We start from the raw sequence: 1,098,680 nt of genomic DNA, 5'->3' as shown, positions 1-1,098,680 counted from the left end.
CAGGGCTGGGCACCCTGCCACGTGAAATGTTAGGGAAGCGAGATCCTCCTTTGTGAGGGTTCGTAACAGCAAGAAAACAATGGTGACCAGCTCACATATGCCCTGTGGGTCAGGTCCTGTGGTCAGCGGACAGGGCCCAACCCCATCCGTGTTGCTGTCCATCCTACAGGCTCTGGAGACTGACCTTTTTCAGGGTGGCTGCTGGAGTTGTGGGGACTGACCTCCCACAGTAGGTGGGAAGGTGAAGCTGTACTGGGATGACGAGCTGAGCGCTCTAGGCAGGCAGGCCCAGCCTCCGCTGTAACTTGGATATTAAGGGACGATGCGTGGCTTTACCACTCTAGACCTATGGATGAGGACACAGAGTTTCCACTTACTTCTGGCCTCATTTTGGTCCAGCAACCACACCCTGGAAGGAGCTAGGACAGATGTCATTATCCTCATTTTATCAGTGAGATCACCAGGGCTCCAAACAGCTTTCTGATGTGTTCAAGGAGCCTCAGGAACAGGCCCAGAACAGAGCGAGCCTCATGGCTCTTCTTGCTGCCCTTGGCGCTGTCCCATCTCTCTGGCGTGAGAGTGGGATCCGCTGACGCCTGAAGTCCCGGGAGCTGGGAGGTGGAGCTGGCCCTACATGTGCAAACCAAATTGTCCTACTTTGTAGGAGATATGGTGGGATTACCTGGTCCTATGCCATCAAATATAGGTTTTGGTGGGGTTTTAGGAACAAGTGATGGTAGATGCGTGTGTTTGATAAGCATCTTGATCAGAAATCCCTCCATCAACTTTCTGCCTTCTGGAAATAAGCTAAACACTTTGGTCTGTTGATGAAACCCCTCCATTTCTCTTCAAAATTGTGGTTTATGCTACAATTCTTTACTATCTGTTTAATTCAGATTTCAAGACAGAGGGGAGGTGTGTGATTGGTCTGTCATTTCTAATTAACAATCCCTTGGTTATCATTCTCATGGCCGTAATCATCATTAATAACTGCTCCCCTGTCTTGAATAGCTTCTGCCTCCCTGGCTTTTCGTCTTCCCTTCTACCTCACCCCCCTTAGGTTTCTCTGCCTTGACTACTTACTTAAGTTGTTCCAAGTTCCCGAGGACAGAGTCGGATCTCTGGAATCTCCTTTTACCTCACCCTTTTCAAATTTGGGTCAACTGCTTCCTGGGAACACTGCTCTACCATCACCCCGGGACCTTGTTCTGTGATTCTCCTGAATGGACCCCATTTCATAGGTCCTGTGTCTTCTTTCTTAAGTCACTTCCTCTATTTGCTGGTAACACTTCTCCAGTAACTTCCTAGAAAGGGTATGTGGAAAGTAAATTCGAAGTCCTTGCATATCTGAAAATGTATTTACTCTGTCCTAACACCATTTGATTATTTAGCTAAGTATAAAATTCTAAGATGAAAATAATTGTCCTTCAGAAATCTGAAGGCATTCCTCTTATCCTCTAGTTCCCAGAGTCATTGTGAGAAAATCTGAAGCCGTTCTGATTCCTGATCTTTTCTTTGGGACACTCCCAGCCCCTCTTGGAAACATGTAGGATTTATTCTTTTTCTACAGTGCTCCAAAATTTCACTATTATTTGCTTTGGTCTGGGCTTATTGATTTATTCATTTGAGAGAGGGCATATGCACGAGACGGGGCCGGGCAGAGGGAGAAGGAGAAGGAGAGAATCTCAAGCAGACTCCCTCATAAGCTAGCACCTGACTCTGGGCTCAACCCTGAGATCATGACCCGAACGGAAACCAAGAGTCGGAGGCTTAACCGACTGAGCCACCCAGGCGCCCTAAGTCTGGGTTCGGTTTTATGTAATATTTTAGGCATAAGCCCTTCACAACTGGAAACTCATGTATTTCAGTTCTGGGAAATTTTGTTGGAAATTGGTTATTAAAGAGCACAGTGAACAACATATAGTCAGAATGATGTAAGCATTTGATTTTTGACTTTGAAGACAAAGGACAGAAGATGTAATTAAAATTGCAGAAGAGACTAACCTTTTATCAGTCTCAGTGAAGATACCTTGTATCTCTCAGTAAAGATACCAGGATAGACCGCAGAGCGGGGAGTTGGGAGACAGGAAGCGAGTGAAAGGAGAGTGGGGACTCTGATAACCTCATCGTATAAGGTAGAGGGTGGCGGTGAAAAGATGCTGTCTACGCGTGACTGACCAGAAACGTGATTGACCAGAAACGACAGAGGTAACTACTGGAGACACTGGAAGAGTCACACGGCTGTCATGGGAACTGGTGGTGTAGTGAGGCTGTAGAACTGAGGGAGCCAGCTGGGTTTGGGGGGGAGTGACCTGTGCCGGAGAAGTGCAGGTGGTGGGGGTACGGTGGGGGCGTAGGGAGCAGTGTTGAAGCAGGCACTCCTCCTCTTCTTCTTCTTCTTCTCCTTCTTCTTCTTCTTCTTCTTCTTCTTCTTCTTCTTCTTCTTCTTCTTCTTCTTCTTCTTCTTCTTTCTTTTTTTTTTTTACCATATCATTGTTTTTAATGTCCAACGTTTATAATATGAGGACCAGGGCTTTCTCCTCAAGTTTATAAATTTTCAATTGGCTTGTGAGGCCAATAGGGATACTTCTTCTTGTCTAATTTGGTTTCTGGGAAGACTTCATTCAGGTCCTCAATGGTCATCTGATCAAATGGAATTATGTTCTTCATCTCCTCCAGCTCTTTTTCATATTCTTCAATCCTGGCCTTTGAGAGAGACAAAAACTCAGCACAGCTTTTCACATCTTCTTTTTCCTCAGCATCCACCTACACAGTGTATTTATCCTCTGGCACAGGAAACTTCAGGGCATTAAACTTCTTCTCAAAGTCATCTACCAAGCCAGCCTTTGCCACATTGGCCTTGTAGTAAGCCCAGTCAATAGCAGGTGGTTTCTCAGGAAGAGTAGCCAACCTGGAGGTAAGCATCTCACTCCAGGATTTCAGGGAGTTGGCAATGGCCTTCTGGTTTCGGGGTATGATTTCCCCAAAGCTACCCAGTCAATGGTTTTTAGAGCAAGTTTTCGCCCAGCCATCTTGAGATCCTTCACCAACCCCGGCGGCCCACAGTCCACAGCAGCCAGGCCACTCTTCTTGATGCTTTTTCTGCCTATCTTTCACAAACTCCATCTAATATCTTTCTTTAAAGAAAAAAAAAAGTTTTGAGGTAAAATTCATACAACAAAATAAACAATTTTATTTTATTTTTTTTCAAAATAAACAATTTTAAAGTGAACAGTTCAGAAGTTTCAGGGACAGGTTTTGAAAGTCTCAAGTGCTGTGTCCCAGAGCAGTTGAGGCAGACAAGGGACAACTAGCAACCGTACTGGGTGTGTGTGTGTTGGGGGGGGATTGGAAGAGCTGGGGTGAGGGGGTCTCAGGTTCTGGAGCTCCTGCCTCCCCAGCTCCTGGGACCACCTGGGCTCTGCTTCTGGTCCTCAGCGTCCTGCTGGAAGGTCTCTCCACCTTGCCTCTGCTGCCAGTGGCCCTGATCTTCTCATCCACTCAGGAAAATATTTAGTTTCAACTCTTGAGATGCAAATACATTTTTCAAGGCCTTTTTCTCTTAAGAAAAGATCCAAATTAAAAAAAAAAAAAAAGGAAATGATCCAAATGCAGTGAATATTATCTTTTAGGGATGGTTTTCTATAGGACGGGAAAGGCTATAGGAACACTAACACTAAGCTGCTTATCACACTGAGCAAAATGTTTTACTTCCTATATTCATCATTTTCTTTCCCCTGGTTTCTTTCCATTCATTTCTTCATGTCTCCCTTTTTATCCATACTGTCCTAGCATAATGGGATGCCACCTGGCTGAGACTTTCTCCAACATTTTCTAAACCTTAACAGCTGGGCACCTGGGTGGCTCAGTTGGTTAAGTTTGCCTTCAGCTCAGGTCATGATCCCAGGGTTCTGGGATGGAGCTCCACCTTGGGCTCCCTGCTAGGGTGGGAGCCTGTGTCCCCCTCTGCCCCACCCTCTGCTCCTGCTTTCTCTCTCTGAAATAAATAAATAAAACATTTAAAAATTAATAAATAAACTCTGCTTAGTGTGGGGATAGGCTGCTTGCTATTTCCAAGCTGCCAGCATTTTTCTGATTCATCTTTGGGAGAAGATTGCTTTCTGTTCTGGGAAGGAAAAAAAAAACTTCGATGTGTTAGATTGTGAGGGCTAGCATCTTAATTTAAGGGCTCATGCTTAAAATCTGTAAGCCTTAGATTTGGATGTACCCAGCCTCAAAACTCCTGGCTGTCCGCAGAAGTCCCACACACTGTGCGCCCCCTGAAAGGAGCAAAGTTGCCTTAAAGAAGAGTTTCATAACAGTCTTTGAAAGTTATCAGAGACCAATAAAATCTGTTTTGTGTTCAACCCTTGGTCCTTAGGCCACAATCCTTAGAGCAGGCCATCTTTTCCCTGGGCGTAGGAGCTAGGCTTCTGTATATGCTCTATGTCCTAGCAGATGGATATTTTTTTAAGACTTTATTTATTTATTCACGAGAGACACACAGAGAGAGGCAGAGACACAGGCAGAGGGAGAAGCAGGCTCCATGCAGGGACCCCGACGTGGGACTCTATCCCGGGTCTCCAGGATCACACCCTGGGCTAAAGGCAGGCGCTAAACCGCTGAGCTACCCAGGCATCCCTAGCAAGTGGATATTTAAATGGCTCTTTGGGATAGAAAACTGAATCCTTCAGACTTGAGAGGCCCATCTTTTTGGTCCCTCTGCACACTGGCGGCTGTGATATAATGAATAGGCTGAAATTTTCTAAAATTGAGGAGATGCTTGGGCAGCCCAGGTGGCTCAGCAGTTTAGCACCACCTTCAGCCCAGGGCCTGATCCTGGAGACCTGGAATCGAGTCCCACATCAGGCTCCCTGCATGGAGCCTGCTTCTCCCTTGGCCTGTGTCTCTGCCTCTCTCTCTCTCTCTCTGTTTCTCGTGAATAAATAAATAAAATCTTTTAAAAAATAAAATTAAGGAGATGCCTATGATTATTTCCTTGGACTTTTTATTTTTTTTTAAAGAGTTCATTTATTTATTCATGAGAGACACAGAGAGAGACAGAGACACAGGAAGAGGGAGAAGCAGGCTCCCTGCAGGGAGCCCGGCGTGGGACTCAATCCCAGAACTCCAGGATTATGCCCTGGGCCAAAGGCAGACACTCAACCACTGAGCCGCCCAGGCGTCCCTTCCTTGGACTTTTTAAATGGCTGAGCAAATGCAACTCAGAGGCAGCAGTGAAACAGTTGCCTCTCAGGGCTACAGGGCTACTCAGTTTTCGGACTGCTTTCTTACAGCCTAAGTGGGTAGATCCAGACTCTCTTCTGGAATTCAGAATTTCAAGGCCGTGTGGAACTGCTGTGCATGATGATAAGATTGACCTTGATGAGGGTAGAGTTGGTGTTGGAGCCTGAATTTAGAGAAAATGAGTGTTGGACTCTGAGAAGACACAGGGCCTAATGGAGAGGCCAGTTAGAGTACCCTTTAAAAAGGAATAATTGACCTGTGGACTTTGGGGCTGGTTACTTTCCTCTTTTCCTCATCAGACATCCTCATTTTCCAACTCATGGTCACAGAATGGCTGCTAGACTTCCAGGCATCTTGTCCACATTCCAAAGCTTAAGGAGGGTTAAGAGTCAAAGGGCAAGAGTTGTATACCATCAGTATCCCTCCTGGCTTTTGTTTTTTTCAGTAAAACAATAGTTTTCCTTGGTGCCTGACCCCAAAGTAGGTCAGATGGCTACCTCTGCTTGTCAGGGAAGAATTTTTTTTTTTCTTTTTACAGAATTCACTGAAATTACAATAAAATCAAGGTTCTGTTGGTTAAAAAGGCAGACTAACATAAGTTTCTACCTGCAACCCTGAACAATTACCTAACCTCTCAGTTTCCAAGTTTTCCCATCTGTAACATAACACTGTAAAAATCTTCATTAAATACTTTGGTAAAAAAAATAATAATAAATAAATAAATAAATAAATAAATAAATAAATAAATACATACATACATGAGTATGAACCCAGAGTGTTCACTGGGTGGGCAGTTAGGAGGCCCTACCATTACTAGCTAACTATTCTGCGTGGTAATTCTCTTCTGCAGTAACAGTCTGTTGAACATTACAACCGGATACTAGCTATGCTTCAGGGATTGAGGGAAGGGCTGCTGCCCTCCCTTGGCAGAGGTGCTTGACAGCAGCCTGGGAAAGCACTGTAAGGTGATCTGGAGAGAGTGGCAAGGGGCTACACTCCCTAAAGCCACAAGGCACAGCCACAAGAGTCGGAGCAGAGCGGTAGCTGGGGTATAGCGGCCTTTCCTAGCTTCCCTTGCAGCTAGTGTGGCCACATGGCTAAGCTTTTGCCAATAGAGAGTGAATGGAAGTACGGTGTGTGGAAGGGAAGACCCGTGGCTATGGCCCTCTGCTCCTTCCCCCATCCAGTGGCAGTGTGGAGCTCTTTGTGAAGATGGCAGAGTTGCCAGGGAGCCTGTGTTCCCGAATGGCTGCATAATCGGAGCCACCCGTGGATCACCCACCCTGGACTATCATATGAGAAAGAAGGAAATCTCTATTTTTGAGCCACTGCATTTGGGACTTATTTGTTCCAGCCTTTTACCTCAACTAATACAATTATGAGCATCATTTGAAATATCTGGGGAGGGACACCTGGGTGGCTCAGTGGTTGAGCGTTTGCCTTCGGTCCAGGGCGTGATCCTGGGGTTCCAGGATCAAGTCCCACATCGGGCTCCCTGCATGGAGCCTGCTTCTCCCTCTGCCTGTGTCTCTGCCTCTCTCTCTCTGTGTCTCATGAATAAATAAATAAAAATCTTAAAACATTTTATAAAAAGAAATACCTGGGGAATTATAATAACATAGGCTACCTACAGAGAGGGAAACTGAGAGGTTGAGGGATAATGATAGGAGGGAGTCTCATTTTGTTTTTTACTCCATATCTAGAATTGTTGAAATTTGAGCCATCTACCTGTAATACTTTCTCAAAAACTTAAACTAGGGCAGCCTGGGTGGCTCAGCGGTTTAGCACCACCTTCAGCCCAGGGTGTGATCCTGGAGACCTGGGATCGAGTCCCACATCAGGCTCCTTGCACGGAGCCTGCTTCTCCCTCTGCCTGTGTCTCTACCTCTCTGTGTCTCTCATGAATAAATAAGTGAAATCTTAAAAAAAAAAAAACAACAAACTTAAAAAATGTCAACTCTACATCAACTAAAAAAAACCCTTAAAATAGAAATGATTTAATTAACTAGAAATGTTGATCTTGGCACCGTGGTAGTTTGTCAGTGATTGGTACTCATTCAGCACTTGATTCCCTTACCTACAAATCCTCTGCCCAGGGAGAGGAAAAAGGTGATGGATAAAGCTGACAGCAAGGAGCAGCCAGGTGAATCCTGAATGGAAGACAGAGATGCAGTGCCCTGCCTGTCTCTGCCCAAGACCACTCATCTGCATGCCAGCAGTTGGACTCCTCCTCCCCCAATTAGACTGTGCATCAGCGTGAAGGAGAAGATTCCTGCATGCAGATTGATGTCGCATCCATTTCCTGAGCCTCCTATGTGCCAAGATGGTATCTTTTAATAGGAGGCACTTCATGAGACTTGTCTTGAATTCTTGGTTGGATAAGCATGGTGACATTTTATACCAATTGAAGGAGAATTTAGGTTTCTTTTCTTTTCTTTTTTTTTTTTAAGAATATTTATTTGAGAGAGAGAGAGATCACAAGCAGCGGGAAGGGCAAAGGGAGAAGTTGACTCCCCACCGAGCAGGGAGTCCCATGTGGATCTCGATCCCAAGTCCCTGAGAACATGACCTAAGCCAAAGGCAGATGCTTAACCGACTCAGCTGCCCAGGCATCTGAGACTTCAGTTTTCAAATCTCCATAACTTGAGTTCATTTTTCCTGCCTCCTATATTTTATGTTGCTATGAGAGAATAATTGATTATTTTCCTGTTGGTGATTTCCAACAAAACTGCCATTTCAGAGACAAAAGGAAAGGGACAGTATAATAATATTGAGTTATTTTCTCCTTAGGGACAAAACAGAAGTTTCTTTTCTTAAAAAAGATTTTATTTATTTATTCATGAGACACACAGAGAGAGAGAGAGAGAGAGAGAGAGGCAGAGACACAGGCAGAGGGAGAAGCAGGCTCCATGCAGGGATCCCAATGTGGGACTCGATCCCGGATCTCCAGGACCAGGCCCTGGGCTGAAGGCAGGTGCTCAACCGCTGAGCCACCCAGGCTGCCCAGGAGTTTCTTATTTCTTTTTTTTTTTTTTTTTTTTTTTTATTTATTTATGATAGTCACACAGAGAGAAAGAGAGGCAGAGACACAGGCAGAGGGAGAAGCAGGCTCCATTCACCAGGAGCCCGATGTGGGATTCGATCCCCGGTCTCCAGGATCGCGCCCTGGGCCAAAGGCAGGCGCCAAACTGCTGCGCCACCCAGGGATCCCGAGTTTCTTATTTCTTATTTGTAGAGCTAGAGAGGGCATTATGTGATTGATAGTTCAGTTTTCTCAAAATCTGATGAATATTTGAAATTATTATTTTATCTTTGCTTGATGTTTTCTTTTGCCATACAATGGCTCCTTTTATAAGCTCTGGCCCCTGGGACAACACTGATGGCATTTTTCCCCTCCCAGGTGCCCTTGAACTCCATGTATTTTTCCTAGGAGAGTTTGTCAGTCAAAATATTTGGTAAATTAGTAACAGAAAAAGAAATAAAATAGCTTCGGAAACCACTTTTTTTAATAGTTTGAAAGTTAGAACATCAAAAAACTAATACATTGTTGGTACCAGTTTAATTATCTCAGTTTTTTTTTTAAGGTTTTATTTATTTATTCATGAGAGACACACAGAGAGAGGCAGAGACACAGGCAGAGGGAGAAGCAGGCTCCCTGCAGGGAGCCCGACGTGGGATTCGATCTCAGGACCTGGGGTCACACCTGGGCCAAAGGCAGACACCCAACCGCTGAGCCACCTGAGCATCCCAGTTACTTTGGGTCTCAGTTGCCCACCAGACCAAGCTTTATGCTGGTCCCTAAGGGCCCCCCACATGGCTGGCACAGACCCCCGTCCCTTACTGCCTCGCACTCCCTTCAGGGCTCACCCAGAGCCAAACCACGCGGAGCGCGGCGCATCCTGGGGGCACATGGCCCATCCTCACCCTCAGATGCTACCTTCCATGAAGTCACCCGCGCCTCTCAACCAGACCCCGTGCCCACAGCTTGTGAGCTTGGCTCCGTGGCCCAGGGGCCTTGGGGCACAGAGCTGGCCTTCCCCACCTTTGCGGCTCTGCAGCCTGGGCCCAGCGTGGCTTAACAGGTGCTGGTGAACATGAACTTGCACCGAGGGGCCAAAGAAGTGAACCAAGACCAGGTTCTTCTCTGTCAGACCTGTGCCTTTTGACACGCCCGGCCCCCCTCCAGCCCATGCGCCAAGCCTAGCTGCTGCTTTTTTTCTTTTTTCTTTTTTTGCAAGGCTCATGGAAGAAGAATGCTTTCCCATTTTTTAATGGTTGGAAACAATCAAAAGGAAAAGAATAGGGGGTCCCTGGGTGGCTCAGTGCTTTAGCGCCTGCCTTTGGCCCAGGGTCTGACCCTGGGGACCTGGGATCAAGTCCCACGTCAGGCTCCCGGCATGGAGCCTGCTTCTCCCTCTGCCTGTGTCTCAGCCTCTCTCTCTCTGTGTCTATCATAAATAAATAAATCTTTAAAAAAAAAAAAAAGGAAAATAATATGTCGTGATATTTGAAAATAGTATGAAATTTAACCTTCAGTATTCATCAATCAAGTTTTATGGGAACCCAGCCACACCCTTCGTTTACATCTTGGTGCCCACCTTGTAAGGGTGACCCTGGGCCCCCAAACCTGCAACAGTCACTGCCGGCCCCTGCGCTATAGGCTGAGGTCTTTCAAGTGGAAATACTTTGTTTTTGCTCTCTTCCAAGCCCACAGTTGTGCTAGGAGCACAAATGGCTATTATTTCCCCATTTTTATTTATTTAATTTATTTTTTTAAAAAGATTTTATTTATTTATTCATGAGAGACACAGAGAGAGGCAGAGACACAGGCAGAGGGAGAAGTAGGCTCCCTACAGGGAGCCCGATATGGGACTCAATCCCAGATCCCCAGGATCACATCCTGGGCCGAAGGCAGGCGCCAAACCACTGACCCACCCCAGGATCCCCTATTTCCCTGTTTTTAAAATACTATCTACTGGAGCACCTGTTGGCTTAGTGAGTTAAGCGTCTGACTCTTGGTTTGGGCTCAGGTCATGATCTCAGGGTCGTGGGATTGAGCTTTGTGGCAAGGCCTGTGTTGCGCTCCATGCTCAGCGTGGAGTCTGTTTGTCCCTCTCCCTTCCCCGGCCATGCGTGTGTATACACTTTGCCTCTCGACTAAATACATAAAAATCTTTAAAAAAATACTATTTTCTATTTTGGAATTACTATGTATGATGAGCCAAAAGTATTCACTTCCTGCCACCCTGAAGAACATTCAGTAGAGGTATATTCAGTACATCAAATAAGTACTTGTGCTGTGCAGGTGCGGGGCGGCTCTTGGGAGATAAGGTGATGAGCAAGATAAACACAGTCCCTACCCTCGTGTCGCTAATTCTAATGTGGGGAAAATGAAACAATCCATAAAACAAAGTATGATCATTGTTTTGATAGGGAAGTTAGAAGGTACTCAGAGGACAGAGGCAAGAATACCTTAGCTTGTCTAGGTAGCATCCGGGAAGGCTTCTCAGAGGAGGTGACATTTCCAGTGAGACCTGAAGGACAAGTAGATGTCATTTTAGTGAAAAGTCTTTTACATAGAGAGAGACAAGCTTCTATCTTATTTAAGCTGTTATTTGAGTCTCTGTTATATGTGTCCAAACCTGTATCATAATGAATACATTCCTTTTTTTTTTTTTTTAAAGATTTTATTTTTCTGTAATCTCTACACCCAACATGGGGCTCAGACTCACAACCCTGAGATCAAGGGTTGCACACTGTACCAACCAAGCCAGCCAGATGGCCACACTCTTTGTAGCAGAGTAGACGCTTCCTTAACCAGTTGGCAGGACCCACTTCTCCTGTGGGACTGGGAGTCAGAACCACTATGTGGCCCAGTGCACGGAGGAGCTTTGCGTTCCAGGATTGAGGACTCTGGGTTGTTGGCTGCTTATTTTTCTTTAGGGAAGTTTTCTTTGGTCGGCCCCCAAATATCTTAAACATCACAAAAACTGAAGGCCTCTTTCGTGCTGATGTCACTGCAGTTTTTCAGACAAGTTCATATCTGAAATTACTGGGTTGTTTTTGTTTTTTTTTTTAAGATTTTATTCATTTATTCATGAGAGAGAGACACACAGACACAGGCAGAGGGAGAAGCAGGCTCCATGCGGGGAGCCCAATGCGGCTCTCGATCCCAGAACTCGAGGATCAGGCCCTGAGCCGAAGGCAGGTGCCAAACCGCTGAGCCACCTAGGGATCCCTGAAATTACTCTTTATTCTAGAAGACTGCCTCCATTCTTGAACTCCTTAACATGTTCTCTTTTCCTCTCGCTTCCATGTTGGCCATGGAAGGGTCCAACCTGATGGCAGCAATCTGGTGGGAGCCTCTTGCCACTTTTGTCTGCAGGATGGAAAAATTGTTTCTGAGGGTTAACAGATTTGCTTTGGAGTGAGGCTGAGGGGACTTCGCTCTCCTGTCTCTTCTGACATCTGTCACATATATTCCAGGTAATTCAGACATCCTAGCTGATCTAAAAAACCAGGACAATGGAGCATCTTAGGGAAATGAACATCATCTCTGTGAAGAACGTTAGACCAGGACTACATACCAGATATTTTTTACTTTAAAAGTCAATGACAGCTGTGCTGTGAATGAAGATGGGCTTTTTTTCTCCCAGTGATTCATTATTCATTCCAAATACTCACTTTGTCATCCAGAGGAGCCATGTAAACATAAAAAGCCAGCCCAATAAGTTAGTCAGTATCCGGAGGAATATGTTTTCATTAACTGGACCTATCACTGATTCACATAAATCAATGAAGAGATGAAGTAATGCTGGGATAATCGATCAGCTGTAAACCTCTCTAGAACATAATTAACCTCTTACAAATGCCTCCAGGATGTGTTAAATTTGTAATCACAAGTGACAAAACTGTGTAGTAAACATTTGTCATTTGGGGTTGTCCAGCATCCAGACACTCTATGTTCTCTAGTGCAAGGTGGACAGAGGTCAGGATCAGTCTTCCTACTCTGGCAACTGGAGAGCAGCAGATAATCCAGCTTTGGACTCCATGGACCCATGTATAGGCATCTGACCGGGGCTCAGCCAATCAGAGGCCCTTTCCTGAGATTTTATTTATTTATTTTAAAGATTTTATTTATTTACTCATGAAAGACACAGGGAGAGAGAGAGAGACATAGGCAGAGGGAGAAGCAGGCTCCATGCAGGGAGCCTGATGAGGGACTCGATCCTGGGTCTCCAGGATCAGGCCCTGGGCCGAAGGCAGGCGCCAAATCACCGAGCCACCGGGGCTGCCCCTTTCCTGAGATTTTAGCCCTTCAGGGAGTGGTAACGAGGCCAGAGACAAAGATCATTCAGAGTGGCTGGATAGAATTAAGACTTCAGGAGATGGCGACAAGGGTCCAGGGCTGATGATGCCAGAGCCAGCATCCTACACTAATTGAACCTCTGGTAGGATCTTGACTGTGTCATGCACCCCTGAGTTCCTGTTTTCGTTCTAAGTGAGGGTTATTAGTTATTTGGGGGGAGGGGTGTTTCAGGGACACTCATTCTCTAGTGTCCCTGAAATTCTTTGAAATGCTTAGTATCTTTCCAATAAATGTCTTTTTTGTATGTTAGCCAATGTTAGTTTTATTATTAGTAAAAACACTGGCTGTTTCATACTCTATGTGAGAGTGAAACACTCTATGTGAGACATGCTATTATTCTGTACCTGGTCCAGTTCTAGACCAGGAAAAATTAATTCTAAAACTACAGTTACGGGAAAAAAATAAAATAAAAAAATAAAATAAAACTACAGTTACGGGCAGCCCCGGTGGCACAGCGGTTTAGCGCCACCTGCAGCCCAGGGTGTGATCCTGGAGACCCGGGATCGAGTCCCACATGAGAGCCTGCTTCTCCCTCTGCCTGTGTCTCTGCCTCTCTCTGTGTGTGTCTCTCATGAATAAATAAATAAATAAATCTTTTAAAAAAATAGATAAAATAAAACTACAGTTACTTTAAGGGTCCAACTGACAGGAAAGCATCAATTTTACAAAGAATGTTGAGTTGTAACATGTTTGTTCAGTGCACTTAATTGCTGCTCATTCTTTGAAAGGACAAAGGACCAATCAGAGACAGGCCATAGTCTCCAAGAGCCTGACAGAAAGGCAGTGGTATTTTAGAATTCAGAGAGACCTTTGAAACCATCTCATCCAAACCCCTCATTTTACAAATAAGAAAATTGAAATTCGGGCTGGCTAAATGATTTACCCCAAATTGCATAGCCAATTATGGAAGAGCAGGGATTGTAATCAGATGCTCACTCCCGGAGAATTGTTTTATTTGGCGGGAAAGACAGGCAGGGTGAAGAAGAGAGTGACAAATACAGGTATCTACTTTGCAGAACTGGGATTAAGAAGTGCCTGTTTGAAAAAAAAAAAAAAAGAAGAAGAAGTGCCTGTTTGGTTCCAAGGCTGGGGTAGCCACAGAATCCGACCATAGGGGCAGAGTGTTGCCACATGGAAAGGCTGGCTGGAGGTTGAGATGCTGCTGGAATGCAGGGTTGGCTAAGAAGAGATAGTCTCAAAGCTAGAGCCGAACTTGAATTTCTCTCATCCCTGAGATGTGTGGACAAGGAGCCTAAGTATGTAAGCACCACCACCCCTTTTTTTTAACTCTATAGGAACTTGTCACTTTTCTAAAACTCTCATGAATCCAGCTGTAACTCTTGCAACTTTGATTCTCCCTTTTTTTGGTCTGGATATTGACATGCGTAGTAGAATCTCATTGCAAATGGATTTCTCACCAGTCTGTGACAGTATCTAGTTGTTAGGTAGAATTATCCCTTCAATTTGAGGTATTTGCTTTACTTTGTTGGGCAGATATTAGTTATACGGACACACCTCTCCCCCCAAACAACTAATAAATCATTTAGAAGGATGGAAATTTTTTTTAAAGATTTTATTTTCATTATTCATGAGACACACACACACACACACACACACACACACACACCCAGAGAGAGAGAGAGAGAGAGAGAGAGAGAGAGGCAGAGACACAGGCAGAGGGAGAAGCAGGCTCCATGCAGGGAGTCTCATGTGGGACTTGATCCCGGGACTCCAGAATCACGCCCTGGGCCGAAGGCAGGCGCCAAACCGCTGAGCCACCCAGGGATCCCAGAAGGATGGAATTTGGCTCCTGTAGGCTTGAAAATCACCATTTAAAATAAACATGCTTTCTCAAGCATCACTACCATACAGCATGCTTTCATGTTACATTATTGACAGACTAGATGTTTCCAAAGTACTGATGTACTTCAGGATAAGTCATCTCTCCTGTATGCTGTTGCCACTTAGAATTGCTTTTTGTTTACTATTTTATACAAGTCCAATATGGATCTCTTTTTTTTTTTAAAGTCAGGTTCCTGGATGAGCAAAGGATCTGCAATGGAAAACAAAGAACTATCTGTAAACCAAGCTGGTGACTCTCTTGGGAATGGGAGTGTTCCAGAACAGAGAAGACTAGAGAAACCAGGCAATGGGACAAGCCTTAGTGGGAAAAGTCTAGCACATGTTATGTCAGGAAGGAGAGTTGAGATAAGAGCTGTTCTTGCAAGGTTGAGTTAATAGCTCCTACTTAAGTGTGTAGAAGGAAGAAAGACAACTAAGGAGTGATTGATCACCTGATTAATATACAATATTTAAAACATTTTTTTAGGGATCCCTGGGTGGCACAGCAGTTTGGCGCCTGCCTTTGGCCCAGGGCGCGATCCTGGAGACCCGGGATCGAATCCCACATCGGGCTCCCTGCATGGAGCCTGCTCCTCCCTCTGCCTGTGTCTCTGCCTCTCTCTCTCTCTCTCTCTCTCTCTCTGTGACTATCATAAAATTAAAAAACAAAACAAAACATTTTTTTAATTTTAAAATATTTGGAGAGCATTTTTACAATCTGAAATAGTATGATGAAAATAACTAATTGTTATATTCTGCATTGAAGTAATGTTTAGGTGATGCTAACTAATCGTGGTACAATAGGATTATTTGATGGTTTATGGACTTAAGGGTGTTCTATTTCTTTTTTTTAAAGATAGATTTATTTATTTATTTATTCATGATAGACAGAGAGAGAGAGAGGCAGAGACACAGGCAGAGGGAGAAGCAGGCTCCACGCGGAGCCCGACGCCGGACTCGATCCCGGGACTCCAGGATCGCGCCCTGGGCCAAAGGCAGGCACCAAACCACTGAGCCACCCAGGGATCCCAGGGTGTTCTGTTCTATTTCTTAAAGAATGAGGAGGTTAAGAACTAGAAAATTAATTGAGAATATCACTTTCAGTTTTGCTTCCAACTGAAAGGAAATAATTTTACTTATTTATTTTTTAAATAAATATTGAGTTGAGAGAGAGAGAGCATGAGCTGGAGGAGCAGAGGGAGAGGGAGAGAGAATCTCAGGCAGACTCCATGTTGAGCACAGAGCCTGATGCGGGGCTCATTCTCAGGTCTCAAAATCCTGAGATCATGACCTGACCCAAACCAAGAGTCAGTTGCGCAACCAACTGCACTACCTAGGCGCCCCTTAAAGGAAATCATTTTCAAGCATGAAATGTTAAAATGAGTTATGAGGCTTTCATACAAATGTCATAGAATCCATATCTTTGGGGGTCCCTGGGTGGCTTAGTGGTTTGGCACCTGCCTTGGGCCCAGGGTGCGATCCTGGAGTCCCGGGATTGAGTTCCACGTCAGGCTCCCGGCACGGAGCCTGCTTCTCCCTCCTCCTGTGTCTCTGCCTCTCTCTCTCTATGTCTATCATAAATAAATAAATCTTAAAAAAAATCCATATCTTCAAATTCTTTGGAGAAATATCTATGCGTCAAGGCTCCTTGGAAAAGAAAACTACCTTTCTTTTTGGTTAGAACTCCTTTCTAGTGGCTGAATTTTAAGTGTTCCTTGATCCCAATTAAGATTAATTGTGTTTGTGGGGTGCCTGGGTGGTACAGTCAGTTAAGCATCTGACTCTTGGTTTCAGCTCAGACGTGATCTCAGGATTATGAGATCGAGCCCTACATTGGGCTCCAAGCTCAGCATAGAGTCTGCTTAAGATTCTCTCTCCCTTTCCCTGCCTCTTTCACTTGTAAGATCTCTCTCTAAAATAAATAAATCTGGGCTGCCCCGGTGGCCCAGCATTCTGGCGCCACCTTCAGCTTGGGACGTGGTCCTGGAGACCAGGGATCAAGTCCCACATCAGGCTCCCTGCATGGAGCCTGCTTCTCCCTCTGCCTGTGTCTCTGCCTCTCACTCTTTCTGTGTCTGTCATGAATAAATAGATGAAATCTTTAATAAAATAAAAATCTAAAAAATAAATAAATCTTTTTTTTTAAAACCCCTCCCCCCCTGCTCTCTTTCTCTCTTTCCAAATAAATAAATCTTAAGAAAAAAAAAAAGAGGGATCCCTGGGTGGCGCAGCGGTTTGGCGCCTGCCTTTGGCCCAGGGCGCGATCCTGGAGACCCGGGATCGGATCCCACATCAGGCTCCCAGTGCATGGAGCCTGCTTCTCCCTCTGCCTGTGTCTCTGCCTCTCTCTCCTCTCTCTCTCTGTGTGACTCTCATAAATAAATTTAAAAAAAAAAAAGATTGATTATGTTTGTGACTAGGTAAGAGATCTCACCTAGGATATTACCAAAGCCATATTCTGTACAGTTTTCAAGATCTTATGCAAGGTAAAACAATGATTGAATTCTAATTTGAAAAGAACAAGAAGACATTTCCAGCATTTTAATAGATTCTGGTTTGCCATCTTGACCAGCATTCGATAATGAGTTAATCAGCGTGGATGGAGTTGCCACTGGGCGGGTCGCTTCTTGGAAACTGACTGGACACATTCCTTCCTCTGATTCCTAGCTTGCACTTTGTCCTCTTTCTGCCTCATTTTCTCCACTCCAAATTTTCTCAATCTTTTGGCTCTTTGGAAACCCAGATCACTTCCTCCATGGAGCCTTCACTGACCATCTCAACCACTATGGCATATCCCTTTTGTGAGGTCCTAAAATACTTGCAGGTAGCAGTCATTTGACCCTTGGTTTGTATGTGGACTACTCTTTATCTGCCTTCTTAGCAAAATGCTAATCTCTTTAATGTCCAGGGTCATATCTCCCATCTCTCAGTTGCCAACAGTGCCACCTCAGTACAGGTAATGAGCAGAGGATGCCTGAGGGACAGCCCCACTCAGCAGGGTGGCTCATTTTCAACTCTGTAGGAAGAGAAAACCAGCTTGCAGAGGAGAGGGCTGCCTTTTGTTTTCCAAATCCAAACTCAGCTTGAGGCTTATGTTGGGATTTCCAAAATACTCCCATAGTTTTATAATAAATACCTTGCTAGCTTAAGCTAGCATGAGAAGGGACCTAATAAAATGACGTAAAGTTCTAGAATGTGTTTGTAAAAGGCAATGTCTTCCTTCTCCGGTGATCGCTGATTTGAACAGGAAGCCTTGGGAGCCACTGGAATTGAATAAATGACTCAGAAAGCTTTTACTGAGAGTCTTGAATATAGGAGAAGATTCTAGGCATGTGAGTGTAGCAGATGCTTTCGGTGCTCATGTCACATCCTCTTGGGCCACCTCTAATTTTAGGCCCCAAAGACCTAATAGTGATGTTGAGAATGCACTCTAAAGAATTTTCATCCATTCCTGCTTTATTTTCTCATTTCCTCTTCCTAGGATCCAATCCCAAACTATCTATTTCCAAACCTTGTCTAGACTCTGCATTAGGGAGATCTTGAGCAAAGATAGGGATATATGTAGGATATGATATTTGCCCATTGACATCTTATAAATTTAGATGGAGTATTTGGACACATATTCTTGGAAACAATAACATGAAAATAAAAGGCAGATCAATTGAATGACCACAACTAGAACAACTAGTCCATTAGGATTGATACAGATTTTTATTATATTTTAGTAATAATTCTTCCAGCTGTGGTAGCTCTAACTAGTTCTTTAGTTCTTTAGTTCTTCCAGAATTATTATTTCTTTTGATATTTTATTAATCTCATATCTTACTAAAGTGTTCTGTTCTTAGCTAAGTATAAAGAGGTGGGAATCGGTACATTTTGTACCATATCCTTAGTGATCTGTAATTATATCCTGTCATTCAAATGCTATTCTATTCAACTTTACAGAGCTTAAACATCCTTAACATTTTACTTCTTCTAATACTAAATGGAACACTTAGGTGTTCACAAAATTATCTTGGAACATGTCATGAGAATAAACAAAATGAATTGAAGTTATCATTTTGTACTTGAGGCCAATTATTTTAAAGGAAAAAGAAAAGGAGCTTAATTTTTCACCACAAAATGAATTAACAGTATTTTAAAAATTGGAGGGTGAATAAATACATCATCAATAGAAACATACCATTAAAAACTTGTTATTGGGGGAATCCCTGGGTGGCTCAGCAGTTTAGCGCCTACCTTCGCCCGGGGCCTGATCCTGGAGACCCGGGATCGAGTCCCACGTCGCGCTCCCTGCATGGAGCCTGCTTCTCCCTCTGCCTCTGTCTCTGCCTCTCTCTCTCTGTCTCTCATGAATAAATGAATAAAATATTTTTAAAAAATAAATAAAACTTGTCGTTTTGGAAATTTTTATAATTGGTTCTATTATAGCTTTTCTACACAATTGAAGCACTCAAAAATTTTTGTATTAAATCCTTTATTGAGCCAATTTTGGAACTTGAAGAAGTCATCATGAGAAATTTGTTCATCACATATAGTATTCCAGGGTTATAGGCCTTCACTATCCACTAGACAGAGTTCTAAGGGAAGGCTGTTTTCCTGTTCCCTTTTTTGTGTCATCTATATCTTCTAGTCTCTTTTAGATCAGGGAATCCTGGTTGTCATGTTTACAAAGGAAGTTGCTATAAAATTTCTTAAAATACCAAGCTTTTAAAATGTTTTAATGATTTTTTTAAGCTTTGTTTTAAGAGACATATGTACCATGAAAGCAAGGCATTGCTTGGATTTGCTTTTCATGGGATTCCTGGGTGGCTCAGTGGTTGAGCGCCTGCCTTTGGCTCAGGCCATGATCCCGGAGACCCAGGATCGAGTCCCACATCAAGCTCCCTGCATGGAGCCTGCTTCTCCCTCTGCCTGTGTGTGTGTGTCTCTCTCTCTCTCTCTCTCTCGCTCTCGCTCTTGCTCTCGCTCATAAATAAATAAATAAAATCTTTTTTAAAAATGTAAAAAAAGGATTTGCTTTTCAGAGTCTGGGTAAGAGCTTTCTTCACTCTCACATTTTTATTTTTATTTTCTTCCAAGTCTTATGATAATAAGAATTTACCTTCAGAGATGATGGTGGACCTTAGTGTGGGTCTTACATTTATTTTTGCTTTGTTTCTTTTTTTTTTTTATTTTTTTATTTATTTATTTTTTTTTTATTAAATCTTTTTTTTTTTAATTTTTATTTATTTATGATAGTCACAGAGAGAGAGAGAGGCAGAGACATAGGCAGAGGGAGAAGCAGGCTCCATGCACCGGGAGCCTGATGTGGGATTCGATCCCGGGTCTCCAGGATCGCGCCCTGGGCCAAAGGCAGGCGCCAAACCGCTGCGCCACCCAGGGATCCCTCTTTTTTTTTTTTTTTAAAGGACTTTTTCTTTTCTTTTCTTTTTTAAGATTTTATTTATTTATCATAGAGACACAGAGAGAGAGAGAGGCAGAGGGTCTCCAGGATCATGCCCTGGGCCGAAGGCGGCGCTAAACCACTGTGCCACCAGGGCTGCCCTTTTTGCTTTGTTTCAATGTATTTTTACTATGAATACTCCTGTCCTTCAATCCTCGAAAGTTTTTCTTTTATTATTTCTTTGATCCTTTGTTTCCATTTTCTCTATTCTGTTTTTTTGCATCTTGTACTTTTAGCATCTCAATCCCCTTGGATTACTGATGTATATAATTTCTCTCCTCTTAGGCATCTTTTTGTCTTTCATACTTTGGGGAGGATTTTCTCAGATTTATCTTTCAACTTCATAAGATATTTTTTCATTACTAATTAAAAATTTTTATTTATTAATTTTTAACAATGGAATTTACTGAAAATATCAAAAGAAAGCACTTCATATACACAGTTGCCAGCAGAACCAGGCAGCTCAGTAGTATAATAAAAGGTGGCTAATCAGGCAGTCTATTGATTGGAGTATGCTGCTAAGGATGGCTTAAGCATACCCGTGATACATTGATCATTGATTTTTTTAAAAAGATTTTATTTATTCACAAGAGACACACAGAGAGAGGCAGAGGTGCAGACAGAGGGAGAAGCAGACTCCCTGCAGGGAGCCCGAAGTGGGACTGGATTCTGGGACCCTGGGATCACACCCTGAGCCAAAGGCAGACGCCCGACTGACGAGACACCCAGGCATCCCGATGTTTTTTTCTTTTCTTTTTTTTTTTTTTTTATGAGAACTAACATCATATACTTTAATTTCCAAGAACTCTTTTTTGGCACCTGAATGTTTTTTTCCTACAGCCTCATGCCTTTGTTTCATTATCTTGTTTATTACATTATCTAAGACTATTAGTAAGATCATTTTGAAATTCTCTACTTTTCATTTTCTCTGAGTTCCTATTTTCCATATCACATTCTCCCAGTTTTAAGTCTAGTGGAAGAGAGTCTTTAAAAATGTAAGCAGAATTCCCAGGGTTTGATTCCATGGCTTCTGATTGGCTCAGCTTGGGTTATGTGTTCATTTTTGAACCAGTGACTGTGTAGGGAGAAGCAGTATTCACAGTTGGTTGGGTGTGGATCAAAGTTCTTCCTCTAGTGCTACACAGAGTCAGCTCTACCAGAACTGAAAGTGTGAGAAGAATCAGTCTTCAAAGAAAACGAGGATGCTATGACTAGGAAAAGATCCAAGAGATATTAGATGGCTGAAAAATAATAAATATGCTCACTAAAGTGCCTGGCACAGCAGTTCCTCTGCAACAACCTGGCCCAGAACTCAAAAAGCCAGTGTCTGAACTCCTGCAGTGACCAGTTACTCACAATGTCAAGGAACCCAGTTAATATCCAGAGAACACTACTTTTTAACAAATCTTACATTGTGCCAAAGTCTAGTTTGCTCCAACTATCTTCTATGATCTCTGTCCTTGGGAGGGCCTTTCAGTATGTGAAGGCAGCACTCGTTTCCAGGTCCTTCTTTTCAGACTCAGCATCTCCTGTTGCTATAGCTGTTCCTAACCTGACAGCATTTTGAGCCTTTTATCTATCTTCAATCCTTTTTTACTCTAGGTTTATGCATTTTTTAAAGATTATTTATTTATTTATTCATGAGAGACACAGAGAGAGGCAGAGACACAGGCAGAAGGAGAAGCAGGCTCCAGGCAGGGAGCCCCACATGGGACTCGATCCTGGGACCCCAGGATCCCACCCTGAGCCGAAGGCAGACGCCAATCGCAGAGCCACCCAGGGGTCCCAGGTTTATGCCTTGGTGTAGCACAAGCAGCCAAGATTATAGAGTACCATCGTGGAGTACAGTTGATTCAAATTGGTTTCTAATGTAGTCTAAGGATATGTAAATAACTGACTCAATATGTAATGAACCACTACTACAATAATTCCTAAACCTTGTTGTGCAACAGAACCACTAACAAAACCTAAAAATCCAAATTTGTGCAGCGGTCCCAGAGCAGCGGAGCTCGCTGGCTCTCACCAGCCCACGGGGCTGTCCCCAGCCAGGGCCTCACCAACATAGTCATTCATTGTGGCGCTCCAGGCCACAAATGTTGGTATCTTGTTGGGTTTTTTATAATAATATTTGGGCCTTTATTTGTTTTTAAGATTTTATTTATTTATTTGAGAGAGAGTGAGAGAGTGAGAGAGGCAGAGCATGGGTGGGGAGAGGCAGAGGGAGAGGGAGAGGGAGACCCCCTGGAGAGCAGGGAGCCAGATGAGGCTGGACCTCCAGGACGCTAGGATCATAACCTCAGCCCCCCGCAGATGCTTAACCTACTGACCTGCCCCTTCGTCTTAAGCTCAAGAAGAAGTTAGAAGATGAGTCCCCTGGATGCTTGGACATCTGAGGCAAGAGGACTCCTCAGGCCACCAGCCTCTCTGAAGTGATGGTAGCAGGGATGTTGGTTCACTCCAAGAACACAGGTGATGGCTACATGGACATGGAGAGCAAGCTTCTGAAGCTGGTGGCTGAAATCAAGGCCACCTTGGCTCAGGCCTAATGTGCCCTGAAGGCAGAGTCCTGTGACCTTGGCCCAGCCCTTTGTGGCAGATGCTTCAGGACAGGAAGGACTGAAATGTCTTATAGATACCTCAGTTTTCCCTGATATCCCCGTGGCCACTGGGTGGAGGCAGACACTGATGCCCCTGGTACCCGTGTGCATGCACACACCTGTGTGTGTGCGTGTGTGTGTGTGTGTGTGTGTCCCCGTCCCCTGGAGTATATCTCTGCACCCTGCCTGCATTACTCTTTCCTCTCCCCCACTTTTCCCCATGTCCCTGTATCCTCCAGCCCTGTGCTACTTGGGCATCTGGGGTGGTGGGGTTTGGGGCTTCCTTCTCATGGGATGGCTGGGAGGGGCATCTGGGTGAGGGAGTTGCAGATCTTGGCAATGTTGGCAACCATTCACTATTCAATAAACATTGGAAGGATTCAACAAGGGAGGAAGGGAGGCAAGGAGGAAAGGAAGTTAAAATTCCTGATACCCAGGTCACACACCAGACCATAATTGGGCTCTCTGGGATGAGGGCGTGAGAACTCAGGCACCAGCACTTTAAGCTCCCCAGGTGATTCTAATGTGCAGCTAGGGGCAGCCCCAGTGGCGCAGTGGTTTGGCGCCGCCTGCAGCCAGAGGTGTGATCCTGGAGACCGGGGATCGAGTCCCATGTCTGGCTCCCTGCGTGGAGCCTGCTTCTGCCTGTGTCTCTGCCCCTCTGTGTGTGTGTGTGTGTCTCTATGAATAAATAAATAAATAAAATCTTAAAAAAAATAATGTGCAGCTAGCGTGGAAAACCCCACTGCTCTACTATGTAACAGACTTCCTTAAAAATATAATCTCAGTGCTTACAGTTTTCCTTAATGTATTTTTTTTTCAGAAAAAAAATGAATTTGAAGCATATTTGCATCATTTGTATCTGGCTAACCCTATTTATTTTCTGTATAGACTATTTGTCAAGTCACATCAGGGAAACAAGAGGCAAGATAGCCATTCAGTCATGTGTATTGATTGAGGTTTCTGAAAAATGTGATTATATTAATACTAGTTAAAACCTTACTTTTATGTAATTTTCTCAGTTTGCTTAATAGCTCCTGGAGGATAGTGTCTGAGTTTATTTAATTGACCTCACACAGCATCAAGAGTAACATTATGTTCTGGTTTTTGAAATTATTTTGAAGAGCTTTTGAAATTATTTACAACCCCAAAAATGTAGTCTTTTAGGACTATGAATTAGAAGCCATCTGTGAAGCTGTTGAGTTTTATAAAAAAGCCTTCTTTTAGACTGACATTTATCTTGTGGCAGTAGAAAATAATTCTGAAACATTTGCAGAACAAAGGTTAAGGCCAAACCTACTCAGTGTGATGTTTATAAATCTAAGTCTGCACAAAAAAGGGGGGTAGATTTATTATTTATGTTTTAACTATAGTGTCTGTTTTGTGTTTTAAAATCTCATATTAAATAAAGCAGATTAACTTAGGAAAAAGGGAAAGGGGGGAGGTTGAGAATGTTGAGAATAAGGGAGAGAGAAAATCTAGTGAATCTTTACTGTCTCCTGACATTTCATGAATTTAGAATATTTTTGCTAATTTTTATTTTGAATATTTTCAAACATGTAGAAAAGCTGAAAAGAATATTGCAGTGAAATCTGTATATCCTTATGGATCTCCAATGCCTGAAAACTGGGAGAGCTGATATTATGTATGGTCCTTGTTCAAAAGCCAGCATGCATGAGATCCAGGAAGAACCAGTATTTCAGTTCAAGTCTAAAAGCAGCAACAACCTGATATCCTACTTTGAAGGCAGTCAGGCAGGAACAATTTTCTCGTAACCTGGGGCAATATCAACCTTACATTCTATTAGGCCTTCAACTGATTGGATGAGACCCACCCACTTGAGGGGGTAAACCGTCTACCTGTTCAAATGTGGGTTTGTTGTTTTTTAAGATTTTACTTATTTATTGATGAGAGACATGGAGAGAGAGAGAGAGGCAGAGACACAGGCAAAGGGAGAAGCAGGCTCCATGCAGGGAGCCCGATGCGGGACTCGATCCTGGATCTCCAGGATCACACCTTGGGCCGAAGGCAGGGGCTAAACTGCTGAGCCACCCAGGGATTCCCTAAATGTTAATGTCATCCAAAAACACCCTCACAGAAATATCCAGAATAATGTTTGATCAAATATATGTGAGCACCTCGTGGCCCAGTTGACACACACACAGTTATTAATTGTATTAGTTCTCTATTGCTGCACAAAAGCATTGTCATAAACTTGCAGCCTAAAGCAATACAAATTTGTTATTTCACAATTTCTGTGAGCCAGGATCTTGGGCATGGCTTAGCTGGGTCCTGTTCCTAGGGTTTCACAGGGCTGCACAGGGTGTTCACTATGGCTTTGGTCTCACCTGAGATTTGACTGGGAAAGGATCTAAGTTCACTCAGGTTGTTGGCGGACTTCAGTTCTTTGAGGGCTTTGATTTCTTGCTGGCTGTCAGCTGGAAGCCAACCTTAGCTCCCAGAGGTCACTACAGTTCCTTTGAGATCCCTGACATGACCAGCTACTTCCTCAAAGATAGCAAGGGATTGGGGGACTCCATTCAGATAGAAGCCACAGTCTCATGTAATTTAATTACATAATCATGTGCATAAAAATTTACATCCTGGCCCCCTCACCATATTTTATTGTCTAGAAGCAAGTCATAGGTCCTGCTCTCACTCAAGGATAAATCACATAGAGCATGAACACCATGAGGCAAGGATCATGGAAGCCCTTTTAAGCCTGTGCACAATTCTGTTTAGATTTAAGAATTGTTAACATTTTGCCATATCTGCCTTCTCTGTGTCTCTCTTTTTTTTAAGGTTTTATTTATTCATGAGAGATACTCAGAGAGAGGCAGAGACACAGGCAGAGGGAGAAGCAGGCTCCATGCAGCGAGCCCGACGTGGGACTCGATCCTGGGACCCTGGGGTCATGCCCTGAGCCAAAGGCAGATGCTCAACCGCTGAGCCACTCAGGCATCCCTCTTCTCTCTGTCTCTGCACACACACACACACACACGCACACACACGCACACGTACACATTTTTTAACTATTTAAAAATCCTTGTCATGGTTAACATTACCCTCAATACTCATTTATTTCCTAAGAATAGTGCATTTCTACATAACTATGATATTATTTTCAAGAAAATTAACAACTACTTTCAAGGAAATTAACAATTCCATTCAGTCATTTAATATTCAGATCAGGTTCAAATTTGCCCAAACATACAGTTTATAAATCTTTGAAAACCAAGATTCAGGGACACCTGGGTGGCTCAGCAGTTGAGCATCTGTCTTCAGCCTAGGGTGTGATCCTGGAGTCCCGGGATCAAGACCCACATGGGCTCCCTGCATGGAGCCTGCTTCTCTCTCTGCCTATGTCTCTGCCTCTTTCTCTCTGTGTCTCCCATGTATAAATAAATAAATAAAAATCTTAAAAAAAAAAAAAAAGAAATGGAAATCTTAAAAAAAAACAAGAAAACTAAGATTTAGTCAGGTTTCACGCGTTACATTTGGTTATGTCGTTTTAGTTTCTAACTCAGTTATACCACGAAGTTAAAAAATTTGGGGGGCACCTAGGTGGCTCAGTTGGTTAAGTGTCTGCCTTCAGCTCAGGTCATGATCCCAGGGTCCTGAGATTGAGCCCTGTGTAGGCCTCTTGCTCAATAGGAGGTCTGCTTTTTTATTTCTCTCTCCTTCTGCCCTTCCCCACAACACATTCTCTCTCTCTCTTTCTCTGTCTCAAATAGATTAATAAAATCTTAAAACTTTTTTGGATTATATTGTACCTACAGAAAAGTACGAAAATTGGAAATTGGAAATTGTAGCCAGCATTATAAGGAAGAAAAAGAAATAATAGGTCTAAAGATTTATTTTTTTTTAATTTTTAAAATTTATTTATTCATGAGAGACACACACAGAGAGCTGCAGAGACACAGGCAGAGGGAGAAGCAGGCTCCATTCAGGGAGCCTGATGTGGGACTCAATCCCGGGTCTCCAGGATCAGGCCCTGGGCTGAAGGCGGTGCTAAACCACTGAGCCACCTGGGCTGCCCTAGATCTAAAGATTGTAATGGAAGAAAGAAAGCTGTCTTTATAAATGACATGATTATATATCTATCAAGAAAACCCCAAACAATCTATAAACCATTACAATAAAAAAATTCAGCAAGATCTCTTGATGTAAGTTCATTGTGCAGAAATCATTTCTATTAACAACAGAAAATGAAAGTAAAATGTAAGAAATATCAATTGTAATACCATGCATGAAAAAGCAGCAAATTCCCAGAAATAAACCAGACAAAAGATGTGTAAGAACTCTCCTCTACACTGAAAATTAAAAATGCTGATGAGAAATAAATAAATGGAAAGATGTTATCTCTCAAAAATTAATCTTCAGATTCATAATAATTCCAATCAACATCCCAGCAGGTATTTTTGTGGAAATTGGCAAGGTGATTCTAAAATTTATGTGGAACTGCAAACCGTAGGCAAGGCAATATTGAATAATAACAAATTTAAAGGATTTATACTGTAAGATTTCAAGACTTACAATAAAGCTAGAATAATCAAGATGGTATGGTATTAGCTTAAGGAAAGACAAGTAGATCAATGGAATAGAAGGGTCTAGAAATATATGTAAGCATATATTGTCCCTTGATAATGATAAATCACCACTGCAGTTTCAGTAAGGGAAAGTATAACTTTTCCTAGACGGCCTTGGAGGAATGGGATATTTATGTAGAAGAAAAAAAGGAAACTTGATCCCATATCATGTCATATACAAAAATTAATTTCAGGTGGATCATAGACCTGGAGGTGTGGAGTGCAAACATAAAATCTCTAAAAGACAACAGAGGAAAGAGTCTTCCTGAATGTAGAGATGCTAACAGTTCTGAAACAGTAAACTGTTAGTCATAAAAGAAAAAAAAAAAACCCTGATAATTGAACTTCATTAAAATAAAGAATGTCTATTCATGAGAAGACACAATTAAGAAAGTAAAAGAAAGCCACAGATTGAGAAGATAGCTTCACTGCTTACAGCTGACTTATATCCAGAATATATGGAACTACAAATCACCAAAAATAAACAAAAAATACATACAACTAAAGCTTAAAAAATGAGCAAAAGCATTAATAATCATTTTATAAAAATATGATTCCCAAATGACTGATAAACATATGGAAAGGAAGTCAACATCATCATCATTGGTTATAAGAGAAATACAAATTAAAACCATAATGAAATACCATCACACACTCATCAAAATAGCTAAAATTAAAAAGATGACAAATCCAAGAATTGATGAGATTCTGGAAATAGTGTATGCTGCATATATTGCTGGTGAGAATAAAGTTGGTACAACCATTTTGGAAAACTCTTTGGTGCTCTCTAATGAAGCTCAGTGTATGCCGGCCCAATGACTCAGCAAGTCTACTGTAGAGTGTGTGTGCCCACCAAAGTTATGCACGGGAATCATTCATAATGCCACGCTAGAAACAACCCAAATCTCCGCTGACAGGAGAATAGAAAAGATAATGTGCTGTGTCCATACAATGTCCTACTCTACAGTTAAAAAACCGCTATTGATACATGCAGCAATAAAGATGAATGTCACAGCCATTATGCTGAGCAAAAAGAGGTCAGACACCAAGCAAATCAGACACAGAAGTCAGAAGAATTCACAGGAAAGATTAATCAAATGAAATGGGAGTTAGAACCGTGTGTGTGTGTGTGGTGTAGACTGGGAAGGGTTATCATGGAACTTTCTGAGGTGTTGCATATGTCTTATATCTTGATGTGGGTGGTGGTTACAGGCTGCATGTACGTCTAAATGGGTCTAAAAACCCATCCCATGGGGATCCCTGGGTGGCTCAGCGGTTTGGCACCTGCCTTTGGCCCAGGGCGTGATCCTGGAGTCCCGGGATCGAGTCCCATGTCGGGCTCCCTGCATGGAGCCTGCTTCTCCCTCTGCCTGTGTCTCTGCCTCTCTCTCTCTCTCTCTATGTCTATCATGAATGAATAAATAAAATCTTAAAAAAAAAAAAACCCATCCCATGGCATACAGTAAGATTATTGCACTTTACCCATGTCACCTCCTTTGTGAGGTGGGCCGCCCTCCTGATTCCTTCCTTCTTGCACCTTCTCTCCAAGACCAGGGCCTTCCTCCCTGCTTGGAGCCCTCGGGGGTGTTCTCAGTCTCCATCACTTACCTTTCTCACTTCTGTCTTCAGCCTCTGATCCATTGGTGTCTCACCTTAGAGCTAGCCCGTAAGTACGTGTTTTCCTCCCTCTGAAGTCCTTCTTTAGGACAGAGGTTTCCCAGTGCAGTTTCTTGCGTCCACAGTGGGGACAGCAGAGCAGTAGGATTGGGGACCGGGTCAGAGCTTCATGGAGCCCATGACTGAGTCTTTCAGAGAACACCCATCCACCCTAGTGCACTCCCCCGGACCCCCCAAACTTTGAGTCTGCAGAGTATCCTTATCCTGTGCCAAATCAAATTCTTCGTGAAATCAGAGTACCACTAAACTTTGGCAGGAAATAATGATTTATTCTGTCTCTGTCTTTAACTCCTAAGTGGCAGGACAGGAGTGAGCAGCTCGTCTTAGGGAGAGTGGGCTTTCTTCGAATTACAGTGGGTCTCCCTTCACTGTCCTCACTCTGCAGACATATGTCCACCTGTGGTCCCTAACCATTCACTCTCACACTGCACCTCCTCTGGACCCGTCATGTCCGATGCTTCCACGTTTCAATGTCTCCATGTCTAGACCTCCATCGGCCTCCAGTGTTGAGCAACAGGCCTTTAGACTGTAGAGCCACCGACCAGCCCTGCACAGTCCAGAGGTGCTTCAAACCCCACCTGCCCAAATTAGCATTTCCCTGCTTGCTTCCTTTCTGAACCCCCTCTCTGGGCTTTGGCACCCCTCTCTCTCTAGTGTCTCAGGCTTGAAACATGGGAGTGATCTTCTCATCCTTTCTCTTCGTACTTCCAAGAGTATTGATTGATCAACTGACAAAGCAATCACCAAGCCCTGTCAATTCTACATTCTAGAATTCTCTGTAGATGCTCCCCTACTCTCCTACCCACCATTGCCTCATCAGTTCAGGTCTTTGAAATCCCTTCTTGAGACTTTTATCTGTGTCTCTACTGCCTCCAGACCTACTCTGTCCTCTTTCATGCTCGCTGTAAAAAGTTAACATGAGGTGATTCAGATTAATTACAGAGATTAATCCACTACTTTAAATTCTTTCATGACTTCTCATAGGGCATGAGGTCAAATTAAACTACTTAGCAAGGCATCCAAGATTTTTTATGATAATTTGGCCTCTTGCCATACTTCGTAAACTTTGTGTTCTAGCACTTAGAGCGTGTTTCTATTTTTTTGGAACTCTCCATAGTCTCTAAGACTTCTTTACTTTGCCTATCATTTTCTTTGGTTGTTGGACTATCCATAGTCATTCTTCACCCAAGACCCTCTCCACTGGTTGAATATTTGACAAACTCCTTTTCATCTTTTAAATCTCAGCTCAAAGTGTTACCTCCTCTGAGAAGCCTCCTTTGACTTTCTCAGCCAAGCTGAGGTTTCCTTTCCCACATCCCCTACTCTACCTGCTAATTTGTGCTTTTGTACCATCACTGTTGGCTTTGCAAAGGAACCATGAGCTCCTGGAGATCAGAAACCATGTATAATTTATCTTTGGACTCCAAGTGCCAATGTGACTTATGGAGATGCTTAAGAAATTTTGGGGGTGCCTGGGTTGCTTAGTGGTTGAGGCAGCCAGCTTCTCCCTCTGCCTGTATCTCTGCTCTCTCTGTGTCTCTCATGAATAAATAAACAAAATCTTAAAAAAGTAGAATTTTTAATGAATGAAAAAATGAAGGAAGGAATCTTAAAACTGGATCTGCAGTGGGGTTGCAGTGGGAGGGTGTGGGCTGTGTTTTCACAGATACACTCTTGTTTGATCCTGGACCGTAAACTCCATGTGGGCAGATGTGCATCAGTTTTGTTCACGCCTATATTCCCGTTGCTGAGTGCAGTCCCTGGAAAGTGCTCAACAGAAGTGCTTTATATAGAAGCTCAATGATTTCTGAGTGCACGAGTGGGCTGGGACAGGCGCTAGCTACCATCATAAGGCAGTGGAAGAACCGAGGTCCTGGGGAGGGTGAGTAACTTGTGCAAGTGTTGGACAAGCCAAGCTTCAGAGTGCCTGGTCTCCTGTACCCCATTTAGAAAGGAGGGGAAGTAGGCTGCTCCATGCACTTGGATGACCAGGGGAGGGCCTTTGTCCCCAAGCAGCCAATCCTGATTGGGCTATTATAAGGCCTGACTGTAAGAGATGAGGGGGGACAATCATATTACCCCTTCAGAATTTGAATTAAGAAACAGAAGAGGGATGCCTTGCAGCCTCAGTGGGAGGAGCATACAACTCTTGATCTTGGGGTTGTGAGTTTGAGCCCCATGTTAGGTATAGAGATTACTTAAAAAGAAAATATTAAAAGAAAAGGAACAGAGAAGATGACGAGTTAGGAGTGGGATCCCAAACAGAAGCCTTTGGAGATGGCAGGCTGGAGTTACAAGGGGTGCGCAACGCAAATCAGACACAGCAGGAAAGAAATCACAACTGACAACCAGCAGAGCGCCCCTGTTCCCAATGTCCTTCACAGTCCCATTTTTTAAAAAGGATTCTATTTATTTATTCATGAGAGACACACACAAAGAGAGAGAGAGAGAAAGAGAGAGAGAGAGAGGGAGAAGCAGGCAGCCTGCAAGGAGCCCAATGTGGGACTTGATCCCAGGATCCCGGGATCACGACCTGAGCCAAAGGTAGACACTCAACCACTGAGCCACCCAGGCGGCCCTCACATTCCCATTCGATGTGTGTTTGTCTTTACAGTCAACACTCTCTGTCCCACCCGAGGTAGTCCCGATGAGGGTTTGTTCCTTGCAGCTAAGGTTTTTTTTTTTTTTTTTTTAAGATTTTATTTATTTATTCATGAGAATACACAGAGAGGAGAGAGAGAGAGGCAGAGGGAGAAGCAGGCTCCATGCAGGGAGCCCAACGTGGGACTCCATCCCAGGTCTCCAGGATCAGGGCCTGGGCTGAAGGCGGCGCTAAACCGTTGAGCCACCCGGGCTGCCCTGCCCGCTGCTAAGGTTTTTGTTTGTTTTTTTTTTTTTTTTTTAGATTTTATTTATTTATTCATGAGAGACACGGAGAGAGAGGCAGAGACACAGGCAGAGGGAGAAGCAGGCTCCCCCATGAGGAGCCTGATGTGGATTCAGGCCCTGAGCTCAACCGCTGAGCCACCGAGGCCTCCCCACAGCTAAGGTTTTTAATGAATGTTCCTTAGGTGGACCCAGGATCGAAACCCAGGCCTCTCCTCTCTTGAGTTCACTGCTCTTTCTGCAATTCCAGGGCTTGGGGACGTTGTCTTTGTGCACATTCTAGCAGAGGGTCATGTCAAAATGGTGCATATTAAATGTATTTTAATGAAAATGAGAAAAGCAGTAATTGTGAATATGAGTGGGAGGAAACAGCCAGTGAGGCAAACCAAATCCCCTCTCAATTTAAGCTAGACTAGTAGGAGAGGCCCAAGAAACCCAATTTAGGCCTTTGATGGGTACTTATTTGTACAGGGCGCCGCCTTCTCCACTCTTTTTTATTGCAAATCCCCAGGATTTCCGCCGCCCCCTCCACCACCTCCACCTGCCACCAGGCTTGGTGGCCCCTCGAGCACGTGGGCTTCTGCCCTTCAAGTCTCAAAGCTGTGTGCAAAGAATGCCAAGATCTTGGTTTCTAGCCGCGTGCGGCCTTTCGACACACAAGCTGATGAATGTGCTCTAGATGCAAATCGCTCTTTCCCACGAGCTGTTTCTGCAGGTTCCCAGGGAGGCAATTACCAAGTAGCACTTAGCAGAATGACTCAAGGACAGATCTGAGGGCTGACTCGTGATGACGCCTGGATGTTTTTCTGCCCTCTTCCTCGGCTTTAGAAATTGTATTGAAAAGTTAACACACAAAATATTGAAGCTCCCCTCATTGCACCCCACACTCCTGCTTGTGAGGGCAGCGGGCTCTCCAATGCTCCTGGCAGCCACTGCTTTTCCAGCTCTGAATGGGCAGGATCATGACTTTAGGCAATGAGAATGGTGGGCCCAGAGGGGCTGGCTCACCCCCTCATTTCTCTGTAGAGATGCCTCTACTTGACTGTTACCTACCTGGTAGGGCAGGAGGTGGGGAGGGGGGGATCACCTTTTGAAACCAACGGAAAAGAGTTTATCGTATAATCAACATTTCCCAGAAATCACTCACAATCCACAGGCTATGCAAAGAAACAGATTTTGACAAATTTCATTTAATGTCCATTATTGTCAAAAGTTTGCAGAGCTGAAGGCCAGAACTGTGAATATTTTCAGATTAGATTTGCCAAAGAGATGCCTCTTGAAGCTGCAGATATCTGAAGGCACTGATAAAAAACAAGAGGGAGATATCCTATTGGAGCTGGATCTTCAGGAGCATATGGGAGGCAATCTTAAAAGTTAGACTTCAACTTTCATTTTTAATCTAAGCTTGAAAAATCACTGAACTATGGAGAAGGAGACAATTAAGATCCAATTATAAATAAAAATCTTCCACTGGAGTTGACATTCTGCTTAGACTGAACTACACGCTTTATGAAAAAAGCATTCTGATAGACCCACAAACGTGACATTTAGTGCTTAAGAGCCGGTTGGCTTTTTGCAAAAACTTTCTGATGTGAAAATGAAATAATTCTGAGGAGACATATAGTACATTGACGTTTTCTGATTATTTTCATTACTGTGATGGTTCGTTTTCTATTTTAAGTCGGCCAGGCTCGATATACTACTTGGTGATTTAATCACAAGAACTAGGTGTTGCTCTGAAGGTATTTTGTAGATACAGTTAACACCTACAATCGGTTGACCTTAAGTAAAGGATATTACCCTTGACAACTGGCCTAATCTAATCAAGAGCAAGAATAGAAAAGAAATTTTCTTTCCAGAAAAGAAATTTTCCAGCCAATATTAACTCCTGGCTGAATTTCCAGCCTGCTGGTCTGCCCTACAGATTTCAGACTTGCCAGCCCTGACAATTGTATGAGTCAGTTCCTTAAAATTAATCTCTTAATATATATTTCTTACTGGTTCTCTTTCTATGGAAAATTCTGACCGATATAATGACACATATGCACTTGAGTAACAGCTAAAAGGTTTTTTTTTTTTTTTTTTAAGATTTTATTTATTTATTCATGAGAGACACAGAGAGAGACAGAGACCCAGGCAGAGGGAGAAGCAGGCTCCCCACGGGGAGTCCAATGCGGGACTGATCTGATCCCAGGACCCCGGGATCACGCCCTGAGCTGAAGGCAGAGGCTCAACCGCTGAGCCACCCAGGCGTCCCTAGCTAAAGGTTTTTAAGCTGGAAATTCAGAACCACTCATTCTGGACGAGTCTGCTTTCTGTGCCCCCTGAGTCTGTAGTAAGTGAATTGACAACATTCTTGATTTCAACCCAAATGCCACAAAGTGCTATTGAGGTGAGAAGTGAGAAAGACGGTTAGGTTGTCAGGCTGCCTGGAGAGGTACACAGAACTATTGAGTGGTGTGAGGGTCAGCAAGTAGCAGTCACCAACTAAAGGACTGCAGGGTTCAGATCCCCTTCCCACTCACACTTGGGAACAAAGCCCTTTCAGGAGTACGTTTTGAGGAGAGGATGTGGAGAAGTCTATGCTACTTATGGCCTACTGGGGAAGGCCATAGAATAGGAAGCTATTCCTATTCTATTCCTATTCCTATTCTAGATGGCAAAGCCAAACAAGAATGTACCTCACAATAGAAGAACATTTTTTTTTAGCAAATATAATGACATAAGCAATTAGAATATGGGTAATATAAAAACTAAAATTCAAGCCCAGTGTGTAATGTTAAAAAAAAGGCTCTAAATAATAAAATTATTTCTATGTGCAAAGAATGGTATTATTTATTCCATTCTTTATGAGACATTTAGTTTCTGCCCATGAATGAGTCACTTTCCTAAAATATGGAGTTCTTTTCTAAGAAGACCTGAACTCTGCTTATATTTTTCACAACCATTAAAGAACAAATAGCATTAATGCCTTTTAGTCTTCTGGGTTCAAACACTTCAAGGACCCCTACCAGAAGCAAGATGCATTTCAAAACTGTTCATCAAATCTCTTGGCCTCAGAACAAGGATTCAAAAATAGAAAAATAAAAAAAAATGTATGCATCCCTAGGTTTATTGCAGCATTATTTATAATAGTCAAGATATGGAAGCAGCTGAAGTGTCCATGAATGGATAGATGGATGGATAAAGAAGAGAGGTGTAGGGCAGCCTGGGTGGCTCAGCGGTTTAGCGCCTGCCATCAGCCCAGGGTGTGATCCTGGAGACCGGGGATCGAGTACCGCATCGGGCTCCCTGCATGGAGCCTGCTTCTCTCTCTGCCTCTCTCTCTCTCTCTCTCTCTCTGTCTCTCATGAATAAATAAATAAAATCTTTTTTTTTAAATTTTTATTTATTTATGATAGTCACAGAGAGAGAGAGAGAGGCAGAGACACAGGCAGAGGGAGAAGCAGGCTCCATGCACCGGGAGCCTGATGTGGGATTCGATCCCGGGTCTCCAGGATCGCGCCCTGGGCCAAAGGCAGGCGCCAAACCTCTGCGCCACCCAGGGATCCCCAGTAAATAAAATCTTAAAAAAAAAAAGAAGAGAGGTGTACACACACACACATACACACACACACACACACTGGAACATTAGCCATAAAAAATAATGAGATCTTATCATTTGAGATGACATGGATGGACCTAGAGGGTATTATGCTAAGTGAAATAACTCAGAGGACAGATACTATGAATTCGCTTATATGTGGAATCTAAAAAAACAAAGCAAGTGAATAAACAAAAAGCAGAAACAGACCTATAAATACAGAAAACAAATTGATAGTTACCAGAGGGGGAGATGGTAAGGGGAAGGGCAAAATGGGTAAAAGGGAGGAGGGGGGATCTGGCCTCTGGTTATGGAATGAATAAGCCATGGGAATAAAAGGTACAGCACGGGGAATACAGTCAGTGAGGTTATAACAGTGTGGTATGGGGACAGATGGCAGCTACACTTGTGGTGAGCACAGCACAATGTACAGACTTGTTGAATCACTATGTTGTACACATAGTGCACAGGGTGTTAACTATATTTCAATAAAAAATACACTACATATTTTTATATATTTATTGAAAATAAAGAAATATAGTATATTTTTATGATTATATATTATATATTTTAAATTTATGATTGTATTCTCATATCCATCCTCCCTGCTTCCTTGCCACAAGAACTTTGATTTTGTTTGGGTGGGGGAAACAAAATGATCGACAATAGATCAAGAGTAGTTTTAAGGCAGTGATCCTAAATTCTGATATGCATTCGAATTAGACTCAAATGGTAGGAGGATTTGGGGCTAGTTTTGCTTTCCTGATGAAAGGGAAACATATGCCTGACATTGCTCACTTCCTCCCTTCCTTCTGCTGTGAACATGGGCTTGCTTTCTGAAGCAGTAGTAGCCATCTTGCAATCTGGAGGGAAGAAACCTAGAGAAACACAACCAGTAAATCCAAATTTGTTTATGCCACTGTTAATTGAATTCTCTGGTACTTGCAGCTGAAATCATTCCTAACTGATAAAAGCGAGGAGAAGAGAATAACGAGCAGCTGTAAAGCAAGCTGCAGTTAAAGGCCCTAACACAGATAAAGCTGAGTGATTCAGGGGAGGGTAAGAAGAAAGGCTTCATGAAAGCAGGAATTTGGGCAGGACTCTGGGGACTTCATATGGCTTAGACTGGAAGATACAGGGATGAGCAATTATGGGCAGAGAGAACTACATAAGGAAGGGCATGTGTGTGGCAAAGCTTGGCTCTATTTAGGGATTTGTGAGTTGCTGAAGATGGCTTGTGTGTAACATGTAGGGAGTAGAAATTTTAGATGATAAGTCTGGAAAGGTTGATCAATGCCATCTGTAGAGGAGTTGGGTCTTAGTTGGGTCGACATGAAGGAGGTGAGAGTGGCATAATCAGAGGTGCAGTTCCGGGAGATTGTTTTGGTGGTCATGTTTATGATAGTTTATTTGGGAGGGAGGTCAGAGATTGAAAAACCACCAATTTAGGTTACCCCAACAGTCAAAGTAAGAGAAATAAAGACCTAAACTGGATGTGGTTATGAGAGACAACGGGGCGCCTGGGTGTATTAAACATACGACTGTTGGTTTCGGCTCAGGTTCAGGGTCATGAGATGGAGCCCTGAGACAAGCTCTGAGCTTGGAGTCTGCTTGGGATTCTCTCTCTCTCTCCCTCTGCCCCTCCCACTTGTGCTCTCTCTCTCTGTCAAATAAATAAATCTTTAAAAAAGAGCGAGAGAGAGAGAGCGAGAGAAAGAACAGAGTGAGAAGTGCCTCAAAGGTGAAGTAGGTGCTTGGCACTTGATGGAGCTGGGGCCTGGTGACACCTACCCTTCTTGGTAAGGCTTTGTCCTGGGTTTTGGAGTCTGGAGATGAAGTTTCTTTTTTTTTTTTTTTTTTAAAGAGTGAAGTATTGACAACCTTCCTTTTTTTTTTTTAATTTTATTTATTTATGATAGTCACAGAGAGAGACAGAGAGAGAGAGGCAGAGACACAGGCAGAGGGAGAAGCAGGCTCCATCCAGGGAGCCCGATGTGGGACTCGATCCCGGGTCTCTAGGATCGCGCCCTGGGCCAAAGGCAGGCGCTAAACCGCTGTGCCACCCAGGGATCCCCTGATACTACTTTCATATGTATTTTTATTACATACTTGTGAAAATCTTTACTTCACTTGCTTCAGCAAAACAGAGGTGTAATCTTTACGATTTTACTTTCTCCAATCTCATACATGTTGGCTTACAATTCATTTTTCTATTTTGCTTTGCGTAGATGCCCTAGTGATAGGAACTAAACGTTCCTTAGAGGGCAGAAGCCTCTAACTCAGTGATTTACATCCTTGGGTAGGTTTCAGAATCCTCGAGTGCTTGTTTGCACTGCAGATTCTTCTTTTATGGATTTATTTTTTTTTTAGAGAGGGAGAGAGAATGGAGGGGGAGGGGCAGGCAGAGAGGGAGGGAGAGAATCTGAAGCAGGCCTCGTGCCAGCAGAGCTGGAGCTCAGGACCCTGCGACCATGACCTGAGCTGAAATCAGGAGTCGGAGGCTCGTGTCGAGCCACCCAGGTACCCCTGCACTACAGTTTCTGGAACCCATCCCTCATATAGGTGTAATGGGGATGACATTTTTGAAAAATGATGTCTGTTGGGACATGGGTTACGTTACATAATTTCAACCTTACAGAAACATAAAATGGTTAACTTGAATATTTAGAACACATGTGCAGGATATTTACACTTTGACCTCAAATTATCATCACTTTACAGTGCTGCTTCATAAATCAGCCTGGAATAAGTGACACTAGATTTTCTGTCTTGGAAGATGAACAAACCAGGGACGAGAGAAAGCCTGATATTTCCCTTGTGGTCAGTCTTTGTAAAGTTGTGTAACTCTTGACTAAGGATATGTTTTCTCCTCCACATTTCTAAGCTGACTCTGGAGATAAATTGCCCTAAGGGTCTGAAATTTTATGTGAGGTGTTCAAGGAGTAACAGGACATCAGCACTTATAAATCAGTGCAACTTATTAAGGAAGACTTGTTTTATTAAGGAAATACATGAAAAATGTTAAATAAAATCAAATGATTCCAAAAGTCTAACAGCAAAAACAGTCCCCTGCTTTCTCCCCAAGCATTTTCATTCTCTTAGCTTTTCCTTCTGGTGGTTACCTTTTTGTTGGTCCCTGCCTCTGTTAACTATTTTGGTATTTTTTCAAATGAATGCATATATCAATATGTGTGTATTCTTTGCATGTATTTATCAGCCTTTTGAGTTTCTTCGTCTCTAAATGGCTTGCTTCTTTCTCATCAATATCTGAGTTCTAAAGATTCTGGATACTAATAGTTTGCTGATTATGCTCCTGGCAGAGAGTGCCCTTGTTTTCTTATGGTTTGTAAATCTTATGCAGGATGGATTCCTGTCCTTTTCTGTGATCTTTTTTTCTCCCTCTATGGAAGACTTTAGTTCCTTTTTACTCTTGATATCCTATATCCTAATTTTACTGAACTACAGCGCTCAATTACTATCTTAAGTAATTGTTCATGAAAACACAGCGCTTCAAAAAAATCTAATCACAATAGGTACAACATGTCCAACTCTTACACTCACGATGGTTTACAGCACACATTTTCCTACACATACTACATATACTTATTAAACACTTACGGTATTGTACGCACTGTACTTTTTTTATTTGGCAGTCTGGCATTTTTCTGTCAGTACCTTATTCTTTTTAACTGCTACAGATAGTATTTTATAGACACATCCATTGGTTATTTCTTTATTGACTGTCATTTGGGCTGTTTCCAAGTTTTAAAAAAATAGCGTAACAAACACTCTTGGGTCCATCTCTTTATTATTTTTAAAAAAAGATTTTATTTATTTATTTATGAGAGACACACAGAGAGAGGCAGAGACATAGGCAGAGGGAGAAGCAGGCTCCATGTAGGGACTCGATCCCAGGACTCCAGGATCACGCCCTGGGCCAAAGGCAGATGTTCAACCACTGAGCCACCAAGGTGCCCTGGGTCCAAACCCAGAATATTGTGAATTTTAATTGATATTGCTAACTTAAACTCTAAAAAGGTTATATTAATTTACAAGGCAAAAAAAAGCTATTTCTTCAGATACCTAACAATCCACATCTTTGCTAACATGATGGGTAAAATGTGTTTTAATTTTCATTTTTTAATTCAGCGAAGTTTAATTTAGTTTCCATCTTCATAATTTTGGTTTCTAGCATTATCCATTTCCAATTCATTACCTTCTTAATTTCTAATTTTAGCCATGTGCTGTTATTACTCTTTTTTATAAGGAACAGCCTATTCTTCTTACATCATAACATCCCATGGAATCTCACTGAAGATCTAAAACAGTTTTTAGAGGTCTCAGACATTTCTTTTTAATCTTTAAAATTAAGGTAGTGTCCTACCTGCCTTTTTACTATCCCTATGGAATTATTAGAGTTCTCAACTTACTGATTTCCTGAGTGAACAACTTTTTCAGGAGTGTGATATAGATAGAGAAATCAAAGTTCCTATTTTGATCTAATTTTCTTTTAATATTTGAGCCCTCGCTTTTCTGTTTTTAACCCATTTCTGAGTTTTGGACAAATCTGTCTAGTCCTATCTTTGTAAGTCCTGGTTTCAACTCATGCTATCAGGGATTGTCTCTCTTTGGCTCTTGGTAGATACGCTACCCTAGGCAGGTACTGGTCCTTGATGGGCAACACAGTTATAGCAAGAAATGTTTCACAAATGATGTCTGATATGGTCTAGTTAAGATTAATAAAATCACACTGCTTAGAAAGAATTATCCATGGACTTAGAGTCGACAAAAGTTTTTTTTCCTAATATTAAAATATAGATAGAATTGTTTGGTGGGGGGGGGAACTAACTTGAAATAAATCAAAAAATATCTTCACATTAATCGTTCTTCTCATATACTTCAAATTTGTACTTAATGCCTTTCTCCTCCTGGACATCAGAAAGCACACCTGGGTATCTGTAAAAGAAAATATGCATAATAATATGCCAATTAAAAAGAGAGCTTCTCTGACTCTCAGTCAAAAGGCACCAATAAATAACAGAAGCAATAACACAGGTAAATAAAATTCTTCCCTTCCTTTTTTCCTTCACAATGGTAAACCACTGTGAAACTGGGTATTATGCAAATTCACTACATATGGGAACAGAAAGAAAAACTTTCAAGCTATATAGAAAGTCAGAAAATGGAAAGTGCCAATTTCTCCTTTCCTTCGGACTCCTAATCTTTCTGTCCAAAACTAACCTCCATCAGCAGTTTCTCTTTTCTCTTTCCATTACCAGTCAGCTAACATGAAATTGCTTAATAACATTTTGTAAATCTTAACATTTGGTATAAAATTTCTTGTGTGAGCAAAGGAAAAACGAAATACAACCTTTAGCTGCTTAGAGCAGAACTGAAGTTGTATGTCCTATGTGGTGTGAGATTCTCAGTTGCTCGTTGAATCAATGGACACTACTCTGCTCTCATTTCCCAGGGACTCACAATTCTTTTATTGACATCGCTTTTTTTTTTTAAAGATTTTATTTATTTATGGAGACAGAGGGAGAGACAGGGACACAGGCAGAGGGAGAAGTAGGCTCACCTCAAGGAGCCCTATGTAGGACTTGATCTTGGACTCCGGGATCACGCCCTGAGCTGAAGTCAGATGCTCAACTACTGAGCCACCCAGGTGTCCCTACTGACATCATTGTTTATCTGGTATTTTCTAACTCTCACTTAGCTCTGTGTTTCTTCCGTCTTCCAATTCAAAACCAGGCCCTCAAAAAAAACAAAAACAAAAACAAAAACAAAAAAAAACAAAAACAAAAACAAAAACAAAAAACCAGGCCCTCCTTTGGGTATACATCAAAAAGTGGAGTCATTGCTAGATCATATGTTAATACTCTTTTTAATTTTTTTGAGGAACCTCTATATTGTTTTCCATAGAGGTTTCACCATTTTACATTCCCATCAACATGTATAAGAGTTTCAATTTCTCTATATCCTCACCATTACTTGTTATCTCTTGGATTTCTTTTTTTGGTAACAAATCAGGATTGCAAACAGATATATGTCCTCCTATGTTCACTGCAGCCTAATTCACAATAGCTAAGCAACCTAAATGCCCATCAACAGATGAAAAATGGATAAAAAATGTGGTCTATACATACAATAGAATATTATACAGTCTCAAAAAAGAAGGAAATACTGCCATATGCAGCAACATGGATGAACGTGGAGGACATTATACTCAGTGAAATAAGCCAGTCACAGAAGAACAAATAGCACAGTATTTAAAATGGTCAAAGTCCTAATAACAGAGTAGAGGGTGGTTTACAGGAGTTGTGGGAAAGGGGAAATGGAGTTGTTCAAAGGAAGAAAGTGTGTGCAAGATTAAGTTCTAGAGATGTGCTGTGCAACACTGTGCCTACAGTTAACAACACTCTGTTGTATAATTAAAATTTTGTTGAGAGTAGGCTTCATGTTGTATTCTCAACACAATAAATTTTTTTCCCACTGTAAAACACCACCACCAGCAAAAAAAAGAAAACCCAGGAGGACGCCTGTGTGGCTCAGTGGCTGAGCCTCTGCCTTGGGCTCAGGGCTTGATACCTGGTCCGTCCACTAACTACTCTCATCTCCAACCCAAATCTTTTTTTTTTTAAAGATTTTATTTATTCATTCATGACAGAGAGAGAGAGGCAGAGACACAGGCAGAGGGAGAAGCAGGCTCTGCGCAGGGAGCCTGACATGGGACTCGATCCTGGGTCTCCAGGATCAGGCCCTGGGCTGAAGGCGGTGTTAAACCGCTGAGCCACTGGGGCTGCCCCTCCAACCCAAATCTTGTACTTCCCTAGTATTGTGTCAGCCACACCCCCAATATGCTCCAGGTGAGGGGGGAGGAACATCTGCTTTAATCAGACTTGTATTTGACTCTGGTTCTGCTGTGTGATACTTAAGTTATCAACTGAGGGACGCCCGGGTGGCTCAGCAGTTAAGCGTCTGCCTTCAGTTCAGCCCAGGGTGCGATCCTGGAGATCCAGGTTCGAGTCCCACTTCGGGCTTCCTGCATGGAGCCTGCTTCTCCCTCTGACTCTGCCTATGTGTCTGCCTCTCTTTCTGTGTGTGTCTCATGAATACATACATAAAATCTTTAAAAAAAAAAAAAGTTATCAACAGAAAGTCTTCATCCTTATGAATAATTTAGCACTAAGTTCATTATATTAAGTGTTCTACAAATGTTACTCTTTAATATTATTAATTTGTTTCATCCCTTTATTTTCTAAACTCATTCTTGGGCAGCCTGGGTGGCTCAGTGGTTTAGCACCACCTTCAGACCAGGGCCTGGTCCTGGGGACCCGGGATCAAGTCCCATGTCGGGCTCCCTGCATGGAGCCTGCTTCTCCCTCTGCCTGTGTCTCTGCCTCCCTTTCTCCCTGTGTCTCTCATGAATGAATAAATTAAAAACAAAACAAAACAAAAAAAACCAACCTCATTGTAGCAGGGATGATACAGGAAAAAATTAAACCTCCTTTGATAGCCAATACAATGCTGAGTAGTAACAGGTACTAACTTTTTGTTGACTAATTAGAGGTTATACCATTTGATTAAAAACATAATTAGAGGCATAAAGTAACAGTAGCATAATAATGTATAAGGAAATGAAAGAGCTGTTTGTTTCTTGAAAAATTTACATTTCAGAGGAAGAAGCTATGTTTGTATTTACTAACCATTTTCTGAGCTGTTTCTGTTCCACTGTTTTAATAGCAACATAGCAGTTTTCCTTTTTTAAAGAAATGATTTTATGAGGCCAACTTTTAACCGTAATTTTAGTTTCTTTGGAATAAGTCACCAAAAGCAACATTTACATTTTTTTGGTGTGTGTGTAAAAATCTCAGGATTATCAAGGTTCTCAGTTAATAAGATAAAGGCAAAGTGTCACAATTATTTCTAAAACCATGAATAATAGTAACTTAGAAATAGTACACTATGGGTTGGATATGGTCACTAGCCATGATATATATTAATATTAATCTGCTCTGTGAAATTAATTTCTGGTTAACATTAATTTAAACTGTCCACAATACGTATTCAGTCTCTTGCTTTTTTTTTTTTTTTTTTTTAAGATTTTATTTATTTTTTCATGAGAGACACACAGAGAGAGGCAGAGACAGGTAGAGGGAGAAGCAGGCTCCCTGCAGGGAGCCCGATGGGGGACTTGATCCCGGAACTCCAGGATCAGGCCCTGAGCCAAAGCCAGAAGCACAACCACTGAGCCATCCAGGCGTCCCTATTCAGTCTGTTTTAATAATGATAACTACCCTACCATCATCATTCCCAAGTGCCTAGGTGCAACATATAAACTCTAAGTTAAGCCTAACAGGATTTGTTAAGAACCACTGAGAAAGAGCTTCCCTTCTAGAATCTTCCAGCAGTAGACAATCCAATGAATGTGAAGAGACATTAAGACCCGAACTGAGAGGGGATCCCTGGGTGGCTCGGCGGTTCAGCGCCTGCCTTTGGCCGAGGGCGTGATTCTGGAGTCCTGGGATCGAGTCCCGCGTTGGGCTCCTGGCATGGAGCCTGCTTCTCCCTCTGCCTGCTTGTGTCTCTGCCTCTCTCTCTCTGTCTATCATGAATAAATAAATAAATAAAATCTAAAAAAAAAAAAAACATTAAAAAAGAAGACCTGAACTGAGAGAACACCATGAAAATAATACAGACGTGATTTAATGTCAAGTCTAAGAAAGAAGTAAATAGTTTTTCAAACAGTTACCTAAGAGGAATAACTCATAACTAAAATAAAAATGAAGGCTCTATAGCAAGCACAAGCTCAGGAGAGAGACATAGAGGGAACATGTATAAAGATCCTGTTGGAATAGGAAGTAATGGGAAAAGAAGAGGAAATGTCATCCAGAAACCTTCAAGTTGTCCACTGATAAGGGACATCTGTCCCAGCTCTGGAGCTAACTAATGTCTCAAAGGCCTCTTCTGGACTTTATCCTCTTTGACTACACGGTTACATGGAAGGTTGTAACTAGAAGGAAAAGCCTGTTTGGGGCTTCATTTAAGCAGAAAACTGCTGCAGGAAATATTTGGGCCTGCTGGTTTGGTTGGAGCCTAGTGTGAAATAGTCTAAGGCAGAAAGAGTTCTTCCAGGTAAGATGAATGAAAGCAGAGTCTTAGAGGACACGCTGGCATGGTGCTGGCAAAAAAAAAAAAAAAAAAAAAAAAAAAAAAAGAATTGCACAGTCAATGGCCCAGGGGGAAAAAGGCAGACATAAAGTCAAACCTTACTTTGTTAAGACTAATTTCTGCTTTGGGGTTTCTACCCCTTGTGGTTTCACCTACATTCTGATTTTATTCTCTTCATGCTTTACAACAGTCTCATCTTTAATTTTTTTTTTTTTAATTTATTTATGATAGTCACAGAGAGAGAGAGAGAGAGAGAGAGAGAGAGGCAGAGACACAGACAGAGGGAGAAGCAGGCTCCATGCACTGGGAGCCCGATGTGGGATTCGATCCCGGGTCTCCAGGATCGCGCCCCGGGCCAAAGGCAGGCGCCAAACCGCTGCGCCACCCAGGGATCCCCAGTCTCATCTTTATTTCCTTTTACTAGTGCTTTTATTCCCAGGAAGTATGGTGTTAATAAAAGATAACTGTGTTTGAACTGAAACTTATAGGGATAATGGGGGTCTAATAGGGATAATGGGGGGTCTAAATGAAGTGTAACTATGGGGAAAGGAGGGGAGGTAAAGAATGATCAGGGTTCATTTCTGGACAGTTGGAAGCAATTCTAAGTTCCTCAGTATACAGAGACTTGCAGAGAAAGCAGCTCAAGAATTGAGCAACATTACAAATTTCCAGGGTTTCCCTTTTCTCTACTTGATGAAAAACTGACCAACTCTAGATTTCCCCTTAAGAGGGGATTCCTTCCACACCACGTTAAAGAGGCTGTTATTTTGTTGGTACAGGCTTAGAAGTAAGATAACCATCAAATGATACAATGAAAAAAGACTTTTCATTTTCTTTCATAGCCTTGTTTAGGAAGTCTATTTTGGAGCAATTTCCTTGGATTTTGGCTTTGGATAGCAATTTCCTATCTGAATCTACCCACAATTAACATTTTCTAGGGGCACCTGGGATGGCAGAGTTGGTTAAGTATCCAACTCTTGGTCTTGGCTCAGGTCATGTCCTTGGGATTCACCAACCCTTCACAAACTCTTCCAAAAAAACAGAAGAGGAAAGAGACCATTTCCCAACACCCTGTAAAGCCAGCATTCACCGGACACCAAAACCAGGTGAAGACATTACAGGAAAAGCAAACTACAGACCAAAATCCACTATGAATATAAATGTAAAAACCCTCAACAAAATATTAGCAAACTGAATCCAGGAACATAAAGAAAGGACTGAACATTATTACCAAGTGGATTTATCCCAGAAATATAAGAATAGTTTAACATGAAAATCAATCAATGTTAATACACTGTATCAATAGCCTTTTAAAGACAAAGACCACGTGATTATCTCCATAGACTCAGAAAAAGCATCGGACAAAATCCAATACTTCCTTGTGATAAAAATTCTCAGTGAGGTAGAAATAGAAGAGATCTTCCTCAGTGTAATAAACGGCATGTATGAAAAACCCACAGCTAATATACTGAATGGTGAAGACTGAATGCTTCCCCTTAGGAACAGAAGCAAGACAAGTATGTATGTCTTACCCTTGTCACTTCCATTCATAATTGCACTGGAGGTTCTAACCAGAGCAATTAGGTAGGAAAATGAAATTTTAAAAATGCAGATTGGGAAGAAGTAAAACTACCTCTGTTTGTAAATGATATATCCTGCATATAGAAAATCCTAAGGAATTTACTAACATTAGAATAAATGAGTTCAGCACAGTTGCACGATAACAGGATCAATAAACAAAAATCAATTGTATATCTATGTATTACCAATGAACAGTTTGGAGATAAAATGATGAACACAGCTCCATTTATAATAGCATCAACAAGAATAAAATGCGTAAGAATAAACTTAATAATGAAGTGTAATACTTGTATAGTGAAAGCTACAAAAAAAAAAGCACTGGTGAAGAAATTAAGGAAGACCTAAATAAGTAGAAAGATACCACATGCTCGCAGTTTAGAAAAATAAATACTGCTTATATAGCAAAATTCTTCAAATGGATCCTTGTAGTAATGGCTGCACAACTCTGTGAATATACTAAAACGACTGAATTATATACTTTTAATGGGTATGATGTATGAATCATTACTCAGTAAAGATTTTCAGTTCTAAGAGCCGGAGAGCCAGAAATATTTTAAGTTATCAAAGATCCTAGAGGGTCAGTTTTGGAAAGAGGTCTGATGGAGAGCAACAGGATTTGGAAAGATAAATTCACACAGTAATCTTTCTCTTACGAGCAAAGAGAAAGACAGAAATGTGACAGCAGCTATCAATATTCATATAATGTGAGAATCAGCAACCTAAGCAATACAAGAGAAAAATATGTAAGATGTGACAAAGAAACACAACTGATCTTATAAATACATATAAAATCACTAAGTGTGATTTTTCTATGTGGTCACCTTTGGGGACTAAGCAAAACCCTGTACTTCAGCTTTTAAGAGAACTTTTAGAGTTTTTAAAAATTTCAGTTTTCTTTAGAACTAGTTAAAAGCCAAGGAAAACACACACTTCATTAGATTTAAGACTATTACTCTATAAGGACACTTGGGTGGCTCAGGTCATGATCCCCAGGTCTTGGGATGGAATCCCACATTGATCTCCCCATAGGGAGAGCCTGCTTCTCCCGCTGACTGTGTCTCTGCCCCTCTGTCTGTGACTCTCATGAAGAAATAAATAAAATCTTAAAAAAAAAAACGACAAAAAAACCCCAGACTACTCTATAGACTCTTACTTTAAAGCTTGGCCATCCACTTATTCAGACTTGGTTCTGAATGTCCTTTTAGGAGGTACTTTCCAAAACAAACTCACACTCAAAGAACAATGACTGGATTCAATTGAGAATATCTGAAAGAATGTGTTAAAACCTAATCTGAAAGTGTGGATACGGTTAATCTTTTACTCTTCATAGCTAACAGCTGAAAAGTCCTTTTTAATTTTTTTAATTGAAATATAAAAAAGTGCCTTTAAACTAAAATGCTAGGAGTCTTCAAAATCAGGCAGTTTCATGTTAAAAATCACAACCCCATATAAAACAAATATAACCTCTTCTTTCGATCTCTACCACTATCCAAATCTCTTATTCTTTCTCTTCAATTCTCACAGCCAACTGCTCTCCCAGCTTCACTCTTGCCATCCTTCTTCCATCCCAAGTCTGTTCTCCACAAACAGCTGGAACAATATTACTCTCTATTCAAAACCTCTAAACCTGCCCCTGATCTGACTCCTTCTGGCTTCCCCCTTGCTTACAAGGCTCACAGTGGCTTTCAGCCTCAGGGAGAATACCACGCTGGTTCCCGCCCTCTGGTGTCTACACTATTTCTGGTTTCTAGAATGGTCTTCTCTGCTGTTTGCATGGCTGGCTTCTTGCTATTTAGATCTCAGCGTAGATACTACTCTTCAGAGAGGACTTCTCAGACAATACAGTATTTACCACATCACAGTATTTCAGTTCTCCATATAGCAACTCTCTTGATGTTTATCTATCATTTGCTACCCTCCTGCTCTACTACAAAAAAATCTAATCTTAGAGAGCAGTACCTCTGCCTTGGTAAGCACTGTTTCCCTAGTGCCTAAGACAAATGTCTGATGCTAAGCACAGATCTTGTAGAATGAGCTAATGACTACTCTTAGTTGTCAGTAAGATGATTAAAACTTAAACATTCCCGGGCAGCCCCGGTGGCTCAGCAGTTTAGCGTCCCCCCGTCCCTTCAGCTTGGGGTGTAATCCTGGAGACCCAGGATCGAGTCCCACGTCAAGCTCCCTGCATGGAGCCTGCTTCTCCTCTGCCCGTCTCTCTCTCTCTCTGTCATGAATAAGTAAATATTAAAAAAACCCCAAAACTTAAACATTCCCAAGTTTGTTAAATCAAGATTTACTAAAATTCCTAAACTATTTGTCTATACAACACATAACTAATCCAAATTTAATCTGAAGAGATATACTTTTCTTTTTTTTTTAAAGATTTTATTTATTTCTTCATGAGAGACACACAGAGAGAGAGGCAGAGACAAAAGAGACAAAGGCAGAGGGAGAAGCAGGCTCCATGCAGGGAGCCTGATGCGGGACTTGATCCTGGGACTCCAGGATCCCGCCCCGAGCCAAAGGCAGATGCTCAACCACTGAGCCGCCCAGGCATCCCTCCTTCTATAATTCTTAAGTAGGAAATCCAAAATGCTTCAGACATATTAGTAGCATTTTACTTACTCTGGCAGAAGTTTATATTTCTCCAAATCAATTTCTGGGAAAAACGTGTCACTTTCAAATTCATGCATAATCCTTGTCACAAATAGTCTAAGATGGCCTGGTTTGTTCATGGCTTCCTTTGAAAAAACACAAAAGGTATCAATTTCCTAATTTATCTGTCAAAATAGAAACTTTTAAGATTTCTGTTTAATTATACAGTTTATACTAGGTATTAAAGACATGCTACATATCTTTACGTCCAAAGCATGCTACTTATTTATCTATTTATTAAAAAGATTTTATTTTTTTAAGATTTTATTTATTTGAGAGAGAGAGAGCATGTGCGCGTAAGCATGAGCCATGAGGAGGGACAGAGGGAGAGGGAGAAGCAGACTCTGCTGAGCAGGGAGCCAGATGTGGGGCTCAATCCCAGGACCTTGAGCTCATGACCTGAGCTGAAGGCAGACGCTTAACCAACTGAGCTACCCAGGTGCCCACAAAGAAGGCTGTTTAAATATCCTATTCTTTACTTTGGGGTCCCACAATGTCTTAGTTATTTCGAGAATGGGACTAATCATTAGCAATAATTATGAGAGGGAATTTAAACATATTCTGGCCTCTAGTTTACTTACATGAACTCTTTTCATTTAAGCATTCAGTATTCCTTTTTTCTTTGGTAGTTGTTTAAGAATTAAGAGCTGTAAATTATCTAGTTGTTCTTGAAGAAAAATTTGCATATGTATATATGGATAAGATGGTATAATTTCTTGAGATTTTCATCATTGAAAACCCCAAGGGCACACTTAGTACATTTGCATAGAATTTAATAATGCTTCCACTTCTTAGGAGATAGTTACAATGACAGTAGGTAATTTACTTTCTTAGCCTCTTGTTGCTAATGATTTTTATTTGGCCTTATGTTGTTAATGTCTTTTTAAATTACTGCCTAGGTACTGCTGATAGTTTCTATAGAAAAACTGCCCTTCCTTTTGCAAAGATGGGCCGGAGGAGAAGAAGGAAGCCCCTGCCCCTCCCAAAGCCGAAGCCGAAGCCAAAGCAAAGGCTTTGAAAGCCGAAGCCAAAGCAAAGGCTTTGAAAGCTAAGAAAGCGGTGCTGAAAGGCATGCACAGTCACACAAAAAAGGAAGATCCGCATGTCACCTACATTCTGATGACCCAAGACCCTGCGTCTCTGAAGGCAGCCCAAATATCCTCTAAAGAGCACCCCCAGGAGCAACAAGCTTGATCACTATGCTATCATTGAGTTTCCCCCACACTACCGAGTCAGCCATGAAGAAAATAGAAGACAACAACACACTTGTGTTCATTGTGGATGTCAAGGCCAATAAGCATCAGATCAAACAGGCTGTGAAGAAGCTCTATGCCATTGATGTGGCCAAGGTCAACACCTTGATCAGGCCTGATGGAGAGAAGAAAGCATATGTTCGACTGGCTCCTGACTGTGATGCTTTGGGTGTTGCCAACAAAATTGGGATCATCTAAACTGAGTCCAGCTGGCTATCAATCTAAATCTAAATTTTTTTCACCATAAAAAAGAAAAGAAAAGAAAAGAAAAGAAAAACTGCCCTTGGGACACCGGGGTGGCTCAACTGGGTGGCTCAGCAGTTGAGCATCTGCTTGTGGCTCTGGTCATGATCCTGGAGGCCTGAGATCAAGCTCTGCATCGGGCTTCCTGCATGGAGCCTGCTTCTCCCACTGCCTATGTCTCTGCCTCTCCCTCTCTCTCTCTCTCTCTGTGTCTCTCATGAATAAATAAATAAAATCTCTCTTTTTTTTTTCTTAAAGGATTTTATTTATTTATTCATGAGGGACACAAGAGAGGAAGGCAGAGACATAGGCAGAGAGAGAAGGAGGCTCCCTGCGGGGAGCCCGATGTGGAACTCAATCCCAGGACCCCAGGACCATGCCCCAAGCTAAAGGCAGACGCTCAACCACTGAGCCACCCAGGTGTCCCTAAATAAATAAAATCTTAAAAAAAAAAAAAAAAAAAAAAAGGGAAGAAAAAACTGCCCTCAAATGAGTATCTTAAAATTCTATTAAAAAGTCATGAGCTGCATCTCTAAGAAAGCAATAACCCTTGATTTTCAAATAGCTTATAGAAAAAAAAGTATATACATATATATATACACATATACATAATTTTAAGTGTGTATTATCCTTGAAATTCCAAATAAGGGCATAGAACAAATTTTGTTTTTTATTTTTGTTTTTTTACTACCACGTATATTAAATCATTTATTCTCTTGCCCCAACCAAAAAAATGTTCTGCCAATTTTTACTGTATCAAAAATTAGAGAAACTTGGGGAACCCTGGGTGGCTCAGCGGTTTAGCCCCTGCCTTCGGCCCAGGGGGTGATCCTGGAGTCCCGGGATCGAGTCCCGTGTCGGGCTCCCTGCATGGAGCCTGCTTCTCCCTCTGCCTGTGTCTCTGCCTCTCTCTCACACATCTCTGTGTTTCTCATGAATAAATAAATAAAATCTTAAAAAAAAAAAAAGAAACTGAGTGAGACTAGCCATAGAAGCTTTGAAAAAAGCTTTGAAAATCTGTATCTAAGTAAATGCTATACAGCAAACCTTTTCTGTAATGGGTCAGATGGTAAATATGTTAGGCTTTGTGGACCATATGGTTTTTTTCTTACTTTGTGGGTAACAGCAGCCATAGATAATATTAAACTGGTGGGCATGGCTGTGTTCCAATGAAACTTTGTTTACAAAAACAGGCTGGTCCCAGGGAAGATAAGCCTAAATGTTCCTCATGCTATTGTGATGTGAGGCAGGTGGGTAATGCAAAATTATCAGTTGTAATTTCTACTTCCTTACAACTTACATATATATTAAGTTACATATAAAAATTTAAGTTAAAAAAATTTAAGTTAAATATGTATAGCTAACAACAGGAATAATGTGTTTTATTATTTTTTGATAATGTGTTTTAATATATAAAATTTAAAAATTTAATTTTAGGAACGCCTGGGTGGCTCAGTGGTTGAGCATCTGCTTTCAGCCCGGGGCATGATCCTGGAGTCCCGGAACCAGAGTCCCACATCGAGCTCCCTGCATGGAGCCTGCTTCTCCCTCTGCCTGTGTCTCTGCTTCTCTCTCTCTCATTAATTAATAAATAAAATCTTAAAAAAAATAAAAAAAAATATTTAAAAAAATATATTTTCAAGTGAACATGGTATTACATCATTCAAAATGTTGGGGCACCTGGGTGGCTCAGTGGTTGAGTGTCTGCCTTTGGCTCAGGGAGTGAGCCTGGGCCTGCCTCTCCCTCTGCCTGTGTCTCTGCCTCTTTGTGTCTCTCATGAATAAATGAAATAAAATCTTAAAAAAAAAAATAAGGGCAAGAAAGATTCTTGCCAAGCGAATTAATGTACATATTCAGCATATTAAGCACTCAAGAGCTGAGATACCTTTGTAAGGGTGTGAAAGAAAATGATCAGGAAACGAAAGAAGCCAAAGAGAAAGGTATCTGGGTTCAACTGAAGCACCAGTCTGTTACACCCAGGGAAGCACACTTTGTGAGAACCTATGGAAAGGAGCCTAAACTGCTGGAAACCATTCCCTATGAATGCATGGCATGATAAGCGTAAAAAAAAAAAGAGTAAGGACTGTTTTTTCTTTTATCTGCTTTTCCTTATATTATGAAATAATACTTTTCTCATGCCCTCATATAAAAATTGTTAGGGAAAGTTTTCTGCTTTTTAAAAAAATTCATAGATATCTAGTCAGTATACAGAAACCGAGAACCCCAACCCTTTCTCAGTAAGGACATATATAAATCCTTGATAAAAGGGGAATAATTTGGCATATTAGGGCATATCCAGGGAGTAGAAAACAATGCAAATATGATTCTAAAGGGAAGGATTAAAAAAAAATAAAGGGAAGGATTTAGAATGTTTTTACTTTATTTTTTTTTAAAATGTTTTTAAATTAGAAACATCAACTATTTTGAATTGAAAATAAACTGAATAGGCTTAAAAACTTTTATGTTTTTATTTACTTTTCATGAGTATCTAAAATGAGTAATGCAAATTGACATGTCTAGCTAACAATAGGGAGGCATAACGTGCTTCCTTTGCTCATGACTTAATTTTTTTCAAGTTCAGATGGCAGGGAAGCTGAAGGAGTGAGGTAGAACATTTCTTTATAATTTTACTTACCTTATAAACAGAACTGCCTCCCACTATCCAAACCATGTCCACTTTATTTGCTAATTCTGGTTGCTCAGTAAGTTTTAAAGCATCATCCAGACTTTTGGCAAGAAAATGAGCTCCTTGTGGAGGTTCCCTAAGGTAAAAAAAAAAAAAAAAAAGAATTACAAATAATTTCTATAAAACTTGTTCTTATTAGTCAATTAATCTGAATAGGAATAAGTAATTCTAAAACCAAAGTCATAAATATGAATTCTTTCTACAAAAAAACTAAAAATCATATGGCCTATGATCAATAATTGAAACCATGTGTGTATGTATTGCCCACAATGAGTGAAAAACAGGAACACTTCTGGTATCTTGTAATATTTATGGTGGAAAAAAATCAGAAGAGTAGTTGTCTCTGGAGAGATAGGGTAAAAGATTCACTGGGAAGAGGCATCAGAGAACTTTTGAAGGGTTAGGGTAATGTTCTCTTTGACATGGGGTTATATAGGTGCAAACGTTTGTTAAAACAGCAAAAGTACATTTAAGACTTGTACATTTCAGGGACACCTGGGTGGCTCAGTGGTTAAGCATCTGCCTTTGGCTCAGGGTGTAATCCTGGGGCCCCGGGGGTCGAGTCCAGCATCAGGCTTCCTGCAGGGAGCCTGGTTCTCCCTCTGCCTGTGTCTCCGCCTCTCTTTGTGTGTCTCTCATGAGGAAATGAATAAAATCTTTAAAAAAAAAAGGAAAGACTCGTACACTTCACTGTATATGATACCTACCTCAAAGGAGTAAAACTAATGAAATACTGAACTCTCGTTAATCATATGTATGCTAAGTATTTAAGGGGAAACATACTAATGTCTACAAGTTACTCTGAAATACAGGATAAAACAAGACCAACTGATGTATGGATGGATGGTAAAACATGCATAGTAAAACACGTTAATGATAGAATCTATGTGGTGAGTATACGTATATTTACTGTGAGGTTCTTGCTGTACTCTCTTAAGAGAATATGCTTGAATGACTGTAGTATGGAATGATTCCCCCCCCCCCTTTTTTTTTTTTTTTTTAAATTTTTATTTATTTATGATAGTCACACAGAGAGAGAGAGAGAGAGGCAGAGACACAGGCAGAGGGAGAAGCAGGCTCCATGCACCGGGAGCCCGATGTGGGATTCGATCCCGGGTCTCCAGGATCGCGCCCTGGGCCAAAGGCAGGCGCCAAACCGCTGCGCCACCCAGGGACCCCCCCCCCTTTTTTTTTAAAAGAGAGGGAGTGTGCTCCTAAGTGCCACGGTAGGGGGATGGGCAGAGGGAGAGAAAATCTTAAGCAGGCTCGAAGCTCAGTTCAGAGCCTTAATGCGGGGCTCAATCTCATAACCCTCAGATCATGACCTGAGCCGGAATCAGGAGTCAGATGCTCAACTGACTGGGCCACCCAGGTGCCCCTGGAATGATTTTCAAACTGTTAATACAAGATGAATGGGGAATGAGTAAAAGACTTTTCATGTTTCAAACAATGTAGAAATTGATAAAGTATTAATAAATGAGCATGTTAGTTTTTGTAATTAAAAATCCAAAGAAGGGGTGGCTGGGTGGCTCAATTGGTTAAGCATCTGAATGTCTGTCTGACTCCTGAGTTTGGCGCAGGTCATGATCTCAGAGCTGTGGGATGGAGTCCTGCATTGGGCTCCACACTGGGCATGGAACCTGTTTGAGATTCTTTCTCTGCCTGCATCCCCCCTTCAAAAAAACCAAAGAAGAGTTAATTAATTTCAGGGTTAAATATTCAGCTTACGCTCTTCCTACCTCTACAACTGTCTTTTTTGGGGGGGTTGGGAATGAAGCCCTTTATAAATGAAGAAACACACAGAACTTGGCTTTTACTGTAATTAGAGAAATTATAATTCAATGTCAAGTTCTTAGACTGATGCTTTAAAAAAATTATATAACTGCCTTTGAACTTGTAGCTATAACAATGATTAATCTAGAACTAATAGAGACTATTCATTCTCTTGGCTGCCTCCTCCCTTACCTCCCTGAGAGATATTTTACCTATTTCATGCTTTGTCATCTCTAAAGAAGTTAAGAGTACAAAGAATATATTTTGACTAAAAGCTGGAAAATATATGGAGGCCAAGGTGAGATTAAATGAACCAAGGGATTCTCTAAGATGTCAGGGCAGCTGCAGTGCCTAAGTTGGAGGAGACTGTGTAGGGGCAGAATTAAGAAACAGATTTGAACTCAGGGAGAAGATAGTCTAGTTAATAAAGTCTAGATATGACTGAAATAGACTCAAAGTGGTTTTAGTAATTGAGGATGCTGAAGTCAAGAATGAGAGGAGTCAGGGTACTACGGAAAACAGTGACTTAAGAATTGACATATGAGAACTGGAAGAGACATCCTAGAAGGTGGCGGGTTTATAGCAAAATCATTTAGAAGGTGGTATAAATGTTTGGTGTGGACTTCAAATAAATGGGGTAAACATTTTGTGTAGACTGTGGAACAATGGCTTGAAATGGTGCAAGGACTTCAGGTAAGGACTACTTCGTTGCCCTTTTGTAGTGTGTCTGAAAAAGGAAAATAAAGGATTTGTTTCAGATTTTAAAGATTTTTTAAAAAAAAATTTATTCATGAGAGACACAGAAAGAGAGAGAGAGAGAGAGAGATAGGTAGAGACACAGGCAGAGGGAGAAGCAGGCTATGCAAGAAGCCTGATGTGGGACTCGATCCCGGGACCCTAGGATCACGACCTGAGCTGAAAGCAGATGCTCAACCGCTGAGCCATCCAGGCATCCCTGGTTCAGATTTTAGTCATTATAAGGACATGGAGAAAATGCTTCTGCAAAATGTTGCTACTTAGCAGTTTAGAAATAAGTTTCACAGGAAATCTTTGATCCAAGCCAAATAGAAAAAAATAAGCAAAAAGTTGAGCTAATGTTTGAGTTCATTAGCTCATTGTCCTGTGTGAAAGCACCTATCCTAGAAACTAACATAGTAAACAGAATAGCAAGCATTTAATACCGTGACTTATTTCATTGCTAAATTTCCTTCCTATACTTATCTCAAGTTAACAGAGATTACATTTCCTGACAAGAGAAAAGTTATATGGTTGTATACAGTCGGGAAACAGGTGGACATGCTTGATACCTTGTTTCAAACTTAAGTCTTTTTTTTTTTTTTTTAAGATTTTATTTATTTATTCATGAGACACAGACACAGGCAGAAAGGAGAAGCAGGCATCCTGCAGGGAGCCCAACGCGGGACTCGATCCCAGGACTCCAGGATCACATGCTCTGAGCCGAAGGCAGACGCTCAACCGCTGGATGAGCCACCCAGGCATCCCTAAACTCAAGAGTCTTGAATTCTCTCAGAGAGTTGGCAGGATTAAGAAAAGATAACGCACAGAGCAGGCACTCCAGTGATATTTCCAACCTTCTCCTCTTTTTCTTTTAAAGATTCTTTTTATTTTAGAGAGAGAATGAGCAGGTGTAGGTGGGGAGGAGCAGACTCCCCACTGTGCAGGGAGCCTAACGGGCTTGATCCCAGGACTCTGGGCACACGATCTAAGCCAAAGGCAGATGCTTGAGCCACCCCTGTGCCCCTCCATCTTTCTCCTTAAAAGCCTTATTCAAAAGAGGGTGCTTTTTACTTGATGGATAGTTGTAGTATAAAGAAAATATCTAGTATTTATTCACTTGCTCTCCCCAATAGTGGGATCAGACAGGGCTTTACATACATCGTACCACTTAACGTCACCAGCAGTCCTGTGTCTGTACTTTTTATTCCTGTTTATAGATATGGAGGCTGAGGGGTAAATAGCCGGTGGTGACAGAGCTAGGAAATGGTGGACCTGGGATCTGAACTCCAGCAGGGTGATGTTGGAGTCTGAGTTGCAACTTCCTACATAGACAATAGATTCTCAACTGGTCCTCATGGGCTATAAAGGTGTCATATTCTAGTCCCCTCAGACCTCAGGATGGTGTGGTCTAATGTAAATGAGCTGTAAGACCGGTGTCCTCTGGCCTTGAGCAGTCTCATTTGATTACCTCATGGTACCACATAAATATTATCCTTTTCCACTATGCCTGATGTGAAAAATGATGATGGGACAGATGAAATTCTGGGTCAATTTCCCTAGAGACTATTGGGAAAGCTTACTAAAAAAAAAAATAAAATAAACCCTAGACTAGAATTACATCTTAACCAAAATTCAAAATAAATGTTCAATTTAAGACCTTTCCAAACTCAGTCTTTAAAATGGGACTTCCAACTATTTAAAATTGGTTCAAGTATGCTCCATAGTCATAACTGATTCTATGCAGCCTCTAAAAGTATTTACAGATATTAATCTTTCGGGGTGCCTGGGTGGCTCAGTCAGTTAAGCAATCTGCCTTCAGCTCAGGTTATGATCCAGAGGTCCTGGGATGGAGCTCTGTGCTGAGCTCCCTGCTCAGCAGGGAGCCTGCTTCTCCATGTTCTTGTGTCCCTCACCCATGCCCTGTGCTCGTTCGCTCAAATAAATAAAATCTTAAAAAAGTAATCTTTTAATATATAAAATGGGGGAAAAAGGCAGGTTACAAAACAGGATGATCCTATTTTTGTAAATCACCTATTGACCATTCATTTTGTGAAAATTTCTGAAGCCCTGCTTTGCTAGGGGATATGCTAAATGGTGGGAACAGAGATAAAAAGAAAAGCACTCCCTGTACCAATGGTAGGTAGAAAATTTCTTAGCAGTGGCAATAATGTAAAAAGGACATGCAATGGGGATATGTGGAGGATGCTAGATGGGCAGAGGTGATGCATCTTCTGGGTGTGGTGATGAATACTCCTTGGAGAAAGATCCCTTAGCAGAGAGTATCAAAGGAGATAAGAACATGTGCAAAACATAGAAGTGACAGATGATCATAGATATTACCGAGGTTTGTACTTAAGTCACTGAAGTTATTTAACACAAAGCTCCAAGAAAGTTGAAGGCAGAAGTAATCTGTGGTGTGGGACGCCTAGGCGGCTCAGTGGTTGAGAGCCTGCCTTTAGCTCAGGGCCTGATCCTGGATTCTGGGGATCGGGTCCCGCATCGGGCTCCTTGCATGGAGCCTGCTTCTCCTCTTTCTGTGTCTCTGCCTCTCTTTCTGTGTCTGTCATGAATATATAAATAAATAAAATCTAAAAAAAAAAAAAAAAAAAGTAATCCATGGTGAGATTTTTATTTTTTTTAAAGATTTTATTTATTTATTCTTGAGAGACACAGAGAGCAGGGAGCCCGACGTGGGACTCAATCCCGGGTCTCCAGGATCACAACCTGGGCCAAAGGCAGGCACCAAACTGCTGGGCCACCCAGGTGTCCCTGTGTGAGATTTAAAATTGTAAATGGTAGGACAGCAGAGCAAGGTCTTGACAACAGGAGAAACTGGGAGTCTAGAATAAAATGGTGGGGCAAGGGGAAGGTTCTGATTATGAGAGGAGGGGATTTTTGTCTCAAGATTGAGGGATCGAATCCCACATCGGGCTCCCGGTGCATGGAGCCTGCTTCTCCCTCTGCCTGTGTCTCTCTCTCTCTCTCTGTGACTATCATGAATAAATAAATAAAATCTTTAAAAAAAAAAAAAAAAAAAAGATTGAGGGAAGGAAGAGCAAAGTGGTATGTTAGAGTAACAAAGAAATCACAAGCCTGTTCATTGTGCTGCTATTAATGTATTTTCTGTAAGATATAAAGTAACTTTGCTGAAATAGCAAAGGTTGGGAGTAGCAGCTGATATTGAGAGTGTACTGTGTGCCAGAAATTTAATACATAAAATTTCAATTAATCTTCAAAATCGCCCTAAGAAGTTCTATTAATCCCACTTAGTAGATAAGGAAATTGAGGTTCAGCAAGGCTTAAAGTTAATAAAACCCAAGGCCACAACCTTAATAGGCACCAGAGCAGGTATTAGAAGCCAGGTCAGTAAGTTTTTGCTATACTAAGTGTGTGAGTGGTGGGGAGAGAAGAGAGAAAGCTTCAGTTATTGTGGAGAATAGTGAGACCATAAAAAATCATACTATGAAATATCAGATAACTTTTATGGGCTGGAGACAATTTAAAACATATTTTTAAAAGTATTTATTTGTTTATTTATGTGAGAGAGAGAGAGAGAGAGGGAGGGAGGGGCAGGCAGAGACCCAGGCAGAGGGAGAAGCAGGCTTCATGCAGGGAGCCTGATGTGGGACTCAATCCTGGGTCTCCAGGATCACACCCTGGGCTGAAGGTGGCGCTAAACCACTGAGCCACCCGGCTGCTCAACAATTTATAACATCTTATATCATGGAGACAATTCTGGATTTTTTTTTTTTTAAAAGATTTTATTTATTTATTCATGAGAGACACAGAAAGAGAGAGGCAGAGACACAGGCAGAGGGAGAAGCAGGCTCCATGCAGGGAGCCGGACGTGGGACTCGATTTTGGGACTCCAGGATCACACCCTGGGCTGAAGGCGGTGCTAAACCGCTGAGCCACCGGGGCTGCCCCAATTCTGGATTTCTTAAAGATGCTATCAAAGCTAGAGCATTATGGCAAAATTTATTTAATTTTTTGTTCCAAAGCCTTAAAAATATTTTATTGATATAAATCATATACCATATAATTTCCCCTTTTAATATGCAGAATTTGGAAACATTTTTAGTATAGTCAGAGTTGTAAAACCATCACCACTACCTACTTTTAGAACAGAAAGAAAAGAAACTCCGTATCCATTAGCAGTCATTCCTCACTCTCATCCCCTCCCAGGAAATAATCTACTTTATCTAAGAATTTGTTCATTCCAGAAATTTCACATATATGGAATTATGTGGCCTTTTACTTCTGGCTTTTTTCACTTGGCATACTGTTTTTCAAACTTTATCCATGTTGTAGCATACATCAGTTCTTCATTTTATTGTGGAATTGATGTAGGAACAAGTTAGGGGCAAGGCCCGAGAGTCAGGCTCCTACGCATCCCAAGAAAACAGATAAGACAGTAAAAACCGACAAAATAAACCTTGCTCTTTAGCTCCAAGATGTTAGGGAGTATTTCCCTTTAGTGGCTACTTAGGAATCACAGAAATCGCACATGTAGAAATATGGAGGGGATACTAACCAGAGAGAAGGAAACCCCTGGTTTGGGCTCTTATTTATAAAAAAATATCTTATTATGATAGTTACAAGTCCACCATGTTTCTTCTAAAAATCCACTCTGATATTGATAAGAAATTTACCAAGTTCCCTGGTCAGCTTCCTATAAAAGACCATAAAAGCCCTCAGTGGCAACCCTGCCTGGACTCCTCTCACTTTTGACAGCTTTCTCTGTATCTCTGCTTAATAAACTTCTATCGCTTTGCTCACTCTCTGTTGTCCACGAGATTCATTCTTCGACTCCATGAGACAAGAACCAAGCTCTCGCGTATCAGAATAATATTCCACTGCGTGGATATATGCTACCTTGTTTATCCATTCATCAGTTAATGGACATTTGGGATGCTTCTATTTTTTGGCTATTATGTATGATGCTTTTTGTTTTCGTGTGGTCATGTTTTCATTTTTCCTTCATTTCATAAACCAAGGAGTGGAATTACTGGATATAACTCTATGTTTAACATTTTGAGAAAATGCCAATCTGTTTTCCAAATGTGGCTGCATATTTCTTTTAAAGCCACAACTTGATTGCCTAGTTTTGGAAAAACATTTTTTTTCCCTAGAGTTTAAGGAAATAGTTACCCAAAATAATTAGTATTTAGCAGCAAATTTTGGAATTACCTTGAGGATTCAGTTTCTTCTTACATTGGAAGGTGGTGGTGAAAAATTGAGTATTTCCAAAAGTTTACACAAGCAATAATGATTACATGAGTAAATCTAGCACGGTCTGGCACACAGTAGGTGCTCAGGTTATGGGTGATCCTCAGGAGGGAACCAGAACCTGGGACAAAAAAAACCTCTAAGATGTTTTTGTAACTGGTATCCTTATTTCCCTAGAATACTTGATAATAAAGACTTTTGAAATTTTCTCTCCACTTTAAAAAAACAAGTGAGGGGCAGCCCTGGTGGTGCAGCGGTTTAGTGCCGCCTAAAGCCCAGGGCGTGATCCTGGAGACCCTGGATAGAGTCCCGCGTCGGGCTTTCTGCATGGAGCCTCCTTCTCTCTCTGCCTGTGTCTCTGCCTCTCATTCTCTCTGTCTCTATGAATAAATAAATAAAATCTTTAAAAAAAAAACAAAAAACAAAACAAAACAAAACAAAAAAAACCAAGTGAGGGACACCTGGGTGGCTCAGTGGTTGAGCATCTGCCTTTGGCTCAGGTTGTGATCCTGGAATCTGGGACTGAGTCCCAAATCAGGCTCCTTGCAGAAGCCTGCTCCTCCCTCAGCCCGTGTCTTTGCCTCTCTCTCTGTCTCTCATGAATGAATAAATAAAATCTTTAAAAAAAAAAAGTGAAATACAGCAAATGTTATATACAAATAAATAAGAAAAAAACCAAACCCAATTATATACACAAGGGAGTCATAAAGAAGAAATTAGACTCATCATTTGAGGAGATTTGCTGGCTCAAATGAGTATGTTCCCCACTGAGATTTCGTTTGTTTTAGATCAAGTTGGCCATAAATAAACTTGAGTAGTATTCAAGAATATGTTACTAAAGAGTCTCTGGGAACGGCAATACAGCCTGTGAATTTGGATTCTACCAAGAAAAGAGAAAATCAGAATATCCTAGCAACCAAAAGAAAGAGAACAGTATGAAGATGGAGGCAGATGGCAAGATGCACATCAACATATTTCTCATCACCCAAAAGCAACTGATGCAAATATTCTGGTATACTTTCATGTTTTTACCTATGCCATTCTGGAGGATTTAGGAGAAAATCTGTATACGCCTGAACCTCCTTAGCCTACAGTGTGTAATGTTTTTTCCTTCCCACGATGTGGTGGTCTTTGATGTGTTCACCTGGTTGGGCTATAGTCCTTATCTATTCAGACACTAATCTAGGCGTTGCTGTGAAGGTATTTTGTAGATGTGATTAAAGATGATAATAAGATGACTTCAATCTGGGTAGGCACAATTTAGTCAGTTCTAAGGCCTTAAGAACAGATCTGAGGCTTCCCTCAAGATGAAATTCCACCTGTAAACAGCATTTTCAGCTGCTAATGGAAAGTTCCAGCATGCCCTCCCTTCCTGATGGCCTGGCCCACAGAGTTTTGGACTTGCTTAGCCAGCACAGACAAATGTGTAAGCTAATTCTTGCAATAAAGTCCCCAGGGCATTTTCAAGCACCAGTAACTATCTACTCCAATGTTAGACTAGAGGATAGGAAAATTCCTAGCAGAGGCCAAGTGGAGACACTCTTCTCTCCAGGATCCCTAGGTTGGTTTCAATACTTTCAAATTTTTTACCTGTAGACACTGGGTAAAGAAGACAAGTATAAATTATTATTTGGGGGACGCCTGGGTAGCTCAGCGATTAAAGCGTCTGCCTTCGGCTCAGGGCATGATCCTGGAGTCCCAGGATCGAATCCCACATCGGGCTCCCTGCAGGGAGCCTGCTTCTCCCCTTGTGTCTCTGCCTCTCTCTGTCTCTCTCATGAATAAATAAAATCTTTTAAAAAAATAAGTATTATTTGGGTGTTGTGGTAAACTAGGACACAAGATCACGACTGATTTTTAGCCCATCCTAAAATTTTTATCTTATTATATTGAGGACAGGATTCAGAAAGGGAATAAACACTCAATCGTAGCAAATCCCAAAACATACCTGAAACTAGAAAAAAGTTACTAACTATATGGTATAAATGTTACTTGAACCCACTGAATAACAGTTTAAGAAAACTGGCAAATCAGTTACCACAGTGAGATTTAATGTAACTTTCACAGTGGTGGAATCAATCCCTTAAGCAGAGTAAATTATTTTTTTTATTTTTAAATTTTTATTAAAGATTTTATTTATTTATTCATGAGAGAGGGGCACAGGCAGAGGGAGAAGCAGGCTCCATGCAGGGAGCCCGATGTGGGACTCGATCCGGGGACTCCAGGATTATGCCCTGGACTGAAGGCAGGTGCCAAACCACTGAGACACCCAGGGATCCCCGAGTACATTTTTATGTGGGATAAATAACTGCTTATTCATTTTCACTAAATCATCTTTATGATATTAGGCAGCTTGATTAATAATGCTCTACTTATACTATTTTGTCATACACTGACCTCCACTGTAAGAAATGGGACATGATTTTCCTGTGGTGAATTGGTTACAGTACTTACTTGAGGTCTCTGCTGAGAACTATATTAATTCTGTCCTTTAAAGGTCGATTCTTCTCAGGAATAGAGAACCATGTCTTCCTACCCATAATCACCAAATTCTGTTTACCTAGAAAATCATATAAAAAGACTATTTTGGGAGTATACATGTATATTTTCATATGCACGCGCGCGCGCACACACACACACACACACACACGATGGTCATAGTGACATCTAGTGGATCTGCATTAAAAATTAAAATTTAAAAAAGGTTTACCAAAATTTATATTTATCACCCATTTCCTGAATATAGTAACTATTTTTCCCTATGGTGTTATCCAGTTCATATCCAGTATTAAATCTTAACCTACTGCAATCATGTAAAAACAGTGAAGAGCCAAGATTCTGGGGCAAAGTGCTCAAGTTCAATGAATTTGGTTACCTACTAAACAAGTCATGTTAATCTTCTATGTCTTACTTTCCTTTTTCATAAAACAGAGATAATAGTAGTTCCTACATCTACGGTTATTGTGGGTATTGAAAACTTAGAACATCTAATAATACCTGTTAAACTGTTTGATATGATAGTATTATTCCTATTTGTATACTTTGTAGGTTTATATTAATAGTCGTACTTTTTTTTTTTTTTTTAATAGTCGTACTTTTAAAGAAACTATACACATAGATTTTATTTTTGGCTTAGTTACTTAGGAAAAAAATCTTGGAAGTGAGATATCTGGGTCAAAGGAATATATACATTTCTCTAAATCTTGCTATGTTCTGACAGGCTATCAAAAGAAGTGCATGTGTCTGTTTTAAAGAATCACCATTAGCTTGATTTTATTTATTTATTTTTTTAATTTTTTAAAAAAAAATTTTTATTTATTTATGATAGGCACAGTGAGAGAGACAGGCAGAGACACAGGCAGAGGAAGAAGCAGGCTCCATGCACCGGGAGCCTGACGTGGGATTCAATCCCGGGTCTCCAGGATCGCGCCCTGGGCCAAAGGCAGGCGCTAAACCGCTGTGCCACCCAGGGATCCCAGCTTGATTTTATTTAAATAAAAAAACTATATGTGGGATGCCTGGGTGGCTCAGTGGTTTATGGCTGCCTTCCACCCAGGGCATGACCCTGGGGTCCCACACTCGGCTCCCTGCATGGAGCCTGCTTCTTCCTCTGCCTGTGTGTCTGCCTCTCTCTCTCTGTGTCTCTCATGAATAAAATCTTAAAAAAAAAAAAACTATTTGTATTTGCAAAATACAAATGCTTAGTAAAACTAAGCATTTTTCTATATTTTGCTTTGTAACTTATAACCAAATATTACCTCCAAATGTTAAGAAAATTTTTTTCCTCTAAGAATTAAAACTTCAGTAATTCATGGTGCTCCCAATTCAGTAGGCATTACATTTTCAAAGACAGAGCTTTGGGTGTCAATAAGGAGATATCAATTATCAAAAACAACAGAGCTATTAGGTGAAGAATTCCTAGAGAAACAAACGGTATAGACGTGGCCTAACAACTAAGGTGGAAATGATAAAAATGAAGAGCATAGGTAGACATGGGGGAAAAAAAAGAAAGAAAAAGAAAAAAAAAAGCCAACACACCCTTGTTACCCTTTTATCCATTCATCTAAGAAATCGTTTACTGAAAACTGGCAAAAACAAAACAAAACAAAACAAAACAAAAAAACCCACACAGAAAGGCCAGGCATTTGATGCTTTTCCCATTACTAGACCATATTTTGGATTCTAGAGAGTGGTTCATGTCAATTCTGTAAGTTTTGAACCCTTCCTCTCTTGTCTCTACCAGGGACCCAAGTGCCAGGCCCAAGGACCTGTATCTGTCCTGCTAAAGTTATGCTCCATCAACTCCTATCTGACTCATTATTTCCCTTTTACTCTGCTTTTCCTTCCGCGACCAAATACCTGTCTCTGAGGTTTTAACCAGGTATCCCACCACTACAGTCATTGCCTTGGTTGTCCTCTTCTCTCCAGGGGCTCCATCCATCCATTTCCCTGTACTTTAAGTTACCCTGGATATCCCGCAAAATCCTCAGACCTCTTAATTATCATCAGAAGAATTGCAGGGCAGCCCGGGTGGCTCAGCGGTTTAGCGCCCGCCTTCAGCCCAGGGCCTGATCCCGGGACCCAGGATCGAGTCCCACATCGGGCTCCCTGCATGGCGCCTGCTTTTCCCTCTGCCTGTGTCTCTGCCTCTCTCTCTCTCTCTGTGTCTCATGAATAGAAAAAAAAAAAAAAAAAAGAACTGCAAACTATTGTCCGCTCCTCGACTGTCCCTGTGCCCACGGATTATGGAGCGGTCACTGCGCCGAGGACGGCCCCTTCCTGCGCCCCGCCGTCCTCAGCGTCACACGGAGGGTCCCGGGGGCGCTGCGGCGCTCGTGGGGTGGTGGGTCTTGCTCCTGCGGGCCCGGGTCCAAGGCCGCGCTCGGCTCGCCCACGCCTGCCCGGCTGCTGACCCCGCCCGGGCCCTCCGCTGCACACCTGCCCACGTAATATCTCAAAACTACTTTTTTTTTTTTTTTTTTTTTTAAACTTTAGAGTGTGACAAATCTTGGGAACTGCAACTCCGTGGGAAGACCAGAGGCCCCGGGTTAACACGGGCGGCCTTTCAGGTCAGTCGAATGTGCCCTGGCACATGGTCCCCGGGCCTCAACCACCTGGAAGTCCCACGTTACCTTCCACGGAGGAGTTCGTGGTCATTCTTTGGAAATACTTGAATTCATTCCTGCAAGTCAAACAGCGTTACTCAGACCTTCGTCCCGCGGGCGACAGACGGACAGACCGACCGACAGAGCCGTGGGAGGGAGCGCGGGCCCGCGGGAGGAGGCCTCGCGGGGCAGCAGGGGCGCGGCGCCCTCCCCCCCGCCCGGCCGCCCCGGCCGTCCCGGCCCCGCGGCTACCTGAGCGGGGGCCAGGGCAGGTCCCCGTTCCTGCCGATGCCCATGTTCTGGGACACGGCGACGATGCAGTTCAGCGTGCGCACCATGGCGGCTGCGGACACCAAGCAGCCGCTGCCCGCGCCGCGCCCCCGCCCGCCCCGCTCGGCGCGAAGCCGCGACGCCCCGCCCCCCGCGTCCGGTCCGCGCAGACGAGGCCCCGCCCCGCGCCCCCGCGCCCCCGCGCACGGCAGGGTCGCAGCGTGCTCGCGCCCGCGGACGGCGGGGAGCTCCGGCCGCGGGCTCGCGCTCCCGGCTCGGCTCCGGCCTGCCCCGGGCGGGCGCTCTGTGTTCCGCCATGTCGGGCCGGAAGCGTGGCCGTGCCGCCGCCGCCGCCGCCGCCAGCCCAGCCCCTGCGAGGCAAGCGGTTCTGAGCAGATTCTTCCGGCCTACGGGAGGCCTGAAACCCGGCTCGTCCGCCACGGCTGCAGCCGACGGGGCCGCCCCCGCCTCTGCCTCTGCAGCGCCCCCAGCGTCCGCTCTCCCGCCTCAGGTGCCGCCGCACGTGGAGGGTCCGGGGATGGGGCGGGGCCAGCAGGGGATGGGGGCGGGACCAGCAGGGGAGATGGGGCGGGGCCAGCGCTTGTGGGCGGGGCTAGGTAGCGGGACGCGAGGGGAAAGCGCGCGAGAATCAGGGAAACGGGCGGGCCTGAGGGGGTCGGGGCGGGGCTCCGGGGGGAGGAGGCAGGAGGCGGGAGGCGCCGGGCCGGCCCGCGGGGGGCGGTGCAGCCGCTGTAGTTTCCCTTGCCGCCGTGTGCGTGGGGCCGGGGCCGCGCGGCTTCTTCAGCACCTCGGGTTTCCTGACTTCGTTCTAACGAGAGTAGGGGCTTGTGGGCAAACGATGCATCTTTTAACCTCTAGTCTGCCTCTCGGCACCTTTAAGAAAAATGTGGATTGGAGGTTGAAAGGGAGCTTCGCCTACCTCCTTTATATATGCTTTGCACGTACAATTGTGTCCAAGCCTCCAGTTTTCAGCATGCCGCAGCGGTGCTCCGTATTTCTAGCGACCGGGTAAAGGCAGTCGCGGTTCCTCAGTGACGTGGCTTCTTGCACGGAGACCGCGAGGTCCGCTGCGCGGTTCGGGTGGGCTGAGTTCAAGGTGCTGCACAGGTGCGTGGCCCGTCCTTGGATGCTCTGTTGCCTGCCTCCCTTCCGACGACTGAAGTAGTTCTGCTTCGACCCCTGCCCCCAGGGAGGGGGGAAGAGTGAGCGCTCACTGCGGGTCCCTGGTACAGTGTTTTAGGAACGGAGGACGTGGAAAGGATTGCAGACTGCTCGTGGCCACCGGATGACAGTTTAGCTACTTCAATGGCTTTTTTTTTTTTTTTTTTAAGATTTCATTATTCATGAGAGACACACAGAGGCAGGGGGAGAAGCAGGCTCCACGCAAGGATCCGGATGCGGGACTCTATCCCAGGACCCTGGGGTCACGACCTGGGCCCAAGGCAGGCACCAAACCGCTGAGCCATCCGGGCTGCCCTGTTTGTTTAAAGATTTTGTTTAATCATGAGAGATGCAGAGAGAGGCAGAGACACAGGCAGAGGGAGAAGCAGGCTCCATGCACCGGGAGCCCGACGTGGGATTTCATCCCGGGTCTCCAGGATCGCACCCTGGGCCAAAGGCAGGCGCCAAACCGCTGCGCCACCCAGGGATCCCCTTGAACCCAGGGATCCCCTCGATCCCGGGTTCTGGAGGTCACGACCTGGGCCTAAGCCAGATGCTAAACCGCTGAGCTACCCAGGGACCCCCAAAGTCTTCAAAGTCTTGTTCCCTTCATTTGTATTTCTTCCATACAGTGATTTCTCTTCTATTTTTGATTTTTGATGATAGTCTACATTTTCATGAATACACAAGATTTTATTTTACATCTGCTATTTAGAGGGTATCTTGTGAAGGTCTTAATTTTTGACAGGTTTCGTGCAGGTGTATAGTTTCTAACCTGTGGTATCTTCCGTGATGAACATAAGCCACGGGTCAAGGTGAAACAGTTAAATTACAACTAATATTTCAAAAGTGGTAGTTATGTATCCAATTTCACCTTTCCTAAATGGATGTATGTTTGTTTTGATGCATATTTTTTTAAATGATTTTTTTGAGCAACTACTATATTCTTTTTTTTTTTTAATTTTTTATTCATTTATGATAGTCATAGAGAGAGAGAGAGAGACAGAGACACAGGCAGAGGGAGAAGCAGGCTCCATGCACCGGAGCCTGATGTGGGATTCGATCCCGGGTCTCCAGGATCGCGCCCTGGGCCAAAGGCAGGCGCCAAACCGCTGCGCCACCCAGGGATCCCTGATGCATATTTTTTAAAGGTATTTTATTTAGCATAGGTAAGCAGGGTGACTCACGTTTTATAATTGGAGATAGATGAAGGCTGATAAAGTAAAGAAAGGTATCAGCCTTTGTTCTGTTAGCAGGGTTTGAAGTGCTGAAGCTCATGGCCTCCAGTCTCTACGTTGTCTTTCTTGATGGTAAGGAGAGTTCTGAAACTACATGATTCCATGAAGAGGAGATGGCAAGGACCTTGTTATTCAGAAGTAAGGTTTAAGTTGTTGCACGTACATGAAGTTTTGAGATAAGAGATAACACATCATTTTCTAATTTAGGTTGCAGAAGTTGGCAGCAGTAAAAAGAGACCACTGGAGAGTGATGGGACTGTTCAAAAGAAAGCGAAGAAAGTCCAAGGAAAGGAAGGAAGAAGTGATTTAGTAATATCTGGGAACTCTGGTGAGTCCTAGGATGATGATTCTTCATTCTGAGTAGTCATGGCACTGATAATGTATTCTCCAGAGAGCAGAGGAGGTCATTGGAGAGATGGGCCATTTTTTCCTTTATGGAGAAAAGTCTCCATTGTGCTTACGTAGAGTGGCCCCTTCATAAATAGTGGTGTGAGTAGGAGGTTGGGGGAATGGAAGGAGAGCTGGAGTTGTGCAGTTTGGCTCTAGTTCTCCCCATTTTCTCTTTTATTCCTCTTAGCTAATTTTTGTCCTGATTATAAAAGTAATCTTATAAACATTTCAAGCAATACATAAATGTAGAAGGTAGACAATGAGAGACTCCACAATCCTTCCCTTTTAGGGAGGACTACTGGTCATTTTAGGGGGGTTACTGAATATTTTTCCAGGTTTCTCTATACACATCTATATGTACACACAAAGACTCACAAATTACATAATAATAATATAGTTGACCCTTGAATACAATGAGAGTGAGGGACACTGACAACCTGCACAGTTGAAATTCCATGTAGAACTTTTTGCCTCACCCAAAACCCAACTACTAATAGCCTATTGTTGACAAGAAACCATACTGGTAACATAAACAGCTGATTAACATATATTCTTATGTTACATATATTATATACTGTATTTTTTACAACAAAGTAAGCTATAGGATAGAAAATGTTAACAAAATCATAAGAGAAAATACATTTACTGTGGTGTACTCTATTAATTGAAAAAAATCCCCATGTAAATGGATCCTTGTAGTTTATTTATTTTTTAAAGGTTTTATTTATTTATTCATGAGAGACACAGGCAGAGGGAGAAGCAGGCTCCCTGCAGGAAGCCCAATGTGGGACTCGATTCTGGGACCCTGGGATCATGCCCTGAGCCGAAGGCAGACGCTCAACCACTGAGCCACCCAGGTGTCCCAGGATCCTTGTAGTTTAAACCATATTGTTTAAGGGTCAGCTGTATTGTATAAATTGTATTATACCATATATTCTAATGCAACTGTATCCCTTGACTGTTTTCCTATTTTTTTCATGTCTAGTAAGTAATTCTTTGGATCATAGATATGTTGAATTCTGTGTTATGTGTTGGGTTTTATGTTGCTTAAAAGAATATTGAATATGCATATTTTTTTATATTTAAACCTCTTTTCACATGAGAATTGTACCTTGTCTCCTGCTAATCTTGTATCTGGAATAATGTATGTTTGAATCTCTTTCAAATTACTCTCCCCTTTTCAAAATGTATACTTGAGTCAATCTTCAAAAAATACATAATTAAATATAAATATGAAAAGTTTTAAACTCTTAGGAATAGACAAAACATAATTCTTGCCTTCAGAGTATTTTTTTTTCTTTAATAGGAAAGGTAAGACGTGATAAATGCTGACCCTTTTTCATTATATTTAATAGTGGCTACCTAACAGGATTACCCTAAAGGAAAAAAAATAATGTATTCCGGCATATAGTAGATAGTAGACAGTAAATGATAGTTTTGTTTCTTTTATGGATTGCTTTTTTATGAATAAATGTCAGTTGGCAGACTGTCATAAATGCTATGGAGAAATGTGATGCTATAGGAACATAGACAAAAGATGATTGTAGCCTAGGGGAGTTAGCAGAGAGTTTCATGATAAAGTAGTTTTGAGAGGGATCTTAAAGAATGAGTATGATTTTGATGTGGAAATTGGGGTTAAGGGCATTGCAGGGAGAGAGTTGCATGAGTAAAGCTGTGGAGGCTGGACAGCAGGTGTGTTGGAGCAGGGCGGTGATTGGCCTTCCTTGGCGAGCCCCTGGTATCAGCGTCTCGAGGTTTTTCCCCTTGAGCTGATCAGTTTCTCTGGTCTGGAGTCTTCCCTGCTCTTGGTTGGAGTGGGGAGCTCTGGCTGCCTGTGTTCGGAGAGCTCATGAGGAAGAGGCTGGGTTTTTCAGCCTACAGTAAAACCCTTTTCCCATTATTCCTCTGGCTTAGGCACAGTACTCTGTCTCAGGTGTGCCTGTTTTACCTTTTCCAAAGAAACCTCCAGTTCTCTGCTGAGGTGGAGAAAGCACAGCTGCCCTTGAGCTTGCCATGAGTTAGGGGTCTAGGGATCAACTTGTTTTGAGCCAATCTTCTTTATTTTAGAACCTCCCTTTAGTACATATTGTATTGCTGCCCAGATTCCTGGGCCTTAGGCATTTTGTGTTATAAATGGTATTGGTTTTTTGTTTTCTTCACTAGTGATTTAGGATTTAGCTTTCAGGTGTGCTAAACTGGTTATTCTTCCATTTTTTCCTAGTTTCAGATATTTTATTTGCACCTGTCTCCTCTCTTGTTCTGTCCTTATGTACTTCTCTCTAAAAGAAAAATCCTCCTGTAGTTTGTAATGGGGTTTTAGGACCCAGTGAAATTACTTGTATATTTGAGTATGCTCTATTTACCCTCAACCCAAATGTCTCTTTATTTCCTTACCACATTGTAGTTAGATTCATTGCTTTAGTGAGAAGTTCCCTTTTTAAAAATCCTACACTAGTTATGAATTGACTTTTGAGAACAAAATACTATTGTTTTATTTTCTTCTGATTTGCTAAGAGCCAAAGAAATGTCTGAGGACCAAGACTGTTTTAAAGTCTCTGGAAAAATTGAAACAGTTCTGCTGCACTTCTGCCCTTGCTCAAAATAGAGTCCAGACAGTGCCTCTTCAGGAGAGATTTGCAGTTTTGCCAAAATGTACTGATTTTGACGATATCACTCATCTACGTGCAAAGAATGTAATTTCTTCTGAAGATTCCAAATCTCATATTAATCAAAAGGTATGTGTTATGTAGGTATATATCCAGTTACTCAAATCACAGGTGCTGAGGTGCCATGAGGTTCACACAAGGCAGTGGTTCCCAAGCTTGGCTAATCATCCGAATTAGCTGTGGGAACTTTCGCATTTTAGTTTATTTTTTAAGTCTGTAGAGATTCTGATTTACTATTTATTAAGGAAGGAAGAATTGGTTTATATTAGAACAAAACAAAAGCCTCCCAGGTGATTCTGATGTACAGCCTGGATTAGGAGCTATTGACTTGGGGAGGATTCTTGATAATTAATACAAGCGCTGTGTTTTTATTTTATTCTATTCTTTTTTTTTTTTTTTTAAAGATTTTATTTATTCATGATAGTCACACAGAGAGAGAGAGGCAAAGACACAGGCAGAGGGAGAAGCAGGCTCCATGCAGGGAGCCCAACGTGGGATTCGATCCCGGGTCTCCAGGATCGCGCCCCTGGCCAAAGGCAGGCGCCAAACCACTGTGCCACCCAGGGATCCTAGCGCTGTGTTTTATAATCATGATTAGCCTAGAAGTTCGCAGGCAATGCATTGGGGTTTCGAGGTTTTTTTTTTTGTTGTTGTTTTTGTTTTTGTTTTTAAAGATTTTATTTATTTATTCATGAGAGAATAATGAATACACACAGAGAGAGAGGCAGAGACACAGGCAGAGGGAGAAGCAGGCTCCATGCAGGGAACCCGCCGTGGGACTCGATCCCAGGTCTCCAGGATCGCGCCCTGGGCGGAAGGCGGCGCTAAACCGCTGAGCCACCGGGTTGCCCGGGGTTTTGAGGTTTTTAGTTGAAAATTTGGTGATATAAAGTAAATTCAAAGGTAAACCAAATGTATATGGCTCTTTCCTTCTGCTATTAGATATTAATGTTTTTTAACATTGCAAAATTGGGGAGTTTAACATCACTAACATCTACATTTTAGAACAATGATTCTTAGCCTAGCTTTAAATTAGAATCACTTGGAAATCAAAAAGTTTTTTATTTTTATTTTTTTAAAAAGTTTGTTTTTTAAAGCTCATTTTATTAATTGGAGAGTTTACCCTAAGGCTTCATGGGAGCTTATTTACTATTACTTTATACATAAAATGACACCTTGGTATTTCTGATTCACAGCACTTTAGAAGTCACCAGTTAGAAGGGACACCTAGAAGTGTAGTACATGGACGTCTTTACAAGAGATAGCTGACTGTTTGATGGCATGGAAGGACACAGATGAATGGTAAAAAGCTACTAAGTGAAATTAAATGGCCAGGGTCCAGGACCATTAATGTGGGAGTCAACAACTCCATAAGTCTTGATAGATTTTGAAATTCCGATTATCCTTCATTGTCAAGATAAAGTTAAATTGAGTTCAGAATTCCATCTCAGAAAAAAGAGTGTAATATATCTTGGAAATATTTCTACCCAAATGGTGAAGAGAAAAAGTTGCTTAATACTCAAGTGTTCAGATAGACTTGTTAGTATGCTATATGGATAAAATTTTTTTCTGCATGCCTCCTCTCATTCCATATGTGAATAAAATATGAAGTAAGAACTTTTTTTCCTAGGAAATACATTTTTCTTAAGGTATTGATTAACTATTACAATATGTAGTATTCTTGGATTTTACATAAAAGACATGGAGACCAAATAGAGAATCCATCAAAGTTCAAAGTAAATGCATTCTTTTATCTGATACATTGACCTACTTTCCTGTTGCCACACCTCACCATCTCATTTCTGATCTTTGGAGATTTGTTGGGCTACACTATTCGGATAATTTATAACTGTACTTACTATTTCATTTAAGCCAAAAAATTTTTTTTTAAGGTTTAGCAACTGTAAAGTACATGTTGCTGGGCTTTCTCTTGGACCAGGGTTCCCTCCCTTGGCCATAGGGCATTTCTTTTTTTCTTTTCTCTTCCCCTGCTAATCACTAGCCTTTTTTCTTTTTCTTTTCTTTTTCTTCTTTTTTTTTTTAAGATTTATTTATTTATTTGTGAGGGAAGAGGGAGAGTAAAAGAAAACCCATTGCAGGGCTCCATCCCAGGACCCTGAAATCATGACCTGAGCTAAAATCAGGAGTCATACGCTTAACTGACTGAACCATCCAGGCGACCCTGATCACTAGTCTTTTATTTTTTATTTCATTTTATTTTTTAAAGATTTTATTTATTTATTTATAGACACAGAGAGAGGCAGAGACACAGGCAGAGGGAGAAGCAGACTCCATGCAGGGAGCCCGACGTGGGACTCAATCCGGGGTCTCCAGGATCACACCCCAGGCTGCAGGCGGCGCCAAACCGCTGCGCCACCAGCGCTGCCCGATCACTAGTCTTTTAAAGATTATTATTATTATTTTTGTTAGTAATGTCTACACCCAACATGGGGCTCAAACTCATAACCGCAAGACCAAGAGTTGCATGGTTTTCTGACTGAGCCAGCCCACACCCCTGATCACTAGTCTTTTAGGCCTGAGTTTTAATTCTAAGCACAGCTGATAAATTTTTAGGTGATGGCAGTCACAGTGACAGTTACAAGTTGAATTTATTCTACAAATTTGTCTCATTTTACCTTTTGTATAAGTAAGTCTCAAAAGCAAGGAACTTGCCCTAAGCTCTAAACTGGAAATGATTATGGTTTTCACATATGAAGGTAAGGATAGCAGGCGTATTAATGTTGAAATGTGACCTTGTGCTTTATACTTTCCAAAAGCTCTCTGTCATATCTCTTTACCAAAAAAATCATGCTGCTTTCTTGTAATCAAGATTTATGGAATGTACTATCTTTTAGACTGTGCTTGGAAATTTGAAACATTAAATGCAGCTGTAGCTAACTGATGTCATGCTTATTAAAAATGGTTTTACCTACTGTTAAGAGAGAGACATTTGTGCCTACTCACCTTTTGTGCCTTACACATCTAGGAGTAAAGAAGAAAAAGAAAAATGTTAATTACAATGGATTTAATGAAATAAAATTTAAAAAGAGGTGTATAAAACTTTAAAATGTTTAGGCTTTTAAAATTTGTTTAAATAGCGGTACCTGGATGGCTCAGTCATTTGGGCATTTGCCTTCGGCTCAGGTCGTGATCCCGGGGTCCTGGGACTGAGCCCCACTTTGGGCTCCCTGCTCAGTGGGGAGTCTGCTTCTCCCTCTCCCTCTGCTGCTCCCCCTGCTTGTGCTCTCTGTCAGATAAATAGATAAAATCTTTAAAAAATTTTGCTTAAATATTTACACAGTAGTATAATTTAGCTTTTTTGTTTGTTTTTAGTCATTTACTCTGAAAAAAATTTCAAACCTGCAAAAAAACTTCAATGAGCTATACTGTGTATTCCTGTAAACTTTCACTTAGATTCATCATTTGTTAGGTTTGTGGCGAATTTGCATTCTCTCTCTGAAAACTATTATTATGGTTAATACTTTCTAAACTATAAAACTCTTTTGATTGCCAGGATAAGACGCTTTCTGATCTCAGTCCTTTTGGATCATCATGCACGGGTAATGACGATTTACAGAAAACGCCAGATCCTAAACCATCTAACAAACGGACCAAAAGCATCTACACACCTTTAGAATTACAATACATAGAATTGAAGCAGCAGCAGAAAGATGCAATTTTGTGTGTGGAATGTGGATATAAATATAGATTTTTTGGGGAAGATGCAGAGGTAAGTTATTTTTTCAAACACTGCCTTATATTTTTCTTGTCTACCCTTAAATGTTTTCTGATATTTTTGTTTCATTTTTTGACTTTATGAGAAAGTTAATGTGATTGGTCACTTTTTAAAATGCTGTCATTTAAAGTAAAAACTAAAAATCAACACAGGTGAACTTGGTGGGTGGGAAGGGAGTGAGGAACCCCTTATGGAATGTCCTGCCCTTTCTCCATGATGCTTATCCAGTGCCTTTCATCCATTGCAAGGTGATTGGATGAATCAGATAGAGAATGAGTCAGAATCATGTATTTATATTTCCTGATGAAGACTCAAGCAAGAAAAAACTTTGAGATGGCCCGTTTACTCTTAATTTATCAATTTTGATAGCCTGGAAGGTAGTTACATCTCATTGGAAGAACACATTGACTGCCAGCTGCCCATACAAAGTGTTTGAAGTCTCACAGTCTCTTTGTACGTCAGTTGTCTTGCTGTTAGTCTAAGTTGATTTTGTATTTAGTTTTGAGGTATTTGATGTGGGCCGAAGTTAAGGTTAAAAGTGAATTTGAACAAAAAAAAAAAAAAGTGAATTTGAACATTTAGTGGGCAAGTTTAGGGACAGCATTGCTGATGATGTTTTGTTGGAGTCATGTGTGATTGTGATGTTGCACAATTTTAGGTCCATATCCTCAGACATCATCAAAGAGTGATGAGGTAGTACATCTAGCATCGACCTCATGGATAGGAAGTAAAGACTTAGCCAACTTTTTTCTTCCAGCTTGTAAAATACTGTTGTGGTACGAAAACGGTGTTCTTTAGTTCAGCTGGCATCATGTTGTGTTTGATGTTAAGAGGCTAGACTTTGAAACAGCATGTTGGCATTGTGTAGGTAAAGGAGTGAAAGAAAATGCCATTCTCTCACCTTCTCTCCAGGTTGAGTGGTAGGTTTAGCCTTACTATAGTAAAGGCTGGTGTTTTCTGACCCTGTCGTGAGGAACTAATACAGTTCAGAGATGGGTGGGGCAGGAGCGTGAGAATGTTAAAATGAGAGTTCCATGGCTCCAGGGGGCAATAGCTTAGCCATCGAGCTTTCCAGAAGGAGGTGGGTAGTCAGGAGGTGCTGCCTGGTTCACATTCTTGTCATTTATGCACCGTGCATTAGCTAAGCCGACCAGGGGTTCTCTTCTCACTGCCTCAAAGATGCCCTCTGTCCAAATGCCTTCAGAATTTATGTATGGTAGTATCTCCTGATTTTCAGTTAGGTGTACATGCTTTGTAGCAAACTCTTAAAGTCTCACACTCATAAATGGTCCTTGTGCAGGGAAAGCTCAGCACTTTCAGGTTTTGATAGATCTAGGGGCAGAGAAGACCTGTCATATTTTTCCACATCTTTTATAATACTGATGATGGCCCTGAGGTTAGGCCATGGGAACTGCCAAAAATATATTAAACCATAGGCTTCTGTATGGGGAAGTCTTTTAAATTTCTTATTGATATACCACACAGAGAAGTGCACAAATCCTAAGTGTATATCTTGATGGATTTTGAGCAAAGTGAGCAAACACCACACAGGGACTCTTGAAAGAGAAATTTGATAACTCTCTTTTTAAATTTTTTAGATTGCAGCCCGGGAGCTCAATATTTATTGCCATTTAGATCACAACTTTATGACAGCAAGCATACCTACTCACAGACTTTTTGTTCATGTACGCCGCCTCGTGGCAAAGGGATATAAGGTCAGTTTTGGCTTTGACTTGCATGAATGGGGGATTGGATTACTTGTTTGATAACGTGGAAGGTCGGAATTGGAATTGGGCATCAGGGAAATGAAAGTATGTCACAGTGATTAGTGTTATATCTTTATGAGTTTTTAGCGTACTAGAATTTTAAGGTAAATTTAAAAAAACCTCTGTGATAGTGTTTTGTAGTGATTTATCCACACTTGCCAGCTCCTTGTGGTGCTTTTACTAAGTCCTACATCTGGACGTTGTGAACAAATTTATTTTACATGTTTCAGAATTAACCTTTTAAAGTCTTCAAATGTATTTCTTTAAACAATTTCCATCACGTATGATATTCAGTATTTATTTTTGTTGAAGGTGGGAGTCGTGAAGCAAACTGAAACTGCAGCATTAAAGGCTGTGGGGGACAACAAAAGTTCACTGTTCTCCCGGAAATTGACTGCTCTTTATACAAAATCTACACTTATTGGAGAAGATATCCTTTTTGGATAGGAATTTTTTCTCTTAAATGTTATGAAGGCTTTGCTTTAAATGACATTTTTATTTAACTGTTCTTTGAATGGGTGCCTTTCTGATGAGATAAAGTGGTCTGGTTACCTTGATATTTGGTTAGTGACTACTGAAGAGGGAAGGATTGTAGTGGCTGGAAACAAGCATTTTCAAATGCAACGGTAAAAGGGGAGTTATCATACTTTAAGAGCAAAGAAAGAGAGCCTGGTGAAAGATGATAGCAGGTCCACAATTGATTTGAGTTGCATCTTCCCTAGATTGGGCAATGGTTAGGTACTTAGGGCCTATATGCTCCTCTGGATCTTTATGAGGTAAGACCTAAAAAAAAAAAGCTAATTAACTTCAGAATGTGAAAAGAAGACTACAAAGTTAGCACAGTTAATTGCTTATAAAAGATAATAGTGGGCATCCTCATTAATTGTTAGCTTAATAAAAATTTTATTTATTAACTTTTTTTTTTTTTTTTTTAGAAAGTTGAGGGGAGGGGCAGAGAGAATCTTAAATAGACTTCACACTGAGCACGGAGCCGTATGTGGAGCTGGATCTCATGACCCTGAGGTCATGACCTGAGCTGAAACCAAGAGTTGGATGCTTAACTGACTGCACCTCTCAGGCGTCCTAAAAATTTTATTAGTTTTGAAAATAGATTGTAGGTGAAGCTTTCTTGCTTTGATAGAATCCTTGGTGTATACAGTGATTGCCCCCTAATTTTCTGGTCATTCATGAATTAAAATGAATTACTTTTTTAAAAAAATTTTTAAAGATTTTATTTATTTATGAGTGACAGAGAGAGAGAGAGGGGCAGAGACACAGGCAGAGAGAGAAGCAGGGTCCATGCAGGGAGCCTGACATGGGACTCAATCCTGGATCTCCAGGATCACACCCTGGGCTGCAGGCGGCGCCAAACCGCTGTGCCACTGGGGCTGCCCTAAAATGAATTACTTGAAACAAAATTATTCTAATAGCAAATTCATAAAATTCTAATTTTTAAAAACCAGGGGTTTCTGGGTGGCTTAGTTAAGCGTCTGACTCTTGATTTAGATTTAGGGCATGATCTCAGGGTTGTGAGAGCTAGTTCTGCATCAGGCTCCACACTGGCTGTGGAGCCTGCTTAAGATTCTCTCTCCATCTGCTCCATCTGCCTCTGCCCCTCCTCACCTCTAAGAAAAAAAATAATAATACAAAAACCCAACTAAATAACTGTATGTGAAGTGGGACAAAGATTCATTTTAAAAATGTTTTCTATGTGATGGAGTCGGCTCTCAGTTAAAAAAAAAAAAAGTAAGGATAAGGTCTTAAGAGATACAGTGTGAAAGCAATTTCTTTTATGGTTTATTACAAACCTACTTATTTAGAGGCCTGCTTAGCTTCTACCCAAATTATGAGGACCATTTTGTTCCAGGAATATCATGAATAGAAACAGCTATTACTCAGAGTAGACCTCAAACCATTAACAGTTCTGTGCTATTCTGAGCTGATCAGGCCATAAGAAACTGGCAATATTATTGCTTCTTTTGCCTGAACTTGAGTTTCTTACTGAAGTCTGCTTCTAAAATGGTACACCTCCCTGCTTCTTTTTGCTGTGGCCCTTACCTGCTGATACCTAAGTTGAGTGTTTTCAGATTGACTTCTGAAAGTGTCCCAAATCAGCATTTATCCCTGAGAATTTAATTAATGGACTCACTATACACACACTCACAGTTTGTTTTCTTTTTTTATGTCTTTAAAAAATTTTCTTGCTCTTTCTGAGAGCTTTAGGCACTTTAAGGGAGGAAAGTAATTTTACTGTTTTAGTGTATTCATGCTTTGACTTGTGGAATTAAACATTTTGGGATTGTTAAGGATTCATGTCTTAGCATTATCTAAGTAAAGAAGATGATTAATATTGAGGCTTTCACAGAGGGTACTCTCCTAAGCCTTTCAGGTAGTGAGAAGATAATAATTGTCCTTATAAACCTCATATCTTAGGGAGGATAAGTCCTGTAACTATGATCAGTGTCAGAAGAATGAATGCTGTATGGAAGATTTTGCAGAGAGCAAAGACATCTGGGAAAATAAACCATTATTTTATAGCAGAAAGCAGTTAATATTAATGGGAATGTAGCATATTATTTTCTTTAATGATTATTACATGTGAATCCTTTAGTCAAGCTGGATGATGCTATAAATGTTGATGAGGTAATGACTGATACTTCTACCAGCTTTCTTCTGTGTATCTGTGAAAATGAGGAAAATGTTAAGGACAAAAAAAAGGGGAACATTTTCATTGGAATCGTGGTAAGTACTTTGTAGGTAAAGACAAATGATAGATATTCATGGTACCTCTGTGAGTTGAGTACTCATGTGTGATTTACAATGAGACTATCTGATGTAGTGTGCCCTCAAATAATTGTACTAGAAAAACATTTTCCTTACAATTTTATATGTTAAATCACTAGTTAAAATTTTCTCTTATGGCTGCTTGGCACTCTGTGCTATGGAGACATCCAGGTACTACTTTCTGTCAATATGTTCTTAGAGTTTAGGGTTTAAGATGGACACAGTGACAGGTGTGGGTATGGGATAAGAAACAGCTAAATAAAACACTAAGCCAACACATGCACAGATAGTGAAGGGTTTAACAAATTTCCTCCAGGGATTTGAAATTAAACACATGATTATGGGATTGTTGTATATAGATTTGGAGGAAAGGGAATAGTTAGGGGGAAATGATACTTGGTGAATACAAAACTCCATATTTAATATTAGGAATACTTACAGCTATTTTTCTGGAGAAATACAATGTGTGAATTATAGTTTTATTGATTTTGCCCTCTAGCAATCTGTGAATAAATTCACCTATTTACAGACCTTTCTGGACTTGCTCAAAACCTTAAACTTTTTAGTACCCTTCAGAATTATTAGACTCCTTAGTTCTGTTGTAGGTGAAGCAAAACTAGGACTCCTTGCCTAAGTAATAAGTAATTCTTTTTGTGTTTTCCAACTTTTGCAGTCAACTGTAATATCAGCAAAAATTCTTACAACCCAGATGTCTCCAGAGTACTTCTTAATACCTTATTCTGGTTGGATAACTCTGTGCTAACTTGATATTTGCTTAGCCAATAAACCTTCGTCTTGGGGAGTTAGCATTACTGTTGAGTGGCTCTAAATGATTTCTTTTTTATCCTTGAGAAGTACTTTTTATCTAGCCACAGGCAGTTGAGTCTATTTACAAATAGTAAGATTATTTGTGTTTAAGCTTTAACATATATAATGTGCTATTTTATATTTACCCAAAACTCAGTCTAAAGAGTAGAGTTAAGGAGTACCTGGCTGGCTCAGTGTTTGAGCATCTGTCTTCGGCTCAGGTTGTGATCCCCAGGTCCTGAGATTTGAGTCCTACCGCAGGCTTCCCACAGGGAGCCTGCTTCTCCCTCTCTGCCTGTGTCTCTGCCTCTCTCTGTGTGTCTCTCATGAGTAAATAAAATCTCAAAAAAAAAAAAAAAAAAAAAGAGTTGATAGTATACAACTCCTGCTTTGTGCTTAGTGCTTGCTGCCGGTGTTAATCATTGTGTTTGAATTGGTATGTGAGAAAATGAGAAATGATAGTTTGCTTCTCAGGAATTTTCTTGGGTCCTATCCTTGACTTCAGTGACCAGTTTTAGACTGATGACATATAAAGCTCTGAGTCCAGGCTGCACCCCTGTCTTGAGCTCTAGCCTCCTGCATGCAACTTTTTGTTGGGCATGGCACTCAGAATTTGTCCTCACTCCTCAAACTCGGTATGGCTGCAATGGATCTCTTCTTTTTTTACCCTCAATGCTATTTTTTTTTTTTTTAAGATTTTACTTATTCATTCATGAGAGAGAGAGAGACAGAGGCAGAGACACAGGCAGAGGGAGAAGACAGGTTCCATGCTGGGAGCCCGATGTGGGACTCCAGGATCATGCCCTGGGCCAAAGGCAGGTGCTAAACCGCTGAGCCACCCTGGGATCCCCCTTCAATGCTATTCTTGCTGGGTTTTTCCCTGTTGTGATGTCACATGTTCCTCTGTCACTACCTAGGAGTTACCTTTTGGATAACTGGCAGTCTGAAATCAAAGGTTTTAGTGTTGCTAGTACTACAGCGATTAGGCCCTCTACCATTACTTCAGGCAGTGCACTGTTTTATACAGACTAACTTCAGGTTTCTTAGTGTCACATATCACATACTGATAGATGTTGCGGGCCTTGTAATATAGACCATTTCTCTGATTTAAAAAAGGCAAAGGGGAATTTATACTTGACTTCTGTAGCTAACTTCTGTAAATGTTTGGTTTGTAGACTGGGAAATTATTTATGTATACTACTATATTTATAATCCAACTATCTGGGCATTAGAGAAGGCCTCTCAGATAGAATTAGGGAAATTCCTTGAGCCAAAAATGAGGGACTTCAAAAAAAATCATAAAATATTCATAAGAAAAAATTCGTAAGACAGAGTGCATAATTAGTAATTAGAGTAATGTGAAACAACCCCCCAGGTCAGGAACTATAATACTGCCTAGAGAAGGACTCCCTTTAGCAGAGGTAATTGTAATCCAGACTTTTATGATAATAATGTCCTTGCTTTTAGTTCTAGTTTTACCACCTTCAAATATATACAAATGTAAATACATTGTATCTTTTTGGATCTTTTGTTTACAAACTACGATTTGTATACTATTTGTATAGGAGATTTATTTGCATGTGTTACTGTAGTAGTTTTTTCATTGTCATTGCTATATTTCCTTTTATGATTTACATTTTATTCATTCTTGATAGATATGTTTCTTTTTAGTTTTGGTTTTATAGAGAATGCTTTTTATAAACCTTTTTGTGCATATCTTGTGGTATACACACTTCTGGGGTATATACCTAGGGGAGGATATGCTAAGTTATGAGTATGGGTGTTCACAACTTTCCCCAAAAATACTAAATATGTTTTCCCAAGAGGCTGTGTCAGTTGACTTTCTGTCGGCAGTGTTTGAGTGTAGGGGTGAGTGTAGCTAATTACCGTCAGTAACTAACGCCATGCATTTCTTAAGCATCAGCAGTAGACAAGAGTGGAGTGAGCCACATGAATCTCGCCTCCACCCTGAGCCTTGCATAGATTACTTAACTTTTTACCTCTTCCAAGCCACAATTTTTTTCGAAAAAAAAATCGATTTGGAAGCAGAGCTTGTCTTTGCGATGGCTTGGGTTGATAGAGGGTAGCTTTAGTTTTCATGGTTATTTCCCTGGATATAACTTGGGATTCATTCAAAATTTGTTGTTTTTGTTATTTATTATTTTTTTTTGCAAAAATTAGACTTTTATTGATTAATTTTATGTAATGAAATAGAAACTTCTGTGATGGCCGTGTTACTAGCAACATGTTACTTTTAGTGCTGGCAACTGCTATTTGTATAGTACTGTATAATTTATAAAGCATTCACGTTTGTTCTATAATTTGACCCTTGCAGTTACCTGGACATGAAAGTAGGCTGATTTATTCCCACTTACAGAGGAGGAAACTGAGGGTTTGGGGATTTGTCAGAGTCATTCTGTCAGGTTTGTTGAATCTAAGACTTAACTCAGAGTATCTCTAAAGTTCCTCTAGCATAGCTTAGATATTGGTGAGTCTGACTTATTACATAAGAATTTTGGAAACTACACAGGTATTTAAACACTTTAGAAATGGACTACATACTAAAAAGTATATCCTCTTTATTGTTTCCATGTTTATAATGTGTTAAGGTTATAATTGGGAAAAATATTTTTTCTGTGTCATCGTGTATTTGTTTTTAGGGAGTGCAGCCTGTCACAGGTGAGGTTGTGTTTGATAGTTTCCAAGACTCTGCTTCCCGTTCGGAGCTAGAAACTCGGATATTGTGCCTGCAGCCAGTGGAGATGCTGCTTCCCTCACGCTTGTCAGAACAGACAGAGACACTTGTCCACAGAGCCACAGCTGCTAGGTAAGTTGGCACATCACGGGAAAATAACACTGATTTTGAAACTCATGTTTATTTCCCAGATTGGTACTTCCTAAACTTACTGACTGTTAAAAAGTTTTTACTTAGAAAAATATTTTAACAGTAGTCATGGAAATTAAAAAAAAAATTTTACCCATATCACCCAGATGTAGGACTTTTTTTTTTTTTTAAAGATTTTATTTATTTATTCATGAGATACACAGAGAAAGAGAGAGAGGTAGAGACACAGGCAGAGGGAGAAGTAGGCTCCCCACAAGGAACCCGATGTGGGACTCAGTCCCGGATCCCAAGATCATGCCCTGAGCCGAAGGCAGATGCTCAACCACCGAGCCACCCAGGCGTCCCAATGTAGGACTTGTAAAGGGGTTTAATATTAGTTGGTAATTAATCTTCAGTTTCTGTAGATGATTTAGAGTTCATTTCTTATAAAGGTTAAATCATTTTGAAAATACTTTATGCTGCAAGTTTTAATTTGTGGCTGTGTCTAGAAATTTTAAATATTAGATCTAAGGTCACACTTCTTATTATGAGGCGGTATGCTAAGCACCGTGGCATACGGAGGAAGAGGATGTGGCTGTGGTCTATGTCTGGGAGAGTTTATAATCCAGGAGGAGAGGCAGATGTGTACATACCTAATTGGATTCCCAAAGTGACAAATATGAAGGTACCTTTTTGGGACCATTCCATACTGCCACTTAGAGGAGTGGCAAGGGAGAAAAGATGCTGGAAAGGTGGGCTGGGGCTCCATTGGAGAGGATTCTATATTGAGAAATTTGGACTTTAGACCAGGGAGGAGAGCCCATAAAGATTGTTATTTAGTAGGTTGACAAATCAACTAGGAAATCAAACTACTTGATTAAGTGGACTTTCATGTATTTTTTTTATTCTTTAAGAGTAATCTGTTTTCATTTGAATTGAACTTCTAGGGCAGCCCAGGTGGCTCAGCAGTTTAGTGCCGCCTTCAGTCCAGGTCGTGATCCTGGAGACCCGGGATCGAGTCCCATGTCGGGCTTCCTGCATAGAGCCTGCTTCTCCCTCTGCCTGTGTCTCTGCCTCTCTCTCTCTCTCTCTGTGTCTCTCTGTGTCTCTCATGAATAAATAAATAAAATCTTAAAAAAAAAAAAAGAATTTCTAAGTAGCTTTCATAATAATATTTTTTTTGGTTATAATACTAATCCATGATCATTTAGGAAAAACTAGGAGTTACCCTGAAAAATGGAAGAGTTAAAAATAAGTAAAATCCTATAACATAGAAATAATTACTCTTAAATTTGGTGTGATTTTTCTATGCATGTATATCACTTTTTTTGGTTTATAAGCTTGGATTCATGTTGCAAAATCATTTTGTGTCCTGTTCTTTTACCTAAAATTCCCCATACTTTTTAATGGAAAATTTTATTTTTTAAATTTTATTTTATTTTATGGAAAATTTCAAACATACACAAAATTATACAGAGTAGTGTAGTGAACCCCCATGAATCCATCAACCAGCTTCAGCATTGCTCAGCTCAGCCAATTTTATTTCATCCGTATCCCTACCATCCCTCTTCTTGAATTATTTATTTGAAACAAATTCTAGAGGCCATCATTTCATCTACTAATATTTCAGTGATTTCAATGGGTAGTCAGTGAAAACAAAGTGATTACATATCATTCAGTCGTGTAAATGGATAATTTATCAATTTCCCTTTTGTTATGTTGCATTCATCTTTTTCAGTTTTACGGATATTACTGTGATAAATACCCATTGGTAGAAATACTTGTTTGCATTTCTAATTATTTCCTTAAGCCAAATTTCTAAAAATGGAATTGCTGAGTCACAGGGTATAAATACTTACAAAGCTTTTGGTAGCTTGCTAGAATTGGTAATTTCAGTTTATACTTTTATCACTACAATATTGGAGCATTGGTTGAACCTTGCTAACATGGGATCATTTAAACAGTCCCTGCCATTGGATAGATGAAAAATTTTACAACAAGTCCCCATATTTTATTTTTAAAAAATATTTTATTTATTTATTCGAGAGAGAACACACAGGTGGGGGGAGGGGCAGAGGGAGATGGAGAAGCACACTTCCTGCTGGAGCCTGATGTGGTGCTCAGTCCCAGGACCCTGAGATCATGACCTGAGCTGAAGGCAGATGCTTAACCAGCTGAGCCACTCAGATCCCCTTATGGTCCCCTTATGTCACTTTCCTGACAGTGATTTAAAACTTGAATAATTAAAGTGAGACAGTTGACTAATAAGAGGTGCTGCTTTTGAACATCTAAAAAAATTAATAAAATCTGTAAAAAATTTTATGGTCGTCTTCTAAAACTATTACCAATATTTTATGTCTTTGGTTTTCTTTTTTTTTTTCTTCATTTTTTAAAAGATTTTTATTTATTTATTCATGAGAGACACAGAGAGAGAGGCAGAGACACAGGCAGAGGGAGAAGCAAGCTCTATGCAGGGAGCCCGATGTGGGACTTGATCCCAGATCCTGGAATTACGCCCTGAGCCGCAGGCGGATGCTCAACTGCTGAGCCACCCAGGCATCGATCCTGGATCGACAGGATCACACCCTGAGCTAAAGGCAGTGCTGAACCACTGAGCCACCGGGGCTGCCCTCATTTTTCTTTATAACTGTGTATATATTCAATTGACTTAGGTATAACAGATTAAAGTCAGTCAGTTGAATCAACACTTCCGTTTTTCTTTGGGTCTGAAATGAGTCTCTTGTAAGCAGCACATTGTTGGTTGGACCCTGGGGTTTTTGTTTTGTTTTTTTTTTATCCATTCTGATACCCTGTGTCTTGATTGGAGCACTTAGTCCATTTACATTCAGAGTAATTATTGATAGATGCGAATTTAGTGCCATTGTATTACCCGTAAAGTCACTGTTTCTATAGATTGTTCCTTTCTAGTCTTTGTTGATTTTAGTCCCTTTCCTGCTCAAAGGGTCTCCTTTAATATTTCTTGCAGGGTTGGTTTAGTGTTCACGAACTCCTTTAGTTTTTCTTGTCTTAGAAACTCTTTATCTCTTGTGAGTGACAGCCTCGCTGGATAAAGTATTCTTGGCTGCATACTTTTCCCATTCAGCACATTAACTATGTCATGCCAGTTTCTGCTGGCCTGCCGAGTTTCTCTGGACTGGTCTGCTGCTAACCTTATGCGTCTACCCTTGTAGGTGAAGGGCCTTTTGTCCTTAGCTGGTTTCAGAACTCTCTATCTTTGTATTTTGCAAGTTTCACTGTGATATGGCTTGAGTTGACCTATTTTTGTTGATTTTGAGGGGAGTTCTCTGTGCCTCTTGAGTGCCTGTTTCCTAGATTAGGAAAGTTCTCAGCTGTAATTTGTTCAAATAAACCTTCTGCCCCCTTTACCTGCTTTTCTTCTGGGATATGTATATTATTGTGCTTTGGGGAATTGCTGAGTTCCCTAAGTCTTTATTTACAATAATAGTTTTCTTTCCCTCTTCTTTTAGGCTTCGTTATTTTCCATTATTTTATATTCTGTATTACCCCTCCTATTTTCTGCTTCTTCCATCCTCGTTGTGATTATATCCAGTTGGTTTTGCATCTCAGTTATAGCGTTTTTTATTTCAGCCTGACCAGTTTTTAGGCCTTTTGGAATACTAGCCCAGCTAGTATTCTTCTGATTGTTGTTCTAATTCTTTTTCAGATATATTGCTTGTATCTGTTTTGAGGAAATCCCTGGCTGTGATTTCTTTTTTATCTTTCTTTTGGGGAGAATTCCTCCATCTTGTCATTATGTATAGGTTTCTGTCTTTTGGATATCATGAAAGCTTATGTTTCGTGCTCCTGAGAGTAATGTATATTAAGAAGGGATCATATTATGTCCAGGGCCCGGTGCTTTAGGAACTGTCTGGTATATGTTGTGTGTACTCTGCTGTTGTGTTTTGATTGCTCTTTCCCACAGGTCAGTCCTGTAGAGAGTTCCTCCTTGCTTGCAGTGGGGAGTGTTTGGACCTTTAACAGGCGTGCTTTGATTTGTTTGTTAAGATAAACCTTATTTAAAAAAAAAAAACTTGATCCAAGGAAAGGAAAAAGGGAAAGGAACAAAAAAAAGCAAACAAATCTAAACCTAATTCCAAAGGAAAAATTAAAAAAAAATAAAAAAAAATAGACGCCTAGTCCTGTTTCCACCAGAACTGGAGCTGACTCTTTGGAGCATTCTGTGGACTTGGTACATGCAGGAGGCCTGTATTGGTCTTCTGAGGGAGAGACCTACTGCACTGGCTCACAGTCAGACCTGCTCTGGTAAGAAGCCCCTGCCTGATACAGAGGGGCTCGTTTGGTGTAGGGGACTCCAGCTTCCACTGGAGGGGCTGTGTTTCTCTTTCAAGTTTGACAGTGGTGGTTGGGGGGTGGGGGAGCATGGAGGATGGCATGACCTTGCCCTCTTGTCCCCGAGGAAGGGAACTCACAACCGCTTCTGTTCAGGAGGTCCTCACAGAAAAGTGAATGATCTCTCTTTTCCTCATGTCTCTGCCTTCAACCTGTCTATGCCCGGCCCCACAGTTCTGTGTTTTATTTCTAGCCAATGGCTGGGATTCAAAACTCCAAATCTTGGAGTTGGCAGGGTGCAGACCCCCTCCTACTCTGGAGGAGAGCCTTGCAGAGCTGTGCCTGCCTCTATTCTGTCCCAGAAAAACAGTTGCATGCCTATGTAGCTGCCTGGAATCTATGATGAAGCACATTGAAAAACCAGGTTATGTGTCCTGTGCCCTGCTTTGAATGGCTACTTAGTGGTCGCCGATGGCCTTTTGTCCTTGGAGAGGCAAAATACCCTTTTCCAAATGTACTCCAAGAAGGGGAGTGTTCTCTCCCCACGTGACCCAGGGGATCCCCAGACCATGGTGTTTTGTGTAAACCCTATGTACTGCTTTCTCTCCCTCTCTCCCCGACTTTGCTCCATGAAAAGCTCTCCGTCCCCATAGCATCACCTTGGTTTTTCTTTCCCCCAGTTCATGTCTCTGAACTTCGCATCTGTCATGTTTTCTCCTTCCAATTGTACAGATTGTTTTCTTAATCCTCAGATCAATTTCCTAGTTGTTTCAAGTGACTTGATCTTGATATAACTGTGTTCAAGGGAGGAGGCAAGTTCAGAGTTCCGTACTAGTGGACCGTCTTAACTCAAGCAGCATTTTTCTGATTTCCACTTTTTTTCCCCAAATAATAAAGGCAAAAATTGAATAAAATAGGGAAATAATCCATAAGACATTGTCATAAATGATTTTTTTTTTTTTTTTTTTTGCTGGCAAACAGCATTGCCTGTGATATTCCTAAATGTTTATTCATCAAATGAGATTCAAAAGCCATTTGGCATACTAAAGATAGTTTGGGTGTCATATGTGGGTTTTTCCGAATTTGATGGCTGCCTTTGTCTTGTTTTAATTTATATTTCTTTGCTTAGCATTGAGAATATGTAATTTTTTCTTATTTTTAATGAGCACATGTATTTTTTATTTTATTCTCATACTGGACTAGGCAAAATAAAAAATTAATCTACATTTTTGTGAATGTCCAAAGCTAACTTTTATCTATGGACAGAACAGAGTACTAGAGATTCGAAAATCAAGCAGTCAAATATAGTGGGTCTTGTGGCATGAGGTTTGGGTTGGAAGATTGGCTCTTCCCCTTAATGACTTTTGGTGCTCTACTGTGTTGTTCTTCAGTTTCCTTTTCTTTAAAATAGGGATAATAAGACTTCTTACCTCATAAAATTGTTGTGAGGGTTAAATAAAATAATATAGGTAAAATGTTTGTAGTGGCTGGCATAGAAAGCTCTCTATAGGGGGAAAGTGCTCTATTATCAATTATTTTATTGTTCCTATTGGCCGTTATATTTTTAAATATTGCCTCTGCCCTGTTCTCTTCTGGAATTCCTTTTTATTCTGCTCCCTGTGCATGTCCCTTTATGGTGTTATCTCCTACCTACAGCTGTCTGAAACACACGTCTCCCCTGTTGTTTTTGTTTTTGGCCCTTGGGGATTTCTTCTTTGTTGTTGTTGTTCCATTCCGTTGAAGAAGGTTTTGTCTTGTTTTGTTTTTAAAGATTTTATTTATTTAACAGAGTGCATACAAGCCAGGGGAGGGGTGGCAGGCAGAAGGAGAGGCAGAAGCAGGCTCATGGTCCTGAGATCATGATCTGAACCGACATAGATGTTTAACCCACTGAGCCACCCAGGTGCCCCGAAACATTTTTGATTATATTTTAATTCACAATTTCTATGTGTTTTTAGTAGACTGGATCAAACAAGTTGTCCATGCTTATAGTAGTGTTCCATTATTTTTGTACTTAGATCTCTCCCCATTCTTTTTTTTTTTTTTTTTTTAAATTTTATCTAATTTTTAGCATTTAACTATTCACTTTTTCTTTATTGTACTTTTACTGTGTGAGGTGTGGTCCTACCTTAATTTCCTCTGTGAATGCTAATGAGTCCATTTAACATTCGTAAAACTTAGCCTTTATCAACTTGATATACAAATCATAGCCATATTTATTTAAAAAAAGAAAAAGAACTATCAACAGTGAGCATAGGGGGTGCTTTTAATTAGAGATGAACAACATGGCTTGTCAAAATTTTGTTACATATTTACTACCAGTAAACCATATAGCCTTGAAATTTCAAGGAGAAAACTTGTTTTATTTTTGATGTACGCTTATCTGTTTTAAACAGTAATAGGTAGAGTCTCATGTCTCAGGCTTAGCATCCCCTGTTTTTCTTCTGCTGTAAATCTGAAGGTAAAAACAATTTTTGGCAATTACTGGTTGATATTTTATTAATATTTAGGAAATTATAAAGCTTTGTGAGAAAAGCTAGAAGAATGCCTTGGAATTATGGAATATGAATTTTAAAGTATTAAGGTTTTTGTATTCTTTGGCCACAAGAGGTCTCCAAAGGATTTTTAATTCTGTGGATTATCATTTAAAGACTATTGGAAACTTCATATTTATTATTATATTGCCACAAATATTGCCATATTTGTTTCTTATGGTAATTATGGATAACTACATATTAGTCAAAGATGGTACTAAGATAAAATTGTTCCTACATAATGATAAACAGTTTTTCTTAGGTTATTTTTATTTATGTAAAATATGTTTATAAAATTTCAGTTTGGAACTTCAGAAATCATATTTACTATATTTTGTTACCATTTGTGGTAAGAATATATAGAAACAATGGGAAAAGGATGATTTTTAACTGATTAGCTGCAGTTAATAGCACTTTAGCTTAGGGATGTTATATGTTTATAAGACTGGCTGAGAAGAAAACTATAGAAGACAAATATTAGTCTATATTTACTAGTTCTCAAAGAAACTGATATTTGAGGCAAATCAGATGAACAGAGCAGATGATGCTCAATTTGTGATTAGAGAAGTGAGGGCTTCCTGGGCCTAGCACAGCTAAGGAAGGCTTTGTGAAAGAGGTGGGCTGGGCTGGCGACATTTGGCAGATAGGAGGCTTTGAATTGGTAGTGGAGGAGGTAAGGGTGTGTTTGTGTGTGTAAATAGTATGAGTTCTGAGGCACTTAGGCTGGAAATATTAAAAGAGATGTGAAGACAGAGGGGAGACTTTTTTTTTTTTTTTTTTTTTTTTTGAGGGGAGACTTTTTAAATTAGAGGTGAAATTAATGTTGAGAACTGAAGAAGAAAGGATCGAGGGCCATAAAATCCAGCAAAGGGGTCTGGAATCCTAGTGGAAGTCAGTATGGTTTCTGGGCAAAAGAAAGGGATGACAGAAGAGAAGAGGCGAGTCTACTACCTCAAGACAGGAGAAATGAACTTTTAAAAAATAAACAATTCCCCTAAGAGGAAAAAGAATAAGACCAGGGAGTTTATTTTTTTATTTTTACTTTTTAAGATTTATTTATTTATTTATTCATGAGAGGCACAGAGAGAGAGGCAGAGTCACAGGCAGAGGGAGAAGCAGGCTCCATGCAGGGAGCCCGATGTGGGACTTGATCCCAGATCCTGGAATTAGGCCCTGAGCCGCAGGCGGATGCTCAACCGCTGAGCCACCCAGGCGTCCCAAGACCAGGGAGTTTAACGAATGTCATCATTGCAAGTAGGAGGAGGAAAAATAGAAATAGGAAGGGGATGAAGAGCTAGGTAGAGAGCCAGGGCAAGGTAGGGATATGTAGTTATAATTTATTTGTTGCAAATGATATGGTCAGTGGTTAATTTTATATAGTATTGACTCTTAAAATTTTCTCAAGCAGCATTATATTCAGAAAGGTAGTTGGGGAGGTGCCTGGGTGCCTCCATCAGTTAAGCATCTGCTTTCAGCTCAAGTCACGATCTCAGGGTCCTGGGATCCAGCCCTACATTGGGCTCCCTTCTCAACACCTTTTGTGCTCGCGCTCTCTGCTCTCTCAAATAAAAATCTTTGAAAAAGAGAAAGATAGTTGGTTATAAATTAATCCTAACCATTTGATACCATTTTATCATTTATTCTTCTTATAGAAGAATGTCTTTCAGTACTACAGTTATTGAAGCAATTTGGCTTATGAAATAAATGCCTGAACATATTAGCATTTATTCAAAGATGTTTATGTTGCATATTTGAAAACATTCAAATCTTGATGTTGGGGAATAAGAATGACTCTTGTTGTGAATACTGCCAGTGTTAGAAAGAGAAATACATTATTATGTCTTTGTGTCCACAGAGGGCCTTAAATCTTCTAAGATTTAGCTGTAACCATGATCTGATGTGATTGTTTATAATGGAGATTTATAACATTGAATATTATTTATGCACATTTGCAATGTTTTAATTTTGTGTTTCTCTTTTATTAAATTAATTTGTTTTAGAGATTGATTACCACTTGGTGTTTCTTGTGCTTTGATTTTCAAATTTTTAATGGAAAATGTTTTATAGTTTCAAATGAAATTATTGCTCTGAGACTATGCGTAACTATCAGAGAAATTGTTATGTAAACTAGGTATCTGTGTTATGGCTTAAGTCCAATTTTTTTCTGATGTCATTAGTTGAATTTAGCATTAGCTAAAAAAGTATCAAATCTTTTTGAAGGACAAGAGGAAAAAAAGTAGACAGGTATTGATTAACTTGGTGAAGAGGAAGTGCTTCACACATAAGAAATGTTAATTGGCCAGTACTTGATGGTCTGAATTCAGTGATTGCAATCTTCCAGTTTGTTCTCTCAGAGTTTAATAAGCTCAATTTCTTGGGCTTTTATGACATCATTTCAATCTAATTCTTATTTGGGGGTACTGGGATGCAGGTAGATGTGGCCTGTATCAAACACTGGCTGACATGCAGATATGAACCACAAAGTCTCTATATTTAGTGAGAAGGTGAGGCTGGGTAGGGTGAGGGCATTTAAGGGAGTGTGAATACAGGATGGGGTAAGGGTATTGAGTTGACTAGAGTGTTCGGTGTGTACAGGCAGAGTGTCCTGGGACAGAATCTAGCACTATGAATTGCTCAGTGAATGTTTGCTCTGTGGCTGTGTGTTTTATGGAGAATGCTAGGCACTAGCAGAATTTGTGCTTTATTTTGGTATTTCTCCACTTTGGCCTACTGACTCCTTTTGTTTATTATTTTGTGTTAGAATTTTCTTTTATATTACAGAGGTGTAGTACATGTGTATTATAAAGTAAAAATAATACCTATTTTACTTGATTTTTTAAGCTGTTTTTTTTTTTTTTTTTTTAGTAATTTTTACACCCAGTGTGGGGTTTGAATTCATGACCCCAAGATCAAGAGTTGCACACTCTACCAACTGAGTCAGCCAGGCATCCCCAAAATACCTGTTTTATTTTTATTTATTTTTATTTTTTTTTAAAAGATTTTATTTATTTATTCATAGACACAGAGAGAGAGAGAGAGAGGTAGAGACACAGGGAGAGGGGGAAGCAGGCTCCATGCAGGGAGCCCGATGTGGGACTTGATCCCGAGTCTCCAGGATCACACCCAAGGCTGCAGGCGGCGCCAAACCGTTGTGCCACCAGGGCTGCCCAAGTTTTATTATTTTTTTAAAGATTTTTTCTTTTTAATTTTTATGTATTTATTTATTTTTAGGGAGGTTGGGTGGGAGGAGGGGAAGAAAGGGAGAAAGAATCCCAAGCAGGCTCCACTCCCAGCACAGAGCCCAATGTGGGGCTGTCTTACAACCCTGAGATCACTGCCTGAGTTTAAATCAAGAGTTGGTTGCTTAACCAACTGAGCCACCCTGGTGCCCCCCAAAATACTTGTTTTAAAGGAAAAAAATTCTTGCTAATCTCCCAACCCAATTTGATTTAAAGTCTTTTTATTATAATGTGACTTTAATATTTATAAAGTTACAATTTCATGCTTAGCAATAAAGTCAAAATAAAATTTGGGGTTAGAATCAAACAAATGTATTAAGTTAATAAACTATAAGTGAACAATACTTTGATACAAAACATGATGTTCTTGTCTGAAAATAAACTGTTCCTTCCAATTTGAGTAGGATGTGTCTTCTACTGAGGACCAGGTTCTTTGCGGTTCAATATCTCTATACTTCTATGTGCTGTGTAGAGACTCAGCTGTTTCCCACTGTTTTTCTCTTTGAACCACAGTATAACTTAAGCGATTTGCCCACCACTTCCATTTTAAGACTGCCTCTTTTTTTTTCCCCTCATTAAACCTTTAACAACTGAAGTGCTGCTTATTGCTAATGTGATATTAAACGTAACCAGAAATGCAGGAACTGAAGTGTGTGGCAGCATTTATTTTAAAAGTTGGTAATCCACTTGGCTTAGGACAGCGTTTTCAAGCCAAAGGTTATGAAATCAGTTTGGTAGGTTGCAACTAATAGTGAAAAAAATAAAATAGAATTTATCAGAATGCTTCACAGGTAGTAAAGGTTAAATGTTTCATGAAATGCTTTTTTTTTTTCCAGTTTTATCTATGTATGTATAATCTCTCTATGTATGCCTTCTGATCCTCTTTCCAATTCCTATCAACTTTATAATTCTCCAGGAAGGGAATTAAACTCTTAATATGATATATTAATTAAATGTTATCTTAGATTATCTCATATGTACATTTATATTGCCTAAAACTGATCAGATATTGCCCATAAGTATATTTTTATTTTTATTTATTTTTACTTTTAAATTTTTTAAAAAAGATTTTGTTAGAAAGAGATCACAAGCAGAGGGGAAAGGGAAGAGGGAGAAGCAGGCTCCCTGCTCAGCAAGGAGCCCAATAAGGGGCTCAGTCCCAGGACCCTGGGATCATGACTTGAGCCAAAGGTAGAAGATTAACTGACTGAGCCACCCAGGTGCCCCCAGAAGTATTTTTTTAAAAAGGCACAAATGAAAGGTAGTTAATATTTAAAGACTATGGATTGAAAATTCTAAAGCTGACTTGACTCATAGATCATGAATATTGCCTACATAGAAAATGTGACAAATTATTAGAAGTAATAAGGATTCATCAAGATTGCTAATATAAAAAGAAAAGATTGTTTTTTTTTAACAAATATTTTATTTATTTATTCATATGAGAGAGAGAGAGAGAGAGAGACAGAGAGAGGGAGAAACAGGCTCCATGCACCGGGAGCCAGACGTGGGATTCGATCCCGGGTCTCCAGGATCGCGCCCTGGGCCAAAGGCAGGCGCTAAACCGCTGCGCCACCCAGGGATCCCAGGTTCTCAATTTATTGATACATCCTCTGAGTTATACATTATTATTCATTCATTCTTTTTTTTTTAAGATTTTATTTATTTATTCATGAGAAACAGAGAGAGAGAGGCAGAGACACAGGCAGAGGGAGAAGCAGGCTCCATGCAGGGAGCCCGAAGTGGGACTCGATCCAGGGTCTCCAGGATCAGGCCCTGGGCTGAAGGCGGCGCTAAACCGCTGAGCTACGGGGTCTGCCCTTATTCATTCATTCTTAAAAACATTTATTGGGTGCATGCTGTGTGCCAAGTTGATTATTAGTGATGATACAAAAATGAGTAAGATCCCTTACCTTCCTGATTTTTATAGTCTAGAGGGGTGGTAGTCATGGAAATAAACAATTATAATGGAAATGCCGTTTGTTAAGGTCCAGTAGAGTGACTGGAAGCATGAGGACGTCAAGCTTTGCCAGAAGCAGTTAGGCGAGGTTTCCCAGAACAGGCCAGGACTGAGACTTGAAAATGACAGCCAGGCAGATGGAGGTGTAGGAGAGTATGGTTTTCATAGGGAACGGAAACTAGTTTGGTCTGCCAGGGTGGCCATGGCAGCCTGAGACAGGACAGATGTGGGGTTTGGAGAGAATGGTTGTGTAAAGCAAAAAAGAACCAAGAGAGAAAACAATATGATAGAGGAGTTAGATAAATTCCAGTGAAGAAAACTGAGAATGAATGGCTGGTGGCAGTAACTATCATAATGATCTTTTGTGTCCCTAGTACCTATCACAGTGGCTTGCATATAGTAGGTTCTTAATAAATGATCAGTGAATGATTAAATAGGTGACTTTTTGGAATAGGAGAAAAATGGGTATTTCCTATATGTTCTTCTTAGGAAAAATTATTTAGATTTTATAAATATGGAGGAATTGTTTTAGTAGCTGGGAATTCATACATATACATGATGATAAATGTATTTTTAAATGGCATGGATGTAGCCAACTCACTTCTTTTGGAAAGACTATATTAATTTGCTATCATTTTTCCTATTGTTTTTAGTCTTTATTATTTTTTATTTTTTATTTATTTTTTTAAAGATTTTATTTATTCATGAGAGACACAGAGGGAGGTAGAGACATAGGCAGAGGAAGAAACAGATTCAATGGGGAGCCCGATGAGGGACTTGATCCCGAGATCCCAGGATCACCACCTGAGGCAAAGGCATATGCCCAACCACTGAGCCACCCACGTGTCCCTTGTTTTTAGTCTTTAAAATTAAAAAAAAAAAAAAAAGTTACTTTAAATTAGTTTATTTAAGCTTCTTAATATTTCCATGGGCATTCCTTTAGAGTAAATACTGATGGCATCTACATGGCTAAGTTATCCTGAACAAGGAATTATGTGATACTTTAAAGATTAATATTGATGGTAATAAGGTTCCAACCTCATTTCTGGAACTTGAGATCTTTCTGTGTCACAGGAAATTGTTTTTTTTTCCTTTCTTTTGATTCTTTTTCATCTTCCTCATTCCTTAGTTCTAGAGTAGGAGATAAATAGAAAGTTGACTCCTTTGTCATTGTATTTCATTGTTTATTATATAATAATTCTACTTATCTATTTAGAAAATTCAGAATTAAAAAATAGCAAGTGGTAGTAGATTAGCAGAAAAAAGATCTCATACACAGGAAGAAAGTGTCTTTAGGAAAGCATTTAAAGAAGAAATCTTCTTAATAAAAATCTGTTTTATATAGATTTTTAAAAATTTATTTATTTGAGAGAGCAGAGAAGACTGAGAGTGAGAGAACACGAGTTGGGGGAAAGGCAGGCAGAGGGAAAGGGAGAAACAGGCCCTGGGCTGAGCAGGGAGCCGAGCAGGGCTCAGTCCCAGGTCCCTGGGATCACGACCTGAGCCAAAGACAGATGCTAAACTGCTGAGCCACCCACATGCCCCTATATTGATTTTTAAAAAAATTAATTCCTGGTAGAAATGCCACTGGATTTTCAGTAGTGTTTTTTTTTTTTTTTTTTTTAAACCAAATACAAAAGATTTTTTTTTTTTAAAGATTTTATTTATCCATGAGAGACACAGAGAGAGAGGCAGAGACACAGGAAGAGGGAGAAGCAGGCTTCCTGCAAGAAGCCGGATGTGGGGGAAAAAAAAAGAAGCCTGATGTGGGACTTGATCTCAGACCGTGGGATCACGCCCTGAGCTCAAGGCAGATGCTCAACCGCTGAGCCACCTAGGCGTCCCTACAAAAGAAATTTTATTTATTCATTCGTTCATTCATTCATTCATTCATTCGAAGATTCCATCTATTCATTCATGAGAGACACAGAAAGAGAGGCAGAGACACAGAGACACAGGCAGAGGGAGAAGCAGGTTCCCTGCAGGGAGCCCAACTTGGGACTCTATCCTGGGTCCCCAGGATTACACCCTGGGCCAAAGGCAACGCCAAACCACTAAGCCAACCGGGCTGCCCCAAAAGAAATTTTAGTAAGATTTTTTTCTTGTGATCTTAGCAAGAAATAATTGTTTTTGTATTTAAGATTTATATTATTTTGTTTATTTTGTTTTTATTGAGGTATAATTGACATAAAACATTATTAGTTTCAGATGTACAACACAATATTTATTTATACTGTGAAATCATCACCACAATAAGGCTAGTTAACATCCATCACCATGCATAATTACACAACTTTACAATTTTATGATGAAGACTTTTTAAGATCTCTCTTAACTTCTTTTTTTTTTTTTCTTCTCTTTAATATTTTATTTATTTGACAGAGAGCACAAGCAGGGGGAATGGCAGGCAGGAGAGGGAGAAACAGGCTCCTTGTGCAGCTGGAGTGTTTGTGGGGCCCTATCCCAGGACTCTGGGATCATGACCTGAGCTGAAGGCAGACACTTAACTGACTGAGCCACCCAGGCGCCCCTTTTAATAACTTTTAATATACAATACAGTATCAGTAACTATAGTCACCATGTTGTACATTACACCCCCAACTGATAGTTTTTAATATATTGTAGCCAGCACTTTTAATGAGTGTGCTTAACATGTAGGAAATGGGTGTGTTCTTATATATGAAAATCCAGATTTTAAAACATGGTAAATTAATAGGTTAATGTTTCCATACAAAAGTTTTTGCTATAGGGTTTATCTAAATTCTAAGCCTTTGTCCATTTTCATTGAGTATAACTCCAAGGAATATCTTTACTTGAAAAGTATAAGTGGAGTGTACATGTAATAGGCTTACTGATAGTAGTTGAATAGGAAGAAACAGCATTTGAAGAGTCTGGAGGAATGACCTGATTAATACAGAGAAACCCCCAACCTGGGACCAGATTGCTTGAACAGAAAGTTCAAAAGCATTGTGGAAGATAAGCATAATTGTTTTACTACTTCCATATGATTTTTGTAAGTACACCTGTTCATTTGTGGTTGATGATTTAATTGCATAAAGTCCCCTAATTAAAGCATTTTATTCTGAAGTTACGAGATCACTGAGGTAATAAGTGGCAAAACCTACGATCCCTAGTCCTATTTGATGATTCTGCTATCATTAAGAAATAACCTAATGACAATCTAAAATACCAATGTCTCCATAATTGAACTCTTAATATAGGTAGCTATCTGTTTATAGGATCTCTTCAATTATTTCTTTCTTCCCTTTCCCTCTTCATAGTTCAGAAAGATGCCTTTTACCTTCTTCCTTTATAGCAAAGTTTCCTTTCAGTATCTGTTTTAGATAAAAAAAAAAAACATTAGGCTAGCATGGTTCAGAGCCTCTCTGGGCTTACTTAATGTCTAAGCCTTTGTGGACTTAGACTTATCCATTAGTCTTCTCAATGACTCCTTCCTGTCAAATCTCCCCACTGAAGAGAGATTTCTTACTAATTTCCATTATTTTTCTTGATTACTCTGAGGTTATTCTCTTATCTCTTCTTTTCAGGCCAGGAGTTTCTTTTCTCTGCCATCCTCTTTTTTTGTGGGTTCTATTTAATGACTAGCCCAAGTTTTAATCTCTAGAGCAATAAAAGTCTGTGAAGCCCTGCCATGTTTTTCCTTCTACTAGCTTTTCCCCCTCTCTCTTCCTCCCTCCTTCTCTTACTGTCTCCTCCTCCTGTCTTCTCTTTGGTATTTGATTTAACATGTAATTTGGCTTAATATGAATAATACTGAGGTTGATGATATTTTTCCAGGTTTGCTTGGGAGCTCCTGCACATCCAACAATTTAGAAAACTGACAAGTTCTTGGGATTCTTTATCTTAGTGTTATCTTGAACTATTTCTTTTTGTACATTCAACTCTTCTTAGCCAGGCTGAGCTGGGCTTTGCATCTCATGGGAGTGGACATGAACCCTGAACAGATCACGTAGTTACACTAGGTTGCCCCCAACCCTAATAGAAAGGCTGGTTGAGAGGGGAATACGTAAGTGGATCTGCATTATTTCCCTGATGGCCATGTTGGACCATGATCATCCACAGAGTTAGTCCTTACCTGGGGGGGAAGGGGGGGCTGTTGAAATCACGGGAGTGTCTTTAGGGTGCTTTGTGTCTAGCTGGGACTGCTAGACATAGGCCTGCACCTGACCCATCATGGCAGTGTTTATTGAACTATGGTCACAAGTCATTAGTGAATCATGAAAACATTTTTATGGTTTGCAATTACCACTTTATTTAATTTTTAAAAGGATTTTATTTATTTATTTGACACAGAGAGAGAGAGAGCGCATGTCCATGCACAAGCAGGGAGAGGGAGAAGCAGGCTAGGCGGGGAGCTTGATGCAGGGCTCTATCCCAGGACCCTGGGATCATGACCTGAGCCGAAGGGAGACGCTTAACCAACTGAACCACCCTGCAATTACTACTTTAAAGAATGAATTAGGGTAATATAGAGTTGAAGATAGATGAGTGCATTGTATGTAATAAACTGTTGTTTAATGAAATTTTTTTTCTGTTTGCGATACATCCTAATCCTGCCTTTTTAACCTAAGGAAAAGTTGCTTCAAAGAGTGACATATTGACTTCTGGTCATGCCTAGTAACAATAAAATACATAAATAACACATTAACTGAGTGTTTCCCTTTTCATTCAGCTTCACAAACATTTGCCCGGTAAGGGTTACCAATCTGTTTGGGGAGCCAGCACATACACAGATGACTCTTGTACAGGGCAGATCAATATAGCATGTGATAGGAATGCAAACTGAATACTATGAGTATATGAGAGGAGGAGAATGGAGCAGCACTACTTAGTAGAAATATAATGTGGTCCACAAATGTGAGTCACATGTTATTTGTTTATTTTTTATAGAAGTATAGCTGACACACAATGTTACGTTAGTTTTAGGTGTTCAACATAGTGACTCCACAAGTCTGTACATGCTGTGCTCGCCACAAGTGTAGCTACCATCTGTCACATGCGATACTGTTATTGCAATACCATTGAATACACATAGGTAATTTTAAATTTTCTGATAGCCACATTAAAAAAAGAGACAAGTGAATTTAATTCTGATACTACATTTATGTAATTCAAATCCAAAACATCATTTCAACATGTAATTTTTTTGCATTCTTTTTTTTTTTTTTATACACTAATTCTTTACATTCCTTTTTACACACTAAGTTTTCAAAATCTATTATTTTACACTTAGCACATCTCAATTCTGGTTACTCACATTTCAAGGACTCAGTAGCCAGCGATATATGATGAGTAGCTACTGTATCAGACAATGCAGTTTTATAGAATGTAGGGAAACATTATGTAAGAGAAGGCCTAGAATGATAGGCTGTGCAGGGAACAGCATTCCACAATGAGAGAAAAGTTTAAACAAAGATGAAATAAGAATTTGTAAAAAAAAAAAAAAAAAAAAAAAAAAATTAAGCTCTTACTACATATTGGATCTATTCTGTGATCACTACTCTTATTAATTCATGTGACCTTCACAGCAGCCCTTTGAAGTAGTTACTATCATTATGTAGTGACTATATATCGTATAAACTATAAATTTTATGAACGAGGAAATAAGTAGTCAAGTAGCATGTATATATATATATATATATATATGTATGTATGTATCTGTCTGTTTATCTGAGGAAGACAATAATGGCCCTCCAAAGATATCCACATCCAGATTCCAGGAACTTGCAAATATGTCAGGTTATATGGGAAGAGAGAATTAAGGTTGGTACTCAGATGAGTTTAAGATGGGGAGATGCCCTGAATTACCCAAATGGGCCCAGTTAATCACAGGAGTCCTTTATATGTAGAAGAGGAAGGTAGAGAGGAGTATTTGACCCATCACATTGACTTTGAGACAGAAAAAAATGCTATGAGTCAAGGAATATATTGCCGGCCTCTAGAAAATGGAAAAGACAAGGAACCCGATTCTTACCTAGAACTTCCAGAAAGATAGCCCTGCCCAGTGAGACCAGTGTGGGAACTCTGACCTGTGAGATAATAAATGTCTCTTGTTTTAAGCTACTAAGTTTGTTACAGTAGCAAGGAAGAATAATACACTTTCAATATGGTAGGTTCTGGATAATGATACAAAATGTTTTTCTTAACCTTTTGTTCATTGGTAGCCATTTACAGGAATTAACTCAGGCCACTGTCTTTCTTAGATGTTGAGTTTCTTGATATTGTTTAGGTAGACAGTTTTTCTCGCAAATAGAAATATATGTACTAGTTGTGGTTCTGACTGAAATATTGGGAGTATGTAAGTACTTGATAAAGTGATAACTGCCCTTTTTAAGTCTGAGCAGTTTCAAGTTGCTAAGTCAGGGTATCATTTATGTATGAATTACCTTCTAGGTAAGTATACTTTACAGTTTTTTATGTAACTCTTAACTATCAGCCCCCAGATGTCACAAAGTTTATCTGTGGGTGATTAAAGTGAGTAAGACAAGAGATTGCCCACCCATACATAATAAAATCCTATTTCTCTACCTTCTGGAGAACAGTGAGAACAGCTTGGCCTGCAGGTTGATTGTCATATCCTGCCTCCTTCCCACCTACTTATTGCTGCAGAGAGGCGGGCCTTAGCCTCTCCTTAACGTTCTTGTGAGAAAAGGGCTTCCTTAGGTTAGTTCCATGGCAAACATGCTCTTAGAAGGAGAGAAGCTTCTATCTTGATTCTTGCTTGTATATGTTCTTTATCTTTCCTCTGTACTAACAGTGCAAAGATTTTGCTTCAGGGATATGTGTTTTATTCACCCTGTCATTTTCCTATATACTTAAAATACTACCTTTCTCAAAGTACTGACGTTTTGCAGTGCTCTGCAAACACATAGATATAGAGTGATTTTTTAAAAGAACGATTCCAGAGTTAAATGCTGGCTAAATGTAGACAACAATAGTAGAATTCATGGTGATGTGAAGTGTTTGTGAGTGTCTTTATTCTAACTTCAGAAGTGGAAAATTTATGCTTTTTCTGTTTGCCTGTACTCTGGGTGGTTGGTGAGTACAGCCTCATCTTCTGGAATTCTCTCTCTCTTTCTCTCTCTCTCTCTCTTTTTTTAAAGGTTTTATTTATTCATGAGAGGCACAGAGAGAGAGAGAGAGAGGCAGAGACATAGGCAGAGAGAGAAGTAGGCTCCCTACAGGGAACCTGATGCTGGACTTGATCCTGGGACGGGGATCACGTCCTGAGCTGAAGGCAGACGCTCAGCTGCTGAGCCACCCTAAGTGTCCCTTCCGGAATTCTCTTAATGGCTCATTCTCCATATGATTTTTCTGCCTTTATCCTCAGAGACTCTAGGCCATGCTGATTGCTCCTGAGTGATTACAGGTGCTTTTTGCCTGCTAAGCAATCCTTAAATGTAAAAACCAGGAATTAGGTGCAAGACAGATAAGGAGATGGTGATTGTGTTTTGCAGAGAGATTTTCACTTGCAGACTTTTAGGTATTTTCAAATTCTAATTTGATTTGATGCATTTAAGTAACAAGTCATGCAAAAAGGTTAAATTGATCCATTTTACAAGAGTTTGATGTGCAAACTCATTGCTTGTGTAAGGTAACCTATACCTGAGGCCAGAAGAGTGGCACACTTTGTCCCACTTGGTTTCTTGTCCCCATCTCTGGATCTTAGCTACACCAGACTATTGGCATGTTCAGACACATCCTGTACAGTAAGAGACGGCACAGAACAGTGGTCTGGGTATTGAGTCTGGAATCAAACACCCTGCATTTGAATCCTAGCTTCCTCATCTTTTAGCTGTGGATCTTAACTTTTTTTTTTTTTTTTTTTTTTGGATCTTAACATTTTTGTGGCTCAGTTTCCATATTCAAAAACAGGTGTATAATAATAATTATTTCATAAAGTAGCAAGGATGAAGTTAGTTAATACATGTAATGGGCTTAAACAGTCCTTAGAACATAGTATTCAGTAAATATTAGCTCTTATTTTTCATTCATCATTTGCTTTTCTACCATTCTTAAGCTATTCTTAGGTTGTGTAGTGTTCCCCCCCCCCCACATCTATTTAAAATATTCTGTATCCTAACAGTCTTAATTGCTTTTACAAAGCTGCCTTATAATTTTTAGTTGTGAGTCTAACCTTGGCTATAGTTGGAATTGCCTATGGATATTGAATACTGATGCCTGCAGTTTCGGTCTTTGCTAGAGTTGTCTTGTAGTAGCTTTGAGAATGGATTGTTGAATTTCCAGAAATTTTCTATTGGATTGTTAAAGTATTGGTAGCTTAAAATCAGCCATAGTGGGAATATTTACACTCTTGAAATTGGCAGATACCACCACAGCATTTCTCTCAATCTGTTTGGTATTCCAGTGATTTGTTTATAAGCTTCTCTAATTAGATGTTGAGCTTTTTACTAGAGTATATTAGTTTGCTAGGGCTGCTGTTACAAAGTATCATGGACGGGGTAGCTTCAAAAACAGAAATTTATTGTTTCACAGTTCTGGAGGCCAGAAATCCTAAATGAAGGTGTTAACAGGGTTAGTTCCCTCTAAGGGTTGTGAGGGAATGATTCTTCCAGGCTTTTGTCCTTGGCTTATAAATAGTTACCTTCTTCCTCTGTCTCTTTATATTGTCTTTCCTCCTACGTGTGTCTCTGTGTCCAAATTTCACTTTTTTATGAGGACACTAGTCATACTGAACTAGGGCCTAACTTAAGGATCTTGCTTGAACTTGATTATCTCCATAATCAAGGAACTTACCTCCAAATAAGGTCTTACCTTACATAAGGAACTTACCTCCAAATAAGGTCTCATTCTGAGGTGCTGGTGGTTAGGACTTCCACTTAAGGATTTTAGGGGGACGCAATTCAACCCATAACATAGGGCAGGGAACTTCTTTCTTCTTTTTCTATGCTCCTCTAGTGTTTACACAGTGAAGATTTGTTTTTGTTTTTTTTTTTTTAACAATTTTTTAAATTCTTTCTTTCTTTCTTTCTTCTTTCTTTCTTTCTTTCTTTCTTTCTTTCTTTTTCTTTCTTTCTCTTTCTCTTTCTTTTCTCTTCTCTTCTCTTCTCTTCTCTTCTCTTCTCTTCTCTTCTCTTCTCTTCTCTTTTCTTTTCTTTTCTTTTCTTTTCTTTTCTTTTCTTTCTTCTTTCCGATAGAGAGTGAGAGAGGCAGAGACACAGGAGGAGGGAGAAGCAGGCTCCATGCCGGGAGCCTGACGTGGGACTCAATCCCGGGACTCCAGGATCGCGCGCCCAGTGCCAAAGGCAAACATCAAACCATTGAGCCACCCAGGGATCCCCCTACAGTGAAGATTTGTTGAATGAAAAAGGAAACACCAGTTAGCTGGTGTGTTGCGTATTATTTTTTATTCATTGTACCATGAGTTCCAGATAGTCGTCAATTTGTTGATTTTTTTTTTTTTTTTTTGAAGTAGCTCTTTCTGGGCATAATATCAGAGTTAGTATTTATAGAGAAAAACTTTAGGAAGATTAGTTATTTTAGGTTATCTGAGGCAGGCTTGAGCTTATTAGTGAACTCAAAAAGCATATGATCTGAGTGAAATAGTCTTGATTTTGTGTCTGTTGCTGAGAAAATGCTTTTAATCATACATGAAAAAAATGAGATGAATTTCCACTGATCTGAGACTGTTTTAATGCTAAAAATCATCTTCAGGATTATGTAAGACTATGGAGCTCTGAGGAAAGTAGCATTTTGTTTTTGTTTTTGTTTTTTTTTTTTTTTGCTTTTTCTCAAAGGCAAATATAATGTCACATAATGCTTTTGTGGTATTTATGATTGAAAAAACATATTTGGAAACAGGAAGTATAAATTATTTTTTAAAAACCTATATGTTAGGATGATTATATATAATATTGTGGATAATATTTAAACTATGATTGTCTCAAAGTGTGTATACTTGGATGTGCTTTTTGAAGTTAAATTTTTTTTTTTTTTTAGATTTTTAAAATTTATTTATGAGAAACACAGGAGGGGGGGGGGGCAGAGACACAGGCAGAGGGAGAAGCAGGCTCCATGCAGGGAGTCCGATGTGGGACTCGACCTGGGTCTCCAGGATCATGCCCTGGGCTGAAGGCGGCACTAAACCACTGAGCCACCTGGGCTACTCCTGAAGTTAAATTTTTTTTTTTTTTCAAGAGGAGATACTTCTCCACACCATTGCTTTTTTCTGAATAAGTACTGGAATTAGAATCTTATCCCAAAAATGTATTTGAAATACCCATTTGAGGGGCGCCTGGGTAGCTCAGTAGGTTAAGCTTCTAAATCTTGATTTTAGCTCAGGTCATGATCTCTGGGTTGTGAGATTGCCCTGCCTTGGACTCCTGCTCAACACAGGGTCTGAGATTCTCTTCCCCTGCTTCTCCCCCTGCTCATGAGCTCTCTCATGAGCTCTCTCATATAATTATATAATTATAATATCCCCCTGCTCATGAGCTCTCTCTCACTCTTTCTCTCTTAAATAAATAAATAAGTCTTTAAAAAAAACCCACGCATTTGCACAAGAATTTGTTAGTATAATTGTTTTTTTAATAGAAAAATTTTAATTAGAAGTTATAAAAGCTATATTTTTAGTTTTAATCAAGTGTAATTTACATGCAATAAAATTTACACATTTTAAGTGAGTCTTTCATGTCCAGCTTCTTTTAGCATAATGCCTGTGAAATTCATCCATGTTGCTGTGTATCAGTAGTTTTTTTTTTTTTAATTTTACAATAATACTGCATTGTAAGAATATACCAAAATGTGTCCGTTCATTCACTGGCTGAACATTTAGGGTTTTGCCTATTTCCAGTCAAGCTGATAAGAACATTTGTATACTAGTTTTTTCATGGAAATGTGTTTTTATTTATGGGTAGATACCTAGGGGATTGAAATTGCTCAACTGTATGGGTAGGAACGTACTTGAATGTATAAGAGACAGCCAAACTATTTTTTCACAGTAGTTGCCCAGTTATATACTCCCACAAGCAGGCTGTGAGAGTTGTAGTTGCTGTACATCTTTGCCAATCCTTGGCCTTGCAAGTCTTTTAAATTTTAGCCCTTATAGCGAGTGTGAAGAGGTGATTCATTTTGGATAAACTTTTTTTTTTTTTTTTTTTTGATGACCAGTGTTTTCATGTCCTTATTGGCTATTCATGTATCTTTTTTTTGCCCATTTAAAAAAATTGGGTTGCTTTTCTGATTGTGCTATAAGAATTAGAATTCTTTCTGCATTCTGAATAAAAATCATTTGTTAGGTATATGTATTGTGATTATTTTCTCCCAGTCTGTGGCTTGCCTTTTTTTAAAAATTAATTAATTAATTTATTTATTTTAAAGGTATTATTTATTTATTTATGATAGTCACAGAGAGAGAGAGAGGCAGAGACACAGGCAGAGGGAGAAGCAGGCTCCATGCACCAGGAGCCCGACGTGGGATTCGATCCCGGGTCTCCAGGATCATGCCCTGGGCCAAAGGCAGGCGCCAAACCGCTGCGCCACCCAGGGATCCCCGCTGCGCCACCCAGGGATCCCTGTGGCTTGCCTTTTAAGTTTCTTTCTTTTTTTTTTTTTAATTAAGTCTTTATTTTTATTTTTTTATCTTTTAAGATTTTATTTATTTACTTGTGAGAGACAGAGAGAGAGAGAGGCAGAGACACAGGCAGAGGGAGAAGCAGGCTCCATGCGGGGAGCCCGACGTGGGACTCCATCCTAGGTTCCCAGGATCACACCCCGGGCCGAAGGTGGCGCTAAACCGCTAAGCCACAGGGGCTGCCCGCCTTTTAATTTTCTTGATGATCTTAGGAAAACAGGTTTTATTTTTGATGGAAGTCAAATTTGTCAATTTCCTTTTTTTTTTTTTTTTTTTTTTATGATTAGTGCTTTTGGTGATGTAAGAAATCTTTTGCCTGTTTCAAGGTCATGAAGATTTTTGTCTTATGTTTTCTGCCAGAAGTTTTATAGTTTTAACTTTTGACTCTATTAAGTATTTTGATTTAATTTTTGGGCATAGTATGAGTATAGGGATTGGAGATTCTTTTTCTCCCACATAATTACCAGTTTTCACATCAGTAGTTGAAAAGACTGTTCTATCCACATCGAATTATGTTGCTGCCAAAGGCTTTATTTTGAATTTAAATTTGGAAAGTGACCTAGAATTTTATGTTTTTATGGTAGTTTAGACACTGACTTTCTAGGATGTCATTTTTAAAAGTGTGGTGTTTTTTGGTCTCAATAGTTATTTACATAGAGTTAGAAACATAGAGTGGTTGGGATAGGAGCTTTAGAATCCCGCTGTGCCAGCTTCTCCCTAATAGACCCAATTAGAGGTGAATATAAAATAGATGGCTGTGTGTATGTACGTGGGTTTGTGAGAGAGAAATTAAGCTAAGGCACCTGTGGAACATCCAGGAAAGCACATCAATACATATTGCACAATTGGTACAGTCTTAAGTAATCAGTTTTAGAGTTTAGTAACTTCTGTTGTTAATTTTTCTTTTGTTTAAAAAATAACCTGAGTATAGGCAAGACTTTCTACACCTTTTTGTTTTCTTGTCTTTGAAGACTGACATTTAGGTGACCATTGAGTAACTTATTTTGTTTCTTGTGAAATGAAAATGCTTTGTTTCTATTTAAAAACCTTTCAAGCATCAGAAATAGGTGAGATGGTATGGGGGTGTGTGTGCAGTGATTTCTGAAGTCACATGTGAGCTTTTCCTTTCTTCATCTCTGTTCCCTCAGAGTGCAAAAGTGCTACTGGAGACCCATCTTAGTAGCTACTGAGAATATTCCTTATTGCTGACATGTTTTTTACTCTGTGCCTGTCCTGCCAAATTACATCTGTCCTAAAGCTCTCCTCCTTTTATCCCTTTTCATTTGAGTACACGACTACCCCTTTCTCTCATTCTTTAGTAGCAGTAATAGTAGTAATAATAGTGACAGTAGCTAACTATATTTTAGATGCTATTGTAAGGGCTTTATATTTACTAACTGATTTATTTTTTTTAATTTATTTTTTATTGGTGTTCAACTTACCAACATACAGAATAACCCCCAGTGCCCGTCACCCATTCACTCCCACCCCCCGCCCTCCTCCCCTTCTACCACCCCTAGTTTGTTTCCCAGAGTTAGCAGTCTTTACGCTCTGTCTCCCTTTCTGATATTTCCCACACATTTCTTCTCCCTTCCCTTATATTCCCTTTCACTATTATTTATATTCCCCACATGAATGAGAACATATAATGTTTGTCCTTCTCCGACTGACTTACTTCACTCAGCATAATACCCTCCAGTTCCATCCACGTTGAAGCAAATGGTGGGTATTTGTCATTTCTAATAGCTGAGTAATATTCCATTGTATACATAAACAACATCTTCTTTATCCATTCATCTTTCGATGGACACCGAGGCTCCTTCCACTGTTTGGCTATCGTGGCCATTGCTGCTAGAAACATCGGGGTGCAGGTGTCCCGGCGTTTCATTGCATCTGTATCTTTCGGGTAAATCCCCAACAGTGCAATTGCTGGGTTGTAGGGCAGGTATATTTTTAACTGTTTGAGGAACCTCCACACAGTTTTCCAGAGTGGCTGCACCAGTTCACATTCCCACCAACAGTGTAAGAGGGTTCCCTTTTCTCCGCATCCTCTCCAACATTTGTGGTTTCCTGCCTTGTTAATTTTCCCCATTCTCACTGGTGTGAGGTGGTATCTCATTGTGGTTTTGATTTGTATTTCCCTGATGGCAAGTGATGCAGAGCATTTTCTCATATGCATGTTGGCCATGTCTATGTCTTCCTCTGTGAGATTTCTGTTCATGTCTTCTGCCCATTTCATGATTGGATTGTTTGTTTCTTTGGTGTTGAGTTTAATAAGTTCTTTATAGATCTTGGAAAGTAGCCCTTTATCTGATAGGTCATTTGCAAATATCTTCTCCCATTCTGTAGGTTGTCTTTGAGTTTTGTGGACTATTTGTTTTGCTGTGCAGAAGCTTTTTATCTTGGTGAAGTCCCAATAGTTTATTTTTGCTTTTGTTTCTTTTGCCTTCGTGGATGTATCTTGCAAGAAGTTACTGTGGCCGAGTTCAAAAAGGGTGTTGCCTGTGTTCTTCTCTAGGATTTTGATGGAATCTTGTCTCACATTTAGATCTTTCATCCATTTTGAGTTTATCTTTGTGTATGGTGAAAGAGAGTGGTCTAGTTTCATTCTTCTGCATGTGAATGTCCAATTTTCCCAGCACCATTTATTGAAGAGACTGTCTTTCTTCCAATGGATAGTCTTTCCTCCTTTATCGCATATTAGTTGACCATAAAGTTGAGGGTCCACTTCTGGGTTCTCTATTCTGTTCCATTGATCTATGTGTCTGTTTTTGTGCCAGTACCACACTGTCTTGATGACCACAGCTTTGTAGTACAACCTGAAATCTGGCATTGTGATGCCCCCAGCTATGGTTTTCTTTTTTAAAATTCCCCTGGCTATTCGGGGTCTTTTCTGCTTCCACACAAATCTTAAAATAATTTGTTCTAACTCTCTGAAGAAAGTCCATGGTATTTTGATAGGGATTGCATTAAACGTGTACATTGCCCTGGGTAACATTGACATTTTCACAATATTAATTCTGCCAATCCATGAGCATGGAATATTTTTCCATCTCTTTGTGTCTTCCTCAGTTTCTTTCAGAAGTGTTCTATAGTTTTGAGGGTATAGATCCTTTAGATCTTTGGTTAGGTTTGTTCCTAGGTATCTTATGCTTTTGGGTGCAATTGTAAATGATACTGACTCCTTAATTTCTCTTTCTTCAGTCTCATTGTTAGTGTATAGAAATGCCACTGATTTCTGGGCATTGATTTTGTATCCTGCCACGCTACCGAATTGCTGTATGAGTTCTAGCAATCTTGGGGTGGAGACTTTTGGGTTTTCTATGTAGAGTATCATGTCATCAGCGAAGAGGGAGAGTTTGACTTCTTCTTTGCCAATTTGAATGCCTTTAATGTCTTTTTGTTGTCTGATTGCTGAGGCTAGGACTTCCAGTACTATGTTGAATAGCAGTGGTGCGAGTGGACATCCCTGTCTTGTGCCTGATCTTAGGGGAAAGGCTCCCAGTGCTTCCCCATTGAGAATGATATTTGCTGTGGGCTTTTCATAGATGGCTTTTAAGATGTCGAGGAATGTTCCCTCTATCCCTACACTCTGAAGAGTTTTGATCAGGAATGGATGCTGTATTTTGTCAAATGCTTTCTCTGCATCTAATGAGAGGATCATATGGTTCTTGGTTTTTCTCTTGCTGATGTGATGAATCACATTGATTGTTTTACGGGTGTTGAACCAGCCTTGTGACCCGGGGATAAATCCTACTTGGTCATGGTGAATAATTTTCTTAATGTACTGTTGGATCCTATTGGCCAGTATCTTGTTGAGAATTTTTGCATCCATGTTCATCAGGGATATTGGTCTGTAATTCTCCTTTTTGGTGGGGTCTTTGTCTGGTTTTGGAATTAAGGTGATGCTGGCCTCATAGAACGAATTTGGAAGTACTCCATCTCTTTCTATCTTTCCAAACAGCTTTAGGAGAATAAGTATGGTTTCTTCTTTAAACGTTTGATAGAATTCCCCTGGGAAGCCATCTGGCCCTGGACTCTTGTGTCTTGGGAGGTTTTTGATGACTGCTTCAATTTCCTCCCTGGTTATTGGCCTGTTCAGGTTTTTTATTTCTTCCTGTTCCAGTTTTGGTAGTTTGTGGCTTTCCAGGAATGCGTCCATTTCTTCTAGATTGCCTAATTTATTGGTGTATAGCTGTTCATAATATGTTTTTAAAATCGTTTGTATTTCCTTGGTGTTGGTAGTGATCTCTCCTTTCTCATGATTTTATTAATTTGAGTCTTCTCTCTCTTCTTTTTAATAAGGCTAGCTGATGGTTTATCTATCTTATTAATTCTTTCAAAGAACCAACTCCTGGTTCTGTTGATCTGTTCCACAGTTCTTCTGGTCTCGATTTCGTTGAGTTCTGCTCGAATCTTTATTAACTCTCTTCTTCTCCTGGGTGTAGGATCTATTTGCTGTTTTTTCTCTAGCTCCTTTATGTGTAAGGTTAGCTTTTGTATTTGAGTTCTTTCCAGTTTTTGAATGGATGCTTGTATTGCGATGTATTTCCCCCTTAGGACTGCTTTTGCTGCATCCCAAAGATTTTGAACGGTTGTATCTTCATTCTCATTAGTTTCCATGAATCTTTTTAATTCTTCCTTAATTTCTTGGTTGACCCTTTCATCTTTTAGCAGGATGGTCCTTAACCTCCACGTGTTTGAGGACCTTCCAAACTTCTTGTTGTGATTTAGTTCTAATTTCAAGGCATTATGGTCTGAGAATATGCAGGGGACAATCCCAATCTTTTGGTATCGGTTCAGACCCGATTTGTGACCCAGTATGTGGTCTATTCTGGAGAAAGTTCCATGTGCACTTGAGAAGAATGTGTATTCAGTTGAGTTTGGATGTAAAGTTCTGTAGATATCTGTGAAATCCATCTGGTCCAGTGCATCATTTAAAGCTCTTGTTTCTTTGGAGATGTTGTGCTTAGAAGACCTATCGAGTATAGAAAGAGCTAGATTGAAGTCACCAAGTATAAGTGTATTATTATCTAAGTATTTCTTTACTTTGGTTAATAATTGATTTATATATTTGGCAGCTCCCACATTCGGGGCATATATATTGAGGATTGTTAAGTCCTCTTGTTGGATAGATCCTTTAAGTATGATATAGTGTCCCTCTTCATCTCTCACTACAGTCTTCGGGGTAAATTTTAGTTTATCTGATATAAGGATGGCTACCCCTGCTTTCTTTTGAGGACCATTCGAATGGTAAATGGTTCTCCAACTTTTTATTTTCAGGCTGTTGGTGTCCTTCTGTCTAAAATGAGTCTCTTGTAGACAGCAAATAGATGGGTCCTGCTTTTTTATCCAGTCTGAAACCCTGCGCCTATTGATGGGGTCATTAAGCCCGTTCATGTTCAGAGTTACTATTGAGAGATATGAGTTTAGTGTTATCATGATATCTATTCAGTCCTTGTTTTTGTGGATTGTTCCACTGAACTTCTTCTTAAAGGGGAATTTTAAGAGTCCCCCTTAAAATTTCTTGCAGAGCTGGTTTGGAGGTCACATATTCTTTCAGTTGCTGCCTGTCTTGGAAGCTCTTTATCTCTCCTTCCATTTTGAATGAGAGCCTTGCTGGATAAAGTATTCTTGGTTGCATGTTCTTCTCATTTAGGACCCTGAATATATCCTGCCAGCCCTTTCTGGCTTGCCAGGTCGCTGTGGAGAGGTCTGCTGTTACCCTAATACTCCTCCCCATAAAAGTCAGGGATTTCTTGTCTCTTGCTGCTTTAAGGATCTTCTCTTTATCTTTGGAATTTGCAAGCTTCACTATTAAATGTCGAGGTGTTGAACGGTTTTTATTGATTTTAGGGGGGGATCTCTCTATTTCCTGGATCTGAATGCCTGTTTCCCTTCCCAGATTAGGAAAGTTTTCAGCTAGAATTTGTTCAAATACATATTCTGGCCCTCTGTCCCTTTCGGCGCCCTCGGGAACCCCAATTAAACGTAGGTTTTTCTTCCTCAGGCTGTCGTTTATTTCTCTTAATCTATCTTCATGGTCTTTTAATTGTTTGTCTCTTTTTTCCTCAGTTTCCCTCTTTGCTATCAACTTGTCTTCTATGTCACTCACTCGTTCTTCCACCTCGTTAACCCTCGTCGTTAGGACTTCTAGTTTGGATTGCATCTCATTCCATTGATTTTTAATTTCTGCCTGATTAGCTCTAAATTCTGCAGTCAGGAAGTCTCTTGAGTCCTTTATGCTTTTTTCTAGAGCCACCAGTAGCTGTATAATAGTGCTTCTGAATTGGCTTTCTGACATTGAATTGTAATCCAGATTTTGTAACTCTGTGGGAGAGAGGACTGTTTCTGATTCTTTCTTTTGAGGTGAGGTTTTCCTTCTAGTCATTTTGCTCAGTGCAGAGTGGCCAAAAGCAAGTTGTATTGGGAAAAGGAGAAAAAGAGAGGAGAGAAAGAAGGAAAGAAAAGAGAAAGAGGAAAAAAAAAAGGAAGAAAAAAAAGAAGAAAAAGAGAAAGAAAAAGAAAGAATGGGGAAAAAGGGGTGGGGGAAGGAAACAAATCAAAAAGCAAAACAAAACAAAACAAAACAACAACAACAAAAAAAAAAAGAAAGAAAGAAAGAAAAAAAGAACCAAGGGGGAGTATCTTTTGATTCTGTGTACTTTAAGTCCCTTGGTCCCCTGGAACTTGTCCGTCTAGCTGGTCTTCTGGGGGAGGGGCCTGTTGTGCTGATTTTCAGGTGTTAGCACTTGGGGGAGCTGTTCTGCCCCCTGCGTGGTGCAGGGCTCAGTGGGGTTGTTTACCCCTTGAGGCCCCTGGAGGAACAACCGCAGTGGCGGGGCCAGCTCTGGAGCCCTGGATTCAGCCCCCGCAGTAACTACGGAGCTCTCGGTCTGCAGGGCCTGGAGGCTCCGGGGCGGGGCCGCCGATCTGCTCAGCTCGGGGCAGGAGCGTCCTTGCTGTCCTGGGCCCTCCTGGCCTCTGCCTGTCCCGGGGGAAGCCGGATCCTGGGCTGTGTCCCGGCGCCCTGTGCTCCGGGCCTGCGCTGGTGGATTCGCGTTCCCGGGCCGCGCAGCCCCCTCCGCGGAGCCGCCGCCCGAGCCCCCCGAGCTGCTCCGGGTCCCGCCGTGCGCGCTGCAGCCCTTAGGGAGCTCGGCGCACTCTCCCGGGGCGCAGGTGTCTGTTAGTGTCCCCGGGAGCCCGAGGGCATCCCCGCCCTCCTGGGTCCTGCTCCAACTCCCTGCGAGCCCCTTTCCGCCCGGGAAGGTCGGTGCAGCTCCTGCGTCTCCGGGTCGGGGCTCTCCTGTCCTGGGGACACTCGCCCCGGCTTTAGCCCGGCTCCTTGCGGGGCCCCTCCCCCTTGGAGGCCTTTTATTTCTTTATTTCTTTTTTCCCGTCTTCCTACCTTGATAGAAGCGGGAACTCTTCTCACTGTAGCATTCCACGTATTCTCTCTTTAATTCTCAGGCCGAATTCATAGATTTTCAGGATAATTTGAAGGTTTTCTAGGTAATTTGTTGGAGATAGGTGATTTAAGGACCCTACTCTTCCACCATCTTGCCCCTCCTCTACTAACTGATTTAAACTTCACAAACATCCTTTGAGGGAGCTGCTGTTATTTTAATACAGATTTTATAGATGAGGAAGCTGAAGCAGAGAGATGTTAAGTCTAGGGTTCCACAACTGGTAAGTGGCAGACCTGGGATTTGGTCCAGACTTCCCGGCTCTGAGGCACATGCTTCTAACCACTGTGTTATAGAGCCTGTCAGGAAAAACATGAAGGAAGCAACCATTCCCATCCTTCATCTCTGTTTCTGGACTTAAAAAGGAATAATGTTTTACAGCATAGTCGACATATTATTTGGTTGATATTTCATGAAATTTTCATTCTTTTATAATGCATATTACAGTTTGTATTTCTATCTCTGGCACTAAAGTTTCTAACAAAAAGCATGTGTGTTTAAAACAAAATAGCTTTATTTCTAAAGCTATTACTTTACAAACCACAATCCCATGTGTCTGGTAGAAACCACAGGCCTTCCTAGCATGCAGTTCTTCTTCTGGGAAAGCATCTTAGAAGAGGTGAGTCTTGGCCCACTTGTAAATAAGAATGTGTGCAGATGGCTCGGATATGGTCTGTGGAGATGGGTGGTAAAAAGACCCATGATTGTGATGAGCTGAAAGTTTAAGAAAGGATGGAGGTTTTAAAATGTTTTCCAGAGAATTCATCCTTAGAGAAAATTTCCAGGGTCAGAGTAGAAGAGCTAGGAGGTCATGACTCTGGCCAGAAATGAATGGCTTTTCAAGGCCGTTTGGCTTTTTCTGTCTCCATTCCTCCCCCCTTCATGTTTTCCCTTTCCTTTTGGTTTTCCAAGTTCTCTAATCCTCTTAGTTTTTCCTCACCTCATTGTGGGAAGAAGTCCTTTTCTGTCAGGTTTGCCAAGACAGCTTGGAGACTTTTTGATGCAGCTTTATCATAAAGGAAAAAAAAGTAACAATCACGATAAAAGGAGAAAAAGTAAAACTGAAAGTCTAGAAAAAGCTAGGAACATTTTAGAAAGACGTGAATTTCCCTACTACAGACCTCTTACATTAAGGTAAAATCTCTTAACGCTTTTCTTCTCTTGAGGGGCACAGCCACTTTGGTTAGTTCCTGGGCCTTGGGCCTCTGTTGTGAGGCCTCAAGGAGCTTGCACAGTGAGTGAGAACTTCTCAGTCCTCCCTCTCACTCCCCAACAGGCCTGTCCTCTTTGGCTGGGGCTAGTGTGTGTCTTTACCTCCATTCTCTCTAATCCTGCAGGGGCCCTAGATCTACTTTTAGTTTTTGATTCCCAGGGGCAATTTGGCTCAGATTTCATCACCTCTGTTTGGTGGGGAGGACTGGGAGGAGGATCCTCCTGGTCTGCAGAATCTGATTTGTACTCAGCCTGCCTGTTGGTTGATCTAAAGCAGGCTTCCAGCTAAAATCAAACTTTGGGTCTTCCTTGCCTTGGTTCAGTGCTGGCTATGTGGACTGGGATAGAGGTCACCAACTCTCTTAAGAGGCTGTCTGTGTCATTGTGTCCACTTCCTTCTCTGGGCAACAAAAAATTTCCTTTTTTCATTTTGAAAATCTCTTATTCTGTAGTGAGTTCTTACAGAACTTTACAAAATCAAATGTGAACATAATCAGCTCATGTAAATGAAAAGCTGGAAGGTAGGCTTAGAATCAGGCATGGCTGGATCTAGGAGCTCTTTTCCTTTGTCTCTTCCTGTGTTCACCTTCCTCTCATGTTCCACAAGGTGGCAGGATGGCTCCAGCCATTTGGTCACTGGACTCCTAGACTCCCAGGTTCAAGTCTAGGGAAGTGGATGAACCTTTCCTGGGAGCTCCTGCATAAATTCTGTGGTCCATTCTTTTCTTTCTCTTGCTCTTTCTTTATAAACAGTTTTGTTTTTTGAAGAGGTAATATGTTCTAGTGGTTCAAAAATGTAAAAAGTATTTTAAGCATGTGGAGTGAAAAGACTTTCGTATCATCCTTTTTATTAGTAGGAAACACCTCTTTTTGTCTTATTTAATGATTTCTGTCCTCCATTCTGTCTTGCCTGATAGTAAAATCTTGTTCACTGCTTTCTTTTTATTTGTATTTGACTAGTATATTCATCTAGACAATTTTTTTTCCAGCTATCATTTTATTTTTGACCTTTCTGAATTACTTTCTTGTTAGTTTTACTCCTTTTTTGTAGCACAGAGGGGTTTTTTTTCCCCTTGGTAATCCAATCTGAGATCAGCTCTCTTTTAATAAGGAAGTTTACCCCATTTACATTTGTTTTTGGGCAGATATATCTGTTATTAACTTGTCCAGATCATTTTATTCTCTGTTTTTATATCTTTTGAAGCATCTATGTTACCTTTTTCTTTGCTGTTTTTGTGTCTAGTTTTTCTGATAGTTGTCAGGTAGTGGTTGGTTTCATTATTTTAGTTTCACATAATGCTCCTAGTCTCCATATAGTTCTGTACTATAAGTGACGATAAAATTAATGAATTTCATACTAATTCTAATAGACATTGTAACTCTATTACATGGCCTGTTTTATTCATTCTGGATGTGTATTGGATTCTATTCTCTGAGGAGAGAATTAATCACTCAGCCAGGAAGCTTGGAACTCAATCAGTATTTTTATCATCAGTAAGAATGCTGTCAGAAGAGGATTTGTGAGTTTTCCTATAGCAGATTGTCAGCCTTTAACAAGGCTCTTTTTGTCTATAAAAATTATAGTTTCTAAAGTTAGCACAGATCATAAAATTGGTAGGCTGACATTTGTTTGGTCGCAATTGAACAACGTTAAATCAACATCTCTGTAGGTGGTCTGTTGTGCAACACCAGAGAGTCATCAGTTTTATGTTTAGGTTGACATTAAAAGATATTATTTGGTCTGAAGTTCCTTAATTTTAGTGTGGGTTCCACACTTGTTGAGAGTTTTATCGCCATTTAATTTTTCCAAAACAATATATTTGGCAACAGAGAGGCATGTTACATATGAAAAGGATTTTTAAAAAGTAGAAATCTTAATTTAAAACAGTCCAGCTTGGTATACCCCATGTAATAACTGAGGCTCCTCTTTTGACTATATTCCTTCCATCCAGCACAGAAGGGGCATCACCACCCTGGATCTAGGACATAGCATAGCCTCTGTTCAGCCTCTCCCATTAAGGAGGCTTCAGCCCCAGCTACAAACAGCCTCTGTAGAAGGTGGGAAGGGGAGAGTGTTTTTAGAATTTTTTAGTCTCAGGTCAGTTACATGACCATAGTTGACTTCCTTTATTTGGAGTGGAAAGGTACTTATACTGTCCACCTGTAACAGAGCAGCTGAAACATACACTGTTGTTGGAGATTTCCTTTTCCTCTTTGTACTCTGATCCTGCGGTGACTGCCAGTTTCATTCCTGTAGACCTACCATTTTCAGTCTGCAGTCGGCCTGTGAATCACTCTGAAAATCCTTTGGCAAATGAAAATGCCCCTTCTCCCTTAACTTCCTGTGAATTCAGATTTAATGCACTCAGGACATGGGATCTGTGCTCTTAATGTGTGGTGCAGGTGATTCTGATGCAGGTATTCCACAGGTTAGTTCAAGGAAATCAAGATTGACAATTCTGTGCTTAATGTGGAAGTTTTACTAAAATCTAGTTTGACAAAATTCTGGTTGGGTATCACTCATTATGTACACAGTGTTTGAAGTAGACATTTGTTTCAAAGAGAGTGATTTAATTTACCATAACTTTCTCCAATTAAGAAGTCTGGCAAAACACAGATTTTATAACTCCAACCAGTTTGTGGAAAAAATGTTTGCATGAAGATGTTCAATATACAGATTGCAGAACGATGAGTTTAACACTCTTGTAATGCTTCCGTGAAAGCCTCAAGGATAACTGACAAGTCCATTCTTATCAAATTTAATAGGTTTCTAAATCCTATCTGCTTATCAAACAAAACGTTAATTAGAACAGTAATTGAGTAACCAGCTGCCTTTTGCATTCATTCCAGGAATTTGTACAAAATCAGTGTGGAGCTCATGTAAGGTCATTCACTGCTTTTTGAATTGCTAAATAATAACTTCTCTACAGGTTTCTAAAAATCCAAGTATTAAGGGAGTCTAACAGGAAGATAAAAATTGATAAGAGATTTGTAATAGTCTGATACTCTCTCTCTGGTGGATTAAGGTGAAAAAAATCCTTCTTCAGCACCACAGATGGGAGAAAATCCTCCCTCTTAGATTTCTTCCCGGATCAGCTTATGCTTGCCTAGTCTTGTAGTAGAACAGAAAAAGCCTTTGGAGCTAGGTATGCTGGCACAGATTTTCTGGGGGAAAAATAAAACAACAAACCACTAAGAAATCAAGCTTCTAACTAAGCAACACAGAACATCATGACAAGTATGATATATCTGAGGAATGCAAGGATTTTTCAGCATCAGAAAATATGAGTAATATATAAAAAAATTAAGTGAGATATAAGCCATGTGATTATTTTAACACATGTAGAAAGAACATTAAGATTCAGTAATCCTTTATGACTAAAGATTTTTCTCCCCCTAAACTGAGAATCTTCCTAAACCTTGGCCAATGAGTCATTTATTCCAAAACCTATAGCAAGCTTCCTACTTAAGAGTGAAACTTTAGAAGCTTCCTATTATTATCAGTCAGAAGACAATGGATGCCTCTTTGCATTGTTTTTTTTTAAAGATTTTATTTATTTATTCATGAGAGATTCAGAGAGAGAGAGAGAGGCAGAGACACAGGCCGAGGGAGAAGTAGGCTCCATGCAGGGAGCCTGACGTGGGACTTGATTCCGGGTCTCCAGGATCACACCCCGGGCTGAAGGCGGCACCAAACCGCTGAGCCACACCGGGGCTGCCCTCTTTGCATTATTTTTAATCAACACAGCCTGAAGGTCTTAGCCAGTAGTGTAATGAGATAGGAAAAAGAAAAGAATAGAAATTGTAAAGGAGAGATAAAAATATCTTTTATTTTCGAGGTGATATTAATATATACATAGACAATACAACAAAGGAAATTAGAGTATTTAGTATAGTTGCTGCATATAAAAATCAGTAGGTTCTGTATACTGTGATAACCCTCTAGTAAATATGTTTTCTTTTATAGTAATGTTAATGTATTATAATATATTAGATATAATATATTTAAGAGTCAGCAAACCAAAGAATATAAAACATGGAGAAAATTAAAGAATGTTATTGTTACATAGAAAAGACATAGAAGAGTTGTGCTGTCTTTAATAGTAGGATATCTTGATTTGTTAAGATATTTTACTCTACATTAATTCATTGCGTATCCAGTCAAAATCCTAATAAGGATTTTACTCACTTGACAAGATGAACCTAAAATTTATAAAGAAAATCAAAGGCCCACCAGTAGTCAAGACAGTCTTGAAAAGCAAGGGGTCTGGCCACACTGATACCAAGCCATGGCCGTTTAGATACTATAGTCCTGATACAGATATATACAAAAAGATCAGTGGAACAGGATAGAGAAGCCAGTAATAGGGTCACACATATACAGAAACATGATATGCATTGGAGGCAGCATTATGAAGTGGTAGGAAAAGATGGAATGTTCTGTAAGTGTTGTTTTGAACTTTAATTGATAATCATATGGAAAAATCAAACTATATTTCTAACTTCATACCATCCTCCAATATAAATTCAGGTGAATTTAATTTGAAAAGCAAATCTTAAAAAATTCACTGGAAAATATAAGAACTAATGGAATACTTAGTACTTGAAAATTAACAGAGGTTCATCTGTCTTCATGTATAAATCTTATAATACTGAGTGCAAAAGCAAGTTTTAGGAGGATAGGTGTAATAAAGTACCACGTACATAAAATCTAAAACATAAAACAATATCTTGCATAAAGATGCCAAGGTATACTGCAAAGTATGAAAACAAATGTAGTAATATATACCAAATAAGAGATAGTATTTACCTTTTCACATGGTAAAGAGATGAATATGACTGTGGAGGGATGTGTGCAGTGTTTTATTATTTATTTAATGTAAAGTTCTATTTTTTAGATGAAAATGTTCTAAAGCAACATGGAATAATAAATGTTAATAACATCAAGTGAGAATCCAATAATAAATGGTTGAATAAATTACAGCTTTTACATACTATGAAATATTTTCCTGCCATTAAAAACAAATAGTGTAGTAGGTCACTTTATGTGAAGGGATTTCCAAGAGTTACTGCTTATGAAGAAAATAAGATACAGAAAAGTTTCTGTGAAGTCATCCCACTTTTATAAAATAAGGATGTGTATAATATATGCTTGTGTATGAACATATGAACATGAAAAAAAAAAAACAGGGAAGGATTCATTCTGGGCTGTTAACATGGGTTGGGAGTGAGGTGATGGGGAAGGAGAGGGGGAGGAGAAATGGGGAGCCAAACAAAACCAAATGAGACAGAAAGTGTATTACCCAGCATGGGTGATATGGTTTTGCTTATGTACTTACATAATCTCATACACACACACAAGCACAGTTTTAAAGAGACTACAGAACCGCCTTTAAAAAAAAAAAGATTTTATTTATTAATCAGAGAGAGAGAGAGCACGAGAGGAGGGCATCAGAGGGAGAAGCAGACTCCTGGCTCAGTGGGGAGCCTGATGCAGGGTTTGATCCTGGGACTCTGGGTGGAAGGCAGTCTGAGCCTCCCAGGTGCCCCTGTAGAACCTCTTTAAATAGAGAGTGAGAGTTTACCTAGGAGGAATTTGCTACATTGGAATGGAGACTGTGGTAGAAGTGGACTTTGCAAAAAGCTAGCCAGACAATGATGCCATTTCAGAGAAAGATGTTTCTTACTGGTAGAGTATTTAAACAGATGATGCAATTAAATTAAAATGATGCTTTTCCATTTTCCTCCCTTTTGTATTAATCTAAGTAATTGACTTAAATTTCAATGAGTTCTTGATCATCACAGTGCACTACTTGATGTAAAGTACCAGTGGTAAAAGGAGGAATTATATTGTATGAAATGTCAAACAGGGAAACTTTAGATCTTTCTCTCTTTTTTCCTGCTTGGGGAAGAATGAAGAATGAATTTTTTTTTTTGGTCAGGCCAGGGTCTAAATATAGATAGTTCAAGATTATGAATATTATCTTTGAAATTTTCATTTTTTTTCTTTCAGTGTGCGGGATGACAGAATTCGAGTAGAAAGGATGGATAACGTTTATTTTGAATACAGCCATGCTTTCCAGGCAGTTACAGAGTTTTATGCAAAAGATGCAGTTGACATCCAAGGTAAATATTTTATATGTGTTAGCCTTAATGTCCTCAAATTTAACCCAGTTTTGAGATTTGGATAAAGGGGGGGATCCCTGGGTGGCTCAGCGGTTTAGCGCCTGCCTTTGGCCCAGGGCATGATCCTGGAGTCCTGGGATAGAGTCCCACGTCGGGCTCCCGGCATGGAGCCTGCTTCTCCCTCTGCCTCTCTCTCTCTGTGTGTGTCTATCATGAATAAATAAATAAAATCTTAAAGAAATTTGGATAAAGGTGCAACTTTGACTTTCAATTTAATGAAAACTAGGCAGTTACCAGTAAATAACTGGCAGCAGTAGAGGCACTAGTTGTGTTTTTTTTTTTTAATATTTTTTAAATTTATTCATTCAGAGAGAGAGGCAGAGACACAAGCAGAGGGAGAAGCAGGCTCCATACAGGGAGCCCGACGTGGGACTCGATCCCAGGTCTCCAGGATCACACCCCTGGCTGCATGCAGGTGGCGCTAAACCACTGTGCCACTGGGGCTGCCCAGTAGAGGCACTAGTAGAGCAGAGAGGCACTCTACTGCGTTCACTTCTACTGTGTTCTGCTGCGTTCAAAGTGTTCACTTTCCTTGCACTCATCAAAAAGACCCCTACAGCTTCTTCCTTTGTAGTTAAAACCATTTAGTAACTTGATGTTTTTAACATATTCATTGGAGTATAAGGAATTACTGGCCAACCTTCACGTTTGCTTCTCTTAAAAAAATGCCCATTATTTTCCTTACTATTTTATAGAGTATTTGGGTAAATCTGATAAAGGCTAGCATTTCATTAGATTGATTGCCACAATTTTATTTTATTTTATTTTATTTTATTTTATTTTATTTTATTTTATTTTTATTATTTTTTTTGATTGCCACAATTTTAATACCAGAACATTAATGCTAGGGTATTAATATGTTAAGTAACTATTGTTTGTCTAATGTACAGGTCCTCAGCCAGGTGTGCTTGACTTGGTCTATACCCCCATCCTTCCTGCTAGTCCAGCTTGCTCTGTTAAGGGTCATTGTGATATCTTATCACATGCTTCAGGGCTTTCACCATTAGACTGTAGATAGATCTGTCTCCCCTTGGCTAACCCACAGGCACCAATGTCTTGTTAGCATTTCTCTCCCCAACATTTTGTGTCTCATGGTGCCAACTTGAATCGAGTGTCTGAGAGGGTAACCCATTCTCAGACAGTCTGAGATATCACCAAGGGATTGTTTTCTTATGCTCCAGTAAAGACAAGACTAAGTCCCAGGACTCCCCTAAGTGACTTTTGACATCACATTCACTTAGAAGTCTATAGGATAGGAAACCTTAGCTCACCAGTAGGGGGCACTTGTTCCTGTTAGTGGGAATAGTCCTCCACAGGGTTTGTAGTTGTCCGTAATGCCTTTGAGAGCCTAAGTCCTTGTGCAAACTGCTTCTCTCCACCCACACTCCCTGCCAAGTACAGGTCAGCTGCAAAAACAGGAGATACTCATCAGAATCTACCCAGGCATAGAAGTCTCATGCCATGCCAACTTCAGAGTCAGTGTACTCCCAGGCGGCCAACAATTCTAGAATCAGGTGTTTATAATTCTTTTTAGCCCAGATGCGATTTATTGGTTTCAGGTCATTCTTACCATATGCAATGTTACCTCCATAACACATTGACACTTTATCAGGTTTCCTGGGGAATAGAGCTAGAAAGTTAAAAGATGAAATTCTCAGAACAGGGAAGAGTTTTACTAGCTCTTTACTTACACCTTGGTTTTATAGAAAGCCACAATTGAAATTAATATATTTGGTATTACTGATGTAGAGGATATTTTGTAATTTTTTTTATTTCTGAAAGTAATAAATGACTATTGCAAAAAAAAAAAAAAAAGACGGTCCAAACATAGTTGTGCATAAAGAAAAAAAGTGAAAGTCCCTCTTCCCAAATCTTTAAGAATTTTTATAGGTACAAATCCATATGTTTGGGCATACATACATAAATCTGTATATTTCATATAACTTGGATTTATTCATTCAGCCAGTTTTTTATTGACTGCCTGTTATATGAGGTATCACACATACAATAAGGAATAAAAAAAAAAATTCCTGCCCTTCCGGAGTTCACATATACATGGAGATACATACAATAAAATAAGTTAGTGTGTTTGAAGGTGATAAGTGTTATGAAGAAAGTAAGGTAGGGAAGAGAGTGAACTTTGGAATAGGGTGGTAAAGTAAGGCCTCACTGAGAAAATGGCACTGGAGCAAAGACTTGAACAAAGATGGAAGGAGCTGAGGGGTAAAGCCATACAGGTGAAGGAACAGTGTTTTAGGCACAGACAGCAGTGAGTACAACATATCTAAGTGCATGGTATGTTTGAGGAATAAAAGGAACCTGGGTGCTAGAACAAGGTAAAAGAAGATAAAGATGTGAACTTAGAGATAGATAAAGGGAAGGTGGAAGGCAGATTGTAGGGCCTGAAAGACCTGTAAGGACTTGAGCTTCTCTCAGTGATTTGGGGGGTGTGTGAGGACTTTTATTAGCAAAGTAGTCTAATGGTCTGATGTACATTTTTAAAAGGATTCTTTTGGCTGCTCTGTTGAGAATACCCTGTAGGGCACAAGAATAAAGCCTTTGAGAGACCAGATGCTGCTGAGAGATAAGAGTGATTGTACAGCTTTTTTTTTTGCCCTCACTCAGCAGCATATTATGAATAGTTTTCTGTGTCTATACAGATAGCTGTAAGTCATTCTTGTTAGTAGATGCATAATAATCTGGACTTAACAAAATTTATCTATTACCCTACTGATACTTAGGTTATCTGTAGATTTTACTAATACAAAAGATTTTTAGCTCACTTCCTTGTATATACATCTTTGGCATGCATTTTAGAGTATTTCTGGGTCAAAGGGGATGAGCGTTTTATATTTTGAAAAACTTGCTCTACAAAAAAATTTATTTCACCATTAGAAAATGCCCATTTTTGGCAGCTTGGGTGGCTCAGCAGTTTAGCACTGCCTTCGGCCTGAGTCGGGCTCCCTGCATGGAGCCTGCTTCTCCCTCTGCCTGGGTCTCTGCCTCTCTGTCTCTCATGAATAAATAAATAAAATCTTAAAAAAAAAAAAAATGCCCATTTTCCCATGATCTAGGTACTTGAAATCTTCCACATTCTCCTAAAAGGCAATTTTAGGAGGTATTGTCTATATTATTATTTCAATAAGCATAAACTAAATTTCACATAACTTACAGTTTTTAATAATGGTGAACAGTAACTTTAATGGAAGTATATATTCTGTTTTTTAGCTTCACAAAGTTTTTCTGGCATCATTAACTTGGAGAAACCTGTGATTTGCTCTTTGGCTGCTGTAATAAGATACCTCAAAGAATTTAACTTGGAAAAGGTGCTTTCCAAACCCAAGTAAGTGATTTCTCAAAAATAAAAAAAAAGGGGGGTAGAGTTATATTAAAAATATTTTCTTTGAAAAAAATTTTTTTTTGGTTTAAAGTTCACATGCATTCATTTAGAAATAAGAGCATCTGAGAAATTTGACACTACTGCCTTTTATCTTTGATTATTGGCTGACAAAAAGTGATCTTCTATTTTCTACTGTGTGTCAATATTAAATCATATGACTGAATATAATATGTCCAGCCTGAGCCTTTTATATAGTCTATAAAAGGATTTTTTAAGTCGAATTTGGTAAATACTGTACTCAGACAAGTTCACATGCTATAAATAGAATATGCTTTTTTTTAAAAGATTTATTTACTTTAGAAAGAGAAAGCGCAGGAGTGGGGGAGAAGGAGAGGGAGAGGGGGAGAGAATAGCGAATCTTCAAGCTGACTCCCTGCTGAGTACAACATAGGGCTTGATCCCAGAACCCTGAGATCATTACTTGAGCTGAAATCAAGAGTCAGATACTTAACCAACTGAGCCACCCAGGTTCCCCAGTAGAATATTCTATTTGGGGACAAGGGTGAACTGTGTGGGTACTATTGGTGAAAAATGTTAAAATATTTATAGAATCTTTAAGATTCTGTCAATTCGTATTCATATAGCTATTTAATATACTAAATACTAAAGCACAGTTAATTGACAAGTATTATTAAGTGGAGTTAAGAAATGGTATTAAAAAAAGAAATGGTATTAAAAAGCATTCATAAAACTTCACTGCCTTTCTTATTTTTGGTTTCAGTTTTTATTTCATAGACCATAAAGTTGGAGATTAAGAGGGATAGCTACTAACATAGCTGTTTTAAAAGAGTGATTAACTTTGTGGAGTTCAGAGATTTAAAACTCACAGTTGACATTCTAGGAAGATGTTAGTTTAAAAGCTATCGGAATGAAAAAAGTAGTGGGAGAATTTTCTTGCCTTTCTGTGTTTCACCTTCACCAGCTCCTTGGCTTTGGTTCTGTGAAGAATTACCCTTTATCATTTTGATCCCTGATTAGTAAGCTTCTTTCTCTGCTGCAGAGGTGGGCAGACAGACAGGAGCTATCTCACTAAAATGGTCAAATATGAATTAGGGTAAAAGAGGTGGTACTGGTTTGAAATTGTTGGGGAGGGTACAAGAAAAGCAGGTCCCTTGGGAATCTTTTTGTAATGTCTTTTTTGGTGTGTGTACTATTTAGGATAGAAAAGAATACCATTTCTCTGAAAACAATTTTGTCCTGTTTAAAGTCAATCTAAATGTCCATCAACAGGAGAGTGGATTTATTGTGTTATGTTCATGCAGTGAAATGTCATACATCAATGAAAATAAATGGACTGGAGTTACATCAATTTTTAAAAAATCACGTTAACATTATATTGAGCCAAAAATCAAATTACGGAAGGGGACACAGTACACACCATTATATGAAGTTAGAAGCATGTAAAAAAGTGATTACTTAAGTAGTGCTTAGGAATATTGCTTTAGAATACATGCATACATAGGGCAGATATAAAGACATAAATGGAAATGATGAGCAATAAATTCAGAAGAGTGATTTCTTCCAGTGGAGAAAGAGAAGAATGAAGGTTGGTGAGGGAAATGGCACAGGGGAATTCTAACTGATGTTTTATTTTTTAACCTAGGTACTGTATTTATCTATATATGTTTTAGTATGACTAAAATGTTTTATGAAAAAGAGTATCAGCTTGGTATTATATTTAATTGGGTTGCACTTTAAGTTCTAGTAATGGGAGACTTAGCAGACATTGATCCATATGGTTGACTCTGTTCAGTTCCAATAAAAAAAGGATGGCAAACTGCCTACCATTTGACTTCCTTAGATACGGAGCCCCTCTGAATGAGGTAGAATTGTTGATTAATAGCTTGTCCATTAAGACTTGTTTCTTTTCCTGTATCACCAAGGAATAAAGTATTGATTTAATTTAATTTTATTTTAAGTATTAATTTTAGAATAAAATGACTTTTTAAAAGAATCAGGCTCTGATACTTTTAGAAGTAGATGAATTTGGGTATGAAAACATTGTACCCTCCTTACATTTAAACTAAAAATAATATTGAATAGTAAAACATGTTTATTTGTACTGAAATTAAATTGGTATGTTTTTAAGTTACCTAATTCGATAAATTAGCCTGATTCTCAAATTTATAAAGTTTTTAAGAATTAGCATTTTTATTGGTGTTGGAAATGAGTGTTTTGTCATTTCAGAGGACTTTTATTAAGATTAATGTGGTCAGAACTTCACATAGGTTTTGACTTTTTTTTTTTTTTTAAGATTTATTTATTCATGAGAGACACACAGAGACAGAGACACTGGCAGATGGAGAACCAGGCTTCCTCCTGGGAGCCTGATGTGGGTCTTGATCCCGGAACCCCAGGATCATGCCCAGGTTTTGGAAATTTAGAAAAGAATGACACAAAATCCACCCAAGGTAAACTGTAAGAGCTTAAAGAGCTTTTTTTTTAGAAGACTTCTTACAATAGGATGATAATGTACAGTGTTTACTTTCACTAGTGAAAGGGAATTTTATAACTATTTTAATGATTTCTAATGGGTAGAGACCAGAGATGCAACTGAATAGCCTAAAATGCACAGAGTATCCCAATAATTATTTAGCCTCAAATTCAATAGTCCAAAATCAGACACCACAAGAGAAGAAACTACAGGCTAATATGAATATGGACATAAAAATCTTCAAAAAAATACAAACAAATAGAATCTGATAATATGGGATTTATTCTAGGACTGTAGGTTTGGTCTAACATGTTGAAAGTCATTTAAAGTAATATACTGTATCAGTGTAATAAGAGATTAAAAATTACAGGACCATCCTGACAGTTAAAGCTCCCTTTCATGATAAAAATATCCAGCAAAAAGCTAGAAAGGAAGGTCCTTACCCTGATAACAGTGATCAGTGAAAACCTAAGATCCTAGCATCATACTTAATGGGATAAAGAGTTAATGCTTCTCATCTTAAGAACAGGAATAAGAAGAAGCAGTGTTTTCTCACTTTTGTTGAATATTGTCCTAGAAAGTCTAGCCAGGGCAGTTAGGCGAGAAAATGAAGTAAAAGGCATCCAAATTGGAAAGAAGTACAACTGTTAATTGCAGTTAACATGAAGGTACATACAGAAAATCCTAAAGAATCCACAAAAAAGATTAAAGCATATAAAATGAGTTCATGAGGTTGTAGGATATGAGATCTGTATACCAAAATGAAAATCAACTTTTTATCTATAACCTTGCAATGAAGAATTGAAAAATGAAAATAAAATAATCTCATTTATAGTAGTATCAAAAAGAATAAAATAATGCATTTAACAAAAGAGATACAAAAGATGTATTCTGAAAACTCTAAAACACTGTTGAAAGAAATTAGAAGACCTGAATAAGTAGAAAGGCATCCTAGGTTTGTGGATCAGGAGATTTAATCTTACTAAGAGGGCAGTATTCCCCAAATTGATCTATAGATATGGTGTAATTGTATCAAAAATCCAGTCAGTTTTTTTTTTGCGGAAACTGACAGACTGATCCTAAAATTTTAAGAAAATTCAATGGCCAAAGAATTGCTATAACAGTTTTGAAAAAACATAACAAAATTATAGATTCATATTCCTGTTTGAAAACTTGATGCAAGGCAACAGTAGTCAAGACAATGTGGCACTGATATGAAGACAGACTTACAGATCAATGAAATAGAATCGAGAGCAGAAATAAACTGTGCACGTATTGTCAATTGATTTCCAGCAAAGGTGTTAAAGCATTCAGTGGTGGAATATTTTTTCCCCAATAAAAGGCCCTGTGTGAACCTTGGTTATTGTTTGACTTAGTGTTTTCTTTGGTTCTTTCTCTAGCTCCTGGATAACTGGTTATCTATGCAAAAGAGTGAGTTTTGTATTACCTTACCTCATGTCCTAATAGAAAATAACTCAAAGTGAACTAAAGACCTGTGTTTAAGAGCTGAAACTGTTAAGCTCTTAGGAGAAAACATAGTGTAAAAATCTTCATGAACTTGGATTAGGCAGTAGTTTCTTAGCTGTGACACCAAAACCACAAGTCGCAGAAGAAAAAACAAAATATTGGACTTCACGGTGAAAAATTTGCTCTTTAAAGCCTACTGTCAAGAGAATGAAAAGACAACCCACTGAATAGGAGAAAAACTTAGCAAATCCTGTATGTGGTAAGAGACCTATATCCAGAATACATGAAGAACTCTTATGAGTCAACAGTAAAAAGACACATAGCCTAGTTTAAAATGGACAAAGAATCTGAATAGGCATTTCTCCAGAGAACAGGTACAGATGAACAATAAGCATGTGAAAAAATGCTCAGCATCATTAGGCATCAGATAAATTCCACTCAGAACCACAATGAGATACTACTTCATATCCACTAGAATATCTACACAAATAATTTAAAAACCCAGACAGGTGTTGGTATGAATGTGGATAAATTAGAACCCTTACACATTGCCAGTGGGAATGTAAAATGGTTGTAACCAACTTGGAAAACAGTGTGGTAGTTCAAGTTTCACAGTGTTTTCCTTGGACTTAATCAGATAATCTGACAATTCCACTCCTAGATGTGTGCTCAACACAAATGAAAACATATGTCTACACAAAAATTTGTATGACCGTTTATAACATTATCATTCATATAGCCAAAAAGTGGAAACAACCCAAATGTCCATCCATTGGTGAATACATAGATATAAAATATGAGATATGCATAAAATGGACTCTAATTGAACCACAGAAAGGAATGAAATGCTGGTTCATGCTACAACATGGATGAACCTTGTATATATTATTTTAAGTTAAAAAAGCCATCACAGGGATCCCTGGGTGGCGCAGTGGTTTAGCGCCTGCCTTTGGCCCAGGGCGCGATCCTAGAGACCGGGATCGAATCCCATGTCAGGCTCCCGGTGCATGGAGCCTGCTTCTCCCTCTATGTCTCTGCCTCTCTCTCTCTGTGTGTGACTATCATAAATAAATTAAAAAAAAAAAAAAAAAGCCATCACAGAAGACCACACACACATGATTCTATTTACATGACATAGGCAAATCCATAGAGATAGAAAGCCAATCAGTGGTTTCTAAGAGCAGTTTGGGTTGGGGGGAAATGGAGAGTGACTGAATGGGTATAGAGTTTTTTGGGCAGGTAATGCAAATATCTGAAATTACATAATGATGATGATTTTTACAACCTTGTTAATATACTAAAAACCATTGAATCGTGTACTCCAGATAAATGATGTGGTATATAAATTATATTTTGGTGTAATAGATATACATCTATACATGTGTATATTTAAACATTATTAGTACCAAATTGGGAAATCCTTGTCTGTCTATTTTACTTACACTTCTAAAGCAATACCCTTATAAGGGTACCCAGTGCCCCATGTATTTTGAGGCATTTCCACTCTAGTTGGTTGGAGGCAACTATTCTAAGCCCTGTGTGTTTGATCTGCTTATTGTTTGATCTAGTGTTTTCTTGTGGCTTTTTCCCTGACTTTATGGAGGTTCCCTCATACCTTTAAGGATTGGTACCTGATAGAAGCCTTGAGGGGATCCTTCTGCACATCTTTGGAGCTCTCTCTTGTATGCAGCTCTGTCATGTCTGGCTTTCTGTCTCACAAATTGTAGTTTCCTTGGTCTCTCCAAAGAGTCAGTCATAATGTTTATCTCATTTATTTTTCTTTTCAAGAGAGCACAGTTCTGTGCTATCTGATGTCTAATATCTGGTAACAGTTTTTAAAAAATATAAATTTGTTCAGTTTCCTAATTGTCCTTTAACAATTAGAAAAGGACAATTCGGGATGCCTGGGTGGCATCTGCATTTGGTTCAGGGCTTGATCCCGGAGTTCCAGGATTGAGTCCCACATCAGGCTTCCTGAAGGGAGCCTGCTTCTCCCTCTGCCTGTGTCTCTGCCTCTCTCTCTCTGTCTCTCTGATGAATAAATAAGTAAAATCTTAAAAAAAAAAATTTAAATTTAAATTTAAAATTTAAATTTTTTAAAAAAATTTAAAAATTTAAAAAATCTTAAAAAAATCAAATTTAAAATTGATGCATTTGATGTTTAATGAATGAAAACAAAAGTCAGGAACCGTAATTGGACATTACACATAAACAATAGAAGAAAGAGATGTATGAGGTTCCAACAGCTATCGTGAACAATGCCTGTGTTTTAAAACTTCCAGAAAATTAATTTCACTTAAAGAACAGGAAAAGAACCAAATTCAGATTTTATAGAAAGTTATTATGAGAAGAAACAATAGGATCAGATAATGTCCTTACAGAAAATGAATGGATGCCAGAAAGATGTCCACAAATGGAATAAAAACTATACTACTTCAAAATGAGCTAAAAGACATTAAGAAAATGATACTGGGTGAGCAAGAACAAATGAGAATGAGGAATAGGAAAGCTTTGAAATGAGATGGTAGGATTGAAGAATGAACTGTGTATTCAAGAAGATAAATTTAGAGATGAAGAGTAAAGATCAAGAAGGAATAATTGAATAAACATAGCACATATACTTTAAGATAACTAGAATTTGAATAGTGCAAAAAAACAAAAAACAAAAACAAAATGGTTAACATAGCAGACCTGATGAGACAAGTAGAAAGATCTACTTGCGGGCAGCCCGGGTGGCTCAGCGGTTTGGCGCCGCTTTCAGCCCAGGGCCTGGTCCTGGAGACAGGGATCGAGTCCCGCGTCGGGCTCCCTGCATGCCTGCTTCTCCCTCTGCCTGTGTCTCTGCCTCTCTCTCTCTATCTCTCATGAATAAATAAATAATCTTTAAAAAAAAAAATAAAGATCTCCTTGCAAGCTTGACCTTTGGCATTTGGGAAAATTCACAACATTCTCTGATAAGAATGGCTCACTGTCTCTAAACTTTGCAAAGAACATGATTTATTGCTAACTACTTGCTTGTTTCTGGGAGATGGAATTTTGATAAACATAAGGGAGAAGATGCCTGTGTGACCAGCTTCCAGTATAAACTCTAGGTGCTAAGTCTCTAATGAGCTGCTCTGGTGGACATTTCACATGTGTCATCACAACTCGCTGCTGGGGAAATTAAGCATACCCTGTAGTAACTCCACCAGGAGAGGACTCTTGGAAGCTTGCCTTTAGTTTCTCTAGACTTTGCCGTGTGTCTCTTTTCCTTTTTCTGATTTCCTTTGTATTCTTTCAGTGTAATAAATCATAGCTCTGAGTACAGAGTCCTGTGTATCCTCCTAGAGAGTCACTTGGGGACTCAATTATATACCTTTCTTATTATTTTCCTCTCATATAATGCTTAGCAGCTTTTAGGAATGTAAAGATGGTCATTTTGTTTAATTACAAATCAATTAGAAGTGAATCTACAATAAAACTGAAGTCTTCTCAGATAATAGTTTATAACCCATAAGTTAAGCTGACCATGTAAAGGTTAGACAGATGGTGAATATCTGAATTCTGAAAACTGTACATAGAGAACTATTTTCCACTATTGATTTCATATGTAATGTGTAGTTTGAGTTTTGTTTTGTTTTTTTTGTCTCACCCTTCAAATTATATTTACCTGAGATCTTTGTAGGGGGTTGGTCTTTTAGGTAAGATCACCTTTAACTGCCTATGTCTAAATCAGAAAAATTGGTTTTCATTTTTTTAGAAAACTAGGGTAGGAACGATACAGCATCTTAAATTTCTCTGGCAAGTTTTCAGCAAGGATATTTCCCTCCCATTGTAAAACCTGGGGGAGGGAGGGGAAGTGTCTTTTGTATTTTTTGTTGTCTGAAATATATTTTTTAAAGATTTTATTTATTTATTCATGAGAGGTATACACAGAGAGAGGCAGAGACACGGCAGAGGGAGAAGCAGGCTCCCTGCAAGGAGCCCGATGTGGGACTTGATCCTGGATCACACCTTGAGCGGAAGGCAGATGCTCAACCGCTGAGCCACCCAGGCATCCCTTTCACATTTCAATCCCTATTTGTAGGATTTTTATCCAGGTTCACACAGCATGAATTCTAGCCAGGCATTGTTTATGAGGTTCATTTCAAAGCATTCAAAATTTGCTTTTTTCCCAAAAGGATAAATAATTTAGAGTTGCTTGAGTATTTCGTATCAGTGATCATATACTGTTGAATTCCTAAGGATGCTGGCAGTTACAACCCTGAGTTCAAAAAAACATATAATTCCTAATGGAAACAGGCACTGACAGAAGGAAATTTCTTTTGTATTTGGGAAGAAGAGTCCCGGTTCCAGAATACATTATTAACCAAGCATAGGGGAAACCCAAAAGCATATTTAGTTCTTATGTTGCTTGATAATTATTGTTCCATAGGAATCATTCCAGTTTAATTTTGCCCATTGGTTAATCTCTTTTTAAAATCAATGCAGATGTCAGTTTTAAATAAACTCTTTGCTTCTCACTATATCTACTTTGAGATCTAGGGGACTTGTTCAATAAAGGAAAAAAAGTAAAAGCAAACTATATGCACAGCTTATGAATACTGTTAATAAAGGAACCTGTACTTTTTCTCTGAAGGTCTAGTTTTGTGAGCTAACTTAAGACAATTTGATTCTTCAGTTTTTTGGGTTCTTTTTGGTATTGTAGATATCCAGTAATTGTATTGCGTAGAAATACAGGTGCGGGCTCTAAGACTCCTCCAGTGCTCTCTATACTAGGGTGTGTGTTAGTCCAAACCATATTTTGTCACAATATACGTTTTAGCAAGCAGGCACTAAAAGCAGTCCTGTTAATTCTTCTGTATGCTCCATGAAATTCCAATTCTTTTTAATGTTCTGACTGTGCCTTGCTTCAGAGGTTCATTTGAGGCACGGTAGGAGCAGGATTTCACTTTTAGTTGGAGTTAGGTGACAAAACTCTCAACTAAGTGGTGGAGCAAGGATGCTTTGAGAATCCTAAACCTAAGACTCCACTCTTCAGCATATGGACTGTTGGGTTTATTAGTTCTTGTGAGGGTGAAGCACACTGAACAGTACTTCTGGATAGTCCACAGATCTTAATGCCACTTATTTATGTTACAGCTTTGCTGTTCTTGGGAGATGAAGACAACTAGCTGAGATGTTTTTAGAAAAGCCTGTTGGATTATGGGTTCTTGATGAGTCTTTCTCTCAAACCAAATGAGCAGGGATCCCTGGGTGGCGCAGCGGTTTGGCGCCTGCCTTTGGCCCAGGGCGCGATCCTGGAGACCCGGGATCGAATCCCACGTCGGGCTCCCGGTGCATGGAGCCTGCTTCTCCCTCTGCCTGTGTCTCTGCCTCTCTCTCTCTCTCTCTCTCTGTGACTATCATAAATAAATAAAAAAAAAAAAAAAAAAAAAAACAAATGAGCATCCCTGTAGAGTCTGTGTTTGATTAACATTCTCATGTGTTAATCCCAGCTAGAGTAGTAGGTTCAACCTAACTGTTAGGAACAGGAGAAGGAAATGACTTTTATCTAACACGGGAACTGGCTAGATATCAACTCAAGTCCAGGCTGTCAACTCTTCCAGCTTGGATCTTTGACCATAAAGGTGTGGGAACACCTGTCATCTATAGCAAATCACTGCTAAATGATTTGAATACTTCTTTTTCTTTTCTTTTCTTTCCTTTTCTTTTCTGTTCTTTTTTTTTTTTTTTTTTAATTCATGAAAGACACACACAGAGAGAGAGGCAGAGACAGACAGAGGGAGAAGCAGGCTCCATGCAGGGATCCCTATGTAGGACTTGATCCTGGGACTCCAGGACCATGCCCTGGTCCGAAGGCAGGTGCCAAACCACTGAGCTACCCAGGGATTCCTAAATGTTTCTTCCTGAAAATAACATTTTACATTTTATTGTCCCTGGGTGTTTTACAGACATTTCTGTGTTTGAGGACTCAAAGGAAACCAACCAGCCAATCCATACTGGCTTCTCCATAGGAAGATGGCAGACATTTGTTGAGCATCTGTGTTCTGCTAGGCTTAGCAGGTGCTGCAAGATGTATGACATAAGTAACTCCTGACATTAAGGAGCTTAGATCCATTAATGAAGATTCCAGAAGAACATGAAATTGCTGTAATACAAAGTATATTAAGTTAACTGCTATAAGAAGGAGTAAAAGAGCTACACACACCTGCTGTCAGTCAGTGTTGGAGTTGCTTCCTTCTAAAAATCATTAACAAGTTATCACAGAAACTAAGTCAAACTTGTCAGAGAAATCCTGCTGCTAACAGACAGTTCTCTCTAGGCAATATTCCTAATATGCTATAAGGTATTTCTTTTTCAGGGCTCTGGAGCTTTAGTTGGGGGAATCATCTAGAAGTGAAGGCATCTCTCAGCACTGGCTCTGATTTTAGGCTTTCGACTCCTGGATAAAGGCTTGTTTCCATAACTGGTTTGGGAACCTGAATTTTATTTAAATCTTATCACAGCCATGTGATAAGTGTAGTAAGTTTATAATGCAAACATTTATGCTTTTCCTCCAATTTTAGTGACTTGCCATTATTTTTCTTGCCTTTAAAAATAAGCTGTAAATCTGTGAGTGCTGTTGATATAAACATAAAGGAAATTGAATTACTATATTAGTCATTGATTACTTCTTAACATGAAAGATTGCTAAGGATAAAATTGGAATTTTGCATACACTTAGTAATCCTCACAAGTCAGTACTCAAGTCTGTTTGAAATTTATTGAACTTCAATCTCATTTGGGATAGTTGTAGGGACATAAGAAGACTGAAATCTTTGAGCTTAAGGAAATAGTTTTTGCTAGTTTTTCAGTTTTATACTCCACTGAAATGTTAGTTCCATTAGTGTGTGTTGTTAATTATAGAGTAAATACCATTTGTTGTACATATCAGAATGTTGATTAAAAGCTGTTAAAGTAAGGTTTATCAAGATGATCTCATGCTAAAGAATAAGGAGGACGTTTTAAAATATCTTGACATATCTTTCTAGCTAATTGCATAGCTTTTCCTGAAGATATCACCACATGCTCTGCTGATGATAAGACTATGTTTGGTTCTCTTCTTGGAAATGTCAAAGATGTTGGTACCATTTACTTCCTTGTGCTTGTTTATGGTGCAAGACAACTATCCTTTTGCATCAGTCTGTTTAATGGCACCAGCATCAATGGAAGACAGCATCCCAGTGAATACTTATTTTGCTCCTTTTGATTTGATTTTCTTTCAGATAACTCATTTTTGTCATAATGGTATTGGAATATTTAGTTTTAGTTTTTAAAATTTCTTTATGCACTTATATCATGGCTAACATTTCATTCTTTTACAGGAATTTTAAGCAATTTTCTGGTGAAATGGAATTTATGACAATTAATGGAACAACATTAAGGAATCTTGAAATCCTACAGAATCAGGTCAGGTAAACATAAAGGCTAATCAAGTCAAATGGTTTTGAAAAAAAAAATTGGAATAAGGTGGCATTCTGTTCTTAAGAGTGCAGGTGAGAATAAGAATATGGTCTTTAACTGATCACTCTGCCTGTCATCTGTTTATTAATTGATAACTGCGGGACCCATTTTTTTTGAGACTCAAAGATATGAAATACTTCCTGGGTGTTATTTTGGTAACTCTGGAGCTGTCCTTCTTAATTATTGAAGTGACATGCCCATGCTGATAATTTCTGTATCAAATATTTCTTTGGAAAGGCATTATCTTTGAAAATTAATATAAAGTAGATTTTTTGTCTGCTTGATAATATTTTTTCTATATACCTTTAACTTTTCACTGAAATGTCTTCAGTCTTATTGTCCAGCATATAAAACAAATTACTGTTATGTTGAGTTAGATTGTAAGATTAATAAATTTCATTTCACAAACTTCCATCATTATTTATTTGCTTTTTATTGATGAATTAGGAAGTTAATGGAGACATTAAATTGATGGCTTTCATTTATTATCACTTAGAAATAAGATACTATTTAATGTTCATAACATAAAGTCATAGAAATAAAAAGCAGTTCCAGATCATTTGATAAGTAGTTGAAAAGCTGAATCATCTGAATTAAATGATTTAAAGCTCTTCGGAAATATTTATTACTTCTGTGAATTAAAGTAAATGCTGAATTTATTCTCCTGACACCTAGATATGTATATTACTAACGAGTTTCTCTTATTTAATTTCTCTTTCTTCCAAGCTATCCTGGTGTACTAGAGTCAGCCTTACTTTCATTCTGTAATGAATGAAATTCATTACTTACTTTCATTTTTATCTTGTCATTACATTATCTGGAAGTTGAGAATTTTTCCCACAAATCTTTCTTCTCATAAACTCTCTATGCGTTCCCCAATTGGAAGTAAGTAGTAGGAAGAAAAAGACATTTCTTTTTTTTTTTAATATTCATTTATTTATTCTCAAGAGACACAGAGAGAGGGGCAGAGACATAGGCAGAAGGAGAAGCAGGTTCCCTGCAGGGAGCCCAGTGTGGGACTCAATCCAGGGACTCTCCAGGATCACGCCCTAAGCTGAAGGCAGACGCTCAACCGCTGAGCCACCCAGGCATCCCAAGAAAAGGACATTTCTTGGATGAAGAAGAGCTCATAGACTCTGAAGACACAGCTCTGGCATTCCTAGCTTTCTTTATTCTGCTACATCTCTCCCGTTCAAATCCTACTGCTTTGTAGTCAGTTCTGAAAATAAATTCCAAAGGCAAAAATCATTTATAATTAAAATACCCTTCAAAGTTCTTTCATTATTACCAGGACTTGGGCCATTATTAAAATAGAAGCTAAAAATTCACATCTTAGGCTTGTGTTTTTGTACTCTAGGTTGGCCTCTGTTACCATGGAACAATGGAAGGGGGTAATGGGGGCTGGGTATCAGGGAAAGCAAAGGAATAATAGAACTGTTTCTCTCCTACCCTCCCTCTCTTGTCTGAGCCTGGTTCTTCAGTGATGCAGGAAGTAACTGGAAAGTTATTCTTGTCCACTATCCTCTTTCTGGGACTCTTCACTGTGCTCAGGCCAGTGGGGCTCCTGTTTTGGAAGGAAGGGAGCCTTCTGTAACCTGTAGCTTCCATGTGTGCTCTGCTCTAAACCTCTAAGGCCTGGCAGCTGTTGTCATGCCTTTTATAGTTAATTTCTGCCAAGTGGCATCATGTGTTAATTATGAGTCATTTCCTCCATATTTGGACATAAGGACCCCAAGGGAGGGGACCATGTCTTAATATGCTGTTGCCAGTCATACAATGGAGTACATAGGAGGTATTCTATAAGTACCTGCTTGATGACTTGAGGGAAAAGGAAAAAGTTAAAAATACTTAGGTAAAAACAAGTTTATGTTCCAAATAAGATTTCAGCCTATTGACTTTTTTGTAATACAATGAAATCTTGGTTAAAATTAACTAACATCTCTAGTTAATTATAAATTTTCTTTTAGTTGTTCAACTTTGAAGTAGCAAAGCATAGATTGATAATTTTTTACTAAGGATTTAATAAAGCTGACTAAAATAAAATATTTCCAGGGTGAATTGCTAGAGTGCAGTTCCGTTTCAGTTCCATCTCCATCTGGTACCTTCTACCCGTTGAGTGTTTTCATGGGAGCATCAGTGCTTAGAACTCTGAGGATCTGGAGGATACTGAATTGCCAAAGGAAATTAAATGATCCTTGCTGTACTTCCCAAGGCAGAAGATGCTTAGGATGAACATATATTGTAAAAGATTTCTGAATATTCTTAGTTAACCAAATCCACACATAGACAACCCCTTTTCAGTGCAGATATCAATACATGTGTGTTCACATGTACATGCATTTGTCAGACATTAAATGAATAGCTACTATGAGCCATACTTTATGATAAGCATGTGTAACATTTAAAATTGGGGTACATTGAATAGTTAAGGCACATGAGCAACTAGCAATTTTGGTACAAATACAATGTCTAGTTAATAAAACTTTTCTTCTGTTTTTTTCTTAGACTGACATGAAAACCAAAGGAAGTTTACTTTGGGTTTTAGACCATACTAAAACTTCATTTGGGAGACGGAAGTTAAAGAAGTGGGTGGTCCAGCCACTCCTTAAACTAAGGTAAAGGGGATTCTTTTTTATGTGTTTAATCTGAAATTCTATAAAGTTGTGAAATGTATGTTAGTCTCCTTAAAACTAAGGTTACTATAGTTAATAGGAACAGAATTTTAGGGCACCGGGGTGGCTGAATGAAAGAAACAGTGATTCTTGGTCTCAGGGTTGTGAGTTTGAGTTCCATGTTGGGTGTAGAGATTTCTAAAAACAAATAAATAAACTTAAAAAAAGAACAGTTTTAAATTGGAGAAGATTTTATTTTGTATCTGTCAATACACTAATATTTTGGGGATAGTTTCCTTGCCCCCAAGAATGAGTCTGCTTGCAGATTGGAAGACATGGGTTGTGTCCAGGGCAGGTGAGTTATCCAGTTAGTTTGGGTCATCAGTAGCGTAAGAGAGTGGGGAGTAGGGAGCTCAAAAGTTGGGGCACTGCCTTTCATAGAGAGCTTTAAATGCTAGCCTGAGTTGGTAGCCAAGGGAAGTTAATTCAGTAATTCTGAGCATGGGAGTGATAGGATCAGAACTGGGCTTGTGTGTGGGAGGGAACAAAGTGATAGTGGGGTGGGCAAATTAGCAAGTTCCTTGGAGAGGTTCTGAAGGACCTGAGCTAAAGCAAGTAGGGATCTGAAAGAGGTCAGAAGGGAGATGTTTGGGAAAGTAGATGAGTATACTTGGAGCGCCTTCAGGGAAGGCAGCTGAATCTAGTGCCTAAAACACAGCTGTTTCCAAGTTTGTCTGCCCCTTGCAGTCCCTTGGGAAGCTTGGCAGATACTGATGCCCTTGTCTAAACCCCTAGAGAGTGTAATCTGTCTCCACTGTGGCCTGGAAATTGGAGTTTTTGATGCTCTCCAGATGATTCTGATATGCATATGAATTTGGAGACTCTGACCTAGAATGGTGCTTGTCAGTATGAGCCCCTTTAATGTGAAGGCTATATTATAGCATTCTTAGTATATACTGCTTTTTCTTACTCAAAATCATCCTTTGAGGTAGGTCTTTGAGAAGAGTAAGCAGATTCAGAGCTTCAATAACTTGCTCAATGTTTCACAGCTGGTAGAGCCCAGATTTAAAAACAGCATTGACTCCAGAGTAGAGCAGGCACTTAGATTATTTTCTGAATGACTTCCTAAATAGAGTGGTGAGCATGGTGTGGTGGTACAACTGCTATGTGTCAGCTCTGTCAACTGAGTGAGTCGGCCCACCGAATGCTTGAGTCTCGTGTCCTGTCCCATGTGCCTGCCTCCCCATGCCATGTTCTTCTCTTTGAAATGATAAACTGCCTCCTCACAGGGTTGCCGTAAGGAATAAGATGAGACAGAAACCCTAACTACCACTTTTTTTTTTTTTTTTTAAATTTTTTTTTTATTTATTTATGATAGTCACAGAGAGAGAGAGAGGCAGAGACACAGGCAGAGGGAGAAGCAGGCTCCATGCACCGGGAGCCCGACGTGGGATTCGATCCCGGGTCTCCAGGATCATGCCCTGGGCCAAAGGCAGGCGCCAAACCGCTGCGCCACCCAGGGATCCCCTAACTACCACTTTTAAGCTCTTTTTACAGGACAAGCACCATACTGGGCACCTTCTGTACATTGTAGCTTTTAAACTACAGAATAGTCTTGCTCTTGGCTGCATTTTACACTGAGCTTAGTACATAGTCATCTTTAGTAAAGGATAGCACATGTTGTTAGTAATAAGCTTTAAGGATGTTAGGATGGTGATCATTACCAAATCACTTTAAGATTTTAGTGGTTCACTCCAGTTTTTCTTCTTGACCATAAAGACCTTTGGGTGGGGAAACTGGGTAAAGAAGACATTCTGGAAGTGGAAGTATGGTTGACCCTTGAACAACCCAAGTTTGAACTGTGTGTAGATCCACTCACAGGTGGATTTTTGCTGATACAGTACTGTAAATATATTTCCTTATGATTTTCTTAACCTCTTCTTTCCTGTAACTTACTTTGTTATAAGAATACAGTATACAATACATATATAAAAATACATAGTGTTTGGCTATCTTATCAGTTAGGCTTCTGATCAACAGTAGGCTGTTAGTAGTTAAGTTTTGGAGGAGTTAAAAGTTATACTCCGATATTTGACTGTAGGGGGGGATGGCTTTCCTAATCTGCACTTTGTTCAAGAGTTCACTGCGCCTACTTGATGCAGTACTGAAATGAGGTAAGAATGCCTTGTGGAGCAAAAGCAGACAAGATGTCTTTCTGCAAAAAGTGTAGAAAGCCATCTACCTAAGTATCCATAGCACTTCTTGTACTCTTATTTGCTTGGTTGAAATATTCAGCAGAAACAGTCGGTAGAGACTTTTTCATGTAAATTAAAATTTTTATTTCTGTTGTTAAATTTTTTTTCTATTACCAGGATTAATTGGAGATAAACTCAGTAGACCATATTGTATGCTCTGTAGGAGCTGAATCATGTATCTTTTGGTATCATACTTTCCCAGAAAGGGCAAAAGAAAATATACCTGTGTTGAACACTGATGCTTTTCAAGTATCAGCTTGAAAACTCTAGACCATCCTAACACAGAGCTGATAACAAACACATAAAACTTTTTCCTTTGCCCCTTTAATTTTAGATCATAATTTTAAAACTTTTATCTTTCTAATTTACTAAAATTTATTTCAAAAAGAATTTGTTAAATATAATGGCACTTGCAACCTATTCCAAATACCTAAAGAAAGTTGTCAGCTGATTAGTCAGTGGTTCAGCTGTATGTTTATAATTGTTGATGCTAACTTGGGGCTCATGCAAATCACAGATCACATCAGTGTGGTTATCCAGGCTATATTCTGTCTTAAATGTTGGCAGCCAAAAGTTCATTTAGAGTCTGGTTTTCTTCTGTAGTGAGATCGTAGAACAGAAAAAAATGGTGACAAGGTATTTATTTAGCAAGGTAAGGTCAATCTCCCAAAGTTCTCCAAGAGCCCATTATTTGTTAGTTACCCACGAATTTTCTTAAATCCTTAAAGTTTTTGTTTTTGTTTTTGTTTTTGTTTTTCAGCCCATTTTAGTTCCTGGGGCAGTCACACAGTTCATAAATCCAGAACCAACTTTTTTAAGTTTCAGAAGATTTTTAACTCCTGATACTTTTTTTTTTTTTGTATAAAATGGTCTCTTTGGTGTAGAATTTTACTAGTGACTTTTAGAAAAGATAAATGGCTTTTATCCTATATATACTGACTGAGTCAAAGAATTTACTTAGATTATTGAGACTGGATTTTACTTTGTTGAAACCAAATTAGCTTCCCCCCCTTTTGTTGTTTATTTATTTTTTTTTTTGAGAGGCTGAAAGCCATTTTATTTTTCTATAATTTTAAAAATTCAAGTATAATTAACATACGATGTTATAGTAGTTTCAGGTGTACAATGTAGTGAATCAGCAATTCTATGCCTTACTCAGTGCTCATCATGATTAGTATAGTCTTACTCCTCATCACGTATTTTACGCATCTCCCCACCCACTTCCCTCTGGCAATTATAAGTTCTCTGTATTTAAGAGTTTGTTTTTTATAAATTGGTTATGCTTTCTTATGTGTTGTGATCTCTACTTTTTATCAGTTCTCCAGTTTTAGGCAAGGTGATTCTTCAGTGTAGTTTTCTGGCTTCTTCTTATAAATGAATGTCACATTGGCCAGTCATTAGTCCTAAGACCTTTTAAAATTATATTATTTTGAATTCATTCTTTTGAAGTTCCATCTTTGAATTTCTTCTGTTGCTTTGAATTGATAAGATCTTGTCAATTTTATATATAAACACCATATGTTCTTTGTTGGTTTGGTCAAAAAGCCCTAAAACACAAATTCTGCTTGTTAATTTTGAAAGAGGGGGAAAAAGAAAACTTTGGGAAGTATGGGATGAGTCTCTAAAATGTTGTTTTAGGGACGTCTTGGGTGGCTCAGTGGTTGAGCATCTATCTGCCTTCGGCTCAGGACTGATCCCAGGGTTCTGGGATCGAGTCCCACATCGGGCTCCCTGCATGGAGCCTGCTTCTCCCTCAGCCTATGTCTCTGCCTCTCTCTGTGTGTCTCTCATGAATAAATAAATAAAATCTTTTAAAAAATAAAATAAACTGTTGTTTTAGGCAAAATTGTAATTTCCAAGGCAGATTTGTTCATCCAGAAGAAGGATTCAACATTTGGTAGCATAGTCTGTGTCTTAAAATATTAAACAAAAATAAGTTGTGGATTTCCTTTGTATCTCTTCTGTCTGCATCTTAAATGTTGATGTTACCCAGAGCGCTCTCCTGGGACCTCTTCTTTCACTTTCAGCACTACTTAGGATCTTATCTGGGGTCATGGTTGTTATAGCTCATATGCTGATGACTTTGTCACATTATCTCCAACAGCTCCATATTGGAGCTAGGATTGTCCATACTAGGACATCTCTGCCTCAGAAAATACTCAGTTTGAATGCTGAATGGAACAGATCGGAAACAAAGCATTTCCTTTAGTGAGAGAGCGATTTCTTGGAAATAAAGGTGTATGTGTGTGTGTGTGTGTGTGTGTGTGTGTGTGTGTGTGTGTGTCTTCATGCACACATACATGTGTGTACACATACCACATACCCAGAGCAGGATATTATTACTCACAAAGCAGAATCTGGGAAATCAATTCCTTCCCTTCTAGTGATTATTTTGTTCAACAGTGAAAACACTGGATTTCTGGCAAGAGGTACTATTATATCACCTTGCCTTTTTGTAAAATCATTTTTTATGAAAGACAGCCAGATGAAAGCCTTTTCATGAAAGGCTTTTTGTGTTTTGAGGAAACTGAGTATCTCCATGCCTCTGGTGTTGCCCTTCTCTATTTCTGCTCTGCACTATGAATTGATTACTTTTTAAAAAATGCATATATGATTATGTTGTTCCCTACAGTTTGCAGTTCTCACAGCACACTGAGGTGTCATTTATTTCTGGACCTTTGTACAATCTGTTTCCTTTGTCTAAAGTGGAAATTTGTACTCGTCTTTGTTTCCATTCTAGTTTGCTGCTTGTTTCTTCACAAGTTTTTTTTTTTTTTCTGTTTATCTCTAGGTATCCTTTAAATGTTGGTATTTCAGAGACCTGAACTTTAGGAGCTGAGGTTTCTTTCTTCCCTAAACCTCCCCTCACTGCCTCTTCTCTTCTTACTGTCTTCTACCCTTACCACTAAGAACATATCTATTCCTATGACTCTAAATATCAAAATGTCAGTGATTCCCAAATCTGTATCTCTGGTCTTTGCTCTCCTATTCCCCAGGCTTAGATATTTCAGCTTAGATTCATAAGCACATAGATATATCACAGATAGCTCAAACTTCATGTATTTAGCCCTCTTCCCCATCCTGGTTTCCCCATTCTAGGAACTGCACTTCTACCAAAGAAGTTGCTTAGACCAGGAAGTTATCCTGGATGTTTCCTATTTGACAGCCATGCCCAATCTAATACTAAGTCCTGTTGCCTTTAGCTCTAAAATCTATCCAGAGTCTGTGCATGTCTTGTCATTTCCACTGCCATCACCTTGGTCTAAACTACGTTAGTTCTTACTTGGACATCTGCAGTATCCTAACTGATCTCTTTTTCAGGATAAAGACTCCCCTGCCTTAAACTCTCCATTGGCTTTCCACTGTGCTTCAAATGAAGTTAAAATTTTTAAACATGGCTCTTCTGGTTGATTCTCTCTTGCATCCATGCATTCATCATCTTCTGGTCAGTCTGGCCTTTCTTTGGTTCCTGCACATCCCAAAGCTTTTTCTCATCCTGTGGTCTTCGCATTTGCTGAGCTCTCTACCTAGAATGTTTTTTTTTTTCTCTTCAGTCTTCACATGGCTGACTCCTTCTCTTTTAAGTCTTAACTTTAAAGTGTTACTTCTGAGAGATTTTTCTCTGCCTAATCTAAATTATGTTCCTTGTGCCATTCTTTAATAGCATATAGAGCTTAATATGATTGATATTTGTTTTTTCTGTTTATTTAATATCAGTCTCTCACTAAATTGTGTGTTTTATTTATAACAAGCATTCGATAAATATTTATTGAATGAATTATTAAAATAGTCATTCAACCCTTAACTCAGATATCTCCTTTGAGAAGTCCTCCTTTTTAAACTCCTTTCTTCTTCTGTAGTAAGTTAACTCCCCTCAATTTTGTTCAGCACCTTACCCTTCCATCACCAACCCCCACAGAATGTGTTGGGGGCTCATAGTGCTTTGAATATAATAGATACTCAGGAAATTATGAACATATGAATCCATTTGAAAATCTTAGGGTTCTAAGTAGGTTTTGAAAATAAAGGCACACCTCTGTAAGAGAAATTTATTTTTCTAAGAAAAACTCCTTGATTTTAAAAGCACTGTAGAAGCAGTTTTCCTACATGTGATTCCTTGTTTTAGTGGAACAATTGCTTGGTCAGGTATGAAAACATTAACACTTAACAGTGGGAGAAGTGGTTTGGCAACATCTTGCATTTTTGTCAACTCTTAGTGGAATTAGAGTAAATAGAAATTACTTGGCATAAGTCATGCAACTTAGTAAGGAAACCAGGTTGCATCCTCCCACCTTAGGCATAGCTGGTTTTAAGTATCATGTAAAAGGTCTGACTCATAACTCTGAACACACCTGAATTGGAATTTGCTTAGAAATATTTGGGTATACTGTGATTTTCCTCTGACTCTTTAATGCCATTTCTGTGTAATTTGAATTCCACAATGGGTGATTTAGATAGTGCATTAGTTTGCTAGGAATAAAAAAGTATCACAAACTGGATAGCTCATTTGCTGCACAGTTCTTTCTGAGTTCTCACAGGGAGAAGCTGTTCCATGCCTCACTCCTAGCTTGTGGTGGTTTGTTGGCAATCTTTGATATCACTTGGCTTGTAGATGCATCTCTCTTTTGTCTGCCTTCGCATTCACATGGTGTCTTCCTGTGTGCATATCTGTTCACATTACTACTACTACTACTACTACTACTACTACTGCTTCTTCTTCCTCTTCTTCTTCTTCTTCTTCTTCTTCTTTTCTTCTTCGTTCTTCTTTCTTCTTCTTCTTCTTCCTTCTTCCTTCTTTCTTCTTCTTCACCGAGAAAAAGCAGGAGCAGGGAGGAGAGGGAGAAGCAGACTCCCTGCTGCAGGGAGCTGGAGGATGCAGGGTGGATTCTGGCTGGATTCGGGAACTCCAGGATCATGACCTGAGCCAAGGCAGACATTCAGCTGACTGAGCCACCCAGGTGCCCCTACATGACATTCTTTCAGTAAGGATGGAATTATATTGGATTAGGGGCCTACCCTGTTCCAGTATAACCTTATCTTAACTAATTACATCTACAATTATCCTGTTTCCAGAGGAGTAGGAACTCCTGTATTTTTTTGTTGACACAATTTATCCCGTAACAGGTAAGCTCAACAGTTTCGTCTTTCCTCCTTTTTGGCACAAGTAGATTGGATATATTCATCTCTTGGGTGGAAACAAGTGTTTTGATTATCATTGAAATGTATTACACATTCAACATCTGAAGTGACATTGTAAAGAATGATTGAATTTTGTAAGTTGCAGACATTCTGCACTTTTGTGCCTGAAGTAAAGTACTCTGAAAAACCATCCATCTGTCTTACTTTTGAAAAGCATCCTGGTCTGTATCTGTCCGGGTGAAGGTATTTGTACAAAACGTTAGATTGATTTTAGGGAACAGAAAGTGACATTTATATGTTAAAAAAAAAAAAAAAAAAAGAGTAAGGAAAGTATTTGTGTAGAAAGAAGCAGAGGTCCAAATCTAAGGGTCGAGGAAAGAAAACTAGCCATGGTAAGGAGAGGGCTGAGGGCTGAGAGGTAAGATGTGTTACTCTGTAAATGGGTCCTATGTGGGAGTGAGAAGAAAATGGCAGGGCAGAAAACTGATGTCTGACTGTACTTTTTTTGAGCCTGTGATATGTCTGTATGTCTGTTAATTCTTCCAGCTATCCTTGGGGTTAGTTATTTACTTCATTTTATAGATGGAGAAAACTGAAACTCAGGTTAATTATCCAAGATATCCAACTAGTACAAAGGGCCCATCTAGAAGCACAGTTTGGGAGGACTTGACCTTTATTTCTTCTTCCCTCACTCATTTGTGTCACTTTGTACAAGTTATGAATTTTGAACATCTCCATTTCTTCACCTGTAAAGTGGGAACTGTAATACCTGACTCACAGGGTTGTTGTAAGGACCAAATGAGACAGCGTATATAAAGAATTGCTCTGGTTCCTAGTATCAATTATGTGGTTAAGGAAAATAGATATAGTCTTTATAATTGGTTATAATTTATAACCAAAAAAATGTGAGCAACTAGTTATTAATAGGGGAATAGTTATCTAGTCTCACATTAGAATATGATGCAGCAGTTAAAATGAAGACAGTTGTATGATGACCCAGCTGGAGGCTTCCAGGGATGACAGGGTGGAGGCTGTGTGCTGTCTGTTGTCCCAGCATCTGTCTGGTCAGGTCTGCTGAATCTGGTACTTCCCTGTGTTTTATCTTTTGCCTGGACCTGCGGTCAGGATTGTGAGGAGAATTTGCAAGGAACACTGGTGAGTAGGTAGTGTCTCTGTCAGTCCTCTCTTAAAATGATGCAGCCATTAACACTTCAACTCTGTCATCTTATGTGGTCAGGCTTGGATCCCAACGTTTCTCATTTATTTAATGCTCTAAACCTAAGTCTCAGGAACTTAGAAAGCTCAGCCTCTGTTCTGATTGACTAAATACATGTTAATGTGTTTGTTAATACTGACACTGGTTGGAGAAACTAACTGCTTAACAACAAGAAAACACCACACAATGTGACTGCTCTAACAGTGGAAGTTGATCTTGTCTTTATTTTCTTTGCATAAACAATCCATGGTCTTTCCAGATTGAGGGTGGGCTGGAACTCATCAGATAGGCATTTAGGAACTCCACAGGCTGGGCACTGACATCCAGCCAGAGGAAGGGGGCAGAGCAGGGAGGACATATTTTTGGTTCACCAGGTCTTGTAGTGGCAGGTGCCACTTCTGCTCACATGTCATTGGCTAAAACTCGTTCTGATGGTGTCACTTAACTGCAAGGGAGGTTAACAAATATTTGTCAAGGATGAAGAAGATGTATTTAATGAACACCTAGCAGTCTGTTGCCAGAGATGGGCTGTTTCTCCTTTAACTTTGTAGTTGTTGTTTCAACTGTGTTTTCTTCTTCTTTTTTTTTTTTTAATGATTCACTCATTCAAATTTCTGAATAGGCAATACCTTCACATAGCTGCAGAGCTTAAAAATGGAAAAAGAGTGGTCCCCGGTTGGCTCAGTTGGTTAGGTGTCTGCCTTTGACTCAGGTTGTGATCCTGGGGTCTGGTGTTCTGGGATGGAATCCACATTGGGCTCACTGCTCAGTGGGGAGTCTGCCTCCTTTCCTCACCTTTACTCTTACTGTGTTCTCACTCTTTCAAATAAATAAAATATTAAAAAAAAAAAAAGGTAAAAAAATATATAGTGAAAGTTTGCCTCTCATCCCTGCCCCACATCTGCCCAGTTCCTACTGGATAATCATGGTAATTTTCTTGTGTATCTTTTTAGAGACTTTCTGTTTTAAAAAGCAAATAAATATGAATATATATTCATCCCTTCCTTTTTACATGGATGAGGCATGGTATACATAGTCTCTTTGCTTCTTTCCCATAATAGTATAAGATAGTAACTTTAAATTTTTTATTATTCAGTCTCAATGGCAAGACATTCCTCCTCTCAAGTTTCTAATCTGATTTGGTCAAGATATAGTCTAGTGAGGAGGAGATGCACACAGGGAAAGCTTTTGTACCTAAGATAAAATACTTATCTCCTATATGCTGTATAGCTCAGTACCACAGTTAAGAGTGAGTGAAGAATACTTTTTAGATTCAAATTAGGTTTTTAGAAAACTGTTAAAAAGAATTAAACATGCTAAGATTATTCTTCATATTTAAATCACATAAATAATTGAAATTAGCAAAACTGAAAATTGTTGGTGTTAGGAAGTAGGTCCCTACTATTGACTACATTTCTATGTAATTTCTAAAGCACTAAGTACATTTGAGTGATAGTTAAGTCTCTTGAATAATTACATGGCTTTTATTTTGGTAAACTCATATGTTTGGAGTATTAACATTTTATTTCTAATTCATAACTCTGGCCTAAATGATAAAGTAATAAAATGTTATGTATTTCTTTCACTTACCATTTAATTTATATTAACAAACCCAAATGCCATTTTAAACTCTTGGGCACTTGTTGCCCTGAGCTATGTTGGGAGGCCCTTTTCTTTGTGGTTTCCCATGGTCCATGAACCTGCCAGTGAGACGCAACACTGCTCATAAATGGGAAGGAAGAGTAGGAGGTCATACATAGCTGAGAGCTGAGATTGGTTGGTATTGACCCCTGCCTCTCTGCCTTTGCTGTGTGAACGTATGAGCAGAAACTGCTGTGCCAAGAAAAAAGTGACCTCAAATGGCTCTTATTCAAACATCTGCCCTGACTTAGTTCATACAGGAACCTGGTTTGCTTTGTTCTGTGGTAATCAGGCCTCCAGGGAAGTCTAAACTGGTTCACATGACCAGCAGTAAATGGCACCTTTCATATGTGCTGAGGAGGAGATATACAGGAGAGCGTGAGGAGGAAGAGTTGGGGAGATCTCTTTCCCTTCTTGGCTTCCTCAGCTTTATTTTTCCTTTCTTTTTGCCTTTACTGGTGGGGATTTTCACAATATATCCCCTCAAAAGGACTTCATTTCCTGTGGCTGTAATGTCAAAAATACTTCCCTATATGAAAAACTAGATATGTTGTATAAATCATAAGACATCCTTTTAGGACATAGCTGAGCTTCCTCAATAATAATAATAATAATAATAAGGAGGAGGAGGAAGACTGAAGGAACGGATTGAAGAAGGAGCTGGAAATGGGAGTTGACTTTGCTGCTGCAGTTGCCTTCCTAAGCCTTTGCAGATGTTGGTAATCAAAAGAATTGGGTTTTAAAAAGCCTTGTGGGAAACTTCAATGAAGGCCTTGTGTCGAAGTTAGGGAGCATATAGTAATGTGAGACCCTCAAAGGATCATAATTTCACTAAAGAGTAGGGACAAGGCCATATGTTTGTCTTCGCCTAGTCTTTAGAGGGAAAATTTGCCAAGAATTCTTAACCACAGGCTCATCCTCACTCAGGTTCCCTATTCTAATTTGTACTATCTGTTTGTGTGGTCTGGCAATTTCCAACTTGTGAAATTTGTTTTAAATGGCCCCATGCCTCAGGGTTCCTAGCAGAAGCAAATAAAAAAACCTCCCTGAAGGGATGCACTCTCAGTCCAGGCCTCCTGGGTATCCCAAAGAGAAAGCTCTACCATAAGCTTAAAAACCTCAATTACAAAAAGGCAGGGAGACAAGTAACCATGAGTGTGAGCAGAAATTCTAAAGAGCAGAATTAGAATCCCAAGATCTTCAGATAATGGGATTATGAAGCTAAGTATCAACAGTTAAGCTAAAGTTAAAAGAAATACAAAAAAGAATGAAAGATATGAGCACAGAGCAAAAATGCCATCAAAAGAGATTAGGTTGTTTTTTAAAAAGAACCACATACAACTTTTAGAAACAGTAGGTGGGTTACACAGGAATAGATACCTGGAGTGTAGCACAGAGAAACAATATAAAAAATATAAGAGCGAAAGGCAAAAAGAGAATTAAGTGCTCTAACATAATCCTCATCAGATTGTCCTTTGACAATCCTTTATTAAGGATGAGAATTTCTCATATTTCATGAAAGATATGAATCCTTATGTTTAGGAATCACAGTCGATTCAAAGTGTGTTTGAGAACAAACAAGAAATCCACATTTCACTAAATCACACTGAAACTATGTGACAGGCACTACAATCAGATGTAAAAATATTACAGAGAGCAGAGAGCAAAGAAAGATCACCTGTGATACTCTAAAAATTACATAACTGATTTGATTTTCAATTTCACCAGCTGTTCTGTGCTTCATTTGCTTTCTTTCAGTGATTTCTTTTGATTTATTGAGGTTTGTTTGTTTCATTTAACCATCCCCTTTCCTGCCCAAACCTTTGTTATTTGTATGTCGGTTCCTGTTGCCTCTTGTTTCTCTTGATTCTTAGTCATCTAGTTGCTTTTTATGCTTGATTATCTTTGTGTACGGATTATGTTCTTTGGAAATTTAACTCCTGTTAATGGGAGGGCTAGGGTGAAGGTATGCTTCTGCGAGGTTCTTGGTAGCGTGACCATTCTGGGACCATCTTAATTCAGGTTCAGCATTTGATATGTTTTAGTCCATCCAAATGATGCTAACCTACTCCAAGTTCATCTTTACTGTGAGGCTAGCTCATTTTTCAGTAGATCTCTTCAATGTAAAAGTGGCTTTGACTGCTGGATTACTTCTCTGGGTTCTTGTTTTCCTTTAGATTTTGGTTTAGTTACTCCTTACCATTTTGTTCTTTGATGCTTTTATGAACACATTTTTGTTTCATTTGGCTTTTTCGATTGTCCTCATTAGAATGATAGTCTGAAAGTACAGGTTCTCATTAACACCAAAAGCAAAAATCATATTGTGCTTTTTTCAAAGACTCAAGTTTACATCCTAAACTGGTAATGGAGGGTGGCTGTCTGAAAATTGTTCTGTTTAATATTCTGAAAAGGGTGAATTGTTGTCTATTCGTAAAATGATGCATCACTAGAACAGGGGTAATAAAAATCCTCGAAAGCTTGTTTAGTAATTTATAATTTGCAATAAGGTACATACTCGAAATAGCTCTTTAGAATGTAATTTCTAAATAAAACCTTTCATTATCTGGAAGGTCTTGAGCATAATATTTGTGGATAACTCGTATCACATCTCCTTACTCAAACTATTCCTTCTTCTCCACCTTCCTTGCCTGGTCTTTTTTTTTTTTTTTTTCTTTTTAATTTTATTTAAATTCAATTTGTCAACATACAGTATAACACTCAGTGCTCTTCCTTGCCTTATCTAATCTGTCACAACTCCTGTTAATTTGACCTTCTTATATCTCTTAAAACTGTGTGCCTCTTCATCCCTCTATTCTTTGCCCAAATTCAGATCATCAACCCCACTGCTCTGGGAGCTATAGATCCTACATGCAAATTAGAATGCCTTCTCACCAGTCTTCCTGCCCCTGTCCTTGTCCTTTCAGACATTAGCCATTGGCTCCATTATTCTCAGGAGAAAGTCTGAGCTGCTGTGTGGCCTGTGTCCCTCACGTGACCATTCATTGCCTGGCTGCCTAGCTTGTGCTGTCATGCTTTCACAATGTAGCCTTCATCTTCCTGTACATCTTCCTTTGCTGCTTCTACAATCAATACTTCTGTAAGCCCTCGGTACTTGTTCATTCAATGAACCAGTGAATGGTGTGTGTGATGCTAGGGAGAACCAAGTAATCATAAACCCTGTCATATTTCTGTTAGAAAGCTGTGTTAGGTAGGTAGTTGAGCCGTATTGCATGGCTAGCATGGTAATGTCTGAATTTAATTTCCTCATTTTATATCATCTGTCTTTAGAGCAACCCTTTCAGTGAAAAGTCAGAACAAACACACAACAAAAAACCACCTCTCCTCCGAAATTTGTATTTTAGCTTTCTCCCCCCAAGTAACTTTATGTTAGAATTATAGAGGCATCTCCACAAACAGCAACCAAGAGGTCCAGACTTCATCACATGTCCTTACGGTGTCAACAGCGGTAGGTTACGTACTGTTTCTGAGTGATAGCTACACACAACAGATGGCATCATCACCCAATTCATTTTCAAATGTGAAGGACTCTAGTGACACCCACTCTTAGTCCTTGAGTCTTTGGTGGTAAAGAAGAATCTTTGTCATCCTTAGGACCTCAAGTCCATTGTTTTTTGTCATATGGAATGAAATGACTCAGGTGCCTTCTTTTCATTTTTTAGAATGTGTAACGCTGTAAGATCGACTATAGAATACTGTAGGGCATCTTGACATAAATATTTTCATCATCATCTAGTTGACAGTGCTACTTTTTTTTTTCTTTTTGACAGTGCTACTTCTTGTTTTTTTGACTGTCATGATCACTGAATCTCTCTCATTGATTGCACCAAAATATTTTTTCTCTATTTTGGTGATCTGACATATTGTTTTATTAGAGTTACTTGGCAGTTTTGTTATTGCTGCTAAGTACAGTTCCAAGATATGTAGACTTTTTTAAAAAACCTGATTAGTAGTCATTTTTGGTCTGCATATAGGAGATAAAAGTAGAACTAGCTCCTCCAGTGGTGAGAAATTTATAGTAAACAGTGCCACACACCCTTTCATTCTCTCCCTGCCTGTTCTAAACGTCTGTAATGGGTTATGGCATTCTTTTTCAGTGCAGCCTACTAACCAGTCTCAACACAGTGCTTCAAGTCACCACCACGAGTCAGATTTGGCACTTGAGAACCCCGGACTATTCTTTCTTGTTCATTTTGCACCAAATATTTTTCTTTGCATGTCTGTGCCTTATGGCTCTGTACACAATTATATTTTGGGTGCTGTTTCCCCCCTTCCATGCTGTTCTTTGTGGTATCTACCAGACAAATTGTATAAGCAAATAAAGATTGCTGTAATAATGATGATAACAACTAATATGTATTGATTAGTTACTATGTACCAGGCACTGTAGTGAATGTTTAGCATGCATTATTTCATTGCAGTCTTGTAACAACTCTGAGTTAGAGACCATTATTATTCCCATTTTATATATGGAGAAACTAGGACAAGACTAATTGGTAAATGATAGAGCCTGGATTTTAACTGAGGTCACCTGCCCAGATTTTTAACTTCTGAGTTATTACCTCCCTAACCAATGAAGGCTGGTTTAAAACCAAAATGATTCATAGTAAATATGCTTTTGCCTGTGCTATCATTAGGCTAAAATAAAAAGCCAGTACCTTTGTATTTTTCCAGATTGCGAACCGACATACCACCACCTTTTTTATCTCTAAGAAATTTATAGTTTTATGTCTATTTTTAAAAGATCTTCTGGAAGATTTCATAAATATGACTTAGGTTTTTATTAACCTCTTTTGCTTTTTATCTTTCCATAAATCCCAACAACCTTTGTAATTTTTGAGAGCACAGCTATCTTTGTAGGCTGTCTTATACGTTCACAGATGGTATTATTTTATCTGTCCTCATACCATCTGTAGCATCAACCTAGTCTGTTCCAATTGGTGTTATCTTTCATTTATGCAGGAGTGAGTTATTAAAATAAAACTTTATATTTGTATAGCATTTTGGGTAAACGTTAGGGTAAAACATTGATTTATTTTATCACAACAATCCTATGCAAAGAAAATTTAAATTTTTTTGCCTCATTTTGATTTACTTTATATGTAGTCTTTGGAATTGAGCTGAATTGAATTCAAGAACTACCTATTGAACACATATTGTGATAACAGAACTGTGGAAATGAAGAAATGATCCCTCTTCTCACTGAGCTTACAGTCCAGCTGAAAAGACAGAGAAATAAATACAGTTATGATTTTCACTATGGAAAGGCAATAGAGGGTTGTATGGAAAAGGATTTCAAAGGATTAAATCTGGTCTGATGAGTCCAGAAGGCCCTTCCAGAAGAAGGGTGAGTAGGAGTTGGCCAAAGTGGAGCTGGTAGGTAGTAGGAAAGAGAAAGAGAGTCTTCAATGCAGAGTGTGCAGCAAATGAGGAGGCCCAGATGTCAGGGAACTTGGAGTTACCAAAATATTGAAACAAGTTCAGTCTAACTGAGACTTAAAGTGAGAGGAAGAGAGTGATAGTGGCCTGAGGTGAGACTTGAGAGGTAAGCAGGGACCAGTGGGTTAATAAAGGGATCTAAGATTATTGGCAAGACATTGATGAGCTGAAAGCCAGAGATAAGACTCAAGCAGATTTGGAAGACTGCTCAGGCTACAGTGTGGAAAATGGATTGGAAAAAGGGAGAAATGGATGGGAGAAAGTTAGGAGGCTCTTTTTGCAGTCTGTATGAAAAATGATTTTTACTTAGACTAGTGTAACGGCAGTAGAGATGGAAAGAAATGGATTGATTTGAGAGGCCACGCAACTGAGAATAGAGGAACCAGTGTGTATTTCTATAAAACTCTGGTGTATTCTACTATGTCATACTGAACCAAATTCCTGTTCTGCACAGTAGAGTATGAGCCAGAGAAAAATGGAACAAAAATGAAACCAGCTTAGTATGCATGTTGTTAGCAGGCATGACCTCACAAAGTAGTTTGAAGGATAATAAAGAGTAAAGCACTCAGTTAATTGGAAAGTACTTAGTTTAACAGTCATCTACTCAGGGTTCTGATGTAAAGCTTGCCCTTCACTTCTGTGTGTGTGATAACAACAGAACTTTGTTAGACAAATGTATATTCAGTAGCTCATATTTCCCTTTGCCCCTAAATGTCAGTTCATTCTTTCACTGATTGAAAAAAAATTTTTTTTTTTTCTGAGGGCCCACTATCTACTAGGTATGTTTACTTATCTCAGTCTTTAATACCACATTATAGCCATCATACCTAGTGTGGGCTTTGGCATTTATAGGTACTAGATGGGGCCGCATCGCATTCAGGGCACATTTATTAGTCAATCAGGTTTCCATTGACAGCCTCACTATTTCCTCCCAAGTGGCCTGCCCATCACTTAGGGTGCAGCCACTGATGAAATCCTGCCACTTTGGTCTTCCCTGACTCCTGATGTCTTATCTTCTATACTTTCTGTTACTGCTCCGCTTTGCTCAGTCTACATGCCTCATCCCACTTCAAAGAGTCAGTCAGTTTAGCCACCACCACCACCACTAAGTCTTTTTTTTTTAAAGATTTTATTTATTTATTCATGAGAGAGAGAGAGAGAGAGAGAGAGAGGCAGAGACACAGACAGAGGTAGAAGCAGGCTCCATGCAGAGAGCCTGATGTGGGATTTGATCCCGTACTCCAGGATCATGCCCTGGGCCGAAGGCAGGCACTTAACCGCTGAGCCACCCAGGGATCCCCACCACCAAGTCTTTGATCAGAATATTTGGCTGACTGAATGAATTGGTTTTTGACTGAGATGATCAGCCATTTCAGTCAGACTAGAAAACTCAGTTGCCCATTGTAGACCTATTATATTAGCCAAGGTAAAACAAGCAGTTGTAACAAATAAATCCTCAATCTTGGTGGTTTAAATACAATAAAAGTTTACTTCTTGCTAATGTAAAGTCCAGCCGGTAACAAATGTGGGAACGATGGGTTTTCTGCTCCACTAAAAGATCCAGGCTGAGAGAGTCTTCAGGTGGCTCATTAGGTTGTTCTGGGCCCAACATTCAGATGGGGAAAGAGCAGATGTGAACAATCACAAAGGAGGTTTTTATGGGCCAGAGCTAGAAGTGGCTTAATCATTTCTGCATACATGTTATTGTCTACAACTTGGGTACATGGCAATACGTAATTGCAGAGGGAAACTGGGAAATGTCGTCTATGTGTTTGCCCAGAAGGAATGGAAAACCTAATGAGCCAATTTCTGCTCCACCTAGCTAATGATTTTCCTTGTACCTGCTCTTTGATTCAAATGATAGGGGTAGGGAAGAGCCAGAGGTATGGAGGAGTCTGTGTTTTTCTAAGTAGCTCTTGTCACAGTACTGGGCTTGAGAGTGGGAAATGTCTATATTCTGAATTCCTAACATATCTTATGATTGTTATTACTCTTTCTCACAGGGAAATAAATGCTCGACTAGATGCTGTCTCTGAAGTACTCCATTCAGAATCCAGTGTGTTTGGTCAGATAGAAAATCATCTACGTAAATTGCCCGATATAGAGAGAGGACTCTGTAGCATTTATCACAAAAAAGTAAGTGTGAGAGAAATTAAATCTATTAAAACTGATAATATGGAAATCCCTGGGTGGCTCAGCTGTTTAGCGCCTGCCTTGGCCCAGGGCATGATCCTGGAATCCTGGGATCGAGTCCCACATCAGGCTTCCTGCGTGGAGCCTGCTTCTCCCTCTGCCTGTGTCTCTGCCTCTCTCTTTCTCTCTCTCTCTGTCTCTCGTGAATAAATAAAACCTTTTAAAAGAAAACTCATAATGTTCTTTAACATAAGGACACCAGATATTAAAGGAAAACACAGAGCTTTATCATTATTATTCTTTTGTGAAATCTCAATGGTATCATGAGAGAATTCTTAGAACATTTAATTGCACAAATTAAAATTATTCCAATTTTTGCATTGTAAAAAGTAAAGTTCACCCATTTCTGTTAACTACAGCAACATATACAGGCCCTCCTATTAAGATACAAGATACTCTTAAGTTTCATCCTCAAAATGTGAATCATCATCAAAATAGAAAATTTCTTAGACTAGCCATTTTAAAAAAAACAAAAACATTTATTTACTTATTTGAGAGAGAGCACATGTGAGCACAGTGGTGGGAGAGAGGAGCACTGAGATTGGGGAGAGAGAATCCCAAGCAAACTCTGTGCTGAGCACAGAGCTTGACGTGAGGCTTGATCCTACAATCCTGAGATTATGACCTGACCTGAAACTAGGAGTCGGATGCTTAACCAACTGACCTCTCAGATACCCATAGACTAGCCATTTTTAAAAAAAGATGTCTTATTTCTTTTGACCTCAGAATAACTTTTTTTTTTAAAGATTTTATTTATTCATGAGAGACAGAGAGAGAGAGAGAGAGAGAGAGAGAGAGCAAGAGACATAGGCAGAGGGAGAAGCAGGCTCCACGCAGGGAGCCCGATGTGGGACTCTATCCTGGGTCTCCAGGATCACACCCTGGGCTGAAGGCGGCACTAAACCGCTGAGCCACCCAGGTTGTCCTCCAGAATAACTTCTTACGTGATTTATCCAGAGGGAAACTCTGCTAATATATCTGTGGTGGTATCAATATGCAAATGAGTTGGGTATTGAAGCTAAGTAAAAAACATTATTTTGATTTTTATCATTTAAGCTTTACAGTTTGTCATAACAATAACAAAAGAGGGTTTTCCCATGAGGATAGCAGGAGATTTTTCAGCAGAAACTTTGCAAATCAGAAAGTAGTGGTACAATATACTCAAAGTGCTGAATGGGAAAAATCTGCAGCCAAGAATACTCTATCCAGCAAGGCTGTCATCCAGGATAGAAGAAGAGATAGTTTTCCAGACAAATAAAAACTAAAAGGTATTGATGACCACTAAACCAGCCCTTCAAGAAATATTAAAGGAGACCTTGAGTGGAAAGAAGGGACCAAAGGTGAAATAAAAGGAAATCTGCCCCCTCCCCCCTAAAAAACTATTTGTGTAAAAAATCAGTCAAGGAAGTCACAAGAGAGGATTTAAAATATAGTAACATATACCTAAAACTTGGAGGGGGAAGGAAAAAAGAATGGATTCAAACTTAAACAGTCATCAACTTAATATAGACTGCTACATGCAGAAGAGGTTTTATAGAAACCACATGGTAACCATATACAAAACCACTAACTTGTAAAGAATAAAGAGAAAGAAATCCATATATATCCACTATAGAAAATCAGCAAAATATGAAAGAGAGGAAGACGAGAAAGGATTAGAGAATGTCTTTAAAAACCACCACAAAAGAAGTAATAAAATGGTAATAAATACATATCTATCAATAATTACTTTGAATGTAAATGGACTGAACAATCAAAAGACATGGGACGCCTGGGTGGTTCAGCAGTTGAATGTCTGCTTTTGGCTCAGGGCATGATCCCCGGACTAGGGATGGAATGCTGCATCAGGCTTCCTGCGGGGAGCCTGCTTCTCCCTCTGCCTGTGTCTCTGCCTCTCTCTTTGTGTCTCTCATGAATAAACACATAAAATCTTTTTAAAAAGAAAAGAAAAGATGAGTCTTGTTTTTTTATTGTCACCTGATTTTTTTTTAAAGATTTTATGTATTTATTCATGAGAAGACAGAGAGAGAGGCAGAAACACAGGCAGAGGGAGAAGTAGGCTCCCTGTAGGGAGCCTGATGTGGTACTCGAACACAGGGACCCAAGATCATGGCCGGAGCAAAAGGCAGACGTTCGACCGCTGAGCCACCCAGGCGTCCCACAAGACCCATCTATATGCTGCTCATAAGAGACTCATTTTAGAGCTAAAGACACATGCAGATTGAAAGTAAGGGAATGGAGATACATCTACTATGTAATTGTATGTCAGAAGAAAGCCAGGGTAGCAATACTTAATACTGGACAAACTAGACTTTAAAACAAGAAGTGTAACAAGAGACAAAGAAGGGCACTAGGTAATAATAAAGGGGACAATCCAAGAAGAAGGTAAACAATTGTAAATATGTATGCTCCTAACATAGAAGCACCCAAATACATAAGCAGTTAATAACAAACATAAAGGGACTAATTGATAATCGATAATAGTAGAGGACTGTAACACTTCATTTACATCAATACACACATCATCTAAACAGAAAATTAACAAAGAAACAATGGCTTTGAATGACACACTAGACCAGATGGACTTAACAGATCTACTCAGAACATTCCATCCTAAACCAACAGAATCTACAATTGTTTTCAAACGCACATAGAACATTCTCCAGAATAGATCACATACTAGCCCACAAAACATACCTCAGCAAATTTGAGAAGATCCAAGTCATACCATGCATCTTTTCTGACCACAATGCTATGAAACTGGAAGTTAGCCATAAGAAAAAATCTGGAAATACCACAAATACATGGAGGTTAAGCAACATGCTACTAAATGTTAAATGGGTCAACCAAGAAATCAAAGGAAACGTAAACGTAAGAAACTACATGGAAACAAATGCAAATGAAAATGTGATGGTTCAAAACTTTTGGGATGCAGCAAAGGTGGCCATAAGAGGGAAGTTTATTTTTTAATTTTTTTTATTTTTTAAAGATTTTATTTATTCATGAGAGACACATAGAGAGAGGCAGAGACACAGGCAGAGGGAGAAGCAGGCTCCATGCAGAAAGCCCAATGTGGGACTCGATCCCGGGACCCGTGCGCCAAAGGGTGTACACACACACACACACACACACACACACAATGGAATATTATTCCACCATAAAAAGGACAAAAGCATGGCATTTGTAATGATGTGGATGGAGCCTAGAGAATATTATGCTAAGTGAAAAAAGTCAGAAAAAGACAAATACCATATGGTTTCACTTGTGGATTTTAAGAAGCAAAACAAATGAGCATGGGGGAAGAAAGGGAGAGTGAGCAAACCATGGAAGAGACTCTTAATTATAGAGAACAAACTGATGGTTATCACAGGGGAGGTAGGTGGAGGATTGGGTGAAATTGGTAATGGAGATTAAGGAGTACACTTGTTGCGATGAGTACCTGGTGTTGCATATAGCTATTGAGTCACTGAATTGTATACCTGAAGCTGGTAATACACTGTATGTTGACTAGCTGGGATTTAAATGAGAGCTTTAAAAAAAAGTAGATGAGATATATATTGGAATATTACAGAATGAAATATTACTGAGCCATGAAAAGAAAGCAATCTCAACATTTCTGTCAACATGAATCGATATAGAGGGTATAATGCTAGGTGGAATAAGTCAGAGAAAGGTGAATAAGTCAGATTTCATTTACATGTGGAGTCCAAAAAACAAAAATGAACAAATGGAAAAGGAAAGTGTGTTGTATATATACAATATTTTTCAGCCATAAAAAAAGTATGAGATCTTGCCATTTGCAACATGATAGACCTAGAGCTATGTGAAATAAGACTGAGAAAAAGAAAACAAATGAATAAACAAAAAAGCAGAATCAGACATGTGAATACAGAGAACAAACTGATGGTTGCCAGAAGGAAGGAGGTGGGGGAATGGACAAAATGGATGAAAGAGAGTGGAGGTGCATGTTTCCTGTTATGGATAAGTCAATTACAGGAATAAAAGATACCACAGAGGGAATATAGTCACTGATATATATAATAATGACATTGTGACAGATGGTAGCTACACTTATGGTGAGCAAGCATAATGTATAATGTCAAATTACTATGTTGTACATCTGAAACCAATGTAACATTGTGTGTCAACTCAAATGAAAATAAAAATTAAAAAATTAAGCTTAACACAGATGAAAAAAATTGAAGACAGCACAAAGAAATGGAAAGACATTCCATCTTCCAATATTTGGAAGAACAAATATTATTAAAATTCTATACTACCCAGAGCAATCTACAGACTTAATTCAATCGTTATCAAAATACCAACAGCTTTTTTTCCCACAGAACTAGGACAAACAATCCTAAAATCTGTGTGGAACCTCAGAAAACCCCAAATAGCTAAAGCAATCTTAAAAAAGAAAAGCAAAGCTGGAGGCATCACAGTTCTGGGCTTCAAGTTTTATTATAAAGCTCCAGTAATCAAAACAGTGTGGTACTGGCATGAAAATAAACACATAGATTGATGGAACAAAATAGAAAATCCAGAAACAAATCCACAATTATATGGTCACTTAACCTTCAACAAAGCAGGAAAGAATTTCCAATGGGAAAAAGACACTTGAAGATCACCTGGATGACATAGTCAGATAAGCATCCAAGTCTTGGTTTCAGCTCAAATCATGATCTCATAGGTGGTGAAATTGAGCCCTGCATTGTCTGATTCTGCACTCAGTCAGGAGTCTGCTTAAAGATTCTCTCCCTTTACCCCTCCCCCCACTTGCTCTCACTCTCTCAAAAAATAAATAAATCTTTAGAAAAAGAATTTCTTCAACCGTGGTATTGGGGAAACTGGACAGCAACATGCAGAATAATGAAACTGGGTGGCTCAGTCGGTTAAATGTGTGGCTCTTGATTTTAACTCAGGTCATGGTGTCAGGATTGTGAGGTTGAGCCCTGTAATTGGGTTCTGCACTCAGTGAGCAGTCTGTTTAAGATTCTCTCCTCCCTTTGCCATTTCCCCTACTTGCACTCAGTCTTTCTGTCTAATAATAAATATATAAATCTTAAAGAATGAAACTGGACCAGTTTCTTACAGCATACACAAAAATAAATCCAAAATGGGTAAAAGACTTAATGTGAGTCCTAAAGCCATAAAAATCCTAGAAGAGAACACAAGCAGTAACTTTTTTGACATTAGCCATAGTAACTTCTTTCTAGATATGTCTGAGGCAAGGGAAATAAAAGCAAGAATAAATGATTAGGACTAATCAAAATAAAAAGCTCCTGCACAGTAAAGGAAACGGTCAACAAAACTAAAAGGCAGCCTATGAAATGGGAGAAGATATTTGCAAACATATCCAATAAAGGGTTAGTATTCAAAATATGTAAAGAACTTATACAGGTCAATACCCCCAAAATAAATAATTCAATTTAAAAATGGGCAGAAGGCATGAACAGACATTTCTCCAAAGAAGACAATCCAGATGGCCAACAGACACATGAAAAGTTCCTCATCGTCACATATCAGGGAAATGCAAATCAAAACTACAGCACCTCACAACTGTCAGAATGAATAAAATCAACAATATAAGAAACAACAGTTTTTGGCAAGGATGTGAAGAAAAAGGAACCCTCTGTGCTGTTGGTGGGAATGCAAAGTGATGCAACCACTGTGGAAAACAGTATGGGCAGGGGGATTCCTCAAAAAGTTAAAAATAAAACTACCCTGTGTTTCAGCAATTGCATATCCTCAAAGAATAACACTAATTATAATATAATTATATTATATTATTATATAATATATATATATATATAATTAATTATTATATAATAACAAGAACACTAATTCAAAGAGATATATACACCCTTATGTTTATTTTTATTTTTTTTTAATTTTTATTTATTTATGATAGTCACAGAGAGAGAGAGAGAGAGAGGCAGAGACATAGGCAGAGGGAGAAGCAGGCTCCATGCACCAGGAGCCCGACGTGGGATTCGATCCCGGGTCTCCAGGATCGTGCCCTGGGCCAAAGGCAGGCGCCAAACCGCTGCGCCACCCAGGGATCCCCACCCTTATGTTTATAGCAGCATTATTTACAATAGCCAAATTATGGAAGCAGCCCAGGTATCTGTCAACTGACGGATGGATAAAGGAGAGGTGGCGTGTGTGTGTACATACATATATGTGTGTGTGTATATATACACATGTGTGTGTATACATGTATGTATATATAATGGAATATTATTCAGCCATAAAAATGAATGAAATCTTGTCCTTTGCTATGACATAGATGAAGCTAGAGATTGTGCTAAGCAAAATAAGTGACGAGTGCAGTCCTGAATCCCCATCACCTATTTCACCCTTCCCCCCTCCAACCTCCCCTCTGGTAACTCAGTTTGTTCTATATAGAAGAGTTTGTTTCCTGATCTCTCTTATTTCTTTCCCTTCGCTTGTTTGCTTTGTTTCTTAAATTCTACAGAAGTGAAATCATATGGTATTTGTCTATCTCACTTATGAAATTGAGGAGATACTGTGTTTCTCACCTTCTTACTAAAGGGAGATTATATATACTGCTCTCTCTATATAATGCTACCACAGCTTGCATTACCTTGGATAAAATGATGATGCTGAGATGAGAGTTAGTAGTTTGTTAGTAAGGGACAGAATTAATACTTAAACCAGGTTCCTTGACTAGGTTTTTAATGGGTACATTCGGACATTACCATTTTTGATGTAGTAGTTTTGCTACCATCTCATTTTTTCCCTGGTTATCCTGACATAAGCCATCTTTATTTTCTGCCCAAATGTAAATCCTTGCCAAAGTAATAATTTTATTGTAGAGCAATTTTTATGTGCCCACATTTTAGTTGTGACCAATTTTTCATTAGTCTTTACTTTTTTTAGTCCTTTCCCCCACAAAGTTTTGCTGGAACGATAAGTACTGCTTCTGAGAATACTTGCAGTGCCCAAGAGGACTTATGTAACCGCTCCATATGCTTCAGCTAAATTTGAAAACAAAGAATAAGCCAGAATGGGGAAATACTAATCCCTAGGGAAAAATGCTTGAGTTGGTTATGGGCTCAGTGGAGTCTTTTGTACCATCACTTGATGCACTTGTGTTTTGCTGGCAGTAGCAGAGGTTGTCCTGATACAGTACTCCCCCATTACCTGCAGTTCCAGTTACCATCAGCAGCAGTCCAGAAGCAGATGATCACCTTCTGACATATTGTCAGAAGTTCAGTAATAGCCTCACTTTATATCACAATGCCTTTGACATTCACCTCACTTCATCTCATCACTTGGCATTTTATCTCATGTCATCATAAGTGTGAGTACAGTACAATATATATGGACAGATCACATTCTTATAACTTCTCTTTCAGTATATTGTTACACTTGTTCTACTTTATTGTTAGTTATTGTTGTGCATCTCTTACTGTGCCTAATTTATCAATTAAACTTTATCATAGGTATGTATGTATGTATAGAAAAGACAGTACATAGAGGTTAGGTACTATCTGTAGTTTCAGATATGCACTGGGAGTCTTAGAACATATCCACTGTAGATAAGGGGGGACTAGTGCAGTTGGAAGTTTTATGGTTGACGTTTTCAAGGGTAAGAGGCCATGTCAAACCATTTGTTATATCATTGGTTGAGTACCTGACAATCAATGCATATTACCTTTCATCAAGCAATAGATCTCCAAGCATCTTGTCTTCACTGCTTGAAAGGATTTACTGACAGTCGTTAAAGATTTTTTTTTTTCCTCAAAAAGAATAGGGACAAAGCTGAGAAAATTGTTAATTGCTAATTAAAAGAACTGAATCAAAGTATACATGACATCAAGACAGAAGCATCTTTTCATGGTGCTGTGATTTCTGTTGTGCTTTACTTCCTGTCTTTAAACTTTGATGTTTTCAATTCATGATTCGTGTATTTACGAAAGTTTAAAAATTCTGGTAAAACTCAGAATCTAATTCTTTTTTTAAATTGAGATATAAGTGATATATAACATTGTATTTCAGGTGTACCGCATAATCAATGGTTTGATTAATGTATATATTGAGAAATAATAACCACAGTAGTTAATTTAGACCCATAATAGGTCTAATTAACATTCATCACCACACATAGTTAAAAAGCCTTCTTTTTCTTATGATGAGAACTTTTAAGATCTACTTTCTAAGCAATATTCAAACATACAATACAGTATTACTAACTAAACTTACCATGCTATACATTACATCTCCAGGACTTATTTATTTTATAATTGGAAGTTTGTACCTTTTGATTATCTTTACCCATTCCATCCACTTGTCCTCCATGGCCCACCTCTGACACAAATCTATTCAATCTATGGGTTTGCCTTTTTTAAAATTTCACATATAATTAAAATTATATGGTATAGACTCAAATTCATTTTAAAAGTAACCAAGCATGACTTTGGTTTAGAGTTTCAAACTGTACTTCAGTGAAGGAACTTATGACTCACTTAGAAGTTGTTCGTTATTGCTGTTTTAATGTTTACACAAGTGTGCCTGAAGATTGATTTGAAAAGTGAGAATTAGAAATGACTTGGTAACAGACTAACTTTAGGAAGTCTAAGTGCTTTAAACCAAATTTTTATAGATTAGATAGTTGGCTCTTGGAACACACCATCAAACACATGTCTGTTCTTTATCATTAGATTACTCTAAATAAGCTTCTGCTGTATGCACCAAATGGTGGGTGATATCCTGGGTACAGACTGTGCCAATTATGTAAAATTCATAAAATGGTTAGGAGCACTGTTTGGATGTTGTGGAAGTGGTAAGCCTAGGCCATATGGCTGTGTGGAAGGTGCCATGGAATAGTCACAAATAGGTTGATAATAATAGAGGATACCGAGAAGGCCGACCCTGAAACAAAATAAACATTTCTTTATTAGTAGAAGTATTTTACTAAAAATATATGTATAAAATTAGTATTTTATAGTAAAACTTCAAATCCTAATCTTAGAAAAGTGTTAGTCTTAGAAACTCATATTAACTTTGCCCAAGAACTATTTTGTAAGAAAATGATACATAACTGCTAAGATTGGTGAATACATTTAAAGGATTATAGCACTAAGTAAATGTTAGAGGAGAGTGTTTCCAGAATTTTGTAGGCGAGAATAATTTCTTGGCCAGACTGGTATAAGCCTAAACCACATTTTCAATATGGAAGTTAGGCTGGAGTTCTTCCAGTCCCGTGATGACCCGTTTCCACACTTATGGATGTGTTCTAAAGCTCTTCCACAGAGAAATTTGCTGCTGGAAATGGGGTTGAACATAAGTGATTCCAGGAGCTACTACTTCACCCTTACCTTCAGCTTTCTGGCCGCTCTGTTGAGTTGTTTTGTTTAAGAAACTTGAAAACAATATGCTTTAGATACTTAAAGCCTGATTGCAGAGTGCTTCATTTTTACTTTGCTTCTGTTGCTGACTTAGAGGATGAAAAATCAACCCCTTTTCTCTCTCAAATTGCAATAATTATAAGAGATTATTATTCAAAAATTGTATTGAAATGTTTATTTTTAGTTCTTCACTTTTGTTAGAATGTATATCTACTTAATAATTAACTATTGACTGTTGGTCAAAAATTTCTAGGCTCCACATTACAAAAATCCAGCTTCCGATATTTATGTACCTTTCCCATCATATGGTGGCCTTTCTGGGAAAGAGATAATTTATAACTTTAGATTCAACTTTTGTTCAGTTGGACCTAACTCATTTTTCTCCATAATTTACTTCATTCCTTTTAGTTAATAATTCTTTCTAAATATGTATTTATCATTAATTCATTTTATGTGTACTACTTATTATGCGTACGTATCATTAATTCAACCTTAAATCATCATCTCATCTCAAGATACTTCTTTTCATCAGATATTCTATTTCATTTTACCTGGTTCAACCTAGACCAGGTTTGTACTAGCTGTACAGCTACATTCTTTGATTTATTTCCCTTTAATTGAATCTTTCTGTATTCCAAGTCTTCCTTTTGGTTTATTGCTTCATTCAGATGGCGTGCCTTCTCTAGAAGCATCCTGAGAAAGGGTATTGGAAATACGATTGACCTAACCTCCCTTGGACAATGCAGGAGTTAAGGGCATTGACTCCTTACAGTTGAAAATCTATATATAAAAAAATAATAAAAAATAAAAAAAGAAAATCTATATATAACTTTTGACTCCCCCAAAACTTAACTACTAATAGCCTGCTATTGACCTGAAACTTTAATGATAGTTGATTAACACATTTTGTATATTTTATCATATACTGTATTGTTACAATTAAGTCAGCTAGAGAAAAGATGTGAAGAAAATCATAATATTTAGAAAATTTCTTTTGAGAAAGAGGAAATACGTTTGCTGTACTGTAGTATTCATCCAAAAAATTCTGTGTAGAAGTGGACCTGCACAATACAAACCTGTGTTGGGTCAACATAAGTGTTTTGAAACATTAATGCCTGGAAATGTCTTTTTTCTACTCACATTTGATTAGTGGTTTGACTGGGATATAAAATTATAGGCTATAGGGGATCCCTGGGTGGCTCAGCAGTTTAGCGCCTGCCTTTGGCCTAGGGCGCGATCCTGCAGTCCCGGGATCGAGTCCCACGTCGGGCTCCTGGCATGGAGCCTGCTTCTCCCTCCTCCTGTGTCTCTCCCTCTCTCTCTGTCTCTCTCTCTCCCTCTCTGTCTATCATAAATAAATAAATCTTTAAAAAAATAAAATTATAGGCTATAAATTATTTTCCTTTAGAATTTTGTATTACTTCATTGTCTTCTAGCTTCTATTATTATTGAACGGTCCGATTCCTGATTCTTGGTGTGACTTTTTTTCTCCCTTCTAAAAATGGAAACATTTTCTTTCCATCCCCAGTGTTCTATAATTTCATGATGATTTGCCATGTTTTGGTTCTGTTTTCATCCATTTTATTCAGCCTTTCAACCAAGTTTGGGGAAATTTTCCTGAGTTATTTTTCGGTTCTTTCTTTTTTGCAACTCTTATTTGTTGTTTGTTGTTGTTGTTGTTTTTTTAATTTTATTTATTTATTCATGAGAGACAGAGAGAGGAAGAGACACAGGCAGAGGGAGAAGCAGGCTCCATGCAGAGAGCCCAACGTGGGACTCGATCCCGGGTCTCCAGGATCACACCCTGGACTGAAGGTGGCGCTACACCGCTGGGCCACTGGGGCTGCCTGCAACTCTTATTTGAATTGATTGAATCCTGTTCTCTGAATGTTCCTCTTAAGAAAGAAAAACTATCTTATTCTTGTTTCATGATTCTATTATTCTCTGTTTAAATGAGGATATTGGATTTTTAGAATTAATTACTATTTTTAAATTTAAATTCAGTTAATTAACATATAGTGTATTACAGTTTCAGAGGTAGAGTTCAGTCTTATAAAATACCCAGTGTTCATTACATCCTGTGCCCTCCTTAATGTCCATCACCCAGTTACCGCATACCCTCTCTCCCCTTCGCTTGAGCTATCTTCAGTTTGTTTCCTATGATTAAGAGTCTCTTATGGTTTGTCTCCCTTTCTGATTTCATCTTACTTTATTTTTCCCTCCCTTACCCTATGATCCTCTTTTGTTTCTTAAAGTCCACATATGAGTGAGATCATAGGATAATTATCTTTCTCTGATTGACTTATTTCCTTTAGCATAATACCCTCTAGTTCCATCCATTGGTTGCAAGTGGCAAGGTTTCATTTTTTTTGATGAGTGAGTAGAATTCTTGTGTGTGTGTGTGTGTGTGCGCGCGTGTATCTTCTTTATCCATTCATCAGTATATGGACAGACCTCTGGGCGCTTTCCATAGTTTGGCTATCGAGGACATTGCTGCCATAAACATTGGGGTGCAGGTGCCCCTTCGGATCACTACATTTGTATCTTTGGGGTAAATACCTAGTAGTGTCATTGCTGGGTCATAGGATAGCTCTCTTTTCAACTTTTTGAGGAGCCTCCATCCTGTTTTCCAGAGTGGCTGCACGAGCTTGGGTTTCCATCAACAGTGATAATGATTTTTTTTAAGACATTTTTTTCTATTTATATAGACTATATTCCCTCTAGCATTTGTTGATTGATTGTTTTGGTTTTTTTTCATTTCACATTAGAATTTTTTATCTGATACTCTAATTTTTAAAGAGTGAAGAGCTAAAGTGCTGATAGGAAGGTCTCTGTAGTTGAATATGGCTTGCAAAATATGAGGTGAACTATACAGTATACTAGCTGATCCATTTTTGGGGTGAACTCCTGCTTTAGTATCTTCAGAATTTTCCCTTTGGCCTATGAGATTACCTAGGGACTCTTTTAGCCTTAATGGCTAACAGTGTTCTGGGAGCTAGACGGAGACAACTGGGAATCTCCATTTTGTTTTATTTTATCCCTTGCTTTTGGTGGTATTCTGAACCTTTACTGTGCCTGAAGATGGTTCAGGTACCCTATGTTTTCCCTTCAGAGAATAAAATTAATCTTTTGTAAGGTAGGAGAATAGTGATTGCTCAGTTGCAAGGAGAGGAGTAGAATTTTGAAGAATGTTTGCTGCTTAATTTATTTTCAACCAATCATTTTCTACTCCCACCTACCTCCAGCTTCCAATTCCCAAGATAATTTGTGCCACCGGTTTCTGAGTCTTTTAGGATTCTTGGTGTAATTCAAGTTGGGTCCTAGTTTTCCTCACAGTCAGCTGAAGATTCTAATATTTTGAATCTTCTAAGTCAGTTACCACTTGTCCATTTACTTTATAGTTTCTTAGATGTTGTTACTGTTGTCTTCTAGTTATTCTGGAGGTTTTATGCCTTTTTAAATGATCTTAGGCTGTAGTTTCAGGATAGTGTGAAATAGATATACATGCTCAACTTATTCTGTTTATCAAAAGTTCCAAAAGTAAAAATTATTCATGTTCATGTTAAAAATTGCAACAGTGTATATAAAGGTATAAAGTAAAAAGTAAAAAGTTTTTCTCTACTCTCCCCTTCATACACACCACCCAGAGGTAACTAGAGTAAGTTAACATAGGTACCTTTCCAGATATTTTTATTTATATTTTAATTTATGTAGAATAATACATATAATATGAAGAATAAAAAATGAAATTTGTATAAATACATGTGATACATATTATAAACATACTATGTATATCTAATGTGTTGAATTTATGAGGTTCCGTGTTGATCTGTACATCAGTATGTACAAATGTCTTAATTTTTTTTAACTGTTTAATAGTATTACATTGTATGAGGTTTTGCTAAGATATCGATAGTTAGGTACTTGTTTCCTATTCATCTTTTTAATATTATTACCAACGGTGCTACTATAAATATTCAGATGCACCTACCTTTTCACTACTTGTTGAAGCGTAGTTTTTATTTAATTTTAAGGATGGAATTATTTAATCAAAGGGTGTGTGCATTTCACTCTTCAAAGAGGTTATGCTTCTGTAACTGTCTTTTTTATTTATTTATTTTATTTTTTATTTTTTTTTAAGGTTTTTGTGATTTCTTTCTTTTTTTTTTAATTTTTATTTATTTATGATAGTCAGAGAGAGAGAGAGAGAGAGAGAGAGAGAGACATAGGCAGAGGGAGAAGCAGGCTCCACCCACCGAGAGCCCGATGTGGGATTCGATCCCGGGTCTCCAGGATCGCACCCTGGGCCAAAGGCAGGCGCTAAACTGCTGCGCCACCCAGGGATCCCTGTAACTGTCTTTTTTTAATACCCTGTGTGACTTAGGCATTATCAGGCCAAATCTTTGGCATTCTGAAAGTAACAAATGCTATCTTGTCATTTTAATTTCCTTTTTCTAATTATGTGTGAGGCTAATCGTGCTTATTGGACGTTTTTTTTTTTTTTTTTGGGGGGGGCGTTGTTTTTTATGAGCTGCGTATTCAATTCACTTAGCCATTATTCTTTGGATTATTCATCTTTTCCAGGTTGATGTGTAAAAGCTCATTATACTGGGAAGAATTTTGCCATATATTTTTTACATGTTTTGCAGATATTTCCCCAAAATTGTCTTCTATATTTTTGACATTGTTTATTGCATTTTTGCTATATGGTCAATATATTTTAAAGTGAAAAATTATTGAACAAGTGTTGGTTTTACTCTCCTTGGCCCAAATTATTTTCTTTAGAGTTTTAAAATGTTGTAAAGTGTCTGAACTATTGATTTAACATTTAGAAGGTATCAACAATACTTTATTTCAATTAACTAGTTTATAGAGTAAATTAAAATTTTCTTTTGTTCTGATTCTGACTTTAAAAAGACCATTAGTAAAAATAAATAAAAGCCAGTATTTAAAAGACCACTAATTAAACTTTGTGTTCATATTCTTATGTTACTTAGCTACAAAATATTTATTTTTTCAGTGTTCTACTCAAGAGTTCTTCTTGATTGTCAAAACACTGTATCACCTGAAGTCAGAATTTCAAGCACTAATACCTGCTGTTAATTCCCACGTTCAGTCAGACTTGCTCCGGACATTTATTTTAGAAATTCCTGAACTCCTCAGTCCAGTGGAGCATTACTTGAGGATACTTAATGAACAAGCTGCCAAGTAAGTATTAAGCTCTTAGATTACTGTCACTGCTGGAAAGGAAGAACAATGTATTTGCCATTTGATGTGTAGATTCTTGAGCTTCCCTAGTAGTAATGGTAGAAGTTGCATGTGATACTAGAAATGTGATGGGATGCTAAAGGCTATCTGTTATAGTTGAAAGTAACCCTCCGCCATCTAAAACTTAGGCAGTTCATTATCTAGGACAGATACAGTACTTCTCCAGGTACCAGATGATGAAAAGATACAGCCCACACAGAGCAAGTGGTAACAGTTTATTAATTCAAAAGTGGGAGTCAGATGGCATCTTCCTCTTATTTCCTAGATATTCTGGGGTAGTCTGCTTTATATTTAGAAACTACAGAAGCAAGTTATCTTTTACAAGATCATTTTATAGTTCACCACACAAAGAACTCTGTATGAAAGGAAAAAAAAGTGTTTACATTCGTGTTTATTTTCTGCATAGGTGAACAACAAATATTTAATTTTATCTCTCATTTTTACCACAGGAATCATTAAGTTGCAAAATGAAAATCATGTTAGGATAATTTTGTCTATCTTCAAAGAAATTAAGAAACCAGCCCATAAATACTTAAGTGATAGAGCTGGAATTAGAGCCTTGTCTTCCTGATTCCCAACCCTTTGGTGTATTTTATCATGCTATGAAAAATAATCGATAACTTTATAGGTAGTATGCTTTAATATATGTATTTGCATTTTTTTCACTTTTTTAGAATTGGGGATAAAACTGAATTATTCAAAGACCTTACTGACTTCCCTTTAATAAAAAAGAGGAAAGATGAAATTCAAGAAGTTACTGACAAAATCCAAATGCATTTACAAGAAATACGAAAAATACTAAAAAATCCTTCTCTACAGTATGTGACAGTGTCAGGACAGGAGGTAATGTTAAGCATACTTTTATTTTGCATTAGTTTATCTTAAGTAGAAAAACTATCTTAAAATGTAAACAAAAATCCAAGGATAGGATGAAAGTTTGTTTTCAGATTTTCTCTTTTCCTTCGGAATATGTAATACTCTGTTTTGACAAGAATTGTTTTAATAACATTTTGTGTGTTTACGTTCTTGGTAAAATCACGCAACTTAATGTTACATGTGTTTTAATATTATTGAAACTGTATTATAGAAAATGTGATTATTGTAAATAATAACTTAAAGGATTTATTTACCTTAAATCCAAGAGAGTGAAGTTAGTCTTTGATCTCTGGCCTGCATATAATGAAATGATACAAAGTGAACCACCTGTGTTGATTGAATCACACAATGATTAAAAGGCAGAATTTCCTTCTGAAGTTAGTAGTATAGCTGCTAAAGAACAAAAAGAAAAAGAAACTATAGTGAAAACCTACAATTAGTGAGTCTTCCATAAGATTATGTTAAGTGCTATTCAGAATATGTTTTTTCGGTATGCATACTTCAGTTTAAAGTTTGATATTAATATCAGTGAAAATTAGGAAGAAGTATGCTTTTTAAATATGGTTGCATCCTTCAATCTTATTCTGAATCTTGAGGCATGCTATTTCGGTATCTTATGTTTAATAGAATATAGCAATTCTAACTGAGGAAATTGAAGAGTTTCTACTTTGTTAAAATAGAGGATTAGGAAATTTGTGAATAATTTCTATAGGATGAACATTTTATTTGGGATTTTAAAAAATAGTTTTCTAGTGGAGAAGCACTTAATTTCAAATAAAATTTTTAAACATTTGTATTGCTTTTTATATATTTAGTCAAAAGATTGCTGATTTGTATGATTATTTGAAATAAACCCTACAGCAAATTAAAATCTTTATTAAAATACTTATTAATCTTGTGCCATTTAATAGATCATTGATTAAGTCAGTCTGTCTTTTGGACTCAGGCAGATATTTCGGTGTATTCCACATAGAAGTCTATACAACAGAAAAACGATCTGATAGTATTTATACTTAATTCCCCCCCGCCCAGCCAAATATTTAACTGCATCACTTGGTTTCACTGTGCAGTCAGTACTTTGCAAAGCAAACAGGTGACCTTAGCACTACTATCCCACGCTATTTGTTGAAAATGAGACTGTTAAAACAGCTTAATAACATTAATAAAGGATATGTAGTTACAAAAGTGGTTACCTGGTATTAGGGAGAGGTTTTATGTATGAGTGCTGCTTCCCCCACATGCATGCTATGGGACCAAGGCAGTCACCTGTATCGTGAGACTGCCATAAAGACCGATTGAGTTAAAATGTGTGAAATTGCTTTTTAATCATAAAGCACTATATAAATGTTATTTATATACTACTATTACTGCTAATATGGTCACCACTTGTCAAGCACTTGTTCAGAATGGTGCTAAGCACTGTACATATATTATTTAACCCTTGTAACAACACAGAGGGATTATTCCTATTTTGTAGCAAAGAAAACTGAGCGTTGGAGTAGTTAGGTGAATCATCCAAGTCAGAAGCCCAGTCTTCCTTGCCTAACTCCAGTCTTTATACCAATTCCTTATTTCACTCTACTCACAAATATTAACATACAGATTCTCAGCATCTTCGGTTTTACTTTACGAAACCCAGACTAAAATTTAAAGCTCATATTCTGCAAACTAAAATAAAGCTTAAATCTTGGGAAGACAGTCCTGGATCTAGCTGGCAGTTTTACAGTACAAATGGGGAAAACTGATCAGGAATTCATAAGGGATAGTAGATTAGATGTGTTTTTTTCTTCTTTTTTTTAATCAATGTGGCTGTGAAGTTTAAGAAAAATCACAGTATGGAGATAAAGTAATTGAATTACAAATAATTAGCGAGATATAAATTATCTCATTCTTTACTTAACCTTTATTAGGTTAAGGTGATGATTTTGAGGGGACTCCTGGGTGGCCCAGCAGTTGAGTGTCTGCCTTCAGCTCAGGGCATGATCCTGGGGTCCCTGGATCGAGTCCCACATCAGGCTCCCTGCATGGAGCCTGCTTCTCCTTCTGCCTGTGTCTCTGCCTCTCTCTGTGTCTCTCATGAATAGATAAATAAAATCTTAAAAAAAAAAAAAAAAGGTGATGAGTTTGAGGCAAGAAATTCCTTGGTTGTTAACTGTGGGATGAATTCTTATTGGTTCTTAAAAGCCTATAGGGTTTGAGTAGTATATCATTTTTTAGTATATGTGCTGCCGAAGCGAGCACTTGAGTAGTATATCAATACAGAATCACTTTTATAACATTTTTTGAGAATTAGTGATTCTATTCAAACACCAAATGAGTTCTAGATAGTCAGCATTGTTTTTGTTGTTGTTTTAAAGATTTTATTTAGTTAGGCAGAGGAAGAAGCAGGCTCCACGCAGGGAGCCCGATGTGACAGACGCCCAACCGCTGAGCCACCCAGGCATCCCGATAGTCAACATTGTTATAGACAAATTCTCTTTAAAAAATTTTTATTAACGGTATCAGCAAATTATTTAAAGATACTTACAGGACCAAGAACAGACTCCGTCAAATATAATTACCTTTGAAAAGTGAGAGAGGAAGTCAGGAAAAGCATTATTTTATATGTGTTTCTTACTTTCTACCCTTCTGTTCTGAAATTTTATAAGTTTGTAATAATTTTTTTCAAAACCTGTTTTAGGGACAACCCGGGTGGCTCAGTGATTTAGCGCCACCTTTAGCCCAGGGCATGATCCTGGAGTCCCAGGATCGGGTGCCGCATCGGGCTCCCTGCATGGAGCCTGCTTCTCCCTCTGCCTGTGTCTCTGCCTCTCTCTCTTTGTCATGTATTTTTATTATTATTGGTCAAAATAGATGTCAGGCCAGGATAACTTTTGACAACATTCCGTTTTCACACATCTGTTCTCAGTTTTTATGTACCTACTAGAATACTGAAAGCCTTACTGTGTGCATTATTATCTTTGAAAGTATTTATAAGAAGGCATTGAAAGCAGAAATTTAGCTCACTGCTTTTGTGATAGTTTTTTTCATGTTTTATGTATATGTTTTATGATATAAATAATCATTTAGCTGTGAATCAAATATGGAATGCATATAGGGTGATATTTAGATTTGGGGCAGCATTGGTAAGTAGTATTATTCTAAAGGAAAAGGGAAGAAAGACTGGGGGGAAATCTTTAGAAAAAAAATTTTATTGACAGCATGCAGCATATCCAAATTCTGCTTAGTGTGTTTAAAATGTGAAAAGCATTCTTCACTAAATCTTACTCCTAAAAAAAAATCTTAACTCCTGAAGAAAAAAATTTTTAATATTCTGTGAGAGAAGGAAGAAAAGAAACAGAGTAGGAATGGGTTAAGTGTGGTATTGGGGAAAACAGAGAGCAGTTTCTAGACTGGATTAAGCAAACTTAGCAATGATGCCAGCCCAGTGATATGACAGGTACTAGTTTGAGTAACAATATCTGACCCTTAACCAAGACAGAATTGGATCCCAGGAGTATGTTAGAAATTGCTAGATTAAATCAAGGCATACTTCTTGCAGCAACACCTGAGAAACAAAGTCAGGAACATCAGAGCAGGGAAAGGTGCTATGAGAATTTTCTGAGATTTCTAAAATATATGTTAATTTCCGATTTTAGTTTCCTTTTCTGTAGCAATAAAATTCTTAAAAGGCCTGTCCATTCTTAGAATGTTTGTAAAGAGAAGCAGAGAGAAAATTTCCTATTCCTTAGGCAGTGCAGAAGAGGAAAAACCTGCTAGCAGATGACAATTCTGAAGAGAAACCCCTGTTGAGAATAAGAGGACATACGGGACTGGCACCAACTTGAGGAAGTAACCCCAGGGGTGTAATAAGCGGGAGGTCCCTGTGGGCTTTCCCTACTCTCACTCTATTTTCCATCAAGTATTGGTTCTGCATATTGCTTGTTTGAGGAGCTGTGGTCCTTAGAGTAGACCCTTGATACTTACAGGTTGAACTGTGAGGGTCCAAACCATTCCCAGTGTGCTATAAAGGGCCATGACTAGCAGTGATTTGTGATGTTTATAAGGTACATATTTGAATCCAGTGGCCCATACTGCAATGTTATGGCAAATTACTTAAGTAAGCCAGCCTACCTGGCTGCCCAGTGATCTCATTGAGGCAGTGTTAGCTTCTTTTCAAAATTTCTGCCTTCTCTTACATAGTAACTCCTGTGGAGCTCTGTGTTGGTTTTTATGGATCTAGATGTGTCCTTTCCAAGTGTTATTGAACCACTGTGGCCCTGCATTTTGCTGTTTGCCATAGGCATAGCTCTTCCCAGAATTATTTTATAAAAAGACTGATAAGGCTTTGTAGGACATTATAAATAATATATTTAAAATGTATATTATAATTATAAATTATAAAATAATCTAATTTATAATTTATAAATAATATAAAATAATATATTTTATAATTATAAATTATAAAATAAAAGATTTTATTTATTTGAGAAAGAGAAGATAGTATGAGAGGGGGAGGGAGCACAAGTTGTGGGGAGAAACAGAGGGAGAGGGGAGAAGCAGACTCTGCTGAGTAGGGACCTACTCAGGGGTTCAGTGTAGGGTTCAATCCCAGGACTTGGGGATCATGACCTAAGCCAACGGCATATGCTCAACTGACTGAGCCACCCAGGCACCCCTACAAATAATATTTAATCAGAATTTTTTAGCATTGTCTTAATGTAATGTGTTTTGTATCTTTGTCATCAATGATAATTATATTGTGGGTTTTTTCCTTGGTTATTTTTGTAGCCAAAGGGAACTTTTTTAGACTGTTGACTCTTAACTGTTTAACTAGGTGTGGCAGATTTGAAATTGTATTAATTCTTCTCTATACAAGAAGATATCATTAGTCCCCAAATTTTTTCTAAGGATGAAAATTCTTAAAATTAACCAGTAATTTCTATACTACTGGTTAATGTAAAAACTACATAGAAAAATAAACTCAAAAGATAGGCTAATATTATTAATATTATGCATATTATAAATACCTGAAATATTGTAAAACTGGTATATGTGGAAAAGTTCCTGTAGCCATCTCAAAATTAGTGGTAGCCACAGAGCTTCTGGGTTTCCTCCTGTATAATATTAGTGTTTGTGTGTTTATTTATTTGAATAAAACATTGAATTTCATTATATAGTAATACAGGAGAGTGAGCAAGAAAGAAGAGATGACATAACTAAAGCTAAAAATGAAAGACATGATAGAAGAAATTGATTTCACTTCTTGACTAATTTCAGAAAAGCTTGTTTGCAGAATACAGTTGGCTCTCTAAAGATACAGTTCATACAAGTGAAAACTTAAAACATTCATGGGGAAGAATCTCTTTTCTTCCCTTAATAGTTGAAGAAATCAGTGCTTTTTCTTGAGAATACTCTTAGAGCACTTGGGCTCTGTGGATGAAAACTGTGAAAATAAATCCTCCTCTGTTTGGAATAGGGGACGAACCACATCTGAAACCTGGTATAGCACATCATAATGATATTTTAGAATTGTGTGTACTTAGAATTTCAGTCTTATTACTGAGTAATGGAAATCTTAAGTGGGTACTAATAAATGAAAGAGGCCTTTCAAGAAAGAAAAATCACCACTCGTAGTATGCACATGACAGTGTTATAAACATTAAAGTTCCAAGTTATATGCTTATTACAAACTTTTGCTCAATACAAATTGTACTTTATCCCAAGCATTGCAACCCTAATTAATAATATTTGGTTATATGAATATATATGAACTTTCCTATTAATAATACTGGATTTATTTGGAATGTTTAGAATAGTATTTACTAAACTTATAGCCCAATTTTGAGGAAGCTTTAATAATGGTTAATTATTTAAATATCTTTTATTTGTATTTCTTTTAGTTTATGATTGAAATAAAGAATTCTGCTGTATCTTGTATACCAACTGATTGGGTTAAGGTTGGAAGGTAGGTTTAAAAATACATTTTTTCTTATTAATGTGAATTATAATGACATGTGTATGCCTGTACGCTAGTGGGACGATGATAACTCCATCCTTGATGTAAAAGGTAATTATTCCCCTTGATACAGAATTTTTAACTGAAGAAATAACTATTTTAAATTTTTTAATCATTGATTTAAAAATATTTTTCTGAAGAGTATCTCATTTGTATAGATTTTTCTTGTTTTGTAAATTACAATTTTATTCTTATGCCTTAGAGTACACTTTAAACAAATGAAAAAAAATGTTGGAGAATCTTCAATTACAAGATTAATTTGATAGTTTGAATTTCCTAACGAGTGCTAAACCTGAAATTTCTTTTAGGAAATTGACATTTCATTTTATACCTCACCGAGCTCTGCATTTCTTTATTCTTGATGCTTTCCATGGCGCATAATTATAATAGTTTTTATGATGTCTTTTTTGTAAGTTAAATCATGAATTGATGAAAACAAATTAATCAAAAACAGGATTAGAGAAACACATTGAGACTACCTTTTCTACCTGGTTAGGCATTCATCCCCAAAAGGAGACTCATTTAAAGAAGTGGTATTAGGGAAGTATATACTCCTGTGAGTAGTATTCTTTGTGAAGTATTTATTGCCACTGTTATTAATATGTTAACACTGAACTTGGAACAAAGATGTTACATTTGCCTAAGTGAGCAAAAGAAGGACTAGTACAGTAGCTACTGTTTATAGGAACTATGTTAAGGATAGAAGAAAATTTTGGCATGTGTGAATGATTATTATTTTAATTAAAAGAAGAAAGCTAGTATCTATTGCCATTATCAAAGGATTCTGAAGGCACAATCATGGATTTCTTTAGCTCTGTTGCCATCTTTTCTTTTTTCCTGTGTTACTAGAAGCTATAAGTGAGACTTGAGTATTGTCAAATTTAGGGCATGTTTTCTCTCTTCACAGACTTTCTTTCCTTTATCTACTTTTATCCTATCCTACAGCTCATGAATCAAAGTAGGTTTTATGAAGAGAAATTATTTAAAATTGTGCATCTAATCACCTAAGAAACTGAAATATTTCACTAAATGAATTTTGTCAGAAAAGAAAGCTCTGATAAATACGTTTACATAGAAATCTAAATGACATTTCAGAAGCAACGTGGAAGGCATAAATCAGTGCCAGCATCTTTTGAACAGTCAGTGATATAAGATGATTTGGGAGAGGTTCATTCTTATTTTTTATACATTGTTTGGCTATTGGAACCTTGACAGTAATAGGTTAGAATATCAGTCAGATTTTGAATATGAAAGTCTCATCCCTAGTCCAATAACTTGCCAAATTAAACATAATTGTGACAGGTGACAAGTTGGGGAACCAAGAAAGAACAGTTGGTTACACTCGTCATTACCTGCCTATATCACTCAACCCTGACCTGCTCTTCTCAAAGGTCCAATCATAATAATAACATCAACAGCGTTAGCAATCACCACCTCCACAGAACAATTCCTAACATTGGGCGCTAGTGACACAGAACATAGGTACGGTGCTAAGCACTATCTTATCCTCTAAACAGTACCTGTGAGGTAGATACTATCATTATTCCCATTTTATAGATGGGAAAAGGGATGTTTAGAGAAGGTCAGTTATATTTGCCTAAGGTCACATAGGTACCAAGTAAGTGGTTAGAATTAGAGCTTTGGTCTGGATTTTTTGACTGGGAGCCCACGGCATCCATCCCCTGTTGCGCTCTATGGCTTCTTGATGAAGAAACAGAGATTATACACAAGCCCACAAGAGGAGCATGTTGTATTTTTTTCATCTGGGGCCACTGTGAATCTGCAGTTAGTCATAAAGCATTCCTCTTCTTTGCCTCCTGAATTAATATATTGCTATTCTTTGTAATTCTGTACATTTTTCTTTTTTTTCACTGAAAAGCACTAATTATACAGAAAAGAATAAAACATAAAGAATAATAATAGGACTTTCATCAATGTATCCAGCTTTGTCAGGACTTATTTGCTTCTGATCTTTTTAATAAGCATTTTCATTTAGTGTAATTTAAAGAAAAAAGCTTTCTACTTATGAAATGGAAATTCTAAACTTTGACTTTGCCATATGGATATAATTTGAAATGCATTTTCAAGCTCCTGAACAAAGTCCTATGAACTCCAAGTACTTTATTTACAACAGAGATCTTTGGAATCAATAGAGTTCAGCACCATAATTAAAAAATGTTCTCTGTTTACAGCTATTTACTTTCAAGGTTCATCAGAGAATAATAAATAACTACTATAATTTTCTGAAATGATGGCATTAGTGATTTCTTAGTAACCTTGGTTTCCTATTTATGTTTCTTCCCTTCTTCTAGCACAAAAGCTGTGAGCCGTTTTCACTCTCCTTTTATTGTAGAAAATTACAGACATCTGAATCAGCTCCGGGAGCAGCTAGTCCTTGACTGCAGTGCTGAATGGCTTGATTTTCTAGAGTGAGTTTACAATGAAAAATATAATCTGACTTTTTGCTATGAGAAATAGACCGGAAAATCTTTCTGTCAAAAAGAAAAGTAGAGATTACTGCTTGTGACCTGCCATAAAATAGTTGAGTACATGTGTTCTCTGATTTTATTTTTAATCCATTGAAATGTAAACTCATCTTAGTCTTTACTGAGAGACCTAATATACTTTATTGTTACTGTAGTAAAATTTAGTTGCGAAGGATGTTTGGTAGAGTCACTTTTTGAAATGCCACCTTGAACTTCCTTTACTTTTCTTATAAAAAGGCTTAATATTTTCAGAGTTGGAAAAGTATGGGTTTGTTGTTTTGCTTTTATTATCTCCATTTTTTTCCTTTTTTTTTTTTTTTTTTACATCCTGAATATTTTCTCCTTTTTTATTTTAAAGAATTTTAAATGTGGGAAATTTGAAATAAATATTGATATACTCTTCACTTAGATTTATCGTGTTAATAAAAAAAAAAAAAGATTTATCGTGTTAACGTTTTGCCACATTTGTGTTTTGTATCTCTCATATACATTTTTTCCTGAACCATTGGAAAGTATGATTTAGACATTATAACACTTCACCCCTAAATACTTAATACTTAACATACATCTAATACTAAAGACATTCAATTATATAATCTTAACACCATTATCACATCTAAGAAAAATTATTAATTTAAGGAATGTTGAGTTTAATTCTGCCCATTTTTATTTATTTTTCCTTTTTATTTATTTTGCATTTTTTTAAAATTTAAATTCAGTTTGCCAATATACAGTGTAACACCCAATGCTCATCCCATCAAGTACCCTCCTCATTGCCCATCTCCCAGTTACCCCATCCTCCCAGCCCACCTCCCCTTCCACAACCCTTTGTTTGCTTTCCAGAGTTAGGAGTCTCTCGTGGTTTATGTCCCCCATTTTTAAATGAGAGCCCTAATCAAGTTTAACATGTTACATTTTATTATTACATTTCTTTTCTAGTTGAATCTAGAATAATTCCCCCCCCTTTTTTTATGAGATTTTTTTTTTTTAAAGAATCCTTGCCATTGCCTTAAAGAATGTTTCATATCCGGACTTATCAATAGGCATGTGTTCATTTTGATAGGTTTAAGTCAGTAGTGTGCTCATAAATAAGAGGTTAACAGCCAGCTCTCCAGAAGAATAGTAGTGTAAAATAATCGAATAGTTTTTTTTCTCAGTTGATTATTTTTATTTTTTAACTTATTCCAGGGATTATTAAAAATCATCTAAGGGAAAAAAAAATAAAAAATAAAATAAAAAAATAAAATAAAAAAAAATCATCTAAGGGAACATACAGTTCCATTAGAAAATACTTCATTTGGGCAGCTCAAGTGCCTCAGTGGTTTAGCGCTGCCTTCAGCCAGGGCCTGATCCTGGAGACCCAGGATCAAGTCCCACGTTGGGCTCCCTTTATGGAGCCTGCTTCTCTCTCTGCCTGTCTCTGCCTCTCTCTCTCTCTCTCTGTCTCTCATAAATAAATAAATAAAATCTTTAAAAAAAGTTTAAAAAATAAAAAGAAAATACTTCATTCTACAATCTCTTTGTGTTGCTTTTCCATCAATTTCATCAGGTTTTATTCCTTATTTCTGTTTGGGTACAAAGTCCCATAATAAACAATATGAAAAATAATTCCAAGGACAAGAGTAAGAGCTATTGTCATACTGATGAACATAAAATAGTCTGAATTAAAAATAGAGACTGGGGAAACCCAGAATGCAATCAATATCCCCACTGTGGCCAGTACGCTTATAATATAGTAACAAAATATTAGTAACTTTAAACAGAAATCTTAAAGATAAATACTCAGTGAGGTTCTCCAGGGAGCTAAGTAACAATCTAGCAAATGAAAAGGAAAATATTACATGAAAGTTCTTCTAAGGTAGTTGTTGGTACCATCTTTTTGCTCAGAGGAGTCTTAAATTATAGCATTAGAAACAAACTCCAGTTTACTTACCCAGAATCTTTTGAGGTTATCTTAACTCAGAGTCTTGGATGATGCCGTTCTGTATAAATTCACATACATGCACAGCATACAAATCTCTTTTATCTATTTAAAAAAGATTATTTGAGAGAGAAAGAGAGAGAGCATGTGCATACAAGTAAGTAGGGAAAGGGCAGAGGGAGAGAATCCCCAAACAGACTCCCTGCAAAGCCCTTTGCTGAGCTCAGTCTCATGATCCATGAGATCATGATCTGAGCTAAAATCAAGAATTGGACGCTCAACCTATTAAGCCACCCAGGTACCCCTCAATCTTTTTATCTCAAAAGATTAAATGTATATATGCCATTGTTCTATTATCAATATGCTTATTGGTCATTTGTATTTCACTTTTGGAGAAAAATCTTTATATATATATATATATATATATATATATATATATCCTCAAATATTAACTGATTATTTTTGGATGGTGAGATTACTGGAAATTTTAATTTACTCTGCAATATGTGATATCAAAAGTATCTTTAATGTACTTACATTACTTTCAAAATGGGAAAAATAACAGTAATGTTTTTTATCTAAAGAAAGAATATTGGCTGGAGTTTTGCTAGAGCTTTTGCAACTAGAGCCCCCACTTGAAAACATTGATTGTTATGTACAATATTTATTAAGATGGTATGACTGTGATATCATTTTTAAAAATTATTAACCTCAATGAACCTGACATCAGAGGATTGAATACCAGGTGTACATATATATTTGTCTCTTACTGAGACACTAACTGTTATCCATTAGTCATATAACTTTTGATTAAAATATTGTAAGAAATCAAGTCTATAAGAAACTCTAAATGGAACTTTCTTTGAAAAGATGTGTCTCTTTTTCTGTATTCTAGAAGATGGGCAATCTAGAAGATTCTAGAAGATATTGAATAATCTCAATTGGAGATTTTTTAAAAAATTGAATTATGTCTTTCATGTAGTTAAATACTTTAGAAATAATTTTGCAAACAAAAAATGAAACATTTTCCCTTTTTGTTGATTTCAGATATCATTGGGCGACATCTGATGGTAGACTGTCATAACAGCTTTAGAACCCAAGTATCTTAATTTTTCCTATGGATGTGGCAATATCTTTTGACCAGAAATTAAATCCTAGTACTTTGGCTTCATCAAAGTTGGTTGGTGGCTTAGTGATAAAGTTGAATGTTGGGACATAAACCCAGTCTTATCAAATTGTTATTTGAATTGCCCATTTTTTAGCTTGTCATTTTTCTAGGTATGGATAATCTCTTGAAATTTGGGAAAGTGTAGCAAGTGGACAAAGATCAAGAAGTCAAACGACTTCCTAGGTTATGATGGTGGTGATAAAGGTTTATGATAGTGTTTCATTTTATTAATGCATCTTATTTATATAGGTGACATGAGAAAGAACATTATTGTCTATGTCAAAATGATTACCTTCTCTCTGTTTTTTCTTCTTTATTTTTTTTAACTGAAATGGTATCCACTGAGAGCTATGTCACTCATTTCAATCACAGACACAAAAGTAGCATTAGAGACAGTTACCCTCAACCTAAGGCTACTATGTAACAGCAAATTAAATTAGTCTCTTGGTGGCCTGGACAAGGGCTGAGGAGCAGGGAGTGAGAGTAAGGAAAAAATGACAGTTATTTAGTGCCAAAGGTTCTTTGATGTTCGTATTCCAGAGAGGCAGAAGCAGAGACATAAAATATGGCCACTCTCTGGAAAACAGAATGCCAGGATAAAGAAAAACCAGATGGGTCAGTAATTAGAACAGGGACAGAATATGACACAATCCAAGGGATAAACCAGTGATCCGATCTAAATTTTTTTTTTTTAAGATTTTATTTATTTGTAAGAGACACAGAGAGATAGGCAGAGGGAGAAGCAGGCTCCCTGTGGGGAGCCTGATACAGGACTTAATCCCAGGATCCCGGGATCACAACCTGAGCCAAAGGTAGACACACTCAACCGCTGAGCCACCCAGGTGTCCCGGTCAGATCTAAAATTGAAGTCAGACCAGGAATGACAAGGCATGATCATTGGGCAGTCACTCAGAAGTTTTAGGTCCAGGTAACATGTGGCATCTTTAAAATGGAGTCATTTAAAGGGGACAACTAACTGAGTGTTGTCTGTCTGATGTCAGGGGCCAGTCTCCTTTGTGTTTGGAATTTTGCAGAAACTTTTTTTTTTTTTTTAAGATTTTATTTGGAACGCCAAATAAAATTTATTTGTACCAGCTTGTGCACAAGCTGGGGGCGAGAGGGAGAGGGAAAAGCAGACTCCCCACTGAGCAGGGAGCCCAACATGGGGCATGATCCCTGGGATCATGACCTGAGCTGAAGGCAGATGCTTAACTGACTGAGCCACTCAGGTGCTCCATTGCACAGACTCTAAGCACTGTTAGTGGGATTACTTGTTTGTTTTGATGAATCTTAATTTAGTGAAAAATAGGTAAATTATATTTATTATGTTCTATCTATTGAGACAAAAAGGGATAAAATACATCCTAAATATATTTTTCAGTTCATAAAGTTAACACAAAAATAAAACTGGGTACTTAAATTGTTTCTATCTGGAAAGTTGTATACATGGAATAACTTACTGTATAATATTACTAGGAAAATCATATTACAGATTCTAGAAAAACCCAGTATCATGATAATATAGGAATAACTAATCACATAGTAACTTAATCTGGATATCCTTTTCAAACTAGGAAACATTCTAAAACTTTTGGATTTAAGAAGCAGATTAAATCTCAAAATTTCTGAAACACATAGTACAACAGAGAAATAATTTTTAAAAGAAGAATTTGGCAAAATGCTCTCTTTTGGGGGGATCTTTGAAAGGATGTAAGGGATACCTGTGATATGAAATAATTTGGGGTGTCTGGGTAACACAGTTGGTTAGGCATCCAACTCTTAGTTTGGGCTCAGGTTGTGATCCTCAGGGTCATGAAGATCAAGCCCTGTGTTGGGCTCCATGCTCAGCGGGGAGGCTGCTTGAGATTCTCCTTCCCTCCTATGCCCTTCCTACTTGTCCTCTCTCTCCAATAAATAAGTTTGGTTTTTTTTTTTTTTTTTAAAGGAAATAATGGGGCAGCCCAGGTGGCTCAGCAGTTTAGTGATGCCTTCAGCCCAGGGTGTGATCCTCGATCCGGGATCGAGTCCCACATCAGGCTCCTTGCATGGAGCCTGCTTCTCCCTCTGCCTGTGTCTCTGCCTCTCTCTCTCTCTCTCACTCTCTCATAAATAAATAAATCTTTTAAAAAAATGAAATAATGGAATAATTTAAGTTAAAAAAAAAAAAAAGGAAAGCACTTGCCTACATGCCTGTATCTTTTCTGAATAAGTCTTTCAATAAAAGTCTTTTAAGCTTTTAGATGACAAGCTGTTTAATTAGCCAAAGATTTATGGGACTGATCATTATCTTTTTAAAAATAAATCTAAAATTTAATTTATATATGCATTATTAATAAGATTACTGAAGATCAGTGGGAAAAACTGCTTTTGCTTGACTTTAACAAAATTTATTACAGTGTCTACTGCATACCAAAGTTATGGGCTAAATGTTAGGGCTAATAATAATAATAGGAAAATCAGACAAACGTGAACCCTACCATGAGAAACTTCCAGTTCAGTGTGAGAAAGATATTGAAACTCTTAATCCTACTTTGGATGATGCTATGAAGGAGAAGCACAAAGGGAACCTCACCCATCTGGATAGTTCATGTTATTTAAGCTAAATAAAAATGATCACTACATTTGTGTTAATTATGTCTAAGTTGACATGGTCAAATGAAATGTACAATACAGTATTAATAGTAGACGTCTTTATATTGAAGCTATTTTAACTATATGTAATTCTATCCCCATGAAACAAAAGGAGCTTCAGTAATCAAGTTATATTAAACTGAAAAGTCATCCAGAGTAATTTCCATATTTCTTAACTATAGGTATCCCTGGTTGTTTTGTTTATGCTCATCTTAACTAATAAAGTAGTCGCAAATCGTACTGCTTTTACAGGTCTAAGAAATCAATATGTTCACCTTTTTGTTGTTGCTTCTGAAGGAATTTCAGTGCACATTACCACTCCTTGTGTAAAGCAGTACATCACCTAGCAACTGTTGACTGCATTTTCTCCCTGGCCAAGGTCGCTAAGCAAGGAGATTACTGCAGGTAATGTATATTTTAACTCCCCCCACTTTTTCAGTGCTTTATATCAGTTGACATTATTCCATTAATTTTAGTGTTTTTATTATAAAATATTAAAATATGCAAATATGTTAGACTCTTGGTAAAACTGAAAGTCACATAGTTTATTTAAAATTAACAAATTCCTTTCTTGGTCTGTCATTGAATACAATGAAAGCAGATGTTCACAATAACTCTAGGGATAAATGTTAAATATTTCAATTTTTAGGTTTATGTGGGTGACATTTTTTTAACAGCATAATCCTTTGATTTGTTAGCTTTGACTTGAACACTTTGTAATATGTTTCACTTTATAAGTCTCATTTAAATGCAAACTAAATCAGATATGGGTGAGACTCCATGTATGATTGATTTCAAAGCATTGTCTCTTTTGCTATCAAACTATTCTTCCTTAAGTTTAAAACCTTAAGCCTGAGGGGCGCCTGGGTGGCTCAGTCAGTTGAGCATCTGCTTTAAGCTCAGATCATGATCTCAGGCCCCCAGAGCTCTAGGCCAGTTGCGCTTTTGGTGGTCTTGTGCCTGGGAACAAAGTGGTGGTCTTGTGCCTGGGAACCACCTCTGTGATGATTCACGGTGGAAGTTCGTGTCTGCTGGTGCTCTGTGCCTGGGCTCCCTCCTGTGCCTCTCCCGGGCTGGAATTCTGGCTCTGTGAGTCTGGAAAGCATCGCCTGTTGGAGTCTGGCTCTCTGTGGGCTCTTTTTTAAAACCACTAGCCCATTCCTGAGGGCTCTGCCCTTATGAACTAAATCAGCTTTCAAAGGCCTCACCTCCTAATACCATCAAATTAGGTATGAATTTGGGGGAGGGCACAAACATTTACTCTGTAGCACAAACCCAATTTTTTCATATACTTGAAGGAAATATTTAACTCACTGTCTTATTGTGAGAACTAAAAAGAAAACATAGAGGTGATATTGCCTGCCATCAGTGCTTTGGCATACAGAGTTCATTATGTTTGAATAGATATGTCCTGCTAGTCATACTTCTTTCATATCTTGGTTGCTCTCCTAGTTTGTGCCAAGTATTTTTTTTTAACATTTAAAATGTTCTTTATACCTAGCATAATACCCATATGGATGTTAAAAAATAGTTTATTGTAAAGCACTTATTTATTTGTGGGAGGACAGTTGCAAAAATTGGCTACCCCAGTTTTAGATAAAAATGTACTTAGTTTGCTGTTCTGTTTCATTTTGTTTTGTTATCCATTTATGTATGGAGTGATCTACCACGTTGTGCACAACACTTGTTTAAAATAGGCTCTTTGTGTTTTCATTTTTACTCAATTTTTTTTCACATCGGAGGGCTTCGAAAATTTCATCCAATTTATCATTCATAAAAATGAGATCTGTAAATGTACTCTAGTTGAATCTAGTTCTGGGAGAATAAGTCTGTCTTTCGTTGACATGATTTCCTTCCCTTGTACTGTGCACAAGGTCTGTGAAGCTAACATTCCTAATGGATTCTAATTGTGAATTAAGCAGAGGATTGGTTACAATCTGTATATTTGGTGTGTGTTTTCACACAAACCTCTTTCCACTGAAAAATACTTACACCTGGTTCATCTCTTCTTACACTACTTCAGTTGGCTTTTTGCCATTTGTCACTGCTGCTGCTGCAGCTAGTAAGAACAGAAGAACCATGTCTATGGGTATGTAGTTTATATTACATCAAATTTAAGTTTTCATTTCTGTATATATGTATATATCTATTTGTAAGCCAAAGCACACATATATATATTACATATAGTATGTAATTTAGAGTAATACATCATTTTTAGTGCGTTGTAATAACCAGAATCCCATCCTCTGTCACTAATTAGCTGTGTACTCTTATTTAAATCTCAGGTATTCATATATAAAATTGTAAGAAGTAGAGTTATGAATTAGTAAATGGAGTAAATCTTGAAGTTGTAGGAATTCTTTATTGAGGTGGAGTCTTGGCAAAATCTCTGTGGAGTGAAAATACATCCCTTATTATGTCTCTATAAGACTATGCTTAATTTGTAGACTCATCAGAGGTTTAACAAACATTTTGAGTATCCACTCTGTGCAAGTTTAGTCCTAGATTTTTCCTTATTTGGGCATTTTCCAGTACATTTATTAAGAGACCCCTTGATTTGCATAAGTAAAATTTGAACTCCTTTTTAGGTGTACCCTTTAGAGTGTAGACTTTGGAGCAGGCAAGGTTTGAATACTAGCTTGGTTATTTGCCAGCTGACCTTAAGCAAGTTACTTTAATCTCTCTGATCCTCAATATCTGCATTAACAGAATACCTACCTCTCAGAGATATTGTATGAATTAAATGAGATAAAGATATATTAAACTATATTAAGCAGAACCAGACAGATATTAAGTACTTAGTAAGTATGAGGTAAAAAGACATTCATTCAAAAATCAGAAAAAAATAAGTATTTTAAAAGTTGTCTTTAATAAAAATATCTAAACTTAAAGGATGTTAGTATTTTTCATACACATAATAATTGATTCTTTAAAAATCGTTTTTAGTTTTCTGTCAATTCTCAAGTCTGTCTCTTTGAACATGATTAGCATCATTATCTTAAAGTCTGTGTCTGATAATTCAAATATCAGGAGTCCTTGTGACTCTGTTTCTGTTGCCTGTTGTTTTTGTTCATTTTCATTCTTAGGGTGTTTTTTTTTTTAAGATTTTATTTAATTGAGAGAGAGCAAGCATGAGAAGGTGGGGGGCAGAGGGAGAGGGAGAAGCAGGCTCCCCACCAAGCAGAGAACCTGAAATGGAGCTCGATCCTAGCATCCTGAGATCCTGACCTGAGTCAAAGGCAGACACTTAACCGACTAAGCCACCCAGGCACCCCATTGATCTTTTTTGAATTCCTCATTGTTTTGATTACATTATGGGTATTGTATTTCACAGAATCATTATAGAAAAATTTGATATTGTTTTTCTCCTGAAAGAGTCACATTTGCTTCTACCAGGCATCTCAAGACACTAATAATAATCTGGCATCACTTAATCCATATCAGATCTTGAGATGCCTCACAGGTTCAAAGGCTCCCTTTATTACTTCAGATGCGTTTCAATGCCTGGTGTACAGCCCATCAGTGTCTCGGTCCAGAGCCAAGCTGTCGTAGTCTCTCTCTCAGTTCCCTCAGGAACCAAAAAAACACCCCCTGGGTCTCTGGCCTAATTCCTTGCTTTCTTGTTCATTGTCAGGGACTGTCAGTGGCTCTTTTCTATGTTTTATCTACTATTTGTTCTCAGGATTGTTCCAAATGACATATTCTTTCAGGGATATAAGTTCAGGAAATATTTCACATGCTAAAATACTTTCCAAATTGGGTCCTGTATATTAAGGAAAATCCACCCGAATATTTTCTTTAAAGATTTTATTTATTTATTTATGAGAGATGGAGAGTGAGAGGCAGAGACATAGAGAGGGAGAAGCAGCTCCATGAAGGGAAACTGATGAGGGACTCGATCCTGGGACTTCGGGGTCACACCCTGAGCCAAAGGCAGATGCTCAACCGCTGAACCACGCAGGCATCCCCCACCTGAATATTTCAAAAGAATTTATTTATTTATTTATTTATTTATTTATTTATTTATTTATTTATTCATTCATTCATTCATTCATTCATTCATTCATTCGAGACACAGGGAGATAGGCAGAGACACAGGCAGAGGGAGAAGCAGGCTCTATTCAGGCTGCCCCACCTGAATATTTTAAATGAAAAATCATGCTATAAAGTTCAAGGAATGTAATCAACTTCTTTCTCTCTCTCTCTCTCTCTCTCTCTTTTTTTTTTTTTAGCAGAAGTAAAGTTTAGGGGCAGCCCAGGTGGCTTAGCAGTTTAGCACTGCCTTCAGCCCAGGGCGTGATCCTGGAGACCTGGAATCGAGTCCCACATTGAGCTCCCTGCATGGAGCCTGCTTCTCACTCTGCCTGTGTCTCTGCCTCTCTCTCTGTGTCTCTCATGAATAAATAAATAAAATCTTTAAAAAAAAATTTAGTGTAAATAGCAATGAAATAGGAAAGTTTTAACTAAAATGCATTTTAAGCTAGTATTTAAGTATCTGTCATTTATGCCTTTTTCCACCCTTAGATTGCTAGCTTGTTTAAAGATTTTAGTGCATTTGAACTCTTGCAGTGAGTTCAAGTTGATTATTTGGTTTCGTAATTGTAAGCTTTTCTTCCTAAATGCTCTAAGGACATTTTATTAACTATAACCTAATCTTGAGGCAAAAGTTCTTATTCTGAGTCTTTGTATCCATTTTTTATTCTGAATGTTATATTGTTTTACTAATTATGTTCTGTTTCCCTGAGGCACTTAAAGGAGAAAGATGCAGTTTCAGAAATATAATTGTTCAAGTTTAATGTTTCATTCTTTGCAGGCAGCATCCAGATTTCCTCAGTTCTTCTTAAATGCCATATCATCAATATGATTTTCATATCCTTCCTGCTGTAACTATCCTAATCTCATGCATCACCTCATCTCTCCAAATTATGATTTGCTTCTCATTCCACTAGGAAGTGTTTTGTCATTATATAATTTGGATAGCAACAGAGTAAGTCATTGTAGATTTTAGAGAGAACAAATCACTCAAAATTTTATTCTAAAGTGAAAACCTTCCTGGGAAATCATATCAGTGTCATGAATAATGATCTATTGATTTCACTTGACAGAGTACCTAGGATTTTATTTTAAAACTGATATTACTTGCAGATGCTTTCATTTTTTATAATAAATTTATAACGTACTTAGATAAAATTCCTATCTTTAGAATTACACTTTGAAAACTAAAAAATGTCCTTTTCTTGTCATCTTAAAAGTCTCCTTCCAAAGGATAATTTTAAATTATTTACTCAGAAGGTACTTTAGTTATTTTCTTTGAGAAATGTGAATGTACATACTTGGGGTTTTCTTAGCCAGATATACTTAAGGAAAAGGATTTAGGTATTTACGAAAGGTAGCATTTCTTAGTGTTATGAGCAAGGTCCGTAATGTGCTTATTAGTACATTGAGTCAAAAAACTTAGTAATCAATGAGTGCAAGTTAATGCAATTCAAGAACACTGTTCACCCAACACATTGTCAGAATTAGAAAATTTGATAATGCCTACTTTAAGTGAAGGTTTGAAAAAACAAGTCAACTTTCATATCCTACTGGTAGGAAAATAGATTGATACAATATTTGTATATGTTGAAAAATATGACACATACCCTGTCATTTGGAAATGAATTTCTTCTAGCTTAGAGAAACATTTGTCCATATTCACATGAACATATATATATATAATTGTTCACTGCAGTATTGTTTATAACTAGTGAAACTAGTGTTTATTTTCTAGTGAAAACCTAGACACAGTCCAAATGTTGGACAGTGGAGAACAGCTAACTTATCTCTGCAGCAGCTTCAAAAGAATACTGTAGATATGTCAAGAAATGATCCTAAATCGGGGATCCTTGGGTGGCTCAGTGGTTTAGCACCTGCCATTGGCTTGGGGCATGATCCTGGAGTTCCAGGATCGAGTCCCGCATCAGGCTTATAAAGAGCTTGCTTCTCCCTCTGCTTGTGTCTCAACCTCTCTCTGTGTCTCTCATGAATAAGTAAATAAAATCTTTAAAAAAAAAAAAAAGACTAGAAAATGATGATGCAGATAGATACCACTACCTCACCATCTTTCAGTGTTCTAATTGTATTGCCCAAAGTGCTTCTTCGTCCATCAGGAACTTATAAAAGACTGGAAACAGCAGTTTGTAAGCTTCAGTTACTATAACAGTTATTGTAACTGTTATAGTTATAACTAATTTCTATTAATGTAATAATTAACTTTCACATATTATAACTGTTGCTTCTTACTTTCACTGAACACAGTTGATAATTCTGATTTTCTTTACATATTTCACCCATAATAGCAAAGAGAAAAAAAGTGACAGAAAACATTTCCCAATTATTAGATTAATCAAAAGATGAAAGTGAAGAGAAAGATAGCTGTGCTCTAGATACTACTGATGATGATGAAATTTCTTGTATAAACAAAATCTCAGATTGTGAGTGTTCGGGTGACAGTATCCTAGCTAAATTTTCCTAAACTCAAGCATCAGTGTGTGACTAATATATTTCTAAGGACAAATTGAAACGTGTTATTCTCCAGTTAGTTATTCCATAGGCAGCACACATCATGCAGTATTTGGTGACAAGAACCTGAACTATCCTGTTTTGCTGAAAGAACATGTAGTGGTTTCTTTTGTCTTTATGATGTTTGTGCACTAAAGTTTACTTGATACTGTTTGTAGGTGGACAGGTGCTGAAGGCAAGAGATTGAAAAAAACTTTCACTTTATGTGAAATAAACATCGATTTGATCGATTATTCTAATTTGGTATTTATAAATATAAAACTGATAAAGTTTTGCAGTTGTGAAGCAAAGAAGATGGGTGTCCTCTCCTCAACAAAATGATAAACTTTAAAAGATTTCAAAAAAGGGACGCCTGGGTGGCTCAGCGGTTGAGTGCCTGTCTTCGGCTCAGGTCATGATCCCAGGATCCAGGATGGAGTCCCACATCAGGCTCCCTGCAAAGAGCCTGTTTCTCCCTCTGCCTGTGTCTCTGCCTCTCTCTCTCTCAGTCTGTGTCTTTCATGAATAAATAAATAAATCTTTAAAAAAAAAAAAAAAGATTTCCAAAAAATTCAAGTATTTCATTTTTGTCCATGCAAGTTAGAGAAGAACCAGAAATCATGATAAGCTAGAACATTTTAGAAATGTATTGAAATTTAGAATTAGTATTTATGAATGACTATGGTCCAAGTGCATGCATGACAGCTGATGAGCAATTTATTACGTTGAGAGTGTGTTGCCCATTCCAAGTATATATATGCTTTTAACGCCAGGAAAATGTGGAATGAAAATTTGAGATTTGTTCTGTTTAAGTTCTTAATAAAAATTGTCCTGAGATTTTGTTTTGTTTTTACCACCTCTTTATTGCCACTTCTGGAAATTATTTGTAAAATGACTTGAAAGACTTAAACAAAATAAAAGGATCCATTGGTAAATGGTGGACGCTGTATTTTTTTCTTTTTAATGTATATTGAGTGTTAAGGGAAAAAAAGTAGTTGTGGAATAATACACTACCGTATGATCCTGATTTTTTTTTTTTTTTAAGGAAATCACAAACCAGTGCGAGGAGTGTGTAAAAACCTAAATGCAGAAAGAAAGTTGGGAAGGGTAGGCACCATGCTGCTCTCAGTGGTAATCTCTGAGGAGGAGAATGAGAGGGCAGTGCTCATAGGGACTTTGATAAATAGATAAAGCTATAGATAAAAACAGAAATGTAAAAGCTTAAAAAGGAAGACTAGCAAGGCAAAAAAATAATTTCTATATCAAAAAAAAGTAAAAGATACAGAAGACCATAGAAAGATGTTTCAGTTAAACAGAATATGAAAAATTAGGTCTCCAAGTTCAACACAAATATAATTTCTATTAATGTAATAATTTTAAATATGGAAATAATTTTCACTGATTTCCTTTATTATGCTTATTACTGAAAATGATTTAAATGAAAATAATCTGAACTGTAACTTTTAGTAATGAAAATATTGATCTTAGAGAATAGTAGAAAAAAAGATTGTGAAGTAGATTTCAGCAGTGGAGCTATTGTAAGATTCTGCTAACGTCTGTGTTTCAAGCACTATTATCATAATTGTCCTCCCAATTCTTATTTTATAGTTAAAAGTTAATTTTCATACTCAAAGTAATTTCATACACTGGGTGTGTTCTTAAGGTCTATTTTTTATGCTAGAACTTAGAGATTTCTTTCAAAGGCAGTTTTCATGCCTAGTAAATTGAAACATGGTTCTTTTTTGCAGACCATCTCTACAAGAAGAAAGAAAAATTGTGATTAAAAATGGCCGGCACCCTGTGATTGATGTGTTGCTGGGAGAACAGGATCAGTATGTTCCTAACAGTACGAATTTATCAGTAAGTACCACGTGATACCAGTAAATAAGTAAAAGATGGTAACACTGATCTAAGCTTTTAAATACAAAATAAGTATTTTTATAATTTACTCAGGTTTTAACTTTGGCATTGAAGTAGTAATCTTGAGCTGTAATTTTATATTCACCACCAAATATGGAATTGGTGTCATTACCAATGAAAGATTATCCATAAATGGAAAGATTTAGCAACTAAAGATTTAGTCTTAATTACTTATCCTAGGTAACCCCTACAAATATTTTTCGTTTATAAATGCCCAAACATGCGATAGGGTGGAATCATACTGTTGTTTTGCAGATTTCTGTTAGTATTCAACATTATGTACTTTGTCCTATGTTTCAGTATTCTAAAATGTTATGTGAAAGAATTGGAGATGATTCAGCTGATTTCAGTGATGGGAACTTTTGTCCTATGGGCTAGAGTTCTCTGATAGAATATCAGTGATTCTAAAGATTTATTCATTTAACACATACTTACTATATTCCTATTTATCTTCAGGTAGTGAAGCAAGTGTTAGGACAGAGAGTGGTAAGCAAGACAGAAATATTCCTGCCCTAAGGGTGCTTGTGATCAAGCAAGAAGGTAGCCAAGCTACTGTAAAATATGATGTAGGAAACTATGTTGTCCTGGGAGCATGTAGCAGGTCACCCTAACTTAGTGTAGTAGGAGCATCGAGGAAGGTTTCCTGAGGATGAGATATTAATCGAAGAAGGAGTTAATGTAGGCCAAAGAAGTGGAGAATATACCAGGTCAAGGAACCAGCATGGCAGAGGCTGGGAGGGAGACAGAACAGGACAAACTCAGGGAAGTGAAAGATATTGAGTGAAGTGGAGCATAAAGTATGAAGAAAGAAGGGTTCAGAAATAAGAGGTGGGACGCCTGGGTGGCTCAACGGTTGAACATCTGCCTTCGGCCCAGGGCATAATCCTGGGGTCCCAGAATAGAGTCCCGAATCAAGCTCCCTGCATGAAGCCTGCTTCTCCCTCTGCCTGTGTCTCTGCCTCTCTCTCTTTCCCTCTCTCTGTCTCTCATGAATAAATAAATAGAATCTTTAAAAAAAAAAAGAAGGAAGGAAGATGCCTGTTTGCTTACATGCCGTGTTAAGGAATTTTGATTTTTTTTTTCCCTAAAGCATCAAGGATACCACTGAGAGAGTGATTGAAGCTGGGGAAAAAATCAAACTTGGGGGATAGAGGGTGTGTGCATGTGTGCCTGCGCTCTGTGTGTGTTACATAGAGTTATGTCATTAAAGATAAAGCCATACTCTAATTAAAGTGGGGTAAGAGTAGGTTGTATTCAGTAACATAATTGCAAAAGGGAAGAGTCAAGTGTGAATGGAACTCAGCTCCAGTTTGTGCAGAGGTGATTGGGTGTTTTAAAGGAAGAATGAAGGACTAGGAAGGAGGAATGGGGTGGGAGGTGGAGGGGTGTCTTGCAGTTTCAAGGAAGTAGAAATTATAAAAAGCAGGAAAGGGAGCTGGTTAACATGAAACCCATCTGGGTTTAGTAAATGGCAACTGGAATTTATGTATTCCAAAGGAAGCAGAAAGAGAGGGAGAGTTATCTTCATTTCAAAGAGATGACTCAACTCTTTTAAGTGGTAGAAGAGTTATACCTCAAAGGGGCAGAGAAAGGGTTTATAACTGTAAGCTTTCTGAAGTAATTGCTCTGAGCAGAGGCTTAGGGGCCTCAGCCTTTCACCAGGATTTGGCTGGAACCAGCAGTAAATTTTCCTGTCTGTCTTGTACGTTTTCAGGTGGGAATTTTAAGGGAGATTGGGATCATCCTAAGAACATGGTCATGAGCTGTTAGAAACTATGCTAGTGTTGGTTCTGGTATCTTAGTAGAGGCAATAAAATCATTTTTGCTGAAAGTGTGGGTTTTAATAGGTCAAAGTTGAAGCCTAGTGGAGAAGAGTGCTCAAGAGGAGCCTGACTAGAGTTTGGTCAAGGTGAGAGTCTTTGTCAGCATCAAGTGAAATAATCTGGTGATGAAATACAAGAATTAATACTTAAGGAGGAATTAAGTGAGATTTGTTGTCATAATAGAGAATGAAATGCCCAACTTTAAGATTTCAGAGGCAGTGCTCTTCTGAGAGATAGCAAGTCCTATTGTGGCCACGGAGGTTGGGTAGTAGAAGTGGATAAGGTCTTTGGAGATGAGGAGATCAAGCAGTGGAGTGTGGGGAAAAAGTCATCCACGTAAGTATTGAAATTATCTAAGAGAACAGCAATATTTGTAGGGGAAGCCAGAGTTGTTCTAAGTGTCAGAGATTCCAAGGGATGGAGACTGGTGACCTGGAGTTTTGTCACTGCAGTGAGGACAAACAGAGGTGGTGGTCAGGTTCTAAGGAAACACAGGAGAACACATAAGAAAGAACCTCTGAACTCTGAGATATGTGTGGTAGGATGTGGCAAAAAGCTCAGCCTCCAAATGAAGTGAGCAATAGCCAGGTTTCAGTTTAAGCCTATTTGAAGGAAATGTTAAGTAAGGACGTTAGAAACATAGAAGGATTTGGGAATTTTTCAGAGGCCAGTGGGAGAACAGGGATGTAGTAGAGCAGTTAGAAATTAGGTCAGAAAAAGGAAGCCCAGAACAGCAATGGAGTTGGGAATATAACAGAGTGCTGCCTCTTGGGCTGTGAGCAAGGTGACAAGTGCACGTGGTGAATTTGGCTTACAGCAGGTGTGGTGAGTAAAAAGAAATGCTTTCAGTTACATCTAGTTTGATAAACTACATTTTGGTATAGCACCCTAGATTTGTTGGTAATATATAATCTGATCCCCAAAGTCTTTAAACTTGTTCGTTCTCATTAGGGAATTTATAATTTACTTAATTTATCGAGCCAAGTTAACATTTCCTAATGTTTTAGTGACTTTTAAAAGAAGACTATGTGAACATAAGAATTTCTTTCTCAGTTCCCATAATACTAGTGGCATATAGCTTTTCTTGAGAAAGTAATACAGTTGTAACATTTTAATACTCTGGTTTGTATTTTACTTATAAATCACTTAAACATTATTTCCTGTTGTTGTTTCCAGCCCCTAGCATGCCAACCAACTTGATCTCAAGTTGGGCTTTTTTTTCCCATTCTTTTTCATTCTTTTTTTTCCTCTTTTGCTTTCTTTAAAAAATGTATTAAGCTATTTAATAAAGCAAGATTTGAGAAACTAAAATAGCTTTTTGCCTAATTATAAGATCATTTTGAGGAAACATCAAACTTTATATTTAAATTTTTACTAAATAAATGGAGTGATTTTTTTTTCCACTAGGCACTTCAGAATATTCCAGAATATTCATTTCTTTTACATATGCTTTTTCTAACTTGAGTAGGAGTTGATATAGAACTGTTGCTATGGTGAAGTGCATTCTATTTTGCAGGGTATAAATTTATATATAGGAATAGTGTTGAAAAAGAACTTACTATGTAAAACTCAATTTAAAATATTTTATAGGTGTTAATTATAAAATATAGCCTGAAAATAATTTCCTGAAAGTCAAATGACATTGTTGCTTTTGATAATCATGTAATTTTAAGAAATGGTCTTTTGTACATGTGATTATAAGTAAAGTGTGCTTTTCTGGATTCTGTGTTATGCGAACTTATTATAGTTCTTCTGAACAAGCCAACTTTCTGCCTACTTTTCCTTTCCAGTTTTAAGAATACTCTTCACATTTCATAATCTGGCATTTATTTATGCATTTTTTAGTATATTTTATAATATTTTGCTCTTAATGATTTTGATATACTTTATGTCAGTATTGTGCTTGAGGTCAGATTACAAAGAAGAAAGAATACTTCCTTAATCTGGTGGAAGACACAGTCAATTAAATTAACACAAAGAGAACATCTACAAAGGCCATGAAGGAACTAACAGGTTACCTGGTAGAAGAATTGGCACCAAATTTGAACATACACTTCAGAGTAGAGGATATCCATATGGTCCCTAACAGACTAATGTTTTTCTGACCTGCTATGTTTTGGCTTTTCTAGAATGCAAGAATATAGCAAAGAATTATTATTTTTTAAAGATTTTATTTATTTATTCATGAAAGACACAGGGAGAGAAAGAGGCAGAGACACAGGCAGAGGGAGAAGCAGGCTCCATGCAGGAAGCCCAATGTGGGACTGGATCCCGGGACCCCAGGATCACGCCCTGAGCTGAAGGCAGATGCTCAACCGCTGAGCCACCCAGGCGTCCCATAGCAAAGGATTACATAGAAAAGACCTATGAACTTCGAGGTGTTTGGGGGACATTGGATGGAGATCCTAAACTGAAGGTGGATATGAAGACCAGGAGAGAGACCAGGAACTAGAGTTATGGATTTTAGAATGATCATGCTGTATGTACAAGAGTTTTGATTCTGGATCTGTCAGGGAAATTACATGAAAATGTAAAGAAAGCTGAAAAAAGCCCTCTCAGGCACTAACACTGAAAGCATAGTTTCACTACAAGCAGATTTATGGGTTTTTTTACTTTTCTTTTTTTAAAAAGATTTTATTCATTTATTCATGAGAGACAGAGAGAGGCAGAGACATAGGCAGAGGGAGAAGCAGGCTTCCTGCTCCCTGCGGGGAGCCCAATGTGGGACTGAATGGCAGGACCCCAGGACCACGACCCAGGCCAAAGGCAGATGCTCAACCATCGAACCACCCAGGTGCCCTTATAAGCAGGTTTAAATGAGAGCTTTTTAAGAATCTTTTAAACATATTTCCCCTACCTTATTTTCAGAATTTAGAGTTTAATCTGAAGAGCACATTTATTACAATGGTAACTAGATGCTACAACATATTCCTTTCTGTCCTTGAGACCTAGCTTTGCTGCATCTTCTAGGAAACCTCAATTTGGCCTCTCCAAGCAGAATTGAAAGAAATACTCTTTGAAATCCTTTTTGTTTCCTTCTCTGATTTACTACATAATCTGAATGTTTGCAGACTTAGCAGTGCAGGATCTCCCACCTCCCATCTTGCCTCTTTCCAGTTCATTTTTTCATTCTGCAGCCACAGGGCTTTTCCTAACCTGTCCTGTCACTCTCCCATTTAAAATCATGCTTAAAATTCCAGCCAGATAGTTACCAAGTTGCTGTGCCTCTGGGACTTGGCAGATGGTATTCCCTCTGCCTAGAATGTCATCTTTCCCCACACCATCCACTCCTGCCTCACACACACCCACAACCCACCCCACCCTCCAGCTCCTGCTGTTCTTGAAGTCTTGTCTTGGATGTCACTTTCTGCATTGAGCCTTTTCTAACCAGTGGACTGGGCTGGGCTGGGTACCCCATCACTTACCCATAACACTCCTATTTCTCCCCATTTTAGTACTTACCAATAAATTATAAGTGCCTTTGTTTGTGGTGCTGCCCAGTGCACTGTGAGCTTCATGAGAACAGAATAGGCTTCTCTGATTTGTTGTAATCCTACTGTCAGAAACAATTCTCTGGCGCTTAGCAGACACCTGATCATATTGGTTAAGTAAACAAGGATTAGCCACAGGCTTTGAACAGTCTTCATATCTCACTTTAAATATTTGCCTTTCCCCTCCCACAAAATGTTTTTCAGGGTGTTTTATTAAAATATCACAATTTACTGAATAATTATACCGTAGAACTAGAAGAGAAATTAGGAATCAGTTGGTGTAACACTTCTTTTTACTTAGGAGGAAATGAAGGCCCAGAAAGGGACAGTTGACATGCCAGAGATTACGAGAGGTCTTGAACTGTCTCCCAAAACACAGCAGTATTCTAGGGCAAGCCAGTGCTTTTCAATCTTTTTCACTTTGCAGCACACCTTGAAAATGCTAAGAATTTGATGGTACATGGGAATGAAAGGAGAAGGAAAAAGTTGCTTGGAGCCAAAGGAGATTTGCCCAGGGCTCTGGCTGCCCCAGCCCCACCTGCCACCCTGAGGATTAGGAGGTCAGCTTCTTAGCATCCTTGTAACCTGTGAGGCAGACCAAGACAGTGTGTGCCAAGATATCCTGCTTGGGAAATGCCACTGTAATCCACTGGAGTCTCAGGACTGTTTACTTATTAAACTAAATGATATTCTGATGGATGGATTTTTGATAGAGACTAAAGTTGGAGTTTTAGTTTGTGTTTTTTGTTTTTAACATAAATAAATCTCCCTTATTGGGAGAGAGAATGGGAAAATTGTGGTTGTTAGTTTCTCAATTTGTGGAAGGGAAGAAAATGAGTTGAAAATGCAAAGCAGGAAGATTGCCAGGAAGTACTTGAAACCTGTGGATCTCTGTAGCCCAAGAGAAATCCACAGCCCACCTGTTGTGGAGTGGGACCCGGATAAATGCTGGAATCCCAAACACAGTCCCTTCTCCTCAGATCAAGAAGAGGATTTAAGCAGCATTCTCAGATTATTAGAGGGGACCAAGGATCACCAACTTCTTATTCCCTTCCTTCTCCCAGAACAAATACTTCTAGCTGCCCCTGAAATGCTTGCTTTGGCTATATAATAGTAAGACTGATTGTACTAATATTCATAAGCTCTTGACCCTCTCTACCTAATTACCAAGCAGACTAACAGTAATGTATACCATAAAAATATGTCTGAGTATTAAGATTAATTTAATTCTGTGCCTGGATTATTCTCCTACATTTTGCCATAAATGTATTTTTTACATCACATGATCATGGGATCATATTGTTAAAAAATAGAGGAAACGTCAATGGCATTTGAGTATTGTTTTCTCTTATTTCTCTTTTCTGGTGACCATTTCTTCCTGCTTCTGTAACAGTGAGGTAAAGAAGGATATTTTCTATGATAACTGATTATTTTTTAAAGTGTTCTGACCTGGGCACCTCTGGTGGCTCAGTGGTCTGGCGCTGCCTTCAGCCCGGGGTGTGATCCTGGAAACCCAGGATCGAGTCCCATGTCGGGCTCCCTGCATGGAGAGCTGGCTTCTCCCTCTGCCTGTGTCTGCCTCTGTCTCTCTCTCTGTCTCTCGTGAATAAATAAATAAAATCTTTTTGAAAAAAGTTAAAAAAACAAAAAGTGTTCTGACCAGTACTACCGTCTCTGCCCAGAATGTTCATTCTTCTGTTTTCCTGTCTGTAATCCATCTCCATTGGTCGAACTCCTACCCATCCCTCATGACCCAAAAGACACTAATGCCTCCTCAGAGCCCTCATCATCATTCTGGCCAGAAATAATCTCTTTTATCCTAGCACTTTCTTTGTTCTGTTTTTAAAACTTATCACTTACCTCTTCTTGGTATACAGAGGTAGTGGGAGAGTTGATTGGAGGAGTAAATTCAAATCCTAGTCTGCTATTATTTTACTATCATCTTTGATAGACCACTGTACTCTTCTTCAGTTTCTTCATCCGTAAAATGAAGAAATTAGGTTGAGTAACAACTAGCTCTCTGTGGAATGTAAATTGGACAGCATCCAGGCATCAGAAGGATTTGGACCCTTTCCTTAGCATGTCAGCATACAGCCTGTACCTCCTCTCCAGCCTCATTATCCCCCTTTCTGTTTGTAGTTCACCTTGGGTTAAAAGTACAAGGATTTGGCTAAGAGCTTCTCTGGAGGAGGCTTTCACTAGGGTGTCTTTTACTGTAACCTGTTATTGATTGACATTTTCAGGGAATAAAGCACTTTGAAACTGCCAAACTTTTTCAGCAGTCTGCGACTATTATAAAAATAGTTCTACCGTGAGTCTTTTTTGAAGATAGATGTCAATATCTGTACCTGTCAAGGAAGTTTTTTGTAGAAAATTAGCTGATGCCCAAGTCTTAGAAATTAACAAATGACAATTGCAGTGTTTTGCTCTATTTTATTTTATTTTTTTGCTATGTATCTGCGGACTTCAACATATTCTAACTGACCATCATTGTAGTGTAGCTGGTGATGGAACCACAGATGCCGACCCTGTGCTAGAACAGCGCTTCTCCTACTTAGCAGTGACTGTGACTCCCTGTCGTTGAGCAGGGATCCCCTCTGAGACATCTGTCAGGGGATGGTCTTTGCTTAACTGAATTCCCGTTCTGCTACTTAATAGCTCCGTGTTATTGGGCAAGGTCCTTAAATTCCCCAAGCCTCTGTTTCCTCACCTGTAACGTGGGAATACAGTGGTTTTTGTATGACCCCATGAAATTGTTACGGGAACAAAATGAGGTGGTGCATATAGTCATTAGCAGTTATCTGTGGCACTTGTTAGCTGTGATTTTCCTTTGATCCCTTATAATTTGCCTTTTATGTTTTCATCTCCACTTCATTTTTCTTTCCACCGAAGACAGCACTTAATGTGGAAGTTGGTTAGTTATCTCAAAACTTACTGGTTTAGACATTAGTGCTGATTAGGAAGGCAACCACTTTATTACCTACAGATGATTGAGTTGAAAGCGTTTCACTCCTTAGAGCTTCCGAGTTAGTTCTTATCTGAAATCTTCAAATCCTGGATAGGCCTGGAAAGGAAAGTTCACTTCCACAGAAGTGACTACAAGTCCAACTGGCATCACTGTGTACCATTATTCCCAAATACCTTGTGTAAATGAATTCCACAGCTTCCCCTCTTTGATTCAACCCAGAGCCGCATATCTGTCATATGCCTGAATTTGGATATATTTTTCAGAGAGTCCTAGAATTTGAGGGTGAGAAATCATTTAATTAAACTCCCTCATTTTAGAATTAAAGAAACAGACCTACAGGGATGCCTGGGTGGCTCAGCGGTTTGGCATCTGCCTTCAGCCCAGGGCGTGATCCTGGAGACCCGGGATTGAGTCCCGCATCAGGCTCCCTGCGTGGAGCCTGCTTCTCCCGCTGCCTGTGTCTCTGCCTCTCTCTCTCTCTGTCTCTCTCATGAATAAATAAATAAAATCTTAAAAAAAAAAAAGAAAGAAACAGACTATAGAGTTGTATTGACCTGTCAATACCCTGTCAAATTTTTGATTCTCATTGGATAAAGAAACTGAATTAAGCAATGAGTATAATAAATACTCTTATCTTTGAAGGCATTGGAAGAAATAACTTATCTATGAGAAAGAAGATGTATATATTTTTTTTTTCTCATAGTTTTCTTAAATTACTGTTTAAAAAAATTTTTTGTTTGTGCACTTCCATCACCTACTCCCGTTGCTCATTAGGTTTGGTAATTCCACTTCAGGTAGCTCCACCAATGGTGCCTTCACAGTTCAGGGCCTCCTCATGGCACATGTAACCCTTCTGTAGGTTATTCCGTCCTGTGTTCCATTCTTTTACTTTCTATTATGTGGAGTTTTTTTCTAGTATTCTGTTTTTATGTAAATATGCTGGAAATCCAAATAACAAAATATCATTTGGAAGTTATGTAAATTTTTCCTAAATTAATGGATATATAAAGAGTTATTTGATGGTTCATGATGATCATTCATGGAATAATCAAATTTTAAGATAATTCACTTCAATACTTTTAAACTACCTAATATTTCAAACAAATGAAAAAAATATAGAAAACAGTATAGCACTCATTTACCCTTCACTCAGATATCAAAGAGAATGACCTTTTGTGATATGAACTTTAGATTTATTTAAAGGAAATAAAGTGTTAACAGATCTAGCTAAGTTTATACATAATTAATTGCTATCCCTTTTCTTTCCCCTTCATTTCCTTATCTCATTGTAACCATTATCCTAATATTACTTGTTATCCTTGTACATGTTTTTATTCTTCTATGTATTTGTATTTTAACAATATATAATTTTGTGTATATTAAAAATGTACATAAATAGGCACATTGAACCTATTATGCTATTTTTGTAAATGATTGTTTTCATAATTGTACAAAGTAGATCTATTCATCTTCCTAATGATAGATAATTTGTTGGGTTTTTTTCTTTTTGTCTATTATGAGTACAAACAGTATTAGAGTGGACAGTATTATAAATATATCTTCTTCAGCACTTGTATATTTTCCTAAGGTAGACTCCTAGAAAAGGAATTGCTGAGTTATGTAGACTGATACACAGTGGTTTTTTTTTAACTTTACTAGGCATTTCCAAATTGCTTTCCATATACTTTGTAACATGCTGCATAAGTAGACTCATAAGCCTTTTGATGATACGTTGAATATGAAAGTATCTTTTAAAAATTATTCCTTCAAAAATTTTTACTGTTTCCTTCATTTGAATGTTAGAGATAGCTTGTGGGTCCCTTGAAAAATCCTGCGATTTCCTTTTCCTTTTCCTGATTAAGAGTATGTTTTTGGCTTTTAGTGTTTCTTTTTCTGTAAATATCCTATTCGTGTCTTTTGCCCATTTTTCCATTGTTTTGGTGTTTTTACTATGTAAGAGTGGTACTTCTTTATTTTAGACTTTTTCGTTTTATGTTTGGTGGCTTAGTAGAATTTTTTAAAAAAATTAATCAAATATATTAGTCTTTCCCTTTATGATTTATATATATATATATATATATATTAATTTATTCATGAAAGACACACAGAGAGAAAGGCAGAGATGTAAGCAAGGGGAGAAGCAGGCTCCAGGCAAGGGGCAGGTGCTCAACTGCTGAGCCACTCAGGCATCCCTATGATTTATAATTTTTATTCTGCTTTTCCTATCTTGTTCAATAAATCATTCTCTACCTTGCTGACATTAAGCTGTTCTCCCTTGTTTTCATCTAAAAGTTTAAAGTTTGCTTTTCACAGTTAATTCCCTTAACTAGATTTGATTTGGGGGCCTCTGTGTGAGATTCAGGCCTAACTCTGATTTTTTTTTTATATGTGTACCCAATTGTCCCACCATCATTTATTGGATATGGCAAAAAAAAATTTTTTTTTGGCTTATTTGTAATCCTGTCTCTGACCCTCTACCAAGCCATTTGTGTATTCCTTTGTCATGTTCTTTTAAAGTTTTCTCAATCATTTTTCTTGGGGTTATCTTTCTTTTGATTTGTAGAAGTTTTTTATGTATACTGGATTTGAGTCCTTGGGAAACATATAATACATATAATCTATTCTGTAGCTTTTCATTTCCTTCATGGCATCTTTTGGTGAATAGCATTTAGTTTTAATTTACTTGAATTTTTAAATCCTCCTTTATAGTTAATAATGACTTGTGATCTGTTAAATCTTTCTGTATCCCAAGGTTATATATGATTGCCTAATAATCTTGGGTTTTCTGTCTGTCAAAGCTATAATCTCCTGGAATTGATTTTTGTTTTTGATGTAAGTTAGGGATCAAAATTTCTTATTTTTCTGTATGAACATCCTTCTAACCAAACACCATTATTGAAAAGACCATCCTTTTTCTACTGTTCTTTTTTTTTTTCTACTGTTCTATAGTGTCACTTTGTCGTAAATCAGGTAACTGTATATACGTCAGTGTGTTTCTGTTTTATTCCACTGTAGCTCCTTGTTCCAGAACACAGTTTATTGTAGCATTACAATATTGAGCCTTTCTAACCTATGAACATAGTATATTCTTTCATTTAATTAGTTGTTCCTTAATTTCTTTCAAAAAGGTTTTGTAGTTTGCAGTGTAGAGGTCTTGCTCTTTTGTTACATTTATTCCTAGTATTTGATTTCTTTTTCTACTATGGTAAATTGTATCATTAAATTTTCTATTTTCAATTACTTATTGCTAAAATCTAGAAATAAAGTTGACTTTTGATTACTGACCTTGTATCCAAAGATATTGTTTAATTCATTTATTGCTTATAATAAGTTTTATAGATTTCTTTAAATTTTCTGGGAATATAATCATGACTGTAGGAATAATGACAGATGTCCTATTTTCTTTCCAATAATTGAACCTCTTGTTTCCTTTCCCCACCTTTTTTCCTTAATGAGCAGATACTGAATTTTATCAAATGCTTTCTGTGTCTTTGAAGATCATCTTCTGAATTGTCTTCTTTATTCTCTTAATGTGTTGAATTACATTGATTGGGCTTTGAATATTAAACCAACCTTGTACTCCTCAAAAATTCTAAATGTTCATTTAGCTTTGGTTTGGTTTATTAATATTCTGAGAAGTTTGACATATATACTTATGGATGAACTTGGCCTATAATTTTTCTTTCTTGTAATGTTCTTGCGGGTTTTTGTTATCAAGATTTTGGATTTTTAAAATATTTTGGTAAGAATTGCCCTTGTTCTGTTCTGTAGAGGAATTTTTGTAAGGAAAGTGCTATTTCTTATATGTTTGCAAGAATCAGTGGGAAATTATCTGGGTTTGGAGTTTTCCTAATGGGAGGGTTTTTAATTACAGATGTAATTTCTTTAACAGATGCAGGGTTATTCAGATTATCTATTTCTTGTGTCATTTTGCCAGTTTCAAAAAAGAAATATGTTCATTTTATTTAAATTTTTGAAATACTTGGTTATGTCACATATTTACAATATGTGTAAATGTGTAAAGCCTGTTGTTTACAATAGGCTTATTATTTTTAAATCTCTGTGGGAGATTAATTTTATTTTAATCATTATTTTCATCTTTCTACTCATGCAAAGTTGCTTTCCTTGCTTTCACTGTGTTAAGCTGTTTCCGTTCCAAGAAACATAGATTCACTTGAGTTCTTTCAAATAATGGAGACTTATGCTCATTGTAAACCTACCTGTAACCATAAGAAAAAGGAATCACAGGGAGAACAAGGTCTCTAGTACAACTTGGCTTTAGTGAGACTAGTTAATTAACCAGACATTTAGTGAATTAACCAGACATTATAGGTTCTTTAAAGAATTTATAAGACAGCTTTAGCAATGGAACAGGTTTACTTTTTATCCCCTCAATAGTAAAGCTTTATAATATTTTAACTTTGAAACCCTCATTATTTATGTGAAGTTTCTTTAACTCCTCTGGGCTTTCCCCTGCTTTTTCTTACTTTTCATTGCTAACTTCCCCCTTTACTCCCTTTTCTATGTAATTTTCTTCATACCTTTTTTTTCTCATAACTTCTTACTCGTGGTTCCTGTGTTTTGTGGCCTTGATCTGTGTTTCTTTTCAGCCTCTCCTCTAGATTGAATCACTGCATGGTATTCAGTTCAAAGTCCCAAGAGATTATTTGATTAGTTTCAGAAGACCTATTATGTGAGGCCACCTCTAGGGCTCTTAGTGGCCACTCTTGACCAGGCAGGTATTGCCCAGTCTGGTGGGTTCACACCGCACAGCACACGAATGCCTCAGGCTAATTCATCTACAGAGAGCTACAGATGGATAATTTCCCTTAGGGTGAGTCTGTATGTGGCAAACACTGTAATTGGTTAATAGAGGCAAGTTCTAGAAATTAAATTAGTACAAGTGTTTGAGCTTTTCTGCCTCCTTTACACTCTGGTGAAATGAGAGTGAATAGAATTTGGTATTATAAACGTCTTTAGTAGTCATCCATTATAACTGAAAAAAATTCTGGTGCTGTCAACCCAAATTAGGGCCTTAAGCAATTAGCTATATAGTATATGTCGTTTTAAGATGGATAAATGGAAATTGATAGATTTTTAAATGTGAACAGTATAAAAAACACACACACAGGCAAATTAGTGAATATTTAATAATATTTAATGAGAGAGCCATAGTGGTTCTCTCATTTAGGTTACTTCTTATTGTTTCCTTTTTTATATGCAGAAACAATCCTATGGGTTGCTAAGAATTCACTGTTTTGCAGCACAGTTCGGTTGAAAACAAAGAGGTCCTCTTTCCCTTTGTGATTCTTAATTGGTAACATATTTAAATACCAGAAAGCCATCTTTTGCCTAATTATGGAAGAAATTATAGGTATTATGTAAAAGCCCTTTGGGTACAATAAGTGAAATTGCTTTTTAATTTTCCAGGGGGACTCAGAGAGAGTAATGATAATTACTGGACCAAACATGGGTGGAAAGAGCTCCTACATAAAACAAGTTGCATTGATTACTATCATGGCTCAGATTGGCTCCTATGTTCCTGCGGAGGAAGCAACAATTGGAATTGTGGATGGCATTTTCACAAGGTAAAAACATTAGTTCTATTTGAATATATTTCTGAAAATAAAGCAAGCCCACATTGTCACATGAACTTTCTGTGTACATATTTAGATGAATAGATTTGCTCTTAAAATATTTAGAGCTTAGAAGCTTAAATCATTTCATCATGCATGTTAATATCAGAGGAGACCAAGGAGACCATTTTGTCCAGTAATTTTCAAGGTATTTTTAGTTCCTGAGTTCTTACTTTAACGAAAATCTTATATAAAAGATGAATATTTAAACAGATAAAAGCAGATCTGCTCTGCCTGAGTCAGAGTGGAAGGCTTGCAGACTTGTCTGGATAGGCTCTGCAGAACACAGTCTAGAAACCAGTCCAGCATCCTTGCTATATAGATGGGGGACTAAGAACAGACTGAAAAGGGCACTGGCCCAAGATAATTTAATTCATATTCTTTTTTTTTTTTTTTTTTTTTTAACTCTAAGAACATTACCTACAACTGACTAGGTCTTACCCCTAATTTCTAAACCTAAATTGCATGTTTTATTAGGAATACAGGTGAAATATCCTGGTCTCACTAGTAGGAAAATCATAGTCTAATCTATTTATTCAGATTTATCTGTTCTTAAAGTATTATTTATACTTCTTGCATGTACATTTTTGGAAAAATTAAATTTAGTCCATATGTGTGTAGTCAAGCTTTGTGTACAAATGTTTGATTTATCGTCCAGCTGCATATTTATATGATACTTGACTTTGGAATTATATCAGAATATATCACATGCTGGTATTGATACATCTGAGTAGACATTAAAATACTTTACCTACTTTTGTGCTTGGTTTTTAGTCTGAGAAGTGAACAGAGCAAAGAGATCTAAATTCTGTTTGATGCCATATCACCAAATAGATGTTATTCTGGTCTCTATATTTGTAGATCAACTCAGTATAAGAAATTTAAAGAATCTTTCTTTACTTTCTAAATTGCCCTTAATCTTCTATTTTGTTTAAAAAAAAAAAAAGTGTTTTTGTGTGTGTGTGTGTGTGTAAATGCCCGGTATTTTATTTTGGTTACATTATTTTGGTTACATTACTAGGGAGAGCGACAGAAATTTGACCAAAGAGAGAAAAGATTAAAAGGAGAAGAGAAAAAAAGACTCCTTGGGCAGAGTAAGGTGGTTTATCTGAAAGAGAATCTTGTTAGCAGAATAACAGTTATGGATGTTTTTAGATATAAGTAATAGAAAAAAAAATAAGACTTTACTTTTCTCATACAATGAGAAGACTTGGAGTGGGCTGCTGCTTCTGCTGCTTCAGTGGTTCGTTGTTGGCATTTCCCATGTAGTTGCAAGATAGTTGCTGTGACTCCAGACATCACATCACATGAGGAGAAAGGACAGAATGCCACAGTTCCCTCCCTACTTTTTTTTTCCCCCTTCAGGATCAATACCTTTTCAGAAGCCTCCCAGAAAACTTCCACTTAAATTTCATTAACCAGACCTGTGCCTCATGGCCATAGTTGCCAAGAGAACAGAAAATAAGAATTTGCTTTTCTCCAGTTTTTCTCATGGAGTTAGGCAAGTGTTTGGGAATGTATTTGGAGGTAATCAGAAAATAGTTTTGGCCTACAAAAAATGAATTCAGTGATAATAATAAAAACAGCTCAACTTTATTATAATAATATTTAAAAAATAAAGTACATTCAGTGAGAGCAAGTAGAAGCCTTCTGAAAAAGGACAAACCACACTAATGTCAAGAAATTTGGATATTTATTCAATTTCATTTATTCATTCATCCAACATATACTAACTTAGCATGTAATGTATGACAGGCACTGGGACTACAATGCAACCATGGTTTCTGTGCTGGTAAAACTTAGCCGGTGGAGATCAACATTAACCAAAACGATTGTATAAAAAATGTGAAAATGCAGCTGTGGCAAGTCTACAACGGCTATATGCAAGATGCCAGGACAGCCTGTGGGACTGGGGTATGATCTGGACAGGAGAGGGTTTCCTTTAGCAAGTGACTCTTAAGACCTATCTGAAGGGCTAGCTAACTAATCAAAGGAAAAAAGAGCATTTCAGACAAAGGGAGCATGTGTACAGAGGCCTTTTAACATTTAAAAAAAAATAATAACAGATAAGGAACTAAATTCCCCCTGGTTCTTAGGGAGCGTTATTCTGGATGAAGCTGAAGAATAGCTTCAAGTTACGTAGAGTATAGAGTGGTAGGAGTTTATCCTAAGCCATGGGAAACCATCGAAGGATTTTAAGCAGTGCTTGGCATGATCAATGCAGGGCATGTTTGGAGAAAGGACATGATAGTAACCTTATCAGTAGACTCCTGTAGTGGTCTTAGTGAGAGGTGTCAATAGTTTGGATGAGGTTTGTAGTGATAGAGTGGAAAGGAGAGGCATTTGAAGAGTGTTCAGGAAATAAATCAACAGGGACTGGTGATAGAAGGGGTATGCATCTGAGATAAAAGGAGTTGTCAGAGATGACAGTGGTTTGTACATCTCTTTGGTCAGTGTTGACATTTAGTGGAAGAGGGTGATTTTTTTTTCATAGATCCTGACTTTATTTATTTATATTTTATAATTTTTTTAAATTTTTATTTATATATGATAGTCACAGAGAGAGAGAGGCAGAGGGAGAAGCAGGCTCCATGCACTGGGAGCCCGATGTCGGATTCGATCCCGGGTCTCCAGGATCGCGCCCTGGGCCAAAGGCAGGCGCCAAACCGCTGCACCACCCAGAGATCCCAGATCCTGACTTTATTTGTATACATAGTAAGTAGAAACACTCTGAGACATTTGAGAGGAGCCATCATATAGGCAGTTGTGTATAGAGTCCAGAGGGAGAGATGAAAGATAATGATATAAACTTGCTCTGAGACATCTTTGTATAAGTGAAAGTCCTGGGTGTGGGTGAGATCATCTTAGCAGAGAGTATAGTGGAGAAAATAATGTTCTAAGACCGAGCCTTAGGACTACCAACATGTCCCAGATGAGTAAGATGATAAACTGGAAAAACTGACAAGACAAAAACACTATAAGATGTTACAGTGTCAGGGGAATACTCCTTCAAGAAGAAATGAAGTGGCCAGCCGCACAGAGCGGTCAGGTAAAAGGAAGCCTCTGAAGTCAACTTTGATCTTAACAAAGTGGTGGTCATTAGAGACCTTAGCAGGAGCTGTTTTGTTTTTTGTTTGTTTTAAAGATTTATTTATTTACTTATTTTAGAGAGCAAACATGAATGGGAGGAGCAGAGGGAGAGGGAGAGAAAAATCTCAAGCAGACTCTGCACTGAGCTTGGAGCCCCATGCGGGGATTAGTGTCATGACCCTGAGATCACGACCTGAGCTGAAACCTGTTGTCAGATGCCCAACCAACTGGGCCACTCAGACACCCCAGCAAGAGTCTATTTTGGTGGAGTGGTGAGACCATACTCCAGTTAAAGATGATAAAGAAGGGAGTGAAAGGTCAAGAAATACAATGTTTGTACAAGTGTCACCAGGGCAGCTTGGCTGGGAGGAGGAGATGAAAGATCCAATGAGGGACTTGTTCTGTTTTTGAATGTAGGCTTGAACATGTTTCAGTGGGATATCCGGGGGAATATGTTATATCCGTAAATTTATGATTTAAAAAAATGCATTGATTTAAAAAAATGCATTGATTACCTTGGAGCATACTAGAATAGATTAATGATACTCATAACAAAAAAATCATTAATCACTTTGGAGAATGAAAATTGAAAAATAAAGAGAGAATTAAGCAGCTATTGTATCTTTCCACACAGATGATGAGAGGAAGTTTCTCCTTATAGAAGTGTCCCAGCTCATAAACAAAGAAGGAACGATAGAATTGGAGTGTCGCCCTTTTTTTTTTTTCAAGGGTGGAGTTTTCCCAGAGAAGTGGCTGAAAAAGCAGAGGGAGTTTAAGAGTTGGCAAGTGTGTGTTAGGAATAATGGACCATGGAACTTCAGCAAAGAGGAGGGCCCAGGGGAAAGCGCAGTGGTAGGTGGGCTGGAGTCCTGGGAGGTTTGAACAACAGTTGTGGTGGAGGTTCTGTGTGAGCCGGAATGGACAGCTTTTGAGGTAAAATAGTTCATGTCTCTGTTGAAGTCCAAGATGTGTCCCTGGTGCTGGATGGCTGAGTTAGAGGAGGAGAATGGTGAAGAGGAGATCTAGAATTGATCTAGATGGTGTTGGCTGCTTTAGCTACATGGACATTTAGTGCTATCAGAGACATTGGCAGAGCTCTCAGGGCAGAGGAGAAAATATATACCAAATGTTAACCACTTAGATGAATGAGGAGGAGTGATTTGCGGTTGAGTAGCTGACAAAGGGAGGATGTTATGGTCAAATGGTATAACCTCAAAGGAGATGTTTTTCTTATGAGGAGGTAAAGCCTAGAAGTAAGAGTGGTGAGCAGGAGAACCCTTGCAGTATCACAGGAGGCAAGGAAATGAATAGCCAGTTTTGGAGAGGGCTGCAGCGGAAGGGCTAGAGAGGAAAGGGAAGGGTGCCCATGTGGAGAAGAGAGCAAGGACACGGAAGTTGGCTGATTATTTGGCTGCTATTCCAAAGTGCCTGGTGTCTGGGCTTAGGAGGTAAGTGAGACACAGAGTTGGATAAAACCTGGCAAGTGTAGAGCAGTATGGACTTGATGTTGGCTCGAAGAACCACAGAAGGGGACATGCAGCATTCTGACTGATGAAAACTTGAAAAGCAGAAGGATGGGGCCTGGGACGAGTCTTACCAAGCTTGAGCAGTGGTGGATCCACAAGCTGTGGGTGCCACACACACGGGGCTGGCTGATAGTAGCCCTGAAACTTGAGATGAGTGCTGGATCACCTGGACTCAGAAGCTCATCAGGCAAGAAGAAAAAATAGATAAAATATGTTTGAATCTGATTGCAATGTCCCCAACAGATATTGCTGAGCACACTCTTTGGCCAGTGATGCATTTTTTACTGCTTCAAGTCTAATCCTGGCACCCATTACGTACTACATATTATTGCAGAAACTGCTTCCCTTCTCTTCTCAGTCTTCCTTTTTTCTTCTCTTCAGTCAGTTTTTAAGAGAAAAGGCCCTTGTGAAGTGCCTCTGAGAGCACAGCTATGATCAGATTGTTCTGTTGCTAAACCTCTAAACAGTGAATACAGGTCTCTGAGCATGTCCTTTGGGAACCACCAGATGACCCCCAACCTTTTCAGTCTTGTTTTTGGTTTCTTTCCCTCACCTACCTATGTGTCAACCTAGCACTTCTTTCTGAATTCCAAGAAAAGCTATTGTGTGCTTTCCCATGTCTTTTTTCAGTTTATACTATTTCATGTGCCAGAAATACTTCTGCTGATTTTTCTCTTGTTAGAATTCCACCTCCTTCATGAAGTCTCCCTTGATTCCCATAGCCAGAATTAATATTTCTCATCTCTTTACTTCCATCATACGTGTATTTTGCTCCCCCCCTCCCTTTTTTTTTTATAAAAGCTCTTACCAGTTTAGTTCTATAATTATTCTTGTATAGGTCTACCTCTACTGTTGTGTGGTCCATTCCCAGAAGATGCGTTTCATGTTTTGTACATTTCCCTTCTCCCTCCCCAAACCTGGAACTCCATCTACTTTGTACATACGTAACAGACACTGAAGAAAAGGGCTATTGAATGAATTGACTGTTCAGTCAAGATCAGGCAAATGGAAGATAATTCCATGGGCAGTGGGGAGTCCTTAAAGACACAGGAGTAGGAAAGTGTTGTGATCAGAGTTACAGTTGAGGTTCCAGGAAGAGATTAAAATCCTGCCACACTGTGAAAGACAAACTATACAAAGGGATGATGTAATATAGGAATTCTTGAAGAGAGGCTGAGCATTTTAATTAGGCTGATAGAAATGGAAGTGGACAAGGGACAGAAGAGGGATGTTGCAGGGTTAATTTTTTTTTTTTTTTTTTTATTTATGATAGGCACACAGTGAGAGAGAGAGAGAGAGAGAGAGAGAGGTAGAGACACAGGCAGAGGGGGAAGCAGGCTCCATGCACCGGGAGCCCGACGTGGGATTTGATCCCAGGTTTCCAGGATCGCGCCCTGGGCCAAAGGCAGGCGCTAAACCGCTGTGCCACCCAGGGATCCCTGCAGGGTTAGAATTGACAAAGCCCTGGTGACTACCATGGATGAAGGGAGATAGGTGAAGAGGAGTGAATGGTGGGTTTTATCACTGAAAAATTCAGGAGGAGGATCTGATTTCAGAAGTCATCTCAATTGGTAACGTACACCATAGCAAGGAGGCTGCATCGTAAGAGGGCCATTACGGTTCTCTGTCATAAGCATAAATTCTAGGCTGTTGAGACACTTTAGCACTGGCTCAGTAATGAGGTGAAAACTCTAGTATACTAAACACGTATTTTTCTTAAAACTTTGCTGTGTACCAGAGTTTGATATTAGGTGTTAGGGATATGAAGCCAAATGAGACCACTTTACCTGCCCTCAAGAAACTTAGGTGTGGTAAGGGAGATGGAGGCACAAGGCATTACAGTGTAGTAAGTGATGGAGAAGTGATTTGATTGTATGTGTGATCATTTGCTTGCTCATTCATTCATATTTATCCTGCCATTGTCCAGAAAGGAGTCTTTAAGTCGGTTTGCAGAAGATTACAAATATTGTAAGTAAAAATGAGGGTGAGGGATTAAAATGAAGCCAGGAATGAAACTTAAAATTTTTTTTTTTTTGAAACTTAAAATATTTATCACATAATGACCAACACTGTTGTGGCGAAGCCTCAGATTTGTCTCAGAGTTTTCCACAAAGGTAAACTTGTTCATTTAAAATAGTTTTGCAGTACCTAGAAAAACAAATAAATTGCTTAAGAAAACAGCTTTTAAAAACTTTCTTACTGTGTTAGACAACAATTTTTAATGATAAGATTAGCTAGTAGCTAACTTGGATAGTGCTTATATGGGACATGAGCTTCTTCCTCCGTGTTATGATAACATGCCTATATCTCATGAACCAGCCTTGAGGAACTGATTACTAATCACTATGTAATATAAAAGCTGTCCTTTGAACCTTGCAAATGCTAAATTAATTGTTTCAGTATAGTAGTTTTCATTCTGAATTAACTCCTTCAAACACATCATTTTTTTCAGCTACTTAGGGATACATTTTACAGTGACCTGGTCCTGGTGGGCCCATCAAGAGGTAGTATTACGTGAAAGAATGTTGTTGTTATAATACATGACAAAGAGCTGGTTACAAACCCTGGCATTCACTGTGATTCCACTTTTGTATGAGAAATTATATATGTAAATATATGCAGAGAAAATCATCTAAACAGAAGGCTTATATTCCAAAATATCATAAGGGATATGGGATCATGGTGAGTGTTCTTTTCTTCTGCTTATTAATATTTTTAAAAATCTGAAATAAACATGTAACAAAGATACAACCCCAAATTAAGGGCGATATCACTCAAAATGAGATTTTTACAGGAGTCTAGTGAAATGCTTGTATGGTCACTGGGAATACTTTTTTCCAGGGCGAATTTCTGTTCTATACTCAGTAGAATGGAATTAGGGGTTCTGAGTCTAAACCTTTTCAGGTGCTTCGGTGTATCAGAGCTTACTTTTCCCAAAAGTTTTTAACCCAGCCTATATATAACCTTAGTTCTTCCTCCTTTAGGCATGAATAGTTTTCTTGTCTGGATCAGTGTACAAGATTGATGTCTTTAATTTTCATAGCACACACATCGTCATTTGCACACATAACATCTGAAGCAGTGAGTTTTAACCCTTAATATATATTGGACTTCTTTTGAGAGAGAGAGAGAGAGTGTGTGTGTGTGTGTGCGCGCACGTGCAAAGAAGGGTTACGAGGAACAGAGGAAGAGGGGAAGAGAGAATCTTAAGCAGGCTCCATACCCAGCACAGAGCTCAAGACGAGGCTTAATATCATGGACCCTGAGATCATGACCTGAGTCAAAATCAGGAGTCTAACATTTAACCCACTGAGCCACCCAGGCACCCCCATTGGATGTTTTTTTTTAATGGAGCTTTTAAAAAATGGTGATACCTGGGCCCTCCCCTCAGAGGTTCTAAGTTGGACTAGAGTCTGGAAGTTGAGTTTTGTAAGCGTCCAGATGGTTTTGAAGTAAAGCTGAGATTGAGAAGCATTTCCCCAAGCCCCTGCTGGAGAGCTCAGTTGTTTAATTATAAATGTTAATTTAGGGATCCCTGGGTGGCGCAGCGGTTTGGCGCCTGCCTTTGGCCCAGGGCGCGATCCTGGAAACCTGGGATCAAATCCCACGTCGGGCTCCCGGTGCATGGAGCCTGCTTCTCCCTCTGCCTGTGTCTCTGCCTCTCTCTCTCTCTCTCTCTCTCTCTCCCTGTGTGACTATCATAAATAAATAAAAATTAAAAAAAAAATAAATGTTAATTTAAAAATTATAGATGCATTCATTATGAAAACTGTCAAATAACAGTTTGACAGTATAATAGGGTATAAAGTGAAAGTTTTGCCTTCTCCCCAGGTCAACAACCATTACTGATTCTTTGTGTAACTTTCCACAAATGTAATAATATTATACATAAATCTTCTCTTATATAAATGGTATTACACTAAGCATTACTGCTATGAAGCTTGCTTTTATTTCCTAATACGTGGGGGACATATTTCTCTATCAGTTCATGCTGATTAACCTCACATGTTTTAATGACTGCAAGGTATTTTGCTCCTTGGTCTCTTTAACCTCAGAGAGCTATATCTGGGATGCACTGCTTTAGTATATAAGGACCCTGTTCCTTGTCTTTTCTTCTGTCCTTGCCCTCTCTTCCTGTTATAATTGAAAAGGAGTCTGCATGGACCATATTCATTTATATCCTAGATCCTTACTAGAATATGGTTTGGTATTATACCTTCCTATTTTTCATTTATTTATTGGAAAATAATTCAGATATATAACAATCCCACAGGCAACTACCACCCTACTAAAGAAATAAAGCATTGCCAATATTTCTGAACCTATAATTCTCTCTGATTCTTTTCCTTTCCACACCATGTAGAAGAACTGCCCTTCTTGACTATAGTTTTTATTCCAGGCATTTCTTTATATTTTTACTACACAGGTATGTTTTTGAGACAGTATACAAAGTTATCAGGTATGCTTTTACACTTTATATGTGTCACATCACACTGTATTCTTCTGCAAGTGACTTTTCCCCCCTCAATGTTATATTTATGAATTCATCATTCACAATAATGTATACATATATACAATATGTATAGATACATATAATTCTAGTTTCTTCATTTTTCTATAATTATAGATATTCCATTGCATATACACCTAACACTGTTTATCCATTTTCCTTGATTGATATTTAACATGTTTCAAATTTGTTTCAGATGCAGACAGTACTGGTACTTGTCTTACACACATTCTTCTGGTGCACGTGAATGAGTTTTTTGAATCCAGATTGTTGTCTAGGAGTGGGACTGTGAAGTGTTAGGAATGTGCATCTTTCTTGTTCTTCAAGGAGGCTGCCAGCAGTATATAAAAGTTTGTCCCTGTGCTTTAAAATTAAATTAGAGGGCAGCCCTAAACTGCTCAGCAGTTTAGTGCCGCCTTCAGCCCCAGGGTGTCATCCTGGAGATGTGGGATCGAGTCCCACATCAGGCTTCCTGCATGGAGGCTGCTTCCCTCTGTCTATGTCTCTGCCTTTCTCTCTGTGTCTCTCATAATTAAATAAAATCTTTAAAAAAATTAAATTAGGGACACCTGGGTGACTCAGTCATATAAGCATCTGACTCTTGATTTTGGCTCAGGTCATGATCTCACGGTGGTGAGGTTGAGCCTGCATCTGGCTCTGTGCTGGGTGTGGAGCCTGCTTAAGATTCTCTCTTTCCCTTTCCCACTGCCCCTCCCCCACCGGCACAGGGGTGCAGGCATGGGTTTGCATGCTCTCTCTCTGTCTCAAAAGAAAATAAAATTAGACATACCCATTTGATGGTGTTCCTGTATAGTCTCCAAAATTGCTCATAAGTAAATTTTCATTTTTATTATTTACTGTCTTTTACATTAAGTGCCTTCTGATAAGTCATTTTTTGTTAATGCTAGGGAATTGTTTTCCCTCTATGTACATGCTGTGCCTGTTTACAAAAGGATTTGAAGCGGTTTATTGGCCTTCTCTGACAAACTGCCAGACTTCCTCTCATCAGCCAATAGTTGCTTCCTCTTTAATTCCTTTTTGTCTTGACTGCCAGAAAAGCAAGAGCTAAATTCAAGGCTCAGGTGCAGAAACAAATTTGGTTTAGTTTTCCCCTCTTCTTACATAGGGGTATTTCTCTAATATGGTTCTTCTAACAGTTGCATCAGAATCATAGAGATGATTATTTAAAATGTTTAAAATTTTTCTAAGCCTTGTATCAGAGACCTATTAAGTTGGAATCCCTAAGGTGAGACTGCAAAATTAGCATTTCCAAAGCTCATGTAAAGTATGCTGTCTTAATGTGAGAACCTACTATATGGCTTATAATCTTAGTTTCGTATTCATTGTAATTTTTCCATCATAGATATATTTTTAAAGGTTTTATTTATTTGGTAGAGGGAAAGCAAAAGGACACAGCAAGGGGAGCAGCATAGGGAGAAGGGAGAAGCAGGCTCCCCGCTGAGCAGGGAGCTTGACGTGGGACTTGATCCCAGGACCACAGGATCATGACCTGAGCCTAAGGAAGTTGTTTAACGGACTGAGACACCAGGTGTCCTTATGGATATGTTGTTGTTCTAAATCATTTCAAATTCTTTTTGTACCCAATGAAGAAATATTGAAAATCTAGCAGAGTGAGATGTATGCATAAAATTTGGCTCTAAACTTTATCTTTAAATTGGTTATTTTTGTATTATTGATTGGACATTCATGACAACTGGATTTAAATTCACGTATTTCATAAGTATGGAATTGAGTGCCTACTATGTGCCATGTGCTGTGCTATAAGAAGAATAAATGTGAAAAGCTATGAACACAGTCTTTAGGAATATTTTTTCTGAATATTATAAGCTTGTATAAGCCTATTCCTGTATAAGAGCATTATTTTTAAAAGAATTTTGGCAAACATTTACATGTGGCTTTAGTTAGTATATTTATATTGGTATATTGTGATGTATGTATTTATCAGTGAGATATTTCTAGACACATATTTCCAAGGATCATTAACATCTTTGAGTGTATCACTGGAATAAGCTGTGTTGCTTATTATTCTGATAAATGCAAACTTAAATTTCATTCAACTTTTTAGACTCACTAATTAAGTTTTAGGAAAGCAATGAATTATTAAGTCTGGTTTGAAAAAAGCTAAACAGTTGACTTCTCTCAGCATAATTTGTTTCTATTTATATCAGTTAAATGTTGGTAGAAAGGAGTATTTACATTAAGTGGCCCTGGGTTAATAATTTTCATCCCATGCTACCCAAGTAAACTCTGTATGGCCCCTCACTTCAGGAATGCTGTGTACTCGAAATGGCAAGTGTGTTTATTTTGAGAGAGAATTGGAGAGTAATAGGCATTCAGGTGCTTAACCTACTTTAAATATTTGCTTTTGACTCTGTGGATGGTAACTGATTTGTTTGCCCAATCTAGTTTAATTCAGCAAATATTGATTGAGCACCTACTGTGGAGTATTTGTGCTCTATTAAATACATATATATTTATATGCGTACATATATATCCAAATATATATTGACATATTAAATATATGTATTTGTATATGTATGTGTATATTCTCTTTAGACAGAGAACATCTTGAATACATGCATATTTTCTAGTTGGTAGTAAATATCAATAGTAAAAACCACATGATAAGTGATATTTTATGAAATGAGTAGGCTGTTACGAATTCTATTGGCATCAGAAGTGTTGCTTATGAATATCTCTGTTGTTTATTTAATTCCCGCAGCTGTGTTTGGCAAACAGATGCCTCATTTCATTGTTTTTGATAGGAATTGGTTGTCTGAATTTAATACTTCAGGCACCTAAGGATTTGGTTTGGTTTGAAATGCAGATCCTTTAGAGATAGTGTTCTAATCGGTATGATGAAAGGGACTCTTGGACTCCAAATTTAAGAACATCTGCAAGTGACTCTGAAACATATCCACATTTAGGAGCCATTATTCAATTTCAACTCCTGACATTTCACAAAGGGAACAACAGACTCAGATTGTGATTTGCCTGCCTGAGCTCATAATGTGCGTTTAATTATAAGGATGCATCTTCTGGGTGTGTCTGGTTCCCCTCTATTAATCTTATTAATTAATCTGATTAATCTTATCTTTCTTTTATTGGCCTTAATTATTTGTGGCTTTCACAGATATAAAGTTGGGAAAGAACAGGTACTCTATTAAATTATTTTCCTTTGAAATTCTTGGGACTTTCTCACAGAATGGACTATTGGATGTGTTAGAGAAAAATTTACCCAGTCAGCACATCCTGGGTTCCCTTTGATAGGAAAATTCCCATGTCCTTCATAAGTGGCCTGCATGTGTCTGTGGATGTTTCCAGTGAACATGGTTTCATGAGAGCCAGCACACATTTGGCATTTCCCTCCACTACTGTCTTGATTCTCAATAATGTTTCCATTGAAATTGAAAGATTGCTAACAGTGTTTTTTGCTTAGTTATATTTGCAATTCAGTGTTACAAGTTTTAAATATTTAATTTTAAATACTGTAGTGTGATCTGATTGCAACTGTTAGTAGAAACAATTATATGAAAGAAACTTTTCTTGTCTTTTGTAATAATTTTATTGCTGCAAATAAAATGTTCTTGATGTTGCTAGAAGAAAGCTGCTTATTTAACCTGATACTTACCTTCTTTTTGCCTTGTCTTAAGGTAGTGATACAATATAGTATCCTTAAATATATCATTTGCGATTTTTAAAAATAACATATTTTCTAATTATACTGTAATGTTTGTTCACTGTGCAAAATTTAAAAATAGAAAAGCTCAAAAAAGAAAAATTTAAATCGTCTGTAATTCTACCTCCTGGAAATCATTTTGTTTAGGTATTTGGCTTTCCAGGCTCTTTCAAGAATGCATAAAATGTAGTGATAAATCTGGTGATTTCACTCCATTTCTGGGTTAATGTGTATGTTTAGTTAAATGCAGCACAGATTTTTTTTTTATGCTTCTTAAGTACTATCCAGTATCTACACATCTTATAATAATTGGTATCCTTTTGTGGCTTTTTCTTCTCTTGGACTAATTTTTTATTTTTTCTTATGCCATCTTTCTCAAAAGTTACTTTGTTACTTAGGAGATTATTTTCCTTTTGTAAATTTACATAATCAAAAAATAGGAAGCTTAGACATGTCTACTATACAGAATTCTGTTAACTTTTTAATGAAGTGAATAGGAACATCTTCAGTTTCAAAAAGGAGGCAAAATAAGTTAACATAAGAGTACTCCTATATAGAGCATTTAGAAGACAAATAAGGTATTCCACTTTCATGAGGAAGCTAGAATAGGCAAATCCTTAGGAGCATTAAGTAGAATAGAGGTTACCACGGGCTGGCAGGAAGGAGAGAATGGGGAGTTTGTTTTTTGATGAGTACAGAATTTCTTTTGGGGGATGATGAAAAGATCTGGTAATGGATCGTGGTGATGGCTGCACAACATTTGAACATGCTTATTAATGCCACTGAATTGTATACTGAAAAATGTTAAAATGGTAAGTTTTATTTATATATATTTTTACTACAATTTTCGAAGTATTCACATATGTCCAAAAATCCTAATGCAATACAATAATTATTGCCTCTATTCACTCATTTTGATATTTAAGGTCCAGTATTGATCATTCAATATGAAAAATCATTTTTCTTTGTTAATTGCAGTACTTCTCCCTCATGCTAACATTTTCCTTGTGTGAGACCCAGAAATTGTGATTTGAGGGAGCAGAGGCCCACTGCATTAGCTACAACTGAAAAACATCTAGAATGTTATCTCAAAATACCAAGATCTCATAAAAACAAACTCTTGTTCAAATTTTCATGTAAATGTTCTTTATTTTAGAAACTGATTTTAAAAAGTATTAATTTCTTTTCTCCATTAATGCTTTATTAAGCTTTGTTGACCTATATAAGGGTTATAGACGAGGAGGGAGTAGAGGATTAGAAAGATTAGTCAACCGCCACTCCTAAAAATATCAAAGTGATTTTTTTTTCTTAATCACATAACTGTAACCTGTCTACTCAGAGCAAACTAACTCTAAGATGAAATCTAAAGAATGCATTTTCCATTTTTTCACTACTTTGGAATATAAATACAAACAGAATGATAATTCCATGTGTTCTATAATTCCTTAAATCTCTACGTATTTTAACATTTGAAAAACATCAGAATCATTGTCCAGTATTATGTCTTATAAAATGCTTGAATTAATAAAATGGTACAAAATTTATATTAATTTATACTGTCTTGCTTCATAAACTTATTTTCATTGCTTTACTGGGATATTTACAATATAGCAGGATAATAAGAGAGTAAAATGGTATCTAAAGATCCTGGAACAAAGAGAAAATAAGGGTAGAAACTTAAGATAGTAAAGAGAGAAAACTAAGAGAGTTGCTCTTTGTTATTATAAGGTGTTACTTAGTTATTAGTAACTAAGGTGAAAAGGAAAATGTGTTTAGTTATAAAATTCTGTGTCTACCAGAATTCTATAAAGTCATTATACTGCCAAAATTTAATGAAAATATAGACTATATTTCTTAAGGGAGGTTAGCAGAAAATATTTCTATCAGTAAACATTTCCCACAGTTAGAAGCACATGCTTCGTTGTAGCCTCAGTGACTGGTTAACAAGGTTTTTTCAGTGTCTGCTAGGCAGCATTGTTACTTTATCATGTGCTGTGGAAGACTAGTATTGTAATAGAAAATGTGTTGCCTGCTAAGGCAGTGGCTTTCAGACTGTTGTACAGGGACTTTAGAGTCCCCCAGAGCCCCATCTAGATGAAGAAAGGGGGGCCTAATAGTGCTGTCTTGACCAAATCAGCATTCCTTTTATCTAATCTGTAGTGAATTTCTCTGAAATCTCATTTGAGCAAGGGATTTAACAGCTAAAAAGATAGTCGAAAATCACTGGCCTAATAATAGAGTTAGGACCATTGCATAATAAAAGTACATCTAAGATCCCCTAAAATCATGGTCTTGAAGGACAGAAGCCCACTAATACCTTGAGGCACGTTGGAATATTCTCATATTCCTTCAGCTGTAATTCAGCTGTAAGCTGGGAACACGAAGGTCTCTATTTTTTTCTTCTCTGCCACGAATTCACCACGTTTTCCCTCATCTGTAAAATGAGAGTATAAAACAATTACTACCAACTTAGCCAGCAACAAGCCTTTTTTTTTTTTTTTTTTTTTTTTTTTTACTTTATTGGCTTGTTAATGGGAAATTCTTTGCTGTCCTACAGGCTCTTCCCTTCTATCAAAGTGGAAGGAACCATAGGCAAAAGAAGTGACCCAGTTCTCTGTAGGGAATGTGAACATGGGTGGGGGGGGGGAACTAGGGGAAGGGAAGGTAAATCTATCTAGAGCGGTCATCTTTTAGTGTCTGCAGCTCATCTAGGCAGACAATCGTGTAGGACAGGTTCAGTGATTGTAACAAAGGTTTTGGATAAAAGGTGACTGAGGGATTCCTAGGTGGCTCAGTCTGTTAAGCATCCAACTCATGATTTTGGCTCAGGTCATGATCTCAGGGTCATGGGACTGAGCCCATGTTGGACTCCATGCTCACCATGCAGTCTGTTTGAGATTCTTTCTCTTCCTCTCCTTCTGTCTCTCCCCCTGCTCATTCTCTCTCTCTCTGAATGAATGAGTGAATGAATAAATAAAATAAATATCTAAACAAAAGTGACTGAGAGGCTACTTGGGCTTTGATGCTTAGGTGGTCATCAGTGACGAAATTCAAGAAGGTCAGGATGAAGAATGGGTGATTTCTTAGTCTTGTCAGGAAAGACTTGAAGATATTAGCAAGAATAGTTTGGATAAGCAGAAAGTAAATAGCATTTTTAAAACTTACACTTCTGCATGAATTTGACTTTACCATTCTAAAAATTTAGCATAAGAAATGCATTTTTACGATGTTATCTTGAAAAGTAAAAATTAGAATTACTCTTTTAAATGCAATGTTTTAAAACTGAATGGAGGGATCCCTGGGTGGCTTAGCAGTTTAGTGCCTGCCTTTGGCTTAGGATGTGATCCTGGAGACCCGGATCAAGTCTCACATCGGACTCCCTGCATGGAACCTGTTTCTCCCTCTGCCTGTGTCTCTGCCTCTCTCTCTCTGTGTCTCTCATGAATAAATAAATAAACTCTTAAAAAAAAAAAAAACTGAGTGGAAAATACAGGTGAATACTGTTAAGATTGTATGCCAGTTTTTAATTACCAAGGACCATATTATTACAATAAATTTTCCATCAAAATATTAAACATTAATTTTTATATCCATTAAAACCCTGTTTCTCTCATATTCCTTAGATTTATGCATTATACTTCAGAATAAACTCAGCAACAGTATACAAGGATAACCCTAATTTATATGGAAGCACAGAGGAAAACAGTAGTTTAAATCCTTTCACTCCTTGTAACTTTTCCTACAAATAGTCCTTTGTTAACTTTAAATTTGGACGTTCACATTGATGTTTACTCTTGACTCATTTGGGTTGGGTAAGTTGTTTTACAACCCTGGAACATGATTCGATAAGTTCATGTTCAGGATGGATTGAACATCTTAGTGTAGTTTAAGGAAAACAAGTCTTTCAGTTTGTAGAAAAAAGAAGAGGAACCATAGGCAAAACAATCGTGTAGGAAGACTGTTCCAGGCTGATGAAATAATAAGGGAAAACATAGAGGGATAAAGGTGTGTGGTATCAATTCTCTAAATATACTAAAAACCACTGATGTATAAATACACTTTAAAAGGATGAATTTTGTAATTTGTGAATTACATCCTGATAAAAGCTCTTCTGTTTTCAGGGCTACGTGGCATATGTCAGGGATAGCAAACGTAATCGAGGTGGCAACAACATGGCATCTTGAGGCAGAAGGAGAAGAGAGTAGAGAGTGGTTTAGGGACAGAGATTCAGAAGGCCTTGTAAACCATGCTAGGAATTTAGAGGGTTTTTTTCCAGGCATTAGGAAACCATTGTAAGCTTGGTGGTTGTCTTTTTTTTTTTAATTTATTTATAAATACTAACTAACTTATTTCTCATAGCCATTGTAAGAAGTAGAAAAGCAAATACTTTTATTGTCACCGTTTACTGATAGGGAAAATGGAAGCACTGTGTGCTGGTAGTGGCGTACCTGGGATTCGTACACGTAACTATCGCATCCTGCTGCCTTGTGGATAGGATTTAGTCTGTATGCATAAGCAGCAGGTGTCAGTGATTAGACTCAATAATTAGTGGTAGGATTAGAAAACAGTGTGCATCCTATGGAAACTATTTGACTATTTGTTTTATATGGATTTTTATTCAATTTTCAAACATGCTACTAAGGAGTGCCCCCTCAGCTGCTGAGCAAGTGTTTGTAGCTTGTACGTTGGCAGAATGGGCCAAAAGCTTAGTGTTGTGACCTGTTTTGAAAATAAAGTATCTTGAAATAAAAAAAAAAGAAAACAGTGTGCATAGCTTTTAAATTGATTGATACAATATCAGCTACTAACTGACATTGCCTAAAAAGTGGTTGTCCAGTTTAAGACACCTTATTTTCCTTTATTATAGATCTCAAAAAATCCTTTTATAGTGGTAAGAACAGTTAGCATGAAGTCTACCTTCTTAACAGGTGTTCAAGTTAGAGTGCATTTTTCTTGACTACAGGAACAATGTTGTATGGCAGATCTCTAGAACTTTCTCAAGTTGCATAACCGAAACTGTACGCCCGTTGATTACAACTCCCATTCTCTCCCCACCCCTACTCCAGCCCCTGGCAACCACCATTCTACTCTCCGTTTCTATGAGTTTGTTTATTTTAGAAACTTCACATAAGTGGAGTCCGGCAGTATTTGTCCTTCTGTGACTGACTTATAATACTTATTTCAGTGTGAGTCAGTTGATTTAAAATAGGAGTCTGGTGGTAAGGTGAAAAATAGAATAGCTGTTAGAGAAAGTGAAGATAGGTGATCGGAATAGCTCAGATCAAATAATATAAATTAGTGAAACGTCAGTAGGATTGAAAGAAGAGTACTGAGGACTGGATGTTGTAGATTACGGGAGCAAGAAGAATCCAAAGAGAACACCAAATTCTCATTTTTCATATTTCTAGAGCAAAGGTATTGAATTAGTTTTCTGAGTTGTGTAACAAATTGTCACAAACGCAGCAGCTAAAAGAAACAGCACAGTATTTCAAAGTTTCCGTGGCTTATGAGTTCAGGTCTGGTTTAGGTGGTTCTCTGCAAGCTGCGTCAAGGTGTTGGCCAGAGCTAAGTCCTCAGAGCTGAACTGCAGATGGATCCACTTTCAAGCTCGTTCGGATGTTAACAGAATCCATCACCTTGAGATGCTAGAACCCAGCTCCCTGGTTTCTTGCTGGCTGTAGGCTACGGATGGCTCTCAGCTCCTAGGGACCACTCACAGATCCATTGCACATGGTCCTCTCCCAGTATGGCATGCTTCTTCAAAGGCTAAGTTAGGGAGAAGGTCTTAGGGTCATTCTGCAAGCAAGACATAGTCTCATATAATGTCATATAGTCTAGGGAGCAAAATCTCATCACTTTCACTGTGTTATGCTGGTTAAAAGCAAGTCATAGGTCCCACCCACACTCAGGGGAGATGTAATTGTACAAGGAGGTGAAAACCAGAATGCTGGGATCCCTGGGTGGCGCAGCAGTTTAGCACCTGCCTTTGGCCCAGGGCGCGATCCTGGAGACCCGGGATCGAATCCCATGTCGGGCTCCCAGTGCATGGAGCCTGCTTCTCCCTCTGCCTGTGTCTCTGCCTCTCTCTCTCTCACTGTGTGCCTATTATAAATAAATAATAATTAAAAAAAAAAAAAAAAAGAAAGAAAACCAGAATGCAGAGATCACTGGGGTCACCTTATTGCATGTCTACCACAGATACTTCCAGCCTCTTACAGCACGTATAGCGAGGTGGTCAGAGTGTACGTTCTGGCATCATACGGACCTGGAATTGAATCCTGACTCCATGACTAACTAGCCTTTTGGTACTAAACCGGTTTCCTCCACCTGTAAATGGGATAAAGGTCTGTCTCATGTGTGTCAGGAATCAGTGAGATAATTCAAACGAAACACTCAGGTGGGTCCCCAGAACACAGTAAAATGTTCACTGTTTCTCACATGCATTATCACATTTGAGCTTCAGTCACTATCAGGAATAATTAAATTGAAAAGTTAAGTTTTAATTACAGGATTTGCCCAAGTTAAATAAGTTGATGTTGATATTCAGGATTTGAAACTTAATCTAATGGACTTTCTGCTTTACCATTATGAGCATAACTGAATACATTCGTGAAAATTGTGGGACTTGAGAAGAGGATGGGCCCACAGAGGTTTACTATTCCAATCTCCCATTCCACAGATAGGAAGCTAGGACCACACAGGAAAGTTACCTAACTTGGTTAAGATGACATGGTACTTACTCAGTGGCCAAGCCAGTACTAGAGTGTTGGCCTGTTCCCTCAAGGTACTACTTTTTCTACCATATTTATCTATATTACATAATTTGTAAATTGCCTGACTTTTTAAAGGTTTTCACTCCAGGGATCCCTGGGTGGCTCAGCGGTTTAGCACCTGCCTCTGGCCCAGGGCGTGATCCTGGGGTCCCAGGATTGAGTCCCACATTGGGCTCCCTGCATGGAGCCTGCTTCTCCCTCTGCCTATGACTCTCATGAATAAATAGATAAAATCTAAAAAAAAAAAAAAAAAAAAAGTTTTCACTCCATCTTACAGGCTAGAAGCTCCTTTTTCAATGTGACAGCTAATTTTTTAATGCCAAGACGTGGATATATAGAAAGTTCATGTTCAAGGCCTAAGGCCTAAAATAAGAATTCACCTATCTCTAGTGACTAAAACTCAACCTTTCTGAACATCTCTATGTATAAAATGTGATTTGCTTCTTTAAATGTAAATTTAAATTACCTACTTATATGTATATATAATTATTGACTATTTTATTTTGAACTGATTCCTAAAGGCACCTCAATAGTAGTAATGAAATGAACACTTAAAAAGCACAGAATCTTGTTAGCAGTCATGTTAGACCAATATTTCCTACATGTCTTAATCCACTGCAGTTGGGAAAGAAGACCTGATTTAATATTATTTTATTATTCTCCATCCGTGTACCAGATGTTATGCCAGGTGCTTGGAGGAAGAGAAAGGGTCAGCAAATGACCAGTAATTCCCCCACCCTGAGATAATAACTCTAAACATGTTGATAACTTATATTTTTTTCTGCACAGTTTTTAATAAAAATGACATAACATTTTTTAAATTATAGAAGCAACACCTGTCACAGTAGAAAGGAACTCAGACAGTACAAGGGGCACACAACTGAAAACTAAAAGGCTCTCCCCAACACCCTCAGCACCTCTGGCGCGAACCCTAGCCCTGTGCACTGGAGGCAGTTGTTCCGAGGGGGCCCAGTTTTCTTCTGCTGGTAGTTAGACATTACAATATCTGTAGAATATTCTTCACTCTAATTTTAGATTTACTTACTTTAGACTGTATCTGTTGAACTACAAATATGAAGAAATCGTTTATCATTCCATGAGCCTTCCCATTTTTAAAACTATTTTTACTTTTAACCTGTCCAAAAGGTCTCAACACCTGTCCTGCTGTAATTATTTCATTCTTTTTCTTAAAAAAAAAAAAAAGTTTTATTTATTTGAGAGAGAAAAAAAACAAGCAGGAGGAGGGGCAGGGGGTGGGGGGGAAGCAGGCCCCCTGCTGAGCATAGAGCCTGATGTGGGTGGGGCTCCATCCCAGGACCCTGAGATCACGACTTGAGCTGAAGGCAGACACTTAAGCGAGTCAGCCACCCAGATGCCCTGATCTCATTGTTTTTCAAAGGCTAGTTTACAAATGGAAGGACCCAATAGTCAACATTTATGTTATTAGGATATATGTATGTGTTCCATCCACGTTCACTTGAGAGTTCAAAAAGTATATAATCCTTATGGTGTTAGATTGTCAGAGGAGCCTCTCCTAAGCATCCCAGTCTAAAATTCTCATTTCTTTCTAGCTTTTTTCACTTGTTATTCCCTATATCTCATATTTTTCTTTCGAATGCTGTTTTCCCTGTTTGATCTCTTTCTTTGAGCAGTTTGTGAGGATTCAGGGTGGCAAATTTTCTGAGTTCTTAAAAATGTATGATAAGCTCTATTTTGTCTTCATATCTGTTTTAAAAGTTTAATGAGGGGATCCCTGGGTGGCTCAGCAGTTTAGCGCCTGCCTTCGGCCCAGGGCATGATCCCAGGGTCCTGGGATCAAGTCCCACGTCGGGCTTCCTGCATGGGGCCTGCTTCTCCCTCTGCCTGTGTCTCTGCCTCCCTCTCTCTCTGTGTCTCTCATGAATGAATAAATAAAAATCTTAAAAAAAAAAAAAGTTTAAATTAATATAAACTCCCAGATTTTAGATGTAAAGGAATTGCTCCCTTCTAGTTTGGCATTCATTATAAGAAGTTTGATAGCATCTTAGTTTCATCCTTTTGTTATTTTTTTTTTCTCTCTCTGATGTTTTCAGGATTTTTTTTTTTAATTTCTGTCATTTCTTAAATTTTACCAGTTTGTTTTTATATGTCTTATTAATCTTGGCCTTTTGTGGCAATTTTCCATTTGAAGATGCATCTGTTTTGTCTTGTTTTTAAAGGTTTGTTTTATTTATTTATTTATTTATTTATTTATTTATTTATTTATTTATTTATTTATGAGAGACACACACGCACAGAGGCAGAGACACAGGCAGAGGGAGAAGCCTGTGGGGAGCCCAATGCGGGACTCGATCCCAGGACCCCGGGATCATGACCTGAGCCAAAGGCAGACGCTTGACCTCTGAGCCCCCAGGTGCCCCTAAAGATGCATCTCTTACTTCAGTTTAGCCATAATTTCTTCTATGATATTACTACTTTTGTTGTGTCTGCCTTCTGTCCTTCCTAACTAACTGGACAGAACCACCCTCAGAAACTGGCCTCTGTTAAAATGATTTGTGTGTATTTTTCATTTCTGTATCTGTTTACTGTGCTCAGAGCTATCCTTTGAATTTATCTTTCAGATTAAAATCTTGGTCCTCCACAGTATCTAATTTTAATCCTGCCTATACCAGGAGTTTTTTCAGCATTCATATTTTTAATTTACAAGATTTTTTGTCCTCCAGCTGTTCCTTTTTTTGGTAGGCTGTTTTATTTTAAGGCTGCAGTGTTCTTAATCTTTTGAGGGTACAACTAGAGGTTTTATTTGTTTTAATTCTCTTTAGGGAGTTACATTTTTATTCATTTCCTCCATGGCACTTGTTTTGTTGGCTGTTCTCTGTTCTCTTTCCTCCTGTCAGTTTTCCTCAATTCTCCTCAGGTTTTTCTTTAATCTTGGATGCCATCCATCTATCTAAATGGAACGCTACTTCAGGTGTTCTCAGCACTGGCCTGTGCTTCCTCAGCACCTGGGACGGCCTCTTTCCCTAGCACATTCCTCCACTGCATCCAGATGCTTTTTGGTTACCCAGCGTTTGCACATATGATTTGTTGTGACCATTTTCCAGTGTCATTGGTTCCAACTTTGCCAGTTCTCCTGATTGCATAGTTTTCCATCTAGTGTTACTTTTTTCCCCCCTAGGCAATTGATTTTTCCAGTTTTTCACTAGATAACATTTAGAAATATATTTGTACATGCGTTTTTCATACCTCTGTGATAATTTCCATAGTGTTAATTTCTAGAGTGAAATTTGTGGATGGTGAATGATCTCTGACAGACACCACAAAATTGTGCTTTGGGAGACTGTAACAACTCTTGATCTCATCAAAGAATACCCTTTTCCCTATACTCTTGACAGTGGTAGATGTTATTGCTCTTTTTCATCTCTTTGCTAATTAAGGTATATAAAACAGCATTTTATTCTGTTTGAACTTGCATAATATGTGAATATTTTCATGAGTTTTTGTGTGTGAATTGACTCTTTCTGTCCTTTGCCTGTGTGTGTTGGAATGTTCACCATTTTGTTTTGCTTTATGAGAGTCTTTGTTTTAGAAAGGTTAACCCTTTTTTATACATGTTGCAAATATTTATGTTAGTTTGTGATTTGCCCTTAACTTTTTCCTGTGTTTTTTGCTTTACACATATTTTGGTGCTGAGTTTATAAAGCCACTTATCTACCTATCCAGAGATTAAATTTCATTTATACCTCTTGGTATGTTTATTATTATTATTTTTTTACACTAAACTTTGCTTTTAAATCCATATACCTTTATTTTGGAATACGGTTTGAGTAGGGGCACATCTGTTTTATTTTGTTTTCTGAAATAACCAGTTAGCTGACATGTTTTTTGTAGATTGATCATTCATCCTTTCCTCCCTTCCTGATTAGAAATCTCTCCCTTGTCATATACTAGATGGTTTATACGTATGTGTGTGTATCTTCCTAAAAGTATCTTCCCAAGAGCATCCTACAGTTCATCAGTTCATGAAATTCTAGCCAGGCCACTCTGTTACCCTACTGTTTCTAAAAAACTCTTTAAGTATAATACTTAAACTATTGTATTAAAATCCTTTTTAGTGCTTTCTTATTATCATAATTCTCTTTTTTAAGGTTTTATTTATTTATTCATGAGAGACACTGAGGGAGGCAGACACAGGAAGCCCGATTTGGGACTCTATCTTGGAACTCCTCCGGGATCATGCTCTGAGCCAAAAGCAGACACTCAACCACTGAGCCACCCAGGCGTCCATTATTATTGTAATTCTTGAGAATCAAAGACCCTCCCCCCAACATTTGCCTTATTAGAGCATTTTGTTACCAGCTAAAGATTCATTCTTTTTGTCAGCTTGCAGCTTGTCAGGAGTAAAAGCAACCTTGTTAAATAGGGATCAAACATTACGATTGTAAAGAATTCAGAGTGGTTTCAGAGATGGGAAAGTTTAACCTTCTTTGTGGTGAGGAGAAATTTTTTTTTTTTTTGGAAATATTAATAAACATTGAAAGTTGCTATAAATAACAGTATTATAGAATGCTGTGAATGAATAGAATGCATTCTGGTGGGCAGCCTGGGTGGCTCAGTGGTTTAGCTCCGCCTTCAGCCCAGGGCCTGATCCTGGAGACCTGGGATCGAGTCCCATGTCAGGTTCCCTGCATGGAGCTGGCTTCTCCCTTGACCTGTGTCTCTGCCTCTCTCTCTCTCTGTGTCTCTATGAATAAATAAATAAAACCTTTAAAAAAGAGAAAAGAATGCATTCTGGGTTATAAGTTAGCAGCATTTCAGAAATTAGGTCTTATAGTTATCGATTTTAAAATGGATAAAATTAAATCACTTTCTGTAAAACCTAACTCCATCTAAGGGAGACTTATCATATATGGAGTTAGTTTCTAAATAATATTGATTCTCCTAAGGGTCTATGGATCTGTGGAGAAAACGTTGTACTCCATCTTCCCTGCCCAGTACAAGCAAGGCTCCAGCCCAGAAATGGTTAAGGCTGGATTTCACCATGATTTTCTCCAGAAAGAAAAGGTACATTATGCTGCTGTAGGTCATGTGAATTATTATAGCAGAACTACATTGATGAACATATTTGCTGAGAAAGTAGTTAACCAGAACTCACAAAGCTGGTTAGTGGGTCGAAAACCTGATTTCTAGGTTTTGCTATTAAGTGCATGACCTTGAGTGAGTATTGCTTTTATGCTTCTCTGCCCCTCCCCTGTTACCCCCTTCCCTGCTTTTTTTCTTCAGAATCTTTTTTTTTTTTTTAAGATTTTATTTATTTATTCATGAGAGACACACACACACACAGAGGCAGAAACACAGGCAGAGGGAGAAGCAGGCTCCATGCAGGGAGCCCGATGTGGGACCCGATCCCGGGACTCCAGGATCACGCCCTGGGCTGAAGGCAGGCGCTAAACGGCTGAGCCACCGGGCTGCCCAGATCTTTTTGAACTAAATAGGCATTTTCCTAAATGTGTTCTGCAGACCATTATTGCCACAGGGTTCACTGGGAGTTTTAGGGGTTCACAGTTAAATGAGTTAGAGAAATACTATCTAGTAGATCTTTCTCTAAAAAATGCACAATGTCGAGTAGAATATTAAAGGATCCTGGAAGTCTTACAGGGAAGAAAGAAATCCTTACATCTTTTGCACACATGCCATGACACCCTTAAGAACTGTGTTCCATGAAGTTCACTTTAGGAACCTGTATTAAGGTGTCTGAGATTACTAAACATCTATGATTCTAGTAAAAAGTTTTAGCTTACATAAATAAATTATTTCAACATGGTACTATAATTTGTAATACACTGTGAGATCTTCTTAAGGAAATACTAGAGGGTGCCTGGGTGGCTTGGGGTTGAGCCAACCTGCCTTTGGCTCAGGTCGTAATCCTGGGGTCCTGGAATTGAGTCCCACATCAGGCTCCTCGTGGGAAGCCTGTTCCTCCCTCTGCCTGTGTGTGTGTCTGCCTCTCTCTCTGTGTCTCTCATGAATAAATAAATAAATAATTTTTTTTTTCTTTTAAAAAAAGAAGGAGGGCAGCCTGGGTGGCTCAGTGGTTTAGTGCCGCCTTCGGCCCAAGGCGTGATCCTGGAGACCCGGGATCAAGTCCCACGTCGGGCTCCCTGCATGGATCCCGCTTCTCCTTCTGCTTGTGTCTCTACTTCTCTCTCTCTCTCTCTCTCTCTCTTTCTCTCTCTTTCTCTCTCTCTCATGAATAAATAAATGAAGTTTTAAAAAAAATTGTGCAATCTAACCAGGCTACCTTTAAAAAAATAAAAAATAAATTTAAAAAAAGAAATACTAGAAAAAAACCCTTTAGTTCTATAATTTTCTAGTACTCATGAATTTTTAAACACAGAGAAGCATTATCTTTCCCTGTGAATACTAAAACTTTGGCTTGGAATGATTGCTCAGAAAATAGGGTCAGAGGTTTCCCTACTTTTGGGGAGCTCTGTCTAATACCTCAGAATCTATCCATAGTCTTTCTACAAGATGCACTTAGATGTTAGGTACTCTTTTATATCCAACACGTATTTTCTTTTTTTTTTCTTTTCTTAAGATTTTATTTATTCATGAGAGACACACACAGAGAGAGGCAGAAACACAGGCAGAGGGAGAAGCAGGCTCCATGCAGGGAGCCCGACCTGGGACTCGATCCCGGGTCTCCACGATCACACTCTGGACTGACGGCGGCACTAAACCGCTGAGCCACCCGCACTACCCATATTTTCTTTTGTTTAATATGATTTCAGCTATTATTGGCTCAAAGTATATAGACCCATAGGGATGCTTTATGGTTCATAAAGTAATACGTGGCTTCCTAATAAAATGCAGAGGAAAAATCAAGTTGTCTTCATCTTATTTGTAGGATGGGTGCTGCAGATAACATATATAAAGGACAGAGTACCTTTATGGAAGAACTAATGGACACGGCAGAAATAATAAGACAAGCAACATCCCAGTCCTTAGTTATCCTGGATGAATTGGGAAGAGGGACAAGCACCCATGATGGAATTGCCATTGCTTATGCTACACTCGAGCATTTTATTAGAGATGTGAGTATCTTACACACTTTTTTGTATGTGAATGGGGCATAGTATACAGATTGTTTTTCTGGCCTCAGCTTCTCAATATTCAAAATTATCTTTAATTATTATAAATGACCCTATACCTTCAATCGACTGTTAAAACTCTATACATTAAACTTAGATGGATTGGCCCTACATCATTTCTCTAATTTTTTTGATGTGTCGTCTTTGCATTTGCTGAAGCAAAATAAACGTGGTCAGTATGATAAAGCCTCTCTGACAGTATTTCCACCCAGATCTGTTTCTTTTTTTCTTTTTCTTTTTAATAAATTAATTTTTTATTGGTGTTCAGTTTACCAACATACAGAATAACACCCCCAGATCTGTTTCTTAATATCCTTGGCAAACTAATTGCAGGGACCCCTTCCCCACCTACAACCCAGTCCTTAAGGAAAGAACAAAAAAGGAGACAGAGCCATTTGTACCTGTGAAATTCTTTTTTCAGTAGTATCCTATAGGATCTCCATAGAAGGCCTTTGATCTCATGTTTTTGTGTCTTTCTGTTTCACTCCTTCAGTGCATATCTATTTTTTCCAGAGTGCAGTTCTGAGCACCTCAGTGTGAAGTTTTGTTTGTGTTAAAGTCTCAGTTTCTGTCATCTCCATCAAACACTCCCCTTTATTAACACACTCCCCCTTTGTTCATTCTGGTCTCTTCCTTTCTGTCTCCTTGGCACTTGCCCTGAACCTTATCTGTTCTTCAGTTTTTCTTTCTCTTTTTGTTCTCCATTTTTAAAACATTTTTCTTTTTGTCTTTCCTCCATTTTCATTTCTTCCTCTCTTCCTTACATAACCAATAAAAACATATTTTTTACTCCTATTTCTTCGCATAACACAGAATGCAGAAATGAACTCTTTAAACTTCTATGGGTTTCAGTTTTTTGTTTGAATTTTTAATTAGATTATATAGTTAATGATGGCATGTTTTCCACTTTAAATAACTTTTCATTTTTCTTTAGAAAACTCTTTATTTGCAAAAAGAGCTCAGGAACATCTCTCTAATTATTGTAGAAACTACATACCACAGGTTCAATAAAGTCCTGTTACTGCCTCCAAAGCACATTTTAAACATTGAATTAAGAGCCTTTAGGAACAAATTGTGACAGACTGAATTTGCCACCTCTGAGTTTGATTTCATTCTTCCTACTCTATAGCTGCAGATCAGTTACTATGACTGCATAACAAATTACCTCAAGACTTAGTGGCTTAAAACAATAATAATCATCTTTTATATCTCTCATGGTGCCTGGAGGTAAGGAGTTCAAGAGCAGCTTAGCTGGGTGGTTTTGGCTCACGCTCTCTCCTAAGGTTGCATTCAAGTTGTCAACCAGGGCTGGTGTCATCTGAAGGCCTGACTGGGGCCAGGGGATGCTCTTCCAGTGTGGCTCACCTTTGGCTGGCAAATTAGTGCTGGCAGTTGGCCAGGGCTCTCACTTCCTTTTTCCTTTGGACCTCTCCATAGAGCTGTTTGAATAGCCTTACAGAGTGGCTTCTGGCTTCCTCCAGAAGAAGCATTCCAAGAGGCCAAAGTATTTTATGCATTGATGACAAAAATGCATTTCATGACCTAGCTTCAGAATCCACAGTCATTACCATCATACTCGTTTGAGCACAAGGGCGAGCCTTGATTCACTGTGAGAAGAGGCTGCTCAAGAGCATGAACATTGGGAGGTAAAGAACTTTGGGGCCATGATAGAGGCTGACTACCAGAAACAGTTTTTTAAAGATTTTAGCAATATTTTAAAGATTCATTTAAGAACCCTCAGGAACAAATTATGACAATTAAATTTGTCACTTATGTTATCATTGCTTCTATAGCGGGGTTTTTTTTTTTTTGAGTTTTAAATGTTAATGAAGAAAGTGTTATTTTTAGGTAAAATTTATATTAGAGGTAAGTCACTGAAGAGGATTCTTCAGGAGCAAGAATATCCCTTTTATAGATGAAAATCTGTATTTTCATGGTGTCTTTTGATTGCTGGGATGGGGAAGTGATAGCAGTGAGGAGGAATGAGGAGGCTGTGTATTGTGGCTGCAAGCTGAAAGTGGCCTTGAGGAGAGCAGTGTTGTAACCCAAACCCTTTGGTCTTCTGGTGAGAAATGCCTGTCAGTTCAGGGAAGGGGCATCATGGAGACACCTGGTCCAAAGATACTTCAGAGCAGATTTTAAGAGCAGCTCTTCAAAGAAATCTTGCCTTAATAGGTTTATTGTAATTGTTATAAGAGAGAAGGCACATGTTCTGACTTTTAATGAGGTGAATGGCAGATGAATCAAAACTGAAGTTCTTTGATTTAATTACCCTCTTCTGATTTTTATTATTTTTAAAAAAGATTTATTTATTTATTATAGAGAGAACATGTGAGCAGGGGGAGGGGGAAAAAGACTCATCAAGCATACTCCCCACTGAGCATGGAGCCCAGTGTGGGGCTCAATCCCAAGACCCTGAGTTTGACTTGAGCTGAAATTAAGAATTGGCTACTTAACTGAGCCACCCAGGCACCCCTTCTACTAATTTTTAGACCAAGATTTGGTGTTAACTTCTTTTAAGATTTAAGAAATTAGGGATTCGGGCATCCCTGGGTGGCTCAGCGGTTTAGTGCCTGCCTTTGGCCCAGGGCGTGATCCTGGAATCTCGGGATCAAGTCCCTTGTCGGGCTCCCTGCATGGAACCTGCTTCTCCCTCCTCCTGTGTCTCTGCCCCCTGCCCCTCTCTCTCTGTCTATCATAAATAAATAAATAATAAATAAATAAATAAATAAATAAATAAATAAATAAGGGATTCTAGAATACTTAATGTGTGCTTTAAAATAATACTTATTAAAGAATCCATAAATCCATATTAATACTAACAAAACATATAAATTTTAAAATGGTGGGGGTAGGGTGGAGAAAAAGAAAGCTGATTTTTACAGAATGCCAGCTAGTAAATACAGAGAGAATTTTTTTTAATCAACATTTACTAGTTACCACAGTAATAACAGATTCAGGCAATGATGATCAACGATGGTAAAATTTTGAGATGGGAGATTGTTGGATAAAAGGGTATTCACATAATATCAAAGTATTACCCCACAAATTATTAACTGTGAAGGAGAAAGATGTCAATATAGTGAAGAAATCTTCTGGGTGCTTGTGTAAACCAAATAAACAAATTTAGCCTCCCTAATAATGGGTCAGATTTATATCATGTACCTCCTGATATGAAAAGAGTACATAAAAATGTAGTGGTTCTGGCAGTAAGGTTTAATCTTATTAGGGGAAAACAGCCAAATCCAAATTGAGGCACATTATACAGAACAACTCCTGTATATTTCAAAACCATTAAAGACAAAAAAGAAAGGCTGGGAACTCTTTTATTTATTTATTTTTAAATATATTTTAAAGATTTTATTTATTTATTCGTGAGAGACACAGAGAGAGGCAGAGACACAGGCAGACGGAGAAGCAGGCTCCATGCAGGGAGCCCTATGTAGGACTCAATCCTGGGTCTCCAGGATCACACCCAGGGCTGAAGGCAGTGTTAAACCACTGAGCCACCCGAGCTGCCTTGGGAACTCTTCTTTAGATTGAGGAAGACTAAAGAGACATGACCAAGTGCATGGCATACATGATCCTTGATTTTTTTTAAATATTGGAAAACATATATAAAAAAATATTACTGTGATGCCTGGGTGGCTTAGCAGTGAGCATCTGCCTTCGGCTCAGGGAGTGGTCCTGGAGTCCCATGATCAAGTCCCACATCAGGCTCCCTGCATGGAGCCTGCTTCTCCCTCTGCCTATGTTTCTGCCTCTCTCTCTCTCTCTGTGTCTCTCATGAATAAATAAACAAAATCTTTATTTTTATTTTTTTTAACAAAATCTTTAGATAAAAAAATATTACTGTGACAGGCAAGGAAATTTGTGGATTAATGTTCGGTAATAATATATCAATGTTAAATTTCTTGAGTATAATAACTTTATTCTAGTTAGTAGAAGAATATTTTTGTTATTAGAAGATAGAAGTTTGGGTATTTAGGGATGAACTATCATATCTCCAATTCTCAAATGGTTCAGAAACTGTGTGTGTGTGTGTATGTGTGTTTTGGCAAAATAGTTGATTGTCTAGATAAAGAATATATGAATGTTCATTGTACTTTTCTTGCAGTGTTTATGAAACTTTGAACTTAAAAGAAAAAGTTTTAAGTAAAACTTAAAAATAAAATAACATTTATTATGTCTTACTGTTTTAGGTGAAATCTTTAACCCTCTTTGTCACCCATTATCCACCAGTTTGTGAATTAGAAAAAAGTTACTTACAAGAGGTGGGTAATTATCACATGGGATTCTTGGTCAATGAGGATGAAAACAAAGAGGATCCAGGTATGAAATACCGCTTACAATAAATAAAACTAAATGTTGTTGGTTTTCTTTTTGTTGTTGTTGTGTTGTTGTTGGTTTTCATGTTTGATAACTCAAAATTCATGGGTACATGAACTTAGTGCTTGTTAGAAATAAAAGCTGTGGATGTTGATTATAAATGACATTTGTCTGAATTCATTTTCTCTAAGCTTAGGGTCAAGTAGAATTCACATTTATTTTTGCCATCTCTGAGGGCTTCTCTGGTCTTTCTTTACTCATTTTTCTACCAGAAAAAGATGGGATCAGGGGGATGTGTAGGTTTTACTCTTAGATTCGTCTCGGGAAAAATGCCCTGACAATCAAGTATATTAGTCATCTTTAAAAATGTCTGATATATTTCCCCAAATATCATCCCCATTATTCTGTAGTGGATGTATGTTTTATCTTAACTTGACAGGGAAACTGGATCTCAGGTCAAGTGGCTTGCCTGAATGGGGCACCAGGGTGAGGGCTGAACTGAGTCTGGAATTGTAGGATTTGCTCACAGATTCTTTTCTACTCTGCTAGAACTGGTATATGGGACCTACAGTATTTTTGCTAGCCTTTCCACTGTTTACCAATGTCACAGGAATGAGACATTTCATGGGAAAGAACACTATTAGCCAATAGAAATAAATTTAAGTGCTATAAGTAATTTAGTCAGTTTTAGTATAATTTTATTTTCCTGTTCAGTAGTAATTTTTTTAAGCTCCCAGCCTGTGAGCCAGTGATCGTTTACACAGTTGGTGTGCTATAATGGAAAATCCATTACCCAAGACACTCCAGAGTCCAAATGTTATTTTGGAAAAGTACTAAAGATGGACCTGAAAAAGAAATCAGGCAGCTGGCCCAAATAAAACAAAGCACTGGACCTGAGATAAATGTAATGTTAGGCAATCCTTGCCTCTCACCACCATGCGGTTTTGAAAAACACATCATAAATTCTCTCATGGAAGCAGTTTCATGTCTATTAATCTGCATCCAAAGTGACAGGAGGAGCTTATAAGCTAAGACCCAGTGGGATAAACAAGAGTTCACCAGCAGGGAAGGGTCAGTGATAAGCGTTTATGTGAACTGACTACTAAGCTGTAAGTGTTCTGACATTTTATCTTATGGATTAAAATTTTTATTCATAGACATAATTTTAAACATTAAGTGATGCTAAAAGGCTCATGCTAACAGGCAGTAGACCCCTGCTTCTGTGCCTTCACTCCATGCCTCCTCCCCATCCAGTCCCAAGGCAGCTGCTTTCAGCTCTTTCATTGCTTTCTTCCATACTCTAAATAATAGGCTTATCTGCCTACCTCTTGGTTCATCATCATGACACATTATTACTTGGCTTCTCATTGTGCTGGATGGGAGTGTTCAACCTTTCCTGCTCTGACCTCCCAGTGTACTCATTCCAGTTTCCTTCCGTCTCATTCCTCTTCATAGTTTTCACTGTGACTGCCAGTAAGTATCGCTTAATCATAAGCCAGGTATGAGGACAAGTGCATTTTCTTTCTTTCGCAACTTTTTTGTTTTTTGTATTTGTGAAGGTAACAATCGCTTTGTTTTCACTTCATTCTTTTATTTGAGTCTGTATCTGACTCTCCCTGTACTCTCAAATAGCTTTGTAAAACACCTCTCTAGACATTTTTCCATGTGATTGAACTACTGATTCCACTTTTTCTCACTGGAATCATTCCTCCTGGCGCCCTTTGTCCTACTCATTTGAACTGGTTCCTCCCTAGGCCTGCTGCACAGCTACTGTCCTGAGACCTACCTTTACCATCATCCTAGGAATTCTCTTACCTCACATTCTGTCCATTTGTTTGCAGGGAATAGGACATGTGAATTCACAGGGGCTCCAACATAAGAATATAAATAATCTCATGGGATGCCTGAGTGGCTCAGTGGGTGAGCGTCTGCCTTCGGCTCAGAGCATGATCCCGGGATCCAGGATCAGGTCCCACATCAGGCTCCTTGCAGGGAGCCTGCTCCTCCCTCTGCCTATGTCTCTGCCTCTCTCTCTGTATGTCTTTCATGAATAAATAAGTAAAATCTTTAAAAATAAATAAATAAAATAATCTCACATTACAGGGACCTCAGAGGAAGGGTGGCCTTCGGCTCCTCTCCTTTGCAGCTCTCCAGGCTCGATCTTCCTGCCCTGCTGGCTTTATCATGAGGCTTACGACAAGGTGGCTGCAGCTCTTTCATGCATGAAACCCAGAATTGACAATGTCCAAAGGGAAAAAAGGGATCAACATTTTCTGTGACTCTTTCTTAGGGGTCAGGGAACTTTTCTCAGATGCTCACTAGCATCTGATCATTGTCTCATCTCCTTTTCAGAATTGAATCACATGCTCACTTTTTTTTTTTTTTTTTTTTTAAGATTTTGTTTATTTACTCATGAGATACAGAGAGAGGCAGAGACATAGAGGGAGAACCAGGCTTCCACAGGGAGCCCGATGTGGGACTTGATCCCCGGACCTGGGATCATGCCCTGAGCTAAAGGCAGATGCTCAATCACTGAGCCACCCAGGCGTCCCACATGCTCACTCTTAAACCAGTTCCTAGAAGTGACAGTGACAGGGATGACTTTGATCAGCCTAGATTAATCAAGATCAACTTTTGGAGCTTGGTATGAGGACATTATCCCCGGAGTTAAATGGTCAGTGAATTAATTCCATATACAGTCAGGGTTTTCTTAAGGGTTGGAAAAGATTTTGAATAGGCTACTAATAATATTAACTAAAGGAAGTAAAAGTTTTGAGATTTTGCAGGAATGAAAACATCTCCAATATACCTTCATACTTGATTTATAATTTAGCTGGGGCTAGAATTTTTAGTTGGAAATAATTTTCACTCAGAATTTTGAAGCACGGGTGCATTATCTGCTTACTTCCGTGTTATTCCAGCTACATCTGTGTTTCTTCCATTACCTCTAAATCCTCTGCTGTCTGAATTAGAGGCCACTGCATAGGTCATCAGGCAAGCACCCCAAAGACCTTTTGGATGGCTTTTAAGATACTATGCTGTTTCCCATGGAGGTAGGTAAAGCAGTAGACCAGCAGTAAGAAACATGTACTTTATTCTATCCCAGTCTATAAAATCTTGGACAAGTTACCTAACCTCAGCCACCTCTAAAATGTTAGGAATCAGTCCCAAAAATGACTTCAGAGACTGTTTGATCAGCACATATTTCTTTAATAACTGCCTACAGAAGTTTGGCTTTCAGACAACTTTTGCTTAGTTCCCCTGTAACAAGCAGAAACATGAATTAATACTTTCTCTGACTCTGAGTGTCAGAAAAGTTTTTCAGTAATATCCATCTAGGAAATGGTTGGTTATAGCTTATAAGTCCTCACCAAGAACTTTTAGTTACCATCTTCTCTGCTATCTGGCTCTGTCTCCACATTTCCATTACACACACACTCACACTCTCTCCCCTTCTCCCTTCTAAGAGGGATGAGGGACAGTCCTGATGCAGAATATAACTCTTAAAAACTCCCTAACATGAGGGGATAGTGCCTAGGTGTCTGTCAGTTGAGCATCTGACTCTTGGTTTCGGCTCAAGTTGTGATCTCATGGGTGGTGGGCTCAAGCTCCGTGTCAGGCTCCACACTCAACACGGTGTCTGCTTGAGATTCTCTCTCTCGCTCACTTTCAGCCCCTCCCACACCCCACTCATGCACGTGCTCTCGTGCGCACACACTCTCTCTCTCAAACAGATAAATAAATCTTGAAAAATAAAAATTAAAAACCTCCCTAATGTGATTACGGAAGAGTGGTCACATTATTTTACCTTGATGGTGTGAGAACTACCATAATTAGTACTACATGGAGACCAGGATATGATGACAAATTCAGCAACTGTTTGTACTATGTTAAGTTATGCAGAGCGATATAATATTTTATATAATTTAGCTATAAAATATATTTATATAGATATAGGTATATTTTATAGTTATATATAAAAAGTGTCCTATAGCTATGTATACATACTATATGTTATATATATAAAGCAAAAAAAGCCATCAGCGAAGCAATTTTTAACTAAGGTGGTTTTGTGGCATTAGTGGGCTTTCAGAAAAGGATAGAAGGATGGATGGATGGATGACAAATGGACAGACAGATGAATGAATTGTTTTTAGAAAGACAGCATGGAGGCTAAATTATAGAGGAGAGGAGAGTCTGGAGGTAGGTACATCAGTTAGAACTAAGCCCGTTGAAGTGATAAAGACTGTTTCTTTGTCTGAAGGTTGAGAAGAGATTGCTTTTCTGATTGCCTGCTGCTCTTCACTTCATTTTTGGTCATGTGAGCATCAGAGAGTAACAAAAATTACCGAGGTTAGCAGGCACTGGTTTCTCCACACTTCTTTCCCAGTCTTTCCACCCACCTCTTCACCTGTTCTTTGTGTTCCTGGAGTTTTATTTGGAGGCAAAAGGTATTCTTAGTGCTTTGTAATGTGAGTTTTAGTCTGTATTCCTGAGAGTGCCAGCATTCTTTCTACCTCCCACTTCCAACACCCCGCCTTAGAAAAGGGTTATTTGTTGCTGAATTCTTAGAGGAGGTTAAAGAAAATTCCATTATCCTTTTTCTCAGTTACGCTTTTTGGTTTTTAGCTGATAAAAGAATAAAGCATACACATTTATCAAATGACATACGAGGAAAAGCTCTTGATAAACTTATAATAAGTTTATTAGAGTCTCAGAAATCATGAGAAATCTGGTTCATTTTGGGTATTTTTGCAACATGGTATAATTAGATTGAATTTCATTATAAAAGCTGCATAATCCTGAGGTGCTTTAGATTTATCAAAGATTAAACTGTATGCAGCTTTGTCTTTCTATTATTGTGCTTCATTATACCCCAATTCTTTAGAAGTTTTTAGTTCATGTGTATGCATTTGTATGATGACAGCCTGGGTTTGTATGATAGCCTAGGTTCCCCAGGAAGCAGATTCTGAGATTTTTATGCCAGCTGTTGACTAAGAGTGCTCTCGTGATCAATACCTGAGGGCAGGACTGGGTAGAATGAGGCTGTGTTGTGGTCATAAGCTTCAGCCAACCCTACAGAGAGCTCTGAGGTGGTATTGGTCTTTTTGAGTTACCTCAACTTCGGGTGAGGGAACCTCCCTTTTATATGCTTTATTAGCTATTGTTGCATAACACATTACCCCAAAATATAGCTTAAAATAACAAATACTTATCATCTTGTCATTTCTCTGGGTCAGGAATCAAGGGGCAGCTTAGATGGACAGTTCCACCTCAGTTTCTCCTAAAGCTACAATCAAGATTGGCTAGGTCAGTCATCATTTTAAGGTCTGACTGGGGAAATTTACTCTCCAGACCTCTTACGTGGCTGCTGGCAAGCCTTAGAATACCTACTTCTAAGTTCACTCATGTGGCTGTTGGCCAGAGACCTGTTTCTTTCCATGTGGGCTTCTTCCTAAGGCAGCCCACGGTATGGTAACTGGCTTCCCTCAGAGCAAGTAAGCAAGAAAATGAAAGTGCCTGGGACAGAGGTCACAGTGTTTTGTAATCTCAACTCAGAAGTGACAACACATCATTTTTGCCATATTTTATTTTTTAGAAATACGTTGCTAGGTCCTGCCCACACTCAAGAGCAGAGAATGACACAGACATTAACACCAGGAAACAGGGGTCTTTGGTGGCCATTCTAGAAGCTGCCGACCAGGGGGCATCTGGGTGGCTCAGTCAGTTAAGTGTCTGCCTTTGGCTCAGGTCGTGATCCTGGGGTTCTGGGATGGAGCCCCCCATCAGGCTCCCTGCTCAGCAGGGAGTCTGCTTCTCCCTCTGCCTCTGCCACTCCCCTCCTTTCTGCTGCTTGTGTTCACTCTCTCTTTCTCTGTCTCAAATAAATAAATAAAAACCTAAAAAAAAAAAGGGAAAAAGCTGCCTACAAACTCCCGTAGCAACCAGTCACAATGCAGGCAGCTCAAGACAGGACATGACCTCAGCAGACCTCTTCTTAAGCTGAGGTGACTCCCAAAGAGGAGATTCAGCTGAAGACTGGGCTGACAACCTTCCTGACAGCTGAGGCAGTAAACCCTTTAGTCCTAGTGGGAGCTGAGTGGAACTGAACAGCATCCGCTTGAATATATATAACTTAGTTAACCCAGTATATTTAATAAACCAGAATTTCTCACTCTTCTTATTTAAACTGTGCAACATATTATATTTCCTTATGTGTTTTTTGGTGGTGTTTTGTTTTTAGCATTCTTAGAAACATCTCTTATGTGTGTTACTTTACAGAGTGTATTATTACATACAACACTGTTCAGTAACATTCACTGAAATAACACTTTTTTAGTCTGTTTTTAAAGGAAAAATTGTATTGTGATTCAGAATCATTCCTTTTCTGATAATAGCTGTTCAATTGAAATTTCCTTTTTTTAAGATTTTATTTATTTATTCATTAGAGACACATAAGCAGAGGGAGAAGCAGGCTCCATGCAGGGAGCCCGATGTGGGACTCTATCCTGGGTCTCCAGGATCATGCCCTGGGCCAAAGGCGGCGCTAAACTACTGAGCCACCGGAGCTGCCCTCAATTGAAATTTTTTAGCAAGCAGCAGAAAACAAAATAAATCTTTACCTTACACCAAATCAATGTTAAAAATCCTTTTAGGTGGAAGGGAAGAGGTACATGGCTGGCTCAGTAGAGTATGCAACTCTTAATCTCAGTGTTGGAAGTTTGAGCACCAAGTTGGGTGTAGAGAAAACTTAAAAGCAAAAATCTTAAAAAAACAAAACAAAACAAAAAAAACTTTTAGGCGAGCTACAAGATCCTAAATCCAAGAAAATTTTCAAAACATTATCTCCCCTTTTCCTAGATATGCACAGTTGATAAATAGAGCCAAAATGTGATTAGGAACAATGTGGTTTTTGTTTTTTGTTTTTTTTTTTTCAGATTGTAAATTTTAATTGAGTGAAGTTGTAAGAACTTATCTGTCTTATTTAATCTTCTACTTTGAACTTTCAGACCTAATCTCCTTTTTCTCCTTTTAATTTATTTATTTTATTTTGTAGGTGAAGAACCAGTCCCTGATTTTGTCACTTTTCTTTATCAAATAACCAGAGGAATTGCAGCAAGGAGTTATGGACTAAATGTGGCTAAACTAGCAGATGTTCCTGGAGAAATTTTAAAGAAAGCAGCTAGCAAGTCAAAAGAGTTAGAAGGATTAGTAAATATGAAAAGGTCAGAATGATCGTGTTGCATTTTTTAATTTATAAAAAACCTACCAATTTGTCCAAGGAAGAGGAGTGTCCCGTAAATGAACATCAGGTTTACCTTTAAGCATCTCTTCAAATATTCTGAAACATTTAATTAAAATAAAATGAAAACAGATCTTTGAAAAGCTCATGTGAATTCAGTCCGCCTTCTCTAGTCAGATCTTTATCTGTTAAGTTGCTAAATTGGTTTTTCAGTCCTTTTCGAAAGAACTAAGTTAACTCCTTACTGTGTACCAGCATGTTAGTTGCTTAAAACGTTCAGTTACACAACAAATTACTAAAAGAAACCATGACATTTAAAACCTTTAGAATACTTCCTTTACTCACATATGGCATTCAGAAATTAAGAATTCTTCAGGACATAAAAGAAAATAATAATATTATATAACCACGTACTCATAGTCCATATCCTCGTGTCACTTCTATTGGGGATTGTTTGTGGCAAGTTTTTCATTCTGAACCATCTTCGGGGCACCCGGGGAGCTTCGTCGGATGCTTCAGACTCTTGATCTCAGCTCAGGTCTTAATCTCAGGGTTGTGAGTTCAAGCCCCCTGTCAGACTCCACACTCACTGCAAAGTCTGGAGCCTACTTAAAAAGAAGAAGAAGAACAGCTTTATTGGGGCACCTGTGTTGCACAGTCGGTTAAGTGATTCTTGGTTTTGGCTCAGATCATGGTCTCAGGGTTTTGAGATCAAGTCCCCTGTCAGACTCCGCACTCAGTGCAGAGTCTGCTTAAAGACTCTCTCTCCCTCAGCCTCTGCCCCTCTCTCCTCCCTCCGAGATGAATAAATAAATCTTGAAACTACCTTTTGTCACCCTAGAATGCTATGTGAATGGAATTTACCTTTTACTCTTGACACTCAGCCAGTATGTGGTCAGTGTATTGACTAATCTTAATATAAATCTGAAGTATACTTTGGAAGAAAGATAGTCCTAGGAAAATATCATATTAAAAAATGATGAGTTACAACCTCCTCCCCCCCCAAACATAAGATTATATTATAAAATGACATAATCTCCTCATCCATCTCCTGCCAATTCCTGCACTCCCTACAAAGTCTGATATGCCTGGAGCAAGACATTACTGCCCTGATTGATAGCCATGTGACCACAAGGGAACAGATTGTTGGTCAAAGAGAAAATCTTGGTCACCATCCTATAAGAAAAATTTTTAGTCCTGGAAATCATTACCAAATTTTAATATTGAAATAGTAATACCTAATATTAGTTAGACAATTACCAACTTGTATCCTGAACTACAGTTGTATGACCAACCTCTCCATTTTTCCTCTTGTGGTTCTCCACCTTGACACTCTATACTTTTCAGTGGTAAATGGTCATTGACCAAGTCCAAAGTGCTAGATTACTATAAATGACATGTAGTTTCCTCTGTTGACATTCTTTTTTGGATCATTTCCACAATACCAAATTAGAAAAGTAATTATTTATTATGAGAGTTTAAAGATAAGCCCTTAGTTCTCACAAAGTCCAAAGACAAACCCTCTTTTGTTATCTTATTATTATTTTTCTTTTTCCTTGGAGAAACTAGAATAAAACTTCACTACAAAGGTGTGTGTGTGTGTGTGTGTGTGTGTGTGTATACAAAACAGCAATAAAATATCATTTATACTTCTTGCTGCTGTATAGCCTATATAATTCACAGATTATGATATTTTAACTCTTCTAACTACTGTGTGACATTTTGAAATCTATAATCTTGACAAGATAGAGAATTGTCAGAAGAGATTGCATTGGGGTAGAATCTGATCATTTATTAGGACACTATATTCATTATTTTTGCCTTTTTACTGGAAGTAGTGCTTATCACATTAATTCCATTGACGAGATCAAAGGAACCAAAGGGAGTTTGTAAATTTATGTGAATTTGTGATAAGTCTATGCAGTCATTGTTCTAGTTACTACTATTACTATATACAATAGGTAATGTGTTAGTTACTATTTTTACGGCTTTACATATATTATCTCAATCTTTATGATAACCTTGTGAGACATAGGTACTGTCGTTACCCCATATTGTAGTTTGGGGAAATGAGGCAAAGCAAGGGTAGGAAATCAACCAAGACGTCAGGGTCCTATAACTAGTTAGTGGTGGAGCAATAACTGGAACTCAGATACTCTGGCTCCAGACCCTAAACATTTAACTGCTTGGTCTTCTACAGAAAAAAATAAGTCTGTGTTATGTTGGCATTCTGCTCTTTCATTAGCTAGCTTTACTTTATTAATCAGTTTCACTTTTCGTCCTGTGAGCACACACAGCCTGAGTTAGAAGGGAAACAAGCTAGGTTCTCTCCTCCTTGGAGGTAGTAGTGGCAATCAGCAACCTCAGTCCTTGATTATAACAGTGTCACCAGAAGGCTGATTCTGGCACAACTTTCTAACCACAGAGTCCTGCTTGGTATTCTAAGGTGATAGATGTTAAAAAAAAAAAAAAAAAAAAAGACATTTATTTGAGAGAGAGAGAGTGTGTTCATGCAGGTGTGCAAGCAGGAAGGGCAGAAGGGGAGAGAATCTCAAGCAGAACTCTGTGCCTAGCATGGAGCCCAACGTGGGACATGATCTCACAACCCTGAGATCACGACCTGAGCCAAAATCAAAAGTCAGATGCTTAATCAACTGCACCATCCAGGTGCCTGTCATAGACCTTTTGTAGCTTTCAGCCAAATGTATTGTCCCCCAACAATTTCATTTATAAAATAAATCGTTTTTTTTTTTCTCTCCAGGAAAAGGCTAAAGTGTTTTACAAAGTTATGGATGATAAGTGATGGAAAAGACCTGCAAAAATGGACAGACGAGTTTGAAATGGAAGAAATTTCAGACTTCTCTTCTTGATTAAAATGAAGACTACATTTTTTAACAAAACATGGAGAATTAAAAATACCACCTGTACAAAACAACTCTCCGTAACAGCCTATCTTTGTGTGATGTGAGCATAAAATCAGAACTATGGTATATTCCTATTGGAAACAAGCCCTTTGTGTAGAAAGACTATTCAGGTTCTTGTCATCCTGACTTTATAAGAGTATCAACAGTTTTGAATATTAAGACCTCTGTTCTCTAAGTAGAAGACTTCATGAATAGTAAGCTTACATAAAATCTGGCCTCCTAAATGAAGCCCAACATGAACTTTTAGAGAGTGATAGAAAAATCTGATTCATATTTACTTGTTCCAGTTCAGATTAATTTGCACCTGGGTGAGAGGTCTAGCAGAAATATACCTTTTCATTTGAACTAAAGTAATTTTATAATGCCACCAGTTTATTCACTATAAGCATAAGAAATTTTGATAAGAAATAGAAAAGATTATCAGGCTTTTAAAAGTAGAGCATGGAAGGAATAAGAGCATATGAAATTTGAAAAAAATACTGTCACAGTTTTAAGCAGTTTAAAAATTATTGGATGAAATTATTTGTGATTCAGGTAATAAACATTAATGAATACTTGCTATAAATAATGATCTTTTTCCTTGTTGAATTTTGGGTTTTTCAACTATCTGGCAGTTGCCTTTTTTTAGGCTTAATTATGGAACGGAGGTTGCTGTTCCTACCAAATTTACAAAACTGAACTCATTTATTTTGGACCTTTCTGTTAATCAGTATAGAAAATGTATGATCTCCCTGGTATCAAAGTACACAGTTTTGTTGATAGTTAACAACACTCCCTCCTGCATTTTTAGGTTGACTTATGTTCATCTGTGTCCCTGAGGCTTTTACAGCACTTACAGCCTGGCTTCTCATATGTATGTGTTTTCTGTTTGTAAAATTGTTAATTTACACAAAGGCTCTCCCCCACCCGTTTGGTATTCCTGCTTGTTAAATGTCCTCCACACATATGATGGACATATTTCCAACTCCTGTAGTTTATTTCCTCTAGTGATCCTAACCCCTGGACACAGAGGTCAGTACCATCTCCCAAGTTGAAGGGTGGTTGGTTGCTGTGCTTTCGAATCACTCACATTGTAGCCCTTTGATTCCTAGCCTTTTTGAAGTTAAGGGTATGATACCACTTGATTGATTCCATGATCCTTCTGAAGTACTAACACAGTGAAATTCTCAAGAGTGTCTGAAAATAGAGTAATTATTGGAATTTACTATCTAAATTTTAAAAAGACCAATACTTTTTAAATAGTGTTTTAATACTCTATATGATTATAAATGTTTTATATTCTTTTTAAGAAGATTTTGAAGTTAGTGCTCTAACCTTACTGGCAGGCCAGTAAGAAAAGGAGATGAGGGGCACTTGGGTGGCTCAGTGGTTGAGCATCTGCCTTCAGCTCAGGGCCTCATCCTGGGGTCCTGGGATTGAGTCCCGCATCAGGCTCATCGTAGGGAGCCTGCCTCTCCCTCTGCCTGTGTCTCTGCCTCTCTCTCTCTGTGTCTCTCAGAATGAATGAGTGAAATTAAAAAAAAAAAAAAAAAGGAAAGGAGATGAATCCAGAAATGTCATGCCCATGCCTGAGAGAGCTGTAGAGACCAGCAATCAGTGGTAATGTCCAAGAAGACATTTCAGGCCACCTCAGGCTTGGGCAGGCCAGCATCAACATTTAAGCTAGTCTGGGCTCCAGGAGAAGTGTGTCCAGGCAGTGACAACACACAGTGTCTGGCAAGTCACAATGTGGACTATTACAAGGTAGATTCTGTAACATGAGCCAGAATATCAGCCAGCCAGCCAGTTTGCAAGAGGTTAGGCCTGGTTAGGATAAGGCCAGCACTCCTGCATTTCCAAGTGCGGCCTCTTCCTTGCCAGGTTACTGAGGTATTGAAGGGGAAGTAGTGGCAGAGGCCCAGTTATGAAGATTGTACAAATGCCATGAAGATTGGCAGGAAAAATGCAATTGATTGGGTACAGACTGCAGATAACCAAACTGAGGGGTGCAATTCTAATGTCTTCTAGGTATTAATTTCATTTCCTTTTGATACATATCCAGGAGTAGAATCGCTGGATCACATGGTTGTTCTGTTTTTAATTTTTCGAGGAATCTCCATACTGTTTTGCATAATAGCTGTACTAATTTATATTCCTACCAATAGTGCACAAGAGTTCCCTTTCTCTACATCCTCAGCAATGCTTGTTTATTGCTTGTCTTTTTGATAATAACCATTCTAGCAGGTGTGAAGTGGTATCTTATTGTGGTTTTGGTTTGCAATTTCCCTGATAATTACTGGCAGTTTCAGAACATTATTATTATTCTAAAAAAGAAACCTGTTCTTATTAGCAGTCTTTCTTCATTCATCCCCAAAATTCCGAGTCCTGTGCAGCCATTAATCTGCCTTCTGTGTCTCTAGGTTTTCCTGTTTTGGACATTTCACATGCATGGAATCATACAATGTATGCTCTTTTGTATCTGGCTTCTTTAATTTAGCGTTTTGTTTTCAGGATTCATTCATGTGGTAGCACATATGGTACTTCATTCTTTTTTATTATTGCAAACTACTCCACTTTACATACTTTGTTTTATTTATCAATTCATCAGCTAACGGACATTTGGGTTTCCATTTTTTGGCTTTTATGAGTAATTCTGCTATGAGTGTTTTATGTGGCAAGACATAGGGTTGTTTGTTTTTTTTAAAGCTTCCCCAAATCTAATGTGCAGTCAGGTTTGTGAGCTACTAGTCTCAATAATGACAAATGGCTAAACTATATTTTTCACTGGAATGACAATTATTTGCTCCAACCTCTTCTTTGCTTTCTCTTTCACTTAGGAGAAAGTATAGCATGCTATAGACACCCCCCCCCATCCTTATTTGTTGAAAGAGAAAAGAAAAACCAAACCGTTTCAGGTTCGAAACTCAAGGAAAAGACTCTTCTTTTCATAATCAAGGTACCATTTCACTAGGGAGTCAATATCTATACAAAAGTATACTACATCTTAAAGTAAGAAAAATATTTATTCTGACAATTTATTCAGGTTTGAGCCTGAATGGAGTGGAGTAGTAATGGGGTGGATGAAACAGTGCCCACTGAATGAATTCCAGAGTAAAGGCTAGATTGAAATCCAGTGTGGTACACAAATTAATGTTGACCTTTACTTAGTTCCAAGATCAATATTAATTACTGCTGGGCTATGTAATTACAAAAGTGCTATTTGATGCTCTCTACCAAGGATATGGGTAGAGGGAGGAAGAAACTTGGATCAATACTATCTGTGGTTTCTAACTTTATAGTTAGAATGAATTCCTCTTTGGAGCATTGTGTAGTTAGTATATACAATTATTGTTAGATTTATTATACCCTGAGAAATATTGCTATTAAAGGGATATCCTTTCTGGTTTGGTTGGGACAGTCTTAGTCTATACCTGTTTTCATGGCATAGGTATTAAAAGTCTCTTTCACTCAACAATGTCCTGTTTTATGTTTTAGATAATACATTATATGGTTACCCCAGTTATATTGGCAAACTTTGCTGACTTGATAGATTTTAAAAATCATCTTAGGGGTGCCTGATGGCTCATTCAGATAAGCGTCTGCCTTCGGCTCAGTTCGTGATCCCGGGGTGCTGGGATTGAGCCCCACATCAGGCTTCCTGCTCAGTGGGGAACCTACTTCTCCCTCTCCCTCTGCCTGCCATTTTCCCTGCTTGTTCTCTCTCTCTCTCTCTCTCAAATAAATAAATAAATAAATAAATAAAATCTTTAAAAAAATAATCATCCTAAAAAGTCCATTTTTTCTTACCTGTTGTACAAACTGATTTTTATCCCAAAGGCCTGCCAATTGTTTTTTCTGTTAGTAATAAATGCTTTATATTGTGGCATTTAGAAAATATGACTCTGCTAATTGACATGTTAGAGCTTTGTTCCCTAATCTATTTAAGAAAGAGAAAGAGGGCAAGCAGGAGGAGGGGCAGGGGGGGGGATGGAGCAGACTCCTTGCACGAAGTTTAACACAGGGCTTGATCTCCTGACCCTAAGATCATGACATGATCCTAAGTCAAGAGTCGAACACTTAACTGACTGAGCCACCCAGAAACCCCCTTAATCTACTTTTGAAACTACATTCCTGAAAATTATTTGTCATCTGTTTTGTTTCTATGAAATCATGGTAAAGAATGTGCACCTACATGACTTCATAAGATAAAGCAAGGCTGTCTTCTTGCAGAAATAGTTACTGAGCTTGGAAGGAAGAATCAGTCTTTCTCAGGTCATTTTGTCCTTTGCTGAAATCCTCCCTTCATTGCCTATATCCCTCCATCCCCCCGCTTTTTTTTTTTTTTTTTAACATTTAGAAAAATTTATTTCTTTGGGGAAAAAAAAAAGAGTTTATTTCTAAATTAGAAATACTACATGCCATTTTACCTCTTGTTTTTTATTAAACCATACTTCCCTGAATCTCCCTCATTGGATTGAGTGTGTCCTTCTGTTTATCAGAATCAGCTAAGGAGTTTTCAAATGCATATTTCTAGGCAGCACTGTCACTGTACTGAATCTGAATGTAAGGTTGGGACATGGAAATGTCATTTACTGTTAAGTTCTTTACTCCTCTCTTCATTTTCTCTCCTCTTCTCCTCTCTTACCTCTCCCCCCATGTTAGTAATCTTGTCTCCAAAGCCATTTACTAAAAATCAGATTCCTTAGATTCTAACTGCTTTACAAGATTCTGTCCGATTTGGTAGGTCTGGCTTGGGGCCCAGAGAACTTTATTATTTTTAAAATAGACTTTATTTTTTAGAACAGTTTTAGACTCACAACAGAACTGAGCAGAAAGTACAGAGATCCTCTATACTCTCTGCCCATCCTCTCCCTCCCCCCCAAGCACTGCCTCTTCCATTGTCAACATCCAGTGCCAAAGTGGTATATTTGTTATAATTGATGACCCTACATTGGCACTTCATTTTCACTTAAAGCACATAGTATATACATTAGAGCTCATTCTTGGTGTTGTATACTCTGGGTTTGGACAAATACATGATGATATCTATCTACTATTGTAGTATCCTACAGAACAATTTCACTGCCCTGAAAATCCTCTGTACTACTCCTACTCAACCCTTCCTCTCTTCTAACCACAGCAACCACTGATCTTTTCACTCTCTCTTTAGTTTTACCTTTTCCAGAATGTTAAGCAGTTGAGATCATACAGCATTTGCTGATCGGCTTCTCTCACTTAGTAATATGTATTTAAGTTTCTTCCATGTTTTTCACAGCTTGATAGCTCATTTCTTTTTAGCACCAAGTAATATTCCATTATCTGGGTGTGCTACAGTTTATCCATTTACCTGCTGGAGGATATCATAATTGTTTCCCAATTTTGGCAGTTGTGAATAAAGCTACTATAAATATCTACATGCAGTTTTTTATGCGGACATAGTTTTCAGTTCATTTGGGTAAATACCCAAGTGCAATTGCTGGATCATATGGTAAGAGTATATTTAGTTTAGACTGCCAAGCTGTCTTCCAAAGTGGTTGTGCCATTTTGTATTTCTTCCAGCATTGAATGAGCGTTCTTCTTACTCCACATCCTCGCCAGCATTTGATGTTGTTAATGGATTTTGGCCATTCTAATAGGCATTTAGTAGTATCTCATTGTTTAGCTCACAATTTTCCCACTGACAGGATGCTGCACATCTTTTCATATGCTGATTTGCCACATGTATATCTTTGGTGGTGTGTCTTTTCAGGCCCTCTGCTCACTTTTTAATTGGGTTGTTCATTTCTTGTTGCATTTTAAGAGTTCTTTGCATATTTTGGACAACAGCCCTTTTATCAGATGTGTCTTTTGCAAATATTCTCTCCCAGTCTGTGGCTTGTCTTCTCATTCTCTTGATTATGTCTTTTGCAGAGCAGAACTTTTTAATTTTAATGAATTCTAGCTAATCAGTTATTTCTCTCATAAATGGTGCCTTTGGTGTTGCATCTAAAAAGTCATTGGCATACCAAGATCATTTAGATTTTCTCTTATCTTCTGGGAGATTTATTACTTTGCATTTAACATTTAGGTTTATGATCCATCTGAGTGAAGTTTTGTGAAGGGTGTAGGGTCTATATCTAGATTCATTTTTTTAAGTAGATTTTATTTTTACTTTTTATTTTTTTTAAGTTTTATTTATTTATGATAGTCACAGAGAGAGAAAGAGAGGCAGAGACATAGGCAGAGGGAGAAGCAGGCTCCATGCACCGGGAGCCCGACGTGGGATTCGATCCCGGGTCTCCAGGATCGCGCCCTGGGCCAAAGGCGGCGCCAAACCGCTGCGCCACCCAGGGATCCCAAGTAGATTTTATTTTTAGAGCAGCTTTTGTTTCACAGCAAAATTAAGCAGAAAGTACAGAGAGAAAAATTAAAAAAAAAAAAAACCTGAGTTTCAAGAAACATGGACATAATGCCTCAAATTCTTTTTTTTTTTTTTAACATTTTTATTTATTTATGATAGTCACAGAGAGAGAGAGAGAGGCAGAGACACAGGCAGAGGGAGAAGCAGGCTCCATGGAGCCTGACGCGGAACTCGATCCCGGGACTCCAGGAGCGCGCCCTGGGCCAAAGGCAGGCGCGAAACCGCTTAGCCACCCAGGAATCCCCTCAAATTCTTCATCAGAAGAAGCCACTTTTGCAAATAACATTGGGCCTTTAACTCCCCCAAACCCTTTGGGTTTCTTTTTAACAAAATATCAGGCAAAAGCAAACATTTAAGGTTGCATTCTTGTGTTACAAGGTTTAAAGGAGTGCCTATAAAGAGCATACATGATACCTTGAACTGTTCATAGGCTTTCTGCTATAATGGTATTTTAATAATAGTCTGTCATTCAAATACTGATACTATTAAATGATATTCTAAATAATCAAACTGATGTATAGCATAATCAGGAAAGGAGAAAATGAAAGTATTCCCAAGCACCATCTCTGTTTCATGACCTTGAACACTACAGTTTTCCAGCCATCAGTGGCTTTGCCATCAGTACATGGCTAGATTCTAAAATGTTCTTTCACTGTCGGTACAAAAACATGATGATGGCCTAAGTCAGAAATTTACCCAAGAATTGACTCACAGTTTGTAAGTAATAGGTAAACAGATCCCTATGTAAACTAATGCTATTGGCACTTTTGTAACCTATACTTGGAATATTACTGCTCCCAGGACAATCACTCCTATGTCAAGTAGAAACCTTGGAATAAGGTTTGAATTAAGAAGTTTTTGAGTTAGTGTTCTCTTACAGTGACAAAACGTAATTCCTTATTTATAGGGAGGAGCAAGTTGAAAATACTGACTTTTCTATGGAGGTAAGTATCAAGCTACAGCAAGGCATTTGATTTAAATATAAAAATAACATTTATTAGTAGCAGATGAGTATAAGTGGCCAACTTCAAGGCACCTAAATGTATTCAGGTAATTAAGTTACTATCCCCAGAACAGAAGAAGTAAAATGTTACATAAATGCCCAACCACAGGTAGGATCTTTTGAAATTAAAATGATCCCTTCAGAATAGCAATTTATCATAAATTTAATGATCTGTGCATAAAGGAATAATTGCAAACTTAGTTAATAGTGGCAGACTCTTAAGTTGTGAGAATGGAGAGACACCTAAGGAAACATTGAAAGTAAGGAAAGCAAAGAGCAGCTTAACTTTAGCTAATAGAAGATAAATTGGAATAATTTTCAGAACACCGCATATACAGTTCTGTTTCTTTCATTTGTCACTGCATCAGCAGTGGGCTCCCGTTTCTCCTACCATTTTAGCGAATCAGCTCTTCTCTTTGTTTCTGTTGCTTCTGACTTACTCTCTGCTTTTTTCTCTGTTCTCTAGCCTCCAATTTCCCAGCACTTAAAATTATTGCGTTTTTTCCAGGGTTCTCCATCTCTGTCCTTACCACCAGTCTCTTACTTTGTTCTTCAGCTGCCCTGGGAAGGCAGAACTGGTTGGTTCAGTGGATCCTGGCTGTTCCTGCCGGGTAGTTTTGGTTTGGGTCGCATGATGGGCAGCTGACTAGCCTGAAAAGTAGCAACCTTAAATCAAGCAACCACTCTATTCCGTCAGTTCCATCCAGAATGGCAGCTTCACTTTACTCAGAAGAAGCTACAAGCTTGGCAGCAACTTTGAGCACCAGTAGAGGTGATTTCACGAAAGTGCTGGAGGTCTTCACAATATATAAATACACTGGCCTCCTAGAAATAAAGAACTTTACTGGTTCATCCTAGCTGGAGCAGTATGCCCACATACCCACCTAAATTAGTGAAATACCTGAATCATAGAACGCTTTGCACAATCTATAGATTCAGTAACATCTTAAATTTGAAAGATTAGCTAAAACAAAGATTAAAATGTTTGGTTGAGAAAAATATGAGAAATACCTTTGATGAAATCTTAGGGTTTCTGTGAATTGTTAGCCTTTAAGTGGTGAGTCCAGAGTTAGTGTTAAAATGTATATAAAGTGATATGGAAAAACTTTTTTACAGTTTTTGAGGGAATGGAATGAAACTAGATCCTACTGGGAATAAATGTATTAATGATAAGGACAGATCCTTAACTCTTAAAGTATTTAGGATTAAGTTTGTGGGTTTTTTAAAGTTTTTTTTTTAAGATTTTGTTTATTCATGAGAGAGACTGAGAAAGAAGCAGAGACATAGGCAGAGGGAGAAGCAGGCTCCTCGCAGGGAGCCGGATGTGGGACTCCATCCTGGGATCAGGCCCTGAGCCAAAGGCAGATGCTCAACCACTGAGCCACCCAGGTGCTCCTAGGATTAAGTCTTTTGAGTAATTACATCCTGATGCCACACAAATAGGAGAGTCTTTTCTTCTTAGTAACAATTCTCTCAAATCCCACAACTGGGAAAATGTTATAATGATCCAATACTTTTTTGTTTTTTTAGCTGAGTTCTAAATTCCCTTGTTTAAATGTAGATGTATGAGTTGATTTAGAAGACTTGGTATATACAATTTATTCATTGGCTATATTACACACATTGAGCAGGTTGTTATCCTTGAACTTTTGACTAAATATTTAGATGAAAGAATATATTCCTGTCACAGGGATGGAAGCACTTGCTAGTGTTCATATTCCCCCACAGTAGAGGAGAAGTGAGAAGACCTAATCAACTCTGGATTATCATACTTAAGAAAGATTGCTGTGCATGTAGCTGTGTGAATTGATGGTTAAAATGTCCACTGAATGCATCTATCCCTTCCTTCTCTGTTTCCCCATGCTGTTTCTCCTTTTCCTGTTCTAGTAAATAATTCATAACTTCCTGAGTGACTTCCTTTACTCCTACCTGTACTCATCACCCTTACATGCCACCTGCCATTCCTCTACCTTTTCTTATTGTCTCAGATCTGTGATGTCTACTTTCCTAAAATACCTTTCCCCCCTGGCTTCTCAGTGACTAAACTTGCTGAGCAACTTAAAGCTTTTGGGTAAAAAGGGGTCCTTGGAATTCAGTCACTGAATCTTAGTGGCCTTGGTGTGTGTGTGTATATCTGTGTGTGTTTGTATCACTGTCATTTTTACCAAGTGGAAGATCCACATGGGAACCACAAGGGCCATCATTTTTCATGATACCTAGTATTCATTATGGTAGGAAGAAAGAAAAATTTTTCATTGAGCTCAAAATTTCTACCTGAAATGATGATTTGCAGAAATAGCACTAAGCAGCCTTTACTTTGGCTCCAAAGACAATTCTCTAATTATGACTTGCCTGATGATTAATGCAAATATGAATGTGATGTGTGTACAACTAAGGTTCCATGGCTCAGTACACGGAGCACTGCAGAGTTAACAGACCACTTCTGGTGCTGATCCTGCCACAACTAAGGTTCCATGGCTCAGTACACGGAGCACTGCAGAGTTAACAGACCACTTCTGGTGCTGATCCTGCCACTTAGGCTTTTTAAAAAGCCCTATAAAATATAAAAATCTCAACAACTTGCAAGGAAAACGAACCTCAAAATACCTCAAATGGGGCAGCATGGGTGGCTCAGGGGTTTAGTGCAGCCTTAGGCTCAGGGTGTGATCCTGGAGTGCTGGGGTGGAGTCCCACGTCAGGCTCCCTGCATGGAGCCTGCTTCTTCCTTTGCCTGTGTCTCTGCCTCTCTCTGTTTCTGTGTCTCTCATGAATAAATAAATAAAATATTTTTTTTAAATGCCTCAATTGTTAGACTTATCAGACCGTGACTTTAAAGCAGCTATTCTAGCCAAGCACTCTTGAAATGGATATAAAGGTAAAAATTCTCTGTAGAGAAATAGAAGCTATGAGAAAGAACCATGGGGGCATTGGGGAATGGGTATAGAGTTTTCAGTTTTGCAAGATAAAACGTTTTGTGTATTGGTTGCACAACAATGTGAATGTTGTGCACTACTGAACTGTACACTTAAAAATGGTTAAGATGGGGGATCCCTGGGTGGCGCAGCGGTTTGGCGCCTGCTTTTGGCCCAGGGCGCGATCCTGGAGACCCGGGATCGAATCCCACGTCAGGCTCCCGGTGCATGGAGCCTGCTTCTCCCTCTGCCTGTGTCTCTGCCTCTCTCTCTCTCTCTGTGACTATCATAAATAAATAAAAATTTTAAAAAAATGGTTAAGATGGTAAACTAGTTTGTATTTTACACAACTTTTTAAAAGAACAAATTGTTATGTACTTAGCTGGAGATATATTAAGTAAAAATAAAGCATGTTTCACAGTGGGGGGAGGACCAAATGGATATGTACAAACTGAAAACTACACTTATCTTGGTGAGAACTGAGTATTACATAGAATTGTTGAATCTATGTAACTAATACAACACTGTTAACTACACTGGAATTTAAAATATATATAAAACCTTCATGTGTTTGGAGTCTCAGAAATACAGGAGGAAGAGATTGGTACCAGCTAAATACTGAAAGAAAGGATGACCTGGCAAAAAAAAATATAGTTAAAAGATTTAAGAAGTTCCATAAATCCCAAACACGGTAAACCAAAATAATAAACTGCTCACATGTATCATAGACTACTTAAAATTAAAGAAAAATTTGACAAAGTCAGAGAAAGGTGGCACAGTATGTAAAGAGACAAAATGATCAGAATATTGTGGATTCTTCATAAGAAATCATGGAGGATAGAAAGCAGTGAAACAGCTTTTTTTAATTAAAAAAAATTTTTTTTAAAGATTTTATTTATCCATTCATGAGAGACACAGAGAGGCAGAGACACAGGCAGAGGGAGAAGCAGGCTCCATGCAGGGAACCTGACGTGGGACTCAATCCCAGGCCTCCAGGATCACGCCCTGGGCCCAAGGCAGGTGCTAAACGGCTGAGCCACCCAGGCTTCCCACAACTATTTTTTTTAGAACAATATTTTTTAAATGTTGAAGGAAAAGAAATGTCAACCCAGATTTCTATATTTTGTAAAAATATTATTCAATAATGAAGGCAAAATAAAGGCTTCTTCAGATGGATGAAGGGAAATTAAGAGAGGTTGTTGGCAATACACCTGTTGTAAAAGAAATGTTAAAGAAAGTTCTCCAAAAAATAAATAAAAAATAAATGAAGTTCTTCAACAAAATAATACCAGAGAGAAACTTGAAACTTCAGGAATAAAGAACAACAGAAATAGCAAACATATGGGTAAATATAATACTGTTCTACTCTTGAGTTCTTTACGTATAATGGTTGCAAGAAACACAATATGATTTTAAATGGTAGAATTTTTAGTGTACATAGATGTAATACATATAACTCCAACATAAAGTGTGCAATATAGAGGGGCCTATGTGCTTGAAAGTTTCCTACATTTTATTTGAAATGATAAAATATTAATAAGTGGATTATAAAACTTAAGTATATTTAATCCTTAGAGCAATCATTAGAAATATTATGCAACATACAGAGTTCAAAAAACCAAGAAATAAGTTAAAATAGAAAACTAAAAGATACTCAAATAATTCAAAAGAAACCAAAAAAGGAAAAACTGAGAAATGAGAAAAAGGGAGAAACTGAAAAGAAAGAAAATTATAGGTCCAACCATGTCAACAATTGCATTAAACGGAAATGTTCTGGAAACCAATTAAAAGGCGGTTTGTCATTTTGGTTAAAGATAAAGACCTAATTATATGCTATCTATAAGAAGTTCACTTTAACATAAGTAGCTAAAAAGTAGGATGGAAAAAAATACACCATTCACAGGCTAACCAAAAGAATTCTGGAGTGGCCATGTTAATCAGACTTAACTAAGAAAATTAACAAGTATAAAGAAGTAAATATGTAATTTAATAACAAAGTTATCAATTCATTAAGAAGACCTGAGAATCCTGAATCATGCAGCCTAACAACAGAATTTCAAAATACATAAAAACTGAAAACAGAAAATAGATAAATCTAGATAAATCCAAAATTACAGATGGAAACTTCAACATTCCTTTCAGTAATCAATAGAACAAGTTTACGGAAAATCAGTAAGAATATAGAAGGCCTGAATGATAACATGAACCAATTTGATCTAATTGACTTTTATATAACATTCCACCCAAAACAGTAGAATATACATTCTGTTCAGGCATACATGTAATATGGGCCCTGATAGACATATCCTTGGTCATAAAACCTTAACAAATTTAAAAGGAAGAATACAAAATATGTTCTCATTAAAATGGAATCATACTAGAAATAAATAACGAAGCTATCTGGAATTCCGCCAAATACATGGATATTTAATAACACACTTATAAATAATCTATGGACCAAAGAAAAAGTCCCAAGGGAAATTAAAAAATATTTTGAAGTGACTAAAGTGCTGAAGCAATACCTTTAGGAAATTTATAGCATTAAAGGATTATATTAGAAAACAGTCAATAAGCATCCACTTTAAGAAACTAGGAAAAAAGTGAACAATACTCAAAGCAAGCAAAAGGAAGGAAACAACAGAAAAAACTAATGAAACCAAAAGCTAGTTCTATGAAAAGATCGACAAAACTGATGAACTTCTAGCCAGACTGATCAAAGAGACACAAAATATCAATATTAGATATAATAACAGTATAGGCCACAGAAACACTAAAAGGGTAGATAATATGGAAATACTAGAACAAGTCTGTGCACATGAAGTTCAACAATTTTGATTAAATGGACCACTTTCTTGAAAGGCATAAATGACTGAAGCTCACGTAAGAATCAGATCATCTGAATAACATACAGGAATTAAGCCTGTAGTTAAAAACCTTCCAACAAAATTCCAGGTCCAGATCTAAGGAAGACATAATACCAGCTCTACACAAGATCCAGCAGAAAATGGAAAAGGAAGGGTTACTCCCCAACTCATTTTGACAGCCAGCATTACCCTAGTGCCAAAACCAGAGAAAGACATTTCAAAGACTAGACTAATATCTTAAACATAGACAAAAATCCTGAACAAATTATTAGCAAATTGAATAAGAGTAAAGTGATCAAAACCAAGTGGAGTTTCTCGCAGGGATGCATGGCTGGTACCACTTTTGAAAATCAATGTAATCTACCATCTTAACAGACTAAAGTATAATCGTAATCAGGTGGGAAATGCACTTAACAAGATTCAACATCCATCCTTCACCAAAACAAAAACCCTCAACAAACTGGAAATATAATAATTTCCATAAGTTGATAACATCAACTATAAAAAGCTGATAGCATCATTTTTAATGGTGAAGGACCAAATGCTTCTTCCTAATTGGGGGAAGAAAACAAGAATGTCTTCCCTCAGCATCTCTATTTAACCTCATAAGCCCTGGCCAGCATAGCGAGGCAAGAAACAGAAATGAGACATACAGTGTGCAAAGGAGAAAACAAAACTTTCTCTATTTGCAAACAATACGATTGTCTATGTAGAAAATACAAAGAAATCTACAAAAAAGCTGCTAGAACTAATTAGTGTGGTTACCATGGAGGATACACAGTTAACATAAAGATCAACCATGCTGCTATATATTAACAGCAATTGAAAGTCAGAAAACAAATTACTGTTTTTGTAGTCTTCCAAGATGAAGTACTTGGGTTTAAATTTAACAATTTCTGAAGAATTTTTATGTTCAATACCGGAAACACTGATTAAGGCAATAAAACCTAAATGAATGAAGATATTCATGGATTAGAAGACTCCGTATAATTAAGATGTCAATTTTTCCGAATTGATTCAGTTTTAGTGAATTCTAACCCGAATCCCAGCAAGATTATTTTTAAATTTATATGAAAAGGCAAAACAACTTCAAAAAAGAAAAATTATGTTGAAAGCTTGTCTTGGGCAGCCCGGGTGGCTCAGCAGTTTAGCGCCGGCTGCAGCCCAGGGCGTGATCCTGGAAACCCGGGATCAGGTCCCACGTCGGGCTCCCTGCATGGAGCCTGCTTCTCCCTCTGCCTGTGTCTCTCATGAATGAATAAATAAAATATTTTAAACACAAAATAAAATCATTATTTTTAAAAAGCTTGTGTTACTGGATTTTAAGACTGTAAAGATACAGTAACCAAGACAGTGTTGACATTAACAAAAAGCATAACCACATAGATAATGGAATAAAATAGAGTGTGAAATTAAATCCACACAAATATGGTTAATTGACTTTTGATGAAGGAGAATGGCATTTCTTTGGAGAAAAGGGAGTCCTTTCAACAAATGATGTGGAACAATTGGGCATCCATATGCAAAAGAATGAGCCTGACCTCTTTCTCGCTCCTTGTATAAAAATAAACAGTGCGTCTGGGTCTGGGTGTCTCAGTTGGTTGAGCACCTGACTCTTGATTTTGGCTTAAGTCATGATCTCAGGGTCATGAGATCGAGCCTCACGTTGGACTCCATGCTGGGTGTAGAGCCCGCTTAGGATTCTCTATCTCTCTGTCTCCCTCTGCCTCTCCCTGTCCCCGTTCACTTGCTCTCTAATAAACAAACTCAAAATGAACAGTAAATATAAAAGGTACAACTATAAGGAAAATACAGGAGAAAATCTTCATAACTTTCAATTAGGCAAAGTGTTTTTAAATATGGAACCAAAAACAATCCATTTTAAAAATAAGTGAACCTTAAATTAAAAAAAAATACTTTTGACCCACAAAATACACTATGAGAGGATGAAAGCTCAGCTGTAGACCAGAAAAGTATTTTCATTTCACATACTTGACAAAGGACTCAGCCACCATACATAACTCTCAAAACTCAGCAATAAGGAAAAAACTCACTGCAAGAATGGACAACAGATTTGAATAGACTTGTCTACCAAAATGATATATGAATGGCGAGTGAGCACAGAAAATGTGCAACATTGTTAGTTACTAGAGAAATGCAAATTAAAGCCACAATGAGACACCACTACACACCTATTAGAATGTCTTGAAACACAAAAATAACTGATAATACCAATTGCTGGTGAGAATGCGGAGCAACTGGAATTCTTACACATTCCTGGTAGAAATGCAAAATGGTAGGGTTGTTTTGGGGCCCCTGAATGGCTCAGCTGGTTAAGCATCCAACTCTTGGGGTGCCTGGGTGGCTCAGCGGTTTAGTGTCTGCCTTTGGCCCAGGGCGAGATCCTGGAGACCCGGGATCGAGTCCCAAGTCGGGCTCCTGGCATGGAGCCTGCTTCTCGCTCCTCCTGTGTCTCTGCCTCTCTCTCTCTCTCTCTCTCTCTCTCTCAATGTCTATCATAAATAAATCTTAAAAAAAAAAAAAGTATCCAACTCTTGATTTCAGCTCAGGTCATGATCTGAGAGTCATGAAATTGAGCCCCATGTAGGACTCCATGCTGGGCAGGGAGCCTGCTTGAGATTCTCTCTCTCTCTCTCTGCACCTCCCACCTGCCCTCATGTGCATGTGTGTGTGCACTTGCATGTGCTCTCTAGCTCCTAAAATAATAATAATAATAATAATAATAATAATAATAATAATATAATAATAAATAAATAAATAATGGTACAGTTGCTTTGGAAAACAGTTTGGCAGTTTCTATTAAAGTTATTATACAGTTGGCATAAAATTTAGCCCTCCCACTCTCAGGTGTTTACCTTAGAGAAACAAAAGCTTACATTCACACAGTAACTCATACATTAATGTTATAATAGCTTTATTCATAATGACCCATTACTGGAAACAAGTATCTTTCCACTGGTGATGGGGTAAACTACGGTTGCTCCAAAAAATGGAGTACTTTTCAGCAATGAAAAGGAACAAACTATTGATACATACAACTGGATAAATATCTCATGTGTTGTGCTGAGTGAAAGAAGCCAGTTCCGGAAGTTTACATATTGTATGATTCCACTTACATGATGTCCTGGAAAAGGCAAACTGTAGGGAAAACAAATTAATAATTGCCTATGGTTGGGGTTGGAGTGGAGCAGGATGTACAAGGGAACTTTTAGGGGTTCTGTATCCTGATTGTAGTTTGTGATTGTACAAAGCTGTGCTTTTATTGAAGCACCTAGAACCATACATCAAAGAAAGTAAATCTGACTGTATGTAAGTTTTAAAAAACTTCTAAAGACAATGCAAATAATTTTTAAGACACATTGTCAAGTATGTCAATGTGTAAGTTAATAGACTTCAAGGAAATTCCAACACACAATGCAACATGGATGAACTTTGGGGACATTAAGTTAAGTGAAATAAGCCAGTTAGGAAGGAAAAATGCTCTGAATCCACTTACATGAGGTACCTAGAGTAGTCAAATTCATAGAGACAAAAAAATAAAATGGTGGTTTTCAGGATAGAATAATGGTGAGTTATGTCATATATATATGCCCTATTCAAATTCATTTTGAGTTCTTTAGAGGACAACAAAAAAACCTATTAACTTTCAAAAAAAAGTCATGTATGATTTCTGTATAATATGTTACCATAGAACGTTGAGGAGTCTTTTTGCTTTTTTTAGATTTTTATTTATTTTAGAGAGAGAAAGAGTGGGAGGAGGGCAGAGGGAGGGGGAGAGAAAATCCCAAGCAGACTCCCTGCTGAGTGTGGATCCCAATGTGGGGCTTGATACCATGACCCTGAGATCATGACCTGAGCCAAAAGCAAGAGTCAGAGGCTTAAGCAACTGAGCCACCCAGGCCTCTTGCCATAGAGTAATGTTACAAAATAAGTTAAAATAAGTTCTAAGTGCAAAGCTTGCCTTAAATGCTTCTGCAAAGCCCCAGACAACAATGAAAACAATGTTTCCTTCCATAATCTCAGAGAAATCACAGGTAGTTACATAATTGCCCTGATTCCTATCCCGAGGATACAGAGTGGAATGTGAAGGAAACCATGCTCTGGGAGAGTCGCTTTGCAAGGACTCTTGTCAGGCAGGCTGTGTCCAGGGAAGACTAGGCTTTAGATGTCAGGTTTGCTTCTAGTATAAATGAGCTTCTCATTTATAAAAATGTATATAAATAAAATAAAATGAAAAATAAAATAAAATGTATACTTTTTTTCAAATGAAGATCTGCACTATGAAAGATAAGGCTATTGTGGCTGCGTTAGAACTATCCCTGGAGCCAGCCTAATTCTAGATTAAAATGAGAACACGAGGTGTTGCAAGACGGCTAAAATCCTTTCTACACTCAGAAGGGGTTAGAGCTGAAGGGAAAAGGGGACGGAGCTCATGAAATGCAATCTTTCATGACTGTTTTAAATTGTTTTTAATATGGTTGCATTGTTTATTGAAAATTTTAAGAAGAAAAAATAAATACCGTTGCACATTTAGTTGGTTCTTTGAGTGGCTTATCACCACAGGATAACTAGTAAGATCTGGCCACTATGCTTTAATGGCAACAGGAAGACTCAGTCAAGTTTTACAAAAGCTTAATGCTGAGTCACAAATGTGTGTGACCATATTGAAGTGAATAATGGCTGAATGACACAGTCATCTTTTTGATAGATTGCGTTTTCATTCAAAATATCTATTGCGCCTCCCTGAGCTCACCTTCCCACAGGAGGGTAGTACTCTCGGCTAGTGGACCCGGGCACGGCCAAATTGCTTTAGTCATCAGCTGTGAGTGTTAAGTGATGGGTGTCATTTTGGAGCAAGGAACATCAAAAACCAGCACCTAGTTCATGGTGGTCTTATTCCTCTGCTGCAAGAGCAGCAACGTCCCATATGGGAGCTGCTCCGTGAGGTTGGGCCTGTGAGTAGAGCAGAGTTGCAGTGGACGTGTAAATTGGGCAGGAAATAAACCTCTGTTAACTGGGGGTTGTTTGTTGCTGCAGCATTACTTAGCCTATGCAGACTCTTTTCCATGTTTCTACTCCTGACACAACAGCATCATAAACATTTATGTAGTCAACATCACATCTTGCTTGGGCTTCTTATTTACCAATTAACCTTTCCCCAAAGGCCAAATTTGCACAATTTCGTCTCCATTCCTTGATAACAGAATCACAAATTCATTCTAGCTCAACTAATTCTCTGAGCCAATTATTAACAACTTGGTTCCTCCTTGAGAGTAATTAGCCCAGGGGTGAACATGTCACCAAGTTCTGAACAGTGAGATTTAGGGAGACTCAGCCAGTGAATTCAGGAGAATTGTCTCCTTTCTGATAAGAGCAACTTGCAAAGAAAAAGTTGTTTACTCTCCTCCAAGTTTAGCTTTGAAAGCTGTAATAGAAGAGTATATAATGCCTGGAACTGTGACCATGAGGATTAACACCAATGTGCTGGGAGCAGAGGAGGCAGGGATGGCAAGAGCCGGAGTCCTTGATGATATAACTGAACGAGCAGATCAACCTTGGTCTTCTTAGTGAACTATCAGTGTCCTTCTAGTTTAAGCCATAGTCTGATTTCTCTTTTGCTTGCTGCCAGAAGCATCCTAACTGACGCAGTACATGTGGACAAAGCATTGTTCACTTGGTCAGTTTCACAAGAGGTTCATCTTTACGACTGCCCCAGATCGGCTTAGATTTACGAGTTTTTTTTTTAAGATTTTATTTATTTATTCATGAGAGACAGAGAGAGAGACACAGGCAGAGACACAGGCGGAGGGAGAAGCAGGCTCCATGCAGGGAGCCCAACGTGGGACTTAATCCTGGGTCTCCTGGGCCAGGCAGATGCTCAACTACTGAGCCACTCAGGCATCCCAGATTTACGAGTTCTTAAAAAAAAAAAAAAAAAATACAATGGAGTTCAAAGGAATTTGGATATTTTACAGAATTTGGTCACCATAGTACAGCTCTATCTTTGTTGAAATCCTCTTTGGTGCATGCACTGAATGAAACGCTCCACTCCCTTGAGGCACCTGGGTGGCTCAGTGGTGAGCATCTGCCTCCGGCTCAAGGTGTGATCCTGGGGTTCTGGGATCGAGTCCCACATTGGGCTCCCTGCATGGAGCCTGCTTCTCCCTTTGCCTGTGTCTCTTCCTCTCTATCTGTGTCTCTTATGAATAAATAAATAAAATCTGAAAGAAAGAAAGAGAAAGAAAGAAAGAAAGAAAGAGAAAGAAAGAAAGAAAGAAAGAAAGAAAGAAAGAAAGAAAGAAAGAAGAAGAAAGAAAGAAAGAAAGAAAGAAAGAAAGAAAGAAAGAAAGAAGAAAGAAAGAAAGAAAAAGAAAGAAAAGAAAAGGAGAAAGAAGAAAGAAAGAAAGAAAGAAAGAAGAAAGAAAGAAAGAAAGAAAGAAAGAAAGAAAGAAAGAAAGAAAGAAAGAAAGAAAAGAAAGAAAGAAAAGAAAAGGAGAAAGAAAAACTCTCCACTTCCTATGGCCATTTGGTTGGTGTAGGGTCATATATGTCTAGGTAGACCTAGAAGCTCCCTGGGTCTCATTTTTCCCCCAATGGGGAAATAAGTCTTTCAACCACTGGTCCCAGTAGCCCTCACGAGCAGCAGCCACCACTACAGAGTAGATCATGGCTTTCGGCAAGTAGGCCTGCGTCTGAATGTTCAACATAAGTTTGATCTTTTCATAGTTCCTTGGAACAACATCTACTTTGGCATTCTATTATCATCCATTATTTCCAGATGTTCCTTGTTTTTATTCCACTCTTCTATTTCACAAACCAGGTTTTGTTATTTTTAATCTTTGTCTTTTGTCTGTGTTTGTGGATCCGAGAAACAGTCTCAGAAATAGGATTATTCTTTGATTTTTCTAGGTATCTTTTTTCTTTGTTGTTATAGCTGAGTGTGGCTTCTAGACATCATGTAGGAGACTTACTTTAGGGTTTTTGGAAATAAAACAACTATCTTAATTGTCTAGCACTACTTTCCTTTTATTTCTATTTTACATGTATGTCCCATTTGCCAAAAATGTTGTTTTAATAGTTGGTGGCCCATTTTTTTAAGATTCATTTATTTTTAGGGGAAGAGCAAACTCACAAGTGGGAGGGGCAGAGGAAGGAGAAGAGAGAGCATCTCAAGCTGACTCTCCACTGAGCACAGAGCCTGACCCAGAGATTGGTCTCATGACCCTGAGATTGCGACCTGAGCAGAAACCAAGAGTGAAACACTTAACTACCTGCACCCCTAGGCCCTTGTTATTGTCTACGCTACCATATACTTCTTTTCATCTTGCAAATAAGAGAGAAGTATACAAAGTGTGTCTAGTATAGTTATTTATATAAATCGTGACTATTTTGGAAAATACCACTAAGCAGTTAAGTTGCTGTTAACTTAATAGAGTCCCCCAAGCCCTGAATGGTACAAATTCATATTTATCAAAATAACTTACTTTAAATTTATATTATCTAATTTTTATTTGCCTAGTATAAAGTAGAGAGCATGTATTTGCTGTTTATCTCTACCTTCTATGTCCTCCATTTTATACTTACACTGCCCTTTAGGTCAAGTTTTGTTGCTCCTTGGCACCTGTGAGTTTGTAGCATTCCTTCTTAGATTTATGCCTTGAATCAGAAAAGCTTTTTTAAGAAATCTGTTTCTGCACATTGCCCCATAAAATTTTCTTTGGATGGATTAGTAATATGCCAAGCTCATAAGGAGTTTAACGGCTATTTCGACTTGTTGATTTACTGTAGTTTCTTTGTTGTTGTTTTTGGAGAATTTCTGTTCTTCCAGCAGCTCCCAGAAACCTTGAAACATCTGTGCTGAGGAGAAGGATGATCACATGGAAGTGGAAAAGCACATGGAACTGCTTTGTTGCTGCATATCGTGTGGCAATAAAAGTTATAGGTCCTGATGTTTCAGGTAATCAATGATGTACCTTTAGCTTGTAGTCTAAAAGTCGATCTCAGCTGCTCATTTGAAATGCATTTCCCTATGGAAACAAGGTTAAGTGGGTACTTACATTTTTTTAAAGATTTTATTTATTTATTCATGAGAGACACAGAGAGAGAGAGACAGAGACACAGGCAGAGGGAGAAGCAGGCTCCATGCAGGGAGCCCGACGTGGGACTCGATCCCAGGACCCCAGGATCCCGCCCTGGGCCAAAGGCAGATGTTCAACCACTGAGCCACCCAGACATCCCAGAGAACTTACATTTTTAGGTGAGTTCATAAAAGCCTATTTCACCCAGAATATAACTAAAATTCTATACTTTGTAGTGAATAAGAGCAGAATATTGTTATAATACTGGTAAGTCTTAAGTAGCCAAAAAAGAAATACAATTGAATAGTAAAGTACTTTTAAAAAATATATGTATATATTGGGTGCTGATATATTGGGTCTTTGGAAAGACCAATTTAACTAGAAGAGTAAATAAAGGAATACTCTTATGAAAATTCCAACATGGACAATGGAAGGACCAATGGTATTAGTTTTCTTCCTTTCTTCCTTCTTTCCTTCCTTTCCCTCCCTCCCATCTTCTCTCCCTGTCTCTGCCTTTCTTTCTTTCTTTTTTTTTTTTAAAGATTTTTATTTATTTATTAATGAGAGACACAGACAGAGGAGAAGCAGGCTCCATGCAGGGAGCCTGATGGGGGACTTGATCCCAGGACCCCAGGATCACGCCCTGAGCTGAGGGCAGATGCTCAAGCACTGAGCCACCCAGGCACCCCTCCTTTTTTCTTTCTTTCTTTTCCTTCTCTCTCTGTCTCAGTCTTTTTCTCTCCCTCTCTTTCTTTCTTTGTTCCCTCCCTCCTTCCCTCCCTCCCTTCTTGTCGCATAATACAGCCAGTTTTGCTTATCCACATTGTCCCAGGGAACCGCAGGCTCACTTTAGCATGCTGGCATCTTAGGCTGTGCGGGTTCTGGGTCATTCCAGTTCTGTTCGTCCTGCTTCTACCCTCAGCGGCTCTCCTGCTCTCCCCTCCTGCCCAAGGATTCAGGGAACCACAGCCCTTGGCCGCGCAGGCCACGTAGGCCACGTGGAAGAATGGGGGCAGAGCAGCAGTGGAGCTTCATGAGTGGGGAGACCAGGACCAGTGACACCCTCACACTCCCACTAATTTTCTTTATTACATGTTTCTCTTTAAAATAAACAGCTTGAGGGGCCCCTGGGTGGCTCAGCTGGTTGAGCTTCCGACTTGGTTTTGGCTCAGGTCGTGACCTCGGGATCATGAGATTGAGCCCGGCATGGGCTCAATCCACAGGGAGTCTGCTTGCCATTCTTTCTCCCTCCCTCTCTGCCCTTCCCTCCCCTCCCCTCTCTGTCAAATAAATAAGTCTTAAAAACCATTAAAAAAAAATCCCAACTTTGAATTCTGCTACCTGGTTACAGTTTTACTGTGGCCCCTCAGAAACGTCAACGAGAAGGGCTGGTTTTTCCTTTGGCTACTTTGTTGCTGTGTTTTTACTTCAGTTTCTTGATCTTTGAGAAAAAAGAAGGGTTTGAGTCAAAGTATTGGCAAATTCACACAGATCCACCACAATCTTCAGTCTAAACTACTATCTGTGCCTAAACTGACAGTTTCTCCCTTTGTCCCCCAAAAACTCATTGTTCAAAGCAATGTGACCTGTTGCTCAGATACCCCAAAAGAAAGGGCAAGGAGGACAACTCTAAATGTCAGTGTTAGGTGGGAAAATGCTGTTCTTCTACACCCTGTAAAGTCATCCTGTTCTCTATATAAACAGATTTTATTATTATTTTTTATTTTTTTTAAAGTTTTTTTAATTTATGATAGATATACAGAGAGAGAGAGAGGCAGAGACACAGGCAGAGGGAGAAGCAGGCTCCATGCCAGGAGCCGGACGAGGGACTTGATCCCGCGACTCCAGCATTGCGCCCTGGGCCAAAGGCAGGCGCTAAACCGCTGAGCCACCCAGGGATCCCCAGATTTTATCTTTTATAGAGACAACTGACTGCTATTGAATATTGTCTAAGGGGGAGAAAAAAAGGAAAGAACGTGTGTTTTCTACTTATGCTATCGGCTGACTGCACCTATAATCCAACCAACATATTACTTAATGTGAAAAAACGCACATTGGAGCGCCTGGCTGGCTCAGATGGCTAAGTGTTTGCCTTTGGCTTGGGTCATGCTCTCCCAGTTTTGGGATGGAGCCTCACATCAGGGTCCCAGCTCAGTGGGGTGTCTGTTTCTCCCTCTCCCTCTCTCTCCTCTCTGCTCATGCTCTCCCTCTCCTTCTTTCTGTCTCAAATGAAAAAAATAAAATCATCAAAAAAAAATTTTAAGCATATTTTACCTGTCATACTATACTCAGGAATTGCTACATAACACGAATTTAGAGCCCATCTTTATAATTTAACAGGATATGATCATCTAAACAGTGAAAACAAAATGCACCAGAATTATCTTTAAAAATTGAGGAGCACCTAGGTGGTTCAGTCAGTTAAGCAAGCATCCAACTCAATTCAGTTCAGGTCATGATATCAGGGTTTGGGGATTGAGTCCCTTGTCAGGCTCTGTGCTGAGATTCTCTCCCTCTGCTCTTCCCCTGGCCCCCAATTGAATAAATAAATCTTAAAAAGAAAAATTGAAAGAGCCTTTGGGGTTTGAGTTATTTTGCTTGGATTGAGAACTTTAAGAGGTGACCAAAACTGCCTTTGAGACATAAAAGGGAACTGTTAAAAGATAAACTGAGACTTATTAAAATTTTAAGAGTTTATTTGAGCAAGTATCTATTTTAATTGGCAGTGCCACACTGGAAGTAATTAGGAGTGCTCCACCAATAGTAGCCAGGGGAGAGACTTTTATAGGGAAGATGGGGAAGCAAAGCAAGGGAATTACTTGATTTGCCATAACTTAAGCATTTGTTTTATTTGGAAAGGTCAAATTGGCTGTTTGTGACTGGTTGTCCTTAGATTTCAGTTTCTTGGGGTTTTGAGGCGTTTACAGGCTTAGGCTCTGGTTTGCTTATGGAGGCTGCCAAATGTTTAGAGCTAGCTCCATCGAATGGCCTCCTTGTTTAATCAGCTACTGTGGGGGGGCTGTGATGAACTTAGCATATTTACCAATTGCAGACCATTGCTGCTTTTAAACTTCTCTAAACCTCTATGTGTATCAGAGAAAGGAATATCTCACTAAGCCAAGAGCAGATATTTCTGATCGAATGGTTCCTATCAAAGTGATTCAGTTTGTGTTAGTTTAAGGAGCCATTGCGAATCACTTCATTCACACAAACTGTCAGGTGTGGTCTGAGGGGCCCACCATGAATGATAGAGACACCAGACATTCCAGGACTTAAGAGGTTTCCCAGAAGCTAGAGACAAAGGCCAGTCCAATTCTTTATTATACAACATTATGTAGATGCTGATAAGGGTTTAATGTTCAGAGTATATAAAGAATACTTACAGCTAAACAATAAAAAGACAATTAAAAAGTGGGCAAAAGGGGATCCCTGGGTGGCTCAGCGGTTTAGCGCCTGCCTTTGGCCCAGGGCGCAATCCGGGATTCCCGCATTGGGCTCCCTCCATGGAGCCTGCTTCTCCCTCTGCCTGTGTCTCTGCCTCTCTCTGTGTCTCGAATGAATGAATGAATGAATGAATGAATAAATAAATAAATAAATAAATAAATAAATAAATAAAATAACCTTTTAAAAAAAGTGGGCAAATGATTTGAATTGACATTTTTCTGAAGAAGTTACACAAATGGCCAATAAACATGTGAAAAGATACTCAAAACCATTACTTAATTACTCCTCTTCCCAGAATCTATACTGAACTGAAATTTCTTTTTTTCTTTTTTGACTGAGGTACAAGAATGCAAAGGTAACGCGGCCTATCTCCCAATCTGTCTGTTCTCTGTTTTTTCCAAACCTCCATTGGGAGTCTTGTACTTTGGAAAGAATTAGGTAGACCTCACACTTCAGGCTTCATTTAGTTCCTTGTGTCCATTATCCGATGTTTAGAAACTGAGGAATGGAGAGGACAGTTGATTGGCTCCTCAGACCTTCTGGAGGCCTGGCACCGTAAGATTAAGCATGCTGCGCCTTCTGCTGCATGTTCTCCATGACTGACTTCTTGTTCTTCAAAATTTAAGTTGAATGCCACCTCTGCTAGATGACTTCCGAGAACTTCTCCCCTATTCCCAGCCCCAGTTTTGATTCTGGTACTTTGTGTATATCTCTGCCATAGGTGGCATTTATTAATGTTGACATGTGGACAGTCTAGTGTGGTAATAGACACTGGAGTCAGAATGTCTGGATTTTAAATTCTGACTTTATTTCTTATCAGCCATGTGACATGAAGAAAGCTTCTTAAATTTTGTATGCCTCAGGTAACTCATTTAAGATAATAATAAGGGGCACCTGAGTGGCTCGGTTGGCTAGGCATCTGACTCTTGATTTTGGCTGGGCTCATGGTCTCGGGATTGTGGCATTGAGCCCTGCATTGGGCTCCATGCTCAGATTCTTTCTCTCTCCTCTTACCTTCTCTCCCACCGCCACTCCCCACCCCTTGCTCCTGCATGCACTCTGTTTCTCTCTCTCTCTAACAAACAAATTTTTAAAATCTTAAAAAATAAAATAATAGGGGAGCCCGGGTGGCTTAGTGGTTTAGCACCACCTTCAGCCCAGGGTGTGATCCTGGAGACCCAGGATCAAGTCCCGCGTCAGGCTCCCTGCATGGAGCCTGCTTCTCCCTCTGCCTGTGTCTCTGCCTCTCTCTCTCTCTGTGTCTCTCATTGGTAAAAATAAAATAATAAAATAAAATAAAATAAAATAAAATAAAATAAAATAAAATAAAATAAAATAAAATAAAAATACCTCTTACATAAGGGCTGTTGAAAGAATAAAACAATTTATATATGGCAATTAGTATTACATGTTTGGCACATAGTAATTGATCAATACATTTTAACTATCATCATTTTTGTTTAAGTTTCTAGTTTATCCAGAAGGTAGCAAACGTCTTAAGGACGGAGAATCCTTGTCATTCTCCAGGACTAGTAAGTGTGCCTGACACATGGTAGATACTCAACAAATGTTTTTTTTTTTTTTAAGATTGTATTATTCATAAGAGACACACATACACAGAGAGGCAGAGACACAGGGAGAGGGAGAAGCAGGCTCCATGCAAAGAGCCCGATGTGGGACTCGATCCCAGGACCCCAGGATCATGCCCTGGGCCGAAAGCAGATGCTCAACTGCTGAGCCACCCGGGCATCCCCGTGGTTTTGAATATAGATAGAACAAGGTTCTGTCTCAGCGGCAAAACTAAAACACCACACTTCAGTCTCTCTCTAAATGCCTAGGGTTCATTTGTTCCTCTCTGGTCCATGCAGGAATTACCTCTTGGGACTATCCATGGTGCTGACCTTTGCCCATGTGGCTTAAGTAGCCAGAGCTTGACCCAACAATTTGGGCCTTATCATATCATCTGTTGACTTAATATCTCTGCTGTACCCCCGGCCTGACTGAGCATGCTCAGTCGCCTCAGTGTGCCGAAGATGAAGGCTTTTAGTAGCTCTCCCTACCTGACTTCCTAAATAGGCTCGTGGACTCTTTCCTAAATCCTACCCCGTTCAGCTTGCTCCTCATGACACCAACACAGAAGTAGCTAGTCTTCTCCACTCTCACTCTCTTTCCCTGAATGCCCTTCCTGCTTTCATCCCCCCACTACTTTGCTGCTGTTGTTTTTCTCTACCTTTACCTTCTTCCTCAAGTATGATGAGAACTTTTGTGTCCACTTCATTATTGGTGACCCTCCTCCCCCAAATCCCTTTGGAATTGGTAGCATATTTTCTCTAAGTGCAGTGAGAGGAAGTAGGGGAGGACTTCAGTGGGAGACAGGCAGGCTTTTCAAAGGTAGGGAGCTGTATGTTTGGTGTCTAACATTGACCTGTGTAAAGTCAATGGAAAATAGATTTTCCGTAAGCCAGAGCTGAGGATGATGGTGGTTATGAAGTGTGTGTGATGACAGAGCTTGGAAGGGGGACAAAGCCTCGGTGGGAAATGCCCCAAGGATGAACTTTGGTTAAATCCCTGGCGTGTGTGGGGCCAGATTTGGTGAGAGAGACAGTTTTGTTTTGTTTCCAGATAAACTCTGCTAGAAGGAGGGCATCCAAAGAAAAAAGGGAAAGTTCTGAGGGTTTTTTTCCCTCCATGAACCTACTTAAAAGAAACTGTGCTATATCTACACACAGATAAAAATCATTACTGTCTTTGTGTAGGAAGATGGTGCAGTTCCTAATGTTGTTACAGCAAAGTACAACCAACAAATTAAGCCTAGTCAAGAAATTAAAGTGAATCAGATTCAGATGCCACAGTCACAGACTTAGAGTTCCTCTGATGGTCAGTGCTGGGGGTTTGTGAAGCCTAGACTGCTGAGCCAGCTCCTAACTCTTCACATGACCACAAGGATTTACTAGAATGTTTCCAAAAGAAAATTAAAATGCATGCAGCAACATTTGCTATTATTTTCGTTTCTGTGAATAACTGGCATAGTAATTTTTAAAAAGATTTATTGATTTAAGGAAGAGAGCATGTGAGTTAGGGGAGGGCCAGAGGGAGAGACTCTTCAAGCAGACTCCCTGCTGAGTGTGGAGCCCAAGGTGGGGCTTGATCCCATGACTCATGAGATCACGACCTGAGCCAAAACCAAGAGTCAGATGTTTAACCGACACCACCTACATGCCCCAGAATTCAAAGTTTTTAAAGAACACTTTGTTATTAATCTAGTTATCCCTAGACTATTAATCAGTTATTCCCAAATAGTGACTATTTTTGTTTGCTTTTACAATAAGCATCTTCTTTTTTGGTGATTTCTTTACTGTGGTAAAATGTACTGAACATCTCCTTTCCTAATTAGGAAAATCAAGCTGTTTCCATTTTAGTATAATTGGAAACTGTATCAGTGGAAGAATCTTAACTATGATTTGCATTAAGATAAGTTCATGTGAGGCATAATGGAGTAAACATACACATACTACTGGTGCTAGGTTTAGTTGCTGTACTTTGTTTTTTAAGATGTAGTTATTTGAGAGAGAGAGAGAGAGAGAGCGCGCGCGCACACACACACACACACACGCACAAATGAGGGGAGGGGCATATGGAGAGGGAGCCAAGCAGACTCCCCACTGAGTAGGGAGCCTGATGTTGGGCTCCATCCCAGGCCCCAGGTCAACATCATGACCTGGGCTGAAATCAAGAGCCAGACACTCAACCAACTGAGACATCCAGGCAGCTCTAGTTGCTGTGCTTTTTAAAACATGGGTCTGGGGCAGCCCTGGAAGTTCAGCGGTTTAGCACCGTCTTCAGCCCAGGGTGTGATCCTGGGGACTGGGGATCGAGTCCCACGGTGGGCTCCCTGCATGGAGCCTGCTTCTCCCTCTGCCTACATCTCTGTCTCTCTCTGTGTCTCTCATGAATAAATAAATAAAACCTTAAAAATACAAAACAATAACAACAAAAAAACATGGGTACGAAACAGTGCTTCAACTCCCTGCTGAAGGACTTTATGTACTCTCTCACTCCCCACCACCATTAGTTTCAACGGGAATTAGCTTCGTAGTCCATAAAATGGAACAGCCCTTACTTTGTTGTGAGGTTTACAACACTCAGTAGGATGCATGATAAATAAAAAATGGCCCTATTGCATGTTGACTGGAAAGAACAAATGTTTTGCTCGTTTACTTATATGGCCCAATAAAAATTTCATCCAACATTTGGATTCTGGACCCTGTATCTTCCTATTTTTAATGTTTCCTAATGGTCACCGCCTTCAGGTTTTCTAGACAATATCTTTTCTTCTCAAGAGGTTCTTGACAACTGTATTGTAAAGAAAATAAGTGGGATCCCTGGGTGGCACAGTGGTTTAGCGCCTGCCTTTGGCCCAGGGCGTGATCCTGGAGACCCGGGATCGAATCCCACATCGGGCTCCTGGTGCATGGAGCCTGCTTCTCCCTCTGCCTATGTCTCTGCCTCTCTCTCTGTGTGACTATCATAAATAAAATAAAAATTAAAAAAAAAAAGAAAAGAAAAGAAGTGAAGATGTGACTTTGATGATTTACAATGACATATCTAGGTTGTGTGTTGATCCAGTTTGCATAGAGAGTAGCCTGCAAGCTCCCACATGGCATGGCATGGAGCTGCCTGGTGCAGCTGCCTGGTGCCTGGGTTTTTCCACTTCTGACTTAGACTGGAATGTCTAAGCATTACCAGACCCAAACTGTTTTAGGCCTGGCGGGGGGATGGTGGTGGGGGCCCCTCTGCTAGAAGGTGAAAAAGATGAGGAGACTAATGACTTTCTTGGAAAGAGGTGATGAATACAAACAGATTAAAAGATTAACCTACACACATTAATCTTCTGTAAGGTGCTGGCGCTGGCTGCTTTGGGAAGTACAAAAAGAAGAAGAGAAAGTCCTGCCCTTCAAGGAACTTAGTCAAGATGGATATCGAGGATCCATTCATCCACATGAATTAAATTGAGGCCAGAGGTAAGTATCAACACGAAAGATCCCAGTAGGCTGCCAGTGAATACAGTTGATTGTTGGGGGTGCTACTCGGGTGACCCAGAGGAAAAAGAGAGAACAGTGGGCTGGGGGGCTCAGCAAAGGCTTTTAGGAGAGAATGGAATTGGACAGACAGAAGAGTCCAAACAGCCAAAGAACAATAGCATAAGAGCGGTGGTGCCAAGGAATGTTTGGGTAAAGATGTCAGAAGCTTTGTGAGAGGACGCAGTGGGGTGGGAGGCCACAGAGAGGCTAGGAGCATGTGGCTTTGTTTGTGTAAGTCAGGGGACCTCAGTTTCCTCATCTTCCCGAGAGGATGAACATATGCTCCTTATAGTCATTATAGTCTGACCTTTTAGGATCATGAGTGCTGACCAGAGGAAAAGAAGTTGCTTGCTTAATGGGAGTCTATTGGTTCACGTAGACAAGAAGGATGAGAGTGGAATCAGGAAGGCTTTGCTAGTACTTAGCATACCTTCGGTCAAAATAGGACAGGCAATGTTTTCAGAATAATAGGTCTTTAAATTTTAATGAGTTGTATTACAGACTCACTCCATTCTCCTTACTTTTCTCATTTCACAGGGAATCAGTGAAACTTTTTATAAACCAGTGTTTTAAGAATTATGGTCTAAATGAATTCCTAAATGTCATTCCTGCCAGATGACATATGGGCACATTTTGATATTTTTGAAGTAAAAGCTTGCTAGAATATGAGGAAGTGCTATTGTTTTATTTCATTGCCCGGCCTGGGCCCCAGCAATTGCTCTAATGGGAATATTCCAGGAGTCTAGGCCTCACTGGGCAATGGCTCTTTGGATGAGCTTGGAATGGAGCCACTGGTAGAACTGGATATGGCCCAGCAGAGGTTTAGCTGCTTCCTTGGGGCCAGGCCAAAGTGAGCCAAAGATGGTGCCTTTGATAAAGGACTTTGAAAAGTAATTTATTCTTTTTTTTTTTTTTTTTACCATTGTGACAGTCTAGAATGGAAAATGCTCAAGAAATAATGTTACTATGTCATGTAGCTAAATTAGTAAGAAAATTTTTTTTTGGTAAAGATTTTATTTATGTATTCATGAGAGACCCAGAGAGAGAGAGAGAGAGAGAGAGAGAGGTAGAGACACAGGCAGAGGGAGAAGCCGGCTCCATTCAGGGAGCCCGACGGGGGACTCTGGGATCACGCCCTGAGTGGAAGGCAGACACTCAACTGCTGAGCCACTCAGGCGTCCCAGTAATAAAATTCTAAGGGGGTCCCAATGACTGGAAATCCAGAATTTCCCAGTGGTTCAACGCCTGTGTTCAACTATGCCAATCCTAATCAGCAAAACTTTCTTTCCAAAGTCACTGAAGTCCACCCTGTGTGTCCCTGCCTGAGTAGTTTTTTTTTTAGATCTTCTTTTTTAAGATTTTATTTATTTATTTGAGAGAGAGAGAGAACGAGAGAGAAAGCATGAGTGGGGGGAGGGGCAGAGAGGTAGACTCCCCAGTGAGCAGGGAGCCAGACATGGGACTGGATCCCAGGACCCCGGGATCTTGACCTGAGCCTAAGGCAGATGCTTAACTGCCTGAGCCACCCAGGCACCCAGTTTTTTTCTATATCTTGATTTCAAGGCAATTTCAGTTTTTTAAAAAGCATATTCCTTGCCATTAAGACATGTAATATACTTTAAAGTTCCTGTGATCTTTCAAGTTTATTCCTGCAGTAATCTGACAAGCTAGAGTAACAACACAGGAAATTAAACCAAGAGATCATAAGCTGAAATTCAGTTTTTTAATTTAAAAAATGTCATCACCAAAGTCAGGGTGCAGTTATCATCAGATTTGGGGCAATTTCTCAGTTTTCTTCAGATGCTATTAAAAAATAAAGTTTGGGGGATCCCTGGGTGGCGCAGCGGTTTAGCGCCTGCCTTTGGCCCAGGGCATGATCCTGGAGACCTGGGATCGAATCCCACGTTGGGCTCCCGGTGCATGGAGCCTGCTTCTCCCTCTGCCTATGTCTCTGCCTCTCTCTCTCTCTCTCTGTGTGTGTGACTATCATAAATAAATAAAAATTAAAAAAAAAAGTTTGAAGTGTCCCCAGAATATTTGGTCTTCCATTAAGGAATCTATAATCCACTTTGCTTGTCCTCTTTCACAATTATGGTGCTTGCCATTTGTATTTGAGATGAAAATAACACCAACATACATGTGCTCTGTGAGTGGGAACCTGGTCCACTTAACAACAGGAGGTAATTTTGTCATAAATAATGGTCACAGCAGTAGATCTTAGCAAATACACCACCATACGAGTCATATAAATAAACTCATTGAGGGATGCCTGGGTGGCGCAGCAGTTAAGTGCCTGCCTTCAGCTTGGGGCGTGATCCTGGGGTCCTGGGATCGAGTCCCACGTTGGACTCCCTGCAGGGAGCCTGCTTCTCCCACTGCCTGTGTCTCTGCCTCTGTCTCTCTCTGTGTGTCTCTCATGAATAAATAAATAAAATCTAAAAAAAAAAAAAAATGAACTCATTGACAGTTCACTTCACATGCTCATGGAAACAAAGGCAAATAAAAGAAATTAAAATGCATTTGCAATGTAGTGTAAAAGCTCTCAGCCTTATCTTCTGAAGTTATTTCTTTTACCAGCTCAGAGGATATGGAATTCTGAGATTTTCTTTCAAATGTCTCGGGGTCACATCGCCTTCTTTTTAAATAAATTTGTTTTTGACTTTTAAAAACCACCTTTTGAGGTACGCTTGACATACCAAGGGCTATACATAATTAATATAATTTGATGAGTTTGGAGATAAGTATACATCTATGAAACCATTACCACAATCTGTGCCATAAAGATTTCTATCACTTCCAAAAGTTTCCTCTTACTCTCTTAATTATTATTATTATTTCATTATTATTTGGTGATAAAAACACAACATACCAAAAATTTAAGTACACGATATAGTATTATTAACCATAGAAACTATGATGTACAGTCGATCTCTGGAACTTACTAATTTTGTATAACTGGAACTTGTACCTATTGACTTGTCCCTGTTTCTCCCACCCCCTCCGCCCCTGACAACCACTATTTTACTCTCTGCTTCTGTGAGTTTGACTATTTTAGTTTCCTTGTATAAGTAGCATTATTTAGCATTTGTTCAACTGTGTCTAGCTTATTTCACTTAGCATAATGTCCTTCACATTCAACCATGTTGTTGCAAATGGCAGGATTTCCTTCTTTTTTAAGGCTGAATAATATTCTATTTTGGGCATATGCAACATTTTCTTTATCCATTCATCTGTTAATGGGCAGTTAGGTTGCTTAGCTATTGTGAATTAGGCTGCAGTGAAAATGAGAATGCAGATATTTCTTTGAAATCCTGATTTCAAAAAAAAAAAGAAAGAAAGAAAGAAAGAAAGAAAAGAAGAAAAAGAAAAAGAAAAAGAAGAAGAAAGAAATCCTGATTTTCTTTCTGTAATTACCCTGACATGTGATTGCTGGATCATATGGTAGTTCTATTTTAATTTTTTGAGGAACCTCCATACTGTTTTACATAGTGACCCAGGTCACAGTGAAATATTCAAAACATGTCCCCTAAAATAAGAAACAAGGCAAAGCTGACCCCTCTCCATCTTCTACTCCATATTTTACTGAAGTCTTAGCTGATACAAACTGTGAAGTTTGGATACAAAGAAAAAGGTCTCTATTCACAGGGAACAAGATTGTCTTCATATAAATCCTATGGAATCAACAGTGCAACTATGAAAACTAAAAGTGGACTTAGTAATCTTTCAAGATACAGTTTTCACACACATAATTCTGTTTAATGTCTATATATAGCAGGAAAAAACTGAACATGTAATTTAAGAAAAATATATTTTAGCTTCTTTAAAACTCATAAGATAGATATGAATAAATTTAAGGAAAAATGTGAAATAATTCTACACTGAAAACTACATAATGCTGCTAAAATTAATTTTTTTTGTGTGTGTTACGGGTACAACTATATTTATATACCAAAGGGGAATCATAGAGTACATGCAATTTTGTAGCACCCTTTTTCTGAAAATGAATACATTAAGGACACATTTTGACATTCTTAGTTATTATTTTCCGACCTTAAAAAAACCCTGGGGCCACCTGGGTGGCTCAGTCAGTTAAGCATCCAACTCTTGATTTTGGCTCAGGTTGTGGTCTCAAGGTCAGAGGATCAAGGCTCCTGGCCGACTCCATGCTCAGTGGTGAGTCTACTTGGGATTCTCTCTCTCCTTCTCCCTCTGCCCCTACTGCCCTACTCTCCCTCAAATAAATTAATAGATCTTTAAAAAATAATTAAATCTTAAAAAAACATCTTTAAAAAATAAGAAAAAGAAAAAACTCTGGAACTCAGAAAATTTCAAGCATATATAACAAGGTCATAAACCTTCATTCACCCATCACACTTTTGGCTCATCTGCCACTCTCTTGCCTGCCACAGAGGTATTTTTCTTTTAATGAAGTATAGATGATATACAATAATCTTTTAGTTCTGGGTGTATAACATAGTGATTCAACAATTGTATACATTATGAAATGTTCACCATGATAAATATAGTTACCATCTGTCACCATACAAAGTTATTATAATGTTATTGACTATATTTCCTATGCTGTCCTTTTCATTCCATTACTTATTTGTTTTAAGTGAAACACATTGCCTTCTTAATAGAAGCATCACAGAGTTTTTCTACTGGGTCAAGATCTAGAGATTGCTGCTACTTAGAGACGACAGTTTTATAAAATGAATGTGCATTTCAGGCCTAAGTTCACATTTGATCCCAGAAAAGAAAAGCAGAACTGTAATTTGAGCAAAATATAACTATTGAATCCTACAAGAAAAAAATGAAACATACTCCTATGCCAACTGCCAGGCAATGTTCCTGGCTCCCAAGTACAGCCTGGGGCAATGCCAGATGGTCCTTCCCAGGAAATTGAGCTTGTCCTCCACATAGGAAATCTGAATGACTCTATCCCACAGGAAATGCTTTATCGTCCATTATAATGATCATTATGAGAAATATAAAAAAAAAAAAATTGAGGGTGGCCATGGCTGAAGATTAATCAAAGAAGGAAAGCTGTTAAATAATTGAGACTTTCTGCTGATTGCTTGGCATTCTGGCTAAGACCAGGGGTTGTGGCCTTAAAATAATGGGGTAGAGGGCAGCCTGGGTGGCTCAGCGGTTTACTGCTGTCTTCGGTCCAGGGCCTGGTCCCAGAGACCCAGAATCGATTCCCACATGGGACTCCCTGCCTGGAGCCTGCTTCTCCCTCTGCCTGTGTCTCTGCCTCTCTCTCTCTCTGTGTCTCTCATGAGTAAATAAAATCTTTAAAAAAGAATAATGGGGTAGGATTATTATTGGGAGGGGGTAATAGAGCAATAATAACTAACAAAAGAATATATATTATGTTCCTAGCACCGTGCTAAAAATGTATGCACATTAATACTGTAAACAATTTCATGAGGTCAGTGTTATTATTATTTTGATCACCTATTGTCCCTAATTACAGATGTGGAAATCAGTGGACACGTTTCCACTGGATTCTGGGGTGCCAACTCACAGAGTTGCCTAAAGTCTTACATTTGATAAATGGCAGGGCCACAGTTTGAACCCTGATCTATTTGCCTTCTGAGTCTGAGATCGACATTCTGCGTAACAGTATCGTGACCACCCCCAGCATTTGTATAAAATAATATTGCCTCAGACGTGCTATCTTTTGAGTGTTAGGAGGCTCTATTGTGCTTTGCCTTGCTCAGATAACATTGGTTGGAGAGCTTCTCTGTCTTGCTTTTTGCTCCCCAGATCTTTACTGAGGTGTCTCATCTAGGCTGCTTGTCTTCTTCAGTTCCAATTACATATGCTTTGGTCTCTGCTAGCAACAGGATTATGTCCATAGATCATTTTTTAAAATGGCTTCAGTGGTGACATTTCTCTGCTGCTGAAAGGGCCTTTTAATTTTCATGCTGCTTCTGGGTGAGCCACAGCTAAGCTTAGCGGGGAAAAAAAACGAAACCAAACTCTACAGATTTTAATACTATTTAGACAATTAAATTCCTACATAAATTCTGAGAGATGATAGGCAGGGTCAGATCTATAATAATGCTCAATTTAGGGCCTGGAATCCTCAGGAGAGGTGTGAACATGGATTCATTCAAGCCACCTCTGCTCTCCCTTAGAATTTTCCCTAGGAAAGCTCCTCCTCTGCAATGTCCAAAGTGCTCTAGAATTAAAAACAAGAATGAAAAGATACTATTAATTATAGCCAACATGCATGGTGCACTTAGCGTGCCAAGCTAAATGTAAGTTATCATTACCCTTTTAAGAAAGTCCAGTGATGCTGAGCAGTTGATAATTCCTTTGAGTCGTAGCCAGCAAGTGACAGAGTTGTGGGATTTAAACTCTGAACCCTGAACATGAGTTGAGTTTGGTTTTTGGTTGTTTTGTTTCTTTTTTGCCAGAATCCATGTGTCTAAAAGTTATCAAACACTGTCTGCCTGGGCCAGGCCCTTAGCAACACCTTGTGGGAAATATGGATCCATCAGGTATGATTATTCTTCAAAAAAGTCACAATCTAACTACTAAATAAAATATAAATACAGGAAAGTTTATTGACCACAAAAAAAGTTAAGTCATATTTCAAAAAGTGTTGCTTGGGATACAAAATTGGTTGTCAAATACATTTTACTTTTTTTTTTTTTTTTTTTAGGATTTTATTTCTTTATTTGACAGAGAGCACAAGCAGAGGGAGGGGCAGGTAGAGGGAGAGGGAGCTGGGAGCCCAACATGGGACTTGATCCCAGGACCCCAGGGTCATGATCCGAGCAGAGGCAGACACGTAACCGACTGAGTCACCCGGGTGCCTGTCAAGTACATTTTACTAATCCTAATTGCTACATTTCAGAGGAAGATGAGGGGGTCTCAGGTTCAAGGCAGGAGCCTCAGGGTCGAGGTGGGGTTTAGCCACTTCTGCAAAAAAGACTGGGTTTCCCAGAATTGGCAAGTGGTGGGGCTTTCTAGGTGAGTGGAGGGGCCAGACTCCAGGGGTTTGGACAGGTGAGTACCAGAATTTAATACCATACTCCACCTCCTTTTCCCTTCCTTCCCTCCAATAGTTCGCTCTTTAGATCTGGGGCTTTTGTGCTGCTGCATTTGTCTTAAGAAGGAATATGAGCTAATAAACCCATTCATGCCAAGATGTGTACCCTTGGCAGGAGTATATGCATTTTTCATATGGGCACAGAGACACAGTAATGACAAAGTAGTAGTTACTGATACTGATAGAAAGTCACTGATAGTGGAATTTCTCCTGTTTTGTGTCCTCCAGAGGCCTATCCTGCCCGCATGTACTTCCACTCTGCCTCCCACAGCACCAGATGTCCACATGCCCATCCTTGGCCCCCAGCAGGACTGGATGAAAGAGTGTGGCTGGAGCCCCAGAGTCCATCTCTGGCTGTGGAAAACCAACTCAGAGCACTGTGCTTTGCCAGTGGAGATGAGTAATGTCTTTTTCAAATGTAAAGTATACATAAGTTGTTATTCCTTATATATTTTATCAAAACTTTTACCGAAGCTTGAACAAAAAATAATAATCCACACTTTAAATGATCTTCCCATACTACTTAAGAACTAAGAGTAGCAGCTACAGAATCTCATTTTATTTGCCTCAGCAAACATATGCTACTCTATATGTGTTTTTGACTGACACATTTACTGCCTCAGAATATGACAATTTTACCATTTCAAATAAACTATGGAAATTTGCGTAAGGATTTGATAACAAGCTCCAGCATGGTAAGCCTTAGGTCATGTGGTAACTTGTCACGTCTACCCTCGTGTGGACTTGAACCTTGAATAGGCTTAGAAGTAGCCCTTGAACAAAGAAGTCCTGCACTGGCACCAGGGTTAGGGGTATCAAACGTCCCGTTTGTCCGGGCCTCTTAGGTTTCCCAGGAGGGAGGCCTTTCAATGCTAAACCCTCAGGAGAGTCCTGAGCAAACTGGGACAGCTTCACCCTGTGAGACCAGGTTACAGGGCAGGGGCAAGGCTCCGAGGCTCACAGCTTAGCTGCTGTGGTCCAAAGGGAAGGCAGCTCTCTGGCCTCGGAGGTCGACACCCGGAAGGAAAGCGCTTCTCTCCTGGGTTGTCCAGGATTGGGAGGTTAGCCTTTTGGGCCACAGAGCTGTGGGTGTGGGTAAAATGGCCCAACAGAAGGGACAGAAAGGCCAAGTAGGAAGAGAGAGGGTGAGGGGTATGAGCAGAGCAGTGGTTAGAGGCAGCCTGCGGAGGACTTTGGCAGGATTGGAGAGAACATGAAGGGGAAGGAGATGAGCTGAACTATTGTGTGGGCCCAGAGGAGGTGAATGGGTGCGCACAGCTCTGAGCTGCCTCTGGCCATTAGAATCACTTAGGCACTTTTGAAAAATATAGATATCTGGCCTATATCCAAGCTAATCGGAATTAGAATTTCTGGAGGTGGGCATAGTCATTGGCCTTTTTTCCTAAAGCTCCCAGATGATCCTAATATGCAGATAAGATTGAAAACGGTTGGCCTTGGGCTCCATGCTGGGTGTAGAGTTTACTTAAAAAAATAAAAATAAAAAAAGAAGGGATCCCTGGGTGGTGCAGCGGTTTAGCGCCTGCCTTTGGCCCAGGGCGCGATCCTGGAGACCCAGGATCGAATCCCACATCGGGCTCCCGGTGCATGGAGCCTGCTTCTCCTTCTGCCTATGTCTCTGCTTCTCTCTCTCTGTGTGTGACTATCATAAATAAATAAAAATTAAAAAAAAAAAATAAATAAAAATAAAAATAAAAAAAGAAATAAAACCGATTTTGATATACTGATTTCTTTTTGTTTTTGTTTTGGTAGTCTCTACATCCAGCATGGGGCTTGAATTCATGATCCTGAGACCAAGAGTCTCATGCTCTTCAGATGGAGTCAGCCAGGGGCCCCTGATATGCTAACCTTAAATCCTACCACCTTGCTGTATTCACTCATAAGGTTTTGTAACCTTTTCATACATTAGGATTTTCTATATAGTCATGTTATCTGTTAAAAAAGATAGTTTGATTTTTCCTTTCATATCAGTATGTCTTTAATTTCCATTTCTTGCCTTTTGCCAAGGCTAGGAACTCTAGAAAATACTGTTAGGTAGAAGTCCTGAAAGTGCTCCTGATCTTAGGAGGAAAGATTTCAGTCTTTTCACCATTAAAAAGTAGATTTTTATTTTATTTTTTTAAGAAGTAGATTTTTTTTTAAGAAGTAGATTTTTAATAGATGCCCCTAATTAGGCTGAAGAAGTTCCCAGCTATTCCTGTTTTGCTGAAAGTTGTTTTAAACCATGATTGAATGCTGAATTTTGACGGATGTTTTTTCTGATATTCATATGGTTTTTCTTTTTTAATTGTTCAATATGGTGAAGAAATAGCTGATTTTTTTCAATGTTAAATAAACACTGAAACATTGACACCTCCTTGCATTCCTGGTGTAAACTCTACTTCATCATGATATGTTATCGGCTGTTGATCCCATTCGGTGTATTTTTTTATCTAAAGCACTGTGTTTTTCATTTCTAAAGTTTGATTTAGGACTTTTTGTCTTCCATTTTTCTTCATCATTCTGATGCATTCTTCTACCTTCTTGAGTATATGAGGGGTATGTTTATAATAGCTATTTTAATGTCCCGGTCGACTAATTTTGTCATTTGTATCATTTCTGACTCTACTCTTACTTTTTGCATATTTTCCTTCCTATGAGCCACATTTGCCTGCTTCTTTGCCATTTTGGTTAGATGCCAGATATTGTAAATTTTACCTTTTGGGCTCTGTTGTTCTTGCTTTTTGTGTGTGTTGTAATATATTCCTTTTAAGTATTGTTTTACTTTATTCTGGAACCTCCCGTTAAGTAAATTGAAAATGTTTGATCCATGTGAGACTTACTTTTAAGCTTTTTTAGGTAGGCTCAGAACAGCTTCTAGTGTAGGTAACATGGCCCACCCATCTGAGTACTCCACTTCATCCCTCCCGTGTTCTGAGACTTTCCCATTCTGACTTCTGAGAAGTGGTGTAAGCTCTGGGGATTTTTCCTCCTGCTTCTTTCTGGGGGCTATTTTTCTGGCCTTAGTCATATTCTCACATGCATGAGCTAGTCAGGACTCCACTAAATATGGAGGGAACCCTCTGCAGATTCAGAGCTTTTTCTTTAAGCAACTATCCCCTGCCCAGCAGTCTGTCCAGTGTAATTTAGCCTTGCTTCTCTGAACTCTGAGTCTTGTCTCTTCAAGTCAGTGAGGCCATCATGCTTCTTTAGGTTCTCACTCACAGTGCTGCATGCAGTCTGGCCCTTCTCTTTAGGCTGCAAGCCAAGGCAAAAATAGGGCTTATCTTATTTGTTTCCTTCACTCAAGAATCACCGTTCTTTTCTGCCTAATGCCCCATGTCTAGAAACCACTCTTGTATTTTGGCCTATTGTTTAAGGCAAGAAGTAGAAGTTCTGTCTTTATTCTTCAGAAGTTATTTGACAGTTGCTCACAGATGAGGAAGGGTTAATGTTACTGGGATTTCTACAAAGTAACCTTTTTTTATTTTTTAAAGATTTTATTTATTTATTCATGAGAGACACACAGAGAGAGGTAGAGGCACAGGCAGAGGCAGAAGCAGGCTCCCCAGGAGGAGGCCAATGTGGAACTTGATCCCTGATCCTGGGATCACGCCCTGAGCCAAAGGCAGACGCTCAACCACTGAGCCACCCAAGCATCCCAAAGTTAACTTTTTTAAAAATAGGAACTTTAACTCTCACTGTGAAGAGACTGTGAAAGAGCTGTACCAAATTTGGCAGGCACTCGCTGTGGCTTGGAGTATTGATGTCCTACCTACCTGAGATGTGCTATTTGACACCATAGATTATATAGACAGCTTATATTGACTATAAGTCCCATTAGAGTCTTAAAGCAAGCTCTTGGGGGTAGGACATGTGTTTTCTGCTAATGAGAGCAAATCTTTCTTCCACAAAGTCATACTGAGAGCAGATTGATGCTGTGACAAAAAATGACAACTAAGAGGAAAAGCTTGGATTGAAGGGAAAAAAATACTTTTTTTTGAAGCAGAGAACTCCTGAGTTAGTGTCCGTGTCAACATGTGCATTCTCTACTTTCTCCCCTACAGTTCTCTGTTGTTTTGAGGGAAATTAAAGAGAGGACCTATTCCATACTTAGAATGGATTGGCAAAGGTTAGTGGTGCTTCTCCCTGTCAATCTCCATTCCCATTGGCCAGAATTGCAAGAGGGTGATTCTAGCTTCAAGGGGATAATAGACAACGGCCCCTGGGTGGCAACCCAGTGAGGAGGCTGGGGGAGGAGACCATGTGCAGATCTCTTTGTGAACCCTCAGAGTGGCCTCTTAGCAATAATAAGGAAACATTTTGGGATGGCAAAGTTTCTACAGTCAACCAGATGGGGGCATGGAAGGATGATAGGTAGTCTAAATATTAATAGACATGTTCCTTATTTATCATCTCTGACTGTTGATGCCTAGATACACACACACACACACACACACACACACACACACACTGCTAGGTAAACTGACTCAGGTACCATTTTTATCATTTTTTAAAATTTTTATTTATTTATGATAGTCACAGAGAGAGAGAGAGAGGCAGAGACATAGGCAGAGGGAGAAGCAGGCTCCATGCACTGGGAGCCCGACGTGGGATTCGATCCTGGGTCTCCAGGATCGTGCCCTGGGCCAAAGGCAGGCGCTAAACCGCTGTGCCACCCAGGGATCCCCTCAGGTACCGTTTTGAATGCACAGGGATATATACCTTTAGGTTGACTGAAATCAAAATGCCTTCCTCAATATATCACATGTACACTCACACACACACACACACAGACACTCAGATATACAAGCCAAAGGTTTTGTTTTGTTTTCTTTTCTTTTCTTTTCTTTTCTTTTCTTTTCTTTCTTTTTTCTAAAGATTTATTTATTTGAGAGAGAGAGAGAGAGTACACACATGCACGAGTGCATGCATGAGCATGAGAGAAGGGGTATGGGGGGGAGGGGAAGTGCAGAAGGAAAGATTCTCAAGCAGACTTCCTGCTGAATGCAGATCCCATTGCAGGCACGATCTCATGACCCTGAGATCAAGACCTGAGCCAAAATCAAGAGTTGGACGCTTAACCGACTGAACCACTCAGGAGCCCCCAAATCAAATGTGTATCTATATAACGGTCATTGAACAATCAGAAAATAAATCAAAACATATCATTTACTATTTGTTGTGGACTGAATGCTTGTGTCCCCTCAGGATTCACGTGTTGAAATCTAACCCCCAAGGTAATGGTATTTGGAGGTGGGGCCTTTAGGAGATAATGAGGTTGTGGGTGTGGAGCCATTGTGAATGGGATTTGTGTCCTAATAAGGTGATAAAGGGACCAGAGCTCATGCTCTCTCTCTCTCTCTTTTTCTCTCTCTCTCTGCCATGTGAGGATACAAAAAGTCAGTCATCTGTAATTGGGAAGAGGGCTTTCGTCCAACCATGCTGGCACCACGATGTAGGACTTCTAACCTCCACAACTGTGAGAAATAAACTTTTGTTGTTCGTAAACCACCCAGTTTATGGTATTTTGCTATCACAGCCTGAGTTAAGACATTATTGCATCAAAAAATATGAAATGCTGGGATGCCTGGGTGGCTCAGTGGTTGAGTGCCTGCCTTCGGCTCAGGACATGATCCCAGAGTCCCAGGATGGAGTCCCACATTGGGCTCCCCACAGGGAGCCTGCTTCTCCCTCTGCCTATGTCTCTGCCTCTCTCTCTCTCTCTGTGTCTCTCATGAATAAATAAATAAAATATTAAAAAGAAAATTATTTAAAAATATGAAATGCTTTGAGATAAATTAGATAACAGTTGTACAAGACCCATACACTGCAAACCACAAAATACTGCTGAGAGAAATTAAAGACCTAAACAAATGGAGAGATATACCATGTTCATGGATCAGAGGATTCAAAATTGTTAAGATAATAGTTCATCTCAAATTGACCTATTCAACCCAATCCCCACGTAATTCCAGTAAGACTTCTTTTTGTATAAATATATAAGCTGAATTTAAGATTTACATAGAATTGCAAAAGATTTAGAATAACGAAAACCATTTTGAAAATAAAGAACCAAGGTGAAAATCATAAATGACTTGATTTTAAATTTTTAGAAGCTTGGGATGCCTGTGTGGCTCAGCATTTGAGCATCTACCTTCAGCTCAGGGCATGATCCCAGAATCCGAGATCAAGTCCCACATCAGGCTCCTTGCATGGAGCCTGCTTCTCCCTCTTTCTGTGTCTCTTGCTCTCTCTGTGTGTGTCTCTCATGAATAAATAAATAAAATCTTTAAAAAATGTTTTTTAGAGAGTTAAAATAATCAAGATAGTGTGATATTGGTATAAAGACATACATCAATGTAAATTTGTATGTATATAAGGATATACATCAAAGGAACAGAGTCCAGAAATAGACTCACATATGTATAGCCAAGTGATTTTTAACAAGGATGCCAAGGCAATTTGACAGGGAAGGAATAATCTTTTTAACAAATGGTGCTAGAACAGTTGGATAGCCATATGCAAAAATATGAACCACAACTCAATACCCTACACCACTAGATTATAGGGCTAAATGTTAAGAGCTAAGACCAGAAAAATTCTAAAAATAAACACAAGAGGAAAACCTTAATGTTCTTGGTTAATCCAAAAAATGACCCAAATGTTCATCAACTTGAAAATGTCTAAACAGGAGTACCTGGGTGGCTCAGTTAGTTTGAATATCTGCCTTCAGCTCAAGTCATGATCCCAGGTCCTGAGATTGATCCCCACATGTAGCCCCACAACAGCAGGGAGCCTACTTCTCCCTCTCCTGCTCTCCCTGCTTGTGGTCATTCTCTCTCTGTCAAATGAATAAATAAAATCTTTTAAAAAATGTCTAAACAAATGTGGTATATACTCATATAGTACTACTATTAGAATACTATTTAGCAATAAAGGAACAAAACTATTGATATACTCATCAAAATAGATGAATCTCAAAATCATTATGCTGAGTGAAAGATGCCAGACAGAAAGAGTACATACTGTATGAGTCCATTTATGTAAGCTTTTAGGAAATGCAAACTGACTCAGTTGCAAAGTGGACCAGTGGTTGCATGGGGGTGGAGGGCAAGGAGAGATAGGAGGGGAAAGATTTAAAATAGGAATGAGATAGAAATGTTTGCTGTATTGATTGTGGCCATAGTTTCATGGGAATACAAATATGTCAAAATTTATCAAATAGTATTCCTTAAATATGTACAGTTCATTTTTTAAAAAGATTTTTAATTTATTTATTCATGAGAGACAGAGACAGAGAGAGAGGGAGGCAGAGACACAAGCAGAGGGAGAAGCAGGCTCCGTGCAGGGAGCCCGATGTGGGACTCGATCCCAGGACTCCAGGATCACGGCCATGAGCTGAAGGCAGATGCTCAACCGCTGAGCCACCCAAGTGTCCTAATATATGCAGCAAATTGTAAGTCAATTATATCACAATAAGCCTGTTTTTAAAAAGTACAAAGAGCAGTCTGTAGTATAGTGCAGTTTAAATCCTGGAGAAGTGTACCAGTCAGGGCAATTAACACTAGATGTTGTAACAAGAAACCCAGTATCTCAGTGGCTTAATACCACACAAGTTTGCTTTGCTTATGTTACAAAGTCACTTGGGTTGTACAGCTCCTGGCAGCTTGCAGGATAAGAAAAAGAGCAGAGGTGATCATGACCAGACATACAAGGAGATTCCCATCACGTGTGCCCACATCCCTTAGGCCAAAACCAGTGACATAGCAGGCAAGAGAGTCTTCTCCAGGCTGGTGATGAAGTTTTGGAATATAGGTGACGTTTGGTGGGGGGAGGTCCGGAGCCCACCCCGAGAAAGAACTCTTGAGACGTCTTTGGTGCAAAAGGGTGGTTTTATTAAAGCTGGAGGATAGGAGCCTGGGCAGGGAGAGGGCTGCCGGGCCTGGGAGGGGAGGCTGATTGTACCCCTGGGAGAGGGAGGGTTGGGGAGCACGTCCTCCCTAAGGAGCTTTGGAAGCTGGGTTTCCAGGACCTCGAGGGGCAGCTGTTGTGGGAAAAGGCCACTTACCACCGTCTAATGAGACCTGAGTCATGAGACCCTACAGATCTGTACCGGTGGGCCACGTGCTTGGGGATGATTGCCCACACGTGTCCTGGGGGCAGAGATAAAGGAATTTCTAAAGGAATTTTTATATGTTAAAGTAGACGGACAGGCTCCTGGGGGTCAGGCTAAGCTTGCCTCTGCCCTTAGCAAAGTCTGAACATCGAGGCGGTTGAGTATCTGGAGGAAGGTCCCTCTGCCTGTTTCAAGGACTCGTCAGTGTGCTCTGATCTCAGTGCTCCGGTCCCCCGTCCCTAGGAGGAAGGAGTAGTGCTTTCATCTATATATCTTGCCAGTTTCTGCCACAAGAAAAAGAAATGTCAGAGTAGTTGTGCACACAATAATGGGCAATACAAAAGAATACTGAGCTTCTGAGCCAAAATACTTGCTTTCAGACCTCTTCAGTTTTCTCCCAGAATGAAGGGGTATTTATATTTCTGAACTAAAGCACCTACCTCAGGAGTTCTCATGAAGGACCAGTGTCTGTACCTAGAGAGAATCCCAGTCTCCAACTCCTGGGAGACAGAAAATTGGTATAGTTTGTAAATCACTCTCACAGCCACCCCCACTCCTGCTCTACTTCTACCCCCGGAGCACGCAGCTCCCGCCCTAAGCCATTTGCATCTGCAAGGACAGCACATCTAGCAGGACGTTACAGAACCACCCAGAAATTTGCCCAGAGTCTTTCGTGCAGCATTGTGGGATAAAGGGATCCCTTGCCTAAGCAGCCAGTTAGCCTCTCTGTGTGACCATTTGGACAGGCAGTGGCAGCCACAAGATGTGGATACAAGGGCTTGCACCACCAGTCATGTGAACCTGACCAGGTCCCTCCCTCTTTCCTCCAAAAACTGTCTTCGCTTAGCTTCTGGAACAGCACACCCTCCGGGTCCTGCCTCCCTCCCTCCATGCTGTTCACTTTTTATCTGCTGTCCTCCTCTCCCTAACCTCTGAATGGTACTTTGCCCCCAGGGCCCTCTCCTGCAGTGTCCTCTCTTGTATGACCCAGGGATTTTGAAAAGCTTTAGGATAGGTTCTACATTTGTAGGATCAGCTCTCCACACCTACCCCCCCCCCCCTTAATAGTTTTGGACACTGAGATAAAATTTCTCCTCCCTCTCCCTTCCTTTATTGTCAAATTATGTGGATAACTTCTACAAGTAGTCAGTAGGTCCCAGGTATGCAGCTAATTGCTAATTTCTTTCTCTTGCCTAGAAAAAGGCAAAAAAGACCCTTTCACTGCCATCAGTGAGAAATGCTTTGTGGCCCTTGAAAATCAACTGAAACTGACCCTTTCAGGAAAGAGTCCCTGAAATGCAAGAGGGAAAAACAATGAATTCACAGAAGAGCTTGCTCCCACCCACTTGGAACATAGTCCCTTTAGCCAACCTGTTTGATCAGCTAGGGAAAAGCACCCCTATTTACATAACCTCCTGGCCCTTTGTGTTTCAGGATGGCATCATTCCAGGGAAGCAGTTTCCATATGAAGGAAGAAGGATAAAGGCCCACCAGTGCCCATCAGACCCTACAGGATATGGCTTCTCTAGATTGTCCGGGAATTTCTGGTTGTTTCCATTCAGTCTTGCAAAATGCTCCAATATTTGCAAATGTGTGCACCCTTTAAACAAGTCAGTGACCAAATGCTATATTAATTTAGGAAACAGTTATGAGTCGCTTGTGTGCCAACTGCATATAAGCTCTCTTACGGGGTGCTTCAGGGATCAGGGATACAGCCCCATCTTGGAGAAGCAGACAAGTGAGAAACACCTAAACATTAAATAATACTCCTAATGGTCTGAGCACACGAGGAACAGGTGCACTGTCTTTTCTCTGTGTCTTCTGCGTCACCTAAGTATCACGTTGAAGGGACGCCTGGGGAGCTCAGCGGTTGAGCATCTGCCTTTGGCTCAGGTCATGACCTTGGGGTCCCAGGATCGAGTCCCGCATCAGGCTCCCCTGAGCAGGGAGCCTGGTTCTCCCTCTGCCTGTGTCTCTCTCTCTGTCGCTCATGAATAAATAAATAAAATCTTGAAAAAAAAAAAAAAGATTTTCTCCCTCTCCCTCCCCTTCACTCTCTTTCTCTGAAATAAATAAATTAAATAAAATCTTCAAAAAAAAGTATCATGTGGAAGACATAACAGGTGATCAAATCCATAGTTCTCACAGTGAATTTCCGTAATTAAAGCCAACAATGAAAAAAAAAAATAAAGCCAACAATGATTACCAGCCAAATTTCAGAGGGAGCCAGAGCTCCCTTCTGTCACCGTCAGGGGCCATATGACAGCCACAACATCTTACGTGGTAGCAAGTGATGACAGACCAGAGGCTGAGAAGAATACTTTGTGTGGTTCAAATCAAAAGGACATTTGAGTAGAGAAAAAGGATAATTCAGTGCCGAAATTAGCTTCCACACCAGAGACGTTGCTCATGAGGGGAAGAACGCTTCACATCTGAAAAAACACAAGTGGCTTGAAGGTCTGAATACTCATCGCAAAATTGGTTTTGTACTGAATTCACAACCTTAATGGCTTCGGCTCACAGGTGGCAGGCATCAAATACACAGGTGTCAGCTCACTCAGGGCTCTCGGAGCTGGGACTGGACCACAGACAGGGAAATAAAAGGCCTCCTCCTGAGGCCATTGTCCTCTCCTCTGCATCTAGAATCCCGCTCAAAACCTTGTCCGCGTTTACTTATTGTCTCTGCTCTAAATAACAATGCAAGCTCCCAGCTGGGTGAAACCCAAATTAGCACAGCCCTGTCCCTGACACATTTAAACACGTCTAGAGAGAAATGACCACTGTCCTCACACTGTAATTTCAATCGGCAATTTCTCTATTGTACAGTTTTTAATAGTGAAAGTGTTTTGTTTTTGTTTTTAGGTAAAATGGAAAAAACACTCAGCTGCTCAGTGAGGCAGAGATAAAATATCCCACAAAAAAATAAACAAATAAATAAATAAAAGCACCGATGGGAGGGAGAGTACCCCTAGGCCATCAATTTGTGAACACACAACTTGTGGTACAAGACAGGTGCATTGTTGCAGACCCACGGTCCAGAGAAGGATTTTCTTTCTTTTTTTTTTATTTTTTGAGAAGGATTTTCTTTGATTAAAAAATACATAACAATAAACACTTCATGGCAAACCACTGTAATGATCAGTGACTAGAGGGAATGAAAAGTCTGTCTAGCAGAGTCAAATCCTGGCACTTCCTGGGGCTTTCACTGGCTCTCTCCTGCAGCTGCCGGCACGTTTTTTCTTTTCCACTTACAGTGTATAACAGGGGTCTCAGTTTTCTGGTCGTACTTGTGAGGTTTGTTAATCAAATGAATCTCGAGTCCTACCTGGGGTATCTAGTGAATCTACAACAGCAGGGCCTCCGGCGACTTTCTGCGGCGGGGAAGGGGGGGGCAGCAAGTCTCCCTTGTTTTGTTTTGTTTTGTTTTGTTTTCTCATTGAAAACTCTGTGCTCAACGTTTAGTTGCTTTGCCCTTAACCCTGAGAAATCCCAGTCCTTGAGCGGGAATTAATAGCACCTGGGAAGGGGGACGCCCTCATTAACCTTCTCCTCTGGTTTAAGTACAACAGTGAGTCCGATGGAAAAGTGAAGGTCGACTGGTAGGCAAGCCACCTTGTGACTGCACCCACTGCCATGGGAGTGCACTGATGGAGACTGTGGCGGGGGAGTTGTGAGTTGGTAGGAATGGGTTTGTGAAAGTGCATGAGTTTGCATGAATATGTCTTTGTGTCTTTGTAAGTGCTTGTGTAGGAGTATGTGTATGTCTGTGTATGCATTATTTTGAGTGAATGTGTCTGCATCTGTATGTTCATGTGTGTCTGCGCATGATCATCTATGAATGCATGAATATAGACGTGCGGATGTGCGTGCGTTTATGTGGAATTGGCACGAGTGCGTATGTGTGTGCTGTGTGTGAGTATGGTTTGTGTGCGTAAGCGTGTGTGTGGGTGAGCGTCAACAGTGTGTGTGCGCGCGTGCGGTTGCTTGTGTAAGTGTGTGATTGTATCTGGGTTTGCATCTTGGAGTGAAGTGCACACTGTGGTGTGTGTGCATATATGAGTGCACAGTTCTCTGCGTGAGTGTCGTGTGTGCGTGTGTGTGCGTGACCGAGTGTGTGGCTGTGTGCGTATTCCTGCCCGTGCGGGTGTGAGCGTGCAAACGCGAGCGCGGCGTGGCGACCGCGCGCGTGTGTCCGCGTGCACACGTGTGCCCGCGAGCGCACCCGTCGGCCGGCGCGGGCGGGCGGGGGGCGGGCGCGCGTGGGAGCGGGGTGCTGCGCCGCGCGCCCGGCCCTCGGCTCCCCGCCGCTCCCCGCCGCCGCCCTTGCCCTCCCGCCGGCCCCCAAGCCGCTTACGGCTCGTCTCCCACGTGACGCGCTCCCTCGGCTGCCGGAGCCAGGGCCCCGAGGACAGTCGTCCCCGGGCTGCGCGCGCCGCGGGGCTCGGGCTCCCGCCACTTCGGCCGGGGCGGCGACGCGCCCGGCGCCCTCTCGGGCCGCCTTCCCGCGGGCGTCGGGACCGGCCCTGGCCGCAGCCCGGCGCCCCCCGCGGCCCCCGCGGCCCCCGCGGCCCCCGCGGCCCGGGGCGCCCTCCGCCGGCCGGGAGATGGCAGCGAGGCGGCGCTGAGCCCCGCGCCCTCGCCATGCAGAAGAGCGTGCGCTACAACGAGGGGCACGCCCTGCACCTGGCCTTCCTGGCCCGCAAGGAGGGCACCAAGCGCGGCTTCCTGAGCAAGAGGGCGGCCGAGGCGAGCCGCTGGCACGAGAAGTGGTTCGCCCTCTACCAGAATGTGCTCTTCTACTTCGAGGGCGAGCAGAGCGGCCGCCCGGCGGGCATGTACCTCCTGGAGGGCTGCAGCTGCGAGCGCACGCCCGCGCCGCCCCGGGCCGGGGTCGGGCCGCCCGGCGCCCGGGACGCGCTGGACAAGCAGGTACCGCGCGCCCTCCCCGCGCGCCTGCCCGGCCCCGACCCCCCGTACCCCCGGCCCCGACCCCCTGTGCCCGCCCCCCCGTCCCCGTTCCCCCGCCCCCCCGTCCCGCCGCTCGCCCTGCGCGGCTGCCCGTCCCCGTCCCCCCGTCCGCACCCCGCCCCGCCAGGGCTCCCCGTACCCCCGGCCCCGTCCCCCCGTGTCCGCCCCCCCGCCCCGCCAGGGCTCCCCGTACCCCCGTCCCTGTCCCCGTCCCCCCGTGTCCGCCCCCCCGCCCCGCCAGGGCTCCCCATACCGCCGTCCCCGTCGCCCCGTGTCCGCCCCCCCGCCCCCCCGCCCCTGTCCCGGTCCCCGTCCCGCCGCTCGCCCCGCGCGCCTGCCCGTCCCCGTCCCCTCATCCGCCTCCCCGTCCCCCCCGTCCCCCCGACCCCGTCCCGCTCCCCGTCCCGCCGCTCGCCCCGCGCGCCTGCCCGTCCCCGTCCCTCCGTCCCCCCCACCCCGTCCCGCTCCGCGTCCCGCCGCTCGCCTGCCCGTCCCCGTCCCCCCGTCCGCCCCCCCGTCCCCCCGACCCCGTCCCGCCGCTCGCCCCGCGCGCCTGCCCGTCCCCCCCACGGGAACCCGGGCTCCGCTTCCCGGCTTCGGCGCCCCGGAGAGCCGGCGGGTCTCTCCGGTCGCGGGCGAACCGCGCACCCGTCCCCTCCGCCCGGCTCGGGAGGGCCTGGGGCGGGGACGCGCGTCGACACCTGTTGGGCTCCGAGGCCGCCGCCGCCGCGGCTGCAGGAGTCCGCGCCCCCCGCCCCCCGCCCGGCCGCGTCCCCGCACGGGTCCTCCGGCTGCCTGCGCCGCGGCCAGCGGGCCCGGGGAGGACCGGCGCTCGCTCTCGGCGCTTCTCACTGTTGTTGGTTTGTTGTTTTTGGTGGTTTTTGTCAGTTTGCTGTGCTGACATTTGACCCGCGGGTCCCCCCGGGGTGAGTGTGTGCGGGGCGCCCTGGGGAGGAGGACGTGCTCGCCCCCGCCTGCCGCGTCCCCGCCCGGGCGCGTCTCGGAAGGACGCCTCTCTGTGCTTTTCAGTGAAAGCTTTGAAAATAAATGTGACCTTTTTTTTTTTTATCCTGGGTCACAATTTTATTAGTTTTCTTGTGTGTGCGTTCAGAGCGGAAAAAACACCCCCCCCTGTAGATTTAGGAACTCCTGCCCACCCCACCCCACCCACCCCACCCCTTCCTGCAAATGAGAAATTGCTTTAAAAAAATTTTTTTTCCCCCAATCACCATTCGGTCATTAAAGTTAGAGCAGCAGACTACTTTCTGCTCTCAACTGTTCTCACTTTGCTTCTTGAGCTCCGCCTGGAGAAAGAGACGATGGTCTTTGCTGGGGCAGAAAAAGGTGTCGCCGCCGATTTTCCCTGCGGCTCTGGCTGCTGCGGCGCTAGCGCGCGGGGGGGGAGGGGCGGGGGGGGCGCCAGGTGCCTGCGGAGCCCGGGCTCCCAAGACCTGCGCCAGGTGGACGGCGGGTCCCGCCAGAGCGACCGGAAGCTCGGGGATGCTTTTTTCCACTTTGGCTTCACTATAAATCATTAACAGACTTGATTGATTATGAACTTGTTACATCGCACATAAATCGGATATTTAAAGGATACGCCCTTTGGCCCTTTGAAGGCATGTTGAGGGTTATTTGAGAAACGGACTTTCAGTGTTGTAGATACAGACACCGGAAATAGAAGTTTAAATTTCAAGTGTGCATTTTAGAATTTAAGAGCACGAAAAGGGTGCTGAGGAAGCAGTTTTTTTACAGTGTCCCCCCCCCCTTTTTTTTCTATTGGTGAGATTTTTTTTCCCGAAGACCTGTGTTCCAAGGCCCCACAGAAGCCAAAAATAATAGGTTCTTAAGTGTTACTATGTGCAAAAGAAAATAGGTACTTTGAATTACCCTGAATCTATATCATTGACTTAATTCCAAACTATTTTTTTCTCCTTGTATTTATACTAATATCAGGAGACAACCACTTTCTTTTCTTTCCTTCCTTCCTTCGAGCTGAGGGTGTGAATATGTTACTTGCTGCAACTTATCTGGCTGGCTGACCAGTTAATCTATGAAAACCAACATTTTTCTTTTTTCTTTTAATTTTTATTTATTTATGATAGTCACAGAGAGAGAGAGAGAGAGAGAGAGAGAGAGAGAGAGAGAGAGAGGCAGAGACACAGGCAGAGGGAGAAGCAGGCTCCACGCACCGGGAGCCCGACCTGGGATTCGATCCCGGGTCTCCAGGATCGCCCCTGGGCCAAAGGCAGGCGCCAATCCGCTGAGCCACACAGGGATCCCCATCCAACATTTTTCTACTTGAAAAATATCTGGACTCTCCTCTTCAGGACAGTTTTCTTTACAATACACTTTAATTGATGTAATCTCCAGGTAGTATGACTTTTTATGCCACTTTCTAAGAGAAGTCCTAAACAGGTCATCCTAGCACAAGAAAAAAAAAATTCTGTTGGGCATACAAGTTATGAGTATTTCTCTTTTATTCGGTACATCTTTAAGGGGTTAGAAACTGGAACCTTCGGTGTGTGGTGTGTGGAAAAACAGATACGGAGAACAAGCATTTCAAAATGGATTAGGAGTTGGATTGGGAGATCTTGTCTTCTGTTAGACACGCTCCTGTGACTTAGGTTAGCTGAGCAGATTGCTGCTTTTCTCCAGCGCTGCCTGCACGGGTGCGTATGAAGAATTAAGAAGAAACTGCAAAGATAAGAAACAAGAAGCAGCATCCTATCTTTAACCTACAGTTTATGCAGTGGGTTCCCTTCCAGTTCATTTGTGTTGCTACATGCTCACGTTTTTCTCAAGCACCTAGACTGGAAACTGGCAAAGGTGGTGCACTGAGCAGGGGCCATGTGTAGGTCTGCTTCTCTAAATGTGCTTCTGGAGCTTTCTGAACACATACCTCTATCAACCCCAGAAACAGCTGTAGGTTAGGGCTTGCAGCAGGACTTAGGGAGGCAGCATAGGTTTCTTCCACCACGTTGCTGTGACTTCCCTACACAAAACCCTCAACAGTTCTTTTTTTTTTTTCTGTGAATGAAATCCTTCTCCTAATATTTAAAAATTAAGAGTTTGGCGAAGGTTTCAAGTTGCCTTCCGATAATGACATTTCCTGTTTCTAATGTTACAACAGCAGCATGAGCTTTTGCTGTGTAGAGGATGTGCCGGACTGTTCCACAAGACCGAAAGATTACCAGCCTCTGTAATAAATCTTAAATCTGAGAAGCTAACGACAAGCAGGTGATCAAAGTGGACATCCTGGTAAATCAGTTAGATTAGCAGATGTGCAAACTACTGGTGACATCATTGCTAGACACGGAGACTTCTTATTTACAGCGGAGGGTGATGTATTGCAATGCTGTCGACACTTACTTACAGTTAATGTAATTTTTGCTCTAGCGTCCCTCCAATCGTTTTTGTGAGTCCTAAATGCTACTTATCTTTCAAATAATTCTTAAATTCTGATTAATTGTGTTTTTAGGTAAGCGATAAGAGGAAAACACTCATTGGTTTGCTTCTTCTAAAGAATTCAAAGTTGGTTGACAAAAGAACAATATTAAGGTTTTTTTTGTAACCACTAATACAGTAGTTTTTAAAAAACTATTTCCAGTTAAGAAGAAGAAAGACAGGTGTTTTTCCACTTTCCAAATGTGTCTAGGTTGAAGGAATATTTACATAATGCCCCAGTTTTTCAAGAGTGTCCCAAAGACTTCACTTTGGTTAGGTTCTTGGTTGATTGTAAGGCTCTCAAATTAAGTTTCCATCGTGGCTACTTTTTTAGGTACTTTTTAGGTGCTATAAGCAAAATAGTTCAGCTAAAAAAATTTCAAGGAGTGGTTCTTTTCTTGAACGTGTATGTTGGTGACACTACTTTCTAAAGAAATCTCCATTTATGTGAAATGAAAAATTTACTTTTCATTCTACGTAAAGGTGTTCAAGGGGACTGGGAATATGAGCTTAAATAGTGCCTTCTGTGCGCCGGGCTCTGTGTGATCCTCCACCATCATGTCTAGCATGAACCTCACTTCAGCTCTGAGAAATTGGTAGTACTTTTTTCGTTTGCAGCTGTGCCAGCACTGAAACTGAGAGCATTCTAGGGAGGTGAGGGTGATCGGAGTGCAACTCCAAGTATGAAGGTTGAGTAATCCTGAAGTGTGCCTTAGGAAGGATGCTACCCTAAGTTGATTGAGCTTCAAGAAATTTAAAATCTGGTTCCCCCCAGGTGGCTCAGTGGTTGAGGGTCTGCCTTTGGCCCAGGGCGTGATCCTGGGGTCCTGGGATCGAGTCCCGCATTGGGTTCCCCACAGGGAGCCTGTCTCTCCTTCTGCCTGTGTGTCTCCTTCTCTCTCTGTGTCTCTCATGAATAAATAAAATCTTAAACAACAAAAAAAGAAATTTAAAATCTGAGGAGTGCCTGAGTGGCTCAGGTGATGATCCTCGGGGTCCTGGGATCAAGCCCTGCATTGGGCATTGGGAATTGAGCTCCCTGCACATCGAGGAATTTGGTTCTGTCTCTCCCTCTACACCTCCTTGCCCCACCCCCCACCCCCCATAGTGCATGCTCCCTCTTACAAATACATGAGTAAAATCTTTTAAAAAAAGAAAAAGATTTAAAATCTAAGCGGGATGGGGGTTGGGATCATAGTATGTGAATCCCTATTTTGTTTATTCTTATTTCCCTTTAAAAACTATTTACAGGGTAGCTGAAATTCTCAAGAAATGTAATTGCAGACCATTGCATTTTGGGGCGCCTGGGTGGCTTCAGTTGGTTGAGAGTCTGCCTTTGGCTCAGATCATGATCTCGGGGTCTTGGGATTGAGACTCGTGTCAGGGGGGGGTCCTTGCTCAGTGGGGAGTCTGCTTCTCCTTCTCCTTCTGCCTGCCACTCCCCCTGCTTGTGCTGTCTTGCACACACTCTGTCAGATAAATGAAAATTTAAAAAACACAACTATTTACAGTAGTTACAATTCTTGAGAAATGCAATTGCAGACCATTGCATTTTTAAAGAAAAATGAGACTTATGTGTAAACAAACAATTTTACGTGGCATTCATTTCCTTCGGTAGGGGATCTTTAGAAATATTTGCACTTAAGTGAAAGTACATGTCGATTAGTCTGGTCCATTGAAGTGGCTGTATATGTCTTGCCGGCTGGCAGGCATATAGGAACAAAGCTGTATTTATTCTTATTTTCTTGGTAATGTTAAGTGTTCTAGTCACCCTGATTCCAGTTGTTTTTGGAGTAAAACATCTTCGTTCTGGAGGCTTAAAGTAGTAGATACTTGTCATATTCATACTGAGTTAAACATGTTGATTTAATTTTCAAAAGATTAAAGGTTATGTGATTTCCCCTGTCACCTCATTACTAGCCAGTCATTTTAGCCTTCCTAGCTTGACCACAAGTGGAGGGTTTTAATCGTTTTATGGAATTAGGCAGAGCTATAAGCAAGCCCTGGAATACTTGTGGAGGGTGGGGAGTGTGGATGGTGGATGTTAAGTCTAGTTCATGTTGTTTAATTGGTAATATAAAAACCAGCTCAATATTTTCTTTTCGACCTTTGCTTATTGAACACAAGTGAAGGGAAAATGGAATAAAAATATTTACTAAATCCTATAAAAAGTTGTAAAGTCTAACTTAAAGAGAAATGATTTATTACTTGAATTTTGTAATCATTCATTTAAATTTAAATGAAGAAAAATAATCTATGGATTAGCAAAACAGTTATTTTCATTTTGGCTACACTAAACCTTATTATTTATATTATTGTAATATCTGTTTTCTTTGGGAATTAAAAACATAGAGATATTTTCTTCTCACTGGGTGATAAGCTGTAAAGCATGTGTAATAACCACAGATTTCTGGTTTTTAGTAAGCAAATGTTAATAGTTGATTAAAGCAACTGATATTTTTGTGTGTTTAATACAGATTGTATTTTTAAGTTGATTTTGTTCATATTTTTTCAGTAAATATGCATGCTGTGGGGATCCCTGGGTGGCTCAGCAGTTTAGTGCCCGCCTTTGGCCCAGGGTGTGATTCTAAGGTCCTGGGATCGAGTCCCACATTGGGCTCCCTGCATGGAGCCTGCTTCTCCCTCTGCCTGCGTCTCTGCCTCTCTCTCTCTCTGTGTCTCTCATGAATGAATGAATAAATAAAATCTTTAAAAAGTATAATCATGCTGCAGTCAATATAGTTTTAATTCTGTAGAATATAAAGACTGACTCATTAAGATTACTTTGTGATGAAAGAAGCCAGATTGACAAACAATATGGCTTTACTTAAGTCTTACTTAAGTCCTAATTTTCACACTTTTAAAGTAGCTTTGAGTTTTCATGCCTGTTCATTTGTCCTATAAAAAGAGATATATGTGTATATGTGTGTTTATTACATTGTTATCTTCCATCATAAATATGAAACATTTGCTATGCACTTACATATTTTTGGAGTTTACAGATTTTTATATGTATTAAAGCATTTCAAGATGTGAATTGTAAATCCAATTTGTCTACAATTTAGGGAACTTTATTTTTCAGGACCAAGTATATAGAATTACTCTGTTGCATTAATCACTGAATAAATTTTTCTCTGAAATGTTTACCTTAATTCAAGTGTGTAGATATAGTAAAATCTTAGTTAATATTTAAATGAAACTAGAAGCTGATATTTGTTAGGCATCAAAATAGTACTGTGGCAAACATTTGTCTATTTGATAATATTTGGTCATTATTCTAAAAATTAATTATTCCAAAATTATTCATTATATAATAGCTAGTATAATTTTCAAAGATTAGCTGATTGAGAAGTTATAAATACATTATTACGGCTCCACCAAAGGGTATAGTTGAACTTTTGCCCAACAAATTCAAATATGGTTGTGTGTACATTCAGAAAAAAAAATACAGTAGCAAGATTTTTTTTCTGCTTGAGAAAACAGTATTAGTAGATGGAACAGAGATGCGGAAACTGCATATTCTCACTTTTCCTTTTTATTGGCATTTGAAAAACTTAACGATTCAATGAAAAATAAGGACTCAAATCATTTCCCTTAAAAGTCCTCACAATGAAAAAAAAAGTCCTCACAATGAATGCAAAATGCCCCAGATGCACTTTTTTTAAAAAAAAGATTTTATTTATTTATTCATGAGAGAGACAGAGCGAGAGAGACACAGAGACACAGGCAGAGGGAGAAGCCCCAGATGAACTTTTAAGGAGAAGGCAGAGAACACGCACACACACAAGTCTGACTTGATCCGTGTTTATTTAAATAATATTTTTCTTTTTTGAACAATAAGGGCCGAAGTGAGACAGTGGGGAGGCCAGCTTACTCCAAGGGCTTAAGGCTTAGGGTACGGTACGTCAATGAAAGCTACTTTCTCGGAAGACCTGAGATAACAGAGATAGAATGACATTTACCAAAAGCTACGATTAAAAATAAAACTCATCGATCCCTTAGTGCTGTTTCCTTTTTAAACATAGGCGGCAGTTTCTCGTAGTAACTCTGGCCCCGAGGTGCCACCTGCCTGGGGTCGGAGGGACTCCGCTTACCTGGACATCGCATTCTTTTCAGATTCCTGAAATGTTTTATTTTGTCGTTGGTCTGACTTGATGCAGACGACGCCTGATTCACTTCCTGCGCGGTGTCCCGAGCCCCTGCCTTTCGGGTGACCCGTGTTCCCCGGGCTCGTGCCGCCCCACGGACGGAGGCCCCAGCGCCTGGGGGCGACCTGCCCGCGACCCCCTGGCCCCTGCAGAGCCCGTGCGGGGGACCAGGTGCTCACATCCCAGGTGAATCTGCTGTCTTTAGGCTGATCAGTTTCGAGGGCCGGAGGCAGTGTGCGAGGGGTGGGGTTCAGGAGTCCCCCTCCCCGAGTGTCTGCCTCCTCTGGGCTGCGGACCCCTGGGCCTGAGCCTGACCCTGAGCTCGAGCCGGAGCCTGAGCCTGACCCTGACCCTAAGCCTGATCCTGACCCTGATCCTGACCCTGGGCCTGAGCCTGACCCCAAGCCTGAGCCTGACCCTGAGCCTGATCCTGACCCTGGGTCTGAGCTTGAGCCTGACCCCAACCCTGGGCCTGACCCCAACCCTGGGCCTGAGCCTGACCCTGGGCCTGAGCCTAACCCTGGGCCTGAGCCTGACCCCGAGCCTGACCCTGACCCTGACCCTGGGCCTGAGTGTGGCCCTGGGCCTAAGCCTGACCCTGAGCCTGAGCCTGAGCCTGGGCCTGAGCCTGACCCTGAGCCTGACCCTGCACCTGGGCCTGAGTGTGGCCTGGGCCTGAGCCTGACCCCAACCCTGACCCTGACCCTGGGCCTGAACCTGACCCTGGGCCTGATCCTGACCCCAACCCTGACCCTGACCCTGGGCCTGAGCCTAACCCTGGGCCTGAGCCTGACCCCGAGCCTGACCCTGACCCTGACCCTGGGCCTGAGTCTCACCCTGGGCCTGAGCCTGACCCTGACCCTGAGCCTGACCCTGGGCCTGAGCCTGACCCCAAGCCTGAGCCTGACCCTGGGCCTGAGCTTGAGCCTGAGCCTGACCCCAACCCTGACCCTGACCCTGGGCCTGAGCCTGACCCTGGGCCTGAGCCTGACCCCGAGCCTGACCCTGACCCTGACCCTGGGCCTGAGTCTCACCCTGGGCCTGACCCTGACCCTGAGCCTGACCCTGGGCCTGAGCCTGACCCCAAGCCTGAGCCTGACCCTGAGCCTGATCCTGACCCTGGGCCTGAGCTTGAGCCTGAGCCTGACCCCAACCCTGACCCTGACCCTGGGCCTGAGCCTGACCCTGGGCCTGACCTGGGCCTGGGCCTGAGCCTGACCCTGGGCCTGAGCCTGACCCCGAGCCTGAGCCTGACCCTGGGCCTGAGTGTGACCCTGGGCCTGAGCCTGATCCTGACCCTGAGCCTGAGCCTGACCCTGGGCCTGATCCTGACCCCGAGCCTGAGCCTGAGCCTGACCCTGGGCCTGGCCTGACCCCGAGCCTGAGCCTCAGCCTGACCCTGGGCCTGATCCTGACCCCGAGCCTGAGCCTGAGCCTGACCCTGGGCCTGAGCCTGACCCCGAGTCTGAGCCTGAGCCTGACCCTGGGCCTGAGCCTGAGCCTTGGTCTGAGCCTGAGCCTGAACCCGACCCTGACCCCGACCCTGACCCTGACCCTGAGCAATCCCTCCTCCGGACCTGGGCCCGCACCCCACTTGGGCACCAACAGGCTGCCGGCGCTGTCCCTGGTTCTCAGCACGGCCTCTCAGTTGTCTACTCGTTTGTCCACAGGTGTTTCTATTAAATCCTTTCTAATATAATTACTCTTTGGCTCTCTGCTTTTTGTTTTCATTACTTCAGTCATTTCAGAAGTTTTTTCTGCCTTCCTCTTTAAAAAATTTTCAACACAAAATCAAATAGTTCAGGGAGTGCCAATATACTCCTTACCCAGCTTCGACAATCTCCAACCTTCTGCTTTCTTGTTATCTCTTTTCCCTCCACACATGCTGCTTTTTTTTCTTTTTTTTTTTTTTCTCCTAGACTATTTTGGAGCAAGTCCCACACATTGTATTATTTCACTTGTAAATAAGGAAGTTTTTTTCTTTTTTTGCACAGACCTTGTTTGGCACTGAAGATTGTACTAGATGTGGCTCTGAAAAGAATGATCTTGGAGAGAGTCTATCATGTGCTTCTGTGTTAATGTGTGTTATTATAATAGTCATCTTGTTTCTTTGATATTATATTGATTTGATATTATTATAAAGGAAAAGACAAAAAAAAACTTAAGACAGTAGTTGTGAAGATATAAACATGGTGAAATGAACTTTTAAATAAATCCCAGTACGTTAAATCCAAAAGAAAAGAAATTTGAGATCAGTTGTTTGTGGCCATGGGGTAAAGATATTTTCATGTTCTGACCTCACGTTAGGGGAAATTAAATTATAGATGATTCTCTTACTGAGGGTTCTTCTCTGCTTTACTGAAGTCCTTTTTCCAAACTTTTACAGCTGTGTAGTTGAAGAGCCTTGTTTAGAGGAGAACGAGTGTTTCCTCCTGCGACATCCTTCATGCTTCTTCTAACTCAGTGTTCTGCATAGATTTGCAACAGTCAGGGCATCTTTCGTAAGCCAGTGTTTCATCAATCTTTCAAAACAAATCCTGAGGCCCAACAGCTAGTCAATGTTATTTTGAGGCAATTACTAAGGTTTCAATAAACAAGGGTGTAGTTTGCTTTCTCTAGTTTTGCTAAACTTGTCTAGGACTGGTTGGTTTCTGCTAATGTGATTATTTGCTTTAGGCCCTTTTGATTACAAGTTGTCTTGAATTAGGGTCACCTCTGTGTGTGGTGGGGGGACAGTGGGAATGCTGAAAGGCAATATAAGGGCGAGTCTCACTCTAGGACCTCTCTTGTGACCTCACTGATCTCTGGACACCGGTACTGGCTGCCCTGAACCTCATGGTGCTGACTTAACATAATGTGGTCCATTTCTCTTTCTTTTTTTCTGCTTTAATTCTCACTGCAGCATCTTTCATTCACTCCATCTATTCAGGCTAGTGGGAGGGAATCTGATTGGCTCAGTTTGCCTTTTTTAGGGCCCTACAAAACCAGCAGCCTCTGACCGATTCATGGGAGTGAGGGGCTGTGGGTTAGGTCATTTCATGGAAAGTTTGGGGAGTGTGATAGGCATCATTACTGACATGTCTAACGTACTCGTCAAGCTAATTAATGTTATTTTCACCAAACTAATACTTATTCGTGATAAGTCACCTTCTCTTCTTGCAGTAGTTTTATACCCTCGCTTTAGCAATAGGAACATTCCAGTAATATAATTACTGTCCTCTGGTCCTGATTGGCCTTATTGTTTAAGATTCATGTTCATCATTTTCCTTTACTTTTTAATATTTTGATGTTCAAAAATTATTTGAATGTTCTCTTAACAATGGATTAAATGCAAACCTATTTTTAAAGTATAGCAAACATACAGAACAATGCACAAATCCTGAGTGTGCCACTTGATGCAGTTTCACAAAGTGAATATATGCAAGCACCACCCAGATCAGGCAATTGACATGATCAGCCCTCCAGAAGCTAGCCTCATGTCCGTTCCTCTTCACTACTAGCCATGGTGGCCACCATCCTTACGAAGAACATTAAGGATTGCTTTTGCCTCCTTTTGAATTTCTTCATGGACTCATGCAGTAAGCACTCCTTTGTATTAGGCTTCTCTCCCTCACCTGGATGAGTGTACAAGGTATTCCTTGACTTATGGTGGGGTTGTGTCCTGATAAACTATTGTAAGTTAAAAATATCACAAATAAAAAATGCATCTGATATGCCTAACCTACCAAACATAGCTTAGCCTAACCTACTGTAGCTGTGCTCAGAACACTTACATTGGCCTATAGTTGGGCAAGTCATTGTAGAACACCTAACCTATTCTCTTTTTTTTAAAATTTTTTTAAATTTTTATTTATGATAGTCACACACACAGAGAGAGAGGCAGAGACACAGGCAGAGGGAGAAGCAGGCTCCAGGCACCGGGAGCCCGACGTGGGATTCGATCCCGGGTCTCCAGGATCGCGCCCTGGGCCAAAGGCAGGCACCAAACCGCTGCGCCACCCGGGGATCCCGCCTATTCTCTAATTAAGTGTTGAATATCTCATGTAATTGATTAAAGACCCTGCTGCAAGCAATAAACAGAATGGTTGTGTGACTATAGAATGGTTGTTAGTGTATCGGTTCTTACCCGTCGTGACTGTGTGGCTGGCTGACTGGGAATTGTGGCTCACTGTCACCACCAAGCATCGTGAGAGAGGATCATATTGAGTACCACTAGCCCAGGAGAACGTCAGAATTCAAAGTCTGCTTTCTACTGAATGCGTATTGCTCTTGTACCATCATAAAGTCAAAAAATCATGAGTCAGTCCATTCTTCATCTAGTGCTGATAGACATTTGGATTGTTTCCGAAGCTATTACAAATGCTATGACCGTGGAAATTCCTGTAGCAGCCTTTTGCTGCAGAAGCACGTATGCATTTCTGTTGGGTATATACCCAGGAATGAAATTGTTGGTTCACAGGACGTACGTATGTTTGGCTTCAATAATTACAGCTAAACAGTTTTCCAAAATAGTTACATCAGTTTATGCTCCCACCAGCAGTGTACAAGAATCCCAGTTTCTCTTCATCCTTGCTAACACTTAGTATTATTGGTCTTTTAGATTTAAGCATTCTAATGGGTAGGTAGTAGTATCTCCTTTTGGTTTTCATTTTCATTTCTCCGATAATAAGGTTGAACACCTTATCAAGTACTGACCGTTAGATTGTTCTCTGCCTTGAAGTGCTTATTCAACCTCTTGCCTACTTCTTATTGAGTTGTCTTATTGATCTGTAGGAGTTTTTGTTTATTTTTTTATTTTTAAAAGGTCTTGTTTTAGAGAGAGAGTGTGCGCAAGTGGGGGGCGGGACCAGAGGGAGAGAGAATCTGAAGCAGATTCCACTCTGGGTGCAGAGCCGGAGGCAGGGGCTCCATCTCAGGACCATGATGAGATCATGACCTGAGCCAAACCCAGGAGTCGGATGCTTAACCAACTGAGCCACCCTCACGCTCTGTAGGAGTTTTTATTTTTAATTTATTTTTTAAAGTAAGGAAGATTTTTTTTTTACAGATTTTATTTATTTATTCATGAGAAACATAGAGAGAGAGAGAGAGAGAGAGAGAGAGAGGCAGAGACACAGGCAGAGGGAGAAGCAGGCTCCATGCAGGGAGCCCGACGGGGACTCGATCCCAGGTCTCCAGGATCACACCTCAGGCTGAAGGCAGCGCTAAACCGCTGGGCCACCGGGGCTGCCCTAGTTTTCATTAATTTCTAAAATATAGCCTTTCCAGGGTCTTATCTGGAATTCTGGGTGTTTACAGGACCTTCTCCTCCTTGGTCTCCTCCATCCTCATGAGACTGCTAGAAACTCAGCACTGATTTCTAGCCTCTCAGCTGCTGCTTCCGGCATGGCCTCCTAGCCACTTGGCTTTGTACCACGTTGTACCACAGGCCCATTCCTTGAGAGGAGCAACTTCAAAGATTGTCAGACTCACTAGTTTACTTCCCTTCTAAGGTGTGTTTACTCCTTCGATCGTGGCTTAGGTCTTGTTAGTTCACTGATGCTTTCAAATGGATTATTTTTGTGTGTTGTGTCCAGCTTTTCTAATTGTTTCAGTGTGTGTGTGTTGGGCTAGAGACTGAGGTCAGATCTATAGCAAGCTACTTGGCCATTACCACTCGATGATCAGTTTTAATAGTGACTCTAAAAATCAGTAAAACTCATTTGAAAAAGGTGAAACACTTATCTTGTGTTTTGTCCTAGAAATTTATGTTAATTACTTCTAATTCAGTAATGATAAAAGAAGTCAAATCATAATTAACCTTTATTTTATCAGTTTGATCCGAACATCTTTGAATATGGTGTTTTTGAACAAAATAAAAGTATACTGTGGTAGCTGTAAGATTTTTTATAGATGTCTATCTTACTACTGAGTGGCAAGGTATATATTTTGAAGGCATTGAAATGTAAGCCCCATTTTATTTCTTCCACAGCGGATTCAGTTTAAACTTTTCTTTTAGATAGTTTCATCATTTTTGATGTCTATATTTCTTCCTCCCTGCCTCCCTCCCTCCCTCCCTCTCTCTCATCTGTTTGTCTGTCACTTAATTTATGAGCCCTTGATTTAAAACAATCATCTTTCTTCTGGCATAAGTTAGTCCCGTCTTTTTAGAAAGTAAAACAAAATACAATTAGACTATTGCATTTAGGATACTGATTTGTTAGTTTTTTTTTTGAATATACATTGTTTTATATTATATGTCATAAGAGCTACCATTGCTGAGTGCTAATTTGGGGTTAAAAAGCCAAGCATTCTACATATATTATCTCATTTAATCATCACAGCCATCCTGAGATGACAGCGTCCTTTTTGTTTTGCAGGTAAGGATACTGAGGCCTACAGAGGTTTAGTAATTCAGCTGGGGCAAAATTTTACTAAATGGCAAACTTATTTAATAGAACCTAATTTAGTAACTTAGCATTTGTTGCATGTGGCCTTAATGAGGAGTTAGAAGCGTATAACCAGGAGGGAAACATTTTTGTCTTCAGTCTCATTCTTCTCTGTCATGGTTCATTTGCAGTTTGAGTGGAAAACTTCTCAGACTGATCTGGCCACATTCATAAAGCCCATGAAACAAGTTGTTATTTCCACTCCAGATTGATGAAATCATGTCAACAAAGCAAAGCTATGGGCTTATATTTATATAAGGGAAGCATGAGAACCAGCTCACATAACCTCTATAATCTCTATCTGCTTGGCCCTGTGCTAAGGGCCTGAGAACTGGGTCATGGTGGAGAGTGGGATGTTGTGGATCAGGTCAGTCTGTCTCCAGAGCACCCTGTCCTTCTCCTGCGCTGCTGACTTCTAGCACAGGCTTCCTTCTTGTGTGCCCAACACCACAAGGGGCTCCGAGGGATGTAGAAGACACATCCCTCTCTGCCATTTCAGACCTTGCTTATTCTTTGACTCTTGACAATGAGAAGATTTCTTGTATCTTGCTGTGAGTCCACATCCTCAGGGTCTTGATTTATACTATCACTTTTTGGCCGGTAGGTCTAACTAGGTTATAGTCTCCCCTGACCCAGAGCAATGAATACTGTTGTCTGAAATATTCAGCAACCAAGAATAATATTTGCCATCTGTGCAATCAACGTAAATGTAATAAAAAGAGAAGGGGCATATATATGTATATAGTCTTTCTGTTCTGGGCACCAAAGTGTCTTCTTGTTTTTGTTTGGTTGGCAAATGAAAACAAAACAGATGAACTGCTGTCTCTGGAATTTGTAGTCAAATGGTTGAACAATAATATCAGTAGTATCCTGTGATTGTAGTGCCTTAGCTGTAGTTTCCTCCTGCAAGTTATTATAAAAATAATTTTCACATGAGACCCGAAAACATAAAACTCCTAGAAGAAAACATGTGCAGTAATATCTTTGTCATCAGTCGCAGAAACATTTTTCTAGATATATCTCCACAGGCAAGGGAAACAAGCAAAATTAAACTGTTGGAACCATACAAAAATAAAAAGCTTTTGCATAGTGAAGGAAACCATCAACAAAACAAAAAGCAACCTACTGAATGGGTGAAGATATTTGCGAATGATAAATCTGATAATGGTTTAATATCAAAATACATAAAGAACTTCTATGACTCAGTATCAGAAAAGAATTAATACAATAAAAAATGGGCAGAAGGTCTGAATAGACCTGTTTCTAAAGTAGACATACAGATGACCAACAGACACATGAAATCATGCTCAGCACTACTAATCACCAGGGAAATGCAAATTAAAACTACCTCACACTTGTCAGAAGGCCTAAAAGCAAAAATGCAAGACATACCAAGTGTTGGTAAAGATGTGGAGAAAAAGGATCCTCGTGCATTGTTGATAGGTACGCAAATTGGTATAACCATTTTGGAAAACAGTTTGGAGGTTCCTGAAAAAATTAAAAATAGAATTATCATGTGACCTAGTAATCCTATTTTTGGATGTTTATCCTAAGAAAATGAAAACACTAATTCAAAAAATATCGTGTACTTTTATGTTTATTGCAGCATTATTAAATAATAGCCAAGGTATGGAAGCGACCCAAGTGTCCATTCACAGATGAATAGATAAGGAAAATGTGGTATAATTATACATGGAATATTACTCAACCATAAAAAAGGATGGGATCTTGCCATTTGCACCAATATGGGTGGATTTAGAAAGCATAATGCTAAGTGAAATAAGTGACTCAGGAAAGAGAAATGCCATATGATTTCATTCATATGTGCACTTTAAGAAACAAAACAAGTGAACAAGAAAAAAAAAGACTAAAAGCCAGACTAGGAAATACACTGAAAAACTGGTGATTGCCAGAGAGTTGGCAGGTGGGGGATGGGCACAATAGATAAAGGGGGTTAAGAGTATATTTATATTAGTGACCCCTGAGTAATATATAGGATTATTGAATCACTGTATTGTACATCTGAAAATATAATCCTGTATGTTAATTATACTTCACTTAAAAAAAAATTACAGTTTGTTTTCAGCATGCCAGTTTGCATGGAGACCATCGCCCTTCCTGTTTACCTGCCATGGCTGTGTCTTACAGCTCTGAAGATGCAGTGGCTTTCCATATGGTTGAATGGTAAAGAATGCCTACTATATTGTGGCAAAGTTCCCGAGTTCAAGTTCTAGATCCACCCTTAACAAGCTGTGGATTCTCAGGTGCCTGGATGGTTCAGTTGGTTAAGTGGATACCCTCGGCTTCAGTCATGATCTCAGGGTCCTGGGATCAACTCCCACATCAGGCTCCCTGCTCAGTGGGGAGTCTGCTTCTCCCTCTTCTTCTGCCCCTGCCCCTCCTTGTGCTCTTTCTCTTTCTCTCTCTCTCAAATAAATAAAATCTTTAAAAACAAACAAACAGGACATGTGGGTGGCTCAGCAATTATCTTCCTTCGGTCCAGGGTGTGATCCCGGGATGCCAGCATCAAGTCCTGCATCGGGCTCCCCGCATGGAGCCTGCTTCTCCCTCTGCCTGTGTCTCTGCCTCTCTCTATATATGCCTCATGAATAAATAAGTAAAATCTTAAAAACAAAAACAAAAAAAGTGAACTGTGGATTCTCAAGCTTAGTCATTTCCTTATCTGGAAAATGGGTGTGATAATTCCTACTTCATAAAGAAAGTAGGAAGATTAAATTAATTGAGATAATCTTTGTGGAAAGTGTTCTGTAAACTAAAATGATATAAGAATGGCATTTAAAAGAATGGCATTTAAAAACTTTCACAATTATATTTTTCGTGTAAGTGAGGGCAATTTTAACAGCAAATTAGTTGGAAGTTTGATTACTGCAGATGGTTATTCTGTTCATTTTAGGGCCCATTTTGTGAGCCAGATAGCTTTTCTGCCTACTTTGTAGGCATCTTTATGAGTCTAGAGTTTTACATTTCTATGAACAATATTTAGTGTTTGATAAACTCCTTGAGAAATAGAAGATTACTCTAAGTGTGGGTGAATATTACCTATTACCTATAAGGATAGATGAGTGAAGAGGTTTTTCTTTGACATTTAAGCCCTTTCTGTTCTATGGATCCTTTTGACTAAAATAAATATTATTTTATATTTTATAATATATGAGAGTGAGATTAATAGGTTTTTTTTTTTTTTCAGAAAAAGGTGTAGCTAAATTGATGTTTGTGCTTTAAAGATTCAAAGTGTTTTTTTTTTTTTTCCAAAGTGTTTTTTACAGAGAATGTTTAAAATGTTTACTGAAAGGTAAATAAATCTGCAGCTTACTCATTTTCTCCTTTTTGGTATAAACTGCCATGCTATCAGAACATTTTTTAAAAGATTTTATTTATTTATTTATTCATGAGAGACACAGAAAGAGAGGCAGAGACACAGGCAGAGGGAGAAGCAGGCTCCATGCAGGGAGCCCCATGTGGGACTTGATCCTGGGTCTCCAGGATCACGTCTTGAGTTGAAGGCAGACGCTCAACTGCTGAGCCACCCAGGCGCCCCTTAAAGCAGTTTTTTATTTATAAAATAGTTTCTGGAATCTAATGTGTACAGACAGCATGGTGACTGTAGTTGGCAATACTGTATTGTATCATTGACATTTGCTAAGCGAGTAAAACTTAAACGTGTTCACACACACACACACATACACACTCACAGGTAGGTACTTTATGAAGTGATAGGTTTATTAACCTTATGGTAATCAATTTTATTTGTCAATTACATCTCACAAAAGCTGGAGGAGAAGGAAGTCAGGGAGTGGATATAGGTAGTGTATATTTTCTCATTCCATGAGTTACATTAGAAGCAATTGGTTGTTGTGGCACCATTGTATAGACACATCATTAAATTTTAAACTCATTCTCAAAAAAGGAGTATAAAGTTTACTGTGTAAAATTTGAAAAATTGAGATGATTTATAAAATAAGAAAATTAAAATATCCTGAAATCCTATCCCTCAGATAGGATTGCTTTGCAATTTCAAGTTATGTTGCAGTCACCATCAGCATGACATTTGTGAGTAAATTGTCAAGGTAGGTGGAGGCACGTGCAAACAAATGAACAACCAAAAAGCAAGAAGGGAGAGTCCGTTTAACCACCATAATAAGGGTATTTTCCTCAATTTCTCCACCTTAATGAAAAACTGTTCAAATACCCCACTTGCTTTTCAAGGTAGTTTTGTAACTTGTTGAAAACACAACATAAAATATAGATTCTGGAATGAAAGTATGATCTCATCTGTGAATAAAATACAGAAATAAATATGGCCAAATATGGTTGTCCAATTTTTGGAAATAATAATTCTAGACTCCGAATGCTTTTTTGGTGGAATTTGCTCTCCGTAGGGATAATATTTGTTATAATTAGTTGGAGTTGCTTGGGACCATGATCAATGAGGTCCATTTGAATGCACAAAATAGAAATGCCCAAAATTACTGTTCCATTGATTTTAACCATACTTGGATTATAATGTTTTACATTTTCTAAAATCAGGATGTGTTTTCAATCAGTGTGCACATTTGATTAATGTGATAGTACTTTTCCTATGAACTTTTAATGACTTATGTTGCATTTAACAATACCATCATAGAAGCAAAAACAAGTGGCTGCTTCCAGGCCACTTGTTACTTTGAGCCTTTGGCCTTTGAATAATAATTAAATACAAGTTTAGGGATTATCATGACCATGTTGAAAGGGGAAAATTCAATGCTTGGCTTCCGAAGTACTTACTCTAAAAATCTACTTGAAAGATGGCAGATGGGGACGCCTGGGTGGCTCAGTGGTTGAGCGTCTGCCTTTGGTTCAGGGCGTCATCCCAGTTTGGGGATCAAGTCCCCGCATTGGGTTCCCTGTGGGGAGCCTGCTTCTCCTTCTGCCTGTGTCTCTGCCTTTCTCTCTCTCTGTGTCTTTCACGAATGAATAAATAAAATCTTTAAAAAAAAAAAAGAAAGATGGTAGATGTTAGTATCAACCGATCTTAACTGTGGTTGGTTTCTCTCTCTTCCTGCAGCCCCTCTGGCCACAGTGTTTTGGGTCAGTAAAATTCATACAACACACTTCTTCATGTAACTACAACGGTATTTACCTTTTTTGGCAGTGGGTTTTCATTTTTTATATCTTTTATTGTGGATCCTTAAATTTGATTGTGTTCCCTTTTGTGATTTAGAAAGACCGAAACAAAACAATCGAAGGTTAGGATACTCATTCTTTCCTACCTTCAATGTTGCAAACAGCTGCCTTGCCTCCTTGGTCTTATTATTAACCTTCCCCCTGAGAGAGAACATTGTATCCCGAGGTCCCCACCCGTCCTCCCTCCTCGGCCTGTCCTCCCTCATCGTGCGTGGCTCTCCCTGTGGCTTTTGATAATGAGAGTAATTTTGGGCCACAGACAGAACTCCTGAAAGAGTATTACTCAATTTCTGATGTCTTCCTTCTATTTTAAAATTTAATCTGGTTGTGAATTTCAGTAAATTGTTTCTAGTCTTGATGTTTAGACAAAACATTTTATTTGAAGATTATTTTGGGGTCTTGGAAGGCAGGTTTGTTTGGAAACTCTCTGTCACTTTGAGTAAAAGAGGAAGATCTATCAGCTTTTCACTTGGCAGCCTTGTTGGCTAGCAAAGTAAGAGACTTCCAGAGAGCCTACTTTTTCACATACCCTGGGAACCCAGATCCCAAATTCCTCAATATTGCTGCTAATGACTTCACAGTAGAATCCAGGCAAGCATTTTCCAGATTCCTTGTAATCTCTTTTGCACATTTGTCTAAAAGTCACTTAAAGTTTTGGAGCTGTGTATTTATATATCCATCATGTAAGTGTAGTCTCAATACACCAATACTCGTTACACAGTCACTGTAAGAAGGGAAACCTTCCAGTGTAGACTTTACTAAGACTTGCTGTTTTTTTTTTTTTTAATTTTTATTTATTTATGATAGTCACAGAGAGAGAGAGAGAGAGAGAGAGAGAGAGAGAGAGAGAGGCAGAGACACAGGCAGAGGGAGAAGCAGGCTCCATGCACCGGGAGCCCGACGTGGGATTCGATCCTGGGTCTTCAGGATCGTGCCCTGGGCCAAAGGCAGGCGCCAAACCGTTGCGCCACCCAGGGATCCCAGACTTGCTGTTGTTAGTGTTGATATTGTCTGGCTTCTCACTGCTTGAGAGATACCATAGAATGGCTTCCAAGTTTTCTTTTTTTTTTTTTTTTTTTTTTTTTTAATATTTTTTTATTTATTTTTTTTTTTTAGATTTTTATTTATTTATGATAGTCACAGAGAGAGAAAGAGAGAGACGCAGAGACATAGGCAGAGGGAGAAGCAGGCTCCATGCACCGGGAGCCCGACGTGGGATTCGATCCCAGGTCTCCAGGATCGCGCCCTGGGCCAAAGGCAGGCGCCAAACCGCTGCGCCACCCAGGGATCCAACTTCCAAGTTTTCTAAGACAATCTTGATTTAAAATATTCTCTCTACAGTCCTACAAGAGCATTTGGGGTTTCAGGCCACAGGGTTGTGATTTGCTTTGGGAATTATGGTATGTTGCACTTCCTGATAGCTTTGAAAAAATTTACACAATGCTGGTTAGACTCTTAAATGGTGTTCTCAGTGGTCCATGTGGCACAACTGAGATGGAAAGAGACTTTATTACAAGAAGGGCTGTTGTTTGATGCTGCGGCTTGTGAGAGAGAGAGTGTGTGTGTGTGTGTGTGTGTGTGTGTGTATGATGCTTTAGTAACTAACATTCTCCTTAGGGAGCATCCCAGACAGTTTCCTTTTCATACTGAAAAATGCTTTTTAAAAAAGCAAAACATCTAGTTTCACTGGGAAAATCACAGCGCATTACAGTTGTCTTTAGAGAACAATATGTAGAGGATAAAGTATCTTTTAAAAGGAAATAGAAGTTTGACCATGAATTAATTCACCAGCAGTGGAGTCCTTCAGCGATATGGCTCATGCCCCAAAAAGCTAAATCAGAAGGGGATCAGCGTGGTTTTTCTGCCTGTAGAGGTTTGAAGGTCTCTCCTCCCCGCTGGGTGCCACTTGGGAGGCCTGAGTGGGCGCACAGGCAGACCCCTCCTTCACTGAAGCCTGGGCCCCCCATGCCTTCATTTATTGGCTAAGGAAGTTTGAGTATTTGCTGCACATCCCCGTACGGGGCCTAAGCTAGATGTTGAAGGTCTCGTCTCTCTGGTCCTCCAGGTGCCTTTTTAGGGTCGTGACGAGGGAGTGTATTTGAGAGAGTTTTCCGATGATGCGTGCGGCTTAGTAAAGGCCGTCCGTGTGCAGGGGATGCAGAGAAGTTTCCGGCTTTGTGGTCAGGCAGGGTTATAGGAACATCTGAGGTCTGTGGTCCGTGGCAGAGGCACCGGGTTCAGCTGGTAAGAAGGAAGCACTAACTTCATTTTGGCTTAAGCTGGGGACATTTAGATTCACTTTGGAAGTGACATTTGGGCAAGACCGGAGAGGCAGGCAGTGCGGAGCACATTCGTGGTCTTTGGGCCCTAGAAGGCCTTGGAGGGACATGAGTATGGGGAGGGGAGAAGCGGTATGTCGACAAAATAATCTGGCATGGTGTTCGGGGAAAAGGGAACGAGGAAAGATGGGAACCTGAGAAGGAACCTAAGACTTTGATTCTATTATTAGAGTTTACTGTGAGGAACTTTTCCTGGTATCGCAGGGGCTTCACAAACTTAGCTTCGAGCAGCGTCTCTCAGAGTGAGCCACGTGTTCCGAGGAACACCTGCTTGTGTGCCTTGGGTGTGTGTTACTTGTGAAAATGGGTTCACACCAAAAAAGTATTGGGGATAGCTGAGTTACCCCAAGTGAAGCAGGTTTCTTTATGACTGGATTTCTTTTTTCTTTCTTTTTTTAAAGGATTTTATTTATTCATGAGAGACACACAGAGAGAGAGGCAGAGGCACAGGCAGAGGGAGAAGCAGGCTCCATGCGGGGAGCCCGATGTGGGACTCGATCCTGGGACCCCAGGATCATGACCCAAGCCAAAGGCAGACACTCAACTGCTGAGCCACCCAGGCGCCCCTGTGAGTTATGTATTTTCTGTGATGTAAAAATCATGACCTTATATCTATTGCGATCCACTGAATCCATTTCTAGGATTCTATCTTAAGGAAACAACTGAATGAGTGTGCAAAGATGTGCACATAAATATGCTCACTATGGCATTGCCATAAAGAAAAATTAGGAACAACCTTGATGTCCAACTATACAGATTAATAACTAAATTTTGGAATATCTACATTTTTATTTTGCCAGTATAGATGATGGCAATGAGTTATTAAAGAGTTTTATAGACAAAAAGCATTTTATTTATTTTATTTTATTTTTAAAGAGAGAAAGAGAAATAGAGCTTGTAATTGGGAGGGGGGAGGAACAGAGGGAGAAGGAGAAGGAGAATCTTAAGCAGGTTCCACACTCAGCGTGGAGCCCAACACGGGGCATGATCTCCTGACTTTGAAATCATCACCTGGGCCAAAATCAAGAGTTGGTCGCTTAATGAACTGAGCCACCCAGGTGCCCCAGACAATAAGCATTTTAAAGAGAAATATACGAATTTATGCTTTAAAAATTCTGAGGAAAGCAAAACAGATTTTACCTGTTTATATGGATTCTTTTTGGGGACTTAGAGATTATTTTCATTTTCTTCAGGCTTATTTATATGGTCTAATATTCCACAATAGACTTGTATATCTTACATGATTAGTTAAAATAATTATTTAATCACAGTGTAACTAATGTATGAAATAGCTCCTCAGAAACAGGAAAAGCTCATATTTCTAAGTGAACATATTTATGTGGCATGGGAATTCATAAAAGTAGATTTTATTGTCACATAATGTGGGACATTAGATAAAAAGCATTTTCCCTCAGGTTGGTCACATACTGGAAAGAAATTGTTCTAGGAATAAGATGAGTGGTCATTGGTAGTGAGTAGAGAAGTTTGCACTATCTGGAAGATAAAGTTCTTATTTGAAAACCTTATGAGGTCTACCCTGGGTTCTTTACCTCACCACAAGTGTGGTGGCCAGTGACTTTTCCACTAAAATAATTTGCTGAAAAATTCCCCCCCCCCCAGTTTGCTGAAATTTTAAAATGCTTCATGGCTAGTTATTTTTAGGTGACCCAGTACAGGAAGGATGCGGAGGGGGTGGAGTGCCATGGGAACTCCTGCCTGTTAATGGAAAATTGTTTCAAAGTGGACTGAGGCACGACAAGTAGTCTAAAGAGATTGCTATGTAAAAAATCAAGGTTTTTATTGTGGCAGGTATGTGTGTACTTAACCCCAATAGGTCTTGAGATATTTTTTTTTTTCACATTTTGTTTACTTCCATGGCAAAATTCAATGCTAAGAAACAGTTTAACAGTGGGAACTTTGAAAAGTAAGAAAATGACTTTTGTCGCAGTAGTTGATGGGTGAGCCCCAGCTAGCAAGCAGGATTCTCCAAATGGGTTTTACCTGTAACATTCACAACATTAAGCAGAATTTCATAGAATCGATTATATGATCTATTCTGACATATATTTTGAACAATTTATGCATAGCTTCAGCTACGTTAATGGGGAATGTCACTGACAATATGTATAGCATTAGACCCTGGTGATAGTTCCTTTAGATCATTCGAACATAAATGGAGGGGATCCCTGGGTGGCTCAGCAGTTCAGCGCCTGCCTTTGGCCCAGGGTGTGAACCTGGGGTCCTGGGATCGAGTCCCATGTCAGGCTCCCTGCATGGAGCCTGCTTCTCCCTCTGCCTGGGTCTCTCTCTCTCTCTCTCTCTCTGTCCATCATGAATAAATAAAATCTTAAAAAAAAAAACAAACCATAAGTGGAGTCCGACGTTAGCTTTCTCCATCCCAAGCAGCACTCTGTCATCCCCGTGCGCTCACCCTCCTTGCAGCGGGGGATGGCGTGGGGGTGGTCACCTGTGTATCCACCTGCCTTCTGCTAGGCCCCGAGCTCCTTATGCACCTTACGGAACTGTCATCGTCGCTTTCGCATCCCTAGCTACCAGGACAGGGCATGTAGTCAGTGCCCAGGAGATGTTTATGGGAAGGAGGAAAGTGGGAGAGGAGCCGTCCAGGTGGTAGAAATTCTCTAGTCCCCTGGGGGGTCAGGTGAATGGCTCCAGGTGCTCTCGGGCCGCGGGCCATCCAGCGGGCTCCAACGTGAGAGCTTCGGCCCCATTTGCAGGGGAATCCGTTGGTAGTTCTTAAGGTCCATTTTTCTATCTCGCTCATCAGGTTTGAATTCGGACCTTCCTCTTCCCGCAGTGAACCTCGAGGCCTGCCTTCACTCTGTCCGCGTGGCCGTCGCCCCGGCTCTCTGAATCAGCACCAGCAGACCACACTCCTGCCGAGCTGGGCGCCTGGGGGCGGCTCCCGGTAACTGCTCGGTCCTGCCCCCCGCACAGGACACTGTGGCCCTCTGCGGTGTGGCCCGGACAAGCCCGCTGCCCCCTGTCTGGGCCCCATCAGCCAGGCAGGGTGGCCATCGTTTCTTTCCAGGCCATGTGCTTTGCTGTCTTCTCTGCTTGGGATACTCTCCAGCTTCCCATTCCTGCCAGACGAGCACCTCTTCTAGAGAAGAGCATCTCTCGGACCCCTCCGGGGAGTTGGCTGCACCCTTCCCAGGCCCCCCATCCAGTGCTTATCGGCTCTCCCAGTTTACTGTGACCTTATATACTTGTTCTTTTGCTGCTGCTGGTCGTCGTCATTGTCCTCCTCCTCCTTCTTCTTCTTCCTTCTTCCTTTTTCCTTCCTCCTCCTCCTCCTCCTCCTCCGTCTTTGTCTTCTTCTTTTTTAAAGCTTGAGAGAGAAGAGTGCGAGTGGCGGGGAGAGGCAGAGGCAGAGGGAGAGAGAGAATCTCAAGCCAACTCCATGCTGAGGGCAGAGCCTGACTCAGGCCTTGATTCCACAGCCATGAGATCACCACCTGAGCCCACCTCCAGTGTCGGATGCTCACCCAGCTGAGCCACCCAGCCGCCCCCCCACCCCCCGCCGTCTCTTTGCTTCTTGACTTCTACTTCTTCAATGTCCCGCTCCTCAGCTATGATGCACAAGAAATGGAAGCTCCCACTTATTAACTGTTGACTGCATACCAGGCATCGTGTAGACTCAATTCCTACTGGATTAAAAAAGTCCTTGGGGGCAGGAACCAAAGCTTACCCTGGGCCAAACAACTGATTGTTAGGGGCTTTCTAAATAAAACACATTGGTTGAGTGTAAGTCCCTCCATGTCTTTTAAAATAAATAGGCGAATAGTCTAAGTCATTTGAATGCAATACTCATTTAGGCTTCACGCAGGCAATTTTGGAAATAAGTGGTGGGTGATTATCACTCATTTACTCTGCGAGTTTGTTTTTGAGCAAATCATTGCACACTGGTGGGAGACAGACCAGGGAGGGAACATAAAGAAATGGTTTCCACTTAACACTTAGAAGGTTGCCTGGAATGCTGAGATGAAAGGGGAATAAAGCCAGAAGAGTGAAAGTGATAAGTGTAAAATAAAAAGTAGATTCTTGGTTAAAGGAAAACCACTGTGAAATTGCTCATCACAGTTTCATATGACTTGAAATACTTTGCAACATACACTCTGTTCTTCAGCTGCCACCTCCTTCTCTCCTATTACCTTCTGCTTGTTTTCGATCCCAGCATGAGATTTCCTTAGTCCATCACTCCACCAGTTCAGGGAGTATTTTCTTAGAGCTACGCTTGGGATCACCTCCGTGACACTTCCCATTATATCTGTCATTTTCCCCTTTATTTCATTCATACCACGTTGTCATCTCTACTTAGAAGTAGCTTGGAAGTGAGTGAATTTTATGTATATATTTTTGTCTCTTTAATTAGTCTGCAAAGTCCTTGTAGCTAAGGACTTCTTTTAAAAGTACCTGCAGTTCTGGGGCGCCTGTGTGGCTCAGCTGGTTAAGTGTCTGCCTTCAGCTCAGGTCATGATCTCAGGGTCCTGGGATTGAGGCCCGGATTGAGCTCCCTGCTCAGCGGGGAGTCTGCTTCTCCCTCTCGCTCTGCCTCGCCTGCCTTCTTGTACTCTCTCTGTCAAATAAATAAATAAAATCTCAAGAAAAAAATTACCTGGAGTTCTTAGTACCATTCTATGAAAGTTGTTATTATATGTTAGAGTCCTGTTGAATTAACTCATTGTGAAGTGTTTAAAATTTTAGTGGATGAAGATATAATCCAGGCCCTGATGGATACTGTTTGTGTTAATTGGGTAGCAGTTGAGAGAGAAACAGGCTGCCTGGCTTCAAATATTGACTTTCCTAGATATTTGCTGTCTAACCTTTCTGTGTTTTAGTTTTTCATCTCTTAATGAGGCCACAACTAACTACTTCATCTACCTCATCGATACAAGGATAACGGTGTTGTGAGGAGTATGTAAAACAGTTGACAGTGCCTGGCACTTCACGAGTGGCTGATAAATAGTAACCATTATGTATAGTTTGTGCATACAAACACAGAAAAATAAAACACAAAATATGTGTGGTTTATGCATACCGAATTTACTATGATGATTATAAAATTGATGTATTAAATTGCAGGCATTTAAAGAAATTAAGATGACATTAATTATGAACTAGAAAGTGGAACACTGTTACTGTTATTATTATTATTTTTTATAATTTCTTTTTTTTTATATATTTTTAATTTTTATTTATTTATGATAGTCACACAGAGAGAGAGAGAGGCAGAGACACAGGCAGAGGGAGAAGCAGGCTCCATGCACCGGGAGCCCGATGTGGGATTCGATCCCGGGACTCCAGGATCGCGCCCTGGGCCAAAGGCAGGCGCTAAACCGCTGCGCCACCCAGGGATCCCTATTTTTTTTTTTTTTAAAGAAAGAACCCCCTTATTGTGTGTTGATACTCAAAATCAGATTAAGTCTGCTCTGTGAAGTCTAGCCTAAACATACAGGATGTTGAAAGAACTGAGCAAAACACACACTTAGGGAAATGTTTTTTACGCAGCCGTTTTTAGTTTAGACATTGTATTGTAGTAGGAGTACCTTAAAAACTCCTCTGTGTGAAATTCTGTGTCAGAGCAAACTTTATCATTGCAACAACTAATAATGTGGTTGCAGTTTGGAGCCATTAGTGTAGAGTGGTGAAAAGAATGTTTTCATAAAGTGCCCCATGGTGTTAGCAAATGACGACTAGATGGACCGCGAGTGGAGGAGTCACCTCACTCCCCTTCCTCGCTAAAATAAACAGCCCCATTTTTGAAGCATGGGCTTTATTATATTCTTGCATTTTGAAATGCATGCCATTACTGCCAACATAATATAGTAGAGTTATACTGTAGTCCATCATGCCATCAGCCAATTTATAAAACTCAATATCATCATTTTGTGGCAAAATACAATTATAATAAGGGTTATAATGAGATGAGAGAAATGGATGACTCCTCTGGGAGTTGTTCCTTCCTTCTAGAGAATTCTCCAGCCAGACTGTTTATTGGATTCTGGGATTCCTATGCCAATGTACTCGTCCTTTCCCTTCTCTCCCACCTTAGAGGCTGCCAGGGTGGGGAGGGCAGATGGTTTTGTGTATAAATGCTGCACACATGTGCATGCTAGGGGTTGAGAGGGAGCCACGTCCTCTGGAGCAAAGAGGGCCGTTTTCTTAGCACACAAAGGAGTCCTTTTACGACTTTAACTGCCAGAGGTTTTTTCTGCCCAGCTGGAGACCCATTTTTTAAATTGCCCAGAGGCACAATGTATTGTGTAGCAGTGGCTTGATTTCCAGGTTCTGCAGGAAGTAGGTGAGCCCCCTCACACCCAGTTTCATGGCCAACTCAGAGCCCATTCTTAGAGCCCTGAGAATGAATACTCCTGACCTCTCCACTTGCACAGTTGCCCGCAGAAGGAGGGACCTCCAGCCAGAAGTGGTCAGGACCCGCATTGCCCTGCCAAAAGAGTTGTGAAGCTGGGGCTTCCTGTGTGCTGGGGACCCCCACCCTGGCCTTTAGCTGGCTTACATTAGGAGCTCTTCCTGGCAGGGGGCATGTTTTATTGAGCAGCGCTGTCAGTCCAGCTGGAAGCTTGGTGGGGGCTAGCTTAGGGGTGGTCAAGCCATCGCTTTGTTCTGCAGCCCTGGGTTGGTTGTGCGCCCAGTCACAGGGACTGTACCTGTGGGGTCCCCCTGCCGGATCTCCCACCAGGCCGAGCTCTGAGTTCCCTGGGGCTCTGCGTCGCTTTTGTCGTGGGCTCTTCCTACTTCCCAGCTAGGTTTTTCTTTTCCACGCCTTGACTGGCTGGCTGGCTGGCCAGTCTGTCCCTCGCCATGGTGGTTTCTAACTTCTTTCTTCAGGGAGTTCCTTGGTGCGGAATCGGGAAAGAGCAGAGTTCAGGTTGTCGTAGGATATTAGAAGTGCTGAATTCTTAGTATGTGAAGATTTTCACTTTGCTATAAATTTCTGAGACCTCTTGTTTCTAGCAATCCCTCCTAATTTATATGTTCACTGATAGATTATCTGAACTTCAGGGACCTTTGAAGAAGGCCTCTCAAACTTTGTAGAGGTCTACAAATCACCTGGGGCCCTTTCTTTTTTTCTTCTTTTTTTTTTTTTGTTTTAAGTTCAATTTGCTAACATATAGTATAACACCCAGTACGCATCCATTCAAGTGGCAGATGGTTTTGTATATAAATGCTGTACATTAATGCTCTTTATTAATAGAGCCATTTCTGGTGTGCCTGTTTGCTTTACATCGCTGAGATGACATGGATATACATTTTTAAAAAGATTTATTTATTTGAGAGAGAGAACACAAGCAGAGGGAGAGGGAGAGAGAATCCTCCAGCGGACTCCCTGCTGAACGTGGAGCCTGACACAGGGCTCGATCCCAGGACCCTGAGATCATAGCATTGGGCTCCCTGCTCAGCAAGGACTCTGCTTCTCCCTCTTTCTCTGCCCCTTCCCCTGGCTTGTGATCTCTCTCTCTCAAATAAATAAATGACATATTTTTTAAAAAAACTTTTCCTTCTTAAATTGCATAAATATGTTCAAATTTTACAGAAACATTTTGAGCACCTACAGCTACTTTACTGGGAAAGGTGTCTTTTAGCCTAACAATGTCAATATGAATTCTGGAGGCAGGAGGCCCGTAGGTGCTGCTGTGGCAAGTAAATTTAATAGGCAGGCAGGGCCCTAGAGACAAGGGAATGACTTTTTGGTTGAGATGTCCCAGGAGGAAATTCCCGTGAGGAGAGTCATAATGCAGATGCGTCTGCAGATTGCTTCCATCTGGGTACTCCCAGATTGCTTCCGAGGCTTTTCTGGTCCACTCACGCTCTCCCCTAACCCCCATCATGGACCAGGGAAGCCTCTCTGCCTTTAACGTAAAGAGTAGCCCTCTTTGTTTGCATGCATGGCTACATGCATAAACGTGTACGCACACACCCTCAGGTACACACACACAGAGATTGAGAGACTGCCATCCTCAGCCAATATCGTCCTCAGCAGGACCCTGCCTCTTGGAGTTGACCGTTTCCTTTGGTGTTGAGGCTGCGGGAGGAATTGTCTTCCTGTCTCTCTTGGGGGCATCTGTGGCCATGTCTCTGTCAGACACTGTCAGAGTTCATCCCATGTAGTCTACTATCTGTTCCACTTTTTTTTTTTTCTGGTTAGTAAGGTGAAAAATTAGTGTTCTAATTTGCAGAAGAGACTAGGAGGCAGATACAGCCAAGGTCTTGTGAAAGGAGAAGAAACTCTAAAACAAATAGGAAGGAGTTGGTTCTAGGATAAGTTATAAAGGTTATGATCTGAAATCAGCCTTCTTTATGTTTTTTTTTTAAAGATTTTATTTATAAAAATTTTATAAATTTATACATTTCAATTTATTATCATATTGTATTACTCATTTCAGAGGTAGAATCTGATTTATCAGTTTCAGATAACAACCAGCACTCATCACGTCAGGTGCCCTCTGCAATGCCTGTCACCCACTTACTCCATCCCCTCTTCCAGCAACCCTGTTTGTTTCCCATAGTTAAGAGTCTCTTATGGTTTGCTTCCCTCTCTGTTTTCATCTTATTTTATTTTTCCTTGCCTCCCCCTATGTTCATCTGTGTTTTTTTTTTAAACTTTTGTTTTAAATGTTTTTTTTTTTAATTTTTATTTATGATAGTCACACAGAGAGAGAGAGAGGCAGAGACACAGGCAGAGGGAGAGGCAGAGACATAGGCAGAGGGAGAAGCAGGCTCCATGCACCGGGAGCCCGACGTGGGACTCAATCCCGGGTCTCCAGGATCGCGCCCTGGGCCAAAGGCAGGCGCCAAACCGCTGCGCCACCCAGGGATCCCTGTTCATCTGTTTTGTTTCTTCAATTCCACATAAGAGCGAAATCATATGGTATTTGTTTTTCTCTTATTTTCCTGTAGCCTCTAGTTCTATCCACATTGTTGCAAATGGCAAGATTTCATTCTTTTTGGTGATGATGATATATATATATATCACATCTTCCTTATCTTTTCATCTGCTGATGAATAGGCATCTGAGATCTTTCCATATTTTGGCTATTGTGGACATTGCTGTTATAAACATCGGGGTGTAGGTGCCCCTTCAAATCTCTATGTTTGTGTCCTTTGGATAAATACCAGTAGTGCTGTTGTTGGGTGGTAGGCTAGCTCTATTTTCAACTTTTTGAGGGACCTCCATACTGTTTTCCAGAGTGGCTGCACCAGTTTGCATTCCCACCAGCAGTGTAAGAGGGTCCTCCTTTTCTGCATCCTTGCCAACATTTGAGAGAGAGAGAGAGAGAGAGAGAGAGAGAGAGAAACATGTGCACTTGAGTGGGGACAGAGGCAGAGGGGAAGGGAGGAGAGAATCTAGACTCTGCCATGAGTGCGGAGCGCCATGCGGGTCTCGATCTCATGATCCTGAGATCATGACCTGCTCTAAAACCAAGACTCAGATGCTTAACCCACTGAACCACCAGGTACCCCTTTTATGTTTTTTTTTTTTTAAGATTTTATTTATTTATTCCTGAGAGACACAGAGAGAAGCAGAGACACAGGGGGAGAAGCAGGCCCCCTGAAGGGAGCCTAATGTGGGACTTGATCCCCAGACTGGAATCACCCCCTGAGCCAAAGGCAGACGCTCAACCACTGAGCCACCCAGGTGTCCCCCCCCCTTTATGGTTCTAATGGAGTTTAACATATAGGTGGGGTGCCTGGGTGGCTCAGTGGGTTAAGCTTCTTTCATCCAACTTGATCATGATCCCAGAGTCCTGGGATTGAGCCCTGAGTCAGGCTCCTGCTCAGCAGGAAGTCTGCTTCTCCCTCTCCCTCTGCTCCTCCCCACTCCCCACTTGTATACTCTCACACTCTGCCTCTTTCAAATAAATAAATAAAATCTTAAAAAAAAATAAAATATAGGTTAAGTTTCATGAGGAAAGAAACATGTCACTATCTTCAGCCTTTTCTTGCTTATTCTAGATTATTTTCATCTCTACCTTATTTTAAAAAGGATTTGACACAGCCTCTCTTGGTCTGTTTGGGCTTCTATATCAAAAATACCATAGACTAGATAGTTTATAAACAACAGAAATTTATTTCTTAGAATTCTGGAGGATGGAAAACCCAAGATCAGGGCACTGGCAAATTTGGTGTGTGGCCAGGGCCCACTTGCTGGTCCACAGATGGCCGCCTTCTTGCTCTGTCTCCACATGGTGGAGGAGGCAGGGGAGCTCCCTGAGGTGTCTTATAGAAGGCACCAGTTCCATCCATGAGGGCTTCACTCATATGATCTAATCACCTTGCAAAGGCCGCATTTCCAAAGACATTTGTCTTGTCATTTCCAAAGACACATTGGGAATTATGGGAATTGTGTTTCAACATGTGGATTTGAGGGGACAGACATTGAGTAGTTAGTATAGGCTGCAAACTTATACCCACAAAGATTAAAAAATAAAAATATTCAAAGAGATGGAGTGGAAAGAAAAGAAGCTAGGGGTAGGGTCAGCACACAACACATTTCCTAGAAAACGCTGTTTACTTGTTCGAAGTGAGCTCCTGATAGGGCTGAGAGCTGAGGTGTCCTGAGCTAGTGATAGGATCCATGATGGCCCAAAGAGTAAGGTGAAACAGTTTCTCCTGTGCTGAGACTTGAAAAAAATATCTTCTAAAGGGAAAACTGTGTTGTGAACCATGTACATCCTCAGCAACATTCCTCAAATAGATGGTAGAGTGTTTTGTGGGGCTATTTTTCAAAAGGTCTTTCCGTACAAGCTGATGGCATGTGTATGCATAATTTAGCAAAGACCTTTTCGCAACAGCCCCAAATGATGAAGTCTAAATATCCAGCTCTCTGGCTGCCTCCAGACATAGAATTACATCTGGAGGAATGCATGGGCCTCTCCGTTATGTAGTCTTTTATGAGGATTATTTTGCCCAACTGAGCTGTATTTTGAAATATCCTTAAGCTGCCTAAAAAAAGGAAGAAAATATGCGACTTAAATCTTTCCTTAGCAGAAAATCATCAACTTTAATTTGAGGGACAGTATACGCAAAACAGATTAAATCCAGTGGCTGCTACCAATTGCTCAGTTCCCCAGTTTGAAGAGTGAGAGGATTGAAATACACTCTTGAGTTCCCTTTGGTTTCCAGTCTTTTTAAGGTCTCGGCAAGTAAGAATTGCTATCCTCAAACTGGGCAATTGACGTGACATCGATCGATGTCAAAGGTGGTGGCAGGGCCCGGGGAACGAACAGGGCACAGCGCCCAGGGCTAGCTGGGGCAGGGAGCCATGGCCACGTGTAGGCCACGTGTAGGGAGTGTTTACAGAACTTCTGGAGGTGAGCTTTAGGGAATTCTGGAGGGATGCATCCAGTCCCGGTAGAGAGCTGAGCTGGAGGAAAGGCTACCTCACTTCCCTCTTGTCCTGACGGCGCCCCTCATGGGCCAAACCCAGGAAAAAGCCAGAGGGTTTCCAGACAGTTCAGCCTCCAGGTGCTCAAGAGCAAGGGGAAGAAGAGTGGCCAGGCAGGAGGGGCAAATGGGAGACACCTAGCACTTTCCCACATGTTCCTAAACGAACACTAGGCTTTTTTCCCTCAAGGTAAACAGATTGTGTCTTCATGTCTCAGCTTCATGGGGGACCTTATCTCTGACTCACTGCTCTGGCTCCCCGGCCTACCACAGGCCTGGCCTCTGGTTAGTGCAGTGAATACGGGGCAGCTGGCAGCTGAGCATCCCGCACCCTAGGAAGGGCTGCCAGGAAGGGGCCGCGATCAGACTCTCCTGGGCCAGAGGAATAGAACAGGAATGGTGAGCTGACGGCCTTGTCACGGTCATGTGTTTGTTCCAGTCCTACTGAAATCTATGAAAGAGTTGTTTTCAGACTGCAGGACAAAAATAAAACCTTCATAGGACTTCACTTGCTGCTTTCATCTTTACTGTAGTGAAGGAACTCCTCATTTTCGGATCTATAAATCTCGCAGACGAAGGACAAGATGGCGCTGTGGCCTTGCCCATGTGCAGCCTCCGGAGGGAAGAACAACCCTCTTAGGCTGTACTCGCTGACACCATAGCTTGAAGCAGAATCAGCTTTGCTTCAAATAAAAAGTATTTTGATTTGAAATCGAGTATGGGAATATACTCTCCTGAGGGAATGATAGTGCATCTTTCCCCATCTTCTTAAAATATTAGTACATTTGTTAAGAAGTTCAATTGGAATATAGTTTGTATATAATAAATTTCATCCATTTTGAGTATACATTTCCACGAGTTTGGGTACATGCACACAGTTGTACAATCACCACCACCATGAAAATATAGAATGTTCTTGTCATCCCCAAAACTTTGCTGGGGCCACTGTGTGGTCAGTCTCCTCCCTCCCTCCTGAGCCCAGGCCATCTCTAGTCTGAGTTTCATCACTATAGCTTTGCCTCTTGTAGGATTTTATATAAATACAGTCATATTTACATTTTAGAATCAGCTTTTCAGTTTCTACAGAAAGTCTTCTGGGGTTTGTTGTCTATTTGTGTGTCTATGTTTATACAAGGTAATAATATTTATCCAAGTATATATACATGGTAAAAATGATCCGGGTAGTATAAAGCAGTGTAAAACGAAAAGACAAGTCTACCACCCACTCTCTTTCATTTCTAATCCCACTTCTCAGAGCCTCCAGCATTTAACTGTCTCTGTCTTTAGTTCTTCTGGAGGTTTTAATTAATATCCAAACCACTCTTTCTTGACAGTGTCTATTGACACTGTGCAGTGAGAGGTGATGATTTTGCTCATTATATTGCCTCCTCTGCCTTCCTCGCAGTAGTTGTTAGTTAAATCACCATTTGGATTATCTGTATTATTACCTTGGAACCTTAAATGCTTATTTTTGATTTTATACCTAAAGTTAAACTAGCACTTTGGAGAAGAAAATGGTTACATTATAGTGCTTGGACTAAACAGACGATCCTTTATATAAAATAGCTGTATGAACCATGAATTTCAGGGGTGGGGGCCAGGCATGACTAGTGAAGTTACTTTGCCCTTGTGTTTGTGTGCGTGTGTGTTAATTGATATGATTCACTTTTGTCTCAGTCATATATATGTATTACGAACAGCTAAATAGATAATCAGATGTTTAAAACTTGATTTTTGTTAACAAAGAAAATCCAGAAGGAAATTGCAAGAGACTTGAAAAAAGCTGTTTGTTTCGCTTCTTTGGTGTACACAGGTTCAGCAAAGCAAATTAAGAAGGAAACTTTCTCTTTCTAGCAAGAACATGAAATTGAAAGCTAAAGGCATATGAAAAAATAAGCTAATGATAAAGTTTTTACAACTAAGAACTTTTTATATTGGCAGCTAATTGAGTTAAAACATTCTTAGCCAAGTTACATAAAAAAGCCTTACCCTTAATAGCAATATTTACAGGCACAAGCATACTTCCTTTGTACTTTTATAAACAATCATCTTTGAGAGTTTATTTATTTATTTATTTATTTATTTATTTATTTATTTGTTATTTTTTTTCATCTTTGAGAATTTAAAGGTGGATTCTGATTGTGGTTTCCCGCTAGTATGAAGAGCTGCCGGTGCAGACAGGATGGGTTAGTAACTTTGCAGAGTCTTCTTTGTAAGCTCTGACTTCATCATCTGACACCTGGCACACAGTTTGTGGGTCAGACTTAATCCGTGGACTCTACAAACTAAAATTGTGTCATCAAGCATAAGGTCTTTTCTATGCTCAAGGATACTATTGACTGTCAAATATTTGATAACTTAAGTATAGAGAGACTTTTTAGAAAATTGGAGTGTAGTAAACATACAGTATTACGTTAGGTTCAGGTGTACAGCAGTTCTGTACATTTCTCAGTGCTCATCAAGAGAAGTGTACTCTCACTCTCTTTTATCCATATCACCCATCCCCTTCCTACCTCCCTTCTGGCAACCACCAGTTTGTTCTCTGTATTTGAGTCTGGTTTGTGTGTGTGTACATTGGGGGGGAGGGGTGTCTCTTTTTTGCTTTGTTTGTTCATTTGTCTTGTTTCTTAAATTCCATATGACTGAAATCATATGGTATTTGTCTTTCTCTGACTTATTTCACTGAACATTTTCCTCTCTGGATCGGTCCATGTTGTTGCAAATGGCAAGATTTTGTTGTTTTCTTACGGCTGAGGAATGTTCTATTATTACATACATACCACCTCTTCTTTTTTAAAGATTTTATTTATTTGAGATAGAGAATGAGCGAGGAGGAGGGGCAGAGGGAGAGAGAGAGAGGCAGGCTGTCCACTGAGCAGGGAGCCCAATTCAGGGCTCAATTCCACGACCCTGGGATTACGACTTGAGCCGAAGGCAGACGCTTTACAGACTGAGCCACCCAGGTACCCTAGGCCTCCTGCCTTTTATCCATTTATTTTTGGATGGATATTTGGGTTGCTTCCATATCTTGGCTATTGTAAATAATGCTGCAGTAAACATAGGGGTACATATATCTTTTTGAATTCGTGTTTTCATTTTCTTTGGGTTAATATCCAGTAGTGGAATTACTGGATCATATGGTAATTTCATTTTTAATTTTTTGATGAACCTCCATACAATTTCCACAGTGGCTACACCAAGTTAATTCCCACCAACAGTGCACAAGGGTTCTTTTTTCTTCACATCCTTACCAATACTTGTTATTTCTTGGATTTTTTATTTTAGCTACTCTAACTGGTGTAAGGCGATACCTCTTTGTGGTTCTAATTTGCATTTCCCTGATGATGAGTTATTTGAGCTTCATTTCATGTGTCTGTTGGCCATCGGTATGTCTTCTTTGGAAAAATGTCTATTCAGGTTTTCTGCTCATTTTTAAATCAGATTATTTGATTTTTTTACAGTGTTGAATTGTGAATATAATCTGGATATTAACTCCTTATTGGATAAATCACTTGGAAATATCTTTTCCCATTCTGTAGATTACATGATGGCCTTGATTATATTAAGATATATTTTCTCTAAACATATTTGGTTGAATTTTTATCACAGATGTATGTTGTACTTTGTCAACTGCTTTTTCTTCATCTACTGAGATTATCATGATTTTTATCTATCTTAATAATGTGATATATCACATTGCTTTGTGAATATTGAACCACCCTTGAGATAAATAAATAAGTAAATAAAATCTCACTTGATCATGGTGAGTGATTTCTTTTGATGTGTGGTTGGATTTAGTTTGCTAATATTTTGTTGAGGATTTTTGCATCTATATTCATCAGAGATATTGGCCTGTAATTTCTCTTTTTTGGTAGTATCTTTATCTGATTTTAGTATCAGAGTAATGCTGGCCTTGTACAATGAATCTGGAAGCTTTCCTTTCTCTTCTGTTTTTTGGAATAGTTGGAGAACAAGTATTAACTCTTCTTTAAATATTTGATAGTAGTAATGTGTGAAGCCATATGGTCCTGGACTTTTTTGGGGGGTGGGGAGTTGATTTCTGATTCATTTTCATTGGTAGTGATCAATCTGTTGTGATCAATTTTCTATTTCTTTTTGACTTAGCTTTGGAATAGTATATATTTATAGGAATTTATCTATTTTGAAGAGAATTCATAATATAAGATTAGATCCCTCTTACAGAAACCATGAGCTCCCAAACAACAATTTTACTTTCTTGGCGTTTTCTAGATGAAAAATGGCTAATTTGGGAAATCACTGAAACAGCAATAGTTTCATAGTTCATATCATGAACTCATTTGTTTTGTCACAAAATGCAACAATTTCCGTAGTTCATACAAAGTGAGATCCAAAGCATAGAAGAAAATCATCAAGTATTTTCCTTTAAAGTTGTCAAGGGTTTGATCTCTTCATTGTCAAAGGCTGTATCTTTAAAATAGTAAGATGACAGTAGGAACATAGCATAAGAACTGGTGTTGAAATAGAGTTTTGAATGGCCAGAAAAAGAAGATGTTATGTTTGCTGAGCTATTTGTTCAGGGGAAGGTGCTCACATGTTGTGCAAATAAAGCCTGAGGTAACCTTCCCACAGTGACTACCATATTCTTATTTTATAACTTTTAATAATATTTATAAATTTGTATTTCTTGTTTCACTAACTTTCAACAGTTCCTCTTTATTCTCTGCTTTCTGCCCTTCCTCCTCCTCTCCTCTCCTACTTTTACTGTGAAGTTATTATGATTAAAAATATTCATTCTGAAATTAATTGTCTGCTTTACATATTGGTTGATTTTTGAAAGATAAAAGCTGAAAGTAGGTTTCATTGCAGCATATTAGGGGTGTACTGTGGTTAGATTGCTTTCTCTGCGGTTCCAATGCCACAACATTTTTGTCCTCAAGACATAACTTTATTTTTTTGTTTTTGTTTTTTAAAATTATTTTTACAAGAAGTTTTAATATCACGGAAAAACATTTATAATAAGAAAGCTGAGTATAACTTTGCACATAGAATTTGATCACAGATTAAAAATTTTTTAAAATATTTTATTTATTTATTTATTTATTCATGAGAGACACACAGAAAGAGGCAGAGGCATAGGAAGAGGGAGAAGCAGGCTCCATGCAGGGAGCCTGATGTAGGACTTAATCCTGGCACTTCGGGATCACCCTCTGAGCCAAAGGCAGATGCTCAACCACTGAACCACCCAGGTGTCCTACAAATTTTAAAAATTGAAAATAAATATCTTGAAAATAAATGCACTAAAATATTAACTATGATTTTCTTGGGCTGGTAATATTATTTTTTTCTATTTTTCTATATCTTTTAAATTAAGAAATAATTTTAAATAAATTATTTTTCCAATGTATCCACCACATTTGGCTGCATTTTAGTTGGTTTTGTATTTGCACTGTGACTTTCTTTTGCATTTTCCCCTTCTTGGAGTTCCTTATTGCCTTTCGTTTTTCTCATTGAGAGACATAGAATGCCTTCTATTATGTCCCTTTATACCCACTCTCCACCCTTCCTCACTCTCTCTGCCTCAGTGGTGTACATCAGCAGGCTACCATACCTGATGGCTTCTAGTTGGGTCTAGCCATAAGGGAGACCAACAGGAGACAAACAGGAGTGGGGAGAATGAGGTCAGTGTATGCATTCTGCTGGAAGCTTGATCTGTGAGGGTGCCTCATCTGGCTTTCTTCTTCTATTGAAGGTCCGTTTCCCTTTTAAGGTAATGTGCTTTTTTTTTAAGATTTTTTTTTTAATTTTAAAAAAGATTTTATTTATATACTTGAGAGAGAGAGCATGAGCCGGGGGCAGGGGCAGAAGGAAGAGAAGACTCCCTGTGGAGTACAGAGCTTAACACAGGGCTCGATCCCAGGACCCTGAGATCACAACCTGAGCCAAAATAAAATAATTGACCACTTAAATGACTGAGCCACCCAGGTGCCCCTAAAGGTTCTATTTTTAAATAATCTCTACACCCAACATGGCGCTTGAACTTACAACCCTGAGATCAAGAGTCACATGCTGTATTGACTGAGCCAGCCAGATTCCCCTCAGGGTAGTACTCTTGGACTTCCCGGCTTTTTGATTTGGTTACTCTTGTCTCTTTGAGCTTAGAGAGAAGGGTGCTAGTCCCTCACTTAACTGCACACTCCTTTCCTCAGTTTTATAAAGAGAACCAAAATTACTGTATCTGTCCCACTCGTTTCCTGTTGGGATCTTAACTGATGCAGTAGGGTTTCAGGAAGGAAGCAAGATTCAGAGGTTGAGGTTTGTTCTCCCATTCTGATTTAACATGACAGAACCAAAAAGGCTGACTGGGCTCTCTTTTTCCAGGTTTGGGGCAATCTTCCCTTTCTGGGGATCAGGCAGGGAGCTCACTACCACATACTGCCCTCATAACCACCTTCCCCCCAAAGCCAAAATTGTAATAACAGTTTTCATTCTGGGAGCACCATATATCCTGGTTGGCTGCTTCAGTTCTCCTCAGTTCAATGTCTTTAAAGAGGAGCCCTCCCCCCCTTTTTAATGTGTGCTTTTGCTTTATTTTTTGTTTGGGTCTGCCAATAAACTTCTTGAACTCTGTGTCCTGGATTGGGAAAAGCGGAGAGGGGTTGTTTCATAACAGCCTCCCTGACCAAGTCTTGTCAGCATAGAACATCAGTCATTTTATTATGTTCACAGATTCTTTGGGTTAAGAATTCAGAAGGGCCAAAGCGGGATTGGCTCTTCTCGGTTCCACAATGTCTGGGGCCTCCACTGGGATCATGAGGGACTGGAACACGTGGGTCTGGAATGACTGGGATTGAACAGCTGGGACTGGAGGAGCCCCTTCTCAGATGGCTTCTTGATCCGTGTGCTTACGCCTGGTCTGGGGTGGCTTACGGAAGACTCACATTTGGAGTCCTGAGCCACCACATGAGACATCTACCTACCCTGTGGATGCTATTCTGGAGAGATTACATGTCCCTGTTTAGGTTGAAAGTTCCAACTGAGCCACGACCTCAGTTTATACTTTCTTTTCCATTATGGAAAAGCAGGATCTAGCTTACTTTTGAACAACTTACTTAAAAAAAAAAGTAATGTTAGTAAATCAGGCTGTCATGCCAAGTCACTAGCAATAGTTTTCAGTTTTTGCCTAGTAGAAGTTCAAGTGTCAAAGGCACATCTGACGTTACCCATCGCCAGTTTATCAAAGCAACGCAGACAGCTCTGATGGTGCGGGAGCAGAATCTGAATACAGCAAACTTTCATAGGGTAGCTTGTCTTGGTTGTGTTCTGTGTACCTTGCTTGCTAGGGACTCCTCAAAGAAAGGCTTTGTTCAGTTTGGATTTCTTCAATATAGTACACAAAGTACAGATAAGTACCATCAGTAATGTTGCTGCCCAACTAAATTCAAACGGAGCTGCAGACCTGACGCCCTATTATCTGAGCAAACCCCAAGAAAGGCTGCAGGTGAAACCAGGACAACAGGCATAACTGGACATCAGTTTCTTGCTGCTGTACCTTGCCTCCATGAATTGGAAGCTATGTATTTCAAACAGGAGGATCTGAGAGTTGCGAGCGTGATGAATTGTTGCATAGCCGACTTAGGCACCACTGAATGTTATCACAGTTTTCTATTTTTTCTCATTTACCATTTAAATAGACTGGGCATGTCTACCAGACTGCGGATGTGTGCAGCCGTGGTGAGGGAGGGCTGTTCTAAAGAGACCGACATTGAGATGATATTTGAGATCCAAAGGGCTTGCTTGCTTTGCCTTTCTTCCTTCCCTCCTTCCCTCCTTCCTTCATTCCTCTGTAGTTAGTATGCTTTCACTTCTGGGAAGTAGAATTGCTACTCAGCCAATAGCCTTCCAGCAGCAGTCTTTTATTATTATTATTATTATTATTATTATTATTATTATTATTTCTTATTTTATTTTTTAGATTTTATTTATTTATTCATGAGAAACAGAGAAGCAGAGATATAGGCAGAAGGAGAAGCAGGCTGCAGGGAACCCCATGCGGGACTCGATCCCCGGACTCTGGGATCATGACCTGAGCCAAATGAAGGCAGATCCTTAACCACTGAGCCACCCAAGTGCTCCAGCAGTCCTTTTTTTATTTTTTTTTAAATTAGATCTGTGAATGAAGCCTGTCTTTATTACATAAGTCTTCTCAATGATAATTTTAACCCAGGATAAGATACTCTGAATTAATGATGGGTTTGAATGGTGACTTTCCTGCCTGTAGGGTTGTAACTTCCTTGAGAGCGAGAGGAAAAGTGTCTCATCTTGAAAGACAGACGGTGCCCAGCATAGTTTTGGCCATGTGGTGGACACTTAGAAATATGTGTTACACAGAAGGGAAATATGGGCTTTCCCTCATCTGCCAATTTGAACAAGATCTTTGTCTTCTGTGTCCTTTTCAATGGCGACAGAACTGGTGGCCTCTAGGGAGTGGGTGGACACTGTTCATACATTTCAGTTGGAAATGGGTTCTTCTGACAGTTTATGAAGAGCCATATCCACGCGGAATTAGATAATTTGGTTACCGCTGTAGTTTTTAGCAAATGATTTTGCATCAGTAGTCCAGTTGGCAAACTCCTGTGTATGTTCAGTGGAAAATCTGTTTTCTAAAGGAGTATCAATGAACTTTTCCTTCTAGTTTTGCTGTATAGGTGGCACTTTTAGCATTTAATGCCCATTTCCATTAATAGAGGGAGTAGTTATCTAATTTATCAACTTTATATTCAGGGCCTTTTTTATTTTTCAATCTATAAACAAAGCTGGTTGTTTACTTGCTTTTCTTTCCTGCGTTTGTGTTTGGATCCTAGATTTAGTGCTATGTTTTGATCAAAGTATTTCCTAGCAGAGCTAGATGGCAGTTGACATGCCATTCATTTGCCACCTGTTTTTAAATGATTGATGGTGAAGTAAAAAAACTAACTGGGGGATAGTTAAGGAGCATCCAAACAGTAACTTGTGGTGACCTATCCATTTTAATATTTTCTGTGGCTCAGAGGCCGCAATTTTGTCATTGTAATGGAGTGATTATATGATATTAAAAGGAAGGGCCTATGCTTGCTACTGAGTAAATTTGTATCTTTGGAAGAAGTAAAAGAATAACCCATCTCACTACAATCTACTTAGTAACAATCTGAAGTGCCTAGGTACTTATGAGATATAGAGTCCATGTAAATAAGAGTACACGTTGTATAGATATAGAAATTTTGTAATTAAGCCATTTTTCCTCCCAGAAGACTGCAGGATGTTATCTCACTAGACATGGTGAAATAGATTTGATAAAGGGATTGTCATTTTCCTTGGGAATAAATTATCAGTAGTGTATTACATTTATTATGACAGGTTTGGCAAACAGAATGCCATAACTGGCTTTGGTCATTAGACTGCATGGATACAAATAGCTTTTTGGAGGACTTTGAACAGATGGAAACCATCAGAGTCTCTTGAACTACTTTGTCCAGTGGGCATGAATTTGGTCTAAGTAATTGATTACCTATCAGAGGAAAGTAGCTATCTCAGTTTTTTTTTTTTAATATATCATAAAGAGACAATTGCTTTTTGTTTTTTGAGAAAGAGAAAAAGAGGGAGGGAGGTGGAGAGAATCTTAAACTGGCTCCACGACCAGCATGCAGGCTGACTGGGGCTTGATCTCACAATCCTAAAAGCAAGACTTGATCCAAAATCAAGAGTCAGATGCTAGCTGAATCACCTAGGCACGCTGACAGTTTTTTTTTTTTAATAAAGGAAAAATAAGTTGGTTTGGATTTTAAGGTTTATTCATAAAAACAATTTTTTCAGCTTTGTTGAGGTAAAATTGACAGATACAGTTGTATGAAAACAATTTGTTTTAAATTCAGGTAGTGAAGTAGAAATCTATTCAACATGAGTCAGTTCTTAGGCTGAACTGTAGGCCTAAAGAAACAGAATATCTACTTTTTCTGAATCAATTTAGGAAAAAGAAGCCTATATTTTTCTCCCCAAACTGGGGCAAGCTGAGCTTTCTGACACGTTTACAATTGTCTTAGATCTTTGAAGAGAGTCCTAGAAATAACGATTAGGGGCTTTGCCTAGACTCTGCTCATTTAACCTTAACAACGGTGCCAGTCAGTTGTACACATCTTCACTGCCCTCTTATTTGCTTGCTTGCTTGCTTGCTTGTTTGTTTGTTTATTTCCTTCACCATCCTTTAAAAACTCCTTTAAAAATTGCTGCCTGAAAACAGGGTCCCTGGCACAGAGCCGTTGGTGAAATGAAGCCTGGGAGTTGACCTGTGTGCCTTGTGTTTGTGCTAATGTTGGCAGGAAGGCCTGGCCAGAGCCTAAGAGCATTTGAGGTTCTCTGGAATGATTGAGGCCTGTGGCCAGAATAAAGCTTTCCCTTGCTGCTGAACTTGTACACAATGAGCAGTTTCCTGTCATTTAACAGGGGAGGAAGAGTAGTGCTCAGCTTCTGAGTTCTGGATGCACTTGGATTCTAGGTCTCCTCCTTGATGAGAACTATGATAAGGTGTGGAACATTACTTTCACACCCTTGTATTTCTGGCCAGCGATTGACTTCTTGATTGCAGAGTGGTCTTTGTTTTCTTTTTCTAAATTAAACTTAATTTTAATTCCAATATAGTTAACATACAGTGTTATATTGGTTTCAGAGTGGTCTTTATCAGTGAGTTCCTGGACTCTCGGTGGGTGGGTGGGTGGGTGGGTGAGAGATGGGGCTCACTAAGAGGCTGTTTCAGGTGTGGTGTCAGGTCATGAGGCTGCATGTCCAATAGCAACATTCTACTAACTGGCCTGTGAATGAGAATCACCAGACACCCAATCACATGGTCTTGCCATTGAAAGCAGGTTCATTTCATACCTTTGGATTAATATATCATTCTTTAAAGGAGGTGGCCCTCTAGGCCGAACCTGGCTTGTTCCACAAGATGATACATGCAATTATTTAAACTGGTTATTTTCTCAGTTGAAATGGTTCTGGAGAATTTACCCTCTTAACGGATAGAGGCAGGAGTTCCAGAGCCTAGGCGACAACCAGTTCCAGAGAAACAAATACGGAAAAGATGTAATGCCCTGATGGAAATCATAAGCTACATAGATGGTTGTTTTCTCCATCATGTGACATCATCAGTATTGTTCTTTACTTGGAACAGAAATGCAGTGCGTGCTGATAAATTTTTAGTATTTGTTTTCATCTGCGCTCATCACCACAAAGAATTAAAGAACATTTTTGTTATATTCAAAAAAGGAACTTCTCATCCCTTCGCTATCACCACCTAACCCGCCTGAACTCACCCCCTGCAGCCCTAGGCAGCTATTATTTTCTGTCTCTATAGATTTGCCTCTTCTGGACATTTTATATAAATGGAATCATGTAATATATAGTCCTTTATGATTGGCTTGTTTCATTTAGCATAATGTTTTAAGGCTCATCCATGTACATATATAGCATGTTATCAGTGCTCTGTTCCTTTTTATGACTGAATAATATTCCATTTTATGGATATGCCATATTGTTTATCCCTTCATTAATTGTTATATATATTTGAGTTGTCTCCAGTTTTTGGCTATTAAAATAATGCCTTCTGTGAACATTCATATGCAAGTTTTTGTATGGACACAGATTTTCATTTCTCTTGGATATACAGCCAGGAGTGGAGAGATGTTATATTTTGCAGTGTTTTTTTCTTTCTTTCTGGAAACTGAAGGGGTTGCTTTCCCATGTAGACTCAGTGTTGGAGAGAGCATTGAAAAGGAGACAGGAATTGTGGGTCAGAGTTCCAGGTCAGCCCCTTACTGATCATTTGTTAGGAAATTCACTCTATTTCCTGGGCTGTAGAATGAGATCGTTTTTATTGGAAAATCTTTTAAGGTCACTTCAAAGTTAAAAGATTTTCCTGAGTGACAATAAAAGGCTCTCAAAATATGAAGGAAAATATTTCCAGAGAGGTCTAAATAATAAACCACACCTAATGTCCCTGGATGGCTGTTTTTGTTTTTGTTTTTGTTTTGTCCTAGTTTGAAAATAACTTGGACTTAAATATTTATTTAGTTAAATGTATGTTTTTCAATAAAAATAAGTAAGTGCTCCTTTAAAAAACCAAATGACTATAGATGAGAATTGTTCAGATTTGTATTACAGACATCTACTTGAACATTTTGTTGTATTTCCTGTCAGACTTTTTTCCACTTGAGGTTGTTTTTTTATTTATTGGAGTGTGATCATACTCAGTTCAGTTTTTTTTGTTGTTGTGGTTGAGATCCTGTTTTGATTACCCACAGACTCTTCTTGTTTTCACTTGTATTCTGATCGGAGGATATTTGAGACTGGAAGTGTTTCGATATAAATGACTTTGGGAAAGCCACAACAATTTTGGAAGTGAACAGGTGTTTCCAAAAGTGTGTTTCAGTTAGAGTAGTGAGTAGAAAGATTTGTACACAGTAGACAGATGTGAGGCTGTATATGAGTTAAAATCAGTTTCATGGCACAGGGCAGCTCATCCATTTCCTCTTCCTGTGTTTTGACTGATTCAGATGCCATCAAAATCACATGCTTATTCTTTTCACAATGTAGTCTGTTCATAGTGTTTCTGATTGTATTTCAAATTTACCAAGTCTTCCCAGAAAACATGCTCCTGGGATTCTTTCCTGTGTTGGAAGGAAAGCTGTTGAATTTAAGTTTCCTTTTGCCTATTTGCTGGTTTCCATACTCAGCAACTTGAGAATTTATGTTGACCCTTTCTGGTTCTTGAGAGACCAGCTGTACGGTAGAGCAGGCCCTTCTTCTCTAGGGGCCAGATGGTCCATTTGTTTCTGGGACCTTTCCCAAGCTGAGTCCTGAGGCTGAAGTTTCCCTTCCTTACTGGCATCAAGGCTTTCAGAGAGCCCCAGTGTTGATTCCTGGGGGCACCATCACCCTCTTCCTGCAGTGGGAGTTAGCTAGGCATGCATTCCCTTACTGCCCCACCCCACTCCCTTTAAAAAAACAACAACAACAAAAAAAAAACGTGTGCCATTAAACCCAACTTTCTCACTTTTGGTTATAGTAAATATTGGTTTGTATTTATTCAGTCAATATTATAGAGCACCTATTATAGGTCAGGCACTGGTAGGCACTAGTATTAAAGAGATCAAAGTCACAGTTCTTGCTTTGATGAAATTTAGTACTATATGCAGAGTCCTTAAACATCTGGCTGGAAAATGTGTGCTTTTAAACAAAATAACAGCCCTGTTTTGAATGAATGTAGACAATTTCCTACAGAAGATTTATATAGCTGTCAGATTAATCCTTACAAAACACACCTTTAATTATCTCATGGGGGGATCCCTGGGTGGCTCAGAGGTTTAGCGCCTGCCTTTGGCCCAGGGCATTATCCTGGACTCCTGGGATCGAGTCCCATGTCGGGCTCCTTGCATGGAGCCTGCTTCTCCCTCTGCCTCTCTCTCTCTCTCTCTCTCTCTCTGTCTCTCATGAATAAATAAATAAAATCTTAAAAAAAATTATCTCATGGTTCCAGTTTAAGAAAACATAATAAATCTCTATTATCTATAGCTTAAAATTTATTTTATTTCTTAGTAATTCCTGCGACTCTTTAAAATTGGATAAATAGATTGAGACAACGCAGAGCCCTTCTGTTAAGTGTTTGGATTCCCTTTGTCCTTTAGGGCTTTTGCCAGTAGACCACGTGCGGAGGAATATCCAGTCAAATGAATGGTAAAGGACATTTTATTAATCTGGGCATACCTCGCTCCTTGAATATGTGAGACAGTGCAGCCGAAGCTTGATATTGAACCTGTGTACTCAGGCCCTGCAAATAAAGAGTGAGGCAAATCCAAGTTTGTTACTGAAAATACTGCCGTGTACAGAAATCCTTTACTTGTAAGAACTCATGCAATTCTCACAGTAACTATGTGAGGTAGCCAAGGCAGTTACCCACATTTTTAGATGAGAAAGCTGAACCACATAGAAATTAAGCAACTTGCACAAGGATATATGTAAGTTCGCAAGGGACATTAATGTGACCTGAACCCAGGGAAGCTGGCATTAGGATGAGCGAGGTTGACTGTTAAGATCCACCACCTCTCCATGAGGACTGCTAGCCTCACGCTCTTAGTTGCAGGTACAACACAGGTGGAAGTGTGACCTCTTGCTGCTCTTCAAAGCAGTGACCTCACCCACAGAGGAAGACAGCTCACTGACTGTCAAATGCTGAGCAAGCAGGTCACATGGGCCTCCCTCATTTGGGAGGGGGTGAGTAGGGGATGGATGCATAAGTTGGAAGAGCAGCAAGACTTCCACATCCCTTGGTGGTGGCAGTAATGAGAGGTTCTAAAAGTGCCATCCACAAGGGACCTCTGCCTCATACTTGCCAGTCTGCTCACACTTAGATTTCATAGTCTGGATCATCCTTCTTATCTGGGACTTAGCCTTTGGGAGAGACCCAGATGTATTTTGATCTATTTGCTCAATGAGCTCTTGGAACATTTACTGTCTTCCTCAATGGTAAACACTCCCTAATAGGACAAAAATCTAATAGGCATGGTCTAATATACAGGATCGACTATCGCAAATGTATATTAATCTGAAAAAAAATGAAGATGATGGTTGCTATTTTCATACAGCTTATTTTAGCACTTTGACACATCTTGCACTGCTATTTAATCTTTTTTTAAAAAGGGATTTTATTTATTCATGAGAGAAACAGAGAGAGAGAGGCAGAGACATAAGCAGAGAGAGAAGCAGGCTCCATGCAGGGAGCCCAATGTGGGACTTGATCCTGAGACTCCAGGATTACGCCCTCGGCCAAAGGCACACGCTCAACCACTGAGCCACTCAGGCGTCCCCCTGTTTAATCTTATATTGTTATTTAATTGATTTGTGAGTGCTTGATTTGGCTCTTTGGCTGAATTGCAATGTCCTTCAGACCAGAATGTGGTGAAATACATATATATATATATATTGCATACCTGCAAAGTGGTTGATAAATATCTAATGGATTTCTTCCTCCATTCTTCTTTCTCTTTTTCCCTCCTTCTCTCTTTTCCTTTGGTAGCACTAATGTCTCTAAAGCCATTGATGTTAAGATTAGTCATGAGGATAGAAATGGTTAAGGCAGCAGATAGGAGCATTATAAAATTCAAGGACAGAATAGAACTGTGTAGATTTGATAATTTTGGGGAGTTTGTTTTCTGGACATGTTGTCTACCCAGGATCCAGCCCATCTATTTCTTCCTTCTCATGTGGTCTGTCCTTTGGTGGGTCCACTTAGAGTAGACCTCTGAGTCAGAGTCCTGAGTTTTGGACTCATGCAACCTGGTTAGCTTTGCCACATATAAAGTTTTCATGACAGAGAATAGGGAACAGAGTGTGGGTGGAGAGTATGAGTCCATTACTTCTCCTGGGCCTACAGCTTAGGACACATGCCCAAGCAGATTGGGAGTGGCCATTATGCCTCTATGAGCCTATATCCTCATCTGTAAAATGGGGCTAACTCGTGGGTCCTTGTGAGCATTCAATGAGAAAATGCAGAAGGAATCTTAGCACGATGCCTGGCATATGTTAAGCACTGAATAGATGTTCATTATTATTATTATGCCCAGCCATGTAGGCATAAATATTTTCATATGCTGCCCAGGTTAAAGAAGCTCTCCTGAGAGTGTAAGCTCTTAGACGGTTGGGAATAGTCAGTTGCTTATAATTTCTAGTTAGAGTACCACAGATGGAGCCACTCAGTTGCTGAAATGGTGGTGTGAGTATCGTTGAGTAGCTATCAGATCTGTCATACACAGCCTCACATCAACTGTGGCAAATAGGTGGAGCAAAGATCCCTAAAGAAAATTTAAAAACAGATTTAAAAAAATAAACTACTCATATCTTTTGCTTATTCATGAGAATCTCAACCAGTTGACTAACTCAAAATTCAAATAAAGATTTTATGTACCAAGATGTTATGGGGAATAATTGAAGACCTTCTAAATGTTTCAAAAATAGGTAACTACATTTAGATAAACAGTAGTATATCCTTTCTATATAACGTCATACAAGCTTTATATAAATGTTTACCACATTTTAAGTAACATGGAAAAAGTATTTTGGTTATCATGTGACGTGAGAAACACTGGAATAACATTGCATATATGCAGCATGTGCTCAACTATATTAAGATGGTTTTAGAAAATAGGCTGGAATGAAATACATCAGAATTTAACAGTGGTTATTTTTGAATGATGTTGGGATTATGGATGAATTTTCCCCTCCAATTTTACTTCTCTATACTTCCTATATTTACATGATATATATGTATTATTTTCGTGGATAAGAAAAAAATAAACTTTTCCAGAAGGGGTAAGTAATGTTCATAGGTGGTAGACAAAAGCCGTGGTATTTGGCTTGCATTTTCATGATGGAAAAAAAACACACACACACACACACAAATGCATAAGGCACAGACTGGATTATTTGCTATATATTCTCTGAAGAGAAATAAAATTTAGCATAAGCTGAATTAAAGACAGAGTACTTTGGAGAATTTGAGAGAGTTTTCGTTTTTTGAAGATTTTAGAGAGGCAGCAAAAATACAAAGCTTAAGCTAATGCACGCCCATGTCCGTGTCTCAGTTTTCTTTTCCAGCCCAGAAGTTTGGTCTTCTTAGCCATTCTGATTATTGGAGGTTTGAGACTGTCATCTTCTTCTAAATGTCTGACAGCTATAAGCCTTAAGCTATCAGCAAATGAAGTGAAAATGTATTTTTGATATTAAAAAATCTTTCTAGGGAAAGAGGCCCAGCAAAACCATCAATAATAGTTCACATTTAGGCAACATTTTAAGCTCCCTTTCTAATCCTCCTCCTATGGTATTTAATAGCCAGGCATGTTCACCAGATGTGCTTCAAGTCCTTTTATTTACATAAATGTTTCCAGCAATTCACTGTATATTTTTCTACTTATAAATAAATATGTACCAAATAGCCTTCCTCTTTTGGCTGTGCTTCAACATATTTGTTTGTTTTAAAGCTGGAAAATGCCTATTAGGCCCTGAGTATCTTTATGTCTTTTCCACACATAGAACTCTATTTGTCTTTTTTTTTTTTTGCTTGCTTTTTTTTTTTTTCAGATTTTATTTATTTATTCATGAGAGAAACAGAGAGAGAGAGGCAGAGACACAGGCAGAGGAGAAGCAGGCTCCATGCAGGGAGCCCGACGTGGGACTCGATCCCAGGTCCCCAGGATCATACCCTGGACTGAAGGCGGCGCTAAACCACTGAGCCACCTGGGCTGCCCTTTATTTGTCTTTAAAATGAATATTCTCATTATGGCTAATTTGGAAAATGCATAAAATGTATGAGTAAGAAGATAGAGGTGCCTGGTTGGCTCAGTCACTGGAGCATGTGAGTTTTGGTTTCAGGGTCGTGAGTTCGAGCCCCACATTGAAGGTAGAACTTACTTTAAAAAAAAAAAGCAGATGCTTACTCAGGGGTAGCTACTGTTAACATTTTGGTATGTTGCCTTCCCCTTATTTTAATAACGCTTTTTCATAAGTGCTAATTCTGTATTTATTCTCTAGCTTGCTTTTATTGCCTGTCTTATTCATATTGGTACATATGGAACTCTTTTTTTTTTTTTTTTGGAACTCTTTTAAACTACTGATGCATGGTATGCTGTAGTTTAATTAGCCATCCTTTTATTGATAGACATTTAGATTGTTGCTTCTTTTGCTATTGAACGGTATTGGAATGAACATACTTCTACGTGCTCTTTGAGCACATTACTTTTTTTCACGGAAGTAGAATTACTTGATGATGGGATATGCTTTAAAATTTTCTTTTATTTACTATGTGTTTTCAGTATATTTCTTTATGCACTTACAGACATACACATTATATATAAAAGATATTACATATACTTCCTTTTTCCCCCCAAATTTTATTTTTTTTAAGATTTTATTTATTTATTCATGATAGAGAGAGAGAGAGAGAGAGAGAGAGAGAGAGAGGCAGAGACACAGGCAGAGGGAGAAGCAGGCTCCATGGAGGAGCCCAACATGGGACTCGATCCCGGGACTCTGGAACCGTGCCCTGGGCCAAAGGCAGGCGCCAAACTGCTGAGCCAACCAAGGATCCCCAACTTTTATTTCTTTATTTGACAGAGAGAAAAAGAGAGAGAGAGAGTAAAAGCAAGGGGAGCTAGCTATAGGCTGAGCTGGGAGCTTGACAGGGGGCTCCATCCCAGGACCATGGAGATCATGCCTGAGCTGAAGGTAGACGCTCAACCTACTGAGCCACCCAGGCACCCTATTTATTTTTCTTTTGAATTAAAGGACTGGTTGCATTAGTCTTATTGGTTTTAATATCAATTTTTTTACTTATTAACACAATATTGATCTCTTTCCATTGCGTGTCATATGTTCAAAAGGAGTCTAGTGTTATAGGTGGTCTGAACTTTTGGAGGAAATCCACAAATACCTGGAGATAGGACTATGAATTTACCTTCTCTCATCCTAACTTTCTTGTTCTTTTCTTCTTTCTTTCTTTCTTTCTTTCTTTCTTTCTTTCTTTCTTTCTTTCTTTCTTTCTGTGAGAGAGAGCTAGCGTGCAGAGTGTAGGGCAGAGAGAGAGGAGAGAGAGAATCCCAAACAGGCTGTACGCCCAGGGCCTGATCTAGGGCTCGATCTCATAAACCAGAGATCACGACCCAAACCAAAACCTAGAGATGGATGCTTAACCAACTGAGACACTCAGGTGCCCCTTACAACCTAGTCTTTAAATAACTTTAAATTTTGTTATTATTTTAAACTTTAGTAAAATTGTAAGAGTCATACAAAGAGCTCTTTATATGCTCTTTACTCAGATTCCCTAGTTCTGAACATTTTGCCCCATTTACTTTCTCTCTTTCTCTCTTTCTGTATGTGTGAGTTCATAATTGTCTCTGCTGGAAGATTAGTTTAATAAAAGCTACTCTGCCAAATTGAAACCAGAAAATCATTTAAAATTTTAATAGATATTGTCAAACAGTTCTTCTAAGTCAGTTCTTATCAATGTTTTCTCACCAGTGTTTATCGATGTTTTCATATCTCCTTATGTTCAGTAATACTTACATTGTAAAGCTGTTTTCATAGTACCCTACCTGATGGATGAAAATCATATTTCAGTATTTTAATTGGCATTTTCTAAGGTCTAGTGAGGTTGAGAATATTTTCATTCCATTGGAAGGTTTTCTTTTTTTAAAAAAACTTATTTATTTATTTATTTATTTATTTATTTATTTATTTATTTATTTGAGAGAGAGTGAGCAGAGTGAGCAAGAACACGAAGGAGGAGGGGCAGAGGGAGAGGAAGAAGCAGGCTCCCCATAGAGCAGGGAATCTGATGCGGGGCTTAATCCCAGGATCCCGGGATCAGGACCTGAGCTGAAGGCAGATGCTTAACGAACTGAGCCACCCAGGTGCCACTGGAAGCTTTTATTTTCTATTTTGTAATTTGCTTATTTGTAGTCTTACCTATTTTCCTATGGGTTATTTTCCTTATTGATTATGCATAAGAATTATAATTAATTGTCAGTAGTTTGCATCACAAATAACTCCTCATAGTCCATTTTTTCCTTTGCTCATGTATCTTTTATCTTACAAAAGCATTAAATTTTATGTAAACTTTATCTATCCTTTATGTTTCTTGCTCTTTTTATGCCAGTGCTTTTCTAGGTATAGATATTAATTTCTTTTTACAAAATTTGTTTCATACTCAGTTTCTGAACTCTGTCTTCCCTGTGGTAGGCAGCAACTGAATTCTGCTAGTGTGTATTCCCTGCTTTGACACTTAATATGTAAAATAAGAACTATTCCTGGGAGTATTCTTGAACTATTCTTAGCAAACATGATTATTAATTAATTCATTAATTGACTAATTAGAGTTTGAAATTATTTTTATTTTATTTTAGTTCCAGTTAGTTAACATACAGTGTAATATTAGTTTCAGGTGTACAGTACTTCAACACTTCCATATATCACCCAGTGCTCATCATGACAAGTGAACTCCTTAATCCCCATCACCTATTTCATCCCCCCATCAGTAGCCATCAGTTGGTAACCATCAGTTTGTTCTCTATAGTTAAGAGTCTGTTTTTTGGTTTGTCTCTCTCTCTTTTTTTTCTGTTTGCTCATTTGCTTTGTTTTTTAAATTCTACATGAGTGACATTGTATATTTGTCTTTCTCTGACTGACTTCACACAACATTAGAATCTCTAACTCCATCCATGAGAAGATTTGTGACAGATGGGAAGATTTCATTCTGTTTTCCGGCTGAATTATATTCCATTGTACACCACATCTTCTTTATCCAGTCATCAATTGATGGACACTTGGGCTGCTTCCGTATCTTGGCTATTGTGAATAATGCTGCCAAAAACATAAGGGTGCATATGTATCTCTTTGACTAAGTCCTTTGTAAATACGCAGTAGTGAAATTATTGGATCATAGGGTAGTTCTATTTTTACTTTTTTGAGGGGCTTAGATATTATCTTCCACAGTGGGTGCACTAGTCTGTGTTCCCACCAACAGTGCACGAGGGTTCCTTTTCCTCCACATCTTCGACAACTCTTGTTCTTTGTTTTTGATTTTAGCTCTTTTTACCAGTGTGAGGTGATTCTGCTGTAGTTTTGATTTTCCTTTCCCTGACGGGCAATGTTGAACGTCTTTTCGCTGTCTCTTGGCCATCTGAATGTCTTCTTTGGAAAAATGTCTGTCCATGCCTTCTGCCCATTTTTTAATTGGATTATTTGTTTTTTGGGTGTTGGGTTTTTTAAGTTCTCTCCCTCTTTTTTTTTTTTTTTTAGTTTCAAAAATTTTGTCTTTTAAAAATTAACATGTACATAAAAGGAAACTGAAAAACACAAGAAGCAAACAAAGTCATCCATAATCACTTGCAGTTTATAGTTTGGCTTCTAGGTCCCATGAGTGTATCTATACAACTGAGCATTTTATTTTATTATTTTGGTTTTTTAAAAAGATTTTATTTATTTATTCATGAGAGGCACAGAGAGAGAGAGAGAGAGAGAGAGAGGCAGAGACAGAAGCAGAGGGAGAAGCAGGCTCCTTGCAGGGAGCCCAGTGTGGGACTCGATCCTGGGACCCCAGATGCTTAGGCAGACGCTTAACCGCTAAGCCACCCAGGCATCCAATAACTGAGTATTTTAATGTAAATAAGATCCTACAGTTATGTATCATTTTTACACACCATGAATGTTTACCATTTCAAAGTCTCAAAGCTATGAGTATTTCGTTAACCAACAAACACTACACCAACTCAACCTGAAAGGAAAAAATATAATCCTACTTTTCTTGGCGACAAAAATTTCATAAAAGACAAAAATGGCAACAGGCCTCTAGATAAAGATATGGGCAGAATTAGAGTTAAAATACTGCATTGTCTTAATGTTCAATTAAAAATGAGATTTAAGGTAACAAAGTATGCAATGCATAATGCTTCTAAAAGAATTCATTATCCAATCTGTACTATTCAAATATTAACAAGGACGTATGTTTCCATTGAATCACATAATATATTCCTACAGTACAGCCAAAAGAGATGCACACACATTAATGGTTATTGTTAAAATGTAGGTACGAACACATCTGCATACATCTTTCCCTCTATACTTCCTTCTGCCCCTCTCCTGCCAACCTAATGAATAAGTCCAGATGTACATTTCTCAGAGATGTCCAAGGTGCTTCTTTCCTATCAGTTATAACAAAAAGAAACTTATACATTGGTTAATTTACTAGCTGTACATTTTATCATACATTATCACCTCAGGACATCTGGAAAGCTTAGATGTTGCAAAATAATGAACCTGTCCACAAAAAACACAGGTATTTTACAAAAATGCACATATAGACTTATCATTATAACCTAAAACTGTCTTCTAGGTATAGAGATACTAGCAAAAAAACCCTTCTCATCATAAGTTTTATAAGTTCTTTATCTATTTTGGATACTCACCCTTTATTGGATTTGTCATTTACAAATATTTTCTCCCATTCTGTACATTGCCTTTTAGTCTTGTTGTTTCCTTACCTGTGCAGAAGCTTTATAAGTTGATTCAGTCCCAATAGTTTATTGTTGCTTTTGTTTCCCTCACTTCAGGGGGCCTATCTTGAAAAAAGTTGCTGGCAGATGCCAGAGAAGTTACTGCCTGTGCTCTCTTCTAGGATTTTTCAGGTTTCAGGTCTCATATTCAGGTCCTTAATTCGCTTTGAGTTTATTTTTGTGTGTGGTGTAAGAAAGTGGTCCAGTTTCATTCTTTTGCATGTTGCTGTCTAGTTTTCTCAACATCATTTGTTGAAGAGATTTTTTTCTCCCCCGGATAGTGTTTCTGCTTTATTGAAGGTTAATTGACCGTATAATTGTGGATTTATTTCTGGATTTTCTCTTCCATTCCATGGATCTGTGTGTCTGTTTTTGTGCCAGTAACTTACTGTCTTGATTATTGCACCTTTGTAACATAACTTGAAATCCAGAATAGTGGTGCCTCCAGCTCTGTTCTTCTTTTTTAAAATTCTTTGGCTACTTGAGGTCTTTTGTGGTTCTGTACAAATTTTAGGAGTGTTTGTTTTAGTTCTGTGAAAAATGTCGTTAGTATTTTGGTAGGGATTACATTAAATATGTAGATTGCTTTGGGTAGTATAGACATTTTGACAGTATTTATTCTTCCAGTCCATAAACATGGGATGTCTTTCATTTTATTTGTGTCATCTTGAATTTCTTACATCAGTATTTTATCGTTTTCAGAGAACAGGTCTTTTACCTCTTTGTTTAGGTTTATTCTTAGGTATCTTATTATTTTTGATGCAATTGTAAATAAGATTGTTTTCTTAATTTTTCTTTCTGCTGCTTCATTATTGGTGTATAAAAATGCAATAGATTTCTGTACTTTGGTTTTGTATCCTGTGACTTTACTGAATTTCGTTTATCAGTTGAAGCAGTTTTTGGGTACAGTCTTTTGGGTTTAAATATGTAGTATCATCATCTGCAAATAGTGAAAGGTTTACTTCTTTCTTACCCATTTTGATGCCTTTTATTTCTTTTCCTTGTCTGATTGCTGTGTCTAAGACTTCCACTAATATATTGAATAAAAGTGGTGAGAGTGGACATCCTAGTATTGTTCCTAAACTTAGGGGAAAAGCTCTCAGTTTTAAATCTTAGGATGATCACATTTCCCAGTACTGGACTTTTTTTTTTTAATTACAATTTAAAAAGGTGGTCTTAATGTACTAATATGCATTTTTTTTCATATTTTCATGTGCTTGTGTTATTTTTTGTTTGTTTTCATTTGTAGGCATCTGAATATTATATTCTTTTTCCAACATTTCTATTAGGGTGTTTGGCTTTTCCTTATTGATTTAGAAAACTTCTTTATATTAAACACATTAATCCTTTTATATTATTCTAGTTTTGAGGTTTGCTCAATGAATTTAAATATTAATAATTATTGCTGAATAGTTACCATCTAAAATATAAAAAATGAAATAAGAATTTAAATGACTTTTTTTTTTGGTCACTTTTGCAACAGTGCTTCTGATTAAAAAACATCAATGCAACTGTGGTTTCCTGTTAATCTGATATATGTAGCTGATGATTATCAATATAAAACTGATACAATGTTATAAAAGACTTTCCTTCTTAAAAGTCTGTCTCATTATCCACATTTTTCCTGCCCATGTTTTGGCATAACCATGGTCCCTCTTTGACAGGGCACCTCAAGAATAGGCTTGCAACAAGCAATCTGTCGGACTTACTGTCTCTGTCAAAGTATTTTCCTTTCTGCTAAGTGGCACTAACTACCCTGGGCATTAACAGCATACATTTTTTATTGTCTATAGCTTCCACACAATGAGAATGTGGTTGGGAAATGGGAAATAAAATCAATGGTTGAAATGAGAAAGTGATGAAAATGGTATGAAGTAAAAGAGTTTTGTGGATTTCATTATTTAGAATTTTGGAAGTTTGGGGCTCTAGATTAGTTCATGAGAAAGCAGGATGGAATGGATATTGGCATGGTGATAAAGTTTAGTCATCTTTCTATGAGAGAAGGCTGTGACAATGGTGACTGAATTTTCAAGTGTACTCAGTCCTTGGCTCTAGGCTGACCAGAGTTAGATGTCTCTCCCTTGAGATAGTAAGTAAACGGGAAGGCTAGAGGTGGGATGAAGTCAATCACACAGATCAGATGTTATCTTCAACAACATCCATCCCTGTCTGGAGTAGAAAGATGAAAGAGAGGAACTTATAGGAGACTTAATGAAGTCTCACATGAGAGAAATCATTGCTTTTCCCTTGCCAGTCAGGGATGATGACTTCAGCCACAATGCATCATGCTTACTTTTTCACAAATTTCAGTATACTTGATGATTATGGGAGTTCGGATTCCTTGATTGATGAAAAGTTTCTCTGTTCCAATTTTTATATGATAGCTTCTTGAAGATTTGAAGAGCAACCAAATATATCAAGTTCTTTTAGCCATTCTTAAAATGACAGGTTTTTTGGCATCTTATCTTTGTCATTCTTAAACGGGCACAGTTTAATTTAACTCTGTTCTTTATGAAATTTGGAAGCCAGACACAATGTGTTTTTCCTGTTGTAGAAAACCACAGTAGGAGGCATTTAAACTCTAAGTCCTTGAGCTGGTTTCTAAGTTAAATTCTTATTTAACTAAAACCTAAAATATACTTAATAGAAGAGTATATATTCTGAGTCAGTTCTTAAAAATTGATATTACAACATAAGTGTGGATTTTACTTTGCCATAATTATTATTTCAAATTCACAATCAATGTATTGGCTTTGTTGGGACAAATTGTTAAACTCTCTCGTGCCATTGAAGCTTCAAAATATAACGCCTCTCTAAATCTTTGGGAGAATTAAGAATCTTTGCATCGCGAATATCAAACAACCACAAAAAAGTCCTCAAGAACAAAACAACCAATAACCAACACAACAAAAACAGTATGACGTCTTCTTAATTACCAAGTATCTAGTGTGCTGGCTAATGATTTTAATACATCCTTTTCTTCTTTTCCCCATGTACTTTTATCTGAGAACACTGGAGAAAAAGGAAAGAGTATTTGAATTACACAGATGTGTGGATCTGGACCAAGTCCAGTGTCCCAGGCAGACTTGAGATGACTGGTTTCCAGGTGAGATCTGTCAATTCCACCCCCACAGGAATGCCAACACGTACTTCGTGCCTTCCCAGGCACTTTGATATCTATTATTGCATTTGCTCTTTACCCTGGGGATTAGTAGAAGTGGCCTTATCTTCTCGTTGGCCCAAGAACAAACTGAGCACAAGAAGAACTTGTCATAGTTCACACTTTGTCTCCAGAGGCAGGAGAAAAAACCTGATGTCTCCTAGCCTGGGGCTCTTTCTTCTGAATCACACTGCGTACTTGGATGCTGGTGTGAATCTGTGAAGTCGGCTTGCCCTGAAGTAAATATGCCCATGGCAAGGCCTCCAAATCTCAGAGTTGCGAAGGCAGTAAACCAACAGGGAGGAGAGAAGCCTTCAGCATCTTAAATCTTTGTGTCTAAGAAGACCTGGAGAAGGTAGTTGGATGATTTGACATGTTTTAACTATGAAGAGCTTCACCATATAACTATGATATGAAAAGATGGAGTCTATAAAGTAGTTGGGAAATCAGCCTCCTTTAATTTACACAGAATCTTCTTTGGAGCTAAAAGTGCCTATGGGAGAGAGCTGTGGTAAAGAAATGATCCCAGTAGATAAAAACAATCACTAAGGCTGGAGAGTAAAATATTTTCTCTCCTAGATACCAGTGGAGCTGCATCAAGGGAATAAAGCTTTAGACTTTTCTTCAGTTAGTGCCTCACCAGCTGGCATAATGGTAAGCAGATGCCGTGGGCAGAGAGGTACCTTACAAGTGACATTTCAATGACAGGAATACAAGGGAGTGAGAATTTGAGGAGGAAAATTTTATCAAGAAGCTTGAAGTATTTCTCCCCCCCCTTTTTTTTATATCCACCTTACTATTATTCTCAGTCTCTTATCTCTCATGCGACGGCAGAGGCCGCACGTCAGACTTAGAGTGATCTGTCTCTGCCTCTAGGGCTTAGGGATGGGGTACTTTTCTCTTTGAAGGGCCAGTCATATACTGGGAAAACATTAATTGGAGTTCCTGCGCATGTTAAGGATAGCTCAGTTGTCAGGTTGGGTGAAGTTGAACTTCTCAGAGTCAAAATGAGTAGTATAAGAGCACATAAAGCTCAATTTCATCAGTATATCGAATGTTTAGAGTGTATGTCATTTCCACTCTACAAGCTGTTACAGAAAGAAAGAGAAAGAGCAGGAGCTAATGAATCACAGGATGAATAACAGGACCACATAGTTCATTATCACTTTGGAAATGGATCTAGACCACTGTACACAGCTTTATTAATCTCCATATCCTAAACACTTGGAGTCTCCCCTTTGACTGGGATGGATGGCCATAGCAACCCATGAGGGTAATGAGGAGAAATATGCTGTGGGCTGCAAAGGGCCACATTTCCAGGGACTCAGAGGCCAGACCCCAAGGCCTGGTGAGGGTAGAGAGCTCTATCCCATGTAGAGCCTTGCTGTGATCCCAGAGGTACTGTCACCCAGGCTGCTGTGCTATCAGGATCCCTAGTCCCATGGATGTAAGTCACCTAGCCAGGGACAATTTGGAAGGCACCCATTCCTTTATCTATCCTGTGTCTGACCTACAGGGTCAGGCCACTGGGAGGTCCAGAGGAGAAGACCACTGAGGGTTCCTGTGGGGCATCTCCCATTCCTCCTCCCTGGCAGGGGCAGTGGAAAAGGGATACTTGGAGGATTTTCTGACTTAGTGGTTGATGACAGAGGGTTGGTGTTGGTTCTCTTAATCAAAAAGTGAAAAATTTCAAGGACTTACGTAGTAATTTAAAACCCTACAGTACCATCCAAATAATAGCATGCATGGAACAGCATTTTTAAAAGGAGATTATTTTTTCTGCTGTGTACTTTTAAGAAAACCACGGTAGTTTTTAATCTGCCTTGAACATTAATGATTTGATCAATGTAATTTACTTTCTCTTGATATATAGGTTCTATTAAAAAGATCTGAACATAGTTTTTAAAATAGGTGTCTTTATTGCTGATTATATAGCTGAAGGTATCTGTTGTAAGTGGCTCAAACACTTTAAAAATGGAATGAGCATTTTTTGGGGCTATATAGCTGTGTTTAGTGTAAATGATTTAAACAATATAGTAATGTAGAAAGTGGAAGTGGTCCTGTAGTACTATCCCTCAGCAATTGCCACAGTTAGCTATAAATTTGTTTCTAACTTGCAGGAGCTTAGGGACCAGAGTTTTAAGTGAGCTTGTGTTTTCATATTGGGTTACATTTGTTCTCTCTGCAAAAACACATAGCATTAAACGGCAGCAAACCCATTATAATAACAACCAGAAAAATGAAAATCGTACAAAGCTACAAAAGGTACCAAAAAGACCCTGAACATTTAAATGTACTAGATCTGTTCATTCTGTTGTCTTTCTGGTATTTTATGGTCATTGTAGGTAGGGGGTAAGAACCTTTGGTGAATCTGCCAGCGTATGGTATCTGCTCTTATTGCTCTTCTGTGTTTGTGAGATCATTATGGTGTTCTGACTTTTCATACTTAGGATCAAAAGATATATTGGTAGTTTAAGCAGTCTTTTTAAATCCCTTCTCTAGATGGCTACCTGGATATGATTATATAGTCATCAAATTTATCATCACATGCGGCTGTTTGAAGAAAACTTATTAATTTAATTATACCTCATGTTTCTTTACTGATGATTATTTGTTTATCAAACAGTATTGGGGGCTTTGTGTGTGCCTAGCACAGTGCTAGGATGTGAGAAGAGGGTACACGGGGTTACTAAGACCCAGAGGACAGAGTGACTCTTTTTTGCTAGAAGATGCCAAGGAGGGATTTTAGAGGATTGACATTTCAATGACACGAGTCATGAAAGTTTGGTAAGAACTTGTAGGTGGAGAAGAGGCTGGGGATGAAAGAAGAAACAAGGTGTGTCATGACAAAGATACACTTTACATTTGTTAAGTGCCCACTGTGTGCCGAATGCTGCCCGTCAGCTGATTTGATCCTGTAAGGTCTTTGTCCTTGTCCTTGTTATGCCCAGGAAGAAACTCAGGCTCAGAAAAGTAGTGTGACTTGCCCAAGTTCTTGAGTTACCACTTGGGGTCAGGATTCACACCGGTGGTGCTGGCCATAGCATGAGGCTGAGGAAAGAGCCCGTCTTCCTGTGGGAGGGATACCCTGGTGTGGCTGCAGTGCAGCAGAACCACAGCACCACCAGACTACAGCCGGCACCAGCCAGAAGAGAGTCCTCCAAGAGAGCCTTGGTGAAACCACGTGTGAGGGTGATGAGGAGGAGTTGAAGAGGACTTTGGGGTGCCTAGTTGGGGCAACCATTGAATAAAGATTCACTGGACAGAGAAAAGACAAGAGGAGAAGGAATAGTTGTGTGGGCAGACGGGAGGAGGAGGAGGCTTGGGGGGGTAGAAGGAAGAGAGGGAAGTTAATGAATTCAGTTTTGGATCTGACTGAAATGCTGTCTATAGGAGAAATATGGGGCTGGCACCTGGAGAGAATCTGCCTGGAGAAATCGATTTGGGCGACAGGTGAGGATATCTTGGGAGAAAAGGAAGAGAAACTCACTGTCATTGTAGATGCCGAATTTAAAGACATAATTTTTTGTAGTTGAGCTAAATTTGTTAAGTGAACTCCTGGAAATGCAACATGTGCGCCTCAAAGCCGTCATCGTTATGCCGTGGGACATGGCCTAACCTTTGCATGTACTCTGCTAATATAATTGCCTTGCTGTCTTTGAAAGGTGACTTTTAATTGGGTTTCAGAGTAGCAGTTGCTGGCGAGGGCCTGGTTGCAGCCTTTCAGTTTTGGGCCAGTTCATTGAGCGTTTCCTCTCTCTCGACTGGACACCTGGGCTTGGACAGTAGCCAGCAGTTACTGAAATGCCATCACTTACAGGATTGACCTTTAAGACACTGATTTGTTATATTATTGAGTTTTAACATTTTTTCCTCTCAAATTTAAGTGGAGCTTTATTGAATACCGTGCTAAACTCAATTCTTCTCATTCTCTGTGGCCTTTTCATCAAGTTATTGCCCCCTGGTTCCTAGCATTTAGTCCTCTGGCTGGACAAGAGGCTTAAGAACTAAAGACAGCTTGCCATTTATGGGGCTTAGGACTGTCCGTGGGAAGCGTGGTGGATTATCACACAGACATGACTCAGAGTCCTCAGTGGACTGATGATTTATGCTCAGGTAACCTGAGAAGTCTCTTAGTCATTTTTTTTTTTTTTTTGTAAAATTGTGCTGAAAATTGTTTTTCTTAAGTTTTAATTTTAATTCCAGTGAGTTAACATACAGTGTGGTATTAGTTTCAGGTGGACAATAGAGTGACTCAACACTTCTGTGTGTCACCCTGTGCTCATCACAGCAAGTGCCCTTTTTAATCCCCATCACCCATTTACCCATTCTCCTACCCACCTCCCTCCTGGTAACCATCAGTTTGTTCACTGTAGTTAAGAGACTGTTTTTTGGTTTGTCTCTCTCTCTTTTCCCTTAAGTTGGAAATTTTTATCTCTAGGATTTTTGTCCCAAAGTTTTTACATTCATTTGAAGAAAGTGAGTACATAACTGTCACACTGAATAAACAAAACTTTGGGGGTGGGTGGGAAGGTGGGATGAAAGAAAGAACTCTGGCTTTGGCTCGCCCTTAGAGCAGCTCTGTGGCACTGGTTCTTTTTATGCCCTAGGAAGACATTCTGGGTAGGTCCAGTCTATTTTTGATCATTTTCGTATAATAAAAAGCTTGCCAGGGGTGTCTGCCTTTGGCTCAGGTCATGATCCCAGACTCCTGGGATCAGGCCTCATGTTAGGCTCCCTGCTTAGGGACTTTGCTTCTCTCTATCCCTCTGCTCCTCCCCTCAGCTCATTCTCTCTCTCTCTCTCTCTCTCCCCCATATAAATAAATAAAATCTTAAAAAAAAAAAAACTCACCAGTCACATTTCCTTTCCAGACAGTCTCAGTTTGGTAATTAATATGCCGACCTCAAATAGACTGGTTTAAAGTGAAAGCTTCTCCCCTGGCACAGATTTCAGATTCAGTTTGTCAAATTCTACCAAAAATAAAGACTGATGAAATTATAGATTAATTTACTTAATAGAGATGATAAACACATTTTCTTAGATTTAGCCTTAAGTTACTTGTATTTGTTGTTGCAAATGCTGTATTTTCAAAATTAAGCTTTGAGTCTGTTGATATTATACCAAAGTGCAATAAATTTTTGTGTATTGATTTTATATCTAACAATTTTATCCACTGCTCTTATTCTAATAGTTTCTCAATGAACTTTTAGTACAGGCCTATCAGCTGTGAAAAATTTTTCCCCTTGCTTCCCATTTATTGTGCCTTTTTCCCTTCATTTTTCTATACTGCCCTCCAGGTAGAATTAGTGAATAGAAGCACTGATAACTGCCATCTTTTTCTTATTTTTGATCTTAGAAGGGCTGCTAGTACTGTACACCAATGGGTAAAATGTTGGTGAAATTTACTCATTTACACTGAGTAAATTTTTGCTCGGTATCTTTTATTAGGTTTAGAAATTTCAGTAAGGAATTTTAATTGTGTGTCTGTGTAGAGTCTTATCAAATTACCTTTTCCATATCTAGTGAGGTGTTGTGGGTTGACTCTTACAGAGGGTGTTAAGATGCAACCTATTGTATCTTCTAGGTGCAAAGTCATTGCCAAGTGGACTAGGAGTGATATTACGTTTTGAAATAGGATTTACATAATGCTGATGCATTTTTAAAACATAGACCCATGTAGGGAAATAAATGTATTTTATGGTCATGCTTGAAAACTAAAACTAAACTTTGTTTTTCTCTCCAGTACTACTTTACCGTTCTTTTTGGCCATGAAGGTCAGAAACCTCTGGAGCTGCGCTGTGAGGAGGAGCAGGACGGTAAAGAGTGGATGGAGGCCATTCACCAAGCCAGGTAGGGGCTCAAATCCTCTTGTGACGCTGAACTGGCCGGGTCTCTTGTGTTGGGGTTTTTCACTGTTGGCTGTAGTTTTGGAAGAACTTGCAATCCCTTGGTACCTCCTCATTAGTCATGTGCGAGATGATTCTCTGAGCCTTCTATGGCCATATTCTAGCTAACAGTGAAAAGTAATAGATACAACAATAATAATAATAGGTCACTTCGGCGGACTGTTCCTATGTGCCAGGTGCTCCTCTGAGGGCTTCTCAATTAAGGAATTTATTAAATGTATTGATTTTGCTTATCCTCTCCACAATCTGAGAGTGAATATTATAATTACCCCCTTTTACAGAGAAGGAAAGGGAGGTCGGGAAGGTTAGTTTGCTTGTCCGAGGTCACACAGCTGCTAAGTGGCAGAGCCAAGGATATGGATGCAGCCAAGCTCACATTTCTAAACCCTGCCCTGGGTTTACAAAACAGGTGCTTATCAAAAAGGTGATGCTGCTTATCAAAAAAGGTGATGCTGACTCTATCCAGGGAGAGAGAAGACCATGCTTTTATTTCCTCCTAAGAAATACCAGGAAGGTAGAAAGAACACACTCGGCCTCACACAAGAAGAAATCTGAAAGAGACCCAGGCAGTTCCCTCTCTTTTATTTTTCAAATTCATTTCTGAAATCCAGTCTATTTTTTTTTAATTCATAAGAGACACACAGAGAGAGGCAGAGACACAGGCAGAGGGAGAAGCAGGCTCCCTGCGAGGGGCCCGACGCAGGACTCGATCCCAGGACCCCAGGATCACGACCTGAGCTCAGGGCAGATGCTCAACCATGGAGCTGCCCCGGGCGTCCTAGCCCAGTCCATCTTTGCTTCATATGGCTCCCATCTCGCTGCTTGCCTGCCTGTCCCCTCCCTGTCCATCTCGGGTGACTCTGTAGCTCCCTGTTCATCTCCCAGGTGCTTCAGTGGCAAGAACTCCGGCTGGGCACAGCTTCTTTTCCTTCACCTGACAGGCCCCCTGCTTCTCCTCAGTGCCCCATCTTGCCTCTCCCTCCCCGTCCCTGTAACTGCCCTTCACAAGGAGCCCTCGGGGCCTCCTTCTCCAAACCGCTCTAGCACTTGCATTACTGCACGTAGAATATTGAACGGTCTAGTACAATTTAGGGCTTGCTTGTTTGTTTGTTTTTACATAGTTCACATGTGTGATTTCTGTGTCTTGAGCTGGATTGTATGTATCTTGAGTGAGGAAGAGGATGCTTCATTTCTGAACAAAGCACAGTGCTAATTATGTAGTAGGTGACCAAGAAATACTTTCAGATTGACTATAATGAGGATGGAGCATTTGTTCTGAGTTTAGACTCTTCTTGAACCCTTGAGATGTTGTCTCTGGAAGTCTCCTCCCCCTTTTCCCCTCCCCACCCCTCTTTTTTCTTCAACTACTTTATATTGACCAGCTACCTACCTCTTCTGTGGCAGGCAGCACGCTGAGTGCTTTACATACCTTACTTATTTCTCACAACTACCCACTTTCCAGATGAGAAGACAAAGGCTCATGATTATTAAGCAGATTGGCCAACATCTAACATGAATTTGTTCAGCTACAGAGCTTGGCTTCGAACCCAAATCAGTCTGACTCCAGAGCCTGTAGCCAGTGTTTTGGATCATACCTGTCTTCATTCTCATCTTTTTCTCCTGAGTCTTCCTCTTTTCTATTTTTTTTTTCTTTTCCTCTATTCAGAGATGCAGATAGATTCATGTAAGGTCAGGATTGAGAATTGAGGATGTTATTTGCAAAATATTTCAATTCCATTTCCTTCCTCCTCCTCAAAATCTTTCTTTGAGATGCACAGGGTTGGCAACCAAAGGCTGCTCTCTGAGGGGCCCTGGCACACGGTTCAGCTGTCTTTTCTCTCATTGTTTCTGTCTGAGGGTTTTGCTCAGGGATCTCCTGTAAGGCACAACGACTGGCTATAGAAAGAGGGTCAGGTCTTCAAAGGTGAAAGGAGTATCGAGTTGGAAAGGTAACACCTTTCTAGACACAATCTCTGTGTAATTCCTATCTACCTGGGAATTAAAATGAGTAAATAACTTAAAACATGTGTGTTTGTTCTCCCCTCTTTTTCATTCCAGAAAAGTCAGATACTTTTAGTAAATACCTTACCTTTGTAGTTGCCAAGCAAATACTGTGGTAGACCAAATACAGAGTATGCATTACTTCAAAAATGATTTTAAGTGGACGCCTGGGTGGCTCAGCAGTTGAGCATCTGCCTTCAGCTCAGGTCGGGATCACGTCCCACATCGGGCTTGCCGCAGGGAGCCTGCTTCTCTCTCTGCCTATGTCTCTGCCTCTCTCTGTGTGTCTCTCATGAATAAATAAATACAATAAAAAAAAAATAAAGATAAAAAAATAAATTAAAAAAAAGATTTTAAATAAGTTTTTTTTCCCTCTGCCATGAGAACTTTGTCATACATGGGGGTGTGGGTCAGTATTTGGTATTGATTGACATATGATCAAAAGCAGGGCACTTTTGGTCTTGTTAGGAAACAGACTTTAGAAACCACTTTAGTGGTTTAGGTGATCAAATAATCAAAATTCTCTTCTCTTGTGGATTTGAAGACTTAGTTAATAATTGATTTTTTTTAATGTCCTGACTTTTTTGGTCCATTAAATTTGCTCTTCTTTTGATTTATGGCCCAGAACTGGATTCTTTGATGACTTCTTTTTAAACAGACTGCTTTATACTTCAGTTCTTATATTTGACTTTTTGCATTGAGTTGCTTCTTAAATTTTTTGTTTTATAAATCATTTAAGTTTAAGTTGAGTTTTTGGTGTAAACTTTGATCTGTGAAATTCATTCTGACTATTCATACATGTACAGAGCCAGAAAGTTAATGAAGCTGATTCAGAGAAGGTGTTCGTCAGCCAGTTTTGCTTGGCATTGTGCTAATTACACAACTGATTGGTTGACTAAATATTTCACCTTTAGAGGACAGTCTGATGTCATTAATTTGGTGCTACTGCTTAAATAGAAAATGTTCTATGGTTTTATTAATCTCTGTTTTTAAAAGTCTGAGTTTTCTTTTTTTTTGCTAAAGTCTGAGCTTTTGATTAACTGATGACTATTTTAGCCTGAAACTAGTTCTTTTCTGAGTGTCCTGCCAACACTACATAGAAACACTCAGAATCTTTCTCCTGGTCTCTGCTATTTTCCTGGGTTGTCTTCTCAGTACTGGCTTGGGTCTGCTATCCTTGCGTGCCATGAAAATCACATTCTTGCTGCTGGCTTTTCTACCTCAGAGCTGAATCTACTTGCTCCAGTTTGCCTTCAGAGAGGATCTCTGGGTCATTTTCCGGGATGTTGAGTTGCATATTTTCTCCCTTAGATGAGATTCAAGGAAAGTCTTTTTGGAAATTACATTCTCATTTCCAAGCTCTGACAGGGTCCAGAAAGCTTGTTTTACAGTTTTTCTTGAAGTTGGCCAATACTACATTTCTAGAACACTGGCACATTTAAAATATCATTCCATCACATATTATTGGCACCAGTTCATGGGAAGCTGCTAGCAAGACTCGGTCTTATTTTTGTCTGGATGAGGTGAGGCCAGAGCATTTTAATGGCATTAAAATCTATGCTTATTCCATAAGTGGTTTGGTAGTTGCGTATGGAACTTTGGTTACTCTTAATAACCTGATTTTTTTTCTTGTTGTCTTCCTCTTGGTCATATCTTTCCACTATAGTTGATTTAGTCCTTGACATTAGGACAGTCAAAAACATTGACTGAGTTGATTGTGGGTCCGTAGGTCTCATTGGCTTTAAAGACAGCATCCACAGCACTTTTTCTCAACTTTTCATCTGCTGGAACACTGACCAAGCAAAGCCTCAGCAGTTAGAAGGTGGTTATGACCGGAAAGAGGAGCTAGGTGGGTAGAGGTACCAAAACTCTGCCCATTCTGGTCTAAGCGTAAGACCCAAAGGCCCCGGGCTATGACAGTTAAGAAAAGAGAAGTGGAAAGTATTCCAGAGATGCAGTGGAAGATAGACTTCCCCCAGGACTTTGTGACCACCTGGATGAGGGTGGTATTAGATCAGGGTGCTAGCCTACACATCTCTCAGGCCCCCCATCATGGATAGTGTCACTTCCTGGGGGAAGAGATGATGGAGGAAAGCAGGTTTGTGGGTCAGAGATGATGAGCACAGGTCAGGAAGGGCCTCTGTGGGGAATTGGAGAGTTTACTTGCCTGGAAGGGGCAGTCAGGAGCCATTCTGAGGGCTTCCTTTGCCCTTGGCTGTGCAAGATATGAGAAAATGCGTATCAGAAGCTACTAGAGAAGCAAGGTGTGTTCTAAGGGGAAAGCTGGCTTTGGGTTTCTACCAAAGCTGAGGTTAGAGGACGACTTGTGAAAAGTTGGAGATGTAGAGACTATTGTGCCTGGTACAGCGCACTACAGAATGTTGCAGCTTTTTTTTTTCTTCCTGCAAAATTATGGCTTATGCTTTCTGTGTTTGAGACAGGCCTACTGTGTCTTTTGCCTGCTTTCTAATTTTTTGAACTGCAACTCTGCTCAAACCCCATCTTGACTCTCCTCCATCCTCTTGGTGTGTGTGTGCCTGTGGCAGGTGAATCTTAGACTCTTCTCAGTGGGGAGGACATTTGCGAGTGAAAAGGAACTGGGCATCGTGCTTCCATTCTGAAAAGCTCACGTCAGATTTAGGTTGGGAGGGGCTTGACATAACCCATTCCTGCACCCTGTCAGTGCTGAATTTGATGAGCAGAGAGACTTAATCTTCCAGTTAAGTCTTGTCCTCTTGCCCACTAAAGAAAGCCCTGGGGCAGCCTAGGTGGCTCAGCGGTTTAGCGTCGCCTTCAGCCCAGGCCCAGGGCCTGATCCTGGAGACCCGGAATCGGGTCCCACGTGGGGCTCCCTGCGTGGAGCCTGCTTCTCCCTCTGCCTGTGTCTCTGCTTCTCTCTGTGTGTCTCTCATGGATAAATAAATATTTTTTTTAAAAAGCCCTGATTCATCCACTTGGGTCTGTTTTCACTTGTAGTCCTTTTGATCACATATGCCGGAGGCAGCCTGTAGTTCATTCTCTCCACGCGCCACTCCCCATCTGCTCTCCCCTCCCCCACACCATATACCACACAGACAACACACAACATACACAACCACATGCCCCAACATAGTGACTGTACCAAACACCCAGTGCCTATAACCTCATCCTTTTTACTTGGACAGAGGCTTAATTTAGAGGGAAATGTCTAAAATCTGTCTATCACTATAAAGGCCACACTGCATATCACATCCTCCCCATAAAATCAGCTCTTTATAGAATGTGCATGGAGAAACCCCCTACAAATCAGAAAAAAAAGGTGATTACATAGAAAAGTGGAAAGAGCTTCATGTATCACAGGGAAATGACAGGGCTAGAAAATCAGACGTGGGCAGTAATGTTATAGCCTCAAGCAATCCTGAAGCCATGTTTTGTATTCTTCTTGTAGGAGCAAGACTATCACTACTTCAAAGCGGAAGGTGTAGATTTTGTTCATTTGAGATACATCTTTTTTTTTTTTTTACTAAGAAGTGCTGTTGGTCCTTTGCCTCCAGATTTGACAGGATGAAAGAGAGACTTCAAGGCTTTCTTCCTTAGAGCCTGCAAAGTGCAACAGGAGAGAGGAGGGATAAGGTGTCTGAGAACAATGCACAGTTTCACTTGATGAGATCCTAGAACTTGTTTTCTACAGGGAAGAGGTGGCCTTGAGTTTGTTAATAGGCTGTGCAGCCCTCTGTTAATAGGTTCACCTGTCGGTTCTGCTTCCTACTCCTCCCGGCGCTTTTGCTTCTGCTCCCACGGCCCAGGGAACGGCCACGCACCTGCGGGACAGGTGTCCTGTGTGCAGCGCCTGGCCACCTGCGGGGCGCCACTGCCACGGGGCTGGCTCAGTTTGAGGCCGATTTCTGCCCTCAGCCCTTCCCTCCACTTCCCTTGCTCCAGCACTTACCCCGTGGCTCGCTCACACTTCCCATCTGCCTACCAGCCCCCCTTTGGCTTTTTTCCTGTATTCTCGGATTCTCCTTGAATGAATCTCTCCAACCTTAAGCCAAAACATGAAAGTCTTTCCCTTGGGACGCCTGGGGGGCTCAGCGCTGGAGCACCTGCCTTTGGCTCAGGTGGTGACCCGGGGGTCCTGGGATCGAGTCCTGCATCGGGCTCCCTGCATGGAGCCTGCTTCTCCCTCGGCCTGGGTCTCTGCCTCTCTCTGTGTCTCTCATGAATAAATAAATAAAATCTTAAAAAAAACCCACAACTCTTTCTCTTGGGCCTGCATCCTCCCTCCAGCTGCCCTCTCTTGCTCGCAGCCAGGCCTTTCTGAAGGAGTGATTGGGCTACTCCCTTTTCAGCCCCTCGTGATGTGTGTCTGTCCCCACCTGAGTTGACCATGCCTTTCCGAAGCTTTTCTTTCCTTATATAACTCCAGCTTCACAGTTATATTTAATACTTAGGTTTTACTACACAAATAGTCTAAATCCAAGCTGTCTAAAAGAAAGGAAATTCAAACAATGACAAGCAGAGAGAGTAAAAAGTTAGAGTTTGCACTTACTCGTATGCTGGTCCTTCCCTGGCCCCATTCCTCACGCCCAATTACTTCCTCAAAGGTATTTCCTAGTAACAACCCTGTGCTCCATTTTTCTACGTATTTGCATATCCATTAGATAAATAGGTAAGATGGGTACATAAGATAGGTAGGTAAATTATATGATTACACCCTCTTTATTTACTATTCACATTATTTTCAATCTTCCTTTCTTACTAACTTGGAGGTGTTTTGTTTTGTTTTTTTAACCTCCGTTATATAAAGACCTGAATCTTCTCTTGAAATTATCTTTTCTTTTTCTTCTACAACATCACTCACTCCTGGTTCTCCTTCTACTCCTTTGATCATTTCTTCTCCTTCTTTCACTGCTCCCTATGCTCTATCCCTTTTGTTAACACCACTGCTCTGCTCCTTTGCGCCTTTCTCTCCTCACCAGCAGCCACCAGGTGGATGGAGCCACCCTTTCCCCACGCTTTTGCTCCACTGGATACCATGGTAACTGCACTGTGTACTCTTTTCACTAAACAATCCCACAGCCCATGAAGTTGCTGGTACTATTCCCATGGAGTCTGGGGTCTTAGAGGATGAAATGACCTCCCGAAGGCCACCAGCCTACTAAGTGGCAATAAGTGGCAGAGTGGACATTCAGATCCAGGCAGGCTAACTGCGGAGCTTGTGTACTTAGCAAGATGTATTGCCTCTATTATGTAGAGTCATCTTTCTATGCTGACCTATCTACATGCCTTCTCCCCCTGGGTGCCCAGTTAACTGACACTCACTGAGTCCAAACTCCTGTTTTTCTCCATGTCCCCTTCTTGTCCCCTTCTTCGTACCAGGGTACAGTCTCCTGTAGATGTACCTTCAGCCACTCCAGCCAGCAGAATGCCATCCTTCACCCTTTGCCCCCACTGCTCACATCCATTCAGCCCCTTGTGGATTTGAGCCCTGAAACATCTGGTCTATATTCCTCTCCGTGTCCACGGTGGTTGCCTGGCTTACTGCTCAGCCACCTCACCTGTCTCTCTTCAATGTTTGCCTCCTAATCCCTTCTCCACAGGGCACCGGAGTGTCCTTTCTGAAAAGAACATCTGCTCCTGGAAGGACTCCAGGGTTCCTGTTAGCTCTTTTGGTTATTAAATTCCATTTACTTTTTACTATAGAAAATCTTAACCAGATCCAAGAGTGGAGAGAATAGCATCATGATTCACATTGCTTTTAAGAAAAAAAAATTGTATTCATTTGACCGATATTTGTTATATCCTAGAACTTGGGGTTCAGTGATCCGGTCCAAGCAAGGCCCCTCCTGAGCTGACCTCTGTGAACTTCTGACCCCACCCATCCCCTGTGTCCTGGATTGTAGCTGTAGGACCACACCCAGGAACTCGAATGTGCTGGCATGTCCCCTTCAGTCTAACAGACCTGCCCTTCAGGACTCAGCTCTGCATCACCTTCCCTGGTCCCCTTCCTCCCCCTGGAGAAAGGACCAACCATTCCCTTCTTTGAGCCTCCACTGTAACCCCTTATTTCTTTTCAAGCCCCTGCAGGATTATTGCATTGATTTGTTTAGGTCTCTTTCTCTCTGGCAGCCTGAATTCCTTCAAAGCAGACCTCTACTGCTCATCTCTTATCTGCTGCTCCTGGCACAGAGACAAATTGCTTTTCAGAAATGTGTGTACCAGTTTAATCTCCCTCCACTAGGACATGAGAAAGCTGGAATCATTTTTTAAATATCTGTATTATATGTATTGAGGGATAAAAAATGGTATCTTGCTGTAATGAGCATTTCCTTGATTATTGGTGAAATTGACTATTTTTTGCTATTGTTAATATTTGTGATTCCTATATGAATTATCATCTCGTGTTCATTCCTCATTTTTTCTGTTGGTGTGTTTCTCATCAGTTTGTTTATGAGCTCTTTGTATGACAAAGATATTATTATCTCCTTGTATTTGTTATAGATCCCCTAGCACCATTTTTTTGGTCTTGTTCTTATATATATGGCTTTTTTTTTTTTTTTTTGGCAGAAAGTTTTTGAATTATAGAGCAGTACAAATACTGTTTTTGGTGGGGAGGTTGTCCCATTGGTTTTAAAAAAACAATATTTAAAAAATTCATAAAACCCACCATTTAATTTTTTAATTTTTATTATTTTTTAAAAGATTTTATTTATTTATTCATGAGATGCACAGAGAGAGAGAGGCAAAGACAGAGGCAGAGAGAGAAGCAGGCTCCATGCAGGGAGCCCGATGCGGGACTCGATCTCGGGTCTCTAGGATCACACCCTGGGCTGAAGGTGACACTAAACCGCTGAGTCACCCTGGCTGCCCAAAACCTACCATTTTAAAGCATACAGTTTAATGGTTGTGTAACCACCACCAGTATCTAATTTTGGAACCTTTCCAACACCTGCAAAGAACCCCAATATCTGTTAGCATTCACTCCCTACTCCCCATTTTCCCTGGTCCTAGCCAACCACTGACGTACTTTCTGTGTCTATGGATTTGCTCATTTTGGACATTTTGTATACATGGAATCATGTAGCCTTTTTGTGTCTGGCTTCTTTTACTTCTCGCAGTGTTAACAGAGTTCATCCATGCTGTAGCATAATCGGTCCCCCGTTCCTTTTTATGGCACAATACTATTGTATGAACGTACCACCTTTTGTTTATCCATTTACCCATGTTGAACATTTGGATTGTTTACACCTTTTGCTATTATTAAATAGCAAATGGTAATGCTGATATAAATATTTGTGTACACATTTTGGTGGACATATATTTTGAAAAATCTTGGGTATATCTAGGAGTTGAATTATTGAGTCATATGTTAACTCCAGGTCTAACTTTCTGAGGAACCACCAAACTAATTTTCCATAGCGGCTGTTATCATTTGATGTTTCCACTAGCAATTTATGAGGTTCTAATTTCTCCACATCCTCACCTATTTCCATTGCTTTTTTTAAAAAAGGATTTTATTCATTTATTCACCAGAGACACAGGTAAAGGGAGGAGCTGGCTTCTTGAGGGAAGCCCGATGTGGGACTCGTTCTCAGGATCCTGGGATCATGCCCTGAGCTGAAGGCAGCCACTCAACCACTGAGCCCCCCACGTGTCTCTCTATTGCCGTTTTATTTAGAGTTCTTGTAGTAGAAATTGATTATGAGAACTTACAAACCCCTTTAATCCATTTGGATTTAATGAATATACTAAATAATTTTTTGTGATCAGAAAGAGAATTTTGCCGATACTATTTAAGCACGTTTGTAAGGAAATAGAAGTGTCAATGTTAGGAAAGAATCATCAACAGAAATGTGATATAAAACATTTTCTTAAGTTTTATAATATAGTACTATAAAATATATTTGCTTTTGGAAATAAATGTTCCTTAAAATGTCTCTGCCTCAAAGTAATTATTTTACCATTATTGGCTTTCTGTTCTGTTACCTTACAACAATATGTTGCTTGTTTTTTATGTTTAATTGTGTTTTGGAAAGGGTTACTGACAACTTTCCATACATCCTGAAGTTAGGTGTTTAAGTAATGAGCTACTCACTGTGAACTGGAAAGAAGGAGCAATATTTAGACAGAATTTTAGTCTTTACGTTTTATTCCTCTTTTTGATCTCTTCTAACAGAGCAGTTGTTTCCATTCATTGTAAAGGGGACAAGCATAGGAGAAAAGAGTCAATCAGTAAAGAGGGGGGATTAGCAGGGGTGATAAGTTAGACCCTCACCCTACTGTGACACCTAATAAATATTGATTAGCCAGTGGGGTAGAGCTATCAATGCAAGAGAATTTGAGGGCCAGAAAAAGTGGATAATAGTAATGCTGAAGTGGCCATGAGTAAAGCTAAGGAGGTACAGTCTTGTGTAGATAAGGTAGCTGCTCCCAGTGCTCAAATATTTAGATGGCAACTGCACTGCTGTCAGGCAGGACTGGCTTTTCCCAGTTCCCAAAGACATCATGATGCCCCTGATATGAGGGATGCTGATTCCAAAGAGAATTCTCAATAACATTGAGCATAATCCTGGAGCTTAGTGGGAGTTTTTCTTCAGTCACTTATAATACAAATTTTCAGTTTGGGTTTTGTTACAGTTCTCATTATATCTCATTAGCATATCTATCTAGCTTATTATATCTGTCTGTCTCTAGCTAGCTAGCTAGCTAGCTATCAAATATGTCTTCAAGTAACTAGGATGAGGTTCTGGCCCATTTAACCATTTCTTATGAAGCTAATGTAATTTTTACTCTTCTGTAAAAATAATTAAGGCTTATGATTTTATACTGTACTTCTCTGGACTCTAGGATTCCATTGGAATGTTTCCTTTTGTCCCATATGGAATAGTGGTGTCCTGGTTTTGATTATGAATATTACACATGAGTGTTTTACTCTCATATATATACTGAAAATCTGCCATCTGTTGGTACTGGACATATGAGTTTGGCTATCATCATATTGATTTATGTGACTTAATTTTATTATTTCCTTTGGCAGTGAAGAGACTATTTTTTCCCCCTTGGTGGAGTTAAACAGAATAACAAAAAAATTAAAAATAAAAATAAATAATAAATAGGCAGAAATTCTTAAACTTGAGTAGCTGGGGGGTGGGAACCCTGGGTGGCTCAGTGGTTTAGTGCCTGCCTTTGGCCCAGGGCGTGATCCTGGAGTCCTGGGATCGAGTCCCGCATCGGGCTCCCTGGGTGGAGCCTGCTTCCTCCCCTGCCTGTGTCTCTGCCTCTCTCTCTCTCTTTGTGTCTCTCATGAATAAATAAATAAAATCTTTAAAAAAAAATTTGAGCAGCTGGAAAACTTAATCAGATAGAACATATATTGGAAATATAGTAAAATAGAAATACCAGTGCTCTGAGAGTTCTTACGTTGAAAGGAAGCATTTTGAGTTGATTTGTCATAATCCATTCACTAACAGGATGCATAAAGCTTTGTGACACAAAGTAAAGTAGATGCTCCAGTAAGAGTAATAAACTAGGGAGAACCAATTAAATGAATGGAATGACTTGAAAATTTTGAGAAATGAAAATTATGTGAAGAAGAATAAAGCATGCAAAGCAAATCATCTTAGATGACTTTTTTTTTTTTCCACTTGACAATGACTTTTATTTGAATGACTATTTTGTCCCAGGTCCCATGCCGGGTGCTGAACTAATCTTTAACATTTTTGCCTAGATTATTGTGGAGCCTCCAACTGGCCTCCCTTCTTCTCCCCTGGCACTTCACCCCCCACCACTGTCTTTTCCCATTACAGCAGCCAGTGTGATCCTGTTAAAATGTCAGATCTTGACATGCCTCTGATCAAAGCTCTGAATCTCATTTGTGGTGAAAACCTGAGACTTTATATTGGTCTACAGGGCTCTATGTGCTTTAGAATCCTGTTCCCTCTTCTGCTTCCAATTTACTCCTCCAGTAAGCTGGCCATTCTGCTTTTCCTCAGGCAGCCCAGCCTGCTTCTACCACAGGGCTTTTGCACATGCTATTTCCTCTACCTGGAATACTCTTCCAACCAGCTAGCCACATGGCTCACAGCTTTAGGTCAGCACTTCAGTACCATCTTCTCAGGGAGACCTTCTCTCACACCCTAAGATTGTAACCCTTATCTCCCCCACTTTCTGTCCTACTCTCCCCACTCCCACCCCACTTTTTCCTTTAAGGTACTAATCACCAGGTAACATAGTATGTATTTTAAAATTTGATTTTATTGCCTCTTGCTCCCTACTGCAATATAAACTCCATGAGGGCACCGTTTTGTTTTGTTTGTTTCTGTGTTCTGTTTACTCCTGTGTCTGGAGCTTTGAACAGTTTCTGGGTGCATAAGAACATTCAGTAAGTACTGAATGGAGAGTGGGTTTGGAGTGGATTTGGAGTCATCTAAAGGAACATATAAAGAAAGTAATAAATATTATGTAAGCTCACCTCACAGAATAAATAATTGCCATTAGGAGCTGCTTATTTTCTTTTTGCCACTTAATATAGAAATGTTGGAAAATGCAGAAAGGCACAAAAGGAGTACTTAAAAATCATCTATAATTGCCCCAGCACATGTACATGTACAAATTATATTTAATCTCCTGGGATTGTTTTTTTTGCTGTTGTTGTTGTTAATTTATTAGTGGGTCTTGAATGTATTCCATTATGTTAACTATCTTTTTAAAAATAGGACTTTAAGTGGCTTGTATCATTCCATTGTGTAGAGGTAACTATTATTTGTTCACCACTTCCATACTATATGCATCTATATTTAGATTGTTTCAATTTTCTTATATGTTTTAATGAATGATCATCTGATTTTTTATATGTCTTTGTGGGAGTCTCTATTTTCCTTGGGTTAGACTATTATGATTGAAATGACTATGACAAAGGATATGAACGTTTTAGCCTGTTGTGATACTTATTACGATACTGTCTCCTAGAATGTCTCGCTCTGGTACACAGCGCCCATTTTGTCATATCTTTGCCAGTGCAGAGTATTATTGTTCTTAAAGCTCTTGACCAAATTTGACAAATGATTTTTACTTCTTGGTTAAGTAGATCCTTTCCCCTCTCTTTAATATTTATATATTATATTCTATGATATCCTTAACTTCTTGACTTAATGATTTTAGGCCCTTTTATTGGCTCTTTGCTATAAAGATGAGGAATTTAACACTTTTACAATACCTTTTACCTACTCTCCCTTTACCTCCTCTGTTTTTGTTACTTACATATTCTTGGCTTTTAAATTGGTTGAGTTTGTCTTAAAATAATATAATTAACTCTCTTTGTTTAACAGTTTTGAGCAGTGTGTAGTGAATCTCTGCTATGACAAATAAGTAAATTTAGACATTTTCATGTGTCTTTATTGTTCTCTTCTTTCCACTAACCCTGAGGCTTTTTTCCTTTCATTATTATTTTCTTCTCTATTTATAAACTTTTAAATACCTTCCGTTCCTAAATTGAATTAAGCCTCTTGATTCTGAAAATAAAAAAACCAATAAAGAACTCAGACAAAAAGCCATAGTTTTAGAATGTACCAAAGTATCAAAACTGGTGTTTGGTTCTACAAAGAACGAAGTGTAATCATATGCAATTGAATACTTGCTCCTTGAAGGAGAATCTTGCATACATGAACTTTTAATTTCTTTCTAGCTCCCGTTACTTCATCTGGCCTGTATTCTTGCATACGATGTTAACTTTTGTCTTTTTTTCTGTTTTGTTTGCTTGGAAAGTCTCCTTATAATTTTTCTCCTTTAGTAAATGTGATTGCTAGTAAACTGTTTCTGCCTTGAACTGGCACTTGGTTGGTTGAGGTTGCCTGGGTGTAAGCATTTCGGTTCAAAATACTTTCTCTTTAGTTCTTTACTGTGATCTAGCATCCCAGGTTACTGATGACAAGTATGTCATCTTGATTCCTGCTTTCTTTAGATAAACTGTGATTTCTCTTTGGAAGCCTTTATAATCCTTAGAGCTCTCATATTTTACCAGGGTGAATCAGGGTATGAAATGTTTTCATTTATCCTGTCTGGCATTTGTTTTATCCTTTCTATTTGAACTGTATCATGTTCAGTTAAGGGAAGATGTTTTTCCCCTTCTGGAACTCCCATAAGGTAGATATTAGAACCCTTGGATCTGTACTCAGTGTTGCTCAATCTTTCTTCTGTAATTCTAACCTCTTTGTGTGCATGTGTGTGTGTGTGTGTGTGTGTTTTAAGATTTATTTATTTATTCGAGAGAGAGAGAGAGTGCATGCATGAGCAGAGGGAGGGGCAGGTGGAGAGAAAGAGAGGCTTAAGCAGACTCCATGCTGAGTGCAGAGTTCGATCTCATAACCCTGAGATCAGGACCTGAGCTGAAACCAAGAGTCTGACCCTTAACCAACTGTGCCACGCAGGTGCCCCATTCTCTTTGTGTTTTTGTTGCTATTGTTGTTCAGTGTTCTTTATGTCTCCAACCATCTAGCTTAGTTTTCAGCCATGTCTGTTTTATCAGCACATTCACTGAGGTGTAATATTTCAGTAATCATTGTTTGTTTCCAAGAACTCTTCCTGTTATCTGGTTACTTCTTTTCTATAGCAGCCCCTTTTTGCCTTATGACTCTAATATCCTTCCATATCTCTCTGAAGATGATCATCTTTATTGCTTGAATTGGCCTTGTTTCTTTAGTATCTTTTCTATTTGTTCATTTGGCATGCCAATTTACCCCATGATGCTTAAAACAGTGAGCAATTTATTGTCCTCCCACAGTGTCTGTGGGTCAGAAATCCAAGCATGATTTAACTGGGTGCCTCTGACTTAAGGTCTCTCACAAGGCAACAATCAAGGTGTGAGCCAGGTCTGTGGTCTCAGCTGGAGACTCAAAAGAGGAAGGATCTGCTTCCAAGTTAACTCACATGATTGTTAGCTAGATTCACTTCCTTATCAGTTCCTTATCTGCTGGTGGCCTGAGGCTTCTCTCAGTGTCTGTCTATGTGGACCTCTCCACACAGCAGCTCACAACTTGGCATTGGCTTCTTCAGGACAAACGAGCAAGACAGCAAGAGAAGGCAAGCAAACTGGAAGCCAGAGTCTTCTCGTAAATTGATCTGGGAAGTGCCATTCTATCACTTTTGCCATATTCTATTCCTTGGAAGTGAGTCATCTAAGTTCAGCTCACACTTACGAGGAGTTACATAAGGACATGAATACCAGAAGGAAGGGATCAGTAAGGGCTATCTTAGATGCTGCCTACTACAGAAGTCTTTCTTTTTGGGTTGTTTTTTTCAAGACTCTAGTGATCTTTGTTTCTAAATGAAGGACCTTATGAGTTATTCCAGGTAGCTGGCCTGGGTTTATTCTGCATCTGTGTCACTTATATATAGGCTTCCTTTTCAGGTAATAGGGCATACTTATTGTATGTTCATGGGTAGAACGTGTGACTTGCTATTAGCCATTATTATATGACAAGCACACTGAGATAGTCACTCTCTTGATCAGATTACATTATTTGATAAAGGAAAAGGGACTTTGCAAATATAATTATGGTCCTAAATCAGATCCTTTTGAGTTAATTAAAAGGAAGATTTTCCCGGGTGGGCCTGAATCAATCCTTGGAAGCCCTCATGGAGGGACGGAGGTCCTCCTTGGGGGCAGAGATGCTCTCCTGATGACCTTGAGGAAGCAAGCTGCGTGAGTTCTATACCTGCAAGAAAATGAATTTCTCAATAATCTGAATAACTTGGAAGTGGATTCTTCCCCAGTCAAGCCTCCAGATGAGAATGCACTTTGCCTGACACCATTATGGTTAGCTTGTGAGACTCTGAGCTGAATACTCAGCTAAACAACCTGGATCTTTGCTTGCACAGATACTATGAGATAATAAATATGTGTTGTCTTGAACCAGGGAGTTCATGGTAATATGTTCACAATAGAAAAACAATACATGTTTTTCATTCCTATTCCCTTCTAGTGCTGATCCTTTTTTTGGTTCTCTTATGTCTACGGTGGATGTCTGGTGTAAATTCAAGCTCTGTTCTCTCTGAGTCGAACTTCCTCATTAGACCAGTTGATGGTCCCTTTTCTACAGAGAGCACATCTTGGGTTGTGACTTGAGGGCATGTCACTGCCAATTGTCCCTTTTATTTCTTTACTTTGGGAATTGGGAAGAGGAGAGGCCTAACTTGCATATGTTGTAAAAGCACTTGTTTAATGAATGACCCTAATGATTGCCCCCTTACCTACTCTATTTCTTTGAATTTGTTGACTCCAGGCTTGGAGTTCTGGCCACCTTGGTGGGACCTGTGCTTATGCAAGGTGTCTCCTTGTGTGGCTTCCCCTACTCTGAATTTCCCACCACTCTGATTCTACTTGATTTTTCTCTTCATGGAATTTCTTACAACTTCTGGTCTGTTGATGGCATACTTTCCTGTTTTATAATGCTGTTATGGTTTCATTCTTTAAACAGAAAATAATTTTCCTAGCACTTCAGTGGGGCCTTGGAAGTGAAGGGAGACAGATGTTGGTAGAGTCTGCATGAACTCAGCTGTACAATATGGACTGGACTTTTTATAAGAGAAAACAATGCCATCTTGCTATCTAACACTGGTTTAATATATTTGCAATAAATTTGTTATAGTTCTAATAAAATCGATGAGAAAGGGCAGAATTTTTATTATAATAACTACATTCTCATGTTCTATTATTTCCTCCTTTTAAAGTTTCTAAAAGCACATTCTATGAAGACTCTGCCCTTTTATCCCTCTCTTCCCACTTACACTTATACAGCCTTTCTTTCTACTTTATTAGGGTGATTTCTTGAAGAAGAGACTTTAAAATATTGCTGACACTATGTTTTTTTCTAACACTAATAGCACACATGATGTAAGTGCTGAGGATGTTGAGATAATTGAACTAAAATTGTGATTTTAGAAATATTTTAAGACTCTTAAGTTCTAAGTAACAGAAACCTATTTCAAACTAGTTTAGGTTACAGAGACTTTATTTGAGAGAAATTGTAGTATCTCACTGAACCCAAGAATAAAAAATATATTCAGGTATCATGAGGATGTGGAACCAGAAACTAGAAAGTTGACAAGAACCCAAATAGGCATTACCTTTCTATCTCTCTTATCTCTATTTTCTTAAACATCTGCCTATTTTCTTTCTTAGCAGACTCACTTTATTTGGCATGGATATGGCCAAATATGGTTGCCCAACAATGGTATCCAGGGGTTCCAAGCTTATATCATATTAGTTCAAGCAAATAGACAAGAGACAGAGTGCCAGATTCCAAAAAGGACTAATTGGTTTAGCTTGGGCCAGTTATCTCTTTTTAGACTAGTGTAATGTAGCGATAAGGACAGATTTTGTGGTATAAACATGGCTGCTATGGCCCAAGTTCTCAAAGAAGAGGTAAGAGGTAAGTGAGTACAAGATTGAGCAGATGTCTCAAGACATGTCTGATGCAAAGTTCTCATTCAGATTCAGTGTAATATTTCATATTAGAGACACAGTTTAGCTTGTGATTAAGAATAGGAGCTTAGGGTCAAACATAAGTTGATTTGATTCCAGCCTTGCCAACTACTAGCTGTGTGACCTCTGTGAGGATTAAAATCTTTCTGTGTCCAATGGGGATGATAAAGTCTGTGTCTTGGAGTTGCTGTGAGGATTAAATGAGAATATATATATGGTACATCTGAAGCACTTAATAATAATTATTAGTTACTACTATTATCAGGCAATTTGAGAAAGATTATGTGAATGGAAGAACAAACATTTTACTGTCTCAAATGGTGCAAAAAGATCTAGAGGCAAAATTCCTGATGCTACAGAATTGCATAGCCAATAACAATCTAAGAGAGAGTTTTGCCCTTACCACACTTGACCAAAAGAATGGATACAGGTGAGGCTGATGGTGGTAGGGCCCAAGAATCTACACTTATTTTTAGAATGAAATTTTTGCTGCTTTTGATTTTTGAAAGAAATGTCAATGGTCTCACAATACTAAAGAGAGCCAGGCAGGGCTGATGGTCACCGGAATAGGCTTCATAGTTCTTTTGAGCTAGTGCCTATTCTGGTGGTCACATTCTACTTGGCAGGTCTGCTCTGATTGGCTAGTGACTTACCAGTGAAACATTTTTGGATATCATCCCTGGAAACCAAGTGTGTATCATCAGTTCAAAGACTTCAGTTTTTGTTAAAGGAGATGCATCTATTTCTTTATAAAACAATCGATTTCCTTTGCATTTTTCTAGCTTATATGGTAAAATTGTGGGTGGCACCCATTCATTAAATGAACTCTTAGTAAAAGATATGTAAGGTGGTAATGTTCCAAATTCTATATAGTTAAATGAACTCTTAGTTTAGTTAGTGAAATGTAAAATGATGATTCAAATTCTATATAGTTAAATGACATGAAATGTCAGCCAGAGGTTAATATTTACATAAAGTAGAGCTAGCCAACAAGCTACATTTATGGTTTCTTTTTAAAGCATAGTGTATGCTGTTCTATATGAAATTGCAGTAGAACAGTATCTCATTGACTAACTGTGTCATTTTCTCTTAAGTTATGCAGACATTTTGATTGAGAGGGAAGTGTTAATGCAGAAGTACATTCATCTAGTTCAGATCGTAGAGACAGAAAAAATTGCAGCTAACCAGCTCCGGCATCAACTTGAAGATCAAGATACAGAAATTGAAAGACTTAAATCAGAGGTACTTCCCAGTTGATAGATTCTTCCCCGTTGTTTCACATTTATTGTCATCTCCTCGTAATTACATAAGGCCTACCAGGGTAAAATTTCAATCCCAAACTTAGCTCCTTTGCTGTCAACATGTACATAGACTACATATCTGTGCTAGAAAGGTATCTCGTCTATGTTAGGATTGAGTAAATATGCTACAACAAAATACCAGAGTAATATGCTGCTTTTTAATTATTTTGTGCTCCTGATGTCCTTCATTTGATCAGATAATCAAGAGTCGACTGTAATATTTAGCCATTTGTAGACTATTGTAGTAATGGTAACTGTGAATCTGTCATAAACTGTCATAAATTCTCAAATGGCAACTAAGGAAGGACCAGAAATGAAATCTAGAGGACATTCCTGCTTCTACATGTAAGGAGTCCAACTTTCTCCCCTCTAGTATTTTGAAAAACACGTTTGAGTTGAAGCATAAGACATTTTCTAGGGTATACTTTTTCCTAAATTTAGCACTTCTGCCTCCCTCCACCTCTACCCCTACCCTCTGAAGGTAAACTTCCGAGGCCCAGCATGCCCAGATTGTGAGATTGTACCAAGTGAGAATAGAAGATGGTCATGGTGTCGGCAGCCATGGAGGTGGGCCTGGGTCCTCCCACGCACACAAGTGCCTCTGTCTGTATATAGAAACCTGAGTGTATCTTTCCTTGCTGTCCTATTATTCCTTGTGGGAAGCGATCAATAACTGAAGAACTGAAGAGGAATGTAGAAAACAAGATTTTCCCCCTTCCTGACTAGAATGCATTAGCATTTTCTTAGCTTCAAAAGAGAAGAATAGAACAGAATGAAACCTACTACTAATTGTAATCCACTTACAGAACAATTCAGTCTTCGGTCTTAGTAACTTTCTTGTCACTTTTATAGCCATTGGATAATGTTTTCCTCTTTGTTTCCTTACACTTTCCTCTAAGACATACTCTGAATCCTGTGAAGGGTTTTCACCTCCTGCTGCCTGTGTACATCACCTCCAGTTCACAGAACATGAGTATAAGCTGATTCCACCTGGGATCTAATTGCTTCTCTGGTGATAAGTTGCAGACCATGTTCACCATATCATTAGTGTTGTTAACTTCCCGGTTCAACCCTGAAATCTGATATAGTGAAAACAACAACAGAAAACTTAACAAACCTGCATTTTAAAAGACTATATCAGGCACTGTAATTTAAAACAAAATTATTGTGTTCTTTCTTAACACAGTAAGCTAGAGCAGATGCTTGTCTGCTAAGTGAAAGAGGTTGGCATTTACTCCACAAGAGAAACTCAGCACCAAGCAGTGTTCCCCAATATTTATTTGTGCATGTTTATATGTCTTCACTATATTCTATTTTAGTCTGAATATAGATTGCAGCCCCAAACTGTCAGTAGCAGGTATGTCTTGTGTGGCCGCTTGGCAGGAACCATAATTTATTATTATGTATTTTCCCATGTCTTTGCCAGAAAATGGCAGAAATGTGTGTTTGGTATTGGTGACAAAAATGTAAAGACAAGTCAGAGGAATCAATTATGACTCTTAGCTTCTTAAGTGTCTGCTTGTTAGTAAATCTGAATAGGTATTTACCTTTATAAGAACCTGCAATTGAGCAGTAGTCTAGTGAATTTTGTTACCAAGTATATTGGCGTGGCCATCTGATCCTGAATTGCCCCTCACAGGCCACATAACTAGGCTGGAGATACAAAGAGATCCCAGGTTGTTTCTATCCTTTTTATCTTTTCACCTTTTCTTGGTTGGCTTAGATCAATCCCAAGGCTCTGAAGTTTCTTTGCAGTTACCATTCTCCCAAAGAATTCTGTGAATCTGCTGTTCTCTGTGTCCCTGGAAGGCTGTAGGCTGATTATAGGAAGCAAGAGCTTTGGCTTGAGTGTCATTGCATTTGAAGACTGTGCATTACAGTAGGCAGCTGCCATCAGGCAAAATGGCATCATGCTACTCAGCTCCTAGAAAGGCCTTGACCTAGTTATCACTAGGCTGAGTTTTGGGCTAACATTTCTCCTAACCCAATCCTATTTCACACTTTTCACAGTCACTTCTTGTAAGCACTTTTGTTAGCAACACTAAACAGGCTTGGGGTGAAGTTATGCTTCCCCTGTCTTAGCACCAGAGGAAGAAAGGATGGGTAAAAAGTTTCCTGAGGATCTCATAAGCTTCCTTGTAGACATAACTTCTATGAGTTATGGCTATAAACCGGTATTTCCCAAATCATGAAATGGACCGATTCTGTATTATAGATTATCGCTCTTAATAAAACCAAGGAACGAATGCGGCCTTACCAAAGCAATCAAGAAGATGAGGATCCAGACATCAAGAAGATTAAAAAGGTAGGTTGTTGGGGGTTTCTGGCTTTGGGGAAGCATGGTGATCAGTTGTCTGTCCTGTAGTGGTGTCTTGCCACCCTGTCCCTGAGCTGAGAACGATCTTGGTGTATCTGTTCTAATGGCTCTCAGACTTGCCCTTTGGAGTGATCCAGGTATGGCTACTTTGGAAAGGTTTTAGCTTGAGGTTTTTTTCCAGTTCTGAGAATTCTCTTTTGGACTCTGTGGGAGGGATGCCAAAAACCAGACGCTAAGACAGCAGTGTTCTCAAGTTGGGTTAAGTAAGTGCTGTTGAACCTCCTGATTTTGTGCTGCTTTCATATTTTAGAGGAGTGTTTTTTAAATGACATTTAAAAAATATTTCTTTTAGCTTTAGATTTAAGTGCTTATTTAGAAAGAATTTTTTTGAACATATGAAAAGATTGACTAAATACATCTGCTCTGATTTGTTTTGTTATCGTTGTTTCTTTCTTGTTTAACATCTACATAATCAGCAGATCTTTCTACCTTATTATCATACATTACTGCACAACTTTTGCAATTAGCCAGACACTGGTACTAACTCTATTCTACTGTGTTTGATTTATGTCATCTATGTTTTGAGTTCTATAATCTTAATTCTCTTATAAATTACCTACTCAGCTTTGTTAACATTATGTGAAAAGCGTCACAGTTAAAGAAGTTTCTTTGGATACACATCTTCAGATCTTATTTCATCTTAATTTTTTTATTCTTGTGTTCCATGCTAAATAATTATTCCCCGTAAGTTGTAACAAAACTTTAAATATTGCTTGGAGTTTGAAATACAGATGCTTCTTGGAACTAAATTGCAATATTTTCAGTTTTTAAGGAATACAAAATGAAAGGAACACCATTTCTTTCTTAGAATTTAAAATTTTTTATATTGAATTAGGTTGATGTTGTGATACAAGATTAATATTATTGCCTTTATTTTAATAGTCTGAAGTTGACTGTAAACAAAGATATCAGTAAAGTACAATTTTCAGTTCTTTTTTTAATAGAAACTTGTAAGTAAGTAAATAAGTACACCAGCTTTTGCTCAGCAGGCAATACCTAAGTAAATGGAAAGATTTTATTTAATACAAAATTTGATTAAGTTGAATTTTGTAAGTACTTTTATTAAATGGAAGAGTAAAGATAAATGTTTTTTATACTTTCTACCTTCTTATTTCTCAATAGAGGCAATTTAAAAAAATCCTGTTTTTGAACTTAAGTAGGTTTTAAAAATAATTCTATTGTTCTTCATGCCCCAATCAACCTAATGTCTGTGTGGAAAGGGGTGTTTCAAATGAATTAGTTTCTCTAGTCTCATCTTGGCAAATACCAACATAATTTTTTATTTTCAAGGAACCAAAAATTGAAATTTATTATATTACACAGAAAGTTTCCATTAGACCTCTCCAAATAATGTGCATGTAACTTCCCCCACCTAAATCTATTAGGATGTGATTGATTTTTATTATTTGAAGCATGGCAACTGTATGAATGCCTGCATGAAAATTGACAGTATGATGGCAACATTGGTAGGTAAATCAAATAATTTTAAAATTGCAAAAGAAGAATAGTTGTTTATATGCATGATAATTTAGACCATGTGGGTAAAATAGCAGGGAAAAAATAAAAAGTATAAGAATGTGTTGAACAAATAACAATGATACTAAAAGGACATTTTGGGAGTGATTTAATGTTTTCAATTATATGTAGATTTGCAACCTGCTTTGTTGCTAAGTCTGCCAACTTAGATATCATAGACCCTAATAAGCTATCATGTAGTTGTTTTTTTTTTTTTTTTTTATATTAAGAAAGGACTTCAGATTGTTTTGGTCCATTATTTTATAGGTGAGAAAATGGAGGACCAGAGTTCAGAGTTAACCCTGCAGGTTAGTGCAGAGTCTTGGGTTAAGGATTATGACATCTACTTGTCTGGTTACCACCCAGCATTTACCTGGACACTTGATAGATGTTAAGTAAATATTCATTGGCTAAAATTCATAAGTCGGTGCACTTTCTCACGTTTGTCTGTTATTTTTCAAATCAAAATCAGATCAGTTTTGGAGGCTATCGTGTTTTTTACAGATTTGATTTTTAATTATATTTCACATTTCTTTTAACAAAATAATCTCCATTGCAAATCTTTAACATGTGTTTTCTCCATGTGGCTGGGAGAGAACCCTTGCAGTAACAAAAAGCCGGTAAAAGAATGCCAAGTCTGATTGCATCTTTCCTGTGTGATTTAACCATGAAATTTAGTTTACTTATCTATAAATGGAAGGGGTGAGAAAAGCTGATGTCTAACACTTACTTTCTAAACTTACTAAAAACCCTCAATAACAACAAATCAAATAGCCTGATTTAAAAATGGGCAAAAGATTTGAATAGACATTTCTCCAAAGATGAAATCATACACATGATCTTTGAAGAAGTCATATACACTGAAAAGCTGCTCAGTTTCACTAGGCATCAGAGAAATACAAATCAAAACAACAGTGCCTATTAAAAAATCTCACACCCATTAGGATGACTACCATCAAAAAAACAACATAAGTGTTGATGAGGATGTTGGGAAATTGGAACCTTTGTGTACTCTTGGTGGGATCGTGAAGTGGTTCAACGTCTATGGAAAGCAGTATAGTCATTCCTCAAAAAATTAAAAATAGAACTACCCCCATGGTGCAGCATTCCCACTTCTGGGTATATATCCAAAATAACTGAAAGCAGGATCTTGAAGTGATATTTACACTCCCACGATCACTGAAGCATTATTCACAATAGCCAAGAGGTAGATGCAACTCAAATGTCTATCAGGAGATGAATGGAAAAACAAAATGTATGTACAATGGAATATTATTCAGCCTTAAACAGAGAGGAAATCCTGGCTCATGGTACAACATGGATGAACCTTGAGGACATTATACTAAGTGAAATAAACCAGTCACAATAAGATAGATACTGTGTGATTCCACTTATAGGAGCTACCTAAAGTGGTTAAATTCACTGAAACAAAGAATGGTGAGTACCACGGACTGAGGGAAGGGAGTAGTAGGAACTGTTGTTCAATAGGTATAGAGTGTCAGTTTTGCAGGATGAAGAAGTTCTGGAGATCTGTTGTACAACAATGTGAAATACTTTATCTGAACTATACACCTTAAAATGGTTAGGATGGTAAATTTTAAGTTCTGTGCTTTTTTTTAACCACAATTTAAAAAACTTTAATATCTGCTTTTATATTATTAAAGAATAAACCTTCCATTTATTCCTTTATTGAAATGTTAATAACTGAATATGTACTATTATCCTATTCTGGTGTCCATATGGGCAGTCCTAAAGGGCTTAAGATATAGAAGAAACTTGTGAAGCTGAGAAAAATATTATTTTTAAATCCTCTTTTTTCTGCCATCTGGAAAAGCCTGCCACTATTTACTCTAGCGCTGGGACCATTATTAATGCACTAATGATAAAACAGGGTTTATGTGGCATAGGATGGAAACCTTTACTGACAGGCTGACCCCACAGCTCCCTGAGATCTTTCTGTTGTTGTTGTCCTTTAGGTTCAGAGCTTCATGAGAGGATGGTTGTGTAGAAGGAAATGGAAGACTATTGTGCAGGATTACATTTGTTCTCCTCATGCTGAAAGTATGAGGAAGAGAAACCAGATTGTGTTCACCATGGTTGAAGCCGAGTCAGAGTATGTTCACCAGCTCTACATCCTGGTCAACGGCTTCCTCCGGCCCCTGCGGATGGCGGCCAGCTCCAAGAAGCCTCCCATCAGCCATGATGATGTCAGCAGCATTTTCCTCAACAGGTTTGTATTGGCATAAATCAAAGAGTCATGTGAAAGACGCATTTTTATTTCTTAAAAGAATTTTTACTCTTTAAAAAAAATTATTTACTCATGAGAGACACACAGAGAGAGGCAGAGGCACAGGCAGAGGGAGAAACAGGCTCCCTTTGGGGGAATTTTTACTATTAATAGGTACCATAAAGTCACCTTTACAGGTGTGTGATATTGAAAATGAGAAAGCTGTCATTTGTGTCTCATTATTTGTCCAAATTTACATGTCTTTATCTTGAATCATGGCATCTAGTTCTCTGGTTTGTCTCTATTGGACATGTGTTTTCTTGTCAATCTGTGGGCGTGTGTGTTGGGAAAGATAATCTCCTTCATAAACTGAGGGAAATGGAATGAGTAATGGGTCGTCATATGTAATTTATACAGACGTACTTTAGAAAGAACAATAACAGAGGGCCTGAGAATCTGTAGCAAATTTATTTGCTACTTATAGTGTCCTTCCTGCTGAGGATTCATCAGTGAGCAAAGCAGAAATCCCTGCCTTCATGGAACTTAAATTTTGATGTGGGAAGGGAAATAAGGAATGGTGAATAAGAGAAATATGTAGTATATTATGTGGTGATGAGTGTTGTGGAAAAAATCAAGAAGGGGAGAGGACTTTGGGGTGCCTGGGTGTTGTACTTAAAATTTATTTATTTGTTTTTGAATATATAATACATTTACATCATCCAAAATTCAAAACAACATGAAGACATCAAATAACTTACTCTTGTCTCTGCCTAGCCCCATTTCCCCCACTTTCCATTTTTAACCATTTTCGTTAGTTTCTTACATATCTTTCTAGTGTCTCTTGATGTAGAGCAATCAAATTTGGATGTGGAATGCTATTTTCTTTCTTCTTACACAAAAGGCAATGAACTTCAATATGTACTTGCCTTTTTTCACTTAACAGTATATTCTAGACATCTTCCCATATTGACATCTAAAGAGCATTCTATTTTTTTAAAAATCACTATGGGGCAGCCCGGGTGGCTCAGCGGTTTGGCACCACCTTCAGCCCAGGGCCTGATCCTGGGGTCCCAGGATTGAGTCCCACATGGGGCTCCCTGCATGGAGCCTGCTTCTCCCTCTGCCTGTGTCTCTGCCTCTCTCTCTCTCATGAATAAATAAATCTTAAAAAAGATAAAAATAATAAAAATAAAATTACTACGTTTTTTTACATTATGTGAATATGCCATAGTTTTTCTATAACCAGCTTTTAGAAAGTCCTCAAAGATAAGTTAACTTTTGAGTAAAGACTTGGAATTGATGAAGCAGCAAGCCATTTGGCTATCTGGGAGAACAGTGAGGCAAGCAGAGGAGACAGTCTATGCAAAGGGCCTGAGGCTGGGGCAGATCTGGTTTGCTTGTTTTGAGGAACTGACTAAGGATGAAAAGAGGTAACAATAGGACATTGTAAAGATGTTTGCTTTTACTGTAAATAAGATGGGCAGATACTGGTAACATTTTGAGGAGAGAAGTAGTATCATATAACTCATATTTTAAAATCTCACTCTGGTTTCTCTGTTGAGAATAGTGCAGGGAAATCAGTTTGGTGGCGATCTCAATAAACCAGATGAGAGGTGATTGTAGCAGGGAGGCCTGTTAGGTGGCTATTACAATAATATAAGCAAAAGATGGTTGTCATTGGAGGCAGTGATATATGGTTGGATTCCTGGTACATTTTAAAATAGAACCAATGAGATTTTCTGATGAGTTTGATGTGGGGTTTTGAAGGAAAGTCCAAGGTTTTGGGGCTGAACAGCTAGAAGGATAGAGTAACTTCTCACTAAATGGGAAACATTGAGGTATAGAGAGGTTTGGGGGAAAGACAAAGAGTTTTTGTCTCAGACCTCTCAAGCATGAGGGCTATTATCCATCCAAATGGAGAAATCAAGTGAACAGGGACTATATATCAGGGAAGGAGTTTGGGCTGGAGATATAAATTTGAAGCTCCAATAGCATATGGATAGTATTTAAAGCAGTTGGTCTGAATGAGATTACCAAGGGAGTAAGCACAGATGTGAATGAGAGAAGAGGAACGACACTGAGCCCCAGGAGATTCCAACATTTGGAGATGAAGAAGATGAGGAGGAACTAGCAGAAAAGAATGAAGAAGATCCATTAGGGTCGTAGGATGAAAACCAGCAGAATGGTTTGTCCTGGAAACCAAGGCAAGAACAAATGAACTCCGTCCAAAAGGTCAAATAAAATGGTAACTGAGAACCGACCATGGGTTTAACACAGAGCTTATAGGTAACTTTAATGAGGGCCATTAGGAGAGCCATTGGAGGGTACTTAGGAGAGAATGGGAGGGAAGGGTAATCATTGGAGAGAGTTGGTATCGAAAACTCAAAGAGTGTTGCTATAGAGAGGAGCCAATAAACAAGACGGTACCTGGAGGTATAAAAAAATGTGTGTGTGTTTTGACTTAGGATAAAAATTACATTGATAACAAGGGGGAAATGACGTAGGGTAGAGGAGGATGTTGCTGGAGCAATAAACTTGCATAGACAAAAGTGGGTAGAACAGGGCGTACAAGTCAAGAGGGTGCATAGGGAGGGAGGGAATAGTACCTTGATACATATGTCATTAGGAAGCAAGGACATGTGACAGTGCTGATAGAAGGAACGTATTGGGGTTAGATAAGAGGGGAAAGTGTATAATATTGTAGAATAATTGCTACACAGCTGGAAGAGCCTATATTACTCTATTAGGGTGGTGGTCATGACTGTCAGTGAGACTAGTCAGGATGGTTGTGTGTTTTTCTTCAGCCACTTTCAGCTCTGCACTGGTGCAGAGTGGGTGAGTGAGTGGCTTTTTTGGTGTTGTGTGAGGCTAATATGATGACATGAGAAATGAATAGGGGAGTTGAAGGTTATGCAAGGAAGAGATTATAACAGTGAGCCATAGAATCTAAACTGTGCAGAGAGGGAAATGATGGTGCAAGGGGTTTTGGTCAGTGATAAGATGACAGGATCATGCATGAAGTCAGAGTTCTAAAGGCAGTGAATTGAAAGATCAGAGAACAGTTTGCTTGAAACTGAGATAGGGAGGGGATGTAGTTACTGACAATGACAAGGTCTAAAGTACCATCAAAGGAGTGTTGGTTGAAGTTATTGGAGGGAAAGATGCCAAGAGGAGAGGAGTTCAAAGGCCCTAGAGGCCAGGAGTGTTGTTTTTTGTGCCTATTAGAGTCACCCAGAATTATGACAGGAGTAGTATTGGAGAAAGGACTGCCAGCAAGCTGGGAACTTGGAGCTCAGAGCTCAAGGCATTAAAAGAAAGGCTGGGGAGAGTTCTACTCCAAGATAGTGTTGTAGGAAGACCCTAACTCACCTTCTCCAGGGAACACACCAATGACACCTATTAATAGAACAATTCCTCTTAAAGAAGGACTGAGGGCTTGATTGAATAATTTCTACATAACCAGAGCTGGAGAGAAAGGGCAAGAGAACAGCAAGAGGGAGAGAGACATGGTAACAAAGGGAATTGACCCTTGATGCTGCAAAGAGCAGTGGGACTGTATTGTACCGAGGGACCGGGAACAGATTCCTCTGGTCTTGGGCAGCGAATAAAAGCTACAGTTTGAAAGAGCAGCTGGCATATAAAAAAGAGACAATGCTAGAGCTTTGCCAAGTGGTAGATAAGCCACATGGGTGCTCTCCAAGTCAGAGGGTTTATGTTCCCACCCCACTTTTTTATTTGTTTTTATAAAAACCTGGAAAAAGTAACATATTTGTTTTATTAATGTGTTCTTACATCTACATGCTTGGCTGTATGCTCCCTTAAGGAAGTAACTTAAGTGTCCACCAGTAAACCAATAGATAAGGAAAAAGTGCATACACATGAGACGCACACACACTGGAATATTACACAGCCATAAAAAGGGATGAGGTTTTGTTTTGTTTTAGGTTTGTTTGGTTTTTTTTTTGCCTTTTGAGACAACATGGATAGACCTGGAGGGTGTTATACTAAGTGAAATAAGTCAGACTGAGACAAATACCATATGATTCCCCTCAAAAGTGGGATCTAAAATTAAATAAATAAACAAAAAGCAGAATCAAACCTATAAATACAGAGAACAAACTGATGGTTGCCAGAGGAGAGGTGGGTGAAGGGTTGGACAGAATGGGTAAGTGGAAGAGGGAGATACAGGCTTCTAGTTATGAGATGAGTAAATCATGTGAATAAAAAGCAGAGCATAAGGAATACAGTCAATTGTATTATAATAGTGATTTAACGGGACAGATGGTAGTTACACTGTGGTGAGCGTAGTATAATGTATAAACTTGTCCAATCATGAATTATACACATGGAAGTAATGTAATATTGTGTATCAACCATAGTCAAAAAAATTTGTTTTAAAGAAAAAGAACAAAAATTATTGCAATATATTTTAATTTGTTTTTTTAAGGAATTAAGGCTTTTTTGCATTTATCTTATTTTACTTTATTTTCTTTTATTATTGAAGTATAACTGACATATAGTGTTACATTAGTTTCAGATGTGTAATGTAATGGTTCAACAATTCTGTACATTACTCAGTCCTCAACAGGATATGTGTACTCTTCATTCCCTTTATTTAACCCATCCCCCAGCCTGCATTTATTTTAGGTTATTGCCAATTCTGAGCTAAAGGTTTTTTTCCCCTGGATGCCTGGGTGGCTCAGAGGTTGAGCGTCTGCCTTTGGCGCAGGGTGTGATCCTGGAGATCCGGGATGGAGTCCCACCTCAGGCTCCTGCAGAAAGTCTGCTTCTCCCTCTGCCTTTGTTCTCTCTCTCTGTGTCTCTCATGAATAAATAAATAAAATCTTTAAAAATAAATAAATAAATAAAGGTTATTTTCCCTAGGTTTTTATAAAATGAAGACCCACACTATAAGGAAGATTTTAGGGACTAAATCATAGATCATAATTAAAATGTACTTAAATATTTAGAAAGGCATGGCTGGGGGGTGTCTATAGATGACTGAGTGGATGATAGATGGTAACTTTTTTTTTTTAATGATTTATTTATTGGGCGAGGAGGAGCAGAGGGAAAGGGAGAGAGAAAATGTCAAGCAGACTCCCCACTGAGTGCAGACCCCATCTTGGGGCTCGATCTCAAGACCCTGAGGTTACAACCTGTGCTGAAACTAAGAGTCAGGTGCTTAACTGGCTGTGCCACCCAGGCACCCCTGGAAGGTAACTTGTTAACAGGAGATTAGAAGCTTGGCTTCTCTGTTGTGAGGCAGGAGGAAGATCTCCCCACATTAGGTGGCAGTGGCCCTGCGCAAGTGTGTGAGACATCTTGAGGGACCTAAGAGGAGCTCCTGATCGTCAGGCTGCACAGCTAGCCTTTTGGCAAATACTTCCGTCACCCAAGCATGTCATTTCAACAGTTCTGATGACAATGGATGGGATTGTAAACTACCCTCTGGTAGTGATGCCAGCAGAGCCTGCACCACCTTGCTCTTAGGTCAGCTCTGGGGATTTGTTTCTGTTGGATTGCGTGATCTGCAATCTGGAAGGCCAGATTTGTCATATTGTTTAAATTCGGAGTCAGGATGTGCTGGGCCTCTTCTTGGAAGGTGAAGCTGTAAGCTCTTCATACACTTAGCAGTTGTTTACTATACCTAGTCCTTAAGGGAGATCTGAAGAGGTATGTTTTTATCTTTTTATTTTATGTATTCATTTTTAAGATACATGTTTTTCTTTTTTTTAAAGAGTTTTTAATTCCAGTTAACATCCTGAAAAGAGATGTTTTTAAAGCTGAGGTTCATAGGGTGTTTGTTGTCACTGCGGCTGTTTAACTGGATTCCTTTCCTTGACTTTAAATGGGAAGGACAGGCTTCCAGTTATGGCAGGTCAGTTTTGAATTTCTTTTTTAACAAAATTATTTGTTTATTTATTCCAGAGAGAGAGAAAGAGAGAGGGAGAGAGAGAGAGAGAGAGCAGGAGGAGGACAGAGGGTAAGGGACAAGCAGACTGCAAGCCCAGAGCCCAGTGAGGGGCTCCATCTCGGGACTCTGAGATCATGACCTGAGTTGAAACCAAGAGTCTGACACTTAACTGACTGAGTCACCCAGGCACCCCAATTTTTTTGCATTTCAACAGTTTATACTTAAAAAAAAAAAACTTAACCTACGTGCAGGATTATTTCATTTTTTTCTAACCATCCTGGTATCAAAATATGAAAGTAGATGTATCAGTTATATACATTTTCAGTGTAGGAAAAAGAAGCCTCTCTGTGAGTGGAGGGAGTTCATTGCTTACAGAACTCTTTGGAAGAGCTGGAGGAGTAAAGTCAGGGAGCTGCGCCTGGAGCTTTGAGTTCAAGGGCACAACACTGTAGACATGCTTCGGTAGTGAGGAAGTACAGCACCACCATTGCCACTTGTCTGCCTTTCAGGTCCAGGAAGCTGTTGCCTAGAAACAAAAACACTGAGGCTGGGTGCTGGAATGGCCCCTAAAATACTCATATTTCCGTGACTGACTTTCAGCAACAGGAAGATTGCCTCTACTCCAGCCTCCCACGTCTTACCAAGTGCATCTATTGGTGCAACAGGTGGAACCAACCTCACATCCAGAACCACATTTACAAGGGAGTCAGGGGAGTGTGGCCTTAGCTCTCCATCGTGTCCACCTAGAAGGAGGAAGGGATGACTAAGATACAATATCTAGATTTGCTTGAAGTCCTTGAACAACAAACACTGCTTAGTTAAAATTTCTTTTTTTTTTTTTTAAGATTTTATTTATTTATTCCTGAGAGACACACAGAGAGAGGCAGAGACACAGGCAGAGGGAGAAGCAGTCTCCCTGCAGGGAGCCCGATGTGGGACTCGATCCCAGGACCCCAGGATCACGACCTGAGCTGAAGGCAGACACTCAACCACTGAGCTACCCAGGAGCCCCTTAGTTAAAATTTCTATAAAAGAAAAATAAATTATCATCTTCAAGCAGTGTGTATTTTGTTTACTGGACCATTTGGAAAAAATTAAGGATTTCCCATTGATTTTTACTGTAGTGGAATTTGACTTCAACAAACCAGAGTATCTCACTGACATGAATGATTCTGTGTTTGATTGTGTGGATGTGTTAGTTCAGAAAAGGCTTTAGAGGTTCATTCCAATGGGATAATTGTAATGAGGAAGCAAAAGTTGCTTTGGTAACTACTCTTCTTGAACTTTTTAGAAATTTGGATCTCTATGCCTAGTTCTCATTTTATTTTTTTATTTTTTTGTTTTCAAGAATTTTTTTAATAATAAATTTATTTTTATTGGTGTTCAGTTTGCCAACATACAGAATAACACCCAGTGCTCATCCTGTCAAGTGCCCCCCTCAGTGCCCGTCACCCATTCACCCCCACCCCCCGCCCTCCTCCCCTTCCACCACCCCCAGTTCGTTTCCCAGAGTTAGGAGTCTTCATGTTCTGCTCTCTTTCTGATATTTCCTACCCATTTCTTCTCCCTTCCCTTCTATTCCCTTTCACTATTTTTTATATTCCCCAAGTGAATGAGACCATATAATGTTTGTCCTTCTCCGATTGACTTATTTCACTCAGCTTAATACCCTCAAGGTCCATCCACATTGAAGCAAATGGTGGGTATTTGTTGTTTCTGATGGCTGAGGAATATTCCATTGTATACATAAACCACATCTTCTTTATCCATTCATCTGTCGATGGACACTGAGGCTCCTTCCACAGTTTGGCTATTGTGGACATTGCTGCTAGAAACATCGGGGTGCAGGTGTCCTGCCGTTTCACTGCATCTATATCTTTGGGGTAAATCTCCAGCAGTGCAATTGCTGGGTCGTAGGACAGTTCTATTTTTAACTCTTGGAGAAACCTCCACACAGTTTTCCAGAGTGGCTGCACCATTTCACATTCCCACCAACAGTGTAAGAGGGTTCCCTTTTCTCCACATCCTCTCCAACATTTGTGGTTTCCTGCCTTGTTAATTTTCCCCATTCTCACTGGTGTGAGGTGGGATCTCATTGTGGTTTTGATTTGTATTTCCCTGATGGCAAGTGATAAAGGGCTAGTTTCCAAGATCTATAAAGAACCTATTAAACTCAACACCAAAGAAACAAACAATCCAATCATGAAATGGGCAGAAGACATGAACAGAAATCTCACAGAGGAAGACATAGACATGGCCAACACGCACATGAGAAAATGCTCTGCATCACTAGTTCTCATTTTAGTATCTCCATGTAGGCTTTGTCCTTTTCAGAGGATTCTTTTACATTTCTGTCTTGGGAGTCTTGGGAGTGGTTACAGTAGAGTACTGCCAAACCTTTGCTATGGATTTTTTCCCCTCTCTCCTGTCAAAACTCATTTTAATGAAAGAGAGAGTACTTTCCCTGAGTTATCATCTAGACTCAAATCTAAGAGGAAAAGGATCATAACTAATTCATTGATTATCAGTTGAAGTGCTACATTCTAACAGTAGAAAGATATTGCTATTACAAATTGATAATGCGAGTTATATGACAGTGATTTGGTGCTCAGTGTCTTCCAGTGTTTGAAGCTTAGCTCAGAATTTTCTTTGAATTTTTGAGATCTTCTGAAAGATAAATTGCTTTATGAGGGCTAATGCAATCCATGTTATTATTGGGCATAGAGTTGGGAGGCCCTGGGAGACATGTATATCACGTATTTATTAAAGTTTTAAGGACTCAGGAGGCTTCTTTAACAAAATAGACACTTTGCAATAACTGAATTGTTTTTCCATTTTTATAGTGAAACGATTATGTTTCTTCATGAAATATTTCACCAAGGACTGAAGGCGAGGATAGCAAACTGGCCTACTTTGATTTTAGGTGAGTGCATGCTTTAGAGATAAAAGATTTTCTCTTAAGATGGCTACAATTAAAGTAAAATAACTTCGGCATCATTCAGCCTAAGCTGTCTGAATTTCCCTCTTGACCGGTGAGCTTCCTTATGTTCTGGGGATCTGTTTCATTGCCCTTTCAGCCCTTTGCCCTGACCTGTCATAGTGCATTTGGGGCAAGAGTCATGCTTGGCCTCCGGGTGACTTCCACCAGAACAGTCATTCAGGCATCTGAACTGGGGGCCCTGTGCATGTGTGACGCCTGGTGCTGGGAGCCGCTCTCTGCCATCCCATCAAGTGCACCTCTCCTCATACCTTGGGTAATTTACCAAGGGCAAAGAGAAACTGCCATGTTTACTTCTTTTTTCCAGCTGATCTGTTTGATATTTTGCTCCCCATGTTGAACATTTATCAAGAATTTGTGCGTAATCACCAGTACAGCCTCCAAGTGCTTGCCAATTGTAAGCAAAACAGAGATTTTGACAAACTCTTAAAACAGTATGAAGCCAACCCTGCCTGTGAGGGGAGGATGCTGGAAACGTTCCTGACCTATCCAATGTTTCAGGTAAGTCATCTGGGACACATTTTATAAGTCACTGACTCCAGTCTGGTGGTACTGATGCCTGCGGTGACCAGAGCGAGGTGTCCAAGTGTGCCCTGTGGGGAATTACGGCGTGTATGCATCCTCTGTCATCTTGAGCTTGACCCTGAGATAAGCAAACATATGCCACACATTTTCTGTCTGTGTAGTATAGGGAAGAAGAGCAGACATTTTTTTTTAAACCAGGCATTTTTGAAGCGATTAAATCAGGAATGATTTTGTGCAAAGTGGCACAATTTTCTCTTTACAGAAAGCTACCACACAGACTTCTTCCATGGAGTCTCCTCCTCCAGCATGTTTAAAAATATTATCAGGTTTACAGAAATAGGATGCTGTGCAAAAGTTCCAGTATATGCTGGTTGCATAAAAGGCTCCTGCAGGGTGGAGTGACTGCTGGGAAAATCTTTGTTTTCCTGCCCATCCTCCCTGCCCCGTTACAATTGCTATTGGAACTGGTCTCGAGCTTGTCTGGAGCTCTGGAGAGCCAAAGGAGGACGGCTGGGCCACAGAGGAAACCAAGGGTCTGGAGGCCCTGGCAGGACCTGGGCACTCTTGGCCCAGAGTCGGGTTCTTGCATTGAGGCTGGGCCTTGTCCTTACATTTACCTTTTTGGCATTAGAGGGTCCCTGAGGGACCGAGCACACTTGTGTCCTTGCCTGTGTCGCAGGCTTTACCATTCCAAGTCTTTGAGTGAGGACTGGGGAAGTCAAAATGTGAATTGAATCTCCCATTCTTTTGAAAAGCGTTGATTCTGTTCTTTTGGAAAGGCATTGAGTGTTCTCATTGTGGAATTTATGGGGCTTCTGGCCAGGCCTCCAGATTGTCATGTGGTAAACCGATTCTCCTCATCATGTGTTAGGGCTTCTGCGGAGAGCTTTGCCCCCCTACAGGCACCGCTGACCCCAGCAGATCGTTGTGTAGCCTCAGAAAGAAATGTTGCTCTGGGTCATAATTGTTTGTCTTAAAGTTGGTCAATCCTGCTTGAAATCCTGGAAATCACCGTAGAGGTTGAGTAAGGTTTTTAAAAACCAAAAGGATGCATTTGAAACAACTTAAATATAGTGAAACTTTATAATGTTATTGTGTTGTTTCATGGAACTGAGTTGTTTGAACTCTTGGCCTCTCTGAGGAAATATTTTACAAGAAAAACTTCAAAGCAAACAAAAAAAAGTTTGCTTTTTTTTTTTACCTTATAAAAATTGTAATTTAAGCCTTTATTTATAGCAAAACAAACTTTATATAGTGCAGTGTTCTGAGATTCTGTTTGAATATTTGGCATTACTCTGGATGATGATTAAATACCCGAAATTGTGTCTTTCAGGCAACTTTGCCTCGGGTGACTATTCAAAGGTAGAGTTATCAAAGGCACATGGAATATTCAGGGAGGTACCTAGCTCCCTTTCTGATAGCCCATTAATGCCTTCCTGAGGCCTATTTAATTTCCCTGGGTGTGATTCTCTCAGTATTTTATTTTATTTTTTTAGGATTTTATTTATTTATTCATGAGAGACACACAGAGAGAGGCAGAGACATATGCAGAGGGAGAAGGAGGCTCCCTGTGGGGAGCCCAGTGCAGGACTCAACCCCAGGATGCCCGGATCATAACCTGAGCCAAAGGCAGACATCAACCAGTGAGCCACCCAGGTGCCCCTCTCTCAGCGTTTTAAAGTGACACGACTGCACTTGAGCTTTAGGGGAGGTGTCCAAACACAGTAGAATGTAGGGCCTTGGAAAGTCCTTTGGATCATCTTTAAAGTGCTGAGATACTCTCCTACCACCCTCCCTCCTTTGCCCTGGAGGTTAAGCCCAATGAGAATGACTTGGCATTTTCATTGACTCCAAGGAATTCCCATAATGTCATGAAAGGACCACTGGACTGAGAATCTTTAGAAGACCTGGATGTCTGGCTCACTCTTCAGTTGTAGCATTGAGGAAAATAATTGAAACAATATAAATCTTGGTTTCTTATTCTTAAAATTGAGGCACTTGAGCTCTAGTCATCTCCCAGAGGTCTAGCTGACTCTGTGATTTTAGGGGGACTGCACCAGTTCTAAAAGTTTGGGTTGGGTAACTATGTGGGGGTTCAAGGAGCCTGGTCCAGGAACCCCCAGTCCAAGACTGTGGTGGCCCCAAACCCTAGAATTTAGCTGATAGATCAGATGTTGAGGCTCTGTGGCTTCTTCCAGACCAAAGGCACTGGTTCTGAGAGCCTGGGAGGTTCAGGGAGAAACCTCAAACTTGAAGAATTTAGCCAGAGTTGGTCCAAATTGCAGGAAGTGTGCAAATTGAAAGAACATTAAGTTGTGCTATTTATTTATTTGCTTCCCTAGAACTATCTTGAATAGACCAAGAGGGGAAACCATCAGAATCTGCTACCTCTAAGAGCCTCATTCTCCTTGATGTCTCTTCTTTGTCTTGTTCACTTGGTGTCTCTTCTTCCTGCCTTCTCCCTAGGAGTAACCATATGGAACACTTGGGGGAAAATTGCCCTTTCTAGAAGCTTGAAGGTTTTTTTCCTCACTAGGTTCATTCCCTCCTTCTTGTTGCCTTTTGGTTCTTTCACAAATGAGGTGAAATAGTCATGAAAGTGTTTGCTCCCTTGAAGGATCCAACTGTTTCTGCTTCGCCCTGCATACATGTGTCAGCAGTAGTACTTTAGCACTTCCACCTTGCTCTAGTGGAGGCTGGACCTGGGGATGAGGCTGAGGCACTTTACATTTTTTTGTGTGTGTGTGCTATTAGATAACAGTAGAAGAAGTGACTCTAGTTCATGCCACCAAGGGACCTCTGGCCAGACTTTTACTTGAGTCTAGACACGGGGGCAGAGGTTGGTGTGGGCATAGGGGAGAGGCGATTGGCAGCTTTTAGCCTGTATATGTATAGAAGAGCAAGTGTTCTGGGCTCTTTGTCAAGTAAGTCAATTGCTGCTTTTAATGTACTATGTTGAGCTTTGAAACATGGAAGAATTGTAGAATTTGGATGATGTAGTAAATTTATCCTCAATTGAACTATCAGACAAATAAGTCCAAGTGTTGCCAAGAAATTTGTTTATGGAAAATAATGTAGTTATTAATATAATTTTTAATTAGCAAAGACAATGGCATGACTGGTACTGTTTAAATTGGCTTCAGCTGCTCCTAAGTCCATAGGTAAGCCAGTCGTGAATTCTGCCCCCTACGAGAACTGTTAGATGTTCTCCAGCAAGTAGCCACTTGCCGCTCTAGCCACCTATTTACTGTAACAGCAGAGCAAGCTCATTAATGTCTACAAAGTGACAAGCATTGTTCCATAATTGAAAGGAGAATTATGATTCATCTGGACAGCACTTACTGTGATTCTTGTTTTTTGGGGGAACAGATTTATAATCAGCTCTTGAATATACAGATGCGCTCTTTGGAGAGCCGTCCACTTTTCTGCAGAATGTCCTTTCCCAGCTTTTTGGCAGCTTCAGGCTTGTTTGTTCCTCCACCAGAAAGTAGAAAGGGCCAGTTTCTGAATTTCAAATCCATCTACTTGAATCTGAGCCAAGGAGCTCTCTAAAATAGATTTAATTAATGGGGGAAGATCATGAAGCTATTGACTAAACTTAGTTTTGTGGGTTTTCAGTGCTTGCATCATACGTGTCAGGCGCTCCCACTCCTACCTTCTTTGTTATGAAAGATCTAGTGCATTAGCTGTTGTTTGCCTTGATTTTCTTCGTATGACTGCTGACTTAGAGGCATACTGGCTTTGTGCGGAAGGGATATTTGAAAGCGTATCTATCCCAGGGACCTTAACCAGGAGAAGTTTATGGGATGGAGAGGAAGTGTCCTCCACATGTCTTACACAGGAGGGGTCTCCCTCCTTTAAGGAGTCTGTCTGAACTTCCAAAACTTTAATAGGATGACATTCCCTAGGATACGGTCCCAGAATATCAACTGCAGATCCATGTCTGTGCTGATGGCCCTGCCCTTTGTGCTCATGCGTAAACATAGGCCCTCAGTAGACCACAGTAGGTGACCCAGTGAAGGCCACCCCCTGCACACGAGCAAAAGCAGATCCGTGGACAGGGCTGCCAACACCTCAGGACAGGATGGAAGGAACTAGCCACAGCGCTCCGGGAGGCTGTTTTACTTTCTTCCTTCTCAGAAGTCCTTTTGAGGGTTGAGTGAGTCCCCAGGCCCCACAGAGGAGACCGAGTGGGTTTGTGTACCAGTGAGAGCCATGATCATGGCTGGCTCTGTCATGTACTGTGAGACCACCCTGGGCAAGTTACCAGACCGCTTCACGCTTTGTTTCCTCCTTATCTCTGTATAATGGGGACATAACCCTTCTGTTGGTGTGGAGGTTTGGGCATACATGCCCATAGCAGGCCGCGTTATGGCAGCTGCGGTGCATGCATGTCGTTATTAAAGTTAAGCCCACTGCCCCAGCTTTCTTTTTTTTTTTTTTTCACTGCCCCAGCTTTCTAAAAAAATTTTATCTGTAAACCAGTAAATAAATAAGTAGAATAAAAAAATATATATATATATAAATAAATAAATAAGTAGAATCAGTAAAACTTGAGTTAAATCTCTACTATGTTCATTTAAAATTGTCATATGGCTGGTGGAGTTTCCGCTTTTGACAGAATTCAGATAGTTTATCCATAAACAAAACTATAAGTAAATAATGTAATTAAACAATACATTTTACTGCTAGAAGGATGAGTTAAGGTAAAGTAGGAAGAGAATGTAATAAAGGTGAGTATGTCTTCTCCCAAGTTTAAATTCTTAAAGAGAACATTGCAGTAGGGATGTGAATTAAAAAAAAAAAAATTGTGGGGCCACCTGGGTGGGTGGCTCAGTTGGTTATGCATCTGACTTTGCATACATCAAATCACAATCTCAAGGTCCTGGGCTTGAGCTCAGTGTGGGGCTCGGGAGCTTCTCTCTCTCAATCTCTCTCTCTCTCTCGCTCCCCATGCTCATGCTATCTCTCTCTTTCTCTCAAATAAAAAAATATATATATCTAAAATACGGACTCATGTGACTTGATAATCACTATGTTTCTCTATGAACCAATTTTCAAATCTTATGATTAAGAAATATATGCTTATGTTAAAAATCTAAAGAAACAACCATTTCTTTGGAGTATAATATTTTATTACTCTTTTCTTGTGCTCTTGGTGAATGTGGATATGTGGATGTGTGTGTGAAGTTTGAAGTGTAATTCATTTGAGAATTGTAAAAGTAGAGTTGAATTTCTCAGACATGATGGTGCACAGGAGAGGATGTCCCAGGGTCACTCATCCTGACCTCTTGCTCATGCTGGCCTTTATTTGCATTTAGATCCCCAGGTACATCATCACACTTCATGAACTCCTAGCTCATACACCTCATGAGCATGTGGAAAGGAAAAGTCTGGAGTTTGCTAAATCGAAACTAGAGGAACTGTCCAGGTATGTAGAGAACTTATAATAAAGGCTTGATTAGAGAAACCAGCGAGTTAGTTTCTATGGAAACCTAATATATATATATCCAGGGAATAAGAAGTGAGACACAGTCCAACTTCTCCGATTCACCTGAACATGAAATGCTAGCTCTTCAGATGGTACTGAATCAGCATAAACGTTAATTTTAACCAAGAAAAAAAAATCAATCTTTGAAAATGGTTTTATAGCATGTGAATTTATGTGATTGAGATTATAGGTGTATTTGCGTTTGAGTTTGAAAATATTAACATTTCTTTTAGCGTAGTAGAAAAACAATTTTTAGTTGTGTCTTTGTGTTCATATTTGGCAAAAAGCTAAGAAATGTGTATTTTGGATTTTTCAGTGACTGCACTGTTTCAGAGAATTATTTACATCTGTGTTCCTTTAGCTTATATGGAATAAATGGCATAAAGGTCTCTAACTTGCTCCACCTCTAAGAAATGGCATCCTAATTTCAATGAAGGGGCTGTCCATAAAATGATATGTTGCTTTCCTGTTGCATTTATAAGCAGCACCCCCAGGGTACTCATTGGTTGCTGACCCACTTGTCATTTAGAACTGTGTTGTACGTTGGGTTTGGTTTGAGTCATGGCTGGTTCAAGCCTGAAGGTCTCTCCTCACAGCCTCAGTTGTACTGATACAAGTTCAAAACTGAGCTTCCCAGATAGAGCTCTTTGCATACCTGCTAGAGCTATACAAAACCTCTCTTCCTGTGATCTGTCCCTGCTGTGTCTGACAGGATAATGCACGATGAAGTGAGTGACACTGAAAACATAAGGAAGAACCTGGCCATAGAAAGAATGATCGTAGAGGGCTGTGATATTTTGCTGGACACCAGCCAAACTTTCATCCGCCAAGGTAAGTCCTTGTTCGGTGGACCCACTGTCTCTAGTGATCTCTGCAACTGTCACATTGTCACTGGCAGATCCTGGCAAGCATTTTGGAGCTGTGTGATTGATACTGTTCATGCAGGACATCCCCATGGTCTTGACCGAGGCTGTGGCTGAGGCCCACATTTGTGCTGTTTCTTTTCAGGGGCCATGAAAAACAGCAACACAATAATAGTAAAGCACGAGTGGGACAGTAAATTACATTCTGACTGGACTCTCTTCCTCAGTGGACCAGACATTCTCTACAGCTCCAAGGAAGACAGATCGGTCTGGCCGATGAGAGTGGCAGTGCCAGGTGGCGACGATATACAGGCAAAGGCCCAAGAGAAACTTGCATTACTCAAAGCCCTTTCACATAGCGGTGGGGACAATGTCCGAAGTGAAAACAGCTGTCTCTTGTTCCCATTCTTTATCAGCACTTCTGGATCAGCCCCACACAATATGATTTAATTCAGTTGGTGACTCCAGTTGCCAAATGAAATGTCTTTTGACCCCTGCCACGCTTTGGTAATGGTGAACGTATCTTGTATCTTGTTTGTGGGATGTGTGCTTTGCAAGCATCACCCAGTATATTAAGCTTCTGAAGTGTTGAAGATTTTTGGGCCAGAAACGAGATGCAACAGCCTAATGGTGCATCTCCCTCCGGGGCTCTCACTGCAAAGCGCACTAAGTAAACCTCATCCAAAGTCCTTTTTAAGTGCTTAGGTGTTCTGAGGGAAGGGAGCATGGCCCATGGAGTTGATCTGAGACAACACATCTCACACATTTATAATTTTGAACTTGGTGAGCGGTGGCACATACATTTAGAACTAGAAATAACCTTTAATGTAGCTTCTGTTCGTAATGAGCCAATATCATTTGAAGATATTTGCATTTCCATTGCCTACCAAAAATGTGTTGCTTAAATTTTTTTTTACTTCATCAAACAAGACATTATTTGAGCTGTGAACCTACATTTTTGCACAGAATACTTAAAAAATGTAACACGCGCTGTTCTATTTTCCATTATTTGTTGATAAAGAGAGAAATTACACATATGTTAAAGTTTGGAAGTATATTTTAGGAAAGGATAGCTTTTCTCATTTTTGGCTTTTGATACTGATTTTCCTTGAAATGTAGTGGAATATAATGCTAACAGCATCAGGCCTTCCTAATCGCTTTGCGTTGCTCCACACAGACTGTGTCCCCACGGGGCTTCCTGCCTTCCTGGCCCTTGCCTGCCCGTGTGCCTTCCCGTGTGCTGGCCCCAGTGTGGGGACTGGGAATGCCCCTATCCATCCCTTCCATGCCTATTGAAGGTCTGCTTGTCCTTCCAGGCTCAGGTCAGACACCTTTAGGGAGCCTTTGACAATTCTCTCCCCTTCCCTCCAGGTAGAATGAATTTACCTTCGTCCCGGTTTCAGGGCCCCTCACTTCTCATGTCTGTGTTTCATCCTCTTGTGTGTTGTAGGTACATGTTTGCACGCCTGGCGCTCCCAGTCATTGTATCTCTGAAGGGCTGTATTTATGAATTCTCTCTTCCTTTATATGCTGCTTTCCATTATAGATACTTGAAAGAGGGGCACTGCATTAAATCAAATTGCTTGTTGAATTGCAGTTTTGATTATTAGATGTCTCGTTTTGTATTTTTCTTGTATTTGGAGTTCATGGAAAAAATACTTATTGACTAGAGCTTTATAATATGTGAGAATGCAAACAAATGTTTCTGTAACCACTATTTTGTTTCTGAAAAGGCTTGTGATTGAAAAGTATTATTATGCATAAACATTTATTTCTACAAACTTAGACTGCTCTTATCTAAGTTTGAAAAAAACATCTCTAATGAAAAATGCTGGGAGGTCGGATACATTGAATAAGTCTTTTTTTTTTTTCAATGCACCTTGAGGAAAAACCCTCATGAGCCGCCTCTCCCTTTGATTCATGTCCAGATGTTTATTGTTCTCTGCCACATGTCTAAAGCACTTTTATCAGCTATTAATATATCTGATGTTGTTATCGTATTGATGTTGATATAATGATTTGCCTTTATGGTATTTTTCTGTATTGTTTGGTTAGTGTGTTTAGGAATTATTCAATAAAGTTGGTTTTAAAAAATCAGACTGGAACCTGAAAGTAGAAAGGAATCCAATTAACATATAATTTGGGAAGTTTACAATGTTTTGCTTCGGTTGCTCCTATCATCACTTCTACTAAATACCCTTAACAGACTTTAAAACCCAGTGAGATGGGTTTCTTATTCTTTTGAAGTTTGCTGAGTTCTGTTTTCTATGAAATGGACTACAGCCTATCTCTAATTGTCCACTAGTATTTGTGTTATTTACTTTTAGGAATGGTTTGAGGTATGTTTCAGGCTGTGTGCATGTGCACGTGTGTACATATGCACAAATATATTGCGGTTTCAGTCTCAAATGAACTGTTATTCTGAGACTAGAAAAAAGAAGCCTTCTGGGTCATCTAATAGGCCTCCTTAGAATAGGGGCATCAGCTAATCTCAAATGTCAACCTGTGGGAATTTAGTTATCAAAATAATAGAAGTTCTATTGTAAATTGATTCTAATTATTAAACAGTTAATGAGCAGGATGCAAAGGATTCTATCATATTATAGTCTGGAAAAGTCGTTTATTTTCCAAAATCTACTCAAACTTTGTTGAACTGAGGTGGAAAAGTCTGGGGCAATTATATGAAGGCAGTATTGCCATGTCAGTGGAGGTCAAATCCCATCTCTTCCACTTCCTTGCTGTAGGATATTGGGTGATTTACTTAGCACCCCTGTGCCTTACTTTGCTCTTGTAGTTAATACTACCCAGCTTTTAGGGCTGTGGTGAAGATTACGTGAGCTAACATTGCTCACAAGAATATCTAGACTAATGCCTGGGAGAGTGTGATGTAAATTTAAAAACCAAGATCTAAATTTTGGAGTGAGTTTCTGTTTTTCAATAACATGAAATATATATGAATGCTTAATAGAAGGTAAGGCACTCTAAATTGACCAATTGCACAAAACCCATTATGCAGAGTCAGCATCTTGTGGATATGTGAATCAGGATCATTAAGTGAAGGTGACTGAATTCAGAGTGAAAGACACTGAGAATGAGACCTGGACGTCTGTGGTAGTAAACTAATCATTCCCAGACTTGAAATCCTGTCCTCTCAGTGTAGCAGTGTTCTTTGGAATTGTAACGTGGGGTCTGGGCATATTTGTACCTTCTCAAATACCTAATCCAATAACCTGGAGATTACTCTTTGTTGCCTCTTACTACTGAGTGAAATGAAGAATCTGGGCATTCGCCCATCTTGGATGCCACTCTTGGGAATTTAGTGATTGAATTAACAGAAGTTTTGTTGTAAATTGACTCCCAATTATTAGGTGACCGATGATAGAGATGCAAAGGACTCTGTCACAGCAATGGTCTGACCCTGAGGAATTACTAATTTAATACTAAATATTCCTTTCATTTGTATCAATTAGAGAGGAACCTCCAAGTCTTATAGTTGTGTTGAAACACCAGGTCAAACATAAAACGAAATACGAGAAAAATCCACTATGATTATTTTATGAACTAAACAATAGTGTTGAAATTGCTAACTTTTAATTCTGACGTGTAGACTTCTGTCTATACCTAATGTGCATAGTGAGGGGAACAGTTACAGATCAAGCATATTAGGGTATCGTTGCCAAGGAAACATTTATTTATTTTTACCTCAAAGGTGAAATTCATATTACTAATATATGAGCTAACGATGTGTTCTGTAATTTCTGTTTTACAAAATCATTGAATGCTGAAGGCACTTAACAACGCATGATATTAAGTCTTCATGCACTTGGTTATAACCTTTCTGAAAATGACTCCCAAACCTACTGATCCACCAGGATATTTGTCTTATGCTCCAGTCTTTCACTCCGCCCTAACTGATCTCATGGCCCCCATGGCAAAGCTAGAATGTATTGTCTTCTCCCACCCCATCCCTTTCCAAGGGTCAGCTTTCATGTTGCCGAACCCATTGCCATCTCCTGGCAGTGCCACTCACTGAGGTGTGACCTTAGGAGAGCTGCTTAGCCTCTCGGGGCCTCTGTTTTTCCCTTCTGTGAAAAGAGGGGCAAACCAGGTCTTCCGAAAGAGCTCCTTTGGCCTTGTTTCCACCCTGTGAGCCCCATGAGTACAATCCCTTTGCTATTACTTGCTCATTTACTTCTCTAGGCATTTTGCCTTGTGCTCTCCCCACCCCTCCTCTACTCTGCAGATTTAATTACTTGCTGCCTGTGTTCTCTGACAACTTGCTCCCACCTGCCTCACCTCCTTCTTTCCCTCTCCTCTTGCCCCTTCCCTTCAAGGGAGTCAAGCGTTCTCCTGCCCTTTGTTTCACAGGCCCATGCCCTCCCCCAGGACTCCTTCCACGCTATTCTTTAGCCCCCTGCTCCCCAATAGCTGCCTACTTTGTCTGTCCGGCAGCCCCACCTAAACACTCACCTGAATAGATGGAATCTGCACATGGAGTCTTGGATCCTCACCACCACCACCCCCGCGCCGCCTCGCACTTCTTTAGATCTCCTTTCAAAAGTAGATGCTATTTGGAATATTCATATGCTAATGTGAACATTTTGTGACCCAAGTCATAGTTTTACCATTTAACATATATGAACAATGTTAGTGGGGTTTTTCCCCACTTATGGATGTAATCTATGCTCATTTAAAAAAAAAGAGAGAGAACACAGAAAATGTATGAAGAGGAAATGAGGTTGCCCACAATCTCATTTTGTAGTGCTGACTCCTGTTAATATTAAAGGGATGAATATGCATTTAATGGTTCTTAAGGCTGCATTTGGGGTAGGTGGTAGATTGAACAAACAGTAGAAATATTGCTGACTCAAGGTATATTGGAAGTCAAGATATTCACAAGAATCTTTCCTGGTATTTTTTAGTTGGAGATCTAACTTAGATTAGGATTTTATTTTGTGAGGAGAAGGTGGTCATTATTAGGGTGAAATTGCATTTAGTCTACGTAGAGCTTCTCACATGCAATAGAAGACAGTTTTGCTCACAGAAATGCTCTGGGTATAGAGTTTATAGGAGTTCTTTTCCATTTAGATTCCACAAAGACTCTTTATCACACTTTTTAAGTTTAATTTAATTTTATTCTATTTTTGTGAGAGAATTGGGAGCATAAGTGAGGTAGAGGGGGGAGCAGAGGGAGAGAAGAGACAGAACCCAAGCAGTCTCCTCACCCAGTGTGGAGCCCACATGGGGCTTGATCCCCTGCCCCGAGGTCACAGCCCAAGTGGAAATCAAGAGTCAGACATCCAACCTACTGAACCACCCAGGTGCCCTTATTGCACATAATTTGAATGTAACCTGAAATAGTTGCCCTTTAAAAATTAACCAATTGCATTGACTTGTACAATTGTGTATTTTTATAATATACATGAATTGTGAATTTTATTTTTTAGATACAAAGTAAACTCAACTAATGTGCCAGTTTCTACCTTCGCTGCCTCAGGAAGGATAAATCCTATTTTCTTTCTATTGTGTTATTTTATTATCGTATATAATTACACAATGTGTATCTTATTCTTAAGTAAATACATTGATTGAGACCAGACCACTAACAGACAGATGGCCAAAGTGCCTTGTTCTTTAAATTCAGTTTGGCTTTCTTTCAAACTTCTTTTAAAGTTTAAAGATGAATAATCAAGTCTAAAGCATTTCACAGAAATAGTAGGAATTAGTTGGGCCCTTAACACACAATACACTGCCTCTTCTGCTCATAGTGTAGCGGATTTTCTTCCAGGGGTGTAGCAAATAAGTCCTTGGTGTCTTGGGAAACAAGCCCTAGAGTTTATTACATCAAGAACAGCTCTCACTTGACATAATTTTAATTGCTATGTATTCTTCACTTTTGTGATCACCAGGTTCTCTTATTCAAGTACCTTCTGTTGAGAGGGGAAAACTTAGTAAAGTTCGCCTGGGTTCATTGTCTTTGAAAAAGGAAGGAGAAAGACAGTGCTTCTTATTTACAAAACACTTTTTAATTTGTACAAGAAGTTCAGGAGGAAAGCTACATCTGCTCAAGGTACGGGTTTTACATGACTATTCCATCTATGTCCATGCACTTGAGAGGCATCCAGGTTAATTTGATTGTGGCTTTCCCACGCCTAGTATCGTAAAACCCAGATTGTCACAAGCGCATAGTGAGGTAATGTACAGTTGCTAAGCTTGACATGTACTTTGTTGTCAGTTGTATCCAAAATAATAGAAATTTAAGTGTGTATTTCCATTAAAAAGTGCAATTAAAATCACCTGGAAAGAATTATTACTATTGAGCTGCAAAAATCTTGTTAAATCACGACAGCGCACTGATCTAATATTTGCTAGATGCTTTTTAATCTTGCTCTGTCAAGAGGCAGCGAACCACAGCCTGCGGCCTGTTAATACAGTTTTATTGGAACACAGCCATGCTCATGTGTTTACATATTGTCTGGTTGCTCTCATGCTTTTTTAAATGATAGAATTGAGTAACTGCGATAGAGATTGTATGGCTTGCAAAGCCTAAAAGATTTACTATCTGGCTCTTCATAGAAAAAGTTTCCCTATCCATACCTTCTGTTATTAGTGCCCGAAATATCATCCAGCACCACGATGATGGCTTTCTACTGCTTCCAGCACTTTCTGCTTGATGGGTTCAGCTGCATTCACTCTCAGGGTGCCTCCCACTCTCCCACAGACTGACTTGCTAAATTTATAAACACTGTGAGTGAGAGGGGTTTGAGGGAGAAGAACCATGAAGTTCAAGGAGTTTAATTACTTTTTACACAACTAAATTTAGTTTTGGAACCTATGAAAAATTATTTACGATGCAGAACTGTTACTCTTTCTTCCATGGCAATTTGAATCAAAGGTTTATAAATCTGAGCTTCCCAACTCATGCAAGACTGTCAGCCTCTTAATGAGAAATTGGTTTGTTTCCAGACAGGTGGGGTTCTCTCTCTAATAGAATGTACATTGATTGAGGAGCCCGATGCAAGTGATGATGACTGTAAGTCACATTCTATCTCTTAGAATTATAGTAGAATAACAAGGGTTTATGGTTTTTATCTACTGAGAGCTAAGAAGAGCTGCTTAAGGAGGCAGGAAAGGGGTTGAGAATACACTCCCTGAAGTCATTTACATATGAAAAGTTCTGTTGAATCATTTAACCTGTGAACCTTGTTAAAGATTTTATTTATTTATTCATGAGAGACAGAGAGAGAGAAGCAGGCTCCATGCAGGGAGCCCAACGTGGGACTCGATCCCAGGTCTCCAGGATCACACCCCAGGTGAAAGCAGCACTAAACCGCTGAGCCACCGGGGCTGCCCACCTTGTGAACCTTGTTAAACCATCTTTGGGACTTCACATTTTACTGAGTTTGTCTCATGATAGTGACTTTTTAGTGGCAGAGAAGAAAGGAATTAAATTAGAGAGTATTGAAATTCTGTAGATTATGGAAATGAAAAAAAGAGAGAAAGAAAGAAAAAGAAAGAAAACAAAACAGGAAGTGACTAGGAGACGGGGATCCTAGTCCTGAGTAACCTGCTGACCTCAGTTTCTTTGTCTGCTTATGAGCTTAGTACAGGCTTCCCCTTGCCCGAGAAGCCCAAGAGGTACCATGTTGCTGAAATGAGATCCAATATTGTCACTAGAACTCTGTGAAAGCAGCTATCACTCGTATCTTTATGTTCACATCTAACTGTTTGCTTTACATGTGTTGAAGCTAAAGGTTCTGGGCAAGTGTTTGGACACCTGGATTTTAAAATAGTAGTGGAGCCTCCTGATTCTGCCCCTTTCACTGTAGTCTTGTTAGCACCTTCACGCCAAGAGAAGGCTGCCTGGACGAGCGACATAAGTCAGGTAAGCAAGTGGCATTTGCCGTAAATTGTGTTCTTGTTTTCTTTTTGTTTTTTAAAGGTTTTATTTATTCATGAGAGACACAGAGACAAAGAGGCAGAGGGAAAGGGGAGAAGCAGGCTCCATGCAGGAAGCCCAATGTGGGACTCAATCCCAGGACCCCGGGATCACGTCCTGAGTCAAAGGCAGACGCTCAACCATTGAGCCACCCAGGCATCCCTGTTGTCATTTTTCTTAATTTCACAACATAAACTTGGAGGGAAAGATTTTTAGTTATTTTGTTTTTATTAAAAAAACTTCCATCTGGTTGCTGTGGTCACTGCCATCACCACTGTGTATCTTGCTAGAGCTGGAATCATTTGTCATTGTTGTTTGTTTTTCTTTGTAAGTTTAACATTTACCTGAAATGTGGTACTTGCATTTTAGTTTCTGGGCATTTTTGTACAAGCTATAAGTGTAATTGGTTGTGTCGAAGAGTGTTTAAAATTGCCCTGTTAGTGATAAATTATCCAATGATCCCCACTAGATTATCTTTTGCTTCTTTGTTTCTGATTCTGAGGTAGGAAAATGGTGAGAGATACAAAAACAGCTAACAAGGGCCTTGGTGAGAAATCACAAATTAAAGAATCCCATCAAAGAAAAGTGTCTGTAGTATGAAACCTGAAAATTAGCTTTCCTTTATTTTATATAGAAAAAAATTAGGAAATGGATTTACTTACTTTTCCTTGATCGGGAATGCTCAGTTAAGGAATTGCCTTTATTCAGAAATTGCAAATATATCAAAGCTAGTTGTGATTGGGCTTAGGCATTCCTAAATCCAAGCTCCACATTAATTTTTACTCCATTAGCCAGCATAGGAGAAAAATGTTCGTGTAAGGAAAATATTAAAAGGCTTGGTAATTATTTTCCAAGTTGTTAACTCAAGATTGGGGCAAATGGAAAAAGCTTATACTGTAGATTCAAATACCTTCTTTTCTCTTCTGAAGAGCTCATAGTAATTTATATATAAATCTTAGGTAAAAATATTAATTTTTTTCTGAGTGACTAAGAACTGAGGGAAAATAGACAATATAGGGCAAAATATTTTTTTATGTGTCAAAGAAATTTTACAGACTTAATCTAATTTGATCCTTACAATGGTATTCTGAAGGTAGACAGAAATATCAGCCCATTTCATAGGTGAGGCACACGAGGTTTGGTGGAAGGCTGTTTGTCCAAAGTTACACAACTGTGTTGACTCAGGAGTCAAACCTAATCCAGTCAAAACCAAACCTTATTAGCATTCTAAACCTTCTCTACAGGAAGGCTGGATTTTTATGTATATGCCCCAGGATTCCTTTGACGGTGAATAAATAGCTTGAAATGAAGATGCTTCTTTTCTGGCCAAAAAAAGAATGAAAACTTGGGATTTGGGATCTTCTATATTTGCATAATTATATCCTTGTGGTGATTTATTAATACTTTCATTAGCTCCGTGCTGTAAGAATTAATACATTAGTCCCTGTTTGTAATACATCTCTTACCTTATGAAACTCTGAATCACCCACTGATTCTATGAATGTTTTCTGAGCAATCAACGTATACTACCAGGTATCATGTGGGTATCAGGGATATGGCAATAGTCCCTGGTCTCGAAGAGATAGGCAGGCCAATCGGGAAGAAAGGGCCATGGACAGTATAATGCAACAACGTAGGTGTTAGGAAGCTAAGATAAGTAGAGCAAATGGGGAGAATAGGAGTAGGCAAAAATGTTTTTCTAGCTGCTTCTAGCTTCTACCTTATGATATAACTGGGGGTCCTAAGATACAGAATTGATAAAAGCTCCAAACCTTCCTTAGCGTGCCTGGTGTGGCATTGCTATGGAAGAAAGACCCTTACGTGCTTGGATGATCCTATAACTGGTTTCTTCAAGAAAGAGTACAATGCTTTGTCTGCCATAAGCATCCAAGTGAGTCTACCTACTTAGACTCCATCTTGAGGCAGAAGTATACAACTTCTTCATATTTTTCCCTAAGTCTCAATGGCTGATATGTTAAATTCTACTAGATTGTGTCTGCAAGTGAATTGGAAAATAAAGCTAACAGAAAGTTATATCGTTTTGAGTGCCAATTATATAATTCATGAAATTGCTATTTGATGGAGCCTTGATGTTGTGTGGCTTTGGCATATATTATTACATTCATTCAACAAATATATTTATGCAGTGATACTATATGCCAGGTACTGCTTAGGCACCTGTGATATATCATGAACAAAAGAGGTAACAACAACAAAAATTCCCTGACCTCATACAGCTTACATTCTAGTGAGAGGAAGATCAAAAATAAAGAGTAAATGTAATAAATAAAGGCATACTATTTTATGCTAGAAGGTGATGGGACACGGTAGAAAGGATTGCACTACTGGGGGTAGGTGTGGGTAGGTACACTTTTAAAATGGTGGTCACCTCAGGCTACAGGAGACATCTGAACAAAGACTGTAGCAGGTGATGGAAATACCATACGAGTATGTGAAGAAAGGAAAGTCATTTCAAAGAGAAGGAAGAGCAATTGCAGAGACTCTAAAGTAGGAGGACACTACCTATTTTGAGGAACAGCATCAAGTCAGTGTGGTTGAAGTGGAATGTATGAGAGGGAGAATAGGAAAAGAGGAAATCAGGGTGGTAACAAAGGTCCAACCAGGGAGGGCCCCCTAAACCAATGAAAGGTCTTTAGCTTGCACTCGGAGTCAGATGAAAAGCTCTTCAAGAATTTGGCAAAGGAATTCCATTATCTGACTTCCTTTTTAAAGGTTTCTTGGCCTGTTGTGTTGCATATAGACTGGGAATGGAGGGTAAGGGTGGAAACAGGGAGCTGAATGAGAAGGGTATGGTAGTCATCCAGGTGAGGGTTCTTGAAGGCTCAGATCAGCATGGCAGGAATGGAGTCTGAGATAAGGATTTTGATTCTGGATTCGTTTTGAAGGTAGAGCCAGCAGGGTTTAATTATGGCTTATATTTGGGGTAGGAGAGAAAAAGAAGAGTCAAGGATGTCTTCAGAGTTTTTGGCCTGAGCCATTGGAAGAATAGAGTTGTCATTAACAGAGATTTTGTGGTGAATATCAGAAGCTTACTCCAGATATGTTCAGTTTCAGAAGGCGGTTAGACATTTGTGTGGAGTTGTTAAGTAAGCAACTTACTGAGTTGTTAAGTGAGTTGTTAAGAGGTTCAGGTGGGAAAGTCTGTGTCATCTAGGTCACATTTAAGGCAGTGAGGGTATTGAGACCACCTAGGGAGTAAATAGGGATAGAAGTGAGAAGAGGGCTATGGACTGAGTCAGGGGTCATGGAGAACAGTGAGAAGACTGAGAAGGTTCCACCAGTGTGGTTGGACAGCCACGAGGGTGTGGTGTCCTGGAAGTCAAGTGAGGAAATGTACCAAGGAGGAGGGAGCGGTCATGTATCAACTGCTCCTAAAAGCTGAGTATAGTACTGAGTGCTCTGAGGTACTTAGCCTTTTTGCCAATGCAAGGTTTCATTAGTGGGTTGTAGGGTTGTGCTATTGATTGAGCCTAGCCAGCTGCCAAGCAGCCTGCATCTCCATTGGCTTTGTTCTCTGCTTAAAATATTTTCGTTTTAGGGGGGAAATTATGCAATATACATACAGTGATGGTATTTGTCAGTCTCCCAGTATATCTCTGGACATATTAATTTTTAATAAGATGAGCCCACTGAATGCTTGAAAATGTACTGTTTAATATTTTATTATGTATATGTAAGAATATGGACGTAAAAAGGAAATAATACTCCCAATACTCAGCACACTAAATTAATATTTATCAAAGTATTTCCACAGATAACTATGGTAGAGTTGCCTGAGGATTTTTGTAAACTTGCAGATTCCTGAGTCTATATTCCAGACACCCCCCAGGTTTAATAAGCTCCACAGATCACTTTTGCACAATTAAATTGGAGAACCTTTGCTCTGAAAATCAGTGGTTTCCATCTCTAAAACCTCCACAATCCTGCCATACAGAAATAATTTTACAGTTTGGCTCTCAGTGTATATATACATTATTTTTGTGTTTTACCTCATTTGTACCTTTCTGTATTCCTGAAGATTCTTCATATTGGGGTCTTCTAATGGCCATACACACTACCACATTAACATACCTCTTTTCCAGCTTTTCCTAAATAATTGGATATATTCTGGGTTTTAGCATTAATATGTGATGTGGTGCTGCGCATTGTTATACAGGGAGTTACTCTCCCTTTCAAGGTCCCTTGTTGTCCTGTCTTCCCCACAGAGGGTCAGGTTGGTACAAAGGGCCTGTTCACTTCCATGACTTCGTGATTCATGACTTGATAGACTGCCAAAATGCAAGAAATCTGTACCTCATCATTTTATACCTCATCAGCAAGGTATCTGTGCAACTTTTTTCTAAGTCCTGTGCCAATGTTGAGTTTTGTTGTATCTATCACATCTTCCTATTTAATGGAAACATGGTAGGATTCTCCACTGGTTTTAATTTACATTTCTATAATTATCAATGAGATTAACATTTCTACCATTTTTATTTCTTATCTTTTATGCCAGATGGACATCTATTCATTGGAGCTATCCTTATAGACTAGGGAAATAAACATTTTCTTTCAAGTCAAATTATGAATATGTCCTCCATTATTTCATCATTTTATTTTTGTCACTCTATTTTGCTAGATCTTAATTTTTTTGTGACTTGATTTGAAGCTACCTTCCTAAGTTATTGTACCATGTTACACTAATCACATATGGCTCTTATTTAAGATAATAAAGTGGTTTCTGAGTATTGATACAATCTCAGTTTCACATAAAGAACTCGATATAAAAATTACGACTATTGGTTTTGCCAGGCCTCTTTCTCTGGAGCTATAATTTTTAGAAGTAACAATTGCTTGAATGATTAATTACACCTTTAGTTACACCAGTAAGGCCATAATTAACTGTTGGCACCTCCAACAAAATGAACAAATAGCTAATGGTCTTGACCAATAATTCTTCCCTTTTCATCTATTTATAGGGAAAAATTTGAGGCTGAGGATTTGACCATTTATTTCAATATAGTGCATTCATTTATGCATGTCTTCTTGTCATACATAATAGTGTATTAAACAGATTTTTCTGTAATTATGGGTATTAACTAAAATGCAGAATTAAAATTCACCTCTAAGCTTGGTTTGGGCAGATGTGTGAAAATGTACACCTTGTGTAAAGAAATCTATAGCACTCTCACATGCTTTCTCCCTTAAAATAGCTTCTCTGGAATCGATAGAGAATTTTTTACTTTAAATTAAAAGGTGAATTAAAAGAAAAAAAAATGGAATCTAACCTTTCTTCCCACTACTTAGAAGTGGTAGAAGGTAAAAAGGGTGGAGACATAGTAGACTACGGACCTTTGAACAGGTATTGCCTTAAGCAAGATCCTCAAAAGACCTTGCTGGAGAAGTCATTCTCAACAATTGTCTAAGGACCAATTGCATCAAACTTACACAGGGCTATTGTGAACATACATGTTATACTATTAATCCTATTAATTTCAAGGTTTAATTCACATAGATTTGATGTGTGCTTAGAGATGTGATACCTAGTTTATCCTGATTCTTCTTGAATGAGTGAACTGTATTCATTTTCCCAGGGCTCAGTCACTTTTCCCCAACATAACTAAAGGACAGGCTTATATGGTCATGAATTTATACCATGCCTTGCAATATAAATATATTCATACATACATTGTTCTGTTATAGTCTAACTTTTTTTATGGAAGGAAACCCTTTCTCCAGTGCAGCATTATTGAAAGTCCCAAATGGAAGTGAGATATAATACTCTTGTTGAAGTAGAGCTGGTGGACACAGAGCCCCCAAGAGTTCTTTTGTTCACCCATGTTGTTGCTGCAGCCTGTCTGTGGAGCCTCTAGGAAATGAGGATTTTTATTACATGGCCTTTGAGCTTTGGTTCAGATTGCAGGTATGTTTTGATTTCCTGAAACCAGAGCATAAGTGAAAACATTTTTTCTCTTGAAAATAATTTTAATGCTTCACACAGTAAATCAGAAAGATTTATGAATGAGAAAGGACACTGGCTAATGAGATGGTCAAGAGTAGTCACATAAACCTCTTTTGGATCTAAAATATTTATCTCAAGTTCCAATTCTGACAGTGTAGAGGACTGAGCTGATTTAGTTCCCCCCTAGTTACAAAAACAGAAATGTTTAACATAAAAAATCAGTATAATAAAAAAATTAATACATTGGTGATATTTACAGATATAAAAAGAAATCTCTAGTTGTCGGAAATACTGAAGAAACTTAAAGTTAGAGCAGAAAGCTTATAAGTTGAAGACATAGAGACCTAGGAATGATTTTAGATTGAGTATTGGTCCCAAGCCTGAGGAGCTTTAGCCAAGGTAGCCTTGGATCCCTTAAAGGAATTAAGCTCCTTAAATAAAGCCTAGATATTGGAAGTGTATCCCTTCCATCAGATAAGAACTCAAAAAACTCTTCCCATTAGCCCAAAAAAGAAATAAGGAAGTTTGGTTTTGTCTTGGGTTCTGATTTTTCAGAAATCTCCCTTGAAAAAAATGAACGCATTTCTGGCCTATGGGATTTCAAATTTAAATGCACAGTATTCACATGGTGTGAAAAATGCAAACCGAGAAATTAATGTAAAAGCAATTTTTGGCCCTGTTGAAATCCTAGGACTGCTTGGTAGGAGCAAACACAAAAGTCATTCCATTAACAACACTTTACAGGGGTCCTGGGATCAAGTCCTCCATCAGGCTCCCCTCAGGGAGCCTGCATCTCCCTCTGCCTATGTCTCTCTCTCTCTCTCTGTATTTCTCATGAATAAATAAATAAAATCTTAAAAAAAAAAAAAAAACAACACAACACTTTACAATTCAGGCCTCATGACAGTGTGCTCAATATCAAAAATTACAATTATGTGAGTAATTTATCTATCATGAGAGAGTCAGAAAACACAGTGAACAGTAGAATTAATACTGCTGGAACCTCAGATAGTAGAATGGCAACTTGGAAAAGACTATAAAATAAGAATGTTTAAAATATATGAAAGAAAGAAAGAGAGAGGGAGGAAAGAAAGAAAGGGAGGAAAAAGAAAAGATTATTATATAAAAAGTCCAGGTTGATCTAAGAACCAAAGAGAAATCTAAACATGGAAACTATAATCCTAAATCATTCTAAAACTGTTGTTTGTGTAACTATGCCATTTGCTTGAAATGTTAAAGGAAACTGAAGGAACATTGTTCATTTTCCACATTTCTCACCAAACACCATCTCTGTCCTCTCATCTTCCTGTGTTGGTGACTCAAGCAGCATCCTCATTGTGCTTTAGAAACCTTGAGAATGAAAAGAAGGCCACTGGGGTAAAGGATCACTTATCCCATGTCTTCTCCCCTGTGTGTAAGTCCGGTCCTTATACGACACTCTTTCCCATGCCCTCACCCTCCACCAATCAACCTCTTTACACCATTTAATTACTGTTATAAATCACTATGCCGTATCCTAGTAACTAGAGATAATTTTTGATTTTAAAAATGGCTTAAGTCTTTTCTCATTTTCTGTTTTGTTCAAAGGGAATATGTGTAATTCAAAATAAATCCTTCTCTAACCCTTCTCTAGTTGCAGAGGGAATTTTTAAATTGATAAGGCCTAAGTAAATAAGGCAGTGGAAATTAGCAAAAGTTCTTGAATTTCCTCCTCTAGAGAAAAGAGAAAAATGATGAATAGGGCTTTATGCATTCCAGAAAGAGGAGAAAGTACACAATGCATCCTCATCAAATCAACATGGTGCCAATAGAAACTGCTAGAGAGACTAGTAAAATGTGGGAATTTGTCGGCAAAAAACACCTCAGAGGCAGGCATAGAGTTTACTAGTGATCTAGAAGATGAATTCCATCCAAGAAAGCCATCATTTCTACTCAGCCTGCCCCAGACCACCCTCGGGCAGAGAATGAATACAGCAGAGGCAATTACTGTCAGAAGGTATAAACCTCTCAACTGGTGCAGCTACTGACAGAGAATTGTCATGGTGTGACACTGAGGCCAGAGTCCTTAGGAAATACATTCCAGGAGAATACAGCTCTTATACCTATCCTCAGGTATTCGCCAGGTGCACAGTTTTGGTATCTAGATATTGAATCTGTTCATCAAAGTATAATGTTTCCTGCTGCTGTGTGTGTGTGCGCGCACAGATGAAATGAGAAACTAAACTTGTTTTTGTGGCTATAAACAATTCTGAGAATATATGATCTGCCCAGGTTTGCATGTGGATTGTAATTGTTTATTTTTTCATTTCACAGTGTGTGGACAATATACGGTGTAATGGTTTAATGACTATAGTATTTGAGGAGAATTCCAAAGTTACTGTGCCCCATATGATTAAGTAAGTGTAATAATCCTTTCCCTTACATTTTAATCAAGTCGAATTGGTAAAGAAGATAAAGCCCTGCATAAAATATTGCTTCAGTAGTATTCCACTTCATTTTTATGAGTATGTTTCTTGACAGGAATGTGATAATTCATGGTGTGCTATTATAAATCATAAGACTTTCAAAATGGCTTTTCATAGTTTATTGATTCATAGCATAAAAAATGTTTTTTATACTGTTACATGTGCTTTCGTTCAAGACAAAAGGCCTATTGAGATTTTTCAAGTTCAATATAGAAAGTTGTGACAGCCAGATGTATCCAAGGTCAGAAGCTGGGTCAAAGGATGGCAGATTCTTCTGGCATCTTCCCAGTGGGTATGAATCGTATTACTTGGATTTGGTTGTAGAGATATATATTTAGATTTCGAAGGCACTTGACAGGAGTCAACTGGTCTTCCCATGGTACGTTTACCTACTGCTCATATGTGGATTTGCCCAGGTCTGTCATCATGCTCTTTCTCTATTTTGTTAACAAAACATATCCTATAAGGTGATCAATAGGGAAACTGTAGTTTAAAATGAGAAGTGGTATCATTAACTATGTGCCATTGCTCTCTGTATTAATGCTTTTGTCTCTACATACTTTTTTCTATTCCAAATTCGGGAAGTGTTTCAGGAGTATTTCGAAGCTGACCAAATTGTTCCCTGTTCTCATTTTTTTTTTTTTTGGTTATTTGCAGCTCAAATTCTAAGAATAAAATGTATTTTTGAAAGCAGTCCTGTTATATCTTTTTAAAAAAAGTTACACGAAAACTATGAAAATATTTGTCTTCTATGCATTTTTAATGTGGATTTTTTTTTAGGTCTGAGCTGTTTGTGCTAAGGCAATAAATAACATTAATTTTCCTCTTTTGATAGGTAATAAGTATGCTTAGCACCATCCCAACAGTATAGCTTTTAGAACTTACTAATTATTGTATCAGATGAAGGCAGTATACATTATACTATTGAGATGAAGGCAGTGTACATTATACTATTGCTGTAATTATTACAGGAAAATATAAACTGTAAGAGAATGATAATATTTTAAATTACTGGTCAAATTTAAAAACATTTTAGGTAGAATCATTTTAAGGTTCCAGGGCAAAGATTCCTTTAGCATTAAGTTTTTTTGGTTTTTAATACAGTATAGTTTTTTTAACCACATTATTTAAAAATGTATGATGCTAAGATTAAGACCAGGTATGCAATATTCAACCAAAAGGTCTAAATTGTGACTTAATTTTTAAATTCACATCACTGGGTTTGATGATTTAAATTTTAAATTTTCTACCATGGGATTCTTATTTTAATATTTCACAAAATAGCCTATGTTACTTTTATTCATTTCTGAAAGTACTTTCTTGAAGGCTAGACAGCCATGAAAGTCCCAACTGCTTTAGAATGAAAATATGTAAGTTGGACATTGTGGCCAAGTTATAAGCTCCTAAACCCTAAGGTTACTTCGCGTATGCTAGACATATATTTTGTTGACTTTAAAAACAAATACAGATGCAAACTTCCCTTTTGTGCCTGACTGGTTATGGCTGGAACCCAAATGCATCTTCTGTCCCCTGTGGGGTCAATTTGACCAATGCCCATGTCCAACCTCCTCTGTGTAACCACCCCCCACACAGACCAAGCTTTCCCCCTTTCAGGTGCACAGAGTGACCTTGAGTGAATGGAGACCGCTCTTCTGCTAGGGCAGAAACCTGTAGCTCAGGCTGTAAAGGTTTTGTATTAGAGTCATGCACATTTTGATGCCCATCTATCTCATACTAGCCATAAACCCACAGCAGAGGAAAGTCTCCTATGTTTCTTTGTTTCATTTTTCCCAGCTTCACTGAGTCTAGTTTTCCTCAGTCAGAGGCAAGAGGATAATTTTGCAGTCTCTGTTCCTTCTGATATTCCCTCTGTGGCCCTATTCTACCCTAAGTCCTGTAGTAGTGCCTCCCTGTGCATCTCCTTAGCCACATACCACGAAAAAAAAAAAAAAAAAAAAGAACTTTTTTTGAGAGTTAAAAGAAAAACTATATTAATTGTATCTGTTACTGACATGGCATCACTTTGCAAGCACTCACTTCCCTTTAAAACTTTAGTAATTATAATAGGTGATCTGGGTTTGATGTCTCAAGATTGCTTTTTACAGTATTGACCAAAAAGGAATTGTTATTGTCACAGGAGGCTTAGGTAATGCATTCTACCTTACTGGAGAGTCCCTTAGGAAATAAACACTGTGTTCAGTGTAATAAAAGACAAATAATTTCATTATATTGAATTTATTTTCTTTTCTTAAAAGGAAAATGTAAAAAAAAAAAAAAAAAGGAAAATGTAATCATAATTTTGAAGGACAGTGGTGTAATTAGTTTTATTTTAATTTCATGTTGCCACACATATTTTTTCTTCCAGTGTTGTTATTTTTTAAGTAAGCTCCGTGCCCAATGTGGGGCTAGAACCCTCCACCCCGAGATTAAGAGTTTGCGTGCTCTACTGACTGAGCCAGTCAGGTGCCCCATTTTTTCTGATGTTTTGAATAAAGTAATTATGTCGAAAGATGCAAAGCCCTAAACTACCATTAGAATGCAAAATTATGATATTTATTAAGTGGAGATACCCCTTTAAGCAGTGCTTTCCATTTTAGGGTATGGAAGGATAAGCCTTCCTTTTAATAATAGTTGATCTCACCTTTCTTAGAAAATAGAGATTATTATTGGGAAAATGGTGGGGGAGAAAGTGATTACCTTAATCAGTCATCTTCTAGAAGACTGATTGATTCATGAAAGTTCTACGATCTTTCTCCTAATGAGAAAATTAAAAACCATAAAAGTAAAGAGTAAGGGTCACATAAAGAGTGGGGAAAAAGAGCCCCATACTATTTTCAAGAATCTCAAAAAGATGCACTTGTGTATTTTCGAGATCAATAATGTGGCTCAAAGTAACAGGCCACCTTTAGTTCCTCAGCAGGGTAAGCTGCTCATTTAAAATGCTCTTTTGAGCCTGCAAATGAAGTACTTTTGCCTGCACCAAGCATATGTTGGGGTGGGAAGTTTCCAAGAGCAAGCTAAGAAAGTTATTGATTCCTTTTTGTTTGAAAGAAAATAAATATATAATTTAAAAACCCTCGAAGTGAAGGGGCTAATTAAGGGTACTCAAAACAAGCGAACTGATTCTAAGCAAGCAGTTGCCTCACTGAACGTTCCTGGCCCTGCAGCATGTCCTTTAATCAAGTGGTGAAATCCAGAACTTCACCGATGGCTTGTTCTGAGATACTGCAGTGGAAGGAACAAGGAGTCTCAGAAGGGAATGCAAAAGGTCTGGGCAGTCCTAATGAAGGTGTGCATTTCTTTGAGCCCCACTTGGATTCCACTTCTGCTTTCAAGCATGTTCTCTTACAAGCTTTGCCTCTCTGCTGGCCTCTTTTGCCCTTTCTAACAAATGTGTGCCACAGGCTGAGGGCTCTGAGCACAGCCAATGATTGTGAGGGCTACTGTGTGAACCTTCCCCTCAGTGTGCTCATCCACCTGCACACGCTGCTCAGGCACTTGGGGAATCCAGTAGGGTTAAGGAGGTTTTACACAGTGAGGGAAAAAAAAAAAAAAAACGGAACACTGCAGGGGGCAATGGCGAATCTCTACCATTACTTTTTTTTTCTTTTGGAATGAAGATATTTTTAACACTACAAAATATTGCAAAATAATGAAGACATAACATTGCACACAATTTATGGATTAAACTGTACTCCTAAAATGGATAGCCCTAAATGCATTAATGAGCCAGGAAGAATGGAATGAATTAAGCATTCAGTTAGAGAAGTTAGAAAAAGAATGACAAAATAAACTAAGAAAGTGTGGAAAGAAAATAAGGACAGGCATGAATACATTAAAATATAGAAAAACAGTAGAATTGATCAAAGAGCCAGCTCTAAAGAGAAAAATACCTAAGGCTATAACCTGTTGGTTTAGTTAAGAAAAAAAGGGAAGAATATAAATGCACAAAATTAAAAGTGAGGAAAAAAATAACCACAGATATAGCAGTGATATCTGTGTCTTCCTGTCCCCTCTCCCTATCTGTGGGAAGAACATCACCCATTACTTTTTAGGCACACTTCTGATATCCTGATCTAAGATCACAAGCAATGTCCCTGCTTAAATGGGGCATTTGGTTTCATTTCCCTAAGAAAACATGATTGAAGTAGAGAGAGAAGTGAAGGATAGCAGAATGTACCACCCTAAAACATGCCACTTGGGCATATTGATTGAGCTGTAGGCACTTGAAAAACAGCAAATGCAGGGAGAAACTTTCTCTGAACTCTTCTTATTTGCTACCTAAATACAGATCCTCCAAAAGGCATTCAGTTGTCATAAATTAAGAACCATAATTCAACCTGGTTGAATTTCATCAACCAGGAAGGATTGACTTTTATTGTAGGAGAGGAGACTAGGAGTCAACACCCCACCTGGATGAACTGTCCCTAACTATCATACCTCCCATCTAGTCTCCTAAGGGCCCATTTATCTTTCCTAAAAATCATTTACACTCCCCTAAGAGGCCTAAACCCCCCCCCCCCCCCCCCCCCCCCCCCCCCCCCGCCACACACACACATACCTTTTCCATTAGGATGGTACTTAAGCCTGAATTCTAAGCCACCTCTGGGAGTTGCTTATTTTTCCCTGGGTATCTCCCATGTGTACATGAGAGATGCATGTTAATCAACTTCTGTTTGTTTATCTCCTGCTAATCTGTCTTTTATTACAAAAGTCTCCGCCAAGAACTCAGAAAGGTAGAGGGAAAATTATTTTTCTTCCCCTGCAGAAGGAATCCACAGAGTGAAATGGATTATTATTACCTTCTCCACAATTAATTCTGACCTTCCTAAATTATAATGATTTATTTGATGTTTTAATAGCCCTGCCTTCTTGCATGTAATAAGTCATATCAACATCTTTTATCAACTGCAGTGGGAAGCCCCCATACAAGTGCATGTTTCCACATTCTGAAATACTCTGTGGCCGAGAGGAAGCCACATCCTGGTTTTATTCTTATGTTCCTGCTTTGTGCGTAGGTCTGATGCCCGTCTTCACAAAGATGACACCGACATTTGCTTCAGTAAAACACTCAACTCCTGCAAAGTGCCCCAGATCCGCTATGCCAGCGTGGAGCGCCTCCTGGAGCGGCTGACAGACTTACGGTTTCTCAGTATCGATTTCCTCAATACCTTTCTGCACACCTATCGTATTTTCACTACGGCAGCTGTGGTGCTGGCAAAACTTTCTGACATATACAAGAGGCCTTTTACCTCCATTCCTGTCAGGTAGGCCCAGGATCTGCCTGTCGTGAAAGCTAGCCCCCCTGGGCCCTGGGTCTCCATGGGGATGGGAAGACAGACACTCCACCGAGCTGCTCCTACAGGATTGGCTTGCCTGGGAACTTATATGCCCTGCCTGGAGAAGGGGTGGGTAGAGGTCACAGATGGTTCTCCACAGAAGAAGTTGAGAACGCTAGTGTCCCCAGGTCATCTTTGCTTGCTCCACGATTATTTGGAAGCTAACTCTATTGTTTTAGGCTTTCCTATTATTATTATTATTTTTAACAGTTGTGCTTTTCCAACTTTCACACACATTAAGAATCACCCAAGGGTCTTGTTAAATTGCAGACTGTGATTTAGCGTGTCTGGATAGAGCCTGAATTCTGCATTTCTAACAAGCTCCCCAGAGATACCCGTGCTGCTGGTCTTTGGGCCACAGTTTAGTAAGCAAGGGTTTAGACCCAGTCTAAAAAGTGTCTGTATTCCTTTCGGAAGTGTGTGGTATATAGGTAGCATTTAAATGAAGGAAATTCAACAACAGAAGTGTGATGATATTGTGGCCTTTTCATGTAGGGAGCATGTTCTGAATGATATCAGGGGAATAGTTTTTACTTGGCTATAATCTGTTAATAGTTTCTGCTCTCATTTTTAGGTCATTGGAATTGTTTTTTGCTACCAGCCAGAACAATAGAGGTGAACATTTGGTGGATGGCAAATCCCCACGCTTGTGTCGCAAATTCTCTTCCCCCCCACCGCTGGCTGTGTCCAGGACGTCCTCCCCAGTGAGGGCCAGAAAGCTGTCCTTGACTTCTCCATTGAACTCAAGGATAGGAGCGTTGGACCTGACCACCTGTTCAGCATCCAGTAGTCCTACCGCCACCCACAGCCCCGCTGCCTCCCCACCACCGCACACCGGGAAAGTACCGTTGGATCTTAGCAGAGGCCTTCCTTCTCCAGAGCAAAGCCCGGGATCTGTAGAAGAGCACGTGGATAACCCCCGCATGGATCTGTGTAACAAGCTAAAACGAAGTATTCAAAGAGGTATTACCCAGCTGCCACACCCCATGTTTGCTGTCGGCCCCCTTCCCCACCATTCCTTCTGGAACCCCACATCCCTTTCTTTATAGCTTTCCTACTTCTTTGTAGAAAGTAGAATGAATACAATGGCTAGTTAGAAGAGGAAATTCCTGTAGGTAACTCTAGCCTGTGTGCAAAGGAGAGCAAAAGTAGCTGTCCTGAGGTCTTCTACGGCAAAAGGCTAATTGTCATCAGTTGTATATGGAAGAACAGAGTTATCTGAATGGTATTACTAGAAGGTTCTTCGTGGAATTTGGTTAAGGCTGACTGGGTAAAGAGCCTAATATGAAACTTTGTGTAGAGGTAGGTAGTGGGCATCCTCTTTTGTGAACTTGGGCCTCAGAGCCTTCTTCTTCTCCAGGGTCTGCCTTGAACATCTGTAACTGCTTGCAGCCTCCCCTGCTGAGGATGACCCAGCCTGGAAGCATTAAGATGGCTTCTTCAGTTTAGTTACCAAGACAATGCTTCTTCATATTACAACAGAGATGGAAGGAGAAAAATAAAATCTGAGACGATGTTCATTGTCCATGGCACCCCGAATGATTTTTTTTAAAGATGAATTAGATATGTTTTCCTGATTATATTCATTTTCCCTCACAAGGCCTTCAGATCCTATGAGACTTGGATTTTGTCTCTCTCTTCAACCCCTGTTCCTGTCATGCTCCCTCATCTACTAGGATATAGTCACAGGGATTTCCTTTTTGTGTCTCAGAAACACCTCAATCATTTCTGCCTCAGGATTTTCACGCTTTTCTTCCTCCTTCCTGGATATGCAAGTTCCATAAGATCAGCAACATTGTCTATCTTGTTGGTCTCTGTACTCTCGGTGCCTTGGCCAGTGCCTGGCAGGTAGTGAATTTTTGTTACATGATTGAATCAGGCAAAACATTCAGTTAACTCACCAGCAGTCTTGTGTCCTGTCACCTTACCTTCTGCAGCTTGGTAAAATGTAGAGGTTAGAGGAGGTGACATTTGTTGTGTTTAGTGTTTCTGTGATGAAAATAAAAAAGGTTTCATGGCCAAATTAGCAAACAGCTTTTTTTTTCTTTTGCTGTATGATAACTGATTTATTTACTGATAACATTAAAAAATGGGAATCGAAGTGTCCAAAATTCAACGAAGATCACCCAGATGGAAGCGTAGTCTCTTGCTTTTCTACGTGCTTGAAGCTTCTCTGTACTTCCTAACTCAGATAATTTAAAAATAAGCTTCCTGAGTGAAATACTAAATGGAATTTTACCTGGATGGTTGTCATCATGAAAAGTAGCACCCTTTTAAACAAGAAATTCGTTAAATTGACAAGTTAGCAACTAAGGAGGAGGCAAGGAGGAAGATAATTAAAAAGTCATTAGAACAACAAGCTTTAGTAGAATCATAATGGATTCTTCTCAGGAATAATGAGGCAACATGCAAGCTGACAAGTGCATCTGGGGTTCAATCCAACATTAGTGCCTGTGAACCTCTGTGGAGAGAGTGACTTAGGGAAGTTTAACATAGACTTCCCTGCTCCCCAGCCCCCCCCCCCCCTCCCCCCCCCGGGTCCTGGTGCTCAGGGAAGGACAGGAATTCCCCAGAATATGGGAAGTTCTGTTCCCTCCTTTAAGTGGATGCAGTAAGGAGAGGAGTCTGGGAGTAAGTCTGAATTCTTGTGTTATTTTGAGTTAGGAGAGCTTTAGGATTAAGCATGTTACTGTCAGACATTCATGGCTTTGAGGTTGGTCTAAATACATGTTACAGTTCTAGAGGTCCTCAGTCAAGTTGCCCATTGCTCACCATGGCTTGTTACACACAGATGGTGACATTGTTCACCAAGTTCCCTCATTCTGGTCTCAACTCCGAAGCCCAGAGTGTCGTGATGGTCCAATGTCATATAAAACCTGTTTGCCCTACTATCTAAGATGGAGGTGTAGTCATTGGTAGGAATCAGTAGTTTTTTTCCTGGATCAAGTTAGACTCAGGGAGACCAAGATAAATAAGAATTGGATTAAGTTCTGCAGGAAGGACACAGACAAAGTCTACTAGATGTTGGACAGACGTGCAGTCATTGTGGTCACAACCAGTGGCACCTGGAGAGCTTGTCATGTGGCAGTGTTGATCATTTATTGCCAGTGGCTAGAGGTGGAGAAAACCTATGAATGATGGTGTGGTAGAAATATTAGGTTCTCGGGGAGGGGGGGCACCTGGGTGGCCCAGTTGGTTAAGCATCAGACTCTTGGTCTCTTGGGTCAGGTTATGGTCTCTGGGTCATGAGAAAGAGCCCTGTGTGGCAGTCTGCTTCTATCTCTCTCCTCTCCTTTTGAACCTGCTGCCACTCCTCCCTTCAGCCCCCCATTGCTTGCACATGCAGTCTCTCTCTCTCTCTCTCAAATAAATAAATAAACCTTTAAAAAATATATTAGGTTCTCTGCCACATTAGAAAAGCAGTTGAGGGCAGCCCAGGTGGCTCAGCGGTTTAGCGCTGCCTTCAGCCCAGGGCGTGATCCTGGAGACCCAGGATTGAGTCCCATGTCCGGCTCCCTGCATGGAGCCTGCTTCTCCCTCTGCCTATGTCTCTGCCTCTCTCTGTGTGTGTGTGTGTGTGTGTGTCTCATGAATAAATAAATGAAATCTTAAAAAAAAAAAAAGAAAAATAGTTGAGGGATTAATAATGTCTCTAGTTTCACCGCATTTCTCCAAAAACAAATGATTTACAGTTAGATTTTCAAGAGTTAGTTTATCCACATGGTTCTTGAGTGAGAAATGTCATTTTGCTGTTCCAGCTCATCATTAAATGCAGAGCTGTTCTCACTCTGGGTGATGGAGAAGTTCCAGGATTGTGTCAGGTGGGCCCCATGGCACTTGATGAAGCACACTGTAGCCAGACTGTCCTCCAGAGATGCCAGCTCCTTTGTCCTGTGTTTCTTAGTCACATCCACTAATGTGCACCCCCTTATCACTCATTGATTGCCCCCCAGGCCTCCCATGCCACTTATTTATTCCATCCCACTTCTTTGCATCATTATTTTTTTTAATTTTATTTAAATTCTAGTTAGTTAACATAAAGTACAGGAATAGAATTCAGTGATCTATCACTTGCATACATCCTAACAAGTGCCCTCCTTAATACCCATCCCCCATCTAGCCCATCCCCCACCCACCTCCCTCCATCAACCTTCAGTTTGTTCTCTTTTATTAAGAGTCTCTTATGGTTTGCTTCCCTCTCTCTTTCTTTTCCCCCCTCTTGTGTTCATCTGTTTTGTTTCTTAAATTCCGTATATGAGTGAAATTATATGGCATTTGTCTTTCTCTGACTGACTTACTTCACTTAGCATAATACACTCTAGCTCCATCCACATCATTGTAAATGACAAGATTTCTTTCAATGGCTGAGTAGTATTCCAACATATATTGGAGATAAATGTGAGATATATATATCTCACATCTTCTTTATTCATCAATTCATCAGTTCCTGGACATTTGGACTCCTTCCATAGTAGTTTGGCTATTGCTGATAATGCTGCTATAAGCATCGGGGTTCAAATACCCCTTGGAATCTGTATTTTTGTATCTTTTGGATAAATACCCAGTAGTGCAATTACTGAATTGTAGGGTAGTTCTATTTTTAACTTTTTGAGGAACCTCCATACTGTTTTCCAGAGTGGCTGCACCAGTTTACATTCCAACTAACAGTGCAAGAGGGTTCCCCTTTCTACACATCCTCGCCAATACTTGTTTCTTGTGGTGTTAGTTTTAGCAATGCTGACAGGTGTGAGGTAGTATCTCATCATGGTTTTGATTTGTATTTCCCTGATAATGAGTGACGTTGATCATCTTTTTATGTGTCTGTTAGTCATCTGCATATCTTCTTTGGAAAAATGTCTATTCATGTCTTCTGCCCCTTTCTTAACCAGATTATTTGGGATGTTGAGTTTGATAAATTCTGCATAGATTTTGGATACTAACCCTTTATCAGATACATCATTTGCAAGTATCTTCCTGTGCTCTGTTCAAGGATTTTTATGGTTTTGGGTGTCACACTCAAGTCTTTAATCCATTTTGAATTTATTTTTATGTATGGTGTAAGGAAGCGGTCCAGTTTCATTCTTCTATATGTTGCTGTCCAGTTTCCCTTTTATTTGTTGAAGATACTGTCTTATTTTCCATTGGATATTCTTTCTTGCTTTGTTGAAAATTAGTTGACCCTATAGCCCCTTCCTGGGTTCTCTGTTCTGCTCCACATGTCTGTTTTTGTGCCAGTACCATATTGCCTTGATGACTGCAGCTTTGTAATATAGGTTGAAGCCCAGAATCATGATGCCTCCAGCTTTGTTTTTCTTTTTCAGGGTTACTTTGTCTATTCAGAGTCTTTTGTGGTTCCTTACAAATTTTAGGATTGTTTGTTCTAGCTCTGTGAAAAATGCTGGTAGTATTTTGATAGGGATGGCTTTAAATGTGTAGATTGCAGGATGCCTGGGTGGCTCAGTGGTTAAGCGTCTGCCTTCAGCCCAGGGCATGGTCTTGGAGACCCGGGATTGAGTCCCACATTGGGCTCCATGCATGGAGCCTGCTTCTCTCTCTGCCTATGTCTCTGTGTCTTTCATGAATAAATAAATAAAATCTTCAAAAAAAAATAATGTGTAGATTGCTTTGGGTAGTATCGACATTTTCTAATCCATGAGCATGGGATGTCTTTCCATTTATTTATGTCTTCTTCAATTTCTTTCAGAAGTGTTCTATAGTTTCTAGAGTACAGATCTTTTACCTGTTTGGTTAGGTTTATTCCTAGGTATCTTATGGTTTTTGGTGCAATTGTAAATGAGATTGATTCCTTGATTTATTTTTCTGTTGATTCATTATTGGTATATAGAATGAAACACATTTCTGTACATTGATTTTATTTATTTGTTTTTAGTGATTTATTTTTTTCAGCAAGAGAGATAGTATGATGGGGGAAGGTGGATGGGAGGAGAAGAGGGATAGGAAGAGAGAGAGGGGGATCCCTGAGTGGCTCAGCAGCTTAGCGCTTGCCTTTGGCCTGGGCCCTATCCTGGAGTCCCGGGATCGAGTCCCACGTTGGGCTCCTGGCATGGAGCCTGCTTCTCCCTCCTCCTGTGTCTCTGCCTCTCTCTCTCTCTATGTCTATCATAAATAAACAAATCTATAAAAAAAAAAGGAGGAGAGAGAATCTTTTTTTTTTTTTTTAAGATTTTATGTATTTATTTAGAGTGCAAACAGGGAGAGGGAGAATTCTAAGCAGACTCCACCGAGCACATAGTCTGACTCAGAACTCAATCCCACTACCCTGAAATTGTGACCTAAGCCAAAATCAAGAGTTGCATATTTAACTGATGGAGCCTCCTAGGGGCCCCTGTACATTGATTTTATATCTTGCAACTTTTCTGAATTCATGTTTCAGCTCTAACAATTTTTTGGTGGAGTATTTCGAGTTTACTATGCAGAGTATCATGCTGTCTGCAAATAGTGAAAGTCTGGCTTCTTCCTTGCCGATTTGGATGCTTTTTATTTCTTTTTGTTGTCTGATTGCTGAGACTAAGACTCCCAGTACCATGTTAAATAGTAATAGTGGGAGTAGATGTCCCTGTCCTATTCCTAACTGTAGAGGAAAAAGCCTTTGGTTTTTTCCCATTGAGGCTGTTATTAACTGTGGATCTTGTGTATATGGCCTTTATGATGTAAGACCCCTTTTTTAGTGGGGTCTTTGTCTGATTTTGGAATCCAGATAATGCTGGCCTTGTAGAATGAGTTTGGAGGTTATTCCTTCTATTCCTATTTTTTGGAACAGTTTTAGAGGAATAGGTATTAACTCTTTAAATGTCTGGTAGAATTTTTCTGGGAAGCCATCTGACCCTGGACCTTTGTTTTTTGGGAGATTATTACTGATTCAATTTCTTTACTGCTTATGGGATTGTTCAGGTTTCCTATTTCTTCCTGTTTCAGCTTTGGTAGTTTGTATGATCCTAGGAATTTGTCCATTTCTTCCAGATTGCCCAGTTTGCTGGCATATAATTTTTCATGATATTCTCTTATAATTGTTTGTATTTCTGCGGTGTTGGTTGTGATCTCTCTTCTTTCATTCCTGATTTTATTTATTTGGATTCTTTCTCTTTTTAGGTCTGGCTAGGGGTTTATTAATTTTATTAATTATTTCAAAGAACTAGCTCTTAGTTTCATTAATTGGTTCTCTTGTTTTGTTTTGTTTTGTATCATTTATTTCTGCTTTAATCTTTATTATTTCCCTTCCTCTGCTGGCTTTAGGTTTTATTTGCTGTTCATTTTCTAGCTCCTTCAGGGATGAAGTTAGGTTGTGTATTTGAGACTTTTCTTGCTTCTTAAGATAGGCCTATATTGCAATATACTTCCTTCTTAGAACTGCTTTTGCTGTACCTCAGAGGTTTTGGACTGTTGTGTTTTCATTTCCCTTTGCTTTAATGTACTTTTTAATTTCTTTCTAAATTTCTTTTAACCCGTTCATTCTTTAGTAGGATGTTATTTAACCTCCATGTATTTATAGTCTTTCCAAATATTTTCTTGTGGTCGACTTCCAGTTTCATAGTGTTGTGGTCTGAAAATATGCATGGTATGATCTCAATCTTTTTGTATGTGTTAGAGGGCTGATTTTTGACCCAGCATGTGATCTGTTTTCACAGACCCACTATGAGAATGTTCCATGTGTACTTGAAAAGAATATATAGTCTGTGGCTTTATGTAATGTTCTGAATATGCCTGTTAAGTCCATCTGGTCAGGTGTATCTTTCAAAGCCATTGTTACCTTGTTGGTTTTCTGCTTAGGCAATCTGTTCATTGCTATAAGTAGGGTGTTAAAGTCCCCTACTATTATTGTATTATTATCAGTGAGTTTCTTTGTATTTGTTATTAATTGATTCATATATCTAGCTACTCCCAAGTTGGGGGCATAAATATTTATAATTGTTGGATCTTCTTGATGGGCTGACACCTTAAATATGATATAATGCCCTTCGTCATTTCTTGTTAAAGTCTTTGGTTTAAAATCTAGATTGTCTGATGATATGGCTGCTTCAGCTTTCTTTTGATGATAGATTGTTCTCCAGCCCCTTTATATCTTTATTTCTTTTCCCTTTCTGTAGCTGTTTTCTGATTACTTTCAATGTATTTACTTCCCATCCTGTTAAGTGGTAGTTCAAATAGGAACGTGGGCTAAAAATAAAATTAATAAGGAAATCAAGCAATGAAGAAAAATTGTATGAGACCAAGGGTATGGTTAGTGAACGGTGAGTGAACACAACACTTGTGTGGTCTTCTGCACTTCCTAGAGTAACCCAGGTTTGGATTCTGAAAGTAATCAATTATGTGATTCATAATGAAACGTAAGAATAGACTGGTGTACAGGCACATCTTTTCTTGCTACTGGAACTTGACAATAATTTATCCTGTGGATTCCCGTAAAGAAAATGCTGTGAGTAGAAATTTCAGAATTAACACTGGACACCAGGGAGCTCTGTGGTATTTTTCTGAAGAAGTGAAACAAAAGAATCATAGATTTTTCTTTTATTTTTGCATTGGTAAATGGGCAACATTGGTCATCAATAGGCCTAAGAAAATCTTGGATAAAACACTTCAGCATAAGTCTGACAGATTCAGCGTGTGTGTGTGTGTGTGTGTGTGTGTACACGATGTCTGTAGAAGCCAAGAGTGCTGCTGTGTTAACTCTGTTGTCTGGTCTTGAAAATTCTAATTGGCAAAGAAAAGGGAGACACTGATCTGTCTTTAATTTGAAAGATGTTTGCATGTGCTTTGCATAATGTTAACACTTAAAACAGTTGGCAAACTTGAATAAGAATCCTGTGCCAACAGTTGATACATTTTTGGCTTTTCACTTCAGGAATCAACTCTGTACAACCTCATTGCATAACATCAGCTTCATGCAATAGGTCCATACTGAGGCCATAGGTCTCTCTCACTGCTGATCAGTTAGACAGTTTCAGGGCACACCATTTGAAAAATGCTAGTGACCTTTGTCCAGTTTTATTGTCATTGCAATGATAATGCCAGCCTTGCAATATCTCCTGGCAAGAGAACTTCAAATGACATAAAGGAAAAGAAGAGAAATAGGAGCTATCCCTTAAAGTGAGCAAAACAATGAACCTTATAGGGAAAATGAATGCACTTTCTTTTCCACCCAGCTCAGTCCCCAGATCTGTTACAGGCTCACCTATTATTCATTAGTGCCCTCCTTTAATTCCTAGTAGGCAGTTCCCACCTTCTTCCACCCTGGATTCTCCTAAGAAGTGCACATATCAACCCAGCTCACATCCGTTTTCCACCCCACAGTAGGATCTCCACAAAAGTCCACCCAGTGGCAGGCAAGAAAGGGAAGGTACAGGATTGCTCCCTGTATCTGAGGTTCTCACCCACCCGTGTGCACTCAGGTCACGGCTGTGCAACCCAGCCTAAATGTTGCTGCCTAGCCTACATCCCCGGTGTCTGTTTCTGTGTTCTTAGCTTGAAAATTGCCTGCCCGTGGGCTGAAAGTGCTCCCAATTTTAGCATTTGTTTTGAGCCCACATCTGCCTACTAGTCCTGAAAGCAAAGCTGTTTGCATGGAACTTGATTGAAAGTGAACATGCCAGAAGGAAATGCTTCTTCTCCCCCACCCTGCTGGCATGGTTTCTTCTCTCTGTAGCTGTCTTTTGCTTACAGTGTTATTCTTTGCTTTCCTGTCCTTTCAAGGGCTGTTCGGGGGCCTGACCAGCTCTCTCACTGGGAAGTTTTCTGGGTTCAGTATAATTGCTGACTAAATGACTTTTTCATCTGCCTCGGAGGAGTGAATGGTTGAATCAGCCGAAGGACATGTATTTGATATTCTGGTCGCTCTTGCAGAGCAGATGCCTTCCATTACTGAATTTTGAGAGAGTTATTTAGAAAATAATAAAACTAACAGCTAAGCATGGATTTTTTTTGTCTGTATCCTGCATCACTGCCAGCTTTACTGTAATTATGTCATTCAGGGAAAGAGCCGAGCCATTTCCCTTCCTTGGCCCCTTTGTATTTCAAAAGAGCCGAATTGTGGCCCTATTTCCAAGGAAGCAGATCACATGCAAGAAGTCATTAGGGATTTTGGAAGGGTTTATTGGGGGAAAATCTTGAATGGAATGGCAAAGGGAGCTGAGCTGAGAGCAGTCCCACGGACAGGGATAATGTGAAGTTAACAGAGGTGACACAGCTGTTATTGGTTAATGAAAAACCCAAGGAAAAAGAAATACAAGAGTTGCTGGAAATTTATTAATTTTTTGTAGTGCTTTTCCGTGAAAGAACATGCACAGAGTTGCAGTTTTACCTGGTTAATAAGCCAGTAGGAGTGGTACAGAAACATCACCAGTAATAGCCTAATGTGACCCAGGAATGATGTGTCTTTTATTCATGGGATCTTAGTTGCAGTGAAAAGGCTCAAATGATTTTAAACTTCCCCAATAGTTCATTCTAAAAATTTCCACTTGCCTCCTGCTGATCTGTAGTTTTAGAACAGGGCTATCCAGTAGAACTTTCTGGGAGGATGGAAATGCTGTAAATCTCTGCCATCCTGTACTGTAGCCACTAGCCACATTAGGCACTGAGCACTTGAAATACAGTTAGTGCAAAAAAGGAACTGAAATAGTAATTTAACTTTAGTTCGTTTTAATTTAAATTTACCTAGTTCATCTTTGGCTAATGCTACCATTTTGGAGAGGGCAGCTCTAGATCCTTAGGAGTTCCCAGAGCTTGCTGGAGGGCCACAGTGGTAGAGATTCTAACTCTAATTGGCTTAAGAGGGTAACCAAAGCAAAGAATTAGTGAAGTCCTAACTCTGACCCCAGTCTGATTTACAATCTGCAAATATCTCTCTTCCCCCACTCTTCTGGAGGGTAGGGAAGTCACAGCATATCCCCTGATCTTTTTGACACCTGTTGTGTTGAGCAGAGAGGACTGGGTAGGGTTAGCCAGGCTCAGCAGGGTCAGTAAGATAGCGATAAAGAAGACACTGCACTGAGATTTAGTGACATTAGCACTCTGCTAGGAGGAATGACTTGATTTCATATTGAAGCCCTTTAAAAATCTTGGCTATTCTGAAAGGCAGTTATCCATAGCAAACCTTTGTGTTTCTGTGCATGAGACTGCCAAGAATGTCTTGAATTCACAGCCTGGTTGTTAAAATGCCCAATGTTTCCAAGCAGCTGTCCTTGAGTCTGTCCCTGTGGACCGAGCTGGAGTGGAAGGTTCCCCGGCGGTGGACAGCACAGACCTTTCACCTTGCCGATCACCTTCCACGCCTCAGCATCTCCGCTATCGCCAGCCTGTAGGTAAGTAAGCTCAGTAGGAGACACGGAAATATAAAAGCAAAAGGTAGTTTCTAGCTTCTGAACCTTTCTTTTACCTGTGTTGCTCCCAAAATATTTTGTGATCTTGGTTATAAAAATCAGTTGGAAGGAAACGATGTTGCTGTCAAGCAGTGGAGAGATAAAGGATTTGAGGATAAGTCATTGCTGTAACTAATGCTGATTTGACCCCATCATTGTACTGCACTGCCCGTGGAGTAACATGAATCGAGAGGCTTGTCTTTAGAGGATGGCTTCTTGAAGAATCTCAACGCTGCTTCTGTCAAAATGTTCCCAGACTGATACCTTGTTGTGAATCCTAATGTAGTTTCTATATAAAATAGACTCATTTGAGACACCACAATTTTGGAGGGACCTTATTAAGAACAGTATTTCACCTAAAATCGGGTCCAGTTGGATGAATTCCTAGTAGTGCATTTGCTGGGCTGTAGGGTGGTTCTAGTTCTGATTTTTCAAGGAAGCTCTATATTGTTTTCCAGTTTCCATTCCGTCCAACAGTATAAGAGGCTTCCCCTTTGTCTGCATCCTCACCAACATAGGATTTCAATCATATGTGGAATTTAAGAAACAAAACAGATGAACATAGGGGAAGAGAAGGAAAAATAAAATAAGATAAAAACAGAGAGGGAGGCAAACCATAAGAGACTCAACTCTAGGAAGCAAACTGAGGGGTGCGGGAAGGGAAGTGGATGGGGGATGGGGTAAGTGGGTGATGGGCATTACTGAGGGTACCCGATGGAATGGGCACTGGGTGTGGTATGCAACTGATGAATCACTGGATTCCACCCCTGAAACTAATAATATACTAAGTTAACTAAATAGAATTTAAATAAAAATTTTAAAATAAAATAAGGTCCAGTTGCATGGGACCCCAGTTATCATTATTGTTCATGTGGCAGGAACTGGTATATTTTCTATAGTTATGAAAATTATGAAGTGTTACCCATACTTTGTTTTAGAACATACCAAATGTCCTCTAATTGGAGGAAAACCGGTCAGACCAAAAGGTAGAAATCTTTGATTTCCCCATTGTTCAAATAAAAAAAAAAAAATCCAAATAACAGTTGTTTTTTTGAAACATTTTTATAGTGGTTTGCCATTAGGTATGCATTCAGATAATGTTTTCCTCTTCTAGGATTACAAACTTTAAACACTTTTTAAACCTTAGAAATATTTAAAACCAAAGTAAAGGGATGTGTTGTTAATCCTTACACTTTTTTTTTTTTTTTTTTACTAATCAAAAACAACACAACAGTTGTTTTTGAAATATTTCCTTCTTTCCCTTCAAGTTAGTTATTTCAAACTGGAGGAGAAAACTATTCAGTTATGAAACCAGATTCACCCCATGTAATCCAAGTAAAATGTAAACAGTTTTTGACTTTCGTACTCCTACTTCGAGTAGAGCTGTTTAGCAAAAGGGAGAGTGTATACTCCAAACGGCTGCTTCATTTGTAGCCTTGGCTCTGTGGTGGAAGTTGTCATTGTGATTAGATCCAAGAGAAGCTAACCTGAGTCAGGCTGTTGTCAAAAGACTCGCCCAGGGGGCACCCGGGTGGCTCAGTAGTTGAGCGTCTGCATTTGGCTTGGGTCACGATCCCCAGGGGTCCTGGGATCGAATCCTGCATCGGGGTCCCCACAGGGATCCTGCTTCTCCCTCTGCCTGTGTCTCTGCCTCTCTCTCTCCCTGTGTCTCTAATGAATAAATGAATAAAATCTTAAAAAAAAAAAAAAGAAGACGACGACGATGACGACGATGACGACTCACCCAGATGGCTATCAGTCTTGGGGGAGTGGAGCCATTTCAGGCTCCTGATCAGTCATGGGTCACCCTGACATTTGAGTGGCTCTGGTAAATGCAAATGGCAAGCAGGACTGGCCCTGGCTTGTTACGGGTCCACTAGGATGCTTAGCCAAATCTCTTTACTACTCTTAGAGCTTTGATCAGTCCAGGCCTTGGCAACTTCCTTGACCGTCGCCACATAAGTTCATGGTAACCTGGAAGAGTCTGGGGCCAAAATCCAGGGAAACAAAACTCTACCAACATAAGAAACAAATACTATTTTCACTTGGTCGCTATTATCAGGGCTCTGTTTTATAGTCTTTTTTCACATATTTATATTCATATATGAAAACTTTAAATTTATATAAGCATTATTTGGAAATCCTCATCCTGTTTGTGAATTAAATTAAGTCCTTTGTTTCTTCTCTGATGTGACTAAATCCTAGAGACATGTGAACATGGGAAGGAAGCTGAAATCTGTGAGAAAACGGAGGATCCAAATGGGGACGGTGTCACACATTTCCTTGCCGTTTAGCTGAAATTTTGCCCGTTCATCTGTCTACTTGCCACCTTTTTCCACAAATATTTAATTGCTGCTGCTAAAGGAGAGGGTGGAGCCATTCTCTGCTTTCTACTTGGGCGTATTAAGTAGCTCTTTGCTTCGCCTCATACTTACTCATTTTAAGTGTGACTTAGGGGCAAACTAATGAAAACCCTGCAGGTCAGAACCACAGTGAATTATTTTCGCTAAAAGCGTGAATGAGGAAAAACAGTGAGGTTGGCATCCGCATTATCAGACGCTGTATGTAAGGTATCTGAAGAGGGAAGGGGCTGCACAAGGGTGCTCAGAGCATCCTTTTGATTTTAGAATGCATCCTTATTTTAAAGGTGATTTGGGAAGAAAATTCTATCTGTAGTATAATGTGGGGAATTTTTTTGAAGCAGGAAATTTTAAGAACTATTTTTTTTTGTATTGAGATATAATTCACATACCATAAAGTTTGCCTTTATCAACCATACAGTTCAGTGGCTTTTATAGAGTCACAAGTCACATCACCACTGTCTCATAGAACATTTTTATTACCCCGAAAGAAACCCTGTACCTATTAGCAGTCATTCTCCTTTCTCCTCTCCCTCTGACCTCTGGCAACCACTAATCTACTTTCTGTGGATTTACCTATTGCAGACGTTTCATATACATGGAATCATACAATGCATGACTTTTTGTGATTAACTCCTTTCCCTTAGCATAATGTTTTCAAGGATCATTCATGGTGTAGTACGTATCAGTGCTTCATTCCTTTGGTAGCTAAATAATATTCCCTTGTATCAATATACCACATTTGGTTTACACATTCGGTGGTTGTTGGACATTTAGGTGTTTGTACTCTTTGGCTATTGTGAAGAATGCTGCTAGGGATATTCACACAAGAACTACGTATTGGTTTTTGTGTGGATATGTTCTCGGTTCCGCTGGGTATATACCTAGAGTAGAATTACTGATGTAAAATCTTTTTTTTTTCTATTAACAAGGACAATACAGGGCATTGGGCCCAATCCTTCATCCAGTGCAGGAATGAAAATAAGAGTTTTCATTACAGAATATTACCCATCTGCCTCACCATGCTATTTCCATTCTTTTAAATAACCAGGACAGACGGCTGACAACTCCCACTGCTCTGTTTCGCCTGCTTCTGCTTTTGCAATTGCCACGGCGGCTGCAGGACATGGAAGTCCACCAGGTGAGTAGGGGTGAGCAGCTACGTAGAATAACTTATCCTGAATCAGTGTTCTTGCCTGCCAGTGTGTTGGTTAGCGTTGGGCAGCTCATTAAGAATGCCTGGTCCCGGCATCCCCACGTGTGTGCACCTGGTCTGGGCTGGTCCACCTGAGACCCCCTGAGCGCCAACCCTGTTCCCCCCACGCGGTCCCATTTCCACTCCCACAAGAGGAAAGAAACCATCATGAGCCAGGAGATAACTCGCCAAACTGCAAGCACAAGTGCACACTGGTGGGAGAGGAGCTGCTCATCGAGAGAAGGTAGAACAGCTACAGCAGATGATAAAAAAAACTTCAGTTCTCCTTAAAGAAGGTAGGGGTAAGCAATATCTCTGGTTTTGAAGAAGTGAATATGTTCACAAACCAAGGAACAGTGATCCACTTTAACAACCCTGAAGTTCAGGCATCGCTGGCGGTGAACACTTTCACCATCGCAGGCCATGCGGAGACAAAGCAGCCGACAGATACGCTACCCAGTATGTTAAACCAGCTTGGTGCAGACAGTCTGACTAGTTTAAGAAGATTGGCTGAAGCTCTGCCCAAACGGTCTGTGGATGGAAAAGCACCGCTTGCTACCGGAGAGGAGGATGATGATGAAGTTTCAGATCTTGTGGAGCATTTTGATGAAGCTTCCAAGAATGAAGCAAACTGAATTGAGTCAACTTCTGAAGAAGATAAAACTTGAGGAAGTGATTGGGAGCTGCTATTTTATATTATGACTGCTTTTTAAAATTTTGTTCATGGATCTGATAAAATCTAGATCTCTAATATTTTTAAGCCCAAGCCTCTTGGACACTGCAGCTCTTCTCAGTTTTTGCTTATACACAATTCATTCTTTGCAGCTAATTAAGCCGACGAAGCCTGGGAATGAAGTTTGAATCAAGGTTAATAAAGTTCTTTGCCTAGGAAAAAAAAAAATGAATGCCTATTCCCAGCTCCTATTTTAAGCCAGTGTGTCTTTTAGTGATGTATTATTTTACTTATTTTTAGTTTTTTTTTTTTATTTGAGTATAGTTGACACACAACGATACACTGGCTTCAGGCGTACAACCCAGTGATTCAACATCCCCATACCTTATGCTATGCTCACCACAAGTGTAGCTACCATGTTATTGACTGTATTCCCTCTGCTGTGCCTTTTATTCCCACGGCTTACTCAGTTTTTAGCCAGAAGCCTCTATCTCCCCACTCCCCTTCATCCACAGACTGTCTTTTAAGTAAGCACCTTCAGGTAAGTCCTACACAGGTGTTGTGTGGATGATACTTTTAAGAACTTCTGTATCACGGAAGGATGTGTTATTTCTTCCATGTTGTTTTATGGAGCTCTCTAACCTTTCTAGCCAGATTACAAAAGGAACAAATATTTCCTTTTTAATTGACTACAATGATAAAAGCATATGCAAGGCGGGAAGGAAGGCTTGTGGAGGGAAGGAGGACAGAAGGACTGTTGCTTGAGCTGACTTATAATCACTTCCAGTAGCTCCACAATGCTTACTGAATTGCTCCTGGGTAATTTTCCAGGTAATGAAGAAGAACTTAAAATATTCTAATAATTGGAAGTCATAATTCATTATCCCTGTCTTCTTCTCTCACGTGCAAGAAGGACTTTTAAAACAAATCTGTATGTGGTTTAAACCACCTTGGTGCTGTCAGTGTCTTCACCTAAACCTACCCAATGGGTTCTGATCATCATGCTTTGTAGAACCATGAGTGAGTGTGTATTTTGTTAATTAGCCATTGTTCACCCACCACAAAAAACTCCCAATGCCAAAGCCTATGAACCTGTATTCAACAATAGTAGCTGGTAGGTACTATCTGTGTGAATTCTTCCTAAACTGAAGTAAGAACAGAGAGATGTTCTATACTGAACATGAACTACCATAGTAATTACATATATAATTATATTCCATTATATATATGTGTGTGTGTGTGTATAGATAGATAGATAGATAGATAGATAGATAGATAGATATAGATATATATCTCAACTGAATGGAAATCTTTGCAGACTCATGTCATTCTACTCCACTATTTTGCCACAAATGCTGCATTGGATGTGGTTGGGAAAGCTGGGTTTGTTTTTTTTTTTTTTTTTTTGTCTAATTATTCTCAAAACTTTTCCCCCAAATGCCCATCACCATAACACAAAACAGCCTGTTATGGTAATAGTATTGATGTCTTGTCCATCCAATTGACTTCTGTTGTTGCCTCCATTCTACAAAAATGAACATTTCTTTGGTGAAATAATGCAGTAGTCATCACTCTACTCTCAGCAGAATTGGTTACCGACTGTGATTTGTGGAGAGCTTCTCCTCTGTCTCTCCATCTCACAAACTAGTCTGTCTTTGGCAAAAGTGAAGTATAGAGCTTCCTCGAAGGTTTTTTAATTTAAATATGGCTCATGAGGGAAAATAGTTTTTATGTTAATTCACAATGAGCCTATTTCTGCATTTGCTGGAGGCTAGGGAGGAGGAAAGTACTTCTTTTTCACCTGGGATTGCAGCAAAATTCCAACAAGCTTTAGAGAATGGCGCTTGACTTTGGCTTGGGCACGCATAATGGGCCAGAGGATAAAGTAACCAAAACAGCCAATTCTTGTGCACCATTTAAACATTGCTGTTTCTGCCGCCTTTCTTCTTGCTTCTTCCATACTTCTGAAATAGCTTTACGAAGAAAGCTCTCTTCAGTGAGCCAGTTAAGGAGGGATGGATAGTGATTGCCCACAGCCAGTGTGGCTAGGGGCAGGGTAGCCTGATCCTGGGTGAGCAGACTGCTTCTTTATTTCAGTGTTGCTGATGTTGCCTGTAACGTGGTCTGGTGCCACATGATTCAGTTTAGAAGTAAAGAAATAAAGGGTTGATTTGACAGTGGCTGTGGCCCTGCTGTAAGGGTGGCAGGTTGCACAAGGGTCAGTTGCAGTGGCTAGTGATGGTAAGAGAGGGGATTTCTTTTGGACTGGGGGTCAGTATATTCCGGGGGCTCAGCCGCTCGGTGGAGCTGGCCTCCCACCCAGGGGATTCCTGGAGAACTTGGCCAGAGAGTTGGGTACTCAGGTGGCTGAGGAAGGTGGACTGGGAGCAGAAACTGGGAAGTGTGCAGAAGATAATCTGGACTTACTGGCCAGCCAGGGAGAGTCTGAGCTGCTCTGGAAAGGGCTAGAGCCAGACGGACAAGTGTTCAAGGGAAGAGAGTGCCAGATAGCAGTTAACTCCTGAACCAGACTTTGTATCCACTTTCTGAACCAGGAATCACTGACCCAGATTCGCTGCAGAGAGTTGCCCAGGCAAGCAGGAGGGAAGGTTGTGTGAGCATGTGAACCTTCACGCTTACATCAGCCTTTGCAGGCCTCCTGTCTGCTTGTACGACTCTACCTGTATCGTGGGCCCACTTGTCAGTGTGACTCTGCTGTGTCCCAGCCCCGGGCAGGAAGAAGGAAATGCCCGGTTAGGCCATGTGGTCGCAGAGGGCCTCCGTGTTTCAGGCTCCCTTCAGGTGCACTCCTGCTTTCATCCTCTCCCACTTGCCTACTCCCACCCCTACCCCCATCCTAATACACAGAAGTCTGGCGACTCTGGGTTAGATCTGTCAGTCAATGATTATGTTTTCAAATGTCCACTCCAGGCATTTGCATGTGAAGCCATTTCTTCCTAATTATTGCTTAGAAGGCTTTGCTATTTCATTAACAGGAATTTCAAATTTAGCGAGAAAGCAGACAGAAAGTTTTCCTTATAAAGACACAGACAAGTAGCACCCACTTGGCCCTAAATGCATAGAAAGCTAATTTTATTTGTGGACTGTGGCCTGGGGATCCACTCCCCGGGTGTGGGACTGCCTAATTTCCATGCACACTGGAAAAACCTGGGTTTTCCCCACAGGTTTCTTTAGGACCTAGAACTTGGCCCTTTTCAAAGGTGGATAAGTCTCTCCTGTATCCCTTTACCTCTCTTGGAGGTTCCTCATTAGAGACAAAGAAATCCAATTCCGTGGGTATGATTGTAACCCTAAACCAATTCTGGTTAACTTCACAGTCTGAAGATTTAACAGTTTATTTAGTGTTTGCCTTCCGATTGGCAGCCAAGTTACACTGGGCCTGCTTATGGTGGTATCCGGAATTTTTTTTTAAAAAGATTGTTTATTTATATATTCATGATAGACACACAGAAAAAGGCAGAGACTGAGGCAGAGGGAGAAGCAGGCTCCCTGAAGGGAGCCTGATGTGGGACTCGATCCCAGGACCCCGGGATCATGCCCTGAACCAAAGGCAGACAGACACTTAACCACTGAGCCACCCAGGTGCCCCAGGATCCAAAATTTGGGGGCCTAACACTCAAACAATCAGCTCAAGGAAAAGAATATAAAATCACCAGTACAAACCTTTAGGACACCTCTGAGGGCTTTGGAAGAAGCCCATACCCGATGGGAGGCCCTAAAACTTAAGTGTCATTGGCTTCCTAATAAATCTGCTTATGAATCCACTCCAGATCATTCTTGGAATTACAGCAGCTATAGGAAATTTTGTTACTTGGGGAGTGGCGGTGAGGGTGGGAACAATCATCATCAGTTCAGGAAGTGTCCTTTCCTGTAGTGGAGCTTTAAGTCTATACAAGATGTAGATGAAGGACAATTAGCAAGGTCTTGTGTGTCTCTATACTGGTTGCAATGTATTTTTAAGCATCTCAAATTTAGAAGCTCTGCATTAAAGTAGAAATTAAAATGTGTGCATTTCAGAGGGCTGCTGATACAGGGAATCTGCAGGTGCACTTTGGATATAGTTATATGAATAGAAATGCACATCCAGTGAATAGACATATCAGGGTGCATCATGGTGCTTACTACACACCTGAAGCTCTAGGGTTAATTATAGAGTTCATGGAATGATCTAAAATGAAATATGGAAATGTGAGATGGGTTATTTTTATAAGACTAGAAATAATGGCAATGGAGGTACTACAAGCAACTCTTGATTATCTGTGAGCAGATTATATGTTTTACTGTTCTCTGCAAGTCAAGGTAAATTAACAAAATTGAGGAATGGTCGAATGTACTTATGGGAAAATTAATGGTACAGTTAAAATTGCTTAGGGAAATAGTGAGTTTTTTATTGGTAATTATCTGGTACTTGTAAAGTAGATAATTCATTATCTGTTTTCTCTTTTGTCAAACCACTCAAGCCTGTGTAGTCAATAGTAGATCTGAACTTGGTGTGAATTTGGCTTGGGCCAGTTTTTAAAAATACTGGTACCCAGAGGTGCCTGGGTGGCTCAGTGGCTGAGCATCTGCCTTTGGCTCAGGTCATGATCCCTGGGCCCTGGGATCGAGCCCCACATTAGGCTCCCTGTATGGAGCCTGCTTCTTCTCCCTCTGCCTCTCTCTCTGTGTCTCTCATGAATAAATAAATAAAATATTTTTTTAAAATACTGGTACCTGGTTCCATCCCTGGAGATTCTGACTTGACTGGTCTGGGTCCATGCTGGGCATCAGGATATTAAGTTCTCCAGGTGATCCTAGTAGGGAGCCAAGCTGAGAAACTGCTGGACTCTGGATTTCATGTGTGTGTTCCTTCTCTGGTTGTAGCATTCCCAATGTGTTTCACTGAAGCCCTGACCCCCCTAGACTGTATTATTTTCTCCATAGATAAGACAGGAGTGGGAGGGATGCTCTTCCCCAAGCTGAGTAAGGCTTAGCCCGTCTTTTTCCCTGGAGAATAGACCTTTTTACAGAGAAGGCTCTAGGCGTATTTCATAACGGTGCTCTTCCCCCTCTGCCTGCAAGAGCCAGAAATAGTGTGGGGTCCCCCTAAGAAGGCAGTCTTCAGCAGTTCCCGCTCTGCTGCTGGTCCACATTCAGCCACTGACCATTCGGTGTTGCTTCCGGTTCATGGCTCCAGCAACTTCTGCTCCCGAGAAGCAGATATCAGCTGTGTCTCTCAGGATGCACCTATCCCTCTAGATTTGGGGGTGGTCGTTAGTTCTGCAACCTCAATTTTCTGATGTGTCCAAGAAACATCACTGATTTTCAGTTTGTCCATCTTTTACTTGTAGTAGAGACAAATGTGTCTGTCACCTACTAAGTTCTTTACATGTCAGAGCTGAAAATGGAAGTCTCACGTGGAATTTTTATAGCGATTCTATTGATTTTGTAGGTCAATTTGGGCAGAATTGTCAATCCTAACAATATTTGGTCTTTTTTTAAATCTATGAATGTGGAATGTCTTTATTTATTTAGATCTGTTCTCATTTCGGCAATATTTTTTATTTCTCAGTATATAAGTCTTACATTTGTTCTGTTGCATTTATTCCTAAATATAAATGACTTTGTTAGTTACACCCCCCTCCACCACTGGAGGTATCCTCGTTTGGGACATATTTTCCATTTTTTCCCAAACTATGTAAAAAATTTTTTTTCATGATTTCATCAAAGATACATACTTGAAAGTTTGGGGGATAAAAGTATCTAATTTATCTTTTTTGTAAAACATTACTATCACTGTTATGAATGAAAAATAAAGAGCTTTGATAAATCAAATTTAACTTAGTAATGATTCCAAGTCTTATTTTTAAACAGACACACACAGACACACATGGACACACACTGCCTGGAATAAGAATTTTGGACCTGAGAAGTGACATGTTTAACTGTACCAGCCTGCAGAGCAGCTGGGAATGTCCATGTTCTGTGGTCACTGCATTCTTTTCTGGGGGACGTGCCCCATAACAAGCTAGACCACATGGAACGCCTCCTCTGCTCGTCCTGTGTCTTTGGTCTCAAGTAGACCCAGACCGCTGTTCCCGCTGGCCTGGGCACCCTGTCACACCGTGTTGCATTGCCAAGTTCCCTTTCTTTGTGCTGTCCTTTCCATGGGACCGTTCTCCTCTATTACTGTCTCTACTCAGCAAAGGTACAACATAGTTGCTTGTGCTTGTTCACTTTTTTGATTCACTCACATTGCCCAATTGCCACTTGATTGCGTTACTGTTTCGTCCATTTTAGAGCCAAGCAGGTAACTGAAGGAGAGGCTGGAGAGCTGATGCCATGTGTCAAGGAGGTAGCCACTGGTCAGCCACCGTCTCCATGATTTTGCCATGACGGGTTCTAGACTGGGGCTGTCACATCTGTTTTCTTTCTTTTCTTTTTTAAAGGAAAGCCAGGAAGTTGGATATTTATGCGAAATCTGTCTTTAAATGCTAGAAGTGAATTCATACTTTAAAAAAATGCCATCCAAGTCAAACAAAATACTTCTGAGGACCACATTTGACTGTGAAGCACTAGTGTGTGACCTCCGGGTTCCTGTGACACTTAACATCTAGAGTGGAGGTTCATACAGATAAGATTTCCCAGAACAAGGCGCACCCGGGTGGCTCAGTGGCTGAACGTCTTCCTTTGACTCAGGTCATGATCCCGGGGTCCTGGGATCGAGACCCGCATCGGGCTCCCTGCATGGAGCCTGCTTCTCCGTCTGCCTGTGTCTCTGCCTCTCTCTCTCTCTCTCTCTCTGTGTGTGTGTCTCTCATGAATAAATAAATAAAATCTTAAGAAAAAAAAGGATTTCCTGAGACATGCCTACAGACTAACAATGGACTCCCGATCCCTAAGTGCCCTCCCTGATTGTTTCCTATGCCTTGGGCCAAGCTGTTCTACAGGAAGTCCATCTTTTCTCTTCTACTTGACCACTTTTGCTTTCACTGGGTAATCTTATCTGAAAGATCTGGAGGCTGCTCATCATCACCTCCCCCCGCCCCCCTCATACACACTGTGGAAATAACAGCAGGGACCAGTTTTCTCCATCTTGTTTGATAGATTCTGAAGCAAGCGTGAGACCCAGATCAGTGGAGAGCCTGGCCCGGATTCTTGCAGTTACTGAGAATAAGGCTCACTCCAATCTGTCCACTACCAAGTTTCTGCTTTCTTTGCCCTGATGGTACCTTTCATCCCACATCTGCTTCAGAAAGAACCAGGTCATGGGAAACCTGTTACTTAATATTGTTACTGACTCTTGATCCTGTCTTTGTCCACAACACCCATTTCTTTCATCTTCTTCCCACTGATAGGTCCACCTGGCATTCACCTGACAGGTCAGCAGCTGGTGACTCCAGAGAAATGAGCCCTGGTGAAATTAGTCGTCTGTGGGTAGATTCTTACTTGGCTAGCAGTTGGTATTGAGGATCTGCAATTTCTTTCACTGGACTGCAGAAATGAGGGCCTTAAGTACAATGATATAATCTGGTCAGAGGAAGCGTTTATCTCTGTATCGAGAATTGGATTACATTTTCAGTAGGATATTGGTTACCATGAATTAAGTTAATGTCACATATACCTTGCTGTCTGTGATCTCTTTCAGGATTTGTGAGCATACTCAGCTCTGTTTAAGTAGCTTATCTATTTATTGAGTGAACTCATAAAAAAGGCACAGAATGTGGCCTTTTCCTCAGTGTCTGTTTTACAAGGTAAAACTGTAACTTCAGGCAGGAATCACAAATTGATTTTCTGTTTCAAACTCAGAAAGTTAATGCCTTGTAGATATTTCTTTGCAGTGATTCTCAATGGAACATGGGTAGGGTGGAATGAGAACAGTCAGGGACTGCTTCAAAATACCCGTATCCCCCTGAGGATTCTGATCAGCTTCCCCCCAGAGGGAGACACTCCAAAACAGAGAGATGTTATTGATGGAAATGTGCTGCAGTGTGAATTGTGTAAAAGCAGAAATAAGGCTAAGAATCACTGCTCTACTATCTGCCATCCGTGGAAAGACTGCTCACTGTCTCAATCTAATTCTCTTGTTTCCCCGTGTCCTATTTCCTGGTAATCAGGGCATCAAAGGAAATAGGCTGTCTATCTAACCCAAGTTAGCACCGGTGTTGAGAAGTCTAAGGTTCAAATGCTGGATGCGTGTGGTGTTTCTCATCTGGGGCTCCCCCTATCTTTTAATTTTCTGTGCAATACCCCTTGTCTTAGTTCTTACTTGTACCCCCTTCCCTCTGTCCTACTGTGTTTTTTCTTGGTATGTTCTCATCTCTTGGAGTTCTGCACAATTTCAAGGAAATATGTTCTATTGCCAGGAGTATCTGCATTCACTGTAGAGCCCAGTGGAGTAAGAAAGTGCTGGTCCCCTTGTTTAAAAAATTAGAATTTCAAGATGGTGAGAGTGGAACATTAAACCAAGTGTGGGCCTTTCTAAGCTTGGGGCACAGTGCAATACAGGTTATACACCATGAAGCCAGCCCTGCATTTTGCAGTCTTGTCAGGGGTCTGATAGTTTTTTTTTTTTTATTTTTTTTTAACACTCAGGATATGTCCTGTAGTGCCTTTCCAGAACTTTTCCATGGTGAAAAAGACAGTAATAGAAAACAATCCCATTTATTTGAATGTGAAAAATCTTAGGCTGGAGGAGACTAATTAGAAAGAGAAAAAAATCAACCTAGGACTCCCGATTCTCTGAAGAGACTATATATTTTAAAATATATAGTCAGCGAATTTTCTTTTGGCAGAAATAATCAGTGATACTGTTCTGATTATGTAACATTGCATCAGCTCCATGCATTAAGCAGAATGAGATAAGCTTTTAGTTACAATATTTCTCAAAGTAGTATGCCAAAGATTAAATGTTGTAGAAGAAATAATCTATAGAAATGTACCGCTTTGGGGGCACCTGGGTGACTCAGTCAAGTGGCCAACTCTTGATTTCAGCTTAGGTCATGATCTCAAGGTTGTGGGATCCAGCCCCATGGTGGGCTCCACACTCAACAGGGAGTCTGCTTAGAGATTTTCTCCCTCTGCCCCTCCCCACTCTCTCTCTCAAATAAATAAATACATTTAAAAAACTTTTTTAAAAAAGGAAATGCACTGCCTTTGCATAGTTAATAGTGCAAGTCAGCACAAGGTGAACTGAATCTTAAAACTTCTAAAGTCTATGGTAAGGGAGGAATGGGCTTTTCATCTGCCAGGAACATCCCCTGAGAGCACAGGTCCTCCACATGTCCTTAACTTTATGCAGCCAACAGTGTTTGGTTCAGGTGGTTTCTCTTCCAGCATTTGTAGCCAATGGCCTCACAAATCCTAGGAAGACCTGAAGAGGCAACCTGACAGCATGTAATTAGCCTGTTTTATCAATTGTGAATACATCATTGTGGATGACTTTAGCAGAGGGTCTCCTAAAGTGACACCCACTTCTTATAAGCCCCTATCTAATGCTGCTCTCCTGGGTATTTCTATATGCAAATTGAGTGGTTGCCCTTATTAGCAACAGGACAGTAACAACACCAGGAAAGTCATATAATTCTATAGAGTATACTATGTACCAAGCACTATTCTAAGCTTTACATGTGTTAACTGATATGTGAAAGAGTCACTGGTGTTATATTCTCTTGCCAATAGAGGAAATTGAGATGCAGAGAGTTAAGCAAATTGTCTAAGGTCACATAGGTAATAAGTGACAGCTTTGAATCTGGCACCTGGCTAATGAACAAAAGAATAGCAGGAATTATTACCTTTCCAAATCTCTGCCTTGCATAGGGCAGGGTTGAAACTTCATTCTTTGGGTTTCTGCAATGCTGCCATTTTGTTTGGAGAACATGGACATTTCTGTTGAGTGGTCTGGTGGTTAAAAAACATGCCCCCAAATGCTTTCACACTCCTTCCTTCAAGAGGTGGAGCTTGATTGCCTTTCCTTTTTGTGTGGATGGCATTAGTAACTTGCTTTTAATGAAATTAAGCAAAAGTGATCATGGATGACTTTGGCACCTAAGTCATCAAGAGGCCCACTGGCCTTGTCTTGGTCAGTCTGTCTCAGATCACTCATTATGGGGGAAACAAACTTCCCATGTCATGAGGAGAGGCCCATGAACTAGCAAGAAACTGGAAGGCAGGCCTCTGGCCAACACCCTCACAGGTGAGCTTGGACATAGATTTTCTAGCTCTAGTCTAGCCTTCAGATGACTATAATTGTAACCCTGGTGGGCATCTGGATGCAGCCTCATGAGAAACCACAAGCCAGAGTCACCCTGCTGAGCCACTTCTGAAACCTTGCCCTGAAGAAACTATGCGACCAGAATGTGTTTGGAGTCTCTAAGTTGTAGGGTAATTGTTTTGCAGCAATGGATAACTGCTACTGGTAGTGTCAGGGTAGCCAATAAACCTATGGTCAAATTATTCATAATCACATTGAGTTTAAGGAGCATATTTTCATTTTGGAAAGAGACAGGGCGCCCTGGGCATATTCCCTACCAAATATTTTGAATTTGGGGAACATATCTAAAATTAACATGTAGTTTAAATCTACCGTATATTTCGATGGGGCAGCCGGGGTGGCATGGCACAGCGGTTTAGCACTTTCAGCCCAGGGTATGGTCTTAGAGTCCCGGGATCGAGTCCCACATCAGGCTCCCTGCATGGACCCTGCTTCTCCCTCTGCCTCTGCCTGTGTCTGTGCCTCTCACTCTCTCTTTCTGTCTCTCATTAATAAATAAATCTTGAAAAAAAATAAATCTACCATATATTTCGAGATCTCTAAATAGTCTTTCTCTTCTCCCTTCACCTTGTAGTGCTCTGAATTGAATAGACTGATTTTTCCACTGTTTGAGAGCAGAGAGCAGTTTGATTTTAACAACTGTTGCTTAGCAATAGGAACGAACTTAATGGCTCTTCTGCAAACTGCGAGGAGCCTCCCTGTGTAGCTATTGTCTGTCTGTAATGCTGAATTTAAAATTGTAATTATCATTTAAGATGAGATTGAAGCTGGCCTCTGTAACACATTACACTTACCCTAGTATCTCCGCTGCCCAGGGAATTGTACTGTCCCTGTTTGAGGCCCCTCTGCGGACAAGCTGGTCCCTTGGAATTATGGGGGCATTTAGAATTTGAAGATGAAGCTCTGAAAAAGCTAGTAAATCCCTCACTGGTGGGAATATGCTATATTATATATACATAATATAGTATATACATATACTGACTTTGTGGATCTGCACCAAAAACTTGACTCTTCAAATGTTGTGACTAGAAACTGGGCCAGTGATAGGAAGGAAGGGACACTGCAGGGGTGGGGTTTCCAGACAAATTCAGGGGAGGAGGAATGGGTGGGAAATCTAGTTGCCGGGTTTTTACCACTTGGCTCTGATGGAAAGGCTCTGAGACGTGTCAGCTGCTTTGAATTTTTAAACAAACGGTCTAAATTCAATTGTTCATCTGGAAAGGTTGATATCAAGATTCAGAAATCTCTGCCTGGCTTAAAAGCATTATTCTTTCCCAGTCTTTGGATTAAATCATGCACAAGTTTATTTGATTTTATTTAATCTTCAATTAGTCATATAGGTCTCCGTGCCATACCCTGTGCCATACCAGGTGCTATGGGAAGATAATGAAATATGAGGCATTGCCTGTACTAAGAACCGACAATCCACTTGAGGAGATTAGATGAACAAGCATAAAGTAAGTCTCAACTGATCAAGAAGGGAACGACAGTTACTGATAATAATCAGTATAATTATTGGCCTCGTTGTAAAACTTTGGACTTGAAAACCAAGAGAAAATGTCACATTAGCAAAATAACAAGGCTTCAATGCATGACCCTGAAAGAAAAGGTTAATATAGTTTCAGAGTATTTCACACACCCTTCCAATTAGTCAGCTTTCTCTGAAAATTGGGTTTGGTTTTTGTGTTTGTGTGTGTGTGTGTGTGTGTGTGTGTGTGTGTTTTAACTTTGAGAAAATTTTTTCCTCCGGATCTGCAATTATTTTTTATAGGCGCACGCTCCCTGGTGTGTGTGATAGTCTTAGGAATTAGCTAGTGTTAGATTAAGTGGAGGCAGCGTCTGTCATATTGGACTAAATTAATACTACCACGATTTCTGCACCAGCATCATAATGAGAAGTGCTGAAAGACTTCCACTGAAGCAAATGATATTTCAGTGGCTTCAAAAATTAGAAGCCATAAACCTACCAAAACCCCCAAATAGTCTAGTTGAAATAAGAGTAAAATAATAGTATTGTGATGTAGTGTGATGTGGTGTGTGTGTTTTAAATAAATGTAACAAATAGTTGGGGGAGCTAACCATCTCCTCCTTCAGATGATATTGGATCACCAGCTGTAAAAACTCTGAGGGTAGGTATTTAAATATGTTTTAGCATTTGAGTGGCAACATTGCAGGTGTTACCTGCCTATAATCCTCCTCCTCTTTACAGACTTTTCTTTGTCTTGCTTCTAATTTTCAAGATCCTGTGCACGGTTCAGAATAAATTCAAAACAGTAGTGGAGCACCTTAGTTGGGATAAACCTTCATCTGGCAAACAATGTTATGCCACCAGGGTCCGTTCTCTTGATTCCTGTGGATTGTACATAAAACAAACCACAGTCCCCTCTAGAGGCAGGCGCCCAGAAGCAAGCAGTCTTAGCACAGGCTGGCGTCTCCTGCCTCCTACTTAACTTTCCTCAATGGAGAGTTAAAGACTTGTCAGTGATGTTCTCATTTCCTTTTTTCTATCCTAGCATTATGGATTTATGAAGACCTAATCCTATATCTAACATTTGTGCCTTATGATTTCAAAGCCCTTTAATAAATAATGGTGCGTGTGTCCTCCACAGCAAGCCTGGGAAGTGGGAAGCCTGGTTATTTTTGTAAAGCGGTAGTATTTCAAGAGACAGTTGAGCAATTAATTGGTAGACAATTAATTTGTATCAATTAGTTAATTGGCCTCCAGTGATTTTAATTCAGATTTTTAAAATCTGAATCTCCACTTTCTTCCCTCTCAGATCCAGCCACTTTCTGTACATTAGGAATTTCAAGGACCACCTTTTATTCCTGCTGTCCTGTGCATGTTTGTTTGTGTTTAATTTCCCAACGGGGCTCAGGGCCCAGCACCAAAGCATTCCTGAGGGGAGGGTAGTTGGATACTGACTGGCCCACAGGAACACAGTTTTGGGGGTTTAAACATATTTTTCATTCTCCTAAACATTTCTTTAGGTAAACATCAAGGCCAACTGACCAACCAGATTTTACTTATTTACTTTGTCATAAAATCCACCTATCATGGGGCATCTGAGTGGCTCAGTCAGTTAAGTGTCTGCCTTTAGCTCGGGTCATGATCCCGGAGTCCGAGATCATGGTTGACCCCTGTGTTGGGGCTCCTTGCATAGCAAGGAGTCTGCTTCTTCCTCTCCCTCTGCCTCTCTCCCTGCTTGTGCACTCCTGGGTAAATAAATAAATAAAATCTTTTAAAAAAAATTTAAAAATACATCTGTTGTGCATTTCTTTAAAACATACTGTGCTGTTCGATTATGTTTGATGGTGACTTAGAGATAGAAGCCTCTCATTTTCAAAGATTGGCTGCCCTGCCAGTTTTAAATTTTAAACAGCTACGTTAAGATATACTTCATATACCGTACGACTCTCCCATTGAAAGCGTAGCTTTAGTATCACCCTGCCATCCTTAGTGGACTTCCAGTGTTGGGTTTGAAAGCGCTCAGGCTGCCAGATGTGGAAGACAGTTCAGGTGAGATCTACGACAGACTCAGGGTGTCTGCTCTTGCTCCTGGCACCATGCAGTGCGGGGAGGATACAGCCAAGAAGCCCCTTGCCCTCTCAGGAGTTAATGGTTCATCCTGAGAATTTGACTTTCTGTTCTCTGTCGAGAGTGGGAAATAGAGGCTGTGTGCCTTTTCTCAAGAACAGTGCTTTCTGGAAAGGCAGCCTCCAATTCCTGGTGTCTGGCGATTTGGCAGTAGAAAAAGAATTTCTTTTTCTTCAAGGAAAAAGGGCCATGAGGGCCTAGAAAAAATGGGATATCAGTTAGGGCAGTTAAGAATCAGTATCCAAAAGGTCAGGCATGAAAAGTGGCCAAGAGAGTGGATTTTGGTGTCAAATAAGCCTGCGTCTAAGTTCTCATTGTCCAGCTGCGTGATCAAGGACAGCCTCTCTGAGCCTCATTTTTTTTTTTTTCCATTTTAAAGTGAGGATAATGATTATATCTTCCTCATAGAGTTGTCAGGAAGATTAACTGAGATGATCCATGGCAGTTCTCAGCTCAGCATTTGGAACCAACTAAGTGCTCAGTGAGTATTTCCTGCTGTGACTAGTAGCTGTTTCATCCATGTGATTTATAAGGTTCTTGAGAATAGGGACCAGTGTTTACCATTAGATCTCTAGCCTGTATCGTCATGAGAGACCAGTGCTGAACTGAAGTGAATGCATTTGCCTGTCGTCCACTTATTCCCTCTGTCTCTTCCCATCTCACTTATTGTGCACATGTGGCATGTGTGTGTATGCATATGTGCATACTACACCCCCTACTGACTGTTATATTGGCAAGAATTAGTGAAAAAACTGCAAAAGATATTAATTGTTTGTCATCCTGTGGTTAAGGAGTATTGTTTCTGGGCACAATCAAGGGACCTAGAAATAACTGTGCTAAATAACTCTATGGTATTCACCACAGTAAATTCTTGTGTATAATGACAGGTAGTTGGGGACAGAAGAGGCGAGAGTCAGACCAGTATGTTTTTGTGGTAGTACTAGTAGGACCTGCATTGGGACTGTTCTGGAAGGGGAAGAAATCTAAGAAATGTTGGTGGAGACCTTTGTGATGGATTATATATAGGACATGATAAAAAAGAAAGAAGCAATGCAGATGATTAAATTGTGAGTCTAAGGCCTGAAAGACTAAGTTAGTAATATGATAATGATCTCAGTTCACAATTAGCTAAGTGTTAGATGTCAGCAAATCTAAGTGGGGAGAGCCAGAGAAGGGACTAGATGTATTTCCAAGATGAGTTTGTCTAGCCTCTTTCACCCTTGGAGAGGTGTCCCCTGATGTTTATGTGTTATACCTTATATCATTTTGGAAAGGGCTTGAGGCAGATCCCTGGATATACGGTGAATCAGAAGCATTGCCTGGATACCATTCTGGATAGAGTCCAAGGGAGAGAGATTGAGTTTGGGGTCCATAGGGAACTGGTATCTTAATAATACAAATTATGTTTGCAACTTTCTATCTTAAAAATGTCACACATGCCAGTGAATGCATCTTGTACAAATGGTTGCCATTATTGAAGACAAGGTCATCTAATGTGGATTTTTTAAAAAAGATTTTATTTATTTATTCACGAGAGACACAGAGAGAGAGGGGGGCAGAGATACGGCAGAGAGAGAAGCAGGCCCCATACAGGGAGCCCTACGCGGGACTTGATCCCGGGTCTCCAGGATCACGCCCTGGGCTAAAGGCGGCCCTAAACTGCTGAGCCACCCGGGCTGCCCTAGTGTGGATTTTGCTGTCATGAATTTCAGTGGATTGAGGGACAGGTGCTCTGATTGCCTGTGTGTACAGCCTAAAGTTTTGAATTAAGTCACTTACTAGCTCTTTTGAACATCAGTTTCCTCATAACCAAAAAAGGAACAATTATGTGTAATTTACTGGAGATTTTGAGAATTAACTTTTTTCCCCTGCATAGTAAAAATCAGAAGAAAAGGTACTACATGAGGACAAGTTTGTAGTGTGAGTTGCAGGATGACAAATGGATTAATAAGCCCCATTTTTTTATTCCCAGGGCTTATTTATGGCTGCTTTCTGCTTGTTGACACTTTCCTACTGTCTGGTTGACCTATGCCAGAAATGGCTCTGTTGGATATAGAGTAGACTGAGAACGGAGAGGCAGGAAGTTTCGGATCAGAGAACATGTTTGAGTAGCTTCCAGTTGCTTTATTTCACCCTCTGTGATCAGTTCTGGGATTTTCTTACACAAGAGTTCCTTGAGGCTTCCCCTATTATTGTCTTAACCATGCTAGTATATCACAAGTCCAGCTGCTGGGACTGACATTCCTATGGATGATTTTTATAGGTACTATCTTGGATTATATCCAGGGCTGGACTCAGCTATACTGGTGCTGTGATCATGCATGTGTTCCAGAATAGTTTCCAATGTGGTTTAATTTAATTTATGATTTTTAAGGTTCTGATTAATTTTTATGCATAATGATTATAATATTTTATTCAGGTATGCTGCAGTATTGGAAACACTGGGTATTTTCATTAGAAGGATCTTGAGAAGCATTGCTAAACCTATGGAACAAGGGTATTTTTGTTCAAATTTGAATAAAAATGACAGGTACTAACCTCAGCCTTTGGACACTTATTGCTTATAGTTTAAAGCTGTCACAAAAAAAAAAAAAAAAAAAGCTGTCACCAATACTTCAATACCTTCTTGCCAAAGTATGAAATGATTTAACACATCTAGAAGGAGAAAATGGTATGCAAATTTAGGTTATCTTTTTTTTTTTTTCAACGTAGGTAGGTCTTTAGGGAGTGTAGGAGTCTCTTTTCACTACAAAGCTATCAAATTCAGAAACTGAGTGACTTTTTCTACTTCAGGTAAAGGATCTATAATATATTATTTGCTAAGATTTTTATGTGCTTAAAAAATGGGTGGGGGCTGGGTGGCTCAGTTGGTTAAGCATCTGATTGTTGATTTCAGCTCAGGGCATAGTCTCAGGGTCATGAGACTGAGCCCTGTGTCATTAGGCTCCACACTCACTGAGAGTCTGCTTGAGATTCTCTCTGTCTCTCCCTTTCCTTGTACCCTTACCCTCTGCACACACACATCCTCTCTCCAAAATAAATAAATAAATATTTAAAAAACAGAACAAATTAAAAAAAAAAAAAAAACAGAACAAAACATGGGAATGATGGTATGAAGAGTTTGGCAGATTTTCTTCCCAAAAAGCAAGAATAAAATTGGACAGAATTATTAAAACCAATCTTTCATGGACTCTTAAAATAACTATAGCCATATAAAAAACTACTGAACCATAGGTGAGAGCAATGGGAGTCTATGGCAGTTCAGCCTGGGGTTGTTCTCATTCCATCATTTCCAGATCCTTTGGGCAAGCTATGAAAACCAGCAGCTTTATTGTCAGAAGATGATGACCTAATTTGGAGCACAGCAAAATATGGTAAAAACCTATGATGTTGGGTATTGTCAGAAATATTAGCTATCCAGTGACAAGCAGACAGAGAATACCAACATTATGGGTAGCCTGAGGTTGAGATCCTGGCTGGGGGAATGGAAGTAAAATAATAATAATAGAATCAGAATTTAAGTGGCACATTATAATAGATTTATTTAACACAAAAGAAGGCAGTAAAGGATGAAGAAGGAACAAAAAAGCCTTTAGACATTGTGGCAGGAAGATGGCTTCCTAGAGATGCCTACATCCTACTTAATGTAATCTGTGAATATATTACTCTACATGGAAAAGGAAATTAAGATTAAAGTTGGAACTAAGGTTGCTCAGCAGCTGACCCTTGGATAGAAAAATTGTCCTGAATCATTCCAGTGAGCCCAGTGTAATGACAAGTTTCTCTAAAAGTGGAAGAGGGAGGCTGAAGAGTCAGTGTCAGAGTGACCAGAGCAGAGGAAACCTCAGGCAGCCATAGCTGGCTTTGAAGATGTGAGAGCCATGAACCAAAGAATGCAGGCAGCCTCTAGAAGCAAGAAAAGGCCAGAACATGGGTTCTCCTTTAGAATTTCCAGAAAGGAACACAGCTTTGCCACCACATTGCTTTTTGACCAGTGAGACCTGTGTCAAATTTAGACCTTTGGAACTAGGGTAAATAATTTTTGTTGTTTTAAGCCTCTAAGTTGCTGGTAATTTGTTACAGCAGCAACAGAAAAATACAGAATAAATAAAAACTAAACAGCAAAATGGCAGAAGTAAATTCAAGGCAAAATAGGATATAAGACCAAAAAACTGTTACTAAGGCAAAGAGGGATGTTTTATAATAAAAACACAGTCAATTGCTGAGGAATAAGTAATAATTATAAATGTATATGAACCTAATGAGCCACCAACACATGAAGCAAAAACTGACAGAACTGAAAGAAATAGACAATTTAACAATGTTTATTGACTTCGATACCCTATTCTAAATAATTGGAAAAATAACTATACAGAAAATCAAAAGGATATAAAAGAATTGAACAATACTATCAACCAACTTGACCTAGTAGACATTTATAGGACATTCCACCAAATGAAAGCTGAATATATATTTTTTAAAGCAGACATAAAAATATCTCCAGGATAGACCAGACGTTAGGCCATGAAACAAGTCTCAATAGATTTTTAAAAGACTGAAATCACAAAAGATATGTTTTGAGGACATAGTAGTATTAATTTAGAAATCAGCAACAGAAATACTTTGGAAAATCTCAAATATTTGGATATTAAACAATACATTGCTAAATAACTCATGGCTCAAGAAACAAATCACAAGAGAAATTAGAAAATATTTTGAAATGAAAACCATAACATTTATAGGAGTCAAATAAGCAGTCTTTAGGAAGGAATTTTATAGCTTCTAATACCTATACTAGAAAAATAAAAATGATCTCAAATCAATAATCTATCTTCTACCTTAAGAAATTCATAAAAAGAAAGCACACTAGGGCAGCCCAGGTGGCTCAGCGGTTTAGCGCTGCCTTCAGCCCAGGGTGTGATTCTGGAGACCCGGGATCGAGTTCCACGTCAGGCTCCCTGCATGGAGCCTGCTTCTCCCTCTCTCTCTCTCTCTCTGTCTCTCATGAATAAATACATAAAATCTTAAAAAAAAAAAAAAAAAGAAAGAAAGCACACTAAACTCAGAGGAGGCAGAAGGAAGGCAAGATTAGAACCTAAGTTAATGAAATAGAAAACAAAATAGAGTAACTCAAGAAAGCCAATGTTATCTTTTGAAGAGATCAACAAAATTGACCTTCAGCCAGACTGATCAATAATATAAGAGATAAGGTACAAATTGCCAAAATCAAAAATAAAAGTAGGACTATCCCAATCAAGCTTGCAAAAATTAAAACAAGTATAGGGAAATGCTGTGAACAACTTTATGCTAAAAAATGACATGCAATACATAAATTTTCTATAAGACACAAATAACTAAAATTGACAAAAAGAAATAGAAAATCTGAATAGATCTAAAACAAATATATTGAATTAGTAATTAAAAATCCTCCTGAAAAGAAAATTACAGACCAAATGCATTCACAAGTGATTTATACCATTTAAAGAATTGAGTCAGTCGTTCATATCTTACCGAAAATGAAGGAGAAAACACTTTCCAACTCATTTAATGAAGCCAGTATTACTGTGATACCAAAACAAGACAAAGACATGAAACTACAGACTAATAACCTTCATGAATATAAATGCAGAAATTCTCAATAAAGTATTAGCAAACTAAATGCAGCTATTTATGAAAAGGATTCAACGCCATGAGCAAGGGGGCTTTATCCAGAAATGCAAGTTTGGGTTAACATCAGAAAGTCAATTCATATAATAAATCGTGCAAATATAATAAAAAGTAAAATCATATGATTATCTCAACAGAAACAGATAAGACATTGCATAAAATCCAACACCCATCCAAGAAATTAGGAATAAAAGGGTAAATCCTTAGTCTAATAAAGGACATCTATGAAAAACCTGCAACTAGCATTGTACTTAATGGTGAAAGAATGAATTTTTGAACAAGAACAATATCCAGATGCTCACTCTTGCCATTTCTATTCAACACTACAATGGAGTATCTTTCCAGTGCAATAAGAGAGAAAAAATATAATACAAAGGCATCCTAAGGTCATGTGATGGCTGGTGCAGTAGGCTGCTGATTTGGTTTTATTTCCCTCATCAGAGAGCATTTCTGAGATGTGATCTTGAAAGAAAACAGCCTTTTCTCTGGGCTGATGGCGTGGAATAAGCTCTAATAAATGACCTCGCTGTGTGATTGAGATTCTGGTAAATCTTTGCCCTTGGACCTGAGTGTATGAGCCAGTTCTTAAAATCTTCAGGAGCCGGATGTGAAAATGCATCCTCTCAGGAGGATGCTGTATGTACCGGTCAGCTGAGCTACTATAGCTGGAGAGGGCCCCTTAGACAAAATATAAATATTGTTTTGTTCTTACTGTGGCTTCTCTCCACCTTGTATACAAAGAGTCCCACTTGTGAATTGTAACGTGTGAATGATTTGATGCCTTATTCAAATCCTCGCAATGAAGATACTATTGTAAACATTATTGGCACCAGTGATATCCTGGCCCGTATGGTAGTCTGATACACGCCATCATCTATCTGAATTCTTTCATTCTGTAGTCAACCTTTTTGTCTGAATCTATAGAACCATCCCTTATAGGGGTTTGGTTCTCATTTGAATGAGAGGTCAGGTTCTTCCTGGCAGACAGACCAAGGCAGGCTTTTTAAAACACTCGTAAGCTAACTGTCTTCTAAAGATAGATCAAGAGCGCTTAATGGACCCAGGACTGTCTTTGGGGTTGAGAAAGAAGCTCCTATGTGAAGTCTCCCTGCCTCTGCTGGGATTTTTGTTCTTTTCTCTTTCTTTCTTCTTCTGCATTCATTTTTTTTTGTGGGGGGGGGGCAGTGGTGAGAAACCAACTGTAAGAAGCATGGGTATTTAAGTAGAAATTATGCAGGTCTGTTAGAAGGCAGGCTTCAGCAGAGCAACACTGAAGAGCCTCCAGGGGTAATACCTTTGAATGTGGGATGTACTGTTTTAATTGAACATCAGGACTTGCTCAGGTGCTGACCTCCTCATCTACCTCCAACAGCTGGTTTCTAATTGCAGATATTGAGCATCATGGGCATATGCCAAAATTTGTCATTGGGCAGTTGTTATCTGTTATCTCCTGAAGTTTGGTCATGAGGACCAAGTTAGCTATTTTCTTTGGGAAGAGATTTTTTAAAAACATTTATTTAAAAAGATTTTATTTATTTATTCCTGAGAGACATAGAAAGGCAGAGACATAGGTGGAGGGAAAAGCAGGCTCCATGCAAGGAGCCCGAAGCAGACTCGATCCCTAGACCTGGGATCACGCCCTGAGCCCAAGGCAGGCGCCCAACCACTGAGCCATCCAGGAGTCCCTGGGAAGAGATTTCTTACAGGAAACTGGGTATATAGGAAGGGCTGCAGGAGTAGGCCCCGGGCTGACCTTCCAGGAATCACTTCTGAGATACCAGGTGGAACTGACCCCCTGGGGGCTGCTGCCTCTGCTCTCCTGGGATGGTGCACAAGCAGGAGATGGCCGTGCATGCCACTGACCTGAGAAGACATGGACTTGGCCACGTCAGTGACCTGGAAGCTGCTGCCGCCTCTGTGGGCCAGGACAGTGCAGTGCCCCTGCAGGAGAGTCGTGGCTGCCAAGGCCGGGGCTGCCCGCAGAACTAGCTGCTGTTCCAGCAAACACCCTCCATCTCACTGCCACCTTCCAGGCCCTGAGCATAGGCTCTGATTTGCATTGAGAACCTGAGTTGCAGGAGATCTTGGGAAATGTCATTTTTAGTTTTGAGCCTTCCAGCCTCAGAGCACAGGAAGAAACCCCCCTCCATTTTAGCCTTTTACACAGTATCAGTTATGCTGAAAAGAACACGTGAATTTTAACCATCCTAATTCAAATACAGATATGAATATATTGGAAAAATATGCAGAAAATAGTTAAATAGGCACATAAAGTGCTCTCGGAAATTTGAATGCACCTCTGTTGACTCCCAAACTCACTAATTAAAAATATCTTCAAAGCAAGTTTTTTGCAATATGTCTGGCTATACACACACACACACACACACACACACACACACAGGAACCATGCAATTAGAGGGCTCTTGTGGGTTCCCAGTTTATGTGCATATGAGTGTACATCAAGTCCTATGCCTAGAATAAGTGGCTCTTTTTTTTTTTTTCTGACCTGGGGAGAATACAGATGTATTGTGTGTCCCAGCATGAGATGCTGTGTAATCAGAGAGCTAGGCTGGCTGGCTACACCAGGAGGTGTTTCTCATTCAAGAACTCCTGTTAGGTGGGGAAATTAGCACCAACCTCTGCTGTAGTTGCTTCTCTGGTTGATGTGAATGGTACCTAATGACCTCGTGCAATGCAAAAACTCTGCTATCTCAGGAGGTTATCGTGGGGGTTAAATAAGTTAATATGTGTAAAGTGCTTAGAGTAGTGCATGGCATGTAATAAATACTATGTGAGTGATTGGTATCATTATTATTTTCTAAAAAATGAGGAGAACTCTGACTTAGAGTATTGTTATAAAGCTTAAATGAGTTTAATCCCTGGTATAAGTAAGCACTGAATGAACTTAGTTATATGGTAATAATGATCATGGTGTTTTAACTCTTTAACTCTTGGATGCTTTCCCATAGTATATTACTGTAGGCCTTTGGTTTTTTGTTTTTGTTTTTTTTAAGATTTTATTTATTTGAGAGAGAGTGAGGGAGAGAGAGCACAAGCAGGGGCGAGGCAGAGGCAGAGGGAGAGTGGGAGGGAGAAGCAGAACTCCCCACTGAGCCAAAAGCCTGATGTGGGACTTGATCCTAGGAGCCTGGGATCATGACTTGAGCCAAAGGCAGACACCCAACCAACTGAGCTACCCAGGTGCCCCATTACCTAGGCCTTTTAACTAGAGGCCTTCTACCTCTGATGAGTAAGACAGAGTTGCTGGCTTCACTTTGAGAGAAGAGCACAAAGGCCATCTTCATTTCTTTAGGGCAGGGCATTTTCACAGTAATGCGCACATTTACTCCACTGGTTTAGCGTGCCTTACGGTTTTCCAATAGAACCCCAAGTCCAAGATGTTAGTTTACTTTTGGAAAATTATTTTTCTGACCAAAATGACTTTGCACCACACTTACTCACTATGTGAATTAAGATCCCTGTCCTTAAAATTGGGCAAGTATGACGAAAAAAATAGGTTGACCTTGATGAAGTTTAGGAATCAATATAGTTCATTAATTAATATTTATATTAAATACTTTGACCTGATCTGATAGAAAACATTTTTGTACAAGTATCTGGTAGACTGTTGAATCATTTCTGGACTGTTTAATCATGTCTTGGGGATTAAATAGAAACTAATTTCAGATTTTGTGGTTTTAAGAAAGGACTTTCTGTAGCCTGATGAACAGTGACAGTAACACATGGAATTCTTGGGAATCTTCTGGTATCGTTTTGCAGTTGCATACCATTTAGTAAGTGTTGTCTTTATCAGCAAAGTATGGCTTCTGGTGGGAAGAATCATAAAGTACCTGTATGAGAGTTAAAGTCCTATGTGGTTGAGATGAAGGTGTCTGGGTGGGGCAAAGAGGAACTTTGAAGCTCTCAAACATGTTTTAAGAATTGTTAGGAATCTATTTGGAAGTTTTTAACATTAACCATTGAGCAGCCATCTCCCATTGAAATGATACAAATGGACTTTGTCTGAAATACTCCTCAAAGATATGAAAGTCAGGCAAGGCCCCACCTTACCCAGCTGAGGTGGAAGGTAGGCCAAGGATGGGGCCCAGGTGACCCTGCCCTTGTGTGCAGGGTACTTTCTTGGGGCTGAAGTTTCCACAGCTGTATTCAAGCCTTCCTAGTCCTCAGCTGCTAAACTAAAAGTACTTTAACGATACCTCAAGTCTTGTGGTTATAGACCCTGGGGAGTGCGGGATGGGAAGGAGAAGTGTGGTAAATTCCAAGGCAGGGAGGCTCAGGAACCTCCTGGCTCAGGAAATACCAAGGTCTTCCAATAAATGGAACAAGTCTGTGTTGGTATGTTTATCCACAAATGATAAAGTTAATAAAAAAATATTGGGTTTTACAAAATAAGAGTAATTAAACAGATTGACTGAGTCCCCATTGTGTATCAGGCCCATTGCATGAAGGGAGATGTGAATCCAACTCAATATCCCAGGCCTCCAGTGTGGGACCTCAGAGTGAGGCCCAATTTCTTCAGATACTTGAAATATAATAATTTTAAGAACTGCCTCCCTGACTTTGTATCCAATATGGATCATCTCTAGAAAGTCTATCTTTCAGAGTTCCTTTGGAATATTTCCAAGAATTCCTACTGCTGTTTTTCCCCATCTTAGCTTGGCTGCTAGTGCACCCCTAGATGGGCCAGCTATCCCATCCTAACCACATGAGAGCCTCACCCGTTGGTCCTACGTGCCTCTGTGCTGATGCCGAAGCTTTGGCCAATCTACAGAAATGCTCCTGTGAAGCCCATTCTCTTCACCACCACCCCTGGAGCTGGTGCAGATTCTGTTAACTTGCCTAGATTACATGGCTTCCATCTTCCCTAAGCCCTGACACTTGTTCTGGGGTACCAGTTCCAGTTCAGACTCTCCTTTGCTTCTAGTGACTTGACTGTTAGAAGCCCCCTTCATCCTTTTCTACAGCCTGACCTGGTTCTCTCTGTGCCACATGAGTCCATCTGATGCATCCAGTGTCATTGAGCCTCAAAAAAAAAAAAAAAAAAAAAAGAGAGAGAGAGATGGGGTTGTAATCTATTTTCCACTCAGGGAGCCTTATTCATGGATGCAATCAGATCTATGGAATTGGTGTTGTCCAGCTTTCCCAAGAAACATTCAGGATCAAACACCAGAGGATTACTGGGGCAAGGGCCACACTTTATTCCTCCTGTCCAGAGCCTTTGCCTGCTTAAAAATACTCTGGAGAGACCCTGGATAAACAAGAAAGACCCAGGCTCCATTGTCACATGTGAAGGAGTGGCAGCACTGAGGAAAGGCCTGTTTAGGCAGAAAGGTGGGATCCATGGAGATTGAGGTGCTAGAGGAAAGATCGGGGTAGGGGGGGCAGGTTGTTCATGATGCCAGGGAAGCAAGATTGTTGGACACATGGTGGGACAGCTGAGCTTTGTCCAAGGAGACGCTGAGGAAGGTGGCTCAGAGGCATCTAGGTAAGCACCTCTATTTCCCAAAGAGGAAACTGAGGACCCAAGAAACAAAGGAAGTCTTCCAAGGCCACTCAGTGAGATAAGTCCATTAAACAATTGTTTCTTCCATCACATCTCGTGCCACCCTTGCTGACGGAAGAGAGTCAGGATGGAATTGTAGAGAGATTTTAAAGGAAAGGGGAATTGTCCTCTGATCTCCTTCATGGGGTGGTTGCCAACTCCAAGTCACAGGTGATGTGGCGAGGTTTGTGGCAAGTGAAGGGCCAGGATGAGCCTGGCAGTACGTGCTTAGAGTTGGCTGTATTGGGCTGCTAGCAGCAGCGTGGGCTCTTGCCCTCCGTGGGGAACGTGATGGATCCAGCGCTGTTGCACAAGGGACCTGGGCAATCACTCATCAGCCGGTATTATTAAACCAGTCCCCTGGCATATACACAGCAAGCTGCTCAGAGTCTGTCTGAGATCCTGGAGGGTCTTTAAAACACACACTTCAGTGCACTATCGGGTGGCGGTGATACTGTCTGTAAGATTCACAGCAGGCGCAGAATTGAAAGCTAAGGCCACAGGAGCAGCTGCAGACAAGCGTCTGCATTCCCACCCTCCACCTCTCCGTGGCCGCCTCCAGGGCACAAGAGGAAAACCCGAAGCCTGGCGGGGCAGGTTCTGATGCTGTGATCACAGACCGGGCCTTCGGAGCAACTGAGGCCGTAAGGGCGCATGATGGAATCACACGGACTCGGGATTCAGACGGAGCAGAGCCGTTCTCCGGACACTCCCAGGGTGGTGCTGCCTGGACGCACTTTCCGACTTCAGATCTCACATGAGCCTCCCGCACTGATCCTAGTAGTGTCACTTGCCCACACACTGGCATGACCGTTTCATGGCTTCTCGCTTCAGATCTCCGTGCCCCTGACCATTCTTGGCTGATGAGCTTGTCTGTTTCACAGTGAAAAACAGAGAGCTCAAGGTCAACCCTTCCACTTTGTCTCCATCCCACCCCCTTGCTCCTCAAGAACTCTTCTCATGCAGTTACCCTGTTCGCCCTTAGCACCGATTTCTCCCTCTACTCAGTCATCCTCATCAGCGTGCCAAGAGGTCCTCATTTTACCCATTTTACCAGCTACTGCTCCATTTCTCTGCTTGTTTGCAAGCAAAATGTCTTTAAACAACAACAAAAAAGATTGTATATATTTATTCACTCACAGAGAGAGAGAGGCAGAGACGCAGGCAGAGGGAGAAGCATGCTTCCTACAGGGAGCCCGATGCAGGACTTGATCCCAGGACCCCGGGATCATGACCTGAAACAAAGGCAGGCGCTCAGCCACTGAGCCACCCAGGTGCCCCTCAAAGCAAAATGTCCTGAAGGAGTTGTCCATACTTGTTGTCTCTACTTCATCACCTCTGTTTTTCCCTCCCCTTGGACTTGTCCTCCGCCAGTCCTGAGATGACTTGTATCTAGGTCACCAGTGACCCACATCTTGCCAAAGCCCTCATCATAGTCACCTCTCAACAAAATTTAACACAGCAGGTCACTTCCTCCTTGTTGAAAGGCTTCTCCCACCAAGTTCACACGTGCCTGGTTTTCCTTTTGCCTTACTCTCCTCCCCCTTTTGGGTCTTTTCTTTGGCTCCTCTTCTACCAAATCTCTACTGGTTGTGGGGCCAACAGGGCTCCGTCTGGCCTTTTTCTCTGATTAAAAAATCTCCACCTAAGTAAGCTCATCCAATTGCAGGATTTTAAGGCCTATTTAAACATTTAATATTGGGGCACCTGGGCGACTCAGTCAGTTAAGGGTCGGGCTCTTGATTTCAGCTCAGATCCTGATTTCGGGGGTCTTAGGATCAGCCCATGTTGGGCTCAGTGCTCATCACGGAGTCTGCTTGGGATTCTCTCTCCCTCTCCCTCTGCTCCTCCTCCCCTCCAATAAATAAATGAGGCCTTTTGGGCACCTGGGTGGCTTAGTGGTTGAATGCCTGCCTTTGGCTCAGGTTGTGATCTCGGGGTCCCGGGTTTGAGGCCCACGTCATTCTCCCCATAGGGAGCCTGCTTCTCCCTCTGTCTGGGTCTTTGCCTCTCTCACTCTCTCTGTGTGTCTCTCATGAATAAATAAATGAAATCTTTAAAATAAATAAATAAATAAAATCTTTTTAAAAAGTAAATGTTTAATACTCTCCGATTTACATCTCTAGTCTGAACCTTTCTACATGAATTTCAGGCTGTTAAATATAATAGCCCCACGGATATTGTCACTTAGATGTATGCAAGAGACATGTTTTAGTTTAAAACCAAACTTGATTTTCTTCCCCGAACCTTTCCCATTTCAGGAAATGGCATCATTATCTCCCCAGTTGCTCAGGCCCCAAACAGCAGAGCTAATCTTGATTCCTCAGTTTCCCTCAGACCCTGTGTTAATTTCTAAGAACTTCTATAATAAATTATCTCAAATAGGCAAATAAAAACAACAGAAATTTACTCTCTCACCGTTCTGGAGGCTAGAAGTCTGAAATCAAGGGAGCAGTGAGCCCCTGCTCTCTGGAGGTGCTAAGGAGGGAGTCCACCTTGCCCCTTCCGGCTCCTGGTGATTGCTGGCAGTCCCTGACAACCTTGGTTTGCGGCAGCAGAAATCCAGTCTCTCGTCTGTACAGAACTCCGCATCTGACCCAGCAGCAAGCCTTAGCCCTCCGTCTCCAGTAATTTTTACCACTCCTACCACACCTTTGTCCAAACCTGCATCACCTGGATCACTTGGACAACTGCCTCCTACCTGGTCCCTCCCACTCTGCTTCGCCCCTTCCGATCCCCACTTCACAAGGCAGCCAGAGGAACCTGTCCAACATGTAAATCAAATGATTGCGTTTATGCAAAAGCCTCTGATGGCTTCCCAATACCAGAGAACAAAATCCGGCTCTTTAACTTGGCTTGAAGGTGCCTGGTGATCTTGCCGGCTCTGCACCTTCATCACCATTCTCCGGCCCTCGTGTTCACTGGGCTGCAGGCACCGTGGGCTGTCCCTCTAGGCATGCTGAACTTCTAGGTCTTTCCATTTGCTGTTCTACTGGAAGCACTCCTCTCCCAGGACTTCATGTCACCACTTCCCTTTCATATTCAAGTCCCAAATCATGAGTCTTCTCAGAATGGGCTTCCCAACCGCCTAGCAGATGTGCTGTCTCTCTCATTAGCTCAGTTATGCTCCCCGTAGCTCTTTTTTCCAATATCTGATTTACCTTGTTTATTTGCTCATAGATTTACTATTGATTTTTCTGTGGCCTTCCAGTAGATCCTAGGTTCTATGAGCAGCTATTTGGTTGCCTGTGTCCACTGCTATATCCCCAACTCCTATAAAAAGAGTGCCACAAGATGCGTAACAAATATTTTGTGTCTGACTAAAATGGGCTACATTTGTGTTTTGTGGCTTCCACCCTCCCAAGGTATGTTTCTTTTTCTAGTAGTAAAATCCACCATTTTTATTCATTAAAATTTTTGTATAAATTTCTACATGTTAACAACCAAGGAGAAAATGGCCTATTTCATACCCCTCCCCAACTCTAAACATCTCTGCTTTGGATTATTCAGAATATCCCAGCTAATTTGTGGCCACCTCTCCCTGTCCTACCACACCCCACACACACAGGTGCATGCTTGTTCCCAACTTTGTACACACCCTCCCCAGAGAAGAAGCTAACATTCATCCCTCACCACCATGGAGAAGCAGTTCTTAATGTGCGTGTAAAATAGTATAGAAAGATTTTTTACAATGATTACTATTTTGGCTTGGGGGGGAAATTGACTTGATGTAAAGGATGTGAATATTGTTCCACATCAGTCTGCCAAGTCACACCTTAATCCAGAATAGGTAGCAAATACCCATTAGGGAATTCAAACTAACGTACCAAAATATCTTCCTCCTTCCTCCCTTCCTTTTTCAGATAGTTAGTTACAAAGTTAGGCAGAAAAGAAAATGACCAACAAATTTAAAATTGTTCCTTAAAAAAAAAAAAAAAAATTCTCCATGTTAACCATTTCTAGTGCATTCACTATATTTTCTTTTTTTAATTTTAATTCCAGAATAGTTAACATAGAGTGTTATATTAGTTTTCAGTATACAATGTACTACTTCAACAGTTCTATACCTTATCCAGTGCTCATCCTGATAAGGGTACTCTTAATCCCTTTCACCTATTTCACCCATCCTCCACCTACCTCCTCTCTGGTAACCATCAGTTTGTACTTTAAGAGTCTGGTTTTGTTTTGTTTTGTTTTTTGGCTTATCTCTTTTTTTCTTCATTCTTTGGTTAATCTCTTTTTTATTTTGTTCATTTTATCTATTAAGCTTCATATATCAGTGAGATCATATGACATCTGTCTTTCTCTAACTTATCTCACTTGGCATCCTGTTCCATTGATCTATGTTTTTATCCCAGTGCCATACTGTTTTGATTGCTATAGCTTTGTAGTATATCTTAAATCTAAGATTGCAATACCTCTGGCTTTGTTCTTTTTCAAGATTCTTTGGCTATTTGGGGTCTTTTGTAGTTCTTACACATTTTAGGGTTATTTGTTGTACTTTGTAAAAAATGCTGTTGGTATTTTGATGGGACTACATTAAATCTATAGATTGCTTTGGGTGGTATGGACATGTTAATAACATTTATTCTTCCAATCCATGAACATGGAGTACCTTTGTTTGTTTGTTCATCTTTGCTTTTTTTCATCAGTGTTGTTTTATAGTTTTCAGAGTACAAGTCTATCACCCCTTGGTTGAGTTTACTCCTAGGTATTTTATTATTTTGGTGCAATTGCAAATGGGATTGTGTTCTTTTTTTTTTTTTTTTTTTTTTTTTTTAGGATTGTATTTATTTATTCATGAGAGACACAAAGAGAGAGGCAGAGACATAGGCAGAGGGAGAAGCAGGCTCCCTGTGGGGAGCCTAGTGTGGAACTTGATCCCAGAACCCCGGGATCACAGCCTGAACCAAAGGTAGACGCTCAACCACTGAGCCACCCAGGTGCCCAGGGATTGTGTTCTTAATTTCTCTTCCTGCTACTTCATATTAGTGTATAGAAATGCAACAGATTTCTGTATACAGATTTTGTATACTGCAACCTTACTGAATTCATTTATCAGTTCTAGTAGTTTTCTGGTGGAGTCTTTATGGTTTTCTATATAGAGCACTATATCATTTGCAAATAGTGAAAGTTTTACTTCTTCCTTATCATTTTGGATGTCTTTTATTTATTTTTAATTTTTAAAGATTTTATTTATTTATTCATGAGAGACACAGGGAGAGAGGCAGAGACACAGAGGGAGAAGCAGGTTCCCTCTGGGGATCCTGATGTGGAACTCGATCCCAGGACTCCAGGATCATGATCGGAACCAAAGGCAGATGCTCAACTCCTGAGCCACCCCAGGTGCCCTGGATGTCTTTTATTTCTGTTCCTTGTCTGATTGCTCTGACTAGGACTTCCAGTACCATGTGGAATAAAAGTGTTAAGAGTGGGCATCCTTGTCTTGCTCCTGATCTTAGAGGGAAAGCTCTCAGTTTTTTTGCCGTTGAATGTGGTGTTAGCTGTGGGTTTTTTATATATGACCTTTATTATGTTGAGGTAGTATGTTCCCTCTAAATCTACTCTGCTGAGGGATTTTATCGTGAATGGATGTTGTACTTTGGCAAATGCTTTTTCTACATCTATTGAAATGATCATATGAATTTTATACTTTCTCTTGTTGAAGTGATGTGTCATGTTGATTGATTTGAAAAGATTGAACCACCCTTGCATCCCCAGAATAAATCCCACCTGATTGTGGTTAATACTTTCTTTTAATATATTGTTGGATTCAGTTTGTTAATATTTTATTGAGGATTTTTGCATCTGTAGTCATCAGAGATATTGGCCTACAGTTCTCTTTTCTCATAGTATCCTTATCTGGTTTGGTATCAGGGTAATACTGGCCCCACAAAATGAATTTAGAATCTTTTCTTACTCTTCTTTTTTTTTTTTTTTTTTGCAGTGGTTGAGCAGAATAGGTGTTACCTACCTTGTCTTTAAATGTTTGATAGAATTCCTGTGACGCCATCTGATCCTGGACTTTTGTTTTTTGGGAGGTTTTTGATTACTGATTCCATGTCATTGCTGGTAATTAGTCCATTCAAATTTTCTATTTCTTCCTGATTCAGTTTTGGAGGATATACATTTCTAGGAATTTATCCATTTCTTCTAGGCTATCCAATTTGTTGGCATATAATTTTTCATTATATTGTCTTATAATCCTTTGTATTTCTCTGCTGTTGGTTATTTCTGCTCCTTCATTTCTAATTTTGTTTACTTGAGTCTTTACTTGAGTAAAGACTTACTTGAGTCTTACTTTGATCTCTCTCTCTCTCTCTCTCTCTCTCTCTCTCATGACCCTGGCTAAGGGTTTATCAATTTTGTTGATCTTTTCAAAGAACCATCTCCTGGTTTCATTGTACTATTGGTTTTTTATATTCTATTTCATTTATTTTTGTTCCAATATTTATTATTTCCTTCTTTCTAATGGTTTTGGGCTTTCTTTGTTTGTATTTTTCTAGCTCCTTGAAGTGTAAGGTTAGATTGTTTATTTCAGATTTTTCTTGCTTCTTGAGGTAGGCCTCTACAGCTTTTGCTGCATCCCAAAGATTTCAGACTATGTGTTTTCATTTTCATTTGTCTGTATGTATTTTTAAAATTTCTTTAATGTTTTGATTGATGCATTCACTGTTAGGTAACATGTTATTTAGCTGACAAGTATTTGTGTTGTTTCCAGATATTTTTCTTGTAGTTTGTTTCTAGTTTCATAGCTTTGTGGTTAGAAAAGATGCATAGTATGACTTATATCTTTTTGAATTTGTTGAGACTTTTTTTGTGGTCTAATACATAATCTATTCTGGAGAATGTGCACTTGAAGAGAATGTGTATTTTGCTTTTTTAGGATGGGATGCTCTGAATAAATCTGTTAGATCCATCTGGTCCAAACAGTGGTTCAAAACAACTGTTTCCTTGTTTCTGTTTGGATGACTATCCATTGATGTAATTGGGGTGTTAAAATCCCCTATTCTTATTGTATTACTATTGAATATTTCCTTCATTTTGTTATTAGCTGCTTTGTGTATTTGCATGCTCTCTTGTTGGGTACATAAATATTTACAATTGCTATATATTCTTGTTGGATTTTTTTCATTATGATTATATAGTGTCCTTATTTGTCTCTTCTTATAGTCTTTGTTTTAAAGTCTGTTTTGTCTGGTGTAAGAATTGCTACTCCAGCTTTCTTTTCACTTCCATTTGAATAATAAATGCTTTTCCATCCCTTCACTTTTCATCTGCGTGTGTCTTTAGGTCTGAAATGAGTCCCTTGTAGGCAGCATATAGATCTTCCCTTTTTATCCATTCTGTCACCCTACACCTTTTGGGTAGGGTGTTTAGTCTATTTATATTGCAAGTAATTATTGACAGGTATACACTTATTGCCCATTTTGTTACTTGTTTTATGGTTGTTTTTGTAGTTCTTCTCTGATCCTTTCCTCTTGCTCTCTTCTCTCCTGGTTTACTGGCTTTCTTTAGTGATATACTTGGATTCCTTTCTCTTTATTTTTTTTTTTCATATCTATTATTGGCTTTTGATTTGGGGTTACCATTAGACTTGTATATAACATCTTATGCATATAGCAGTCTATATTAAGTTGATGATTGCTTAAGTTTGTACCCACTCTTGACTCTTCCACCCCATATTTTATTTTTTTATTTTATTTATTATTTTTTTTTATTAAAAGATTTTATTTATTTATTCATGAGAGACACACACACATACACAGAGGCAGAGACAGACATAGGCAGAGGGAGAAGCAGGCTCCATGCAGGAAGCCCGATGCGGAACCCGATCCTGGGACTCCAGGATCATGCCCTGGGCTGAAGGCAGGCGCTAAACCGCTGAGCCACCCAGGGATCCCTCCACCCCATATTTTAGATACATGGTATCATATTTTAAATCCTTTTGTGAATCCCTTGACTGATTTTTATAGATGTACTAAATTTTACTTTGTGTGCTTCCTACTTTTCTTATTCTTACTTATGATCTTCCTTTCCACTCAAAGAGACCTCTAACATTTCTTGTAGGGCTGGTTTAGTGGTCATGAAGCCCTTTAACTTTTGTTTGTTTGGGAAACTCTTTATATCCCCTTCTATTCTGAATGATGGACTTGCTGATTAGAGCATTCTTGGCTACAGATTTTTCCTTTCATTACTTTGACTATACCATGCCACTCCCCCAGTCTGTAAATTTTCTGCTGAAAAATCAGCTGATAGCCTTATGGGGTTTCCCTTGTATGTAACTGTTTCCTTTTCTCTTGCTGCCTTTAAAATTCTCTCTTTATCACTACTTTTTGCCATTTTAATTACTATGTTTCTTGGTGTGGACATCCTTGGATTAATTTTGTTGCAGGCTGTATGTGACTCCTGGATCTGGATTTCTGTTTCCTTTCCCAGATTAGGGAATTTTTCATTTATTATTTCTTCAAGTAAATTTTCTGTCCCCTTTCTCTCTTTTCTCCTGGGGTTCCTAAAATGTGAATGCTATTATGCTTGATTCTGTCTCTGAGTTCCTTACATCTATTTTCATTTTTTATTATCTTTTTCCCTCTCCAGTTTCATTTCTCTGTACTCCATGTCACCTATTCTTCTATTCCCTCTAGTCTACTATTTATTCCCTCTACTGTATTTTTAATTTTAGTTATTGAGTTCTTCATCTCTTATTGGTTCTTTTTTTCTATCTCTTTGTTGGGAATCTCACTGAGATCCTCCACTCTTTCTCAAGTTCAGTGAGTATCTTTATGACTATCACTTTAAATTCTCTATTAAGCACATTACTTATCTCCATTTCATTTGCTCCCTTGCTGTGATTTTTGTCCTGTTGTTTTGGGATATATTCCTCTATCTCCTTATTTTGTTTAACTCTGTGTCTGTCTCTCTGTATTAGGAAAGTCACCTATGTCTCCTGTTCATGAAAGTAGTAGCCTTGTGAAGAAGAGGTCCTCTCGTGCACAGCAATGCAATGTCCTCTGTCCACCAGAACCTGAACTTGAGAAGGGTCTCCTATGTGTCCTGTGTACCCCTACTATTGTGGCTGAGCCACATTTGCCTTCAGTCCGGTCATCTGCAATGTCTCTCTTTACCTGTTTTGGGCAGAGTTTAGTCCCTGCTTTGTTAGTGGAACAATACGGGGTTGCTTTAGGCTTGAGTTGAGTCAGATTAGGAGTTTGCCTTGAACTGTAGGGTGCTTTCTCTGTGTTGCCCCCCTGGGAGACTTTCAGTGATGAACAGGGCCTGTAGCCAGACCAGATATCTGCCTCTGACCCCTTGCTGGAGCTGCAGTTGGACTGGTGTGTATCAGTTATCTTCCCCTCTTCATGGGGCAGGAGTCCCTTCGGAGCCATGCTGTTCCCTGCTGGGGCTGTATGCACACTGTCAGGCTTGTGGCACTGCTTTGGATAGGCTCTGGTCAAGGACCTACTGGAGTGGGTGGGGTGCGTGTCTAGAGGAGATGCAGGGGCTGGGTATGCAGTGTTAGCAAGGCTTGTGCAGACCTGTTGTGTGAGGAGACCCAGTGCTGGGGCCTGGCTGGTAGGGCATGTCCATTAGAGAACACAGCGAGCAGGGCATCCTGTTACCAGTTTAGCCATAGAAAGTGTTGGTGCAGGACTGGTTCCCGTAGGTGTCCATGTGTCTAGACTATGGGGCTGTGGAGGGAATGGTGTCCTCAAGCTCCGTTGTTTCTGAAGTCTCACAAATATCTCTGCACCTCCAGCAACATGCTCTGAGATGAGTAAAGAAGTCTTGATCCTGTTTATCCTCGATATTTTTCTAACTGCTCTTTCTATGCTGTATCTCCAAAGGGCTATTGATCGTGCTGTCCATTTGAGGGTGTGAACTCCATTTCTTGTGGCTCTGCAGCTTTCCTGGAGTCAAACCAGCGGACTTTTAGAGCCAGGTGTTAAGCCCCACTGATTGTAAGAACTCATGAAATTATACCGCTCTTCTGTTCAAAGCCAAATGTTATAGGGATTTGTTTTCCCCATGCAGGTTCCCCATACCTGGCTGCCCAGTGTTAGTGTCTGTTTCTTTCCTCTTTCCACCCCCACAGTGTCCCTCCCTCTGTGGGCAGTCCCATGGGTTTGTTTAGCTACCAACTAAGTCTCTACCCTTCCTACCCTCTTCAGTGTGGCCTCTTCTGTACATTTAGCTGTGGAGAGTCTGTTCTGCAAGTCTTTGTGTTATTTTCTGCATTGTTTACACTCATGTGGGTGTTATCTAGTTGTATCTGTGGGAGGAGGTAAGCTTAGGGTTCTATGCTGCCATCTTCTCCAGAAGTTCTCGTATTCACTGTATTTTCATAGGCCTCTTGGCTAATACTGGTTGTGCTGTCAAGAAACTCTGACATAAGGTATTCTATATCTTGATTTTCTTTTTTTTTTTTTAGATTGCTGTATCTTAGTTTTCAAACTGGTTCAATTTATTGTCTCCTATGAACCTGCGTCACCTCTCACTTTCTAGGCTATTTATTTCCTTCTTGCCTCAGCAATAATCTTGAAAAGTTATTATGCTTACTTGGTGGCTTCACTTCCCACTGACTCCTCAAATGCCCTCATTCTGCTTGGGGAGAAGTTACCATCACCTTCTTTACTGGCAGAATGTTCTTGTTGCATTTCTATGCCAGCACAGAAGCTGATGGCAACAGCAGTGGGAGGGCTTAAGATTAGACAGCAATAAACAGTAGCACCTTGCACTTCTTGGGAGCAATCATTCAGGTAGTGTGTTTCAGTAGGAAGAGCCTGGATTTTGGAATGGGATCATCTGGCCATGGATTTTACTATCTGTACCTTTGCGTGGCTACTGGACTTCTCTGAGCCTGAGTTTTCTCATCTGTAAAAGCAAGGAATATGTTTTCTGGAATTGTGAAAATAGAAATAATACACAAAGGTTTTTGTAAGTTTTAAGTCTGGTATATAATCATTCCTTTAAGAATCTAGACAGCTCAGGGGCACCTGGGTGATTCAATCAGTTGAGCATCCAACTCTTTTTTTTTTTTTTTTTTTTTTTTTAATTTTTATTTATTTATGATAGTCACAGAGAGAGAGAGAGGCAGAGACACAGGCAGAGGGAGAAGCAGGCTCCATGCACCGGGAGCCCGATGTGGGATTCGATCCCAGGTCTCCAGGATCGCGCCCTGGGCCAAAGGCAGGCGCCAAACCGCTGCGCCACCCAGGGATCCCAGCATCCAACTCTTGATTTAGGTTCAGGTCATGATCTCAGGGTCATGAGATCAAGCGTCGCATCGAACTCTGTGCTGGGCATGGAGCCTGCTAAAGATTCTCCCTCTCTCTCTCTCTCTGCTTCTTTCCCTCAAATTATGTACCTGTTCTCTTTCTCTAAAAAAAAAAAAAATCTAGACATTTTTAAAAATCCATAAAAACAATGCAGCTGACAGTCTTACTTATTTCCTTGAAAAATGAAAGCAAATGAAAGAATATTGATTTTGCCATTCCTCATGTATTTTTTATCACATAACAATAAGCCTGCTGAGCTGCTTTTCCTCAGTCTAGAAAAATATGTTTTTTTTATTGTTATGGTTAATTGTACTTAGAGAGAAAACCTCAGGTTAATATAAGGAGAAGAACTTAAAAACAGAGATAAGAACACACTTGTAAGTAGGTAAAAACAAACAACAAAAACCACTATGCAGCGTTTGTTCATTGTCTCATGCATATCTCAGCAATAGAACACTGTTCTCATGATGTTTAGCATTGTATATATGCAAATCTGCTTGTCTGTACTTACCTATTTTTTTCAGTATACTAGCTTTGTGATCTTAAGTAATTTATTCACTTCATATCTAGGAAAATATTTTATACTTGGCTCAGTGTACAGTAAGGAGACATTAGAAGTACTTGTACTGAGACAATAACAATAAAAGGAATATTTAAGGTCAGTTTGAAGAGGCAAGCAACTTGCTCATCTGCAGGTTTCGAGTTATACATTTTGGTGTTTTACTTGTTTGGAGGCTATCATTTCTCCATTTACAGAGCAAACTCCATGAGATCAGGGACCACATCGCTTATTCCTACAGCACCTACACTGTACCTGGAACAAAGTAGATGCTCTATAGGTATTGATTGAATAATTGAATTAGGGTTGGAGGAAGAATAGAAGGACAGAGAATGAAAGGAGGACTTACCTAGGAGACAGTAGCTACTACACATGTGTGAAGAACGTAGACTTAGCATTGTGGCAGAAGAGTGGAGAAAAGGGGATAAATCTGACAGATGCTACCAAAAAGTTAACAGTAGTTGTTGACTGAATGGGAAAAACAAAGGAGAGACAGAGAAGAGTGAGATTTTCCCACCTGAGAAGCTGAAACTGTGGTTATCCCATTAACTCAATAGGAAAGTTAAGATGGGGAGGAACTTGAGAGCAAGAAACATACATTGAATTTTTGGGTGTACTTCTTATTAGGGTAGAATGTGTCATTAGGTGGAAATCTCTCATAAGAGTCTTGAAATGAGGGATTTGGGGGCATACAGGAACCGGAGGTGTCAGGTTGGAGGGCATAGAAAAACCATGAGACAGAGTTATGTCCCTGAGGGAGTGAGAACTGAATGGAATCATCTGGAGCACAGACCAAGAACCAAGGGATGAGGTAGTGGTGGAAAAATTGGAGGATTGGGCACAGAGTGGGGAGAGTATTTGGTGACAGAAGCAAAGGGGGGCACAGTAGGAGAAGAAGCATCCTTTGCTTGTTCCTGCAGACATGTTTCAGAGTAAGGAACACAGTTACCCAGGATTTCTGGAAGATTCATGCAGGTGGTTTAAACCTGCATGGAGGTATACAAACCAATTATATGACATTTTTTGAACAATATTTACTAGATTATGCAAAGCATATTGATAACATTGATGTTATTGGAGAGATCGAGCTTTATTTGTATAAAGTGAAAAATGATGATCATTGATAGACTTTTCTTAATTCCCTCACTGATGTGGACATTAAAATGATCACATTGCAGTTATTCAACAAGCTTAAATTTATTAAGACCAGCAGTGCTGGATAGTGGGGATAAAAACACAAGAAAGAGGTCCTGGATATAAAGTAACCAATAGTTAGCATTTACTTTTTCTCCTGGGCAGCCCACCACCATGGACCACTGATAACATTATAACCTCTAAAAAAAAAAAAACAAAAAACAAAAAACCAAACAAACAAAAAAAACATTATAACCTCTGTGGTTTTCAGCTCTTTGTGAATGTACTCTAACTTTCCTCACCAATTCTGAAGGATGGCTTAAAGATACTTTGCTGAAATTAATAAGAGCTCCACAGTCCAATTCTGGGTGATCTACTTCTGATGTTAAAATGAGTATGCTCAAGAACTTCTTGACTTTTATAGTTTGTCCTCTGGAGCCTCAGGGTAGCTCTTACTGGACTGACCCATGATCCACCTATGTGTAATCTTATTTCCATCTAACATTATTTTGCTTGCCTCTTACATAGTAGGCAATGAAGTTGGCTGAGCGTCATACCATTTGAAGAATAAAATGAAACTTTCCCTTTTCCCCCCCTATTTTTCAACTTCCTTGTCTCCCTCCCCACTACTTTATTGTATGGTCTGGTTGTGATAGATTTCAAATGTGTGGTCATCACAGTAATACAGTGAAAGGATGCCTTAACTTCAGATATAAAGCACCTGCAGACACTATCAAATAGTTTCTGGAGGGAGTGATGCGATTTTTATTAAGAAAAGTTAACTGCTGAGTGCCTGTGTGCCAACCTGGAGGGCCTACAAAGATGCTTGAAATGAAATCCCTTCACCACGGAGTGTCCATTTATTTTTTTTTTTTTTTTTTTTTTTTTTTTTTTTTTTTTTTTATTGGTGTTCAATTTACTAACATACAGAATAACACCCAGTGCCCGTCACCCATTCACTCCCACCCCCCGCCCTCCTCCCCTTCTACCACCCCTAGTTCGTTTCCCAGAGTTAGCAGTCTTTATGTTCTGTCTCCCTTTCTGATATTTCCCACACATTTCTTCTCCCTTCCCTTATTTTCCCTTTCACTATTATTTATATTCCCCAAATGAATGAGAACATATAATGTTTGTCCTTTTCTGACTGACTTACTTCACTCAGCATAATACCCTCCAGTTCCATCCACGTTGAAGCAAATGGTGGGTATTTGTCATTTCTAATAGCTGAGTAATATTCCATTGTATACATAAACCACATCTTCTTTATCCATTCATCTTTCGTTGGACACCGAGGCTCCTTCCACAGTTTGGCTATCGTGGCCATTGCTGCTAGAAACATCGGGGTGCAGGTGTCCCAGCGTTTCATTGCATTTGTATCTTTGGGGTAAATCCCCAACAGTGCAATTGCTGGGTCGTAGGGCAGGTATATTTTTAACTGTTTGAGGAACCTCCACACAGTTTTCCACAGTGGCTGCACCAGTTCACATTCCCACCAACAGTGTAGGAGGGTTCCCTTTTCTCCACATCCTCTCCAACATTTGTGGTTTCCTGCCTTGTTAATTTTTCCCATTCTCACTGGTGTGAGGTGGTATCTCATTGTGGTTTTGATTTGTATTTCCCTGATGGCAAGTGATGCAGAGCATTTTCTCATGTGCATGTTGGCCATGTCTATGTCTTCTTCTGTGAGATTTCTGAAAAGACCCCGAATAGCCAGGGGAATTTTAAAAAAGAAAACCATATCTGGGGGCATCACAATGCCAGATTTCAGGTTGTACTACAAAGCTGTGGTCATCAAGACAGTGTGGTACTGGCACAAAAACAGACGCATAGATCAGTGGAACAGAATAGAGAATCCAGAAGTGGACCCTGAACTTTATGGGCAACTAATATTCGATAAAGGAGGAAAGACTATCCATTGGAAGAAAGACAGTCTCTTCAATAAATGGTGCTGGGAAAATTGGACATCCACATGCAGAAGAATGAAACTAGACCACTCTCTTTCACCATACACAAAGATAAACTCAAAATGGATGAAAGATCTAAATGTGAGACAAGATTCCATCAAAATCCTAGAGAAGAACACAGGCAACACCCTTTTTGAACTCGGCCATAGTAACTTCTTGCAAGATACATCCACGAAGGCAAAAGAAACAAAAGCAAAAATGAACTATTGGGACTTCATCAAGATAAGAAGCTTTTGCACAGCAAAGGATACAGTCAACAAAACTCAAAGACAACCTACAGAATGGGAGAAGATATTTGCAAATGACATATCAGATAAAGGGCTAGTTTCCAAGATCTATAAAGAACTTTTTAAACTCAACACCAAAGAAACAAACAATCCAATCATGAAATGGGCAAAAGACATGAACGGAGTGTCCATTTAATGAGAGAGGTGTCACATCTGTCAGTTGCTATGAGGGATGGCGTGGCTCACAAGATATCTGGGGGAGGGACCATAAAGTTGAATCTCATTCTTAAATTCACATGAATGGGGGTTTGGTTCTTAGCACTTTCCCAGATGGCTTTTGTTGCTCACATTAGTTATTTTGACCAGTGCCTACAAATGAAGAAGAATTTACAAAAATTGGAAAGACGGGAATCTTGAGATGCTGGTGCTCCAGATGTATGTATTTATAAAAGAAACTCTCCTGGTATATGTGGTTTCATTGTGCTGTCACACTTGACAAGTGAAAGATATATAAAGCCCTGCGGAGATTTTCTATTTGCTATTCCAAAGAATGGCACAAGAACTCCTTGGGGGTGGATCTGTGATTCTAGGATAGAATGGCTTCCACATGGATGTTGTCACCAATGAGCTGTGTAGTTCATGCTTAAATTCAGAAATAAATAGTGCCCAAGCAGCCCCCAATTTAGATGGTGGCTTAAAATAAGGAGAAAATCTGATGGGTGATGGAAAACTGTTACTCTGATCACATAGCTTTAAAGTCTGTGAAAAATGGGGAGACAAGCATATCTGATTAGGTGAGAGCACATGGGAACCCAGTTAAGGCATTAATTTCAGTTCATGAATAAGCAGTAGCTCCTTTTATAAAACTTAATCTATCAGCATTTGCTACAGGTATGCCCCTCAGAAATATGGTTCATGTATCTGGTTTAGGGAATTTCTAAATTGTTGCTGGTTTAAATAGAATTGAGAGAGTATTTCTCTAGAAAATCAAAGGTCTCCATCTGTTGATCAAGCAGTGAGAAAGGCTCTTCAGGAAGGAAATAAGTTGATGTCCATCACATCCTTACTGCTTTCACATGTGCTTATAACTAGCTTTCTGTCAAAGGTATTTAGTAAGGGCCACTGGATCAGGGCGGTGGATGGATGAAGCCACCTCGAGGTGCGAACATAATTATAATAAATATGATTTCATTGAGTACTTTGTTTTACAAGAATTATTTAATATTTAACATAACTTTATGTGGTTTATCCTGCCCATTTTACAAGTTAGGAAACTGAGCCACAGAGAGGTCCAGTAATTTGCTCTGGACTTTACTTCTTGTTCGTCCTGGAACCATATAGGGCTGGCCTGCCTTGGGAAGGGCACAGAGGAATGTGGGTCTTTGGAGCCTTCCTCCCTAGTTCTCCACATTCCTGCAGCACTTGGAAGGGCGGTCCTGCCTGTGGCTGGTCCTGCTATCCTAGTCATTTTTCCTACTAGCTGTAGATTGCTCCAGCTGCCCCAAGTGCCCATTTTTGTTGCTGGAGATTGCTTAAGTGAGTACCTGGTCACTTTCCAAGAGAATGTTGAGTACTACAAGTGGCAGCAGGTGATAAGCCCCAAGCAGCAGGGATACTGAGAACTTACCAAGCTATGATCTCTACAGAAAAGATAAATAATGTGGTAATTAGAAGGAGGTATGAAGAACATCCAAACAGTGTAATCAAATCCTAACCTAAATGGTAGTAGAGATTGAGATTTGAATTTATGTAAATATTTGAAATTTTATAAAGAAAATCCCTTAAGTGGACTTTTAATGTGTGACACTAAATAACCTGGAGAGCAGAAGAATGTTCCTTGCCTTTTATTTTGCCTGTCTTTGAAAATAAATTGCTCTGCCACCCACCCCTAACACAGCCACAAAGACACCAGTAGAGAGAGATGCTTTTTCCAAAGTACATTAAAGGAGTAGCAGCAGCTCTGTTAAAATAGCTTTTCTTTCTTAACATTTCACTTTGATTTTGATATTTCTGTTCCTTCCTCACTCCCATCTTCTGTTCTCATCTCATTAATTGGTCATCCTTATATATGCAGGTGGGGGGCCCTGCCCCATTACCCTTTTTCAGTGTTCCAAGAGCTTTTGGCTTTCATCCTCTAGCAACATGATGGTGCCTTATTATTCCCCAGCTCTCACTCCAGTTGAAGTCTCTAGTATGGTTGATCTGAGCCTTCCCATCTACTTCACTCATTCCCCATACCATTTCCTATCCTTTTCACCTGCCTTTCCCTTTATAGATCATCAATATATCCTCACCAGTTGCTTCAGTGGTATCTTTGTCTGGGAGTTCCATCATTTTGCAGTTTTTCTGGGTGTGGTTTTCATTTTATCTATCCTGCTTAGGATTCATTGCAGTTCCTGAGCCTGAAGATTCATGTCTTCCATCGAGTCTAGAACAATTCTTTTCCTATATTGTCCTTCTGATTTTTTGTTGGAACTTCTCTTTCTTCCATGTCTTTTAATACCCTTTTTTCTGCTTTCTCTCTTTAACTGCTTGTGCTGCATTTGAGTACTTTGCTGAAATCTTTTTAAAATCTCTTTCCACTTTATTGTTTGTTTATTCAGTGAGGTCTATCTAATCAGTATTTATCTATCCTTTGAGTTTCTTATTTCAACTCATCTATTTTTCTAACAATATTTGAAAGAACAATTATATTAGCTTGAAGAAGTTTTATGTGGTTCTTGTAAAATCTGACTTTAAAAATTTTTTATTCTTTTATCATGTTTTCAGTTCCCACTTTTATATCATTAGTCTTTGTAAACGTTTTAATTTTAGGATGTTTAAACTGGATCTATATGATAGTACTGGTACCTGGAATTCTTGGTAATGGTGGAGGGGTGGGGTGGGGAGTTCCTCATCCCTGTTTCTACTGATCTGTGTTCGTGACAGAGTGTTCATGACAGAGAGTTTGAGTGTTTTGTAATTTTGGATTGTGAGTTTTTCTTTGGGGATTGATTGATTGATTTCTGATAATCCACTACAGGCTGAGGTTGAGTTTCTGTCCCTCCAGAGAGGTTTTGTGTATACTTTTGTCAGGGGTCTCAGGATTATCACTGGCCTGGGCCACTTTGTAGCTTCACATTTAGAGACAGACCACCCAATAGGGGCTTAATATGAGCTTCAAATCTACATAAAGTGGGCTGTTGGCTGTGAGTTCTCAGGGAGGCTTTTTTCCCCACTGCCACTGAGATTCAGGCTGAGACAGATAAGCTTCTTCACTGTCTCCTGTGCACTTAGAGCACTTTTCCTCCTAATCTACTCTTTCACAGACAGACTGGTTTTTTGTGAGTTCTAGCTTTATGTGGGAGTTTCAATTGACATTCTCTCACCCATACTTCATGAAGGTCCTGAAGCTTCTTCTCCTGAACCACATGGATTTACAATCTAAATCCTGTGTTACCCAGACTGGTGAGCTGCTTTCCTCTTGGGGCGGCTAGCATCAGTTCAGAGGCTTGGTTCTGGTTCAGATCTCTGTGTGTTTGACCCTAGAAAATTCCTTATTTTCTTGAGAACTCAGCTATGCGCTTTAAAAGATATGTATTGTATTTTACCCAGAATTTATAAGCTTTTAATAGTAACAGATTTTTTAAAAAGTATCTATTCTGCCAAGATCACATCATCACTGTCCTCTGACAGTGTACACTAAAAGGTAGAAGATGACTGTCGACATCCAAAGAGCAATATGGAAAGGGGGCCTCTGCGCTCAAAAAGCTCATAGATCTTTTTTGGTCTAACTCATTCATAAACACTGAGGACTGTTCATTTAGTCTTTTACTCCATCATCTTTACGTTCAAATCACATTCACTATGTTTTTAGTAAATTTGTGCTTTCCAGGCTTTCATTCATTTATTCAGCAGATATATACCATGTACAGCATTGCTACACGCCAGATATGTGCTTGTTGTGCTCAGCAAAAACATACCCAATCCCTAGCTACATAAATAAATGTAAAATTGCACATGTAACAAATACCAGAAAATAAATGTGCATGGTGCTGTGAGATCCGTTGATTTTGTTCAACTCAGGCTCAACTGGGGAAGTGAAATAAACAACAAGAGCTTTCACTGAGTGAAAAGGGGAGCGATAAATGTGTCAGGTCCAGGGCAGTATGTATAAAGGCCCTGGAGTGTGGATGAAGGACTTAAAGAAGGGTGGTGAGATAAAAGAGGAGAAGTGAGAAGAATATGGTTCCAGAAAAGGCTGAGAAGGAGCTAGGAGTCTAACTGTGAAAGACCCTGTGGGCTGTGTTAAGGAATTTTTCTGTTTATCATAAGTGTCATTGAAGGGCTTTAGAAGGGGGAATGATACATATAATTTGGCTTTGGAAAAGATCTTTCTCATTTGAGGGAGGAGAACAGAGCTGAGGAAGCAAGAATGACAAAGGAGACCAGTTACAGGACTATTGTCAGTAGACCAGATTGAGAGTTGCTGGTAGCTCAAGGTCAATTTTGGCTTTGTAGAGTTGAAGGTATGGACAGATTTGAGATTTACTTACCAGATAAAATTATTAGGAAGAAGCCGAGTGATGGGCCAGGGACAATTCCAAAGTTTCTAGCGTATATAAGTGGATGGCTAGTGATGTTCCTTTAATGAGATAGGGAACACTGGATAAGGTCAATGTTTGGTGGAAAGGCCATGGCTTTTTCTTCTTTTACAGATTGGGTCTGAGGGTTTTGAAATATTTAAGAGGAAAATATCAAGAAGCAGTTGGATGTATGGATCCAGAGCTCAGAGAAGAGATTTGGGGATATAAATACATAAGGATTTGCTTATAGGTGTCCATCAGATGAGCTTTCCAATGGGGAGATGATGGATATCGCTTGGATATAGGGACATGCAGGTTACTAGTGACCTTATCAGGAGCTGTTTGGGTGGCAAAATGGGGTGAGAAGCTTGGAGTAGGGTGTAGAGCATATAGAAGATGAGGACATGGAATTAGATGAGTTTAGACAACTTTCAAGAAGTTTGCCAGTGAAGTTATATAAGGCTTGCATTCATTTTTAAAGGAAACATGTCACTTAATTATGATGGGAAGGTAAACATTTTTAAAACAGAGACTCAATAGAAAAAAACTTAAATAGTTTCTTGAGAGTGAAAAGGTGGCCAAGAAAAAGAGACCTATACTGGCAAAGAGAGGAACCAAAGACACTCAACCAACACTGAAGTGTATGTCCTAAGAGCAAGCATTTATTGAGCTCTCACTATTGTACCAAGTGCCATTCTAAATGCTTAATCTGTATTAACTAACTTAGTCTCCATGGTAACTCTGTGGGGTAGGTGAATATTAGCTCATGCAGGACATGAGGAGACCAGTGACAGAGAGGCCACCACTTGCCAAGGTAGAACAACAGGGATTTGAACCCAGTCTGGCTGTTCATGGAGTTCATGTTCTTAACCACTACGCTGTCCTGCTTCTCTAAAAGTGGGTGCATAATAAGCTATTTGTCTCATCTATGAGGCAAGATATGAGCTAATCCATCTAAAATACTGAAAATGTTATTGGGATCCCTGGGTGGCTCAGCAGCTGAGTGTCTGCCTTCAGCCCAGGGCGTGATCCTGGAGACCCGGGATTGAGTCCCACGTCAGGCTCCTGGCATGGAGCCTGCTTCTCCCTCTGTGTCTCTGCCTCTCTCTCTCTCTGTCTCTCTCATGAATAAATAAATAAAATCTTTACCAAAAAAAGAAAGAAAAGAAAAGAAAAGAAAATGTTATTGGTTGTGTAATGACTTTGGGGCAAAAGTATAAACTAATGTTCACTTAAATGATTTGTTAAAACTTTCTTTAGCTTTATGTTCTAGAACAAGGCAGGCGTAAATGAAATGTCATTACATCAGCGTTAGCTTTCACCAGTGGCCTTTAATAAATGTGTGCACATAATTCATTTAATTGCACCTGCATCTGTGTGGTAGCCTCACTGTTGAGGGTATAATAGGTAAGTAAGCAGAATTCACAACGGTCTGAAGCCATGCATACCTCTCTGCCAAGGTGTATTTGTGAGCGTCCACTAACCAATGTCCTAAGATAAGTGACCTTTTCCAGATTCCTAGGGATTGGCTTTAATATATGTGTGTGGGGATGCCAGGGTGGCTCAGTGGTTGAGCATCTGCCTTCCGCTCAGGCTCTGATCCCGGGACCCAGGATCAAGTCCCACATCGGGCTCCCGGCATGGAGCTGCTTCTCCCTATGCCTGTGTCTCTGCCTCTCTCTCTCTCTCTCTCTGTCATGAATAAATAAATCTTTAAAAAAAAAATAATGGTGATGCATGTGTTTATTCTTTTCCTAAGGATTTAACAACACTGAGAGGACATGTGACAAAGAGTTTATTATTCGAAGAACAGCCACCAATCGAGTCCTGAATGTCCTCCGTCACTGGGTCTCAAAGCACGCACAGGTAATATATTGGCATTGCTAATGACTTTCAAGGATTATTTTTTTAAAAAACCAAGTTTCTAAGTTGTTATATTTGTAAAATGCCTTCTGAGTCTTAGAGTTAGAGAAACCTTGGAATGAGAACAGAAAGGGAAGAAATGGGATAGACCTTTGGATCAAAGTAAACATGTGCCTGTTTGCCAAATATCCACTGTCTCCTATCTGGCATGACGCGAGGTGAAGCAGGGCTCCTCTCTTTCCTGATCTTATGAGGCAGCAGCCCCCGGCTGTGGGTGCTGGAAGCGCTGGCCTGTGCCACCCAGGGAGTGCTCTTCATAGGGCTGTCACCATAGGTGGGATTGCGCCAAGTGTGGCCGTGCTGGGGGTAAGCAGAAGGTACTCATACCCCTCAGGTAAACAGCAGGTGCCCTTGGAGATTAGAGCAGTCTGGTGTCTGGTCTGGAAGTATTTTCTCAGGCTGATTTAGAAGGTATGTAGCTTCATGTCTTTGATGTTCTGGTTCCTAATATTCTTTTTTTAAATTGCATCATGCTGACGGGACACCTACTTGATAATTGTTTGTGTGTTTTCAGTATATGTTCGTAAAATTTACACCCATTTCATAATTTCACAAAATAAAGGACGTCCTTCACTTCATTGGCTTGAGCGTCCTTCGCTTCATTGGCTTGAGACATGTGTTGTCCTTTTGTGACCCACTGCCAAATAAAGGGGGGGCTCTGGCGCACATGTGGTGGCTAGCACCTGCCAGGAGAGTTTTCAAGAGAGGGAAGGGGACCCTGCATGGCTCAGATGAGAACATGTTAATCATATAAAGTGTGAGTAAAATGCTAATTAATAAAGAAAAAGGGAAAGGAGGCGTTCCCGGGTCTCCCTTCATTATATTCTCAGATCTGTCGCGGATCTGCAGCACGGCCCTTGGTAACAACAGTCCATGAGAGAGCCAGAGTCCTGGAATCCCTGTGCAAGGAGAATACACTAATTGGGAAAAGTGGGATTTGGGCCTCACCATCAGTTAGCCCATGACAGTTCTTAAATGTAAATTAAAATAAAAATGAAGGTAGCATGTTAAATATAGGATGTAAAAATTTTATCTTACACCTCTTGAATAAAGAAAAATGGATCCCCTATGACTCAAATTCTGAAACCATCCTGAGCCCATGGAAAATGTCTCATCTCTCTTCCTCATAATCTGAGGGAGCTGCTTGTAGGTCCCGCTTGCCTCATTGCAGGTGCATGATAATGAGGTTTCTCCTGTGTCTGACTGTCCCATTCCCCTCTGGCTTTTGATTCCCAGGGCTCCAGTGGCTTCAGAGGTGCAGAGTAGTTTCAGTACACAAGGCTTAGCAGGTGCCCGCTCGATTGTCTCCCCTGCTGCAAGTGCAAGCCCAGCCCCCTCCTATCTGCAAATCTTCTCTGAAACCTCTAATCTTGCTTCCCTGTCAGCCTCACCTCCTTTCCCTCCCTCCCCAGTGCCCTCTTTTTCTAATGATCTGAAACAGGAATCCCTCCCAATTTGCATAGAACCCTTGCAGTGGCTAGGAAAAGAGTCGTGAACCAATTTACGATATGCTGGGCTTACTTTACTTTGGGTGAAGAGAGCTCATGGATGGGGAGATGGGTGGGCTGAATCCCTTGCTTGTACGATAGAGATGTGCAGGCAGGTGTGATCATCTGGCTTGACTGGCTGCATGGATACATGCATCCAGCCGGGATTAGAAAGAAAAGCAGCAAGTCCCCGGAACAGAAAGTGGATTGATATGAAAGCAAGGGTCTCGTTATTCAGTGTGTTCTGGGGCCTTTAGCTGTAATCTTGAAAGACCCTAAGTGTTTGCTGTTGTTCAGACAGTTGAGATACTTCGCTGCCTGTTACTTAAGGTGTGCTTGGATGTGGGGAGGCACTTCGTCATCCGCTTAGGGGGCCCATGCTGAGAAACCCAGCTTCTCAGACCCTCCCTATGTTGGGGACAGACGTGGATGGTACAAATTGCTCAGACATCTAGTCTTCCATCCTGAGACAATTAAAAACATTTTTTGTATATTTTTTTCATTGGAGTTCAATATGTGAACATACAGCATAACACCCAGTGCTCATCTCATCAAGTGCCCCACTCAGTGCCCGTCACCTAGTCACCCTGTCACCCTGCCCACCTCCCCTTCCACCACCCCTTGTTCATTTCCCAGAGTTAGGAGTCTCTCATGTTCTGTCCCCCTCACTAATATTTCCCACTCATTTTCTCTCCTTTCCCCTTTAAACCCTTTCACTATTTCTTATATTCCCCGTATGAAGAAACTATATAATGTTTGTCCTTCTCCGATTGACTTACTTCACTCAGCATAATACCCTCCAGGTCCATCCACGTCGAAGCAAATGGTGGGTATTTGTCATTTCTAATGGCTGAATAATATTCCACTGTATACATAAACCACAGCTTCTTTATCCATCATCTGTCGATGGACACCGAGGCTCCTTCCACAGTTTGGCTATTGTGGCCATTGCTGCTAGAAACATCGGGGTGCAGGTGTCCCGGCGTTTCACTGCATCTGTATCTTTGGGGTAAATCCCCAGCAGTGCAATTGCTGGGTCGTAGGGCAGGTCTATTTTTAACTCTTTGAGGAAGCTCCACACAGTTTTCCAGAGTGGCTGCACCAGTTCACATTCCCACCAACAGTGCAGGAAGGTTCCCCTTTCTCCGCATCCTCTCCAACATGTGTTGTTTCCTATCTTGTTAATTTTCCCCATTTTCACTGGTGTGAGGTGGTATCTCATTGTGGTTTTGATTTGTATTTCCCTGATGGCCAGTGATGCAGAGCATTTCCTCATGTGCTTGTTGGCCATGCCTGTGTCTTCATCTGTGAGATTTCTGTTCATGTCTTCTGCCCATTTCATGATTGGATTGTTTGTTTCTTTGCTGTTGAGTTTCATAAGTTCTTTATAGATCTTGGATACTAGCCCTTTATCGGATAGATCATTTGCAAATATCTTCTCCCATTCTGTAGGCTGTCTTTTAGTTTTTTGACTCTTTCTTTTGCTGTGCAGAAGCTTTTGATCTTGATGAAGTCCCAATAGTTCATTTTTGCTTTTGTTTCTTTTGCCTTCGTGGATGTATCTTGCAAGAAGTTGCTGTGGCCGAGTTCAAAAAGGGTGTTGCCTGTGTTCTCCTCTAGGATTTTGATGGTATCTTGTCTCACATTTAGATCTTTCATCCATTTTGAATTTATCTTTGTGTATGGTGAAAGAGAGTGGTCTAGTTTCATTCTTCTGCATGTGGCGGTCCAATTTTCCCAGCACCACTTATTGAAGAGGCTGTCCTTTTTCCAGTGGATAGTCTTTCCTGCTTTGTTGAATATTAGTTGACCATAGAGTTTAGGGCCCATTTCTGGGTTCTCTATTCTGTTCCATTGATCTCTGTGTCTGTTTTTGGGCCAGTACCACACTGTCTTGATGATCACAGCTTTGTAGTACAACCTGAAATCTGGCATTGGGATGCCCCTGGCTCTGGTTTTCTTTTTCAGTATTCCCCTGACTATTCAGGGTCTTTTTTGATTCCACACAAATCTTTAGATTATTTGTTCCAACTCTGTGAAGAAAGTCCATGGTATTTTGAAAGGGATTGCACTGAATGTGTAAATTGCCCTGGGTAGCATTGACATTTTCACAATATTAATTCTTCCAATCCATGAGCATGGAATATTTTTCCATCTCTTTGTGTTTTCTTCAATTTCTTTCAGAAGTACCTTACAATTTTATGTAAAATCATTATATAAGATATACAAAACAATTATGATATACAAAATATGAAGGGCTTGAACAATAGAATTTTTTCATCATTTCCCATCTCATCAAGGATAACTAATATTGGCAGATACGACCCTGAACTTCATTCGGGAGAGAGTTACAGTATTATGAGTGTTGGTTCTCCAGAGAAATAAAATTTCCCTAGGATGTCACCCTCAACTCCTTCCCTGCAGTGTGTACTAGAATGCCTTTCTGGAATCTTCTAGCCTTTCCTTTAGTAAGTATTTGGCAAGGCTAGAATATTGTGGTTTTTTATTCTGATTCTAAAATTTTTCATCCGTTACATGTTCTGCCCTAGTTTCTCCTCATTTTGTTTTGCTTTTTCACTCATGTGTTGCCTTTCTTGATGAAAGTGAAGCCACAAGTCTTCCCTGGGTGTCTCCCACATGTTTTGTCTGTGGGTTAGTAGAGTCGGGATACACGAGTTCTTCTTCGAGCTCTGTCACTATATCTTCTGTGGGGGCTGATTTGGTCCCTTGGCCTCACTGGGTGTTAATATTCTCTTCTGAGAATGAGAACAACCCTCCATCTCTTGCCTCCCCCGAGGATGTAGTAAAGAGGTTTAAAGGCAACATTGAATCGAGAAGCAGGAAAGACATAAAGTACACTGTGGGTGGGTGTGACCAACTTTCCCTTCCAGCTAAGGATAGGAGATGAACATTTCCTCCCCCTACAAGGAGCTCTTAATTCCCTGTAGATGGGATGTGTCTCCTTCATCGTTGTGTCTGCTTCCTCAGGGCTCTGCAATGCAGGGTTCATGGGAGATGCCCAGGAAAAGTTATCAAATAGAGTTTACAGGTTAATGTTGCTGTTGCTCATTCTCTAGCATTTAAAATATGCAAAGTCAGCCAGGACAGAACTAAGGCCACTGAGGGACCAGAACTCAGCGCTGTGTGTTCAGAAAATCAGAGAGAAGGAAGTATTTTTGTTAGGTGTCCACACACAGCTCCAGTGTCTCCTAGCAGGAGACGTGTGTGGACATTTGCACAATTCCAGGGTGTCTATAGGTTTCGGGGCCTGCAGTGCTTTTAACCCCATGCTCCCAGGACTGCTTTGTCCTCTGTGCACAGATGGGAGAGGGAGGGGCTTTGAGGCTGACACTCGAGTGTCTGTGAGAGGCCTGGTGCGTACAATCTATAGCAATTTTGATTTTCCCGAATTGCCTTATAGACCCACTGATTCTGGAAAGATTCTTCTGTCCCGATTGTTCGAGGGATTTTACATACCGTGGAGTGGCACTAATAAAGGAGCCTGCAGCTGTGTCCACAGGCTACAGCCTGCTCCATCAGACCCTGGGTTACTGTCTGAGGGACAAGTGACCAGAATGAAATGGTCACTCATTTTCTTAACTGTAGGTTAAGGGGAATGTTTTAAAAGCATGAGATCAGATAAAACTGACCAATTCACATGAAAATCTCCTTCCTAAAGGAGTTTATGAAGGAAACGTTGCTACTTCCTCTCTTTTCCCTCACCTCCTTCATTCATTCACTAACAAGAATTGAGCACTGGAGTGTGCCAGACACAGGGCAGATGTGAGTGTGAAAGGATCCAGACATTGCCTGAGTCAGGGGTACTGGCCTTACGTCTCCCGTGGAGAGAACTCCCAAAATCCCACCAGGTGCCCCTCAAGACTTAGCCACTGTCCATCTGCTATATCCAGAGCCGAGCTTGGCTCCGCCTGCCCCAGCATGTTAGGTGATGTTCTATATGCTGGACAGTGGAAGCAAGAAGGGAAAGCGAGGAGTGGCCTGGGTAGGCCGGTCAGTTAAGTGTCTGCCTTTGGATCAGGTCCTGGGTCCTGGGGTGGAGCCCTGGGTCGGCTCCCTGCCCCATAGGGAGTCTGCTTCTCCCTCTCCCTCTGCCCCTCCCCCCGTTTGTGCTCTCTCTCTCTCTCTCTCTCACTCTCTCTGTCAAATAAATAAAATATTGAAAGGAAAAGGAAAGAAAAGAAAAGAAAAAAGAAAAGAAAAGAAGAGAAAAGGAAGGCGAGAAGCGGAGAGGAGGTGTTGGGGAAAGAACAGGGGCCTTTAGGTAGACTGCCAGGCTGAGGGCAGGCCCAGCTATGCCAGGAAGGAAATGTCTTATTCTGGACTGAACTGGAACTTTGATTAATGTACTGGACTGGACATTTTGATTGAAGAGAGAAGTCTCATACCTAAAGGTTCTCAAAGACTTCAGTGCTTGCCCAAAATATATGCGGGGTGGAGAAGGATGGTGGACAGAGCAGTTTACTGTGATCAGTGAAAAACAGTACCACTGCTTGACGATGACGTCACTGTTTGTGATACAGGAAGTGCAGGTCATCTCAGGAGAGCAGCTTCACAGACTGTATCAAAATAACTCAGCTGTTAGGTTTCTAACTCACTTCAGTCCTCCTTCATTCATGGTCTGGGGGACAGAGAGAGCCCACATTTAGCTGCTGCTGAAGAACTCTGGAGTTTATATTTCAGTTTAGATGCTTTGTTGCATTTTACCTGGAGATCACATTCTTCATAGAAAGGGCACTAAACTTAGGGTGTGGCTCAGCGACTTTTTACCTTTGACCACACCTGTACACCTACCACCCTGATCAGGATGGGATAGCACCCAAGAGGCCCCTCCCAGCCCATGCCCCTCTTCCTGGGCACTGCCCAATCTTCTGCTAGTTTTAGTGTTGATCTTATGATATTATGTACTATTTCTATATTAAGGATAAAACCTTTTATCTGCTAATTATACTCGTTTTCCCTGGTTTGCTCTTTTAACACTCTGGATGATACTTTTTACATACATACATACTTTTCCAATTACGAGGGCTTTTTTTTTTTTTATTTTTAACGAGGGCTTTATATATGCTTTATCATGTAAAATGTAAAAATGCACACAGATCCTACAGTCTTTTTCGTTAGAATCCATATTCTGTAACACTTCCTGAACACATTGAAGAAATAAATGTAGTTTGGGGTATAAGACAAGAATTAGCAGCTCTCACAGCTCCACTGTGGAGCCATGCATAGTAGTTGAGGTGAAAGCTTTCACACCTCCAAAACTCCCGGTAGGTTCTGACCTTGGGCCACTGTGTCCGGGTAGCATGGATGTCGGAGCAGAGGGGCCTTCAGAAGCCTGCTGGAAAAGCAGTGGGGCCGTGGTGGGGAGCACAGGCTTCGGGTCAAAGTTATCTGAATTGAAATCCCCTCCCTGTTTATTAGCCGTGTGGCCGAGCAAAGCTCCTCTAGGCTCTCCATTTCTCCTTCTATCTGAGTGTGGATGAGGTCATGTCTTTCTACTACTGATTTTGAGGATTACATGAAGTAGGACCTACAAGAGTCACTGTTAGAGACGGATCCTCAGGACATGACAGATGGCTGCCTTCGGCAGAGCCACAGGCCGAAACCCAGGCAAATGTTGTTCCCCCCGATTTGACCAGTGGAGGGATGAGGTCTCAGAAAGGTTCCATTTCCACTGACCCCAGTGAACCATTTATACTGGTGGGAACATTCAGTATCTGTAGTGCCAAATTAATGTTATTTAATTTAATGAAGTTTAACTGGCCACATGTGGCTAGAGACTACAGCATAACTGTACAGCTCTAGACCTCTCAGAAGTACAGCAGTGAGCCGACCCGGCTCCCCGACATCCAGCTCAGAACAACCCCTCTCTCGTGCATTGCCCCATCCCTCTGAAACAGGAAGTTACAGGTCATCCATCTCTACTCGGCCCTTGCAATAAGCCTGCCAAAGAGGGACACACCTGTATTGGGTCTGTAGGTAGAGCAGAACTTCTAAGTAACATTGGTGTTGGGATTATAAATCTCAAAGAATATGATCTCAAGAAGATTATAAATCTCAAATCTCAACTCTTGGGGTGCAGAGAGCTTGAAAGCAAAATCTCTTTCCCAGTAGGGAATGTCCCAGTGAGTGTCCTTGTGTTTGAGCTTCGAGCCTGCAGCCTCCAGTGGGTGGTCCAGTGGGATCATGCCCTGTTGACTAACAGAGATGGGAAAGTGGGTGTTGCCGGGGTGCCAGGGACTATGTGTGTTCAAAGACCTCAGGGATCACGGTGTCCTAAAACGGGAGTTTATGTAGTTCACCTCTTCTGTTAGTTATTTTGACAGGTGACAGAGTGCCCTTTTTAAATTTTTTAATTTTTTGGCATTGCGTAGTAAGACACTAAATCTGGCATCAAATTAGAGCACTAAGTTCAGATTTATGCTTTGTTCCAAATCTGAAATGGAGGTTGGGCCAAGGATGAGCATAGTACAGACTTTCAATGTGGGTGGGAGAATGAAACAGGTAAGAAAGATCCAGCCATAAAAAAAAATAATAATAATAATTTTTAAAAAAAGAAAAGATCCAGCCATGGAATAGGCAGGTCCTGGCGACCCTACTGACAGTGCTCAGCTGGCTTCCAGCCCTGGCCTGCCCTTGGGCTCAGCCCCTGCTCATCTCTACCTGGCCCTGCCAGGCTGCCCTGGGCATCTTTCCCATCCACACTCGCTGCTTGGTTTCTGCTCTTGAGTCACCGCTCCCCTTCCACTTGTGAGGCTGTCTTCAGAGGACAGGTGCCTGTTCTTTGAGCTCTTTGCCGGAGAAAGCATGCCTCCCTGGACCACACCACTGTCTGTGTTGTGTGGCTGCTTCCTGTCCTCGCACTCCTGAAGGGGCCAGGACTTTACAGGCCACTCTGCCCCAGGTCCTTACTGCTGCTTGAGGAGATTTCCCTTCATCCCAGGAAGATATGTAGCTGGCACTGAGCTGGGGGGACGTGCCACTACATGCCAGAGGAATGATCTCTGGGGTCTGAGGCTGTTCTGATTATGCTACAGAGCACATGGTCTTTAGAGGCAACTTGAAGACATCACCCCCCACTTAGAAGGAAGTGTCCTTTTCCTCTATGGGGGTGCATTCCGAATGACAAGGCTTCCAGTGTTTTGTTTGTTTTTTTGTTGTTGTCTCTTTTATCGCTTGCTCTTGTGTCAGGCACTGTTCTAAGCAGTTTTCAAATATAAAATCATTTACCCCTCACTTGAACCTTTTAAGAGACTGTCATTATCCCAGCTTTACAGATGGGGAAATTGAAGCCTCGGGAGATGAAATAATCTGCCTGAAATGACACAGATAGCAGGTGGTGGAAGCAGGTTGCACACCCGGGCTGCTGGCTCCCCAGCGTATGCTCTAACCCCTGATCTCGTCAGCCAACTCTTGGGGTGCAGACAGCTTGAAAGCAAAATGTACAAAGCTACTTCTGACTCAAAAGCACGAGAATATCCTATGCCAACCCTGACAACATTTTTTCTATTTCTAAATCTTTCCTTAGAAAAGTTACTTTTGTCCCAGAGTCTATTCTGTGTCCCTTGAACAAAGGATTTGTATGGTTTTAGGGGGCAGAGTGCTGGCTCCCCTCTGACAGCCAGGGGGGCACCTCCCGCATTCAGACGGTGAGAGCAAGGCTCCCGTACCAGCCTCCCCAGCTGGCCGTGGTGGGAGCTGGAGCTAGTGCTGTCTGTGGTGAAAGGTCAGGAGACCCCAGACTTCCCCCCAACAGGTGGATGAGGGTGCTGGCCCCCTGCTCAGCATCCCCGAAGTACAATGAGGCTCCCGTCTCCTGCCAGTGGGTGTGTCGATGGGGACACTGGAACCAAGAAGAGGGAATTTAGTAGCAACGTGAGAAGCTGGCAGCTATGAACTATTTCTGTGTAATGACAAGCGCATTGTCTCCTGCTTCTACCTGGCAAATAGTTTCATAAGGGCCCCGACTGGGAAGGTAACCAACAGCTACACCGGTTTTTATGTTAGTCTCAGCTTTACTGATGAGCGCCCGGTTGCTTCTGGTTGTCCATACCACTTCCCATGGACCTCTGCACATCCAGGCTAAAAAAATCCCAAAAATCCACCAGGGACAAACCAATGTTTGTTCGCAAACTCAGGTTTCCCAAGCCGGCAGCCAAGGCAAGACAGAGAATGCTCTATTTGATTAGGCCAGGCCCTTGTGTTCCCTGTGGCCCCCCCTCATTCCCTCAGCACGAAGTACAGTAGCTGGTACTTCGTTGCATCAGTATCGTATTCCATCCTGCTGTATTATTTTATCAAAATCTGTCTTGTCCTTCTCCCCTTGGAACAAATGGCCTTGGGCATCACATTTCAGTTTAGTCCCTGGGTCAGAAAGGACTCAGGTGAGGAGAGAAATCTGGAACCCTGGGCTAGAGTCCTCTGTAATTTGCCATCTTGCTCATTCATAAAACTGGTGGAATGATCTACCCGTAAGGGGGTCCTGATGCACAAATGGATTCTTGGTCAGAGCGCTCTAGAAAATACAAAATGAACATACAAAATCAGAAACTATTATCTGATAATGATGGACTTTCCTTTTTCTTTTTAACCCCGAAAATAGATTTTCATTTTCATTTTTTTAAAGATTTTATTTATTTACTCATGAGAGACAGAGAGAGAGAGAAGCAGAGACACAGGGAGAGGGAGAAGCAGGCTCCATGCAGGGAGCCCGATGTGGGACTGGAACCTGGGTCCCCAGGATCACGCCCTGGGCTGAAGGCAGATGCTCAACCGCTAAGCCACCCGGGCTGCCCGATTTTCATTTTCTAACTTTAAACAACCAAGAAGATCCTACTTCCTTTAACTACTTACCAGAGTTTTTTCTTACCTTTTATACATCCCTTTTGTCATCCTTTAAATTCTCCTTAAGCTTTCCACGCATGTCTTCAAAAAAAAAGAAAAGGAAAAGGAAAACAGTGAGAAATTAACAACAGGATTTATTTAAGTCTGTGTGAAACAGAATTAAGAGTTTAGGAAACCAGTGTGTTAAATGGAACTTATTTTCAGTTCCCATTGTGGCCAAGACAGAAACTTCGCTTTTTCTGTAGAACAGCGGGATTCTTTAACTCTCTGTGGATGGGTTTCTTGGACAGAAAACAGCGAGAGACACCATACAGGATTTTATGTACATCAGGAGCTGCTTCTTCCAGTTTCCATTCTCCATGGTCATGCTCCCTCGTGGACCTAGGAGGTATTTCTGGAGCCCGTGGCTCGCAGGACTGAGTCCTCGGGCCCTCCTCTAGACCAGCGCCCCTCTGTCATGTTAGGACTCTGTCTCCAGGACTCCAAGGAGCTGTCTCAGCTCTAGGGGCATCAGCTGGTTTGTTCAGGTCTTGTGTTGTTGCCTACCCTTTGCCCTTTTCTTTGTACTCACGCTGCTTCCAGATGCCACCAACCTGTACCTCCTAACATCTTTGCAAAATAAAGTTTCTTCCTGGATGAATGTCAAAGATTCCATTTCCACCACATTCCTGACTCTCAGTCTGTCTTCTCGACGGGCAAAGGGTTGAGGTTTGCCCACCAGTCTTCTTGACCAGTCTTTTCTCCTCTTCTGGGTCAGGGCATGGAGAACAAAGTATAACTTAGAAACTAAGACTTACTCTTTGAGTTAAAGTCAGTGATCATTTTGTTGCCATGTGGCATTAATTACCTAAGAAAATTTAAAAAGAAGATTAAAAGCAGTTTTTGCAAACTGGGTTTTTTTTTTTTTTTCTCACCAATCTTTGTCATTGTCTTGAAAGCTACCATCCGCATCAATTAACCACCTCTCTAGAAACCAGTGGAAAACAGAGCACCTGGAAAAATCCTTCTTCTGATAAATGCTTTCTAAACTGACTGATTCTCTTTTGGGATGCAGCGATGTAAGCCTGGGAGTTTCGTGATTTCAAGGTTGTGGGCAGTATTTAAAATTCTTCTAGGTGCAGCAGTTCAGGTCTAGAGGCTGGATTTCAGCAAGTCATTCAGATGCAGAATCATTTGTTAGAAAACGGTCAAATAACTTCTTCCCTGTAGGAGTCCTTCCTTGTTGCTGAGTTGGTGTCATTCATTGCCATTTGCCTCCTCCCAGTTAATTTTGTTCTAACATCTTCCACATTCTGCATTGTGCCTCCCTCTGGTAGCCTCCCACCTCACATCTGCTAAAATAATTTCTGAAAACTCCAGTTTAAGAAGAATTAGGTAATATATTACCACGCGTCTCCAAGTCAAGTATCCTCCCTAGAACTTTTGTCCATTCATTCAACAAATATTTGAGCACCCACCAGGAGCACCCATGCTTAACAAATCTGGGGTTTAATCATATCTCGGTTTTAGCACCTTTTCCTGGTGCATAAGCTGCAACATGACTGTCAGTTACACATTTTCGGTATATTCTGTTCCTCTTTGGAGATTCTAGAACCTTATGAGTAAGTGTTGAACAGGTATTTGAAAATTCAGAATTACTGTGGGGTTGCTCTGTCGGGTTTTATTCCAAAGTTAATGGCCTTCCTGATGTTTTTAGAGTAGGTTGTTCCTTTTGTAAGGCAAAGAGGCTTTTAAAATACTTTTATAGTCAGGTGATGGGAAATGCTGGAAAATGCTGCCTTTCACTTTTCCAATGACGAACTGTGATTCAGAGTCAAGATTGCACAGAGGCAGCAAGAAGGCAGGGCGACCAGGGGTGGTGGCAGGTGGACGAGGTCACACAGGTGCTGTGCACAGTGTCCCTTGCCAGCTTTTAGCCAGCACAATCTCCCCCTGGGATCAGGTTTCAACATTTAAGTTCTGAATAAAGTCTCCCCTCCTCAAAAGAATTGAAAACCACATTGGTTTCGAGACTTGTTATTTCTAGGTCATTAAAATGAGGAATCCAGAAAAGCATATCCTCAACCTATCAAGGTTGATTTGCATAAATCTTGGGAAGATCACTGGGCATCTCTGCCTCGGTTTCCCAATTGACAAAATGGGCCCAGATCTAACCTAAATCTCCACCACAATGTAAATTAAACTCTTCATCTTCTGTAGTCAAAGAAAACAAAACAGCAGCACACTCTTCATTTTCTTGAAAGTCATTGTCAAACCCCAGGCTCTTATTTTTGAGCCTAATACATCCTAAGCCCCTTCTTTATGAGCCCACTGTCCCAGGTTTGAAATTTATGTGGTCTTACTTACTCCATTCCGCAGTATTTCTACTTAGCTTTTAAAAATTCTGGCCACAGTTAGGAATACACTGTACTGATTACAGTGAGAAATTCTCCTCATAATTCTCTTTACCCTCAAACTTTTTTTTTTTTTTAAAGATTTTGTTTATTTATTCATGAGAGACACAGAGAGAGGCAGAGACACAGACAGAGGGAGAAGCAGGCCCCATGCAGGGAGCCTGACTCAATACTCGATCCTGGGTCCCCAGGATCACACTCTGGCCTGAAGGCAAGTGCTAAACCGCTGAGTCACCCAGGGATCCCCCTCAAACTTTGTTTTTTGAATCAGATCTTCCCGATGTCCTGGAGTTCCCTTGGCCATACATAGTGTAAGGGAACTAATCGTTACCCTGCTCTCCCATGAAAGGATGAGTGTAATTGCCACCATGCCTCGGCCGTCAGCAAGAATCTGATTTATTGTGCCACAGATTATTTTCCTGTCGTGTGATCTAGTCTTACTCATACAAACCTGAGTTTCAAGATCTCCTTCTCAAATGGGTGTTAGGATAGGTGGAAATAGTTCCCGACTCAGTGTGGCAAGCAGCAGTCTGATGTGTCCTCGGCCCAAGCCACCAGCTCTAACTCACTGGCAGCCACTGTTTTTGGACGGGCTGCCGTGTTAGCAGCTAGACACTCCGGCTGCGGCCGACCCTGCCTCGGGAGTGTCCTGCATCCGCCGCTTGCTATCTCCTGACTTAGAGCAAGACACTTAGATTCTCTGTACCTTGACTTCCTTGTATATAAAATGGGAGTCATGGTTGGAACTGTGTTGCCATCAAGGGTGAAATTAGATCATAAAGTGATTAAAATATCACCTAGCAGTGGCCAACTCCCGGAAGTCTTACTTACAATTATGACCCTAGGAATTGCTCACTAACCTAAGGGGAATACTGACTTTCTAATCATTTATGAATGTGCTGGGGCAGAGTCAATAAAATCTGGGTAAAATAAACTCATCTCGCCACAGCTTATCTCTTGAGGAGGATTCTAGCATTATTGACTGGTAACCTCTTATCCCCAAGCATTTGCTGTGTTCCTGGATACTCCACGTGAGCTGTCACCGGTTTGCAGGGGTTCGGTGAAGCAGCATTTGCAGGAGTGTCTGGAGCTGCATTTGCAGGAGTGTCCGGGAGCTGCATTTGCGGGGGTACCCGGGAGCTGCATTTGTGGGAGTCCCCGGGAGCTGCATTTGCGGGGTCCCCGGGAGCTGCATTTGTGGGAGTCCCCGGGAGCTGCATTTGCGGGGGTCCCCGGGAGCTGCATTTGTGGGAGTCCCTGGGAGCTGCATTTGCAGGGGTCCCCGGGGAGCTGCATTTGCGGGGGTCCCCGGGAGCTGCATTTGTGGGAGTCCCCGGGAGCTGCATTTGCGGGGTCCCCGGGAGCTGCATTTGCAGGCCCAGAAGCTCTCCTTAGGCTCAGCGCAGCAGGGCCACACTGTCCCGGGCTCCAGGGGTCAATAGTTACTAACGTTTCTTTCCTTCATCTGCCCACGGCCCGCGGCTGTTCTTGCTCCGCCTTTCATAAATTGAGGTGCTCAGGAAGTGTTGAAGGATTGCGAGCTGTCGTCTCCCTTTTGGGGACGGAAACGGAGCAGCGTCCCATTTTCTGGGCTCCCCACCTTTGGAAGCAGGGTGGTTTCTTCTTTCTGATCGTCTGTGTCCTCATCTCCGCTGCAGCAGTTGGAAAACAAAACCTGCCCTGCGTAAGCCGTCGCCGCGATGGCCTCGGGGACAGGCTCCTCCTGGGTGCGCGGGGTGCGCGGGGTGCGCGGGGTGGCCGAGCCGCGCAGGTGCCTGCAGGTGGGGGCCCGACTCCCGCGCGGCCGGACGGCCCAGGAGCGCCACCTCGTGGGCACCCCGATTGCGGCCTCGCAGCAGGGGCCGCCCACCTCCCTCCAGGATTCTCCTTTCCCGTTTCAGCGCCTGGGGAAATGGGACCAAAAATTAGATTCCAGATAATTTAAAAATGACTGTCAGGCAGACTTATTATGAAGAATCTACTTCTGGCTTTACATAGGGCAAGTGCCTTTTAGCTGCTCCAGGTTTCTATCGAAGTGGTAGCTCTTGCGCGGTTAGGCCAAGTCTGCATTTTACAGGCATTGGTAAAAAAGAAAATGTTGGATGAGCACTGGGTGTTATGCTATATGTTGGCAAATTGAACTCCAATAAAAAAAAATGTTAGTCTGTTACAGTCTAGGTAGTACATCAAAGGAATGAGAATTTCCTTTTTTTTTCTTAGTCCAATTTTAAGAAGTTTTTTTTTTTTTGCATGAATTTTAAAAAATAATGGCAAAGTCTTTGAACTGAAAGTGTCATCAGCATCACCCAGTAGCTCGTTAGAATAGAATCTCAGTCCCTGTTCCAGCCCTACTTACAGCATTAGGATCTGCGGCGGTTCGTGGCTACCTTGACAGGTAGAAGTGCAGGTGACCAGAGTGACATGGAAGACCTGTGATTTTGTCCTTACTCTGGTGCTTCCTGACATGTCTCAGCCATGTGATCACATCCCTTCAGCCTCAGTGGCCCACATGTGACACAAGATCATGGGTTCCTGCCTTGTCTGCTCCTGGCCCAGCTGAGGGACAACTAAAAACATGCACAGCAGGTCACCTTGAACATGGGGAAAACCTGTGCAAATGTCAGGGGAAACGATGAGTGAGAATTCTTACATTTCATACTCAGCCATCACTGGATAATGTGCTTTCCATCAGCTACATCAGCAGCAGAGCAAATGTTCACCTAAAACCTTCATCGTGCTTCACATGGTGTCTGGTCAGATCCCACCAAGTTTTCATGGGTCTCTTTGTTTTTTTTGTTTTTTTTTTAAAGATTTTATTTATTTATTCATAGAGACACAGCTAGAGAGAGAGAGAGGCAGAGACACAGGCAGAGGGAGAAGCAGGCACCATGCAGGGAGCCTGATGTGGGACTCGATCCCAGGTCTCCAGGATCACACCCCGAGCTGCAGGCGGCGCTAAACCGCTGCGCCACTGGGGCTGCCCTCATGGGTCTCTTTGAAAGGCTAGTCTTTCCAGAGTGCAGAATAATGAAATGCCTTCCTGGGGTCTCAGAACTGTTTCCCCTCTTGAGCCCAGGATGGGGTGCAGTCGGTAGTCAATGGAGCTTGTTGATGAAACTGCTGATTATCCCTCAGCAAGGTCCAAACACTGGCCTGATGTCCTTCACACAAATCCTTTTATGATAATCAGATTATGTGCATCATTAGAGACTGACACAGCTACAGGAAGACTCTATCATCACTAATAAATACCAATATTCATTAAGGAAACAGACTCCTGATGGCTGAGAAATCCTTTGGTAGTGCTCAGGGATCGAAGTTAGTGAGGTTATTAGCTGTATACAAATATTCCCTTAACCTTGAAATGGGGCAAAGGCAAATAAAACACAGTAGCAAGATATTACCCTCTTTTCCTTGCACACATTTTATTTTTTTATTTTTTTTAAGATTTTATTTATTTATTCATGAGACACACACACACAGAGGCAGAGACACAGGCAGAGGGAGAAGCAGGCTCCATGCAGGGAGCCCGACATGGGACTCGATCCCAGGACTCCAGGGTCGTGCCCTGGGCTGAGGGCAGGTGCTAAACTGCTGAGCCACCCAGGCTGCCCTCTTGCACACATTTTAAAAGCAAAACCAACAGCCAAGAAGCTGTTGGAAAATAAATAGATGAAATTTTAGAAAAACATATCAGCTGAAAGCCTGAGGATGCTGAGAGATGTTAAGCTCCGTGTTGCCCCAGGCCCGTGTGGCTCCTGTTCCAAAGAAATGGTAGTGATTGTCCAGTAGTAAAAGCAAAACATGGAGAAAAATTTCTTGCACGATTCTCCACTGAACCGAGGCACAACAATATTCAACTCAAATTAGGGCAGACTGTCACATTGTCTGCAATTTGTGAAATTATGGACCTTTTTGCTCCTAATTTACTAAATATAGGGAAAATGTGCTGTTTTCTTCTTACTAGATTCTAATTAGCAGTGTTTTCTCTAATCATTTAAAAGAACTCGGACTGTCAGTGCTTCAAAATTACTTTCCTTAAAGTTAAAATGTAGCTATGAGGAGTAACTTTATACAGGAGGGAAAATACACATTCAGGCCTACACCTAAAAAGATAGCCTGTCAGTCAGGACATTGAAAGCAGGCCTTAGCAGAGCGCACGTCATCTCTGAAAACCTGACCATCCCCGATGCTGCCTGTCGGTGTATTATAAGGATGCATTTAATAAGAGAGTACAAGAAACATGATGTTACCTTTTTACTTCTTTTTTCAACTTTTTACCTTTAAAAATTTCAAATCAAGAGGGAAAAAATGCCAGAATATGTAACACTATTCTGTTTTATTTTATTTATTTTTATTTTATTTTTATTTTGTTTCTTTGTTTTTTTTTAATAATAAATTTATTTTTTATTGGTGTTCAATTTGCCAACATACAGAATAACACCCCATGCTCATCCCGTCAAGTGCCCCCCTCAGCGCCCGTCACCCATTCACCCCCACCGCCCGCCCTCCTCCCCTTCCACCACCCCTAGTTCGTTTCCCAGAGTTAGGAGTCTTTATGTTCTGTCTCCCTTTCTGGTATTTCCTACCCATTTCTTCTCCCTTCCCTTCTATTCCCTTTCACTATTATTGATATTCTCCAAATGAATGAGACCATATAATGTTTGTCCTTCTCCGATTGACTTACTTCACTCAGCATAATACCCTCCAGTTCCATCCACGTCGAAGCAAATGGTGGGTGTTTGTCATTTCTCATGGCTGAGTAATATTCCATTGTATACATAAACCACATCTTCTTTATCCATTCATCTTTCGATGGACACCGAGGCTCCTTCCACAGTTTGGCTATCGTGGCCATTGCTGCTATAAACATCGGGGTGCAGGTGTCCCAGCGTTTCACTGCATCTGTATCTTTGGGGTAAATCCCCAACAGTGCAATTGCTGGGTCGTAGGGCAGGTCCATTTTTAACTCTTTGAGGAACCTCCACACAGTTTTCCAGAGTGGCTGCACCAGTTCACATTCTCACCAACAGTGTAAGAGGGTTCCCTTTTCTCCGTATCCTCTCCAACATTTGTGGTTTCCTGCCTTGTTAATTTTCCCCATTCTCATTTGTGTGAGGTGGTATCTCATTGTGGTTTTGATTTGTGTTTCCCTGATGGCAAGTGATGCAGAGCATCTTCTCATGTGCGTGTTGGCCATGTCTATGTCTTCCTCTGTGAGATTTCTGTTCATGTCTTTTGCCCATTTCATGATTGGATTGTTTGTTTCTTTGGTGTTGAGTTTAAGAAGTTCTTTATAGATCTTGGAAACTAGCCCTTTATCTGATACGTCATCTGCAAATATCTTCTCCCATTCTGTAGGTTGACTTTTAATTTTGTTGTTTTAACAGAAACACTAATACCCATCTACCTTCCTAATAGTGGTTAACATAGTTACATGCTGACCGTATTTATGCTCTCTCACTTTCCACCGCCTGCTGCCCTCCCAAACAAGGAGCTGCTCTTAAATAGCCTCAGTAAAATGACCAAATTCAGGACAATTTAACATTGATAATATTCCCACCTAGTACACAGTCCTGGCTGGACTTTTGCCACTTGTCCCAGGGATGCCCATCATAACATTTTCCCCTTGATCCTGGATCTGATCCAGATTCGCACGTTGCATGGAACTGTGATAGCACCCTCTGGTGTCCTTTCAAATGGAAGACCTCCACGTTTCGTCTTTTAATAAATTAACATTTTCGAAGAGCACAATGCTTCCTCACAATGCAATTGTGAGACTGTGCAATAACTGATGGCTTTCACAGAGCATCACACAAGTAGGTACCCGGTGGTGACTTGCTCCTTTATTAGTGGGGTAACTGACCACGTGATTGAGGTGATGTCTGCAGAGTCTTTCTTTGTAATGAACCCGTCATTTCTAGCACAGCCGGGAGAATTAATAAATTCTGCTTCCCAGTAAATTTCGGCGTCCATTCAGTTGCCTGATCAGTTATTACTGCTTTGGACAAAATGATGATTTTTCTAGCTTTTTAAAATGTCTTTACATGTATTAATTGGAATTCTACTATAAAGTAAAGTTTCTCTTCCACCCTCTTTATGTATTTACCCATGTATGTCTTTGTGAACATCAGTAGGGGTTCACAGGTTGTTTTGATACAGTTGGTTATTACTTCTCACTCTCACTATTCATTTTGATGCTCTAATCGTTCCACCTTTGCCCAGTGGGCAGCCCCTTCAGTCTCACTCCTGGGCTTGTGTGTGTGTGAGTGCCACTTATTCTTTAGCCCTTAGCATATCTGTATTGAAGTTCTTTTCTTTTTTTTCCTTTTATTTATTCATGTGAGACACAGAGAGAGGCAGAGACACAGGCAGAGGGAGAAGCAGGCTCCATGCAGGGAGCCTGATGTGGGACTCGACCCTGGGTCCCCAGGACCACACCCTGACCTGAAGGCTGGCGCTAAACTGCTGAGCCATCTGGGATGCCCTGTATTGAAGTTCTTAATTCAAGTCACTGCCCAAATGACAAACTTTATTCTTAAATCAGATCTTTTTTTTTTAAACTATTGCTATGTCCCAGTTACTATCCAACACATGGTCCAGTGGGAAACCAGACCATTACTTCAGCCTTTACATACAGTAAAGATTATTGTAAGGGGCACCATGGGAATGTCAAAGCAAAGCCCTTTATTCCCTTGGGTTGACTAAAGAAGCTCCTGGGAGAAAGTTTATCACCTCCTAGATGTGAAAGATGATTAGAAGTAAATGTGGAGGGGTAAAGGAAGAGGCACAATGGTCCAGGCTAAGGGAAGTACCTATGTCTGAGGAATTCCCACCCTCTGGGGAGCCTGTCAGAAATAGCAACAATAGGACCCCATCCCGAACCAGTGAACTCAGGATCTCCGGTGGGGAGAACAGTCCTAGGGTCCATACATTTTAATTTCCATACATAGCTTCTAGAGAATTTATCATGAGAAATGGTGTCATATGGCATGGAGCATAAACCTTCACAACTAAAATTTTTAAAATTCCATTTTATTTTATAGGATTTTGAACTCAACAACGAACTAAAGATGAATGTCCTAAATTTGCTAGAAGAAGTTTTACGAGACCCAGACCTTCTTCCCCAGGAAAGGAAAGCCACGGCGAATATCCTGAGGTAAAACACAGTTGCAGGTTCCTCCTAATGACATTGGTTGCTTTGTGCTGTGTTCTAGAAAATAAGATCCTATTCGACCAGAAAGGAGTATCTTAGATTCCTGGGAGCAGTCGGGATTCTGCTGTCACTGTCAAATGTTACATATCATCTTCTCTCTTCTGGGGGCAGGTTGGTGTCTGCTGCCTCGGGAAGACTTGGCCTGGGAACATAACTTGTGTGGAGACAGGAGTGCAGTTGCTCCTCTCGGTGTGGCCAGACAGTGGTTCACTGCAGCACCAAAAGTGAAAAGGAGGAAGCCTTAAAGGATCTCTCCTGTGACCCCAGCAGGCATTGCAGACAGATGTTTTCCTACTATTGGTTCTAGTTGTTGATTGTAAGCTTGGGTATATGAGCAGGGTTGTAGCATTTCTGTGACAGTCCTGTGCCCCTGGCTTGTGGATGTGCCACCATATAGTAGTTATATGTTTTCTTTAGCTTGTTTCACAGGTTCTAGGCCAGTTTTACTGACAACTTCTCAGGTTAGGATTCCCAGCATCATGTAGGTTGTATAAAAGCTTGTAGGTGTCATAAAAGCTTGAACTTTGGGTTTCCCACGAGAGACTGTTTGTTTCTGTCATTACACCCAGAATTCAAGCAGGTAACAAACTTTTCTATAGTTTCTTGAACTGATGGGCGAACTTTTTTCTAGGCCATTCTATGGGAGAAGGATACCCATCAGGGATTTTGTGCAGACATTTTAGTTACAGCTTTCCACCTGATGCATGGCCATATCATCTGTCCCCACATAGGGATGAGAAGCCCAGCATCTATCTGCTAGACCTGATACTGCTTTATCATTTTGACTTCTAGTTTCATCTTCATTTATAATCTCTTGAAGAAGTCCTTTCTTTCTTCTAACCTTGACTATACTGTTTCTTTGTTATTCAGAAGGGAGTCTATCTTAGCTCTACCATGTTTTTGGAAGTCACTCTAATGCAGGGATGCTGGATTTTGGTCTGTGACATTTTAGCAATTGGCTCATGAGTTATTTTTAGTACCATCAGTTCAAGATTCCATCACCAGACCCTTCTTTGGTTTAGGGGCTCTTCTGGGAGTTTATCTTAAGGGAGTTAGTCCTTAAGATAAATCCTATTTACCATCCCAAGTCTTTATTATTTATCAGGTTTAAGACATGCGCATACTTTTTGTTGAATAAATGACCTGAGAATTAGAGGTGTGGGATCAATAAGAAATAGAAATTTTAGTAGATGGTACAGTTGGGACCATGACATGGAGCAGAGTCTGATTCTAACTTTTGCAGCATTCACAGGTATAATCTTGGTTCCGACACTTGGAGATGCCAAGTTTCTCAATGAGTCTAAAACTCAGTCCCCTCATTTGTAAAATGAGGCTAATGATACCTACTATTGAGTTGTTATGACAATTACATGATATAATATGTACAAAGAGCTTAACACAATGCCTGAAACATAAATGGCACTCATTTTACTGCTACACTTGTTATTATTATTTTTATTTACTCTGACAGTAACTCTTAGGAAAAATATTTTCTTCCATCAAGCTAATATGGCACAAGTAAAACCAAGCTAGGTCTTAATTAAACTCAAATTTCCTCAGGCTTCTTCACCTTGTCTCTACAAAAGAGATCATAATAACACTAAAAGCCAATTTAATATTGCACAAAGATATGAATGCAATAAAAAAAAGAATTCAAATGTATACTTCAAGTGGATGAATTCTTTGACATGGGAATTATATCTCAATGTAGTTGTTACACAAAAAACTATAGTCATAACCCACTTGCTATTTTGCAAGAGGAAAAAAAGAAGTAAAAAAACAAAACAAAAATACAGTTCTACTGATGGGATGCTCCCAGCTGTCCACTCACACTTCTGACCTCTTTCAAAGTCTTCCCAAGAATTCCAGAAGTCCCAAGAACTGTGTGCTAGGAGCAAACCCAGTCTTTTTTCTGCCTTAGCATCTTAATTCAGGTTCACTGCCCAAATACCACCCGAGGGAGAGACTTTATCAGTGCCACCATTGTTTCTGTCAAGAATGCTTTGTCCTGAAGATGGCGCCGAAGGCGAAGAAGGAAGCCCTTGCCCCTCCCAAAGCCGAAGCCAAAGCAAAGGCTTTGAAAGCTAAGAAAGTGGTGCTGAAAGGCATGCACAGTCACCCACACACACACAAAAAGAAGATCTGTACCTCACCTACATTCGGACGACCCAAGACCCTGCGTCTATGAAGGCAGCCCAAATATCCTTGAAAGAGCGCCCCCAGGAGAAGCAAGCTTGATCACTGTGCTATCATCAAGTTCCCCCTGACTACCGAGTCAGCCATGAAGAAAATAGAAGACAACAACACACTTGTGTTCATTGTGGATGTCAAGGCCAATGAGCACCAGATCAAACAGGCTGTGAAGAAGCTCTATGCCATTGATGTGGCCAAGGTCAACACCTTGATCAGGCCTGATGGAGAGAAGAAAGCATATGTTCGACTGGCTCCTGACCATGATGCTTTGGGTGTTGCCAACAAAATTGGGATCATCTAAACTGAGTCCAGCTGGCTATCAGTCTAAATCTAAATTTTTTCACACACACAAAAAAAATGCTATGTCCTCTAAAGCCATTATTTCCCTATCAAAAAGCTGACAAAGATGCCACCTGCCTTAGGGATCTAAGCCAGACGGGCCCCAGAACAGCCTCACTCAACCCAGAGTCTTGGTGTTGGTCTTTTCCATCTTTGGTGAAAATAGCTCCTTTGGCTCCATCTTTTACCATCACAATTCAAAATCCACCCAAAGAGCCTGCAGGGAATAGATATTTACACCATCCATTCTCCCCGCCCCCTGACCTATCTTTTTTCCCATGAGGCCAAGACAAAAGTCTTTGTTTAGCCCTAAGTACAACTAAGGCAGACAGATACCAGTGGGGTGAGCAGCCCTTTGGCTTAGCAGACAGCCATGCCCTGAGTCCCTCTTGGGTCAGCTGGGTCTCCTAGGCACTCACTTATCTTCCCAACAAGTAAGTGAATATATTTGTGCAAAAAAATAAATAAATAAATAAAATCCTGTGGTACAAGAAAACTGACCTTTGATTGAAGCTCTCCTGCCAAGTAATTCATCCCACCTGTGTTAAGTTTCCCAGTCCCTGCCCCAGCATACACGATTGTGATTAGAGGAGGAAGGTACAGTAATTTGTTAGGATTTTTGATAACTTACCATACAGATGCTTATGTTTATATGTATGATACTTACATATTTATATTTTAAAAATCATGTCAGAATGATTACAAAGTAGAATAGGAAGGAAGACCTCTATATAACCATCACCAATGAAATACCATCATTCATGAAATCTCTTTGTGAAAAAATCTCATCATGGAGTTTTTGAAAAAGAAACAAATCAAAAGGATTTTTTAAAAGATTTTATTTATTTTTTTGACAGAGAGAGAGAGAACACAAGCAGGGGGAGCGGCAGGCACAGGGAGAGGGAGAAGCAGGCTCCCTGTGGAGCAGAGAGCCCAATGTGGGACTCCATCCCAGGACCGTGGGATCATGACCTGAACCGAAGGCAGATGCTTAATCAACTGAGCCACCTAGGCACACATCAAAAGGATTATTTAAAAATTATCTGAAAATTGTAACATACGATAATTATACGAAATGATAATAATTATTATGGAAAATTATAAAGATGTTTCCCTCCCTCCCTTCCTTCCTTCCTTCCTTCCTTCCTTCCTTCCTTCCTTCCTTCCTTCCTTCCTTCCTTCCTTCCTTCCTTTCTTTCTTTCTTTCTTTCGAAAGATTTCATTTATTGATTCATGAGAGACACAGAGAGAGAGGCAGAGGGAGAAGCAGGCTCCATGCAGGGAGCCCAGTGCGGGACTGGATCTCAGGACTCTAGGATCACACCCAAGGCTGAAGGCAGGCACTAAACCGCTGAGCCACCCAGGGATCTCCTGTTCATTTATTTCTTTTTTTTTTTTAAGATTTATTTATTTATTCATGACAGAGAGGGGGAGAGAGAGAGAGAGAGAGAGAGAGAGAGAAAAGCAGAGACACAGGAGGAGGGAGAAGCAGGCTCCATGGCGGGAGCCCGACATGGGACTCGATCCCGGGACTCCAGGATCGCGCCCTGGGCCAAAGGCAGGCACCAAACCGCTGAGCCACCCAGGGATCCCTCATTTATTTCTTAATCTGGAAGCAAACAGGGAATTATTTCCAACCCAAACCGGGAGATTTTAGTACTAAAGGTTTCCATGCATGTGTGGACATCTGACTTCAGAGCATACGTAGCCATGGGCTCAAGTAAGCCTGGAAGGAAGAAAAGCCATGTGCAAGAAAGCCAAGGAAGGAAAAGTACCAGAAGGTACCAGAAGGGGAAGTAACAAGTGATAAGACCATTCACAAAGTGAGGAGGAGCAGAGACGGAGGTAGGTTATGCCATGGGCATAAGCCGGCCACTCTCAGTAGCAAGCAGGAAGCCCAGAGAGTGTGGATCAGTCTTCAGACAGAGGCCAATTGCTCTTGGCTCTGTTTTTAAGATTTCTACTGTTGATTTCTGATTTCTATCTGTTTCTACTGTTTGATTTCTGCTGTTGAAAAAGGACTTTTCCAGTCATAGAACTTGAAAAATCCCATTTCCTTTTAAATTTTTTATTTGGCATTTCATTTATAAATGCAGATATTAAGTTGATCATGCCAACTGGGAGATGTGAGAGAAACCCAGTATCCCAGAGTGTCTGTCAAAGCACTATGGCAGTCAGGAGACTAGGAGCAAGTCCATCCTCTATTGGAACTGGGCCAGAGATAGAGGGGCCTTCACATCTAAGGGAAAATTTGTGAATATCCCCCCCAGTGAATACAAGTTGTGGTTGCGAGAGATAAAGACATATCACATTGTAGTTAAATGTAACCCTGACATTAGAGATGTATATGCAGTCAAGCTGTCAAACAATGAGATATGAACATGAACTGTATGCAAACATATATTACATTTATACAGTAAACTGAAAGCTTCCAATAATAAACCTGCTTCTGTCTCACGTAGTCTCACAGGGGTTACTTTCTGATGAAGAAACTTAATTGGCATATCTAGTTTTTTGTCTTGTTTGTGAATAAAAACCTCCGATCAAGACTTCTATTTCTAAAATACTACTTCCTCTCCAACATTGTCTGACTAGGTGGCTTCTGAATCTCTGTAGATGTAGATTTTGGTAGACAAGGAACATGCCGAAAGATGAGAAAAAAAAAAAAAAACAAAACAACAAAGTCTGACCTCATGGGTGGTCAGCTGGAATAGGTTCAGGTCATGAAAAGGTGACCCCCAAGCCTCACAAAGCCCCAAGCAACAAAGATAGGCACTTGGGAAAAGAAAAAATGGTAGATAATTTAACATGACCAGAACACATCTTGAAACATTAGTGTGAGATCACCAAGGAAAGGAACATTTGATAGAAGCTAACTAACTCCTTGACCACTTCTTTCCAAGGAAAGACTATTGCCCAGCCTCGTAAAGAAAGATCTTTTCCATGGGTACACATAGTTATGTGGCCACCAATCTCTCTCCAGGAACCTAGACTACCCTGGAAAGAATGACATAAGCTTTGGGAAAGAGTCACTTTTCTCCCTTGTGTGCAATCCTTAAGGGTGATTTAACAGTCTTTGGAGAAAGACTTGAGTTTGCTTATATTTTCCTCACCTTAATCTGCCTTTTATCATATGATGAGTATTTCTCTCTGCTCACAAATAATACGGCTCATTGCTGGCCAGAGTTCTGCTACTCCTGTCATCTAGAAGGAATCTTCTCCCTGGCAAACAGCCAAGAGCTTTTGTAAGAGAGAAAGATAGAGGGAAGAGACTGGACGTTTTGGGATGTGTTCTGTGCTGGATACTCAGAGAGGTGCCTTTTTACACTTGCCTAGGACAAGCAAGGGCAGCAGGACAGCACAGCTGACCAAACGTTTGGGCAAGTTAGTTCCCTTGAGCTTTGGTTTCCTCATCTGTAAAATGGAGATCAGAATGCTTACTTTGAAGGCATATTTTTATGATACGAGAGAGTGTGTATCAGGTGGCTCACACGTGGCTGGAGTGTAGCAGGTATATAGTAACCCATCTCTGTTGATTTCATATTTTTGAAGGGGTGGTTTTGTTTTCATCAATTCAGAGCACAACGGAACATCACATTGTAATTTCTTTGAAAACTGCCTTCTTCCAGCAGACAGGCTACGTGACCTGGGACTGTTTAAACATTTTAGTACTTTTAATATGCAATTGTGCCTTCATCTTGGAAAACTTAAAATGCTTGGCCCTGATGGTAAGTTATATAATCAGTATAATTCTCCTGGACTCTGAACTTCTGTTGGACATGAAATATCTCTCCCACTCTGAAACCAGCACCCATTTCAGGGTTAATTAACTTATGCATTTATTCAGTCATTCATCACTGAAAAAAAAATATTGAGAGCTGAATAACTGTGTGTGGGGTGCTACAGCACCAAATGCATCTCAGGGAAGTCCATCTGGGAGAGAGAAGAGTTTACCTGCTGGCTTCTGCCTCCCATTGCTCAAATTCTTGACACCCGCACCCCCCCAACCCTTGCACTTCTGGTCTACGTGTACACAGGGAGGAGGTGGCTCTGCATCTTCTGCTTTGGCATCAGCAGGGAAGGGGCAGGGTGGGTGGTTGAGGAATGTGGATGGGGCCCCCAGGCCTCTTGGGATCCCCCACTGACAGTATTGCAGGATGCCTGAACTCACGGCACTGGTCCTCTCATGCACAGGCTTGCTTTGATGGTGGGTGTTTCGACTACCACCGTGTAGGTAACAAGTTGGCTCCCTGGGATAAGTCAGCCCTCTCGATGATCCTCCTGTGCCTTTAACTGTGTGTTTTCCTGTTTCTTTGATTTCTCATCTCCAGGTCATGTCTCTGCAACCTCCAGCAGGCACCACAGCCTAGTGGACCCAAACCTTCCAACTTGCCAGCCAGGAAAAGTTGACATTTCATTCCTGGCGTGTCTGTTGTCTTTTCATGGAGGACATTTTTATTTATTTTTTAGGGCCCTTTCACAAGATGATCAAGATGACATCCACCTAAAATTAGAGGATATAATTCAACTGGTGAGTCCAGCCATGGTCCCATCCAGCACAATTATGTGCAGACTACTTCTCAAAGGCAAGCAATATTATGCCCATAACTGGTAACTGGGTGCTTGACCGTAGTTCAATGAACCGTAGTTTATGGTTCAAGGAAGCACCATGAGATTAACTAAATTTGACTTGGGGCTTAGCAGTTGGTCCATACTGTTAATGTTGGCTGATACTTCTGAGCCTTTTACCATTTTCTTCTGAGCCTTTTACCATTTTCTTCATAGCTAGAATCTCTGATGGACTTTGTACTGGAGTAGCTGTGGTGAGCTGCTGGGCACCTGCTCTAGGCGTGTTTCATTCCCACTTTCCTCTCTTGCAGACAGACTGTCCGAAGGCTGAGTGCTTTGAGACCTTGTCAGCCATGGAGCTGGCTGAGCAGATCACCCTCCTGGACCACATCATCTTCAGAAGCATTCCCTACGAGTGAGTGCAGCCCTCACAGCTGTAGGCCCCCTCGGACGGGATCTGTGCACTTAGAGCTGCCATTGTTCCTAAGGCAGATGTAGGCACCAGAGGTGTGAGGTCTTCATCCTACGATTGTTTGATCCGTACTTCAATGACTTTTGGTCCCAGTTTATGTTAGAAATATTGAGTTGGAAATACTGGGGGCTGTCCAGATGGCTACTCTTATGTTTCTTTATGTTTAGTGGTCCCCATGGCATGTGAATTTCTTTGTACCCTCACATCCTTGCATTATAGAAACCTCAGTATGGCTCCAACAGTGGTTCTCAGACTTCATGGTGCCTAAAATCCTTTGGGAAACTTGTTAAAAATGTATATTCCTACATAGCCCCTGCAGAGATTCGGATTCTAGTAGGATGGAGGCCCAGGAAACCTTTTTCACTGAGAACCCCATTGAGAACTGAGTGATCTAAGACTATACTTTGAGAAGCACTGATGTTGGGTAAAATCTGTAAATTCTGCTTCAGTTACTCATTCACCTCCATGAATCAACAAGTATTGCTGAACTTTGAGTCTCTACAACAGTAGAGATAGATTCCCAAGATGGAGCTTTACCTGGGGTGTGTGTGGAGCAGAGAGCTGTGCTGTGTGAGCTGCCCTGTGGTGAGCGTCCATATGTATCAACACTTTCAGCTTCTCACATAGAGCACAAGGGGGCCCTCTGGCCCCTTCCAGCTGCAACAGTCAGTAGCTCCACAAGCAAGGCCTTTGTTTGGACATATGACAACTGATGGCACACGTCCTTGAAATAGCTAAATGAAGGGTAAAGGAGGGGCTGGGCAAGAGATACAAATGTGACCCATGTCATGGGTAGAGAAGGAGGGCATCATGATGATGTGGGCTCAGACATGGCAGTGGTCAGAGCTACAGCTATGTCAGAGAGGTAATAAGGGGCAGAAGATGCCCCTGCAGGGTTTTCTTTATGCATTGTATCTTCTCACCCTCCCCCTGTCTCTACCCATGAACAAGAAGGGAGGGGAGCAAAATGTGACCTATTGGCTATACAGGTGAATCCAGTAACTACTTGAAGACTTGAGGTAGAAACTACAGTGCCATGGGGTGCCTGGGTGGCTCAGTCGGTTAAGGGTCAACTCTTGATTTAGGCTCAAGTATGATCTCAGAGTCTTGAGATGAAGCCTCACGCCAAGCTCTGTACTGGGCATGGAGCCTGCTTGAGATTCTCTCTTTCTCCCTCTGCCCCTCCCCTCCTTGCATTCTCTTTCTGTCTCAAGAAAGAAGAAAGAAAGAAAGAAAGAAAGAAAGAAAGAAAGAAAGAAAGAAAGAAAGAAAGAAAGAAAGAAAGAGAGAGAAAAAAGAAAGAAAGGGAAAGAGAAAAAGAAAGAAAGAAAGAAAGAAAGAAAGAAAGAAAGAAAGAAGAAAAAAGAAAAGAAAAAAAAGAAAGAAATCACAGTGCCTCTGCCTGCTACCTCCTGACTCCCCTCTAGTGCAGTGGGGATTTAGTGGGGAGATGAGTGTGATCACCATAAAGGAAGAGAAAGAGCAAAGGCCAAACCCCCATGGTTGATCTCTTTCTGGGACTCTCCCTTCCACTCCTCTCCTCCCTGTGCTCTCTGGTGTGAACATCTACCAATTATTTTCATTTATGGAACTGGCACCCTTTTATGTCCAACAGCCTTACAGAACTTGAAGGAATAAAAAAAAAAAACCTTTGGCAGGGACTCAGTCAACATTTCTGAATTAAGAAATCCAGAGTCAGAGTAATTTCTTTCTTTATTTTTTTTTTTTTTTGAAAGATTTCGTTTATTTATTCATGAGAGACACAGAAAGGCAGAGACACAGGCAGAGGGAGAAGCAGGCCCCCAGGGGGAGCCTGACGGGGGACTGGATCCCAGGACCCCGGGATCACGACCTGAGCCGAAGGCAGATGCTCAACCACTGAGCCACCCAGGTGCTCCTGTGTCAGAGTCCTTTCATTTCAGGTTACATGTAGTCATGCCTATACAGAATACTTCCTGCATGCTCCAGTTTAGCTGTCCATTGCCTTCTGCCATCAGTGAAGTGAAGGAGCAGGGAGGTTATTCAGAAGACAGACCTTCTACTGGGCTGAGCTCCTACCACTGTAACTGCCTTCACCATATGATGTGGTAGCAGCAGTGTTCATTCAGCCTTCACTGTGTGTCCTGTTCTGGGCTCTGGGGAGAGCAAAGGAAAATCCCTGCCCATGGAATTGACATTGTCCTGGAGAATATCAGAGCAAAGTGGAGGAAAACACGTTATTCATCATTAACATTTTTCATAGTGATGGATTTTTCAGCCCTTCTACTAAGGCTTAAAAATTTTTTAAGCTGATCCAAGGAAAATAATCTGGGTTCCTGACTTGGTCCTTAGCCTCTTTACTCTTCTCGAATTGGTCATTGTGTTCCAATTTCAGAGAAGTCTTTATCATGATCTTAATAAGGACAGAGTTCCAAACCTTTATAAGAGAAAGGTGGAAATTGAAAACTATTTTTCGGGGATCCCTGGGTGGCTCAGCGGTTTCGCGCCTGCCTTTGGCCCAGGGCGTGATCCTGGAGTCCTGGGATAGAGTCCCACATCGGGCTCCCGGCATGGAGCCTGCTTCTCCCTCTCCTCTGCCTGTGTCTCTGCCTCTCTCTCTCTATCATTAATAAATAAATAAATAAATAAAAATAAATTAAAAAAAAAAGAAAACCATTTTTCTATTTGGCATCAAGCGGTAAAATCATGGAGATGAGCCAAAATTCATGTGAGAGGAACAAATTTAATGTATATAATATTCATGCTCATTGTTCGAGATTGTAGCCACCATTTAAAAAACTGAATTGGTTTTCTGTTCTCTTTTGCACTTACAGAGAATTTCTTGGGCAGGGGTGGATGAAGCTGGATAAAAATGAAAGAACACCTTACATTATGAAAACCAGCCAACACTTCAATGATGTGAGTAACCTAAAATTAAAACGTAAGGCATGTTATAGAAGATGAGTATCAGGGTCTTAAGACTTCTTCTCTAAAATTAAGCAAATCTACTACCCACTCTTTAAACAAAACTGACAAAATGTTTCTTTAAAAAAAAAAAATCCTGTATTTTCTCTAATTGCTCACAATGATGTAATAACTTCCAGTTAACTTCCAGACCTAAGAGATTCACTTTTGATAGTACCCAAGTCTGGTAAATGCCCAGTGACGCATAGATTGCTGCTCTATTGTTATAATCATCATTACTTTGTGGTTATACATTGACTAGTTCTAATAGCACATGTGTCCCTGGTCTCTAGTGGTGCTGGTGACAGTAAGGCTGGATTAGTAGAAATCATCCCCATTATTACCGAGCACTCAGGACACATGCATTCCATGGTTGGCAGGGACCCCTTGGAGCATAATTACAGTGTTACTGCAGCTGTGCACAATGGTGACCAGCTGTTGGTCCATCTCCCTGCCTTGCTTTTCTCCAGCAGTAAGACAGAGTTACTTTTATACCCACCAACTCCTAATTGGCTTTGTCCTAATGATTTTCATCCTTTGGCAGAACCACATAGGTGGGAGTGTCTTCAGGCCTATCTAGGGAAAGGGAAGGCTCCCTTACCAGTTCTACTAAAATACAGTAAGAGGAATAATGATGATGTTAAAAAAGACCATCAGGATTCCCCGTGGGCAAATTAGTCATCCAGCATCAAAATACAAAACAATAGTGTAGATTCCCTGCTTTGTGCAGGGTACTTGCAGAGTCTGTATTTACTGAATGAATGTTCTCGCATTCCTAAAGGACAGGACGCATGACCCCTCTAGGCTACTGTCTGAGAAGCAGAGCCCCTGCTGCAGAAAATAATTTTCTATGGTCTGTGCCATCCATACACTTGCGATACAATGGATAATCAAATCATAAGTTTCATCCCAGATTCCAGACCCTCACGTCTCCACTTGGATGGCTACTTGCACCGTGCCTTCAACAGATTGCAAATGGAACTCAGCATTAGTACCTCCTGGACCTGCCAAGCCTACTTCTTCATCTTACGCTATGTTCTTAGTCTTTCGTGGTGGCCCAGACCACGAACTCACCCAAGCACAGAATCTAAAGGTCATCTTTGACCCCTTCTCTGTCACCTACCCCACCTCACTCCTCAATATATTAGTGAGCTCTAAATCTACATATGCCCCAGACCCTTCTGTTCCTCTTCTTTCCTACTGCCATAACCTCGACTTGACCTTTCACCCTTTCTCCAGGAGCTCCTACATCACTATCTCCACGGTCATCTCATTGCCCCCAAACCCATTCTTCACACAGTGTCACGGAAATAACTTTTCTGAAAGACTGATTATAACACTTTCATGACAAAATCCTGTCAGTGACTTCCCCTCACCTTCAGGATGCAGTTCTAGCTACTCAACATGGCCAACATGGCCCTGCCTACTGGGCATCTGTGTCTCTCTCGAGGCTTCCCTGTGCTCCTTAGACAACTGCCAGGTCCTTTGTTACACCTCACCTTCTACCTCTGTCCCTCTCCAAATGTTCTTCTCCTTTAATGGAAAGCAGTGGCTAATTCGTGCCCATCCTTTAGGACTCAGTGCAGGGATGACCTCTTTCTGGAAGCCTCCTCTCTACTAGCCAGATGCCCCCTGCTATCTCCAGGTCCTCAAATCTTCCATGCAGACTTAGCTTTGTATTTCACTACATGATACTTGTCTGTGTCTGCCTCCCTTCACCTTTCCACCTAACTAGGCTCAGTACCTTGAAGTCAAGGATGCTGATTTATTTGTTTTTCCTGTTCTCAGAACCTAAAGAATGCCTACTCCATTCTAGGTGCTCAACACAAAATAATTTTTTAATGAATATGTACAGTGATAATTCTGAGACATCTGAAATACCTATGGAATGGTCAGAGAATCGGTATATTTGCCAAATAAAGTGTATGGATATAAGATTACAGACCCTGCGTTCCCTTTGTTAGTAATCAGCCCTCAACTGTTCTTTTCCTTTCTTTATTCTAAGTGTTGAGCTGCTCCAGCTGCTTCTTTTTCTCTTGGTTTCAACTGATAGAATTATGGTACTTAGCCTTGAAACTATAGGTCCTATTAACTCTGGTGGGAAAAAGATCCAGTGAGATAAGATGGAGTAAGTGTTATCTCTTCCTCTGTCCCTAAATGTGTCTGGCTTGAGAGCGGATCCGGTTAGAGTTTGATTTGACTGGGGGTAAATATGTTTTCTTATAAGAAGTAAGTGGGGCTTCCTGGTCCCCACGTGTCAGGGGCGGAGAAACATGTGGAGAGGCTCCAAGGAGTGAAACCCATAACCCATGAAGGTTGCCATTCCTCAGGGGTTAGCTCATTCTTTTCCATTTCCTCAGTGATTACTGGAAATAACTCCTGCATCAAAATTACTGATTAAAAAAATGACCTGGTCCCCCAACACGTTGATGCCAAACAATCCCTCTGTCTGCTTCGAGGATGAACAGATTCCCATTAGTTTCTTATTATTATTATTATTATTACCACACACACTTTAGTCTTTTAAGAAGGTTGGTATCTAAATAGGAACTTTGATCTCCATCCCTCTCGGCACCTATTTTCCTGACAGTTCTATGGTTAATTAGGCACTTTGCCTGAATGCGTTCCTTTGGCTCTTAGCTGGCGTCTCTTGGCTTTTCCATTGTCTCAGATGAGTAACCTGGTGGCCTCCCAGATAATGAACTATGCGGACGTCAGCTCGCGGGCCAACGCGATAGAGAAGTGGGTGGCCGTGGCGGACATCTGCCGATGCCTGCACAACTACAACGGCGTGCTGGAGATCACCTCAGCCTTAAACAGAAGTGCCATCTACCGGCTGAAGAGAACCTGGGCCAAGGTGTCCAAGCAGGTGAGCGCCTGCATGCCACCCAGCCTGCTGCGGAGAGGAGAGGCCCAGAGGAACAGTACTAATTAGGAAATAATTAACTCAATTGAGCAGCTCAGTTGCCAAAGAAAGGGGCCAGTGTGGGTAATTACTGCGTTCTTATCACTTCGTTGATGCCACTCATGTGCCCTTCTAATTGGTTAATTTGAAAAACAAATGCAACCCAAAACATGCATTAAAACATACACAGGGCACTGGGTGCCTAGGTGGCTCAGTTGGTTAAAGGTCTGCCTTTGGCTCAGGGCATGATCCCAGGGTCCCGGGATTGAGCCCACATCGGGCTCCCTGCTCAGTGGGGAGCCTGCTTCTCCCTCTGCCCCTTACCCTGCTCACCCGTACCCAGGTGCACACACTCTCTCTCTCAAATAAAATCTTAAAAAATAAAAGCAAAACATATAGGGGGACAGCCTCAAATGGTGTGGTTGATAGTCAGGAGTTGTTTCCTGATTGAGGGAAGACACCTTGATTCCAATGAACAGAGCGATGTCCTGCGGGTCCACTCTTTCTCCCCAAAGTAAGCAAAGAAATGCCATAGGGCCTCAGTGTTCACTTTTTTTAGTTGTTTTCTTTGGTGATTTATGTAGTAAAGTTTTGTCGTAATGACTTAGGTGTGCAGAAAACGTTCTTAATTTTCTTTTAATTAGACTCAGCTTGTTCATGCCTGTCGTTTTCATTCAGTATTTTTAAGATTCAAATGAAATCACGATCTCCCCTTTGCCCTTTCTCCCGGCCTTCTTCCCAGGTGTTGGGGGGTGTTGAGGGGAGGGCTCCTCTGGGCTTCTGGGAGCTCACATGCACCCACTGGTCTCCTGTTGTAGTCTTCTGCTGGTTGGTCACCGGGTGCAGGCTGCTGTGAATTGCATGTGCCCGTTGTATGTGTGTTCCTGCCTGGCCTGTCCAGAACAGGGTGGCTTAGCTGATCTCCCCTCCCGTTGGGCCCTCCCTGGCTCTCCCTGGCTCCTCCGAGCTGGATGTGTCCTGCCTCTCCTACAGGCTGCCCTGCCCTTGGTAATGCCTGGTGGGCAGGCTAACTCTTCATCAGTAGATAACTAACTACCTTAGCCCTCTCAAAGGGCACTGGGAGAATTTTCTAGATTCCTTCACATCCTGCTGGTACCAGAGGCAAATTCTTTTGTCTGTGAACAAAGTCTTGGACCTTGCAAATAAAAGCCACAGCTTTTATAAGTACTGTTTTAAAAACAAACAACACTTCTTATGCTGAGATCATTGTAGCTTCACATACGGTTTGGAAGAAATAATAGAAATCCCCTGCATCTGGCACCTCGTGCCCCCCAGTGCAACCTCTCATGTAACTGTGAACATCCCAATCACAAAGTTAACATTGCTAACATCCACTAACCTTATTCAGACGATCTGTTTTACATATACTCATTTGTGCCTGTATTGACTTTTATGTACTTGTATTACCCTAGCAGTCAAGATACAACACGGTGTTCTTACCAGGATCCCTCCTGCCACCACCCTTTTAGTCATAGCCACTTCCTGCCTGCCCCCTCCTTAACTCCTGGCAACCAAAAATCTATTTTCCATCTCTATAAAATTTCATCATTTCAAGAACATTATATAAATGGAATCATATGGTATGTGACATTTTGAGATTGCTTTTAAAAAATTCCCTTGAGATCCATTCATGTATCAATACTTAGTTTCTTGTTATTGCTAAGTAGTACTCATGGTATAAATGTAGGACATTTTAACCATTCACCCCTTGAAGAACATCTGGGTTGTTTTCCGTTGGAGCTGTTACAAATAAAGCTGCTATGCACATTCACATCTAGGTTTTGTGTGACTGTAAGTTTTTGTTTCTCTGGGATAAATGCCCAAGAGTGCAAATGCTGGATCATATGGTAATTGTGCATTTAGTTTTATAAGAAACTGTCAAATTCTTTTCCAGGGTGACTGTACCATTTTATACTAGTATCAACAAAGTATGAGTGAACCAGTTTCTCCAAATTCTTGTCCGCATTTGGTGTTATCACTGTTTTCTATTTTAGCCATTTTGATATCTCATTATTGTTTTAATTTGCATTTTCCTAATGGCTAACTATGATGTTAAACATCTTTTCATATGGTGGTTTACCATCTGTTTATCCTCTTCAATGAAATGTCTGCAGCTCATTTTTTAATTGGATTTTTTTTTTACCTTTGAGATCTGGGAGTTCTTTCTATATCCATCCCACTTTATTCTGTTGCAAAATTATTTTAGCTGCTCTAGGTGGAGAGGCCCCAAGGAAGGCCTTTCCATATAAATTTTAGTAAAAAAATTATGTCTAAAAAACTTTACTGACATTTTTATTGGAATTTCATTAAACCAGTCAATTTGAGAACTGACATCTTTACTCTGTTGAGTCTTCCAGTCCACAAACACAATCTGTCTCCCCGTTTCTTTAGGCTTTCTTTGCTTTCTTAAATCAGCATTTTGAAATTTTCAGCATGTAAGTCTTGTATAAATGTTTTAGATTTTTGTCTTAAATATTTCATTTTCTTTAGAGAAATTTTAAATGTTATTGTGGTTTTAATTTTGGTTTCCACACATTCGTTGTTAATATATACAAATGTCATTGATTTTGTGTGTGTGTGTTGGTCTTCTGTCTGCAACCTTGCTGAAAACCTTGCTGAACTCACTAATTAGTTCTAGGAGCTTTTTTGTAGATTCCTTGGGGTTTTCTACATACACAATTGTCACTTGTAAATTAGGAGTTATCTTATTTCTTTCCAATTCATATGCTTTTATTTCCTTTTCTTGTCTTATTGCTCTAGCTAAACTTCTAATACTATGTTGAATAAGGGTGGTGAGAAAGGACATTCTTCCCTTGTTTTCAATCTCATGAGGAAAGCATTTAGTCTTTCACCATTAGGGATAGTGCTAGCTATAGGTATTTTGTAAATGCTTTTATAAAATTGAGGAAACTACTCTCTTCCTAGTTTTTTGAGAGATTTTATGATGAATGGGTGTTAGAATACTATTTTTAGTTTTAATTTTTTTTAAGATCTTATTTACTTATTTGAGAGAGAATGAGAGAGTGTGGGCAGGGGAGAGGGGCAGAGGGGAATAGCAGAGGGAAAAGAGCAGCAGACTCCCCACAGGGCAGGCAGCCCAACTAGAGGCTAAATCCTAGGATCCTGGAATCCTGACTTGAGCTGAAGGCAGACGCCCAACCAACTGAGCCACACATTTACCACTAGGATACTGTTTTTAAAACGGGCTTCAAGCAGCTATTTCAGAATCTAAAAGCTGGACACTGATGCCCCTGTTGTGGCTAGATTTTGCCTCCTCCTAAAGCGATGGTAGCCTTAGCTGTTGGGCACAGGATACAAAGAGCATATTCTCCTGTCATAGATATTGTCACACTTCATCAAGATCAGCAAGTCACACTTCTGCCTTCTCTTTAATTCTCCTCCCCCTATTTTTTTTCATCTGAGTTGATACCAAGAGATTCTTAAATCATCTTTAAGAAAATATTAGGCTGGGGCGCCTGGGTGGCTCAGCGGTTTGGTGCCTGCCTTTGGCCCACAGCATGATCCTGGGGTCCAAGGATCAAGTCCCACATCAAGCTCCCTGCATGGAGCCTGCTTCTCCCTCTGCCTATGTCTCTGCCTCTCTCTCTGTGTGTCTCTCATGAATAAATCAATAAAATCTTAAAAAAAAAAAAAGAAAATATTAGGGCTCTGATCCAGCAATTGCACTACTAGGTATTTACCCAAAGGATACAAAAATACCCATTCAAAGGGATACGTGCACCCCGATGTTTACAGCATCATTATTATGATAGCCAAATTATGGAAAGAGTCCAATGTGCATTGACTAATGAATGAATAAAGAAGATGCGGTATATATATATACTGCACACACACACACTATACACACACACACACACTAAATTGGAATATTAGCAATAAAAAGGAATGAAATCTTGCCATTTGCTATGACGTGGATAGAGGTAGAGAGTATGCCAAGGAAAATAAGTCAGTCAGAGAAAGACAGATACCATATGATTTCACTCATATGTGGAATTTAAGAAACAAAACAGATGAACATGGGGGGGAAAGAGAGGAAACTAGAGAACAGACTTAACTATAGAGCACAAACTGAGGGTTACTGGAGTAGAGGCAGGAGTCAGGGATGGGTTAAACAGGTGATGGGCATTCAGGAGGGCACCTGTTGTGATGAGCACCAGGGAGTGTATGTAAGTGACAAATCACTGAATTCTACACCTGATACTGAATGTCAATTAACTGGAGTTTAAAGAAACATTTGAGGAAAGAAAGGAAAATATTAGGACTTTCCTGTGGTTGACTTAAGTGAGATTCATGTCTTTAACACGATGCGGCTTTAGGAATAACTGATGATGGAATAGGGTGATAAGACTAATATCCAAATTATTTTTTTTTCAAAATTGAATATACTCCAATAGAGGCATTAAATAGAATATACCATTTCAACCACATGTATGTGTCACTTGATGTGGCTTTAGGATGAGTGAGGGACTATCCTCCAGGGCCTAGGACCTCAGTGTAGTCACCATAGGTAGTGCCTGGTTGTAGATAAGTTCCACTTCAGACACTCTCATCATACCGTCTGCTCTCTAGCTGTCTCTTCTTCCGATCTGAGTCCTGTCTGGGAAACATCCAGAAGGCCTGGTGGAATGTGCAGTCTGGAGTCCACCAAATTTGGTCTGTGACTATAGGACAGACTATATTTCTGCAGCTTCTTTCTCCCCAAGGATAGCTCTGGGCCTGGCAAGAGGCCTATCCAGCCCCATCCCATTTCCCCATACCTACATCCCTGCCAGGCCTTGCTGGCTGTCTTCTTTCAGAGTCCTCAGGAACCAGGATGGAGAAGGAAGCCCTTTGAGTCATTCTGAAAGCTCTTGTGAAGCATGCACATCCTCTCCAGATTGAGGCAAATTAGTCTGAGGTGTTGCAGCTTGGGCATTCCAGGTGCCTTTCCCTGCCAACCTGCCCGGGCATCGGTATTACCAGGAATGCGTCATCACCCCCAAGGGCCACCCTACCATTCTCTCATGTCCATGGAAGAAACTCCAGATCAATATCAACAACAGTTTTATTTCTTGGTAAATGTCACTTAAACTTTTCTAACAAGTTGATGAAGATGATCACAAAACAAAGGGTTTGTAGCAGAAGATAGCCAAGCAACCAAATCTGTGTTTTGATGATTTGGAAATTAACACCCAAAAGATTCACCATGAAAACCACCTGACATGAAACCTCTCCTTTAAGATTCCGTAATTCAACATGTGCTTTATCAAGTCTTTAAATCTCTAAATTTCTCATGCATTGCAATTTTTCATTTTCCTCTTTTTGACTAAATGAGCAGTGTAGTCAATTTCTCTTCTTCACATGCTTCTTTTTTTTAATCAATTAAATTAGATGATAATGCCCCATGTCTGTATTTTGAAAATATCATATCACAACAGTCTGACAAAGGTATCAGCACCTGCAACTGTAGAAGGGAATTGAGGATCTCTTGGTAACTTACCCATCTTGTCAAATCACAGGAGTATTTTTATGACATGCTAAGTCGTTTGTTTCTTTCTAGACAAAAGCTCTAATGGACAAGCTTCAGAAGACCGTTTCATCTGAAGGAAGATTTAAAAATCTCAGAGAAACCCTTAAAAAGTATGTTTATCTCAATTACTAAGTTATTCACAACTCAGAAATATATTTTAAAAATGTATACAGTATACAAATAGTGGCCTACCTCCTACTTGAAAAAAAAAATGGGAAATGACTTCCATCATCTAGGTATTTCCTGATTTTTCTTTATATTTGAAATACTATGCATACAGTAATTGTCTTGTAAACAGACACGTGGCATGCAGACTATCCCAAATAAGAAGAAAATAACATCAGCTTTTACCTCCAAAATAAAAGCATCTTTTACTATAAAAAGTTTCTTGATTTGGTATTTATTAACCTAAACACAATGAGGAGACTGTGGTTTGCATAGTTTGCCCAGCATCACTTAGCAAGTGTTCTTGCTGGGACTCAGACCCAGTTCTCTCTGGTTCAAAAGTCTGTGTCCTCACTCTTGACTCTGAGAAGACCAAGGTAACCCCCTAAAAAAAAAAAAAAGAGAAGGCATCGCTTTAGAGTACAATGGGGATATCCATTAACATCGAATATCATCTTGTAAATATTGAAATGTTACCTTGTAAAACATTGAAATACTAACCAAAACAGAAAACAAGTTTTACAAGCTCTAACCACATTGATTTTTCTTCCCAGTTCTTTAAGCTTCCTGCATGCTCTTACTCCTGGGAGAAGTATGGCCAGGTTACAAGTACTGCAGACAAGTACTGCTAAGCACATGTTTTGTATTTGTCTGCAAGACATCCTGTTGTTTGAACATGCCACTGTCTCAAGCACATTGTAAGATATGGGCTGTAATTTTCTATTAGATTCTGTTGTGAGATGTATTGGAAACTCAATATCATGAGTATGCTTGGGAAGACGGAATTACAAGGCTTTATTCTTCAGGATTGAAGCAGCATAGTTGCTTCCTGTAAAACAGGGGAGGGGAATCGCTGCTTGTGTGAATGAGCTTGAGAACAACGTCTCTTGGTTTTGCAGCTGTAACCCCCCAGCTGTTCCTTATCTGGGGATGTACCTGACAGACCTGGCCTTTATTGAAGAAGGAACACCAAACTTTACTGAGGAAGGCCTCGTTAATTTCTCCAAAATGAGAATGGTAGGTGATAATTTCATCGTCCACCTGATGCAGCGATTCCAGTGGCTTATAGGGAAGAGGCTTAGTCAGGGAGGTCACTGCTTTTGCATTTTGAGGCAGCGGGGATAAGGGACACTGGGTTTAATTAATCTGCTGTGGCTGATTGAAGTGATTTTCAGCAGGGTTGTTTCAGCTTGCAGCCTGGGCAAAGGGGCGGGGAATAAAGCTCCAGGGACGACTGTCTAAGACGAGACACACAGATGTGGAAGGCTTCTTGCTGGACAACCAGGTTCTGAGCGCCAAGATAGAAACAAGGAGCCCAAGGACAGTAATGCCCCAAGCTTGCCACCTCTGAACTTGAGGGCACACCCAGTGCCAGCTGTTCCTCTGATTGTGAATTCAGTGTCTTGCTGCATTTCACGTGGCTCATTGAAGGGCAAGAAAGCCCTGGCTGGGCATAGAAAATGATAGGGCAGGGCTCTGACCCTTCCCGGGGCGGGGGGTGGGGAGGAGTCAGCCCTTGCCTACTTGTGAGCAGGGCCAGGAAGAATGTGTGGTGATACAAGGAAATATTTTTTTTCTTTGCTTTTGTTGTTATTGTTTCTCTACTAGATATCACACATCATCAGAGAGATACGCCAATTCCAGCAGACTTGCTATCGAATAGACCATCAGCCAAAGGTAATATCATGTGGTTGTTAAGGGGACTAATAAAGAAACAGTGGGAATTTATGAATTAGAAACAGTGGTTAAGTTGATTGATAATATCTAAAGCTGACTCACAGAAAAGACCAATTGAATAGACAAATCTTTGGCAACTCTGATTAAGCAAGCAAGCAGGCAGGCAAAAAGAACATCAATTTATCAAGTTCTATCTGTTGTATATTCTATATTCTATATTCTCATGAACCTGTCTACACCATCACCACCCTGGTCCAAGCCACCAATTATCTGTTACCTGTCTACTTGCATTCACTCTAGAATGCAAAGTCCATTCTACAGATTGCAGTCAGATAGAACTCTCTGAAACACAGAGGAAAATGTCCCTTTCATAAAATATTTCATAGATTTTTCATTGCTCTTAGGATGAAGAAAGAAAAAGTCTTGATGTGTCTCATAAGTCTTAGATTATATGGCCCCTGTCATCTTTCAGGATGTATCTCACATCATGTACCCCCCTTCTTCCTCTGTTCCAGCCACAACTGGACTTTCTTTCTTTCCTTTTTCTTTTTTAAATAGGTATTATTTTTTAGAATCATTTTGGCTTTACAGAAAAATTGAGAGGGTAGTACAGAAGATTCACATATAACTCACAGCCATGTTTTCCTTATTATTTCATGGAACTTGACAAACTTATTGTGAAACCCATAAGTCAGCTTAGATAGGCCAAAAAAAAAAAAAAAAAAAGACGACAAGGATTTTTTGGGAAAAAATAAGAGCTTTTCCTACCAGATACACAGGCATTTCCTAAAGCTGTGTGAATAAAACAGGACTACATTGGCATAAGAATGCAAATTCAGTGGAGTGGGATGTAGTCCAGATGCGGATTTTGTCTATATGAAAATCTAATATGGAATAAGGGAGGCATTTAAAGAAAGTGCCAGAAAGAAATTGACCAGTCAAGTAAAAGAATAGGAATTTTAGCTCTACAGCTGATAAGTCACACATGCAAAAAAAGTCCAGATGAGTTCATTACCTAAATATAAAAACAGATATTAAATTATTTGCATAAAATATAGTACAAAATATTCACAACCTTTAGATTTGAAGGATCTTCCTAAATACAGAACATATGAACTGTAAGACACAAGCTTGAATAAGTTTGCTGCATCAAAATTAACCTTTGGTATGACAAAATGCAATTATTTAAAAAGCAAAAATAGGGATCCCTGGATGGCGCAGCAGTTTGGCGCCTGCCTTTGGCCCAGGGCACGATCCTGGAGACCTGGGATCGAATCCCACATCGGGCTTCCAGTGCATGGAGCCTGCTTCTCCCTCTGCCTGTGTCTCTGCGCCTCTCTCTCTCTCTGTGACTATCATAAATAAGTAAAAAAATAAAAAATAAAAAAAAATAAAAAAAATAAAAAAAATTAAAAGCAAAAATAAAACCAGTCAACTAGGAGATGATTGTTTTGAAAAAAATTTTTTTTTTTTTGTGAGAGAGAATGAGAGCAAGAGTGGGGTGCTGGGTGGGGCAGAGGGAGAGGAAGAGAGAGAGAAAATCTTAAGCAGGCTCCATACTCAACACAGAGTCTGACCAGGGGCTCGATCTCAGAACCCTGAGCTCTTCACCAAAATCAACAGCTGAGTGACCCAGGCACACCTAGGAGATGATAATTGTAAAACGTAGAAACAAAGAGACAGAATAAAAGTCTTTCTATAAGTCTGTAAGGAAAATATAAACAACTCAGTCGAAAAATCAGCAAAATTATGAACAGGTGAACTCACAGAATAAGAAACAAAATTAGCCAATAAATATTTTTTAAATGCTCAACTTCACTAGTGAGAAGGGGAAACACAAATTATAATGAGGCATCATTTCCACCTTATAGATAAACAAAATTTTAGAATACTGGAAATCCCGAACATTAGTTTGTGCACAATAATACCAGGTACTGCAGTTTCAGAGGTTATTTTGCATCACCTGTTAGAATTAAAAATTGATGAACTGAACAACCACAACTCTTCTACATTGCTGGCGAGAATAACATGGTTCATCCACTTTAGAAACCTGTGTCCTGTGGATATTTCTTAAAACATTAAATATGCATCTACCTGATGACCCAGGAATATCCCTCCCAGGTATTTATCCAGGGGCACATGACAACATGGCCACTGAAAGTCTTGTATGAAGTGTTCATAGCATTTCTTAATAATAGCCCCGAACTGGAAACAGCCCAGGGGTCCATAAATAGGTGAATGGATCGACAGATGTTGTGTGTCTCACAGGAGACACAACAACAGGGCAGACTTGTGATACTTGTCACAGCCTGAAAGAACTTCGGAAGAGCACACTGGGTGAAGGAAGCTAGACACACAAGTATATGCTGTAGGGTGTTATACTATATGTCGGCAAATTGACTTTACATAAAATATTTCTTAAAAGACAAGTACATACTGTATGCCTCTGCTTCTATAAAGTTCTTGAAAAAAGAAGAGAAAAACACAAAAAAAACCCCAAATTCTCGAGTAGACCAAACTAATGCGTGGTAATAGAATCACAGCCATGGCCGCTTCTGGGAGCAGACAGGGAAGCTGAATGAGCACCTTCCTGGGGGAGGGGGGTTGTCCAACTGTGATATCGACGTAAAGCTGAGCGGACCATGAGCTATGCCTACGTAAGTTTTAGCTCAATAAAAGTAAAGAACTATTTCCACAGAAATACACCAGGCCCCAACATTCTTATTTTAGTGTCATTTCCTTTCCTTTCACTTCTCACGTCCACTAGAAGTGAATGCACGTCCCCAAGGAACATTCCCATGTGAGCACCAAGCAAATGTGCTAACGAGGATTTTACTGTCACTTTGTGTGATAGCGAAATGTCAAGAGCAAACACCCCTCTCGATAAAAAGTTGGTGACTAAACTGGTGGATCACATATTAGTGCCGCACAGCGTTCACACTCTGTGGACCGACGTGGGGAGCTCTCCCTGCCTCACAGTGAAGATGTGAAAGCAGAGTAAGATGTACCTTAGGATCACAAGGGGAAAACAGGTTTCTGTAAGTACCTGTAGGATCTAAAGAGAATGCAAACCACATGATAGCAGCGGCGCCTCTTCAGGGAAGTGCCTGGGGTTAGGAGCTGGGAGAGGATGGGAAGTGTATGGTGGCTGGCTTTCCCTCCCTCCCTGCCTTTCTCCTCCTCCTCCTCCTTCCCCTTCGGCTTCTTTCTCTTTCTTTTTTCTTTCTCTCTCTTTTTCTTTCTCCCTCCCTTCCTCCTTCTTCTTCCTCTTCCTTTCCTTTTCTTTCTTCTCTTTTCTTTTTTCTTTCTTTTCTTTTCTTTCTTTCTTTTTCTTTCCTTTCTTTCCCTCCCTCCCTCCATTTCTCCTCCTCCTTCCCCTTCATCTTTCTTTTTTCTCTTTTTCTTTCTTTCTCCCTTCTTCTTCCTCCTCCTTTTCTTTCTTTCTTTTTCTTTCTTTCTTTCTTTCTTTCTTTCTTTCTTTCTTTCTTTCTTTTTCTTTCTTTCTTTCTTTCTTCTTTCTTTCTTTCCCTCCCTTTCTCCTCCTCCTCCTCTTTCTTCTTCTTCTTCTTCCTCCTCCTCCTCCTCTTCTTCTCCCCCCTTCCTCATTTTTCCTTCCTTCCCTTCCTTCCCTTCCTTCCTTCCTTCCTCTTTTCTTTTTTCTTTTCTTTTTTCTTTTCTTTCCAATGAGAATATATTCATGATCTCTTTTTTAAAAATCCCGTAACATTTTTAAATGCTCGAGGGGGCATGTGGAGTTGTGTCCGACTGCATTCGGGGGACAGTGTTCGGAGCGAGCCCACGGCCGGCGTTTCCCTGTTCCTCCAGGTCACCCAGTACCTGCTCGACAAAGCCCTCATCATAGACGAAGACACGCTCTACGAACTGTCCCTCAAAATCGAGCCCCGGCTCCCGGCCTGAGGCTGGGCCGCCCGCACCGTGCATGCCTCGCCCCGCGGCCTCCTCCCTCCTCGGGGCGCACCCAGGCCCCCTCCAGCCCGCGAAGCCCCGGCCCTTGGCGGGGGCCGGACGCTGCAGACTCGGGGGGTGGGGGGTGAGCCGAGGGTGCGCTCCTCCGGGGGGCGCCGCGCCGAGCACCAACCCCCTCCCCCCGCCCCCGCGGGCCGCCCGCCGCCTCCGCTGTTTTCTGCCTCCCGAGGAGCGTCCAGAGCGGCCGAGGCTCCGTCTGCGGGGCGGCGCTCGAGCAGCCCCGGCGTCCCGCACGTGCATGGTTCGGGGCCTCGGAGCTCACGTGGGAGGAGCCGCACCGCCTGCAACTGCTGCTTTGGTCCAGAGGCAGCAGGCCCGGGGAGACCGAGGGCAGGGAGCGGACTGCGCATGCGTGGGCCGCGGTTGGCTGCAGGCGCGGCCCCGCACCTCCCGGCTTGCCCCCTGCCCTCCCCACGGTGAAGGCGGATTTCTCTCTCTCTCTCCTTTTTTTTTTTTTTTCTGATTTGCACAAACCATTTTTACGCTCACTGCAAATACGGTTGTATTTTCTAGAACGTTGTTCAACAGGATTTTCTCTTGCAAACCCACACGTCCGTGTGCTGTTGGTAGACGGTCCTGCACCGGTCATCCTTGGTTTTCAATTTGGGGATACTTCTGAGGCAACACATTCCATGTGTGGGGGGACGGGGACCCACCGCTCAACAGCGCTTGCATCAGAAGACGCAGTGCAGGGGTCGCCGCTGCCCGGGCCGGGAGGTGAGGCGGCTTTTTCCAGGATTGATGGTTGTTGCAGAAATAGGGCTATCTCGCGTTCACCTCCCTCTTCTCTTCTCAGGGAGAGCTCTGCTTTACAAGAAGAAACAGCAAAATACAGAGTTCTTGGTACCTGAGCCTATTGCACCTGCTGGTTTCTCTTGGAGGCATGAAGTATATTGATGCTGACAGTGAAAAAAAAAATTGACCTGTCTAGCTGTTTTCCCTCCTTCTTTGCACTTTAATTCTCTTGTTAGAACTAACGGCTGCCTAATACGTTCAATGTGCCGGCTCGTAAGACCCAGTGGAAGCACTAGCGTTCCTAATGTACCATAGAAGTGGAAAATGTACATTTTTCCTGCATGGTAAGGGCCATCTCTGTACATAACTATCTAGTGAGATACCAAGTAAGTAAAAGAAACTATTTATAATATTTGAAGACCATTCCAAAAAATATTTTCAATAGCTCATATTAGCCAACAGTGTAGCACTAAACCCCAGGAGGGTTACTAATGAATGCTTTCTTTTTTTCTTTTTTTTCTTTCTTTTTTTTTTTAAAGTTGCTTGTTTGTTCTCTTTAGTTTCAAATAAGAGGTTGATGCATCTTGATGCATGATAAGAAGCATGGGTTGTCTGGATCCTAACTGCATAACATGCAATTTATTTCACAGTGTTCACAAACTGAGGGTTTGAACTAATACATGTCAACTGCAAGACCTCAAGGTCTTGCAGAAGAAAAGGAAAATAAAGGTTAACTTTCTTGGCTCAAAAACACAGTCTTGGAAGGTGGACTAAGCCCAGGAAAAATCAGTGACAGCACCACACACATCGTAGTTTCAGGCAAAACAAACATGTGGGAAGGTCCATGCGCTCTGCTTTGAAGCCCCCAAAGTTTCCCAGGGGCGAAGAGGTCATTCTGTGTGCACTTTCCCGGGAAGTTTGGACCATTATTTCTCTGACCCAAATGTTCCAGGGGCACTGCAGCCATTCTTACTAAAGAAAAATGAGAGACCGAGGAATTTCCAAATGCTCCTCCCCTTTCTCGGAGAGCCCAGGTTTCCTCAACCCAGTGACAAAGGTTTCTGGGGTTTTCCTGTAGAATGTTGTAAGCGCCCCCAGTGGTCAGCTATAGGAACCATCAATTGCTATGATGACCTTTAGTGTTTTATTGAATTACACGCCCCTCCTGCTTACTAGAGTCCGAAACCTTGCTGGAACTGCAAGAGAGAGAACTCTACCTCCAGGGGTGCTCCTTTTGATGACCTGCACCATTTCTGTACCATCTGGGATAAGAATGTGCATTCTAAAAAACCTCAGTTTGGTCACATTTAAAATCGCCAAGAGCAACTTGTAGTGCTTTTGATTGTTAAGGCACCCATCCTCTTCTGCCTTTCAAGTGTGTATTTAGTGTTGCACTGTGCACTCCCAGCTGTGTCTGCCTATATTCCATTATATGAGACCCACTTCTAAGACTCAAAGGCAGGTCAGCCCCCAACAACCAAATAGCAAATTCTTATATTATTGCAAAATTAACCTAGAAAATCAGAAGTAAAAAAGCCAATTTCATGCTTTCAGCTGAATACCCACATTTTGTACTGTCAATGAAATTACCTTGGGACTTTTAGGGGATGCCTTTCGTTATTAGCTAAGACATCCAGTTTTGCTGCAGGGACAAATCTCTTACTTAAGCCAATATATTATGTGACAGATTTAGGCATGAAGTAGAATGTTGTCACTTTTCCTTAGCATTTCTCTGAAGGAATCTAAAGAGAGAATTTTAAACTACTGTTGCAATATTTGCCAGTGGCTCTCACACAAAGCCCCCAGCACTGTTTGTTAGATTTTTTTTTTTTTTTAATCTTAAAGCACTGCTTAAAAACAAATGAAACTCCTAGAACCTGGATAACTTGGAAGAGAATCCATTCTGGAGTATATGATGACAGACTAGCACCTCTTCTCTCACCATATTATAAAATATATAGCCTTGGGTTGGCAATGATTGGGCCACTTTTTAAATTCTCAACTAAAAAAATAATGTGATAGAGGGCTTATTCTCCCCCACCCCATTAACTTTTATTTTAAAATAAAGGATTTTATTTAGCTTTTCTTTTAAAGTTCGATTTTATTCCCCCTGACAAAAAACTTTCTCTTTGCTTTAAAGACTTTTAAAATCCAACCTGTGAAGTTTATCATTTTTTTTACTACTCTTGAAATGGGATATACTATATATGGGATATATATTACATGGTGGAATAAATTATATGTTATTTATGGCTAGAGAATAAAGCCAGGCTAATGTCCACAGCCAGAAGGAATAAATGAACTCAATTCACTTTCATTTCAGCAAGAGAGCAGATTGTAAGTTTAGATAGTGACTTGATTACAACGCCACTATGTGAATCCTGGTAATAAGACTTGAGTCAATGAAATCTAATCACAGTGTCATTTTTCCATGGCTGTGGGTGACTTAAAATTAAGGCAGGGCAGAGAAAGAGTAGAAAACAACCATTTTGTTATAGGTATAAACACATGGATGATGATTGAGATAATTATTCATTTTGGCTGCCACACAGCCTAAAATTAACATTAGGGTTGATTGTACTTGATCTCATCTGCCCAAGAAAAAGAAGAGATCTACTTGATGTTGAGCTACTGTCTTTTGCACAGCCCATGTCGTTTTTCCCTAGAAAAGCAGTTGTGAAAGAGCTGGCCGAGGTGCCCTAGCTCTGAGTCCAAGACCCAGATGTCCACCTGCAAGCTGGGAAACCTTAGGCCAGTGCTAAAACCTCCTTGAGCCCATTTCCTCATCTGCAAAACGGAACTAATCTTGATTCCTGTGCTGCCTACCTCACAGGGCTGTCATCAGGACAACATGGGTTAGAGTGTAAACTGTAATGTGCTGTCCAAATGTGAGGTAACATGATTACCATCCTCAGCTCTCTTTGGCAGAGAATTATTTAAATGTATTTCTTTGTTATTTGTGTGTGTGTGATGGACAGACCCGTGTGTTACCTTGAGGAGCATAATATTTGTGTCCAGTAACTGCAAATCTGCTGACATTTGTGATTCTGACAGAGGGGTTTGTGCCTGTGGCCTAACACTTGCCAGGTGGGGTGTGGGTTATACCTATATGCAAATTAAATTTTGCCTTTCTTGATTCTCGAAAATCTCGTTAGTCTCTTCATTGATTTCTTTTTGCATTTTTCTACCTTGCCTTCTTTGTAGCAATGGGCTTCTTCGGATATTCTTTTACTTCTAAAGTTCAGGAGAAAGTAAAGTTTGGAAGAAGCCTATGTTGCAAGGCACTAAAATATCAGAGATTGGGGGGGGATCCTTAGAAAACATATCAAGGGTCATTGAGTCCCACTGTCTTTCAGTGCTTGAACCTTTCCTGTGACACCCCAGCCCACGTTTGACCACCTTTGACCACCCCCAGGCACACAGAACTCATTGCTGCCCAAACAGCTCGGTTCATCGAATGGCAGCTCGATACTCATGAACAGGCCGAGTGCTCGGGGGACATGGCCCAGCCATCACTCTGACCTTGGATGGGCTACTGAGCCAACTGAGGCTAAGTTCCTCACCTGTGAAATAAGATGCCTATCTGTCCTCAGAATTACTGCAATGGCCAAGTGGATTTATGTCAAGTACATGAAGTCGTGCTAACGTTTCGAGCCAAAGAGAGCATGGTGCAGCTGTCACCCACAAGTGAGAACTGAGGGAAGGAGGACTTTGGGTGTCTTCTGCTTCATTGGCTTTCTTTTCCAATTCTGAAATGAGCCATCAGGCTAGTGGGGATTCAGGAACCCAGGTTCTTCTTAACTTATGAGTTGGCCGTCCCGCAGAGCATTGCGCTTGCCCGCCGCCACATGCAGAGCCCTGGACTCAGGAACGAGAAAGAGAATAAGCCCAGGACTGATTCTGATTCCCTCTAATGCAAGTGTTAGGGCAGTGGCATGCTTCACTTCCGTTCCTGTCTGTATGACGAGAGTCAGCCACGTGGCCACACTGGCTACCAGGTGTGGATTGAACCCCCGAACTTGGAAGAGAGTCGGCAGTGATGAGAGAGGGATAAATGACATATAACAGGGTCATGTTTGAGGGATTTTTGGAACTGTGGAATTATGTTGAGTCCCTTGTAGAGGTTTGCCAATCCGCTCATAAGCTTCAAGATGGCCAGGTCCCCAACAGATAGTCAGCACCCCCTTTTCTCAGCAACATGCCCACTTCTCTTCTGACCTTACTTACTAATGTAAAACTGCCCTGTAAGAGATGAGGGGTTGGGGTAAGGGGGGAGGGGCTGAGGAGGGGGGAGCACCAAATGTCCTTTAGCAGGGACTTGGGGAAAACAGACAAAGAAGAGGGGTTTCTCATTGTAACTGCCATTCTATAAATTCTCCATTTCCATGCTCATCAAAGCTTCGTCATTTTCTGGGTTTGGGATCTGGGTTACTTCAGGGTCACTGGATTTATTTCATTTGGTGCCTGAAATGACTGGAAACAGTGTGCCCGCCAAAGAGCTACTTTAGGAAGAAATAGGCCTAAACTCCCCTCACTCCACCTTCCCTTACCCCAACCCACAGAGCCCAGCTTGCTGAGCAGCTGTCAGCCCAGAGACCTCCAGCTTGCTGCCTGTTCTGCTGGGGAGGCCCCCAGAGACAGGAAAGACCATGGCCCTTTATGGTAGAACTTGCATACTGGGAACTCCGACCCCTAGAAGATCATGCAGTCTGTTTGGTTGGTCCCAATCTGTAATTTTTTTTAATGAAATAACATAGAAGAGGTTAGAAAATATCTGAGTAAATCATACGTAGAAAGGATAAGTATTGCTTTGTAAAAATTTCGATTCAGTACAAGCTAGACCAAAATGATAGCGTATGTATTAACCAACGTATGACCAACACACAGGCAGGGGCTTGACTTTTGTGTGTGCAGCTTGAGGAATTTTTACGTATATGAAGTTGGGACAGATGGGGTTAGTCAGGAAAGGATAAGGAAAAGGCCCAGAGTCAGGCTCCCATAAACCTCTGGGCTCCCATAAATCCCAAGGACACCGAAAGGCCCCAGAGTCAGGCTCCTACCCATCCCAAGGAAACAGAGATAAGGCAGCAAAAACAAAGAAGATTAAAACAAAACAAACAAAACAAAACAACAACAACAACAACAAAAAAAACCACACACATAAACCTGGCTTCCTAACTCCAAAATGTTAGGGAGTATCTCCCTTTGACGGTTACCAGGCAATCACAGGAACTCAGCAGACCCCAAAACAGCCATACATCAATGACTCAAGAAAGCACAAAGAAATCTCCAGGCTGTGGGCTTCCTGGTTAGTTCTCAATAAAAAGTTGGCCAGAAAGCCCTCAGTGGCAGATCTGTCGCGACCCCTCTCGCTTCTGAGCTTTCTATCTCTGCTTAATAAACTTCCCTCCTTTGCTGACTGTCCGTTGTCCGCGAGATTCATTCTTCCACTGGTGAGACAAGAACCCAGTTCTCCTGTGTCACATGTATGCACCCATATGGTCACCCTAAAATCAGGAAACTTCCAGACCCCAGAAAGTCCCCCTCACGCCCTCTCCCGGTCAGTAACCCCATGCAAAGGTAAGATTCTTATTTTTGGTTTGGGTCACACTTCAAAGTAGGAGCTCTGAAAGAGAACCACTCCAGGTTGGAGGTTATTCCTGGGCTCGGGCTTGGACCCGGAGAAAAAGGGAAAGGAACCAGCTGGTGATGTGCACCTGGCCAGAGAAGCCGGGTACGTGACAGTCGCCAGACACCCAGGCAGCTCCCTCTGAAATGTCAGGGCTGCTGCCCAAGTGCCCTTGCGTCGCTGCTATTTACAGGCAACCTTTCTGGTGGGCGCAGGTCCCAAGGAGGGCTATTTTTAAGCAGGGCAGTGGCCTGCAGGGTTTTCTGCGCACATTAAACTAGTGGAGATTGCAAGTGAAGTCGTCCCGCCGGCTACCGGCTACCGCAGAGAGCTCCGACCGAAAGACAAACGGCGGCCCGGGGAGTCGGGGCTGAGCGTCTGCCTTCGGCCCAGGGTGTGATCCTGGGGCCCGGGAGTCGAGTCCCGCATCGGGCTCCCTGCGTGGAGCCTGCTTCTCCCTCTGCCTGCGTCTCTGCCTCTCTCTCTCTCTGTCTCGAATGAATAAATAAATAAATAAAATCTTTGGAAAAAAAAAAAAAAGGCAAACGTGCTTGCCACTGCCCCCGGAATCCAGGCCGCAGACAGCAGGTTGGAAGGACATCAGGTCCCCGGCTGATTGGCAGCCGCGGAGAGGCAGCTTTAGCATCTTCGTCTCGGCCCCCGGCTGGGGGCGCGGGGTCGTTCTCGGGAGCCAGCCGCCTCGCCCTCCGCCCGGTGGGGCTGCAGGGGGCGCAGGGCCACGAAGCCGGGCCCGGAGCCCGAGCCGCGCGCCCACAACCTGGCAGAGCGCCGGGAGCCGCAGCCTCCAGACCCGAGCGCGCAGGCGGCAGAACGCGCGGAGGGGCGGGCGCCAGCGAGCCCAGCCCCAGGGGCCGCGCCCGCGCCCGGGCTTCAAGGGCACCGCGGGGCCGCGCCGACGCCGACCCGAGCCTCGGGATCCACCGCCCAGCGCCCCGCCCCGCCAGGGCCCCGCCCCGCCCGACCTGCCCAGGGCCCCACTCCGCCCACTCAGGGCCCCGCCCGGCGCCCAACCCGCCCACCCTGCCCAGCGCCCCGCCCACCCAGGGCCCCGCCCCGCCCTGCCCGGAGCCCCGCCCACCCAGGCCCCGCCCCCACCTGCCCGCGCCCCCGCCCACCCAGGGCCCCGCCCCCACCTGCCCCGCGCCCCGCCCACCCAGGGCCCCGCCCACCCCATGCCCCGCCCCCACCTGCCCAGCGCCCCCGCCCACCTCAGGCCCCGCTCCACCCCCCGCCCCGCCCTGCCCAGCGCCCCGCCCACCCCAGGGCCCCGCCCACCCAGGGCCCCGCCCCCGCCCCGGCCTGCCCGGCGCCCCGCCCACCCCAGGCCCCGCCCCCACCTGGCCAGCGCCCCCGCCCACCCCAGGCCCGGCCCACCCAGGGCCCCGCCCCGCCCGCCGCCTGTCCCGGCCCGGGCCGCCCGCCGCCGTCACTCTTCTCAGCTGTCGCGGCAGCGGACGCGGGGACTCCGGCTCCGAGGTCAGTGGGCCCCGAAACCCGACTTTATTCCCGCAGGGCGCGGGTCGGGACGGGTGGGACCGCGGTGGTGCGGCTGTCGCGGGCCCCGCTGGGGGGGGGGGGGCTCCCGGCCGGCGACCCGCCCCGGCCCCGCCGCGCGTGGGCTGCCCGGTCGGCACCCTGCCCTCGGGAATGCCTCGACGGAAGCTCGAAATGCCCCCGAGCTCGGGCCCGCGACCTCCAGCTAATCCATTGGTTTCTGGGAACGATTTCCAACCTCAGCGGCATCGACGCAGGTGCAGCCCCGTGAGCTGGGGTAAGTAAGTGGGAGATGAACGTCGGAAGGCCGTCCCTCCCGAGGAGCTGGCGCCCAAGCCAGCGGCGGACCCCGGCTCACCTGGTTGACGCCGTGTGGCCAGAGGTTCGCCCCGGGGGTCGCCGACCGTGAGCCCGCCGGGTGCCCGAAATCCCCCGGAGGAGGCGGGAGGCAGCGCCGCGCCACCGGCCCTAGGGGGCTCGTCCCTGCTCGCGCGCCGCCTGGCTCCCGGGGACTTGCTGTCAGCCCTGGTTGGTCCCTTGGGTGGGGGACACGTCTGCCTCCAAATGCCCCGGCGGGTGTGACAGCGAGAAGCGCCGGAAACCAAACGCCCTGGCCCGGCGGCCCTGGGGTCAGGGGAATCCGTGAGGCCGGTTCGTGCCCTTGTGACAAGGTGATGCTGCTTGGGCCGCTTTTCCTCCTGTCGCTCTCACAGCCCCGTGGCTGGGCCCGTGTCCTCGGGCTGTTTGCTCTGGGCTCAAGGAGAAGCCCTCCCCCCCCCCCCCCCCCCCGCCGGGAGCTTGGCAGGGGGCCTCCGGCCCAGCAGCTCTGGGAGGCTACCTGGGTATTATTGGCTGTGTGGGATCCACTTCCTCCTCCGCACTTAAAGGTGATTTTCCCCCAAACCCAGCTTTTAGAGTTGACCCTTCTGTGGGCCAAGGCTCCGTGTCAGCGAAGGGCACAAGGGCCCCCTGCATCCTCGGACCCTGCCAGTTCCATGATCGAGTCCTAGATCCTTAGGGAATGGGCCCTGGGCCCCGCCAGTTTCCCTAAAGAGGTGCCTGAGGAAGGTCCAGCAGACCACAGGGTGGGAGGTGGGGTGAGGAGGAGGGGGCCCTGGTGCTCAGAGGCAGGAGCAGCCTGCGGCTGCCTTGAAGGCCCTGGGCCTCCATCGCTGCCGCAGCGTACAGGAGCCCCTGGCCGCCTTTGCCCACTGAGCCAGAGCCCTGCAGGGCGCCAGGCCTGAAGGTGACTGTGGGAGGGCACGGCCACCCTTGCCGGAGGCCACACAGATCCCTTTCCTTGGGCAGGGGAGAAGGCACCCACTCCTTTACAGCGTTTCGCAGGACCAGACATCTCCTGTTTCCTTGAAAACCATTTACCTGCGAGAGAGGAGCATGTAGTGGCCATGACCCCACCCTGTCAGGAGCCCTAGGAGAGGCCTCTGGTTGGGGGGGAAGGACCAGCAGTACCTCGTGCTTATCACTTTCTACTTGCGGAATGGAAGAGAGGTGGCCAGGATATCTAGAGGTGGTGAGGGAACTCGAACCCTGTGCCCTCTGGGAGAATTGGGAGGGGACAGCCATTTGCTGCTGGCCTGGTGGACTGACATCATGGGAATCTGTTCAGAGTGTTCTGTGGAACTGGTCCAACCCCGAGCATGTCCTCTGTTTTGGGGTGACTTTCTGGAAGGAAAGCTGGCACGTGGTCCTCCCGTTGGCCTTCCACTGCCCTCCAGCCCCAAGGAGTTCAAACACATGGACGCGGCGCCTGGCCCGGCCAGGAATAACTCTGAGTCAGCAGAAAGGCACCCGGGACATCTCGCTCCAGGACAGTCAGGGAGACCAGGAATCTCCAAATCGAGGCAGTGACGGACCAAGGCCTCCACATTCTAGAAAGTGACAGAACCAGACAAAACTCTTCCACCAGGTCCCAGACTCCCAGTATGCCTACCTAGGCCGGAGAGATGGCTCTTGGGCACTCTAACCAAAAGCCTTCATATGCTGGTTTCTTGGTTTTTTACGGAGAGGGCAAGTAGCAACAAACATAATATTATTGCCTTCTGCTGAGACCTTCCCCCAGATAGAAACCTCCCTGGCTCAGAGCCCAGGATTTTTTTTTTTTTTTTTAAGATTTTATTTATTCATGAGAGACACAGAGAATGGAGAGAGCGAGAGAGAGACACAGGCAGAGGGAGAAGCAGACTCCATGCGGGGAGCCCACTGCGGGACTCAATCGCTGGTCTCAGAGCCCAGGATCTCTGCCAGGTTTTATCCCCGGTGCTATAAACAGTGCTTTTCAAATCAGGAGCCCTAGAGGTGTTCGGGGTTAAGGAGACAGGCAGACGGTTTCTATGGGGTGAGGGCTAGAGACCACCGCCCTCCTCATCCCTGCAATCCCTACTGCTGCATAAGGGAGGGCACAGGAGGGGCGGAGAGAGAAGACAAGCCCATGGCCCACCTCCGCAGCCAAGGCAGGCTGGCCCCGCATCCCCTGCATGGCTGGCAGGCACGGTGGTCACCTGATAGCCCAGTGGGGTGGACAGAGAAACCCTGATATCTGGGCTACCTCTGGAGCCTGAGGACAAGGAAAGGGCATGGTTTGTAATATTCTGGGACTCTGCGGAGTCACCTGCTTTGAGGTGACGTTCCTGTGCCTGGGAGCTCTTTTGATAAATGCATTTCTACAAGTCTTGGGGAGTCTGAGGGCAGGGTCCTGTGGTCTTTTTTTTTTTTTTTTTTTTTTTTTTTTAAGATTTTATTTATTCTTGAGAGACATAGGCAGAGGCAGAAGCAGGCTCCATGCAGGGAGCCCAACGTGGGACTCAATCCTGGGACCCCAGGATCAGGCCGTGAACTGAAGGCAGGCGCTAAACCACTGAGCCACCCAGGGAATCCCACTCCCAGGTCTTAAATCACAGATGCTTTCCCTCCAACTACTGGTCAGTGCAGGGCTGCCAGTGAGGTGCTGCGATTTGCAAGGATCCCAAATTCAGGGCTAAAGACACACGTAGCTTTCAATCCCAGCTCTTTCAACCTACCCTAGATCTGGAGCAGGTCACCCAACCTCTCTCGAGCCTCTGTTTCCCCAACTACAAAATAATGCTTCCTTGTCGGGATTGTTGCAAAGACTGAAAACACTGTTTGTAAGGTTCCTTACATGGTGCCTGCTCATGATAGGAGTTCAATAAATGTTAATTTAAAAAAAATAAAAAAGCTTTGGGCATGCAGGGATGGAAAGGACATCCCAAGTGGAAAGGCAGAGCGAAAGTTCACCTGGGGGCAAGATCCCCTGATATAACAGGGGTCTGGAGAAGAACTTAGGAGCCCAGGTGGTTAAATCCATTTAGTGAAATCAGATGCTGGTTTTCGGAGCAGGTTCAGTGGATCTGAATGTATGCAGTGGTTTCCTTCTTAAATGTAGGCTTATTCTCAGCTTACAGATAAAACAATTAAATGAAACACTTGAAATGCTAAAAGCATAAGCTAAAATGAACAAACATTCAGAGAAGGGGTGGACCAGTGCTGGTTGGGATAATCAGGGTTGGCTTTTGGAAGAGAGTAGTAACCCTCCCAGACCCTTAGGGTCATCAAGGGAGAAGGGCCTGGCATGTAGTCAGTGCTCACCGCAGCCTGTTAACCCTCACAACACCTGGGGGGAGGTCTCCTCAAGCCCTTCTAGAGATGGAGCTGCTAAGGCTCAGATTCCCAGACCCAGCAGGGGCCTGTGAATCCCCTGTGAAGCTTTCTTCAAATACACATGTGATGGCCCCATTCTTTTTTTTTTTTTTTTTAGATTTTATTTATTTATTCATGAGACACACACACACACACACACACAGAGAGAGAGAGAGGCAGAGACACAGGCAGAGGAGAAGCAGGCTCCCTGCAGGGAGCCTGACACATGGGACTCGATCCCGGGTCCCCAGGATCACGCCCTGGGCCGAAGGCGGCGCTAAACCGCTGAGCTACTGAGCCATCACCCTGCCCTGATGGCCCCATTCTTGCAGAAAACTCAGTCAAGAGATACAGTCTCAAAAGCTGGACTTCTAACACACTTCACAGTTGATGTACGTTTTAGCCTGGTACTTTTTTTAGCCATAAAATTATATAGCTTATTTTTGCAAGTGACACAATAAAGAGTTCTATTAAGAAAAACTAATAATCTGCCTCCTCCAAGTCTGTTGCTCTGACATAATCCTCTTTAGTGGTTTGAATAACTAGTATGAAGAACTTTTGGTACTTTTTGTTCACATAAATATATGCAAATGCATATATATTTACACTGTTATAAAACTGGAACCACTCATACTCCTTACTCTGCAAGTAGTTTTTCCTTTTAACCTAAAAAATATGGCATAGATGTTAAGGGTAAGTGGAGGCAGTCTTACCTAATTCTTTAATAGCTGCGGAATATTCCACTGTATGAATGTGCCCACTTGATACAACCCTTCTCACTTTAATGGACAGACGGCTTGCAGGTTTTAGTTGTCTGTTTGCCACTACAAACAGTGTTCCATAATCATAATCATAATTGACTCTCTTCTTATATACTGGCAGCTTTATTTCTGCAGAATGGATTTTCAAAGTTTGATGCTGGGCTAGCAGCTCTGCACTTGTTAATAGATGTTTCTTGGTTCGCTTTCCAAACTGGTTGTAGTGTCTCTCTGAGCAGTGATTGGATCACAGTTGAAATGGGGATGGCTAATGTAGAGCTGCACCCTGTCACCTCCTGCCTCCCTAACCCTCCTCAGCACTACTCAGCAGGAGCCTTTTAAGGCCAAAAGAAGGCCTATCCTTGCCCTTTGCGTGGGCCTTTATTTATTGCTCCCCTCCAGCTTTATTGAGATGTAATTGGCATGTAACATTGTGTAAGTTGAAAGCATGCATTGGATACATGTATGTATTGTAAAATGATTGCCAGCATAGCATTAGCTAACACCCCTATTGCATCACGTAATTACCATTTCTATTTTGTGGTAAGAACATTTAAATCTATTCTCTTGGCAACTTTCAAGGATATAATATGGTATTTTTAATTATAATCCTTATACTGTACGTTAGATGATCAGAAATTTTTATTTTATGTTCCCAGGTTTCAGCACCAAAAACAACAAACAAACAAACAAACAAACCCACACCAACCTCCCCCCCCCACACACAAAAGACATTTTTATTTTATAACTGGAAATAATCTTGGACCAACATCTCTCCATTTCTTTCACTCCCCATCCCCTAGTAACTACCACTCTATTTCTAGGGGTTCGGTTTTTTAGACTTCATATAACTGATGCGATACTGTATTCTTCTTGGTCTGACTTATTTCACCTACACAGTGTCCTCAAGGTTCACCTGTGTTGTACCAAATGGCAGGATGTCCTTATTTCTCATGGCTAAATACTCTTCCATTGTGCGTGTGTGTGCGTGCGTGAGTGTGTGTGTGTGTGTGTGACATCTGTATCCACTCATCTACTGGCAGACACTGGTTGTTTCATATTGTGGCTACTATGAAAAATGCTGTAATGAACACAGAAATGCAGCTTTCTCTTTGAGATACTGATTGCATTTCCTTTGAACATATAACCAGAAGTGGGAATGCTGGATCATGTGGTAGTTCTATTTTTTAATTTTTGAGTTATCTTCATACTGTTTTCCATAGTCACTAACCAGTCAATTGACACTCCCACCAGTCGTGCACAAAGTTCCCTCTTTTCCACATCCTCACAGTTACTTATCTGATTTTGTTTTTTTATGAAGTATAATTAACATACAGTGTTATAGTAGTTTCAGATGTAAACATATTGATTCAACATTCTATACTCACCACGGTAAGTGTAGTCACCATCTGTCACCAGACAATGTTATCAGTCTTACTGACTACATTCCCTATGCTGTACTTTTCAACTCTGTAATTTATTTCATAACTGAAATTATGTACCTCGTAAACCCCCACCCATCTTTCCTCTGGCAACTACCAGTTTGTTCTCTGTATTTGAGAATCTTTTCAAAAACAATTGTCTATTTTTTCTTTGTTCAGTTTTATTTCTTAAGTTCTACATATAAGTGAAATCATGTGGTATTTTTTCTGTCTCTGTCTGACTTAGTTCACTTAACATTATACCCTGTAGGTCCATTCATGTTGTTGTAAATGGCAGGATCTTCTTTTTTATGGCTGAATAGTATTCCTGTGTGCATGTACACACCCCACCCTTCTTTATCCATTCATCTATTGATGGGCACTTGGGTTGCTTCTATATTCTTGGCTATTATAAATAATGCTGCAATAAACATAAAAGTACAGACATCTTTTTGAATTAGTGTTCATTTTCCTTGGGTAGATACTCAGTAGTGAAATGGCTGGATCCTATGGTATTTCTATTTTCAGTTTTCAGGGACCCCCTACTGTCTTCCACAGTGGCTGCACCAGTTTGCATTTCCACCAACGAGGGTGCACAAGGGTTCCTTTTTTTCCATGTTTGCCAATACTTGTTCTTTCTTGTCTTTTTTATTCTAGCCACTCTGATAGGTGGAAGGTGATAGCTCATTGTGGTTTTGATTTGCATTTCCTTGGTGACTAGCGATGGTGAGCATCTTTTCATGCGTCTGTGCACCATCTGTGTAGCATGGACCTTTACTTAATGGTCTCCACAGGAGCAGAATTTCTGACTTGGAGCAGCTAAGTGTAATTGTCCTGCAGAAAAGCTCCTGCTCTCCAGCTCTGTGGTGCCCTGGACAAGCAGCAGGCCTGAGCAGTCCCTGCAGACGGGGCCTAGAAGGAGAAGATATTAGGACTGAAGGAAATGAGGGTTCCTAGGAGGAACCTAGGAGGAAGCCGTAGACACAGAAGCGTTGCAGTCTGGAGGGCAGAAACAGGCCTGGCCTGCCAGGGATGCACACCCCTGGAGGACCAGGCATTCTCAGAAGGGGAGCCTAGGGCCAAGGGTAAATCTTGGTCAAGTAAACCCAGGAAGGCCCTAGAAGACAGCCTGATCCAGGAAATGGCCTGACTGAGGCGTAAGACAAAAGGGTGCCATCCCTGGGAAGACAAAGTCATCCCTGGGAAGAACCTCGTGTGGCCCCAGGCAGGCTCTATAATCACTTGCTCAGGCCTTTTGCGTCTCTGGTGGGTTCTCTGGTGGGTGCTCTCGGTGTGTTCAGTTGGTAATTCTGTCAGTTGAAAGGAGTGAGGAAGCCGTCAGACCACTTCCCTTGGACAAAGCTGGGCTGTTTGCTAAGGTGAAGGGCGAATGTCCTCAAACACTGTGGCAGCAGGTAGAGGTGACCTCTCAAAATTAGCACAAAGTGACATTAACAAAAGTGGACGACGAGTAGACATGTTCTCCCCTTAGTAAGTGCTGGGTGCTGTTGTGCAGACTCCACCTGGATTATCTCTGTAATCATTTTTCATCCTTATTATTATTTTCATGTTACATTTGAGAAAATAAAGACTTGGAAAGCAGAGTCATTTTCTCGGGACAATAGAGAAGTGTAAGTGGCAGAGCTGGATTCAGATGCAGACCTTCTGGCTTCAGAGCCTCTGATCATGATGCTACACCTGTGTATGTTCCTGGCCACTCACTCCCTGTCACTGCTGGTATCTAGGTAGGGCCTGTGTGAGCCCCCAGGAAAGCCGAAGGAGAGCATTTAGGAACAGGGGGATAGTTGGATAGTTGGCATCCTTTCCAGTCTAGACCTCTCTGATGAGGCCTCAATCACATTAAAAGACATAACCTCCAGGGGTGCCTGGCTGGCTGAGGCAGGAGAGCACGTGAGATTTTTGATCTCAGGATTGTGAGTTCGAGCCCAATGTTTGGCATAGAGCTTACTTTAAAAGAGAAAAAAAGAAAAGAAAAAAAAGGAAAAGTAATTTCCCTTGGAATACGTCCCAGGTACCTCCAGTTCAACCTGACCATCCTACCCTTGCCTGTACCCCAAGCCTGCTCCCCAGCTAGGATTCCCAATCAAGTGAAATCCTCAAGTCAGAAACCTGGGAGTCTTCCAAGACTCCTTCGTGACTCTCCTGCCCACACATTCGACTGGTCACAAAAGCCCCCTGAGCCCACTAAGTATCTTGGAAATTTGTCCATCTGTTTCCATGAAGCCTTCCCACCACCATGGCTGAAGCCCGGAGAATCTCCTGCCTCGTGTATTCAAGAACATTAGGACCTGATTTCCCTGCCTCTAGACCTCTCCCTCTCTCACCAATTTACCAATTTAGTAACAGTAGCCACAAGAACTTCTAACACTTCTGCTTGTTCCCTCTGTCAGTGTTTGTGCTAAGGGCTCATTTAATCATCACAAAACCTCTATGAGTAGGTCCTATGATCACCCCATTGTATCGGTAAGGAAACTGAGCAGCACTTCTCAAACTGTCTGTAGCAAAGCTGTTATTAATTTCCAATCCATAGCAGACCAATATGTTTGTAAAACATAGTAAGGCACAACTAGTAGAATAAAATAAAGGCTTATAAAATACCAGCTTAAATTTTCTTAGTTAAAATTTTTCTATCAAAAGCGCCATATGCATTCTAAATGCTTAATCTCAATTTTTCATCTTCACGAGAAAAATGTCCCTAATCTACCACGTAGACTCGGACCTTTTCTCCTATTAATTCTCTTTGCTCATGTCACTTTATAATGATCTGCTTTTACAGTGATCTCTCTCTCATTCCAGACCATAAGCTTCTGGAGGGCAGCCCCAGCATCTGACGCAGGGATTGGTTCTCTAATATTGATGAGTGGGTGGATAGACAGCCAGACAGATGGACAAATGGATGGATGAATAATGCGATTCAAGGCTAGCCTTTAGGTTGTGATGTGATTTTCTCCACTGTGGAGGCTGTGTTCCTACTTTGCCTGGGCTACTCACTGAGTGGTTGGCCTTGGCCTCATTCATATCTGTCTGTGGAAGCTGCAAGTATTCTGGAATCTAGAATCAGTTGGGGTTGTCCCCACATCATGGGTTTTCCATTAACCTTTGGGGATAGATAGGCAGCCACCGCAAATCCTAGGCAGATTCAGTCCCAGCTTAATTCAACTCTCTAATTTTCAGGGCAATTATTTTCCATAGATTCCCTCCAAAGCCAAATTTAGATTAGTGACTGTGGCCTGGGATGCCATGTCCTCATCCTGAATATTAGGGACCCAGCCATAGAACAGGGTATAATTGGCCTTTATTGTTCTCTTTCTTTCTGTGGCATTCAAAGGTAGATTGAATCTGGTGTGGGCTGAGGGCAAAATGGCCATACTCCCACCTGGGAGATGCCTGGAAAGCAGCTGGCCAGAAAGAGGCACTGCATGCAGGCATCCACAGCCATCTGTTATGTACATGGTACATAAACATAAACACATGTGGTGTTTAGTCAGTGTTTCTGCTCTAATCCTTTGTGGTTCGTGACCTAGTACTAGTCACAGGGCAGGTGGGGGCGAGCAATACGTGGGTCTGATTAAAACTAGACAAGCACAGTGTGGCAGAATGATGTGGTCTCAAAGCAGACCGTGCCCTCCCAGGAGCTCCCGCTGGGCTCTGGCTCCCCTGGCAGAGTGCATACCCCTTGACTTGTAGTGACCCAGGAGGGCTGAAGCCCATGCAGGGCTCGATCCCAGGACCCCGAGATCATGACCTGAGCCAGAGGCAGCTGCTTAACCAACTGAGCCACCCAGGCACCCCTAGTATTAAATCTTATAAAAACAGGATCTTCATTTAAATGAGTGCCTCCTGAAACTCGATATGGACTTTTCCTCTACCTATGTGACCTCAGGCTATCAGTTAACCTCTCTGTTTTTGAATTCCCTCATCTGTGACAGGAGGCAAGATAGCTGCTCCTGGGGGTGACTGGAGAAAATACTTGAAAATACTCTTGAAATGGCTTTGAAAATGCTAATTTTGATGTTTCCATCATTAAGGTACGGAAATAAATGTAATAATTACAGTTATGCACAGTAAAATGCGTTGCTCTAGGAAGTGGTGAGATGCCCAGCTCTGCTGGTGTTTAAGGAGGGCTGACGGGAAAGGGGTGCCTGCATTCAGGCTGGGCTAAATGACTGCTAAGTCCCTTCTGACTCAGTTCATTCTCTCTCTTATCCAGCATTTACTGCAAACCTTCTGGTGCAGGCCAATGAGCTTGAGAACCAACAAAAATTGTGGCCTTGTCCTATGGTCGTTGGGTCTTGTCTCTTCAAAGTATGGGATCAGTTCTGAGGGATGTCCACCTTGCCTGGAGCCCTGCCGAGCCCCTGACACAGTACTCCCCTACGTGTGGGAAGGGGAGGAAACAAAATTATTGCTCCCTACCAAAGAAAGGGGAAAGAGCCCCTCCCTTTTTCTTAGAGCATTTCCTTTAAAAACTTGTAAATTCTTTCTCTGTCCCTTTGAGATGTATATAAGTCTAAGACTAAGTGAGCCTCCAGACAGTTTTACAACCCAGAGATGTTTTTCTCAAGGTCCTGGGAGCCATCTCTTTGAAATGTATACTCAAGGAAGAGAAGCTCCTAGTCTCAGGAGGATGCTAGTTCAACTTAGGTGCCAGGTTCCGAGTTGTAAAGCTACCTGCTGGCACAGAGACAGAAGAAGCTTAATTTTCCTTTGGCTAAAGGCAATTAGCTAACATCAATGGCCACCCCAATTTCAGGTGAATTTGAAATAAGCTCTGTGTGACAAATAGTGGTCATGTCTTCTTGAGTTACCTCGAGAACATGTATGTAATGGGTTCTCTCAGCATGGTTCTCTAAAAGGGTGAGATTTTATTCTGTTCTTGTAGTTTCTTTAGTGGACTGACTGTGATGTGCATCACAGCCTGGCTTAATGGGTAGTAATGAAAATCCTTCCTATACTTTGTGGAGAGGCAGTTCTAGATGACAGATTTTAGTTGGATTTCCCCAATACCCAGCACTGGCTCCTCATCCGCCTCTTCCTTCCCCACCTACCTACTCATTCAGGGGATTCTTGATGGAAGGACACACACACATGAGGCTTCATGCTCTGCTGGGAGGCTTCGTCTGTGGGACACCTTCTACTGGATCTCCCTGGGAAACAGCTGAGGTCAGGCTGAGTGAGCCCCCACCACGCTGATCCGTTATGGTCGAAAGATCAGGTCAGGGGCTGCTTTGTTCTTGGGCAGCTTGGAGAGACTAGGAACCTGAGCAGGGAGGTGCTGACACATCCAGCCTAATAGCCTGGCTTGGTTGCTTTTATGCTAGGATTTCAAAATCAGTAGCTGAAAGGGATGTTTAATGTGATGTAAGTAGATTTTTTTCCCCTAAGTTTTGACCTAGGAAGCTAGCTTACCAAACTGAGTCTAAATTGGCTTAGATACCAGGCCTGAGGCTTTATAGCAAACTAAAAGAAGTTCTTGGGAGCAAAAAGAGCCAGGCTAGAGGGGTTACAGGTGCCTTGGGGGAAGAGCCCAAGGAAAGGGTCCATTCCCTTAGATCTACAGGCATTGTCTGAAAGGAGATAAGCAGGAGGATGGTGGGAGTTCCTCCTTCTGGAAATCAGCCAAAGCATGGCTCAAAAATAAGTCAGAGAAAAAATGTTTATTGATCAGCTACTATGTGCAAGCATCTGTGGCAGATAGCTAGGTTCCTGTCCTTGAAGCCATCAGATGGGAAGACAATGCAAACACAGTGGGCAGTTCCTTAACATGACAGGAGATACAAGACAGTTGAGTTCACCAACAGGTGTCAAAAACCTGTGCACTATACTTGCAAATGAATGAGCAGCCCATGAGTGCTTTAGAAACTCAGAGAGAAAGCAGTCAGCGAGGGCTAGGGGGGCACAGAGAAGCTTTGTGCGACTGAGGCACCAGGCTATAGTGCAGTCACGGGGAAGATGGACAGTAAAGTCCAAACTGGAGGGGCAGTGAGAAGCAATACTTAACCAAACAGTAATAATTTTATCAAAACAAAATAGTATGGTTTACTGCATAACACAAAAGCGCAGTAAGTAAACTGATTTTATTTTTAAAAATTTGTATTTAAATTCAATTTAGTTAACCTATAGTGTATTATTAGTCTCAAGTTAGAATTTAGTGACTCATCAGTCTTATATCCTACCCAGTGCTCATTACAACACGTGCCCTCCTTAATGCTCATTACCCAGTTACCCCAAACCCCACCCACCTCCCTTCCAGCAAGTCTGTTTCCTATTGTTAAGAGTCTCTCATGGTTTGTCTTCCTGTTTTGATATTTTAAAATACATTTCTTTTCTATATTATATATTTTATGTATCTACGTATCTATATTAGAACATATATTATGTATATGGTATGTATATATGAATATATGTAATATTTATTAATATATAATAATATATATATATGTGTGTGTATATAAGATCAGCACCCAGCTCTAGAGCTCTCAACCTGAAAGTCAGGCTGCTGCCCTGTGTCTAGAGCATTCTGGGCTCCATGATAGTCCCTGAATGTGTGTGGAATTTGCTGTGTGAGCTTTTCACAACTTTCCTTAATGGGTTCGTTTAGTTGACATTTGCCTCTTTCCCCCAAATAAGTCAGGATTCCTCTCCCAGGGAACAGTGACCACCGGGTATCATAAGGCGAGGGAAGCTGGCTTCGAAACTTCTCTGTTGCCTGTGCTCCTATGCCTGTCCTCTCAGTTCTCTGGCCTCACATCCCCCACTGGGCCCACTCAGATGACACCAGCATTCTCATGTGGACCCTGCCAAGCCTCAGAGTGGCTTCCTACCCCAGCAAGAAGCGTAGAATTCACTTACTAAAGAATGCTACCGAGCGCCTACCAAGTGCCAGGTGCTGTGCCAGGTGCTGTGCCAGGCAATGGTGATACAACAGTGAGCGAAAGAAACCAAGTTTGGGGGCTTTGAGGACTTTATAATTTATTTGGGTGAAATGGTCAGCAAACAAAGCAGATAAAATAATTAGAGGTGGGGATGAGTGCCAGGAAGGAAACAAACAGGCTATTATGCAGAGAAACTGGGAATGATGCTTAATTTCAAGCAAGCGGTCCAGCAAAATGAACAGCAAAAGCCAAAGCCTTACAGTGGAGCCCTCTCCCCCTCGTGAGGGTGTCTGGATGCTGAGGCCTTTCTCCCTGGAGAAGCACCACAGCTGCTCTGGCCCCTCATCTCCTCTCTCCAGCCATCTCCTCACAGAACAGTTCAGTATGTTATGCTAATGCTTGGGGCATGGAAAGAATAAGAAAAAAAAAAAAAAAACTAAAAAAGCTTTGCAAGGAAGCCTCAGATTTCTTTATGCTTCAAACATTGGTCCTGCTGGTTTCACAAGATAGACTGACTTATAGAACCACCATGTGTGAAAACTGGGCAAAGCCAAATACTGACACCTTTGGTAGATGTGGATTATCTCTTATATGCCTTTGCCCAGCTTGGCTTTTTTATGCCACACGTTACCTACCATTTTACAATCTATGTAAATAGCAAATCCAGCCTCTTGTAAGCAGGGGCTTTAGGGGCAGATGATTATGGAAAATTTGGGGCCTCCTGGGTAATAGATTCTGTAAGACAAAGCAATGTTGTCCTGTGCAGCTTTTCAACGACTAACTTTTAACACACAATAGAGATTTTATTTAGTCACGAGGAAAAACAGTTTTATTGCAAGCCTGGCTCTAGGTCTTTAGGGAGCAGCTGCTCCCAGGGTCCCTAGGCTGTTTGATGAGAACTTTAGCTCAATCTTACTCTCAAATTTATCGACTGGAATCTCAACGGTGAAATTCAGTGTTTCTATGTGTCTTGGAAAGAGAACAACATAGTCAAGGAAACAGGAATTCTTCACTTCACCAAAACTTTGAGTCCATGTCAATTCTCCAGAAGGAATTAAAGCAAGAACATTAAAGAATTTCAGCTCCAGGATTGCTTAGCTTGCGACAAAAGCTTCCACAGGGTTATCGGCAGGAATCCTGTATCATGGTTCAGAGTACAATGTTGGAACTCTTGGATGTAAATTAATATTGTTATTCCCAAAAATAAAACATAGATACATTTCAAACCTGAAGATTTTGAGTCCAACACCCACCTACACATCACTCTTACAGGGAAGAAGACCTTTGAAGACCACCAGTTGTCAGTGGCTTGCACACAGACACCATTCCCTCCACTTCCTCCTGACTCTGCTTAAGCCTAGTCTTCTCAAACAGACTCGGACGTGAACACATATCAGCATTCAAGCAAATTAAGAAAAATAAAGATCAAGACGTTTGAAGTCAGGCTCAGAAACAAAGGGACTTTGTACTCTGGACAGTCCTAGCTTATTGTTTAGCCCTTATGTTCCCTGGAAAGAATTTAGACAAAACTTCTTACTTTGATGAATTCTATGATAAACCTCAGAAATTACAGCATTACTTTGCTGTTCAGGAAGGAGACCAGAGGGTGTCTAATGCAGCTAAAGCAGGGCTGAAAGACATACGTTAGTGTTGCCTGTCATGCACAAGGGCCAGGCAGGTATTGGTGCAGTTCTCTGAGGAGGGAGACCAACAACAGCCTGAAGTCGTGTGGTGTGAGATTAATGTTGGGCCAGGCCAAGTCCCTAGGACAGCTTTAAGGAATGGCCTATTTATCTTGCCTGTGGGTTACTAAAGTAATTTCTGTTGTCTTTAAGACTGAGGGAATTGTTTTTAGACATTAGCACAGAAGAAAGGCTCTCTGATAATCTGATTTCCTGGACTAACGTAGAAAAATAATGTCCTAAATTCTTTCAAGGACTCTGGTGCTTTTGGTTGGGACGTCCAAGTTTCTCCCTAGTATTGCTCAAAAAAAAAAAAAAAAGTTAAAATAGAGACTTCTGGGTGGAGATTCTGGAAGCATAAAGTTCACAGAAGGATCTCAGGTCCCAAAATATAATCATGGGAGAAAGTGGACCTCAAAAGGCTGCTCTTAAAATTGTGTGAAAGGCCGTGCCAAACTCACCTTATTAACAGTCTGTCTTCTACTGGGTGGGCCAGGTTTTCAGCCACAGACACGTACCTCAGTGGGCTCTTTCCTGGAACTAAGCTTGGAGGATCTTGAAACAGTCCTTGGAACCTTCTAAACATTAGGGAAAAAAATTCCCCACCCCCTGTATTTGGGCATCACAGAGATGAACATAATGAGAGAGTACTTAGAGCAACCTGTTCTATTGTTCTGCCCTCAACAGCCCACATTAAATAGCTCCCTGCTGGGTGATGCTGCGGATCAACTAACCGGTCCTTCTGATCTCTAAGCAATAGCAGACACAGCAGGGTATCTATCTGGGCCTGTGCTTACACTGATTTCCATTCTTTGTTGATGTTATAGAAGTATTTGTTTAGATGTACACGTTTTCTACATTTTAGCTGCATCTCAGGCTGTCCTTCTACCGTCTATTTCTTCCTAAAGTACCTATTTTCGTGGCTCTTTTGTTAACTAGCTACTCTTTATTTTCATTCTCATTTTTAAAACATAGTTTGACTCTGTTGACTCCCAGTTCCTCCTCGAATGCTTGCTGATCTTTGAGAGCTTATTGCTTGATCTTCATCTGTAGTAAACCAGAGCCAACATTAAGTATACTTTGCATAGAGGCTTTGATTATGCTGCTGCTGGGAGCCAGGGATTGGTGGTCAGCAGACCTTGGACCACTTTAGCCCCTCTCCAGGGTCCTGGCTGACTAGGGGAGTCACAGATGGAGCTCCACCTCACTACTGGTATCCTGACCTTAGGGCTCAGATGGATATCCATCCTCAAGATCACCCAAACCTCCTTGCTTGTTACCCTGAGCTCTGACCATCAGTTCACTTGGGGCAAATGGAGTAGAGGGTCATACTCAGACTTCCTCTACTTCTTCCAAGCCCAGGGACCTGTCCTTTTGAGGCTCTCCTCATTGTGCAGTGGCAGGACCCAAAGGAGCACCTGGTCTGTCAAACAGCCAGAAGCAGAAATCCTCTGTTCTTATTTTTCCTGTATTCTTACCCAGGGAAAATGGCAATGGACTTCAGGCAGCTTGACATTCACAATGTCTAGAACTACCCGGATTTCCCCAAGCAGTGTGAAGGGGCTTGGGGGAGAAAGGAAGACAGAGAAAACCAAACCAGACCGAAAGAGAGGCTGTGGCTCCTGCCATTCTCTCTCCTGCCTGGTGGTCTCTATGCTGTGATTCAGGTCCACCCATGAGGCTGTCTAATCTGGCATCTCTGCTTTCAGACACTGATCCGAGGGGAAAGATGGCCAGTGCCTTCTCGAAGTTGCTCACTGGCCGCAGTGCTTCTCTGTTACTTGCCACCGTGGGCACCAGTGCCCTCACCACTGGGTACCTGCTGAACCAGCAGAATGTGTGTGCTGAGGCCCGGGAGCAGCATAGGCTGTTCCCGCCAAGGTAAGTCCTTTGGCTTTAGAAGAACTCCACGTGTCGGCCAGAAATATGCTTCCCCTGCTGAAACTGTCAGCAAGGGGCCTTCTGTTTTTGAGAATGACTAGGTCAAATTGACCATTCTTTAAATATAGATTTTTATTTATTTGAGAGAGTGAGCAAGCACACAGAGGGAGAGTGAGAAGGAGAGGGAAAAGCAGACTCCCTGCTGAGCAGGGAACCCACTGTGGGACTCGATCCCAGGACCCAGGATCTTGACCTGGGCTGAAGGCAGATGCTTAACCGACTGGGCCACCCTGGCACCCCCTGACCATCATTTTTGACATTCCGTAAGCACAGTAATGGTGGTGAATTCAAGGAAGTGCAGTGTCTGCATTCCTGCCTGGAGCTTGTGGTCTAGTTGAATAATAATAATAGTAATAATGGACATTTGTTGGGCATTTTTAGGTGTGTTAAGCACTATATGTGGCGTATCTAATTACCTTAGCATCCCTTTGTGATAAAACAGAGGCTTAGAAAAATTACCAAGTTCACATGCCTTGTGCAGCCAAGTGCAAACCAAGGACCCTCATTCCAGACCCATGCATGCTTCACTCACTGCTGTCCCACTTTCTGGAGAATGATGTTAGGGTGTTGATTAAAGTATCGGCTTAAAGGCCATTGCAGATGGAAAGTGGGGAAGTGCCATGAAGATGGACACGACTTCTCAGCCCTTGGCCCCTCACCACGGATGATCCAGCACATGCTCAGTCGAGTTGGCCTGCGATGCTGAGTTGAAGAGATTCTTAGAGGCAGGTGTAGAGGAGAGATGAGAAAGACTTGATGTTTTTCTCAGAGATCTTCTTTGGCTCTTGTGGGAATTACCAACACGTACCATGTACCTCAGGAATTCCTGAGGGGAGATTCCCTGTGTTTGAACCTGTGGTTGTCCTGAATCCCCTACTCTTCAGCTAGTACCCCTCCCACTGTCAGCACCTCATTGATTTCTGTGTACTGTTCCAACAGATACTTACTGAATGAATCCCTGTTGCAGTAGCCAGCCACTGTTCTCAGTCTCTCAGCAGAGAGACTCTGCTCTGATGGATCTTACACCATAGACAGAGGACCAATAAATAACTGAATTTCTGTGCAGCTCCACTGGCAGGTTTCTAGTCTCTCCACTACAGACCTAAGGCACCGAAATGTGGCTGTTGCATTTTACTGCTAGGTTAAAAAAAAAAAAAAAAAAAAAAAAAAAAAAAGGCTGCATGGCATTGCCATTTATTTTCTAATTTTCACTGTCTCTTCTTTATATGAACATAAGCCATAGTCTCTTGGCTCTGACAGCCAGCATCATGAAATCCTTAAGCAGGGCCAGGTTCCTTTCTCTGGCTGTTCAGGGGACTGGTTTTTTTTAATCATGACTCCCAGCTACACTTCCCCATGCCTGCTGGCCAGAGGCCATCCTTCTGGTGGAGGGATGGCCAGAAACAAAGCCCTTTCGTAGGCTGCTCCCTGAAAGCCTCTCTCCTCCTTGTGCAGTGCAGACTACCCTGATCTGCGAAAGCACAACAACTGCATGGCTGAGTGCCTCACCCCAGCCATCTACGCCAAGCTCCGCAACAAGGTGACACCCAATGGCTACACACTGGACCAGTGTATCCAGACTGGAGTGGACAACCCTGGCCACCCTTTCATAAAGACCGTGGGCATGGTGGCTGGTGATGAGGAGTCCTATGAGGTAAAACTTGGGTGCTGATTCCGGAGTGGGAGGGATGTTCTGGGTCCCAGAGTCCGTCTCTTCTCTATGGGGCCAGTGTTCATAAAGGGAAGCCAGCTTCAGCAGAACATGCGGAATGCTTTCTGGAACAAGGAGGTTTATAGCTTCCCAGGGACAAGGCTTCCTTTGCTGCTGTTCTAGTATCCCACCTCAGGGAAGAACAGTTGTAGGACAGAGTTGAGACTGTCAAGGGGATGAATTGATACAGCCAAAAAATAAACTCTCGTGATTTATTGGTGATAGGTATTCACCAATAAGGCATTAGGAGATGGTGTGTTTGTGGCTAGCCTTTATGGAGGAAGGATGGTCTGTGACTGGTTTGGGAATAACTGATTCCATGGACACCGAGTTTATCAAGTCTTTCCAAGAAATGCCATGATCTCCGTGTCCTCATCCTTGGAGCAGAAGCATAGGATGGTCTGCCACTAGCCCAGCTCAGGCACCGTGCAGCAACAGAGCAACTTGTACATCACAGCAAGTTGCAGGGAGCTTCCTTAGCACCCTTCTGAAGGCAGCTCCCTGGGAAAACAGCCATCGAGAGCAGGGAGGGGTTGCCTTGAATAAACAAGACTGGTAGTTCATTCACAGACAGCAGTGCACGCTCTGGGTGCCCAGTCTCGGACTAGAAGTGGCTCCCTGGACCTAATGTGCTCCCCCACCTGGCCACCCACTTCCCACAGGCAGGTACTCTGTCATGACTCCTCTTAACGTTACTTTACCTAAAGGATACACCTGAAGTTTTTGGTCTTAAAAAAAAAAAAAAAGATTTTGCACAAAGAGTTTGGGCTGGGGTGAGAGGTCCTGGCTTTGCCCTGACTGCTGCCGTGCACTTTTCTTGTAGTACAGCTGGTTTTCAATGAATTTATTATGTTCAAACTCTAGAACCTGATCACCTCTTTTTTTTTTTTAAGATTTTATTTATTCATTCATAAGAGAGAGAGAGAGAGAGAGAGAGATTGATAAAGGGAGAAGCAGGTTCCATGCAGGGAGCCCAACCCAGGACTCAATTCCTGGTCTCCAGGATTGCACCCTGGGCTGAAGATGGCGCTAAACCACTGAGCCACCCGGGGATCCACTGATCACCTCTTTTGGCCACAAACTGCTCTGGCAGCTTCTTTTACCTCACAAAGAACTTTTAAGGAAACCCTCAAATCTTTAAACACAGGATCTTCTTGCTCAGTCTCATGGCAGTGAGCTTGGCAGAGGCACTAGGGAAGTGGCCTGTTCCTATTATTTGTTAGCCATCGATGTACTCACATTTCCTGCGTGGCAGCACTGAGAATTACAGCCGAGGGCATCAGCTCTGGCCCTCAAGGTAAAAGGGGGCAAATGAAAGGAATTACCTTTTAATAGAGGAACCAATTAAAGAGGAAACGGGTACCTCTCCCTTTCTACAGGTGTTTGCTGACCTTTTTGATCCTGTTATCAAACTAAGGCACAATGGTTATGACCCCAGGGTGATGAAACACCCCACGGATCTGGATGCATCCAAGGTAGGTTGCAGCCCCCTCTACTTTGCCCTGAAGCTTGCACTCCAGAGCCTGGCATGAGGAGCACCTGAGAGGAGGGCTACTCAGCCTGGGTCAGATGCCCTCGGCAAGATCTGTGATGGCCCCGGCATAGCCTACTCCCCAGAGGATTAAGGAGGTCAGAAAGGTCCTGAAATCTTTGTTTTCTTTAATAAATACCAGGAGGGTGGTGCTGGTCACTGGGAACTGCAAGCCTTTCCTAAAGCAGTTCCTTTTTTAAAATCCCACACCTAGTGGGTTAAGGATTCCAGATGACACCGCACAAAGTAGCTCTGCCCCTTATCTATAGGACTCCTGCCCCCATCATGCCAAAATGTGTCCAGCGTGTTGTGCACAGTGCCTGAGGGCCCCCAGCAGGGGATACTGCAGGTCAGGAGGTTGGAGCCCACTGTGGTTGTGACACGGCTATAGTCCATGGCGGGCTTGTGGTAACCCCATGCTCTGCTTTGGCAGATCACCCAGGGCCAGTTTGATGAGCGCTATGTGCTGTCATCTCGGGTGCGCACAGGCCGCAGCATCCGCGGGCTGAGCCTGCCACCTGCCTGCACCCGGGCTGAGCGAAGGGAGGTGGAGAATGTGGCCATCACAGCCCTGGAGGGCCTCAAAGGGGACCTGGCAGGCCGCTACTACAAGCTGTCCGAGATGACTGAGCAGGACCAACAACGGCTCATAGATGTGAGTGGCCCTTGAACCATCGGGCCCTGCCTGGGGTGGGACTGTGACCAGAGCTCTAATGGGCCCAGTGAGGCCTCATGGGGAGCTTGCTGGGACTGTATCCTATTCAGTATTAGGAAGGAAAATTAAGCCTTAAAACTTGACGTCAAGCCACTGAAGAGTCTGGTTAAAATCTGCAGAGGAAACTCCGTTCTGGAGTTGGGGGTCTGGGGGATTCATTGGTGGAGGTTAAAGGGAGGATCCCCTTGCTTGTTGAGGATGGTCTCCATTGCCACAACCAAGGAAGGCCCTGCAAGCCAGGAAAATCTGGAAAGGAAATTTGGAAGTCGAGGTGGAAGGCCTACCCTGATTCCCATGGAGCCAGCTGGGATTTCTGCTGCCTCCATGAGCCCTCTACAGCTTCATTCTAATGCTAGGGGACACAAAACCGAAGTCTTTTATTTTCCCAGTAGTACAGCTAAAAAGGGATAGCAGTTTCAAAATAACTTTTAATTTAACTCCAGGGCAAAGCAGAAACAAAGTATCTGTCATTTCAGAAGATGCAATGCCACAAAATATGCCCCACTGCCATACCAGACAAGTAAGCTAGCTTTGTGGTCTGTACAGGCCTCAGTCTCCTGGTGTCTGCGGCCATCAGGCCAACCTTCTGCCTGTTCTGTTGCAGAACAAGCTGTACTCTGCCTCAGGTAGCCACTTGTGGTTTCCAGTGTAAGGCCACAGAGCCTATCCTGGCTACTGTCCCCCACCCCTTCCACTCAGATTGTAGGACTTGTCTCTGTGTATCCTCTTCTTACCTCAGTGTAATCAGATTTGAATATATTGTATCCATATTCATGTTCTAACTGTATACATACAGTAAGAAAACGGTCTGTCTCTTCACGGATTTTTTTTTTTTAAGATTTTTATTTATTTATTCATGAGGGAGGGAGACACAGGCAGAAGGAGAAGCAGGCTCCCTGCAGAGAGCCTGATATGGGATTCAATCCTGGATCCTGGGATTACGCTCTTAGCTGAAGGCAGATGCTCCACTGCTGAGCCACCCAGGTGCCCCTCTTTTCACTGATTTTGATATTAAGAGTAGTATACTGTAGTCAAAGGCACAAGCTTGGGAGTCACACATGTCTAGGTTTGAATCTAGGCTCTGTTACTTCTTAGCTATGTGATATAGGGTAGGTTTTCTCACTCTGAATGGGTTTTCCTGGCTCATAAAATAAAATGATTATACTTGCCTCCTAGTGTTGTGAGGATTCAGGTAAATAAAAGCACACAGCATGGAGCCTTGCACATATTGAGCATTAAATTAATGGTAGCTATTTATTTATAAACCATTATTCTACATATCTAATACTTTCTAGGGAAAGGTATGCTAATAATAAAAGAACAAATAATGTCAGCTACACAGAGAACAGTGGCTGTATAAGACTTCAGGGTAGCGTCCCTCCCTCACTGGCCACTCGGTCACTGTGTGGTTTTGGTGCCAGTAGGTGAAGGTAATCCATAGTGATTACTGCCGTGAGGTTTTCAGCCTCAGCTGTACACTAGAATCACCTGAGGAGCTTTCAGAAATCCCAGGCCACACCCCGTAACAATTAGGACAGAAACTCCAGGAGCAGGAAGGGAGCATTAGTATTTTTTTAAAGTCCCCCCCCCCCCCCCCCACCCCGGTTATTCCACTGGACAGCCACGGCTGAGAGCCACTGCCTGACAGAGCTGCGTCTCATCTTGTCATTTTCTCCTTTCTGCTTTGTCCCTTTTGGCCTGCAGGACCACTTTCTATTTGATAAGCCAGTATCCCCTTTACTAACATGTGCTGGGATGGCCCGTGACTGGCCAGACGCCAGGGGAATCTGGTAGGGACATAGCACTGCTCACATTTGCAGTGTGCGCACAGGATCTGGTTCAGATCACCGGCTTGTCCTAACCTGAAGTTGCTGTGATCTGCAGCTGACAGCATGCCCGGCTTGAGCTCACTGGAGAGGATTTTAGAAATTGCGTGTGTGTGTGTAATTCCAAAGTGTTGTGATGTTTCTAAGATATATAAGAATGTTCACTGGCTTGCATGAATTATGCATGAGAAAAAAGACTTTTTAAGAAACTTGAGCTTCATATTATTTGACCTCACAGAGAATGTTTTATGACCCCCCCCCCCAAAAAAAAAAAATGAAAAATATTGAGGATTTAAGCAAAATCCTACAAAGAATGGATATCGAGTATGTACATATTTTTATCTTGGCCAAAGTCCTCAGTCCCCTTTGATTCCTGTACTTTGGTAGGTTATTATGACACTACCCAAAGAAGTTGTAGCAAGTGTGCTCATGAGCAGTTACTCAGTGTGCGGATAGGTAGCAGCTATGCAGCAAACATGTGAAATATTGTGCACCCCATACGTCTTGGACTGCAGGTAAAAAACTTTAAGCAACACATGATTTTGGTTGAGCCTATTAGGAGAATACTCTTGTTAGTGTCAAAACCAAATGTTACCCATAGTTATTATCATCCTCGTCAAAGGACTGGGGAAGATTATATCCTTTTTGGGCAAAAACATGAAGTTGGTCTTACTCTTAATTCTGTCAAGGTAACATTATTTTGTAGTACTTGTTCAGGCACAAAGAAAGAATCAGGGCTAAGAAACGAGGAAGGCGAAATGAAGCAATCAAGCTACAGAGGTAAAGGGAATTTTCATGTGTTGAAACTAATGTATTTAACGAGCAACACCATATTTCTCTTTTCATCAGGCATAATTATGACAAGACATTTCTCATCTGGATTAATGAGGAAGACCACACGAGGGTAATCTCTATGGAAAAAGGAGGCAATATGAAAAGAGTATTTGAGCGATTCTGTCGTGGACTAAAAGAAGTAAGATGTTATCAAGATTTCTGAATATTCATTAAAATGAAATCACTTTTTCATTCTTGACAGAAGACACTATGGTTATTTCCAAGGGCTAATTTTTTCTCAGGATCATGGCACTCTTTGAGGGTGGGAACCACCAGGGCAGTGCTTCCAAGAATTGGTGACTTTTTTTTATTTTATTTTTTTTTTTGCTTTTACTAGTAAGTTCCTATGCTTCCCTCCCCAATCCAGGATGGTTTAGGAAGTCTGTGGATCGCTAATTATAGTCCAACTTCTGTAACAGTGCTCTTGGCTATTCTAAGTATAGAGACAGTATAGGATATAACTATGTTCATAAGTAACCTGAACACAGCCTTACTTGCTGAGAACACCTATATTCTATTATTCTCAAATGAAAAATAGTAACAGCATCCATTGAATGTTTAGTATGTTCTAGGTATTGCCTTCAGTACTTTACATGTTTCATCAAATTTAATTGGACCATTTTCATATTCTGATAGTAGTGCCTTTTTCCATTAAGGACATTATAATACAACTTAACCTAAATTTCATTCATGGCAAACATCCAGTACACGTCTCTGCATGTCAGCTACACAGAGAACAGTGTAGGATGTACTGAGTGTTTGGATGTACTGAGTAAATGGATATTTAAGAACTCCATTTGTTCACTGTTGTAGGTGGAACGCTTAATCCAAGCTCGAGGCTGGGAGTTCATGTGGAATGAGCGACTAGGATACATTCTGACCTGCCCTTCGAACCTTGGCACAGGATTGCGTGCTGGCGTCCACGTTAGGATCCCAAAACTCAGCAAGGTAATGTTAGGTAGCCAACAGCCCTGTAGGGTTCCACCAGGATAAGCTCGGATGTGAATTCTTTGTGGAGGGAAAAATGGTCATCATTCCTTAACCCTTAGTTTCTGCACCTGTAATAGAAAATAATAAGAAAGAGTTCATTTTGCCTCAAAAGATACTTGTATCAGTTAGGATAAAAGGCTAATAAGGGCTGTAAGAGAGAGCTGTGGCTTCAAGAACAAGAAGTTTGAATATTCCTCCCTACAAGTCAGGATGGTCGAGCAGGCTGCTCTGCCCTGCTTCTTGGAGTCCCTTCCACCTGTCTCTCCCAGGGTAGGGGTTCTCCTGCCTGAGCCTACATCAAAATTACCTGGAGCTTGTAAACAGATTGCTTGGCTAACCTGCAGAATTTGGATTTTTAACAAATTCCAGGTGACTGTCCCCTCGCCATGGTCACAGTCAGGCCCTAAGTTCCAGCTGGTGGGAAGGGGAGAGAGGATGCAGGTGTGGCCCTGTAAAGATTTAAAGTCTAGGCTTGGAAGTGCACACATCCCTTGTGTTTGTTCCATTTACAAGAGTTCAGTCAGTGGCAACTTTCTCAGCTCCATCTGTGGAGGAGGAGGAAAAACAATTCTGGTAGGCACTCAGGACTTTCTGCCACAGCACAAGCAAATCAAATAATTGCTAACAATTTTAGAAAATGTGCTTCCTACCGAAAACAGAATGAAAATTATTCCAATGGTAAGACAACTGTTTGATGTGATTTAACTTCATGATTTTAATTTTCTCGGTGAAACTATTATACCGAAGAATAATCTCACCAAGTAACTCACCAAAGCTGGCATCCAAATGCCAAAAATGATACAGAAGTTAATACCAGTTCTACTACCTTCTAGCTGTGTGACCCTCATGAGTGAATTCCTGAGCCTCATCTGTGAAATGAGAATGAGAGCAATACCTACTTCATGGGGTTGTTGTAAAATTTAAAAGTTCTAGCATAGTGCCCTGGTATATAGTAAGTATATGCTTAATATACAGTTAATATTAACTGTTACTATCTCTCATTGTACATTTTACTAAGTGAACATGTCAATGATGGCGAGTCACTTTTGCTTCTTATGACATTCAGTATTGTCCTTTGTCCCAGGATCCACGCTTTTCTAAGATCCTGGAAAACCTAAGACTTCAGAAGCGTGGCACAGGTGGCGTAGACACGGCAGCTGTGGCGGATGTGTATGATATTTCCAATATAGATCGAATTGGTCGATCAGAGGTAACATCTCTTCTCACTTTCCAAACATGAGCTAACAATATTAGCTTAAGAGAACAAGGGAATAGAGAAGTAGCCTAAATAGCCTTGCCTTATTCACAGAAGTCAAGACCTCCTCTTTTCCCTGAGTACTATTAGTGTTTCATTCTGTGGTACTAATCATCCATGGGAAATAAGCGCACAATGTAAGCTGAGACCATATAGGTAAATAGAGGAGTTCACAGCAGGACTCTTGTCAGCACCTCACCCCTGAGAGGTATTCCAGCAGTCTTTCAGCAACAGGAGCTCTATTATGCCAAAGGACAGCAGCATTTTATCACTGTGATGTCGGACAATGTGTGAGCTCTCTGAGAGTAGTAAAATAGTGGACTTTTCTCTTGATTTTGAATTTCCTTTGGTGAAAGCCACATGCTTCATTTTTAGATACTTGAGAGTTTGAAAATTTTGTTTTTGGGGGACTAAAGATGACATATAACACATACACTAGGGATATAAAAGATTGTGCTCCTGAAATAATGTTTAGGATTCTGTGAGCACATAGGATGAACAGCATTCATAAACTAGAGGTAGGCCTGGAGTGATGCATAAGACAGAGCATACAGAGCACTTAAGGAATATACCGCTGAATCCTAAGCAAGTGCTGATCCCAGTAAGTCATGCCAATTTATCTGGATATGGTCCCACTGAATGTATTAGGTTCATTATTAATTTAAAAGCCTCTCCTAACATAAAAATCTTCATAACTCAGTGGCTGGTTATTAAATCTTTGCATTATTGATGCTCTTTCTTCTTTGCTAGCTTTCAAATATTTCACTGCCTATTGGTGTATCTCTCCCAGTAAACTGAGAAAAGGGAAGGAGGAAACACTCAAGGCAAATCAGCTTGTGTGCTTCCACCTCTGGTAAAGTAGTTGAGAGAGAAGTAGCTATAAATACAACTTCTGAAATTTATTGAATAATATGTGGTGTAGTGAATAAAGAAGATCTGGAGCCTATGCCTGTCTGCTTCTAATAGTAACTAGATTTTTATTGGAAAGACAATCATAACTTAAAAAATTTTTTTAAGTCCTAAAAGTAAGTTAGGTTACCATTATAAAAGCTAGAAATATGCCAAAAAGTATTAAAAATAATACTTATTTAACTTAACCCTAAGAAAACCATTGTGAACATTATTCTGTATTGCCTTTCATTTTTAAAATAGGTTTATTATGTAAAATTTATGTTTTGTATAGTTTTATTCACATGAACAAATTTAGTCATGAGTTCACAGCTCTTTGTTATTTAGGAAGACAGTGATCTTTTTAACGTATTAACCTTTGCTCTGGATGAGGCTGATTTAACACTCCATGTGCTATGCTAACCTCACCACAAATGTAGATACCATCTGTCACCATGAAGTGCTATAGCAGTAACATGGATCATATTCTCTTTCATCCCTGTCACTTATTCATTCCACACTGGAAGCCTATACCTCCCACTGCCTTCACCCATCTTTGCATCTGGCAGCCACTAGTTTGTTTTCTGTGTTCTGTATTTATGGTCTGGTTCGTTTTTGTTTCGTTTTGTAGATTACACATATAAGTGAAATCATATGGTATTTGTCTTTTTCTATCTGATTTATTGTACTTATAATGCTCTCTAGGTCCACCTATGTTGTCACAAATGGTAAGACCTCAATCTTCTTATGGCTGAATATTACATTGTGTGTGTGTATATATATATATATATATATATACACACACACACACACATATGTCACATCTTTATCTGTTCATCTATCAATAGACACTTAGGAGTGGACATAATTATTCATATTTGTCTTTGTTTTCCTTGGGTAAATACCAGTAATGAAGTTACTGAATTGTATGGTATCTCTCTTTTTAATTTTATGAGGAATCTCTATACTGTTTTCCACAGTGGCCACACTAGTTTACACTGCCATCAAAGGCACATGAGGGCTCCTTTTCCACTGAATCCTTACCAACATCTGTCATTTCTTGTCTTTGTGATACTAGCCATTCTGACAGTTCACGGTGCTATCTTGTGGTTTTGGTTTGTATTCCCTTGCTGATAGTGGTGTGGAGCCTCTTCATGTGTCTGGTGGCTATTTGTAGGTCTTGTTGAAGAAAATGTCTATTCAGGAGTTTTGCCCATGTTTTTAAATTAGATGATGTGGTGTTCCATTATTTTGGCATAGTCCCATTGATGTGTTGCTGCTTTTGTTTTACTTGCCTGAGGAGACCTATCCATAAGTATGTTGTTGAGGCCAATGTCCAATGGTTTACTGCCTAGGTTTTCTTTTAGGAGTTTTATGGCTCCATTTAGCTCTTTAATCCATCTTGAGTTTATGAAAGTGGTCCAGTTTCATTCTTGTGCATTTAGCCATCCAGTTTCCTTAGCACCATTTGCTGAAAAGACCATCTTTCCCCCATTGTATACTCTTGCCCCCTTTGCTGTAGATTAACTGACCAGAGGATCATGGGGTCTTTTCCGAGCTGTCCTGTTCCCTGGATCTAAAGGTCTCTTTTGGTGCTGGTACCATACTGCTTTGATTACTATAGTCTTGCAGTACATCTTGAAACCTGGGATTGTGATACCTCCAGCTTTGTTGTTCTCTCTCAAGGGTGTGCCTTGGCTGTTTGAGTTTTTTTTTTTTGATTTCATGGAAATTTATTTATTCTAGTTTGGCAGAAAACGCTAGTACTTTTGATAGGGACCATTCTGAATCTGTAGATTGCTTTGGGCAGTATGAACATTCCAGCAATATTCATTCTTCCAGTCCATGACATGGTATATTTTCCACTTGTGTCATCAAATTTCTTTCATCAATGTCTTCTAGTTCTCAGAGGATAGGTCTTTCACCTCCTTCGTCCAATTGATTCCTAGGTGTTATTTTCTTTTTGGTATGATGGAAGTGGAATTGTTTGCTTAATATCTCTTTCTGCTACTTCATTTATTGTGTAAAGATACAACAGTTTCTGTATATTAATATTGTAGCCTTCAACTTTACTGAATTCAGTTATTCTACTAGTTTCATGATTGAGTTTTTGGTGTTTCCTATGTCTAGTAAAAGGTCATCTGCAAGTAGTGACAGTTTTACTTCTTCCTTACCAATTTGGATGCTTTTATTTTTACCTCTTCTGGTTTCTGGGGCTAGGGCATCCAGTACTATGTTGAATAACAGTGTTGAGAGTAGGCATGCTTGTTGTTTTCTGATCTTAGAGGAAAAGTTGTTTTTCACCACTTAGTATGAGGATGTTTTCTGTATGTTTGCCTTTATTATGTTGAGGCCTGTTCTCCCTGAACCCACTTTGATAAGAGTTTGTATCTTGAATGATGTTGCCCTTGTTAGATTGCTTTCTCCGCAGCTATTGAGATGATTATATGGCTTTTATCCTCATTTTGTTAATGTGTTGTAGAACACTGATTTATGGATATTTATCCAATTGTGTATCCCTGGAATAAATCTCCCTTGATCATGGTGAGTGATCCTTTTAATGTACTGTTGAATTGGTTTGCTACTGTTTTGTTGAGGATTTTTGCATCTATTTCCATTAGTGATCTTGGCCTGTAGTTTTCTTGTGTCTTGGTCTGGTTTTGGTGTCAGGGTAATGTTGGTCTCATAGAAGGTGTTTGAAGGTTTTCTTCCTTTTCTGTTCTTTGGAACAGTTTGAGCAGAATAAGTCTTAACTCTTTTTTCAATATTTGGTAGAGCTTGCCTACAAAATCCATCATCTGGTTCTGGCCTTTTCTTTGAGATTTGATTACTTGTTCAATTTTGTTACTAGTTATTGGTCTGTTCAGATTTTCTATTTCTTTATGGTTCAGTTCTAGAATATTATATTTCTAGGAATTTCTCCATCTCTTCAAGGTTGTCCAATTTGTTGGCATGTAAGTTTTAATAGCAGTCTTTGTAACTTCTGATTTGATTTGGATCCTTTTTAAATGATTCTAGCTAAAGATTTATCAATTTTTAAATGTTTTAAAAGAAGCAGCTCTTGGTATAATTGTTCAATTTTTTTCTCTTCCTTCTGGGACCACTATATAATGCAAATACTTCTTTGGTTGATGTTGTCCAAATGATCCCTTAACCTAGTTTCTTTTTCCTATGTAGCTGGGGTACTACTGCTGTTTTCTATATGGCTTATTCATTCTTCTGTATCCTCTAATCTACTGTTGACTCCCTCTAGTGTATGATTGGTTCTTTTCAAATTTTCTGTTTGGGGTTCTGAGATCATCTACTCTCCTCCTCTCCAGTCTGGTGAGCATCTTTATGACCATTACTTTGAATTCCTTATCAGGTAGATTGGTTATCTCTGATTCACTTAGTTCAGTTATTTTTCTGAGGTTTTATCTAATTCTTTTGTTTGGAGCATATTTCTATGTGTCCTAATTTTGTTGACTTTGTCTTTATTTCTATGAATTGGGCAGAAACTACTTTTCCTAAAGCTGAAAGAATGGTCTCATGTATGGTTGTCCCATGTGTAGACTGTGTGTACCTGGTGACTGGATGGCTGCAGCTGTGGCTGGCATGGGCTGCGGGTCCCATGGCACTTGGTGCTGGGACTGCCCTGGGACTCTCCAAGCAGAAGGCATGCCTTCCATTTTTACAATTATTGGAATACCTCTTTTTTTAAAGATAAAACAGTCATATATTTGATATCATAACAGTTTTTTCCAACATATTCTATCATGAGCTTTTTCTTACAATATTATTCTTCAAAAACATAATGGGGTATATCTTTACTATGCTGTCATTAAAAATTATCTACCTAACATCTAATTTGTTGATCTCTACATAATTCTGTACATCTACATAATTCTGTAACCATCTCTATACATAACTCTAATCACAACTCTATTTAGTTAGGATATATTTTTAGGAAGAGAATTCCTGAGAAATTAAAGATGAGGGGACCTTACTTATGACCAAATTTCTTACCAAAAGATTTATATCAAGATAGAGTCCCTTTGGTAGTGAATGAGAGAACCATCTCACCATGTCCTCATGAACACCAGGAGAGGTCAAATTGGATAAACAAAAACTTGTGTTTGTTTGATTACCGATGGCTAGCTTTCTGACCTAACCTTCTCTCAGGGCCTGTTTCCTTATGCCTGAAAAGAAGTGAGGAGGGTACTAGACTCAATTATTCCTAAGGTATATACAGCACGAAACAATCCCTTTTCATCCTTGCTGTTCATTCTTGAATTATTAATTGCTTACTATCTTAGTTTGCCCTTCTTTAGGAAGCATCCCAAGAAAAAAATTCATAGGTAGATGTGCTCTAATTTAATAAAAACCAGATTTTTTGTAAATCAAAGTTCTAACTTTTTTTTTTAATAGTAGAATTTTTAAAGGTTTATTCTAATTTACAAAGTTTCCTTTAAGTAGCAAATTTGCCTGGTACAGTGAAAACATGATTTAATCATCAAATATTGGATTTTTCAAAAAGCTAGTTACTGTGTAAATGACAAGATATTTAGTTCAGATACTATCTAAGCTATAGTGCACAGATAGCTTAATGGAACATTAACAGGTCAAAGAACAAAACAAAGGTGTCACTGTAATTTTACCTTTTTTTTCCCCTGAAGATTTACTTATTAGAGAGAGGGGGTGGGCAAGCAGGGTGAGGGGCAAAAGGAGAGAGACAAGCAGACTCTCAACCTAGCAGGGAGCCTGATGCAGGACTCGATACCAGGACTCTGGGATCATGACCCAAAGCAAAGTCAGATGCTCAACCACTCTGAGCCACCCAGGCAGTCCTGTGATTTTACTTTTAGATAAACTTAAAGGAGAGACTGATGGGGGGTAGTGTCTGACATGCACACTAATGGTTTTCATAGATTTAAAAGGGTCTCACAAAAAGTAACTCAAAAGACTGGGAGAGCAACCCTCCCCTCTATACTTTAGAGAAATACTGAGAAAGAAGAAATTGTTAAGTCCACCTAACATGGTAATTTCTTATTTCTCCTAGTATTGTTCTTATTAATGCCTTGCATATGTCTTTTTTTTTTGCATATGTCTTCTATGCAAATTAATCATTCATCTTTTTCACTATCAAAGGTTGAGCTTGTTCAGATAGTCATCGATGGAGTCAACTACCTCGTGGATTGTGAAAAGAAGTTGGAGAGAGGTCAAGATATTAAGGTCCCACCACCTCTGCCTCAGTTTAGCAGGAAGTGAACTTTTTCTTTTTCAAACTACAAATAATCTGTCTGCTGGTATGACAGACATCAAGAATTTTTACTCTGAGAGTTTTTATAGACTTGGAAAAATGTAAAATTGTATATCCTATCTTTAAAATAAAACTCTCCTTAATATCCTTAGTTTCCCTGATTTTTAAAATTAAGAATGCAAATAAATCAAATTACAAGTAGCAGGCAAAAATATGTTAAAGCAAGATAAAACATTTTTAAGACCACTTACACACAAATCTAAAAACCTTCCAGTCATCTAGATATTATAATATTAAGACTAACAAAACTTTATGGGCAACATTGGTATATTACTCCTTCATTTTCCAATCATATTTCTGGTAACTAGAGCATCTCTCTTGAGGATGTGGAAATAAATACAACTACACAAATGAGGACACACAGAGGTACTTATTCAGGGATGGATACAGAAAGGGAGAGTCAGCCACCATCACTTAAATTAATACAAGCATACAAAACCATTCCGGTGACAAATGGGAGTTTCAGGTATAACCTGATGGGGTTGTAGGCATGAAGAAACAAAGCAGAACAACTCGAAATAAGGTATCTGATGGAACTGGTTTGAGAAGCATATTTAGCTTTCTTTGGTTGGTCCTGAGTTGGAAGAAGGGTAAAAAAAAATTAGGGAAAATGGCAGTTAAACAGACCATGCCAAATCTCTCAGCTGTTAAGTTAGACAGTGGCTTGGCTTCCTGAACTGGATGCTGCAAAGATTATGAGTTAAAGTAATACTGTCAAATATGGTCTGAAATTGTGTGTTTGTATATATGTGTGTGTGTATTTTATATATATATATATATATATATATATATAATTTTTTATTCATGAGAGACAGGGGGAGGGAGGCAGAGACACAGGCAGAGGGAGAAGCAGGCTCCATGCAGGAAGCCCAATGCGGGACTCGATCCCGGACTCCAGGATCATGCCCTGGGCCGAAGGCAGGCACCAAACCGCTGAGCCACCCAGGGATCCCCATGGGTTTGTATATTTACTCTCTCAAGAGAAATATACAATTTGAGGTCGAATATTGAATATGTGTTAGTATAATTCAAAAGCTAAATTATTCCCTCAGCATGCATATACTTATATCAAATTCTGATATACTTTTACATCCATCATGTGATATCTGGAACATGAAGGGGCATGACAGAAGAGTTAGGGGGAACTCTGTAGGAAGTTGTGAAATTGTGCCACAACATTAAAAAAAAGTGTTTGCTTCAGTGACAGGAATGAGATCAAGTTCTGCATTCTGCAGGTGAACACTATAGGTGCTAGGGTAAACATTAATTGCTGTTCTAAATGTACACATTTGCCTTCCATCCTGCTACACTGAGAAAAAATGAAAAGAGAATGTACTCAGGCTAGTGCTGATAGGTATCACATTAATGTCTGAATGGTAAATTGATGTGTGGTAAAAATTCAGACAAGGAAACTGGAGTCAATATAACTGAAAATATCATGTTAAATATCTTGAATGGGATGGAATGGAGGCTGTTCTATCAGTCAAGGCCTATAGACAAAGGAGATCAGAACTTCATGCAGACTGGCATTCTAGGGACAGACAGATGAGGGGGAGCTAACACTGGTGGTATGGTAGTTGACTCCATATGCACATTGGAATTGCACAAGTCCCAACTCTCCCACCATAGGACATTAAATGATTTACTCAACCTCTATGTTCCTCTGTTTCCTTCGTATATAATGATCACAATAATGACTACCTCATAGGGCTGTTGGGAGCAGAACATTGATAATTGCAAAATGCATTTCAAAGTGCTCAATACATTGTAAGTACTATATAGGGAGTTTTTGGAAAAAGTCATAAAAAGATAGGAACCATTACAGTAATATTACAATAACCGATCTCTGAATATCCCTTAAAACCATGCTTTATGGCAAACCAACAGACCTGACAGTTCCTCTTCTGAAAGGCCTTATAAGAGGTAAATGAAGGCAAATGCCTACAGCTAAAGAAACATAAGCATATAGGAGCTGAGGAGATCAGCAGGGGCATATGCCAACATTATTTTGGTGGGCTTTTTTGTTTTTTTGAAAGAACAGCTGGAAGGCAAGCACTGGCATAAAAATATATGGATACTGACATAGAAAGGAAGCAAGCTTTGTGATCTAAACCTACATGACAACATTTAAAAAGAGTCAATTATCTATTCTTCTCAAGCTATTCCCAGAAACAGAAGACGAAGGAAAAGTTTGAAATTCATTCTACCACACCAGCATTAGCCTGATACCAAGACCAAAAGCACAAAGAAGAAAACCCAGGCCAGTATCTTTGATGAACACATGCAAAACTCCCCAGCCAAACATGAGCACAATCAATTCAACAGCACATGAAAAGGATCATTCATCATGGTCCAGTGGGATTTATTCCTGAGACACAAGGGTGGTTCAATACTCACAAATCAAGCAATGGGATACATCACATTAATAAGAGGGAGGATAAAAACCCTATCATCTCAGTAGATGCAGAGAAAGCATCTAACAAAATACAATATCCATCCATGATACAAACTCTCATCAAAGGGGATTCAGGGAAAACAGTCCTCAACATAATAAAGGCCATATATGAACAACTCACAGCTAAACACATACTCAATGGATGAAAAAATTTTTCCTCTTAGATCAGGAGGATGACAAGCATGTCTACCCTCACCAGTTTTATTCACCATAGTAGTGGACATCATAGCTACAGCAATCAGAGAAGGAAAGAAAAAGCATCCAAAGTGGTAAGGAGGAAGTACAACTATCACTATTGTAGATGACATGATAATATACATACAAAACCCAAAGGTCTCCATAAAAAAAAAAAAAAAAAAACTCCATTAGAAACCAGGAAGAAAGTATCAGAATACATGAAATCATTAAAGTTGCAGAATACAAAATTAATACACAGAAATCTGTTGTGTTTCTACACACCAATAACAAAGTAGAGACTAAGCAAACAATTCCACTTACATCACACCAAAAAGAAAACATCACCTAGGAATAAATTGGACTAAGGAGGAAGTAAAAGACCTATCCTCAAAGAACAAGACGACATTGATGAAAGAAATTTGATGACACAAACAAATGGAAAATATACCATGCTCATGGACTGGAAGAATGAATATTGCTGGAATGTTCATACTGCCCAAAGCAATCTACAGATTCAGAATGGTCCCTATCAAAACAACACTAGCATTTTCTGCCAAACTAGAATAAATAAATTTCCATGAAGTCGAAAAAAAACTCAAACAGCCAAGGCACTCTTGAGAGAGAAGAACAAAGTTGGAGGTATCACAATCTCAGGTTTCAAGATATACTGCAAGACTATAGTAATCAAAGCAGTATGGTACCAGCACCAAAAGAGACCTTTAGATCCAGGGAACAGGACAGAGAGCTTGGAAAAGACCCCATGATCCTCTGGTCAGTTAATCTACAGCAAAGGGGGCAAGAGTATACAATGGGGGAAAGATGGTCTTTTCAGCAAATGGTGCTGAGGAAACTGGATGGCTAAATGCATAAGAATGAAACTGGACCACTTTCCTATACCACACACAAGAATAAACTCAAGATGGATTAAAGAGCTAAATGTGAGGCATGGAGCCATAAAACTCCTAACAGAAAACTTAGACAGTAAAACACTGGACATTGGCCTCAACAACATACTTATGGATAGGTCTCCTCAGGCACGTAAAACAAAAGCAGTAACACACAACTGGGACCTCAACAAAATAACAAGCTTCTGCACAGCGAAGGAAACTATCAACACAATGAAAAGGCAACCTACTGAATGGGACAAAATACAAGCGATATTTCCAATAAGGGGTTCATATCTAAAATATGTAAAGCACTTACTGAAGTCAACATGGAAACAACAAATCATTAAAAGATGGGCAGAACATCTAAATATACATTTTCCCCCAAGAAGACCTACAAATAACCACCAGACACATGAAAAGAATCTCCACATTACTAACATCAAGGAAATGCAAACCATAATCACAATGAGACAGTACCTCACATTTGTCAGAATGGCCAGAATCACACAGACAAGAAATGACAAGTGTCAACGAGGATGTGGAGGAAAAGGAGCCCTCATGCACTTTTGGTGGCAATGTAAACTGGCGCAGTCACCATGAAAAACTATGGAGTTTCCCCAAAATATTAAAGGTGGAATTACTGGATCACCATGTGATCCACTATGAGTTGTTTACCCAAAGAAAACAAGACACAAATTTGAAACGGTATAAGCACCTCATGTGGATAATACTGCAGCATTATTTACAATAAACATGATGTGGCAACTATCTACGTGTCTGTGATAGGTTGAACAGATTAAGAAGTCATCTAAAGGATTCAAGGGACTTCATGACTGCAGAATTTAGACCTAATCAGGCTGAAATCAAAAATCAATTAAATGAGATACAATCCAAACTGGAGGTCCTAATGATGAGGGTTAATGAGGTAGAAGAAAGAATGAGCGACATAGAAGACAAGCGACAAGCTGATGGCAAGGAAGGAAGCTGAGGAAAAAAGAGAAAAACAATTAAGAGCACGTGAGGAAAGCTTAAGGTAAATAAATGATAACCTCAGAAGGAAGAATCTACATATAATTGGGGTTCTAGAGAGTGCTGAGAAGGGCCAGAGGGCAGAAAGCATATTTGAAGAAATCATAGCTGAGAACTTCCCTAACTTGGGGAGGGAAACAGGCATTCAGATCCAGGAGATAGAGGTTTTCCCCTCCCAAAATCAATAAAAACCGTTCAGCACCTCGACATTTAATAGTGAAACTTGCCAATTCCAAAGGTAAAGAGAAGATCCTAAAAGTAGTAAGAGACAAGAGATCCCTAACTTATATGGGGGGAAATATAAGATTAACAGCAGACCTCTCCACAGAGACCTGGCAGGCCAGAAAGGGCCGGCAGGATATATTCAGGGCACTAAATGAGAAGAACATGCAGCCAAGAATACTCTATCCAGCAAGGCTCTCATTCAGAATAGAAGGAGAGATAAAGAGCTTCCAAGATAGGCAGAAACTGAAAGAATATGTGACCACCAAACCAGCTCAGCAAGAAATATTAAGGGGGACCCTGCAAAAGAAACAGGAAGCCCAAAGAAATAATCTGCAAAAACAGGGACTGAATAGCTATTATGATGACACTAAATTCATATCTTTCACTAGTTACTCTGAACATGAATGGGCTAAATGATCCCATCAAAAGACACAGGTTTTCAAACTGGATAAAAAAGCAAGACCCATTTATTTGCTGTCTACAAGAGACTCATTTTAGACCTAAGGACACCTCTAGCCTGAAAATGAAAGGTTGGAGAACCATTTACCATTCAAGTGGTCCTCAAAAGAAAGCAGGGGTAGCAATCCTCATGTCAGATAAAGTTTATCCCAAAGACTACAGTAAGTGTTGAAGAGGGACATTATATCATACTTAAAGGGTCTATCCAACAAGGAGACCTAACAGTCATGAATATTTATACCCCTAATGTGGGAGCTGCCAAGTATATCAATTAATAACCAAAGTAAAGACATACTTAGATAACAATACACTAATAGGAGACTTCAACATGGCATTTTCTGCAAATGACAGATCTTCTAAGCACATCACCAAAGAAACAAGGGCTTTATTTATTTTAAATATTTTATTTATTTATACATGAGAGACAGAGAGAGATAGAGAGTGAGAGAGAGAGAGAGAGAGAGAGGCAGAGACACAGGCAGAGAGAGAAGCAGGCTCCATGCAGGGAGCCCAATGTGGGACTCGATCCTGGACCTCCAGGATCAGGCCCTGGGCTGCAGGTGGTGCTAAACCGCTGAGCCACCCCGGCTGCCCAAAACAAAGGCTTTTAAATGATACACTGGACCAGATAGATTTCACAGATACATAAAGAACTTTCCATTCGAATGCAACTGAATACACATTCTTCTCAAGTGCACACGGAACTTTCTCCAGAACAGACCACATACTGGGTCACAAATCAGGTCTCAAATGATACCAAAAGATTGGATTGTCCCTGCATATTTTCAGACCATAATGCTTTGAAACTTGAACTCAATCATAAGAAATTTAGAAGAAACTCAAACACTGGAGGTTAAAGAGCATCCTATTAAAAGATGAATGGGTCAACCAGGAAATTAGAGAAGAATTAAGAAGATTCATGGAAACTAATGAAACTGAAGATACAACCATTCAAAATCTTTGGGATACAAAGCAGTCCTAAGAGGAGAAATGCATCACAATAGAAGCCTCCTTCAAAAAAACTGGAAAAAACTCAAACACACACGCACCTAAAGGAAGTGGAAGAAGAACAGCAAATAAAACCTACACCAAGCAGAAGAGAGATAATAAAGATTCTAGCATAACTCAATGAAATAGAGACCAGAAGAACTGTAGAACAGATCAACAAAACCAGGAGTTGGTTCTTTGAAAGAATTCATAAGATAGATAAACCAGTAGCCAAAAGACCATGAACAGAAATTTCACAAAAGAAGACATAGACATGGCCAAGAATCACATAAGAAAATGTTCTGCATCCTTTTCCATCAGAGAAATACAAATCAAAACCACAATGAGATATCACCTCACACCAGCGAGAATGGTGAAAATTAACAAGACAGGAAACAACAAATGTTGGAGAGGATGTGGAGAAAGGGGAACCCTCTTGCACTGTTGGTCAGAATGTGAACTGGTGCAGCCACTCTGGAAAACTGTGTGGAGGTTCCTCAAAGAGTTAAAAATAGAACTATCTTGTGACCCAGCAATTGCACTGCTGGGGATTTACCCTAAAGATAAAGATGCAGTGAAACACCGGGACACCTGCACCTCAATGTTTATAGCAGCAATGTCCACAACAGCCAAACTGTGGAAGGAGCCTTGGTGCCCACTGAAAGATGAATGGATAAAGAAGATGTGTAATATATCTTCTGTGTATATCTATATACAATGGAATATTACTCAGGCATCAGAAACAACAAATACCCACCATTTGCTTCGACGTGGATGGAACTGGATGGTATCCTGCTGAGTGAAGTAAGTCAATCGGAGAGGGACAACCATTGTATGGTTTCACTCATAAGGGGAATAAAGAAAATAGTGAAAAGGATTATAGGGGAGAGAAAATGCGTAGGAAATACCAGAGAGGATGATGGAACGTGAAAGACTCCTAACTCTGGGAAGCAAACAAGGGGTGGTGGAAGGGGAGGTGGGAGCGGGGGATGGTGTGGCTGGGCGACGGGCACTGAGGAGGGCACTGGACAGGATGAGCACTGGGTGTTATACTATATGTTGGCAAATCGAACTCCAATAAAAAAAAATACAAAAAAAAAAAGACGTCATATAGAATATTACTCAGCCATAAGAAATGAGATTTTTACCCTTTACAACAGCATGGGTGGATCTAGATGGTATTTTGCTAAGTGAAATAAGTTAGAGAGCAAGCAAGTAGTACCATTTGATTTCACTTGTGTGTGGAATGACAAAAAGAAATGAGTAACAGATTCATAAATACAGAAAACAAACTGTTGTTGTTTGCCAAAGGGGAGGTGATTATGGAATCAGTGAAATAAGTGATGTGGATTAAGACTTACAAATTTGCAGTTATAAAATAAAGTCAGGAAGATGAAAAGTACAGGAATGGGAACATAGTCACAAGAAAAAAAAAAAAGGTTTTGAAACCCAGCATCCCAAACAGCATAATTATTATTAACAGGAAGAATTAACAGAGTATCTCCAGTACAGGAAGTATAGCTAATATCTTTCCTTTTTGTAATATTTTTACCTAATTCATTTGTCACCTTTGCCATTCGTTCTACTCATCAATAGCAAAATCACATTTGCATTGAATATTAGTTTGCCACAGACTTTAATTATCTTATCTACATTTGAAACTACTGATTTATAAGACTATTTGACCTTTATTGTATTATAAGGAATTATTCATCTGTAACTTTCCTTTTTAAGAACAAGATATTCATAACTAAAGACAGGCATTTAATAACCAGGTCTACAATGAAATTTCTAAACACTCAATCTGGCATCTCAATTCTTGTTGAAATCTCCATATTCATTAAATATCCTTCCCTGACTGTTCCTCATTTTTCAGATCATGTAACAGCATCTAAATTGGATACAAGAATATTCTTTCTCCTCAAGCATTGCCAAACATTTGATAGATATAATCCTGTTTGCAGAAGTTGTGGCAATTTAGACTTTTGCCACAAAAAATAAGCATACTAGCAATGTTACAGTGAAAATAAAAGGTGTTTGATGTGAAAGTAAGTCTATTGAAAGAGATAGACTTGTAATTATTAAAATTCTAATTGAATGTCCTATCTCCCAGGCAAAGTAGTCATAGCATGCAAGTAGTTCCTATTTCCTACAGTTCAATCAGTATTCATGAAGCAATGATGTGAAAGAACATTGTTCTTAGTCATGGGATCTTTTTAATTTGCTATACTTCATCTGAAGCAGAATGCAGATAAAGGAAGCTTTGATGGCTAGGAAATCATTCTGGTTCTCTTGCATGGGGAAAGAGAAACCTGTGTCCTTCTCCTTGACTTCGCTGCTACACTATCATCATAAGTATGTCTGTTTATGGAGACTTGGTTATTCTCCCTCAGGCCAAAAGTCATATAAGAACATATTTTGGAAGCAGACACAAGTTGTTTTGAGGTCAAAAGATCTGCCATAAACTCTGGCTCTGCCATTATTCAACTATATGAATAAGGGCATTTTTTTTCATAGTCTTATTCTTTTTCAAATTTTATTTTATTTTTTTAAAAGATGTTATTTATTCATAGAGAGAGAGAGAGAGAGAGGCAGAGACACAAGCAGGCTCCATGCAGAGAGCCTGACGTGGGACTCCATCCAGGGTCTCCAGGATCACGCCCTGGGCTGCAGGCAGCGCTAAACTGCTGCGCCACCAGGGCTGCCCTCTTTTTCAAATTTTAAATTCCAGTTAACAGTGGAATATTAGTTTCAGATATAGAATTTAGTGATTTGTCACTTACATACAAAACAGTGCTCATTACAGGTGTCCTCCTTAATACTTATCACCCATTTAACCTCACTCTGCCCACGTTCCCTCCAGCATCAGTCTGTTGTATGGTTTGCCCCCCCCCCACTACATTCATCTGTTTTGTTTCCTAAATTCCACACATGACTGAAATCATATGTTGTCTTTCTCTGAGTTATTTCCACTTAGCATAATACACTCTAGCTCAATCCACAACATTGTAAATAAGATTTCACTCTTTTTGATGGTTGATTTTGAATTTGAATGAAATTGTAATATATTTATATCATATATAAATGTAGTTTCTTAGCTCCATTTATCAGTCGATGGATATTTGGGTTCTTTCCATAATTTGGCTGTTGATAATGCTGTTATAAACATCAGGGTGCATGTATCCCTTCAAATCAGTATTTTTGTATCCTCTGGGTAAATACCTAGTAGTGCAACTGCTGGGTCATAGGGTAGTTTTATTTTTAACTTTTTAAGGAAAGCTCCATACTGTTTTCCACAGTGGCTGCGCCAGTTGCATTCCCACCAACAGTGTAAAAGGGTTTCCCTTCCTCTGCATTCTTACCAACATCTGTTATTTCCTGTGTTGTTAATTTTAGTCATTCTGAGAGATGAAAGGTGGTATCTTATTGTAGTTTTGATTTGTATTTCCCTGATGATAAGTGATGTTGAGCACCTTTTCATGTGTCTGTTAGTCAATTGTATGTCTTTTTCAGAGAAATGTCTTCTGCCTTGAATTATTTGGCTTTGGATTATTGAGTTCTATAAGTTCTTATATATTTTGGATACTAACCCTTTATCAGATATGCCGTTTGCAAATACCTTCTCCCATTCCGTAGACTGCCTTTTAATTTTGTTGATTGTTTCCTTCGCTGTGCAGAAGTTTTTTAACTTGATAAAGTCCCAATAGTTTATTTTTGCCTTTGTTTCCCTTGCCTCAGAAGATGTATTTACTAAGAAGTTGCTATAAGCAAAGTAAAAAAGGTTAGTGTTTGTGTTCTCTAGGATTTTGATGGTTTCTTGTGTCACATTTAAGTCTTTCATCCATTTTATGTTTTGTGTATGGTGTAAGAAAGTGATCTACTTTCATTCTGCATGTGGCTCTTCAGTTTTCCCAACACCATTTGTTGTAAAGTCTTTTTTCCATTGGATATTCTTTCCTGCTTTGTCAAAGATTAGTTGACCATATAGTTGTGGGTTCATTTCTGGGTTTTCCATTCTGTTCCATGGATCTACATGTCTGTATTTGTCCCAGTGTCACAGTGTTTTTATCACTACAGCTTTGTAATATAACAAAGTCTGGAATCGTGATGCCTCAGCTTTGCTCTTCTTTTTCAAGGTCGCTTTGGCTATTCTGGTTTTTCATGGTTCCATACACATTTTAGGATTCTTCGTTCTAGTTCTTTGAAAAATGCTGTTTGTATTTTGACAGACTAATTAAATGTGTAAATTGCTTTGGATAATAGAGATATTTTAATAATATTTGTTCTTCCAATCCATGAATATGGAATGTTTTTCCATTTCTTTGCGTCAATTTCTTTCAGAAGTGCTTTATAGTTTTCATAGTACAGACCTTTCACCTCTTTGGTTAGATTCTTTTTAACTTAATAGAATCTTGATTTCATTTGTAAAATGGAGGTAATTCCTGTCTCACAAAGTTTTTATGATGAATAAATAATAAGGCAGTGACTTTTTTTGCAGTAACTTATGTAGAAAAATTTTGTATTAGAATCCAGTACACATATAGGAGTATATAGATGTATAAATATACAACCCAAATAAGTTTCACATAATAATTATCTTTATTAATTGAAATGCACTATTTCTATTCTATAGTTCCTATTCCCTTTGCTTTTAAAAAACACCTGGGGTATATGGAAGGAAGATATGCTTACTAATCTCATAGCCCATGCTGGAGGGGCAGGGATCATTGGGAGACTTCTCTAAGAACAGAAGAACTGGTGGGCACCATTTCTTTCCTCTGCCCCCCAGACTAGATATACAGACACCTGCAGGAAACTGCATTCTCCACCTCGCTTACTAAGAATTCACCCTGCCCATGGATAGGTCTGTGGATTTGCCCTCTCCAATATAGCCACCCTCAGCAGGAGTTTTGAGCAACTGCAGGTCCTTTCCCATAACAGATGTTTGTGGACCTTACTGACACAAATGCCCCACCTCTGCACTCCCCTGTAGAATCTCTTCTAGCCCTGCAGCAAGAGTTTTCTAAAACAGTTTCAGGTCCCTTCCTGCAGGAGATCTATGCAAATCTTGCTAAGACTCTATGTCCTGCCCTCACATTCTCCTGCAGACCTGCTCCCTCCAATCACCCTTGGCTAGAGCCCATCCAAAGCACTGCCATAAGCCTGGCACTGTGCAAGTAGCCCTGGCAGGGATGAGCACTCTTCCAAAAGATTCCTTCCCTGGGTGTAGAGGGGGAGATAATTACCCATACCAGTGTAACCCTGTCCCTAGCAGTGGGCTGGGAATAGATATCTGGTCTGAATGCAGGTCCTATCTACCAACCACAGCTTCTCGGGGGACAACCATAGGTAAAATATCCTGCAGTTCAGTCCTCCTGCAGCTCTGGCAAACACCTGCTCTGACTCAACTCACCCCCAGTGGCTCCAGACTGGATCAGTAACAACACAGGGACTTAACCCTGTCTCCAATGGGCAAAGAGAAACATTGCAGGTAGCTGGCATGAAGACAAACATGGCTCAGCCACAACAATAGGATGCATGCAACACACATAGGAAACACCCAAGTGCAGGTTTTGGTGAACAGGTGACATTGCACTGCAGAGCACTACAGGACCTCTTCTTCATAAGACCACTGCTTTCAAAAGCAAAAGAGACAAAAACAGACACAAAGAGTTAGACAAAATGAGGAGACAGAGGAATATATCCCAATGAAAGAACAGGACAAAATCACTGCAAGAGAGCTAAATGGAGATAAGTAATATGCTTGACACAGAATATAAAGGGTGACCATCATAAAGATACTCATTGGTCTTGAGAAAACAGTAGAGAACCTTAGTGAGATCCAGACAGACCATAAAAAAGAACCAATCAGAGATGAATTTAGTAAGTGAAATATAAAATACACTAGGTGAAATAAATTGTAGACTAGAGAAGAATGGTTGAGCAACCTGGAGGATAGAGAGATGGAAAGTAATCAAGCTGAAGGGCAGAGAGAAAAAAATAATAATAAATGAAAACACATTTTGGAACTCAGTAACACCATCAGGCATGATAATAATGTTCATATTACAGGGATCCTAGAAGGAGAAGAGAGAAAAAAGGGGGCAGCAAATTTATTAGAAGAAATAGATGAAAACTTCCTTATCTGGGGAAGAGAACAAAGATCCAGATCCAAAAGGTACACAGAGCTCCCAATAAAATCCATCCAAGAAGGGCTACGCCAAGGAACACGGATTAAAATGGCAAACAGTAGTGATAAAGAGAGAATTCTGAAAGCAGCCAAGAGGAAAGGAAACAGTTACATACAAGGGAAAGGCTATCAGCTAGTTTTTCAGCAGAAACTTTGCAAGACTGAAGAAAGTGGCATGATATCTTCAAAATGCTGAAAGGGAGAAACACCTACTGCCAAGAATACTCTATACTCTATCCAGTAAGGCTATCATTCAGAATAGAAGGAGAGATAAAAAGAAAAGAAAGGAACAGAGAAGAATTATAAAATCAACTATAGGGCAGCCCGGGTGGTTCAGCGGTTTAGTGCCGCCTGCAGCCCCGGGTGTGATCCTGGAGACCCGGGATGGAGTCCCACATCGGGCTCCCTGCATGGAGCCTGCTTCTCCCTCTGCCTGTGTTTCTCATGAATAAATACATAAAATCTTTAAAAAACAAAAACAACAACAACAAAAAAACCCACAATTATACACTGAATAACAAAGTGGCAACAACTATGTACCTATCAATAATTACTTGGAATGTAAAGGGACTAAATACCCCAATCAAAAGACACAGGGTGACAGAATGGATATAAAGGAAATACTCATCTATATGCTGCCTATAAGAGACTTATTTCAGACCTAAAGACACATGCAGATGAAAAGTGAAGGGATGGAAAAATACTTATCATTCAAATGGAGGTGAAAGGAAAGCTGGGGGTAGCCCAGGTGGCTCAGTGGTTTACCGCCCCCTTCAGTTCAGGGCCTGATCCTGGAGACCCCGGACCAAGTCCCACCTCAGGCTCCCTGCAAGGAGCCTGCTTCTCCCTCTGCCTGTGTCTCTGCCTCTCTCTCTCTCTCTCATGAATAAATAAATAAAATCTTAAAAAAAAAAAAAAAGGAAACGAAACACAATGATCCAAAATTTTGGGGATGCACCAAAAGCTATTCTTTTTTTTCTTTGGGTAAGAAAACCCAAAAGCAGTAGAAGGAAGGAAATCATAAAGATTGGAGCAAAAATAAGTGAAATAGAATCTTAAAAAAAAAAAAAAAATCTAATAATGAAACCAGGAGCTGGTTCCTTGAAAGGATCAACAGAAATGATACACCTTTAGACAGACTCTTTAAAAAAAAAAAAAAGGACTCAAAATCAGAACTGAAAGAGAAATATCAACACCAAAGAGATACAAGAGAATTTATGAGAAATTATATGCCCACAAATTGGACAACCTAGAAGAAATGGGTAAGTTCCCAGAAATCTATAACCTCCAAAAACTGAATGAGGAAGAAATAGAAAATTTGAACAGACCAATTAATGAAATTGAATCAGTGATCAAAAAACTCCCAACAAAAAAAGAGTCCAGGATCAGGTGGCTTCACAAGTAAATTCTACCAAACATTTAAAAAAAGTTTCTTTCTTCTCAAATTATTTCAAAAAGTAGAAGAGAAAGGAAAGCTTCCAAATTCCTTCTGAGGCCAGTATTACTCTGATATCAAAACCAGATAAAGACACTATAAGAGAACTACACAACAGTACTTCTGATGAACACAGATGTCCAAAAATCAACAAAATAACAGCAAACTGAATCCAACAATACATCAAAAAATCACTGACCAAGATCAAGTGGGATTTATTCCTGAGACGCAAAGGTGGTTCAATATTTTCAAATCAATCAACATGATATATCACATCAAGAAAAGATAAAAACTGTATGAGTATTTCAATACAGAAAAAGCATTTGACAAATTACAACTTCCATTCAAAATAAAAACCCTCAATGAGGGATGGATCCTTGGGTGGCTCAGCGGCTTAGTGCCTGCCTTTGGCCCGGGGCGTGATCCTGGAGTCCAGGGATCGAGTCCCGCATTAGGCTCCCTGCAGGGAGCCTGCCTCTCTCTCTGTGTATCTCTCATTGATAAATAAATAAAATCTAAACAAAACAAAAAAAACCCCCAATAAGTAAGTTTAGCGGGAACATACCTCACGATAATAAAAAGCCATATTTGAAAAACCCACAGCTAACATCATATACAATGATAAAAACCTGAGAGCTCTTTCCCTTAAGATCAGGAATAAGACAAGGATGTCCACTCTCACCACTTTTATTCAACATAGTACTAGCCATAGTAGTCAAAGAAAAGAAATAAAATACATCCAAATCGGAAGTGAAGAACTAAAACCGTTACAACATGTAGATGCCATAGTATACAGAGAAAACCCTAAATACTGCACATGCACACAAAAAACTACTAGAATTGATAAATGAATGCAGTAAGGTTGCAGTATACAAAATCAATATACAGAAATCCATTGCATTTCTATACACTAATAATGAAATGGAAGAGAGATTAAGAAAACAATCCTATTTACAATTGTCCCCCAAATAATAGAATACCTAGAAATAAACTTAACCAAGGAAGTTAAAGACCTGTACTCTGAAAACTATAAAACACTGATGAAAGAAATTGAGGATGACACAAAGAAATGGAAAAAAATCCTATGTTCATGGGTTGGAAGAACAAATATTGTTAAAAGTCTATGCTACCTGAGGAAATCCACATTCAATCCTTATCAAAATACTAACAGCATTTTTCACAGAATTTGAACAATCCTAAATCCTGAAATTTGTATGGAACCATTAAAAAAACTCAAATGGCCAAAGCAATCTTGAAAAAGAAGAACAAAATTGCAAGTATTATAATCCCAGATTTCAAGATAAACTATAAAGCTGCAGTAATCAAAAACAGTATGATGCTGGCACAAAAATAGACACACAGATCCATGGAACAGAATAGAGAGCCCAGAAATAAACCCATAATTATATGGTCAATTATTCTTTGACTAAGGAGGCAAGAACAAGGAATGGGAAAAAGTCTCTTCAACAAATGGTGTTGGGAAATTTATATGCAAGAACAAGGAATGGGAAAATGTCTCTTCAACATATGGTGTTGGGACAATTATATGCAAAAGAATGAAAGTGGATTACTTTCTTATACACAAAAATAAACTCGAACTAAGGATTCTAAATGTGAGACCTGAAGTCATAAAAATCCTAAAAGAAAGCACAGGCAGTTTCTCTGACATTGGCTGTAGCAACATTTTCTACGCCTGACTCCTGAGACAAGGCAAACAATAGCAAAAAGAAACTATTGGGACTACATAAAAATAAAAAGCCTCTACAGAGCAAAGAAACAGTCAACAAAACTAAAAGACAACCTAATGAATGGGAGAAGATATTTGCTAATAATAAAGGTGTAAATTCTGATAAAGGTTTAAATTCCAAAAAATATAAAGAACACAAAAACACTCATTTGAAAAGATATATGCACCCGTGTTTGCTGTAGCTTTATTTACTATTAATAGCCAAATTAGGAAAGCAGCCCAAGTGTCCATTAATAGAGGAAGGGATAAAGATGTGGTACACACATAGACGATGGACTATTACTCAGCCATAAGAAAGAATAAAATCTTGCTACAATATGGATAGATCTAATAGTATAACACTAAGTGAAAGCAGTCAGAGAAAGATAAATTTTGTAGGATTTCACTCATATATGGAATTTAAAAGACACAGCAAACAAAGAAACAAACAACCAAGAAACATCCTCTTTACTGTAGAGAACAAACTGATGCTCACCAGAGGGGTGGTGGTGTGGAGGATGGATGAAATAGGTGAAGGGGTTTAAGAGTACACTTATTGTGATGAGCACTGAGTAATGTATAGGATTGTTCAATCAGTACACTGTACACCAGAAAGGAATGTAACACGTATGTTAACTCTGCTGGAATTAAAATTTTTAAAAATACAGTAAGTCAAGAGAGATCATATGATGCAAAGAGTAAATGATAGTGACCATGAAAATATATCACCGAGATCTTCTCTTGCGGGGACATACTGACAACTCCAGGTACAACCCCTCTGGATCAAACATCATGTTCATACTGACTCCAGGCTTCCTGTACTCTGCTTTCAGTTCATAAACGAGCAAGGCCCATTCCTGCCTTAGGACACGCAAGCCTCTTCTAAGAGGCAGGAAGATGCCCCCCGTGGGCCTGTGTGAAACTTTCCTGGACCTGTATTGTAGCCTGGGACTTTTCTCCTTTCTTGTTCAGTATCATGTTTTGAACGTATCTCCCTTCTCCTGCTCCCTCCTATAAATAGCACTTGAATGTTCAATCCTGCCATGGCACCTGCTTCCTGATACAGATCCTGATCCAGATACAGTTGATAATCTTGTTTAAGGCCTTTGGGTTCTTCTTGATACTTTGTCAACTTGTCCTATGTCATACGGAGAAAGGAATGTCATGTATTTATTTCCTCTTTAAAAAGTTCTGTCATTTTGGGCTCATGTATTTTAAACTTATTACATGAATTCCTATTTAGAATTTTTAAGTTTTCTTAGTGGATTTATATATACACTCTCTGCATCATATGGACTTCTAGGAGAAGCTTTCTGTGGCTTCTATGGATCTCCCTTCTAAGGAAGATCTCAGAAAAGAGGGGAGGGTAGTGGTATGAACTAAATATCCATTGTTGCAACTGGTATTTCTCTTTAGCCTCTTCCATCATCCTTTCTAAATTTCCCTCATTTCAAACTATCACCTTGGCGCCTTACCTTCTGTTGTGAGCAAAACCTTTAGTTCTAAGGCCTTGGCAATTACATCCTTCTTGGGCTGGGGTTGTTTTACATTGTTACAATACAAGGAAGTACCAGGTGTCCAAGTGGATCACCTGGGTTCCACACCTATTTCTCCTATCCCATTGTGTAAAAAGCAGCTCTATATCTCCTATCAGGATTATCCGTTTCACAATGATGATTCCCATTCTCACCTGCTGGTCCCCAGACAAAAATCTCGTATTCCTTTCTGAATGTCAAAAGTATTTTAGAACAGCTTTTTAAAATTTAAAATGGAATAAAGACTAATTTTTTAATGTGAGATGTATAGCTATTAATTTTAATAGAGGAAAACTTTGGTATAAATTATGGAATATCTACTATATTTTTAAAAAAGATCTTATTTATTATGAGAGAGAGAGAGAGAGAGAGAGAGAGAGAGGGGACAGAGACATAGGGAGAGGGAGAAGCAGGCTCCCTGTGGGGAGCCTGATGTGGGACTCAATCCCAGGAACCCGAATCACAACCTGAGCTAAAGGCAGATGCTCAACCACTAAGCTACCCAGGTGCTGCTATCTACTGTATTTAACTCAATAATCATGGTAGAAATGAAATACCATCTTTCAACATTAAAAATACAGCTGACCCTTGCACAATGTGAGGGTTAGGGGTGCTAATCCCCTACACAGTCAAAAATCCACATAAAACTATTGACTCCAAAAAAAAAAAAAAAAACAAAAAACAAAAAACTTTTGACTCCCCAAAACTTAACTGATAGGCTGATAGCTTATCCAATTGACATATATTCATATTTTATATGTATTATGCAACATAATGAAACTAAAAAGAAAATCATTAAGGAATATAGTACTTTATCGAAAAAAATCCACATATATATGGATCCATGCGGTCCAAATCCACACTACTTAAGGGTCAACCAAATTTATTTTTCTTATATATGTAGAGAGATCTCTACAGGGGCTTGTAATTTTATTAAGAAATGATGCATATACGAGGGAATCCTCAAAACCTCAAGAAAGAAAGGTAAATAAATTACTGTCTGAGAATTAAACTAGAAAAATCTGCACATAATGATGATTAGTCATCTGGAAGACCAAACGAAAGAACTGTGAATCTACAATCAAATGATTCAGGAAAGAAAGCCAAATTAACTAATTTTATCCTTTCTGTAAAAAACAAACAAACAAACAAACAAACAAACAAACCTGTGTGAAAAGAAGGCAAATGGTTATCATGGAAACGAGAAAAGTGAGAGGTCCCATCTGGTGGACGTGCCTTCACATCGTCGAAGAGAGCCATATCCAGTTGCTAGGAACAGCTAAGTGTTCCTGTTCTGTCCTAAGGTAAGGAAGGGGTTAAATTGTTTGACCTCTTGCTTTGAGCGCATATGTTCACTGAGTCACTTATCCTAGTGCTACGAAAATACCCATACCAGATTAAAAAAATACCTCAAAGATTAAAGAGGTGCACCACAATCATCTGTTCTTTCTGTAAGAATAAATTATGTTTGACAATGAGTAAATCAGTTTGAGAGATATAATTATGGAATTGTAAAAGCAGGATTTAAGAGGATATGGCGTACACATACACACCACAATGGAATATCACTCAGCCATAAAAAAGAATGCAATCTTGTCATTTGCAACATGGATGAACCTAGAGGGTATAATGCAAAGTGAAATCGGTCAGAGAAAGACAAATACCATATGATTTCACTCACAAGTGGAGTTCAAGGAACAGAAAAAAGAAACAAGAAACCAGACTCTTATTATTGAGAACCAGTGGTTGCCAGAAGGAAGGTGGGAGGGGTAGGGAGGGGAGGGAAACAGGTGAAATAGGTAAAGGGGATTAAGAATATACTTATGATGAGCACTGAATAATGGATAGAATTGCTGAATCATTATATTGCACACTTGAAATTAATGTAACACTGTATGCTAATTATACTTGAATTTAAAAATATAAAATTTATATTTTTAAATATAAAACTTAAATATAAAATATATTTAATATTTAATTTTCAAATATAAAAATCATATAAGTTTATATAAACTATTAAAATTTTTATTTAGTTTTATGAATCTTAGAGTTACAGTGGAAATGCAGTGAACTGATTCTGTCATTTACTTTTTTTTAAAAAAAAGATTTTATTTATTTATTCATGAGGTGGGGAGAGAGGCAGACACAGGCAGGGGGAGAAGCAGGCTCCATGCAGGGAGCCCGATGCAGGACTTGATCCCAGGACTTCAGGATAATGCCCTGGGCCAAAGGCAGGCACTAAACCGCTGAGCCACCCAGGGATCCCGTCATTTACTTTTTAACATATACATCAGACTACTTTTCAAAAATGCATTTGACTCATACAGGCTATCTATATATTGAATCTGAAGATAAGGGACAGAAATGTTATATTTTAGTATCTCCACAAAATCTTTGTTTGCACAGAACTCACTTGTATAAAAGCAGCTCCGAAAATAGAAATCTCTTTTGCATGATATACACGAGGTCAAAAAAGAAAACACTGGGTTCCTGGAATGCAAAAGCTGTGCTTCTGAAGACATGGGCAAACATGCATGGAGTAGACAGACAGACATGTAATTTGCCATCATGGCCTGAATCATTGGGAACTCATCAGTACTGATGAGGCACTAACTACATTCCGGTGCACCTCAATCAGAACCAGATTATACCATTAAAATTAATGAAGCACTAGGAGACTTTAATGAGTAAAACAGGGTTGGTTTTAAAGTCTTCTATGCACTTTATTCATTTCACAACAATTTGGTTGACAGTGCTATGACATTTCTCTCTTGTAAACAGCTAAAAAGTTTGTTACTAAAAATTTAAGTAACACATTATATTCAACAAACTCCCTGGCATAGTTTAACATTCACTTAAATGGTCTAACACTTTAGTTTAATTAAAACAGATCAATTTGTCTTTTGCCATCCTGTGTGTGTTTTAATAGACACTAAATAATTGTTCTCTCTGATCCCAAGGTTTCTCATTATACTGATGAGATGTTTTTTGCTCTTTCAAGCTGCTATCACCTCTCCAGCCTGTTTTTCCTCTTTTCTAGAAACATATTCATCATGAGTATGTGTCAGGGAAGGGTGGTTGGGGATGGGGAAGGAGTCCAACCACCTCCAAATAGGGCTTCATTATGAGATTCAGAAGAAATATGAAACTGAGAAGGACAGATGAATATTTTCTAGGTATTAATATTTAGTATGAACCTGAGAAATAACAGAATGAATTGTTAGGCAACCATAGGAAAGTGACATGGCCATATCTCTGAGCACAGGAAAGGGACCAAACATTTCAAATCCTGGATCCAGTTTTGACAGATTTAATGTTACTCTCTTCATATCTTAGTTTTCCCCCAAGTGTAAATGACTATCACTGTTCATGAGTATTAGTATGTAATGAGTACTACCATTCATAACTATTCGGGAAGTTTGAGAGCATAAAATGTGTAATAAATAGAGGGGAAGGGGTCAATGCTTTGTTCTCCAAGAAGAGCACTTTCTAAATTCAAATTGGTAACTGATTTTTCTTTATAAGGGAAATTATACACAGGTAACAACTTGATTCTTAAATTTAAGAACAGCTCCTTAGAATTGTAAATAAAAGATGTAAAAATGAACTTCAAGAGAAGATGAAAGTACTGTTAAAGGTTAAATATCAGTTTTTCTGATATTTCATGAGAGACACAGAAAAAGAGAGAGAGTGGAGAGAGAGGAGGGGGGGGGGGGGCAGAGACACAGGCAGAGGAAGAAGCAGGCTCCATGCAGGGAGCCTGACGTGGGACTCGATCCCGGGTCTCCGGGATCACACTCCGGGCCGAAGGTGGCGCCAAACCACTGAGCCACCGGAGCTGCCCTATTTTTTTAAGTTGTAGTAAAACATACATAAAATTTACCATTCTAACCATTTTAAGTATACAGTTATATGGCACTAAGCACGCTTTCAGTGCTCTATAACCATCACCACCATCCTAAATATGTTTGTAAAACAAATACCCAATACAGGAAAAGCAGCAATACTTGCAGACTGAAGAGTGTGCAATCTAGTTTAAGAGAAGTTCCACTATCTGGTTTGCTCTCCTGCTTCAATACACATTGTTTAGATATCTAAAAGCAACATATACCCAAGGTAACTAATGTTCTATTTGAAAGCTTGCTAGTGATTTCCATATTGAGCTGCCTTGGGCACAACTCGACACAATTCCACATTTGCCCTCCATTTATTCCTTGGGGTATTATGGGCATAAGTGTTTTTCTGGGGGTATGGACTGTGCCCAGTCCGTCTTAACAGAGTTCACCATCATATGTTCACATCTTCCGGGATATGTACAATATGATTTTATACATTTTCCTCGTCTATAAATATTTCCTAAAATATTTGTGGGATCTCTCTTTTCCCATGGACATTTATTTTCTATAACAAACCTTTTGGATGGTTAGTTTTTTCCTACTATGTGATTCTCTTAAAGGAGTTCACCCAAAGCCGTTCATTAATTTTTTACCCAGAGAATTATAGGTAGATTTCTTACGGTAGTTACTAAATCTGTACTATACATTTTGGTCACTTGGTTATGTTCACTTTCATCCTTTATAAAGTATTACCTTAAATTCTTCTCTCCCTCTGTGCACACACCTCATTTACACAAAGCCTTTCAGCTTACTGGAATAATGATTATTTCTTTTTTATTGACTCCTCCCCATCACCTCCCTAATCTCCCTCTCCAGTTGTCTGCAACACAGTCTACTGTAAAGTTTTCTAAGATCTCCCAGGAAGAATGAATTTAGATTCATTCTTATTCATTCTAGTAAAGATTTCTGTAATCTTTATTACCAGAGTAATTTCTTAATTACTGTCTTACCAGTGGTTTACCAGGCTGCATCTTACCCACACACGTTTTTGGTTATTGAGAGCCAAGAACTCTGTCATTTTTACCTATCTGACATTTAAGAAGGTACTGGCATACAGTCGATATCAAAAAATGCTTTCTCCTCACCTACCCCATTTTAAAGAATTCCATATATAGACTTCCCACTGCTCCCTTTGAAGGGACCATCTAGGGCCCAAATCAGGTAAGACTTCCTCAGACATAAGAGGAGAAGCAGAGTAAGTACTCCCTTCAGAGAAGAGAGCTTGGAAATCTTACCACTTATACGCAATTTAGGTTTAAGTATTCATTTGAAGCACTTGACACTGTAACCACTAAAAAGAATGATTAGGAACTCGAACTTGAGAGATACACCAGAAGAGAGTTAGAGTCAGAGGGCCACCTCCCTTTTGTGATTAATATTCGCAACGCTATTCTTACTCATGTTTAAACAGAATATGAAAAAGATTTAAACTTTTTCAGGGGAGAATACTGATGTCCTATTACTCCTATTCCTTATTGTTAAGCGACCTCAAGCAACTTCTCCTGTTAAACACTTCAGATACCATTTTTTTTACTTCTGAAATTAAGCAGTACTGCTTGTAACTTGTTACTGAGAAAACCAACACTGCCAATGAAGAAATAAAAACACCTGGCCATCTCCATGTGTATGTCAGGTAATAAAACTATTGCTAGTAATGTGGCAATCACTTCTCTGATACTTTACTAACCTGTAAAATAAGATTTTTTAAAGGTATGTATTTCTATAAATCTGTATATTTGGAAATTCTCATGAGCAGTCTCAAAACTCATGGATTTAAAAACTCTTTAGCAAAATAGACGAAAACAGAGAGGGAGACCAACCATAAGAGACTCAACTCTAGGAAACAAACTGAGGGTTGGGGTGGGGGGGGAGGGTGTCGAAGGAAGGGAGGGAGGTGATGGGGTAACTGGGTGATAGTCATTAAGGGCACTTGATAATGATCACTGGGTGTGATGTGCAACTAATGAACCACTAAATTCTACATCTGAAACTAATAATACACTGTTAATTAAATCAAATTTAAAACATCTTTTAAAACTAATAAAAATTCTAAATGTAATTCATATTCATTAGAGTATTTGTAAAATGATGCTGAAAGAATTAAAAAGGGACTCTTAATTTCTTACCCATTGGCCTTATTGTAAGAGTTCTAAAGCACCTTAAAAGATTGATTTTTGAGAAGCTATTAGAATGTTACTGGCATAGATCTCATTTTTATTTCCAGCAATAGGGTCATCAATTATTTTCCTGTTCCAAAAAAGTTCAGTAAGCATCCATCAGGTACATGCTTCAGTACATAAGTCTCTTCTCTAGATCTTATGATATCTACTGCATAATCTAGAAAATTATGTATAGTTCTTCATTGCTTAAGCTCTACGGGATAAAATGGAAACCCTTTGATCTGTTATTAAAAAATACTTCAACTGGGGACGCCTGGGTGGCTCAGCGGTTGAGCGTCTGCCTTTGGCTCTGGGTGTGTGATCCCCTTCTGGGGATGGAGTCCCACATCAGGCTCCCCCTAGGGAGTATGCTTCTTCCTCTGCCTATGTCTCTGCCTCTGTCTCTCATGAATAAATAAATAAAATCTTTAAAAAAAAAAACTTCAACTGGTAAAATCTGATTGCAGCCATCCTTTCTAGATTTGCCATCCTTCACTTCAAATACTCTACCGTTAAACAGCTTGTTTTTTTTTTTTTTTTATTGATTTATGATAGTCACAGAGAGAGAGAGAGAGACAGAGACAGAGACAGAGAGACAGAGAGGCAGAGACACAGGCAGAGGGAGAAGCAGGCTCCATGCACCGGGAGCCCGATGTGGGATTCAATCCCGGGTCTCCAGGATCGTGCCCTGGGCCAAAGGCAGGCGCCAAACCGCTGTGCCACCCAGGGATCCCAAACAGCTTGTTTTGAATCTGCTCACACTAGTGTTAAGACTCAGCTAGAAGGCCAGCTCCCTGAGGGCTGCGTCTTGGACACTCCTAGTCCTGCAGCAGCTACTGGTCATTTTAGCTACACTGACTAAGCACCTCTTGAGACAATCTAGACAAGAGTGAGGATTCAAAATTCTAATGGGAGAGGTTCCAATTCCAGGTAAGATGGAATGAACACACTCCTCCCTGTGTCTCCCATTGAATGCATCTATGAAACAATGCATAGATCAGCTATTTGAGGACTTGAAAAAAATAAAACAGTAGCAGGCAAATTATGGAAGAAGACCAGAATTCAAAGTACCACTGAACCAGTAGTGAGTTTACATTCTGGATTTTTATCCTGGACATGTTATTTTGCATATATTCTGAATTGATTTAATCCTTTATGGAAAAAAACCATTTTAGTAGGCAATGAACTTGTTTAGACTTGTGTTACAGGCTTTGTCTCATTTTTTTGTGGGTGGGCATTCAAATCTCAGTTCCTTTCTTTAAGCCTCTGAGTTTGTCTTGTGCATTTGGGGTCATGAGCTAGCTCGAGACTTCACATACAGAAGCATCCTTTTTATGGACTCTTCCTTTCAGGATTCCCCTTCACTTTCCAGGTATGGGTGTTAAGTGCTTTTTTCCTCTGGTTCTTCCAGCCAGAAAAATGAGGACAAGCTTTCTTTTAGTTTTAGCTGCTCATGCACTTTGGGACTGTGACCCACTCTCAGCACACAGACACTACCCATGTGCTAGCTGCTTCTTCAGATTTTAACTCCCCTCCTTAAGGGTCTGCATTTACTTGCTTTTTCAGAACCCTCACATAGTTGTTTTTTATATTTTGTCCAGAATTTCAAATGATCAGGATGACAGACAGTTTACAGAACACTTCTATCATAACTATTTGAAACATAAAAATGTACTGCCCGTGTAAAAATTACATTGATAAAATTTAAATCAATATCTGGCAATGGTCAGCTTCTTAAACTTGGTAGTATTCACATGAATGTGTTTTATAATTATTTTGTTTCATATCCTTTTTTGTATGAATACACAATTTTCTAAAAATGAGGTACTTTGGCCCTTCATAACCAAAACTTAAGCTCCTCACTTAACATTCACCCAGTGGAGGGACACCTGGGTGGTTCAGTCAGTTAAGTGTCTGACACTCAAGTACGGCTCAGGCCATGATCTCAACAGCCGCACTGGACTCTGGGCTGAGCGAGGAATGGGCTTGAGATTCTCCCTCTGTGGCTCTGGCTGTGGCCATCCCCGTCCTCGTCTCCTCACCCTCTCGCTTGCTTGCTCTTTAAAAAAAAAAAAAAAAAAAAAAATATATATATATATATATATATATATATCCTCTGGATAATACTGTTTTGTAGTATTTCAATAATATCTCAATGGCTAAAATTTAATAAAAAGATAATCCCTTCAACTGTAAAAGCCAATACATACCAAGAAAATACAGTCTCACATGGGCAAGGGTAACTTAGTCTCAAAATGGGTTCGAGCAGGCAAACAATGCCCTGCAGTATTTTAAGGTAGTAGCGCCCACACCTTTGAACTGAGGTCTTCATTCAAAGCTTAACTCTACCTCTTACTAGATGTGCAACGTTGGGTAAGTTACATCAGCTTTCTGAGCCTGTTTCATCATTGTAAAACGGAGAAAACATAGTATCTACCTCTCAGGGTACTGGGGGAAGTAAGCAATGAAGGCAAAACATTCAGCACACCTAGGTGCTAGGTGCCTATAAGATGTTCAGTGAAAGTTAGCTGTCATTAGTAGGTTAACAGTAATAGTTTCTTCTGAATCCCACAGGATTTCCATGACTTACTCAACTACTAATCTTCACCTGATGTACTTCCAAAAAAACAATCTGAGATCATGTTTCTTCACTGCCAGGAAATGGACAACTTTTTACAATTTAAAATTCAACATAGTACTACAAAGACAAGTTTTAGTTGAATACACCCTCTAGTGGTATACGTTACGTGCAAGTACCTGGCTTCCACAAAAGAGAACCTCTATGAAATGTCATTAAGTTTGTGCTTAGAACCTGAAGCCAGGGATCCCTGGGTGGCGCAGCGGTTTGGCGCCTGCCTTTGGCCCAGGGCGCGATCCTGGAGACCCGGGATCGGGTCCCACATCGGGCTCCCGGTGCATGGAGCCTGCTTCTCCCTCTGCCTGTGTCTCTGCCCTCTCTCTCTCTCTCTCTGTGACTATCATGAATAAATAAAATCTTTAAAAAAAAAAAAAAAAAAAAAGAACCTGAAGCCAGCCTGTTGAGAACATGGCATGAAGTGGTTAATCTTTTAGGAAGCTCTCGCTCTTCAAGAGCTGGAGGAATTTTTTATCTTTTAAAACTTCCCCCACCATAATAAGACCTAGGATATCTGTGATATTCACCGTACCAAATCCCATTATTCCTACAGCATTGACTTTAATCTTTCCTCCTAAAGAAAATGAGGTCACTTACTAGTTTGCTTCAACAAGCACTGCAGTGCACTTACTTCTTACTCAAGTTAACAAAAACATACGGAGTATCAACTATATATACCAGGCAATGGGAATACAATAAACAACTTATTACACAATTCATTCTGTAATTAATCTGAAAACTGCTTTATGTAAAGACCACCATGAGTGTACAACAGGGAACTGGTCTAACGTGCATGGCAGGGCAGGGGTATGGGAAAGCTTATTTAGGAATAAAACGTGAACAGCCTTTGAAGGTAAATGGCTTCACCGAAAGAAGAAAAAGAGTGCCGTGCAAAGACAACAGCATCCTTTATAAAGGCCTGGAGATAGTAAGAGATATGCAGCATTTGAGAAAATGAGGGAAGTGTCCTGGTCAAAGAAGGGGAGATGGTGCAGGATGAGACTAGTGAAGAAGAGAGGTTTTTAATACCAAGTTAAGGAGTTTGAGGTCTATCTTATGAATAATGGGAGGGGTGCCTGGGTGGCTCAGCTGCTTAAACATCTGACTCTTGATTTTGACTCAGGCCGTGGTCAGGGCAGTGGGATTAGTGCACCCCCCACCCCCCAAGCTCCCCAGGGAGTCTGAGATGCTACAATTCTGCCTCTGCCCTTCCCCTCCTCTCTAAAATAAATAAAATCTTTTAAAAAAGGAAAAAAAGAACAATGGGAAACTATGAAAGGGATTAAAGCAGAAGGGTAACAATCTGATTTACATTTTCTCTTTTTCTTAAAGATTTACTTATTTTAGAGAGAGCAGGAGCAGAAGGGGGAGAGGGAGAGAGAATCTCAAACCAACGCTCTGCTGAGCCAGGTGGGGCTCGGGATGGATTTCCAAGACCTTGCGATTTTAACCCGAGCTGAAACCAAGAGTCCGCGCGTAATGGCTGCACCACCCAGGCGCCCCAGGCTCACATTTTCCAAAGTTCACTTGGGCTAAGGCATGGAAATGGATGCGGCAGTGGCAGCAGCGGCGGCCGCCAAGACCAGCTGCCGGGAGTCCAAGGGAGATGGGATGAAACCGGGGACGAGCGAGGTAGCAGGGGCGACAGAGCCAGACAGACTGACCCTGATGCCGGGCGTGCGGGCCGTGACCTCGGTGAACTGCGCGGTGTGGGGAGGCCACCTCCCCCCAAGCACAACTGGCAGCAGTAGATGTTCGGTAAAGGTTGCTGAGGTGACGAAAGAAGACTAGGGTTTTCCTCTTAAACAGAGCGCTTCCGCGGGGCGCCCGGGTGGCCCAGCGGTCAGGCGTCTGCCGGTGGCTCAAGCCCGATCCCGGGGTCCTGGGGTCGACTCCCAGACCGGCCCCCCGGGAGCCTGCTTCTCCGTGTCTCTGCCTCTCTCATACGTGAACAGATTAAAAAAAAAAAAAAAAAAAAAGCGAGAGAGCGCGAGCGTCTTTGGCCACAAAGTATAATCATTTCGATTGCCAGTTTAACCAGCAGTGGGCAGGAGGATCCTGGGGCCCCCTCTGCACCCACCAGGGCCCCAGACGTCCTTCCCGGATCTCCCTGAGAAGGACCCACTCCCGCGGCGCTGGGGCGCTCACCTGGCACCTCCCCGGAAAGCCCAGGCGCACCCCCGCCCCAAAGTCCATAGAGTTTTGTTCTTAAAAGTACAGTGCAGAGGTCACCTTCTCCGGGAAGTCTTCCCGGTGCTTCCCACACCCGCATCCGGCAGCGCGTCTCCGCGAGCTCGTGGGGAGCGCCCACTCAGCCGCGCTTACCCGCCTCCGACGCCGGCTTGGCCCGCCGGAAGTGACGCGCGCTCGGGGACGGCGTGCTTCCGGCCCCGAGTCCCCGCTCGGCCGCCGGGGCGTGGGGGGGCGCTCTGGCCCTCTAGCTCGGCTGCCCTGGAGGATTCGTACGCGGTAAGCAGCTGCGCGCCGCCGAGCGACTCGGGCCCCGGGCCGGTAGCGCCGTCCCGCGCTCTCCCCGGGAACTGGCGGGGCGGTCGGAGGGCGGGGGGGCCCAGAGACCGACTGCCAGGCCCGCGGCGGCCCCGAACGCCAGATGCGGCCGCAGTGCGGGGAGGCGCGGCCGGCCGAGGGCAGCGGCGCGGGGCAGCTCAGCTCCCCGGGCCCCGCCGCGGGGGCTCCGCCGACCCGGCCTCGCGACGCAGGGCTCCCCCTTCGCCGTGACGAAGCCGCTGCGCGGCTCCGACCCCCGCCGTGACGGTCGCTGGGCGGCAGCCACCAGGGTGCGCGGCGTCCCAGCTGCTCCTCGGGCCCGTGTGCCGGCGGGTTCCAGAGGTGACGGCTGAGGTCCAGCCGCTGGGTACTCGGGACGCCCCGAGGAGGGGAGCGGGGGGCGGGCTCGGAGCCGCCGAGGAGGGGGGCGGGGGGCGGGGTGGCGACCTCGGAGCCGCCGAGGAGGGGTGCGGGGGGCGGGGGGCGGGGGGCGGGCTCCGAGCCGCCGAGGAGGGGGGCGGGGGGCGGGCTCCGAGCCGCCAGGCCGGGCGCTGTCCGCGGCCTGATTGTTGCGGGGCCAGGCGCCGTCATGGGACCGCAACTCCCGGCCGGGCAGAGTCGAGGTGACACATTTCACGTCCAAGGACAGGATTCCAGGACGGGCCGGGCGGCGCAGCGGTGGAGTCCCGCGTCGGGCTCTCTCTCTGCACGGGGCCTGCTGCTCCCTCGGCCTGCGTCTCGGCCTCTCTCTGCATCTCCCTGCATGTGTCTCTGCTTCTCTCCATCTCTGTGTCTCTCATGAATAAATAAATAAAATCTTAAAAAAAAAATAAAAAGGACAGGACTCCTGTGTGTGCTTAACTGGCTCTGCAGATTGTCTGCCCTGCCCTGACCTAAGCAAGGAGATGGGAAGAAAGTAGCCCTGGGACTAGAGATAGGAGACAGCCAGGGACACGACAGAACCTGGGAAGAGTAACTTCATTCACTGCATTACTTTGTGATTCAAATTTTACAAAGTAATTTGGTTACTTCATGAATTGTTTTACAGTTTTAAGCATTTATATACGTGGTTTTTGTTGTTGTTTTACTGGTGTAGCTTTTCTGGCAAGGGCTAGATTTATATTATAGGCATATCTATGCAGCATATTGTAGAATTAAATATTCAAATATCTGGGCAGCCCGGGTGGCCCAGCGGTTTAGCGCTGCCTTCAGCCTGGGGCGTGATCCTGGGTACCCGGGTCGAGTCCCTCCTTGGGCTCCCTGGGCTCCCTGCGTGGAGCCTGCTTCTCCCCCTGCCTGTGTCTCTGCCTCTCTGTGTCTCTCATGAATAAATAAAATCTTTAAAAAAATTAAATATTCAAATATCTAAATGAAGTAAAAAGTGTTGCGATAAGTAAGACTTTAATATATAGGCATCATGTGATACAGTATGTGTCTTTAGTTTTTTTTGTTTTTTTTTTTTTAATGGTCACTAACCAGCCATGCTTGTCTTAAAGCTTGATAAGGTACTGATAAAATCATGACCAGGTGGGCACGAGTTACCACCACGCGTACCAAGAGACCTTTGGCTGCAACATCATGGGAAGACATGAAGAAGGGGTCCTGTGAGGGAGAAAGCCAAAACCTACCAAAGAGTAAACAACTTGAAGCCAATAGGCTTTCTGTGAAAAATGATGCTCCCAAAGCAAAACACAAAAAGAACAAAAAGAAAAAGGAGTATTTAAATGAAGATGTAAATGGATTCATGGAATACCTAAGACAGAATCCACAGATGATTCACAATGGAGAGATGATAGCAACAGACAGTCAGGAGGTAAGGGAAGAAATTGCAATTGCCTTAAAGAAAGACAGTCGACGGGAAGGAAGAAGACTGAAAAGACAAGCAGCAAAGAAAAATGCAATGGTAAGATCATTCTCTGGGAATGTTACTTTATATAGGTCAAACTATGATTCATACACTCACACATCTTAGTAGAGTCTGAATGCTCTTATGTGCTAGATTTATAAAGCATCTTTTTGAGGACTAGTAGTAACATTAGGATTTTTTTTTTTAGCACTTCTTATATGCCAGGCACTGGATGTACTGATTATCATAACACTATAAAGATGGTAGCATTATTCTCATATGGGGAGAAAACACTGATGTGTAGACAGGGGATCTTGCTGAAAGCCACTTAGCTATAGTAGCAGAGATGAAATTCAAACTCTGAGTTCGTCTGACTTCAAACCTGTGTTCTTACAATAGTGTCTTTTCAAATAGTCATTAAAAAAAAAGTAAGGAGGAGGATTAAGTACAACAGATTCGATATGTGTGGTTCCCTTTACTTAGAAAGGATGTTTTGTCTTTTTTCATGAAAAAACGGAGGCACAGGAATGAGGTCTAATAAGAATAGACCTAGTTAGTAACAGAACAGAGTAATAGAGTTAAAACCCGTTGAGTTTGTCCCTAGTCATTGCTCCTTACTCTCAGAGGAGTTCGGGGCCTCTGAAAGTTGATTTCTGCAGTGCTTAGCCCTAGATTTTTAAACTGTCAGACATAAGAAATGAAATTCTTTGTATAATTTCTTTCCTTCTCTAAGTGGATTTTTCAAGTCTTCTAGCAAGATACTACATAAAAATCAGTAGTTGTTACTATTTTACACTTTCATCTTTATTTGCAGGATTAGTTGTATACATATTTGCAGATAATTATTTAGAGATAATGGTGATCAAACTTTCCTTATGGATAAATTTGGATAGAAAAGGTAATCCTTTTTATTTGGATCAGGATAGTTTTTTTTTTTTTTTAAGATTTTATTTATTTATTCATGAGAGACACAGGGAGAGAGAGAGGCAGAGACACAGACGGAAGGAGAAGCAGGCTCCATGCAGGGAGCTGGACGTGGGACTCGATCCTGGGTCTCCAGAATCACGCCCTGGGCCGAAGGCGGCACTAAACTGCTGAGCCACCCAGGCTGCCCATGGATCAGAATAGTTTTGTTTAAATTATACAATTATTTAAAATATTTTTATCAGTGGCACCCAGGTGGCTCAGCGGTTTAGCGCTGCTGTCAGCCCGGGACGTGATCCTGGAGACCCAGGATTGAGTCCCATGTCGGGCTCTCTGCAGGAAGCCTGCTTCTCCCTCTGCCTGTGTCTCTGCCTCTCTTTCTCTCTCATGAATAAATAAATAAAATCTTTAAAAAATATTATATTTTTATCAGGGCACCTGGGTGGCTCAGTTGGTTAAGTGTCTGACCATCTCAGGTTATGATCATAGGAACCTGGGATGGAGCCCTGCCTCAGGTCATGTCCCTCCCCCCTCCCCCCATGGAGGCCCCCACCAAGCCCCATGTAGGGATCTGTACTGGGCAGGGAGTCCTCCCTCCTCCTCTCCTCTGCACTCCTCCCCCCTGCCATTCTCTCTCAAAAAGTAGTATTATTTTTTTTTAAAAGTAAAAACCTAATCAATGAACTGTCAGGTCACTAGAGACCATGTTGACCTCACCAGGACTTCAAGTCTTCTTATGACGATCCAGTTTTTCGCCATAGCTTTTCTTCAAGTTTTATAATGATTGCATTTTCTGTGTTTGGACCAGGTCATTCTAAATGTAAAAGTTAGGGAAGATTAAAAAGACTCATTCTTTTCCAGTATGCTATGAAACAGGAGAAAAAGAAAGTGAGAACATAATTGAAAAATACTGTTATGTTTTATTTTGCCTGTTTAATTTGCCTTTTAAAAATCCTGTGCTTATTTTGAAAAAATTGTTTTCAAAAACATTTTTGAAAAAGACCATGTTATTCAAGAAATATATATACTTTTTATCAGTTTAAATAAAATAGCTTAAATATCTTTGAATATCTACCATGTTTCATTATACTGTTCTCATTCATTGCAGCAAAAACTATTCTCCCAATTGCTAGGTAATATCTAAAGCAACCAAATCATTGTTTAGTGTTACGTTGGAGCCAAATAATTCATCTTTGAAATATTCCTTTAAAATGTAGTGTACATATTCTAAAAATGAAACATCTAATTCTGAATATTACGGAATATGTATTAAAGATATAAGAACTATAAGATATATTTTTTAGTATGAAATAGGATTTGAATCATAACTTGAATCATTTGATTCAAATTCAATTATATGAGCCGTTAAGTGCTAGTAATCATTATGACTGATAATTTTTATGGTCATTTTCTATTTTCCACAGAAGACTCAGTTTTTCTAGTGGAGACATCCCCATTAATGACATAAATAGCCCATATTTGCTTAATTCATTTAAGCAGTTTCTAAGAAACCGTTTTTAACTTTGAGATTGATAGATTTATGGATTGAGGGTTTTCAAAAGCACTGAGACCCTCTGATGGAAATGACATTTCTTACTGTTTAGGAATATATAAAACAACTTTTTTTCTACATAATATACTGAGATTTTTTTTTTTTAAGAACTAGATACCAAATGAGAGAACTTTTAAACATACTTTTGATCACAGGAATTAATAAAGCCAGTGAGGTTTTGTAATGTGGAAACTCATATTTTGTTTTCCCAGGTATGTTTCCATTGTAGAAAACCTGGCCATGGGATTGCAGATTGCCCAGCTGCCCTTGAGAATCAAGATATGGGCACTGGAATATGTTATCGCTGTGGGTCCACAGAGCACGAAATAACCAAATGCAAAGCCAAAGTAGACCCAGCTCTTGGTATGTTTTCTATTGTTTTTTGATTTGGTTAATGTCAGAAGTGCGGGATTTTTTGGACAGAGTTTGTCATGAGTGTGCCACTTAATATTTTGAAATCAAGATTAAGTTGTATAAAAATAGGTTTTTTTTTTTTTCCAGAGCATTTAAAGTAGTATGAATTATATGACATTTTCTGTTATACTTAGCCAACTTAACAGGACCTATTTGATCCTTACAGGTGAATTTCCTTTTGCAAAATGTTTTGTTTGTGGGGAAATGGGACATCTGTCCAGATCTTGTCCTGATAATCCCAAAGGACTCTATGCTGATGGTGAGTACTCTTACCCTTATATGTCAAAAAAGGTGAATTACCATGCAGAGTTGTGATTTAATTTAAACTCTTAATCAGCTCTTGAATAAATTTTTGAAAAAATAACAGAACCTTAGGAATTTCAATTTTTATCAAACTCTATGTATTGTACTTTATGTGTAATATGATATATTAAATCAGAGAAAACTAAAGTTTAAATTTCAAGCTTTGTGCTTGTTTCAGCTTCATTTGTGAGACTGTTATAAATATCTACTTTTAAACATAACAGAACCAAAGGGGTTATATCTCAAGCTAATATAAGATTTAAAAAATTGTGTTGTGAGGGGTGCCTGGGTGGCTGAGTTGGTTGGGCATCTGCCTTCAATTCAGGTCATAATCCTAAGGGTCCTGGGATCGAGTCCCATATCGGGCTTTCTGCTCAGCAGAATGCCTGCTTCTTGCTGCTCCCTCTGCTTGCTGCCTCGCTCAGTCTGTCAAATAAATAAATAATATCTTAAAAAAAAAAAACAGTTTTGTGAGTTTAATCACAGGCCAGGATACCATTTTGGATACACACTCTTTAGTACTTGTTTCTGAATGTGTTCCTTGGTTAATTGTCTAGCACAGGATCATATAATTTCTTATGTTTAGCTCAATTAACATCTTAAGCTCCTTAAATAAAGTCTGTGATGTCTAAAGCTTTAAGAAGGAAATTTTTTGTTACCGTGAGAAATGTGCTTATGTGATAGCTGGTTCCATCAGGTTCTAGACACCTCTTGTGTGTCATGTCCTGGGTTCCATTGAAAAGTCCAATGAAAAGGCATAGCTTTTAGAATCAAGCCGACTGCTTATAGCTCCAGGACCACCACTAACTAGTTGTGGGACTTTGACTGAGTTACTTAATTTCTCCCAGCTCAGTTTCCTCACCTGTTAAATGGAGATGAAAAACTGTATTTTGTTGATTCTAAGATGCACGTTTTTTTCACATTTTAATGTCTCTGAACTCAAAATGTATCTTACCAGTGGTGAGTGCCACATAATTGGCAGATTTTTTTTTCTGAGGTATGCAAAATAATGATACATCTTATAATCAGTGGTGTCTTAGATTTGATGAATTATGGTATTCACCTTGAAGAGCTTTGAGAATTAAAATATACTGTTCAGAGTGCCTCTTTTATTTCACTATGGCATCTATAACCATAAAGAAGGTGGCCCTGGAAAATGCCCAAGGGTGCCTTTCAGTTTTGAACTTGTGACACAGGTCAGATGACATGACTAATGGATCAAAATGGCTTTGGATAGTTATGCAAAATGAGATATTTTAAAAAAGTACAGCAAAGGAAAGAGATCACACAGAAGTGAGAAATTCAGCCAGGGTACACCCTCGAGGGTCATTTTTCTGGGTAAGTCACTTAACATTATGAGCATATCATGTTAGTGCTTGACCATTAGGTAACAGTGTTTGACCATTAAGTGAAAAACTAATTTTAGAAACGACATGTGTTATAATTCACAGTCATGGAATGTTGCTTAAAGTAGGCAGATAGGCATCTTTATTAGGCTTAGGGTGCCTGGCAGATAGAAGGCACTAAAACAAAAGTGAATTTCATTCCTTTTGTAACTGCTCACCCCCATCTGACCTGTACAGGTGAGCTGTGGAGCAGTGGCTCCTACTACTCATTTGAGAAGAACTAGGAACATCCTCCTCAAAAAATGCATCTGGACACAACCTTTCCTTACAGGTCCAACAGCTCACAAATCTTTGCCTATCTAACTATGGTTAAGGTCTCATCTTCTGTGCAGTGGCTCTTGGACACTCCAGGGCACAAGTACCTGCTTCCATCATATCTCTCCTCTCTTTCTCTCCTCTCCCCTGAAGGCCAAGTACAAGAAATGGTGAGTAGGCACACCTTAGTGCTCTGTGGGAGCAAAAGGAATGGAGAGACTTACTAATAGGAATGGTGGCACCTACCTATGTTTCTGTTTCCACCTCCCTGTACAGCTGACAAGGCTGTGACTACAAAATAAGACATGAAAAGTGCTCTGAGACATTACAATCCCTTGTAAGTACGAGAGGTCTTCAGTGACTTTGTTCTTTCAATAGGTGGTTGCTGTAGACTTTGTGGCTCCGTGGAACACTTTAAGAAAGATTGCCCTGAGAGTCAAAATTCAGGTGAGATCTCTGGGCCTCCATTTGGAAGGTCTGAGATTAATATTCCATTTTTGTTGAATTTTGTTGATACTAACTCATTGAGGTACCACTGATTTCAAGGCAACCTGGTTTCCTACTGCAATGACAACTTAATCATTTTTCTGTCAGGAGTAAGTACAGTAGTGAGTGACCATTAGTAGCTAGTACTATGGAGTGGAGGTGGGGAGGATGACCACTAAGCCCTAGAGGACCCTGATTTTATAAAGCATCTTATTCACAAACATTCATATTTGGCAATATGAATGCTAATCAATTAAATAATAGACCCAATTCTGTTACTAAAAGAAAAATACTGATTGACTAAGAGAAAATATTAGGAAAGTAACTCAGTATTTTTATGATTGAGCATCTTTACATATGGTTTGCTTTGGATATACCTGAAGGATTCAGAATTGGTTGCAAAAACTGCCCAAAATACTAAAATTGTGTTAGCTACACATCATCTGGCTAGTTATATTTTCTTCCTAATGAAATACTACTCTTGGTCATCAAAAACTTCATAATGTTCACTATACCTGGGGGGTAGAGAGTGGAGACTATTATTATATTAGTTTACCTGGATTGGAGTGACGTTCATCTTGAGTGAAAAAGACAGGAGGGTAGCAGTAGTGCTTCTTAGGGTAAAAGCACATTTTTCTTTTTTTTAATCTCATATACTCACTGTACTACACAAATAAGTCTGCCCATTCTTACTGCGTACCCGAACATTTACATCTGAAAACCCAGAGTTCTTGTTTATGGTCTTGTCTAGAAGAAGATCGTCTTTACTACATTGCAGGCAGTGAGACTGAAATGATGGAAGTGGAATTTGAATTCTCCCTCCTGGGAGGATTGCCACTTCCCAAATGACAAGACTGACAAGCAGATGTTGTATAATTTCACAGGTGGAATCTTGTGCATTTAAAACTGATGCTTCATAAGTCATACTGTTTACAGATTCTTGGAATTCATTGACTCTATAATGATGAACTCTGGGAAAGAATGAAAGAGCTTTCTCATCAATTTGTGCATTGCAAAGCAGTTGCTGCATTTCCCTAATTGGGATGAGAAATTGCCTATGGTACTCTGAAATCAAGGGTTATAATCAATTACGGAATTGCTCACTCTCCTTTAGTGATGGAGTCTTCCCTCCTTGTGATTATTCATGTCAAAACTAGTTCCTTTGCTAAGCCAGTACCAATCTATGTGGATGTATTTGATTACCATTTTTCTTACATTCTGACTTACATTACTTGGCAGATCGAATGGTCACAGTTGGTCGCTGGGCAAAGGGAATGAGTGCGGACTATGAAGAAATTTTGGATGTGCCTAAACCACAGAAACCCAAAACAAAGATACCTAAAGTTGTTAATTTTTGATAGTGACTAGTAATATCATTTGTTACCACCTCATTGTTAAACATTATGAACTGGGCCTAATTCACAAATTGGAGCTGGGCTTCCTTGGAAACCTGTGTTGTGGGTACCAGTATGATCTGGGTATGATCGAACAGTTTCCTGAGTGCTTTCCATTAAAGAGTGCTTCTATCACTGGAGAAAATCACTGAAGAAAAGTATAAGATGTTTAAATTGGATTCTCTCAAAGAACATTTTTAACAGAACTGAGGTATTACTGAGTGGTTATATACTTGATTGTAACAATCATCTTTTTATTAAAAACTATGCATTAATGTGAACTACCCCTAAACAAAGTATAACTGCTTTGCATTTGGAATTTTTGGTTTTACTGTTTTCTTGGTTCAAAGTGCCAATTTTTTATTAAGAATTTATAAGTTGCCATAAAATCTACTGTATTTTTAAAATATTTAATAAAAATTCATTTGCTATTTACTTATTTTCCTAAATACCTAATTCTGGACTGAACTAGCCATTGTCTGCTTATGTCCGTGTAATGAACCCTTTGGAAACACGATCTTTTGTGAATCCTAGATGAGATTAATTTTGGTTAATATTTGTTTTAGTTTTGACATAAAGAAGTACAAATTATTGAGGTAAAATAGAAGAAAACTTTAACAGCATCTCTTTCTTTGTTCTTGATTTTCAAGAGAGAAATTCTAGACAAAATTGAGTTTGGGGTGTTCAACCAGAATGAAGTCACTGAACAGACTGTATATCACACTTAATAGCATTTGTTCACATGTTTTCGATGAGTCCAGGTGAGATGCAAATATCACCATAATAGAGTTAGAACACTAATCAGAGGCCCATTAGCTTCTTTGTTTGATTTGATGAATACATGCATACTTAATACATATATTTCACAAGACTTAAGGCTCCCATTGTAGTGTTTAATGGAACGACTCTAGCGGATTGTGTGTTTCATTTGGAATTTTACCTGATTGGATACATTTGTAACTAAAGGAAACAGCTGTGATTAGTCACTGATGCTTCAAAAGCAAAATATTTACCAAATAAGAAAAGAAACACTTTTCTCTGTATTAATGTCTGCATAGCTCAACAGTTCTAGCCTTAACAGGAGCTGTTCTTTTATTTCTGGTGCTAGAGGAAATCATGACAGTATAGCTCAGCATCCCAGAACTTAAGGAGTGCCATTTAAATCATACCAGTCCCGCAGCTGGAAAAGGACAGCAATGCTGCCTTAGACATTTCGTCCAAATACACCCAGATTTATTTCACCTGTCAGATGCGAAAGACTCTGGAGAGTTGAAAGCCTCCTCAAGAGAGGAAGGCAGGGATCCCTGGGTGGCGCAGCGGTTTGGCGCCTGCCTTTGGCCCAGGGCGCGATCCTGGAGACCCGGGATCGAGTCCCACATCAGGCTCCCGGTGCATGGAGCCTGCTTCTCCCTCTGCCTATGTCTCTGCCTCTCTCTCTCTCTCTCTCTGTGACTATCATAAATAAATAAAAATTAAAAAAAAAAAAAAAAAACCTTATTATAAAAAAAAAAAAAAAAAAAAAAAAAAAAAGAGAGGAAGGCAGACGTTAAATTTATCTATTCACTATGTATTTCTCCAGTACCTGCTATGTTTCTGGTACTCTTGTAGGCACTTGGGATTGCGATAGTGATGAAGGCAAACAAGGCCACATGCATTCTAATACGGCTTTAGAATGAAGAGGAGCCTTGGGGTGGGTGGGTGGGGGGAATATGTATCAAATATCAGTATATCAGAAAAATAATATCAAGAGATTTTATTACATTTTTAAAGTATTCAGTTGAATCCCCTAGGACTTAGTCATTAGCATTCTTCCTGCAGTCCTTGGAAATGCCACCTCCTACAAGCTCATCTTTTCCATGGCTGACTCCTAAATCCATCCGCCCTAATCTCCCTGGTTTCAGTTCCTACTTGGATGTTCCACCAACACCTCAAGTCATTACTGCAGTAATTTTCAAAAAATATATATAAATTCAAAGACCTACAATAGGCAGAAGTTAAAACTCTCAATTATAGGAGAGGTTTGAAATTTTACCATATAAAATTTTAGTGTAATGTAGCCTTCATTGCTAACTTTTTCACCTTTTTTAAAATATAAAAATATTCTCAAAAATCTTCCTACTTCTGAAAAGTATAGTCATTTAAACCTGCATATCTGCTCTTCTTACTGTATATCAGTGTTAACTCATAAAACGAGCACAATCCAAAGTTTATGGAAGTGAAAGCCTGCTGATACAGAATAAAAATAATTAACAACCAGATCTAGGCTGGGTGAGTGGATGGGCCGGGGGAGGAGGCAGGCACAGGAAGCAGAAGTAGAGATTTGACATAGTGACAGCAAGGATGTACCTAACCTCTTAAGTGCTCTAAATTCTAATGGAGAAGTCCTTCAACTTTTAAATGTTGTCTTGTATAGGAGGCCAACTTGCCATATTCTGGTTTGTCTTTTGAGTTAAGACAAGTCACAGAGTAGAATAATGAATGTTGAAGTCTGGGGAATAAAGTGCTAATGTAATGGTTATGAAGGAAGAGCTCAGTTAATATTCTCTTTCTCTGCAATATCACATTTTGCAGGTAGTTTTTGTGTGTATATATAGCAATAGATACTAAATTGGTCAGCCACCTTGAATATATGTGAAATGACACTACTAAAGTAGTTCCTATTACTAAAATTGATTGGATTCCATTATGTTTTAATGTCTTCCTAATTTAAAGCTCTAAAACATGTAATACATCTTGTCAGATGCTCCTGACATACAGATATCTGCCATATATGGAACAATTCCACACTATTAATCAACTAGCCAACTTACCTTTATTGATTTATAAAATTTTAAACAGAACACATGTTTCATCTCTGTAGCCTAAAAATGCTTATGATCATTTTAAACCATATTTGTACCATTTTATAGTCCATACAGAATTGCGTATGGGCAGTTTTCACTGCCTGTGCCCTTGGAAGGTTGTGGAGAGCCACCGATGATCTAAAACAGGGTTGAAGCTCGTTTAATACTACCCACATCACTGGTATTTGACCTGAGATGATTTTTATTTTTTAAAAGATTTTATTTATTTATTCATGAGAGACACAGAGAGAGGCAGGGACACAGGCAGAGGGAGAAGCAGGCTCCATGCAGGAAGCCCATTATGGGTCTTGATCCCGGGACTCCATCACAGCCTGGGCCAAAGGCAGGTGCTCAACCACTTAGCCACCCAGGCATCCCATGAATTTTATTTTTTAATCCCTTTCTACCTGCATTTTGCTTAGACTAATAGTAAATTATTTTGTGACCCAAAGGCTTACCAAGTGCCTGGGCTAGTTGGAATTAAAGGTAGGAAATAAAATTACAGGTAATTGAAAGTTTACCGTTTAAAATATGTCTATCAACCCATCATCAGTAGCATTCTCTATGAATTGTATACAAGAGGCTGCTGTCTCTTCGATGGATTTTGACCAGCCACCAAGATTTCCAGCAAAGTAAGGGGAGATGCTAGCAGAAATCTGGTTGAAGTATGATACCTGTTTCAGAAAGAAAATACATTATTTCAATTGTTGACTTAGAACTTTTTCACATAGGGATCTGAGTCTTGTTGGTATAGAGGAGGCTATCGCCCTGATCTGGGGATGTTCTGGAGTGGATCTAAAAGGATGACCTTAGGATTCCCCTGATGTGGAACACACACGATAGAATTACAGTTAATTAGGAAATGTGGGTAAAGGATTTCTCTATATATGCAGGAGCAAATTAAGGTGCAGATGTTTCATCAAACTTACGGTACAGGAACTGCTGTCAATAGCATGGATGAGAAATCCAGCACATAAAATTTCACTTCTGCTGTACTGAGGAGAAGGTGGAACTGATGGTAGAGTAACCGACTTCACTGCCACCGTGTAAGTGTTGCTGAAAAATGAAAGGGCATTCTCTAAGTTATTCTGAGAAATGAAGAACAGTTGTTAGAAAATAAATTCCTGCAGTTAATTCAACTTGTTTATATAAGTAGAAGTGAAACTATGGAGACCCAGCTCTTCTGGATGAGGGTTCTGCATTAGAATACCTTCTCTATGGCTACATTCAAGTATAGGGAAGGGTTAGGGGCCGCAGGTATCTTCCGCCTAAGAATTACTTACACTTTGTGCAACTCCACAAAGCTGGAGTCATGTTCTAAGCATGTTTTATTATGCCCTAATGGGTTGTAGTGACTGCTGTTAACATTTGGCTGTGTATCCCTGAAGACTTTTTTATAAATCTATAACACTGATGTATGCCAATGCATACAAAGATTTTTGCATAAATACAATCATTTTCTAAATACTGGCCTACAATTTGATTTTTGCCTACTTATAAATCTTTGGAGGTATTTCTGAATCAGTGCCTCTATAGCTACTTCATTGTTTTTAATGATGGCACAGCACTCTACCATAATTTATAAGATGGACCTTCAGTTTATTTCTCTATCTTTTGCCATAATAAATGGTGCTACATTGAATGTCCACGTGAATTCATATTCACCCATGTGTGTGATTTATTTCCATAGGCCAGCTTTGACCTGGGAAACGATGCTGGCCAGTTCCAGGTGTAGACCTTAAATGTTCTAGAAGCATCTACCTCTTATTTCTTTGAGCACTTAACTCTTAGGACACTTCCCCTTAGAACACAGACACTGTGCCCGGAGAAGTCCAATGCCCACAGAGAAGTCATGGACAAACTCTCTAGTCAACAGTCCTAACTGGCAGCCAGACATTTTGAATGTCTAGCATAATTGAGCCTTTGCAAATTCTAAACCTATTCCTGATGTTTTATTTGGCAGTCACTGCATTTTTGGCAGTCACTGCATTTTTACTGATAATGGAATATTCCAAAGTTCTGCTGACTATCAGCATTAACGTGCAGACAGCAAAAGGAAAAGGAACTGCTTCAGGAACCTTGAATGGTGCTTTGCATGCAGGTGGCATTTCATAGATGACTTTTTAAAATAACTGAAGGTCCATCTAGAAAAAATTCAGATGAACATCACTCAAGACCAGAAATGCCAATATTGCTTTCCTTATTTTCATATCAACTTTTGCATTTCCTCCTCTTCTATAAAACATTACTATAACACTTAAGTCCCATATACTCACCCATCTTTGAGAGGCCTTCTTCGTGATACAAGTACTACCAAGTCTTTGGGTTTGTCACCATTCACTACAGGACAAGTGATATAATATATCTGATCATCTTCACTCACGCAGTCTATGACTTCACAGGACCTATGTAAATACAACAGTGAAAGAAAGGCTACACTTTTCTACTTGCTTGAATAAGGCATTCACATCTGTTTGTTTATAGAACTCCACTACTTTTTTTTTTTTTTGAGAACTCCTGATGCCTACATTCAGTCTTCTGCTCACATCCTCCCAAAGCCAGCATTATTTCCCAAAGTCTGTCTTTAGAAAGCTGTTTGGTCAGCAGGAATAATAATGCATATGATGGAGAGAATGGTGGCCATATGATTCTAAGGTCACTGCCCTCAACACTTCAGAGAAAGGCATTTATAGTTGTTTTCTACAAAATTATTTCTCTCCCTAGGATCAGGTAATAATATCTGAAGACTAGTGAATTATAAGGACAGTCATGGAAGAAGGACTCTTAGATAAAGGAATATGGTATGCTGGTAAGAGCACCAAGTTCAGAGTCAAACAACTTGTTTTTGAATCCCATATGCATACTCCGTATCTATGTTATATTAGGCAAGTCACTTTATTTTTTTCACCTAAAATGCAAGTAGAATAACTATGGAGTTATTGTGAGGATTAAAGGAAAACATCTGGCACAGTACCTGAATCAAGGTAGGTACACAAGACAAGTAAGTTGAGTTAAAATTCATTCATTCATCCATTCCTCCATCTATTCAAGTTCAGTTTGGCTGGAATGTCAGGTGATGTAGAAAATAGTACAAGGAACATTTGAAATGAATCAACGCCAAAGTTTAGCTATTGTTCGTGCTAATAGTTTTGTACTTAGAGAGTATCTACAAATATTGATGCAAGAGTACTGTGAAGTATTCCTTCTTTCAGAGTGTTCCACTATGATAGCATTAACCATGATGTATTATTCTGGCATCTATGCAGATGTAACTCATGTCCCCAGAGGTGTTTCACTTTAGCGGTATTAAATTGTCTATTACATGGTATTAATCATTATCAGGTTTAGCCATTTTAAAGCTGAGCTTCTAACCTCATCAAGGTTAGGAAATAACTGATAATGCCTAATAGGAAGCCCGTCTCCCAGCAAGATGCCCAGTGAGGCCTTGGGTGCTGTAGCCCTGGAGCTGGGACTCCTCGGAGGAGGGGACGTGGCCCTAGTGTAATCAGACCCTGTCCCTGCAGGTGAGGGGACTCAGCACCTTGTATTCCAGGAAGGGAGCGACAGAGCAGAGGAGATTGGTTTGGGATGCAGGAGACAGGAAGTAACAGAAGGAAGAGACGTGGGCTTGAAGGGAGTTGGCCCTGATCAGGAAAAGCAGGAAGGAAAGCCTTTGACTTTGTTACTCACACAGCTGCCCCTCAGCTTCTCACCAGAGAATGCTGCTTCACGGAAAAAGAAGGAACTGCTAATTAAATACCAAGAGTGGGAAGTGGGAAGGATGATTAGATAAACACTTCCTCAAGAGCAACAGAACTGTGTATTAAAGTACAAGGGTGTGGAATTCAGAACTCGATGGATCTGGGTTCCAATTCAGGTTTGGTTGCTCTCCTGTCTGTGCCATCTTGGCAAATCTCAGAACCTCCCTCTTGTTAAGTGGGACTAATACCAAGTGTAGAGTTGTTGGTAGGATTGCAACAGATGTAGGTAAAGCATGTCAACTCAACAGAAATGATAAATTATTAAGATAATTTTTGTTTTGCATCTCTCAATAGCACTTGATGCAGTTTTCAGTGCAGAGCCAAGTTCTAAAACATACTCTTTCATTAATAAACAACAGGTCATATGTCGGGCAATGGAGATGGATTGCAATATGGAGACCACCCTTTACATGATGTTATTGAAGGAAATATTTTAAATGTATTCTTACACGTAATGGGGGTCCCACAAAGGTCTCTTGGTAAAGTCAGACAAGAGATGGTAAGTCAAGTGTGCAGGCCTTTCCACATGTTTCTCAACCCAAACAGATAAAATGTCATTCTCTTCCAGGGTATATATTTTTATCTAAAAGATAATAACAGGAAAAAATAAATTATAAAAGAAATATGGATATTTTGACTTTTAAAATCACACACAGAGTCATAGGTTGATTGTACTAGCTAAGGTATCTCGGCACCTGAATAACAATGAAGCCAAATCATGGCAATTTCACTTCGAATATTTGGATGTCTAGAGCTTGGACCAGGATGTTATCCTCTATGTCCTCTATATAATTAATATGTGACTTGGGTTATTTAATTATTGTGCAACAGTTTGATCTTGAAAAATAAAAAAATGTAAGCCTTTATTTTTTTATCTCTTTGTGATATTTCCCTGCCTCTACCCAGGAACAATAGAAAATATCAGTAGGCTGATAGAGAAGCCTGTCAATTCCTCTCCAGAGAACCTGGACACTTTCTTAGGATGCCAAGCGTGCCAAGGCATGCCAAGGGGTGCAGGAAGCACACCACCACCTCTAGCACCAAGTCAACCTTTCCAAAGGGCTGCTGAAGCACCATGTTTCTTCAGCACAAAGCATTCTTTAATTTATGAATCACAAGTGCCCATCTTGCAGAGAGGCCAATTCCTGGGTTTCTAATATTGTTATTCCTTAGATGAGAGGACACCTGTCTTGGGCAGCCATTTGACATAAACGATAATGGATCCCCTGTTACTCCAAACTCTCCTGCTATTGCACTTTTGCTAATAATCAGAGATATGTGTTCAGTTAAGAACACATTTCCACCCTGCCCATTTTCTCCATCTCTTTCATGGTGCTTTGAAGTTAGTGTTGAAATGTGCCATCTTATAATCATCCCCATGGCAACAAGCTGTAAGAAGACAAATAAACAGAGGGTTAAGACTTCACTGTAGGAATCGAGCAGATGGACAAGTCAGGCTGTGAGGGAGAAAAACCTTTATTTAAACATAAACATCTTCAAGAAGAGAATCAAGAAATAAGAAATTGACTAAAAGCAGCTTAGAAAGAAAAGGAGTGGCTATTTGTTCACACCATTTTACCTCTAGTTGATCCTTGTGCCATGACTGTCTTTAAACTGAGCCCACAAACGAGGACATGACCTGGGCTGTGGACGTATATCAAACAGAAAGCCATGAATGCGGCTCCAGGTGGTGGCTGAGACTCACCCCAACATAGCCATGCCTAACTTTGTCCCCTATAAGGCAGGAGTAAACTGAGGTTCCCTGGTGTAAATCCAGAAGGAAGTCATCAAAATTTGGTGGCCCTGGGACCCCACATCAGACTTCTGGGGCTCTGCAATCTCACAAGAGGCAAGGGCAGGTGGCCAGGTTAGCTTCTGTCAGATTCAGGCCTTGGGGCAGCCATGGTCTACACTGATGGAATAAGGGTGGGGAGGGATGTAATCTTGGGCTGAGTACTGAATTGTGTCTCCTCAAATTCATATGGTAAGTTCTCTCAGCACTTCAGAATGTGACCTTATTTGGAAAGACGGTCCTTGTAGATGCAACTAGTTAAGATGAGGTTGTAGCATAGTTGGATGGGCCCCTAATCCAATAATGACTGATGTCCTGATAAAAAGGGAAAATTTAGACACAGATATGCTCACTGGGAGACACCATATGAAGATGAAGGCAGTCAGGTGACACATTTAAAGCCAAGGTCCGCCAAAGATGGCCAGCAAACCACCAGACGCTAGAGGAGAAGGCCTGGAACAGATTCTTTCTCACTTCTTCAGAAAGAATCAACCTGGGAGCAGCTTTCTAGAAAAGCATTGTGATGGCTTCCTAGGGCTGCTCCCTGGGTTGCAGACACCTGCTGCTGCTTCCTCTCCCGAAGCCACAGCAAATGTCACGCTGCACAGCCACCACTAAACTCGGCCCTCCCAGGGGTTACTAAACATCTCCAGCGCCGAGTACGGTATTGGACGAGTGCACGATGTTTCGAGCCTTCTCCCAGAAGGTGAAGGTAGCAGAAAGCCCTTCTCATTGCTCTTCTGTGAGAATCAATGGCACCGATGCAGACAAAGCAGGCAGGGGAAGGCGGCGGTTGGTGGTGATCTCTTTAAACCTTAGTATTTTAGAAAAGTCAACTTCTGCTTAGTGAAAAAATTCTCCAAAACCAACTCTTTGAGAAAATGTGAAACCTTTCACGCTCACAAGAATACAGGTTAAATTCCATCTGTAACCAATCAAACATTTTATCATTTGATGCCTCGTGAATTTTATTCTATGACATGAAGCTTAAGGTGAGTAAGCTTGAAATTGCCAACAGTTTAGAACGGTATTGTTTTTTCATTCTAATGAGATTCTGTTTAATGGATTTGGATATCTTATGCCAACGGCAGAAGAGAAAAGAGTATAGTTTTAGAATTTTATACTATCTGTTTTTTTTTTTTGTTTTTTTGTTTTTTTATTTATGATAGTCACAGAGAGAGAGAGAGAGAGAGGGGCAGAGACACAGGCAGAAGGAGAAGCAGGCTCCAAGCACCGGGAGCCTGATGTGGGATTCGATCCCGGGTCTCCAGGATCGCACCCTGGGCCAAAGGCAGGCGCCAAACCGCTGCGCCACCCAGGGATCCCTACTATCTGTTTTATACTATCCGTTGTTGTTGAGACAACATTACAAGAAGGAGGACAAAGTTCTTCACAGAGGCCTGGGTGGGGAGGTGCCTGGGGAATTACCCAGGGGGTGGGGTGCGGGGGGGTGCTGGGGAGGAGAACTGGTCGTTGGAGCTCTGGGACCAGCCCCTCCCCAGCTGCAGTGAGAATAGCTCCCTCTGCTCTGTTTCCTGTACTGGGTTTTGTTCTATGGAAAGGTTTTCAAGGGTCCTTACCATTCTGGCTTTCATCACCTTTCTCAGCTACTACCCCCTAAATAAAAAGCTACTCTCCCAGGACAGTCTCCTATCCAGGCTAATTTCTACCCTGGGGATTGGGCTCAAGCTACTCACTGCCTACACAGCCCCTTTCACCCTCCGGCATCTACTCAAGCTCCCGACAAGGAGAAAAGAATCACCTCCTTTCAAAAGTTTTCTCTAAACAGTCTTGTTTTACTTTGCGGTGCCTAAGAGCTGACCTTTATGATTTAAACACTGGACTTGCTTATCAACTACCTGAAAATTATTCATCCGCTGCTAAATGTTTATGTGTGGTGTTGCCAAAATAGCCTGCAAGCTCCTTCAGAGTGAGGGTTCACCTTTTGCTTCTTGTACTGCTACTATTATGAATTCCATCACTGTACATAAAAATGAAATAAGACTTAAAAGAATTAGTACTGCTCATTTTAATTACAAATACCAGAAATCTTCAACCTTTGCTATTTAACTAATTTATATAAAAAATAAGTACAGATTTTAAAACCTGAAATAAGTATGATTCACAGCAGATAGTTGTAAGAATTATTCAATGAAGAGGTAACAGAAAAAACTAAGAGCATTGTATTTTAAAATTAAAACAATATGAAAGTTTTAAGAAGTAGGAGAGAAGAGGATGGCCTGGAAAGGAAAAAGAATCAAGTTTTATCATAAATATAATCTAAGTAACTGGAGGGCTTTGAATTCAACAGAAATGACTTAAGAATGTTGCTTTAATTATATAGTATCTTCTAATCAGAACCCACACAAAAATTAAGAATGAATTATTGATGGCTCTCCTTGGACACTAACAAATACAGCATTTCTTTGTTTAGGTTTATTTTGGCCCCAAGCTCCCAAAGAGCTGAAGGTTTTGTGTATTATATGACTTCACAAAACATGTTCTCTTCCTTCACTCCAGACACAAGTTTGCCCTTTCCAGTGCTGCTTAGACTCCAGCAATGATGCAAGAAGCAGATTTCATACTAGTAAAAGTCTTGAAGCATCTTTTATGTGGGATAAAGAGAAAAAGATCATTTTATTACATGAAACCTATGTTTCTGCATCACTGAATTAAGCATATGTGGAAACATAACTGGATCCAAAAAGGGTAAGGGAGATCCTGAAGGGATGCAGAAGCGACGACAAAGACATGGGAAAAGCCAACCATCCGGAACGAAGTACTGACAAGAGCCAAAGTTGAAAAGAAGCAGTAAAGTAGCATCTGAGTTTGCTTCAGCTTCAGGGTAAGTGACCGCATAATGTATCGTCCCGACTGGGGCATGGAAGCATTATTAATAATTATGATAAGACAATGGATTACGATGGGATCATCACTATGATGGGAGAACCAGGACTGCCCCAGGAAAAGCAGGACATAACGGTCCCCCTATTGTGGAGGCCCCTGCTCCACTGATGAGAAACAGGACACCCCGACTGTGAGCACAGAGAGTAGACATGACTGCGCAGCTGCCGGGTGCCGGGCACCGCAGGGATTGGGACTCCTGGGCTGACCTGACAGTTTAGCTAGTGTGGGCAGCAGCTTCCCCAGATCCCCTGACATGCCTGTGAAATTAGACAAATCAGGATCCAAATGATATATGTGTATTTAAGTTTGAAGACCTGCAAAAACGGTGTAAAAGGTGCCAAGAGAGATACAAAGAAATCAAGGCAAGGCTTCTTTCATAAAAAGTCCGTAATCTAGTTAGAGGAAAAGACCACGTGTAAAAAGTTAAAGTACACCATGAGACACCAACATCAATGCGATGTAGCTGTGGAGACAAGTCACAAGACAGTGCATAATTCATTGACAAATTAATTTTGAAAAAGTCATTGCTAAGGGGATTCCTACGGGGAGGGTGGAGTTCCTTCAGTCAGGGGTAATAGGGGTGGCTTCATGCAGAAAGAAGCATTTGTCCCAAGGCTTGAAGACCAGTTAGAGAGAAGTGGGATATGAGAAGTTCAGAGGTAGGAATGTTTGGGGCGCACCAAAGGATCCCAGATTCACCAGCATGGAGGAGTAGAGACAGCACTGGAAAGGTACTTGAGTCTTAGAAAAAAGTTTCTCAGGAAGATTTACCTTCTTAAAAGCAGCAGTAGAAGCAGCAGAACCACCACCACCATGACCACTTTCATTTGTGATGGCCAGCAGGTTGTGCATATACCTGGATGCCTCCTACCTTTTCCACCACACTGGTAACCTCCCAACCACTTCTGGCTGCCAGATTTTTGAGAGCCTCCACATTGGCGTTACTCAGGGATACCTAAAATACAAATGTTGTAAAAGCTGAGAGTTCGACCCACAGATATGTGATCAAATAGTTTCTGCCTCTAAGTGGGACCTGTTCAAGCCAAATGGTAATGCTGAGCTTAGAACTAAGCTATAGGTAACACTGTTTCCATCTCCAACTCTTTTTAAGATTTTATTTATTTATTCATGAGAGACACATAGAGAGAGGCAGAGACATAGGCAGAGGGAGAAGCAGGCTCCCCGCAGGGAGCTCAGTGCAGCACTTGATTCAGGGATCAAGTGGATCCCAAGACCCCGGGATCATGACTTGAGCTGAAGGCAGACGCTCAACCACTGAGCCACCCAGGTGCCCCCCTCCCCCCACCTCCAGCTCTTTTTACTCATTCATTCATTCATTCATTCATTCCTGAGAGACACACAGAGAAGCAGAGACATAGAGGAAAAAGCAGGTTCCTCACAGGTAGCCCAGCGTGGGACTTGATCCCTGGACTAGGATCACATCCTGAGTCAAAGGCAGATGCTCAACTGCTCAGCCATGCAGGTGTCCCTGTCTCCAACTCTTAATTCAGAATTCAGACAAAATAACACAAGGCCTACATGCTTCGCAAATTAGTGTCATATTAATTGGTGTCTCCAGCAAAGACAACATTATCTTTTAATATGACTTAGAATCAACAGTAAACTTCGATTTCCCTTTATATTTCATGGTCAAAAACTTTATAACGGCTAATACTTTGTTGTTGTGTTATAAAAATGCAAGCTGGAAGGCATATCATTCAGCACAAATCGCAGGGACACCAGCTCTTGATGTCATGCTGCCTGAATGCATCTGATGATAGATCATTCTGAGTAGGTACTTTGGAAACTATACACGTAATTCAAACAAGGCAGAGAAGCAACTAGTTGGTCACCACTTACTGAATGGTTTTGTTTCATTTTGAGATAAATAGTTGATATATTTCACCTTCTCATCTAACCTGGGTAGGCACAACCTGAATCCGTTAAACATGGGAACTTTCATTTTTATGATGATGCCATTTTCCATTTTAATAATGATGCAATTTTTACATGAAGAGCTCCATATAATAAAACCGTTACCTGGTTGGTTACGTCCCAGTGTACACAGAGTGGTACCTCTTCTTTGTGGGAAATAACATATTTTCTGGAAAAAAATTAAAATTAAGTAACATATCATAATAATAATGTTATAATAGTAAATAAGTTTCCTTCCCTGCATTTAGTGCAACAACAGTAATCGAGACACTTTCTTGAACTGAAATCCACAGTTTTAAAAGCTGCTTTTTAGTAGTGGAATTATCAGGAAGATCAATTTCCGTCACGGTTAGCCTCCAGCCAGGAAACATCAGACCTTCTCATTTCACATGGTGTGGGAACACAGACCCAGAGAGGAGCCTTTTGTTACATAATTTGCTAGATAAGAGAAGATAGCATGAAATCCTTAACCCAGGTCCCTTACCTGCCTAGGCGAATTCTCTTGCGTGCAATAGCTCCATGATACCGTCTCAAATCGTCCTTTAATAAAAAACAAAGCAAAATCAATAAATTTCTAATATTTCAGTGCTACAATCCTGACGTCTCTCTCTCCTAATTCAGTTGAAGGGGCTAGCTGGGGCACACGCAGTGTCCCTGCGTGAACTGTCCTCATCACTCACAGAGGCCGGGTGCATGGGTAAAAACACAACCTTTACAGCCTTTTTCTTTTTTTAAAGTAGTGATTGTTACCATTTCTGTTACCAGAATTATACACATATCTCACTATAGAGTTTTTAGGAGAGGTGAGAGTTGGCACTCACGCACCTCAGATGAGGGGAGGGTATAGTCCCACCGCAGCTAAATGTAGGGAAGTGGGAGAAGAGAGTCACAATGTGGCCCAGAAGGTGACAGGCTCCCCCGCCATGTGTGGCCTAGCCCAGGTCTCCAGGGCCTCTGTTACTTCAACAAATGATGAGAATGACGCGGGGGGGCGGGAGGGGGGGGAAGAAAATAAAATGTCCATTTTACTTTGTGATATAGAAGAGAAAAAAAAATCCAAAGAGGGAGAGGCTTGGAAGTTGTGGCAGGTGTGAGGAATTTCTGGGTGGAGCCCTGTACCCACCATTTCCCCTCAAATAAGTGATCCAATCATGGAGACTCACGTGCCAATAACTGACCTTTGACATGGGTTTGATTCTGGGAAATGTGACCAGTTCTTCCTTATCATTGACAGCATTATAAATGAGAAAAGCACTGTTGATGTGCCGGCCCCGGCCCTCAGACCACTCCTGACAGTCAAAGGCCTCCACGCGCACTCCCACTTCCACACTGCGGAGGACAACACGGGGCCGTGGGCGGAGAACCAGAGCACGCCAGGCCTCTCTGCCCGCCACCACCACCACCGTCACCACCGCCACCGTCACCACCGCTACCACTCACCACCAGCACCACCAGCACCACCACCACCACCACCACCACCACTCTTCCAAGTGAGAACAAGAATGAGGGCCCTGGGCTCTCTCTTTATCATTGCAAGTCTATGCAATTGTTAAAATCCGTTTCATCAGGTCAATGGATCTGACCTACTAGCCCCTGGAAGCATTTCCACTATACTTTCCCATCATCATGTGGGGGAAAGGCCAGCTAGGACTTTATATATATTCATGAACATATTTTGGCAATGAGGCGTGAGGGGAGTTAATTGTGCTAAAGGCAAGTTTCCTCCCTTAAAAACAACAGTTCTATATTAAAAGCATCAGATATTAAAATTGGATAGGAAACATACTCTTTTTCACATTTTAGAAGAACTAATATGAAATTAAATATTTTCATTGTGTATCATGAATAATAAAAATAACTGGGAAGCGGTTTGGACTACATGGTGATAAATAACAGGTCCATTATGAGTCAGTTGAAAAAAAAAATGAGTCAGTTGAGCATGAAGTCACTGGGACTCTTGAAAATGAAAGGAAGAGTTAGTAATTATGACAGGACCACACCAAAACCATACCAGGCCCACTGGGAGTCCCCTTTATTAAGAGACAAAAACCAGCCCATCACAATTTATGAACTATGAAGAGGCCCAAGCAAAAAGAGGGTTAATATGAGTGTCTACAGCTGTTGACGACTGAATGAACTTCCAGAAAAAAATGAGAAGGAACTTGGTTACTTTATAGTAGTACCTACACTCATCCCCAGATTGAAATAAAAATAAAAAATTATTCATGTGCAAGTTCAAATTTGTTCGTAGCTGCCTAAGAGGATTAGGTGGGCTTTACCAGGTTTGAAATGTATTGTTGACAATGGCATTGAAAACCAGCCGATCTCCCACAGTGGATGGTCCCCGGAACTTAAACATGTCCACGGACTTCAGAAGAGGGTGCGCCCCACAGAGGCGGCTGAGGAAACAGGGAAGGGAGGAGAAAGTGCCCACACTCTTAAGTATTTTCATGAACTATTGATTTGTTTAACCAATGCAAGAGACAAATACTCAATGTGCTCTCTAAATCATCATATCTTTTAATTCTTTTAAGAGTGAAATAAATAACTAAATAACGTGCGTTGAGAGTTTGTACACTCCCTGCAAATATTTTGGGAAATATCACGACCCCAAGCTGTAGGTTCTTTACCAAGATGCTTGGTGCTTCTGCTCTTGGGTGGACAGCCCTGCTCTTGTTTTGTTCTTGATAAAAGTCCCTCTGAGAAACAAGCCAATGTCCTTTGTTCTCATGGGAGGGTTCTACTCATCCTGATGGCTCAGGATCACAATCACAGAGTCATGACTCCCAGGTTGAAGCAGGGCACAGTGAAGGAACTGCCAGTTAATACAGTTCATACCAGTTCCTCAGCTTCACAGTTAACTGAATTCACTCATATATCAAAAGACTAATTTTTTTCCCTATGGGAAAATTACCTGGATTGCTACACAAAGCCTAAAGGGCTACAATGTACACATATTACAATTTTTTTGATTGTGAAATTTTGAAATACGTAAAAAGTATATTTAATCTCAGAAAGTTACTTTTGTAATTTCCTACATTTTAGATTCCCACTTCGTCGTTCAATTACTCAAAGGAATTGTGCCAACACTAAGTGAACAGACTATGCCACAGCTAATTATATTGTAAACTTTTACAATAGAATAGGTTCAAATACTTTGTCATTGAGAATGACAATCTCATTTTAAAAAGGAGCTCTCGGGATCCCTGGGTGGCGCAGCGGTTTAGCGCCTGCCTTTGGCCCAGGGCGCGATCCTGGAGACCCGGGATTGCATCCCATATCGGGCTCCCGGTGTATGGAGCCTGCTTCTCCCTCTGCCTGTGTCTCTGCCTCTCTCTCTCTCTGTGACTATCATACATAAATAAATAAAAATTAAAAAAAATAAAAATAAAAAGGAGCTCTCTTATTTGTGCATGATTTATAAGAAGGATTTCTACAGGTTTCTAACTATAGTCACAATTATAAACATTCATAATAAAATTCTTTTAATTTGGGGAAAATAAAATCTTAACAATTTTCAACAGTCACAGAAATTGTCAGTAGGGCAGTTCCTGTTCAAATGCCTTTTTAGAATACACAATGTTCCTTAAAGCTGCTCAATTAACCTACGTGGTTCCATTAAGAATAAAATGCCTTTTTTTTTTTTTTTTTTTTTTTTTGAAACTGAAGAATACTTAAAAGTTTTCTTTCAAGCTCCTTCCACTTTCTCATTTTATTTTTCAGGTAATCCTCTAGCCATATGATTCTAACCAGGCATTTCAAAGGTCAAACCTAATTGTAAACTGCCTTTAAAAAAGTTTGCAACTTGACTATTTTTAAGTGTAAAGGCTGCTTCTATTTCTGTTTTGCATCTATATCATTACGGGGAGTTTAAGGGTTACATGACCAACATTTACAATTCAGAATAAAGTATTAGAACAGTCATTTCATTTTTATTTTTGAACTAAGAACATAAACCTTCACCTTCAAACAAAAGGACAGATTAATCCTTAGGGAAACAGGTAAATGGCTTATTTTTTCATTTTAATAAAAGGCAACACTCTTCTCCCCTTGGCTAGCTCAATAACTGGGACCCAGAACCCTTCTGACCTCTCCTCACTTAACCCAACATCAAACGCCAAAGCCAAAACCAAGAACCTTGCAGAAATAGTAGCCACGGTCTCCATCCAAGCCATAATTTGGCCACCAAAAGTATTTCCATGATGGTTTGCATGGGGTGGAAGGACAAGTTCAATACTCTGAACAGATGTGCCACTTGTGGAAACCATTCCTTCATCACAAATGGGGTCTGAAAGGTAGATGCAAACATTAATATTGGTGGAGTTAACTGCAGAACTTGGGACCATGGCTTTCCTTCCTAGCAGCACGGATCTTAGGGGATTTTTAGAAAAATTAAATTATTCCCAAAGATTTAAATCTCCTGAGGAAATAAATGGACTTCGTTCTACAGAGTAACTTTCACCTGAATGGTGGATATTCACAGAGAACTGGATAAGATAACTGATGAGAAAGGCCCTTTTAGAGACTGTATTCCAACCTATCTTACAAGTTCACAGGACTTTTGATTAAGAGAATAATTGAACTTAAACTTGAGTTGTTTGGAGTGGAGGTGGGGCAGATCAGGGAGGGAGAGGAAAAAAAAATTTGGGACTTGATGGATATGTTATCTTGATTGAGGTGATGGTTTTATTGGTGTACATGTTTCAAAACTTATCAAACTACACTTCAAACATGAGCACATGAATTGACGGTACATCAATTATTTGTAAGTATATTTATAAGCTATAATTACTATTTATAATTATTATTAATAATATTTATTATTTATAGTACATAAATTACACCTCAATAAGGTGGTCAAAATGAAAGGAGTTTGAGCTATAAAGGACCCCAGACACTGAGAATCTGGAATAGTTTGCTCTAGTATAAACTTTAGAATGGGAATGTAGCCTCCCATGGTTACTGTTTTGCAATGAATGCAGTCACAAACAGAAAAGACACAATGAGTATTTCCCGTGTCCTTCTGCTTCCTTTGAATCATATCTGCTTCATTTACTGACAAATTGGTTTTTACTCTCAACAATGGAGAAATCATTTACTCTGGCTGCAAAGCAGTAAAATGTATTCAATTATGCTTCCTGCATCGTCTAGTGAATCACCAGCTAGGCCTAAATCTCATGTGCTATTGTTTGAGGAGGTAGGGGGAGGATTTACAAATCAGGGGTGCCATCCTGGTTGTGCTGTCAGAGGCAGAGCTGAGCTTGCAGTCCAAGAGCACAGATTGGCCAGCTGTTGGGAACTGGGAATGGGGCCATTCTTGGCACAGTCACATATAAGTGAGAAGAGAAGTGCAGCTGCAAAGACCTTAAACTGCATTTTCTCATGAAATTTTTAGATTTCTAATTAATTGATAGTCTTTTAATTTCCCCCCTTCATTCCACTGATCATTTCAGTCATCTACTTAAAAACACATCAGAAACATCCCATAACATCCTAGTCTAAAAAGCTCAAAGCCTTCCCATGACCCTAAACTCCTCCTTCTTTGTCTGGCTTGTGCCTACCTCTCCAGCCCCAGGTAGTCAGGACCACCACCCTCCCCTCAACATATTCCCTCTCAATCTCTCTCTCTTTGTTCCGTTCCAGCTATGAGACCTTTTTTCAGTCCTATACCTAAGTACTTTTCTGGGTCTCTCCCATGTATGTAGACAGTATACATGTAATTAAACTTTTGTTGATTTTCTCCTGTTAATCTGTCTCTTGTCAATTGAATTCTTATACCAGCTAGAAATAGTTTATAGGGTAGAGGAAAATTTTTCCTCCTCAACATTCTGTTGGCCCAGGCATCTTTTCTTCAGGAGAGCCTTCCCAGGCCTAGCAGCTAATTCCCACTGACATGACCTCTCATGTGTACTTTTCTTTCACAATTATAGTTTTATGTATATTTGTGTGATCTTTGATTGTCTGACCCACTAGATCCTAAGCTCTTTTGGTCAAGAACTGATATTTTCTTAAATTCTAATATAAATCCTGAAGATAGGTGCTTAGTAAATATTTATTGAATGAATGGACAAATAAACTTAGCTGTGCTGGTTTATTCCACATTCAGTCTTTGCTTTCAAGAGAATTTTTTAGGTAATTAAATGTACCAATTTACATTTCTATGTGTTGTTTATTAGAGTTGCCACTGCTCTGCATTTTTGCTTAATATTGTCTCTTCAAATTTTTCCAGTTTTGTGGGTGTGAAATATCTTGTGTTGGTTATAATTTTCATTTCTCTGATTAATGAAGTCCAACATCTTTTCATAAGTATATTAAACTTTCTTGTTACTTCTGAATGAAATGTCTATGTCATTTGCTTCAAGTGTTACCTCTCCCTTTCTTTTTATTCTTTCCTTCTGGAACTTTGATTAGATGCATGTTAGACTTCTTATTCCTTTATGTCTTCAAATCTTCCATATAATTCCCATCTCTTTGCCAATCCATCTGCATTCTAGGTAACTCCTTCATATCTATCTTCCGGTTACTGTCTTATTGGCAGCTTAATCTGTTCACTGAGTTTCAAATTTAAATTATTATATATATTTTTATATAGAAATTCTCTTTGTTTCTTTGTCCAACCTTCTAGGTAATTTTTTTTTTTTTAAGATTTTATTTATTCAGACAGACACAGACACAGAGAGGCAGAAACACAGACAGGGGGAGAAGCAGGCTCAATGCAGAGAGCCTTGATGCAGGACTTGATCCTGGGTCTCCAGGATCACGCCCTGGGCTGAAGGCGGCGCTAAACTGCTGAGCCACCCAGGCTGCCCTAGGTAATTTCTTTATTCCTGAACAATACTTTTGATTCTATTTCTTAAAATATATTAACATTCTTACTTAATATTTTTTATATGTTAAATGCAGTAATTATAGTCTTTGTGGGCCTCTTTCCATTTTCTGGGGCTTCCTCTGGATTTGGGTGATTTTTTTTAATTTTATTTTTTATTATTTTTGACTAGGAGTTAATATCCCTTGGATCTAATATGTGTGGGGATTCTTGAGAGCTGGGCTTAAAGTCATTTTCTACAGGGGTTTGCATTTATTGTTATAGATCACCAGGGGTATTAGTGGGAAGTAGCAGTTCCCACTAAATTTCATGTGGTCTTGTTTCAGTCCAAACAAATGATGTGAATTCTGATGTCAAATCTACATGAGAATGTGCTAGTGATTGTGATTGAATTCCTTAAGGTTAACACGTTTCCCTGCCCCTCCCCCCCCCCCCCCCCATTCTACCTAGGGCTAAGGCTCAGATAGGAAAGCATCCCTAAGAAAGCTCTCTGGGGATTGAGATTTTTCTAACTGACTCACCAAGAATATCATTTTTTTAGGTTTGCAGCTACTTATAAGGTTCCCTGACATAATCTTCAATGTAACATGGGCCACTGGTTTTGTCCTGATCTTTTGCAGGCCCATTAAAACACAAGTTCAAGGTCTTCTAACACCTACAGAGTCCAGAGCAAATGCCAGGTCTTCTATCACCGTACACTGCTACATTGGGTTTTCTAGTCATTTCTGGACTTCAAGGTTTTCTCTTATTTTTCTCCCTGCTGAGATGTGTTTAGAAACATGTTTGTAAATATTTTATCCAGAGATTTTAGTTTGTTTTTGACAGCAAGTCCACTATATTGCTGTCATCAGTATTGGCCTGCTTCTTAAAGTGGTCTTTAAAAGGCACATGAAATCTTCAATCTATTTCAATTTCTCTCTCTCTCTCTCTTTTTTTTTTTTTTTTTGCTGTTACTGACTTTGTCAGATGATATCCTATTAATATCTAAAACCAGTACTAAGTTTTTTTTAGGTTGGTATATCTTACTTTTTTTGTTCAAAATAAATATAAATTATCTCTAAAATAAAATGCTAAATGAAAAAAGAAAGGGACGTAGCTGTTTGAATACTGTGCTCCAAATATGTGCTAGAGTGTAATATTGGTTGTCTTTGACGATAGGAACTGGCTAACTGGGAGATACTGATGGTAGGAAGTCTTACCTTTTAACTGAATGCCTTTTTTATAGCTTTTGAGCTTTTCACCCTGTGTATGTGTACTATTTTTAAATAATTTAAAATAATTATAAAATTCAAAACTGAGTGGGCCTTATGAGAGACATTATAAAGACTCAAATATAAGGCAATTCCTTCTTTTTTGAGGGATAACTTTAAAGAAAAAGCTACTCAATTCTTATGAAGACATACATGGCATGCACTGGGCTACGCAGAAGTGGGTACTAGGGCAGGTCATGTGTGCATAAGCATCAGCTGTGACTTGTATGCAGAAATATACTGAGTACAGATGACCTCGGTACTAAAGCATGCTTGTTGGCGGCAGGTAATTGCCAATCAATGGAGAAATATGGCTCTCCCAGGCTTAGAGACCAAGTCAGGCTCACAGCTCTGGCTGTGTACTCAAGTTAAGCATGGTAAACAAACCTCACCCTTTCTACAGCCTTTAAATAAGAGCATACTTGTCCAGAGGTCAATACTTGTACCTTGGATGTTCATTAAGTATTGGGTCATCATTCTGTTTGGACAATTTTTGCATTCATTCTACAATTTTGGGTCAGGAACTTTGACCTGAATTGAGGATATTCTAGTTTTCCTTCTCATAACCAGAAAGGATCAAACTAGGATAATGCTCATAAAGACTTGACTTCTAGCTGAGAAATAATTGGGGGATCCCTGGGTGGCACAGCGGTTTGGTGCCTGCCTTTGGCCCAGGGCGCGATCCTGGAGACCCGGGATCGAGTCCCACGTTGGGCTCCCGGTGCATGGAGCCTGCTTCTCCCTCTGCCTGTGTCTCTGCCTCTCTCTCTCTCTCTCTCTCTCTCTTTGTGTGACTATCATAAATAAATAATAAAATAAATATTTAAAAAAAAATAAATAAATGCTCCAATATGAAGTCTTTTCCTATAAGCCAAGCTTCCAAACAATGACCCCGTGGTACAAGAGCACATTCCAAAGAAGTCCTGCTTTTACATCATCTAATCTCATCTAATTTTCCTTTTCTTCTGAAAGGAAATTTTGACTCAAATTTCTAACTGTTCTAACAATATGCACTTCAACCACACAAAATCTTGAAAGAGATTCCAATTAGTTGTGATATTGGTATCACTATAGAACCTTGGGTTTTCTAAAAATATGGTTTAATAATGAAGATGATCTAGCTAGCTTCCTTTAGATGGTATTGTCCAGTTCAAAACAAACTCCATCCAGATACACCAGGGGGCAGATGGGCAAACCATGTGCTCTCTGGCAACTTAGAGTTCCAGGGTCCAGCTCTGACATTAAGAGAAATTGCTTTTAGGTTCTACGATATCTTGATGGCAAGAAAGCTAGTAAAATTTCTAAAAAGATCAAATCAATGAAGTTAGGTTAAGAGTTGTTTTGTGCTAAGGAATAATCTGTTTTAGGGCAGATTAGAGGAAACATGATTAAAAACAAACTCTGAAAATCTATAATTCTAAACTAAACCAGACCTCTAGAGGTTCTGTCTAACTTCCTAACAAACTGAAACTGAAGTCCATTACAGTCATTTTACCTCTATATTTGAGTGGCTGGAGCACGAGAGGGTGATGTCCCCATTCCCAGTTCAGTGGGCAGTTTTTATTCCTAACTTCCTGGAATACAGCTGACCTTTCATTTCTTCATGTACCTCTACTCCTTTGGCTCATGATGCCAGTCTCTCTGGTTCTCCTTGCACCCCTTCCACTAGTCACTCTAGGTCTTCTTCATAGACCCATCCTCTTCCGGTGATCATCTCTTGAATGGCCATGTGCTATAAGTTCCACTCTTAGCCTACCACCCTTGTGCCACTGGGAGCCCTTCCTGGGTGATTGTAGGTACTGGTTCATTTGAATTGCCACCGGTAAGCTGTTGTGTCTCAAAGTAAATCTCCCCAAGCCCTGGTTTTGTCCTTTTGGTTGTTTCACAGGCATGTCAGGCTAAACTAAACTCATCATCTACCTCATCAGAAATGCCCCTCCCCTGCCCTGTGTATGCATTAGCTCAGTTCATGACACCACTATTAAGTAGACAGTTGCTCAGGCAAGAAACCTGAGAGTTACCCTGAATAACTTCTTCCTCATCCATCACCCCTCATGAGTGACCCTATTCTGCTGAGTTACCCTCTGTATATATTTGGACTTTTCCCTCCCCTCTCTACATTACTGCCTAGAGTAGCCACTCCTCACTTCTTGCCTGGTCTCCCTCCCTCTAGCCTCCCCTCCTCTATGCAGAGTGACCACATTAAGTGCCAACCTCATTATGCAATTCTGCCCAAATCTTCATCGGCTTTCCTCAAGGAGAGAAGAAAGGTCAAGCCTCTTTGCTTGGCCTAAGAGAGCCTCAACGACACAGTTCTATCTTTTCAGTCCTGCCTCCTTCCATCTCCTTTTCTCTCTAGTAAGTCCTTGTTCTCTTGGTTCAGCTATTTTATTACTTCAGCAAAATGTATTTTTTTTAATTTTTTTTATTTATTTATGATAGTCACAGAGAGAGAGAGAGAGAGACAGAGACAGAGACACAGAGGGAGAAGCAGGCTCCATGCCCCGGGAGCCCGACGCGGGATTCGATCCCAGGTCTCCAGGATCGCGCCCTGGGCCAAAGGCAGGCGCTAAACCGCTGCGCCACCCAGGGATCCCAGCAAAATGTATTTTAAGTATATTTTGGTACTGAGACCATCTTTACAGAAGGATGGACTCTTTAGCACAGTAATTTAATGAGGAGGTCTTCATTTCTTTAAAAGTAGCTTGATAATGGGCATTGTTTTTTACAAGTCTGCAAGAATAGAAGCTTTTGAAAAACGTTTTTTCTAACCCAAAGCTCATCTGTGGGGTGGCCCCGGGAGCATGATGATGTCATGCAGGGCAGAATGAAGCTGCCCCCTGTCCCCCTTGCCCAGGTCACCCCTGCCTCTGCCTTTCCTCTGGTCTCTGTATGTCCTCTTCTTCCTTCCTCTCTTTTAATATTCTCATCCCGATCTATTCTCATCTCCTTTCCTTTGTCTTCTACATGTTTGTCTGCTTTCGGAGCTCAGATGAGTTGGACCTTCTACAAACTTCCTGGCTCCCCTGGCAGTGGTGAGCAGAGGGACGCACATTGGACCACTCCATTTCCTCCCTTACCACTCTGCTCTTCCCAACAGGTCATGTCCCCTGGGACTGCAGGGGATGGGGTCAGAAGAAAAGGAAGGGTGTGGGAGAGGCAAGGCAGCCCATGAGGCCTCAAAGAACCTAGGAGATAACAGCCAGAGAATTAAGACACTCTGGTCCATCAAACATTGTCACTGGGGAAGAGCCAGGAAACAGGAATAGAATCTTATCGTTTCCATTTATAGCCCCAGTGATCTTTAGCAAGGTTCCTCACTGCTCAGTTTCAGTTTCCTCCTTTGTGGATATTATAATCAGCTCATAGGAAGTAACCAATGAAGCACCAGATGGATATATTGTGTTGTCATTCTTTCATTGACTGATCACTGAGTGCATGCTTACTGATAAGTACTGCTTGGTCCCCGTCACCCTTCTTTCCTGTCTTCTCCCCTGGAGAACCTCTAATTTAAAGAGATCTTAGGTGTCAGCAGTTCTATTTTGAATTGGCCAGGCCCTTCCTTCTCCAGTCACTGGGTTTGTTAGGAAAGATACCTAGCTTTGCCAGGGTTGAATTATAATAATAAGGTAAAAAGAAGTGTACTCCAAGGAAGGACCCCTTCACTTGTCACAGTAGTATAATAAGTTCCTATAAGTAGATTTACTGACCATCAAACTTGCTATTTTCCTTCATCAAGTTTTTAAAGGTATCTTCATGATGCAGTCGAACTTTCCTTCTCTCAGAAGCCAGATTATGTTCCATATGATCTTGCTCAGTTAGAAGTATGACTGGTTTTAAATGAATCTAGAGAAAGAAAAACATTTATTGTTCATTACCTTGTTATATTATAAGAGCACAACATGAATGTGCAAAACAAATGTTACATTGTTTTCTAACTCAAAGTAAATAGAGCATTTCTAGGTATTTTTACACATATTATTTGACTAAATTTTTTTTTTAAATTTTTATTTATTTATGATAGTCAGAGAGAGAGAGAGAGAGAGAGGCAGAGACACAGGCAGAGGGAGAAGCAGGCTCCATGCACCGGGAGCCCGACGTGGGATTCGATCCCGGGTCTCCAGGATCGCGCCCTGGGCCAAAGGCAGGCGCCAAACCGCTGCGCCACCCAGGGATCCCTATTTGACTAAATTTTTAAAAGATTTTTAAACTAAAAAAAATCAATATAGACTTAATTATTTCTTCATACAATAAGATATGTGCTTTAAAGAATTTTCCAAATATTAATTTTCCCTCCCTTTAAATTTTTCAAAAGAGCTACAAAACAAAACAAAAAATTCTTCAAATTAATGAATGAGGAGAAGGACTTTGAATACATTGAATTCTTACCAAGAAATGTTTTCTACTTCTTGCAAAATTAAGATCTCAGAGGGAGGGAATAAACATGTTCTAGAGAAAGCTATTAAGTACTGAGAGATGGTTTCAATTTGGAAATTTCATCACATGGTGTAAACATTATCTAATAAGCAAACTAAAAAGAATCAAAAGGTCAGAACAAAGCTTTAACTGACCTCCAAAAACCTGAAAATATGATGCAACAGAACCAAGCGCTCAGGCTCTGCCATAAATGCTTGTCTGTTGACCTGCGTGTATAAGGAAGTCACCTTGCAGCTGGATGGGGATAATTCCACGGACACCTGAGGGCTGGCACAGACCCTTAGCCAAGAAGATGGAACAGCTAGAGATTCATAATATGCTACTTTCAAGTCTAAAACTCCCCTAGATTGCCTTGTCTAATTTGTTTGGGAATATATAGACTTGATAACTTTTACTGGTTTAACACTACAGCCATGCTTTAGTTGTGTGACCAGCAGGGTATAAAAGTCCACCTGGTAAACTTGTGTCTTGGCTCTCCAATCTACACATAAAGCATACTTTGTATAACTGGAAAGGACCCTGAAAGTGAAAAACTGAGAGCTTTTCCCCTAAGGTCAGGAACAAGACAAAAAATGTCCACTCTTACCACTTTTATTCAATGTAGTTCTAGAAGCTCTAGCCATAGCAATCAGACAACAAAAAAGAAAAAAAGGGCATCTGAATTGGTAAGGAAGAAGTAGAATTCTCACTATTTGAAGATGACATAATGGTATATACAGAAAACCCTAACTCCACCAAAAAATCACTAGAAGTGACAAATAAATTCAATAAAGTCACAGGATACAAAATCAATGTACAGAAATCTGTTGCATTCCTATACACTAATAATGAAACAGCAGAGAATGAAATTAAGAAAAGAATCCTATTTACAAATGCACCAAAACCAATAAAATATCTATGTATAAACCTAACCAAAGACGTGAAAGACCTGTACTCAGAAAACTATAAAACAATGACAAAAGAAATTCAACACAATGTAAAGAAATGGAAAGACATTGCATGCTCATGGATTGGAGGAACAAATATTGTTAAAATGTCTACACTACACAAAGCAATCTACACATTTAATGCAATCCCTGTCAAAATACCAACAGCATTTTTCACAGAACTAGAACAAATAATCCTAAAATTTGTAGGGATCCACAAAAGACCTTGAATAGCCAAAGCAATCTTTAAAAAGGAAAACAAAACTGGAGGTATCACAATTCCAAATTTCAAGTTATATTACAAAGTGGTAGTAATTAAAATAGTATGGTACTGGCATAAAAATAGACACATAGAACAATGGAATAGAATAGAAAACCCAGAAATAAACCCACAATTACATGGTCAATTAATCCTTAACAAAGGAGGAATAAATATACAATGAGAAAAAGTCTCTTCAACAAATGGTGGTGGGAAAGTTGGACAGTCATATGCAAAACAATGACACTGGACTCCCTTCTTTCACTATACAAAAAAATAAGATGGACTAAAGACTTAAATGTGAGACCTGAAGCCATAAAAATCCTTGAAGAGAGCACGGACAGTAATTTCTCTGACACTGGCTGTAGCAACATTTTTCTAGGTATGTTCTCCTGAGGCAAGGGAAATAAATACAAAAATAAACTACTGGAACTACAACAAAATAAAAAGTTTCTGCAGAGAAAAGAAAACAACAAAACTAAAAGGCAACCTACTGAATGGGAGAAGGTATGTGCAAATGACATATGTGGTACAGGGTTAGCATCCAAAATATATGAAGAATGGATACAACTCAATACCCCAAAATCAAATAATTCAATTAAAAAATGGGTGGAAGGGCAGTCTGGGTGGCTCAGCAGTTTAGCACTGCCTTGGGCCCAGGGCGTGATCCTGGAGACTCAGGATCGAGTCCCACATCGGGCTCCATGCATGGAGCCTGCTTCTCCCTCTGCCTATGTCTCTGCCTCTCTCTCTCTCTCTCTCTCTCTCATGAATAAACAAATAAAATCTTTAAAAATAAATGGGTGGAAGATATGAACAGACATTTCTCCAAAGAAGACATCCAAATGGACAACAGGCACAAGAAAAAATGCTCAACATCACTAACCATGAGGGAAATACAAATCAAAACTACAATGAGATATCACCTCATACTTGTAAGAAGGATTAAAATAAAAAAACATAAAAAAATAACAGGTGTTGGCAAGTACGTGGAGAAAGGGAAACGCTCTTGTGCTTTTGGTGGAAATGCAAACTGGAAAACAGTAGCGGGTTTCCTCAAAAAATTAAAAATAGAACTAGCCTATAATCTAGTAACAGCACTACTGAGTATTTACCCAAAAAATACAAAAACATTAATTGAGAGGGAAACATGCACCACTATGTTTATAGCAGTATTATTTACAATATTTAAACTATGGAAGCAGCCAAGTGTTCATTGATAGATTAACAGATAAAGAAGATGTGGATGTGGTATATACATATACAATGGAATATTATTTAGCCATAAAGAAGAATGAAATCTTGCCATTTGCAATTACATGGATGGAGGTAGATAGTATGATACTATGCAAAATAAATCATAGAAAGAAAATACCATATGACCTCACTCATGTGTGGAATTTAAGAAACAAAACAAATGAGCAAAGGAAAAAGAGAGAAAGCAACAAACCAAGAAATACTCTTAAATATGGATAACAAGCTGATAGTTACCAGAGGGGAAATGGGCAGGGACATTGGTGAAATAGGGGATTGGGATTAAAGTGTGCACTTAAGATGATGAAAAATAAAATTTTATATATATATATATATATATATATATATTTTTTTTTTTTTAAAGGAAAAGGACCCGGAGAACTATGCTTGGAAGTCTTGAACTTCTCTGATGTTTCCCATGCTTTCTTTCTCTTATACCATTTCTTTTAGTTTTACTGAAGCCCTACAAGAGGATACCCTATGGAGTTTTGTGAGTCCTTCAGTGATCCAGCCCAGGGAACTGATGAACTGAGCCTCATCATGGCCCATCTCATCCTGGACTATACTCACTTTGGATAGAGATGCAGGTAGGTCTGCTGTTTCAAACCAAACCACTGATTTTTCATGGCTCTCTTCATGATATGCCACTGAACAAGAAGGTTACTAGGTGGAAAGTTTCTAAACTTCAATAGTTCAGCCTCTTTGACATTCTTCCTTCAGGTACAAACAAATGACTGAGCCATAATATGCAATTGCTTACTAAGTTGCTCTTGCTTTAAAAAAATATTTCAACTCAATTATATAACTCAATTTTGAATTTATACAACCACAAAATAAAAGAATGAAACCAGTAAACACTATTTTTAAGAAATGGTGGGCCCTTCAGATCACTTAAAACAGTATTTTTTTCCTCTTTCACCAACTGATTCCATCTCCCTTTCTCTAAGGTATGGGACACTATATTGCCACACAATAACAACTTTTACAAAAAATAGTGGTAGACAACAAGTCTTGGGAAAGCATATGTCACAGTAAGAAAAAAGGTCTTTTTTTCCATAATAATTCTGATACAGTCATTAATAAGTCCCTGAATAACATGCTAGATACTTCACACAGAAAATGTACCTTTTCTTTTCCAATTGGTTTGGCTACAAATGTAGAGAAAGCCACACTAACAAGTTTCTCAACACCAGTGAACATGTCCTGTACTATGACCTTGATGCTGATCTAAAATGAAAAGAAAAATAGGTGAGTAAACTCTTAGCCATCCAGATAACACACAAGATTACAGCAATCAAGACTGTTATGCCCTTCATCATTCTTTTGTTTTTGAACAAAATCAGCATTTTAATTTATTTTTAAGCAACACTGTTCTTTCAGTGATGTTCCATAAAATTAAAAAAAACTTTTTTCTAATTATAGAAAAATACATATTTACCATGAAAGTCGGTAAACATAAAAAGAGACAAAAATGGATTCTGATTATCTAGAGTAAATATTATTAGTAGTCCCACCACCCAGATTAATAATTACTAATGTTCAGGTGAATTTATATAAACAAATCATCATACTGTATTTATAGCTTTATTATAATTTTAAACACAGGCATTATCTCACAAGCATTTTCTAATCCCATTGTTACTAAATATACTTTTGAAATCAAGATATTCATGAATGCCTTGTAGATCACCAGAGAGAGGGACTACAATCCATCTCTTTTAAAATCTTTAGTCTCTCAGTTTTATAACCAAGTTAACATGGACAAAATTGCATCATGTTATCTGTACTCCTCATTTGTTTCCTTTTTCAGGAGTTTTATTTTTCAGGAATGGCAAGGAGGTAGCCAAGACACTTTATGGTGACACCACAACAGACTTGATTTCCCCATGTGAAGAGGTCTGAAGCTTGGGTCCTGCAGATTTTACTTTGTAGAAGTGTTAGTAAACTCAGGAATCTGTCATTAGATTTTGGATAATCAACACTTGCCCCACATATCCCTGGTAAATAACACTATGTTTTTGAAATCATGGGAAACCTCAGGCATCTTAGTTTAGCACTATGTTATCAGCAACAGAGAGGAGCTGTTTCTATGTCTTTGCCGAGTACCTCATGTACAAGAAAAATCAATAATCCATACTTAATTTTACGTCACTTACCTTGTTAACACAAACAAGTATTTGCATGGTAACACCTAAGTTAACTCAATGGTGATTAAACAAATTGAAGCCATCCATCCTCAACCCCACAATTGTAGAGGGTTAAAACGGGTTCTGAAAACTGTCTTCCGTTGTAACAGTTATGTATGATGACCAAATAAATGTCCCAAAAACATATACCAGGAGGACTTTCACTCTGTCATCAAAGAGTAAGTCAGACTGGAATTACATTCTGTGAAAACAACTAGAAAGGTGAACCAAGTATAGGAAACAACTATTTTCATATGTCAGATAGCAGACAATGCAGAATTGTGACCCCCAACAAAGGGGAAAACAGATGAGAGGAGCACTTGAATTTCCTGGGCTCTCGGCCTGAAGGTAATTCCCAGAGTATGGCCAAGGAGGGGAAAATGAATCTTGCTGACTTGAGGAGCCAGAAATCAAGGACACCAAGGCACCTGAGATTTGTGGGCTGAGCCCTAGAAAAAAGGGAGCTACACAAGGAAAGAATTCCAGAAATATGCACATGGTCCTGTTGAGTGTTTGGGTGGCTGCCAGTCTGAGCACCTGTAGCGTAGAAGCTCACACGGCCAGACAAGAGCACCTCCTGAGGCTGGAGAGCTGTAACGTGAGTAATCCCAAGAACTCACACAGCTAGGAATCTGGCATTCCCTCCAGCCAGACCTCATTGAATACACAACATATTCAGAGATCACAGAAGACCTCAACTTGGAAGAGGGGCTAAATTTGCCCAAGTCAAGGCTAAGCTTTTACTTTCCTAGGGTCAGAAATCTGTACTTTTATTTATTTAAAAAGATTTATTTGTTTTTTTTTTTAAGATTTTATTTATTCATGAGAATACACACAGAGAGAGAGAGAGAGAGAGAGAGAGAGAGAGAGAGGCAGAGACACAGGTAGAGGGAGAAGCAAGCTCCATGCAGGGAGCCTGATGTGGGACTCGATCCCAGGTCCCCAGGATCACAACCTGGGCCGAAGGCGGCACTAAACCCCTGAGCCACCTGGGCTGCCCTATTTATTTGTTTTTAAAATTTTATTTATTTATTCATGAAAGACAGGGAGAGGCAGAGACACAGGCAGAGGGAGAAGCAGGCTCCATGCAGGGAGCCCCACATGGGACTCGATCCCGGGACTCCGGGGTCACGCCCTGGGCTGAAGGCGGAGGCTCAACTGCTGAGCCACCCAGGGATCCTAGATTTATTTATTTTAGAGAGAGAGAATAAACAGAGGGGCAGTGGGAGAGGGAGAAGGAAAGAGTCTCCAGCTGACTCCCCACTGAGTATGGAGCCCAACCTGAGGCTTGATCCCATAACCCGAAAGTCATGACCTGAACTGAAGTCAAGAGTCAGACACTTAACCAACTGAGCCACCCAGGTGCCCCAAAAATGTGTGCTTTTAAACTCATTGGGTTTTTCTTCTCTCACTTTTTAGTCGAATTTCCTTTAGAAATTCTAGCTTGCCTCAGGGAATAGGAGGAAAAGGAGAAAAGAAAAGGAGCTGTTATCCATGTTTGGGCTGAATATAAAGATGAGCACTAGCCCTCAGGAGAGAGGCCAAGCTCCTGGCTACTGTGTAGCAAGGTCAGGAGGCCACAGCTGAGAAAGATCATCACAACTGTTGCTGAAGGCGCTGGATTTTACAACAAACATTTCTCTTCTGTTTCAAGTGTTTTGTATTCTGTTCTTAGGGAGACCAGGGTAAAGCCATCACTGTAGATGTGGTTACTGCCAAGTAGTTCTGTTGAATAGGAATCCAGGTTGAATTGTGCCTCCCCACCAAATCTAATACCTTACAATGTGACCTTATTTTGGAAATAGGGTGGTTCAGGTGTAATTGGTTAAGATGAGGTCATGCCAGAGTAGGATGGGCTCCTAATTCAATGTGACTGATGTCCTTATAAAAAGGGGGAATTTGGACACAGACTCACACACCATGAGAACACCATGTGAAGATGAATGCAGAGATGGGAGTGATGCAGCAGAAGCCAAGGAATGACAAAGATTGCCAGCAAGTCACCAGAACCAGGAGAGAGCATTTCTCTGGCATAGTCCTTAGAGCGAAAGTCAACCTTACTGATGCCTTGATTTAGGACTTCTAACCTCTAGGGCTGTGAGACAGTAAATTTCTGTTGGTTAAGCCACCTAGCTTAACAGACAAACCTCAAGTCCCCTCACGTCTTTTGTGTTTAGAGATCAAAGGGACTGGTACTAACCAACCTAGAAGTTGCCATATAGAATCCAGTAACTTCTTTCCTGCTAGTTTAACCTTGACAGTGGTTTCAAAAGCCTCTAAAATTGTCGCTTTCACAACGATGGTAAAGAAAATAAAACCAAGTGGATGTAGAAGAAAAATCTTCTAAACTTTCCTTCTCACTTCAGTTACTCTGCCTTTCAAAAACTAGTTAATCATGGGGCTAGTTTTCAGTAGAAAGTGAAGAGATGGAGAGCAAGTAGAATCAGAATAATTAAAAAAGAAAACCAATACCTTGCAAAGAACCAAGAGAGTACCCTTCTCCCCTGTATGTTTCCTTTCTATGCATTTTTCTAGGTAAAAATAGTACATTGCATCACATTTAATTTTAGTAGCAGAGTTGACTGGCAAACACAAGGCCCTTATTATTTACATGTGAGCCTGAATACAGATTCAAGGGCCTTCTGCAAGTCAGAATCTCATGATTCCAAATTATTCCAGACCTCCTCCTCTGCCCTCTGTATAGAATGAAGAGATGGACACCAACAGTCGAAAGAAAAGGGGTCACTTACCTCCATGCTTGTGCTGAATGCTCTGGTAACTTTTGCTTTGATGGTTAGAACTTGTCCAACTCTAGTTAAAAAAAGAGGAGGGGACCTTAGTAATCCTAGCACATCTCACTTCAGACTTAAAGATTCACTTCAATGCATGTACTATAGGGCAATCCTCCCGTATCATGCTGATAATGTTCATGCATGAAACCTCAGGTTAATGATAACAGAAAAAAGACAGCTGTAAAAACAGATGCCAATCACTGTAAACCACATGCATGTTAGCTGACTACTTCTATTCAAACAGAAAATGGCCTTTGCAAAGATGGTGTGCAAAATGCCTTCCAAAATCTGCAAGATACTTTGATTATATCACAGCTGTTTCCTTAAGAGAAGTTAAAACAAACACACAGGCAAACCTATACAACTGACATTTATTTTTAAATGTTTGTTAACAAATAAATGGATAAACATACAAGCAACCAAGCAAGCAAACTGATCGACTTCACCAGATTTAAATGGACTCTAGGTACTGCTGGATGATCCATTCACTCTCCATGATTACAGGAATTCTGGTCATACAGTTTGAAGTTGTTCCAAACCTTTTGTTCAGGCCCCATAGTTACTTCCCATCCCTTTACCTTAGCAGACGGTAAGGGTTTACCCAAGGTAAGCCTCTTCAATTTTTCTCCCTTACTTTCAAAGTTGAACTACACTCCCACTTTTCTTCTTACTCTTCTGTTTCAGAGGAAGGAAGATAGATCTCTTCCAGAACTTTCTGTACCCGTGCCCTTGTTACCTTTCCTCTTCTACCATGGCCTGCTTAGCTCTTTCCTCTTTTGTATCCTCAATCTCTGCCCCTTCCCTGACTTCTGATCAGTCTATGAAAATGTTTGAGGCTTCTCCTTTCTAAAAATCTTTCTCTCAAGCCTATTCTACTTCAAAAATTTTCTCTTCTTATCCATAAGGAAATTTCCTACAATAATCCTTTCTTTTTCTAAATCATACATTTAGGAAATGTTTACTGAGTTCCAGCTAGTCCTGGCAGTAAGCTAAGACCTCAGGATACAGTGATGAATAAAGTAAGACTGCTGACTGCAAGGAGAACAATCTTCACTTGGGACACCAGTATGCAGACAGATGAAGAGAATGCTATGACGTTTTTCAAAAAAGAAAGGACCAAGTATCATAAAGGCACTCATAAAAAGAAGCTAATTCAGAAAGTAGGTAGTCACAGAAGAGGTGACATTTGAGATGGGTCTTCAAAGATGAGGATTTTTCTAGGCACCAAAGTTTTAGAGCTTTGTTTCCCATTCACTTCTCAGCCACTCGAATCTAGCTATTGCCTCCACATCTCACCTCTCTGATACCTTCACCGTCACTTCCTAACAGCTAAACCCAAAGTCTCACCTTATTTAATGTCTTTCTTCAGGAGGCTTTCTCTTCCCTTGGTTTCCAAAATAGTGTTCTCTCTTTTATCTCAGTTTCCTTCACAGATTTCTTTTCCTTAATCCATCCCTTCAGTGTAGACATCTCCTAAATTTCTGTCCTTTGTCCTATTCTCTTCTCACCCTCTTCCCAGAAGACTTTGTTCTTGTTCATGATCCTGTCATCTTTATAGAAACGATTCTCAAATCTACATCTTTAGCCTAGACGTCATTCTTGAAACTCAGAGCCATATTTCTAAATTTCTCTCAACAAAGTCAACCAATAGTTACGGGAGCTCTACTAGGCTGTGTTAGCCATCTCCTCCATATTATATCTCCATATTAACCAATTTATCTTAATCTCCACATTCAGCACATGCAAACCCAAATCTATTTTCTTTTTTTCCCTGTATTTCTCCCTTGTAAGCTTCCTACCTCTGTTTGGTAAATTTTCTAGGAGAGACTCACAGTAATAGTGTTAGAGTCCCTCCTCAAAGCTACTTGTACTCATTAGCTACTAAAATCTTATGCCTCTCTGTCAGGCTTGAGAGGGGAAAGCACAGGCCTCTTCTGTCTCTTTTGTGAACCCTGGCCTGCCTTTAAAAGTAGGGGAATTTAAGGGACCCTGGGTGGCTCAGTTGGTTGAGTGTCTGACCCTTGGTTTCAGCGCAGGTCATGATTTCAGAGTTGTGGGTCAAGCCCCGTGTTGAGCTCTGTGTTGAGCACCACACACAGCAGGGAGTCTGCTTGCGATTCTCTCTCTTTTTCTCTCTTCCCCTCCCCACATGTGCACACTCTCTCTCAAATAAATATTTTCAAAAAAACCCAAAAATAAATAAAAGTAAGGGAATCCCATTGAACCTGGTTGTCTACCAAACCAAACTCCCAACACTGAATGTCAAATGAATGGAATGACTACAATCTCAAGTAAATAAAAGTAATTTCATAGCACAGCATTCAAGGTCTTCTGTTCTGTGGCCCCAGTCTGCTGCTGGGGAATCACCTCTGTGCAGACAGACCAGGCTCCTTCTGAGGACTCTCTGCTCTTCCACCCTCATGCTTATATTCTTACAAGTGCCTCATCAAGTGGAGTCCTTTTCCCTCTCACCAGGTGAAAATCTATATACTTCATTTGAGGTATACATTAAATGCTACCCATCTGTGGTAAAACTCTCATTGATGCTCCATAATGTGCACCTTCTAAATTACCCCACAGAATGGAGTTTATACTTCATCCTAAACTTATATCCTATCACGCTTTCTATTCTGATGATTATGTATTTGTCTGATTCTCACCAGACTCAGACCACTAGACTCCAATATTGTGCCATAATCATTCATATATCCTACTGAATACAGAGCAGTTTTTATAAAGGCAATAAATATTTGAGAATTTAAAAAATATCTAATCGGTTTATAACCAAATTACATGGTTTTCTACATGTAGCTTTCAGATTTCTCTTTCATGGTTCAAGTCCCATGTAAAAAATATTAGAAGGTTCCTTTCCATGATATTAGTGGCCACAAATCCTTTCCAATAACACAGACACAAAATGGGGCAAAATGGAGCAAAATGGCAACCGACATTTCACTGATGAGTTTACTAGTTAAGTCTCATTTATAGAATTTAAGTTTGGAAGCTACACAATAGATCTTTTATTACACTACACTGTTGGCATTTCTAAATTTAATGATGGTGCTTTTATCTAGTTCTACATAAGTCTGGATTTCTAGTAATTTGTAATTTTACTGAGATACAAACATAAATATGTCATTTTTTTCTGTTTCAGGGAAAATTGCATAGCCACTATGTGAACTTGGTCAACGGACCTTTTATCTGCAGCTACAAGACCACAGAATGTCCACAGCTCTTTCAATGACACTCCAGCTGCCTATGAGAACACCCATTGGGAAATGATCAGTAAAAGTTGCTGATCACAAAAACAGAAGCAGTGGATCAGGGAAAGTACTGGATTAAGCATAAGAAGGTCCACGCTCAAAGCACTCTCTGTCCCCTGGTTTGCGCAGGGTATGAAGCCTCAGTTTCTCATTGGTACAAATAAAGGCTGGGCTGAGCTATAAAGGTCTCTCCATGTCTATGATTCTAATTCCTGCCAAAAATTTCTCTGTGTCAGTTTTGAAGAAGTAATTTCTTCATGTATGTAGTTTTATTTAACTTAATTTTGTTTGCATCTAAATAATTAAATGTCAAATAGATAAATGTTCACAGTAAGGCTGGAGAAACAGACTGAGCATCTCACTGGACAAGAATACTCAGGGCTTGAAAACCGTGCCAACTACCTCCATGGTCCTTGAGAACCATCCAAGACCAGAAACAGATGACCTTCGTTCTTCCTTTTCCTTGTAAGTTATGTTCATCTCTTCAAGGATCAAAATATTCAGAGAAAAACAAAAACAAAAAACAGATACACAAACATAAAATCAAAGAAATTAAGTAAAACCATGTAATCCTAATTTATTACAGGTATTAGTATAAACTCTTTAAAAAACAAATAATTCTTTCCCCTGAAAAGAACCTAGAAATAGCGATAAACCCTGTAGAAATGAGCACATTTCTCTCCATATTGTGATCTCTACTTACTATTTCTTTTGAACAACTTTATGACTCTAAGATTTTGTACAGAAACATAAAAGATGAGCCCACCTTATCATACCAGAATGCAAAGGAATTATTAAAGACTTCTAACTTTGTGGTTCTGTCCAAAGAACTTAGGAACCAAACTGAAGAAGCTCCCACTGTTTAAAGATGAGGCAGTTGGAGCATCTGTAAGAATAACCACATCCAGATTGAAATGTATCAAATATGTTAAAGTCCACAGGCTTATAATGACACTAAATAAAGGAAAAGAATTAAGCCGTCTTTCCTGGACAAACTTTACCTAAGGGTAACCAAGTAATTAATGAAATAAAGAGTCTCTCTGAAATACAAATATTTCAGAAAATAAATGAAGAAATGATAGAACTGGCATATCACCATTTGACCAATATCTAATGAAATAATGCTCTAGATAATGAACATCAGATATTATGTATTCTTTTTATAAAAAAAAAGATTTTATCTATTTATTTGAGAGAGTGAGTGAGACGGAGAGAGAGAGAGAGTGCATGAGCAGAGATAAGGGAGCTGAGGCAGCAGGAGATGGGTGGAGGGGGAGGGAGAAGCAGACTACCTACTGAGCAGGGAGTCTGCTCCGGGTGTGGGACTCAATCCCAGGGCCCTGAGGTCATTACCTGAGCTGAAGGCAGACACTTAACTGACTGAGCCACCCAGGAGCTCCCATTATGTGCTCTTGACAAGAACTAGCTTTAACAAAATATCAAATTTTCATCAGATCAATTTTTAGATGTAATTATCATTTTACAAGAAATACAAAGAATGGGTAAACATGTTAAACAGGGATACAATGAGCAAATACAAAATATGGTAAACTCTATAGGACAAATGAGCAGGTTTCTTTAAAAAACAAATGAACAGAAAAGAAGAGAAAATTATATGTTAAAAGACATACCAACCATGTTGAATCCTGATTCAAGAAACTAATTGTTTATTAAAAAAATTTTTTTGAGACCACTGAGAATAATTATTTCTGTTAATGGTATTGTGATTATATTATTATGTTTTCTAAAAGAACTCTAATCATATAGAAATATATAATGAAATTTTCACAGATGATGCCTGAGATTTCCTTGAAAAAATCCAGGTGTGTGGTGGAGCATGGAGAGGTCCATGAGTTGATTACTGTGGTAGTTAGGTGATGGTCCTTGGGGATATACTGTACTAATCTACTTTTGTGTATGTTTGAAATACTTGTTTATCTTGAAATTTTCTGCAATAAGAGATGGTAAAGCACATACACACTCCCATATATAAAATGTTTTTCATAATTTAACATCTGTACTCAGATGAATTAATGTTTACCCAACAACCTAATGATGAAATTCCCCACATAGACCTACTTATTATCATTAATTATTCTTCTAGTAGAGGAAGAAGCCATTAAGAGGCAGCTTTTAGAAATCCTGCTCTGCTTTGTACCAGAAGGCATCTCTTCTGAGCTATTTCTTAACAAAACCAGGACTGTGAATTTACACTTAAAAGTCTTTAGCAAAGGAAGTCCTGCAATTACTATTTTACTGATTTAATTAGGTCAAGTGTTATTTTATTAACAAATTGGACCACTGACTCCAAATAAATAAGCATAGATGCCACAAATAAATGTTGTAAACGAGCCAATAAGTCCAGGAGAAAGGTGTGAGAGAGCAATGCTACTTACTTAGCAGTCTCCTCGAATCGTATGTCATCCACTGAGGCTGTAACACAGGAAACCCCAGCATGTTTTTCGGCTTCAAAAACAGGGAAAAAGTACTTCATTAATAGTTATGTTTAAATATTTCAGCATAAGGGAAAATAAATAAAAATTAAAGGACTTATTCTAGTAAATTGTCCTCTGGTTCAGTAAAGTACCACTATGCCCGCACTTTTGGATGATCTGGACCAATAACAGTTCTTTCACTCTGTAAGTTGTGCTTCTACTGCATGGAAATTACTGTACTTTCATCTAAGTTTTAACTTAAACTGTCTTTGATTTGAAATTCAATACCAATATCTAGTATACCTAGCTATTTAAATAGCAATTTTAGTAAGTTGGTGTCAACTTTAAATATTTTGTCACATATTATCCTTCTTTTATTTTAAAAACAATGCATCAAAGTTGTATCCATTATCCCACATAACCAGAAGCTGCATATATTTAGACTACTTAACAAGTATAAGCGCTGAACACTACAGAGACCCTGAGATCACACCCACGTCAGAGAGCAATTTCTCTGGATATCAGAGAGAAACCTAGCACATACTAGGTATTTAGACAATATTTATTGTTCATTACTACCAAATTTATATATATGTTGGAGAGGAGAGTAATAGGGTAGAAGGAGACTAGGGAAGAACCCTAGCTATTTCCATATTCCATGCCTGCATTTAATTTGTTGAAATTTTTAAAATTTGATTGTTGATTTGTTTCATATAAAAATATAGAATTTATTCTTTAGGAAAAATGTTGACATGTGCTTCTGCCACAACCCGATTTTGACAGTCAGTTAAAACCCAAAAAGATTGCCCTCGCTTTTTAGGAATTTTTAACCCCATTTTAATTTTGGAGATATCTCTCCTGCTGCTACATTATGAAGGAGATAGTGGATTACACTGAAGTTGTCTTTGTGTAACTTGCTTTAACTATAATAATAATTGATAGTACTGGGTTAAAAGAGGTGAGAAAATACCTCACACAACAGGTATTTAGAACACTCCTCCCTATAATCTAATTTGTAGAAAATTGGACATTCTGGTTTTACCAGCTGGAAATAACTAATTGTTCTTCCAAACATGCACATAATATAAACGGAGTTACCAGAAAACTAACCATAGCAGCACTTTGTGTGTGAGTGATGAGATGATTGGCTTCCCAGATATGAAGTTCAGTGAGAGGAAGGGAATGTAAAAGTATCAGACTCTAGAAATACTCAAGTTGGGCTCAACTGAATTCAGTGTATCAAACATTTGTTAAATTTCTACTGATTTCCAAACTCTGAGCTGAGTCAGTCCTCTCTCTTACTAAGTCTACTCAGTGGCAATCAGAGAGCCAGCCATAGTTAGTGTCCTTTTAGAGCTTAAGATTTCTAGACAAGTGCTAGATTCCTGCAAATATATGCTATAAAACATTGAGTAAGGAGTACCTAAAGACATTCATTCCATTTACCTGACATGAGGGAGGAGGATGTTGAGTTTATTAAACTATTCTTGTTAATAAAGTGTTACCAGGTATACCAACATAAGTGATCAATTTTGAATGATTTAAATGACAAGTGCAATAATCAAAAGACTAAATTTTTATTATTTATATCAAGTATCTATTTTATATATATTTATATACATAGCACTATACTATATTACATTAGGGATCATGAACATTATCATATTAATAGTTATCATTTACTAAGCACTTATTACTGACCAGGCACTGATCTAAGTATTTATGCATGTCAATTACATGAGGTTAGTACTATCATTGGTTTCATTTTGCAAAAGAGGAAATTTAGGCTTAGAAAGATTCAATTCATTGTTTTAAATAGTGATTTTGACTTCAGAAGCTAAATATGGGCTTCAGAGGCTTCAACAGTCATGGTTTATAACTATACACTTTTAAGAGTCATTAAAAAGAAAAATATGGGGAACCTACATAGGACCACAATTTTTACAAGTGATTCTATGTGATTGTCCTGTTTTGTTTATGTCAGCTATGAATTCAACAGGACCAATTTGCTCTGATTCTTGATTTTGATTGTCCTTCACACAGTATGCCAAGAATAGTGGAGAAACTCTAAAGCTATTACTGCCTTCCTGGAGAAACTGGGAGCAGGAGCAGACTAGGTAAGATGTTGTAATCCAGGTATGAGATGATGACTGGTTAAAATGATGGTCTCTTCATTCATTTATTTCTTTAATGTTGACTGAATACTTGTGCTACACTATCCTCTATGTAAGGTGCTGGAAATATAAAATAACTATGATCTCTGCTCTCACAGAGTCTAGTGGAGAAGCCAGAGATTAACAAAATGAATAAGTAATAACAAAATGAATTAAATGTTCTGAAGAAAACAGGAACCTTTTAGAAGTCGTAACTAAGAAACCAGACCTAGGTGGGATGTCAGGGAAGACTTCCATGTGGAGGGGATGTTTCCGCAGAGATCTGAAGGATGATTAAGACTAAAATAGATGTGTTGGGGAGGAGGAACAGAGAAACAGAGAGCACATGTGGCAGAAAGGACAACAGACTAGAAAGATCCTGATCAAAGTCTTTGAGGATAAAATGTAGCAAGTGGTGCCTGGGTGGCTCAGTGAGATTGAGCCCTGTGTCAGGCTTTGTGCTCAGCATGGAGTCTACTTAAATACTTTTCCTCTCCCTCTTCCCCTCCTCCTACTCACACATGCATGCTCTTTCAAATAAATAAAATCTTTGGAAAAAATGCAGAAAGCAAGAAGCAGAGCTGGTAAGGTAAGGCTGAAGGGTTAGCTGAGAATGGACTAAGCACAGGGCCTTAAAATGCTTAGTTGACAGATTTATAATTATTATTAAAGATATTGTTCCACTGTCTTCTGGACACCAGTGTTTCTGATGAGGTCAGAAATAATTCTAATCATTGTTCTCCTATTATACCCATAGTGTTTTTCTCTGTCTGCTTTCAAGATGTTTTCATCATAGTTTGCCTGTGATATACTCAGATGTGGGGTTTTTGGTATTCTTGCTTGGTATCTTATGATCCTCTTTGATCTGTAAATGTATATCTTTCATCACATGAGAGAAAATTTCACTTACAATTTCTTTAAATAATTGTTTTATGCTTCATATTTTTTCTCATCTCTTTTGGGCCTCCAATTATAAGTGTATCATACCTTTTGATGTATTTTTCATAAATCTCTGTTTGTTCATTTTTGAAATTCATGTTTTCCTTTTTCTTCAGATTGGATCATTTCTATTGTTCACCTTTATGTTAACTCACTCTTAGTCGCCTCCAGTCTGGTGTTAAGCCTATCCAGTGCACTTTTTTATTTCAGATACTACAATTTTCAGTTTAGGAATTTCCATTTAGTTCCTTGTTTTAGTTTCTATTTCTCTGATGGGACTTACTATCTTTTCTTTCTTTTTTTTTTTTTAAGATTTTATTTATTCATGATAGACACACAGAGAGAGAGGCAGAGACACAGGCAGAGGGAGAAGCAGGCTCCATGCAGGGAGCCCGACGTGGGACTCCATCCCGGGTCTCCAGGATCATGCCCTGGGCCGAAGACAGGCGCTTAAACCGCTGAGCCACCCAGGCTGCCCCACTTATTATCTTTTCATTTTTATGATCATAGTTTTTATTACATTCTCAAGCATAGTTATAGTAGCTGCTGCAGAATCCCAGAAGCTTTATTCTAGCACTTGGGTCATCTAGGGATTGATCTCCATTATCTTTTCAGTTAATAATGCATGTATTTTCCTGTTTCTTTGTATATCAACTAATTTTGAACTGTATTGTAGCCATTGTGAGTGATACTTTGTAGACATTGTGTATTCTTACTGTTCCTGTGAAAAGTACTATTTTGTTTCTTTTTTTTTTGTTTTTTTTCAGGTAAGTAGTTAACTCAAACTATAAAACTCTTGTCTCCCTAGGGGCTGGGACAGCCCTGTTCAGTTCTTTTGGCATTATCTAGGAAGGCTGGAGTTTCTCTTGTACATACATGATTCAAGGTTCACCAGAGATTTAAGCAGAAAACATAGATTTTAGGGCTCTGCCTCTCTGGTTCACTCCTTTCTTGAATTTTCCTCCTCACATTTCAGTAGCTATGTTTTCCCCAAATCCTCTGGCTCTTCAGATCAGCAAATGTGTAGGTTTTCTATCAGAAATTTAGCTAGAAACAGACTGGGGTCTTTCTTCAGGTTTAAAATCATGAAAAAATAAACAAAATGAAACAGAGAAAGTTAACTAGTACCACCCTCTTCAGTGTTGACTTCCAAATGTTCTAAATTTGCTTTTGTTCACTTGTCAGCTGTCAGAGTAGCTTTTATTTAATGTTTTTTTTTCCCCAGAGTTCATAATTGTTATCTCTATGACATTTATTTATTTATTTTTTTCTGATAGGACATACTTACCGTGCTCGGTACTTATAGCTCTTGATAAGGAAGACATTGGGAGAAGATAAACAACATACAACATGATCAGATTACCACCTTTGGAAAAATGCTGTAGATACAGTGTAGAGAGGAGACCAGAATGAATGGAGAAGATCAGCTTAGAAACCACTGCTGAAGTTCACATGAAGGATGATGGTAGCTTGGCCTAGGTGGTGGTAATGTAGGTATAGCACAGTGGCTGGGTTTGAGTGATGCCTTTTTTTTTTTTTTTTAAGATTTTATTCATTTATTCATGAGAGAAGAGGTGAGGGGAGGCGAAGGGAGAGGGAGAAGCAGGTTCCTTGAGGAGCAGGAAACTCTACGTGGGACTCTCAACTAGTTAAGCCACCCAGGCGCCCTGACTGATTCCTTTAAGGTAACATTGACAGGACTTGGTTCAATAAGTAGAGCGGGAAGCAAGGTAGAGAGAGGGATCAAGAATGGATGACTCTGAGATTTCTGACCTGCACAACTGGATGGCTTGCATGCCATTCCTGAAAGAGTGAATCCTGGGAAAGATTCAGAAATGAAATAGAGGGAAATGTGAGTTTGTGATATTTCAAAATAAGAAATGGATATGGAGGGTGGAGAATGCCTCAGATACAGCTTCAATCCTCTAGGCTTAATGAGCTAGAAAAATGGGGCTACTGCCAGGAATGAGATTTAATGCCAAAATGATAGTGAACATATTTGATCTTTTTTTTTTTTTAATATTGAGAAGATATTCTGGAATCTAGCAGTGGCAGGGGTGCGGGGGGATGTCACAGCAGTACCTTGGGGGCTATGACTGTGATCATTATTTATCATAGTAATATGGCTGTAAAGAAGTGCTGGTCAATAAGGAACTGTTGGCTGGGAAAATGCCAGGAAAAGCAGTTTTTATATTATTCTTACTATATAAAGTAAAGCACCATGGTGCAGCATTTCTCTGCATGGATTCAGTTATACCTCGGCTAAACAAAATCCATTGCTTATATGGTGCTTCTCACCATGGAGTTTTTAACACAGGTATTTCCATGAGTCCAAATCGACTGTATCCTAAAGGTTTCTTTAATGTTATATTGTTATATAACTATTATTCCAAAGTAATTGGTTATCAATTGAATCTGTCTATGGTTTGAGTTTCCAAAGAAATTTTCATGACAATTACAGGAGGGCAACTGTTTATCCATTACAGTGCAGAGGCACTAAGTGAGGTAATAAAAGTCACTTCAATACTCACATAATATATTCAATTGCCTTGGCAATAGGCATCATTATTATTAGCAACCTCAATGACTTTTACACATGCTTCTCTTAAATATGAATTAATTTTATATTCACGCTTCCATTATTTGTTATTATAATCGACCTCAAATACTGATAACTGTTAAGACAGAAACCAAACAGACCTATCAACAAACAGATTGGCATAAACATAGGACTAAATTTTGTGGGCAGTTAACATACAGGAGATTAGAAACCCTATTGATGCTTAGTGAGAAAAGCAGGGCTTGGCAATTATCTGAGCTTTACTTTGGCCTTCTGTAAAGAGTCCTAAGACACACAATCTTAAGCTCCTTCCAGCTCTAGTATTTTATCCTACCATATTTTCCTTCAAAATGTACACTTGCTGAGTCTGTTAAGTGCCTTATGCAAAGCCTGACTTCATTTTTAAAAAGGGATTCCAAGTTCTGGACCCATCCATCAGGGACCTACCCATCCATAAAAGTGGGAGGTTTTTATTTAGAGCTTACTGAGCACTGGAGAACTAGCTTTGGTTTGCATGCTAATTAGCCAGGCAAGAAATAGAGAGGTAAACAGATCGATATACAAAATAATCACAGATTGTACTAAGTGATATGAAGGAAATAAAAAAGAGCATTGTGATAAAATTGCTGAAAGGGTACATATGTAAACAGGTGGAAAGACTTCTCTGAGGAAAGGATCTTCTGGCTGAGATAGGGTGAAAGGGGCCAAGAGAAGAGCATAATAGTATAATGAGAAGCAGGTGCAAAGGTCTGAGAAGAGGCTTAAATAGGCGCACGGGTAGCAACAACCTGAAGGTAGAAGTGAGCAAAGGACAGGAAGGGCTAGGCAGGAGAGATAGGTGGGGGGCCATGGAATCAGGCTCACAGAAATCCCACGGTGCTGAGATGTAAAAACCAGAGATTAAAAAAATAGACTAGAGCCCCTGGTGTCTGGGGAATATTTTTCTTTGGCGGCTACAAAGTCATCACAGAAACTCCCCAGACCAAAAAGAAATAGGTCATTAAGGGTGTTATGGACAGTCCTTGCTCAAACCAAGACGGCTTAAGAATCTCAAGGCCACAAACTCTCCTTCCTGTTAAGTTTTCAATAAAAGACCAGCCTTCAAACCTTCAGTGGCAGCCTGTCGGGACACCCCTCACCCCTGAGAGCTTTCTCTGTACCCTCACCTAATACACGTCCATTGCTTTGCTCCCTCCCCTTTGTCCCTGACCTTCATCCTGGGACTCGGGGACAAGAACCACGCTCTCCTGCTTCCTCTTATCAATCTAGACCTTACAGAGATTTGCAGAGATGTAGACGAATACCAGGCTTCTAAGTAGGTCTTTATTACTGTTGAAAATATACTTGTTTTCCCATAAAACTACATCATGGGCTTATTCCTGTTCTCCTAAAATGAATTAATTTTTAAAGATTTCGAACATGGGGAATATCAACAAAAATAACGCACATCAACAAAAGCTGTCGGGGTCCTCACTTAATGGGGTAAAATAGAACTAAGACTAAAATGTTTGAGAATCACTGGCCTAGGTCCGTCCCCAGGGCTCAGCACCACACGTCCCCTTGCCCTCCCTCGCCCTCCTCCGTGACCCCGGGTCCTGCAGTGGCGCGGCCTGGGCTCCAGGCGTCGGCTTCCCCCTGGGGAGGGTGGGCCCGCACCCTGAGCCTCGGGCCCCTCGCCCGTCCCCTCCCCCGCCCCCTCCATCCCCGCACCCTGAGCCTCGGGCCCCTCGCCCGTCCCCTCCCCCGCCCCCTCCATCCCCGCACCCTGAGCCTCGGGCCCCTCGCCCGTCCCCTCCCCCGCCCCCTCCATCCCCGCACCCTGAGCCTCAGGCCCCTCGCCCGTCCCCTCCCCGACCCCCTCCATCCCCTCCCCGCGCGCCTCGGGCCCCTCGCCCGTCCCCTCCCCCCACCCCCTCCATCCTCGCACCCTGCGCCTCGGGCCCCCCCGCCCGTTCCCGCAGAGCGCCGCGTCCCCCCGCCCCCCGCGCCCTCGGCAGCCCCTACCCGCCAGGCAGGCGGCGGCGTCGACCCACTTGAGCAGCTGCCCGGCGCTCAGCTCGCCGCGGGGGTTGGCGTGCGCGGGGCTGATGGCGCGGCTCATGCGCACCTCCCCCGGCGCCGCGCGCTCCATGGCCGGCCGCAGCCGGGGCCCGGGTCAGGGGCGTCGGCGGGTGGCGCCGCGCTGAGCCCGCCCCGCTCCAGCCTCCACCCACCCCCGCCTCGAATCCCGCTCCCCGCAGGGCCGCCAGGTGCGCTGCCCGGGGCACTCGGGGGCCGCCAGAGGCGCTGCGGGGGCCACTCGGGGGACCGGGCCGTCAGGGGCGCTGCGGGGCACTCGGGGGCCGCCAGGTGCACTGCGGGGGCACTCGGGGGGCCGCCAGGGGCGCTGCGGGGGCCACTCGGGGGACCGGGCCGTCAGGGGCGCTGCGGGGGCACTCGGGGGGCCGTCAGGAGCGCTGCGGGGGCACGGGGGGGGCGGGGCCGCCAGGGGCGCTGCGGGGGCACTCCGGGGGCCGTCAGGAGCGCTGCGGGGGTACGGGGGGGGGCGGGGCCGCCAGGTGCGCTGCGGGGCCCCTGGGGGTGCCGGCAGTACCGCGGGGAGGGCCGCGGGGAGCCCTGACCCAGCTCAGCAGAAGGCGGCTCCGGACCCCGAGGCTGGCGAGGCTGCGAACGGCTGTGTTCCTACCTGGGCAGGAGGCAGCGGCCTTGGAGGATTCTGGAAGGGCCTCCCGGGGTCGTGGGGGACGCGGGGAGGCCCCCACCGCCTGAAGACGTCGGGCGGCCGCGGGGTCACAGGCTGAGTGGTCAGCTGCGGCCCAGGGGACTGTGGCCTGAGGGGACCGCCCCCCCCTCGCTGTGCGGCCGTGGAGTGGGCGCTCCTAGTTCCAAGTATACCTTGGGTTCTTGGGATGTTATCATAGTCCCCCCCAAACCCTTTGTTATTGATCGTTTCCTTAGGAAGCGGCTCCCACTGCCAGACCCGCAAACGCGAAGCGCGGTGTTGCAGGCCCCTCGGAGGCGCTCAGCGGAGAAGGGCCATCTTTCGGTCTTATGGAGAGAATTTCAGGCTAGAAACTGTCATCTCACTATGAATGATCCAGCAAATCCCGAGGCACTCATCTTCAGGGGAGAAGAAATCTAGAACATTCGATGAGAATTTCCAGTCTCGCCTGTTAACAGGTCACAGCTGTTACACTCCTAGAGCTGACATCAGTGACTTTACCAAGCCGCTCTCACTGAGGACATGGTGACACCAGAAAACCTCCAGCATGTAGTACGTTCCTAGTTACTGTGCTGTTAGGGCCGCTGCACCTGGGAGAGCATTTGCAGGTGAAGGAACCAGGCCTGGAGAGATGAAACATGTCAGGCATGCAGCTGACATAATAGGAACAGCTAGGGAAGGAGGAGGATCTGGTTTGACCTCAGGGCCCCTGATTGTCCACCGTAGCCTACCACCAACCCTAATCGACTCCAACAGTGTGGTGATGCTTTCTCGTACCTATGCAGCCTGCCAAGCCCCAGCCTAGAAATACTAGAGTGGAGATCCTGGTGATTTTGCTTCTCTTTTAAAATATTTTAATAAAGAGAAGAACTGTGGCAACATGGCCTTATTAACTTTTAGGAGCCTCTGTGGGCAGGTTTCCATCCTATACAAGCATAAATAAAAATTGGATGCATTGTTAGGCAAGCACTGGTTTGGCTTTTATAAAGAGGATAAAAATGACTTTTTAAAACAAAGGAAAACTCATGCCTCCAAGATGGTCCTCATTTGCAGTTATTATAATGCATATGAAATATACTTATTTCAATCACAATGTTATTACTCATATCACCCCTCTTTGGAAAATGCCTCTACAGGTTCCAATACCATTTTGGGAGATTTGTTCAGCATATCAAACATCAGAACAATCAGATATTGTTCAGCATATATTCATTCCATCCACTGATAACTTTATGGGAGGCACTTGTTAATGTTGGGCTAGGCCACATGACTTGTTTGGAATGAAACATGGGGAGGTAAGGGTGTAGTTCCAAGCCTATCCTTTGAAGCACGGCATGTTCCTACTCTCCTGACCTCTGCCATGGAAAGATTATATGCGTGAATAGCTTTCCCATCAGCATCTGGGTGCTCTACTGCACACACCTATTGCAGAGCCCCTGAGCCAACCTAGAGACCTGCAGCCTGAAGCTAAGCCGCCCAGCAGGCATGCAGGCTCATGCCTGAGACACAACGACTTATGGTTGCATGACCTGTGATTTGGGGAATGTATGTTACACAGCAATAAGTGATGGTTACATGTATGAATTTCATTTATTAGTATCTTAGAAAATTAATTAAGTTACCAGAAATAGGGTATGCATGATGTTGGTTTTCTTATTTTGGATAAAAAAATAGTGACAAAGTGGTAATATCATGTATATACTCATTAACTTGGTTCCTTGTAAACTGGAGGAATTTCAAAATATTTTAAGCATAGGTGTGAGAAGGTAGCTTTCCTTCTGGAAAAAGGACAGCTTGTAGTTGCATATGTATGTGTAGGGATGTTTGATCCAAAAGCAGACAAGTTCACAAACTCACCATTGTGTTTTCTTATGTGTATTATCTCCTATTTAGATGTCTTTTGATTATGGTTTCATATCTTTTGTTGGTTTCCCACTGATTTTCGTTTTCAGCCTCTGCCTGAAACTACTGTTCTTATGTTTTTTGTGAATGGTCTCTTTTTCTCCCACACAATGAAAATGTCATCTGCATGTGTGAACATTTGCTGTATCCTTTATCTGTCAAGGATTTTTGCTATTATGTTTAAAGAAAAGGCTTCCATTTTCCATTTCTGTTGAGAGACATCTTTTGAAGATGAGCAGAATGTGAAGCCAGCTTGATTTTTAAAGGTCATGCACAAGAGCAGGAAAGCAGATCGGGAGGCGTGTGGAAAGTATGGTAATCACTAGAATAATGAGAACTTCTTTAGGATGTTGGAGTGGGAAGGGAACCAGATAGTCTAACCCCCTCATTCTGGAGATAAGGAAATGAAATGTTTGCCCTGGGTCACATTGCAAGGTAGTGGTTAGGCTTTTAGAAAACTGAGAACAAGGGGTCCAAAACATAACAAGAGAGGTGGAAAAAAAAGTACCTTCCCCAAAGCCTACCCTCCAACAAGAATTTGAAAGCAAACATTGTATTTGGGAGCAAAGTGTAGAATGCACGGGTGGGGGAATCCAAGTGTGGCCCCCAGACCAGCAGCACAGGCATCTGGGAGCTTGGCAGAAATGCGGAATCTCAGGCCCCATCCCAGACCTGCGGAATAGGAATCTCCATTTTTTTAAGCTTCTCCGGTGAGTCATAAGCACATGAAAGTTTGTGAAGAACAACCTAAGTTACCCCTCCAAGGGTCTTTTCTCCAGCTTCCCCCCACAACCCTGTGCACGTCCCCATCCTTCACTGACTAGGGGCTGTCCTGGGGAGCACCAGCTCCCTAGCATCCCTGCTGACTACAGGGCAAGCGCTCTCCGGGTGACACTGTCAGCTTGGGCTGGGCACGGGCACAGTGAGGGCTGCGGGCATTCGGGCAAGGCACACAAAGCCATGACACTTCTGTGCTGTCTCAGAGGCCGCCAGGAGTCTTTCCATTTTAGGAATTGCCAACCTTTTCCAGGGTTTCTTCCTCTTCTTTGCTCCTGGACCCTATCAGTCTCACCTGAGGCAATTGGATCATCCCATTTAGTACCTGGAACCTCAAGCCAACCTTTTTCCTGTTTGTCCCTGTGCTTCCAATGGCCCCAGCTCTCAGACAGACCAGCATTAGCTGTACAACCCGGGGGTCACCTAATGCATGTGGAATGCAGCACTTGATTTTGTTTGAACGAAAGCCATGTATATAGAATCCAGGTTTTTTACTTCTCCAGGTTTCCTGGTTCCACCTTTATCCCAGGCACTACTCAGTGGAGACCCTACAACACTACTGCTTGTCAGTATGCTGTGTTATAGAGATTGTTTTCAAATACTGAACCAGGCTTGCATCTAGAATAAATCCCATGTTTTATATATTTATATGTAAAATAATATATAAATGATACATATATTTATATATAATTCTTTTTTATTATTACTGAATTCTATTTGCTAGTATTTTGTTAAGGATTTTTACAACTTTATTTTTTGGGAGATATTGGTCTGTAGTTCCTTTTTTTAAAGAATTTGTTCATTCATTCATTCATTCATTCATGAGAGACAGAGAGGCAGAGGCACAGGCAGAGGGAGAAGCAGGCTCCCTGCAAGGAGCCTGATGTGGGGCCCAACCCCGGATCCTGGGATCACGCCCCAAGCCTGGGATCATCCCCAAGTGGGTGGCAGATGCTCAACCTACTAAGCCACTCAGGCCTGCCTTCCTTCCTTCCATCCTTCCTTACTTTTCTTTCTTTCTTCTGACTTTCCTTCTTTGTCTAGTTTTGATGTCAGTTTCATCAAGTGAATCAGGAAGTATTCCCTCTATATTGTGGAAGAGGTTGTATAGATTTATTTTTTTATTTTTTAAAAGATTTTTAAAATTTATTGAGAGAGAGAAAGAGATCGAGAGAGAGAGAGAGAGAGAGATTGAGAAGAGGCAGAGACACAGGCAGAGGGAGAAGCAGGCTCCATACAGGGAGCCCGACTTTGGACTCTATCCCGGGACTCCAGGATCAGGCCCTGAGCTGAAGGCACTAAACTGCTGAGCCACTCGGGCTGCCCGAGGTTGTATAGATTTAAATGTTTTTCTACAATTCTCCAGTGAAACCATCTGACTGCTGTAGATTTTTAAAAAAAATTTTTTTGGTAGGTTTCTAAATTATAAATTCAACTTTTAAAATAGTTTTAGAGCTACTCAGTTTAGGTATTTCATATGGAGTGAGTTCTGGTAGTTTCTGGATTTCCAGGAATTGGTCTTGTTTGTCCCAGAGGTGATTTACCAAAGGTAGAGACTGAGCTAACATCTGACCAGGTGCCTGGATGCCCTGTGGAGAGCTCTCTTCTTAGCCCCTGAACCTGACCTTCCTTTGCCTCTAGTTTCCCCTCCGATCTCTTCAGTTTCCCACCTTCAGCTTTCTCTTGGTTTCTAAGCTGGCTCTCCACCAATTCCCTAACAGTGGTTCTCACAATTCTCTGGCCTTTCCCAGATGTACTGATCAGAAACTGTGGAGTGGGGTAATAATCTGCGTTTGAACAAAAATTGCATGTGATTCTGTTGTACACTAAGGTTTAACCACTGGGATGGATGGAGCTGTCATTCCAGTCTTTCCCAAGCATGTCTTCAATTTAACAGGGGCCCTTTGTAATCACTAAAGGAATTAGTGATGCAAGAGAAAGAGCCACAGTCTCAGGTCCAGAGACATGTGTTTGTGTCTGAGTTGGACTCTGTTCTTGCTGGTGTTGACTTTGAATATGTCACTCAGCTGATTTGTGTCATTAGGTTTTCTTCTTTTTTATAAAAAGGGTGATGCTCTCCCTACTTCGTAAGATTGCAATTTGATAACAAATGTAATTGTGATAAACACTATTAAATGAAGGTCCTTCACAACCATGAAAGTAATAATCCTGTTTTAGAGTTGAGAACACAAGGCCGATAATGTAATAAACACTCATAATATGTTTCACAGCCCTGTGAAGTGGGGGATTATTATAATGGCTATTTCATAGATGAGGAAACTGAAGCAACTTACCTAAGACCATACAAAAGAAGTTATAAAGCCAGGATTCAAATCCAGTGATCTGGTTGTTGTCTGAGCTAGGCTAAGTTGACCAATGGGGTCTGGATTGCACATTTAGGAAATGAGAGAGATGGGAGTTTACCCAGCTCTTTCTAATTCCAAAGGCCGAGCTCTTCTAGTCTAAGCTACTTCATTTGTTCATTCATTCATTCATTCATTCATTCATTCATTCATTCACGCATTCAGTGCATATTCATTAGTACCTACTGTGTCCCAGGGACTGTTCTAGGCATTGAATACATGAAATTCTGAGTAAAATAGAAGGAGTCCCTGCCTTTATAGAGTTTGCAGTTTAATAGATAACATAAGAAAGTGTGACAGAAACACACATCATCCTAATAAGAACAAAACAGAATGAAAATTACAGATCGAAACTGGCCAATGGCTGTGGGCAGCTCTTCAGATTCTATCCTACAGTTGATCATCTACTAGACTGAAGATCAATCCTGATTTATGTATGTGTTTTTTAAACAATCACAAACTTACAGAAAAATTGGAAGTACCCATGTAAATAACTTATTTATCCTGAAACATTTGAGAGTAAGTTGCCAACCCACAGATAGTTTAGTGTGAATTTCCTATAAACAGGACATTCTCCTCTTTAACCAGAATATACCATCAAAGTGAGAGAGTTAACATTAACACTTTATTACTGGTGATCCTCATTTTTATTTCACCAATTGTCCCAACGATGCTATATGTTACATTTGGTGATCATCTCTTTCGTCTCCTGTCTGAAAGGAGTCTTCAGTCTTTTTTTGACTTTCATGACCTTGCCACTTTTGAAGGTTACAGGCCAGTTGTTTTGTAGAATGATCCTCCATTTGGATGTTGTCTGATGTCTCCTCATACCTAGAGTTCATGCATCTTCAGTAGGAATGTCACAAAATGATGCGGCATTCTTGTGCACCTTATCAGGTAATGCACAGTTTCAATCTGCCTCATTTTTAATGATGTTCATTTTGGTCATTTTGATTAAGGTGCTGTCTGCAGGCATTACTCTGGAAAATTACTCCTTTGTAATTTATAAACATTTTGTGTAGAGGTATTTTGAAACTATGTGAATATCTTATTCTTTGTTAAATTTTTTATTTATACATTAAATTATTTGTATCTCTGTGGACTCATGGTTTCCTATTCAATGGGCTATACTCTTTCATTATCATTATTTATTTTGATGCTCAAATTGTCCTCACTTGGGCCAGAAGAAACCCCCTCAAGCTGGCTTCTGTGTTGTTGTTAAGGTATCTTTTTTATTCTTTTGTAATTCTTCATTTTCCAGTGCAAACAGATGTTTCTTGTATTTTTTCCTTCCATAGCCCTGGAACTAGGCATTTCTTGAAGGAAGCCTGGTTTCTTTATTGGGGAAAAAAAAGAGTGTGCAATAACTTCTCATAAAAAAGCTTAAAAATGTTCTTTCTGGCAGTTCCACACCCTGTAAAGAGCCCTTATGCTTTCTGGTTAATAATATACTGCCTTAAGTTTTAGAATAATTTAATACAAGCATGTCTTTTCTCTCCATATAGATTATTTAATTAATTTAACACATTATTTTATATGCCTAATATTGACCAGTCTGGACTAAGTATAAGTTAAGGCTCCTGTTAATCTTAGGGAGCTCTCAGTCTGGTAGGGAACACAGATGGACAAATCAGTAGTGTAATGTGATAAGAGCATATCAAAAGATATGATACACAGTGCCATGGGGACACAGAAAAGGGCATCTGTCCTTTGCATGGCCATGCCCAAAAAGTCTTCATCGTTTTGTCAATCAAGAAGCAAGACCTAAGCATCCTAAGCAAGTGGGAATGCTTCTGGGGCTCTCAGAATTGACTAGATATGGAGAACCAGACTAGACAGTGGGCAGGACCAAAGGCTTTGCTTTGGATCTGGGAAGCAAGCAAAGTTGCTTATGAAGAAGATTCTGGTTTGGCTTGCCTCTGCTCCTTCCTTGTGGACCTGTCAAGATCTAAGATCCTAGGGCAGCCCCGTGGCTCAGTGGTTTAGCGCTGCCTTCGGCCCAGGGTGTGATCCTGGAGACCCGGGATCGAGTCCCACATTGGGCTCCCTGCATGGCGCCTGCCTCTCCCTCTGCCTGTGTCTCTGCCTCTCTCTCTCTCTCTCTCTCTCTCTCTGTCTCTCATGAATAAATAAAATCTTAAAAAAAAAAAAAAAGATCTAAGATCCCAAAAAGAACATTTACCTGATGAAGCTTAAGTCATATGTCTGTTCACAACTTTGGGGGCTCAGGTAGGGATGAGTACAGGGAGGGGTGAAGTCTGTTTCTCTCAGTTTCAGCAGAGGTGAAACTGGTGCTTGGAATTACTTTCTCATGAAGATTAAGCAGTTATTCTCCAGGGGGCACTTGAGTGGCTCAGTTGGTTAAGCATCCAACTCTTGATTTCAGCTCAGGTCATGATCTCAGGTTTCTAAGATTGAGCCCCACATCATATCAGACTCTATGTTCAGTGTGGAGTTTGCTTGAGATTCTCTCTCTCTCCGTCTCTCTCTGTTCCTCCCTCAACTCATGCATGTGTTCTCTTTCTTACAAATAAATACTTCTTAAAAAAAAAACAAACCAGTTATTCTTCAAAAGGAAATTAAGCTCTGATTAGGAATGGAGAGTGGGAGCTGAACAAATTGTTAAAATTACCAATGAGCCATACAAGGGCATTCAGGCATATGGAAGATTATGGGGAAAGGCAAGTTCTTGGTAATGTTGTTGAACTGCTGGTTCAAGCTTCACCTGAAACCAACACTTTGGAGATTTCTAGTTACATGAACAAGTAAGTTTTCCCATGTTCCCTACTACTCTTACTCCCCCTCTTTTTGCTTTAAGACCATTTGAGTTTGGTTATCTGTTGCAACCAAAAGATATCCGATATACCACATGATGCTCTCATACAATTGCTGGCAGTTCTTTTTCTTTTACTTCCTATGAAAATATTCATTTCTATGTATTTTTTCAATCTCTAAGTGACATCAGAGCTGCTCATTTTTAGTTCATATCAGGTGAATGATCCAGCTTATAATATCATACTGCTATTTTAAGTCATTTTTCTCAGGTGATATACCTATATAATGATGTTGGATTGTACCCTTTGTAGTATTCTAATAAAACAAAGGAAAAATTATATTGACAATAGTTTTTTCTTACATAAATTTTGAAATCAATTTTTCAGCCATGCAGCTGATTGTGCTAGAGATACAGAAACCTACAGTCATCAATGTGTCCTCAATTCAGGCAACTGGTCAATTACCACTGGGCCTCACCTCACAGGCCCTACATGGGTGCTGTTAGGCACAAAGCAGTGTCAAACAGATCCAGGTCAGTTCCTGTCCCTATAGTAGACTAAGGAAATAACCTAAGAATGGGGACTTGACACTCCTCCCATTGAACGATGAGATCTATGTCCATTCCCCTTAAATCTGAGCAGGCTTGTGACAGCTTCCTACAATAAGATGCATACTTTGTGACTATGTGGTATTATGTGACTTCCAATGCTTGGCCATAGAATGTCATGGGTTCCTGCCTGGTTCTCTTAGGACTCTTTCTGGAGGCAGCCAGATGCCCTGTAAAATCCAAGCACCTTGAGACTGCCATGCTGAAGAGGTATGTGGTAGGTCTCTGGTCAACAGTCTTGGCTTAGCTCCCTGCTGATTGGCAGTTTAACTGCCAGTCATGAGTGGGCCCTCCTGGATAACCAATCTGATCAAGCCTTGAGAAAGACACAGCTCAGTTGACATGTCTTGCAAGTGCATGAGAGATCCCAAGCAAGAACGGCCCAGCCAGAGTTTCTATATTCCTGATACACATTGTTTTCATAATAAAATGGTTGTTGTAAGCTGCTGAGTTTGGGGGTAATTTGTTATGCAGTAATAGTAACTAGACAGGGATCCAGAGTGGTGTGGGTACATTTTCTTCGTTTGTAGTCCTGTTTCTAAGAATTGTGGGTCTTAGAGCAAGAGGCCCACACACCATATGTCTAAATATTTAAGGCTATAAATCAAGCAAATTGTTAAATAAAATATGTGCTATCATCTCATCTTAAAAATATACATTCATGATGACAAAATAGAAAGTTGGCAAAATGCAAAATACAACCAAATTTAATTATTGTTATATATGTCTGTTCTGTTGATGGGCCGGTGATGTTTGGATGAGTAACTAGCTGTTCCATATTGTAGAAAGTTACATGGCCGCTATTTGCCACTGTTATAAGTGCTGCCTCTCCAAGGGATCTCCTGAGTCAGGAATGAGAACAAGGGGGGACAAAAGATAGCATTCCTGGGACCTACCTTGGCACACTGTAGAACCTATTATATACACAACCATCCCACAGTAAGATTTTGTCAAGTGAATTCATTTCTCATTTCACTTACCTGAGAAATTCTCCCTCTCAGATTCTCATGCTCTTTAAAGCAGTGTTTATTGCTGACACTGAAAAAAAAAAAAAAAAAAAAAAACCTAATTAAAATCAAACACAGCCCCCTTTGGATTGAGAACATAAGGCCAGTAAAGTCGAGAGACATTTTCCCAGGGCCTGGGCAGTATTACCTGTCAGAGTGGATATTCAGGCTTAAGGATGATGCCGTGTCAGCGTTGTGGGCCCTGATCCCGAGGCAGACTATCTCTTAGGTGGCTTAACAGAAGTTTGGGTGAGTTGCCCTAGTGATACATGGAGCTCTTTACAGTGCCGGATCAGGGCAGAGGCCCCTTTCTCTGTAAGGGCGTTGCTACTTCATCGTTCCATGACATAGGGACTGGTGTCTGGGAAACAATGGTGGGCTCTAAATATGTGGGACTTTATCCATGTCCAGCTCCCAAACCCCAGCAGTAGAAAACAAGGATGAGCCTGCAAACCTACTGTGTAGTGATTCATACTCAGCCACTGTTTTCATCCTTTTGGCCCTTACTATGTGCCAGATCCTCTTCTAAGCACAGTAATGAGCAAGGCAGTCAGAAGTCCTGTTCTCAGAGAGCTCACATGCTTGTGAGAAAAATCAAAGATAAACACACAGATAAACTAAAAAGTAAGATTATTTGACTACAAAATAAATGCTATGAAGAAAATAAAGCATGAAATGGGGGTGGGGACAGGCAACTTTGGCTGTAGGACAGGGAGTAGCTGTTTGGGTAGGTGACCTTTGGGCTGAGACCCAGAATAAGAGTGGGAGGCAGCAATACAAACATTGGGCAGATTAGCTAACTGTATTTTTTTTATATTAGAGGGTTAAGAAAAATGGCTTTTTAAACCTCAGTACTTGCTGAGCTTCAGTATTGAGCCCATTTTTTGTTATAGTCTATAGAATAACAAATATAAAATCTTTTGCCACCTCGATGATTAATGTACAGAATATAGATGTAGAATATGTTGTGATTAGACCAAATCTAACCCGAATCCAGAACATACCATACAAAGCACATAGCTCTCCTAGATTTTTTATATGTTTACTTTTCTGCTTCTCTTTCTCAAATAGCAAAGCAATAGCAAATTATGTCTTTGAGACTTCTGATTGTCTCTGATTTTAATATGAAAGACTAAAGAGCTAAATCTACTTAGAATGTGATTCTTTAGGCCTATACACGTCATGAGATTTTTAACTAAAGATACTTGAAGTTATAAATTCTTAGTCTGCCAGTGTATCTCACTGAAATACAGTAAAATCTTATTTTTTTTCAACTTAAAAAAAAAGAAATTTACCAGTTGGTTTTAAGAGAAATCTGCATGTATAATTTGGCTTTTTTTTTTTTTTTTTTGGTAAGCAGTAAATATTCATTCATATAATTGAATCAGCCTGATAATTTTTTTTCAATATTTTCTAATTATAAAGAATCATTACACCTTATTATTGGTAATCTTAGCAATATTTATAGTTGTAGTGCCAGACAGTATGCAAAGTGATTTATATGCATGATTTCATATAATTGTCATGAGACCCTGCATGGATTGCTGTAGGTACTATTAATAGTTTCTCTTTTACATTTGAGAAAATAAGCACAAGGTAACCAGCTTGTTGTTGGAAATGGTAGAGCCAGGAACTGAACCTGACTTCAGAGTCAACTTAATGTTTGAGATTATGACCCTAATTTTCCAAATATTTTGTAATATATTATTCCTTATAATATTGCCATGATTATATTCTTATGTTCATAATTAACTTGAAACTTATTTTATCTATCCTTAGGAGTTTGCTTTTAAAAAAATAATTATAACTTCAGAAATTCAGCATATTTTGTCAAAATTTTTTTGTAAAGTTAAACCTTATTCTAAAAAGATATCCAAAATTGCAAGACAAAAGTATCACTGAAACAGGTAAATGTATATGAATAGAGAATGGTTAAATGTAAAAAATGTAATTTTAGCTTTCTAAAGATAAAACCCATCCTAAAAATGTTTTTGTTTTAAAACAGTTTAAATTATACACATTAACTCTGGTGTAATTCCAAAAATGTAGTCAAAATAAAATACAAACTATATAAGAACTGTGAATTCAAGTACAAAAACAACATCTATATCTAGACTCGATCACTTTATGCAGATATAGAGTATATCAAGTTAACTGTGGTCTAGTTCAGATCAAACTGCACAACTAAGAAAAGAAAAATGTCCATCACAAATCAGAGACAAATAAAAGATTTTTAAAAAATGACTGTGAAAGGAATTATTTCTAATGTTTATATGATCTGGCAAGTGCCTCCTCTGCCTGTTTCCCTATCTTCAAAAAAACCTAGGTTCTGTTAAATCCGGTGTTTACCACTGCATGGCTTATTAGACAATGGACATTTTAAGACATTTTCATTAAAATTACTTTCCTGTGACATCTTTTTCTCATCAGTATGTCTTCATCTTCTAAACATTTCAGGTATTAACATCTCATTACTACATCATTGTATTCTTAAAATACCTTTCTTCCCTGAAGTGGACATTTAAAGTTCTCTTCAAATGAATGAAAAAGGATAGCTAATCTCCACAAGAACAAGATGAAGTCAGAAAAATATTTTTTTATGCTTTAATACCTCAGTTCTTGAAATCTTACTAGCAACTTCACCAGGTCAGAGTTTTAGAGCTTAGACACAATAAAAGTTCAAAATGTAGTCAAGGGGATAAAAGTCTCGCAGATATAGGCATTAAAAAAAATTCTTGTTAAATATGTGAATAGGCTTAATGCATCAAGTACGGAGCATATTTAATCACGTCACCTCTGGCTCTCATCACCTTTTAGGTGCTTCATGTGGGGTTTTGTTTTTTTTTTTTTTTTTTTTTCCTAGAGGTTACATATATTCTCTATTAGGAACATATCTATATCTTCCTATTTGGGAGAAGTCAAATTTTTATGCTTTGTTTCACTTAACAATAAAATCTGAAACCATAACACTCCTAGAAGAATAAAGGTAAAAGCTCCTTGACAGTGGTCTTGACAATGATTTTTTGGTTATGACACCAAAAACACAAACAACAAAAGCAAAATAATTAAGTGGGATTATATTAAAGTAAAAAGCTTCTGCACAGCAAAGGAAACAATCAACAACACGAAAAAGTAACTTACAGAATGGGAGAAAATATTTTCAAACCATATATCTGATAAGGGGTTAGGATCCAAAACCTAAAAGGAACCCCTATAATTCAATAGCAAAAAAAATCTGATAACCTGATTAAAATATGGGCAAAGAACCTGAAGAAGACATACACATGGCCAACGGGTGCCCAACATCACTCACTATCAGGGAAATGCAAATCAAAACTACAGTGAGCTATCACCTCACACCTATTAGGACGTCGCTTATTAAAACAAGAAAAGATTAAAAGTGTTGACATGGATGTGGAGAAAAGGGAAACTCTGTAGACTATTGTGAGAATGTAAGTTGGTACAGCCATTATGGAAAACAATATGTAGATTTCTCAGAAAATTAAAAATAAAACTACCATTTTGTCCAGTTATCCCACTTCTGGGTATTTATCCAAAGGAACTGACATCAAGGTCCCAAAGAGATATCTGCATTCCTCTGTTCAGCAGCATTACTCACAACAGCCAAGGTATGGAAACAACCTAATTGTCCATCCATAGACGAACAGATTTAAAAAATATATTACAATGGAAAATTATTCAGCCTGAGAAAAAGAGAAATATTGCTATTTGCAACAACATGGATGGATCCGGAAGATACTATGCTAAGTGAAATAAACCAGACACAGAAAAACAAACACTGCAGATTGTACTTACATGTGGAATCTAAAATAGTGTAACTGATAGACGCAGAGGGTAGAATGGTGATTATTAGATACTGGGGTGAGGGGCAAATGGGGAAATGATGTACAAAGGATAGAAAGTTTTGGTTGTGCAAGGTAAGGTCTGGAGATCTGATATATGGTATGGGACCTATAGCTAACAATACTGCATTAGAGACTTAAAATTTACTAAGAGAATGTATTTTTTGTTAAGTGTTTTTACCATATACATACACACAAATGCACAAATAATAATAAAGGGCCAAGAAGGGTGTGTACATATCTCCAAACTCATTGAGTTGTATATATTAAATATTAAATATAGATAGCTTTTTACCCATCAATAAAATAGTTGAAAGCAAGCAAATAAACATATAAAAGCTTAAAAAATTTTTGAACTTTACTGCTCTTTGATGTCAATCACCCACTGGAAATATACTAATGCTGATATTTCTAGCGACCTTTATGCTCTCACACACCTTTTATGTTCAGGGAGGGTAAAGTTACTTTGGCAAGAAGTGTGTGCATACTCATTCTGCTGCCCAGCAGACAAGTCTGCCATCCCGGCCAGAGGTGTTTGTTCTCTGCAAGCACTCTCTACCTTGCCTTCCCCTCACCCTTTAATTTTAGCCTTTGAGTGTTCACGTGATTCATTTGGGACACAGTAGGATCACCCCATTTTAATCAGCATACTCACTAGTTAATTTTACTTGCCTACCTGTGAAGGAGGAAGTCTTATCTTGTGGACATAAGCAGTTAATTATTGTAAACAATCGTTAAATACTCAAGTTTCAGAAATGTGACTGTGATTTAGTTATTTTTCTTAAGAACATACTTACTATTTTAATTTTTGAAAGCCATACAATTAATCAGTTGTAACGAGGTATAATTGCCTCACCACCAGCAGTGCTCCTTCCCCCCAAATTAGGTGTTGAAGTAGCTGAATGAATGTGTTTGGATGAAAAATACTGTATTGGCATGTTTTGATGAATTAAGATTCACAGAAGAAAAAGTTCACAGATGAAATGAGCCTGATTCTAAAATTTAAATTATTTATAGATTCAAATTATTTATATTTACAGATATTTGTGAGCCTTAGGAGGTACATTTACTGTAAATCTTATTTAGGAACTGTTGATTGAAGAAGTGAATGTGGCTTGTTGTAAGACAGTCAGGTCATACTTCATTCATATAAAGTACCAATAGGGCAGCCTGGGTGGCTCAGCGGTTTAGCACCGCCTTTGGCTCAGGGCATGATCCTGGAGACCTGGGATCGAATCCCACGTCAGGCTCCTTGCATGGAGCCTGCTTCACCCTCTGCCTGTGTCTCTGCCTCTCTCTGTGTCTCTCTCATGAATAAATAAAATCTTAAGAAAAAAAAAAAAGGACCAATAATTAAAGATGAGTGGGCATGCTTTTTCCCTCCTCTGGTCTCCCCTATTGTTTCAAAACATTGAAAAGTATTTGACTAAAAGTGTTATTACACTTTCGGAATATTCCATTGGAGTTAATAAATAAAACATTAATGGACATTTGTTTCAGTGTTGTAATATGCTATTAAAAAGCAGAGTGAACTCCAAGGATCATATGCTTACCGAATATTACATGCCTAACATTTATCAGTAGAAACCAGAATCACGTTTAAGGAAAACAAAATGTAATCAGCTCTTATTTGTTGTTGAGCTCTTATTTTCTATCGATCACAGAACGCTTTTCTTGTCCCCTTCCTTAAAAGTTGCTAAAACCCAGACAGGCAAGTAAAAGTAACAACAAAACAAAATCCCAAAAAACAAAACCAAGCTTACACAATATAAACTATAAATTCCTAAAAATATCAATAAGGAAGTAGAGGTTAAAAGTAGGATTTACGATAGGTTTTGTAGGCATCTATGGGAACTAGTAGACAGGGACTGGCTCCAGGGAGGCAGTGGTGGTTCATTCTAAGTAGCTGCTAACTTGTGCTATATTGACTCAAGGAACAACTTGATAAGTGTTTACTAACATTGTTTCTATAATAGGACTTCAGGGGCCAATGGGGAGAGCTATAAGTAGGAACACATTGAGAAAGATTACTGTCAACTGGCTTGCCTATAAATAGTGGGTCTTGTGATAGAGATGAGGAGTATGGTTAGCCCCAAAACAAAACATCTTGAAAAACTGCTTAATGGTGAAATGAATTCTTTTATCAAAATGTAATCATTCATCATAGAAAAAAATTACAGTAATTGTGAGATGCCATGACCACTTGCCACAGTAGTTGGAGATCTGTATTGAGTTGGCTTTTAGTTAACTATGTTTTCCTGGAGTCATTTTTATCTTAATAGTATTTCAGTATTTTTTGGAATATTATTATTTTTGGACTTTTTTTTCCCAGTGCCCAAGTTACTCCTTGAGGATTAACGTAGGTGTTTCAAGAGCCACATTAATCATTTTAAACTAATAGCTACTTATGAAGGTACATTAATTCTTCAATAATTCTAAGTAGTAGTTTAACTACAGGACTAACTATAGGTACTAGAGATAACAAAATTCCCAAATCAGATAAGAGAGAGAGAGAGAAGTAGATACACAGAGAGGATTTAATGCAATTCTACTCAGAAAACTTATGTGAATTACTTCCTGAGCAAGTTAGATCTCAGTTGATCACGATAATGTATGACTGGATAACTAATTTCTTTGTTGACCTGTAAAAGTGTTCTCTATGCACTCTTCAATTGTGAAAGGAAAATAGGTGTCTTTTTAGTCCTTCTGAAGTTTCCATCCCCATTCCCATCTTAATTCACCTTTGCCTTCAACTTGGCTTGAGAAATGAGTCCTTGTGATGTAGGCAGAAGCTGTTAAACTTCGAGCCAAAGGAAAAGGAGTGTTGTGCTCAGGCTGAGTAAGCAAATGGAATTTTTTTCAAAGGAAGATGGAGGAGCCAACCCTGCAAATAAATGTCTTGGTCCTTTGCAGTAAGACTCCTCCTCTGGCCTTATCTCTTCTGGAATGTAAAGGTCAAAGGAAACTCCACACAGCCACCTTCACATCTCAGTGCACTGGCTAAATATCTCGGGAGAGTAAAGAATTCCTAACAGGAAACTAATCTTATAATTTTTTGTTTGCATTTCAGAATTGTGCAGACTATATTTTCCATTTCAAACAGTTCTACAGACACACATCCTCAGAAACCAGTTCTTTTACATCTCTGATCTGTCTTGTATTTGAGTCTGAAAAAATTTTCTATATACTCTTAACATAATCACTGAAAATAATAATTAGCAGCCAAGTGGCTATGTAAGGAATGTATTGAACTCTAAGCACATTTTGAATATTTAAGTTCATTTTCATCTTTTTTAAATTTTTTTTTATTTATTTATGATAGTCACTCAAAGAGAGAGAGAGGGGCAGAGACATAGGCAGATGGAGAAGCAGGCTCCATGCACCGGGAGCCCGACGTGGGATTCGATCCCAGGTCTCCAGGATCGCGCCCTGGGCCAAAGGCAGGCGCTAAACCGCTGCGCCACCCAGGGATCCCCATTTTCATCTTTTAAACAAATGGTAAGACATAAATTCAACTTACAAAGTAAAGAAACATTTACTCTAAAGAGTTTGAAAGTTGAAATATGTTAATAAATCACTGCACACACATACTCTCTCTCTCCAAAGCCCAGATTACTTAGGTATTTTTTAAAAATGTCTTTTGGTGAAGTCCCTAGTTTCTGAATTCTATATATCTTTCGTGTATTGGTTTTAATGACAGATATGAAGCGTCTTAATTATTGGCATTTGTGTCTAAAAACAGACTCATGTAGCTTATTTTTGGCAAGTGGAATCAAGATCACCACAAAGGGATGTGTAATATAAAGCCTTAAGTATACATTTTCATCTACAGCAGGAAGAAATCTGCACAATAGGTTAGGAATTAACTGTATGCCTTTAACTTCTGGATGGAAGTTTATGCAGCAGTTTATGATTAATTACTCATCTTGGTAAACACTAATTTTCTACTAATTAGGAGTGTTACTCATAAAAATAAAGCTCTCAGTTATCTTACCAGTAAAAATGGGAAATAGAGAATTGCAATACAGGACCTGCAAGCCATGGCAAACCACAGGCGAGACCTGAGAGCAGAGGAGATGAATACTATCTTTTAGAGGAAAGGGGGCAGTTGGGAGGGACTATTATAAACAAAAAAAACCTTTAGAGTAAACTGGGAATTTGAAGTGTAATGGGTTTTCATTGACAGTCTTTCATTGGCTAGGCTGCTGCCAGGCAAGAAGAAAACCTCTCTTCCTTCTGCTGGGGTAGTAGAGTGAAGGCTTCTTCCTGTCGAAAATGCAAGGTATGTCTCTTCTTGTGGAGGGAGGGTCTCCAAGTATACAATTAGCAGTAGAATAGGAGAGCTCCTCCTGTTGACATCTCCACCTCTCCTTCCTTTCATTAATTTTCATAGGAGTAAGAGCATCTATTTGTGCCATGACAACAACAAAAAAAATCTGATCTAATCATTTATTTACTCCAAAACTCCTCTTCAGTTGGATAAACTCATACATTTCCAGTGGGATGAACAAAACCTTTTTGAGGCCCAGTATAAACTTGATGAGAAGCAGTACTGCCAAGGAAACCAGAAAGATATTTTATTTTCAACAGATTTCAAATGAACATCTATGTTTTCTGGAACATAAACTTTTCCAATCTGTATTTCATGTTTTCCGAAGTGCCTATTGCCAGAGCAAAGCAACACAATATTTCTGGTTACTTGAAGGAAAAACTGTTGCTATTAGTTATTCATTTTTTGCAAATACACAGTTCAGCAACTCTCTTTTACACAGAAATATTATGCAAATCTTTCCTAGCATTTGAAAATATGGTAGCAAATACCTTTCCAAACAACAAGGTTTTAAATCATCTGGGAAGTGAGGTAATCAGAGACAGCTTGCCAGACCTCTGTTCACCCTGGACCATTTCCCCTTGGAGATGATTTAAGAAGCTCATTTTAGAGATACTCATGGCATACAAGTTCTATAGAGATCTGGGCTTTGCATGCTTTACATTCTAAAGTGAGTTTTACTGGACCATGTAATTTTGCACCCAGAAATCTTTCAGCAAGATTACTATTTTTGAGAAGAGCCTGAGATTATTGCACTGCCTCTATTTCACATGGTATTTTTGCTAAATGGATTGGATTTTAAACTCTGATGAGTCAATATTGAGGGTTTGGTTATGGTCTGATTTTGTGGAGTAATTATCCTTAGGCACACTGGCAGTGGATTTACAAATCTATCTTTGGTGCAAATTAGATTTGGCTCCTACGTTGGTTTTGATTTGATTATTTGGTCCAATAAATTTCTTACTAGTACCTGTTATAGTGAGCATTTCAATTTTGAATCTGGATATTAGTTTGGGAACTTTTATGGTGGGATAGATGTCCTGCAATTGCTAATGCTCTATTTTCATTTAACACTTTCATATGTGCCTTTTATTTTTTAAAGTGTTAATTGGATTCTCTTTTTTCAATAGATGTGAGTTTAGCTCCCTGGAGTTTTTCATAGAGATCACAAAGTATTCTTAGGTAAAAACTTCTCAAAAAGGATGAAATAAATATCTAAAAATTTGACTAGTAACTGCTTGTTGCAATAGCATGCCGAATTCTCAAAATTAAAATTAATATCACTTTCAATGATTAACAACATGTTCTTTAAAACAATTTTGAGACCATTTAGTATGTGTAATATCCCTTTAGTCACAAGTGAATAATGACTAACCTGATGACAAAACAGTTAGCACCACCAGACTATACAGAGAATACATTTGACTTTACAATTCTTAAGCCATTTCTTTCTCTGAAACAATATTTACATAAATAAGCAATGTTGAATTCTCTTACACAATGTATACTAATTTTTTTGTATACTAATTTATATATTATATGTGATAATTGAGATTAAATTGCATGCACATTTAAATACATATTTTTTTCATGTGACATAACCGGACATCAAGAGTTTCCTCCCTATTACCATAAAAAAATTATGTGCTATAGGATGCAAAGACACAATCTTATGAGGAAAAATTGAGATTGTTGTACATTGAGAAGTACAGCTATAACCAAACAGATCCCAACACATACTTCAAGAGAAGCTTTGCAAACTGAATGAGATAGCTAAACATTCATATGTACAATATATATTGGTTCTAGAGCTTTCCAAAAAGGGACATCATATTTCTCATTAGACAATATGTGTAGGGAGTGAAGCTTCCAGAATTTCTTTATAAATCTTTATGCCTCTTTTAAGTGTTTCTTTACTTTTAAGAATACATGGAAAGTGGGGGAGGGGGAATTGGAGGAAGATAGTCAAAAAGTAAAAACTTCCAGTTATAAGATAAATAAATACTGGAGATATAATGTACAACATGTGACTATGGCTAACATGGCTGTATGATATGTAGGTAGGCTATTAAGAGAGTAAATCCTAAGTGTTCCTATCACAAGGAAAACATTTTTTTCTTTCTTATTATTGTATCTATATGTTAGGTGAACCTATTCTGGTAATCATTTCACAAGATATGTAAATCAAACCACCATGCTGTATGCTTTAAATTTATACAAGATGCATTTTAATGATTTCTCAATAAAAGTGGGAAAAAATGGGGGATCCCTGGGTGACTCAGCAGTTTGGCGCCTGCCTTTGGCCCAGGGCGTGATCCTGGAGACCCATGATTGAGTCCCACGTTGGGCTCCCTGCATGGGGCCTGCTTCTCCCTCTGCCTTGTCTCTGCCTCTCTCTCTCTCTCTCTCTCTGTTTCTTGTGAATAAATAAATAAAATCTTCAAAAAAAAAAGTGGGGAAAAATTCAACAACTGCAACACAGACATTTGGGGGCTACTGCAAAAATTGAATAGAGACAGGTTGTTAGATACTATTAGGGAAATTTTGTTAACTTCAATTGTGATAACACTGTTGTTATATAGCATAAGTCAGCAGCCTATAGTTTGTGTATCACATGCCTACTTTTGTAAATAAAGTTTTATTAGAACATAAATAAAGAACACATTGAGCTATGAGAACAAATACTTGATGACTTTTACCTGATATTTGATACATATTATTTGGGGCTGGGTACGCAGACACTCTGACCCCTTTTCCCTCATTTTGGACTCTTACTCTGTTATCTCAATCATCAAGAGGAGCTGAGGAGGAATTAAACTACTTCTACTGGCTTTTATTTATCTATGCTAAATCCTATTTTAGTTACAGGATTCCTATCTGTTTTAACTTTAGAGAGGATTCAGTTGCCTTGCCACCCACCCTCCATTTTCCAGAAATCCAGACACTTTGCTAAAATTGCCTGACAAGTTATTTGAGGTAACCTTTGGCTCAGTAAGATGTCTTGCCATTGGAATTTATAGTATTTTCCTTTCTAATCACTATGTACAAATGTGATGCATTGCTGAACTAGAAAACCTCATTTCTGATCAAAACCCTAATACTAGAAACACTTAATACTTAAGCATTCTTAAATACTGAGGAACCAGTACTAAAGAATTTATTGAATAAAAGATTTATATATTTAATTTATACTTAGAATGAATTTTTAATCTCAGTTATAGATCTTCCTCCTTCTAAGTTTTTATTTACCTACAGAGTAGTGTGCAGAACCTACTTCAGAAGCTTTATTTGTACAGTGGTGAACTGAGACAACCATCTGTACAATTCAGGAAGATAAATGCACTTGAGGAAAAGCACAGTTTTGCATGAATTATCTGCATAATTGCTCAGATTTCCACATTATGTGTAATACTATTTGGAATAAAATATAAAACTATGAATTATTAACAAATATTTGATAACCATATTAGTTACTTTTGGTATCTGGTTTAGTTATCTGACCACATGGAACCAGTCACACATAGCCTTTTCTTGGTGCATATAAAATTTTGATATTTTAGACTCCTGGTTTACTTATTTATTTATTAAAATATTTTATTTATTTGTTCATGAGAGACACACACACACAGAGAGAGAAAGAGAGAGGCAGAGACACAGGCAGAGGGAGAAGCAGGCTCCATACATGGAGCCCGACGTGGGACTCGATCCTGGGTCTCCAGGGTCACACCCTGGGCTGAAGGTGGTGCTAAACCCCTGAGCCACCCGGGCTGCCCTAGACTCCTGGTTTATATTAGGCATAATGTATATCTATTTCAGTCATATACATAGATCCACATTAGTTATATTTTAATTTATCATTCAGAAACACTTATGCTAGCTTCCTATGAATAATTTACTTTTTCTATAAGTAATAAAGCAGAGGCTAGAAAAGGGTAGAAACGATAAACAAAAAGTAGCATTTTTAAAATGTGAAAATAGGTGCCAAATTAAGAGACATTTATGTGCGGTTTTATGGAAACTTTCTTCATTACATGAATAGCTAAAGTATTTGTACAAAAACATTGAGTGATAAATCCATATGAGAATAAATGCAGTAATGGACATGTGTGCACACATCCACATGCACACGTATGCATGCTAAATTTACGGAATGTGTCAGATAGCTGATGACCGTGGTTGAATTAAGGATAGTAGATTACTAAGAATCATCCCAGATTCCAGTTATAGTCATACAAAAATTGTGCATTTGTAAAAACCTTACAAATAATTCGATTTTTCCAGGATGACATTATATGTAACAATTTAACAGATGTAAAAAAAAAAACCCGTATTAAATTCTTAAAATCACAATTAGGTAAATTAAACAATCCAGTAAGCTCATAGCTATTATGAATAAAGAACTCTGAATAAAACCGTTTTCATTTTCCATGTTTAAAACAACAGCATGTCCTTTATTTACTCCAACATACAGTTTCTGCTAAGTTTTTAGTTTCTCAATGCAAGGAAAATAGAACATCTTGAAATATGACCTGGTAGAAAGTAACATACACATTTTAATCAGTAGCTTATATTGAGAACATTTCTGAGGTATTGCTAAATGTAAAGGAGGTTTGTTTTCAAAATATGTAAACTGGACAGATTATTTGAATTGCTTTCTAATAACTAGATGGTTAATTATATTTTACTGATCAATTTTACCAGGACATGATGGAAATTTAGCTGACAATGAATTGTATTGTGTTCTGAGAACACTGTGAGGAATCCAAATTTCACTTCCTTGCATCATATGATGCAAAAGAGAAAGTGGGGTAAAGTTTTAATGTTAACCAGGAATGAATTCTTGATAGCATTTTTTTCTAGGAATATCAATACTCACTTTTCTCATGTTAATTGCACAAATGAAATGCTAAATATTTTTAGGAATAGACCATAACATAATACTTCAATGAGTAGGATAATCAAAACAAGTCCAATTTATCCCGAGGATAGCAAATCCACAAAAGGAAAAGAGACAACTGTAATTCTATATGTGAAAATACTTAGTCCCACTTTAAAATTTGCAGAATCTATGGAAAATAATGTATTTCATTTTTAAGGATGTAGTCAGCAAAAATATTTATATTAAACTACTTACAGAAATTATTTTCTTGTATTCAGGAACTCTGATCACATTATGCTAACATTAAGTTACATTAAGTTACAGAAACTTAATAGAGGAAATTCCTTAGGAGACATACTCAGCTGAGGATTTCTCTTTAGAATATGGTTTAGAAAAGGAAAGTGGTCTAAGGTGTTTTTCATCTGTAGGTCATCTCTTTCAATCTGATTTATAGTTCATGGGTAAAGCTGATCCTTTTGGTGAAATAAGTTAAGAAGGTCAATTCAATTTCTTGTGAACAAGCATCTAGATAAAAAAGAACTATAATTATTGCATGATTATTGGCAGTGAAATAACCAAGGGATAAAAGATCATTTATGTTCTTACCTTCAGATGCAGTGCCTTCCTAAGAAGGTCTGAGGTGGACAAACTAGCACGGCTATGTTAAAGCTGGCCACAGGAGATCCCAACTGCTTATGTCTTGTATTACTCTTTTCATCCCAAATCACTTTTATCAGCTACTTTACCAATGAAATAAAAAGCAATCAAAGGAAAGAATTATGTTTAATTGTTACTGGTTGTGGTATAATGTAAATCATAGCGGGAATGTTTTGTTAGCAAACTTCCTATCACCACCCCCAATATACACATGTGCACACACTCACTTAAGTTTAGTATGCAAAAATATGAGTGTATTAATAGTGGATCACCATTGTTTCTTTGACTTTTCTGGAATTTCTCAAGTTATGCTTCATAGACCCAGGGAGCCTCTCACACGTGGTTATGATTGGGTACTACTGTTTTAAGCAAACACAGACTCCTGCTCCTCATTGCAAACAAGAAACTTACACCACCAGGAGAGAGGGCTTAAAAAAAAAAAAAAGACTAATTTACCTTCTGGAGATATGTGGCAACTCTTCCCCACCCCCATATTGACCTTCTCCCTCTCATACTATACACACTCATGCACTACTTGTATCAATTAGTATTTTCAAGAAAAGAGCATTATAGTACATAAAACACAAAAATGAAGGCAAAACCAGTGTTAAAATACTACCATGCATTGCAAAGTCAAGTAGCTAGGATTTGTGGCACTGCTTCTAATTAACAGTAATAATCAAGACATGGAAATTGCAATTATTTCTCCTGGGAAAATTATATACTGTATGAAGAAAAAAAGCTTAGGGGCTGAGAAGGTAAAAATGTTTAGTCTGTATCTTATTTCTACTGGACGATGCAGGGATGGGGAGGGGGGTGTCTGGAGGGAGACCTGGAATCGGCCAGTCAAGGCTTCACAATATTAAGGACTGTATAAAACTCTTGGCCAAGGGAGCGGTTTTGAATGCTTTGCTGCACGTACCCAGAATAATATGAGGAATATGAAGAAAAGATGTGGGCAGGTTTCAGTTTGGGCTTCTTCATGTCCCAAACTGAAATTTATTTTCACTTGCTGTTTTTTAAGCTACAGGAAGAATGTTAACTGAATGATCCTATGAAATGCATGAGAGTTCAGTTATCTTAAAGAAGCATAAAAAATAGAAATGGAAGATTTCTTTATTCTATTCCTGGCAGGAAAAGGGTGTTTGGGGCACTTTCCATGGCACAGGGAGCAGAGTTGATTCGTTAATCTTTTGGGCAACAAAGAAATTCTATCTTCAGGTTCCTAGTCACGCAGTTCCTACACATCAGCAGCTACGTCCAAACCGGGGAGCACCTGTAACAGAGCACAGGACTCACCCCTCAGATGCATGAGGTCTTACCAGATCAACGACACTCCATAGCCTTTGTTCCCGTGGTAACTTTGTTAGAAGACAGCTAGACATCACAAAGGATTTGGTATATATTCTCACCTGTAGTGAGTCCAGCAAAATGCAAAGCAGGGTAATGAAAACTCATGGTTCACTTATTCACACATTTTCCCATTTCATGTGTGTATTCTATGTATTTAGTGTGGGCAAAAATTGCTGATACTATTCCTGTGAAATATGTAAAAATAACTCAGGAATTGGTAGTATATATCACGACCAATACAAATGGAGATGGAAAACATAACAGAAAGGGATAAAATTTAAGTGATTCAGAACCTCTACAAAAATGACTATACAGATTACACTATCCGCCATGTGGTTCATGAAAAAGTTATTTGATATTAAAATTAACTATTCTTATTTTATGGCTTTCTTAAATAGAATCTTCTCTTCAAAAATACTATTTCAGGAATTTTAAAAAATTGAAATAGCTGTAATATGGATTGCAAGAGAGAAAAAGAAATAAATACTTATGATGAGTTGATTGCTATACATTGAAGAATTGAATTTTATTCTTTTTTTTTGATCAAGTAGGCTAGGAATAATGGGACCCATATTGTCACTTATATTCTGATATTACCCCAAAAATAATGGCAAGTAAAATTGGGTTCATGATTGTTTGTGATAATGGGAAACAATATCTTCCTAGAAGGCAAATAAAAGAAACTCAAGATCAGTAACAATGGAATGAATAGTCAAGAAAACATTTGAAATCTCTAGCATCATAAGATTAAGCTTAATAATCACAGGTTGAAAGTGTTCACACAATTATCATAAAAAGAGAAAATTAAAATTATTCTTGGTAAATTCACACATCTATCCAAAGTGCCATCTTCAGATTACCTTGGCTCGAGTTAAAGACCTTTTAATTTGACTTCTTCATGAAAGTTCTCTGCAGCCTGAAAGCTTGAAGCTGTTCTTCAGTGTGCAGTCCTATGTCCTGCCCACTGTGGGATTAATGGTGACTCATTTGATTAGAGTTTACATCTGGAACATACATCTAATTCAACTTCTTTTCCCCCCCTTCAACAGTTCTGCCCAGCATTCCTCTCATGCACAGAGAAAATCTTTACTTTCAGAAGGGATAAATCATTATGAATTTAAGAGAAATAAGTCGCCTGGGATCAGGAACTAGCAAATATACTGCTGAATTTTCATTTTAGAGACCATAAGTCTAAAGAAAGAAGGAATCCTCTTACCTGAGATTAAACAATGCTTTTCAGATTCTCTGGAGCTTGATACATAGTTGATATTTACCAGTGGTTATTTGTATCACAATTTTAACAGAAAGGATCACCAACTTATCTTTTGGAGTGTAAAATTAAAGTCTTCACACTTTTCTATTATGATTTCAGTGTTTGTATGTAAGATTAAACACAAAAGCCCCCAAAGATCTGGAAAGTGCCATAGAACAATGTGCTTTCATAAAGGAAGTGCTTTTTTTTTTTTCTTTAATTTTTAACATTTACACATTCTTTTCTCAACAGTTACACAACGTAGATTTAGCCTGCTGAAGTCAATGGCCAGATGAATATAGTTACTATAAATGATTTCCCTCTAAATAAAAGTCCTAGATCCTGGGAACAGAGCAGGTGCTCTGCTGCCAGTGAGAGGTATGCACAGATGGGACCGTTACCAGTCAGTTCTGCTGCTAGTAAGCAAGCTACCCAGAGAGAAAAGCAGCACTTCAGAGCCCCTTGGGTACAGTAAAAACTTCTTTTCCCCTTCTCTTGAAAAGTTCAGTCATTTGAATGTATCTTCTTTGCAGTGTCTATGTAGAAATGTTCACAAGAAGGCTGAGTAAAAATCAGATACCATTTTCCATTAGCATGTTATTAAAAATTTAGCTCTACTATTCCTGGTGAGAAGTGACGAATTCAAGCAAATGGTTTTGTTATCACTTCTGGGCTTTATCATGTTAAAGAGAAAATATGTCTCTAAAAATATGACGACCCCTGTCATTTTATTGCTATGGTCTAAGCAGTTGGGGCTAATTAATGATTTTCTGTATCATCAAAGACAAATCAAGAATTCCATCTAAAGCAGTTATTGCGGAAATATACCATTACGCCCTAGTTGAAGTATTTTTCCTAAATAAAAAGTACAAAAATACTTTTCACTAAAGATAACTGAGAAATTGTTGGATTTGACATAGGATGAGGACACACCTTTTTTTTGAGAGAGTACACTTTGTGATTCACAGGATAACTTGCATCAGACGCAATTTAATGAAAGCTCTCAAATAAGCAATTTTATTCCTATCCATGATTGCAGACATTTACAAAACCATAACATCTGAGTTCACCTTAAAAAATAACTTATATAAAGCAGTGATATACACAGCACAAAATAGTTCAGGGAGGGGCAGGAGCAACTTTTAATAATTAAAATGTAAACGTGAAAAAAAGGATGGAATAAAAGTCCCTACTTATTTCTACTTAAGATGTCATGTAATAATATTTTACAATGTCCTGTGGGTCAATGTATGTATGTGCATATGTCCATATAACATACACATATGCAATACATTCTCTTCCCCACACATATACATACACAGATAATTATTTGCAGTTCAGTTTAGGGCAATTCTCATATGCCGCTCTGTACAGTTGTTTGAATCACGTTTGGACCCGCTTTCTTCAAAAAATAGGGGAGAGAGCAGGAAATAAAAAGGTTGGTTTTGTGTGACTGAGATTCCTTTGTTTAACTGTACACTGGGATGAATAATTTTCTTCCGTAGTAGTTCTGTGAAGGGCTGACTCACTGTGGTTTTCATGAGGAGACTTGGTAATGGATCACACACTCATTGTCATGCTAGGGGAGTACTAGAAAGAAAAAAGAATCCATATTTTAACAACATTTCTTTTACAGGCAACTAATGCTCTTCTTGGTAAACAGTAATAACTATGAATTTTAATGTCTTAAAATCTTTTATGCTCAAGCTTTTAACCTCATATAACATAAAAATAAGAAGCTATAAAAAGAGTAAATTTATATAGAAGTGACTAAGCCCTGAAATTTTTAATATTTCCTCTGGAAGGTGACCACTCTCCTTCTCTCCTTGCACTTAGGTGGTTGATAATTACCCAGTCTCTCAGTCTTTTCCTTCTAGCCAGATTCATGTTTTGTGGGCATTTGTAACATTTTGGGTAAATCCAATCCACAATGAAATAAGTATGAGGGACACTCTCATTACCTACCAACTAAGTAAAGTTGGAAGGTTAAACAATCTGTGCTTCAGTTTCCTCACCTGTAAAATGGGTTTAATAATAATAGCATTTATCTTAAAGAGACTTGGGGAGAATTAAATATAAAATCCTTAAAACCATGTATTTATTGAATATACAGGAAGTGTTCAGCAAATGTTTAATTAATAGTGTAAGGGAAATGAAACAAAACAAAAGACAACTCTCAGCTTGCCCTAAGAAGTTCTCATAAAGCATTTAGAATGCTTATGAATCTGATTTACACTTTAGAAGTGTCTTCCTCTAATCTGTGGCTCCAATTTCAATCCACAATATTTTTAGGGTGGGAGCAGGGGGTACTATTGTTACACATTACCTGTCAGTTTCAGGCTAACAAATTGGTAAAAGGTGAGGTTTTCAGGCATTTGGGAAAGAGGTCTCAAAACTTATTAAGAGAAAAAAAATTATTAAGAGAGGAACAGAGAGCACTTATTGTGATAATTATGACAATCATATGCATATTCCTGAGAAATGGACCATGACAGAAAAGTTCTGGAGCAACACTGTCCGACAGAGCTCACCTCAGCAACGGACAGGTTCTATACCCTGTGCTGGTCAACATGGAAGCCACTAGCCGCATGTGGTCACTGAACACATGAAATGGGCTATTGTGACTGAGGAACTGTAATTTTTATGTTATTTATTTTATTTAAATATCCCCATATAGCTAGTGAGCACCGTGTTGGACAGCACAGTTCTAGATTCTCAGAGATGGGGGCAGGGGCATCCACTCTCAATGGTGATGGCCTCCAGATAAAGAGGGTTTCTAGGTGAAAATGTAAATGTAAACCCTTAATTATTTTAAATATTTTGTGAAAAATATTTGGTGAGGACCTGATGAGGACCAGGGCAAAAGGGGATTCTTTTAAACATGTTAATAATGGGGGCGCCTGGGTGGCTCAGTCGGTTGAGTGCTGAATAGTGATTTTGGCTCAAGTTGTGACCTCAGGGGTTTGTGGGATCCAGCCCCAGTCATTGGGCTCCTTGTCAGTGGGGAGTCTGCTTGGAGTTCTCTCCCTCTGCTCCTCCTCTACTTTCTTTCTTTAAAATAGATAGATAAATCTCTTAAAAAATGTTCATAATGATTTTGCCTCAGGAAAAGAGGTGGGTGAAGTTGAGGGGACTGGTCTTAGGCAGCAGAGCCTCCAACAGGAAAAATGATGATCCTGGGAAGGGGAGCGTGAACTTTAAAAAGAGAGCAAGCAGAATGGAATGAGGTGAGGTCTAGAGGAGCTGAGCTACCGCAGGAACCAGAAATTAGGTGTAAGGTGGACACTGAGGTGAAAATGGGTTTTCCAGGGAAAATAAGATGCCCTGAGGAAGGAAGGGCACAGAGTGACCATGGCTCAGCTGACAGAAGTTGGGACAGAAAGCCATTAGGGGTAAATCTAGGGCTCAAACCAAAACCCCACATTGATCCTGCATAAATGGGGATGAGTAGGCCTGAAAAATGGGCCATTGCACCATCGGGGGATGATTATTAATCCTCTAAATGCGGTCAAATCACGGAAAATCTACTTGCTCATCACTTAATAGCCTCCAATTTCCTTTCAGTACAGGAAAGCTAAACTATGTACGTTACTGACTCTTAATGTTGGATTCCAGTGAATAGGGTGATAAAAAGGGGACACTTCCAGAGAAGAGAAGGGGATTCGGTTTGATGGAAAAAGCTCTCCACCTTTACCCTTGATAGTGGCAGCAAAAAGTTACAGCAGAGCAAAGCAAAACCTAACACCCAAAGCAATCAGACAAAAACTGATGCTATGAGCCCACTAGCCCCTGTGCCAGAAAGGTATCCCCTCATTTCATCAGATGATACCATGCAAATCTCCCATTATAAATTAATGACAGCAAGCTTCAGTGAACTATCCACAGCCTCTGACAAAACAGAATTATACTTTGATATTTGACTTTTAGGGGTAAGAATAAACAAGAAAATACAAGGATACAAAGGTTTTATTAAAAGTAGAGAAAATTAGAGAATATGGCAAAGTGGGGACAGAAAAATTTAATCTAAGCTTTTTATAGCTACTGTGGCAATAAGAATGGTGATCCAATCAGTGCTGTTCAATAGAACATTCTGTGATGATGGATACATTCTATTCTGTGCTGTCCAATGTAACAGTTATTAGCCACACATGGCTACTGGACTCTTAAAATGTAGCTAGTGTAAGTTAGGAACTGAAATTAGCTGTATTTAATTTCAATTACTTGAAATTTAAATAGCACAGCTAGATCATCAATAATTGTTTTAAGAAAAAGATTTTTCTGGGTACTTGGTGCCAATTATCTAAAGGCAGTAGAAGACAGTGACAGCATTTCAGAAAGGATTTCAGAGGAAATTTCTGAAAAAAAAAAGTTTCAGGATAATCCATAATTAACTCTAGAGATTATCTCATTTAATATACATCCTGAATAACTGAGATTTTAAAAAGTAAGGGCCAGATTCGGTCACAAAGGAGCATCTGCTCCAAGCAATACAACTCAGAAAAATTAGCAAACATCTAGCATAATTTAATTTTTGCATACTACAAGTAAGTGAAGCGATGCTCTAAGTGTGTGTGGCACAGTATACATGCCACATGTGAGCATCGGTATGGCAATGTGCGGCTTGCACTGCTGATGTTGTAGACTGCTCGTCTGCTGCTGCCTTTTCCTGAAACTGCTTCCTCTATGTAAAATAAGGGAAAGCACACAATTTCTGGGAAAACTCACAGAGTGTGCAAGCAAAAAGGAATTCTGTTACTGATGACTATTCTTCAACATCCAAGAGAAATGGCTTACGGTGTTCCTAAAGTAAAGGTGCTAAATGGCGTCTCATATTTAGAGACATAAAATATTCATGGTGTACTGTCCTGAGACCATACTGCAATGTTTCCGTCATCCTGGTGCATTGATATGGGATGACGTGTCATAATGTTTGTGCCCAAATGCTGTGAGGTGAGGTTGCCCAGTGTCCAAACTATTCTGTGAGTCTGGCTGTCCTTAATCAGATGATACAATGGCTCTTATAAAGTCATTAACTGTTTGGTTCAGCAAAAACAAACAAGCAAAGAAACAAAACCCTTAAGGTATAATTTCAAACATGTACTAATTTATTTTGCCTTTGTACGTAAAATATATTTTGAAATGGCATGCCTTGATATAAACTAGAGAATTTGTGATTTTTCCCTTTTTGTACACAGTTCACATACCATGGCACCCACTGCAGACATCCATTAAGCCTTTGCACATGTGCATGAGCTCTTGTTTATACGCTTCAAGAATGCTTCAGATCTCACTACATTTCTATTTCTAAGCATCTCTATATATTTTATTTTCTTAATGAGAGATAAATAAGGAATGGTACAGCTACGCTGAACTAAAGTGAAATAAATTTAATGTTTGTGTGACTATGTAAAAGAAAATGTGGCTATATAAGATTTCTTTATAATAGAAAATGACAAAGAGGAGTAAGGGTAATAGGAGATGACCTATCACCTTGTTTATAATTCCTATTAGAGTCCACGATTTTTAATACCACTGTTACTCAACTGATTATAGTTCAGTGCCATGGAGAAGATATTCTGCTAAATTAATTCAAGAAATAGGACTAACTGCTTTCTTTACTGGAGAAACACGAGAAAGTACTATCCAAAATGGGCTTTTTTGTAGTATTCATTTTTGAAAACAAACATTTTACGGAATTTGAACGCTAGGGGGCATGTTTGTTTCTTGAAATAAAGGTCTTGTTTATGATTCCCCCCAAAAAGGCTGAGTAGTGAAACATTTGATTCACATTTTTCTGTGTGTTGCATGTTGGCACTGCAAGGTTTCTGACTTTGGGTTGGATATTTTGTTTCTATAAATATTAATTAAATGAAGTAGCATGTGTGAAGTGACTAGGATAGTGGCTGGCACATTAAAAGCACTCAAGAGATGTTCACTCACTTCTCAGGCCTCCTTCTGTGGTTTTAACTTCAAGATATGCCTGACAAATCCTTAAAGGGCAGACTACTCAAAAGTATGTGCTCCTCACAGTCATATACATTTAAAAAACCCACTACAATTTACATGTTCATTCATTCAAAATGTTTTCTTTTAAAATTCATTAAATAGTTCTATATTTCCTTGATTATAGGGAAGCTAACTTCTGGATACCTAGCCTATTTACTTCTTCAAAGCCTTACATTTGTCAGCAGTGAATGTCTTTAAGTCTTCTTTTCTCTCTGTTTTTCATTTCTTGATCTTTTAAAGAGGTTTCAACACAATGTGTGGTGATGTGAGGCAGAAAGCCGTAGATAACAATTAACATCCTTCATAACCCAGCAGAGCCCTCACTGGGCAGAGAAAAGAGGGCAGCAGCCAGTGTGCACATGCTTCCCAGGCTGCACTGTCTCCAGGTGGTGGTACAGTTCCTCAGTGACCATCCAATTATTTTTCCTTTGGGGACTTTTTGGGTGGGGACAGGACAGAGGGAGGGAGGAAACAGGAGGGAGCTTCTAACTCTGTACAGTAGTCTGGCAGTCTAACCTTCTTCTGGGCTTCTAGGAGGGCGAGGCTGGGCCAGGAGTCAGGGATGGGAGAAGCCCTGCTCCAGCTGCTTTCTTTCTTTCCTCTGCACACATTCAGAAAACGATCTGCTGTTTTGCATGTGCGTAGTCCAGTTAACGTTAAAGGGTGACGCTTGTGTTTATCCCGTGCAAAGAAGATTTTCAAGTCCTGTTGTATCTGATTCTTTGATCCCCACAGAAAGCTTTCTGATGCCAGCTCTTAAGTGGCAGCCCTCCGCTGACTGATACACAAGGCAGTGGTCCCCAATGACAAATCTGGGAAAGGAGGAGAGCACAGAGGTCCTCTTGCCCCTGTCTCTAAAGCTAAAGTCATGTGGGACCTTTTAAAAAAAAAGTTTTCTTTTCTAATCCTAGATTAAGTATTTCTTCTATACTTTTTTTAAAAGCCTCAATCACTCAATCAATAAATAAAATAAAAAGGCTGGTTTCTATCTATTATAGCACCTACTAATCTGACACATGGTTTAATCAATTTTGTAACCACATTCTTCCCATCAGATTGCATTCTTTGAGGTTAGTGATGTGTTATATTTATCTCAGAATACTTTGTCCTCAACCAAGCACGTTGCATATAAGAGGCTCAAGAAATGTTGAATTGAACTGAGTTAATTATTACATACCTCACTGAATTATACCATTTTACTGCTGAAAGAATTAGCAGAAAAGGAAATAAATGTTTCTAATTAGATAAGGTGAACATTAACTAATGAAAATTAACTAATTTGTCCATTGACTTGAAGCAAACTAAATTATCTAAAAAATAACTCCTATAATCCTAAGCATTATGACAAACTAAATGGTTTTCTCATGTTTTTCCTATTTCACCATGACTGATGGGTTAACCTGTTGATTATTTTATATGAATTTTTTATGTACATACTTTCTCTTTATTAATCATATGTATACTGCAAATAAAACAAAGATCAGTATAATATTACTTCTAGTTTTAACAGATGTAGTATCTAAAAACAGGGGAAGTCTTATCCAATACAGAGGTGTTGGGTTGATACTTATTAAAAGTGAAAGAATCAAGCGAACACTCAATCTTAGGTTCAAAGCAGCCATTCCATGCAAAAGTAGATAGGTTACTAGCCACTGCTTCAAATTTTGATGGTATCATCTCTGGTAAAGGCTGAGTTAGGGCAAAATAAGGGAAGTATTCTCCTCTCCTTTTAATGGTACCAATCCATATGTGGGAGCACTGATTCTAAGAAGATGAAATTCTGAAATCCTTTATGCTATATTCTAATTTAGTAGTTCTTAGCAGAGCATGTCATGAGCATCATTAACAAAGCTTTTTCATTTTTAGGTATGACCAATCCTACTCCTAGAAATTCTGATTCATTAGGTCTAGGGAGACTTTTGGGCAATTGTATTTCTAAAAATTCTGTAGGTGTTTTTAATGTGAAAATTTAGGTTAAAAAAAATCAGTGTATTATGTAATAACTCCTTGAGAAAAGACACCATATTGTCTTTTTGGTCTCTCCAGTGTGTCACATACTGCTTTGGACTGTGGTAAGTGCTCAGTAATTGTTAAATGAGTGAATGTATTTTATTGCTTCTCTTTTAGCTCCTGTCTACTTCTATGGAGATATGGAATGATATCACCTTTGCTTAACATCGTAATCATACTCTAAAAATAACTCTGGTATCCAGCTCAAGTTAAAAGTAAATAACAGGTTAATAGACCAACATTATTAGGCCTTCAGTCCAGTGAGGTCTAGTGCATGAAGTATAAACATCTCATAGAGAAGGTTCAGAGTCGTAAGGATACTACTGAGAACAGACCTGGTTTTGCAATGAGTCCAGACATTTTAATAGTGTGAAATAATAGTTTATTTAATAGTGTGAAAACTTGTAAAAACTATCAAATGTGCAACCTGTTTCCAGTATGTTCTTTTATAGTAAATGTTATCTAAAAGAAAATCAGTATTATGTTTTTTTTGTTTTTGTAACTATGTACATAGAACAGGAACAAAAAGCAAAAGTTAATTTTTTAAAAATTTTCTACAGAAATTCCACTTAATTTTTTAACTTAAAAGATCAACCTATTGAGCTCTAGGTGAACAGTCATAATAATGGCTTTATGAATATACTCTAATAGAAAAGCTTCAGAATAAATTTTGGATATAATAATATAATCAAGGGAATACTTACACTCTCACTCTGAAAAGGATTTAAGAAATTTCCCCCCATTTCGCCATCATCCCTTGGAGTGCCCGGTTGATTACTCAGGCTCATATTATTGGGAGAATTCTGTAAACAAGATTTAGAAAACAAGGCATTGTTGAAGATTTTAATTTCCCTCTTGCATTGTACTGTTTCAAAAATGGAATCTACAGCAGCATCTCTAAGGACAAAGCAGACTTATAATTCTAATCTTAGACTTTTACTGTGTATTCTAGTTCATTCTTTACACCTTGACAAGTTCTAATGCTCTCCCAAATGGAAATTAAAAAACAAACAAAAACCCCCAAATAACCAAGCACAACTGCTTTCTTAGTCTCAGAATCAATATTTATTCAATTTCTCACCCTTAGCTTATAGAGTTCCTGGAACTCCATAGAGTTAAAAAAACATTCCCAGCAGGGACATGATGAAGAGAGCCTACCCACTATCAGGCATGATGGGATAGTAACTTGCTTTTGGTAATTTTACTAATCAAACTTCAAAGGTCACTGTTTAAAAACATTTCCCCTTAATTCTACATGTGGTTTACATAGTAATATTATTTCAACTATTTTTTTTTTTTTTAATGTGGACCATAGGGAAAAAAGGAAGATGGTTAACAAGTATAGTTAAGAACAAGAGAACTGCCTTAGGACTTGAGAATTCAATATGCACTTGTGGAGGAAAAGAAGGCTCAAAGTAAATTGGTTTAGAATCTTTTCCTATCATTAGTTGAACAGTAGATTTACTTTGAAACTTTAAGATAAAATGGCTGATATTGGCAACCTAATCAAACACTAAGTTAGCTGCATATTGCTTCCTATTCTACTAAATGTGCTAATCTTGTTATTACTGTGCAATTTTAGCTGTGGGAGGTCAGCTGCTACTCCATATCCACAGGAAATACAGAATGGCACTGCCATATAAAGCATGTATTGCAACTGTAACTGAGGACCTCTTTCCAGGTCTAATTTAGTGACTTGTAAAAATAAACTTCAAGGTTAAAATTTTTTATTTGTTATTTCAAACAGAAGAAAGATTTTAGATTTTTTCCCGAGCCATTTCCATTTTATATTCTCCTTTTGAATAAGTTCTAGATTTTTTAAAGGAATTGTTCTGAAGATTTTGACTTAACTAAAATAAAGTTATGTCATAAAACTTAAAATTTCATGAATGAGTTATTCCCAGAAGAATATGTGCTGTTTTAGAATATGGTTAACCCGTAAAGCAGAGACAGGTAGATGAACTGGTGGAAATACAGCTTATATCTTGTCCTGCTGTGCATCCCACAGGGAAGATCTGAGAACAAGAATCCTCTGAAGTCCATAGGAGCTCGGTTTTGCCAATGTACCCCAAGTGCTGGGGAACCACAGTTAATAGCTTAAAGAGGATTCTTTTTTTGGATAAATTTTTCTTTGAAAATGTTAGTTTCTCAAGTATACAGGAAAGCAACCACACTTTCAAATGAACATGGATAACTTCATTTCCTAAGAAAACATTTAAGGAAAATTTAACTAAGTGTATTATTTTATAGCTCATTAATTATTAAAGTTATTTATAAAATAATCAATTATACTTTGAAAACAGGAATGCTAATGCTGATTTAGTTAAAAAAAAACTAAATTTATAAAAATGTTGTAATCTTCAGCCAAAATGTTTTTGGTGAAGGCAGATTTGTCATTTTATACATAATGAAAGTAGTAATCCCAGAATAAAAAATAATCTAATGTATATATGAGCATATTTAAGGATATGCTTGGAAGCTTCCCATTTCTGTTTAACAAACATGCTCCCTGTGGAACCTGAGGTGCCCTGAGAGGAACAGCACATCTCTGATGTAGGTGGGCGCTCTCTGTCTCTTCTTGCACTGTCCCATGCATCATTTCTTAATTTACAATTTTGAAAGTGTAGCTAACCTCAAATCTAATTACTGACTCAAAATGTTGATTTCAAAATATTTAAAATTTGAAAGTAACACCGCATTATTATTTATTTTTTTATGTTTATTTTTTTTTTGTTCGCATTATTATTTAAATACTTCTGAAACAGTTCTTTTATTATTTCTGTTTTCCATGCAATCTGTTCATGGCATGGTGGCTCAGCAGTATATACTTTTTTGGGGGTGGGAGGAAGAGATCTAAGAACATTGGTAGGAAGACAAAAGGACATATTCAGCATATTCAGCATACAAAGCAGCTAGTATCAGGTCTCTGAAATTTATTCTTATACAGCTCAGTGGACATATTTGAGAATCTTCAAATGATAAGACAAACTTGTTTTTGCTTTTTTTAACCTGAAGTAATCACTGCAAAATGTGAAAACAGCAGGTTTCTCAATGAGGATTTCATTCATTCATTCATTCATTCATTCATTCATTCATTCATAAGAGACACACAGAGAGAGACAGGTAGAGACACAGGCAGAGGGAGAAGCAGGCTCCATGCAGGGAGCCTGACGTGGGACTTGATCCCTGGTCTTCCGGATCAGGCCCTGGGCTGAAGGTGGCGCTGAACCGCTGAGCCACCGGGCTGCCCTCTTAGAGGGTTCTTATGGATATTGTGCTGTCCGTGATCCAACGAGGGACCTGATGAAGACACAGGCTAAAGACATACTTAATACTGGTGTCTAAGAACAGCTAAGACAGGGTTCCAGGTACCAGCCCAGAACAAGTTATGAGTGTGGGTGGCAATGGGCTGTGTGTACGTTACATTTAACTGTAGCTATGTTTGTGTGCAGTTTCCAGTAGATTTCATCATCCAGGCAAGAATATGACTGACTTAGATCAAGGCTACAGAAAAAGGGCTTACATCAGTCAAAAAAGCATGCTTCAATAGCTTGAGCACATAATTATGGAGTAGGGAGTACAAAAGAACCCAAGTAAATATCACTTTTAGCTACATTGGGCACTTTGGTTACACTTCTTACTCCAGTTAATGTGTATTTTCTACTTGTACTCTAAGAATTTAGCTATAAAAGTATAGTTAGAAAAAAAAAAAGTATAGTTAGTATTATACCAATCCCGTCTTCAAGGGATTTTATTACATTCTCATTAACCCTTTCTTCAAACTGGAATGTGCTTCCCTTAAGCTATGACCTCATACACGAATGTTACATATAAGCATGTCTGTGTACATGCTTGCATATGCATGCACACACACTCTCACACACACAATTTCCTCTGGCTAACACATTTAATTCCCTTAGACCCTCTGTTCTCTGATTTTATCTTGCAAGTATTTTTCCATATCATCTCTTAATTAAATTATTGTTCCTTCTACTCACCCTCAGAAATTATTCCAAACTGTTCAAACTCCTATTAAGAAAGTGCACATTTACAGAAATTTTGATTCTGTCCATAATTGGAATAAAATAATATTGACATTATTTGAAGCCCTCTCAAGGTGGATGGTGCGTGTGTGTGTGTGTGTGTGTGTGTTTTAAGATTTCATTTATTTATTCATGAGAGACACGGAGAGAGAGAGAGGCAGAGACACAGGCAGAGAGAGAAGCAGGCCCCCTGAGGGAGCCCGATGTGGGACTCGATCCCGGGACCCCAGGATTGCGCTCTGGGCTGAAGGCGGCGCTAAACCGCTGAGCCACCCAGGGATTCCCTCAAGGTGGATTTTGAATTGATTTCTCAGAGGCTGCCAATAACAAGTTTCACAGACTATTGTTTTGACTCTGTCAGCCCCCCAAAAGAACACAATGCTAGTCATGGTTCTCTCAGGGGACACAGTAAGCTAGGACCCAGGCCACACTGAGAAGATGACAGAGATCTATAGTTGTCGATTAAGTCCCCTGTGATGAGTGTGGGATCTTTAATTGGAACTAAGGTTCTGGAGTCAGAAAGCTTCAGGTTGAAAAGATTTCTTTGATAATTTATTAAGCATGATATGATCAAATTTGGCCCTCTCTGATATGTTTTTTTTTTCAAACTCAAAAATATAAATGTTAAGTATGTTAAATGTGAACTGCAGAATTTCCTTCTAAGAAAATAAACCATATGCTCTTCTCCACCCCCAACTCCTAAAACAGCTCCAAGGGAAAATATTTTTGTTCCATTGATTAAATGGATGACTTTTCAGTTGCAAAAGGGATGAAAAGAATTTCACATTTGGGCTTCTAAAGATTAATTCTGCATTTTGAGAAAGATACATATGAGTTTTACTAGATAATCCTCAACTGAGCAAGAAATAATTTTATAACCCTTCCTTTAGAGTTTTGAGCTCACTTTATCAATGAAACAAGTGCTATCAAAATGCAGGTAACAGTGTGAGTTCCTAGCCTTCCCACAGAAGACAGTATAACTAAAGAGGAGGAAGATATTTAATATCTGTATAGTGTTTCAGAGCTCCTAGCATATGTTCATACTCGACTCTCAACAGTTTTGTGAAGAAGGCAGGGAAAGTGCAAACTGTCTTTTACAGCTAAGGAAACTAAGCCTTGGAGAAATTAAGTAACACGTTGCTCTAATTTATAGGTAGTAGAACTAGGCTTTCTGATTCTCAATTCAGTACTCTTTATTACCTTATGTATAAAGAGGATAAAATAGAGTATATTTACAATAAAAAATTAGTAAAAGAATAGTAGTTCTAGTAAACAACAAAAAATGGAGTAAGAAATTTTAAAATATATATGTAATACTGGTGCTTAAAAAATATACGAAGATGCAACTGGAGCCCTAAGGGATTTTGAACAAAACTGTTAAGCAGCAATGGTCACAACTATCTTCTGATTCACAAATAAGAATGACTAGAAAAATAACAGGATGAAAAGGAATGAATCCAGGAAATGAGAAGAGAGGAGAGTTTTTTAGGATAACTGGTCTTATGTTGGAAAAGGAAGAAGGTGGGGGAAATGGAGTTAGTGATAGTGTGGATAGTACGGAGTAAAAATCTGAAATAATTAGGCTGTGAGTAGAATGAGGTGGGGAGAGAAATAATTGGGGATGGTGGGGGGTATTCATGATGGTGCTGATTAGATAAAAAATGACCACAGTGTAGTGGAGATGCAAGAGACACCAGTGGTACCATCACCCAGACAGCCTCGCTAGACCCCAGAACCAATGGACCTGGAGAGGGGGCAGTGCAGAAGTAAGCTGTATGGGACCTCAGCTGAAGGCAGACACAACTAATCATTTCTAGGACATGGTTAAATGACATGTTTTAGGAGGGAAATTCTTATGTTAATTGAAATGTATTTGGACTTCACTTTGTAAGAGTTTTTCCTTATTGGTTATACTGAGCTTCTTGAGGGCAGAGACCATACTCTGTTTATCCTGGGATTTTCAGAGCCCGGCATAATGCCTTGGTGCATTAATGTTTACGGAGTGAAGGAACTCCTGACTACCTAACCACTTGAGGACAGAAATTATGTTTGTATTTAAAGAAGTCTTTTATATCTTCTCATACTGCACGAGGTTAACACCCAGGGCACAAAAGTACACAGTGGGTGGTCAATTAATGCTTAAAGAATAAGCAATACATCACCAGGCAAGAGAATGTTATCAGCAGTGGGCACAATGTAATGGAAAAAGTGGTCTCTGGAAGTAGAATAGGAAAATTAACAAAGAAGGAATAGTAGTAGATCTGATATGAGGGCAGATACAACATGGTATTTAATTTGTCATTACGAATCTATTTAAAAATTTTAAAGTGCTTTAATAATAAATTACAAAGAACTTTCCCATAGGTGGGCAGGGGGATGGGCTAAATGGGTGATGAATCTTCAGGAAGGCACTTGTGATGAGCACTGAGTGTTATATGTGAGTGATGAATCACTGAATTCTATTCCTGAAACTAGTATTATAGTATATGTTAACTAGCTGGAATTTAAATAAAAATTTGGAAAAAGAAAACCCAAAGTACTTTACTATATAGAATTTTGTTTACATCTGTCTAATGTACAAAGCTGTGGGTCATTGGTGGAAATTTTAGAAAGATGATGTTAAGCAATCTGGATGATCCCACCTTTGTGTAATAAAGATTATCTTTGGATACTAGAATACGCTTCTCAAATACAAAATTAGAAATTTTATTGGTGACCACGAAGCACAATTCGGTTAATATCAATTGTTAGATACCTATGATAGCCAATACAGTCATGGTCACGTGACTTGTAAAGGTGCTTCCCAGATAGATGGCTCTAATGGAATTATAAAATGAATCCTATTTTGAAAACAGGCCTTTTGCAGGTTTTACCTATTTTGCTTAGAATATGATTTCTCAGAGAAGTAATCTAGTACTCATTATGTTTACCTATTTTAAGAAAAGAAAAAGACCTTCCTGATTGTCCCTAAACATAGATATCCAAAGTGCATTAGAATGTGTAAGGGCAAGCAGCCAGGCAATGTAGATAGAATGTCAGAATGCCAGTTCAACACACTCTCTCTCTCTTAGCTTAAACTCTTAATTTAAAAGGTTTTGTAGCTTAATCAATCTTACTATATTTTCCTTGGCACCAGGAATTTTACATTATTACACATGAATATAAATTAGAAGTAGGATTAAAAATGAAGTTATCCTTTAATGAATTTCGGTATTTATTGATATAAAGCAGACTTCTAAGAGAGTCATTCTAATGGTAGTTAATAATTAGTTCTTATCGGCCATTCTAAATATATTTTGACCCACAGAGAACTATTTTAAATTCACCACGACCTAAAATGTACTTAGGTATTCTTTCGAAAAAAATACATGGCATCTTAGCAAAAGATTAATTTTAAATACTCAAACTACAAAGGAGGAAAAATGGAGACACAAGCTATTGGAAGGTCTCTTTCCTACCTGTATTAATATAATTTTCTTCTAATTACTTTCCTATTCTATTTTGGGGAACTAGAATAATGATTGAGGACATCAGCATTCCATAATATAGGTTTGAAACACAAATGAAATGTACAAATGCAATGCCCTTATAGCATATACCAACTTTTTCAAATTTGCCTCTTATTATTTTGCTCTAGACTTCTTTACATTTTCAAAAGATTACCTACACTATGTCAATTTGCGTTATAAATAAGTGACATCATAAAGGTAATTAAATTGGTTTTACTGGGGTATCAATTAATTATGTATACAGTATGTCCTGTAAATGCATCTTACCATGTTAAAAAACTCATTTTACCCTTTCTTATTATATGCATTGATATTTTTAACTTTCACTTAGTTTTATCTGGACCTCTACTTTCAAATGCTTGTTCAAGAACAAAATTCATAGGATTATTCTAATAATCTTAATAAGAGTTCCATGTGGAATAAAATACAAATAAAAAACAACATAGACAATATATAATACTCACCTTGGAAATGCTATCCATATCTCCTGAGCCTGAAACAAAATATGAAAAGAAAATCTTTATTAATGATTTCATGTATAAATTATTTCTCTAAAATAAATAAAAACAGTACACTCTTTGTATTTTCCATTATAAATCTCCTGAATTTTTTAATCTTAAAAAGTTTTAATCTTAAAAAATTTCTTTTCTCTTATACTGTATGGTAAATAAGTATCATCTGATGGCAAATCAAAGGATGAGTTGCATCTCTAGCTCCCAATCATCTTTTTTTGTTTAGTTTAGGCAGGATGAAGGAAACTATTGTTATCATAAATTCCTGAAAATGAAATATTAGATCACTTACTAATCCTATTCAATTCCAATTTTTAAAATGTATATACATATGTGTATGTCTATATAGAGAGAGCAAGAGAGAGAGAAATATATTTTCTAAAATTATGCTTCTAAATTTGATAAAATATAAGATGGACATCTGCAATAATATCTAATACTAGTCTGAGCCATATTTTACTATAATAACCAAAGCAAAGAATTTTTAATAATATTAAAAATTTGACAGCAATCAATATTCATGCTGATACATCAAAAGTAAGAATGTCTTCAAAATATACTGTAATTTTATGTTGATTCATAAATTACAATATTATTTAAAATAATACTGTAATTTTATGTTGATTCTTGGGAGAAGTGAACAATCAATACTAATTTCTATCCTAGAGAATAATATAACTGAAAATCTTCTAACTATGACCAAATATCATCCTTTCTTTTGAATAATTTTATAAATTAAAGGATTCGAAAATGAATTATATTGCAATAAATTAAAAAATAAAGTTCTAGAATAGTGCTAACCAGTAGAGCTTTGTGTGATGATGGAGATGTTTCTCTATGCTGTTCATTATGGTAACCATTAGCTATGTGTGGCTATTGACATTTGATATGTGGCAGTGCAACTGAGGAAGTAAACTTCATATTTTATTTAATTTTAAGTTAAAATTAGTCACCCATGGCTAGTGGCTACCAGAATTGGAGATTTTGAAATCTAGGCAAAATATAAATGTATGTAAAATAAGTATGGACCTTAAAAGCTCAAAAGCCTATCAATGTGTTGCAAATAATTTCTTGATTATTGAAGTTACACAGCTTTTCAAAGTCTCAGAGGATGGCATTTGGGTGGAGTCCTGAAATCTGTGTATAACTTGTTACAGGAATAGTTAGTTACTCCAACCTAAGTAAAAGGTGGTCCCTTTCCAAAAGAAAAAAAATTATCATAAGCCTCTACCCTCACTGTCAACTTTTAGTTTCTGATAATGTTATTTAAACATATAAAAGATAAAATAAATGCATAAACCAATACATTTTTGGTTTTGGTTTTGCATTTGGTCTGCCTGTACATACAGTGTACCGTGTGGCCTAGTCAGGTGGGTGCCACTTATCTCTATTCCTCACTATAGTGAAACTTTTTGTTCATCTTGAAGATATTTGGCTTCATTTGGTAAGAAAGCATCGTTTATGAAGTATGTTTCCAACCATTAGTCACAGTCCTAGAACTCAGCTTCATCACGAATGCAGAGTATGTGCCAATGTTCTCTCTTAAATTAAGAGAATTGTTCAGATTATTCAGAATATGATTGCCAATTTTGTTTTTAAAAGAGATAAACATTAGAAAACAAAAACAAACTTAAGAAATTCTTGCAGAGAACATAAATTCCTCTGAGATTGTGTCTGTAGACCTTTGGAGACAAACCAGTTGGGAAGATACTGTAGTCCTCCAGGTGGGGGATGTATGATTATGTGCCCAGAACAGCAGTATCTCTTTTACCCAAAAACACTCAGATTTTGATATATTAAACACTTGTGAATAAGAACTAAGAACAATTTGACACTTCTGATTTTCAAATGATCTCCTGTCATCATGACTAATATACTGTAAAATAGTCAGTGAAAGTTGAAATATTTTAAAATAAATTCCTGTGTACAAAAGCACTTTGCAAACTGCAATATCCACTATGTAGAATTAAGGTTTTGTTTTGATTTCTAAACATTAAACTCAATATCCTTACCTAAAGAGCCATTCATGTGATGTGACTCCATTCCTCCTAATCCACCCATGGGGCCATCTGACCCGGGGCCCATTGGAAACTATTTAAAAAATGAAGAAAATTACTATGACCACGTTGAAAACAACTGTTTATCTCAATGTTACAATACCTATCTTTAACATTAGAAGATAATGCCACAACTTATTTTCATTTTCAAGTAATGGAGGTTTTTTCCAGCCTTATAGATTCTCAAACTGGACTGCCCTACTTCCTTCATACCATCTTTAGGCTAATCCTCATTCCTATCCCGATTTCTCTGCAGATATTCTCAACTAGAAAGCACATACATTTCAGTGCAAATGAGAAGATAAGCATTCTCTTCTATGCTCTTGACAGATTTTACTATTATAAACTAGAGATGATTCTTAAGAAGCTGCTAAAAGTATTGGCTTATTAATAAGAATAATTTAACATTTTTATGCCAACATTAACATTTTTCTTAGCAGACAATCTATCTTTGTTCAAACGAACATAATAAATAATTTCATCTTGCAGGTTAAATACATTTAGCTCCTTGGGGACAGTTCAATATAGTTAATTCTTGGCAGTCTCAACTATGTCAGTTCAATGACAATTGGACATTCTACAGCAGTTATAGTTAACATTCTTTAAAGTAGTGGGATTATTTTATTTTCAGTTGGAAGCCCAGCACAAAACAGAGGTGAACTGACATACTGTGGCAGAGCACGTGGAGAGGCCATGGCCTGCCCATTCAGTCTTTTTCCTTATCTCCTCGGAATACTCCTGAGGAAATCTAAACCCAGTCTGAAAACAAGTTATCTATAATTATCTTACGTTTACAGTTAAAAGAGCCTATTGAAAAACACTTGCTCTTAAAATTTCCCATGCCAAAAGCATCTCTTCCATGTTGTATGGTACAGAATACTGAATGTGGTGTGTGTGTATGTGTGTATTTATGTGTGTAGATGGGGTGGTGGTGTTTATTAATCACACAGGATTTTGGGAGAAAAACAACTGTCCTCAGCAGACATGTAACTGTATATAATCTATAATCTGTTTCTATATCTACCTATCTCTATTTGTTTGGAGGTAAGATGGCTTTCCATCACTGGGATCATAAAACTACATGCTTATACATTTTCCCAAGATATAATGCCAATTCTGTTGCCTAAAATTTTGTTGCTTAAAGTACACAGACGGATTTTCAGTAAACAACTTAGAATGAATACACACAAACACACCTCAAACAGTAGCTTAAAGAAATTAACTTTGAACTTACTATTTTATTCAGCTTTTGCCAAAACCATAGTTTAGATCTGGGCTGAGAAATTTGTGCTGGTAAGGCCAAAACCCCCTGAACTAACTTGGTTTGGTCCTTTTATCTGGGTCCTACAGTGTTTTCATAAGTTATGAAGACTACTGGTATATATGCTTGAAGCACATAAAACTGCAGTGCTAGCCCTTAGCAGGCATTTGCTTTTACTACCTCTGGCAGAGATGAATGACATTTGAAAAAGTGACATGTTCAGCTTCTACTTTTCTTGGATCTCTTATCTTTGTATCGAGTTAAAGGACCAGAATGGGACATACTTGGATGATGTCGGCTTAGCTGCCCACAGATATGTCTTCAGTACCATAGGCTCTGGGTTTCCTCTCTCACTCCCTCCATATCAAATATCAAGTTCTAAGATATGAAATTGTACTATGAAGAGGTTTTCTATGTTTTTGCTGAATTTCTAAAATAGCATTGTTCGTTATTCTATTCAATGTTTGTTAAGAGTGCTATGGAAAAACCTTTCAGACATTATTGACAGGAAATTGTTTCTTTTTTCCTGAAAGCCAATTTATTTGATTATATAAAGAGAAGAGTGATAACTGAAGGCAGTATTGCTTAACAGAAATAATATGCAAGCTGCAAATGCAAACTTATGTAAGTAAATTTAGATTTACTAGCAGCTATCTTTAAAAAGTAAAAAGAAACAGGTCAAGTTAATTTTAATAATATATTTTATTTATCCAACTCCTCAAAATGATCATTTCAACATGCAGTCAGTATGAAAATTTTAATGAAAAACTTTACATTATTTTTTTCATACTAACTCCTCAAAGTCTAGTGCACATTTTATATTTACAACAAACCTCAAACCTCAATTTTTTTAAAGGATTTTATTTATTTATTCATGAGAGACACAGAGAGGCAGAGACACAGACAGAGGGTTCCAAGCAAGGAGCCCGAGCGGGACTCGAACCTGGGAATCTGGGATCACGCTCTGAGCCAAAGGCAGGGGCTCAACTGCTGAGCCAGTCAGGTGTCCCAACAAACTTCAATTTGGACTGGCCATATTTCAAGTATCATACTATAGTGGTTGGATTTGTTGCCTTTACTGCTAGGAAGCTTAATTATAATAATTATTTCATTCCTGTTTTTTGGCATAATTATGGAAAATTCCTTTTTTGTGGAATTCTTATTTTTATTTAATCCTGGCAATCTTATATTCATATATCTGCGTATTAACCATCCTGTTATATTTTTGTTAATATGTAGGTCTTATAAATTAATACTTTTCTAAGTGTGGAAAAATCACAACCATATGCTTTATTAAGAACACCCAAATTCTTTATGTAGAACTGCCTCATTTCCATATTTAAATTCCAGATTTCAAAACTCTAAAGAAAAACAAGTATATCCAACTTCCTAATTTATTTCAAGTTTATCAGGATAAAAGAAACAACCATAATGAAAAAATTGGTGATGCTAAAACTGAGGTTAGTATAAATGATTATATATTACCTATCATTTTTAAATAGTATTAATAAGTATGTAAAATTTGAGATAAAACTACACACCAACATTTTATAATTGATTAGGTTCAGCTTTACATTTAAGTTATACTGATACAAAATCTTTTGTTATATACATTTTTAAAAAAATGTTTTATTTATTTATTTAATTTTTATTTATTTGTGATAGTCACAGAGAGAGAGAGAGAGAAAGAGAGAGAGGCAGAGACACAGGCAGAGGGAGAAGCAGGCTCCATGTACTGGGAGCCCGACGTGGGATTCGATCCAGGTCCCCAGGATCGCGCCCTGGGCCAAAGGCAGGCGCCAAACCGCTGCGCCACCCAGGGATCCCTTGTTATATACATTTTTTGTATTATGTTTTTTTTTAACCCAGAACATAGAAAGGATTTGATTTTTTTCGGTATCTAATAAGTTTCTGGGTAGTAAAATAGAAAGCTTAAGTGGTACTTAGGGATTGCTACAAAATCTTTTGTTATACATTTTATGTATTATGTTTTTTTTTTAACCCAGAACATAGAAAGGATTTGATTTTTGGGGATATCTGATAAGTTTCTGGAAAATAGAAAGCTTAAGTGGTACCTAGGAAATGGAGTGCACTTAGTTTGAGCCTTCAAATACATTAGAAAATTTATTAAAAATTCATATTTACATTAGGCCTGTTAGGTCCAGGAGGTACTGCATTCATTAAAGTATACATGTTGTCTCCAGAGTTGGTTGAATCTGAAACAAAATATTACTTAATTAACATCTTTCTTTATAATTATCACCCAAGTCAACACAAAGTAATAATCAAAGATGATCTACATTCATATACATATTAATAGCTAGCACTTGAAATAGTCATTACTAACGTTCAGAAACAAATACTTGTAAGTCATTTTCCAACTCAGAAATTATCATTCTGAGGTTGTAAATGGGAATATTTACCTACTATATTAGGAGTAATCCCTTGAATAATTCAGGTCAGAAGGAGCATTACTTTAAAAATCTAAAAAATTACAGGAAAGTCTGTCTTTTAAAAAAAAATGGATACTTTTAGATTTCACTAAACAATTTATATGTACAAGTATAACAAAAAAATCTCTTAAAATTCAGATTCAGTAGCTTTTCATTATTTCCTTAGGCTTCTTATACACCAATTTTAAAAATAGTTTATTTATCTTATAATGATTAATAGCTGGTGCAATATCCTGGCTTCATTCTAAACGAAAGAGAATAGGATAAGACTATACAATTGGAATGACAATTTCTCTTGCTTGAAGTAAAAGTCAGCTTCTTCCAGTATGACTTTTAATAAAATTTTTTTCATTCATTTTATTCTTGATACATTATAGTAAAAATGACTATAGTATATATCCATATAAAATATGTAACATTTTATATTTTTAAAAATTTACATTTCATATCTATGAGCTATTTCTAATTAAGTCTCTGAGTACATGTGTTTTTATCATGTATTACCTAGAGTGAAAGGCCAAATATTTTACATTCAGGAAATGGTTTTCTATTTCCTCATAATTATAGTTTTCTTAAATATAATGTATTAAGCCTCACTATTCTGAAAAAGAATATGTTTCAAATTTCTTGTACTGATACAAGGCAGGAGATAAAAATCATTTGCTTTCTCATGGCAATAAACCTTAGAGCAAGAAATGGGCAACTCCTTTTCCTTTTATTTTGAGATTGCTTAGTAGATCTTAAAAAGTTTATTATTTTAGTGTGTACTACTTAGAGAGTAAGTTAGATGTTGTTTATTGGTTGTTAGTGTACAGTGATTCATGAATCTAAATATTATTTTCCCATCTAGACTAATAGATCATTCCGCTGAAAATGCTGAGATGCCCACCTCAGATCTTGTTTGTACTAAGGTCCCCATCGACTCATGTGGCCTTAGCTATTTTTACATCCTTACGTCCATTATACTCCTGTCAACCCAAGCTGCTTGTTCTTTCCTGCATATGACCAACCTTCTGAATCTCTGTATTTTTGTTCTTACTTCCTCCAAGTATCTTCTTCCCAGCCTTGATCTACTGAAATTCTACTCACGACTCCAGATCCACTGCAAATGTTACCTCTTACATGAAATTTTGTTTTCTGCTATTTCCAAATTCATGAATGCTCTCCCATCATTGAATTCTCCTTTGCATTCTAGTTAATGTTTTGTCTTATTCTTGTCCTGCTTCCAACAAGGCTATAATAAGTTCATTGAGAGAAGGAAAGGGACCATGTCTTATACTGTGTGCCACACACAATAAATATCTGCTGACTGAGATTTAACTAATGGGATATACTTTAATCCTATAAAAACGTATCTTTCAGAAATCCTGGATTGCTTCTTAAACATAGGAAATCTTCAAATGGCTTTTCATCTTTATTAGCCTTACTAATTTTATTTAACTGATTTTAGTAATTAATTTGGAAAGGAAATGTGCTGTATATTTTAAATATGCAAAAGGAAAAATAAATGTATTGCTTTTAATACCAATCAAAAACGTAATTTCATCTAAAAAACATGGAGAGGAATAAGGTTGGCATTTTCTAGAATACATCTGACATCTTTTTATATACAGAAAAACTTTATAGATTCTGGAACCTATTTTTTGCGGGGAGGGTATTGGCTTCATATTGGAGGAATGACTGTGAAAAGGATGCATCCGCAGGAGTATGCACAAGGCTAGGAAGACATACTGGTGCAATTTCTGGCTTGAGAGGATAAAGTGTATTCAGATTACATATCAACTGCAAAGTTTAGTGGTTTCTCCAAAAAATTTCTCTTAAATTGTAGTGCAGTGGTTATTAATCATATGCTATCTTCATAAACTAAACATTAATTTCACCATACAAGAATGCAAATGTGGGCAAGATGTTCAATTCACATAATTCCATCTTGAATGAACTCTGTTTCACTTCAGTGAAGATGTTCTGAGGACAGAAATCCATGAAATGTTTATGATAATATCCAAAGAGTTAGTGAAGCAAAGCAAAATTTTGTGTTAATTATCAGATTGATGGTTTTTCAAAATTAAAGACTCAAAACTTAAAAATGACTATTTATTGGTAGGATTAGTGATATTTAATTTCAAGCTCCCATACATCTTAGATTTCAACAATCCAGCTAAGAACATATGGATTGAACAGTGCAACATGATTAAAAATTTTTCCTAATTATAAAACTTTCCCATCTATTTTATTACCCAAAAGTTAACACTGTCCTAGCCTATTTCTTTGTTTTCTACTTTCTACGTTTCTGTTTTATATATTTTTTAAAATAAAATTGGGATCATATTGTACTGAATCATGAACATTTATTCTCCACGTTATTAAAAATTCTTTGATAATAATTTTAATGACTACATAGTATTCCATAAAAACTAATTTAACTTCACTAAAATTGCATTAGGTTTGAAGGTTATATCTGCTATTTTAGTATTAACCACAACAAATGAGTATCCCTCTATATAAATCTTAGGTTGTGTCTCTAATCATTTCTCATAGAAGGATTATAGAGGCAAGTGGTGTGAACTTTTTTATGGCACTTGATAGGTGTTGTTAGAGCCATTTTAGGAGGGCTGTACCACAGTAAACTCCTACCATTACAGTCTTCAAGAAACAACACATTTAATAGTCTATAATAAAGTCTCAAAAAGAAAGGACAAAGCTATTTAAAATCTTCCTATGAAATGATTATAGAAATATTGAGACATTTTAGTTTACCAAGATTAAAACAAAAAAATACTCCTTCCACTACATAGTGACGTTTAGCTAATATATATACATACAGATGTGTAAGCATATCTACAGCCATGTTGGTAAGATAATGGTGGGTCTGATTAAACCTAATGGATCTATGTATATTTCATGTGTCACTTATGCAGAATTTTTTAAGTTGTGAGATTTAGATTTTTTTTTCACAGTCTCAAGGAATCTTTTTGTCAGATAAATTATTGGGCAATTCATATAGATTAACACCATTTGCATCCTGATTGTATCTGCTACCCACACAACAGGAATTTTCTACATGCTTAAAGTAATTGGACGATAGTTATTGAAGAACCCTGTTTCTTCCCACTTGCTCCCTGTCATCTATTTCTGTTACCATCAATGAGATAATGAATACTACTAACCTTCCATCATAACAATTTTTGTATTTTGTAATTTATTCTAATAATCAAATGCCCATGTGGCTAGTGTGATTACAATACCTGCTGGACTAGGCATGATGGGTGTTCCTGGTGGCCCTCCACCTCCTGGAGGACCCTAAATAATTATACAAAATTTCAGTAAAAATAAGGCATTTCATGAAACAATATAAGGAAAAACAGAAGAAAAGTTAGACTTATCTATAATAATCCAATTTGAAAATCACAAAGGAAATATATTTTCTCCATAATTTATTTTCTTTGAATGTACAATCATTTCAACATTATGCAAATATAATTTAGCTTAAATATGTTGAGACTGTTTTGACAAGTTTCCAAAAACAATGAGCCTTTAACACTGATTTATTATTCATGACTTAATCACATCAGGTATAATGAGGTTAAGGAGAAACCATTTATTGGGGCCTTTACAAATCCATAAAACAGAATCATTCATGTGTATCTGTGATTTAGTTTATTATAATTTTCTTATGTTTTGTATCATGATTTTTTTATAGAAAGCTAAAAACTCAAAGATATTCATATGTTTAAAAAAATACACTGATGCTATTTCTTTCTCTTTTGGTATCAACTATTACACTTCCAGAGCATTGAACCTTCTGCTATCACAACAATTAGAAATGGGAGGCAGTGCTGACTAATGCTGTGGGTTACTAATCGATCTGAAATGGAAATTAGGTGATTCTAAGGTTAATTCAGTTATTTCAGACAACCAAAATGGATAACTCTGGCAAAGGGTTTTAGAATTTTTCAGATGTACAGTAATTAATCTGGATAAATTACTAAGTGGATACATTTGTACTTCATTCTGAATGTATAGACACAGCCCACTAATTATTTCAAATGATATATATACTATTTAAAAAATAATTTAAATTTCCTTTCAAATAAATTCATAAAACTATATATTAGGCTTATTCTCAAGTGATTTAGGAAAAAAAAACAGGTTCTACCCACATCTTCTTACTTTCATTTTTGCTTCATAGTGAATGTGAAAAAAGTGAGGCTTTCTTAGTTTGTACAGCATAAGAGGACATTGAGCCCTAAGTTCACAGATCCAAAAACAGTGTGTGCTTTTTACTACGCTCATAAAACATTATTTCTACGGAGAGTAAAATGCTCATCGATCTTCAGACCTCCTATTTTTTCCCACCCCAGTTAGCCACCACCTCCAAAATTTCTTTAGGAAAGATTTTCCTTTTTATCATTTTATCTTTGCTCTTCTGGTAGGCATTTACTCCTAAATATTATAACAATTTATCTTCCATGGCCACCCCGAGACGCAGCAAGGATTATAATGTGATGATGGTGAAAAAGTCATTTGAAAGTTCAAGAACTCGTGTAAGACCTGTTAATTTGACTTGACGTGTGTATGAATTAGTGGAAAATTTTAACATGTACTAAATAATAGTAAGAAGAAAAATAAGTGTTTTCAATTTCTTAATTCTTTTCTTTTAAGAAAAAATCCCTTAAAACTCCCCCCGCCTCCCCACTCACTCCCAATCACTAGTCATTATTCTGATTCTCTTTATGATTGGGGGAAAAAGTTTAATGTCTTCCTAAACTTTGAGTGTGGTGAGTGGAGTGAGGGAAGGGATGTAGATTATTCTTCGGGAGAACTGCAAATTCAAGCTTATCATTGTGTAACTCGGGATGGCTTTCTTCATGATTGGACACAGTGTATTGTATTGGTTTACAGAAACATATGCTGTAGTAAAACACAGTACTCAGGGCAATTTTGGCCAGATTGATAACTGTTTCACTAATGAATATCAACATATGTAGTGAGGTTGGCAGACGAAAAACTCAATACATATCAGATGTTCACTTCTTGGCCAATACACAGGGGCTCTTCTTAACATCTGGACAACTATTTCATTGCCCAAATAAAACATAACATCAAATCTTATGAGCAAACAATCCCAAATGTACTTACTACATAATTCCCAGGAGATGCTGAAGAGTATGGTATCTGGAATGTGAACAGGACAAAGAAATATATATTTTGATTCATGTGACAGTATGGAGACTTACCTAAAATGAACTATTTTCTGACTTTTATCAAGTTTTAAAATGTATCACAAAGGATGCTGAAGAATAAAGGCATTTATAACTGTAGAGTGCTAGAAAAATGAATAAATGCAGCATAAATTTAAATTTATAAAAAAGAGTGGATTTAGGTCAAGAGGAATTTAGATGGAATTACAGCCTCAAGTTATACTGGTTTCAGGGCAGCTGTACTCACTGCTTGATACTAATGGCACTTATTCTGTAATTAGAAAGATATATATTTGTGCAGCTAAAAACCAGAAACCAGAGTTTTCAAATTAATAGCTTTTACAGATGCAACTCCTAACTTATGTGCATTCTGGAGTACATTATTGTTATTTTTAAGATAGGTTTTAGGCTACTACATTCATGTGGTATGGGTCAATACTTTATCTGCAGACCTCATGTTTCCCCCTTTCTTTTCTAATTAGCTACGAGAAAATAATATAATACATAAATAAATGTAAAAAGATAATTTGTATAGATCAGACGGGTAACAAATTCTTTCTCTTCTAAATCAAGCTCTTAACCAAACTCTTTTCTAGAGATTACAGAGCATTAATACAACATTGTTGTCATAATTTAAGAAATGAAAACTATAAAACAGATACTTAAAACTAAGCCCTTGAGTGTGGAATATTAATAAAGAGAGCTAAATCCAAATATTTTCTTTTTTCACAGTAGCTCACTAGTTCACTTGCATGAAAATTCTGCACATCCAGAGGAGATATTTTTGCATTATTCTGGAAAAGGCCAATAAACTACTACATTCTTTGAGGCAGACAGCCAGAAATGGACCAATAGAGTAGTGAAAAGATGATAATATCTTTACTCTAAACCCTCACTCTATCTCAACACCTTCCATATAATTAAACATAAAAATAATATGAAACTATAAAGCAAGAAGGAAGTATAACAAAGTTATGATTTTCCTTTGATGAATAATTCTTTGAGAGGAAATATTTAATATTATCTGAAAATTCTCTCCTTGTTTGGTGTCCATGCTTAGCTTTAAGCACAGACCACATGCCTCCGAGGCCCCTGCTTGGTCTGCCTACGGGTAATTCAGCCCTGTGGATGGCCATTACCAACCTATCCAGCATCACTAATGATGAGGATTACTTCTACTAGCAGTACTGAGATTTTTAAGATTTTATTTATTTATTCATGAAAAACACAGAGAGAGGCAGAGACACAGGCAGAGGGAGAAGCAGGCTCCCTGCAGGGAGCCCTGATGTCGGATTCCATCCTGGAACTCTAGGATCCTTTCCTGAGCCCAAGGCAGACACTCAACCGCTGAACCACCCAGGCATGCCGGGGTACTGAGATCTTGATGGCCAGTACATTTACTAAACTCAGTGGCTGAATACAACTTTGCTCTCCTGGGCCCCTTTTAGTTCATGATCTACCATCCATCCATCTTCTGCTTCTTATTATTTTTTTAATTTAATTTAATTTAATTTAATTTAATTTAATTTAATTTAATTTTTATTTATTTATAATTGTCACAGAGACAGAGAGAGAGAGAGAGAGAGAGAGAGAGAGAGAGAGGCAGAGACACAGGCAGAGGGAGAAGCAGGCTCCATGCACCGGGAGCCCGATGTGGGATTCGATCCCGGGTCTCCAAGATCGTGCGTGAGCCAAAGGCAGGCGCTAAACCGCTGCGCCACCCAGGAATCCCTGCTTCTTATTATTTTAAATATGTGCATTTGCTCTCTCCAAATCACAAACTTATCTTTTGGCTCCAGTTTTCATCTCCTTATAACTTTAACATCGGGTCTATGTTCTTCTGCCTCTCTCTCTTGCATGCCATCATTCTTTATCAACTTCAAAATATGATCTAACCATTCTTTAAATCTTTGGAACTTAGGGGCGCCTGGGTGGTTAAGCATCTGACTTCTTGATCTCAGCTCAGTTCTTGATCTCAGGGTCGTGAATTTAAGCCCTGCAGGAGTTCAAGCTCTGAATTCAAATAAATCTTTGGAATTTATACTTCGCCACCTTCCTTCACTTTACAATATTCTTCCCTCTCCTCCATTTGTGCATATGGCTACATCCTAGAACTCTTTACACAGAGATCTAAATGACTCTCTTGCCTGACATCCTTCTTATTCCTTAGGACACTCACAGATATTATTTTATATTCCAATCAGAATCTCCTTCCAACACAATTTCTCCATGTTTATTAAGTCCATTATTTCCCTATTAGTTTCCTACTAAAATGCCTCTGCCCCTCCCCATGCCACTGTCAGCATTTTGTTTCTCTCTCCAATATTTTAAATTCATTATCCTAAAGCCTACTTTTTTAATTTCCATCTCTTTGATCACCCCCTAACCACCTTTTCTGTTTCATAGTAGAGATTTCCAGGAGAGAAATACAAAGCAAGGGACAAGTCCCAACATACAATCATGTTCTCCTATTTCAACCTAGTCTTCACTAATATCTGGAAGCATTTTGGCTTGGCTTTCATGGAAGCCCTGAAGCATTTTAGTGGTGTAGCAGTAAACTCAACAAACTCTGGGAGAAAAAAGTCCCGATCTGTAGCATTTGCCAATTTATGTGGTGTGAATAGTCCCACATGGAAGATTTCAAGCTACCAATGATTTAACAATTAGCTCAAAAAATCCTGCATAATTAACAATTGACTTTTGTGAGAGGGCTCTCATGGTGATTATAACATCCTGAGTTGCTAGTCTGCCCTGTTGTCATATATTAAAGCTATCAAATTCTTGCTATACACCTTCATCTTCAACTCAACACTCCATATTTATAATTAAAATTTTTATCCATTCATCCAGGTGGAAAAAAGATATTATTTCTGTTTGTTTCCAGAGCTAGTTCCTTCCAACCACCTCATTCTCCTAAGTCCTTGCTCCTTTTTAAATTTCTCCCTCTTCGTGATTCTTTCAAACACAGTTAAATACAATAAACACTTAAAAATACTTAAATTTGGGAAGCCTGGGCGGCTCAGTGGTTAAGCATATCTGCCTTCGGCTCAGGGCGTAATCCTGGAGTCCCGGGATTGGGTCCCACATTGGGCTCCCTGCATGGAGGCTGCTTCTCCCTCCGCCTGTGTCTCTGCCTCTCTCTGTATGTGTGTCTCTCACGAATAAATAAATAAAATCTTTAAGAAATAATAATATAAAAATAAATAAAAATACTAAATTTATTACCTCATCTAGTTCAATTGCTTTCCATTAGTGTCCTGTCAAAGTTCTTTAATTTTGACTTATACTCATTGTTTCTACTTCAAATTCTTCCATGCTCTCATTAAAAGAAAAAGAACATTTAGGTTTCTACGCCTAGCAGCACTTTACTAAACCTGTGCTCTTGAATGTTACCAGTAGCATCTGACAGCCTAGTGTGAGAGACAGAAAATATAACAATATAGTTAGAAGAATTATGTGGGTACAGAAGACATTTGAGCTGGGTAACCGACTTACAGAGAATAAGTGACCACCAGAAAGACAAAGAGAAGGATCAACCTTAAAGGAAGGAAGGAAGGAAGGAAAAGAAAGAAAGAAGAAGAAAAGAAAATGACAGTATATAGTTTATTAGGGAAATGGTACATAATCATATACAGCTGGTACAGTGTGGTACTTAAAGGAAATTGAAATAAATGATAAGCATATATGGTCAGACTGTAAATGAGTTTCTGCTGTAGTAAATATGGAGTCACTGGTTTTAGAGAGACCATGTTCAAATTTATATTTTAGTAAGATAACCCTAGACGTAACATGGAATATGAATACAAGTTAGGAGTCTATTGCAAAAGGTTGAGGCAAGAGATGATAGTGTTCTAGGCAGTGCTGATCAAGGTAAATTGGAGTAAGAAGATTTGAAAGACTTTTCACAAACGTCCTTGGCAGGGCATGGTGACAAATTAGGTGTGGTGGACAAGAGAAGGCCAAAATTAAGGCAATTCCTAGGTTTCCAGCTTGGTGAGTGGGTGAATAATGGTGCTACTAATTTATACATAGGGAATTCAGGAAAGGGGACAAGTCTGGGGAAATATCCAACATGTTGAATTTGAAGGCACTGATAGACGTTGAGGTAGATCTGATCAACAGATATTTAGAAATATACATCAAGAATTTATTAGAGATTAGGACTAGAGATAAAACTTCAACTGACTACATTTCCATTTTATGCTAGAAAATGATCTAGTATTCTATTAGATCAAGCGAAAGATTTCAAAACAAAGCTCACTACCCTCTAAACCTTTTCTTTTATATTTCTAGCTGAGTTTGTGTTATTACTATTCTCTCTGATACCTGGATTCAAAGACATGATATCACCCTCCCCTTTTTCTTTCTCTTTATCCCTAAATGTAAGGTCAGCAAATGTTTTTGATTCTATGTGTGAAATGCGTCCCCATCATTCCTTTGATTACCACTCTACCTCAGGTTCTGATAACATTTTATAAAGCCATTTCTATAATCTCCTAACTTCATTTCCCTATTACATCCATTTTATATATGGCTAAAATATAGCTCTCTTCCACACAGATGACACAGTTCAGATTTCTCTATTCAAAAGCCCTGACCACCTCATGGCCTTCATTTCCCCTTTATAGCTTTTTTTTTTTTTAAGATTTTATTTATTTATTCATGAGAGACACAGAGAGGCAGAGACACAGACAGAGGGAGAAGCAAGCTCCATGCAGGGAGCCCGATGTGGGACTCGATCCCAGGTCTCCAGGATCACACCCTGGGCTGAAGGTGGTGCTAAAGTGCGGAGCCACCCGGGCTGCCAGCTTTGTTGCCTTCTATGCCTTCCCAGACAATCTGTCCCCCTAGCTAATAATTTTTCTCCAAGCATTTCCTGCATTTCTTCTTTTATTTTTGTCCAAGCTTTTTTCCACCTCTAGTGTCCAAATTCTCCCAAAGTAATTAATCTCCTGCCCCTCTCCAGACGTCATACAAAATATCCATTAACATGAGCTGAAAGATGAAAATGCAGATATGGAAGATAAGCAAGATCAAGGAGCTAAAAGATCAGAATCATGGAATTAGAAGAATTCTTTGTCAGATGAGAAAATTAAGGGCTATATATACTGTCTGGTTAAGCTAGACAGATAATTCAAGAGACGTGACCAATAAATTAAATATTCTGAAATATTCTGACTCCTAATGTCCATGACAGTGGTACCGTAGCAGGGAAGGGTAGAGTAGCTGGAGATTTTGGTTTCTTTTTAAAAAATGGTTAGTAGCATTTTTGTTAAGTAGCTTTCTTCAACTGTGAAGTTTAAAACTACCTTAGAAGCACTGGCTTACTAGAAACCTCCCCAAGAGGGCAATGACAAGACATTAGCTATGCCAGTGTAAAGTTGAAAATATTCTATTACTTTTTAGTGCTTTTAAAAAAAATGAGGATATATTTGTACAGATATTTGTATTTCCCTTGGGCTTAATCACTATGATAGACTATCATGTTTTTTTTTCTTAAAGGGATTTCTTCTTTGTTTTTACTGTCATATTAGGGAGTTGATAAATACAATGCTATATTGGATATTTGTAGCTTTTACTTAACCCCTCTTTTGCTAACAATTCCTTGAATTTTCTTTGGTGAACCATACCTCTTATTTTTACATGTGGTTTGAGTGGGGCTTGGGGAGTGGGCCTGTGTGACCCTGACCAGACTGAAGAGCTTGTAACCTCAGGTCATAATTCACAAATGAGTGTATGACTCAAGCTAAACAAATCTAGTTCAGTTAGTTATTCCCAATTTCTGTGTTTAAGTGATAAAGCTTTGTGCTGAAATGAGATCTCTGAGGATATAAATCTGGACTTCCACACAGCCTTATTGTCAAGGAAAACAAAGGTAAGTGATAGAGACCAGGTCCTGATGACATTATCTGGACCCTTGGAATCAAATACGCCCTAAAACTAATTTATATCTGGACTTTTCAGATACATAATCCAGTGATATTCTCTCAACACGAGTCTGGTTGTTTGTCTATACCCTGTAATCAATTATCTCCAGACAAAGACAATTGAGATACTTTCAATAAAAGTGCTTGCTACTTAATGATTAGAATGTACCATAAAAGTAAACCCAAGTTCACAGTTCCTTTGAAAGATATAAAAAAGGAACAATCATTGGTGGGTTTGTAAATAAATTTCCAAATAAGAATCTAAGGCCAATATTGTAATGCTCAGGGTGAAGGAAGTTAAAAGTAAAAATCATTCTTCTATTCTGAACTAAAAAAATGAATTTATCCTTAAAAATGTTTCTTCTATGTTCCATGTAAAAGGGTGCCAAAATTTTTTTCTGATTAAAATACTTTTACATGACACAACTGTGGACTGATAAAGATGAAGCAAATAAATAAATAATGTACATAATGTTAGGCAGATTTTTTGCTTTTAGAGAAGTGGAAAGTAGAAAGTCTAAAATAAACCCTGTGTTGGACTGAAACTGAAGCACTGGTATATACTCATGGTTTTAATACATATATTAGATACAGAAAGATATAGATGTGTATGGTTATGTGCATGAACATACATCTATATCCTAGTTATGTCGGTTGAGAGGCTCTAGAAGTCATATCACTCTGATGGGTTCTAAATATGACTCTTCACTAAAAGGAACCAGGGCTTCTTAAAGACATGGCTGTGTCAGGACTAGCACTGGGAAAATATTAGATGAGCCTCAAGTGTTCAAAGAATAATGGAACACGTCAAAAGGACAAATGATCCAGCTTGAAGGGGTTCCTACTGGCTAAATCTGGAATGATTTTATTTTATTTTTATTTTTATTTTTTTTGGAATGATTTTAGCATCAAAAACCTATTGAATGAAATAAGAGTCCATAAGTACATCTGATATACATGAATGAATGGGTGGAGAAGAAAGAAAAACTCTTTGTTATAGTAGAGATTCAACTAAAAAATGGAGAAGGAAAGACAGAATTAGAAATCAGCCATTTGGTAACCAACATAGCAAAAGACGATTTGGGCAAGAGTCATCAATGGATACTAGCAGACAAAATTATAAGGAAGAAGAGGATATTTACAGTCATTTCAGTGTAGGTTTCCACAAGTTAATAATTACAAGAGGAAAAACAGCAACTTTACAGTAGAGAAACCTGATAAGCACCACCATTAACTAAGGGATCAGAGTTAACTCTACAAGCAACAGGACAAATCACCATCACACACTTCCTAAAATAGTGCATTGAGAAAATCACAACATTCTACTTCTGTGGCATCCCTACCAAATATGTATTACCTGAATCTAATCATGAGGAAACATCAGAAAAAAACAAATTATAGCATATTCTACAAAATAACTGATTTGCATTTAACAAACCTGCAAGGTTAAGAAAGACAAAAAAAAAAAAAAAGTTGAGAAGCTGTCCTAGATTAAAGACAAAAGACACAATGGATAAATGTGACAAGTGAACTGGGATTTTCTTTTGATACCAGGGACATTGCAAGGACAACTGGTGAAATCTGAGTGAGGTCTGCAGATTAGAAAATAGCATTTCATCAATGTTTATTTTCTAATTTTGATTTTTATTGTAGTAATGAAAGATAATGTATTTGCTTTTAGGAAATAGATACTGACGTATTTGGGGGTAAAGGATCATCATGTCAGCAACTCAAATACAGCTCAAGTGGTTCAGGATAAAATAGGTATATGCAGAGAGAAGAAATCATAAAGCAAATGTGGTATTACTTTAATACCTGGGAATCTGGGTGAAGGGCACATGGGAATTCTTTGAGCTACTCTTGCAACTCTACTATAAATCTGAAGTTATTTTGATGTAAACATTTAAAAGAATAAAAACCAGTATGTGAAACATATTTGGAAACAGCAAAAACAAAACAAACAACTACTTTAATATGGGGGCCTAAAGAGCCAGAGACTTACTGTACTGATACAAAATAAAAAGTGTTTGTAATTAAAAAACATGGACAAGAAGTATTAGGAATTTGGAAATCAAAACAGTATAGATGAATTGTCACTAGGATATAATCAACAGTAATTAGGGGGGAAAATCCCTCTTTAATACTTTTGGTTTGTTTCATGTAAGCCCTATGTTTTTGCCGGAAAGTCATCAGGTTTTTTATGATTTTTTTTTCTTGTTCTCAAAATGATTCCTTCTTCAGAGGACTGTTTTGTCTTTCTCAACTCAGGATGATGACCCCCTTTCTTTTTCTGAAGAGAAAGCTGGTGGCCTTTCCCATTTTTTCCCTACACACATTTCTTTGAGGGAGGGGGAGACAGATCCACATGTGATAGACATTAACACAAGGGATTGTTTGCGACTCTATTACTTCACTGCATGTGTGCTGGTCAAATGGCCACTCACAAGGACCACTGCGTGGTGGTCTCATATGCACACCTCCTACCCTAATTCCTAGTGTTTCTCAGGGGCTAAAGTAATGCAGAGTGGCTGACTTGTTACAGTACACTCTCCTATCCCCAGTGCTCGGGTCCATGAAATTCTGAAGAGGTAGAGTACATAGAAACTAAAGGTCACCAGAATGCAAAACTTTCTCATTTCTGCCTTTATCCAATCCTCTTACCTGGACAATATAACTGCTCGGTACAATGCACCATTCTCAATACCAAATCCTGCTCACCTTCCTAGGCAGCTTTTGGGGGATAGAATCTCCAGGTGAGTGTGCAAAAGGAGATACTGCTGAAGGCAGACAGTGGTGTGAACTGCACTTGGCTGCCTGCAACAGGCATTAGAGGGATAGCTGGTAGAGCTGACCGTGAGGAAGAAGAATCTTACTTCTAGGTGGGAAGGCTTACATAGTTAAGGTGCACTATCGATGGTGCTTTTTATAATTCAGTTTAAACAGAAGTGCAGATCCTAGAAAGTCTTTCCAGATTCTGGCAATAGGAAGATTGTCACAGTTTTCAGTGTTATAAAAAATTGTTTTTTCCTGTATCTTTATGGATATTTTAATAGAGAGTTGAAAGAACTGTTATCTCGAGCTGCTAGCCAGATGCCATTTTAAAGTGAAATCCTGAATGAATTTGAAAGGCATATAGCAAGAAGCAAATAGAAATGTGACTTCTTCAAAAGTATAAAGCAAAAGAAAAGAATTTTAGAAGATAAAGATATTCACATTATAACATAATCTGGCAAAACAGTATTTTAGAAAGATTTGTTGAGATAAAATAGTGCACTGAAGACACAAATGAAAGCAAGATCATCACTTCTCTCCATCCCAAATGCTATTTCAATTAGCTGTTGAAACTAAGAGACAGGAAGATAAATAGTTTTTTTCTCTAAATATATGAATTGCTTACTTAATTGAGAAGAAAGTGGGTCTGCCTCAGAATAGCAATGAGTTTAGGATGATTCCTCCTACACCACACATACTTCACCTTAAATTTTCTTGAAGTTTAAACTAACCTTGAATATTGGATCAGTTTCATGTTTATTTAACATTAAGGCCACTGCCCATCAATGAAGTTACCTCTGTGCATATTAGTAAAAGGCATCCCTGCTGGGCAGATACTCATAGACTTTCTAAGTAGAACACAAGCTATATTTTAATACCCTACTGACTCCCTTGAGTGAGGGAAACTTTGTGCAGTGCACACACTACACAAAATTACACAGCAGACCTCTCTCACATCCTGAAGAAACTCAGATTTCAAAATCAAGAAGGAAAAACATCACCAGGATTATTAAATTAAAATCATATTAATTTTAAGACTGAAAGCTTAGTTTTCAACTTGTGCATATATTTGTGATATTATTAAGAGAGAAAAAATATTTGTGCAGTCAAACGACTATCACAAAACATGTGAGGAAAGAGATACATAGACAGATGTGTAAAAATGTCAATTTAGCCAACAGGCACAGGACAAATATGTACCCGCTTCCTGGCATAGTAAGAGAGCAAACCTAGGTTTAACAGTACAATAAATATAATCATAATAACTCTGATGGAGATTGAGGTTATCTAGCAAAAGTGATTATTATAGTTATTTTAGAAGATCAAATCATTTTATGATAAATATATGTTACAATAAATATAGGCTACTACAGTATACTTAAATCACATTTTGTTTTATTTTTGGAAGTCTGTAAATCTACATAGAATATATGCTTACATTAGATGATGATGTGAAAAAATCACATACAAAAATTATATTTAAAAATAATATATGCAAAATATATTTTTGAATGATTACTTTAAAATTTTTTTTAGGATTTTATTTATTTATTCATGAGAGACACACAGAGAGAGGCAGAGACACAGGCAGAGGGAGAAGCAGGCTCCATGCAGGGAGCCCAATGTGGGACTCGATCCCAGGTCTCCAGGATCACACCCTGGGCTGAAGGTGGCACTAAACCGCTGAGCCACCCAGGCTGCCTGAATGATTACTTTTTAAAATAAGTTAATATAATCAATTGCAGGGCTTTCAAAAGCAACAAATTTTTGTTGTTAAATGCTACGAAGTGTAAAGAAAATTTTAAAATACATATACTCACTGAATTGGCATTTGTTGGATTTGGCCAAGGTCTACCACCACCTGGACCCCTATAAGACAATATGATAAATGAAATTTTAACCTATGCTTTGAATGTTTCACAATAAGCAATAACAAATCATGCAGGATAACATTTGCAGTTCAGTTACCATGCAGTTCTAGTTCAACATTGAAATTACTTTCTGTATTTTCATAGCTTTTTTAGTTCTTTTTTTCTAAAGACTTATTTATTTTTAAGAGAGAGAGAGGGAGAGCACATGAGTTGTGGAGGGGCTGAGAGAGAGGGAGAGAGAGAACCTCAAGCAGACTCTGCCCTCAGTGTGGAGCCAGATGCAGGGCTCTCAATCTCACAACCCTGAGATCATGACTTGTGCTGAAACAAAGTTGTACGCTTAACTGACTGAGCCGCCCAGGCGCCCTAGCTTTCTTACTTCTTAAATCAAAAGATTTGGTTCCTCCACAAAATAGTTTTCTTCCCAAATCAAACTACTTTGGGTAGGTCTAGTTTTAATTCAATTATTGTGATAAACACTAAAAGTGATAGTCACCTTTAAAAGTAAATATATGTATATATATCTGAATCATTATGAAAACACACTTATGACGCAAAAAGCATGAATTATAAAATAAACATAAACTATAATCCCATGACATAAATAAAAGTGCCACCAGTATCCCATTCAAAATTAAAATGAAATTACTTTAAAATATCAATATATGTAAAATGACTGCTCTTATTAAACTATAAATAAATAAACATACAGAAAAGGTGATTAAAGTGGACTCCTTTTAAAAAAACACAAAGAATATCACAGAATATATATTGTGACTTTGTATGTTATTTTATATCAATCTATCTTTCAGTGCTACTGACAATTTAGTTACTTTTAAACAAGGGAATCACATTTCTTGTTTTCATAATTATAGTTTAAGACAGTGACCAGAGTAAATCCTGGGAAAAATAGGAAGTAATCTATGTCAACATATGTTGGTAAATTACTTCATTTTAGGGTGGTGGATAATGTTTTGTATTCTATAGCTTAGAAGGACATAAATCTTTTAAAACAAAATTAACAAAATTAATGTCTAATTAAGTGAAAAAGGTCTCTTGTCCTCATGCTTTAGTATTAAGTATACCTGAATAAATACTGTTTGATAAAAAGTAGACCGCTGTCAGCAAGTCCTCTGTAATTAGGGTCACTGAAAATTCCCTTTTCCCTCTAATTGCAGTAGAAAGTGGAAATTTTTAATTAAAAAAAAAGTCCCTGGATTCTTATTTTAGGGACCTTAAACTTGAAATTCTACATGTTAGATAGAAGCTCTCCAAGTTAGCTATATTACTCGGACAATTAAGAACTGTTTTTCATTTTGTTTTGGAATTCCCCAGGGATATAAATAGCAGGGAAGTACATGAAAATCTATCTTTGGGCTCTGTTAGGGTGCCCAAATACAACTTTCTCCAATTCTGCTTGAGGAATAAAGAAGAAAATAAGATGCCAGAGAGGAGTTAGTCAAAGTGTTGTGCACAGGGAAAAGGTTAGGGGCACTTGTACTGTCTCTGGAAAGTGGTGCCTCTTTAAGATGGTGATAATGATGATGATTTTTACAATTAACTACTGGAACACTTTAGAAAGATGATTTTACATATACAATTCAATCAATGTCCTCATGGACAGAAAGTGAGGTAAAACATAGGATATATATTGACAAGTTAAATATTTTACTTGTTTGATGTTAATCCACATCATTTATTTGATGCTAAATAAAATATAATAATGAAATTGGGAAATATTTATTTTAAAATAGCATAAAAATACTATATCCAAATCATGGCAAAAATTGGTACACAATGACGTTATGTCGATAATGATCTCATATAATTTTGTAGTATTATTATTATTTTAAGATTTTATTTTTATTTATTTGTGAGAGACACACACACAGAAAGGCAGAGACACAGGTAGAGGCAGAAGCGGCTCCATGCAGGGAGCCGGATGTAGGACTCGATCCCGGGACCCCAGGATCATGCCCTGGTATGAAGGCAGGCGCTAAACTGCTGAGCCACCCAGGTATCCCTTGAAGTATTATGTTTAAAACAGCGTTGTTTGAATAAGATTAAATATAATATTTCACTTATTTAAAAAATCATTTAATGTTAGATTAACATGCTAAATTAAATGTTAAATAACTAAATATTTTACTTAAATAAATAATAGCATTAAATTAAATGTTAAATGTTACATTTATTATCAGTAACAATACCTTTATGCATTTCAATTATTTGATAGATACTAAGTTAGTCTCAGCACACTATGTATTTCATATTAAATTGCATTTTAATATGATAGGTTAAATATTAATAATTCTTATGGATAAGCTAAATTTCTTCCAATATTACCACTGAGTTTGAAAACATTTTAAGTTTCACAAATAGTGCTAAATAAAATGGGGGTTATATTAATGAACAGTTCTTTTAAAACAATTACTAATTTCAGAGGCACCTATATGGCTCAGTCAATTGAGGCGCCTAACTCTTGATTTTGGCTCAGGTCATGATCTCAGGGTTGTGGAATCTAGCCGCAAGTCAGTCCCCACACTTAGTAGGGACTCTACTTGAGATTTTCTCCCTCTCCCCCTCCTGCTCTCTCTTGTTTTATCACTCTCTCACACAAATAAATAAATCTGAAGAAAAAAACAAACTTAAAAAAAAAAAAGAACAATTCCTTAAGTGCAGTCATTCCCACTTCTTTTGAGGACCATCAGTATTATCAAGAAAGTAACCTACAAACTGTAACACAGGCGTTATTTTGAACGGAAATTTTTTTTAAAGATTTTATTTATTAATTCGTGAGAGACAGGGAGAGAGAGGCAGAGACATAGGCAGAAGAGGAAGCGGCTCCCTGTGGAGAGCCTGATGTGGGACTTGATCTCAGGACCCTGGGATCACAACCTGAGCTGAAGGCAGATGCTCAACCACTGAGCCACCCAGGTGCCCCTGAATGGAAATTTTTATATAGGTATAGTTTCAAGTAGAATCAGGGTAGCCTCATCTAAAAATAAAGTGAAAAACAGAATTTAAAAGAAGAATGTATTTTTTGGTAAGGGTATACAGATATGATGAAATCAAAGCACTATGATTACTATAGAGAAAAATTCTCTTTTGTAATACATTTCATTTAAAAATAATAACTACCCAAATTTTATCATTCTATAGGATAACAGGAAGATCTAGATCCTTTGAAATCCTTTGTCCTCTTAGTTTCTATAAAATACCAACATATACAAATTTGAATTAGGAATGTTGTAATGCTGAATCCTAAATTCTTTGGAAATTTGTAAAAATGTAGTTTATTTATTGTTTTTATTTTTTTAAAGATTCATTTATTTGAGAGAGAGGGAGGGAGTGGAGGCAAGGGGCAGAGAGAGGGAGGAAGAGAACCTCAAGCAGACTCCACTGAACACATAGCCCAATGCAGAGCTTAATCTCATGACCCTGAGATCATGACCCGAGCTGAACTCAAGAGTGGGATGCCTGACTGAGCCACTCAGGCACCCCTAAAAACGTATTTAATTTAGAAATATAGTTTCTCTAAAAAATTATCTATAATGAATTTGAAAATATTTACATTGTGGCTATAGTTTTAAATTATACTTTAAATTACTGAAACTGATATTAAAAATATAGTAACAGAGAAACATTAAAAGCATAGTTTTATTTTAATTTTGGATGACACTACATATAATTTATCCTGAGTTTAGAGCATGGAAATGTAAAAATTGTATTAGAATAAGCATTTTCTCTGGAGGCAACCAATATTTCTTTATTAACATGACCAAACTTTTGTTCCAAATAGTTTGCCAGTTAGAATACAGTATTTAATTACTTCAGTGAGCACAGTTGGATATTATTTTTAATTGTCATTATACTTTCATGGTAAACAAGAAAAAGAGACAACCTAAAGAAAACTCATCCAGATATGATTCTCTGGCAGTTCCACCTGACCCCAAAACACAAATATCTTAGACTGTTAAAGTCATAGTTAAAATAACACTATTCCAATGCTTTTTCCTTTAATTTTTAAGTTACCCAACATATAAAAAAGTGAAGAAAGCACAAATGCCAGTTAGAAATACTTATTTGCCATAACAGAGTAAGATTTAGTATCTTTCTCTTAAAGATACTAAATTATGAAGTGAATTTCAATGAAGTTTACTCTATTGAGTACAATGGACAAAATACATTTTAATTTTTCATGTCTCTTTAAATTCACTCTCGCTTTGTTGGGGCCAATATCAACACAATAATTTGCTCTGGTTGGATCTTCCATACTTCAGAATTTCCTTGTTAGAAGGAAATCTTTACAAATGTAAATAAGGAAATATTTACAATTTCATTGTTCCTTAAGAATATCCTAATTTAGAGAAAACTGGAAATTATGTAAGACTGCAAGTAAAAGTCAAGTAACAAATAATGGAAACCTGAATCTGTAAGGTTTAAAGGTTCTTTAAAAACCAGAAATTGTATGAACAGTGCAATATTATGTAATAAAAAATATTTTATAGCATCTTGGTATATTTAAATGAGAAACCCAAATTCAAATATCAACAAAATGATCATATTAAGAATTTGAGCTATATTTTTAGTGTTTATAATCTAGGGAATTTAATGTACCCATTAAATGTTTATGTTTATCTGTTTAAGTGTATGTGAGAAAGAAACTAGACAATTTTATGCAGCTGAATCTCTTAATGGTTACATAAAAATAGCTTTTTTCTCTATACTAATAAAAATAGGTTGATCTAAAGTTGACCACGTAGCCAATTATAGTGAAATGTAATATACAAAATGATTAGATACAGTCTTAATATTTAATGATAAATCTAGATTGATCATAATGTTCAAAGTGTATACCTCCTATGTCTATACACAGTATTCAAAATTATATTCCCTGAAAGCTGTTGCATTTTAAAGTCAGAATCTCAGGTAGATAAATTTTATATATATCTAAATCCTATTGGTAAGAGTTACAGCGTTTGATATAAGCATAAAATATCACTTCTTTTTGTAACAACCATTAATAAAGGCTAAGCCTTTAAGGGATTTACGAAAAGTCAGACTTCATGTCTACCCATTTTTACTTTAAAAGTGAAAAGATGAAAAAAAAAAAAAAAAAAAAAAAAAAAGTGAAAAGATGTGATAGGAAAATTTGACCTACTTTTTCCCCCTTGTTCTGTTAGTTTTGAGTCTGGCTCATACCCACTTATTAACCTATTTTCTATTTTAGGCAAAATTACTTTCCATGAAAATGGATTCAGAAACTCACAAAAATCCCTATCTATATCAAAAGAGCTTATCTCATTATATCTTCAATGCCATTAAGTGATGGCAGAGTTATCTAATTTGATATGTAAATAACCAAAACATGGACAAATGGGAAAATATATTAGAGGTAACTACCCACAACCTTATATGGAACAGCCTCATTATTTCTGGTAAGCCTTCTTTAGGCCACATCATGGAATTGATCCTTTAGTAAATTAATGAAAGTCACGAATAAGCACCTGGTGTAGGTGGAACTTTGGGGGCAAGTTAGCTAATGAAAAATAAATAAAAATTCCTTAATGGCCGGTATTATTTTGGGTATTTAGAAATGACTCTCTTTGGGCTTCAAAGGCCTTTTCGGTAAAAAAGCAAACCAAAACAACCAAAAAAGTGTTAGTTTGCTCCTTATCCAAGCATATCCATCTTAGTTTTCAAACAAAAATTCACCCTGTATTATGGCAAGTTCTTTAATATAGAAGATACTACCAGAGAGAATTCTTGCTGGGTTAAAAGTGGTCCCAACAAAGCAAAAGTAAAGACTCAGAATGAAAAACTTTCAGGGATTAATATATATCTGTGAAAATGAAGTTAGTAGCAATTGTCTGCTTCTATGGAGTTAAGTCTCCATCTTGGTGCCAGCATCTCTTTATAGTTTTATACAGACTATATATGGAGACTATGTGCTTATTTATAAAAGACTAATTTTTTATTAAATAAAGGAAACATAAAAGTGTGGCTAAAAGTTGGCATTTGGCATCTGAAAACGGAAAAAATTAAAGGTTGCAGGGGAAGGAAGAAAACAGAGTTTGTTGTAAAAATGAAGCAAACACTACAGCCCATGTTTAGTTCATTTACACTAGTTTCATCTTATACTACACAGAAATTGAGAAGTTCAAATTGTATTACAAATTAGTGGGATTTTAAGAAGACAGAAAATAGAACACTGAACAGGATAACATAGCATTTTGCTTACATGTTCATTCCAGGCATTCCGGGGCCACCTAAAGCATTCAGGGGGGGTCTCATTGCACCTCCATAGTTCTGTAATGATAACCAAGGGTCAGACTACCACAAAACAAAAAAACAAAACCAAAGAGGAGGGGGGAAAGAAAGGAGAGCAGGTTAATGATTTCCCTACATAACTCCTGACTGGATAAGGCCTGTGCAATTCATTCTCTGAAGGGTCCACTCTTGGACTATTGCTTCTATCTTAATAATTACTTTGGTCTGTGTCTTTTTAAGAACTACATAACTAGGTAAGATCATCGGGGCATGTTAAATGGTTACGATATAGTTGCAATTAAAATATCAACATATCCTTATGAATTTCCTAATGTCTGTACGACAGAAAACTTTTTCAAATAAAACATTTTGTAAATCCAAAACTGTTTTTAAAGAACAGACTTAGCCAGCATGTTTGAAATTTCCAGACCAAGAACAATTACATAAAGCCTGAAGGAAAAAAAACCCAACAGGTGAACCCAACATAAGAAAGTTGAATGCAAACTTCGGTTCACAAAATATTATGTCCCATAGAGAGATGTCCTAATATACAAATACACAACAATATATGGAAATGAAAATACACTTAAAATATGTATACACAAATTATATTAATAGGCTTCTGTCAATATCTCTTACATACATTCAAAGGAGAAAAACATTTTAATGTTTTAACATGCATGTCATATTAGCTTACTTTAGTTTCCATTACGGCCAAAAGATTGATTTTAACATCCTCATGTTAATATATTTTGACACTATCAACTGTTTTTATGCTTGGCTTTCTGACAGCACTATTCCTCTAACTTTTCTCATTTGCACTTTTTCAATTTCTGTTGTTGGCTCCTTTTCTTTTGCTAACTCTTTAAATGTTTTTCTCCAAGTTCTAGCTGTAGCATTCTTTTTAATAAATACATATTTATGGGTAATCTCATCTGCCACTACTAGTTCAGCAACTATTTAGGAATCCTGAAGGTTTTATATTTGGTTGTGTCATCTCTCCTAAGCTCCTAGATGACCCCTATGTTGAACATCACTTGGATTGTTTCCATCTGGACTCTGCCTCATCTTCAACATATCTAAAAGTAAACTCAATGTTCTCTTCTCACAACTGCATTCTTCATATCGCCTCCATATTTCCTCAGTCACTTCTGTGGCATCGCCCGCCACACAACAGTCCAGGCTAGGAACCTCTGGGAGTTCAGTGATGTCTCTTCTTGTTATTTCAATTCCTGCACCCAGGCAGTTATCAAGGTCTCTTGATTCTACCTGTGAAATAGCTCTTGGAGTAGCACTTTCCTTCATATCACTAATCTTTTTGTTTACTGATACTAATGTACTGTCCTCATTGGTCTCTCTGACTTAACCTTTCCGCCTCCCAATCTATACTTCATGCTGCCTCCAGAACTATGGCTTCTAAAACTCAGTCCTATTTGTGTCACCTAGAAGCCATGATGACCACAGTGGCTAACAAATACCTACTCCTCAGCATGGCTCTATGATGGCATTCAGGGTTCAGTCCTAACCTGTATTTCTTGTACACATTTCCTGTAATCTTTACCTTCTTTCCCTACTCTCAGCTACACCCTCCAGCCTACTGGATTTCTTGTGGTTCAGAAACACGCAGTATACTTTTTCACTCATGGTAACTCTTACTGTGGCCTCCTGTGTAGTAGGTGCTAAGATGACAAGGAAATATTCAATGAGTCTATTAATTCCAGAGTGTAGCCACAGTATATAAATAAATTACTAGTTACATGCTCCTCTCATTGTTTATTTACTTTCAGGAAATCTTATTTAAACATCCCAATTGTATGTGCTAAAGGATAGAATGGCTTCTATCCATAGTTGAGTCATTAAAAGGACAGTTACTTCCCTTAACTTCTGGGTCAAGCATGGCAATGGCAGCAGCAATATTAGCAAGAAGTCTCTGAGAAGAAAGTTAGCCACTGGAAACAAAATCTGGATGGTGATGTATAATAAAAATGCTTCAAAAGAAAAGTCTCCTTTCATTTTTGGTTTTAGAAGATCTGTTTCATTTTATCAAGGAAAATATTAGTTTTCTTTATAGTTCTGGACATAGAAAGACATTGGTTTGAACTTCTGTTGCCACTGCCCCATTTCCTCTGCCCTCTTTGGATATGTGTGATCATGGGCCAATCATTCCCCAATGATTAGTTCAACCTAATTTCCTTATCTGTAAAGTGATATCATGTCCTTTACTAGCTTGTTGGAGGATAAAGCAAAGTTATATAAAATACTATCGTTGTGTTTGGTGCATTAAAAGCATGATAATTGGTGCTCAAAAATTGTAGCTGCTAACTCTTTCTTGTCACCAATAATAATGGACCAACTTATATGAGTCCTCTTCTCATCAGCTTCCCTGAGCCTTCAACCCTCGCAGAATTACATGCTTGTTTATGTACTGATTCCCTGGCATATTTCTTTTCTAGATTTTTTCTACTGCATAATACTTTTTCTTTACATATTTGTGTCTCCTGCTAAACAATAAGTACCTTGAAGGTAGGATCTGTTTTACTTATCTTGGTATATCCAGTGCTCAAGTGTCATGGGAAATTAGTAAGAAATTATCCAATACATAATTTGATAGGTTTACAAAATATTTCCATTTTGTGAATAATCTGAAGCAAAAGAAAACAGGAAGATAAGAAAGAATAACAACTGCCTTTCCAAGTGATATCAACAAAGGCAGAATGGGAAGAGCTAATTTAGAATCACTGAATTTTAAAGCGGATGGCAGCTATATAATTCCATCTGGCTTAATCTCTTTCCCAATGCAATGTTCCTGACAAAATGGCTGTTCAGATTCTGCTTGGAAAGTTTATAAAGAGTTTTCCCATGATTGGGCAGTTTACTTTCTAGAAAGTTCTTCCCTTTACTGAGCCAAATTCTACCTCTCTTAAATTTGAAATACAGAATCAGTTAACTCTCTCTTTACATGAGAGCTAATTATGTATTTCCAATCTCACCATTTCTCTACCTCAGGTATTTGATTTGGAATTCATGATATGTTCGTACTATATACAATTCATTTAACCTTCAGATTTCTGGAGGAACTAAAACTAATATTGGATAGTCTTGCTGCATTTTTCTGTTAATCATATGTAACCTGGTAAGCCGAAGAACACAAATAAGCTAGGTGTATATTATTACAAAAGAAGTAGAAAAATGTCTTCAAATATGGTATTAAGTAACGTATTTTTCTTGATTAAATAGATAATTATATGAACTACCACAGATCTTAAACTTAAAATAGGTAAAGGAGTGGGAAAAATATGCCAAGATTTAGAGCAAACTTTTGTTTCTTCATTCATGATAAGTACTAAGCACACGTTTACTATGTTCTAGGTGTGCATTGGCCTAAATCAACATTATCTAAGAATTGTTAGATTGTATATATTTCTCTGGTATAGGGATTCAGTTGTTCAGATTGATAACTACTTTCCTTCTTCATTACACTGGTCTTAAGCATAAAAAACCATGGAAATAACATCTACGATAAAAAAGATGTGTTTTATGTTTGTATATAAAGCTAGAAACAACATTTCAGAAACTATTTCTATAATTCAACTAGAGAAAAGCAGACATTCTGTTTTTGAGTAGCATCTGTATGGTTATAATATCTACTATGAGAATTGTTTTTTTATCATCTTTCAAGAAACACAGATAACCTTTATACAAATTTCACAGTTTATAATGCGTATATTTCACATACCAGGTATTATAGGTAAATATCTCATAATCCCTCATTCCAAATTATTTTTTTCTCACATTTTACCTATTCTACCCTTCATATTAATTCCCTTTTCATTTAGGTACATAGTATATGTAGTTTCCTTTAACTTTTTACACTCTGTATATTATGATTTAAAGAAGTTATTATAGGTAGTTCTGGTTTCTGAGGTTAATTCAAATCAAAACACCTTATTGCCCTCAAATTATGAAGAAATAGATACCAAGGATACAAATCCAAATGGCAGAAATAAACTACTCTTTTTGAGTTTGAAAATACAAAGAAGTAATTCACACTTACATCATAAACTTGAGTATTAAAACTCATCAGTAAGAGATGACTCACCAGAAACATGTTTTCTTATTTTCTATTATAATTTATTTATAACACAAAGCACATGTACATACAGCTAAATATTTATAAAACATAAAGGCTAGTATGCTTTCCATTTATGCATTTTCAAATGAGATCTAAGTGTTCATATAGCTTAAGTAACCATTGCTGTATCTTTCAAACACACTGCAGAACTGACTCTTAAATCAGACTCTAGTTTTTAAAAGTACTGAAAATATTGGTTTGGGATGACAAAAGCTTAAAGAGCAGCTAGCTTAAAAATCAATGAACTGCATGAAGAATGATAACTAAATTACAGGCATCATATTTTTATGTGTATTTAAAATGTATCTATTATGGAAATCTTTTGGGAAAGATATCCTTCAAGTTCTGTATAGACAAAATTGGCTTAGTTCATTAATGCCTAAAATATATATTCAATGAAATATCCTATAGATCCTATAAATTCTAATTGCTCTTAATAGCTTCTGATGGTTGGTCACATAAATCATCAACCCTAACATAAGCTGACATAAAGAAAATTAATTTAAATACGTAAATGGAGAGTTTTTTTAATCAAGAGTTTTATAAGAAAATACATAAGAAATAACTGAGCCTAAATAAAAGGAATTATTTTTTTGTGGCTCTGAGGATGTCACCTCTATTAACATATGGGGTTTTATTTTTTTCATGTAATGTGGTATCTTTGAAAATTTTGGTTGTAACACCCTTCATGTTTTAATATAGTTAAATCAAGACTTTAATGAACATAATAAAAGCCAGCAAATGATACAGTTTATTTATATATAAGATAAAGGCAAAACACTCAACATCTAGCTTTTTGTGTTGATTATTTACCTGTGGTCCTAAGGGCACCATTCCTCTTGGAGGAGTCATTCTCTGCATTGGCCCACCCATATTTGGATGTCCTTAAAAAAAGAAAAGTATGAAGATATTAGCAATATAATGAGCATGAGTGCTAACCAAGGAGAGAGGAGGCTACTATCCTATGAGGTGTTAAAATTTTACTTACTAAGGAACTGGGTAATGGACATCATCTCATCTTGGCTTCCATGGCCACTTCTCTGCCTCTTATCACTACTTGCCCACACTCTCCATTCAGAGATTGAATTTTTCTTCCTACTCTGTGCTGGTATACATCTCTCAAATCATTTGCTCCTTATACCTTGGAACAGTATAATAGAGCGATACATATCTGTGGTACCTAAATATCTCTGTTGGAAGGACCTGATTATTGATTTGTTAAACTAATCAGGCCACTGGTTGCTTAGCATCCTCTTTCCCCCCTACTCATCTTTCAGATGGACTAACCTATCTGAAAAAGGCAGAAGAAATCAAAAGTGATAATCATTTTAATTTCCACTTGTTAGAAGTTATATAAAAGGTTTTAGAAGATCTTAATTAAAATATGGATTTTTAGATATTTAATTTCTGTTTCTTATGTTATCACCACCCTCACTATCATGTATATTTAAAGGCTGAACATGTAAGTCATTTGGCCATGTTACCTGCAAAAATGCAATGTATAATTATGGAAGATTTATACAAATAAAATTACCCTTAAAAAATAAAGGATTTATTTGAGATTCTGCATATCACTTTCACTTTGACTTTAAAGTAGTCACCTTGTTGTCGAGTTGGGTCCATTCCACTTGGAAGTAATGGCTGACTTCCTGGGACACCTCCAAGTGCCTAGCGTTTTTAGTAAAACAAAACAAAAAGAAATACTCTAAATATTTACAAAATAAGTGCTTTAACAGTTCTCTTTTAAAATTCCTGTAATTATAGAATGCATTTAGCATTTTACCAGGTTTCTTATATTTCACATTAATTCATTAATTTTATAGCTCTACATACCTACTATAAGTTCTTAGTTCTAAAAAACATTCCACTTTGCCCAATTTTGTGGTTAACAAAATAAGTACTTCCTGGAAATAAAAATCTAGGCAAAATTGTCCTATTTCATCCCAAGAAGCATAATACCTTCCCTCAAAATTAATTTACTATGGGCAATAAAATAACTAATTTTGATTCTTGAAAGTAATCTCTCTATTTTCTACAGATTATTTTACTCATCTGGTATTACAAATAGCACCAGGACTAAAATGCCGAGGGGCCAATAAATTTTTTTTTTTGGAGTTACATTTTCCCTAGGAAACCATTTAGAAAAATAATACTCCAATTAAGTTCAAACAATTTGGCTGCATGGAAAAAAGAAAACTAAAAGTGAAAAAGGTGGAGATTAAGACAGGGTTGATCTTAGGAAGGGTGTGATACCGGATGTATCCTGCATCACAAGTTTCTAACAGTTGTCTGAACAGCACTTAGAGCTGAACCAAACTAAGAATGATTTAAACCTACAAATCCTATAAAGTTTACATGTATCTGTTCACATATACATATAATCTTGACAATTGGCAAGAATCTCTAAAAGATTCACTCACTTAAAGCAGAATAAATCTTATCTAATTAGTGAAAAATTTCAAACATTTCAAAGGAAATTCAATATTAAAAAATGTATATATCCAGATAAGAGCTATTTTCTTCATTGTTATCACTTGGGATACAGTAGAGAGCTGCCATTCCTCAAGTCATTTTTGTAATTCTTCAATTTCTTCTTACAAGCACATTGAAAACATATGCTACCATATGATCTGTTCCCTGCTTATCTTTCCAGCCTAATCTCTTGCCGCTGCTCCTAACATTCTAACCTCCAACCAAATCAAACTTCCTTCAGTTTTTTTCAATTCATGAATTTAATCAATAATATCTAAATGCCAACCATTAAAAACAAAACAAAAGTAAACTAAAACTAAACAATCTCTCATCTCAAGAAGCTCACAGACCCTTATGTGCCTCTTGTTGACATATTTCAGATCTCAGTTTAGGGATTACTTCCTAGAAAAATTCTTCCATATAACCCCACACTGGGTAAGTTCTCTTATTTGCTTCTGTGTATATCTATATATATTTTTTAATTTTCAAACTCACAGAAAAATTACATAGGCAGTACAAAGGATTTCCATATACTCTGATACCAACTGCCCAACTATTGACATTTCACCACACCTGCCCCATCACCCTTTCTCCTTCTCTCCATATGCACTTGTTAACACCAATCTTTTTCAGAGACACTTGAGAGCAAGCTGTAGACATTATGTCTCATCACCTCTAAGTACTACAGAGTACAGTTCTCTAAACAAGGATATTCCTATACATAACCATAACACAACGTCTCAAGGCACATTAATACAACACTACCATCCGAGCCACAGACCTCAATTAAATTTGCCATTTGTCTCAACAATGTTTCTTTTTACTTTCTGTGACCAGGATCTTATGGAATACATGTTGCATTCAGTTGTCCTATTTCTTAATTCTTTTCCAAGCAGGAATTATTCTTTAGTCTTTCCCTTTCATGTTTCAAAAGTTTTAGAGACTGGGTCTTAAATTCTACAGGATAACTTCTGATTCCTTTCCTTTTCATGACCGATATTCAGATCATATTTTCTTAGAAGGAATACTGAAGAAATGATACTGTGCTCTTCTCAGTGAATCACACCAGAGGCACATGATGTTGACTCATCCCATTAAGGGGACGTTAACGTTTCTCATTTGATTGTGTTGGTATATGCCAGGTTTGTATACCATTAAGATCATTATTTTTCCCTTTTGTAATTGATTACTTTTAGCGTTAGAGCTACTCCAAGATTGTTAGTATCCCATTCCTCATCAATCATTTATCAACCCACCAGCATCCATTGACAACTCCTAAATACTAGGATAGTTGCCAAATGGAGGTATTCTATGTCTATCAATATTTCTACGTGGTTTAGTTGGCACTCCACTGTAAGGTACAACTTTTCTTCCCTCCTTCCTTCCTATTTTAATCAGTGGGTTTTAATCTATTACTATCATCATTTATATAATAATACTCAAATATTCAAAATTTGGCCAGTGGGAGGCTCTTCAAGCTGGCTCTTGTAGTCCTTTGACAAGTTTCTATCATATTTTGAGCATTTTCTTTCTTGCATGAGATATTCCAAGTTCATTTCACATTTTTTCTAGTCTAGCTCTGAAAACAGATCTAACTCCCTAGGGCCCAGAGCCCTGATTTCTTCTGGTGGAGGACAACATTTAGACATCAAGATCTGAGATCTGAGAGTGCTCATTGTGACTTGGGTACACTGTTTTTGGCCCTCTCAGTAGATGCTGCACTCAAAAATCTATGTGTGTATGTACACACATATATATGAACATACATATATTGTTTCCAATACACTGTAAACTCTGAGGGAGTGTGGAGCCCATCTGTGCTTATTGGCTCAGAGAAATATTTATTGAAGGAATACAAGAAATAAAGTCCTGAGAATGAAACTGATTTAAAAGAAAAAAGACCCAAAAATATAATTCTTTTTAAAAATAATTTATTTATTTGAGAGAGAGTGGAGAGAGAGTACATGAGTGGGAGTAGGAGTAGAGGGGGAGGGAGAGGAATGGGGAAAGAATCTCAAGTAGACTCCACACTGAGCATGTAGTCCCATTCAGGGCTTCATCTCACGACCCCAGAATTGTGATGTGAGCAGAAACCAAGAGTTAGATGGTCAATGGACTGAGCCACCCAGGTGCCCCACAAAAATACAATTCTTTAAAAATACCAAGAGAAGGAAGGAAAGGAAAGTGAAACTGGATAGGAATGAAATTAGAAAGCGGACCAAGACTAACATTTTAGAATGGAGAGTTTTAAGAAGCAGTAAGTAACCAACACTGTCAAAAGTTATTTTATTTTTTTTAAAGATTTTATTTATTTATTCATGAAAGACAGAGAGAGAGAGAGAGAAAGAGAGAGAGAGAGAGAGAGAGAGGGAGAGAGAGAGAGAGAGAGAGAGAGAGAGAGAGGCAGAGACACAGGCAGAGGGAGAAGCAGGCTCCATGCAGGGAGCCCGACCTGGGACTCAATCCTGGGTGTCCAGGATCACGCCCTTGGATGAGGGTGGCGCTAAACACTGAGCCACCCGGGCTGCCCTCAAAAGTTATTTTAAAAATGAATTAGGAGAACTGAAAATACATGACAAATTAGCATTATCTTCAATTGTGAGTCTGGAATTCTGGGTTTTGTGGGTCTTCAAGTGGTTAAAGTTTTATACTCTGTACTTAGTATCTGATTTCTAAATCTCATTGAGGACATTATGTTTTATCCCTGGAAATCATTTTCTTCAAAATTTTACTTTTTCCTGTTTATCTTGGAATATCAGAACAGTTGACAAGTCTTTAAGTTTCTATTTGCCACTTAAAAATACAGCATAATTTCATAGAAATCTTGATCAATATCAAGCTGTCTTTCAAAATGAGTGTCCTTTTTCTAAATTTAACTCTTTGGTCATCGGTGTTTGTCTTTTGGTAAGTCAGATCTCTAACTTTTAAATGATTTTTATCAGTCCTGGGATTACCAAATGATGGTTTCGCCCACTAGCAAGGCTAAAATTGCTACATTCCTTAGAACTTTAATATCAGAAAGAAGAAATTTATACATCTTGTGGGTTGATATCCTTTTCATATTTTTACCATGCTAATCATGTTCCATTCAGACATGTTTAACTGGTCACAAATTTTGACAGACATTCTTTGTTCTATAAAAGATTTTCACCATGACAGAGGAAAATAACCTAATGATGAAGGCACTTAATATTATTATTAATAATATTTATTTATTAATAATAAATAATATAAACAGCAATTTATACTTATGACTCTTTACATTATTTCACTCAATGCTTACAACAATCCCACAGGTTATTATTATTAATCCTTCCTGATGATGAGAAAGGGTTTAACACAGTAATCCTCTCTTACCTGCAGTTTCACTTTCTGTAGTTTTAGTTACCCAAGGTTTCAGTTGCCCATGGTATACCTCAGTCTTGAAACAGATCCCCCTTCTGGCATATTGACGGATGGTCAATAGTAGCCTAAAGCTTTGTCACAATGCCCATGTGATTCACGTAACGTCATCTTATCACATAGGCTTGTGATCATCTTACATTATCATCCGAAAAAAAGTGAGTATAGTACAATAAGATATTTTGAGAGAGCTGCATTCGCATAACTTTTACAGTTTCTTGTTATAATTGTCCTATTTTTAAAATTATTATTGTTAATCTCTCACCGTGCCTAATTTATAAATTAGACTATTATAAGTATGTATGCATAGGAAAAAACATAGCGTATATAAAATTAGGTACTATCTGTCGTTTTCAGGCATCCACTGGAGGCCTTAGACTGTATCTTCCATAGGTAAGGGAGGGACTACTGTTCATAAATAATTTGTTTTTTTTGTCGATGGTTATACTATTGGTAAGTAGTAGAGCCAAGGCTTCATATTCACATCAACATATTCCTAATGTTCTAAATATAAGCCTTAACTCCTAGGATTTAAAATAAATAATATGAAATTTTATTTATTATTTATTTATATTTTATTTATTTTTTAAAAGATTTTATTTATATGACAGACAGAGAGAGAGAGAGAGAGAGAGAGAGAGAGAGAGAGAGACAGGCAGAGGGAGAAGCAGGCTCCATGCAGGGAGTCTGATGTGGGATTCGATCCTTGGTCTCCAGGATCACACCCCGGGCCGAAGGTGGCGCTAAACCGCTGGGCCACCGGGGCTGCCCTGAAATTTTATTTAAGCAGAAACAAGTGGACAAATATCTTGCTTCTTAAAAAAATTAGTTCACAAAGGATTCATCATGTGATTCCAGTGGTGAGCCGCTCTTGGAACTTGACTCTAGTACATTATTTCATTGAATACTGTCATCTATATTGTCTCCTCATAGAGATTAAATGTTCACTGATGATAAAAAAATTGGTGAATTTATCAATGCTTTGATGATATAATTCAGTTAATAATTTTGACTTACTAACATTTTTGATGGGCCCCCTCATTATATGAAATGAAGTAGAATAATCTAAGAAAATTCAAAATAGAAGGGATTTTATAAATACTTAAGTCTATTCTCATTTTACTAGTAAGAAAACCAAGGCCCAGAAAGGGTAAGTGACTTCCTCTAAGTCATGCATTGCTGGGCATTGCTGGCATTTCACCTAAGATGCTTGACACAACTGAGGTCCTTTCAACAATACCACTATCATTTTTTTTTTCCTGCAAAAAGGCACTATCAGTAGAAAAGATATTAAAATACAGCAATGTTACATTCAGTATAGGAAAATATTTGTCTTCAAAGCACAACTCACCATTTGACATCTACTTATTTATTTAGTTCTCGTTTTTCTATATCTCAACTACTGCAAGTACACTATCCAATATTTTAGCTCTTTGCCACATACAGCCACTTAAATTACAATTAATAAACCTAAAAAGAAGTTGTATTGGGTAGTGCTGCATTAGAATGCCAACTACACAAGATGAGGGATTCTCATTAGTTTGTTGATGTATGCCCATAAGTAGAACGGTGCCTGACACATAGTAAACCTCAATAAATATTTGTTGAAGGACTGAATATTTTTGAGAGATATTTTGTATACTCCAGTGAGGTTTCCAATCAAATATATGGCAGTGCACTTTCTGTATTGGCTGATATTCAAAAAAAGGAATATCTGTGATAAAAATGTTATAATAAGATGTGTTGGCAAAAGGAGTAAACATTATGCCAAAAAAGTTCTATAGACATAACTTGAGTAAGACTGCCCCACATTTACTATGTTCAATTTTCTTGGTTTAGGAAGGAGAATGAATTCCTTTTGTTCTGGACATTTTGAATTTGTTAATTTCCTATGTTCTGCAAAGGTAGAAATTGCAAAGAACATCTGTCCTAGGACACATTCATAATTCAAAGTCATAAGAAAATAATATGTTTTTAATTGTGTTTCATTGTATTTCAAATAATAGTTTAAATATATTAATGGTGTAATTATTATAATAACAAAGAAGTAAGAAGATTCCAATGACAGAAAGGGATATTTTGAAATGGCAAAAACTGTACTTTATGCTTTCATTATTATCGCTAATTTATATTAGACAAGTGCAACATTTAATTTTTATTTTTTAAAATATTTTATTTATTTATTTATTCATGACAGACAGAGAGAAAGGGAGAGACATAGGCAGAGGGAGAAGCAGGCTTCATGCAGGGAGCCCGATGTGGGACTCAGTCCCGGAACCCGGGAATCACACTAAAGGCAGGCGCTAAACCCCTGAGCCACCCAGGTGCCCCTTAATTTTTAAAACTAGAGATTTACTGCTGTCATCCTTATAATTTCAGCTAAAAGACTAATATTATTTACTCAATGTAGAACATACTTATCTTTATGCAGCTGAAGCCTTATGTTGTCACACTGATATCATTAAATAAAAGTAAAATTCTACATATGGAAAATTTTACCAAGACAGAATTATTAAGAAAGGACATGCTAAACAGCACTTATCCTGAAAAGAAAACATAAAGTGTACTTTAAAATATAGGTACCCTGTTATACAGGGATATGTAAATTTATTTCAGCATATGAGTAAACATCCCAACGACTTTGTTTCTGCTCAAATGCCTGTTTATATTTTCCCAATGTGAAAAGTAATGGAGAAAAGTCTTTTTTTAAGATTTGCCTATATTGGGCAGCCCAGGTGGCCCAGTGGTTTAGCGCCGCCTTCAGCCGAGGGCATGATCCCGGAGTCCCAGAATCAAGTCCCATGTCGGGCTCCCTGTATGAAGCCTGCTTCTCCCTCTGCCCGTGCCTCTGCCTTTCTCTCTCTCTCTCTCTCTCTGTCTCTCATGAATAAATATATAAAATCTTAAAAAAATATTTGACTATATTTAGCATTATGTTTTTTCTTTTATCATGTAAGAGCTATATATTCAATATTAATGGAGGATAATCTTATATATTGAATAACCAGAAGAAAAAAATCTGTACTTTTATTTATCTATTGTATAGTTAATAATATCTTCTTCTAATCACAGATGAAATGCTTGTGCAAACTTTAAAAATGCAGAAATAAAAAAATCACTCATAATACTATTATTCAGAAATAAAAGACATGTTCCTTATGGTCTTTAACAGATGTGAGTGTACGTGTGTATGTGTGTGTGTTTGTGTGTGTGTGTTTGTGGTGAGGGGGGGAAACTGAGTTTGCACGGTGATACAGAAAAGATGATATACAACATGTGCTTTGTATCTTCTTTATCGTTGGTATAGATCATAAACATTTTATCCTACCAATAAATTTAATTCTATAACATGCTTTTAAGTAGCTGCATAGTATTTCACCATTTAGATATGCCATCATTTATTTAACCACTCATCTAGTATTAGAGAAATATCCTTGAGGCTTTCAGTAGAATGGTCGGATGCAGTAGTGAAAACCAATAAATGAAACCAATAAATCCGTAGTTCATTCTTGGTGTCATTTGTTAACAGACTTTGTATTTCTGGCTGCCTTGGTTTCCTCAGCATAGAATTGAATAAACATTGTGAACTTTACTGATTAAACTTTTTATCTAACAGAAGGGTTAAGACTTCTACTCCAGGTTATGGATGCTTCAACACCGATGACCTATTCTTACAACTGAGCCAATTTCAGTGTAAAACTGTATATATTTTTTGGATTTAATTACTATGTTTCATGTTTTCATATATATTTATTCTTTGCAAAATTGCAAATTTATTTTCACATATATTTATTCTTTGCAATATTGTATATTTTTGTAATTTTACTTTTCTTCCATCATTTTAGAGATCATTTTAGAGACCATTACCCCTTCCTATATATATGCATTTTCTTGGCAGAGTGATATTATACCATCTTCCAAATACCCAGTCCTATAAATATACATACAGTTTAAACTATTGTGAATTTAGTCTAGAACCATAAAAACCATCTCAGGAGAACTTAAGTTAAAATCTATAGTCTAATCAGTAGAAATTATAAATTCTGAAAAATCTGTTTATTAAAGGAATGTTTTACATATTCAAAATATCATTGAAGAATATTTCACTTTTTATTTTCTCTGATATAATTAATTTATCAGTAAAACAAATTTTAGTTTGTCATATAAATGAGGACGAAATTAAAAAATAACATATTTGTGTTGTTTTCCTATGCAACATTCCAATTAATCATCAAAAACAGCTTTTCCAATTCTACTTTAATGACTATACAATGAAACTGAAGAAACATGCTGTTGCTTGAAAAGGTCATGCTCCTAAATAGGTTAAACATTTTATTTTTTATTTATTTTTTAAAAAATTTTATTTATTTATTCATGAGAAACAGAGAGAGAGAGAGAGAGAGAGAGAGGCAGAGACACAAGCAGAGGGAGAAGCAGGCTCCATGCCAGAAGCCAGACGCGGGACTCGATCCCGGGTCTCCAGGATCATGCCCTGGGCCAAAGCTGGCGCTAAACCACTAAGCCACCTGGGCTGCTGGATTAAACAGTTTCTAAAACAATGTTTATACTAGTAACACAATTTGCTCAGAAAATTCTTTTTAAAAATAGTATAAATGTAAATTATTATAAATTTGAAAGTCAGATTTTTTTTCTTGAAAGACAGATGCTTGAATTAATGAAGTTTAACTATATAAATGTGTGTGTGGGGATCCCTGGGTGGCGCAGCGGTTTAGCACCTGCCTTTGGCCCAGGGCGCGATCCTGGAGACCCGGGATTGAATCCCACATCGGGCTCCCGGTGCATGGAGCCTGCTTCTCCCTCTGCCTATGTGTCTCTGCCTCTCTCTCTCTCTCTCTCTGTGACTATCATAAATAAATAAAAATTTAAAAAAATGTGTGTGTGTGTGTGTGTGTGTGTAGGGGGGATTTGTGAACAAAAAAGAGCCACTCATACAAGAATATAATTGTTTTAAAATACACTTAGGTAAAGACTGTTTAAAATCCTTGAGGAAAAAGAGCCTGAATCATAATTCTTTATTACCTTTAAAATTTTAATTGCCTCTTTTAAAACTCCAACAGTATCATGTACTTGTTCTTAAAAAAATCCAAACAATTCAGATTTACAATTCCATAACCCACTCTTCTTTCACCAAGTGTGTTTTCCATTTTGTGAGCCTCTGTAAATACGGAACCCAGCATTGTGTGTTATACATGGTAGGCATTTCAACAATGTTAAATGGATGTAAATCCAGTAACCCCATCAGATTTTCATCATTGATATAGAATATATGGAGTCAAAAAAATTCTAAGAACACACTTGGTACAAGAAATTCACATTTCCTTAATTCAGGTTTTCAGGAATCTCTTAGATCTAAATAACATAGAAAGCTATGGATGGGATATCTGAAACATCATGAAGACTCCAATGAAAGATACAACTTTCCATCCTTTAGAAGGAAATTTAAAAGACTCAGGCACCTACACAAGTAGATCTGACTGTCAATATACACAGGTTCACCCACAGAGAAAGTAAAATTCCCATATGTTGCAACACTTGGCATCTGTGTACTTCCTTTTCCTATTTCATGCCATGTTTCCCTGGCCCTGCATACTGAATGCAGATTCAGTCTGAAGGGGAAAACTCCTCCAGCTGCTAATGTGAGGCCTCCCAGCACTATAACCATGAGATGATTCAGCACTGCTGCCTGTTTAGAGTTCTCCCTTGGGGGTGGATGTGGGTGCTGGCATGGCTTGCTGTGTGCTAGAAGCAGAGAACACCAGCAAACTGGGACAATTCAAGGACACTGCATAATTTCGGTAAGAGTTAAAAAAGGAGAAGCAGGACTCTGTTGCTATCCGATATGCCAGAAAGCACAACTTTCTTGTTGCATTTTCAGTTAGGAAGGAAGTGGAGGCAGAGAGTAAGGATGGAAAAGAATTTATTGGAATAACAGGGTTCACTTTAGAACTTGGAAAATGCTGAGGTATACAATAACAATTAAAGAAAGTAACAAAACAATTATCTCGACCTAAATATTCTTTAAAATTAAGCTTTTAATTTTTTCTTGTGTTCTGTAAATGTACATTTTCTGTATCCTAAAACTAAATTATAAACTTCTTGCAAGTAAAAATTGTGTTTTATTGTCTTTAGCAAGTAAATATTTTTGACATTGATTAAAAAAAAAAAACTATGTAAGGATAAAAGCTTAGGAAATTTCAGAGTTCTAGTACGCCAAAAAAAGTTAGAAGAGCTATTGCTAATGATTTATTTATTGATAGATCTAAGGCTTCTAGAAGCAGCTTATTCTCCATATATCATTATAATTGGGCAAAACTGATATGAGTATTAGAATCATGATATTGAATATTTAATACACTATATAAAAATAAACCAAAGTATCTTCAGAGAAAATTTTATTGCCATTTTTAAAATAACAGTGTTTTAGCATTTACCAAAATTATATATATACTCATACACAGTTAGGTTCAAAGTATATGGTAGACTTCAAGGCTCAGCAAACTTTTTTTCTGTAAAGATCCAGATAGTAAATATTTTAGGGTTGTAGGCTACATAGGATCTCCACCACAACAACTCAGATCTGCTACTGCAGTGTAAAAGAAGCCACAGACAACACATAAATGAATGACTGTTGCTGTTTTCCTATAAAACTTTATTTACAAAAACAGTCAGCCAACATATGGACAGTAGTTTGCCAATTCTTGAAGTAGATTATATATTATCAGAAGTAGCACTACATGGGATAGAGAAATGATAAATTAATATTTTTATAGGTAAGAAATATTCCTGACATTTTCAAGGTTTTTACTGATTCTTAAAAACAACAACAAAACCCATAGACTTAAGTAGCACATGAATCTTACCTGGTTAGGTATCCTCAGTGGGGGCCTTGGACCTCCAGGGTACCGAGGTGACATAAAAGGCTATTAAAGTAAAACAAATAAATAAACAAAACAAAACAAAACAGCACAATGTAAAATATAGATCTGAAAATAAACTGCTTTAAAGAATTTTTAAACTATATAAAACATAAATCAACCTACTTCCCTATGTGGCTTCTTTCAAGAGAATAAACGCTTTTAAGAAAAATTACCATCCTATTCTTTATTTTGTAGACTATCTGGAACATTTTCCAAAGAGAATATAAAAGCATAAAAAATGACTAAAGTAACTGAAGCAAAAAAAATTTAAATGTTAATTATTATTAAAATGACATTTAAATGGCAAAAAAAAAAGATTAAGGAGTTTAGGCAACAGAATCTCAGCAGACTTCAGGAGAGCTTTGTTGGCTGTATCATTATATACATTGGGTTTTGAACATATAGTTTGGACTCGTTATTAAGTTTGGTTATCAATTTCCTTTAATAATTTTACAGTTGTCAAATTTCTTCACCTTTTCTTTTGTATCTGTTTAAAATGGCAAAGAAATTTCTTTTCCATAGGTCCTTTGTGGTGAAAAGAGCTTTGGCTTTCCTTTTCCAAGTGTTTGTTATAATTCAGAATTGATTATAAATTTTAAAGTTGAAATTTCTCTGTGTATTTTAAGCCTTGGAAGTTATTAGCTGTGTAGTTTTAACAAAAGAAAAAATTTGTCGTATATTAAAATTTAAGTCAATTTATCTTGTTAGATAAATCAGATTTTTCTAAGATGTGTTGACTCTATCAGTCCAAAAAATGTCTGAAAAAAATCCTAAAAATGATTTTTAATTATCATCCAATGTTAAGTGGAAGAGTATTTTAGATCATTCTTATTTAGGTATCAAATTTTTCAAAGTAAATTCCTAACATTATGCAAAATTCCATTTTTACAAAAAAATTATATAATTTTGTTTAATTATATCACATGATATAATTACTTAAATTTAAGATTATTCCTTACATGTAACATAAGTAACCTGTCAACTCTACATTGTTGAATATCATGAAGTAAAATATTAAGAGTGAAGTAATGTAAATTAAGGATCAATTTAACAAAAGCTTGGGCAAGCCAAATCTATGATAGCTAACATAATTAAATTCCACATTTATAATATATTTTCTATAAACATTTTAGAAACTGAGCCTGTACTTCTTGGCTGCATTTTAAAAGCAGGGTTATTTTAAAAGGCAGCATCTAAAATATAAAATCCTAACAAATTTATGCTGTATGGATTGTTTCTATTTTATCTTTTGGAATACTTGACAAACCAATAAGAAGTACTTTAGAGTTTAACAAGCAATACAGTTTTTTGCTGAGTTCTTATTTGTTGGTCATACCATTATTAATTGTTTTTACATTTTAGTTTCCTGTTAATCAGATCATTTTAAATGAACAGAAAACACTGGATTATTTAGGTAATACTGTCATCATCTCCAGTTGACATGATAAAACTGATAGACTTAAATAGATAAAACTTAAATGATAGATCTAAAACTGATAAAACTTAAATGGATTTTCCAATTTCAACATTTGAAGAATGTTTAATTTTCATGTATTTTGGTCAAAGTTGTTTCTCTTCTATCCTTTCCAGACTCTATTCTAAATAGAATTAGTTAACTATACTGCCAACTAGAAGCTTATCCCAATGTTCATACTCTCTCTGTTATATTTCTAATCACCTAATTTCATTTATGGAACTGCCTTTTAAATTCTGGACTCATTCAAAAAGTTTAGTAACTAAATATTGTATCATTGGTCTTGGAATGTTTGCTTTTTCACAAATTGATGTTTTATGACATCATCATTAATCAAAAGTATATCAATTTAGTTTTGAAACGTGGAGAAATAAAAATAGGTTACTAGTAATTCCTATCTATAAAATTCACTTTTAAATGGAATCCAAGGTAAAAATTACGTAAAAATATTACTGAATACCAAATGCTGAGATAAACATTGAGATGGACCTTATTTTAAATAGAACATCTGAGATTTGCATATTCCTCTGAATGTAAAATGATGTTACAGTGTTAATTTAATGGACTATCTGAAAAGAGAAATTTCTCTAATTGATGATATTGTGAATAAATGTATTTTGATGGTACTGTCATACTCTCCTATCTGACTGTAAGGCCCCATAAAGGGACTACTGAGAGGAAGAGGCAGTGCATGTGCTACATGAGAACCTAAGACTGGGAGAGAAAAAGATTCTCTTTTTAGTTAATTTATGTCTTCTTGTATGCCCTTCTCCAAGCTCAAATTTACATGATTTTTGGAAAAAAAAATAAGAAGAAAGAAAGAAAAAGAAAAAGAAAAAAGAAAAAAAAGAAACTCATTTGTAAATTCCCATTGGTATCAATCCAGTTAACACAAAAATGACAATAAAATCTAGTAATTGAGATAAAAATCAACTACTTTTACCTAAAATACAAAGACTGCTATGGGAAAAGCACTTTTGGTATTGAATTAATGCTGTTATAAGCTGTTACTATTTAGGTTGATGGTTACCTTATTAGTTAATGCCATAGGTCCCCACTTGCCTACTTGTTGAGGTATAGACAACAGCAACCAAATCCGAAAGAGTCTGCATATTAGCAACTGAGAATATTCTACTAATATTTGTACTTTACCATTCATAAGCCAATTTCCTTTCAAATATAATTCAAGATATTAAAACTAGTTTAAATTCTTTAATGATAAAATACTGATCTAAGAGGCTGACTAACTGACAATATAAAGTATATCTATTGGCAGATATGTCCATAGTCTCTGCACTAATAGCCTGGGAAGAACAGGTTCTTCAAAAGAATTTTTGGCTATGGAATACTCTTTATATTTGGGGAAAAAAGTTTTTTTTAATAGCTTGGGCATTAAAAAAACTTGCCTGAAGGTGTCATTATGGTGAATTAATATTTCAACTGGAAAAAGCCTTTGCCTTAAAAAAGCTATTTATAATGTGTGTGCAAAAATCATTTGAAAAGGAGTCAGGGCCTGGGTTCTAGTTTTGCAATAACACTAATTAGCAGAGGGGTCTTGAGCTAAAAAAACGTTCAGGGCTTTAATTTTCTCAAATATAAAATGAGAGAGTTGGACTGGATAATCTCTAAAGTCCCTTAGAAAAATGAAAAACCAAACAACAAACAACAACAAAAAACCCCACCCAAATACAAAACTCCATGATTCTGTGTTAATTATCTCCAGAATTATCCTTAAGTATACAGATTTGTACACTGCAAACAGCTACAAATATTTGAAGTGTGTAGGGGTGGGGATATAGGCATATGCACCTAACTGACAAACCACATTTATCAAGGAGCTGGAGAAATGTATTCCTGTGCATTCCAGAGAAAAGGAAAACTAAATTAAAGAAAAAAAATATTCCAACTGATAGATAGATACACTTTGTTCAGATCAAAGGTCAATCATAAGACTAAAAAAACCCGAACTTATCAATTAAAAGCTATACTAGTGATTCTTTATTTTTTTAATTTAAATTTAAGTAGCCAACATACAGTACACATCATTAATTTCAGGTATAATAGAGTTCACTAATTTATCAGTCACATATAACACCTAGTGCTCATCATATCACATGCCCTCCTTACTGCCCATCACCCAGTTACTCCATCCTCCCACCAACCCTAGGGATTCTTTAATTCAGCAAGTGTATTTTCAATACCTACTAAGACACTTTGGGCTACAACATAGGACATTTCAGTGAACAAAGCAGATAAACATCACTGCCTTCTGATTAGGATTAAGGTTCCAGTCTTGTAATTAATAGGAGAAACAATTTTCTGGAAAAACTGTTTTCTCCATCAGTCCACTAATTCAAAGAAATAGAATGTTCTCTTCATCAAATGGCAAGTGTCAATGAAAACCCACAGAAAATAATATTTCAATCTGGTGCCTTCCCTCAGAAGTCATAATTACATCACCCTTACTTGATAGAACATGTAGTGCTATGAGTAAATGAAAACCAAGGCTATGCTTTTAAAAAGTTTTCTAAATTAGGCGAAACTCAAAGAGTCAGGTTCTTTATAACCCAAGATAAAATGAGTAGCACTGTTAGTATTCTGACATATGGAAACTACATTTATAGGCATAATTTCTCCTTTCTAAATGTTTCAGCTATCTGCCCAGAAAGAATGGGATATCCAAAAGTGAAAGGAATACAAACATATACAAAGCCAGAGAAATTGATAAAATTTTGTAACTAAATGAATGGGGGGAAAAAACACAAAAAACCTGTAACAGAAATACAAACCGAAGGTCCAGCTCGTTTCCTCTAAGTAGTCTTTTAGAGAAAAGATCATACCATTTAGAATCATAATTTATTTCAGAATGAATGTCATTCAATCTTAAAGGATTATTTTCCATTATACCAAGAATTATTCATGGAATTTTAAACTTCTGCTTCCCTAAAAGAGAGATTTTCCTTTATTCTTTGCCCTTTCTGCTAGTCTGCCTCTTCTTATTTGATCTTTCATAAACCCTTAGTGCTTTGTATCAACACCCCAAGAATTAGGAGGAACCAGCTCTTTCTCTTTCCTCACACTAGGTGAAGTCAGATTGCTCAGTAGGATTCTTTCCTTCTCTGAGGATCCCAAATGTTCCCAATGAAATTGTTTTATAAATGATTTGCCCATCCTGAAATTACAGGTGCTAAGAACCACTTTAAGTCCTAACTTTTATTTATTTTTTATTTTTTTATTTTATTTTATTTTATTTTTTTTCTAACTTTTAATACATAACATGATTTAACTGTACCTCTTAAATAACATATGGCTGAAATGTTAACTTTAATATTTTTTAAAAAATATTTATTTTTTTTGAGTATAGCTTTAAGTATATTTGAGTATAGCTTTAAGTATATTGAGTGTATTTGAGTGCCATACATTGTTACATTAGTTTCAGGTATACAACAGTGATTCCACAAATTTACACATTATGCTATGCTCACAAGTGCAGCTACCATGAATCACCATAATATTTTCTAACATTTTAATAGTTTTTAGAAAACACATAACTATGATTTAAAAACACCAGAATATTCTGTTTCTTGAGACTACCATGTACTCTCCTTTCTCTACCAAGTAAGTTTCTGCTAATCCCTCAAGGGACAGTTTAAAAGGTCACTTCCTCTTTTAAGAATTTCTATAGGCTTTGCTCCTTCGACTTCCTTAGCACTTTGTTCATGCTATTATCATAGAGGATTCAGGACACTGCAGTGTCATGTGTGTAATTATCTTAAAATCAAGGTAATTAATCCATAACGAAAAACTGGAATCCTTAAAATTGATATAGCAATATATAAATCAACTTATTTCTATCTCTGTTTCTCTTTTTTTTTTTTTTTTTTTTTTTTCAGAGGGAGAGAGGCAGGGTTTGAGGTAGAGGGAAAGAGAGAATCTTATATCTTAAGCAGGCTCCGCACCCAGTGAGAGCCCCACATTGGGATGGATCTCACAATTCTGACATCATGACCTGAGCCAAAATCAAAGTAGGACGCTCAACTGACTGAGCCACCCAGGTGCCCAAATCACCTTATATCTTATTTTAAATATTTCAACATGGCTTTTAGAAACTTTCAATTAATTTTTAAAGATTTTATTTTTAAGTTATCTCCATACCCAACGTGGGGCTCAGATTTACAACGCCAAGATCAAAGCCACTAAATTCCACTAAGTCAGCCAGGCACCCCCTAGAAACTCTTTAAATATAAGTCTCAGAGAATAAATTGATAATAAAGAAAATTTAAGGAACACCTGGGTGGCTCAGTCATTTGAGTATCTTCCTATAGTTCTGGTCATGATCCCAGGGTCCTGGGATGGAGCCCTGCATCCATCTGGAGCCTGGAGCCTGTGTCGGGGTACCTTGCAGCGGGGAGCCTGCTTCTCCCTCTGCTCCTTCCCCTGCTCATGCACCCCCCCCCCGAAACAAATAAATAAAACCTTTAAAAGAAAATTTAAAATCACTAAAAAATAAGTTTCTTTAAAATGCCACTTAAGCATTTTCTATATACTATTTATATACTATATATACCACATACTATTTTCTATATATATATTTTATTTTACAAGCACAATTTAGAACAAATCAGTGATGAAGAGAAGAATAATATTGATTTCTTTAGAATGGACATTTAGAACAGTGTACTCTTATGAAAGAAGTCTGAGGTCATGTTTCTAAAACACAATTTTGAGACTTATGTAAAGTAACTGAACTTCTTTGAGGACTAAATTATTCTGTGAAATTTGCTTCTAATTTTTGAAGAAAGAGTATTTTAAAATGACTTGAAAGAACCCAATTATCAAGTTTAGGAAAATATGAACAGACAATTTAAAAAATGAACACTCACTTAAAAGATGACTTCATCGGAATTACTCAGTTGAAGTTTATAAGTTTCATACTATACAATTATAATAAAATCTGGCTTATAAAATTTTATTTGAGTGTAATTTTTGGACACATTTTATGGCAGAAAATTTTAAAGTATACTAGGTCAATCTCCTTACTATGTAAAAGGAAACCAAAGACCAAATTTCTTTTTTTTTTTTTTAAAGACCAAATTTCTTAATTGCCATTTTAGTTTTCTTACAGAGAGAACATCCTGCTACAGTAATACCTTTATAGAATGAAGGCACATACACACACTTCATTCTTATGACCAACTGACCATAAATAAATTGCCTGACTTGGCACTTCCTCCTTGGCCCCCAGCAACTGTACAACAATTCACTTGATGCAGAATTCTTTACCCTTGCTACCACTCAACCAGGAAAAGTTGAAAAGGCAGTGGTATTTTCAGGTAAGCAAGTTAATTTGCATATAAAGCACTAATTAGCATGCGCTTCTGATTCACTGAACTAAGAAATGCGACAACTGAAATAAAATAAATTTAGTAAGCTCTAGTTCTCTTTTCTTAAACATTTTTGGCAGAGTTTTGATAATATATGTTGTCTTTAGTCCACTTATTAGTGTTCTTAAGTCACATGTTAAAAGGCAATATTTGATGAGTAGGGAACAGTGATGAATGGATGCAGTATTATTAGAAGAGTATCATCATTATAATCAAACTGTTCATTATAATGTACTTATAATGAGGTTCATGAGGAAGGAAAAGAAGCAGTTAGCACATTCTAAGAGAGAACGTAGAGTTGTATTCAATAAATATTTGATTGTTTCCATAGTTGGGTCATTGACTAAGTGAATGAATAACACTGATGGAAGATTTAAAAAAATAGCAAAAGATGCAATGAAGTTTGGTTCACTTGTATAAAATCTCACCTGACCGAAGTGTCTTGTTAAAACTAGGTGGTATCTATTGCGACTGTAAACAGTAAGCCACAGTATTAGCATAATTAATCTGGTTTGTATAGTGAGTATATGCTTATCAATTGTGTATAGAAGGAAAATTCTGTTTGCATAAATAGGATAATTTATATTTTCCAGAGGACCTCATAAAAGCAGGTAAGGGACAAAGTATTGACCTGAAGTAGTTACTGAATTATAATTAGATTATCCCTATCAACAACACCTAAGGAAATTTATAATTTAAATGACTATTAAGGCTTTTTACCCCCCTCCTACTGCTTTCAGGCTTCTATTTTTAGACTTTATTTATTTATTTGAGACAGAGAGGGAGAGAGTGTGTGCAAGCAGAGGGAGGGGTGGAGAGAGAGGGAGAAGCAGACTCCCTGCTGGGTGGGGAGCCCCGTACAGGATCATGACCCAAGGTGAAGACAAATGCTTAACTTACTGAGCCACCTGCTTTCACATTTCTTTAGCTATTTCTGGGGTGCCAGGGCTGAAAAAAATGTTTCTTAGTTTTACAAACTAGCAGTTTTTGGCATAAAAGGATGTCAGGTTAATTTACATGATTTGGGAAAAAAAAAGTATGTTACCTTAATTGAACTTTTCTTGAAGCACAGACCAGCCTTGAGAAGTGCTATCAATTCCTTATTGCAGTTCATCTCTTAGCTGTCTAATACAGTGCTGCGTTTATACGAAGGGCCCTACCTCCTCTTTTTGGACTGAAATATATTCAAAGGGAGATAATCCTCAGATCTCAGAAATAACATTTTTAAGCTTACATATTTTCTTTCCATTAAAAAAAGGCTCAGTATTTGAGTAAGAACATGAAACATTCTGTCTTCTTATCATATTGTTTTTAGCACATAACCATCTTCAGTCCAAATCTGTAAGAAAATGGTTTTTGCTAAGAAGTATTTTGCTTCCATCACTGTTTAGGCAAAAAATATAAGATGCAAAGTGACATACAGGCAGAAAAGAATATATTAATTACATAAATATCAAATAACTAGCTCACTTGGTCCTGTGCAGATATGACTTTAGACAGATTTACTCTTTCTTCTGATATTTTTGATGTGCAGTTTAGGCAGACACAGGGAGTAAGACACAATTCCATTACATGAAAATTATTCTAGAAGATTTCAAGGGAACAACTTCTTCCAAACAAAATTTTTGGAAATGACAAATAAGGTAGGTTATAGTTATTTTTTTATAGTCTTGGAAAGGTAATAAAAATATGTTCACAATATTAGATTTTACCCAAAGCGTAAACATTCTTTTAATCACTAAATATTACCTTTTATTCATTCTGTGTCCATTTTTTTAGTGAATTCAATTCTCTTTACTGTACATATTTTCCTATATAGACCTCTCTCTCTCTCCTTTTTTATTTTATTTTTTTAACAGAGGGAGGCAGGGAGGGGCAGAAGGAGAAGGAGAGACAGAATTTTAAGCAGGTTCCATGCCAGTGCGTAACCAACTTGGTGGGCTTGATCTCACAACCCTGAGATCATGACTGAGCCAAAATTAAGATTTGGATGCTTACCTGACTGAGCCAGCCAGGCACACCTGATATAGATTTCTAGTCCCTAATTTTCTGTTCCCTATTTCACTTAGAAGTAAATCTTTTTTAATTGTGCTAACTTTCTTGAACTCATGTGCTATCTATAATAATATTATTGAGAATATTATTTTGAAATATCTTTGGTGTTGTGACTTCTGCATTTCACTACAACCATCTTTCATATAGTAAAAATGCTCACATATTTTAATTTTTATAATTCCATGAGATGCTTCATGAGTTTTCTGTAGAAAAGTAATGAAGCATAAATTATACATCAAATGAATTTCGTCAAAGTTACTTTACAATTCATGTATCTTAATTTGTTTAGTTTCTTTTCTGTTTTCCATAAAAACCTCCATCAGACATTACTGACACCCCAGTGGATAAGACACTCTTGATTAACATATTTTAATTCCAACTAGTATTAAACTAATTTAGCTCACAAAATGACACACTTGTGCTAGCGCATTCTGCTGATAAGCATAAATATGTAGCTTATCTCCCATACATCTTAGATATTCTATCATCATCAACACTTAATTAAAATAGCTCATATAAGATAACTGTAAAGTATTACCAGAGCCAGCTTCCTAGATGTTATTTTTGTAAAGCTAATCCAATTCAGCACAGACTTATAAGCAGGTTTGATTCTTTTGATATGGATTTAGTCTAAGCATCAAAATTGCTCACTTACATTATGGGCCTTTTCAAGAAGATGAGACTATTTCTCAAGCCTTCATTACATATATTAGAGGCGTGTGGCAGTGGACTTCTGGATTGTGAGTGAGGACCATGCTATCTGCTGTCTAATAAGCTATAAAAGTTGGAAAACACTCTACCAAAAACTTTAATAATTTGTTTTAGACCAATTTATATTTACAAATACACAGAGACACATTTTTATTGTTATTGTCTGTGAGGTAAGTAGCTTGAGTCCTACATAAGCTGAATCTGGCTCTGTGCTACCTTCCACTACTGACTGAAGTCCCAGACAAATCAACCCAAATTAATGTATTTAAAAAATTACATTATGGGCATGAAAATACATATTTGGGATTGATAATTTAGGATAAAGTACTACCTTATAAAAGAAGCTGTAACAATAGTTTTTTAAAATCACCCTTACTTTTTTCATTAAAGAATGCAAAAGTATTCTATTCTTCCTTTTCCCTATTTTACATTCATCCTTCCATGTAAATTTGCCCCATAGGAGAGAGGTACTTTAATTTACCTAAATGTACCATCGGGGGGAAAAAAAAAGAGAAAGAGAAAGAATGAAAGAATGCTGCTTTTCTCTTATCCTTCTGATAATATGGTAGGGAAGATTCTACTGATTAAGTCTTTTCAAATTCTCAAATAGCAGTAAGAATGTTAAATAAACTGGCCTGTGGTCTTGGTCTTCTAATACAAGTGACAAATCATATATATATTGATTTTCTTTAAAAATGAAATGACATTCTCATATTCACTTGGTTAACTTACCTATAAACATAAAATCTTTATTTATTTATTAATATTTAATTTATTTATTCATGATAGACATAGAGAGACATAGCTCCTCTATGCCACTGCCTCAGATTAGACATAGTATTCCTTCACAGGTCAGGGCTAGGTCATAATATACTGCCCTGGTGATCATGCCACTTTGCCAATGGTCTTTAAAAGGTATAAAGAAAAAATAAATAAATACTAGAAAACCGAGTTTTTTGTTTTACATATCATTTTCTTTTTTTAAAAAAAGATTTTATTTATTTTTTCATGAAAGACATAGAGAGAGGCAGAGACATAGGCAGAGGCAGAAGCAGGCTCCCTGAGGGGAGTGTGATGCGAGACTCAATTCCAGGACGCAGGGATCATGACCTGAGCCAAAGGCAGACGCTCAACCATTGAGCCACCCAGGCGTCCCCACAAAAATCTATATTTAAAGTTATACAAATCATGTCTAAACTTTATAGAATAGTCTTTCTACAGAACAAGTTTATAGAAATTGTTAATGCACCAAAAGTCTATATTGAAAATAGAGCTTACTAATTTGACTAATGCTAGAATGTATAAAAAAAGCAATAATGAGAAAATTCAAATTGCACAAAGTGATTTCTCCATCTCCAATTTAAAATATACATTTTGATATACAACTTAAATAGATATATGTACATAAAGTTGATAAGACAATTCGAATGGAAAATATTTACTGATGTCAAAGTAATGTATATAATATAAAAACGATAGAAAACAGGTAGTATTCATGTTTGCAAGCACTTGAAGTAATTAATTTCTATTTTACTCTTTCTTGAAAAGTATCCTACTGTTCCCATTACTCTATTCCCTGGCATTCTATCTTATACTCAAGACTATACCTGCTTGCTGGGTATAACGCATGATACCTGGCAGTAGCCCATATGCTCCTCTTCAAGGCACCAGCAGGCCGGTTTTCTTTGTTCCTCAGCAGGGATGAACAGTTTATAATAGCCAACATTTCATTCCCAGCAGCATTTCTTTGGCCTCCTCCCCTTTCCCTCCATCCACTTCCTCATCTCTCGCTTTCCCTTTAGAGCAAAACTCTGAGTTGGGCACAATTATTGTCTCCAATTTCTCTCTTCCCAGTTTATCCTGAATCTACTTTTATTAGGCTTTTATGCCCATCACTCCACTGAAACTGGCCTTATCAAGGCCACATATTGCCTTCTTGTTAAATCCAACGGTCAACTGCCAGTCCTCAAATAATTTAAACTATCAGTAGCATTTGACACGGTTGATTATTCCTCTCCTTGAAATCCTCTCTCCACGTGGCTTCCAGAATGCCACATTGCCTGGTTTTCTTATCTCTGGGACTGCTCCTTCTCATTTTTCTTTGGTGGTTCCTCCTCATCGCCCAGACTTCTTGACATTAGAATGCACTAGGTGCATTCTAGAGCTCTTTGTCTCTATCAATACTCATGATCTTGATGTTCTCATTCAAGCTTATAGCTTTAAATATTAACCATATGCTAGTAACTCCCAAATGACTCTAGCCCAAGCCTGAACCACAAAACTGCAGACTGATATTCTATTCCATACTCAACATCTCTTGAATATCTCATAGCCATCTTAATCTTACCAAGTTCAAAATTAAGCTTCTGGTATTCCCCCTCATACCTCTTTGCGGAAGTCTGATCTACACGAGTAAATATCAATTCCATTCTTCCAGCTGAATTAAGTCCAAAGCCTTGGAGTCACCCTTGATTTGTCTTTTTCTCTTACAGCACATATCCAGACCATCACCAATATCTGTTGGCTTGAGTTTCAAAATATACCTAGAATCCAAGCACTTCTCACTACTCTTATTACGTTAGCCTAGGCCATATCTCTGGTCAAAAGTTTGCAACAACATCCAAACTGGTCTCCCGGTGTCTACTCCTCCCTCCTGTAGACTAAACTCAACATAGTATCCAGAATAACTGTTAAAATGCTCCACTCAGAGTAAAATCCACAATTCCTACAGTGACCTATAAAGTTCTACGATGTGACTTTCTATTATCTAGGACTTCGTGTAGAACTAGTCTCCCCAGTGGACACTACGCTTTAGCTACCTAGACCTACTGTTGTACCTGGAAAAAGCCAGTTACGCTTTGAACTCAGGGGCTTTATACTTGCTTGTCCCCAGATAGCATATGCTTGTTCTCTCACTTTTTTTAGATCTTTACAAAAAACGGCAAGTTCTTGATGGGTCCTTCTCTGGCCACCCAATCTAAATCTTTGGCAATAATGCTTATTTTCCTTTTAGGTCTCATTTTTTCTCCCTAGCCCGTACCACAGTCTAATATATCATATTTTTAAAAATAATTATTTATTTTGTTACTATGTCCCTTAATAGACTCTAAGTCCCATGTGGGCAGGGAATTCTTTTAATCTTTTTCTTTCTTTCTTTCTTTCTTTCTTTCTTTCTTTCTTTCTTTCTTTCTTTCTTTCTTTCTTTCTTCTTTCTTTCTCTTTCTTTCTTTCTTTCTCTTTCTTTCTTTCTTTCTTTCTTTCTTTCTTTCTTTCTTTCTTCTTTTTCTTTCTTTTCTTTTCTTTTTTTTCTTTTTTTCTTTTCTTTTTTTTTTAAATTCATAGGGAGAGCAGGTGGCCCAAGGTCAGGTCTAGGCAGCCTGCCCTGGGATTTCACCCTACTTCATAGGCCCCAGTCATATCTCCAGGAGCCTGCCTTTCACCGAGTTGTATGCCTGCAGACTTACTCTTTCAACCTTCACTCCTCACCCCACCAACTTCATTGAGTTGCAATAAATGTTTGCTACTGTATGTCATTAAGCAATCTTTGCCAATGGTTCTCAAATTTTAGTTTGCAAGACTCATCTGTTAGAAATGAACAAACAACAACAAAAACACAAAAGATTTCTGCCTCACTCTCTACCCCCAAGAATTCTGATATTCTGGAAGCTGGCTGACTTCTAGCACTCTCGTGTCAGTACTACACAGAACATACTTGGAGGAACATTGTTCTTAGCCTTTACCCCTTAGATTTCCTATAAACTATCTAGTGGTGGGCCAGTTAAAGGTTCACTCACTAAATGTGGCTACCATTTGCTTTTGTAGATAAAGTTTCCCTCAAACAGTTTTGTTACAAAACACTCCAAAACACTCCAAAACAGTGTCCAACACTGCTTTTACACCAGAAGGGCACTACAACAACAGAATTGAGGAGTTGTAACCTCAAAGTCTCCAAAGCCTAAAATATTTATTCTCTTTTTACAGAAAAAGTTTGTCAACTCCTCATACAGATACAAGATAAATTATTTCAGAACACCACCTAGTGATAAGCTATCTTTTAAAAAAGCTTAAGACATCCTAATGTATACCTAAGACAAATCTATCCCACCCATGTAGGGCATTTGTAATATATGTCATAATTCATTCTTTTCTTTATTCTTCCTTATAAGTGTTTTATTTATTTAAGTAATCTCTACGCCCAACCTGGGACTCGAACTCACAACTCCAAGATCAAGAGTGGCACATTCCACCAACTGAGGCAGCCAGGAGTCCCACCCATCCTTATCCTTAATTCCCCAAAGGATGGTGACCATTTTTTTTTCTGTAACCAACATTAAATAAAACTAAAATTGTTATAAATTGCCTTTGTATATTTGCAATTTACTATACATTCTACCCCCCCCACCCCAATAGCTATAATAAAAGCTGAAGCACTCTGGGAAGAATTTTCAATAATAAGATTTTTTCAAAAGAAAGACTCTTTTTTCGAATTAGCTGAAAAACAGCTCTTATTAAAGATGTGATTTTAAAATATGATATTTTATTGCTTCATACTAAATATCCTAACACCTTTAGTTACCAGATGCAGCATTAAAGTAAAAGGAAAACCAATATTGGTCTAGGATGGCCAAGTTACCTTTTCCTAAATATTCATTTTGATAAATAAACAAAAAAGTAAGGTTTCTAACAGGAGGGATCCCTGGGTGGCGCAGCAGTTTGGCGCCTGCCTTTGGCCCAAGGCGCGATCCTGTAGACCCGGGATCAAATCCCACGTCGGGCTCCCGGTGCATGGAGCCTGCTTCTCCCTCTGCCTGTGTCTCTGCCTCTCTCTCTCTCTCTCTCTGTGACTATCATAAATAAATAAAAAATTTAAAAAAAAAAGGTTTCTAACAGGAAAAAGTTTCATTCCATTCTACTAAGAAACCCATGTAGACTCTGAAGCCCTGATATTCTCTTCTTTGCTCTCTGTCCCTCTAGTTAATGCTGTAGGATCTTTAGTTGTTTGAAACTGCAATTTTTTTAAAAAAGCCTACTTAGTTACTCAAGCTGAGCAGTTTTAATTTGTTCTAATAGTTGAGGCCAGAAAAACTATTACCACAACTGCAGGAAAGCATTATCAAAGCCAGCAGCTGTCAGCCACCTTTATTTTTTTTTAGGCTGCTTTTTATCTTTGTACTAAAGAAAGACTTGTTCTATTTTCAATATTTAGAATCTCTGTTCTTTAAAGATTCAAAATTACATTTTAAAGAAAATTAAACTTAATTTTTATGTCTTGAACTTTGATAAATAAGCAACCTTCCCCACCTCTACTCCCCAAATCATGGTGTATTTAACTCTGAAAAACACTTATTTTTAATGTCTGGATTTTTAAACTGTATATACTGACAATATTATCGTTCAGTAAGTCAAGTCTACTTGAGATTTTCAGTACCCTACTCATTCAAACTAAGATAGGATATACTAATTTTTTGGCTTATTATCTAAGATTGGAGATTCTATTTACAACTTCCAGGGAGAGGGAAAGGAAGTTTCTACTGGTTTAGAGAATTTCCTAAAATTAACTGCAATAGGCCATGGTCAGGAAGGATAAGAGGAAAAGAAAATCAATGGGAGTAAAGGCAATACCAAGATTAATAATGAAAGGGAACCGAGAAAGCATGTAGACCATTTAAGTAAACAAGGTAAAAAGGATGTTACTGATTATAGAATAATTGTATAAAAGTTTACATAGGAATAGCAGAGCAGGGGTGCCTGGGTGGCTCACTCAGTTAAGCATCCAACTCCTGATTTTGGCTCGGTCATGATCTCAAGGTCATGACATTGAGCACTGTTAAATGCTCCACAATCAGCAAGGAGTCTGCTGGAGTCTCTCTCCCTCCCCTCTACTTGTGCACGCATGTGTGCTCTCTCTCTCTCAAATAAATAAATAAATCTTTAGAAAGGATTTTATTTGAGAGAGAGAGAGAGAGAGAGAGAGCACAAGCAGGGGAAGCAGCAGAGAGACAGGGAGAAGTGGGCTGCCCGCTGAGCAGGGAAATCTCTACAGGGCCCCATCCCAGGATACTGGGATGGTGACCTGAGCTGAAGGTAGATGCCTAACCAACTAAGCCACCCAGGTGCCCCTAAATAAATAAATTTTTTTTTTTAAAGAAGGAATAGCAGAGCAGATGAGTATACTGAGTTATGAGAATATCTTCAAAACATAGGACTTATTTCCAGAAACAAATTAAATACCAAACCACCTCAAGAAACATTTAACCAAAGCTTGTAAATGTTTTTCCCTTTTTAGTTTCAAGATCATTTGATTGTTAAATTAAATAATCATTTTTTCTCATTTTTTGATTCATTTTGATCCTTTCTTTTAAAATATCAAGTACAGTGTATTACCCTGAGCTTTGTTGTCTTCATTGTTTTATGAATGTCATGCATACTGAGCTCTTTCTGTCAGTAACAACAGCATGGAGAAAAGGGAAGGTTTCTTTCATTTTTCATTCTTCTTATTGTATTATTATTATGTCAAAGCATTAGGTCAGCTTGTTACAGTGCAGTCTTGCTAAAAATAGAACCTTTGGAAAATACACCCTGAACAAGGAGAGACGTCTGCAAACCACCACTAGATGGCAAAGCAGCTTTCCCATTGCTAACATTATGCCAGCAAACAAAATGTGACTTAAAACCTGCTGCAACTTGTTGTCTACAGTATCCGTTTCTATCAATTCAGACTTTAAAATATGGATGATCATCTCAGTCTGAAACTAAATTGCTTGGTATGTTCTATCTTCAACAAATATTTATAATCTTATTGATGTAAAACTTTACATTTATAACCCAACATCAAAGTATTACTAGTTTTCAACAATTACAGTTAAGAAAATTAACAATCTAGTGAGTAGAGTACAGTAAATTTATCAAGATAAAAATCAAAACAAAACATAATACATGGTAAAAATGAGCCAAAGGGTATAAAGTGCTCAAAAATTAGGTATTTATAAGCATATCCCACATTAGTTATATACTCAAAGGATGTAAATTAGCACTTATTAAAAGATTATGTTTTTAATATAAGATATGGATATGTTTATCTACAGTGACAAAAAACAAAATAGATTTTTCTACTTAAAAGCTTTCTTGTGGTAAAGACCAGAAAGGAGGAAAAAACAAAGTATTTTCACCTCCCTCCCAAATTTTCTTGGTTGAAATAAAAAATGCCCATTTCTTCAAGGTAGTATACAAGTAATGGTACATTCACAGGAGAAACTTTCTTGTTACCCAAATCTGTAAAATGACAGAACTTCATAAGGTGACAAATAGTCTAATTTCTTTAAACACAAAGGAAGAACTTTGTTTTATTTTATGCATTTTACTAAACCATTTTTATGGTTATACATAAGAAGAAAATCTCATTGGTTCAAGGAACACTACTACGTATTCAATAAATTACAGGAACCACAATTTGCCTGTCTTTTGATAATAATAAGAAAATGAATAAATAGAAGATTGATGCTTTTAATACATAATTAATATCTTGGCATACAATGAAATTTCACATACAATTCTAGCGTGGGGACAGGAGACTCAGAGTATAGACTCAGTTCTGATTGCCTACCACGTGTACTTCCACCATAATAATGCATTTTCTTCCAATAAAACTACCAAACTCTAGTTAGAACAGTGGCCACTTCTACTGCCTCCCCTGGACCCAGGAGCAAGACTTCTCAATTTAAGTAAGCTGCTCTGAAGTCATTCACCAGTTCCGGAGTAGGTAGGTCACTTTGAAAATTTATAGGATTTTGTATACAAATTACTCATTCGATAAAAGACTCCAAGTAAATAAATATGTGTCTTATTTTAAATGGCTTTATTTTATTAAATTGATATGTCCTTTTGCATGATCTACTATTCCCATTGATTTTACTTAATTGGTCTAGTATTCAACAACAGAGGCTCTTCCATTTCAGTAAAGATGTCAAAGTTTAAGTATGAACAATATTAATATCTGTCACAAAAAGACACTACTCTAAATTTTACAGTATAATCACCTAGTGTGTAAAACTCAGAATTATTGAAGCCAGTGCTTTATGTGCTAATTACAAACTCTTCTTTTTTTTTTTTTTTTTCAAATTCTTCTTTCTTTAGTTTCGTTTTATTTTATTTTATCACATTCTGATAGGCTCAATTCTTTCCTGGCCTCGTCCCATGCCAGTTGACCCCACATAAGCTTTGAATTTCCTCACTAAGAATGGGAATTCAAAACTATTCTCATTCTGGATAAATTCTTGGAGGTTAATATTCCTTTTGGAATTGAATTAGAAACTGGTGTTTGGACTTGAATTATGATTGTTTGCTGCTATTTATAGTCATAGAAGTCAGCTACTCTTCATTAACAACAGGCATTACAGCCAGAAGTACACCAAAGTATAGACCAATCACTGTAGGAAACCAATGCTGATATTTAGGAAATATTTGAATAGACCAATCCCATCATTATATGTACCCAAAAGATAATAACATCTTTTTTTTTTTTAAGTTTGATAGTATGAGTTGTTCAATATTTCAAAGAGGTATTATTTCTAGGGAGACTGGAATTAATTTTGTTGAATAGGGAAAAAGAATATTTGGGATTAGCTAGAATGGTCTCCCTGTATAAAGAGGAGTGACATATGTAACTTTTTCTATCTTCTGTCTCTCCTAATTTAGTTAAAACCATTAAAACTTTCCAGAGGTCCAAAGAAGGAACCTAAGGATGATCCTTGATTCTTCCAATTCTTTCTTTCCTACCCCAAATTTGGTTTATCAACTAAAGCCTATCAAACATAATTATGAATTACTTACTTCTTCCTTTCCAATCTTACTGCCACTACTCTTCTATAGGTCTACAAAGTTTCTTCCTTGGGCTACTTAACAATAGTCAACTGATTCCCTTGCATCACTCTCTTTAACAAGTTCTTTATCTTTCAAGTGTTAATGTTTTTGAAATTCAGTTGCATATCATCTTACTCTCTCATTCTGTATTTTCTTGCTGGATAATTAACCTACCTCCACCGACTCAAGTGCTCTTACTACAATGGTAATCCTGCAATTTTTATCTTTAGCCTGGATCAATCACTTTGGCTTCAAATATAACTAACTATATAGGTCCCAAAGGAACCTCATCTATCCCACCTCAAACCTACTCCACTTTTTGGTCTCTATCTTAGAAAATAAAATTCCCATCTGTCCAAGTTGAGACAGAAACCAGGGCACTATTCTTGAATTCTTTTGCTCACACCCTCTGCATTTGTCTCTTAAATCTGCTCCTCTCTCTCCACACCCACTGCCTTCAGACCATCATTAAATCTCACCTAGATCACTGTACCAGCCTCCTGCATGGTCTCCCTACCTCCAGACCTGTCCCTCTGCAATTCTGGCTACATTGGAGTGATTTTTCTACAAGTACAAATATTAACATGCTTCTCTCCTGCTTGAAATCCATCAATCGCTTAAAACTGCCCTTAAGATCAAGTTCAAACTCTTACCTGACCTACAAGCTCTTCAAGGTTCCTCTGGAGCTTCATCACTAGCCACTCTCTCTTTAGCTAAGTAAACTCCATTGTTTTTTTTTGTTTGTTTTGTTTGTTTTTTAAATATTTAGTTTCTCTCTTCTCCCCTCTGGGCTTTTGGAAATTCTTTTCCCTCTTCCTATACTATTCTTTCTCTCACTCCTTGCCTCTTTGCCTAACTCATCTTTGGATGCCAATCGAGATTTCATTTATTATTTTAACAATATTTCCCTGACAATGACTTCCAAAGATTGGGTTTGTTGGCCTTCTGATTTGCTCTGAGAGCACAGTCTCTACTCAATACAACCATCTTCTTTCTAGACTCCAATTGCTTGTCTCTCTCTCCTTAACCACAATGTATGTTTTTTTTTTTTTTTTTTTGAGGGCCTCTATACTTTTGCTTACATTGTTCCCACCTTTTTTTCCTGGAAAACTTTCCAAACTACTCTCAACTTCATTCATGTAGACTCTGCAGCTCTTCTTCTAGGCTGTCACAGAATATTACCCTTGATTCTGTTACAACACATAGCTTGTTATATTACAGTTATTTATTTTTAATAATGCCTCTTGGCTAGACAATGAGCTTCAGAAAGGTATATATTAACATACTCATTTTTAGATGCCTGCCACAGTGCTTGGTATGTAGTAGTTCTTAAGTATGTATCCCACTAGAATAATTAAAACAAAGTTAACTCTGTTTCAACTACTCTTACCCAGAATTAGGCAGAAGACAGATAAGAGGAGAACAGTTCATTTTATAAAATGTGAACATAAAAATGTATAGGTTAATACATCTTTGTATTAATCCTGGAAGTATTTTGCCTCTTTCTCCACCCACCCCTCTTTTTAAAAGTGCCATTTAGAGAGCTTCTACTAGCTCTTATATGTAAATAAACTCTTTTGATTTACTCCCTAACTCTAATTCATCCTTGGCAAGAGAAATAGAGCATGAGAGAAAAAAAAAATAAATGAGCTAAAAATATTTTATGAATAATGATCAATTATGAACTTTAAAAGGTAAATTCTATGGCAGAAGTCCAGAGAGCCTTGATTTGAATCCCAACCCTGTCATTTTCTGACTTTGTGCAAACCATTTATCTATCAAGCCTTGGTTTTTCCATCTGTGCAATAATAATAATAATAATAATAATAATAATAATACATACTTCATGCTTAGGGTTATTGTCAGAAGTAAGACTTTATGTAAAATATTTAGAATAAAGCGTGATATACAGTAAGCAGTTAATAAGCAGTTTGCTATTATTATTATCTTAAATATTGTTTAATTAATAATTAAATTAATTATTAATAATTAAGAGTTATAACATGTTCCCAGGTTATAAGAAAGGGCCCTTAAGACAGAATATGAGTTCTAAAAGACATTTGAATATTCTAGACCACTTCAGTATTAATATAGAGTAGCTGTCCAAATAAGCATATCCTAAAGGACTTTACATTTCAGAGTTGGTACTAGGTTCTAATTAAGACTTTTGTGTTCAATTGCTGTAACTATGGAAGATTTTATTCCTCTATTTTCACATTTATAAGTACACTGATCTACCCTGTAATGATGGTATGAATCAACTAATAAGTGACTGTTAGGATTTTGAAAATACAAAAATACTAAAGTGACAAATCAGTTTGTAAATACCTAATGTAATTCACTAAAAATATAGCATATTACATTAATTCCCATAATGCCTTCCAATTCTAGTTCTTAACTACGTTCTTGCTAATTTTCTCAAAGGATGTTATAAAAAATTAACTATGAAGTATAAAAAAAAGAAACTTCAGAATCTTCAGAATTACAGCACATCCGTACTGTAAAAATCATTATCATCATTGCTAAAATAAATGGTCTTGTTGAGATTTTAAAATACTAGCACATGTATTTTAAAATCCAATTTTAAAATGTCATATAATAATATTAATAACAATTCTAGCTTAAAAGCCAAAAGGATGATTATCAAAATATTTTGATTTATCCTATGATTTTGATAAATGAAAAAGTATGATTTAGCCATATTTTGAAAGTACAGCCAAATCTTGATTATCTTTAGTTCATGGAGATCTGGATAGCTGGGGGAGTTAAAATCCATCTATCATTCCAGAACTTCATCTTTAGCCTCTTCTCCCACCACATCTTTACCACAGTTAACTTAATGGGCCAGTTTGCATTTCCACTCCCTTTCTTTCTTACTTGAAGAAGGAAATGCCAAAATAAATAAGTGAATAAAAATTTGACAACAAATAAAACATAGGAAGGAAGGGCTAATCTATACACTTGATAAACAATCTCTGAATATCAAGAGTTGGCTGCACATATTATGTTTTCCTTTTAGAATTATAACAGCCTCATTCTCCTTCATATCTTTAAATAAAATCAAGCAGGAGTTCCTATGCCTTAACATTCCTAGTCAGAGTTTCTCTGAGTACCTGAAAGAACCCTGGTGGTACAGGACCTACTGGCATGCCATCTCCTGGGGGAATGTTTCCTAGCACTGGGCTGGGAGCTGCTGCAGCACTCTGCAAAGAATAAAGGAGAAACAAACCTATATCATTACAGCGAAGGCACAAAACCAAAGACTAACGATAATAGATTGTAGGAAGGGAAGGTTTTCACTCCCCCGAAAAAATACTGGTACTTTCTCCCACTTCAGGGGTAAACCAAGATACAACAGTTAGTTTAGTATATGACTAAGTAACTTGGTTTAAGCAAGTCTTTTAAAAACTTTTTGAATCATAGGATTTTAATAAGATGGTCTATTTGAATGATAAAATGCAAATAATAACATGACAAAAAGATAAAAGTTTAAGTAAATGCTTTATTGAAGGCACAGGCATCTGAAATGACAACATCAATAACAAATATGTAAATATATAGGTAGTAAGTCTGAAAATGGTGGGTACAGAAGTTGGAAAAAAGAACTCTTCTTAGATTATGCTTTTCTGTGTCATAAACATGTACAATTAATTTTCTGCCTATAGGTGGTAACACATTATTCAATTTCTGATATACTACAACTGGAAGCCAAAATATAATTGATAGCAAAAACAGGGTGTGAGGATGAAAACGTAATTAGGAGACTGAATAAAAGAAAAGAATTAGATTTAGACAGATTAGTCTCATATAAACAGATTATGAAAAAAACAGAATGAAAAACTCAGTCTATTTCACTTATAAAATGTTTCATGGAACCCTAGAGCTTCATGAAGTAGAAGTACTACAAATTTTGAGTTAGAATCTTTGTAATCAAATCTAGGTTTTAGATTTAATCCTTATATACAACAGTAATACATATCACTCACTATTCGACAACCATGGGTTTCTTCCTTCTGCCTAGCTAGACATATAAATACTAAGAACAGTCACAAAGGGACCAGAAATGTGCTGAAGAAAGATCAATATGAATCCAACAGTTCTGTTATGAAAAGAACTCAAAACAAATACTGGATCTAGTATATCTTTTGCACTGTCCTTGTCCATATATCAGTGTATTCATTTATACATTAATATTCCACTAGAGCATGTAAAATCCATATGTTTATAGCCTACATTTCCTGGTATACAAATTGATAAAAATATTAAATGTATTTATTGTATAATACAAGCTGTTTTTAATAATGAAGACCAATGATTTTAGTATTTCCTGAGGAAATCTAGATTTAAGTGTCATCATATAAAATGTTGCTTACCTATGAATGCCAAAATTCTAAATTTCTGATAAAGCATATAAGAGGAGAAATAATATATACATATATTTTAAAGATTTTATTTATTTGAAAGAGAAAAAGAGAGATAGTGAGAGAGAGGGAGAGAGCTACAGAAGCAGATTCCCCACTGAGCAGAGAGCCCAACTCGAGGCTTGATCCCAGGACCCCAAGACCATGACCTGAGCCAAAGGCAGATGCTTATTAACCAACTGAGCTGCCCAGGTGCCCTGAAAAATAATATTTCTTAGATATTAAGATGAAACATTAATCTGTTATTCTATTCTATTTTATTATTATTTTTTTAAGTAGCCTCCATACCCAGCATGGAGCCCAATACAAGGCTTAAACTCACAACCCTGAGATCAAAGCCTGAGCTGAGATCAAGAGTAGGGTGCTTAACCGACTGAGCCAACCAGGTGCCCATGTTGTTCTATTTTAAGCAAAAACATGCAATTTACTTAGTTCAAATAACATTTATAGGAAAAATATTTATAGGAAAATTTTTATAGGAAATATTTATAGGAAAAATATTTGATTGAGGTCATTTGACAGTCAATTACTGTCAAGAGGAAGGTGCTCAGTACTAAAAGCTAGACATAGGATGTCACTACTGTTCTAATTAATAATAGGATAGAAACATTTTTGAGATGAGTCTGTGAACCAGTCTCACCTATACTTTTATAGAAATGTGTACTAAAACTTTGAGTAGATTCGGTGAATTACTGCAACTTCTTAGTGTAATTCAAAGATGCTATTTGTCCCTCAATTCTAGTTTCCTAGAAAGCATATAAAAGAACCTTTGTCTCCCCAAAGGAAGTTTGTTTGTATCTAAATTAAAATACCAGGCCATCCTTTTTTTTTTTTTTTCTTTTTGGGGACCACATTGTTTAAAAGCATGTAATATGCTAGCTTTTTTCTTCAAAGTTCCTCATTATATATGCTTCCTATGGGGTTTTTTTCAGCTACTTTTAAACTTATTTTACTTATTTAAAAGTGAAACAAAATGTATGATTCAGATGAAGATTTAAACAATTAAATCTTTAAAATGCCTTCTGAATGTTCATTTCATGACTTTAAAATTATTGAACAAAGTCAAGCAAAATATATTTTGTCAAGAACTTTTTTATGCTCTGTAACATAGCAGTTAACACAGTAGGGGAAAAAAATCCCTGCTATTTGGAAGTTAACATGCTAGTGCAAGAAGAAAGTAATGAGAAGTTCTATGGAGAAAAAGAGAGCAGAGGGCAGCCCGAGGGCTCAAGGGTTTAGTGCCGCCTTCAACCTAGGGCGTGAGCCTGGAGACTGGGGCTCCCTGCATGGAGCCTGCTTCTCTCTCTGCCTGTGTCTCTGCCTCTCTCTCTCTCTGTGTGTGTGTCTCTCATGAAAAAATAAATTAATTTAAAAAAAAGAGCAGAGAATAGGGAGTGCCCAGTAACGGGGGTAGGGATTATAACTTTAAGTAGAATAGTCAGGAATGAATGAATATCACACAAACTAATGGATCATGTTATGGTGACTGATTTAAATATGCCTCTTACTCTATTGTTGAGACTGCCTCCCTATATTTCAAGATGTACCAAATCCTACTGTTTGCACTTACTCCCTCACAGTATTCCAAGAATTCTGTGGAAATTTTTCTTTCTTAATAATCATACTTTGGGCAAACAGTATTCTTAAAAATAGAAAAGAATAGAATAGGAAAAAAATAGAATAGAAACAGCAAATTCTTTCTTGAAAATAGCAAAGAGTTTTATAGCTAGATGATTTATGATTTTAGAGCATGATGATGTAGCTTTCTGGTGTGATAGTAATTTCTAGTCTTGGCCTAAGGTACAAAGTGAAGTGAACAGAATCTTAGTAATTATCCAGTTTCTTTACCTAGTCCAAAGCACTAGTTCAGAGTATTTCTGCCCAAACTTCACTCAGTGGATCACATTTTGTAGCTAAATTATGCATCCATTCTTCTGGGATGTATTGTTAAGGGATAATTCATCCTTTATTGTACTGTGTGGACTCAAGCTTAGAATACCATTTGGTACACTGTGTTAATCATTAATAAATACTAGTCTGATAATAAATACTACAGAGGGACACTAAATGGCACTGTAGGCATTGTAAAAGAGTGTATTTTTCAAATCACTTGCTCATTTATATATAGTAGCAATATAAATAATATATGCTTTGAAACTAAGCAAAATGAGAATCAAGTTTTTGGGATTAGGCATTTATGTGGAAGGAAGAAGTACAAAATTTCTTGAATTCATTGCTGCAATTTATTTATTTTTATTTTTTCTGAGAGAGAGAGAGAGAGAGAGACAGAGAAAGAGCATGAGAGCATGTGTGTGAGCAGGGGTTGCCGGGGCACAGGGAGAAGGAGAGAGAGTGTGTGTGTGTCAAGCAGGCTCCACAGCCAGTGGGAAGATGACTGTGGGGCTTGGTCTCACCACCCTAAGATCATGAACTGTCATTGTTACAATTTCTGGAACTTGTTTCAAGTTTACTTCCAGATTGTGAGAAATTTATCTTTTTTTTTAAAGATTTTATTTATTTATTTATTCATGAGAGAGAGAGAGAGATAGAGATAGAAAGAGAGAGAGAGAGAGAGACAGAAAGCAGGCTCCATGCAGGGAGCCCGATGTGGGACTCGATCCCAGGACTCCAGGATCACACCCTGGGCTGAAGGCAGGCACTAAACCACTGAGCCACCCAGGGATCCTCAAGAAATTTATCTTTTGACTTAAGGATAGACGGACAGTTTTTGGCTCTAACTTATAAAGTATGTACTATTCTGTAGGGTTGTGACTAAATCACAAAAGAAGGGCAAGTCATTTCATTATATTAAGAACTACTAGAAAGCATCACTTACAGGGAATTTGTGTGAATTCCCATTAGATACCATAGAAAATCCTTTATTATGCAATATATGCATAATTATTTAGGGTTGACTTTTAAAAAAATTCCTCTCATAAAAAGAAAAACATGCAAATATTATGGCTTTAAAATATTTCTTCTAACTAAACTGAATACATAAGACTTCAGGACAAATGTGAAAATACTAATTCATACTAAAAGTGTGTCATCTCTCTACTGGATTATTTTGTATGCTTTCAATACATACTTTCAGATATATATTTTCTAACTGTTCTTAAATCATTTACTTTGTCATAGCCTTAAATTTCAAGATTTTTTGAGAGTGAGAACTTTATTTTTTCTTTTGTATTTCCCCAAGTCACTAATATGCTTTACCTACTTTTTATATATCCAATATATTAAATTTGGTGAGTTATTTGCTTTCCCAAGAACATAGTAAAATGTATTTTAAAGAGTCACCTTGAAATATTTACATGTTGTTATATATTTATCTTTAAGTATCTATGGTCGTTCTCCTGTCTTGGACTTTCCATACTTTTATCATTCTACCTTTAAGAAGGCATAAGTCAATCTGAGCCTCTTCGTCTTTTTTGTGTTGTTTGTTTTTCCCTTCTATAAATGTTCAGCACCATTTACCATTTTTCCCTTTCTCTGAAATGCCATTATATAACTGCATTTTAAAAATATGTTTATTCTCCCTCTAATTCCCTATTTCTGAATTTAAAGGAGAGAGGGGTATACTGTTATTTTTCATTTTATCTTCTTAAACAAAAATTTGAAATAAATCATAGAAGAATTCTTATTTTAATCTCAGTTGTTATCACTAGTGGCCTCTGGTAGAAAAAAATTGTATATACTTTTGTGTGGAGGTTTCAAAACAACAGACATATAATAAAATTTTATTTAAAAATAAAATTAAGATACAACCTATTCGGGCAGCCCCAGTGGCGCAGCGGTTTGGTGCCGCCTGCAGCCCAGGGCATGATCCTGGAGACCCTGGATCGAGTCCCACATCAGGCTCTCTGTATGATGCCTGCTTCTCCCTCTTCCTGTGTCTCTGCCTCTCTCTCTCTGACTCTATGAATAAATAAATAAAATCTTTAAAAAAAAAAAAGATACAACCTATTCTTAAATTAGCATTTATCAAGATTCTACACATTAAATAACTAATAGTTTTATTTACTAAGAATGTTGGAGAATCAGCTGCCTAATTATACATCAGGGAATCAAGATATAAGTCTGTACTTGGTGCAAATATTTTAAGTATATGTAAAATTGTTAAGGTAATAACTGAAGAACTAACATGGTGACACAATTATTAGAAATAGGAAGACTGATTTAAGGGAAAGGTGAATAGGAAGAGATTGGGCAGGGAGTTGATTTATACTATTAAGCTATCTGTGCTATTTTTAAGTCATATGCAGGGATTCTTTTGAGAAATATTTAAAATGGTGATAATTTATTTCTTGTCTTTACAATTTTAATGCAAAGCATGATTAAATATTTGGCTGTTGCTTGAAGACATATTCTTTATCATACTAAAAAATTTTTCTATGCCTAGTATTCTAAAAACAATTTTCAAAGAAATCAAATTTAAAAAGATGCTTTGCCTTTTTATATTTGACTGATACTTCTGGTTTTTCTTTTAGGAAGTATGATAATTAATCATATATTGATAGTCTCCTTAAACTTAAATCATTAATGTATTTCTGAGGTAAGCGATGTTTGATCATCATGGGTGATCCTTTTAATAGGGCAACGAATTATATTTGTTAATATTTTATTTGGATTTTTAAATCTATATTCTAAATGAGACACGTTTAGAAATGTTCCTTGCTGTATTATATTTTTCAAACTTGAACATCCAGATTATTTTACCTTCTCAAAATGAACTAGATGGCAAACTATCTTCTATCATGCTCTGAAGAAGTTCTGTATTATGGTGTTTATCTGCTTTTCGAAAGTTAAAAAATATGCAGCAGTAAAACTGCCTGAATACAAAGGCAATTCTGGAAATAATTATGGTCATTATTCTTTTTATATTTTCTAAAACTTCTTTTTGCTTCAATTCTGTTCATTTACATTTTTTGCAGAACATTTCATTGAGATTTTTAGTTTTATCCATATTCACACTACTTTCACGTACTTAAAAAAAGTCCTCTGTAGCAGCTGTGAGAGACTGCTAGTAGACCAAAAACATCTGTTTTTCCCTTCTTCCATGGTAATAGAACTGTAGCCAAGCACACAGCAGCCCAACTACATCATATTTCTGTCTCCCTTCTTCTCACCAAGAATTGAGGTTTTTATTAATGGAATGTGAGCAGAAGAGGTATACACCATATCCAGGCTTTGTTCTTAAGAGTTAGGAATGTATCCTACCTATTTTTTAACTTTTATTTTTAAGTAATTTCTACACCCAACATGGGGCTTGAACCTACAACCCCCAGATCAAGAGTAACATGCTCTACCAACTAAGCCAGCCAGCGCCCCATCCTACTTATTTTTGATTAGAGATCTAATTGCTGTCAGATGAAGATTCATTTTCTCTCTCCTAAGCTAAATTAGCATTTTCATCATTATCTTTGCCAGAAAGTGCTTACTTCTTTTTTTTATTTTTTTGCTTCTTCTACTGTTTTGTTAATATGTTTACTTTTTAAGTTTTTTTATTATCTCTATTTTCATTCTTTTTAAAAAAGGCTTTCTTGTTTATTTTTAAACTTCCCAATTAAATTAGTAAATACTTTATTTTGTCTATTTTTAAAAATACAAAGAATATAAAACTGTGAGGTTTGGCTCTGAATTTACCTTTGATTGAATCTGCAAGGTTGATGTTGATGTTCATGACTTTTCTTCTAAATCATCTCATCAATATAGTTTTGATTACTGGATAGAAACCAAAATTATACTGATGAGATGATTTAGCAAAAACAAAAACAAAGAAACACCACCAACATCAAACCTTGTAGATGTAAGCAAAGCTATACTTTAATTTACAAATGGTTGGAGGCTTAATTTTTGTTTTTGCTTTTGTTTTAGATTTTTATTTATTTATTCATGAGAGAGACAGAGAGAGGCAGAGACATAGGCAGAGGGAGAAGCAGGCTCTATGCAGGGAGCCCGACGTGGACTCGATCCCGGGTCTCCAGGATCATGCCCTGGGCCAAAGGCAGATGCTCAACTGCTGAGCCACCCAGGTGTCCTTATTTTTGTTTTTAATTTCAAACTTTCCCAACTATGTCTAGGTAAGATATAGTGTATAATTTCTACATTTAGGAATTTGTTGAATAGTTTTTTGTGGTCTAACCAAGATCAATTTTCATAATTTCCTATGGATATTTAATAAAATAGTCCACATTTTTATACATTTGTGTAATAACTTCATATTGTCTCTATTTTTTGTCCCCTTGCTCTTTCAAATATATATATAATACCCTATAACTGTTTGTCCATTTCTCCCATATTTTTCGTATTTAATAATTACTGCCTTGAATCTACTTTGTCTGAAATTAATATTGCGAGCTCTTCTTTCCTTGTGTTTTTGTTTATTTTACATCTTCCATCCATTTATTTTGAAATTTTATGCTGTATTTGTTTCACTTATGAGCAAGAAAATCCTCGAATATGTAGCTAATGAGATGTCTTTTAAAATTGGGGAAAAAAACCCCAAGTTGTCTTTATCCTAAGTTTTAAAGGTATTAAAAAGTCAAGACAATATCATTTACTTTTCCCGATGAAAAATGAAGCTAGCTTATTACTCTTCTCTTCTATGTCTCCCTCTGACATTTCCTTCAATAATTCTTATTGTAAACATCTGGAGTTTTAGGCATAAAGTATTAATTTTCATCATCTCTTCTTTCAGTAATAATTTTTGCTCTCTCCATTCAGTTTCATAAACATACTTACAGCTTCAAAAATAAAGAACTCCAATTTTATCTATTGTTTTCCCTATAAGTTTCTTAAAAATAATATAACATTTGCTACTTTAGAGTTTTAATTTTTACATTCCTAGTTGGCCAGAGGATACATAAATATCATTTTCCAAATCCTTATATATGCAAATATTTTTGTTGACTCTCATCGAAACTAGAGATACCACTGTTGTCTGGTATTCAATGTTGCAGAAGTCTGATACTGTCCTGATTTTTGTTCCCAGGGATGTAATCTGTTTTTCTCTTCTAGATATTTGGAGAATGTTTTCTTGATATTTATAATTCTCAAGTGCTTCAATTCCATATCTAGGTACTGATTTCTAAATTTCTTGCCTAAAATGATGTGAACCTTTTCAGTGATCATTCCTGGGTTATTTTTTCTAATGCTAGAGAGTTGAGGGGGGAAATGTTTTCGGTTAACATGCATAAAGGAAATATCTGACAAACCCCGAAGGGTCATTCATTGTAAATGTTATTAGTAACCAAGTAAATAGTTAGGATATTATTGGTAACTAGGGAAATCTGCTTAAGAATCTTACCAGGAAAGGGGGCGCCTGAGTGGCTCAGTGGTTGAGCATCTGCCTTCGGCTCAGAGCATGATCCCAGGATCCAGGATCAAGTCCCACATCAGGCTCCTTGCAAGGAGCCTGCTTCTCCCTCCGCCTATGTCTCTGCCTCTCTCTCCGTGTGTCTTTCATGAATAAATAAATAAACTCTTTAAAAAAAAAAAGAATCTTACCAGGAAAGGATCTTCATAAGTTATTGGTGGCATGGGAAACTGGTACAGTTGTAGAAAGCACTTTACATGTATCTATCATGTACTATAAAAAATTAATAAATTTTGACTAAGTGATCCTTCTTTTCAGATACTATTCAAACATAAATTCTCAACTGTGAGAAAAACAGTATGCATAAAATATGTTCACTATCACTATTTATAGTACGAAATATTCAAAGTACCTAAAAATTCAGCAACGATGTAATGGTTAAACAAATTATAGTACATCTAAGTGACAAAACATGATTCAACTATTAAAAATAATGGTTACAAGTGGAATTATTTGGGAAACATGGGAATTTGTTTATGATATAATGCTTTGTGAAACATGCCAAATATAGAATTGAGTGTAGAATATATATATTATAAATATGCAAATGACAAAAATAATCTATAAAAGGCAGTGGGCAGATATATAAAATTAACTGTTAAAATTATATAGCTGATTTTTAAAATAAAATTTCCACAACTTTCTGAAATGTTATATTATTTCTATTTATAACATAAAGGAAAATCATTATAGGTTAAACATACAACACTGCTAGTTTTGTCAAAAGCTATATAATAGGAACAAATGCTAACTTTACTTAAAATAAACCTAATCCCTAAAATTTAAGGTTACAAATATGTGGATATTTCTAACTTAAATAAGAACTTTTATTTCAATAAAATAAAATATAAAACATTTCTATTTTAATACTATGAAATATAAGGTTTTTTGTCTTGGAAAGTTAGATCCTATCAACAACCTAAAAATCACTTACATTATTCCTGGGCATTTGTTTGCATTGATTGCACAAGTTCATTTTTAGCACTATATACTCTACCGCAGTCTGTCCCCCTCAGTTACCCTCTTAGAATGTGGAGAACCAGGATCATTGACTGTTGTGCTACTTTTTAGGTCTGCTTTTAAATCATAAACATATTTTATATGTTGCTTTCACCAAACCTTAATTATCCAAAGAATAGTATTACAACCCCTTTGGCTTCCAAAAGAGAGACAGACTCAGAAATAGCATTAAAAAAAAAATCAAGTAACAAAAAACAAACAACAGTGAAGAAGCAGATTCTGGACTCTGACACCTCGAAACATAGTAAGTGATGAAGAGTTGGTAATATAAATATTATAGCTGGTGCTTGCCATACAGAAGAAAAAGAGTGCTTTGGTTGGTAATTTCTACAAAATGCTAACTTTTTCATATGAAAGCCAAGAAACATGGGAAATAAATAGGCAACAGAAGGGACAGGGCTACTTGTGCTAAAAAATGTTCTAAGTGCAAGAGAAATGCAGAGGGACCCTGATAAACACAAAAACTATATCATTCCTGAAGGATACTTTGAGGAGGTAGCCTTTAATTTATTTAGTTGTTAATTTCCAGAACAGCAGCCATGTCTCAGAAAGCAGGTTCCATAAATTCTGTATTCAGCTTTATTAGAAAAGGTAGATTATAAGAAAAAAGAGCTGACCTAAGAGATTTGTTTTGAGATAATTAAGTTTTAGGTGATATCTTTACATCTGTATATGCGTCTCAAATACGAGGCGCTCATTATGTACCTGGGGCTATTCTGAGATTCACAGATTCATTTTGATCACACAAAATTTTTAACTTGGGTGCAATTACTCCTCAAAATGATAATTATGAGTTATTAAGAAAACTTATATAAATAGCACATAAAAATTTCTGTTTAGGGATCCCTGGGTGGCGCAGCGGTTTGGCGCCTGCCTTTGGCCCAGGGCGCGATCCTGGTAGACCCGGGATCGAATCCCACATCGGGCTCCTGGTGCATGGAGCCTGCTTCTCCCTCTGCCTGTGTCTCTGCGCCTCTCTCTCTCTCTGTGACCATCATAAAAAAAAAAAAAAATTCTGTTTAAAACATATATGGGGATCCCTGGGTGGCGCAGCGGTTTGGCGCCTGCCTTTGGCCCAGGGCGCGATCCTGGAGACCCGGGATCGAATCCCACGTCGGGCTCCCGGTGCATGGAGCCTGCTTCTCCCTCTGCCTGTGTCTCTGCCTCTCTCTCTCTCTCTCTGTGACTATCATAAATAAATAAACATTTAAAAAAAACATATGTGGATATTTATGACAAGCATGCTTAGCATTCATATAAGATCAGCCCTCAAGAAGTATTAATTATCTTCATATGAATGTTAGAGGTTGAGTAAGTTATTATTAAAGCAATAAGCCTGCATTATGACCACATGGTTGAACTGTAGGCCTGTCTGTGAACTTTTCCCTTAAACACCCCTCCCTCCCCATCACAAACATTTTAGTCACTTAATGTAACCTTCAACAGTATTTTAAAATGTCATAGTTTAAAGACAAACACAAGAAAAAGATGTTTAGAAATATTAATGTTGTACCCTCTCTTTCACAAGTTTTTAACCATTACAAATTCTAGTGGATTGCCCTACTTTTCCTTTTTGACCTTAAACATGAAAACCTTTGTCTCCTTTTTATACTTTTAAGTATAAAAATCCCTCCTGGGCTTCTACTTGTCTGAGAATCCAGGTATTTTAACTATTCCTACTAGCACCTAGTAAGGGAAACTGAATTATCAGAGTTATCCTTGGAAAAAGGAATTCCCTCTGTGGTAGACAGAATGACCCCCCCAAAGATATCCACAATCCTTTTTTAAAAATATATTTTATTTATTTATTCTTGAGAGACACAGAGAGAGGCAGAGACACAAGCAGAGGGAGAAGCAGGCTTCCTGCAGGGAGCGTGATGCAGGACTCGATTCTAGGACCCCAGAATCACAACCTGAGCTGAAGGCAGACACTCAACTACTGAGCCACTCAGGTACCCCTGATATCCATTCTTTTCATCCCTAGGGCCTGTGAATGCACAAGTCTCTATAAACTGAGAGAAGCCCTGGCTGACTCCATCAACCACAAGAAATTGAATTCTATAAACAGTCTACATAAGCTTGAAAATGGATGCTTCCCAGAGGTTCCTGAGTAGAACTCAGCAGGCTCACACCTTGATTTCAGCTTTGTGAGACCTTGTGAGTAGAAAAACTGGCCTAGTCAACCCAGACTTCTGACCTAGAGAACTATGAGATAATAAACGTATATATTTTTAAAGATTTTATTTATTTATTCATGAGAGACACACAGAGAGAGAGGCAGAGACATAGGCAGAGGGAGAAGCAGCTCTACACAGGGAGCCTGATGTGGGACTCAATCCTAAAACCCCGGGATCACACCCTGAGTCAAAGCCAGATGCTCAACTGCTGAGCCACCCAGGCATCCCAAACATACATTATTTTAAGATGCTAAATTTGTGGCAATTTGTTACATCAGTAATAGAAAAGTAATACACCTATACCCCAAAATGACTATTTCATTTTGAAGAATATTTTTCACAGGGCATCTATAAATTGGGGACCTCTAAAGATTCTTAGAGGTTATTGTACTTGACCTGTTGTACAGTATGTATTTGCTAATGTTACATTTTATTAAGTCAACTGTCCTGATTAAAAATAAACAACAGAACAAAATAGGTGGTTGCCGGGGGGTGGGGGGGGAGCTAGGGGGATGGGCAAAATAGGTAAAGGGGATTAAGAGGTACAAAATTCGTTATAAAGCAAAATAAGTCACAGGGTTGAAAAGCACACCAGAGGGAATACAGTCAATAATATTGTAATAACTTTGTATGATGACACACAGTAATTACATTTATCATAGTAAGTACCGAGTAATATATAAAATTGTTGAATCACTATGCTGTACACCTGTAACAAATATAACAGTGTATGTCAACCATACTTCAATAATAAATTTCACACACACACACACACACACACACACACACACACACACACAAATGTCCCCTAGGTTAGGTTTTGTGGTTTTCCTAGTCTCACAGTTATTTTAATGGCTTTGAAGCATGTTGCATGTGAATCAGTTTGCTCCCCTCCATAGTAGGGAAGCATAGCAAGGGCAAGAATGTAAAAAGCAGTATCTCTTCTTCAGTTATTATTGCCTGCCAGGCTCCAACTCTGACTTCCTCTTCTCTACAAAGAAATGGCTCCTTAACTGTTAACTGCAGGTTCCACCAATCCCATCTAGACTCTAGCCAAGTTAGCTCCTAGGTTGAGAAAATATAAAGACAACTGAAACCAGAGATTAGGAGTCACCATGATGCCTATTCTAACCCTGCACCCTGATGAAAGTAACTAGGATCTGGCTTCAATCCTTATGGCAAAAGATCCATTTCTAACTTCCATTTGCTGAGTTTCCAGCTCCGTTCCCATTTAACTAGCAGCTCAATGTCTTAGAGACTAGCTAGCAAAAACATTCTGCTGAGTTCTTTCCTCATATTAATTCTGAGAAGTATGCTCTGCTACTGAACTTCCACTTGCACAGCTGAGTCCTATTTGCAGTTGCATTCCCTAGATACAGATAGTTCACCTGCTTAGATTTCCACCCATTATTTCTTGCCATGCACGCTGCATAACATTTGCCACCTGCACATTTCCATGACGCATTCTATACCAACCTAATGATGATCATTTGCACATACCACTATGTGTGGCCTACTACTAACATCCAAGATCTCTGAGGCAGATCTACTAACCTTTCTTGACTTCCTCTCAATGGTCAGCTGTAGGATCGCTCTAAATTGTTTACTCTGTCATCCTAAATGGCCCTGTCTTAGAATCCAAGACACATGTATTTTGATCCCATGACCACAGAATCTCTATTTTTAAGTTCTTTTGAAAACAGTTTTTGTCACAGGACAGATTACAGTCATGGAGGTACAGCTCTGTATCAATAATATGAATAATTTTAATTTTTGGTTGTGTGTTTGATTTTTCCAGGAAGAAGGTAACCATTACATACTTGTCTTTTAAAAAGTCCTATCATTTCCAAGTCACTTAAAAAGTTTTGCAAAAGGCATATCTTCTCTGAAATAGATTATTTCTTTTGAAACTTATAGCTTTGGTAGGAAGAAATTTGAAGTCAATAATTCTCAGTTTTCTCTTTTAATAGCATTATTGGCATGGACTTGAAACAACATGCATCTAGCAAAACAAATTTCTAAAAGTTCTTAAATCTTATCTAGAACAAATAGCTAAATATTCTTAAGCAGAATCCCAATAGGTTTAAAAAAAAATTTCAAGTTATTTCATGACATCACAATATTTTGGGATGATTTCAATACTAAGATTAATTTTTAAAGCTTCAAATTTTGTCTTTAATTATTTAAAATATCTTTAGAAATATTTAAAAACTATTATTTAGTTTTATTTTATTATTATTTTTTTAAATTTATTTATGATAGTCACACACAGAGAGAGAGAGAGAGAGAGGCAGAGACACAGGCAGAGGGAGAAGCAGTCTCCATGCACCGGGAGCCCGATGTGGGATTCGATCCCGGGTCTCCAGGATCGCACCCTGGGCCAAAGGCAGGCGCCAAACCGCTGCGCCACCCAGGGATCCCTATTATTTAGTTTTAAAAGATACTAGTTACTCTTTTCTTAAAAGTGGCATAATAGATGAACTTTAAAAAGTATAAAATGAAAATAAAAATAAAATAATAAATGGAAATACTTGTTTACAGAGGCTTGAAATGGGAAACAAGGGCTACCTTTCTAAATCTTTTTTAATAATATAAAATATACCTCTGCTTAATTCTGTTAGTGGGATGGAAATTATTTAATTGTGTCCATAAGGCAAAACAAAGCAAAACATTACTATATATTAGCAAATATAAACATACAAATTAAGGGATACCTGGCAAAGGATGTTTTTATATCTGTGTAATGTTTTGGTGGAAAGGTCATCTAAAAAAATGCCTTTACAAAGATCCCAAAGATAATACCTATAAAAATACAGTTAATTAGACTAAAAAAATAAGAAACAGCTAATAATTGGTACTCTCCATTTAAACAGAGAGACAAAAGTTAAAGAAAATCATACTAGAAACTTGCTTTCAAATAGCAATCAATCTTATGAGACAGTGGCTGAGACACATTTGGCCAAACTTCACCCACCATTTCTTCTAACCTGCTCTACAGTAATCACTGATGTTCACCAATCTGAAATCTGTAAAATATTTAGTCATCAGAAAAAGATGGTTAACTACAATTTCAACATAAAGAGGAAAACAAATATGCCAAATCTTATATCACAAAGGGATACCAGGCTCTAGAGAATGCCAACACACCTCAAAACACTTGTAACTCCTCTTTTACAACTATCTGCCTTCAGATGCTATGCCATATTCTTTTGGGTATTCTCAAGATAAGGAATCTCTATCTTTTAGCAGTTAATTTGCTTTTTGGAAGCAGGCAAAATTCATTTGGCATAGTGTTTTGTAATAGTGGATTTTAAAGAAGGATAAAAAGATTTCAAATTAAAAAAAATTAACAGGAGAGCTTTTTCATATAAAATTCAATTGCAGGAGACCTGGGTAGCTTGGGTGGTTGGGCATCTGACTCTTGATTTCAGCTTAGGTCATGATCTAGGGCCATGAAAAAAAAAAAAAAGGAAAGAAAGAAATTCAATTGCAAAAATTTGACATTTTTTAAAGTGACCACAGGATTGAAATGTTTTCGAGTTTTTAAATATTTTTATTTATTTTAAATTTATTTTGTATTTTTGGAAGACTTTATTTTTAAGTAATTTTTATACTCAACATGGGGTTCAAATTCATATCCAATGAGATCAAGAGTTACATGCTCCACTGACCAAGGCAACTCCACTTTTCATATATTTTTAAATCAATTTTCTTACTTCCTTATTTTCATTCATGAGTGCATTTTTCATTCCAACAAGTACTTGTGCCTACTATATATCTGATACTACATCAAGTAAGCCTTATTCTTGTTACCAAGAGTTTATAATCTTAGAGAAGAAATATAATTACACACTTATTTATTTACCAATGTGATAAATGCTAGAAGAAAAAAAAAGGGCAAAAATGAATTTTGGAGGGTTACAGAGTGTTTTCTAGAGGTAACACTTAGGCTAAGCTAAAGAAAGAGTTGGTGATAAAGGGGCAAGAAAGAAAAAGTGAGGCAACAAAACTAAAATATTATAAACTAGGAGAATTAAACACTTGACAGGATGAGCACTGGGTGTTATTCTGTATGTTGGTAAATTGAACACCAATTAAAATTATTTTATTAAAAAAAAAAAAAAGTAAAGACCCTACAGTGACCAAGAAAGTGCCAGAGCATAAGAAATAAGAAAGGTCAGTATGCCTGAATCATAGTGATTCCAAAGTGTCGTGTTAGAAGATGATTTTAACTTATCAGAGGATCAATATGAATTGATTAAAGAGTTTTGAGGAAAAAGCACATGATCAACAGATTTATTGTTTTAAATAGATAATTGTGATAGCTCCCTTGAGAAAATGAAATAAAGGGAGTGAGGGGAGGATGTCTTCTGAAGTCATGCAGCTATAGGCTGAGCTGCTCAGGTAGCAGTGGAGAAGAAATGTGGAGGGATAAAAAATATGTCTCAGGGATGCCCAGCTGGCTCAGTCGGTCAAGTATGCAAATCTTGAGTTTGAGCTCCACGTTGGGTAGAGATTACTTAAAAATAAGATCTTTAAAAAACAAAACAAAACATATTTCAAAGTTTAAAACTGCCAGGATTGATAAAGGCAAACCAAAAGTGAGTATGGTAGAAGGACAGGTCATGGGTGACTCTAGGATTTCCGACATAAGCATTGCTCTAGTGCAGTGAGACCACTAATACTGAATGCACATCAAATGTGGAAGAAGGACTGGAAAAAGAGGAAAGCATAAATTCACTTTAGAAGGCATGATATGTTAAAAATGTTTAGTAACAATTCAGTTCTCAGTGTTTCCAGAAAGGAAATGCCACACACCCTAACATTTATCTAACCATCTTATTGATCTTATATTTTAAGCCCATTTCTTTTAAGTCCTTCTTTTCTATTTTTCCTACATTACAGGAAAACAATCGGCCACACCTTAGTTACAGAATTTTAACAATATATACCTTCATCAGCAAAAGAAGAATAAAAATTTATGATTTTTATAACTCTTGTATAAGTTCTATTTTAGGACCAACCAAATTATGGTGATATTTTCTATGTTCATACTAAAAATACTTAGCCTTAAAGGGCCAGGCCTCTTTTTCTCTTTTGTATCTGTAGCATTTAATAGTGCCTGGCATGTGGTCAGTAAAAATTGGAAGGATTGAATCAATGCTATTATGAGGACATGTCTTGTTTCTGGCTAAAATAAATGCTATGTCATTTATAGAATTAATAAGTATCTTAAATCTAAAGTAGCTTGTTTTATTTTATGTCACGTAAGAATATCAAGTTCCTGGAAGACAAAATGACTAAAGTCAATGTAGCTGATTCTTGCTTCACTATTTTCTAAATAGGCTTGGATAGTTTTAAAGGACACTGAAGTAGAATAAATTATATAATCTTCATGTTAGCATTCACTGTAGGTGAATCAATGGTGCTATTACATAGGAAATGTCAACTTATTTTTAGTATCATTTCATCTGAATAGTAATTTGACTACTATAAGATGACCACATAATTCATTTTCAAGATCAAATTCTAATATATGGTTGCCAATCACATATAACCATTAAGTTAACTTCATTTTAAACACCATTTTGAAAATGGAGCCATAAAATAATCATTTCTTTCATTGTGAAATCAGTATCAGTGATTATTCAACTAGGTAAGATTAGATGTTTTATCTACCAAAGTAAAATTTAAGCCAAAAAGCATTGATAGATACAAAGGTCTTTACTTAATAATAAAAAGAACAATTTACAACAAGCAAAGTTATAATGTATCCTTAATGTACCCAACAGTGTAACTTTAAAATACATATAGCAAAACTGACAAAATTACAAAGAGAAATGAACAAACCCATAATCACAGTGAGAGAGTAAGAGACTTCTCAAAAACTCATATATTAAACAGACTAAAAGTCAGATTCAGCCACAATTAATAAGCTTGATTTAAAGGACACTTAAAGGACCCAGCACCCACAAGTAGATTCTTAGTATATTCATAAAAACTATCAAAAAATCATAATTTATAAGGTATAGCTAAAGCAGTATTTAGAGCAAGTGCAAAGTTTAAATGTGTATAAGGTGATGAAAAGGCTAGAAAAATTAGATGTTCTGGATTTATCCCTGAATAGTAATAAATATAGGGAGCTTATTGTTTGTGTTCCATTTGAAATTTACAAACAAGGGGACCTGGGTGGCTCAGTTGGTTAAGCAGCCAACTCTTGGTTTTGGCTCAGGTCATGGTCTCAGGTTTCTGGGATTGAGCCCCCAATTGAGCTCCACGCTCAACAGGGAGTCTACTTGAGGAGTCTCTCTCGCCCTCTCCTCTGTCCTCTGCCCCTCTTCCTGCTCTCTCTCTAATAAATAAATAAATCTTAAAAAAATAAAATTTACAAACATACTTATTATGTTTCTAACTTGGACTTGGCAGTTGCCAGATACAGTTAAGTAAGTGGAAATGTAAGATTCTATTCTTAAGTTTATCGTAGAACAGAAAGAGAAATGACTATTTCATACAATAAATCAAGTATAATATAGAATGGTAAAAACATAGCTATGGGGTAAAACCAACCATACTGTGTGGTTTCTAACCCCTGAAATCGCATTAAAGTGAAAAGTAAAGAGAAATATCTCAGAAGGAGACAAGTGCCATTTAGATAGGGAGAAAAGTTATCATAAGTTGTAGTGTATTGCATTGTCTTGGTAAAAATACTACCTATTCTTCCTATGCTTGTGAAAAATTTGGGTATTTATGCCTAAGCAGATGCATTGTCACCTCTCCTTCAAACACTAACTCCCACATACAGTTCATGTTAAGTTGATCCCCAGAGTATCCTCATCCTTCTCTTCAATACCCAGGAGACTAGCATCTCACGAAAGACACAGGTTATTCAGAACACAACTTATTGAATAGGAACTCACATTAAGAAGAAAACAACCTAACATTGGGGTTATCTTCACAAAAGGCTGAATCTTAAAGAAAAGCTAATATTAGATGGAAAGGGATAATAACAATAAAAATAATTTGGACCAGAATAAGAACATGGGAAAATGCACAGAGCAAACAATGAATTACAAAAGAATTATAGAAGATGGGAAACTATTTATTCCCTCCTTGGTCAACAGGGGACAAAAGAATTGTATATACAAGATAAGAACAGGTACTAGGAATTCTTGAACACCAAGGCAAATTTGATTCAATGAGTGATAGGTAGTTATTTTATGTATCCAAGATATGAAGCAACTTAATAATATGATGATATTCATATTTCTCCCATAGTAAAAAGAAGGAGGAGGAATAAGGAAAAATGGAAAGCAGAGACAAAGCATTTAAAATAATTCAGGCTTTCAGCCTGGAAAAATGAATGGCAGAAATAGCAATACAGAGAAACTAAAGCACTTAGAAGAGAACCTGAGAAAGAAACAATTCATTCAGGTTTCAGACAATATAGCACTATGAGTTAAAACACATACACACACACACAGACACATACCAAAAAACAGAAGAATATGGATCCTATATGATGTTAGTCAGTTACTGAAACTCTGTACAATGAATGGTTCCTTCTTCAGAAATTGTGTATAATATTAGTACTTACCTTTTAGAGTTGTTGGAGGAATACTGAGTTAACTTAACTCTTAACCAACTCTTATCCAACTCTTAAGTTGGATAAAGCAATTAGAACGTCTGGCACCAAGTTAGGACTTACCAAATATTAGCTACTGTTACCATCATTATTTATTTCTAGTTTGAGTTGATATACAAATAGAGATGTCAGACAGTCCAGTGGGAAAGTACACAACGGAAACATGAATGAAAGGACAAAGTAGAATAAATATTTTTGGTATTTTTCCCATCTTTATCCCATTGTCATTGTCATAGTTAAGTCTTTCATCTTCTTTTACAGAAGACTGGTACAAGAGTCCCCTGTTTCTCTTACATCTCTTTTCCTCTCAAGTCCACATTTTAGGCTGTCACTAATTAACCTTTTATAAGCACAAATGTGCTCATATCACTTCTTCACATGAAAACTAAAACAATTGAAGATATATCACTTCCTATAGGAGAAAGTCTAGGCTACTCATCATAGTGTAATGTATAATTTAGGATTATTTGAGTGTTTTTCTCTCATTGAAGTAAAAAAAAATTCTCAGGTGAAGGAGCTTTCCTTTATTAATCACTGAATTTCCTGTGCTTAGATACATGGAAGGTGTTAAAGTTGCTTTTACTCAAAGCTACATAAACATTTATAATGGTAATTTTATGGCACCAAGCAAACATTTGCAAATAGTAGGCTCTCATAGAAGAATGTTGAGGGAATAAACCAGAAAGATTTAGAAGGCAAGAGAGAAGACAATTTCAAGTGGACGGTTACAAATGTTGAATGACACACTGATCAAAAAAATAAGGGAAGGAGAAGAAACTGACTTTCAATTCAACTAAAAAATCAATTATGAGCTTATAGTTCAGACATTGCCAATGTAAATATAAATGAGACGTGATTACAGATCTAAAGGAGTAAATATAAAGTGAGAACTAGACACACATAGTAATAAGAAGAGATATTCACAAAGAGTCCATCCTAGTTATCTGGAGAAGGCTTCTTGGAAATGACTATTTTGGAACTTAGTGCTGAAGTAAGTAAGCATTCACCAGGCCAAGAAATATAATTACAATAAAGTTGTAGTGTGGAAGCCAGATTACAAGGTATGAAGAAGGATGATAGTTGCTAAGAAATAGAGGTAGTAGCTACAGACTACTCATTTAAAAGTTTTGGCTAAGAAAGACAGAACAAATAAAAAAACAGTTAAAAAGAACAAGGTAGTCAAGTGGGTTTTGATCAGATGGGGAAGGAATTCAGGATGACAGTAAATTATGAGAGTCTCTAAGAGACAAAGAAATTCAGAGCACAGTCTAACAAGGGAAGAAAAGCATCTCTTCTGAGACTGCAAGGAAAGATGGGATTATCATCACTATCTGTTAAAGAAAAAAGAAAATAGTTGAGGTAAAAGCAGTCTGTCATACAGCTCATTCCAAATGGTCTGGCTCTTCTCTGTCAAAAAGAATATGAAGTTATCACCTGTTATTGAGAAGAATTGAAATTGAGAGCATTTAGAAAGGAAATATTTGAAAAACTTGCTATGAAGAGTAAAATATCAACTAATGAGTGAAGGGTAGTATTGGCAAGTATATAAATGGCCAAGAGAAGGTACTCTCGAGAAAGTACACTTTTAGGACAAAGTCCGTTTGATAAAAAGGATGTTCCTTAATACAAAGAAACAAGTAGTAATACAGTCAAAGCCAAATCTGAAAGGTTAATAGGGAACTTTATAAAGTAGTGCTCATTAATGTTTGCTTTAAAACTACCACCTTCAAACTACAACCTCACTAGTTTAAATTTTTAGTAATTGATTAATCAATGATGCACATAGTTGACATTGGCAATAATTTTCTAACTTTGAAGTTTTTTTCAAAGGAAAAGTAGATTATAGATATTGTAATCACTATAGTAGCAAAAGACAAGACAAGAAAAGAGAAGTATACCTAACAGTGGAGTAGTGGAGATAAAGTAAAATATCAAAAATCAAATATTAAAAGATTAGAAAAAAAGGTCAAATTAACAAGAGGGAAAAATATTAAATGAGACAAACAGAAAACAATATATAAGACAACACCAAAGTATAGATCATTACACTAAATATAAGCCATCAAAACACAGCAATAAAAGGACATAGATTTCAGATAATAAAAAACAAGATCCAGAACATGCTTCTTCAAGAAACGTATTTTATATACAAAGATATATATAAGCTAAACACAAAGGCATCAAAAAGGACATACCTGTAAATATTACCACAAGAAAGCTGGGTACCTATATAAATATCAGATGAGTTAGACTTCAGGACAAGGAATATCAGAGATAAATAAAGACAGTTTTATAATAATAAAAGAGACAATGGACCAAAAAGAGCAACAATCCTAAATGTATATGCATCTAATTAATGAGCTTCAAAGTACATGAGACAAAGATTATCAGAACTGAAAAGAGAAACAGACATATTCACAATTATAATAAATAGAGATTTTAACACTTCTCTCTTAATTAATTGATAGAATAAATACACAGAACATCAGCAGGGATATAAAAGACTAGAATAAATCTATATATTAACTAGATCTAATTGAATTTATAAAACACTACACAACATAGCAAAATATACATTCTTTATAATGTGTATTTTTGAAATAATTAATGTGTATTTTTGAAACATTCACCAAAATACACTAATGTGTATTTTTGAAACATTTATGTGCTGGGCCATAAAACAAGTCTCAATAAATTTAAAAAGATAAAATACAACTTATGTTACCTGAACACAATAAAATTAAATTAGTAATTAAAAAGATATTTTAAAAAACCTCCATACATTTGGAAATTAAACATTCTTCTAAATAATATATGAGTAAAAGAAATTATTTTATGAACAATTAGAAAGTATTTTATACTGAATGAAAATAAACATACAATGTATCAAAATTTATGGGATGTAGCTAAAGCAGTGCTACAGGGAAAATGCATAGCATTAAATTTTATATAAGAAAAGAAGATGTAAAATCAATAACCAAAACTTCCATGTTAAAAAGCTACAAAAGGTGGAGCAAATAATGCTTAAGTAAGCAGAAGGAAGGATACAATCAAGATAAAAGCAGAAATCAATAGAGTAGAAGACATTAAAAAAAAAATATATATATATATATAAAACCACAAACAGGTCCTTTGAAAATTCAATAAAATTGATAAACTAGACTCAAGAAAAGATGGAAGATATAAATCATTTTTATAAGATGATAGTAATAGCTATCCTATTGATGTGAAAAAGGAGTATTATGAACAATTACATGCCAGTAACACTGATAACATAGAAGAAATGAACAAATACCTTGAGAGAAAAAAACAATGACTGTAGCTGGCCTTAAAAGAATTAGAAAATCTAAATAGCTCCATATTTAATAAATAAATTGAATTTTTAAAAAAGATTTTATTTATTTATTCATGAGAGAGAAAGAGAGACAGAATGTAGACAGAGGGAGAAGCAGGCTCCTCGCGGTTGAGCCCAATGTGGGACTTGATCCTGGATTCCTGGGATCATGCCCTGAGCCAAAGGTCAACCACTGAACCACCTAGGCATCCAATGAACTGAATTCTTAATAAAAATTTTCCTACTAACTAAATTCCTGGCCTGAATAAAACTTTATAACTCATTTTATGAGGCCAGTATTATTCTGACAGCAAAAACAGACAAATATCAGAAAATACAGACAAGTATCTCTCATATGCGTACACACATAATATCTTATACAACAACATATAAAAAAGCGAGATTTTTTTCCATAAATGCAAGATTGGTTTAATATTTAAAAATACTAGCAGAATAAAGCTGCAAAACTGCATTTTTTCAGTTCAGGAGGTATAAAAAAGCATTTACCTTTGACAGAATTAAATACCTACTCATAATTAATAAAAAGAAAAACCTCTCGGCAAAATAAAAACAGAAAGGAACATCCTAAATCCAATAAAGTTCTAGCTATGAAAACCTATAGCTAGGGTCATATTTAATGACGAAAGACTGCTTTCCCTTGAAGGTAAGAAACAAAGCAAAGATGTCCAACATTACCACTTCTATTTGACATTTTATGGGCAGTCCTAGCCAGTGCAATAAGGCAAGATCAAGAAATTAAAAGCATAGAGATTGGAAAGGAAGAAGCAAAACTCTCTTCATTCACAAAAAAACATGATTACATACATAGGAAGTACCTAGAAGTAATACATGAATTTAGCATGATCAAAGGATACAAGGGCAATATACAAAAACTGATTAAATTCAGTTTGCTGTAAACAAATAATTGCAAAATAAAACTTTAATAAAATTTCTGCTCCTTCCTCTACTCCTGGAGCTCCCCTTTAATGCTCTAGATGCTGTGAGAGACTAATGAATGTCTTTGGGACATATGGCCAGGGAATCCAGGCGTTCATTCACTGACTCTTTCCCCCAAAGAAGGAAACACAGATTCTCTAAGTTAGCCCTACACTGTGCCATCTTGGAGAAGGGATGATGCCAGCAAAAATAAGCTGTTCCTCTTACTCACTTCACTGTGCCCAAACTTGGGTTTTTTCACACTCTTCTCCAGTGGAGTCTTCTCTGGAAAACTGTACTTCTATAGAGGCTCTCTCATCCAAAGGTGACTACCTAAGTCACTGCCCTGCAGGTGCTCCAGAAACACATTTGAGAGGAGCCAGAATCAGTTCATAGCAGGTTCTTTAGTCAGTTTATGTCCATCTGCCTATTACTTAGTTAACTAATTGTTGAGGCTCCTCTCAGATCCCTTGCCATATGCTACTAGGTTCTACAGCACCCACAAACTTATTTGTGGATGGATGCCAAATTTTCATTGTTGAAGGGGTGGAGAGGACAAAAACATGAGTTGTCTTGTGCTGCCATGGTGTTAATACCCCTGTCCCTGGGCATACTATATTTTATCTGGCAATTCTAGCCACACTAGATGGACATAAGTAAGAAACTTTTATTGTATTAAGGCACTGAGATTTGGGATTGTTTTTATAACTATTTGCCTACTTTGACTAGTATAAAACATAAAAATATTTTAAGGAATTTTAATAGAAATGATTAGTAGCAATAACACTAATAATAGTCATAGAATTAATTAGATTTGTGAATGAAGTCTGAAAATATCCCCACATCGTTGATTGTGGCTAAGCTGATAAAGAACCAAGTATCCTTACCTCTCAAACACAGTATACGAAATAATTGAATTCAGGGAATTTATTTATGATACTTGTTGAGTACATATTAGGTGTGATGGGATATATAATAATATATATATAATATATAAGAATATATATAATAATGTATACCTGGGATATATGTCCATTTCATTTTTGGCAAACTAGCAAAGGAAATTCCCTTCCCTTCCTTTGCCTTTAATGATTTTTGTTTTTAAAGAGTTTATTTATTTGAGAGAGAGAGAGAGAGAGAGCATACAAATGGGGGCAGGGGTAGAGGGAGAGAGTCTCAAGTAGACCGCATGCTGAGTGTGGAGCCTGAAGCAGGGCTCAGTTTTAAGACCCCAAGATCATGACCAAAGCCGAAATCAAGAGTCTGATGCTTAACCAACTGAGCCACTGAGGCACCCCTTCCTTTGTTTCAAAGGTAATGTTTAATGATAAGCCTAGCTGATCTTATTAAAAACAAGAACAATGTCTACCATTTATTGAGCACCTCCTACAAGGTGACAGACATTGTAGTGCTCTATGGGATATCATTTAATCATTATTTATCTTTTCTACTTGCTATGGCACAAATATACTACCTACCTTGTGTAGGTCACATGTTAGTCGATAGCAAAATCACAATTTTAAATTCAATTCTGATTTCAAAGCTTGTGTTCTTAATCTCTAAGCTATGATGCATAATGATCCCTTTCAGACTGATTAATCTATACCTCAACCCAACCAAGTCTTTAATTCATGTTATACAGTTGGAGTTATTATGCTGATATAGAAGTCACTACTTAGGTAAAATGTGAAAAAAAAATTTTTTTTCATTTCTAAGTGGAGAAAGAATGCTGCTACCACAGATGACTACTTTCTCAGTGTCATGAAACTTTCAAGAGTGTAAGAGGCCATTATTTAACCTTTATTTTGAATTTGCACAAATGGTCTAAAACTTCCAAATAATCTTTCATTGGTTTTAACTGAGTTACATAAGACAATCTGATTCTCTACATAAATCTAAAATAATCAATAAATCTCTATTTGATTTAACCACATAGATATAATTTCAAGATTGGCTTCTTGTTTATATGGAATCATAGATGACAACTTATCAAGTTAGTTCTGAATTCCCAATACACAGGCATCATATTTTATTATAAAAAAGTATATAATGATAGGAAAAAAGGAAATTCATGTTATTACAATTAATGAAGAATCTATTTCATTTCATTGTTAATATAATTAGCCTCTAAGATTCTTCTTCTGTATTATTTCATTACACTATAAAATACATTTGGTTTTAGGAATTAGAAAAATAAGACCTTATTTTTCTTAACTATATGTATCTGCTTTGTAACAATAAATTTGATAATTCTGTATTCAGAAGATCTTTAACATATGCATAAGCATAGGTTTCCTAATTAGTGATATTTCAAGTGAAGTGAAAGGATGTCTTAGGTATCCATTTCTGGAGTTTTACTATACTCGTAATTTAAAAACTTTTAGAAATGCAAATGCTGGCTGTAAACAGAGTTAACCTATAAAATTCAGAAGTGTAGAATCAGTCTTTCTCAATGGGAAAGCTTGAACAACAAATGACTCTAAAGTAAATTTTCTACTTTTATCTACTATTTATTAAAAGTATTTTTTTACATAGAGGAATGTGATAGATTTCTTCCAGGGAAGCTTTCAACTTGAATCTTAAATTTTATGATGATTGACCATCAAAATACTTTAATAATTATACGTCAGCGCTGAAAACAGTATAAAATTAAATTTTCTAGATTAAAAAATATAGACTTTATCAAATCTGGAAACAATTAGAATTTATGCTTATAGTATGTCATTGTACTTTTTTGGGGGAATGATTTTATTTTTTTATTTGACAGAGAGAGAGAGAGAGAGCGCGCGCGCGCGCCGCACAACCAGGGGGAGCTGCAGGCAGAGGGAGAAGGGCAAGCAGGCTTCCCGCTGAGCAGGGAGCTGGATGCGGATACGGGTCTCAATCTCAGGCTCCTCGGATAATGACCTGAGCCCAAGGCAGACGCTTAACCGACTGAGTCACCCAGATGCCTGTCATTGTCCTTTTTTAATGTCATATATACTTCTAAAAATACCTACAAGACAATTCTTTTAAAATGTTGATATCTATAAAATATTTCAAAAGTAATTGTATTTTTTGTGCTAATTATACATTTCAGGGAATTTCTAAGAACTTGCAGTAGGCTACTTTAAGAAAACAATTAATTAAATATTTAATAAGTAAGTTGTCAACTCACATTGTACTAAGCAACTATTAGAAATAAATATTTGTGATCCCTCTCACATTCCTTCTCTCATTATACTCATTTGGGATTAGGAAAAATTTGGATAATATTTGTTTTGTAGCATGAAGCTAATAACATTAGGTGGGTAAGTCCTTGATGATGTGAATATTTGTGTAATTCTGTGAGAAATACATAAGCAGCTAAGAGTCTACAGAGTATGTTTAGCACTAGTTGTCACCTCCTTGTGATTCAGTTGGTTTCACAGAGTATATTTTTAGAATATCCATATTTAAGAAGCAGGATAAACCATATATTTAATAATCAGAAACTATATAAAAAAACAGAGATTCATAAAATAAAGTAAAATAAGATTTGCAGAAAATAATGTAAAGGTGTGCATGTTGAGAGGAGGGAGTAGAACAAAATATAGTTTGGGATAGTTTAATTTTTTTGTTAACTTATGACTCAACTGATGATAGACTTTTAGTAATTATAAAGAGCGTAAAAATGCCAAGTAGATTCGGAATTTATAAAATTGACTTCATCCATTTTTCACAGCAATGTATAAAACACAGCATGCAGTATTGTCTCTTCACTTGAAAAGGCAACTTAAAAATAGGTCACAGCTTCTGATGGAGGATACAAACTGCCAAGAGAACTACAAGCACAGCAGGAGTTCAAGAAATGACGATAATAATGAGAATGCATTACTGCTGAGAATCAGACAAGAAGGCTTGAATTCTCACTCGAGCCCAATCACCCATTTTCGGTGTGGCCTTGGGTGAGTCACTTAAACTTGCAGTGATTTGATTAACATCGACACTGGATTTACTTTCTTTGCGAAATGTACTATAAGGTCACAGAGTGTGATGAAATGTGAGTGTAATCCACATCCCTTTACTCATGACCCTAGTCTTTGTAACTACTTTTTAGGTTTTGTTTCCTCTAAGACAACGTGTAGATTTACATAAATCACGGAAGCTGAGAAATTAATTCTAAAATAATAAAAATCTTTCAGGAAAAAGATTTAGAAGGGAAAAATAACCCTGCAAAATATTTGTTTTACTGTTTCCTCACTTCATCTGGAACAAAGCTTGAAAGAAAAGTGGTGAGAATGGACTAGACACGTGCTGTCTCACAAACAGGAGTGGAATGTAACCTAAAACTTGTAGCATTATAATAATTTGGAAAAACTACTTAGTTAGCTTTTAAAATTCTAAGAATAACTTAGAAAGTGTCTCTTTATTGCCTCAGAGTGGTGCTTGTCAGTCTTTTAAAATCTATCTCCTACAGGAACTTTTCAATCTATCTTTTGTATATCCTTAGAAGCTAAGATTATTTGTTAAATTTTACCTCCTATAGCTTTTAATATAAAAATAGTTATATCAAATATGTATTTTCAACTGCCTAAACTCTTAACCCAACCAGATTTTGGTGCATTACTCCCTGCACCTTTCCATTCACTCCTATAACATCCTTTGAATCCCAGATTTGGGCAGGATATTTTCTTTACTCATAACATTAATAGATATCATTACTGAGGTAAACTTAGAAAGCTCTATGCTTAGCTGTTTTCCCCTAGTCATATGAAAATTCGGAAAAAAGTATAACCAGAACAACTCTCCTTTACGTTTCAATTACCTAGAAATTCAGTAATATCATCACCAAAAATATACTTGTTGCTTCATTTATTTATATATGAATAAAATTATATCATCAGAACAGCAGGGAGTAGAAATGAGACAATGACAGGATCCTGCTGTTTTAGCAAAACATTTTACAATTTATTTATTTTTATGCAAGTGAGCTAAATGTTTATATAGCTAACTCTCGTTTTCTTTTTTGTTTTTTTAAAGATTTATTTGAGAGACAGTGAAAGGGAGAGAGAGAGCACACAAGTGGAGAGGAGGGGCAGAGGGAGAAGCAGACTCCCCACTGAGCAGGGAGCCTGAAGTGGGGCTTGATCCCAGGACTCTGGGATCATGACCTGAGCTGGAAGGCAGGCGCTTAACTGACTAAGCCACCCAGACATCCCTCTTTTTTTGTTTTTTCTTTTTCTTCTATTCCTTGCTCCCATCATCCCTGTCTACCTCTTCTCCCCTTCTTGCCTCATCCCTTCCCATCTAATATTGGTTCTTGGCTGAGCCCACAATTTCAGCAAGAAATAAAAACTGCATTATTCAGGGAGGAAGCTAACAAGTTTCTCCTCCCTCAAAAGCCATTAGAAACTTCCTGAATAAATGAGAAACATATTAATTTAAAAAAAAAATAAAGGGTGCTTGCATAAGCAATGAAAACAGTTTCCGGTCTACATTATGATTAAAAGCAACTTGAATAATAAATGTCTGATATGGAATAAGATCTATCAGGACATGCATATCTATGTCCAGTGAGTTTTGCTCCCAACAACTCTGTGCATTTTTTCAGTGAAATGTTAATAGCAAACAGTGGGACTTCTACTATATCCCTTTAAGATAATTCCTTAACATAATAAATTTCATTAACAGGAGATTTCTTTTAAATATTACTGAAATTTTTCATTCAAAATCATTCCATTATTCGTTGTCATACTAGTTGGAATGGATGGATATAATGTATACACATATACACACGTCTATGTATGTGTTTGATTACAAGCATATATTGAATTTCTTTAATTCCATATATTTACATATTTAATTGATACATGGGCTCAAATTGTACATTTTACATAAAAATGCTATTTATATCCCTATGTATTTTTATTCTGAGACTCATTCTTTTTTTTTTTTTAAACTTTTTAAATTTTTTTTTAATTTTTATTTATTTATGATAGTCACACACAGAGAGAGGCAGAGACACAGGCAGAGACACAGGCAGAGGGAGAAGCAGGCTCCATGCACCGGGAGCCCAACGTGGGACCGATCCCGGGTCTCCAGGATCGCGCCCTGGGCCAAAGGCAGGCGCTAAACCGCTGCGCCACCCAGGGATCCCTGAGACTCATTCTTTATTGATTTTTTTCTTTTAAATAAGGTTGTATAAAAATTCCTCTTACAAGATATATTTTACAGCTAATGAATCATCAACCTATTTGATTCATATTTTTTTTAAAGATTTTATTTATTCAAGAGGGACACAGAGAGAGGCAGACACATAGGCAGAGGGAGAAGCAGGCTTCCCTTGCTTGATCCCTGGTCCCTGATCCCCAGTCTGGGGATCAAGCCCTGAGCTGAACGCAGACCCTCAATTACTGAGCCACCAGGCGTCCCTATTTGATTCATATTTAAAGGACAAGCAGAATATGGGTGGGGGGTTGGCTTGATTTTTGCTTTGGTTTTCTGGGTTTTTTTTACAAGACAATTTATTGGCAAGTCAGTAATTTGTATTCTAAGCTTCAGTCTTGGGATTCCTCTGAACAACGGATTTGGTCATTATACAGATAATAAATACCATTCATAGTGAATTTAAATTAAAAAAATATGTTGACTTAAGAGATGAAACTTGGTAAAAACTGGTTCCTCTTCTGTTTCAATGATTCCTAACATAGTACAGCCACTGAAATCAACTTACCGCTTGTTAAGAGCCACTGAACCTCATAGCGAGTGTCTGGGTAGTACTGCACAGCACAGATGTTGGAATAGAATACTCAGTAAAACTACTTCAGGATTCATCTGGTTAACAACGGTACTTCACTGAAGAGATCACTTTCTGCAATTTCTGAGTTATTTTTGCCCAGATAAAAGCTGTTTATCTTTTTTTTTTTTTTTTTAAGGCATTGTTGGGGCTTCTTAACAAAACAAAGCTACAACTTCTATCATATATTGAAGTAGTGGTTTTATTTACAGCTAAATAACTGAATTAAAATTTTAAATTAAAAGCATTACCTACAAGTCACAAAAAATTAAGAAATCTCCATGAATTTTAAAAATTTGTATCTTTGGAAATGAGGAACAAAGGTTAAATGTAAGTTATAACTTATATGAATCCCTTTTTTGTTTTGGTTTGTCTGTAGGAAACTATGTCATTGGACTGTGCTCATATCAGATACTGGTTAAATATAAGGAATTTAACAAAAAAATTTCTCCAATTTTCTTGGTAACCAACAAGAAGGATTTTCTTTATGCATCTTCTAGGATGTTTCATCTTTACCTGACCCAGCCAAATTCCCCATTCTTCGTGCTCTAATTTGCTTTGAATTCTATGTTCTCATTCTAGTCTACTAATAGTTGGCTTTATTATTAACACAGGAACACAGCATTGTAGAAAAATTAGAAAACATATAAGAACCAACATGAAAATAAAAATCAAGTGTAATCTCACTACTCAGAAACAGCTACTGTTAACATTTTAACATAAATTTTAAAATAAAAATGAGATTAAAATATAATCTATATTAAGTTTGTAAAGTGATATTTTCATTTAGCAATATATCCTAAATATCTTCTACTTTTCTGATTCCCTTCACATTTTTAGTATCTTAATATCTCTTTCTCAAAAAATTTGTTTTCCAAGTCTTCAACCATTTAATTATTCTAAACAAGAGGTCAGCAAACTTTTTCTGAAAAGGGCAAAACAGTAAATATTTTAAGCTTTGCAGGCTGTGTAATCTCTGCTGCAATCATTTAATTCCAATATTGGAGTGCAAAAGCAGCCACAAACATACATCAAGAATGGCTGTGGCTATGTGCCAATAAATTTACAAATCAAATTTTTTTTTCAAATAAAATTTTAATTAGAAAGACAGGCAGTGGGCTGTTGTTTGCTGACCCAATATTCTAGACAATTGTTTATAAAAAATATTGCATACCATGATTACTATCACTTCTGAGTATTTCACAGATTATCTTTATACTTGATTTTTTTCTATCAATACAGATTTACCCCGCACACAATCCCAAGGAGTATGTTCATTTCCTGTGGTAATTTGCAAATCTGTTCTTCAAAAGTGGCAGAAAATCCTCCATGCTGGAACGGTACCAGAAAGACTTTCCCAGCTCAGTCTGTGGCTTAGAAACCTGTATTTCAATAGCAAAGTAGAAGGATGCTCTTCCCTCTCCCCTTTAGTCAACAGAAGTCCAAGTTAAATGGGTAGTAACTTGCTGACACAGAGAATTTTCATCCCTGTTTCAAATCTATGAAAGAGAGAGAAATTCATATTGAAGGAGTTGGAACAGCAGGAAACCTCTAAGTTTATATGCATCCACATCCATGCTTCTCCTCTTTTCCCCATTGTGACAAGAGGGGTCTTTCTCCTCCAAGGGCCCCTTTATTTTTATTTGCTGTGGGTCCTATTCCCCTACTGCCTTTTCATCATGGTTCAGAACCTCTCACTTTACTCCTTCTCTCCCTCTCTTACGTCTCTTCTAACACTCTCTCTTTACTTGCTTGTTTCATCAGTATTTAAACTTATTTGGGATTTGCCTATCTTAAGAAAGCCCTTCCTAAACCTGAAATAGTACTCTCCTATATTCCTACTCTTCATTTTCACATCCAAGATTCATGAAAGAATTGTCTATACTTCCCTTTTCTTGTTGTTTATTCCTCATTTCACTTCAGTCAGGTTTTGCCCCATTGATCCACTGAAACTGACTAAAGTTATTAGTGAATCTTTATTATTAAATCCATTTGGAACTTAGTCTTTCATCTTGCTGGTCATGAGTGCAAATTACGCAAATTGCATGGATTCAAATCTTGATTCTGTCACTTACTTCTTGGGTAAATCACTTAACCTCTCTGTACCCTCACTCTTCTTCTCTGCAAAACTGGGATATAATAATACCTAGCTCAAAAGATTATTGTAAAAATTTAAATAATGAATGCATGCAAAACTGTTCACAACAGTGCTTGGTCCATAGAACCTCTATATAGATGCTAATTAGCAGCATTTGACACAATTACCCTCTCTTCTTTCTGAGAGGATCTCTATCCATTAAACATTACCTAGGTTTTTTCTTTGCCCCTTTGATTCATTCTTCCTAATCTCACTTTCACAGCCCTCTTCCTTTATTTTATTTTTTATTTTTTATTTTTTTATTTTTTTCCCTCTTCCTTTATAAGCCAGTTCTATCCCAAATCCAATTTGCTACTCTATTCTCTTCCCAGGCAATCTCTTCCATTCACATGGCTTGAATCACCATCTGGTGACTTCTTATCTGTTATCTCCCAACAAAACTTTCTTCTTTTTCCAGACATCTGTATAAACTGGCTCCAGTACATCATTACTTAGCTATCAAAAAGCACTAGGTTACACCTCTCTAAAACTTACCTCATCTTCTCACCTCTTAACCCTAAACTATTTCTTCTCCCATGTTACCTAGCTTAGTGAATAGTACTGCTACCCAGGCAGTTTGCCAAGCCTGAAACATGTGAGTTGTCCTGGATTCCTTATCATGTATCATCTTCCACATGTTGTAAAGGTCCTTGTAAATTCCATTTTTAAATCGTTATCAAATTTGTTCACATCTCTCCATCCCTACTGTTACTACCTTAGTCTAGGCAACTATTATCTTTCATCTACATTATTTTTTTCAGTCTACATTATTTCTATAAGTTTCTAACTGAAGCTCCTGCCCAGAGTCATAAGGCCCCCTTCAAAACACTATACAATGCAATCAAAATATACTCCCTAATTGCAAGTAGATTAATATGAAGAAAAGTTTAATGGTTATGCACTGTCCTTATCAAAATCTGGCACTCTTTAATGTGGATATAAAAAGCATTCATGGCCTGGCCTTTATTTACCTTTAAAGTCTCATGTCACATCTTCCACCTTCTACCTACTTCAGGTTTTCTACATAATCATGACATTACAATTTTACCTCTTCCTTTCTGTTTGCTTTTCCCTTTTTCTTGTCGGAGTGCACTGGCTAGACCCTCCAGCAGGATAAATAGAAGAGGTAGTAAAAGTTGACAACCTTGCTTTATTATTGATTGTAGAGGGGAAACATTCAGTATTTTACCATGAAATAATATGTCAGTGGTAGGATTTTATCAAATTGAAGTGGTTCCTTTTATTCCCAGTTTGCTATGAGTGATAAAGAATGAATGTTGTATTTGTCAAATGCTTTTTCTGTGTTTACGGAGATGATACATTGTACTGACTAATTTTCAAATGTTAAACCAATTTTTATTTTTTATTTTTTATTTTTTTAAATTTTTATTTATTTATGATAGTCACAGAGAGAGAGAGAGGCAGAGACACAGTCAGAGGGAGAAGCAGGCTCCATGCACCGGGAGCCCGATGTGGGATTCGATCCCGGGTCTCCAGGATCGCGCCCTGGGCCAAAGGCAGGCGCCAAACCGCTGCGCCACCCAGGGATCCCTAAACCAATTTTTAAATTCCTGGGATAAACCCCACTTGCTCACAGTATACGTCTTTGTTGTTGTTGTTGTTGTTGTTGTTGTTGGATTCTGTTTGATTGATTTTTGTTAAGAATTTTTGCATCTATGTTCATCTGGAATACTAGTCCTTAGTTTTCTTTACTGGAATGTCATCTCATTTTGGTGGCAGGATAAAGGCATTTTTAATGAAATAAACATTTATTATGAAATAAACTTCTATATCCCAGGTTACATTTCTTTGTTCTGAAATCTTTTATTGACATTATCATAGCCATTACAACTTTGTTTTGAATAGTATCCTCCATTCACTTCACTTTTAGTCTATTTGTTTATGTTTATTTATTTAAAAAAATTTTTTTTAAATTTTTATTTATTTATGATAGTCACAGAGAGAGAGAGAGAGAGGCAGAGACACAGGCAGAGGGAGAAGCAGGCTCCATGCACCGGGAGCCCGACGTGGGATTCGATCCCGGGTCTCCAGGATCATGCCCTGGGCCAAAGGCAGGCGCCAAACCACTGCGCCACCCAGGGATCCCCTGTTTCTTTATGTTTAATGTGGGATTTTGTAGATAGCAATGTGACAGTCTCTGCTTTTAAAATGGGGTGTTTAGCTCTTTTATATTTAATGTGACTTATCACAGGTTTAACTCTCTCAGTTTGCCATCTGTCACATCTATTCTTTGCACCCTTTTTCCTCTTTGATGTTCTCTTCTGGATTAATTTAAAGTTTTAAAATAATTTCCTTTTCATCTCTTTTGATGGGTTATTAACTATAACTGTTTTCCTATTTTAGTGTTGTTCTAGGGTTGATAGTACATATACTTACATAGCATACATATTTAACTTTTCATAGTCTATCTTCAAGAATCTTTTACCATTTCATGTATGGTATAAAGAATATTAAAACAATATACTTCCATCTCTCTCTCTTAGCCTTTGGGTTATATACCCTGTCATACACTGGACATCTGATATGTATTATAAACCACAGACAACACTGTTATTTTGTAGAAAGTCATTTATCTTTTAATGAGATTTGAATAATAAAATAATATCTTATATATTTATTTACATTGTTATAATTTCTGATTTTCTTTATTCCTAGTGTAGATCTATACTTCCTTTTGGTGTCATTTTCTTTTGGCCTTTAATATTTCTCTCAAACAAATCTGCTAGTGATGAATTCTTTCAGCTTTCCCATGTCACAAAAAGTCGCTACTTTGCCTTTGTTTTTGAAAGATATTGTCACTGAGTACAAAGTGCTAGATTTTGCTTTTAAGATATCATAAGTAAGACTAGAGTAGCAGATAGTTTAGGAATAATTATTCACCACTAATGTAGCAAAGCTCTTCTGAATAGGTCACACAAAGAATGGCCTGTGAATTATGCAGTTTTGCTTTCTTTCTGCCATGTGTTTCTATAGCACCTTTTACTTTTTCTTAAATAAAGCACTTCTTATACACTTCATTGAAATTGCTTATCTGATTGTCTTTTCATTATATAGCTCTTTCTTCACACTGCAGCTTTTTAAGTTCATATTTAGGCAACACATATTTTGTGTTCCTAACACCTGGCACAGGTGGAAAAAAACACTTTAATAAAACTATACTAAATAACAGAATAAAAAAAATAAATAAATAACAGAATAAAATGGAACATCCAGTGAGCTCTCACAATGTACCATGATTAAATGCATAGTACTCACTATTTAGTTAGAAACAAGAGTCATTTTGCTGCTAGATTCTCAAATTATTTCCCTTTTTATTCTAAGGTCCTGTTTAAATTTCAAGAGTATTGCTAATTTTATTGATACAACCCAATATTAATAGTGAGGAAACTTTTATATTTCACTCCTTTGCTCCCTGTTTAGATAAGAACAAAGATGCGACCATAAACTCTTAACTGCCAAAGGGTTTGAGGAATGGAGGTTAGGGGATCATCAGAGTTTAAGTTTTTCCTTCCAAAACAAAGGAAAATAGCTTTTTGGAAGAACTTCAAAATCAACCTGTAAACAGAGTGGCTGTTATGGATATGCAGGTAGCATGAGTATTATTCTAGTTAGTTACGCATAGAAAGCTACCACAGTGCATATTTTTTTTACACCTCCCCTTACTCTCATCACAATCCATCAAAAAAGAAGTAGCAATGGAAAGCCTAAGAATTCTACAATTTGGCAATGATATATTTTAGCAGACTTGACTATGAAATTATGTTTCATAAATAAGTTATATTTTCATTAGGTATTGCAAAGAATAACAATATTTAGAGAAGAATGTGTTAAAAAATTTTAGAACTTTTAAGCACTATAACAGTTGCTACAGATAAACATCTAAAAATGCTAGAGTAAAATATCACATCAAATTATATAATCCCATGAAAAATCCTTCCCCAACAAGGAGAAGGGGAAGGAAAACAGTTTCTTAAAGCCTAGAAAACAACAATGACTACTATCTCTAAATTATTAACTGAAAGCATCTTTAAAAGTCTCATCTCTCATTTGGGGGAAAAGAGATGGATGGCAATGTAGTTTTCTGAAAAAGACAGTTCATGCTTTTGTTTTGATCAATCCTAAAAGAATAATTCTATTTAATAACTTCTAGCCCAAATCAGTTGGCTTAGGGTATATGCCCATAAACAAATATAAACAAAACAAACAAATATAAATAAAAAGGCAGGTAATGAATGAATGAATATATAAATGAGTAAGCAAGCAAAATTATTAGGTAAAACTCTTCTACTAAATATTAAATATAAGAAAATATTTGGATTGAGGAGGGACAAAACTAGCTAGAATGAACTGCATTTTGTTTTCAATGACCCAACAATACTGAGAAGAAATCTTGAGTTGTGGCAATGCAGAAGGAAAGAAATCAATAAAACACTACAGAGTAGAATTGCATCTAGGTAGCCATTGTACACTGTAAATGCCTCTCATTCATCATAATCTGCTCAAATTAAAGATTCATTTTTAAGGTCTTGAGAACTCACTAAAGCAATGTCACAACTCTTTTTTAAAAATCATTCTTTTTTTAAAATATGAAGATGGTCTTGAACATGATTAAAACACTTAGATCTTTTTATACTTTTATAACAATGATGACTAAGCAGTGCAAAAAGAAGTACGACTGTATTCAAGAAGGTATTTTTCATTTTTGTTATTTATCTAAGTAGCCTACAGCAAATAAGATACACATTCTTTCAAAACTCATTAACAGAGAAGAGTGTAAGAAACATGCACTTCCCTATGTTACTTTCCACTTAAATAAATATCCTAAGTATATAAGAATATGGCATTTTATATGAGATAATTGGTTAAATTGGTCTCTGATACCAAATTATTAACACTAAAAACAACCAAGCAGAAAAGAGCGAAACAAACCATAAGAATTACCTAACCATATGGTGTGTGTATATATATATATATATATACATCCCATGTCCTAAGGATATTATGAATAAAACAAAAGAAAATGTACTCTTTTTTTTGGAATCCAGACAGATATCATTGCTTACATACACACTTTAAAAGAGACTACAAAAAAAAGCTACTAAAACTAAAATTTGGTTGCTTAGCAAGGTAGAAAATCAATAATCTACATATGGGCTAATAACAATTAGATACCGGAATTTTGAAAGTACGATTTACTATACCACAAAATTATAAAAATATTTTGCTAAAATATAACAAAAATACATGCACTAAAAACTATAAATATTTAACAAGAGAAATTAAAGATTACTTAAATAGAAAGATATATAGTATTCATAAATGGGAAGACAATATTGTTACTATTTCAATTCTCTTCAAACTAAACACAATTTCAACCAATATCCCAAAAGGACTGTTTTATAGAAATCAAAAGCTGGCTGTAAAATTTATATAGAAAAGAAAAAGAACTCAAGTAGGCATATCAACTTTGATCATGGAAAGCAAAGTTAGCGGTCTTATGCTACCTGACTTCAATACTAACTACAAAGCACAGCAATGACAATACAGTAATGGAAAAAGGACAGAGGATCCACACATATGATGATTTTGATAAAGATGCAAATGCGATTCAATGAAGAAAGGAGAGTCTTTTTAACAAAAGATGCTGCCATAACTGGATATGAGTATACCAAAAAATAACAAAAGGGGCACCTGCGTGGCACAGGTTAACTCTCTAACTCTTAATTTTGGCCCAGATGATGATCTCAGGGTTGTGAGATCAAGCCCTGTGGTGGTCTCCAGACTCAGTACAGTCTGGTTAAAATTCTCTCTCCCTCTCTCTCTGCTCCTCCCACTCCACTTATGCTCTCTCTCTCTCATTCAAATATGTAAATAAATCTAAAAAAATTACATAACTAAATAAAATAAAAATCAATTAAAAATAAGAACCTTAATCCAAACCTGTAGCACATAAAAGTTAACTCAAAATGGATCATAGAATGAAATCTAAAACCTGGAACTATAAAACTTCTAGGAGAAAATATAGGAAGAGCAAAACAAAACAAAACAAACCTCATTCATTAGATAATATCACCAAAAGAAAAAAACTGATAAATTGGACTTCACCAAAAGTAAAAACTTTTGAAAAAATGAAAATAAAATAAATGATAAAGATAAAAAATAGAAACATCTTTAAAAAAGTCAGTTCTGCTCTTTGAAGTACACTATTAAGAAAATGAAAAGAGAAGCCATAGCAGGGAGAAAATATATGAAAATTGTATTTATGATAAAATTCTTAACATGGTGACTACATAAAGAACTCTCAAAACTTAAGAAAACAAACAATCCAATTTTAAAACTGAGTAAAAGTGCTTAATAGACATCTTACCAAAGATACAGGGATGACATAAGCACATAAAAATATGCTCACCATCATTAGTAAATAGGGAAATGCAAACAAAACCACAATGAGAAATCACTACATTTCTATTAGAATGGCTAAAATAAACAAACAAAAAATCTGGTAATACCAAGTACTGGTAAGGATTCAGAGCAACTGTCATACATCCATTTGTAAATGTAAAATGATACAGATACTTTTGAAAATATTTTGGTAGTTTCTTTCTTTCCTTCTTTTTTAAGATTTTTATTTATTCAAGAGAGAGAACACACACAAGGGGTAAGGGTAAAGGAATGGGAGAGAGAGAATGTCAAGCAGACTCAGGGTTGAGCTCAGAGTCCACCACAGGCCTCGATCTCACAACCTGAGATCATGACTTGAGCCAAAAATCAGGTGGGAATGTGAACTGGTGCAGCCACTCTGGAAAACTGTGTGGAGGTTCCTCAAAGAGTTAAAAATAGACCTGCCCTACGACCCAGCAATTGCACTGTTGGGGATTTACCCCAAAGATACAAATGCAATGAAACGCCGGGACACCTGCACCCCGATGTTTATAGCAGCAATGGCCACGATAGCCAAACTGTAGAAGGAGCCTCAGTGTCCAACGAAAGATGAATGGATAAAGAAGATGTGGTTTATGTATACAATGGAATATTACTCAGCTATTAGAAATGACAAATACCCACCATTTGCTTCAACGTGGATGGAACTGGAGGGTATTATGCTGAGTGAAGTAAGTCAGTTGGAGAAGGACAAACATTATATGTTCTCATTCATTTGGGGAATATAAATAATAGTGAAAGGGAATATAAGGGAAGGGAGAAGAAATGTGTGGGAAATATCAGAAAGGGAGACAGAACGTAAAGACTCCTAACTCTGGGAAACGAACTAGGGGTGGTAGAAGGGGAGGAGGGTGGGGGGTGGGAGTGAATGGGTGACGGGCACTGGGGGTTATTCTGTATGTTAGTAAATTGAACACCAATAAAAAATAAATTAAAAAAAAATCAGAGTCAGACACTTAATCGACTGAGCCACCCAGGTGCCCCTTGGTAGTTTCCTGTAAAGTCAAACACAGTACCATATGGCACAACAATCCTAAACCTATATTTCCAAATGAAAATAAGCAAAACAAAACTTCACCACAACAATCATACATTTACACAAAAACTTGTTGGAGCAATTTATATTCACAATTATTCCAAAGTGGAACAACTCAAATGTCTCTCAAGTGAGGAATGGGTAAACAAATTGTAGTGTATTCATACCATGGAATACTGCTTAGCAGTAAAAGAACAAATTATTAACATATGTAACAGCATGGATTAATCCCAAATACATTATGCTAAGTGAGTGAAGTCAGACTCAAAAGGCTATTATGTGTGGTCCAATTTATGTGACAGTTTAGAAAGGCAAAACTATAGGGTCAAAAATAAATTAGTGGTTACAAGTGGCTAGGGATGGGGAGAGGAGTTAATTACAAAGGGCAGGGTAAATTTTCTTAGGTGATCAAATTGTTCTATATCATCATTGTAGTAGTGATTGTGTTACCTCATGTATTTGTCAAAACTCAAGAGTAGTACACCAAAATGGGTCAGTTTTACTACCATGCATTGACATAAAAAGTAGAAAAAGGGATGCCTGGGTGGCTCAATGGTTGAGCATCTGCCTTCGGCTCAGGGCGTGATCCCAGAGTCCCAGGATCGAGTCCCACGTGGGCTTCCTGCAGGAGCCTGCTTCTCCCTCTGTCTATATCTCTGCCTCTCTCTCTGTGTGTCTCTCATGAATAAATAAATAAAATCTTTTTTTAAAAAGTAGAAAAAACCCCACACCACAATAAGGCAATGAAAAATACTCAATTGAATATAGATTATGAATTATGATTAGTAATTATGAACATAAATTAAAAGCATGATCTCAAATTTCAACTAGTATTATGAATGCAGGTTTAAATACTTGATCTCAAATTTTAACCAGTCCTGGATATTCTATAAAATTTTATTACCATAAGGCAACATTCTATCATTTAGTAGGTGAAATAATATTTAAAATAATAAAGTTAAAAAACTGAGAAACTATTGTATACACAAGGTTTTATGCAAGAGTGAATAGAACATGCATGCTCTCTATTCTCCAGACCATTCCATTTTATATATCAAATACATATCTATTTAAAGTAACAACACAAAACAAAATATGTCACCAATGTATAATTGAAGTAATAAGACACCATAGTGTGTTTGGGGAAAAAATCATAGGCTCTGGGGACAGATAAATAAACATGCCTAACTTCAAATCTTATTTATGCTATTCACTTAAGTTAGGAATGTCATTTATATTAGCTTGGCTGATTATGCAAGAAGTAATATAAAAGCACCTAGATCATGATCTGGCTTCTAAAAATTCCATGAATATTCCTTCCTTTCTTCCTTCTTCTCCTTCCTGAAAGCCAAAGTTTTTCTAAAAGTATCGGATCTCAGAATGTAAGGTAATTGCTTCTCAAAAAAATAGTGTTCTCATTTAGAAAATCTACAGCAATTAGTTGCACCATTTCAGCCCTCAACTGGTGATGCACCATTGATCCATTATTATCAATGAGTAGTTACTGTATCAAGAGTGGCCAATCTTTAGGCTCATCAGTGATCTGTGAATTGGGCAGGCTTGAAGAGCTCTGCTTAGAAAAAGTGATGGTAACTTGTTTAGCCAGTTACACTGAATATTTTCAGATATAAACAAAAGAAAACTGGCTAATCAGCAGCAAAAGGAAGAGACAAGTGGCATGTGTGTGGAGAGAACACAGAGCCATGAAAGTGCCTGCACTGAAATGGCTGAGTGATGAAAGAAAGAGGCTAGAACCTAGAGTTGCCTTGATACCTAACAGTTTTTTAGTTTCAGTTCTTTATTCAGTTTATGAATCCTTTAATGCAGTTCCTTTTTCCAAAAATGGTGTGTTAAACATGTTTCATTGCTTGTTCTAACCTTAACCATTTTAAGAAAAACTTTCTGCTGAGATCATCCCTAAAGACTATATGAAACTGATTGCCTCAAAGGAAATATTTGATCAAAAGCAGCCTATCCAACCGATTTTCTCAAGACTATTAGCCAAGTTACCTGTATTCATACAGACAATGGCTGATTCTCTAGTAAGAAAGTCATGCAGAGTTAGGATTATAGTAAGCATCTTAGAAAGGCAAAATCTCATGCAAAATAAGGTTGAGTTATCAGAAATCAAGAGAAAGCTGGGCCTAAGAATGGGCCAGTCATTCATTTATTTATAAGCTTTGGTATTCAAAAGTTCTGTCCTGGTTTCCTGCTCCTTCTAATGCCAAATATCATCTCACCAAATTCTTCATTTCAAGCAAATTAGTTCTAGAAACAACTGGCTAGCTGCTGTCAAAGAAGCAAAACTGTGCCTACTTGCACTTTTGTAGTCCTTATTTACTTAAAAATTTTAAAGTAATACCATGACAGCTGCAAAGAACCAATACCTATGATTCCCAACCCTATCCCAATCAAACTGAATGCTGCAAGATGATAAAGTATTATATGCAGCTTTCTGTTTATCTATTCCTCTCAATAATCCTTTCTACATGTAATGCCTAATGATTCTTTATTATAGAATATGAATAATTTATTAAATTCTTCGGTTTCTTCCAGGAATGTATTTCTAAATTTTAAAAGTTGAAATTTTTTTTTTCTTCAAGCAGTCCAATTATGGGGCACAATATCTGAAACTGGCTTCTCAAACAGAAGTTAGTATCTGTCAGTTATAACTATTTTAAAAGTATAACAAAGGTAGACTAAGGAGTAGGGAGACGATTACTTTTAGTTAAACTCTTAAAAATCATTTATATATATATCCCAGAAGAAATGCTTCATGCCTCCATGCTGTTACAAAGCAAAATAAAATACAAAATCAAACTGATGATTTTCTCTAAACATCTGATTGTTCTCCCAATACTGAGAGCCTCCACTATTGATACAGTCGTACCAAATCTACTTTGCTCCAAAAAATTAAATAACTGGTATTCTTAAAAAAATAAAAGAAAGAAAGAAAATCCATAACTAAAGTCAACCTCTACATACATAAACAACAACAGATACGGTAATAATTTTTTTAAAAATATTTTATTTATATTTGAAAGAGAAAAAGAGAGAACATGGTTGGAGGAAGTGGAGAAAGGCAGAAGGAGAGGGAGAAGCAGGCTCCCCATTAAGCAGGGAGCCCAATGTGGGACTCGATCCCAGAACCCCAGGATCATGACATGAGCTAAAGGCAGATGCTTAACTGACTGAGCCACCCAGGCACCCCAATATACAGTAATAATTTAAAAGGCGTATCAAACTGTTCTTTTGCTGGCAAGTTTTAAAGAATCTTCTCACAGGTAGAGCAACAGCTCTTACTGAATAGTTCTAGTCACTGGAGAATTTCTTTTAGCATAGATTGACATCATGGCCTAAATTCAAAGTGACACGAAATTAAAGCCCGTTATGGTAATAATCATGGCAGGGTAAAGTGGTTTAGGAAAACCTAAAGTCTGAATGTTCATATATAATTTCAATTATGTCACTGTTGATTCCAGCTAGCCTCAAATCTTACTTTAAGATAAAACTAGAATGACTTAAAAATGTTTGAAGCTTTGATTTTTTTTAAATAAAGACATTTCATAAACAGGTAAAAAATTAACAATAAATCCCTCTATTTAAATGATACACTACTTGTCTCACAACAGAGGAATGAATGGGGTAAAGTCCTTCAGAGGCTAGGTACTTAAGTTTATAGTTTTCATAAATTTCCAACAGTTAAAAAATAATATAGTGTGATATTACCAAGATGGAGGTATAGGAAATCCCAGTCCTCCTCCCCACATGGAAACACTGATTTAACAACCATATAGAGGCTGGAATACTTTTATGAGAACCCCAGAATCCAGTTCATAGGATGCAGCATCCTAGAATAGTACAAAACCAAAACAACTGCATTGAAATGGGTAAAAATAGCAGTTTTACTTTACCTGCGTGTCCCTTTCCCCATGTCAGCATAGGTCAATGCTGAAAAAAAATCCCTTCAACATACTATTTCTCTTGCTGGGAAAGAGAAAGCCAAGGTTGAATACAACATCATCAGCCCTTCAGGCACTCCCAAGAGAACTGTTCCTATCTCGCCTCATTCAGAAAGTACTGAGAGATCCAGCATAGTCAGAATGCCTCAGGGCAGCTAAGAACAAGACAGAGGGATAGGTGGCTCTCAATAGACTGAGGCCTCCAGTGGTTGGCATGGGTGGCAGCAGGTAGCGCATGCCTCAGCAACTGGTATGGACCACAACAGCAGGCAAAGATCTCAGTAGCCAGTGGGGGAAGTGGGGGGGGGGGGGGCGGGGGGGCGGTCTCAGTGAATGGGAGAAATCCAGAGTAGATCTCAGTGGCTGAATTGACTCTGTGAGATTCAGAAGGTACACAATCCTAAAACTTCTTCAGGGAAGGAGAGGATTGAGAGATGGAATTTGCATCTAACATCCTAGTATCTTCATGTACTGCCCTAGGGCAACGGGGCAGGTAGCTCTCTGTACCAATAATGGCTCTGTGGGATTGAAAGAAAGCATATAATACCAAGAATTCTCCTGGAAAGAGGAAGTAGAGTAGAATGTACACATTCATAAAAAAGTTGGAGAGGGGCACCTGGGTGGCTCAGTTAGTTGAATAGTCTGACTCTTGATTTTGGCTCAGGCCATAATCTCAGGGTCATGGGACTGAGCCCCATGTCAGGCTCCAAGCTCAGTAGGATTCTGATTCTCTCCCTCTTCCCCTCTCTCTGCCCTTGCCCCCACTCACACTCATATCTTCTCTCAAAAATAAATAAATAAACTGTAAAAAAAGAAAAAAGGTTACACTGAATTTCTAGTTACACTGATGGTGAAGATCTTTCCTAGGCAAAGCCATTCCATAAAGACTGAAAGAAGTGCTGTTTCTTCAAATGTGGGGATGCCAATGTAAAGCTTATAAAGAACACAAAGAATAAGGGAAATACAGTATTACTAAAGGAACAAAATAAATCTCGAATAACAAACCCTAAAGAAATAGCGATCTATGAATTGCCTGACCAAAAGATAATCACCTTAAAGCTCAGTGAGCTACAAGAAAACAGACAACAAAATTGAGAAAATGAAACATTGAAAAAAAAAAAAAAAGCAAAACCAGATAATATAAAAGAGAACCAAACAAATGCTGGAGCTAAAATATAGAATAACTGAACTGAAAAATCCACAAAGAAACCTCTTACAGACACACAAAAGATAGAGAAAGGAATCAAAGGACACCAATACAAAAAATCAACAGATTACAAAGGAAGACAGCAAGAGAGGAAGACGGGAATAAAAGAATGGCGGAATGGCTAGAAAACAATGGCAATAGTAACTTTTTATGAGTAATTATTTTAAATGTAAGGGATTACAAGTTCTAATAGAAAGATAGAATGTGGAATAACAGATTAAACGAGTAGGATCAAACAATTTCCTATCTATAAGAGACTCACTTAGACTTTAAAATACAAATAGACTTAACTACACACAGTGAAAACAAAGAGGGATGGTAAAAGATACTCTGCTAATTATAGCCAAAATAGAGCATGTTTGGTAATATTTAGACAAACTTTCAGTCAAAATTGATCACAAGAAATAAAGATGGAGCTAAAATAAGCAAATGGATTACATCAAACTAAAAATCTTCTCCACACATAAGGAAATCATCAGCAAAATGAAAAAGTAACCCATTGAATGAGAGAAGATATTTGCTAGTCTTATATCCAAAGAGGTGTTAACATTCAAAATATACAAAGAACTTACAAACGTATTATAAAAAAAGAAAAAAAAAAGCCAATTAAAAAATGGTTAGAGGACTTGAATTGGCATTTTTTTCAAAGCAGACATACAGATGGCCAAGGAAACAGGAAAAGATACTCAACATCACTAATCATCTGAGAAATGTAAATCAAAACCACAATAAGATACCATCTCACACTGGTCAGTTTGGCTAGAATCAAAAAGATCAGAAATAAAGTTGGCAAGAATGTAGAGAAAAGGGAATTCTCATAAATTGTTGGTATGAATGTAAACTGATGCAGCCGCTATGGATAACAGTATGAAGGTTCCTCAAAAAATTAAAAACAAACAAACAAACAAAAAAACTACCATACAATCCAACAATTCCACTTCTAGGTACTTACTTGAAAAAAATGAGAACACCAAGTCAAAGAGTTATATAAACCCCTATGTTCATTGCAGCATGATTTATAATGGCCAAGATATGGAAGCAACCTATATCCATTAACAGATGAATAAATAAAGATGATATACTACATACATGTGTACACACACAAACACTGGAATATTACTCAGCCATAAAAATAATGAAATCTTAACCATTTGTGACAATCTGGGTAGACCTAGTGGGTATTATGTTAAATGAAATAAGTGAGAAAAAGGCAAATATCATATGATTTCACTTTTATATGAAATCTAAAAAACAAACAACAAAAAAACCAAATGAACAAACCAAACACAAAACAGAAACAGACTCATAGATACAGGCAACTAACCACTGGTTACTAGAGAGGGGAGGGACTGAGGGGATAGACAAAATAGGTGAAAAAGATTAAAACATATTAACCTCCAGGTAAAAAATATATGTCATGAGGATGTAAGTACAGCATTGGGAATTAAGCCAATAATACTGTAATAACTTTGGTAACTAGACTTACTGTGGGAATCACTTGGGATGTATACAATACTGAATCACTATGATATATACCTGAAACTAACAGGATACTATATGTAAATTATACTTCAATTAAAAAAGAAACAAAAAAGTATAAATTGTATAAACAGGTCATTGTATAAGTAGGTCAATTCATCTACAGAATACAACATTGTAAATATATGCACTGAATATTGGAGCAAAAATATATAAAGCAAATATTAATAAAAGTGAAAAGAGAAATAGACAGCAATACATTAATAGAAAAGGACTTCAACATACCACTTTCATCAATAGATAGATAATTCAGACAGAGAATTAATAAGGAAACAGCAGACATGAATAACACTCTAAATTAAAGAGACCTAACAAACGTATACAGAATAATCTATCCAACAACATTGGAATACACATTTTTCTCAAGTACACAGGGAACATTCTCTAGGACAGATCAATATGCTGGGCCAGAAAACAAGTATTAACAAATTTTATGACTGAAATCATATTAACTATTATTTCCATCCATAATGTTATGAAACTAGTATCAACAACAGAAGGAAAACTGGAAAACTAACAAATATATAAAATTAAGCAATTCAACCAAAGAATTCAAAGAGAAATCAAGAAATATCTTGAGACAAATAAAGAAAGTAAAACATATAAAAACGTATGGGATACAGCAAAAGCAGTTGTAAGAGAGACTTCTATAGCAATAAACATCTACATTAAGAAAAAAAAATCTCAAACAATATCACATTTCAAGGAAATGGAAAAAGGAAAAAAAAAGAACCAAGCCCAAATTAGCAAAAGAAAGGAAGTAATAAAGATTAGAGCAGAAATAAATGAAATGGAGATTATAAAGACAATTTTAAAAAGCAACAAAATTATGAGTTGATTTTTTGAAAAGATAAACAAAATTGACAAACCTTTACGTAGACTAAGAAAAAAAAGAGAGAAGACTCAGATGAATAAAATCAGAAATGAAAGAGGAGACATTACTACAGATGCCATAGAAATAAAAGGATTGTAAGGACTACTATTAATAATTATATGCAAATAAATTGGGTAATCTAGAAGAAACTCCAAGAAACATATAATTTCCCAAGACTAAATTATGGAGATATAGAAAATCTGAACATATCAGTAGGTCTGGTAAGGAGTTTAAATCTCAGTAATTAAAATTCTCTCAACAAAGTAAACCTCAGAACCAGATGGCTTCACTGGTGAATTTTACCAAACATTTAAAGAAGAATTTATACTAATCTTTCTCATGTTTTTCCAAAAAATTTAAGAGAATGGAACACTTCTAAACTTTTTATAAGGCCAGCATTACCCTGCTACCAATGCCACACCAAAAGAAAAGAAAACCATAGGCCAATATTCCTGATAAACTTAGATGCAAAAATTCTCAGCAAAATACCAGCAAGCGAAATTTAACAGTGCACTAAAAGAATCATAGGCCATGATCAAATGGGATTATTGTATGGATATAAGGATGGTTCCACAGATGGCAATCAATAAGTGTGATATACTACATTAACAGAATGAAGAAAAGAAAATCACATGATCATCCTAGTAGATACAGAAAAGCAATTAACAAAATTCAATAATCTTTCATGATAAAAACATGTTTAACAAATGAGGTAAAGAAGGAATGTACCTCAATATAATAAATGCAATATATGACAAGCTCACAGCTCACATCATACTCAATGGTGAAAAACTTAAAGCTTTTCCTTCAAGGTCAGAAACAATAAAATATAAACAATAAAAACAATAAACAATAAAAATAAACAATAAAAAATAAACAATAAAATAGTTAGAAATAAACTTAACCAATTAAGTGACAGACATACATTTAAACTATAACATATCAAAAAAATAAACTATAATATATTGATGAAAGAAATTAAAGAAGATGCAAATAAATTGGAAGATATCCCAAAGACTTAAAATTGTTAAAATGTCCATAAAAACCCAGTTATCTACAGATTCAATGCTTTTCCCATCAAAATTCCAATGGCATGGCAGCCTGGGTGGCTCAGCAGTTTAGCGCCGCCTTCAGTCCAGGTCATGAGCCTAGAGGCCTGGGATCGAGTCCCACGTCGGGCTCCCTGCTTGGGGCCTGCTTCTCCCTCTGCCTCTGTCTCTGCCTCTCTCTCTCTCTCTGTGTCTCTCATGAATAAATAAAATCTTAAAAAAAAAATTCCAATGGCATTTCTTACGGAAATAGAAATACAATCCTAAAATACATATGAAAATACACAAAACAAAATCCAAATAAACAAAGCAATCTGGAGGAAAAAATAGCAAAGCTGGAGGCATCACACATCCTAACTTCAAAATATATTATAAAACTAGAGTAGTTAAAACAGTATTTTACTAACATAAGAACAGACATATAGACCAATGAAACAGAACAGATAGCGCAGAAATAAACTCATCTGTAAGCAGTCAACTAATCTTCAACAAGGGTGCCAAGAATACACCATGAGGAAAGAAGTGTCTCCTCAACAACTATACTGGGAAAACTGAATATCTACATGCAAAAGAATGAAATTAGACCTTCATCTTACACCATACACACAAAAATCAACTCAAAATGGATTAAAGACTTATACGTAAGAACTGAAACTGTAAAACTCCCAGGAGAAAACAGTGAAAAGGTTCATGACAGGATTCTTTTTTTTTTTTTAAGATTTTATTTATTTATTCATGAGAGACACTGAGAGAGAGAGGCAGAGACACAGGCAGAGGGAGAAACAGGCTCCCTGCAGGGAGCCTGCCGTGGGACTCGATCCCAGGTCTCCGGGATCACACCCTGGGCTGAACGCGGCGCTAAACTGCTGAGCCACCTGGCTGCCCCATGACATGATTCTTGACAACTATTTCTGGATATGACATCAAAAGTTCAGGCAACAAAAGCAAAGGTAGACAAATGGGACCACAAACTAAAAAGCTTCTGCTCAGGAATCAATTGAGTGACAAGCCAACCTATGGCATAGAAGTATTTGCAAGCCATACATCTCATAAGGGGTTAAACTTCTAAAATATACAACTTCTACAACTCAGTAACAAAAAGTCCCAAATAAGCCAATTAAAAAATGTGTAAAGGACTTGAATAAACATTTCTCCAAAGACATGGTTAATGGGTACATGAAAAGGTGTTCATAATCAGGAAAATGCACATCAAACCTACAATGAGATTATCACTTTACACCTGTCAGGATGGCTATCATCAAAATATATATATATAAATTTCAATATATATACATATATATTTCAAAAGATAAGTTGGCAATGTTGTGGAGAAATGGGAACCCTTTTACACTATTAGTGAGAATAAAAAATGGAGCAGCTGCTATGGTAAACAGTATGGTTATTTCTCAAAACATTAAAACTAAAACTAATATGTGACATAGCAATACCACTTCTGGGTATACATTCAAAAAATTGTAATCAGGATATGAAATATCTGCACTCCCATGTTCATTGCAGCCTTATTCAAAACAGCGACGATATGGAAACAACACACATGTCTAATGACAGATGAAGAGATAAAAACAATGTGGGAGATATGTACAATTGAAATTTGATAGGGCTGGAGGAAATTATGCGAAATGAAATAAGTCAGTCACAGAATGACAGATAATGCACAATTCCACTTACACGAGTTAGCTGAAAGAGAGTCAAATGTATAGAAGTAGAAAACAGAATGGTGGTTGCTAGGTGATGAAGAAAGGAGGAAATGGGGAGTTGTTCTACAAAGTAATCAACACACAAGATGAATAAATTCTAGAAATCTGTTGTATAATATAATGCCTATCATTACTGACACAGCGTTGTACATATAACAATTTGTTAAGAGAGTAAGCAGATCTCATGCTAAGTTTTCTTACCAACAAAGGGACACAAAGAAACTTATGAAGATAATGTATATGCTTATTACCTTAACTGTGGTGACTGCAGGTGTATGCATATGTCCAAAGTCATCAAACTGTGTATATTAAATATGTGAAGTTTTTTGTATATCAATTTTACCTTAATGAAGATGTAGATTTAAATATAAATTTAAACATATACACATATATTCATATACACATACTCTACATCATGTATGAAGGAAAGAAAAGTCTCTACAGCTACCCCTAATATAATGCTATAATTCATATAAGAAATATTTATAATTGAACATAGTATAGCCTGGGGCCCCTGGGTGTCTCAGTCGGTTAAGCATCAGACTCTTCAGTTAGGCCCCAGTCATGATCTCAGGGTTTTGAGATTAAGCCCCATGTTAGCTCTGTGCTTGGCATGGAGCCTGCTTAAGATTCCCTCTCTTCTTTGACAATAAATAAATAAATAAATTCAATTTAAAAGAAGCACAAAGTAGCTCAGTTAATATTTTTTTGATTGATTAGTAACATGAATTAATACGAGGACTCTTTATTAATTTTTGTTTTAGATTTTATTTATTTATTCGTGAGAAATACAGACAGAGAGACAGAGACATAGACAGAGGGGAAGCAGGCTTCCTCGTAGGCAGCCCAATGTGGGCTCGATCCCCAGACCCGGGACTACATGCTGAGCTGAAGGCAGACGCTCAACCGCTGAGCCACCCAGGTATCCCCAAACGAGGACTCCTTAAAACTAAATCTTCCAGTTATATGAAGTCAGGCAGATTTTAGAGCTTTCATTAAAACAAACTTTACTTCATTCAGAGGAAACAAGTCTTTGAGTAATGATATTTTTAGTTATTTTTTAAAACTACTCCAACAATAAGAGGAACAGTCAGTGACATTAATGAGATCACATTACACCAGCAATCAGTTTACAGAAAAATGATCTATGTTTCCACTTTGACCACCAAATACATATGCTGTGTGCGGTTGTACACGGTATGTATGCTGTTCCTTGCACAAGTGCATCTGACTAAGGAAGCAGAAGAGCCTAGAATTGTACAGCAAAATACAGAAAATCTTTCGAAAGTATTACATTGCCCATCATTAAAGCATCTCAATGTAGATAACTGGAGGAAAGTCTCAGAATCTTAGTCAGAATTAATCTTAGGATATTGCCTTTCCAATTCCTCCTAATGAAATCCATCATATTTGTACATATCCAAGTCCATGGACAGACACGACCATTAAGTAGTACTATGTTATAAGCTAAATTGTACCACCCTGAAACTTCTGTCCTTTGCAATTATTGCTCTTGTAACGATAGCCCTAAAGGATTTTTAGAGACAACTATCATACCCATTTTTCTCCTCTTCTTCATTGCAAATAAGTTCAGTTCCTTAAATTCATCATTCTAGGACATATTTCTACACAGTGGCTACTCCAGAGTTCCTATATAGGGCAGGCTAGGGGACTCATCTTGAAGTTTCTTTTACAGAGCAAATATGCCAATTTCTACTTAGCTTTTGTGTAACACTATATTTGTCTCCCTAATAGTTGTCCAATTATGCCAAAGATAGATGATAGCATTTACTTGGTATTGCCTTATGGGTTTTAATCAAATTTGGTTGATTTTATTTATTTTTTTATTTCTTTTTTTGGTGAGGGATGGCTTTAGTGAGGCTTTGGGACAGAAGTGTAGGGAGCAAAAACCCATTTTGTAACCCTCTAATAGCATCTGGGCTAGTCTCCTCCTTAAAAGGTCATGTCCAGGAGGAAATCAAAAGAAAATAAGTTGGTGTAGGTCTAAACCTCACAATATTGAACTATTACATTGTATTTAATGTATAATGACTGAAAACTGTTATATTTTTCCTAACTAGCGGTTATCTATTCAGGTCTCTAGAGGTGTACATTTCATTTTTTTAACTTAAATATAAACTTGGTTGTATTTATATCTTGCTAATGTTGGTATATCTTTTAAAAAGTCAAATACATCAATTCAATTAGGTATATGAAAGAGTCCGTTTCTTTTTTAGTTATTAGAATAAAGATTCTAATGGGTAAATAAAATAAACTAAGATATTCAATAATATTATCTATCAGGAAGTTCTGTAGGTAGAGTATTTCCTATTTTCTTTGCTGTCTTTTCCTATTAGAGCTCTAACAAACTAAAAAGGACTTAAATTTTAATGATACTACCAATGAAAAATGCCTTTGGGAAAAAAATGTGAACTTCGTTTTTAAATAATATGGAAATTCATCTTATTTAAAGTAAACTTTTATACTTTTTTTGTGCTTTATAACTCTCCCACCGCAATACAATTGATTAGTTGCATAATAAAAAAAAGCTATGAAATGTTTTCAATTTTAAAAAACTTTCAAGAAATAGCAAATCTCGGGATCCCTGGGTGGCGCAGCGGTTTGGCGCCTGCCTTTGGCCCAGGGCGCAATCCTGGAGACCTGGGATCAAATCCCACGTCGGGCTCCCGGTGCATGGAGCCTGCTTCTCCCTCTGCCTATGTCTCTGCCTCTCTCTCTCTCTCTCCTTCTCTGTGACTATCATAAATAAATTAAAAAGAATTAAAAAAAAAAGAAATAGCAAATCTCAATTTGGGAAAATCAACTGCAAATCTCTGCACAGAGTATCACATGAGACATTTTAAGAAAAAGGTATTCTCTTTCTCACATCATTTTGATGGCACAGTATACATCTACTTTCTAAAGGATATTAATTAATGGTTTTTTTCAGGAAAATTTGAACAACCAATTAACCTAAAAATAAGTTTGGATAACTATAGACATGTTTAGAGTTTATAGTAACATTTTAGAGCCTCAGGGACAAGTATTGAGAAGTAAATCTGTTCTGGTTTCTAATGTCAGTGAATTCCTTTGTGGCAACTTTTAAGCCACAGGAATTATCCCATTTGGAGACTATAATTCTCTTCTAAGATGTGCTTTCCAATTAAAAACCACATCACAGGAAGGCATGTCAGTAAACATTATGACTCCATGGATAAATCTAGGGGAAAGATTTATATGGTCATTTAGAAGGTAGCTTACTTACATTAGACTTACAAATTTACAAATAAGTTTTAGCGGTAAAAGGAATAGCCTATCGTACTAAAGAATATAGAAAAGTTTCAGGTGAACCATAAGATCAATGTATTTTGAAGCTGAAAGGAACTTCAGAGCTCATATAAGAGGTATATAGCAATACCTTCATTTTATAGAGGTAAAGTGACTTGTCCAAGACCACAACCATATATGGAAATTGGACTTCTGCAATTTTCCTCTTTTAATTTGTCTCATCTCTAGTAAATATAAAACACCAACTAACAAGACAATGCCATCCTCACAGACTGTGTCACATAATTGCTTTTCAGTATATGAATGCAACATATACACTGCTATCATCCCTGTCACATCTACGACTTGGTAGCCTAAATCTATGTCCCCAAAAGAGGGAATGAGACAAACAACCATAATGATAACCTTTTCTTCCCACTCCTCACAAATCATGGTGCCATAAAAGGTCATTATTTAATTATTTTAAAAAGGATTCTTAAAGTACTATTCTGTACTTTGGGCAGCCCCGGGTGGCTCAGCGGTTTAGCGCCGCCTTCAGCCCAGGGCCTGATCCTGGAGACACGGGATCAAATCCCACATCAGGCTCCCTGCATGGAGCCTGCTTCTCCCCCTGCCTGTGTCTCTGCCTCTCTCTCTCTCTCTGTTCTCACGAATAAATAAATAAAACATTTTAAAAAGATTTAAAAAAAAACAAAAAACAATTCTGTACTTCATGGGCATCCACCTGGCATACATACAATTGGCCGCTCTGAATAGCCAAAGAAACTCCTTGGTTCACCATTCCCAGACAGATGTAAACAAATGTACCAGAGGCCATTATTAAGGTTATCAAAAGATTCTTTTCAAAAGTATTCTTTTAAATGTTTTAATATTTAATTACCCAAGGGTAAAGGTAAATCTCTATTAGATTGAGCATTTTATCAATACTTGTAATGCTTGGAATCTGATCTATAAGATAAAAAAAATACTCCCTGATAGAATCCAAAATCTGAGGGTTAAAGGGCTTTTTCAGACTTACAGTATCTAAACATAAATGTTCCAATGCCATATCCCACAAACTTGTACCTTGGAATATCTTAAACTTTTGAGGGAAACACAGGAGTATTCAACATATGTTGTATAGTGTGAGCTAGTAGCTTAAGCTAGTTCCCAGTTCCGACATTAGAAAATCAATGTGAAATAGGAAACGAGGGTGGTGTTGTGCAATCTGATTCCAAGATTTGAAAAGTTATACAGTGCCTAACAGGTGCTCAGATTCCAGAAGTCATTATGATTATTTTAAAGAAATTAATCTTTTCTTTCAATTTCTGTCTATTTCTTTAATAGAAATGGATTTAGATCATAGACAATTATTTAGTTGCTTGGACCTAACTAAATAAACAGGACTGTTACAGTTTTGTTTGTTTTCCAAACGGGCTCCATGAAGATATAACCAAGATACTAAGGGATCTGTGAACTGAGACAGAACCACTGTGTGAATGTAAAGCAAGGTATATACTGAATGGCTTAAAGTTTCATAAAACTCAATAATAAAATTAAAAGACTAGAATCCCTAATCATAAACACAGATATGCCTGAAATTATAAAACATAGACTCACAATTACCATGGATTTAGTTAGTTAGCATTTGTTTATTTTGTTTTATTTATTTATTCATGAAAGACAGAGAGAGGCAGAGACATAGGCAGAGGGAGAAGCAGGCTCTTTGCAAGGAGCCCGATGCAAGACTTGATCCCAGGAACCTGGGATCACAACCTGGGTCAAAGGGAGACGTACAGCAACTGCGCCACCCAGGCATCCCAGTTAGTTGCCATTTGTAATCTGTAATATAAAGCACTGGTTCAGTTTGTGGTATCTAGAGTTAGACAGCCTTAGGTTCAAAACCATTTTGCCAAAATTATGCACTTTTCCTCTTTAAATTTCAGTTTCTTCATACGTAATAATGAGAATAATAATAGTACTTGTTTTATAGTAAGTACTATAAAGGTTAAATGAAATAAAGCATGAAAACTATACCTAGCACAGAAGTGCTCAGGAAGGTACTAGCTATCATTATCACATTCATCATCATTATTAAAACACATTCTTCAGAGAGTTGCACTTCCAGATTAACAAACTAGGTATTCTCACCTAGTTTGTTGTCTTTGGTAAGACCAATCTTACCAAAAGTATGCCTTAAAGAGTCAGATAGGGTATATAAAAAATATATTTTTAAGGCGCCAGAGGCTACTGAGGTAGTAAACACGTCATGATTAGGAAAGGAAGTCAACACAGAGAGGCACTTGAGGGCAATTTTGTTCTCAAGGCTTTTGTCAATGTCAAAAGCATGGTTGAGAGGCTGAAAAGAAGAGCAGAGTTCTTAATAAATGTATAGTGCTGGGGCATGAAAATTAACGTTCAGAGCCTACCAAGGAGAATTCAAAGTTTGATATGGGTTGGGACTTCAAAGGTTATGCCCTTATAGCAAGTATAAATCTAGATATATACCATCACTCACAAGAGATAAAGCCATTTGAAATCATTTCACTCTATTACTTGGTTTACAATGATCTGGCTGCTAGTGCTCCTAGACTTGCTGCCTGAAACAAGCAAAAATTAATCTTTTTTTGGAATATCACTGAGATTCTCAAGTTATCTCTATTATTTTTCATATACAGCATATGGGACACAATAAAAAATATCCAGGTACATGAGAAGACAATAACACCAAGTATCCGGAGGCCAAGAAAAACAAACAGAAATCTGATCAACTCAGAGAATTCAGAGAACAGGATTTCCTAGGTGAGCTTAAAAACTATTTTGTTTAATACTACCAATAAACTAAAAAACAATATTGAGAATGTCAGCAAAAAGGAGAAATAAAAATATCTCAGCAGAAATTCCAGAACTAAAAAATACAATCACTGAAATTAAGAATGTAGTGGATGGACTTAAAAGCAAACCATGCGCAGCTGAAAAAAAATTAGTGAACCATAAGCGAGGTGAGAAGAAAATATCCAAACTAAAAAATATGGAAGAGAGAAAAGAGTAAAAGTGATATATAGGATATGATAAAATATCCAGCATACAGGAATCTGGAGCCTCAGAATGATAGGATTAAAAAAATAGACGCAAAAGCAATACAGTTGCTGAAAAAATTCCAAAACTGAGTAAAGACATTAAATCTTAGATTTAAAAAACACTACAGGGGCACCTGGGTGGCTCAGTCAGTTAAGTGTCTGCTTTCGGCTCAGGTCATGATCCCCAGGGGCCTGTGATCTAAATAAATAAAATCTTCAAACAAACAAACAAACAAAGAAAAGAAAATGTGGGTATTTAAAAAAAATAAATAAACTCCAAACAGGGTAAATACAAACAAAACCGTACCCAAGCACGTAATAGTAAAAACTGCGGAAAACAAAAGCAAAAAATCTTAAAAGCAGCTAGAAATAAAACAAAACAAGGTACAAATATACTGACTGACTGCAGAAATCTCAAGAGAAACAATGAAAGCCAGACTATTCTACAATGGTATCTCTAACACAATGAAAGAAAACTGTCAACCTAGAAACCTACACCTAGCAAGAATTCTCTTCAAAAGAAAAGGTGAAATAGACATTTTTAAATAAACAAAAACTCAAAATATATCACCAGTAGATCCACAAAAAGTATGATATATTAAGTAGTGTATTCTTTAGCAGAGAGAAAACGCTTTAAGAAGAAAACTCAGAGGGGCGCCTGGGGGTCAGTTAGTTTAGCATCTGTCTTCGGCTCAGGTCATGATCTCAAGATCCCGGGATGGAGCCCAGCATCAGGCACCCTGCTCAGTGGGGAGCCTGCTTCTTCCTCTCCCTCTGCCTACTGTTCCCCCTGCTGTGCTCTCTCAGGGCTCTCTCTGTCTCTCTCACTGTCAAATAAAGTCTTTAAAAAGAAGAAGAAGAAAACTCAGAGATGCAGTAAGAAATGTTTTCTGTTTAAACAGTTGTAATAAATGATGCCTCCTGGAGTTTAAATACACAACAATTAAATTACACAACAATAGCATTGGAGTTGGGGGGAGGGGTTGTTAAATGTATTAAGGTGAAAAATTCTTTCACAACCCTGGAAGTTGTAACAATACTACTTCATGAGGGCACCTGGGTTGCTCAGTTGGTAAATTGTCTGTCTGGCACAGGTCAGATCCTGGGGTCCTGAGACTGAGTCCTGTGATGGGCTCCCTGCTCAGTCTGCTTCTCCTTCTCCCTCTGCTGTTCCTCCTTCTCATGGTCTCTCCTTCTTTCAAATAAATCAACAAAATCTTTAAAAAGAAATTCTATGTTATATCATACTTTAATAAATCTTAGGTAGATAGTATAGACTTTTGGGTAACCACACACAAAAAGGTAAAGACTTAAACATAACAAGGTGGTGATGGGAGGTAGGAGTAGAGATGCCGTAAGAAAAAATAATCAAACTGAAATAAAACAAGCAATAAAAGAACAAGTAACAAAATGGGAACATGAATAAAAAATAGTAAAATGGTAGATTTAAACAAAAATTATCAAAGTCTATTTTTTAATGATACAACTACAGTTGACCTTTGAACAACTCAGGTTTGAAATGCATGGATCCATTTATATACAGATTTTTCACAGTACCTAATCACGTACCTGAGGTACGTAAATGTATTTCCGCTTCCTTATGATTTTCTAATAACATTTCCTTTTCTCTACCTTTATTGTAGTAATAGAATATATATACAAATACAAAATTTGTGTTAATTTACTATTTATGTCATTGGTAAGGGTTCTTACTGATAGACTATTAGTCTTAACTATTAGTAGTCAAGTATTTGGAGGATCAAGTTACATGAAGATTTTCAATTGTGGGGGAGAGGGTTATTCAAGGGTCAACTTACATGCAAATAGCAAGAAACAACCTTTAAATATGAAATTTGAAAGTACAAAGAAAAAAGATATATAGATGTCAACAAAAGAAACTGGTTTAATACCAGGCAAAGTAGAGTTTGAGGCAAAATATAATAGCTAGATTTGGGACAGTGTTCTATAAAAGTGAAAGGAGAGGGGTGCCTGGGTGGCACAGTCAGTTAAGAGCCTGACTCTCGGTTTTGGCTCAGGTGGTGTGATCTCAGGATTGTGAAATCCAGCCCCAGGACAGGCTTCATGCTCAGTGGGGAGTCTGCTATTGATTCTCTCTCCCTTTCCCTCTCCTTTTGCCCCTCCTGCTCATGCTCATTCTCTCTAAGATAAAAAAATAAATCTTTAAGAAAAAGTGATAGTGATAAGATATTGGTAAAAGGGGAATTTGTACAAGGATTCTACTTCTTTGTATTCTTGGCATTTCAACGCACATACCACATACCTTTAACATTAGACCTGAGACACTAGAGATGCTTTAGTTCAATTATCCATATGGAAATAAAAAAAGAGGAAATAAGATTTTCTTCTTCATAAAAAGAAAAAAGGATGCCCAGATTTACATTATATCACTCATTAGTGGAGAGTTTTGTTCATATTAGCATTTAGACTCTCCAATACCACGTTGCATGGTTTCTGTTTCCTTTTACTTCTTGTTAGGTTTCTTTCAAGTCTATCCTCCTTCCTTCCTTTCCTCTCTCTTTCCCTTCCTTTCTTCCTTCTTTCTTTCCTTCCCTCTTCCCCTCTTTTCCTCTCCCTTCCCTTCCCTTCTCTTCTCTTTTCTTTTTTGGGGTCATTTGTAATTAAAGAATAATTATCAGTTTCTGCTGCTCTCTAAAACTTAAAACTTCTCACTCATTCTTTTTTCTGGACTACTTTTATACTCAAGTAAAATATTTCAAGTTAATTCCCTAGAATATCAACAAGTATAGTATATAACTCACACATAGCACTTAGTATATGTTAGGCTCTATTCTATATATCTATTAACTCATTAAATCCCCATAATCAGTATTTTTGATAAGTATTATTATTATTTCTATTCTATCAATATATACAATAAAGCATAAAGGAACTCAGCAACAAGATCACACATACAAAGAGAGACTAGGACTGGAACCTAGGCTTCAGAGTCTGGGCTTTTTAACTAACTAAAAGAAATTCTTCTCTGGGATTTACCAAAAACCACATGTCTGACCTTGGCAAGACACTTAACATTTCTTCATCTCCCTCTCAATACAAAGAAATGAGGAATTTAACAAATACTATCTAAAGTTTTTTTTAATTTTTAAAAAATTGATTTTTAATAGCAAAGTTTTATTATGTAATTATACCCTCAACCCTAGATAAATTAAATGAACACCAGGCCTCTCCAGATAGTTAGAAGCAGTTATTGTTTTTGGCTTCAATATATTTCTAACAGTCATTTCTAGTTTTCCCTCCAAATCCCTTCCTCTCTTACAAAATTATAGAAATTTTCAATTGAACACATGTTCACAGTAGCTTAAGACGATATTTCCCATGTGCACCTGGGTGCCTCAGTTAGTTAAGTGTCTGCCTTGGGCTGAGGTCATGATCCCAAGGTCCTGGGATTGAGTTCCATGTCAGGCTCCCTGCTCTCCCCTACTCCCCTCTCATATTCACTCTCTCAAATAAATAAAATCTTAAAAAAAAAAAACCCACAAACTACATTTCTCAGCCTCTCCTATAGCTAGAGATGGCATATGGCTAAGTTCTGGCCAATAAGATCTGAATATTGTTGATATGTACAACTTCTAGGTCATTCCTTTCAACAAAAAGGGTATGCCCTCTCCTAGCCCTTCTTTCCTCTTTCTAGCTGACTGGAATACAAGTAAAACTGACCATTAGATAAAGACTGTGTTGAAGCTGGCACAAGAAAGGAGAAGTCTGATTTTCTGATATTTGATGGGCCCTTAACCCAGCCCAGACATGAGTGAAAAATAAACTTCTATCTTATGGGGTCGGGAGAGTCTCTCAAGTTCAGTCACTGACCGACCACAAATTTTACTTAGTTCAGAACTAGAAAGTACATTATCATAAATTGGATTATAGCTATAATTAGGGAATATGTTTCTATCCCCCCTCTTAACTTCAAAATAAACATAATAAATATAATGCAAATAAAAAAGCTACAAAAATTTGAAATACCATTAAACTCCCTTATAATATAAAGTCATGATACATTTAATATTAAAGTACATATATGTTCTGCACATTGATTATACAAGGCTTATATGTAAACATAAAAACACATGTATCACTATTATATATGGCATATCATAAATAAGACCTATGATTAACATGTCAGCTACAATGTGGCTAACCATTTAATTAATATGGTTAATTAATAAGTTTGCTTATCCTCTTGAAACTTAATTAAAGTGGGTTTTTCTTGTTTCTCTATTTTTATAAAATGAGATTCCATTGTTTTCTTAAAAATCAGGCCAGGAAAGCTTAAACTATAAACTTCTCTTAAATACTTCCCTGAATGCAGTCATTTTATTGACTAGACAGCTGTATTTTGGAAAAGCACCCTGAATTTCTTCTTTACTACCCTTTAGTTTGGCATTTGATGACAAACTTGATGTGCTATGGATAATTAATTCAGGAAACTAACCAGAATTCTAAGTGAAATTACATTAAATCTAAATAGTTGAGTCCACCTGGATTCATGTGTTTCTAATGAACACCTGAAGGAGGTTTTAAAAAAATTCTTCTCAAAATTAACTAAGAGAAACCAAAACAACTCTAGAATTGTCAAATCTCCAAGTTGTGATTTAGTCACCAATCACAAAACTCTACACACTAAACTGAAAAGCAAAGAGGCAAAGTCTTAGACCTGGCCGTATCTGATTCCTTTCTGAGCCGTGCACTATGGGTTCCACTCTCGTCTAGATGTCTGGATGCACACTGACTTTAAGAACTCCTCACCTCAAACTTTTTTTTCCATTTATATGAATCCACTTTGAAATGTATTAATTTTTTCTGCTTTTGCTGTAAGTCTGGAAGTTCTCCTATCTTGCGTCTATCTCTGATTCTTGGCATTTGTGCAGGAGAAATGCCTGTCTCCGCTGAGCAAGGAGAAACATCACTCTCCAATTGGAGCTACATTAATCAGTAAGGTGTTCGGTTTCCCAATGATATACTACCATGCTAAACTAATCTGAGCTCTCTTCTTACGCTGCTTAACGTTGTATATTTTCATTGACTCACTGGCCCTGAGGAGACTCTTTTCTTAACATAAAACATTTATACTGATAAATAGTTATCAAATCAGACGATATGTCATATGCCCTTCAAGTGAAAAATTTCTCAACATTCAGAGATTACTGAAAAGTTGCAGATTATTTAGAGAGAAAATACAATATGATTTCCTCAAAATAATAATGAAAACCCTATGCCATTATGTGGCTCTGAAATTACACCCTAACAGTGGCCATCAGTGACTAGGTTACAGACAAAGAATTGAGAAGAGACTTAAAATATCCAATAATGGCTTGCAAAGAAAAAAAAAGTATAAGAACAAAATTAGAAGGAGGGGAAAAGTCATTTGTCTTGAAAATCCAATAAAACTGATTGATATTTTACCATATAAAAATTACAATTTCCACATAACTGAGCCAAAAAGTTTAATAGTAGCCCCCACATAAATTATGTCCACCTCTTTTGCCTCATGTTGAGATGAACTTTCAAATGTAATACAATAACTTAGTAAAAATAGTAGGATATTAGTTATAAAAGCAATAGCAGAGGTAGCAGCTAACATTATTAAATGCTTACTATATACCAGATTGTGTTAAAACATTATATGAATCAATCATATTTTTAAAAAAAATTTTTGCAATGTAATCAAACTACAGTATCACTTTAGTTTCACGTGTACAACATGATTCAACAACTCTATGGATTACCTATGCTAGTCACAATAAGCACAGTCATCATTGTTAAATTACCTATTAGATATCAGATATATACTAGCAGCCCCATTTAACAAAGAAAAAGACTTAGAGCATTTAAGAAACATGTCCAAAATCGACAGTTTGTAAATGATTCAAATGGGATTTAATCCCACGTAGACAGACCAAGAGTATACTTACAAACTTTTCAAAACTATAGTAAGAGCATGTCATAATTTTATAATTACTCAAATTTTCCCATATTCAGCAATTACATTTGTGTAGACTAAATAACAGGTAAAAAAAAAAACACATTACTACTTCCAAATATCAAAGGCTGCTTGAACTACAGAGCCATAGGAGTCCCACACACACTGACATCCTTCTGTGAAGCAATCTTGTCATTGTTCTTGCTTGCCATTCCAACATCCCAAAGAAATTCAGTGCTTGGCATTACAAAAACCAACTGGCTCTTTATGTTAATTAGAAAATAAATTTTACTTATAAAGAGATGCTATATGATTGAATTTAAATTGTTTCTAGATTTTTTTTAAAGATTTTATTTTATTTATTCATGAAAGACACAGAGAGAGAGAGAGAGAGGCAGAGACACAGGCAGAGGGAGAAGCAGATTCCACACAGGGAGCCCGATGTGGGACTCGATCCCGGGACTCCAGGATCACGCCCTGCGCCAAAGACAGGCGCTAAACCACTGAGCCACCCAGGGATCCCCTGATTCTAGATTTTTTAAAGTAGTCTCTACACCCAATCACAACCCTAAGATCATCTTGGGGCTTGATCTTCCAAACTAAGCCAGCCAGGCGCCCAAGAGATTTTTTTTTTAAAGGTATGGAGATGTAATAAGAACAAAGGAAAGAGCCAAAGATAAAAAGTACTAAAGGTGTAGAAAGTAAAATAATAAATAAATAAATAAATAAATAAATAAATAAATAGAAAGAAAGAAAGAAAGAAAGAAAGAAAGAAAGAAAGAAAGAAAGAAAGAAAGAAAGAAAGGTGTAGAAAGTGAGATGCCTGGCTGGCTCATTTGAAAGAATCTGGGACCCTTGATATCGGGGTTGTGAGTTCAAGCCCTACACAGGGTGTAAAGATTACTAAAATATCAATCAATAAACAAACTTTTTTAAAAAAGTGTGATAGGACAGCCCAGGTGGCTCAACGGTTTAGCGCCTGCCTTCAGCCCAGGGTGTGACCCTGAAGTCTGGGGATCAAGTCCCACTTCAGGCTCCCTGCATGGAGCCTGCTTCTCCCTCTGCCTGTGTTTGTGTCTCTCTGTGTCTCTCATGAGTAAATAAGTAAAATCTCAAAAAAAAAAAAAAAAGAAAGGTGTGATAAGCAATTTAAAGAATGCAAAAGGGGCTATGTAAAAACCGGAAAAAGAAAAGCAGAATATTTAAGAATGGGAAAGATTAAAAAAAGTAAATTACAAAAGTAAACTTCCAATTTACAAAGGTAACTTATACAAGTGAAAGTAAATCATAAAACATACTGATAGCAAAAATGAGAAAAGAGAAAAATCTGTGTCTATGACCATTCTTTTCTTGTAAACATCTGCTTACTATAGATATCATTAATTTTTTTTTTTTGTAGACTTCTATTCTTTGGTAGCTATTCAGACAGTGCTTACTGTTTTGTAGATCAGGAAAACACTAACAAGATACCCTACTACTCTACTCACATTATCTCTGTTAACATTTTTTTTTTCTTTTTGAAGTACATAAACTAAAATTCAAGAGTCTAAATGGTTATATGAAATATTAAAAGTATTTTATCTTTATTTTATCTTACATGTATTTTATTAATATGCTATTAATCACTTCATATAGCTCTTCTGAACACTAGAAAGCATACTTTCTTTCAAAGTTAAATATATTACTTACAACTGACAGAAGCTCTTTCCAATCTACAATATCTTTGGTATAATAAAACCACAATAAAAAAGAATGATGCTTATTTGAAATTTGCTAAGAGAGTAGAACTTATAAGTTCTCATGACAAGAAAAGATATTCTAACTATATATGGTGACAGATGTTAACTACTCATAGTGGTGATTAAAACACAGTATATACAAATATCAAATCATTACACTGTACACCTAAAACTAATAATGTGAAATGTTAATTATACCTCAATCTTAAAAAAATGTTTTTCTGTTTGGTCCTTTTTGCAGGCTAACACTCCTTTACATGGATACCTCCCCATTCATTCTAAAATCTGGAATTTATTACTTATGAACAAACTTAAGAACAACACTTTAAACATAAGTATTTAATACAAACCCAAATTCAACCAAGAGGATACCTTATTTCACAGAATTAAAAATGTGTGATGATACTACAGCTTACTTAAAAACATCATTGATATTCCTTCTAATGCAGATGAAAATTTGATTATAAGTAAAATCTGCCTTTGTAAGACTATTCACAAACCCACTGATTCACAACTGGATAAACATTTATAAATTAACTTCTGAATGGTTGTAAATATGTCCAAGGAACCCAAGTGGAAACAGACATAAAACACAACTCACTTTGGAAAAAACAAAAACAAAAACAAAAACAAAAAAACAAACCAACTTCATGTTTTATACATGTTTGAGAATAGCTATCCAAAAAAAAAAAAAAAAAAGTCATCCATTATGTCAAACTAGTTACCCAAAAAGCTTGAAAGCCTTCTTAAGTTATACAGAATTTTTATAGCTCAAAATCGAAACAGTAATGATCTTCCTATCATTGTAATTTGGTTCTAGACATAACTTCAGTTTTTAAAAGTTGAGGGGAATTTTTAATATATTGAAGAGCTACTGCATAATAAAAATGGAACTTATTTAAGTCATCAGCTATGTAAATTGTCAATTGATTGCTATTAAAAAATAAAGCAAGGGGTGCCTGGGTGGCTCAGTAGGTTAAGTATCTGCCTGTTGATTTCAGATCAAGTCAGGATCTCAGGGTCTTGGGCCTGAAGCCTGCTTAGTGCTCTACGCTGGGCATAGAGCCTGCTTAAGATTCTCTCTCTTCCTCTCCCTCTGCCCCTCCCCACTCTGCTGGTACATGCATGCACTCTCTAAAAAAAATAAAATTTAAAATGCATTTATTTATTTATTTTACTTTTATTTTATTTTTTAATTTTTATTTTATTTTATTTATGATAGTCACACAGAGAGAGAGAGAGAGAGAGAGAGAGAGAGAGAGGCAGAGACACAGGCAGAGGGAGAAGCAGGCTCCATGTACCGGAAGTCCGACGTGGGATTCGATCCCAGGTCTCCAGGATCACGCCCTGGGCCAAAGGCAGGTGCTAAACCGCTGTGCCACCCAGGGATCCCTATTTTACTTTTAAAAAAGATTTTATGTATTTATTCATGAGAAACACAAAGAAAGAGGCGGAGACATAGGTAGAGGAAGAAGCAGGCCCCTTGCGGGGAGTGCAAGGCAGGACTCGATCCCAGGACCCCAGGATCATACTCTGAGCCAATGACAAATGCTCAACCACTGAGCCACCCAGGCATCCCAAATTAAGCACTTCTTTTTGATGTAAATTTACCAGGAAAGAAAGCGAAAAGTTGACATTAATTGGAAGATATTTTAATAATATGTAACTGGCTAAGGATTAAGAGCTGTGTTATGGACACATACAGGGAAAATAAGGATAGCTAGCTTCCAGAACATTTCTTAAAGAGCTGTAGAAGTCACAGCCACCCTTACTATCTGAGATCCCATACCACATTTAATTAAATATTTAAAAATGCACCTATAAAATTTAAAATTTAAAAATAAAAAGAACTCTGGTCATTAAGGGCACTGTTACCTGAGAACACTCAAGGAACAGACTCTAGGGATGCCTGGGTGGCTCAGCGATTGAGCATCTGCCTTTGGCTCAGGGCATGATCCTGGAGACCTGGGATAGAGTCCCACATCGGGCTCCCTGCATGGAGCCTGCTTCTCTCCCTCTGCCTATGTCTCTGCCTCGCTTTCTTTCTTTCTCTCTGTTTCTCACGAATAAATAAATAAATCTTAAAAAAAAAAAAAAAAGGAATAGACTCTAGAATGTGTCAGGTAAAAATTAACTTCTAATAACTTAAAATCATAGTACCTTAGAAAAAAAACAACTTGTACTTTTCCCATGCATGATCCACTCAGTCTGGCCAGGAGGAAGAAGATACAAAGAAGCAGTCAAGCACCAGGGATCCAGTGATTGAGTCCCATGTCAGTTCCCTGCATGGAGCCTGTTTCTCCCTCTGCCTCCCTCTCTCTCTCTCTCTCTCTCTCTCTCTTTGTATCTCTCATGAATAAATAAATAAAATCTTAAAAAAAAGCAATAGTCAAGCAGTAACACTAATAAACTAGATTGAACTTCTTGCCATCACTTCTTGGCAAGGGATAGACCCCAAGGTTATGCTACCTTTTCTGATACTGCTTCTCTCTGCTGTCATACTCTCCTATGCGTATTTCCCAATGGAAAATGGGCCTATCAATCAACTTTAATGAAATAAATCTGCTCTCCATTCTAAAATATATAAATAATCTTTAGAAAAAAATCTGTCAGCACAAAGTAAATTAGAAGCTGAAGGAATTAAAAATATTTATACATGTTTATACTTGTGTGTGTGTGCTATACTTTAATAAAAATTCATTTTTTACTTTAAAGATGAGGAAGTGAGCCCCAGACAGGTTCATTAACACACTGCTTATGTTACATGGTCACATGGCACAGAAATGGTAGAACCTGGATATAAACCTGCATCTATCCATCTGTCTGACTCCAAAGACACTGGCGGCATTTGGTAATGATACTATACTGTCTTCCACTCAAATTAAGTACATCAATAAGGCTTGAATAACCAGTCAGGCCTATATACTAGGCATTGTGCTAGGTACCAGAAGTTTATGACTATAGAGTGGTAATAAATTATGTCAATAATTAAAATTTATTTTTGTTCATAACCATTGCTATATATGCATAAGTAAAAGGTAAGTTCTATATAGAAGTATATCCTCTGAGGTAATCAAATAAGGCCTTATGAAGAAAATTATGTCTAGGAAAGGAGTTCAAAGGATGAATTAAGTTTAACAGGTAGAGAGAGGAGTTGGCCATTAGAAAATATCAGGGAAACATTTCTAAAGCCACATGACTGAGAAAGGGCTGGATTTTTAAAAGCAATGAGTTTGAGCAAAGCTTTAATGCATATACACAGGAAAATCTGCAAGCAAACTTGGCTGAAGTAGACAGGCGTAGAAACTGAATGAACCAAGAATAGAGATAATCAGGAAACAATGTTAGGTAAAGAAATCTGGATTTCTCCCTGAAAGTACTAAGAGATCATTAAACATTTTTGAATAGAGGAATTACTTGAGTAAAGTAATAATTTGGGAACTCTTAGTTTGGTAGCAGGGAAGGTGGCAAGAGACAAAAGATTATTTAGAGGATGATGGCAGAGAGAGGGAAGAGTCAAATATTAGTTTCAAATCCTGGGAGAATAGAAGAAAAATGACATCAGAAATAGAATTATGAATGCTAGAAGGGGCAACAAGATTCTTACTGTTTCTTCATCAAGTTTTGTTCATTTGTTTAGGTTCGGTTAGTGGTAGGGTGATTTTAATTATTTTTAAATCACTGAATTTAAAGTGGCAGAATGATATACAAACATAAAAGTCCAATAGACCAACTGGAGAAGTAAGGTTAAAGCTTGGGAGGAACCTGAGAATCATCCTAATGAGGATAATAAAATCGATTATGAGAGAAAAAGAGAAAAATCAACATGGCAGCAGTTCTGAATGTTAAGGTATAAGAGGATTGACAAAGGAAAAAAGAAGTCAAATTACATTAAAATATGCACACCTCATTAAGGATGATTTAAAGATGAGTAACTTCATTATGTTTCTAATTTTAATCTTGGCTGTTTCTGTCCTCATCTACTGAAGAAACAGGAGTGGGCATATTCTGGTCATAAAAGATACGGATTCTATCCTATAGTTTCAAGTAGCTAACAGTAAAAATAGCGCCTCGCCCCTCAGAGAAAGGAAAGGAAGCTGCAGAACAGCCCCAAGGTGCTACCCAGTTAATAGTTTAGCCTGTTTCTGTCGGACTACTGTCAGCAACAGTTTTCAAATTAATTATAATATACGGTCATTAAGTTCATGACAAGAATGCATTACAAATAGGCCTCTACTGCACCACAGATATATTCATAACAATGTACCAGTAAGTAATTTTTTTTTCATTTAGGAGATGTTTTATCCTAATTTCTGATCTTAATTTGGCAGCAAATCAACAATTCAGTTTTCAGTTTATCTGCCCTCTAGCCCCAGCTGAGTTAATGTTCTAGAAATAACATTTATTGCATTAAGAAACCTTACTATTTCAATAAGCCTTGAAGAAATTTTCTGTAAAACAAACAAATTACTACTTTAGGTTTCCATTTTGAAAATTTGAATTTTAGGGAAGGGGTGGTATGAGGCTGGGCTAAGAGGCTTTTCATAGAATAAAAATACCTGTATTTCTATTAAATTATAGTATCTATAAGTCAAGACATTAAACTAGAACTACAGAAATGGTTTACTACTGTTGAATTTTTTTTTTAAAGAGAAATCTGGCTAACTGTATAGCAATTATAACAAAAAAAAAGGGGCTGTGCTGGTAGGAGAAAATACAGAGTAAGAGTGATATATCCTAAACAGTGGAGAAAGTTTATTAGGTCACACTCTTGGCTTTGTTCAGGTTGACAGTAAAATACCATTATCCATGTTAACCCCAAATTCAACTCAAGCTCATGAGTACCTCCTGAGACAAACCTACAAGGAAGAAGGATAAAGAAGGTGACAACTCACCAAAAGACAGCAACGGCAAAATCAAAATACATACCGGCTTTCTATGTTCTAATTTCAGACTGCAAATCTTAACTTTTGGCTGGGAAAAGGGCATCACTCTCTAGTATCTTAATCCTGTATTTTCATATCCTCACATTTTATTGTTTTTCTGTTTTATATTAGAATTATTACGTAACTCTGGTAATTTGGTGTGGATGAGAAACACTGATATCTTATTAGAGATGATGATGATATAGGTATCTTAAAAACAGTCTCAGACTTAGCATCTTACCTCAGTGTATGTCTGTTCAATGTCAAGGTATTTATTAGGCAAAATATTTTAACTGGGAGTCTCCTTAAAAAAAAAAAAATCCCATGTGTGAGGAAAAACAATGTTTTGTGAATAGAAGGCAAGAACATTCAATGACACCATATGTTATACTCTGGTTTCTCTTCAGATTGAATAAATCTTTCACCTTTTACTAAACAACAACAACAACAAAAACAAAACAAAACAAAACAAAAACAAACACATACACACACAAAAATAAAAACCCCACAGAATGTGAACTGGTGCAGCCACTCTGGAAAACTGTGTAGAGGTTTCTCAAAGAGGTAAAAATAGACCTGCCCTACAACCCAGCAATTGCACTGTTGGGGATTTACCCCAAAGATACAGATGCAGTGAAATGCAGGGACACCTGCACCCCGATGTTTATAGCAGCAATGGCCACAATAGCCAAACTGGAAGGAGCCTCGGTGTCCATCGACAGATGAATGGATAAAGAAGATGTGGTTTATGCATACAATGGAATATTACTCAGCTATTAGAAATGACAAATACCCACCGTTTGCTTCAACGTGGATGGAACTGGAGGGTATTATGCTGAGTGAAGTAAGTCAATCGGAGAAGGACAAACATTATATGTTCTCATTCATTTGGGGAATATAAATAATAGTGAAAGGGAATATAAGGGAAGGGAGAAGAAATGTGTGGGAAATATCAGAAAGGGAGACAGAACGTAAAGACTGCTAACTCTGGGAAACAAACTAGGGGTAGCAGAAGGGGAGGAGGGCGGGGGGTGGGAGTGAATGGGTGACGGGCACTGGGGGTTATTCTGTATGTTGGTAAATTGAACACCAATAAAAAATAAATTTAAAAAAAATTTTAAAAAATTTTAAAAAAGGAAAAAATAAAAATAAAACCCCACAAAAAAAACCAATGACACCATATGTTAACACCCCCTGGTGATTTTATAGTGCTTAGCCTCTATCCACTATTATCCCAGTTTTCTATTTTTTAAGGCACATATGATTACAGATAATCTTCAATATAATTATGTTCATGATGAGGGTCTTTAGGTCACTTAAATTCTCAAATCTAAAAATGAAGAAAAAAATATAGACCAAATATAAAACATTCTGCTTTGCTACCTAGAATGCCAAGAAATCCAGGAGAAAATTAAGTAAAAACACAGATTTTAGGGTGCATAGATGACTCAGTCATTTAAGTGTCCCACTCCTGGTTTCAGCTCAAGTTATGATTTCAGGGTCATGGGGTTGAGCTTTCCACCAGGCTCTGCAATCAACAGAGTCTGCTTGAGATATTCTCTTTCTGCTCGTCCCCTGCTCATGCTTGCAAGAGCTCTCTCTCTTGCTCTCTCATATAAATAAATAAATAAAGTCTTAAAAAAAAAAAAAAAAGAAGCCCACAGACTTTTAGGTCAAATATACAGTCCACTACTGTGGTTCTCGTAGGTACATTTATGGTCTACTACTTGACAGGCATCAACTGATTACAATTCAATCATAGTATTTATTGTCAAGATTCTATAATAAACAGAAAAGGATTAGTGAATAAAGTGTAAGTAACATTAAGAGTCCCTGAGGTGCAAAATATGAAGCTGGAAGTAATCACGAGCATATAATCCTTGAGGATATGTGTAGCAATATTAAAGAGGCCACAGGATGGAGAGAAGGCTTGAAGTAACATCTGGGTTAAATGTAAAATGAAGCTAATTGACTAGATGATCCAAAAAGTCACTTATAGCCTTAAAAATCTGTTACTTTATACCTTACCATTTTGTGGAGTGTGTACCATGTTAATAGGGGTCTTCAGAGCTAAGAGATCCAGCGGCAATAAGAGTAACTACTAAGTTGAAAAATTTAATTTCAGCCTTTTAAAAACAGTAGTGAGAAAAAAACAGTAACTTTTGCCAATGAAAGACAGAGGACAATGTTTCTGCTTGGGAAAATCTATTACTTATAGCCTCTTGTTGCCTAAAACCGAGGATAGTACAATGATTTTTTTTTAAGTATATGAGTACAAGAGATAAAGTGCATTTTATGTTTTGTAGAAAAATCTAACAAGAATAGTCTTATTCTCATAATGCAGCCTCTCTCTGTGTTTTGCTTCCTCAATATTTCCCATTTGACTGGCTCCTTTCAAGCAAGGCTATGTGCAGAAAAGCAATCTAAAACATGAGAAGGTCATATAATTGCTTCAAAAACAAATACCTGCATTAACTTAAACTTTATTCTAGCTATAAATTCAAACTAAAAAAAATTTTTTTAAAGATTCTATTTATTTATTTTACAGAAAGAGAGAGAGAAAGCATAAGCAGGGGATGGCAGAGAGGGAGAAGCAGGCTCCCTGCTGAGCAAGGAGCCCAATGGGGAGTTCAATCACAGGACCCTAGGATCATGACCTGAGTTGAAAGGAGACACTTAACCAACTGAGTCACCCAGGTGCCCCTAAAAGTTTTTTAATTCGGAAATTTAAATGTAAAGCTTACTAGATCTAAAATACATAAATGTTCTTATCAGTAGTAATCAAGTTCTATCTCAGCTAAGGCTTTACTCTTCCCCAGTTTTTCAAAGGGCTTCTTAAACTGAATCTCAAAGTAAATAGCTTTTCCCCTGAAATATAAGCGCAGTTTGTTTAAGTATTTAGTTTAAAGCTCTGGTTGTTTTGTCTAAGAAAAGCCGTATGCACAAGACGAAAGTATTCCTTTGTTTAGGGGTTCAGCTCTATGAGTTGCCACTTTTTTCTCTTTTCAAATTGTAAAAAAATATATTAAAAATAAAATAGTTAACAAAATTAAGTTCTCTTTATTTTGATGAATTATACTTTAAACAATTTATGTCACAAAGGGGCGACTTCTCCCATTTGAACCATTTAAAAATATTTGGTTCAATATGTATTCTCCTAAATTCACAAAAAGCAAGCATTCTTCTGAAAATACTTTATATTAAATCTAATGTATATGTACTCAATTTTTGTATTAGACTTCTACTAAACAGCACAATTCTCTAACACATATCTCTCATTTATAGAATATATACAAGTACACAAATGTTAAGAAAGTTTTGTAATGATTTTTGACATTTGATAGTAAACACATATGATCAGATATTACTATCTTATTTAACATATAAATAACATCTTAAAATATAAATAAAAAATGAAGGAACTATTCTGAAAACTAGTTAATCAAACCCATGAATAGGTGCTATGACATGTGTGTTTCTCCTTCATTTAAAAGTTGACACTGACACATTTTCCATCTGAAATATGGCTTTCTAACACAGCCCAATGAGTTTTAGAAGATATTAGATGACTAGAAATAGTTATAAAAACTATTACTAAGCTACAGTTTCTTGACTTTTAAAAAAACATACGGCATTTTTGTTCATAATTACCAAAGGCCTTCTCATTCCAGAAATTTCCACCCATTGTAATTTTCTAGCTTTTCTTATTTCAAATTCAGCTTCACCAAATATAATTTTCTACCTAAGTAGTGTTAATTCACCAGATACTAAATACAATATTTGAATACTGAATTTTTAAATATAATAACTATATAATAGCATATCAATATTTTACCCTATAGTAAAAATTAATTTGAAAAAGGTTAGTATAACATTAATATGTATTTTTTTAATGAATTTTAAGGATATTTCTATGGACATCAGAAATCTAGAGAGAAGAGAATACATCAGCCAATTGTTGAGCTATTTGTTAATAGTTATGTGGTTTTTTTTTAATAATAATCATCAGTGACATATTCAAATATTTGATCTAAAATTTTTAACATTTCATACTGTTTACCAAGAGTTTTACTGCATTATTAGATAATGATTATTTAGCTATATTTCTAATAGTCTTGCAATATATCTTATATTTGAAAGAATTAGAAAATAAACTCAATTTTCATAAGTCAAATATTAATAAACAATTATAATGTGCTAAGCAGCTACTGGCTAGGCACTGGGCATTCACCTCTCTTCCCTGACCCACCAAATCCCTTATTAGCACAAAGAAAGGACTTCTGTTATATAGCTTTGCTACCCTGTAATTGACAACTCTTTAAATTTTATTTAACCTTAGAAATATATATATTGCAAAGAAACAAAAGTACAGAAGATTTATTTTTTATAAAAGTTGCTCTCCAAATAGTTGAGGGTGTGCCAGAGGAAAACACAGGAAACAAATGCCAAATAACGAAGCTATATGATATGAAGAAGCAGGAAAACCCAAACCAATACATATGTAAATGCTAGATGCCTATACTAGAATATAAAAATGACTACAATGTTTAGCAGCAAGAAGACCTTCTGGTATGAATATTCAGTCAGGTACTAGGAGAACAAGTAAAGAAAAATGAGGAAGATACATAATAATGCTGTGCCCAGAACTTCTATACATAATAAAAATTATATGTTAAGTATATGCTTGATGTAACTCATTAGGATGAGACAGTTATAATTTTTTAAATGATGGCCATAAACACATATACCTTTTTCACATATCTTACTAAATCTTCATAACAACCCATGAGTTACGTAGTTTAAGGTAATGAAATATAACAAGAGAAATATATAATACCTGTACTTCATATAAACTATCAAATAAGAAAAGTAGGTCATCCTATAAATAGTTTTAGAATCCACAAAAACAGAAAATACATGGATCAGGCATCTGTGTCTCAAGAGGACTAAAGCAAAAAGTTACTGTGAATTTATGTTTGCTTCTGAGTAATAATACACAAGTGGCTCTCCTCTCTGACCCACCACATCCTCAATCTTCCCTTAGTCATGCTATTCAGGTTCCCTGGCATATCCTGTGTCCTCCCATCCCTTCTTCAGTTCAATTTCGATTTCCTTCATAACACCTTCCCCAATGAATCCAATCTACTGTAATTTTTTCCTTCTCTGCAATAAGAAAATCCTAAAACTAGGTTTTATTCTAAAATTTCACTTGCAAATCAGCTGTTTAAAAATGGGAAGGTTTTTAAAAATCTTGTTATAAAATTTCCAGGCTTTGTATAAAAGTCTTCTAAACTCATAACAATGTAATAGAAAATTATTTCCTAATATTATAATAGCTTATAACAAATGCCAACTGTTTATTCAATTAGCAGAACATGAGGAAACACACCAGAGTTCTGATTCTGAATAGAACTTTTGGATGGTTTCTGGAAGGACCTTCAAAGTCCAACAGGTGTGCAAAAAACAAAACAAAACAAAAAAAATTAATTTGTTAACACTGCAGACTTGAGATTGACATCCTTCAAACGGCCTGTGTGTAAGGTCAGCCTTTGGGTGGTTTCTGGGAATTTTTATTTCAAGAAGGTTTTTAACATTCATAAAATGATGGCTCACTATACCTGAACTGTTTATAAAACAATATGGTTTTTACTAAACATTTGCTTTCTTTCTAGGAGTCTGAATTTTGGTATATACTAGGCAGAGGTGGTGCATGACTAGCACCACCCTCCGTACCCCTGGAAAAACCATTGACACTGAGCTCCAATGAGCTTCCTTGGTGGACGGTTCACATTCGTTATCATATGCAGTTAGTTGCTGGAGTAATTCAGTGCAACTTGTGTGACTCTACAAAAAAGGGCACTTGGAAGCTTAAATTTGGATTCCTCTAGACTTCCTCCTGTGAGCCTTTTCCCTTTTCCTCCATCCTTCCCCTGCCTTTTTTTTTCTTTATAAGCTTTTGCTGTAATAATTATATCCCTGTGTATGACTATATGCTGAGTTCTGCGAATCTTTCTAGCAAATCATTGAATTTTGGGGTGTTCCTGGGACCCCCTGCCACAGGCTAACACTATATTTTTTTCATTTCCATTAAGTGTATGAACATTTCATTCTTTTTTTTTTTTTCATTTCATTCTTAATAAAAGTAAACTAGTAATGGTATTCTGATCCTTCTAATCTCTGATTAGGGTTGTTTGAGGTTCTTTATATATAAGAGGATGTGCAAAAGAGATAGATTTTAGCATAAAAACTAAACCATATTTAGAAAAGAAGAAAAGTTAAGTAAGATGTAAATATATACAGATGAGGGGAAAAATACTGCTTGAAATAGAATAAACTAAGATGTAAGTTGGGAGAAGGGTTTAGGGTAAAGGAAGGAAACAGAAACCTGGAACATTTCTTTTCTTTTAAGATTTTATTTATTTATTCATGAGACACAGAGAGAGAGGGAGGCAGAGACACAGGCAGAGGGGGAAGCAGGCTCCATGCAGGGAGCCCAATCCAGAGCTCAATCCCAGGACCTCTGGATCATAACCTGAGCCAAAGGCAGACACTCAACCACTGACAGGTGCCCCTGGAACAACATTTCTATAAAGAAGGAAGCAATGACAGATGGAAATAGTGAGTCCAGTCATTCTCTGTGTTTGCAACCATACTGGTGCAGAACATCTTGGTTGCTAAGTCCCTATAAAGGATGGTTACTGACATCTAAAGTACCGGTAGATGAGTACTTGTTAACCAAGCCCAACTTTCCTCAAAACAGCCATAGAGTCACCAAAGTTTCAAAAAACTTTATGAAAAAATGAGATTATTTTCAGAGAAGTTTAAAAAAACAGCAAATAACAGTATGCCTGGAAATATTACAACAAATTTATTAGAAACAAAAAAGAAATAAAGATAAAAAGACATAGTTTGAGATAAGAAAATTCTGACAAGGGAAGTTTACAAAGTAGAAAATGAGATGTTCAAATTAGATGTTAGCTAAAACAAAAACCAATTCAGGTCCTTACCATGTCTTTGAACGAATAATAAAAAGTTCATAAATAAATAAAAAACAGGAAGTCAGATAGATTATAGCTTGTCTTAATCTTGGTAAAAATAAATGTACTCATGGGTGAAAACTATATAGGAAAAGATCAAAATAAAATAGCAGTTTGTACCAAGTTTTACATCTTTCAGATTATTTACACACTATACCTCATTTGAGCCTTGAAAGAACCCTATAAGAGGAAGGAACATTTTAACATCCCCTTTTAAACGTGAATATTTAGATTGATAAATATAAGTGATTGATTTTAGATGAATCAACTAATAAAAGAAGAGCAGAGATTCTGCTACTTCTTAAAAATGGGATTTCCTTTCCCTAGCGCCATTTTAAAAACTGTGCCCCTAATTAGAGGCCTTAGAGATATGTTTGGGGTTGGGAGGGAAGTGTTAGAGGGAAGTGTTAGAAGAGTTATCAGGCTCTAGTCAGAGATTTAAAAGGAATGTTATCAGAAAGAAAATCAAAGTGGGAATTGTGGATCTTTCAGGTTATATGAGGAATCCAGTAAGTATCAGAAGTAATAGAGTTTAATAGTGTGATTATATATTGATATATATTGAGGGACCCACACATAAGATATAGAAGCTGGAAACAATATTGTTTCCAATCTTACAACAAAAAAAGGCAGTTAATCTACAAAAACACAAATTTTCTTGAACCCATAAGAGAGCTCATCTAAGTAAAGACAGACACCTCCAAGGAGAAATAGCACCACAGTACTTGATTACCTAAAGCAGATGACACATGGAATAAAGGCTGGTATGAACTGAGCTAAAATTTCTAAGAAATTGCTAAAGGCTGAGTGTGAACCAGCATGAGAATATAGAATCCCTGGGAGCCAGAAACTCGGGGGAATGCTCATCAACTCACAGACTCTTCTCACATGCCCCACAGGGTGCTCAAAAGAAAAGCTGGGGGAAAACAAGAGAATGGAGAGAGCCTCCTACACTAGCAGGCCTGGAGGAAAGGAAAAGCATCTCCTGTGAAAAATGCGCAAAGCCACCCACTCTCTCTCTCCTAAAAAGCAAAAACCTTAAACCACTGATGAAAGGACAAAAAACTCTGGTAGCCTCAGGGCACAGGTGAAGAGCGCTAACTGAGGGAAAAGAACAGGAAAAAAAAAAAAAATTCCTCTATCCCTGGTGAAGGAAGAAGAGAAAAAACATCCTGAATTCACTAGTAGTGGTTCCCCATCTTTGGGATAAGACAGGATTACTTAGAATGTAACACTCTAGAGACCCAGGGAAACAAACAACACTGAGGCTGAATCTGAATAACAGAGAATGTCACCCCCTGTCCTATACTGCCAGGCTGGTAATCATCAAGTAACAAATCAAGAGTCCACTTCTAAGGGAGGTTCCAGATAGTAAGAAGACTCCATGCCTAAGGCTCAGAAACAAATGAAAGACTTAGAGTTGAAGGCAGACCAGATACTGAGTAAAACCCTTGAGTAAACCAAACCAGCCTTCATCCTGAACTCAAAGTAAAGCTAGAGAAATCTGAAGCCCACGGTGCATTGATAATCAAGCAGAGTAAAACTCCTGACTAGATTAACTTAATTGCTTTCCCCAAACATGAAAGGACTAGGAAAAAAAAAAAGGCATGTTAATTTCTAAGCTAAACAAAATTCAGTCTCTATTGTCCTACACAAAATATTTAGCCTTCAACCAAAAAGTATGACATAGCAAAAAACAAAAACTAAAACAAAAAACAAAAAAAAAACCAAAAAAGCCAAACTGTCAACCAACAACAACAACAACAAAAAAACACTGATATGAAAAAGTTATTGGCATTACCAGGTAAGAATTTAAAATATCTATGATTAATTTGTTAATATGTTTTAGTGGGAAAAGGTGGGCCAAAAGCCAGAACAAATGGGAAATTTCAATAGAGAGATGGAAACCATAAAGGAAAACCAAATCAAATCAAATGCTGAAAATAAAAACATGATAACAGTTAAAGACTGCCTTTGACAAACTCATCAGTAAACTCAACACAGTAAGGAAAGCATCAGTCAACCTGAGTCAATAAAAAGCACTCACAGTGAAACACAGAGAGTAAATTAAAAAAAAAAAAGCCATAAAACCCCACACAATTTTTTTTAACCCCATACAATTTAAAAAATTTTGAAAACACAACTAAGAATAAAAGAGAGAACAGATCACTCAAGACCTATGTGACAATATAAACAGTCCAATATCCCTTTAAGGAAAGAGACAAAAAAAAAAAAAAGAGTACAGAAAAAATATGTAAAGATATAATAGCAAAGAGTTTTTCATAATTAGTAAAATATAACACAGATTCATCCTCAGAAAACATCAAGCAGGATAAATATCATACTTAGATGCATCATATTCAAATTTCATGATAAAAAAATCTGATGTCATCCAGAAAAAAAAAAAAAGAAATTACAATAAACTTCTCATCATAATTTGCCATGCAGATGATAATGGAGTGATACCTTTTACAGAGATATCAAATATCATGGGAATAGATAGAGACCAGCCATCCCCACTATACCGTATCCATATCCAAATTCCTCTCCAAGGAATCCATCAATAAAGTAAATGATTGTTTTACACCATTACATTTTTGGGGTAATTTTGTTACACAGACACAGCAAGTGAAACAATGGTCTACACATCCCTACCTCTAGTATTGTTTTCTCCAACCTACCCTCCAAACTGATACCTGAATGGACTTTTAAAAATACAAATCTCATCATGTTATTACCTCTATAAAGTTAAAATCCCTATCATGATGCTCCAATTTGCCTTCAGTAAAAATAAAAACTTAATAGTCATCAAAATCCTCTCTGATCTGGTCCCTGCCTACTGATACAGTCTCATGTCTCCTCAGACCTTTTGTTCTAGCCATGTTAAGCTATAATAAGTCTCTTAAATATGCACAGTCTTACTTTTGTACTGATTTATGATTTACCAATATTAGAGATGCTTCCTTCTGGGTGAAATCCTACTTTGACTCTTAATCACCAAAAAATATAACTCGTCCCCCATGAGAAATGCATAAAAAATCTTGACTACCTTTATTTTCCAAACATGTATGATGTCAAGCAACAACCTGGTATTACCACCCCTGCTTTTATTCTTCTGAAGAGACTGTCTTAAATCATCTGAAAAATCCAAGACTCCACACTGGGGTGGCCAATTGGGAATGCACAGCAAACAGAGTGCCTAATTGACACCCGACACCTAAAGGCGAGCCTTTGCCAGGGGGATCACTGTAAGAAGAAAGAGAAAAATGAAGGATGCTCAACCTCTTTTTTCACAGGCAAAAAATTCTACGCTAAAAAACAAAACAAAAAAATCTACACTAATGATGTTAGCTAATCAGAAGCCCCTTACATCATTAAAGGTTTTATGATGAATCTAATGACATCATTTTTATTTTCTTCAAGACTGAAAGGAGCAAGTTGCTATTTTGCCCCTATTCTTTAATAAAAAATACCTTTCTAAAAAATATTTTGAGAGAGAGAACAAGTGAAAGCAGGAGTGGAGGGGAGCAGTAGAGGGGCAGAAGGGCAGAGAGAGAAGCAGATGTCCCACTGAGCAGGGATCCTGCTGGCTGGCTCCATCCTAGGGCTCCTGAGCTTAAGGCAGAAGCTTAACCAACTGAGCCATACAGGCACCTCTTCAATAAAAGCATCTTCAACAATAACAAATGAGTATAATTTTTAGACTAGAAAGGACTTTTCACAGGGATTTTGAAAATATTATGTCGTATTGTCTAACTTCTAGGACAAGGCACAAAGACCTCATAGCAATTTGCTTAGAAACAAGAGACAGTGGTCACAGTCCATAGATATTATGGAGGATGGGGAGGGAAACAGAAAAAGAGACAGACAGACAGAAAGAGAGATTGATTGATTGCCTCTGGCTCAGTAGAGGATTTTACCAAGGACATAAACTTTTGTACATGCTGGTTCTTTCAATTACTCACTCAACTCACTCTAAAGCCCTCTGTCAAAGTTCAGGTAGACATCTCTGCTTTTCAACCATCATCAAATATGCACTATGGTAGGTAATTGGGATACAGAAAAGAATATGGACTCAATTTTTCTGTACTCATGAAACTTAACAAATTCTAATTTCCTCTTACACTCCTCCTGAAAGCCTTCTCTTACCTGTGCAGGCTAAGTTTAAAGCCAACTCAACAAATGTTTCCTAATGTGCTGTTTATTTTTCTGTCCCAGGACCTTTTATTGTAATCATCTATTGATGTATATCCCCTATTGGACAGAAGCTCCTTAAGCACTGGGACTCTGTTTTATTTCTATTTCCTTATCACCTGGGCTTGTGTCTGGCAATGTCAATAAATATACTTTTAATTAAAGAAGGAACAAAATTAAAAAGAAGGTGTTAAGATGGCCTAACTGCCTTTTTAAAAATAAAAGATGTAGATTAGACACTAGAAATAAGATATATCACATATAATAATTCTCAGATATTCTATTTGTGGATCACAAATAAAGGAAATATCCATATACTAATATGTGACAAAGTTAAAGATCCTACAAGTGTTAGAAAATAAAATCCACACCAATGTTCCATAATGATTCAGACACTGTTATAAATAATTCAGAATCATAGGAGAAGATTAAAAGGTACAGGTGAGTATAGGAGAGAAATAGGAAAAAGGGAGGGAGAAACCAAAAATAGTATGGTAATCACAAATTTAAAAAAAGAAAAACACCAAATTCCTTACAAATTATTTTGCCTATTTCTCTTCCCATAGCAACAAAATACTATAGTAGAATAGATATTAAAGTAGTACAGAAAGGCAATTCTTCCTTTTAGAAATGCTTTCCTCTTAACTTTTCATGCTTGGTTACCTCTGACTAACTACGCTATGCAATAGAAAATAAAAATATCACCATTTAAGGTATACATACTTAAAGTATAAAAGCAAAAGGCATTACATTATTATCCAATCTATGTATATAACTGACCACACACAAATAAAGTAATTATATCAGTGCTTAAACCATCTCTAGAGAGCAGTGAAAAACAGTAGGCTAAATTAAAATAGCCTTTGTCAATATAATAGTTGTTTATTTTATTAAGAGATAAATTCTGAATTTGGAAAAGTCAAGCATTATAGATGTCTAAATTGAGGCCTTTGTTGGTAATTTCATTGACTCAATACAAGAATCATACATACATAACATACATTCATTTTTTTCAAAGCACATCTAATTTTATAATGTGAACTAACAGATATAACAGAAATCAATCTGGTAGGAATTAGGAATAGGGTGGGGAGGCAAGTGTGGCTATAAATGAGCAACAGGAGGAATCCTTGGGGTTCTCCACCTTGAGTATGGTGGTAGATAAATGAATCTACACATACAAAAATCACACACAAAACTAGATAGACCCACACAAATGAGTACAAGTAAATCTGGGGAAATCTGAATTAGATCCATGGATTATATCAAGATTTTAGAAGCAAGGAGCTAGAGGACTACATGCAAAATACAGAAAAGTACTCCTACTAGTTAGGACTGGGCCCAGATCAAGGTACCAGTTACATGTGCCTTCTGGCTATTGTACTAGATCTAGTTATTGTACTAGAGTTCTGCAAGATGTTACCATCAGGGGAAACTAGAAACTAGATAAATGGCACATGGACCTCTCTATATTATTTCTTATGACTGCATGTGAATCTATAATTATCTCAAAATAAAAAGTTTAATAAAAAAACAAACAACTCAATCTGGCACAACCTACTCTGTGGTCACAACAATTCCTATCCAAGAAAAACACTCTCTTCCTCCCAATCCTGAAAGTCTTTTCCTAATTACAGCACTATTCAAAGTCCAGATTTAAGCATCTAAATCAGGTCAAGATGTAAGTATAATTCTTACATACTGCAACTCAGATATAATTCCTCTCAATCTGAAAGCCAATGAACTGAAGAGACAAGTTATGTTGTACCTCCTACACACCCAAAATGCCTAGTTTTTGAAGACAGGATAATTCCAATAGATATTCCCACTCAAAAAGGTAAGGGGCAGTGAGTAGTTGGTGACAGGAGGCATGTAAAAGTCACTAGTCATACTACTACTAATTCTAATGCCTTGAGGGCACTTGTAACCAGTACCTTGATCAGGGCCCAGTCCTAGTTAGTGGGAGTACTTCTCTGTGTTCTGGCTTCTGTTCTCCAGCTTCTTGGTTCCACCATGTAAGTCATGCTTCCTTTTCCATAAAAAAGAACGCCATGTTTGCAACTAAGAATGTTTCTCAGCCATTTTTGTGGCTACAGAAGTTCAAGGATTTAAAAGTCTGTTCATTTTATGTTGTTTCAGGCTGACAGAACTCTTTTAAAAGCTTTATAGGTTTCTTATGTTTGGAAATGTGTTTTATAAACCCACCCACATTCAGGCAAAAGCCATGCCCACAGATCCCTTTGAAATATGCCCTTCTCTCTTCTGGGCCCGCTGTGAGGCAGCTCTGGGAAAAAGCCCTGAAGATTCTTAGAAAGCATTTGTTTAACAGAGGAAAACTAAGAGTTGTGCTGTTAGGATTCCTGGAAGGTTTTCTGTGTGTCTAGAGTCTATGAGGGCCACCTTAAATTTTTCTGAGGTCTTAAAAATGGTTTTATAGTTACATCTTACTTTCACTTTTACGTTGAGTCTACTTTTTTCCTACCTTTGCTCTGGATTTGATCTTTATTCTGAGGTCCTTTCTCCTTTGAGACTACTTTACAGGCGGGAAAAGCTGTCCTAAGCCCTTTATATTTCCTCCAAATTCTGCTAGAAAACAAGAATTTTTTTTTTAACTCATCTTTATCCATTCATATCTCTTAAGGTATAGCCAAAACACTGAGTTGACAACACTTTAGACATTCTGCCTGGAACTCTTCTTTGCCAGATCTCAGTTTATTAAGAATATTTTCTGTTTCAGATCTTTAACAAAAAAAAGGGGGGGGGGGGACCTGGGTGGCTCAGCAGTTTAGCACCTGCCTTTGGCCCAGGGCGCAATCCTGGAGTCCTGGGATTGAGTCCCGCGTCGGGCTCCCGGCATGGAGCCTGCTTAATCCTCTGCCTGTGTCTCTGCCTCTCTCTCTCTCTACGTCTATCATAAATAAATAAATAAATAAATAATCTTAAAAACTAATATTTTCTGTTTTCCATGTTACCCTGGGTGGACTGTTTTGCTAAACTTTGTCACTAGATAAGAAAGACATATATATATGATATAATCTATTTGAGAGAGCATGTGCATGTGCACATGCAAGCAGGAGGAGGAGCAGAGGGAGAGGAAGAGAAAATCCTCAAGCAGACTCCCCACTGAGCAAGGGGCCTAACATAGAACCCTGAAATCATGACCTAAGCAGAAATCAAGAGTCAGCCATCTAACCAATTGAGCCACTCAGGCACCCCTAAAGATATTCTTTATTTCCAGCTTCAAATAACATTAGCCACACTTTTTTCCAAGCCCCATCAATAGTCTCCATGAATCTATTACAGGTTTTATGAAGTCTTGTCCACCTACCAGCTGATCCCATGTACTTATAGTTTTTGCTACAGTAGCACCCCACTTCCAGATATCAAGTTCTATTCTTATTATCTACTGCTGCATAACAAATCATCCCCAAATAACTTTGGAGAATGAACAGTGGAAATGGCTGTTTCTGAAGATTCCATGGCATTTGCAACTCAGTTGGGAAGACTCAAACAACTGGGGGCTTCTTCACTAATGACTAATGCATGGACTCAGATGACTGGCAGTTTGAGAGACTGCCAATCTTGGGTGTAGATTTCTCATAGAATGGTGATAAGGTTTAAGAGGGAGAATCCTAAGAAGAAATAGCTGAAGAGTAAGCATTCCAAGAGACCAAGGAAGATGTAAAACCTCTTCTGACCTACCTGACTTGTAGCATCACTACCACCATATTCTACCGGTCTAAGGTAAGCTCAGATTCAAGGGAAAGGAAATTGGACACCATTTCTTGATAGAAGAGAGGCAAGGTCATAAGCAAAAAAACATGGTAGATAGGAGATGTTGTTGCCATCTTTGAAAAATGTAAAAAGTCACAATGGATATGAAAAGATTGATCAGGCTCAAGAGGTAAATAGTTGAGGTTTTGACCAGTGACAATTCTACCTAAGTGATAATAATATGTACAATAAAAACTATAATCATTTCTCAAAAACCTTAGACTAGAAGTTATGAAATTATTTGTTATTGGGTTTACCTTTTAACGATGAGAAAACTGTGTTTTTATCAATCAAATTTTATAAAAGTAGTTTTCTAACCTTTATTATATTGTACAATTTTTTTGAAATATATATAATGAGCATATAGAAATAAGGCTCTGAATGTCCTTATGAAAAGCTTACTGTTATCAAGTAATTAACAATTTATACAAAATTAGAACCTGATAATGAAAATATGTGTATCCTGTCATTAAAAAAAATTCAGTACATTGCACATGCAGAAAAAAAAAAAGTGTTGTTTTTGTTTTTAAGTAAGCTCTACACCCAATGTGAGGCTTGAACTCCCAACCCAAAGATTAAGAGTCACATGTTCTACCAACTGAGCTAGCCAGGTACCTCAAAACATGATGTATTAAACTATATACTACTGATACTGCAAGAAGTGTAAGAAATGAGTATACTACTTTAAAAATATAATTTACTAATATTTTTTAAGTCCAGATAAGACTACATATCCACCATAATTGTAATTAATAAGATGTCAGTATCTTAAAACTCACAATTATCATAATTAACTTATATATCATTAAAAAGAGGGGAAGATGCTGCCAAATATTAGACCATGGCATGAAACTTTATTAGTTGTTTATAAGACACATATCAATTTCAGAAATGTTTAAAAACACATAAGAACACATGCATTTTTTAAAAGGACTTCCTAGAACTTATGAAATATGGTGCTCATTGATGTAACAGGAAGGATGCTATTATATAAAATCTTCACAATTGAACTGGTAAAGAGTATAAAAGTTGTGATATCTCCACTGTTTTTACACAGTGTGTTGATAGAGCAGAAAATAAGATTTTTCTTGGTAAATCACTTGCCTTACAACATGAGAAGAAATCCTTAAATGTTTTGATATATTCTTATCATCAAAAAGGTCTGACAAAATGTAGTTTGCTCTATACTGATTTTATTAAAGTCCTATTCGGAAAACCCACCAGAAAAAAAAAAAGGGGGGGGGAACCCACCAGAAAAACAGCTTTAATATTAAAAGAGGAGAAGTTCTTTCTAAAATTATTGGAAATGACTAGCAGACAGGATGTTCCAGATTATCCCTTTTTATTCTGAAAATTATTAGCTGCCCCAAAGATAAAACTCTTTTTTATTTTTTTTTCTAGGCACAGAGGAGAGCCATGGTAAATTAAACACTATTAGCTAAAGGTCTGTCACATATAAACATGGTACATTAGCTTGCACAGTCTTGCTTATATTTTTAATAAGCTGAATAAATTAATTTTGACCACAAGGCTACTATAATTCCAATTCTAGGTAAAGTGGCAGCAAAGGCCTTAAAAATTAAATGTTTCAATTCATAATACAAAACAAAAATGTCAACTGTTTTAAAATTCAAATATTTCATACAGATAGGCATTGATGATCAGATCTTTTAAATAATATCACTGAACATACAATGTATTATAAAATACACTGTATTTTTCATTGAAAATGAAAATATTATCTGAGAAATCTAATCTTTCAATCTGATAAAAATGTACTTTTTAATTATCTTTTGATATTTTGAACCAGTTTACTTAGGGGCTGCCCTCCAACTTCGTTTTTTTATTTTATTTTATTTTATTTTATTTTATTTTATTTTATTTTATTTTTATTTTATTTTATTTTATTTTTTTATTTATTAGATATAAAGATCACATGTGATAAGAATTCAAAGTATCTTAAAAAAAATTGATCATTGTTTACCTATATATTTGAATTAAGGGGCTACATTTTTTCCCCTCACTAGAACATTAGTTTAATATATAAATTAACCTGTGACTTTCAGAACTTTCCTAAATTTCAAGGTCTTATCTTCTGATTCCTATTCTCTTTCTCTAATTTTCATTATATACAATTATATCTTTTAAAAATTATTTTATTAAGTGGAATTTATATTTCTTGTTATTTATTTTAAAAGCTAATCCTCAGATGATTCTCTTTAAAAAAAATTCCACTTTTTAAATAAAAAACTTCAAAAATAAAAACCCTTGAATTGAATTACTATTTAACCTTATAAATTACCTCTGACTCAATTAATTGATTCTCCAAAAGAAAGACAGCTCTTATATTTTAATTCTTGAAGTACCAATAGAGTAACATAAGTATCTACCTACTTATTCTTTACTCAAGGGAAAAACATGCATATTTTTTTCTACAAATATTTAATATGAAGATCTATTATTCCTTTAGATTTCTAATTAACTTCTATTATTGGTTAAAATTAATTAATTAATTAACTAACTAATTAAAAGGGCTTTAGAGAAATTGCAGTTTAATCTTTAAAAAGTCCTAATTTTTTTAAAATCTAAATTAAATAAATCAACTCTAGTTCCCTAAATACCTTCCATTACTGCTATTCTGGTCTTTTGATACAAGTAAGGTAAGCAACAGCTGCTTTTGTTCCAGATAGATATTAAAAGCCCATGAGAACGATATACACTTTAAATTACAGAAAACTATATATAATTATCACTTCTTAAATTTCCTAAAATAAGAAAAAATTATATTGGCTCTTTTTTACTTCAAAGAAAATTACTGACACAATTTTTTTTTCTGTTTTAATTTAGCCTTGCTATGACTTAAACTCTGTAAAAGTTTTTAAAAACAACAAGAAAGGGAAAACGTTTTAAGCTAATAATCTGAATTAAATTTGAGAAGAGCACAGACGGCCTACCTCATATTTTAAATCCATAAGGTGGAAAATCTACTAAGGTTGGAATTGTTAGAAAAGTCTTTACTAAAGAGGTAGAATTTTTTGAACAACTTGTTCTGCAAAGGACGTAAGAGGAAAGCCTGTCTTTTCCCACTACTGCAAACTGCTCAAGTTTATCAGTGTTTAATAGAATTTAAATTTGGAAAAAAAGCCAGAGAGTTGATTCAGAGAATGTCTAGGAAACAACTGGAGCAGGAAAGTCCCTGAGCAAGGGCAATCATTTTTGTTCTGGAAATGAGCATCTTCTCAGATAGGAAAGAGGAATCAGTAGATGATCCAAGTGGTTGCACAACTTTGACACAGCAAAATATAGGAGCTGGCTAAGAGCAAGTAAAAAAGGCAGAAAGCTTCCCTCAGTTACACCTGCCATTAAACTTTATTGGCACTGAAGAAACTAATGTCAAACATTCATTGAAAACACAAAAGCCTAGTTTCTCTCAAAGGTAGAATTAGCCTGAACGTCCCATCAAGTGAACAAGCGGACAGAAAACTAAGCAATAAACGGCAGCTGAAGAGCCAGGAAGAAAACCTTTGAGAGTCAGCTAGCACATGCCCTGCTTATTCATTGCACCCTCCAAGAAAGCCCACTTAAAAGTGAGAGGTTTCCAAGCACACCCTAGATTCTAAAGGACCCAGCAGTGATGCCAGCTCAACTTGATCTTGGTCTGAGCTTGAGCTCTCATCCAATCAAGATAGGTAAGAATGATTCCCAAATAGTAGACTTAAAATGCCCCACCCACTCGACTCTCCCCACAATGCCTCCAGTAAATAAATGTAAATAAGTAATTGGGAATGTGGACACAGAGATAAAGCTGGATAACTTCCATTTCAAACATGAAATCCTGCTGAGATTCCTAATACTCTGCAAATCTCCCACTGCTCACGTTGCCACTTCCTGTGAATGAACATAAAATCCTAGACTTAAAAAAAAGAGTAGGCCCTATTGGAGGAAAAACTGACAATGGAAATGGGGATAAAAGATCAAAGGTTATAGTTATGGCGTGGAAAAGGTAAGAAGGGTATATAAGTTGGAGACCTATGACAGGATAGGTTTACAGATTTAACTTAGAGCAAGCTCCTAATTCCTTGTGGAAGACTATTTCACATTAGAGAAAAAAGGAAGTTAGTCTGGTGTATGTGGTTATGTGTATGTGTTATGTGTTGATGAAATCTGTGTAAGGAAAACACCCCCATAATTTCTAAGACACATTACATTAGAGTCCTATTGTAAGCAATACAGAAGTAATTTTTCAATATCTAAGGCTTTTGATCACAATAAAAACTATAGTATGACGTCAGCTCTGAAATATTTTCCTTTATTTCCATTTTCATATTTATCTCAGAGGTGACAAAGGAAGGATAATGATGACAGGAGGTATACGATGACACATAAAATAAGGTAATAAGGGAAAACAAGAAGAGGGAATATGGAATGGATCACATGTGAGCATTACAACGTTCCCATGGAAGTAGGTACTTAGTTTAGAAATAGTATGCCTGAAGAATGTATATTCCTTCATCAAATATTTATTACCGATTAAGTATAAGCCACTAGACTATAAAATTGAACATGATATATTTTTACAGCTCTTACATATGCTTACCTCCCTTAGGTATCAAAAAAAATTTTTTTTAAGATTTTATTTATTTATTCATGAGAGACACACAGAGAGAGAGAGGCAGAGACACAGGCAGAGGGAGAAGCAGGCTCCATGCAGGGAGCCTGATGTGGGACTCGATCCTGGGTCTCCATGATCAGGCCCTGGGCTGAAGGTGGCGCTAAACCGCTGAGCCACCCAGGGTGCCCAGGTATGAAAATTTTTACATTTACTTACTTAATAGGCAGGTCAATACATGACTGACTGCTAAAACAAAGCTGTAACGAAGAAAGAGGACTAATATAGACAAATTTCCCTACCTATTAATCTAACTTTCAGAAACTTCTAGAAGAAGTCATGGATCATTTACGTCCATTTAGTTTTCTTCCTATATTTGACTCTACTTTCTTCCCCATACAATACATTGCTGCTTTCTAAAATGAATTGTGGCCTATATAGATCATTCAGGCATTGACATAGTTTGAATCTCAAGTTTTGCTTCAAAAACCATAAATAGCTTTTGAATATCTTAGGAACTCAACATAGTACATTAACACCAAACAAATGTTATTAGTTGCCTTAGAGTTCAAAATAGAAGCACCCTGAAATAGTGAACTGATTCGGGAAATTTCCTTGGCTATGCAGAACACTAGTTAAGCTATCTAAGCGAGTCTATCCAGTGTGGTATTTATCTCCCATTGGTCTTCCACTTTTTTTTTTTTTAATTTTTATTTATTTATGATAGTCACAGAGAGAGAAATAGAGAGAGGCAGAGACATAGGCAGAGGGAGAAGCAGGCTCCATGCACCGGGAGCCCGATGTGGGATTCGATCCCGGGTCTCCAGGATCGCGCCCTGGGCCAAAAGCAGGCGCCAAACCGCTGCGCCACCCAGGGATCCCGGCCGTCTCCCATTGGTCTTAATGGTAGCACCTTCTTTCCTAACACCCCCTAAATGTGAGCATTTTTTCCCAAAATTTCTATTCCGAGGCCTCAATTCTTAATTTACACTTATTCTCTCATTTTTTAGCCCACTCTTAGCTGAACCTACTTTCTCTATGTTCTTCCTTCCAAATTTCAGATTTCTCTGAAATCTGCTAATGGTATCTGCTAATGAATCTTGGTTCATCAGTAATGTTAACTACAAATTTCAAACCTTTTCTTTCTTCCTTGATTCTCACAACTCATCTTTTTTATCCTTCGTTTTCATCTTTTACTTTTTATTGTAATCGCTGCCACCCTAACTAGAGGGCTTTTCAGCTTATACCAAGACTATTAGGGTAGCCTCCTCCTAGTCTTCACCTTTAGTCCTTTCTTTTCTTCAGTTCCTCTGACATAATGCCCTCATATTAATCATCCTAAAATATAACTTATTATATTTTAAATAAGCTAAAAAAATAACTCTCCATTGTAGACATAACAAAAGTTTTATCCAGGATAGTTGAAAAAGTACTCAGGAAATATTTGGAAAATCTCAATTTTCCTGGCAAAACCTCACTCAAGTTTTAAGCAATGGCATATCTAATAAAATAAGTAGGTTGAACCAAAATAAGCATCTTTCAACTTTTTAAAGTTTTTTGATTGTTCTGGATTCTGACATTGGTAATATACAAAGGAAATAAAGAGAGGCGGTTCCTTTTCTTCTTTAAAAATCTAGATATTTTAACATAATATATCTTGCATATTTTAAAGTTTGTCTTTGATAAGAAAAATCATGAAACTACATTAAAAATATCTATACCTTCTTTTTGAAGAGATTCCAAGAATTTCCTTCTAGAGAGTTCAAAGATTCAAAAGTTAGCACCTGAGCTTTGAGAACTAATGATATCTATCTACTGTGGCTGGCTGCAAATAATTCTTTGTATTATAACAGCAGATGTTTGTGGTTTTAAACCCAAGAGACAGGGAAAAGTATCAAATCAGATATATGTAGGGTGGAGGGGGACCCCTTAATACTCAAAATAAATGCAATCAAATTTATGAACATTAAGTCTGAAAATAGGTAATGCATTCTTATTTGTACAAAACTGTGTCACGTCACTTATAGCCCTGTCCATTATTTCTTAATAACTATTATGTAAATTTCTCGTATATATTCAAAGATACAATACTTCAATTTGTGGGCATTTATTTAAAGAGATATGGATCCCTAACCTCACCACCAATGCCCACAGAATCCAAGAAATACAAGAATAATTGAAAACTAGATGTGGTAAAAAAAAAAAAAAAAGAGTTTTGCCAAGTATTTTTAATGTCTTTCCCTCATATCAAAGGGGGAAAGGAATAAAACACAAGACAAGACTAGAATGAAGTTGTCTAAGTTGTCCAAAATAGAGCTACTATTTTTTTTGGCCTTTTAGTTGTTTGTTTAAAGATTTTATTTTTAAGTAATCTCTATACCCAACACAGGGCTCAAACTTACAACTCTGAGATTAAGAGTTGCATGTTCTACTTTCTTTTTTTTTTTTTTCATGTTCTACTTTCTAAGCCAGGTGCCCCCAAAATAGAGCAATTCTATTTTTTTAATAGACCAATTCTAAATCAAGTTGTATAATATATGAAAAGTAAACAAAGTGGCTATAGAAATATGACACCATAAATCTAAGGTATTTAGATATATTTCACTTTTCCTTTTAAAAATCTCCAAAATAGCTTACTACATATGACTTATAAATTTATGCATTTCCTAGTTTTAAAAGTACATTAGAAATAGGTATTATTTTTGAAAGAGTATCATATTTCTATCAGGTTTTGTTTTTATGTTAGGACTCTTTTGGCAACATAACCTGAGGCAGTGTATCATCAGCATCAAAAATAGTAAAGAATAAAGATCTTCCCATATTCATCTTTTCACATTCACCAGAAACTTTTATTAAAAATGAATACATCAGTATGAAGAACGAGGTTTAAGATGAAATTCCTTTAAATCATATTTTTAAAAAAATATATTTTCCACAATGAAACAAATTGTCAATAAGCTCATCCTTGTTCTGCTTATCTCTTTTCCACATTAGTTTCCTCATTCATTTAAGGGTTTCATAATATCTCTCTAATGCTACAAATTATGCTATAAAAGATTTTTAAGTCAAATCCTTTCACAATGCTTTATAGTTTCTTTGATTGTCTCCTTTATTCATGTTTTCTGTCAAATGACTGACATCACATATTGCCCTATAAGAAATTCCAGGATCAAAAGAAATAAGAAACACAGCTGATACTGTTATCAGCAGTACTTAGAAGCCACCCAGAAGCAATCCTAGGTGCAGCAACAGACAAGCTAGAAATACAGACACACAGACACCACAGGTAAAGTGGTGAAAGTGTGTTTTCAAATTAACATAGGCTACACAAAACCAAAAAATAAATAACTTACCTTATGCTAGAAAGAATATAAGGTGGTTTATAAGGTTTATACATGGCAAAAGAAATTAAACTGGATCTTAAATGAAAACAATGATAGAAACAATAGAGCAGAAAAGGTAAAAAGTGAATCTTACTACATCGCTACCTACTGAGGTGAAGAAAAGCCTATATACTGACAATATTAGTCACACACCTAAAACAGTTTTTATCATCTTTAATGGATTTTAAATGTAATTCTATTTGTTCCTAGCCTATTAAGAACTCTAATTTATATGCATTGTTTAGGAGAATTATGGCCTAAGGTGATTCATTCATTTGAGCATTTACTAATTATAGCTACTATATGCCAAAATCTAAACACATATTAGAATTTGTGTGTATTTGCCATCTCTCTTTCCATATTCTTACATACATATATATACATTCTGATTGATATAGCAATATGAAATATAATCTCTCCATGTATTTTACTACTTGATATTTCAAACTTCTTGGGGAAAAGTCTCTTTCACTAGGTGGTAGCCCATGAGAATAGGGATATTTATTTTGTTCACAGTTAGATTCCCTAGTGCCATGCCTCCTGAGATATAAAGCCTTTGCTGTCTGCTTTGATTCATTTGTTATGTCTTTACAGACTACTGTTTTATCCAAATTTGTTTTGAAATACAAAATGAATAAAGGTAGTATTAAATGACCTTCCTGCAACTACCATCCAGTTATATATACTAAGACAAGAAATAACAAATACTTATTAGATAATATTTTATTTCATCATTCATTTATATAAACACCCCACATAATTTGAATATCTCATGTCCAGCACCACAGAGGGCACAGGGGATGAAAAGACAAGTAAAACAAAGCCTAATCCCTGAGGAAGTTCACAAATCATTATAGAAAACATCTCATTATAAAAATCTAATACACAGGAATATTAAGGAGGTACACGGAAGATGTTATACAAAGGGTATACTTAAATCTGCAATAGTTCCTTTTTCTTTTATAAAAAATATTTTAATTGAAGTATAGTTGACATACAATATTTTAGTTTCAAGTGTGCAAAATAGTGATTTGATAATTATATATATTATAAATGCTTAATACAGTAAGTGTAGTTACCATCTATCACCAGACCAAACTACTACAATATTACTGACTATGCTATACTTTCTACAGAAGTATTTTCCTAAATAATATATGATTATCTGAGAAAATAATTTTCATGAGGTAGGAATAAAAACATTATTCTCCTATTATTTTAATTACATAATATCACATGTTTTATATAATTTTTTTAAAGTATCCCATCACTACAAACCTATAATATAACAAAATCCTTTCTAGATGTTATAAACATTCTCTTAGGCAAGAATATAAAAATCAGCCACATGTTATCAACACTTATGACTAAAGTCTATCACTTTATCCAAACATCCAAACAATTTAAAATATCTCTAGTCTCATGGAACTAGAGGGTATTATGCTAAGTGAAAAAAGTCAATCAGAGAAAGACAATTATATGATCTCAGATCATAATTCCACTCATGTGGAATTTAAGAAACAAAACAGAGGATTACAGAGGAAGAGAGGAAAAAAACAAAACAAAGCAAAAATCAGAGAGGGAGACAAATCATGAGATTCTTAATCATAGAAAATAAACTGAGGGTTGCTGGAGAGGAGGGGAGTGGGGAGATGGGGCAAATGCATGATGGACATTAAGGAGGGCATGTGATGTAATGAATACTGGTGTTATAGAAGTCTGATGAATCACTGACCCCTACCTCTGAAACTAATAATATATTTTATGTTAATTGAATTTAAATTTAAAAAAATAAAACATGTCCAGTCTCCCAAACTTACAGACCACTGCATTGTCAACATTTATTGAACATCTATTATTCGACAGACCCTGGGGAAGAACAAATCTAATTTTCTGCTCTCAAAGAGCTCATTGTAATAATGTGATTTCATTACTACCACACTAAAGCAATAATATATTTTGGCCCTATCATTGCTTTAGGACAATTAAGGAATCTTCATCCATACCAGAGAACTAAAATTATAATCACTATATACATTTCTCATTAAGTTCAGTAGTATATATTGATACTTTTCTTAGGAAATGAATGAAATTAGAAATAAATTGTAAAATAAAACAACTCTATGTTAATCTGAAGCAGAAAAAAAAGCTAGTAAACATTAATTAACTCCACATAAAAGCATTGCCTGTGATTTCAGGGTAAAATAAAAACATAACCAGTAAGGAGAAAATAAAAGCTAGTTCAATAAACTTTCCAAATTAGTAGGTGTTATTTTTAATCATGCAAGGTGACCATTTACTTTTTAATCACAATATTATTATAGTATCTAATAATAATTTAACAGCTCAGATGAACTTACTTGTCACTCAGGATAAAAATAACTGGTTCATGTTAGGCATCTCCTAGCCACATGGCAAAATAATTGTTCTATAGTAAAACCTCTACATCCTCTTATAAGATAAATTCCTAATTATTAAAATTTCCTCCAACATTTCTGATTTTATTCTCTACTTCCCTCTAGAAAATCAACAGGTGGACATATTTCACAGTACCTGTCATAGTAGAGAAGAATCCAACAGATTTGTTTGGAGATCATCCCTTTATTTGATGCCATCAGGTCTCAAAGATGAACCATAGCAATACCATAAAGACATTAAAAAATACTGTACATATTTCTTTTCTAAAATTAATTATCTTAATTATAGCTTAAAATCTTGTTATTTTAAAATTAAAAAATACAAATATAGAAAAATATAGGTTAAATTTATGAATTTTGCAAAATATGATAAAGCAAACACATGGTTACTATAAAGTAACCATCACCATGGCCAGGCAAAATGGAATTTTGCCAACTATCTCAAAAGCCCTTTCCATGAGCCCTATCCCAATCATAACCTCTTCCCATTTCCCATTAGTAACCATTATCCTAACTTGCATAATGATCATTTCCTTGTGCTTTTTAGAACTTTGTCATCCAAAAGTGCATTCATATACACTATTAACTGTTGATTTCCAAATGTATCACGATTTTACATATAGTATTCCATATAGATGCTAAATATTTAATGTTTTAAAATATAAATGCAAGAAGATCAAGGTTTTACTCATCTTAAATGTTTTCTTTTTTTTCTCACAATAAAATATGAACGGTGTGGTTTTTTGAAGGAAAGAACATCAACTTTTGAAGGAAAGGATGTCTATAACCATTTGGCAAATAAAATAATAAAGTGACAAAAATCCATATTCTAAAGAAGCAATGATCAGGAAAACTTAAACTAACTAACTAAATAAATAAATAAACCAAAAGCTAAAAATGTTTCTAGGATAACAACTACCATAAAAAATTTATTAAAAAGTATACAGTGAGGGCACTTGGGTAGTTTAGTCTGTTAAGCGGTTAAGCATCTGGCGTCAGCTTAGGTCATGATCTCGGGGTCCTAGGATAGAGTCCCTCATCAGGTTCCCTCCCCCTCTGCCCCTCCCCATAGCTCATGCTCTCTCTCTCTGTCTTACTCTCAGATAAGTGAATAAAATCGTTAAATAAAAAAATAAAAAATATACAATGTCTAAAAGTACCATCTACCCAGTTTATAGATCTCTCCCTTAATAGGTACAAATACAAAAAATACAAATTTTTTCATAAGCGATGCTAAATGCCTACAGCGTATAAAAACACAGGACCACCTCAAATGTAAACTTTATTTTCTTAAGTTTTTTATTTTCTATTTTTAGAAGAGACACTGTAATTCACTGAAAGGTAAAATTTAATCTGTTTTAGAGTAAATTTCCTGAATATAAAATTAATATTAACCAAAGATATTTGGAAAATACAGATATATAGACAAAAAATAATAGTCATGCATTATTCCAATATCAAAAAGTAATCATTCTTAATATTTTAGCCTATTTTTTAATTAAGAAGATTATTTGTTATTTTCTTCATTATGCCTCCCCATTATTTCTTCCAAAAAGTAGTCTACATTTTGTTATCCATTCAATCATATAGATAAACAAAGACTATAAAATAACAAGACTACTTTTTTAAACATGAGAATATGGGACACCTCTGTGGCTCAGTGGTTGAGTGTCTGACTTAGGCTCAGGGGGTGATCCTAGAGTCCCAGGATCGAGTACCAACATTGGGCTCCCTGCATGGAGCCTGCTTATCCCTCTGCCTGTGTCTCTGCCTCTTTCTCTGTGTCTCTCATGAACAAATAAATAAAATCTTTAAAAAAAATAAACTTAAAAGTAAATAAATAAACATGAGAATTTTACATACAAATAAGTATTTTTTTTATTCTAAAGATGAAGGTATTAAAGAAAACATTTATCAGAATGCCTCCCAAGAGTTACCTTAAAATTCAGTAGGTCTACCTAATAATTACTACTTAGAAATGGTTCCATAATGAACTCTAATAAAGAAATATAACATTCTAGAATTTTACTACAATCTTATTATTTGTTCCTGTTTCCCATTTTCTTCCCTGAGTTTTTCAAACTTCTATATCTACACATTAAAGATGAATTATGTTGATCATTTTCAGAAACTGTCACTAAGTCAGAAAATCCTACTCATGAAAATTACCAGTAAAGTAAGCTACAAAAAAAGTATATTTCTAAAAACCCAATTATAACATGAAATTATGTAAGTCAAACTCTTTCACAAATCTCCATTTTAAAAAAATTGGAGATGTATTATCACTGAAAATAAACTGGCTTAAAGTTATAATAAAAATGCCACATAAAAAAATCAAATTTCTTAAAATACTTAAGGTAAAGTCATAAAATATCTAATAAAGCATGTGCTAATACTCATAATGTATTTAAAAATCCAAATACTTAATTTTTTCTAAACTACATTTTCTTAGGACCAAATTACATGCTAAGGGGTTATTCTTCCTTGAAAATCTATTCTAATCTATTTCACTATTTCTAATATAATCTAATCTATTTCACTCGTGCCTCTAGTCAATGCTCATTTTAAAAAACCTTGAAATATTTAAGTGGGTTCCTAAAGTTAGTAAGTGTTAATGAAAATGCCTTATGAATGCAACACGTATATGACAACGATGATGATGAGGCTCTGACAATGACAAAGATGTATCTAATGTTTCTATGAGATCTATATTAGTTCGATATTCCTTATAAGACCTCCATGGTGAACAGTAGGGTGCATCTTCCTCTACAATAGAATTATGAAGAAGTATTTATATAATTAATTTCTTAAAATGTAGATTCATAAAAATTATGGTCCTTGGACTACAATTCTGGCATTATTTAAGGCCATCTAGTTATCAAAGTTAGTGAGTATTTAAAAAATATTTCCCATGACTGGTAGACCATATCTGGGTGTGTCTTTTTGGTGTGGGAGATATATGAGGTGGAGTATCCATCCCCCTCTAGCCAGATTCCTTATTATCTTGACGGTTGGGTCTCTGCTCTACTTTCTGCCAAGGGTAAAAATGGAAAACAAGATTATCCAGATAAATACTATGTCCTGGGCCCTGCCTTATCTGCCTTTTCTCTACTTTTTCTTTACATGCAGAAGCATCCCTTTCGCTCATCTTCTCCCCAAGAAGTATTATTGCTTACTGCATAGCAAGCTTTATGAATATAATCAATATCAGATGAGGCAAGCATGAGCAGTCACGTTAACCAGTTTAGCACAAGGTTAAAGTATTACACTGTCCCTCCCAGATTCCCAAGACTTTTACTTCTCTTCAGCCTGTACACTTTTCCTTATGCTCTTTGGGGGCTGTAATGTCCTAGCTATGCCTACTCTTTAGTCTAAGGCTGAAGTATGTCTTTTGGAAGAACAAGGTCTTTTTTCCTTTTTGAGCCCAGTTTTAAGGCTATTCACACAGAATGATGTCCCCCTCCTATCAACTAAAATAGCTCTCTGATTAAGTTTTAGGTAGTCACTACCAGATGACCTCAGGTCTCAGCTCCATTTCCACTTCCTTCAAACTAAGGACACTGGATTTCCTTCCTCCCAAACTCAGGTTGTCCTTCCTTTATGGTCAATTATGCAAACAGTATTTTCCCAGCCCCTTCACAATACCATCTTATTTTTAAATGCATTTTTTCCCTAAAAAAAATCTTGCATTTTTTTCCTCCTCCTCTTTTTCTACAGTTCTACTTCCTGATACCATCGACTCTCTAAAACCACATTTGCAGTTCTTCTAACAAAATGCTCAATCTACATCACCTAGCTATGGATAGTACATGTCCTTCCTTAGGAATTAAAAAAAATTTTTTAACTGCATTTTTGTTTTTGCACAGAATCTTTTGCTCTCTTGTGTTTCCTTTAATTCACAATAAATTTTATTTGTAGAAATGAATTCAGTGTAATGGATATTTAGCTTTCTAATATATAATCCAAAGGTATAAAAAAGAAAAGTATATTATCATACATTTTTTTCAATCTTATGTACAAAAGAGGAACTTATCATTTACAGAATTCTTATGACTCCTTTTATGGAATACAGAATTAATACTTAATTTTTATAAATCTGAATTTTCACAAATCAGGCATACTTATAGATAAAAAATAAAAACCTTTAATAACGGCATTTGGACTAACCTCTTATCCTAAGATTTTCAACAAGACTTAAATACTCATTTGTATTTCACTTTTAAAGTTATAACCCTATTTCTCCAGAAAAAAAATAACAGCCAATTTCTTAAAACCAATGGAAAAGAATAGATGGTCCAATACATTTTTCAGGAGCAGTGATTAAAAAGAAAACTGATAATATGACTTAGTAAAATTATATATTAACTCACATAATCATGGAAGGCTTTTGCTTCACTTGAATGTTCACATGTTTCCCGTCTTTCTGGAGCTGCACAGTAGAGATCCCAAAATACACTAAAAAAGTAATTATGGTAACATTAAAAAAAATCATATAACACCAAAGGAGAGATCACAATTCCAAAAATTGAAGACATGTATTATTCTTTATATAAAAAGTGTTTTCTTCTTCAGGACAAATATTTCTTTAAAAGGTTTAAACTTAGAAAAGGTTCTTCCTGCAATAATAGGGTATAATCTAGCTATCTCTCAGAAATGCTAAGATTTTTTCTAAAAGGATAATTTTTAAAAATTTTAAACTGTCATTCTTAATTGTCTGTTTATATCACTTAAACACAATTGAAATAATTATAATGCTTTTCATAACTTTCCTATGAAGAATAAAAACAGTAAATAATATCCTAATTTAATCATTAAAGAATAAAGTAGTTCATTATTTTTTTCAAGATAATTTTGTCGTCCAACTGCCAGGCCAATATCCTGACCATTAAATCAGATTGTTCAAACAAATATATGTTCTTAAAATATCCTCTTGTTTGCCCTTGCAATTTCCAAAATAGGTTAGTAATTTTGAAAATTCAAAAAGGTCATTTCTCTTTTTTTCCGTCTATTCAAGAAAATGGGAATAAGCAAGGTGAAATTGGTTGGGAAAAAATAATTACCCTGCTTATAAATCTTATGTCTCTGATCATTCTTTCATCTGTAAAATTAAAAATGAGCATAACCAAAGGATTCAAAACTCAGGAAAGCAAATGTCTAGAAATACTGGAAACGAACAAAGGTAATTATACTGATCAACAGAAATCTTTTTTTATTATACATTTTTCACTCTACAAAAATTGCAAAGTAGACTAAATCAAGTAGTTAAGAGCACAGGTTTTGGAATAGGATATATCTCAGACAGAAGCCAGCCCTGCCAATTAATTACTAGCTCCAGTTGCCTGAACAAGTCAGAAACACAATTTCCTCCTCTATAAAATGGGGTTGTTGAGAAAATTAAATTATATAACATAAACAGAACATATGACATAGAGTAAGCATACTAGCAATAATATAATCAACACTGTGATTAGCTTGTATAAAAGCTTAATATGCATACATATTGTTAGGGCAGGTCATTGTACCAAGGGCACAGGTAACGATGGTACAATAAAAACTTGGTAAATTAAACCTGGCCTCTTTGGTTTGACCCTTAAAGACTCAGTCTGAATTCCTCTCTCCCCAGATAGAAGAAAACATTCTGTAGGCGTTATAATACAATGAGTTCAGTAAAATAAGATTACCTTCAAAGGTGAAAAATATGAATGATTGAACATTGGCATTTAATTTCAAGTTTCTACAATAAACAAGGAGAATAAAGAAAAAATAATTTGAGTAAACTTCAATTCTTTTAAGAGAAGGAAATCAGTTAAAAGTTGTGCTTGGCCTTCCTATCTCCCTTTTTGTATAAAAAGTGCAAGAATTACAGATATACAAAGATACAGCTAAAAATTTTCCACCTGCATCTAGTGTGTTATGAGTTATAGTATATTGCAATTATTCTTATTTTTCATGTTCTTAAGGAACTTCAAAGCTTTTAAACCAAAATTTCATAATGGTTGGTAATCTTTAAACTGTATTAAGTTTAATCATAGAATATTATGTGCAGAATTATAATACCTTAATATCTCTTCTTATTCACTAATTTTCTAGCAAATGTTAAAAGATCCCTCTTGAAAATTTTCACATTATCATTTTTAAAATGTTTCTTACAAAGTGGACTGGAAGAAAACCATTAATTTATAATTAGATTACATCCTAAAAGTTATTAAATAACTATAAATAAATGATTATTTATACATACATAATTAAATTGAGGTTTTACCCTAGAATAGTAACATTGTTCTATTTCTATTTTTTGGTTTCCCTGTATGGATTTAATCAGAGTCAAAAGTTTACAAGATCAAGATGAGGGATAATAAAACAATTTAATAAAATGGGATAACTTTATATGTGGTATATTTCTGACAATCCTACATTACCCATGTATGATCTCCTTGAATAAAGATTACGATACATACCCTTTGAAGACATTTACCAAAGAGAAATACACAGTTCTACAATAATAATTACAGATATTAATACTTCACTCTCAGTACTGGATAAAACAACCAGAGAAGATAAAAAGGAAATGGCAATTAAACAACATAATAAACTAACTTCTCAAGTGCAATTGAGGCATTTTCCAGGATAGGCCATAAGTTAGAGCATACATTAAGTCTCAAGATTTGAAAAGATAAGTAGATATACAAAGTATCTTCTTTGACCACAGTGGGATGAAGTTAGAACTGAATAACAGAAGGAAAACTAAAAAATTCACAAATTTGTGAAATTAATGCAAACTCCCAATGAATCAAACAAGAATCACAAGGGAAATTAAAAAAATACTTAAAGATGACATGAAAACCCAACATATGAAAACTTACGGGATATAGTAAAAGCAGTATTAGAGGGAAACTTAAAGTTATAAATATATTTAAAAAACAAGACAGATCTTACATCAACAACCTAACTTTAAAACTTAAGGAACTAGTAGAGCAAATTAAACCCAAAGCTAGTAGAAGGAAATAATAAAGATCAGAACAGAGATCAATGAAATCGAGAACAGGAAAACAACAGAGAAAATCCATAAATCAAAAGTTGGTTCTTGGAAAAGATCAATAAACTTGACAAACCTTTAGAGCTAGATGCTAGAAGGGGGGTGGGGGAGAAGCCTCAAATTACTAAAGACTCCACCAAAAAAATGTAAGAACTAAATAAATGGATTCAGTAAAGTTGCTGGATATAAATTCAAGATTCAAAAATCATTAAGTTTCTATAAACCAATAATGAACTGTCAAGAAGAGAAATTAAGAGAACAATTCCATTTACAACTGCACCAAAAAGAATAAAATACTTAGAAATAAATTTAACCATATGATCAAGCAATTCCACTTCTCGGTTTATATCCAAAAGAATTAAAAATCTCAAAAAGATATTTATACACCCAGGTTCATAGCAGCATTATTTACAACATTTAAAACTGGGAAGCAACCCCAGTGGAAGCAACCACTGATGGAGAAGACAATATAGTATAAAAATGCCACGGAATATTATTCAACCTTTAAAAGGAAGAGAATTTTAACATATGTACAACATGGATGAACCACAAAGATATTATGCTAAGTGAAATAAGCTAGTCTCTAAAAGACAAATACTATATGATTCTACTTAAATAAGATATGTATAGTAGCCAAAAATCATAAAGAAAGAAAACAGAATGGTGGATGACAGAAGCTGGAAGGACAGGGAATAGAGAGTCACTGTTTAATGAATATAGAGTTTCAGTATCACAAGATAAAAAGAGTTATGGAGATGGATGGTGGTGATGGTTACAAACATTATGAATGTATTTAATAACACTGAAATACACACTTAAAAATGGTTAAGATGGTGAATTTTATGTTTTGTGCATTTTGCCACAATTTGAAAAAACTGAGGGGAAAAAACACAACTTACCCCTAGCCAGCCTTTCTAGGTACCATTTTACATGACTAAAACAAATGTTCATTATGTTTTGTGTATTCAGAATCTCTAGTCCATCACTTCAAAGACTATATAGCTAAGGTGGCTACCAGAAAGCTATGAGATACTAATAATAAAGAATACTCATTATAAAAATAAGGTAAAATTTCAATTTAAAAAACCCTACTCATTAGCAGAGTTTCACAATTAAGTAAAAATAATCTGAAATAGGGCAGCCTGGGTGGGTCAATGGTTTAGCGCCGCCTTCAGCCTAGGGCCTGGCCTGATCCTGGAGACCCAGGATTGAGTCCCACGTTGGGCTCCCTGCATGGAGCCTGCTTCTCCCTCTGCCTGTGTCTCTGCCTCTCTCTCTCTCTGTGTCTCTCATGAATGAATAAATAAAATCTTTTTAAAAAATAATAATCTGAAATATGAAATTCAAAGTACAAAATTAGTTTAAAAGTTAAACAAAAATTTATTTTTCGAGCTATGATATTCATGTTAAACACATTTCATTTATTTTATAAGTATTTGTATGTTTTCACCTAAGAAGTGATCACAGATGGGAAATATACTTCAAAAGTTTATCTTTCCTAGAAAATTCAACCCATGTGTTTGCACTAATAAGCTGTTCATACAGTATATTGGGACTGCTATAATACCATCCTAATATTTGAAAAAATTATGTAATGTTAGTTATATCATAACAACAAAGCTTCATTGTGATCAACATGAGTTCACATTCTGCAATTAATCCATGCTTGGCTTTGTGGGACAGTAGACAAATCACTTAGTTAATTTAGAAAATAACAAGGTTAAGACCACTATAAACCCTTGATAAATTAAAATTTTAAACTATTATTTTTTTCTAATACTTTCTAATACTTCAAGTATATATTAATGCAAAATCTATGCAATATGCTACATCATATCCTGCAGAAAAGAAAAAAAAAAAGATATATAATCCATGGTATCAATGGCTGTATGTGACTGTGGATACAAAACTAGTGATGAGTTGAATTCAAAATTTCAACTCAATTTCCTATAGCACCTAAATACAACTCTGAAGAAGTTACATCTCATATGTCATCAAGACTTTACAAATATTCTGGGCAAATGCTTTTGGCTGATATTATGATAATATAACACTTATCATCTGAAAATGTGGACTTACGTCTTAGAGGAGAAATTAGGCTTTTTAAGTAGGTGAGATTCGTAACAATACTTGATTTGTTCTTAGCTGGAAGAATTTCATTAACTTCTTTAGTAGCTTTTTTGAGGTCCCACTGAACTAATTCCTTGATTCTCATTAGGACCGAGGGCAGATAATTCTATAATTCCAAAGACACAGACTTCCTCTTTCCACAACCAGAAATGCTAGTGGCTAAGGAGCTTCTCATTTGCTCTCACCTCTACATCTATTAAGTTTGATATAAAAATATAATCTTTGAAATATGGAAGATTCATCATTATGAGTAATGGTTTAGATTTACACAGTTTCTTTGTTTCTAAGCAGATACAAGTGAAAAACATGTGTTTTACAAATGAAGTAGTTAAAGGGGTCAGTCAGTTAAGTTACCTACTCTTGATTTTGGCTCAGGTCATGATCTCAGGGTTTTGAGATTAAACTCCGTGTGGGGTTCCATGCTCACCGTAAAGTCTGCTTTTCCCTCTCCCTCTGCTACTTGCCCTGCTTGCTTTCTCTCCATCTCTCTCTCAAATAAATAAATAAATAAATAAATAAATAAATAAATAAATAAAGTATTTTTAAAAATGAAGTACTCAGAGACTAAAACACAGGAATCAAAGCCTGCAAAATATTAATATCTTTGTACTGGTACCATTTATTATTATTAAAAATTTCCCCACATAAATCAAAGGAAAACACAAGATTTCCAAGTTGAGGATTCTCATCCAAACACCATTTTTCTTCTACTCTGAGGATGTGAGTGAAAGTGATTTCACTAGCTGTCAATATCTCTATGAAGTAAGGAAAGCAAAATAGTTGTCAGAAACGTCTACAAGGGCGAATAAACATGCCAGAGGGGTCCAGAAGATGGGACGCTAACATAATTATATAACCTTAATCCACTGGCCACATTCAGGACTTTCTGACAAAAATAAAAATAAAAAAGAAGGAAAAAAGAAAAAACCACAGGAGATATATATAATTTTGAGCAAGCCATGTTACCATAATTTCAAATCATTAATACCTAAGGAAGTTATTTCTCTTTGGCCTCAAAAATATTTTCAAAGAATCTTACATACTCATAATCTATACTGAAGAAAACTATCTATTCCTAACTTACATAAGAGTAGGGTTTTACATAAAATGTACATGTACCTGTTCATCACCTTAAAACTTCCAAATACATGTACTTGTCTTATTCCTTAGCATTATTTAATAATTTACAAGATGCAAGCATTATATCTTGTCCCACTATCATAAAATTCTCACAATACTCTTGGATTAATGATAAATTCATATTTTAAAGTATCATTAAAATAGCTTATGTGCTAAACTCAAGCATCATATACTAAGCATTATACATTCAGCATTTAATCTTCCCATTATTATTTTTTTTAATCTTCCATTATTATGCCTATTTGATCAATGAGAGAGCTGAAGCTTAAAGAGATTAAATAATTTGCCTAGAGGACACACAGTTGATTAGTGGCAGAGCTGGACCTGAACTTTTTAGTTCTTACATCATTTTACCTCTAATGTGAATATGGTATTAAAGAGTTCTCACTTCAAGATGGCTCATGCTGATTATGGGCAAGGTTATACAGCTTTGGCAGTCCAAGCAGTATCAGCTGTTATAAGTGTAGTAGATACCTGTCCTAGATAAGACAGCAAACATTTTGTTATCCTACCTTTGACCCTCATACTCCAACTCATTTCCTGAGTATCCTATGGCAACCACCCCCTCACCCTACATGCAGCTGCCAGTGATGCATGGATGCCTCAATATAGACCAGACTCAGAAGAGACGACTTTTCTGAGTCCCATTTTTATCTACTGTCTAGAATTAGCCACTCAGGATGTTCAAAAGGGAACTGTAATTAATGTCTTATTAATAGTGGGCCACTAAATTCTGCTCTGTGTTGAAGAAATATCATCTGTTACTGAGATGAGCACTGGTTACAATTCAGGAAATTTCAATTCTAATTCTAAATCTGACCTTGAGAAAATAGCTTTTTTCCATTAGTTTCTTTGTGTAAAAAGAGAGAAAATAATATCTGTTGTGTATTTTACAAGCTTTTATACAGATACAAGACATGGTATATGCAAAAGTACTTTTAAAAGAATAAAGGTCCTAAAAATATATTCTAAAAAATTCTCATAACTAGTATGGCAAGAAACAAAGAAATCTCCCTATTAATACAGTAAAATTAGCCCCAGTTTCATTTCTAATCCTTCATATTTAGTGGAAAATTCCATGTTATTTACAATGTCTTCTCATCACCAAATTTTCCTATTTTTTCATTCTTTTCCTATTCTCCCAGATACCTTTTACTTCTTCTTCATAACTTAACCATTTCTGTACTTTGCTTTCTCTCTCGCTAACACTTTTAATTGCCTTCTCACCATGATTATACTCCCATTTTAGTTGTCACCTGCATTGTCTTATATTGCTGTTTAACTTTTTAAAAAGTTTTTACTTAAATTCCAATAAATTAACATACAATGTAATACTAGTTTCAACACTTCCATACAATACCCAGTGCTCATCCAACAGGTGCCCTTTTTAGTCCCCATCACCTATTTAACCCATCCACCCACTCTATTTTAACTTAATCAAATAATTAGTTATGCAACGTCTATTATAGGCAAGACATACAAGAGGAGTAAGAACCAGTCTGCCGATGAAAATTATTATACCATTCTAGTGAGCCAGTTGGCTAATTCAGGCTTTTGTTTTCACATGCATAGCTATACCTGATGTCATCCATTAGATTCTAAAACCATTAGAATGCTAGTGTACTGTAAGATTTGACTTCCCATTCCCAGTGAAAAAACTGAATTCATGATAATCTTAGTTATTAGTATAATTTCCCTGCAATGTCATATATATTTAATTTCAGGATAAAAATACATGGGCCCAAAGTTATTTCCAAAAGTGTTTTACATATAAAATTAAGTAAGAATAAAGCATAATTTCTGCCATTAAAACATTTAATAGGAAGATTTAAGAAATGTCTATTTTAAAATTACACAAATTGAAAAAGACATTAATTTCGGGAGAAAGAAGTTTCTTGGCATTTCTATTTATGAAATTCATGGAAGCATTGGGAACTTTTATTAAAGAATACAAATGGGAAATACATTTTCAAAGGAAATTTGATCTGGGTACAAGTAATGAACATGGGAAGCATGAGAAATACTATAGCGCTGGGCAGAGTGCAAACTGGGAAAGAAAAAAAGTGCTAAGAGAAATTACATTTGAACAAGGAAAAACTTTCAGAAAATAAAATCACTTACTTTCCACTATCCATACTAAAGGCAGAAATCACCCCTCCTCTCCAAGCCCCTTGCCTCTCAGTTTCCCTACATTTTTCTCCATTTTTGTGCATATTATTTCTTTCTTTAAAAAAAAAAAAGATTTTATTTATTTATTCATGAAGAGACGCAGACAGAGGGAGAAGCAGGCTCCATGCAGGGAGCCTGACATGGGAATCAATCCCGTGTCTCCAGGATCACACCCTGGGCTGAAGGCGCGCTAAACGGCTGAGCCACTCCGGGCTGCCGCTGAGCCACCCCGGGCTGCATTCTCTTTCATACATCTCTAACCTCCCCATTCTTTTCATCTCAATCTATATGCATGCTCAAATTTATTCTATTTTAAAAAGAAAAATATTAGGTCCTGTTCTCTTGTTAATCCTGAAACTATTCCATGTGCCACTACACCCTTCAGCTATTCTCAGCAACCCTTGAGGTGGAAAATGAATTAGAGCAGCTTTCTGAATCTCACTTTCACCACTCCACAAAAACTCTTCTCCTCAGGACCACAAAGTTCACCTTCCTTCCCAATTCAGGAAAATCTCTGGGTCCTTTTACTTACACTTGCCGCAGAATTTAATCTCTGCATTAAATGTCCTACCTGGTTCCCATACATTATTCTCTCCTGATTACTCTTCTTCCTCTCCAATTATTTTCCTTTAAGACTGCTCTTCATCGGCCCAGGCTTAAATGTTGACTTTCCTCAGGATTCCAAACTCAGGCCCTGCTCTTACTTATTACACTGAGCCATTGAATCTATAAACATTCTTCGCCTATAGTATGGTCTGCACTAAGAATTTTCAAACCATTATGGACCTGTCTCTGAGCTACAGACGCATATCTCTCTCTGACTTTGTATTAGGACATTTCTATCTGAATGTCAGTTAGGCACCTCAAAATTTAACCTGTCCAAGATAAATTATGACCTTTCCTCCAAAGTTTGTTGCTCTTTCTATATTTCCTCTTCCAGTCAATGACATCACTGTTTGTCCCAAATCTAAAACCTAGGAAACTTCTTCACATCCCAACTATTCTACTTATTGTTTACTATCACCTTGCAACTACAATTACACTTGCCTTATAACTAGATTTTATCTCTGTTCTCAACTCTCTTCAATCCATTTCTATGTTGATGCCAAGTGAATATCTAAAAGCCCAAATCTAATCATGTCATGTACAGTGTTTAAAATCTTCATGCTTTAATCTAAAACTTTTGATGCATTTCAGGACTTCATAGTCTGGTCTCTGCCCTGGTCTTTATCCTTATATTCTATCACTTTATAGTACTGTACCTACAATTCAACTGAGCCAAGCTACCAGTCATTTCTTGGATTTACGATCATTCCTTCTGAGACTTGATACTAACTATTCCTTAACCAAAATATCCTTCCTTCATTCAACTTCCAGCTCACCTCAGATTCACTTTTTCTATAAAGCTTTTCCTAAATCTTACAAGCTGAAGTAAGCAATCCTCCTGAATTGCTATTATAACTAGTATATACCTCAGTTATAATACTTTAATTGTTTATCTCTCCTATACTTATTTCCTTGAGGGAAGCATAGTTTTATACTTTGTAAATATTTGATGAAGAAGCTTAAACAACAGGACAACTCCATTTTCAAATATTCTATTAAAAAAAAACAGAAGTGAGAACTCACAAAATTGCAACTGGTCCATCCAAAAGGGACCTTGCATTTGACAAAATGAGCAAGCAGTAAGTGCTAGAAGAATACACATTATACTATTCACCTGGATCTTAACAGCATTAACAGCTTCCTGAGTTAAAAAGAAAAAGTAACCCTTATGATAATCCCGAATCCCTAATCTACAGCACCTATGATAAAGTGAAGCTCTAAAGAATTACAGATTTAAAAAGTCAGGCATCTCGTATTGTCAAGATATCAGTTCTTCCCAACTTAATCTATAGATTCAATGCAATCTCAATCAAAATCCTAACAAGATATTTTTGCATATCAACAACTAATTCTAAAGTTTACATGGAGAAGGAAAGACCCCGAACAGTCAACACAGTATTAAAGAAGAACAAAGTTGGAAGGCTGATAATATCCAACTTATAATATATGACAGTGTGGTATTGGTGAAAAAAAAAAAAGACGATGCATCAATGGAATAGAAGAGAAAGCCAGAAAAGACCTACATATGCAGTCAAATGATCTTTGACAAAGGAGTAAAGGCAATGGAGCAAAGATAGTCTCTTCCACAAATGGTACCAGAACAACTAGACATCCACATGCAAAAATACAAATCTAGACAAAGACCTTATATTCACCACAAAAAAAATTCTTAGAAGATAACAGGAGAAAATGAAGGGGATGACTTTCATTATGGAGTGAGCTTTTTAGATACAACACAAAAAGGTATAATTTACAAAAGGAATAATTGATAAATTGAACTTCAATAAAATTAAAACCTTCTGTGATAGACAATGTCAAAAGAAAGAGAAGACAAGACATGGACTGGGAGAAAAAAATCTGAAAAAGACACATTTGATAAAGGACTATTATCCAAAATGTACAAAGAACTCTTAAAACTCAACAATAACAAAACAATCTGATTAAAAAGTAGGCCAAAGACCTGAAAACACACCTCACCAAAAGGGATATATGGATGGCAAATAAACATACTAAAAGATCCTCCACATGCACATGTCATCAGGGAAATGCAAATTAAAATAAAAAGATGACACTACAGATCTATCAGAATGGACCAAGTCTTAAATACTAACAATACCAAATGCTGGTAAAGCTGTGGAATAACAGGAATTCTCATTCATTGCTCATGGAAATGAAAATGGTACAGTTACTCTGCAAGACAGTTGGCAATTTCCTACAAAACTAAAAATATTCTTACTATAAGATCTAGCAATCATGTTCCCTGATATTTACACATACATGATATGTCCATACAAAAACCTACATATGGATGTTCATAACAGCTGTATTCATAACTGCCAAAACTTGGAGGCAACCAAAATGTCCTTCAGTAGGTGAATATATAAACAAACCCCAGTACATCCAGACAATGGAATATAATTCAGCACTAAAAATAAATGAGCTATCAAGCCATGGAGGGACATGGAGAAACTTTAAATGCATATTGCTAAGTGAAAGAAGCCAATATGAAAAGGCTACCTACTGTATGATTCCAACTAAATGTGGAAAAGGCAGGACCATGGAGACAGTAAAAGGACCAGTGGTTGCCAAGGGAGGGGTGTAAAAATGGGAGAAATGAAAAGGCAGAGCACAGAGGATTTTTAGGGCAGGGCAGTGAAAATACTCTGTATGATGCTATATTGATGGATCATGTCATTATACATTTGTTCAAACCCACAGAATGTACAACACCAAGAATAAACTGTAATGTAAACTATGGACTTGGGGTAATTATGAATGTGTCAATTGTATGTTCATCAGCTGTAACAAATGTACCATGCTGACAGGGGATGGTTAATATGGAGGAAGTTATGCCTATTTGGGGCAAGAAGGTATATGGGAAATTTCCGTACCTTCCCCTTAACTGTGTTGTGAAACTATTAAAAATTGCTCTTAAAAAAAAGATTCTAATGAAAAAGAAAGAAAATCAAAGGGACCTCCGAAACAGTTAACAACAACAAGAAAAGATCAAGCAGATTTAGGGCCCACAGATGAGGAGACTCAACTACATTCAGCAAACAGCTAAAGTTTTACAATCTAGATCTAGGTATCATAAATACATACTATGTAAAATGAAAAACTGACTTTTATAATATATAAGAGCTCAGTCTTAAACCCCAGGAAAACAGCACAGTGATAGTGCTTAACTGCAATAAACCGTTGATCCAAATACAGGAACAGCTCTGAGCCAAAGGACTGCACCTGTTCCTGCCATACATATGTGAGACAAACAAGGGAAACCCACAACCACAACTGATCGAGTGCGGTTCCATTCACCACAGAACTTCTAGTAAGGCATGTTTCCAGGAGAGAGGTTAAAAAGATGAAGGCATTAAATAACATACCAAGGAAACAATGTGCATGGCACAAGGAGAGCACTTTTGTTATTTTCCTTTTAAATAAGAACAGAAAATGCTTGTAATTGAAGAAATGCAAAAGAACATTCTACCCTAGCTTGTCCATGCAGATACCTGAACTGCCAACGCTGCTGCAGAAAAGTCACATATTTGGACATACTGGTTTTACAATGAAATTTCTAAGTTCTGTTATCAACTGGGCCTTCAATTAGTCTGATGGTCTTTTTTGTGTTCCTACACAGTTCTATCCCTGAATCTATACTGAACTATTTCATGGTTTGTTTTTTGTTTTTTTTTTACTACTTTTCAGTGTCTTAAAAATTCACCACTACCTCCACTTTCAGTATCCTTAGGTTTAGATGAGATCATGAAGGTCTAAAAGCCAAGAAAGTCCTCACCAGAAACAAACCATACTAGCGGCTTGGTCTTGGATGTCCAGCTTCCGGAAGTGTGAGAAAAGAAATTTATGTTGCTTATGCCATGTAGTCAATGGCATTTTATTATGGCAGCCTGAGCTGACAAATACAGAATCATACTTACAGTAGGAGATTCCATATACCAAACTCAATTCCATCTTGACTCAACAGTAGTACCTTTAAGTTAAAGAACACTAATCTGGTTTTGAGCCTGACTTTTTTTAAGTGCTATCTTTCATAAAATAATTATAGAAAACAAAAGTAAATAAATAAAAAAGAAGTATGAAATCATAAACAAGTATAGTGCAAGACCACTGGAATATATCATCAATCTAATAAAAATGGAATAAAAGATACTTACCACCACCAAGAATGTAAGAATCCTGGTGGTTCCCCCAATGTGATGTTTTTTTCCCATCTTATCTAAAATGAATAAAAGAGATATTAAGTACTTTCCTAATAACACCTTTTCACACATATTACAAAACAATATTTTCCCATTTAAAATACTAAGGTAACATATAAGATTTTAATCATTTTCATATTATGCTTTATTCAAGTTTTATAAGTACTCATTTTACATAGGGATTTGTTGACTGGATAGTTTATGAGAGAACATGCCCATCATTACTTTCCTGAATTTGCTTCCCACTATGCCAGGATTTTCAGGAGAGACTTTGGGAACTTAAGGCACATCAAAATCACCATTATTAACATCACTATGAAAATCAGTTATCACTACTAACCCAGAAATTTGCAAATGACTGGACTTAATATGTGCAGACTCCCAATTATGCCTTAAGGATTGAGTTCTGATCAGGAATAAATTCCTGATTTGAGAGGATGAGAGCAAGAAAGCATAGGTCTTCCATAAAATAAGATTTTAAAAAAGAGGGGTCCCTGGGTGGCACAGTCATTCATGTGTCTGACTGACTCTTGATTTCCACTAAGGTCTTGATCTCAGCAGAGTCTGTTTAGGACTCTCTCTCCTCTCCTCAACGTCCTCCTGTGTGTGCTATCTCTCTCTCTCTAAAATAAATAAATCAATCCTTAAAAAATATTTTTAAGAAAGAGTTCGAAAAAGATAGAGATAGGATGCCTAGGTAGCTCAGTGGTTGAGCATCTGCCTTTGGCTCAGGGTGATCCCAGATTTCTGGGATGGAGTTGCACATCAGGCTCCTTGCGTGAAGCCTGCTTCTCCCTCTGCCTGTGTCTCTGCCTCTCTTTCTGTGTCTCTCATGAATAAACAATTAAAAAAAAAAAAGCAAAGAAACAAAAACGAAAAAAGACAGAGATATTAATTTTCCAAATGTGTCTATTTCAGATGAGTCGGAGTTCACTACAAAAAATTTAAAACAAGGTTGGTATCTCTCAAAAATTAAAATTTCTTACTAAATACTCTTTATAAATTGAATTTAGAAATTAGAAAGCTGGGTAGCTATTTATAAGCACTGATAGTGGTAAATAAAAAATAAAAATCTTTGCATTTAGGGAGACTATACTTTAGTAGAGAAGATAGACCATAAACAAAAAAAAAAAAACAAAAAAAACAAAAACAAAAACAAAAAAAAAGGAAAGAAAGGGAGAGACTGTATTTATATTATAAGTAGAAGGTGACAAATGTAAGGAGGAAAACAAAGCAGGGAAGGAGGATAAAGAAAATAGAAAACAATAAGAAGTGAGCTATAATTTTAACTAAGGTGATCCAGAAAGCCCTCAAAAAGAATTTTTATGCAGGGGTGCCTGGTTGGCTCAGTCAGAAGAGCATGCAGCTCTTGATCTCACAGTCTTGATCTGAACCCCATGGTGGATGTAGAGATTACTTAAATAAATAAAAGAGCTACAGGAGAAATTCCAGGGATTAATGAACTTGAATTCATAAAGACTAAATATGAACAATGAGCCAGAATATGTTATATAAATATAAGCCAGATCCTAACTTGAATTCTCCTAAGAGTAACACAAATAATTTTTATATCTATACTACCTTTTATCTGAATTTCCATTAATTATTATTGTTATCTTCTTGGTTCACAGAAAAAAATAAGGAATGGTAGTATTTAGTGAGTCTGAGGATAAATAAAACTCTGATGTCCTGATGAAGTTATAATCTAATAAAAAACCTGTGTCTCATCTTTCTCTCAAGCTTTTCTCTTACCATTTTTTCACTAGTTGATGTCTTCTTGAAAGGGCATAATAATGAACCTCACAGATATGTCCCAGACACTTAAGCGTTCCTAATCCCTGGAATCATCCTAATTATAAGAACAGCAAGTTTTTTACAGTCCTCACCTTTCATCTCAGGTCATCCTAACTCAACAGATTGACTATTAAATAAAGCAGATAGCTCTACATTCAATTAAAAGGGGAATGTGTGATGACTTGGGTACAGTTAAAGTGGCATGACTAGGTCTCAATGCTGGACTATGCTGGAGGTAGGATCAGACTCACAGCCTAAATGAGTCCCATTGTGCTATAGCCAGTGCTTAGCAGTTTCCCTCCCACACTTCTACAACTTCCACAACCAACCATCATCAATTTCAGGAGATAAAGTAATCAAGGAAAATACCTACATGCTTTACATTCAATATGGACTTTTGTGAAAGGAAATCTACAAGTAAAGCACTTTTTTTTTTTTGCATTTGTATTTTTTTAAGATTTCATTTATTTTTTTTTAAAGATTTTATTTATTTACTCATGAGAGACACACAGAGAGAGAGGCAGAGACACAGGCAGAGGGAGAAGCAGGCTCTACGCAGGGAGCCCGACATGGGACTCAATCCCAGGTCCCCAGGATCAGGCCCTGAGCTGAAGGTGGCGCTAAACCACTGAGCCACCAGGCTGCCCTAAGATTTCATTTATTTATTCATGAGAGACACAGAGAGGCCGAGACATAGGCAGAGGGAGAAGCAGGCCCTGCAGGGAGCCTAATGCAAGACTTGATCCCAGGATCACGAACCTGAGCCAAAGGTAGACGCTCAACCACTGAGCCACCCAGGTGCCCTGCATTGGTATTTTAAGCAGTATTACATCTTACTGGTTCTCAGAGAAGCTCAAAATGCTTCCCATACATCAACTTTTCCACCCTTATAATAACCTTTACTACATAAAGTTTACATTTCTTACTTTAAATTCCAAGTATGTGACAAAAGCAGCTAAAACTTTGGCCCATCATGTTGAAAATAACACAAAAGCCATCCTTTTATAGTTACTGAATAAACAATAATTAACATTTTAGGTATTTCCAAAGAAGAAATGGTTCTACATAGGAATATGTTTCCATAGTGAATGGTATTTTTTGCCTCCAAACTCATTACTACAGTAGGTATTACTAGTTTATAGGAAGCATGAGATAAGGCTAAGGAAAACAGAATTCTGAACTATATAAAACTAAGGCACATTCATTGTCACATTGTTAGAAATGATGAAAATTAGAAACTACCTGAAAACATCCACCAACTGTGAATGTAAAATAAATTTTGATACTTACATATTATAGAAGTATGCAATCATTAGAAAGAATATGTCTACATGCAAAGGAAGCCATGTCATATTGGATTTTTGAAGTTGGAGATTTGGAAGATTAGAGAACAATATATATAGTATAAACCTTTATCTTTTTAATGATTTTTTTATGGGAGGGAGGAAGGGGCAGAGAAAGAGAGAATCTTAAGTAGGCTCCACACCAAGCACAGAACGTGACATGGGGCTCAATCTCACAATCCTGAGATCATGACCTGAGCCAAAATCAAGTTGGACACTTAACTAACTGAGCCAGCCAGGTGCCCCTAAACCTTCTCTACTAAAGAAAAATATTGTGTATATATGTATGTGTGCATTTGGTATATATATGTTAAAGAAATCATACCAAACTTAAAACTATTATCTCTGGAAAAGGGTAAAGGAAGATTCATATCTTTCTATGTAGTTTATTTTTTTTAGCAAAATATGTTTTAATGATAGATATGGCTAGGGAATGGCCTGAAAATATCTCTAAATATCAATAGTCATTATAGAAACAATTCTTCTATTTATGAAAAGGCATTTTCTGTTGTATTGAATTTCATGGGCTTCAGGCTTTTTTGGGTATCCGAATGATATCTAGGCAAACGATTTCTCTCTCTATTCTATTTTTCCTTCTTCTACTCCCCCAGCTCCAATATGTATTCTTCATACTAGAGCTTTTTGTTGTTGAATCTCCACCTCCCTTCCTTCTATCATTTCCCCAGATAAAAGCTGTATTCTCCTATAACTTACAGATAAATCTCAATGCCCATTCCCACTGCCATATTCTACGTTTTAGGGCCTTGTCTGTGATTACTCTGTGTTTCTACAATATGACCTCGCATTTCCAGCATTTCTATGTAGGTGGAGAGCCAAACACTGAATGAACAAAAAGTATATTGGTAAGACATGCCATATAGTTTATAAATGATAATTATAATTTACAAATAACTCATACTATCTAATATAGCAATTCTTCTTCTAGGAATTTATCCTATAAATATGGTCATGTGTGCAAAATTATACACATAACAATTTTCAGTAAAGCACTGTTTATAATTGCAAAAGACCAGAAACAACCTAAATGTCCATTAGTAGGGGGTTGGTGAAATAGATCATGGCACATTTCATAGAATAAAATACCACCATAAAAATAATTATGAAGTTTCATGAGCTAATATAAAACAACTGAAGTCAAACAAATGAAACAAACATCAAAGCATGTAACAGTGTGTATAATAAATTAGTACTTGTATAAATAAAGAAAAAATAATATACATACACACACAAATACAGGTACCCTCCTGCTTAACTTTACATCATTATTTACTTCCGGTGAGGTCTACCGGTAATTTACCTATTATCTCTCAGCCCTACATTCACCCTTCTTTGTCCATTCTACACTAGGTGCTGGACATTTCCTGGTTTCCTGTTCAGTTCTGCCATCAGAAGGATACTAGCTGGAGATGAAATGGCAAGAGTAAGAGAAGCTTCCTGACCCTGGCTCCAAAGTGAAATAGTTGCTGTTTACAGCAGCAGTAGCAGCAGTAGTTACAGTAGCTATAGCAGCTACAGCATTGGACAGTTCTGGATGTCAGCAGCTCCTTTTCAGAAGTTCCAGGCTTGTCTATGTGGGACTTTTTTGAATGATCCAGATCCACTTCCACAGCATCTCCAATAGCACAGCAGGAAGTTGGAGGCTCATAGGCTCCAAACTTTCCAGAGTTTTCCTAAATCCTTTCATACTTCTTGAGAACCAATATTCAAAAAATGTTAATACCAAAAACGGATAGATAGTTCCTGTGTTAAGAACCTGTATACCTATGTATTCGTTTGTTCCTAGACAAAATTCCTAAGCCTTCTAATTTAGATATAACCTACCATTCCTGCTAATTTTCTAACATCTTCCATGTACATAGATGCATCTATATACTAAATTAAATGTTAAAAAAGGAAGGAGAATTACATTTTAATTTTAAAAATTAACTGAATAGACATATAACAGAAAGAAAAATCTGATCATACTTTAAAGCAGATAATGTAATACTGTGCTATCCAACATGGTATCCCCTAGTCACATGTGGTTTTGTACATTTAAAATTAAGTTTAAAATTAAGAGTGAATGTTCCTCATTCACTCTAGCCATTTTTCAAGTGCTCAATAGCTACATGAGACTAGTGGAGAACTTAGTAGATGCACAGATTAGAATTCATCTCCTAATCACAGGAAGTATTATTGAGTAGGCGCTGCTCTCTTCTAGAAGGTAGAAGTCCTCTTAAAGGCTACGTCCAGGTGAGACACTGGGCTGCTGAGATACACGTCCTACTTGTGCATATGATGTCTTTTATTGGGAAAACTCCCTGACGGAGCCCTTCTATTTTTGTTTTTATTTTTTGGCCTAGAAAGGTAGAGGCCCCTAGGAATGGTTGGAAAGTTGAGAATGAATGCTTAATCTGTCACATAATAAAATAACAAGAATTCAGAAGGCTGCTGATAATATCCCAGGAAGAAGACATCTGAGGAGTCTGGGGGGATTCAGAAAAGGAGACAGTCGGAGAAGTTGTAAGGAGGCAACAAGACAGAAGGCAGGTGGGAGCCCTCAGGTAAACTGCTAGTAAGAAATTCCCATAGCAAGGAGACCAAAAAACTTAAGAATAGTTGTGTTTAATATTCAAGTTGATGTTGTTGCCTGTACTGTACAAGGCTGAATACCATTCAGTTTCCCTCTAATCTTCAGTAAGAATCTTTTATACACAAAAGCAATGACTCAGTGAAGCTTGGAGGCTATTGGAGAAACATGAAACTTCAGACAAAGAACAGGTAGCAGCTATAAGGAGAAGCAGTGAGGCTGTAATACTTGGTGGGAGTAAGAAATTACAGCAAGAAAACCTCCAGCCCCCTCTTTCCCTAGTACGCCCTGGAGATGTTAGAGGGGACAAGTGGGAAGCTGTAATATTAGGGAATAGAGCTGGAGCTGTTTTGATAGGAAAAGTAATCCCAGGAAATAGGAGGATTGCAGGCCATCCAAGTGACAGATATTTGGAGTATATATGTACACATAGAACATATATTTAGATTTGTACTCCAGTATAGAAACTACAAAAGGTAAAAAAGAATTGGTCAAGAAGTTTAAAATTAACGTTTTGAGTATGTATTACATGCTAGGCCCTTCTAAGCACTTTATAAGTACCAACCCATTAAACCTCAGCACAACTTTAAAGTATCATTACAATTATCTTCCTTTTATAATTAAGAAAATTCAGTAACTAAATAAGATGTAGAAGATAATTCAAACCCAAAGTCTTACCTACCATACAACGTTGCTTCCAAACTAAAGTTCAAGAAACTGTTTAAGAAATTGTTATTTTTCTCTTTTCAGTGAAAGATAAATAGAACTTTGGAGTCTCTGAGGTTCAATAAGATAGCATTCCTAATAAAATTTGAAGAACCAATCTGTTAGATGTTTTTAAGCTTCTACTTCTGGCTAACTTACTGGCTAATTTACGGCAAATAAGGGCTATTAATATAAACAATGTAAAATTCTTAAGAAGGAAAAAAAATCTCAGTATTATTTTAAAGATTTTTATTTATTTATTCATGAGAGACAAAGAGAGAGAGAGAGAGAGAGAGAGGCAGAAACAGAAGCAGGCTCCATGCAGGGAGCCCGATGTGGGACTCGATCCTGGGTCTCCAGGATCAGGCCCTGGGCCAAAGGCAGCGCTAAACTGCTGAGCCACCCAGGCTGCCCCTAATCTAATTCTTAATTATATTTGTTAAGGTCACCGAGTCTCATTCCAAGGCATGACAAATACCATGCAAAATTTCAGGAATGAGTTGGAATTATCTTTGCAATTGAGATAATCAGAAAAAAGAGAGTTTCTAATGAATTCAAAATAACAAAACTGATATAGAATTGTAAAGATTTCTTAATATTCTGTTTGTAATTACTGAATACCAAAGAATATAGTAGATAAATAAAAGATAATAAAAGATAAAGCTGAGGAAGAGTTCTACATGGAGACTATTTCTAAAGAATATTCAATTTTGGAGCATGGGGTAACTGGGTGATGGACATTAAGGAGGGCACGTGATGTAATTAGCACTGGGTATTATATAAGACTGATGAGGGCAGCCCTGGTGGCTCAGCGGTTTACGCCGCCTTCAGCCCAGGGCCTGATCCTGGAGATCCGGGATCAAGTCCCACTTGAGGCTCCCTGGATGGAGCCTGCTTCTCCCTCTGCCTGTGTCTCTGCCTCTTTCTCTCTCTCTCTCTCTCTCTCTGTGTGTGTGTCTCTCCTGAATAAATTAACAAATCTTAAAAAAAAAAAAGATTGAGGTATAAGACTGATGAATAACTAAACTCTACCTCTGAAATAATAATTTGATTAATAAATTGAATTTTAATTTAAAAAATGTTCTATTTTGTCCTATTGAGGGTAAGAAAATTCAAAGTCATAGAAACTATATTTGGGATTCAGGTACTGGTTTAGAATCTGTCATGAATCAGATACAACAATGAGCTCATTAACATAACCTGAACAGAGATGTTTTGATTTCTATCATTAGTTCAATGCTCTCTTTTAACTAAGGGGAAAAACAAACAAACAAACAAACAGTTGAGCTAATAGTTCTGAGATCTATTCTTCTGGCTGATAACAAAAGCTATCAAGAGCAGTTCAGTTCCTCATAGCCCAGGCCAAGGGCATTATCAGAAAGGCCAAACCCTTGGGGTGCTTGTGTGGCTCAATGGGTTAAGCATTTTAACTCTTGATCTCAGTTTAGGTTTTAATCTCAGAGTCATGAATTTAAGCTCCACACTGGGCACCATGCTGGGTATGGAGACTCTTTTAAAAAAAAAAAAGAAAAAGAAAAAGGCCAAACTCAATGAGAAACTGGGCTGCTGAGATATATATCTTACTTTTACTTTTTCAGATGATATCTAGAGTTCCAATTTGACCTTTTCACAACTTTACCCATAAAGTAAACCCACATGAAGGTGGCCCAACACAGCAAATCTTGATTCAAAAGGGCTCATTAACATCATAGTCATCCATAATGCCAAAATGGGAAGAAGTATTCTACTTGGCTCTAAACCAAGGTAAAAACATTGAGCATTTGAGTGGTTAGTGCCACCTTAATCATTTCCTTTTTATCACAACCCAACACAAATAAACAGGTCTTCCTAGCTTTCCCTTAAGTTCCTTATGTAACTGTCCTGAATTAGGTAAAAAATCTGGGATTGACTCACAAGAAGTCAGATGAGATGATCCTTTATTTCACAAACCACTTAAGAAAAGTCATTCTACAATAAGCAGCCTTAAATTTTCTTTTTATTTTATTTTATTTTATTTTATTTTATTTTATTTTATTTTATTTATTCATGAGAGACACACAGAGAGAGGCAGGGATACAGAGAGAGGGAGAAGCAGGCTCCCCACAGGGAGCCCTAAGCAGGACTTAATTCCCAGACCCAGGATCATGCCCTGAGCCAAAGGCAGATGCTCAACCGCTGAGCCACCCAGGCATCCTAGCAGCCTTAAGTTTTCTGTATGATCCAAGGGAAAGTAAGAGAAAAAAACAATTCTAAATAGGGTGCAAAGGTCTAAATGATTACATTCTGTTTCTTTACTAACCATAGTTGTGGGGCAGGGGGAAGTGGTACTGCCATTCACATAGACACCAGAGTACAAACCAAACAATGTTTCTCTTTTACTTAAAAACCATAAAAAGCTCTCTTTTGCAAGAAGATAAAGTCCAAGCTTGCTGGCCCAGTATGCAAAAGTCTTCAATAAGAGTACACTGCCAGCCTAGAGAGGGGGAACCCTGAGAAAGCCTTCTTAGGGAAAGCCAAATCTAAGCTACTCAAGTAGAGAGGGATTTCAGGCAGAGTAAAGCCCAAATGACAGAAGCCAATGGAATGTAGAGACAAATACAAGCAGCTAGTTATTGTGGAAACTTAGTGTGAGGAAGATTATAGGGTATTGAAATTTAACCAACTGAAATTATTTAGAACTCTAGGGTGTACTCAGCAATGGCCTGTCATGATTCTACTTCTAGGCTTCCATTTTGAAATTGAGATAATTTTGTATTTTTTATTATTTTTATTAAGTAACTGTATAAATAATATATAATGTATATAAGGATAAAATTCCCCTTTAATTCCTTTAAAATCCCTACTCAGAAACTAGCCTCACATGTATATTCTCTCAGACCTTTTACTACACTTCACACTCATAAATATGTACCCACAAAAATATACAGTATTGCATCATGTTCCTTTATGTTCAAAGGTTTCCATATGAATGGAATACTTCTTTCTAGCTTGCTTCTTTTACTTGAAAATGTTTTGCAAGTCTATCCATGTTAAGTCCAAATAGATCTAACTTATTCTTTTACATTTTGGGAAACTTGCACCTCAATCTAGCCATTCCCTAAATATAGAAAATGGTATGTTGGTTATTTAAGTAATTAGAATGTATTTTCACAGTGCCACTTGGGGAGTTTGGCAAGCTAGAAAGTAAAGAATAGTTCTGGGAATCACATACACTCATCTCCAAAGTCCAGAAATACTGTATCTTCTTGGTGACAATAGTTTGTTTTCAGCTTAATTGATTCCTTTTCTGAAACTGAACCACACTGATAATTCAGAGAAATCCTCAGTTTTGTATTCCAGATGAAGTTGGGGAAAATAAAATCATGGCAAATACTTGTCAGAAAAGTGTGAATCTCTTCTGAAATTACATCTTTACCAAATAGATCTAGAAATGTTGTGTATCCATTTCCCATTCAGCTCAGAGTCTATCAGTACAGAACCTAGTTATCTCAATTTAGTCATGCTTAATCCACATGATCCATTTGAGTCAAAACAGCTGAGCTTCCTTAAATGCATTAGCAACATTTTTCTTTTTCCTAAAGTTTAAGAATCACTGCATCTGACATCTTAAGATAAGATGGTGGTAAGAAAATATATTTCTTGTTGGTAAGAAAATATATTCATGGGAACCCCCAAGGATTCAGCAAGTTGAGTCCATTCAAAATGGTCCTTGATTTAAGGAAAGAGATCAATAAATCCTTTCATCAAGCTTCATCAAGTTTTCAATTGCATTAAAAATTTTTTTCAATCTCCATAGCTGGTTTTAATTTCTTTTAAATATACTGTAAATTGGCAGTGATTAAGAATACAAATATTAAGAGCATTCCTTTTGCAATCTCAATCACTTCCTCTAACAACAGTGAGTATGGGGTAGCAAAGTGAAATACGAAGTCTTTTAATTAATGATTTAATGATATAAATACACTCAACTAATGTTTGAATAAACTTTAAAACCTAATTGTAATTACACTGTATATATTCATTCTATTGTAAAACAATTGACTTCTTATATGATTCCAAGCATACCTCCCAAATTCCTTATTTGCAAATACGCTCACATACACTAATTAATTAGATAAAAGATGGAGGGACTATGTGTGTTTACTTCTGTATTTGTTTTTGAAACAAGTGAATCTCAAGAAGGTTACACCTCTAGCATGGCACTTTAAGGTCAAGGGGTTGCCTGTCATGTCCCTGATCTGGTGGGGGTCAAATTAGTTAGATGACTAGAGATATTATTTCAAGCAAGTCTTGTCTCACAAAACTATAAACACAGGCCACAATGAGAACTGCATATGCAACTTTAAATTTTCCAGGAACCACATTAAAAAAGAAAAAAACTGGTAAAATTAATTTTAGTAATATATTTTATTTTATCCAATATATCCAAAATATTATCATCTAAATGTGTGATCAAAATTTTAAAATTATTGTTATTTTATGTTCTTCTGTTCACACTAAATCTTCAAAATCCAGCATGTACTTCATACTTTTGGCACTTTTCAACTTGGATTAGTCATTTTTCAAGCATGAAATAGCCATATAAAGCTAGTGGCTGGGGGTCCCTGGGTGGCTAGGTGGTTTAGTGCCTGCCTTCGGCGCAGGTGTGATCCTGGAGTCCCAGCATCCAGTCCCACATCCGGCTCCCTACATGGAGCCTGCTTCTCCCTCTGCCTGTGTCTCTGCCCCTCTATCTCTCTCTCTGTATCTCTCATGAATAAATAAATAAATAAATACATACATACATACATACATAAAATATTAAAAAAAAAAAAAAAGCTAGCGCCTACCATACTGGACAGCACAGATTTAGGGGGAAAACCAGAAACGGGAATAAACATAGATCTAGGCTTGAATTCCAGTTCCAAAAATCACTAAGCTGCATGACCATGAGCCAGTTATATAAATTCTCTGAGCCCTATTGTTCTTATCAGTAAAACAGGAATTATACCATCTGTCTTACAAATGTCTCAAAGAATTAAAGATAATACAAAGCACCTTGGCATATTATATGCCTGGCATATAACAGAACTCAATAAAATCTTCTTCATTGTCACCTTTATACAAATTGAAAAAGACAAGAGGAGAAAGTACCATTGTAAAAAAGCTCAAATTCAAACTTTAAAAAATGTGGAGAAAAACAGAAAAGAAACAAGAAGTTGAAATAAGATCATCAAAATGTTTTCAAACTGAAATTTAGTCATCAATTCACTATTATCCATACAAAATAAAAACAAAAACCCATATCTTCCAAAATTATGAATAATGCCCAAATAAGTTACAGCTAAAACTAGAGCTATGGTGGCATTTGTCTTTTTTTAAGCAAGTTTGCCTTCTTGATAATTGTGCCAAGGTTAATACTAGTTTCTATTCCTACAAGGGGAAAACTAGCTAGAAAGTTAAGTGGAAGGTTATTGGCATGAAAATGGGACACTAAAAATCTACAAAGACTATATTATACATATTGATAACCAAACATTCACTATATAATATGTAATGATAGTTTTTCAAATAATTGTTACAAAATATTTTCACTTATGTAAGATATCAAGATAAAATATGGAAAATATATAAAACATACCTCTGATAAAAATGTTTGGGCCGATTTTTGAGCTCCTACATGGAGCAGATATTCATATACGTAGAGTGCTAACCTAGAAAATGAATAAAAGATTTATTGAGAAGGGGTGTATTTAATACTCATTCTTTAAATAATGCACAGACCTTTACATTACAAAAATATCCTACACATTAACAGTAACAAAAAAAATCAGCTTTTCCTATATCTTTTCAATGGGAGTCCATACATATCTGTTCAGAAAGAACTTAAGGCAAAAGAGCACACAAAGAAAAAAGACAAATATATCTTTTCTTGAAAAGAAACATCTAAATAGAGATTTTTTTCTTGCATCATGTCACTTATAACCTCATTCCCTTTGTTATACCTAATATAATTGATAATTTATAAGCCAACATTAATAATCCCCATAATCTATTTTAAGGTATAAGTTATTATCTTTCATTATTAAAATAAGTGAATTAAGTAATTGGACAACTTTATGTCCTTCCATCTTTTTGGTGAATATTAACAAAAACTCGAGCTGTTTGCACATCTGTATGCCAAAATGGGTGTTAAAAGCTCATTTTAATATTTGTTCAGGCAACTTCTCCTTACTCTTTCGGTTTGATTATTAAACCAATAATATAATATATTAGCTTACAATGATTCAAATTATCAGCAAACCACAGCATTAAGAAAAGTTTAAAAACATCAACTCATATTAAGCATTTGGGTACTTGTAGTTTAAAGATTAACACAAAATTACATATAAATTTATCATTCAAATACAGAATATTAAGTATGCACTATACTTGTACTACTCTCATTATCTTGTGGATTCAGAATTTTAAGCTACACCATGTAGCTCAATTTCAGTTGAGCTGTTAACAAAATATTATTCATAAACCCAAATTAGTCTGAGGCAGTATTTTTAATGATATCTTGGACTGATGCCCAGATAGCTCACAACAGTTCAGTTTCTGCTACACTATATTTACCAATATTAAGCCAGGTTTACAGTAAACAAAACAATGTAATAATAACCACAATTCTGTAGAGCTCCACCATTTCTGTTGCCAACTGAATTTTTGATTGTTAAAGATTGATAGCGTTTGTAAAAATGAATATTTTCTTCATTTTCATGAAAAAACATCCTGCATGTAATGAAAAGAGAAAGCCCATACAGATTCAACTGCTCTGTCCATTTAGTTTTTTTTCCCATTCCAAAATTGTCAAACACTTAAAAAGAGAATTACTCTGCAGTTACTAAGTACCACAAGACAGTAGACAGACATCTGCTAAAACTACTCATAGATAAAAAGTTATGTTACTAGAAACATCCGCTAACCTCTTCCAGTGTAATGACACCTCTTAGATCATGCTTCTCAATACTTTTCTCTACGCTAATACACATGAGGGACATGACATGCTCCTTTTGATAGCAGTATCTTCTGTGGAATTTTGGCTCATCAAAGTATATAATGGATACGCAAGTTGGAATAATCCTATAGTTTCTAACAAACAAAACCTATGGGTGATTCTTATCACACATTCTTTAACCACACATATCTCACACAACCTTTCCCTCCACTAACTACTCCCAACTTTATCACATGATTCACTGACCATCTTGGCAAATCTCACCTCAAAAAAGAGAATTATTTGTGAATTTTTCCTGGAGACACTGTGAAGCCTCAAGATTGCCGCCAGTGACAGTGTCACCCTACTGCCTGAGAAGGAACCTGGCTCCAAGTAATCCCTTGCAGTTTGTCAAATCTTAGGCCTGGGCCCAAGCCAGTAGACAAGAAACCCAGGCTTAAGTCAAAGGCTGAACAATAAAGATGTTCCACCAAGCTTGGAAAAGTAGAAGCAAGAGGCAGGGTATGAAACAGAGATGCTTGGGGTTCTTGGTTCTGGAAGAGTCATGGCCAGAGCACAACTGCTGCTGTGTTCTTGCAATGAACACCATTCCTTAAAGTTAAGCAAATCACTTCCTCATAATCTCTTCTTTGCAATATTAAAGGGGCTAATCTATTTCTACTATGTTTTCCTCCAATTAGTTGGGTAACAAAAAGGATCTTTCTTTATAAATGAAATTAAAAGCAATAATCTCTACTCTTCCTCTGTGGGTGTAAGACAATAATTATAAAAAATGTATTGGAAGGGGCAAAGAATCAATGGAGGAGAGGAGTTTCAAACTATATAATGAAAAATTTGAAGCATCTTCCAAGTGGTGTGCATCTTCCCATCCTTAGAATCTGTGGCTGTAGCAGTACATCATTACCAACAGGATGATACAATGGGATAGGGCTAAGAAAACCTATCCATAATGCCACCTCATATGTACAAGTCCTATAATCTCTATTGAATAAAATTAAGGGTTCCAGGCAGCCAAGATCTATGCTACAGAAAGAGGGGCAGGGAACACTGCATAGGTGAACATTAACTCTCTTGCCATCGTGACTCCATAATATATCACCAGCAAATCGCCAATACTTTAACTACCATTTCAGTACATAAGATTTTTCCAAATCTATCTCTTTAGCCCTATTGTCTCTACAAAGCTCCAAACCTGCTTCTCTAAAATTAGTTTGAAGTTCCTAACAAGATACTTCTCTTTTAAATTGATCACATCCAAAGTTAAATTCACCTTCTCTATCTGTTTATAGTACCTGTGCTCACCTTAAATGAAACAGAATTTGAGTCTTCATTTCCTCATTTGTAAAATAGTGAGAATATTTTCCTTGTAATATTGTTGAAAGAATTAGAGTACACAGTAAACAGTAACTAACAATGATTGTTATAATTTTGGCTAATTCTCTCACATCCAATAACATATTACCAATCACGTTTTGGACTCTAATGTCACATTCTTTCCCTCATTTGACAGTTCTTTCTATCCACCCTCTTCCTGCTCTTGATGAACCACTCAGAACCACAACAATAGCAAGAACATTTGCTCTAACTTCAGATACAGGTACTGTGTATTTCCCATCAGCTGCCCCCAATAGAGACATCAATTAGGGCCACCAGAATCCCCAGAAGGTTCTGGGGAAAAAGCCCTGTAGTAAAAGATACCTTTTGAACGCAGATGACTCCAGGGGAGTGGGGAGTGACAATTATCCACCCACGAAGGTAAATTATGGCATGGTCCCTTGCCCCATGGCATGAAATAACCAAACACAAAACATTTTATTTGGATTCAATTTCTACTGAACAGTAAAAATTTAAAAATAAATACTGAATATATAAATATTTAAACTGTGTATAACATCTCAAATTAACATCTTCTTTTTTCCTTTTCAGGATCTTTTAAAAATTTAACTACTTTTGATAAATAAGAGTGGACATACTAACCACAAAAAAAGAGTATAAGGAAACAAGAGTTATAGCTAATGGTAGAAACATTAATAAGAGTAGAACTAAGAAATGAAGATTTACTGGTAACAGACAGGGAAAGAAAACCTAAACAAAGCATTAAAACCTTATGGCCTCCTTAGATCAGGAGCAAACCTCCCCATACCTCCTTCAGAAGACCTGAGGGCAACTTTCCTTATAGCATTCTCCTCTAATTAACAATCATAATGGTAGCTTCACGTCTCCAGCGGAAGTTTATAAACTCTGTGCCACTCATACCACCCAATAATCTAACATATTTGGCTAGATAAAGTATTAAACTTCTGATAATATTTTCTGAAGCATTTTCTTCCTAGTTTGTTTCTTGACTTAATTTTGGTCAGGGTTCTTGTGTGTGCAGCCTGGGGGCGGGGGCGGGGAGGGGTGAGAGTGGGGAGAGGGGAGGTAGATACTTTTAATTAAACTTTAAATATAGAAACAATAGAAAAAGAAAAACGGTAACCACCAAATGGGCAGGAACAGTAACAAACATCACAACTAATTATTTATTTTTTTAAAGATTTTATTTACCCATTTGAGAGAGAGAGGGAGAGCAAGCAAATGGTGCAGGGGAGAGGCAGAGGAAGAAGCAGACACCCCGCTGAGCAGGGAGCCAGACTTGGGGCTGGATCCCAGGCCCAGATATTATGACCTGAGCCAAAGGCAGTCAACCAACTGAGCTCCCCCAGGCACCCCAATCACAAGTAATTTTAAAATGTAGGCAATGTTAAACATCACTGTGAATCAAAGATATGTATATTAAACAACAATGGGATTTATTGATTTATTTTTTATTTTATTTTTTTAAATTTTGTTTATTTATTCACAAGAGACAGAGAGAGAGAGGCAGAGACACAGGCAGAGGGAGAAGCAGGCTCCATGCAGGGAGCCTGATGTGGGACTTGATTCAGAGACTCCAGGATCATAAGCAGAAGGCAGATGCTTAACTGCTGAGCCACCCAGGCATCTGAACAATGGAATTTAAATTCTTACTTAAACACAAAATATGTGAGGGAATGAATACTCATACTGCTGATGACAGTAAACTGGTATTACTATTTCAAAATCAACTTGGCATTAAAGATACATCAAGAATTTGAAAAAAAAAGTTTACACACTTTGACCCAAATAATTGCATTACTAAATGTAGAAAAGCTTAATGCACAGAAATTTTTAACCAAAGATTATGTAGAACGAGCAAAGAATAAATAAATAAACTGACTGGAATTACAGTAAAATATTTTGTATTAGTTAATTTCATGTTTGAAAATGTAATTCAGAATTTAGTTATAAATCTATTCAATAAGCACTGAAGTGATTCTTCTCTGCTTAACTATTGAATTTCAAAACCTGAGAAAATGTCATTACCACACAACCAAATAAAATTACTTCAAATTTACCTTGTGAAAATTACAAAATCTAACAAAGAAACAGATTTTTACCATTCACATGAACAAATTCTATTACATGCTATCATTTAACAATCTAGGACAACTAAGTATATAACTAATAAGGCATCTATAACAGGTACTATCACTTAAGAGTCTAATTAAAGCAAATTCTCAACCATCCTTTGTAAATGAAGGACTTTACAGTCTGAGAAAGGAGTAAAGACATTACTTTACTCAAATCTTTCTATAATCTAGCTATTTAATTTGAGATTAAGTCTCTTCCTCCAAAGGAAATATTAGCGTAAAAAGTAACTATGGGAAGATATATAAAAGGTTTCTAAAACAGGATTGTTAATTTGCAAACAAGTTTGTCAAGCTACCCATAAATAAAAGGGGAATACTTTTTATAGTTCAGAGCTAATTCCTCTCTTCCTACATACCTATATATGCATGCATATATATACACATATGTAAATTATCTATGTCTGTGTGTAAAATACATCATTATTTTTAAAAACCATTTCAAAAAAGTCAGTTAACAAAAAAGGTCTGATTTTTTAAAATCTGAATTTATAGAACAATTAAAGTAGATATGACTATTGATATTATAGAGAGAATGTTTGTTTTTTCTTTTTTGTTTTTGTTTGTTTGTTTGTTTTAAAGATTTTATTATTCATTCATGAGAAACACAGAGAGAGGGCAGCCCTGGTGGCGCAGCGGTTTAGTGCCGCCTGCAGCCCAGGGTGTGATCTATGAATAAATAAATAAAATCTTTAAAAAAAGAGAGAGAGACACACAGAGGGAGAGAAAGGCAGAGACGCAGGCAGAAGGAAAAGCAGGCTCCATGCAGGGAACCTGACGTGGACTCGATCCTGGGATCACGCCCTGAGCCAAAGGCAGATGCTCAACCACTGAGCCACCCAGGCGTCCCAGAAAGGATGTTCTTACATCATGAACAAGATTTATCAAGTTACCTTTACAGTACATGCACTAGTTATAACAACATGCAATTTAATACTTATAAAACTTTTCAGGAATATACACTATAATGTGTGCTACTTTTTTGTAATGTGTGAATAACATTTTATTACACCTCACAATATTCCTACGAGGGAGATGGGAGTTATGAACTATGTATAATTATTATTAGGTCAGTGTCTGTGCAGTGAAAAAGCCAACTACCACTAACTGACCATGCTTATCAGCCTGACCATAATATCCTATAACTACTTTTCAAACTTAAGTGTATTACCTATTAAAGAACCTGTCTTTTGCACACTATCCAACTAGTATTTCAAGATGTGGTATTGAAATTAAAAAGCAAGAGAAAGCAGACATTTGATATGAGAAAACATCCACCCATTCTGAACTCAGTGATTAAAACTAATTGTTAGCATTTTGCCATCTTCTAACATCTGGCACGGAAAAAGAAAAAAAAAAGATTCAAATAAACATAAAGCTTTCAAATTAATAGATTCCCATTTGTAATTTTTTTTTCCCATTTGTAATTTTAAAATTCATTTGGTAGGCCCTGAAAATAAAAGGTAAAAAAAGAAAAAGTTATTTTGGTTAATTCATTATATGTACAAAGGTGAAAGGATTACAGGGTTGGATAATAACTTTTAAAAAAAGCTATTCCTTGGGACGCCTTGGGTGGCTCAGCAGTTGAGCATCTGCCTTCAGCCCAGGGCGTGATCCCATGGTCCCAGGATCGAGTCCCACATTGGGCTCCCTGCATGGAGCCTGCGTCTCCCTCTGCCTATGTCTCTGCCTCTCTCTCTCTGTGTCTTTCATGAATAAATAAAATCTTTTTTTTTTTAAGGCTATTCCTAATTTGTTTTGAAATTAAATTACTATAATGTACTTTACCTGTTTAGGTGCTATCTCCAGCACCTAAAGTAGTAAGTATCCAATAGATATATATTTTTAAAATTTAATTTTTAAGTAATCTCCACACCCAAGGGCTTGAACTTACAGCCCCAAGATGAAGAGTCTCATGAGCCAGCCAGGCACCCCTCCAATACATATTTTTTAATGAATGAATGGCTCTCTTACCCCAGGCATAATGCTCTTATAGAATCCTTCAGTTTCTTCCATTCAAGGCATTCCAATGAGAAATGTCAGATATCCCTTGGATACCTATTTTAGCATTTGCATCCTCTTAGTATCCTGATTCACCCTCTCAATAAAATACTATAGTTAACATGAATGTTGGCAAAACAATTCTTTCACACTGGTTCAATACCTGTATGTAAAAAAAAATTGATTGTTTTAAAGAAACAAGTTAGTCTATTTAATCATGGGTGGTAGATTTTTGTTTTATGTGTTATTTTTAATAAAATTAATCTTTAAAAGACAATAGCTTTCTTCTCTCCTCTTTACTTTTAAAAGAAAATAAGTCAAGGTTAGGGAATAAATAATAAAAAGACAGTAGAGGGCCACAAGAGGGGTATTTTGTAAAGAATGGTCTAGCTGTTGCCATTTAGCACTGGTGAGCTGTATGTATCCAAAATGCTGCATCCAAAATTTAGTCCCAATATCCCAATATCTGTAACCAGAGAAGACTTAGATACAGAGAACTTAAAGCAGATGAAGTACTCCTAACAGTCTTTTCTAGTCATGTTGGATCTAGAAAAGAGATCTCGCTTATTCCTGAGCCACTGTAGAATTCCAGTGTTGGCCAATGACACCTATCAATGTCCAAATGTGACTCCTAGGTGATAAAATGCTGGTAGTTAGCTGGATCACAGCTAGCTAACAAGTAGCAAAGAGCATTTGACGGCTACTGAAAGGCTACTCGTGAGACTGTAAGTAGTGTAGCAGTGACACTACATCAGCCTGACCAAATTTTCAACAGAGTCTATAACCTCATGCTAAGGAGGTATAAAAATTAGAAATCCATTTCTAACATCGTCTTTTTAAAGTTCTTCATCATTAAGAGTGAAGCTAAAAAAACTGACTTAAAGTGTCGAAAATTGTCTATGCAACCATACAATAATACTAAAACCCAACCTTTTTTTAAACAAACTAAAATGCCTGTTTTTTTTTTATATTCTCAGTATCAGTTTTAAAGAAATAGATATCTGATGTATATTCAGATACTAAAGATACTAAATGTTCTAGGGCAAGGATTACCAGATCCGTTAAGATAGGGACAGTGGGGCAGCCCAGGTGGCTCAGCAGTTAATGTCGCCTTCGGCCCAGGGCGTAATCCTAGAGACCCAGGATCGAGTCTCACGTCCGGCTCCCTGCATGGAGCCTGCTTCTCCCTCTGCCTGTGTCTCTGTCTTTCTCTCTCTCTGTCTCTCCTGAATAAATAAATAAAATTAAAAAAAAAAAAAGATAGGGACGGGAATGAAAAATTTAACAATTACATGGAAAGCTGGTCATAAAAAATATGTAACTCTGCTAATGTCTTATTGATGTCATTTATGATGACAATGTTTGGGAACATAATTTGAAATTACATGATTTAGTGTGCCTAGAAACAGAAACACTTGCCTTATATAGACAGGCAAGCTTAGGATTAAAATGGCTAATATCAATTTGGGGGAACTAAAAAAGGCTAAAATATAAAAATAAGAATTCATAAAAAAATAATCAACAACTTGTAGAAACACAATTACTCATAGAAAATTCATAGTGAAATTTTCCATCTAATCTTCTATCTAAGCTATATACACACTGGAAATACAGTAATGACTATACTTGATAATAGTACTTACTCCACTTCAATCCAGCTGGAAGATTTTATACTTTATACCGAGGCTCCCACTTGCCTACGAAATCCTGAAGTGTATAGTTTAAATCTTTAACTTTCTGTCTGTGTTATCCCTACAGAGAGTAGATTTTCCCCACATTTACTAAGAACACTGGAAGCTTCTTAATCCTTGCTGACTAACCTTGGAAGTCTGCCCACACTCTATTTCAACGTTTTAACATCAAAATTAACACCAGACACCAGACTTCTGCTTATACCAAAGAGGAGTAAGTGGGACTAAACTTGCTCTCTTTCTCTAGGAAACTAGAAAACTGGATATAACATATGATCAAATTTGAGAGGGATTAAGCCAGCCGGAATTTGTGGGCAGAGTATCAGACAGAAGGGAGCAACCTAGGGGAAAAGCTCCAAAAATCTGCAGAGGAGCCCTTTTGCATGTGTGTGAGGTAAAACTCCACCAGGCTGGACAAAGAACACGGCTCACACATGGCTGGGAAACCACCAGCTACTCACAGTAGTACAGAGACCTCCATGAACACCAAGAGCATTCAGTAGAGAACCACAGGTCACACATCAGAGGTAGAACTAAATTAGTCTTAGAGCAAAAGTAAACTTAACTCTAATCTTAACAACCCAAATCAAGCTTGTCACAGTATAAATGTGTAACTGCATTGATTTGGCTAGAAATTATCTTTAAAGTAGAAAAAAGAAGTGATGCTGAGTACCAGCTCAGGGATATTAAGATAACATTCAGATTGATAAATGACTTGGCCAGTGAGTACAAGGTGTATATGGGAAATCTTTGTACCTTCACTCAATTTTGCTGTGAACCTTAAATTGCTCTTTTAAAAAAAGTATTTTTTCAAGGTGATTGCAATGGGTAATGGAGCTTCTTACTCCCTTCTCTGTACTGTTCTGTATTCTGCAGATTTTCTATAATCAAGGAAAAATTATTTTAAAACTTAGTCATGAGCTCATAGCTCCTTCCCCAAGCTTATTGTAAATTATTATCTATATGGAACATTTTCCTCAAGTACAGACGAACAGTAATGGTTTACTCTAATAATGCTATTTCAACATACTATAACCAAGAAAATCTTCCCTCTAAATAATGTAAATTATATATCCCTAGAAATTAAGATGAGTAGAAAATATATAAAAGATGTCTGTCTAATGTTTTCCTGCTGGCTACTAAGTACTAAAAATAACTTATTCAGAATTTCTTCCTGATTTTATCACTCTTATTTTTCTTAATTCTTCCTATTAATTCTCTTTTCTAATCTTTGCACATGCCATTTTGGCATTTAGATCTATGGTGCTTTACATCTATTTTCCTTTCCCATTCATTTTACATTCCCTACTACTTTCTGCATCTTCTTTTTGAATGTTTTCCCTTACTCCAACTTTCTAGCCGGATCCCTATGATCATCTAGCTGTAACACATTTGGCATTTGGTGATGTCTCTAGTTAGACCTACCACATTATTGCCATATTTAAAGCATCCCCATTAATATCATTAATATGCACCATTATGTGAGGCCAGTGCTTATGCACCATTTTCCATTTTCCCTAGAGGAATTTTAGAAGACTTTTTCTCATAACAAATTCTAGCAATGTCTCTGATCTGTACTCCTTAAGGTATAGGCAGGACAGGAAAGAAATGCTTCAGAAGAACAGAGCCACAGACACAGAACTCTTAATATTACAGAAGGAAATGGGCAGGTGTTCAAAGGATAACTGCAACTCAGGAAAGACAAACAATAATTCTTTCCCTCTGATTTTTAGTGCATATAAATGTTGGTAATTATTTTTTTAATTCTTTGGAGCTATTGTTTTTTAAAGTTCCATATAAAAGAATCAGAACTACATGTGTTTTTTTTTTTCCTAGGTCTTAATCTATTTCCTAGCATTAGTTTGAAGTATTTAGACACTTACAGCACTTGGTCTTTCAGATAATTTATTTATCTCTTTCTTAAGACAACTCATGAGCATCTATTTTGTGTAAAGTACTGAGAACCAAAGAAATATCATTAATTTAAGACCCACTAATGAAGAATCTATGGCAATATAGTTGGAGAATGCATCTTTACCCCCAAGAAAGAGTTCAACAAATTAGTAACATAAAAATAATTATAAATATCTAATGTTACAAACTATTTTCAAACATTCTGAGAAACTTTACAAATAAACATTTACACTAAACACCATCAATAGTTAGTAAGCTCCTACTATTATTCAAGGTACTAGAAAAAAAAAGGAGATACAAACTTTGCTCTTAGGTAATTTTCAGACTTGTTAATGGGATGAAACATATAATAAAAAATAAGATCAGGGGCTCCCTGGGCGGCTCAGCGGTTTGGTTCCTGCCTTTGGCCCAAGGCATGATCCTGGAGTCCTGGGATCGAGTCCCATATAGGGCTCCCTGCATGGAGCATATGTCTCCCTCTGCCTATGTTTCTGCCCCCCTGCCCGCCACCCCCCCCCATGTCTCTCATGAGTAAATAAATAAAATCTTAAAAAAAAAAATAAGATCAGTAATTTAAAGTAGCATAGGATGGGCATGCAGGCAACAAAACATCAAGAAACCAGAAAAGGAAGAGGCCATTATAAAAGACTCTTGACAAAAGAACTTCAACTGACAGAGGAAATGGCACTTAATCTAGGTATTAAGGGAAATGAGATAAGCAGGAAGAAAAGAGGATTTTAAAGAAAAGGGTAATAGCGTGAAAGAATTATCTATATTATATTCAACACTGGTGGTCAAAGTAAAATTCTCTACGTACCTGAAAGTAATAAAACAGTTTGTTAAGATATTCTATTATTGAGACAGATTTCTACATATCAATATACAGTAGAAAGATTCTACTCTAGTATTATGGAATATAATATAATAATAATAGCAATTTCTACTTATAGTGTTATATAGCCTATAAAATGCTTTCACATATGAAAATAATTTATTATTTAGTAGCAACTTACAGTATTTGTATTTTATTATGAATTTAACATAATTCTCTTTTAATTCTTTTTTCAGTTTATATTAAAATGAGCCTGTATTATGTACATCTGTAATTGAAAAAAAATGTTTATCTAGAAGCCATTTCCTATGGTATCTCCTAATTAAAATTTAGATTACCATGAAAAGCTTTAGAATACAGAAATTTATTTTATATTCAAAAACATAAGCAAGAAACCCACTCCTTTTTTAAATATCAGAAAGTGGAATTGATATTTTTCAAATTTAGATAAACTTAGTCTGATTCTCAGTTGTATTTGCATCTAAAATAAGTATTTAAAATGTATCTCTACGTAAGAAGCCAAAATAATGAATAGATAAAAGAGAAAAAAAACAGTCAAGGGAAAAAAAAAGATTAAACACAACATGAACCTCTACAAAATTAATCTCCAGATATTCAATTTCTAATCAATTGCACTAAGAAGCATTTACTATTCAAGGGTGCCTAAAAAAATGAAAAGAAAGTAAGCTAAGAAATCTGACTTCCTTAAGTCCAGATAGAAATAATCAAACTAATTTCTTGATTTTTGATAAGCAATTGCAGCATAATCAGCCAATTTTGAAAATAAAATTCAGGAGATAACTAATATATTTAGATTCTTGAATTCATATCCCAAAGACTAGACATTCCAAAACACTACATTAAATCTGATTAAGGTTAGTTCAACAAAAATAAATCTGAAATCCTGTGCTTGAATCAAAAAACTAGTACAGGACAAACATAATAACAGCCTATATAAAAAGACAGGTTTTAGTTGAATGAATTTATAGCATATTTGACTGCCCTGCCAAAAGAGCTAATTTTATCTTTAAATGTGTTAATAAAGTATAGAACTAGAAAGGAGAGGTAATGTTCCTAGAAAGATGAGCAAGAAAAAAAAAAGACAAGTCACGAACAATGGCTGAAAGCGTCAGTGATGTATAGCCTGCAAAACGAAAAGGCTTAAATATTTAAGAAGTTGTCAACTATTAGAGGGATTGGTCTAATTTCATATGGCCACAAAAGGTGGAGCTAAAGCCAATGGTTAAAGTGAGAGTAAGGCAAATTGTAACTCAATATAACCAAGTAACCATTAGAGCTATCCAAAAATGTTATGGGATGGGGAAGAACCATTTTGGGATTGGGAAATGTGAGTGTCCAAACAGTAAAGGTACAGGTTGACTATGGGGATACTGAAAAGGTTTTATTCACTGAACAGAAATTTGGACCAGATGCCCTTTAAAAGTACTTCCCAAGTATAAGATTATATAATCCTATCATTAACTAACCCAGAGCTACTGAACTATTTGCTAGAAAAATTGATATTAGGGCAGCCAGGGTGGCTCAGCAGTTTAGCACTGCCTTCAGTCCAGAGCCTGATCCTGGGATCGAGTCCCACATCAGGCTCCCTGCATGGAGCCTGCTTCTCCCTCTGCCTGTGCCTCTGCCTCTCTCTCTCTCTCTCTGTATCTCTCATGAATAGATAAATAAAATATTTTAAAAATATGATATTAGGACGTGTGACTCTTAAAGCTTAAATCACTACATCTAGAAAAATACAGCAAAATATGATTCAATATCTTCCTCGGGGAAATTATGTATCCAAGAAATAACACTGTGTGACCAAATGGCAAGCTCTCATGTCAAAGTTGACAATAAATAAAAAGAGATCTATAAATACATCAATAAACAGAAAAAAGTCTATCACCATAAGACTCTAAGAGAATAGGCAATCTCTAAACACATTTACTCTTTCCAAATTCCCCCAGATGATAGCTTTTCAAAGAGCAGAGAACTGCTACATCCTATATTAGTTTAATCCTTTTAACCTAATCCACCCTATAATTAGAAACCATACTTTTTATTCCAAAACAGTTGAAGGGGATAAATTACACTAATATTGACAATTACAAAGCTAGCTAAATAGAAAATGTGTTATAATAGGTTCATGGTGATAAATCAGATTACTATGCCATTTCAATGTTTTCTTGGCATATCAAAATATAATTTATAAAATGTAAGTAAAATATTTTAGCAAAGGTCTGCCTTTCATAATTGGCTTCCCTAAATATCTGCAAAACTAAATGTGTTTGAAAGCAGAATGGTCTGCAGATCCAAACACTGTCAAGTGCATAATCTCTTCCTGTCTTTAAACAGTTCCCTTCTGATTATCCACAGTAATGTACAAGAGAAATACCATTTGAGTGCCAAAACAGCAGATTAACCAAATTTACAGAGCTTTAAGAAGTTTCTATTCTCCCCCAAACACACACACACACACACACACACACACACACACACACACACAGAATTTTAACCTCTTCTATATCAGAGACTGTTAATTGCCTCCACATTTTTAGTTGGATGTTATTGTTCCCCAGCTAAAAGATAAATTTCCCCTATTACCCTCCAAGTTGGGTGTGTTCACTTGCCTCAAGTTTGGCCAAAAAGATATAGGTTGAAGCTGGAAGACTTAACACAAGGGGTACACTCTTCCACTTTCCCTTATACTGCTCTCAGCCTCCATCTTGAGTTATGAGAATGAGACCACTTTAGGAATACATGATGCAATGCCCTTAATGTTTGTGTCCCTCCCTCTCCTCCACCAAAATTCATGTGTTAAAACACTAATTCCAGTGTGATGGTACCTGGAGGTGGGGCCTTTGAGAGGTAGGTACATCAGGAAGTTGGAGGCTTCACAAATGGGATTAGTGCCCTGACAAGAAGAGGCCAGAGAGCTAGCTAGCTTTCTTTCCATTGTGTGAAGATACAAAGAGAAGTTGGCAGTCTACAAGGTGAAAGAGGGTCCTCATCAGAACCAGTCCATGCTGGCACTCTGATCTCAGACTTCCAGCCTCCAAAACTGTGTGAAATGAACTTCTGTTCTTCATAAACTACTCAGATTATGATACTTTGTCATAGCAGCCCAAGCTGACTAAAACACCAGAGTCAAGAAGTAGAAGGGATATAGATCCCTGACAACTTCATGGAACTGCCACTGCAGCCCTGGAGTCTCAATCTTCAGACTTCTTTCATTTGAGAGGAAATAATATTATCTTATTATTATTTAGGGTTTTCAGTCTTGTGCAACCTAATCAATTTCTAAACGCCACATATACTGACAAGTCAGGCCTCCTGTCCAGCCTTCTCATGATATTGACTTCTTTACAACTTGACCCAAACTGTTCTTGCAGGGTCAGAAGTAGTCACTGTACAACATTTGTCTTAGTGTACTTCTTTAGTGTATGTGATTCGGGTTATAATTCCTCCTTTGGACCTAAAACATCAAATCACTTTCTACTCATTCTACTCCATATCTCAAATCCTTACTTTGTTTTCCTACAACTTTTTTCCTCCACCTATCCTTTTTTTTTTTTTTTTTTTCTCCACCTATCCTTAAACTGTTGACATTCCCTATATTTACTCCATGGTCCTCTTCCTGTTCTACATGTTTTCCTCAGAATGACTAGGCTGGTCAACAGAAAATGGTCAATGCTTTATACTACTAAACCTCTATCTCCAATTCAGAATTTGCTAAAACCGTCAAATGCATTTATTCAACTGTTTACTGGGCATATCCACCTGATTTCCCCCAGACAATTTAAATGCCATATTCCTGTCTCTTCTTCCTCTTTAATGACACATATCCATCTAGCCCTCCAAACTAAAAACCTGACAGTCATTCTTCAATTCCTTACTTTTGCCTGATATGCAATCAGTCACTAAATATTGATCTATCTTCTCTGGCAATGCCCTCCCTGCTCGTTTCACAGATTACTGTAATAGTATTTGAAGTGGTCTTACATTCCCCCATCCTCACTCCTCTCCACAGTAAAGTCAAAAGATCATTATAAGGCTTCAATCTCTTAGACTTGCTTCCCTGGTCATCAATGGATTCTCATACCCAAACATGGCAAATATGGCCCACTCATATTTTTTAATGCCTCTTCTACAATCTCATCTATCTCAACTGACCTAGCACACCCATGTGGAAACCAAATGGAAGACTTCTCTTAATGGGTAGTATTGCTTCACAGCTACCTGTCTCTGTACAATGCCACTGCATGGCATTCTCCCCTCCTGTTAAACCAGAAAAATGGTTCCTCCTCCTTGAAAAGCGTAACCCAAGGATGCCTGGGTGGCTCAGCAGTTGAGCATCTGCCTTTGGCTCAGGGCCTGATCCAGGAGTTCTGGGATCGAGTCCCACATCAGGCTCCCTGCATGGAGCCTGCTTCTCCCTCTGCCTGTGTCTCTGCCTCTCTCTGTGTGTATCTCTCGTGAATAAATAAATAAAAATCTTTAAAAAAGAAAGTATAATCCAATGTTTCCTAACTGTGAAATCTTTCCCGACCACGATTTTCTCTCTCAATTTTCCGTCCTCTCTCTTTGTGACACTATTATTCCTTTGTTAAGGAAATTTGCAAATAGGGGCACATGGGTGGCTCAGTCCGTTAAGCATCAGACACTTGATTTCAAGTCAGGTCATGATCTCAGAGTTGTGAGATTGAGCCCCACGTCAGCTCCGCTGGGCATGGTGCCTGCTTAAGATTCTCTGTCTCTCCTTCTGCTCCTCCCCATTCCCTCTCTCTATTTCCCTCGCTCTCTTTCTCTCAAAATATAGAAGAAAAAAAAAGAAATTATGCAAATAATTACCACAGGATATTGTATCTAGCTTTTCTTTAGAATTTGAGACTGGAAAAAAATTATTAATCATCTTTACATCCTTAGCATGTCTCCAGGCACTGAGTGGGAACAGATGACCATTAGTGTTAGTAGAAGAATGGAAGGAAAGAAGGCAGGAAGGGAGGGAGGGAGGTAAAAGGGAAAGGAAAAAGAAAAGGGAAAGAAAAGGAAAGGAGAAAAGTCCATCTGATTGATCCTCACAACAATTCAAAGACAAAAATTATATCCAGGAAGATTTCAAAATTTATTCAAGGTCACTCAGTAATTAAAATATAGGATAAAAAGTATGACCTTCCCCTTCCATCTGTCTCTCAAGTTTATTTCCATCTCAGTATAATACTCTTTCTTTCAAATGAACTATCCTTTCCCACAGTATTCCAATATTTTCTACTTTTGGTAACAGAGGCAGGTAATTTGTTTATAAAATTAATGTGCCCTCAAAGCATAAAAAGTTGCCTTTCAAACTTTTCATTTCTGTTCTAGCAAGTAAGAAACAGAGAAATCTTCACTCCATCTTACCAAGTTGAACAAAGTGAAAAATCAGCAACTCTGCTTAGATCTGTAAGAGAGCAGAGGTCACAGAGCAAACTGTAGAGACAGACAGATGTAGAAAAATACTGATTAGAGCAGAAACCCCTGTGGAGGAACCTACTCAGGAACCAATGCCTGCATAGAAAAACCTAAACTGTAACTAACAAATTGCTAAAGGCTCAGGGTGGACTAATCTGAGAGATAAAAACTCCAGAGAACTCAATCAGAAGGGCTCCCACCCTATGGTGAGTTTTATTTCCATGTAGCCTAACTTGGTTCTCACGGTATCAGAGAAAAAATCACCTCATGCTTCTGGCATGGGAAGGAGAAAAGAAATTTTTAAATCTACTAGATGATTCAATTTTTCTCTTTTTTAAAAAAGGATTTTATTTCTAAGTAATTTCTACACCCAATGTGGGCCTCAAATTTATAACTGCGAGATCAAGAGTCACATGCTCTACTGACTGGATCAGCCAGGGGCCCTATTTTTCTTTGAAAGACCTGTTCTAAAAAAAAAAGAAAAGAAAAAAGAAAGAAAAGAAAAGAAAAGAAAAGGAAAGAAAAGTAAAGTAAAGAAGGGATCCCTGGGTGGCTCAGCGGTTTGGCGCCTGCCTTTGGCCCAGGGTGCGATCCTGGAGTCCCAGGATCGAGTCCCACGTCAGGCTCCTGGCATGGAGCCTGCTTCTCCCTCCTCCTGTGTTTCTGCACCTCTCTGTCTCTTTGTCTATCATAAATAAATAAATAAATCTAAAAAAAAAAAAGAAAGAAAAGGAAAGAAAAGAAAAGGAAAAGGAAAAGGAAAAGGAAAAAGAAAAGAAAAGAAAAGAAAAGAAAAGAAAAGACCTGTTCTCAGGAGAAACTATTTTGCTAGAGCCTAAACTGCTGGAGTTTCATCAGAGCCTAAGCTACCTGGGATAAGTGACATACCCAACCATAGCCAACTCTAGGCTTCCACGTGCAGGAAGAGAAACACACAGCTCCAGCCTTCTCAAGGCATCCTGCACCACCTAAGGGGGCAATAATCTTGAGACCACTGGGGACATTCAGAGTCCAGAGGCACAGGCACCAAAAGATTAAGAACTAATCCTAAAACTATAGAGTGTCTCCACCCTCCCAGTTGCCTTCACACATCCTTCCACTATATTACTAAACACCTACTTGCTACAGTTCCTTACCTCCAGCACACCACCTTTCAACAGAAAGTTATAAGGCATACCAAAGGCAAAAAACACAGTTTGAAGAAACCAAACAAGTATCAGAACCAAAGTCTGATATGGCAAGATTGTTGGAATTAGCAGGCAAGAAATTTTTTAAAAATATGTTTAGTGTGATGAGGGCTTTAGTGGAAACAGTAGACAGCATGCAAAAATGAATGGTTAATATAAAGTAACCTAAAGATCTAACTAACATCCAAGATGTTTATTGTTAGAAACATCTCTCTTGGGGCAGCCCAGGTGACTCAGCGGTTTAGCGCCGCCTTCAGCCCAGGGCCTGATCCTGGAGACCTGGGATCGAGTCCCACGTCGGGCTCCCTCCCTGGAGCCTGCTTCTCCCTCTGTGTCTTCGGCCTCTCTCTCTCTCTCTCTCTTTCTCTCTCATGAATAAATAAATAAAATCTTTTAAAAAAATCTTTTTACTTTGTCTAAAAGGGGCTTATTTGGCATATTTTCTTATTTAATAATGCCTTTTTCTTTTAAGGGAATTTATTTTATACTGTTTTTAGTTTATGCTAAGTTGTATAATATTTATCTTTGAAAAGATTCCAAAGATTATATAATTTAAAGGAAAATTTAATAAAGAATTTCAAGTGCATAAAAGTAACATTTTTAAAACCAATCTATGTGTTCTATGGAAATTTAAATATTTCCTAATGATATTACAAGAAGAAGAAGAAGGGGGGAGGAGAAAAAGGGGGCAGGTGGAGAAGAGGGAGGAGGAGTCAGTAAAAGGAAGAACCTGATAGAACCTGACTTGCAAATGTCAATCCTGCAAATCTGCCACATGTGAGAAACTCAAGCCCCTGGCTAGTCTAACGGCCAAGATTCCAGCTCCCTTTTGTTTAGCTCTTGTTAAACATTCCCCTCCTGTTCCCTGTCCTACCATCTACTCTCCAACTTACTCTACCTCACTCTTTTAAGGCCAATTTGACTCTATTCCAATACTATTTCATCTCCCTTGAACTCCCATCCTTCCTTCTCTAGGTGCCAAAGATTCTCCATGTCTAGAATGATCTTTCATATATCTAGTCTCCAGATACAATTACTTCACCTATATCCCTAACTTCCATAAGCCCGTATCTCCTTCCTGTCATAGCTGCAGGGATCACGCACTCTCCTAAGGACACTGCCACTACCACAGGAGGTAAAGAAATATCCTCTCACTGTCAATGAGCTGGAAAAAGAAGTGGAAACACTCCCTGTTGTTTAGGGGTATGGAAGTCAGAAAGAAAGAGGCAGAACATTCTCCTGGTTATAGGAACTGCTTATAAAGCTAAACAGATTCTCTAAATTTTAGATTTACAGTTGGAACTCATATCCTTAAAGATAATGGGAAACCATAATATTGTTAGTTCTGTAATTCAGCTATATTGTGGGTACCCTCTGGGAATGTAATTACAATTTATAATGTTTTCTCTTTACGGATATTTCTCTGTATCAAACAAGCCAATTTACAAATGACCTTTTGAAAAACAGCCTCCTTAAATACTGGGGGCAGCATATTGAGTTACTCATTCATATTTTCCTATACTACTAAATAAACAGTATGGAGAGATGAAACTAAGCTGCTGAAGAGTAAGCACCTTGCATGTCTTGTTCAGCATTTTATCCTATACTCAGCATTTGACACACTTTAAGAAAGATGGAGGGGAAAGGCTGGGGATGAGGAAAAGACAGCCCAATATCCCCAAGAGTCCTCATCCATGATGAACTTGTGTCTATAATTAGTTAAGGGAGAACGCAGAACACTTCAGAGATCTAGAAGAGAAGAACCTTTATCCTTCAGATTATATGACATAAGTAGCGATTCCTTTCTAAATAATCCTAACGTATCCATGGCTAAAATCCTATCTACCCAGGATAGGTTGTCAAAAATTAGACCTGTCCAGTTAAAACTTGTTAAGTCATCTTTCATTGGTAACACTACAAGATGTGATAAATGCTTTCGATTTTAACCAGTCAGAAAAAATAAAGTCGAGGGCTGATAACACTTTTCTATATAAAACTGAGGATCAAGGGAGAAAGAAGACTAGCTACAGTACAAAACTTTTTCAGATTAAATTATTCAAATTGACTGTTTTTGGTTCCACTTCTTATTTCATTCACTCAAATAGTTATATTCTTAAGTATGTTCTTATTACAACAGACTATGACTGCTTTATTGGATTTTACAACCTAGTATTTATTTACATGGAATGCTCCATAAATATCATTTACCTGATCTTCTATTTTAATTAGATTAACATCACTTGAAATAAAACCAGTTTCAAGAAATAAAGCACAAAAAGGTAAATATGATAGTTAACAACCATGATTACTGGCCCAAATATTTTTAATCTTCCTGTCTCTTGAAGTACTTAGAAATTTTGAAGAATAAAGTGAAGCAAGAGTTAAGGTCCCAGTGCCACTATCTGTTGTTCTGGAGACCATTAAAACCTCCTAAAGAAGAAATAAAGTTCTCAAAACAGGCAAGATAAAACACTAAGTTATAATATTATGTTATTATAAAAATAAATCCCTTAAATCCAGTAATAATTAGTAAAATATCCAAATGATACATTAAGATGATAGAAGAGAATGTATCAAATAAATATAGAAATTATAAAAATATAACCATAATTATTTGCCCAAGTAAAATTATTTATTTAAAATAGCTATAAATTCCTCTGAAAAATAAGTTTTTCATATTTTGTTTTATATTCCAACTTATTTTTTTTTTTAGATAGCATAGTATTTATTTTATACACAGGAGGCCAAATACCAAATACATTCATTCAGCAGAGAGGTAAGTATATCTGTTTTGCTTTGTTTTGTTTCATAAAATTTAATAGCAGATTGTTCTAATTATTTTTGTGGGGGGGGGGTATGGAATTTTATTTAGCAAAAAAAAAGTAATGCCCAACTTATTTTTATTTCCAATTTCTTTTTCCAGACACTGTAACTCCTCAAAAGATGACACTAAGAAATTTATGTGACTATTTAAAATAATCAGACTATAACTAGCAGAGAATTATGAATGAACTATAAAGATAACATACATATGATACTTAATATAAAATACCAATCATAAAAATCAGATTATAGTCAAAATAAATTTTAAGTTTTTTAGCGTATTAACCTTAATTCTTCCACTTTATATGTAAACAATAAAATAGGTGGCGGCTTAATGTATTATGCAATGCTATGTACACTAAAAGTATTTAAGAAAAAATTTTTTTAGATTTTATTTATTTATTCATGAGAGACACACAGAGAGAGAGAGAGAGAGCGAGAGAGAGAGAGAGAAGAGAGGCAGAGGGAGAAACAGGCTCCATGCAGGGAGCTGGAGGTGGGACTGGACTGATCCCGGATCTCCAGGATCAGGCACTGGGCTGAAGGCAGTGCTAAACCGCTGAGCCACCGGGCTGCCCAAGAAATATTTTTTATTTGGAGTTTCTACCTATTTCCACATTTCTTAATTTGTACCAGTTTTTTTTTAAAGGCACAATTTAGCTCAAAACAAAAAGATAAGTCAGTGAACATAAAATGTTATTCTATTTTTAACAAGTAACTCATTTCCAGCAATAAGGAAGGGATGATGTATAGCAAAGGGAGTAGGAGAAAAGTCATTCATTTAAACTCTGAGGGCTTTTGCCAAGTCCCAATAGAATAATAAATGCCAAACTCCATAGTACAACTTACAAAAAAAATGAAATAGCCAATGGTTGAGAGTAGGAGCAAACAAATCTTTACAACTTCAGTCTGCCAGGAGTAAGCTCAAGGAATAATAAAGCAAAAGGAGCAATGGCACATAGTTTAAGCTTCTAGGATTTGGCAAAAGAATTCCACTTTAATAGGTTTAGTTACTCTGATTGATACTGGCATCCCTTAGTCTAGCTAACTAAACTAATATAACACTTTGTTAGTTACAAAGTCCTTATTCATGACACATTGTTTATTTGAGACTGAGAAAGATTCAAGATAAAACAGGAAAAATATGCAACAGTCCAAATAAATAATTGCGAAGTATAATAATGTAAGATGTAGTGTCCATCTTTCTTACTGAATGTTCAATGCCAACTACTTTGGATAGCCATTCTTCAATTTGTACATGGAAAAAATAAATAAATAATAAAAATCCACTGAAAAAGTCACTAAGAACTCCAAGGCAGCTGCCTGGTACCACTAGTTTTGCCTAAGATTGCAGAACAAGTAGTTAATCCTACCATCACAGATTTACACTTCCTCAATAATCTTGTTCTCTACATCAACTGCCATGGGCCTGTCCATGCCTAACTCACTTAATGAAAGCAGTGGGAGTGGTTAATTCCTTGACATCCTCGGCAAGTATCCTTCTGTTCCACTGGGTTACTTCCAAGCAAGATACATACAAAACAGGAAGCCAAAAAATGATTAATACAATGGATCAGTAAAATATAAGAATGTGTAAATGCGTAAAAATAAGGGTGAATTTAAAAATAAGAGTAATAAGTAGGTTTTTTCCTCCTACTGTTTCTCTCTAATTTGTTGGAGTTTCACTGCAGGCTTTAAAAACAAGTTTAGAAAAATGAATTACAGACAATTTTATGGGAAGAATTGCAAAAATAAAAAACCAATATAAATTTCTCAAAGATCATATCTTGCCTACAAAATTGAACTATCCAGTAACTATCACTTGGGGTTGCTGTGACAATTACAGATCATCTACATAAAGTGCTTAGCACAATGTCTGGCACATTATGGTTAAAATAGTAACCATTATTATTGTGGTAAATACTTTGGATATACTGATAAATAGATCAATTTGACCACATTATGAAAACATAGTTCATTCTCCTTGGAGCAAGTCTTAAAGGAGGCAGAAATATAACCCTCCAAGATGTAAAAGCCTTCAAGATTTCTAAAGTAAAACAGAAGAATAATATGGTGGTAAATTCAATTGGCCTGATTATTTCCAATCTAGCAGCACCTTCAGCCACAGACCTATATGGGTACACACAAAAACACCTCATGCATAAAGATGGAAGCAAAAACCTGCCATAGATGAAGCTCTTCTATAGTCTCTGGTGTAGCTGAGCTCAGAATTTCAGAATTCCTAGGCTCCTAGGTCTCCCTGCTCCTGATCTCTCTACCCTTTACCTCCCAGCCCTATATATGGAGAGTTGCAAAACTTTATGAAAAATGTTTCCTGGAGCCATCAAGGAAGGAGGATTCTACAGAAATGCTAAACACTACAAGAGCCTAATCTACTTTTAAAATCTTAATCTGAACAAAAAATATTTTATTAAGCATCTACTATGTGTCACGCATTGTGTTAAATTATTCCACTAAAGATGTCTCAAATGAAAAAGAACTTTTTGACTAGGCTAATCTCTTAAGGCTTTTTTTTTTTTATTTTATCAAAGTCATATCAAAACAAGCCCTCCAAAATGCAAACGTAAAAAGTCATTAGGCAATCCTTTTCATTTTATTTTACCAATGGACTCCAAAGAAACTCTGGACTTAACATAATTATTTACTGCAGTAACTCTCCAGTTCTTTGACATTATAATGTACATTATAAATCTCTAAAAAGAGATATAGTATGTACCATTTCATAAACTCATCTGACCTCTGAACCCTTTTCTCCTAGAACACCAATTTACATAGTAATTAATGTTTTCACAGAGGATTAAAACTTAATTGTATCATTAATAGGGATGATTAGAAATAAAGATATGAGACTAATACGGCAAACATTGAAAAAAATCAATATAATTAATTTTTAATAATAATAAAAGATTTTATAGTATTTGGAGGAGGACAAAAGCTATAGAAAAATTCTTCATACTTCTCACTCCTATTTATATACAGGGCTTTCATGCAAAGCAATAGAAGCAAAGCAATGAAAGTTCTAAAATAGAAATCTGAAAATACAAAGTACGTGAAACACAATGCCAATAAGTTCTGAACAAATGCAGGAATGCTATTTTTTTTAACCGAGGTTATCATTTTATTCTTTCATCCAGCCTTTTGAGCTCATATGAGCTCTCTGGTGCTCAATCCCAGTAGTAAGAACTCCTTAAGTCACATGACCCAAATGCCAATTCAAACTGGGTCAGTACATTTTTCTGTCATTTTATATAGGAGGATAGATCATTTATTTTTTTGTCTCTTTCCATTACATCCCCTTAAAGAGCTACAATAAAAAAAAAAAGAGCTACAATATATCTTCATAGCTGTTAGCCAACTAAGAGATCTGTGACCTACTCTAACTGCCATTAACATCTCATATTGAACTACTAGACTAAAGAACTTTGATTTTCTTATGCTATGGCTAAACTTTAACGTACCCAGGCTCTAGTAACTGGGAATAAGATCAGATATTTATACACTGTGCCTACTATTTACTACTACAGACAAGCTGGTCATTTTAATGAGATTTTTTTCTCCCCGTTTTCCCCAAATTTCTTATTCAGTATTCTCTGCGTAGTAACTACTTTATTAAAGTGGTTCAATATTTAATTAAGGATTAAATGGTAAAGCAGTTTGCCCATTAAATTATAAAAACCTTCAGTGTTTACATAGCTTTTTAAAATTAATTAAATAACATAATAGAAGTTTAAAAACTAGATTTAAAAGTAAGCTTTGAGAGCATACAAGTTACTCTGATGATAGTAAGCCAGGACAAAATACATGCACCAGTAATGATAGAATATACATGTAGTGCCAGCAACCAAAGGAGATCCCTAGAGCTCAGGCATCCTGAACCATAGTCTGCAGTGTTCATCAGATGAACACACAAAACTTGGCATTGATATAATGATTCTCTGAAACAGGAGAAGCACATCAGGTTATCTAAGGAGGCCCAGAGGGAAACACAATACATATTTCCAGGAAAAGAGCTCAAAATGATTATTTTTAAATTAAATTGTTTAAATTCAATTCCTATTTCACTTAATTGTTAAAAATTGGGTCCAAGCCTTGTGTTTATTTTTCTAGTAATAGAAAATATTGGATTTCTCTTAAAGGAAAAAAGTCCCAAAACAAGCCTAATAAAGTCATATCATTTCAGATTATCTTTCAGGTTTTTTTTTTAAGATTTTATTTATTTGAGAGAGAGAAAAAAAGAAAGGGAGGGAGGGAGGGAGAAAGAGCATGAGCCAGGGGAGTGGCAGAGGAAGAGGGAGAGGGAGAAGCAGCTTCCCCACTGAGCAAGGAGCCCAATGTGGGACTTGATCCCAGGACCCCAGGATCACCACCTAAGCAGGAGGCAGGGGCTTAACTGACTGAGCCACCCAGACCCCTTTCCATTTATTTTAAATACGTAAGTTTTGCATTGTTGTTTTATTTCAATCCACAAATCCAGAATTTGGTATCAAATTTTTCCTAGTACCCATTGGCAAATTCTACATTTTCTTCATTATATTGTTTTTTCTTATATAATAAATACACTGTGGTAGAGCTGAAAATATGTGCTACCCAAAATGAATAAATGCTAAGAGTACTGGTTATGGAGCTTTCCGGCTACTTTAGTGCCCTCAGCACATGAACAGAAAACTGCGAGCTGAGGGACACCTGGGTGGCTCAGTCCATCTCGCATCTTCCTTCTGCTCTGGGCATGATCTCAAGGTCCTGGGGTAGAGCCCCACACTGGGCTCGCTACTCAGGGGGGAGTCTGCTTCTCCCTCTCCCTCTGCTTCCTCCCCCTGCTCATGCTCTGCACCTCAGTCTCCCTCTCTCAAATAAATAAATAAAATCTTTAAAAAAAAAAAAAAAAAAACACGGGGAGAAAAAGAAAAAGACAACTGAGATCTGAATGCTGAGGCACAGAGTGAACATCCAAGGCAGACAAATGCCAGGCAATCTGAGCCACGTGGAATGGTCATAGGACCACCGCTGTCATAAAGCAGCACTGGTGTCTGTGTTACCTAAGTAATGAAGTAGAGGGTTGGGGATTCTCCTTGGTCATCTGGTACTCTTAGCTCTCCTTTCTGAATCCTTCCACTCTGTTATATAATTAATGATGGCATGGTCACAATGTGTGAAGGCTCTGTAAGGCTTTCACGATCTCTAGTTCACCAACTCCTGTGAAAACTGTAACCCTATACATGCTTTCCCAGTTACCTACAGGTCTTATACCATCACCAGCTCCCAGGTCCCCACCATACCACCATCTGTTCAGCTTTACTACTTCCATTACATAAAAATCCACTGTTTTTCAGGTTCTGTATGTACACACACACACACACACACACACACACACAATTTAGTATTTAAAAAACACAAACAGGGGATCCCTGGGTGGCGCAGCGGTTTGGCGCCTGCCTTTGGCCCAGGGCGCGATCCTGGAGACTTGGGATCGAATCCCACGTCGGGCTCCCGGTGCATGGAGCCCGCTTCTCCCTCTGCCTGTGTCTCTGCCTCTCTCTCTCTCTCTGTGACTATCATGAATAAATAAATAAAAAAAAAAAAATAATAAATAAAAAAAATAAATAAAAAAATAAAAAACACAAACACATTGAGACAATTAAATGCAACCCAATTAGATTCAACTAATCAACAACTGTGCAAAACCAATTATTTAAAACCACTGCCTCTTACTTCAGAATTTTTCTGACTCAATCCTTCTTTCAGTTCCTTCATCTTATCCCTGAGTATAAGCCAAACTATAGGGAAAATCTTTAAATTAATTGACCATAAATGCTCATAACAAGTAAAATTTTAAAGTAGTAAAACATTTAAACTGGACATATTGGAAATCAAACATACTCATGATGAATCTGTGCTGTAATTTAGAGGTGAACTGACTTGTCCCAAATCAGTATTACTTACAGCTCTAGCCTTTACACCTTTCCTTGAGATACTCCCCTTTTTCCCTTCATCTATGCGTGGTCAACACAGCCTCCTGAAATTAGTTCAATCCTCAGTTCTGTGCAATTACTTTCAGATGATTCTACTCTACAGATATGTACTCATTCACCCCAGAATGCATAGCATAGAGTCCACATTGCTCACAGCATGTATTAATATTATACCTCATATTATTACTTCACACTACTATTTAACTTTTCACATATCACAGCTTTCCATCTATCTATACTATAACCTTTCTGAAGGCAAGGAACATTCTTTTTCCTTCTTTGAAACCTGCACTAGTCTTCAATAGAATAAGCACTCAAATTATTTCACAGAATAATAACGCTTCACAGCAAAATCTGCAGATCTTCCACTGCAGATAAAAGAGGAAGCCTAGAAAGGTGAAATTACTTGTCCAAGATTATTCAACTGGGAACTGAATCAGGGCAAGAACCCAAGTGCGTGAATCTAATCTAGCGTTGTTTTAGCCCATGTTAAAAGAAAGAAATTGTGCTAAAATACACTTGTTCACTTTCCAGTTTTAATAAGTAAAAAAAAAAAAAAAAAAAAAAGCTAACGTGTATATAACCAAGAACGTCGCCTTGCCTCAAAATCATCATTTACTTCTATATTAATCCTTGGCCCATCCTGAAAATGACAGTGATAACAATTATACATATTATAATACATATAATATGTAAGTGATTTAGTTAAGCATCCAGTGACCCAGAACAGCCTTTATTTTGTGTAACTCACCTCTTCCTTTTTAAAGCATTATGTTGGAGGGAGGGGGGGCTCAAATTAACAGTTCAGTTACCCAGGTTCTAGTTAATTAGGATTTTATCTAAATGATGGTAAAGAGTTCCCTGACTCCCTCTGAATCTTAACTGTTCAAGAAGTCCTCTCATCATTTGTTTATGGAATAATTTTTTAAAAACTAGCTACTTGATAGTCTGATTAACCTAAACTTTCCTTCAGAGACTCTTCTATCATCTGCCTAAGTCCTCGAGGGAAGTGAGGCCATTTAGATGCACAAGAGAACAGCTGGAGCATGAAGTGACAGATAGATTTACTTTAAGAGATTAGCCTCCAGAGAAGTGCTTAGTTCTCAGTTAACTTTGTGTATTTTACCATAAGAAAATTCCAGGGAAATAAAATCATAAATATGGATATTTTCACAAACTGATCATTAGAAAACTCTATGGCTCTAAGAACCACAACAAGGACGATTCTATCAAAAATGCCTTCCCCATTGGTATTAAATTAATTTCACCTGCGAGGTAACAGCACAGTGATGATCAAATGAGAAGTTTCTACTAAGATTTTTGAAAGAAAGTCCACACCTCCAGTCAGACTTCTTTTACTAAAGGGTAAGTGTTATGGGTAAAATAGCACCCTTCTCCCCAAAAGATACATTGGAATCCTAGCCCCAGTACTTCAGAATGTGACCCTATTTGGAAACAAGGTTATTGCAGATATAATTTGTTAAAATGAGGACCCTGGATTCAGTATAACTGGTATTCTTTTAAAAAGGAAATCTGGAAAAAAAAAAAAAAAAAAAAAAAAAGGAAATCTGGACAAAGAGGCATATGTAGAAGGAAGATGATGTGAAGAAACAGGGAGAAGATGGAAAGACAGAGGCCTGGACAGATCCTTCCTTCACAGCCCTCAGAAGGAACTCACCCTTCCAACACTACAAGTTCAAACTCTGGCCTCCAGAATTATGAAGACAATGAATTTCTGTTGCTATAGCCACTCACTTTGTGGTGGTTTGTTACGGCAGCCCTAGCAAACTAAAACAATAAGCAACAAGAAATTTTAACAGGGTCTACAAGGTAAAAACAAAATAACATTGAACTAGAAATTCAAAAGTCCCAAATCCTAGGTTTTAAATTTACAAGCTTTGAAATAAATATCTGCCTCAGTTTTCTCATTTGTACCTCTTTCAGGTTGTTTTCAGGATAGGACTTAATGTGTATAAACATCCCTGGAAAAGTACAAAGTATTAGATAGAGGATGGTCTCATCCAACATTTAAAATTTACTTAACACATTTAGCTTTTAGGTAAGAAAACAGCTAAGTTATGAAAAAGTGTATGTGATCCCCACATACACTTTCCTTAGAAATGAGAAAGTAACGACTTAGAAATGAGAAAGTAACGACTTGAGATGTTTAATTAAAAACTAAACCAAATACACAGTACAAGTTAAAGCACATCCTGGTTAACATTTCTTATTTGTTAATTTTTAAACCTGCAATTCCCCCTAAAAAAATAAAGAAATAAATACCCAGAAACATTCACAGCTCACAAACTGATTCATTCATCTAACATTTGTTTAGTATCTACTATATTCGTGAAGCCAGATTAAATCTTCAAAATACAGAGCTCGAAGAAATGGGCTCTGATTTCAAGGAGCTCCCTACAGAAAAGGAAATAGGAAGTGATTAAATAAAGATACATATGAGCCATGACAGCTTTGTATGTAGAACAAAAGAACAGAAACATATTTCGGTACCTACATTTGAATAAGATAATGTTTAATTTTCTGGAATTGACAACACATTAGACAACATATATAGCAACACCTTAATGAATTGAAGTTGCTCGATTTTCCTTCTTAGCTCTTTGCTGATCATTGCTTCATGTTCTATGTTCATCCCAGATTTTTTTTTAAAGCACGTTTCAACAAAAAAAAGATGTTTCTCTTTAAATTTGCTACATTTGTTATTCTTTTGTGTCGAGGAAGAGGATTTTAGTTAGAGCTTCCTAACTGGATATTTCTTTTCTTAAAAGAAAACCAGAAAATTAATGTTTCAACTCTTACTGAAAATCCTTCTAAAGTCCTTTTCTGAGGGGGCACTTACTTGGCGGGATGAGGTTATGCTATATGTTGGCAAATTGAACTCCAATAAAATTTTTTTTAAATAAAATAAAATAAAATCCTTTTCTAGTTTTTATGTATGGATAGGCTATCCCAATTAAAGCTGTCTTTGAAAACGCCTGGGTGGCTCAGTCAGTTAAGTGCCTGCCTTTGGTTCAGGTCACAATTCCACAGTCTTGGGATCAAGCCCTGCATTGAGCTCCCTGCTGAGTGAGGAGCCTGCTTTTCCCCCTCTCTCTGCCTCTCTCCTTGCTCATCTCTCCCCTCTCTCTCTCAAATAAATAAAATCTTAAAAAAAAAATTGGTCCTTGATGGCTAAATATTTTCCAAGTCCCTAGGAGTCAGGTGAATATCAGTGATTTGGACCTGGTTCTGCAGCTCTACATACTGAAAGAACAGTATAGTGGGTTGATCTTTAGCTCTAAAGGGGCTAAAGGGTGAAGGACAGGTGGGAGAGGCTCAAGCTAAAAGTCAATTTAAAAACAATTAAATAAACTAGAAAAAAGCTTTTAATTGAAAATACCTTTTTATTTATTTATTTATTTTTAGAAAAAATATGTGAGATAACTGATTCATTCTGAATCTAAGTTAAAGATTAACAATGAATAGTTTGATCTAAGAGCCAAGCTACACAGGAGTGTAAACAAACGTACACATGAAATAGTGAAATGACTCAAAAAGTCTTTATCACCCTCTTTGTTTACTTATGTCAATAAGAACTTGAAAGCTATATTTGCAAAGGCTAAAACACAAAGCAGATAATCTCTCCATGGATAATTGAGTTGACACTATTAGGATCCAGGAGTTGAAAGGCAGCAGAAGTAATGGCCCCCATTTTCTGGAAGTTTAAAATTCAATGAGAAAAGAACAAGTAAAACAAATAAATTGAAACAGAAGCAAATACATAATCAACTATCATGATGCAGGTAATTATCTTTCCAATTTTTTCTCCTGATCTCTTTTATCTTTCTTTCCCACATTTTACCCCCTTCCCTTTCCTGCCTTCTCTTCTATAATGTAGTTAAGCAAATACCTTTCAAATACATAATTTCTTTCATTTTCTCCACCATGTGCAGTTACTATCAATTCACTAATAATATCTTAACCCATTAGAAACAACGAATACCCACCATTTCCTTCAACGTGGATGGAACTGGAGGGTATTATGCTGAGTGAAGTCAATTGGAGAAGGACAATCATTATATGGTTTCACTCATATGGGGAATATAAGAAATAGTGAAAGGGATTACAGGAGAAAGGAGGGAAAATGAGTGGGAAATATCAGAGAGCAAGACAAAACATGAGAGACTCTTAACTCTGGGAAACAAAGGGTAGTGAAAGGGGAGGTGGGTGGGGGAATGGGGTGACTGGGTGACGGCACTGAGGGGGGCACTTGACGGGATGAGCATTGGGTGTTATGCTATATGTTGGCAAATCAAACTCCAATAAAAAAAGTATACAAAAAAATTTTTTTAATCTATAAAAAAAATCTTAGCCACAACTCATACCAACAAATCCTAAGCTAGTTCATAACATCTCATAGAAAATACAGTCATATGAGAGTGTAATAAAGAAGAGAAAGAGAAAACCTAGGAACCTACCATATTTATGTTTAACTTGACCTCCAAAAAATTAAGAAATTCAATGATAAGTATAGAAAGGGAAATACAGAGACAAAATTATATGTGATCTTCAAGAACTTGACTTTTTTTCTGAAAATTTAAAAACACGACCGTTTTCTTGTATTCCAGTTTCTTTATAAACCTTTCTTTCCAAAAGTAAAAAAAAAAAAAGAAAAAGAAAAAGTTTTAAAAATAATCAAATGTATGAAAGCTACCTTAGCTAGATATGTAATGCTCAGAGAATTATTATTTTGTACATGTAGGAGTCAGTTTGGGTTGCAGAGTTTCCTTCAATTCCTAATTTAAAAAATTAAAAATTCATCAGAAGAAGGAAAATAAGCAGAGATAAATTCTTACTAATTCTTTCTGTTTGTGCTTTTAATCTTACACTTTCAAGTCAAATATTCAACTGAATAGTCAGTTCTTGCACAGTGTTCTCAGTTTCAGCACACCTACTGTATTAAATTAGAAAAGAAAAAATTCAAGAGAATTTAAAAACTCTAGTGAAAGAATTCCAATTGAGAATACCCTGTTAATTTAAAAACCAAACCAAACCAAACCCCTCTACCTGCCATGAACTGAGGAGGTTTTATAAAATACAATATAACTATGGTCCAAATATGATGGGACATAAAAGATAAATTAAGTAATAGGGGCAGGTGAATGAGGACTGTCTACTAGATAACATGAGGGAAAAGTGTGGCTTCTTCACAGCAGTGCTTTCTTATGTTCTACTCTAATAATGATATGCCCTTTTAACCTTTCATTAATTTTGCCCTAAATAAATCTCAAACAAGAAGTATATAATCAAGACTAGCACTGGCAAGTATTGCTCTTGATTAGAACTGGGCAAATGATGAAACATGATAAAGACGTATATAATTATCAACTTCAGTCAAATTTTTCTATGGAATTGCTATGTCAACATTTATTGATCATCTTATAGAAGCCAAAGTCTAATATGAGGAACTGATGAATGGAAAAAAGAACTAGAGGACCTGAATCAGAAAACAGCCTCTCATTCTTAAAGAATATAAACTCACCAACAGGAAAGTAAAAAGCACATTTCCCTACAAACCAGACATAGCCTCAAATATAGTATGAATATGTAAACATTGAGGGGATCTCAAGCATCATTCTTATATGAGTGAGTAGGAATGAGTGACAAATCCTAAGAAGGAAAAAGAGCTATGTTTTAATACAGGAAACACGCAAAAGTGGGCAGGGAGAAAAGAACATCACTGTCATGAAAACAAGAATAAAAATCTGTAAATCAAGTAAAAAAACTAAATCTGATTCTTAGATTTGTTTTATATAAATAATTAATTTTAATGACTTTAACACATCATAATAAATCATAAAGCACAAGGCAAGAAAAAATATTTTTACATGTGTATTTGAATATGAATACATCTATTGCTACTAAAATTTATTTAATAACTATAAAAATTAACTAACTTGATTCTTCTTTCAGGCATAAATTGAAATACTTAAGAGTGTGAAAAAACCTAAAGTAGAACAAGTTTAATTCTATAAAGTCAATTGTTTGTTCACATCTTGATGCAAAAAGAGAATTAAACAATTAGGTGCTTGTCTTTAACTGCATCTTTCTTCCAACTTCTAAAATAAAGAACACAAAAAGACTGTTTATGTTTTTAAAGGGCTAACTTCAGCTAACTAATTGATGCTGCTCTATAAGTTTGCAAGAAAACATGTTCCAAATATACCAAAATATGAATAATTCCCCTTCAAGACAGTTAATATTTATTTAAAATCTGAAACGGAAGCATTTTCCTATAGCTTATCACTTTGCCAGTATGCTTGGGTAATAGTATAATGAAGCAGAAGGTAATCTTTGAAAAGTTATTATCAATGAACAGTAAAAGTGGATTATCAAAAAGATATCCATGCATAAGGCGGAAAAAGTTAAGCCTTTTAAGACCTGCCAGAGAAATCTAAGGTAACAAGTAATTTCTCTTTAGATAAATCACCAAAAGAAAAATCATTTTATGTCTGTAGACTATTTGTGATACATAAAGATAAAAATTCTAGCAGACAAATAAAGTGGATCATTCTCCCTGATAGGAGAAAATTAAAATCTTTAATCTCAACCAAAAGAGATAACCCCAGTAGCACATGGAAGTAGGATAGCACACAACTGGTTAAGAGTGTGGGTTCTGGAGCATGACTACCTAGATTTACATTTTTATTCCTCCACTTCTTAGTTTAGCTGTGTTATCTAAATAAAAGTGCCATAATCTTTCTATGCCTCAATTGCCTCATCTATAGAGGGGGTGGTAATAAGAGTGCCAACTGCAAAGTTGGAATGATGTTTAAATGTGTTAATACAAAAATGGAAGACTTAGTGCCGGGCATTTGGAATGCAATGGTAAGCTATTTAAAATATTCTCATTGTGGCACCTGGGTGGCTCAGTGGTCAAGCATCTGCCTTTGGCTCAAGTTGTGATCCTGGGGTCCTGGGATCTAGTCCCACATTGGGCTCCCCAGAGGGAGCCTGCTTCTCCCTCTGCCTGTGTCTCTGCCTCTCTCTGTGTGTCTCTCATGAATAAATAAATAAAATATTTTTAAAGTTAATTATTTAATTAATTAAATCATTTTCATTATCACTTGTTTTTATTATAAACTAAATAGCTGTACTGAAGCTTCAGATATTTCTTTGGTGATTATCTATTGTAGTTATTATTAGCCACTAGTTCTTTTTTTTTTAAGATTTTAATTATTTATTCATGAGAGACACAGAGAGAGGCAGAGACACAGGCAGAGGGAGAAGCAGGCTCCCTGAGGGGAGCCCAATGTGGGACTCGATCCCAGGACTCTGGGATCATGCCCTGAGCCAAAGACAGATGCTCAACCGCTGAGCCACCCAGGCATCCCAACCACTAGTTCCTCATGTAAAATATCAAAAGTGATGATTTGAGCTTACATTTATAGGTACATTCTCCCACCATATGATAGTAAAAGGACTTTTAAGGTATAAATTCATAAGGACAAAGAATCCAGAAGACAACAAATAACAAAATTGTGTTAAATGACTTCTGAGATCCCAGAAATCTGAATACTAATCAGGCAAAGGGAAATTAAAAACAACTCAATTTATTTGACAGAATCTCCAGAAAACTGAATTGGCAGTACCAGGTACTTCTGGAAGATGCAAGGTATTATGAACAGGAGGACTGATTAAAACTCTGTTTGAAAAGCTGTTAGATTCCCAGTTTGAAAAGCTGTTAAATTCCCAGTTCCCAATTCCACCTCTCCCTCCCTCCAGTTAAGACGAGTACTCCTTCCCAGCCCTACAGAACATCAGAGGTTTATTCTCATTTTTTAAGTGATCTTATCATTACTGGATGACACAAGGCAAGTTTAGAGAACAGACAACTCACACTGAAAAAGAGAGGAATAAAGAGAAAGTCTATGTGCTTCTCCCCCAGTTTAGTTTCCAAAACACTGGAGAGAGGCTCATACTCTTCAAGCAGGTAACAAAGATTCTTCTCTAGGGAAACTAAGCAGCCTAAAATAACATCCTAAAAATATGGATATCAGAAATTAGGAAAATCCAACCAGATTATTCTGAAAGTCAGATTACAAGAAATGAAACTCAGCTCATAAATCCTTATCCACAGATCTAGAACTAATGGGCAGCTTTGTAATTCTCTTTTTAGAATGTTTACGTGAACAGATAGCCAATGACCATCACACATTTAAGGAAAGCCTGAAATAGGAAAGACAAGGACAAACAAAAAAGAATAACTTGGAAGAAACAGACAAATCAAGAGAAGAAAATGTCCAAAAACTATCAATAATTTTCAAAGAGATAAAATAATGTATGGATATATGAAACAAAAACAGAATAGCATTAAACAAAAGTAGAGGTCTAATAATAGGAGAGGTTTTCTTCAAGATTATTATTTATTTGAGAGAGAGAGAGAGCAGAGGGAAGGGTAGAGAGAGAGAGAGAGAGAATCTCAAGTAGACTCTGTGTTAAGCACAGAGCCTGACACAGGGCTCAATCCTAGGATCCTAAGATCATGGACATCAAGAGTTGGATGTTTAACCAATTGAACCACCCAGGCACCCTCAGGAAAATTTTTTTAATCTACAGAGGGTTGAAACATAAAACTGCAAAAATCTCCCAATAAAGTGCAACTAAATACAGTGGGAAATAACTGAAGAAAAAAGATAAAATAATTAGAAGACTAGCCCACTAAGTTTCTACAACATCCAAAGAAAACAGGAATTCTAAAAGCAGTGAGTGAGTTAGTAAGTGAGTGAGTGAGACAGACAAGAGAGTGAAATGAAGCAAGGAAATCAAAGAACTAACACACATACACACAAAACAGCCCAGAAGAGAGTATGATTTCCTAGGTCAAAAGAAGCTACCAAATACCCAGAAAGCTACCAGAGACTGTGGTCAACTGAAATAAGGACCCAGCAAAGAAGAAATCTGGAAACAGGGGATCCAACACAAAACAGAGAAGCAAAAGGAATCCCAAAGATAACAGGTATGGTGGGAAAGAGAGGGCCTAAAATAACAACTATGCCAAAGACCAGGAGAATTTCCAGTATAGACTAGATTAGAACAGTATAGACTAGAATATCCAGTAGAGTGCAGAAGAGTCTGAGAGCTAGGTCTTCAAGACAATGAAATTAACAAATTAAGATGATATTTAGACATTAAGATAGAGTTTGGGGTTAAATTCATAAGTACATAGAAAATTAAGCTATCTCTAAACAAATAAATGTATTCAAGGAAAAACTGTGTACAAGAAAGAGGGGACACCTGGGTAGCACAGTCAGGTAAGTGGCCAACTCTTGGTTTTGGCTCAGGTCTCATCTTGAGTGAGATGGAGCACCATGCGGGACTCCACACTCAGCAGAGTCTGCTTGAGTTTCTCTTTCCCTCTCCTCTGCCTCTCCCCCTCCTTTCTCTAAAATAGAGAAAGGAAGGAAGAAAGGAGAAAAGAAATCATAGAATACTACCACATGGCCGAGCTATGAAGGGCATTCACATGGTTATAATAATATAAACATTAAATACTACTCTAACCAAAATTAGAATAACTATGGTGAGAGGATGAAAAGGCAAGAAACGGGTATGTGGCTTTGGAAACGACAAATGAAAGAACAAATTTTCAACTTCCACTGTGAGAACTGAAGAGACAGTATCTAAAAAAAAAAAAAAAAAAATCCAGTAGCAGCAATATAAATTTGTTATTTAGAGATATGAAAATAAATAGCAAAAGAAATCAACTAAAAGAGTTGAAGATAGTTGTTCCTAAGAAATAGTAATGGGATAAGGGTGAGAGCAGGCAATGCAGTTTCTTACTACAAGCCTTACAGAACTATTTGGCACTCTTTCAACATGTGTTTGTAAAATATTAATAAAATACATATAATGATAAAGATACATCAAAATTAAAAATAATTTCCTAATTATAATCTTGATACATGCTCACATAATTTGAAAACTGCACAGGAACTAATAACAAAATAATGTTGCCACCCAGATAAAACTATTAATATATTGCTATATTGCCTTTGAATATTTTTGCTACATAAACACACACTCATGTATGTAGTCTTTTAAACAAAGACTCACTTGATGGGATGAGCACTGGGTGTTATACTGTATGTTGACAAATCGAACTCCAATAAAAAAAAATACCAAAAAAATAAAATAAACGAAGCTTCAGATTCATGCTAAATATGCAAATTTACATGGTCCTTTTCAGTTAACATTATATAATTAACTTCTCTAATGTCCTTAAATATTCTCTAAAAACAGTATAATACTCCTCTTCATCCTAAAACATCACGTATTTTTACGTGGGAAACAATCATTTTCCCACTCACTCTTTAGCATTTACTTAACAACATTTTCCTTTCTCTAACTCCCATCACTTGACTTATATCTTCCCTGATTCTCTTCTAACTACTTCTCTTTCTCCTTTGTGGAATCCTCCTCAGCCTATCCCTTACATGTTGGCGTCTCACAAAATTTCATCCTCCATGTTCTCTCCTCAGCCTGGATGACTCCAACAACCACACTATATCCTGATAAACGACAATCACCAAGTTCTGTTAATTCTGTTATTTAGAAGATAACTTGAACCTACTAGCTTCCACTGTCTAGTTCAGACCCATTACATCACCAGCCTAGATTCCTAACTGATCTCCCAGATTCCACTCCTGCCCCCTTTCAAAGCATTCTCCACATTAGCAGTCAGAATCATCTTTTCAAAACACAAACCTAATCTCCTAGTACCCTGCTCAAAACTCAATAGCTTACTGTTGTTTTAGAAAAAATTCCAAACTGCTTTTTTGCCTATAAAGTCCAATAATCTTGCCCGAGCCAACTTCTCCAGCTTCATTTTATACCATTCTGTCTCTCTGGTTCTCTATGCTCCAGACATATCACCCCTCTTGTTCTCTAAATACACCAAAACCTCTCTTGCCTATGGGCCTTGGTATATGCGGTTTATTCCGCCTGAAACAATTCCCTCTGCCCACCCCCTAACTTTTTCCTTGGCAAACTCCTATACAACCTGAACCACACGCTCAAATTTTTAATTTTATTCTATGTAAACACTACCCTGGAGTTGGACAACACTAGAGCTCTGAAATCTAAGACAGGAAGCACTTTAATAAAAGAATTTGCAATGTTTCTGTTTAATGTCTGTCCTCCATGGGAATATAACCTGCACAGGAGCAAATCTTATTAAATGCTGGTTCCTCTGCACCCAGCAAAATGCTTTATAGACAGTAGATATTATTTTGCAATGAATAAATGACTCCCAAACCTGTATCTTGGTGTTCAAAACTCTCCTCAATTCTAAATCCATGTAATCAAGTACCATCTCCACCTGTATCTCCTATGAGTATCTCAAACTCAACATATTCGGGCATGAACTAATCTGTCAGATATTACTTCCTCTCTGTACTATTCCCCATGCTTCCCATTAATGGCACCCTATCAATTGTGCTCTTCAAATCTCCTTTGACTGATCCCCTCTTTTCCACCCATTTTGTCAGTCTTCAGTTCCTTAACCAAATCTTACCTGCATTACTATGATAGTTTAATAAGGAATCACCACACATCCAACATCAAACTCACCTGTCTTCTAACCTCAGTGCCAACATAATCATTTGTTTTTAAACGAAAATGAATGTGGTCCTGTCATTCCCACACTTAGAATTCGCCAATGGTCTTTTTCCATATATGTGAACTACTACTGCTGCCATACTGCTATACCATGGGCAGGTATAGTAGTATTGCTGAATACAACAACTTTCCTTATTTCTTGTGTATTTGCCTTCTAGTGCCTCTGTCTCTATACCCAACCTCTTTATCCATTTTGCTTTTATTTATTTTTATTTTTTTAAGTATTTTATTTATTTATTCATGAGGCACAGAGAGAAAGGCACAGACACAGGCAGAGGGAGAAGCAGGCTCCCTGCAGGGAGCCTGATGTGGGACCCAATCCTGGGTCTCCAGGATCACACCCTGGGCTGAAGGCAGCACTAAACCACTGAGCCACCCGGGCTGCCCCCATTTTGCTAACTTTTAAAGACTCAAAGTTACGTATTCTCCTGACCATACCACCCCAGGCTGAGTTAGGTGCCCTTCCCCTGTGTTTCCACAGCAACCTGGATATCACAGTATTTATTACACAAGGACATAATTTACCTGACTGTTCCTCCCTTTAATCCTGAGTGCACAGAAGTGCTACACGTTGTTTAATCTTTGTATTCTCTGAATCTATCAAACAGTAAGTCTCCAAAACTATTTGCAACATGGCTATCAATATAATGACATCATTGGTAACATGATGTTTGGTATAAATTTTATAATTTTTAAGGAAATTAAGAAAATACACGGCTTGAACCTCACTAGAAGAATTTTCCATTTTAAAATCTCCTTTAGTTAATTGTACTTTAAATACTATATTCACAGTTCTAAAACTTATAAAAAATAGAAGAGTACTTCCTGACTCTTCATAGCACCTATTGGCAAACACTCCTCTTTGGGTCTCTCACACTCCTGTATGTCTTCTTGGGAATACCAGGAATGCAAGATCTAGACCGTGCTGTATTGGGGCCATTTCTCCAGGTGGTGTGTGCATGAGCAACCTTGAGGGATGAGGTAAAGTCACCCTCCAGGACAGAGAACAGTCTTACTCCTCAGTGGCAACCCACTACACGTACATTTATCTGTACCATACTGCATCACCTCCACGGGACCTGGGGGCAAGGAGGTCTAAAGCAAATATGCTAATGTTCATGCTGCTTGCTGTGCCAGGATAAGTAAAGTCATTTGTCTCTGACCTAGGAGTTTCATGTCTTCTACCAGCACCTGTGAAAAGGTAAAAGGCTACTTAAAGGAGAGTGAAATCAAATCACAAACCCACCAATTTGCCTCTTGGCAATTTACCCACCTCTACAATCAAATATACAACATTTAAGCCTGACTAATACTGTGATTTCTTCCTTTACTATTCATTTAAACAAACATATGAAAATCCATGTTCCCCACAAATTTCAATTCATTTAGATTTCAAGATTTTCTAGTTGCTTATTTTTTTACCTTTTTTTACTGTTTCAATTATTTTTTCTCCAACAAAATAAACTTCACAATTCTGTTTTCATTTTCCTCTTTTATTTTCTGTTTTCCCTAAAATAGAAGAATTTACCAGTCTATTGTCTCCCGTAACTATAAGATATAAAACCCACACCCAAACAATTCATAAAGCCTACCAAAAAGTTACCAGAACCAATCAGTGGAACATACACAGTTGTGGTCTCTCCACATAAAAAAGTTGTCAGCAGATAGCTAAAGCATGGTGGTACCTCCTCTGATTTGAGTTCCAATCTTATAAGCCCCTGAGAACTATGTGCACTGCCCTCTGGATGGTAAGTAGCTTTTTTCAACATTTATTTATAAGTTTTCCTTTTTGATAATAGACCTTCTCACACTCCCAGGCATTAAGCAAATAACTATGAAATTATGTTTCTGAAAAAGGCAAGAAAAGGCGACAAGGGAAGCTCATAGTGACATATTACCAACATGGAAATGCCTTTGTAGGAATATACATTAAGGACTATGAATGAAGGAAGAAACTATCAAGATTTTCCATTGTGCCTATAATATAAATAATGTACCACAGACAGGGAAAGAATTCAGAGGACTAACTGGAATGTGTAGATCCAAAGTAGCTGACTAGCAGAGAAAAATCCATACAAAAGCTGAGAAAAATAAAAGATAACGATGATAAGAAAATATAACAAAAACAAAAAATCCAGAGACAGGAATTAGCTTTGAAAGCAGGCAAAGCCCGCTAGCTCACACCAGAGGTCATCCAGCAACTACCAATCAGCCTCCTACTGGAAGCATGGCTCAGACTGGTGGGAAATCTAAGTGAAAAAAGTCCCCACATACAAAGGAAGCAACTGAGACTTGAGATCAGGAAGTTGGTGTAGGCTGAGGGTTTCACCACCTTCACCCAGCAAGCTCTGAGCTGATGTTTACATTAGTTAAATTTGCTAACGCAACTACGATAAGAATATAAATTTTACATTTCAGATATTCCCAGGAGTGCCACACATGAAAAGAGAATGTATCAACTTGTCAATATTCAATGAGTCTAAATCTTTAGGGGAATCTATATAAAAAATACACTGACTAGGTCTTCCCTAATATGTAGCCACAAGAAATGCCATAGCACATAGGGCTGTAGCTTCTTTAACACATAAAAGCATGTTAGGCCACAAAAACTCTCATGTAAACTTCTAAGGCCAATTCTAATCTAAACACTGGTATAAACTCCTCACATGAATCTCTTGCTTAAAATACAACTCATCTTTAATGAACATTAAATTTATGATTTTTCTCCATGTTCCCTCTACTTTTTATAAAAACAAGAATATATCTTTGCCAGGATCATATAATGTCATCCTTTCTTCAGTGAAGGTTTACTATGTTTATATCCACAGCATTTTTCTACTGAAGCATCCTTGTTTATACAGTAAGATGCAGACAAGGTCACTAAAGGTTTCAAAACAAAGTATCATAATAACCACCTGCCAGAGAAATCCATAGGCTGTTTCCAGGTCATAAGTGGCAGCAATATGAGAAATCTGTTCTGTGTCTTCTTCAGCTGTGAGTAGCTGCAGGTGGACTTTCCTCTGAGGTCACTCAGCTCCCCTTCTCCCAGGACTTATGGCCACTACTGCTCTTCCTTTCCCCCACATACCCCATCCTCTAAGAAGAGCTACAACCTATCCCCCCCAAGGAGAAGTGGGCAGATTACGATCTTCGAACACCAAAGTCTGTTACTTCTTCTCAAAAGAAATACCTTCCATAGATTTCTCAATATCCATAACCAGGGAGTGGAGGAAAAAGGTGTAGAATTAGCTGCCCACAGAAACAATGGAAAAACCATAGAAGCCTAAGATATTTCTACCCATCTTAATTATGAGCTAGAACTGAGACTTAGCTAAGAGTAGCTAAGGAGACTCCCGAAGACAGCTGGGCTCATGTTTTAAATGTACCCAGGACAGGCACATGGGTGGCTCAGTCGATTGATCATCCCAACTCTTGATTTTGGCTAAGGTTGTGATCTGGGATCCTGGGATGAAGCCCCTCGTTGGACTCTGGGCTCAGCAAGGAGTCTGCTTGAGGACTCTCTCTCTCTCCTCTGCCTTCTCTGGCTCTCTCTCTCTCTCTCAGGAATAAATTAATCTTTTAAAAAATAAAATAAAACAAAATACAACGTACCCAGGATTTGTTTTTATTGTAAGTGTGAGACATGGAGACAACTGTCTTCATAAGAAGAGTTTATTATTATTCATAGTTCCCAGGAGAAGAGGGCAAGCCACTCCATAAAAGGCCACAAGGGAAAGTACCAGGTTGATCTGGAGACGGAAAGAATTAGGGGAAAACATGAGCACAGCCTTTATTGTCATTTTCTCAGGAAAGGCAAGGAAGGGTAGGGTAAATAGTTCTGAACTGCCTAGTTTGAATAATTTCAGCAGGCTCTGGGGTATAAGGATTGCCCCTAGTTGCCAGCTAGCTGCCCTGAGGTGCTGTTCGCACAGGTGGGTCAAACTGTGCGAACTCAATAAGGTGGTGTGTAAGGGCTCCAGATTGGCTGGGGTGCATATGAAAGGCACACACCCAAGGCAGTGCTATCCATAGGAATCCCGGCTATCTTTAGGAGTTAATAAGCCTTGGAAGGGGCAATCTGTCCCCAGCTAGCAAGGCCCAAGATGTCAAAGTAGCATAAAATGCAGAGAATAAAAAATATGACCAATTCAGTCCGGGATGTACTTCTAAGCTCAGGACTCATCTAAATTGTACTTTTTTTCATAAATGCCTGTTCTGAGCTCCAGAATTTCCTTGAACTAAAAGCATTCCTTCCCTGAAGCACTACCAATCCCGTCTCTACCTTATGTCACCACTACCATGCATTGATGGAAAATATATCAAAGTAGTTACTCCAAACAATCTTCCCTTGGTTTCAAACTGATTGTTTATATCACAATTGAAATCTGTACCACAATCCATTAAAGTGATGGCATGGCCTTTGACACAACTTCTGAATAAGTCACACCATTGCCATCAGAATCATTTAGAAAACTAAAGCTTCAGTGCTAAAAAGGCATATGTACAAAGCTTTTCAAGCTAGGTTGTCAGCTACTGTTTAGATGTTTGCATAAAATTTCAACAAAAGGAACACAAGCAAATACCTCAGGATTTCAAAGACATCACTAATGTGTATCATCTTCTAGAAAAAAGGCAAGAAAGCTGACTAGATAAATATCAAGACATCTCCTCCTATCCTCGGCTGCTAAGCTCCTGAACAATGTTTTTGTTCTACTTTAAAACATCATCAGTCATGCACTCTAAGAATTTATAATTTGGCTTTAACCATTGCTCACTGCAGTAGATGTTTAGTCATAGGAAAACTTAAATCTCTACATTGATTTTTTTAACTGGTAAGATGTATTTCATGTTGAACTGTGATTTCACTGTGGAACACACTGCCTGATTATTCAACATAAAAAGTAAAACAAGATCTGCTTACAACACACACAAATAGTATCACCAGGGATTTTCTTTTTGCTATATTGTTTTCACAATCACAGACACGCTTGCTAGGTAATATAATCATCACAAAAAAATATTAAGTAGAATACTAGTTTAAAAACAAAACTAAGTGGGTAAAGAAGCAAATTAATAGACTTTGGATGGGTACCACAAAAATAAATAAATAAATAAATAAATAAATAAATAAATAAATAAATAAATAAATAAATACTGAAACTACTACCTGATGAGATAGTCACAGCAACAGAACATGATGGTTCAACCCCATGGATGTGAGGGCGATCTGGCTGCGACATCTGTCACCCCATTGATCGCCAGGGTTGATTCGGCTGATCTGGCTGGCTAGGCGGGTGTCCCCTTCCTCCCTCACCGCTCCATGTGCGTCCCTCCCGAAGCTGCGCGCTCGGTCGAAGAGGACGACCATCCCCGATAGAGGAGGACCGTTCTTCGGTCAAGGGTATACGAGTAGCTGCGCTCCCCTGCTAGAACCTCCAAACAAGCTCTCAACCCCAATGCTTCATAATTAGTCAGCTATTTAATAATCCGTCTATTGGCCTTGAGAATCACAGTATCTAAAAATATTCCCAAATATCTTTCTTAACTTCTGGAGAACTCATCCAACTCAGAAAAGAAGCAAACAATGGAACTCTCTAACAGACTGTGAGTCCTGTCACAGACAGGACATTTAGGTTTCCTGAACCATTTCATCAATATTATCATAAGGAATCAAATACCTGAGTAAAAATCAAACAAAAAATTGCCAGTTTCACTAATGAAATCTGGACAATTGTTCCAGCAAAATCAGATTCTATGTCCATAGATATCACTTCCTTTTTTAGGGTTTTTATACATTTCCTGCTGTCCACTCCTACATTGGTCCATCAGGGCATCCTGATCCTCATTTAAATCTATGGTCTGAGGGCATCCCCGGTGGCCCAGTGGTTTAGGCCGCCTTCTGCCTAGGGCCTGATCTTGGAGACCTGGGATCGAGTCCCACGTCGGGCTCCCTGCATGGGTCCTGCTTCTCCCTCTGCCTGGGTCTCTGCCTCTCTCTCTCTCTCTCTCTCTGTCATAAATAAATAAAATCTTTAAAAAAACAAAAAAAGAAAAAAAATTTAGGTCTGAAAAAAAATAAATTTATGGTCTGAAAACAGGAAAAAGAAACACCTTCCTTTCCTCAGTTCTCAGTACAGCTGACACATTCAAGCATTCATACAATATTTACTGCACAAATATTGTCAAGTACTTTTAAACATTAAAAGTTGGAACAAGCTTAATAATAATTGCAGTAATTAGGCAAAGTCTGTGTATTATTCTTCAAGTAGTAATCATTTTAACTATTCCAGAAATATTCAAGGTAACAGCTAGTAAATGGATATCCTAAGATTGTCGTAATACAGAACAACTCTAGGCACTAGTTACATGATCTTGAACAGATACTTTATTTCTCTAAACTTCTGTTTACTCATCATATGTTAATAAGATATACCTCATATGGCTGTTGTGAGTGTAAAGTATGCCAGTGTAAATGAAGAGCCTGGTACAACGTGTGCTACATGATAGAAATACACAGTAAGTCTCTTCCCTTTAAGTATGCATAAATATCCAACATTGCAGAACAGACAAAAACTATCGCTCACTCATCTTTTTGTGTGCATACACAATTATAGTATCACAATTCTATAATTCTTTATCACAATTCTATAATAATTTAAATCCCTGCATGGAGCCTGCTTCTTCTTCTGCCTATGTCTCTGCCTCTCTCTCTCTCTCTCTCTCTCTCTGTGTGTGTGGGTGTCTCTCATAAACAAATAAATGAAAATCTTAAAAAAAAAAAAATCAAGAAAGGTGCCTGGCAGCTCAGTCAATACAGATGTGACTCTTGATCTTAAGAGTTGTAAGTTTGAAAAAAAAAAAAAAAAAAAAAAAAAGACTTGTAAGTTTGAGCTCCATGTTAGGTGCAGAGATTACTTAAAAATAAAATCTTAAAAAAAATATATATATATATATGTATATATGACATCAAGAATATACTTAAAGCTCTTCCTGATTACTCAAGATCACCATTACTTATGAACATCAATTATAGAGCCAAATCTTAGAGATAACTGCTACAGATGCTATAGACAGTTAAATGTTCCATATAAGGCAGTTGAATTAGACATGGTATGTAGTCATTAGCAAAGCAAAGATAAGGCAAATACTGAGAAGCATTATAGGTGGCTGTTTGTCCTCTAGTCTTACCACATTCATTTTCTCAGAGTTGAAGAAGGATTATGTATTTATCCAACCATACTTCACTTGTCTTTCTCCATCTTTTCTGTTTCTCTGCTGAGAGTGCTACTTGCTGCCACCACAATTTCTATCCCTGCTAATCAAAACATTTACCTCTGTGGCTTTCTTCCCTCCTCTGCTGTCTCCAATCAACTGCCCATCCATAAGAATACAAAAACTAGTCACTAAAAAACTACAGTATACAATACAAATACAGTATATATGAAATTATACATTTATCTCAAAAAGTAACACTTACTTATAAAATATTCCAAATAAATTTTAGAATAAATATGTTGAGATCTACAAAAATCATACTGAAATTTTTATTAGTTGCATTTGAATTTATAGATTAATCTGGAGGAAATGACATCTTTATAACATTAAGTCATCCCATGATATTCCTCTCCCACTAGTTATATCTTCTTTTATATCCTTTAATAGAGTTTTAAAATTTCTCTGTAATAGTCTTGAACATTCTTTTTCAGTTTAATTACTTGATTAAATTGGTTGCTATTGTTGTATTGTATATGTTGCTAAGACGATGGTTAAAAAGAGGAAGGACTTGCTCTACCAGACATTAGGACACAGTGCAGAGCCACAGTCATAAAAACATTGTGATACTAGACAGAAATAGACAGATGATCAATGAAATATAAGAAAGAACTCATATATGGGAAGGGTATATTATAAGTCAGTAGGAAAAGCACAAACTGCTTATATTCTACAGGAAGAAAAATGAATTCAAATACTTACACTTCACATTTTATACAGAGATAAGAGGCTAAAATGTAAAATATAACATGTAAAGCAAATGGAAAAAACATAGGGGAATTTGTGATGTCAGGATAGAAAAGGATTTCTTCAGACCACTATAACACAAATCACAATGTATTGATTTATATGTTGTGGTATGATGATTTAACCCCTTAAAAATTAAGGATTCCTTATCAAAAGAGGATACCATAGATAAAATTAACAGATTATATTACAATGTCTAAAATCAACAAGGGATAAACATCTAGAATCCAAGGAAATCCTGCGGAATAGTGAAAATGGATAAACAATATGGGTAGCAAATTCACATTTATTCAGTCAGCAAGTATTTATTGAGTACCTACATTTTAAGGGCTAGAGTTACAGATATGCACAACAAAGATAAGATCCTTGCCTTCAAAGAACTTGAGCAATGGAAATAAATACATAATAAAATTAATATGCTACGTTTTGTTGTGATAAATAGTATGAAGATAAAGCAGAACAAAGAAAGTGATGAAGAGTAGTCTTTTATTTTATTTATTTATTTTTGAAGAGTACTCCTTTATGTAAGATAGTCAAGGATATAATATTTAAGCAGAAATCTGAATAAAGTGGATGAGCCAAGTGGATAAGAAGAAAGAGTTTTCTAGGCAGAAGAAATAAGAACTAGAATCTCTAAAGACAACAGATTATGAGGAGAGAGAATCAATCATATTAATAGAGAAATGAAAATTTAAGTAATGACATACCACTTTATAAATATCAGACTAGCAAAAATATAATGTAAGATAATTCCAAGTATCAGCGGAAGTGGAGGGAAAGGGATGGAACCCACATGTACTACTAGTGGGAGTAAAAAGTGGTATAGCCATTCTGGAAAGCAAGCTGGCAGCACTTAGTGAAATCAAGTATGTGTATAGCCTATGATCCAGACACCTCACTCTAGAAAATCAGAATTCTCCCAAAAGTCCGTAAGAGGACTTGTATGAAAATGGAAATCACAGACTTGTTTATAGTATCAGGAAATTACAGGCAACCAAGGTTATCATCACCAGAGGACCAGACAAGCCAGATGTGGTAGGTATATACTCCGAAACACCTGCAGCAGTTATAAGTCATGAAATAAATATATATATATATATATATATATATATAGAGAGAGAGAGAGAGAGAGAGAGAGAGAGATTCAAAGAGATAGAGTTTTTTTAAGTATTGAAGAAATACAGAAAAAAAATCTCAGATTTTCTTTGAAATAATGTAATACATAGAGATGAAGTTGTGTGCCTTTGCAGAGACAAAAGGAAGAGTGATTTGAAATATTTATTAAGCAAGATTAGCCAAGAGTTAATAATTCCTGATGATGGACACATGGGGATTATTATACTATTTTCTCCACATTTGTACATTTAAAGTTATCCATCATAAAAGTCATTCTTAGAGTGCTAAGTGAAAAAAGAAACATCTATACCAGAATATCTTTAATATAAATTAAAAACATCTATGTGCATAAACCACCTTTTTTTTAAAGATGCAGACATATCCAAAGACTTTAGTACAGATGTCTACACAGGCAAAGAATGGGAATAGATATTGTGGATAAATGAAAACCTTGTATTTTTTTCAAAGAGGGAGTGGGGGGTGAAGGTATTATATTTTATTTTTTAGATGTTTTATTTTTAAGTAATCTTTACACCCAACATGGGGCTTAAACTCACAACCCCAAGATCAGCAGTTGCATGCTCCACCAACCAAGCCAGCTAGGTACTCCAAATAAGAACTATTTAAAATAAAATAAAACAAGAGAGAGCCTTATACTTGCCAAAGCTGATAGTGTGCCACTACCTGAGGAATTTGATTAATTCAAATTTTTTCACCTGAGGTTTAAAAACATTAAATAAATACAAAGTGCTCTAGGATCACAGACAAGGGGTAACTAAATCTAACGTAAGAGGAGGAGGTATTTCTGCCCCATACCTTAGACCTACTGAGAAAGGGTTCAATTCCCATTTCACAGAGGAGAAAGAGGAGGAGAGTAAGTGAAGTAACACTGTAAGTTCATAAACAATCAAGTAGGAGAGGTGGAATCCAAGCCTAGGACCAGAACTGCCATTGTGCTTCCAATGCTGCACTATTCTTTTTTTTTTTTTTTTTAATTTTTATTTATTTATGATAGTTACAGAGAGAGAGAGAGGCAGAGACACAGGCAGAGAGAGGGAGAAGCAGGCTCCATGCACCGGGAGCCCGATGTGGGACTCGATCCCAGGTCTCCGGGATCACGCCCTGGGCCAAAGGCAGGCGCCAAACCGCTGCACCACTCAGGGATCCCCCAATGCTGCACTATTCTAATTTAAAACCTGCACACTGCTAACAGATTGAACTTCCTAAAATATTACTTTATCCCACAATGCCACTGTTCTTGGCATCCACAGAAAAAATTAAATTCTGTATAGATTATATACCGCCCCCAATCATTTTCATCCACTTTTTCAATATCCTACTTTTCTCCAACATAAATTCTCTCTTCTAGACACACAAGTCCTCCTTACTTCTTTCAAAATACCCACAACACTTCCAAGCCTCAAAGATTCTCCAAACTGAATACCTCTACTCTCCTCTATTACTTATTTGTATCCCATATATCCTACAAGTTCTGGTATTCAGAACACTTTCATAGTATTAATTGAGCAACTAAAATCCTACAGCTTCTTCAAAAAGCTTCCCTGATGACTTCAGCACACACCTTTTCCTTCTTTGATTTCTTTTGCACTTATTTGCTGCACCATTCAATTAATACCTATAACAGTTAACACCTCAATTATCCAGCATCATTAGGAAACAAAAGTCTTCCTCAGAAGCAAATTTTCCAGACAACTTAAGCATTAATTTAGGAAGCAGCAAAGCTGAATAATGTTGACTTTAGTTATAGAAAGACCTAGGTTCAAATCTCAGGTCTGCCACTTACTAGCTAAGTGGCTTTGAGCAAATGGCAAAACTGTTCATCATTTGTAAAGAGGGGATATACTAACTTCACAAAGTTGTCATGGGTTATTAAAAAAAATCACACGAAAAAATCTGGTATAACATTCTTTAAATTATGGCTACAAAGCAACCCCAGCTGCTACTATACACTAAAAGAAAATAATTTTGACCGGATGAGCACTGGGTGTTATATACTATATGTTGGCAAACCGAACTCCAATAAAAAAAAATACAAAAAAAAAGGAAAAAAAGAAAAAGAAAAGAATTTTATTAAATGTATATACTTTGAGATTTTTCTTATAGGACAGTGAATGTAAATAAATCACCATTTGCAAACTCATTCATTCAAATATTCATTCGTTCAATAAATATCAATTCAGTAGAGATACAGAACACAAAATCAATATATAAAAATCATTTCTATATACTAATGATGAATTGTTAGAAAAATTTTTTAAAGTAGTTCTACATAAAGGTGCCTGGCTGGCTCAGTCAGTAGAGCATGTGACTCTTGATCTCAGGGTTCTAAGTTCGAGCACCACATTGGGTATAGATTGCTTAAAATTAAAATCTTTAAAAAAAATAAATGAAACTTGGTTAACTTTTCTAACAGAGTAAAGAGATAACCTACAAAATGATAGAAAATATCTGTAAGTCATTATCTTTGATAAGGGATTAACTCCTAAAATATGTAAGAAAGTCCTACAACTCAATGGCAAAACAAAACAAAACAAAACAAAACAAAACAAAACAAAACCCAAGTAAACCAATTTAAAAAAAAGCAAAGATGGAGCACCTAGGTGGCTCAATCAGTTGCGTGTCAGACTCTTGATTTCAGCTCAAGTCATGATCTCAGGATCCTGAGCTCGAGCCCGACACAGAACTTTGTGCTAAGCACAGAGCCTACTTAAGATTTTCTCTCCCTCCCTCTGCTGCTCTCCCTCAACTCATACAACTCTCTACTTAAAAAAAAAAAAAAAGAAAAGAAAAGAAAAGAAAATAGACAAAGGACTTAAACAGACATTTCTCCTAAGAAGACATACAAATGATCAAGACATAAATGAAAAGGAATCCTAATCCTCAGGGAAATGCAAACCAAAATTATGAGATATCACCTCACACCTGTTAGAATATTATCAAAAACACAAGAGATATAAAGTGTTGGTAATGATGTAGAGAAAAGGGAACTCCTGTGTAATGAAGACAGACAAAGAAAAACAAATACTGTATGATCTCATATACAGAATCAAAACAAAAATAAAAACAAGGGACACTTGGGTGGCTCAGCGGTGGAGCATCTGCCTTTGGTCCAGGGTGTGATCCCAAGTCCAAGGATCAAGTCCCACCCGCATCGGGCTCCCTGTGAGGAGCCTGCTTCTCCCACTATGTCTCTGCGTCTCTCTGTGTGTCTCTCATGAATAAATAAAATATTTTTAAAAAATAAAAATAAAAACAAAAACAAAAAAACTCATAGATACAGAGAACAGATTGGCAGTTGCCAGAGGCAGAGGGTTAGGGGTGGGCTAAATGGGTGAAGATGGTTGAAAGGTACAAACTTCCAGTTACAAGATAATTAAATTATAGGGACCTGAAATACAACACAGTAAGTACTGTTAATAATTACTATATTACCTACTTGAAAGTTACTAAGAGTAAAGATGCTAAATATTCTCACAAATGGTAATTATGTGAAGTGACACAGGTATTAGGTAACACTATGGTGATAATCATTTTGCAATGTGTAAGTATATAAAATTAATGTTGTACACCTTAAACTCACATGATAGTATATGTCAGTTATATAAAATAAAGCTGAGGGAGAAACCTATATTTATAAGGCTGGGGTAACTATATATATATATAGTTTTATTTATATATAAATATATAAATAAAAATTATATAAAAATATTTTTAAAATAAATATAAATATAAATATAAAATATAAAAATATAAAAATATAAATATATGAATATATAAATATATAAATATCAAGGGCCAACTATGTGCCAAGTGACTAAGGACTCAATAGTAAATGAGACAAACATGGTCTCTGCACTCATGGGAGTTTAGTCTACTAATCATTTATTAATTTTACTGTCTTATAGGACAGAGAATTAGGCAAGGATCAGATCACTCAGAGTTCTATATGCCACAATAAAAAGTTTGAGTTTTGTTCTAAATGTAATGAGTGATATGACCAGACAGATAATTTTTTTTTAAAGAGAGAAAACACATGCACGTGCAATGAGTGGGGAGGGGCAAAGAGAGAGGGAAAATCAGAATCTGAAGTAGGCTCTATGCTTAGCTGGGAGTCCAAGGCAGGGCTCACTCTCGCGACTTTGAGATCATGACCTGAGCCAAAAAGAGTCAGAGGCCTAACCAACTGAGCCACCCAGGTGGCCTAAGATAGATAATTTTAATGCACCAAGTATAGGCGCGCCTGGGTGGTGCAGTCCTTTAAGTGTCCAACTCTTGGTTTCGCCTCAGGGTCATGATCCCAGGGTCCTGATCTTAGGGTCCTGAAATCCAGCACTACATGGGTCTCCACTCCCAATACGCTTGAGATTCTCTCTCTCCCTTTGCCTCTCCCCACTCTCCTCCCTGTTTCTCTCTCTCTCTCTAAAAACAAATCTTTAAAAAAAAATAAATGCACCAAGTATATCAGGAATTGTAGACTTTTTTTATTATTTTGTGGAGTTAATATTGATTAATTTGACTGAGAGCTTCCCCCCCCCAAACAAAAGCAGCAGCAACAATGATACACAGCAATGATTTTCAGTTTTGTTAAATGGAGTAGTACTTTTTTTAATGAAACATTTCTAATACTTCATTATATATAGAAACATTAATAATAGAGCCACTTTAAGACAGCCTGATTTCATACTATGTCACCTCTTTCAGTTCTTTTGGAGAAAGAGTATGAAAACAAGACTATAGAATTAAGAACACTGGCCTAGAAATCAGAAGATTCCAATCCTAGTCCTAATGATGACTTTACAGCAAAGTAATCTTGTGCAAGCCAATTGAAGTCCTCAGTCTTAATCTCTTTACTAAAATGGAGACAAATCTGATATATTTATGTATCACCACAATAGTAGTGTGGATCAAAAGTGATAACATTGAAGGGGGAGAATTACCATCAACTGGACTGTTAACTAAAAACTACATATTTTTATTGCTTTTGAAATAAACAAATTCTCTTTGCTGGACTGATGTCCAAATCATATTGAAATATTAAGGCCCCCAACTATGAATTAACTTTTGAAACTGCCCAAACCAATTTAGAAATTGGTAACTGTGGGGGCAGCTGGGTGCCTCAGTCTGTGGAGCATATGAATGTTGATCTTAGAGTTGTGAGTTCAGGCTCCATGTTAGGTGTAGAGACTATTTAATAAAATCTTTTTTAAAACATGAAAATTGATAGGTGTGGCATTAATTGGAAACCATACATGTATGGAATCCTACTACATTTGAGGTCCTATACAATGTAATAACCAATTGCAAAGAATAACTGAATTTGGTGCTTAATGGAAAATGGTGTTTATCTTTTAAATACTAAGTGAGTTTTAAAAAGTCAATGTGGGCAGCCTGGGTGGTTCAGTGGTTTAGCACCACCTTCAGTCCAGGGCCTGATCCTGAAGACCTGGGATCAGGTCCCACATCGTGCTCCCTGCATGGAGCCTGCTTCTCCCTCTGCCTGTGTCTCTGCCTCTCTCTGAGGCTCCTGGGTGGCTCAGTCGGCTAAACTTCTGCCTAAGCTCAGGTCATGATTCCAGAATCCTGGGATTGAAAACCAAATTGGGCTCCCTGCTTAGCAATGAGTCTGTTTCTCCCTCTCCCTCTGCCCTCTAATTGCTTGAGTTCTTTCTCTCAAATAAATAAATAAAATCTTTTTTTAACAATTAGAAGAAAAAATAAAATAAATTGTACATAGCCAAAAACATATGTAACTCTAAGTCTGAAGCTTGAGTTTTATCTCTATTGAAAACTGTACTTCTCATTCAGTGACAAACTGAAATACACTTATTCCCCTGGTACCATAATTCTGATTTAGTATCTCATCTTTTAACTTTATATCATCCACTAGATTTCTTAAAGAAATACAATCTTCTGATAGTAAAGAAAAAAAACTAAACTTTTTATTGCTTAGTCCAAAACTAAGTAGAAACCCAGTTTCCTCTTAAGTGTAAAATTTCATTTGGATGACAAACAAAAATAATGAACATTTTAAATTTACATCATGTTATTCTTCACTGAAAGTTTATTTAATAAGTAAACCAAAAGAAAATCACTTCTAAATAGAATTTTTTATGTAGTTAAAAAAAATACATAACATAAAATTTGCCTTCTTAATGTTAACTGTACAGTTCATTAGTGTTAAGTATATTCACATTGTGGTGAAACATCTCCAGAACTTTTTCATCTAGTAAAATTCTAGATCTATTTAAAAACAAATGTTTGATGGAAAGAACAATGTTCAAATACAGATTCTACAAATACTCAAATGTATGACCTAAAGTTTCTAACTGCTAGCCTCAGAGTCTTTGTCGATAAATTAGAGTTAACATCTACTTCATTAGGACTGTAAGATGATGATGAACTCACTAGTTTAATATCCTATGCTCCTTAGGTCATTCAAACATCTTAAAATCTATTAAGAAATTATACATTAACCCTTTATCATTTTTAGATGATCACAGATTAAGTAATGACCGATATTTTCATAGAGTAGAATTATTACCTTCAAGTTATCACAACAATCCATGTGACTGTGAAACCAAATGAATCTTTGGCAATATCCTATGGAAAAGTATCTTCACTTATGCCAAATAAGGGAGAAAGATTTCCTGGCTGCCTTAATAAGCTTCAGGCAGAAATGCTTATCCATTTCAAGTGTTCCAGTAACCGTTCCAGTAAAGAACTTTAAAAAATAGAAAGCCAATTACCTTATCCAAATAGAGTTCAAGTAATGTGATTTTTTTTTCAATTTCCAGGTTTTTTAAACACTTTTTCCAAATTATAAAACATTTATTTTATTCATCCATATTTTCTAAAATTGTTACTTTTTATCTTTTAAATTAAAAAAGAGATTGATAATATTGGGCCAATCATTTAGAATTAGTATTTTAAGTTTTGAGATTTGGTGTAGCTATGTATCTATGTAACTGTCTATTTATTTTGACCACAAGTATAGAGGGTCAAGTTAATAATACCACTCAGTTCATGGCACGTATTGTCTTTGGTTCAGATTTATAGAAGAGACCATCATCCAAGTTAGAATATACCCTTTACCCTTCCCTTAAAAACAATGAACCTCTGATTTGTAGATTCCTTGGGAGGGATCCATAAATAAAACTTTGCTTCCCTCCTCCCCATTGGTTCTTTGTAACTTGAAAAGGTAAAAAGATAAAACCCAAAATGGAACTCTCTTGCATGATAACATTAACTTAAGTGAAATATGAAAATTTCTAAGTCCATTTCAATTATCATGTCACAACGAAACTCTGCTGTTTTAACACTGCAATCCCCTGGACCACTGGATTTCAAGGCTTTAAAACTGGCTTCAAAAGATGGTCTTTGATTTGCTCTTATGTCAAATCAAGGCTATCCCTGATATCATCCACTTGTGAATTGGAAATTCTTAAGGGTAATCCTTAAAAAGCTACATCAGAAGTAGAAAAACATAATCAGAACCATAATATAAATTTATTTCAGAACTAAAACATGCAAAAATCAATGACACATTATGCTAAACCATCTGGCTCTTCAATTTTTTTTTCTTAATTCTTTTTTCTCAGTTTCTAAATATGAAAACTAGGGGCGCCTGGGTGGCTCAGTTGGTTAAGCGTTTGCCTTTAGCTCAGGTCAGATCCCAGGGTCCTGGAATAGAGCCCCTGATGGGGCTTCCTGCTCAGCAGGGATCCTGCTTCTCCCTCTCCCTCTGGTCCTCCTCCCTGCTTGTGCTCTCTCTTGCACTCTCTCTCAAATAAGTAAAATACCTTTAAAAATTTCTTTTATTAAAAATAAATTTAAAAATAAAGATGAAAACTATAACTCCCTTTTTTTGCAAAATATGGTAGTAATCCATGACTCACAGCATGTATAAATAAACATAAACATGCATTAAAAATTATTGGTCTTCATTGGAACAAAGTTATAATAATTTACAGTCTGGAATCTAACACATGCAATATGCCATGCACTGATGCCAGTGCACTCTGTAAATTTACTCTCTAATGATAGTTTTAATGTTTTTAAATAAAATTCTTTTGATTTTACATGTCCAGTTTCCTATCAAAACTATACCAAGATTAAATGGAATCTCTCAAACTTAATTTTTTAACTAATCTCTATATCATAAGCTACCAGAAGAAATGACAACTTGCTTGTTTTTCCTGTTTTGTTGCTTTTTATAAGAACTTCCCTTTTTACAGGTACAATAAATTACATATGCAAATAAATAAAAGCAAAACAAGCACTATGAATGCTGCTCTTATATGTGGCATAAAGCTTTGCAGCCTGGCCACTCTAAATGATTCACATAGAGAAAAAGAAACTCTGACTACAGGTAAAATTGAGTTTTATGCAGATGCACCTATTACTAAAATAAAGTATATTATGCCCTTTTTAGTAAATATTTAAAAAAGAAAAAAAAAGGCACCTCCCCAGCCCAGTCAGCTGTTTTAGTAGCCTGGTACATTGCTAGTAAGTTACTTATTCTAATTTTAGACAATTAGGCAACAGCACATTGGAGAAACATTCAACTTCTGCCTTCAGAAAAGTTAAGGGACACCTGGATGGCTAAGTGGTTAAGCATCTGCCCTCCACACAGGTCACAATCCCAAAGTCCTGGGATGGAGTCCCGCATCAGGCTCCCTGCAGGGAGCCTGCTTCTCCCTCTGCCCATGTCTCTGCTTCTCTCTCTATGTCTCTCATGAATAAACAAATAAAATACTTTTTTTAAGTTAAATAAATAATTTTCTCATCACTGAAAGGAAAGAGGTCTTAGAAAGTAATTCTAAATTTTAAGACCCTCCAATTTGGATAATTTCAAGATTTAAGTTTCTAAAATACTCTAATAAACTTGCTAATATTATAGCCTTCTTGGTCAAGCAAAATAAATATGTCCAGAATCTCTCAATAATAAAGGTCTTATTGAGCTCATTTTAATGTCAATGAACAAGATAAAATACTATCAAACAGCAAAATAAAATACTATCAGTTATCAACAGAAAAAAATATATATGAACACCTCAACAATCTCAGGACTCCACTGAATGAGATAAAAAAAACTTGGAAGTCAGCCAGAGAAGAGAACTAGTCATATGGTAGTGAACAAACATATAGGGAATATAAAGGGCTCCCATGACTTTCAGACATCAGAAAAATGAGTCTTTGTCATAGTAAATTATGATTATAGGGATTCCCATCAATATATTGATAGCTGGCCACAATGAGATACCACCTCACACCTGTGAGAATGGTGAAAATTAACAAGATGGGAAACAACAAATGTTGGAGAGGATGTGGAGAAAGAGGAACCCTATTGCACTGTTGGTCGGAATGTGAACTGGTGCAGCCACTCTAGAAAACAGTGTGGAGATTCCTCAGAGTTAAAAATAGAGCTACCCAACGACCCAGCAACTGCCCTGCTGGGGATTTACCCCAAAGATACAGATGCAGTGAAATGGCAGGACACCTGCACCCCAATGTTTATAGCAGCAACGTCCACAACATCCAAACTGTGGAAGGAGCCTCGGTGTCCATCGAAAGATGAATGGATAAAGAAGATGTGGTCTATGTACACAGTGGAATATTCCTCAGCCATTAGAAATGACAAATACCCACCAGTTGCTTCAACGTGGATGGAACTGGAGGGTATTATGCTGAGTGAAATAAGTCAATCGGAGAAGGACATTCTCTGGTTCCATTCATTCGGGGAATATAAAAAATAGCGAAAGGAATTATAGGGGAAAGGAGGGGAACTGAGTGGGAAGTATCAGAGAGGAAGACAGAACATGAGAGACTCCTAACTCTGGGAAACGAACAAGGGGCAGTGGAAGGGGAGGTGGGCGGGGGGATGGCGTGACTGGGTGACGGGCACTGAGGGGGGCACTTGATGGGATGAGTGAGCACTGGGTGTCATGCTTTACTTTGGCAAATTGAACTCCAATAAAAAATACAGCAAAAAAAATATCAGCAACTGGAAGAGAGGGTTAGAAACCCCCAATTCAGTCACACAAGTGGTAATTCATTTAAAACTGAAGTATTCTCACTGATAAGCATATTCTCACATACTTCACATAATATGAACTTATTATAATCTAACTAAAATGAACTATTTTATTTAAAATAAAACAAGTCAAAAATTGTCCTTTATAGTCCTTAAACTTTGCTGACAGATCTTATATGTTAGGAAATCTAAGAAATTATTAACCCTTGATTTTATTAATTCCTTTCTTCTTTCTATATAACTCATCTTGATCTGACCAAATGTCACAATTAGACAGCATTTGCTAATAGGAATATAACTTAGGAAACTGAAAGATCTCCCAAAACCTGTAACAGTGGCTATTTTTGTCAGAATAGGGCTTTGAATACTAAATAGTACTTATTTCAATTAGTTAAATTTCCACACATTTAAAGATACGAAATTATTCTCTGCAACTACAGAGACCATCCGAAATGTACACATTGCATTACAGACACCTATTCACTTAGAGTACATGGACAAAAGGATGATATTTTCTGATTAGAATTGGTAACTAACACTTTATCTTACTTGGACTAAAGCTACTTAACTGAGTTGGTACGTAATTTGGAAAAGCAACATCCATGTGTAACCATTTTCTTTACCTTTATAATTTCGTCAACACATGGATAAAAAGATCAATGTTTGTGTATTATTTCCATATTAACAGTAAGAAAAAATGTGATAAAATAGACAACATAGCAAAGTATCTCAAAGGCCTGATAAACCTAAAATAAGAGATTTGGCTTGCTTTTTTGTTTAGTTTAACCCAAGTATCTCCCTTCCCCACCATAATCTAAATGACAGCAGGCTACTATATAAATCCATAAGTAACTCTTACACATTCCAAAGTTCCTATCCTTGCCAAGAAGACAAGCAAAACAGATAAGAAGTATATCCAAACATAAATTCTTATTACACACCATATAGACAACCAACCAGCAAGGTAAATGGATATATTACAAAGCCTCAGGAATTTAATTAATTTTTCTATATTTAATAAGCATTTATAAAGAAAACATTTAAACATGGTATGCTACACTCTTAAACCAGGACAATCATTGCCTCCCCAATCAATAACTGGTTATTTTATGATTCATATCAAGACCATTGCCCTTATTGGAAGTTTTTTCAAGCAAATGCCACTTGATTCAAATTCCCACAAGAAAAATCAAATTGATCTGCATATACACTTCACTGTTGATTTTACATGAATGTAAGCATGCTAAAATAATGATCAAATTAAAGTACTTAAGCATTCTGCTTAGAACAGCAATGACTGTAAACTTTAATTTATCTCATGCTGGATATTGCAAATTTTATTAAATATATACTGACAAAACTTAATTTATTGTGTCTTCTAACCATACAACAAAAACCCCACCCTAATCTTGTTAGTTACATTTCAAAGCTCTAATAAAACACTGAGATTTATGTAAAAGGCAGTTATGCTATTAATGATATATTACATATGACTTATTCCAACTCAAAAATTTTTAATTCAAATATAATTCTAAATAATTAAGTAATAATATGGAATTAGTATTTTACAAATAATTCACAACATACTTTGTAAAGGTCCCTGTTGACAGTGCAAAAGTGTCACGAATTTTATTATAAACTGTTAACAAAAATGGAACATCAATAATAAACCATACTTGGGATGCCTGGGTGGCTCAGCAGTTGAGCATCTGCCTTGAGCTCAGGGCATGGTCCCAGGATCGGCAATCGAGTCCTGCATCGGGCTCCCTGCATGGAGCCTGCTTCTCCCTCTGCCTGTGTCTCTGACTCTCTCTCTTTCTCTCTGTCTCTCATGAATAAATAAATAAAATCTTTAAAAAATAATAATTAACCATACATTATATGATTTCTATATGCCCATTTTCTTTCCTGAGCTTAAGCTTGTCCTTCAACAAATAATATATCTTTCAATCTATCTGTGCTTTATTATACCTGAGTAAGATGGAATTGACATTTTTTTAACATCTCAGATGACTTATTTCCTGTTTTCACAAATAGCAGACAGTAAAGTCAGTTCATGTCACTTCCTTGCTTAAAACCTTACAGTGGGGGTGCCTGGGTGGTTCAGCTGGTTGATTACCTGACTCTGGGCTTTGGCTCAAGTCATGATCTCAGGGTTATGAGATCCCAGCATCAGGTCTCACACTAAGGAGTCTGCTTGGGACTCTCTCCCTCTCTTTTTGTCCCTCCCCCGGCATGTACTTTCTCTCTCTCTCAAATAAATAAGTCTTAAAAAAAAAGACCTTACAGTGAGCACCAAATAGCCTCAGGTAACTTCAGAATTGTTAGCCTGGCTTTCCGAAACTAGCTTTAGCTTATCTCTGTAGTTTCTACCACTCCTCCAAAATCACCCCTCCCCCAAACACACACACACACACACACACACACACACACACCTTAAGCACTACTGAAACATTTTTTTCTAGGAAACCTCTTTACAAGATGACAGAACTAAACACTGTTCCCCAACTAACACCCCTATATACACAAAATTCCCCAAGTAAGGTATAGCCTCCTCAAGTTGGTTTTCTCTCTGCTTCCTTTCTCAAGTGAGGCTGTCCATATTTGATGTCTCCACCTTCTTGCCTTATACTCAACTCCTCAAAATACTGCATGGTAGCTTAGATCTACTCCACTGAAACTGTTCTCTGTAAGTTCATAGATGGTTTCTTATTCTAAAAACTCAAGCCCTGTTTAACCTCTCCATTCATTCTACTATATCTGGCATAGTAATTTAGGCCTCCATTTGCAAAAGTCTCTTTCCTTGTCTTCTGTGACTGATGCCAACCCTGTGAGTTTCCCTCATGTCTTTCTAGTGTTCCTTTTCTGTCTCAATCTCAAATTCCTCTTCCACTTGTCACTTAAATATTCCCTAAATTTCCATCTTTGGTCTCTTCACACTTTCTCCTAGACATTCCCATGAAAAACAACTTCATTCCCATTTCATGCTTCGAGTACTCCATCTCTAGGTCTGAATGGCCCTTCAAACTGAACACACCATTTTCTTCCTTACATCTCCTATATACTCTTCCTCCTATAGTTCCTCCAAGGCTAAGAATGACACTTCTATCCATAAATACAGCCATCTTAAAAATCCTAATATTTTCGGGATGCCTGAGTGGCTCAGTGGTTGAACGTCTGCCTTTAGCTCAGGTCATGATCCTGGGGTCCTGGGATCCAGCCTTGTATCGGGCTCCCCACAGGGAGCCCGCTTCTCCTTCTGCCTGTGTCTCTGGCTCTCTCTGTGTCTCTGATGAATATATAAATAAAATCTTTAAAAAAAAACTAGTATTTTCACATTTAAGCCACCAAATCCTATGTATTCTAAATCATAAGACATCTAATGGACTGCCAGTAGGGTAGAAATAATGTATTATTACCATAGCTCAGTTATTACAATAGCTTCCTAACATTTCTGTCTCCCCTTTTACCCCGCCCTCTGTGTAACTTCCAGAATGATTCTTCTAAAATGTACCTCAGATGATGTCACTTTTTTTGCTTAAAACTATTCCTCTCTCAGGTCAAGCTGTCATTCAAGGTCATTCTTGAAACAGTTCCTGTTTAACTTGCCAGACATATATATCTGGCAGCACATCCCAGACCTATCCTACAGTACATCCAGTCATACCAATGTTCTTGTAATTCACCAAATATAGAGTACTCCTTAATACTTTCCTGTCTCTGTACATGTTTCTCTCTCCCTAGAATACTCTTTACCTTCTGCCCCCTTCCAATCCAAATTTGGCTAATGCTTATTTCTTGTTTAATAAACATCCTCTTGGAAGTATCTCCTGAGAAAATCATAGCTCTACACTGGATTCATGCCCTTCTGCAGAACTCTCATTACCTTCTGTATAGCCATTATCGCGCTTGTTGCCCAGTGAAGTCATCAACTGACAGCGAATTCCCTCATGTGTAAACAACAATAAAAAAACTGGACCAATAGTGCGTCCCCTCTGGATAGTGAACTCCTGGTGGGCAGAGACTGCATGGTTACTCAGGTCTGACACAAGAGAGCTCAGTGCAGTATAACAGAGAGAAAGATGTACTTAACACTTCTCAAATGAACAAAGGAAAGAGGAGACAGCACAAAGCTGAAGCAATATTACTCCCACACCTCATGAAATGTATACAAATTTATACTATCATAAAATGCTTAAGTGGGTTTTGAAAATTAATGTTAAGCGGTATTTTGACAAAACCCAACTTTTTTCAAAGTTCCATTTTCTCAGGCCATTCTATGAAAGAAAGAAAGAAAGAAAGAAAGAAAGAAAGAAAGAAAGAAAGAAAGAAAGAAAGAAGAAAGAAAGAAGGAAGGAAGGAAGGAAGGAAGGAAGGAAGAAGGAAGAAAGAAAGAAAGAAAGAAAGAAGAAAGAAAGAAAGAAAGAAAGAAAGAAAGAAAGAAAGAAAGAAAAAGAAACTGCTTCAAATGTATAAAAATTAAAATTGTCCTGAATATTCTTCATTGGTCCTGCCAGACCTACTCTACCTTTTCTGCCCCACGTGATCTGGGAGGCTATTTCTAAAGAGTATCTCATCTCCCTTGCCCTCTGGCTTCCAGTTGGGCTCCAGCTGGGCTCCACAAAAAGAAGGCATCAGTTGATCAGAGGGCAGGAAAGAGGGAAGATCTCCCTGCCAGGCCTCCAGCCTCTGATTACAGTGGGTGTGACAATGGCTATGGCCCTCTTGGTAAAATCACAGATCCAGGAGGGCAGCCTTTCTGCAATGACCATAGCACTCACCAGATTCTGGTTAACTCCTCTCCCCTTTCCACTTCGGAACTAAGAAGGGTAAGGCTTCCCTTGCTGCTAATTCCTGGAATGTCCCTCCATCCCAGGTTGGTTTTAATTTTAAACATAACTGCACTAAACTCTCCCCAGTTTTCCTTCGAAGGAACTAACCTACTGGGGATCTGACTAGTACAAACACAGAAACGTTAGTCAACTAGTAGCATTTTTGGCAGTGCTTGCTATGAGTTCTCTTGCTAACACTGTACCCATCTTACAGAAAAGCAAAGCATCAGCACCCTTTAATGTTCAGTAAAAACCTGCCAACACGCAAATCTTTTTGCCCTGAATTTATAAATCCAACTCACTTACAAAGTTGACCCAGTACCATTTTGAATTCAAATAGATTAGTAAGTCATTTCCTAAAATGAATTCCTACCTGAAAAGTATTCCCAATACATACACACGTACATATTTGGGTGTGTGTGCATGTAATGTATTTGACGGTAAGAAACTTCACTCAGATTTTTCCATTACAGTATTACTAAATGAAAAAAAATAACTGTATCAGTGTCAGTTTAATTCATGGTTAAAAAAATGTTTATCAAAACACCTTTAATAGCTTCCTAATAATTGCTATTGCTTAAATGCACTGAATAAAATGTAATCATCACATAATTTTAATCCAATTATAAATGACAAATAGCTCACGATACTGTGAAAAAAATAAAACAAAGGAATTGTTTCTATTTTTTTCTAATAGTCTGTACTATAGAAATGTGCTACAATACTACAGTACTAGACTCAGTATGGTTGTACTATTGCTCCTGGAGCACATAGAACTTTCCAGATGTCCTAGTCCAAAAACAAACAAAAAACCAACAGGCCATATGCTGGTTGGAAGAGACTCATAATTAGAGGAGGAAGTTTTTTTCAAGACATTGCATATTCCTCATCTGTTTATTTCTGACTCTAAAATTTACTAAGGAAAGCAACTTAGGCCAGAGTACTTCACTTCTAAAACAAACAAACAAACAAATGGAGGCACAACTTTATCTAAAATTATAACCTGGACTCCTAACTGGCATCTTCCTCTCTGACAAGCATTACATTTAAGCTGTTAAATCTCAGACAGACATCAGATCAGCTAAAGAATTTGGAGCTACTTGTGGAACACTTTTGGTAGCTATATAATTCTGCCCACCTTTTTAGCAGGTGTAAAATGCTTTCCTTAATCTTTTTCCTTAGTGCCTCTCTTTTCTATTGCCTCCCACCCCAACTAAAAATGGCGGATACATGTAAAGAAAACTATCCAAGCATTCCCCTCCCACTCACCGCCCTCACATCTTCCGTTATTTTTTCCCCAGATTAAGCAATGAAACACTCAGGCAAAATGGTTAAAATGGGCAATGAAGTAAGAAACCTGAGTTTGAATCCAGCCTATGCAACCTACTATGGCCTTGGACAAAGTATATAACCTCATTGAAACTCAGTTTCCTCCTATGCAAAATGAGGATTATATCTACTTAATGAAGTTGCTGGAGGGATTAAGCAAGAAGAAAGCCAAATACACAAAGACAAATACTGCTTGGTTCCACTCATACATGGTACCTAGAATAGTCAAATTCATGTGACAAAAAATAGAATGGTGGTTGCCAGAGGCTGGGGGGGGAAGAGGAAATAGGGAGTTATTTAATGGGTATGAAGTTTCAGTTTAGAATGATGAAAATGTTCTCGAGATGGATGGTGGTGATGGTTGCAAAACAATGTCAAGGTACTTAATGCCATTAAAATGTACACCTAGGGGCGCCTGGGTGGCTCAGTGGTGGAGCATCTGCTTCTACCTTAAGCTCAGGGCGGGATCCAGAGGTCCAGAGTCCTGCATCAGGCTCCCCAAGGGGAGTCTGCTTCTCCTCTGCCTATGTCTCTGCCCCTCTCTCTAGGTCTCTCATGAATAAATGAATAAATAAATAATATTTTTAAAAAATAAAATAAAATGTACACCTAAAAATCGTTAAAATGGCAATTTTTTTCATATATATGTTATCATGATAAAAAAAGAAAAAAAAGAGAAGAGTCTATCATTAATCCATATCAAAGGACTTTCCCTTCCTTAGAGTGAGGTACAAAAGGGAAAAAAAAAAAAATCAAAAAAACCTTTCCTTTCCGTATTGCTATTTCAGCACTGCAAACTGAAGCTAACCGGCAAAGGAAGAGAGAAGAGTTCATTGATCAAAGAGCCTAAACCTTCACAAATTAAAAATTCAAACTACTCTAAATCCCAAACTAATTAATTTATATAAAACAAAAACATAAGATTTCAAACAAATACCAGATTTTATTTATAATGTAGCATTTTTTTGGAGTTGTATTTGTGTAAGATTAAGATTGTGTTTAACTGGGGCGCCTTGGTGGTTCAGTTGTTGAGCAGCCAATTCTTGTTTCGGCTGGGGTCATGATCTTGGGGTCCTGGGACAGAGCCCCACGTGGGGCTCTGCACTCACTGGGCAATCTAATCTAGGATTCCCATTCTCCCTCTGTCCCTTCGCATCCCCAAGATTCATGCAGGCACGTGCGTGCTCTCTCTCTAAAACAAAATAAGGAAGTCTTTAAAGGAAAAAAAAAGAAAGATTGTGTTTAACTCACAATATAATATTTTTCACTTAACCAAAGTATTGACATAAACTGTAAACCAATATCTAATCCGTGATTCTCTGTTGAATCAAATCGATACACAAGCCTTCATAAAATATATATGAACCTCTTATTTTTTATTTTTTTTATTTTTTTGAGAGAGAGAGAAAGGGAGTGGGGAAGGAGGGGAAGAGAGAATCTTAAGTAGGCTCCATACCCCAATCTCTCATTTTAAATGAGGCAGCTATAGTATAATTAAAGATACATTGACCCTGGAACCCAAACAATCTAACTACGGCTCAGTTCTGCCACATATTATCTCTATCTTCCTAGCTGGGTAAGTCAATTTCCACCTAAAAATCTCAATAGGCAATGACAATTATCACCTATCTCAATTATGAGATTTAAGTAATACAAGGTACATTTAAATACCTTGAAACTATAAAATATACTTCTGTTCATATTATTAAATTTGTTGAGACACAAAGGAGATTTTCCATCCAAAATTCATATTAAAAATATACACATGGGGAGCCTGGGTGACTCAGTCAGTTAAGCAACAAACTCTTAACTTCAGGTCAGGTCATAATCTCAGGGTCGTGGGATCCAGCCCTGCATCAGGCTCTGTGCTCAGTGTGGACTCTGCTTGAGATTCTCTCTCTCCCTTTGCCCCTCCCCCAGCACTCACACACAGGTATGCACTCTCTCTAAAATAAATTTTATTCATTTATTTTTTTATTTTTTAAGACTTTTTAAATTTGTTCATGAGAGACACACAGAAAAAGAGGTAGAAGCAAAGGCAGAGGCAGAAGCAGGCTCCCCGAGGGGAGCCCAATGCAGGACTCGATCCCTGAAATCCAGGATCACACCCTGAACTGAAGGCAGATGCCCAACCACTGAGCCACCCAGGCACCCCTCTAAAATAAATTTTAAAACATATATATTTAAAAATATACATGCATTTCTGAGTAATATGACTAGGTAATCACCTGTAGTCCTAAAATTTACAAAATGACCACTAAATGCCCACATTATAGAAAACTCTTCTTTAGAAATTACATAGTAATTAATCCTCAGTAATATCAAAACATTGAGGAGAAAATAAACTAGGTGTAGGGATTTTATGTTGCAATATATTTATAATAGGTTACATCCTTAATTCATTTATTCCACAAATATCTAATCAGAATTCCACACACTACTAAGGAGTGGAATACATTGGAGAAGATGATGCCATAGTTCTTGTCCTCAGGGAGATTCCAATCTAACTAGGAGATAAGGCATTAAACAAAACATTATCAAATAATTCATTAATTTATGACATATTTGAAAAGAAAAAGGAAAGGTTGCAATAAGAGCATAGAATAAGGGTGTCTAGGGATGCCTGGATGGCTCAGCGGTTTAGTTCTGCTTTCTGCTCAGGGCGTGATCCTGGAGTTCAGGGATCGAGTCCCGCATCTGGCTCCCTGAGGGGAGCCTGCTTCCTCTCCCTCTGCCTATGTCTCTGCCTCTCTCTCTGTGTCTCTCATGAATAAATAAATAAAATTAAAAAAAAAAAAAGAATAAGGGAGTCTAATCCAACCTGGGAAATTTATGAGAAATAATTATATCAGTTGTACCATCCTTTGTCAATACAATAGGTTTTAAGTGTTCAACAAATCTTAGCTATTTCTATCAATGTTATTATAAAAGCCATATGCTCTAATGTCCTTATTGGAACAAGTGCATCCTTGGGGTTCAGGAAATGACAGTCAATCTTATTACCTAGGAAACCCAGATAAACTAGACCCACCACTCAATTCCTCAGTAAAAAAACAAAACCAAGCTCTGGGAGTAAGCTAGAACCAGTGACTGGTTGTATTCTATTAAGCTAGGGTCCTTATCCCAAATTTGACTCATATTTTATATATCCTTGAGTAATTATGCTGATGCTGACAGGTTTCCTCAATTATAGTTGAGACCTGTCTGAAATGCTCTAACCCCAAATCTTCTCATGACTGATACTTTAAATATTAATCAGGATTCTGCCTAAATGTTTCCTTCTCCAAGAACCTTCCCCTGACCACCCAGTCTAATGCAGCCTCTCAGTCGCTCTCTATATTACCCTATTTTACTACTACTTTTTTTTTTTTAGCACTTACGACTATCTGAAATTGCCTACTGTATTTATTTACTTATTTATTGTTACATGTTTTTCCTTCAAACTTGAAAGTAAATCCCATGAAAGAAGCAGACCCATTGTATTCTCTCCATATCCTCAAGATACATCTTCCTTAAAAAAAAAAAAAAAAAAAAAAAAAAATCTTCCTTGCCAAAGATCTTAAGTTTCGTTCAGGCAGCTCGGGTACAAGGGAGCAAGGTTTCCAATCCAGAGGATGAAGATGACTGACTTAGGCCAATTATGGTAATCCCATTACCTTTGCCAGTAATTGGTTTAGGATAGGGAATTTTACAATTCTCTTCAATAAGGCATAAGAAGATATCTGCTAATCAACTTCAAGAAAAGGTTTTCCTCCCTGATTAATGAGACACGAAAAGGAAAAGCCTTGCCCTTCCTTCTGCATTTGACTTGGTCGTATGAGGAAGTGATACTGGGAATATAATATGTTGATGAGAGAGAAACCACGAGGAATGGCACAGAATCGGAGCTTGAACCCTGATATTCCTGAGTGACTGAATCAACTCTGAAACTATCTCTTCCAGACATCCTGCTGTGTGAGATTTATTTTTAAGCACTGATCAAACCATTTTCTATCTCCTGTCTTAATATCTGCCACCAAAAGCATGATAAACTCTTAAGCCTCTGTTTCTTCTGTAACATTAACAAAAGATGGCACCTAAGGTCTAGTGAATTCTTGAAGGGATTAAATGGGAGCAATGCAAGTAATGGATCAAACACAAACAAAATACTCAAATGACAATTAATAGTAAAGAATAACTTTCTATGACAAAACTCCACAAACTCTTTATGAAGTATTTAGGATTTTCTTATTTTACAGAAAATATTTATTTTAATTCTATTTAAATAAAATCATTTTCAATTGAACAATTCATTTACCTAGCTTTCTTCTATCGATAAAGTAGCTTTGGTTCTTTCTCAGGTTTGAATAGGTAAATAAAAGGAGAATCAAGCCAAAAATCAGATCACTAAAGAAAAAGAACCATATAGGGGTTCTGGGTGGCTCTGTCAGTTAAGTATCTGCCTTTAGCCCTGGTCAGGATCCTGAGATCAAGCCCTGCAACAGGATCCCTGCTCAGTGTGGAGTCTGCTTCTCTCTCTCTGTCCCTCTCCCTGCCCATGATCCCTCTCCTTCCCTTTCTCTCTCTCTCAAATAAATACAATCTTAAAAAGAAAGAAATAAAGAAAAAGAACCATATTAGTTTCAGGCAAGAGTCTGTTCTTAACATCAACTCCTCTTAACTTACATGGACAGAGCCACATATAAATTTTCATCTACTATTCTTACCTTCACAAGTATTTCATCAGCATTTTAATATGGTTTAGATTATACTAATTAATAATTAAACTATATTAGTTATTAAAGCTATATCATATTTACAATTACAAAAAAATCTTTAAAAATAGGAAAGAAAATAAAGGGTTATACTTCAATCTCTACAATTTTTTCTGTGAACTATTTGTATGATATGCCACAAAGCAAAATTAATACAGAAGATCAAAAATAGAATATAGCCAGGTCAGTGGTTCTAGCTTACTCCAAGCTGAACTGGGATTTGAAATGTTAACGATGGCTCATTACTACTGGAAAGATGTTTCGGGTCCTACGTGAAATAGAATCATCAAAATTCTTTTTTTTTTTTTAAAGATTTATTTATGTATTTATTTATCATAGACAGAGAGAGAGAGAGCGAGAGAGAGGCAGAGACACAGCAGGAGGGAGAAGCAGGCTCCATGCTGGGAGCCAGGATCGCGCCCTAGGCCAAAGGCAGGCGCCAAACCGCTGAGCCACCCAGGGATCCCGAATCATCAAAATTCTTAAAGTAAAATGTCAAGGTAGTTTCATCATTACTAAAAAGTGACAGCAACTTAAGTTACTCTTTTAAAAATGAACAAGAAGTGAGTATTAGTTCTTTCATTGCATTGAACTGTCCAGGTGCTTCTGAGTCCAAATACATTTTTAGTTCTGTCAATATTACAGTAACATTATTAGCTCCACTTTCCAAAAATCTTTCACTATTAACCTACTCTGACAAAAATTACCAGTTACCCATTATGACCAAACAAATTTATTTGGGCAGCCTGTAGGGCTATTAAAAGTCACCTGGAAAAACTCTGTTATTCCCTAGGTGGACCATTTTTCCACCTGTTTTTCAATGTCCTCACAGAGTGAATAAGTTATACAGTTTGGGGAAGAATAGTAGAACAGCCTCTACTATTTCTCTAATATTACTGAAAACAAGCAGGACATAAATTTTGGTGAACAGTTCTTTGGATCGTTTATGGTAGAATATATGGGGTTTTGGTATAATTGTTAAGTAACTTGCACAGTCCTAGTTATATTAAGCTATATACATACACTGATATGTAGATGTTAAATAGGCAAAATATATACAAAATCAGATAAGCAAAGTTTAAAATCTAAATATAAGTACTTATTTTTTATTCCAAACTCTCTTCAGATATTAACAAATACATCTTATTCTATTGCTCCAATGTTATTTTAAGACCTTCCCTAGGGAAACAATACGTTGTTAATAAGATTAATATTTTAGCACATTTACAGAGGCTCACATATTACATACAAACCAACAATATGTCTCCGGTATGCAAACGTTTCATGTCATTCCCATACCAATGCCAAAGCAAATGTACACACAATAGAGAATATATCTACATACTCCAAAATAAAATGTAATTATCTTCAACACGTATTTTTAAGTTATGCAGTCCAAGAAGTATTATCATGTCTTCTAAGTCCAGTGCATTAATTCTCAATCCTATACCCCAACATTAATGTAACAGCTGTAATCTCTCTAGAAGAAGATTCTAAATTCAAAATTATTTTTTCCCAAATTTTACTTTTAACTGTTAGGTTGAAATGTTAATAAACTGCAACCTGGGTATTTCAACCCCTGCCCACAGTGTACGTTTTAATTTTAAAATAATTCTATTGGGACACCTGGGTGGTTCAGTGGTCGATGTCTCCCTTCAGGTCAGGGCATGATCCTGGAGTCCTGGGATCGAGTCCTGCATGGGGCTCCCTACTCAGTGGGGTGCCTGCTTCTCCCTCTGCCTATGTCTCTGCCTCTCTCTCTGTATCTCTCATGAATAAATAAATAAAATCTTAAAAAATAATAATAATTCTATTTTCTAGTAATAACTGAAAATGTGACATACATTTGGTCCTCTACTACAGAGAGACTAAAATCTAATGATATTTTTTTTTCTAATGACATTTTCATCCTGATTTGGTTTTATGTAGCAAACTACCTCTAAAGCCTGGAAATAAACCTTTCCTTTTTTCTTTCACAGCACTGAAAAAATACATTACAGTATTAATACCATTTCTAAGAGCTAAAAATAAATCACTGGTTAAACAACACTAAAATTTTACTCTCAATATCTTACATATTTTTTTCTCTAGACTTGTTCCTTCAAAAAAGTTGGATTTTAGATTCTTCTACAATAATGGAAAAGAGACAAATCAATAGAAAAACTCTCATAGCTAAGATGACATTTTAGATACATGTTATTTCGTATTTTGAAGGAAACATCCTGGGGATAGGGAAGGGTAGAGTCAATTTAATACAGAAAATTTCATTCCCAAAAAAGCACTCCTTCACTAGTTTTAGAAATCTTGATTTAACGGTTAACTGCCCAATCAATCAAGTTTCTTTTTTCTTTTTAAAAGATTTTATTTATTTATTCATGAGAGACACAGAGAGAGAGGCAGAGACATAAGCAGAGGGAGAAGCAGGCACCCCATGGGGAGCACGATGAAGGACTGGATCCCAATCCCCAGACTCTGGATCATGACCTGAGCCAAAGGCAGACTCTCAACCAGAGTCACCCAGGCGTCCCCCAATCAATCAAGTTTCTAAAGAGATTTGCATTACTTAATTTGTCTTAACTTTACTTCCTTCACAAAGGAAGGAAGAAAAAAATTTTATAATTTCTTTAGGTGAGTGACAATAATAAAAACAGGGAATAAGGTGATGCTGGCAGATACCAATCCCTACAATCGCTCTATTATATGGAGTAGTATTTAAATGTTCATTAGACTTACCCATTTAAAAATGAGCATATGGTATCTGTTTCTTGGGATACTCAAGTAAAAGATTCATAACTGAAAAACCAAAGTTACTTTTCAGAGCCCCAGGTAAGATGCATACTTTGATTTCTCGAGTTTCTCACAAGTTTACTTAATATGATGTCACTGTTTGGTATGTGTATCTTATGTCTAACTTTGCTTTATAGAAGATTCCTATTTCTGTGCTATTACATAATTTTAAAAGATGCCGTTAGTTTAATACGAGCAGTATCACCACTCATCTATTTACAGGTGCCGGTTATTCTTTCTGTGGCAATGTGGGACACTGAATGGATTAAACTCAAGCAACGTTTCATACAGTAATCGTTCACAGCTACAATGTCTAATTTCAAAACTTAAGTGGTCAAACAAAATTCCAGAAGAAAAAATCTGAAGAAACAAGCATTCTTCATTATTTTAGGCTTCTAACTTTCACTCCTAACAGGTCCACGCATTGCCCACACCACACACAGATCTGCAATCTGTCAAACTGAAAGGTGTAAGCATCAAGGTGCACCACGAGTTGAGAATTCCTATGTGATCAAATCTTTAAAGTCTGTTATATCTGATTATGTAATACTGCTCCCTAAACCTGTAGCATCCTACCCTAGATCAGGAAAGCAACCTGGTATACTGAAAAAATATATCTTTCAGCTTTAACTACAAGTTCTAAAGGTAGAGAAGTCATTTTTGGAAATCTAGCTAGCAAGGTGTCCCTGGGTAAGTTACTTAACTAGTCTGAGTTTTAGTTTTCTTATTTCTTTAATGGAGGAAAAAATTACTATGTTGCAGAATTATTGGGAGAATTATAGAAAATATACATAAAATGCTGAACACAGCAACTGACATATAGAATGAGAAACAAATAATATTTGTTGCCATTGGCTGTTTTTGAAATACAACTAAGCTAGATAATGTGGGACTCAAACGTCCAAAGTCCCACAGAGATTTTGGGGGAAAAAAAATTTTGGAGATTTGGGGGGAAAAAAAATCCACACTGAAAAGAAATTCCTTTGAGTCTAACATCTTCATTTATTTATTTGGTGCTTTCAATATTTGAAGGCATTATCCTTAATGTCAGGGACACTTAAGAGAGGAAATGAAAAGTATCATCCCTTGCCCTCAAAAAACTTACATTTTAGAGGAAGCTAGACATTAAACAAGCAATTACATAGTTACTTAATTATAATTGTGATCAGTGTTACAAAGAAAACCCGCTAAAGGGGGGAAATGACCTAACAGAATCAGAATTTAAATTTCTATGTAAACATCCCACCTCCCACCGAGGGGTTTCAATCACTCCTTCTATAATTAAAACTAATCTAACTCTTTGTAGAGACTTGATTCCTCTGGTCTTTAACACAACAAAACAGGGGTGCCCGGGTGGCTCAGTCAGTTAAGTGTTCAACTCTTCATTTCAGCTCAGGTCGTGATCTCAGGGTCATCAGATGGAGCCCAAGCATTGGGCTCTGGGCTGGGCGTGAAGCCTGTTTAAGATTGTCTTTCCCCCCTCTCCCTCTGCCCCTCCTCCCCACCCCTCTCTCTTAAAAAGAAAAAAAAAAAAATAAAACAACAAAATAAGCAATTAACCTTTGGCCGTTTTTATATTCAGAACTGTGTATTGAAACTATAGCTACTGGATAAAACCTACAAATTAATTTCAAGTATTCTTCACAGTAAATTCTTAGTGAAACACAAAGCAGAAACATAATAACATAGGTAAGCACTTGTCAGCTCTCAGCCATGAACTCATTAGAAAACACATTTCCTGATAGATTATAAACCAGTATTTTCATACGCATGCCATTATTCATAACTCAATTTTTTCAGAATGTTTTTATTAAAATAAAATATTTACATCTTTAATACTGAAAAACAAGTTATTTCTGTGATTTTTAAGATCAGAAAAATTCTAACCTTCTTACTAAAGGAGAATTCTTTGCTCAAGTACCTTTTAAAATGTGCCACCTTAAATTTTCTTCTTCTTTTTTTAAAATCTGGTAACATCTACTTTAAAGATAACTTCAAAATTCCTATCTTCGGAAGTTAGCACACTGTTGTAGAATAGTGCCATTAAAGTCCCAAGTGAACAATAAAGGAGAACACTGAGTGATCAGATCAACTCTCCCATCAAAATGAAACTAAGTTTATTCTATAAAATGGAATCTACCTCAGTGTTTGTCTTAGATTCAAACAACATTCACTCAGAAACTGATGTAACAACAATTAACCCAGAACGACTGTCAATTCCCCAAAAGTGGCCTCTTCATCTATATTTAGTTCATAAGGCAAACTAGTCCAGGATTCCCGCTGCCAATTATAATGAATGGAAGAAATATATTTAAATCAAATAGCACCATCTAGCAGAACCCTCACCACTTTGCTTTCAAGAGGAGATATCACTTGGTGTTCGGTTTGGTAGACTGGACAGCATAAGTGGCAGTTATTTGTTTTCAGGACAGGATCACAGAATTAGGCTAGAAAGGACCACAGACCCAACACATTCTCATCACATTATCATCTTCATTATCATTAAAAAAAAAAAAAAAAAAAAACTTTTTTTTCTTACAAAGTTACCAGGATACAGACTAGATCCAACCATTCCTGGGAGTGTAACCAAAATCCAAACAAAATTACTCTGATTCTCAAATTGCAGCAACCGCCTCCAAATGCCTGAATACATTTCAATCCCTTCACTCTTAGCGATAGGAAATCCCAATACTCTGTAATCATTAAAACATCTTGTTTTTCATCTTATCAGGTGGGTTATGCAGCCAAATGATTAATGCACATAAACTGAGCTGTTATTTCAAAACTTCAGTTCTAGTAACTGCTATTTCTTCATCAGGCTGTCTTGCTTGTCTTTTGTATATTTCACAGCCCATCAACTAGTTCCTAAGCGTAGCTCCTCGGAAAATACCTCTGGAAAAAACCAAACCAAACCAAACTAGCATCTCTCCGTTACATTTTTTTGTTTGTTTGTTTTGCTACAGCAAGGCCTGCCACCCCTAAATCTTATGGGAATTGTGTGTTGCTGCCAACACGAAGACTAGGAAATGTTCCCATCCCTAGGGCACAAGAAACTTTTCAGACGACTACCAAGTGCCTAGAAGCAGGAGGGAAACGCGCCTGTCGGAGTGTGAGGTTTTTATTTACGCAGCTATTTCCATGCGCAAGGTAAGCAAAGTAGCTCCCGAGAGATGCTCTCACTTTCCCGCAGCGCGAACCCCTCGCGGAGGCGGGGCGGGGCGCGGGCGCGGGGCCTCAGCCTCGGGCGGGGCGGGGCGGGGCGAGGGCGAGGGCGGGGACGGGGGCGGCGGGAACCCCGACCCGCGGCGCGCAGAGCCGGGCTCTTCCTCGGGGGGCACCGCCGCGGTTCGCTCTCGTTTTTAGTAACAACCCAATCCCCGTTACAAGTACGTGAGCACAGCAGCAAGCGGCCGCGCTTCGCAGCGCGCCGCGACCGCGGCAGCATCCCGGCCGGGAGGGCTCCGTCCCCGCCCGCCTCCCGGGGCCCCAGCCGAGCCCACACCTGTGTCTGCCCCCCGCCCCCGGCGCCCCCCCCCCGCGGCCCCAGCCAGCCCTGCCCCCGCCCGCCGCCGCAGCGCCCGGACCCCCACGCCGCCGCCCCGCGGGGGCCCCCCGCCGTCCCCGCGGCCCCCGGCGTCTGCGAGGCACCAAGTCTCCAAAAAAAGTTCTCGGGCCGCGGCGGAGAGTGGGGCGTGCCGGCCGGGGGCAGGAGCTGCGGCCCGCCCCGGCGCCTCCCGCCTCCCGCCGCCCGCCCGCACGCTCGGCCTCCCCGGGAACCCGACCCGTCCCGGGCCCCCAAACTTCAGCGGCGCCGCCGGCGCCCACCAGCCCGCCCCGCGGGGCACCGGGCACCGCGGCCGCCCGCAGCCCCTCCGCGCGCCGACAGCCCGACGCCCGCACGCGCGTCTCCGCGCCCCGCGGGGCCCCGCTCGGCCGCTCCGCGCCCCGCTTCCGCCCGCCGCGCGCCCGGCACCGCCGCCCTCGCCTCGCCTCGCCTCGCCTCGCCTCGCCTCGCCTCGCCCGCGATCCCGACCGCGAAGCCCGGCGCCGCGCCGCTCCCGCCGCTCCCGCCGCCCGCCGCGCCCGCCCTCCGGACGCCCCCGCCCCCGCCGCGAGCCCCGCTCCGCGCAGCTGCGCCCTCCCGCCCTCCCCGCCGCCCTGGGCAGCGCGCCGGGTCCCCGCAGCCCCGGACCCCGGCTCTAAAGTTACTTTGCGCGGAGGCGAGCCCGCGGGTTATTCCCCCGTCACCCAAACAAGTTTCCCTCCGCCGCAGCAGCGCCGCCCCCGCCCGCCCGCCCGCAGCCCCCCGCGGGCACCTCCCGGGAGGCAGCCGCTCCCCGCCCCGCGCGCCCCCAGCCTCGCGCACCCCTCCCCCTGCCGGCGCACCCCCGGCTCTCCCCGGGCCGAGAGCGTCTGGGTCTGCGTGTCTCCGAGAGTGTGCGAGTGCGTGCGTGTGTGTGCGCGCGTGTGCGGGCGGAGGTGGGTGAGAAGCGGAGACACTTACTTCTCCCGGGCCTGGCTGTCGGACGGGACGGCGCTGCTGTTACTCTTGCCTTTGCCGTACATGCTTGTGCCGAGAGCAGCTCCCACTGTCACGCACCTGTCAACCCATCACAGCCTCCCCGGGAACAGCCCCGTCCCCATGGCGACCCACGCAGCCACCCCCACCATTGGCCGCCCCACGCCGGAGCTCCGCCCCCTTCGCCCGGGCAACGCGCGAGACTGACAGCCCTCCCCTCCCTCCGGCCCGCCGGGCGCGCGGCGGCGGCTCCAGCCTGAGCGGCAGGCTCCTCCCTCCCTCCCTCCCGGGCGCCCTCCCTCCTTCCCGCTCCCTTCTCCTCCCTCCTCCCGCTCCCTTTCCCCCCTCCCCCTCCGAACCCCGGCGCAAGGGGGGAATTAGAAACTGCTCTAGAAGGATTTTAAACAACTGGCTGTTCCCTCCGCCGCCGCGCCTCCCCCCGCGCCGCCCGCGCTCGGCTCCTCACTGGAGAGAAGGCGCCGGGAGGAGGGGAAAGTGCGGCCTGGAGTCGCCGGGAGGAGCCGGCGGAGCTGGAGCCGCGGCGGCCCCAGACTTCGGGGCGCCCGGCGGCTGGGCGGGCAGACCTGCGGCCCCAGCCTTCGGGGGAGCCCCCGCCCGCCCCCGGCCCCGCGCCCCTGCTGCCTGCGACCCGCGCCCCTACCCTGGGGTGACCTCTGCCGCCCGCAGCCCTGCTCCCTGGGGTGTCGCCCCCCCCCGCCCCCGCCCTGCTCCCAGGGGCCCGGCTGGCGAGGGACGGTCGCGCGGGTCCCTCGACCTCGTGCGGGAGCCTCCGGGGCGCCTCGCCTTTCCTCCCGGGGAGGGCCTGGGCCCCGGCGCCGCGGGGGTGGCGTCGCCTCGCCCCGGGGGCCGCGCCCTGCCTCCCCGGGGAACACCCGGCCTCGGGCCTGCCTCGCCTCCCCCGGGGTGCGCCTCCTCCCCGGACGGCGGGCCCCGCAGCCCCGACCCCCGGCGCCCGCGCAGCAGCTCCCCGGCCGGGCCGGGCCGGGCCGGGCCGGGCGCCGCAGGACAGGGCTCCAGGCATCCCCACCTGCTCTGCTTTTCCAGCCTTGCTCGGGCGATGCCCACTTTTGCCAACCTTCGAAGTAGAAAGGGCCACTAAAGGCCTTTAAAGACACCCCTGCCCTCGTCCATCGGAGTAGGCCCCAGCCCTCCTCCAAGGTGGGCAAAGTTGTGCCACAGCAGACAGGCTTGCCTAGGAATATTTCAGGATCAAAGCCCCTAATCCCATTTCAATAGATGTGCAGAAAGTTTTCGAGAGACACAATCTGGCTCCCGATAGAACTCCATCCTTTATCTTGTGGAGATCCTTGGATGCAAAATCAGACAGAGTGCAAATGGGGTTAGAAAGAAGACATGGGCATCAAATAGGGAATGACAGAGGAAGAGGGGTTGCAGGTGGGGGTCAGACTGAGGAGACATCAGGAACAGATGAATAGACATGGAACGGCTATGGGAGGGAGGGAAAACAGGATGTAGATTGGGAGAGCTACCTTTCTATTTCTCACATAGAGGTTTACGCTTTTAGTAGTAGCACCCTAAAAATGCACATGGAGCTATAGGGATAAATGGAATGGAAAGAAATGGGTTTATATGGCCAGCCACAGCAAATGACAGGAATGAAACAACAACAGAAGGTTAAGGAAGGGCAGTTAGTAAGAAAGAGACTGAGAAAAGGGGTTGGTAACCAAACATAAATCAAAACCTGGGGGAAAATGAAAAAGGGACTGCTATTCTAGTGTTAGAGAATTTTTTTAGTTGGAAAAAGTAAAAAGATAGGAAAGAATAAAAGATGTAAGATTAAATGAAGAAAACAATATGATAGCAAAAGAAGATGGCAAAAACAATAGAGGACTGACATTATGGTAGAAAGACTCAAGCAAAATAAAAGTGTCCTTATTAAAAAGACAAAAATCCATCCCATGGAAGTGAGGATGAAGAAAATGAAAAAAAAAAAAATCACATAGGCTTAAGCTGATTAGTTTCCATGAGAAGTCATTTGTCATTTCTATTTCAAAATCCCTCTTTCAGTTTACAGTGAACCACAGTGATTTGGTGGTGGAGACATGGCATTCATGGACTCAGAAAGAAGTAGTGATGCTGAGTGAGTAAGTCTTTTGATGAACTTCTGCTCAAAATGTTCAGATAGGGATAAGGCTACCACTGTTTATAGACTCTACCTTCAGAGTTACCATATGTCATTTGTTGTTCAGTTATCAATCTCCATTGGCTTTAACCCAGAAAATTATCAGCATCTCAAGGATCATGACCCATAGAATACTCCCTAAAAGTGACGCTTACAGAATGTTGTCAAGGACAGAGCTATGGCAGCTGCTAATCCATGCTCCTGCCCACACTTGGACTAAGGTAAGTTTTCCATTAAAGGCCAAGAGTAGGCTTTGTACTGTTATCTAAATAACAAATTAGTTCTCATCCTTGCACTGGTATTGAGGTTCTCTATTGTTCTTAGTCATGGCACATTAGAATTACCCTAGAAGGATTTATTTTTAGTTGGCTTTTGTTTAAAATACAAGATCTGGGACCCCCCACCCCAAACCAACTCACTAAGAAATTTTGTGGATGGACCCAGGCATCTGTTATTTTTTGTAAGCTCCAGGCGATTCTTTTGTGTAACTAGGGCTGCTTAACTCTGCTCTTCAGTATCTACTTATAGACAGACAATGGGCACCATCAGATCTCAGAACAAGATTCTTAGGTTGTGGTTTACATAGCAGATGACCCTCCCCATGTAAGGCATTAAGGCATCTTTACAGTGGACTTTACTTTCTATCCAGTGAGCCAATAAATTTGTTAATAGGATGAAAAAGTACGACCACATGTGTTCTTATAGTACAGGACCACAAGTAGCTATGGTTTAATGTACTGTTTCCTAAGGAGAAAGGAAAACAAAGAGAAAACGAGAGAGGCTATTTCCTGTCTACTGCTGCAATTTATTCATTTGATTAGTTTTTACTCAGATTTATTACATGGAAGAGTCCTTTGAGTAATGGCATATTTTCTGGTATTTAAAAAATAAATAATAGATCTGCCCAGTAGGGTATGGAATTCAGAACAATTTGGTCTTAGTGTCTAGAAAGAATAAAATGCTGAAAGATCTTAGTTCTGAACTTGCCAAGTTAATGTCACTTAACTTCACAAGACTGTTATTATCCAACAAATATACCAAGTGAAAACATGACTATTCTATACATGGTAACCTTAAAGCTTCAGTGGTAGTCAAATCAATTATCACTAAAACATCTCAGCAGCTATCTGAACCATCTCTGTTTTATTTTCCTCCTAATGTTTACACATGTAAGTAAAATGCTTCTTTGCCCTTGTTCAAATTATTTTGAGTACAAAGAGTGTTCTTTGCATCAGCAACTGTATCTCATGGGGCCAATATTGTAATTAATGAGATTTGAAACACATATTCACAGCCAAATTTGAGATCCCAGATACAGAATTGAAGATCCATTGTTTTGTTTGTTTTCATTTTTTAAGAAAGGGGAAGATAGGAGATTTAAATCTTCTTGTAAAGAACCATAATATATTTTTTAGAAGTTACAGTTTTGTTTTTTAACCTCACACATAAGGCTGATTAATTTTGGGGGGCTGGATTTAGGGTAGGGGAATACTGGCTAGCTGAGCCACCAAAATGAAACATTTGCATTTGAGGTTGATTTTTTCTTTTTACCTTATTCATTCAGATACAGAACACCACAGTTAATCATTAGGTCTTTCTTCTCCTACCCTTGTTTTGTTTGTGTACATATGTACAATCTTCTCTTTTTGGAACCTGCATCTTATTCTTAGAAGAAGTCTTTATCAATTTAAAACAGGCAGTGTGTTATACCACCCTGCTAAAGCTCTAGATTGACTATACATTTCTTTGGTCTTAATTTTTTCTGTAAAACGTTAAGTTTAATAACGTCCTTATTCTTATAGTGCATGGAACTTCAGAGAAGATTTTCCTTTGCTATATAGAACAAAGAAACTACCTCTTTATGTGTAAATGGAAACTAATGATGATTTAATTATTTGCATCACATAGAATACTTAGCATGTTAACGTTAAAAAGAAAAATGTTTAGGGGCACCTAGCTGGCTCAGTCAGTAGAGCATGAGACTCTCGATCCCCAGGTTGTGAGTTCTAGCCCCACATTGGGTGTAGAGATTCTTTGAAAATAAAATCTTTAAAAAAAGAGAGAGAGAGAGAGAGAGAGAGAGAGAGAGAGAGAAAACATTTAAAGTAGAAAATATTTATTTAGAAAAATTAAAATAAACTATTTAAACATTAAAATTCATAAAAGTAATTTTTTTGTTTTGGGGTAATTTTTCCAAAGGACAAAATTTTTCTATTACTTGTTTGTTTCATAAACTAATTAGTTTATAAAAAAAATGTTACATTCATACCACTTTTTCATTTCAAATCATTTAACAGATACCCATCTATTAATACTTAATATATCCCTATTAATTGGATTTTCCTAACCAGCTTTTTAAATTGGGTAAACTGAGTCATAGAACGATTTATTAGCATGATTTGATCCATAAAGAAAACAGAAATAGTTCCAGGATGAGAACTCTGTGTTCCTGGCTGACAGTCCTGTTCTCAGACCACGAAGCCGCACCTCTTTCTCTCAAAAGTGACTATTCCACAGAGGAATGTGAGCAAGCTCTGAGATGTTTGTCACTCAAACTACCATATGAAACTTCACTCCCAGGCAGAAGAGACTAGCATGCTTAGGTTCACAAACTGCTTACATGCCATGTACCAAAATAATTCAATGAACAGAGTCATTACAACAGTAACACTATGCGATGTGGTCTCTTATATCAGAATAATAAATGAAATGGGGCCTCAAATTAACAGTATTTGACACTGTTATTGGTGTAACATCAGTTAGTCTGAAGCAATGACTGTTTTCTTAACCTATTGCCCTAGATTTTAAAATCCTAACTTAGCTATTCATAAACATTTACCAATGGGTTAGGAGAGACAGTGTACAGAACTACTGGTTCTAAACAGTTCCATCTCTCTAGAGTGCCTAGTCTTTTTTAGCACCATCAAGATTTGAAATTCAGTAACTTGGAAAAAATAGAATAATCCTGTTACAAAAAATTGTACATAAGCTGAAGATGATGAAAAGTGAAAAAAGTAGGGCTACCATGTATTGCAATTTCACACACTTTAGCACATTTTGCAAAACAAATTCCAAGTGTTGCAGTATTCACTGGCTGGATTTTTGTCATTAAATGTTGAAAGTTATGTAATAGGAAGTGTGCCAAAGAGTGTTCTTCATTCAAAAGTATTACTATATTTTTTTAGTGCATTCCTAAATCTTCACAATGGTTTTTCACCTACTAAGGTTATGCCAATATGATGTCTTTGCACTCTTGGATTTGACAAAAGACTCAGTCTCAAGAAAGAGGCTTGCAACATTCATGCAGTGTCATTTCCTTCTGTTGAAAATAGAAACATGGGGGTGGGGGGGGACTACTACATTTGTTTTTCATAATTTTCCAAAATAATTGGGTCCTCTCAATGAAGTATGGCAAAAAAAAAAGGAAGGTGACAAATTATTGCCACTATTACATTTTGTTTATCTTGAAATAGTTTTGAGTAATAAGGAGTTAGGATACATTTTTAACTTCTTTAGCTGTTTTAAAAACATAATTTAAGACAAGTGCTGACTATGGCCTTTGCCAGTATTAAGGTATATGGTAGATATAGTCTTAACTAAGGTCATGTATACTTGCCAAAGATATAGAACATACTTCAAATATTTTATTTGGGAATACCCAAAAAGTCTTTGAAACCAATGGCTCCATCCTATATATTGCAATACCTAAAGGTTTATAAGTATTCTGTGTGGTAGTTGCTACCTGCTAGCAGTATTGTCATTAGGTTATACATGTTCAGGGACACCTGGGTGGCTCAGTAATTGAACGTCTGCCTTTGGCTCCAGTCATGATTCCTGGGGTCTCAGGATCGAGTCCCACACGGGGCTCTCTGTGGCGAGCCTGCTTCTCCCTCTGCCTGTGTCTCTGCCTATCTCTCTGTGTCTCTCATGAATAAAAAAAATATTTTTTTAAAAAAGATGATATATGTACAAACCAGATTCCTTGTCAGACAAATAATTTTATAGTCTCGTTATCATCAGCTTTCCAAACTTCTCAGGTCTTTTTCCTTGAACCTAAATTCTTGAGGCAGAGGATAGAAGGATTCCCTTCCCCATGTTGCTGAGCTATTGACTACTACATGGCAGATCTCTGTTAGCGTCACCCAGCTTCTAAGACCCAAGTTGTCTATGGTACTGGGGACCAATGTTAAGAAAGTTAAGAAAGGGGATACCTGGGTGGCTCAGCGGTTAAGCGTCTGCGTTTAGCTCAGGGTGTGATCCTAGGGTCCTGGGATCAAGTTCTGAGATGTAGTCCTACATCGGGCTCCCTGCATGGAGCCTGCTTCTCCCTCTGCCTCTGTCTCTGCCTCTCTCTCTGTGTCTCTCATGAATAAATAAAATCTTTAAAAAAAAAAAAAAGGAAAGAAAATTAAGAATACATTTTTGTGTTGTGGTCTGCTACTACCACTCTATGCTTACCTTCTACTCTACCTCCCTCTAAAACTCATGAGATTTTTAGTTCTTTGAGGAAAACCTTAACCACTGTCTGTAGTCCTGTGGACACTACTTAGGGCTAAAGTTATTGTTCTGGGTTGAGGGGAGTTTTGGCCAAGGATACTGACCCATGGAATAATGTTCTTTGGTGCAGTATTTGAGGCTGAGGTGCCCAGAAATTTTAGAGGCTTCATCAATACTATATCCATTTACTTTGGCTCTTCTGTCTGGTTCATGTTCTAGGAGGGAGGTAGAAAAAGAGCTCACTCTGGTAATGAAAGTAAGTAGTCTGCAGAGAAGGATGGTCAAGGAAGAATCCATTTCTGGGCACTTTCTCTTAGGCCTCTGGAACAGTTAACCCTATACCCCAACTTTCCTGCGCTGCTTCCTTTGTTCTTGCCCTTGACTTGTCTGTCCTTCTAGGAGGTACCAGCTCTGTTCTATAGTCTGGTTGTTTTCTTTGTTTTAAAGGAGCATTTGTCATTTGACACAAGGAGACATATGTCACATCCATGTCTCAGGAACTTCCTAAAGACCTAGAGAGCTCACTAAAGGGCTGTGGTAGGAGGTGAAGGAGCAGGGGAAGCGAAGGGCGACAGGACTATACCTCCTCAGCTTCTACCTCATTCCGGGTGCTCCATAGGGCTTTACTACATAAACTCCCACTGTTCCATTCCTTCTTTTAAGGTGTTCTTCCTCTCTCTTCCTTCTTCCCATTCTTTTCCCCTAACCAACCCCTAACAAAAGACAAAAGTGAGAGAAATAGGGAAGTTTTATGGAAACATATTAGATTGAAATATATGAAACTACTATGTTTGTAAGTCAAAAATGTTTGTTCAGCAATGTTACATGGTTCACTTACGTAACATTTCAGTTCTTGCAAACCACACCACAGAATTCTTAGGTATTAACAACACTAATATTTATCAAGCCTTACAATGCGGTAGGCACTATGTAAAGTGTTTTACATAGAGTACCTCACTCAGCAATCTTTATAATCCTTTTTGGTGGGTATCATTATTCACAAATTTTGCTGGTTCACACAACTAGTGAATGAGGGGACTGTAATTCACACTCATGTAGCTTATCTCTTCAGTCCCTCTCCAAATCCCTTACAGAGATCCTTCCAACTACTCTTGCCCCATAATATTTGCTCTTTCATGTAGTATGATTCTAAATGTACACACTTTGTGAATTCAGGTTAGATTAAATACAGGCAAGATCACTCAAGCAGGGTTTAAGGGATCTTGCTTCAGCATGGTAAGCAGCAGTGAATTCTGTTCTTATACCTAAACCTCCTGATTAGGCAATATCAGAAACACCAAGTCACACCCTGTTTTATTTCAGACTTTGGCTTTATCAAATACATCATTTCCTCCCATTTTGGCTATTATTAAGTGAATACCTTGGCTCACTATAGGATATTAAAAGAAGTGATTTGGTATGAGTCTGTTTCTCTTGTTATTTAAGATACATGTTCTCCATATTCCTACTTAATTGTTCAGTTCATGTCATCTTTCCAAACTTCACCTTGTTCATTATTTCCCAGATCTATGTGGCTTTGAGATCTGTGATAGATAAAACCTGAAAACCAAGATACTGTTTTAATTTACGTTCTGCTTGGGAAAAGGAAGACTTGGATCACTGGATCACTATAAATATGGCCCATACCTCTAGAAATGGTAAAAAACAAAACAAAACAAAACTGGTCTAAATAAGCCGATTGCAAAATTCCTTTAGGCGTTGCTTTTTGTTGTTGTTTTGGGTTTTGTTTTTTAGGGGTTTTTTTCTATGTGGTTTTCCTTTCCTGGTGGATTATTGTAGTGCACTGTTACCTTTCCTTCTTCTCTTGTTTTTTTGGCTTCACTTCCTCCTTCTATTGTTGTAGCTGTCTTTTTCCTCTCATCACTTTTCCTGTTGCCTTTCCAATTGGGTGGGGCCCCATCCAATTCACTCAGTTGTCTGGCTCTAGAGTATCTTTAATCTCAGGGGAAAATAATCTTGTGCCGAATAATTAGGATCCCTGGGGCTTCAGAAGAAATCCCAGAGACTAAATATCCCTAAAATTTTCCTTTATTGATTTTATGTTAGAATGAAATCCAAGGATGCTTAATTGGAGGAAGAAAAAAAATCATCCTTTTGGCCTCCTAATCCCAGACCATTTTGAACTCTGACAGCACCAACATCCATCAAATCAAACAATGAAATCAACTTTGGTTACTTAGCATAATAGAAATAAACTTGTAATATTCTATTAGTGAAGGATCAATGTCTCCTGTCTTGAAAATAAACATCAGAGCTTGGCCTCAACATTTATGTAGCAGCAGGAGACCATTATTTTGTGGCAACATTCGATTACATTGACATCAAGACAGATTTATTAAATTAATAAATAGTACATGATTTTCAGCCTTTCATTTCCAACCATCACCACCACCCACTCTGCAAGGTGATCATCTAAAACCCTTCATCCATATTTTTGACTACTTATTATCTATGACCTTTTATTTCCTTTTTGTTGTCATTTTATACTCAAATTAAGTTTTTTAGTATCCATTTTTAGATGGAGATTTTTAATTGGTTATTAAGAGGAAAGTTGATAATGAGGATAATCACATTGTTAATTGTTAAAAATATTTTAATGATGTAATATTGGAAAAGGAAGTATTTCAGATATTCTTTTTGGAGTTCTGAATGTGACTAATGGCAAAAACCTACCATTCCTGCTTTGTCTTCCTCTAACTCAACCTCAGGGCCTTTGCCCTGGCTGTTTCCTCTGTCTGGAATGTTCATCCTTCTCTTTGCATGGCTGTTGTTTTTTGGTTTTTTTTTTCTCATACCTAAGTCTGCTGGAATGTCATTTCCACAGAAAGGTTCTCTCTAAGGGTCCTTTCTAAGTGTTTGCTCTCCCATCCTTAATCACTCTCCATCCTATTGTTCTGGCTTATTTTCTTTGCCATCACATGTCACTATCTGAAAATATTTATGATTTGAATTACTCTGTTGGCTTGGATAGTCCTGGGGCTAGTGGTCTTGTACTACTTTTCATACAAGATCTCTATGTCCTCAGACCTAGAGCACTACCAGATCCCAATGGCACTCAGTAAATAAATATTCGTTGACTAACTAGATGGATGAATGAATGAATGGATAATTCTTTTTTTTTTTTTAAGATTTTACTTATTTATTCATGAGGGACAGAGAGAAAGAGAGGCAGAGCAAGAAGCAGGCTCCCCACAAGGAGTCTGATGTGGGACTCCATCCTGGACCCCGGGATCACACCCTGAGCAGAAGGCAGACGCTCAACTGCTGAGCCACCCAGGCGTCCCAAATGAATGGATAATTCTAATAAAACAGCCATATGTGAGTGACCTCAGGTCTTACCTCTCTTAAATATTTGCAACATACAATCTGTCTAGCTCTCTACCCTTCCCTTACCCTACCCCTTATATTCTTAGAAACAATAGTGATTGGACAAAGCATCAGCACACCTTCAGATTTTAGGCTTCTGCTCTTACTCCAGTTTATTGTTCCAGCATCTAAACCAATTTAGCAGAATTTTGGTGAGCAGGACATGAGAAAGAGAAGTATTTTCTCCTTTTGTATCACCACTTACTTACTTGGGAGTTCCAAGTGGCTTAGTGTTGCTGACAATAAGGAAACAAGTAGCACCCAGTCAGCAGATTAGTTTTCAGTAATAAGCTTTCATTATGTCACTCTCCTACTCTAAAACCTCAATGCCTCCTCACTGCTTATAGGATAACTTTCTCTCCCCTCAGTTTTTTATGCAATCTAATCCATTAGTACCTACATGTTGTAGTCATTTATGCATGTCTGTTTTTCCTACCACAGTATATACTCCTTGAAAATAGCCTTTTCATTCACGGATGCTTGCAAAATACCTACAGGTTTCAGCCTTATATGAATGTATTGCTGAAGAAGACATTTCTCTGCTTTCAAGCCTTACAATTCCTACCTCAGTTTGTACCTTGCCTTTGGGAAGTGATTACTAATGTTTCTGGAATTAAATTTTAGTTCCAATAGCTGAAGTCTGACAACCTAGATTCCCTGCTCCATCATTAGCTGTGATCTTAGCTGAGTCACTTACCTTCTTTGTGCCTTAGTTTTATCAACTGTACACTGAGATGTTACTAGTATATATATGTTAGAGTTATTATGAGAATTGAATGAGAAAATGCATGTACTGGGTCTAGCAAAGAGCTTGGCATTATCATAAGTGCCTAGTGAATGTTTATAAATGTTTTCTTCCTCGGAGCTGGTATATACCCTATGTGGTCTGTTACCTCTCAAATATACCTGGCACATATGTCAACACCATATGACTTTATACATGCAGTTCCCCTTGCCTGCATGACTTTCCATACTCCTCTCCAACTCCTGACTCCTTTGAATTCTCTCCTCTGTTAATTTATATCACTCTGCCTTTTACTAGAACTTAACTTTTTCTGGGTCTGTCTTCCCAGTGAGATATAACTGCAAGGAAAATACTGTGATTCTTTAGCAGAGCCCAAGATGGTCCTATATTAATAGAATGTATCTGCTGTTTGTTATCTGAATTTAGTAACTAGGGAATGTAATGCCAAATTCAACAGCCTCTGTTTTGGTGGCAGTTGGTCACTGTGATGACATCTTTTTGAATTTCATGGACTTGAAGGTGAAAACAAGAGTTTTGATGTCATTTAGTCACATCTGCAAAACGGGAGTTTCCACAATGTTCCTTAATTCCAGCAAAGAAATTCTTATCTTCCACTGTTAATACAATATTAAGTACTTTTCCTCATTGAACCAGCAGTGCAATGGAGAAAAAAAATTAAGTCATCCTCCTCCTCATAACAAGCCTGCATATACTTCAAGACAGTCATCAAGTAATCCTCTTCTCCCAAATGAACAATCAAAATATTTATTTGCATAGCTAATATCACAGACAGTCTAGGCAAATAGACAAAGTCTCTCTCCTGTGAATACTATTAGCTTATAGTTCATGGTTTAGGCAACTGCTCTAGAGTGAAATAAACTCTTCAGAGACTTCTACTGGTCAATCAACACTTAAAATGTTTTTCTAAGCTACTCCTGGTAATTGGAATCTTTTAAGCATTTTTTGAAAGTAGAATGGTAATACTTACAACAGCAACAATATAGTTATCCACTCAACAGACATTCATTGAGCACCCACAGTATGTAGTATTAAGCAACACAATATTTTGCTAAGGAATGGAGAGGATGCAAAAATCCATTAGAAGCAATAGCTACCACAAAAGAAAGGTACAAAACTTTTCTAAGGACTTATCATGAGCTGGGCACTGTGCTAAGTGCTGAGGATTTACAGATAAAGTTTCTTTCTCTGAGGAGCTCATAATCTAAAGAGGAGTATAACAGTCTTATATTTCATTATGGTATTGTAAGTGATATGAAAGATGTTAGTGGCAATGGTACTCTGGAGATATGGAGGACTGCTTCTCCCTAGAGCTTGCTTGACATTTGCATGGAGTCTGGACTATAGAATAAAGTTTAGCTTGAGGCACCTGGGTGGCTCAGTTGATTGAGTGCCAGACTCTTGATTTCAGCTCAGGTTGTGATCACAGGGTTGTGAGACTGAGCCCTGTGTGGGGCTCCATGCTCAGGATGGAATCGCTGGTCTCTCCCCCTCTGCCCCTCCCCTTTGTGCGCCTGTGGATGGTCTCTCAAATAAATAAAAATCTTAAGAAAAAAAAAAAAGAATAAAGCTTAGCTAAGTTTTTAAAAGCTAATTTTTTAAAAAAGTGAGGAAGGGCATTTCGCCAAAGGGAGCTGCAGGTGCAAAGGCAGAGAGGGAAGAGCATGCACATTTCAGAGGCTACAAGGAACTTGGCTGAAGTAGAAAGATTGGAGATAGTTGTGGAGACAAAGCTGGAGAGTAAGCAAAGATTGATTCACGAGGAGTTTTGTATGAGTACTATGAAAAGACTGGGTTTTAAATCCTTGAGTAGCCTTGGGAAGCCACTGGAGAATTTTAAGCAGAGGAATTACCTGATCAGATTTGCAATCTAGAAAAATCACTCTGACAGTTTTGTGAAGGAGAGATGAAAGAATAGATGGCGGCAGAGAGGTGGAGGGGTTAGGATGGAAGTGGGAATTCGATGAAGGACCGATGCAGGCTGGATGCAGTAAGGGATGGAGAAGAGAGAATCATATACGATCTGGAGATGGAGAAAAATAAAAATGGATGAGGTGTCCATCTCTAAGATTGGGCAAAGATGATCTATTTGACCAACTTCTTAGAAAATTTAAATATCCATAGATTTCACTCAGAAAGAGTTTACTCCTTATTTTTTTGCATGTACAAGTCCTTGAACTATAAATTACTTAATAAGGTAGAACCAATTTTATTTTTCAGTGGGAATACATCTTTTCTATAATAATGGAAGTCGTTGGGGAAATCAGCTTCAGGTTTTTGGTTTTTACTCTTTTCAGGGTTTTTTTTTTTTAGCTCTTATTTTTTTTAAAGATTTTATTTATTTATTTGACAGAGAAAGAGAGCACAAGCAGGCAGAGCAGCAGGCAGAGGGAGAGGGAGAAGCAGACTCCCTGCTAAGCAGAGAGCCCTATGCAGGGCTCAATTCCAGAATGCTAGGATCATGACCCCAGCCAAAGGCAGACACCTAACCAACTGAGCTACCCAGGTGCCCCTTGCTTCAGATTTTTCATAAAAAGCTTCCTAGAATTCTTCCCAATAAGCAACAAACAAAATTCGCCAAACAAGAATAAAACAAAAATTAAAACCACAACCAAACAAAAGAAAAATTATTTTTAAAAAAGATACATAGATAGATTCAGGATAAGGAAGGTTTCAAAATTCTGCCTTAGATCATTTAGACCTTGACTAGAAAAGCCCCCAGATCCTATAGAACTTACCTGCTGTTGAAGACCAGTTCTCTGAAAGGAGAGTCTGAGATGAGTGTGAAATATAATATTTACTAGGCATCAACTCTGTGAAAGGAAAGGGGAAGTAGTAGGATTGTACAAAGAAGGGAGCCAGCCCTAATGCAGGCATGACAAAGCCTCAGTCAATCTAGTGGAGGTCTCTAGAGCAAATATTATCCATCAGGGTGTCCTGTGTCCTACCAAATGGCTTGGCTTTTATACCCCAGTCTCACTCATCTCGGAGCTGCCTCAGGGAGGACATGATCTCTGGAGAGGTGGCTCTTAGCAGCTGAAGCATTCCTGAAGATGCTGACATATTCCATGTCTGGGTAGCTTGTCCTTTGAAAGGAGAGCTCTGTGCATCCCACACCTGCACATCAGCGTTTGAATGGAGCTCAAAGACAGACCAGGCCATCTTCCTGGCCTTGGCAGAACTAAATCTACGTCACTCTAGCCACATCTTTTATGTCTCCTACCCTTAGAAGTGCTATTTTCAGAACTGTAGAAATACTGAAATGGTGTTGAGGAAAGAATTGAAAACTGAGTTTAAAATTATTTACCAATAATAAAATACCAGTGGGAACTAAAATGAAAAAAACAGAAAAAAATAATATTGATGGGAGGATCTTGTTCTCCAACCTTTCTTCATACATAGTGGAAATCATAGAATTAATAAAATGTATGAAGCAATTACATAGCTTCCTGGAATCTAGAACATTAGTAACTGACATAGAGTGCTCCTGCACTATGAAAGTCAACTGTGGTTTCCTTTCTCCATCCAGCCAGTTACAGCTTTACCTGAGGGACCTTTTATAAAATATTTAAATTCTCTTTGCTTGAGTCACTGATAATTGAACAGTGCTTGTAACAGGAATACTATCATGTAGAAATTATAGCACAAGGTACAAGATGGAAGAGATAATTTTTAAAACCAACAGAATGAGTACAGAACAAAATGGCCCAAACAAAAAGATTTTGGGACTTCAGTCTTTTTCTTTTTTTAAAAAAAATATTTTAATTATTTATTTGAGAGAGAGAGAAAGAACACGAGCAGACGTGAGGTGCAGAAGGAACGGTCAAGCAGAGAGGGAGAGGGACAGGCCAATTCCCTGCTAGATGTGGAGCCCTCACACAGGGTTCAACCCAGGGCTCATTCCCAGAACCCTGAGATTGTGACCTGAGCTGCAGTCAGATGCTTGACTGACTGAGCCACCCAGGCACCTGTAGAATATCAGTCTTTTTCAACATTATGGCAGAGTGAGGGGCAGAAAATAGTGAAGATCTTTCATTGTGATTCCTTTAACTTAGTACTGTGTACTGAGTTCACAAATTCCTCATCCCTCAGAATTTATCTCTATTGTTAAAACTTACTGATTTAGATTCCATAAATTTGTCATGCTGCAGTTATACAGTTGTAGTGTGTCATTCTGGCTGAGAAAATATTTATTTTATAATGATTTTTTTCCCTGAAAAAAGGAGCCTATTAATATTCTCCAAACATAACTTCAAAATTTGGGTCCACCTATTATTTACAGAATGTCAACTGTGGTTATTAGCCAATTACAATGGACAAATAATGACTTATATTTTTTAAACAACATTCTTAACACATTCTTAACAAATATCTTTTTTCTTATATTATGCAGATCATTTAGAAAATAAATAAGAAATAGCCTTTACTTCAAAAAATATATTTTTCACTGATTTGGATGGGTTTTTCTGCTCTTCTTTCACACTAGGAGCTTTACTGTAGTCCCATTGTAACTCTTCTATCCACCCCAACTAATGGGGTTCTACATTCTTCTCTAGATGCCATACTGTATACCAGAGAGTCTCTGTCCTCCTAACCCTAAGTAAAACCACATTAGTACAATAATATAAAGATGTGAGAAAAAAGCAGAGAGAGAGAGGGAGAAGGAAGCTCTGAAATGGGTAAATGATAATATCCAAATCAAATTTAAACCTGAATGTGCCCCCCAAAACATGTAGAGAGTAACTATGCCTCACTAGTTTCCCACAAACACCTTGGTCTTTGAGTTTATTTCTCACTACTTGCCTATGGAAGATAATGCACTTAAAATTTGTCATTCCTAAAAGTTGTCATAACTTTTTTTAAAAATCCAACAAATGAAGTTAAATATTTTGATTTTCAAAATGTGTATGTCTAATTAACAGTTGTGTTAGATGCCTTTCAATTATTTTCTTTTAATTTATTGCAAAGAAGATCTTCGTCTTAGGCACTGCATCCATCCCAATTGCCATGTAAGACCTCATCATCTCAGTGTTCACTGTTCATACGGGACACTGGATGCCAGAACTTCATTCACTGTCCTCCCTCCAAAGCCAGAAGCCTCCACTGCCACTTTTGCCAGAAGATGTATTCTTGTTAAGGCACCTCCTTCCTCTCATTGTTCTCTTTCAAAACTACTTCTCTTACAAGCAAGGTGAATTGCCTGTGCCTAGGTCACAGTTGTGCGTCCCTGCTATAAAAGAAGCTGGGGAAATGCACTAGGGGTTTATATGATGGGGAGGCAGGACTCATTCTATGGGGAATTCCTCAAACATAGAAAAAAATTTTCAAAAGGTGATAAGCAGCCACAAAAGCCAGAGCATGGAAGGCAACCAAACGTAGAACTCAAAATTTGTGCACCAAATTACTGGTAGTGACCGTTAAATTTCCCCAATCATGGAACTGGGGGAAATACTGCTCTTCCCCGGGGAACTGGAGGGGAGTCATTTGAGTACTTCTTGCTGACATCTTTCATTGTGCTCCAGACTGTTCCAGATGGCAGGAAGTCCCTGCTCAGGCCTCTGGCTGGGACTTTCTCCAAGAGCTGACCCTCAACACTGCACAGGGGCCAGCTGCCAGAGCAGCAGGGAAAGACGACTCACCTACACAGGCACAACCCGTTCTCCAAACACCTTGGAAATTTAACTGACACACAGTGGGGAAAAGAACAGGTTTTCAAGCTTTGTTACTATGCATATGCTAATTATTAGGCAGAGGGGAACACGATAATTGAGTTATGAAACTACTAAATAAAAATAGACTACCTGACAGAGAGCTTCTTTACATGACGTTTTTACACAAGAATAAACAATGTGTTCTTTGTAGAGCCTTAAAAAAAAAGAAACAGGGTTAGTTTTATTCTGTAAACTACGGTCTCTTGTAACTAGACGAGTGCTTGTATTTGTTGACATTTTGATTTATAAAAAACCTGAACAAGTTCAATTTCAATAATTCTTTTTGTTCAAGCAATACCAGAGAAGAGGGGAAATACTGATGTTCATTCCCCTCCCCCCCCCCAAAAAAAAACCTGGCATATGCAAAAGCTTTAGAATTCTCTTTGTTCAGCTCTGGGTCAGATTTCATGAAAAAGTAATTGAAATTCCTTTTGCTCCCCATTCTTCCATGCATGTAGAGAAGCTTGTGTTCCTAATGAGCACCAAGAAGCTTTCTTCCACAGAACTTTATCTTTGAAAGATGAAATAACCTGTTTCCCTCAACTCTTCTCAATCCTGTTTCTGTCTTTCATTTGCTCTCCCTCCTTAACCACAACATGAAATGTGTGCTAATTAATTCACTGTTGAAAAATTCAGTCTAATGCCTAGAACTGGTATCATGTGCTAAGTGACCAAGGTAGAACCCAAAGTAGAGAAGTAAAGATTACTTGGGTTCTAGTGAGCATTTTTTAACACTGGATCACTGTGGATAAAACCAAGGATAATTATACCTGTGAAATGGCATACAGGTATATGTATTCATGTAATCAGATTAATGATGAATTTGTAAAAATTCTCTGAGATCCTTTGTTTAAGAAGAAAGGCAACAAATAAAGATAGTAACGTCTAATAAAACAGGAGAGTTTCATGTGAGCCATGCTTGCTCATAAAATGTTACTTTCTTCACATCAAATGATAAAAGTTAAAAAAAAAAAAAGGAATGTCACAAATAACATTTTTGGCTTTGTCAGTAGACATATATTCTTAGTTTTTGCCGATGCAAATGCCAATAACTTTGGATACAAAGTTGTCTGAAGGGACGCCTGGGTGGCTCAGTGGTTGAGTGCCTTCAGCTCAGGGCATAATCCTGACGTCCCAGGATTGAGTACCACATTGGGCTTCCTGCGTGGAGCCTGCTTGTCTCTCTGCCTATGTCTCCACCTCTCTCTTTCTGCGTCTCTCATGAATAATAAATAAAATCTTTTAAAAAAAAAGTTGCCTGAAAATCTGAGGATGGACTTTGCCCCAACTGTACTGTTCACAAATCAATCAGACCTCACTTGAAACTCAAATGTGATACTTCTGCTTCCCTTCCTTTTTGTGTCTTGGCCACTGCACTTCCTTTCACCAAAGAGACCTAGAATGAGAAAAAAAAAAGTGAAATTAAAATCTATGAATTATTTATTACCAGTATTAGGGAGAATAACTTGAAGTGTTTTGGGAAGAAAAAAAAAAAAGGTTTGAAGGTTATTTCTGGTTTTGTATACTTTCCCCAATTGTAAAACCAAGTTACTTAGGCACTAGTATGGTATTTTAGTATATACTTACTAAGAAAAGCCTATTGTTTTCAAAATGTTTTTATGCCATCATATCATTAGATCCTTCTAAAATTCCAGTAAGATATGTTAACAGGTGTTATTTTTATTTACTTTAACACTATCATTTATCACTCCATCTTATAGGTGAAGAGACTGAGGGCAGAGTGTTAAATGTTGTTCATGAATACCAAACCAATAGTGGTAAAGTTGAAACTACCTATCAGCTCTTCTGACCTATGAGCCCAGATGCCTTCTATTTGGTCATCTCCCTCTGTTTTCTGAACAGTCGCACAGCTCGAAGCTGGAAGGCTCTCATGCTGCTGTCCATTTCACAGCCTATCTTCCAAAAATGCAGTTGTAGAACTTAGAATGCATTGTCCTACTAGAACAACAATGCCTGTGTTCCATAAACCCCTGTGTCACTTCGCAAGAACCTATGCCTAACCCACAAGAGTTATGTTCCTTTAAGATGAAATAGGTTTCACAGAACAATATTCTCTTAAGAAAGTTTTAAGGAAAAAGTTCTGAGGCCAGATAAGTTTGGGAAACATAGCATATCATATATCCCACTCAGAGATTCATAATGTACATTTGCATATTAAAGTCTGTAAGAAGTTCTGCAGGAAAGAAAACTGCTGAAAATTGTTCCATTGAGAATTCATCAACCTTCTTTGACTTTGAAACCCTTTCCCTGAGTAACAGCTATTAACACCCAAAACTAGAGTTCCCCAAAACACATTTTGGACATTTCTGCTATAGGAAAATATGTTGAGTTACAATTTGAGATATTAGGAGTATCTCACCTACTCTGAGATTGGGAGTTACCCTGAATGTAAGATAGATACTGATGATCATTCCTGTGATATCAGTCTGGACCTAAAATCAGCCCTGGATATTGGGACATAAAGCAGAGTCAGACATTAAAGGATAAGAAACAGAACAATAAAGGATAGGAATGATGCCTGGGAACACAAAGATGAGATTGAGATGATGGGGCCAGAAACACATGAAAGATGAGAGTGATGAGGGAGCAGATAACTTGGAAATTTATCTTGCCCCCTTTTTCTTCTTCCTCCAATCCAATCCAACTTCCCCTAGACCAAACCAAGGGTAGGAAGCAAGGATGATGCTGAGAGAAAGGGGGTGGACCCAAGCATTAATGGCTGTCTTGGAAGGAAAAAACAAAACAAAACAGAAAAAGGTATACTAAGCTAGAGGATATGTAGTAGAAGCAACTATTTTACTGTAATCATGTTCAGGAAAGCATGAAAGCCAGAGGCTTATAGCCTATGTTCTAGAGCAGTCAGATGAGCATCCAATGTATCATCCATATTGGGACACTTTGGAGTGAAAGGGGCGCTGTTAATAACCATATGAGGACGACAGATGTAAACTGGGGCTGTCCCAGGCACACCAAGATATGTATTCACCTTATATGCTTGTTCCTCTTTGAACTATGTGCCATGACATTCAGAAGAAAAAAAAAGATATAAAAGATATGTATGTATACGTTGATAATGTGAACTATAACGGATTCCACTTTAAGTTGTTTAGATCAAAATAACCTCATGACCCCATTCAGCAAACAGGTGTTGAGCATCTATGATGCGAAAAGCCCTGTGCTCAGCACTGGGGGGGATATAGATAAGCAATACACATCAGTGCTCTCAAGGAGCCTCCAGTCAACATAAGGAATTAAGAGATTCAGATGACCAAGCTGCAAGTAAATTATCACAGATGGTCATAAGAGAACTAAACGTAATGCTGGGGAAGTTCTAAAGAGTGCTGACGTGGGAGGCTTTGGAAATTTGTGATATTTGGAAGGACAGTAGATTATTATCAGGACTGGAGTGCAGGCAAAAGGAGATAGAGCTTTCTGGGTGATAAGACAGTAAAAGTAAAGAGCATGTTGTGGTAGCATGAAGAGCATGGTCCCGTTTGGCAGGAGTGTAGGATTTGGGAAGAGAAATAGTGGCAGATGAAGTGGGGAAAGCAGATTGGGGCAAGCCTATATTGGGACTTAAATGCCAGTATAAATCAAGGGGAAATAATTCAGGAAATAGTCAAGAACTTTGATTGTATAGAAGCGGTCTGGGGCAACCATAAGTAGAACCACAACCACTTACCAATTTGGAAATCTTTGGAAATAATCGGGCCAGTTCTGCACTTTCACAAGGTTGAACCCAGAAAGCTGAAGGACTTAGAAGCATTTAGGTTAAATATAACTATTAAGACTATTATCAAATCCAAATTAGGCAGTCATAATTAGTTTTCTATTGCTGCTATAAAACATTACCACAAATTCAGTGGCCTAAAAAAATAGAATTGTATTATCTGACAGTTCTATAGGTTAGAAGTCCAACAGAAGTCTCAGTTGGCTAAAATAAAGGTGTCATCAGGGCTATAGTCTTCTCTAGAGTCTTCCTGAGAGGAGGGTCCATTCCCTGGTCTTCTCCAGCTTCCAAAGGCTACTAACATTCCTTGGCATATAGCCCCCTTCCTCTGTCTTCAAAAGTAGCAGTGATGGATAGAGTCCTTCTCACATTGCATCACTTGACCTCCTCTGCCTCTTTCTCCAACTTTCAAGGACCCTTGTAATTATATTTGGCCCATCTGACTAATCCAGGAGAATCTCCCTATATGTTAATTAGCACCCACTTTAATTCTCCTTTGCCATGTCAGTGACATATTCACAGGTTCCTAGGATTAGGACACAGAAATCTTGGGGGAGTTATTACTCTGCTTAGCACAGCGATGTAGCAGTTAAGACCTCCCATGATTTTTTTCTTCTCCCCACTCCCCTTGCATAGGGAAGGCCAGGCATTGGAAAATGGCTCCATCCTTGGTTTCTCAAGGCAGCTCTGGTACTCATTGTATGTATAACAGACTTTTACTGAAGATTTGTGGTTCTCAATGGATGATCACATTACAGTGTAGAAAAGCACTTAAATTTGAATTTAAAACTTTGCTTCTCAAGTTTTTGACAGGGAGTTTCTTTTTAGCCACTTTCTCTTCTGGTCTGCCCATGCTCCCCATCCCCAGGGACGTTTTTCCTTCCTTCTCTCTTCTTTAAGTCTTGGGCCTGCCAACATACCTCCCTCCTAATACTCACTAGAAAAGGAAAATTCCTGTTACTTTATTGTTTAAAGCAACTTGGCTTGTTTAGCTCAGCCTTTCCCAACCAGGATATGTTCTCGGCCTTCCCTTTCATTACCAAAAAGATCCATCAGCATCTTTTGTGACAAATTCTGTGTCTGCAGTCATTTTAGTTTTCTGTTTTTGTTTTTCTTTTATTAGAGAGAGAGGGAGAGAGGGAGGAGTAGAGGGAGAGGGAAAGACAAAGTCTTAAGCAGGCTTCACACCCAATATGGGATCCATCCCAGGGCTTGATCCCACAACCCTGACATCATGACCAGAGCCAAAATCAAGCGTCAGATGCTCAACCAACCCCCATTTTAGTTGTTTTTAATAGTAATTTTTGTCTTCTCCTTTCATGCTATTAGAGAAAGATTTATTATCAATTTTAGAAAGAGCGTTCCCTTTCCATTATTGGTGGACTACCTTCTGCAGTACAGGAGGTAATTGGACAGTGCTTTACAAAGAAATGAAACAAAGTTGCACCACGTCACTTGGGGTAGCAAAATCAGCCTGCCTCTAAGAATCAGGAGACCTGGGTACTGATTCTAGTCTCCCAAATGACCTGATGACTTTGAGCAAGTCAGAACCTCTATGAGTCACCATTTTGTCAGGAAAGTTGACTTAAATGTTCTCTGAATTCCAAACTTGGGTAAATACGTCACTGAATTAGTGGAATTTATGTTTGTAGCCAGGGGGCTTATTTGACATAATAAGTAGTTAAAAGCAAACCAGTGTCACAGGAGCTTTGGGGACTCCCAGAAATTTTACTGCTGTGGTATCTGGATTAATCATCTGGGACTACATTGAATTTGGAGACCCTATGCTTTCTCTTTCATTTTTGAAAGGACTGATGAGATCGTGTGCCAGCTACAGTGATGGACTGAAAAGAAAAATATGACAGGAATCAGTGTTTTTTTGAGGAATATTAATTTATCAGTTAGATATGAGATAAAATGAAATAGCAGGCAATAAGCAGCAGGAAAACCAATTAAGAGACTGTTGTGAAAGTTCAGGCATAATAAAAATGTAACAGGATGCTAGATGGGACTTTTCCTGTTGTCTCAGGGTTTCCGCCAAAGCACCACAGCTGAGGACAATAGGCAGTAGGAGTCCACATATTTTAAAGAAAGTTGCTAAACACATCCATGTGTGCCTTGCTAACTGGTTCTTTGCCCATTCTATCATGACCCCATCCTATATGAGAGAAGTTAGTGAATCATTAAAGGGAAGAGTCTGGGAAGTAAAGGAATTTGCAAAAGTTGAAAATGCGATGGTTTTTCTCTCTTCTCAAATCACATGTTCTCTGGAGTTTTGGGAACAGAGAGGCTGATGTCTGACTCTCACCTGGAGGTGGGCAGGGACAGACTGAAGAGCATTGAGAGAGCCTATCCTTCTGGAATTTGACCAGAAATTTGTGGGGTGAATTTCCCACGAGCTAAATATGTAGTATGGAAGGCAACTGAGTTACAGGGCTGCAGGCTGGACCAGAGTTTCACTTTTTTGGGGGGAACAGAACAGTGTTTGACATTCTTGACAGCAGGAAGATGGAGGGGATACAGTTGCAGAAGAACTCACAAAAATAGTCCATGAAAGAAAGGGCCAGCATTGGATAGTTGCTAGGATGAAGGCCATTTGAGAGAGTTCATCAAGAGAGAACCAAGAAAGAAGTACAAGGAGCAGAAGCTATCATCTCCTCTAGCTAGACCCCTCGATCCCCTTAACCTATCTCCTCCATACCTATATTGAAGGAGCCAGAAGCAGGTGACAGAGAAAGTAGAGCAAGAGGGCCAAGAAACAGACTCTGTTTTGCCCCCATCACTGATCTGAGGATTCCCTGGCTAGGCCTGAGCTGGAGAGAGGGGAGAAGCTTTAAACTGGATGGGAAACGGAAGTTTTGATTTAGATTGGACTAGACTTTTTCTATTCTGAAAATGAGACTGTTGTCTAATCTGTATCTGTCTAATCCTAACAGAACAAGAATGTACACAGAATCTGCCTGATGTATCATCCAGGGGCAGGAAAACAGGATAAGACAAACATGTTTGAAGGCAATGAAATTTTAAAATAATGCTTTTTCCTGTTTGCACCTCAGAGAGGCCAGCTCCTATGATAAATTAGTATGACAGCAATATAAATAATAATGATAATAATGACAATAATAATAACAACCAATTGTTAAATGTTGGCATAGTTTGCCAGACTTATGTTAGGTGCCAAAGTTACATTATTTCATTTAATCTTTACGACAATATCATGAGGTAGGTAGTATTAAATTTAACCCCATTTAACAGATGTTACCTTGGAGTGATTAAGTGATTTTTTTTTTAAGATTTTATTTATTTATTCATGAGAGACACACAGAGAGACGCAGAGACACAGGCAGAGGGAGAAGCAGACTCCCTGCAGGGAGCCCAATGTGGGACTCGATCCTGAGACCTCAGGTCACACCCTGAGCCGAAGGCAGACGCTCAACCACTGAGCCACTCAGGTGTCCCAAGAGTAATTTGTCACAAAATACAGTTAATGAATAGCTGCTTTCAGATCCCACAAACCATTTAAGGTAGAATAGGGTAGCAGTTATAAAAGAGGAAAGAAGCAAAGAATTAATGAATGAAATATCAGTATTTATCATTCTAATCCAGGAGTGGATGAAATAATTGATAAAAAGCAATGATACAATTAATGTATACTGATGTATACTGATAGGACTTCAATTATCATACAACCCACAAATAGCATTTGTTGCTAAATATAAAACCAGTAAATGTGTCTATTAAATAACTTGCTTTAGGTGGTTTGTTTTAGGGGTTTTTTGTTTGTCTGCTTATTTTTAAAGAAATGTTGCCCTGTCATTTTGAAATTAGTTTCCTGGAATACAACTAATATGTTGATTTGTCATTTATACTATGTCAATGTTTTATTATGTCTAAGATATTTGATGGAAATAATGGAGTACACACACGTTCATTGTTTTAGTGATGATGTAGATATTTAAAACAGATACCTAAATTGAAGAATAACTTCTTCACTGTGAACTCCATGAAGCAGGGGTCTTATCTTACTTATAATGGGGCTCTAACCCCCAAGGTCATGAGATGAGTATCTGGCACATTGTAGATGCTCACTGAATCTAGAATCTTTTATTAAGCGCCTACTACGTCCCAGGCAACGAGTGTTACATATTTATGGCAGAGCAAGTCTCCTTATAATATGTGTTCACAGCCCTTGCTACACCCCTCCTGCCATCTAGAAAGAATTCTGGCTTTTGTTCTATAGCTTTTATTATATGCCCTCTGGGGGAATTGGAGTTTGTTGCTAGATTCTACATTTGTGATGTAAAAATGAGAGACTGGAGCCAGAGAAACAGAACTGATAAGGTAAGAGGAAGGAAGAGGGAAAGAATGGATAGCCCTATGAAGGGAGGACTTTGGGGAAAAGAACGGGGGACAGGTTAATTTAGGGAATACTGTGATAGATTACAAATAGCGCCTCCTTTCTTGTGCTCTGAGAAACCCAAGGAAAGGATATGATTTATTTCTAACTGCTTCTAGTGCCTTTTTCTTCCCCAAGATAGGAACATAGGGTCCCAGATTACATATATATTATTTCTAATCCTTAAAACACCCTGCCAATGGAAGCATTATTGTCTTTAATTTCCAGGTGAAGAAAGAGCCTTGAAGCAAATAAGTAATTCTCTCAGGACTCCACAACTAAAGCTAGGATTTGAATCCAGTTCTGGTGGGCCCCAGCCTGCTGTCTTTCCATGATGCCACATGACACTTCCATAACCATCTGTTGAACTGACTGAATCAAAAGGCTTCCCTTGTGAGGGACCTCTATTTATTCTGATATCGTACATAAATGGGAAAGGCTTATTTCTGATATTTGATTCAGGAGAGAAAAGCTTAGCTCCTAGCCTGGAAAGCAGACCGGCTTGCTGTACTAAGCTTGCCTGTGGGCTGGATGGTTCATTTTGAAGTCCAATCACTTTGCACCTAGGAAATGGCATTGTTTACCGCAAAGGTTCAGCTAAAACTGTTGCAAAAATTGCTCTGTGGCCATTCACGTTTCTGGAAATCAATTTTCTGACCAGGTAGCTTACCTGATGCAAAGAAGTAAGGAATAAAAAAAAGGTTTCTTCAGACTGCCAACCAAGTTACCCTGGACCTTTCAATGGCTAGGTAGTAAACTAAATTGTATGCACTTATTTTGGTGAATTATCATTTTAAATGGCTTGAGGTAATGTTCTCATCTTCTGTCGCCATAGAAACTGTTATAAAATTTCATATAAATACCTCAGAAACAGGACTGCCTACTCCCATGGAACTAGATAGTAGGTACAATGGACCTCCAAGGAAATAAATGGCTGCTTGATAGAAAATAATACAACCCATTAAAAGAAGCCTCTTTATGATCCAAGTCCTTCCTAATGGATAAGCTAAGTATATGAGTAGGTAGGAAGGAGAAAGGGTCTGAAAGTAGTGTGAGGTGCTTTTAGAATAGTTTGCAAATACCACTTTCCAAAGTTGAATCAACTTTCTGTCTTGTTGAGGGAACATTCCATCGAGGTGTTAACACTAGAGTGTTTTCATCTATATTCAGAGAGTACATGCCACAGAGCCATTATGGACCAGACAGGAGTTGTATAAAAATGATTTGACAAAAAGAAATAGCCAGTCTGCTATGCCAAAATCCAGAGTGCTTGTCTTCAAGGTGAATCATATTCCATTCCAAAATGTCAAGTAGATTTAGTCATTTTAATCTTTTTATTAGATTAAAACTTGGTACCTATATTATAAAAGCAAAAGGAAATGACTGGAATATAGGCTCCACCACTGATAAATTGTATTATCTTGGGCAAGTTGCTTGGCCACTCTCAACCTCAGTTTCTCCATTTGTAAACTGAAGGTGGTACTTATTTTTATGGCACAATTAAAATAACCCATGAAAAGTACTAGAGTGATGTCAGAAATTGTTACTTATCAAAAGAAATAATAAATGTAATAACTAAGTATGTTTAGGTTATCAACATATATTATTAATTTTTACATTCTCTCTTTCCCTTGAACCGATAGATAATATGTGATCTTGAATAATTAAAAAGATGTGCTAAGGGATAAGAAAACAAGATCTTAAGGCAGAGTTGATGCAATTTCTGACAGTTCTGGTATTGGTGAATCTGAAAGTTTCCAAGTGCCATGGACGTCTTTTTTGCAGTATTTCCTCCTGATGCTTGAAAAGAAAGTCTGTTTTCATAAGACCTTGGGTCTGATTTCCAGTGGGAAAAAGGCTGAGGAAATTTGGCTTCATTTCCAAGTATCTTTGCACTTTTCCCAATTGCATAGAACCTCCAAGCTTCCCCAGATTACCTCGTTTCAATGACATCGAATCTTTCAAAGGGAATGTAATAATTCCGCAGAGAACTTAGCATTTCTGACAGCCTACCTCCCACTGTCCTCAGTGCTTCATAAATTATGCTGCCTCTGAATGTGAGCTGGGCAGCACCATTTTCCTGGTCCCCTCGTGATTCATGGTTTCTCTTAACTATGTCAGTGCCTCGTCAGCAAAGCTGTTCCTTTTGGACAGAGTGTGATGTGATCTGCTTCTTGGAGGGCAGCTTGCTAATTATATACTGATTTTATACACTATTTTTTTTTTTTTTACATTTTCAAGGTAACTAATAACTATTAACTTTAGGAATTACTTCAAAATTCAGAAAACATTACCATTTAATTAACAATCTGCTCTCTGCAATACACTGTGACCTGAGAAGCCACTCTAATGGTAATATGCTGTTATCATTAAAATTAACTAACAAACCAGAAGAATAGTGCTGTTCAGGTCAGATACAGAGAGACCATAATTAAAAGAAAGTGAAACTAAAAACAAGTATCAGACCAAAGATCAACACAGCGTGGATGGCCACTGTGCCAGCTTCCCTGTTTTGCACTGCCAAAGCAGCTCCCTCCTGACCTGTGTCTGCATGACTCCTCAGGAATTCCAAACCTAGACCCTCCTTGGGAACAAGGCTGAGTCAGTCGTTGGGTGGTTAAACAATGGAGACTGAAAGGAAATAGGATGAAAAGTTCCTGAAAATGACTTGCTTCTAGATACCTTCTTATGTATTATTATCTTTACATGTAAGAATAAAAACCCATCGTTAGGAATGTCTTATCTTTTCCCAGACTCTAGGGCTTTCCAGAAACCTTCCCAGTGACACAGGTTCTTCCTGATGTAGGAAACTTCTGTTCAGGAAGATGTAGTGGAGGTTATAATGTGGAGGCCTTTCCAGCATTTGATTTGTCCCTGTCTATTCAGAAAGCTTTCTGATATTGCCAGGATGCTTCTTTCAGCTTAGGGAATGCAGAACTAGGAGAAAAGGGGCTGGAGAGAAAAAAAAAAGTCTTATGGGATATGGCTAGGAAAAGTTTTACATAACTTAGAGAGGAGTATTCTAGAAAATCTATAGGATGAAGCCAATAGGAAAGCAAAAGATTTAAACAAAATAGTTCTCTAGACTATCTATTGACAGCATGGTGTTTGAAAGAGGCAATATTTAAATTATCTTGAGATGTTCTTTGTCACTCGGACATGTTTCTTGGAGATCATGACAACTTGAGATTGGACTTCCTGAATTTCAGCCTCAGTAGAATTACTTTGGGGATGATTAATACAGATAAACCTCTGCTATTACTCAGTTCTCCTGCTGTCAGAGACCACCTGGTTTCTGAAGCTTATATCCAGGAGCTTCAGAATCTTTGTTGGTACAGGATTCTTTGCACAACTTTGCACGACTCTGATCTCCTGCTCTTGCTAAAGCTTCTTTACCCTTGTCCACCGGCTCCATCCTGTGTCTCTCTCCTTACGGGGTTTTAGGAGATTCATAGCTTATAGAAAATGAAGGTGTGGGGATTGTGCTACCTTTAAAGAATTTAGAAATAGGCTCAGATGAGAGGACTAAAAGCCATTATGAGTTAAGTAGGAGTTTGTTTGTCTTTTTATTTTTGGGGGGTTGAATTGATAGTGTATCATGTACACAACATTTCTATAGGGAAAGTTCTGATTTCCAAGTAATGAATGTATATAAAGATTTTTATTTATTTATTTTTTAAAGATTTTGTTTATTGAGAGAGAGAGAGAGAGAGAGAGAGAGAGAGGCAGAGACACAGGCAGAGGGAGAAGCAGGCTCCACGCAGGGAACCCCACCTGGGACTCGATTCCGGATCTTCAGGATCACACCCCAGCTGCAGGCGGCACCAAACCGCTGCACCAGCGGGTCTGCCCATATAAAGATTTTTAAAAGACAATCCAATGGAGCTCTAGGCTGCCTTTCAAAATGCCTCTTGGGTTATACTTGTGTTCGTCTGATTTGATTTTATTTCTAAAAAATATACTCACTATTTATATTTTAAAATGTGCATATATAGGTATTATAAGATTATTGAAATATGTACCAAGATGCTAACCACCAAAATAAGATTTTTGAATATACACCCAAATGCTAATAATAATCTATAAGTGGTCATAGTATAACTGATACTTTCTTCTCTATATTTTTTCTACAATGAGAAAACAATAAGGATTTTCTCATTTTTAAGCAAATAAGATTGGAAAATAAAATGTATAACAGCATCCAAAAATATTGTAAACATTTAGAGATTATTTAATAAAAGATGTACAAGATTTCTCTGCTGAAAAAATATACAATACTGCTGAAAAAAAATTGAAAAAAAAAGACCTAAGTAAATAGAAATAAACATGTTCAGGGATTAATACACTTAATATTGTCAAGATGTCACTTCCCCCCAAAGTGAATTATATATATATATATATATATATATCTTATATATATATATATAAGATTTTATTTATTTATTCATGAGAGACACACACACACACAGAGGCAGAGACACAGACAGAGGGAGAAGCAGGCTCCACACAGGGAGCCCGACATGAGACTCGATCCTGGGTCTCCAGGATCACACCCTGCACCAAAGGCAGCACTAAACCACTGAGCCACCAGGGCTGCCCCAAAGTGAATTATAGATTCAATGAAACCCCAATCAAAATCCCTAAGGTGTTTTTTTGTGGAAATTGGCGTGCTGATTCTAAAATACATATGGGTGGGGCACCTGAGTATCTCAGTCAGTTAAGAGTTCGATTCTTGATTTTGGCTCAGGTCATGATCTTAGGGTGATGAGATTGAGTCCCACATGGGGCTCCATGCTTGGCATGTAGCTCACTTAATATTCTTCCTCTCTCCCTCTGCCCCTTTCCCTCCCCACTCATGTGGACGCTCTCTCACTTTCTTAAATAAGTTAATTAATTAATAAAATATATATGAAAAACCAAAGAACCTAAAATAGCCAAAGCAACTTTGAGGAGGAAAGAAAGATCAAAGTTGGAAGACTTAATCTACTAGGTATTTATTTCAAGATTTATTTTAAAGCTATAATAATCAAAATGGAATAGTATTGACAAAAGTTAGGCAGATAAATCAGCAGAACACAAGAGAGAAGTTTAGAAGTAGACCCACAATTATGGGGTCAAATGATTTTCAACAAAGAAACCAAAGAAATTCGATGGGATTAGAAGTATGGTTTTGTTCAGTGACAATTGGATACCTATATATGCCAAAAGATGAAACTGGATCCCTGTCTCACATCATACACAAAAAATTAATTCAAGGTGCATCATAGGCTTAAACATATAAAGGAAAATCTTTGCAGTGATGAGTGGGCAAAGATTTCTTAGACTGACCAGAAAAAGCACTAATTGTAAAAGGGAAATATCAATAAATTGGACTTTATCAAAGTCAAAAAAACCTCTGCTCATCAAAAAACACCGTTAAGAAAATAAATAGTTGGGGCAGCCTGGGTGGCTCAGCGGTTCAGCGCCTGCCTTCAGCCCAGGGCGTGATCCTGGAGACCCGAGATTGAGTCCCACGTCAGGCTCCCTGCATGGAGCCTGCTTCTCTCTCCGCCTCTCTCTCTTCCTCCTCTCTGTGTATTCTAATGAATAAATAAATAAAATCTTAAAAAAAAAAAAAAGAAAAGAAATAGTTTACAGAGTGGGAGAAAATATTTACAACACATGTATTTGGCTAAAGGCTTACATCCAGAATACATCAAGCATATCTATAAATTAATAATAATGAGGACAACACATTTAAAGAATGGGCAAAAGAGGGCAGCTGGGTGGCTCCAGTCAGTTAAACATCTGCCTTCTGCTCAGGTCATGATCCCAGGATTCTGGGATCAAGCCCCACATCGGGCTCCCTGCTCAATGGGAAGCCTGCTTCTCCCTCTCCCTCTGTCTGCCACTCCTTCTTGTGCTCTCTCTTTCTCTGTCAAATGAATGAAAACAAAAATCTCTTAAAAAGTGAGCAAAAGACTTGGACATGTCACAAAGGAAGACTTATAAATTCCCATTAAGTACATTAAAATATGCTCATTATCATTAATCATCAAATGCCAACTAAAATCACTGATATACCACTATGTATCCCCTAAAATGAGTTAAGATTTAAAAGATTGCCAACATCCAGCATTGGCAAGGATGTTGAGTAGCAGGAATTCTCATCACTACTGGTGAGAGTATAGAGTGGGATAAATACTCTGAAAAATTGTATGGTATTTCTTATAAAAAGTATAGATCTATTCTATGGTATACCAGTTCTACTCCTGAGTGTTCATCCAGAAAATTTTCAAAATATGTTCACAAAAGACTTGTGCTATATTCATAGCAGCTTTATTCGTTAAAGCCAAAAAAGTGGGAACAACTCAGAGGGGAGACTCTTCTCTTCCTGCCCAGGCTTCTCACTACCTCTCTGTTGTCATGTCATCTTACATGAATCACCTTGCCCTTACCACCCTTCCATTTATACTCTCAGAACATTCCAGTCTCTCTCACGTTTATGCCTTTGAACAGCGCAATTCCATCTATCCAGAATTTCCCCTCCCTCTCCTCTGGTTCTAACCCATCCCCCCAGGATTGGCTTGAGTTTTCTGAGTTGTCTTCCCTCCCTACTCTTTGCAGTTTTAAGCTTGCTTTACCTTAGGATCATGGAATGATCATGCTGCGTTACAATGCATGTTGATCCACTAGCTCATAAGCTTCTATCTCCAAATATCCGTAGCACCTAGCATTACATCTAGCACACAGTAGATATTATAAGAAAATTTGTTAAATACATGTCAGAATCTAACTTATTCTGTATCTAATGCTGAAATATATACTACTTTACTTTTATTTCCAAATACAGGTAAGTTCCATAATAATGTTGCCAAATGAATACTTTCCTTGACATGACCCCCATCCCCCAAGCAGTGCCTATGGGATAGTTGAATAAATACTACTGTGATGATATTAGTCAGTGGACTCTGCCAATTGTCAGAAGTTCTCACTGTGTTTTACCAGTTGCTCCTAGTCCTTTCAATTCTTTAATGATTTACTTGCTAGTGGGAGATTCTTAAGTAGATGTGTCGCTGAAAAATGTTTTTTGCTTTTTGTAGTGGTCTGGGCATGTGGGCTTTCAGTTGTTTACATCCTATAATTGTCCAAAGGAAATAATCATCTTTTAGGAGTAGAAACTTTTCAATAAGAGCTGGTTTCTTTGTTGAGGGCTGTCCTTGGCATTGTACAATGTTCAACAGCATCCCTGACTTCTACGCTCTAGGATTCAGAAATACTCCTAAATTGTGACTACCAAAAATGTCTTCAGGCACTGCCAACTATCCCGAGACATATACTCACCATCAGGTAAAAGCTACTGCCCTATAGGTTAAAAGAAGTGTCCCTGGAATCTGATCTTTGTTCCGAGTCACACTCTATTACTCAGTGATCCAGGTTAGGGTGTTACCTTCTTATGTTCAATTTCTTAATCTGTAAAATGTGGATTGAGGAGAAAATTGTGAAAGAATTTCAGTAGATCCAAAGATTCTTAGATATTTTCAGTTGAAAACAAGGCATGTATGTCTACCATATCCTTTTAAATTCTTTAATTCTATAATCTCTTACTTTTCATTGTCTTTGAGCTACTTTATAATTCTATAGCTTGTGGAAAATTGATAAAAATGTAATTCTTTATTTTTTTTTTGGGGGGAGACAGAGAGCAAGAGTGGGGAGGCACAGAGGGAAGAGGAGAGAGAATCTGAAGCAGGATCCCCACACAGTGCAGAGCCTGATGTGGGACTCGATCTCAGGACCCTGATTATAACCTAAGCTGAAATCAAGAGTCGGATGTTTGACTGACTAAGCCACTGAGACACCCCTACAAAAAAGTAATTGTTTTTTTTTTTAAAGATTATATTTATTTATTCATGAGAGACAGAGGCAGAGAGAGAAGCAGAGACACAGGCAGAGGGAGAAGCAGAGTCCATGCAGGGAGCCCAAAGTGGGACTCGATCCTGGAACCCCAGGATCACGCCCTGGGCTGCAGGCGGCACTAAATGGCTGAGCCATCCGGGCTGCCCCAAAAATGTAATTCTTGGTGATGAAAATCCAACTTGTGTCTAGTAGAATGAAATCGATTATTTGCCTGTGAATACTAGCACATTTTTCCTCTTTTTGCGTCAGAGGGTGACGCAGCGGTTGGCTCAGCGGTTGAGCACCTGTCTTCGGCCCAGGACGTGATCCTGGGGTCCTAGGATCGAGTCCCATGTCAGGCTCCCTGCATGGAGCCTGCTTCTTCCTCAGCCTCTCTCTCTCTGCCTCTGTGTCTCTCATGAATAAATAAAATCTTTTTTAAAAAGGATTTATTTGAGAGAGAGAGTGCAGGCATGTGTGCTCATGTACACACAAACGTAAGGTTGTGGGGGATAGAGGGAGGCAAACCTCAAGCAGACTCCCTGCTGAACATGGAGCCCAATACAGGGCTCAGTCTCATGACCCTGAGATCAATACCTGAGCTGAAACCCAGAGTCGGAGGCTTAACCAGCTGAGCCACCCAGGTGCCCCATTTTTGCATTTTTTTAAAAATTCATTTCAGCATACCTTTTTTGCCCGCATATAAGTGGTATTATAAATTTTCCTTTGAATCCATTGTAGCATCTTAGTGGTTCCCTGATTAATTAACAAGTTAAATGAAATCTTTGACATGTGTTTTTTTTTTAAAGTGGTTGCTTCTATAGTGACCCACTCATTCTTTTAGGGATGAAAGCATACTTGCTTAAAGACCTCCAGAGCAGAGGTTTTTAATATGCAGGCTCCCTCTGCCAAACCACTCTTCTCCTCATTCCTTACGGCTCTTATACTTTTTATATGAATTAATGAAATAAATTAGGAGAATAAAGTAAGGGTTTTGGAAGCAATGGTGGTCTCTGCAATGCTACTTGCATTCTCTGGATTCATTGTTTTCGCTGTAGAAATTTACGAGTTCAAATGTCAGTCCGTTGGTGACAAGAACAAGAGAAAGATCCCTGGTACCCAACAGGGACACAACTGCCTCATCATTTGCAAAACCAAAATGTACTTCATATCTTAATTGATAGGGATCGTATTTCCTATAAAAATCAGTACTTACAAAAAAGTGTCATTATTAACTACGCCAGACTGTTTCATTTCAACCTACTTATTGAAATGAAATGTTCCAACATGAGCCCATAGCTGAAAGGGCTTCAGAAGTATGGAAAATTTACTGGGACTCCAAAAGCACTGTCTTAAGATCTAGGAGAAATTGACTCCGGTTCTTTTTAGCTCTCTGCCCCCAATTTGTATGTGACGTTGGGGAAGCTCTTGGATCTTCCTGGATCTCCCTTTCTTTGTCTATAAGGTAGTTGAACTAGAAAACCTTAGCTTATTGTCAGGTTCAAGATTGTGTGTCATTGTGATTCCTTAATGACTGTTCTTGAGAACCAAGTAGAATCAGCATTTTTCAGAGGAACACAAGTACGGAAAACCTGTGTTGATGTTCTCTAAAATTCCATTCCTCCAAGTTTATTATTACTTCTACTACTTTTGACTGGGCCCTACCTTCCTTCTTCAGTCCAGTAACAGGACTGCCATTGGGAAACTGATACCCAGGAACACCCTTAGCAAGTCACCTTACCCTTTGCCTCTTGCTCCACATGGGTGAGAACATCTTCATGAAATATTTCCTCCTCACTATGGACAAAGGGATTTTTGTTGTTGGGGTTGCCCATATTTTCAAGTCCACGATTCCTCCTTTATTGTTTCCATTTCCTCTGATTCCTTGTCCACCAGCTGCTTTTCTTTCATGGCTGCATGTTTCTTCATTTAGTGTTGAGGGCTAGGTCAGCAGCTGCAGGAGAACTTGATTAGTGCCTTGCCTCTGTGCAGACACATTTCCCTGACAGCATCGATCCTGGGCGGTTTCGCTTTGCAGGCAGCTCCACAGAGGAGGAGCTTGTGCTGCAAAGGAGGTGGACTGTTGTCTGGTCAAGGTGAGTTTGGGGCAGGCTACTAATTCATTCCTCTTTGCTCAGCTGTTAATTTTGCTTAAATAGGAACTGCTTGCAAATTTTTATTTAAAAATCCACTACCAGACTGAGACCTTGTGATGTCAAGATTCAAAGACAATTTTTTATTGCTAAATTATTAGTCCTTTGAAAGAAGGAAAATTTGATGTTTAATATTTAAACAGTTTCTATTTTGCTGAATTCTTTGATATCTGAATGTTAACTGTGTAACCATTTAAGGTCCATTTCTAGAGACTTTCCCAGACATTTAAAAAGCACTACAGGAATTTATTTGTAATGCTCTTGCATGAAAAATTGCCATCCATTTCTTGCCATTGTGGTTCATTGCCAGCAGATATGTCCATTAGGAATGAAATAAAGAAATGTTTTATATTTTGATGCATTTCAATTTGTCTGTTATACTAGACTTTTGGGTTTTTTTTTTTTTGAGAACAGGAATAAATTCCTCTCATCTTCAAAATATTATCACTTCTTTACATTTTGGAAAAATTAATCAAATTTAGCATAGGGAAATTGCAGTATCTTTAGGCCAAGAGGATAACTCCAAGCATTTTCTTTCCAATTTTTTTTTTCTGGATTTCTGGTTTAAGGTTCAGGAGTCATTGAGAAAAACTAGCTTAACTGTGCCTGCATGTAGATGTGACTAAGGATTCATTTCTTCATGTTTTTTTAAGACATTCCCACCTTTATGTAGCCTGTGTCTCCATAAAATGTTCCAGCTCCACAAAACTGTCACATGACACTTCAAAGACATCTTCTATGCAGAACTGAACAGCAATTACTCTATAGCCCCAAAACAATCTATTCTCCTTATTCTTCTCATGGTCTCCATAATTGCTACAAGTTCATCCAATATAAGAAAACGTAGGGACACTGGGGTGGCTCAGTGATTGAGCGTCTGCCTTTGGCTCGGGTCATGATCCTGGGGTCCTGGGATCAAGTCCCACATCAAGCTCCCCACAACGACCCTGCTTCTCCCTCTGCCTATGTCTTGCCTCTCTCTGTGTGTCTTTCATGAATAAATAAATAAAATCTTTTTAAAAAATGTAAAAATTTTTAAAAAGTATAAGCTTTTGATGGAGTATAGTACTGATCTTTAGGTACAACACAAAAATGTAGTACTATAAAGAGAAGCTAAAACCCACTGTAGTTTTATTATTAGCAAATTCATTCATAAATGTTAATTGTGAATTAAACTGTAGATTTAAAACCACCACCACAACTTTCTTCTAAAAATTGTGTTCATTTCCGTAGACAAAGAGGCGACCTAATATGGTGGAAAGACCTAGGCTTTGGTCTCTAGTCCTGGGTCCTCCATTTACTTTTCCTAATGATTTTCTGCAAATCATTCAACCAGTTGGTCATAATTCCCTTATTTATCAAATGGGGATAAATAATATCAGATCAAAGGAGACTATAGGAAAATACTCCAAAACTATAAAGTCATAGTCACATACTTTTAATTTATGGGTGGAAATGGATTTGGAGTGCCTGCTTCACTCTAAGCCCCCTTCACCAGGAAGTGCCCATACTTGTAAACCTTACTAAATAGGTAAGCATAGCGATCATGTTTGTACCTCCCAGGTTAAAGAAACTTAAAAGTGTCCTCAGATGGCAGTTTGGTAATCATGAGAAGTTGGTATCGATAGTGGCCATTTTCAACCATAAGCATGCTGATGAGTAGGCAGAGGGTGTTGGAGAATGAAGTATATGTACAGAGAGAAGCAAAACCAGCAAATTATGAAGTGACAGGGGAGACAGGAGGAAGTACCTTGGTTCTAGGTCTATTTCTTCATCCATCCATGGAATGTACATTGATTTTTTTTTTTCTAGGATGGCCAGAAGATGGCCCATTTTAACCTCACAATAAACTTGCCTTAAGAGGCTTTCTCTTCCTGGCAACAAATAGAGCTTTGGCTAAAACATTAATACCACAATTGAAAAGGTCATTACCAAGAGCACTATAGATTTTATTGTATGAAAACCAAAAGTTTCCAACTGTCCTTTGTAGCTACCAACATGAAAGTCTTTCCAGATCATATTTTTCCAATTGTAAAATTCAGGCTGGACCACAGAAGATTCAAGAACAGTCCCAATTCACAGCACGGATTTACCAACTAGGTTTGAAAATATCTTCCAGGGATGCCTGGGTGGCTCAGTGGTTGGGCAGCTGCCTTTGGCTCAGGTCGTGATCCCGGGATCTGGGAGAGAGTCCCGCGCGGGGCTGTTGTGAAGACCTTGGTTCTCCCTCTGCCTGTGTCTCTGCCTCTCTCTCTCTTTGTGTCTCTCATGAATAAATAAATAAATAAATCTTATACATATATATATATATTTCAAATATTATGAGATGTTACCCTCTAAATGAAGTCTCTCCTACTGGTTCTCCTTATATGAAGTTTCAGAATCCAAAGAACAGCACAATATAGTAGAAATAACATAATAATAATAACATAAATCTTAGATTAGACCCCGATGGAGTTCTGGCTCCTTTAGAGCTTCATGAGTTTGGTCAAGTTATTTAACGTCTCTTAGCCTTAATTTCTTCATCTACACATTGAAAATAATATTTCTCTTTCAGTTTGTTGTAAGGAATAAATGAAATAAGTTACAGAAAAAGCTTGACACATTTCAGATCCTCAGCAAATGTTCATCTCCTTCTCTTCACTCACCATGTGAGTCTTGTGTTTTTTTGTTTTCTTGTTTTTTTTTTACAGCAAACCACATAATGCCACTCCAAATTAATAAGCAGAGTATGGAAATTAGAAGGAAAAAAAGCCTCTTTTTGACTTCTTGACCTAGTCAGCCAGCAAGTTTCTAATATTCGTATTCAAAAAAAGGAAATACATAGGTCTTAAAATCAGAATTTAGACAAAAGGGACTGGAATTGAAGAGGAAACTCTCAGACCTCCTTGAATTCAGATATGCATATTTTGGTCAACAAGTTACTTTCTCAGTGTAATACATCTGATGTTAATACATGTCCAAGCTGGTGTGTGCTTGCGTCTACATGTACTAAGAGGGCATAGCTGACAGAGTGACTTTTTTCATCACATAAATTCAAGACTGACTTGTTAAGCATATCTGCTCATTTGCATGAAGAAAGCTAGAATGCTTCACATACTGAGCACACTACTTCATTGTTTAGCAATAAAATCTGCTAAGCTACATACGTTATTATTTAGCTTAAAAGAGGAATATTCTTGACAAGGAAGCCCTGTGAGAAATGTACTACATGGTATCACAGGAAATGATTTCTGGAGGATGGCGATGAGCCTAACCAAATCATTTCAGACATCTCCAGCCCTGTCAGTTCATGAAGCACTATAGAAAACCATGTGCGTTCATTAAAATGCCTGATTTCCTATGTGATAGCCAGACTTCAGAAGCTGTGACCTGTTTGATGCATAAGATTCAGATTGCAGGTTTCTAATGGAAGGACACAAAAAGAAAAGAGAGCAAAATCATAGTAGATACATACATGTATGATTATTCCTCAAGCAATCTAATGGAAAACATACATGAATCATGAAATACTTTTCTAAAGGGTACTCTCTCCAGACTCTCTCCATCCATCTATGTCTAGTCATGATGCCAGGCCCAAATAATGTTAAAGTGGATATAAAATATAGAGACATACTTATATTCTAAAATAAGAGCTCCATTAAAAATGAGTCAAAGAATAAGAACAATGCCCTTTTATTTATATTATTTTTTCTTACACTGTGAACATTACATGCTAATCCAGCATTGTAAGAAAAGATATTGACAATGACAAATCATGTTTAAGCAGGTTATTTAAATTGGGAAGTTTGATAGCATATCAATATTAATAAACCATAATCCACTGGTCCATAGTTTTATACCAGCCTCTGTCTATTTAAGGTCAATTTAGAAAAGTTTTCAAGCAACTACTCTAAACCTAACTCCCTTTTCCATTTTGCTGTTTGATTAGTGTTTAACTAAATAAGTTTATGATATAAGCATTATGACTATCTAAAAAAGCACTCCCTCTCTATCCCCCAAAAAACCCTCACTAATTTAGGTTAAAAACAAAGTAATGGCAGCAAAAGTGTCTTTAAGTTTTGCAATAATCCTTCCAGTACTTTTGCATCCCAAAAGGCTCCAGATGTGACCAGCCACTGCAAAATGGTTAAGTTGTTTATCAGCATTCTACACTGGGAACTGGCACCTGTAATTTTACTCTTATTTTGCATCAGCATTATTAAAACACCTAAAAAATGACCAAGTGAAGGTTTTGTGTAATCACACATACACCTTCAGGGTGAAATGCCCTGTGGGCTGTCTGTCGTCCTGAGGGTGCTGGCTGCAGCAAGCAGCTTCCTTCTCTCTTGTCTGTGTAGCTGCTGTGAGCCTCCTTCTAGAGGGAGTTTATGCTGGTGGCTGGAGCTGGGAAATAATGGTAAAATGTTATTCTGGCAGCCTTTAAAGAATTGATTGTGGATCAGTTTTGATAATACATATAATCTCGATCCTTTTCTTCTTTTTATTCATTTTTTTCTTTCTTTTCCTTTTTTCCTTGTTTGTTGTTAATAGTCATCTGTAGCTAAAAAGAAGCCCCTTACCCCCCTCCATCTGGGGTGAAAGTTTAGGAAATAAACATATTTGAATCTTATGATGACAATTAACCACTTTGTTAAATCATAGATTGCATTTCATCTTTACCTCCTCTTTTTGACGCTGGGCTGTGTTTCATCCTGCCTAGTTTTCCTAGCTGCTTGCTTCAGCTTGCTCCCATCTTGCTAGTGGTTTAGAAATATGACAAGCTACCTTTTGCTTGCTGGCACTTTAACAATGCATATCCTTGGAACTTCACATTTGCTTGACCACTGATTTCTAACCCTATATGGCAACAGACTATAATTTGGTACTGATGTAAAATCAACTGGGGCTAGAAGTTTGCTTTTTTTTTTTTTTTTAAGTTTCTTTTCTTTGTTCTTGTAAAATGATTCACACTCAGAAGCTTGAAAACAGGTCATTTTTAAAGTCTTATTCTGTACAGTTTTTGCATACATGTGAAAGCCAGAGGAGTGGGGAAACTGAGGAGCGGAGGGTTTAAGTGATTCACCTGGGATTACAAAGTGAGTCATCACCAAGCTGATGCTGGGATTCAGTGTTCCTGACAGTTGGTGGTCAGCAAAATATATTTGATTATACTACCATTGGAGTTAGAATTCGCTTTTCTGGTTTTACTGGAGCTTTGACTGGTTCTGTTTCAATTTCTTATTGATGGTGATTAAACATGTATTGATACAGTAAAATAATCCCAAAACCAAGGACAGTTAAAGTAAGGTTGAATAGGAACTTCTAATTCCTGCTTGTAGTGCATAAGCATCCTGAAGCTTTGAATGGTAAGAGTACCCAGAAAAACCTAGTGTTACCTTTATTTCCCTGAGTCAGATGTCAAATTATCTTTTATGTCAGTGTTGGTCAAAATGTTTACATACATCCGAATAACTTACTGCAAAAAAGATCTTACATTCAGCAGCTTACCCATAAATCAATGTTAGGAGATTCTCTTATCAAATACGCAAGGTTGTGAAATGTGTTAGGTATGTGGGAAGACAAAAAGGTGTGGAGTGGTTATATTCCTGCTCTAATGTAAATAGGACCTCATCATTCATGACCAGCCAGATGAGAGTGACCATAGTGCCCAAGTGAGGACCATGTCAGGATCTAATGCTTCATAACTTATAGGGTCCATCATTAAGCATGCGTGTCCTCAACAGAGTTTGGGGGGTTTGAACCCAGTCCTCTGCATGTCGCTTCACTTTAAAAGGCTGTTATTCAACATTGGAGGTGTCAAAGATAAGTTTTTAAACGGATAATAGAATATTTTCTAAGAACATTATTTTAAAGAAATAAAGTAAGACTCTTAAATCTCAAGCCAAAAGACCCTTCTGATTTGGGTGCAGATACAAAGACCCGTACCTTCTTCATCATACGCATTCAGTGTAGGAGAGTCCCTTGGGAATAAAAAGAAGTCTAGAGAGAACCAGGATCTCCCCCTGAATCAATCAGAAGCCCTTGGAGGAGTCCTAGAACCACCTGTCTCTAATTAATCTCCTCTACTGTATTCCCTCAGCACTTACACACTCATAATTATATTTATGATTGTAATTGTATTATATTACAGTTCAGATCCCCTTACAATAAATACTGTCATAATGAAAACCTCACTATTATAAAAAGATTTCCCAGCCTTAGCCAGTAACTTACTTATTTAAAGCATATTCAATACAATAAAATTCTAGTGAAATAAAGAAATTTGGATGTCTCTTCAATTATGCAGTAATGGAATTTGACCTTGTAACTATAACTGTTGGGTGATGGTATAAAGGCTCTTCCACTGGATATGGGATCCTTAGCAAAATAGTCCATTTTTTATACATAAGTAGATGCTTTTATACATAGTAGATGCTTACTGAACACTAGAATAAGCGAATGATTTATAATAGAATTGTATGTGAAATAGAATCTAATTTCCCAGTATGTAGCAATGGCATTAATTCTTTATCACTATTTTTATCACTGAAGGAATTAAGTGTAGAACTATAGCCTCTCATGTGAAATCTAGCCTCTTTCATTCATCCCTGATGCCTTCTTCAAAAAGTAACCAGCTTAATATTAACCAATAACAGGAGGGCTGTTAGTGGCAACATGATGCCAGCTACAGTGGCATTAACTGGCTGGTGCTCATCTGGCCTAAGATATTTCTGTTTCCCTATAACTGTAACTGTACCATTGATATAAATCTTTCATTACAGGGCAGCCCGGGTGGCTCAGTGGTTTAGGGCCGCCTTCAGCCCAGGGCCTGATCCTGGGGACCGGGGATCGAGTCCTATGTCGGACTCCCTGCATGGAGTCTGCTTCTCCCTCTGCCTGTGTCTCTGCCTCTGTATGTGTGTGTGTGTCTCATGAATAAATAAATAAAATATTTAAAAATAAATATGTAAACAAACAAACAAATAAATCCTTCATTACTAGTGGAAAACAATTCTACATGGATAACATTGGTCCATAGTATTATTTTTTTAAGTAAAACATGGCACATATTTGTCTGCTCTTTCAAAAAATCCACATTTTAGGAGTGCCTCGTTGGCTCAGTCAGTAGAGCATGCAACTCTTGATCTGGGGTTGTAAGTTCGAGCTCCATGTTGGGTATACAGATTACTTTAAAAATAAAAATAATCTTTAAAAAATCCACATTTTAAAAAGAGAGTGCCATAGTGCCCACATTAAAAATACAACATTTTAAATTTGAAAAAATAAATAAGGAAAGCAAAAAATTTTTTTACTGAATATGAGTAGGATCATTGAAATAAGAAAGCAATATGAATATTAACAGACAAAGGTAAAGGTAAAGGAAATGGGGGATTTGGGAGTTACTCCATGGAAAGATGTTTCTCTGGGTATATGCTGTACATAAAAGTAATTCAGGGTATGAGAAGAAAAGAAATATGTAGGCTCTGTGTATTTCACAATCATTTTTTTCATTGTTGGAAGGTGAGAAGACATCTAAATAAAAAGGAATATGCTTGTAATTTGTATTTTTTTTTTAATTTTTATTTATTTATGATAGTCACAGAGAGAGAAAGAGAGAGAGGCAGAGAGACATAGGCAGAGGGAGAAGCAGGCTCCATGCACTGGGAGCCCGATGTGGGATTCGATCCGGGGTCTCCAGGATCGCGCCCTGGGCCAAAGGCAGGCGCCAAACCGCTGCGCCACCCAGGGATCCCTTGTAATTTGTATTAATGAGCTCACTCTAATATACAAACTCAGTGACCTGAGAGCGAATCACTGCAATCAGAAATCTGGATTTTTTTTGCACGAGCAACTTATGTAAAGGTAAATAGATATTAAGCAAAAATATTGTTTTTCCATCAGGTCTAGTGTTAACAGTGTGTACAGCCTTGAGGATATATTAATAACCACTGAGTTATATGTTTTTAAATTATTTTAAGATTTTATTTATTTATTCATGAGAGACAGAGGCAGAGACACAGGCAGAGACACAGGCAGAGGCAGAGGGAGAAGCAGGCTCCAGGCAGGGAGCCTGATGCGGGACTGGATCCCAGGTCTCCAGGATCACTCCCTGGGCTGAAGGCAGATGCTTAACCACTGGGCCACCCAGGCATTCCATGTTTTTAAATTATTAATTAATTTTATGGCATGTGAATTATGTCTACAAGAAAAAGGGAGTCACCGAGTCTTTTACATCTAGGTCCCACACTGTGCATGCACAGGAATAGTCAGTCACCAGTTCCACAGATTGCCAGGGAAGGAGGCCTGACTGGTCCTGAGAGAAGCTGTGTATTCTAAAAATCAATCAGTCGATAAACCAGCAAACAAGGGGATAAACTTGTCGTTTGTCTGAGTTCAAGTGTGTATTATACTCACCCCTTGGCACTGTGCCCTTAAACCAACCCATTTCCTGAGCCATAAAGGCAAATATAACATTTGAGTCTGTGGCACAGATTCAAGCCAACAGTCAGGCCTGTGAACGGAAGAGTGAACAGACCAATGATTCCAGGAGTCTAGCAAATAATACATTACTGAAAGATCACTAAGTTCTGAGTATGAAACAGACAGAAAGTGGACATTTGACTCTGATAGACACATTTTATAGATGGCACTTTGAGCAAGTAAACCCTACCCCTTAATCATCACCACGAGCATCATTGCAACAATGTCCCTCTGGGAACAGACTTCTTTCAAATCCCAGCTCTTCTACTTAGCGACTACATGACGTTAGGTAAGTTATATAACCTTTCTGAACCTCTTTCCTTGTTAGTAAAACAGGGTTGCTGGTGCTACTAGTGTGTAGTTCTTAGGACTATTTTGAGTATTAAGTAACAAAATACAAAAATCATACTTGGCACAAAGTAGTGTTCAACATTATTATTATTTTTAACAGTACTTTGTTGACAAATTAAAATTTGACATGCATTCCTTCAAAAATTTTGTTTTCTACGTGCCCAAATCTCTTACTAGATGCAATTTTTTTTATTATATTGCTCTCATTAGAGGAAAGAAGCTACTTTCTCTTAAAACAGATAAATTAATGATCATGCCAGCTTCATTCTTCAGTATTTTTGTAGAATTTTGAGATTTTGTAGATCATTTAGGAAATAACACTAAAATTTGACTAAGGCTCCTAACATCTTATAGTTGATTATTTTCCACAAAGTTGAAATTTTTATAACAATTTATTCAAGGAAAATTATCATCCGGGCTCTAAAATTCCTTCAGATTGGGCAGCCCGGGTGGCTCAGCGGTTTAGCACTGCCTTTGGCCCAGGTTGTGATCTGGAGACCTGGGATCAAGTCCCACGTTGGGCTCCCTGTATGGAGCCTGCTTCTCCCTCTGCCTGTGTCTCTGCCTTTCTCTCTCTCTCTCTCTCTCTCTCTCTCTCGCTCTGTGTCTTTCATGAATAAATAAATAAAATCTTAAAATAAAATAAAATAAAATTCCTTCAGATTCAAAACCCTGACAAGAACAAAAGCCATCAGGAACTTCAGATAAATAATAAATGGGACTATGGCTTTAGAAGATGTTTGAGCAATACTGTCTTCAAAATTCTTAAGAATTAAGGGACGTACTTTGGAATAAAACCAGTACATTTTGGAAGCGGGACATTTGCACTGCTGACATGCCCCCCTTAACTACCCAGACCACCTGCTCCAGAGCCTCTCTGAGCCCCTCAGCCACAGGAGTTACCCAGCCCCTCAAAGCTCTTTCAATGACGCTTTGTGCACAACTGAAACATAGCAATTAATCACATGTATACCTTGATTTGGTTTGGCATAGCTTGGTTTGGCTTGTATTTCATCCAATGAGATTTTTTAAAAAAGATTTTGTTTATTTATTGATGAGAGACATATGCAGAGAGAGAAGCAGAGACATAGGCAGAGGGAGAAGCAGGCTCCATGCAGGGAGCCCAGTGCTGGACTCCATCCTGGACCAGGGATCACACCGTGAGCAAAAGGCAGATGCTCAACCACTGAGCCACCCAGGCGTCCCGAGATTTTTTCCTAAAGAAATGAAATCTAAATATGTTCCTTTGTCTGCTCAAAATCTCTCCCACTAACTTCAGGCAAAGAAAAAAGAAAAAAGGAAAAAAAAAAAAAAAAAGCCCAAACTCTTCCATGCAGGATCACGGGCCATTTGTGATCAGCCATGCTTCCTTTTCTATTACCCTTTTTTTCCCTACCTCTCCCCTCCTCAGCCTTTATAGCTGCAACCACAGTGAGCTGTCCTAGCCTGGGGCAGGCTGTGTTCCCTCTCCCCTCTGGGTCTTAGACCTGTTGTTACTGGAGTCCTTCCTGTCTCTCCATCCTCCTTCCCTAGACACTGTTTATGGGCTGGTTGATGCTAATGTCACTTTTTCTGGAAAGCCTTCCTAGACCTTCTCCCTCAAGACGGAGTGGGGTAACTCTTGAAAGTGTTCTCATAACAACTAGTAAATCTCCCAATATCACACTTAGCACTCTGAGTTGAAATGAATGTTTTCTTTTCCTTCTTCCCTAATTTACAGTAAGCTCATTGAGGGCAGGTACTGGGTTTTGCTCACTGCTATGGCTCCAGCTCCTAATCCATTACCTGGCAGATGAAAGACCTTTAGTAGTTATCTGTTGAAAAGATGAATCGGAATCTACATGCTTAAATTCAACAAACATTAATTTTAATCTTATATTAATAAGATTAATCATATTAATCTTTCAAATAATAAAGCATATGTAACATGGAGAAAACACTTCTTCTTGCCAGCTGGTAAGAATTCCTTTTTAAAAAGAGGCTTGCTTTGCCATAAACACTCTTAAAAGCCTGCTTTGGGGAAGGAGTAAGGTTCCTACTGGAGTCCTGGCCTTATGCAAATGAAGAAGAATCTGCTTGATGAAAGAGGGAGAGCAAGCAAGCAGGTGTGAGGCCAAGGGCTCCTTGAAAGAGTCAAACGATTTCAGATGATGGTCCACTTATAAAGAAACTTTTGGGGGAAATGCATAATGGGGGCTTTACGAAGTTGTTTCCGATGTGGTGTGTGATTAAAAACACTTTCCTCAGGACTCCTGGGTGGCTCAGTGGTTGAGTGTCTGCCATGGGCTCAGGGTGTAATCCCCGGGTCCTGGAATCCAGTCCTGCACCAGGCTCCCTGCATGGAGCCTGCTTCTCCCTCTGCCTATGTCTTTACCTCTCTCTCTGGGTCTCTCATGAATAAATAAATAAAATCTTAAAAAACAAAAAACAAAAAAAAACCACTGTCTTCCATCCATCCTATTAATCTTTGGTAGGTCTACTTTGATAATGCTTTTGTATAAAAAGTTTTGTGATTTAGGAAGCTTAAAGAGAGCAAGGGGGAACCAACATATGTTTATTAGACATTTTAAAAACTGTACATCTTCCTGAATCTTTCTCTTGACTACCAAGTTAGGCTCCTAAGAGCCCGTAATGTGAAGGTAACTCAAAATTGTCTTTAGGTCCTATATATCTATCCTCCTTCCTGAGGAGACAAGATTCAGCAAGGATCAGCTGGCTCACTTGATTACATCTTGAGGAGTTAAACCCATCCTGGGTTATCATACAGCCATATGTAACTCAGAGTTTCTCTGAAGAGTTATTTTGTGCTAAGCATCTGCATGTGGCTAGGCAAGTTTGGAGAAAGTGGAGAAATTTGGTGAAATGGCCCTGTTGAATAAAGGGTTTATGAGAGTGTGTGATGTGCAAGGTACAGTATACAACCTTCCCTGATCTCCCTTCCAAAAACTAGTAAGTTCTACATGACTGATTAATATATTTGGCTTGAGTGGATTATATCTCACATCACCAGTGTTTATAAATGATTTGAGAGTGACTATAAGGACTATTCAGAAAGTTTTATGTAAGGGCATTTGTAGCAGTGTTTATTCCTCAATTCCTTTTCTTCTCAGACTGCATAAAATCACTGTTCAAAATCACCCACTTCTGACTTTCTTTCTTTTTTTCTTTCTTTCTCTCTCTTTCTTTCTTTTTCTTTTCTTTCTTTCTTTCTTTCTTTCTTTCTTTCTTTCTTTCTTTCTTCTTTCTTTCTTTCTTTCTTTTTTTTTTTATCAGCACCCCAGACTTTGCACTGGGACAGTTTCAAAATCAGTATTGTTCTTCCTTCCACATCTAGTACAACTCAGCTGGGTGGCAGCTAGCAGAGTTCTGATATTAGAGTCCCTTTAGGCACAAGAGATATGTGTGTTGGGACTCTTCTGCTCTCTAAGGGAAAATGAAGCTAAATACCTTTTGCCTGACCAGGGATCTATCGGCCATGTTCTTGCTATATTTTCCCTAGCTTTCTCATACTCCAAATCCTCTCAAAAGAAGAAAAAAAAAAGAGAGAGAGAGAGAAAACACTATGTGTTAAGCATTTGCAAGCCATCTGTCATGCTAAACATTTAATATGGGCTAACCTCAGGCCTACATATTTCCATAGGTATCTATCAAAGAGACAATGGACTAAGGAACCCCACCTGGTTATGGATCATTCAGACCATTGCTTGAATCGATAGCATCCCAGCCATAAAGATTTGTAGGCAAATTATTTGAGGCATGAAAGTGGATTTTGTTTAGACTGAATTTAAACTACTATCTTGGGATGCCTGGGTGGCTCAGCAGTTGAGCATCTGCCTTCAGCTCAGGGCGTGATCCCGGGGTCTGGGATGAAGTCCCACATCGGGCTCTTGAGGGAGCCTGCTTCTCCCTCTGCCTGTGTCTCTGCCTTTCTCTCTCTGTGTCTCTCATGAATAAATAGATAAAACCTTTAATAAAATAAACTACCATCTTGATTTAGGGATATCATGGAAAAGCAGGTTCAAATTTCTACCAATGCCAGAGATTTAAGGCAGGGGAGCTATTCCTTATCAAGAACTTCCTAATTGATAGTTATAGACTAAATACCTCAAATATAATTTTAAAATCCACCCCCAGGATTTTAGTCAATTTAGCATGGTACCTGGGGAACAGGAAGTGTTTCACTGAGGAAAGCTAGCATCTCTCCCTGAGTTCTTTGGAATTCCTCATTTTAGGAGGGGGGAGGGATAATCTAGAACTCCCCCATTTTTCCCCAATGATTTTTTTGAGTCAGAAGAAATCAGCTTGCTGGTTCCCAACTGCAACGAATTGTGTGGATCCAAAGCCAGATGGGTTTAAATTCAAAGCATCCCAAAGCCATCACATTAGTAAGTAGGTCACAAGAGGTCAGAACATACTCTGGTCCTCTGTGGTGGCTAATTCTATTGGCACTTGGAAATGTACAAATTGATACTCCAGCTTACATAATATGTGTATGACTTCAGTGACTAACACTCTTTAGAATGTAACAGATTTAGATATAGGGCATATCTAGGAAAGTTGAAAAACCTTTTACTTTTCAAGAGAAAAAAGCCTATACAAGGGTTAAAAGGCTTTTAAGTGGGGGAATAGTATTAAAACAGGTCAGTGTTAGAACTAGGCAAGCATTTACTTATGAGAAAACTAAAAGTCTAAATCGCTTTGTAGTTCATTACCATTTTGGGCTAGTAGTATTCAAAATAATTTTAATTCTTAAGAATAAAGAACATCATAAGTCCAGGATAAAAATAAAATATGATTTACTAAAATAGTGATTTGATGAAAGGTTATTTGTTTTTATTTTAAAATCTTAAATCACTGAGTAGCATTATTTTGAATAAACTTGGTATTAACCTTGAGCTGTAAAATGATTTTCAGTAATGAGAAGGGGTATAATATCAAAGAAAATTTTCTAATACAAATATAATGTTTTGAGAGACTACATAAAACGGTGAGACTTCTTCATTTAAACTGACCAAAGGAAGATGCAAATTAAGAATTTACCTAAAATAAGAGTAGGAACCCATTTTATTAGAAGTAAAGCAAAATGAAAGCTTCAGCCACCCAAAGTCTCACACCAGTGATTTAATTGGAAAGGTCTTTCCTTATAAACAGGATTAATTCCAATTAGTTGAAAATTCAAATTATGCTGATAAACACTAACAAAATGCTATCATTCCATAGCATATTACTTGCACAGCACCTATCCTATAAGACATTTTATGAAAGACAAAGGTTCGTTAATTTTGCTAATTCTCCATTTTATAGATGAAAAACTGAAGCGTAAAGCATTTAAAAGACAAGCCACAAGTTTCCAAAAAAGCTGAAGAATTTCCTTCCCTCTTAGTCCTTTGTTCATGATATTCCTACAGGAAAAATAAATAAGTAAAAGCAAGTCCCAAGTAGCACAAAATGAAAAGGGGAAAGTTATAATTTTTAAACATATTTATTTATTTAAGAGAAAAAAAGAGAGTGTGCACTTGTGAGTGGCAGGAAGGGCAGAAGGCGAAAGAGAATTGCAAGCAGACTGCTCATTGAATGTCAAGCCCAACATGGGGGCTCGATCCTAGGACCCTGAGATCATGACCTGACCTGAAACCAAGAATTGGCTGACCAACCGACTAAGCCACCCAGGCACCTGGAAAGAGGAAAGTTTCATGAGGATCTATAGCAGCAATCCAGAAGAGATTTGGAATTAAAAGTAAGAAATAAATATGTATAAGTTGCAAAAACTTAAATTCCCTTTTCTCTGATCATTGTAATAAGGCATGAATTCAAAGTGTTGCTTTTTCCAAAGGAAAAACTTCTTTGTAACAAGGCTCTTAGGTTTGTAGCTCCTGACATCTTATATTTTGGACTTGGTAGACCTTTAGTATCCTTGGAGCAAGTGAAGTTTGTGATTTTGTTGACACCACCAGCCACAGAGTGACCTGGCAAAGTTGAGTTCCTATGAGACCTGCCTTAGAGTATGGGACCAACTCAACTCCTGACCTGCTGCTGTGGGACTGAGATCTCAATTAGAAGAAGCTCACAGCCTGGCAGGTAGGAGCAAAAGGCTATCTGACCCGACCAGCAGAGAAATATACCTATTGAGATTCACTATGAGCCACCCAGAAGCCATTGGGCGGGGGAGGCAGGGGAGAGGGGAGGACTAGAGAATGAGCAAGAGAGAAAGAGAAAAAGCCAACAAGGGACATTTGTAGTCACTACCTGCCTTCCTTCCAGAGGAGCTCCTGTGCTCCTGTAGTTAGTTTACCAGCAGAGCCTAGCACAGGAGAACACCAGAAGATGTGTTTGCGGAAGAGAGAGGGGCCAGGTCACAGAGCGTCTGCACTGCTCTCCATATTGAGGAGCTCAGATTTCATCCAGAAGGCATTTGGAAACTATAACAAAGGTTTTTAATAGAGAAATGCACTTGAGAATGGGCATTCTGGCCTGCAGCATGGAGTGAAATGAGCAAGAACTGCCTTGTTCATCACTATAGCACAGTGTCTGGAGTAGAATGACCTAAGTAGGTGCTCAATAAATATCTGTCGACTGGATGAGTGAATGAATGAGTGAATGGATAATTTTAGTTGGGGAGAAAGAAGAGCCTGGCAAAGAGCTCACTTTGTTGAAGGGTGCCAATAGTATTTGAATTGCAAGACAAATGAGATTCCTAATGTGTGTGTATGCGTGTGTGGGGGGGTTAACACTGTCTACTTCATAAAATTGATTGTCTTTTAGGCACTTTCATTATAGTGGAGGAGTCAGACACAAAGACAATTAAGTAAACTATTAACGAATTGTGATTGGTATCATGAAACCAGGGGCCAGGATAGGGAGTAACAAAGGAGACTTATTTTAGAGGAGAGGATAGAGGAAAACCTCCCTGAGAATGTGATATTTAAGCTGAGCGCCAAAGGAGGAAAAGGAATGAACAATGTGAAGAACAATGTAAGGGCTTTACAGGAGGGGAAATAGCTTATGCAAAGACTCTGACGCAGGAAAGAGCTCATTTTGTTCCAAACACTACAAGACCAGAGTGACTAGAGGTCAAAGCCTGAGCAAGAAAGTAATAGGCAGGAGCAGATCACTCAGGGCACATCAGGAGCTGACAACTTGGTCCAGCCAACCCATCCCCATTCCAGCACAAGGAATGAAAGGTATCTAAGAGGGGTAGCAGAACAGATAAGAACCGGAAGTCTGAGGGGAATTTCAGACTGGGTTTATTCTAGATCTTCCCCCAAAGGATTCCATAGCCTAGAAACACTCTAAAGGGAATGGAGTGGATGCACTGAAAATAAAGATTTCAGCTTGGTCAAAGGAGAGGCGTGGGAAATCATATCCCCTGGGTAACCAGCCTTTCTCCCCAGGAAAAAGTATCATTCATCTGCCTCATGGAAAGGAAAGGTTTTTTGGTTTCCATTTTTCCTTCAACATTATAGACCACCCTAAAGGAAAATTGACAAGGTGAAAAATATGAAAGAAATAAACGGGCGGGGGGAAGCTGCCAAGAAGGTGCAGAGCTTGTAAAGGAGAATTACTTTTTTTGCCCCCTTTTCCAATGCTTCCCATCACCCTTATCCTAATGGAGACTGAATTGGTTGGATGCAGGATTAGGTGGCTTGGAGGGAAGAGGTTTTGTTTTTTTGTTTTTTGATTTTTGACCTCCTACCCTCCTTCGACTTAGTGTATGTTATATTTTTCTCCTGAACAAAGGTACACCTACATGGAAAGTTCCTTTGCAGTGGGGAGAATGTCCTTTTCTTTTATTCTCTTTGATAATTCCTGATTATCGTTCTTCAGATTTTGCTTGCAGCTCCGTGGTTCCATTAACTTGTCTAGGAAGAAATGTTTTGTAGCTAAAAGCAGATGGGATCCCAGTAGTGGGAGGAAGAAGTGTGTAACCCATATGAACTGGGAAAGTCTGTGAGATGAAGGAGTAGTTGTGTCTTGGGTATCTCTGAATACCAGGTGGGACTTTTCCCTGAGGCTCATTCACACTTAGCATAATAAATATGGGGAAAATCCCAGATCTACCATTTACGCTACATGACCTTGAATGAGTTACTTCAGTGGGCCAAAAAATAACTTTTCTATAACTCTGTATTTTTCTAAGATTAGTGATCATTAATGGATCATGAAATCAATTTATAAGCTTGGCAATCATTTTTCTTAAAAAAGAAATAGAATATGCGGCACCTGAGTGGCTCTATGGTTGAGCGTCTGCCTTTGGCTCAGGTCATGATCCCAGGGTCCTGGTATCGAGTCCCGCCTTGGCTCCTCACAGGGAGCCTGCTTCTCCCTCTGCCTGTGTTTCTGCCTCTCTCTGTGTGTCTCTCATGAATAAATAAATAAATAAAATCATAACAATAAAAAGAAAGAGAATAGAATAGAAAATAATACAAGGGTTTGTTTTTTGTTTTTTTGCTTATGGTAAGGGTTAAGTATTATTCCATGAAACTTTTTTTCAGATATGTTTATTGTCACAATGTCAAATACACTGCTTATTGTGGGTGGTGTAGTAATTAAAGGAGTTTGAAAAATACTGATAGCTTAGTTAAGTTTCTAGCTCCCATTCTCAAGTAGGGAAAGGGTTAAAATTATACATTAAACCCTAAATTGTCTATTTGGTGGTGGTGGGGGGGTGGTTATGTCCACTCTCTCCTCCCCTTTTACTTGCCTGTCCTTCTGTTCCTCCTCCCTTCCTTAGGCTGGACCTCAGTCTCAGCGCTTGGTGTTAATGGTATGAGAGCTTCAAGGAGATGAACTAAGCAACAATAAACCTCTGACTTACCAAGAAAGAGACACAGCAGAACATGCTTTTTAAAATAACATTCTACACTATGCATATTGTCTGTCAGAACCTCAGTTTCCGTATATGTTAAACTTGCTTGAACATGCTGAAAATCAAATATGCTTAATATTTAAATGTCTGCCACATTTTAGGTAGTGGATAAATATATTGCTTTTATATTGCTCAGAGAATTTCTCTAAGCTAGCCCTCGGTCTCTGGGAATTTAGGCCGGGATATAGATGTGTATGGTACATAGAGACAGCAAAATGAAAACGAATCAATACATCAATGGAGTGGAAGGTATTTATATCATACACAGGTCAAGTGTGTTTTATGGCCCATGGCCAAGAGTCTAAGATATCTTAACTGATGACTCCTCCAGGAAACGAGCTCCAGCATATTCAGATTAAAAACAAAACACAAGTGTGCTGTACACAATTAAACTGCATGGGCACGGGTAGGGCTAACCAAGCGTAAGCAAGATTCAGTGGTGCCGCCCTGCCCTGCTCCTCTCATTGAACATGTGGTTGTCCTCATGTACTTTTCTCAACCCAACACCCCAAGCCCCCCAGCCCAGAAGATTCTGATAGCATGCAAAATAAGTGACACCACAAACAAAACCCATTCTCACAGAAGTGTTCCTGTGGGAGATCTATATGCATACATATGTAATTTTTTTTCTTCAAGAAATTTCCAACAGGATCAAGGGACTTGAAGGAACTTAATTTAACCCCGTGATGTGGCATAGCAGTTGGGGGGGGGGAGGGGTGGCTAGTGGGAGGAGGAAAGGACCCATAGTTTAACCTGCCTACAAGGAATACCCTCCATACCTGAAGACCCTCTGACCTATCCCTGAAGCAACTGAGATAAAGAAACATGCCTCTATCCTCAGCACTGAAGTTTGTAGGCCAAACGGTAACTAAAAAGCCTCATCCCACCAGGAAGTTATAGCCTAATCTGTCTCCCACTTTACTGCTATATTGGTCAGAGTTGTTAGAAAAGAAAAATGCAACTGAGTAAATTTTAAGATCTCATTGGCTTTATGAAATGATTTATGAATCCGGCAGCACCCCATCCAGCAAGCAGAAGGGAGCTCTGAGCAGTTGCACAAAATGGAAGGCTTTTATAGAAGGAGGGTGGGGCAGGAAGCTTATAAGCAAAGGAAAGGAAAGGATTATTCCAGGCAAGGTTCCATACCCTTGAGGGGAAGATGGATGGTCTTCTGCAGATTTCCTTCTCTTCCTTTGGGGGTTTGGATCAAACCCCCCTGAGCAAAATATTCTTGACTGACCAATTAAGATTCCATTTCTGGGGGGAGGTTGAAACTGGAGTTAGATTAGATATTAAGCTCCAGTTTGGTGATTTGGCCCAAGTGAAGCCATTTTTGGGCCTGTGGTTTCGTTTTTAGAAGGTTCTTCAGAGAAATAGAACTGATAGGAGAGAGAGAGAGATTGAGATTGAAACTGGGATTCATTTTGAATTTACTCACATGTAGCCTGGCAAGTCTAAAATCTGTAGTGTGGACCAGTGAGCTGGAGACCCAGGGAATAGCCAGTGTACAGTTGAAGGTTGTCTGCCTGCAATACCATCTTGCTCTGGGGAGATCGGTCTTTTGTTCTCTTTAGGCTTTCAACTGATTGTTGGGTTGTGGGGAACAGATGAGGCCCATCCCCATTATGGAGGGCAATCTGCCTTACTCAAAGTCCAGCAGTTTAAATGTAACTCTCATCCGAAAACACCCTCACAGAAACATCCTGAATAATATTTAACTAAATATCTGTGTACCCTATGGTCTAGCCATGGTTAATTCATGACAATTGCCATACAGCCAGAGCTGGGCCTCCCCAACATACCAACCTTAACCCAACTGTTTGCCAGCTCTGGCATTCTTTCAAAATTCCCGGATTCAAAATGTTATATTCTAACCCGCTTAAAGATATTCAAGTGTTTAAAGATTGATCGTGGTTGTAATTCCTTCCCCTTATTTGACACACAGAAGCACTGGGGGAAGAAGATAGTTTTGTACAGTTGTTCTCAGACTTTTTGCGTTTAGGACCCTCTTACACACTTAAAAATTAAGAATTTAAAAGGGCTTTTGTTTGATGGGTCATATCTCTAGATACCATGCTTTAGAGAAATATATATATATATATAGTATTAGAAATGGAAAATAGGACATTCAAAAGTGTATTTTTGCATTTCTTTCATAATAATAATGCTAACAAATTTGTTAACATAGATAACGTATTTTTATTAAAAATAACTGCTTTCCAAAACAGAAACAATTGGTGAGAAGTGTGTCATCTCTTATATTTTTGCAAATCTCTTTAATGCTTGGCTTAATAGAAGACAGTAGAATTATCATATCTGCTTCTGCATTTAAACTGTTGTACTATGTTTTGATTAAAGTATACAAAGAAAACCCAACCTCACACAAATATATAGCTGGAAAAGGGAAGACTTGCCCAGGACTTTCTGGAGTATACTTTGAGTAACACTACTTTTCCTGAACTACCTCTACTTGTGAGTCAGAGGCCCCAGGTCCTCATCTCTGTTTTGTCGGTCGGTAATCAGCTGTGCCTCATCTAAACAAGTCAAGAAACGAACATATTGTTGAACACCTCCTATGTGTCAGGCACAGTGTATATAGTATCTACTGGAATCTTTGTAACACCTACAATGTAAGCAGTTGCATGATGGTAAATGCTTAACAGAGAGGAATTAGTCCAAGATACTCACATAGATGTGACTAATATTGTAGAATGGAACATCAAGCCCTAGAATAACTACACCACTTTAATCTACTGCCTGTGTGAACCAGTACACACCCCGATTACTTCTTTCCTATGAAGAATGATAATTTGGTGATCCAGGCACCTGCTTCCCCTATACATCCCTCTACTGAATTAATAGAAGTATTTGCTTACTGTATGCTGTAAAATACATTTGATAAAGTGTGATTGGCATTAAATACTGGTTTGTTTCCATCGCTCCTATTCTGACACCCCAAGGCATATGGGAGGGGTGAGGAGAAAAAGCAGGTATCTGAGGAGATAAGGGCAGGTAAAGGAGGAGAAAAGAGAAGCATCAAATTTGAATTTGAATAGTAATGTAGGCTTCTTCAGAACTGGAAAGGGAAGTTAGAGTTAGCCACTCCATGAAGGACAGCAGGTTAAGGTTAGTATGCTGGCCTAGGGGAGCCCTAATTTGTAGTCTTTGTCAATCTCCACAGTATAAATACTTCCACCACAGCCAGCTTCATGCTTCCAACCTGATATTTGGACAAGGAGTTGGGAGTAGATGTATACAATCGGCTTTCAAGAGCCAGTGCCAACGTGAGCCTCTCCTTTTTACAGCAGACAGAAGAAACTGAGACCTAAGAGATTAAAGGACTCAACTGAGAACATGCAAGCACAGATACATCCCCGACACACTAAACAAAGTGAATTCAGATTATATTTAGTATAAATTCAGTCACAGAAACAGAAATGCATCTGTGTATAAATTAACTGTACATAAATGATAAAAATGTCCAGGCAGCTATGCACCAAACTATGCATACTAATTTATTGGGGGGAGGGGGAAGCAGTGAAATAGGAATGAAGATGACAATTAATTTTTATTTTTTATTCTATTTCTGCATTGTTTTAGGTTTTTTACAGAGCCTGCAATTATGCATTCCTTGTATAATTTAAAATAAAACATTTTTCAAAAAAGATGTAGGATATTAGATTTTAATTAGATAGCCTTAATATATATGATTTCAGAAGTTCCAAAGGGCTTCCGGGGAGTCTGGCAAGTGTCAGAGAGAGAGAGAGAGAGAGAGAGAGAGAGAGAGAAAAGAACACATATTGATGTGAACATCTTCTTCCAGGTCCCTTAGCAATTCTCTTTTCAAATAATTTATCTCCAGTGACTAAAATTGTAGTATTGAACAGAAAATGTATTATATTCTCTGGCTAATTAGAAAGGCCACTAGCTTTCTGAGTAGATTAATATGAAAGTGAGCCTTCAGTTCCATATAGAAGTTAGAACTCCGGTCTTAGTTTGTCAATACATACTGAGCTGAGCTCAGTTGGTTAAACCTGGGACTTCACATTGTTAACCTCTTATTCCTTAGAGGCGTGTGTGTATGTGTGTGTGTGTGTGTGTGTGTGCATGAACATTTATATGTGTTGAGGTGGGGGCACTTTTGGTGACTTGGGCTAAGCAAGGAACTATCTTCTCCAAGATAGTTTTCTCACATGTTCCACAAATGATTAACTTACCTGACATATTCTTCTAAGAGTAAGAATCATAATTACCTTAGCATACATTAATTTAGATTAATCTTCCTTTTTCCCTACAACAAAAACTTAAAGAATAGAATAACTAGGGAGGAGGAAAAAGGTTTTTGTAGTATGGGGCACCGAATTTGGGTGAAGGGGAGGGATCTCTAGAGTGATTTGGTAGAAAAGTCAGTCTAGTCAGACTAGAATGTGAATCTAGTCTTTCCATTTTCTTTCTTTCTTTCTTTCTTTCTTTCTTTCTTTCTTTCTTTCTTTCTTTCTTTCTTTCTTTCTTTCTTTCTTCTTCTTTCTTTCTTTCTTTCTTTCTTTCTTTCTTTCTTTCTTTCTTTCTTTCTTTCTTTTTCTTTTTTCACTCTTCTAGTGCAAACTTCTTACCTTCTCAGATACCAAATTTCCTGTACCATAAAATAGGGATTGTATAAATGACAGGATTGTTGTAAAAACATATATGTAAAACATCTGGCATAGAGCCTCAGACATAGTGACTAGACAATAAATATAGTTATAATTTGGACAGCAAGAAAGGATAGCCAAAAAGACTTTGAGGGAAATTCTCTGAATTGAGATACATTTAAATAAGCTTCAACTCTGTAAATAACTTTTTTTAAGATTTATTTATTTGAGAGAGAGTGAGATAAAGAGAGCATCTAGGGAGAGGCAGAGAGAGAGAGAGAGTCCTAAGCAGATCCTGATATAGGACTTTATCCCATGACCTGAGGTGAAACCAAGAATTGGATCCTTAACCAACTGTGCCACCCAGGTGCCTCTGTAAATAACTTAATTTAAGCACCTACAGTTTAGATTATCAGATGTCAAAAATTGGAGCAAGCTACTTTCTGAGAATGGGATACTTAGCATAGGCACACCAGGACCTGGGAGGTACAAAGAGGGGTATGAAAAGAAGACAAAGGAAAACTCTATCCCATGGTGACAGAGGGAACCTTCAATCCTATTTCTCAAATGTATGCTTATGGTCAAGAGGAATTAAAGCAAGGGTGATGGATCATCACCATTCCTCTTTAACTCAGAAAACAACCCCAGTGGGCAGCCTAGGGAAGCTGGTCCTAATGCTATCTTTCTAGAGCAAGAACATGACATGTTAATGTGTACTGTGCCATTCCCATAAGTAGCAATGATGCCACCTATAATGAATTAGATGAGGGAGGCCAGTTCTCCTCAGGAACTCTCAATTCAAATAGAGGGCATTTACACCAAGAAGAATGGGATGTGTGAAAGGCAAAGCCAACAGACAGGGAGAGAGATTAGTTTCTGTCATCAGTCATCGCTGACACTGGGCATTTTTGAGATTGTTGTGATGGTCAAGGAAAAAGCTTTATAGAGAAAAATGAATCTTTTGGAAAGATGTGAGGTTGCTTAATCCAGAAGACAGAGGAGAGGTTTGAAGGAGAATAAGACTGGAGTGATGGAAGAAAAAGATTAGTCACAGAGGATTTTGAAGTGACTGAAGTGAAGAGAAGAAGGAAAATGAGTTTGTAATAGTTGAGATACAACTTGACACTGGTAAAGGTGGTGTGGTGATGGTGATGACAATCATTTCCAAGATTATGAAGAATATAACATTAAACTACCCTTATAGCTTATAAATTATTTCCCCATTCATCCTTTTACACTCCTACCCCCACCCTGTAATACCTCAGGGATACATAGAGATGGTAAATAAATCATCAGAATTCAATAACTGAATTCATTCAGAAAGCTCTCAATATTAGAACTGGGCCGGGGGTGGGGGTTAAAGAGGGGGACAAGGGATGTCAAATACCCAGTTTCTAAATTCTTCTAGATTCATCACAACTTAAAATGTATTTAAGTGTCTGAGGAACAAAGATTTTGCTATTAAAAAGTACAGTTGGGATGCCTGGGTGGCTCAGCGGTTGAGTGTCTGCCTTTGGCTCAGGGCATGATCCTGGGGTCCGGGATTGAGTCCCAAATAGATCTCCTTGTGGGGAGCCTGCTCGTCCCTCTGCCTATGTCTCTGCCTCTCTCTCTCTCTGTGTGTGTGTCTTTCATAAATGAATAAATAAAATCTTAAAATTAAAGTACAGTTAACTGTATTATTTTTCTAGGACTATGAATTCTCCATCAGAAGAAGTGTCCCTTAATATTAGTCAACTAGAATCTCCACATTCCAGGTAGCAGTGGTGAAAATCCAACCCACTCAACAATATTCAACCAATCTAGGTAACGGGATTGTCTCTGTACACTGGCCATTTTCCCCTCTCTACTTAACATTACTGTAAAATACTTGAAAATCCAAATTAAAATGGTTGCTGTAAAAGCAGACATAAAGGATTAAAATAAAAATGGCAAGGACAACTGCTAGAAAAAGCATTGTAGAGTCGGCAAATATTACATTTAACTCCACATTAATTCTCTGAAGGAATTTAACACAATTTCTCCCATTCTAACTCAAAAATTAATTTCTGTATATTGTCCTTGAGATTTGGATTGGGAATGAAAAGGAGAAAACCGTTGAAAATGTGAAGATTTTATATGAATTAATCAACCAAGAGTTCAGACACTGGGGACTGAAGATTAAACTTTATAGTTTAGAAACCCAAGGACAGTACTTTTTCTCATGAGTGTACCTCACATGAAAAAAATCTCTGCTGATATATATATCTCATTTACAACAGTCAAGTAGAGAGGTAATCTTTATGACATCCCAATGAGAAGGTACAAAGAGGTTAAACAATTTATAAAAAAGTCAAAGAAGAGTCAAAATTAGAACAAAATGGCCTCAGTTCTGGCATTATCTGTATTCTAGATGCAAAGATAATTTTGTTTCTCTGTCCATTTAACAGTCTCTGGTGAGTGTGACATTCCAGCCTTAAAGACTCAGAGAAAGAGAGTTGTTATTGTCCATGGGGTACTGGTATTCAGAAAGCAACTTTAAAGGCATCGTCACTGCTATGTTATTCCAGGAGCAATGGTGGCTCCACAGACCTATGACAATCTCTGTCCACTTTAGTCAGCCTGTTGAAGCTGTCAGTCACTGCTTGAAAGAATTCAGTCTTCTAGATAAGATACAAGTGCAAAGTTTTCATATAGGTTTATCTGCCCTGGTCTCTTGCAGGGCTAGTCAGAAGTACTCTTTGGGACTAACATGATTTAGCCTATAGGTATGCCTTACCGTGTGGTAAAAAGCTAACTTTGTAAAGGTTGCCTATTCCAGATAACACAGACTATCTGGGCTTTTTCCAGAGCAAAAACCAAAAAGAAATGTGTGAGCAAATGAACCTATGAAATCTGCTAGCCTTCATTTTCAAACACCAGTCAACTTATAAAACAGTCCAGAATACCACATGGTATGATTAGGGGTTGGGTTCCATATCCCATACAGTGAGCAAACTTTTCATTTCTGTCATACAAAATCAAGTAGGTAGATCTGACATAAAAGAGATGCCAGGAGTAATTCATTTTGTGCTAGACTTTAAGGCCCTTGAGGACATGGTGGTTTTCTTTTTTCTTGTACACCTAACATTCCCATATTTCTCGGTCTGTGGTAGATCCTCTTTTTACATATTCAGTCAACAATTATTAGACACCTCTTGTGTAGTTAGCCAGGTTAAAAAAAAGAAGTATAAGATGTGGTCTTTGCTAAAGACTTCACAGTAGAACTGGGGTCACAAGAAATAACTAAAAACATGTGCAAACATAGTATTATTCAAGGAAAACTATGCGTCAAGTATTAAGAGAGGGTTAGCAGGACTGTGGGACTGGAAAGCTTAAAAAGAAGTAGGTTTCTTTTGCTTCTTGGAGCTGTCCAAATGTTCTCTCCCTTCATTTTTTCTATACATGGAAAACCCCAAATAAAACAAAATTTGTTCACACTGAAAATTTCCCACTGCTAGGAAGCGGGGGTAGATGTAATTTTCCCTATTCCTCTAACTAAATACAGTTGAAAACATTGGATATTCTTTTTTTTTTAAAGATTTTATTTATTTATTCATGAAAGACAGAGAGAGAGAGAGAGAGAGGCAGACATAGGCAGAGGGAGAAGCAGGCTCCATGCAGGGAGCCTGATGTGGGACTCGATCCTAGGACTCCAGGATCACACCCTGGGTGGAAGACAGATGCTCAACCACTGAGCCACCCAGGCATCCCAACATTGGATATTCTGTATAAGACTAGCATGAGAAGGCTGAAAGAGTAAAGGTAAGACTTTATAGCGACCTCAGGATCTGGGTAACAATGTGGTGAGTGCTCTAAGTTTCTTTTTGCATTTATCCTAGGCTTGGAACTGAACACACCAGCAGCTCCCAAACACCAATCAGCACTTGTGAAAAGAACTCCAATGAAAAAGACTGCTCTCTCTAGCCAAACAAGGAGAGGGGCAGCCAGGAAAGATGAAACTTTTAGACAATAACTCTTCTACTCTAGCCAAACACTGAGGAAAAAACTATACTACTACATACACCCACACCAACAAAAGTCAACATTAACACTGGACCTTATTGTGATAATGGACTAGGGTGTTTCCCTACATCCTCGGTAAGAGGTACACAAGATCTCTCTGTGTAATTTCCTACTGCTGCATACAAAGCTACAATTATCTAAAAATAAAAAGTTTTAAAAATTAAAGGAGTTGAGGCGTTTTTGACACTTGGGGTGCCTATATTGGCAGAAAGAACTTTATTCCTAGGATAATCCAAAATAGCACTTTAAAAGTTAGTAGCATGTACTGGTTTTCCTGTGGCCACTCTAACAAGTTCCCACAAACTTGCTAACTTAAAGGAGTGGGAATGTATTTTCTCACAGTTCTGAGGCCAGAAGTCTGAAATCGGTATCACTGGGTGGAAAGCAGGGTGTCAGCAATTTCCAGTGGCTGCTGGCATTCCTTGGCTTACGGCTATACCACTCCAAGCTTTGGATCTCTTTCTGCTTTGCCTTCATGTTACCTTCTCCGTGTGCATGATTATCCCCCCTCTGCCTCTGTCTTATAAAGACACTTTGTGGGGTAGCATTTCGCCGTGCCCCCCCCCCCGTAATTCTGAATAATCTTTCCTTTCTCAAATTCCTTAAGGCAATCACACCTGCAAGATCCTTCTTCCAAATAAGGTTACACTTATAGGTCTAGGAATTAGGGCCAGATATATTATCATCAGGATAAAATATCATTCTGCCTCCCACAATGTGCTAAGCAATCCGTTGTGTGAAAATAGTGTTATATATTTAATAAATCTATAATTTACAGAACACTCAGGGTGATCTGTTTTTCTTTACTATGAACATTAACAAATATTTGTTGAGCATCTGCTATGTGTCAACTTCTCTTCTGGACACTGGGGATAAAACACTGAACAAAACAGGCAAAAATACCTCCCTCAGGGAGATTATATTCTAGTAGGCGTGGAGGAACACAAGCATGAATGGATGAGTAAAATGTATAGACTGTTAGTTTGCGGTAAGCGCCATGGAGAAAAATAAAGCCAGGAGGAAGAATAGGAAGGATTGAGGATCTGCATGTTGCAATTTTAAATAGAATGTCCAGGAAAGATAGATGACGTCTGAGCAAAGACCTGAATGGGATGGGATGTCAAGCCCTATTTATTTATCTGGAATTGCAGCATGGCCAGAGCAACAGCAAGTGCAAAGGCCTGAAGAACAGTGAGGAGTCAGGGTAGCTAGAGTGGAGTGAAGGAGAGGTTGGGAAAGGTTGAGAAAGGTTGAGATATATTCCTTAGAACTCTTCTTTACTTATTGCTAAGTGGGATTAAAATAAGGATTATCAATTTTTTATAAAAAAGGTTATCCTACCTGTTCCTATTCTTTTCCTCCTCCCTTCCATATCTCCCGGTCCTTCACCCACAGGGAGGACACATTCTTGGTTTTCCTGGTCCAAAGGGAGAGAGGAGGGGCAGGCGCAGGGACAGGAGGAGTACTTTAGGGCAGAGTATTTGAGGAGCACAGCTTCAAAGCACAGGAATAGTGAACTGGGGAAGAGGATCAAAAGAGGTCTAACATATAATTCTGTGAATCCATCCTTTCCATCGTGTTTGACGCTAACAAGTGAGTGAGTAAAGGATGTGAGTTATTTTGAAATTACTTTGAACTGTGAATTTACTTTGAATTTATGAACTATACATTCTAATACACCTTTTGGGACCCGAGATTCATGGGTTTTTTCTTTCAGGATACATTTCTATAAGCAAAATTGGCAAAAGGAAGGCTTTAAATTTTGATATACAGAATGAGATGTCCCCCATCCCCTGGAATGGTTATATTATTTTATACCCCCAGACAACTTGTTACCCACAAAATCATCATACTGAGTAGTGGCACTCTTAATATTTGTCAATATGATATGGGAAGAATTATTTCACAACAATATTTGAAAAATACACATCTTGGAAATGGTCGGGTAATGTCTTTTCCTATGTTTATTGGCCACTTGTATTTCCTTTTTGGTGAATTGTCTGCTTATATCCTTTGCCCTGTTATCTGTTGGAATACTCATCTTTCCTTATTATTAAATTGATAGAAACATGTATTTTCAGGTTATGTTGCTTTTGCCCCTAAACACTACAGGTAGGTTTCCCACTGTATTGTTAGGGGTTCTTGAGTGTGTGCAATGGAAAGTAACTGGTTTATTCCAGAAAAAAAAAAAAAAAGAATGTTTTGAAAGGGCATTTGGTAGATCACAGAATCTTTGGAAAAGCTAAGAAACTAGACTAGGAAAACAGAGCAGCACCGAGGGAGGTGGGTTAAATAGCAGCCCAAACCAACTTAGGAACTGCCTGGTGAGGACCCTGCTGATACTGACATTAGACATTGAAAGCCACTCTGAGCACCTCTGCCCTCACTGACCCTAGACACTTGCTGCTGCTGCCACCAAAATGGATATCCTATGTCTCTGATTCAGTCCTGGGCCAGATCAGATTTGCTGATCCTCTGTCACAGCCTGCATCCTAGTTGCCTGGGAGCTGAAAAGGTATTGAATATGGGGACTTTTCATCTCCTGCAGTGGAAAGTAGGCCCTGGTTTAATCTAGAGTCATAGAGTGGAGAGTTAGGGGAAGTCAGAGGCTAGGCAGAGAGAGGGGGAGACAGAGACCCTTAGAACTTGCTTGTTGTTTAACTTTTTTTTTTTTAATAGTGCTCTTAGCTTTACCAAGAATTTAATTTTTTGGTAAGTATAATCTAAAAATATCTTCTTTTATGATTTCCGATCTTAACAACTTTGCCATAACCCTTACCCTCTCTACCTTCCTGCAACCTCCCTGCTGAATGAACTGGGCTTGAATTTTTTCTTTTTAAGGACTTTCTGTGCTTTTACCAAGGGCTTTGCCGACTATCCTTTGAGTTTTTAGGCAGCTCTGATGTCCCAAGTCTTCCTCTCATGTCAGGGATGTGCTTGACCCTGAGACATGTGTGGTCCTGCTCTGGAGGCTAATTATCTTAGGTGGTGGCCCTTTCACCTTCTAGGTTGGGAATCTATTACCTCTCAAAATGTTTAACATTCTGCCTTTTAGACAGGAGAATTTTTTTTGACCTGTTCATCAAATATGTGCTTTCATGACTCAAGAGTCCCCTAACTCTCCTGCTGCTTTAGATATATTTTATTGCTCAGTTGGTTTCAATTGGCCTAGCAAAACATCATGGGATACTTGACATTTTGATATCATAGTATTAAATTGAAAAGCATCTAGTGGATCATTTTCATACAGCAGTCCTAAGTTCCCCTTTCCTACTCAGAGGGATATGGTACAGTCTTCAGGACATCTTGAATATTTTTTTACTCACTTTTGAGGAGCTTAGTCATCTTTGCTCTTCTTGTCTACAGAGCTAGGAACTTGTCCTCACATGTTAGACAGAACAGTAACCTTAACGTGTGCTAGTACAGAGAAGCTTTTGGAAGATTCTCTTCTCACTAAGTATATCTTAAGAAAGTTCAAATGCTGGGTCCCTAAGAATGGCCCTCTCCAGACTCAGCTGAGGAAGGAAGGAGAAGAATTAGCAGGTATGAAAATGCTGTGGCCACTCTCTTTCACAGTCATGGCGCTCCTTGCAGAAACTGCCCTGGCATGGCACATCAGGAATGGAGCCTGGCCCTTATTGTTGGAGGAGCTTGAGCCCAGATGTGAGATATCCAAGGTAGATGAGCAGAGGCTTGGAGACCAAAGTCCCTGTGGATGATGGAGGGAACCCTTGCCAGAAAGGTGGCATCTGAAATGTTCAGAGATGGGTTTTAGGTAGCATCCCAAGCAGTGATCCAGGGCAGAGAAGCCTAAAACTGGGTAGAAGGAGAAGGAGTGGGACTACTGGCTCTGGGCCCCAAGGGTTTGTGGTGAAGACCTAAGGCCCTAGGCAGCTCATCACCACAGCACCAAGGCAAATAGATTAATTGGAGACTTGATCTTTGTAATGGGAGAGCAAGCTAAGGACAGAGGAATAAAAGAATCCTGTCAGGGAGAAAGTAATTAAGTACATAGCTTGTAGAGCTAACCTGCCCCAGTTCAAATTTCCATTCTGTCACTCACTGCCTGTCTGACTTTAGTCAAGTTACTTAGTTTCTCTGTGCCACAATTTCTTCATCTGCAAAATGAGAAAAATAACAATGCCTGACTCATAGGGCTTGTGTGAGAAGTGAATGAGTTGCTTAGAACAGGGCTAACACAGACCAGGTGTTAAAAAAAAGTTAATTATTGTTACTATAATAGTAATAGGCGTCCCATCAACAGGGTACTCTTGATGTAGAGTCACCAAAGTTATCCTTATCCTTCAGTTCCCTCTGAGTAAGGATGATTGGTCATAGATCTGGGGTGAGGCTAAGATTCCAGATGGGGGTAGAAAAGAGCAGCAGAGAAAAGGAGCTAGGCAAATTCTTGCAAGTACAGCTGGATAGGGTGGAAGTGGGGGGCACAAATTCTGACACATGGTTTATTGTGGCCTGTAACCAGTCCAGAATCTCTGGGCTCCCAGGGGCCCATGCAAGAGGTATGAACGATGAGAGAGGAATCTGGAAGACTCTCTGCTATCCTGGGAACTCAGCTATAGGCTGATGTGCAGTGGCCACAAGAGAAGTCATGCACCTCTGGCCTTATGCTGGTTCTTTTCTGGAACTAACGGCATTGAAAAGTACAACCCTTGTTTCACAAGTCATGCCCTCTTGGTTCCCACCCACACACATGCAGGCAAAACAAGACTTTAAAAATGCGTTTATTTAGGGCATCTGGGTGGCTCAGTGATTGAACGTCTGCTCAGGGCATGATCCTGGGGTACTGGGATCAAGTCCCCCATCGGTCAGAGGGAGCCTTCTTCTCCCTCTACCCGTGTCTCTGCCTTTCTCTGTGTGTCTCTATGAATAAATAAATAAAATCTTTTAAAAAAATAAATTAAAAACTTTATTTACAATAATAATGATGATGGCTGCCATTGTTGGAGAGTTAAATCCTGTGCCAAGGCACCATGTATGTACTTGAGTACCACATAATGAGCGCCTAATTTAGTCCTCATAACCACTCTGTGGGAGTATGCCCTATTATCATCCCCATTTTGCAGATAAGGAGACAGGCAGCGGGTCAAGCAACTTTCTAAGGTCAAATAGCCAGCAAATGGTAGCTGGAATTCCAGCTCGGAGCTTTTTAATGAGAAGAGAGATGAACAATGCTTTGGAGTTGCTATCCGAAAGGAAATACAGCATTTTTTTACATAAGTGAAATGTTTGCTCTTTGCTCCCTTCCTTGGTGAGCTGACACCAACCTGAGACATTTGCCCCCCTCCCTGGGCAGCATCTGTTTTATTTCTCCAAGGACAGCAATTCACTCTGTGGAGACTCTGCGAGAGGCCAAAGTTCCTTATAGCTTCTCCGATCACAAAACCCTTTTCAACAAGATCCCTCAGGCCCAGGCCCCTAAAAACCATGTAATAAATTTACCATCAAAATAATCTCACTTGGTCCCTCTGAGACCATTATGCTACAAACAAAGGTAACTTGATATCCCAATAAATAGTTCTCCTGTGAAGTCATTAGGGTTTTTATCCCCTCCACACAAAACTGTATTCTTCAAATTTAATATAATTTCATAGTTCCCCTAAATCATTCATGAGTAAATATACAACATTCGACAGTTCCACATCCTGTCATTTAAATAAGAATGATTATTAAAGTTTAGGCTGAGACTAAAATACAAAAGCATTTTACTGTTTTTATTATTAAAAATGCAGTAATGAAATATTTTAAAATGTTATGGTAATTATCTTTTCATTGCACAAATCTGCATTGTCAACTATGTCACATTAAGATGTTAAATCACTATCTTAATATCAAATTACAGAAAGAGATAGAAAGAAACTGCTAAAATTCATCTTCTGTGCAGTGTATTTCTCTCAGCATTTTAGTACATGTGGTCTGTCATGGTTGAGAGGTGCTGCGTTATACAGGAAACACCACAGATTTTGGAGGTCCCAGAGTTGAAATAATGAGGAGTTCTAGGAAATGTGCATTTTTTCATCACTTTAAAAAATTGGGATAATTAGCTATTTTTCTGGGTTCCCAAACCCAAGCCTGCAGGACATCTCTGGCAAGTGAGCAAATCCCAAACAGCTGGGCTTGCAAAAAATGAAATGAATCACAGAAGTCATTCTGTAGGTTGTATGCTCTGGGCATCAACGTTGTGGTCTTAGTCCTGCTGGGCCACCTGCATTGGGTTGTCACCAGCAGAGGTAACAGTAGAACAGTAGGGCAGCTCTTGTTGCCCTGGGACAAGTGTTAATGAGGAAGAAACATGGAGATGAGAGATACTGCATTCAGGCTCTTGCCTCTCAATGAATCCCGCTTGGTTCTCACAATATTATCTATAAAACCGAGCTACATGTCTTGATCACACTGGATATAATCATTACACAGAGGACTCTGACCTGGGACTTTGTCCCATTAGGTGATTAAAAAACAAAAAAGTACATTTTTAATAGATTTCATGAGGAGCTAATTGTGTAAGGCTCTGATTGCTTATGGGAAGCTATCAGACGAGGGCCACAATGGGCCAGTAACTCACTTGTATGCCCTTTGAATCACGTGATCTTATTATCTATGCAGTTTTAAAAACTGAACTAGTAAAAAAAATAAAAATAAAAACTGAACTAGTTATCAAAACTGAAAAATCATACCAACAGGTTATATTATAAATGAAGTACACTGTTAATGAGGATTACCATTCAGAAACTACTTATCTTATGGGTGCTTAGTAAATACTTTGCTAACTGACTTATACTGGTGTTATTCACATTACTACAACAGTTCAGCCTTAAGGGTTGCTACAAATTGAAAGCATAGAACTTAAAAGGAGTTTACTTTATTAAAATTTTAGGAGTAACTCCTTTTGCCTGCCCCTCCCCCCACATTAGCATCTTTGTTTAGTTCCTGGGTATCGTAGGTTTGATTCCTCGGGAGACAGAGATGAAAATAAGTGTGCAAGAATTCTATCAGAATGTTTTGGAAACAAACACTTGTAAGGGGGTGAGGAAAGCAAGACTGGGCAGAAGGTGAAGTTTAATAGTGATGCTACTGCAACGAGGCTGCAGCCAATCGCACCGACGTCTGAAAGTGGAAAGCCCCTCAGAAAGGTCCCCAAATTGAGGAAAGGGAGCTAGGACTTGGTACCCCTCATCAACCAGTCATGGGACATGGGCTACCTTTTTGCAGAAAGAAACATTGGGCAAGACAGTTTTGTGGCTAAAGGCCATTTCTACACAGGGACTCAGCTCTGAGTCCTTGACAGGTAACCACCCTAATAGTTGGGAGAATAAGTGCCTGGGTCCTGAAGGTGGGATTTGGGTGGCGCACCACAGAGCCCACTACACTGGATTATACCACAAATTCACCACATGGGAGCTAAACTCAGCCTCTTCTTAACAAGTTAAATTTTCCTTCTGACTTTCCTCTCTTTGTAATCAGCATCACCATTTTTCCTTACCCAAGGTAGTAGAGTAGAAATCTGAAGATTTCTAAAAATTGCCTTGGGCGATTTTTAACAGTCTGTCACATTTAATTTCCAGCATATTTATCCTTTTAAACAATTTTAAATAATTCACTACAATATGAAATCTGGCATAAGTCCTATCTGTCTTTTACTCCCTGAATTAACTGAAGAAGCCAAGACAACAGATTTCTAGGCAGTTTGGAAACTGGTGATATAACTAAGGAATGGGGAGGTGCTGTCTCTTTCTCCTCTTTTGGAGAAGAAAGCTGAAGTCAGTGGTCAGGCAAATAAATACTCAACTATTTTCTGGAAGTGCAACTCTGTTTATAAGAATGAAAATGAATGACCTTGAAAAAGAATGTTATTTTATGTAAAAAAATTTTTTTGTTAACATGAGCTAGATGTTTTCAGAGATGGAGATTTAAAAAAAAAAAAAATCTAGCTACTAATTGTGAGTACAATCTCACCTTCCACTAGGATAACTACGCTGTCAAAGACCTAGCTGCCACTCCAAACACTGTCCTCGAAGTACTCGCAGGGAAACACAGGGGATATTAAATTATCATGTAATTAAATTAAATTATCACTTTGCAATCCCACCAATAAGGCTGAGATGGCACTTCTGTTATGAATCCTTGCTTGCAAATCCTTTTACTCTGGGATGAGAACTCCTTCCTGGCTGAAGCAGTTTCAGCTTAAAGGTGAAATTGTAGATTAGATGATTATACAAGAATTCTTGCACCCAAAGGATCCTAAGGACAAAAATGAAAACTCATTTGCTATTAATAGTTACGATCTTTGGTTTTGGAATAATTTTATTTGCCCAAAATATGGGTCTATATTGTATATATTGATAAGTTCATGTTCTAAATATCTGTTTTAAATCTTAAGAATACTTTTTGGTTGTTAAGTAGTAAGTAGGGACATTTTAGTATTAGGAACTTTAAGATATGCAAACAAATATCTATTTCTAAACGAAGAGGCCAGAAACCAGTACTGATAGTTTGAAGCAAGAGCTGTGGGAGCCACCAGAGGTTATCTCCTCCACACTTAACTGTGTTCACAAGATACCATAACTATGTTCACAGTGCAGAAAAAAACATGAGCTCAGATTTCTAACAATATAGAAAGGATGGGACGCCTGGGTGGCTCAGTGGTTGAGCATCTGCCTTCAGCTCAGGGCCTGATCCCAGAGTCCTGGGATCGAGTCCTATATCAGGCTCACCACAGGGAGCCTGCTTCTCCTTCTCCCTCTGTCTCTGCCTCTCTCTGTGTGTCTCTCATAAATAAATAAATAAAAATCTTAATATATATAAAGGAAATATATGTATGTTAATCTATATATTATATATATAAAGGAAAACTGGGCAGGAAGACACTTGGGGCTCAGTTTTTTTCTTTATGCCCATGAGGTTTCTCAAGCAAGTCCTCTTAGATATATGGAGAATATGAGGTTTCTCCAAGAAATCACCCCCTAAGGGGCACCTGGGTGGCTCAGTTGGTTAAGAATCTGCCTTCAACTCAGGTCATGATTCTGGAGTCCTGAGACTGAGCCCTGTGTCCACTGGCTCCCTGCTCAGCGGGAAGCCTGCTTCTCCCTCTCCCTCCCCCTCTGCCATCCCCACCCTGCCCCACACACACACCGCTTGTGCTCTCTAGCTCTATCTCTCTCTGTCAAATAAATAAAATATTTTTTTAAAGTTAAAAAAAATAAACCAAAACCACCCCTAAAGTCTCTAGGTCCATAGCAAGCCTGTGTAGCTGACACAAAAATGTGCCCTCAAGTATACTTTAAATGTATGTGTTCGTGCTTGCGTATGAAAGTGCATATTCTTTTTGCAGGAGTACCTTGCCATGAATGAGCCATATGAGAAAACTCCATAGAATGTTTTTATCTGCTCTGCCCTTATCCTTCAAATTCTCCTTGGAATCTGTTTGGATGGCCCAGGTGGCAATGAATGGATGCATAGTAGTAGCATGGTGCATAGTGGCAGCACCCAGTGGACACACAGAGGCCTGCTGAAATACATGTGATGATAGGCCAACATTTTGGGAACCAACACTCTTCACTCAGGAATGCTTTGGATGAACCCTCAAATCAAGGGACTGTTGAAGGGATAGCTTAAAGCAGAAATCCTCAAACTTTAGCCTGTTTCAAAATCACTTAAGGGTTTGTTAAAACAGATTCCTGGGCCCCACCCCCAGAGTTTCTGATTTGGCATGTCTGGGAGGAAGCCTACAAATTTGTATTTCTGACTAATTCCCAGGTGCTGCTGCTGGTCCATAGATCACACATTGAGAGGCTGAAGAACAGAGAGCTTCCACTGTTCTCTTCTGAGGCCCTCAAATTCATTCCAATTTCTGGGCCCAGTGGTGAGGATGATTATAAGGTGAAGGTGAGTGAATATCTTCAGGTAATGAAGATAAGCCAGCGATCTGAGATGGGACAGGGAGTATGGAGTAGGTCTGCATGAAGACCTTGGGAAATTAGAGCAATTTGCTCTTCTCTTTCTTTGTAAATGGTAAAGTAGTAGAGCTACACCTCTTTTCAGAGATACAGTTTGTTTTGTCTGCACAGAACAGCATTCCTGTTCCCTGACAGACTACTCTTCCCTGACTCCAATCACTTGTTCCTGGTGGGCTTAGAATCAGAGCATTATGCTCTTGGGCCACAGATGTAGGTGCGTGACTTCCCTTGGCAAAGAGTCCTGTGGCACATGACCAGAGCCCTGCCAATCAGAGTTCTTCCCCGGGAAACTACATTTTACTGGTTAGGAAAGTTCTCACTTGTTTCTTTACAGAGTTGGACAAATGTGGTCAAGAACTGCTGTCAGCCCTATACTCCCCCATGGAGAATATGCAAGAGAATGAAAAAGCCAAAGGCCAAAAAGAAAGAGTGGAAGAGAACCAGATCAGCAGTAAGTCTCTGTGTCTAGTCACTAAGGTCTCAGAGCTGTTTGGAGTCTACAGCAAGTTCTTCAATTCTTTGCTTTCTATCAGTATCTAACTCTCATCTCCTTGCTCTTACCTTGGTTTGTTGTTTATTTCTCTCCTACAGCGATTTCAGTTGGGTTTCTGTCACTTGCAAAGGACAGGATCCTATTATCCCTCTTAATCAAACTGTCAAAGACAGAGGTGGAAAAAAGAAGTCACAGGAGGGTGTTGGTGATAGGATGCTCATATGGACTGCTAGGTTCTAGCAGCTGCAAGGAACAGGGCCTCATTAAGGTCTCCCCAAGAAAACGTCTAAGGGCACACATGCAGAGACTGTAAGTGGAAAGCCGTCAAAAAAACGGAGACAAGTTTAGGGTCAGCTACTCTCTAGATGTGTCTCTTCTGATCTCTGCTGCATGTCATTTCCTCTTTTCAGAGTGTCTACTCCATTCTTCCCTTATTCCTATTGATTAATACTCTCCCAGTTTTCCAGTTCGGATCGCAAGAGGTCCGCTAATGATAACTGCTATTCTTATTGTGCAGAGTCTTTTGTTCTTGGCCACTTGTGGGTGGCCAGCTAGCCTCTTTGGATGAGGCACGATCTCAAGTCCCATGAGAACCCTTCTCTGAGCCATAATAACAAAAGCTGGGGAATTTAGAAGGAGGTAGGCTTTCCATTTTGTCCATTGTAAGAGATGGACAATGGGAACAATAGGAATGAAGAGTCATGATATGAAATATCAGGTCAATATTATATAAACACGTTTGCAACAGAAAAAGTGCAGAGAGGGGAGTATGGAGAAGATATAGGGCAAGGACTTGCTGAAGTGATCTGGGTCAGAGCGAAAGGCTTCAGGTCCTAGAAAAAGCAAGACCAGTGTGGGCACTTTTACACTCAGAAGGTTGCGGTTGCCCACAGCCACGGCAAAGCCTCTGGCCTCTACTTGGCTTGACTTCTACTCTTTGACTTGTAGAAACTGGGGATAGTCACCACTTCTTCTACCCTTGCCACGGTCTCTCCAGAAGACTGGGAGCCGGTCACACAGACCAAGGGTGAGGTCCTCATAATTGACCTTTCAGGTAAGTTTCATAGCTTCAGAAACCTTAGTTTCCTTATCTAAAGATGGCATTACCTGCTTTCAGAGGGTTGTTGTGGAGAGCAAATAAGACAATGCTTGTAAAATACTTAGCCTAGTCGCAGGCACAAAGTGTGCATTGAATGCTAGTTATCATTGCTATATCATCATCATCATCATTACCATCATTTTCATTATGATACTTTCAAGGTGAGTGAGTGTAATATGACTCCAGGGACACATTTGTGAACAAAGCTTATCTTTCTACCTGTTTGCTGATACTAGTCGTTTCTCTAACAAACATCTCCCACTTAAAAGTAAAATTAAAATCCAGATATATTTAAACTGTACAGTTATATGTCCAAAGTGAATACTACTTTATAGAATTTAGAAGATATTTTTAGAATATTTTTATTTTAAAAAAAGAACAAAAGGAAGGAGGAAAGGAAGGAAAGGGAGGAGGGAGGAAGGGAGGGAGGGAGGGAGGGAGGAAAGTAGGAAGGACTTACTTGTAAGATTTTATACTTCATTATGAAAGAGATGAATTCCTATTGTTAATTGAGGTATCAGTGGAACAACAGTGAAAAACAACCAGAAAAAGATACCTGAAAAATTCTTCATTTTGTAATACAGAATATCTGGGTGTTTTTATGTAAGAGAGTGTAAGATCATTCATTTGGTCCAACATGCCTCGAGCATTATCAGAAGTTTATTTGAAAAATATATGAGAAGGTTGGGAGGGTGTGGCTTAAATATAATCTTCACGTTTAAAATTTAATTTTACACACTGCCATGCTGTTTCGTTAAATATGCAGGGAAGGGAAGAGTAGTATTCTTCAGACTTGAAAAAATTAATCCATGTTTCTTGGCATGAACAACCATGTTATATTTAAAATATACATATATAATGTGAGACCCATTATCTAATAAAAGTCATGAAATCTATCCTATCTACTTTGTAACTTACACTAACTGGAAGTTGATCAAAGAAAACCACTTCCATTTTTATTACATTGTTACTATTTTTATGGATAAAATTTAAAATGTATGATAAAAATCCAATATACAGTAATTGAAACATACAGTCTGACCTCACATTGTTCTGATAAATCTGTTCATTTCTGGCCATTTTCAGTGTTGCTATAGTGAACAGTGTTGACAAGTGGATGAAAAAAGCTTATAAATGGAATTCTGATCATAGATAAGACTGAACATAAACTGTCTCCCCACATTTCTGCATGTTAGAAGGCCCGGCTTGTGCCCCAGATGGCCATCTCCCAATAATACATAAAACATTTCTTGCTAGAGCTCGGCACACGTTGAATGCACAGGTCATTTGAACAGAACAATAATTCAATTCACTTAATAATGACCTCACTGGGAACAAACACAGACCCAGGATGATGCTGTTAGAAGAATAAAATCGTATTAGAGTTTTAAAAATGAAATTCTTAAAAAGCCGCCATGCTCTCTTGTCAAAATAGCACTTAAATGTATTCAGTGTTTAGCGACCAGGCAGGCTCACTGAGTTTATTTTAGTCTCTTGAATTTTACTGCTGTGTTTCTGTGCCATGTTTCTTCAGTTTTCATGCTGGTAGCTTTCCTGGGAAGGTCAACGGTGCCCACTGAACCTTCTATTGGCTTATTGGCTGAGCTCATTGATGAAGAAGCCTGGAGTTCATCACTTTTTCTTATCTTCTGGCTGAGATGGCAGTCAATGAGGAATGACTGCCGAAAGTTTCAGAAGGACACATGGGAATCATTTAATCTGACCAATAAAATAAGCTATTTATGTATGGAACAGTTATAATAACCTCAACCACTAAGGCAATATTTCTCTAGAATAATTTTTAGGTTTAAGACTAATTTTATTCCTAGCTTATAAGGCTTAAAATTCAGGATTCCCTTCTTCGGCAGAAATGAATGAATTCAGCCAGGAATAATCATATTCTAGAATGACCCCTTTCTGGCATCTAGATACTTGCTAACAAGATAGCTTCATGTTTTGACATCACTGATATACATGAGATCAGGCTCCACGTACCCAGAATTTTTCACCACAGTGTTCATTTCTATACTGTAAAACTAAGTCCAAGTGCTTTGAAATTAGGCCGTTTATTGTCAGAGTCTTAACTATCAATACCATATCTTCTAACTTAATAAACAGCAGGGGCTTTAAATATGTTTTGCCTAATACATGTTATGAAAAGGATCTTTATTTAACTTTTGGGATCCAAATCATAACCTTGCAGAAAAGAGGGGTTTAAAAAAAAAAGAGAGCACAGATACAGTCTATTCAAATCATGATTATTTCAATGTTGGAGAACAGGGAGCAAATTTTGGAGAAATTTTGTCAGCAATTGTTTTATAGTTTAAGGATTTAATTATTTGATTCCTTATTCTTTTCCCCACCTCTGTCTATCCTGGTAGGCTTCAAAACGCTGAATCTCCTTTCCTACAGAGTAGTGCTTTTATGTATGGGAAAGACATTTCTTTATAGGAAATACTCATTAGTTTATTTCTGTACCTGCCTCATCAATATCATCTGGAATACCCTGTAATAGTGGCAATTTATTAACCTCTGCTATAAAAGCAGGAGAAAGAACACTCATGCTATTTTTCCATGAAAATGGTGGTTAGGGTTAGGGGTGTTTTAAGGATATAGTAATATGGGGAGAGATAGGGAAGAAGTTAAAGAAGCAGAGTCATTTCCCACTAAATTTTTAGGCACTAAAGATGTAGCTATAACCCAAAGAAGATTCTTTTTCCTTCATTTTCCCCTCACTGCTTTTACTGATACTTCTCTGAGAAGACACCGCCCTTGCCTCTACAAGAACCTGCTATTTGAAGGAGAGAAAACGCAGAAGGGAAATAAATAAATAAATAAATAAATAAATAAATAAATAAATAAATAAATAAATATAAAAGGCAGTAGGTAACTTAGGGACTGTGTTGAAAGTACAGGAGTGCAGAGAAATTTGAGATTGAGAAAGGCTTCCTGAAGGAATTGCAAGGTGTGTGTGCAGATCCTGCTGCTGTGGGGTACAACAGGTTGTATCTGGATTCTATGTGAGGCTGAAGGGGGGGTTCCCTTCTCACTACCCCAAGATGCTGGAGATCCTTCGGCAGCTATGTGCATCATTTCCGTGGCAACAGCTTAGCTTCTCAGTTTACCTGCCTAAAGGCTGGAGGACTTGCAGAGCCTGAAAAGGGCGCTGAAGAGCTCATGTACCCTTCTCGAGGGAAAAGGAGGGGAGTAGAGCACGGGAAGCCAAGTCTTTCCCAGCTGAGGCCCTTGGAAAAGGAGAGCAGGAGGGAGGAAAGCCCAGCAGGTGCTGCTAATCATCACAGGAGTAACATTTATGCAGCACTGTGCAGAGAACTGTTCAAAGCTATGCACGTGGGTTATTAACTCAGGTGATTCTCCCAACCACCCTATTAGGAAGTACTATTAATATCCCCATTTTACAGATGAGGCACAGGAAAGCTAATTAACTTGCCTAAGACCACACAGCTACTTAATTGACATAGTTGGGACCTGAGCCCAGACACGGCTGGACTCCAGCACCTCTGCTCTTCGGTGGTTCATGACTCTGGCTGCACATTAGAATCACTTGGAGAGCTGTTAAACAATATTGATACCTGGGCCTCCATCCCAGAAATACTGATTTAATTGATCTGTAGCGGGGCCTGGGGCAGGAGTACTTTTAAAATTTCCCCAGGTGATTCTAATGTGCAGCCAGGATTGCCAGCCCAGCTCTTCTTCCTCTCATTCTCCTGTTACCTCATTATCTCTGTACCTCTCCCCTCCTCCTCGTTACTCAGACTGTTCGGCCCTGCTCTTAGACCCTGCCGGGCTCTTGTTTTTTTTCTCCCGCACAAAATGGCTCTTGTACTGGTGTTAAAGTATGTCCACAAATCCTGTGACATTCCTCTCTTCAAAAGGTGAAGCCTAACTCTCCTCCTCTTGAATGTGGGCCGAAGTGACTTGCTTCTAATGAACGGAATCTGGTGGAAGAGATGGTCTGTGACTTCCAAGACGAGGTCATAAAAGACATTGCAGCTTCCTCCTTGTCCTCCCTTGTGAATTGTGGGCTGCTCACTCTGGGGGAAACTAGCTGCTGTGCCATAAGAACACTCAAACAGCCCTGTGGAGAGGATCTCGTGGCAAGGAAATGTGGATTCCTGCCAACAGCCAAAGAACTAAGGCCTTCCAGCAAATAACCACTGAGTGAGCCAAACTGGGAGTGAATCTTCCAGCACCAATGAATCCTCAGAAAGACTACAGCTCCAGCTGACATCTTGAACGCCACCTCATGAGAGGTCCTGACCTGGAGCCACCCTGCTAAGCTGCTCCCAGATTCCTGACCCTCAGAAACCATGTGAGCTAATAAATGTTGGTTGTTTTACACTGATAAATTGTGGGGTAGTTTGTCGTGTAGCAATAGATAACTAATAAAGCCGCCTTCATCCCCACCCTCCCACATTGACTTGGAGCTGGGGAAGTTGCCAGGGCTGCAACAGAAAAGTGTTCTGACATCCCAAGGTGGAATTCTGAATGTATTTACCATAGAAACATAGCGCCATGCATATTTATGTATGTACATATATGTATGTAAATGCATAGGAGAAGTCTGGAAGGAACAAGCCATACTGTTGATGGTGGTAGAGCCAGAAATAGGAGATGGAGTGGGATCAAGAGTGGGGGAGGAAGCCCAGGGGAATTTTCTTTCCTGCCCTTGCAGACTACCGTGTTCTTTGGATATTTCACAATGAGAATGTATCTTTGTGTCACCTGAGTAATTAAACATATTTTTTCCCCACATAAAAGCAAGGGAACTAAAAAAAAAAAAAAAAAAAAAAAGCATCATTGTACCTGAGTCTGGGTTCTGTTGAAGTAGAGTTTTATTAGGAATATAGTTGTACAAGTACATTATGGATACAACAGTATTTCATAGTCTGTCCTGACAGCCTTAACACCACACAGAACACTGCATTGCGGGCACTGTAGTGATGAAGAATGAGAGAACAACGGGCCTTGGAGCCTGACCCTCACACGTGTTTGATTCCCGACTCTGACACCAGCTTGGCAAGTCACGCAACTGTTCTGAGCCTGTTTTCCTCATCTGTAAAGTCAAAATAATGATAGGAGAATTAAGCAGGGCTTCACGCAGTGAATGATCCAGAGGCGCTACTCATTAAATGTCATTTTATGGAAAAATATGGGTCCTAGTTCCAAACATATACATTTTGGGATCATTACATGTAAATAAATTGAGGGCTCCATGAATTATATGTTTTTGCTGATTTACCTTTTCTTTACAGAAGGTTCATGACACAGAACAGACTTTTAAAACACATTTACTGCATGAATATTGCAAACATTGCTGTGGTCAAATATTTGGGTTTTTTATTTAAAGTGATAAAGACCTGAACATATTTCACGTTTACAACAGAGAAACTGGAGACAGTGGAGATGAGCAGATCATCCCAAAGAGTTGAAACAGTGCTAAATCTGATTTCTACTGGACGTTAGCATCAAGGGAAGTTGGACCATCCTACCCTACACATACATTAGAGGTTACACACAGGGAGCCTACAGACCACAGAACGTCAACAGAGACGTTTCATTTAACCCATACGGTGTTTTTGAGAAACATTTGAATTTGCTGCCCTCATTTAAACTTGTAAGATTTTATATAAATATACAGATTTCAGATGGCTTTTAGAAAACTGACATATCCGGCTATCTTGGGCCAGTTGGCTTGGGCTGAGTCATGGATTCCTCTTTTAGTCAGGTGAAGGGTTTTCCAAGAGGCCACAGTTCCCTCTGGGACTGGCCTGTGTTACTCATTAAGGTTACTTCCTTGCCCTTGTATCCACTGAGTATGCACCTCTGAAACTCTGGGTGTGTATCCCAAATGCAGGAAGAATGTCATTGGGACAGGATTATCATGTGGTTTTACAATTATAAAAACTGCCGCAGCATGCTGCAATTGTAGAGATCCCAGAAATGAAGGCCATGTCTCTCTGTTTACCTTTTAATGAACCAAAGGAAAAAAAATGTAGAGCTCTCTGAAATGTTTGTATGAAGAAATGAAGAGCTGCTATTTATAATCTACTGTACTTCTCCAGTGAGCTAATATTTATTAGGAGGACCTTCAGTCTCCCAAATGCTCTAAAGTTGCATGTCATCATAGCCAATCTATTTAGAGTATCCTTTTCCCATTTGACTGAGGAGGCCAGGATTCTTTTCCTCAACACATGCTCAAATCCTACCAATGGGAGAAAGAGCTGAACCATGACCCTTGCCTTTGATAGAGAGATACTTATCAACTTTGGTGATATTGAGTTCATTTTTAATATCATAGAGTCACTTATAAATCAATACCTGTCCAATACTGAAATAGATGTTCCTGTCTGGTCGTTATTAAAAACAAACAAAAAGGGACGCCTGGATGACTCAGAGGTTGAGCGTCTGCCTTTGGCCCAGGGCATGATCTCGGGGTCCCGGGTTTGAGGTCCCACATCGGGCTCCCTGCAGGGATCCTGCTTTTCCCTCTGCCTGTGTCTCTGCCTCTCTCTCTGTGTCTCTCATGAATGAATGAATGAATAAATAAATAAATCTATCTTTAAAAATATAATAAAAAAATAAAAACAAAAAAATCAGCCCCATTTCCTTAGCTCTGCTTGAAAATCTCTCTCCATGGTAAAATTATTACCCATTGCTAACAAAAGCTAAAGATGAATTTGTGGTAAAAAAGAATCTTTCATTTGCTAGTAATTTGTTTTAGTCTAGGCCATTTCCCCCTAATATTTTATTAAGGAAATTTTCTTCTTTTTTAAAACTTATAAGTAATTTCTACACCCAGTGTAGGGCTCAAACCTACAACCCCTGAGATGAAGAGTCACATGCTCTACTGATGAGCCACACAAGTGCCCCCCCAAACTTTCAAACATATGGAAAAGTTGGAAGAATGACACAATGAATACCCATACCTTTATCATCCAGATTATAGAATTTACATTTGCTATATTTACTTTAGCACATACACATTTATTCGTCTATCAACCTATCACTTCACATTCATTTTTTTTAGATTTATTTTTTATTGGTATTCAATTTACTAACATACAGAATAACCCCAGTGCCCGTCACCCATTCACTCCCACCCCCCGCCCTCCTCCCCTTCTACCACCCCTAGTTCCTTTCCCAGAGTTAGCAGTCTTTACGTTCTGTCTCCCTTTCTGATATTTCCCACACATTTCTTCTCCCTTCCCTTATATTCCCTTTCACTATTATTTATATTCCCCAAATGAATGAGAACATATAATGTTTGTCCTTCTCCGATTGACTTACTTCACTCAGCATAATACCCTCCAGTTCCATCCACGTTGAAGCAAACGGTGGGTATTTGTCATTTCTAATAGCTGAGGAATATTCCATTGTATACATAAACCACATCTTCTTTATCCATTCATCTGTCGATGGACACCGAGGCTCCTTCCACAGTTTGGCTATCGTGGCCATTGCTGCTATAAACATCGGGGTGCAGGTGTCCCGGCGTTTCACTGCATCTGTATCTTTGGGGTAAATCCCCAGCAGTGCAATTGCTGGGTCGTAGGGCAGGTCTATTTTTAACTGTTTGAGGAACCTCCACACAGTTTTCCAGAGTGGCTGCACCAGTTCACATTCCCACCAACCACATTCATTTTTTTAATACATTTCAAAAGAAGTTGCAGAGTGCATTAGTGCATTTCACCTCCCAAACACTTCAGCATGCATATCATTAGAATTGATTATTTGCTTATGGGATTCAAAAAGTCTTAGTGTGGTACAATATGTGTAACATAAAATTTAGCATTTGAATCATCTGTAAATATACCATTCTGTGGCATTAACTACATTCCCCTTGTTGTGCAGGCCTCACCACTGTCCATCTCCAGAACTTGCCACTTTCCCTAACTGAAACTCTGTACCCATGAAACAATAACCCCCCACTTTTTCCCCTCCCCCACTGCCCCTGGCAACCACTATTCTACTTTCTGTGCCTATGAATTTGACTACTCAAGGTACCCATATAAATGGGATCATACAATACTTGTTCTTTTATGACTGGCTTATTTCACTTAGCATAACATCTTCAAGGTTCATCCACATAATCGCCTGCCTTTTTCAGGCTGAATAATATTCCATTGTATGTGCATAGTACATGTTGTTTATTCATTCATCCATTGGTGGACACTTGAGTTGCTTCTACCTTTTGCCTATTGTGAATAATACTGTTATGAACATGGGTGTACAAATGTCTGTTCAAGTCCCTGCTTTCACTTCTTTTGGGTATATTCCCAGAAGTGGAATTGCTAGATCATATGGTAATTCTATATTTAATTTTTTGAGGACTTTATGATTTCTTTTTTATGTAAAATTTACACACAGTGAAATACACATATCTTAATCTACAATTTGATGGGTTGTGACAAATGCATACTCTAGTGGATATTTTTTGTTTCTTTTTATAAGTCCTGAATATATATAAGAATTTTTCAGTTAGAATGCTGACATTTTCTGTGACCAAAATCCTGAAGGAAAGAGTGTGGACTTGGATGACACTAAGCATCCATTTTCAGGATCTACTGACCTTATCAATTTTCATATTTTAAAATCTGTAAAAAAAAAAAAAAAATCTCACAGTCCTGGGGTGCCTGGGTGGCTCAGTCAGTTAAGTGTCTGACTCTTGATTTCAGCTCATTGATTTCAGCTCAGGTAGTCCCAGGGTTGTGGGATGGAGCCCCATGTTTTTGGGCTCCATGCTCAGCGTGGAGACTGCTTGAGATTCTCTCTCTCCCAGTGCCCCTCCCGCCCACACACTCTTTCTCTCAAACTAAATAAATAAAATAAAAATAAAAGATCTCACAGTCCTGAAATTAGAATTTGCAAAAAATAATGATCTATGTCTTCCACTACTGACTATAAACACTTTAGTTTGTGTAAGCAATGACTACAATTGTTTCAGAGAGGGATTTTTTTAAACAGAAGAATGCATATTGAGCTCAATTTTTTAGCTCCTACCCATTACCAGGGATGAGATGATCTCCCCCTGCATCTATCATGCAGATTTTTCAGAGCCTATAATGAGGCTCTTCCTAAAGATTCTAAGCAGTGAACAATGTTTATCTTGCACATCAAGAATTTATATTTTTGACAACGAAAACAACAATGTATATAGTAATCGGATTGGCAAAAAGTGTTAATAGTCTCATCAAGGGTGTGGAAAAACAGGCATTCTCAAATACTGTAGGTGGTATTAAATGGTAGGAGGATTTGTTACTTAGTCCTTGTTAACATTTTTAATATACCTTTTTTCCAACCCTAGGAGTTTCACTTCTAGGAATTTTTGTTTTACAGAGATGTTTGTACAAGTGCACTAAGATATAATTGTATTCTGTTGTTTGTTGCTGCATGGCTTATAGTAGCAAAAAACTGGAAACAACCCAAATATCAGTCAGTAGGTAACTGCTAAAAATAAATCCTGATATACCCACATTTAACTGGTATAACTTGCTTTACCAGCTGGGACACAAATAAGGTTACATCGTTTTTATTTTTTCAAATTTCATTAGGCCTGAACATCTATGTGCCAGATTAGTGCCAGAGGAAGTCCACTGCCTGTCTCCTTTCTTAAGGCCTCTTCCCTCCCCTGAATTATCCAACTACCCTGGGGCTTTACTCCTTGCAAAGTGGCCAGTCCTGCTTCTAAATGCCTCATAGAGAGAGAACTAGGGAATCTGATTAGTCTATTAGAAGCCTTATTTTCAGCGTCTGTTGCTTCTGTTTGCCATAATATGACTGTTGAAAGCTGCAAAAGTAATAAATAGGGTCTAGCATTGTAAAATAAAGAATTAAAAAAAAGGTTTGATTGAGACTTTGTTTTGAAAAAATAAAAGATTATCTTATCTTTAAATGTGATTTATCTTTGAAGACACACATGTAACAACTCTAATTGCAACAATGGTCTAATTTTTAGAATAAACAAAGACTGAATCAAGTGTTGATTTGGTGAGGGGGATAATTTTCCCAGCAAAATTATATGATAGCAAATTTTGACACCCTTCACTTCATGCTGACTTTTATAGCAGAATCATACAAAGGTCATTTTGAAAAAAGATGTAAAGGCTTCATCAATTTTCCTGAGAGCTTCTCTTAATCCTTTGATATTCAAATAATTTTCCTTTTGAAGAATTTATCCTCTTATCATCCTTGTTGTTTTTCTCATCTTTAATTGTTAACTGGTCTAACACTGCCAGATACTCATTTGCTTATGGAACAGTTCTCCAAAATCACTTTCAATGACTTCATAAAATTCTGCATCTTTTGCAAGATTAGCAATCTTACATGGCCACTGAAATGCATTTTATTTACATTGTATTGTCGGATGTTTATAACATCTACTATCAGCAAAATTGACTGGGTGGGGAGAGATGCTGGTAATAAGTCGGAAGGGCTATTTAAGTGGGGACTAATTTAGTAAGTGGCCAGTATATTAGTGGATATTTTTCTGTTATGACCAATTTTTGCTTTTCTACACAACTTATCAACTACTATGATTCAGATAATGATAATGAATAGTTGGATAACATAAATTTCCATATAATGCAGCACTAAAAAGGAACGAGGTATGTGTTGACATGGAAAAATGTTTCACAATGCATTGTTAAATGAAAAAAAAAAGAACAAGTTCCAAAAGATATAAATAGCATAGTGATGTTTCCAGGAAATAATAATAAATGCTAGTGTATGCATCAAAAATACAAATAAGTAAAACAACTTGGAAAAGTATACACTATGTATTAGCAGTCATTTCTAATAGGAGTGTGGGGGAGGGGGAAAGCTCATCTTGGTAGCCTTATTTTTAATGAGTATTTATTACACTTTCAAAGATGATGAAAGCCAATTAAAAATATTTTTAACTAATACAGCTGTGAAATGGCCACAGGTTAAAAAAGAAAAAAAAAAAAAAGGGCTGTTACTACATTAGTGTCCAAACGGTGTACCCTTAGAAAGAGCTGTCACAGGCCTATTTTGAAGGGGCATAATGGGACTCTTCACCAATATGAACCTGTTTTGTTATGAACACCCCAGAGCTCATTCTCAAAATAAGCCACAAACGTTTACCAAGAATCTGTTCTTCTCATGATACTGGGCTGCACTTAGTGCTCAGAGCAGTACAAGGATCTATAAGGCTACAAGAGCCTTTCCTCAAGAAGCTAACAGGTTAGTTGAGAAGGTAAGAAGCTCCTCCCTGAATGAAGTAGGCAACAGCACCTGGTCTTCAGTGGCCAGGGTGTGGGCAAGATGGTACAACTGTGCCAAGGCAGAAAAATTGAGTTTTCAGAGTCTTTGCTCCTGCTTAGAATTCTGTGTTAGTCCAAGCATTAGATGAGTGTCAGAATTGAGCACAGATATTAATCTTCAGAGAAGAATGCAGCTCTTTATTCTACATGGGGAGATAAACTCATAGCTTGGTCCAAAGACCAGTTAGAGCTCCATTCAGATCTTGTGAGGGCTTTGGGGGGCTTTTGATGGGGATACTAATGAAGTGAAATGGTGAACGGTGTTTGTATTTTTTTTTTTTTTGGCTCTTCTGCCTCATTTTAGTGAATAAGGAACCAGACCTGACTCAAGGCTACGCTGCTGCTGAGGGAAGAATCCGAATTTGAATCCAGCACTTGTGATTCTAGAGCCTGCTCTCATGATTTCTATGATCCATTCCTTTCTCATTGCAGATTATAAGCTAGTTGTCACCTGCTACATGTGGAAAGGAGATGTTTGGCATGGCACTGATCAATGTGTATATTTGCTGAGAAGTTTACCCCAGGAGAAAAGAGAAAACAAGCTGTGTGAATGGAATTTGGAGAAAGGTAATACCTCCTTGTAAACAACAGTAAGGTCCATGAAATCTCTATAGTCTTCCTGGAAAAGAAGTTGCCAAGATTTCTGTAGACTTGGTCTTCCTTTTCACTCTTGGAAAAAATCCATTTAGGGCAGAGTTGAAACACATTAAATGGAGTAGCACTTTCTCTTCTGCCTAAGCAGTGGATAATCAGAGGTGCTTTGGATTCTGAATTTAGCTGCAACAAAATTAACTTTTAAAAATTTGCTGTTGATACACTTCAATTACAGACTCACTTTGGCATATTCAATACCTAGGGTAAAAGGGCTTTATATGTGCTATGTAACATAACCTATAGTGATAATGTAGTGTGCTATGATATTTACCGCTTAATTCTACCAATTTGTTCTTTAAAATAGGGAAAGTGTGACCTTATCATTAGAGTTTAGCTTGGATCTATGACTCTTTCCAGGAAAATTAAAAACTTTAAAAAAATTTTTAAAAATCATTTGATATTTTAGGCAAAAGTTTATTATATATGTATTATCTTGCAAAATAGTATCATAGAAGGATATAAAAAAAGTGGTTTTAGTTCACTACTGTGGTCATCGTAAAATGTAAGGCAACTCATTTAGGTCCTTTCCTTTGTTGCAGAGTGAAAACAAAATGCTTCCTACATCTACTTTTGAAACACGAAAGTACCTCCTTTTAATGGAAAATGTCTGGGAGTCACTGCCTTGAAAAAATTTCTAAAAAGTACTCTCAACATCCTAAACTATAGGAAAATAACTTGTGGATAATGAGCTCCACATTCTTTCTCTCCTTCTTTGCCCTCTTTATCTCCGAGAATGTGAGGAGTTGGCATTGAACATAGCAGTGACTTATGGACAACCTCAAAGGTCTATGGGAAAAAAAAAATCTGCAGTTTTGCTGAGGCAAGCATCAGAATCCCAAACATTATTGTCTGAGAACAAATCACTTGATTAGTGAGTGGGCTCAGCCATCCACCTGGTATTCACATCTTAGGCAAGATCTTATGGTTCTCTATAATCATCACATCTGCAATAAATTCTGCGAAAAGATAATACCTATGTTTCTTTGTAGAAACGGCCCTGAAAAGTAAGTTAACTACTAGTGCGGTGCTGAAAAGCGATGGCATTTATTAATTTGCATTATCATATTTAGATAATTGCATGATTATATTTATATTTAGATTATATTTAGATTGTAATTAGATGCATGACACTGGAGGCCTCTTGATATAAATTTGAAGACTCCCTGTGTTTTCAGTCATTTGCAGACTGGCACATGACTTTTTTTTTTTTTTTAAGATTTTATTTATTTATTCATGACAGACACAGAGAGAGAGAGAGAGAGAGAGAGAGAGAGGCAGAGACACAGGCAGAGGGAGAAGCAGGCTCCATGCAGGGAGCCCGATGTGGGACTCGATCCCGGGACTCCAGGATCACACCCTGGGCTGGAGGTGGTGCTAAACCACTGGGCCACCAGGGCTGCCCCTGGCACATGACTTTTTAAAAAGACATCTTCTGGTTTCACCTGTTGGTTAGGAAAAAAAAGAAGAAAATATTATATTATTATGATCTTTTGGGGGGTAAGCACCTTTGGAACCTAAAATGTACTATGTAACTGCCAGGGTCTGAGATTGATGTTTGTCAACAAAAGTTCTCTTGGGTCAGTGAAGTGGTTTTTTTCCCCTCTAAATTTTGCTCTCAAAAATCCTCTGGGGCAGCCCGGGTGGCTCAGCGGTTTAGCGCCGCCTTCAGCCCAGGGTGTGATCCCGGAGACTGGGATCGAGTCCCACATCAGGCTCCCTGCATGGAGCCTGCTTCTCCCTCTGCCTGTGTCTCTGCCTCTCTCTCTCTCCTCTCTGTGTCTCTCATAAATAAATAAAATCTTAAAAAAAAAAAAATCCTCTGTAGTTGACCTCGTTGTTCACCATTCCACAACTGAGAAAGGGCTCATTGTTTTCCACTGAGAGTTCTATATAGTAATAACAATAATCCTAGAATTTTATAAACCACAGAATTAAGGTGGCTCCCCAGCTGGCTATCACCAGCCTGCTGACAGTGAAGAACTTATGCCATCTTTGATATACATTCCCAACACCCTCTTCCCCAGAATATTATTAGGCATGTTAGTTTCTAACTAGAGACTAAAGTTGAATCACTTATTATTCTGCACATGCTCCTTACTGGTAGTCAGTGAAACTCAGATGAGAATACTCTATCCAGGATTTGATTGTGATGACACGTGGCAAGATGTCAAGCATCTTCAGAGGTCTTAGCTGTTTGGCCTAATGCCATCTGAGAGATGGCCTCTGATTTTCATTTGGCCTTCATGAGAATGTTGCAAAACAGTATTCTCATAACTGGTCCTAGCTGTAATTCTTTTCTTTTTTTGAGTTATTATATATCTAGGTGTAATTCTCAATGGTCATCTTAGAAAGATGGTAACATCATATAGTTGGATTTACAGATTCTAAAGAATCTTTGCTGTCTCAGAAGAACTCAGGGAAACTTAATTTCCAAACCTGGAAAAGATTCATTTTTTGGAATCACTTGTTTAGCCTTGTTGCCTCGAGTCAAATAAAGTGAGTTACTTTTTATGAAGCATGAACAATGCCAGAAACACATCATTAAAATGTTAATTTAATTTGGCCTGCTGAGGTAAGAATCCAGACAATTTGGTTCACCTAAAAGTGACTGGGATTAATGATGTTGTTTTTGATCTGGAATAATTATGGTCACATGAATGAGAGTTCCAAGGCAAAAAACATGGAGGTTAGTTATGAAGATGAGCTCACCACTTTTGCAGTAGGTTCAGGATGGAAGTATAAAGTTTACTTTCTTCACAGTTGTTGATTGTGTACTTTTGGCAAACACGAAATTCACTTTAAAATCTCTTTGGCTAATAAGTTTAATTTTGTGATCTCAGGTTTTCTTTTGTTCTTCACTTCCCTGCCAACTCCTTTGAACTGAAGTGGAAGATGTCTTTTTCATATGTTATGACTTTGTTTTGCAAATCACCAGCAGGTCCACAATAGAAGCTAAAACTTTGCAGGTCCAGATATCACAAGAGTATTCTTTTTCGATTTGCCAAGATAAAATCCCAACTTATGGCTTGGGACCATACTGTAAAATGTAAATAACATTTTAATGAGCGCTATAGAGGAAGACTGTGCTGGGCCAGTTGCCCACCACTGAAGGGCTGGATTTAAGTGTACCTTGGGTCATAATGAAACTAGTTTGGTGGTCTTAGCCTCCCTAGTAGACATTTTCCCACATTAGAAAACCAGCACAGGAGTTCATGCAATTCCTTGCAAAGGACAATTGTAGCTCTGCTCAAAACCAGAACTGGAGTATGGATGGGATAACTGGAGGAGAAGCTAGAGGAGATCAGTGTGAGCCTTTTATTCCTAAATTAAACTTCTGTTTTGATTTAGGAGGAACAGGGAAAGAGGAAAATAATTGCATTGTGTAGTTTTATTTCTGTCCACATTCTGTAATCTCATATACAATCTAAGGACATCTCCTTGTTTCCATTTCCTTCACTATCCACGATCTTGACTGTGAGAATACACTTTTCAAAAACATTGATTAAAAACATTGTTTTAAACTCTCTATTCCTAATAATTCCAGCTCCTGGGGCTACAGGACTGAACATCTCAACTAAATTCCATATGAACTATACTGGTATCTTTCTAACCTCTCCTTGACTCCAGATTCATCTTCTCTAACGAGCTGTATCTAACCTGTCCCTTAACTGAGGCACTGGCCCAGGTCCTACGGGGACATCTCTATAATGACAAGTGCAAACTTTCATCTCACCCTTTTTTGTACTCGTCTGTTGGAATAGTTAATGGCTGATCATACACATTTGATAACCAAATTTCCTAGTACTGTTCTATTTGACTGATTGAAAATGTAAGTGAACATTTAAAAGGTAGATTTAAAAAAACAAAAACAAAACCCAAACCTCCAAACATAAGATGCTACGTGGCTGACTTTATTTCAACAAAGAGGATTCTTTAGTCCTTTTCCCTCTTTGGAAAAAGACTTGGGCTCCAAATCCCTCAATAAGTCTACCCGATTTAAATCTGACTTTAATCCTGCATGATAAATTAAGATTCCATATCTTTTCACCCTTGCTTTTTGGAGTAATTTGTCTAACCCAACACCTGCATAAATAGATCAGATTCTCTAAGCGATCCAAAGGCATTCCACTTAGGCAAGGTAGCGTTAGCCCTACGAGTAGCAAATGATGCTGTCACCCTGCCAGGGGACATCCTGGCCAGGACAGTGTGTGGGTGCTTCAGGAGTGACTGCATTTAGAGATCCACCCTGTAAAGGAAAGACACCTGATTCCACTGATTGCATGTAGAGTTCCCTGGACAGCCAAGACAGGTCTCCACTTAACAGTATTTCCAATCCCCCAACACCCTGCCCTCCCCACCCCTGCCCCCAAACTAAAAAAACAATAAAATAAAATAAAATAAAAATTGTCCTTGAGAGGCTCTAGGTAGCCATCCAGAAGGAGAGTCCCAGCATTTTCCCAGCCCAGGGCTTCCCTGTAGCAGGCTAAGGTGCCTTTCCTGGAGTTAGGCTGACTTTGCCCTAAGGTTACATTTCCACACAAAGAAGTCTTTAAGGGTGCTGTTGCAGGCCTCTACACTGGAGGTTTCTGTCTGTCAATCTCAGAAAGGAAAAAAAAAAAAAAAAAAAAGGAGGCCGTAATAAAACTGCAGGAGCCAGCAGTAGGGAATTACAACTTCAGGATCAGCGGAGGTCTGCCTCACGGCCCTGCTCTGTGCAGAGTTGGCCTCTCGAAGGACGGAGAACAATAAAGCAGAAGGAATCTAAGTCACTCGGCTGCTGGATTGCATTAGCAGGACTCCGAGAAGGGGGCCCTTGCTGCGGGGGGTGCAGGGACTCTTGGCCTCCAACGCGGTGCCAGCCCGGCCGGGCAACCCGCGCCCAGAGAATGAGGAAAGTTTGCCCAAGCCAAGGAGGCCCAGGGACCCCCAAGCTGGAGGCTGTGTGTGGAGTGGCCGGTGCAACCCCACGTGGAATTCAGCCGATTTATGGTTCATAACAACAAATACTAATTAAGATCTCATGAATGACCGTGGCAGGCAGAAAAACCAGGCCATACATCTAGAAGGTGGACCTAAACAGTTTGCAAAAAGCTATGAGGGCAGACAAAGGTGGTGGCACCTGGGAGCCAGGCAGAGAGGGGTGAGGAGGCTACCGGGTGGATCCCGCCGGGCAGGGGGCTGGGGAGCAGGAGGTACCGGGGCTGAGGCGAGCGAGGGCATCACCACCTGCCCGGGCTCCGCAGCCCGGGTTTTGGCAGCGGGGCCCCACGTCTGCGCGAAAGGCTCGTTGGACTTGGCCTGAGAGCTTCCTAAAATATCCCCGGGCCTGATGCAACATCGCTGGGGGATGGCACCGCATTGCGATGTGGTGACAGGATAACCTGGTGGCGGGGAAGGAGGGCCTTGCAGGTCTCCAGATGGCCGTGTCTGCGCGAGGCCAGGCGATCGCAGCGCTCCCGAAGGAGGACGGGTCGGCTGCAAGGGCGGTTAAGCTCTCGGGTGGGGGGGGGGGGGGGGCGTTCCCGTGGGCCGCCGGCCGTGCAGAGGCTGGGACCCCGGGGAGGGCTCGTCGGGGGCCGGAGCCCCAGGGGACGCCCCCAGGGGCCCCCAGGGCACCCCACGGAGCAGAGCAAGCGGGGAAAGGGCCGAGCGAACCCATCTTTGTGGGGAAGGCAGCAGAAAGAAGAGGGTGGCTTCCCCCAGAGTGTGTCCTCTGAGCAACGGCGGGGGGGTCGGGGTGGGGACGGGGCGGGGGCACAGGCCCCGTCCGGGGAGAGCCGCCGAGCACCGGCGCGGGCCGGCAGCCTCCGCCAGGTGTGGCCGAGGCCCCCGAATAAAGGCTACCTGCCGGCTCCCGGCGAGCCCCCGCTCTGCAGAAGGACCTGAATTCGGAGACGTGAATGCAACCTTGCAAAGGAATGCAAGCCCTCCGCCCTCGCCGGGGCCACCCTGCGGCTCTCGGGGGGCACGAGGTGGGGGGGGGGGGGCAGGCGCCAAGGTTTTCGCCCCTTTCCCAGCGAAACGTGGCGAGTGTCCCCCACGTCTCCCGCCCCCCCCGCCCCCCCTGCTCAAAGTCCTCCAAACTGGAAGCCGCAACGTCTTTTCAGCGAGTAATCAGCACAAGTTGAAAGGCACATGCTGTCGCATTTCTGATCAGATTGTATGCTAAGCAGGCGGACGCCCCTCCGCAGCCCCCGCCCCCGCCCCCCGCCGGCTGCGCGCTCGGCGCGGGGAGCCGCCAGGCAGCGCCCCTCACTTTGGCGTGGCGGGGCACAGCCGCCCGGCGGAGTGGGAGGAAGAAACATTAACTTCAACAGCTGTTTCTTGACCCCGGCTGTCAGTCTTCCCAAGAATAAATTTTGGAGAGTCCTATTTGAAACAAAGAGGGAGTTTTCGAGGAGAGAAAAGTTGGTTGGAGGCGGGGAGGCCGCCCGGAGCGGCGGGCGCGGGCGGCGGGCGGGCAGGGCGCAGCCGGCGGGCCTGGCGGGGCGCGGGCACCGAGCGGGCGCCCCGCCGCCCCCCCCCGCGCCCCCCCGCGCCCCCCCGACGCGCGCCCGGATCCCGCGCGGGCGGGGAGCGCGCAGCTCGGCTCCAGTAATTCCCCGGCTCGGGCGGCTTGAAACTGCTCGGGCTGAATAGCATTTGCTGTTCCGGCCCGCGGCCGCCTCCCGCCGCGCCCGCGTCCCGGAAGTCGCGCGCCCGCCGCCGCCGCCGCCGCCGCCCCAAGTTTGTCAACACGAACTTCTCCGCGCGGGGTGCGCTCGCCTCCCGCGGCCGCTGCCGAGCCGCCGGCACACACACGCCCAAATAAAGCTGCCCGGGCGTCCCGGCCCCCCCTCCCCCCCTCCTGGAAGGCTGGGGCTGCGGGGCAGGGGCTGGCGGGCGCCGGGGGACGGCGGGGGGGGGGGGCGGGAAGGGGCTGCGCGGCGGGCCGCGGGGTCGGGATGCGGCGCCGTCGGGGGTCGGAGGGAGGGAGGGAGGGGGGCTGCGGGGGCCGGGCCGGGGGGGGGGTGCTGCCGCAGGGTCGGGATGCGGCGCCGTCGGGGGTCGGAGGGGGGGAGGGGGGCTGCGGGGACTGGGGGGGGCTGCGGAGGGGCGGCGGGGGCTGGGGGGGCCAAGGGGGGCGGCGGGAAGGGGCTGCGGAGGGGCGGCAGGGACCGGGAGGTGGGCCCGGGGGCGTCGAGGGAGCGGCGGGAGGGGCTGCCGCGGTGGCCCCGCAGGGTCGGGATGCAGCCGTCGGGGGTTGGGGGTGCTGCCGCGGTGGGCCCGCACCTCCGCACCTCTGCACCTCTGCCCGCGGGTCGGGATGCGCGCCGTCGGGGCCGGGGGTGGGGGGCGGCCCCTGGGCCCAGGTCACCTGCGGCGCCCTCCCCCCCCTTCTGCGCTCCTGCGGGACCTCGCCGTAGCCCCCCCTGGAGACCCTTCGGAATAAAGGGCATTAGGGTCATGAAATGTGTTTTGAGGCTCCAGCCGCACCCTGACCGAGATGCTCGCGGTTGGAGGGCAGGGCCGGGCCACCTCTTCGGCCTGCAGCAGGTCGGGTCCGACACCTCGGTGAGGCCCTTGGGTCCAAACTTAACGGACTCCCTTCCCCGAGCAACGTCTGCGGCTGAGTTCAAGTCGCCGCCACCCCGTTCGGGTGTCCGTGGTCTCCAGCTGCTCCCCCCGCGGAGAGGCTCCCCGCGCGGCCCCCCATCCCCCTCAGCCTCCCGCCCGGTGCTGGGGAGGAGGAGGAGGAGGAGGGGGATGAGGAGGAGGAGGGGAGGGGAGGATGCTGAGTAACCCTTTCCCTTCCGAGCTGTCGCCGCGACGCATCCATCCTGCTCGGATTGCTGGGGAGGCCCAGGCCTGACTTGCAGAGTTGCGGCCCCAGGCGCCCAGGAAGCTGTGCCCCTCGGGGCCCCCGGGTTCTCCTGGAGGAGCTGGAACCTCAGACACTGATGCTAACTTTGTATCTAGTTTGAAAGACTGCATAGCGGCGTTCAGAACCTGGAGGACAGCCGCTCTCCCCCACCTGCTGCAAAGTCAGGTGTGCGTGGCCGAGAGGGGTGGGTACACCTCACGTTGGCGACCCAAAGCTGGCTCCCTTGAACTGGAAATCCATGCACTTAATGGGTGCAGGAAAATTCTACTCTTCAAAACCAAGTCAAAGCGCATACATGTCTCCAAAGAGAGTATATTACCCATTATCCCACTAGAATACGGTGGGGAGTGGAGAGGCAGGTTTTTTTCATTTAGGAAGCCAGGTACTCCATTTACTCTCTTGCTTGTTGGCTGTTATTAATCATGTTTTTAGAAAAAATTATGTCTACAGCCATGAGTTTCAGATAACAAGAAGGAAGACACTTTTCCCTGTTTTTCAGAATGTCCTTAACAGGAAAAAGAAAAAAGAAAAAAAAAAATTGTACTAGTCCCAAGGGGCCAGCTTACCTTAAACACAAAACAAAAAGCCAAAAGCAAAATCTAAAGAAAATGCAATTCAGGTGTTTCTCAGGGACTAGAAGATGCTTTTGACAAACACAAATCAAACTGACTCAAATACGGTTCTGGAGCACAGAGTTCTTTAAACACACACACACACACAGAGAAAAGTGTTTTCTTGAAAGTTTATTCACTACAGTGAATTTTCCAGTTGGCGATGCCTCAAAAATTCCCCTGCGTTATTTAGACTTCTTTGGGTGGTGTTTTAATATTTATTTATTTTCTTATAATCCACATAGTACTACTCAACATTGTTGTACCTCTGTGTGGACATGAATCAACAAGGACATGTGGAGGATTCCATTTCCAACTCCACATGCATGAATTATTTGGCCTGATTGTTAATCTGTCATAGTGTAAAAAAAAAAACAAAACCTGATTTATAAAAGGCTAGAGGACTTTTGCAGAACAAGGTAGCGTATGGTTTCCATGGTTGGGCTTATTTACAAATAAAACTATTTTCCATTTCTGTCCACAATTTCCTGGTTGCACAAAGATAATTTTCAGAGTTTTCAGTTTCTAGTTCCCCAATGGGAGCCGTAAGCATGAGGAAACAATTTCTTTTTACAGTGATGTGAGCGCTATGCTCATCTGGATTTAGTTACTTCATAAGGTAAATATCACTAAATGTGCACTGGGATCTTTGGGGATCTAAGGTGCTGGACCGATGAAAATAGTCTACTGTGAAATGCTAAAGAATGTCAAACAACTGAATTTGAATTGGTTTGCAGAGCTAATTGGGTCAGCCATGGTATTCTTTAAAGTGGAAATTAATTTGAACATTTTTAAAAAGTAATTTCAGTTTACTTTTTGGTTACATTTAGGCTATTTTGGTCACTATGATTTTTAGAATTTTACCCCAGGAATTCAATTAAAACAGACCCATCTGAAAAATATATATACCCTTCTGTGAATATCTGCTAATGAAAACGTAGGTTTTGAATTTCATGCTAATTACCTTTTTAAATAATGAGGTTTGTGAAATTATTTTTTATTTAAAGGCAAAATATCTGCATAGATAATGGCCAAAGCTAACCAAACTGCTTTAAAAATTAATGAATATTAATGAAGTTCATGAATAGCACAATACTGCCCCTGCCTGCCTTAGGAAAACAAATGTATTGACTTCATTCTCCTAAAATAACAACCCTTAGTTACTGATAGTTAAAATAATTTTGTTGCTAAAAGCTTGTACATAGTGCAGTTTTTTTTTGCAATTAATAAGACTTGGCCTTGTTTACTAGACTTATATCTCTTCCCAATAACTAAGCATATTTTATCTTTTTACATATCTGAATGCTATTTCTTTTTATTCATTTGCCACCGCATGACGTTTCGTTATCATTTTCCTAAGTTCCCCTCCCCTGTCATTTCAGTAGCTCACATGAATGACTTAGGAATTTCAGGCCTTCATACATATTTGGTACATAGATAATGGCATCATTAGTCAGCACTTCCATTCATCTAAATTCGTCTAAGCATATTGGAAGCTGCTCATGACATTTTGCAATGAAAGTGACAAATGGATGTCAATCAAGTGGCCGTGCCCATTTCACCCTTATTTTGTGTGATGTGTAAATGTTTATGTATATTTCTTCAATATAGGCTATTTTTTGATCTGGATGTGTGCCTGCTAAGGCAAGTTTCCCAGGCAGATCATTGGTTGGCATTAGACTAAATTTGCAAAATTTAACAAATGAATGACAAAAGAAAAGAAATAGCATATACAATTAAATGATGGGATCCACTTCTATAAGATAAATAATTTTTGATGCTCTAAATTTCTAAGATTCTACAGTTTTACTTCAAATGAATTTGTAATGAGAAAGGTAAAAATCATTCAAGTAAGCCAGCAAATTTGGGTCAAAATGAAAGCAGCTCTGAGAGAGAAAGAGAGAGATGTTTCTGCTTCCCATAGGGCTGGTTGGAGTTTTCTATTAAAAAAAAAAAAATATATATATATATATATATATATATATATGTATATAGATATATATATATACAAACACACGTATAAATATACATATATACATGTTTAAATATACACACACACTGTATTATACTCTAGTGTCCTACTTCCCTTTTCCTCCTTTGTTTTTAATAACCAGTCCAATCTCTAGTGTTATATGCTAAGTGAATGTGCTTATTAGAACTTAATGCCAGTTTTAATCAAGATTACTTTGCACTTGAAAATCTTTCGCTGTTTTATAACCTGTAACATGTTTTTACATGTTTAGGAGTGCTGCTGCTGCAGTAAAAATTCTGTGTTGATAGTATAATGAGTTTATGTGTTTAGCCAAAAAGTGCAGTATGCTAAATTAGTAAAGATTCTAAAATCCTAATGCTTTAGTAAACCTTTGATAACAATTGTAGCTTTATGGATAAAAAATCTTTTTAATATTTTAATACCACATAGAAGTATAGTTGTTGTTTTTTTCCTAAAGTTGTTATGGAATTTTTTGTCCGGCAGCCTGGGTGGCTCAGCGGTTTAGCGCCGCCTTCAGACCAGGGCCTGGTCCTGGAGACCGAGGATCGAGTCCCATGTCGGGATCCCTGCACTGGGCCTGCTTCTCCCTCTGCCTGTGTCTCCACCTCTCTCTCTCTCTTTCTCTCTCTCTCTCTCTGTGTCTCATGAATAAATAAATAAAATTAAAAAAAAAAAAGAATTTCTTTGCCCATAAGGAATATTAAAGAAAAGTTTATCATTTGAAGTTATTTTATTTGGAAATGCTTTGGAGTGAAGCTAATCTTTATACCCAAGATTACAGATTACAATTTCACTTACCATTATCCATGGCAGGATGTTTAATTTTACTCCTGTGAGCCAAAGAATTTTTAGTGACTTTTTTAAAGTGGAATGTAGAAAGTAGGTCCAGCTCATTGTGAATGTGGGAATTTGATAAATCATGCTTGAAATGACCATTTTACTCTATGACTTGTTGTATAATGGGTAGATGTGAAAAAAAAGTTACCGACTCAACTGTGAGTTTAGGGTTTAGAATATCTTTTGATTGTAGCTAAGTCAGAGTCATCATGACAATTCCATTTAGCATTCAATAGGTTCTTGGGTCCACCAGTGCTTTTTGTTCCAAATTTCTGTATATAGAGGTACAAATCAGTTTTTTCTAACTGCCTTTTCCACAAACTAAACTTGCTTTCTAAAAATCAGACAGGGCATCTTTTTCTGTTTACATATGGGAACAAAGAATCTTGAATTAGAAAAAAAAATATTGGCTCTCTTATGATTTTGGATGCAAAGTAATATATATATAAATAAATAAATATATATTTATATCAAAGGGCTAACTGCCTTTTTTAGGAGGAAAGAAGAAGACTTGGTTTTGTTAATAAACAATACTAACTCAGCTTGAACTACGATTGGGAATTAGATATGGAAAGGTCCAAGCTGTTCCGACTTAAATTTTCAGATATGTAACATATGTGATGACCACCCACCTAGTGGTTAAATAATGTTTACTTTCCTACAATTTCCTGAGCCCACTTGACTTTGGAGACTTAAATATGGCATAAATCTCTGTGCTCAGGCGCCTGGTGTGGGAACTCTGAAGTAGCAGGAGCCTCCAGCCTTGACTCTAGTTCCTATCAGCCTGTGTTCCAAGTCCATGGTTTGTTCTCCATCGCACACTTGACTCTTCTCTCCCTGTAGGCTCTCGCCCTTTGGTGTGCCCCCATTGGGCCTGTCTGGGGCCCCCAGAAGGCAGCTACTGAATGGCTGTATGACATCCTAGGGGTATAGTTTCACAGGTTCAGCCTCACCTACAAGCTCTGTAAGGCTAAAATTAGCCAGCTTCCACCCCCCACTTTCAAAAAGCTATATTTAGCCAAAGGATCTTAAAGATGAAGAAACTCTACAAGAGGCCTGTAAGCTGAGGCTGCATTCAGCTTCTGGTTCCCGAAGAATCCACAGTCCAGAGCCCAGAGGCCCTTTAAAATGTTTTTTGATCTCAGGGGGGCTGGAATTTAGGAATCCCTAAATGCCTGTAAAAATCCCACACCCTTCCTTCTCATTTAGCCAGTGCTTGCAACCACACTGAGCCCATTGCCTTAACAAGGACATGAAGAAGCTTTTGGGTAGGCTTGGAAAAATGACAGGGATGAATGTTTCTCATCCCACTGTTCCAAGGAGAAGACTGGAGGACAGGCGGCTGAAGGGACAGATACCGGTGCAGACACTTGACAACTCCTGGGCAGAGGGCCAAACACTGGGCCAAGCACTGGGCGAGGCTCCAGAGGCCGGGCCCATGCCCAGGGCACTCAGTGGTTTAAAGCTGGCACAAAAAGAACACTCCTGCCGGCAGGAAACTGAGTTGAACAGATTGGGAAAGAGCAAAAACAGGCTGCCCAGGAGGCTGTCTCCCAGGCCTACAGTTTCTAGTTGTCAGTGGCAACCCAGGAGAGAACAGACTCTGGCTTTCCTCCTGCCTGGGGGGCTGGTGGAGCATGCAGTGCACAAGGACCAGCACAGGAAGGCACAGAGGAGAGGTTTGGCACATTCCTGCTGGAGAGAAACCCTTCAGCAAGTCAGAATTCCCAGGCCAGCTTGGTCTTGGCTCTGAGAGGAAGTCCTGACGCTTTATAATTTCTGTAAAATACTAGAACTTCCTTGCCCCAGAATTTACTTCAAGAAGTTTCGTTGAGAGGGTAAGGTGAAGAGCACGGTTTTCTCAGCCTCTAATTTCATTTCTTTTATGTAATGCTTACTGTGTTGTTGTCTTTTTTATTTTTTTATGATAGTCACAGAGAGAGAGAGAGAGAGGCAGAGACACAGGCAGAGGGAGAAGCAGGCTCCATGCACCGGGAGCCCGATGTGGGATTCGATCCCGGGTCTCCAGGATCGCGCCCTGGGCCAAAGGCAGGCGCTAAACCGCTGCGCCACTCAGGGATCCTGCTCACTGTGTTTATAAGAAAAAAGAAACATGGAAGACTGGGATCAATTCCCCTCCTGTTGCGATAGGATCCTCCTATTTTTGATGTGTTAAACCAGGACAGCTATTTCTTAAGGGCTAAAACTCGCTTAATCACTGCCACTTCCCTACTCCGAGAGGAAGGCAAAATAGTTCTGAGTTTTATTAAAGAATGCTGGGTGCTAAGGAATCCAGGCATTGTGTTGATGCCAAAAGGAGAAGAAAGAGAATGAAGCTACAAATTTGCAGAAATCCAAACGGGCTTCGGGTCAATAGCAGGGAATTTCAGCCAGTGGCTCATATAATTAACAGAAAAAACAAAACCACATTTTTTCCCCCCTTCTCTCCTTGAGTAAGACATGACAGTAAAACTCACTAGTCACCTCAGACCTCCTGAACCCGCGTCTTTAGGTGTGCATGGGAGAGTGTGTTTGGGAATCTGAAGCTTCAGCAAGTTTCACAAGTGGTTTTTATACATGCTGAATTTGAGAACCACAGCCATAGAGCTCAAGAATAATGTCATCCTTCTGTTATCCCCAATCATGAAGGTACATGAGGATTTTTACTTACTTTTCTAAGTGCTTAGATAAGTATCCCTATTTTACAGATGAAGAAGCTTGGCCATAGAGAGGTCAGACAACTTTTCCAAAGTCAAGATGAGGGGCAGAGCCGGGTTTCAAACACAAGCTTGTGGCATTACAGTCCCTTCTGATCACTCTGCTCTGGGCAAGCTATATCATCTCTATAAAATTTGGTTTTCTTGTGGCTACCATGGGGACAAAACCTACTTCAGGAAGGTGTGAGGGCTAGATATTGATGTAAGTAAAGCTCATGTCCCTCAATAAATGATTGTCCTTACCAAGTAATGAAGTACTTGGTACCAAGTACCAAATCAAATAATGGGTAATCCAAAAGTACCATTACCCAAATCACATAATGGGTAATCCATACAGAGATAACCAGTAATTGACTAGATTTTCTGAATCAGCTTCATAGTTATATTTTATTTCACCTGCACACCTACTCATACTTTTTTGTATAAGAAAGTCATCTCCTGGTCTCTATCCAGTGCTCTGATTTGGGACTACGATACATGAGAGGTGAACAAACCACAGAAAGTCTAGAATCTATTGCTGGATTTTCTAATGCCAGTCTGGATGGAATCTAAAAATCATTTCCAAATACCCAAGATAACTGGCTGAATTTTTCTTGACTAATGTATACAACATCTAAGGAAAATGTCTTAAAGCTGCTCTGATGCCACATGGCATTTCCAAAGCTTTGAAGTCCATTTTAAGAAATCGATTTGGTTACATCATTGCTTTATTAAGGCCATAAAGTCTGTCTACCTTGCCTGGTTCATCTCCCTAGACAGATTTTCCGACACTCTCCAATATGCCTTCCCACATGTTCTCTGTGCTGGAATATACCTTCTTCTGTCTCTTCCTGGAAGCTCCAATTCGCTTTTCAAGACCACATCTCAAATGTTACCATCTGCGTGAAGTCCCTCCATCTCACTTCCCCAGAGAGAATTGCTCTCCTCTGTGCTTACACAAAACACAGTTAAACCTCAGGTGCAGCACCATCACAAAACCTTACATTGAAATGATTGTCTTGTGTACACTTCCAAGCCAAGGACCATGATTTACGTGTTTTTGTGTATGTCAGAAACTGGCACAGTTGATGGTGCATTTTAAGTGTTATATAAATGCTTGTTAAATGAATAGAAAGTTGTAAGTGGGGCAGATTTTTTTTTTAAATTTTTGGTTAAAAGGAATTTGATAGTACACAGGCATCTGACTGGTTTTCAGTGGGGCCAAACTGGGAGTTCTTGGTTATTCATTGTGATGAAAGAAATAAACTCAAAGAAATGAACCTTCCTTCATGAACATACATACTGTCTGTTCTCATCTCCAGTGGTGGAAGTCATGCTTATCAACCTGACTTTGGACAGTTTTAAGAAAACGAACAAATGCCAATAGGTACAATGGCTACAATTACATTACTAGGGATAGAAACTCAAAGTAGATGGGCTTGGGTTAGCATTATAGTTGAATTTGAAGTCAAAGATGGCCTTGGAACATTTTAAGACCAATAATGTCTTATTGGTCAATATTCAGTTGCCCCATATTCTATATTTTTTAAAGACTTATTTATTTGAGAGAAAAAGAGAGAACACAAGCAGGGAGGAGGGGCAGAAGGAGAGGGAGAAGCAGACCCCTCACTTAGCAGGGAGCCCAGTGCAGGGCTTGATCCCAGGACCCTGAGATTGTGACCTGAGCTGAAGACAGATGCTTAGCCAACTGAGCCCTCCAGGCACCCCAATTGTCCCATATTCTAAACTATGGCAGGGCAGCCCCGGTGGCTCAGCGGTTTAGCACTGCCTTCAGCCCAGGGTGTGATCCTGGAGACACAGGATCGAGTCCCATGTCAAGCTCCCTGCATGGAGCCTGCTTCTCTCTCTGCCTGTGTCTCTGCCTCTCTCTCTCTTTCTCTCTCTCTGTCTCTCATGCATAAATAAAATATTTAAAAAAATAAAAAATAAACTATGCCATATTTCCCCCTCCTTTACTCCCAAACTTTCTATAAAAATCCTATGCTTCAGGGGGCTCAGATGATTAAGTGTCTGACTTCAGCTCAGGTCATGATCTCACAGTCCTGGGATAGAGCCCCTGAGGGGCTCCCCACTCAGCTGGGGGGTCTGTTTCTCCCTCTGCCCCTCCCCTAGCTCATGCTCTGGCTCACTCTCACTCTCTGTCTCTCTCTCTCTGTCTTTCTGTCTCTCTCTGTCCTTCTCAAATAAATAAATAAAATCTAAAAAAAAAAAAAAATTCTACTTTTCAGAGCAGTCTTGGGCTAGTGGTGAATGGGAAATTAAGGAAAAGAGTAAAGTGAAGTAAGGCATTTTCTTCATTTTTCTTTGGCTAAGACCGGCATCTTGTCAAGAAAAATGGTGTCCTAATTCCATGTGGCTGCCAGTGGTGGAATGAGTGGAGATTTTGGGCCCTGCATATTGTGGTCTCCTCTTTTCTTTTCCAGCATTATCCAATACAACACACCCCCTATGTCTCTCTGCTCCAGCCACACAGGTCTTTTTCTCCATGTGCTCCTCCCTACAGAGATTACATAGGCTGTTCTCTTTGCCTAGGGAGCTCTTCCATTCCCTTTTCATCAAATTAGTTCTTTCTCATCCTCAACTCAAGTATCATTTACATAAGGAAGCTTTCCCCAACCTCCCTGACTAGGTTAGACTCCTTCTGATCCTCGAAATGGAAGGCAGCAGATACCTTGGGTTCCACATCCATTCACTGAGTCCCTCCTGTGTGCCAAACACTGTGCTAAGTCTTAAGAATACATGATGAATGAGACTCTGAATGTTGTCCTTATGGATTCTTTAAATCTTTTCTTATCTATATATAAGTTGATTATAATGATGATGAGAATGATGATACTGTAAAAGGGATGGTGAATATGTATAGTAGACTTAGCATTGCTTGCGTACCAGATATAGTAAAATATAAGTGCCTTAACTTCATCAGTTCACTTGATTTTCACACAACTTATGAGGCAAGCATTTTATTATCTCTATACCTGATGAAATAGGAGTTTCAGAAAAGTTAAATTTCTTTACTTTTTCTTCTCTTTTTTTGAGTCCTCTCTTTTATCTTGAATCTGGCTAAAGGTTTATCAGTTTTATCTTTTCAAAGAACCAGCTCCTGGCTTCATTGATCTTTTCATGATTAAGTAAAGTAAAGTAAGTAAAACTGATTTTTGGTCTCTATTTCATTTATTTTGGTTCTAACCTTTATTCTTTCTTTCTTTCTCTTTTTAAAATACTTTATTTATTCATGAGAGACACAGAGAGAAGGCAGGGAAAAGCAGTCTCCCTGCAAGGAGCCTGATGTGGGACTCGATCCCAGGACCACAGGATCACGACCTAAGCCAAAGGCAGATGCTCAAGCACTGAGCCACCAGGTGCCCCATATTTCCTTCTGTCTACTAGCTTTGAGATTTGTTCTTTTTTTAGCTTCTTCAGGTTTGAGGTTAGATTGTTTGATTTGTCTTGTTTCTTGAGGTAGGCCTGAATTGCTATAAATTTGCCTCTTTGAACTGCTTTTGCTACCACTGAAAGGTTTTGGACCATTACATTTTTGTGTTCATTTGTCTTCATGTATTTTTTGGTTTCCTCTTTGATTTCTTGGTTTACTTACTTATTTTTTTAGTAGCATGTTATTTATCCTGCATGTATTTGTGCTTTTTCTCGAATTTTTCTTGTAGTTGATTTTTAGTTTCATACCATTGTGGTCATAAAAAATACTTGATACAGCTTCAGTCTTCTTGAATGTATTGAGATTTGTTTTGTGGCCTAACATGTAGTCTATCCTGGAGAGTATTCAATGTGCATTTGAAAAGAATGTGTATTCTGCTGTTTGGGTATAGAATTTCTGTATATATCAGTTAGCCTTTTCTGGTCTAATGTGTCAGTCAAAGCCACTGTTTCCTTATTGATCGTCTATCTAGATGATATATCCATTGATGTAAGGGGGGTATTTAAGTCCTCTACTCTTATTGTAGTACTGTAAATTTATTCCTTTATGTCTGTTAATAATTGCTTTATGTATTTAGGTGCTCCTATTGGGTGCATAGATATTTACAATTGCTCTAACCTTTTGTTGAATTGTTCCCTTTATCGTTATGCTCTTTTTTGTCTCTTGCAACAGTCTTATTTCTTTTAAAGATATTATTTATTTATTTGAGAGAGAAAGAAAGAACACAAGCGGGGAGAGGGGCAGAAGGAGAAGCAGACTCTCTGCTGAGCAAGGAGCCTGATGTGGGGCTTGATCCCAGGACCCTGGAATCATGACCTGAGCAGAAGGCAGACACTCAACCAATGAGCCACCCAGGCCCCTTGCAACAGTCTTATTTTAAAGGGTATTTTGTCTAATATAAGTATTGCTACTTTGGCTTTTTTTCCACTTTGATTTGCAAGATGTATGTTTTTCCATTTCTTCACTTTCAGCCTGCATGTACCTTTAGGTCTGAAGTGAGTCTCTTGTAGGCAGCATGTGGATGGCTCTTGTTATTTTTAACCATTCAATCATCCTATGACTTTTAATTGCAGAATTTAGTCCATTTACATTTAAAGTAATTTTTTATAGATTTGTATTTATTGCCACTTTGTTACTTGTTTTCCAGTTGTATTTGTAGTTCTTCTCTGTTCCTTTTTTTTTTTTCTCTTACCTTGTGTTTTGATGACTTTCTTTAGTTTATTTTTGGTAGTCTTATTTTTGGATTCCTTTCTCTTTATTTTTTGTGTGGAAAAGTTAAATTTCTTGCTCAAGATTACTCAGGACTCAACCAGACACTGGTCTAGATTATTTTAAGACTATATTTTTGTAGATTAAAGATAGGAACAAAAGGCAGAAATGAATCTGAAATCCCCCTAAAATCTTAACCTCTAATATCCTGTTCCCTGACCACATCTTCCTGTTCTTCCAAGTCTGTCTTTCTCTCACTCCTAATCCCAGTCAACCCCACAGAAACTCTCAGAGCCTCAACCTCTTATTCTTGCTGGTCTCCCTCCAGCCCCACTTCTGTCCTTAGCTTTCACAAAGGCTTGCATACCTCATAGCCTTTTACTTTCACTGCATCCATCAGTGAAATATCACTGCTGTGATCAACCTCTTCTACTCACATACACTCTTAGCCTTAGATCACTCTCATGGAGTTGTTATAAAGATTTAATAAGTCAGTACATGCACTCTCTAAGAAATACCTCACACATAAATAGTGTTATTGTTTTTATTTATCCCTGAGAGCTAAGCACTATAGGAAGAAATCTTGTTTGTGCTGACTTAGTCAACTTTCGGTGGATCCTTAATGTTTCTGTCAATCTTGTTACTTGGCAGGGTTAAGCCCTCATCTATTTTTTTAGAACTATTCTAAATCTCTATTCTTCAGAGGTCTTAAAGTCAACTCCCAATACCCTTGCTATTAAATGACCTTGATAGCAGACATCACTTGGTGCTTGCTCACCATCCATTCCCCTTTTCTATGGTAATTAGCATCTCCCACTCCACTTCCCCCACGTACTCGAGTCTGTGGTTTGTGTGGATGACCATATCATCTTGGCCATTGTAATTGTTTCAGGGGTAGGCATTTGACCCAATATGACCTAATCAAAAACTTTCCTGAGACCTCAAAAGTGTGAATGTAAGAGACACTTTCTCCTATTGATATTATCACTCCTAAGTACTGTAAAAGGATGGATATGTGGGCACATAGACATAGCCTTCCTGGAAATGAAATGCAATCAACAGAAGACAACAGAGCCAAGAAAAAGATAGATCTTGAGTCTATCTCTTGAGAAGCTAGTTCTAGCTACACCCAATGATAGTATACTCCTTTTAAGTTATGTGAACTAATGTTTGCCCTTCTTTTCTTAAACTATTTGAGATTGGTTTCTGTCACTTGCACACTTGCAATTGAATACTATACTTCCTAATCACTGATAAAATGAAGGATAGTAAAATTCTTTCCTTGATGTTTGCTTCATCAGTACATTTCTCTATATCATATCAGAATCTAGTTCAAGGCTCACTCCCTACCCCTTTGCTCCCCTCTCTCTCTCCTCTATCTTTCTTTTCCTTCTGTTCTTTACCATTAGCCCAAAATTCACTAATTACCAACCCTTCTCTAACATATTCCATCTTTATCTTTCCATTTTCACCCAAACTACTCAAAGGATTAGTTTATATCACTCTCTCTACATCCATATCTTCCATTTCCTTCTCTGCTTTCACATTCCACTCACTTTGGGTCACCAGTGATTTCATATTGGCAAATCCAATGACATCTTTGGACCTCTCTTTACACTTGACAATGTCTCTAACTTCACTTCTCAAACCTATCTCTCTACCTAGATTCCAAGATGAGACAGTGCTCTCTCCTAGTTCCCCTAAAACCTTCCTGGATACTCCTCTATTCTCCTGTAGGTTTTTCTTCTATCTACTGCTTTTCTCAACCTACATACTTTTCTTGGGTGATCTAACTACCTCATGATTCTCATTTTTTGCCATATGCTGATGACACCAAAATGAATTTCAAATATTTGCTATATGTTTAGAGCTTGATATTTCAAGGGCATCTCAAATTCAGCTTAATAAAAACAGAATTTACCTTACTCCCAAATCTGCTCTCCCTGTTGTATTCTCTATCTCAGTTTGTAATGCCACAATATCCAGGGGTGCAAGCCTAAAGTCTTGAGTACCATTTTTGTCTTCTGACTTTTACTTCCCAACACCTTGTTGGTCTTCCAAAATATTTATTGAGTCTATTTGCTCCTTGTAGTAGACACTGATGGCCACCTGTCCAACAAATGTTCTCCCTGCCTTCTTCCTTAGTAACAAAATTCCAGTTTTGTTCAGGTATCTACACGATTGTGTAAAGATATGTGCTTGAGGGAAAGCTGACATCAGCCTTTGTCCCAGTTCCAAAGGATGAGTCTTGATTTGTCTGTTCTACACCAATCATGATAATTCTTGTCAAAGAATAACTCCAAAATAGTTAGGTCGTTATCTACACAGAAATTTTTGACTCATATAGGAGGGAAACAGTCACTAGGTTGTTGTCAATGAACAAAGGTGAAACAACAGGAGTTATGGGGTGTGGGAAGGAAAAAATTCACAGACATTCTTGGAACGTTAAATTTTGTTTTATATTTTGGATAAACTGATTAGCCTGCAGATGTTTTGTTCACTCTGCCACCGCATTTTGCAAAATCCTTTTACCCTCTCCACCTTCCACTATCTCCACAGGTATCATGTTTTCTGGGATTCCTCCCTAGTCAACACCCAACTCCTGCTACATACCATGTGTATTAGACACCCTTTCTTTGTTTGGAAAGCACACTTGAACATAGCATTACATGCTAGCTGCTAGGCTATGCTTTCTGTAGTTGTACAGAGTAGGAGGGAAAATATGTATTACATGCTAGATGTAAGCCTATTTGGGTATGGTGGAGTTTTTTAAAAAGGAAGAAAAGGCCATATTCATTGTGATTAAGGAACCTTGGTAATCCACAATTCTAGAGGTTGGATTTTCTCCTTTCTGAAATGCATGGTTACCAAACTTGAACTCCTATAACTGGAGAGAGACTCTCTTAAGGAAACACACAACTAGATCTCTCATTTATTTGTACGTTACTCAAGTGTTATAAAGTGCTTCATCATAGCCTTGTTAATAGATGCTTGCCCAGGGCAAGTAATAATTTACTGGGCAAAGTATAAAGGTTCTCATTTTATTCATTTCTTACAATATATTTTGTATGGAGGAAAAGAATTTACAGAGCTCTCAAATCCCACCTCCCAACTTTTTATTTTGAAAAATTTCAGATATAGCAAAAATCCATCATACCCTTCACCTAGAATCACCAATCATTAATATTTTGCAATATATGCTTTCTCTTGTCTTTCCCTCTACCTCTCCCAAACATGAACACACACACACACACACACACACACACACACACCATTTTTTTTTTTTTATGGCTGAACAGTCTGAAAATAAGTTGCAGACATCATCCCTTCATTCTTCTATGTATGTATCTCTAAGAATAAAGACATTGTCCTACACAGCCACAATATCATTCTCATATTAATGGAATTCAACACTGATACAATAAACATATCTAACATATAGTCTATGTTCAAATTTCTCTAATTGCTCTAATTCTGATTTAGCTTTTTCCTCACTGGGATCTTATTAATAATTATGCATTGTACTGCTATGTTTCTTCTTTTCTCTAAAATGGTCTCTCCACTTTTTAAAACTTTCATAACATTGGTATCTCTGAAGAATCTAGACCCACCATTTTGTGAAATGTCCCACAGTATGTTTCTGATTGTTGGTAACATCAGGCTAAACATTTTTGGCAAGAATACCAGGAGATATTTCTTAGTATAAGAAATATACTAAGTATAAGAAATATACCATGATATATTTCTTAGTATAAAGAATAAAAAAGTTGTTCCATTATTGGTGATGTTAAATTTGATCATTTCTCTCTCCCCCGCTGCCCGCCTTTTAGTATTCTTCTTAAGTGAATCATTGATTGTAGTAACCTCATAGAGATAAGACCAATATCTCCATTTATTGAGCATTTAGTAAAGTGAAATGGAGAATAAGATATTTCTTTTTTAAAAAATACTTTTAAAATAAAATGGTAAGGTTTCAATTATTGGATATTTTCATTAAAACATTTATAACATCTTAGGAAACAGAATTATCTGCACAGTTGTCTCAAATCTGCAACTCTCTTAGTTCACACAGATCTAACCAGCTAATGGCATCTATTATCTCCAATTCACAAATCAGCACAAAATTTAAATGGCTTAAAAGCAACATGATATGGTAGGAAAAAAGAGATTAATCCAGAGCCTAGAGTCGTCAAACTTGTCTAAGGACCTTAAGTAAATCACGTGCTCTTCCTAGGCCTCACTTTTTGATTCTGTGTAATGGAAAAACAAGACTTAAGGATTTCTAGCTTCTTTCATTTTAAAAGTTTATATATCTGTAGCTAATGGCCATATACTCTGAATAATTTGACTCATAATTGTAAATGCTTATGCCTTGTGCAAGATCAAGTTAACTTTTTCTTTTACCTGTTGGAAATAACAGAATTTTAGGAGTAAGAAATATGGAAGTTATCCTTTCAACCTCCCACAGGTTGTGGGAAACACATCTTATTGTTGGCCACCTGGACTGTGCTTGAACACTTTAGTAACCATGTGAGGCAACGTGTCTGTGTGTGGACTCAAGTCCTGCCTCAGCCATTTTAGATCATTCTGATGATCCATGACATCCCCAGACTCAGGATCTTAGTCATGTCAGGCTACTACATCAAAATGGCATAGACTGGGACCCCTGGGTGGCTCAGTGGTTGAGCGTCTGCCTTTGGCCCAGGTCGTGATCTTGGGTCCAGGGATCGAGTTCTGCATCAGGCTCCCTGTAAGGAGCCTTCTTCTCCCTCTGTCTATGTCTCTGCCTCTCTCACTGTGTCTCTAATGAACAAATAAATAAAATCTAAAAACAACAACAACAACAAAACGACCATAGATTGAATGGATTATAAAGGATATAAATTTATTTCTCACAATTCTGAGGGCTAGGAAGTCCAAGATCAGGAAGTCTAGGCACCAGGGTGGTTGTGGCCTAATAGGAGCTCTCCTCATTTATAACTGGAGCCTTCACTGTATCTTCACATGGGGGAAGGGATCTTTCTCAAGTCTCTTTTATAAGGGCGTTAATCACATTCAGTACAGAGAACTGTACCCTCATCACCTAATCACCTCCCAAAAACCCCACCTCCTAATACCACCACATTAGGCATTAAGATTTTAACATATGAATTTGGAGGAAAGAGGAGGGATACAAATATTCAGACTATAGCACTTATCTTCTCTTGACCTCAGACGTCCCTTCCTTCACTCTCCAATGATGCACCTGTGAGTCTATCCCTGGAACTCATAGTTCAGCTCTTCTCCTTCTCTGAGATCCAGACGTTTGGTCTTCTCTACTTTAACCCTCCCTTTCACTCTCATCATTGCTCTTGAATATCACCAGGATATAAAATCCCTGGGCACTTTCCTTCTTCCCTATCTGGCCTACCAATTCCTTACAAGTATATTTATCTTCTACCCAGCCTGGGCAATCACTTCAGCATTGCCCTTACAACTTCCTCGACACCCACAGCATTTCTAATTTTACCAGGTGTACTTGAACATTTATTTATATGTGAAATACTGCACAACATAGTTGCATAATATAGAACAGCTGTGCAGAGAAACAAAAAATCAACTTGTGATAAATGCTGTAAGGTGAGTGTACACTTTTTGGAATAAAAATATGTGTTTAGGGATCCCTGGGTGGCGCAGCTGTTTAGCGCCTGCCTTTGGCCCAGGGCGTGATCCTGGAGACCCGGGATCGAATCCCACATCGGGCTCCCGGTGCATGGAGCCTGCTTCTCCCTCTGCCTCTCTCTCTCTCTCTCTCTCTCTCTGTGACTATCATAAATAAATAAAAATTAAAAAAAAATATGTGTTTAACTATATGGGTGACCTAAGCAAGCAAATACCACTGACCAAGTCGTACTATTCATGTAGCATAAAATGGCAACATTTCCAGGTGAAAATGAGACACTTGCCAACTTGCTGATGTGAGATTAAAAATATTACACAGGTAATTTTAAAGGCCTTAAAACATTGAGGGCTGCAGACACATGAGGTCAAATATTTCTTCTGATGTGTAGTGATACGCTATGGCTTACATTGGAGATGGAATATAACAATTATAGATCAAAAAATGTGACCCTAAGTCTTTGGATGTTTTTTTATTGTATTTTTCAAGAGTAAATAAGTACATCATATTTCAGAACAACATGCTTTTAATGCTAATGTAAATCATGGGTGCCTTTCCTCATATTTTGTTCCCAGTAGATTTCTTTGCAGGGTCTTAATATAAATAGTTATATTTAGAAATCAGAATAAAATATTGGCACTGCAAGGACTCTTAGAAATCATTCATTTTGTGAGTGAGAGAACTGAAGCCCAAAGGGGCAAAAACACTTTTTCAAATCTTATAGCTCTGGTGATTGAGCCAGATAATAGAGCCTGGCTTTGAAGTCTAGCTTCTTTCCCGGTGATTTTCCAGCTGTCTATCTGGGAGCTTTGGAATCTCTAGGAGTGTGTTAAAATTACCTTGGGGGGAGAGAGTTAATTGTTCCTCATCTTCTTCAATTAGAACTACATTACTTTTGAATGTTTTGTATATTGCAGTTTTTCCTAAAAATTTAAACTAAAGAAGAGGATCCTAGTGTTAAAACACACATACTTTATTAAAAAAAAATGATAGCCATGCTTTATCCATACAAATAGTGGTTGAAGTTTTTTCTCTGTAGTGACTAGTACGAAGTTATAAATTATATGCATTTCATATATTTTGGTTCTTTAAAGAAACACATCATAAATATTGCCACAGATAAAACTGGAGATAGAGATAAACTGAATAAAATCCTTTCTTTTGCTGTCTTCACGATCAGCAGCCTTCTTGACTTTTCCAGCATGCTACCTAGCTATTCCAAAATGAAGAGAAAGAAATTATGGCAGATGCCATGAGATGAAACAAAAAACAAGCAAGTTTTGGTCTCTAAAACTCACCCTGTACTCACCTCGTGGGAGCCCGATGTATTATGTATAAATGGCTAGAAGCCTATGATATTCATACTATTTTGTAGCAGGAACATTTATTTTCACAGCTCTGTTCCTTCTCAAGAATTTCTTCCCAAGGAATACAAATGTTGATTGATATCTAATTAATAATAGCACACATTTTCCTCAGTTTTCTTGCATATTGCTATTAAGAGCAACCAATAACTTTCTCACATTATCATGACTATAGCTATCCGTGTTTTCCTGGGGTCATGGAGTGGTGTACATTTTAGTCCCTGTAGGCTTTCTGGCTTTCTAGTTAACGTATATTTTCAAAGTTGATTAGATTATTGGTGCCTGAAAATTTTCACTGATCATTTCGTCTCTCCTTAATTCTAAAAAGGGTTTTGTTATCAAAAGAAATTTGAGTAGACTGTTAAAAAAAAAAACAAAATCCAAGTGCGAATATTTCTTGATGACACTGTTTTCCCCGTGGGGACAAACTTAGTTCGCATAGTGATAATTCACAAACATTTTGGTTTCCAGTTTGGAACTTCTTTCCTTTATTAGAGCAATTAAATTCTATGAAAACAGAAGCCCATTTCAAAAATACCAGGAGCATGGATTTCCCTTAAAATTTTTTTAACTTTCATAGAAAATTGAGATATAATTTCACTCCTTTAACACAAAGAGATGTATAACCTTCCTTAATCCAGTTGTTTTTCTTCAGTACCTATGGTGATGTGGTTGCAATGTTAAAAACCAAAGGTGTGGACTAAACTCTGGCAATGATGTTTCTAAACTAATCCAGCATGAGGAGAAAAGTGATTAGAAAGAAGACAGTTCCCAATGGAAGATGGATAAGCTATTTCCAGAAACTACCATTACTACTGAAAAAAAAACAAAAAAACAACTAATTGCTTTCCTCTTGTTTTTAGACATTTGCACCAGTTCAAGAAGGACAAAGTGTGAAGAAACTTCACCTTTCTGCTACTTATAATGGCTTCTTTCCTGAAACTGCCCAGAGCTTTGGATTTCCAAAGCAATTTTTTTTAAGTTTGTTTGTTTCTTTATAGAGACAAAGAGCACACAAACTAGCAGTGGGGAGGTCAGAGGAAGAGAGAGAGAGAGAATCCTTAGCAGGCTCCACACCCAGAGTGGAGTCCAATGCAAGGCTTGATCTCACAACCATAAGATCACGACCTGAGCTGAAATCAAGAGTTGGATACTTAACCAACTGAGCCACTCAGGTGTCCCTCCAAAGCAAATTTTTAAGATAATAGGCTAATATGCTTATGAAAGAAAAAAATGAAAATGTTTCTCTGTCTATGAATGATTAGATCAATAACTTATTGTTGATTTAATAAGTATTATGGAATTCTTATTATGTGGCAGGCACCGTGCTAGATTAAAAACAGCTCTTAGAGAATCTTTGCCCTGAGTGGGCTTACACATTACTTCTAATATGACATAAATAATAACTGACAGTAGGAAAAATTGTTATGCAAGCCCCAGGAGAAGGAATGCCTCTAAATACAATTAAAATGGTTCAATTTATGATTTTTCAACTCTTAGATGGTGATAATCATCCAGTAGAAATAATACTTTGAATTTAGAATTTTAATCTTTTCCTGGGTTAGCAATATGTGATACAATACTTCTTTCTCATGATTATGGGCAGTAGCATAGCAGCAAGCCACAGCTCCCAGTCAGGAGAGTAAACACGCAATCAGGAGAGCAAACAACCAATACACTTACAACCATCTATATCCATACAGTCATTTTGGTTTTCACTTTCAGTATAGTATTCAATAAATTACATGAGCTATTCAACACTTTATAATAAAATGGGCTTTGTGTTAGATGACTTTGCCCAACTGTAGACTAGTGTAAGTGTTCTGAGCATGTTTATTTATTTACTTATTTTTTGAGAGAGAATGAACGAGTGGGAGGAAGGGCAGAGGGAGAAGCAGACTTCCCACTGACAGAGGGCCCAATGTGGGGCTTGATGCAAAGCTCCATCCCAGGATCCTGGGATCAAGACCAGAGCCAAAGGCTGATACGTAACCAACTGAGCCACCCAGGTGCCTCCTGAGCATGTTTAAGGTGGGCTAATCTAAGCTATGATGTTCAGTAAGTTGGGTGTGTTAAGTGCATCTTGACTCACAATGTTTACAATTTACAGTTTATTGTTATGTAATCTCACCCTCAGCTGAGGAAGATCTGTATCCCCCTAGTACCATTTTGGGGCTTTGCAAAAAATTTTCTAAGGCAGTTCTACCTAAACTTATATTAGGCTAGCAATTTATATGGGTATGGGAGAAATATATCTACTCTTAAGTTCTATGAAGTTCAATATAATATGCTAATAATATATTATAAGATCTGGAAATATTTGTGTTGATGACTCAAGACCTCAGAGTTGTCCAAGTGACTGTTCTCTGTGAGTTGACATTGTGGAAAGGATGTAGGCTTTTCTCTAAATCCAAATTCTTCCAGTTATTAATTGAATTAGCAGGAATGGTTCACTTAGTTGTTTTCAGTCTTGGTGTCCTTATATATAAAGGTAATCTAAGTGCCTTGTTAGTGCAGTAGGTAGCACATCAGTATCAGAAAATTAAGCTAAAAATACTAACTGCCCGGTGAGGTTGTGATGAGGTAAATTGAACTAATATGTGAAAGCACTCTGTAAAATTTGAAGTCCAATAAAAGTTACTATTTTATAGCAAATACACAGCAATGGACATTCATCAGCTTGGAAATAGCACTGTTGTAATCATAGTACCAACCTTTCAGAGAAATGCTCGTCAAGTTTGTCAGAATTCCTAAAAGAAGATTATTGCAATTCTATGAGTATTAATGGTTAATATTACAATATAGCTCTTTAATATTTTTAAGTAATAACTGTTGGATTTCGTGGAAAAACAAATTCTGTTTCTTTTCTTGAGAAGGTTACCAATTATATAAAATTTATATAAAACTGGATTGATAAACCAAAACTAAATGAGAATCATCTGCATAATCATGTGACAAAGTAATAGAAACTTACTACCTAAAATGAAAAGAATTGTATTGGTTAGGATGTTTTTGGTTACAAATATCAGAAGACCCAATAAACATGGATTTAAATCAAGAGGATATTTATTGTTTATTTCACAAGGGTCTAGTTGTAGGCAATCCCAGAGCTTATTCAGTGGCTCAACAATATTAGAGTTTGAAAAACAGCAACGACAATAACTGCAACAACACAATGTTAGAGCTTGGTTCAGCACCTTTGACATTATCTTCTTCTTTTGTCATGCTGCTGCCTCCTGGGCAGTCAGTCATAAGATACATGTTGCAACTCCGAACATCAAGCCCTTACAGCCCTATTTCAGACAGGAGGAATAGGAGGATTCCAAGAAAATCTTAAATACCCATCCCTTTTGTCAGAAAGCAAAATATTACCCAGAAGGCCCCTGGAGTTTCCCTCTTACATCTTATTGACCAGAACTAGGTCACATGACCACCACCTGCTGCTGAGAAAATAAGTATCCAGCAAAAGAGGTCCTTACTGTACCATAGAGTCTTAGACCTATCATGGTTCATTTCCTGGAGCCAGGCACACTGTGGCCAAAAAAAAAAAAAAAAACAAACAAATATATATATATATATATATCAGCATCTTAAAAATTAGAATAAAGATGGATGGGAAAAGATGTTGGAAAACTCCCTGATGGTGTCCTTCTGCGATATTTGAGTGTGTGTATATAACTAGTTATTGAGGTAGACCCTATACAAAAGAAATATTATCCTTGTCTTTTAGCAGATAGATTCTAAAAACCATAGCCTGAATTGTAAGTTTCTGGTAAAGAAAGGCCAGAAGGTCAGCAAATACAATATTATATATTGTAGCAAAAAATGTCAAATTAAAAGCCAATTGCCTCTATCCCCTCTGAAGCACATCCAATGTATGACTCAGTGCTTGCTTTCTCTCTCGTGAAGTACTGATCTTCTGAAATGATTATTTTAATGTTTTAGCCAACAAGTTCTTATCCATCCAAGTATGAATTCTGTGATTAATTACAAGGTATACAGCTCTTGTTATCAGCCTTTTCTCTTAAGCCACTTAAAAATTAGTTCCCTTACTGAGGCTGGGCTTTGATGATGTAAACAGAAACAGTTAAGAACAAACTCCTGCTTGCTAAGTCAGATGAGAGCTGTTGCAATTTGCCCTCTTTCTATGTTATATCTTATTGATAGCTGACTTTACATCATTCTCTGTTTCATTAAAGCTAGGTATAAGGTGTGGTAAATTGCTTTTTTATAAATGCCATCTTTTCAACCCCCCACTAGATCTAGCCAGAGACACACTATTTCATGATCCCACTGAATATCCTCTTAGAAGGAACATTAGTTTCAAAAGGAACATTAGCCAAGGACAGCCTAGAAAGATGATGACAATGTGTATTAGTTCAGACTTTGGATCCCTACTAAATTTCAAAAAGTGATCAAGTTCTAGGGCTTATTTCTTTGGCACTTCAAGTAAAAAATCTTGCGTTTCCTCCTTCACAGTTTAAGTAAATTACAATAGTATTTTTGTCATACCAGATATTAGATGCAATAAGCCTCAGTGGCAAAAAAAAAAAAAAAAAAAAAATCCAAGAATAATTTGTATAATTACAACTTTTCTCCCACCCTCTCTTCCCATTCAGTTTACACCATCTCTTAGTCTGGTTTCATATATTAGCAAGTAATGGAATAATACACAGGAAATGAATAACCCCTCCCCTGTCCTGTAAATCAGAAAAGTCATTTACAGGGACTGAGTGAATGGAGGGAGAGGTGTGTGGCAAGGGAATTGAACCTTAATGGCCCCTCAAGAGCTATAACCGTCTATCTCTTCTGCCACTATATCCCTCTTTCTTTCTCCCTCCCACTTGATCTTTCCCAATACCTCCATCCTTACCATCTCCCTTCTCTTTTCTCTCTTGATCATTCTCTCTCTCTCTCTCTCTCTCTCTTTCAGATTACAGATCTCTCAGGCCTGGAGACTGTTGTCTTACTAAGAGGTGGTCTATATATTTTTTAAATTTATTTTTTATTTGAAACTCCTGGGTGGCTCAGTGGTTGAGCATCTGCCCTTGGCTCAGGTCGTGATCCCTGGTCCAGGATCAAGTCCCACGTCGGGCTCCCTGCATGGAACCTGCTTCTCCCTCTGCCTATGTCTCTGCTTCTCTCTGTGTGTCTCTCATGAATAAATAAATAAAATCATTAAAAAATTTATTTTTTTATTTTCTTGAGTTTTTTCATTTTAATTTCGGCATAGTTAACATACAGTATTATATTTATATAGTTTCAAGTGTATAATTCGGTGAGTAGCTATGTATTTTAAACATTGAATAAAAAATTCTCCCAAGTTCCTAAGTCATTCCTTGAGGTAAGCTTTACTCTTTTTAGACAGTGGGGTATTTCATGATTGGTCCTCCCTGGTGACCCCTGTTTTCTTTCTGTGTATTTTCCTGTGAGATGTTAATTTGTGGTTCAATTCTACATTAATTGTGAAAGAAGTCAGAGTCATGGGGAAAAAAATCAAGATTAGTAAATAAGAGCATCATCAAAATACTGCTGTAGAATGTATTTCCTACTTATATTCAAATATGGCTACTAATGGATAGTTCTATTAAGCTTTTAAGCAAAAGATATGAGTCATCATTCTTTTCTATCTACTTTTTGCTACTTCCTTTCCTTCTTTCAACTTTGAAGATATCAGCTTCCAACTTCTCAAGATACCAGCTGATCATCTAAACTTTCTAAACCTTGTACATTAGAATCACCTTGGTAACCTCAAATAATACTGATATTTGAGTCTTTCCCAAAAATTATGATGTCATTCATCTGGGGCATCAAGATTTTTTTTTTTTTATGTCCCAGGTGATTATAATATGCAACCGAGGTTAAGAACTACTGATTGTTATGGAAAAAGTTACAAAACAAGGATGGAAAATGTGTTTAGTGGACAGATTGTACAAGTTAGGTTCCAAGTTTGAGTGCTGTGACAGAGATCCCAAATAACCATGGCTTAAATACAATAAAAGTTATTTTTATTTTATATTACAGACCAAGCTCATGGGCATCTTTACTTTGAAAAGTTGTCACAGATCCAAGGTCTTTTTATCATGTTGCTTTGCTCTCACTCACATGATTTAGACCAACTCACAACTATGTCCATATTTGAGTTAGCAAGATGGCACACTCTCTTCTTTTAAGGGACAACCTAGAGATTGCACATGTCACTTCTATTCCTGTCCTATTGGCCAGCCTTAGTCACAAGGCCACATCTTATTGCAAGGAAAGAAAGAAAAGAGTAGAAGTTGTAGCAAGGGCGGGGATGTAGTGATTCTTCTTTCTTTCTTGATGGATTCTTTCTTGCTTTTCTGGCTTTTTGCTTTCGCTTTTCGTTCGTCGTTTGATTTGATTTCTTTCGTTATGTCGTCTTTCTTTCTGTCTTTATTCTTTCTTTCTTCGTTCTTTTCTTCTTTCTTCTTTCTTTCTTTCTTTCTTTCTTTCTCTTCTTCTTGTCTTCTTTCTTTCTTTATTCTTTTTCTTTTTCTTCTTCTTTCTTTCTTTCTTCTTCTTTCTTTCTTTTCTTCTTTTCTTTTCTTTCTTTCTTTCTTTCTTTCTTTCTTTTTCTTTCTTTCTTTCTTCTTTCTTTCTCTTTCCTTTTTTTTTAAGAAAAGGTAACTTTTTTAAAAAAAATATTTTATTTATTTATTCAAGAGAGACACAGTTTGAGAGAGAGGCAGAGACACAGGCAGAGGAAGAAGCAGGCTCCTTGCAGGGATCCTGATTGGGACTGGATCCCAGGTCTCCAGGATCACGGCCTGGGCCAAAGGCGAGCACTAAACCGCTAAGCCACCCAGGGATTCCCAAAGAAAATGGGACTTTTAATGTGAGCAATTATATGCCCTGAGAAAACTTGGGGCTTCTATTATTCTAAAGGAGGAGGAGGAATTATTGGAGGAAACTTGGCATTCTTTGTCACATATATCTTAGTGGCTTTCCAAGGTAAGATTCAAGAGGTCCTGAAGATGATGGGTTCAGCAGGAGAGAAAGTATGATAGAAGAGAGAACTCTGTGGTTAGAGAGAGTGATTTTGATGTTGAAGGTATTATAAAAGGAGTTGGCCAGGAACTGGCTTAGGTGAGTCAAGTAATGATAGATGAGCTTCCTAGAATAAAAGAGGTGCAGGAATCACAGGGCTACAAGGCTCACATGTAGAAACCATTGGTACAGAAAGCTCTTGTCTCCTGATCCTGCACTATGGATGCTGTTACTTTTCCCATCCCATGTATTTTATAACTGAAGTAAAATTGGACTATTTATTGGGTAATATTCTGATCCCTGAATAGGCTTAGTAAGAAATGTTTTTTACACCTTAGAATTGCAAAACTTTTTGCTGGGTGAGGGATTTACACTTTTCTTTCAAATACAGGCCATTGCTGGTGGGCATAGAACCCTGGGTGTGTTGATTGCTAACGTGATTTATGGCAGCCCCTGTTTATTCAGCTACATTCTATGACCTTTCTTCCACAGTGTCCTCTGGCTTGATAAAATCACTCTATTCTATGTCAAGTCCTTTTAATCCTTTTTTGGAATCAAGAATGAAACAATTTCCAATGCATTCAACTCTAACTTTCTTTGCTCATTGTTTATTCCCCAAAGACTGAATAATACATTTAGAAGTTAAAGGGAATAAAGGGAAAAGGAGAAAAAATAAGTGGGAAATATCAGAAAGGGAGACAGAACATGAAAGACTCCTAACTCTGGGAAACGAGCTAGGGGTGGTGGAAGGGGAGGTGGGCGGGGGGTGGGGCTGACTGGGTGACGGTCACTGAGGTGGGCACTTGACGGGATGAGCACTGGGTGTTATTCTATATGTTGACAAATTGAATACCAATAAAAAATAAACTTATATAAAAAAAAGAAAAAATAGAAGTTGAAAAATTGGGAACTGTTGTTTTGTACACAGTACAAAGTAATTTTTTGTCCAGGTTTTCAGCCTGGCCTCAGATAAACCACTTTTTTTCTTTTTTACATATAAACTTTAGATCTCCAAAGTTAATAATTTGAGACTGCAGTTAATCATTTATATCCCCCAAATATATGGAATCCTCTAATTGGGTACATGAAGGGATAATTATACATACAAGAAAGACTGGTAATGAAGCAGTTATGAAGAAAAGTAGTATTGCAAAAAAAAAATAAAATAAAATAAGGGGGACTTTAAAAAGACTGGAAGTTTGGCCAGTTTGTCTATACATCTATCCATCCATTTATCCATCCATTTGTTCATCCATTTATCCATCCATCCATCCATCCATCCATCCATTATTCCTTTCAAAAATCTTGCAAAATGTCAGTCTCTTTAGAACTCACTGGGATTCAAAGATATTAGATATTTCTAATCCTCAAGGACTTTATATGTTATGTTAAGTAGACTCAATTTTGATGCATGGTTGGGAAGAAAGAAATGAAGGGAGATTATATACTGCATTTTAACTAGTCTGTGAAGCTTTTTTTTTTTTTTTTTTTTACTTATTTATTCATGAGAGGAGACACACAGAGAGAGGCAGAGGGAGAGGGGAGTGTGATGTGGGATTCTGTCCCAGGACCCCGGGATCATGACCTGAGCCAAAGGCAGATGCTCAAACACTGAGCCACCTGCTGCCCCTGAGAAGCTTTATATATATAATCTTATTAATGATTGAGACTAAGGAAGACAAAAGCTAATATCACAGTTCAGTAGAAGACAACACTGATGTATAAATAACTGTAAGACCATGTCATTGGTGCTATAATAAATGTAGGAAGCCAGATAAAAGACGGGCTGATTCTGCCTGGAATGGATGAGGAAAATTTCCTAGAGGAGCCCCAACTTCAACTGGATCCTGCTTGATGATCAAGAGTTGTCCAGGTAGAAAGGTAGGAAAGGCATTGTAGATGAAAAGAACAATGTACACAGAAGTATAGAGATGTAAGGATCAAGGCAGATTTGGGCAATATTGAATGGTTAAGTGCTAAGAGGAAAGATTGGAGAGTTGGATTGGAATTCTATATGCCAAGGAAAGGCATTTGAATTGTATTCTCTAGGTAATAAAAAGCTATTGAAAGTTTATAAGCGTGGAAGTAACATGATTGGATTTAGGTTTTGGAAAGGTGACAAGAAAAAAAGGAAAGGGGGGAAAAGACTACATTTACTCATTTTTACCTAGCAAATATTTATTGTGTATTTGCCAGGCATCTTCTTGGGGCTGGGGATACAGCATTGCAATGGTAAAAAGTTCTTGCAGAATTTTTGCAGAATTCTTGCAGAATTCAAGTGGTGGAAGGAGACAGTCTATAAACAAAAATATGTGTAATCATTCAGATGGTGATGAGTACTATATGGAGAAAATACAACCTGGAAGGAACAGAGATATAATCTTTGCAATTGGGTGACCACCTTCCCATGTATAACATAGCCTCCCACTGAAGGAGATGAGAGAACAAACCTTGGACATATCTGTAGGAAGAGACTTTTGGGTGGAAGGAATAGCAAGTGCAAAGCCCTCTCTCTAATATGAGATCTCTAGAAACCCCAAGATGACAATATAGTGGGATCTAAGACGTAAAATTCCCATATTTACTTAAAAGTGACAATTAGCCAAAGAAATACTGATCATCTTTTTCATCTTTTACATATCATTCCAACCTTTGGTCATTTCTCTATAATATTTGAGTTTGGCCCAAACATGATCTTATATAGATTATTGTGGGGCCAGAATTTGGGACAGAGGTAATTAAACTGTTTTCTGCTATTACTCCAGATCAGCAATTTTGTATTTCAGCAGTAAAGCCTAGTCATCATGCCAAAGCCAGGAGAATATTGTTCTTTTTCTCTTTTGTAATTTAAAACCATTCATTTCATTTTCATATGTTCTGTATTTGGTGACCACATTTAAGGGAGCTTGCCCCCAAATCTAAGAAATACAGTGGTGTGGATAGCATATGTGGAAACCCTTCAGCAAATAAGCAAGATGAGTGGAATTGGGAATGTGTCTGGCTGAGAGCATTGCACACACACAGAGATAAAAATGAAGCCAGAATCTGGAATGAGATCATTAGTGTGTACCATTCTGGTACTGTAGTCAGACCACACACATATTTAATGCACTGAGCCCACCTTGAAATGCCCCTTATCCCCAAGAGAACAAAGTACTAGAAAAAATAAAGGGGAGGAGAGGATACTGAGTGATCCATAATGCTGTCAATGTCACAATCCATCCTGAACACCAGAATAAAGTTAATAGGGAAAGTTCTTTAGTGCGTGTTCAGCTGCCTGCCACCCAACTCTGTGGCAGACAAGCAAGAAGGAAATAGATATATCATTATAGAATGTATCAATAATAAATTATAGAGATGACATATATAAGAAGTAGTTCCCTGTATTTATTTGAAGTATCAGTCGTTAGGATTGTATATTTGACTGCTCAATACCAAAAAACTAGACAGTCTTAAATCATTTTTTAAGATTATTAACATTTTAATAATTGATTAAGTTAATAATCAAGCTGGTAAGAAATATTGAAGACAAGAATTTAAAAGTGTCAAGAAAATAGAAGAGAAGTAATAGTTTCCCCCATGTTCAAGAAATAAAAAATGCCTTGGAATAAACACAATCTATTTATAGCATACGTAAAGGAACATCTCTGAATTCTAAGCTTTATTTTTCACCTCAGAGGATTTCATGGTTTAGAGTAGAACATTTTCATTCCAAATCTATGTACCTTTTACCTCCTAAAATTATTTTCTAAACTTTTCCAGCATTTCACTACTTGGTTTTATACAGTCAAGAACTTATACAGTTCAACTAACAGAACAGCTCTTAAACATTTTTTAGCAGTTAAACTCCTTCTATGTGTGAGGGTCCAATTGGGCAAGGTCCTGCAGGAAATGCAAATTGAGTAAAACGTAGGGTCTGCTTATAAGGAGCAAAGGAGGTAGGGTCAAAAATGATAGTACGATGATGCACAATATGCTTAGTGACCTAAAGGCTTAAAGGAGAGACAGATAACCGTGAGTTAGAGAAATCAAGGAAGGCTTCAAGGAAAAGTGACATTTGACCAGAGGGACCTGAATGGATGAGTGAGATTTCAATAAGCAGAAATGGGTTGGTTTGAATAGAGTGGGGAAAGCAATTCAGGTAAAGACAGGGCTCATCTGAGAAAAAGTTTCCTGTTTTGTTGGAGCATGGTATATATACGTGGGAGTAGAGGGACTAAAGCTGAGAAGGTGAGATGTCAGCTCTAGGAGTCTGGACCAGATTCAGTCAGCAGTGCAGCTCTATCCAAATCAATGTGACATGATGTGACGTGACACTGCTCTGTTTATGCTCTGATGCCCAAGCCTTTGTACTCAGTCTCGTTCTCCTGCTGAAAGGGTAAAGCTGGTTCTCCAGCCCCTGGGGGAAGTGGTTGGTTCCGTACTACAGATTTATTTGGAGGGCAGAGCACAGTAAGGGTTATTTAGATGTGTTCTTCCCTCCCTGCCTAGGGGCAGTGTAGCAGCTGAGTGTGGCCTCAGTGTCCAGACTATATAGGTGTCATTTGAACTCCTGATTTTCAGAAGTGAAAGAAAGAAACATTATCTTCTGTAAATATTTGTTTACAAATATTTGCTCCTTCTCCATGAAGAGCAGCAGTTTTGCCCTGCTCTAGATTGGTAGTAAAGTAGCAATCAAATCCAGAAGCCAAATAAAATCTTGAACTCATGTCAGAATAGGAAAGGGTTAATAATGGTGCATCCAGTAGATGGGCCATTTCCAATACTGCCTTCGAATCATGTACTATTGTATAATTTCTTCTCAGCTAATTTTTCTTTAAGATCTAATTTAGGAAAAGCAGGAAGATTCAGAAGAAGTGAGAGCCATTCCTGAAAGACATACATTCAGTAGAAACCTTAACCTATAAATAATACACAACATATAATGAATATATATAGATAGTATATAAAGTTCCAGAACAGTTTTATGCTTGGTTATGTTCAACAGACATGAACGTTGTTCAGACAACATCTTACTGGGGGATCCATTCTGGGCATCAGAAGCTAAGCTGCAGTGGTCATTAGGGTCCCAGTAGTCCAAATATAGATTTATTTTGTTTTCTTTCTTTTTAAAAAATCTTTTTATTTATGTAATTTCTACAATCCAACATGGGGCTTGAACTTACAACCCTGAGATCAAGAGTTACACACTCTTCCAACTGAGCCAGATAGGCACTCTGACCAAATACAGATTTTTAATAGTACCTAAAATGGTTCTTTAACTTGAAACTTTTTTAAAGACACAGAAACTTTAAATAAGAATGACTTGAAACCATTGTAGAATGAGAACTTTATGGTAGAAACTTATTTGATAAGACCAAAAGCAGTAGTGGATCAATTAATTTAAAAATTCAGTTAAAGTCTGAAATCCTTAAAAAACACAATAATAAAGCATGATTGGGACGTCTGGGTGGCTCAGTGGTTTAGCGCCTGCCTTCGGCCCGGGGCGTGATCCTGGGTTCCCAGGATCCAGTCCCACATCAGGTTCCCTGCATGGAGCCTATTTCTCCCTCTGCCTGGGTTTCTGCCTCTCTCTCTGTGTCTCTCATGAATAAATAAATAAAATCTTTAAAAAAATAATAAAGCATGATTCCTCGTTTGACAATATTTTGACATAGAGTCAAGGTCTTTTCCCCCCTTGAATGTAGATCTGTATTTTGGAGACTTTCTTGCATAAATCATATCCATAATGTATCTGTTTCTAGTTTCAATTTATTTAATGTAAAGCAGACATTTCTAAGGCAACCTAAATCTAGAACCTGATAGAATGTTCATGATTCCTTTGGCAGTCTTTTGCATACACCTATGCTAATAGTAACTTTTTAAAATGATTTGGGATTATCGAATCCCTAGCACTCAATTTCATTTTCAGAATAACAACTACTCTCTTTTTTGCTCTCCTTGTTTGTCAATTTTCATACGTAATTAAAATATGCTTAATTTAATTAATGAAAATACTTCAATCACAAGTCTAATGAACCCAAACAGGTTTGGGACAAAATACAACTGACTCTGGGGTAGTAAACTACAGCAGAGTGGGAGCAGAAGTCCTTGGGTGTATTGGAGAGTAGTTACTGCCCTCAAGTGCTCAGCACGTTGTGCATAGCAGAAAATTCAGTTTGGAAGGAATGGAGAGCCTCTGTGAATCTGGCAAGTTAGTTAAGGGAAAGTAGCTGAGACCTTATACTGTGTAGAGCTAGCTAAGCAGTTGATTATGTGTGTTTAACTACCCAGAACATGCTATGGGGTTCTGAATTAACATCACTGAAGAATTCGTTAAACACACACACACACACACACACACACACATAAACACATGCCTAAAAGCAAAAATATTTTTGCAGGTGTGAATAAAGGAGATGTTAGTTCTGGCTCTGTTGTGAATTTCCACTTATTTACCTGTTGATATTCTTGAGTTCTATCCTGAATGTTCTGTGTATAATATTTATATATCATTTTTATGTTAATCACAGAACTTTAAAATATCTCTATAAAATATAGATAGAGCTTACATTATAGGCCTTTGTAAGAATTAGTGAAACAGCATGTGTAAGAATGTTTATCACAGAGGTGATGAGCTTTAGCTCCTTCTATCCCTTTTGCTCTTAAATGTAATTGTCCAAAATTTAGACTTTGAGTACAGAGTCTTCATGAAAAGCTTATTGACCAACTTGAAGCGGTTCCCTCTGGCCGAATTTGAAATAATCCATGCATCAGGATGAACAATGACAGGAATTACCCAAACACACTGAGTTTTTAAAAAAATCTATGAATTCATGGAGATTAGGAAATACATTTAAGGCAAAGGGGAGAAGGGAAAGCCTTTCTTAGGGAAAAAATGCCAGTTATAGATGTATAATAGAAATAAGAAATTATCATTTTACAACCCCCCAAGTAATTGCAAATATTTAGTAAAAAATTATCAGTGTATACTAAAACCATTGGGTGAAAGAACATTGGGAAATAGGATATCCAAACAATTTCATCCCATATATTTGTATTAATCACAAAGGGAAAATATACTTTTCGCAATGCAGAAATCTGGTGAATATCACATTCACCAAGAGACCACACTTAGTACCACCAGTGAACTACCAAACTGACATCATGAGGCACCTTATTTGACGTACACAATGTCATCTATGTAGTATTTCTGCTCCACCTCCCCTAATCTTAGTTTAACCTGAATCTAATCATGAGAAAGTAATCAAAGCAACCCAAGTTGAGAAACATTCTGTAAAACAAAACAGCATCATCAACAACAAAATATGTCTATCAATGTTGCAAAAGAGAGAGAAAGACTGGGAACTAATTTAAGTTAAAACAGATTATAGAGATAATTGGGGGAATTTGGCCTGTGTAATATATAATGGTATCAAACAACGTTAACTTTTCAGTCTTAAGATTATGTAAGAGAATGTCTTTATTCTTAGGGATAAGATGTCAGCAAAATAATAATAATAATAATGTGTATATTTATATGTATAAAAATATGTATATATTTTACACATTTAAACGAATACATATACTGACAGAGAAAGCATATGTGATAAAATATTAATAGTTAGGGAATCTAGATAAATGTTATATGGGTGTTCATTATTCTCTTCCTACGAATTTTCTGTAGGTTTGTAATTTTTCAAAATAAAAGCTGAGGGATGTAAAGATATACATAAAGCTCTAGGTACTGCTCTTCCTAAGTTGCTGTTATGGGATTTATGCAATATTGGACCATCCAGTGCAGATTACACAATTGTCCTCTGTCATAGCAGAAATAGGTTTGCTTTGTGATGTTCAGTCTCTCCCTTAGCTGCTACCTATACCAAAACATGTAGAAACAAGGATTTTCTTTTACAGAATAAAGCAGAAGTTGCTTCAGTATCTTTAAGTAGATTATATTTAGATTTTAATGAAACTTGGTTGTGGCAAGAGGCATAGAAAAGAGCAAGACTCTGACAAGGCCTTAGAGGTTTTTGCTAGAATTCCCATTAACTTTTAAGGTACAGTCCAAACCACCAGCTGGAACATTTACAGAGGAGAGATGGTGTAATTGAGAGGTTAAGGCTGACTTTCTGCCTACAAGGTTGATTGAGACACATCCAGCTCTTAAGCAGAATATTTGAGAATGACTGCTTTAGAGGTTGACCAAGTTTGTGTGTAATAAGTCTCCTCTTGAAACTAAGAACTTCTCTGGTATTGGTAAAAGAGAAAATACAGACAACAGATTATACTTGAGAGAATAATCCCCCCCTCCATGTTGATTTATCCTGTAGTCACAGAACCAAAGTAATAAGAACTGTATATGTTGGCAACAGAGCCACTTACCTCTGGTGTGAAAGAATGGTCATATTTGCTTAATCTTAGAATGGGAGAACATTTTAAAGACACATGCAAAAAGTCAATGTTAGGAGAAGTGTAAAAACCAAAGGGCCAAAGTAGACAGACCATGGGAAATAGTGAACATATGAGCTGTTGCTCCCCCTACATTATTATACATGGGTTTTGTGACCCTATGATCAAGGTTCTATGATATAAAATACAAACTTTATTAAGAATATAAAACACCAAAAAATAAAAGGAATGATTTAAAGATGGTAATGTACATGGGATAAGAATGTCTAAATTCTCAAGTACTTATCATATGTTTTAAGTATTCTAGCTCATTTACTTCAATTCTATGACTTAGGTATGCTACTATTCCCATATTACAAATGGGGAAATGAATGCATAGGACAGTTAAATAATCTACCCAAGGCAGAATTGGGATTTGAAACCAGGCAGGTTGGCCACATGCTCTTAACCACCGCTCTATGATGGGATGTCATTAAATCATTATAATCATCTTTTTGGAGATTATTTACTGGCATGGCAAAATGCTAAAAAAGAAATTTAAAAAGAGTGGCAAATCTGTATGTGAAGTATGTTTTAAAAGCATGGGGAATAAAGAATTGAGAAAGAGACTGAGTGAGATTGAAAGAGACAAAGCAAGAGCAGACCCAAGGGAGGAAAGTAAGGAAGGCAGGATCAACATATAAGTGGTGATGTCTCAATGGCAGTAATTGCTAATTTCTTCTATTTTCATGAAGTTTTCAACTTTCTATAGCTTTTATAATTTTTTTAAAAAATGCATGCTATATATCAAAGAAAGTTGATATCCTGGAAGTTTAAAAAATAACCATGTCCAGTGTTCTTTTTTTTAATTTTTTTTAAACTTACAATTTTTAAAAACTTTTTTAAAGACTTCATTTATCCATTCATAAGAGACACATACAGACAGAGAGAGAGAGAGAGAGAGAGAGGCACAGAGACACAGGCAGAGGGAGAAGCAGGCTCCATGCCGGGAGCCTGATGTGGGACTCGATCCTGGGTCTCCAGGATCAGGCCCTAGGCTGAAGGTGGCGCTAAACCACTGAACCACCCGGACTGCCCCCATGTCCAGTGTTCATAGAAGCAGTCCTAATCCTTTGCACACTGGTTCTCCAGCCTCATCATCTGGTACATGCCACTTCCAGTTTTTGCGATATGCATTATTTGCTTTTAAATCCTCTTAATTAACTCACTATTTTTACTTAGTCTCCTAAGTAGTAGCTGTGAAATCATGTTTTTTACTCTTCTATAGTTTTTCAAAATTTAAATAAACACATAACTATTAAAATGTTTTGGGCCCCCACAGTATGAATCGCCCCTTTCGGAAGTAATATGCTCCTTCTAAGAGCTCCTGATTGGCTTAGTTGGTTGGGTGTCTGACCCTTGTTTTTGGCTCAGTTGTGGTCTCAAGGTCTGGGATCAAGCCCTGTGTCAGGCTCTGTGCTCAACAGGGAGTCTGCTTGTCCCTCCCCCTCCCTATCTGTCCCCCTCCACTGTGTATATATGCTCTCTTGTTCTCTCTCTCTCTCTCAAATGAATAAATTAAAATTAAGAAAAATATGCTCCTCCTATACCAGCTTCAGAATCACTTAGGCTTACTAGAGAAAGAAGCAAGTTCCTGGATCTACTAAAGCAGACTTGCAGAGAAGGGTCCTGGACTCTCTGGGAGAAACTTATGCAGCATAATGTTTCAAACAATCAAATTGCGGTTTCTTAAAAGGATGTATAATGGTCAAGGATTCAGTATTGAATCTGAGGTAATTAAAGAATTTAGTCAGATAACCAGGATGAAATCCAGAGCTGTACTAGACCACCCCAGGAAATAGCTTGAGGAGAGCATTAGAGATAACCTGGATGACGGTCGAGGGGAAAAGCTAATTATTGCAAAATAAATGAAATCCCTAGTTTCTTTTGTTACCAAGAATGACACCCCTGGAGAGTTGCTTTGCTGTCTTGTTTAAGCAATAGTTCTCACTGCTGATAAACCTTATCAAAGAATGTGTTAAGGTAGCAGTATGTGACAGTTTGTGTTGAGGTTAAGGTAGGCTTATAAAGATAGAAACAGAGGCCTGCCAAAAATCGGAAGTCCAAAAGAAGGTGCATTGCTGTATAGCAGAGGGAGCAATAGAACCTCATTCCAGGAAGCCAATAAGAGTTGTGGGCAAAGCAAGAAGTTGGCCAACCAGTGGGAATCAGAGGTATGAAGTTTTTAGTTTTGTTTCCTGTGTAGCTGCCAGGAGAGAGTTTTCATGTAGAAAGAGACCAGTCTTTGTCGAGAAGATATTTTGTTAAACCCATTGTAGGGTGGAAGGAAGCCTCAGGGCCTGGTTGCAAGCTGGGGAAGAAAGGGCCTGGTTGCAAGTTGGAGAAAATAACCAAGTGACAGAACTAGTAAAGGCCGGGGCATAGGGGCAGTGTCTAGGAGGGGTCTCTGGTGGCTTCTAGAGTCTTGGAAGCTACTGGGGGTGGGGGTGGGGGTGGGGGTTGACAATTGCATCAGTGTAATTTCTGCTAAATTAACCCACACAGTGAAAAGGACAGTGCTATATGGGTTATGCAATTAACGGAGAATTTGTAGCTATATAAGAGGATAGAGAACGGAAATGACTTTGTTCAAACATGTCACAGAGGCCTATGGGCAATGCCTGTTTAGGAGAGTCCCCAAAACACACTAAATGGGGCCCAAGGAGTCTTGTTCAGCTCAAGGTAGGCTAGAAGGTAAATATTGTGTGAGGAAACATGTTGCAGGGATTTCACTCAGGGGCAAAGGTAGAACCTTCAGGAGCAACGGAGCTAGGGAGTTCATTGGCTGTTAGCATCAAAATGATCCAGAGGAGAAATGGTTCTCCTAAGATGGACAAATATCTGAGCATTTGAGAGGTGCATTCTCTGGTAACATGAGCAGTGTGTACGAGTACTGAGCCAATGTAGTATTACCTTTTTGGGGACAATACAGAAATCGTGCTGTAATTTGAAAAGGGCTTGATAAGGATGACCAAGGGAAAACATGAAAAAAAAGGATGCTTGAAAAAAGCATCCTCTAACCTGTGACCTGAAAGCTCTTCTCTTTCTGTCACCATGTTGCCAGGGGCCCTCAGGATCCATTGATTTGGTTACCTCTGGCCTAGAAACCCCAAACCCCAGTTTTTGTTTTTTTGTTTGTTTGTTTGTTTTTCGTTTAATTCTTTCTAGGCATTTTCTGTTATTTTCTCAAAGTCTGTTATTTCTTTTCTGAAATTCTGAAATGTGTAACTTCTGTGTATGTCTAACCTCTTTTCTACTACATATGCATCATTATGAATTTTGACTCCATTCTTAGTATTGGTGATTCTCAAGAGTCTTCTGGCCCAACATGTCCTTCTATTTCCCATTTCCCCTAGTTTTCACATTAAGCCTTTTAAAAACTGGATTCCCACCTCCCACCCTACCACCTCTACCCCCCCCCCCCCAAAAAAAAAGAGAGAAAGAAAGAAGAAAAGAAGAAAGAGAAGAAAGAAAGAGAAGAAAGAAAGAAAGAAAGAAAGAAGAAAGAAAGAAAGAAAGAAGAAAGAAAGAAAGAAGAAAGAAAGAAAGAAAGAGAAAGAAAGAAAGAAAGAAAGAAAGAAAGAAAGAAAGAAAGAAAGAAAGAAAGAAAGAAAGAAAGAAAAAGAAAATCTAGGGTAGCTGACCAGCAAAGTGATTAGAAAGAAGGGGAAGGAAATTAGTATTCTGTGGAATCTGTTACCCTGGGGCTTCCGGTGCTTGAGGCCATACACTCTGTCACATAACACTATGCAAATTGACTTTGCCCTTCCAAATTTAAATGATACAGTTGTCAAAGAAGAGATGATATCATGTTTGTCATGATTCCATGGATATGCATCTATTTTCCTTAGTTCCACCAAGAGAGATGTATTGGGGTGGTGATGAGGGTCAGCTGTACAGGATGTGAAGCCTGCTAGGCAGGGGGAGTATCAAAAATGGGCTTTCACTGCATTTTTTTACCCCCCCTACCATGTCATCCTGAGACCCCAACCAAATTACTTTATGTGGTGGCAAAAACTGCTCTAGGCTAGCTACAGCATTTAGGCTTCAGAAACAGTTTCTTCTACATTATAAAACGATGTGGCCAAATGAGCCACAGATAATACCTAACATGGAGGCATGCCCATGAACAGTCATACCGCAACACTTCGATGATGACCAGCATCTGGACAGATGCTATCATACACTCCATGGGTCTTTATACTGAGGAGGCACTGAGCTTGGCAGGTCTGGCCATTACTAGCAGCTAAGCTGTTTGAGGAAAGAAGGGTCCTGAGTTAACAGATGAACTTAGAGCAGTAAGGAAGAGAGGGGCAGTGAGGCAGGGCAGAGGTGGTGGAGGAGAGCAGCTCCAGTTGGTTCTGAGACACATTGCTGAGAGTGTGCCCGTATGGCAGGGAAGTATACCAGCTGAGACCCACCACAGCCAGAAGGCCACTTTCTAGAACTCCCATGCACTTCTGCTACCATCAGTTGAATTCCCTACCTACCCAGACCCAGGTTATTTGTTCCTCGGTCTGTCTCATGCCAGGGAAATTTGTCAGTATTATTAATAAACTGAAATGTTACATAAACATACAAATATGAGTACAAAAAAGAAAGTTTTTTCAGTGAACTCAGTTGAGTATTTTGAAAAGATTCAATGAAAACAAATTGCTGACCAATGGTTAAAGCGGGAAAGCAGTTATGAAAATCCAGAAGGACTCTGCACTCAGTTTGCTCAACAGATGTCTTTAAGCTTTTGCTTCCTTTTAAAGAAATTATCATTGGAAATAGTAAAGGGTATGTAATGGGTGTGGTTTATGACATAAAGTTTATGCCAAATGCCAGCTAACTGACCAACATTCAAAGAAAAAGCGTGGGCTTTATATTAAAAGCTTGGCAAAAGAATGCAGTTACTTTATTTATTTTTTATTTTTTATTGGTGTTCAGTTTGCCAACGTATAGAATAACACCCAGAGCTCATCCCCTCAAGTGCCCCCCTCAGTGGCCGTCACCCCCACCCCCCGCCCACCTCCCTTTCCACCACCCCCAGTTCATTTCCCAGAGTTAGGAGTCCCTCATGTTCTGTCTCCCTTTCTGATATTTCCCACTCATTTTTTCTCCTTTCCCTTTATTCCCTTTCACTATTTCTTATATTCCCCAAATGAATGAGACCATATAATGTTTGTCCTTCTCCGATTGACTTACTTCACTCAGCATAATACCCTCCAGTTCCATCCACGTCGAAGCAAATGGTGGGTATTTGTCGTTTCTAATGGCTGAGGAATATTCCATTGTATACATAGACCACAGCTTCTTTATACATTCATCTGTCGATGGACACCGAGGCTCCTTCCACAGTTTGGCTATTGTGGCCATTGCTGCTAGAAACATCGGGGTGCAGGTGTCCCGGCGTTTCATTGCATCCGTATCTTTGGGATAAATCCCCAGCAGTGCAATTGCTGGGTCGTAGGGCAAGTCTATTTTTAACTCTTTGAGGAACCTCCACACAGTTTTCCAGAGTGGCTGCACCAGTTCACATTCCCACCAACAGTGCAGGAGGGTTAGTTACTTTAATTTAAATAAAAATTTGGGGGGCACCTGGATGGTTCAGTCGGTTAAGCAGCTGCCTTCAGCTCAGATTGCAGTGATACCATCAAGCTCATTAGTGCTTATTGAGGGGAATGTTTTTCCCTCTCTCTCTGCCCTTTCCCACCCTTTATGCTCTCTCCAACTCACTTTCTCTTTCTTTCAAATAAATAAATAAATCTTTAAAATAAAATAAAAAATTTGAGGTGCATATCTACAATTTTTTTTATGATTCACTCCTTTAACCAACGTTTTCCATTAACCAACCAGTTCCCTGTCCTGATTGCATTTGATAAAAGGATCTCTGAGGAAATTCCTCTTTCATCATTATCATGTTGGGATCCAAAGGATTAGGATTCCCATGATGAGTCTCTTGTTTAAGGTATAGGGCAGTCGCATTTCGGGAAGGAAGAACTTCTAAAGATCTTGTACAATTCAATGCTCCTTTAACTCTAGTCTAATTATGACAAAAAAGGAACAGGTATTCCTACTCATCAGCTAAAAGTGGCACCACTATAGTGATAGTATAAACCCAATTTATAAATCTCTTACATACTAGCTTTGAAATTGAGATTCTTGATAAATTTAGAAACAGTTTCAGAATTTGCATTCGATCCATTTGGGGCATGAAGGCTTTCTTTATTATTTTATATCATGTAATTTCAAATTGCCTTAATTCTAATTGCAAAAAAACAGGATTGCCCTGTATCAGAAGCAAGTTTCTCCTCCTGGGGCAGTAGAAATAAGCATCCAGAAGAAGACCTTTCAACATCTCTCTTCTTGATAACACAAGCCTCTCCCCTTGAGCTGGTTTTGGTGTAGAAGTTCATTATAAGCAGTGGTCTTTTCTGAGGCTTTTTTCTGGAATAAAAAAAAGAGCTTTTCTGTTTCTTCACTTGCTATGAGTCTCAAGCAATATTACTGGGCTTCAGCTCATTCAAGTTCCTGTGTGAAGCTTGTGAATGACTGCAGATTGTTTTATTTTTAAAGTATAGATCCAAGATATTTATCTACAAAAGCATTTAACACCTCTAGGAGACTAGATATCTTCAACATGTCTTTCTCTATCAGTAGGCCTCTAACAAGAGTGTCAAAGCACTCCAGACCCTTTCTAATACTTTCAAATGACCCGTTATAGTCCTTCAGATTAAATATGAGGCACTGATACACATTATCTTGGCTCTACCAAATAGCTTTGACTAGTGTTTCTCAAATTGAATTCTAGGACCTGGAAAGGTCATTAGAGAAATCAGAGGAGCAGAGACAAGGACTCCAACATAAGGAACTATTTTTTTCCCTTGCCTCTTCTGTCTGAATTTCCTGCTTCTATTCTGAAATAGTTTGTTTATCTAGAGCCCCCTCATTCAGTTACATCAATCAGTTGGCTTATTTGTTGTGCTCAGAAGTTAAACAAACAAACAAAAGGCTTCTAAACTCCCAAACTTATCAAAATGTCATGCATGATGTTTAGGTCCTTGACTCTTCTCTATAGCAGCTTTACTGAAATATAATTCACATATCATAAAATTCAATCTTTTAAGTGTACAGTGCAGTGAATTTTTGTATATATACATTGTTATGCAACTACTGTGTAAGTCCAGAACATTTTCATCACTCCCTCAAATCCCAAACATATTAGCAG

The 1,098,680-nt window shown here is 38.7% G+C and overlaps 9 protein-coding genes, 8 long non-coding RNA genes and 1 pseudogene across 46 annotated transcripts; 12 read left to right on the top strand and 6 right to left on the bottom strand.

The window, feature by feature from the left end:
• Window positions 1-3,169: 3,169 nt before the first annotated feature.
• Window positions 3,170-66,097, bottom strand: DHFR (dihydrofolate reductase). Of its 7 annotated transcripts, XM_049108331.1 has the most exons (7): window positions 65,927-66,096; window positions 65,702-65,751; window positions 63,024-63,129; window positions 52,779-52,905; window positions 48,617-48,732; window positions 10,720-10,781; window positions 3,170-3,561 (listed from the first exon to the last, which is right to left on the bottom strand). In XM_049108331.1, exons 1-6 carry the CDS (start codon window positions 66,010-66,012, stop codon window positions 10,754-10,756), a joined length of 513 nt encoding a protein of 170 aa, XP_048964288.1. In that variant the 5' UTR covers window positions 66,013-66,096; the 3' UTR covers window positions 3,170-3,561; window positions 10,720-10,753. The 7 variants fall into 7 exon arrangements, 5 of the variants coding, with proteins under 5 accessions (XP_048964288.1, XP_025293357.1, XP_025293356.1 ...); XM_025437572.3 differs by lacking the exons at window positions 3,170-3,561; window positions 10,720-10,781 and adding an exon at window positions 32,828-32,954 and having other exon boundaries at window positions 65,927-66,097; XM_025437571.3 differs by lacking the exons at window positions 3,170-3,561; window positions 10,720-10,781 and adding an exon at window positions 39,028-40,192 and having other exon boundaries at window positions 65,927-66,095.
• Window positions 66,098-66,146: 49 nt separating this feature from the next.
• Window positions 66,147-251,051, top strand: MSH3 (mutS homolog 3). Of its 6 annotated transcripts, none has more exons than XR_007409758.1 (24): window positions 66,147-66,455; window positions 68,572-68,692; window positions 71,269-71,489; window positions 74,935-75,150; window positions 76,755-76,871; window positions 77,235-77,354; window positions 79,521-79,664; window positions 83,174-83,340; window positions 121,687-121,799; window positions 125,088-125,202; window positions 136,507-136,591; window positions 139,151-139,260; window positions 156,969-157,101; window positions 171,553-171,740; window positions 172,475-172,643; window positions 178,559-178,623; window positions 180,987-181,103; window positions 187,178-187,285; window positions 195,169-195,280; window positions 209,053-209,210; window positions 235,744-235,930; window positions 240,190-240,319; window positions 243,238-243,369; window positions 247,374-247,509. XR_007409758.1 is itself a non-coding variant. In XM_049108322.1 (24 exons), the coding sequence occupies exons 1-24, from the start codon at window positions 66,261-66,263 to the stop codon at window positions 250,427-250,429; spliced, it is 3,369 nt and encodes a 1,122-aa protein (XP_048964279.1). In that variant the 5' UTR covers window positions 66,148-66,260; the 3' UTR covers window positions 250,430-251,051. The 6 variants fall into 6 exon arrangements, 4 of the variants coding, with proteins under 4 accessions (XP_048964280.1, XP_048964281.1, XP_048964279.1 ...); XR_007409757.1 differs by lacking the exon at window positions 247,374-247,509 and adding an exon at window positions 244,581-244,671; XM_049108322.1 differs by lacking the exon at window positions 243,238-243,369 and adding an exon at window positions 250,321-251,051 and having other exon boundaries at window positions 66,148-66,455; window positions 247,374-247,542.
• A 19,046-nt stretch (window positions 251,052-270,097) lies between these two features.
• LOC112653910 (uncharacterized) lies at window positions 270,098-297,562 on the top strand. 2 transcript variants are annotated; one of them, XR_003132619.3, is made up of 6 exons: window positions 270,098-271,619; window positions 280,083-280,205; window positions 284,385-284,438; window positions 286,694-286,777; window positions 287,560-292,810; window positions 296,882-297,562. It is a non-coding gene; the product is annotated as an uncharacterized LOC112653910 (long non-coding RNA). The 2 variants fall into 2 exon arrangements; XR_003132618.3 differs by lacking the exon at window positions 270,098-271,619 and adding an exon at window positions 271,626-271,919.
• A 2,466-nt stretch (window positions 297,563-300,028) lies between these two features.
• RASGRF2 (Ras protein specific guanine nucleotide releasing factor 2) lies at window positions 300,029-537,926 on the top strand. Of its 3 annotated transcripts, none has more exons than XM_025437016.3 (27): window positions 300,030-300,376; window positions 364,401-364,507; window positions 383,119-383,266; window positions 385,541-385,630; window positions 389,194-389,447; window positions 398,202-398,281; window positions 398,664-398,857; window positions 404,203-404,312; window positions 405,085-405,203; window positions 411,145-411,305; window positions 412,202-412,268; window positions 412,984-413,120; window positions 421,450-421,532; window positions 426,620-426,868; window positions 427,515-427,903; window positions 438,130-438,255; window positions 441,724-441,813; window positions 489,123-489,229; window positions 509,075-509,187; window positions 516,247-516,307; window positions 516,657-516,760; window positions 519,631-519,715; window positions 522,432-522,629; window positions 528,247-528,326; window positions 529,281-529,398; window positions 529,990-530,058; window positions 534,842-537,926. In XM_025437016.3, exons 1-27 carry the CDS (start codon window positions 300,089-300,091, stop codon window positions 534,965-534,967), a joined length of 3,753 nt encoding a protein of 1,250 aa, XP_025292801.1. In that variant the 5' UTR covers window positions 300,030-300,088; the 3' UTR covers window positions 534,968-537,926. The 3 variants fall into 3 exon arrangements, with proteins under 3 accessions (XP_048964271.1, XP_025292801.1, XP_025292802.1); XM_025437017.3 differs by having other exon boundaries at window positions 300,031-300,376; window positions 533,884-537,926; XM_049108314.1 differs by lacking the exons at window positions 438,130-438,255; window positions 441,724-441,813 and having other exon boundaries at window positions 300,029-300,376.
• LOC112653133 (transcription factor BTF3-like) lies at window positions 441,834-443,060 on the top strand. The gene has a single exon (XM_035714309.2). The coding sequence runs from the start codon at window positions 442,203-442,205 to the stop codon at window positions 442,500-442,502; it is 300 nt and encodes a 99-aa protein (XP_035570202.1). The 5' UTR covers window positions 441,834-442,202; the 3' UTR covers window positions 442,503-443,060.
• On the top strand, window positions 511,127-516,304 carry LOC125754842 (60S ribosomal protein L23a-like; annotated as a pseudogene).
• Window positions 537,927-541,789: 3,863 nt separating the features above from the next.
• CKMT2 (creatine kinase, mitochondrial 2) lies at window positions 541,790-573,433 on the top strand. 3 transcript variants are annotated; one of them, XM_025438164.3, is made up of 10 exons: window positions 541,790-541,906; window positions 558,066-558,237; window positions 559,753-559,951; window positions 561,388-561,483; window positions 561,973-562,194; window positions 563,959-564,044; window positions 564,930-565,053; window positions 565,728-565,862; window positions 566,989-567,114; window positions 573,175-573,433. In XM_025438164.3, the coding sequence occupies exons 2-10, from the start codon at window positions 558,086-558,088 to the stop codon at window positions 573,292-573,294; spliced, it is 1,260 nt and encodes a 419-aa protein (XP_025293949.1). In that variant the 5' UTR covers window positions 541,790-541,906; window positions 558,066-558,085; the 3' UTR covers window positions 573,295-573,433. The 3 variants fall into 3 exon arrangements, with proteins under 3 accessions (XP_025293949.1, XP_048964272.1, XP_025293948.2); XM_049108315.1 differs by having other exon boundaries at window positions 541,832-541,910; XM_025438163.3 differs by lacking the exon at window positions 541,790-541,906 and adding an exon at window positions 542,061-542,201.
• On the bottom strand, window positions 564,862-602,240 carry LOC112653859 (uncharacterized). Its single transcript, XM_049108119.1, has 3 exons — window positions 601,374-602,240; window positions 591,618-591,750; window positions 564,862-565,972 (listed from the first exon to the last, which is right to left on the bottom strand). Exons 1-2 carry the CDS (start codon window positions 602,238-602,240, stop codon window positions 591,721-591,723), a joined length of 897 nt encoding a protein of 298 aa, XP_048964076.1. The 3' UTR covers window positions 564,862-565,972; window positions 591,618-591,720.
• ZCCHC9 (zinc finger CCHC-type containing 9) lies at window positions 601,472-611,100 on the top strand. 2 transcript variants are annotated; one of them, XM_025438165.3, is made up of 6 exons: window positions 601,472-601,610; window positions 603,146-603,552; window positions 606,184-606,334; window positions 606,552-606,644; window positions 608,728-608,796; window positions 610,075-611,100. In XM_025438165.3, the coding sequence occupies exons 2-6, from the start codon at window positions 603,169-603,171 to the stop codon at window positions 610,191-610,193; spliced, it is 816 nt and encodes a 271-aa protein (XP_025293950.1). In that variant the 5' UTR covers window positions 601,472-601,610; window positions 603,146-603,168; the 3' UTR covers window positions 610,194-611,100. The 2 variants fall into 2 exon arrangements, with proteins under 2 accessions (XP_025293950.1, XP_048964278.1); XM_049108321.1 differs by lacking the exons at window positions 608,728-608,796; window positions 610,075-611,100 and adding an exon at window positions 608,272-608,664.
• On the bottom strand, window positions 605,012-656,886 carry ACOT12 (acyl-CoA thioesterase 12). 2 transcript variants are annotated; one of them, XM_025438162.3, is made up of 16 exons: window positions 656,752-656,886; window positions 649,057-649,126; window positions 643,356-643,416; window positions 639,545-639,646; window positions 635,254-635,389; window positions 627,605-627,755; window positions 625,747-625,866; window positions 624,646-624,796; window positions 623,952-624,007; window positions 623,573-623,636; window positions 622,404-622,487; window positions 617,283-617,416; window positions 615,349-615,477; window positions 614,002-614,128; window positions 613,594-613,746; window positions 605,012-605,233 (listed from the first exon to the last, which is right to left on the bottom strand). In XM_025438162.3, the coding sequence occupies exons 1-15, from the start codon at window positions 656,876-656,878 to the stop codon at window positions 613,597-613,599; spliced, it is 1,662 nt and encodes a 553-aa protein (XP_025293947.3). In that variant the 5' UTR covers window positions 656,879-656,886; the 3' UTR covers window positions 605,012-605,233; window positions 613,594-613,596. The 2 variants fall into 2 exon arrangements, with proteins under 2 accessions (XP_025293947.3, XP_025293946.3); XM_025438161.3 differs by lacking the exon at window positions 605,012-605,233 and having other exon boundaries at window positions 613,255-613,746.
• LOC125754843 (uncharacterized) lies at window positions 615,472-626,027 on the top strand. The gene is made up of 3 exons (XR_007409753.1): window positions 615,472-617,332; window positions 621,146-621,470; window positions 624,702-626,027. It is a non-coding gene; the product is annotated as an uncharacterized LOC125754843 (long non-coding RNA).
• LOC125754844 (uncharacterized) lies at window positions 639,513-646,844 on the top strand. Of its 2 annotated transcripts, none has more exons than XR_007409754.1 (2): window positions 639,513-641,203; window positions 646,552-646,844. It is a non-coding gene; the product is annotated as an uncharacterized LOC125754844 (long non-coding RNA). The 2 variants fall into 2 exon arrangements; XR_007409755.1 differs by lacking the exon at window positions 639,513-641,203 and adding an exon at window positions 641,508-644,557.
• On the top strand, window positions 656,750-658,344 carry LOC112653860 (uncharacterized). Its single transcript, XR_003132582.3, has 2 exons — window positions 656,750-656,996; window positions 657,706-658,344. It is a non-coding gene; the product is annotated as an uncharacterized LOC112653860 (long non-coding RNA).
• Window positions 658,345-663,117: 4,773 nt separating this feature from the next.
• Window positions 663,118-674,102, bottom strand: LOC118354215 (uncharacterized). Its single transcript, XR_004814271.2, has 2 exons — window positions 666,874-674,102; window positions 663,118-666,735 (listed from the first exon to the last, which is right to left on the bottom strand). It is a non-coding gene; the product is annotated as an uncharacterized LOC118354215 (long non-coding RNA).
• A 10,121-nt stretch (window positions 674,103-684,223) lies between these two features.
• On the bottom strand, window positions 684,224-984,237 carry SSBP2 (single stranded DNA binding protein 2). 10 transcript variants are annotated; one of them, XM_049108316.1, is made up of 21 exons: window positions 984,084-984,237; window positions 983,604-983,685; window positions 982,380-982,443; window positions 889,943-890,015; window positions 877,846-877,907; window positions 866,274-866,326; window positions 864,963-865,047; window positions 797,470-797,720; window positions 765,670-765,759; window positions 744,017-744,076; window positions 732,863-732,929; window positions 732,075-732,145; window positions 727,101-727,192; window positions 720,806-720,854; window positions 710,225-710,260; window positions 708,331-708,385; window positions 704,778-704,848; window positions 701,327-701,405; window positions 699,267-699,295; window positions 691,955-692,053; window positions 684,224-684,824 (listed from the first exon to the last, which is right to left on the bottom strand). In XM_049108316.1, exons 8-21 carry the CDS (start codon window positions 797,497-797,499, stop codon window positions 684,795-684,797), a joined length of 858 nt encoding a protein of 285 aa, XP_048964273.1. In that variant the 5' UTR covers window positions 797,500-797,720; window positions 864,963-865,047; window positions 866,274-866,326; window positions 877,846-877,907; window positions 889,943-890,015; window positions 982,380-982,443; window positions 983,604-983,685; window positions 984,084-984,237; the 3' UTR covers window positions 684,224-684,794. The 10 variants fall into 10 exon arrangements, with proteins under 10 accessions (XP_048964273.1, XP_048964274.1, XP_048964276.1 ...); XM_049108317.1 differs by having other exon boundaries at window positions 983,609-983,685; XM_049108319.1 differs by lacking the exon at window positions 797,470-797,720 and having other exon boundaries at window positions 984,084-984,236.
• LOC125754845 (uncharacterized) lies at window positions 821,105-828,794 on the bottom strand. The gene is made up of 2 exons (XR_007409756.1): window positions 823,609-828,794; window positions 821,105-821,314 (listed from the first exon to the last, which is right to left on the bottom strand). It is a non-coding gene; the product is annotated as an uncharacterized LOC125754845 (long non-coding RNA).
• On the top strand, window positions 964,192-1,051,312 carry LOC112653476 (uncharacterized). Of its 2 annotated transcripts, none has more exons than XR_003132206.3 (8): window positions 964,192-964,395; window positions 967,817-967,889; window positions 1,036,591-1,036,719; window positions 1,037,125-1,037,241; window positions 1,038,232-1,038,337; window positions 1,042,279-1,042,715; window positions 1,050,121-1,050,255; window positions 1,050,882-1,051,312. It is a non-coding gene; the product is annotated as an uncharacterized LOC112653476 (long non-coding RNA). The 2 variants fall into 2 exon arrangements; XR_003132207.3 differs by having other exon boundaries at window positions 967,817-967,893.
• Window positions 990,166-991,211, top strand: LOC112653478 (uncharacterized). The gene is made up of 2 exons (XR_003132211.3): window positions 990,166-990,381; window positions 990,665-991,211. It is a non-coding gene; the product is annotated as an uncharacterized LOC112653478 (long non-coding RNA).
• Window positions 1,051,313-1,098,680: the final 47,368 nt, after the last annotated feature.

Source organism: Canis lupus, chromosome 3 (assembly GCF_003254725.2).
Source record: "Canis lupus dingo isolate Sandy chromosome 3, ASM325472v2, whole genome shotgun sequence".
Lineage (NCBI taxonomy): Eukaryota > Metazoa > Chordata > Mammalia > Carnivora > Canidae > Canis > Canis lupus.
Note: the sequence above shows the minus strand (reverse complement) of the source record. Positions and strands in the feature narration are given on the sequence as shown.

Excerpts from the sequence above, each read along its gene's own strand:
- LOC112653133 (XM_035714309.2), top strand. The coding sequence starts at position 442,203 with ATGTTCACAAACCAAGGAACAGTGATCCACTTTAACAACCCTGAAGTT.
- ACOT12 (XM_025438162.3), bottom strand. The coding sequence starts at position 656,878 with ATGGAGCGCGCGGCGCCGGGGGAGGTGCGCATGAGCCGCGCCATCAGC. Across the intron at positions 624,008-624,645 it reads GAATCAAACCCATGTCAAAG|GACGATTTGAGACGGTATCA; the intron begins GTCAGTTATTGG and ends TTTTTATTAAAG. Across the intron at positions 613,747-614,001 it reads TTGACAGCAGTTCCTGTACC|GTATCATACTTCAACCAGAT; the intron begins GTAAGTTTGATG and ends TTTCTGAAACAG.
- ZCCHC9 (XM_025438165.3), top strand. The coding sequence starts at position 603,169 with ATGACCAGGTGGGCACGAGTTACCACCACGCGTACCAAGAGACCTTTG. Across the intron at positions 603,553-606,183 it reads CAGCAAAGAAAAATGCAATG|GTATGTTTCCATTGTAGAAA; the intron begins GTAAGATCATTC and ends TTGTTTTCCCAG. Across the intron at positions 606,645-608,727 it reads CAAAGGACTCTATGCTGATG|GTGGTTGCTGTAGACTTTGT; the intron begins GTGAGTACTCTT and ends TTCTTTCAATAG.
- RASGRF2 (XM_025437016.3), top strand. The coding sequence starts at position 300,089 with ATGCAGAAGAGCGTGCGCTACAACGAGGGGCACGCCCTGCACCTGGCC. Across the intron at positions 421,533-426,619 it reads ACTGTGCCCCATATGATTAA|GTCTGATGCCCGTCTTCACA; the intron begins GTAAGTGTAATA and ends CTTTGTGCGTAG. Across the intron at positions 528,327-529,280 it reads CTCAGAGAAACCCTTAAAAA|CTGTAACCCCCCAGCTGTTC; the intron begins GTATGTTTATCT and ends TTGGTTTTGCAG.
- SSBP2 (XM_025437647.3), bottom strand. The coding sequence starts at position 965,814 with ATGTACGGCAAAGGCAAGAGTAACAGCAGCGCCGTCCCGTCCGACAGC. Across the intron at positions 732,146-732,862 it reads GGACCCAACTCGACAACAAG|GACATCCAAATATGGGTGGG; the intron begins GTGACTACTTTA and ends TCTTTTTTTAAG. Across the intron at positions 684,825-691,954 it reads ATCCTTTTCAGAGTGAGAGT|TACTCCCCTAGCATGACAAT; the intron begins GTAAGTATTCCC and ends TTTTCTTTCTAG.
- DHFR (XM_025437571.3), bottom strand. The coding sequence starts at position 66,012 with ATGGTGCGCACGCTGAACTGCATCGTCGCCGTGTCCCAGAACATGGGC. Across the intron at positions 63,130-65,701 it reads CACGAACTCCTCCGTGGAAG|GTAAACAGAATTTGGTGATT; the intron begins GTAACGTGGGAC and ends ATGATTTTCTAG. Across the intron at positions 48,733-52,778 it reads GAGGCAGTTCTGTTTATAAG|GAAGCCATGAACAAACCAGG; the intron begins GTAAGTAAAATT and ends GTTTTTTCAAAG.
- LOC112653859 (XM_049108119.1), bottom strand. The coding sequence starts at position 602,240 with ATGACGGCGCCTGGCCCCGCAACAATCAGGCCGCGGACAGCGCCCGGC. Across the intron at positions 591,751-601,373 it reads GGGAAGACTTCCCGGAGAAG|GACAGAACAGGAACACTTAG; the intron begins GTGACCTCTGCA and ends TCCTTACCTTAG.
- MSH3 (XM_049108322.1), top strand. The coding sequence starts at position 66,261 with ATGTCGGGCCGGAAGCGTGGCCGTGCCGCCGCCGCCGCCGCCGCCAGC. Across the intron at positions 75,151-76,754 it reads TTTTTGGGGAAGATGCAGAG|ATTGCAGCCCGGGAGCTCAA; the intron begins GTAAGTTATTTT and ends TAAATTTTTTAG. Across the intron at positions 76,872-77,234 it reads TCGTGGCAAAGGGATATAAG|GTGGGAGTCGTGAAGCAAAC; the intron begins GTCAGTTTTGGC and ends TTTTTGTTGAAG.
- CKMT2 (XM_025438163.3), top strand. The coding sequence starts at position 542,078 with ATGCCTCGACGGAAGCTCGAAATGCCCCCGAGCTCGGGCCCGCGACCT. Across the intron at positions 565,054-565,727 it reads TCTGTCGTGGACTAAAAGAA|GTGGAACGCTTAATCCAAGC; the intron begins GTAAGATGTTAT and ends TCACTGTTGTAG. Across the intron at positions 567,115-573,174 it reads ATCGAATTGGTCGATCAGAG|GTTGAGCTTGTTCAGATAGT; the intron begins GTAACATCTCTT and ends TCACTATCAAAG.